Source organism: Hypanus sabinus, chromosome 12 (genome assembly GCF_030144855.1).
Source record: "Hypanus sabinus isolate sHypSab1 chromosome 12, sHypSab1.hap1, whole genome shotgun sequence".
NCBI lineage: Eukaryota > Metazoa > Chordata > Chondrichthyes > Myliobatiformes > Dasyatidae > Hypanus > Hypanus sabinus.
In genome coordinates this window covers 21,253,425-22,336,265 of record NC_082717.1, presented here as the reverse complement: position 1 = coordinate 22,336,265, position 1,082,841 = coordinate 21,253,425, and the positions used below count along the sequence as shown (strand labels likewise).

Sequence of the window (1,082,841 nt, the reverse complement as noted above, 5' to 3'; positions counted from 1 at the left end):
TTCGCAGTGGAGTAACAAATAGTAAACATAATGTGCACTGCAGATGCTGTGGTAGAAGATTTAAACTTCTTCATGGTGCACTTTGTGTTCAAAAAATAAATACTCCTTGGAAGAAGATCAAGGAGGTACTTTCCAGTGTTTCAAACATTTGCAGTTTGTTGCCTCTTTCACACTGGTTGTACGCCCTTTGGGGTGCGGTCTTCATTGATTCCATTATAGTTATTGAATGTATTGAGTATGCCCGCAAGAAAATGAGGTTCAGGCTTGTATATGGTGACAACAAACAAATGGTTCGATAATAAATTTACTTTGAGCTTTGAGATAAGATAAATAATCAATACATTAAAAACTGGAGGGAGGAAGGAGTTCTGAAAGAAATGGGAAGGTGAGTTTCTCACAGAGAGTGGTTAATATCTAGAATGTGCTGACAGAGGACATTCTGGAATTAGGTATATGACTGTTCAAGAGGCTTTTAGACATAGGCCTCAATCGGTGAGGCGTAGTGAGTATATTAATCCATTATTGGGGTATCGAGAGAGGGTCGTGTCCATTCTAGGGCAGCTTGTTCACCTGTGTTCCCCACCTGTGTTCAGCTCTGACGTGTGGCTCCAAGTAGCTGTTTGCATACAACAGCAGCCACGGCCCAGTACACCGCCTCGACAGGTTACCCCAGGTGCAGGCAACTGGCGGGCCTCACGATCCAAGCACCAGGAGTCAGCCATGGCGGACTGGGCAGATGGGTTCAACCATGAGATCCGATGGCCAGGAAGGCGGTTCAGCAATGAGAGTGAAGAGCGTGGAAAGGCACGGAGGAAGTTATGGTCAACCAGGGTGATGCACCATCAATAACTCACTCTGAGACGTAAGGCGAGACATCGGCTTTTATTGACTGGAAGAAGGAACAAGCAGTGAGTGACCACCATACTACATCCTGGAGACTGAGAGGCCGGGTTCAGACCTCAATCGCCTTTATACCGGGGTCTGTGGGAGGAGCCACAGGAGCAGTCAGCAGGGGGCGTGTCCAGACAGGTATATGTCGTTCACCACACAGGGCTTCCCACCTGCTATTTGTGACAGTCAGGAAGGAAGGATAGGAGCATCAGAACTGGGTAACAGCTTCTTCCTCCGGCTGTCAGACGAATGAATACACTACCACGACTGAGGTCTCGACACTAGGACAGCAAACTATTTATTGTGATGAGCATTACTTGCATGTTGAATTATATTTTATTGACTTGTGGCAGTATTTTGGTTTATGTGCTGTGTGTGTGTGATATATGACTTGTGGTCGAATTGTAGTTTGGGGGAATGTTATTTCCTTTGGTTGCACAGTCAGATTGAAAAGGTCATGGTGTCAGGACCAGAGGCTGTGGACAGCCCAGTTCAGTTCACTGCTACATGAGGTTTACTCATCTCTGCCTTAAACTGGGGCTGCTGGACTGGCTGCAGTGACGACTGGCTTTGCTGTTGTGGATTCTTTCATGAACTTCCATTGTTTGCATGATTTGTTGTTTTTTTTCACTTTGGGTGTTTGATGTTTTTTTAATGAGTTCTATTGGGTTTCTTTGTTTTGTGGCTGCCTGTAAGGGGACGAATCTCAAGGTTGTATATAGTATGCTTACATTCATAATAAATATATTTTGAACTTTGAACTTGAACTTGCAACTAAGGAAGACCCAGTTGTAATGACTACACAGACAACTGGACCCAGACTTCAAGGGACAAGAGAGTGAAACTGTCCTGGTCCAATGGCTTTTGTAATTTAAAAATTCTCACAAACAGGTTTCTTGTGCAGTTGACATCATTGGCATGACAGAAGAATTGCACAAATCTAACCGTCGTTGGACAGGATGGAAAACCAATCTTCAACTATCACGTCACTCAGTAGATGACGTGGCCAGCTATCCATCCTAGAGAATGCTCCAGCTTTGACTTCAGTCTCTGACAATTGATGGGGAAGCTCCTAGTCCAGGGTCACTGTTGATGTTTATTTATTTATTTGTTTGTTTGTTTATTTATTTAGCGATATGGTGCGGGATAGGGCCTTACATCCCTTCGAGCCATGCCACCAGCAACCCCCAGTTAAACCCAGTCTAATCATGGGAAAATTTACAATGACCCATTGTCTTACTGACTGGTACATCTTTGTACTGTGGAGGGAGGGGCTCTAGAGCCCCCAGAGGAAACCTGCACATTCGATGGGGAGGACATACAAACTCCTTAGAGAGGACACTGGAATTGAACTCCAAACACCAAATGTGACCTTTTCTGTGTGAAGGTTCCCAAGTGAGTGATGATAATACATCGGGCAGAAGCGCATGGGTTAGCACTGAGGGCATTGAATGCCTGCAGAACAGAAGGAAAGATCTCTCACTTGCTAATCTCAAATACTCAGGAAAATGGGTCCTGTGCATATCTCGCTCCTGTTGGCACATCTTCACAGAATGGTGCCTTAGGAACGTGGCGTCCAACGTTAAGTATGGCCACCACCTAGGACATGCCCTCTTCTCATTGTGACCATTGGGAAGGAGGTACAGAAGCCTGAAGGCACACACTGAGTGATTCAGGAACACCTTCTTCCCCTCTACCATCCGATTTCTAAATGGACATTGAACCCTTGGATACTACCCTGCAACCTTTTTTGTGCTACGCATTTTCTTTCTTTCTTTCTCTCTCAATCTTTTTATTATTATTAATAATAAGGACAAAATACAAATGATATATTAATAAAAAAGTAATTATAAACATACAAATTCCATTACAGATGAAAAAAGACATAAACAATAGTTGCAGTATAAATGGGTTTACCAAGACATAAACCATACAGTATATGTATGAACATGGTAAGTCTAAATATTTCATAATATATGATATAAAAAAACAGAAAAAAGAAAAAAAATATAATGCAAAATTAGCTAATCTACTAATCGAATGACTAATAAAGAAGAAAAAAGAAGCAAAAAAAAAGAAAAAAAAAGAAACATTGGGAAAAGAAAAAAAAGGGCTGTTTATAATATCTCACAAGAATAAATATTCATCAATGCCGTCACTTCCGGTCCTCTCAAAATACATAAGCTAAAAGCTGGAAAGTCAAATGAACTTGGAACAGGGTCATATTACATCATATGAAAATGTTAAACTTTTCAAATTTAATAGAAGTATCAAAAACACCACTTCTAATTTTTTCTAAATTTAAACATAACATAGTTTGAGAGAACCAATTAAATACAGTGGGAGGGTTAATTTCCTTCCAATTCAACAATATAGATCTTCTAGCCATCAGAGTTAGAAATGCAATCATTCGACGGGCTGAAGAAGATAAATGCAGTGAGTCTAACATTGGTAAACCAAAAATTGTGGTAATAGGATGAGGTTGTAAATCAATATTCAAAACCACAGAAATAATATCAAAAATATCTTTCCAATATTTTTTCAAAAACGAACATGACCAAAACATATGAGTTAAAGACGCAATTTCAGATTGACATCTATCACAGATAGGATTTATATAAGAGTAAAAATGAGCTAATTTATCCTATGTACGACCTTAAATTGTATTAATGAATGTTTGGCACATATCGATGATGTATTAACTAATTGAAGAATTCTATCCCAATTCTCACTAGGAATAATAAGGTTAAGCTCTCTTTCCCAATCCTTTTTGGTCTTATAAAGGGGCTCTGAACGTATCTTCATAATTATATTATAAAGTTTTGAAATAAGCCCTTTTTGAAAAGGGTCTAATTCAAATAAACTCTCCAAAATATCTGAAGGAACAAAATTTGGAAACGTAGGGAGACAGTACTTAAAAAATGTCTAATCTGTAAATATCTAAAAAAAATGAACTCTAGGCAAGTTATATTTGTTGGATAATTGCTCAAAAGTCATAAAACAATTGTCCAAAAATAAATCAGGAAATCTTAGCAATCCCTTAGTTTTCCGAGCCAAATAAGCTTGATCTATAATGGAAGGGTGGAGAAAGCAATTAAATACAATAAGACTATTTAAAACGACTTGAGTCAACCCGAAAAATTTCCGAAATTGAAACCATATACATAAAGTATGTTTAACTATCGGGTTGTGGCGACCCATTTCCTGGCACATCCGAACCAGCTCACAATTAGCCAGCGTTCCGGCTAAGGGAGATAGCCTACAGGGGTTTGCGAGCACAGAGCTTTGGAGCCTCTGCACCATGGGGGGGCAGGTTGAGGGAGGCTTAAAAGCAAGGCTGGGTATTTCGAATAAAGTTTTCCTTCGACTGCAGTTACCGACTCCGTGTCGTAATTTTAGCGCTGTATGTAGCACACCGCTACAATTGCTGACCCCAACGGTCCAAACGATTTTTGGACCAGAAATGACCGGCGCTGCCTCTGTTCATGTGGTTTCGTTGAAACTGCCAGGTTTCTGGACACAGCGACCGAACCTGTGGTTCCAGCAAGCCGAAGCCCAATTCCACGTTCGCCAGATCACCTCAGAAGACACCCGCTACTACTACGTGGTGAGCTCCCTCGACCAGGACACAGCGGCCCAGGTCGCAGAGTTCGTACAGTCGCCCCCGGCAGACGGCAAGTACACAGAATTCAAAGCCCTGCTCCTCAGGACTTTCGGACTCTCACGGCGCGAGCGGGCTGCCCGTTTACTGCACCTGGATGGCTTGGGCGACAGACCTCCATCGGCTTTAATGAATGAGATGTTGTCTCTGGCCGACGGACACACACCCTGCCTCATGTTTGAGCAGGCATTCCTGGAGCAGCTGCCCGAGGACATACACCTGCTGCTGTCCGACGCGGATTTCAGTGACCCCCAGAAGGTGGCAGCCTGGGCGGACTTGCTGTGGAACGCCAAAAAGGTGAGCGGGGCGTCCATCGCACAGACCACCCAGCCACGCTCCCGGCAGCAAACCAGTCCAGGCACCAACCTCGGGGGCAGGGGTGGGGGGCCCAACGAACACTGGTGCTTCTACCAACAGCGGTGGGGCGCAGAAGCCCACCGTTGTCGCCTGCCCTGCAAGTTCGCGGGAAACGCCAGGGCCAGCCGCCGCTGATGGCTACGGCGGCTGGCCATCGGGATAGCCTCCTGTATGTGTGGGACAGAAGGTCAGGACGCCGGTTTTGGTCGACACTGGTGCCGAGATCAGCGTTTTACCTCCGACGAGTTACGACACCCGCAGCAGGGCACCGGGTCCCCCCCTGAGGGCCGTGAACGGCAGCACCGTAAGGACCTATGGCACCCGTCAGGTGCAGCTACAGTTCGGCTCCAGCCAGTTCACGTGGGACTTCACACTGGCCACCGTAGCCCAACCGCTTCTGGGTGCGGATTTTTTGCGGGCTCACAGCCTACTGGTTGACCTGCCCAGGAAGAGACTTGTACACGCCGAGACCTTTCAGACATTCTCCCTGGGTGCAGCCCAGTTGCCAGCCCCTCACCTCGGCTCCATCATGCTGTCCAACAACGACTTCACCAGGATCCTGGCGGATTTCCCATCGGTTCTGGCACCGCAGTTCATGGCGGCCATGCCCCGACATGGCATACAGCACCACATCCCGACCCAGGGACCACCCCTCCATGCCCGTGCTCGAAAGCTTCCCCCTGACAAGCTCCGACTGGCAAAGGAGGAGTTCAAGAGGATTTGGGGATCATCCGGCGGTCCGACAGCCCATGGGCCTCCCCCATGCACATGGTGCTCAAAGCGACGGGAGGCTGGAGACTGTGCGGCGACTACCGCAGGCTGAACGAGGCTACCACATCAGACCACTACCCTGTGCCGCACATTCAGGACTTTGCAGCAAACCTGCATGGTGCACGGATCTTCTCCAAGGTAGACCTCGTCCGAGGGTACCATCAAATCCCGATGCATCCTGACGACGTCCCCAATACGGCTCTCATCACCCCGTTTGGCCTTTTCGAGTTCCTCCGCATGCCGTTCGGCCTGAAGAATGCCGCACAGACGTTCCGGCGGTTAATGGACGCGGTGGGAGGGGACCTGGACTTCGCGTTCATCTATTTGGACGACATCCTCATAGCCAGCAGCAGTCGTCAGGAGCATCTGTCCCACCTCCGTCAACTCTGCGCCCGACTGAGTGAGTACGGTCTTACAATCAACCCCGCCAAATGCCAGTTCGGACTCGATACCATTGACTTCCTGGGCCACAGGATTACTAAAGACGGGGCAACCCCTCTGCCCGCTAAGGTAGATGTGGTCCGCCACTTCCCCCGACCCACCACGATCAAAGGCCTTCAGGAATTCGTAGGTGTGGTGAACTATGTGCCTGTCGGGACACGCCCCTGCTGACTGTTCCTGTGGCTCCTCCCACAGGCCCCTGTATAAAGGAGACCTGCGGCCTGAAGATCGGCCTCAGTCTCCAGGACCTTGTATGATAGACACTCACTCCTGGTTCCTTCTTCCAGTCAATAAAAGCCGATATCTCGCCTACGTCTCAGTGTGAGTTATTGATGGTGCATCAATTTTATTGACTGGAAGTTTTAAAACATGGAACCCGTTTTGCGTCCGGACCGGTTGGATTTGGACCCTCAAGACCCTGACGCAGCTCTTGCTTTTGAACACTGGCTTGCATGCTTCCAATCGTACTTGGCGGAGCTTCGTGCGACTGAACCCGCCGTTATGCACAGAATCCTACTCTCGAGGGTCTCCTCCAAAGTTTACTCCTTTATCCGGGACCTGCCGACCTACGAAGGGGCACTGGACGCCCTCAAACGACAGTACCTGCGGCCGGTGAACACCGTCTACGCAAGACATCGCTTAGCTACCCGGCAACAGCGGCCTGGCGAATCGTGCGCTGAGTTTCTCCGAGCACTACAGACACTCGTCCGAGCTTGTGACTGCAAGACGCTCACGGCAGAACAGCATGCGGAGCTGCTGGTGCGAGACGCCTTTGTGACGGGACTGAGGTCAGTGTACATGCGCCAGCGGCTGCTGGAGAACTCGGATCTTACCTTAAGCTCGGCGATAGAGAAGGCCAACGCTCTAGAAGCTGCGCGGCATAACGCCGACGCTGTCCAGTCGCGCGATTCCCCGCCGGTTTCGTGGACGCCTCAGACCCCGCCACCGCCGGCTCCCAGGAGCGAATTCGCCAACGCCGCCGCCAGTCGCGATTCCACGAGCTCCCCGACCCAGACCACGGCTGTGGCCCGTAAGAAACTCGTGCTTTGTTATTTCTGTGGCCAAAAGAAACATCCTCGACAACGCTGTCCAGCGCGAGAAGCGACCTGCTCCAGCTGCGGAAAGCGGGGCCACTTCGCCAAGGTCTGTAAGTCTCAACCTCGAGCGGAGTGCAGCGCTGCGGGTGAAACGTGGGGGCCGCCATCTTGCATGCCGGGATGTGGGCGGCCATCTTTGTCGACGTCAGCACGCCCCGCCCCCGATCCTCGGATGCTGACCGGGTACCCCGGATGTGAGCGGCCATCTTTGTCGGCGTCAGCATGCCCCGCCCCCGACCCTCCAATGCTGACCGGGTACCCCGACGGCGATCCAACTCTGGCCACTGTAACCCTTGACCAAAGCGCCCCACACCAGCTTGCAAGATCCATGATGGACATCCAGGTGGAGGGGCACTGGACTGGATGCCTGTTTGACACGGGCAGCACTGGGAGTTTTATTCACCCGGACACAGTGCAACGCTGCGGTCTTGCAACGCGGCCGGTCAGTCGGAGGTTCCATTTGGCCTCTGGGTCGCAGTCCGCAGACATCCGGGCGGGTTGTGTAGCGACTTTGGTGGTGCAAGGCACAGAATATCGGGACTTTGAACTGCTGGTCATGCCTAATCTGTGTGCACCTGTGCTATTGGGGCTGGACTTCCAGAGCCATCTCGAAAGTGTGACTATGGTATACGACGGGCCCCTCCCACCACTCACTGTCAAGAATCCTCAGTTTTGTGGGACTTCTTCACATACCCCGCTACTGACCACACACACACACGGACACACACATCCCATCCAGAACCAGGCCAACAGCTGCGCTACCGACACTTGCAGCCTCTCCACTCTCAAGATCCCTCCCCCACCGCTGTTCGCCAACCTGACCCCCGACTGTAAACCTGTGGCAACCAAAAGCAGGAGGTACAGCGTGGGGGACCGGGCCTTCATTCAGTCGGAGGTGCAGCGGCTGCTCAGGGAGGGGATCATTGAGCCGAGCACAAGCCCTTGGAGGGCCCAGGTGGTTGTTGTTCGGACTGGGCAGAAAAATAGGATGGTGGTGGACTATAGTCAAACCATCAATAGGTTTACGCAGCTTGACGCATACCCCCTACCCCGCATCGCGGATATGGTCAACCAGATTGCTCAGTATAAGGTGTACTCGACAATAGATCTGAAATCCGCTTATCACCAGCTCCCCATCTGCCCAGAGGACCGCCCCTACACCGCCTTCGAGGCGGGCGGCCGGCTCTATCACTTCCTGCGCGTCCCTTTCAGTGTCACGAATGGTGTCTCTGTCTTCCAGAGGGAAATGGACCGGATGGTGGACCAGTACCAACTGCAGGCCACATTTCCCTATCTGGATAACATCACCATCTGTGGTCATGACAGGCCAGATCACGACGCCAACCTCCAACGGTTTCTCCAAGTGGCCGCAGCTCTGAACCTTACTTATAACAGGGACAAGTGTGTTTTTGGTACCACCCGCCTTGCTATACTTGGGTATGTCGTGGAAAACGGGGTTATTGGGCCTGATCCCGAACGTATGCGCCCCCTGTTAGAGCTCCCTCTTCCCACCACGCTCAAGGCCCTCAGACGGTGCCTGGGGTTTTTTTCCTATTACGCCCAATGGGTCCCCCATTACGCAGACAAGGCTCGCCCCCTGGTCAAGTCTACCTCGTTTCCCCTCTCTGCTGAGGCCTGCGCGGCCTTCAACTGCATTAAAGCGGACATTGCCAAAGCTACGATGCATGCAGTGGACGAGACCGCTCCCTTCCAAGTGGAGTGTGATTACTCCGATTTCGCTCTGGCTGCTACCCTTAATCAGGAAGGCAGACCAGTAGCATTCTTTTCTCGCACCCTCCAAGGCTCTGAAATTCGGCACTCCGCGGTGGAGAAAGAAGCCCAGGCCATAGTGGAGGCTGTTAGGCACTGGAGGCACTATCTTGCTGGCAAAAGATTCACTGTGCTGACCGACCAGCGCTCGGTTGCGTTCCTGTTCAGCAACCAACAGCGGGGCAAGATCAAAAATGATAAGATTTTGCGGTGGAGGATAGAACTCTCCACCTACACCTATGATATCCTGTACCGGCCTGGCAGACTCAATGAGCCCCCTGATGCCCTATCCCGGGGAACATGTGCTAGCACACAGCTCGACCAGCTGTACGCCCTTCATGCACAACTTTGCCATCCGGGGGTCACCCGATTTTACCATTTTGTGAAAGCTCGGAACCTGCCGTACTCCCTGGAGGACATCAGGACGATGACCAGGGACTGCCAAATTTGTGCCGAGTGCAAACCGCACTTCTACTGTCCTGACACGGCACAACTTGTCAAGGCCACCCGCCCTTTTGAACGCCTGAGTGTTGACTTTAAGGGCCCCCTTCCCTCCACTGACCGCAATGTCTATTTTCTCAGTGTTATTGACGAGTTCTCACGGTTCCCCTTTGCCATCCCCTGCCCCGACACCACTGCCACATCCGTCATAAAAGCCCTGCGCCAGCTCTTCACTCTGTTCGGGTATCCCTGCTATATCCACAGTGATAGAGGGTCCTCCTTTATGAGTGAGGAGCTGCGCCAGTACTTGCTAGCTAGGGGCATTGCTACCAGTCGGACCACGAGTTATAATCCCCGGGGTAATGGCCAGGTGGAGCGGGAGAATGCCACAGTGTGGAAGGCCACACTTTTAGCCCTTAAGTCCAAAGGGTTGCCGGTCTCTCGATGGCAGGAGGTCCTCCCTGAGGCACTGCACTCTATCCGCTCTCTGTTATGTACGTCCACCAATGCCACCCCTCACGAACGCCTATTCTCTTTTCCCAGGAAGTCTGTCACTGGGACCACCCTACCAGTTTGGCTGACGTCCCCGGGGCCAGTGCTGCTCCGGAAACATGTGAGGAGCAATAAATACTCCCCGCTGGTGGAGAGGGTTCACCTTCTCCATGCGAACCCCCAGTATGCTTACGTGGTCTTACCTGATGGGCGGGAGGACACGGTCTCCATCCGCGACCTGGCACCCGCAGGTGCAGCAGACCACTACCCTGAAGGCTCTCCGGTAACTGTGAACCCTGCACCAGAGGTGACACCGTACTCACCAGGCCCTACACAGACTCCTCACGACACTTGTATACCGGGCGTTTCGTACGCATTTATACCAGGCGCCTCGCACATGCATGAGGGATCACCGGCGCCTAGTGGGCAAGAACACGCGCAACCCCCGTCCCCTGTGCAATCGCCAATGTTGCCGGCACCTATGCGGTCACAGCCGGTGCTACGTAGATCGCAGCGACAGATTCGACCGCCTGATCGGCTTGACTTGTAAGAACCTTCGCTACATGAGGACTTTTTCAAACGAAGGGGGGGTGAATGTGGTGAACTATGTGCCTGTCGGGACACGCCCCTGCTGACTGCTCCTGTGGCTCCTCCCACAGGCCCCTGTATAAAGGAGACCTGCGGCCTGAAGATCGGCCTCAGTCTCCAGGACCTTGTATGATAGACACTCACTCCTGGTTCCTTCTTCCAGTCAATAAAAGCCGATATCTCGCCTACGTCTCAGTGTGAGTTATTGATGGTGCATCAGTAGGTATGGTCAATTTCTACCGCCGCTTCCTCCCTTCAGCTGCCCGGATCATGCGCCCCCTGTTAGCCCTGATGTCGGGTCCGAGCAAGAACATTACCTGGGACGAGGAGTCCGCCGCCGCTTTCGTTCAAACGAAGGAAGCTTTGGCGAACGCCGCAATGCTAGTACATCCCAGAATGGACGCCCCTACTGCCCTCACAGTGGACGCATCAAACACGGCAGTCGGTGGGGTGCTGGAGCAACTCATCGCAGGTCGCTGGCAACCCCTGGCGTTTTTCAGCAAACACCTGCGACCACCCGAGCTCAAGTACAGTGCTTTCGACCGGGAACTGTTGGCGCTCTACCTGGCAATCCGGCATTTCAGGTACTTCTTAGAAGGTCGGCCCTTCACCGCGTTCACGGACCACAAACCGCTTACCTTTGTGTTTACGAAAGCGTCCGACCCCTGGTCGTCCCGCCAGCAACGCCACCTGACCTACATCTCTGAATACACGACGGATGTCCGGCACGTCTCGGGTATGGACAATGTCGTGGTGGATGCGCTCTCTCGCCCTACCGTTCATGCCCTTTCCCAAGGGGTAGACTTTGAGGCACTGGCAGAGGCACAGCAGGTAGATGAGGAGATTCCGAGTTACAGGACTGCAGTCTCTGGTTTGCAGCTCCAGGACCTCCCCGTGGGCCCGGGTGAGAGGACCCTACTCTGTGACGTTGCCACCGGCCAACCTCGTCCCGTCATCCCGGCACCTTGGCGGCGACACGTTTTCGACTCCATTCATAACTTGGCGCATCCCTCCATCCGGACAATTGTCCGGATGGTTTCCAGCAGGTTCGTTTGGCACGGACTCCGCAAGCAGGTTAATGAATGGGCCAAAACGTGCATGCACTGCCAGACGGCCAAGGTGCAGCGGCACACCAAAGCCCCACTGCAGCAGTTCCACCCCGCCCACCGGCGTTTCGACCACATTCATGTGGATATCGTGGGCCCCCTGCCAGTGTCGCGCGGAGCGCGGCACCTCCTGACTATCGTGGACCGGTTCACAAGATGGCCAGAGGCGGTCCCGCTCACCGACACCACCTCCGAATCTTGTGCCCGAGCCCTGATCACCACCTGGATATCTCGCTTTGGTGTCCCGGCCCACATTACCTCCGACAGAGGCGCCCAGTTCACCTCCAGCCTGTGGTCAGCTATGGCCAGCCTTTTGGGGACTCAGCTGCACCACACAACTGCCTACCACCTACAGTCGAACGGGCTAGTGGAGCGTTTCCACCGTCACCTGAAGTCGGCCCTCATGGCCCGCCTGCGAGGAGCCAACTGGGCGGACGAGCTTCCCTGGGTCCTACTCGGCATCCGCATGGTGCCAAAGACGATCTGCACGCCTCATCGGCCAAGTTGGTGTAGGGCGCGCCCCTGGTCGTCCCCGGGGAGTTCATACCAGCCTCAAGGGGGCAAGAGGAAAAACCCGCAGCAGTCCTGGGCAGACTACGTGAGAAGCTCGGTAACCTGGCCCCCATACCCACTTCACAGCATGGGCGGACCCGACCTGCGTACCCAAAGACCTGCAGAACTGTAAGTTTGTGTTTGTACGAAGGGGCGGGCATCGGCCACCGCTGCAGCGGCCATACGAGGGGCCGTTTATGGTGCTCCGGAACAACGGGTCCACGTTCGTGCTGGACGTTGGGGGGAGAGAGGAGGTTTTCACGGTGGGCCCATGTGGACCTGGCGCAACCGGCCGAGTTTCCGGCGCCTCGGCGCAGAGGCCGACCTCCCAAACTGGTTCCGGCTCAGACTGTGGACATTGGGGGGTGTATCGCCGGTTCTGCGGGGGGGGGGGGGGGAGTTATGTGGCGACCCATTTCCTGGCACATCTGAACCGGCTCACAATTAGCCAGCGTTCAGCTAAGGGAGATAGCCTACGGGGGTTTGCGAGCACAGAGCTTTGGAGCCTCTGCGCCATGGGGGGGCAGGTTGAGGGAGGCTTAAAAGCAAGGCTGGGTATTTCGAATAAAGTTTTTCTTCGACTGCAGTTACCGACTCCGTGTCGTAATTTTAGCGCTGCATGTAGCACACTGCTACAATATCAGCATTCAGACATAATCCTATCTGTATTTGTTTTCTCTATTGGAAGGTCTGTGGTAAACTGTGTGTATACCTGTCTGGACACGCCCCTCTGCTGACTGCTCCTGTGGCTTCTCCCACAGACCCCGGTATAAAGGCGATTGGAGGCACTGCTCCCCCACCCCACCAGTCTCCGAGATGCCGTGCTCCGTTTTGCTGCTAATAAAAGCTTATCGTTCACCTCCCGTCTCCAAGAGTTATTGATGGTGCATCAAGGTCAGAATATGGTGTATCCTGCTCCTGAAAACAAGTAGGTTATAATATTCATCGGACAATATGGCTTTTTATTGCTACAGTTGAACATTTACTGTTAGCATAATTACAGTACGGGCATTCCAGGCAAACAGCATTTACTACCAATCCCTACCTGTTCTCGAGAAGGTAATGACTTTGAACAACCATTATCTTTTTGTTATGATAACACAGGTTATTGTCCCAGAGTCTCCATCAGCTCATGTCCCCATTATCATAGCCTCCCTTATTTCCTTTTGGCCCTGTTACTTTACACCACAGGCAGCTCAGTCAGGACCGTGCCTGGGTCCCTGGAGATGTGAAGTCACAGCACAAATGGATGCAGAAGGTGAAGGAATATCCTCTGTTCAGTTAATGAGGGGGTTTCAGGGCGAAGACGTACTGATGATTGAAAGGGCATTTATATTTCAGAATCAGATTGATTGCCACTGACAGGTTGTGAAGTCTGTTGTTTTGTCACAGTATTAGAGTGCAGGTGGAACAAATTACCAAACATTAAAAAGTAAATAAAGAATGGAAGAGGAATAGCATGGAAGTGTCTGTGGCCCATTTGGACATCAGATGGCAGAAAGGAAGAAGTTCCTCGAAAACAGTTTCTTGCCCCAGGCGGTCAGACTGATCAACCCTTCCAACATCAACCCACCCCCCCCACCACCTCAGCATAAACATCACTTTATGTACATCAGTCCATGTATAGAACCATTACTTGTGATTATAGGGTTGCTTTTATTTATATTTATTTTCTTTATGCTGCATCGGATCTGAAGTAATAATGAATTTATTCTCCTTGACACGCATTTACTGAAGAATAACAATAACCAGTCTTCAGTGTGTCCTAGGAAATGATGTTCCACAGCGGCAAAGCTTCCAGTAATGCCGACATTTATTCTAGTGCTCAAAGTTCAAAAATATTAAGTGCACCAGATGAAACATCAACTCTACTGCAACAAAACTTTTATTGCTCCCTTTGAACATTGAAGAACATATGATCTAATACACAATATCTGTGTCTCTAAATTCTCTGCTTAAATTCTAGTAGCACCATCAAAAGAGATAACAATGCAATTAGTTTCTAAGACACATTCTACTTTGGGGAAGCCAGATCAACATGCACTGTTGTAGATTGTTTTCTGCAGTGCAAGTTTGTGGCAATTTATTAAGTGACAACGTTCAAAATCATTCGGGATCTATTCTGGAAATACATCATTGAAACTGAACAAGCAGGAAAGCCCAGCAAATACCTATTGATTTGTACAGTATGCAAGTTTGGAACTGGGTTTTGCTATAATGCTACATACCTATGAATGTCACCAACATTTACTATCAGTCTTCCAAGTAAAGATTAGTCATTCAGAAAAAGGTGCTGGAACCATATCAGCATATACAAACCAACATCAGTTACCATCTGAAGAATAACCAGATGCAAGCAAGTGAATGGGAAGAGGATGACCAAAATAATACTCTGACATTTAAGTTGCAAAGACAAATTAGAATGACCAATAACAAGCCACATAACAACTTGCACAATTACCGCTTACTGACAGTGTTATCCAAGAACTGGACAGCTTTAACTTGAACTGTCCCAGTAATTCCAAGAAAATCAACTCTATCCAGACCCATCCTGTGTCGATAATCCAGGAAATGTTTCCCATTAATCACAACTTAGTAAATAAATACAAAAGAGTTTCATTTAAATGCTACATTTTTCATCTGCAGCTTTAATGTACTGAACCAAGTCATTTCAAGCCAATCGATCAATACTGGCAAACAGTGCCAATTGCACTCACCTACCCAATATCCTTTAACTGCTCATCCAGTGTAACACTGTTTGTGAAGGAGATACAAATTCAATATCCTCACATTGGATTTTATTCAAGGAAACAAATGTCTTCCTTTGGTAGGGCAGTTTTTTGGCGGGGAACTGAATCTTATCTTCAAATTTAAAATCCTCAGGAATTAATCATCTAAATATTGATTAGTTACAGTGTATGAATGTGTATAAAACCCATTTCAGAAGCACTTATTCCAATGGGGGGTGGGGTGGGGTGAGATCATGCAAACTCCCTACAGAACCTGATGGGATTGAAGTTTGCTGTCCCAAGCCATTATGGTCATGTGCCAGCTTGTTTGAGAAATGCGACTACAATGCAACAGCGCAGCTTTCAAGCAGAAGTAGCACCACTGACCATTGCCATCTCCATGTCTACCCGTGTCCTTCACTGGGCTTGCTCAAGAACACCCACTCTAAGTGCAGGGGTACAAAGGCAACCACAGCCTTCCATCGCACCAGGAATTCACGGACACTGCAGCTGAGACTTGCTACGTAACTCTGAACAGACAAGGTTAGGTTTGCTGTGGTGACATGCTGTTTACGAAGCTGCCTGATTACTGTGATCAGCTACAGATCTGAAAATGAACAGCAGATGCCAGAAAACCAAATTAAAAGCAGAAATGGTTGGAGATGATCAGCAGGTCTTTATCAGAACATTTCAGCCCAAAGTACAACAATCTCTTCCTCTCCACAGATACAGTTTGGCCTGATGAGTATTTCTAGCAATTTCTGACAATAGATCGGTATTTGGTTTGTTGCAGCTTTCAAGAGCTGGTACTGAATTCAACACTTTAAGATCAATCTCCTTTATGCACCAGAACTGGACTGTTCTGCTGTGGGGACAAACCTCTGTAAGATTCTGTAACTCCACCTTTTGTTTTGCACCGATACTGCTTGAAACCCCCAGCAGACCAGGCATTCTCCAGTTGGTTTCAATTACCTGCAAAAGCTCTGACCCACTTTTCAGTTTCCTGTTCTGATGAAGGATTTCAGGCTGGAATATTAGCCACATCTCCCCTTCCACAAACATTTTATGTTCTTACTTTAGAAGACTTGCATTACCTTGAACTTGTCCACCATTACAAAGAAAATAATTTCAAATGGCTCTCCTTTCTTGAATGGCATCTCATATTTTTTCATCTCACGTCCCCATTTTTCCCTTTCAAGTGTGTTGCAAACCACATATTCCGATCTCTGAAAGCGTGGATTGAAATGGAAGGCAATGTCTGCACGAGGCTGCTTGCTGCTTCCGCATTGAAAATCCACTTGAAATCTAGGGCAAGATTGTATCGCTGCGATTCAGTAATAATGTACATTGGTGTTGGCTGCTATCGAAAGATCAAGCTCTAAAACTGGTTTGATTAAAGTATTGCCAGCACGATCAGGTTGCTTGGTGATTTAGACAAGGAGTCAATTTGTAATGAATGGGAGTGACGATAGCAATTTGAGGAGACCAGCTTGGATGAGTACTTGATGGGCCATGGGTCCTTTTCCAAATACATACAATCCTCAAATCAAAAATCAAGTGGGCCAATTCATACATTTCCCCAAATACAATGGAACATTAATGTCTGGTGCACAAGTTATGAAATTGCACATTACCGCATTCACCTCACTTCAACACAAGTTATTTTTGTAAACAAGCCACAAAATATAAATGTCCATGGTTCAATTTAAGTGACTTGTTACTTGGCAGAGGGGAAGAAGCTGTTCCTAAATCGCTGAGTGTGTGCCTTCAGGCTTCTGTACCTCCTACCTGATGGTAACAATGAGAAAAGGGCATGCCCTGGGTGCTGGAGGTCCTTAATAATGGACACTGCCTTTCTGAGACACTGTTCCTAAAGATGTCCTGGGTACTTTGTAAGCTCGTGCCCAAGATGGAGCTGACTAGATTTACAACATCCTGCAGCTTCTTTTGGTCCTGTGCAGTAGCCCGTCCATACCAGACAGTGATGCAGCCTGTCAGAATGCTCTGCACGGTACATCAGTAGAAGTTTTGGAGTGTATTTGTTGACATGCCAAATCTCTTCAAACTCCTAATAAAGTATAGCCACTGTCTTGCCTTCTTTATAAATGCATCGATATGTTGGGACCAGGTTAGATCCTCAGAGGTCTTGACACCCAGGAACTTGAAACTGCTCACTCTCTCCACTTCTGATCCCTCCATGAGGACTAGCACGTGTTCCTTTGTCTTACCCTTCCTGAAGTCCACAATCAGCTCTCTTGTCTTACTGACGTTGAGTGGCAGGTTGTTGCTGCAGCACCACTCCACGTGCTGGCATATCTCGCTCCATTTGGCACATCTTCACGGAGCGGTGCCTTCAGAAGGTGGTGTCCAACGTCCAACTGGGACATGCCCTCTTCTCATTGTTACCATCAGGTAGGAGGTATAGAAGCCTGAAGGCACACACCGAGTGATTCAGGAACAGCTCCTTCCCCTCTGCCATCCAATTTCTAAATGGACATTGAACCCTTGGATACTACCTCACAACCTTTTTTATATTACCACTTTTGCGCTATGCATTTTAACTTAACTATTTAATATACATTATATACGTACTGTAATTCAGCTTTTTCCCTTCATTATTTATCATGTATTTCAATGTACTGTTGCCATGAATTCCACAACATTTGCAGCTGATATTAAACCTGATTCTGACTCTGACAAGATAAATTGGTTGGTAGGTCAATTTGTCATTGTAAATTGTCCCATGATTAGGCTTGATTACATGGGAAGATGGCTGGGCAGGGCTGCTGGAAGGGCCTATTCGTGCTGTATCCCGACAACAAATAATTAAGTAATTGGTCACCTGTATTGGAATGATGTTTATTATTACTGTATTAGAAAACTTGACATTTCCTATTTTACAACAGCAATTCTATAAAATTATGAAATTACAAAATAGAGGGGGAAAGAAAGAACAATGAGGCAGTGTTCATGAACAGTTCAGAAATCGGATATCAGGTATTAGCATTTATCTCAAACTCTTTCTTCACACGATTCCTTATCCACCATTTATGATTTAAATTATTATTCATTTAGATATTATTTGCTTTTCCTTGTATTCTTCTTTTGCACATAGTTTGCTTGTCAGTCTTTGAGTGTGGTTTTTCATCAATTCCATTGTATTTCTTTGTTCGACTGTGAATGCCTGCAAGAGAATGAATCTCAGGATCGTATATGAGGACTAAAGTGCTAAAGTCTTAGGCGCCTATCTAAATCAAGGGTGTCGAAGACCTTTTCGCTGGACTATAGTAATCTTATGAATTGCACTGTTCTGCTGCCGCCAAAAAAATGTGATGATAAACCTGATTCTGATACGGGTCTCTGTGGCTGAGAGAAGTTTGGAGGCAGGGAGAGGGGAATCATGGTTGGGAAAAAGAGAAGGGAGCGGGAAACACCAGAGAGACATTCTGTAATGATCAATAAACCAATTGTTTGGAATCAAATGTCCTTGCCTGATGACTTAGGGCTGGGTGTATCTGCACCTGCCGACCCTGACTCTCCTCCTCTGCCACCATCCCAACATCATTTCTCCTGCCAGATTTACAAACACGCCCTCCAGACTGATTTAAAAGAGTACTGTGTCAAAGTCTTCGGCATCCTAGCTATATGCACTGTTATGTGCATAAGACTTTACACATCACTGTACATACTTTGATAATAAATTTACTTTTTATTTTCTCGGATGAGGATGAGGTAATAATTCTATAAAGCTGTATTGGGATAACATCGTTGTTTCTCGATCCTACTTCTATACAAGGATTTAAGTTAATTTTCGGCAGTTGCTGTCTGACGATGACAGGAAACCTGTGCGGGAGACTTTTCTTCAAAGTGGAAAAGCCTTTGCTCTGGGGCAGTTCCACTCTCTCGACATCAGAAGTACGGGTCCAGTGGTACGAACAAGCCTCTCAAACTGGCGTCTTCCTTGTTTGCAGAGACTGATCATGACACCTTCCGTGGCTTGTCATACTGGAGCGCTGCAGTAGCTGCAGATTTCATCCCCGCAGCCCGCCGGAGCCGACTTCAAATTCCGGGACAGGCATGTCCCTAACACACCGGGTATTGGGCAGCCAGCTACCCCCATCTGGTTTAGCCCACCCGTCGATGCGATTACCGGGGTCTGGCCTCTGTCCGATGCAAACATTTACTTGGAGTCACGGATGATAACTGAGTGTCCGGTGGGGTCAAAAGGTGAGTGAACTGCCCCAGAATGGACACGCCGAAGCCCTTCAACAGACATGCTTCTCCTCCTTCGACACTCCATACACCCCGAATTTTCAATAAATTGCCTATTACGGTATATCAGGCAAACCGGCAGAGAAACCTAGCCCGGTCCCAACACAGCAGGACGTGTCGGTTCAACCCGTACTCTCACGTCGGTGGGTTGGAATTTGAATCCACACCCCACACATTCAGAAATCTTCCTGCAACTAGAAAAGTAACACTTACAAAATGCTAGAGGAAATCAGCAGGTCAGGCAGCATGTGTGGATGAGGGCAAGACAGTGGATGTTGTCTGCATGGAATTTAGAAAGGCATTTGACGAGGTCCCACGTGGGAGGCTGGTCGAGAAGGTCCAGTCGTTCCCCGTTCAAGATGAGGTCGCACGTTGGATTAGACATTGGCTTTGTGGGAGAAACCAGACAGTGGTCATGGAGGGCTCCCTCTCTGACTGGAGGCCGTGCCTAGTGCTGTGCCGCAGGGATTAGGGCTGCGTCCTTTGTAGTTTGTTATCTACATCAATGATCTGGGTGATAATGTGGTTAACTGGATCAGCAAATTTGCAGATGACACCAAGATTGTGGATGCAGTGGACAGTGAGGAAGGCTATCGTGGCTTGCACGGAGATTTGCATCCGCTGGAAAAATGGGCTGAAAATGACTGATGGAATTTAATGCAGACAGGTGCAACGGTAGGACCAGCCAGGATCGGTCTTCCACAGTGAATACTAGGGCACCGAGGAGTCTGGTAGGACAACGGGATCTGGGATTACAGGTACACAATTGGTTGAAAGTAGATAGTGTCGAAAGGAAAGCTGTTGGCACGTTGGCCTCGATAAATCAATGTATTCAGTGCAGAAGATAGGATGTTATGTTGATGCTGTTTAAGACGTTGGTGAGGCCTAATTTGGAGTATTGTGTGTAGTTTTGGTCACTTCCTACAGGAAAGATGTACATAAGGTTGAAAGAGATCAGAGAAAATTTACGGCAAACACGAGGAAATCTGCAAATGCTGGAAATTCAAGCAACACACACAAAATGCTGGTGGAACGCAGCAGGCCAGGCAGCATCTATAGGGAGAAGCACTGACGACATTTTTGCCTGGCCTGCCCCGTTCCACCAGCATTTTGTGTGTGTTGCAGAGAAAATTTACGAGGATGTTGCCAGGCCTGGAGGACCTAAGTTATAAGTAAAAATTAAATAGGTTAGAACTGTATTCTTTAGAATGTAGAAGATTGAGACGAGATTTAATAGAGGTGTACAAAATTATGAGTGGTATAGATAGGGTAAATATAAGCAGGCTTTTTTTCACCTGAGGTTCCGTTGGACAAAAGCCAGAGGTCATGGGTTAAGGGTGAAAAGTAAAAAGTCATTCTTCACGCAGAGGGTCGTGAGAGTGTGGAAAGAGCTGCCAGCACGAGTGGTCCATGGGAGCTTGATTTCAAAGTTTAAGATAAGTTTGGATAGGTATATGAATATTAGAGATATGGAGGGCTATGGTCCCGGTGCAGGTCGATGGAAGTAGGTTGTTTAAATGGGTTTGGCATGGACTAGATGGGCCAAAGGGCCTGCTTCTGTGTTGTACTTTTATATGACTCTGTGTATATAGAACTGATGTTTTGTGCTGAGACCTTTCATCAGGACCACTGAAGCAAAGCTCACTTTATTCATAAAAGTTGAGAGTTTATTTTTAATTTATTTGACTCTGTCTGCACGGTGCTGAGACCAGCAGCCACGGCCCATTCCTAAATGCTGGAGAAGTTAACGGCTGAGGCACCCTCTGAACAGGGTGGGACTGCAAATCTCAGGGTTTGGACATCACCCTGTAAATATGTTTCCAAATGAGGGTGGTGCGGGGCTTGGAGGGGAACCTGCAGCTGGTGGTGATGCCATGCACCTGTTGCCCTTGTCCGTCATGCGTCAGAGAGAGGGTATCAGAGTGCTGTCAGGGCTGAGAGAATTTATGTTTGGAATTTATGAGAAATATTAATATAAAGTGTCACTGTTGTTTCCGTACGAATGTTTCACAACCTCTTTAAACCTCGCCACAATATATTTCTGCAGATATTTACTCCTTTGCTCGACGCTTGTAATAAAAATGCACAGCTGAGTGTAGGAGCGGAGCCAAATTGAACAGGCGTTGCAACGCTGTGAGATAACTGAAATGATGCAAATGAACCAAACTCGTTCCAAACGGAAGCGTGTGGTTATCCTTCCGATCCGGTAGGGACAGCTCCATCGTTACATTCCCAGTCTCCGGGAACGCGCATGTCTCGTCCGCGCACACGGACCCACGTGACCGTGCCTATTAGAGCGCGGCGGCGGGGGCGCGCTCCGGGCTGCCGCTTGCTCCAGCCGGGGGTCGGGTGAGGGTGTGCGGACGGAGTGTCTGCCTGTTGGTGAGTCAACAGCAAGGCAGCGGCAGAGCAGAGCTCACCTGTGGGTGAACATTCAGAAAGGTTCCCTTTGCAGGCAGTAGCGGCAAAGCATCATCATGTCCCATGTGGAAAACCGTGCCATGACTTTTGTCGAAAACCGTTCCACGACCCATGTAGAAAATCGCCGGGTGACCCAGCTGGAGAGCCGCACGATGACCCAGACAGAGACCTTGCAGTACAGTCACAACTATGAGTACGAACTGCAGGACTACATGATGCAAGAGGACGATTGGGACAGAGACCTCCTCTTGGACCCTGCCTGGGAACAACAGCAGAGAAAGGTTGGGGAGCTTTTGTATTTTCTTATTTTGTTTACAGGGAATGAGAATTGTCTGTAGTGCTGACTTTGAATAGCGATTAATTAGAGCCAGAGCAACGCATAAAGAACGTGTATTGCTCAAGATTTCCGGCATCTGCAGCGTCTTCTCCATATTAAGTTAAGGGCATTTGCCCGCAGCCCTGCTTCAAGTCTCTCTTCAAAAGACTTGGGCTCAAAAATGTTGAAGTTCATTGTCTTAGACGTGCTTGTACACGCAATGAGTAATTGCCATGAAAATGAGTTTTTTTCTAATTACAACAGCAGGGTACATTACAGTCTGCCAAGTGCAGTACTGAGGGAGTGCTGTGCTGTTGGTCACGGTGTTGTATTCTCAAGAGGAACAAGAGTGTGATCCCGATGACCAAGTTGGCATCCTTCAGTCTACATCACAAATGGATTTATCTAGGCGTTTACGTTTTCTATATTATGCTAGCGTGCGTGCTGTTCAAACCAGTGTTGGTTGTGTTGTTACATGCAAGAGGGTTATCTGTGCAAGTCCATTTTGGGGGTCTCTTGGGTACGCCTTAATGTTAACAAAAACCAAATCAAAATTATTTATTGTGGTCTGCATAATATATGTGACAGTCTGCTGAAAAAAATTAAATTGTATGTGCAGAGTAAAGAACAAGGATTAATACTCCTGCTCTTACTCCTATTTTCTGCTGGACATGAGATGTGCTGAGAGTTATAACAGCTGATGATGTCTTCTTTTAAAATAGATGTGACAACTAATAATAACTAGAGTTCCTCTGTATTATCATCTCTCCTAATCCATTGTATTAAATTAGCATTATATGAAGCAGTTGTTCCCTCACATTGGTATAAAGCCATGCCAGCCGCTGCACTTTTCACATTAGTCACTGACAAGTAATAGTGTCACCTTCGCCTACTATTAGTGCCTTAGTATCTTGGAAAGAATTGAACAGAGCCACTACTACATCACCCCTTACCACAATTCTGTTGTGCACCATTCAGCTAGGTCTTCTAACTATACAGTCACAGACTACAAGAAACTCAACTGATCAAATTATAAGCATGTTTATTACTTGTAAGGGAAAGTCTGCTTCCATTTGTTAAGTTGTCAGTAGGTAGCTTCAATCTTATAGCTCAAAACAGACCATTTTTATAGTAATGTGTTTAAAGTCTAGTAATTCATCAACTTCATGTCCTTGAGGTCATTCCATCCCTGAATTGCATTCCTTTCTTATCTGCATTCATCTTGAATGAGCCCATTTGTCTTTGAAGCTTCTTTCTCCCCCTCCCCTTCGACAGCTGTGTCCTGTTTTTCACTGCTGTCTAAACAGTTCCTCCACAAAACACATACCCCCCCTTGCAAGCTTCCCATCCAAATACATCAACAAACTTGCAATGCACTCTGGAGTCACACAGGTTCCATTTTGTCACATCACATGTTTAACAAGCTTTCTTTTCTTCACCGTTGTGAGAGGGTCTTCATGGGGGCCAATGTGGTGCTGGATGGTCCTGTGGATCTGCTCCTTTGTGATGTGGTCCAATTATGAGATGCCCAAGATGTTGTGATAGCATCTCATTTCCAGTGCCTGTATCTTTGGTGAAGAAAAGAAAGCTGAGATGGTATGGTCATGTAACAGCCTTGCAAAGACTGTTATAGAAGGAAATGCGGAGGGGAAAAGGAAAGGGAGCTAGAGGATAAGGTGGACGGACAACATTAAAAATGGACAGGGAAAACATTTGGGGTAACCTAGGCTCTGGCACACAACCGCAACAGATGGAACAGACTGGCACCCCGACAACTCCACCAGGAGTTAAGGGTGCAAGGCAAGGCAATTTTACAAAAGTTATGAAGTCTTCAGGGTTACAGATATGTTTCCCCAACCCCCAACCCCAAATTTATAAATTCTACTTTGGCTGGATTTCTGTCCATGAAAAGACCCAGAAAAAATATAACATGTAGTTTTTTTTTTAAAAAAGAGCAAGTAATGCAGACACAAAAGACTGCAAATGCTAGAAATGTTGAGCAATACCCAAAAATGCTGGAGGAACTCATCTTCTTTAATGAGATGTGGCTGCCTGCAAGGAGACAAATCTCAAGATGGTATAATGTTATACATATTTTGATAGTAATTGTACTTTGAACTTTGAAATCAGTGGGTCAAGTAACATCTATAGAGGAAAAAGGTATTGGATTGAGACCTTCGTCTGGACCTGTCCATAGATGTTGCCTGTCTTGCTGAGTTCCTCTAGCACTTTCTTTGTTATTCTGGAAGACTGGTAATGCCTTGTGAAGATAATGGGAGGGACTGGTCAGATCCAGTGCTAAGTGGTGTCATCTACACTTGCTGAACTTAAATATTTGTAAGCATTGGTTGGAAGGAATAGTAGCAGATTATTTTAGATTAATGCATCACTTCAGATATCTGGGACCTTTCGCTTTCGAGAGGTGGATGAATCCAAAAAGTTGTTGAAGATTCAACTTGTGCTATCTATCACTGTAAGATTGGATCACTACTGCATATTTTTAATGGAGCATAATGTTATTTTTACCTCTTTTTAAATGAACCTGTGGAACATTTGGTCAGCATCTATTAAAGGAGAGTTTTGTCATTAGTCACATCATCCAGCAGCATATCCAGATCATCCAGTTCACTCCATTTCTGAAAATCAGTTTCACTGAAGTTGCTGAAATCAAATATCAAAGCCACAAACAAAATTTTTTGCCTCCATCCCCAACCTATTTTTACTCAAACCTGTACTATCTTTCTGTCTTCATTCTCCTTGTTGAACCAATTCGTGTGGAAAAAGGAAAGTATGCCTCATTAATTATCTGGGTATGGAATTTCTTCAGGTGTGTAACTGTGCTTGTGTTTCATAATGCCTAGTGGAATTATGTCAATATCATGCACAGTTTTTCCTCCACAGATTACTTTCATGCTGGGATTCTGGTGAAAAGTATTCCATTAGAAATACAATGCTGAGCAGGTTGACTTTACCTCTGGCGGCTCTCTGAAAGGTTGTCACATTTCACACCCTTTCTCCATGTTCCTGTGCATTTTCTTTTGTAAGTTACCATTGAGTCATGTTCCGCTGCCTTTAAAGTAAATGAATTGTCTATCACGAAACTTTACTGCCTGCACAATGTTTTCCCAATCTCAATTCCTTTGGCGTTAGTCAGTCCCCCCCCCCCCCCCCCCCGCTTGTTGCCAATCTTCCTACCATTGGAAACTTTCTCCTTAAACTCCATACAAACCCTTCGTTATTAGTCTTATTTGTTGCTGCCTGGTCCTACCCCACACTTAATTTATGGAACAGGTTCCATCTGGTGAAGTGAAAAACACTAATTCACCTCGCTGAGGAAAGGGCAATTCACTTCATGGAGGTAGAAAAAGCCAGCTTTAATGATAATTATAGAGGGACCTTATTTTGGAAACAATGCACAGAGATCTACAATGAAAGGAATTATAAAGTAACATAAATCACTGATGCCGTCATAGATCTGTGCCCATCTCAGGTTCCTATCAGGTTCTGGACTGTTCAGCAGAGCCAAATGACCTTGCAGCAGTTGTTTGGAGTGGAGCAAGGGAATTAATGAGTCATTAGTAATGAATAATGGGTATTCACTAAGTATTTTGGTGGCAACAAAATTAAATGGAAGAATATTGGAATTTTGATCTGCCACAGAACTGAAGGTGCACAATTCAGGCATTGCATTTAGTTAAAATTATAAATACTCACAGAATTAAATGTCTGCGTGTGAACAGTGTAATATCCCATTACATATTCTGAAGAACCAGTGAAAGTAATTTCTGTTTGCCCAGATTTCCATGCATTGTTTTGGCTATGGTAGTTGAGTATAATTTATAAATCTGTGAATTTGGGCTGGTGGTGTAGTGGCATCAGCACTGGACTTCGAGACAAATGGCCCTGAGTTCAAATCTGGCTGGGTCCCAACCTGGACAGCAGCAGAATCTGTGTGGAGGAAAAGCCTGGCGATCTACTTCTGTATCTTGCCACGAAAACCCTATGGACAACTACACTATCCATAAGGTTGCCATGAGTCGACACCACAACACTCAACAACAACAAATCCTGATTTTGTGCTTAATGTCCGGAGGACCCATTCAAGAATTTAATGGTACAGTGATCAGTGGGCCTCAAAAACAAATGTTTGTTCATTCTGGTCAACTTCAAAATTGCTACATCTGAGTCAGAATCAGGTTCAATATCATCGGAGTACGTTGTGAAATTTCTTGTCTTTGAGGCTGCAATACGCAATAATAGAAAAACATTTAATTACAGTAAGTACATACAGAAGCAAATTGGCAGAATACAATTAATGCAGAGGAGGACAGAGGCTGGATTCAGGGTAACATATATATTGCAGATGTGGATGCAACTGATAAGTATAAATTTATCGGATTTGATTTTTTTTTCCAGAAGAATTGGGCCATGTGCTCTTGTGAAAATTATCTGAAACGTGTAGCAGTGTTGTGCAGGTTCGTGTTATACAGCACTGAGTCAGAGCCTTCAGCCTAAGTTGTCCCAGTTGCCATATCCCTCCAGGCCTTTCATATCCATACACAGTACCTGTGCCAATTCCTTTTACTTGTTGTATATGTATACACCTCGACAGATTCCTCTGGCAGTTTGTGCCGTAAGCTCATATGGAAGAAGCAGCCATTCAGGTCCTCAAATCCTTCCCCTCTCACCTTAAACCTATGCCCTTAGTTTTAGAATTCCCTACTCTGGGAGTGGAGAGACACAAATTCCATTCTCCTTGTCAAAGCCCTCATGATTTTGTTCATCTTTATGAGGTACCCCACGAGCCTCCTGTGTCCCAGGGAACAAAAGTATCAGCCTATTCAACTTCCTTATAACTGAAGCCATTCAATCCTGGTGACATCCTTGTAATTCTTTTCTGCTCCCCTCTCGGCTTAATGACCTTTCTAATATAGCTAGGTGACTAGAACTTCAAACGCTACTTTAAATTAGTAATGCTTTTCTTAAAAACTTAAATGAACACTGGATTCATTTCCATGAGAGTGTCATAGAAAGGTAGAGGAGTTGTATTTGTTTATATAAACTTGTTTCCCCTTTAGGGTGTTCAATATGCAACACCGTTTTCTGTATTATAACTAAAAAAAAGTTACAGAGTCTGTTCCAGTGAGTTGTAGTGTTAACATGTCCCCTTGATCTCATTGTGCTTTCCAACTCTGAGGTGTCTTTTGCATGAGGCAATGAATTGAGACCTCACCTGCAACCAGAGTGTTCTTGGAAGATCCACATACACAATTGGTGGTAACATTTACCTGTTGACAGTGCAACATTTTACTAACCAATATCAGAATGTTTATAAAAAATCTGAAGTAGTGATTATTTCATTCTTTGTTGAGGGAGCTTGCTGCGTGCCATTTCCCTACTCTTCAGCATTGAATTTATCCATGTAGTTGATGTAGGTATTGGGAAAAGCACAATACAAGTTCAATTTTTTCCATTGCATGGGTTCCAAACCTCAACCACTGATGTGCAAGGAGCACGAACCATTTTGATGATTAATGAGGATTAGAAATTAATTGCAGTATCCAAAGCACCTGCTGTTTCAGGCAGGTGTATACAGAGCAGCCAATGCCTCATTCAGGGGCTGTTTCTACTTAATTACCTGCAAAATAATTGGTTTTCATTTTGCACCATCTGTGTTAACAGTTATTTGGTGTATTGCAGTAGTGTAGTGGTTAGCACGATACTTTACAGTGCCAGCAACTTGGGTTCAGTTCCCAACTCTGCCTGTAAGGAGTTTGTATGCTTTCCCATTGACTGCGTGGGTTTCATCCAGGTGCTCCGGTTTGCTTCCCACGGTCTGAAATCATACCAATTGGTAGGTTAATTGCTCATTGTAAACCGTCCTGCGATTAGGCTGGGATTAAATCTGTGGGCTGCTGGGTAGTGTGGCTCTCAATATAAAAAAGTAAAATCATGCTTTGTAAAGGTGCAATGTATATTTAATCCTTTTTACTTAAAAAAAAATTATTGAAACACTGAAATTTGCTTTGAAAAATGAGTAGTTCGCTAGGAGTGCTGGTGAAATCTCATAACCTTTAATAGTCTCTTTAATATCAAATATTACTATATTTGTATAAACTGACCAATCTTATCCATTTCAGAGATCAGTCTTGTGAACCTCCTTGACCTTGCCCCCAAGCAACAATATTATTATTGTTATTTTTGGGTTGTTTGGAGTTCTGTGGAAGGAAGGAGAACATTAGCCATATTCTGAGAAACCACAATTATTCTTTGAAAAATTAACAGATAGAATGCTCTGTCTTGACCACTTCTGTAAATAAAATAGACGAGACAGAGAGTAGATCTAAGTAGATTAGTTTGGATTTATTATGGTTACAAATGTTACAGGCACAATTATCCAATTTGACTTTAAGGTTAAGCATCTGTTACTTTTTATGGCCCTTTATGGTTTAATATTTGTCTATCATATTTCTCTATGTATCTGGTGACACATTTAAAATTATACATGCATTGTTGAAACAGTGATTCCAAGGATGTTAGAAAATTCAGTGTGAGTGGATAATAAGAACAAAATTTCCTGAAAAACGCTGCAGGCCAGGCAATATCTATGGAAAGAAACAGTCAAAATTTTGGGTTTCATCAGAATGAGTAAAAGTTAGTTATCAAACATTGTATTTTTCCTTTTTTCCATTAATCTGATTTACTTTTTTTAAACAGATTGTCCAGACAGATCAATTGCAATGAATTATCTGTTGCACTCTCCCTCGGCTGGCGCAACCAAAATTTGTATCATCCATTCTGTTTTGGCCTTCATGTTCAAACATTCAAAGCATATTTAATATCAAAGTATTTATACAGCATACAACCCTGAAATTTGTCTTCTCCACGGACAGCCACAAAACAAAGAACCATGGAATTAACCCGTTCAAAGGAAAACATCAACTCCCATCATGTGTTTTTAAAAAAAAATCGCACAAATGGCAACAAAAGAAGGGGAAGCACAGAGTATAAAACTCAAAATCAAAAGGCATATTTCAGCTCAGCACAGTGTTCATTATCTGCAGGTCACCCCGATTCAAACCCCTTTGGCCACCCAAAGGGAGCAGCCAGAATTAGTACACAACATGAACCTGAATTGGAGTCCACAGTCCACAAACCTCATCAACTAAGTCTTGCTCTGTCACTGTCCTCTGACAGCATCAAGGTAGAGAGAGAGATCATTCGAATGCAGCGAGGGAGAGGGGGACTGTCAAACATTGACACCATTGAATGAAAGACTGGTAGATGATGCTGAACACTCGCTCGTCTTCTGCATTGGCTCCATGATTTCAATCTTCCTCAGCGCTTTTATCAGCTGGAAATGGAGTCAATCATGGGCCTGCACCCTATCTCCTGGCCTCCCTGCTATACACTTGCCTTGCAGCTTTGTGGAACCCTCTCGGAGACAGCAAAGCGTCCCACCGGCCCAAAAACACTGGCAGAACATGGATAACAGGCTCCAACAGTAGCAGGACCAGATCTGAAATAAAAACAAGACAGAAAAGAAGTGAAAGTAGTTGCTTCGTAAACTGTCTTGAAGATATCACTTCCAGTAGTGTTGTTTGCTGGTGCTTTCTTCTTCCGGAAGAACAACACTCACGCAGTCGCAGCCATTGCCTTTATTCTGTCCTATCCCTCCCCTTTCCTGCAACTTAAAACATGTTCGATGCCTAACTTCCCTGATGCCTCGATGAGTCCTTGGCCTGAAATGTTAATTCTCCTTCTCCCTCCACAAAAGTTTCCTCATCTACTGAGTCCTTGAAGCATTTTATTTCTATTTCAGATTTCCATCATCTGCAGTTTTATGCCTTTCGATTCGGTGTAAATGGGAGTTTATTTCTTTGGAATCTTCTAGAAGTGGAATAGAATGGAGTTTACAACTCAGTGGCCAATAAATTGGGAGGGCAGATCACTCTCTGCAAGCTACTTTAAAGCACTCAGTAAAAGCTCAATGTGGAGAGTAGTGGAAGCGGAATATAACAACATAGAAGCACGAGGCCATTTAGTGCCTCCAGCCTGCTTTGCCTTCAAAAAGGATAATGGCTGATCTACTACTTCAGCAGCTTTCTGAATGCATTTCCCTCCATTTATTCAATAATGAACTTCAGTCACTTTCTGTCTTAACCATGCTCAGCAATTGATTCCCATGTTCAAAGTACATTTATTATCTAAGTATGTACACTACATATAACACTGACATTTGTCTCCTTATAGGCAACCCCAAAATACAGAAACCCAATAGAACCCATTTAACAAAAAAGACTGTCAAGCACCCTCATTGTGCAGGAGGAAAAGATCAAATCATGCAAGCCACTTATTTGGTTGACTAGTTGTGGGGTTGACTCCTGGTTCTTGATAGCCAGGCCAGGGGAAGGTCAACTTCACATCTATCATGTCTTGTTGGAATTCTATACATTTCAAATGCTCATTTCTCCTTCTAATGCAAGTGACAAACCCATCATCCCAGGATTTGATCTGGTCAATGTTAGTCACACTGCCTCTCTCACAGATGGGCCCAATCATGCAAACTGTACCATAAAATATAGGAGCAGAAGTAGGCCATTCAGCCCATTGGGTCTGCTCTGCCTTTCGATCATGGGCTGATCCAATTCTTCCAGTCATCCCCAGTCCCCTGCCTTCTCCCCATACCCTTTGATGCCCTGGCTAATCAAGGACCTATTTGTCTCTCCCTTAAATGCACCCAGTGACTTGGCCTCCACTGCCGCTCGTGGCAACAAATTCCACAGATTTACCACGCTCTGACTAAAGTAATTTCTCCACATCTCTGTTCTAAATGGACGCCCTTCAATCCTGAAGTCATGCCCTGTTGTCCTAGACTCCCCTACCATGGGAAATAACTTTGCATATCAAATCTGTTTAGGCCTTTTAACATTTGGAATGTTTCTATGAGATCCCCCTCATTCTCCTGAACTCCAGGGAATACAGCCCAAGAGCTGCCAGGTGTTCCTCGTACTGTAACCCTTTCATTCCTGGAATCATTCTCGTGAATCTTCTCTGAAACCCCTCCAATATCAGTATATCCTTCGTAAAATAAAGAGCCCAAAACTGCACACAGTACTCCACGTGTTGTCTCACGAATGCCTTGTAGATCCTCAACATCACATCCTTGCTCTTACATTCTATGCCTCAAGAAATGAATGTCAACATCGCATTCGTCTTCACAACCGACTCAACCTGGAGGTTAACCTTTATGGTATCCTGCTCAAGGACTCCCAAGTCTTTTTGTATCTCTGCATTGAATTCTCTCCCAATCTAAATAATACTCCGCTCATTTATTTCTTCCACCTAAGTGCATTACCATACACTTTCCAACATTGTATTTCATTTGCCACTTCTTTGCCCATTCCCCTAAATTATCTAAGTCTTTCTGCAGGCTCTCTGTTTCCTCAACACTACCAGCTACTCCACCTATCTTTGTATCCTCAGCAAATTTAGCCACAAATCCATTAATCCCATAGTCCAAATCATTGACATACACCGCAAAAAGCAGCGGGCCCAACACCGACCCCTGTGAAACTTCACTGGTAACCAGCAGCCAGCCAGAATAGGATCCCTTTATTCCCTCTCTATTTTCTGCTGGTCATCCAATGCTCCGCCTATGCTAGTAACTTCCCTGTAATTCCATGGACTCTTGTTAAGCAGCTTCGTATGTGGCACCATGTCAAAGGCCTTCTGAAACTCCAAGTACACTACATCTACCACACCTCCTTTGTCTATCTTGCTTGTAAGTTCCTCGAAAAAATTGCAGTAGGTTAGTCGGGCAGGATTTGCCTTTCAGGAAGCCATACTGGCTTTGGTCTATCTTGTCATGTGCCTCCAGGTACTCTATGATCTCATCCCTAACAATTCCAACAATTTCCCAACCACTGATGTCAGGCTAACAGGTCTCTAGTTTCCTTTCTGCTGCCTCCCACCCTTCTTGAACAGCGGAGTAACATTTGTAATTTTCCACTCATCAAATGACTCAGTCTGCCTTTACAGCAAAATCTGACAATAGTGAAATTACACAATGGCCTCCATTGGTCAAAGCGTCATGGAAAGGTCTCAGCTCAGAAATGGGCCTTTTGGCCGATCTGGTCCTTGCCGAGCCATTTAAGTTGCCTGCTCCCGTTGACTTGCACCAGGACCATAGCCCTACCATCCATGTGCCTATCCATATATGGTCTTGTCACTGTCCACAGGAAGTGTGCATATTCAATGTATCCCGGATTACAGTTTGCCAATGTGGCCAAACCGTCACCCCTGGACAGTCAAACTTGCCCATGATGTATTGCATCAACTACTACCCAGTTCTGACAGGTGGAAGAATATGAACATAACATCCATCTCAGTCATCTTGGGTAATTGCTTTTAGCTCCAGCACTATCTGCTGTCTCCTCTTCTACTTATAGTATCTGATTTGTGGGTGGGTGGAGGTTGGATAATATCTGATTTGAATGTGGGTGGAGGTTGGATAATATCTGATTTGTGGGTGAGTGGATATTGGATAATATCTGATATGTAGCTAAGTGGAGGTTGGATAATATTTGATTTGTGGGTGAGTGGAGGTTGGAGTAATTAATCCATACTGTGTCTCAAAACAAAAATTATCTGCTCTATATTGTTAAGTGCAGCTGACACATATAATCATAGCTGCAGCTTTTGGACATATCCTGGGATCTAAAATAAGAACTGATTCTATTTCCCAGGAATGCGAGGAGGAAATACTGCAAAAATTGCTATCTGCCAAGCTGGAATTTAGAGCTTGTGCCTCTGAGCTTTGTAAGTAATGCATGGTGAAGTACTGATTGTACATGTCACCACCTAGAAGTTCGTAACCTGGATAACTGCATTCTGTGACCATTGTGTTACCTTGTAACTGGATGAAAGAATGTTCTGTTGTTTTCCTCGAAGTCCAACTGTTGGTATTGTTGGCGGAGTGCCCCTTGACTCCATAAAAATCCTTGACATTTAATAACCAGAGTTGGATGATAATTTTAGGATCAGTGGTCATGCCTTGTTTTAAGAAGTCCAGTGTTAACATTGTACCAGATGCAGATATCAATCCGCTTGAAATAGTGAACAAGCAATTCTATTGTCATAGATGTTTTTGATGGATACTTTTGGTACATTTTTATGAACTGTGATGGAGTCTCAGATGTTGGGAACCTCAGAAGCAAATGCTTCTGGAAGTGCATCAGTAGCTGCTGGGTGTAGTCACCCTGATGTCAGTTTTGAAACTGTATCAGTGTGGAATCGGGTGCAGTGCTGATTGTACCTAAGGGAACAGCACAGCAGCTTACCAATGTTGTCTAGGTGCCTGAAGAAAATGTAAATTATGAGCACTGGTAAAAAGCTAAGCTTTAACATAGAAATTGCCGGTATAAAAATTGTGGTTAAATTTGTTACAAGCTTGCAAAAGTTACCTAATTACTAGTTTTAAAGCTAATTTATTTCTATCTTGGGGAAGTTTTGGAGTTTTTGAAAATCAAGAGCATAGAACAAAGCCGTACAGGCTCTTAAGCGCACAATGCTTTGTCAACCATTCAGCCTGCTTTAAAATTTATCTAACCCTTCCCTCCGACATAGCCCTCCGTTTTTCTATCATCCTTGTGCCTATCTAAGAGTTTCTTAAATGTCCCGAATGTATCCGCTTCTACCACCAGCCCTGACAGTGTGTTCCATGCATCCACACATTTCATGTTAAAAAAAACCCACCTCTGACATCCACCCGTATACTTTCCTCCCAATACCTCAACATCAAGACATCTCTTTAGCAACGTTTTCCTGTTTGTGGCATTCAATTAGCAGCTCTGTGCCTCAAAACAAGCAAAGATTTATTTATCTCCATGGACATTGCTACCACCAGGAGTAAAGAGTCTATTTTAAAATAAAATTAAGACTGTAGATTAAAGTCTGGAAAGAGGATTATAATTTACAAATGGGAATAATTAGAAGATTTAATATAATTAAAAATAAAGCCCAAATAAATTGTTATTAATTTTGTGTGCATAGAATTTTTGAACTACAGAGAATAACTCTTAATACAAAGAAAACAAAAAATGTATTCTGTTTACGAACTTGAGCACTGCATTCAGTAATATTTCAGGGTTTTATTGCCTTTTCAGAAGGCAGGTGTATGGGTTTAAGTGTGATCCTGGATCAGCCATGATGGAATGGCAGAGCAGATTCGATGGGCTGAATGGCCTAATTCTGCTCCTATGTTTTATAGTCTTATAGTCAGAGTCATTGACTTTATTAATTATTAAACGGCTGAAGTTCTCATCAGTTCACTGATTTCTTCAGATAACTTTGGCTCAGTTACACAACAGAGAAACACAAAAAATCTTTGACAGATAGTTGGGGATTTTCATGTTTAAGTACAACTTTGCATACAGTGGGTTTTGGTGACTGATTTTTTTGAGTACATTCTGAACATGAGTTCTCTCATCACAGATTTTGTCCAGTTGCCTTTCAGGAAGTCATAAAGGAAGGGGACAGTGAAGTTTGTATTTGTAGCCAGGCCAAATTAGTCTCACCGAATGAGCCCGACTAGTAATATTCCAGTTTTAAACCTCAAGATGTTTTATTTAATTCTTCTCAAACTTGCATGCTGGCATATTTTGATTTGTAAATTGGTTTATTATTGCTGTATGTACTAAAATATAGTGGGAAAACATCTGTCTGAATATGAATAATGTAGTGAGAGATAAAGGGCTTATTTTGCACTGTTTTCTCCACAAATGTGTGGAGTTTCTTCTCCGGGAGGAACAAGGATAGATCTGTTTTCCCTGAAGCAGATAGGCTGAATGGGACACGACAGAGGTGTATAAAGTTAATAGAGACTGAGGTTAGGAGTGTGGAAAACCAGAGGGGATAGGTTTGAGGTGAGAACGTGGTTTAAAAAGAATCTGAGTGTTTTTTTTTACAGAGTAGTTAATATCTGGAATGAGCTACCGGAAGAGTTGGTGAAAACAAAAACAGCGTTTAGAAACATAGAAAATCTACAGCACAATACAGGCTCTTCAGCCCACAAAGTTGTGCTGAACATGTCCCTACCTTAGAAATTACTGGGCTTACCCATAGCCCTCTATTTCACTAAGCTCCATGTATCTATCCAAAAGTCTCTTAAAAGACCCCATCGTATCTGCCTCCACCACCGTTGCCAGCAGCCCACTCCACTTACTTGCCACTCTCTGAGTAAAAAAACTTACCCCTGACATCTCCTCTTTACCTACTCCCCAGCACCTTAAACCTGTGCCCTCTTGAGGCAACAATTTCAGCCCTGGGAAAAAGCCTCTGACTATCCACACGATCAATGCCTCTCATCATCTTATACACCTCTATCAGGTCACCCCTCATCCGTCGCTCCAAGGAGAAAAGGCCAAGTAGCTGTAGCTCTGAGTTTGTGCTGCAGAACTCAATAAAAGCCTTTTAATTTTAAGATGTAATTCTGAGAAGCAGTCTTCTGGAACTCAGACTGCTGATTTGTGAGGAAACCCTGCATCAGGACATATCAAAATGTCGACAATTCCTCCCAACAATGCCCCTTGATCCAGAGTTCGTCCAGCAGATACTTTCTTCCTCTAGATTCTGCAATCTCTCATGTCTGTGTTGTACTTCTGAGAATATTGGTTTAATGGATGTATGTATAATTAGTGGAGTGGAGAGCTGTGATGCTAGATTGGATTAAGCAACAGTACTGAAAGGCATGTTAATTCGCATGACACACCATTGAATGACTGGATACAGATTATAGCAGGTGATATTGGTAGTAGTAACAGCAATAATTTCAACTAACTAACAGCAATTTAACATTTTATATTATCTCAATTTATCTGACACTGACATTTGTAGGAAATCAGCCGGATTTTGAAGGAGTTACCTATTCATTGTGGTCTATTTTAATTAACTTGCAAGTATTTCATTCTTTTGTGACATTTCAAAGGTCCTTTAGACATTGCTATGATATGAAAGGCTTTTGTATTTTGCTACTAAGGTGTATAAAATTTTGGCAATCAGAATGTTGTGTTAAATTCACATGAATTTTCCAGACAAGCAATGTAAATAGTCTTTACTTTCTTCTCCTTTCCATGTTTTGTTTCAAAACCTCTTAAAACAACTGAATTTTCTCATTAACATGTCCAAATCTTACGCATCATTGGAATTATTCTGACCAATTTGCAATATATGGATTTAATGTCCTTCCCACAATGGCACACCCAGAATAATGGATTGCATTGCGCATTACCATTGTATCTTGCAAACTGATGATTTCCTTTCACACTTGGTTTACACCAGTTATGATATCCATGGTTGCTTTAAGCTAAACACTCAATAGCACAAGTAAATTTGACAAATTTATCTTGAGTCTGCTGATACATGCTCTCATGTGTTTGTATCTTCTGCCTGGCAGGAGAGGGAAGGGAAGGGTGGAGGGTAATGTTGTATTGCTTCAAGTTTATATCGTTGTAGTTAACTTGACCTGCTTGGGTTTCTGATGCATTTGTCCACATCTGATAGGAGTCAGGTCTGTCCATTTCAAAGTCCAAGTTCAAATGGCTGTGGCTTGAACACTGGCATGCTGGTAGAAGTGCTGTCTTGCTCTCTTAAATCAGCCTGACCTCTGTTCCTGCACAGCTGCAATGGTAAGTGTCCATCTCATGGTCCAGGTAAACTCCAGCACAGCAGTCCACAGGTTCATTTTAACATGTTTTACTTCTCATATACAGTTCTCTGACCAGTACCTCAGTGCCACAGTGTTTATTTACTTTGAGGATCATGGCATTGAATATTTTTTATCTTATTTAATATGGTATTGAGTTTCTTTATCTTTCTCTTGGTTAGAACCATATAACATTACAGCACAGAAACAAGCCTTTTGGCCCTTCTTGGCTGTGCCGAACCATTTTTCTGCCTAGTCCCACTGACCTGCACCTGGACCATATCCCTCCATACACCTCTCATCCATGTACCTATCCAAGTTTTTCTTAAATGTTAAAAGTGAGCCCGCACTTACCACTTCATCCGGCAGCTCATTCCACACTCCCACCACTCTGTGAAGAAGCCACCCCCCCCCCATGTTCCCTTTAAACTTTTCCCCCTCACCCTTAACCCATGCCCTCTGTTTTTTTTTCTCTCCGCTAGCCTCAGTGGAAAAAGCCTGCTTGCATTCACTCTATCTATACCCATCATAATTTTATACACCTCTATCAAATCTCCCCTCATTCTCCTACACTCCAGGGAATAAAGTCCTAACCTATTCAACCTTTCTCTCTAACTCTATTTCTCAAGTCCCGGCAACATCCTTGTAAACCTTCTCTGCATTCTTTCAACCTTATTAATATCCTTCCTGTAACCAAAACGGCACACAATACTCCAAATTCGGCCTCACCACTGCCTTATGTAACCTCACCATAACAGCAGTTCTGAACAGCTTTGCTTCATGCCATCTTTAAAGATAATCTAAAAGGTTGACACTTTTGGCTAGACTTTTGTTTTACACTGATCCAAAGTGTAGATTGTCATCTCCTCTTTAAATCACACCAGTTTTATTCCATAAAATATACACCTTGAATCGGGGTGATTGAATCATGAAACATAGTGGAGAGTTGGTGATGAAATTAATATTTACAAAGCAATGAGAGGCGTGATGCCAGCTGTCAGTTTCCTGAGGCAAAGTCACAACTGTTTCATCCGGTGTTCTCATAATCTGAAAAATGTGCTCTCCTTTGCAACAGTAAAGGTGAAACCCAAAGGACTTTGCAGTACACCCATTCCTGAGTCTGATAGCAAAGAGTGTTGCTCATCACCACTCATTCATGGATTGTTGAGAACTCTATTCACTAATCCTTCTTTTGCTTATCTGTTCCTTTCCCTAGGTCATACAATAGAAATGAGCAAGGACACTTAATCTCAATTTCAGTTATGATATTTTAGAAATGTCAAGGTGTCCCCATTGAACTAAGCCTGTGTATACTGATCCTTAACCCCACTCCAGATTCTCATCCCTGTTCTAGGAAGTTAGGAGAAAACGAGCAGGTAGTGAATTGAGAGGGCAAAGATGAAAGTAATTGTTGGAGGACATTGCTACTGGAGTTCCTTCATTTTCAACTACAAATAGGATTGAACATTGTGCTGCAGCAGACAATGTTTGCATGTGGCAAGATCATACAATATTTAATGGCATTTTTAATATATTGATTTTGGGCCATGCTTGTTACTGTGGAAATGTGTCTGTAACCCTGAAGTCTTTATGAATTTGTAACTTCTGTAAAATGTATAGTGACAAAATGGAACCCATGAAACCCCAAGGTGCTTTGCTGAGTTGAATGTGGCTTACAAGACTGAGTGTGTTTTTTTAATGACGGGATGTGTTTTATGGTTGGGGGAGGGAAATGTGTTGCCAACAGAGCTAAACAGGACTCAACTTCTCAATAACAAATATCAGAACAAGATAATGCAGGAGTGAAACAACCTAATTACTGTACTCTGTGAAAAGTATTAAAATGTTTGAGAGGTAAGATTTTCCAGACTCTTTTTTTCAGGAGACAGAACGTCTCTTGCAAGTAAAATAATAAATATGCTATGATGTGATCCACTCTGAATTTGTTGTAATTTGTTTCTGTATATTAGCAGATAGAATGGTACACGACATTAGCTGCCCATACTGAATTTAAGAGCTTAATGCTTTGTAAAGAAATTGATCACCAGAGCTTATGTGGGTTTGAAATTGGACCATGTTAGACCTCTTCTACAAAAATTACTGGGCACAGTGACCAACTCAAATTTTGTATGACAGACCATCTATTCTACTAGTCTCTGAAGACAGTGAAGTTAACTATTTTAATACTGTGAAAATGATATTATGTTATACATTCCAATAACATAACTTCTGTATTATTATTACTTTGTTGTTAATGTTATGTGTGTTAATAAGAAGACTGGTGCTTACTACAATGATACTTTGCAGAGGCCATGACTTGTATGCATTTTCAGACTATCAAACATCCAAGAACAATTTTTCTCTGCACTTTCCCTTTGACCACTTCCTTAAGCCAAAATTTGCATGATTCCATTTTGGGATTGATCATAGAAAAAGTAAGCCAACATTGAGTTTTGTGGTTTCCATTTTCTACGATACTTTTCTCATTGCTTCAATGAACGACAATGACATATCCCTCTCCATAAGGAGACCATAGCTATTCGGTTAGGGGTGGAAGTCAATCAGGTACTGCAGTTAATTTTTAAAAATACAGTTAATTCATGAATAAATTCAGCGTGGCAGTCCAGAATTTGACAGCTTGTCAGAAACATGGGGATTGTGATATTTTAGTCACTAAAACACTTCAGAGTACAGTCCTTTTTGAACTTTTGAAGTTCATCAGGCAGAATTCTGACAGTCAACCAATGCTGACATGAGTTGGGATCAAGTTACCACCAGTTGTTAGTCTGCATTGACATTTGTCATCCTCACCCTGTCCAGTAGTGCAATAATGTTTCCTTTATTGTACATTGTAATTTATAAGTAGGAGCACTTGTCTGTATAATGAGATGCTTTACATCACAACAGAAGAGGCCAAGGGATATCTTGAGGGAAGTAGTGTAAAATGAGCATTGTAAGCTGAATCATAGTAATTAAAGAAAATTGCACATTCTCTGGAATAATCAAATAAAGACAACTACTGTGAGAACTTAAATGATTCTTATGTATTGAGATGTTGGTATCTTGCTTTTAAGGTTCAACCACCTTAATTGCCTCAGCCAGTGTGTCCTACAGGGATGCTCCTGGCCTTCTTCCTTCCATCCTTATTTATTGGGATACAGTGAGGAATTGGCCCTTTGGGCCACGTCACTCAGCAAACCCCTGATTTAATCCTAGCTTAATCATATGATTACAATGATCAGTGATACTATTTACAATGATCAATTAACCTACCAACCAGTACACCTTTGGACTGTGGGAGGAAACCAGACCACCTGGAGGAACTCTACAGGGTCACAGGGAGAATGTACAAACTCCTTACAGGCAGCAATCGAATGTTTGTAGTGACGGTGATTGTTAGGCATTGGATAAGAAATTATTTTAGATGGCCTTTGTGGTCAATTCACTTTGGAGATAATAGACTAGAAGTTTATCTTTACTATTTAATTAATACCAAATTTGGCATTTTTGATTTTTACAAACCTGTTTCAAAAACCCTCAAAAAAAATTTTTGGGCTTCAAACTTTTTCCAAATTAATGTTGTAAATTTCCCTGTTATGCTCAGTTTCAGCACGTGCTCTTGTATTGATCTTTTACAATAACTACAGGTAGACTACCTTGCAGTTATGATCGAAAGTGGTAGCCCTTGCATTTGTGTTGTGCACACATGGCACCTTCCTGCTTTGATGAGTGTGGGTGCTTCAAGAATGTTTGCTGCAATGATGAGAGAGGGACTTGGAATGAATAGGCTTTCTGGATCAAAGTAAATTTATTATCAAAGTACATATTTGTCACCAAATACAACCCTGAGATCCATCTTCTTGTGGGGGATACTCAACAAATCGATAATAGAATAATAACCTTAAAAGAATCAATGAAATAACCCACCAACCTGGGCATTTAACCAGTGTGCAAAATACAACAAACTGCAAATACAAAAAGAAAGAAATAATAATATATAAATATTGAGAACATGAAATGAGTCCTTGAACGTGAGTCCGTAGGGTGTGAGAACATTTCGGTGATGGGGTGAGTGAAGTTAACCCCTTTGGTTCAAGCATCTGATGGCTGAGGGGCAGTAACTGGTCCTGAATCTGGTGGTGTGAGTCACGAGGCTCCTGTACGCACTTCCTGATGGCAGCAGTGAGGAAAAGAGCATGTCCTGGGTGGTGGGGCAGAGTCCTTGATGGTGGACACTACTTTCCTGCAATGATGCTCCATGTAGATGCGCTCAATGGTGGGGATAGCTTGACCTGTGATGGATTGTGTGGGCCATGTCCACAATTTTTGTAGGATTTTCGTTTCAAGAGCTTTGCTGTTTCCATACCAGGCTGTGATGCAGCCAGTCAATGTACTCTCCACCGTACATCTTTACATGTGGAAAACTACATCTTCTGCAGGCATGTATATTGGAAGGAGATCAAAGTTCCTCTTAGCAGGAGGTTGCTAGTGAAGGTTATGTAGGAAACTATATTACATGAGTGCAGTCCTATAAATACCAGTATTTCAGGGAAGCCTGCAGTTTGTTTTGCTGCTGTGTGTGACAGAAAAGCAGTTGGAGGCTTCTGTCCTTGCCTGTGGAGTTTGGATGACCTTCCTTGAGCAGCGGTTAGCAGCAAACTGAAATTTTGCAGAGATCAGCAGCAGCAGCAGCAGCCTGAAATGAATTTGAAGTTAGGAATCTGAGTGACAATGACTTTGACTTCCTCAGGCAGAGTAACCTAGCCATGGCATCACAGGAAGTCACATCTTCAATGCAGTCCATCTTGGTGAAATCTTGCCTGTATCGAGATAGTTCCAGACAATAATGATAGCGAGGGTCCTGTCACCCTGCTGGGTGGGTAGTATCTTTAGTGCTGAGCATCTCACACTTGGTCTCCATTGCTACTTACTATGTTCATACTTCAAATGTACATTCAGTAGTGTCAACATTTAAAATAAAATCTCAGCACCATAGCCACTTGGTAAGTTGATTTATTATTGCCACATGTACTGAAGTAGAGTGAAAAACTTGTCTTGCGTACCTTTCATACAGATCAAATCATTACAACAGTGCATTGATGTAGTACAGGTGTCAGCATCCTCTTTCAGGCGAATATCCCCTCCTTGAAGCCTTAACTACTTTTAGTTGGCTAAGTTTGGAAGATCATATAATCTGCGAGTCCTACACTACACTCCCTCAACAGTTCTGAGCTCTCCAGTGGGAAAAGGTGACTGGACAGGAAAAATAGATTCAAGGATCTGATTAAGATCTCCATGAATTCCAAAATCCACAATGATTCTTGGCAACTTCTGGCTCCTGACTGCTCAGAGGAGGAGTGGATCATTCGGATTGACATTGCGAACCTCGAGCCCATATTTTTGAGACGATGTGGAGACCCTAGTAAGCTGCAGAAGAGTGTACTAACTTCACAGATGACCTACCCGCTCCATCAGCCAGCACCTTCCCTATTGGTGCAAGTTCCATGTATTTTGTTCCATGCAGTTCCCATATTGGCATAATCCCAGAATCCCCACAGTCAGAAATAAAGCATCATTCTTGATGCTGAGAGATTGCCAGAGAAGGCAAGTCTATTTACATCACCTCTCAGGGAATCTGTTCCTTTACTGATCACTTTAATATACCTTTTTCACCTTGCGCTATCAGCCTTTCATCAATTAATCGCTTCTGCAATCTTTTTGGCAGTGCGTAATTTAGGTCATGGACGAATGTCAATCAAGCAGCCAGTTTCGACCTAGATGGTGTTCTGTAGGTAATGTATTTATTGCAAAATGAGTCACTTGGTCGAGAGTGAGAAGCCTGCACATTCTGCCAGGGACTTCACTGTAACTTTTTACCAGGCACCTAAAACAGTTGTCTAAACATTACCACAGTTCTGATTGCGTGAGTTTGCTGTGACCAAATGGGTTATTGTGGTTCTCCTAATTACAACAGTGACTACGTTTCAGAAGTATTGTTTTGGCTGTAATGGTCTTGGATGTTCTGAAATCATCGCTGGTGTAAAATATATTCAAGTGTTATTTTCTTCTATTGGCTTATTGCAAAAAAAAATTGGCAAGAAAGCAGTAAAGGAAGAGTGATTTTGACCACTATCTGGGGCTGTATAAAAAAAAAGGAAGGAAGCAGAATAAAATTTATGCAGAGAACAGCAACTTTGATGCTGTAACAGCAAGCTGCATTTAATAAAAACATTTTAGTCCACCCACTTCAATCATAGCCTACCAGGAATGTTTAAAATACGTGAAATCCATTGAATAGTTGTGAAGTTGAGGCTCATGACAGGGAAGTAAAAAACTGGTGAAATAAAATTAATTTTATGATGAATTACTGCTTTTTATTTGCAGGTTTAATCGGCTATGAGTATTTTGAACTTGTATCCTGTTTCACATTTACTTTGTAGTTGCTTACCTTAAATTGTTCCATTTACCAACAGCTGTAGCTTTAAACAACGAAATTTCCACAATGCATTGTTTATTATAAAGTCATTCTTAGTCATATTGATCCCCTTATTGTTTGGTTTTTAGTATAATCAGTATTACATGTCGACTGGCACACACTGTTATTGCCTTTTACATGAAAATGGTATTTGTGGATTTTAACTTTAATGTCTTGGGTTTCTGGTCTGAGAACTATGTTTCCTGTTTTGATCTTGAACATACAGTTCAGAATAGTGGTAAAAACATTGCCTGCCAAATTGAATGCAGTACAGTTGGAGTGTGGCAGTTGAAGAACATCAGAACATAATGGCCTTTTTTAAAAAAAAAGTATCTATGGAAATGAATACACCCAGCACTATAGAGACCGCTAGTTAAGAGTCAGTATTCCAAATTTCCTTATCCCTTTAAGCACACAGCTCATTTTGCAAATTCCAGTAAACTTCAGAGTAACTTAACTGGAAACCAGTGAGGTTCCGTGGTTGCAAGACCCAAGAATGTAGAAGTTCAGTAAGCACAGAGTCATGATGATAAACTGACTGCACTATTGCTCATAATTTTGAGTAATTATCGTATCAATGTTCTTGACGTCATAGAAGAATTACTGTATAACAATCTGATGAAGAACAATCCCAATGAGAGATCATACCTTGTGAAATTTAAAAGGGTACAAATGTTTGAAGAGAAATGGCAGATTTTGAAAGACTGAAAAGACACTTCTGTTTGTTGAAAATTCTTGAAGTACAAAAGGAGAATCAAATCATAAGGTGCTGTGTTTAGTCAATTGAAAACATTAGACTAATTAAAAGAAAGGTACGGGAGTCAAGAGGGGCGAGCATAGTGGTTTTGTTTTAATTTACACGAGGCAAGAACGTATAATGTGGTAGCGTCATAATGAATGTAATACAATTATTTTTACATATTCCATAATGAAATATTTAAATGAACAAGAATGCTTAAACAATTTATTTACAGTATTACTCAAACAATATTGAAATATTAAATATACAACATTACTCCCTGCTTAGCTATAAACTCCAACTCAATATAGAATGCATCTCAAATATATACACAACATACTCTATAATAGAACTACTATACAGACATTGACAGTGTAGTAAATTTGAAATTGTCCCTTTCAGGCCTAAAGATTTAATTGTTGTGGAGGATTTTCTATTCTGGTGAGATAACGTCATGCCTGACAAGGGTAATCACTCTGCTTGGCCAGTGAGACTTGTGGCTGTGAAATGATCTTGGGTTCTGGGGCCTACTCCATAGTGGTTGTAGGAATTAACTCTGACAGTCAATTGAAGTCATTCTGTTATCTCTAAACACCTTTCTTCTCCTTTTCCTGGCTTTTCTCTCCGGATCTATTTTGATCCTTTTTCTTCTTTTTAAGATGTGCATCTTGATTGTGGGAAGGCACATTTAGTTTACTGGAGTAATCATTTATTAATCCCTCTATTAATCTCTTTATGATCTTGTCTCTCTCCTTGATTTCCTCATCCCCAACATCATCTGACGAATCCTCTGTTTCTGTATCTGCAATGACTTCTTCCTTTTTGGCCTTCCGTTCATAGCTGGGTTTGGCCTTTGGAACTGCTTTTGCAAATGGCTTTTTGCCTCCCGTTTAAAGTTCATGCTTCTTAATACTCACAAAAGCCGAAAGCTTGCAACTTTCCTGGACGCTCTTCCAGTTTGAAGTCAAGCTCCATTTCACAAGAATCTGTGTATTTAACATATCAGAAGCTTTTTCAGATATGTTGCTTCCAAAAACGGTTGTAGACAGACACTGCTTTCGTCAGTTCCATGCTTCCTCTGAGCAGTGTGGTCCTTCCTTGGTCCAATATGCTTTCCAGTCAGAGGTACAGAGGTTGGCATCTGCCTTCTGTTGACTCTTTTGCAAGGGTCATGGCATGCAAATGCTAGCTGGATCTTCAAGTTTTAGTTGCTCAGCCAATCACGTCCCCACAACGCTGGCCCCTCTCATTTTTTTTAACCACCTACAAGCCCAGTGTGGCTTATTGGCTGTTATAATTCACTGTTATGGATGTCATACGCAGAGTTTTCTTTCCTTCAGTATGAGTTCTTGGATATCTGCAGGCTTCAGTTCAGTATCTTTGAAATGCCGTTCAAGCTCATTTTTCAGAATGGCTGAAACAGCTGAGCCAGTGTCCAATTCCTTTTTAATTAATATGCATTTTTACTTCTGGTGTAAGCCATATTGCTTGTCTCTCATCAGTTTTCACATGTAAATCTCAAGGCTACTTCAGCCTGAGTCATTTTTCACATTATCAGATATTTCATCAACGGCATCCAGATTAGTGCTCTTTTAAAAACTGCAACTTGACTTTTTATCTTTTTCTCTTCTCTCTGCAGTCCATTTTTTTTGACTGACCAACATAATTTTTTTTATCAGAATCAGGCTTATTATCACTGGCATGTGCCATGAAATTTGTAAACTTAGCAGCAGCAGTTCAATGTAATACATAATATACAAGAGAAAAATAATAATAAATAAGTAAATTAATTATACATGTATTGAATAGATTTATAAAGTGAGGTAGTGTTCACAGGTTCAACGTCCATTTAGAAATCAGATGGCAGAGGGGAAGAAGCTGTTCCTGAATCGCTGAGTGTGTGCCTTCAGGCTTCTGTACCTCCTACCTGACGGTAACAGTGGGAAAAGGGCATGACCTGGGTGCTGGGGGTCTTTAATAATAGATGCTGCCTTTCTGAGACACCGCTCCTTGAAGATGTCTTGGGTATTTTGTAGGCTAGTACCCAAGACGGATGACTAAATTTACAACCCTCTGCAGCTTCTTTCAGTCCTGTGCAGTAGCCCCCCCCCACCCCCCATACCAGACAGAGATGCAGCCTGTCAGAATGCTCTCCACGGTACATCTACAGAAGTTTTTGAGTGTACTTGTTGGCATACCAAATCCCTTCAAATTCCCAATGAAGTATAGTCACTATCTTGCCTTGTTTATAACTGCATTGGTATGTATCCTACTTTGCTGCATTTTCTGCAAGTTCCACTTTTAAACCTGCTTTGATGTTGTGTCTGAGGGCCCCTGCCACAACGGTAACACAATTTGTTTGGCCAAGCTGGTTTCTGTTTCGGTGTTACAATTTTGTTCATCCCCACTTTCATTCATGAATCTAACTCTATTGAGCCTCTGTTTGCAGTTTCAATTGAAACAGCTATTTCAACTGTTTTTTTTTTAAATGTAAGGTGTGCTTCAGTTGGGAACTATTTTTGAAAGCTTTCTTGTAAGATTCCACAAACTAAATGATCTCTCAGTGCATCATTAAGTCCATCATTGAACTGACAATGCTCAGGCAACTACTTCAATTCATCCACGTAAGCTGAAATGGTCTCCCCTACTTTTTGATTCCGCTTATGATACCTAGAGCATTCTGCAATCAGCAGTGGTTTTGGTTCTGAATATTCCTGCAGTACTTTCACGATATCAGCAAAGTTCATTTTGGCTGGTTTGGCTGGAGCAAATTATGCCCCTTTAAATCCAATGGTCTCAGCTAAATTGGCACTTGTCTCTTCATTGGCTATTCCATTTGCTTTAAAATATTGCTCATTTTGCTCCATTTACAATATCCAGTTATCTGTTGTGTAATGGAACACATCACTCTTTACAATAGGTCAGCCATTTCTGCTCTTTAATGATTATTATCACTTGACACTCACTGTTTATGAACCTATGAGTTCTTCTGTTTTTTGCCTTTTTAATAAAGAACTCAATCGTGTCTTCCATTCCAAAGAACACGGGCTGTGCTGCATTTTAACGCTAATGTCTCGCTGCACTTCCACAGATAGCTAGTCATCTCAGGTTCATTTTAAAAATACATTGTTGTTACTGTTTCCTTTTGTGAAATCGAAAACATTGAACTAATAAAAAGAAAGATATGAGAGTCAAGAGGTATGACTATGTTAGTTTCATTTTACTTCAAGCAATGTGTGCACCTATCAAGTGGTAGCATTATGATGTATGAACCACTTACTTTACAAATAGCAATGGATTATTTAGGTGAAGAGAAATGCTTAATCAAACAATATATTTACAATAGCTCTCAAATACTACTGAGATATTAAATACACAATGAGGAAAAAGCAAAATGAAGTAAAATTAGAACGTGTAAGATGGAAATGGTCTGCAGTTAGCTGGAAAGTAACTTCACACTCAGCACTTAGTAAAGTGAAATTAGGGTCATGGAGACATCATTTGTGATTTGATTTGTACTTTTGAAAGTTAGAGGTAGTTGTTAATATTTCTGGTAGACTAGCCTAAACTTGCCTTGTGAGGCACAAATGTGTACCTGCTCCTCCTGACAGCACAAAACGAGTTAAAATAAAGCTCAGCCCTGCTGTCAGTGGAGAACCCAGAGTATTTAAGCACTCTGGGCATCCAGGCAAATTTGCAAACAGATCATGTTTGTTGTATATATGCAGAGATGGAACTTACAGACTCAGATGATCATTCAAACAGGTTAAAATTTAAGGGAAGAAACATCAAAAGTGTAGATGTTGGAAATTTGAAGAAAAACACAAAATGCTGGAAACACCCTTGCCAGAAAATATCTGTGGAGAAAGTACTGGAATAAGACATCCTGGATACACAATGTTTAACAGTTTCTCCTTAAGCAGTGGCTGCCTGACTTTAGTGTTTCCAGCATCATCTGTTTTTGTCAACATTTAGCAATGAGGTTCCAACTGTTGTCGGTAGTGTAATCTGGCTGAGTGGTGCCACAACAGGGAGCTGATTATTGACTTCGGGAGGCGGAAACCAGAGGTACATGAGCCAGTGCTCATCAGGGGATCAGAAGTGGAGAGAGTCAGCAACTTTAAATTCCGTAGTGTTACCATTTCAGAGGATCTGTCCTGGGTCTAGCACATAAGTGCAATTACAAACAAAAAAGCTTGACAGCACCACTACTTCCTGAGAAATTTGTGAATATTTGGCCTGACATCTAAAACTTTGATAAACTTTGTGGGGTGGAGAGATTATTGACTGTTTGCATCACAGCCTGGTATGAAAACACCAATGCCTTTGTATGAAAAAAAAATCCTACAAAACGTAGTGGATATGGCCCAGTCCTTGATGAGTAAAAGCCCTTCCCTCCAATGAGCAGATCCACACCGAGCATCATTGCAGAAAAGCAGTGCCCATCATCAGGGATCCCCAGCTCCCTGGCCATGCTCTCTTCTCATTGCTGGGCATCAGGAAGAAGATACAGTCACCTCGGGTGTCACACCACCAGGTTCAGGAACAATTATTACCCCTCAACCATCAGGCTCTTGAACCAGAGGGGATAACTTCATTTGTCCCATCACAGAACTATTCCCACAGCCTATGGACTCACTTTCAAGGACTCTTCATCTCGTGTTTTTGATATTTATTGTCTGTTTATTTATTGTTTTTTTTGCTTTTGTACTTACACAGTTTGTCTGTCCGCCCTGTTGGGTGTGGTCCTTCACTGGTTCAGTTATGGTTCTTGGACTTGCTGAGAATGTCTGCAAGAAACCAAATCTTGAAGTTGTATACAGTGACATATACGGACTTCATTAATAAATTTACTCTGAACTTTATCTGGAAGATTCTTAATTATACACTTCCAGTCTGCCCCACGGGAGAATCTATACTTCCTTTCATGTTTCTGTACTGTAATTTCCTTTCCTTCAGCCAGAATTTCAGTCTTGCCATTCTCACTCTGGCAGTGGAGTGGATATTAAATATGACTGCGGACAGAAATAGAATGTATTTTCATTTCTGCCTGTGATCCAATTAATTTTTAATTTCACTGTTTAAAAATCTAACAATAGTGCCTTTGCCAGAATATCATGGCAGAGAAGTACTGATATTTGGCTATTCCATCATCTCCAGTTGTATTCCAGTGATTTTTGTAATCAAATTAATGAGCAACCTGCCACACCCATTTTGTTAAAAATTATGGGCTTAATAAATTAGATTTTGTGTTATGTGACTTTAGTCTTATAAAATGAATAAGATGAATCTTATAAAAATTACATCAGACTCGGGAGTTACTTGGGGCAGAGGTTGCGAATAAATGTGATTAAAATGCTTCTGAAACCTTGTGCAAGGCTTTCTCTTCTGTTCTATTCAAAGTCCCTCTCTCTAGATGTCCTTGTTCTTATTTTACTGGTGTCGGTTTCATCGATGTCTCTTCATTTTCCAGTAGGATTTTCCTCATTCTTACAATTTTGCTCTTTTTGTCTTCACTCTCACCCCCATCAACTTTTAAATTTTTTGAGTGTTGGAAAGAAGCAGGTTTCTTAATCTTTAAGTTACAACTTTTGGACAGTGGATGAAAGGGTCCATGCTATTTTAAAATCATTTCACAATTAACTCCATATAGATTTGTCAAAGATGTCTGATATTGATTCAAAGTTTAATGACCTAAGATGGGAGCCATCTCAATTATAGTCCGTTAATGCAGAATAATATTCTGAAACATGTTAGAAAGCAAAAGGTTGGTGATTTTTGTGGAGCATAAGATGGAAACCATCATGCTGGAAATATATAGAAACAGGTCTGACCAGCGAGTCATATGTGCTGTTAATTCTGCATAATGGAATTGACTGGTTGATTTCTAACAAGACTGTTTGAATATTTAGCAGTAAGATTAACTTTTCCGGGAAATTATCATCAAGATGCAATTATGCAAAATTAGGAAATGTGTACTAAAGTTAACAAGGAATTAAGACTGAGCAAGGTGGATTTAGAAAGAATGTTTCTTCAGCAGTTTGACATATGAAATATGATTTCTATTGTCTCGAACAATCCCAGGGAAGCAGAAACTTGACCGGAGTTCTTCCTTCCCCATAAGTTGCCAAGTTTATTGATGTAATACTTAATCATGATTGATATTTGGATTAGTATATCAGCCTCATGGGTGTGATGTGATACTTTGGTTCTTTGTTCCAACATGGCATTCTGTTTCTTTGGCAGACTGTGAATGCCATACATCCTCTTCTGGCTCTGAGACATTGGCTGGGAATGTACTGAGGGATACACTATGCAATTGGATATGTTCCTGCAGTGGACACAGGCCTGCTCTTTGAATGTTGAGAAGGTGGGAGGGCGTGTTCTAGGACATCATGCTTTGCCAGTCTAGGCGTCTGAATGGATTACGACCTCAAATTGAAACCTGTGATGTTGTTTGTGCTGGAACGTTTTCCAGCTGAATAGAGGTTTTACAATTGGCATAACAAGGTGATAGTCCTTTCCTGCCTTTCATGTAAACACTCAATCTAATACCACGCCACTGCTGAATTCCACAATGATGTCCTAAAGAGCTATCTGGAAAATCTTGCTCATTATCACTTTAATACCACTGCTGCTTTCAAAACCCTTCATATTTTATGCTCAAGGTTGCAGTCCTTTGTTGTGAAGAAATATTCTAGAATGTGTCAGAAAGCCAAATGTTGGGTGCTGTTATAAAGAGGATCAACAAATGTACATGTCACACTTTTTTGTGTCCACTTCAAAGTATTTGGACAAGAGATTGGGGATATATGACTTCTGGACTTCTGAGAACTCTCTTTCTGCTGCAGAGATACAAAATTAACAAAACATAAATAAAATCATATTGGAAATCTGAAACGTGAAGAGAGAATCACTCAAGAGGTCAGCCATTATGGCTAGCCCAATGTTTGTGCGGTGTAGTGGCCCAAGAAGCACCCAATGTGATGCTTCAAAGCTGCGGAGGGCAGAGTTCAGTCCCAACCTTGGGTGCTGTCTGTGTGGAGTCTGCATGCTCACTCAATCTCTCTAACCTTGTGCATTTCTCCTGGGTGCTCCAGTGTATTCTCACATTTCAAAGAATTGTGAATTGGTACGGTCATCTTTGAGGCCCACCGTTGGTCTTGGTGGACCATGGATATTGCATCGTAACTGTCCATGGAGAATAAGCTGTTGCCCTTGCAGCAGGCTCCCTGCTGCTGATGAATCCAAAGAAATGGCAGAGACTGATACAGCGGCCAACTGTAAATCTCGTATTGTCTTAAAATCTTCAGCACCTTCCTTGAGTTTCGGGATGTATATTGTATACACTTCTTCGACTTTGAATGTACCTATTGATCTACCAACTGAAACATGGGCCTAGTACATTGCGCAGTAAATTTTTTCATTATAAACTCATTAACATCAGCCTCTTTCAATACACTATTGAAATTGTTGACTTTATTGAACAATTGAGATTAGCTTCTCCCAATGGGAGTTTGATTTCTCCAGTTTAGAAGAAACCATATCATGAAAATTGTGTTCATTGCACTGACTGTAAAGAAGTCAAAGTGAATCTGCTTGATCAGGAAGAAATATGTCGAGTTTGGAGGGTTAGGAGGAAAGTCAAAAGAGATGTTGCTTTTCCTGAGGTTAGATGGGAAGTGCCATAAAAAGAGTTTATGACAACGGAAGAGTTCACCAGCAAGTCCCAGAGCACTTTTTTTTATTCCTGACCCAACTATTTCCAGTATTTTATTTCTTCAGAGTTCCAGTATCTTTAGTTTTATTCATTTTCAGCCCTAGAGGTCACAGTGCTTTCAGAATATCAGAATGGGAGGGGAAAGAATTTCTGGAGGAGTCACCTTATGATAGTAACAGATTTTATGGAAGAATAATGTAGAAGGCGAGAACATGGGGATTCCTTTCCTTGATCTCGGAGTGAGGAGAGCAGGAGAATGCAGAAGTATGGGAGATGGAGCAGCTGTAATTGAGAGCTATATCAAAAGCATTGCTGCAGAAGGTATCTTTATCAGAACGGATGGGACAAAACTGGAGAAACTGGTGAATGAAATGGAAATCTTGTAGGAAGAAGTGCCAAGATATCAAAGGGACATTTTGGCTGTTGGTCACAATCCCATTGGATGGGCATAGCAAATACAAATTACCGCTTTCATTTTCAAAGCTGAGGTCCATTTGACTTCTCATATTTTTGATTTATAATTGAGTGCATTTAAAAGAAAATTGTTCAGTGTGGGAAGTTAGGCCAGGTTAAAGATGGTGGTGTTGGAGCCTGGTGAAGCCTTTGCACAACGCAAAAGTGAAGGGCCTTCAAGTCATTTGGTTATGGGATGGAATTGTGAAAGGAATGGATATACAAGGTAAAAACAACACAGAATTAGAAAACTAGAACTGACAAAGTGTCAGATATTACAAGGGATCACAGGTCTAACTGTGTTGAGACTCAATAAGGAGAGAAACATTATGGGAAGGAATGTGATTGGTGGGACAAGAACAGGCTGAAATAATATCCTCCATAATCTTGGAGGGGGTAATAATGAGTAGTATTTGGTTGGAGACCAAGGACTGGGGGGATGATCTCCAGATGAGATGATGTCCATGACTGGGACATGGTGGCCAATGCTCACTGGGATATGGTGTTTAGGGTAGCGTGAGGAGGTGTAAGAGAGCTGACATCCAGTCTGAGGTATTTTGCCAAATAAAAATAGCATCAACCATGTCAGCAGGTTTGATAATATTGTGGTTGTCGGTCTGTGAGCATTGTATTGCATTTTAGAGGGAAGAGCGGGAGGTTATAGTTTGTACAAGCAGTGGAAATCTGGAAGTAATCAATGTCATGCTGAAAGTTGGTGGATTTATTCAGTGATAAAAGAAGCCAGTAGATGATATTCAGGTTGATCAGGGATTTGGAAATTGAGAGATGAGTTCACAATCTGAAATAATGTTCCTGGCCCAAGAAATAGTGACAGAAAGTGATCTCAGCAACATGCCAGACTGAATTCATTAGGGGAGGGGTGCAGGGAGATGAAGCAGAGACTTCTGCTGAGGAATGATTCTTTGGAATCAGAGAGGATGATCAAAGTGGTGGTGAAAGCACAGCAAAGCAGAAGGCCTTGGTGGAGGATTTCAAATGCATCAGTATATGTTCATTAACTTTGCCTTATTTTCCTTCCATTATGGAGGCACATGATAAAGTAGGCGACAGTCAGCATGGTTTCCTTAAGGGAAAACCTTACCTGGCAAATGTGTTGGAATTCTGAGAAGAAATAGCAAGCAAGATAGAACTGGTGCATATTGTGTTCTTGGATTTTCAGAAGACCTTTGACAAAGTGCTACACATGAGGCTGCTTAACAATGCCTATGGTATTACATGAAAGATATTAGCATGGATAAAGCAGTGGCTGATTGCAGGAGACCGAGTGGGAATAAAGGGAGCCTTTTCTCTTTGGCTGCTGGTGACTAGTGGTGTTCCACAGGGGTCAGTGTTGGGATCAATTCTTTGTATGTTATCTCTCAGTGACTTGGATGACAGAATTTATGGCTATGTGGCCAAATTTCTGGATGATACGAAGTTAGATGGAGAGGCAGGTAGTTTTGAGGAAGTAGAGAGGAGATTATGAGAACGGGCAAAGAACTGGCTGATAGAGTACAGTATTGGGAAGTGTATGGTCATGCATTTTAGTAGAAGAAATAAAAGGGTGGACTGTTTACTAAATGGAGAAAAAATTCAAAAATCTGAGGTGCAAAGGGACTTGTGCAGGATTCCTTAAAGGTTAATTTGCAGGTTGATTCAGTGGTGAGGAAGGCAAGTGCAATGATAACATTCATTTCTTGAGGACTAGAATATGAAAACAAGGATGTCATGTTGAGGCTTTATAAGGCACTGATGAAACCTCACTTGGAGTATTGTGAGCAGTTTTGGGTCCTTGATCGAAGAAAGTGCTGACATTGGAGAGTGTTAAAAGGAGGTTCACAGAAATGATTCCAGGATTGAATGGCTGGAATATGAAGAGTATTTGATGGCTCTGGACTTGAATTCTTCTGGAATTCAGAAGAATGGGATGGGGCGGGGGTGGCCTAATTGAAACCTATCGAATTGTGAAAGGCCTCATTAGGGTGGATGAAGAGAGGATGTTTCCTATGGTGGAGGAGTCTAAGACCAAAGGGCACAGCCTCAGAATAGAAGGGTAACTTTTCAGTGTGGAGAAGAGGAAAAATTTCTGTAGCCAAAGAATGGTGAATCTGGAATTTGTTGTCACAGGCAGTTATGGAGGCTAAGTCATTGGGTATATTTAATGCAGAGGTTGATAGGTTCTTGATTACTCAGTGCATGAAGGGATACAGGCAGAAAGCAGGAGATTGGGCTGAGAGGGAAAATGGATCAGTCATGATAAAATGGTGGACCAGACTCGATGGGCCAGGGGGCCTAATTCTGCTCCTATGTCTATGGTCTAATGGTTGTCCTATTTAAAAAAAAAAAGCTGGACACAATAAAGCAGGATATTAATTCTATTGCTTGAACTTTACTTTCAGAAATTCAGTCCTGAGAACCAGTTACTGCATTGTTCTTCAAAACAACGCAGTCATCATGTAAAAAGAATTTTCATTTTGTTTCAGACTTTCACTGCTTGGTGCAATTCACATTTGCGGAAAGCTGGCACTCAGATCGAAAATATTGAAGAAGACTTCAGGAATGGCCTTAAACTTATGTTGCTTTTGGAAGTTATTTCTGGTAAGTTGAGTCAAGTTTTCACCCCTTGATCTTGGTGATTTGGTTCATTTCTCTTAAGGGAAATTTTTAAAGTGAAATTTCACTTTGCATCCCCAACCCCACCGGCTTCTCTTTGGAGTGATTCAGCACATAACAGTGTATATTAAAATCAGGTTCAATCACCACCTTATGTTGTGAAATTTGTTAATTTTGTGGCAGTAATGCAATGCATTACATGATAAATATAGAAATTGGATGGCAGAGGGGAAGAAGTTGTTCCTGAATTGCTGAGTGTGTGCCTTCAGGCTTCTGTACCTCCTTGATGGTAACAGTGAGGCAGGGGAACAGTTGGTTAAACCTCCAGCTCTTCATCCCTATACATTTTCGCTGAATTTCTGAAGAAGGTAAACTGCAGCTTAAATTTGATACTTCAACCACTTAAGCAGTCTGCATTCACTCTGAATTCACAGCAGGTACTTGTTTGAAGACCAAAAAGCTGTATTGCCTCATGAAACAAACACAGCAAAAAGTTTATGGGCTATTAGGAAAGGAGAGAAAAATGTTTACTCTCTTATGTATTTATAAAGTGTTCTTTAAGCAATGGAATTTGAGACTTGAAAGGAAAGAAGGTTTTTGTTGAAGTGCTCTGAGGATGTAGTGGAACTGTGCATCCAAGATAGGTTTCAAATGGAGATGGGTCATTCTACTTGGAGGGACATCGTTCAATGTGATCATGCAGTTGTATTTTTATGAAAATTCATTGTCATGCACACGCACACTTCATCTCATTCCTACCATTACACCGGTTGACACCAATAATGGTTCCTCCTGTGTAGTTTGTTATTTTCTATTTCAGATTTGGTTTGTGGCCCAAGATTTAATGTCTCCTATTTAAGGTGTCTGAAAGTCTTCCACATTTTATTGATATCTCAACAGACTCTGGTTATATCTGTGCTTGCAGAAGGCTTAAATGTATTAAAAACAAAGAAAACCTGCAACACAATACAGGTCCTTCGACCCACAATGCTGTGTCGAACATGAGCTTATTTTAGAAATTACCTAGGGTTACCCGTAGCCCTCAGTTTTTCTGACCTCCGTGTACCTATCCAGGAGCCTCTTAATATTTTTGAGGTACTTCATCATATTTAATGCTACTTTCTATCATTCATTCTGTTTACACATCTAGATTGGCAGTTTGTGTTTTTTTTTCATTTATTCAGTCCTCTAATTAGTTGATAATTATATTTCTTTAAAACTGTGTCATTTCTGAGCCTGAACATCCGAGAAGTGAGCAAGACACTAATTAGGAAGTCACTTTAGCCTCAAATTTTGTTGCCCTTCTGTTTTAAGGAATGGCTTGAAGAAAATGAGAAGGCCTCGGCACTTAAACAGAAAGGTTCCTAGCACATTTTAAATCTTTTTCCATCACCCTGAATCCCCACCACCCAGGTCATGCTCTCTTCTCGCTGCTGCCATCAGGTAGAAAGTACAAGTGCCTCAGGACTTGCACCACCAGGTTCAAGAACAGTTAATACCCCTCATCCATCAGGCTCCTGAACAAAAGGGGATAACTTCACTTGCCTCTTCATTGAAATGTTCCCACAACCAATGGACTCACTTTCAAGGACTCTTCATCTTATGTTCTCATTATTTATTGCTATTTATTTATATTTACATTTGCACAGTTTGTTATCGTCTGCACTCTGGTTGAATGTCCTAGTTGGGTGGTCTTTTATTGATCCTGTTATTGTTACTATTCTACAGATTTGTTGAGTATACCCACAAAAAGATGAACCTCAGGGTTCTATATGGTGACATACAAATACTTTGATAACAGCATTTACTTTGAACTTTGAGTTATGTTTCTTTATTTCTGCAGGTGAACGCCTCTCGAAGCCAGACCAGGGCAAGATGCGGTTCCATAAAATCGCGAATGTTAACAAAGCTCTGGACTACATAGCTGGCAAAGGAGTAAAACTCGTATCAATTGGTGCTGAAGGTAATTTGATTGGAAAGGTTTAGCTTCTGTAAGATCAACCTCGAGAATGAGTGCCCAATAACAGGACTACTGAAGAGACCGCTAGGAAAAAGTAATCCAAGAAATTTTCAGCCTCTACTCCTATCTCCTCAAATCACAATACTCTGGCTTGCATTCAGCACGTAAGGGACGTCTTCCCATCTTTGGGATTGAATCCCATTCCAATTTATTGACTGAACTGTGGGAGCTAGCCGGTTCCCTGCCCTTACTGACAGCAAGTTACAGGCAGTTTCATTTCCGATATCACACCAAGAGGATCTGAATTACACCCAAATCCCAATTTGGTTTGAACCTGTGGTTACCAGAACCAGTACGCAGAGCAAATGTTCTTCATGCCCAGTTGAGAGCAGTAGTAATTGTTTGGCTATTACACTTTCTGCTCCCACAGTACTACTCACTTATTTGTACAGACGCAATATGATTTTCATGTTGTCTTGTTCTGAATCTGCAGCAGAAGTACTTTGTAATTTCACATTTTTTCTTGCACTTGATGGCTGGAGTGTTGTTTAATAGTCAAGACTTGTGAGATTCACGTTGATTATTGTTGGAGCTCCAGTATCTGAATGAAGTGAAACATCTATTAAGAATTTTGATGAATGTTCCTCAAGAGGACCACAGCCTTGTCATTGGGTTTGGAGGCTCGCATGCCTCAATATCCTGGTCAGCTACATTGGCTGGAGCAGGGCTTTATGCTTTGGCTCTTAGTCGGATCAAAGAGTAGAGTCCAGACTAAGAGTGGTCCACTGTTCCACCAGGTTCGGTGGGGGTGGGCAGGGGATCTCTGTTCAGGACTAACAACCCTGACTGGTAAAACAAAATTGTTGCGGAAACAGCAATGAAGAATCCTTCGACATCTGAGTGCGACAGTATTCCTGAGTCTCATCCCGGGACTTGGATGACTGACAGTCATGAAAACCAAGATGAAGAAAGCCATGAACACCACCAGAGGTGGAGGATCTTAATTTGCTGCCCTGAACTCCAGCAGCGTAATGGGTAGTAAGTAACGGTGATGAAGGTGCAATTACCTGGATCATCATCTCTGATTTTCTTTGCACAGATGATTTTGAATAGTTGAGTGTTTCCAGCACTTTTTGTTTTATCTCATTTATTTTAGTTTTACTCTGACATTAAGATCTTTATGCTGAATGGTGTGAATTTATATAACGATTGTCAATTCTACTAACGGGCTGGTTCTATTTTAGAAATAGTCGATGGGAATGTAAAGATGACACTGGGAATGATTTGGACGATCATCCTCCGTTTCGCTATTCAGGATATTTCTGTAGAGGGTGAGTGAAAAGACTGTCCATCGAATACACCATGTTCTATGTCTCTGTGCTGTATGACTATGAATTCCAGTGATCTGGATGATGAAGCAGTTCACTGTATCAGTAAATTTGCGGATGACACCAAGACTGGGGGTGTAGTGGACAGTGAGGAAGACCATCAAAGCCTGCAGAGGGATTTGGATCAGCTAGAAAAATGGGTTGAAAAATGGCAGATGGAATTTAATGCAGACAAGTGCGAGGTTGTTGCACTTTTGGAGGACCAGCCCGGGTAGGTCCTACACATTGAACGGTAGGGCACTGAGGAGTGCTGTAGAACAGAGGGATCTGGGAATACTTCATTGAAAGTGGGGTCACAGGTAGATCGGGTTGTAACGAAAGCTTTTGGCACATTGGCCTTCATAAATCTATGTATTGAGTACAGGAGTTGGGATGTTGTGTTAAAGTTGTATAAGATATTGGTGAGGCTTACTTTGGAGTATTGTGAACTTTTGGTCACCTACCTCGAGGAAAGATGTAAATAAGTTTGAAAGAGTCCTGAGAAAATTTAAAAGGATGTTGCTGTGATTGGAGGATCTTAGTTATAAGGGAAGACTGAATAGCTTAGAACTTTATTCTTCAGAACATAGAAGATTGAGGGGAGATTTGATAGAGGTATACAAAATTATGAGGAGGTATAGTTTTTTTTTCTACTGAGGTCATGGGTTAAGAGCAAAAGGTGAAATGTTTAAGGAGAACATGAGGGGAAACTTCTTCACTCAGAGGGTGGTGGGAGTGTGGAGTGAACTGCCAGCACAAGCGGTGGATGCGATTTCGATTTCAACATTCAGGAGAAGTTTGGATGGAAGGGATACAAAGGGCTATGGTCCAGATGCAGGTTGATGGGACTAGACAGTTTAAATGGTTCGGCACAGATTTGATGGGCTGAGGGACATGTTTCTGTGCTGTGTGTCTCTATGACTATAGGGGATTCAAGTCAGAATGCCAGAGGCAGGAACTTGAAGGGTTTGGAGAAAGCTCCAGATACAGGGAAACGTCCAGCCATGAAGGAATTTGAAGATGAGGAAAGGGAATTGTAATTTGAAAATGAAGGAAAGGAATTGCTCTCTTTTGAGTCGCTGCTGCTAACATTTGGTGGCAAAGGCAGAGCCCATTTCAATGTCACTGACTCCCATGATAACTTGGTTTCACATTGTTGTTGTGCTGAGAATGACAACAGTGTTATTAAATCATTTTCCAGTTTGAAATTGATCTTTGCTGCAGTTTCACCTGCAGGGGAAAACGCAAAGATAATTACAATAGAAATCCTCAAAACTGTCCAAAGCACCTATTTCTGATCACATATAATGTGTGTTCCTGATGGGGAGAGGGCTCTGCCCATCTTCATGTAATTCCCCACCTTTTTATACCATCTGCTGTCTGTCTCATCGATGGAACTTGTCCTGGTGTCCCCTTAAAAACGGACTTTTCTCCATAGAAACATCTGCTAAGGAGGGCCTACTCCTCTGGTGCCAGAGAAAGACTGCTCCATATAGGAACGTAAATGTGCAGAACTTCCACACAAGGTAAGTCATGCTCAGTATAGAATGCCAATTACAAGTTATAATTATCGTGCTGGAAGCATGAACACAGAATTGTGCATTCACAGCACATAATGTTCTGACTGTGATTGGGTACGGGGCAGTGAAGTTTTCGAGTATATTCCTGTGTGCACACTCTGATTGCAGAGGAGATTAAATCATTTCCATGTGATTTTATTTTTAGTATATAAACAAAATGGCTGGCATTGCCTGTTCAGTGCTACTTTTGACTCATCTCAGGAGAATCTGGACCAGATTGTACTGGGAGTCACCACTGCTGGGACTGATCCATCCAGTGCAGCCTTTGATTGGGACTTCCAGTGTCTTTTACTAACCTTTTCATTCTTCAGGCTCTCCACCTCCTTGCTGCTCTCCCAACTCTGAGTCTTAAGCCACAATCCCATGACTGACAACTCGGTAAACGCTGTCCTCAAACAATTTTTGACTGCCCATCGGTGTTAACTTGCTGTCTCCCAATCCCATCATTTGTTGAAACAGGGATTCATCACTTTGCCTCAGACTCAGAATCAGGTTTATCATCACCAGCATGTGTAGCGAAATTTGTTAATTTAGCACCAATTCGATTGTTAACACCGATTCATCACAGTGTTCTGCTACTGTCGATTTCTCTACAAACCCATGAGGAAGCTCAAATGGCAGCTTGCGTGGGTCAAAGGTGACCTGGGACTCGGGCCGGCTGGTGTTTCCAGGACTCCCTGTGAATGCAGAGCTGCGTATTTCAACAAGACGGGGTGCACAGTGGAAAATGGCATCAAAGAGCACAGGAGGTGTATCCATTTGGGTTATACTGAGAAATTGGCAGTAGCAAAACATTAAAATAGCAATGGCCATGGGATTGACTTTGGCACAAGACTACTGCGTCATGCCAGTGGCTTTTGGGACTGTCTGGTGAAGGAAGTCAATGAAATAAAACTAGAAGAAAATTTTTTAACAAAGACGAAGGCCATGTTCTAAGTAAGAACTGGAATTCAATTATAGACAAGGTAGGAAAGTAGAAACTTGATTGGATGAAGACTAACCAATCAGGAGGAATGGATGATGGGGATATAAATACCACCAGGCTAGACATGCCCTGATGAATTTGACAGAGTTTGACATCGAAACATTGGTTAAAATCAGTACCTGTACCCAGTTGGAAGCCCAAAAAGAGTTTATTCGTCATATACGCTGGGAAAGCACAAGATCCTTTTTCATTCTTCTATGATTCTCCAAAAAAAATGTACTTAGTCTGTCTGTCCTTGGACTGATAGGATTTAAGGAAATAGTACATATAGAGAATCAAGTCTAATGGAAGTTTTAGAAATGCATAATAATAATTTTTTATATCTTGGAATTTACAGGGCATGCATCCGTTTGAAGTTGATGCATGATTGTGTCCTCATCTTCTTACTCCATAATATAGCTTTGCTTTGAACCTGCTGCAGAGTACAATCCCAGTATCAGCTGTCAAAGTGCAAAATTAGAGAACGCTTAGTACAACTGTGCTGAGGTTTGGAATAGCATAACCTTGGGTTCTGCATATCATGTCCTCTTGCAGGCAATGCAGTGGTGTGGTTTCTGGAATGAAGGGACTCGTGCATTCCCCTAGTTCTGGATTCTCTCACCAGAGGACGCAACCCAATGACATCTTCCTTGCTGAACCCTATCAATGTTACTGAACAAAATCACTGCTTGTTCTTTTAAGCCACAGACAGCGTAAGATCTGTTTACTGAATAAATAGTCAATAGGCCTATTTTGTCTGGAGTGTAAAAGTACAAGAGGCGATTTTGTACTTTCCAATGTAATTCTGAGGTAGAGGGGGAATGGCTTGACAAGGTAGATGCTCTGTTAATCTGCCTCTTCAGCTGAGATTAATTGGAATAAGGGGCATACACTTGGAATAAATGGTCATCCAATCATAACTGAGCTGAAGGAGGGGCTCTTTCTTCTGGGCTGGTGAACTTTGAAAATCTCTACCCATGGAACTGTTCTGCTGAATATAAAATATATTTGGATTGTAGACTGCTGGGTAATGGGGGAGAGTGGGAGGGAATGGACCAGAAAGTGAAGTTGAGGTCAAAATCAGATCAACTATGATCCTAGTGCATAGTTGTGCAGGTTGTGGATGATCTACAACCTGTTCCCCTTGACCCTTTGTTGCTCTTTCCTTCTCATTTCACAGATTTGTAATTGAGTGGTAATATTTACAACTTTGTCGACTGTTAGGTTGATGCCTAACAGTCAATGATAGGAGGATATAATTGTGCCAATGATAGGAGGATATAATAAACCAATATGTTTCAAAGTTACTTAATTACTATTTGCCTGGGCTCCCGTATGTTTCCCCCACGCACTTGGGAAGTTCCTTTTACTATGGATTGTCTTACTGAAACAATTAAGACCCAATGAAAGCACAGCTGTATGAACCTGTGATCTGTTGGGTTTTTGTGTGTAAGGGGAGGTTGGTGGTTTGGTTCTACTGTTGTCGTTCTTTTCTGTGAGTAAGGGGGATTGTTATGTGTCGGGGTTCGGTCATTCTTATTGTGGCTGTCTTTTACTGTGGGGGGGATTTTGAGGTCTGCGAGGTTGTTTCTTGTGCTGGGGGGGAGTTGATTTTCTTGCAACATCCATAGTCTTTCTGTATATAATGGTAAAGACAAATATCAGAGTTGTATTGTACATGTATACTTTCACAATAAAATTAAACTTTGAATCTCCCTAAATGAATATTCAACATTATCAACAAGTACATGGAAGGCTCTTGGTATTTATTTACCTTCCAGTTCAGCTGTTAACTGTCTTGCATTTTCTTTCCTAAAAGTGTGCATTGGAAATTACTTCTTGCTTAATGAACATGTTATAGTTGTATGTTATTATTTTAAAGCTGTTTATTCACATAAATTTGTTCCTTCTGACACACTGTAATAGGAAATCTGTATTGGAATGGATATATAGATTTTTAAACAAATTGGAGGATGCTGGTATAGATCCTCTATTTATTTGAAACTCGATGCTGTAATTTATACTTAAATTCTTGTTTGGTCTCATTTGTAAAGCTGGAAAGATGGCCTTGCTCTCTGTGCGCTCATCCACAGACACCGACCTGACCTTATTGACTACTCCAAGCTGCAAAAGGTCATATGTCTCTCTGTCTGTTAGCATGCTGACGTGCCGTATGTGCTGCTTGCTCTTTATGCATGTCCCGTTGGAAGAGATTGTTTCCATTGGCCAAGCTGGACAACTTTGAATGCTAAGTGAGAAAACTACATAGCCAGCTAAATCTGATTTCCAGAAGTCCTTGGAAATGTGCCATGAATGCTTGTGTATTTTGCTTGTTTATAAATTGTGTTCATCTGCTATGTACTGTATATTTTCTTCAGCTCTTCTTTCATTAATCCATTGGTAGTGGTGATATCACGGCCTCCACGTAGAACAAGCACTAAACTCCCATATTAAACTTTATTCCTCTCACTGTGTCCGTGTGTCTGTATTGATCCGTTCTTAATGCTGCAGGTTGCAGTTAATGTTGTTTGTAACTTGTTGAGAAAACTGGGTCAGATAGTTGCAGAAGTTCATGGGTCTTTCACAGATAAAGTTCACAAATGTAGTTCCGCTGTTTAAGAAAGGAGGGAAGCAGCAAAAAGAAAATTACAGACCTATTAGTCTGACATTGGTAGTTGGAAAGTTATTGGGGTTGATCCTCAAGGACAAGGTTATGAAATACCTCGAGGTGCATGACAAGATAGGCTTCATGGTTTCATGAAGGGAAGATTCTGCTTCACCAACCTATTGGAATTTTTTTGAGGTAGTCTCAAATAAGATTGACAGGGGAGAGGCTGTGGATGTTGTGTATTTGGATTTTCAAAAGGCCTTCGATAAGGTGCCGCATAAGAAGCTGCTTAATAAGGTGAGAGCCCATGGAATTACAGGAAAGATATTGGAATGGGTGGAGCATTGGCTGATAGGCAGAAAGCAAAGGGTGGGAATAAAGGGATCCTATTCTGGTTGGTTGCCAGTTACTAGTGGTGTTCCGCAGGGGTCGGTGTCAGGGCCTCTTCTTTTTACACTGTATATCAATGATTTAGGTTATGGATTAAATGGTTTTGTGGCTAAGTTAGCGGATGACACCAAGATAGGTGGAGGAGCAGGAAGTGTTGAAGAAATGGAAAGGTTACAGAGAGTCTTGGTCAGTTTAGGAGAGTAGAGAAAGAAATGGCAGATGAGATACAATTTTGAGAAATGTACAGTTGCACATTTTGGAAGAAATAACCAGGCAGATTATTATTTAGATGGGGAGAAAATTCAAAAATTGGAAGTGCAAAGGGACTTGGGAGTCCTCATGCAGGATTAACCACCAGGTTGGATCGGCAGTAAGGAAAGCGAATGCTATGTTGGCATTCATTTCAAGAGGAATAGTGTATAAGAGTAAGGAGGTGTTGATGAGGCTCTATGTGACACTGGTGAGACCCCATTTGGAATACTGTGTGCAGATTTGGGCCCTGATCTTAGAAGGGATGTACTGATGTTGGAGAGAGTGCAGAGAAGAATTACAAGGATGATTCCTGAAATGCAGGAGCTAACATATGAGGAGCGTTTGTCGGTTCTTGGACTTTATTCATTAGAGTACAGAAGAATGAGAGGGAATTTAATAGAAACATTTTGAATGTTGAAAAGTTTGGACAAGAGTAGATGTGGCAAGGCTGTTTCCCTTGGTGGGTGAGTCCAGGACAAGAGGCCACAGTCTTAGAATTAGAGGGTACGCATTTAAAACAGATGAGAAATTTTTTTTTAGCCAAAGGGTCATGGATTTATGGAATTCCTTGCCACATACAGCTGTGGAGGCCTGATCACTGAGGGTGTTTAAGGAGGAGGTAGGTATCTAATTAGTCAGGGTATCAAGGAATCTGTGGAAAAAGCCGGAAATTGGAACTAGATGGAAGAATAGTTTAGCTCATGGTGGAGTGGTGGAGCAGACTCGATGGGCCAAATTTCCTACTTCTGCTCCTTTGTCTTGTGATCTTGTGATAAAATGGAGAGTTACTTTAAAATAGAAATAAAAATTAATACAAAGTAACTAACTATTAGAAATGTACCTGTGGATGTTATGGATTTGGAGAACTATTAGTTTTAACAAAAACTTAACACCAAAGACTTTTCTCCCTAAGGCTATTTTCTGCAGGGTTCTTTCTATCTGAGGTTTTGTTTTTGACTGATTGTCAATAGGGTATACCATATGTAATGTGTAACGTATTTAAATTTAGCATTTGGAGATCCTTAATTTGTTTTCCCAGAAGAAGGCAATGGCAAACAATTTCAGTAGGATTTGCCAAGAACAATCATGGTCGTAGACATGGTACATGGTACATGATGATGATGATGCAGCATACGTTTTTAATGTTTGCTGAAAGCTTGGCCTTGCACTTAAGGATTTACCAAATGATATTGGTCTAGAGAAGAAGCAGAAAGTTGAGATATTTACTTTGGTCATTGTTAAGTGCATTTCCCATTACTGTCCACCATGAGAACTTAAAGGATGATCTGAAAACCAAACATTGTCAAGTGTTGTATACAGATCGATAGTTCTGAAGTAAAGCTGCTTACTTGTGGAGTGGTTGGGGCATTTTGTCCTGCTTTTAAGGCTTTTGCCATTTTCTAGTGAAAGAGTTTAGAACCTTTCTTCTGCTCATTTCTCTAGTTTGGAGGGCAATGTTTCATCCAGTCAAACCTACTGTGGCTCACCAGAGTCCTCCTGTCCTGGGCCACGGAGGGCTATGTGAGAGAATGGTTGCCTACCCTGGGATCTGGTTTTTTGACCTCAAAAGACTTCATAGTAAATAGTAAAGTGATGCCTCGGTAATGTAGCGGTCAGACTTCAGAGTTCAATTCTGGTGTCCTCTGTAAGAAAGTTTGTACGTACTTCCTGTGTGTACGTGCGTTTCCTCCAGGTACTCTGGTTTCGTCCCACAGTCTAAAGACGTACCAGTTAGTGAGTTAATTAGTCATTGTAAATTGTCCTGTGATTAGTCTGGGGTTAAATTGGGGGGTTGCTGGATGGCATGAGTTCCGAGTTTTATCTCTAAATAAAACAAAAAGTAAATACATTACTTTCAGTGGGGATCAATTGCCTTTTGCCTTGAGTAAAGCTTCTTGAGTCAGTGTCTCAAGTTTGAGGATGAGCAGTTGTTGCAAAAAATAGCAGAAGGCTTCATTAATGAAAATAATGCTCACTCACTCCAGTGAGTGATGGGATCTGTGCCCATTTGGCCTCCTGCTAAATGAATAGCTTCCAATTGTATTTTGGGCCTGTAGTGATGAGGGTGATACTTCTATGCTGTTAATGATGTTGCCAAATAAAGGCCAATGAAATCACTATCTTTGTGCTTAAATTAATGACTGTGCTGCATTGCTGCCCATAGGTAAATTAACAAGCCAGAGTAATTGAAGTTAAAAAATAAAAATTCAACTACCTTTTCTCTCTGCTTTTTTCTAATGCTGTCTTGTTTATCAATTGCCTACCTTAAAGAGTTTTGTTTCTTATGGTATCAATTTTCTTGCTGCTATCCTCTTTATTCTCTCACTGCATGCTTGCTCATCTGTCCTGGTGCTGCACTGTGACTGTTGATTTGCACACGTGCATGTAGTTAGAACGGGTGAACATGTAATGCCTTCATTTGCATACAAGGACTGATCTTATTATATGTGACAAGCTGTGTGTGGTACTTAACCTGCACCTGCCTTTGAATATCGCAAAATATGCTTTAATATTAATGCATGTTATAAAAGCAAATTAAGAAAAATCTGGGTTGATATTGATATTGTACGGTAATATAAATTGGGTGTTTGTCAAACAACCCAGTTCACGTCTCTGGTATTAAATATTTATTAAAGTTAATAGAGGGAATAATGAAAAGTTCGCAGTCATCATTTTTCAGTGTTCTGCAAAGACAAAATCTATGACATGAAGTTTTCGGTTTTGCACCTGAGTACTCGTTGCTGCACACTGCCATTGTGTCCACAGGGTTTAGAAGCCATGCAAGTCTAAATATCAGTTTCAGAAGTGCTAAACCAAGGCAGTTTCATTGTTCTACTGGTGAATACATTGGATATCTCGACTTTTCCCAGGAGCAGAACTTGATTTACTGTTCCATCATAAATACTTAAGAATCCCTAAAGCTATCAACATTCTAAAAATATAATGTCTGTTCCAAACTTGCACCTAATTAATGTGCTCACGTTTTCCTCTGCTACTTTATTTTTTGACCTCATTAAAATTTTCGGTCCTGTCAAAGGAGCCAACGAGATGTCTTATAAAAGTGCTTATAGGTAAACAAAGTTCATTCATTTTCCATTATACTTCAGTTCTGCACTTGGTTTCAGGTACATTGCTCTGCATTTGAAGCTGGCCATTCAGAAGCAAATTTGTTAGCGATAGAAAGTAACCATTACAATTATGTGAAATAATGCTACATTAATTTCCATTGAAATCCTTTATATATACAAGATAATAGATTTCCATTTGTAACCCGACTTTTAAATAATATTGATATCTTGGTCCCTCATGATGTTTGTAATTATCAATCTAAAGGCATCATACCCGGGTTAAGATAGATTACTCAGTTTTAAATTCAATTGATGACTATTAACTACACATAACATTTGGCTGTACACTGTGCCTTGGCAGATGGATGCATTGCAATTTTCTGACGGGTATTTTTGAGTAACAGTCACTGAGTAACTCTCTCCTGTATATAGGATGATGCCCTTTACAACTTGAACCTTGCCTTTGAGATTGCAGAAAAAGAACTGGATATTCCAAAAATGCTGGATCCAGAAGGTAATGAGTTCTCTTGTACAGGGGTTCTCCCTTTCCTCTTGTAACCACTATCTGGAATGCAAATATCAACAACTGTGGGGTAGAAATTGGGCAACGTAGTGACAGAACAGGTGCCAAGCCTGATTTCTTTGGGATTCTCAAATGTGTATTTAAGCCACAACAGCCATCTGCAAAAGGTATTAATTTCAGGATAAAAACTTGCCTGAAGGTTAATTGATCCTTTAAGTTCACAGCATTTGCAGCTAACATCCCTTTTCTTCCACTTTCACCTCAATATGCAGCCTCCCCAAATACTATCGTCTCAGTGGGGGGGGAGGAGTGGATGAACATGATCATCTCATTTAACTTTACATACCAGAATGCCGTCTGGTAGCTCACCCATTCCCTATTCATCTTTGTGGAGGGGGGGGGGGGGTTTACTAATCATCTTTATAGAGTTTGAATGAAAGCAGTTTTCCCCTATAAACTTTTCAATAGTTTTAAAAAGGTTAAGTTTTGAAACCATAATTATTCCCTTAATTTTATTCTGTTAAGTTCTGTAATTTTATTGTTTCAAATACTAAATAAAATATGAGCATGTGAGAGCATAGATATCAAGTGGAGTTCCAGGAAAAATGACAAATTCTGCCAGTTTACTGGTGCATAGGTGATACTATTTTTCAAGTTTCCACCCCATCCCTTTGTACTTTTAAAGATAAGTTTTAAAGTGATGGTGTGAAATTTTAAATCTATAGCAAGGAAAGCAACCAACATTCATAATTTTAAAGTGGGAACAAAGAAGGGACAGATGTTGTTATCTTCTCTGATCTGTATTTCATAACAAAAGCACTTGTAAAGTGAGGGCACTAGGTTACAAAGCTGTAAGCACGAGAGATTCTGCAGATGCTGGAAATCTTGAACAATACACATACAATACTTGAAGGACATAGATCAGACAGCATCTAGAGAGGAACAAACAGTTAACATTTCAAGCCGAGACCCTTCATCAGGACTGAAAGGGAAGGAGGCAGAAGCTAGAATAAGGTGGTGGAGAGGAAGGTGTGCAAACTCTCAGATGATGGTGAGACCAGATGAGGGGGAAGGTAGCTGGGTGGGGGAGGGTGAAGTCAGAAGCTGAGAGGGGATTGGTAGATGACGTGAACAGCTGGAAAAGAGAGAACGTAAGATGAGAGGACAGTGGACTCTGGGAGAAAGAAGGAAGAGGGGAACCCAAAGGGAATAATGGGCAAGTGAGCAAAAGAAAAGTAATGGGAAAGAGGGGAGATATTAGCTGAAGTTAGAAAAACCAATGTTCATACCATCAGGTTGTAGGATACCCAGTGGAATATGAGATCTTGCTCCTCCAACCTAAGTTTGGCTTCATGATGGCAGTTGAGGAGGCCATGGGGTAGCAAAAAAAAAAAATAGGCATGATCTCCTGATAGCAAAAACAATGTGTGGACTCCTTTAGATTGTTGAGACCCAATGCAGATTGAAGAACTATTTATCAAGCCCTTCTGCACTGTCCACCACAAAAGGCAGGACCTCCCAGTGGTTGCCGAGTTCAGTCCAGCTTCCCATTCCCCTTCTGACGCGTCTGCCCATAGATAGTGTTTTAAAAGGATGTGGAAGTAAGGCAGGTGGTTGGAGTTTGTGAAGTGATCCTACTGCCCTCAATCCAGGCACGTGTCCTGAAATATGTTTCTTGATTCATCGTGGAAAAAGTCTAGTCCAGTTTATTGTCATTTAACAATATACATGTATATAATTTATATAGAAATGAGACAATGTTTCTCCAAAGCAGGATATAAAGCACAGTAGTATACAAAACACATAATAACTTATGAAAAAGGACAACAAAAGGGAACTTAGCAAAGTATTCAGAAAAAGTTGCTGATTATTTTCATATTTTGCAGCAATACCTTTAGGCTAGTGTATTAGCAATAAATAGTCTATTCAATAAATTTCTGAGTTTATCATGTTTTTGTTGTAGGGATGGTGTTATTTTTTGCCTTTAGTTGAGATGGAAGGAGCAGTGAACACTGATGTTCTGGTAACAGTTCGTTGTGGTCTTAAACATCTTCCTTTTCAGTGGAAATAAGATTTGGCACTGATACAAATCATCTGCTATTACTCACTGGCTTCTTCAAATGAGCTGGCGATGGTGCCTGATTTTCGTGATCTTTCCTTGTCCAACGTAACAACCTAACTTGATGCTTAGTAAAGTTACAATTTTCTTTCTGTACAGATTTTGTAAATGCAGCAAGACTTGACGAAAGGGCTGTTATGACTTATGTTTCCTGTTACTACCATGCGTTTGCAGGTGCAAGGAAGGTGAGGTCAAAAGCTGTGGGACTTCTGGACACTTGACTTCCAACTTTCTGATTTCTAGCTTCTACATTACCCATTGTTTACTCAGCTGGGCTGCTCATTATTTTTCCCACTTTTCAATAGTTTTAGACTCTGATTTCTGGCATTTTCTTTATTGCCATCTGATCAGTTATCCAATTTTTCGTATACTTCAGCTGTCAGTGTTAATTTTTCCATCTGAGAAATAAAGTCTAATTGTTTGCAGCCATTGGAGGTCTCCTAAAAGGCAGTCTGATGAAGGATGATGCAGTTAACATAATGTCCGAACATGCCAGTTAACCTACCAACGTCATACTGCATTAGTTCTATTGATCATTCAGAATGAAATACAGCCATTGTACAACAGGAGAGACTTTCTTTTAAGAGTCCTCGAAGTTTTATTCCATTTGTTCATTTTAGAGATGGAAGGATTGAGGTGAAAGTATCATTTAATGAACTGTAGTCCTGGTGTGTAATTTTTTAAAAAAACAAAGACTACTATGTTGCACCTTGATTATTCCACCTTTGTTGTCATTCTCTTCCCTTTTTCGTCATTTTATTATTTATCATCCTCACCAGATATTGTGAACACACCAAAACCTGATCAGAGGGCTCTTATGACATATGTTTCCTGTTTCTATCATGCTTTTGCTGGAGCAGAGCAGGTATTTGCTGTGTTGCCTCTGATTTTTGCTGAAATGTATTCCGCTTGTGTCTGCATGCCGTGCTTTACATTGATTCTCCAACCCTGATGTATTATTCATAGAGTTCTTGAAAAATACACCACAGAAATGGGCCATTTGGCCCATCTAGTCTGTGCTGAGCCATTTAAACTGCCTACTCCCACTGACCTGAACCGGGACCATAGCCCTCTATACCTCTACCATCCAAGTTTTGCTTAAATGGTGAAATCGATCTTGCATGCACCACTGGCAGCTTGTTCCCTACTCTCACAATCCTCTAATTGAAGAAGTTTCCCCTCCTGTTCCCCTTAAACTTTTCACCTTGCTTCCTTAACCCATGACTTCTGGTTGTAGTCTTACACAGCCTCAGTGGCAAAAGCCTGCTTGCATTTACCCCTCATAATTTTGATACCATTATCAAATCTCTTCTCAGTCTTCTATGCTCTAAGGAATAAAGTTGGAACCTATTTAATCTCTCCTTATAACTGAGATCCTCCAGACCCAGCAATATCCTTGTTCATGTTCTCTGTACTCTGTCAAACGTCTTTACACCTCCTGTGGGTAGATGTGCATGATTCACATTGACCCCATCATTATTTACATGACAGATAGTTAGTGCTAAAATTCTGGTTGCCAACCCAGCACTTGGTATGTTACTGCAATGCAAGGGAAGAATTCATTTCAGCAGCAAGTACTGTGGGGGTTTTGTTGTGAATGGGGTACCTGCTTTATCAGCTTCGTAGAGCAAGAGATATGAATCAACGTTTTGGTCACTTGTGTCCTCTGTCAGGAAGGCAAAATCTGTTGCGAGCTGAGTTGCGGAAATCAGGGAAGCAGGGTCTGCTGAATCTTTGGTACGACAAGTGTTATCCAGGTGAGGTACTGAAATATATCAGTGCCAAGGAACTGTGTCCCTGTATGACCTCTTAGAAAAGATGGGAGAAGTGAAAAGAATATCAGACATGATGAATGTGATCTGTCTCAGTACAGACACTATTGGCCATTGCGCCTCATTTTCTAATCTACATCCCTGTTAATCTGGACCTCTCACGAAGAGCTTGGCCTTATCATTTTGCAGCTGTGTCCCATAACAGTGATGTTGGTTTTCTGCCCTTGTGTTTGTAGAACATGTCTCAGGCTGTTTTTAATTTTAAATAATGATGGGTCAATATTGCCTGATTTTTAAAGGAATAAACGAGCCAATGCTGGATCTGATCCTTGCGGTTCTTCCAGGATTCAGGAATGATGAGTAATCTTAATTCCAAGATTTCAGCTTATTTTAGAGTAGAAACAAACATACAAATATTAAGCAAACTAAATAAAGAGCTGAGAAATTATGCTATGGGGTGTAAGACCATACAAAATTGTTAGAAAGTACAAATCTTATTAAAAAGCTTTGTCTAAAGAAACAGTGGTTTCAAACATTAAGCTCTTGTGACATTGGACATAAAGCTTTAAACAATTCCAATCTTCATGTCAAGCTTAGAAAATATTGGGATGTTTGTACTGAAGATTGGTTGAGATTGTGGAAGAAATGCAATCTTAATGTGAAAGTCTGGGTCAGCTGACCTTTTAAATAAGCAAAAAAAAACAGATTGTAAATGCAACCTATGCATGGATTTCTCCGACTGTAGGTCAACTTTTATAGGCAACAAGCTCAATCTAAGAATATTTTATTTTCTATCATTGCAGTTTTTCAAAATATACATTTGGTTACATCACATGATTTAACAATAGGTAAAAACAGTTTATATCAGTATGTTGCATTCTCATTAAATATCGTATCACCCAAAGCTTTCTTTCAGACTTCAGTGATTCCCAAGGCTGGTAAAAAATAGAAAAGAGTTGCTTCCTGAAAAGTAGGTCCAATTAATTATTTGTGGTTTAGATTAACTATTAATCTACGGGCTTTAGGCATTGCTATGCAATGCTCTGGATTTCCAGCATCTGCAGAATCTCTTGTGTTATTGGTATACAATGATTTATTTTCAAAAGAGTTGCCCATATTAGGATGAGAATGGATGTACAGAATGGAAAAGTGGAAAGGTAGTGTGAAGTAACAGAGAAGGAAAGGAGGAGAAAAGTGGCAGATATGAAGAGGGAGAGCAGAACTGAGTGGTCTAAGAGAAATTTTTGATATTTCTAATGATTGAAATATTGAAGATTTGAGCGTACTGTGGATAAAAATCAAACACAATACCGATCTTAAAGTCTTAAAGTAGGTATAATGTATAGGAAACCCAGAGACTGAGTTAGACATGTGTCAGATGTGGTACTGGATGAAGACAGAAGGCCGAGCCTCTGCACATCTCAAGTCCCACTGCAGGTTGAGGTGCAACAACAGATCATAGGATGTGAGGTTAGTTACAAGCAGATTTTTTTTTCCATCTTGCCACACGTCCACAGCAGGCCCACTTCACAAGGAATTGGAGATTTAAATTCACTTTAGGGATGAGTTTCAGACCAAGAAAGTCAATATCTGCCTTAAATTAAGTTAGACCTTAAGCCATAAATGAAACTTGTGTGTAATTCCCCCTTCCTACCATCTCTACTTGATGTACTTTCCTTTCTCCCTAGCTACTGTTCCATACAGATACACAAAGGAGCCCCAGTCATTTTGTTACTAATATCAATATTACAGGATCCTAGAATTGTACAGTGCAGAAGCAAGCCCCTTTGGCCTACCATGTCCATGCTACCCATGTTGGACATCTCTGCAAATCCCATTTGCCTGCATTATGACTTCACAGTATTGATTAACAGTTTTGTGTGCTTTAAGCTATTTCAGCATGCTTAACATAATGTTGCACATAATCTTTTCAAACTTCAAAGTGAACCTAAATTTGGATAAATTGATCAATGCAGGGTTTTCTTCACGTTTTGAACTTTAATTATGCTTTTGTTGTTCTCTGCAATGTGAACACTTGCTGCCTGGGAGCATCTTAGCTAAATGATCATTGTCACATGTACCAAAATACAGTGGAAATCATGTCTTGCATACTGTTTCTACAGATCTATTTGTTGCAACAGTGCGTGAAGTTAGTACAAAGTAAAACAATAGTAGTGTAGAATACAGAATTACTTTCCTGAGCAGAGCTGTTCTACCACTTTTCTGTACTGCTCTGTGGGTATGTTTGTGTCTCAAATAGTTTATTTTTAATCGCAGGCTGAGATGGCTGCTAACAGAATTTGCAAGATACTGGCGGTTAATCAGGAGAATGAAAAATCAATGGGAGATTATGAGCAGCTGGCCAGCGAGGTAAACTCAGACTAAATTCAACCTTCCCTCCCTTTTAAGCTACCAACTTGCATGCCTGTAGGAGAAAACCTGAGACATGAAGAATGTGCAAACTCCACATGAACAGCGCTGGAGGTTGGTATTGAACCTGGGTCACTGAAGCTCTACTGGTTTGCACTACTGCATTGCCCTGAGTAACTGTAGATGTTCCATTTGGTGATCTCCCCAGTTGATCACAGAATATACTCGTGTATTTTTTTTTAACACTTTCTCAATAAGAGGGCTTATGCCTGCAATAACAATGCTCAGTGTGAGTGTGAAACATGGACAGTTCAAAAAAAAAAATATCCATGCAATCTCTTCAGAATCATGAGAGCAGAATTAGCAACATGCTGTCCAGTGATTTCAGGTGATGCAAATACCTGTCATTGTCTTAGATATAAGTGGAGAGATGGGGATCTGCCTCCCATTGAGAGCCATTAAGCCATATAATGGGCACAACAAGCCCTTTGGCCCTGCTCATCTGTGTCATCTCAGCTCATCCCATGTGGCCTATATCACTCCAAACCTATCCTTTCGATGCACTGTACCTGTCCAAAAATCTATTAAGTGTTGTACCTGCCTCTACCACTTCCTCTTTAACGGCTCATTCTGGAGACTCTCTATTCTCTGGTTGGAAAAGGTTTCCCAAAAGGTCCCTTTCAAATCCTTCCCCACGTTCTCTTCACCTATGCCATTTAGGTTTAGACTTCCATACCCTGTTTCAATCGGAGGAAGTATCTCAAAGGGATTGCAAAGGTGTTGAAGTCAGACGGTGGCAGGAACTTGTACTGTAATTCTGATTGGTGAGCTGAATTTCTGTCCCCGGCAGCTCCTGCAGTGGATTAAGAGGACCATTCCCTGGCTGGAAAATCGGACCCCGGAGAAGACCATGCAGGCCACGCAGCAGAAGTTGGAGGATTTCCGAGACTATCGCCGTCTGCACAAACCCCCCAAAATCCAAGAGAAGTGTCAGTTGGAAATCAACTTCAACACATTGCAGACCAAGCTGCGGATCAGCAACAGGCCAGCCTTCATGCCTTCTGAGGGCAAAATGGTTTCAGTAAGTCATTTGAAAAGCCATTGTCAGATTTTAGATTTCAGTGTTAAGTTTCAGTCAGGTAGTTTCAGTACTCGTGCCTTCAGAGGACAAAATGGTTTCAGTGAGTCGTTTAAAAAGCCATTGTGAAATTTTCAGTTTAAGGTAGTTGATTAAATTTTGAATGGCCGGTGCATAAATGGCTTTACAGAAAAGCTGCTTGATTTCTCATTATGGCCCATAACAGCATTGTTGTAAGGTTCATACTTTGTTGGGTGGCTGAAGTAGCTGTTTTATTTTGCACAGTGCCAGAGTATCACTAATCCTCACCTTTGTCCATTGAGGCTGGCAATATTTATCAATTGTCATTGAATTGTAGGATTGTTGCAACATTGAAGAAAACAATTCAGCCCATTGTGTCTATGCCAGATCCTAGTCGGCAGATCCAATCTCATCGTAGTCCCTTGTTCTTTATTTCCCTGATTGTTCCTTATTAATACACTCAATAAAAACCAGTGATGGAGAAAACAAAAATATACTGGTTAAGAACTATCAGAAGGCAAGCATTTTATGTTGACCCCTTTTGGAGTTAAGATAAAACTTTATTTATCCTGAAGTAAATTATTGTTGCAGGGTTGTTGGGTCAGAAATAAATACTTTAAAATACAAAGTGCAAACAGTGAGGTACGAAAAGAGTACAAAATATTCATTGAAAAGTAATAGTGCAAAATACAGATGTGGAATGAAACCATATACTTGCATACTTAAGGAGGAGGAGTTGTGTCTTACAGCCACAGGGAGAAAGGATTAAGGTTTGATGATTCAGTGATTTTCACCATCTCAGTAATCTGTTGAATAAGTAACCTCCTGGATTTCAATAACCATTTCTTGTTAATCAGTCCTCTCATTCTTTACAGAAACTCTTGTTTCTGTAAGGATTGTACTCACAGGAGACCGTGAAATCAATGCATTGGGTAGCTGAAATTAAATAGCTATATTGTAAACTGCTTGTTAACATGTTGATGCACCATCAATAACTCTCGGAGACTTGAGGCGAGATATCGGCTTTTATGCGCTGGAAGAGAGCAATCAGCAGCAAGAGATCACCATACGACATCCTGGAGACTGAGGGAGGAGCAGTGCCTCCAATCGCCTTTATACAGGGGTCTGTGGGAGGAGCCACAGGAGCAGTCGGCGGTGGGGGGGGGGCATGTCTAGACAGGTATATGTAGTTCACCACACGTGTAGAACAGCAAGATAAATTACAGCTAATGATGCATTGGAATATGCATTTGTTTATTGTGAATATAATAAAGACTTTAGTCCTCCCTCCTGTCTGACCTTTTTTGTCTTCTTGTGTGATCTCTTTTACTTCCGGTGAAAAGACAACATTGCAGAAGTTCACAATTTCAGGAATAGTTTTGCACTTTTTACATTAAAAATACAAGTTATGGGCAAATTAAACTGCTCCGCCATCCAGCTAAGTCGTGATCTGATCTTAATGTTACATTCCGTCTACCCACAGTAAAGATGAGTTTTGTGAGAACTCTGAACCTTGTTAGTTTTGTGAGTTAAAATCACGTTGAGAATGAGTGTTAACATGTGAACATGTGAAAGACAAGGTGGAATAAAAAGAAAGCGAAGTATCTGTCATGATGCTTTCTTCTGCAAAAACAGGCAGAGTTTTAGCTACTTTCTGATGTTGAGAAATAGGTATTTGAGATATTTATAGGAAGGTGAAGTCCTAGATTTCTTTTGGTATTCCTGTGATCTATTCAGGATTTTTGTTAGCAGTTCCTTGGGTTTGGGTTGTGATCACAAATGATTTGACTTGCAGGGAGAGGCTTGGGAAGAAGAAAGCAAAACAATTCATTCCTCCTATTCCCTCCCTCCTCACCCACTCCCCAAATCCAGGATATTGCAAGTGCGTGGCAGCGTCTTGAGCAGGTAGAAAAAGGCTATGAGGAATGGCTCCTGAGTGAAATAAGAAGGTTGGAGCGTTTGGAGCACCTTGCTGAGAAGTTCAGACAGAAAGCCACATCTCAGGAAGTGTGGTCACATGGTAAGGAGCCATGTGGAAAAACAATCTATGTCTTTGCGTATTGTTATATCTCTATAACACCCTAGTACCATTAATCTACTGTAATTGCTAAACAGAGATATGAATTAGAATGTAGGCTGATGGTCAATATTACATATGCTTGCAATAAATTCCTGAATTATTCACTAATAAGTCATGTTGCTCTCCAGTTCCTGATCCACTTTCTGTTTCATTCATTCCATCATCCATCATAGCCTCTGTTTTTATCCACACCCTGATTTGAAAGTTCAAAGTAGTTTAGAGCACAAAGCTCATGTGGGCTCCTTTTCTCCACAGAGAAAGATTATATTTTGATGCAAAAAGACTATGAATCCGTTAGTTTGACTGAAGTCCGGGCCTTGCTGAGAAAGCATGAGGCTTTTGAGAGTGATCTGGCTGCACACCAGGACCGAGTGGAGCAAATAGCTGCCATCGCACAGGAGTTGAAGTACGTTCCATTTACAGGTTGACACCTGGTTATGATTCGGTAACAACTGGCCTCTGTATAATCAAACTGTTTAGATTTTGAAAGACAACAGAAAATGGCTGTGCTTTGAGTTTTGATAACAGCTGAACTCATTAACAATGGATTTGGGATTTTTGATTGTTAGTTTCACAAAGGTTTTGACTTAAAAATTAATGGAATTTCCCTCAAGGTAATAATTAATACAGGTGATAAAAGTTGTTTTTTTCCCGTGATGTATGAAGTAAAGCCTATATTTTATAATATAAAACAAATTATTTCAAAAATGAATTGGTGTAAGTGCTGATTTTTAAGTTTCGAAAGGAGAAGTTCTGCGCACTTTACTCAATCCTGAAGGACTGCCCTTTCAGTTTTGCACGTGTATTTCTTGCCTTGATTACCACGAAGCATGACTCATTTGTTCCACATTAGCTGAAGACATTTAGTGAACTGAAACTCCTGGATCAATAAGAACTGCTTGACCTTGCATGCTAGGACCATTGGTGGTAGAACTTCACTTATGATTCTAGCCCAGGGATTCCCAACCTTTTTTATGCCATGGACTAATACCATTAAGCAAGGAGTCTGTGGAACATAGGTTGGGGACCCCTGCTCTAGCATATTGTTCTCAGACATCTGCGTCAGATGGTCAAAACAGTAAACTGGTCACCAGTATTGATTTAAGTGAGCAGTATACTTAGAGGAAATCTCATAAGAGTTGGAATAAGGTGTCTACTTGGCAGACGACAATAGCAACTGTTAAATAGAGCCAAACTGTTAAGTTTTATCTCAAATATTACAAAAAAATCTATCTCATAAATTATCTTTTGTTACCTCTGTTCAAAAAAAAAGGAAAAGTATTTGTTGGGTTATTAATGCATTGTGCAATATTTTGTAATGTTGGGATCTTGATGTGTTTCAGTGACACCTCATGCTTTTTAAACTGACATTAATTAGTTTCCTTGGTAACTTAAATCTATAATAATAAAATTCTTAATTAGTATTTGTGGTATTTTCAGGGCAGAGGATCTGATACGCAAAGTCTGATTTAACAACATTGAAAGAAAAAGGAGTGGTATTTATTTTAAATGGCTCATTTGCACTATTGATACACTGTTCTCGGTGGTGATTTACACTCCTTCACTCAAAATAGCATGTTGCAACTCTGGTTACTCCCAGTGACGACAATATTCAACAAAACTTTCATCGTTAGCCCTCTTTGTTAAGGAGCATTTAACATCAGCCTTGCTTCTCCAATTGGAGCAGTTGGTGGACAAGTAGATTTTACTCTATCTGGGTCAGTTCCCTCAGAGGCAGGGTCAGGCTGCTGGTCCCCTGACTGATTATAAATGAATCCAGTGCCTGCAGTTAAATCAGAGTCCTGGAGGAACGTTGTTTTGTTTTTGCTGTGCACTGTACTGGCAGTTTATGGTCAAAATGACAATAAGAAGCAACTTGACTTGATAATTTTGTCTCATAGCTTGAGTTGCTTGGGCTTGGATGGCATGGGAGCTTTGGTGCAGCTGCCCAGGGAACAAAATCCCCTTGTTCCCATCCTTCTGGTAGAATTCTGACGAGGTGAATTCTCAATTTGCTTTCCCCAAGTCACAGTGGAGCCACTGATTTCTCTCGGCACATATGGAAGAGGAGGACGGAGCAGGAAGCTTGATTCTGTACTTTTGGCAGTCGACGTCAATTCACTGTAACTGGCTGCATGGGATCTTCATGTTTGCTGAGATTGCTGTTGCAAATGAGGTAGAATTTTAGTGGTGGGTAAGGTGGCCTCTGAAGGCAAACGTGGATAGGTAGTTTAAGAACAATTCAATTCAGTGTTAGTTGCAGTAAATCCACATGTACAGCATGTCTGGCTGGATTTCAAATGTATTCCTGTTCTTCCTTCAGCCCTGTTCCAACAAGCCTATATCTTATGAAAACTTCTGCTCTTTACCCTCAGTTCTGATGAAGGGTCTTTGATCTGAAACTTTAACATTCCACAGGTGCTGCCTGATTTTCTGTGCTTTATCCACTGATGTCTTTTTATATTCTTGATTTGGGATGTTGTCTGCTATGTAATTTATTTTACTTTGTGTAGATCTTGTGCTTGAGCAAATCTCCACATTTTTTGATCTCAACACCAAAAACCTACTGTTGATTGGATGATGTCTTCATATGAATGCCACAGGCTGCATGTATGGTCAAATCACAGGAGTTACAGATGTTCAGTCAGAGGAAATGCAGTGTGGCTGTATCATGTTGGGCTGAATCATGTCAGTTTTGCCTCGTGGTTCCAAATCGAGACATGATTCTTCACACAGTCAAATCAATGTAGTTCCCGGATGTTTGTATGTATGCTGTGAAATTCCAAGACATGCTAATATTGAGAGATTCAAGATTTGTCAGTTTGCCCTATTGCTGAACTCCTTGAGACCCAGAAACAGAAGCCAATTTTATTGAAATTTCCCTATATCACACAGGGAGAATCTCCTTGCTGCTTCTGTGCCAGGTCTGAGCTGTCACAAGACCCAAAGCACCATTAATAACAATAGGGTTTGTAGAATACAGGTTTAATAATTTGAATTATTTATTGTGTATTTTAAGCTAACTTAATAAGCCACTGCTTTAATTTTAAAGTATCTCTGAACTGCAGGGTCATTTGTAATAATGAAATCAACATGGATGGCTCTTAAATACATTGGCAAGCCATTTAGTTGACCAGGGTAATTAGGAAAGAGAAATAAATTCTGACCTTGAGAACGACCAATTCCTCCTAACCATACAGTCAAAACAAAACTGTCAATTTGAGTAAGTAAGAACTCACACCAAATAGAAGAGACATTTCTGTTCTCGCAGTAACTTTTCACTTCCTCAGCGTATCAAGAATCTACTTCTGTCTTAAAAATACTTAGAGTCTGCTTCCGTTGTTCTTTGAGGAAGCAATTCCAAAAAGTCAAGACCATCTGAGAGAAACAATATCTCCACATCTCTGACTTATTTTTAGTGACTTTTCTACAAAAGCAAGCATTCTTTCCATGTGTACCCTGTCAAGTGCCCCCCCCCACACAATTTTTTTTCAGCTGTTACCTCTATTTTCCAGTGGATAAACTCTAGCTCATCCAACGCTTCCTTATATAAAACCTGGGCATTTCAGACACCAGTTTAGTAAGCCTTCCAAGAACTGCTTCCAAAGCACTTACCTCCTTCCAATGCTGTGCATTGATCTCCAGATATGATCTTGCCAGTGCTCGCATTCAATGTTCTTCATTCTAAATTAAAACATTCTATTAGCTATTATAACTATACCTGCATCCCTGCTTTTTGGGAATCTTGTACTCAGATCCTATACATCAGAGAGCTCTGCAGTCTTACTTCATTAAAAAAATATATATTTAATTTCCTACATTTATTTTTATGCTAGATCTTTACCCATGCCCTTAACTTACCCACATCCCATATAGCTTCCATATATCATCTTCATTCTTGCAATTAAAACTTCTGTTTTAAATTGGCGCTCTTAAAGATGTGGGACAGCTTACTGGTAGTTCAGAAGGCAAGAGATTCAACTTGCCTTAAAAACGTTACTTATAACAGCTTTCCTGAAGCAAGTTGTGGTGAGCTATCGTTGTGGACAGTGAGGAGGCAGGTGGAGGTGAGGCTGGTTTGAGGGGTCAGCTGTCCTGGGGCATGGTGAGGCGCACCGTGTTCAAGCCAGTGTCGCAGACAGTTGCTATTGCTGCCGGAATGGAGTGAACAATTTGGAGAGGAGTTGATGTGGAAGAGTTTCAGTGCCCGTCTACCTAACCCAGGTGCAAAGTTGGATCACTCCAAGCGTTGAGCAGACTTGTGAGATCGTGGATGGCTTTGGACGAGGCAGCCTAAGCGTATCGTGGCGCCGAAGTACGGGTTCTAGAATGAGGCACTACCCTGTGCTTCGACAATTTAAATACTGGCACAGATAAGCTGGAAGTCCCAGTGGTTGGAACAGACATTAGTGTTGGGCTGATTTCGCTCGCTGTCCCATGAATTTTCATTTTCTCTCTGTGGCGCTGAGGCTGGGAACTGATCTTGCTGCTGTGCATTTTTTGCCCCACTGGTGTGATGAACTGGTACTGAGGGCTGGGCCTACTCCAGCTGCTCCGGGAGTGATCTGGAACACGGTCTGGTTCAGAATACTGTTGGCTTGCTTAGATTGTTTGCATGATTTGTGTCTTTTTTTCTCTCTTTCTCTGCGCAGTCTTTTTAAAAATTGGATTTGGTTTCTTGTTTTGTGGCTGCCTGTAAGCTGATGAACCTCAAGGTGCATGATTTATACGTTCTTTGATAATAAATGTGCTTAAATCTGAATTATCCACAGCATTTTGTACTTGTAAAGTGAGCCAGTTGGTTTTGTGATGATTTTGAGGGAATTTTACTGATTTTCTTTTTGAAGCGAGTTGGATTATCACAATGCTGCTGGAGTAAATGAACGATGCCAGAAAATTTGTGATAAATGGGATAATTTTGGAACTCTCACTCAGAAGCGGAGAGAAGCTTTAGAGGTAAGATTTATTTGAAGGAAACTACTTGCGTGATGGTATTTTCTGAATATTGTCTCTAATCTACATGATATAAGGGTGAGGCCGGTGTTCAAACGTGATCCGCCATTTTCCAAGGAAAAACCAGTGTTCCAAATATACACAGCTATTGCATCAACTAACTGTAAGCATGTGTTGTGTTAGGACATCCCTGCTGAATATGATACCAAAAAGTAACTTGACAGCACTTGCAGAGTTTTTTTTGTTTTACTCGGCTCAGATATATTGTGGCAGTTTATAATCGCAGCTTTAATTTGAAGCCATTGGATAAAATTTGCAATGTGAATGCAAAATTGCTGTCTTTTTCCTGTCATCGGTAAGACTGAAGCCAATGGAACTGAGTACTGGGTGGCAGGCAATTGTGATACTTAACAGAACATGTGGTGGCCTGGAAGAAATTGCGCAAGATTTTAAGGTTTTTAAGTATGACACTCATGGTCATGTAGTGGTTAGCACAACGCTTTACAGTATCAGCGACCTGCGTTCCATTCCCGCCCCTGCCTGAAAGGAGTTTGCACATTCTCCCCATGACCAGGTGGTTTCCTTGGGGTGCTCCGGTTTCCTCCCACAGTCCAAAGACATACCAGTTGGTAGGTTAATTGAACATTGTAAATTGTCCTATGATTAAGCTAAGATTAAATTAAGGAATGCTGGGCGGTGCCGGTTGATGGATAAGTAGGCCCTGTTCTGTGCTGTATCTCAAATAGATGGTTAGTTTTTTAACTTCAGGCCTCATCCATTGAGCAGCCCTTATCCTCTAGAAAGGAGTAAACACTAGTGAAGCCGTTTGCCTTTTACACTGTCATCCATCTGGGATTATGTTGATAGCTTACTGGGTGGTTTATGAATTAAAAGTATTGAGCATTCCTTGATGTCTCATCCATAATACAATCAGGTTTATTATCATTGGCATGTGTCATGAAATTTGTTAACTTAGCAGTAGCAATACGATGCAATGCACAATAATATAGATAGAAAAGAAAATAAATAGATCAATTACAGTAAGCTTGTAAATGTGTATTAAATAGATTAAAAATAATGCAAAAAATGGAAGTAATATATATTAAAAATTGGCCATTCAGTAATGTTTACATTCAGTTTACATTAGTGAATAGCTAATGTTTACTGAACAGTGTTCGGGCTCTTGAAAAGATACTCACATTGACTTTAAGTACAAATGGAAATTTAACCCTGGGTCACTCAAAGTCTGTTGCATTGCTTTTTCTGAGCTCTGTGGCCAAAGAACTCGGGTCTCTGGGCGCACAGCCAGCAGCCAGCTTGCTGCTTTCGATCTTCTGTCTCCCACGACACACCGATTTCCTGTGGAGGCACCAACCTCAATTCTGCCCACCTCCAGAGCTACGGAATCCCAGAACCCCAGAGGCGTGTTAGTCTTCTAGGCCGCATCCTTGGTATGTCGAATAGTGGTCAGTTGTAAGACCCATTCCCACAAAGATTTGAAGTCAGCGTGTAACTCCAGGTCAGGGTTTTCAAAAGAACCTTGAAAGGGAAAAATAGAGATATTAATGATAGAAATAGAGCTGTTTTTGAAGATGCAAGTAAAAGAGTCGCTGTTAGGTGCCATTATCTCCTAAGCTTCACCCAGTTCCTGGTTTATTGTCCATTCAGAAATCTGATGGTAGAGGGGAGAAGCTTCTCCTGAAACACTGAGTGTGTGTGTTTTCAGGCTCCTATGTGTGCCCTAGGTGAGGAGGGGGGTCCTTAATGATGGTTGCCCATCTTCTTGTGCCATCATCTTTTGAAGGTATCCTTGATGCTGGGGAGACAAGTGTCCATGCTGGAGTTGGCTGAGTTTACTACTTCCTGCAGCTTTTTCCGATCTTCTGCTATGGTCACTCCATACCAGATGGTGATGCTATCAGTTAGAATGCATCCACGGTACATGCGTAAAAGCTTGCGAGAGTCTTCGGTGACATACCAGGTCTCCTCAAACTCCTAATGACATATAGACATTATCATGCTGCCTTTGTAATTGCATGAATATGTTGGACCCAAGAGAGATCTTTGGAGATGTTGATGCCAAGGAACTTGGAACTGCTCATCCTTTCCACTGCTGATCCCTCGATGAAGACTGATGTGTGTTCCCTTGACTTCCCCTTCGTTGAAGTCCACAATCAAATCCTTGATCTTACTGACATTGAGTGCACGGTTGTTGCTGCAACACCTCTCAACCACTTAACCGTAACCCTGTATGCCGCCTTGTTACCATGTGTAGTCCTGTTCATCGGCAAACTTACAGGTGGTGTTTGAGCTATTCTTTACCACAGAGCAGTGTGTTAAGAATACATCCTTGAGGTGCACCAGTGTTGATTGCCAGGGAGGAGAAGATATTACTTCTGATCCACACAGACTGTGGTCTCCAAATAAGGAAGTCAAGGATCCAGTTGCAGAGGGAGGTACAGAGGCCCAAGTTTTAGACTTGGTGCAAACGGCGATTAATGTGGTTATTATCATTGTCTGGGTGATCAAAGGCCAAGTGGAGAATCAGTGAGATTGCATCGCTGTAGACCATATGCAAGCCCAGGTCCTTGCTTAGGCTTGACCAGTGTCTCAAAGCACTTCGTCACAGTAACCATGTGTGCAACTGGGTGATAGTTGTTGAGACAGCTCAGCCTGCTCCCCTTGGGCACTGGAATGATTGTTGCCCTTTTGTATCTCTGACCTCTGACTGCAGCAGTGACAGATGGAAGTTATCCTAGAACACTCCCACCAGTTGGCTGGCACATGTTTTCAATGCCAAACCAGATGCACCATTGGGGCCTGGCACCATGAGAGGATTCACCCTCTTGAAAGATGTTCTGACTTCTGCCTCCAAGACAAAGGTGACAGGGTGTCACCAGATGCCGCAGAATTTTCACAGGTGTCGTCTTATTCTCCTTTGCAAAGCGTGCATAAAAGGCATTGAGCTTGTCTGGGAGTGAAGCGTCACAGCATTCATGATGTTAAGTATCGCCCTGTAGGAAATAAAGGCTTGCAAACCCTGCCAGAGCTGATGTGCATGGGAGTCTCGAACTTCAACCAGAATTCTTTATTCACTATTAAAATAGCCTTCTGTAGATCATACCTGGACTACTTGTATAGCTGGTAATCACCGGTCTTGAAAACCACAGATCTGGCCCTCAGCAGACTATGAATCTTCTGGGTCATGCACGGCTTTTGCTTTGGGTATGTTTGGCACACACTCATCTACACAAGTCTTGATGAAGTCAGTCAGTCTCTGAATATTGTCCAGTCCAGCCACTCAAAGCAGTCCTGTAAGCACTCCTCCTCTGCCTGCCTTGACCTTGCCTTCCTGTCCTCGCCACTGGTGCTGCGGGCTTTCATCTCTGCCAACATGCCGGGTGACCAGGCTTTCCAATGTGTGGGTAGTAAGTGTTCTTGATGGTGGTCAAGTGTGTTGGCTGCTCTGGCTCCACGGCTGATATGTTGGTGGAAGTTGTTCAGAGACGTCTTCAAGCTGGCCTGGAACCCCCCACAATGACAGGAAAAGCATCAAGATGTGCTGTCTCGTGTCTCTTGCTTGCAGAGTGTAGCCCCTCCAGTGCCTGGCTGACACTGGCCTGAGGTCAAATATACACCGCCACAGGACGATGGCAGAAAACTCCCTTGCCAGATAAAAAAAGTGCGACATTTGACTGCCAGATGTTCCAGGTCGAGTGAGCTGGACTGGGACAGAACTGCCACGTTCTGTCTCAGTTCTGCTCATGAAAAGGTTAGATGCGGGCCACATTCCCATGAAGCAAAGTACACAGCTATCCCCGATGTCTCTGGTACTGCAATCTTGCTCTGATCTCTTCTATTTTATTTTCTAAACACTGTAAATTCTCTAGCAGGATAGTCGGGAGTTGGGATCTGAAACCTCTGTTTCAATTGTATTGGCAAACCAGTGCACCATCCCCACTTCCATTTTCATAAAGGGGAACTGCATTCACCACCCAAGTCTATAATCTGGAATCTGCTGCTCTCGCTAGGTTTAAGAATCAATAGGAATTTTAAACGATGTTGCTTACTGAAGTACCCATCGGTGTGACTGTGGATTTGAATTGTAGCAGGAAAACAGTGGGTTTTGTTTAATTGGAATATATCATACCCAGTATATTTTGGGCCAATTAAATGGTGGCCCCAAATAGCCAAAGTTTCATGGAAATAGTTGAAAGGTATAAAAAAGAGAAACTACCATTTAACTGAGTAGCAAATTATGTATTTAAATAGAACAAATTAGAAGACTACTAAACACGAGGTCCAACATATAATTCTCCGTAAATTCTGCCACCTCCAACGGGATCCCACTACCAAGCACATCTTTCCCTCCCCGCCTCTTTCTGCTTTCTGCAGGGATCGCTTCCTACATGACTCCCTTGTCCATTCGTCCCTCCCATTCCTTCCCACCAATCTCCCTCCCGGCTCTTATCCCTTATCCTTGTAAGTGGAACAAGTGCTGCACCTGCCCTTACACTTCCTCCCTCACCACCATTCAGGGCCCCAGACAGTCCTTCCAGGTGAGGCGACACTTCACCTGTGAGTCGGCTGGTGTGGTATACTGTGTCCGGTGCTCCCGATGCAGCCTTCTATATGTTGGTGAGACCCGACGCAGACTGGGAGACCGCTTCGCTGAACACCTATGTTCTGTCCACCAGAGAAAGCAGGATCTTCCAGTGACCACATATTTTAATTCCAAGTCCCGTTCCCATTCTGATCCATGGCCTCCTCTACTGCCAAGATGAAGCCACACTCAGGTTGGAGGAACAACACCTTATATACCCTCTGGGTAGCCTCCAACCTGATGGCATGAACATTGATCTCTTTAACTTCCATTAATGCCCCTCCTCTCCTTCTTACCCCATCCTGTATGTATGTATTTATGTATTTATTAATTATTCCACTTTTTTTCCTCCTTTTTTCTCTCTCTGCCCCTCTCACAATCACTCTTTGCCTGTTCTCCATCTCCCTCTGGTGCTCCCCTTCCCCTTTCTTTCTCCCAGGGCCTCCTGTCCCATGATCCTTTCCCTTCTCCAGCTTCGTATCACTTTTTCCAATCAACTTTCCAGCTGTTAGCTTTATCCCTCCCCCTCCTCCTTCTCCTATCATTTCGGATTTCCCCCTCCCACATCTCTTACAATCTTTTCTTTCAGTTAGTCCTGACGAAGGGTCTCGGCCCGAAACGTCGACAGTGCTTCTTCCTCTAGATGCTGCCTGGCCTGCTGTGTTCCACCAGCATTTTGTGTGTGTTGCTTGAAGACTACCAAAATTACAACAGTACTATAAAACTGACTATTTGTTCCTAATGGTTATCGACAGAGGAATCCCTGCAGTGTACACTGATGTGTTCTTTTGATTGACTGTAAATGAACAAAATCAGCGTAGCCACCCAGAGCAGATAGTGGACTGCCTTCAAACAGTGCTTTTGATGATTGCATCCTCCAAATCTTCATTTTAATTGTAACGTTCAAAATGATTGTCAATGCATTCAAATTCTTCGTAATTTCGAATTTTTTGAAGAAGAGAAATAGCTTCATTTTGACTGCTGGCATCTCCAAGCCTGAAGGCTTGAAACTGCAGCCAGCAAATTGTTTCTGAATTTCCCTTTCTGTTTATTGCTGATCAACTTTAAGTGACTGAAGTCACTGCTTTTTGAAAACATACAAGTGACGCTATTTCAAAACTGTTCCCTCTAACCATGTCTAACAGCCACACGACGTGTCCGCGATTGACTCTAGTTAGAGAACATTTGGCAACAGTCTCTTGTCCCAATTAAGCAGCATAGTGTCCCAAATAAACTAAGGGAATCCAGTCTATTTTCCAGATTTGTGTTGGTTGTTTGAGTTGTCTCAAATAAGGAGTTGCCCCAATTAACTGGAATCCATTGTACTTGATGCTTCCCCATCGTGCCATCTTTCTCTCTCAGAGAAGATTGACAGAGGGAACGCAATTGTCTGTCTGGTGGTTGAAGTTTCTGGCAAAGGCTGATTAATAAATTTAGGCTTGTGGAGAAGGAGGGCTTACCGAGCTTGATAAAAGAATAGAGCACCTGATTTGTGCAAGTTTGGGTCTTGATCCTTTACGCCTCTGAGACCTGGGCTAGTCACTGCAAGCAAGCATAACACTGCTAATATACCACCAACCTCTCTTGCACAAAATCTCCAAGCTCCCTGGAATGATAAACAAGTGAAGGCAGGTGTCCCCGGCCAGTACTGAGTCTCAGTTGAAGTGGCAAATCATGTTGTTCAATGTCTAATTCCCGATGTTACAGGATCAGGGGATATGGCCTTAGATCTTGAACAAAAAGCACTGAGATGATGTGGGGGGAAACCATACAAATAAATAGTCTATTCAATAAATTTCTGAGTTTATCATGTTTTTGTTGTAGGGATGGTGTTATTTTTTGCCTTTAGTTGAGATGGAAGGAGCAGTGAACACTGATGTTGCTGGTTATATAAAAGAACTTTTGAGTGGAACAAATTCAATGTTAGCATTCATTTTGAGAGGACTGGAATATAAAAGCAAGGATGTAATGCTGAGGCTTCATAAGGCACTGGTGAGGCCTCACCTGGAGCATTGTGAGCAGGTTTGGGCCCCTTATCTAAGAAATGATGTGCTGACATTGGAGAGGATCCAGAGGAGGTTCACAAGAATGATTCCAGGAATGAAAGGGTTAATGTCTGGGGTGCATTTGATGGCTTTGGGCTTGTACTTGCTGGTATTTAGAAGAATGAAGGGGGAGCTCATTGAGACCCTATCAAGTAATGAAAGGAACACACAGGAAATGCTGGATATGCTGAGCAAGTCAGGCAGCATGTATGGAAATGAGTAAACAGACTGAGATCCTTCTTCAGTTGTGAGAGGGAAGGGGGGAGATGCCTGCATAAAAAGGTGGGGGAGGGGAAAGAGGCTGGCTGGAAGGTGATAGGTGAAGCCTGGTTGGTGGGAAAGGTCAAGGGCTTGTGAAGGAAGAATCTGATAGGAGAGAAGAGAGGACCACAGGAGAAAGGGACCCGGGGGAAGTAATAAGCAGGTGAGAAGAAACAAAAGGTGAGAGTGGGGAATAGAGGGCGGAGGGGTGGAATTCATTCACAAGAAGGAGAAATTGATATTCATGCCATCAGTTGGAGGATACCCAGACGGAATATAATGTGTTGCTCCTCCACCCCGAGAGTGGCCTCATCGTGGCACATGAGGAGGCCATGGATTGACACGTCAGACTAGGAACGGGAATCGGAATTAAAACGTTCAGCCACGAGGAAGTCCCACTTGTAGTGGATGTGCTTGACAACAGGTCTCTGGATGCCCACAAGCAAAGCTGGAATCCTGGATGGTCAATGATTTCAAAAGGTAAGCACTGGAGGAAAAGAAATTGTGTAGCTTTGGAGGCAATTTGTGTGAATAGAACTAACTGGTTGTCCTGCAGAGCTGGTGCACAGAGCCTAAACACCCTCCTTTATGCCTAATGACTCTATGACTTGTATCAGTGTGTCTCTTGGCATTTTCCTTACTGTGCAGGCCACTCTGGTTGATAGAGAAAAGGATCACAATCTTGCTTTCACCCACTAGGTGGCATAAAGCATCAACTAACTGAATGCCCTTAAAAGCTGTTGCCCATATCCACTCTTCCCTCTGCCTTTGCATCTAGGGGAACTGGAATGGCAGTGGGAAGAAGGGACGTGGGCAGCAGATTTCTGAGGGGGTCCCAAACAAGTGCCAAACAAAGCTGCAGGTGCAATAAAGAAGTGTTTTAGTTCCATGATTAATGACTAATGACCTCTGTATTTCACAGTCCTTCTACAGCAGGGAAGTAAATGTTCTTGCTCTGTCCAACTTGCAGAGAACTGAAAAATTACTGGAAACTATCGATCAGCTCTTCTTAGAATTTGTAAAGAGGGCTTCACCCTTTAACAACTGGATGGAAGGAGCAATGGAAGATCTGCAAGACATGTTTATTGTCCACAGCATTGAAGAGATTCAGGTACAGTTAAAACAATGGACACAGTGATGTTGCTTTGGGAAAATATGCTAGTTTGTTCTAATTGTATTTCCATATCAAGCTGTGGGATGGAGCTTTGCATGTTGTCGCTTTGGCAACACACACAAAATGCTGGAGGAACTTAGCAGGTCAGCAACATCCGAAAGGAATAAACGGTCAACATTTTGGTCCAAGACCCTTCAGGGCTGGAAAGGAAAGGGGAAAGACACCAGAATAAAAAAAGTTGGGAGGGGAGGGAGGAATGTTAGAAGGTGCTAGGTGAAGTTAGGTGGGTGGTAAGGGTAAAGGGCAGCAGAAGGAATCTGATAGGAGAGGAGAGTGAACTGCAGGAGAAAGGGAAGGAGGAAGGGACCTGGGGGAGATGATAGGCAAGTGAGAAAAGGCAAGAGGACAAAGTGGGGAATAGAAGAAGAAAGGAGGGGGAGTTAAAAAAATCTTTATACTAGAAAGGGGAATCAATGTTCATGCCATCAAGTTGGGGGCTACCCAGATTGAATATGAGGTGTTTCTCATTTACCCTGAGGGTGGCCTCATCGTAGCACAAGAGGAGGCCATGGACTGGCATGTTGGATTGGGAATGGGAATTGGAATTAAAATGTTTAGTTACCGTGAAGTTATGCTTTTTGTGGACATAGCAGAGGAGCTCGACAAAGTGGTCCCCCAATTTACGATGGGTCTTAGCAGTTTAGAGGAGGCTGCATCGGGAGCATTGGATCCCAGCAGATTTGCAGGTTGTAGTGTTGCCTCACCTGGAAAGGCAGTTTGGGCCCTGAATAGAGGTGAGGGAGGAGGTCAATGGGCATGTGTTGCACTTTGGCCACTTGCAGGAGAAGTGCTGGGAGGGATGAATGGACAAGGGAATCAAGGAGAGAGTGATCCTGTGGAAAATAGAGAAGAGGTGAAGGTAAAGGTATGTTGGGTGGTCAGTACCTGGCATTGGTACTTCATTAGACCAATTGTTTTCATTGTACTCTAGATAAAACAATCCTTTCAATTATATTTTATTTAGTTAAATAACAACATGCAGAAATGTGCTTGTTGTCACGGGTTCCAGAGAAAAAGGCTGGCATTTATCTGCACTCCGAACAAACCAGAGACTTGCATGGACCTGATCTTTAAAAGTGACAATTACAATATTATCTGTGCCACCAATAAATGATCATAATTTATAATGAAGCTTTCTTTCTGCACATTTCTCCTGATGTTCAGAATCTTGTAATGGCTCATGAACAGTTTAAAGCCACCCTTTCAGAAGCAGACAGTGAGAGACAAGCCATTCTGGGAATTCTCAATGAAGTGCAGAAGATTATTCAGACTTATGGCATTTCATCTGCAAAGTCCAATCCATATACCAGCATAACCCGTGAAGAAATTAATGCCAAATGGGACAAGGTAAGATCAGAAAAATCACTCTCAAATAACCTACTAAGAACAGAATGCAGGAAATGGGCAACATTGGTGACTTCTGAAAAGCGAGCTAAATTGCTAAAATATTTTAAGCTTTGGGTTTTTGCTATTGCTGATATTTTTTCATTGGTAGTGCACGGTCTCAAACAACATTTCTTTAGTTTACCCTCTGGACAGTGACAAGTCTGCCATTGATTTTTAATAGTGGCTGGTTTTATTTTTTATTGCATGACATTTATCGTTTTACTTTATGAATCAGACTCTGGTTTATTATCACTTTATATAACAGGAATTTTTTTGGCAGCAGTACAAAGACACAACATGACTACAAGTTACAAAACAGTGAAATAAAATGGATAATGGATTCATGCACTTTGGCAGAGAGGAAGAAGCTGTTTCTGAATCATTAAGTGCTTCAGGTTCCTGTGTTCACGGGTAGTAGCATGCCCCGCATGCAATTGAGGCGAACTGGTGGAGCTCAGCAGGCCCGGTAGCATCCATGGAAAAGTGTAGACAGTTGACGTTTCGGGCTGAGGCTTTCAGAGGAAAAAGTGAAGGACGTTTTGGAAATATTAGAAGCTACAGTGCAGTGGAGAAAGGAGAGGCCAGTTAAATAGTTTTTGGCTTTTACATTGTAATGGACTCGACACCCTCCTGTGTGTATTCTTCCGATTTGTGATTCTTAGTTACTCACATGGGCAAGAGCCTCAGGACCATCAGCTTCAAGAACAGTTACCATCCCTTAACCATCAGGCTCTTGAACAAAACAGGATAACTACACTCATTTAAGTATTCTTTTATCTTGTTATTTTATGCTCCTTATTGTTGCTATTTATTTGTATCTGCATTTGCACAATTTGTTGTCCATTGTTCACAGTAACTCTTCTGTATGCCCGCAGGATAAGAATTTCAGGGTTGTATCCAGTGACATGCATGTACTCTGATAATAAAATTTACTTTGAACTTAATCCACACTGGCTCAAGAACCTGGTGGTTGAGAGGTAATAACTGTTCCTGAACCTGGTGGTGTGAGTCCTGAGGCTGCTGTCCCTCCTTCCTGATGGCAGCAGCGAGAAAGGAGCATGGCCTGGGTGGCGGCACTCTTTGAAAATGTGCCCAATGGCGGGAGCAACTTCTCAGAAATCAAAATTGTTTAATGTCATTTCCTGTATGCAAGTGTTAACAGAACAAAGTAATTGTTACTCAGAATCTGGTATAGCACAAAAAAACCCACAAATAATAAAGAACACAATAATTAAAAAAATATATATATAAATACTTAAGATAGGTTACATACATTGATTGTGTGTCCATAAAGTGACACGAGGCTGTGCATAAGATGCCTGACAGGAAATGATAAAGTACTGATGGAGGGCTGGGTTAGTGGGCGAAGGTGTTGACCAGACTGACTGCTTGGGCAAAGTAACTGTTTTTGAGTCTGGTGGTCCTGCCGTGCATGCTACATGGCCTCCTCCCTGACAGGAGTGGGATATGCATACCTTGAGTGAAGTGGTGTGATCCTTTATGATGCCGCTGGCCCTTTTACACAACTTTCTGTTATGTTTTGTAACTCGAAAACATTAAAATGAAAGCAAGGAGACGGGAGATAAACGTGAACTTGTTTATTTACTTTTCGCAAGGTGCACACATATCGTGGTGACATGATGGGCGCAGTGCACGTATTCTTTACATGTAACCATAATGAATTATATAAACAACAAAGAGTGCTTCATCAAACAATATATTTACAAGATTACTCAAATATTACTGTAATATTAAATAGACAACTCTCTCTGTAGCTATGTCCTTTATGGCTGGTAGGCGGGTACTGCTGATGTGTTGGGCGGTATGAACTACCCCCATTGTGGAGCCTTCCTGCCCTCCACAGAGGTTTCTGTACTCTGCAGAGATGTAGCATGTTAGGATGCTCTCTGCTGCGAATCTGTAGAAGGACATGAGTGTAAATGTACACAGTCCAGCTCTCTTCAGCCTCCGGAGAGAGTAGAGGTGTTTGTGAGCTTTCGTGACAGTGTACAATGTGTTCTGGGACCATGAAAGGTTGTGCAAGATGTCCACTCCCAGGAGTTTGAAACTGTTCACTGTTTCCACTGCCGTGCTGCTGATGTAAAGAGAGGTGTGAGTGAAGTGAGTTTTCCCAGATTTGAAAACCATCTCTTTTGTCTTGTTGACATTGAGGAAGTGGTTATTTGTCTGGAACTAAGCTTTGAGCTCTTCCACCTTTTCTCATCATTGACGGTCAGGAGCCCCACCACTGTTGTGTTATCAGTCAACTTGACTATGCAATTGCTCGGGTGTTTGGCCGAGCAGTCGTGTGTGAGCAGAGCATGTTGAGGATGATGGTGAGGGAGGAAGTGTTGTGCATCCTCACTATCTGTTGGTTCGGAAGTGCAACACCCAGTTGCACAACGGTGTATTTAAACCGAGGAGGAGGAGTTTGTTCACCAAGATCTGTGGGACAGTAGTGTTGAGTGCTGAACTGAAATGCAGAAGCAGCATTCGGAATAGGCATGATGGATGACTTGAATCATTGGAGGAGCAGGAAAAGTGAGTTGAAGGTGAGGAAATGAGAGTGAGTTGATGCAGTGAGGAAACAGGTAGAGAGAGATTTGGAGCTTGGCAACAATAGATTGCAGTCACCCTCAAACAAAACCAGGCAAGCAGGTCGAACTTTGATTGTGGAGTCATTGTGTGGAGCTTCTCTTCCCAGAGCATTGGGGAGTTTCACCCCTTTCTGTAGAGCTGTTAGATCAGGAGGACAGATGCCATTGTTACTGGGGGGACTCGTGTCCAGTTTACGGGGGTTTATTCACTGATGAAGAATTTTAAATACTTGCCAACATGGAGCTGAGACTGAGTTTGTATATCTGGCAGGAGCAAAGGATGTTGGGAATGGTGAGGGTGGAGTGCCGTGGGAGGGATGTGGGAAGGTGACAGGGAAGGAGGGCATGGTAGAGTGGTGATGTTGCAGGCACAGCCAGCCCTGAACCACCAGGCAGGGTCACTTGGTTCCAAATGATTGGTTTAATGATCGTTACAGAACGTCTCTCTGCTGCTTCCCACTCACCCCCCCCCCCACATCCCCTTTTCTCAACCATGATTCCCCTCTCCCTGACCCCTTCACGTCCTCAGTCCACAATAGAGACTGATGTCAGAATTAGGTTTATCATCATTCACATGTGTCATGAAATTTATTTTATTTTTGTGGCAGCAGTACAGTGTAAAATGTAAATTTGCAATCAAGTTGCAATAAAAAATACAATGTAAGATGGCATATTGCAAAGAAAAATTTGGATCCTTCTACGATGGAGGTGTGTAAAAGACTCAGATTCGCATTTGAATGTGCCGAGAATGGAGGGATGACTCTCTCTCCCTCCTACCCCCTTTCACATGCCAGATTCTCCTCTCCCTGCCCCCTTCCCATTCTCACTGTACACCAGAGAATCAGTCCAACCCTCCTTCTGCCCCACCAGCCCCTTTCCTCAGCTGCTCCCTCCTCACCTCCCCACACTGACAGCCTCCTCCAGTCTACCCTCTCCATCCCAACATGGGGTTCCGGATCCCGGAATGTCAGGTGTCCCTCTGCCCCCACAGATCCCACTCAGACCACAGAGTTCCCTCCAGTGGGGACGTGAGAGATGCTGACGCTGAGATCGGGAACAACACACAGATTCTGCAACCTTTCTCTGACGGGGAGGGGTGTAGGGGCTGGAGGGGGTTACGGAGTCACATCCTCTCCTTCCCTTTGGCCCCTATGCTTCTCTATCCTCCACAACCCCATCTAACCCTAACCTACCGATGTACCTGTTTCTGTAAACTCCCACTGGACCAAACACACCTGTCTCTGTGAAACCCCCAGCCCCTGCACCCTATGTGAAAATTCTCTGGCCCCTAGACCCGTCCTTACCTCTATACACTACGACAGCCCCTGTAACCCTCCCTGTCGGAGAACGGTTACAGAATCAGTGTGTTGCTCTAGATTCCAGCATCAGCATCTCTCGTGTCCCCGGTGGAGGGAACTCGGTGGTCTGAGCGACATCTGTGGGGACAGACGGACACTTGATGTTTCGGGGTCAGGAAGCCTGTGTCGGGTAGGAGTGGGTAGATGGGGGAGGTTGTCGGTGTGAGGAAGTTTGGGAGAAATGGCTTGGGAAAGGGACTGATGGGGTAGGAGGATCAAACTGAGTCTCCGGCGCGCAGTGAGGATGGGAAGGGGACAGGGAGAATTTTACACGCCTCCATCGTATCAGTCCTTGGCAGAACATTCCAGGCATACTCCCCCCATGTGTGTTTAAAAAAGACTGAAGAAAATTGCAAAGTTCCAATGTCATCATGCGACTCCGGCTCCTGCTAATGTTTGAGCTTTGGTCTGAGCGGTCTGGAACATGGCTGCCCCGTGTTGGTGTTACTTCAGTGATCTGCGAGTTCCACATCCAAACACGCTGCAGGATTCCTCGCAGTACAGAGTCCGGGTGGTGGTGGTGAGTTGCTGGTGGATGGAGATGGAGGGAAAGAGGTGATTGTTTGGGGGATGGAAAATCTGTGCCATGGTATTTCTGCACACATGCTTCCACCTTCTCCTCCTGTGCCCCCTGACCCAGGGATACAGAGACAGGAAATGTACACTGTACACCTGGAATGAATCTGACCCAGGGATACAGAGATGGGAAATGTACATTGTACACCTGGAGTGAATCTGACCCAGGGATACAGAGATGGGAAATGTACACTGTACACCTGGAATGAATCTGACCCAGGGATACAGAGACAGGAAATGTACATTGTACACCTGGAGTGAATCTGACCCAGGGATACAGAGATGGGAAATGTACACTGTACACCTGGAGTGAATCTGACCCAGGGATACAGAGATGGGAAATGTACACTGTACACCTGGAGTGAATCTGACCCAGGGCTACAGAGATGGGAAATGTACACTGTACACCTGGAGTGAATCTGACCCAGGGATACAGAGACGGGAAATGTACACTGTACACCTGGAGTGAATCTGACCCAGGGATACAGAGATGGGAAATGTACACTGTACACCTGGAGTGAATCTGACCCAGGGATACAGAGACAGGAAATGTACACTGTACACCTGGAGTGAATCTGACCCAGGGCTACAGAGATGGGAAATGTACACTGTACACCTGGAGTGAATCTGACCCAGGGATACAGAGATGGGAAATGTACACTGTACACCTGGAGTGAATCTGACCCAGGGATACAGAGACAGGAAATGTACACTGTACACCTGGAGTGAATCTGACCCAGGGATACAGAGACGGGAAATGTACACTGTACACCTGGAGTGAATCTGACCCAGGGATACAGAGATGGGAAATGTACACTGTACACCTGGAGTGAATCTGACCCAGGGCTACAGAGATGGGAAATGTATACTGTACACCTGGAGTGAATCTGACCCAGGGCTACAGAGATGGGAAATGTACACTGTACACCTGGAGTGAATCTGACCCAGGGATACAGAGATGGGACATGTACACTGTACACCTGGAGTGAATCTGACCCAGGGATACAGAGATGGGAAATGTACACTGTACACCTGGAGTGAATCTGACCCAGAGAAACAGAGACAGGAAAATAGGTAAACTAGGTGAAGGAAATGATACACGTATAGACGATCATACAGTAAAGGCAGGCTGTTTTAATGCTTCAATACCCCCTAGTTGAAGGAGAGAGGATGAAATTTCCAACCTCAGATTGTGGCGAATCTTTGGAAAATTCACATCCAATGGGCTCTTCGGACTAGCAAGATGTCAAGCCTAAAATCTCTGTGTATTGCCCTGCAGACGAGAAGATCCAATACCTGCATATCTAACATAATAAGCTGTTGACCAGAGGCTCTTTGACTTTTCCTGTGACAGGAACTGCCTGGTATTAGAAAGTATCAATGGAAAGCGTGCAATAAAGGCAGGCTAAGCAGACACTGGGTGAGTGGTTCTGAATAGAGAGGACTAATTCTTTAGATGAGGGAAGGGGATGTAATTATATTTGGAGGAACCCTTGGATGAATAGAGACTATAGGCTGAGACACAGGGAAGAGAGGAATGGGTCAGGTGATGGGGCTGAAAGGCAGTTTCCTGTCTCATTTCTGACTGGATTTAAGTTGGTGGAGAACTCCCCAAAAGGCAACTCTTGCAAAGGCATAGAACCCTTCTCAGTGGTTGAAAGACCGGTGGCTGGGTCCTTGAACTGATGTCTCTGCTTCTTCTGATGCTTTTTACTGTTGGAGAAGAATAGAGAGAATTCACTCTTGTGTCTAACCCCGGGAGAGTGTGATGAGATGCTCCAGCAGACCTTTGTTAACTGATTCTACCTCTAACCTCCTGAGCCCCAGTCCCTTTGTACTCCAGCCTCAATGCAACACTGCAATATCAGCCCTTCCCCCCCCCCCCCAAAAAACCCTTATTTTCTATCGAATCACTCCGGGTATTTAGTTGCCTTCCTACACCCTCACCTGTTATCTCTATGGGCCCATTTACTCTGACCACGTGCCAGTAACTTACCTGCTGCAGAAATGGTTTGTACATTCAGGTAAAGAGCCATTAAGTTTAACATTACCTTTTTCCCTCCACTGTCCGTACTTGCTGATGTACTTTTGATGGTATCCTGTGATACTCTGCTTTTCTGGACTTCTCCAGCTGCCTTCTGGTTATTCCTGGTCTTTTCCTGTGGAATCTGAACGTTTGTGTTCCCCTCAGCTGTCCTCGAAGCCCCCTGCCCTCACTTGGGCTGGCCCCTCATTTCCTGTTTGTTTCTGGGTCATTCACTCTACTTTGCCGTCTCCTCTTATCTCCCCTCTTGTTTTCCTCTATTCACAGTATTGTTTTTAGAATGCTATTTCTACACTTACTCTGCCATTTTCTGACTTCCTGCTCTTTCTCTTGTATCCTCGTTGCTTTCTCCTTTTGATCTTTTCACTCACTTCACACCCTCACCGTGCCATCCCAGACGATTCGCTGCTTCACTTCTGCCGTGAAATGAAGAAATTAATTCTGTAAGACACCTGACTGTTATAGTTCCAACTGTGATGCCTCATGACATCACCGTTGTTGAAATTAGAAGTTCAATTCTAGTTTCAGAATTTGGAGAAATAACCACCAATCACCATGGTAACCGTGACCAGGGAACAAGTGGGTTAAAACTGATCAGATTCATTCATGTCTCTCAGGGGAGAAGGTCCCCTGTCCCCACTTGGTTTGTCATTTAAAGTAAAACTGGATAGGTATATGGCTAGGAAAAGAATGGAGGGTCATGGGCTGAGTGCGGGCCAGTGGGACTAGGTGAGTGTAAGCGTTGGCACGGACTAGAAGGGCCGAGATGGCCTGTTTCTGTGGCGTAATTGTTATATGGTTATAATATGTGACTCTGGACCCAACATCTCTTGAACACCCTCTGAAATTTCCTAGCAGGTCACTCTGTTGCACTGTTACAGCAACATCCAAACAAGAACCCTGGAAAATAGTTTATAATAGGCTTGCTAACTTTGCAGCAACAAGTTCAAGTTGAAACTTACTGTCATGGGCAGACACAACCAGGGTGTAAATAACACAAAAATAAGCTGTTTGAAGCGGATTTGAACATTTTGCAGACAATAACGATAGAACAAATTATATGAACATAAATTATACATAATTTATTTGACTCAATAATAACAATTAACTAAATGTCTCAGTGCAAGTTGAGGGAAATATCATCTGAGGGAGAATCAGAACATAGAACAGGACAGCTCAGTATGGGTACTTCGAGCCACAATACCTTGTGGACAAATATAAACGTCCATGATCAATCTAAACCATCCCTCCTACACAATCCATAACCCTCCATTTCTCATTGACATCCTTGTGCCTGTTGAAGAGTTTATGGCCCTATTGTATCATCCACTGCCACCATTCCTGATGGTACATTCTGGACAACTAGTTCTCTGTGTAAACACCTACCTTTGACATTTCACATTAAGTGATGTCCTCTGCTATTAACCATTGCAACGCAGAGAAAAGTTTCTGGCTATGAACACTATCTGTTGTGCCTCATACCATATGCAACTCTATCAAGTTGCCTCTCATCCAGGACAGGGGGGTTTACTCACTGATGGTGAGTCTGAGGCCTGGTCCCTGAGAGGGACAAAAGCATACCTTCTGCCTGGAGGGGGGCAAATTATGGTGCACTCCCTCTGTAACTGTGAGCTTCACCTTCGAAGCCCTGTGATACTCCCTCTCATTAATCTCCAACCCCTCCTCTCTCTGGTTCTTACCTTCCCTTTGTCGTCTGGCAGGCTGGTCTTCCCAGGGTCGAGTTGTCTTCCTGTTGAATGAAGTGGTGCCAAAGTTGGCTGGACTTCAGGGATGGATACAGAGCAGCTCTGTGATGCTCCTCACTCTCGTCTCCCCCAAACATCTGTCCCATACCTCACCTCACCAACGGTCGCAGGGCCTGGAGCTCTGTGACATCACAGAGCAGGAGATGTCCCAAGGAAATCCCCTTTGTGAGGTCATGGAGAGGGTGGGGGAAGGCAGGCCTGAGTCTTTCCCTCTTTAAAAAGTGGGTTGGCCCTGCCCTTTGCACCCTGATGGCCTCCCCTCTGACCCCTGCACTGCTTGTCCATGAATCCAAGCACTTGACAGGGTAGGTGGTGTGACCTCTTACAATGAACTTCACCAATAAATAAAGATAATGCAGCTGAACATGTGGTTAAGGAGCTGGTGCAGGAGGGAGGGCATCAGGTACATGGATAGTTGGCTCCCTTCCAGGCCAGGTGGGTCCAGTGCCAGAGGAACGGGTTGCATCTAAACTGGAGGAGAACCAACATCCTTGCAGGGAGGCTTAGTGATACAGCTGCTGGTCAGAAGAGTTCAACCTAGAGTGTGGGGGGGGAGGGGGAGGTGCTGTGAAGCAAAGAGCAGATCAGTAAATGGAGGGATTGATGCTAAGATAGAGATTAGTTCAGGGACTGGATCAGGAACATGGTGGGTCTGATGGGTGGAAGAAAACTTCTTTCAGTCCAAGGTGTTTCCGCTGTAAAGCCGATAATCGTGCCTGTGTCAGAGTGCAGGAGTATGTTGGTGTGGGCATTGTACAGATTTTGTGAGGGGACGGGACTGACAGCTCAGAGTTATAGATATCAGTGCTTTAGACCTGCTGGAGAGCGAGGTGAGGAGGTGGTGCAGTTACATTACTCACCAGAGAAATGAGAAAGACAGGCATTCTAATGAGTTGGGCAATCTGAGATCAAGAAGGAGATGTTGAGTCTCTTCGTCATGATTTTTTTAAGAGTAACCAGATTCTGAAATGATTCTGGAGAACTGAAAAATTGCAAATATCACTCCACTCTTTAAGAAGTGAGGAAGACAGGATATTATAGGTCAGTTTGCATGGTGGTTGGTTAGATGTTGGAGTCCATTGTTGAATATGAGATTAAGGATTCTTGGACATACAGGATTAAATAGGAGGAAGTCAGCATAGTTTTCTTGCCTGATGAATCTGTTGGAATTTTTTTGAGGAAGTTACAAGCAGGACAGACAATGGAAAATTGGTGAATGTTGTCCTCTTGGATTTTCAGAAGGCCCATCATAAGGTGCTGCACATGAGGTTGCTAATCAAGATGAGAGCCCACGGTATCATAGGAAAGAAACAGATGAAAGATAGGTTGATTGGCAGGAGGTAAAAAAGGGGACTAAAGGTTTTTTTTCCCCTGGTTGGCTGCCAGTGATTTGTGGTGTTCCACAGGGGTCAGTGTTAAGACTGCTTCTTTTCACATTTTCTGTCAATGATTTGGATATCAAAACTGATGGCTTTGTGGCCATGTTTGTGGACAATATGAAATTGTTACTTGACTAGTAAGGGTGTGAAAGGTAATGGACAGAGGTTATAGTTAGCTAGTGTTGTGGAAGAGGGGAGTCTGCAGAAGGACTTGGACAGTTTAGGAGAAAGGGCAAAGAAGTGGCAGATGGAATATAGTGTAGTAAAGTGCATTTTGTTTGAAAGAATTAAGGCATAGACTATTTTCCAAATGGAGAGAAAGTTCAGAAATGAGAAGCGCAAGGAGACTGGAAAGTCATCAAGCAGGATTCCATAAAGGCTAACTTGCAGGTTAAGCCAGAGATAGGGAAGGCAAATTCAGTGTTAGCATTTATTTCGAGAAGAGTGGACTATAAATGCACAGATGTGATACTGAAGCTTGAAAAGGCATTTGGTCCCCTTATCTAAGAAAGGATCTGCTAAGCAATGGAGAGGGTCTTGAGGAAGTTCAAGAAGAGAATGATCCCAGGACTGAAAGGGTTAATGTCTGATGTGCATATTCTGGCTCTGAACCTGTTGTTGATGGAGTTTAGAGGAATCTGGGTATGCCACTGAAATCTGTCGGATATTGAAAGGCCTAGGTAGAGTGGATATGGAGAGGATATTTCCTGTACTGGTGGAGTCTAAGGACAAGTGGACGCAGACTCAAAATAGAAGGACGTCCCTTTGGAATAGAGATGAAGACTAATTCCTTCAACCAGAGGGTGGTGAATCTGTGGAATTCGTTTATGAATGTAATAGTGACAGCAGATTCAGGTGGATTGGAGAACACAGAAGATAAATTACACAATAATAAAAATTAAAATAGAATAAATGTAAATACATAAGATAGCTTCAATTCATTGATCATATGTTTGTAAGATGACTGATGGGAAATAAAGTAGTAGTGGAGTTAGTGGGTGAAGGTGTTGCTCAGCCTTACTGCTTGGGGAAAGTAACTGTTTTTTAGTCTGGTGGATCTGGTATGGAAGCTACGTAGCCTCCTCTCTGATAGAAGTGGGACAAATGGTCCAAAAGCAAGGTGGGTGGGATCCTTCATGACTTTACTGGCCCTTTCCTAGCACCTTTCTCTATCCAAGTCCGTGATGGCGGGTTGGCAGGTGCCAGTGATGCTTTGGGGGGTATTGACTACCCATTATTGAGCCTTCCTGTCTGCCACAGTGCAGTTTCCATTCCATACTGTGATGCAGCCAGTTAGGTTGCTCTCTATTGCACATCTGTAGAATGACCTGCAAAAGTCCAGCTCTCTTCAGCCTCCTCAGAAAGTGGAGGTGTTGGTGAGCTTTCTTGACGTATTGGATGCTTTCTTGGGACCATGAGAGGTTTTGTGTGATGTGCATTTTCAAGAGTTCGAAACTGGTTGCAGATTCCACTGCTGTGCCGTGGGTGTAAAGGTGGGGGAGGGGTGGTGTGAGTTCCTCATTCTTGGGCATTGGTGTTTCCATACCAGGTCATGACAGTTAAAAGAGCTTTGACCAGCAGCCAATCCGGATATCGGACGTTCGGAGAAGAGGGGACTTCAAACAGGTCCACAGCCCGAGGATTAAAGGCAGGAGCGGGTTGTGGCAGCGTAATAGAGCTTTGACCAGCAGCCAATCGGTGTTTGGAATTGATTAGTAAGAGCAAATTAAAGGAAGGCGGGGCAAGTGCAGTGGACATTGTCTGAGTGGACAAAGTCAGAGTAGTGATCTTGAGGCTTCAGCTCTTTAGGTCTCCAACGAAGACAGGCTTCAGTCAGAGAAAGGAAAGAAAAGCTCAAGTCCTTGTTTCCTTTATATTTGCTTGGCCAGAACAGTAAAGGCATCAGGCAGGATATTGCATTGCTCCTCTTGCGGGATGTGGGAAGGCAGGGAGACCTCCAGTGTCCCCAACCACTACAATTGTGAGAAAGTGCAAACAGCTGTAGCTTCTAACATATTACGTTAAGGAGTTGGAGCTGGAACTGCATGAGTTCTGGATCATCTGGGAGGCAGAAGGGATGATATTTCAGACATGTAGTTACACACAAGGTGCAGGATGCAGGAAACTGGGTGACGGTCAGGAAGCGGAAAGAGGTTAAGGAACCAGTGCAGAGTACCCCTGTGGCCATCCCCCTCAACAACAGGTATATCACTTTGGTTACTGTTGGGGAGGTAGTCACAGTGGTCAGGTCTCTGGCATGCAGCCTGCCTCTGTGACTCAAGACAGGAAGGAGGAGAAGAGGCACACTGTGGTGATAGGGGATTCATTCGTTAGGGGAACAGACAGGAGGTTCTGTGGGCAAGAGCTAGATTCCTGGATGGTACGTTGCCTCCAGGGTGCCAGGGTCTGGGATGTCTCGGATCGAGTTCTCAGCATTCTTAAATGGGAGGGTGACTAGCCAGAAGTCATAGTCCAGGTAGAATGAGTGATGAGGTTCTGCAGTGGGAGTTCAGGGAGTTAAGTGCTAAGTTAAAGGGCAGGACCTCCAGGGTTGTGATCTCAGAATTGCTACCCATACTCCTTGATAGCAGGGCCAGTACTATGAAGATTATAACAGTTTGATACATGGCTAAGGAGTTGGTGTAGGAGGGAGGGCAAAAGATTTTTGGATCATTGGGCTTTCTTCCAGGGAAGGTGGGACCTGTACAGAAGGGACAGTTTGCACCTGAACTGGAGGGGGGCCAGTATCCTAGTGTGAAGGTTTGCTCATGCTGCAGGATGGGCTTTAAACTGGAGTTGCTGGGGGATGGGAACCAGAGTGCCAGAACAGTTGATGGAGAGGTTGTGGAGGCAGATGTTGGTAAGACTTAAGACAAAGTTAGGAATCAAAAGGTTGGGCATGGGGTGACAAAATCAGAAAGGGTGAATACAGGACTGAAGGTGTTGTATCTGAATGCACACAGCATAGGGAATAAGGTGGATGAACTTGCAACACAATTACAGGTTAGCAGGTATGATGTTGTAGGCATCACTGAATCATGGCTGGAAGATTATAGCGGGGCAAAACACACCAAATGCTGGAGGAACTCAGTCAACTGTAATTTGTACCACAGATGCTGCCTGGCCTGCTGAGTACAAATTACTACGGGAAATAGAGAATGGATGCCATAAGGGCAATGCTGCAAGAGTCATGGGGGATTTCAATATGCAGGTAGTTAGGGACAATCAGGTTGCTGCTGGATTACAGGAGGGGGAGTTTCTGGAGTGCCTACGAGATGGCTTTTTAGAGCAGCTTGTGTTTGAGCCCACTGGACGATCAGCTATTCTGGTTTGGGTGTTGTGCAATGAATCAGAAAGAGAGCTTAAGGTAAAAGAACCCTTTGGAGAAAGTGATCAAAATATAATTGAATTCACACTGAAATGAGAAGAAGCTAAAGTGGAGTACATGGAATTTCAGATGCAGGAGAGAGGAGTTGGCCAGAATTCATTGGAAAAGAACACTGGCAGGGATGATGGCAAAGCAGCAATGGCTGGAATTTCTGAAAGCAGTTTGAAAGGCACAGGATATATACATCCCAAAGAGGAAGAAGTATTCTAAAGGAAAGATGGCACAATCGTGACTAGCAAGAGAAGTCAAAGCCAACATAAAATCCCTCAAGAGGGCATAAAATAGAGGAAAAATTAGTGGGAAGCTAGAGGATTGGAAAGCTTTTATAAACCGACAGAAGGCAACAGAAAAAGTCATTAAGAAGGTAAAAAAAGGAATACGAAGGTAATAGTATTAAAGAGGAACCAAAAGTTTCTTCAGATTCATGAAGTGTAAAAGAGAAGCAAAAGTGGATATCGGACTGCTAGAAAATAACCCTGGAGAGGTAGGAATAAAGAACAACGAAATGGCAGACAAAGTGAGTAAGTATTTTGCATCACTGTGGAAGACACCAGCAATATTGTGGAATTTCAGGTGTCAGGGGTCATGAGGTGTGTGAAGTTGCCATAACTAGAGAGAAAGTTCTTGGAAAACTGGAAGGTCTGAAGGTAGGTAAGTCACCTGGACCAGATGGTGTTTATCTCAGAGTTCTAAAAGAGGTGGCTGAAGAGATTGTGGTGGTCTTAATCATGATCTTTCAAGAATCACTTGATTCTGGAATGGTTGTGGAAGACTAGAAAATTGCAAATGTCGCTCCACTCTTCAAGAAGGGAGGGAGGTAGAAGAGAGGAAACTATAGGCCAGTTAGTCTAACCTCAGAGGTTGGGAAGATGTTGGAGTTGATTATTAAGAATGAGGTTTCAGGATACTTGGAAGCACATGATAAAATAGGCCACAGTCAGCATAGTTTCCTCTAGGGAAAATCTTGCCTGACAAATCTGTTAGAATACTTTGAAGAAATAGCAAGCAGGATAGACAAAGGAGAATTGGTTGATGTTGTGTACTTGGACTTTCTGAAGGCCTTTGACAAGGTGCCACACGAGAGGCTGTGTGACAGGAAAGACTCCATCCAGCATGGAGAAAGCAGTGGTTGATTTATGGGAGGCAGAGAGTGGGAATGAAGGGAACTTTTTCCGGCTGCCTGCCGGTGATTGTGGGGTTCACAGGTCTGAGTTGGGATCAATTCTTTTTAAGTCGTATGTTAATGATGTGGATGATGGAATTGACATCTTTGTTGCAAAGTTTGCAGATGATTTGAAGATAAGTGGAGGGGCAGGTAGTTTTGAGGAATTAGGCTACAGAATGACTTGGATAGATCAGGAGAATGGGCAAAGAAATGGCAGATGGAATACAGTGTCGGGAAGTGTGTGTTCATGCACTTCGGTAGAAGAAACGAAAGGATTGACTATTTTCTAAATGGAGAAAATACAAAAAGCTGAGGGTTAAAGGGATTTGGGTGTTTTTGTGCAGGATTCCCTAAAGGTTAATTTGCAGGTTGAGTCTGTGGTGAGCAAGACAAATGTGATGTTAGCATTCATTTCAAGAGGACTAGGATATAAAAGCAAGGATGTTAAAATTTTACAAAGCACTGGTGAGGCCTCACTTGGAATATTGTGAGCAGGGTTGGGCCCCTTACGTAAGAAAGGATGTGCTGAAGCTGGAATGGGTTCAACGGAAGTTCAAGAAAATGATTCCAGGATTGAATGTGAAGAGTGTTTGCTGGCACTGATCCTGTATTCACTGGAATTCAGAAAAATGAGGGGTGACATCATTGAAACCTAACAAATGATGAAAGGCCTTAATAGAGTGGATGTGGAGAGGATGTTTCCTATGATGGGAGAGTCTAAGACCAGAGGACACAGCCTCAGAATAGAGGGGCATCCTTTTAGAATGGTGATGAGGATGAATTTCTTTAGCCAGAGAGTGGTAAATTAGAACCATAGAACATTACAGCACAGAAACAGGCCTTTTGGCCCTTCTTGGCTGTGCCGAACCATTTTTCTGCCTAGTTCCACTGACCTGCACCTGGACCATATCCCTCCAAACCCCTCTCATCCATACACCTGTAAAGAAGCCCCCATTAATGTTCCCTTTAAACTTTCCCCCCTTCTCCCTTAACCCATGACCTCTGGGTTTTTTTTCTCCCCAGCCTCAGTGGAAAAAGCCTGTTTGTATTCACTCTATCTATACCCATCATAATTTTATACACATCTACCAAATCACCCTTCATTCTCCTACGCTCCAGGGAATAAAGTCCTAACCTATTCAACCTTTCTCTGTAACTCAGTTTCTCAAGTCCCGGCAACATCCTTGTAAACCTTCTCTGCACTCTTTCAACCTTATTAATATCCTTCCTGTAATTAGGTGACCAAAACTACTAACCCATCTGTCCACTTATTTTCCAGGTCATTTATAAAAATTATGAAGAGTAGGGCCCCCGAATAGATCTCTGAGGCACACCACTGGTGACTATGTCTGTGGAATTCTTTGCCACAGGAGGCTATGGAGGCCGTGTCTTTATCTAATTTTAAGGCAGATTCAATAGATCAATAGATTCTCGATTGATCAGGGTATGAGGGATTTCAGGGAGAAGGCAGGAGATTGGGGGTGAGAGGGAAATTGGATCAGCCATGATGGAATGACAGAGTAGACACGATGGGCCAAATGGCCTAATTCTGCTCCTATATCTTATTGTCTTATGATACAACCAATCAGGATACTCTACACCAAGCATTTAGAGAAGTTTGTCAATGTTTTAGCTGAATGCCAAATCTGCACAAACTTGTAAGGAAGTAAAGGTGTGTCGTGACTTCTTTGTGATAGCATAGTCCCAGGACATGAAATGATAATGTCAAGGAATTTAAGGTTACTGGGAGTTTTTTAATCCCCCCAGGATGGAAATGTAAAATATTAATGGCCATATTTTTAAGGTTAGAGTGGGAAAGTCTAAAGGAAGTTTCCATCGAATGATTTTCTATTTGTACAGACGGGTAAGTGTCCAGAACGTGTAATTAGGGAAGGTGGTGGAAGCAGATATGGTAGCAATATTTAAGAGACATTTAGATGGACACAATGATCAGGCAGGAATGGAGAAATATGGACTATGTGTAGGCTGATTTGCAGTTTTAATTGGCATCATGGTCAGCATAGAGATTGTGGGCTGAAAGGCCATTCAAGCTGTCTTGTCCCGTGTTTATGTGTTGAGTGCATTAGGAAAATTTATTGTCATCTTTCTATGATATATGCTTAGCAATATAGTTTGTTTCTGCTGTCAGTTAGACATTGGACTTATTGCAATTAGGTATGCAGAAAAAGACTGTTGTATTCATTGCTTGTGTCAGGTCTGATACCACCTGAATAAATAGTTACAGAAGCATTGAAACCATGCTCTGGTCATTCCTGCTGTGAAAGTGATGCTGGCTTCCTGATGAAATATCACTTGCGATTCTTTGCCAGGGTCTGTGTAAGTCGGGTCATGTCACCTGAAAGGATTTCTGCCCACTGACCAGGTGGGGGAGGGGGGTAAGCATCAAATCGTACAATACACTCCAGGTCCTTTGCTCCATTGTTTTGCAGACCATAACCCTCCATTTTCCTTCCATCCACATGCCTTTGTAAGAATCTTTAAATTTAAATTAAAAATAAACTGTATTGCTAAACATGTTTCATAGAAAGGCAATTCTAAATTCTCCTAATATAGTCAACACTTGAACATGAACTTTACACAGGGTCAATACTGACCTGGTGCCAATTTAAACTTGTATCAGCCTCTACCACCACTTCATGTTTTTTTTAATCTACCTCTGACATCTCCCCTGAGCATACCTCCACTGATCATAAATGGGCGTCCTCTGGTATTGGCCAGTGCATCTTGGGAAGACGTGCTGCTGTCTACTCTATCTAAGTCTGTCATAATCACGTACACTTTTATTTAGTCACATCTCAACCTCCTTCACTCCAAACAGGAAAATACTAGCTTTCTCAACCTTTCCTCATAAGACACATTCTCTTATCCAGGCAAAATTTCTTTAGCACCCTCTCCAAAGCTTCCACATCCTTCCTATAATGAGGCAATCGGAAGTGAAAGGATACTCCAAGTACAGTCTATCCAGAGATTTACAGAGCTACTTTGTGGCTATTGAACTCCATCTCCCAACTAATGAAGGCCAGTACACCACACACTTTATTCACAGCACTATCAAATTGTGTGACAACTTTGAGGGATTTATGGACTTGGACCCCACAATCCTAAAATCTGAAACTTGCCTATTGCCACAATGGGTCTGCAGAGGATACAATCTCACTTGCTCTCTATTCAACCTTGGGTCACCAGGGCAATAGTAATACCTATGTCAGGCTACCATTTATTGCCACAGTTCAGCATTCAGCATCTCTGAAGATTATTATAATACTTAATGCAATTACAAAGAAGGCATGACAGCAGCTATATTTCATTAGGAGTTCGAGGACAATTGGTATGTCACCAAAGATACAAATTTTTACAAAGGTACTGTGGGGAGCATTCTAACCATCTGGTATGGAGGATTGGAAGGTGCTGCAGAAAGTTGTAAATTCAGCTGTTCTATCATGAGTAGCAAGTAGCCTCCCAAGCAACGAGGACACCTTCAAAAGGCAATGCCTCGGGAAGGCAGCATCCAGCATTAAGGACCCCCATCACCTTGGACATGCACACTTCGCATTGCTACCATCAACATTTCAAGAACAGCTTCTTTCCCATTTGCCATCAGATTTCTGAATGGACCATGAATCCATGAACACTCCCTCACCTTTTTCTCCCATCTTTTTGCACTAAAAGTTTTTATCTCTTTATTTATTTGCCCAAGACTTTTGCACAATACTGAACTTCAGGCAAATTTCTATCACCAAGCACTAGACACGAAAACTGCTGTGGCCAAACACTCATTAAATGATTATCAGATTCAGTTTATTGTCATTTAGAAACCACAAATGCAATGTAGTTTAAAAAATGAGACAACGCTCCTCCAGAATTATATCACAAAAGCATATGACAAAACAGACTACACCAGAAAATCCACATAATGTTTGGCAATCCCCAATCCAGAGTCCGGAGAGGCTGCTGTGTATTAATATCACACTGGCATCTTATCAATGCAAACAAGCCAGTGCCCTCTATATCAAATGTTTGATTCATTTTGTATTTGGTACAGAAATTTCAAAGTTGAAAGATTGAAGCAAATCTATTATCAAAGTGCATATATGTCACCATGTACCTTCTTGAGATTCATTTCTTTGTGGGCATTCACAGTAGAAGAAATAAAAACAAGAGTCAATACGAAACTACACAAAGATTGACAAACAACCAAGGTGCAAAAGAAGGCAAATAAAATTAATTACATAAAACTGAGAACACGAGTTGTAGAGTTCTTGAAAGTTGTGGAATCAGTTCAGAGTTGAGGTGAGTGAAATTATCCATGCTGGTTCAGGAGCCTGAAGGTTGAAGAATAGCAACTGTTGGGAACCTGGTGGTTATCAATATGATATTAATATCCTATATTATGATAAGAGAGAATCCTATAAATAAATGGATAAGAATGATATCAGATGCAATAGGAATTCTGATTTTCTCCTGTGTTCGCATACAAGATTGCTTTTGAGAAATTCAAGCAAATGTGATGGAATGAATAGGTTCATTGGCTCAGTTATTTTAAATGGCAGATGAAGCAAATGGTTCCTCAGAGAGACTCGGCCCTGCAAGAGGAGGTTGTACGGCAGCATTCCAATGAGCGTCTCCGTCGGCAGTTTGCCAGCCAAGCTAATGTCGTTGGACCTTGGATCCAGCGTAAGATGGAGGTAAGACACCTGCTAGCCTCTTTATATTAAACTCAGTGCCCAATCATAAAGCCCTTCAAATTGTCACAGAATTGTCCAATTATACAATATTCTGACTCTACTTAACCAGAGTGTTTGGGTTGTCCCAAGTGTTAATCAAACACTTCACCTTTGTAGAAATTACAAAATGGGTTTTCTCCAGTGAAATAATTTTGTAATGTTTATCCTTGTTATTAAATCCTATGGCAATGTTATTCCATCCTGATACAAGAGATTGAACTTCCCGCTGACTTTAGAGTAAACTTCCTCTGCTCCAGTTCTTCATTATTTCCGTCGTACTTGGGATCCTCCTTGTTTCTTTTCATCAGGCTGTACCAAGGGTATCTTTCTGTACATGAGGAATACAAAACCTTGAGCCTGCCCCACCATATGTTAAGATTATGGTAAATTACTGACCATTGTGTTGTCTTTCCCCCTACTTAATGCTGTTTAATAAAGATCCATCTGTCTCAGATTAAATATTTAGCATTTGTCATCGATCTTTTGCCATTTGTGCAAGAGAATTTCAGATTTCTATCAACCTCTGTATCCTAATTATTCCTGAAAATCTTGGCTCAAATTTTTAGGTGGACCCTCCCCAAAATATAATTGCCAGATTTGTTACGAGCAGCTTTCCAATGAATGTAGATTTACTTTAAGCTCCATGGGAGCTTGTATTTCAGTTAGGGTACAAGGTAAAATAGCACAAAATACTAAACATAGCCTGTGAATAAGTGAGCACAATCGGAATCAGGTTTAATATTACCATTATGTATCGTGAAGTTTGTTGACATTGCAGCAGAGGAACACAATGCAATGCAATACGAGATAGGCAAAAACTGAATTAGTTATGTTACGAACCCCATAACTGGGTGTCTTACCAACAAAGATAGGAGTATCCGTTGGAGTCTGGTGATACTATTTTCAACAGTATTTATTAGTAAAAATACACAAAAATATCAATGCAAATATACAGATAATATACGTCATCAATACTAAACCTAAAAGTGCGGGTATAATAATAATCAATAAGAAATAAGCTCTATCATTGTCTAGGGGATAATGAATTGTCCGATGGAAGTATAAAGTTCAGTTCAGTTCATGCAGGCTGCGGTAGTTGTTGGTCACTGTGTTGCAATTGTTGGGGGGAGAGAGAGAGAGAGAGAACAGTAGCAGCTATTGACTTGCCGACTTCCCTTTACGATCTTGATCCGTCGATGTTGTGGCCATTCATGTATGACCCCTCCGTCCTATAGCTAAACCATTCCGTGGTGGACTCTTCACCCAGGCAAGGGTGGACACACACACAAGCCCCCACCAGTCTCATAGCGTCTCTCCTGGTGCATCTGAGGGGTGTTCCCCAGACCTCACTTTTATCCCTACTCACGGGGTCTCAGGTGTCAGTCAGGTTGGGATGATGCAACCCATCAAACCCAGCCCACTCTAGTTGCCCCCTGAGGGGTTTCAATGAATAGAACAGTACCTGGTACACAAACCTTCTCCAAAAGACAATAGCAGTAATCAGTGGTTCCGTTCCGCTTTTGTTAGGAGGAGACATTCCACTTTGTGTATCTCTGCGTTGTCTCTCTCTCTCATTAACTGACATGAGCTGTTTATCAATAACAACTGTCTTGGCAGATTTCCTTTTGTCCCTTTCATTTCCTTGGTAGCAGACTTGAAATAGTAGCGATTTGCGATTTCTCCAAAGGGGGGGGGGCGACTTTGCACCCTTCTGCCCATCAGAGGTGCTCCTCATTCGTAACAGTTACTAAATAGTGCAAGAGCAGAAATAAACTCGTGAGGTAGTGTTCATGGGTTCAATATCCATTCAGATATCAGATGGCAGAGGGGTAGAAGTTGTCCCTGAATTGTTGAGTGTCTGCCTTCATGCTCCTGTACCTTCTTTCCTGATGGTAGCGACAAGAACAAGGCATGACCTGGGTGATGAGGTTCTTTAATAATGGATTCCACCTTTTTGAGGCAAAGATTCTTGACTGATGTCCTGGGTACTATGGAAGTTCGTGCCCTTGATCGAGCTGGTTGAGTTTACAACTCCCTGCAGCTTACTTTGATCCTGTGGAGCAGTCCCCCCTGCACCCCCCCCCCCCCCCGCTCAAACAGTGATGCAGCAAGTTAGAATGCTCTCCACAGTACATCTGTAGAAACTTGCAGGTGACTTCAGTGACAAAACAAATCTCTTCAAGCTCCTAACTTTTTTTTTAGCTGCGTTGATATGTTTTACCAGGTTAGGTTCTCAGAGATACTGACACCCAGGAACTTGAAATTGGCCACTCCTGATCCCTCTGAGGACTGGTGTGTGTTCCCTTGTCTTACCTTTCTGAAGTCCACAATCAGTTCTTTGGTCTTACTGATGTTGAGCGCAAGGTCGTCGTGCTCAACGTAATATAACTATACGAATTTAATATAGTGTGATGTATTAGTTTAATTATTATAACTACATGAATCATAATGTAACTACTTGAATTTATCAACAGGATATAGCTCAAAGTTCTATTGCAATGAGTGGAACGCTGGAAGATCAAATGAACCAACTGAAACAGTACGAGGAGGTGGTCATTAACTACAAACCCAATGTTGACAAGCTAGAAGGAGAACATCAGCTCATTCAAGAGGCCCTCATCTTTGACAACAAGCACACCAACTATACCATGGAGGTACTGGATTCATAGAGTTGTAGAGATACAGCACAGAAGAGAATGATGTGAATGTTAGATCTTCTAACCCATTTAATTGAAATTATAAATAAATATATACTGCTAATTGATGCATGGGAGCCTGCTTGTTTTATGCTATGTAGAAAATATCTGTTAATGCAAAGTTTTTGGGACCTGATCACTAAAGATTTACAATAATGTACCACAGTAACATCAAAACCTGTAACATGGAAATCTACTCAGAATTGCAGAAATACAACACAGAAAGGCCAATCAGTCCCCTGAGCTCTGCTTGGATCTCAAGTCCTTCATCTAACCCCGTTTAACCTAATGTATACATATCCCCCCCCCACCCCCACCACCACCACCACCACCACCACATGCTTATCTAGCTTTCTTTTAAATACACCCGTTCTTTTCATATGACTACCTTTGGGACCAAGTTCAATGTCTCTGGGTAGGAAAGGAGTTGAATATTTCTGATTTCCACACATTGAATCAGCAACAACAGAGTTGCTGGTTACCCATGGGTGGTACCACGATAACATATGCCATTTCTGTTGAATCGTTGTTCAGTGAGAAAGTGAAATGTTCCAATCAACAAACGTTTGACTGTACTGTTTAATTCTTGGTATGCTGCGGAGACATGTTTAAGAACATTCTTTGTTACTGATTTTGGTAGCACATCCGAGTTGGCTGGGAGATGCTGCTCACTACAATTGCCAGGACTATCAATGAGATCGAGACGCAGATTCTAACAAGAGATGCAAAAGGAATCACTCAACAACAAATGAATGAATTCCGGGCTTCATTCAACCACTTTGACAGGGTACACTGTTCCTTTCATTCAGTGTGGTGCTTTTAAGATCCGCATGTTAAACATTTAATAGAAATAACGAATTCACACTTTATAGTGGCTCTCGTTCTAATACACAACCTCCCACTCCATGTAGCATCACATCTCCAGAGTATCCTGGACTTAACCAAAAGTGGATTCACTTTGCATGTTGCACCTAGATTGTGTGTGAAGCTAGGGTGATTCTGGCAAGCTGTGACCAAAGGAATTCAAAGCCTGGCCTGACTCAGCAAGTTTGGACATGTTGGAAATAATAACTTGGAGAGCCAAAGTGGAATTTAACCGAGTACTGTATTTACTTTATATTATTCATTCATGGTATGTGGACATTTGTGGCAAGGCAAGCATTTAATATCCTTGGGTTTTGTACAACCCAGCTAGCATTTATGTGTGCATCCTTTCCCAATTCAAAAAGTTAATAAGATCAGCTGGAAACATATTTCACATATTTTATAATGTTGGACTGGAGAAGGCTGCTAGAGCTTACAAGGTCCTAATATACATTATTTATTACATTTAAAGTTAAACCATTGGGGAAAATAAACAAATAACAGTCAGCTCAAAAAATATCCTGTTTATGAAAAGTGTGTCATATGAATCTAACCTTATTTACCTTGTATATCTGTTGTTGACTATTTTACAGATGGTCTCCTTTACAGCTACCTGGCCTGATGTAGTTGTTCCTTGCACACAAAAAAAAATTGAAGTACATCCAACTAAACTAGTTAATATCACAAAATACCAAATTCTAAAAGCTACTCAATATGTTGTCCCACTTTGTTCTGATGTGCAAATTAAATTAAACACTGAACTTGGCAGCACTGGTTAATACAATGCATACTGTTCCAGTGTACCTTGCTGTATAAAAATGTACTCATTGAAGAAATCCTAAATACATTGGCTTCCAATTTTACAGTATTTGCTTTAATCTGAATTTGTCTGAAAGGATCACTCTTTATGGAAAATTTAAAATTGAGAAGCATACACTGAAAATTATGCCAAATGTTTCCAAGAACAGACAGTGGTGTGATGGGATGAATTACTTCTTGCTTTTATTGAAAATTCTGTGGTCATAATCTATCCATTTGGCTGGATGATATACTGAGTGGTCTAGCACTATCCAAATGCAATGAAATCTTTGCCTTCCAAGACAATTGATGTCTTCCCAAATTATTGAGGGTTTAGATCTTTTCAGGGGGTATGCACCAGGTCTCAGCTAGCAAGAGCTGTATTTCATGGGATAGATTCATCTATGTATCTATCTCTTCCTCTCCACTAACACCACCCCCCCCCCCCCGACCCTGCAGCCCCCAATTTAAACCTAGCCTAATTACAGGACAATTTATAATGACCAATTAACCTACCAACAGTACAAATTTGGATTGTGGGAGGAAACCGGAGCACATGGTGGAAACCCATGGGGTCTTGAGGAGAATGTACAAACTCCCTGCAGAGGATGATGGGAATTGAACCCAGGCCGCTGGCACTATCAAGTGTCATGCTAACCACTGTGCCTCCCAGGAGAGTTCTGTCTCATGGTCTCTGACATCAATGAAAGAGCAAGGTGAACAGCGTGGGACCTGTTTGAAAAGAGCAACTTCAGTCAGATGGTCAAGCTATCGTTTCCTTTCAGACCCAAGGGTACAAACACTGGTCATTCACATGGCACACCCGAGACCCAGCTCAAGTGCGCTCTGCTTCAAAGGATGCTGAACTTTACACAGATGTAACTGACTTCCCTTCTCACCCAGTCACACAAAATGCTGGTGGAACGTAGCAGGCCAGGCAGCATCTATAGGAAGTAGAGTCGACGTTTTGGGCTGAGACCCTTCGTCAGGATGAAGGGACACAAGTCCTGACGAAGGGTCTTGGCCCGAAACGTCGACAGTGCTTCTTCCTATAGAGGCTGCCTGGCCTGCTGCGTTCCACTAGCATTTTGTGACTGTTGTCTAGCTAGCCTTTTACTTCAGATTTAGTGTATGAAAAATAATTGCCAACTTGGTGGTTAAAAGTAACTTACAAGTTCGAAGCATACACCAAAAGTAGCTGTTTTGTTGACTTAAATAATGTTAATTGGGCTTTGAAACATGTTCACTTTACTCTGTAAAATACATACTTTACCTTTAGTACATCCAAAGTTCAGACAACATTCAGTGGACGAGCAAGTAGTATATAAAGCAAGTTCATCTACAACTCGAGGATGCCCTTTCTATGCCATGACTTTTTTTGAAGGTGACCATTTAATAAATAGTTACAATGTTTTACTGAAGAGTGAGCTGCTGTTTCGATCCTCTGCACTGCATGCTATAAATCGCAATGACTACCAGATTAACATTGCATGCTGCAATGATGTGTGAAGCTAGATGATTCTGGCAAGCTGCGACCAAGGGAATTCAGAGCCTGCCTCATCAACCTTGAACATGTTGGCAATGATATACAGGTACTAACTGAACTGTTTTATTATTTTTGCATATACAGGTAAAATTCTAAATTTCTTTCTTTTGCCCTTCTGTGTCTTAATTGTCCTTTTATCCTTGGTTTACATCAATGATTTGTTCTTTGTTTCACGTTTGTCCATAATCTTCTCTATTCCACTTGTCTGATTTATCTTTGTGTTAGTTGCTCTGTTCCACTTACAATACTTCTTTTGGCCTTATTTGGAACTATTGAATCTTTGGGACTTCAAATGAATCATTTGGGTCTGGTCCTTGCTGCTCTACTTCATCTGTACACCTCGACATCTGTGGGCTGTTCGGGATCCGCTTGCTGGAAATACCTCAACTGTTCCTTTTGCTTGCTGATCTGCTCAATAGAAGAAGAATGGAGCGATGGAGCATGATGATCTCAGAGCTTGTCTCATCTCCATGGGTTTTGATCTGGTATGATTGATGCATGTTTACTATTTTTGAAGTTAGAAATACGTTTTGGGGTTACCATCCATTTTGAACTTACAGCAATAGAAATTATGTTTTCAATAGTACTGAGCTGACCTTGGCCCAAACATTCACAGCAAATATTTATGGGAATTGTATCATTTACGTCATGCTTATAAAGTGAGAGTTTTTATAGGATATGTTCTGTAATTCCATGGTCCTTTCATTATTTGGGTTACGTTACCATTTGGGAAGATGCTGGTGAATCACCGCATGCAAGGGGAATGTATTGTAGACTACAGAATAAATTTACCTCCTCTATACTCTGGCTTTTACTTGTAATTATTTTAAGTTTGAATCCTGAAGTAAGTAATTGTCTTCTTGATGCGTGTTTCTCTCTAGCTACCTTGATCATCAGGTTTTACTTGGAGGGTTGTATTCAGTTCTGGTCACCTCATTGTAGGAAGGCTATGGAAGCTTTAAAGAGGATGCAGAGGAGATTTACCAGGATGCTGCCTCAATTAGAGAGCATGTGTTATGAGGATAGTTTAGGCCAGGGGTCAGCAACCTTTACCACTGAAAGAGCCACTTGGACCCGTTTCCCACAGAAAAGAAAACACTGGGAGCCGCAAAACCCGTTTGACATTTAAAATGAAATAACACTGCATACAACGTTTTGTTTTGCCTTTATGCTATGTATAAACAAACTATAATGTGTTGCATTTATGAAATTGATGAACTCCTGCAGAGAAAACGAAATTACATTTCTGCATGCAACAAAAACATTTTGAACTCCGAAAAAAAGACGTTGGGTTGAAGGTTACTTTTAAGTAAAATACTCAACGTCTATTTGAGTCCTTCTTGTATTTATGAAAAACGCCAAACTTAAATTTGCCGCCAGCAGCAAACCAAAAATAACGTCAGCCAGCTGTCAACCTGAAAAATAAAAGGACTATTTCACTGAACAATGAAAACATATGAATATACGTAAAATAATAGGCAATTAAAATATTTATCATACTTGTTCAGGTTGACTCACACCTGACAATGCAGTCGTATTCAGTAGGGATGGATCGATGCTTAGGGGAGTGACCGGGAAGGATAATGTGTTTTTTTCCTCTCTGAACTCACAGAAGCATTTCCCAAACGATGTTTGCATTGCGATGATTGCAGAATGTAAATACCCCGAATTTATCATGTCGTGACCTTGTTTGAACTCTCTCAAATTGGGGAAGTGAGACAATGTGCCTTTCTGTAAATCTCTGGCAAGCAACGTCAACTTGCGCTCGAATGCCAAAACATCCTCCAACATGTGCAGGGCTGTACGTCCTTACCCCTGAAGAGCTGTGTTCAGCGTGTTGAGGTGCGCTGTCATGTCTACCATGAAGTGTAGCTTTTCCAGCCACTCTGGCTGTTCCAGCTCAGGAAAGTTGAGCCCTTTGCTGCCCAGGAAAGTTTTCACTTCTTCCAGACACGCGACAAAGCGTTTCAGCACCTCCCCTCTGGACAGCCAGCGATAAAAACACGTTGTAGCGATGTGCTACACGCAGTCAGTAAACTGCAGTCAAAGATAGCTTTATTCGAACTAAACAGCCTTGCTTTTAAGCCTCCCTCAACCCGCCCCCCATGGGCGCGGATGCTGCAAAAGACACGTACTCACAAACCCCCGTAGGCTATCTCCCTTAGCCTGAACGCTGGCTAATTGTGAGCCGGTTCGGATGTGTCAGGAAATGGGTCGCCACAACGTCTTATTTAGATTGTACAAGATCACCATAATCTTCAAATTTAGATTTACATTTCAAAAACTAACAAACTAACATAAAATACATTTTAATTAAATACTGACCATGTAGCGGTGTGCTACACGCAGCGCTAAAATTACGACACGGAGTCGGTAACTGCAGTCGAAGGAAAAAACTTTATTCGAAATCTTCAGCCTCACTTTTAAGCCTCCCTCAACCTGCCCCCCCCCCCCCCCGGCGCAGAGGCTCCAAAGCTCTGTGCTCGCAAACTCCCGTAGGCTATCTAATTGTGAGTCGGTTCGGATGTGCCAGGAAAAGGGTCGCCACAACCAATTATTTCCCAAAGCAACAGGGAGCCGCAGCACAGACGTAAAAGAGCCACATGTGGCTCCGGAGCCGCGGGTTGCCGACCCCCGGTTTAGGCGAACTAGGGCTTTTCTGAAGATGAGAGGTAACTTGATAGAGATGTATAGAATGATAAGTTACATGGGTAGAGAGGAGAGCCAGTCCTTTTCCAGGGCTAAAATGATTAATACAAGGGGGTATAATTTTGAAATAATTGGAGGAAACTGTAGTGGGGGGGGAACATCAGAGGTAGAATTTTTACGCAGTACTGGGTGGATGAAAGGTGCTGCCAAGGGTGATGGTAGAGGCGGATACATTAGGGACATCTAAGAGACTCTTAGATCGGAACATAGATGAAAGAAAAGTGGAGGGTTATATGGCATGGAAGGGTTAGGTTGGTACAACATCATGGGCCAAAGGGCCTATTCCATGCTGTATGTCTTACATTTATGTGAGACTTTTCAAATCTTTCAGAAGTTGGAATGTTGGCATATCTGTGAAGAAGGTTTTTTTTTCATTTTGTTGGACTTTTTCCTGTATTGTCCCCTCTGTTTTTGTTTTGTCACATTTAAAAATTACACTTCTTTTGGCAGGGGGAGGCTGAGTTTGCTCGGATCATGAACTTAATTGATCCAGATAATACTGGCAAAGTGACTTTCCAGTCCTTCATCAACTTCATGACCCGAGAGACTGCTGACACAGACACAGCCGATCAGGTCGTGGCTTCCTTCAAGATTCTAGCAGGAGATAAGGTAAGTTCTGCGTACCAAAGATTCAAGATACATTTATTATTGAAGTATGTATGCAGTAAACAACCCTGAAATCTTTTAAATACAGCAAATTTAAAAATATTTGCAGAAGGCCTTAAGATAGAGCAGAATTAGCCATTTGGCCCATTGAGTCTGCTCCATCTCTTGCCTTCTCCTATAACTCTTTACCTCCTTACCAATGAAGAACCTTATCAGTCTCTGGCTTAAATACATCCAACAACTTGGCCTCAACAACCCTCTGTGGCAGTGAGTTACACAGATTCACCACCATCTGCTGAAGAAATTCTTGAGCTCTATAGGGACATCCATTTATTTTAAGGCTGTGCCCTAAAATCCTAAACTATATCCTATTAATGTAAACATCCTCTTCATGCAACACACACAAAATGCTGGTGGAATGCAACAGGCCAGGCAGCATCTAGAGGAAAAAGCACTGTTGATTTTTCGGGCCGAGATCCTTCATCAGGACCCGGCCCGAAATGTCGACTGTGCTTCTTCCTATAGATGCTGCCTGGCCTGGTACGTTCCACCAGCATTTTGTGTGTGTGTGTGTTGCTTGAATTTCCAGCATCTGCAGATTTCCTTGTGTTAACATCCTCTTCATGTCCACTCTATCAGGCCTTTCAGTCAATCTTCCTTGTGAACTTCCTGGATCCTCTCCAGGACTAGCACATCTTTCTTTGGGTATGGCCAATTATTGCTCTCTGCATTATGGTTGCTGGGAGCAGCAGAAGATCCTTGTTCTTCATTTTCTAGTCTGCTTGTAATGAATGCTACCATTGTATTTGTTTGCCTTACCACCAACTGAAAGAACAAGTTCAACCTTAAGGGAATCCAGAACTAGGACCCCCATCTCTTTGCACCTCTGACTTCTTAATTTTCTCCCCATTTTGAATATAGTCTGCCTTTATTCTTCCTACCAAAATGCATAACCCCACACTTCACTATGCTGCCATCTACCACTTCATTTCCCACTCTCCTAAGTTCTCCATGTCCTAAGTTTTCTCTACCTCTGGAATGCTACCTGCCTCTTCACCCATCTTGGTACTACTTACAAAGTTGGCTAAAATGTCATCAGTTCCTTCACCCAGATCATTAATGGATAAAGAGAAAAGTTGTGATTCCAACACTGACCCCTGTGGAACTCCAGCCATCCTGACCAACGCCTTTATCCTCACTCTGCTTATTGCCAGTCATCCAAGAATCCTTGATGTGAAATGTGTCCTGTTTCTCTGCTGCCTGACTTGAGTACTTTCAGCATTTTAATGTCTGCTGAGCTTGTCATTGCAGCAAATAGTTCTTATTTCTGATCATGTAGTTTAAATTCTGTCCTGCACTATGAAATTGGGCACTTTTCAACTCCTCCAAATGCAAATTTATTAATTTACTTACCTATTGAGGAACCAGCCCTTCCGGCCCCTTGAGCCGCACTGCCCAGCAACTCCTGATTTAACCCTATGCTAATCACAGATCAATTTACAATCACCAATTAACCTGCCAACTGGTACATCTTTGGAAATCACAAACAAGTGAAAATCTGCAGATGCTGGAAATCTGAGCAATGCACACAAAATGCTGGAGGAGCTCAGCAGGCCAGGCAGCATTTTGTGTGTGTTGGTACAACTTTGGACTGTGGGAGGAAACCCATGCAGTCACGGGGAGAATTACGGACAGCAGTGGAATAGCAAACAGGTTCCGTCTGTACACATGCCCGTAAGCTGATTTTACTCGCAATCAAAAAAATACACAAAAAATACTCTAAGGTAACAATTAACTCCACAGTTTTGTAATAAACAATGTCAAAAGCACATAAAACTAATAAGAACAATTACTAAAAGTGCAGAAAGATGAAACTAGTTCTGCCATTCCTAAGAATTAATTTACATATGTCAGACTTCAGAATTGATTATTATGGGACCTCATTTGTACTGTATGTATCGGTGTCCATAAGTCAGGTATTCATATCCCAGTCGTGGCCTGTTAGTAGAAATTTTGTATTTTAACTAAGAGCTTTTCATGTAAGATTTTGGAAGACATTAATCTTTATGTTTTAAAATGGACTTGCAAAATAACTTCTGTTTTTCAACAGCCTTACATTCTTCCTGAGGAACTGCGTCGAGAGCTGCCAAGCAAGCAGGCTGAGTACTGCATTTCCAGCATGCCTTCGTACCGAGGACCAGGCAGCGTTCCAGGAGCCCTGGACTATGTCTCATTTTCAACTGCGCTGTATGGCGAAAGCGACCTGTAATGAAGAATTCTCGCAATCTTTTCTTTCCAAAGCTTAAATATTTTAATGGTAGAAAGTGTGGAACAATGAATAACCTTGAATGCAAAATTAGAAGTGTATGTCTAAAATGGATGTCGTGCTGTGTGTAGCACTTTCAAAATGAAGAAGAATGTCAGCCTGGTATGAATTGTATTAATGTCTGGGGAAAATCCATTAGAATTTGATAAGACTGAATACCTTTTTGTGACTCAATCTGACCCCAAACCATATTTAAAAATTTGAAAATTTACCTTTCCTGGTATTAAAGTTGACTCAGATGACTTGATAGAATTGTTCATGACAGCATAAAAGGAAATTATCTTTCCAGTTGTAATTTAAAATAAGCAGTTCATACTCCTATGACAGTATTTCTATGGAAAAACTTGATTATTCATCATTACTTAAATGCAGTTTGTGACAGCAATCAAGGAATAAAATTATAGGCCAGACGTGAGCACAAGAACACTGTGTACATCTCTCCCTTTGGTACCTGCTGCTCTCCCATGTTAGTACTTCAGGGAAAAAGAAAACTGCAGTTGCTGGAAATCTGACATAAAAACAGAAAATACTGGAACTATCCATCAGGTCAAGCAGCATCTGTAGAAAAGGGAAGCAAAGCTCATCTGAAACACTTACTCCAAACACAAGAGGCTCTGCAGATGCTGTAAATCCAGAGTAACACACAAAACGCTGGAGGAACTCAGCAAGTTAGGCAGCATCAATGAAATGGAATAAAGAATCCACGTTTCTGTCGAGACCCTTCAGCAGGACTTGGTGTAACCCAAAACATTGTCCCTTTATTCTTCTCCACAGATGCTGCCTGACTTGCTGAGCTCCTCAAGCATTTTGTTATGTTACTCTGAAACTTACTACCTTTTTGCACAAATGCTGTCTGACCAGCTGCTTCGAGCATTTTCTTTTAATTTGCTTCAGACCTGTAGGTTGGTGAATCTGTTTGGTTGTCACATGAAGCTACTAGGTATGTTTGGTTGCACCATGCTGGATGTAGTCTGTGCTGTATACTTATCACTCCTCTATGTAAATTAATTTAATGATCTGTTCCCCTATCCTTTTCAGACTTGGGATTCCTAATCCCTTTCCTTTGTAATATTTGTAATTGTCAAATGTATGACATAGAAACCATTGTGGAAGATATTGAACTTGAAATGTTTCACAGATGCTGCTTTATCTGCTAAATACTTCCAATGTTTTGTGGCCTTTTTCAAATTTCCACCATCTGAAATATTTTGTGTATTGGGCTTAGTATATAAAACACCTCTGTTAACAAACTGATGTATTTTCACCTGGGTTGAGTTTAATGTTGGATGTCAAAAATCAAGAGAGATGTGAACTACTGACTTAACATTATCTGTCACACAAATTGTACAAAGAACTGTCATTAATCATAAAGAATTCCCAGTTTCTGATTTTTTTTTAGTATTGGGTTTTGCAGATTATGCTTCTTGTCATTTTAAAAGCATATATTTAAAAATGGGCATATTGCAAATCCAAGCCTTATGTATTCCTTAGTTTATTATGGGAGGGTGGGGGTGGGGGGAGTTGGAAAAGCACATCCTCTCCTATTTTACAGGAAAGTAGTAAAACGTTCTGGAGATTTCAGCACTTTGCCCCTGTAAAGTTACTTGTAAAATATAACAACATGTTTTTATCCTTAGTGATGATTGAAACTTTATTAAAATGAATACTTGCTAAACTGGTTGACTCTCTAACCTTATTTCGTAAGTTTATTTATGGTTGCATTATCACTTAATTGGTATACATGATGGGTTCAGTATTGATGGAGAGTGCAAAGAACACACCAGCACGACATTCAACTGAACTTTATCGACATTGCTGCTTGTACAACGTGGGGACGGCTGCGTGACAAAGGAATCACCTGTAAAGTACCACAAGAAATAATGCCTTGCTGTGAACAGAACACTGAACAACTATTTACTTGAAGCTTTAATAGCATAGTGACATGATAATTGTGGAAACTTAAAACTGCAATGAATTCTTGAAATCTTAAATCTGTATTATTTATTAATTACATAAATAGGCATCCGTTAGTCTTGTGAGACCATGGATTTACATCTTGGAAAGTTTCCAGGGCACAGGCCTGGGCAGGGTTGTATGGAAGACCAGCAGTTGCCTATGCTGCAAGTCTCCCCTCTTCACGCCACCAATGTTGTCCAAGGGAAGGGCAAGGGCCGATACAGCTTGGCACCGGTGTCGTTGCAGAGCAATGTATGGTTAAGTGCTTTGCTCAAGGACACAACACTCTGCCTTAGCTGAGGCTCAAACTAGCAACCTTCAGATCACTGGACCAACGCCTTAACCACTGGGCCACGCACATAACTCAGGCGTATTTCTGTTAATTCATTAATTTCTGTGTGGTGCTCCAGTTCTATTGAGGAGAAACCAAGAATTAATATAAAAACATTTGAGGGATCATATTAATAGATGAATCATGAATTGGTTTCTTTTTCTATAGATGCTGCTTGACAAGCTGAGTTCTTCCAGCATTTGTTTTGTTACGGATTCCATCAAATACAAACGAATGAAAAATCAGCTGTTAATCCAAGTCTTTCCATACGTGTTTGCCTTTGAAATTCACTACTGTGAAGCCTCTGCCAGTGACGCCTACATTGAAGAAGTTTAAATCTTCTCTTTGACGGGAGTTCAGTAAAACCCTCTCTCGTTGCTCCCCATCTATAATTTCTTCAGCCCTTCAACTTTTCGATCTTCTATCATTTTGTATTTTCCCCTTCCCCTCCCCCTCCTACTTTCAAATCTCTTACTATCTTTTCTTTCAGTTAGTCCTGACGAAGGGTCTCAGCCCGAAAGGTCGACAGCGTTTCTCCTTATAGATGCTGCCTGGCCTGCTGCGTTCCACCAGCATTTTGTGTGTGTTGCTTGAATTACCAGCATCTGCAGATTTCCTCATGTTTGTCTTTCCATACATGCTTCTTGACTTGATGTTTCCAGCTTTTTCAGTTTGCCTTCCAGATGTGCAGGTTTTGAGCAAATATAAAGAAATTGTGACCTTTTTTAAGACATTTACAAGGATCAGCCATGGACTGATTCTCTGTGCCAGGAATCTAATCCTGATGAAGGGTCTTGGCCCAAAACATTGACTCTTCGTTCCCCTACATCAATGCTGTCTGACTTGGAGTTCCTCCAGTACTTTGTGTATATTGCTCACGATTTCCAGCATCTGAAGAATCACTATAGTCTTTGCATCCTCGATGTGGTAGAGTCACATCTGTCAGGATTGCTGATGTGTAGTAACACTTTAATGGGACAGTTTGCCATCTGTATATTAACACTGCCTGGTGAGGTTGAAGTGACAATTCAAGTTTAAATGTCACTCAATCATACATGAATGCGGTCAAATGGAAGTGTTCCTCTGGGGCCAAAGTGCAAGTATGGTACCAACAGTCACATGCAACACATATAATTATGATAGCAGAAAAACATAGTTACTATATGCCCAAAACATCAACTATACTTTTTCCCATAGATGCTGTCTGTCCTGCTAAGTTCCTCCAGAATTTTGTGTGTTGCATCTGTAGAGTTTTTAGCTTGTGAAAAGGCAATCCCTTGCACTGTTTCTTGATCCACGCACTGCCTCTGAGCTTGCCCCTTGGGTGGATGCAGCCGCTGACCAGACGATGCGCAGCCAGCAGCAGTTCAGACCTTCAGTACACAATATCCAGCGGTGTCTTGCGATTGTTCAGAAAACCGAAAGGACTTGGAACCAGCGAGGCCGTTGCGACCCAGGTCACCACCATCCTACCGGAAACCGGACACAGCTGCCCATTGTTAATACAGGAAATGGTTCTAATGGCAACCGGGGGAGGTCAGAGTTCGGAATAGCGCCTGCGCACTGGAGATGAGCCGGGCAAGAATGGCGCCTGCGCACTGGGGAAGGGACGGCAAGAATGGCGCCTGCGCACCGGGGAAGGGACGGCAAGAATGGCGCCTGCGCACTGGGGTATGTGAGCATGGTGTCGCGGAGAGTGGGAACTGGTTACTGGAGCTAAGGATGGGCTTGTTTTGGAGCAACTGGTCCGGACGAGAGCCTTCACGGTGCTGCTGATCGCGGGAGCGAGAGGGGCCCGGGCTGTGGGCCGCGCCGGGTACCGGTCGGGGCTGAAAGCTGCCAGGCTGGCACACAGAAGACGCATGGCGCCGGCTTGCGCGACGGGATCGGTGGCAGCGGGTAAGTAGAGGTGGGCCGTGGGCGGGCTGAGCGGCCAGTGGGGTGGGGGCGGCACCGAGAGGGTGTATGGGGGAAGGCCGAAAGGAAGCCCTACAGGTGAGGGTCCGCCTGGCACGGTGTTTTGGATCATATTGACACGTCCACGAGGTGCACTGAAATTCCTTGCTCACGTAAAGCTGGACGAGCACAATAAATACAACCACACACGCAAAGCAATTGAATTGTGCAAAGGTTTTGGCCCAAGTTGAAGTAATGCATGAAGATTTGCTAAAGTGACAGTGCCGGAATAATCGAGAGAGGTGGAGTTAAGAGCAGAGGAATTCAGCACCACCACCTGTGTGTGTGTGTGGGAGAGAGAAAAGCGATGATTGACAAGTTCAGGAGTGGCTGTTGTTCAGTCACCGGCGGAGGCAACATCCACAGAGCAACGAAATTATTGTTTCTGGTCTCTGGCTGGTTTCTGCCGCAATCCGGAGGGTATATTCCCATTTAACTCTTGCGTTTACGGGGATGCAGCGCAACTGGAGATCCCTTCCTGCAGGTGCGATGTTACTCGGAGCATCTGTTTGTTATCTCGAGTGGATTTGACAATATTTTCATGTAATGTTGATATTCAACCAAAGGGATTTTAAAATGCTGTCTGCTCACGTATGTTGCTGTTTTGGATCCTCGCCGCGACTTAAGTTGGCTGTTCTATTTTGTTGCAAAAATTGATCTTGTAATTTAGGTTATCTGTAAAACTTTGGCATGTCCTTAGGGCATTAAAGATACAGCAGATTCCGGTTAATTGGGGTTAATCGAGGCAGCCGCTTATTTGGGATAACTCCTAAAGAACGAAAACTAATCGAAATAGCCGGGATTTCCTTCGTTCATTTGGGACATTGTGCCGCTTAATTGGGACAGGGGACAGCTGCTGAAGAGTTTTTGTAACTAGCCTCAATTGGCGGCTGTTAGACACTGCACTGTGTTTAGAATGAACAGTTTTTAAAATAGTGTCAGTTACCTGTGTTTGTGTTCAAAACTCTGATAATGTGTCACTGATAGTTGGCAAGAAATAAGCTGTAAGACAGTTCAGAACTGTTTTGCTGACTGCGGTTTCAAGCATTCAGCTTTGAAGATACCAAAAACGGTTGACAGTGAAAATAAAAGTATTTTACTTATTCAACAAATTAGGAACTATGAAAATTTTGAATGAACTGACAATCATCTTGAATGTTACAATGAAAATGAAAGTTTTGATGCAATTGTCGAAAGTATTGTATAAATACAGACCCATTATCTTCACTAGGTGTCTGCGCTGAATTTGTCAATTTACAGTCAATTAACAGACGTAGACTGAATGAATTCTTCTGTTGATAACTATTAGAAAATAATGCAGTTTTATAGTACTGTAAAGGTATTGATAATGTTCTAATGTGTTCTGTATTTCATTTTAAAATGCAATTTTTCTTAGTTAAATGGTAGTTTGACTTTTTTTAATACCTTTTTAACTATTTCCATGAAACTTCAGCTGATTGGGGCGGCACTTAATTGGGCCAAAATATACTGGTCCTGATGTGTCCCAATTAACCAGAATCTCATTCTACTACACAAGAGTATGTTCTTTTACTGCAATTGTGTGCTGTAATCTTAATCTGTGCATTTCATCATTTATTCTTTATAATCTTAATAAAGCTGATCTTTGTCTTTTGTTTTTATCTGATAAAAGTATCACTAAAAATCTGTTGATGGAATAATCACAAGGATGTATTGCTGAAGCAAAAATGAATTTCTGATGAAAATCCAAATATTTATGTTTTAACTGTAAAAATTCTTTAGTGCTGAGGAATGTTTGTACAGGTTTCCCCCCGCTAACCGAAGGTAGAGTGTTTCTATGAAACCATTTGTAAGCCGAAATGTCATAAGGCGAAAGAGCAATTACCATTATTTTATATGGGGAAAAAGTTTTGAGTGTTCCCAGACCCAAAAAATGACTCCTACCTTAGGCCACAAACTTATTAATCATCCCTCATATTTTTAAAATGTGTATTGTAACTTGCACTTGATTTTAAAAAGAAATCATCTCAATTCCAGAATTAAGGAACCGCACTCAAGATGAATTTAAAAGAATTCTGCAAAAGCGTATCATGGTGCTGGATGGAGGGATGGGTACCATGATTCAGCAATGTAAACTTGACGAAGATGATTATCGTGGTGAGGAATTCAAAGATCATCTTCGGCCGTTAAGAGGGAATAATGACCTTCTCAGTATAACACAAGCAGACATTATCTGCAGAATTCATGAGGTATGGCAAAAACCTTCATCTTAGATTAAAGTTACAGGAATTGTAAATGACAGACTTACTTTGATTAGTTAAAAACCATTGACGATCTTTCTGGGAAAGGAAATCGTGAACATTCTCTACTTCATTTGTGTGGCTGTCGTTCAGTCCTGATTACTTTCCCTAAAAGGGGAAAAAAGGTTTGCTACTCTTGGAGAGCAGGATCTGAGTTTTACAGTTCATGTGGTTTGGCATGTTTTATGCAGATATGAGCAGAGAAACAGTCTGGAGTCCTGAATATTTTGCCTGGAAAGCAATTAAGGGGAAGTCGCATTGAAAATCAGGCCAAAAGGTGGAGAATGTAGGCCAGCGTCATTATCTTTAGTGTTTTTCCCACATTTGAAGAATGCCACACCTTTCCTTTTTGCTTTCATATTATTCACCTTTCCTCTATTTGCCTGTCCAACTCTGTTTTCACTTTGCCGATCTCTGCTCCATCACCATTTTTGGAATATAGTCTGTCATTAGGAACGATAGAAATAGAGTGAGGGAATGATTGATTCAGGTTCTCAGGAAGGATGTGAGACCCAATGACCACAAGAGCACTGAAGCAGATGGTGATTAAAGTCTGTGTTTGACAGTGTTTCTAAATACTTGAAAAATTAATGTACTGCATCAGGTACATGCTTGTGTGCAGAAAGTGTACTGCAGCAACTCAACATGTCATTTTCAACACTATTTCAGAGTTTTGCTTTCTACAATCTAGATATGAGTGGGGCAGCTGAATGAGAACATCATATGCAAATTCCCCTCCAAATTGCAAAACATCTGAATTCAAATTTTAACACTTTTTGTTCTTGGGTAATTATCCTTGAACTTTGGGCGGCACGGTATCATAGTGATGGTATCAACACTTTACAGTGCGAGTGACCCGGGTTCAATTGCTGCCAGTACCTGCAAGGATTTTGTACGTACTATGTGGGTTTCCTCCCACATTGCAAAGACATACTGCTTGGTAGGTTAATTATTCATTGTAAATTGTCCCCTGATTAGGTGAGGATTAGAGTGAGGGATTGTTGGGCAATGTGGCTCCATGGGCCTATATCAATGTTGTATATCAATCCTAGGCCGTTAAGAGGGAATAATGACCTTTTCAGTATAACACAAGCAGACATTATCTGCAGAATTCATGAGGTATGGTAAAAACCTTCATCTTAGATTAAAGTTCCTGTGTTATATATCAATAGAAAGAACTTCCGTTCTTTCACTGAAGGGATTTCATTGGCTCAGGAAGGTGGCTGTCAAGTGGTTGGGTGTGGCCTTTTTATGTGAGCTCTGCCATTGAAGGGTAGGTAGTATAAAAGAATGATTGAAAATGAGATTTATAAAAGCAAGTTCCCTGAAGAAAACATGGTGGCCAGTGTAGCGCAAAACTGAATTAAAAAAAATAATTTCCCAAAAGTTGACTTAAGAAGTATAACATCACTCCTTCCTGGATGATAAAGATTTTATTTCCTTTTCTGAGCAAGGTGTGTTTTTAATTTAGGAGTATTTGCTGGCTGGAGCAGACATCGTGGAGACAAACACCTTCAGTAGTACGAGAGTTGCACAAGCTGACTATGGATTGGAGCATTTGGTAAGAAATTGTTCTGCTACCTGGAAATGGATGTCATTGAGAAAAAGTATGAGAAGAGAATATCATTTTTTTTAATTCAAGATGCTTTTTGTCCCTGCTTCAGAGATGTTCTTGTGATTAACTTTAGCTGTCCTGGAGAGGTAACAGGAGAAGGGGGCTGGAGTGTGGATAGCAAAGGCCATTCTCAACCTGCTCAACAGTTCTTCTGCCATGCATCCAAGACACATCAGAATTAGAATTAGGTTTATCATCACTGACATACATCACGAAACTTGTTGTTTTGTAGCAATAGAACAATGCATACAAGTTTGCTGTAAATTACAATAACAGTGTCAAGGTGAAGTAAAGCACAGAAACAGGCTATTTGGCCGATCTCGTGCCAAACTACTTAAGCTGCCTACTCCTATTGACCTGCACCAGGACCATAGCCCTTCGTACCCCTACCATCCATGTATCTATCCAAACTTCTCTTAAAGTGTTGAATTTGAGCTCACATGCACCACATGCTGGTAACTTGTTCCACACTCTTATGACCCTCTGAGTAAAGAAGTTTCCCTTCAAGTTCCCCTTAAATTTTTCACCTTTCACTCTTAACATATGACCTCTAGTCCCACCCAACCTCAGTGGTAAAAGCCCACTTGCATTTGCCCTATCTATACTCATAATTTTATATACCTCTATCAAGTCTCCCCTCAGTCTTCTACATTCAGTCTTTCCTTATAACTCAGGTCCTCTAGTCCCAGCAAAATACTCTGTTCTCTTTTCAACCTTCTTTACGTCAAATTTATTTACTTTTCACATGCACATCAGAACATTCAGTGAAATGCGCCATTTGCGCCAACAACCAACACAACCTAAGGATATGTTGGGGGAAGCCTGTAAGTGCCACCAGCAAAGCATAGCCATTATGTTCAGCAGAACAGCAATGGCACAATAACAGCAACCAAACAAAACAACGGCCAGATAAGTTCCTTCCCTGCATCTCACACACTGACAGGCCGCTTCCAGACCTCCAGCCCGGCTCAGAGACACAGACATCCTGTGACTTCAGGACACGCCAACCTAGGACTTCAACCATCAGGCTTTGATTTCTGATTTGTGTGAGAAAGAGGAATGGTGAGGTAGTGTTCAGAAATCTGACAACAGAGGGGAAGAAGCTGTTTCCTAAAATGTTGAGTGTTGGTATTCAGGCTCTTTTGGTACCTCCCTGATGGTAGTAATGAGAGGAGGGCATGTCCTGGGTGGTGAGGATCCCTAATGATGAATGAAGCCTTCTTCAGACACCACCTTTTGAAGATGTCCTTGATTGTGCAGAGGCTTTTGTCTGATTAAACGGGCCGAGTTTACAGCAGTCTACAGCCTCTTTCAATCCATACCAGGCAGTTGATGCAACCAATCAGAATGCTCTCATTTGTAACAATCTGCAAGTCTTTGATGACATAATGCTAATGAAATATAGCTACTTATTATTGTTTGATTGTAGACTAGTCCTCTTTTTGTGTAGTGTGGCTATCACAAATTGGTGGTGCAAGAGTTTTAAAAATTACGATTGCTATTAATAAACTTGTACCGTTTGTATAAATTAGCAAGAACATTGGCCTTGCATGTGACTTGTGTAATTAAATAAACTAATTTCTGTAGGCATGTGAGTGAAGTTCAGCTGATGGTGGTTACAGTTTCACATTAAGAGCATAATTCTTTTTAATTTTAATTCCTGTCTCTGGGAGTGAAGACCATGCCTGACCTACCCTTTTTCTATGGCTACGTGCACACTACACCAGATAAATCTGTAACCGAAGCTTTTTCTCTTCATTTTTACCCTCTGTCCACACTAAAACGGAGTTTTTGTCCTCTGAAACCGGAGCTTTTCAGAAACGCTTTCCAGGGTGTGTATTTTTGAAAACACCATCAGACGGAAGCGCGCCATTTCATTGTTTTCTTGAACGCAACCTAACAATTTCAGAACAGACGGCAAAGAGACTGAAGCCAGAAGAGTTAGAAATGTACTCACCAAATACTTTGACCCATAACTTACTGAATAAATAAATATACTCACTTTGCCCTGTTTTCTGTCCATGCTTGTATGAAGGTGGTTTACCTATTTATGCAAATACTTCTCTGACAATAGATGTGTAACAGCCTAATGTAGCCTAATGTATGGAAATACAAGATAATACTTATGCAGACATGTTTTACACATTTAACAAGGTGCTTTATTAATGCAACAGAGTTAGTCAGTTTTTCAATGTTCGTCATCAGCCGGGTCAATCTGTCCATGAACTCCCTATCGGTTGCCTCCATACACTCCAGTATTTGTTTTTTTTTACTTTTAAATCCTCCTGCGCGAGAGCCAACAGCTGCCCGTTGTTTAAGTTTTTCTAGTTTGTAACTGAACAAACGCGCACCAAGTCTTTCACGATGAGATTCGATGCCAAACATGTTGCTTGTTTTCGGTAGATGTGTCCTGCGAATGCTCAGTAGGAGGAGATTCACCGAAATCTCTGTTTCAATGTGGACAGAGATTTTAAAAAACGCATAATGTGGATACCTATCGTTTCTACGCAAAACTGGTGTTTTCAAAATTACCAGGTCTAGTGTGGATGTAGCCTATTTTTATTTCTGTTCTCAAACTCATTGAGGGATAAACTGTTTCCAGCTAATTCCCACAATTAGCAGATCAGACACATCCCCCGCCCTCCCTGCAGCTTCACAAACCACTGTCTCAGTTTTTAAGTTCTAACAAAAGGTCCTTTTGATTGGAAGCATCAACTCCTCCTCTGCTGGCTAATGTGCCCTGATCTGTTTTAGTTCATAGTTCAGCTTTAATTGCCATTCAACCATACATAAATACAGCCAAATGTTACTCTGGAGCTGAGGTGCAACACACAGTACCAACAGTCATACACAACACCAATAAGTCTGGCAAATCCTCTGATCCATGTCGACAGGAAAGCGGGAAATAAAATCACTGAATATAAATTATTTGGGAACTGCTGTGTTTTGGCAAATCCACATCAGACATATGAAAGGTGTTTAAAGGCCAACTGCACAGAGTATAGGGCAGGTATGCCCCAGTAAGAAGGAAGGAGAAGGATGTTGAGAGAGCTGGTGGTGAATTTAGTCAAGCAGGAGAAGGAAACATATATCCAGTTTAGGAAGCTAAAATCAAGAAGAGCTCTTGAGGGTTATAACGAAGCCAGAAGAGAACACCAGGATAAACCAGGATGGGCCATGAAGTAGGATTAAAGAAAATCCCAAAGCATTCCCAACATATCAATGCAGTTATAAAGAAGACAAAACAGTGACTATATTTCATTTGGAGTTTGAAGTGATTTGGTATGTCAAGAAATATACTCAAAAACTTCTATGGATGTACTGTGGAGAGCATTCTGACAGGCTGCAAAACTGTGGTATGAGGGGGTGGGAGGTACTGCACAGGACCAAAAGAAGCTGCAGAGGTTATAAATTTAGTCAGTTCCATTTTGGGTACTGGCCTACAAAGTACCCAGGACATCTTCAAGGAGCAGTGTCTCAGAAAGGCAGTATCCATTATTAAGGACCTCCAACACCCAGGGCTTGGCCTTTTCTCGCTGTTACCATCAGGTAGGAGGTACAGAAGTCTGAAGGCACACACTCAGCAATTCAGGAACAGCTTCTTCCCCTCTGCCATCTGATTCATAAATGGACATTGAACCCTTGGCCACTACCTCACTTTTTTAATATATATTCTATTTATTGCACTTTTTAATCTATTCAATATATGTGTACTATAATTGATTTAATATTTTATTTTGTTTTTTTCTTCTATATTATGTATTGCATTGAACTACTGCTGCTAAGTTAACAATTTTCACAACACATGCCGGTGATAATAAACCTGATTCTGATATATCACGAGCAAGAGGATGGGGATGATACGAAGGTTTGTGGTGTTGTGGATCATGTAGAGGACTAGCAAAAAATATTGTGCAGAAGTGTTTGGCTTTACAGGTTTTTTTACATGTGCCTAAGACTTTTGCACAGTACTGTAGATCGTTTGCAAATATGGGTAGAGAAATGGCGAATGGAGTTTAACGCGGCTAAATGTGAAGTGGCGTACTTTGGGAGATCGATGTAAATTGACAGAACACTTAATGGCGAGACCTTTAACAATATTGATGTGCAAATGGATCTTGTAGTCCAAGCCCATAACTCCTTGAAAGTGGCTACACAAGAATGCATAATGCAGAAGGCACATGGCATGCTTTGCTTTTATTAGTCGAGGTCAAGAGTCAGGAAGTTATGTTGCAGCTTTGTAAAATTCTAGTTAGACTGTATTGCATTCAATTCTGGTCACCCTAATAAAGGAAGGCTGTTGAGACTCTGGAGAGGGTGCAGAAGAGGTTTACCAGGATACTTCCTGGTTTAGTGGACATGCAGAGCTTGGTCATATTTGGGATGTTTTCTCTGGAGAAGTAGAGGCTGAGGGGAAATATGATAAAGATTCTAAGATTGAGAGCCATAGCCAGAGTAGACAGCTAGTATTCCTTACCCAGAGTTGAAAAATCTAATATCAGGGAGATGTATTTAAGGTACGTATGGATGTTCAAAGGAGCTGCGCAGGGCAAGTTTTTTTCACACAGAAAGTGGTTGGCGTGCTGCCACGGTGGTGGTGAGGGCAAATATAATTGAGGCATTAAAGAGGCTTTTAGATCGGCACATGAATGTACAGATGAAAGAATATGGACATTGTGTAAGCATTTGGCATTTGATTTCCAGTTTAATTTTTATGCCATAACATTATGGGCTACAGGGCCTTTTCTTGTTCTGTGTTGTTGCTTAATGCCCAATATTTACTTGCATAGGAAAACAGTAAATATTTATTGTAGACACAAGACTGTACTTGCTGGGATCTGGAGCAACAGTCTGCTGGAGGAACTCAGTGAGTTCAGTATCATCTGTAGTTTGAAAGGGATTGTATATTTCGTGATACAGGATTTCGCATTCATAGTCAGTGTGGCCTTCAGTAAATACCTATGTACATCCAGTTTACTACAGATGTCATGTTATCGCCACATTAAGGTTACAGCTCGATGAAGTTAAGTTAACTCAATCTGCATGAAGGAATACAGGATCAAATGCTGCAGTTGGCATTATCCAGTGTAGCAGTGGCTGGCTGAAAGTTCACCACAAGCCTGGAGACTGTTGTCATGATCTTCTTGAGTGGGTGGTGCTTAGAAAGTGTTCCAGTTGGTTGGTTTATTCATTTGGAAAGATGTTTTTACTCTGGGATTAGTGACTGTCATTTGCTCCTAGTTCTCAAGTAATTGACTGCAGCTCCACCTTCAATACTATAATTACATTCAAACTCATCATCATACTCCAGCCTGGGAGTTAATGTCTCTCTCTGCTATTAGATCCTCAACATCCTGGTCATCAGTCTGCAGTCAGTAAGGCTACATCCACACTAGACCAGATAATTTTGAAAACACCAGTTTCGAGTAAAAACAATAGGCGTCCACACTATGCATTTTTGAAAATATCTCTATCCACACTGAAAAGGAGATCTCAGTGAATCTCCTCCTTCTGCACATGCGCAGGACACATCTACTGAAAACAAGCGACATGTTTGGTGTTGAATCTCGCCGTAGAAGTGCGCATTTGTGTAGTTACTGACTAGAAAAACTTAAAACGGCAGCAACTGACGGAGTTCACAGACAGGTTGACCCGGCTGACGATTGTGGTTTCTCGTGCCCCACAAACGACCAGGAGACGCAGAAGATTCTTCAAGAAGTATTAAGCTTTAATTTGCAAATCAAAGCTGAGACAGTCATTGAGCTAGTCGCTGATTGCCCACCGATCCTTGTACATAGCATTTTTTATAGCAATCTCCTGGTTTAGTTGCATTAGCGTATCCAATCGGTCTATAGTTGCATATCACAAGTACATCCGCCACTATTGTTTCTACCCATTGACTTAATCATGTTTTTAATCTACATCTCTTAGCTACCTCTCATTAACACACCATTATCTTCTACATTCTTAAGATTTCATTCTCTTACTAAATTGGATACATGCATAGCAAATAGCAAACTCAAAGCTGACTACATAGTTTTGGTTACACAGCAAATAATGCAACTTTTATACTCCAGTACGATGAACATTGAAAAACTGACTAACTGTTGCATTAATAAAGCACCTTGTTAAATGTCTGTCAGTGTTAACTTGTATTTCCATACAATGTTACATTAGGCTGTTAGATATCTATTGTCAGAGAAGTACTTGCGTAAATAGGTAAACCACCTTCATACGAGCAAGGGCAGAAAACAGGGCAAAGTGAGTACAGTATACTTATTTATTCAGTAAGTTATGGGTCAAAGTATTTGGTGAGTACTCTTCTGGCTTCAGTCACTTTGCCGTCTGTTCTGAAATTGTTAGGTTGCGTTCAAGAAAACAATGAAATGGCGCTCTGCAGTCTGATAGCGTTTTCAGAAGTCTTCGGTTACGCTATCCACACTGATCTGCCCGAGCAGCGTTTTCAAAAACCACCCTGGAAAGCATTTCTGAAAAGCTTCGTTTTTGGGGGACAAAAACGCTGCTTTAGTGTGGACGGAGGGTAAAGGCGAAGAGAAAAAGCTTCAGTTACGGATCTATCCGGCGTAGTGTGGATGTAGCCTAAGAATAGGCAGCAACACCTCATCCATGATTATTATAAAAACTGGTGCAGAAATATGCCTCCAGGTCAACACCATGCACCATCAATCTACAGGCCATGACACTCAGGGACTTGGGTTACATTACTACTTTTCAATCTATTTTTGTTAATGAATGTTTTTATATGAGCTGTGTGTGACTGATGGCTCTGTTTTACAACTGGGCTTCAGAGGAATGCTGTCTTGTTTGGCTGTATTCATTGTGTGTGGTTGAATGACAATTAAGCTTGAACTTGAGCTCACTACACAGCATTGCATTCTCAGTCCCCTCAGTGTCAGTAAGGTGGAGTTCTGCATTTTGGAAGGGATGTGAAATCAGGTCTTCATCTCTCTACTTAAAATACACTGGAGAAACTCAGCAGGTAGGGCAGCATCCATGGAAACTAGCAGTCAACATTTTGGACCGAGACACTTCGTCAGGACTGAAGAGGGAGGGGGCAGGGGCCCTATGAAGAAGGTGGGGGGAGGGTGGGAAGGAGAAAGCTGGTAGGTCCCAGGTGAAAAACCAATGAGAGGAAGGATCAAGGGGTGGGGGAGGGGAAGCAGGGAGGAGATAGGAAAGGTGAAGAAGGAATGTAAGGGAAAGCACTGTGTAGTGGAAGGAGGCAGAATCATGAGAGGTAGGCAGCTGGAAGAGGAGGCAGAGTGAAACTGGGATGACGGGAGGGAGAGGGAGGGAATTACCAGAAGTTGGAGACTTCTGTTCATCGAAGAGTACTGGCCCGAAACGTTGACTGCACGTTTCCATGGATGCTGCCTGACCTGCTGAGTACCTCCAGTGTGTTGTACGTGTTGCTTTGACCACAGCATCTGCAGTGCTCTTTGTGTTTACCTCTCTACTTAAGTGGGTGGATTTGTTCATAAAGAACACAGAAATTGACCACCACCCTGTCTAATGTTCCTTCTACCAAAAACATGAATTGTGGGACCTCAGAGTTTATTACTTTTTCCTGAATCTCAATCTCTGTCGCTGTACTTAAGTCAATTGATGAAATGTGAGAAAGGACTGTGTGATTGAATGCTCTGTTATCTTATTGTGGTAATGACCTGCAGGTTCTTCCTGTTGAACATGTGTTGATTTTCTTCATCCCAGGTTTATCGACTAAACAGAACTGCAGCAGAGCTGGCCAGGAAGGTGGCTGATGATGTAGGAGCACAAACAGGTTATCATTATCTTTGTGTTGTCAAAATAAGTTGTTATCAATATTGGCCAATAACCACAGGACCTGGAAATTCAGAGACAATTTTATCCAAGAAGTAGGGAGAAGGTGACATTTATTAGGATAATAGATGGTTAAATTGAATAGTTCAGTTCTGCTTCAGCATTATCGAGGGAACATATGGTGTGGCGGGGGAAAAGGTTGTATGGTTTATAACTGGATACAGAAGAATGGGCAGAGTTATAATGCTGTATACCACTTGGATTACTTGGGCTGGCATAACAAACAGGACGCTAATGGTCAATGATAAAATGAGTTGAATGAACAAAATTGATTAACTGCAACAGATAGGGGGGTAGAAGGAATCAAACTGGGCAAAGGACAACCAAACTAAAAGGTGAAGATGTGGCAGATTTGACATCTTAACCTTCATATCATCAATTATTACACCATGGTAAGAGTGAGCATAGCAACAAGACACAATCCTGCATCAGCAAGATCTCTTCCAATCAGAAATTTTGTGCCAGACAAGTGTTTCTCAGCAGTAAGACATTTGATAAGGTTCCCTATGTAAGGCTCCTTCAGGAAGTAAGGAGGCATGGGATCCAAGGAGACCTTGCTTTGTGGATCCAGAACTGGTTTGCCCAAAGAAGTCATAGGGTGCTTGTAAATGGTTCATATTCTGCATTTTGGAGGTTGGTGACCAGTGGTGTTCCACAGGGATCTGTTCTGGGACCCCTCCTCTTTGTGATTTTTATAGATGACCTGGATGAGGAAGTAGAAGGGTGGCTTAGTAAGTTTGCTGATGACACAAAGGTTGGGGGCGTTCTGGAGAGTTGCCAGTGGGACATCGATGTGTGAAGTGGTTCATTTTGGTAGGTCCAACTTGAAGACAGAATATAATATAAATGGTAAAACTCTTGCAAGTGTGGAGGATCTGAGAGGTCTTGGGGTCCGTGTCGACGGGACACTCAAAGCTGCTGCACAGGTTGACAGTTGTTAAGAAGCTGTAGAGGCTGTGTTAACATTCATCAACCATGGGATTGATTTCAGGAGCCGTGAGGTAATGTTACTGCTAAGTAAGACCTGGGTCAGACCGCACTTGGAGTATTGTGTTCAGTGCTGGTCAGGAAGGATGTGGATACTGTGGAGAGAGTGCAGAGTTAGATTTACAAGGAGGTTTCCTGGATTGGAGGGCGTACCTTATGAGAATAGGTTGAGTGTACTTGGCCTTTTCTTCTTGGAGCAACGAAAGATGAGGTGACCTGAGAGAGGTGTATAAGCTAATGAGTAGTATTGATCATGTGGATAACCAGAGGCTTTTTCCTAGGGCTGAAATGGCTAACATGAGGGGGCATAATTTTAAGAAGCTTGGAAATAGGCACTGAGGGGATGTCAGGGGTAAGTTTTTTACACAGAAGGTGGTGGGTGCGTGCAATACACTGCCGGCGGTGGTGTTAGAAACTAATACAACAGGGTCTTTTAAGAGCCTCTTGGATAGGTGCGTGGAGCTTATAAAAATAGAGGGTTATGCGCTAGGGAAATTCTAGGCAATCTCTAGAGTAGGTTACATGGTCGGCACAACATTGTGGGCCAAAGGGCCTGTAATGTGCTGTAGATTTCTATGTTCTATATTCAAATTGTGCTGTAACAAGCTCTTCTGAAGAAGCACAAAGAAATGGGCAAGGCTGTGGACTTAAATACAGTGGTCACCCATGGAAACTGAGTGCTGCAGATGAGAGATACGACAAGCTGACATACCTTCTAAATCAGAATTTGAACACTGCTATCAGCTCTAAACTCACAGAAACCACTAGAACCTAACTAGAATTCTTGTCAGAAGTTGTCTTCATGAGAAAGTTGCTTTCAAAAAGTTATTCCTCCAAAGTGGAAACAAAGCCAAGGGATTTACCTACACAAAAAAAAAACACAGGGACGAGGGTGCTGAGCCATGGCAGCAAGTACTGTAGAATGAGTCACAATTTGAAATCTGGCTCAAACAGGAGGCAGTTTATCTGAAGAACTGGAGAGCATTATATGGACGAGTGTCTGCAGTCAACAGTGAAGGACAGTGAAAGTTTCCCTGCAGGTTTGGGGCTGCATTTCTGCGAATGGAGTTGATGATCTGGTCAGAATTAATGGAATCCTCAATGCTGAGAAGTACAAGCAGATTCTCATCCATCATGCAATACCATCAGGGAGGCATTTGATCAGTCCCAACCTCTTTCTGCAGCAGGCATGTGTGTTGCCTTTTTGAGGGTGTCCTCAATGCTGGGGAGGCTAGTGTGTATGATGGAGCTGCTTAACTTTACAATTTTCTGAAGCTTTTTCTGATGCTGAGCAGTGGACCCACCAAACCAGATGGCAATGCAGCCAGTTAGAATGCTCTTCACAGTACATCTCTAAAAAATCGTGAGAGTTTTTGGTAACATAACAAATCTCAAACTCTTAATGAAGTATAGCCGGTGTCATGCCTTCTTTGTAATTGCGTCAGTACGTTAGTCCTAGGATATTTTCATATGTTGACATCCAAGAACTTAAAACCGTTGACGCTTTCCATGGTTGATCACTCAATGAGGACTGGACTGGTGTGCGTTTCCTCAACTTTCCCTTCCTGAAGTCCATAACCAGTTTCTCGGTCTCACTGACATCGAGTGCAAGGTTGTTGTTGCGACACCACTCCTCCAGCTTATCTGTGTCACTCCTGTACACCTCCTTGCCACCATCTGAAATTTTGTCAATAGTAGTTGTGTCATTGGCAAATTTATGGATGCTGTTTGAGCTGTGCCTAGCCACGTAATCATGAGTAGAGAGAGTGGAACAGTGGGCTAAGCACACATCCTTGAAGTGCACCAGGGTTGATTGTATCTTGTGATGAGGAAGTCAAGGATCCAGTTGCAGAGAGGTTTACAGAGGCCCAGGTTTTGGAGCTTGTTGATTAGTGCTGAAGGGATGGTGATGTTGAATGCTGATCTGTAATCAATAAACAGCAGCCTGATGTAGATATTACTATTGTTCAGGTGAGTGCAGAGCTAATGAGATTGCATCTGCTGTTTGTGGCGATTGTGGCGATAGGTAGTTGCAGCGGGTCCAGATCCTTGCTTAGGTAGAAGTTGATTCTGGCCATGACCAATCCCTTAAAGTACTTCTATCAGTGTAGATGTGAGTGCGTCATCAGAAATCTAAATCTTTGGACTCCTAACCCAGTGACACTCTGGGAGCACCTTTACAAAATGAGCAGCAGTGCTTCAACTAGACAGCTTTCCTTTTGATAGTTCTTCGGGAGCCATAGATTTTGTACCTACCAGTGACATCCACTTTCCATTAAAGATACTCTCATTGAGTGATAGATCAGGTTAGAGGGACCAAATTGTCTACTGATGTTTTTATTTAAATTTGGCTTGAAAATGTAAAATGTGCTAAGCGTTTATGTCGAAGTACTTAGTATTTATCGGTCTTCCTAGATACTTTGGCTTTCATTTGTTATGCTGTTTGTTACAGGTATCCGAAGATTTGTGGCTGGGGCAATAGGACCAACCAACAAAACACTGTCAGTATCACCATCTGTGGAGAGACCAGACTACAGAAACATAAGTAAGAAGATATTGTCCATCCCATTGGGGAGTTTAGAACTTGTCTCTAAAACCAAGAATTGTGTTAAGATGTAGTTATCCAAGTTACCAGTGATTTCTATTCTGTTGATTCTTATTTTATTTGTTTTGTAAATACACTATTTTACAAAAGTCTTAGGCACCAATATACAGCTAAAGTGGCTAAGATTTTGCATTGTACAAAATATTGATTAAAATGGGAAGGTGGTTGGGAAACAGAAGTAAGAATACTTTGCATTTTATTATATACACAAGAAACTGCAACTGCTGGAAATCCAAAACAACATACACAAAATTTTGGAGGAACTCAACAAGACAGGCAGCATCTATGGAAAATAATAAACAGTCAACATTATGAAGGTCTCAGTGACTTGCTGAGTTCCTCCAGCATTTTGTGTGTGTTGCTATAGCTTTGTATTAGCTCAGTAGTATTAAGTGTTATTTAGTAAGTGGAAAGGCATAATATACCATACTATGCAAAAGTCTTAGGCACTCTAGCTATGTATATGTGCCCAAGACTTTCACAGTACTCTGTAAAGAGGGAAATTTACATACTGTGTTCTAAATTTATGAGTAGGTTGGTAATGTCGGCTAAACAGTGTTGTTTGGCTTCAGCATTTCACAGTGTTGTTATAAGGTGTAGTTCGTACCACATATGGTTTTATAATAGAAACATAGAAAACCTACAGCACAATGCAGGCCCTTCAGCCCACAAGGTTGTGCCGAACATGTCCCTACCTTAGAAATTACTAGACTTCCCCATAGCCCTCTATTTTTCTGAGCTCCATATATCTATCTAGAAGTCTCTTAAAAGACCCTATCGTATCCGCCTCCACCACCGTTGCCAGCAGTCCATTCCATGCGCTCACCATTCTCTGCATATAAAAAAAATTACCCCTGACATCTCCTCTGACCCACTCCCCAGCACCTTAAACCTGTGTTCTCTTATATCAACCATTTCAGCCCTGGGCAAAAGCCTCTGACTATCCACACGATCAAAACCTCTCAACATCTTAGACACCTCTAACAGGTTACCTCTCATCCTCTGTCGCTCCAAGGAGCAAAGGCCGAGTTCACTCAACCTGTTTTCATAAGACATTCTCCCCAAACCAGGCAACATCCTTGGAAATCTCCTCTGCACCCTTTCTATGGCTTCCACATCCTTTCTCTAGTGAGGCAACCAAAATTGAGCACAGTACTCCAAGTGGAGTCTGACCAGGGACCTATGTAGCTGCAACATTACCTCTCGGCTCCTAAGTTCAATTCCACGATTAATGAAGGCCAATACACCGTATGCCTTCTGAACCACAGAGCCAACCTGCACAGCTGCTTTGAGTGTCCTATGGACTCGGACCCCAAGATCCCTCTGATCCTCCACACTGCCAAGAGTCTTACCATTAATACTATATTCTGCCATCATATTTGACCTACCAAAATGAACCACTTCACTTTATCTGGGTTGAAATCCATCTGCCACTTCTCAGCCCAGTTTTGCATCCTATCAATGTCCCGCTGTAACCTTTGACAGCCCTCCACACTATCCATAACACCTCCAACCTTTGTGTCATCAGCAAATTGACCAACACTTACCTCCACTTCCTCATCCAAGTCATTTATAAAAATCACAAAGAGTAAGGGTCCCAGAACAGATCCCTGAGGCACACCACTGGTCACCAACCTCCATGCAGAATATGACCCGTCTGCAACTACTCTTTGCCTTCTGTGGGCAAGCCAGTTCTGGATCCACAGAACAATTTCCCCTTGGATCCCATGCCTCCTTAATTTCTCAATAAGCCTTGCATGGGGTACCTTATTACATGCCTTGCTGAAATCCATATACACTACATCTACTGCTCTTTCTTCATCAATGTGTTTAGTCACATCCTCGAAAAATTCAATCGGGCTCATAAGGCACGACCTGCCCTTGACAAAGCCATGCTGACTATTCCTAATCATATTAAACCTCTCCAAATGTTCATAAATCCTGCCCCTCAGGATCTTCTCCATCAACTTACCAACCACTGAAGTAAGACTCACTAGTCTATAATTTCCTGGGCGATCTCTACTCGCTTTCTTGAATAAAGGAACAACATCCGCAACCCTCTAATCCTCCAGAACCTCTCCCGTCCCCATTAATAATGCAAAGATCATCGCCAGAGGCTCACCAATCTCCTCTCTCGCCTCTCACAGTAGCCTAGGGTATATCTCATCCGGTCCCGGCAACTTAACCAACTTGATGCTTTCCAAAAGCTCCAGCACATTCTCTTTCTTAATATTTACATGCTCAAGCTTTTCAGTCTGCTGCAAGTCTGCACTACAATCACTAAGATCCTTTTCCACAGTGAATACTGAAGTAAAGTATTCATTAATTGCCTCTGCTATTTCCTCCAGTTCCATAAACCTTTTCCCACTGTCACACTTGATAGGTCCTATTTTTTCACATCTTATCCTCTTGCTCTTCACGTACTTGTAGAATGCCTTGGGGTTTTCCTTAATTCTGCCCGCCAAGGCCTTCTCATGGCCCCTTCTGGCTCTCCTAATTTTCTTTCTGAGTTCCTTCCTGTTAGTGTTGTAATCTTCTAGATCCCTAACATTACCTAACTCTCTGAACCTTGTATAAGTTTTTCTTTTCTTCTTGACTAGATTTATTACAGCCTTTGTACACCAGGGTTCTTGTACCCTACCATAACTTCCCTGTCTCATTGGAACGTACCTATGCAGAGCTCCACACAAATATCCCCTGAACATTTGCCACATTCCTTCCATTCTTTTCCCTGTGAACATCTGTTCCCAATTTAAGCTTCCAATTTCCTGCCTGAGAGCCTCATAATTCCCCTTACTCCAAAGTAGAAAGGATAGTGCTGAGTTGAACAGACACAGGCTTCATCTGGACCACCCTGCTTTGAATCATAGCTACAGAGTTTATGTGATTGGTTAGAGGGGTGGAATGATGTGTTTACTGAGGTATTTAAGATCTTAAACGTACAAAACCTTTAGGAGCTGTTATGTCACTGGAAAAACAGTTGTGGGGAGGATGGAGGCAGACTGTGACATGGATCTCAGATGGAATGTAATGCAAGAGTCAGGGTCTGATTTTAATTTGTGAACATTAGGCAGATATTTGGCAAGGAATTATTTTGCATTTTGTTTTTGGATTTTGTTAGACAAATGCACTGAATTGAGCTTTTCTAATCCTGTGTACTCAGACAAATAGTGCTTTAAGCTTGTGTGAGTTATAGGTGGTTAACAAAAGAGAAATAGTGCAAAGCAAACCAGATGTTGCTCAGACAAACTGCTACTTTGAAGTCAGGATTGCAGGAATCTGCAGAACATGAGAAAGATCTTCAGTCACTTTGGCTTGCTCTGTCATTCATAAATGTTCTGTACATCCTCTCCATTTATCTGTCTTTTCAACCACACACAGCAAAACTCCATCTGGACTCCTATAGCCCAAGTCTTTTAAAGAAAGACTAATAGACTGTATCCTGGGGGAGGTAACTCATTTATTTTGTTGTCTAACTCTTGTCCTATGATATCTCTGTGTCCATAAATCTATTTTACAGCATTTGATGAGTTAGTTGAAGCTTATGAAGAACAGGCCAGGGGCTTACTTGATGGTGGGGTTGACCTTCTCCTAGTGGAGACCATCTTTGATACAGCAAATGCAAAGGTAAAAGAATTAACAGATCCCAGCCAAAGCTGAAACTGAGTCTTAAAGTATTTATTAACTTCATCTTACATTTCTGGAATCTTGCTGTCCTTTATGGTTACAATCCTGCCAGAAACCTGTAACCTTCAGTAACTGCAAAACCCCAGGTTTGCACTTCTAGCAGAACTGCTTTATTTGTGGAGCTTAATAGCACGAGTTTGGATAACTCCAACCACAAACGAGAGAAAATCTGCAGATGCTGGCGATCATGGTTGTATCTTAGTAGCTCACTGGTGTGTTGAGGAGGCCACCCAAGCTTAACACTCAAGAGGAAAGGACCCATCTTTAACCCACAATGGCAGGCCAAGCAGCTGTGGGGGGGGGGGGGTGATAGCTCTGGGGCTTTCCTATGGTGCAGGAGTATTGCTCCTTCCAGACATTCCACTGCTTAGCTGTAACACTGCCTGATAATCACTCAAAGTTCAAGTTCAAAGTATATTTTTTTATCAAGGTACATATACAGTGGCATGCAAAAGTTTGGGTATCCTGGTCAAAATTTCTGTTACTGTGAATAGCTAAGCGAGTAAAAGATGACCTCATGTCTAAAGGGCATAAAGTTAAATATGACACTTTTGTTTAATATTTTAAGCAAGATTACTTTTTTTATTTCCATCTTTTACAGTTTCAAAATAACAAAAAAGGAAAAGGGCCCGAAGCTAAAGTTTGGGCACCCTGCACGGTCAGTACTTAGTAACACCCCCTTTGGCAAGTATCACAGCTTGTAAATGCTTTCTGTAGCCAGCTAAGAGTCTTTCAATTCTTGTTTGGGGGATTGTCACCCATTCTTCCTTGCAAAAGGCTTCTAGTTCTGTGAGATTCTTGGGCTGTCTTCCATGCACTGCTCTTTTGAGATCTATCCACAGATTTTTGATAATGTTTAGGTCAGGGGACTGTGAGGGCTATGGCAAAACCTTCGCCTTGCACCACTTGGGGTAGTCCATTGTGGATTTTGAGGTGTGTTTAAGATCATTATCCTGTTGTAGAAGCCATCCTCCTTTCATTGTCTGCTTTTTTACAGACGGTGTGATGTTTGCTTCCAGAATTTGCTGGTATTTAATTGAATTCATTCTTCCCTCTACTAGTGAAGTGTTCCCTGTGCCACTTGCTGCACACAAGCCCAAAGCATGATCGATCCACTCCTGTGCTTAACAGTTGGAGAGATGTTCTTTTCATGAAATTCTGCACCCTTTTTTCTCCAAACATACCTTTGCTCATTGCAGCCAGAAGGTTCTATTTTAACTTCATCAGTCCACAGGACGACTTTACAGAATGCATCAGGCTTGTTTAGAAGTTCCTTTGAACTTTTTGAATAGAACTTTTTGGCCGCATTTGGAAGAATGGGTGAAAATCCCCCAAACAAGAATTGAAAGACTCTTAGCTGGGTACAGAAAGCATTTACAAGCTGTGATACTTGCCAAAGGGGCTGTTACTAAGTACTGACCATGCAGGGTGCTCAAACTTTTGCTTCGGGCCCTTTTCCTTTTTTGTTATTTTGAAACTGTAAAAGATGGAAATAAAAATATAATCTTGCTTAAAATATTAAAGAAAAGTGTCATATTTAACTTTATGCCCTTTAGGCATCAGGTCATCTTTTACTTGTTTAGCTTTTCACAGTAACAGAAATTTTGACCGGGGTGCCCAAACTTTTGCATGCTACTGTGTGTCACCATAAACAACCCTGAGATTCACTTTCTTCCAGGCATTCACAGTAAATAGAGAGAAATACAATAAGCAATAAGCATTGAGATGTGAGATGAAGAGTCCTTGAAAGTGAGTCCATTGATTGTGGGGCCAGCTCAGTGATGGGTGAGTAAAATTTTCCACTCTGGAATAAGAATCTGATGGTTGGGGGGTAATAACTGGTGCTGAACCTGGTTGTGTGAGTCCTAAGGCTCCAGTACCTCCTTCCTGATGGCAACAGTGGCCTGGGGGGTAGGGGTCCTTGACAATGGATGCTGCTTTCTTGTGACAGCACTCAGTGTAGATGTGCACAGTGGTGGGGAGGGCTTTACTCATGATGGACGGGGCTGTATCCGTTTTTTTTGTAGGCTTCTCCATTCAGAGGCATTGGTGATTCCCGACCAGGCCATGATGCAACCAGTCAATATACTCTCCACTGAGCATCTGTTGAAGTTTATTAAAGTTTTAGATGATATGCCGAATCTTCACAAATTTCTGAGAAAGTAGAGGCACTGCAGTGCTTTCTTTGTAATGGGACTTATGTTCTAGTTGATCTCAGTACATTATGGTCAGTACGACTAAACAACCTGCCAGGTATATGGTCGAGGAACCTATTGTTAATTTCATATTCGGGGGGGAGGGGGGGAGGTTATCACATCCTTGGGAAAACAATGTTAACATCCACTGTTTTAAGGTAATTTGCTTTGCTAATGTTAGTTGTCATTTTCCTAGGCTGCCTTGTTTGCCATACAACAGTTGTTTGCAGAGCAGTATGAGCCCAGGCATATTCTAGTAAGTGTAAGGTACTCTTTTGTTCATCTTTCTGTTCATCTGTCAGTGACCTTGTTTGAAAAGTTTGTTTTTGATTTGCTACAGATTTCTGGAACAATAGTGGATAAGAGTGGGCGCACTCTTTCTGGTCAGACAGCAGAAGCATTTGTCGTCAGTGTATCTCATGCAAAACCACTTTGGTAAGGTAACTGAATAAAACCAAAGAAAGAAACTGGGATCAAACCAACACCTTTCATGATTACAATATCTTAAAGTCTTTCTCATCTGATGAAGTACTACAAAAGGCGAGAAATAGATAAGGAAAGAGATGTTGCATTCTTAAGCTAATTGGCAACAACTGGTCCATAGTTCTGAATTTAAAAGCTGAAAATGCTCAGTATAGCAGTAGAATCAGTGCAGAAAGACTTTCAGTAGAAAAGTTAAAAGTATCACCAACAAGAGTACTCTGTTGTAATGCTATTTGGTGGAATGTGTTCTTGACTATGTTTGGTGTCAGGGATCTATTTTTGCAGTTTGTGCTGATCATCCCGTACTTCACATGTCACCCATATCTCACATACTTCACATATCCCAAGCACCTGTCAGACTATATGGAACATGTAGCAACTACAGAACCTGTGCTCCTTGATTGAATCTGACATATGTATTTTTACTATAATTCAGGAGCATTATTTATAACTTTATTTGATCACAGTTTGTAGGAACATCTCAATACTGTAACAAAATGCATTATGCTGCACCAATACCTGGTTAAATTTGTTACGACCCAATTCTGAGGATTTTAAAACTTTCAACTTTTTATCTTGGATAATTTTGGCAAGTTGTTTTGCATCTGTTGAGCTTATCGTCTATCTGCAAGGCTTGAAGAAGTATTGTGAAGGCTTAGATGAAAATGGTTGCCTGCATACCTACAGGAACATTAGTTGACAGTCAGCTGTTAGTATCATTGCGATCAAAACACTTGTTTGGTGGCTTTTCAAATATGCTACAGTAAGCACTTACTGTATTTATGGACAAATAATCATCTTCCTTGGCTATTAATATGTGCATAAAAATAAACAATTCTCACTTGACCACCCATAATTTATGACAATTAAAGTGATTTTCATTGAATGCCCTTTCTCAGCCTTGTGCTGTTAACAGATTTCAGCATTTGAAGTTTATTAATTTCCCAGTCATTAGAAGGGATTCCTTGATTTTCTTTCTGGTTGGTGACTAGCAGTTGTTAACAGGTTGAATTTTAGCTCTTCACAAGTGACAAGTTACTACATGGACAGTTTTGGATAAATCCACCGTAGCAAGAAGGGCAGCCATGAATTCAAAATCATCTGCATAACTGCAGATTGTGGCTATTTGTGAAGATAAATAGCAACTCAGATTTGCTTTGCATCTTGTATGCCTGGATTTTCCACTTTCTCATGCAGGTGATAATCTTGTTGTACTGACTGTGAAGAAGTTGATCATTATTTCTATCAGTACTGACTCAATTGAGATGATCAGTTTGAAATTAGCTTCAAAAGAAGTATGAATCAGTGTTTCTCCAACAAAATCTATCAGATTAAATTATAAGTATAAACAATTTCTTAAGAATCCCACACAGCTCTTCAGGTAGTATACTGAAATGTAAAATCAAACTTTTGCCTATTGTGTGAGATGTAAATGCTTCAAGAAGCTTCCCCCACCCCCCGCACAACACTCAGACTTGATTAATATCAGTGATCATCAAATTCTTATTATCTGTAATCAAAATTTCGGAACTTCCAGACTGTCATGCAAAATTGACATTTATTTATGAACTCCCTCTCACAACTGAAGATTTCATCGAGCGTGTTGCAGAAATTAAGGATGTTTGTACTCTCTGAGGAGATTATGAATAAGTTACCACGTGATAATAAGTTATTTTCCTCCCAGCATAGGATTAAATTGTGCTTTGGGAGCTGTGGAAATGAGACCATTCATAGAAGCAATTGGAAAATGCACAACTGCCTTTGTGTTATGCTATCCCAATGCAGGTTAGTAGTTTATGTTTTTAATTTAATGTGAGAAACTAATATTAAATACATAGCAAATGCAAATTATTTCAAGGCAAACAGACATAATATGTTGCTTCAAAAGCCCTTAATGTAATTGGGTTTTTTCATTTGGAACATCTCATTAGTTCAAATAGTCACTATTTTGTAAGTCCCAAAGCCATTGAGAACTACTAGGTGACATTTTTCAGTTAGTACTGAACTTGTGTGGACGAGTGAGGAAAATTGATTTAACTCCCTGTTCACCACTGGGACTTGAGAAAAATAAAGTTGGAAAAATTTGCAAGAAAAGAGAATTTAATATTATGTCTTTAGGGAATCATACAATCAATGGATTTATAACCATATAACAATCACAGCACGGAAACAGGCCATCTCGGCCCTCCTAGTCCGTGCCAAACTCTTAATCTCACCTAGTCCCACCTACCTGCACTCAGCCCATAACCCTCCGCTCCTTTCCTGTCCATATACCTATCCAATTTTACCTTAAATGACACAACTGAACTGGCCTCTACTACTTCCACTGGAAGCTCATTCCACACAGCTATCACTCTCTGAGTAAAGAAATACCCCCTCGTGTTTCCCTTAAACTTCTGCCCCCTAACTGTCAAATCATGTCCTCTCGTTTGAATCTCCCCTACTCTCAATGGAAACAGCCCATTCACGTCAACTCTATCTATCCCTCTCAAAATTTTAAATACCTCGATCAAATCCCCCCTCAACCTTCTACTCTCCAATGAATAGAGACCTAACTTGTTCAACCTTTCTCTGTAACTTAAGTGCTGAAACCCAGGTAACATCCTAGTAAATCGTCTCTGCACTCTCTCCAATTTATTGATATCTTTTTTATAATTTTGGTGACCAGAACTGTACACAATATTCCAAATTTGGCCTTACCAATGCCTTGTACAATTTTAACATTACATCCCAACTTCTGTACTCAATGCTCTGATTTATAAAGGCCAGCGTTCCAAAAGTCTTCTTCACCACCCTATCTACATGAGACTCCACCTTTAGGGAACTATGCACTGTTATTCCTAGATCTCTGTTCCACTGCATTCCTCAATGCCCTACCATTTACCCTGTATGTTCTATTTGGATTATTCCTGCCAAAATGTAGAACCTCACACTTCTCAGCATTAAACTCCATCTGCCAACGTTCAGCCCATTCTTTTAACCGGCATAAATCTCCCTGCAAGCTTTGAAAACCCACCTCATTATCCACAACACCTCCTCCCTTAGTATCATCGGCATACTTACTAATCCAATTTACCACCCCATCATCCAGATCATTTATGTATATTACAAACAACATTGGGCCCAAAACAGATCCCTGAGGCACCCGCTAGTCACCAGCCTCCATCCCGATAAACAATTATCCACCACTACTCTCTGGCATCTCCCATCTAGCCACTGTTGAATCCATTTTATTACTCCAGCATTAATACCTAATGACTGAACCTTCTTAACTAACCTTCCATGTGGAACTTTGTCAAAGGCCTTGCTGAAGTCCATATAGTACATCCACTGCCTTACCCTCGTCAACATTCCTCGTAACTTCTTCAAAAAATTCAATAAGGTTTGTCAAACATGACCTTCCACGCACAAATCCATGCTAGCTACTCCTAATCAGATCCTGTCTATCCAGATAATTATAAATACTATCTCTAAGAATACTTTCCATTAATTTACCCACCTCCGATGTCAAACTGACAGGTCTATAATTGCTAGGCTTACTTCCAGAACCCTTTTTAAACAATGGAACCACATGAGCAATACACCAATCCTCCAGCACAATCCCCGTTTCTAATGACATCTGAAAGATCTCCGTCAGAGCTCCTGCTATCTCTACACAATCTTCCCTCAAGGTCCTGGGGAATATCCTGTCAGGACCCGGAGATTTATCCACTTTTAAATTTCTTAAAAGTGCCAGTACTTCCACCTCTTTAACTGTCATAGGTTCTATAACTTCCTTACTTGTTTCCCACAACTTACACAATTCAATATCCTTCTCCTTAGTGAATACCAAAGAGAAGAAATCGTTCAAAATCTCTCCCATCTTCCTCGGCTCCACACATATCTGACCACTCTGATTCTCTAAGGGACCAATTTTATCCCTCACTATATCCTCTTGCTTTTAATATAACTGTAGAAACCTTTCGGATTTACTTTCACCTTATTTGCCAAACCAACCTCGTATCTTAGCTTTTCTAATCTCTTTCTTAAGATTCCTTTTACATTCTTTATATTCCTCGAGCAATTCCCTTACTCCATGCTGCCTATATCTATTGTAGACATCCCTCTTTTTCCGAACCAAGTTTTTAATATCCCTTGAAAACCATGGTGCTTTCAAACCTTTAACCTTTCCTTTCAACCTAACATTTCTTTCAAAATGTGATTTTTTTTTTCCCCCCACTGACATGTTTCACAGCAAATCTGTGAGCAAATGGGTCACACAAACAGAAAATAAATCATATTGCAAACATAGGAATAGGAGGAGAGTAGATAAATTGTACCCCACAGGCACGTTTTGCCATTTTATAAGATCATGGCTGGTCCAACCATTATATCAACTCCACATTTCAGTCTAGCCATGGTAGCTTTTCACCCCATTGCTTATTAAGTATGCTTTCTCTGCCGTAAACAAATAATTCAAACATTTGCTTCCATTACCCTTTAGGGAAGAACGTATCATAGACACATAACCTTTTAAGAGAAAGAAGTTGCCTTACCTCTTAAATGGCTGATCCACTTATGCTTAAGCAATGAACCCTAGTACAAGATTTCCACACAATAGGGAATATCTTCCCCACATATTCTCTGTTAAACTACACTCCTGGAACCCTGTATAATTTCAGAGAAGTCATCTCCCAGTCTTTTAAACTCTAGCAATTACAAAACTAGCCTGTACAACCTTTCCGCAAGATAGCTAGCCTATTTCAGTTTTAATCAAATAAACCTCTAAACTTCTCTCGAGTTATGTTCAGGTATTTCTGTGTCTGAGAGTTTTGAATTGCTTTTTCATATTTCCTGCCAAAATCAACTATCTTATTTTTTGAACCACAAGACACTGCAGTTGCAGGAATCTGGAGCACCAAACTAATTCCTGGAAGAGCTTATCAGTTCAGGCAGCACCTGTGGAGGGAAATGGACAGTCCACAATTCAGTTTGAGACCCTTTATCTGAATATAAAGTTTCCTATGTTTTTGTCCATTCACTTAACTTATTGACAATATAACTTTCTATAGCTTACTTGTATTCTCTTCACTATTTGCTTTTTTATCTATTAGACCATAAAATATAACAGCAGAAGTAGGCCATTTGGCCCATCGTGTCTGCTCCACCATTCAATCATGGGGTGATCTAATTCTTCCAGTCATCCCCACTCCCCTGCTTTTTCCCCATACCCTTTGATGCCCTGGCTAATCAAGAACCTATCTATCTCTGCCTTACATACACCCAATATCTTGGCCTCCACAGCCGCTCGTGGCAACAAAGTCCACAGATTTACCACCCTCTGACTGAAGTAATTTCTCCACTTCTCTGTTCTAAATGGATGTCCTTCAATCCTGAAGTCGTGCCCTCTTGTCCTAAACTCCCCTACCGTGGGAAATAACTTTGCATATCTAATCTGTTCAGGCCTTTTAACATTCAGAATGTTTCTGTGAGATCCCCCCTCCTTCTGAACTCCAGGGAATACAGCCCAAGAGCTGCCAGACATTCTTCATATGGTAACCCTTTCATTCCTGGAATCATTCTCATGAATCTTCTCTGAACCCTCTCCAATGTCAATATATCCTTTCTAAAACAAGGAGCCCAAAAACTGCACACAATACTACGTGTGGTCTCGCAAGTGCCTTATAGAGCCTCAGCATCACACCCCTGTTCTTATATTCAGTACTTCTAGAAATGAATGCCAACATTGCATTCACTTTCGTCACCACTGACTCAGCCTGGAGGTTAACCTTCAGAGTATCCTGTGCAAGGATTCCCAAGTCCCTTTGAATCTCTACATTTTGGGTTCTCTCTCCATCTAAATAATAGCCTACCTGTTTATTTCTTCCACCAAGGTGCGTGACTTTGCCCATTCTCTAAACTATCTAAGTCTCTCTGTTTCCTCAACAGAGGAACCTCAACAGCTACTCCACCTACCTTTGTGTCATTGGCAAATTTAGGCACAAATCTGTAGCTGAATTTCAAAATCATCCATTTTATTTCTTATACTGCATGCATTCAAATACAACACTTTCAGTCCAGTATTTGCTGCTTTCTGTTTTAAATGCACCACGCCTCCTTTGCCCCGTAACTCATCCCACTGGCTGTGATTATGCCTCATCTCCCGCCTGTCCTTTCCATCATCTCTGTTGCACACTATCTTTGATTTCTTTCTGCTTTCCCCTTCCTCAACCCTATCACTCTGGTTCCCATCCCCTGCCAAATTAATTTAAACCCTCCCTAACAGCTCTATTGAACCTGCCTGCTAGGATATTGGACACCTTTGGGTTCAGGTGTAACCTGTCCTTTTTGTTCAGGTCTCACCTCCCCCAGAAGAGGCCCAATGATCCAGGAACCCGAAACCCTGCCCCCTACATCAGTCTCTCAGCCATGTATTAATATGCCTGATCATGCTATTCCTGCACTAGTAAGCACGTGGCACAGGCAGCAATCCTGAGATTACTACCCTGGAGATCCTGCTTTTCAGCTTCTTACCCAGCTCCCTGAATTCTCTCTTCAGGACCTCCTCCCTTTTTCTACCTGTGTCACTGGTACCAGTGTGTACCAAGACCTCCGGGTGTTCACCCTGTCCCTTCAGAATACCCTGCACCTGATTTGAGACATCCTGTACCCTGACAACTGGGAGGCAACACACCATGCGGTTATCTATATCAGGCTGATAGAACCTCCGGTCTGTTCCCCTCACTATGGAATCCCCTATGACTACTGCATTCCTCATCTTCCTCTCTCCCTTTGGCATCATGAAGCCAGGCTCAGTGCCAGGGATCCGATCACCATGGTGGTCCTCTGTCAGGTGTCTCCCCCCTCCCTCACCGACAGCATTCAAAACGAGATAACAATTACTGAGGCAGATGGCCACAGGGGTGCTCTCTTCTATCTTAGCTCTTCCCATCCCTTCCCAGACAGTCACCCACTTATCTAACTCTTGTAGTGACTAACTCCTTGCAGCTGCTATCTATCTACTGCTGACTTTCCCTGATAACCTGTAGGTCATCAAACTGCAGCTCCAGGTCCCTAACACAATCTCTCAGGAGCTGCATCTCGGTGTACCTGGTGCAGATATAGCCATCTGGGAGACTGGAAGATTCCCAGCATTCCCACATCTGATACCCAGGGCAAAATACTTAACCCTACACACAAGCTCCTTATTCCTCTGGGAAAAAATGGAAAGGAAAAAAGTGAAGTCCACTCACCCACTTACCTCACCGAAGCCCACACCTTCAAGTCAACAGCAAATACAGCAACCATGCTTTCCTTGGTGTGTGGAAAATAGAAAGGACTGCTATTTAAAAACTGTTGCTGAATTTTTGCTTGAGTTACTATTGATAACTATTCATAATGTGGTGTCTGGACAATACACTCTTGGTGTAATATACTGTTATGTCAGAATGGAAGACAGGCTGTGCAAATCTAACGAGGTATGAATCTCTGGAAAAGTGAAAAAAATGAATGATGCTCTGGAGCAAAACTAAAACAATGACTGAATAATTTTGGGTGAGGAGAGTAGGCGAAAATGCATGATGGTAACTAAATCTAGCTAGACAGTGTAGTGGTTAGCTTAGTGGTTTACGGCAGCCAGGTGTGAGATTAGAGTTCAATTCCTGCCACTGCCTGTTACGAGCTTGTGTGTTCCCCCGCGACCATGTGCCGCAGGGTGCTCCGGTTTTCTCCCACATTCCAAAGAAGTGTGGTTAGGATTCGTAAGTCGTGGGCATGTTGTGTTGGCGCCAGTAGCGTGGTGAAACTAGCAGGCTGCCCGCCCAATCCTCACTGCTTTGATTAACACTGTTTCAATGTACATGTGAAAAATACAGCTAATCATTATAAATGTTTGTTACAGAAAAACATCAAATAAGGAGATCCTCTAGTTTACATAAGTCTTTTAATATTTTACTTTCAGGACTATCTTGGCATTAATTATACTGTCTTTCTCTGGAGAAGTAATGTAAATGCAGACTGATGGAAAAATGCCATAATTTTCTACAGCTTACCAAATATAGGAACTCAGCTGAAAAATCGTTAAGTACCTAACGTACACTCAAAATGCTGGAGGAATTCTTGTGTCTCCAAGTGCTTGATGTATCTCCATTGTATTTTTGTTTAACTTAAGGGCTTCCCAATTCATTTGGAGGATATGATGAAACACCTGAAATCACATCAAAGCACCTTAAGGTATTGTTCATCATCTGTGCTCGACCTGCTGTTAATTACACTTATGTGTGAGTTCCATATAATGTTCAGCTATCCAATATCATCCTCCAATCTTGTTCTCTTGCAAGGGTAAAGACCATGTTTATTTTAGCGCAGACAGTCAGACATCTCCATAAGACCGAAGGAACAGAATTCGGCCATTTGGCCCATTGAGTCTGCTCTGCCATTCAATCACGGCTGATCCTTTTCACTCCTCTTCACCCCCTCTCCCTGGCCTTCTCCCCATAACCTTTGCCATGTTGAGTCAAGAGCTTTAAATACACCCAATGACCGGGCCTCCACAGCTGCCTGTGGTAATAAATTCCACAAATTCTCCACCCTGTGGCTCAAGAAAGTTCTCCACATCTCTGTTTTAAATGGACGCCCCACAATCCTGAGGCTGTGCCCCCTTGTCCTAGACTTCCCCACGCTGAGAAGCGTCCTTTCCATATCTACTCTGAGATGCCTTTCAACATCTCATCAGTGTTTGCTTTGAGTCACACCTGTTTCCTTGCAAGTGTATGCTGAAAAAATTGTGATCCTTTCTAATTTTCCTTTGGTATGAAGGCAATGCCCTCCCTGTTAACTTCCCTCTTGTTTTCTTTGTTTAAATAAAACCCACCCCAGCCTAAGCATTTTCTCCTCTTAGCTGTGATTCTCTGGCCTTAGCATCATCTTGATAAATCTCTTGTACACATCTCCAATGCCAACACGTCCTTTACGGTAGCATATTTAGAAGGATTGTGTATAGAATGTTTTACATTCTTTGTTCCTGTATTTTGTGCTGCAACAAATAAACACCAATATCTGATATGCCTTCTTAGTCATCTTAGCTACATTCTTTTGGAGGCACATGGACTTGCATTCTAAAATCCCCCATTACTCTATGCTGCCATTGATGGTGTCCTCTCTGCCTTGTTCACTCTGCTGACATGTATCATTTCACACTTGTTTGATGAAGAACACAAGAAAACCGGGAATAGAATGGTCTTTTGTGTCTGTTTCATTAATTGTAAAGATTAAGGTTGATCTTTTTCAGTGTAATTCAAATGCCCATATTCCTTCTTTCACTTAATATTCTGAATTATGTCAATCTCTGTTTTGAATAAACTCAGTGATTAATAAATTAGTGATTCAGCCTCCACAGCCATATTCTCAGAGAAGAAAGGACGTCTCTGTATCAATTCTAAATGGCCTCGGCCTTCATCTGAAGCTGTGACTGCTGGTTCTAGACTCCTCAGTCAGGAAAAATATCCTTCCTGCATCCAGCCTGTTTGAAGAATTATCTTGAATAAAAGAGCCTTTAATTGTAGGACTAATCTTTTTTTTACTATCTTTTATTGCAGGAATTTGCCATGGATGGGCTGGTGAACATCGTTGGAGGTTGTTGTGGAACAACTCCAGCTCACATCCGGTACTTTGCTGAATTTGAAAATCAGTTGAATACATGTTGAAACTTAACATGCAAAGAGACAGCTCTTCAAAGTTATATGGACGTGGCTACAAACTGGTATTGTTTCTGTCAGTGGGATGTGATGTTCAGAGGAAGAATTTCAGAGTGTGTTATGCTTTCTAGTGATATAATTGCATCCATTCTCAGTTACAGGTTATATGGCAGAAATAATAAATATTGAAATATAAACAGACATTGCTGGCCATAATTTACCTTCTGAAAGAGGCAGTTGAAGAGATGGTGGAGACATTTGTAATAATCTTCCAGGAATCACTAGATTCTGGAATGGAAAATCATAAATGACACTCCTCCCTTTGGGGTGGGGGGGAGAAGCAAAGTACATGAAACAATAGGCCAGTTAGCCTGATTTCAGTGGTTGGCAAGATCTCAGTGCTTCTTTAAGGATAGGGTTTTGGGGTTGTTGGAGGCACAGGATAAAATAAACTGACATCAGCATCTTTTGCTTAAGGGGAAATCTTGCCTGACAAATTTATTAGAACTCATTGAAGGAATAACCAGCAGGATAGACAAAGGAGAGTGAATGGCTGTTGTTTACTTGGAGTTTCAGGAGGCTTTTGACCAGGTGGTACACATGGACAGGCTAAACAAAATACAAGACCATGTGTGTTACAGGAAAGATACAGCAGGGACATAAGCTCGACTGATTGGCAAAGGGCATGGAGTGCGGATAAAGGTGGCTTTTTCAGGTTTGCAGCTGGTGATGAGTGGTATTCTGCAGACAAGAGAAAATCTGCAGGTGCTGGAAATCCAAGCAGCACACGCAAAATGCTGAGGAACTCAGCAGGCCAGGCAGTAGAAAAAAGTACAGTTGACGGTTTGGGCCTATACCCTTCGGCAGGACTAGAGAAATAAAGTTGAGGAGTAGATTTAAAGGGTTGGGGGAGAGGAGAGAGAAACACAAGGTGATAGGTAAAACCTGGAGTGGGAAGGATGAAGTAAAGAACTGGGAGGTTGATTGGTGAAGGAGACAGAAGGCCATGGAAGAAAGAAAAGGGGGAAGAGCACTAGAGGGAGGTGATGAGCGGGCAAGGAGATAAGGTGAGAGAGGGAAACGGGGTTGGAAATAGAATTGGGGAAGGGAAGGGTTGGGGATTGGGGGGCATTACCAGAAGTTGAAGAAATTGATAATCATGCCATCAGGTTGGAGGCTACCCAACGGAATATAAGGTAGTGTTCCTCCATCCCGAGTGGAGGAGGCCATGGACAGACATATTGGAATGAGAATGGGAAGTGGAATTAAAATGCTTGGCCACTGGGAGATTCTGTTTTTTTTCTGGCGGATGGGGCATAGGTTCTCAGCGAAGCAGTCTCCCAATCTACAGAGACCATGTTTGAGACCACTTCTTTTCATGTTGTATGTCAGTAATCTGGATGAGAGAATCGATAGTTTTGTGGCCAAGTTTCTGGACAATACAAAGATGGGTGGAGGTGCAGGTAGTGATGAAGAAGCAGGGAGTCTGCAGAAGGGACTTGAACAGATTAGGAGAATGGGCAGAAAAAGTACAGATAGAATACAGAGTAGGGAAATGTATGGGCATGCACTTCGGTAGAAGGAATAAAGACTTAGACCATTTTCTAAACAGTGAGCAAATTCTGAAATCGAAGTTGCAACCGGGCTTAAGAGACCCAAAAGTAGTAAAGTAAGCATATATAATGTTAGTACAGTATTCATTTTAAGAGGACTAGAATATAGACAAAAGGATGTCAAGCTGAGGCTTTATAAGAACAATAGTCAGACCACATATAGAGTATTGTGAGCAGTGTTGGGCCCCATATCTAAGAAAGGTTGTGCTGGAGTTGGAGAATGAAAAGGTTAACGTGAGGAGCATTTGATGCTCTGGGCCTGTACTTGCTGGAGTTTAGAAGAATGAGGAAGCATCTCAATGAAGCCTTCCTAATATTAGAAGTCCTGGTTAGTGTGGGCGTGGAGAGGATATTTCCAATAGTGGAAGAGTCTGGAACCAGAGGCTGTAGCCTCTGAATCCCTTTATAACAGAGATGAGGGATTTCATTGGCCAGATGGTGGTGAATTGTGGAATTCTTTGCCACAGACGGCTGTGGTGGCCAAGTCATTGGGTACATTTAAAGCAGAGGTTGATAGGTTCTTGATTAGTAAGGGCGTCAAAGATTGTGGGAAGTAGGCAGGAATGGGGTTGAGAAGGAAAATAAATCAATTGTGATCAAATGGTGGAGCAGACTCAATGGGCTGAAGAGCTTAATTCTGCTCCAATGTTTTATGGTCTTTTACTCACCAGAACTGGCAGCATTTCAATCTGAGTCATGATTGAGGAAAGTGAGTCCTTTCTCTTTAAACCATCTATGTTACCCTTAATTTTATATATTTTTAACTATATCTTCCCAATTTTCTTCTTTTCAAAGAAAACAGTGTTTCAGATTGATACAACCCATAGAAAATGCTGGAGGAACTCAGCAGGCCAGGCAGCATCTATGGAAAAGAATACAGTCGACATTTCAGAATCAGGTTTATTAATAGCGGCATCTGTCATGAAATTTGTTAACTTAGCAGCAGCAGTACAATGCAATACATAATATAGAAGAGGAGGAAATAAGTACATTAATCAATCATTCAATTACAGTATACATGGAATGAGTAGATTAAAAATCATGCAAAAACAGAAATAACATATATTAAAAAAGTGAGGTAGCGTTCACAGCATTAATGTGCATTTAGGAATCGGATGGCAGAGGGGAAGAAGCTGTTCCTGAATCACTTGAGTGTGTGCCCTCGGGCTTCTGTACCTCCTGGTGACGGTGAGAAAAGGGCATGCCCTGGGTGTTGGAGGTCCTTAATAATGGACGCTGCCTTCCTGAGACACCACTCCTTGAAGATGTCCTGGGTACTTTGTAGGCTACTAGCCAAGATTGAGCTGACTATATTTATGATCCTCTGAGATTTTGGGCCAAGGTTCTTTAGCCCAGTCCTGCTGCAAGGTCTCAGCCCAAGATGTTGACTGTACTCTTTTCCATAGATGCTGCCAAGCCTGCTGAATTCATCCAGCACTTTGTGTGTGTTGCTGGATTTCCAACATTTGCAGATTTTCTCTTGTTTGTGTTTCAGATTGATTACTTTTCATCAGAAAATCTGAAATATAAATGGTTCTTTACAGCTGGTTTGTGACCTGTTAAATTTTTTTAACATGTACAATTTTTTTGCTTTTGCATGGTAAATAATTACTTTCCTCAGTATTTGTCGGGAGATTAAAATAAAGAGCTGATTCTACAGATGCTGGAGGTCTTCAGAAGATAAAGCCCTTTGCTATAGAAAGGCAACAATTAACTAATAAAGTGGTCAAACAGAGCTATTTACTATCTATGGTAGAAAGTTTGTAAATACTATAAATACTGACACATTGAGTCAAATGGTTATTTCTATGCTGTAAGTAGTTCATAATTTGAAATATTCTATTTAAAGTTCCCACTTGGTTGTATTTTTTTAGGGCAATAGCAGAAGCAGTACGGAAATGTAGGCCAAGAATTCCTCCTCCTTCTGTTTTTGAAGACTTCTTGTTGCTGTCTGGTAAGTAGATTAAGACCAGTAAATCTGCTCATCCATTCAATTTGTATTCCTCTTGGAGTGTTGGTTTATGTTCTAAATCAGTCTTACATCGTGCAAATGGTTCTGTTGGTAGTTATGAGCATTATAAGGGGGGAAAAGGATTAGCCATGATTGAATGGCAGAGCAGACTCGATGGGCCAGATGGCCTAATTCTGCTCCAATGTCTTGTGGTCTAAAATAATTTTTTTAAGAAATAGTTAAGGACAAGGTAAACAATGTTAATTATGATAATGGGTGTTTATTAAATAATGTGGGTTAATATATATTTTTGGCAGAGAAATTTCATCAGACAACAAAAATGGATGGTGATCGAGATGTTTTTGATAATAGATCATTAGCTCATCCAGGCTAAATTCTAAATCACAGAGTTCCTTTCCCTGATCAGTCTGTGTCCCTTCCTTCTGATGAGACAATCCTATCCTTTCTTTGCCAAAATGTCCTTGTTTCTTCAGCATCTCTACACTTTCATATATGTTCCCTCACCCTTAAGCCTTGTGCCTAGCGGTTGTCTTAGACTTGAAATTTTCCAGTAAGTCAAACCCTCAAATGCTCGTTTGAGTTCTCTTTTCCTTGTCCTGCTTCTGACCTATTTCATTCTTTTCTCCATCACTGAGTGAAGTCCTTTGATTAAAATATTTCCTACCTTAGCCCCAGGGTTGAGATTTTTTAAACTCAGTTTCAGGATCTTGAAATCATAGGCAAGAGCAGCATCTTTTGCCTATCCTCTATTGTTTTTGGCACAGGTATGATCTTGAGCTTTCAGATAGTGAGATATTATGTTAATTTTGGTTTTTATTGCTATAATTTGAGGAAAAGTCTGTTTTACTCAGATACTGTATAGGATTTGTCATGTTTACTGAACAGCTAGTTGGCACCATTAAAGATGTTATGCACTTTGTTGAAATGTTCACCTAGGATTGTGTGTTAAGACCTTTAATCTGAAAGTTAAATAGTTATTGTATCTATATTTTGAAATTTTTCTAAGGCCTTGAACCTTTCAGAATTGGTCCATACACCAACTTTGTCAACATTGGAGAACGCTGTAATGTGGCAGGATCTAAAAAGTTTGCTAAACTTATAATGGCAGGTAATTATGAGGTAAATTGCGGCTTCATTTTCAAAACCCATTTTCTGTAATCCCATAATTTTCCCAAACTGGGGAAAAGTTTAAATGTTTTTGAATTCAACATCCTTGTGGCACGAGGAAGTAAGTTTCTTTAATAATTCCAATTCAAGTTTGTGTATGGTCGAAGTTGAATTTATTACCATCTGCACAACTACAATGAAAATTTTATTTGCAATAGCATCACAGGCACGTAGCATCAGATAGGGCGTATTCATAAGAGAAGCATAAATTAAGCATATATTTTACACAATTAGAACAAAAAAACTCCAGTGCCAATTGGCTAATATTACTTGTAAATTACTTTTATCTTATAATATCATGTGGCGCAAGCATCATTGGAAAGGTATTGAGGAAGGGATATTTGCCCTGTAATCCCTCCTGTAACTAGGATGACGAATCTTTCATGATGCTGTTGGGTGGGGAATTTTAACATCTTAACTTATTAAAGGCCACAGTTTTGGGGGACCTGTATCCAAGAAGGTTTGTTGATTTCACCAGTGCACCTTTTATAGTTAGGAGGAAGAGATGCTTTTGTTTTCAGAGATGTCTGAGTAAAAATGCTACTGGCATGACTGGGTCAAGAAAATGTGGAATTGGGACAACCCGAAAATGGCAAGTGGCATTACTAGTGGTCTGAATTTTCATCTTCCTCCGAAAAGATTTTTTAAAGGATGTAATGTAATAGTGTTTTACTTAGGAAAAAATACATGACTTTTTTGATGGAGCTAAATCATCAACACCTCATTGTTGATTGAAAGTAAGCTACAGGTTGTATGTTATCTTCTGCCTGATGTTCAAAGGCCTGTTAATCTGTAATTTCAATGTGATTGTAGGAAGCCTTGAATATAGCAAAGATCCAAATCAATAAGGGAGCTCAGATCCTGGATATCAACATGGATGATGGAATGTTAGATGGCAAGAGTGCTATGGTCAGATTTTGTAACCTTGTCTCAACAGAGCCAGATGTTGCCAAGGTTAGTATAATAATTGTCTAAAAACAATGTAGTGGAAGCATGATCTAATGACCAGCACTTCTACACAACAGCATTAACTCTGTAACCAACAATATTGGTGGATGTCTTTGAATAACAGTAAACACTTGTTTGTCTTTTTTCTCTTAAAGATCCCAGTTTGTATAGATTCTTCTAATTTCAGTGTGATTGCAGCAGGCTTAAAGTGTTGTCAAGGCAAATGCCTTGTTAATAGTATCAGTCTGAAGGATGGAGAAGACGACTTTCTGGCGAAAGCACGAATAGTTAAACAATTTGGAGCTGCTGTTGTGATAATGGCATTTGATGAAAAAGGGCAGGTAAGCAATTTGGATGAAACAGAGCTGGTTATTGTCTTCTTGCTGCACTCTCTAATACCCTTTGCCTGTTAGTTAATGTTATCAATTTCTGTTGAATTGTAATTGTCTCAGTTCTTATTTTATTCTGGATTTGTTTTCTGTTAGAGGTGTGGAGAGAAATTAAGAGCTATTTCCCTACACTGTGAATAGTGATTCTTATGAAGAGGGGTCAGTTCAGAATCCCATTTGTAAATGTTAGTAAATTTTTGGGATTCATTGGATTAAAACAGGAAGAGATTGTGAGGAGATTATTTCCTGCCTTTCTTTTTGCAACATATCACACTGTCAAGTAGCACCCTATATTGATGTTCCATTCCACAATGCTAAATTTTCACTTGGTCATACTGTCACACAAATGTATGCCATTTATAAGAATGTACCACTGTTACTTGTCCAGGGCCTCTAAAACACAGATGTGGACTGGAATCAGGTATGAGACTATGAGCATCTGCAGATTCCAGTGAATACCACACAGTCATCTTGGAAGTACAATGCTGTAAATCTGGTTTTCGGACTCTGCCCAACAGCACCGTGGAAGTATGTGCACCAGAAGGATGGTAGCAGTTCAAGGAGGCAGTTCATCACTATCTTCCTAAGTGTGACCACAGACAGATACTAAAAAAAAGATTTATTAATAGCCATATAAGTAAATGTATGGGGGAATTAAGAGCAGGTTTAAGGATATGATTTTTAAGGAGAGATGTTTGGAGCCCAGGCCACACTGCCCACATCCCAAAAAATGAACAACTGAATAATTATCAATGCAAGCAGGCCCTGCCTCTCCATGCTCAACTTAAGCTTTGACTGTGCTGTGTTTCCAAGAGGATTTGTGATGGCTAAAAATTGTCCAACACTTTAAGTTATGGTAATAGTGAAGCTTTGCCACTAGATGTCATCTGGCTATACAGAGTCTTCCAGAAAACGACTCAATCTTTCTCTGTGTGAAGTTCCCACCAAAGGTACTCTGTATCAGATTTGGTTGGCGACATTTCTAGGCCAATCAGCAAATTAAGGAACAAATTCTGTAGTAAATCATCAAAGACATACCAATCAATGGGTTCACATGGAACCTCGTTGGTTTGCCCGCATTTTCTGCCAAACTCGTTTTTCAGTGAACCCTCAGGGAGCCTGCTGTTGGCTGTGCCATGCAATAGAGAAGTTGACCAAGTCAGTCCATCTCATCTGTTTCCTCCTCAGCCTCCCCCCTCCCCCCAACCAAACCTCCACAATGTCACTTAAGCTGTGGCCTGAAATGGAGTTGCCTTTAGATTCTTGCGTGTTTCTGAGCTGTTAGTGCAGAAACGACTCAGTATCTGCAAGCTGTTGGGAGAAAATGACAGACTGCAGGAACTTGAGTTCCACCAGTAGTTTGTTACTCCAACTTCTGCAGTTTCTAACTCCTCGGTCTCTGCTGGGAAAATAGAAATTGTGTATCAGTAAGGAGAAAAAACATTGATGATTCTTTGAGCTGGAACTTTCATCAACTGGAGCTGACATTCAGAAATTATAGGTTGATTAAACAACTATTGGAATGTACTTGCAAATTTTAAAACATGTTCTATCTTGTTTAGGCTACTGATATTGATTCCAAAGTGGCAATATGCACTAGAGCCTATTATTTGCTTGTGAACAAAGTCCAATTCAACCCTAATGATATAGTATTTGATCCAAATATACTCACTATTGGAACTGGAATGGAGGAGCATCGTCTCTATGCTGCAAACTTTATCAAAGCTACTTCAATTATAAAGGTAAGTCCATAATTGAGAATATATCCCTCTAAATTAATCACCAGTAAGGAACTGGATGATGCATAAGGAGACAAATGATTACTTGCTCCTGTAACCCTCGGGTTCTGTCGGCTGTGTAAGTCTAGGGAAGGTGGACTCTGGCCCTGCCAAACGTGTGAAATTGAGGTGCAAAACCTTCTGTTTGTGTGGATGCTGTGTGATTTGTTCGCCTGTTACAAATCAGTGCTACGAAATAACGGACAATACACCATATGCAATTCAGCGATTTAGCTTTATAATAAGTTGACTCAAGAGTTAGTAAAGAAAATCAAAAAGAAAAGGGCCCATTTCAATGAAACAGTCCAATGTGCACAAGTTGGAGCTCACAGTTTCCCTTTCGCCAATCCTCCATCCATTTCCCCGGGCTTCATTGTCTCCTGGCCCAACTCCAAGTCCAATCCTTTCTGGTGTCTGCAACCTCTCCTTTCTAGCACCTTCTCTCTCCATCTTCTGCTGAACAAAGGACCGAGATCACCTCGGTGTCAGGCACACATTCCAAAGCACCTGTTATCTCTAACCATAACCCAAACACTTCTACAGAAAGACCATTGTGTTAGCAGTGAAACCTTTCCCAGGGTGATAAACTCCCTTTCATATGACGTGGTTGGAAATCTGATTTCTCAGAAAATCAATACATGTCCAATAGAAAATAATTAATAGGGAAACAGCTAATTTGGACAATGCAACCTGACAAGTTTTGAAACAAATTTGTGTTTGAAATTTGAAACAAATCAGTATTTGTGAGCAAAATATATTGATTATAAGAATCTTGCAATTTCACATTTAATAAAGATTATAAAAAAGATTTTGCTTGACAGATTAGAAATCTGAATATTTCAAAATGTTTATAGTTAAGCAGCAGAATTAAAAGTAGCTCAGTATACCCCTTGTCATAACACTACCTGTTCAATTTACTTATTTATTTGTTGGCTTTATTTATTGAGATACAGCGCGGAATAGGCTCTTCCAGCCCTTCAGCCGAACCACCCAGCAGTCCCCCAATTGAACCCTGGCCTAATCACTGGACAGTTTATGATGACCTATTAACTTACTAACTGGTACTTCTTTGGAGGTGTGGGAGAAAATTAGAGCACCCGGAGGAAAAACCTGTGGTCACAGGGAGAACTTACAAACTCCTTACAAGCGACGGCAGGAATTGAACCTGGGCCACTGATACTGTAAAGTGTTGTATGAACCACTACGCAACATGCCAATTGGAACATTTCACTGACTTGGCTGCACTTGTATTCAATTCAGACAAGGGTGTGTTCATCTGTGTAAAATAGAGGCCATGAAGCCTTTGGAGCAGGAAATGCAATTAATGTAGTACTGTCACTAACATACTGCATTATGTCTGATGGTGCTCTTTGTTGTAAGTTATGTGTGAGTACTGATAAATGTTTATGCAATAAGGACAAGAGTCGTTAAAGGGAAGTCTTTCTAAATTTATTTTTCTTGAAACCAAATGAGTTATTACAAAATAATACTACAGTCTTTTATGAGATTGTAAAGTCTGTAGTTAATGTCAATAATTAACAAATATGAGCTTGCAACTTTTGTGTTACTTTGACTTGGTGTCTGTTTCCAGTATGCTACTGGTTATATGTCCTTTAAATTTAATTATGTTGTTTTTTCCCCCCCCCCACTTAATCTGTGGGGATGAGTTACCTAAGTATTCCAATCATTTTCAGGTTTCGAATGAGTATATTGCATGATATTACACTATCCATTTTGTTTTGTCAATGCCTTGTATTTCTCAATCTGTAATTAAGAGCCAAAATGAATTAAAAGTGCTCATCATATATCGTTCCTTCTGTAATAATCGATCTGATCACTTTCTCCTGCGATTCTATTTATTGTCTTTTATATTGATTTACCTGTATGCTTTTTTATTTGTGTAAAGGGAACACTACCTGGCGTCAAAGTAAGTGGAGGTCTTTCAAATCTGTCCTTCGCGTTTCGTGGAATGGAGGCAATCCGAGGAGCCATGCACAGTGTGTTCCTTTATCACGCCATCAAGGTACAACATGCGTAATACTCTTTCAGCTCATCAATGTGCAAAGAAGTTTCACCAGGATGCTGCTTGGATTAAAGAACTTTAGCTAGGGGAGAGATCAGATAGGCTGGGCTTGTTGTACCTGGAGCAAAGGAGGCTGAGGGGTGAATAGATAGATGGATATAAAATTTTAAGGGGCAAAGATAGATTCTGGTTTTCTACTCTTTATTCCATAGTGATGTGTCAAAACCTAGGTTTAAGGTGAGAGGTTTTTAAACCAGAAGACAGAGCAGAATTAGATCTCTCGGCCCATCAAGTCTGCGCCACCATTTCATCATGGCTGATTTATTATCCCTCTCAACCTATCTTCTCCCCATAACCTTTGACACCCTGACTAACCAAGAACCTTTCAACCTGTGCTTTAAATATATGCTATGATTTGGCGTCCACAGCTTCCGTGGCAGTGAATTCCACAGATTCACCGCCCTCTGGCTAAAGAAATTCCTCATCTGTTCTAAGTTGATGTCTCTCTGTTCTGTGCCCTCTGGTCCTGGACTCCCCCACTATAGGAACCGTCCTCTCCACGTTCACTCTGTCTAGACTTTTCAGTAGTCAGTAGGTTTCAAGGAGATCCCCCTTCGTTCTTCCAAACTCCAGTGAGTACGGCCCAGTGTCATCAAATGCTCATCATACATTAACTCTTTCATTCCAGGAATCATTCTCATGAACTTCCTCTGGACTCTCTCCAATGCAAGCATGTATTTTCTGAGATAAGGAGCCTAAAACTGCTCACAATACTCCCAAGTGCAGTCTGACCAATGACTTATAAAGCCTCTGCTTCACATCCTTGCTCTTATTTTCTTATGCTTCTTGAATGGAATGCTAACATTGCATTTGCCTTCCTTAACACCACGTCAACCTGCAAGTTAACCTTTAGAGCAGGGGCTCCCAACCTTTTTTATACCATGGACCCTTACCATTAACCAAGGGGTCTATGGATCCCAGATTGGGCATGAGGGAATCCTGCTCAAGGACTCTAAAGTCCCTTTGCACTCTGACTTTTGAATTTTCTCCCCATTTAGAAAATATTCTATGCCTTTATTCCTTCTGCTGAAGTGCATTTCCATACACTCCTTACACTGTATTCCATCTGCCACATTTTTGGTCATTCTCCCAATCTGTCCAAGTCCTTCTGCAGACTCCCTGCTTCCTCAACATACCTACCCCTCCACCTCTCTTTGTATTGTCTGCAAACCTGGCCACAAAGACATCAGTTTCATCGTCCAAATTGTTGACACACAGCATGAAAAAAGGTCATCTCAGCATTGACCTGTGGAGCACCAGGCAACTGCAGTCAACCAGAATAGAGCCCTTTATTCTGACTCTTTAACTCCTGCCAGTCAGCCAGTCCTCTATCCATGCCAATTATCTTTACTGTAGTACCATGGGTTCTTATTTTGTTAAGCAGCCTCATGTCTGGCACCTTGTCAAAGACCTTCTGAAAATCCAAGTAAGCAACATCCACTGACTCTCCTTTGACTATCCTGATTGTCAGTTCCTCAGAATTACAATAGATAGTCAGGCAAGATTTCCCCTTAGGGAAACAATGCTGTTTTCAGCCTACTTTATCTTGTGCCTCCAAGTACCCCCTGAAACTTCATTCTTAATAATGGATTCCAGCATCTTTCCCACTGCTGAGTCAGGCTAACTGGCCAATAATTTCCTTTATTTTGCTTCCCTCCTTTCCTAAAGAGTGGATTTGACATTTGCAATTTTTCAGTCCTCTGGAACCATTCCAGAATCCAGTGATTAGAACATAGAAACCTACAGCACATTACAGGCCCTTCGGCCCACCATGTTGTGTCAATCATGTAACCTACGCTAGAAACTGCCTGGAATTTCCCTATCACATAGCCCTTTATTTTTCTAAGTTTCATATACCTATCCAAGGGTCTCTTAAAAGACCCTATTGTATCCGCGTCCACCACTGTTGCCAGCAGTACATTCTGTGCAATCACCACTCTGTGCGGAAACATGTACCCCTGACATCCCCTCTGTACCTACTTCCAAGCACCTTAAAACTGTGCTCCTTGTGTTAGCCATTTCAGCCCTGGGTAAAAGCTTCTGGATGTCCTCACAATCGATGCCTTTCATCACCTTATACACCTCTATCAGGTCATCTCTCATTCTCCATCGCTCTGAGGAAAAAGGGCCAAGTTCACTCAACCTATTCTCATAAGGCATGCTCCCAATCCAGGCAACATCCTTGTAAATCTCCTCTGAAATCTTTCTATAGTATCCACATCCTTCCTGTAGTGAGATGACCAGAACTGAACACATTACTCCAAGTGGGGTCTGACCAGGGTCTTGTATATGATTCTTGAAAGATCATTGCAAATTCTGCACCTCTTTCGGAACTCTGGGGTGTACACCATCCGGGCCAGGTGACTTACCTATCTTCAGACCTTTCAGTTTCCCATGCACCTTCTTAGTAAAAGCAAGTACATTCACTTCTGCTCCTGATCTTGAATCCTGATCTAGTGTCTTCCACAATGCTTACTAAGTTCATCTGCCATTACTTTGTCCCCCATTACTCCAGTATCATTTTCCAGCTGGCTAATAATACACTCTCTCCTCTCTTTTATTCTTTATATATCTGAAAAAAAACTTTTGGTATCTTCTTTGATATTATTGGCTTGCTTGCTTTCATATTTCATCATTTCTTTCCTTATGGATTTTCGGGTTGCCTTCAGTTGGTTTTTAAATGCTCCCAATCATGTAACTTCGTGCTAATTTTTCCTATACTGTATGATGTCTCTTTTGCTTTCCTCCTGTCTTTGGGATGTATCTGTACTGTGCCTTTTTGAAAGCAAAAGAGACTAGCCACTGCTGTTCTGCTGCCATCTGGATGTGTGTCCCTGTTCACTCAACTTTGGCTAGCTCCTCCCTCAAAGAGCATGGTGAATTCATTATTATGATCACTGCCTGCTGAGAGCTCAACCATAAGCTGCTCTAAAAAGCAATCTCATAGGCATTTGACATATTTCCTGTTTTAGGATCCAGCACTTACCTGATTTTCCCAATCTACCTGCATATTGAAACCCACCACCCCCATAACGATCATAACGTTGCCCTTATTACATGCCTTTTCTATTTCCTGTTGAAATTTATATCTCACATCCTGGCTGCTGTTTAGAGATCTGTATATAACTTCTATCAGGGTCTTTTTACCCTTGCAGTTTTTTAACTCTACACACAAGGATTCTGTATCTTCCAATTATATGTCACTTCTTTCTAAGGATTTCAATTCATTTCTTATCAACAGAAACGCCCATCACCTCTCCCTACCTGCCTGTCCTTTTGATACAGGGTGTATCTTTGTCTTTCTTTTTCAATCTTTTTATTGAATTTCATATAAAAAAACATATCGTAATATTGAATAGGTTATGCGTACATTAGACTTAAAGTTGAATTAGTAATAAAATAACAATATCATTAAAATACCAGCAAAAAAAATAGTACATTAATCAATCTAACCTATATTGATTATACATGAAAAAGAATAGGAATAATCATAAAAAGAAGAAAATTTTTTTTTAAAAAAATACAAGAAAAAAGAATATATATTGAAAAAAAATTAAACCTAAACTAAACTAACATGGGCAATAATAACAGTTTATATGTATATGATAGTGCCAAAAACTCCAGAACTCCATACCAGAACAAGAATAAAAAGAGAAAAGGTCTGGAAGAGACCAAATTAATTCATATGAAAATGTCGAATGAATGGTCCCCAAGTTTCTTCAAATTTAATTGATGAGTCAAAAATAGTGCTTCTAATTTTTTCTAAGCTCAAATAAGAAATAGTTTGAGAGAACCACTGAAACGTGGTAGGAGGAATTACTTCTTTCCAATTTTGTAATATAGACCTTCTGGCCATTAATGTTACAAAGGCGATCATTCGTCTAATTGAAGGGGAAAACCGGTTACCATCCTCATTTGGTATACCAAAAATTGCAGTAATAAAATGAGGTTGTAAATCAATATTCCAAATTGAGGAAATAATAGCCAATATGTCCTTCCAATAGTCATGTAAAGTGGGACATGACCAAAACATGTGGGTCAATGAGGCCACATGTAAATGACATCTGTCACATTGAGGGTTAATATGAGAATAGAATCGAGCAAGTTTATCTTTAGACATATGGGCTCTATGTACAACCTTAAATTGTATTAAAGCATGTTTAGCACATATAGAAGAAGAATTAACCATTTGTAGAATTTTTTCCCATTTTTCTGTTGATATATTATATTGAAGTTCTTTTTCCCATTCTTGTTTAATTCTACCTGATATTTCTGGTTGTATCTTCATAATCATATTATAAATAAGAGCCACTAATCCCTTCTGACAAGGATTCAAGGTAAAAATCATATCTGAAAAATCTATCAAAGTTGAATTGGGGAAGGATGGTAGAACTTTATGTAAAAAATTTCTGATTTGTAAGTATCTAAAAAAATTAGATTTAGGTAACTTAAATTTGTTGGAAAGTTGGTCGAAAGACATCAAACTACCTTCAAAAAAAAGATCTCGAAAACATATTATACCTTTCCTTTTCCATATGCTAAAAGCTTGATCTGTCAAAGAAGGTTTAAAAAAAAGTTAAGTAAGATAGGGCTATCTAGAACAAAGTTTTTCAGAGTAAAAAACTTACGAAATTGAAACCAAATTCGTAATGTGTGTTTGACAATAGGGTTGGATAACTGTTTATTGAGTTTAACTAAATCAGTAGGAAGAGAAGAACCAAGAACAGAGAATAGAGAATATCCTTGTGCATCATTGCATTCTAAATTTACCCACTGTGGGCACAATGGTGAATCCAAATCTAATTTCCAATATATTAAGTTTCGAATATTATTCGCCCAATAATAAAATCTAAAGTTAGGTAAAGCTAAACCACCATCTTTTTTAGATTTTTGTAACTGCCTTTTACTTAACCTGGGGTTTTTATTTTGCCACACAAATGAGGAAATTTTTGAATCAATGTTATCAAAGAAAGATTTAGGAATAAAAATTGGTAAGGCTTGAAATAAATATAAAAATTTCGGTAAAATCATCATTTTAATAGCATTAATCCGGCCAACTAATGATAAGGATAAAGGAGACCATCTTGTAGTAAGTTGTTGAATCTGATGAAGCATAGGTAAAAAATTCAATCTGAATAAATCTTTATATTTCTTGGTAATTTTTATACCTAAATAAATAAAGTTATCAGTAACAACTTAAAATGGTATCCTGTCATTCAATAAAGTTTGCGCATTTAAAGGGAATAATTCACTCTTATCCAAGTTTAGTTTATAACCAGAAAAACTACCAAATTGAACCAACAAGGATAAAATAGCGGGAATAGACCTGTCAGGATCAGAAATATATAACAACAAGTTATTAGCATAAAGTGATAACTTGTATAACTTCTCATTACGGGTAATACCAAAAATATTAGGGGATTCACGAATAGCAATGGCTAAAGGTTCTAATGCTATATTAAATAATAAAGGACTTAAGGGACGACCTTGTCTCGTACCACGAGATAATTGAAAAAAAGGGGATCTGTAATTATTTGTAAGAACAGAGGCAACAGGTTTATAATATATTAATTTAATCCATGATATAAAATTAGGACTAAAATTAAAATTTCTCAAGGCATTAAATAAGTATGTCCATTCAACTCTATCAAAAGCTTTTTCAGCATCTAATGAAATAACACATTCTGAGGTTGTGGGTGAAGAAGTGTAAATTATATTAATCAATTTTCTAACATTAAAAAAGGAATACCGGTTCCTAATAAAACCAGTTTGGTCTTCTGAAATAATTTGTGATAGTAACTTTTCTAATCTAATAGCTAAAATTTTTGTAAGAATCTTAGAGTCTACATTTAATAGCGATATAGGGCGATAAGATGCACATAGAGTAGGATCCTTATCTTTTTTAAGAATTAGAGAGATAGTAGCTTCATAAAAAGTCTGGGGTAGTCTCTTCTTAATAAATGCATCATTAAAGATTTCACATAACCAAGGGGAAAGCAAAGAAGAAAAAGTTTTTAAAAATTCTATAATATAACCATCAGGACCAGGAGCTTTCCCTGAATTCATTGATGAGATAGCCTCTCCTATTTCGGCCATAGAGATAGGAGCATCGAACAAGCTCCGATCTTCATCTGTCAGTTTAGGAATATTCAAATTGTTAAAAAAATTATCCATCGTGGATAGATCACCATCAAATTCTGATTGATATAAAGATTTATAAAAATCTTGGAAAATATTATTAATTTCTTTATGATCAGTAGACAGATTACCGTCTTGTTTACGAATTTTAATAATTTGTCGTTTAGTCGAAATAGCTTTTAATTGGTTAGCTAACAATTTACCAGTTCGATCACTATGAATATAAAATTGAGCCCTAGTCTTAATTAATTGATTCTCAATTGAAGAAGATAATAATAAACTATGTTCCATTTGAAGCTCAACTCTCTTCTTATAGAGTTCTTTGGTAGGAGTCACGGAATAAATCTTATCAATTTCTTTAATTTTAGCCACTAATAAAGCAATATCTAAATATCTTTGTTTTCTTTTACCGACGGAATATGAGATAATTTGTCCATGGATAAAAGCCTTAAAAGAGTCCCAAAGTATTCCTTTGTCAATCTCTTCGGTATTGTTTGTTGAAAAAAACAAGTCAATTTGCTGTTTTATGAAGGTGATAAATTCTGGATCTTGAAGCAAAGTAGCGTTAAGTCTCCAAGATCTAGTATTATTGGAAGAGTCCAAAATCTTGATAGATAACTTCAAAGGTGCATGATCCGAAATGGCAATAGAGTCATATTTACAATCAGTAACATCTGTTAATAAACGATGATCAATAAGGAAATAATCAATTCTAGAATAACTGTGATAAACATGTGAAAAAAACGAAAATTCTTTAGGGTTCAAAAACCGCCATATTTCAGTAATTCCCGAATCAACCATAAAGGAATTACTAAGTAAGGCTGATCTATTCGGAAGAATTCGAATAGGTTTAGATCTATCCATCGAAGGATTCAGACAACAGTTGAAATCTCCACCCATTATCAGCATATATTCATTTAGATTAGGGAGGGAAGTAAATAAACGTTTAAAAAATTCAGGGCAGTCAAAGTTTGGAGCATAAATATTAACTAGAGCCACTTTTCGATTAAAAAGTGAGCCAGTTATCAACAAAAATCTGCCCTGTGGATCAGAAGATACAGGGTGTATCTTTGGATGTTCAGCTCCCAACTATGATTTTAAAGAGAATTTAGGGGCAGCACGATGGCAGAGCAGTTAGCTTAATGCTCTTATAGTCGCAGCCACATGGTTCAATTCCACTGCTGTCTGTTAGGAGTTTGTATGTTCTCCCTGTGGCGGTGTAGGTTTCCTCCTGGTACTCTGGTTTCCTCCCACATTTCAAAGACACACTCATTAATAGATTAATTGGTCACATGGGTGTAATTGTGCAGCACAGGCTCATTGAGCAGAAAGGCCTGTTACTGTGCTGGATCTTAAAATAAAAATAAAATATTTTTCACAGAATGTGGTTGATATCTGGAACTCGTTAAATACAGTCACTACATTTAAGAAGCATTTACACAGGCACTAAAATAGGGAAGGCATGGAATGATACAGATTTAGTTTGAGCAAATGAGATTACTGTAGATGGGCAGAACAATCAGGATGGATCTGGTGATTCTCTATGATTCTATGACTAATAACCTTATAAAAGTAGTTTAGGAACTTTTCACCAGTTGTGACTCAACTGGAGCACTGTCATAAAGCCATATCAAGGACATGTTGCACTGCAGAGGCTTCAGAGTGTTGCTTGGAATATGGCATATAGGATAATAATAATAAAATTTTTTAAAAAAACAAAAGACGTGACAGCTTGCTTTGTTTTCCTGGTAGTGACGGAGATTGCAGGGGGACCTTATAAATGTATGCAAAACGAAGAGAGGCAACAACAGGGTAGATGATGGAAAACAGAAGATTCTGCAGATGCTGGAATCTGGTACAAAAAAAAGCATGCTGGAGGATGTCAGAAAATGTTTGAGTCTGGACCTTTTCTCAGTGATAAACCTTTCTCCATAAAAAGAGTCAAAAGCTAGAGAACATCCTGAACCTTTAGGGTGAGGGGAGAATCTTAGAGGATATCTGAGGTGGGGAAGTATTTACCCAGGCAGTGGTGTCAGTAGGCATTCTTAAAACATGGAAGAAGTATCTAATGGGCACTTGAATCACCAAGGCAGAGAAAACTATGGATTACCCGCTGGTTAATTATTTAGTGGTGGTGGATAAATGACTGTCAACACAGGCATAGTGGAACAAAGGATCTGGTTTTGTATTGCATGACTTCACAACAAGTTGGAGTTTGAGTTTAATTGTAAATATACGTGTGATTGATATAAGTTCAGTGTCTGATCTCTTGTTGAAGGGATGGTAATTTCTGTACAAGGTGACTTGCATTTTTGTCACAACAATCTTTCACTTCCCATCTACTGCAACGTGGTAATAAGTCTTTTCTTAGGCAGGGATGGATATGGGAATTGTGAATGCAGGGAACCTGCTTGTTTATGATGACATAGACAAAGAACTTCTCGAGTTATGTGAGAATTTGATCTGGAACAAAGACCCTGATGCTACTGAGAAATTGCTCCATTATGCACAGGTAAGGTCAAGAATTGGTATTTTATGGGAAATAAAAGCCCTGAGTGATGCTGGCAACCTTTGTGTGCTTTATCTTCCAAGAAATCACTAGTTATGATACATAGTTTGATATCAGAATCAGGTTAAACATCTCTGGCATATGTCGTGAAATTTCTTGTCTTTGCTGCATTGATACATAATAATAGAGAGAAAAAACTGAATTACAGTATGCAGATATATATTTAATAGTTAAATAAGTAGTGCAAAAATTAAAAATAAAAAGAAGTAATGAGGTAGTGTTCATGAGGTCAGTGTCCATTCAGAAACCAGATGGTAGATGGGAAGAAGCTGTTCCTGAATTGTTGTGTGTGTGCCTTTAGGCCCCTGAACCTCCTTCCTGATGGTAGCAATGAGAACAGGGCAGGTCCTGGGTGCTGGGGGTCCTTAATAATTGATGCCACATTTTTGAGGCATTGCTCCTTGAAGATGTCTTGGAGACAATGGAGGCTAGTACCCCTGATGGAGCTGACTTACTTTATATTTCTCTGCAGGTTATTTCAATCATGTGGAGTACCTTCCCCCGTACCAGATGCTGATGCAGCAAGTTAGAATGCTCTCCACCATACATCTGTAGAAATGTGCAAGTGTCTTGATGACATACCGAATCTCCTCAAACTCCAAATGAAATATAGCTGCTGTCATGCATTCTTTGTAATTGCATCAGAACATTAGGCCTAGGATAGATCTTCAGATGTTGACACCCAGGAACTTGAAACTGTTTACTCTTTCCATAGGTGATCTCTCAAATGAGGACTGGTGTGTGTTCCCTCAACTTCCCCTTCCTGAGTACAACACCACTCCTCCAACTGATCCAGCTTATTCCTGTTCGCCTCCTTGCCACCATCTGAAATTTTGTTAGTAGTAGTTGTGTCGTTGGCAAATTTATGGATGCTGTTTGAGCTGTGCCTAGCCACGTAGTCTTGGGGTGAGAGAGAGGGTGATGGGGCTCCTTTATGATGGATGCTGCATTTTTTTGAGGCATTGCTCCTTGAAGGTATTACGGATGCTGGGGAAGCTACTGTCTATGGTGGAGTTGAGTTCATCTGATCCTGTGCCATGGCTGTCCTCTGACCACTCCACCATACTAGATTTTGATGCAGCCAGATAGATGCTCTCTACAGTACGTTATTTTAAAGAGCCAATTAAAGGAGAGGGGAGAGGCTTAGGAAGGGAATTTAAACTTGGGACCAGCTACTGAAGGTGTAGCCAATCTCAGTGGCAGTCAGGAATAAATCTGCATGAAAGAGATACATAATGGGCGCAGTACGGCTTATTTTTTGGATGCCGAAAGAGCTGGGGGAAGATGCAGTAATGGGGGACAGAGAGTCATGAAAACTTCAGATATGAGGATCAGAAATTGAAATTCAAAGCTGTGATAAGTGTTTGAGCTATCAGCATATTCATTGGGTAGGTCGCTGCCATTCAAACCATGTACACTACTTCGTCAATTATTTTTTGCTGCTCTCTGTTTTTTGCACTACTATTCATCAGTATACAGTATATAATACTTTTAACCATAATCAAACTGACAGTAAGAGTTTGAAAGGATTGCAAGTTATCGGCTCAGCGTGAGCGAGTTAATATCCTATGGTAATTTATTCTTACCGAACTTCTAAAATTGAATTTATTTTAAAGATTTAAAATCCTAGTTTTTTACCCATCGCTAAAGTATTCATTGAACTCTGTTCATTTTCCACATTATAAGCTTCCATTTGATGACAACATACTGATGTCAAGAACAACTGAAAGCCAATGTGTATTCAGTTACTGGAATTATAATAAAGGAGCATCTTTCTAGGATACCCAGTTGTTCCTTTGATTGCATAATGAAATGAAAACATTACCTTCCATAAATTTTCATGGCAACATTGGAACAAGTTTGCATTCTAGTGCTGATCAACAAGGTATATCAGAATCAGACTTATTAATGGCTTAGATAACATGAAACTTGCAGAACAATGCAGACATAAAGTGACTATAAATTTCAAAAGTATACAGTGCAATAATGCTGCTCATGAACCATTCAGACATCTGATGGCAGAGTGGGAAGAAGCCGAATTGTTCAGTGTGAATCAGTGAAAAGAGGGCTTTACCCAGATGGTGAGGGTAGTTGGTGATGAACGCAGCCTTCGAGAGGCACCGGCTCTTGAGCATGTCTTTAGTAATGGGGATGGTTGTGCTCAAGGTGGCTCTGACTGAGTCTGCAATCCTCTGCAGTGGAGATTCCATACAGGCTGTGATGCAACCAGTCAGACTGCTCTCCACTGTACATCGACAGGAACTTGTAAGAATTTCCTCAAACTCCTAACAAAGTAGAGCTGCTCGCATGCCTTCTTTATGATGGCATTAATGTGTTGGTCCCAGGATAGAGCCTCCGAGATGTTGTCACCCAGTAATCTGAAGCTGCTCACCCAATGTAAATCAAGCTGGATTTACCATTTTCCCAACTGAAAAAAAATAATCTAAGGCATTTTCTGCCTTAGATTAAATATTTCTTAACCTTGCCATGTGGCACGTTAAGTTTTATCCAACACAATATAATAATAAGTATATCCAAAAAAGAACTTTACTTTTGTGCATTAACAAACTGTACCATGGTTCTTTGATTATTTTAGAATCATGCCAGAAGTGGAAAAATCGTAGTAGCCACTGATGAATGGAGGAATGGTACCGTTGAGGAACGTCTTGAATATGCTCTTGTTAAGGTAAGCAGTTGACTGTGTATTCCTTCTGCAGTCTCTTTTCTGCTCATGTTTGCTGCATGAGTTGAAGTTCTGTCATTACCCTTTAGGGTATAGAGACGTACGTAATCGAAGATACAGCAGAAGCAAGAGCCAATCAGCACAAGTACCCCAGGCCCCTGCATATAATAGAAGGCCCTCTGATGAATGGCATGAAAACGGTGGGGGAATTGTTTGGAGCAGGAAAGATGTTTCTTCCACAGGTAAAACTGGATAAATGTTATCTCCTTATATAAAGTTGTAAAATATATTTATAAAAAACAGATAAAAGAGTATTTTGGTTGAACCCCAAATCTGAAAGCTATTGTGTTGCAGATTTTTATTCAATGTTTTGTAAATTCTGTGCCATCAGGTCATTAAATCTGCTCGTGTGATGAAGAAAGCTGTCAATTATCTTATCCCTTTCATGGAGCAGGAGAAAGAGAAAGTGTTGATGCAGACGGGACATTCTGAAGAAGCTGTAAGTTGTCAGTTCTGTAACTGGGGTTAGAATACTTGTGTTTAGGAAATGCCAGCAATTTGTGCCTTCAGCAGGTAGTGATGAATTAATCATCTTGAACCTTTATAGTTTTTCCTTTGGACTTTGTCATAAAATTCTGAGATCTCTTCATGACTGAAACATCAGGCTGATTTTAAAAACAACTTTCAATTCCCTGGCAGAGATGACTTTTGAGGTAGAGAGTACATTATTTTGTCTGGATTCCCTCCATCTCTCAAGTACCCATGTAACATCTCTGATTAAAATTTAAAATAATTGACAGGAGGTAATATTCTCTATGATGTTTAAGAAAAGTGAAAGTTGCTTTTAAAGCAAATCTATTTTTATCACATACTTTGTTTTACTACATGTGTTAACGTAACAAGCCTGTAAAATAAAATCTTTAATCTATGCTTTGTGTCTTTTACAATTCTGACAACTTCTCTGTGGGAACATTGTAGATTATATCAGGTTTATTATACTGACACATCATGAAATTTGTTTTGTGGCAGCAGTACAGTGCAAGACATAAAACTTGCTCTAAGTTGCAATAAATACTAGATAATAAATATTGCAAAAGAGGAATAGTGAGTGTATTTCTTTGAATTAATTTTGCATATATTATAATAACTTTAGTAAACAAATAAAGCAATCTTAAGCATTCTAGTCTTTGATTTAAGTGCAGTTCATCAAAGAGTTGTGTCATTTTGCAGAGCCCATACCAAGGAACCATTGTGTTAGCCACTGTCAAGGGGGATGTTCATGACATTGGCAAGAATATTGTTAGTGTGGTGCTAGGCTGCAACAATTTCAGGTAAATTTCATATTGTCATCTTCAGCAACATACTCTTCTTGTTTTCTCTCTTTTTTGTTCTCATTTTGTTTGCTTGAAAGTCATGCCCTTTTCAAAGGAAGATGGTTCTGACTTCAGAGAACAATCATCTCATCTTCAGGACATTGCTCGGCCCAATCTTTGATTGCTTCGTCAGTGACATTCCTTTCAGAGATGCGGCATAAGGAATGTCCACTGTGATTTTTTTTTATTATCAAAAAATATTCAAGATAGAGTGAAAAGTGTGGAATATAAAGCAAGAATACTGTCAGATCATTCCCCCTTGATAATGACAATGATATTGATGGATAAGGAGGAATTGATTTATAGATGGAGATTTAATTCAATTTTATTAAAACGTCAAGATTTTTGTGATTTTATGCAAAAACAGGTTCAATTTTTTTTGGATACAGATTTACATTCAGTTGAGGATAAAATTGTATTATGGGAAGTGATGAAAGCATATTTAAGGGGTCAGATTATAAGTTATACATCTAAAATTAAGAAGGAATACATGGCAGAAATAGATCAATTGGAAAAAGATATCATAAAGTTAGAATAAGAATCTCAAAGATATATGACAGAAGAAAAACGAAGACAACTTGTTAATAAAAAACTACAATATAATACACTCCAGACATATCGTACAGAAAAAGTAATTATGAGAACTAAACAGAAATATAACGAATTAGGTGAAAGATCACATAAAATTCTTGCTTGGCAGTTGAAAACAGAACAGGCTTCTAAAACAATAAATGCAATTAAAACAAGTTAAAACAAGTTAAAACAAATTAAAATAAGGTTACTTATAAACTTTTAGAAATTAATGAAACTTTAAAAAATTTTTATACTGAACTCTTATCAATCAGAATCACAAAATAAGATTGCTGAGATAGATAAATTTTTATCACAAATAACCCTTCCAAAATTAAATTTAGAAGAACAGAAAGGATTAGATATGCCTTTTACATTAAAAGAGGTTGAAGAAGCTTTAGGATCACTTCAGAGTAATAAATCCCCAGGAGAAGATGGTTTTCCTCCTGAATTTTATAAAAAATTTAAAGATTTATTAATTCCTCCTTTTATGGAATTAATATACCAAGTGGAAAGAATGCATAAACTCCCACAATCTTTTTTTAATAGCGATCATAACTGTATTACCAAAAAAAGATAGAGATCCTTTAAAACCAACATCATATAGGCCTATTTCTTTGTTGAATACAGATTATAAAATAATAGCAAAAATTTTATCTAACAGAATATCTAAATATTTACCAAAATTAATACATATGGATCAAACAGGTTTTATTAAAAACCAATCAATGGATAATATAACCCGGTTACTTAGTATAATTCATTTGGCACAAAAAAGAGAGGAAATGAGTGTGGCAGTTACTTTGGATGCAGAAAAAGCATTTGATAGATTGGAATGGGATTTTTTATTTAAGGTATTGGAAAAATATGAGTTAGGAAAATCTTTTATACAATGGATTAAAACCTTAAATACTAATCCTCAAGCTAAAGTAGTTACAAATGGTCAGATTTCAACACCATTTTGTTTAACGAGGTAACTAGACAAGGCTGCCCATTATCACCTGCTTTATTTGTATTGGCAATTGAACCATTAGTTGAATTAATTAGAACAGATTCAGATATTGGGGGCTTTAGAGTTAATGAAGACGAATATAAGATTAATTTATTTGCTGATGATGTTTTAATTTATTTAACAAACCCATTGCAATCTTTGCAAAGATTATCTTTTAGATTGGAAGAATATGGGAAAGTATCAGGGTATAAAGTAAATTGGGATAAAAGTGAAATTTTACCCCTTACCAAAGGAAATTATAATCAATGTCGATTGATAACTCAATTTCAATGGTCAATAAATGGGATAAAATACTTAGGTATTAGAGTTGATAATGATGTAAAAAAATTATATAACCAAAATTATTTGCCATTATTAAAAAAAAAAGAGGATCTTGATAAATGAATGATGTTACCAATAACATTAATAGGTAGAGTTAATGCTGTAAAAATGAATATATTTCCTGGATTGCAATATTTTTCCAAACTTCACCAATACAATTACCTCAGAAGTTTTTTCAAGAACTGAATAAATATGTAAGGAAATTTCTTTGGAAAGGAAAGATGTCAAAAATATAATTGGAAAAATTGACATGTAACTTTGATTTAGGAGGGTTACAACTTCCAAATTTTAAGAATTATTTTAAAGCAAATCAACTTAGATTTATTGCGTCTTTTTTTGATAAAGAAAAACCGGCATGGATTAGAATAAAATTAGATAAGATAGGAGAAAGCATACCAGAAGATTTTATATATAAATGGGAATCCAAATGGATATGGGAAAAAAGAATCTCCTATATTAAGACACTTGATTGATTTATGGAATAAGGTAAATATGGACAATGAGATAAAGAAATCTCTATTAGCAAAAAGAACTTTAATTCAAAATAGGCTTATTCCTTTTACAATGGATAATAAACTTTTACATAATTGGTTCCAAAAGGGGATTAAATATGTAGGTGATTGTTTTGAAGGAGGTATATTGATGTCATTTGATCAATTAAAAAATAAATATAAAATATCAAATAACACTCTTTTCTGTTATTTTCAATTAAAGGTTTATTTACGAGAAAAGCTGGGACAATGTTGATGCCAAAACCTAGTGAAATAGAAATATTAATTCAAAATGGAAAAATTAAAAAATTTACATCTTGTATGTATAATTTGATTCAAAAACAGACAATTAAATCAGGAATTCATAAATCAAGACAAAAATGGGAATCTGATTTGAATGTTAAAATTGATGGAAAAAACTGGTCAAGATTATGTTCTGATAGTATGAGAAATTTTTTACATCAATCATATATAACACCACAGAAAATAAATAGATTAAATTCAAATATGTCTGACCAATGTTTTCGATGTAATCAAGAAATTGGTACCTTTTTACATTCTACTTGGTCTTGTTTTAAAATTCAACCATTTTGGATAAATTTAAGACTTTTATTGGAACAAATTACTGGAATTACAACTCCCACATAGTCCAGTATTATTTTTATTAGGAGACATTGAAGGGACAATACCGAAACTTAAATTGAATAAGTATCAGAAAAAATTTATAAAAATTGCATTGGCAGTAGCCAAAAAAGTTATCGCAGTTACTTGGAAATCTGATTTTTATTTAACTATGGATTGTTGGAATTATGAAATACATAGTTGTATTCCACTTGAAAAAATTACGTATAATTTAAGAAACAAATATGATATATTTTTGAAAATTTGGCTCCCCTACTTACAAAAGATAGGATTAAATACATAGGTCCTTTGAAGATAAAATTATAAAGTAATTGGGGAAAGTAAAAATAAATGTTAAAATTATTTTGAACTCCATGGAGCATGTGGGGACCCTCCAATATCCAGGCAATCTTTCTTCTTTCTTTCTTTAGATAAGGGGAGGGGGGAGGGTTAATATTATTTTTCTCGCTATTTTATCATCACATTTATTCTTTGTAATTTTCTAAAATTTAATAAATATATATTTTTTTAAAAAGAATGTCCGCTGATATTCTGTTCTGAAAAGGCAATTGAGCCCATGCAAGACCTCAACAACATTCAGTCAAGGACTGTGAAGTGGCAAGTGACATTCACACCAAATATCATTAGGGAAATCATCATTTACTGGACGTCACTTTGGACCAAATAACTTATGTGTTTCTCACACCCTGCCCACAAACAGTAATACATCAACACATACAAAAGCTGGATGAACTCAGCAGGCTGGGCAGCATCTGTTGAAATGAGCAGTTAACGTTTCGGGCCAAAACCCTTCGTCAGGACTCATGACTTGGGAGCAGGTCTAAGCCACACATCCTCTTGGACCTGTTTTAACTTTCATTTATACCATGGCTGATCTGATTATAACCTCAACTCAGCATCTCTGCCTAACCTTGGTAACCTTTCCCTTGCTTATCAGGAACCTGCCGATCACTGCCTTAAAAAAATTCTAAGACTGCCACTACTGCTGTTTGAAGATTCCCAGATCTCTGAAAGTGAAAAAGTAAATCACCTCTTTGCATTAATTGGGTGTTCTCTCAATTTTAATCCGTGACTCCAGTTCTAGATTCTCTCACATTCTCTCATTCTTCTCTTCATGAGGACCATATCCTTCAATTGAGTTGTTTCTCACTTTTCTAAATTCCAGTGGATACAACCCTAGCCTGTCTAAACTTTTTTCTTAAGACAACTTACCCATTCCAGGTACAGTAATAATCTATTTAGTGTTCTCTGAGCTGCTTTCAGTGTTCCAAAGATACAATTAAGTAGCAAAACATTTATTCTTCCCTCCTTCCTCGTTCGTGCCTTATGCAAAATAAAATTCAAAGTTCAAAGTAAATTAATCATCAAGGTACATATATGTCATCATATACTACCCTGAGATTAATTTTCTTGCAGGCATTCATAGCAAATAGAAAGAAACACAAAACTACACACAATGAAAACGGGCAAACAACCAATGTGCTAAAGACAACAAATTGTGCCTGTATGAAAAAAAAACACAAAGTAAATCAGCATCATATATCAAGAACATGAGTTGTTGAGTCTTTGAAAGTGAGTCCACAAGATGTGGTATCAGTTCTGTGTAGGGGGGCAATATCTGCCATCAGGAAGGATGTAGGCAGAAGAAGAATAAGACATCACCAAGTCATCATAGGTTCCCTCTGGTCCACACGCTGTTTCACCATCCTTTATTGCTGGAACTTGGAACCCAACGGTATTATGATAATGTTTTCATCAGGATGACTATTAACAGTTCAGATCGGTGACTTGTTATCTGCTCCTTGAGGGCAAGTAGAGTGGGCAGTAAATGTCAGTGATCACTTTGCCAGTGATGTCCATATTCTCCAAAATGAGTATGGAATATGTAAACCTCACTCCCTAAAGTTGAACATGGATTTCACAGCTCACTAAATCTTTGAATTAATTTTCATATTTTTATTTGTATTGCAGAGTAATTGACTTGGGTGTTATGACTCCATGTGATAAAATACTCCAAACTGCTATCGACTATAAAGCAGGTAAATATATTAGTATGAAGACAAAAGAGAATGCAGGTACTGTGGCAAAGTACGCACGTGTGTTCTCTCTCTCTCTCTCTCTCTCTCTCTCTCTCTCTCTCTCTCTCCCTCTCCCTCCCCTCTCCCTCCCCTCTCCCTCCCCTCTCCCCCTCTCTCCCCCTCTCTCCCCCTCTCTCCCCCTCTCTCCCCCTCTCTCCCCCTCTCCCCCTCTCTCCCCCTCTCTCCCCCTCTCTCCCCCTCTCTCCCCCTCCCTCTCTCCCCCCTCTCTCCCTCTGCCCCCTCTCTCCCTCCCTCTCCCCCCTCTCTCCCTCCCTCTCCCCCCTCTCTCTCTCCCCCCTCTCTCTCTCTCTCTCTCCCCCCTCTCTCTCTCTCTCTCCCCCTCTCTCTCTCTCCCTCCCTCTCTCTCTCCCCCCTCTCTCTCTCTCTCTCTCCCCCCTCTCTCTCTCTCTCCCCCCTCTCTCTCTCTCTCCCCCCTCTCTCTCTCTCTCTCTCCCCCCCCTCTCTCTCTCTCTCTCTCCCCCCCCCTCTCTCTCTCTCTCATCATTTCATCATTGTTGTTGAAGCTCAAGGCTAAATACAAGAGATGCTGTAAATGCAGATTAACACACAAAATGCTGGAGGTACTCAGTAGGTCAGGCAGAATCTATGGAAGTGAATAAACCGTTGATGTACATAGATGCTACCTGACCCGCTGAGTTCCACCAGTATTCTGTGTATGTAACCCTCCTTGGCTCTAAGAGATTAAGACTAGTAGTTACGCACAGTTACTGATACATTGAAATTTTTCTAAGAATTATTTGTGTTACTTGTTTTCCTATATTTTTATTTCCTCTGTTCTGGGCACAATGTGCACTGGGCAAGAAAGATAATCCTGAAGTTTACCTAAGAGAATTCAACAGTATTCTTGCAAGTGTGCAGGAGTAAATTGCCACCAGTATATTTTTAAATATAAATATCAGTTTTAGCCAAGTTAACTCAATCAGTTTTTTAAAATAGCTTTAGAACTGGGTTTTTTTTCTGTCATTCCATGATATTCACCTGCTTTTCTACAGCTGTGATTGAGATTAGGAGATTAATATACAACATTGCCCTTAGTTTCTTAAACCCGTCATCCCTACTGGGGCAAAGGCCACAAACAGCAGCTGGCCAAAGTCCTTGAGATTTTTGGAGTTCTGTTGGCATCTCTAGCACTGGGTTTTTACGGGATGGGGTGGCTATCCCCATGCCCATGCCACCTCCTTTTAAAGCTGGGCTTTGGACCATTTGATATTGCAATTTAAGTTTTTAGAGTAGAGTTCTGAATGTATTTTCTTTTTGGCAGATATTATTGGCCTGTCTGGTCTTATCACACCATCTTTGGATGAAATGATACATGTTGCTAAGGAAATGGAACGGATAGGTTTGAAAATGCCTTTGCTAATAGGTGGAGCAACAACCTCAAAGTAAGTACTTATTCAGTTAAAAAAAGGATTCATACTTTTCTGCCATATATGACGAATAAACTCCTCTCGGGCTTCCAATCTGTTTCCGGCTAGAAGCCGGAGAAGAGTTTATTTGTATTTATTCATTTCTGTATCATATTCAGTAGAGTATTATGGTACTATATATTCACAGTGTACTGTAAAATACACAGTTCTGGTTGTCCCATTATAAGGAAAGGTGTCAGTGCTTTGAAAGTTGCTAAGAACTTCCTGCAGGGGCACAGTTGAGAGCATCCTGACTGGCTGCATCACTACCTGGTATGAGAACTGTACTTCCCTTAATCGCTGTACTCTGCGGAGAGTGGTGCGGACAGCCCAGCACATCTGTAGTTGTGACCTTCCCATGGTTTAGGACATTTATAAGGACAGGTGTGTAAAAAGGGCCCATAGGATCACTGGGGACCCAAGTCATTCCAATCACAATCTGTTCCAGCTGCTACCATCTGGGAAGCGGTACCGCAGCATAAAAGCCTGGACGAACAGGCTCCGGGACAGCTTCTTCCACCAGGCCATCATACTGATGAACTCATGCTGATTTGAGTGTACTCTGTATTACATTGACTGTTCTATTTATTATAAATTATTATGATTGCACATGGCACATTTAGATGAGACATAACATAAAGATTTTTGCTCCTCACGTATGTGAATAATGTAAGAAATAAAAGTCCATTCAGTTCAAGGCTGTGGAAAAGGTTTACCAGAATGCTAATTGGATTAGTGGACATGTGGAATAAACTTGGGTTGTTTTCTTTGGAGTGGTGGAAGCTGAGAGGGCGATCTGATAAAAGCTTCTATGATTATCAGAGGCATAGATAGAGAGCTGATAGTTTTTTTCCAAGGTTGAACTAGTGCTAGATTCAATGGAAATGTTCAAAGTAAATTTATTATCAAAGTACATATATGTCACTAAATACATCCCTGAGATTCATTTTCTTTGTGCATTCATAGTAAATACAAAGAAACACAATAGAATCAATAAAACACTGCACCCAACAAGATGGACAAACACCAATGAGCAAGGGACAACAAACTGTGCAAACACAAAAGAGCAATAAATATCAAGAACATCAGATGAAGAGTCCTTGAAAGTGGTTGTGGGTACAGTTCAGTGATGGGGCAAGTGAAATTGTCCTCACTGGTTCAAGAGCCTGATGGTTGAGGGGTAATAACTGTTCCTGAACCTGGTGGGGTGAATCCTGAGGCTCCAGCAAGAAGAGAGCATGACCTGGGTGACGGGGTGTCCCTGATGATGGATGCTGCTTTCCAGCGACAGTGCTCCATGTAGATATGCTCAGTGGTGGGGAGGGCTTTACCTGTGATGGACTGGGTTGTATCCACTGCAGTTGTAGGATTTTCCGTTCAAGGGCATTGGTGTTTCCATACCAGGCTGTGATGCAGCCAGTCAATATTCTGTCCACCACATATCTATAGAAGTTTGCCAAAGTTATAGATGACATGCCAAATCTTCACCAACTTCTAAGAAAACAGTAGGCTCCATTCATTCTTAGTAATGGCACTTACCTGTGGGATCCAGGAAAGATCCTCTGAAATGATAACACTGAGGAATTTAAAGTTTCTGACCCTCTCAACCTCTGATCCCTCTGGCTCATGGACCTCCGATTTCCTCCTCCTATAGTCAATAATCAACACCTTGGTTTTGCTGATACTAAATGGCAGGGGGTGTTGTGGCACCACTCAGCCAGATATTCAATCTCCCTCTTTTATGCTGTTTCATCATCACCTTTGACAATGACGTTATCTTTGTCAGCGAACTTAAATATGGTATTGGAGCTAAGCTCATCCTAGATAGCCATAAGTGTAAAGTGTAGAGCAGGGGACCAAGTACAGAGCTTGTGGTGCACCTGTGCAGATGGTGGTTGTGAAGGAGGTGTTGTAGCCAATCAAAACTGACTGAAGTCTGCAAGTAAGGAAGTTGAGGATCCAGTTGCGCAAGAAGGTACCAAGGCCAAACTTGAAGCTTATTGACTATTGAGGGGATGATAGAATTGAATGTTGGGCTGTAGTCAATGAAGAGCATCCTTGTGTATGCATCTTCACTGTCCAGATGCTCCAGGGTTGAAGCGGGGTCTGCTGTGGACCTTATTGTGATGATAAGCAAACTGGACTGGATGCAAGTCACTTCTCAGGCAGGAGTTGATGTGTTTCATCACCAAGCACTGTGTGGGACAAGTTTTCTGTGCAGTCTGTTGGGAGCCTGGAAAGTGCTGCCAGGAGTGGTGAATGAGGCAAGTGTATTGGTGGTATTCAAGAGGCTGCTAGATAAGCATTTGAGTGTGTGGAAAATAGAATGATACGGACATTGTGTAGGCAGAAGGGATTTATTGGGCGGTTGATTACTAATTTAATTAGTTTGGCATAATGTCGTGGGCGCCGCTGTTCTATGCTCTGTCTAATTAACTAGTCAGAACATGGATTCATCATTTTCCCCTTTCAGGTTTATCACACCAGTCTTCAACTCAAACTAAAATTTTATATTACAGCTGTTACATATTTCACTCTTCTTGTCACAAGAGATGCAACTTCCTTCAAAAACTTACTGAGAGGGATAGAGGGAACTTTGAAACAAGTTGTCTTGCAGATTCCTTGCTTGCTGAGGATCTTAAGATGTCATCTTACTTTGTCATGAGCTCCTCAGTGCTTTTCCTATAAACTTCAACACATAATCTAAGAGTTTAGTTTCATCATCCTGTGTTAAAGAACCACTTCTTAATAACTCTTAAGTGTACTCTAGACCACATGGTCATTGACTGGTTCATGAGAACTTTAACCAACTGACATATTAGATGTATCTCTGTTAGATGGTGCAGCATTTCATCCAGATTTTCTTTGTTAGACATCCTCATGTCAAAGAAATCAGAGTGGACTATTTTGGTTTTACATTATCATTTCAATCTATATTCTTTACAGCACTGGTACATGTGTCTTTTCAGCAACAAGGAAGAAAAAGATGTGGATTTCCCCTCACATTCCTCAGTATACGTGTGACAATGTGTCCACCTGATGGTCTGAATGTAATGCCTTATTCCAAATGTGGCATGTCCATTATGTAGCATTGGAGTGACAGTTTAGCGTTTTGTGCATGAGTCATATGGCTCCAGATTTACTGTACTCGCCTGAAAAAAATTCATAGGCATTTAGTGTTTTGTAATATTTGTAAACTGCTTAGTAATAATGGGGTAAAAACAGCTTAGAGAGGACAATGCTCCTCATACCAAGTGATATCCTAATAATCTGAGGGAAAATCTGTTTGTCCCTTTTACGTACAATTTTGGGAGAGAGTTAAAATAGAGGAACTTTTTTAATGGGTAGAAACAATAGTGGGAAGTCGGGAGCAGATGTGCTGGTGATACGCAACTGTAGACCGATTGGATGTGCTAATGCAACTAAACCAGGAGATTGCTATAAAAAATGCTATACACAAGGATCGGTGGGCAATCAGTGACTAGCTCACTGACTGTCTCAGCTTTGATTTACAAATTAAAGTTTAACACTTCTTGAAGAATCTTCTGCGTCTCCTGGTCTTTTGTGGGGCACAAGAAACCACGACAATATAAATAAGTTAATGATGCTATTACTTCTCATTCGATAAAATTCAAGAGTAGTTTTTAATACAGCTCTGTAAAGCATTTGTCATGAGGTGATTTCTTTCACTGTGCCTGTGCAATGTTGCTGCAATTAAGAAATGAGTGATGATTTATGGCTGCCTTTTAGATACTGCTGTTCATTACTTTCTCTGTTTGTGTCAGTCAACAACAGTCTCTGAACTGTCTCTGCAACCTCTATATTTTGTTCCACTTTTATAGTATAAAATTGGCCCTTTGGCCCACCATGTCCATACTGTTTTGTTCATGTACGCTAAACCCATTAGAAAGCATTAGGTCCATGTTGTTCTGATGGATGTGTTTGCCTAAACAATTCATACACGTTACAATTGTTTCTGCCTTCACCTCCTCTTCTGTTGTGGAGTTTCTATATAACAACCACTTTCTGTAACAACTTTCCTCTCAGATCCCCTTTAAAACTCCTTTCCTCTCATCTCATCTCATCCATCTCTCCCTCGTTTTTGATATCATTACCATGGGAATAAAAGGTTCCATCTCCTCTATTTATGCTTCTTAGAAGCATTAATAGTCTTGTTTGCTCCTGGGAAAATGTGGCCAGCCTACCTCACCTCATAACAAAAGCACTCCAATCAAGGTGATATCCAAGGTATTGTTTCCTCTGCACAATCACATCTTTCTTTTAGTGTGGTAGACAGAACTGAATACAATATGCCAATGTGGCATAACAATTGTTTTCTAAAATTCCAGAATTTCTAAGCTGAGTGACTAATTTTAATTTGATGCACTGTACCAGACAGAAAAAAAAATTATCAATTTTTCATTCTGCACCCTATCCTGTAAAGGCAAACATGTTATATTCCTTCACCTCCCTATTTACCTGTGTTGCAATTTTCGGGGATCTTGAACTCTCAGATTCCTTATTTCATCAGTATGCCTTAGTGCCCTACCAAGATGTGACTGTCCAAAATGCATTACCTCTCATTTGTTGATATTAAATTTCACCTGCCAGTGCTCTGCCCAAATTCCCTTCTGATCTATACTGTAGTCTCAAACAGCCTTGCTCATTATCCATAATACTACCACCTTTTCTGTCATTGCTTTAAAAATTGTATAGTCTTCCTGATCTGTGTAACTTTGGTTCTTGCTGCTTTATCGTAATGAATAACTGTCTTAGTTTGCTTTCATGATTTTTTGTTAACTTGATCTGGTTTACATATATTTAAACCTAAATTGCTATTCATTTTTCCAGAACACACACAGCTGTCAAAATTGCACCAAGGTACAATGCACCAGCAATTCATGTTCTCGATGCTTCTAAAAGTGTTGTTGTGGTAAGTCTTCTGATCAGCTTGTCCTCACATCTGTCTTGTTCCTGATAATGTAGAGATTTTATTCCTTGTTTTTTGTTATGTTGCTCATTTTAAGTTTTTATTGTCACCATTTCTTTTTGCAGTAGATTGAGGGAACAACTCAACATGATTACAAGGGCATTCATTCTTGTAAGGGAATTGGCACTTCAATCAGGACCCTGTCCTGTATTTAAAACTGATGATGTTATCCATCATTGTTAAATCACTAAGCAGACAAATTTTATCTTCCCATAATTCCATAGTTGTATTGGTAGGTAATTGGCTGCTGTAAAATTACCCATTAGTGTGGGTAAGTGGCAAAAGAGTCAAAGGGGAATTTGATGGACGTATGGGAGACAATATGTAGGGGGGAATGGAAGAGTGGGTATCAAGGCATGGTCTTGCTTTGCTGGGAACTAGCATGGAGCTGATTGGTTGAATGGCCACCTTCTGTGACTTAGTAACATTTCCAAAGTGGATGACCTCAAAAAATTCTGACCCAACACGTGTATTATCTGACCCAAAAATCCAGACCCAACACGTCTATTATCAAGCCCTGGTCCTGACCATTTTGAAATAGCATCTAATTGTTTTGGCATTATGGTTAAGCATGAACCTCAGACAATGCTGATGGCCCTGGGAAAGTGGAGATGGAGCTTCTTGAATCATTGGAGCCCCCTTAGTCATTGTTTCCTTAAACACTAAGGTTACAGAAATAATTTCATTTTTCCTTGGATGATAGGATGCAGAAGTGGGCTAAGAAGTGGCAGATGGAGTTCAACCCAGAGAAGTGTGAAGTGGTACACTTTGGAAGGACAAACTCCAAGGCCTAGTACAAAGTAAATGTCAGGATACTTGGTAGTGTGGAGGAGCAGAGGGATCTGGGGGTATATGTCCACAGATCCCTGAAAGTTGCCTCACAGGTAGATAGGGTAGTTAAGAAAGATTATGGGGTGTTAGCTTTCATAAGTCGAGGGATAGAGTTTAAGAGTCGCGATGTAATGATGCAGCTCTATAAAACTCTGATTAGGCCATACTTGGAGTACTGTATCCAATTCTGGTCGCCTCACTATAGGAAGGATGTGGAAGCATTGGAAAGGGTACAGAGGAGATTTACCAGGATGCTGCCTGGTTTAGAGAGTATGGATTATGATCAGAGATTAAGGGAGCTAGGGCTTTACTGTTTGGAGAGAATGAGGATAAGAGGAGACATGATAGAGGTGTACAAGATATTAAGAGGAATTGATAGAGTGGACAGCCAGTGCCTCTTCCCCAGGGCGCCACTGCTCAATACAAGAGGACATGGCTTTAAGGTAAGGGGAGGGAAGTTCAAGGGAAATATTAGAGGAAGGTTTTTTACACAGAGAGTGGTTTGTGCGTGGAATGCACTGCCTGAGTCAGTGGTGGAGGCAGATACACTAGTGAAATTTAAGAGACTACTAGATAGGTGTATGGAGGAATTTAAGGTGGAGGGTTATATGAGAGGCAGGGTTTGAGGGTCAGCACAACATTGTGGGCCGAAGGGCCTGTAATGTGCTGTACTCTTCTATGTTCTATGTTCCTCTGCTGTCCAAAACAAAGACCCTGGGTAGAAATATTTGGAATTCACCTTTTTTTTAAAATATAGTTTAATTGTCACAGAACTTGTGTAACTTCTGTTCTTCACTGAACTTCATAGTTCAATATGTTTTAGCTCGTGGTTCTCATTATACTCTTGTTATCTTTTTTATTATAGTGCTCTCAACTTCTAGACGATGACCTCAAAGATGACTACTTTGAGGAAGTAACTGAAGAATATGAAGAGATTCGACATAATTATTATGAGTATTTAATGGTCATTATTATGAATATTGAATGAAATTTAATTAGATACTTAGGGACAGCTGGCTACTGCATCTCTGAAAGGGGAGGATAAAGAGGAAGAGTGAAGAGTGTTTTCTGAGAAAGAAAACTGTTCCGATTGAATAGTATAGTGTTAGGGTATATGAATTACAATTTTAGATGGGGAGAAAAGTAGGTTAATGAGACCATGGAGTATTCTTCATTGTAGGGGGAGCAGGCAGACATCTCTGTGGTCATCAAAGAGATTCTCAATTGGTCTGTGGCACTTCCTCACCCAAACACCGATGCCAGAGTCAGATGTCGCAGTGTATTCTGAACAGGAACAGCAGTGTGTGTTCTACGTGTGTCATTACGCAGGTACAAGAAGGGATGGGGTCCTGGTAGTAGGTTAACAAGCAAGACCTGTAAAGGAGTAATCTCTGGATTACTTCTGGTGCCAATGGCTACTGAGAATAGGAGTGTGAAGATAATTCAGAATAATGTGTGACTGAATTAATATTGTAAGAGGGAAAGGCTTTAGAGTTTTGGATCATTGCACTCTTTTCTGGGGTTGGTGGGATGTGAACAAGCAGGCTGGGTTGCAGCTGCACTGGACTGGGTCCAGTATCATGTTCCTCGTGTTCCAGGGAAGGTTTTAAACTCATTTGGCAGGCAACTAGGACACAGAGTAGATGTCTAGTTGGGAGGGAATTACAATCAAGTATAGAAGGAAAGCTAGGTCAGTGCAGTAGGTACAGCCATCATGGCCAGAGAAAGACATGAGAGGATGGGTGAACAAGATTGCATCAATGTTAATGCAAATGAAACTGACCAGTAACTTGAGATACTGATTTACAGCCTTGCAGCTATCAGGTGACAAAGTTGAAGGAAGTGCAGAGCTGGCAACTCCTGTGCCATGGTATGGAATCTTTAGTTGTGATGAGTGAGGATATAAAAGAGGAAGTGGCATTGTAATGATTAAGGAACCCAATTCTTGGAATAATGCAGGAGGATATCTGGAATACTCTGCAAATGATGCGGTATGGACAAAGATTAAGAATAAAAAGGGGATATCACTGACAGAAAGAACTACAGAGGGAGGCATTAGATATCTCAGTGGATAAATCCCCAGGGCCTGATAAGATGTATCTGACGTACTTATGAGAAGTGAAGGTGGTGATTACTGGGGCCAATGCTGAGGTGCCGGAAGACTGGAGGACAGCAAATGCAGTTTCTTTTTTTCCCAAGGATAGCAAGGATAAGTTAAGTCACTACAACCCCAGTGAGACCTATGCCACGGATAATAGAAATCAATGGCAAAAGATTAAAAGGCATTGTTGGTGGGTGATCTTGTCTGACTACTTTGAATGAGAATTTTTTTATATTGAAGATGCAGCTAAGCATATGTATAAATTTGATATGGTCTGTAAGGCATTTTACAAGGTTTCTGTGTGCTGTTTCCCCAGGGATGAAGGAGGCAGTTGATCTTATACAAGTATACTTATGGAGAGACACAGATAGGATAGGCAGTGGTAAACTTCTCCCCTATAGTGGAAGTGTTTATAACCAGTAGAGACGGGTTTAAGATGACAAGTAAGAGGTTTAGAACAGATATAAGAAAGACTTATTTTTAACCCCAAGGGTGGTTGTTATTTACAATCCCTGCATGAGAAGGTTGAGTGAACGAGGCCTTTTCTCCTTGGAGCAACGTAGAATGAGAGGTGACCTTACAGAGGTGTATAAGCTGATGAGAGGCATTGACTGTGTGGATAGTCAAGGGCTTTTTCCCAGGGCTGAAATGGCTAACATGAGAGGATACAGATTTAAGGTGCTTGGAAGTAGGTACAGAGGAGATGTTGGGTGTAAGTTTTTTACGCAGAGAATGGTGAGTGCGTGGAATGGACTGCTGGCAATGGTGGTGGAGTTGGATACAATAGGGTCTTTTAAGAGACTCCTGAATGGGTACATGGAGCTCTGATAAATAGAGGGCAATGGGTAACCGGAAGTAATTTCTAAATAAGTACATGTTTGGCACAGCACTGTGGGCCGAAGGGCCTGTATTGTGCTGTAGGTTTTCTATGTTTCTAAGGTGATAGAGGTGAAGACTCACAGCATTTGAGTTTCTAGATGAGGATTTAAATCAGTAAGGCATATCTAATACTGGTAGATAAGATCAGTATAGGTGGGTATTTGAGGTGAACTGAAAGGCCTGTTTCTGTAATACCGCTCTGTAAAATAATTCTTTCAGACTCAAAATAACTGAGGAGTCCAAATTAAAACAATTACACTTTGCCTGATGAAAGAGCAAGCTGACGAACCAAGCAACCGTTCCTTTCTCTCATTTCCTTTTTATATTCTCACAAGTGACAATTCCGATCCAAGGATACAATTGCGTTCATTTAGTCTGTGATGTGGATGGGTTGCCTGTTTACTGATTGGGAATCTTAACCTTTTTCAGGAGAGAAAATACTTAACTTTAGAGCAAGCCAGGAAGCAAGCATTTCACATCGACTGGCTCTCCTATCCTAAACCAGGTCAGTAACAGAATTTGGGTATAATGACCTACAGGTCACTCCTGCTGAAATTAAGAATTCTTTTGTTCAGTATGCCTCTCAACTCATTTTTCTACTTCCCTGCTCCCAGACTCCTCCCATCACCAAAACCAAAATTTGAAAGTGGACGCTCTTGCACTCTTCCCTTGCCAGCTGGTTGTGCTCAGCTGAGAGCTCTTTCATGTGTATAATACATGGATACAAGATGCTGTGTATTCTTACTGTGAAGGTGATAAGCGTGTGGGTGGTTTTAGATAAATATGTTTGACAGTACCAGCTAGCGTGTTGTGAATGTTCATTAAGAGACTGATGGAGAACACATTCAAATTTTATAAATCTTGCAGTTGTTGGCCCTCTTAAAGTAATTATAATCATTTTGTTCTTTTGCAGTAAAGCCAATGTTCATTGGCACCCAATCCTTTAATGAGTATGACCTATGGAGACTGACAAGCTACATTGATTGGAAACCTTTCTTCGATGTTTGGCAACTGAAAGGGAAGTACCCAAATCGGGGATTTCCTAAAATCTTTAAAGACAAAACAGTGGGTTAGTACCAATTAAGTGACTCTTCAAATTAATTAAGACTTGAGATTAAAGTTGCATTCTTCATATTTCTTTAATATTGTCTCGTGTGCTGGTGTGTTTGGATGGCTGTTAGTTGGGCCGTTTGAAGGCCATATCAATCTGTGTTAATAATATGAAAGGTAACCTTAGTCTGGTTCCTTAAGGTTGTTATAGCCAGAGTTGGTAATGGGGACAAGCTCCCACTACCTATTAAATGCTCCCAATGGTGTGCATCTCAAATCGCCTCTGACGGCTAACTCTAGCTCCTGGCATTCACGTGTGGCTTAGCAACTACGTCTGGCAGATCTGTTTTTATTGCCAGGAGAAGGGACAAAGGCAAGTTGCTGGCACCTTAAAACCAGTAGTTTTATGCAGATGGGGCTCGACAAGCCATGGTTGGCATGTCATCTAAGAAAAGGAAAACTAATCGCAAACCTTGACTGCCTTGCGACTATACTCACTCAAGGGGTAGGCTTCGGGAGTAAACCCTGAGGAAAAATTCAGAGCTGGACTCTGTAAGGCTGCCCGTGTTGAGTTCATTACAAACTGACAACTCCTGTGACGCCGCTGGTGTTGTTCCTTTGCAACAGCTATGTGGAGAGGGGGAGCCTGCTGCACAGGCAACAGCTTACCCTCTATATCATACTGCCCTGACTTGCATATCACGTAGACAGCTGGGATGTAATAATCATGGTTGACCCCAACCAATGGAGGGCCTCAACCTTTGTGATTTTTCTTTTTAATACTGATTTTGCTTTTCTTGAATCCACTGGTCATTACAGACATTGTCAAGATTAGACCAAAGGCTGTCAGACACAGATAAGGAAATGTGATGTCTGACTTGCACCCTGCCTCGGAACTCTAACCTTCTCGTAGAATAAAAGACACGGAGGCAAAGCTGGATCATTCAGCTCATTGAGTCTGCTGTGCTGTTCAACCATAGTTGATCTTTCCTCTCAACTCCATTCTCCTGCCTTCTTCTCCATGTAATGTTTGACACTTTACTAATCAATAACCTATCAATCTCCATTTTAAATACACCCAATAACTATAATATAACCTGATAACCCGTAGGTGAAGAAGCCAAGAAGCTTTTTCAAGATGCACAGAATATGATGAACAAACTGATCGAAGAGAAGAAGTTGAAGGCCAGAGGAATTATAGGGTTCTGGCCAGCTCAGAGTGTTGGGGATGACATATACTTGTTTAAAGAGGATAATTTCCCTCGCAAAGGTGAACCTGTGGCAAAGTTTTATGGCTTACGACAACAGGTATGACTTTGTCTTTACAGTTGAAAATAACTCCTCAATTAAATACACTTCCCCTGTTTGGTACAAAGGCATACGGACCTGCTACATTTAAATGCAGTTCCTTATTTGTGCTACAGTAGCTGAGAACTTACTCAGTTTTGTCACTGGTTTACCCAGAGAAGGTAAAAATTGGCCTCTGCCTTTGAAATGTTAGTCTTGTATTTGGAAGGTAATGTTCTATTCAAGATTCTAATATTTTTAATCTTTAAAACTCAATCTGTTAGTTTTTAGATCTCATGTTTACTTTAATTTATATTTCATCAGCTCATATTCTAGTTTCTGAACAGGAAGTTGTGGGGGGAGGCTTTTTTTTCATATTGCACCTCACACTAAGCTTAGGCATTAGTTGCTGAGGATGGATGCCATTTGGTTCTGGTTACATTTTAATAGTTTTCTTTATTAATAATTAAATGGTGCAATCAAGGATGCAATCTAAAAAGATCCGGTTTCAAGACAGATCCTTATGCTTCAAGCCTAAGGAGAATAGGAGTATTTGTACAAAATATTAATATGTTTATTACTTGGACTTAGCAAAAATTGAAATGGAGTAATGGCAATCTGGATGTTTGCAAGTACAAAACAATGCATTAATAGAGAGGAAGCATTGGATGAACATTGTGTTTGTGAGCAGTTCTCCAATTACAGTGGGTGGATACAGAATTTTCAACAGGACTTCGGTCCTGTAGACAGTTCTACTTCTGGTAGACAAATACTATTTTCGTAATTGTTGTACATGATGTGTTTGCTAATAAATATACATACTGTTTTGTATGTCCTCCAGGCAGAAAAAGACTCCTTTAGTACAGAAAAGTACTGCTGTATTTCCGACTTCATTGCACCCAGGGACTCGGATGTGCCAGATTACATCGGCATGTTTGCGGTTGCGTGCTTTGGTGCTGAGTTGCTGAGCAAACAGTACGAAAAGGAGGGTGATGACTACAGCAGCATAATGGTGAAAGCTCTGGCCGACAGACTGGCTGAAGTGAGGCTCATAACTGAATAACTATAATATTTAACCTTTAGTGATTGTAATATAAAAGAGGCTTAATTTTTACTAAGATTTTCAAATTGTATCTGATAGTGGCAGGATAACAAGGCAATGTTTAGCTGTTTTTTTTTTCATTAAAAGTGTATTGAACTTCAAAGTAATTTGGCAACACAAAGGAAAGCTTCTGTTATTCCAAAAACAGCTCTATTGATTTTCAAAGTAAGATTAACTAATATTTCCCAAAGAGAACTGAACTGGTGTTTGATGCTGAGAATTGTTCGCTGCCATTTTATAAGGAGTAATGTCATTACTATGTAGAGAATAGATATCCATAAAGAACAGGCAAGAGTAAGAGATAGTTGGAATCCTTTAAACAAGTTGCTTATCCAATATTTTACAACACCGGTAAACAATATACCAGTTATTGCTGTTGTATTTCCAATCAGGACAAAGTTTAGTGAGTAGAATGACTGAAGAAATCATTGTACTCATTACATACATACAGTGGCATGCAAAAGTTTGGGCACCCCGGTCAAAATTTCTGTTACTGTGAATAGCTAAGTGAGTAAAAGGTGACCTGATTTCCAAAAGGCAGAATGTTAAAGATGACACATTTCTTTAATATTTTAAGCAAGATTACTTTTTTATTTCCATCTTTTACAGTTTCAAAATAACAAAAAATGTAAAGGGCCCGAAGCAAAAGTTTGAGCACCCTGCATGGTACTTTGTAACACCCCCTTTGGCAAGTATCACAGCTTGGAAATGCTTTCTGTAGCCAGCTAAGAGGCTTTCAATTCTTGGGGGATTTTCACCCATTCTTCCTTGCAAAAGGCTTCTAGTTCTGTGAGATTCTTGGGCAGTCTTGCATGCACTGCTCTTTTGAGGTCGATCCACAGATTTTCGATGATGTTTCGGTCGGGGGACTGTGAGGGACCTGGCAAAACCTTCAGCTTGAGGTAGTCCATTGTGGATTTTGAGGTGTGTTTAGGATCATTATCCTGTTGTAGAAGCCATCCTCTTTTCATCTTCAGCATTTTTTTTACGAACAGTGTGATGTTTATTTCTAGAATTTGCTGGTATTTAATTGAATTCATTCTTCCCCATTCCAGTGAAATGTTCCCCGTGCCACTGGCTGCAATACAAGCCCACAGCATGATCGATCCACCCCCATGCTTAACAGTTGGAGAGGTGTTCTTTTCATGAAATTCTGCACCCTTTTTTCTCCAAACATACCTTTGCTCATTGCAGCCAGAAAGTTCTATTTGAACTTCATCAGTCCACAGGACTTGTTTCCAAAATGCATCAGGTTTGTTTATATGTTCCTTTGCAAACTTCTGAGGCTGAATTTTATGGTGAGGATGCAGGAAAGATTTTCTTCTGATGACTCTTCCATGAAGGTCGTATTTGTGCAGGTGTCGCTGCACAGTAGAATAGTGCACCACCACACCAGAGTCTGCTAAATCTTCCTGAAGGTCTTTTGCAGTCAAACAGGGGTTTTGATTTGCCTTTCTAGCAATCCTACAAGCAGTCTCTCAAAGTTTTCGTGGTCTTCTAGACCTTAACTTGACCTCCACCGTTCCTGTTAAATGCCATTTCTTAATTACATTACGAACTGAGGAAACAGCTACCTGAAAATGCTTTGCTATCTTCTTATAGCCTTCTCCTGCTTTGTGGGCATCATTTATTTTAATTTTCAGAGTTCTAGGCAGATGCTTAGAGGTGCCCATGGCTGCTGATTGTTGGGTCAAGGTTTGAGGAGTCGAGGTATTTATAAAGCTTTGAAATTTACATCACCTGGCCTTTCCTAACGATGACTGTGAATAAGCCATAGCCCTAAGAAGCTAATTAAGGTCTGAGACCTTGGTAAAAGTTATCTGAGGGCTCAAATCTCTTGGGAGTGCTCAAACTCCTGCATGGTGCTCCTTTTTTTCCACTCTAAAATTGTACAAAACAAAAGTAATACACTAATCTTGCTTAAAATGTTGAGAAAAATGTTTCATGTTTAACTTTATGACTTTTGGAGATCAGTTCATCGCTTAACTATTTGTGGTGGTGGCATCCATTGATCTCGAGAGACCACGGATCTGCGCCTGGAGTTTCCAGGGCGCAGGCCTGGGCAGGGTTGTATGGGAGACCGGCAGTTGCCCAAGCTGCATGCCTTCCCCTCTCCATGCCACCGATGTTGTCCAAGGGAAGGGCACTGGGACTCGTGCAGCTTGGCACCGGTGACATTGCAGAGCAATGTGTTATTAAGTGCCTTGCTCAAGGACACAAACACGCTGCCTCAGCTGAGGCTTGAACCAGTGACCTTCAGTTTACTAGTCTGTTGCCTTGCCCACTAGGCCATGCGCCAACATTGCTTAACTATTCACAGTAACACTGTAGCAAAGTGTATAAAATAGGTACAGGCAAATCGTTTGAAATTTCTTTGTGCCAGTGTGGGCCTAGTAGTAGTGCTTGCATTTTTGACCCATCTGTTTTGGAGAGGATTTCTATTAATAAAGGGGCTGCAGAGAAGGGTTTGGCATTGGATTCCTGAACCACTGAAGGGAAAGTTGAGAGAGAATGTAGGTGAAAGTTATGAATAGCTGGAAGTTTTTTGCCATCTGCAGAGTACAATTTCAATAGGGCCTATACAGCAAATGGAAGTGCACTGATTATTGTGGAACAGACATCGGAGTTCAAGTGCATAGTTTTCTGAAAGCAGCCACACAAGTAGTCAGACTGGTGAAGAAGGTGTTTAGTGTGCTTTAGTTTACTTTACTTTACTTTACTTCATCAGTCAGGGCATCGTGTGTGGAGGCGGGGATATCATGTTGCAATTGTATAAATTATTGGCGACAGGCCAGACTTGGAACATGGTGTAAATTTTGGTCGTCCTGACACCAGAAAGATGTGGTTGAACTGGAAGAGTGCAGAAAGGATGATTGAAGATGTTGCCATGTTTATAAGGAGTTATAAGGAGAGGTTATAAGGAGAGGTTGGCCAGGCTAGCTCTTCATTCCCTGGACCCATGAGAATGAAGGGTAATATCTTGAGGGATATGGATTAGGTGGACGGTCAGTCTTTTTCCCAGAGCTGGAGAGTCCAAAACTGGAGGGCATATTACAGGAGTTTTAAAAGAGACCTGCGAGGTAACTCCTGTACACAGAGGGTAGTGATTATCTGGCATGAGCTGTGAGAGGAAATGGTCGAGGTGGGTACAATTGTAGGAGGCATTTGTATATTTATATGGAGGGGAGAGGCTTGGAAATCTATGAGCTGAACACAGGCAACTGAGATGAACAGGAAGTGTATTGTGGCTAGTATAGACCACTTGGGCAGAAGGACCTGCTTCTGTGCTGTATAATCCTATAATTCTACAAAAAAATATATTTTCAAATTTAAATCAAGGTAGAGCTTCTTCTTAGAAATGATAAGAGCACCAGAGAATTGGCCCAGAAGTGTATCATTTGGAAAAAAATGGTCTGTAATTCAATATGATCAGGACTGGAGAGAATTATTTGGGTTAGGATTTATGAGCACTTGGAAAACCACGGCCTAATTAGGGAGAGCGAGCATGACTTTCTGGCTTTGTAACTTGATTGAGTTTTTTGATGAGGTGATTGAAGAAGTTGGAGCTGTTGATGTTGTCCACGTGGATTTTAGTAAGGTGCTTGACAAGGCTCCTCATGGGAGGGTCATCCAGAAGATTAAGATGCATGCGATCCATGGTGAATTGACTGTTTGGGTTCAGAACTGGCTTGTGCATTGAAGACAGAGGGTGGTGGTCAAAGGGATTTATTCCACCTGGAGGTCTGTGACTAGTGGTGGTCTGCAGAGATTTGTACTGGGACCTTTGCTGTTTGTGATCGAAACAATTGATCTGGACAAAAATGTAGATGCAGGTGATATGAACATTTGTGGTGGTGTGTATAGCTTAGAAGACTGGGTTATGGATCAGTTGGTGATATGGGCAGAAAAATGGCAGATGTAGTTTAATCCGGCCAAATGTGAAGTGCTGCACATATCCTTAACAGTGTTGATGAGCAGAGGGATCTTCGGGTCCAAGTTCATAACTCCCTAAAAATGACAGGTTGATAGAGTGATTAAGAATGCATATGGTATGCTTGGAGTCCTGATGAAGGGTCTCAGCCTGGAACATCAACTGTTTGCTCTTTTCCATAGATGCGTCTGCCTGCTGAATTTTTCAAGCATTTTGTGTGTGTTGATATGGTATGCTCTTCTTTATTAGTATCAAGTTCAAAGGTCAGGAAGTTATGTCGCAGTTTTAGAGAATTCTAGTTAGGCCACATCAGGAATATTGCATGCAGTACTGGTCACCCCAATATAGGAAAGTTGTTGAGGCTTTGGCAAGGATGCAGAAAAGGTTTAACTAGATGTTGTATGGATTGTGCAATAACAAGAGGTTGGACAAACTTGGGTTTTCTCTTGAGCACTGGAGGCTGAAGGAAGATCTAATAGAGGTTTATAAGATTTTGAGGCATAGACAGACAGACAATGTCTCTTTTGTAATGTTGAAATGTATGATACCAGAGGGCATGCATTGAAGGTGAGAGGGGATCATTTCAAAGGCAATGTGAGGGGTAAACACGAGAATATCTACAGATGCTGGAAATCCAAAGCAACACACACAAGTTAGTAGAGGAACTCAGCAGGCCAGACAGCATCTATGAAAAAGACTAAACAGTCGACGTTTTGGGCCGAGACCCTTCTTCATGATCTGATGAAGAGTCTCAGCACAAAACATCATTGTGTGTATTGATGTAGGGGGCAAGTGGTGGGTACTGGAATGTGCTGCCTGGGGTGGTGGTAGAGACAGAAACATTAGAGTCTTTTGAGACACATTTAAATAGGCAGATAAATGTGAGGAAAATTGAAAGATATGGACATGAGGGGAAAAAAACACCAGACAGGGTACAAAACCAATAACTTCTTTTGGTTTGGCACAACACTGTGGGCCAAAGGGCCTTTCCTGTGCTGTACTGGTCTATGTTCTGTTTTAACACCACTCTGTATCAGTTCCACATCTTATATTAAAAAAAATTGATCATCTCTTTAAGTACATCCAATGATCTAGACGCCCAATGTTCTTTTGAGGTAAAGAATTTCAGAGGTTGAAAACCTGTGAGAAGAATTTCCTGCACAGCTCAAACTTAAGTAACTTTATACTTATCTTGTAACTATGTCATAGAAACATAGAAAACCTACAGCACAATACAGGTCCTTCAGCCCACAATGCTGTGCCAAACATGTATTTATTTAGAAATTACCTAGGGTCACCCATTGCCCTCTATTTATCTGAGCTCCATGTACCTATTCAGGAGTCTCTTAAAAGACCCTATCGTATCCAACTCCACCACCATTGCCGGCAGCCCTTTCCATGCACTCACCACTCTCTGCATTAAAAAAAACTTACCCCTGACATTTCTCTGTACCTACTTCCAAGCACCTTAAAACTGTGCCCTCTCATGTTAGCCATTTCAGCCCTGGGAAAAAACCCCTGACTATCCACACGATCAATGCTTCTTATCATCTTATACACCTCCATCAAGTCACAACTCATCCTCTGTGCTCCAAGGAGAAAAGGTCAAGTTCACTCAACATATTCTCATAAGGTATGTTCCCCATTCCAGGCAACATCCTTGTAAATCTCCTCTGCACCCTTTCTGTGGTTTCCACATCCTTCCTGTAGTGAGGTGACCGGAACTGAGCACAGTACTCCCAAGTGGGGTCTGACCAGGGTCTTATATACATTACCCCTCAGCCCTTAAACTCAATCCGACGGTTATTGAAGGCTAGTACACCGTAAGCCTTCCTAACCACACAGCAGCTTTGAATGTCCTATGGATTGGACCCCAAGATCCCTCTGATCCTCCACACTGCCAAGAGTTTTACCATTAATACTATATTCTGCCATCATTTTTGACCTACCAGAATAAACCACCTCACATTTACCTGGGTTGAATTTCATCTGCCACTTCTCAGCCCAGCTTTGCATCCTATCAATGTCCTGCTGTAACCTCTGACAGCCCTCCACACTATCCACAACACCCCCAACCTTTGTGTCATCAGCAAATTTACTAACCCATCCCTCCACTTCCTCATCCAGGTCATTTATAAAAATCACGAAGAGCAAGGGTCCCAGAACAGATCCCTGAGGCACACCACTGGTCACCGACCTCCCTGCAGAATATGATCCATTTACAACCACTCTTTGCCTTCTGTGGGCAAGCCAATTCTGGATCCATAAAGCAATGTCTCCCTCTATCCCATGCCTCCTTACTTCCTCAATAAGCCTTGCATGGGGTAGCTTATCAAATGCCTTGCTGAAATCCATATACACTACATCTACTGCTCTACCTTCATCAATGTGTTCAATGCACACATTGTTATGTTTATCCAAAGTTATCTGCAGACAGTTCAAGTACTGCAAGAGTTTTACCCAGAGCAAAATCAAGTTCCAGATAGTACTCTCTTTACCAGAAGACAAGTGGAGCCCTCAAACCCTCTTCATACAATAACCCCTTCATTCACCAAATCAATCTCCTGAACCTCCATTGTTCCTTCTCCAAGCCAGAACACTGTTTCTTAGAAAAGAAGCCCAAAACTGCTCACAATACTTCAAGTGCAGACTGACAAATGCCTTAGAAATAGCAACTTCACTCGTTTCTGCCCACTAACACACTTGCATTCTTTATTCGGCCTTTGACTTCCCTTGTCAGCCCGGTTGCCACATCCTCCCTTCAGAATATTTCTTCTTTGATATGTATCTATACTGCGCCTTCTAAAATTCCGCTGGAAGCACCAGCCATTGCTATTTAGCTATTATCCCTGCTGGTGTCCCCTTCCAACTTTGACCAGCTCCCATCTCATGCCTCTGTAATTCCCTTAACTCCACTGTAATACTGACACATCTGACATTAGCTTCTCCTTCTCAAATTGCAGGGTGAATTCTGACACATTATGATCACTGTCTACCAAGGGTTCCATTACCTTAAGCTCGCTAATCAAATCTTATTCATTACATAACACCCAATCCAAAACTGCCTTTTCCCTTGTGTATTCAACCACAGGTTACTCTAAAAGCCCACAATGCAGGCATTCTAGAAATTCTCCCTCTTCGTATCCAGCATCAACCTCATTTTCCCAATCTACCTGCATTATGAAATCCCCCATGACTATCATAACATTGGCCTTTTCTATCTCCATTGCAATTTCTACCCTTTGGCAATTTGTATATAACTCTCATCAGGGTCTTTTTATACCTGCAATTTCTTAACTCTACAACTTCTGAACATTGTCACCTCTCTTTGGATTTCATTTCATTTTTTAACCAACAGAGGCATTCCATACCCTCTGCCTACTTGCCTGTTCTTTCAATATAATGTGTATCCTTAGATGTTAAGCGCCCAACTGTGATCTTCTGTCAGCCACGACCCAGTGATGCCCACAATTTCATTCCTGCCAATCTCTAACTGTGCTACAAGATCATCTACCTTATTCTTATGCTGCATGCATTCAAATGTATTCACCCTTTTTGATTGTGCCCCAACTCCTGCTCATCCCTCTGACTGCAATTTTGTTCTATCATCTGCCTGCTTTTCCTCACAGTCTCACCGCACACTGCATTGAATTGTATACCAACTGCTCATCACTCTGGTTCCCATCCCCTTCAAGAATCAGAGAAGAAGCTTGCTCACTGAACCTTGCGGAGAACGCATTTCAACCTCCCCGTACTTTACATCTGATAGTCAGATGCTCCTCTTGTTCGTGATAAGTAGTAGAAATTTCTTAACATCTATCCTGTCTTAACCCATTTAACATCTTTTACTTTTCAATCTGATCACCCCGCATAGTTCTACACTCTGGCATAGGTAATTGGGATAATAACGTGAGGAACAAAAAAAAGTCTTAAACCTTTGTATCTGAAAGCAATCAGACCATCACAGCAGAGCATATGTCTTGTGATTTGGAAGAATTGTAGAGTAACATACAAGGTCATATTACATTAAGAGCGCAGCCTCAATTGGCAGGACATGAGGAAAATGTAATTGCATTTTGTTCTAAACAAAGTACCTTCTTATGAAAATTAAAAATAAAGTTATAATCACATGATGCATTGCTATCATATGATTATAACTAAAGTTATAGTCAGATTGAATTGCATTGCTTAAATAGTTGCATTATTAAACAGGCATAAATCACAGGACAGATGTAGGTCTGCAGATGAAAACTTAGTGAGTTACTCCATAACCAAGCTAAAACAACTCACACTCGCAAATTGCAAGCAGACAAATTACAAAAATATAAATTTCGCTCTTCAAAACACTGGAATGTCACAAATTTTCATATATTTTCATTTCCAAAAGACTTTAAAAAATTAACTATGTGCATGAATCCAAAAGCAGAGAAAAGAATCTAGAAGTGACATTGAAAACCTCTCTTGTTCAATAACTATTACAATTAACAGCTACATAATTTCCGTGCCTTGGTGTTGGAAGAAAATATCCTGTGGAAGAATATTGAATTTATATTTACATGGGGAGAATGTTTTAGAGCAAATCACTAATTGAATAAGATATTTTTCTTTAAGCATTCTCTTAAAAATTTTCCCTTCCAATTTTTGAAAGAATTTGATGCTGAGTAATTAAACATTTTCTTCAACTTGGTTACTTTGGAGAGGTTTGCTTAGCATTACATAGGTATACAAGATATTAAGTGGAATAGATAGAGTGGACAGCCAGCATTTCTTCTCCAGGGCACCACTGCTCAATACAAGAGGACATGGCTTTAAGGTAAGGGGAGGAAAGTTCAAGGGGGATATTAGAGGAAGGTTTTTTCTACTCAGAGGGTGGTTGGTGCATGGAATGCACTGCCTGAGTCAGTGGTGGAGGCAGATACTCTAGTGAAATTCAAGAGACTACTAGACAGGTAAATAGAGGAATTCAAGGTGGAGGGTTATATGGGGGGGCAGGGGTTAAGGGTTGGCAAAACATTGTGGGCCGAATAGCCTGTACTGTGCTGTATTGTTCTTTGTATTACTAAGATGCAGAATGAAATCCAAATTTTGACAGAGCTCTCCCTGGAATTCTTTGAAAATTAATTTCTTAAAACATTCAACAAATAAACTACTCTGGAGTTTAATTTCAATAGTTTGGGCTGGATTCAGGGTGTGAAAGGGCTTTTTACAGAGCGACTGCCCTGCTTAATCTGCACCCTGATTGTTTCTATCAATCATAGTTACAGATAAGTTCATACGTAAGCTGTAGACAGCTATTTACTTTGCATATTTAGCATCATCTATGCTTCTTGCCAAGCCAAGACTATATTCGCTCTTGAAAAGAAAGGTGTAATTAAATTGCAACCTTTGTTCATGGGTGTGTCCCAAAATCACAAAAACAGATTCTGTCATTGTAATAACTTAAAATACCAGATCTGTCAATTTTATTGTCATTAATATGAACATGCTTTATATATGAGTAATAAGCATCAGAAATGGGAAGAAAAGTACTTTACCTAAAAGCGTTGGAAGTATCTTCTGTGGGCTACATTGCATTGCACATTCAACACCTGTTACCCCTTCCCTGCTACCACAATAGATTGTGTTGCTCTCAAAGTATGTAAATTATGGTATTGCTGACTTGGTCTGTCGACATCTTGTGACAAATATATCACACTTTTCCAGGCATAAAATGTGTTTCACGTTACTGATGCCTAGGCTAAAGTCAGTGGGCCAAATGGCTTTCCATATTATAAGCAGAAATGTGTATTAATACCTCTAACTGGTTTTGTACTTGTTCACGGTTAAGAGCAATGGGTTGAAAACAGGATAAGGAAGGCTCTGTCAAATGATCTTATTTACCATGTAGTAAGATAAATATTGAGACTTGTTGCTTGATCACAGTATTTTTTGGTTGAAGTTTTCAGAAGTTTTTATTTCTCAATCCCAAGGCCTTTGCTGAAGAAATGCATGCAAGAGTCCGTAAGGAATTTTGGGGCTATTCTCCTGATGAGAACCTCACTGTTGCAGATTTGCATCGAATCAAGTATGTGGGAATCCGCCCGGCTCCAGGGTACCCAATCCAGCCGGATCACACTGAAAAGATAACAATGTGGAAGCTGGCTGAAGTTGAGGAGAGCACAGGTGAGACTCTTCCAAAAATATATTGTTCACCAGGAATTGATTTGGTGGTTTAAGAATTCTTGCATACAAGAACAACTTTATAGATTGATGGAAATTTTTGGGTTCTCAATTGTTGATGCCTATGACGATGTCCTCCTTCCTCAAATTATAGCTTAACTTGAGCTTTATTTTTCAGAAACAAAATATTGCCAATTAGATGAAAAATAATTAATTAGTTCTGTACATTTACTTTAAAATTTAGCGCATTTTAAGATTGAGTATTGAGGTTTCTCCTTCTGGACACCAGCCTGAGAGGATTTCTCTTTACTTTCAATGTAGGCATTGCGATGACTGAATCCTTGGCCATGACTCCTGCAGCTGCAGTCTCGGGGCTTTACTTTTCCAATCCGGAGGCTACATATTTTGCAGTGGGAAAAATTACAAAGGATCAGGTAGATTGCAAATTTGTACAGCAGGCTTATTAGAGAACTGCTTCGTCCATAGGAAATGAGAAACAAAGCTCAAGTACGTTGAATTTGAAGGTAGAATACTGGGTTAACGACAGCATTCTTGGGTGCATGGAAGATCCAAGGGATCTTGGAGTGCATGTTCATAGATCGCTCAAAGTTGCCATGCAAATTGGTAGTCGTTAAGAAGGCATATGGTGTATTAGCCTTCATCAGTAGTTGAGTTCAAGAGCCACCAAGTAATGTTGCAACTCTAAAATTCTAATTAGACCACACTTTGAATGTTATGTTCATTTCTGGTAGCCTCATTATAGAAAGGACATCAGAATCAGTTTAATATCACTGGCATATATTGTGGAATTTATTAACTGTTCAGCAGCAGTACAATGAAATGCATGATAAATAGAGAGAAAAAACTGAGTTACATTAAGTATATGTATGTTTGTTAAATAGTTAAAATAAATAATGCAAAATAACAAATAAAAAAAGTAGTGAGGTAGTGTTCATGGGTTCAGTGTCTATTTATAAATCAAATGGCAATGGGGAAGAAGATCGAGAGGGTACAAAGAAGGTTTACTTGGATGCTGCCTGGATTAGAGAGTATATGAGGATAGGTTGAGTGAGCTAGGACTTTTCAGTCTGAAGAGGAAGGCGAGAGGTGACTTGATAGAGGTGTACAAGATGATAAGGTGCACAGATCAAATGCATGGCCAGACTTTCCCCGGAGCAGAATTGGCTAATATGAGGGGGCATAATAGTAAGATAACTGGAGGAAAGTACAGGGAGGATGTCAAAGGTAATTTTTTGTTTTAAAAAAAAAGCAGTGGTGGGGGTATGGAATGCCTTGCCAGGAGTGAGGGTTGAGCCAGATACATTAGAGCATTTAAGAAACTCTTAGATAGGCACATGGATGATGGAAAAATAAAAGGCTATGTAGGAAGGTAGGGTTAGATTGATTTCAGAGCAGGTTAAAAGGACAGCCCAACATCCTATGCCAAAGGGCTGTGCTGTAATGTTCTATGTTCTAAATATTGGAATCTTTCTCTCATCATTGCGAGATACGGGGCCAGTTAATTAAAATAGAAATGTCTTGAAGTTACCTTTTGTCAGAAATTTTCTACTGTAAGGTTACATGGGTGAGATCATTAGAAGTACTTAAAGTGGCAGGGGATAATTTTTGAACTATTAGTGAATTAATGGTTTATAGGGAACTGGAACAGAAGAGGAATTGAGATGAGTTTAATTCAGTTAGATCATGTAGAATGGTTTATTGTTTTCATATGTGCTGAGCATGTGTATGGATATGTAAGATTTTGCAGACTCTGCATGTATATGTTGGGTAGACTTGAGTGGCCTGAAGATTTTTTCAGTTTTTAGCTTTTGTGTTCAAATTTATTCCACTATTTATAATAGCTAAACAAATGAGAGTTAATTAAGTCTCTCAGAAAATGTTGTAAGATTTCTCCAGAGTTGATTCTGATGCGTTATTGTTTAGTTTGCCTTGTTGTGTCCACACTGGTTTCTGTGGTTCCCTACATTATTAATAGTGATGTTATATGAGCAAAACACCTTGTTCACGTCACCATAACAAGTGCCTTCAGGATGTTATGCTTCAGTTTTTTTTAAACTCATCTAAACTGCAGCATATACAAGCTGAACCTGTCCACACACCCTTTCCAAATATGATTCCAGGAAAACTTCAGTTTACATACTCTGAGCTACCCTGTTGGCGATTTAGATTTTAGAACTGCAGTGTTCAAATTTGCCATTTCTAAATGTGCAAGTCAATATTTACATCAGGTTACATTTATTCTGTTTTGAAATTAATGTGTGATTTTGATTTCAGGTTGAAGATTATGCCACCAGAAAGCAAATGAAAGTAGAGGATGTAGAGAAATGGCTTAGACCTATTTTGGGATATGATACAGATTCATGATACCTTCTGATGGTTTGTCTTGACTGAGCACAATTTGCTAAGTTAATCATGAAGCCAGAGAATGTTGCAGATACTCAGCTGGCAAGAACTCAGCGTGGAGGGAAATAAACAGTCAATATTTTGGGCCAAGTCTCTTCATCCGGACTGGAAAGAAACCAGGCAGAACCCAGAATGGGAAAGTGGAGGAAGGGGAGTTGCACAAGGTGACTGGTGAGAGGGGAGACCAAATGACGGGGAAGGTGGATGCAGTGGGGGTGGGGGAAGGGGGAGATGATGCAAGTCTGTTGGGGTCATTTATCGCATGCATTGTTCCCACCTGTACATCGGTGAGTCCCAGTTCAATCTGTCATTCCTGCACCAATACAACTAGGGCCTCTTCTGCTATGATGAAGCTAAACACAGGCTGGAGGAGAAATACATCATATTTTGTTTGGGTTACTGCCAACCTGATGGCGTGAACATTGATTTCCCCAAGTTCCTGTAACCAGTCCACTCTATTTTACATGCCCACAGACAGACATACTTTATTGATCCCGAGGGAAATTGGGTTTTGTTACATTCGCACCAACCGAGAATAGTGTAGAATTATAGCAATATAAAACCATGACTAATTTAATAATAATAAGTTAAATCATGCCATGTGGAAATTAGTCCAGGACCAGCCTATTGGCTCAGGGTGTTTGACACTCTGAGGGAGGTGTTGTAAAGTTTGATGGCCACAGGCAGGAATGACTTCCTATGACACTCAGTGTTGCATCTCGGTGGAATGAGTCTCTGGCTGAATATTTCCCTATTCCCCTCCCTATTTCTGCATTTCCCCCATTTTGGTGATACTCTCTTCCCTTGTTCTCCCAACACATTATTCCCTTCAGCTTCCCTACCTCCTTCCCTACATTCCATGGTTCACTGTCCTCTATCATGTTCCTTCTACAGCTCTTCCACTTACCACCACACACCCCCATCACCTCCACACCACTTTATTATGGCTTCTGTCCCCTTCCTTTTCGGGTCCTGATGGAGAATTTCAGCCCAAAATGTCAATGGTTTATTTCCCTCCATCGATACTGCGTGACGCAGTTTCCCCAACATTGCTCAAGGTTTCCAGCAGCTGCAGAATATAGTTTCTTAGACATAGTCTTCCTCACCAATGGTGCTGACACTGTTAATGATGTTGCAAGGAAAAAGACTTTAGCACAGAAATTTGGAACAATGGTTCTGAACTTAGTGGAATTTTCATGAAACCTTAATATGTTTAAGAATGGAATTAAACAACATGGTAAGAATCTGCTTTATTTTCCCTTTCTCATTTGCACCCCCTCCCCCATGGACTATAATATTACCAACAGGTACTTCATCTTCAGAGATCAAGAAACAATCTACCAAGATGAAGGGGTGTGAGGAAAACTGAAATAAGTAGGTTATACTGCAGTTACAGTTTGAACTGCAAGTTGTGTTAGGTTTCTTATAATCTTTAGGTTAGAATTCTCTCTCTTTTAGGACAGGAACCTTAGTCAGTTTAAATTGCTAAGTGTGAATGATCCTTCAGGAGACCTAATTCATTTGCCAGAATGAGTGCTACCTTTGTGGCTCACTTTCTGAAACTCATCTAATTTGTCAGTACCTCCAGAATTCTATATGATAAGCTTATCCTCTGGGGAAAAAAGTAGAACCATTCAGCCAATAATCTTTCTCATTTAGTTCTTCTACCTCGGATTGGTATTGGTACGTATTCCTGAAATAGATCAGATTTTAAACAACAAAGACGGTCATTATGGTACTGGTTATGATTCTCCCAAATCAGCAGGGATGACTTTTGAATTGCTTTAGCTCAAAAGCAAAGAAGCATTTTGCTCATCATTTAATGTTCTACATGAAAGTGTGCCTCATTGTTGAAAGAACCAAGAATGGTGGGAGATGGGGAAACAATCATGGGAGACCTTCAAGATCCATCCAGTCACCAGGATTCTAAAGGACATCACTGCTTTGGTATTTGATACCCCTTCTGTGTATTAACAAAAGTATTGATGGGTCAAATTTCTGAAAAAATCTCCATTATGGTCCTCTGGGTGGAAAAAAAGAAATTTTTCCTCAGGTAGTTTCAAAACCTCTTAACTCCTTAAACCTATATACTTTTCTCCCCATGGTAGCTTCTTCCCATCTCTGAATTGTGTAACTGCAAGTGCAGCTAGCTTAATTTGAATGATAAATTTTTAACCAGCATCTGAGTCACCAACTTTAAAAAATTGTGAAAATATGAGTGTCACAATACCATCCAAATTGTCCAGAAATTATTCATCTACAGTTGAAAGGTAAACAATAAAAAATTCAATATTATTTTATTGAAAAGAAATTCTTGTACAATAAAAAGTACAATATCTGAAATGAGAAGAATCAAAACAAGAACATTTAATGATGGCTGACAGTGTAATTAATTCACAATTTTTATCATGGCAAGAAACAAATTCACATTTTTTTTTAAAGTTGTAATTCTTCCAAAGAACATTCAGCCTTTATCAATCATAAAAACTCTCTGCCTTACTGTCTTCTGGCTATCCTATTTTAGAGAAGGAAATTTGAGCTTATTTAGTGGTTTCAACTGAATTCTGATCTCAAATGTCCTTTATTCAAAAAGAGTAATAGGGTACCTCAAAAGAGAATCAGTGCAACGTTCTCAGGTCCTTGGTCACTGGGCAATAATTCAGTACCTGACTGAAGAATAAGCAACCATTGAGCTAGAGCAAGCTTGCTAATTTTAGAAGATTCATTGCCTGCTGTTGATAAGCTGGAATGTTTTATAGAATTAAAGGAACTACTAGAATAATTTCTCCTCCCCACAGCAAAGTAAATCTGAAGATCTGATTAGTAATCATGAGATAAAGGAAAAGCAAAATCTGAAATGGGAAAAAAAAAATTAGCAGGTCTGGCAGCATCTGCACAGAGAGGAATAGAGTTAGGTTTATGAGCCACTTCCGCTACCATTCAGAAAGGCTTAGTCATCTGAACATTATTAATGTCAATGTTGAATCATTAATGAAAGATGAGATTATGTTCCTTGAGCTATTTGTATTTTGAATACATTCTTTTTGTATGGACGGTATTGGGCTGTTTTCAGTAAAAAAATAGTTCAATCCAGAGGCAGTAGAATGGATCATTGGAAATCAGTTACTACAGAAAGTAGGAAAGAATTCAATGATAAGCTAACTAGCAATAGACAGTTCAGAATAATTTACACTTAAACGAATCAGGAAAAAAAACAAAGCTTTAAAAGAAGGTTGCTTCTAAACTTCACATCCACAAGGCTCACTTTTCACTGAAAACAAAATACACATTTTCATTCTTGGTACTGTGTATACTAGATGGAGAAGGTCTTTTGCATATTCACAGCATTTAGTGGAAAAAAGAAACACTGGAAAATGTACAAATAAACTGACCTTGCATCTGTTACTTTTACTGCATGAGAAACCTGAGCATTTCAAAATTGTTTATCGCAATCTGCTCTTGCACCTGTTTATAATCAAGCAAGTCTTTTGTGATAACACAAGCCAAAAACTCCTTCATTGCCTTTTGGTTTCTTTGAAACTAAAGTCCTGAGTTCATTATTACGAAACAAAGATTTGCATATATTTGCATGGGAGTCAGTGGGAGTGTGGAAGCCACAGCTAATGATTTTATATTCTTATTTCACTGCACAACGAAAACCTCACGAGTAACAGTGAATGATGTACACAAATTTCATTTGGTTCTCTCTTTAACTATAGTGAAAGACCACATGGTGCTCAACAGTTACTGAATCTAGTAAGTCCACTTACCAGAATACAGTGAATTTTCCGGTGCTGTATCAATGTGACCTCACAGTCCAAGTTCCAAAGATGCACAATGATTTGTCATAAAATGATTCAGATTGTGCTCACTTAGGTTAATCTTTAGTTTTCTTTACCCATTACTCTATCCTAACAAGCTTAATACACTAATACAGTGTAATATTACACTATCTCACTATATCATTATCTATACCTCTGTACCATTTATAGCTTGCTCCAACTCTAAATCAACTCCTGTCTGAAATTTTATTTAATAGTTACCTTGTGGTGGTGGGGTGGAAAATAATATTTAATAATAAATTTGCTCCAAATCAGTATAATCTCAAGTTTGAATTGATCTGGATCAGCAAAGAAAATTTCACATCGACTAAGAAATGGATTTGAACTTCAAATTGCATTGCAGTTTGTCTAAAACAAATTAAGAAAAAAGATTTTTCCTGGTTTCATGTCCTCAAAACTCCAAATACAATCACTGTCAATAAAAACATCACTGATCACACTAAAAAAGTTTTCCTGAATAAGGAGAAATCGGTACATTAGAACTTGGGAAACAAAAGAATAAGCCATTTAGGTTCTGCATTTCAACAAAATTATTGTTGCTCTAGTCTTAGCCTTAACACCATTTACCCACTTCCTCCATACAATTTTTAAATATCGGCTCAGATTCTGCAGTCATCCTGAGTATGTCTATTTACTGCTGATCTAATAAGGGTCGCACTATGGTGTCCTGTAATAGGAATCCCAAACCTAACGGCAGTGGATGTTACTGAAGCTGGACAAGCAGGTAATTGCATTATTGAATTTTCAGACCACGAACCAGGAGAAAGTACAAATAAAGTCCAGAAAATACATATGTAAGATCAAAGTTGCAATTATATAAAATTTTACATTCCATGAAATCTTGAAATATTTGTGTGACAAAACAAATTTATAAATATAACTTGGGAATCTTAACAACCAGAGAACATAATTTTAAATTTGTTTAACCTCCTGCAACAAAGAACTACATCAAGGCACTTAACATTATGGATTTGTCACAAACTTTTAAATTTTGAAGAATTCAATTGATTTCCTTCCATTCCAATACAAAAAGACTGTAAAACAGCACAGCCCTTGACAGAAAGAATAAATCATTGACAACAACTCTGTAGTTTTGCTTTGTTTGCATGCTTAAAAGGAAATTGAAGCAGCCATCAGTTTCATCATGTGTATCAGCAAATGTCAAACAATGAGGACTTTACTGGCCGTTTTTGGAAAAGGAACTTGTATCAATTTCAAAAAATATTAAGGTTTTTGATATTTAATACTTAATGCTCATTTCAATAACTTATCAAGGAGAGTTAGTGATTTAATTTAAGATGCAAAAATATTCAGTGATAATTTTAAAAATAGAATAATATAGCTTGATTGGGATGTTCCTGCAGAGCTGATTGAAAATGCTGCATCACAGTCTTGTCAAAGCAAGCTTTTCCTAATTTTCCACCCAAACTCTTCAATTCTCTGTAGGACTGAACTTTTTAGCCATTGTAGACCTAAAGAGATTTATTTTTACAACTTTCATCTGTTGCTTCATATGATGAAATAGCCACTTTATAGTCTGTCTATTTCCTTCATTTTAGTTTGGATTAATAAATCCTCCTCCATCACTACTTAACCCAAAAAGTGTCCCTCACCAACAAATTTTTTTTAAAAAAAAGACAATTCCTTGCATGATCCTTTACTATACAAATATTACAAGATGTTATTTTCTTAGATTAATATAGTTCTTTTTGTTTCCAATTTAATAACATGTCAAGCACAATTCAAGCTTTTTACTTACACGTAAATTCACTTAACTATGGTAACTTTGTACATTTTCTTTTGTTAATTTTAGAGACTTAGAATGTTCTTTTTCCTGTAATTCCTGTAATGCATCTTTTGGTTGTTGAAAATAATCAGCAAGCAAGGAAATTCACAGATCTGAATTGGAAGAGTTGAATGATAGACTCTCTCTTACAAGGCTTTTAATTCAAATCTGTTTTAAGTTATGCCATTTAAATGGAAATCTGAAAGGCTCAGATAAGTGGTTCGATTGAACAAACGGGAAGATGCTTAATGATTACAGGTTGTGTTTAAGTTGTTGTGAGAATTAGCTGATCTCCAGTTGCTATGAAAGGCAATATTTAGTGTTCCCAGAGAAATTTAGTTATTAATAATAGAGATGATGCTTCAGTTACGGTAGCTTCAGGCACAACTTGACAGAATGGAGTTAGGGAGACCAATGACATCATTTTACTGAGGTTGCAAACAGTTGACATTTTTTCATGAAAGCTACAGCTAGCATAAGTTGCCACTGAAATTAAACTGTACGGGGTTGTTTAGATTATCTGGGCCAAAATACTAAACCATCTAGAAAGAATGGTGAAACCTTGTGTACTCTTCACATTTTGTAAACTACAGTAAAAGCATTTGACAGATGCACCACTGGGGATCTGAAAAAGTGCAAGATATACATCTTAAACTGTTTAGAAGGTAAAAACCACCATTTTGCACCAAGAAAATTCACAAACTTCTCAGATGAATTTTTGAGAGCAATGGAGGACTTAAATATGAACTGAAGACCACAATGATGTGCTGGTTAGAGATAGGAATATTTCTTCCACCACTTCCCCTGAAAAAAAAATTGCTGAGATCCACAAGGAATGTGTCATGACTTATTACTCAGCTACGACTATTCAAAAAAGGTGAGAAAAAATCTCAAGATTTTTCTCCAAACTATTCGGGACCAGAGAGTGAATGATATATACAAAATCATCTAAAATTTATATTTCATTACTTGTGTATTAAACAACTCTTAGAACCCTGATTGTTGATTACATGAGAATAATGTAAACAACAGGCAGATCTACTGAGTTTTTTCAAAGATGGCGAGAGGATGTTGATTGAAAGAAACAAGCAGCTAATATCTTCATAAACCATGTTCATCAAAGTAGACTGCAACAATTAAAAAGCATGCAAGTTCTCTTAAAACCAGAGAGATTACTATATCTGAAGAACCAAGCTGGCTGCAGAAATATTGTCACCACCACCTACAGTCTGATACACCTCAGTACATACCAGCACTGGAGCAACACAGATCTCATAATCATACTCTTCCCAGCAAGAAACAGGTCGATTTTCTTTGAGTGGAATTTTCTTACTCCCTTGCACACGGCTCACAGAAAAGGAATCATCCATGATCAACTTGGCTTTGTTGGGATCAATATCTGGTGAGCCACAAACGTGCCGATTTGCAGTTAATGAAGCTTTGGCAGTTGCTGACATGGTGTTTCTCCAAAAGGACCCTTTGGCAATAATGATTGCTTGGAAAGCAAGAGTATGAACATGCAGCCGCGTGAGCTTGCGTTGTGTACTTGTTACCTCCTGAGAATTTAAGATGCGATAAACTTCACGCATTTGATCAAGTATACTTGCCACTCTTGGATATGGATCAGATATGAGAGTGATGTTGGCCCCCTTTAACATACTCAGCAGGTTGGGTAACTCCTGTTCATTCATTCCTAGGGAGTCTACATGAGTAATGATGCTTGTAAAAAGATGGTCCATAAAAGTGACATCCACAAAGGAAGCCATTTCAAAATGGATTCTAGTGGTGCTGTCAACTGATAACATGAGATCCTTGAGCAATTTCAGCCGTTCTTCAAGTTGACCTGTCAGCAAAATAATTTTGATGATTAGCCACAATAATGAGATCAGGGGAAGGATAGTATGCAGTGGCGCTAGAAAGTTAGAACCCTGTAGAATTTTCTCTATTTCTGTCCAAGTCTGAACCAATATGCACTCAGATCTTCAAGCAAGTCCTAAAACTTGATAAGGAGAACCCAATTAAATAAATAACACAAAACATTGTACTTTTTCCAGAGCAAAAGATCTGCAGAAATATCTAGAATTTGCTGAAGTCTCAGTTCATCTGTCCACTATAAGAAAGACATGGTGTTTGTGGAAGGACACCTCGGAGGAAACCACCGTTCTCCAAAAAAAAACACATTGCCACATGTCTCAAGTTTGCAAAAGACCACTTCTGGGATAATGTTCTGTGGACATGAGTCAAAAGTTGAACCTTTTAGCAAAAATGCACACTGCTATGTTTGGAGGTAAAAGGGCACTGCACACCAACACCAAAACCACATCCCAACTTTGAATCATGGTTTGGGGCTGCTTTGCTGCCTCAGGGCTTGGAGAGCTTGCAATTGTTGAGGGTACAATGAATTCAAAATTGTATCAAGACACTTTACAGGAGAATGACAGGGTAGCAGTCACCAGAAGCTTAATAGAAATTGGATGATCCAACAAGACAACATTCCAAAAGACGAGTAAATCAACAGAATGGTTTAAAAAGCAAAAACTCCTGTTTTGGAATGGCCGAGTCAAAGTCAAAAATTCCTCCATGCCAACATGCAGTTACCAGAAGTGTTTGGTTGAAGTTATTGCTGTTCAAGGGGTTACATCAATTACTGAAAGCAAAGGTTCACATAATCTTTCCAACAAATACAGGTAATATTGGATTAATTTTCTCAAAAAATAAATGAGCAATATCTTTTTTGCATTATTTATCTAATTGGGTTCTCTCCATCTAGTTTTAGGACTTGTGTGAAGATCTGATCACATTTTAGGTCATATTTATGAAGAAATAGAGAAAATTCTACAAGATTCACAAATTTTCTAACACCATTGTTCATGACTTCCTAACCAATCAGAATTTAAAATAATCCTCAAAAAGTGTTAAAAATGTCTTTTAAAACAAGATTTCAGATGACTTGTTATAATAAACTAATTTCTCAAATAGTCAATTTTGAATTGACCAACTTTAAAAGAGCCACTCCCCTTTAATATTTCATCAGCAAGTCATTTTATAATAAATGTGGCCAAAAACCAATGTCGTTCAGATATATCAGAGCCCACAATAAAAATATACATCTTTGAAAATATGGAGTTCATCATGAAAAATCATTTTCAAATAGACCCCCAACTATTAAATTTAAGAGCAAAAAGATGGTAATTAGAAGAATTCCATTCCTCTCTTAAAAAAGCAACTCACTGGCAAATATTAACCCCCCACCCCAAGAAATAAGATCTAACAAAAACAATTCCCCACATATATTAATCCTTATAACAGCCCTACAGTAGTAACTTGTTTGCTTGCCTCCAAATTGAACTATCATCTAAATCTAATGTCTTGTCAAATCTTTTGCAGAAGCTGAAAAAACTGATTTGAACAGAAACTACAGCAAAACAAGTAACATCTAAATTATTTTGCTTTTGATGGATTTTAAATGAAAATTTTCAAACTCTTTCAATGTTTGAATCAAAATTTAATTCTTTAAACTATCTCTGACTATGCTCTCCACTTGGATATTCTGCCAAATCCTCTTGGGCATATTCTGTGTGTGGGCCTCTGCACTGCACTGCTTGAAAGCTAACCACCACAGAGAGGTCATACCAACCCATTTCAGAACCAAAACACCCTAAAACTTTTGGTCAAAGATGGAACAAATGTCTAAAGGGTAACAGCATAAAGGTGAACAACACACAAAATACTGGAGGAACTTAGCTAGTCAGCCAGCATCTCCGGCGGGGAATAAACAGTTGATATTTCTGAGACCCTTAATCAGGACTAGAAAGAAAAGAGGCAGAAGCCAGAATAAGGGTAAGGAGTACAAGTTGGCAGGTGACTCCGACAGGACTCCCAGATTCTGTGACTCCTTTGTCCCCTTGTCCCTCCCCAGAGCCCTAAACGGTCCTTGCAGGTGAGGAGAACTTAACTTGGGATCAACTATTGTATCCTGTGCTCCTGGTATGGCCCCCTCTACATCAGTGAGACCTGATTGGGGGGCAACTTCATCTAGCACCTTTGTTTTCTCCACTGCAACAGCCAGGATCTCACAGCGGCCACCCATTTTAATTTCATTTCCCATTCTGACATGTCAGCCCATGATGAGGCCAAACTCAGGTTTGAGGAGCAATACCTCATATTGTCTGGTAGCCTCCAACTTGATGGCAAAAACATCATTTTTTCTTATGGTAATTTCTGCTCCCTCCCCACTTTTTCAATTCCCCATTCTGATTACCATCTCACCCCTTCCCTTAACACTTCCCTCTGGTTCTCCTCCTTCCCTTTCTTCCACCTATCCCTGCCCAGCTCCTTACTTCATCACATCTCCCTCCCCTCTCACTTTCCTGTCAGCTTGCAGTCCTTCCCACCACCTTATTCTGGCTTCTGTCCCTTTCAATTCCAGTTGGTGAAAGGTCTCAACCCAAAACATCAACTGTTTATTCCCATCTTTCCTTGCCGAGTTCCTCCAGCATTTTATGTGTTGCAAGATGTCCAGCAGAATATTGTGTACCAGTGGTATCAAGGTGATTGAGGAGGGAAACAGATTAAGATTAAAGAAAATTGCTTTGGGAAATAGGGAGTCAGTTAAAAGTAGTGTGGGCAGTGGTAAAAGGCTGAGCAGCAATTAATAGAGATAAAGAGAGTTATGCTTTGCTTATGCCCATTTACTGTATTTAGGTACATGCTCCCACTGTCAGCCTGATCCCATGTTGTTTCCTCACTTTCCTGCAAATATCCCTTTCATTCTTTGGCCACTTAGCCTATCAAATTACTAGCATAAAGAAACCGGATAACCTGCTGGATACCAGCACAGCCACAAAGTATAAACTCCACAAAGACAACACCCAGGGTTGGTATTGAACCTGGGTCTGTGGAGGCGCATCACTACACTGGCTAGGGCACTCAAATGATGAAAATATTTCAGTGCAAATTAATGCAGGTGAAGTCAGAAGGATGGAGTATGTAAGGAGCAATTGGTGTGGGGGTGGAGAGGAGAAGGTGGAAGCGGCTGGGAGGCAATATCCTCAGTTCATGACTTCAAATTTTGTATTATTCCTACCCAAGTACACAAATGTTTCAGCTGGCCCGTCAACACAAAGATCATCAGAATTGCTGGCAGAGAGAGAAACTAAATAGCAAACAACTCCTCCAGAAAAGCAGTAGTCAGACAATGGACGGTATGCTGGGTATAGGCTGATAACATTCACACCACACAGCTTCAAAAGAGGAAGAGGGAACAGAAACGTACAAACACAGGGCAACAGATAGACATAGAGAACAAGCACCTTCCCTTTACTTCTAGTGGAGTCCCTCACCATCACCTCTCCAATGTTCACAACAACGTCTGAAACTTTTCCTCAAATGTTCTTCCACTATCCACATGGCACAAACCAAGAATCACTGGAATTCACCTTTCTGGAAGAGTGTAAATCCAACACTTAAACTGTGAAGTTAACTGTGTTAACTTCAGTACCACTGAAGTTTCACCACCTCACGTATCACTGTCCTGTGCTGTCATCCGTGAGGCAGAGCAAATCACCAAGACATCACAAAACCTGCAACCTCCACTATCCTTAAGTAGTGAGTTCCACCCCCACAACCCAACCCCAGTCACACACCTAAGGAATCCTGCCTTCAGCCTGCGAACATGAAAAAACTTCAAGTCACCACTCACCTTAATGTTCCATTGCCATCACAAGTCTGATCTCGGCCTGCAATGAAGCCCAACGTAATTGCAAAGAACAATATCTGAACTTCTGACTCAGCATGTTACAAGCCTCATTACCCAGTATCAAATAACCTGCCCAGGGCAATTGTGATGAAACTGCCACTTAATCAAATTTTCATCTCTCCACAGATGCTACTGATCTGCTGAGTATTTGGCAACATTTATTTCAGAATTGCAGCAACAGTCATGTTCTGCATCTTACAATTTTAAGATCTCCTCCTTGTTCTTTTTCCATCCTCACCAAACAGATGTTTTGCATTCAGCAACCTTAAGCACTGTCACTCACCATCAGTTTCCAATGTAGCCTTTGTCTCCATCCAATTACAGACATTCTCAACCCTACTATCTTCTCAGCAACATAAAACTGCTCCTCCGATACTAACTTTATGCAACTGTGATGATCTCACTGATACTGCCTTTGTTTCCAATTCTGTAGAAAATTACCAACCTACTGAGCATAGTAAACATTTTTTTGCAATTTTTCTTTTCAGTTTTAGTAGAGTACAGATGGTTTTCACATGCTGCATTATTGCCACTGGAGAAAGTTTTCCACCTTGTGAAAGCATTTATTCCAACCACAGAACTCTGATTACGTACGAACTCAGAACTGAAGACAAAACATAGATGGACCTGATGGTAGTGAAAGATAAGAAAGTAAAGTTGCTTTTCTGTTGCAAGAAACATGGAAGACAACTGCGGGCACCAAACCAATACTGCACATCTTCCAGTAATCCTATATAACCACACCCAGCAGTACTTTGGGACGAAGAGTCCACAGAATAATGACCATGGGCCCATTCAAATTTCTGACTTAAGATTAATGTATTCTTGAAACTGAATAATAACAAAGAAATCACACTGGCGGGGGGGGGGGGGGGGGGGACAACTGAGAAATGCAAAATACTGTGACATATTGACTACTTTCCAAGACACCAAGCATCTAACTCCAATTTCTGTGCTACATTCCTCAGCTCAGAGATTTCATTGTTAGCTCCTTACAATAATAAGTCTGACTTCAAAGCCAATATATACACCAAATCAAGAAAATATCTAATGTTACTTAAACATTCCATCAAGAAATAGAGATTTAAGCATATAACCTGGATTAGAATCTTGATCAATGTGGTAGATGCAAGAAATTTGTGACGAACAAACTTACTAAAATTAACTAGTTCTTGACCAACAAAAGTCATTAGACTGGACTATAATTTACAATAGCTTCAATGCAATCCTATCATTTTATGATTTAGTACAACTTTAATTGAGACCAGTAGGTTTCTGAATCATTTCCCTCCTCCTCTGTACAAACAGATTATTGACTTGGAGCAGGCAGAACAAATTCTAAATTTAACTGATTTTTCTGTTAAGTGGCGTAAGTAGACAAGTGCTGGCAAATGGAACACATTTTCCCTAATACATTTTCTGAATTAAAACTTAGGCTAACAGTAATGCTGATACCAAAAGAAAAATCTAGACTATTTCCCATCAATCTCTGTAAGCCAGTACTGCTATGGGAGAAAATAATGTTACAACACAACTATATTGTTCTCAACGAATTAAAACAATCTGAAAAATAAACTTGGAATGGGATTCTCATGTAAAATAGATGAGGGAAATTTTGCAATAATTCCTGAAATAAAATATGTCAGGTATTTAATAACTTTGGAAATGTATTTGAATTGAATTGACTTTATTACTTACATCCTTAATATACACGAGTGAAAATCTTTGTCTCTGTCTAAATGTGATATTTATTGTAATTTATAATAAATAGTATGTACAATAGGATAGTAAATATAACAGAAATACAGTTGTGTCAGCATGAGTTAAGCAGTCTTATAGCCTGGTGGAAGAAGCTGTCCCAGAGCCTGTTGGTTCTGGCTTTTATGCTGCAGTACCATTTCCCAGATGGTAGCAGCTGGAACAGTTTGTGGTTGGGGTGACTCAGGTCCCCAATGATCCTTCGGGCCCTTTTCACATACCTTTGTAAATATCCTGTATAGTGGGAAGTTCACCTCTCCATATGCTCTGGGCTGTCTGCACCACTCTCTTTGGAGTCCTGCAATTGGGGGAAGTACAGTTCCCATACCAGACAGTGATGCTCTCAATTGTGCTCCTATAGAAAGTTCTTGGGATTTGGGAGCCCACACCAAACTCCTTCAACCGTCTGAGGTGAAAGAGGTGCTGTTGTGCCCTTTTTCACCACACAGCCGATATGTACAGACCACGAGATCCTCGGTGATGTTTATGCCGAGGAACTTAAAGCTGTTCACCCTCTCAACCCCAGATCCATTGATGTCAATAGGGGCTAGCCCATTTCCATTCCTCCTGGAGTCCACAACCAGCTTTGTTTTTGGGACATTGAGGGAGAGGTTGCTTTTTGGACACCACTGTGTTAGAGTGGTGGCTTCTCTGTAGGCTGCCTCATTATTATTTGAGATTAGGCCAATGAGTGTAGTGTCATCAGCAAATTTAATTAACAGATTGGAGCTGATTTACACTCACCTGGTTTAAATGGAAAGTTATCCATCATTTGAAGTCCACTAACTATTAGAAGAGATGGATTGAACTGTTTAAGTTCAACCTGAAAGTCCTCCAGTGATTCCAAAATGGGATTGGATGTGTCGCTGTGGATTATGAACCTATGGAAACAAGGAGTTTTAGCATTAAAGCTGCCAACTCCACCACATTTCACAAAATTAATATACTAAGAATCAAATTTGCATGGGAAGAAAATGTGGAACTGCAGAAACACATGTTGTCACTATATATGAGAATAGACATTACTTGATCTATGTGCAAATAGCATTTATCGCCTATCCTATCTGCCTTTGGAAAGATGATGGCGAGCCTCCTTCAACTGCTGCAGTCCTTTCTGGAACAATGCTGTTGATTGGGAATTCCGGGATTTAAACTCTGTGATAAAGATTTAGTTTCCCCATTGCAGGGGAGAATTCTTCAGCACAAAACAAAGCCATAGAATCAAAGTACGTATATGTCTCCACAGAAAACACTGCCATTCATTTTCTTGTAGGCATACTCAGATAATCCAAGAAATTTAATAGAATCAGTGAAAGACCACACCCAACAAGGTGGGCAAACAACTAATGTGCAAAAGACAACAAACTACAAATGCAAAAGAAAATATAAATAATAAAGGATAATTGCAAATAAACTTCTTGGGCTTCCAGTCAGGTACAGGTATCGATTTTAACCAACATTTTGATGACAAACTCAGCCACCTTCTTCAGAGATGATGCCTGGGCACATCTAGTCCAATGATATTTATACCTTCCCTCATCGTCTGTTCCTCCTGATTGGTTAGTCCTCATCAAATCATGTTTCCACTGGCCCACCTTGTTTACAGTCGAATTCCAGTTTTTCATTCAAGCAATGCCTTCATCTTGAAAGTGAGTCCATAAGTTGTGGGGTGAGTGAAGTTATCCCCACTGGTTCAAGAGCCTGATGGTTGAGGGGCAAGAACCATTCCTGAACCTGGTGGTGTGGGTCCTGAGGCTCCTGTACCTTCTTCCTGATGGCAGCAGCGAGAAGATAGCATGGCCAGCATGCTGAGGGTCCTTAAAGTGGGATACTGCTTTCCTGTGACAGTGCTCTGTGTTAATGTGCTCAATGGTGTGGAGGGTTTTATTCATGACAGACTGGGACACATCCACTACTTTTTGTAGGATTTTCTGTTCAAGGTTTTTATACCAGATTGTGATGCAATCCACTCAACACACTACACTCTCCACCACATGTATAGAAATTTGTCGAAGTTTTAGATATCATGCCGAATCTTTGCAACCTTCTCAAGATGTAGAAGCAGTGTTTTGCTTTCTTCATAAATGCACTTACATGGAGAACTCAGGACAGGTCCTCTGAAATGATACTCCAGGAATTTAAAGTTGCTGACCTTCTCCACCTCTGATGAGGACTGGCTCATGGGCCTCGGGTTCCTCCTCCTGAAGTCAATAATCAGCCCCTTGGTCTTTCTAACATTGACTGGAAGATTGTTGTGGCACCACTCAGCCAGATTTTCAGTCTCCCTCCTATATGTTTTTTTGCCCAAAGACACTAAATTAGAACTAGTACAAATGAATCAGCCTGGATTTATTGGGTCCCTGATGATGAAAAGAGTTAAAAAGTTAGATACCTTCTGCATTTGATAGATAAGGTGCTGTGAGGAAGGGAGCAAGTATTGACAGAGATAGAAAATCACCCAGGGAAGCACAGAGAGAATGATCCTTTCAGAATGCTGAAAGGGGTCGGGTGAGAGGTGGAAGATAATTCTGAAGGTGACAGAGGATGATATGCTGAACATGTTGACTGTTAAGGATGAACTATGCAGAGGGAAAGTTTGCAGGAATATGGAATTTCATGCACTCATCTAAATACTTCTTAATCCTCAAGCAACACATTCCTGATTTAATACTTTTTATCTTCGGTTGTCCATGAAAATCCGATGACGATGTCCAATCCTTTAACAGTGAGATTTTTGATGACTGTACAGTCCTATCCTGGACCCACATGCTCTATTGCAGGTGGGACTTGTATAAGTGGTAGTGATGGCAACTATGGCTGCATTTCTCCTGGCTCTCCTCTGCTGTCTTCTGGTTGGTCTTTCCATCTCCAGAATATGAACACCGTCCCTACACAGCTGTCGCCAAGTGATACGGTCAGCAACAACATCATCCAGGTCCCCTGGTCTGATCTTGCACTAATTTAAAGCGTTCTTCATCTGATCCTCATAGCGCCTCTTCGGCCCTCCAGCTGAGCGTCGACCATGATGTAGCTGGCCATATATAACACTGAGGGGTAGCCAACATGGGGGCATCCTTATCATGTGCCCCAGCCACTGCTGCTGACGCTGGGTCATCATGGCCTCAATACTTCTGCAGTTGGTCTTTACAAGTATTTCAGTGTGAGGCATCCGCTCACGCCAGGTAATTCCCAGGATGCGCTGGGAATACACTTACCAGGAGAAACACATCTTGTTCCATCCCTGCTTCTCAGGCCTTCCTAGACTCTTACCATTCAGTATGTATTTCATAGCCTAATAGGTAATCATAAAATTCATTGCCCCACTTTTTGCAGGTTGAAATTTCATCTGCTAATTCTCTGCCCATCATACCAACTAATCAATATAATTCTGTAGCCAAAGACAACCTTCTCCATCATCAACACCTCTGTCAATTTTCAATTATATATTCATATCCAGATCATTAATGTAAATACCAAAGAACAAGCATTCCTTTGGTATACACCAATAGTTGCAGACTTCTAATCACAAAAGCAACTATAAATTGACATCCTCTCACCAAATCAATTTCAAATCCAATTTGATGAACTGCCCTGGATCTCATGGACATTTATCTTTTGGACTGATCTCCTTTGTAGGACTATATCAAAGCTGTTAACTGTGGTACACATAGATAACATAAAACACATTTATCCAATCTCCATCGAGAAGGACCAGTAGTAAATACAGTTGTGCATCATCAGAGTCCAATTTCTCATACTATCTGCCCAACATCACTTGAGTCTTTCACCAGAAGGACAGCAACAATTCATAATGGGTAGCCATCTTCTCTAGGATAATTAGATAATACATGCTGGTGTGGCCAGCAACACTTATAATACTGGACAAAAGTCATAGGCACATATACATAGCAATGGTGGCTTAGACTTTTGCACAGTACTGTAGTAATTTATGTATTGCACCATACTGCCGCAAAAAAAAGTCATGACATATGTGACTGATTATAAAGCTGATTCTGATACGGGTCTCTATTGTAGGGAGAGGGGAACCATGGTTGGGAAAAGAGGAAGGAAGAGGGGAGGGCACAGTAAGCACCAGAGACATTCTGCAATGATCAATAAGCCAATTGTTTGCAATCAACTGAACTTGCCTGGCATCTCAGGGCTGGATGTGTCTGCACCACACCACTCCCACCCCAGTACTCATCTGCCACAACACCCCTGTGGCATCCACCCTTGCCATCCTTTGTTGCTGCCAGATTTACAAACTCACTCTCCACTCCATGCTGACAAAGACAGTAATGTGCAAAAGATTTAGACAGCCTAGGTATATAATATGTGCCTAAGACTTGCACAGTACTGTAGGTTCAAAAGAAAACTGAAAGCACTAATCTTCTGAAGTATTAAACCATAAAGAAATTTTGCATAAATCAAAGGCAAGGACTTAAAATGAAAACTAAGATTTTCTTACATCTATATTTTCTTATATATTAGAACCATAGAACATTACAGCACAGAAACAGGCCTTTTGGCCCTTCTTGGCTGTGCTGAACCATTTTTCTGCCTTGTCTGACTGCTCCTGGACCATATCCCTCCATACACCTCTCATCCATGTACCTGTCCAAGTTTCTCTTAAATGTTAAAAGTCAGCCCGCATTTACCACTTCATCTGGCAGCTCATTCCACACTCCCACCACTCTCTGTGAAGAAGCTCCGCCCAATGTACCCTTTAAACTTTTCCCCCTTCACCCATGTCCTCTGGGTTATTTCTCCTCTAGGCTCAGTGGAAAAAGCCTGCTTGCATTCACTATCTAAACCCATCATAATTTTATATACTTCTACCAAGTCTCCCCTCATTCTTCCATGCTCCAGGGAATAAAGTCCTAACCTATTCAACCTTTCTCTGGAACTCAGATTCTCAAGTCCCGGCAACATCCTTGTAAACCTTCTCTGCACTCTTTCAGCCTTATTAATATCCTTCCTGTAATTCGGTGGCCAAAACTACACACAATACTCCAAATTTGGCCTCACCAATGCCTTATACAACCTCACCATAACCTTCCAATTCTTATACTCAATACTTTGATTTATAAAGGCCAATGTACCAAAAGCTCTCTTTACTACCCTATCTACTTGTGACACCACTTTTAGGGAATTATGTATCTGTACTCCCAGATCCCTCTGGTCTACTGCATTCCTCAATGTCCTACCATTTACCTTGTATGTTCTACCTTGGCTTTTCCTTCCAAAGTGCAATACCTCACAATTGTCTGTATTAAAGTCCATCTGCCATTTTTCAGCCCATCTTTCCAGCTGGTCCAGATCCTTCTGCAAGCTTTGAAAACCTCCTCACTGTCCACTACACCTCCAATCTTTGTATCATCAGCAAATGTGCTGATCCAATTTATTACATTATCATCCAGATCATTGATCTAGATGACAAATAACAATGGACCCAGCACTGATCCCTGTGGCACACCACTAGTCACAGGCCTCCACTCAGAGCAGCAATCCTCCACTACCACTCTTTGGCTTCTCCCATTGAACCAATGTCTAATCCAATTTACTACCTCTCCATGTATACCTAACGACTGAATCTTCCTAACCTCCCATGCGGGACCTTGTCAAAGGCCTTACTGAAGTCCATGTAGACAACATCCACTGCCTTCCCTTCATCCACTTTCCTTGTAACCTCAAAAAACTCTATAATAGATTTGTTAAACATGACCTACCATGCACAAAGCCGTATTGACTCTCTCTAATAAGTCCCTGTCTATCTAAATACTTGTAGATCCTATCTCTTAGTATTCCTTCCAATATTTTACTTACTACCGACGTCAAACTTACCAGCTTGTAATTTCCCAGATTACTTTTAGAGCCTTTTTTAAACAATGGAACAAGAAAAAGGTTATAACTGACATATGGCTTTCCAGTACTTACTCTACTCAACAATATTTTACTATAGCTCAGACAATTGTCCAACATCAATTGACTATCCATTGTGCCACAAACCTGTTTGCTCTTCTTGACACTAACTGTCCCCATTTGGAACCAGTTGAATATTCCAGGATGAGATGAATGTCAGTTTCATCTACTGGTTTGCTTGTAACTAGAAGGGTTAAGAAAACAACAATTGAAATGTGGCATAGAAAATGTTGTTTTAAAAAAATCTAAACATTAATATAGGATTGTGCTTGTTATACCCAAGGTTTTGCAGTTTCATCCATATCGGTAGTTTAACTATACACTGTCACTTACGAGGATAGCTGTGCGCATTCCAAATAATCTTAACTCCAGTTTCCAATCTTTGCAAGATCAATTTGATTAACAGCAAAATACTGGAATTATTTACTAAAACTACAGGCTAGAAGTGTCTACAAAACTAAATTATCCTATTGCATCTGAGTTCCCACATACTGCACATGACAAGAATTGGGAGCGATTATGGATTGATTTATCATACAAAGCACCAAATTAAATATGATTAAATAAAAGGAAGGATAAATGAGGAAAAACCACCAACTAGTTATTAGCATCTTAAATTTAATGCTGCAAAATCATCACAATCACAATCCTGGAACAAATCACTATGACAGTACTCCCCAACATAATAATGGTACAGACTGCAAGGAAAGCTAATAAATAGTAAAAACAAAGGCATATCCTGTTAAAGTTTCAGCATCTAAAAATGCCTCATTCCCTCTTCATCCTAATGCAGGTTAGATTAGAAAATGAAAATTAGGCCATTTTGTTTATGGTAAAAATAAGTGTGCAGCCACTATGGTTTTTCTATTATCCAAATAGAAAATGACAGGCAGTACATAATCTCGATGGAAGATTGGAAGTATTTTAAATTGAAGCTATCCAAAGATTGGATTAAAGTATCTATTAAGTTATTATAAATTAAAGCTTTGAGGATTTACAACTAATTCTCAAGTTTGTTGTTTGGTATAGTATAATTTTAAAACATCTACACATATAATATCCTGAAGAAAAGCTTTGATCAGTAAAATAAATGCTCAATACCAACGTGTCCTTACTTACAAAATCAACTATTTATACATCTTCCCACTTGACCTCCCATCCTTCAGTCCAGATTATAACTCATCTAAAACACTATAGCTCAACCTTTGACCAACAATAAAAGTGCTCATTCCTCTTTTCATTAAAGATCCCTACTACTGTTCCATTTAACTTAAAAATGTAGTCCACATACACAGGCTTTTTCTCTTCAACCTTATAGCCCCTTCTAAACTATTCCTACAACTCCTGCTAAACCACACCAATGAGCAAAATGTTAATGTCTTGGTCCTATCTTCAGAATTTTATCCAATCATCTTTAATTATGGCTATCCAAGAGTTTCAAAACAAATCCTGTCAATCAAGCTTTCTAATGTCCATCTAATTTCTCAACCCCTTTGTCATAACATTTTTCTTGAACACCAATTAAAAGTAAGTTGGGACATAAAGTGAAGGTGCAAGTTGTTGATATGGTTGTTAATATAGATTCAACTTCTTGATATAAAATGGCTTTTTTTACATTATGTAAATGAACAACCCAAATATGAATTTATAGACACAAACCAGTTATGTGCTCTTGAAGAACTGCAATAAGGTCAGGTGTTAGACGACTCCCCATAAGCACTTCACAGCCTTCCTTTGCAAGACGATTTGCCATGACTGGTGCATTTCCACCTAACGACCATCGTACTCGAGGGAGTCCCTGGGTGGCTTTTACCAGTTTACGAAACAGTGTAACATTGGAAATAAAGCGCCTGAAAAAAACAACTGTCATTAACAATTATTTTGAAAAAATTTCAGTATTTTAACTGGCCACAAAACTACAATTCAGCCCATAAGATTTGTGCTCCTCCAATTTGCAAGCCAAATATTATGCTTCCAAGCCTATTCCCATACTTTAAATTTTGTTCTTTCATGTATTTATCCCCTCCTCTATTATAAGCTAAAATTCTTCTTCCATGCTGTTTCTGTTAAGTTAAATTACATTCTAATGTTCTGTTAAAACCAACCAAATTTTGTTCCCATTATAAAAATATTGTAATTTTATATATTTCAATTGGCTCTTCTGCTATCTTTCTTCCTTAATCTATCCTTCTTTGTAATACAGATCTGAAACCTCTCAATTTCAGCCAGCCTACGGAACCCTTTCCCTGCACTGCTATACTGTAAGAAAGTGGCCCTCTCAAACACTGATTCACTAAAGATACAATGAATACTCTTCAGGACCAGTAGTTTAGAATGCGGAGTATTTGTTATATATTTTTTAATCCAATAACTTGAACTATGAAATACCATGTTATATTAGGAAAATGCATCTCTTGGTATAAAGATGTTCCATATGTAACCAGGAAAGATTCAAGTTCAATTGCTAGGTAATACATAGATTTGAGCTAGAATTTAAGTGTATAATGGTACAAAAGGAGTTGCAAAACCTTATGAGTGGAGAAAAGAATGCCATGGTTTGTATACCTACCTGTGGTACAACACAAGTAAAAGTTCACAAAAATCAGTTCCAAATAAAAAGTACAGCATAAGCATTAATAGTAAACAACTAAATAACTACAGCTCCTCAAAGCTTTGGGGGTGCAGATTTAATCCTAGCCTCTTACTGTGCAGAATTTGTATTTCCACTATAGGTTCTATGGTTTCCTCTCATATCTAAAGACATTAAGGTTAGTGAATTGATTACTGTAAATTATCCCTCCATGTGAACAAAATGAATCACGGGGAGAGAATGAGGCAGATGGATTGCTGGTTCCTGGGAGGGAATTGATTGGCCAAAAAGCTTATTTCTATATTATAATAAATATTCTATATTTCTGCTCTTAAAAGAATGAGATGGCCTTTTCTTACTGTTTGATGGCTATTCTATTTTACTGCATATACAGTAATCCTGTTTTAATATTATTTGGGTTCAGTAACTCAACAATTAAGAGCCCAAGTCTGCAAGCCAAGTGTAGAACTGCCAAATACAGCACTCATAATTAACATTGCAGTCATCTTGGACAGCTTCAAAGAAATTACGGGCAATCGCAATCCCAAGAGGAATATGTTGAAAGCTAAACTTAAGTCTGATTTTTTTTTACATTTAACCACTATGGTTCTAATAAAACAGATAATTTGCACTTTCAAATGAACCCATTATTATTGTGATCTGAAATTATGTTACTCTGTTCTTCAACTCCACTGAGCCTTTCACTGTCAAAGAATGAAGATGTATTTATGCTACAATACACATCCAATTTGGTACATCTCATTCACGCCATTGCCTTACTCAGATGCGGCTCCAGCAGGAAAGAAGTATGCAAAGCTTTCTGCCAACTGTTCTTCTGATATGATGTAATTATGGTGCACTGGATTCTTGCTTGGTTTGATGCCAGCTTTTTTTAAGAGAGCAATTCCATCTGCAACAATGTCAAGACAACCTCCAAAACCTACAGCAAGACCAAATGAAAAAGAGGTAATTATTAAAAGTTAACGATGTAGCAGCTCACATGTGCATGCTATGTCATATCAAAGAGATAAAAATGCTCAGATAGTTAGGAATATCTCAAACTCATTTCTGAAACAGTTCCTGGGGACACAAAAATTCAGAGGAGGAGACTCTTACAGTTTGTTATCTCACCTGAAAGATGTCAGTGCAACACTCATTTCTACATAATAGACTACAGAGGTATGTCAACTAGGAATTTTGTTTGTGAATCACTAACCTTTTGTTCGGATGCAAATTATGCAAAATACAAGCCATATGACAATATCCCAATTTTGATAAGATGCTGATTGTGCATGTTAGAATCGTAACAAAAGCAATGACTGTGTTTGAAAGGAACTGTGAAACATCGAATGCAGTCAAAATTTTGAAGGAGACATGGTCAGAAATATTAATCTAAGATGAGAGGCCTAAGAGGAGTAAAACAGTCAGGATACTCCTTCCACAATGAAAGCAGCAGAAACATAAGAACAACCAGAATAGCTTTATGCTGAGTAAAAAAGCTAACAGTTGGAAAACAAGAGGAAAAGTACCATTTAAAAAGCAAACACGAGGAAATCTGCAGATGCTGGAAATTCAAGCAACACACACAAAATGCTGGTGGAACGCAGCAGGCCAGGCAGCATCTATAGGGAGAAGCACTGTTGACGTTTCGGGCCGAGACCCTTCGTCAGGACTAACTGAAAGGAAAGATAGCAAGAGATTTGAAAGTAGGAGGGGGAGGGGAAAATGAAGAAATGATAGAAGACCGGAGGGGGTGTGGTGAAGCTAAGAGCTGGGAAGGTGATTGGCAAAAGGGATACAGAGCTGGAGAAGGGAAAGGATCATAGGACGGGAGGCCTAGGGAGAAAGAAAGGGGGAGGGGAGCACCAGAGAGAGATGAACAGAGTGAGTGATGGGCAAAAAGAGAGAGAGAAAAAAGGGGGGAACTATCAAGGATGGGGTAAGAAGGGGCATTAACAGAAGTTAGAGAAGTCAATGTTCATGTCATCAGTTTGGAGACTACCCAGCCGGTATATAAGGTGGTGTTCCTCCAACCTGAGTGTGGCTTCATCTTGACAGTAGAGGAGGTCATAGATAGACATATCAGAATGGGAATGGGATGTGGAATTAAAATGTGTGGCCACTGGGAATTCCTGCTTTCTCTTTTTGCCCAACACTCTGCCTGTTCTCCATCTCCCTCTAGTACTCCCCTCCCCCTTTCTTTCTCCCTAGGCCTCCCGTCCCATGATCCTTCCCCTTCTCCAGCTCTGTATCCTTTTCAGCAATCACCTTTCCAGGTCTAAGCTTCACCCCACCCCCTCCAGTCTTCTCCTATCATTTCGCATTTTTCTCTCCCCCTCCTACTTTCAAATCTCTTGCTATCTTTCCTTTCAGTTAGTCCTGATGAAGGGTCTCGGTCCGAAACGTCAACAGTGCTTCTCTCTATAGATGCTGCCTGGCCTGCTGTGTTCCACCAGCATTTTGTGTGTGGTGTAGGAAAAGTACCATATTGCCTTCTATGAACCATTCTCATCTTCTTGCATTTACATCATCTCAGAAATGTACATGGAGATAGGAATCACTCCAGTTAACCATTATTTTTGTGTCACATTCAGATATCTCGATTTCCAAACATCAGTTATTTTGATGGCCAACGGTTGTGCCATTACAGTGAGAAATGGTGAATTTCATCACCAATATTTGCTTTCACTACAAAGGAGCTCCTGATATATCCAAAATGATTCACAGCTTACAGAATCTTGCTAGGACCTTTATTGCTGAATTGTACAACCAGGGCAGGCAGTTGGAGGATCCTTGTCTTGCAATTGTTGAGTATAATATCAATTTTCTTGGATATTTCAGTGAATGCATCAATGAGAACTTGTAAGTCAATTTTTGAACATGCATATATCCCAGTGATGTCTGTGTACTGCAGCTCACTCACTCATGTTACATGATATTGGCTCTCGTGTAAATATAATATAGGTTGAACAGGTTATCATTTGTCTCTGACTTTTGTCCCTGAACTCTGGATTTTTAAAGTAATTGTTACCTTGACAAATTTTATCTTCATCCAAGCATATCTCGAGAAAAGACTGAGAGAGCTAGGGCTTCTCTCTTTGGAGAGGAGAATGAGGATAAGAGCTGGTTTGATAGAGGTGTACAAGAGGATAAGAGGCATAGATTGAGTGGACTATCAATCAATATTTTATGATAATTGGAGGAAAGTATTATGGGGGGGGGGGAAATGTCAAGTTTGATTTTTCACACACAGAGTGGTAAACATACGGAAAGCCCTGCTTTATGTGATGGTCGAGGCAGATATATTGGGAGCATTTAAGAAACTTAGTTAGGCACATGAATGACAAAAAAATGGATGGCTGCATTAGATTGATCTTCAAATAGATTAAAAGGTCAGCACAACATTGTGGAATGTACAGCCATTACTGTGTTGTTCTGTTCTATGTACAACTTCCTTTACCCCTCCAGCTTAACATGCTTGCTTTCTCACTTTTCTGAATCTGATGATCCAAAATGGCAACTATTCTCTCTCCACTAACGTTGATTGTCTAGCAGAATGTTTGGAGCATTTTTTGTTTTGGGCGTCCTGTCCAGCATTAGTAACTTTGCTCCAAATCAAACTCTTTTAAAGTTTGCAATCCAATTTTATTGTCACCAAACACAATAAATTTTACAATTTATCTTCTCAAGGGCAACTAGGGATGGGCAATAAATACTGGCTTAGCTGGCAGCACCCACATCCTGTAAATGAATTTAAAAATATATTTATTATTTTCCAATGTTGTGAATATTTAGTACTGTAGTGAGAAAACTTGAGGTATGTCAAAAGGCAAGGTGGGTTTGTGACAATCAAGTGTATTCAGAAGAGTTGTGGGACATCACTCTATTATATTACACAAGCCTTTCCACAGTGTCTCCAGAACCATGCCCAAGCCAGCATGATCAGCCTTTTAGCTCCAAAAAATGTTCAAGGAAATGGGGAATGTAAGCAGCAACTATAGGCACTAATCATCACTCGGGAAGCTCCAGGATCTGTTTCCCTTTCCAGCTCAAGGTGATGCTGATCTGCTTACTATTTCAAAGAAGTGCAAAGTGGAAACTTGGAATATCCCCCCATGTTATTTGCATGCTTACATAGTAGAATCAACAGAAATCTAATATATGATTGTGAATTTGAGGTTTGATGCTTGAGAATTCTTCAATAAGAAAGCTATCTCCTCAAATATCATTGTTGCTAGATACCATGGATCCTCTTAATTTGCTGTTTTATGAGACCTTTCATGGGAAGCTTACTTCCAGTGAGGCAGTGAACATTACAGGATCACTGCTAAATACTAACTCCATGCCTTAACTCTGGAGGAAACACAAGCACGGCTGCACAGGCCACTCTTCAATTGTGGAGAGACCGCATTCCAAGAACACAGGCTATATCTTCATTTTCTGAAATGCAAAGCCATGTCATCTACACATCAAGAAATGAGAGTTTTAAATAAATTGTGTGTTAATTTATTTACTATTTTGTTCCCACCTAAATTCTACGACAGTAAAGTTTCTGTTCTAAAGTTTATGCTGAAATGTGAGATGCAGGATAATGATTCAAAAATTTGGGCATGACAAATTTCCTGAACCTAAACAGATCTAATATGAAGTCGCCTACAAGTCCTAAACTACAAGCTACAGCAAATTTAAAACAAAAATTAATTGCAGGCTTCCTTTTTGACCTCCAACACTTCCTTTAAGTATTAGAGGTTAAAGTGAGATAGATCAAATTATTCAAATTCCAGTACCACTATTTATTTATTATCACTATAAATAAATAAACCCAAGGTATTTATTTTGGGTAATACAATTAACAAAAATAATCAAGACTTGATCTTGTATGCTTTACTTTTTTTTCCATTTACAGTAATGCTGGCCCTAATAAAGTTAAGAACTATTGATTTTGACAGCTAATACATCTAGAATTCAACAGAAATAAAATAAACAAGCAGATTAACAGTTTGAATTAGTTATACAGGCACTTTGGGATTCACCTCATGTAAAAATGATCAACTCTGATGCAGTAATTTAAATTACCATTGCTCAATTAGCATTTTTGAAGTTATTCAAGTTAGACTCAACTAATTACACACATAAATAAGTTGAAACAAGTTAAATAGTCTGTAAATTAACAAAAATTATTTGCCTTTTTTATTTACACAATACTACAGTCTCCCAAGTTTCATAGTTTGCTTTTTCTATACCACGAGTCCATTTTCCCCTCCCTTTTTACCACAGCTTTATTTATCCAGAATTAATTTTTAAAAAAACACATATCCAGAGCTTGCACTCTATTCATATGCAGCATTCATCTTTGTTATAAAAATCAGCGTGTCGGGGCCTGAGGTGAGGTACAGACCGGCTCAGATTGCTGCTTCAAAATGTTTGCTCAGCTCTGTGCTCAACTTTGCAACTCTCTTGTGGACTTCAGTTCAGAAACCTATTTGCTTGCACTTTTTTTTTTGTAGCCATTGGGTGCTCAACAGTCTTTTTTTAAAAGTGGGCATGATGATTTTTTTCCCTTTGCACATTGGGCGTTCGATGGTCTATTTTTAATATGGGCTCTTTTGGGTTTCTTTGTTTTGTGACCGCTTGCTAGGAGGCGAATCTCAAGGTTATATAATGTATAAATAAATATATATCTGATAATAAATATACTTTGAACTTTTGATTTGAAGATTGTATTCCCGTTTTTGTGTGGTTACAGAACTTAAACATGATTATCCAAGTGCATAAAAATTGGCCTTCTCGGATAAAGTTTGTCCATTACTGGTACACAGCAAGAAATTATGCTGCTCATCTTATGATACAAGTAGTTTTATGATACATAAACCATCAATATTAAGATTGTAAAACATAAGAACACAGGAGCAGCATTAGGCTATTTGGCCCTCCAAGGCAATGCACGCAAAATGCTGGAGGAATTCAGCAGGCCAGGCAGCATTTATAGAAAAAAGTAGTCGACCATTCAGACCAAAACCCTTTGGAAGGTCTGGATAAAAAAAACTGAGGAGTAGAGTTGAAAGGTGGGGGGAGGGGAGAAAGAAACCCAGGCAATAGCTGTAACTTTGAGGAGGAGGCATGAAACAAAGATCTAGGAAAATGATTGGTGAAAGAGACAGAAGGCCATGGAAGAAAGAAAAAAATGGGGAGATGAGCACCAGAGTGAAGCCAGTGGGTGGGCAAGGAGATGACATGAGAGGGACAATGGGGATGGGTAATGGGCGGGTGGGGGGGAGAGTTTGAGAAATCAATATTCATGCCATCAGGTTGGAGGCTAACCAAATGGAACACAAAATGTTGTTCCTCCAACCTAAGTGTGGCCTTATTCCAACAGTGGAGGAGGTCCTGGATGGATGAATGGGAATGGGAAGCAGAATTAAAATGGGTGGCCACTGGGAGTTCCCGCTTGTTCTGGCGGATGGTCTCCCAATCTACGTCGGGTCTCACTGATATACAAGGGGCCACACCACAAGCGTGGAGTCACCAGTGTAGGTTTGTAACGTAGACCGAACACAGTATATGACCCCAATAGATTTACAAGTGAAGTGTCACCTCACCTGGAAGGACTGTTTGGGGCCCTGAATGGTAGTGAGGGAGCAGATTGAGAAAGGAAAGGGAAGTGTTGGAATGGACCAGGTGAATTTGAGAGCCAGGTGGAAGTTGGAGGCAAAGTGGATGAAATCGATGAGTTCAGCACAGGTGCAGGAACAGCACCAATGCAGTCGTTGATGTAGTGTAGGGACAGTCACCAGTGTAGGCTTGTAAAGTAGACTGTTCCACGTAGTTGACAAACAGGTAGGCATAGCTGGGACCCATGCAAGTGCCCATGGCTACCCCTTTTTCACTCTTTGCCCACCAAGGGTTCACTCTCATGAAAGGTATTCTAATGTCAGCCTCTGAGACAGACTTACAGGGTAGTTTTATTCTTCTTTTCAAAGCATGCACAAAAGCTCATGTGGAAGTAAAGCATTACAGCCATTCATGACATGAGGTTTCATCTTGCCCTGCAAACCCTGCAGAGCTGATGTGCATCCAATTCCATCTCTAACCTCAATTGGAATTGTTTTATCACTCTTAAAGTAGCCTTCCATAGATCTGGATCACTGGTTTGAACACCACAGATCTAGCCCTCAGCAGATTATCAATTTCCTAGTTTATCCACAACTTTTGATTTGGGTAAGTCTGTTATGTTCTCATTCACACAGATCTTGGACTGTTGTAAAATGATGCTGGAGAGGTAGCAATGGGAGGACAAAGAAATGACAGTCAAACTGATTAAGTATTTTGCATCAGACTTCACAGCAGAAGACTGTACCAGTATGGTGAAAGTTCCAGTTGTCAGGGATCATGAACTGTGTGAAGTTACCATAACTAGAGAGAAGGTTCTTGGGAAACTGAAAGGTCTGAAGGTAGATAAGTCACCCGGACCAGATGATGTACATCCCAGGGTTCTGAAAGAAGTGGCTGAAGATTTCTTGCAGGCATTAGTAATGATCTTTCAATCATCACTATATTCTGGAATTGTTTTGGAAAACTGGAAATTTGCAAAATGTACTCCACTCTTGAAGAAGAGAGAGAGGCAAAAGAAACTACAGGCCGGTTGGTCTGACCTCAGAGGTTGGGAAGATGTTGGAGTCAATTATTAAGGATGACGGTTTCAGGGTACTTGGAGGCATATGATAAAATAGGCCACAGTCAGCATGGTTTCCTCAGGGGAAAATCCTCAACTGACAAATCTGTTGGAATTATTTGAAGTAATTACAAGCAGGATAGACAAAGGGAAAAAATCGGTTGATGTTGTGTACTTGGATTTTCAGAAGGCCTCTGAGAAGGAGCCACCCATGAGACTCCTTAACAACCTACAAGCCCATAGTACTACAGGAAATATTCTAGCATGGATAAAGCAATGGCTGACTGGTAGGAGGCAGAGTGGGAATAAAGTGAGCCTCCTCTGGTTGGCTGCCCATGACTAGTGGTGTTCCACAGGAGTCTGTGTTGAGACAGATACATTTTACATTATATATAAATGATTTGGATGATGGATTTGATGGCTTTGTTGCAAAGTTTGCAGACGATATGAAGACAGGTGGTGAGGCAGGTAGTTTTGAGGAAATAGAAAGGCTACAGAGGGACTTAAATTAGGAGATTGGGCCAAGAAATGGCAGTTGGAATATAGTGTCAGGAATTGTATGATCATGCACTTTGGTAAAAGAAAGGAAAGGATTGACTATTTTCTAAATAGAGAGAAAATACAAACTGAGGCACAAAGGGACTTGGGAGTACTCATGCAGGATTCCCTAAAGGTTAGTTTGCATATTTAGTCTGCAGTGAGGAAGGCAAATGTGATATTGGCATTTATTTCAAGAGGACTCAAATACAAAAGCAAGTATGTAATGTTGAGATTTTATTGGTGAGCAGTGGTGAAGCATTGGTAAGGCTTCACTAAGAATATTGTGAGCAGTTTTGGTCCCTTATGTTAGAAAGGATGTGCTGAAACTGGAGAAGGTTCAAAGATGGTTCACAAAAATCATTCCAGGATCCAACAACTTATATGAAGAGCGTTTAATGGATCTGGGCCTGCATTCACTAGAATTCAGAAGAATGAAGGGTGACCTCATTGAAACCTATCGAATGGTGATAGGCCTTGATAGAATGAATGTTGTGACGATGTTTCCTGTGCTGTGAGAGTCTAAGCCAAGAGGACACAGCCTCAGAGTAGAGGGGTGTCCTTTTAGAACAGAGCTAAGGAGGAATTTCTCTAGCCACAGAGTGGTGAATCTCTGAAGTTCTTTGTCACAGGCAGCTGTGGAGGTCGTCTTTATGTATATTTAAGACAGAGGCCAATAGATTCTTGACTGATTAGGGCATGATGGGATATGGGGAGGAGGCAGAAGATTGGGGCTGAGAGGAAAATTGGATCAGCCAATATGAAATGGCGGAGCAGATTCATTGGGCCAAATGGCCTAATTCTACTCCTATATCTAATGATCTTATTCTATCATTGTTTTTCCTTGTACTGCCTCAATGCACTGATGTGATGGTTATCTGTATGGATGACATGCAAGACAAATTTTTTCCACTGTAGTCACAGATAACTACAGCAGAATCACACCTTTCAACCTATCTAGTTCATGCTCAACTATTATTCTGGCTAGTCCCACCAACCTGCACTTGGACCATAGCTCTCCATATCCCATCCCATCATGAATCTATCTAAACTTATCTTAATTCACAGTACATGTAATAGTAATAAACCAATTATACTACTATCAGGTCAACCTTCAGCCTCTGACACTCTCTCTTCTAGCTAATGCACTCAAATCCAGGAAACATCTGCATCCTCTTTAACCTTTCTATAGTATGGGGACCCAAACTTCATACAATATCCACAATGTGACTGAACCAAAGCTTCAATAAGCTGCAATGTGGCTTGTCAACTTCTGTAGTCAGCACCCTGACTAACATCCTACCCATCTGTGTTGCCATTTTCAGAAAAGTATGGACTTTTAAGCAGCTGGCTAACAGAAAACAAAGTGTAGGAATAAGCAGGTCTTTCCTGAGTAGCAGACTGTGAACACCAAGGTATCACAGAGATCAGTATTGGAACTCCAGACATTCACAATATATATAAATGATATTGAAGAGGAAATTAAATGCATTTCCAAGTCTGCAGACATTACAAAGCTGGAGGAAAGCTTTGAGGAGGATGCTTCAGTTTGATTATGACAGGTTAAAGGGAATGGGAAGATACATGATATTGCAAATAAATGTGTGATTACGCACTCCAATGGCAAAAATAGGAAGGCAGATGTTCACTGAACTGCAAGAGACTTGGCAGAGGGGGAGGCGGTGTAACAAAGCAGTGACTGGTTATGGTAGCAGGATACAGCAGGCTTTCAGAGCAAGAGAATTCAGGCTTTGGAGCAGGGATGTTGTGCTGCAATTGTGTGGGGCCACACCTTAAGTAAAATATGCAGTTTTAGTCTCCTTATCTGTTTTTGCCATACGGGAAATTCAGTGAAGGTTCACCACACTGATCAAGACTGACATATGAAGAGCGAATGGATCAACTATACTTGTGTTCACTACAAGAGGGAATCTTGTAGAAACTTTCAAAATGCTAAAAAGTTAGGATCAGTTAAATAGAACACGCAACAGTACAGCAGAGGAACAAGCCTTTTGGCCCAAAATGTTGTGCCAAACAAATTACATTAATAATCAAAGGCCCAAATAATCTAATCATTTCTGCTTGCACAATATCCATTTCCTTCCATTTCCTGCACACTCATGTGTCTAACACGTGTCATGTGTTGAACACATCTACTGTGTTTGCCTGTGCCACCAACTCAGGCAGCACATCCCAGGCTCCCCAACATTCTGTAAATCAAACCCTGCCCCCCTCACCTTAAATGTATGCCTTCTGGTATTAGACATTTGAACCCTGGGGAAAAGATTCCCTATCTATGCCTTTCATAATCTTATGAACCACTGAGGTCTCCCCTCAGTCTCTGTCGCTCCAGAGAAAACAAACCTAGTTTGCCTAAGCTCTCCTTCTAGTACATGCCCTCCAGAATCCTGATAACAATTAAGCCACTCTGCCCATTGAGTCCACACTGCATTCCATCGTGGCTGATTTATTACTCCGCTCAACCCCCATCCTCCTGCCTTCTTCACGTAATCTGACACCTTGACTAACCAAGAACCTATCAACCTCCACTTTAAATATATTCAAAGGCTTGGCCTCTATAGCTGTCCATGGCAATGAATGCTACAGATTCATCACCCTCTGGCTAAAGAAATGCCTTCTCATCTCTGTTCTCAATGAACACCCCTCTATTCTGTAGTTGTGTCCTCTTGTCCTAGACTATAAGAAACATCTTCTTCACATCCACTCTATCTAGGCCTTTTAATGTTCCCCCTCATTCTTCTAGATTCCAGAAAGTACAGGCCCAGAGCCATCAAATGTTCCTCATATGATAACCCAGACTTCTTGAGAATCTGCTCTGGACCTTTACCAATGACAGCAATCTTCTCTTAAATAAGGGACCCAAAAACTGCTCATAATATTCCAAGTTCAGTCGACCAATGCCTTAGGTTCCACAAAGAAGGTTAGTTAGGAAGGTTCAATAGTTAGGTATTAATATTGAAGTAGTAAAATGGATTCAACAGTGGCTGGATGGGAGTTGCCAGAGAGTAGTGGTGGATGACTGTTTGTCAGGTTGGAGGCTGGTGACGAGTGGTGTCCCTCAGGGATCTGTAATGGGTCCAGTTTTGTTTGTCATATACATTAATGATCTGGATGATGGGGTGGTAAATTGGATTAGTAAGTATGCAGATGATACTAAGGTAGTTGGCATTGTGGATAATGAAGTAGGTTTTCAAAGTTTGTAGAGAGATTTAGGCCAGTTAGAAGAGTGGGCTGAAAGATGGCAGATGGAGTTTAATGCTGATAAGTATAAGGTACTACATTTTGATAGGAATAATCCAAATAAGACATACATGGTAAATGGTAGGGCATTGAGGAATGCAGTAGAACAGAGTGATCTAGGAATAATGGTGCATAGTTCCCTGAAGGTGGAATTTCATGTGGATAGGGTGGTGAAGAAAGTTTTTGGTATGCTGGCCTTTATAAATCAGAGCATTCAGTATAGGAATTGGAATGTAATGTTAAAATTGTACAAGGCATTGGTGAGGCCAAATTTGGAGTATTGTGTACAGTTCTGGTCACCGAATTACAAGAAAGATGTCAACAAAATAGAGAGAGTACCGAGAAAATTTACTAGAATGTTACCTGGGTTTCAGCACCTAAGTTACAGAGAGAGGTTGAACAAGTTAGGTCTTTATTCTTTGGAGAGTAGAAGGTTGAGGGGGAACTTGATAGAGGTATTTAAAATTATGAGGGGGATAGAGTTGACGTGGATAGGCTTTTTCCATTGAGAGTAGGGGAGATTCAAACAAGAGGACATGAGTTGAGAGTTAGGGGGCAAAGTTTAGGGGTAACACAAGGGGGAACTTCTTTACTCTGAGAGTGGTAGCTGTGTGGAATGAGCTTCCAGTAGAAGTGGTAGAGACAGGTTCGATATTGTCATTTAAAAAAAATTGGATAGGTATTTGGACAGGAAGGAAATGGAGGGTTATGGGCTGAGTACAGGTCAGTGGGACTAGGTGAGAGTAAGCGTTCAGCACGGACTAGGAGGGCCGAGATGATCTGTTTCCATGCTATAATTGTTATGTGGTTATATGGTTATAAAACCTCAGCATCACATCCTTGCTCTTACATGCTAGTCCCCTCAAAACGATTGCTAACATTGCATTTGCCTTCCTTACTACCAACTCAACCTGCAAGTTAACCTTCAGGAAATCTTGCACAAGGACTCACAATTCTCTTTGCACGTCTGATTTTTGAATTTTTTCCCCCCATTTAGAAAATAGTCTATGCCTTTATTCCTTCACAATACTCCTGATAAACCTCTTTTGCACCCTCTCCAAAGTTTCAACATCCTTCCTATAATGCAGTGACCAGAAGTAAATGCAATATTCCAGATGCAGCCTAATTAGTTTCATAAAGCTGCAATGCATCTCTGACTCTCAAATTCATTTCATGGACGAATAAATCCAAGCCTTTGTATGTGTGTTTTAACACCCCATTAACTTACAAAGCCACTTTCGAGAAGCTATGAACTTGGACCCCAAGATCCTTCTGCACATAGGGGTGTTAAGAGACAGAGTACTGCCTCTTCACATCTGATCACCCAAGTGTTACACTTCACATTTGGCTGAGTTAAACTCCATCTGCCATTTCTCAGCCCATATATGCAACTGATCTATAACCTAATGCATCCTTTTATACTATTCACACCACCACCAATCTTCATATCATCTACAAACTTCCTAACTCACCTATCAATATTTTCATCCAGGTCATTTATATACATCACAAATAGTGGAGATTACACCTCAGATCCCCGCAGAACACCACTAATCACAGACCTCCTGCCAGAATATGTCTCTTCAACCACAACCCTCTTTTTTCCATGGGCAAGCCATTTCTGAATCCAGACAGGTGGTTCCCAGGCATCAAAATCTTCTGGATGAAACTCCCTTGTGAAACCCTGTCAAAGGCTTTACTAAAATCCACATCGACAACATTCACATCTCTACTTTCATCAATGACCTTTGTTAACTCCTCCAAAAAAAACTCAGTCACATTAGTAAACGGCTTGCCCAGCATGGTCATGTTGACTGCTCCTAATTAGGATATGGTCTTCCAAATACTCAAATGTTATCCTCAAGAATCCTCTCCGATTACTTCCTTACCACTGACATGAGACTTACTAGCCTATTGTTTCCAGGATTATCCCTATTTCCTTTCTTGAACATTAGCTATTGCCAGTCCTCTGGGACCTCACTTGTGGCTAGAAAGTCCATTTCCCACCCCCCATCTTCATCACATTCTACAGGGGTTGTATTGAGAGTATCCTGAGCAGCTGCATCACTGCCTGGTTCGGAAATTGCACCATCTCAGATCGCAAGACCCTGCAGCGGATAGTGAGGTCATCTGAGATGATCATCAGGGTCTCTCTTCCCGCCATTACAGACAGTTACACTACACGCTGCATCCACAAAGCAAACAGCATTATAAAGGACCCCACGCACCCCTCATACAAACTCTTCTCCCTCCTGCCGTCTGGGAAAAGGCACCAAAGCATTTGGGCTCTCACGACCAGACGATGGAACAGTTTCTTCACCCAAGCTATCAGACTCAATACCCAGAGCCTGAACGGACACCTTACTGCCCTATTGTCTTGTTTATTATTTATTGTAATGCCTGCACTGTTTTGTGCACTTTATGCAGTCCTGGGTAGGTCTGTAGTCTAGTGTAGTGTTTTTTTTTTACGTAGTTCAGTGTAGTTTTTGTACTGTGTCATGTAACACCATGGTCCTGAGAAAACATTGTCTCACTTTTATTATGTACTGTACCATTTTGTTATGGTCAAAATGACAATAAAAAGTGACTTGGCTTGAAAGGATACAAAGATAATGGTCAGCAACCCAGCAATCTCATCCCTCTCCTCTCTCAGTAATCTGGGGTATATCCCATCAGACTCTGAGGAATTATCCACCTTAATATTCTTTAAGACACAATGCACCTTCCTTTATCTCAAAAAACCCTAGTAAATTAGCATGCTCCACACTGATCTTCCTATCTGCTATGTCCTTCTTAACAAATACTGAGGCAAAGTTCTCATTTAGGACCTCATCCATATCCTCCACCTCCTTCATACAAAATCGCTCCTTTATCCTTGAGTAGCCCAATCCACTCCCAAGTTATCCTCTTGCTCTTGAGGAAAGTATAGAATGCCTTAGAATTCTCTTCAATACTATCTGCCAATGACTTTTCATAGCCGCAATTGGCTTTCCTAATTCCCTTCTTAAATTCTTTTCTGGCTTCTTTGTAATCCTCAAGTGCTCTATATGATTTTAGCATCCTAAACCTTCCTATTTCTTTCTAACTAAATTCTACATCTCACTTGACATACAAGATTCCCCTGTATTGCTATCCTTGTCCTTCCTCCTTACCGGAACCAAACTGTCCTGAGGTCCATCCAGTTGGTCTTTAATCACCCTTCACATGTCAGATGGAGACTTGCCCAAAAACCTCTGTTTCCTATTAGCTTTCTCCACTTCCTACCTAATGTTCTTGTATTTTGCCCTGCTCCAATTTAACACTCTCCAGCAAAGTCCATATTTATTATCTCTAGCCATCTTAAAACGTAAGGTGTTACAAATACTGTGTGGAAACACCAAGTATGTTCCCAAATGGCAGGGAGTCCAGGACTAGCGACACTATTAAAGACTGAGATTAGATGAAACGGCAGTGAGCAAAGTGATTCTGAACGGTCATTACTTATTTCTTGCCAATTATAAGTGTCAAAAATCACTGCTTTTATTTGCTCTAATCACAGTGTAACATCTTGGGCGGGGTGGGGAGAGAGAGACTCTTACAATGGTGTTAAGTTTTTGCTTTAATAGTGCTATAGTGCCTTCCAGGAGGGAGCTTCTGGAAAAAGCAATTTGCAGGGTGGGTGGTGTCCACGTTGGGCAATATCAACACTGGCTGTCAAGGCAATAAGAAATACAAAAAAAATCTATGCACACCTCTGCAAGTTTATGTTTGGTAGCTTCCTACCTACTGCCCTTTCAGCGAGTATTAATAATTTGGTAAACTGCCTTCTCTCTCATCTGCTTTATGATACAAAGCAGACCATATTGTGCAACTTTCAGTCCTAAACGACATGCTGTCATAATCCCAGTTCTCATTTTGAGACACTGTCCACAAAATGCTGGAGGAACTCAGCAGGCCAAGCAGCATCTCATTTTGGGCCCAGACCCTTGTGGTATATCATCATCATGTGCAGTGTCAAATGAAGTGGGTGATTATGGTCTATCCATGATCATTATTGTTTCTGGTTTGCCATTGATGGGTGTCTCCAGCCATTATCAATACTCTTCAGTGACTGCCTGGTGTCAGTGGTCAGTATAACATGTATACACAAACACACCAAATGTTTCGAAAGAAGCTGCAGGATGTTGTAAATCTAGTCAGCTCCATCTTGGGTACCAGCCTACAAAGTACCAGGACATCTTTAGGGAACAGTGTCTCAGAAAGGCCGCTTCCATTATTAAAGACCTCCAGCACCCAGGGCATGCCCTTTTCTCACTGTTACCATCAGGTAGGAGGTACAGAAGCCTGAAGGCACACACTTCGCAATTCAGGAACAGCTTCTTCCCCTCTGCCATCCGATTCCTAAGTGGACTTTGAAGCTTTGGACACTACATCACTTTTTTAAAATATACAGTATTTCTGCTTTTGCACATTTTAAAATTATCTATTCAGTATATGTAATTGATTTACTCATTTATTTATGTTTTATTTATTATTATTTTTCTCTCTGCTAGATTATGTATTGAATTGAACTGCTGTTGCTAAGTCAACAAATTTCACTCACATGCAGGTGATAATAAACCTGATTCTGATTCTGAGATCAAAGACATTACAATAACGTCTGAGACCTTTTCTCCTTTCTACAGGACTTTGCCATGCAATCACTAGAGATACTACAAATACTTGTTTCTTTCTTCTCCACCTCATTCCCCCATCCCAACAATACAGGGCCCACGACAACAGGTACATTTATTTATATCAGAGAAATGTATGCAATACACACCCTGAAATCATGGCTGTTGCCATTTACATTTCTCCATGATCCACATTAGGTCTCCCTTATTTCCCTTTGATTTTCTCCTCCCTTATTTTCCTTCCCTGCAACACAGCTGTTTCTTTGCCTACGATTTCTTTAACGCTGAACCAAAACATTAACTGTTCGCTAATTGTCAGCTGCTGCACACCAGATTTTACTTCTCATCTCCAGCAGGTGTGTTATTTTGCCTCCGAAAATCCCAATTTCATTCAGTGTCCCTGGTCTAGCAACATTATTTATAAATGTTCTTCCAAAGTCCTCAGTATTATTGGCATACATGTCAGCAATTCTGGCTTCGCTGCTCAGTACACGGGACTGATAACAATACACACTAAGATAACAAATATACTGAGTGAATAATTACACACTTTGTTTTTTAAAGTATTTCTTTTAGTTACACTGAGTACTGTTTTTCTAAACAGCAAATTACAACTCAGCAGTAGAAGAGCGTTTAAAGATGCCGTCAGGGTAGATTTTTTTTTCAAGAAATCAACTGCTTTTGGAGAAGTTAATCGCTGGAACGACACGCTGACAAAGCTCACTTAACAATCGGAAGCACCTCCGTTTCCTCACCTACTGCCACTCGGGGCCGCTGGTGCAGGTCCACCTTCCTTTCGGCTTTCAGCAGCGACGAGAGCACCGTCTCCAGCCGCAGGTCCAGCTCATGGTCCACCTGACGCCGGTACCAATAAGCCATGAAGACGGCGCAGACGGAGACGACCACCCCACACTTGAGTCCGTGGCCCATGGCGAGGGCTGCCGGTGGGTCACCACGGCAACCAGAACGGCAGCCGGGATCGAAACGGTGTTCGCGAGCGACAACCTCCACTCGGGTGGGGAGGGGTCGTTACCACGGTAACGCACGGGTGACGCTGACCCCGATCCTGCGCGGATTCGTTGAAGTGAAAACAAAACGGGGAGGAAATTAGTCTGAATAAGAATTGGTACAACTGTCAAGATCAAAAAGTACGGATGTGTTTCACCCACAACGCCCCCATATTCCGGGATCGAAAACCCCGGAGACGGTCATCGGCAAGATTGACCTCCCTATCCACCAATAAGAAAAAGTCAGGAAGTCCCGTTGGTCCAATGAGGCTTCCGCTGGGGTCAGAATGGCGTCAAATGAGAACAACAAAGTCAGTCGGAGCGAGAAAGGGGCGGGACGAGACGAGACGAGCACCGTTCCTTGGCGAATGTGGTTGATTAGCAGGGCGGCTGTCCAATCAAATCGGCCGGGAGATAAGTGCCTGCGGGTGAGTTGGAGCTGTGCATATATCCACGTTGTGCAATTTGACGTCTTCAGCCCAACGTGGCGATCTAGTGGGTTTGGATCACGGTTTAAAGAAGTTTGGAAAGAGACTTGTTCATGTTATTGTCTATGTGGCGATTCTTTGGAGGCGTTATCCAGTTAGTTCTACGCTATCAGCATTGTCCAATGTTCCTTCCCACTGTTATTGACGGCAAGCTGGGGCTCATGCCAACACTGTGTGGTTAGGGATGGTGGGTGTTAAATATCGAAAGGAATTCACTTAATAAAAGAGGAATATAGCATCTTTGAAAGCCATGCGTCTGTTCTCTATCTGCATCGTATTCTATGTCGCATGTTTATTATGGTAACTAGTTTCATGAGTGGGGGCGTGGGAAAAGAGAAGGGAATAATTATGTATTCTTGCTTTTGTAGTAGCTGGAGGCTGACAGATGTTGAATTTTTTGCTGAACATTCAATTATGCTTAGTTTACACTTGGATATGCTTCAGTTTCATCGATCAAGGTTATGTTTGCTAATTGGAAATGGAAAGGATTGCAGTACATGCCCTTTTTGGAGCAACCACTATTTCAGTGAAGTCGCAACATACGAGTATAACAAATTTGTAGGTTTGCCAGCAGCAGCGGTTGTTTTGACCATTACAGTGGAAATATCACCTATCTTGATGAATGGGCGTTCCGGAGTAGAGGAATGAGAAATCTAGGAATACAAGATAGACAAATCACTGAAAATAGTGCTGCTGGTTAGGAAAGCCATGATAAAAAAAAAACAAACATGTTGTTAGGTCACTCCTGATGAAGGGTTTCAGCCCGAAACATCGTTACTACCTCCTCTCATAGATGCTGTCTGGCCTGCTGAGTTCTGCCAGCATTTTGCATTTTTATGGTGTTAGGTTTCTTTCTTTATTGTTTATTTGGTTTATTAGTAAAGAACAAAAACATGGAAGTTATGCAAGGCCTATACTGACCTCTGCTTAGATCAGAGCTATTAGGAGTTTGAATAGATTTGGCATGTCAACAAATACACTCAAAAACTTCTATAGTTGTACTGTGGAGAGCATTCTGACAGGCTGCATCACTGTCTGGTATGGAGGGGCTACTGCACAGGACTGAAAGAAGCTGCAGAAGGTTGTAAATCTAGTCAGCTCCATTTTGGGCACTAGTCTACAAAGTACCCTGGACATCTTTAGGGAGTAGTGTCACAGAAAGGCAGTGTCCATTAAGAACCTCCAGCACCCAGGGCATGCCCTTTTCTCACTGTTACCATCAGGTAGGAGGTACAGAAGCCTGAAGGCACACACTCAGCGATTCAGGAACAGTTTCTTCCCCTCTGTCATCCGATTCCTAAATGGACATTGAAGCTTTGGACACTACCTCACTTTTTAAATATATAATATTTCTGTTTTTGCACATTAAAAAATCTATTTGATATATGTAATTGATTTACTTGTTCATTTATTATTTTATTTATTATTTTTTCTCTCTCTGCTAGTTTATGTATTGCATTGAGCTGCTGCTGCTAAGTTAACAAATTTCACGTCACATGCCAGTGATAATAAACCTGATTCTGATTCTACTACGTATAGTTTTCAGTCAGCTTGTTATTGTTGTATATTTACACCCTATCAGTAGTTAATTTGATAGTATATATCATGACACTATGCTTCATGCTCTGAATATGTCTTTATTTTTCATTCTCACTTCCATGCTCCCTGACATCACGTGTAGCTCTGTCTCAGAATAATGACATCATCACTGTACTTGACAAATGTCAAACATCAACTGACCTTACCATTTTAATACATAACATCCCTCGAAACTTGAGAAATGAACTTCACTGTTTCAGACCACATTCAACTCACTGATTTAACCATTTCAATTCAAAACATATTCTCTGATATGCATGACTGTAACCAACATATTTTCTGTCTCAACTTAATGATAACTCTGGAACAGAAAACTTCATTTTTATCTTACAATAGTTTTCATTGTTTCAAAACCCGCAACTCTACTTCAGTACAAAATCATTGAACTTCAGAGGTTGTTATCTAATCCTTTGAGGTCTCGACCAGGTTCTCTTTGCCTTCAATATCTGGTATTGTAATGGCTTTTGCTCACTATGAACCTTATCTTCTTCATAACTGTCCATCATGTTGTCCTGCTGTCCCGGTAGCTCATTGTCAAATGTTTGAATTTCCTCCCGTTTGTCAAAACTTTCTCTTGTGTCGAACTTTTTTACACATGTTCCTTGCATACTGCACTCCAGTTAGAGACTCAACTTGATTTTCTGTTTTGCTCACCACCCTGTGAGTTGTTGAGTTGACAGGTGTGGTGAACTTGTCCAATTTTTCTTGTCGGACAAGCACAGTGCCCCCAACTTTTACAGTAGACTCTTCTGCTCCTCTGTGATTGTCTGCATACAGCTTGTACTTTCCTTTTTGTTCTGTTTCCCAATCTTGTACTTCCATTTCTGCTGCGTGTACCTCCTTGTTGTCTGGTGACTTCCCCCTCATTTTGTGGTTGTAGAGAAGTTCAGCAGGACTTCTCCCTGTAGTGGTATGTCCCACCCATCTGTACACAGTCCCATACTTTCTCAGATCATTTCCAGTCAAGTCCTTCTGCTCGAGCAATTCTGATCATTTTCATCAGGGATGCATTTTGGTGCTTCACTTCACCATCTGACTCAGCCCACTTTGATGTTTTTTTTCCAGGTGTTTTTGAGTCCAATACTCTCATAATATTCCTTGAACTGTTCAGATCTGAATTGAGGTCTATTATTTGATTTGATATATATGGGCAGTCCATGTCATCTGAAAATGTTCTTCAGACTGTCAATAACTCTCTGCAATTGTAGAGGTCAAAATATGATATTCATAAAATCGGCTGTAGTAATAAACTACTACTAGAATGGAGTGGTTTGCTGGCAATTGTCAAAGCAAATCAACAGCTACTTCCTGCCAGGGACCATTTGGTAATGGTGTCGGTTTTAGTGGTTCCAGAAGGTGGGTCTAGATACAGTTTGACAGCCATGACAAGTTTTGCAGTGCTTCTCAGCTGCTTTATCCATACCAGGCCACCAAACCTTGGTTCTGAGATACTGTTTTGTACCAACTATTCCCAAGTGTCCTTCATGATCTCCAGCGAGTACCCATGTGTGCAAGGATTTAGGTAACACATTCCCTGTCCCTCTGAGGATAGGATGACCCACTACACACAGCTCATTTGCAATGGGTGCATATCCCTTACAGTTCTCAAAGTGTCTATTCATGATGGCTTTACGCACCTCCTGCAGCTCTGGATCTGTGGCTGATGCTCTCGCCGCCTCTCGTGTTGTCAGGGTTTTAAGCATAGCTCTCACAGCTTTGAACCTGACATATTCATCTGAATCGTGCTTGTCTCTCTCTTCCTGAGCAGTTTCTCCGAGAAGCCTTGACAGTGGATGTGCAATGTTCTGTTTTCCTGGCATGTGTATGACTCTGTAGTCATATGGTTGCAATCTCAAGGCCCACTGCTCTATACATGCACATGGTTTAGATCTTGGGCTGTAAATCATCACCAAAGGTTTGTGATCTGTGATCAGGTCAGACTTCCTCACGTACAAATAAGGATGAAGTCTTTCACAGACCCATACTAGTGCTAATGCTTCTCGCTCTGTTTGTGAGTATTTTAGTTCAACTTCTGTGAGATTACAGCTCACTTAGCAGACAGGTACCATTTCTTTATTTTGTTTTTGTATGAGTGATGCCCCCAGTCGAACTGGACTGGCATCAGCTTTTACTTTAGTTGTCGCATCTTTATCAAAATAGGCCAATGTACCCGCTCTTGCTAGCTCCTCTTTTATGGCTTTGAATACTTGTCTCTATTCTTCTCCAAACTTGAGCTAGGCAACCGCCTCGGTGGTTCTGACAAAGTTGCAAACTGTGGTATGAATCTGCTGCTGTAGCTGACAAGACGAAGGAAATGCCTCACTTCTGTGGTTCACAGGTCTCCATTACTGCTCGCACTCTCTCCTCAGTTGCCTTTCTGTGACAAGAATTCCCATGGTAACTGGTCTGTCCATGTTGAACTGACATTTCTCCTGGTTCAGTGTCAATCCACACTCTGCGAGTCTCTTTAAGACAGCTTGCAATCTCTCATCATGCAGTTTTTGGTTAGCCACATGTACAATCACATCATCAAGATGTTTCCAACTCCTTCAATTCCAGCTGAAGCATTTGCTGTCTCATGCTGGTATTGCTCACTGGCTGATGACACACCAAGTATCAGACTTGTACACACAATTATGCACAGCAAATGTGGTTATCTCTCTGGATTCTGGAGTTAGCTCTATCTGGTGATAGCCCCATTTCAAGTCTAGTTTGTTAAACACTGCAGCACCATTCCTACCCTGTCTACAGTTGGAATGGGATATCCTTCCCTCACAATTACTTCTTTTGCTCTTCTCATGTCTAGGCACATTCTGATGTCCTTTTCGGGTTTTACTACTGGGTTAACCAAAGGAGATGGGCCTTTTACTTCCTCAATGTCCATTTTCATTAGCTGTTCAATTTTTTTTCTTAAAAGCCTCCCTTAAGTTGGGAAGGTATGCATCGGAGTGGCTAGGCCACAGGCTTTACCTTTGGATCAATGTATAGACTGAGTTAATAGTCTATTAGTTATAGTTATAATTAGTTATAGTCAATGTATAGACTGATCTGCTGAGTGGTCAGCTTTCCTACCCCTGCAAACACTTTTGGGTACTGCAGCTTAAGTGACTCTTTAACATCTGTCACTACTGATACATTTTCTCCACTTCTTAATACACCCAATTTTGTAGCTGTTTCTCTCCCTCGGAGTGGTTCACTATTGCCTTTTATCACGATGAACTCTGCCTAGTCTGTTCTGTGTTCAATACTTATTTTCACATTCAGACACCCCCTTAACCTCCAATAATGTGCTAGATCTTCCGTTTGGGAATGTATGAATGTCACTTTATCTTCTATGACTTAAAATTTTCCCACACATTTTCACCCAGTACTTCTGGCTCCTGAATCTACCAGCATGCACTGATTTACACAAAAAGGAATTTTTTTCAGATGATTCTGTCTCATTAACAACAAATGCAAATTCTTCCTGTTCATCCTCAACACTGTTCACTTTTTGTGCCTTTAATCCTTTTGTCTGGCACATTTTTGCAAAGTGGTCCTTTATAGTGCATTTTATGTAAGTCTATCTACGAGCTAAGCACTTTGGGTCTCTACCCAGGTGATCTGTACTTCCACATCTGTAGCATTTCCTTTCATTTGAATTAATAGACTTTTTTTTCCTTCAGGGTGTGAAACATGGTGCACGGTCTCTGCCTGGCTCCCTTGGAGTGACACGGCTGACAGCTCACAGAGAGTGCTGGAGGAGCTCAGTGGCCAGGCAGTGATGCACCATCAATAACTCTCTCTGAGACGTAAAGGCGAGATATCGGCTTTTATTGACTGGAAGAAGGAACAAGCAGTGAGTGACCACCATACTAAATCCTGGAGACAGAGAGACCGGGCTCAGGCCTCAATCGCCTTTATACCGGGGTCTGTGGGAGGAGCCACAGGAGCAGTCAGCAGGGGGCATGTCCAGACAGGTATATGTCGGTCACCACAGGCAGCACCTTTGGAAAAGAGTACAGTCGATGTTTCAGGCTGCACTGTTCCTCTACTTTTTCACATTGTGCCGCTATTCCCAGTGCGCGGGCAAGCAGTGAGCGTTGCATATTCTGCAGTAGTTTTCTCTCACAGGTAGACCTGAGTTATGTATTCCCACTATGGCATCCCTGATTTGGTTGTCTGTGTCAGCTAGAAAATTTGCAGTCTTTTGCTGCCTGCCAAAGGCAAGTAGAGAATTGTTGAACCGCTTCACCTTGATCTTGGGCAAGCTGATGAAAATGCTGCTGGGCAAATGGAAGGAAAGGCATTCCATTCAACTGATCAAGTAAACTCGTCCTTTAAAAAGTAAGTGTAGGCTATCAATTTAACAAATCAAGGATTGAAAAGGCACTTATTTACTCCAAAAGTAGTGATAATGCAGAAGTCATTCTTGCAGAAGTAATTGAACTAAGTATAGACACACTGAAGGGGAACTACTCAAAAAACAAGAAGAGGGGTTACACTGCAAGAATGCACTTGTGCATACTTGTACTTGTCAGACCTGATCGTAAACGGATCTTGAAAATTTGATGCTGTTAATTTAGAGAGCAGGTCATGCTTTCTTCTGGCTGCTTCTGTCCGGAAGGAGGTGCATACATGAATTTCCAGGAACAGTTATGACCCTTCAACCATCAGGCTCCTGAACCTTCACTCACCTCAAATCTGAACTGATTCCGCAACCCATGGACGTCAGTCTTTGTATGTAGGTTTTCATTGATTTTACTGTATTTATTCCATTGTGATTGCCTGCAAAAAAGTAGAAGCTCAATGCCTTCAATGCTTGCGTTGACTGTCAAACCGTGGTTGAACCATCACGAACTTCACAGCCTCTGATGATCCCATGACTTCAGTCTCTGAGGCTGACATGAGAGCATCCTTCAGGAGAGCGAACCCACAGAAAGCATCCGGTCCAGATGGGGTATGAAAGACCCCTGCTGATCAACTGGCTGGAGTGTTCACTGAGATTTTTAACCACTTGCTTTAGCAGTCTGAGATACCTAACTGCTTCATGCAAGCTTCGATTATACTGGTGCTTAAGAAGGAAGTGGTAATCTGCCTTAACGACTATTGCCCAGTAGCACTTAGATCCACAGTAATGAAGTGTTTTGAGAGTTTTGTGATGCAACTTCAACTCCTACCTAAGAGGTGACTTGGATCTGCTCCAATTTGCCCACTGGCACAACAGGTCCACAACATATGCATCTCATTGGCTCGTCACTCAACCCTGGAACAGCAAAGACGCATCATCAGAATGCTCTTTATCAATTACAGCCCAGCCTTCAATATCATCATGCCTTCAAGACAAATCAATCAGCTTCAAGACCTTGGCCTCAGTACCTCCTTGTGCAATTGGATCCTCAATTTCCTCACTTTCTTGCCCCAGTCAGTTTGAATTGGTAACAACATCTCCTCCACAATCTCCATCAGCACAAGGCTATGTGCTTAGCTCCTTGCTCAGCTTGTTTCACATTAAGCACTGCTCCACTGCCATATTTAAGTTTGCTGACAACACCACTGTCATAGGCCGAATCAAAGGTGGTGATGAATTATCACGTCGGAAGGAGGGGTGGCCCAGTCCATCGTAGTTAAAGCCTTTTGAGGTACCTATAAGCTTCAAGCAAGCTTCGATTATACTGGTGCCTAAGAAGAAAGGGATAATCTGCCTTAACGACCACTGCCCAGTAGCACATAGATCCACAGTAATGAAGTGCTTTCAGAGTTTGATGATACAGCATCAACTCTTACCCAAGAAGTTATTTGGCTCTGTTCCAATTTACCTACTGGTACAACAGGTCCACAACAGATGCCATCTCATTGGCTTGTCACTCAACCCTGGAACATCAGGACATTGAGTACATCTACATAGAATATTGTTGCAGGAAAGCAGCATCCATCATCAGGAACCCCCACCACCCAGGTCATGCTCTCTTTCGCTGCTGCTGCCAGGAAGAAGATACATGTGTCTCGGGACTCACACCACCAGGTTCAGGAACATTTATTACCCCTCCCATCAGGCACCTAAATGGGGAAATAACCACAGTTTCACTTGTCCCTCAGCCTATGGACGCTCTTTCAAGGACTCTTCATCTCATGTTCTCTATTTATTGCTTAGTTACTTATTATCATTATTATTTCATTTTTTCTTTCTTTTTGTATTTGCAGTTATCTTTTGCACGCTGGTTGTCCGTCCTGTTGGTGTGGTCTTTCATTGATTCTACTATGGTTATTGGATTTATTGAGTGTGCCTACAAGAAAATGAATCTCAGACTTATATATGGTAACATATATGTACTGTGATTAAAAAAAACATTACGTTGAACTTTGAGAAAAGATGGGAGTCTCAAGTGGAATGCAAATGTCAGCTTGAACAGATTGACCCATTAGGTTTGTACAGCCTATGTAATTCTCTGGTAACTGGCTGTGGGTAAATTATTGGAAACAATTAAAACCAACTTGATAACACTTCAATTAGAAAAGTAAATGGTTAAATAGGCACAGTCTGGATTTGTTAAATAAAAAGGGTATTTGACAGAATTTGCAACACACTCAAAATGCTGGAGGAAATCTACAGACCAGGCAGCATCTATGGAAAAGAGTACAGTCGATGTTTCAAGCTGAGTTTTGGACAGGGTTTGATGGAATTCCCTGACGAAGTTACAGGGAGCATTTGTGAGGAGAAAACATTTAAGATAATCTCCGAGGCTTCTGATGTCCACGTGGGCCAGTCAAAAAGTAAAAGCTCATTGTATCCAAAATTGGCTCAGTGGCAGGAAGCAAAACATAATGCTCGTTGGGTGATTTTTTTTTGTGACTGGGAAACTGTAAATAGTGAGGTTCCACAGGGTGCAGGATTTGGACCCTTACTTTTCATAATATAAATTATTTAAATTTAACTGCAGAACACATGGTAGAACATTGACCATGTGGTTGAAAGTGAAGAGGAAAATTTCATAAGCACAAGGTACTCTGCAGATGCTAGCAATCCAGAGTGACACACACAAAATGGCGGTGGACAGGAATAAACAGAGGGGAATAAACAGTCAAGACGCACTCATTTCTCACCAAGTCCCTTCATGAAGAGATCTTTATACCACAGAAATTTAAGAATAATCTGATTGTTTAGGCAGTACAGGTACAAATGAAGTGTGAGGAAATGTATTTGGAAGTGCAGAAAAACTAGGAGACTAATGGGAGGATAATGAGTGATGAGGAGGAACAAACAGTACATCAGGGATCCTATAAGATGACATGACAGGTCAATGCTGTAGTTTAAAAACATGCAAAGTGGTTCTCATTTATTACAGTTATGGATCCCATAACCTGCCTGCATTGCAGGGGCATTTATTAGCAGAGGCAGAAAATATAAGGGCTTGAACTATGCACAGTACTTACTGGACCACAGCTTGAGAACAGCACACCTTTCTGGTAATTACATTAGAGGAAAATTATGGTTTCACTGGAGAGAGAACAGAGGAAATTAATGAGGATTTAGCCAGGATAGAAAATTGTAGCCATTTAAAAAGGATAGGGCTCTCCTTGAATGGTGAAGGTAGAATCAAAGCGATATAATCACAAAGATAATATGAAAAATAAAAATGAAAAACCTACTTTTCAAAAACCAGATGGCAAAGCCTTAAATTTGTAGAATGATTAGAAAAGAGATGAAGAAACAAATAGTAACAGGAACCTGAAACTTGCTGCCAAAAAGAGTGGCAAAAGTAGACATCCTCATCTAAATAAAAATGTGCTCAAAGATCCATGACCTGTTTCAGATTGTGGGTTGAGGGAGGGTAGTGGTTTTTTTTATTGATAATAGTTATAATGAGCTGAATGGATCTGAACCAGGCATGGTCATTGCACAAGTGGTATCCAAAACGTGCCTCCACGGGTGTCATAAATTTTCTAGGAGTCTATGAATGTTTAAAAAAATTCATGGTTCATTTGGTGATGGCCTTGAAATTGCACCTATAGTTACAGATGATGTATGTGTTGGTTCTCCAGCCTTTAAGAATGTCCTTCAATATCACATGAACAAATTGCATCACCACAAGTATCCAAAGTAATAAAATATTTTATCAACAATCAAGTTAAAATGAGGTAAATAATTGAGGTTAAACTGACTCGACTTCACTCTCTCCGTATGAACTTTTAACTTTACTGTTTAACTGCACTGCACTTTCTCTGTAGCTTTAACACTTTATTCTGCTTTATTATTACAAGGAGTGGTAGCAATTCTAGTGAAGGGGCTTGTCATGTCCATTGTGGGGCAGCTCACTCACCCTTGGTCCTCACCAGACACTCAGCTGACACCTGTGGCTCCAGGTTGCTGTTGGCATGTGGCAGCGGCCACACCCTGGTAAACCACTTTGACAGGTGAGGTTCAGCAGCCTCATAGCCTGTCCTAGCTCCTGAAGTCGGCGACAGTAGACTGGGTGGGTGAGATCAACAGTGAGACCCAATGGCTAGGAAAGCGGTGCTGCAACACTCCATGGAGACTGAAGGGCTTGACAAGGCATAGATGACGTCATGGTCATCCATTGAAACCAAGGAAGACCCCAGTTTGTGAGGCTTGTTCATACCACAGGACCTGGGCTTCCGAGGTCAAGAGTGTGGAACTGATGCAGTGCAGTGACCTTTCCACTTTAAAACTCTCCTGCATATGTTTCCTGTCATTGTGGGATACAATGGACCGCCACCAGTCATCTGTTCTACTTCTGTGCACAGTGTAATGATTATGATGTGCATGAACGCTTTTCCTTATTTCTTGGTACATGAGATAGCAGCATACCAATACCAAAATTGCTTCTTCGGGTATTCACCAAGCAAAAGATACAAGCTGTCTCTCTCCTCCTTTTTTCTCACCACACCTGGCACCCCAGCTGTTCCAAGCTCTTCCTGGCTAACAACTTTTGCTGTGTTCTCAAGGTCTTGTATACTGTACATCAAACCGTACAGTGAAGTGCATCATTTATTTTAAAACCAACACACCCGAGGGTGTACTGGGGGCAGCCCCCAAATGTCGCCACACATGCCGGCACCAATATAGCATGCCCACAATACTCGGTAGAACAACACTGAATAAAACAAATAACAAAACAACTGCAGCAAAACAAGCCCTGCTTCTCCCTCTGACCCATACACGTATGCAGCCCTTTAACCCCAGGACTCTGATTCAGGCATGCAAACATTTGGCTCTGACCTCTCCAATGGACTCACAAAGATTTTCAGGCTGGGCTGTGGCCAGCAGGCCCAGACTTCCAATTCAACTCCCCGGCTTTGATCCTTGGCATCAATTACAAGGCACACTGATCACTTAACACTTGGCTTCAAACTCCCCTGTCTGTTCCCAAAACCATCCTATCATCCTTACAAATCTAAATACCAATTAAAAAAAAAACTAAATCTGGGTTGTGACTGAACCAAGGTTGCAGCTTGGCATTATCTTGAAGAACCCCACTCATCCTACCGCTCTCTCTTCCCAATCCATCACCTCAATTCCACCCCACTCACCCCATATCCTACAACTAGATCCAACCTCTCCCTATTGCAATCCACAGTTCCCTCTAGTTTTAAAAAGCCCTCTTTCATGCCAAAAGCAAATTGTAAAATGATTTTAGTTTATAGATGCACCATTAGAAAGCATCCTATCAGGATGTATCATAGCCTGATAAAGGCAAATCTACCCAAGACTGCAAGAAATTCCAGAGTTGTGGGCACAGCTCAGTCAATTGAGAAAACCAGCCTTCCGTCTGCATTATATGCTGTCTAAAGAAAGTAACCAGCGTAATCAAATCCCCTCCCACCCTGGATATTCTCTCCCCCCGCACTCCCGAGTGGACAGAAGACACAAAAGCTTGAAAACATGTACCATTTTCAAGCCTTTTGTCCTGAGTTGTCAGGAAACTTTCAGGATGGTCCAGTGAGGGGAGAACTGTGTTGGTCTCTAGTCTGTCTCCCAGTTTGACGAATTCCAGAGTGGTGTGTTACTCTAGTTTTCTAGCATCTGCAAAATCTCTTGTGTTTATCGGTCTCTAATGCCATTTTAGGCTGTCAAAACCCATCCATGATGCCTCTCTAGTCCTTTTACGTAGTGTTTTCATTCTATAAGTGCTGGAATTAAATATTTCGTAATGGTTGGTTCTCTGTGATATCCAGCAATGATGGGAACAGTGCGGGAGAGTTTTTGAAGTGGAAAAGCCATTGCACTGTAACAGTTCCACCCTCTCAGCTTTGGAAATCCAGGACCAGTGGTACAAGCATGATGCACCATCAATAACTCTCTGAGATGTGAGGCGAGATATCGGCTTTTATTGACTGGAAGAAAGAACAAGCAGCAATTAACCACCATGCTACATCCTGGAGACTGAGGGCAGGGCTCAGGCCCCAATCGCCTTTATACCAGGGTCTGTGGGAGGAGCCACAGGAGCAGTCAGCCGGGGGGGGGGGGGGGGGGCGTGTCCAGACAGGTATATGTAGTTCACCACATTCACCCCCCCTTTGTTTTAAAAGAGAGTTCCCATGGGGTGAAGTTTCTGACAAGTATATTTACAGGTTAAGTCTATCAGGTGGTCGAATCTGTCGCTGCGATCTACGTAGCACCAGCTGTGATTGCACAGGTGCCGGTGGTGATTGCACCGGAGACGGTGGTTGTGCAGGTTCCGACCTAACTGGAGGTGTCAGCCCACTAGGCGTCAGTGATCCCTCATGCGTGTGTGAGGCGCCTTGTATATGTGCGTGTGAGACACCTGGTATAGGAGTGTCGTGAGGAGTCTGTGTAGGGCTCGGTGTGCGCGGTGTCACCTCGGGTACAGGGTTCATAGTTACAGTGGAGTGTTTGGGGTAGTGGTCTGCTGCTCCTGTGGGCGCCAGGTCAGTACAGGATATCATAGTTGTAGGTGGAGAGTTCTATTCTCCACCGCAAAACTTTATCATTTTTGATTTTGCCCCACTGTTGGTTGCTGAACATGAACGTAACTGAGCGCTGGTCGGTCAGCAAGGTGAACCTTTTGCCGGCGAGATAGTGCCTCCAGTGCCTAATAGCTTCCACTATGGCCTGGGCTTCTTTCTCCACCACAGAGTGCTGAATTTCAGGGCCTTGAAGGGTACGAGAAAAGAATGCTACTGGCCTGCCTGCCTGATTGAGGGTAGCAGCCAGTGCGAAATCGGAGGCGTCACTCTCTACTTGGAAGGGAATGGTCTCGTCCACCGCATGCATCGTTGCTTTGGCAATGTCCCCTTTAATGCAGCTGAAGGCCGGGCGGGCCTCGGCAGAGAGGGGAAATGTGGTGGACTTGACCAGGGGGCGGGCCTTGTCTGCGTAATGGGGGACCCATTGGGCATAATAGGAAAAGAAGCCCAGGCACCGTCTGAGGGCTTTGAGGGTGGTGGGAAGAGGGAGTTCTAACGGGGGTGCATACGGTCGGGATCAGGGCCCCGTTTTCCACGACATACCCAAGGATAGCGAGTCGGGTGGTTCCAAACACACACTTGTCCCTGTTATAAGTAAGGTTCAGGGCTTTGGCCACTTGGAAAAATCATTGGAGGTTGGCGTTGTGATCCGACCAGTCGTGAACACAGATGGTGATATTGGCCAGATAGGGAAATGTGGCCTTCAGTTGGCACTGGTCCACCATCCGGTCCATTTCCCTCTGGAAGACAGAGACACCATTTGTGACACCGAGGGGGACGCACAGGAAGTGATAGAGCCTGCCGCTTGCCTCGAAGGCGGTGTAGGGGCGGTCCTCCGGGCGGATGGGGAGCTGGTGATAAGTGGATTTTAGATCTATTGTCGAGTACACCTTGTACTGAGCTATCTTGTTGACCATATCCGCGATGCGGGGTAGGGGGTACGCATCAAGCTGCGTGAACCTATTGATGGTCCACGACCATCCTATTTTTCTGGACGTAAAATACTTCCCATGTTGTAAAACTTCCAGTCAATAAAATTGATGCACCATCAATAACTCTCTGAGATGTGAGGCGAGATATCGGCTTTTATTGACTGGAAGAAAGAACAAGCAGCAATTGACCACCATGCTACATCCTGGAGACTGAGGGCAGGGCTCAGGCCCCGATCGCCTTTATACCAGGGTCAGTGGGAGGAGCCACAGGAGCAGTCAGCAGTGGGGGGGGGTGGGGGTGTCCAGACAGGTATATGTAGTTCACCACAGAGCAGTTGGCACAAACTGCAGTCTTCCTTGGTTGCAGTGGATGACCCATGTCTTCTTCTGTGCCTTCTCACGCCCATTGCTGTTCCAGGTTGTTGGGTCTTACCGGATCTCATCCGTCCAGTCTGTCAGAGCTGACTATATATCCTAGGACAGGCATGTCCCTATCTCACCAGGGTAGAAGGCTCACCTGGTTTAGTCCACCTGTCGAAGCAGTGTACCTACTGGGGTGTGGCTGCTGTCGCATGCGAACAGTTACTTGGTATCACAGGTGAGAGCTGAGTGTTCAGTGAGAACAAAAATTGAGAGAGCTGCCCCCTTCACCAGAGGTGCGACACCACCTACCCCATAATATATCAGACAATGTTTATTAGCAGTAATTTTCATAGGTCTCTGAAGATAGTTTTGTATGGTGAATGAAAGAGAGCCTACAGGAGTAAGTTTTCACTTTCTGACAAAATTCTGGATTGCATTTGTTGCCATGGTAACCACTTTTCAAGCTGCCACTTCTCCCCTTTCTCCGGTGATTCCTTTTTCCTGAAGCTGTCATTACTCAAATGTAATAGCCATGATTAAAAGCAAATCCAAGTGCAAATTATAAAAATATATCTCCTCAGAAAAAGAGAAAAAATATATACTATTTAGCTCTGTATCTGAAGGAAAGTATAGTGAATTGTTTTGTAAGATGCATTCTTACTTTGCATTATTTTTGTCGTTTTGGAGATTTTCCATCAAAGTGAATGACAAATGCCATGTTTTATCTGGAGACTGGGAGATTAACAAGAAACTTGACTCTGAATTTTCAATTTGTTTCCTGTAAATTAATATATTAGATTTAATCAGAAATTTAGGTTGTTAAACCTCAATCATTGCAAGATAAAATCTGCAGGTTAATAATTAGTTGGCTCCTAGAAAGATGCACTGAAACAGGGAATTGGCATAATTTTTGAGTGTGGCTCATTGCAGCTGCATTCCATCTTTATGTAATGCAAAACAGGTGTTGGCAATTTTGTATTCCCAGACAGGTTTCTTCTCTGAGGTTTGGCAGTGTAAAGCGAGCCAAGGAAGTCAGTTGGGCTGCTGTTGCATGAGAGAAAGGGTAGCATAATAACTGCATCATGAGGTATAAATGTCCCGCTTGGTGGCGCAATAATATCAGCGCCGGACTCCGGAGCGAAGGTTCCCGAGTTCGAACCCAAGTCAGGTTGAGCATCAAGCTAGCAACTTGGCCTCATAATAAAAAAGAATAGCTTGCTACGGAAAACCCGTCAAAAAGACGATGCCCCAATAACTCCACTGCCGAGTTATGCACTATTCTTCTTCTTCATGAGGTATAATTACAAAGGATCAGGTTGAAGATGGGGCTTGATCAAGTAAGCAAAAAGAGTCAGAAGCTGATGGAGAAAATGCAATTAGAAGCTGAGAGCTGATTGTACAGACCATCTGGTGTTCGAATGAAGTAATTAGCACAATGCTTTACAGTACCAGTGACCTGGGTTCAATTTCGGTCGCTTCCTGTGAGGAGTTTGTATGTTCTCCCCATGGCCATGTTGGTTTCTTTTCACAGAAAAGACATCTCGGTTGGTAGGTTAATGGGGCTTTGTAAATTGTTCTGTGACTAGGCTAGGATTAAGTCAGTGGGTTGCTGTACAGCATAAATCAATGGGCTGGAAAGGCCTACTCCACACTGCTTCTCAATAAAAAATAAAATAAAGATGGTTTATTTGGCCAGTGTGATCAAGGAATTTAAGGCTGTTAGACAGTTTGACAGGTGATCAATATTGTCAAGCTTAGGTAATCGGAGGTTATGTGACAGTATGGGCAATGGGTGACAAAATATCAGTGGAATAGGAGCCCAGTTTTGATGGGTATGAGGAGGGGGGAGCCATTGGAAGGAACTGCAGCAGGCCAGGTAAGATTTGGCTGCTGTTAATTAATGTTGAGCCGTGGGGAACTGAAGTTCCCCATTTGCAGCTTTGACTTTCATGTGGTTGATATCCCTGTGTACCACATGCATATGTGGTTATAAACATGAAACAAATTTCCATTATAGATAAAAGCTAAGAAATTCTATTATGTAGGGCATATTTGATATGACTATTTTGAAATTTCAATAACAGAAAACATGAGAATACAAGGATTAGAAGCAGGTTGCCTGAGAATGACTGATCATTTAAACATAGAACATAGAAAATAGAAATTTACAGCACATTACAGGCCCTTCGGCCCACAATGTTGTGCTGACCATGTAACCTACTCTAGAAACTGCCTAGAATTTCCCTACTGCGTAGCCCTCTGCTTTCGTAAGCTCCATGTACCTATCGAAGATTCTCTTAAAAGACCCTTACTGTTTACATTGGTAAATTGATTTATTATTGTTGCATATACCAAGATACAGTGAAAAACTTGTTTTGTATGTCATCCAAACAAATAATTTTATTACAACAGACAGGGGATGGTATATCATTCCTCACCATTACCATTTTTGTGCTGTCTTCACATCTTAAATTTCTCTAATATCCAGAAAGCAGTTGCAATCCACAGATATTAATTAGATTTAATATTAAGAAATTAATTTTGCCTCATTTAAGTGATGCTCCCAATTTACAATTTTTGTTCTACTGTTTGTTCCTTCTATTGGATTCAAGCCTAACAATTATCATTTCTTTATAGGATAGTGTAGAGAGCAGTTTGCTCGGCAGAGCACACGCAGAGTCGCCAGTTACAGGCGCCATCTTAAACTTCATCTAATATAACATTATATAATATAATTCTATAATGTTGCCCTTTAGGAGTATTAAGTATCAAAGATAACCTTAGCAGATCAAAGCTCTTTATCAATGACTAATGACATCTGTCCACCTTTCCCAATTACCAGCTGATTACTGCTGCAGTCAGCTGGATGGTATTATAATATGTTCATCACATAGCAACTATCAGAATTCCCCGGGTTTGGTCTAAGTGCTCATATGAGTCTGATGGTGTCTTCAATTGCATTTTGGTACATCTTATTGCCAAGTTTTTCATCATATACCTCAGCATCATAATTGTCACATATACTGAGGTACAGTGAAAAATTTGGCTTGCATAGCACTTATACAGATCAATTGAACTGCAGACAGAGTCCGTGAAGGGGAGGCTGGTTTCCATGATCTAGTGAGCTGTATCCACAATATCTGCAGTGTCTTGAGGTCATTGTCAGAGCAGTTGCTATACCAGATTCCATATAATCTCAAAGACTGTGGTTATGTGTAATATGTTGAAGAACTTAGCTTTGTTGAAGACTATGAAGACTTTAGAGAGAGAAGGGAAAGGGACATCTTTAAGGAGCGGTGTCTCAGAAAGGCAGTATGCATGATTAAGGACCCTCAGAACCCAGGACATGCCCTTTTGTCATTGTTACCATCAGGTATGAGGTACAGAATCAGCGATTCAGGAACAGCTTCTTCCCCTCTGACAGCTGATTCCTAAATTGACGCTGAACCATTGAACTCACTTTTTAATATATATTATTTCTGCTTTTGCATGACTTTCAATCTATTCAATTTACATATCCTGTAATAGATTTACTTATTTATTTTTACTTTTTTTTCTTCTATAGTATGCATTGTATTGAACTGCTGCTGCTAAGTTAACAAATTTCATGATACATGCCAGTGATAATAAACCTGATTCTGATTCTGATTGTCGACTGATCTTGGTGGTCAAGCAAAAGATGCCTATGTTTTCATCATATCCTTTGTTTTGGCTATTGAGAAGGACCTTTTCTGAATTGTATTTCCGTTCATCCTATTAATAATCATGTAAAGATTTTCCTTGATGATGCTAAATCAGTGTTCTGTTCCCATGTTCTTAGAGCCCATGTGTGCTGCTTCAATAACCTTTGAAAATTGCACTATGACTCTGACTGAGTATGCCACAGCTGTCACTAACTTCATTAAAACCTGTGTGGATGAGTGTGTACCTATGAGAACTTACTGCACATTTCCAAAGCAAAAGCCCTGGATGAACCAGGAGCTTCACAGTCTGCTGAGTGCTAGATCTGTGGCATTCAAGTCTGGTGACCCTGGTCCGTACAAGAAAACCAGGTATCAGTTGTTGTTGAAGGCTATGTCAAGAGCCAAGGAGGAATTCCGAGAGACATCAGATGGACATCAACAATGGCAGGGTTTGCAGACCATTACTTCCTATAAAGCAAAACCCAAAATCATGAATAGCTGTGATGCTTCAGTTCCAGATGAGCTTAACACTTTGAAAGGGGGAATAAAACTACTGCTATGAGGATCCCTGATGTATCTGGTGATCTCTGTCTCAGAGGCCAATGTCAGGCCATCCTTCAAAACAGTGAACCTCTGCAAGGTGCCAGGCCCCGATGGAATACCTGGAAAGGCACTGAAAACCTGTGCCAAGCAACCAGTGGGGGTGTTCAAAGACATTTTCAATATTTCATTGCTACAGTTGGAAGTTTCCACCTGCTTCAAAAAGGCAACAATTATACCAGTACCCAAGAAGAGCACCATGAGCTGACTTAATGACTATCGTCCAGTAGCACTCACATCCCCAATAATGAAGTGCTTTGAGAGGTTGTTTATGGCTAGAATCAACTCCTGCCCCAGCAAGAATCTGGACCCAATTTGCCTTTTGCCATAATAGGTCTACGGTGGACATGATTTCATTTGCTCTCCATGCGGCCTTGGATCACCTGGACAATACACATACCTATGTCAGGATGGTGTTTATTAACTACAACTCAGCATTTAGCCACCATCATTCCCACAGTTCTGATTGAAAAGCTCCAGAACCTGGGCCTCTGTAGCTCCCTCTGCAACTGGATTCTAGATTTCCTATCCAGAAGACCACAATCTGTGCAGATTGGAAATAACATCTCCACCTCGCCAGCAATCAACAGGAGCACGTCTCCTGGATGTGTTCACTGCTCCAATCTCTCTACACCCATGACTGTGTGGTTAGGCTCAGCTTGAATGCCAACTATAAATTTGCTGATGATGCAGCCACTGTTGGCAGAATCTCAGATGGTGACAAAAGGATGCAAGATATACCAGTTGCAGCACTCAATGTCAGTAAGACCAAAGAACTGATTGTGGGACATCAGAAAAGGTAAGATGAGCCAACACATAGAGGGGTCAGAAGTGGAAAGAGTGAGCAGTTTCTAGTTCCCAGGTGTCAGTACCTCTGAGGACATAATTTGGACCGATGCAGCCATACATAAGGCAAGCCAGCTATATTTCATTAGGAGTTTGAGGAGATTTGGAATGTCACCAAAAATACTCGCAAATTTCTACAGGTGTACCATGGCAAGCATCTAACTGGCTGCATCACTGTCTGCTAAGGGGTGGGGGTCGGTGTCTGTACTGGATCGAAGTAAGCTGCAGAAAGTTGTAAAATTAGTCAACTCCATACTGGACATTGGCCTCCATGGTATCCAGGACAGCTTCAAGGAGTGGAGCCTCAAAAAGGCAGTGTCCATCATTAAGGACCCCCCTCAACCCAGGACCTTTCTTGTTCTCATTGAGACTATCAGGAAGGAGGTACAGAACTGGAGGTGCACACTCAATGATTCAGGAACAGCTTCTGCCTCTCTGCCATCCGATTTCTGAATGGACATTGAGCCTATGAACACTACCTCATTACCTTTTATTTCTTTCTTTTTGCACCAGTTATTTAATTTAACTCATATACTTACTGTAATTCACAGTTTGTCTCTCTAGTATTATGTATTGCATTGTGCTTCTGTCACAAAGTTAACAAATTTCACAACATATGGTGGGGATATTAAACCTGACCCTGATTTCCTTCATGAGACAGCGGGGTTCCAAAAAGGACATTTTTTCTGGTTGCATCTTTGCCATTGCAAAGGCAATATAATTCTTATAAGTGCAAACATGAGGAAATCTGCAAAAGCTGGGAATTCAAGCAACACACACAAAATGCCGGTAGAATGCAGCAGACCAGGCAGCATCTATAGGATGAAGTACACTCGACGTTTCAGGCCGAGACCCTTCATCAGGACTAACTGAAAGAAGAGATAGTAAGAGATTTGGGAGGGGGAGGGGGAGGGGGAGATCCGAAATGATTGGAGAAGACAGGAGGGGGAGGGATGAAGCTAAGAACTGGAAAGTTGATTGGCAAAGGGGATACACAGCTGGAGAAGAGAGAGGATCATGGAACGGGAGACACCACTCCTTAAAGATGCCCTGGGTACTTTGCAGGCTGGTACCCAAGATGGAGCCGACTAAATTTATGATCTTCTACAGCATCTTTCAGTCCTGTACAGTTAGCCTCCCCCCCCCCCCCATACTAGACAGTGATGCAGAAGTTTTTGTTGACGTACCAAATCTCTTCAAACTCCTAATGAAGTATAGTCGCTGTCTTGCCTTCTTTATAACTGCATCAATGTGTTGGGACTAGGTTAGATCCTCAGAGATCCTGACACCCAGGAACTTGAAACTGCTCACACTCTCCACTTCTGATACCTCTATGAGGACTAGTATGTGTTCCTTTGTCTTAGCCTTTCTGAAGTACACAATCAACTCTTTCATCTTACTGAGTGCAAGGTTGTTGCTGCAACGTCACTCCACTAGATGGCATATCTCATTCCTGTACACCCTCTCGTCTCCATCTGAGATTCTACCAACAATGGTTGTATCATCAGCAAATTTATAGATGTTATTTGAGCTATGCCTAGCCACACAGTCATGGGTATATGAAGAGTAGAGCAGTGGGCTAAGCACACACCCCTGAGGTGCACCAGTGTTGATCATCAGCGAGGAGGGAATATTATCACCAATCCACACAGACTGTGGTCTTCCGGTTAGGAATTTGAGGATCCAATTGCAGAGGGAGGTACTGAGGCCCAGGTTCTGTATCTTCTCAATCAGGATCGTGGGAATGATGGTGTTAAATGCTGAGCTATAGTCAATGAACAGCATCCTGACATAAGCGTTTGTGCTGTCCAGGTGGTCTAAAGCCGTGTGGAGAGCCATTGAGATTGTGTCTACTGTTGACCTATTGCGGCGATAGGCAAATTGCAATGGGTCCAGATCCTTGCTAAGGCAGGAGTTCAGTCTAGTCATGACCAACCTCTCAAAGCATTTCATCACTGTAGATGTGAGTGCTACTGGGCGATAGTCAATAAAGCAGTTCACATTATTCTTCTTAGGCACTGGTGTAATTGTTGTCTTTTTGAAGCAAGTGGGAACTTCTCCCCTTAGCAGTGAGAGGTTGAAAGTGTCCATGAATACTCCCACCAGTTGGCTGGCACAAATTTTCAAAGCCTTACCAAGTACTCTTTCGGGACCTTCTGCCTTGTGAGGGTTCACTCTTTTTAAAGACAGCCTAACATTGGCCTCCGAGACAAATCACAGAGTCACCGGGTGCTGCAGGGATCCTCACAGCTGTAGTTATAGAAACATAGAAAACCTACAGCATAATAAAGGCCATTCAGCCCACAAAGCTGTACCAAACATGTCCTTACCTTATAAATTATCTAAGGTCACCCATAGCCTTCTATTTTTCTGAGCTCCATGTACCTGTTCAGGAGTCTCTTAAAAGACCCTATCATATCTGTCTCCACTACCATCATCGGCAGCCCATTCCATGCCCTCACCACTCTCTGTGTAAAAAAACAGAGATCTCCTCAGTACCTACTTCCAAGCACCTTAAAACTGTGCCCTCTCATGCCAGCCATCTCAGCCCTGGGAAAAAGCCTCTGACTATCCTCACGATCGATGCCTCTCATCATCTTATACACCTCTATCAGGTCACCTCTCATCCTCCGTCGCTCCAAGGAGAAAAAACCACGTTCACTCAACCTATTCTCATAAGGTATGCTCCTCAATCCAGGCAACATCCTTGTAAATCTCCCCTGCAGCCTTTTTATAGTTTCCACATCCTTCCTGTAGTGAGATGACCAGAACTGAGCACAGTACTCCAAGTGGGGTCTGACCAGGGTCCTATATAGCTGCAACATTACCTCTTTGCTCCTAAATTCAATTCCATGATTAATGAAGGCCAATGTACCGTATGCTTTCTTAACCACAGAATCAACCTGCACAGCAGCTTTAAGTGTCCTATGGACTCGGACCCCAAGATCCCATGATCTTCCTCACTGCCAAGAGTCTTACTGTTAATACTATTTTCTACCATCATATTTGATGTACCGAAATGAACCACTTCACATTTATCTGTGTTGAACTCCATCTGCCACTTCTCAGCCCAGTTTTGCTTCCTATCAGAATGTAGAATATGTTCTCTCCAACACTAACAAATCTATTATTTCAATAAATGATCACAATCTTCATTTTTCACTTCATGCAATGCATTTTTCTATTTTTCCTTAATTTCTGTTCATTACATATGTGAGGTCACTGTCTGCGACACACAAAGATCTGCACATTGCCTGGTAACCGTCCCAGCGCCTTGTGGAATTTTCCATTTGTGACATCATGTCAACACTCAAGAAAAATTTGGATTTTGGAAGTTTTCAGATTTTGGATAAGGGGTACTCAACCTGTCGTGGTACAGGAAAATAAGGAAAGAGAGAGTGGGGTAAAAGGGATTTAACTGCTAAGACCTGATGGGCCAAATTATCTTCTGTGGCCTTATAAGAAATGCCCATGCATTCATTTCAGTTGCCTATGTCTAGGGTTACCTTGTGCAGAGAAAGTGAATAATCCATTAGTAAAGAAAGCTATGTCACTCTTGTTAGATGCTACTCTTCTTTCAATCTATGATTAAGCAAATAGACAATAGACAATAGGTGCAGAAGTAGACCATTTGGCCCTTCGAGCCTGCACCGCCATTCTGAGATCATGGCTGATCATCTACTATCAATACCCGGTTCCTGCCTTGTCCCCATATCCCTTGATTCCCCTATCCATAAGATACCTATCTAGCCAGGATATCTATCAAAGCCAGGAAAGAGAAAAAGACGGAGAGTTCTGAAAGGACAGAGTTTCAAAGTTTATTATCAAAGTGTGTATACTATTTACAACCTTGAGATTCATCTCCTTACAGGCTGCCACAAAACAAAGAAACACTGAAAGAACCCATTTTTAAAAAATCATCAAAGACCCAATGTGCAGAGAAAACAAATGTACAAACAGTAAAAGTAAGCAAATAACATTCAGAAGTGAAGTTTTACGAAAAACGCAAAGCCGGACATCACTGCAGCTGGAGCAAGCCACAGCACCAGTCCATCACAGAGCCAAGCAGAAATTGCAGGGCTACAGACACAAAGCCAGGCAACCACAGCCTTAGTTCAGCACAAAGCTGGGTGCAAGCAGCGAGCAGAACCAAGCAGAACTGGCCCACTTCTCACCTCCAGTCCCAACACCCTGACCTTTTCAATCTGGCCCAGCGCTTAAATTGGCCAAACATCAGATCATTGCTTGCTCTCGGACAGCTCTGGGGCTTGGACCCCGCCGCCACAACTCAGCCCATACCCGACCTTTTCAATTTGACCCAGCGCTTAAATCTATCAAATATAGGGTCTTTCCTCGCTCCTGCTCCCACTTGCTCCACATCCTCCTGCATTCCTAGCCTTGCCTCTCCATTGTTTGCAGTGATCTTTATCAAAAAAGTGTTATTAATAAGGTGTTTAGTAGTTTTCTTTCTTTTGTATTTGCGGGGCAGCACCTGTGCCATCTTAAACTGTTCGGCATGTGATTTGTGATTGTGTTATTTGTCACATTTTTTTAAAAAAAGGAAAACTGAGAAATGATCAAAACATATGTCATCTCTTGAGAGTTTTATTAACCAATACAATTTAAGAGTTTTCTCAGTAACAAAAACGAAATAGAGTTTTAAACCACTAATAGTTAAAAACCAATAGACTCACAGGACTATAGATGCTGGAAACCTGGATCAACACGCAAGACCAGGTGAAAAGCCGAAGAGTCTCAGCTGAGGTGTTTCTTTCCCTCCATATGTGCTGCCTGGCCCATTAAGTTCCTCCAGCATTTTATGTGTGTTTGTCCATAAAATAGAACTAGTTTAGTAATTTTGTAGAACAATTTATAAGTATAAACAATATTCTTGCCATTTTGAGTTAATTTAGTTCACTTTAGTTATTTTTTTCTGTTTTGTTGTCATATCTCTTATTTACACTATCTCACTGAACTACAGAATGGAAATATTTGATGATGCCATTAATTGAAGGGGAATCACATTTTAGCTGGTGAATTATTAGAAATGTTCAACAGGTGGGCTGTTAAAAATAAGACAAAGTTTCACAGAAATTGAAAGAACTGAAATAACATCAAGTCATGCAGAACTCAGGAAAAGATCACTTTGTCCTCTGAACATACTTTAAGTGCATAAAATTATGTTGCAATGGCACTTAATTTTATAAATTTAAATCTGTGCAGCCAGAGCAAATCTCTTTCTAAGCATGTTTCAAATTAATTAGTCCCATTCCTGTAATTGAAACATCAGTTATAATTGATATCTGTACTCAGCTGGAATAGTTTATTCATAATTTGTCTAATTTTTAAATGGAGAATTAGAAAGGTATTCATGGGTTCCAAAAGCAAGCAGCTCGCCCATAGCATGTGGGACTGTGAAGACACTGGAACTCTTAATGGATTTACAAACGTTCTCTCTGCAGGAGGCCACACATAAAGACCCACAGGAAATGTCCCAGGTAGTAAGTAGAGCCAGGGTCAAAATCATTATAAGTTACAGAATTTAATAATTTTCTGATTTACAGCTATATTATTGGTCCCAGCTTTAAATAAAGGTGTATTAACCTCATGTATCAGCTGTTGATAATTCACAGATTAGGATAAGCACATATGATACTTTTGTACCTTATTTCTGTAGCTAAGAAAATGCTAAACAAATCAATTTTGCTGTGAATTTAAAAAATATTCACACATTTCTGTTTTATCCAAGAACAGATATGTATTTATTCAATTCATCTTTAGCATTCAGGAGCCAGTCCTGTTGACCTGATGGGAGCAGTCCTCAATATACGAAATTCAACTTTTTTATGTGTACTTAGAGATAAGACAATTACGAAGTAACAATGTAAAAAGGTTTAGTTATCACACAGGAGCAACCCCCCACTGAGTAATCAGCATGCTTATTATGACTATGATCTCCAGATAGTGTCAGAGGGGTTTGTGGAATTGGTATTTCTTTGTTCTAGCTTATTGTCTGTAATGCAAGTCTAATTGAGGTTTTTGGAAGGTAGCCTTTCAACTTGGTTGAAATAAATTCATCGTCTACTCACCTCTTCATCAAGATTGAGATGGTTTACTTCCACTCCAACTTGGTGGGCTTTGAGGTGGTTATGAAAGCCAACTGTCTCCTGTAAGTGAGGAAGGTGCTGACTATAGGGATAGTCAGGAAGATAGTTTGTGAAGTGCTCCATCTTCTCTGTCATTTATTCATCAAGGCTGAGTTTTAGGATAATCATCTGCTCATGAAGCCTAGTTATTTTTCATTTGGTCTCAGCTCTTTTCAACTTCTTGTCAGCCAAGAATGGCAGCAAGATGGACCCAGAGTACCTGCTGCAGAATGGAATCAAGTGTGCTCACATTAAGAACAGAGGTGATATTGAGGAGGTCTTTGTTCCTACCAAAGGGTCCTGATTTCTTTTGTGTCCTACTTCTTGCAATCAGTAAGGTGGGACCTTAGATGTTGGAGCCATAGATAGCTTTTAAAGCACTGAAGAATCCATTGAGCCTCCATCCATCTTCTGATCTTGAGGTACTGGATGATAAGTTGGACCCCTTCCTTCAGGTGCTTTTAAAGCTGTTATTTTTATATTGAGGAAAGATGGTGTTTTCATTCCAGGAACACTTCACATTTAGTTTCACAGTGTCCTCATCATTCTTCCTCAACTTGGTCCTTGCTCAGCTGTTGGAGAAGCTAAGGGTCTCCCCACAACTGCCAGTTGTGGCAGATTTCGGGGTGACCAATAAACGGTGGACACTATGAAGTTGCTGTTAGCTGGGAATTGAAATTTATATTCTGTGGGACAGGTGCAAGATTTGAGATTTCCTTGAAAACTTTGATATTCATCTCCTTGAGGCAACACTTCTAAAGATTCTATGTTTTGCGGCCAAATTAATTCCAATACATTTTAGTGGAAGCCATTACTGTTTATCTTTTGCTCTGCTCTGTTACCTCAGAGCATCTACACTGAGTGTTGTCGTAAGAAAGCAACATCCATCACTAGAGATCCCTACCACCCAGGCCATGCTCTCTTCTTGCTGCTGCCATTAGGCAGGTACAGGAGTCTCAGGACTCACACCACCAGGTTCAGGAACAATTATTAACCCTCTACCATCGGTTCTTGAACCAGTGAGGATAAATTACATGGCCAGATCAGCCACGATCTTATTAATGGTGGAGCAGGCTTGACGGAGCAGATAGCCTACTCCTGCTCCTATTTCTTATGTTCTTGTATTCTTATTACACTTACCCCATCATTGAACTGTTCCCACAATCTATGGACTCATTTTCAAGACCTCTTCCTCTCATATTCTTGATATTTATTATTAATTGTTTATTATTATCATTTTCTCTTTTGTATTTGCACAGTTCCTTTCCTTTTGCACATTGGTTGTTTGTCCGCCCTTTTGGGTGCAGTTTTCATTGTTTCTATTGTTTTTCTTGGATTTAATATGTATGCCCACAAGAAAATAAATCTCAGCGTTGTATATTGGGACATACTGTGTATGCACTTCGATAATAAATTTATTTTGAACTTTAAACTGCTCAGAGTATGTCAGCCTATCTTAAATCATCTAAATCACATGGAAGTGAAAGTTGCTACTACTGTCCTGTATTCCTTCATTTTACTATCATTATCAATTAAAACTATATCTTTAATATTTATTTGTCGCATTTGAAGCATCAAGTTAATCTCGAACTTCAATTCTATCTCTTAAAATAAGGTGTCACGTTTTTTGTACTTACGCTTTGTACAGCCTGTGTAAGGTCATCTCTTCTAGATTTATAACTTCAAACAAAAAAGATTGAACTGATGATTCTGTCACGTCAAAAATCATTTTTCAATTATACAATGATGTACTAACAAAAATATATTTTAAATCCAGTGAATTTTTAACTGTATATTAAAACAAAATCACCAAAGAAACTAACACTAGCGTGTGATTGTCTCCCAAAAATGGTAAAGAGTGAAACCTTCCTTAGCATCGATCAATATTTATCTTTACCACAAATATACAAGATAGATTTTTCATTGGTTAGCAACATCGAGTGACAAATCAATCAACTAATTAAATGGAAACTACAATTAATGGAGTGAATAAAATTTGTAAGTCACCTTTGTTAAGCAGGGATTACTGCAGACATCTACTTCATTTGAAATACTAAATAATTGTAATTATTTCTATGTACTAGGTGTAAATTACATTCTGAGATACTCAAAAACAAATAACTGCAGCATTTTGTGAAGGTTATCAATTGTTGTTGAATCTAGGTAGCTGTCATCATCGTCCACACTGTGCCACACTTGAGGGAAAGGTGTAGGTATGATATGTAGAATGGGGACACCTGTGAAACCAAAACTGTGAAGGTTTAAATCGATTCATTCCTTTCAGTGTCACTTATATAGTATTCTGATCGTGTGTGAACTTCAACAAGTTACTAAAGAGTGTTTACAGTTTTTTTGGTTATAACATGGATCTGGATTGCTGATCATTTCATTGCTGCTGGTCTCTGCAGAATCTACTTCACCTCAATCATTCATCTTCCGAATTGCATAAATAATCTCCCTCTTGCATATTTCATTAAATCCAGCATTAACTTTTAATTTGCAGTTAATTCTCTTGTTAAGTGGGAACAGGTAGTCTTTCATTCCAAAGACTTATCTAATAATGATAACAATATGACAGTGTATTGTTTTTTTAGAACAGTACACCATGAAACCAACAAGGCAACAATCTGTCTTTGGACGTCTTTTGTGTATTGAGGCAAGATTAATTAGTAATCTTGTAATTAAGAATATTCCGTGCAAAAGTGATCACATACAGTAGAATTTTAAGTGCAATTGGAGACACAGATCAGTTAGAAACTAAAGTTTTCAAATTAATTAAAGCCAAGAATGTGGTTTTGGGGAGGGCATTGATTAAAAACATTGGAAAATGATTTTGAAAGAATTGGCAGTAGATAGATACAGAAAAGCATGACAAGCAACAATTCAAAATTATCAACAAATGTGTATTTCATTAAAATTTAAACCTTTTTAAGAAGAGTGAACCATCCGAATTAATGAAAGATGGTAATAATAGTATTAGATAACATGAAGCAGAGGGAGGGGGCTGCAGACTTAGGGTCTAAACACAGGATTAGAATTGGTAGTTATATTTTGACCAACTATACAGATTGGCCTTCTTTTCTAAGATTAATGTTCTTTGATTATAAAAATCTGAGATTTTCTTCAATTTATTAGAAAAAGATAAAAACAATACAGGTCCAACTGAAGTAATGTTAAGAGAAATTATAATTAGGAATGAAGAAATGACAGAGACATTACAAAGATAATTTATATTTGACTTCTCTGTAAAGACGTAATAAGTGTAACAGAAATCGAAGCAAGCCGAGCATTAAATGATAGTGAAGAAATAAATTAATATCACTGAAGAGAATTTATTGAAGGGGAACAAAACTAAAGAAATCCCTCTAGATCTGATCCCAGGAAGCAAAAGTAGCACCACAGTTTCAGAACGTAGTGAGGAAAAGAAATTGATAATTATGATTCAAGTTGTCTATGAAGTAATGTAGTCAGGCTAACTGAGTGGATAAGAAGCTGGCAAATGGAGTACAATGTGGGAAAAGATACAATTACACATTTTGATTATAATCACTACAGTGCAGATACATGAGATTAATTAAAGGGATGAGTGAAAAAAGATTGAGTGAGAAGTAGCAGAGTTTGGAAGAAAGAGGAGGAGATGCCGGGCTCTGAGATGGAGTCACAGAATACATCCTGACAAGCTATTTGCTTAAACTAATGAATCCAGTTCAATGGGCTATTGTTTTAGGATAAGGGATTAGCCATTAAGGACTGAAATGAGATACTTTTCAACATGGCAGGCTATAAATGTCTACATGTTCCACTGCTGAATAAACTCAAGATCAATTAGTTTTTGGACACCAAGGCAGTAGGGGAAAATCTTGGCCAGGGGCACTGATTCAGTTCAATGAATTGTGGAGTCATATGTGTTACCTTTAGTTAAATTTCTTAGGTTCTTCTGACTGAGTTTAATACAAGTTTTGAAAGAGAGAAGTACAAGACAGATATTGGGATTACAGATTTTGTTAAGGCCATGGTCCATGCAATGCAACAATGCCTGGTAAACTGTAGAAATTAAAAGGAAGTGTTCAGAAGGCATTTAATGAGATGCAGAATCAATCCATTATGTCAACAACAAGAACTTTAATTTCTGTCATAAGAATAATCACGGAGTAAGTAGGGAATGGTACTCGAATGATGGAATGTGATGGCAACAACCAGAAAGAAACCATTTTAGAACTAATTGTGATGTTCATACATAGATTATTACATAACAAGGGAAAAGCTTCCTCCCTTTTTGTCCTATGTTGTAATGTCCCTCTTTCTGAAAATGGAATCTGGTCATCAGTAATATGCATTGATGGGATTTTCATCCAGAAATATTTCACCTTGCCGGAATGTTCATTCAGAGTCCCCAGGTGATCCAGCTGCTCTTCTATCACATAATGTTAAAGAAGTGGTTTGTTGGAATTCTGAGATTTTTTTTCTCTTGTAAAATAAGTACAAAGTTAATACTTACATAGCATATTTGTTGCAGTTGAATATTTAAAGATGTGCATAGTTAAGATTTTCTAGGAGTGAACTGCCTACTGGTTAATAAATTCATAACCTTATGAAAACTACTGTAGTCTGCAAAATGGGTCTTAGATCCAGTTCTCTTGATTTTTAAGCCACTAGTTTTTACTCTAAGTAACATCTCAGGCCACTCAGAAACTGAAATCAAGAATCACAGATCATAGCGATCAGTGCTGGAACCTCTTGCTTCTGATACAAGCTGACTCAAGTTTACATTAACACAAAAATGGGTGGTATTCAACATGGTGAAGACAGTTGTCCGAGGATACAGTAGAATATAGGTCAGTTGGTGATAGGAGCAAGGAAATATTAGCTGGAGTTTAACCCATCAGACATAGGAGCAGAATTAGACCATCTGGCTCCACCATAGAGCCATGGTTGATATGTTTTCCCTGTCAGTCTCATTCTCCTGCCTTCTTCCTGTATCCTTTAATGCTGCTACTGATCAATAACCTATCAAGCTTCAGTTTAAACGTACCCAAAGACTTGGCTTCCACAGCCATCGGTGGTAATGAATTCCACAGATTCATCACCCTCTGGCGAAAGAAATTCATCATCATCTTTGTTCTAAAGGGATGTCCCTGTATTCTGAGCTGTGCCCTCTAGTGCTAGATTCCTGCATTATTGGAAACATCCTCTCAATATCCAGTCTATCAGACAAGTGTTAGGTGAGCCACAATGGGAGGGTAAGTGTTAAGGGAAAGTATACAGGAAATTGAAGGACCCTGAGGAACACTGATGTACAGAGGCATCTTGCATACAATTCATACAAATCAGTTCATTACATCAATGCCTTTAGTTAGTGTAGATGTTGTGGCAAGGTGAGCATTAAGACAATGCAGAGGCAAGGATAGCTTACAGACCATGTGCTGTCAACTGAGGCGAGAAAGGCCTTTGTGGCCATAGCTCCCCTATGCACAGCTCTGGGATGGAACCATTTGGCATACTGAGACAAGGATGTAAACGAAGCAATCTATGGTGACATTTACTTTACTAATTAGCTTTTAAAGTATAGATTCTCAAAAAGCTGGATGAACTCAGCAGGTCGGGCAGCATCCGTTAAAAGAAGCAGTCAACGTTTCAGGTCAAAACCCTTCGTCAGGTCTAAAGAAGGAGGGGGTAGGGGCCCTATTAAGAAGGTGGGGAGAGGGTGGAAAACCAATCAGAGGAAAGATCAAGGGGTGGGGGAGGGGAAGCAGGGAGGGGAAAGGCAGGAGAGGTGAAGAAGGAATCTAAGGGGAGAGCACTATGGGTAGTAGAAGAAGGCAGAGTCATGAGAGGTGATAGGCAGCTAGAAGAGGAGACAGAGTGAAGGTGGGATGGGGAAGGGAGAGGGAGGGATTTACCGGAAGTTGGAGAACTCGATGTTCATACCCAGGGGCTGGAGACTACAAAGACAGTATATGAGATGTTGTTCCTCCAACTGAAGTTTAGCCTCAACATGGCAGTAGAGGAGGCCATGTATGGACATATCTGAATGGGAATGAGAGGGAGAGTTGAAGTGAGTGGCAACCAGGAGATCCTGTCTGTTGTGGCATCCCACCTCTACTCTGTCTCCTCTTCTAGCTGCCTATCACCTCTCATGACTCTGCCTTCTTCTACTACCCATAGTGCTCTCCCCTTAGATTCCTTCTTCACCTCTCCTGCCTATCCCCTCCGTGCTTCCCTTCCCTCACCCCTTGATCTTTCCTCTGATTGGTTTTCCATCCTCTCCCCACCTTCTTTATAGGGCCCTGCCCCCTCCTTCTTTAGTTCTGACAAAGGGTTTCGACCTGAAACGTTGACTGCTTCTTTCAACAGATGCTGCCCAACCTTCTGAGTTCATCCAGCTTGTTTGTACATCTTGATTTGACCACAGCATCTGCAGTGCAATTTGTGTATAGATTCTACTGGCTACTAACAGCTGCAATTTGTGCTCGATTATGAAATAATGAATCTGAATATCTACAAGGTTACCAATCAGCCAATATCTGCATCACACTAGTTAATTTCTATGTAAAAATGTTGTCTCTTGGTTCAAAGTTTAGAACAGTTTGGTGACAGAGGCCAAGAAAGTGCTTACAGAGAAGTTGCAGTGTGGGTAAACAATAAGGTGCAAGGTCATAACAAGGTAGATTGTGAGGTCAAGAGAGGTCAAGAATCCAGTTAATCATATGAGGGAAATCGCTCAATACTATTACAAAAATAGGTTACATGCTATTCAGAGCCCGATGCTATGTGCTTTCAGGCTCTTCTATCTTCAGACTTAATAGAAGGGGAGAAAAGAGAGAATGTCTGAGGTGGGTGGGGTATTTGATTATGCTGGCAGACTTATTGAGAAAACAAGAGGCTTAGACAAAGTCTACGGAGGGGTTTTGCTTCCATGATGTACTGAGCTGTGTCCACAGCTCTCTGCAGTTCTTTGTGGTCATTGGCAGACCAGTAGCCACACCAAGCAGAAATTCTTGTCTGGCATATTAATAAAAATTGGTGCAAGTCAAAAGAGACGTGCTGAACTTATTGAACCTCCAGGTGAAGTAGAGAGGCTGGTGAGTTTCCTTGGCTGCAGTGCCTACATGGGCTGATTGGTAAATTTGCAGAGAACATAAAATCTATGACATAGACCAGTTGGAAACGTGGGCAGAGAAATGACAAATGAAGTTTAATCCAGACAAGGGTGAGGTGATGCATTTTGGGAGGTCTGATGTCAGAGAGAAATATACAGTAAGTGGAGAATTGTTTTAGTGCTAGTCCATCGGTCCCTGGATAGGGTAGTAAAAGAGTCAATCAGAATACTTGCTCTCATTGTTCAGAGCATGGATGGTCAAAGTCGAATTGTAACTGTATAAATGTTTAGTTAGTATTGTGTCCCTTCCCAGAATGATGTGGCAAGTGTATGGAGGAGGCTCAGTTGGATTTTGGCTGGATTGAGCCCGTCAGTTTGAAGGAAAGGTTGGAAAAATCTGTATTGTTTTCTTTTGGGTATCAGAGACTGAGGGGCAACTGATAGAAGTATCTAAAATTATAAGAGGCATAGGCAGGTAAAAATGTTAAATACTGAAAGGTTTAAGGGGAGATAGGTGAGAGAATTATTTAGATTTTTATTTAGAGGCAGCGTGATAACATGGGAGATGGAGGAGCTAGAGATGGTGCCAGAGAGCTACTTCTTTCAGTTCATCCATGAAACAGTTTAATTTCTTCTCCTTAATGTATTTTCCTTCCTTTTTAAGGTGGCTGGGGTCCTGTCGGAATCCATGATCTACACCTGCACTCAAACTGCGGTTCTTTATGGTGCTGGGTTCCGGATTTCGGAGTTGCTGTGCGGTCTAGCATTTTTGATATCTCCAGCAACGGCCTGGAAGACAGGTGCCTTCCAGGTGCGGCCCTGTGGACAACCTGATTCCTTGTCAGTGCGCCGACTGAAACGTCGTGGAAACATCAAGACAGCAGTGTACGCTGCTGTCAAAACAAGAGTAATATTGAAACAGCGAGCTGTTGGCCTCCCCTCTCACTGTGACAGGAGTGATATCTCGCTCTCTCTCATGAGCAAGAGAGAGGGAGAGCACCTGTGGGATGTCAAGGTGTTGGGATAGACAGTGGCTTTTTTGATGGGGGGTGTTGAAGTTCGAATGTTTTCTGTCATTCATTCTTCGGGGTTTTTTTTGGTTTCATGGATGTCTGTGAAGACTAAGAATTCCAAGCTGTATACTGAGAACAGATACATTCTCTGAAATTAAATTGTAGCATTGAACAAGCCCTTTAAGCCCAATGAGCCTATGCCAGCCAATCACACCCATATGACCAATTAACCCATTAAACTGTATGTCTTTGGAATGTGGGAGGAAGCTAGAGAACCCAAAGGAAATTCCTGAGTGAACATAGAAATTCCTTACCGACAGTGACAGAAATGAACCTGTGTCCCTGACATTATAACAGCATCACACTAACCATTAAGCAATCATGTCGCGCCGCTCCCCCCCACCCCCCCGTTCTCTTTTGCACAGAGAATGGCTGGTGCCTGAAACATGGTGGAAGCAGATCCAACGTGTGGAAGTGTTTAAGAGATGTTTAAGTAAACTTCTGACCAGGCAGGGAATAGAGGCATCCAGACAATGTACAGGCAAAGGGGAACAGTTTGTACAGGGATCATGGTCAGCTCAAGCATGCTTAACTGTTTCATTTGATCTTCTGAGAGAAAGCTTTGACATAAAAATCCTCTAATTAATTCCGTACAGTATCTACATCTTCCTTATCTCCTTATGCCTTGGTATAGATAGGTCAGCTAACTTCTTGTCCCTGGCAGCTTTTGATGGAACAGTACCTTAGAGGGCTGGTCTTTATAATGTATCTGATTGTGTATCTAGAAGTGACAGGGAACAAGATTCTTAATGTAGTCTCCCAGATTTGCTTTGAAATTCCACAGTTGAAATTAACTACTTATCTTTTATGTTTATCTAAGTATTTTAGAAATGTTCTATTTCAGAGATTCTTCATTGAGCTTTATTTTAAAACAGACTAATCAGCTATTCCTTAGATTCCTTTATAAAATTATGTTTACTTTAGAAAAATCTGCCCATCCTTATTGTTTTCCAATCTCCTAGCTGAGGGTAAGATTGAAGAGAGAAACCTCCCAGGAGCCAACAATTAAAGGGTGTACATAATATACAAGGAAATAAGGTAGAAGAAATAAAGTGCAACACAATGTGTAACATAAAAAATACTAGTGTATTGATAACTAATATCTGTTAATTGTATTTACCTATCAGCTACGGTCTATTATGCCAGTGAGCTGTATTTGGAAAGTAACTTGGAAATCTTGGATTTGGTGCACCAATTAAATCCAACAAGACAAATAGATCCTAATTGTAATACAAGGAGATTATTAAATTAGAACATTTATAGATCAGTAGGTTAACTAATCACTTCAACACCTTGTGCCAACGAGTGAGCAATAGTTTTTGGAGCAGTCGTGAGATTATGTGTTCATGCCCTACTTCAAGGACTTTAATACCCAAACTAAACATTGCTACCTCATTAGAGTTCTGAGGAGTGCTGTGTTATTGGAAATTCCGTCTTTCCTTTGAGGAGGTAAATAGAGCTAATGTTGCAAAAAGATCATAAAGTGCATTTTTTGAAAACCAACAGCAGTGTTATACTTAATGTTCAGGCCATTTTTTAAATCTCTCAGTCACTTTCCCAAAATTATCGATGTTATTCTATTTAACTAGTTTTTGGTCTATTAACTTATAATGCAACTTATAATGCCATATCTATTTTGGTATAGTAAAATTGTGGGAAAAATATAAGCCAAAGGAAACTGAACCACAAACACTGGTGACAATAAGAATTCATAATTTTTGCACTTTATAATAAAGGAAACATAACTGGTCTCCAAACAAAATAGTATAAATGCAAAAATTCTTAAGTAAAAATAGAAACACTAGAATAGTGAGAGAAAAATAATAAACATATAATTTCTCATCTGTAACTTCTCACCTGAACAAATCAGCACCAAGCTGAAGAAATGAATGAGATGACAATCAGATGAAATACTGTAGTCCACTATTCTCTGGGGAATGAACCATCTCCTAAAATCTAATCCAGACCAGGCCTTGCACATGTCAAGTTTGTGATTCCTGGAACTGGAAAAAAAACTCTCAAAGGAATCATGATGAATTCCTTTAATCAGTTTAATTAGATTACCTTTAATTCTATGTTTATTTTTGGAAAAGTGAGCAAAAGTGAGCTCTTTATTATGGTAGTCTATCTCTTTGCATCATTATCAAACCATAATTTCATCAAGCATCAGTGCAAAAGTTAATACAGTTCTGAAAGTGAAACTTGATAAAATTTGTACAAGGTCAAAGTAATATAGTTTCTCTTAAGTTTAATATTGCATGCATTAGAACGCTTAGACATCACTTCTTCCACATTCTTAATGCCTTTTCTTTTCCCTTAAAACTGTACAATAATTAAACATTTACTTTTTCAGTTTATATCACGCTAAAGTTATCCAGGTGAAACATTACTTACCATTTAAGTATCTAATCATCCCTGAAGCATGGTCCACAGTATTAACAACTTGGTAAAAGTATCATCTGCAGTTCTGCGCAGTGTTCTGTGACACACTCCTGCAGCCAAATAATGAGACAGACACACAGTAAGTATAATCTCACATCACTATTAAAACATCTGCATGCGATTGTTGATATAGACATTCTAATCCTGCACCAGCTTAAATATTGTTAATATTAATACTTTTCAATGTTTTATTGTAAAATATCTTGGTTATTATGAAGAAAACTGCACCTCACATTTCTCCTTCATCAAAGATGGCCATCACTTTTAATTACATGCAGTTGGTTGGTTTTCGTTGAACCAGGTGGGTGTGCCGTCTTCCCCATCTTTTGTGCCAAATGTCGGGAATCATAAAGTGAGATGACCAATATTGTAGTGCTTCTTGACCATCAAAAAAGATGAGCTGCGGGGTAAGGTCTGGTCTTCCCTGAGTATTCTAAGAAGCATAATAATTCAAATGTAAGTCTATAATTATTTATGACTGACCAAATTCTCACCTAATCAAACAAACAATTCCTTCATGTGACTGTACCAGATGAGTTTCTGAAATTGACTCTCCCAGATATAGGCAGTGAGGCATTGAACTGTGTTAATAATGTAAATCCTTATCCCTGTACACTTGCCAATAAATAGCTCCCTTAAATGAATCAGTACATCATGTTAAAGTCTTAAATTAGTTACCAAGTTTGTGTTCATTAAATATTCGTTAATGTTTCAATGCCAAACCCACAAATGGAAGTAATTCAGTAAAGAATTGATACTTAGGTAAAATAATGCAGGCCCTCTCAAATACCCCATTTGTTACTACAGTTATTATCAAAATTGTTGTTAACAATGTCCTAATGAAGGGTCTCAGCCCATAGAGTACACCGTTTATTCACCTCCATGGTTGCTGCCTGACTTGCTGAGTCCCTCCAGTATTTTGTGTGTTGCTCAAGATTTCCAGCCTCTGCAGAATCGCTTGTATTTTTTGACAATTCTTTTGTATTTTCTGATGAAAAGTAAATATTTTTAAAGTAAATCATATTAATGTTTTTAAAAAACAGTAATAATAAGTACTTTATTGATCCCGTGGGAAATCCTTACAGCAGCAACATTTAAAAACACACTTAGCAGTGTGCAGACTTAATTAATAATGAAGTACAAATAATACACAATAATAATTTACCAATGTGCAATAAAGTGCAATAATAATGTATGAAATAATAAAACAGAGACTATTTACGATGTTCTCCTGTTGCACAGAGATGAACTGTTGTATACACTTATTGCATTTGGTAGGAAAGATTTTCTGTAACGATCCTTGTGACCGTGGAGCTGAATGAGATTTTTCAAAAGGGTACTCCACTGCTAATTCAGTGGGTCATGGAGAGGATGTGCCAGATTGTCCATAATGGACAACAGTTTGTTTATTGACCTGCTCTCCACCACTAACTCACCAGAGTCTGAGGTTGCAGCCAAGGACAGATCCAGCCTTTTTGATGAGTTTATTGAGACTTTTTGCATCACCAGCACTGATGCTGCTCCCCAACATAAAGCTGCAAAGAAGACTGCGCTCACTATAACAGACTGGTAAAAGATCTCCAACATCCTGCTGCACACATTGAAGGATCTCAGCTTCCTTAGAAAATAGAGTCTGTTCATCCCTTTCTTGTAATCAGCCTTGGTGCCGTTTTTCCAGTTATGCCTGTTGTCAAGTTGCTGAAGTATTTGTACTCCATCACCATGGCAACCTCTTCTCCTAGAATGACTCACCACAATGCTCTTCCTCCTGAAATCAATCACTATCTCCCTGGCTTTGCCCACATTCAGGAGCAGGCGATTCCTCCCGCACCACCCCACAAACCTGTCTACCAGTCCTCTGTACTGCGACTCCTGCCCATCTCTGATACACCCAACCACCGCAGAGTCATCCGAGAACTTCTGCAAGTGACAAGACTCGGATTTGTACTGAATGTGTGAGGCGTACAGCGTGAACAGAAACAGAGGTAGGACAGTCCCTTGTAGTGTTCCAGTGTCACTCACCACCATCTCGGACAGAGAACTGCCCAGCTGTAGAAACTGGGGCCTATCTGTCAGGTAGTCAGTAATCCAGGAGAGAATGGATTTGTCTACGCCCATCCTTTTCAGCTTCTCGCTCAAAAAAAATGGCTTATCAAACACATTTCAGAAGTTTGTAATAATTCTGACCTGCCGAGTTCCTCCAGCATTTTGTATGTGTTGCTTTGAATTTCCAGCAACTGCAGAATCTCTTGTGTGTGAGTATTTTTAAAATTTTTTCACTCTTTTGGAACATGAGCGTGCTTACATGCTTGTAAGGCAGCATCTATTGCCCATCCAGAATTACCCTTGAGAAGGTGGGCTTGAGCCTCCTTTTGGAATTGTGGAAGTTTGTCTGCTGAAGATAATCCCACAACACTGGGATTTCCAGAATTTAGACCCAGTGATGACAAAGAGCAACCGATGGAATTCCAGGCCAGGACAGTTTGAGGCTTCAAGAGGAATTTGTAGCTGGTGGTGCTTCCATAAACTTGTGCTTTTGTCCTCCTTCATGCTAGAAGTTGTGAGTTTGAGAGGTGCTGTCAAGGTATCATGGTGTGTACATATTAAAATTACATTTTGCCACTGGTGTGAGGGATGCCAATACCAGTGGTGTATAGGGTGCCAATCAAGTGGATGGCGTTACATTTCTTGAAAATTGTCGAAGTTCACTAATTCAGACAAGAAGAAAGAATTGTATTATGCTCCTGACTTGTGGTCATGCACATGTGGGAAAGCTTTCAAGCTGCCCTGCCTCCTAGCTGCTGTTGCAATCATGGTGTGTATGTAGCTGGTTTAGTTAAGGCTCTGGAACAAAGAACTTCATGTGATATTTTAAAACTTTAATTATCTAAGAAACCAGACCTTTGCTTCACAAGGTCTTAGGTCATACCTTCATCCCAAGTAGGAAATTGTCCATACGTGAGCCATTTCTAGTAACGTCGAACAGGGCACAGCAGAATCTGTGGCACTCATGTGCACTCTGGTGTCCTGACACGTGTTGAAGAATTTTGAATCGTAGTGTCAAGCCACCACCAGCCTTCGCTTGGCTTTTATGTCGGGGGTACTGATTACATTTGAAAATGTAACTTTTCCATAAGGTATTGATTCCTGGAAAGTGTCCGCTGTTATCCACCCAGCTTGGAGTACAGCTAAACAACTTCTGATGTGCTGAGGAGAAAATATAATTCAACAAAGCTTAATCATTTATCCTAGATCCAGAGAAATAGATTGAGTAAGGAGGACTGTAATTTGGTCATTCAGCTTCTTGAGCTGGTGCTAGGGCTTGTCCTTTGCAGGATCCAAAAATGATTTTACATGTCGTTATAGACAGTCCATTGGGACTGGAGTGGAAGATGACCGTAGGAGCTTAGGAGACAATGGCACCTAACGGCGACTCCTTTGCTTGCATCTTTGGAAACAGCTCTACTTCTATCTTTAATATCTCTCTATATTTTCCCTTTCAAGGTTCCTTTGAAGACCCTGACCTGGAGTTACACATTGACTTTGGTTCTTTGTGGGAATGGGACCTGCTCCCGGGGTCTCATGACCGGCCGTTATTTGATATACCAAGGATGCAGCCTGGAAGATCAGCTCGCCTTTGGAGTTTCGGGCTTTCACGGCTCTGGAGGCAGGTGGACTCGAGGTCTGTGCCTCTGCGGGAATTAGTGTGTCGTGGGAGTACAGACAAGATTGAAAGCAGCAAGCTGGCTGCTGGTTGTGAGCTCAGAGACACAAACTCTTTGGGCACAGAGCTCGGAAAAGGCGACACAACAGACTTTTAACATCATAAATCAGTGAGTTGTTTTGTTACGTCTCCCCTCTCATTGTGAAACAGAGACATCTCTTTTTCCCTTATTTGAGAGAAAGAGCCTGTGGTATGTCGAATTACCGAATAGATGAGCAGTCTTTGGGGCACTGCAAGTCTGTGTCTTTATTGATGCTTTGCTACACGTTTGATTGTTTGGTGGGGGGGTGCCAATGCTTTTTTTTTGTGGGGGTGGGAGAGGGGTGGGGATCGTTGCTTTGCTGCTGCTTGTGCATGGGAGGGTGGAGCTGGAGGGCTTTGGGGTGCTAACATTTAACTGTTATTCATTCTTTGGGGCACTCTTCTGTTTTCGTGGATGGTTGCAAAGAAAAAGATATTCAGGATGTATATTGTATACATTTCTGACATTAAGTGTACCTTTGAAACCTTTGAAACACCTATCTCATGGGCTTGAAGGAGCAGGTTCTTGGTCTAATGGCAAAATCTTTAAAATAGTTGGTGACACAAATTTTCTTGTCACTCAGAAAAATGTAGACACAGACACATCCACTTTATGTTACATAGATGCACTCTGAATATATGTACAGATCTTACCCCATAATTCCCCATTTCCCTCATCACCTTTGACCTTCGGTCCTCCTTCTTCCTCTTTCCCTACCTCTGACCATAGGGAAGGAGTTAAAGGAAAGGAATTGAATAATGAGAAAGGAAGCTGAGAGGGAATGGGATGATTGATGGGGCTACATCAATTGTATTATGATTATTTTATTATCTTGAATTGAAATTATGATATCCTGATAGTTGTGGTTGTATGTACCATCAAGATTAGAAACTGATTTCCATTTTAATGCTGGATAGAAAGGCTCAAGAATGACTAAATTAAATAAACATTTTCAATTAATTTATGTCAGTCATCTTCAAATTTTCATCTTTTCTTTGACACTTTATAATATGAATACCAAATAAACACAGCTGAGGCTGGGAACTTGGACAAAAATAGAAAATTCTAGAAATGCTGATCAGGTTAAATGTATAAAATAATAATGCTTTCGGTCAATAACTTTTCAGCAAAAGTATGGTCATAATTAATTTCTTTAAAATATTAACTCATTTTTTTATTTTTCCATATGCCATTGAAGGTTTTCTATTTTCCTATTTAAGACCACAAGACCTGGGAGGAGATTAGGGGATTTATCCCATTAACTTTGCTCCACCATTGCCAATGAAGGAAACCATTTCAGCCCATCAAATCGATGTGAACTCACACAGAGGTCTCATTGCTCACTAATTTTGTTCCATGTAACCAAATCTCCCACATTACTATAGTTGAGTTCAAGACAGTAAAGGGACATATGCCTTTGTAAGGGTGAGTGGATTGCTTTGAAGCAGTGTGTGTTGACAGGGAACTATTCTATTTTAATTTATGTTCCAGATGTTGCAGGAACAGTCACAATGAAACCAAGGTGTTTTCCATCATCAGCATATTTCAAAACAGGTTCAGAATTGTCCTGCGTTTGTGGTCAGAGGGGAAAATCCCAAAGGTACCATCAAATAGGCTTTGATGCATGTACTCCTCTGCAGACATAATTCATCATAATGTATAGATCTGTAATTTTCTAATATTATACTTAGCTGTAATTATGCAGATCTAAAACAAGTAGCTTTATTGAAGTGCATTTAAATCTCTCACGGCAATATTTCAATTTATGATGGTTTTCAGGATTTTTTCTACTGTTAGCAATATATATATGGAATTTCAGATTCATCACAGTCATAATTTTGCTTTGATCTTTATTTGAAACTATGTGTAATGTTTAAATTTAGGATTAAGTTCCCTTTGCCTTTCTTCATCTAAGAATTTCAGTGTAACTGCCTGATTGAATTTTCTTAAAATTTTAGTTGTGATGGTTGGACCAGTATAATATTTATGAGAATTAATTCAAATAAAAGTTCAGGTAATATTAAAATTATTTAACTCTGATATTGATATTTACTGTTTTATAAACTATCTCTATTCACCTGACGCACTGCAGCATTTCTAGAAGAACCTGGATATTACTCCCGAAATATTGGTCTCAGATCACATCAGAGAAATGTTAGTCAATGATGTCAGCAGTTTCATGTACTTGGGCTCGTGATACAGCTGATGAAGGTACACAAAAAGAACTGAAAGGTATGTAAAGCTATCTACCAGACATCCCACCCTGCAAAATCTCGTTTCAAGGAGGAAGCACCATCAATTTGCGGGAGTCTCCAGGGAGAAGTGGGATGTCTGCAATAGAGTATCTCCTCAGCAGCTAGCCAGCTAGTTTAAATAATGTTAGCTATGCCAATGAACGAATGTCACCTGTTAAACTCACCTCAACATGTCTTCTATATTTTAACCCACCGGGGCAATAGAAAAGTCACTGTTGCAAACAGTGCAGCAAGCAACACTGTCATTATCTTTTACCCCTATTAGGCAGGGGTACACTTTAGTGTAGTCTGGGGTGAAGTACGTTTTAGATTTTCTTTTTTTGGAACATTCTGCCATGTTTTGCTCTCTCCCCCTCTCTCTCTGTCTGGAAGAAGGAACCTGGAGTGAGTGACCATCATACTACGTCCTGGAGACTGAGAGAGAGAGCATAGGCTTCAGATCGCCTTTATACAGGGGTCTGTGGGAGGAGCCACAGGAGCAGTCAGCAAGGGCATGTCCAGACAAGCACACGTAGTTCACCACACTCTCACTCGCTCGCTCTCTGTCTCTCTCACTCTCTTGCGCTCTCTGTCTCGCTCGCTTTCTTTCTCTCTCGCTCTCTCTATCTCGCTCACTTTCTTTCTCTCGCGCTGTCTCGCTCGCTCTCTCTCTCTGTCTCTCTCACTCTCTCTGTCTCGCTCACTTTCTTTCTCTTGCGCTGTCTCGCTCGCTCTCTCTGTCTCGCTCTCTCTCTGTCTCTGTCTCGCTTGCTGTCTGTCTCGCTCTGTCTCTGTCGCTCGCTTTCTTTCTCTCGCTCTGTCTCTCTCTCTGTCTCGCTCGCTCTCTCTGTCTCGCTCACTTTCTTTCTCTTGCGCTGTCTTGCTCTCTCTCTCTCTCGCTCTCGCTGTCTCGCTCGCTCTCTGTCTCTGTCTCGCTTGCTCTGTCTCGCTCGCTTTCTTTCTCTCGCTCTATGTCTCTCTCTCTCTGTCTCTGTCTCGCTCGCTTTCTTTCTCTTGCTCTGTCTCTCTCTCTGTCTCGCTCACTTTCTTTCTCTTGCGCTGTCTTGCTCTCTCTCTCTCTCTCTCTCTCTCTCTCTCGCTCTGTCTCTGTCTCGCTTGCTCTCTGTCTTGCTCGCTTTCTTTCTCTCGCTCTATGTCTCTCTCTCTCTCTGTCTCGCTCACTCTCTCTCTCTCTCTCGCTCTCTGTCTCTGTCTCGCTCGCTGTCTGTCTGTCTCTGTCTCGCTCGCTTCCTTTCTCTCCCTCTATGTCTCTCTCTCGTTCTCTCTCTGTCTCGCTCACTCTCTCGCTCTCTGTCTCTCTCGCTCTCTGTCTCACTCACTCTCTGTCTCGCTCGCTGTCTGTCTGTCTCGCTCTCTGTCTCTGTCTCGCTTGCTTTCTTTCTCTCACGCTCTGTCTCGCTCTCTCTCTGCCTCGCACTCTCTTTCTGTCTCGCTCGCTCTCTGTCGCTCTCTAAAAATCGATTTCCAGGATATTGTATATAATTTGCGGGAGTCAGGAAGCTGCTATCAATATGTGGGAGACTCCCGGAACTTCCAGGAGAGGTGGGATGTCTGTATCTACTATAATCACAGTATCAGGTATCTTAAACCATCTTTAAGAAGATTTTTGGGTGTAGGTCTCTACCAAGGGAGGAGTAAGGCACTCCCTCTCCCCGCTAGCCTGCAGGTCACCTTTGGGCAAGGCATAGTCCTTGCTTAGACCCCCCCCCACCCCCCCGCCACCCGAGCATGGTCAAGTGATGCCATGGGAGCTGGTGGTGGATGGTCATATGAGCGTCTGGTGCACATCAACAAGTCCTGGTTATGCGACCACTGACATCAGGCAGACAATCTCGAATGTTGAATATTAAATATGGCTGGGGTCACCCATTTGTAAAGACACTGCCCAGAAGAAGGCAATGACAAACCACTCATGCAGAAAAGTTTGCCAAGTACAATCATGGTCATGGAAAGACATCATACGACACAGCATGTAAAGAACGAAGGATAATAAGATTTATTTAAATTTCAAGTATGATCTCCATACAGTGTTCACCATTTGCGCAAAGCTGTCTGAATCAACAAAATTAATTAATTAATGTTAGAGGGTTTCAAAATATGGCAACAAAATGTTCAAGGTTCTGCTTTGGCAATGTAAAAGCACCTCAGACAAACTGCCAGCTATGACATTACAGCAAGTCCAGTGGCAGAGCTTCACTTAGCCAGTGGTCTGGTTTCAATCCTGACCTTCTCCACCATTTTTGTGGAGTCTAAACTTTCTCCCTGTGATCATGAGAATTTCTTTTGAATGTTCCTGTTTCTTCTGCATCTCAAAGACATGCAGATTGGTCAAAAAACTGGCCACTACAATTTGCTCCTCTCAAAGATGATAAGACCATTGGACATAGGAGCAGAATTAGCCCAATCAGTCCATCGATCTTGCTCCAGAATTCCATCACGACTGATTTATTATCTCTCCTAGCCCAATTCTTCTGCCTTCTCCACATATCTTTGATGTGCTGCTAATCAGGAACTTATCAACCTCAGCTTAAACACGGTATATCCATTTGTTTGGCCCCCACAGCTGCCTGTGGCAATGAATTCCACAGACTCATCAACCTTTCAATATTTGATAATTTTCAATGAGAGCCACCCCTCCACCCTCATTCATCTAAACTCCAGTGAGTACAGGTCCAGAGCCATCAAACATTCCTCTTATGTTAACATTTTCATTCCCGAGATCATTCCCGTTAAACCTCTTCTGGAACTTCTCCAATGCCATCATCATATTTTTTCTTAGATAAGGGGCCCAAAACAATTAACAATAATCCAAGAGCAGTCTCATCAATGCCTTATAGAACCTCCACATTACATCCTTGCTTTTATATTCTAGTTCTCTCAAAATGAATGCTAACATTGCATTTGCTTTCCTTGTCACCAATTCAACCTGCAAATTAACTTTGGGGGAATCCTGCAACAGGACTCCGAAGTCCCTTTGCACCTCTGATTTCTGAATTTTCACTTCATTTAGAAAAGAGTCTCTTGTGTAGGTGAATGGTAGAACCTGGGGTGAGTGGAGTTGGTAGACTGTCAGGAGAACAAAATTAGATTAGTGTAATGTTGGTATAAATGGGCAGTTGATGGTCTTGCTGGAAATGAGTAAATTTTGTAAAGCAGCACAGAATTTTGATGGAATTTCATCAATATTGGTGTCAAAATGTTTGTTGCCTTGCATCTAGTGTGGTAGTGTAGTGGGTAGTGGTGGTCACTCTCACTTTCAGCTTCCGCCACTGGCTAGCAGTCTTGCAAAAAGGAGAGTGGAATGTGTCCTCTCCAACAGCAAGCCTCCTCGCTGGCGACACACAGAAACAACTCCTTTCAGACTCAGGATGAACGACAGAGGACGGGGAGGAGGTCTGACCCCTGTATAAGGAGAATGCAGGCCCACCAGTGTGTGGACATGCCCCGGTGCTCGTCCATACATGGCCTCCTCTACTGCCATGATGAGGCCAAACTCAGGTTGGAGGAGCAACACCTCAAATACCGTCTGGGTAGTCTCCAGCCCCTTGGTACGAACATCGAATTCTCCAACTTCCGGTAATTCCCTCCCTCTCCCTTCCCCCATCCCACTTTTACTCTGCCTCCTCTTCTAGCTACCTATCACCTCTCTCATGATTCTGCCTTCTTCTACTACCCATAGTGCTTTCCCCTTACATTCTTTCTTTACCTCTCCTGCCTATCCCCTCCCTGCTTCCCCTCCCCCACTCCTTGATCTTTCCTCTCATTGGTTTTTCACCTGGCACCTTCCACCCTCCCCCCATCTTCTTTATAGGGCCTCTGCCCCCTCCTTCTTCAGTCTTGATGAAGGGTCTCAGCCCAAAATGTTGACTGCTCATTTCAACGGATGCTACCTGACATGCTGAGTTCATCCAACTTGATTGTATGTGTTAATCTGATTAAGTCAGCTTGACTTTGATTACTTTGTTAGATGGACTTTGTCGTCTAACAAAGTCAGCTTGACTTTGTTAAGGGCAGGTCATGCCTTACGAGCCTGATTGAATTCTTTGAGGATCTAACAAAACACATTGATGAAGGTAGAGCACTGGATGTAGTGTATATGGGCATTTGATAAGGTTCCCCATGTAAGGCTCCTTCAGAAATAAGGAGGCATGGGATCCAAGGAGACCTTCCTTTGTGGATCCAGAATTGGCTTGTCCACAGAAGGCAAAGGGTGGTTGTAGATATTTTGTATTCTGCATGGAGGTCGGTGACCAGTGGTTTTCCACAGGGATCTGTTCTAGGACCCCTCCTCTTTGTGATTTTTATAAATAACCTGGATGAAGAAGTAGAAGGGTGGCTCAGTAAGTATGCTGATGACACAAAAGTTGGGGATGTTGTGTATAGTCTGGGGGATTGTCAGAGATTACAGCAGGACATCAATGGGATGCAGAACTGGGCTGAGAAGTGGCAGATGGGCTTCAACCCAGATCAGTGTGAAGTAATTCATTTGGTAGGTCAAATTTGAGGACAGAATATAATATTATTGGAAAGACTCTTGGCAGTGTGGAGGATCTGAGAGATCTTGGGGGTCTGTGTCCATAGGACATTCAAAGCTGCTGTGCAGTTTGATAGTGTTGTTAAGAAGGCGTATGGTGTGTGTTGAACTCAAATGTGGGATTGAGTTCAAGAGCTGTGAGGTAATGTTACAGCTTATAAGAACTTGGTCAGACACCACTTGGAGTACTGTGTTCAGTTCTGGTCACTTCACTGCAGGAAGGATGTGGATACTGCAGAGAGAGTGCAGAGGAGATTTACAAGGATGTTGCGTGAATTGGAGGGCGTACCTTATGAGTATAGGTTGAGTGAACTTGGCCTTCTCTCCTCGGAGAGACAGAGGATGAGAAGTGACCTTACAGAGGTGAAAAAGATGATGAGGGGGATTGATCATTGATCAGATGCTTTTTCCCAGGGCTGAAATGAGGGGGCATAGTTTTAAGGTGCTTGGAAATAGGTACTGAGGGGTGTCAGGGGTAGGTTTTTCACAGTGAGTGGTGGGTGTGTGGAATACACTGCCAGCAGCGGCGACAGAAGCGGATCCGACAGGGTCTTTTAAGAGCCTCTTAGATAGGTACATGGAGCTTAGAAAAATAGAGGGCTGTGCACTAGGGAAATTCTAGGCAGGTTCTGGAGTAGGTTACATGGTTGGCATAACTTTGTGGTCCAAAGGGCCTGTTATGTAGATGTCTATTTTCTATGTTCTAAGTTCATAATGTTTCCTTTGGTCTACGTTGGTGAGGCCCCGAGGGGGATCTTAACAACTGGACATCTCAGGATCTCCAAACCTTCTGCCCAAGCTTGTGATGATGATGATCATTATCTATTGCCCTTCAAGACAGATGGATGCCAACCATTTTATATTACATAAAGGAGCATAACTGCACCTCAAAGCCTATATTACATCCTATCACAGAAGTTCCCTTTGTTTTCCTCCAAATTCTTTTCTATCTTCACTAACTTGTTTTCTTTCTTTCTCAATTCTGAGAAGGGGTGCATGTCTAAGGCTTTTTCTTGTTCAAGGTGATCATTTCCAAATTATGTCATGTGAATGCTGCTTGTACGGGGTAGAATGCTGGTATAGTGCCGTATGGCAGAGAATGGACTTGCCAGCTGTTCTCATTCCACACCACAAGCCTCCAAAAGATATGACATTTAACCATATAACAACTGCAGCACAGAAACAGGCCATCTTGGCCCTTCTAGTCCGTGCTGATTGCTTACTCTCACCTAGTCCCACCTACCTGCACTAAGCCCATAACCCTCCATTCCTTTCCTGTCCATATACCTATCCAATTTTTTTTTAAATGACAGTATCGAACCTGCTTCTACCACTTCTACTGGAAGCTCATTCCACACAGCTACCACTATCTGAGTAAAGAAGTTCCTCCTCGTGTTGCCCCTAAACTTTTGCCCCAAAACTCAGAAGATCCTCCATTTTTTCCAGCCGAGAAAGATCTCCAACCATGCCCCACTTCTTCAGTGTCAGCAAGAGGACATGGCCACAGTCATCATGAGGAAACATTGGAGATGGATTGGGCATGTAATAAGAAGAGATGCCAACTCCATCATTAAGACAGCACTTCATTGAACCCCTGAAGTGCAGAAGAAATGTGGGAGAGGAAAGACCACTTGGCACCAAACCACAGAGGCAGGACTCTGAACCATACCTTGGCGCAATGGAGCCACAAGATTGGTTCAGTGAAAAAGAGCTTTGATCAGCGGCCAATCTGAACATAAAAAGTTTTAAGAGGAGGGGACTTTAGCCAGGTCCATACATAGTGCTAAGGGGAGTCATTGCTCTGAAAGAAAAAGATCCAGACATTACGCTTCCTCCCTCTTTACATTAATGTAACATAAAACTATGTAGGTAACAAAACATTCAATTTTCCTTGAACAAGCCATACTCAAATAGACAATAGACAATAGCTGCAGAAGTAGACCATTCGGCCCTTCGAGCCTGCACCACCATTTTGAGATCATGGCTGATCATCTACTATCAATACCCGTTTCCTGCCTTGTCCCCATATTCTTTGATTCCTCTATCCATAAGATACCTATGTAGCTACTTCTTGAAAGCATTCAGAGAATTGGCCTCCACTACCTTCCAAGGCAGTGCATTCCAGACCCCCACAACTCTCTGGGAGAATAAGTTTTTCCTTAACTCTGTCCTGAATGACCTACCCCTTATTCTCAAACCATGCCCTCTGGTACTGGACTCTCCCAGCATCTGGAACATATTTCCTGCCTCTATCTTGTCCAATCCCTTCATAATCTTATATGTTTCAATCAGATCCCCTCTCAATCTCCTTAATTCCAGCATGTACAAGCCCAGTCTCTCTAACCTCTCTGCATAAGACAGTCCAGACATCCCAGGAATTAACCTCGTGAATCTATGCTGCACTTCCTCTACAGCCAGGATGTCCTTCCTTAACCCTGGCGACCAAAACTGTACACAATACTCCAAGTATGGACTCACCAGGGCTCTGTACAAATGCAAGAGAATTTCCTTGCTCTTGTACTCAATTCCCTTTGTAATAAAGGCCAACATTCCATTAGCCTTCTTCACTGCCTGCTGCACTTGCTCATTCACCTTCAGTGACTGATGAACAAGTACTCCTAGATCTCTTTGTATTTCTCCCTTACCTAACTCTACACCATTCAGATAATAATCTGCCTTCCTGTTCTTACTCCCAAAGTGGATAACCTCACACTTATTCACATTAAACATCATCTGCCAAGTATCTGCCCACTCACCCAGCCTATCCAAGTCACCCTGAATTCTCCTAACATCCCCATCACATGTCACACTGCCACCCAGCTTAGTATCATCAGCAAATTTGCTGATGTTATTCTCAATGCCTTCATCTAAATCATTGACATAAATCGTAAACAGCTGTGGTCCCAATACCGAGCCCTGTGGCACCCCACTAGTCACCACTTGCCATTCCGAGAAACACCCATTCACCGCTACCCTTTGCTTTCTATCTGCCAACCAGTTTTCTATCCATGTCAATGTCTTCCCCCCAATGCCATGAGCTTTGATTTTACCCACCAGTCTCCTATGTGGGACCTTATCAAATGCCTTCTGAAAATCGAGGTACACTACATTCACTGGATCTCCCCTGTCTAACTTCCTGATTACATCCTCAAAAAACTCAAACAGATTAGTCGAGCATGATTTGCCCTTGGTAAATCCATGCTGGCTCAGCCCAATCCTATCACTGCTATCTAGATATGCCACTATTTCATCCTTAATAATGGACTCGAGCATCTTCCCCACCACCGATGTCAGGCTGACAGGTCGATAGTTTTCTCCCTCCATCCTTTCTTAAAAAGTGGGATAACATTAGCCATTCTCCAATCCTCAGGAACTGATCCTGAATCTAAGAAACATTGGAAAATGATTACCAATGCATCCGCAATTTCCTGAGCCACCTCCTTTAGTACCCTAGGATGCAGACCATCTGGACCTGGGGATTTGTCAGCCTTCAGTCCCATCAGTCTACTCATCACCGTTTCCTTCCTAATGTCAATCTGTTTCATTTCCTCTGTTACTCTATGTCCTTGACCCATCCATACATCTGGGAGATTGCTTGTGTCTTCCCTAGTGAAGACAGATCTAAAGTACTTATTAAATTCTTCTGCCACTTCTCTGTTTCCCATAACAATTTCACCCAATTCATTCTTCAAGGGCCCAACATTGTTCTTAACTATCTTCTTTCTCTTCACATACCTAAAAAAGCTTTTGCTATCCTCCTTTATATTCCTGGCTAGCTTGTGTTCATACCTCATTTTTTCTCCCTGTATTGCCTTTTTAGTTAAGTTCTGTTGTTCCTTAAAAACCTCCCAATTATCTGTCTTCCCACTCACCTTAGCTCTGTCATACTTCCTTTTTTTTAATGCTATGCAATCTCTGACTTCCTTTGTCAACCACTGTGGCCCTTTCCCCCCTTTGAATCCTTCCTTCTCCTGGGGATGAACTGATTTTGCACCTTGTGCATTATTCCCAAGAATACCTGCCATTGCTGTTCCACTGTCTTTTCTGCTAGGATATCCGTCCAGTTAACTTTAGCCAGCTCCTCCCTCATGGCTCCATAGTCTCCCCTGTTCAACTGCAACACTGAATCTTCCGAGCTGCCCTTATCCATCGCAAATTGCAGATAAAAACTTATCATATTATGATCACTACCTCCTAATGGCTCCAAGATCGCTTATCAAATCCTGTTCATGACATAACACTAAATCCAGAATAGTCTTGTCCCTGGTCGGCTCTCATACAAGCTGTTCCAAGAATGCATCCCTTAGGCACTCTACAAACTCCTTATCCTGGGGTCCAGCACCAACCTGATTCTCCCAGTTCACCTGCATGTTGAAATCCCCCATAACTACTGTGACATTACCTTTGCCACATGCCAATGTTAACTCCCTATTCAACTTGCACCCAATATCCACGCTATTGTTTGGTGGCCTGTAGACAACACCCATTAGGGTCCTTTTGCCCTTACTGTTCCTCAGTTCTATCCACACAGACTCTACTTCTCCTGATCCTATGTCCCCCCTTGCAAAGGACTGAATCTCATTCCTCACCAACAGGGCCACCCCACCCCCTCTGCCCACATTTCTGTCCCTACGATAGCACGTATACCCTTGTACATTCATTTCCCAGGTCTGATCTCCCTGCAGCCATGTCTCCGTTATCCCAACAACATCATAGTTACCCATTCGCACCTGAGCTTCAAGCTCATCCGCCTTATTTCTGACCCTTCATGCATTCAGATGTAGAATAAACATACCTTGACAATAACAGTCCATAACTAGCTTCACTATACTAAAGATTCAGCCTTTTGGGTTGTGCTCTGTTTCTTTCAAGAATCACTTGATTCTGGCACCATCCCAGAGGACTGGAAGATTGCAAATGTCACTCCACTCTTTAAGAAGGGAGGAATGCAAAAGAAAGAATATTATAGGCCTGTTAGCCTAACTCAGTGGTTGAAAAAGTGTTGGAGTCTATTATTAAGGATGAAGTTTCGAGGTACTTGGAGACTAATGATAAAATAAGTCAAAGTCAGCATGGTTTCTATAAAGGGAAATCTTGCCTGATAAATCTTCTTTGGGGAAGTAACAATCAGGGAGGACAAAGGAGAGGCAGTAGATGCTGTTTACTTGAATTTTCAGAAAGTGTTTGATAAGGTGCCACACATGAGGCTGCTGAACAAGATAAGACCCTATGGTGTTACAGGAAAGACACTGGCATGGATAGCAGTATGGCTGACAGGCAGGAGGCAGTGAGTGGGAATAAATGGAGCCTTTTCTGGTTGACTGCCGGTGACTAGTGGTGTTTCTCAGGGGTCAGTATTGGGATCGCTACTTTTCAATGATTTCGATAAAGGAATTGATAGCTTTGTGGCAAAGATTGTAGATGATATGATGATAGGTGGAGGGGTAGGTAGTGCTGAGGAAGCAATATGTTTGCAGCAGGATGTAGGCAGATTGGAAGAATGGGCAAAGAAGTGGCAGATGGAATATAGTGTTGGAAAATGTACGATAATGCATTTTGGTAAGAGGAATAATAGTGTGGACTATCTGAATGCGGAGAAGGTTGATACATCAGAGATGAAGAGGGATTTAGGAGTCCTTGTGCAAGGCTCCCAGAAGGTTAATTTACAGGTTGAGTCTGTGGTAAAGAAGGCAAATGCAATGTCAGCATTTATTTCAAGAGGGATAAAATATGAAAGCAAGGAGATAATGCTGAGTCTTTATAAGGCACTAGTCAAGGCCGCATTTGGCATATTACCAACAGTTTTGGGCCCCATATCTCAGAAAGAATGTTTTGTCATTGGAGAGAGTCCAGAGGAGGCTCACCAGGATGATTCCGGGAATAAAGCAGTTAGTATATGAGGAGCGTTTGGCAGCTTTGGGCCTGTACTCTCTGCAATTTAGAAGAAATTGATTTCATTGAAACTACCGAATGTTGAAAGGACTAGGTAGGGTGGATGTGAAGAGGATCTTTCCTATAGTGGGGGGTATCCAGAACTCAAGGGCACAGCCTCAAAATTTTGGGGCAACCCTTTGAAACAGAGGTATGGAGGAATTGTTTTTGCCAGGGAGTATTAAATCTGTGGAATTCTCTGTCACAGATTGCAGTGGAGGCCAAGTCCGTGCGTATATTTAAGGTGGAAGTTGATTGTTTCCTGATCAGCCAGGGTATCAAAGGATATGGTAGATGTGTGGGGTTAAGTGGGATCTGGGATCACCCATGATGGAATGGCATAGACTCGATGGTCTGAGTGGCCTAATTCTGCTCCTTTGTCTTATGGTCTTATAGCATCTTTGAACCTGTGGAGTGGCATCAGGTTTGGCAGGTATCTTGTCAAAGACATCTTTCACTGCAGGTGTCACATAGCTGGTAGTGACATAATCATCACTGAGAGGTAAGTCCAGTGACTATAATGTGTTTGTCTTGTTGGATGCAGTTGACTCAGGTGAGCATCCAGTATCTGATCCACATGACGTCTCCATATATGATCTCCAACATCAACTGCGTACATCAGTGGTCCAGTTCTAGTAGCTATCCGACTGGGGGTCCACTTGTCTTCTCAGTAATCATGTGCTTGGACTTCCTGTCCAACCTCAAAGCTACTTGCTGATTCACTTGGCAACTGGCTGAACTGTTTATTCTGGACTTCTTTCCATAGATCTGGTTTCAGGAAGTCTATGTGAGATCTCAGATTCCTGTTCAGGAACAGCATTGCAGGTGTTTGAGTTATCATTGCATGAACAGAGATCCGATACACAAAGAGGAAATAGTCCAAATTGTGCTGTAGAGAAATGTTCTCCTTGTCCATAGCTTTAATGGTGTTCCTGAAGGTTTGGATAAACCTTTCAGCTAACAAATTCATTACTGCGTGATGGGATCTGACTTGAAATGTTTGACGCTATTTTTCTTCATGAAGAATCCGAACTCTTCTGGCATGCATTGTGGTCTGTTTGTCACTCACAATTTGTTCAGGTAAGCCATTTCTGGCAAAGATAGTCCTCAGAGCAGAGACAGTCTTTGCTGAGATGGTTGACTTCATTGGTAATCAGAACATGAAGGCCATAAATAGCCCAGTGAAGTCAACCACACATAGCTCCAGGCAAGATTCTTCATTTTGACTGTGTCAGGTGTCCTTCATGCAGATTCTCTAATAATCTGGTGTGCAGTTTAGAGGGAACCACAAGACAAGATTCACATATCAGTGTTCTTTGACAGACAGATGTCTCACTCATTACTCGGAAACATAGGGTTACCATGAATTGGCCATCCTTGCATGGTGATGTCATAGACTTTTGACAATGTCGGATCATTCATTGTTTCCCATTGTATTTCAGAATGTGTTTCCGGTAACTAGTCCACCAATGCTGTATGAAGCAAATCTGCTGCATCATAGAATGAAGACTTTTCTTCTGTGGATCTTAAGTGGAAGATGTAACAAGTCATCAGTGTTGCTGTGTTGTTTGGTACCCTTGAACTCTATGTCCTAAGAGTGGGGTCTTAGGAAAAGTGCCATACATTACAACCGGGTAGCACTTGTCATTGGGATTTCCTTCCTGGGATTAAAAATGGGCACAAAGAGCTCGTGATCAGTCACTAGCATAAAATTTTGTCCATAGAAGTAGTGGTGGAACTTCTTTACTCCCCAGACTAGGCTAAGGGCCTCTTGGTCGATCTGTGCGTAGTTGCGTTCTGCGTTCGTCAGTGATCTTGAAGCAAATGCACTCAGATGTTCAGATCCATCTTCCATAATGTGTGATAAAACAGCTCTAGTGGGAATGTTATTGGAAGGTAATCTAAGGAACAGATATACAGGTATTTGGATAGCCAAGGACTAATTAATAATAGTCAACATGGGTTTGTGCATGGTGGATCATGTCTAACAAATCTTCCAGTGTTTTTCAAGGAAATTACTAGGAAAGTTGAGGAAGGCAAGGCAGTGGATGTTGTCTGCATGGATTTTAGCAAGGCCTTTGATAAGGTCCCACATGGGAGGTTGGTCAAGAACATTCAGTCGCTTGGCATTCAAGATGAGGCAGGAAATTGGATTAGATGTTGTTTTTATGGAATGAGCAAGAATATGCCGTAGATGTTTGCTTCTCTGATCAGAGGCCTGTGAATAATGGTGTGCCGCAGGGATCAGTACTGGGTCCATTGTTGTTTGTCATCTATATCAATGATCTGGATCATAATGTGGTTAATTGGATCAGCAAATTTGTGGATGTTGCCAAGACTGGAGGTGTAGGGGACAACGAGGAAGGCTATCATGGCTTGCAGTGGGATCTGGACCTGCTGGAAAAAATGTTTTGAAATGCGGCAGATGGAATTTAATGCAGACAAGTGTGAGGTGTTGCACTTTGGTAAGACAAGCCAAGTAAGGTCTTTCACAGTGAATGGTAAAGCACTGACGAATGTGGTAGAACAAAGAGATCTGGGAATACAGCTCCATAATTCATTGAAAGTGGATCACAGGTAGATAGGGTTGTAAAGAAAACTTTTGGCACATTGGTCTTTATAAATCAATGCAGCAGTTGGGATGTTATGTTGAAGCTGTACAAGATGTTGGTGAGGCCTAATTTGGAGTATTGTGTGCAGTTTGGTCACCTACCGACACGAAAGATGTAAATAAGGTTGAAAGAGTGCAGAGAAAATTTACTAGTATGTTGATGGGAGTTGAGGATCTGGGCTCTCAGGAAAGGCTGAATAGGTCAGAACTTTATTCCCCAGGATGCAGAAGATTGAGGGGTGGTTTGATAGAGGTACACAAAATTATGAGAGACATATTTAGGGCAAATGCAAGCAGGCTTTATTCCACTGGGTGAAACTGCAACTAAAGGTGATGGGCTAAGGGTGAAAGGTAAAATATTTAAGTGGAACATGATGGGCAATTCTTCACTCGGTGAGAGTGTGGAACTAGCTGCCAGTGTAAGTCATGGATGTGAGTTTAGAGAAATTTGGATATGTACATGTATGGCAGGGTTATGAAAGGCTATAGTCAGGGAGCAGGTTGATGGGACTAATGGTTTGACATGGACTATACAAGCTGAAGGGCCTGTTTCTGTTCTCTAGTGTTCTATGACTCTTTTGGGTGGAAGAGCCGTATCTCTAAATAAATAAATACAGTGCCTATAAAAATATTCTCTCCTCCCCAGAAGTTTTCATGGATTATTGTTTTACAACATTGAATCATAGTGGATTTAATTTGGCTTTTTTTGTCACTGATCAACAGAAAAAGACTCTTTCATGTCAAAGTGCAAATCAATCTCTACAACATCATCTAAATTAATTACAAATATAGAACACAAAATAACTGATTGTAAATATTCACCCCCTTTAATATGACACACCAAATCATCACTGGTGAGTCTGTGTCCTGGCAAAAACTACACCATGAAGGCAAAAGAACACTCCAAGCAACTCCACGAAAAGGTTTTTGAAAAACCGAAATCAGGAGACGGATACAAGAAAATTTCTCAGCCACTTGGAGTATAGTTAAGTCGATTATCAACAAGTGGAAAGAATATGGCACAGCTGTAAATCTGTCCTCAAACACTGAGTGACCATACAAGAAGGGGACTAATGAGAGAGGCCTATGACAGCTGTGGAGGAGTTACAAGCTTCAGTGGCTGAGATGGGAGAGACTGCACATACAACAACTGTTGCCCGGGTGCTTCACCAGTTGCAGCTTTATGGGAGAGTGGTAAAGAGAAAGCCACTGTAGAAAAAAACACTCACATGAAATCTCAGCTAGAGTTTGCCAGAAGGCATGTGGGAGACTGAGGTCAGCTGGAAGGTGGTCTGATGAAACCAAAATTGAGCTTTTTGCTCATCAGACTGAACACCTTGTTTGGCATAAGCCAAACACGGTACCTCACAAAAACATCCCTACCGTGAAACATGGTGGTGGCTGAATCATGCTGTGGAGACGCTTCATTGCAGCAGGCCATGGAAGGCTTGTGAAGATAGAGGGTAAAATGAATGCAGCAAAATACAGGGAAATCCTGAAGGAAAACCTGATGCAGTCTGCAAGAGAACTGCAACTTGTGAGAAAATTTGTTTTCCAGCAAGACAATGACTGACCCCAGGCAAAAAGCCAAAGCAAAGCTTCATAGAAATGGCTTAGAAACAAGAAAGTTAATGTCCTGGAGAGGCCAAAGCAAATTCTGAATCGAATTGAGAATTGTGGCTGGACTTGAAAAAGACTGTTCACTCACAATCACCATGCAATCTGATAGAACTTGGGCAGTTTTGTAAAGAGAATTGGGGAAAAATTGCCATGTCCAGATGTGCAAAGCTGATAGAGATCTATCCACACAGACTCAAAGTTGTAATTGCACCAAAGGCGCATCTACTAAATACTGACTTGAAGAGGATGAGTAATTATGCAATCAATTATTTTATGTTTAATAACTAATAAATTTAGACCAATTTGTAGAGATCTGTTTTCACTTTGATACAAAAGAGTCTTTTAGAAACATAGAAACCCTACAGTACAATACAGGCCCTTCAGCCCACAAAGCTGTGCCGAACATGTCCTTACCTTATAAATTACCTGGGGTTACCCACAGTCCTCTATTTGTCTGAGCTCCATGTACCTGTCCAGGAGTCTCTTAAAAGACCCTATTGTATCCGCCTCCACCACTGTCGCCAGCAGCCCATTCCATGCACTCACCACTCTCTGTGTAAAAAAAAATCATACCTCTAACATCTCCTCTGTACCTACTTCCAAGCACCTTAAAACTGTGCCGTTTTGTGCTAGCAATTCCAGCCTGGGAAAAAGCCTCTGACTATCCACACAATCAATGCCTCTTATCAACCTCTAACAGGTCACCTCCGATCCTCTGTCGCTCCAGGGAAAAAAGGCCGAGTTCACTCAACCTATTCTCATAAGGCATGCTCCCCAATCCAGGCAACATTCTTGTAAATCTCTTCTGCACCCTTTCTATGGTTTCCACATCCTTGCTCAAGTGAGGCGACCAGAACTGAGCACAATGCTCCAAGTGGGGTCTGACCAGGGTCCTATCTCACTGCAACATTACCTCTTGGCTCCTAAACTCAATCCCATGAATGATGAAGGCCAATGCACTGTATGCTTTTTTAACCACAGAGTCAACCTGTGCAGCAGCTTTGAGTGTCCTATGAACTTGGACTCCGAGATCCCTCGATCTTTTTCTGTCGATCAGTGTCAAAAAAGCCAAATTAAATCCATTGTGTTACAATGTTGTAAAACAATAAAGCATGAAAACTTCCGGGGGTGGCGCAAATACTTCTTACAGGCACTTCTTACTGTAAGCTGTTTGAATATCAAGTTTCAAATTACTTATAAAGCACTATATTTTCAATAAAAGTTAAATATCTCAATTGAAATATGTTTGTTGCAGGTTTGATACTGGATGGAATATTATTTAATCTATCAGCAACATCCATCTACAGAATGCTATGTCTCAAAATCACCAAAATTTCTTTACCAGCATTTCCCAATCCCTCAAACTCGAGGAACCTTAAAGGACAAGTGCAACGGGCTTTTGGGAACACCATCACCTTCAGCTTTCTCTTCAAGTTATACACTGTCCTGACTCGTAAATATATTGTAAATCCTTGAAACTAGATAATGTGACTGGACTCTCAAATCACTGTGGGAGTGCTTTCTCCATACAAACTGCAGCTCTTTGAGATGGTGGCTTCCTCTCAACTTTTAAAGGGCTTTGGCTGACGGGTAATAAAACATTTTGGCTTTGCCACTGACTCCAACATCACAGATTTGAATTTTTTTTTAAATGAAACAATTCAGTAATAAGCTGTTCTGGCTCACAGCAAACTGTTAAAATTTGGTTCACAATATTACTGGACCCAGGGTCGAGGAAAAGGAATTAGCACCAAATCCCTTTGAATTAGTTCTATTTGATGTAGTACAATTTTTGAGATGATTAGAGACTGAAATCATTGGTGCTCATTTTCACAGTAGGGAATTAAAACCAATATGAAACTGTATACTTTATATGCAGGTGGTTAAAGCAGAGCTCTTCCTCAGTGGAATCTATGTCCATAGTGTTAACTGGGTATTATGACTCTTCAGAAATTCAGTTCAGCACCTATATTAACGTTTGGCATGATCAACCAAGGATAACCAAGGATAATCTCCTGCACTGTGCACAGTGTAAAAGACCATGTCATTCATTTGTATTCCCTTCTTTTTGGTGTGATTAGATTGTTAAAGTGTGTGAACAGCAACATATAGTTTCACCTCTGCCAGTGACAATCCTGTCAGGGACGGCAAAGCACTGAGACTCATATTGTCAGAAAAATGCTGTCTAAGCTGCTCTATTATTAGAAACGCCATACTTATATTATTCATAATACAGGTTTAGTCAGAAGTTTGTCTTTGATCAAGCATTAAATGTGTGCCAAAGTGTCAGCTGGTTGTTAACTCACTTCAACAGGTTTGATTCTGTTGGATCTAGCAAAATGTCTTGAAGCAGAGGCAAAAGTCACAATTGTCATCCACTAAATTCAAAAGTTTATTCACACGATGTATGTTGTAACGTTATAAAGTAAGCACTTGTTTCTGGTACACAACTCAAAACATAAAATCCAGAACTGAATACTCTCATGTTGAAACTTATAGCTTACACAAAATGTGTACCATAACTGTGCTGCGTATTGCTACACATGCAACATACAAATATAAGATTCACTGGTAAGGTTTTGAATGTTGATGAGAATATTATCTGAGGAATTACCACGAATATGCATTGTTTACCAAAATTTCACAAAATGTAAGCAGTAATTGATTTGTGACTTTCAATATTCATTCATGCAGCGCATTAAGTACAATCAGATGCTAATTTTGTAAGTTTGTATGATTGCAATAATGCTTTTTGAATTACATTAAGGCAGCATAGAGGGTCTGCTGTTCGAAATGATTTAATTGGAAGTACTTAACTCTGTCATGACCGTTGTTCACTGAACTTCAGGGATCATTTATACATTGAGATACTCCAAAACAAACAGTTGCAGTATTTTATTGAGATTTTCAATTGTTGCTGGATCAAGATTAACCTCGTTATCTTCCATGGTGTGCCACAATTGAGGGAAAGGTGTTGGGATCATATGCAGAATGGGAACACCTGTGAAACCAAAACAGTGAAAAGTTAATTGACTTCTCCTGGGGTTCATTTCCATCAATATCCAGCACAGGCTTTGCTGACTTTATTGACTTTCTGACAGCAGTACAATGCAATACGTAATAATAGCGAGAAAATGTGATTTACAGTTAAGTATATATATTAAATAGTTAAATTAAATAAGTAGTGGTAAATCAGAAACAAAAAAGTAGTGAGGTCTGCTCATGGGGTCAATGTAAATCCAGAAATCGGATGGCAGATGGGAATAAGCTGCTCTTGAACTATTAAATGTATGCCTTCGGTCTCTTGTACCTCCTTCTCGATGGTATCAATGAGAACAAGCCATGAGCTGGGTGATGGGCATCCTTAATAATGCACACTGCCTTTTTGAGGCATTTTACATTGTAAAAGTATAAACTTAGACTTAAGAGAATAGTAAATATATCCATGTAGAGACTCGTTTGAATTTCATCCCTTATTAAAATGCACAAGGCTTCGTTCGGCATTGAACCCCAGTGGTGAACTTACCCTGTATGGGATGGGGCTGGGTGGGGGAAGAAGGGACGTTATGGTGTGTGGCTAGAACTGGGCATAAGACAAGAGGACACTCCACACTATGATATGCAACTCTTCATTATTTTCAAATATTACTAAGACCTAGAGGGAATAATTGTAAAGCAAAATGCTGTTGGCATTTAATCATGTTTTCCCTCAACTGCAGTGCTTTTATGAAATTGGTGTTGCAGGAATTGGGCAGGAATATAAGTTCAAAGTAAACTTGTTCTCAAAGTACATGTATGTTACCATATACTACCTTGAGATTCATTTTATTCAATGATTCCACTGAGTTCAGCAGGAAGGGGAAATGAGAGAAGGGAGAGTATGCCCAGAGAAAGGTGAGAATTGGTGGTCTTGTAGGTGTGGTGAACTACATATACTTGTCTGGACACGCCCCCCTCCCCCCCCCCCCCCCCCCGGCTGACTGCTCCTGTGGCTCCTCCCACTGACTCTGGCTCCTCCCACAGACCCCGGTATGAAGGTGATTGGGGACTCCGCCCCAGTCTCAGTCTCCAGGATGCAGTGTGCTGGTCAATTGCTGCTTGTTCTTTCTTCCAGCCAATAAAAGCCGATATCTCGCCTCACGTCTCAGAGAGTTATTGATGGTGCATCAGTAGGTATGCTGAATATAGAATAAAATTACAGAACTTAACTTTCAAAAAACAATTGCACTGAAGTCCATTAATTGAATAAAAAGTAGTGAAACAAGCCAAAGTATATCATTTTATATGAGCTACTAGGTCTGTATTTTGGCATCTGGCTGTCGAGGAATAATCCACTCATCTCTGCAAGTCGATTCAGGCAAACATTGGATGAACTGGGTGTAATTATATATTTGATTGACAGGCTGTTAATTTCAATACTTGTCACTATTTTAAATGGGTTAATTTTCTCATAAGGCAGTAGGAATTTTAACAGAATGCATTAGTATTCTCTCCATGTATCATGAAGAGTACTCTAACTGGCTGCATTGCCATCTGGTATGGGCTGGGATGGTGTGTTGGGGCACTGCACAGGATTAAAATAAGCAGCAGAAAGTGGTGAATGCAGTCAGCTCGATCACGGGGCACTGAGGCACAGCATCCTGGACATCTTCAGAGATCATTGCCTTAAAAAGGTGGCATCCAGCATTAAGGACCCCCATTACCCAGGATACACCTTCTTCTTATTGCTACCTTCAGGAAGGAGGTTACGGAACCTGAACAACTCAGGAACAGCTTCTTCCCCTCTGCCATCAGATTTCTGAATGGAAATTGAACCCATCAACACTACCTCACTTTTTTTTAAACTTGTACTATTTATTTAATTTAACCTCTTTAATATGTATTCTTTTTACTGTAATTTACAGCTATTATTATGTATTGCAATGTACTGCTGCTGCAAAGACAACAGATCTCATGACTCATGCAGGTGCTATTAAACCTGATTCTGGCTCATTTTTTTAAAGTAATGCAAAAGGAGAGCTTTTCTCTTCCAGCAGCTTCTGAATTGATCTTGCATTTAGACAGTTTGGTGCATCAGATTTAAGCTCATAAGCTGCTTTTGGATTTTTTTTTCACAAATGTGACAGTGAGAAAGAGTGCAGAAGGGCCATTTGATATATATTGTGTCCTACAAGCTTTTTAAAATCTAATCAGTCCCATTTTGTAGCTCTATATTGAGGAGCACAGTACAAAAGAATAGAAGATGTACAAAATAATAACATATGTATTATGATTCATGATTATCTTCTACCTCGCTGCAGAAATGGCACATGATCATCAATAATGTGCGCAGCTCGCATCCTGGTCCAGAAGTATTTGACCTCACTTTGATGGTCACTCAGTAAACCCAGACGATGAAGGCGTCGTTCTGTTGGATAACATTAAACACATGTTAGTTACATCACTTTTTATAGTTGACTCAGTAACTCCATATGTTTCCAGCATTAATGCATTGCCACTGTAACCTATCATAACACTGTAATACTGATACTCTATCTTTTCTAGAATCACAAATAATCTACACAAACGACAGCAAAATCACAACGAGAAAATGCTTGAAATGTCATTGATTATCCATAGAGAGCTGAAAATTATCCTCGACAATGCTGAACAAGGAAAATACTACTTTAATGTATCCTTCAGTTAAATGATAAGAGCAACAGGCTGTATCCTTTCAAATATGAAGTAACCATACCTGAAGATTCACTTTTAAAGTATCACTTTTAATTAATCACTTGTATTTTAAAATATTCAAATACCATTTTTGGTGATTGTTGTGGCATGCTCTTAAATCTTCCAGCTGATCAACTAAATTGATGACAAGATACTGAAAAAATACTTTGTTTTCTGTAGTGGCCTTCATATCCTTTCCAGAATTCCCTTTTTTCCAATAATGTAGCAAATTACCTTTTATACAAATTATGTACACACACATAATGTAGCAACTGTTGTAGAGTCTTTCCTGTTGTTGCATAAAAGCCATTTTTACTTTATTCTGTGTTATCTATATATTTATGTTGTTTGTACTCCCTCCCTGACCTAATGTTTATCTTCTGTTGAAAGTGATACTAACAACCAAACTCTCTAATAACAAGTATTTTATATTTTTTACATGGAAATGTCTTTTGCTTCCAGTGGCTGTAAATCACTTTGAAACATTCTGTGAAGTGCCAGAAAGTAGGGTCACAAACTAAAGCCAAAGAAACAAACAGGAACGTCGCTTGAGCCAAAACAGTCCAGCTGCACTGTCAGCCTGCAACCGATGACAAAATTATCCAGTCCTTAGATGCACTTCTTCAGCATTTCTTTCCCAGCAGGTGGAATGGTGGGGGGAATAAAAGTCTTTATGCTGCATCTTCTACTCCTTCTTCAGTTTGTATGGGGTTTATATTATTTAATACTGTGAGCTCAAAGTCTAAAAATCTCTGGAAGTGTAAGGTTCCAAATATTTAGTTTTTCAGTGCTTCTCATAAGAATCCTTGGCTCTGCAAGATGACAACCGCACTTACTGCTGTAAGTACTGATAGTTTAGATATTTTGCAACAGTTAGGTGTTCTGCAGTTTTATTTGTTTGCAAGTAACAGAGTTCATTGCATAGTGTCTGTATGGAGAAGCAGTAGGAAAAATATTCTTTCTATAGAAAGGCTGAGTCTTTCCAAAACTTATTCCTCAAGTTTTTAGAAGTATCTCAATCCTAAACATCAATAGTTCTTTTCTTCCTCACAGCTATTGCTAGATCTTCTGAGTTCCTCCAGCAATTGCTTTGGAATCCTCTCTCAACACTCCTCTCACTGCTGGTCGTCTTCTTCTTCTCTACTCTCTGCCCTAATGTAGGCTTTCATCCTGAAAAATTGACAGTTTCTTTCTTCCCGCAGATGCTGCACGTCCTGCTGAATTCCTCCAGCACATTATTTGTTCCTCTGGCGGTATGTTTCGTGCTCCACATTCCAGCTTTTATCGGCTCTGGTGTATTTATGTTGAGGCTTTATAAAGCACTGGTGAGGTCTCACTTGGAGTATTGTGAGCAGTTCTGGCTCCTTATCAAAGAGAGGATGTGCTGACCTTGGAAAGGGTGCAAAGGAGGTTCACAGAAATGACTCTCGGATTGAAGTGCTTGGTGGCTCTGGGCCTATACTCATTGGAATTCAGAGAATGGCGGGGGGGGGGTGAATATCATTGACATCTGTCAAATGGTGAAAGGCCTCAAATAGTAAATGTGGAGAAGATGTTTTCTATGCTGGGAGAGTCTAAAACCAGAGAACACAACCTCAGAATAGAAGGGAGTCCTTTTAGAATGGAGATGGGGAAGGATTTCTTTAGCCAGAGAGTGGTGGATCTGTGGAATTCGTTGCCACAGGTGGCTGTGGAGGTCAAGTCATTGGGTGTATTTAAGGCAAAGGTTGATAGATTCTTGATCAGTCAGTGCAAGAAGGGATATGGGGGGAATGCAGGAGATTGGGGCTGACAGGGAAATTGGAGCAGCTGTGATTAAATGGCAGAGCAGACAAGATGGGCCAAATGGCCCGATCCTACTCATATATCTTCTGGTATTATGGTCCCACTTAAAATTGTTTTAAGTTAATCTAAAGTAAATTTTTTTAGAACTCTTTCAGGAAAAATGACATTTATTATGGTTATTGAAAAGAATTCCATGTGCAAGGTTTTCCAGTGTCACAGCTGAAGGAGAAAATACAAGAGTATTGGTCTTGCAGTCAATAATTAGATGGTAAATACTATGCAGAAAAGTAAAAATTGCAAAATGCAAGGGAGGATCCACAACTGTTATGATGCATAAAATCCATCAACTACATAATTATTGATAAGTAAGTAATGCTTACTAATTTGAGTTACCTATTAGCTGCAGTCTTCTATGCCACAAAGCTGTATTTGGAAAGTAACTTGGAATTCTCGGATTTGGAGAACCGAGGAGATCCAACAGCACAAATAAATCCTAAAAGAAATGCAAGTAATTTATCAATAAGGATATTTCAATACCTATTGACTAGCCAAAAGATCTTGTAGAACTTCCCATTGAGTATTTATTTCATGACTAACATATCTACTGTCAAATGTCAGTGGTACCTATATTAGTATCACATTTCCTCCAAACTGAAGCACATGAAGCCCCACTCCAGGGATGCCCGCACAATATTCTGGCCTGTAATTCCAGTGGAACAAGTCAGAAATATATTTGATATGAAGTACTGTATTAAATTAGAGTCCTATTTGCTTCAAGTGGGGACATCTCGCAGAAGACAAAATGAGTATCCATTGCCAAATTTCATGCACAATTCCACATTTTGTAAGTTGCTTATCTGATCATTATCACATGGGATTTTGTGTGAGCTTGCTGGTATCATTTTGGGGGATCTGTCCTGGTTTGAACATGTCAGTGCCATTACAAAGAAACCACGGCAGTGCCTCTACGTTGTTAGAGTTTTCTGAAGATTCGGCATGTTATCTAAAGCTTTGATAAACTTGTATAGGTGTGCAGTGGAGAGTATATTGACTGGTTGCATCATGGCCTGGTATCAATGCACCAATACCCTGAAATGGAGGAGCCATAAAGAAGTAGTGTATACAGTTCAGTCCACATGGGTGAAGCCCTCCCATAACTGAGCATATCTTCATGGAGTGCTATCACAAGAAAGCAGCATCCATCATCAAGGACACCCACCATCCAGGCCATGCTGTCTTCTCCCTGCTGCCATCAGGAAGGAGGCACACGAGCCTCAGTTCCCACACTACCACATTCTGGAACAGTTATTATCTCTCAACCACAGGACTCTTGAATAGAGGGGAATACTTTGATCCCCAAAGAGGCCAAGAACATAAGAAATTTGGAGCATGAGTAAATAATTTGGGTCTTCAAGACAACCTTGTCATTTACTATGATCATGGCTGATCAATGCTGCCCCTCACTCCTCTTTTGTGTCATCTCTCTGTGTGATTTTGTTCATTGATCGATAAATGCCCATCTTTTATATACTTGTACACACTTCTATTGACTGATCTTCTGCCACCCACTGAGCCAGAAATTCACCATCCTCTGGAGAACTCATTTCCATGTAATTCAGGTTAATAACTGTACTGTTACCTTGACACTACATCCCCTTATTCGAGACTCACAGTCATGAAAACATCCCAGCCTCTCCCCATCAGGTCGACAGTGAACCAATTGGTTTTTAGTTCAAGGTTACTTTATTGCAATAAACTTTTTAAATCAGAACTCTGATTTATTCACTCTGATATTAATGTTAATTCCCCAGCTTGTCTGGTGGCATGGAAAATTACAACTCTGGCTTTTCATCCAGTAGCTTAAATATGACACTGTTGTATCACTTTCCAGAAAGTCAAAGTGGGAAGATGTTTACTAGATCTTTATGAACATTGACTTTAGCTTGTGCTTCATAGATTTAAATTGTTATTCTTCAACATGTATTTTCTCAGTCAGGTTCACTTTCTGCACTCAGATGTTACTTACAATTGCATGCAGCATGTTGGTTTCATTTGAACCAAGTGGAAAAGCTGTCCTCTCCATCTTCTGTGCCAAATGTCGAGAACCATACAGCGAGTCATTCTCTGACCAATATTGAAATGCTTCTTCTCCATCGAAGAAAATGAGCTGCAGTGTAAGATCTGGCCTGCCCCTGGTATTCTGAACAAAAGAAAAATAATTTAAATACAAATTATTTGTGTGCAGTTTTGGGCTCCTTATTTTAGAATGGATATACTGACATTGAAGAGGGTTCAGAGAAGATTTACGAGAAATGATTCTACGAATGAAAGTCACCATATGAGGAATGTCTGGCAGCTCTTGGGCTGTATTCCCTGTAGTTCATGAGAATGACAGGAGGATCTCATAGAAATATTCTGAATATTAAAAGGTCTGAACAGATTAGATATGGCAAAGTTATTTACCGTAATAGGGGAGTCTAGGACAAGACAGATTGAACGACGTCCATATAGAACAGAGATGCCGAGAAATTACTTTAGGAGAGCATGGTAAATCTGTGGAATTTGTTGCCACGAGCGGCTGTGGAGGCCAAGTCATTGGGTACATTTAAGGCTGAAATAGATAGGTTCTTGATCAGTCAGGGCATCAAAGGGTATGGGGAGAAGGCAGGGGAGTAGGGATGACTGGAAGAATTGGATCAGCCATTATTGAATGGCAGAGCAGACTCGATGGGCCAAATGGTCTACTTCTGCTCCTATACCTTATGATCTTATAATCCAAAGTCAACATATCCTCACTAAAAAATAGAACATCTAGTAAATTGCAGACAGAGATTAAATTTCTGTTAAGACATTCTCAAACATAAAGTGAAGTTATGTTTTAATTTGTCAAGTTACTTATTTAACTTCATGGTTATTGATGTATCATGTATTAAGGAATACCCTTAAATGAAGTAATGAATTGTCCAGTGACCGAGCCAGTTCCAAAATCATAGCACATGGCACAGCAGCATCTGTGGCACCCACGTAAACGCTGTTGTACCACCACTCATTGAAGTACTTTGAATCATGATGACAGGCAAGCACCAGCCTGCGTTTGGCTGAGGGTTCCAGCGTCGCAATGATATTTGAAAATGTAACTGTTCCATAGGGTATTGCCTCCTGGAAAGTGTCCTCTTCAATTACCCAGTCAGCCTGGAGTTCACTTAACTGACTTATGATATGCTGTGGAAAGAAAAAATAAACCAATTTAACAAGTGTAAAGGAATCAAAGATAGTTCCAAAAAAAGACTTTGCTTAACAGACATTTTATTCTGCTATTTCTGTTGATTTTCTTAAGCTGAGTCATTATCTAAAATACTGGCAGTCATGTCCCGGGCAAATGTGATCAAGAAAATATGAAGTGGTCTTGTTGTCAGTTCTGCTTTCTTGCTTCAGTTATCAGCTTTCTACATCTGATAATGCAATTGTCGAAGCCAAGCAAATAAACCTGCCCGAAAACGTCCGCACACTCTGGAAATTCAAATGCTGGAGGAACAGGCAGCATCTCTGGAAAAGAGCAAACAGTTGACATTTTGGGCCAAGTTCTTTCATCAGCACTGGTGAATACCTGCCCTCACTTAAATAATTAAATAATAAGAGCATCAGGCTTTCTTCTTTTGAAAAAAATAGGGATTTTACCTGAAAGTTCACTTTCAATTTATAACATTTAAATAACATTCTTGGTAATTGTTGTTGCATACTTTTAAAGCTTCAAGATACTCCCCTGCGATGGAGAAGATACTGAGAAAAAGACTAATTTCTATTTTGGCTTTCATATCCCTTCCAGAATGTTCTGGAGCCCTTTACAACAATGATGGACATAAATTAGTTAGGGACTGTTGTAATGTAGTGTCTTTCCTGCTTGTTTTTCAAAATTATGTCATGGAAACAGTTATTTGCAATTTTGAGAGGGCAGGTGTGGTCTCTATTTTATCCAAAAGGTCAGAACTCATACAGTGCAACAGCCTGGTGGGAATCAGCCTGGATACTTGTGCTTTGGGAGTGTGTCTTGAACGTAGCATCATCTGACTTGGATATAGATTACTCACCACTGAGCCACAACTGAGAAAGTGAGCACATTGCATTAGTTGTTTATTTGTCAAAAAGCTGCAAAACATTAACCAAATTGGACAAGAATTGACATCTGCAGTTTGGAATCAAAAAGGCATTCCAGGAAAATATCAGGGGAGTTTAAATATTATTTGAACCTTAATAGCAATAATTTTTCTGTGGCCTCCTCCATGGGTACTGCGCCTCTGGTAGTCACTGGGAGTGGCTTCTCCACAGCGCAAGCCAGGGCAGAGTTGATATGGAGATCCGTCTGTTGCCTATGCATTGGACCCCTCTCCATGCTGATGACGGGTCCAAAGGAACAATAAAGTCGGTACAGTTTGGTGCCAGCAGCATCGCGGGAGTTGCCGTGCCGGTGCTGGGTACAGCAGTCAGCCGCCTTCGGGACTCTGACTCCGGAACTTTCCTTGGACTTTACTCCTAAAGCCTTTCCCGTGAACGGGTACAGCCAGAAGGCAGCGGAGGTTTGAAATCGGATTTTTCCCTCACCTAAATGAGCATCCATGGTTAATGAGCCCCAGCTGCCCAGAACAACTGGTTTTAAGGCGCCAGTGGTCAGCATTTGCCCCTTCTCCTGTTAGTGAGAACAGCTCCACCGGGCATAAGAACTATGCCACACGTGAAGGCCAGGACTCGGCCTTGGTTGTCAGAGGCTGATTGAGACGCATGCCGTGAAGAGCATTTGTTTAGCAGTGGGAGCTCGTCCCCACTACCACCCTTCAGCTATACTACCCTTGGAGTCAGCAATAATCTTATCCAACGATTATGGTGAGAAATTTTAACAACTCTTTTCAAGCAGATGACTCTCACTCAGATGTTTGAAACGTTCAGGGTAAGACACTTACTTCTTACTAGCCTTTTCATTAGTCAAATATGATTCAGTTAAAAAACAGCTTAATTAATGCAGAAACATTCCAAGACAAATTAAATTTGATTGAGCCATTGTCTTACAGACCCTCTTCGCTCACCTGCCGCACTGCAACATTTCCAATAGATCCAGAGTATCTTTCCCGAAGCATTGGTCTCAGATAATTGTACCACATGATGGAAATGTTGGTCAGTGAAGTCATATTGCGGACATCATTTGTGGTCAGGTATCTGGGTTTATGAAATAGCTGGAGGTGTGAGAACATTGAGAATGTGAGATAATTTAAAGTCTCTATGTTACCCCCACAATTTTACAGCATTTGTTAGATTTGGCACCACAACCATATATTTTAACACTTTTGAAAAGATAATATATATAAATCTTAAATTAGATTTTGAAATCACTTCTCCTCAGGGCTGCCAATCAACAAGTCACGGTAAAGTCGACCATAGATTAGAAAAAGAATACTGCATAATTAATGCTCTGTGTACTGTATTACTATGGGTGGTGAGGTGGACCAAAGGAGGCATCAGGTGCTGCTTCCCTCCACTAGCCTGCAGGTCACCCTTAGGCAAGGTGTAGCACCTGTGCAGCTCCCTGGATTAGAATCATATGAAGCCATGGGAGCAGGTGGTGGATGGTCTTTTGAGCAGCTGTTACATAATACAAGTCCTGGTGATACGATCACTGACGTCAGGCAGACAATCTGTAAAGAGTATTGATAGTGGCTGGGGTCACCCATCTTGTAAAGACACTGTTCGGAAGGTGTCGGTGGCAAACCACTTCTTTTGAAAAAGTTGCCACGAACAATCATGATTGCCATCATTGCCTACCTCATGTGACAAGGCACATAATGATCTGATGATATTACTACAGTGCTAAATGGACAAAATAAACAATTTTTCCAGTGGTTTTAAAATGTTTGGATAAACAAAAACACAATGCCTACAGCCTTAAAACTGTGAGTTCTGAAATAGGCCAATAAATCCACTGTCTAATCTTGTTTTATTATATTCTGACATCATAAATCATGGAATCAGATACTTACCTCTGTCAGAACAAGACCTCTTATAGTAGCTTCAATTTTTCTAGAGATGCATTTGCTGCCCAATTTTCGAGATATTGTAGTAATGCAGAGAACACTGAATGAGAGGAATATCACTTGAGGATGCCTCTTGCGACAGACAAATACCTGATCTCATTATTTTCCCATTGTTCAATTTCTAGTTTATTGTTGTCATAGGCATATATACACAAGGTATAACTGCATTAATATTCACTTTTGCAGCAGCAAGAACAGCACAGTAATTACAGGCAAAGGTCAAATTTACTATGTTTACATAAACTTCGTACTGTCCAAGAGTCTTAGGCACATATACTAAGTAGTATCTACAGTACCCATAAGAAGTGTTCACTCCCATGGAAGTTTTCATGTTTTATTGTTTAACAACTTTGAAACACATTGGATTTAATTTGGCTTTTTTGACACTGATCAACAGAAAAATACTCTTTCGTGTCAAGGTGAGAACTAATCTCTCCAAAGTGATCTGAATTAATTACAAATATAAAACACAAAATAATTGATTGCAGAAGTATTCACCCCCTTCAAATCAGTTAGAAGATGCACCTTTGGCAGCAATTACAGCCTTGTGTCTGCAAATTTTCCCCATTCTTCTTTACAAAACTGCTCTATCTCTGTCAGATTGCATGGGGATTGTGAGTGAACAACCCTTTCCAAGTCCAGCCACAAATTCTTAATTGGATTGAGGTCTGGACTCTGACTTGGCCAGGCCATTGACTTGTTTTCAAGTAATTCCTGCAATAATTTGGCTTTATGCTCGGGATCATTGTCTTACTAGAAAACAAATCCTCTCTAACGTCGCAGTTCTCCTGGAGACTACATCAGGTTTAACTCCAGGATTTCCCTGTATTTTGCTACATTAATTTTACCCTTTACTTTCACAAGCCTTCCAGGGCCTGCTGCAGTGATGCAGCTATGATTTGTGCTTTTTCAATAACCTTTTTCAGAGTTGCTTGGTGTGTTCTTTTGTCTTCATGGTGTAGTTTTTGCCAGGATACTGACTCACCAGCAGGTGGACCTTCCAAATACAGATGTATTTTCTCTACAATTAATCAAAGCACCCTGACTGCACAAGGTGATCTCCATTTAACTAATTATGTCACTTCTAAAACCAAAAGGCTGCACCAGTGATGTTTCATATTAAAGGGGGTGAGTACTTGTGCAAGCAATCATTTTGTGTTTTATATTTGTAATTAATTTCAATCACTTTGTAAAGATCTGTTTTCACTTTGGCACAGAAGAGTCTTTTCCTGTTGATTAGTGTCTAACAAGCCAAATTAAATCCACTGTGATTCAATGTTGTAAAATAATAAAGCATGAAAACTTCCAAGAGAGACAAATACTTTTTCTAGATTCTGTATGTATATAGGTGCCTAAGAATTTTGCACAGGACTGTATATTGGTTAAAATACAAAGGTGGTTGGGAAACAGAAATAAGAGTACTTGGCTTTGTATTAGCTCAGTCGTATTGGGCAGCAAGATAGTGGAGTGGTTAGCACAACACTACAGTACTGATTGACCGGGGTTCAAATCCTGCCACTGCCTGTAAGAAGTCTGTATGTCCTCCCTGTGACTGCATGGGTTACCTACAGGTAGGTTAAATTAATTGGTCATTGTAAATTATCTTGTAATTAAGCTATGGTTAAGTTGGGGACTTGCTGGCATGTGGCTTGAAGGGCCAATTCTGTGCTGTATCTCAATAAGTAAGTTTCACCCAGCCCTCAAATTCACTTGGTCCATCTCGGACACTTCTCTCCCCTTTCTCGATCTCTGGAGATAGACTGTCCACTGACATATTTTATAAACCCACTGACTCCCATAACTACCTTGATTATACCTCTTTCCACCCTGCCAAATGCAAAAATTATTCTCCCTATTCCCAGTTCCTTCGGCTCCGCTGCATGAGGCTTTCCATTCCAGGACATCCCAAATGTCCTCTTGCTTTAAGAATCATGGTTTCTCTTCTGCCGTCATCAATGATGCCCTCACCTGCATCTCCTCCATTTCCCACATTTCAGCCCTCACCCCATCCTTCCGTCACCACAACAGGGACCGTGTCCCCCTTGTCCTCACCTATCACCCCTCCAGCCTCCGGATCCAGCATATTATCCTCCGCAACTTCCGCCACGTTCAACAGGACCCCACCACTAAGGACATCTTTCCCTCTCTACCCCTCTCTGCTTTTCACAGGGATCATTCTCTCTGCGACTGCCTGGTCCACACGTCCCTCCCCACAGATCTCCCAACTGGCACTTTACCCTGCAAGCGTAAGTGCTACACCTGTCCCTACACCTCATCTCTTACCACCATTCAGGGCCCCAAACAGTCCTTCCAGGTGAGGCAACACTTCGCTTGTGAGTCTGTTGGGGTAATTTATTGCATCCGGTGCTCCCGGTGCGGCCTCCTCTACATCGGCGAGACCCGACGCAGATTGGGGGACCGCTTCGTCGAGCACCTACAATAGACAGGACCTCCCGGTTGCCACCCACTTCAACTCTCCTTCACATTCCCATTCGGATATGTCCATACATGACCTCCTCTACTGCCATGATGAGGCCAAACTTCGGTTGGAGGAACAACATCTCATCTACCGTCTGGGTAGTCTCCAACCCCTTGGTAGGAGCATCGAATTCTCCAACCCAGTAATTCCCTCCCTCTCCCTTCCCCCATCCCACCTTCACTCTGTCTCCTCTTCTAGCTGCCTATCACCTCTCATGACTCTGCCTTTTTCTACTACCCATAGTTCTTTCCCCTTAGATTCCTTCTTCACCTCTCCTGCCTTTCCCCTCCCTGCTTCCCCTCCCCCGCCCCTTGATCTTTCCTCTGATTGGTTTTCCACTCTTCCCCCACCTTCTTTGTAGGGCCCCTACCCCCTCCTTCTTTAGTCCTGACGAAGGGTCTCGACCCGAAACGTTGACTGCTCATTTCAACGGATGCTGCTCGACCTGCTGAGTTCATCCAGCTTTTTTGTACGTCTTGATTTGACCACAGCACCTGCAGTGTACTTTGTGTTTAAATATTAAGTGTTATTTGGTAACTTGAAAGACGTAATATACAGTAATGTGCAAAAGACTTATGCACTCTAGATGTGTGTGTGTTTTGTACAGTACTGTATAGTAACATAAATAATATATCTTAAAACACGACTTGTTACAGCAGTCATTTTGTAGTAAAAGATATGAATGAAAATACTTTAGTATTACATGGGGAAGCAATGTTATTCAACTCTAGCATTTTACTAGCTTCCTAATTTTCTACAGGAAAATTCTGCATCTAAAATACATAGTTTACAGTTGCAACTTTAATGCAAATACACATTTTATAACTGTTGCCATGAAATTCATTATATAATGTTAACTCACCAAATTTTGAAGCCCTGAATTATTACACATTATCCCAAGCAGGAAGTTTACACTATTTGGAGGAGAGTTTCTTGACTATGTCCCGTTGTATCACTGCCAGTTTGAACAAGTGCTAAAATAACAATGCTCAAGTTTGGAACCAATACAGCCAGCATTCCCGGCTGTTGATTACATTCATTCAAAATAAATTGTATTGTGGTTCACACTGGGGTGGACTAAAGATGTATTGATTCTCAATAAGTCAGTTACATTAAAAAAGAAAAAAATGTAACTTGCACATTTTTAAGGAGAACCTCGTATCATGGATTCATATCAAAGGACAAAATTACAAACTGCTGGAGAAATTCAACAAGTTGAACAGCAGCCATGGGGCAAAGGAATTGGAATGTTTCTGTTCAAGACCTGCATCAGATCTGAGAGCAGTGGGGGTTAGCACCAGGGTGAGGCAGGGATCGGCAGTGAGGGATGGTCAAACCAGGAAGACACGGAGAGACTAATCCCCATGAAGGACATAAAGGGGTAAGGAGAGAGTCACTTGTGTCATCAAAGGACAAAATTACAGTCCCTTTGAAGGATATCACACCATTTGACGTTGCAGCGTTCGCGGAGCAATTAGAGTTCAAACATTTCATCACCACTCAAGATGACATCCTCAGCACACAGCTGCTGGAATTCATAAGAGTGCAAATTTGTGACATGATTTTCACTCTTTGTTGTGAATTTCACAATATCCGATAGAGTAGTGCATTTCTTTAGAATTGCAATATTTGAAGGTAGGCCAGAATGTACTTGTGTAAAATTATGATAGACCTAAAGAGACTGAATCAGAAGGATGGCCCCAAAATGAATGGGATAGATTTGAAATAATTATAGTAGGGTTTAAAGCAGTTGAGGAAAACATTTCTCAGCTAGAACCTGGAACCCACTGCCTTAAGGAATGATAGAAGGAGCAACCTTACCAAATTTACTTGGATGTGTATGGAAGAGTTTTAATATTTGGATTAGGTGAAATGGTTTGAATTTATGCTTTGAAATTGCTTTGAATTTATGAAACCATCTTCATGTGATGCTTTAGGCACCAAATGAAAACTGTCTTAGGAGTCTGAGTTATTATGTCAGTACATCAGGAGCTTGAGGAGATTTGGAAGACATTAACGACTCAATGGTTCCATTTTACGTCAGAGAAGTATACATTATACTGTATAACCTGAAATTCTTATTCTCCGCAGACATCCACAAAACAGAAAAGACAAAAAAAGTAATGACAGAAAAAGTGTTAGAACTCAAAAGGCCCCCTCCCCACTCAGAACCAGCAACAAAAGCATTAACCCTCCCCCTAACCCCACTAAAATGCATCAGCCCCTCCCCCCACCCACCATGTAAGCAACAGCAAAGCCCCCAGAGACCACGATCTAGAGCCCAACACTTCAATATCTCAACAGGCCCTCTCTCTCACTAACGAGGGAAAGAGAGATATCACTCCTACAAAAGCGAGAGGGAGATCAACACACCCTAACGATTTCTATGGATCACAACTTGGTACGGAGCCTGCAAGGATCGCAAGTGTTTGTAGAGAGAGACATCTCCAGCATGGGTACAACCCTTCCTACCATTGAGGACACCTTCAAGAGGTAGTGCTTCAAGAAATTGCAACCCTTACAATCCAGGACATGACCTCTTCTCATTTCTACCATCATGGAGGAGGTAAAGGAGCCTGAAGACCCTCATTCAATGATTTAGGAGCTTCTTTCCCTCACCCATCAGATTTCTTAACATTGCCTTTTTCTCTTGCATTATTCTTTTTTTTAATTTAGAGGATTTAATGTCTTTGAACCGTACGGCTGGCACTAAACCACAAATTTCATGACATTTTAGTCAGTAATAATAAACCTGATTTTGATTACTGTAACCATCCCAAGTTAGTTTAATAGCCCAGGAATTTGGCAGCTATTCACTGAAAAATGTCAACAGCATTTGAAAGTTGAGTTGATTAGTACTCATCATGGATTAGAGACATTATGTCAGGCTTACTACTGGATCTGCTCATGAAGCCTGGACAAAGGGGGATGAGGTTAATCATGAGGTGAAGTAGTGACACAGATCCAGATGACACAAGGAAGCTGGTTCCTGGATTCTATACCTCACCACCATGTCTCTGGATGCCCTTCACCAGTTGCCATATTGGCATCCTTTGATGTTTGGCATTGATGGATTTCTGTCGCTCTTGTGTCTACTAGTCAGGAGACAGATTCCACTGAGAATCCATTCTGTTGAGTTTGCAATGAAACCCAGGACTTAAAATTACCAGAGCTTCATGTCATCCCTGGTTGTGAACTACCACCCCCCCCCCCCACAACCAGCTTAAAATAGGAGTTTCAAAATTTTTTATGCATTCTATTGAAGTTAGGTGATAGAAAAAACTGAATTGCAAATTGGCTGTATGGAAAACATGCTTACTACCAAAATACAGGAGGTGATTTCTTTTTCTAGTGATGCTGTACCTTGTATCCTATTAATAAGAACACTCTGAGAAAGAGAAGCTCAGCTGAAAACTCCTGCCTTTTTCTCCATTTTAAAATATAAAGCATAACCTTTGTGCACAATATTTGCTTCACAGTGGAACCTCAATCTGTAAAACCTACCTTTTCTTCTGTCCATGGTGCTTTGTATTCTCCTTGTGTTTCCACTTGGCAGAAAATTGCTGGCAAATAAACTAAAATTGCACATAGAAGAAAATTCAAGATATTGTTGCAAGCCATCTCTCACTGTGGAAATAAGCAAACACACAATTTCTTATCCTCTTGCTCTCTCTCTCTCTCCCTTTCTGTCATCACAGAGTAGTGAGCAATTTTGTGAGTCAAATCAGAACCTTCAGGGCACTTAAAAAGCTTTGAATTTGCACTTACGTCATTTCCAGACTCCATTTGATTGGCAAATGAAGAATGAGATTATCTTTACCAAGATCTATTGTGTTTATTGGCTATGCTCCTGTTCAGGCTTTTTTTAAAAAAATGCAATCCTAACTGAACATAGAGAGCTCTTAGACATTTTAAAGCTGCTTCAGTTTCCCCTGGAAAAACAGTTAACGTCAGCGAATTCCATATGGTTTGTTAAACACACATAGCATTAAATTATTTTAATGGAAAATGTTCTGCGGATCACTGAAAGATTATGAATGGCTGCTGCTATTTCAGAATTGAAACAAATGAAGCTATTTTAAGAACATTCAGCAACAAGCCAAGGTGGCACAACATGTTTATCGCACATATTGTGCTAAGTGATTTTTGTGCCATTCTAAAGGCTAATGTTCTCTGATATTTTTCTAATAACCCCTCATCAAACTGCTGATAACCTCATTGGGTACCGTCCCCATGGTGAATGGTGATGGTGACAATATAAATGCCAGTAGGTCACAGAAGAACTCATTGCTGAGCTGATTCTATCATCACTTCTTCACCACTGGTACTCCTTGAAGGGGCCACAGTTGAGGCTAATATTTCCTTTCTAGCACTGGCAATAGATCACATAATCGTGTTTGGGTTTCACACATGCCTGACAGATGTTGATTCTCTTACTTGGCTGTCTGGATGCCCAACACACAGCCTCCAGTGCATTTGAGCTATCTTTCCTGTTGCAGTGCTGGAACTGCGTTTCATAGTGCTTCCCAATGTACACTCAAACTGAAGTATCAGAGGTTACTGAGAAGGAAGTGCTAATACAGGGGGAAATGACCATTTGTGAATCAAGGCTATTCTCATTCTTTGAAGGTCCAGAAAATTGTCAGGGAACTGGACTCTTTAAACAGTGTGCTGTCCAAGACAAGCATTCCTCATTTAACCACAACATTTATTTAGCATCTTTGCTGCAGCAGAAATTCACCAAGCCAGTTAACATAAGGCAAGGAAACAGAAAAAATTATATATTTGATGGCATCAAGTTATGACTGAGCTGAAAGATCCCAGAAGAGAAAATTCCAAGCATCTGCATCTTGATAGAATTTCAGGGCTACAATTTATGTTTTTATATTCCAGTATGCACATTTCCACTATAATAATTTTCTGTGCAGAGTAATGTTCTGGTGAACAGTGGGCGAACATTTTCATCTTCTGTCAGGTCTTATTTAAAATGTTTGGATCAAAGTTAAGATCATCTAATTGGAAAGTTTAAACTGTGGTTGAAAGGAATCTAATTATTTTCAACAAATAGTAAAAGTACAAAGCCACACATTTGGTACAAATTTTAGTTTTGTGGTTTTTCAACTATGTTGTCCTATCCTAAGATGTTTCACATATTCTGAAAACAAAGCAGACTTCTACTTTCAAAACTCTCCCATTAGCATGACAATGTGTTCCTCCCAGAGCTGGTGATCTAATCTGACTTTTAAAAAGTAATTTTTGTGGAAGACTATTTTGTCGATCTACTTTGTATTTGTTTGCAAGAACATAACGTAATACAAAATGCATCATCAACTGAATTATGTGCAATCTTTTCATGAACAAAAGTATTCTTTGTACTCACTCTAGTCGAGGTTGTCATTTCTTACTAATCCCCAGCAGGCAAGAGAGGAAGATGGGTCTTGAACTGCAGTGTTCTCATTTAAATGTCCTCCAGACAATGTTTCAGTGCCTACAGCATTGGGTGGATCTGGAGTTACAAACAGGAGACATCCTGAAAGGGCATCTATGGACCATTTGTGGACTTCCAACAATCTGATCGCTTCATGGTCACATTCAGGATACTGCCTATTCTTTCCTGAATGTTTGAAAGATCAACTTCAAGTTCAGGGCAAACTTGGAACATGCATTTTGTATATCATTATTGCAACCCTTTGGATTACTATCCCAATAACATGACTACTGCACCGGTATTCCCCAAAAGGAGACTATTTTTACTCAGTCCTGAAGAAATAGTGAAACCTGTCCTTTTGGAAGAGTTACTGCCCCTTTAATAAATGCTGCCCCGCTCTGGACCTCCCTGATGATTACAATATTCTGTTCCAACTGTTTACAATAGAGTCGTTTTACAGATGTATGATTGAAACCAGATGTGCATTTTGAACATGTCATCAATGAGCAAATCTTTCATACTCAGGGGGCTTTATCAGTTTTAACCAGCCAGTTCTGAAATGACAGAAGGGGAACCACAGTTCTGGCCTGTCCAGGAATCCATTGGACAAAAGAACATAAGCCATCGGAACAGAGTCGGTGGTCTGGCCTGTTGAGTCTGATCTGATTATGGACTCAGTTCCAACTACCTGCCTTTCTCCTAAAACCCTTAATTCCATCACTATTCAAACATCTATGTAACTGTGTCTTAAATATGTATATTTAGCAGCCTCTGCTGATTCACTGGGCAGAGAATCCCAGATGTACTACTCTCTGGGAGGAACAGTCATTCTTTATCTTCATCCTAAATCTGGCACTCCTGCACCCCACCCCAGAATCCTGAGGCTATGTCCCCAAGTTCTAGCCTCCTAACTTTATCCTATCCCCTTCGTAATTTTATATACGGCATGTTTCTATAAGATCCACCTCAGTCTTTTAAACTCCAGAAAGTATAGCCCCAGGCAACTCAATCCGTCCTTACAGGTCTCAGCCCAAAACGTCAACAGTGCTTCTTCCTATAGATGCTGCCTGGCCTGCTGCGTTCCACCAGCATTTTGTGTGTGTTGCATAGGTTAATACCTTTTATTTTCGGAACCAACTCAATAAACCTCCTCTGCAGTACCTCTCAAGCCAATATGCCCTTTTTGAAGTAAAGAGAACAAAACTGCACATGGTACTCCAGATGCAGCATAACCAGTGCCCAGTACAATTGCTCTTAAATTAAATCCCTTTAGCAATGAACCAACATTCCAAATGTCTCCTTAAAAAAATAAACAACCTGCAAACAAAATTCTTGCAATTCATGCACAAGTACTCACAAGTCCTCTGCACAACAGTATGCTGCAATCTTTCACCAATAATATAATCTGATCTTCTATTTTTCTTTCCAAAGTTAATGACCTCATATTTACCAAAACTGTATCCCATCTGCCAGATCCATGCTCGCTCATTTAACATTTCTATATCTTAGCATATTCTCTCCACAATTTGTTTTCCCACTCTATTTAGTGTCATTGGCAAATGTATATACACTATATCCAGTACACTCTTCCAAATCATTAATGTATATTGTAAACAGATGCAGGCCCGCACTGATCCCGGTGGCACTTTCTACACTACTGATTGCCAAGCAGAGAAACACCCATTTATCTTAAATCTCTGCCTTTTATGGGTTTACCAATTCTCTGCTAATACATTCTTCCCAACTCCATGCATCCTTATGGATTAATCTTTTATTTGGCATCTTATTGAACCCCTTCTGGAAATCCAAGTGTACAACATCCACCTGTTCCTCTTCATCCATTGTGCTTCCTGGATCTATGCTGATGGAACCACTTCTATCCAAATGTTTTGCTATTTCTTCCTTAATGATAGCTTCAAGCATTTCCCCAATTACAGACGTTAAGGTAACCAGCCTATATTTACTTGCCTTTTGCCTACATCATTTTTAAAAATGTGGCTTGACATTTACTATCCTCCAGTTCAACAGGACCTGCCCAGTGTCCAGTGAATTTTGTTAAATTATCACAGCACCTATTCTATAACCTCCGCCATATCTTTCAGTACCCTGGAATGCATTCCATCAGGATGAGGGGACTTGTCTACCTTCAGGCCCACTAGTTGCTCAACACTGCCTCTTTACTGATAATGATTGTATTGAGATCTTCACCTCCCATAGCATCCATAACATCTCTCTTTGGCACATTAAACGTGAAGTCTTATTCAAAAGCCTCACATTACCCAATATTAATTCCCATTTCTTCTTTTCCAAGGGATCTAAGTTCACTTTAGCCATCTTTTTTTGCCAGTTCTGGTTGCCTCACTATAGGAAGGATGTGGAAGCATTGGAAAGGGTACAGAGGAGATTTACCAGGATGCTGCCTGGTTTAGAGAGTATGAATTATGATTAGAGATTAAGGGAGCTAGGGCTTTACTCTCTGGAGAGAAGGAGGATGAGAGGAGACATGGTAGAGGTATACAAGAGATTATGAGGAATAGATAGAGTGGACAGCCAGCACCTCTTCCCCAGGGCACCACTGCTCAATACAAGAGGACATGGCTTTAAAGTAAGAGGTGGAAAGTTCAAGGGGGATATTAGAGGAAGGTTTATTACTCAGAGAGTGGTTGGTGCATGGAATGCACTGACTGAGTCAGTAGTGGAGGCAGATACACTAATGAAATTTAAGAGACCACTTGACCAGAATATGGAAGAATTTAAGGTGGGGTTATATGGGAAGCAGGGTTTAAGGGTCGGCACAACATTGTGTACTGAAGGGCCTGTACTGTGCTGTATTGTTCTATGTTCTATAATGATCTTTCAAAAATCACTAGATTATGGGATGATTCCTGAAGACTGAAAAATTGCAAATGTCACTACACTCTTTAAGAAGGGAGAGAGGCAGAAGGAAGGAAACTCTTGGCCAATTAGTGTGACCTCAGTGGTTGGGAAGATGTTGGCATCTATTATTAAGGAAGGGGTCTCAGGGTACTTGGAGTCATATGATAAAGTAGGCCATAGTCAGCATGGATTCCTTCATGGAAAAATATTGCCTGACAAATCTGTTGGAATCCTTTGAAGAAATAACAAGCAGGATAGACAAAGGAGAATTGGCAGATTTTGTATAATTGAGTTTTCAGAAGGCCTTTGGCAAGGTGCCACGCATGAGGCTGGTTAACAAGATTCTAGCATGGATAAAGCTGTGGCTGATTGGCAGGTGACAAAGAGTGGGAATGAAGGGAGCCTTTTCTGACAGGCTGCCAATGACTAGAGTTGTTCCAGAGGGGTTTGTGCTGGGACTGATTCTTTTTATGTCATAGGTCAATGATTTGGATGATAGAATTGATGGCTTTGTTGCAAAGTTTGCTGACGATATGAAGATAGGTGGAGGAGCAGAGGAGGGAGGTGGAGGATATAGGTTTGAGGAAACAAAGGGGCTTAGATAGGTTTTGATAGAGGAAATAGTAGGACAGACAGATTAGGAGAATGGGCAAAGAAATGGCAGATGGAATACAGTATTGGGAATTGTATGGTCACGTACTTTAATACAACCATATCAAAGGATTCCGTAAAAGTTCACTTGCAGGTTGAGCCTGTGGTGAGAAATGCATATATAATGTTAGCATTCATTTCAAGAGGGCTAGAATATAAAAGCAAGGATGTAATATTGAAACTTTATAAAGCATTGGTGAGGTCTCACTCAGAGTATTGTGAGCAGGTTTGCGCCCCTTATCTTAAATTTCAGGATTGATTAGCTTGTCATATGAAGAGTCTCTGATGGCTTTGGGCCTGCATTTACTACAAATGAGATGAATGATGGGTGACCTCATTGAAACCTATCAAATGGTGATGGGTTTTGATAGAGTGGATGGTGGGTGTATCTAAGACCAGAGGGAAAATTCTTTGCCACAGGCAGCTGTGGAAGCCAAGAATTTATGTGTATTTAAGGCAGAGGTTGATAGATTCTTGATTGGTGAGGACATGAAGGGATACAGGGAGAAGGCAAGAGACTGGGGATAAGAGGAAAATTGGATCAGCCATGGTGAAATGGCAGAGCAGACTCGATGGGCTGAATGGTTAAATGACAATTAAACTTGAATTGAATTCACCACCTCGGATACAGAGAGGAAACCTGACAAGCTCATCGGGGAGAATAATGGAGGGAGGTGAGTACTTCTAAATTTAAGTAATTGTTGGACAGATTGATCAGGTTCTAGTGCATAGGAAAAATAATCTGTGAACATGGTCAATGATGTCAGAATTTTATGCATTGTAACTATTTGATAGTTTTTGGGACATTCTGTCATGGCAAAGAATTCAAGAAAGAAACAGAAAATTTCAGTTAATCTGTTAATATTCAGCACCTGTCAAAACTGGAAAAAATGGTCGTTATTTGTTCTGCTTCATTCACATCACAAAGATAAATGCAAAATAAATACATTGACTGTACAGTTTTGAAGTCATCTTTGCATGTAACGAGTCTGGAAACAAATCAGTACTGCTTGTGCTGACCCTGAATGCTCCAAATGTCAAGGACATATCAAGCCCTTGATTCAGAGTTACTGTTTTATTTTCCACTAGAGAGGCATAAATGTATGTTTTAAGTGATGTGCTGCTGTTTCCCCTTGAAATGTGGAAAAAGAACTTCTGTTGAAGATCTTTGAGAGATTTCTGAACCACAGCCAAAAAGATTACTTCTGAAGTTGTTAAATATTATTACATGATTAATTGGACAAATTGCACTCAGTGTACAAATAACAAGTGGTTAGATCACCTTTGATGGCTTGGTTGACAGGTAAATGTTGACCTGGGAAACATTGTAGTCTAATATTAAGGATAAGATTTCAGGCACATGACAAAATGGGCCAGAGTCAGCGTGATCTCCTCAAGGGGAAATCTTGCCTGACATATCTGTTGGAAGTCTTTTAGGAACTAATACGCAGGGGAAACAAAGGAGAGTCAGTGGATGTTGTTCATTTGGATTTTCAGCCAAAGAGTGGTGAATCTGTGGAATGCTCTGCCACAGACTGTGGTTGAGTTCAAGTGCAAGGGTATATTATAAAGCAGAAGTTGATAGATTCCTGATTGATTGGGGCATTAAGGGATATGGTGAGAGAGCAGGCATATGGGGTTGAATGGGATCCAGGAACAACTATGATGAAATGGTGGAGTGGAATCAATGGACGGAATGACTACATTCTGTTCCTATGTGTTATGCATTTCTGAATCCTGGATGTTTAGATACATACTGTACCTTAACTTAGCAGATCAATCAGCTTCTGTGGAGATGAAGGTAACACATTTGGATGAATGGCCTTTATCAGATGTGTATTTTTTAAAAATCTGTTTCAATCTTCTCCACAGATGCTGCCTGACCATTTGAGTATTCTCAATATTTTGTGCCTTCATTTCTGATTTCCAGCATTTTTTTGGCCTCTGTTTTAATAAACAGTACCACTTCTAAAGAAAAGTTATTCTAATCTCCTATGGGACAATAAAGATCAAAAGCCACTACTCTAACAGGTATAAGAATGGATACCAGCTCTCTGCCTATCAAATCTCCAATGTAGTATGTGTCAATTGAAAGCACTCTCAGAGGTTTTCCCAAATTACCCAGTTGTTTCCAAGGGTTACAATCACACGCCAAAATACCCTGCACCACACTGTCGTGATTTTGTATGCCAATTACAATGAAGTATCAACCTTCACCTTCCCTTCTGTTTTGGAATAATGGTCTAAAGAATTGTTTTCAAAAATATCTCAGTATTTCTCAACAAAACTTTTCATCTGAAATGCATCATCTGAAGAATTACGTGTTAACTCTTGTAGAACCAGGCGAGAAATTATATTTGAATTTGCAAATTCTTCGATTAACATCCCGACTAGGAAATTTCCACCTCGCAGTCTTTCCAGACTTTGCAATTTAAGTTCACTTGCAGCGCTGCGATGTAGAACATTAATGCACATTGCACACAAGGGACAAAATGAAATTATGCAACTTGAACAGTGATAAACGATAGATGATGCGGAGTCTTCAGTGCCGATAAACCATCCACATCGGTCAGCGATCAAAACGCCGGGAGCAGCCATATTGTGAAGGTGCGGAATGTCGGCCATATTGTGAAGGGACTACGGAAGGTTCCATATTAGTAAAGGATCCTGGGCCTTGGTAAGGGAAGAGTGAATCGTGAGTGGACCGGCCTTCCGCCATCTTCGTAAAGGAGTCCTGCCGGCGAAATTCGGCCATGTTAGCGGAATGTGGAGTGAAGCTGCAGGAGCCCCGCTTCTCTGAATGTATTGTTGGTACTAACACGCTGCTTGTTCAGTTTATTTAACTGAGCTGACATCGTGGGGGAAGGGATCGCGGCAGAAGTCGAGTATGGAGGTGGAGGCGGAGGCGGCCAGGCTGAGGAATGAATTGGCCAAGAAAGAGCAGGAGGTGGAGAGGCTGAGGGCAGCGATCGCATGTCTGCATCAGGTATCAAGTGGAGCAGACCCCACTCTCCCTTTGCATCGTTCATTCACTGTTCACCCCAATCCACACTCACTCCATCTTTGCTCTGTTGTTCGCAGGAGGATAACAGGCCCTACTCTGTAAACAACAGTCTTTTCTTCACAGATGAGAAATCCTGAGCTTTTCGTGTTCATTTCGGTGTATCAGAGAGCAGTGTGATTGAGTTCTGCATCATTGCGGCCCCATCTAGTCCTGGCTTGCTCCATTTACCTATTGTCCCTCCTCATCTCAGTATCACCTCCCTTGCTTATCAGATAACAGCATCTGCAGCCATTTGTGTCTTTATTTATCTCCTATAGCATATGTCTACGCCACCCACTCCCCCCCCAACACTCGTTCCAGCTGCCCCTTGTTTCCTTCAGTTTGTTTCCACCTATCTCTAATTTGCCTCGATCCCATCTCAACTCCTTCCCCTCCATCACCTGGTGCAATTTGCCTGTTATCATCCTCATCTGGTTCCACTTACCATCCTCTAGCACCTGTTACCACTTTATACTGGCTAAAAGTAGTGGATACAGGTGATGCACCATCAATAACTCTCTGAGATGTGAGACGAGATATTGGCTTTTATTGACTGGAAGAAAGAACAAGCAGTAATTGACCACCATGCCACATCCTGGAGACTGAGAGGCAGGGCTCAGGCCCTGATCAGCTTTACACCGGGGTCCGTGGGAGGAGCCACTGGAGCAGTCAGCAGGGGGGGCGTGTCCAGACAGGTATATGTAGTTCACCACAACAGGTCTTCCACCTGATGTAGCTGCCTTCACAGATACTTCTCAGTTTGTCCAGTAGTTTGTTTTTTTCATCTTCTGGAATCTAACATGAATGTTTTGTTTTTGTTCTCCATTTGCCCAACTCTTTTTGCTTCAGATCATCGTGCAAAGCCCCAACTGAGTGCTGGAGCTATCCACACTGTATTTTCTTGTAGGATTGATTGTTCCAGGCTGACACAGTCACAATGAGATGGCCTACAGAGAAGAGGTAGCAAACAAAAATTACCTCTTCCTCAATGTTAGCAAGAGTATGGAGATAGTAATCAACTTCAGAACTTACACCCCTGTACATTGGCAGCACAACAGCGGAAACTGCTAATAGTTTCAATCTTCTGGAAGTGCTCGTCTTGCACAAGCTCTCATGTTCCCAGAACACACCCAACACAATCAGGAAAGCTCAACAATGCCTCTACTTTCTAAGCCTTTCCCATGAGTGGGTCTGGCCGCAAGGCAGCGGAGGTTTGAAATCAGAGTTTTCCCTCTCTTAGATGGACTGCCTTCCCAGGCTGACGACTCCATCTACCCGAAGCACTGGTTTTAAGGTGCCAGGACCCACCTTTGCCCCTTCTCCGGTCAGTAGAAACAGCCACACAAAAAGGCCAGGAGTTGCACTTGGCTGTCAGTGCCGTCAAGGACGTATATACAGAAAGATGCTGGAAAAGGGCCAGTAATATCATGAAGGATCCCACCCACCCTGGCTCCTGGATTGTTTATCCCACTCATATCAGGGAGGAGGCTACGCATCATCCATACCAGGACCACCAGACTCAGAAAGAGCTTCTTTTCTCCAATCAGTAAGGCTGATCAACAACTCCACCCACTAACCCAGCCCGCCATGCCGCTAATCACCACTACTTTATCATTTCCTGTTGATCACCTTATGAGACTCCTGTGTCTACTGGCACTTTATGGACTTAAATCAACATATGTATATGAGCTATCTAATGTATTTATATTGTGTGTTTTTATTATTATCCTGTTCTCTATCTTTTTTGTGCTGCATCAAATCCAGAGTAACAATTATTTCGTTGTCCTTTACACTTATGTATTGGATATGATATTAAATAATCTTGACTGGCCAGTCAGGGCCAAGTAAATCTTTAAAAAAGTGCTTTTGAATAGACCCCAGAGATGTATTTTAATGACAAACGAGAAAATCTGCAGATGCTGGAGATCCAAGCAGCACACAGAAAATGCTGGAGGAACTCAGCAAGCTCAGGTAGCAGCCACGGAAAAGAGTACAGTCGACTTTTTGGGCTGTGCTCTTTTCAGTGGATGCTGCCTGGCCTGCTTAGTTCCTCCAGCATTTTGTGTGTGTTGTATTTATTTGTTGTGTTTTAGACAAATACCAATTAACCAACCAATTGGTATGCCTTTGGAGGAAACCAGACTATTTGGAGAAAACCCTCGCAATCCACGGGGAGGACTTGGAGACTGCTTACAGATGACGTTGGAATTGAACTCTGAACTCCAAGGCCCCAAGCTGTAATAGTGTCATGCTAACCACTACCCTGCATTGTGCCATCATCAGATGTTGTTCTTCAACTTTATAACATGCAGCTGAGATTGGAAATGGTATAGAAAATCATAGGTACAGGCAACCCGAATTTGAGGATCACTCTGCAGACTGAAATTACTTGATAATTCATTTCCAGTATTTACTCTATAATTGACGCCTGGCTGATTGGTCTATATAGTTTCCTGTTTTATCTCTTTTGGTACATAGTGGGATTGCATGTATTAACTTCCAGTCTGTGGAAAATGTTCTGTCCTCATTTGAATTTTCAGGCTGTCAACATGTGCATGTACTCTACCAGCAGCCATTTTGTTTACAATTTTTGGTTGTCAGGTACTGGGAGTTCATTATCTTTTAAATGGTTAATGGTAATGTAGTGGTTATCACAATGCTTTACAGTAAAGGCGGCCTGCTGCTCCTTGTAATCAATTTGTACATCCAAGACCGTGTGGGTTTCCTCAGGGTCCTCTGTTTCCTCCCACAATCCAAAGAGGTCCCAGTTGGTAGGTCACTTGGTTATTGTAAGTTGTCTTGTGATTGGTGGGATTGCTGGGTTGCAAGGTTCAAAGGGTCAGGAGGGCCTATTCCATGCTGCACCTCAATAAATAAATTAATAAAATTTTCCAGCACAAACACTTTGCTGAGTGTAATTCTGTCATTTGCTTCATCAACTCTAGACATAATTAATTTACTTCTGGATTTTTGAACTTTGATCATATATCTGTGAGTCTCTTTGTGTCTTCCATGAAGCTGGACCCAAATGTAAGGATACTCTGTGCCCTTAAATCTTAAGTGACCCAGCTCTTTCTGGCACCACTGCCCCCCCCCCTCTCCCCACCATTATAAAAGTCATGACTAACATTTCCCAAGTGGTCTTGCTGTTCTTATATAATTAAATTTTGCTGGGAATTCTGAATTCTTGTTTCTATGGTTTAATCTTCTGCTTCGCTCTTGGTTTTTGGCAAAATATTGCCAAGGAATGCCTCATGAAAATTTTTAATTTTGTGTGTCCAGTTTTTATCATGACAAAAAAAACATTGAGTCAGGTGGATTTAGAATTTGTATAGTCACTCATTTTATTACGGGTATTATGGATTTCTGTGGAATTTTAAAGATGATTGTATTCATTCTCTCAGCCTGATCATGCTTTTTTTTTCAGAATTCTCATTCTGGAAGTAAGTTCACATTAGTTCAACAAGTTACAGAGATTCCTACACTGGAAGATAAATCACTCTCTAAAGAAGAAATCATGAGGTACAGCAGACAGCTTATCATTCCAGAAATTGGAGTCAAAGGTATTGATAGAAAAAAGTAGAATGCAAATTGTATGATTTTAATTAACATGTAAAGACTACATTGGAGTGGTGGTCATGGAATTGGGCCACCAAACACAGAGAGCAGAAGTTCATATCCCATAATGGGAGTTGTGAAATTAAGTTCAGATAAACAAGACTGTACAGCACATTTGGAGTTCAATTTTGGCAGTACTGCAGGCTTTTGTGACCTTGTTCTAGAAACTGGAACGGTGTGTTGCTGTTTTTTCATGAATTACTGTCATTTGTTAACTACTTAAATTCATTGAAATCAACCACGCCAAATTTTTCATTACGATTTAGAACAATTGTGTTCTCTGGGTCGTAAGAATTCACTTCTCTCTTGCTGAAATTATGTTTCAGTTAATTTTCAACAGTGGATAGTACAGCAAAGTACAGTAGCAAGTCTTAATGAACTCAGAATTCTATTAAATCTGTCAGGTTATAATTCTTTAGCCTGCTTTCATGCATGTTTAAGTAACTTGTTTGTTCAGAAAGTGTGTTTGAATTTCTGATTGGGGTTCGATTCCTTGTTTATGCCCAAGCCAGGGATTTAGCTGAATGGAAAAACAGACAAATCTGGTATTGCTGCTTTCATTTGTTGTTTACTTTCTGTCAAAACCTAAATACCAAGCTTTTTACCACAGAGGATGGACTACAGATTTTGATGAAGCCATGACCAATATCCTTCTGCAGGACTGATTGCTTAGCCCGATTTCTGTTGTTACAGAGTTCAAATGATTAATCAAATTCTGTGATATTAAGCACAACAGCTCATGTCTTGAACTGGTACTCTGGCAATTGAGAGAGAACATGCACAGTGAAGGGAAGGGACCATAATTGGATTGAAGACCCGAGTGACCTTGGTAGACAAGTCCAAAGATGAATATAGGTGACAGCACAAGTAGATGAGGTGGAGAAGGAGGCTTACGGAATGTTGATTTTCATCAGCTCGACTAATTTAAGTGTATAAGAGCTCCTGGTACAATCTTACAGAATTTTGGTGAAGTCCCAGCAGGAGCAGTATGTATAATTCTGCTTGCAGCATTATAGGAAGGATGTGATTGGTGCATGCACAGATGAGATTTTTTCAGGTTGTTGCTTGCAATGAAGTGTCTCAGTTATGAGGAGAAACTATATAGTCTGGGTTCGTTTCCCTTTGAACTGAGGAAGCTGAGGGGGAATCTGATAGTGGTATGAAAAATTATGATTGCAAGGGTATAGTGGATAATAAGAATTTTTTTTCTCCCCTTAACAGAGATGGCTTATAAACAGATCAAAGGTTTCATGTGAGGAGTTAGAAAGGATAACAAGAAAAAAATTATCGGTCAGTGGGTGTTTGCAGTTTAGAAGCACTATTTGAGATGGAGGTGCTTTCAGAAAATTTAAATCATATCTGGACGAATGCTTGAACCACCACAGCATGGAAGGTTAGAAGCCACATGATAGTAAGGGGGAGTGGTAGAGTTCGTACTTGAGGGTCATCATCGATATGGTAGAATGAGGACCCTGCTGCAGCGCTGCGTAACTGTGACTCTGACACGTTTGAATGGCATTATGGCATTTGGCAAATTTGCAGTCAAGTAATTAAATACATCTCAGTAAAATATCTAGAAAAAAAATCATTTAGGATGATTATGAATGTATTGAAATTTTGTAGAAACCATGAGATTAGCTTGTGTCTTCTGTGTATGGAAATGTGATGACTGAATTTAGTTTCTTTATATGCAACTCTTAACTGCATTTCAAGTGGCCAAGCAAGCCACTTGGGGCAAAAAGCAATGAAAAACAAAAGCAAGTGAATGATACCTAATCCTACGAGAAAACAATTAAAATTTTTTACCAAAGGCAAAATTCCTTTCATTCTCCTTATACTTTTAGAATAACCAGTATGGCTGTCATGCAAAATCAGTTTTTTTTCACTGTATATTAATACATGTGACAATAATAACCCCGTTATATGGTAGTGATATACTAACTTGCATATTATTTTAGTTTTATTATTTGAGATACAACGCGGAATAGGCTCTTTCAGACCTTTGAGCTGTTCCCGATTGTAAAACTAGTTTAATCCTGGGACACTTTACAATTGACTAATTAACCTAGTGTTCGGTATGTTTTTGGACTGTGGGAGGAAAGCAGAGCACTCGGAGGAAACCCACACGGTCACCAAGAGAACATACAAATTCCTTAGAGACGCCAAGGTCACAAGTAATGTAAAGCATTCTGCTAACCACTATGCTACCAAGCCTCCTTTATTTAATATTTGAAATGCAATCTTGTTTTGGGTCTGCATAAGCATTTTGCCCATCTGCTTAGAGGTGCAGAAAAATAATCTGTTTGGCTATGTCAAAAGAGGACAGCTTTAAAGCTTATGTTGTGGCGACCCATTTCCTGGCGCATCCGAACCGACTCACAATTAGATAGCCTACGGGGGTTTGCGAGCACAGAGCTTTGGAGCCTCTGCGTCATGGGGGTGCTGGTTGAGGGAGGCTTAAAAGTGAGGCTGAAGTTTTCGAATAAAGTTTTTTCCTTCGACTGCAGTTACCGACTCCGTGTCGTAATTTTAGCGCTGCGTGTAGCACACCGCTACAATGTACCATTTTCTCGACACAAAAATAACCTGTACTAATCTTATGCTCAGTTTTCTCAACAGTTCCACCATGTGGCCGATCTCTGTATTTACACTTGAAGCAAGTTGAGAAAAGCATACAATTGTATGATCACAGGATTTTCAGATATCATGTGATAATGTGCTTTACACCTCAGGGAAACCACAAGCATTATAGATGACAATCACAATGAAACGCCTAATTCTTCAAATAGAAAATTTCAAAATTTTATTATATATAAATTGGAACACAAAACAAAGCAATTTGGTGTAACCAAACCTTGTTTATTGTTATTCTGTCATCTATTTGATGACATTTTCAGTCTCTTCTAGTTATCAGTGTTATTCACTCACACATACTGTGTGAAAAGAAGTTAGTTGCTTTGCACAAATCTGTTGATGCCATATTCTTCACTGTATAATTTTACTTAAGATTAATCTTTGTTTAAAAATTTAATGTTAATAGGTCAACTCAACCTCTCCAAGAAAGCTGTTCTAATTGTAGGATGTGGAGGGCTGGGCTGTCCCGCTGCGCAATACCTGGCAGCTGCAGGCATTGGTAAGATCATTGTCAATTTTGTTTCCTTTGGCCCCTTTTTCTCCAAAAGACTTTGCTGAAGATGTCTTAAAGGAAATTGACACAGGTTTCCTTTATTTTGTACTCAGGATAAATAATGCTTATGTATACTTGATTTCCTGACTAATTGGCTGAGGCAAGTGAAGCTCTGCAGAGACCAGACTAGAGTTTCAGGTTTTTTTTTAACCACACCTATTAATAATTTTAAACACATGAGATTCTGCTGGAAGTGCAGAGCAGCACACACAAAATGCTGAATGAACTCAGCAGGTCAGGCAGCATCTGTGGAGAGGAATAAATAGTTGGTGTTTCAAGGTGAGACCCAGGGTGCCCTTCATAGGTACTCCATAGTTCCTCCAGCATTGTGATATTAATAATTTGTTGTTGCACGCACAAGTTCAGGATGAATAGTTTAGTTGTAAGATATAGTATATTGTATGGGTGGAGAAAGAAAGATAAGAAACCACATGGATTAAATGAGAGCGAAACTGTGGTGTATCGAATTACCTGTGGGAAAGAACATTTCATTCTGTTATAGATGAACTAAGAAGTTCAATCAATGGTGGAAAAATAGGAGCAATGATGAGTAGAACACTTTACATGTTGCTTGGTATATTTCTTGTCAATCCAATTATTGTCATAAAATTGCAGGCAATGTTTTTTTCTTCCTGCTCTCCATCACTAATTATGCTCTTTCCCAAGGGCTTCCTCGGAGTTTTTTTAAAACCTATAAATGTACTTTCAACAGTGTCACCTGAAACCACATAACAGTCCATGTGATGCTCAATGACAGCCAGCTTTACCTCACCCTTGCCTTTCCGGTCCTCTCAGCTGTCAGTAAATTGTCTGATATCCATTATTGGATGAGCAGAAATTTATCCAACTCAAAACTCTTTACCTTCAGTCTGTGTCACAGTCTATATTTTCTAGGCACTGACTCCATTCTTCTGCTGGTAACTCTCTAAAATTGACAGAATGTTGAAATGTTTTGGTGTAATGCTGAGTTACTGACTAGTTTTCAATGCCATCAATAAGACCATCTATTTCTATCTCTTGACTCTGCCACTAATTGCCTTCTGATACTCTAAAGGCTAATTTATACTTGTGTGACGCATCAATGCCGTAGGTAACGCGTACCTACACCGTACCCTATGCTGTAGGGTAACATGCATCTCTCCAGAAAAGTTACTCCCGCATCGTGGCGATGCAGACCACAACTGTAATTGGTCCGCTTGGTAGCATTGCATTTCGATTTGCTTCTTCTCCGCCATGTCTGTAGGCTGTGCGTACACCGATGCAAAATAGATGAACCAAATCGTCAAATCTACCTGCCAACATGCGAAAATGTTTGAAATGCATTTCCTTATCCATGTCTCTCACAAAGAAACTTAACACAGTGGCATAGAAACCCTACCGTCAACTAGCGTTTTGGCACACACCAATGCATGCTCGCTATGGCGCAGACCAACGCAGAAGTGAAAACCAGGGTTATGGCATGGGCAGCAGCGTAGCCCATACGCACAAGTATAAATCAGCCTTTAGTTATTTCAACTGGCACTTGAGTAGCTTCCCTTGTAGTAGCTGAATAGTTTCTCCTGTGTCTGCATTCCATGGAGGATGACCATTTGAATTATGAATTGCAGACTATTTTAATAAATAGGAGTATATTACCTGAGTTGTCATAATGTCTCTTAATAAATTATTCTCTTTTGTTTTGCTGACTGCAACAAAAACAAGCAGTTTTATAACATGCTCAAAACTCTGGTGCTGTGGGGTTAATTCAGAGTGGATTTCACATTCTGTCTCACAGAGAAACATCTGTGTATTCGTAGTTTTTCCGAAGTAGTAAATAGTTTATTTCAACAGTGGCAACAGCACCTCTAAGACCTTGTAAAGTTCTACGGAAACCAATAATAGGCTGACTCTTACTTTCCAATATTGGTTCTGTAAAAAGCTAACTTGTTCAGCAGCATATTTTAATAAATCAGTGTTATAGGGGACAAGATCTAAAGATCTGTGGGAATGTTTAGTGATATTTGAATGTCGATTTAGGTCGATTGGGACTTCTTGATTATGATGATGTGGAGCTCAGTAACCTACAGAGACAGGTTCTCCATGCCGAGGATAAGGTGGGCATGTCAAAAGCATTGTCTGCGGCAACTGCAATAAATCGGTATGTGAAGTTCTTTAAATTTGTTGTTTTTCTTTGAGAGTACCAAAGAAAGAGGTTTTTCTTGAGTGCAGTACAATCTCGTTAAGACGTCTCAGTGGATTTATGTTGTAGTGGTTTCCTCATGTCAGTCATGTCAGTAATTAAATGAGCATACAGTCTAGATTATCAATCTTAACAGACGTCAGTGGAGCAACTTTAGAATTGAAGTGTGTCCACCAATATAGCCAAAAACAACATCGCTTTTCATGAGTTCTTTCTATTGATCTGCAGTAATTGCTGTTATTACCTGGATTTTATTATGAAAAAAAAATTCAAGTCTAAGGGAAAAGAATAGGGAAATAGTCTGTGGATTCCTTTCAAAGAGATAACACAGTGGTATGAACTGAATGACTGACTTTGCTGTAATGATAAACTGATTTTGTGAATTAATTAAAGATGTAACTTTAAAATACTAAAATTGTGAGTCCTTAATTTGCAATGATTTGGTATTAATTAACATGGAATAAATTGTATTTAAAAATAATCTCTTCCAAACATATTTATGCTGACAAGTCTGGAAAGTTTTTGTGCATGATTTCCAAAGCAGGTGTCCAGGATGTGATAATTTAGTTCCATCTTATCAGACTGATTTCTAACTTAGAACTTGCTCTATGTTCAGATATATTGTAATAAAAATTATGGACTTTGAAATATTAAATGGATCTGCTTTAAAATCAAGCCCCTGACTTGAGGGACTTCCACCTGTTTCTTTGCCAGTTTTCCCCGACTCCTCTTTCATTTAGTGTTGACGACTTACTGTTTGAGAATTCTGTGGCTACTAATCATGCTTACTTGAGGTGTGCTTTTGGAAATGCTTGTCCTGGTTTAATGAACAATGGTATTCCTTTATGTGTCCTGAGGTGAATCTTCTCACTTTTCTCTTAAGGAGACAAATATTCTCTGACCAGATTATCCAGTTTCCCAATTTAAAAACTGGATTATCTGCTTATCTGACAGAATATAAAGACTTTTCAATTGCAGCTTTTCAAATATTTGCCTGTGAAAGTGAGATTCCATTTGAGACATTTTCTTATTTAAGGCCCATTGCTTAACTTCACATATTCATCATTCTATGCTTTGTATCAATTTTGTATACATCCTTCCAAACCCCTTTGATGCTAAGAAATTGAAAATTGCAAGTATTACAAATATATTTTTTTCTTATTTACATCAAGTGTTCAGCACCCAACTCTTTACTCATGTAAAATAATATTATGGCCAGGGATTTTGATTGATTTAACTGAAAATTTATTATTTGTGATTCATGTGCTCCTTTTATCATGGTAGAGCCCATAATTCTCTGTAATTTCCACCCTCTCCAATGGGATCCCACCACCAAGCACATCATTCTCTCTGCCCCACACTTTCCACTTTCTGCAGGGATCACTTCTTACATGACTCCCTTGTCCATTTGTCCCTCCCCACTGATTTTTCTCCTGGTACTTGTCTTTGCAAGCGGAACAAATGTCAAACCTGGCCCTAACCTCCTCCTTCACAACCTTTCAGGGCTGCAGGCAGTCCTTCCGGGTGAGTCAACACCTCATCAGTGAGGCTGCTGCGGGTCATCTAGTCTATCCGGTGTTCCCAGTACAGCCTCCTGTATATTGGGGAGACCCGACATAGATTGACAGACTGCTTCGCCGAGCACCTAGGCTCGCTTGCCAGAAAAAGCTATCTCCCAGTGACGACCCATTTCAATTCTACTTCCCATTCTGACACATCTGTCTTTGGCTTCCTCTGCTGCTATGATGAGGTGACACTCGGGTTGGAGGAGCAGCAACTAGTGTTCCGTCTGGGGAGCCTCCAACCAGATGGCATAAACATTGATTTCTTGAACTTCTTGTAATTGCCCCCATCCCTCTCCTTCACAGTTCCCGTTTCCCTCTCTTGCCTTATCTCCTTTACTGCCCAACACCTCTCCCTGGTGCTCTGCCCCCTTCCCTTTCTTCCATGGTCTTTTACCCTCTCCAATGAGATTCCCTCTTCTCCAGCCTTTTATCTCTTTCACCAACCATCTTCCCAGCTCTTTACTTCACCCCTGCCCCTCTCCTGATTTAACCTATCAACTACTAACTTGTACTTCTTCCTTCCCTACCCTACCTTCTTCATCTGACTTCTCATCCATTTTCCCAATCCCAATGCAGGCCTGAACTGTCGACTGTTTACTCTTTTCCATAGATGTTGCTTGGTCTTGTGAGTTCCTCCAGCAAGTTTTGACAGATGTCAGGTCAATAACTTTATTTTTAATCAACACGTTTTAACTTGAAACTCTTCTTGGTCTGCAGGTTAAATTCAAATGTTGAATGTCTGCCGTATCACTTCCAGTTGAATTTCAAGAACGCAAGTCAGCTAATTCGACAATATCCTTTTTGTGTTTTATTTAGTGACTAACAGTTGAACTATCTTTTGATCAACTACATTTTTCTTAACTAATTTTATGTATGATATTGTAGTAGATTGTTCTGACAATGTTCCAACGCGATATCTTGTCAATGATGCCTGTGTTCTGAATGGGAAGCCACTTGTATCAGCCAGTGCTCTCAGAATGGAGGGGCAGGTAAAATATTGAGATACCTCATCAATAAATTTCTCCACTGTAAACCTGTATAAGTTCTCAAGTCACTTCAGTCAAATTCGACAGTGAATACCAGAGATAAATTATAAAAAGAGATTTTGATTGAGGAATCAAATCATTTTATGTAAGGTTGTATCTGCAAACTAACCTTCAGTGTAAGAGAGAATTGTTTTGAATATGAGGTTGTATTTGAGATGTTTAGAAGATTGTGTTTTGTGTTCATCTGTCATTGCCTTGAAATTCAGACAATTTAGAGAACACCAGATATTAGTGATGTAGTTAGATGAGAAGTGCTTGTCATCTGGGAAATAATCCCTTCTTGATGTAGCAGTGAGAGGAAAAAAATACAAAATCTATGAAATCAGTTGCACAGTTTGCCTTTTCAAGGGTTGACGTGACCTATGGTAGCCCTTCCAGTATGCAATCGCTACCTTTGAGTCATAAAGTCATACAGCCTAGATACAGGCCCTTTAGCTTTACTACTATTGCAAGTCGTCCAGAATTTAATGGCTGCCTGGAATTCCTACAGAAACAGTTGCTAAGAGAGCCATGTAATTACATATTTGGAGTGAAACTCTATCATTTTCTCTTTACTTAGACCATAACGTGTAGGAGCAGAATTAAGCCATTTGGCCCATCGAGTCTGATCCACCATTTCAACATGGCTGATCCAATTTTCCTCCCAGCCCCAATCTCCTGCCTTCTCCCCGTATACCTTCATGTCCTGACCAATCAAGAATCGGTCAGCCTCTGCCTTAAATATACATAAAGACTTGACCTCCACAGCTGCCTGCGGCAAAGAATTCCACAGATTCGCCATTCTCCAGCTAAAGAAATTTCTTCTCATCTCCTTTCTTTGATGACGCCCCTCCATTCTGAGGCTGTGTCCTCTGGTCTTAGACTCTCTACCCATAGGAAACATCCTCTCCACATCCACTCTATCAAAGCCCATCACCATTTGATAGGTTTCAATGAGATCAACTCTTAATCTTCTGAATTCCAGTGAATACAGGCCCAGAGCAATCAGATGCCTTCATATGACAAGCCATTCAATCCTGGAATAATTTTCGTGAATGACCTTTCAACCCTTTCCAGTTTCAAGACATCCTTTCTAAGATAAGGGTCCCAAACTTGCTCACAACACTCTAAGTGAGGCCTCACCAATGCGTTATAAAGTTTCAACATTACATCCTTGCTTTTATATTCTAGTCCTCTTGAAATGAATGCTAACACTGTATTTGCCTTCCTCACCAGATTCGACCTGCAAATTAACCTTTAGGGAATCCTTCACAAGGACTCCCAAGTCCCCTTCCACCTCAGTTTTTTTTGTATTTTCTCTCCATTTAGAAAACAGTCAACTATTTCATTTCTTCTACCAAATTGCATGACCATACACATCCTGACACTATTCCGCCTGCTATTTCTTTGCATAGTTCTCCTAATCTGTCCTAGTCCTGTAACATCTCTATTTCCTCAAAACTACCTGCCTCCTATCTTCATAGCGTCTGTAAAATTTGCAAAAAAGCCATCAATTCCGTCAATCAAATCATTGACATTTAACGTTAAAAAGACCGAACACAGACCCCGGTGGGACATCACTAGTCACTGACAGCCTGTCAGAAAAAGCTCCCTTTATTTCCACCCACCCTTTGCTTCCTGCCAATCAGCCACTGCTTGATCCATGCTAGAGTGTTGTTAACCAGCCTTATGCATGGCACCTTGTCAAAGGCCTTCTGAAAATCCAAGTACACAACATCAAATGATTTTCCTTTGTCTATCCTGACTGATATTTCTTCAAAGAATTCCAACAGATTTGTCAGGCAAGATTTTGCCATGAGGAAACTATGCTGATTACCGGCTATTTTATCATGTGCCTCTGAGTACTCTGAGATCTCATCCTTAATAATATACCTCACAAAACATCTTCCCAACCACTGAGGTCAGATTAACAGCCTTTAGCCTCCTTTCCATTGCCTCTCTCTTTAAAGAGTGAAGTGACATTTGCATTTTTCCAGTGTTCTGGAACCATTGCAGAATCTAGTGATTCTTGAAAGATCATTACTAAAGGCTCCACGATCCCTTCAGCCACCTCATTCAGATCTCTGGGGTGTATACCGTCAGGTCCAGGTGACTTATCTACCTTTAGATATTTCAGTTTCCCAAGAACCTTCTCTGTAGTTATGGTAACTTTACGCACTTCATGCCCCCGACACCTGGAATGTCCACCAGACTGCTAGTGTCTTCCCCAGTGAAGACGGATGCGAAATACTGATTCAGTTCATCTGCTATTTCATTGTCCCCCATTACTATCTCTCCAGCAGCATTTTCCAGTGGTCCGATTATCTACTCTCGCCTCCCTTTTACACTTTATGTATCTGAAAAACTTTTGGAATCCTGTTTAATATTATTGGCTAGCTTACTTTCGTATTCCATCTTTACCTTCTTAATCACTTGGAAGATATAATGGCTTTGTGAAATGGAGACACCTCTTTCTCCCTTATTTGGGGGGGGGGTGCGAGAGAGAGAGAGAGAGAGAGAGAGAGAGAAAGCAGGTGGTATGCCAAATACCAGGTGAACGAGTAGTCTTTGGGGTTCTGCAAGTCTCTGTCTTTGCTGTTGCTTTACCGCACGGTTGAGTGCTGTTTTTTACCTGGTGGTTGGGGGGGTTATTGCTTTGCCTCTGCTTACGTGAGGGAGGGAAGGAAGCTTGGGGGGGGGGGGCTTTGGGGTTCTAACATTTAACTATCATTCATTCTTTGGGGACACTTCTATTTTTGTGGATGGTTGTGAAGAAGAAGCATTTCAGGATATATATTGTATACATTTCTCTGACATTAAATGTACTTCCGAAACCTTTGAAATCTAACTGCCTAATAAAAAATATCTGGAGCGTTTTTCCCAGCTGAGAGAGATCTTAGTGTTGATCTGGATGCAAAGCTGCCTGGACAAGCTGCTGCACCAATTTTATATTCGGCACAATTCTCCAACTATATTAGGCAAGGTAGAGGTTCAAGAGGCTAAAACTCATGTCTCATAACAAGATTCATTGAATGATTCTGAGAATTTATACCTCTGAACTATTTTGTTCTCTGAAAATGGGTTAAGCTATTCAGCATTGATAAGCACTATACTGTGGAATATCTGTTTCATTTACTGAACTGACTTAACCCTTTGTATGTTAGTCTATTTTGTATGCAAATGACTATATTTTTCCTTGTGTTAAAGTGGTAAATAAAAAAAATTCTGTAGTGCATTCCTCAGTGGTATGAGTCAGTTAGTAAGTTGCAAAAGAAGCAGAGTGGCACTCTTCCACATTGTATTTGAAAAAGAAATCAAGAAATAGATCAATTTAAAGGGATTCCTAATTTTTATTGTTGTTCTCTTAGTGCATGTTTACAACTAACATGCAATAAAACTGCTAAGTATTTCCTTAGAATTGCACTGCCTATGCTGTTTACCGATGATGGAAACATAGAAACATAGAAAATAGGTGCAGGAGTAGGCCATTCGGCCCTTCAAGCCTGCACCGCCATTCAGTATGATCATGGCTGATCATCCAACTCAGAACCCTGTGCCTGCTTTCTCTCCATACCCCCGATCCCTTTAGCCACAAGGGCCATATCTAACTTCCTCTTAAATATAGCCAATGAACCGGCCTCAACTGTTTCCTGTGGCAGAGAATTCCACAGATTCACCCTCTTTGTGAAGAAGTTTTTCCGCATCTCGGTCCATTATCCTTAAACTGTGACCCCTCGTTCTGTACTTCCCCAACATCGGAAACAATCTTCCTGCATCTAGCCTGTCCAATCCCTTTAGAATTTTATACGTTTCAATAAGATCCCCCCTCAATCTTCTAAATTCCAGTGAGTATAAGCCTAGTCGATCCAGTCTTTCTTCATATGATCTTGAGTCATTACAAAGAACTTCATGCTACTATTGTGGGAGTAAGCATTTCTTAATTAGTTTTAAATGGGTTAAGGGAGACATTTCCAATGCTGGAAGGGTCAATAAAAGGTGGAGTTAGATTTGATCTAATTGCAGAAGAGCAATTTAATTAATTTATTTTATTTAGAGATACTGTGCAGATCAGGCCCTTCCAGTCCAATGAACCATGCGGCCGAGCAACCCATCTATTTAACACTGGCCTAAACACAGGACAATTTACAATGAGCAATTAACCTACTAACTGGTACATCTTTGGATGTGGGAAGAAGCTGTTTCACCTGGAGGCAACCCACATGTTCACAAGAACATATAAGCTCCTTACGGACGGTGCTGGAATTTAACTCTGAACCCCAACCCCTGCGCTGTAACAGCATCATATACTAACGGCTATGCCACTGTGGCACCAACTGATGGTGACATGAGGGAATTTCCTTTTACATATTTAGTCTTATAAAATGTTTTGTCTGAAGCAGATAAACTGTAACTATCATTTGGGAAATGTGTTAACTATTTGAAAGGAAAACAATTATTACCAGGTTATGGAAAAAGCAAAGGAGGGTGAACAATTGGATATTTCAAAGTGGCAGGCAAGCGGCCTTTCTCTGTTGTATCATTCTGATCTGGAATATAGAATTTAATCACAGTGTTATAAGTGTCATTTTAAGTGCATGTTTTTTTTTTCCCTTAAGGAGAGAGCCAGTGGATGTAGGTAACTATGAAAATGGACAAGGGAGAGCCAGTGGATGTAGTGTACCTGGACTTCCAGAAAGCTTTTGATAAAATCCCACATAGGAGATTAGTGGGCAAAATTAGGGCACATGGTATTGGGGGCAGAATACTGACATGGATTGAAAATTGGCTGGCTGACAGGGAACAAAGAGTAGCGATTAACGGGTCCCTTTCCGAATGGCAGGCTGTGACCAGTGGGGTACCGCAAGGTTCGGTGCTGGGACCGCAGCTGTTTACAATATACATTAATGATTTAGATGAAGGGATTAAAAGTAACATTAGCAAATTTGCTGATGACACAAAGCTGGGTGCAGTGTGAAATGTCAGGAGGATGTTATGAGAATGCAGGGTGACTTGGACAGGGCAAATGTATGGCAGATGCAGTTTAATGTGGATAAATGTGAGGTTATCCACTTTGGTGGCAAGAACAGGAAGGCAGATTATTTATCTAAATGAAGTCGTTAGGAAAAGGGGAAGTGCAACGAGATCTAGGTGTTCTTGTACATTAGTCAATGTAAGCAAGCATGCAGGTACAGCAGGCAGTGAAGAAAGCTAATGGCATGCTGGCCTTTATAACAAGAGGAATTGAGTATAGGAGTAAAGAGGTCCTTCTGCAGCTGTACAGGGCCCTGGTGAGACCCCACCTGGAGTATTGTGTGCAGTTTTGGTCTCCAAATTTGAGGAAGGACATTCTTGCTATTGAGGGAGTGCAGCGTAGGTTCACAAGGTTAATTCCCGGAATGGCGGGACTGTCATATGTTGAAAGATTGGAGCGACTGGGCTTGTATACACTGGAATTTAGAAGGATGAGAGGGGATCTGATTGAAACATATAAGATTATTAAGGGATTGGACACACTGGAGGCAGGAAGCATGTTCTCGCTGATGGGTGAGTCCAGAGCTAGAGGCCACAGTTTAAGAATAAGGGGTAGGGCATTTAGAACAGGGATGTGGAAAAACATTTTCACCCAGAGAGTGGTGGATATGTGGAATGCTCTGCCCCAGAAGGCAGTGGAGGCCAAGTCTCTGGATGCATTCAAGAGAGAGTTAGATAGAGCTCTTATAGATCGCGGGGTCAAGGGATATGGGGAGAGGGCTGGAACGGGGTACTGATTGTGTATGTTCAGCCATGATCACAGTGAATGGCGGTGCTGGCTAGAAGGGCCGAATGGCCTACTCCTGCACCTACTGTCTATTGACACTACTGACTGTGTTGACATTTAGTATTAGAAATGAGAGAGTGATTTTTTTTGCTGAGGAATCATTTGATAACTTTGGCTGGCTGAGAGATTCTGTTTTCTGTTTTTAAATATGGCTTTCATGACCTTCAGAGCAGATAGGACATTCATTTAAAAAATTCCATGTAATTTGACTAAAGAAGAACAGTTAAAATTTTGTAGTAGTGATTTTGCAGTAGTGCCAAATCTCAAGGATCCATTATTGAGTTACATGTTTGTTAACAACTGGACAGTCTCCAGTTCTTTCTGAGAGAAACCAAGAACCTGTTAAAACAGAAAGTGAGGTGCAGAGCAATCTTGGAAACTGATACAGAACACCACCTTGAAGGAAATGTGTGGGAAAAGTGACGATACTGTCTATTGGCTGTGTGTCGTCGTCTTCGTCTGAACCCTTAGTGCCTAGGTGGCACATGGGGCCTCAATTGGTAGTGGGTATGGTGGGATTAAAAATGCTAATTCTTTTTATCTTTTGCAAAGATGTTTTAAACTATATTTTTGGTTTGCTTCTCAGCTCACTGTGTATAATTACAATGGTGGACCTTGCTATAGATGTCTCTTTCCAAAACCTCCTCCAGCAGAGACAGTGACCAATTGTTCAGATGGAGGAGTGTTGGGTGTAGGTGAGTCTTTTATTAACAGTTGATTTAAACTACATAAATTTAATGTTATGTATTCAAAATCATTCCTTGATTTTGCATCTGACTGGAGGAAAATAAAAAAAAATCCTGTAGCATGTATAGAAATGTTATGTACTATGTAGAAATAATAAGCACTATATATATAGTACTATGAAAGTCTTGCCTGTATTACTTTCTATGATGAGCTGAAAGTTTTCCAGAAGTATCCTTAATATCTGTTTGCAGAAAAGCAAGGTGTTTTTCCTTGTTATCAGCTTGAATGAAACATATCCAATCTCACAGTAACTTTAAATTCCTCATCCCCTTATCTTGCTGATGCCTTTAATGATGCAGGTTAGAATTTTAAAGTTAGATTTTTAGGTTCTTCTTTTAAGGTTATGCATCTCTAGAAAATTTAAGCTGATCTTTATAGTTTGGGTTGGAATAATTTTGTTGTCTTCTCTAGGACAGATACCTTTACATCTTGTGATACTGAAAGACTATTTTGATATTTTAGATGAGATATCATCAATAGTGTACAAATCATTGATTAGAAGGATCCCTTTTTGTTCTAGTCATTCCTATTGCCCAACTCCCATTCTCAGACAACACACAGAATTTAAGTTTCCATCATCTAATTTAAACTCTCGGCTCTCCTTTCATGTTCTCTTTTCTTTCTGCGTAAAATGTGTCAAATACAATCCCTGAATACTTAGTCTTTTTGTATGTGACAACGATTAAGGGGGGAAAAGTCAATCACACTGCACTGGCCAATGATAAGTTCTAGTCTTTGTTAAATTCCTTTATTTTATTTATTTTTATTTAAGAGAGAGAGAGTGCAGAGTAGGCTGTTCTGGCCCTTTAAGTCATGATTCAACACTAGCCTAATCATGGGACAATTTACAATGACAATTAGCCTACTTTGGATTGTGGGAGGAAACCAGAATTAGCACATGCGTTCCACCTGGAATGTACAGAGTCCTTACAGAGGACACGGGAATTGAATTCTGCACTCTGATGCCCTGAGATATCATAGCATTGTGTTAACTGTTACACTACTGTGGCCCTCCAGATAAAGAGGGTGAACAGTGCAAATTCACCAGACTGGTTCTTGGCGTGATAATGTATCATGTGCACGGTTGAATAGATTTCTAATACATTTTGTAAAATCTTCAGATTTTCGAAAAATAAGAATTTACCTCTTTGAAAATACAAATACCTAAAGGGCTTAACAGAGTAGATGTGGAGAAGGTGTTTCTCCTGGTTGAAGAACTTAGAATTGGGGCGAGTCAAAATGAGCGGTAGACCATTTTGGACTGAAATACAGAGAAGTTCTTTCAGTTGAAGGATGCTAGGATTTGTTTAAAAATTCTCTCTTGGAAGGTTGTTAAACATTGCTCAGTGTGACACACTTTGAGTTTTTGCTCTAAATAAGAAGCCACCTCTATCATCAAATCCAAGTTTAAAAAGTTAAAATAAATTTATTATCAGATACATACATGTCACCATGTACAACCCTGAGAATTGTTTACTTGCAGTATTCTCAGTAAATCCAAGAAACACAGTAGAAGACCACTTCCAACAGGGTGGACAAATGACCAGTGTGCAAAAGACAACAAACTGCAAATACAGAAGAACCAATGAGGACTGGCTTGTGGACCTCCAGTTTCCTTCTCCTAAAGTCAACAACTTGCTGATGTTGAATGAGTGATTGTTGTTGTGGCACCGTTCAGCCAGACGTTCTCCCTCCTTGTACTGATTCATCACAACCTTTGATTCAGCCAAAAATAGCGGTGTCATCAGCAAACTTAAATATGGCATTGAAGCTGTGTTTAGCCTCCTAGTCATAAGTATAAAGTAAGAAGAGCAGGAGACTAAGCACATAGCTTGTGTTACATCTGTGCTGACGGAGATTGTGGAAGAAATGTTGCCAATCTGAACTGACAGGGGTCTGCAAGTGAGGAAATTGAGGATCCAATTGCATAAGGAGGTATTGAGGCCAAGGTCTTGAAACTTATTGATTAGTTTTGAGTGGATAATAGTATTCAGTGCTGAGCTGCAATCGATAAAGAGCATCCTGATGTATGTACCTTTGCTGTCCAGGTGTTCCAAGGTTGAATGAAGAGCGAATGAAATGGCATCTGCTGTGGACCTGTTGTGCCAGTAGGTAAATTAGGTTGGATCCAAGTCACTTCTCAGGCAGAAGTTGATATGTTTTATCACCAACCTCTCAATACATTTCATAACAGTAGATGTCAGTGCTATTGGGTGATAGTGATTGAGGCAGGTTACCACACTGTTCCTAGGCAACAGTGTAATTGAAACCTACTTGAACCTTGTGGGTACTCAGACTGCCAGAGTAAGGGATGAAGGATATCAGTGAACTCTCCAGCCAGTTGATCAGCACAGGTCTTTGGTACTCTGACAGGTTCTGCATCCGGGCCAGATGTCTTCCAGGTGTTCACCTTCCTAAAGGATGCTCTCACGAGGGCCTCAAAGTCTAAAATCACAGTCATAGGGGGCTGTGGCAGTTCATGATAGTTCCTCCTTGTTTTGTCTGTCAAAGCGAGAACAGAGTAGGCATTGAGCTCATCTGGAAGCAAAGTCTTGTTGTTATCTATGCCACTTTGTTTCACCTTGTAAGAGGTAATAGCATTCAAGCTCTTCCACAGCTGTCAAGCATTCTTCAGCTGATTTGTTTAGTCTGGAATTTCCACTTGGCCTGTGAGATTGCTTTCTAGTGATTGTCCCTGGACCTCTTGTATCTTTCTTGGTCGCCAGACCTGAATGCTACTGATCTAACCCTCAGCAGGTTGCAGATCTCATGTTTCATCCAGGGCTTCTGGTTGGGGAAAACTGAATGATTTTTGTGGGGCTACACTGGTCTACGACTGTTTTTTATAAAGAATGTGACAACCATGGTGAATTCATTCAGATCTGAGTCTTTGGAGAAGGCTCAGTCCTCTGTCTCAAAGCAAAACCCTAGCTGCCCCTCTGCCTCCTGTATCTATCTCTTTGTTGTTCTTATCAAGCAGAAAAATGATAAGAAGTTCAATGCGTACTGACTTTTAGTACAGTATGTATACTTCACATTCCATTAGGTCTACTTAACATACACAGAAACCAGCAGATCACCATAACAAATGCAATGCTAAGTCAGTATATGCTGTTCTTTTAGCAATAGGATTAATCAGCAAAGTGTGACTTGTATATCCAGTGCAGCCTACCTTCCATACAAGACTTAATATTTTATAATTGTCTTCTTGTTCTCATCAGAGTAAATTTTTTTCTGGGCTTTGTTAACTAAGAACAGTTTTGTGCATTCATGCATAGCAGTATTGTCAATAGTATTTTCCTTGATTTAAGTATCATCAGATCAGCGACCAAGATAGTAGAATCTCATGCCTTTAATGAATAGGTCGATTTAGGAAGATAATTGCACCCGCCTCACAGTAATGTATTATAAGACCATCAGAGATAGGAGCCTAATTAGGTCTTCTGGCTGATTCAATCATGGCTGATCCTTTTTTTTTCTCCTCATCAACTCCAGTTCCTGGCCTTCTCCCTGTAACCTTGGATGCCATGTCTAATCAAGAACTATCAATTTCTGGCTTAAATACACTCAATGAGCTGGCCTCTACAGCTACATGTTGCAACAAATACCACAAATTCAAAACCCATTGACTAAAGAAATTTCTCTGCATCTCTGTTTCAAAAGAGCACCCCTCTATCCTGAGGCTGTGCCCTCTTGTCCTAGACTCTCCCACCATGGAAACATCCTTTCCACATCTACTCTGTCTAGGCCTTTCAACATTCGAAAGGTTTCGATGAGACCCCCCTCATTCTTCTGAATTCAGCGAGTACAGACCCAGAGCCATCAAACGTTCCTCGTATGATAACCCTTTCATTCCTGGAATCATCCTTGTGAACCTCCTCTGGACCCTGTCCAAAGTCAGCACATCTTTTCTAAGATGAGGGGCCCAAAACTGCTCACAAAACTCAAGGTGAGGCCTCACCAGTGCCTTTAAAGCCTCCGCATCACATCCTTGCTCTTGTATTCTAGACCTCTTGAACTTAATGCTAACATGGCATTTGCTTTCCTCGCCACCAACTCAACCTGCAAGTTAACCTTCAGGGTATTCTGCACAAGGACTCCCAAGTCCCTCTACATCTCATGGACTTTCTCCCTGTTTAGAAAATAGTCTGCACATTTATTTCTACTACCAAAGTGTATGACCATGCATTTTCCAACATTGTATTTCATTTGCTACTTTCTTGTCCATTCTCCTAATCTATTTAAGTCCTTCTGCATCCTACCTGTTTCCTCAACACTACCTGCCCTTCCACCAATCTTTGTATCATCTGCAAACTTGGCAATAAAGCCAATTATTCCATATTATAATTCATTTATATACAGCATAAAAAGAAATGTTCCCAACACCGACCCCTGCAGAATCCCATGATTCACTGGCAGCCTTTTATCCTTTTATTCCCACCTGCTGCCTCCTACCAATCAGCCAATGCTCTGACCATGTTAGTAACTTTACTGTGATACCACGGGCTGTCAACTTGATAAGCAGCCTCATGTATGGCACCTTGTCAAAGGCCTTCTGAAAGTCCAAATATACTGCTACTCCTTTATCTATTCTACTTGTAATCTCTGTTACAAACTATAACATTTTAGAAACAAATCAGCAGCAGAGATCTCACACGGTCCTGTTTTAATATTAAAATCACTATTAGTATCTACTTATGATATAATAACTTAACCAAGATAAATAGAAGTTAACAGTGTTATATACGTGTGTTAGTTACAGCTCCCAAATTATCGAGCTTGGGGGAACGAGGCTTAGAGTCTTGAGATGGTAAAGTAGGAAAGTTCAGTCAGCCATGGAATAAATGATGGGAGAGAGGCCTTTGTAATCCACGTTGTAATGGAGAGAGAAAGTAAGTATGAAGTATTCCACAGGTTCCATGCTGGTAAAATGGGATAACAGTCGCCGTAGATCAAGTCTGTTGTGTCATTCCAAATCCACATATGAATTGTCACAGGAATATTGTCTTCGAGTGGTTACCACACAACATACCCAGGCAAGGGTTAACACACAAGTGGTCCCACAGGATATTCCAAAATCCACTCCTATGGATTATACGAAGTGACAGTCACTTTTCTGTAATGCTCTGCGTGCCAATGGTCAACCCACCCTTGTGGGCACAGGAGAGTTCCAAACCTCAGCTGCGACAAGCTGAAGCTACTGGCTTCCTCAGTCTCTCCCTCTCTTCCTCTCCCTCCCTCCCCTCCTTCTCTGTGATTAAGACCACAATTAGCAGTGTCAGCCTGTGACTGATGTCATAGTCCTGCCTCACTCAGGCGCTCTTAAGGAAACAGTCTCAGTAAACGACCGTGGGCTTGTAACACCTCAAAGAAAGAGTTGTTTCGCATCTTGCAAAATGGCAATTTAGTGAGACAATATCTGAGTTTCTTACCTACCATGCCTATTGTACATTGACTTGTCTTTTAAATATGTGTGCCTGTATTTGATAGACTTGGGTTTTACCAGGAGGCTGACCCTCATCTGGATGAGTACAGTTTCAAAATACTTACAAAATTAAACTCCAAGGCATCCATCCTCTATCTTGAATGTTAGCATCCTTTACCACTTCTGAAATGTGACTGCGGATTGCTGTACTGTGCCTTGTGCAAGATGTTAGAAATTTATCATGTAGGAATTTGTCAAGGCTTCAACCTCACCCTCCAAATGGATGGTCTCTTTCACTGCAAAAATAGAAACACCATTTCCCATCAAAACCCACACATACCATTCTTAACTGGTATTCTTTCATGTTTACTGTGTTAATCTGTAATTTCTTACATAATTCCATCTTCATATGTGGATTACACAGGTCAAGAATATAACTCGCCACAGCCTATCAAATTTTCAAGTGCATAATGTGAAAGTACTCCAATGTAGGAGGTGTTTTCCTTCAGCCGGCACATCAGCTTTTGAACTCTGAGCAAAGGATAAAAGATCCCAAGAAGCAGTTTTGAAGAGTGGAGAAATTATTAGCAATGCTCTGTTCAATATGTCTCCTTTGACTCGAATCACCAAAATATTATCTGGTCATTTTCACGTTGATGACCGAGTTTTTGTGAAATTTGATGACCAATTTGGTTATCAAGTTTCATATATGTACTTCAACGATACCTTATCAGCAGTAAACAATTTAGATCTCTGAATACATTGTAAAGAACCATGTACACTCAGTGGCCACATTATTAGGTACAGGGGTGGAACCCTGTGTGGCCTTCTGCTGTTGTGGCCCATCCACTGCAAGGTTTTGCATTCAGAGATGCTCCTTTGCACACCACTGTTGTAATACATGGTTATGAGTTACTGCCTTCATGTCGGCTGAAACCAGTCTGGTCATTTTTCTCTGACCTGTCATTAATGAGGTGCTTTAGTCCTCAGAACTGCCACCCACTGGATGTTTTTTTTGTTATATCACATTATTCTCTATAAACTCTAGAGACTGTTAGGTGTGAAAATCCCAGGAAATCAGTAATTTCTGAGATATTCAAACCACCCCATCTAGCACCAACAGTCATTCCATGGTCAAAGTCACTTAGATCACATTTCTTCTCTATTTTGTTGCTTAGTCTGAACAACAACTGAACCTCTTGACTATGTTTGAATATATTTATGTATTGAGGTGTTATCATATGATTGGCTGATTAGTCGGTTGCATTTAACAAGCAGGAGTACAGGTGTCCCCAGTAAAATGGCTACTGAGTGTATATGTGAATCTCTCTTCTTCTAGGAATAATTAAGTGTAAACTTACTTTTTCTTTTTCAGTGCCTGGAATTCTGGGATGTATTCAGGCCCTGGAGGTTTTGAAGATTGCATCAGGAATAGGACGTATCTTTTTATATTATTATTTATCTTTTTGATTTTATTATTGAGAAACTTGAACCAAATGTTAGCTGCCCAGTTGCAAGTCAAAGTATTTCTGTACATTGGGAGACTCAAGTAAATGACAGCTGGTAAACTGAAAATGCTGATAGTAGTCTTGATGGATTGCAAATAAATTTTAATTGAGTTTGAAGATTTAGTATCGTAAGTTAAATTGCAGTGAGAATACAAGAGCGACAGGAGGATGTGCTTGGACAATGCTGTCACAACGTGGCAGTTATCAGCTTTTGGCGGTCACTCTGGTTTGCTTTGGTAATTTGTTTATTATTGCCATATGAATTGAGGTGCAGTGAAATGCTTTGATGCATGCTATCTAGACAGATTATTGAGTACGTCACTACATCGAGGCAGTACAGAGGGAAAAACAATGACAGAATGGCAGAATCCTTAAAGGCTAGATGTATAGTGGGATGTTGGACTCCTGGTCCATAGCTCCCTGAAAGTGCTGCACAACTCAATAAGATGGCAAAAGATCTCTATGGCATGCTTGTCTTTATTCGTTGAAGCACTGAGTTCAAGAGTAGCTTTGTAACATTCTGCTGAGAATACTGCATGCAGCTCTGGTTACCCTGTTATGGGAAGGATATGGAAGCCACGGAGAGTGTGCAGAAGAGATTTGCCAAGATGCTGCCTGAATCAGAGGCTAGGTGATGTCGGGAGAGGTTGGTCAAACCAGGGTTGCTTTCTCTGGAGTCACGGAGGCCTGATAGCAGTATATCAAATTGTGAGGGCGTTGGTAGAGTAGAGAGCCAGTATTTTTCCCTGGGTCGAAATGCATGTAAAGTGAGAGGATTGTGGCATTTTTTAATCTCACAGAGTGCTGGGTGCCTGGAATATGTTGCCAGGGGTCATGATGGAGACATTTAAAAGGTTCTGGCTATGCAAGGTATGAACTATGTGCAGGCAAAAGGGATTAGGCGCATTAGCTTAATTAGTTTGGCACTGCATCATGGACCAAAATCCTGTTCTTGTGCTGTAGGATATTGTATGACAGTTACAGAGATACTGCAGTACAGATAGTTAGATGAGGTATAAGGGCCATAATAGGACCATAAAACAGGAGCAGAATTAGACCATTTGGCCCATTGAGTCTGCTCTACTATTCCATCGTGGCTTATTTGTTATCTCTCTCAACCCCATTCTCTTGCCTTCTCCCTGTAATATTTGACACCCCAACTAACCAGAACCCAACAATCTCCACTTTAAATATACCCTGTGACTTGGTCTCCACAGTCATCCGCAGCAATGAATTCCACAGGTTCACTGTCCTCTGGCTGAAGAAATGCCTTCTCATCTCTGTTCTTAAGGGATGTCCTTCAATTCTGAGGCTGTGCCCTCTTCTTAGATTTCTCCACTGCAGGGAACATCCTCTCCGTCCACTCAGCCTTTCAATATTCGATAATGAGGTAGATTGAGAGATCAGGGGTTTTTTACAGAAGGTCCATTAAAGTGCTTAAAACACTAATACTTTGAGAAGGAGGATTTAACAACTTGCTGATTTTTGTTTCTTAAATTTGTCACTTTTTCCTATTCTCTTTCCAGATCTAATAATTTTTTTAAAAAAAGCTGTCAATCATTATCTTGTTACATTTATGTCAAGTCTTTGGAATTGCGATAACAGCAAAATATTACAGATGTAAGAAAAATCATGAAAAAGAAACTAAGTTATAGAAGTACTCTTGACAGATCAGGCAGTACTGTACTGGTAGAGCCAAGAACATAATAGATCTTTCAATTGCGAGGCTTGAATGACGACAAGAAAGTATAATTCTTTAACAGCAACATTTTTATAATCTCTCATTTCTCCCGATTCATTGCTGCCATATAAACATAATCATTAACCATGTTACCAATTGGCCATTAATGCAAATCGTCCTGTATTTTTTATAGGTTAATTAATAAATGCAGAAAGATGAGATAAAATCAAGTAAGGCATAAAGGCTAATGAAAAATGCAAGTTCTGCCTCTGATCTTTGAAAGATATAAATTTCTACAACAATTGAGGTATGCAGTATTTTAAAGTGGTTAGCATAGAGAACCCATGATTTCCCTGAGAATGCAGGAAGTCTATGGGTGAATACACTTTGAAAATCTTTCAGTTCCACATGCTGAGGTCTATTGAGTTAAAATTTATGCTTTGTATTTCTCTACTTTTATACCCTCTTGGGCACAGCCATTGTCTGGCTAAGTGGTTCGGATGCATTGCGAGCCAAATCTATACTCTGCAGATCTCAACTAGCAGCAACTGTGCATGGTACTGTTCTTGTGTGTGGATTTGATTAAAATGAAAGATGTTAATGCTAAGGAAGAGAATGCCTTCAAAATTGATAAGCTGTAGGTTAAGAATAGCATATCACGCAGTGAGGCTTTCATCATACAATCGTGTACTTTTAGCAGCCACCCCAGAATATCTGAGCCAGATGGTGTATTGATGTAAAATTATACTAAGCTTTGTGATAGTGATCTTTGTTCACTAGTATTGAACTAGAGTGAAATGGCTTGGACAAACCATATCTAGAGTGAAAGGAAATGTCCTCGCTTGTTACCCACAATGATAAAATCCTCTTTTGAGGACAAAAGATTCCCCAGCAGATAAGACTTGATCTCATAAGAGCACGAGTGAATTGCTAAATCAAAATGCTTTCCTGTTTAAAAAGCTGAGAGATGTATTTGATCAGGCACCAGCTGCTTGCACAGCTGGAGCATTTCATTAGCAACGCTAACCCACTTCCTGTCACAGAAATAAGTTTTCCTGCTATGGTCCTTAATGATAACCTCTTCAGCATCGTACAGCCAACAGATGTTGGTATTTGATGCTCTGGAATCTCGATTTCGCACCATTAAGCTTCGACAAAAACAGCCGACATGTGCAGTATGCAGTGAGAATCCAGCAGTGAAGGATTTGATCGATTATGAGATATTCTGTGGCTCAGCAGCAACCGATCAGGTCAAGAACACTGCTTTGTTAGATCATAGAACTGAGTTTAAAAACAGAAGAAAAAACATTGACTGCAGAAAGGCTCTTTGCCAGAATTGTGGTTTGTTTAATAATAAGTTCGCCTGAAGATGTCAGGAGTAGGAGAGTGGTGAATGCATGGGATGGGCAGCCAGCGACAGTGGTGGAGGTGGAAACCATAGGGTCTTTTAAGAGACTCCTGGGTAGGTACATGGAGCTTAGAAAAATAGAGGGCTGTGGGTAAAGCCTAGGTAGTTGTAAGGTTGGGACATGTTCGGCACAGCTTTGTGGGCCAAAAGGCCTGTATTGTGCTGTAAGTTTTCTGTGGTTTTATGAAGTGTGATTGGCATATTAATTAGAAAAGATTCTGGTATACACAAAGAAAGAGAAGCAGATTGGTATTTACTGTGGAGGGAAAGTTTGGGGCCCTTGGCATGGGCAGCGATGCTTATTATAGTGGGCAGTTTCTCCACTTCCATGTAAAGGCAGCTTGAGAGTGGGTGGTGGTGACTGAAAAGCAGACACGTGGACAGAACAAAGAAACATAAAATTCTGAAAAGGGAAGCAGGGGTAGAACTATTTAATGGTGACATCCATCTGGATGTATCAGGAATGGGGCAACAGGAACTATTAACTCTGAAAGCTGGCGTGGGGTAAGTTGGTTCGTACCTTAATTCTCAGATAGATAAGAGATGGGAGCGGGCGTAGCTGAAGTCTCTCCCAACTACAGGAGAAGGAAATCTTCAGTTTATACTGAGAGTTAAAGGTGATATTGCCCCAACAGATGTGATGGAGATAAAGTAAGGATGACTTTGGGCACCTTTATCCTAAAGCACTGGGATAAGATACTGGGTCCAGTTCACTGTTACAGCTCAGGTAATACACTCTGTAGATTAGGGTGCAACCAAGCCCAGTTTTCATTGTTTCTTTTAATATGCTGTTAATGATTAAGTTGTATTCCCTTATAGATAGCTGAGATTAATGGTCATCACTTCATAATTTCTACTTAAGATATCTAATTGCTGTTCATTATTCTGATGTCTAATTCTCTCCCATCATTTATGCATTGTGATTTTAGTGTAGGAAGCTTAATTTGTTAACTGGAGAACAGAGAATAACCGTACAGGTAAGCTGCTTTCTACTTACTTTCATAACAAGGGTAAATTTTGCTTTATGTACACTTCACTTGAAGTGTAATGGCTCTGTTGGATGCATTTTATATGCCTGAAAATTGAGTGTATTTGTATTGTTGTACAGAGCAATGGTGTAGTTTGTAAATCCAAATTATTCTCAAGACTCTTAAGTTTCTTAGAATGCTAACCCTGTTATAATTTTCTTCTCCATAACTTTAGGAATATAAACGTCATTTGGATGAAGATATTCCTCATGTTTTGGTGGATGTTCGTCCACAGGTGGAGGTTGACATATGCCATCTACCTAACTCTATTTGTATCCTTCAGTTTGTTTTTCATTTTGATGGTTAGTACACTGGAGAGAGAGAATGAGCATAATTTTGTAAGCATATCTGGATCCACTGCATTCATTCTGTATTAAAAGAGGCGGTGCTGAGTATTTTCAGTACTGAGTCCCAATAATTCAAATCCTGGAATGAACTAAGTGGCTGTGTGGGAGCAGGAGGAGGTTGGAAGTGGTAAAAAGGTGATTGGACATAAGGAGCTTTGAGTGGTGAAGGTGGTGTTGGAAGGCTAATGGTAAGTTTGTGGCTTGTTTTAGGTGGAAAGCTTATGGGTTAGTATATGGAGTCAGGATGTCTGAATGACAACAGCTGAGGAAAAGATCATATGACATAGGAGCAGAATTAGGCCATTCAGCTCATTGAATCTGCTCTGCTGTTTCATCATGCTCATCCATTTCCTCTTAACCCCATTCTCCCGCCTTCTCCCTTTGCACACTCTGACTAATCAAGAACCTATCAACCTCCACCTTAAATGCATCCACTGGCCTGGCTTCCACAGCCACCTGTACTTCTATTTTGAGAGTGGTTCTAGACTCACCCACCCAAGGAAACATCCTCTTCCCATCCACTCTATCTAGGCCTTTCAACATTCGATAGGATTCAATCAGATCCTCCCCCCCCACCCCCCCAGCCACCACCATCATTCTTCTAAATTCCAGCGAGTACCTGCCCAGAGCCTTCAACTGCTGCTCGTATGATAACCCTTGCATTCCTGGAAGCCTCTTCGTAAACCTCCTCTGAACTCTCTCCAATGTAATAAGGGGCCCAAAGCTGCTCACAGTGCTCCATTTGAGGCCTCACCAGGGTCTTTTCCAGCCTCAGTATTACGTCCTTGCTTTGTTATTCTAGTCCTCTTGAAATGAATGCTGATGTTGCATTCACCTTCCTCACTGCAAAATTAACCTACAAATTAAGCTTTAGGGAATCCTGCACAAGGACTTCCTCATGATTTACCCTAGTGAGGTTTCATTATAGTGGTACACTCTGGAGACCTAATTATTCTAGGTCATTTGCAGGTTAGTAAGATGTCATTTTCTGACCCATGTAAACCTGCAAGTGTCCGGTCAAAATGTCCTGGAAATGTTTCTCATCACATCCTACTCCATGTTGAGTACGTTTTCATTTGAAGGTTATAAACTCATTTCTGCAGACCTAATTCTGAGGCCAGAGTGTTCTCTCTTCGTCATTTTTTTTTCTCTAGTTTCTGTTGAAAGTAGATATATACATGGGAGAGGAAAAACTGAAAAAAGGAAAAGAAGATCGATTTAATTTGGATTTCATTTCTATAATTCCTTCCAAAACTTTGCTCTCTAGCAGTACTTTTAGACATTTCTCAGACTGCTGATTTAAATGATTAAATAAAATATCCTTTCAGTTTTAAATCTCTGTATTCTGTTTCATCCTGTTATTGCTACTCACATTAATTCTATTTGACAATTTTATATTGCAAATGAGGCTAATTTAAAAAAATTCTGTCTGATGTTAGGTATTTTAAGACTTGGGAAACTGTTATTTGTTGGGACAGCAATGCTGTTGTGAACAAGAGATTAGTTATGAGAATTCAATAATTGATGTAATCCATTTTATAAAAGATTCGTTTGATTGTACAGGTTAATGCAATTGAAAATAAACAAAAATAGAAGTAGTTATACAGCAGCATAATGTGCATTTTTGCAACTTTCATGTTTTAAAATATAGATATTCCTTTGATCTTGCAGTGATTCTTCAGCTAGTTTTCCAGTAATGCTTGCTATCATAACCAAACATCTTGCAAGCATTCTAATCTTGAAGAAAGAATTTACTTGATCTTGAAACACTAGTTTAACTCAGGACTTCAAGTGATGTCAAACAAAGAGTGTGAAGCAATATCAACTTCTAATTCAATATTTATTGCTACTTTCAGTAGCAGATTAAAGAGAACGGGACAGTGTACATCTTTGCCGTCTCAAATACTGATCAAACTCATTTCTTCTATTTACGAATCCATTTGAAAAGGAGTTGTCATGGCTGTTTTCTTTCAGTCTGACAAGTTTCACAGGAATACCAAACACTACTTGCCATATGTTGTCAAAAGTATACTTAAGATTTATGAAGTTGCTGGATGTTCTTTTTTTGTGAAATGTGTCTTAACATAAACTATTGTACTTCATCTGGGCACAAAAGCAACACAATCATCGTGTATTGTAAATTCTTCTCCTTTGCAGTGTCTAAGAAAATGCTTTACTGCTGTACTCAGCTGATTCCTTTTTATTTGCTGAATTTACTCTTGTTTCTTTTGATTGAAGTTTGGTATTATTGCTTTTCCCTGTTGTCATGTACTTGTTTCTCAAATTTCTTTTGAGAGCTTTTGCTTTACTTTCACAATTGTTTCTCATCTACTTGGATTAGCTAAGCGAGCAGTCCTATTGTTTTACAAGCTATTAATATAAATATTTGCCTTATCTTCTAGCAAGTAACTTAAAACCTGGTTAAGCCATCATGTTCAGTGTATGGGGTCTGTCTTCTACCTATCTGAGATATTTTCAGGAGCACTGCATATGCAGGGCTTTTAGCATTGTCAAAGATCTCTCCCATCTGTCCCACAATCTCTTTGGAACTACCCCCCCCCCCCCCCCCACTTCACCATCAGGCTGGAAGTACTGTAGCATTGGAACAAGGACTGTCAGGATGGGAAAAAGCTTCTTTCCCAGGTTGTGAGAGGCCACTACCCAGGCCTCATCATGTACAGAGTCCTAGTAGCATTATACTGTTTACTTTTTAACTTGTGTCATAAATGCATCTGATGGTAAATGTCAATCTTCCTTTTTTTATTATTTGTTAATTTATTTGTGGTATTATTACCCTGTGTATGTGAGTTATGTATTGTGTTGTTCACTTAGTCCAGAGGTATGTTGTTTTATTTGGCAGTATACATACATACAGTGTAATGACAATAAAGTTGACCTTAGTTCGGGCATTGAAACTTATCCTGTGACTTAAAACAGTATACTGGAAAAATTCATGTCAGTCAGGCTAGATCTACGGAAAGAGCAACAGAATTATTCTTTTGGGTTGAAGACCATTTGTCAGAAATGAGGAGGAGAAAAAATTTGTTAGTTTTAAGTTGCAGAGGAGGTGGGGATGGGACAGAAGCCATAATGGATTCACTGGGAAGAAAGCAAATAGTTACCAAGAGTTGGAATGATTGGTACGCCACGTGCGGTGTCCAGAAGTCAGTAGTAGGACCCTTGAACTTAACAGTACAGGAGTTCAGGTTCAGAATGTACAAAATCTGAAAATGCTGTGAATGCTTAGCGGGTCTGCCCATATCACAGAAAAAGAAAAAGCTAGTGTTGCAAGTTCAAAGTAAAGTTTATTTTCAAAGCATGTATACTACCCTGAGATTCATCTTCTTGAGGGCATTCACAGTAAATACAAAGAAACACAATAGAATCAATGAGGACACATAACATGGACAAACAGCCAATAGGCAAAAGACAACAAAGTATACAAATACAAAAAGAAAAAAACGACAAATAATAATAGTAAATAAATAATAAATGTCAAGAACATGAGATGAAGAGATTATGGGAACAGTTCAGTGTTGGAGGGAGTGAGGGAACATATCCCTTCTGGTTCAAAATCCTGATAGTTGAGGGGTAATAACTGATGCTGAATCTGGTGGTGTGAGTCATGAGACTCCTGTACTTTCTTCCTGACGGTAGCAAAGAGAAGAGAGCATGGGCTGGATGGTTGGGGTCTTTGTTGATGGATGCTGCTTTCCTGTGACAACAGTCTGTGTAAGTGCACTCAATGGTAGGTTTTACCTGTGATGAATTGGGTTATATGCAAAACATTTTTGCAGGCTTTTCCATTCCATTCCAGGCTGTGATGCAACCAGTCAATGGACTCTCCACCATCCATTTATAGACGTTTGTCAAAATTTTAGGTGTGCCAAATCTTTGTAAACTAAGAAATTAGTGGCACTGCCTTGCTTTCTTTGTCAAGTCAAGTCACTTTTTATTGTCATTTTGACCATAACTGCTGGTACAGTACACAGTATAAATGAGACAGTGTTTTTCAGGACCATGGTGCTACATGAAACAACATAAAAACTACACTGAACTACATAAAACAACACAAAAACTACACTAGACTACAGACCTACCCAGGACTGCATAAGATGCACAAAACAGTGCAGGCATTACAATAAATACTAAACATGACAGTAGGCACAGTAGAGGGCAGTAAGTTGGTGTCAGTCCAGACTCTGGGTATTGAGGAGTCTGATGGCTTGGGGGAAGAAACTGTTACATAGTCTGGTCGTTAGAGTCCGAATGCTTTGGTGCCTTTTGCCAGGTGGCAGGAGGGAGAAGAGTTTGTATGAGGGGTGCTTGGGATCTTTCATAATGCTGTTTGCTTTGCGGATGCAGCGTGTGGTGTAAGTGTCTGTAATGGCTGGAAGAGCGACCCCAATGATCTTCTCAGCTGACCTCACTATCCACTACAGGGTCTTGCGACCTGAGATGGTGCAATTTCCGAACCAGGCAGTGATGCAGCTGCTCAGGATGCTCTCAATTCAATCCCTGTAGAATGTGATGAGGGTGTGAAATGGACTTTTCTCAGCCTTCGCAGAAAGTAGAGACATTATTGGGCTTTCTTTGTTATGGAGCTGGCGTTGAGGGACTAGGTGAGATTCTCCACCAGGTGAACACCGAGAAATTTGGTGCTCTTAACGATCTCTACCGAGGAGCAGTCGATGTTCAGTGGGGAGTGGTCGCTCCAGGCCCTGCTGAAGTCAACAACCATCTCTTTTGTTTTGTTCACATTCAGAGACAGGTTGTTGGCTCTGCACCAGTCCGTTAGCCGCTGCACCTCCTCTCTGTATGCTGACTCATTGTTCTTGCTGATGAGACCAATCCTGGTCGTGTCATCGGCGAACTTGATTATGTGGTTCGAGCTGTGTGTTGCAAAACAGTCGTGGGTCAGCTGAGTGAACAGCAGTGGACTGAGCACACAGCCGTGGGGGGCCCCCATGCTCATTGTGATGGTGTTGGACATGCTGCTTCCGATCTGGACTGACTGGGGTCTCCCAGTCAGGAAGTCTAGGATCCAGTTACAGAGGGGTGTTCAGGCCCAGTCAGCTCAGCTTTCCAATCAGTTTCTGAGGAATGATTGTGTTGAATGCGGAACTGAAGTCTATGAATAGCATTTGAACGTACTTGTCTTTTTTGTCTAGATGGGTTAGGGCCAAGTGGAGGGGGGACAACAATGGCGTCGTCTGTTGGACAGTTGGGACGGTACGCGAACTGCAGAGGTTCCAGTGAGAGGGGCAGCAGGGTCTTGATGTGCCTAATGATGAGCCTCTGGAAACACTTCATGATGATGGATGTGAGTGCAATGGGGCGGTAGTCATTGAGGCAGGACACTGAAGACTTGTTTGGCACAGTGACGATGGTGGTCGCCTTGAAGCACGTTGGACTGGTGGCACTGCTCAGGGAGATGTTGAAGATGTCAGTGAGAACACCTGCTAGCTGGTCTGCACATCCTCAGCACTCTGCCAGGAATATTGTCTGGTCCAGCAGCCTTCCGTGTGTGCTGGACCCAGGACAAACCCTCTGAAATGATAACACCAAGGATTTTAAAGTTGCTGACCCGTTTCACTTCTGATCCCCTGATGAGGACTGACTCATGGACCTTTGGTTTTCTCCTCCTGTAGTCAATAATCAGCTCTTTGATTTTGCGGACATTGAGTGAGAGGTGGTTGTTGCGGTTTCACTCAGCCAGATTTTCAGTTCCCCTCCTAAATGCTGATTCATCAGCACCTTTGACTGCCAGCGACCACAAACTCAAATATGGCATTGGAGCTGTGCTTAGCCTCACAGTATCATGTTGATGACTTCTCATCAGAATAGGTAAACAACTCCACTCTGATGAAATATCTTTTGACTTGAAACAATGGTGCATTTTCTCTTCCACTGCTGAGTATTTCCAGCAGTTTCTTCTTTCAGCATCTGCAGTTGTATTGATTTTCAAAATAACATTGCTCCTTTTGTATTTTATGCTTCTGGTAATGAAACATGGGTATCCCAAATCCCAAACTTTAATAAACAGTCTGTGAATATGACTCAGTGACTTTACGTATTTATGTAAATCTTCACTTGGTTGTCTCGGCTCATACGCTCTCTTTAGAACGCTTCTGTCAAAGTGGGTCACTGCTCTTTGCACTTTCATCTTAGATTTTTCATCTGTTTTATCAGTCCACCTTCATTGTTTCCTAGATTATTACTTTCCTCTTCACTTTTTGCAATGCTGTCTTGTTTCATAGCATCAGCAAATTTGGAAATTTTAATCATGTATGCTCATAAGTGAGTCATTAAGTATATATTGAAGAAAGCAGTGGTCCCTCCATTGACCCCGAGTGCTCCATTGTCATACTTCTGTCTGGAATAATAACAATCTACTGCTACTGCCTATCCCTCATGTCCCTGGTCATTTCCCAGGTGTCTGGATTATTGGTTCAGTAAATTAACCTCCCAGCTAGACAACTACGGTATTCTCTTATTTGTAATTATTTTGGTTTAGCAATTCATAATTTTGTTTCAGATTGAAGGCCTTCAGTATTGTTTCTTATCCACCATGTCAGATATTCCATTGGCTGGATTAGAGGAAAAGCGTGTAGAATACATGAAGGTTTTACAAAATAACATCAACGCAAGGAAACATAAAACAGATGCTGACAAAGACACATTCCCAGGTACAGTTATATCACATGGCTCATTGTTGAAATTGTGATGGTCTTTTGTAGCTATGATTTTTTTTTGGAAAAAACGATCTGAAAGCACTTGGCAAAGTTCTCTCACAGCTCCAGACACATAGATTCAGTCATGACCCCGTGTTCTGTCTGGGTGGGGTTTGCATGTACTCACTGTGACTGTTGCGATGATTAGTGTAACATTGTTAAAAGATCAGCAATGATCTTATTACATTGTGTAATAGGCACAGAGGCTGCCTTTGTTTCTTAAAGTCAAGTGAAATGGAGGAATCTAAGGTGCAGACAATATTCTTAAAGGTGAGTTTATGCATTTGGGCAAATGTGATTATGGATTAACATAAAAAGTAGGATACTGAATTTTTTTCAAGGAACTGATTATCCAGTGTTAAAGAAAATAATTTTCATTTACAAAATGCCTTATTGCTAATGATGTGAGGTGACTGTTTTGTAGGTGAATTCATCGTTTTTTTTGTGTGACAAGGCTTCACAGATATGCTAGGTGATTTGGTGAAGGGTGGAGAGCAGTGCTGTTATTGAAATAAAATTAACCACTGGCATTTCAGGGAAACTAACTGACAAACTGTAAAGGATATAGTAAATCTCAATTAGTGTTATTACCAGGATTGAGGTATTATTGCTATGAGGTTGAAACGTATTATTAGATGATTCTATAGAAATTTTTTAAATATGAGGTTTTTTTTGTGGGGAACTAGTGAAGATTATTTCCAATGATTTGCAAAAATTGTGTTAATAGATAATAGACAATAGGTGCAGAAATAGACCATTCGGCCCCTCGAGTCTGCACCGCCATTCTGAGATCATGGCTGATCATTCACTATCAATACCCAGTCCCTGCCTTGTCCCCATATCCCTTGATTCCGCTATCCATCAGATATCTATCTAGCTCCTTCTTGAAAGCATCCAGAGAATTGGCCTCCACTGTCTTCCGAGTCAGTGCATTCCACACCTCCACAACTCTCTGGGAGAAGAAGTTTTTCCTCAACTCTGTTTTAAATAACTGACCTCTTATTCTCAATCCATGCCCTCTGGTACTGGACTGTCCCAACATCTGGAATATATTTCCTGCCTCAATCTTATCAAATCCTTTAATTATCTTAAACGTTTCAATCAGATCCCCTCTCAATCTCCTCAATTCCAGTGTGTACAAGCCCAATCTCTCCAATCTCTCTGCGTAAGACAGCCCTGCCATCCCAGGAATCAACCTAGTGAATCTACGCTGCACTTCCTCAATTGCCAGAATGTCCTTCCTTAAACCTGGAGACCAAAACTGTACACAATATTCCAGGTGTGGTCTCACCAGGGCCCTGTACAAATGCAAAAGGACATCCTTGCTCTTGTACTCAATTCCCCTTGTAATAAAGGCCAACATTCCATTTGCCCTCTTCACTGCCTGTTGCACTTGCTCATTCATCTTCATTGACTGATGAACTAGGACTCCTAGGTCTCTTTGCATTTCTCCCTTACCTAACTCTACACCGTTCAAACAATACTCTGCCCTCTTGTTCCTGCTTCCAAAGTGGATAACTTCACATTTATTCACATTGAATGACATCTGCCTAGTATCTGCCCACTCACCCAGCCTATCCAAGTCTCCCTGTATTCTCCTAATGTCCTCTTCGCATGTCACACTGCCACCCAGTTTAGTATCGTCAGCAAACTTGCTGATATAGTTTTCAATGCCCTCATCTAAATCGTTGACATGTGTGTTGAAGCAGACACTTTTAGAATTTTCATTATTAGTTGCATTTGCTACAGTGCAGTAGAACATGAAATGCTTTCTAATTTGAAATAGTATTGCATGTAAAAGCATGATATAAAAGCATTTAGAAAGCAAGATTTGCATAATAGTTACACCTCTATTATCACTTTGCAAAGACTAATGTAATGAATATATATTGTGTACTTTTGATATTCAGTGGTGCAAATGCCTATAAAATAGTTGTCTCCTGTTAAGTTCCTATCCACTGTTTAAGCATTTGTTTCAAAAAAATTTTACAGTGACTTGCTAGAGCACTGACAGGGGCGACAGCATGACTGACTTGAGAGTGAAAACAGCACTTCAATGAATAAGCCAGTAAAAATTCTCATAGCTTTACGGCAAGAACTACGGAGAATATAAATGGAAAACTGATTTAAAATGTAACACACAGCACAGTTGTAACACCGTGTGCAAGAATGATTTGATTTATTTATTAAGATACAGTGTGGAATAGGTTCTTCTGTCCCTTTGTGCCATACTACTCAGCAATCCCCCAATGATACCCTAGCCTAATCACAGGACAATTTACAATGACCAAGCAACCAGTATATCTTTGGACTGTGGGAGGAAACTAGAGCACCAGGAGAAAACCCATGTGGTCACGGGGAAAACGTACAAACTCTTTGCAGGCAGCGGTGGGAAATGAACTGGTTTTTAGTCCGCTAGATAAGATTTAAATGCTATTCATGCTGCAGCTGATGACAGTAGAACTCCTTTGGGTATGTAGTACCCACTTCAACAAATAATAGCAGAACCATGAAAGCTTTTTTTCTGAGATGGGTATTTCTATTATACATGGAGGTCAGTGCAATCATTTACAGGTGTTTCAGTGTAAGTGCTCTTTTTGTATAACATTATCATACAATGGGTTTTCAATAAACAACACTTCTGTTGAGTAGCATATGGGTAACCTGAGCATTAAAATTGATTAAATTAATGTTAAACTCTGTGGCTAAATTCTTCTTACTTGATCAGAATGAATTAGTTGATAACTTGAATTCTGAAATAAAGAACTGAGAGAAAGCAAAATTATAATGTACTAATTTACTACAGATCTCTCAGTGCCAAAGTTTTATTTTCATGAAATGAAATGCTCTTCTGTAACAGGCAAAAGTGTCCATATTAACTTGCAAATATATAGTTAATAGAGTACCACAGCACAGCAACAGAAACTTCAGCCCATCTAGTCTGTGCTAACCTGATTCCATATCACCACACCTGGAGCAAAGAGTAACATTCTTTAAGCAGTGCAGGAAACCCATTGTGAAACTGTGTTAAACATGGGACTGTATTTGCTACATCTCATTTTACAAAATTGTGTGGAACTACGTAACAGCACAGAAAATATTACAGCAGAGTCAAATATTTCTGGAATTTGATTACGTCGCAGGGGAAGCTACTTCATTCATCAGAAACATTGTCACATTGGGGCATTATGTTTGCCAAGTGATTATTCATTTACCAACCACGCATCACCAAATCTCAGTTGTAAGTCATGGAAACATGTAGATACTGAAAGGCTGTTCCCTCTAACCCTGAGACTACAAATCTTGAGGGCCTAATTTCAGGAAAAAGATCAAGAAATTCACAAGAGATAACTCAATGTTGTTCACATATTGCAAATGGGGGGGTTTTGTCTCCATGTAGTGGTGGCACAGCTGTCAGCTCCCAGGCCCTCCCCTTGATATTTTGGCTCCTTTTGTCCTTCCCTAATATGAATTTTCCACTTTCTTTGTTGCTTAAGATCTGAGGCTGAACAATTTAATTTGAAAACTTGGCAGCCTTAATGAACCTGAGCTGAACACTTTATCTAGTGCCCTTTCATTAGTAAACCTGGCTGCATACAACTCTGAAATATTACCTGTCTCTTTCACTATCAATTTTTTGATCTTCTGGTAATTGCCCACCCCTCTCTCACCTTATCTCCTCACCGGCCAGTTACCTCCCTCAGGTGCTGCTCCCCCTTCCCTTTCTTCCAACGTGTTTTCTCCTGTCTCTTTCTCGCCCTTAGTTGCTAAACCTCTCATAAATGCCAGCCTCACTTTTTCCAATGCTTGTCTTGTTGGCTCACCATGTACATTGGCTTTAGCTCATCTAATACCTTATGCCTATATCCAGAGTATTAAACTATTGGGCAAGGAACCACTCCTGCTTTAATTTGTTCCATGAAACCTACCTCTGAGCTTTTTGCCCATGTCTGAATTTCCCTGTGGCCCCACAGAAACTGTTGTCTGATGTTGATTCATTGAAAAGATCTTGGGGTACTAAATGAAATTCTGTGGTATTTGTAAATGTTGCACAGTAGTGTAGTGGTTACTATTATACTATTACAGCCGCAGCAGTCATTGTCCAATTCCCACTGCTGTTTTTAAGGAAATTATCTGTTTTCCCCATGACCACATAGGTTTCCTCCTGGTTCTCAAGTTTCCTCTCACATTTCAGAGACATGTGGGTTAGCATTCTTAAATTGTGGGCATGCTGCGTTGGTCCAGAAGCATGGCGATATTTGCAGGCTGCCCCCAACACATACTCGGGTTTTGTTGGTTGTTGATGCAAGTGATGCATCTCATTGTATGTTTTGGGGGGGGGTTTTTTTGGTGTACATGTGACAAATAATCTAACCTTTAAATCTTTCTATCTTGGGTAAATCAGTTTTGAATTTTCATCACCAGAGGGGGCTCTTGATTTATCTTTTAGGTGGATTTTCAGCCTACTAGGAACACCAGCAACACAGTAAAACGGGGAAAACATCTATTATTTTCTTAATATACAATATGACATCAATACTATATTTTCAGAAAATTATTGAAACTTGCTCATCCAAGAAAGGGTTGCTGATTCACTGCAAATTCTGTGGTATATGTAACAGTGCTCAATTTTGCTCTTGACAATAATAGTGGTTTGTTTCAAATTATGCATCCTAAATCTTGACTAATGACTCGAGTGACTCTAATCATTTGGAAGAAAGAGACAACAGGTGAAACAGTCTAATTTTGTTTCTTTTTCTCCACCTCTAGTCTATGTTATCTGTAAACAAGGAAATGATTCACAGAAGGCTGTCAAAATCCTGCAGGAGATGTTAAGCAACGAGCTTTGCTCATTGTCGGTGAAGGATATTCAGGGTGGATTGATGGCCTGGTCTCAAAAGATTGATCCAGCCTTCCCACAGTATTGATTGCTGGGAAGGGGGGAAAAGTGAAAGAAATCATGTAACTTTTCAAAATTATTGCCTAAAGTATACTAAACTTTCAATGTGTTGCAAATGGTTGTATTTCAATAAATACGTGTGGAAAAGTATACTGTTTGGAAAGCTCTGACTGGAAAGAGAACTTACACAGTATTTAAGTGCAAATGTTAGCAGTCAAGACTAGGTAATATGACTTCTAATTTTGTATTGCATACATTTGAACTGCTTCCGAAGGCACAAAACAATTAGTAACTAAATACAAGTACATGGGAACTCTGGTTATTGTGCTGATTCATTTTATTAAGTGCCTTTTGTTATAGATACTGCGCTACTAAATTAATAATCATGGTATATTATGAAAACTAAAAGGTTCGCTGTTGAGTGGCAATTGATAATGATATCATGGACATATGAGATAAATAATCCATGTGGATATTCTGGCAAGAGAGATTTGTTATCTGATGCATTTAGCAATCATGAGTAAATTTATGGCAGTTCTGATACTGAGAGAGTTAATGTAATAATATGTTTTCAGATTTTAGCAATTGGTCATTTTAATGGCTATTTATCTCAGTGAATAATTAAGTGCTGTTTCTCGTATCCTGTAAAATCAAGATAATTGAATCATTAATGCTAGGAATGACACTATTCACTTAGTATCTTTTCAATTTTTTTCAGTGTTTCAATTACCCAGTTACACTGAATAACTTTTTTGTTTAAATTTGCACACTTTTAGCATATTTAAATGAAGAAATCATATCTCCACTATATTTTTATCACACTTCAAAGGCACATTCAACTCTTTATGATGGAGGGATCATTTAGAAACCCACTGAAAGTTAAAATACTGTATATTTTAAAAAAGTATTTTTTAATGCTGACCATAGATCTCATTCCTGCTATGTATGATTGCCACCAGATTAATAACATTTGGAAATCAGTTGTAGCATTTTTTCTGGTACGAATAGTGAATGCAGCCTGATGTAACACAATTTATCAAGTTATCTTACAACACCTAATGATTTCCCCACACACATCTTCTGCAGAAGATGCTAGCATTTTGTGGAAAAAATTCCATTTATATTATCTGTATAAAATTTACATTTTATCACTCAAATTTTTGATGAGTCTTATCACTAGTGGTTTTGGAAATTAAAATAACATTATAGACTTTAACCACATAAGATAAAATCAGTCTTTAATTGTTTTGCTTTCAGTTTTCTACAGGAAAGTGTGCATTAATTTTTAAATATTTTTAATTGAAAAGGATCAAATTAAGTTTTGAAGCACAGTACTGGAGTTTTTCTTGAAGCTGTACTTCAAGTGCCTCTTTCCTTCATTTTCCATCCTAAGGATCTTTCAGTTCTGGGCATCACCCTGAAACAACATCTTTGATATTGTCATTATCCACAAACATTGCAGATTTCCAATACACTATTTCAGATTTTGTGTTTGAAATATTTTTGTAGTTCCTTGTTAAACAAAACCAGTAGACACTCTGTACGGTGCAATCTCACAAACAGTGAATTTTATGAAAAATTGCTACAGTTTTAATTTTGGGGGGTGAAGTAAACCAATTCACATCTCCTTGCGTTTCAGCAAGTAAAATGGTATAATGAATTGTTCAAAGGATTGTACCTGTTCAGAGCTATGCTTTGTCAGTCAGAGAAAATCAACATGCTGAAACATGCTTTTGATATTTTCTAATTCTACAGAATTTTTTTCCATGTGTTTCCAAATTTCTCGCAAGAGGTTTAATTTCCAAGCAAGAGCCAGAAACTTGATATTACATAGAAAACCTACAGTGCAATACAGGTCCTTCAGCCCACAAAGTTGTGCCGATCATGTCCCTACCTTAGAAATTACTATGTTTACCTATAGCTTACCTCTATTTTTCTAAGCTCCATGTACCTATCCAGAAGTACCTATCATATCCGCCTCATCTACCGTTACTGGCAGCCCATTCCACACGTTCATCACTCTGAGTAAAAAACTTAACCCTGACATCTCCTCTGTACCTACTTCCCAGCACCTTAAACCTGTGTCCTCTTGTGGCAACCATTTCAGCCCTGGGAAGAAGTCTCTGACTAGCCACACGATCAGTGCCTCTCATCATCTTATACACCTCTATCAGGTCACCTCTCATCCTCTGCCGCTCGAAGGAGAAAAGGGTGAGTTCACTCAACCTATTCTCATAAGGCATGCTCTCCAATCCAAGCAACATCCTTGTAAATCTCCTCTGCACCCTTTCTTTGGCTTCCACATCCTTCCTGTTGTGAGGCAACCAGAACCGAGCACAGTACTCCAAGTGGGATCTGACCAGGGTCCTATATAGCTGCAACATTACCTCTCGGCTCCTAAATTCAATTCCACGATTGATGAGGGCCAATACACCATACGCCTTCTTAACCACAGAATCAACCTGCACAGCTGTTATTGTTACATTGTCTTGATTACTTGCAGTGTTTTAGGTCATAGGTTAAGAGTGAAAATTTTAAGGGGAACCTGAGGGGGAGCTTCTTCAGTTTGAGTGTGGCATGGGTGTGGAACGAGCTGCCAGTGGAAGGGCAGAATGCAACATTTAGGAAAAGTTTGGGTAAGTACATGGATGGGAGAACCAAGGTCCAGGTGTGAGTTTGACTGCAGAATAACAGTTCAGAGTCAACCGGATGGACCAAAGTTCCTGTTTCTGTACTGCAGTGCTCTACGACTGTATTAGGTTAAATTATACATACTTACGATATCAGTTATTAATATTACATTTTAAAATGCTTCGGACAATTACTGTGTTTCAACTTGGAGTGAAGATCATGGATAATGTACAGCTATGTTAAACAGTGACAGTTAACTGGATAACTCATTTATACTTAGATTATTATTTTATGGTCTAAGAGGTAGTTTTATAGAACTGAGATAGAAAAGTTTTACAGCTTTAGTGACCTAGGGACAAGTTAAATATTCTGCCATTTGAGATGGAACGCAAAGTTTTGTGGGGATTTGCATTTGAGAGCAAGATCAGGATCAGAGTGCTGGTGAGGGTAAAGGTTGAGAATAGTTTGTACAGATGGTGAGAGGCAAACCAAAAGGTGAATTTATAAGCAAGAATGTAGAGTCTGACAGCAGGCTTGGGGTGTTGTGTTGGATCTCAGCATTGTAGAGACTAGACCACATTCATATTTTTATTTCACAGCAGAAAAAGGAATAATATTTGTAGAAAAGGAAAAGAAATGGTGAATGACTGTGAGGAATTATATGTAATTAATACCTAAGGGAAAATAGTGGAAAATACTAAGGGAATTAAAATCTGCTACTTCTAAACAGTAGTCTGCATTCCGAGTTGAACTGGAAAAGCAGCAAATGCTACATCTCTACTGATGGGATGGAAATCAGGCTGACAGCTGTAGAGAAAATGTAAAATCATCATTAAGAACATGGAAAGGACTGGAATCTGCTGGCCTGTGTTTCACAGTCACCTTCATTATACCTCCCATGCCTTGGTACACAAGATGTGTGGCTACACTATTACGTATACTAAACTTATGTGACCTCATAGCTTCCAACAAATAAGGCTCCATCATTGCAATTGTACTGAAGAGTGGCAGCAACGAGTAACTAGGCCTAAGGGTGTCGTCACATCTCATATTCATTGTTCTAGTTAAACAACAAATTCAATTAACACGGTTAATGGTTTTAAATTAAAGTATTAATATTAAAATAACATTTAATTGAAGGTCAGCAGCTCCCAGTTAACATAATAGGGTATTTCTAAATGCAATTGAGGGATTGAGTATGAAAGGTATCTAGCTTCTCAGCTCAGATCAATCAGTACAATCAATACAACTTAATCCAGGACAGGGTTTAGATGCACCTGCATCTGTCCTCTAGCATGTCTTCTACTGATGTACTGCAGAGCATAGATGCAGAATCTGCTGACACACATACACTGCCACAAACCAGAAGTTCTGTATGGATGCTGCTGGCTAGCCATCGGCATGATCCAGCCTAACAGAAAGATGCACAGTTAACTTTGTGGGGGAGAAAATAGAGTTTTTGGTTGTAGAGGTAACAAGCAGGGTAGATTAAGGGAACCATTGGATGTAGTGTAACTAGATATCAGGATACCCAATAAATATGGCATGCAAAGCTTAGATGGCTGAAGATAACATTGAAGGACAGAAACAGGAGGAAAGGCAAACTAGTAACAGTATCTTCAGGTTGGCAAAATTTTCATGCAGTTCCATGAAGACCAATATTGGGTCTTGAGCTTATCACATCTTTACAAAAATTACAGTGATGTAACATGGTGTCAAGGTAACAACTTTTCCTTAAATGTCAGCAAAACAAAAATCAAAACTGGTCATTGACTTCAGAAAAAGAGTTGGGAGGGGTGAGGTTGTGCACATGCTCCTAACTACATCAGTAGACTCCATTGATACTTCTTGCAGCCTCAGTAAAGCAGCCAGCAGAATCAAGGACCCCAGGATACCTTCTTCCATTGGGCAGAAGATGCAAAAGCCTGAAAGCACATACCATTAGACTCAAGGACAGCTTCCTTCTTAATCGGTACTTGAAAGTACCCCTTGAATCATAAGATGGAACTTTGGCCTCATAATTTACCTCATTCTGATTTTGCACGTTATTGTTTGCCTGCACTGTGCTCTTATCAGTAGCTTTTCCACTTTATTCTACACTACATTATTCCATCTCAATGTTCTGTATAATAATTTGATCTGTATACAGTTTGGAAGACAAGCTTTTTACTGCTGGATGTTTACATCATTTTCTCTTGATGGAACAGCTGAATATAGTTGGCCCTGAGACATTGTCCACAGGACCACTTTTAATGTTCTGGTACTGTGATGATCAATCTCTAACAACTAAAATCATTTTCATTTTTCTAAGGTATGACTCAGTGTCTTTGTTCATGATAGGACAAAGAATGTAATAAGCTCCTGCATGCACCCAATCCCTATGAATAGTTCTAGTTAAAAAGTACTCATTTCGATGTTGTGAATGACTTTAAATTAAATTGCATCTGCCTGTCGACCTCATTTCATATTGTTATGTTTATTCATGTTGCCGAGCCTAGTGTCCTCTGCAAAATATAAAATCATACACATGAGAAAGACTGCAGATGCTGGAAATCCAAAAGCAACACACACAAAATGCTGGAGGAATTCAGCAGATCGGGCAGCATCTAGGGAAACTAATAAACTGTCGATATTTGGGGCTGAGACCCCTTCGGGACTGAAAAGGAAGGGGGAAGAATAAAAAGGTGGGCAGGTAAAGAGAATAGCTGAAAGGGATAGGGAAAGCCAGGTGAAGGGCTGCGAGGAAGGAATCTGATAGAGGTGGATCATAGGAGAAAGAGATGGAGGATGAGACCCTGTGGAAGTGATAGCCAGGTGAGAAGAGGTAAAAAGCCAGAATGGGGAAAAGAGAAAGAGGACCGGTGGGGGGGGGGGGGGGGGGGGTGGGGTGTGATTTTTTCAACCTGGAGAAATTGACATTCATGCAATCAGGTTGGGTTCTTATTATATCCAAGACTATAGGTAATTTATTATGTTTGAAAACATGCTCTTAAAATTGTCTGTTGGGGGCCCACACTTCCAACTTTGGAATAAAGATGTGGTTAGATTCCCAGAAGGCATTTGATAGATGGCACATCAAAGATGGTTGTGGGAAAATGAAAACTCATTAAGTAGGGGGTCGTAGCTGTGGACAGAAGATTTGCTGGCGAACAGGAAACTGATAGTTGGCATGAATGTGTCAGTTCCTGACTGGCATAGTAATGAGTAACGTGCCACAGGGGCACATCATACAATTTATGTAAATGACAGATGAAGGATCAGAAGACAAGTTTGCTAACTTTTCTGATGATACAAAAACAGATATGAAATTAAGTTTTGAAGAGGACATGAGGTAGATTAAGTAAGTGGACAAACATAAAGCAAATGGCAAATGGAGTATAATGTTAAATGTGAAATTGTTCATTTGTCTGAAGGGGGAAGAAAGCTCTAAATTGTAAGTAAAATGTATTTGCAGAGGAATCTGATCCTAGTACATGATTTGCAAAAGATTAGTCCACAGAGACAAGTAATTAGGAAACAAACAGTGCTTTCATTGAGACACAACAGAGACTGCAGATGCTGGAAATCTGGATCAACACATACTTACATGTTGGATGAACTCAGCAAGTCAGGCAGCACATATGAAGGGAAACGAACAGTGAAGTTTTCAGGCTGAGACCCTTCATTGGGGCTGGGTGGAAGGGTCTTGAGCTGAATGTTGACTGTTCATTTTCCTCCACAGATGCTGTCTGAGCTGCTGAGTTCCTCCATCATTTTGAGAATGTTTTCATTTTATTGTAAAGGGAACTGAGTGTAAATGGACAGAGATAGTTTCAATTATATATGCCATTAGGGTGACAGCAGCTGGAGTACTGTCAAGGCAGGATGTAAGTGTGTTTGAAGCAATTCAGAGATGTTTTACCAGACTGAAACGTGGAATGGGCAGTTAATCTTAATTGATGAATTGTTTGAAATGCTGGGCTTGTAACTTTAGGTGTTTTAGGATAGTGATTTCATTGAAATAAAGTCCTGATGAGTTTTGACAGAGTAAACATGTAGATTTTGCTTCCTCTTGTGGGAGCATATAGAACTAAGGGGTCATACATGGAAGATAAAAAAGGGGAAACTTATCCCTTCTCTGCAGGGATAAACATTTGCAACTATCAAATTTTGGCAGAAACAGAGTCTGAATATTTTTAAGACAGAGGTGGATATAGTGGATATATTCTATACAAGAGAGTAGATGAAATGTTATTGACACGGGCAGGATTGCAGATCTGAGTACTGTACAGTCAAATCAGACTTGATTTTATTAAACAGTGTCCAGATACTTTGGGTGCCCAATCGATCACAGGTAAAGCCCTTCTCATCACTGAGCACATCACCACGGTAGCATGCTGGTTAGTCTTTATAGTACAGGTGACCCGGGTTCGATTCCCGCTGCTGACTGTAAGGAGTTTGTATGTTCTCCCCATGAATGCATTAGTTTCCTCCCACGGTCCAAAGATATACCGGTTGTTAGGTTAATTAGCCATTGTAAATTGTCCCATGTTTAGGCTAGGATTAAACAGGGGAATTGCTGGACAGCTTGGCTCAAAGGGCCAGAAGGGCTTATTCTCTGCTGTATCTCAATAAATAAGTAAAATCTACAGAAAGTGATGTCACAGGAGAGTAACATCCATTGTCAAGAACCCACACCATCTCTCTTCTTGCTGCTGCCACCAGGAAGAAGACACAGGAACTTCAGGACCCACACTACCAGATTCAGGAACAGTCATTATCCTGTAGACATCAGGCTCTTGAACCAGAGGGGATAACTTCACTCACCCCAATACTGAACTATTCCCATAACCTATGTTTCAATGACTCTTCATCTTATTTTCTAAGTGTTTATTGCTTAATTTTTAAAAATTTCTTATTATTTCTTTCAAATTTGTTGACTTTTGCACATTGGTGTCTGTCTTGTTGGATGCAGTCTTTATTGATTCTTATTGTTTCTTGTAGTCACAGTAAATGCCCACAGGAGAATGAATCTCAGGGTTCTGTACTGTGACATATATGTACTTTGATCATTTTTCTTTGAACTTTGGTTGATTCTTGCTTATAACTTGTCTATTATGTGTATACATGCACACATCTTCTGAGCAAGTATTTTGAATATAGTGAAATGAAAGTGCTCAGCAAATACCTATTGTTTTCAAACTCCAGTAACATGAATAGCAAAAGGTCACATAATGGTGACAGCACAATAACAAAAAAATGGAAGTTTGTTAGTTTATGGGCTTTCTCCATTGGACACTTTGTTCAAATAGGTAAACGTCTTTGCATTTTGCTTTCGCTGTGGTGATCAGCTGAAGATTCCCCCCCCCCCCCAGGATCAGGTTACACTAACATGGTTTATATTAAATGTCAATCTAAAGGATTGTCATTTAATAGAAACTGAATATGCTGGAAATAATCAACCATGTTGGCAGGTTCTGTGGAGAGAAAATGGATTGTTATTTTTATTTCAGACCATTGGCTGCTAGTGTAAAAAGAAGAAATATCATTTTTAAAATAGAATGCAAAATGATGTGAGAGATGAAATTGAACCGCTGGCCAGAACAGTTTGAGAAGGAGTGAGACAGTGAAGACGGAAATTGAGTACAGGCAGAAAGTGCTGCGAAGTGCAGTATCTGTTATAGTGGGTGGACCCAAAATGTGAAGGGTGGAATTTCAATGGAACTCGATGTGGAATAAGGCAGAGTCTGAGCAAGTTGCTGAAACTGAGAAATCCACATATAATGGATACAAGAATCAATCAGAATCAGGTTTAAAATTACAGGCATGCCATGAAATTTGCCGTTTTGCAGCAACAATTTGTTGCAATATATAATAATAAAAAGTATAGATTACAATAAGAAATGTACTGTATATAAAAATTTAAATGAGTAGTGCTAAGGGAGAGAAGAAAATAAGTGAGGTAGTGTTCATAGATTCATTGTCCATTCAGAAATCTGATGGAGGGGGAAAGAATATCTTCCTGAAATGTTGAGCGTGTGTCGTCAGGCTCCTGTACCTCTTCCTTGATGGTAGCAATGAGAAGAGGGCTGATAGGGGTCCTTAATGCCTTAATGATGGATACCATCATCTTTTGAAGGTGTCCTTGACGCTGAGAAGGCTAGTGCACCGATGTAGCTGGCTGAGTTTACAACTTCTTGCAGCTTTTTCTGATCGTGTGCAGTGACCCCTTCATACCAGACAGTAATGCAACCAGATAGAAAACTCTCCACAGTACATCTGTAGATATTTGTGAGTGACATACCATTTTCCCTCAAAATCCTAGTGAAATATAGCCACTGTAATTGCATCAATATGTTGGGCCCAGGATAGATCTAAAGAATTGTTGACTCTAAATACTTGAAACTACTCACCCTTGCTACTGATGATCATTTGATAAAGACTAGTGTGTTTTCCATCAACTTGTCCTTGTTAAAGTCCTCAACCAATTTCTTGGTCTTACTGGCATTGAGTGCAAGGTTGTTGTGAAACCACTCAACCGATTGATCTATCTCACTCCTCTATGCCTTCTTCTCACCATCTGAAATTCTGCCAACAATAGTTGTGTCATCAGCAAGTTTACAGATGCTTTTTGAGTTGTGCCTGGGCACACCGTCATGGGTGTAGATGGAGTAGAGCAGTGGGCTAAGCATGCAGCCAAGAGGTTTGCCATTGTTGATTGTCAGCGAGGAGGAGATGTTATTTCTAATCCACTCAGACTGTGGTCTCCCAATAAGGAAGCCAGTTACAGAAGCCCAGATTTTGGAGTTTGTTGATTCGAACTTAAGAGTATAACAGTGCTGAACGCTGAGATTTAATCAATAAGTTACAGCCTGACACAGATATTACAATTGTCCAGGTGATCCAAGGCTGAGTGGAGAGCCAGTGAGATTGCATTTACTGTTGATCTATTGTGGTAATGAGCATATTGCTGTGGGTCTAGCCCTAGCTTAGGCAGGAGTTGCTGGCTATGACCAATCTCTCAGAGCACTTCATCGCAGTAGATTTGAGTGGCTTTGAGCAGTAGTCATTTAGACAGCTCGCCCTGCTTTACTTGGGGCCTAGTATGATTGTTGCTTTTTTGAAGCAAGTGGGAACCTCTGACTGTGATGAACCATCAATAACTCTCAGAGATGTGAGGCGAGATAGGCTTTTATTAGCTGGAAGAAAGCACTGTCAGCAGCAAGAGACCATCACACAACATCCTGGAGACTGAGGGAGGAGCAGTGCCTCCAATCGCCTTTATACAGGGGTCTGTGGGAGGAGCCACAGGACCAGTCAGCAGTGGGGGGCGGGGGATGTCCAGACAGGTATAAGTAGTTCACCACAGAGTGTAGCAATGAGAGATTGAAGATGTCCTTGAACACTCCTGCCAGTTGGTTGGCACAGGTTTTCAGAGCCCTACCTGGTACACTATCAGGAGTTGACACCTTGTGAGGGTTCGCCCTCCAGAAAGAGGTTCAGGTGTCAGCTTCCAAGACAGATCATAGTATCACCAGATACTGCAGGGAGTTGCACAGGTGCAGTTTTATTCTCCCTTTCAAAAGAGAATTGTTCATCTGGGAGTGAAGTATCACAGCCATTTATGAAGTTAAGATTTTGCTTTGTCGGAAATAATGGCCTGCAAACCCTGCTGGAGCTGACATCTATCCAATTCTGTCTCCAACCTCAAATGGAATTGTTTTTCCCTCTGAAAATAGCCTTCCATAGGTTGTACCTGAATTTCTGGTATAGTTCTGGATCACAGGACTTCAATGCCACAGATGTAGTCCTCAGCAGACTACTGAATCTTCTGGTTCATCTATGGCTTTTGGTTTGGATATGTGCAGGCACACTCTCATCTGCACAGGTCTTGAAGTCAGTGACAACTTTTAAGTATTCATTCAGATTTGAAGATGAATCCCTGAACATTGTCCAGTCCACTGACTCAAAGCAGTCCTGTAAGTGCTCCTTCGCCTTCCTTGACCTTACCTTCTTGGTCCTCACCACTGATGCTGTGGTCTTTAATTTATCAAGGTGGGTGTGGGATGGTATGATTAAGTACTCTTGATGGTGGTATAACAGTGGTCAAGTATGTTGGCTTTTGGTTCTGCAGGTGATATATTGGTGTTAGATGTTCAGAGACTTCTTCAAGCAGTCCTGGTGGAATTTCCCCGCAACAATAGGGAAAACATCAGGGTGCACTCTTTTGTGCTTGCTGATTACCGTACCCAGCTCCTCAAGTGGCTGCATTATGTTAGGCTGAGGTGGAATGCACACTGCTTCTAGAATGATGGCAGAAAACTCAGCAGATAAAATGGGCGACATTTGATTGCTTGATGCTCCAAGTCAAGTGAGTAGGACTTAGACTAACCCAACATGTCTGTGCACCATGAAGAAAAACTGAGAGCAAGGTAAAGAAAAGCCCCACAGAAAAGAAGAGCATTTTTAAAGAGCAAAAAGAAATACTCTACAGGTTCTCTGTAAAGTTAAGTTGTATTCACATTTCAGGCCTTCAACTCTGAACAACTTTTTTTTTTAAACAATATAAAAATTGTGGAAGAGACATCCCGAGTAAAAGTTCCTGCAATCCCAGGGCAAGCTATTCGGGCTCGAGCAGTGATTGACAACTCCACTGGCCGGTTACGTTTTAGTTCCCATGGAAACAGCCTCACCATTGGGCCGGAATTGACTCCAATCCCCCTCCCCCCCCTTCGGCGAATCATTAGCAACCGTGATTACAAACGTGAACGACCATGATGTGGTGGGACTAGAGCTCTTTTAGTGATGGGCCAGCAGACGCTTTCGCCGCCGAGAGCAGGGTCCCGGTCCTAAACCGTTAGAGGTTGCACTTCCCCTTTCCCTCCATCTGCACCGTGGCGGGTCGCTGGTTACGCCCGTCTGCGTGAGCGGCCGAAAGGCGTGCTGGGAGTTGAAGTTTTCCGCGCCTCGTTTCCCGATGGTGTGGGAACGGGAGTTCTTTCTTTCCCCTACATTACTACAGGTCCCGGAATGCAATGCGAAACCTACGCCCGCTGCTCCCCAGTCTCCGACAGTCCTGTGGTTACGCAGTTGCGGATGAAATGAACCAGAATTGTAGAGTGCAGAAAGTGGTGCGAGAAAAACTTAAGCAACTCGCATAAAGAGTGAGTATCTGGTATTTGGAAGCTAATTGCAACTGGTAAAATAGGTAGGATAAAGTTTAGAAGTTGGGAAAACTCACTTAAAACAAAACATAGCGCTTATCGCCCGGCAGATGGGTAATGTTTTAGTATAAAGACAATTGAATTTGGTTTTCTCTCTGTAGGTAATACAAACGTTGGTTCTGTTTTCCTGGCTTTTTGTTGCCGCAAATAGCATGGCGTGAAATCAACAGGAGTTTCGCATTCATTCGTTGCGTTGTATATTCCTGACCGAATCGATCACAACTCGGTTGTTTTAACCAATAATGAACATCTGTAGCAACTTTTCCGCCCGGTGTGTCGTCGAATTAAAAAGGTGTGTGTAAAATGTCCACTAAGTATCACTTCCAGCTTGACGTGGAGAGGGAGGGCGAGTAGCATTTAAAAGAACATTCCTATTCCTCACATAACTGAAATATAGCCATCCATTAGTCCTTGCCTTTCATTGAACCAAGTAAACAGCTGAAATTCTAATTTGACTTGCTGCTTTTAGTGTTGTGACGAGACTGACCCATTTGGGGAAATCCTAGTGGAATAACGGAGCCTTCTATTGGTAAAAGCTGGGAGTGGGCGTCTCCGGGGCACCTATGGCCCTTATAAGAAAAATAAGTGGGAGTATTTCTCATTTCGGTATTTGGAAATCGGCGGTGTGACATGTCATGATACACTCTTCTTCACAGTTACTGTTTCCTAAAATAATTCACGCTACTTTATGAGACCAGAAGCAATCGTGTCATCTTGCCCTTATACAAAGCCCACAGTAGGCAATTATATAATGTAAGAACGAATAACATGGTTCCACAATATTATATGCTAGAAATATTTTAATCAATTTAACCTTTAGATCAGCAAAGAAGAATAGTCGGGCACAGTACTGCCAAGAGTTCCATCGTCAATACTTAGTATTCACCTTTTTAGATATAGTTGAAAGTTTCTTGATTTAAACAAACCATTACAACAAAGTTACTTGCCTGTTGGGATTCTTTGCACCACGGTGGGCCAATTTATTGCAAATCTACATGCAAATTCGTTGAGAGATATCTAACTTTTTATATAAACTATTAAAATAAGTTAAAGCCACTAGTGGGGAATTATTAGATTGTCAGTAATTAAGTATTTACAATTTTCTCGTGACGATGTTTGGATCTAATGCAACGGTTAACAGCCATTGGCTGCGTTTTTGCAAAGAGAAATTTGCGGGGTTTTCCAAAATTGGGGCTGAATACGTTCCCTAGATACTCAGTGAAGTTTTATTCTCTTGCTTTAGTTTTCCAATGTTATGAATCTTTTTTATTCCTTATCAATAGTATTTCAGAATAGGTTTCTTTAAAACTTTACCTGTGTTAGAAGTGTTAAAGTTATGTAAGTACTATGTTGTGTAGTTTTGAGTGTGATGTGTAATTCCGCAAACTGGAAGACGTGTTGCACAAGTGACGGCGAGATTCAGGAATCGGCTCAGTAATGTTGCTCGAAGCCCCCCGGGTATCGCGATAGCAGTCTTACCCCTCTTAGCATAAGACTGGCGCACTCATTGGGGTTTGTGACCCCTGTTGTGTTCTCTTTCCATCAAATGCGAGAGGCGCATGGAACCCAGTCAGTGCTGGTTTTTACTTAACTCTTGTCGTCCTGGCTCTGATACGTGGTGTATAAAGGAATATCAGGTAATTGTGGCATTACAGGGTCGGTAGCCCGACAACGTTAAAGCAAAGTGCATCTCCGGTTATCAGTACTCGATAATATAGAAAAAAACTGAATTTCAGTAAATGTATATATGTACAGTATATCAAATAGTTAAATAAGTAGTGCGAAAACAGAAATTAAGAAGAAAAAGTAGTGAAGTTGTGTTCATGGGTTCAATGTCCATTTAAAAATCGGATGGCAGAAGGGAAGAAGCTGTTCCTGAACCGCTGACTGTGTGCCTTCAGGTTTCTGTACCTCCTTCCTGACGGTAACAATGAGATGAGGTCTGGGTAATAATAGACTCCGCCTTTTTGAGACACCCCTCCTTGAAGATGTCTTGGATACTATGGAGGCTACAACCCATGATGGAGCTGACCAATTTTACAACTTGTATGGACAACTTGATATTTTTTTTATTGAAAATACAATTTCTAAAATCGTTATGTCAGCAAAGTTAGAACAGTTAAACATTTTCTAAATTCTGTTTTCATTGAATAATAGAACGTGTATTTGTGGAGGTTAAACAAGCCCATTGGCCACACTGTGCTCCTGCCAGTAATAACTCTTTGATTTGAACTACTAATCCGAATTTTTGCACTGATTTTACAATCTACAAGTAACAGGCATTATGTCTGTATGTGAATATTTGAATACCTGTTACGCGTGACCGCCACTGCACTATAAATTGTTGGTGGTGTTTCCAGGGTACTGCCCAGTTTATGAACTTTGTATATAGTTCATTCCTCTCCATAAATACTGTCTGACCTGCTGCGTTCCTCCTGCATTTTGGAGTAGAGTTTATTTTGGGATTGGAATCGCCTTCAAGATCCCGTTAGTCAAGATGCACCAGTATGTACTCATGGATGTCAATCTTTTCCCAGCGGAATGCTGTCTATCACACACCGGATCAGCGATTGGCACAACCGCGTCCAGCTGGATGGAGATTAAATTCCACTGTATGGTACAAGTGCTGCAGTCACCTCCACTAACCTCCCAGTACCGTTATTATGGATCTGCAGTTGAAAGCAGCTGTTTGTGTGTCAGGCGCAACGGGGACCCCTGTGGTTTGCTAACTGATGGTTTGTTTTACGATTGGTGTCATCAGATCCTTGCGCATTTAGCGATAAATGTTTCCGGGCAAACTCGGCGAGCCACCCGAGCTCATCGAGCCCTTGGGGGGGGGGGGGGGGGAAATAAGTCGGAAACAGAGCAGCAAGCCAGTAATGTGAATGGGGATGAACGGATATTAGAGATTTAGGACCGTTTGGCCCAGGCAACACCGTTCGCATTTCCCTCTTCGGGAATAGTGAGGGGCTGCCCGTTTTGTGGCGGTCACCGATCCTGTGCAGTTGAAAACAAATGATTTCCAACACTAACTTCTCCCATCAGAAGGGAAACATCAAAATCTCCCAGTCGGTGAATGCAGGCTCCCTAAAATAAATCGTACACATTTGCAAATTATTTTCTTCTCTCTCTCCCCCCCCCCCCTTTTGTTGTTGGATGCACATGTCGGAAAGTTGGTAACGTATCTAAGAAGCATCTATTCAACGAGCCGCCCCTCTTTTTTTCCTCTTTTGCAGAGCATTTCCGGTGACGGACTGAGCGTCTGTGACGGCGGATTGAAAGTACAGGGAGAGAAGAGCGGAGAGAGGGGAGGGGGACCATGAGTGAGATATCAGCAGAGTGCTCCCGCTGAACAAACTTGACGGCAAATGGCAGACCGCCGCAGAGCAAACCCGGTCCCCCTTCACTGAACCTTCGGGAAAGTGGCTTGCTTGGACCGCTGCCCTGTTTCTTTTTCTGTTTTTGTTTTTGTTGCAACGCTGGAAGTTTCAGAGTGGAAATCCATCGCCGGGGAGCCAGCCAGATGTCAACCAACAGCAACTCGTCCCCTCCCGTGTCCCAGAGATTGCTGCCGTCCACACTGCCGCTGCCCGCCTCTTCGCCCACGCCGTCGCTGTCGCCGCCGGCCACCGCTGTGCTCTCTGGCCGGGTTTCCAATGGCAGCCTGAGCGCCCCGAGCCCCACCAATTCCCGGGGATCCTTCAACGGCGTCTCCTTCCTTCTGCAGATCGGCCTGACTCGCGAACCGGTGACCATCGAAGCACAGGACATCTCTCTCTCAGCCGTCAAGGATCTCGTCTGCTCCATCGTGGACCAAAAGGTACAATTATATATAAAGCATTTAATATTTATAGCTTAACCAGCGAAAGCCACTCTGGGGGTGGGGGGAGAGTGGAGGGGGACTGAGGAAAGAGCAATGCGGTATGAAGTTAAAAGAACAATCAAAAGTTGTTGCTAAAGTTTCTTTTTTCTGTTCGGAGCTCTTGAAACACACTTGTGTAGAGATGTTCCGTTTCGCCTGGGAGATCTAACGGTTCTCTTTGTATAGTTTGAACTGGAGAGGCGCGACCTGTCAAGGCGAGATGCAGTCTTTTTAAATCCTCGATCAATCTCCTGTTCAACAAGGTAGCATTCCACCCCTCCCCCTCCCCACTAATAAAGTACTCAGTTTATATGCCGACGCAAGACGTTCATCATTGTTACATTCAGATCAGAAGATGGAATATACACCTTTATAAATGGGCAGAAGGGGGGGGGGTTCTTAAGGTTCCATCAGTTTTTGTTCTGCTTTGCTATCATATCCATGTCAAAGTTTTTCAAATTAGTAATTCAAAATGGCTTATTACGTTGTAGAATATTTATCATGCTGTTTAAATAATTAAGTATCCATGATTTTAACAAACACAGCTATTATACCTTAGCAGTGGAGGACTTAAGTATTAAAGCAAACAATTACGAAGTTTTATTCGGTGTTAATTTAGTACAGGCTGGAAACTGCGCAACAATTTCTTGCACACTTAACGTTTTCTTCTGGCGGGTTCAACGGCTTCAAGTATGCATAAAATGCTGGATATTATGTAATTGATTTAACTTGTTACAGAATCAGTGTTCTGTACAGAGAATCCATTGTATTGCCTTGATAAAGCAGTGGCTCAAGCTTGCAATGTGCAATTTTCAATTTTACCAGAACGTTTTTTTAAAAAAAGGGGCTATTAATTTTGCTACTGTGGATTTTTGGTCCATTCATACCGTGCTTGCAAGTAAACACCTAGGTGTTAAAGATATCAAATTAAAATTGTATTAAACCATCTGCATATTGCATTCTCTTCAATGGCTTTTCAAGATGTCACATTGGAAAACATCTGAACCCTGAAAGACTGACTCATCAGTTTAATTGCCATTGACTCAAGATTCTACAGATGAAGGAAATCCAGAGAGAAACACCCACAAAATGTTGGAGGGACTCTGCAAGACTTAAAAAGTTAATGTTTTGGGCTGAGACCCTTCAGGCCTGAAACGTCGACTTTTTATTTCTCTCAATAGATGCTGCCTGACCTGCTGAGATCCTCCTGCATCTTGTGTGTTGAACACCTTTGAACACAAAGGACATTCAGAGATTTCTTTTTTAGGTTCGGGGCACATTGTGCAGTGTTCGCACAGTGAAGACTTTAAACAGAATTGGATGCGACAGGTAGTTTGGCAAAATTGGTCTCTATTGATCATGTTGCCTTCCCTGTATTTTTGGTTTTTATTTTTCCTCTGGGCACGATGAGTAAATTTTTGAGAAAATCTAAAGTGTAAAAAAAAATAACCCTCATTTCAAGTCCCTTTCAGTACACCAAGGAATTCTTTAACCCAATCTGCTCATTGGGAAATGACTAGTTTACATGTATTTCTATATTTGTACAGCCACCCTGATTTCACATCACATACAAACAAATGGAATGGAATTTTGTGTGAGTTGTAAAATCTGCACTCCATCCACCCCTTGAGTTAGGTTATAATTGCTAGCAAATCAATTTTTAAAAATTAAGAAGGAATTTCTCAACAGAATGCTCCCAAAGACAAATTTAAACAGAATTAATAGATTTGCTCGTGGCTATCTTAATTTCTTCACAATCACCTAGTTTAATTTGTCTTTAATTTACTAAAGTATTCCTCCTTTGTTTTTATATGGAGAGTAGAAATTTTATCAGTTCTTTAGTATTCTGTGCAAAGTTCTGTTTAAATGTTTTAAAATCATCTAAGTTTTCTAATGGAAACTTGATTGTACTCCTGGTCTTTTTCGTTGTGGCAATTATTTGCTGTGATTATGTTGTAATGGAGTTGTGAATTAACTTCGAAAATTACAGATGGGTTGCTAATCTAAATATTCATTTTACTGCCTTAAAATTCTGAAGAAACAAAATCTAATAGTTTACCCACTTGGGTGGGCTGGATTACATTTCTGCCAGATGGGATTCGTAAACTTTTACTTGACCTTTTGGGCTCTACTCTCTATTTCACCTACAGTTTCTTGAAATTAAAGTTGGTTTTCATCTCAAAAATTGCAAAAAGATAGTCTTTTGCAGATACACCTACACTTACTGTGCAGGATAGAGTTCTCAAATATAATTATGCCCTAATTATTAGGGGAGCACCCCGCAAACATGAAATGTGCTGTGTTGCTTTTCATGGAAGAAGAGACGTACTTGTTTCAGTCAGCGAGTATATTGCCAATCCTTGAATATGTGTAAAACATTCTAGTCTATTGGGGAAATGCAGGGTGACACTCTGAATTGCTGCGTCATGCGTGCTAGATTAGAAATAAGTTCCCATGAACATAGTTGTCGAGAACAATTCTTCATTCATCAGTATACCACTTTTGTTCTTTAACAATCATGAGAAGACTTTATTAGTTTTGGTAATCGGACCTTCTGAAATATTCTTGTGACCTAGATGGAGCATATTTGACCCATTGATTTCATGTCAATTCTAGGGGCAATCCCATCTATCTGATTCCCTCACTTATTTCACTGTAGCCTATTCTCTCTTTACCCAGATTCGCACCTACCTACTCTTGGGAAACTTGCAACAGCCAATAAACTGATCCACTGGCTTGTCTTTGGGATATGGGAGAAACCAGGAGAACTTGGGAGGGTTGGTGTTAACTGTTCCAAACACAGGGAGAGCATATGAACTCGGCTAAGATCAGGCTTGAACCAAGGTTGCAGGAATTGAGTGCGGTGCCACTAACCAATGCCAACCATTGTGGGGACATTGATACTGCTTTGCTGTTGTCACATGTACTGAGATAGAGCTTTACAATCCAAGACACATTGTGTCATTTGTAATCACATAGAGACAGTAGATGGAAAACAGTGCAGAGTTGAGTTGCAGAGAAAATGCATTGCAGGTTGACAAGAGTGCAAGGGCTACGACGGGGCAGATTGGAAGAGCGCATTCATTTATTGCCCTTTTCTAATTGGAGAAGACCAAGGAAATCATTGGACTTCAGGGAGGTGCAGATGAACCACCCGTCCACAAACACATGGCTGCTCCATGGAGAGAGTTAAGTGCACCAAGTTCCTGGGAGTTCAAATCACAAATGATGTTACTTTGTTCCTTGATATCCTCTCCCTGAACAAGAAGGCACAGCAGTGCCTCCTGAGGAGATTGGGAAAAGTGAGGCCCCCTCCCCACACCTCATCTTAACTGAATTTTACAGGAGCATCATTGAGAGTGTCCTGAGTGTCTGGTACGGGAGCAGCTGATAAGTTCTCTATAAATAACTGAGAGGATGTCAAAGGGGTCTCTCTCCCATTCATTGGGGACATTTATTAGGAGTGCTCCTACCCATGCATCCAGCATCCTCTTAAACTTTCAACTATCAGTCAGGAGACGCTGCATAAAAACAGGAATGGTCAGGATAGGAAACAGTTTTTCTTTCCCCACGGGCTGTGAGACTTCTGAACTCGGTGTATCACTGGTTAATCTGTTTTGTACCTTACAATATTTAATTTATGCACTTTGTTTACTTATGTGTACTCCATCTGTAGTTTTCATCCTTGCATTATTACAGTGCTCTACACTCTGGAGAAACATTGTCTTGTTTGATAAACATTTATATAGTTAAATGACAATAAATTTGACTCGGTGGCATTTGGACAAGTCGTGGTGCCGGATGAGCATTGAAATAAGTGTAATGCCCTGGTTCATATTTTTACTGTTATGCTGTATGTATTTCATTTGGCAGTTCTGCAAGAGCAGTCTGTTCGGTTTATTGTTGAAGATGAGGTTTAAGGAGAATGGTATGCCATCCAATGAGGAAATTCGAACTGAGGGAAGGTTTCTCTGGCGAGGAACACTAAGGTTGGGCTTGGGGCTTTTGTTGAGCGGGGGACGAAGAGAGAAGACACTGGGGAGAACCCGTCAGAGGATACAACCTGGTGGGAGACCTGTTTGTTCGAGATGAATTATGAATGACGTTTAGAAGGTGGTGCATGTTTTCACATTGACCGAGTGCCCAGCCCGTGATTGACAGAGAAGTTCAAGGTGAGCTCCGACTTGTGCACATTTGACTATTAAAATGGGCCCTTTTAGTTTTCCTTTAATAACCTTTTAGTTGAGATTCATAAATATAATTTAATCGTATGCCCTGTACTGTCTGTTATTTTGTGGCACTAATTTGTAATGGGGTAGTAAATGACACAGCATCCGCACAAACGGGTTTGTGGTGGAAGAGCCGTCTCAATCGCTCGAGTTTGGAGGGACCGGAGGGGGTCTTCCCCAGACTTGCACAGCCAAGGAAGCCAGGGGTCTCTGTAGACTTTTGGCCCAAAGGCACACTTTTACAGTAGTACTGCATCATCCATTTTTACAGTTTGCCGCATTGCCGTCGGATTCCACCACTCACTACGCAACAGTAGTGTACAGTGATCAACTTGCACATCTGTGAGATGTGTCATGAAACTGGAAGGGATCCACACGATGAAGAGAGTATTCAAACTCCACGCGGATAACGCTGAAATTTGGGGCACGAGAAGCATCTGCACTACCTGTAGTCCTGCAGTGCGCTGAGTTGCTGCCTTGAACTGCCACTGTCCAAATATGGAGGTGAGTAGTTTGCTCAGCCATTTCATGGAGGGCATTTAGATGCATAGATGGATTTGATTAGCATATAGGTTAGACTAAACAAGGATGACAGCTTTCTTGAGGGCATAAGTGAACCAAATGTGTTTTTACAACTGTCTGGTAGTTTTGTTGCCTTTACTCATTTGCTTTCATTAAGTTCCAAATTATTAACTGAATTCAAGTTCAACAGCTGCTGTGGTTGGACTTGAACTTTGGCCTACTTAAACACTGCACCATCTCCGTACCCTGAGGACCTGAGAGTGATTTTTGCTTCTATTCACTTAAGGTTAGTCTGGAGAAAGGAGTACTCGCTGCCTCACGGTATCAGCAAACCCCAGTTCAGTCTTGACCCTGGCCGTTGGCTGTGTGGAGCTTGCATGTTCTCCCATGTGTCCAAGCCGTTTTCCTATCACTTTCTCCAATTTCCAGCCAAAGATGTGGATTGGGAATTTGTTTGGATACCATAAATTGAGCATAGTGTGGTAGAATCTGGAGGAACTTGATGGTATTGTGGATGGATGCTTGATGGTTGCTGCTGCTCTTTGAGTAAAATATCCTGTTCACATGCTGTATAAGTAGCTGCAGGGAAGGCATATTTGATTTGTACGCCAACTCTGCCCTGCTAAAAGTAGACTATTATAATTACCATTCACGTAGGTTTCTTTACAGTTAGAGGCCAATATGAGACAAGTGAAGAAACTGGATGCAAATCAAACCCACTTCACACTTGCATTACTGTAGTTTGCAACATTTCTTATGGCAAAGAAATGAATTGTACTGCATTAGTTCATCTAATTTGAATGCCTTGATGAAAGATCTAAAAATAGTTTCAGACAGTGAAATGAATTACTGATTGCCGCTCTACCAGTCCAGGATTAAACCACCAATTCTCTTTTTTTTGGAAATCACTGCTTATTTCACTAAAGATATTCTCCTTGGCTCATTCCAATAGAACCTAGTTTGATAGTGATATTCGTTAATGGGTTCAATGTGAATTGTCCCATGGTGAGCTTTTTTTCCTGCTCTTGGAAATTTTAAAATTTGTCATTAGCAGTCTCATTTGAAAATGTATTTAGTAAGTCATTGACTTATTTGTTGCAGTTTGCTACTGAATTATCAGTTATGTAACAACTAGTCTTGTGCATAATTTTGTTCAAATAGACATTCATTTCATCATGATTACATACAGTGGCTTTTAAAATAGTGTAGGATAAAACCCTAATCACATTTGAAAGGGACTGAGACTTGGAAGTAGGAGAAACACCTTTTCATTTGGTTGGGCACATTGAGCTGAAATGCCATGTTTAGTGCGGTAAAATGCTGATTGCTTGCATTGTGTAATTGCATGGAACCTGATAGGTGATTTTCATTAACTTGTATAATTTCAATACTTTAAAATGATTAACATGACATCTTTTTGCAAATCATCATCTGGAAACATTCTGCTGTTGCTCCTTAAATGCTGGAGAAAGTTCTTAAGTGACACGTGTAGTATTTCATGTTCTAAGAGTCTGCAGCAGCACCTCTGTCTTTAAAAACTTGCACAGATTCTGCATGTCATCTAAAACTTCAACAAACTTCTATAGATGCCCAATATCCTGACTGGTTACATCATGCCTGTTGTGGAAACAGCAGTGTCCGAGAATGGAAAAGCCTACAAAAGTGGATACGGCCCAGTTCATCACAGGAAAAGCTCTCCCAACCACTGAGCACATTTACGAAGAACACAGCCGCAAGAAAGTACCATCATTCATCGAGGGTCCTCATCAATCGAGCTATGCTTTCTTCTTGCTACTACCATTGGAGTGGAGTTACAGGTGACCGTCAGGCTCAAGAACAGCTCCTGAACTTGGTGGAATTTCCTGAATCAGCACAACCTTAAACTGATCACTGAACACAACCTATCTCATTCTCTGCGTTATTTATTTATTTATTATGTTTTTTTGTATTTGCATGGTTTGTCTTTTGCATGTTGATTGCTTGTCAATCTGAGTGTAGTTTTTATTGATTCTATTTTTTTCCGTGAATGCCTGCAAGAAAATGAATCACAGGATAGTATTTGGTGACATGTACACATACTGTACTTTGATAATAAATTTACTTTGAATTTTGAAATCTAGCCCTCATTGTAATCTAGTTACAGTTTGGAATGAGAATAATGTGTCAGCACGGTATGTAAATTTTTGCTGGCTTTTTACAAAGCTGAAATGTTAACTGCTCTTTCTATAGACGCTGCCTGAAATTGAGTCACTTTTTATTTACAGAATTTGCAGTTTTTTTTTTCACTTTTGTTTTAATGCTTCCTTTTAAAGCATTGCAAAGCTCGTCACGTTTCAGTTAGTGCAAGATGCATTGAGCTGGTGTGCTAACTTGTACACAAGGCGTGAAAATATGAATCAGATTCAGAACACTTTAAAGAATTTTTGATTTTGTATGGGTATTAAAATATGAAAAGCTGTTAGAACTTCAGCTTTCAACTAGAAGTTTGCAAAGAAAGATTGATTTACAAGTGAAATTGCAAAGATAGTTGAATGAACAGCTTCTTAAAATTAATTGAATTTTAATCTGAATATTGATCTTCTATTGGCCTGCTTGAAATGTGAATAGATTATAATCAAAGGAAGTTAGAACAAGGGTACAGAGTCTTGAGAGGAAAGGAAACACATAGCATTTTTCACAAATTTTAGCTGTAAAGTACTTTTGAACATTGAAGCTCTTCTGAATTGTCATGGTTGTAATGGAACTTTTGAAATTCTATCCTTGAAACTGTGAATTTTGGGTATCAATGTGGAATTTTTGATATCAATAGTTTTTGTTGGGGAAGGACATGAAAGAATGTGAATCAGTTATAGAGCTGGCAGTGCTGAAACCTGCCTGAGAACTTGAATGGCCTCCTCTTGTTTCACTAGTGTCACTGCAAATCACGTTGTATTTAAAGCCAGCAGTCTTGAGTTCAAGAAGCTTCTGGTCTTGGACTCTTGAGTGAACTAATATAAGTGGCCAAGGTTCTCTTTGACATGCTTATTCATCTGAACTCTAACATTGTAAAGTGTTATTTCTCAGGAATGTTAATTTCATTGCTGTGAATTTATTACTTTTTATTTGTCTTTGTTGAAAATAACTTGGACAGTTGGACAGAAGAGCAGAGTAACCTTGCTTTATTTGGAAATTTAGCATACAAATTTGGTGTAGGCCATTCAGCCTGTCAAACATGCTCTACCTGTTAATAGGATTACGGCTGATACGATTGCAATTTTGGCCCTGAATTTTTGTAATCTTGACCCATAGTAACCTTTCAGCCCTGCTCATCCAGAGTCTATCTGCCTCTGCCTTAAAATATTCAGTCTCAGCTTCCTTTGTCGTTTGAAGAAGAGAGTTCCAAAGATTCTGATCCTCGGACAGGAAATACTCACCTTGTCTGTAAGTGGGTGACCCCATTTAAAAAAAAAAACTAATTTTAGGTTATTTCACAAGAGGAAAAGTGCACATCCTTTCTGTTAAAATCATTGAAGACCTGCTAGGGAGGAACTCAGAGCTTTTCAGCTCCCAATGAATACAAACTCAACTTCCAGATTCACCAATATTGAATGGAACTAATGGTGGGTGAAGTCATTCTTGTGCTGGGGGGGGGGGGTTTCTTCAATAACTGTAAATGCTATTCATTTCTTTATTCAAAGCAGTTATTGTTCTATTTGACTACTTGTTTACTGTTTGATTATGCTGGTGTGTGAGATGTGTATTCAGTATTTGGATTTGTTTGCTTGACTTGTGTCAGCTTCAATGTGTAAGCCATGCCCCTTATCACCTAATGTACAAAGTATTTAAGGTGGAGTGCATTTGGCATGAACGGTGGATTGTGAATTGCTACAGAGAGTTCATTGTGATATCACATGTTCTGAATCATAGTCATACAGCCCGGAAGCAAGCTTGTCAGCCCAATTGATCCATGCAGACCAAGATATCTATTCAAGCTAGTCCCATTTGTCTGAATTTGGCCCAAATCCCTCGCAACCTTTTCTGTTGTTGCATCTGTCTAAATTTGTGATTGGACCTGTCTCTACAGCTTCCTCCAGCAGCTTACTTCAAAAGACCACATCCTTTGTGTGGAAAGAGTTTCCCCTTGGGTTCTTTTATAATCTTTCACCCTCACCTTAAATCTATCTTCTAGTTTTAGACTCCCCTGCCTTTGAGGGGTGGGCAGGGGGAAAGTGTGACCATTTATCTTATTGACTTTATGTTCCTCATGATTTTCTGTATCTCCAAGGTTGCTATAAAGGCTCTTCTGCTGCAGGAGAGTAAGTCCCAGCCTCTCCTTTATAGCTCAAACCTTTCATTTTGTAACTGCTCATGAGTCTTCTCTACACCCTTTTGAAGCTTAATGCTATCCTTCATAGAAGTGGGTAGCCAGAATGGTGCATAGTACACCAAGTGTAGTCTCCCCACTGACTTGTACAGCTCAAATGTGATGTCTGGTGTCCTGTGCTCAATCACTTTAGATGGTGCGTGATATCATTCATAGGCTTTTAATAATGCTGCCAGTGCAGTTAGCCTGATACAGTTTGATTACACCTGGAGTAATGACTATATTGAATAGGTGTCCTTGACATGCTAATACTTTGATTGCAGTCATTAAAGCATCAACCTGAATTCAATCAAAATGTCTGAGCACTTTAAAAAAATATTGTCTCTGCTTTGCTGACACTTTGCATCTGAGCTGGGTGTGATGGATGAAGGATAATTTAGAATTTAAAAAGGACGGAGATCATGTTTTTTCTTCAGTCTCTTAACTTAATTGAGAATGAGAAGGGAGTGGTAAGGCAGGAACTTGCCAAGGAGCAGTGTTCCACACATTCCACTCCACTGTGAATTCATCTGCAATTCCCAGCAGGGCAGGTAAATTTCACATTGGATCCCAAATGCATAGACTTCATTGTGAATTGCACATTTTAATGGTTCTAAATATTGTAACTGGAATGCATTCCAGTTGTGTTGCAGCTATGCTACAATTTAAAAAAAAATATTGAACTGGGTATGTACTAATATTCATGGAAAAGATTGTATGAAAGTACATTGTATGGTTGAGGTCTTTCCAGTCTTGTCTTTGCACATTCGTATTTTTAGATGGGGTGAAACCCAGCACTGACTGTAAAGCACTCCTAACAACTGCACTCATAGTATGGTGTTTATTATCACAATTTGTCATCTTTTGCCTGTTGGTCATCTTGTCAGTTCTTGTAAATAGTTTTTAAAATTCTATTTATTTCTTCCTGTAAATGGCTGCAAGAAAGCAGAACTCAAGATGGTATGTGCTAAATTATATGTACTTTGATATTAAATTTACTCTGAACTTTGAGAAGTGTGGGGAAAAAATAAGAGCTTTTCATCTGCAGTGGGGAAAATTTAATTTTATAAATTAGTTTCAATAATTGGAGTGAGATTTTTTCCCCATAAAATCTGAATATCTGCTGAGAGATGAGAGAAATTCTTAATTCTCTGTTTCTCAATTGCCTTGGATGTTACTCTGGTGGAGGTGGTTCAGATCCTTGAACTATTCTTTAATCGTCGCAGAGGAATCAGACCAGATCCAATCCAGTTGCCCTGGAATCACTGGGCTAGTAAATAGACTTTTGTGAATTGTCAAACTAGATGGGCTGAAGGGCCTGTTTCTGTTGCTGTACTTCACTTATGAAGTCGTAGTTAGCTCTGTCTTGGGCAGCAGCCTACAAAGTACCCAGGACATCTTCAGGGAGTGGTGTCTCAGAAAGGCAGCGTCCATTATTAAGGACCTCCAGCACCCGGGGCATGCCCTTTTCTCACTGTTACCATCAGGTAGGAGGTACAGAAGCCTGAAGGCACACACTTAGCAATTCAGGAACAGCCATCTTCTGCCATCTGATTCCTAAGTGGACTTTGAAGCTTTGGACACTACATCACATTTTTAATATACAGTATTTCTGTTTTTGCACATTTTAAAAATCTATTTAATATATGTAATTTTATTATGTTTTATTTTTTTTTCTCTCTGCTGGATTATGTATTGCATTGAACTGCTGCTGCTAAGTTAACAAATTTGACATGCCGTCACATGCCGGTGATAATATACCTGATTCTGAAGTCAGACCTTAAGTTATATGATTATCAAAGACCCCTCCTGCCTCCCACTGGGTAAAAGATAGAAAATTCTGGAACATGGACCACCAGGCTCAAGGACCGTTTCTATTCCACGGTTGTAAAGACACCTGAACAGATGTCTTCTATCATAAAGCTCTTCCGATCTCTCCGTCTACCTCATCCCAGTCCTTGCACCTTATTTTGACTTCCTGAACTGCACTCACTCTGTAATTGCAGCACTTCCCCAGCATTCCGTTGTTGTGTTCCCTTCTGTACTACCTCAGTGTATTTCTGCTTGGAATGACTTCTCTGAATGGCATGTGAGCAAGGCTTTTCACGATATCCTGGTAAAAGTGACAATAATAAACCAATTACCAATTATATAATTACGTACCATAGAAAGATGCTGTGTGACTCATTATGTCAGCGTAGCCGCTGGGGGAAAAGAATCTAGCCATTTAGTCTCAGCCTGCTGTTCTTTGTTCACAACATTGCAAATACTTTTGCTTCTGTGCTCAACTCTGTTCCTTTTAAAAGCTGTTATTGAATCTAATCCACTGACTACCCTTTCGGGTAGTGCAATCCAGATCAGAGCTCAGTGCAGAAGATTTTTTTGTCACATCTGGTTCTTTTGATAGCCACCTTAAAACCATAAGATATCAGAGCCTTTTGCATCTGTTCTGTCATTGAGTTATGACTGATTTTTCTTTTAATTTCACTCTTCCGCCTTCTCCCTGTGACCCCTGACCTGCTTTGTTAATCAATTTCTACTGATACACCAAATGACTTTGGCCTCCACAGCTCTCCTTGGTAATGAACTCTGGATATTCACCGCCTGGCTGGGGAAAGAGATCCTCTTCACCTCTGTTTTTAAAGGAACGTCCCTTTATTCTGAGACCGTGCCCTTGGATCCTCGACTCTCCTAATTAGAAACATCCTCTCCACATCCAGTCTATCCAAGCCTTTCAGTATCCAGTAGGTTTCAATGAGATTCTCCCCCCGCCCCACCCCGTCATGTTTCTGACATCCCCAGAGGCTCCTTGTTGGTTAGGCCCTTTATTCCTGTAATCATTGTATCCCTGACCTCTGTATTAAATTGTTATCCTTTATTTATATTTATGACACTGGCAACAGAAACGTTCTCATTTAATGTGTCAGAATTCTTTGTGCTTAAAATGGATATTGCTGAGTACTGCCAATCTTAAAGACTTTTGTTTTGGATTTCTAGCTCTCTGTGCTTTCTGTTTTGCTCCATATGCTGTAATGCATCGCTTGCCTTTTAAGTTGGTTGGTTTTTGGAGAACAATCCCTGTTTTCTATTCTGTCCAAAGCAAAGTCTCTCATGCCTGGAACCACTTCAGTAAATCTTTACTGCACCAAGCGCTTTCATCTTCCAGCAAACCATTGGAAAACGATCTAGTTAGTTCAGGAGAGCCGGCATGGTTTTGTAGAAAGCAGATCGTATTTCACTAACCTCAGTGAATTTTTTAACGGAATTCAAGGGAAATCTACTTATTTTTAAATACACTTATTGTAATTTATAGTTCTTATTACTATGCATTGTGATGTACTGCTGTCGCAAAACAACTAATTTCACAACGTAATGACAATTTTATAAATTCCGATTCTGAATGCAATGGATGTTGGATGTATGGATTTTAAGAGAATTTGACAAAATACCACAAAAGTCTGGCTGATATAATTGAGGTCATGGAACAGGAGAATCATTGTGGACTTGGATTAAGGAATAGAAAATAGAGTTAAATGTTTTTCCCTTGTACTGAAAGATGGGGAGGTTATTTTCACCTAATTGAGCATGAAAATAATTAATAGAGTTATAAATGCAAAGAAAGGCTTTACATTTGAAGTGATCCAGCTGTCAGAAGGGCTGTCCTCCTGATTATGGCTCACCAGGCAATATGGTCCTGAGATGAGCTTGACTTCAGAGCAATGTGTTCAAAATGCTGGAGGAACTCAACAGGTCACTAAGCATTTTTGACCAGGAATTAACAGTCACTGTTGTAGGTCGAGACCTGATGAAGGGTCTCGGCCCAAAATGTCGATTGTTTCTTCCTTTCCGTTGATGAAGCCTGACCTCCAGCATTCTGTATGTGTTTCTCTGGATTTCCAGCAGCTGGAGAATCTCTTTTGTTGATGAGCTCAAGCTTTCCAGCTTTTTCCTCCGGTCACCACTTTGTGCAGGTGTTGTTTTTAACAAAAATTCACACTCAAATAAGATTCAGAGCTTGGTTATAACAGTCCTTCCTGTGCGAACCTGATCTTATGACACCGTTTGAATGGCTGAAGGGCCCCTCTTTCAACAGGTGAATTCCTATTGTATTGACATCCCGGACAGTTATCTTTAATTGTTTATTGTTACAGTGAATAGCTTGTCTTGCATACTGTTCAATACAGTTCAGATCATTATGCAGTGCAAGGTGAAACAATGTGGAATAAAGGGTAACAGCTACAGAGAGGGTGCAGCCCAGATGAACAATAAGGTAATGACGCAAGATCATAATGAGGTAGGTTGTGTGCCATAGATCGCAAGGGGAAGTATTGATCTTTTCGTACAAGAGAGCCATTTAGCAGTCTCCTAACAGAGTGGTAGAAGCCGCCTTTGATTCTGGTGATACGTGCTTTTGCATCTTCTGCCTGATGGGAGAGGGGAGAAGAGAAAGTGTCTGGGGCTCTTTGATTATACCAGTTGTTTTATCGTTACAGTGACAAGTATGCACTAAGTTCATAGGGGGGATGCAGGTTTCCATCATGTGCTTTTGATTCATGACCTTTAATGCCAGCTTAACATCTTTTTCCACAATCACTCCACTCTCTGTTCTGGTGATTTGGTTCCCATCCTCCTGCAACCCTTGTTTAAACTCTTCCTTCCTCCCCCCTCCCCCCATGCAGCATTAGCAAACCTTCCTGCTAACAGATTCATAACAGACTTATTTTTCAATGTATTAAGTCTAAATATCAGGACATTTATTTCGGTTTAAGCTTATAAAAAAAGTTACAACTCAAGTTGATAAGTTGAGTTTCCACCATATTTATCATTTCAATGATAACATGTAATTGTGTACCTTTGAAAGATGTACAACTTCGGATGCACTGTGCGTTGTGTTCTTTCTCCTGTTTTTGTTAAATAATTGACATGGAGTTGTGCTTCAGATTTGCTGGTGATGTTGAAGAATAGCAGCAATTTTCGGTGTTGGAGCCAGTCATTTTGAGGTGTCTTACTTGGGGTCAACGTTGACAATTTAGTTAGGCGTTTGATTGAAAATGCTTGGGTGTTAGCCAGATTGTTCTTTTGACCTTGGTCTCCAGGCTTGAGATAATGAAAATTAATTTGTAAAGGACCTGCTCAGTTGATGGCACGCTCACGTCTTTAGAATGATGTGGGTTTGAGTGCTGCTTCCCAATGTGTAAGGAGTATTTCAGCAAAGAGCAACAATATGTATTTTACCATTGTGCTCCACAGTGCCATCAAATTACATGTGACACATACATTAAGAACCATACTAGATGGTCAGTAAGTCGGTCTGGAAGTAAGAAAGATGATAGAGGAGTTGAGAGGGGCACTGAGGGTGAGTGTTTCTGTTTAAGTGAATGCGATGTTACTGGAAAGCAAAGAAAAACCCTGCAGAGCTGGAAAGCTGCAGGAAAAGCAAGCAGCTCCTGGAAAATCAACGAGTTCATGTTTCACTCAAAAGCCTTTTTACCTGGGGTTAAAAAAAAATCTGAAATCAAGGTTGCAGAGAAGGTGGAAGAGTGGGAGAGAGCAAACTGGATGTTGTTCAGGAGAGACTGAATGATTGGTCCTGGCTTGTATGTTTGGAAGAGGTCAGTGTGGGTGGGGGGAGAGAGGGTGTGGATAATGGAGCTACATACTTGCTATTTGTAAGTTATTGAAGTAATTCTAAGAGCTCTACATTTGCAGGACTATTTTGATGGTAATCTTAAAAATGAGACACATCATTCTGCTTCTAAATCCCAGCATTCAACTTTATCAGAAGTGTGCTCTCCTTAGCATTGTAAGTTCTCATCTTCATGTACATGTTTCTTTCTTTATTTTACTGCGTGTGTTAATCAAAATGGCTTCTTTGTTAAAAGTAAAAATCCTTCTTTGTTATGCTGACTGGTGAGAGAGTGCTTTCTCTTGCAGCTTGTTTGTGTTATAATTACTGATAGTGAGAATTGTATTCATTTGTTAACCAATTGGGATAGAGGTTATTCTTTCTTGTGGGTCTGTAAGCTAGTGTTGGGCGGCCTTTAGGGAGAAGGCGCGAGGGGGTTAGAGGGAGGAGATGCGATGTTGTAAGCTGGGCGATGGAACGGACCCCAAGTGGGGGTCCCAGGCCCAGGGTTTTCGGCGAGGGGAGGAGATGAGGACAGATACGTGTGGAGCGTCTGGTTGACAACTGTTGTTGGTCCCAGGCGGCGGGTCGAGGAGGTCGGGGGGGGGGGAATCGAATAGTGGGAAAAAGACTTTGTTAACTGAGCTCCAACGGTTGTGCGCGAAGTAGTTGGACTTTGATAAATTTGGCGCCTTTTACTTTTCCTTTTATATTGTATCTCTATTAAGTACATAGTTCCAGTAAGATCTATAAAGTGTAATCATTTAATCGCATATGGTGGACTGTCTGTTATTGGGCTTGGTGGGGACATTTCACAGCGTCTACACAAGCTGATTACCCAGTTTGGTGGGGCTGAAGGCTGCTCCCCCAGACGGAAGCGAGCTGAGTGAACCTGAGGCTTATCGGGGGCTACACACCTGTATGGTCAACTAATGGAAGTTGCAGTGAAATCTGAATTAATTACACTTCTGTTTCTGCATTCTTGCCAACTTAAACTGTGAAGTATTTTTTTTCTCTATTCTTGTTCGGCTAGTCACTTGCAGATTATCTTTGATACTGATCAGAGATGGCCAATAAATATGGACATTATAAACCTTTTTTTTTAAAAAAAAAAGAGTGGATTTTAAAAAATGAAATATTTATATTTTTATAATATAAATGATTTCCTGGATTTTTAGGTTGGGCATAAATTCCAAATTAGTCAGGTGTGTCACTGAGGTAGTCTTTTCCCTTGAAATGTCATTACCTGGGGAAGAAGAGCAACTTGCTATAATATTATGGGGAAAATAAAATGGGCAAGGGTGTAGGAATAGTGTCAGTGGATGCTTAATAGTTAGTGGGGACTTGGTGGGCAAAAGGGCCTGTTTTTGTACTTTGTGACCAGGAGAGAGTGATGGAAGGATGAACAAGATCAGAAAAGGCTGCAGGTGGGGTCAAGGTGATGCTGAATAAATATTCTGATGGAAAAGGGAATGCTGTGTGCACAGGTATGGTCCACTGCTGGTACCTCTGCACCCTACTCACATTAATCGCACATGATCAAGCCCTGATTTGGCACACAAGCTCTGTGTAGCTTCCCTCAACACTGAAATGTTATGGGGAGAAATAATCAGTTGTTGAAGGCAATAAATCCAGAACTCTCAGTGGGTGACTTCAGTCAGTGTCAAGAACTGTGCAGTTGCCAGGGTTGACTTGCAGGAAAGTTATCTTGTCATCTCCAGTCTTGATGGGAATCGATTCATGGTAAGCCAAAACACTCCAAGTTTTTGCACTTTATCCAGGAACTCAACTACTTTCAGTATTTTTCTAATTTTTGTTAATTGGTAACTCTCTTAAATTTAAGGTTGCAGTTCTGAAATGCAGACCACTCAAACCCTTGGGCTTGGAGATGCAGGTGACTACAGGTACTGGAATCTGGAGCAAAATGCAAGCTGCTGGAGAAAGTCAGCGGGTCAGGTAGCATCTCTTGTGGGAAATAGAGAGCCGACATCCTTCAGGTGCTCCAGGTGCTGCCTGAATCACCAAACCCTCCAGCAGTTTGTCTTTTTGCTCATTGGGGATGCTCTGTTATTTAGCAAGATTTCATCTAATTGTAACCAATCTCCCATTTCTGTTACAAAACAGAAGTGCATCTGCCTCTGCGTTATAATCATTGTTTCCACCATTTGGGGAAGTGTTTCAAAGACTTGTGACCACTTGAGAAGTGGTCATTACTGCCTTTATGTGCAACCATTTATTTTTAAACAGTTATCTCTATTCAAGGGAAGGCACATGTATTCTTCCAAGATTCTTCAGGACCTTGTGTTTCAATCAGGTAGGTCCCATTTCTTACAAAATCCAACTGATAAATGTAGGCTTACCAACCTTTTTAATAGTGTCTTGTTCATCTCAGGTAGTTAGTACTCTCATTATTGTGAATGGCTAATGGTTGAAGGTGAAGTTCGCTTCCGAAAAATTACTCCCTCCCAGAAATATTGGCTTAATAGAATTGCTTTGGAGATTGAGCTGATTGGTCACCTTCTGTGCTAAGATGCTACAGAAGTGTTTGTTCCTTTTAGAAAAGATGATTTGTGATGTACCAAAAGTTGAACAGTTGGTAGTGTTGCTTTGCAAAGGCTGGTAAAACAGCAGAAACATTAACTGTATTGTTGAAAGTGTTTACATTGCTTGCTTTTACTTGCTCAAAGTGAGTTGACAGAGTCATTAAAAGCTTTCAGAGTGATCGAGGAAATATTGCAGTGCTGAATTTAGTGGTGTGCTGGAGTATTTACATAAATGGTAGAAGTATTTTTCTCCTGCAGCATGTCAGCCAGATACAGCTGTGTTGCCAAGCAAAGTATTTTAAAAACGGTTTCCATTATGTTTTTTTTTATTTCCGAAGTGAAAAATGTAGTCTCGTGTGTAAATTTCTAAGGAATAAGCTCTTGTAGATCTGTGGTAATTAAACTACATGGGTGTTATAGCCTATTAGATTGTTAAAAACTTCTTTGGATAACATGCACTTTTAAAATGCCTTGCTGTAAACCATGATCCTTGTGTGATGGATGAAATACTGAAGTTCATTTTGGACATTGAACGTGGTACAAAATACTGTGGTCTTGCATAACAACGAGTGTTCTTTAAGTGGTTATTTTCAAGCACAAGTTGATACTGTAACGAATCCAAGGATTCCCAAAAGTGTAATGGAGATTGGAATTTTTCTTTATCAACTTTATCTGAAGATTAAATCTGGCAAATTTCAATGGAGGATAACCCTGGGGTCAAAATAGAGAAATGCTTGATGTATTTTGGGTGGGGGTGGTAAGATGTCCATCTACCCGCACTGTGGCCACACATGCTGTTGAGCAGACTTCCTTAAAATATGCGAGTGAGAAATCTCTGAACACCTCCTGGGTGACTGTATATCAAGTGCAGTTTTGAGTACTACTTGGAGCTCTGTCCTGTGTGCTCTGACTTTGATACATTATAGAGTCGGCCATTACCATTGGTTCAGTACTGATTATTTTTAGTGATTGTTCTGTGTGGTTGCTCTCTCTCTCTCTCTCTCTGGGATGCTGGTGAATATTGGTAGCCTGGGTGGAGGCGTTTGATGTTGTGGTATTCGCCAAGCTTGTTGGTTAGCTTGCAGATGTTTCACCACCAGTTGAGGTGACATCCTCAGTGGGCAGTTATTGGTGTTTTTCTCTGGGAGTGCTCGCATTTTTATATAGATCCCTGTTCATTTACCTCTGTCCTGATTGGCTTCCTCTTCAGTTGACCTTTTGAATTTCATTGGCTCAGGTTCCTTTGGCGCTTAGTGGCATCTGTTTCCGGTGTATGTTCCTGTAAGTGAGTTGACAGCATGGCTGGCGTAGTTCTTGTTGCAGTCTCTGCAGGTGATCCTGCAAACCACATTGCTTCTGTCGATTGTTTTTATTGGTACCTCGGTTCTCTTGGCGTCCTCTTTTAATAACTCCGTAAACAAATATTATCGAAATAGGTGCCATCTGTAAGAGCCAAGGAATTGCAAGCAAATAGAATTCAAAGGTCCACTGAAAGGTCAATCAGGACCCAGGCAAATGAACGGAGACCTATAAAAGCACGTGCACCCACAGAGAGGAATACCAACAACTGTGCACTGAGGATGTCAGCTCGACTGGTGATAAGATGTCTGCAAGCTAATTGCCAAGCTTGGTGAACACTGCAACATCAAATGCCCTACCTCTCTGTGCTGGTGAATACCAATACAAAATAGCCTGTGGACGGAACGTAAGATGATGGGTAGAATTGTAGTCGTGCTGAAGAGTAAAATTTGCAAGTAATTTACCTTAAATTGTCTTTCATTAACAATACTGAAATTATCATTCCATAGTATTTTCACATTTTCATTGAAGCAATTCCATCCCAAGTAAGTCTTTGTGTGGAGCTTTCCCCAATTTGTGTTTGGGGGGGACTGGTTCCTTTTGGAAATCAGAAAAGCAAGTAAGCTATGTTCCCTCTAAATTTTTTTTACAGCTGCACTGACCAACCATTTCTCTAAGCAGGAAATTTTTACAAGGCCTGTAAACTGCATGGCACTTTAGATTTTTCTGTAATATGCGTACTAAGAATATTTAAAATGAAAATTAAAAATTACGAACTTTATTAATTGAAGGTTTTAAGCAACGCAGTACAAAGAAAATTTATGTTTCATAAACTTATTTTTTCATCTGTCTTTATCCCCGCTGTGTGGCAACGAAGGCTATGTGTGTGGAAGCATTTCAGTTTGTGTGTGGCCATGCACCCGCATAGTTTAGAGGGAACTGTGGCTTTAAGCACTTCCTACTCAAAGCCTGACACTCCGCTTAATCTGAGTGGTTAGCTCCAAGATCATGGCTTTTCAAACATGACTGTTTTATGCTTTGCCATGCATAATCTTTTATGCAGATTAGGTGTTCTCCTGTCACACCTACAGGTCAGCAAGCTGAGCCTTCCCGGTTTGCCCTCATTCAGGGAATTGTTTATTGTTGTCAGATGGGTACAGGAACCCCTTTTGGTCATGTTAATGTTGTATTAATTCCTTGACCAACAGTTGTTTGAGTAAAGTCACTCCATGTTTTCCTGCTGTAGTTGACTTGCTTTTTTGGGCCCTTGGCTCCCAGTACAGCATAGGCCATTGATGACATCTTGTCTCCATTGTCCTCGGAAGTCGATGGTATGGTTGGAGTCCATCGACGCCCTGAAACTATTGCATCTAACATACAGGGGATTGGCTTGTACAGCTTTGCCAGAGTCCTGCTGGCCAGCCTTGCCGTTTCCACCTCTTGCGACAGGGGGCATAGGGTTGGATTTTGAGAGGCCCCCTCTGGCATTTGGTTTCAGAAGTAAGGCCAAGAATATTGTATGGATTTATCCAGCTGATGCAAAAAATATTGACAAGCAGTCAATTAAAAATATTGACTGGATTTGCTTTTGCTGAGGCTGGCCTATCAGTTACTTAAGTTACTTTTTTCTTTGCTTCTTATACAACCTCATCCTCTATAAGGGTTTACGTTTGATGGCTGTGGCCCTGAACTCACTGATGTTTAGAGGAATGAGGAGGGATGAAATACCAAGTATTGAAATGCTTCGAGCGGACGTGGTGAGGTTATTTCCAATAGTGGGAGAGTCCGGGACCAGAAAGCCCAGGGTCAGAATAGAAGGATGTCTCTTCAGAACAGAGATGTGGAATTTCCACAGGCAGAAGGTGGTGAACGGGTGAAATGCATTGCACAGATGGCTGTGGAGGCCAAGTCATTGGGTATATTTAAAGCCAAGATTGATAGGTTTTTGATTAGTAAGGTCAAGGGTAATGGAGAGAAGGCAGGAGAATAGGGCTGAGAGGGAAAATAAATCAGCCGTGATTCAATGCACAACGGACTTGATGGGCTGAATAGCCTAATCCTGCTCCTGGGTCTTAAGGTCTTTTAAGGTTTATGTTGAAGCCTGATTGGCCCTGTTCCAGTCAAAAACGGATCTGTTTGCATGATTGCAGGACTTTGTGGAAGATTTTGTGTTTAAACTAATCCGAATGAGTACAAACCAACATCTCAGCAGAATTCGGCCAGTGTCCAGATCATTTTGTGGGAACTCCAGGCAATTGTGTTTGGATTTTGCAACTATTTCTAATCATCAAACTGAAATATTTAGTTTCCCTTTCTGCGCTTCCTTCTTTCCTTTCTCCTAGGGTACATTCTCATCTCCGATCAGATTTTGTTTTTCATCTCTGGCCGTTTCCATTTCCACCCACCTGGCTTCACCTGTCACCTTCTAGCTCATCTTCCTTCTCTTTCTGCCTCTTCTTCCCCCCCCCCCCCCACCTTTTTATTTTGGTGTCTTCCCCCCTCCTTTTCAATCCTGAAAAAGGGTTTCGGCCCAAAACTTTGTACAGTCGGCCCTCCTTATCCGTGGATTCCACATGCGTGGATTCAACCAACTGCAGATCGGGAAAACCCGGAAGTTCTCCAGCACTCATTGTTTGAGCATGTACAGACTATTTTTTCTTGTCATTATTCCCTAAACTGTACAGTATAACAACTATTTACATAGCATTTACATTGTATTAGGTATTATAAGTAAGCTAGAAATGACTTAAAAGTACAGGCAGTCCCTGGGTTATGAATGAGTTCCATTCCCGAGTCTGTCTTTAAGTTGGATTTGAAGTTGGAACAGTACATCCAGTATTATTTAGCATCAGTTAGTCAAACGTTTTTCTTAGTGTGTAGTACATATTTTATCTTTCTGTGCATTTAAAACACTTAAGAAACATACATATTTCAATAATTTAACTGCTGCGTTGCTTAGTAATAATTGTAGCTTTCATCAGAGCAGGGCCTTTCACATGATCCATTAAAATTATTCCGATCATTGGCCTAACGCTTTTCCATCAACCGATGGTGTCTCACCTCTTTCCGATTGCATTATTACTTCCACCTTATTTTCAATCGCAGTCGTGATTATTTTTGTGAACAGAAACACTGCACATTCAGAGCTGCACTGCCAGGTCCTAATATCTACTGCACGGAGACATATTAAATAAAGTCCGGGGTTCTGCTGGGTCCTAAAGGCCACCGCACTGATACATGTTAAATAAGAAACTTGAGCATCCGCGAATTTTGGTATCTGCAGGGGGGTCCCGGAACTAATCCCCTGCGAATAAGGAAGGCCGACTGTGTTGTTTTCCATAGATATTGCCTGACCTGCTAAGTTCCTCCAGCATTTTGGGTCTGTGTGTCACTGTCTGGGTTGCAAGCAGGGGCAGGGGTATGTAGCGAAGTGGCACAATGTTCCTGTTTTGGGTCCTGTTGGTTATAGTAGCTCAATTAAAAAAAAAACCCACACCAGCTGTAATCAAGATTGTTAAGTAATGATTACCCGGGCATCAGAAGTCCCCAAGGTAAAATCTGTGACTTTGGCTCTGCTTTTTACAAAGGGGATAGCTGTGTAAATGCTCAGTTACTAATAACTGTTTAGCACTGTTGTTTGTTGCAAAGTCATTTTAACTTGAATCCTCAGTTAACATAAGTTTGGAGGAATCTTCTGGTGTGTTTGTTTGGTTTGCTTTTCTTTGTTGGAACGTAGTGTAAACCTCATATTTTAATTAGGTTTCCATTCTCTGTTCCAGCATGGAACTTGCATGCCCATTCATTCTATGGTTACAGAAGATGGCACAAAATCTGTATCAGTTTTTAGGAAGTACATAGTAAACTTTCCATGTTCTTGGCTACTGTTCACTGTGATGTCTCATTGCGAGTGGGAATTTATTTGACACATACTTGTTCCTTTGCATGACTAACAGATGAAATTCATTCGGATCAAACTAAAAAGCAAACTGCTCAGGAGGCATGCATTTCAAAAATCATATTGGGTGCTGGTGGAAGTAATATTCATGGATCTGAACTCCAGATAACCTAACCCACATGTGGATCAATATTGGCTAAACATTTGTTCTTCCTCTGAAGACCACACAAGTAGGTGTGAAAAACATCCATGTTCCATTCAAGAGTGCGTGAAGTTCAACCAGCAGGGTGGTCCGCATCAAGTTTTGGAAACAGATTCTAAAACCAGTGTGTGAACTCACTCGAGTTCGAGTTTGCAAAAACATGAGCGCAAGTAATTGTGACAGAGTACAGATTGCTTTTCTCCATTAGTTGCTGCTGGAGAACAATGGCGTTTCACTTGTGAACACTAGACCTGTGTGTCACTATTTACTTACAAAGGTGTGATTATTTAATTTTACCTCCTATGTCGATCTAACCCAAGCCAATGTCAGTGGCTGGAAGCCGCTTGTTTTTGTGACTAAAGGGCTGCTTGTACTTGGTGTTGCTGACGTGGTATGTTCCTGGCCAATTCAGGAGCCTGAGAAAGTTGCACACTGCAGGCACATTGTTACTACAGTGACTGCTGAGTGGTTCAACATGGTGGCCAACTTTGTTGCGCGCGCTCCATGTCATGTTGGAGAGGCAAGCAACTGCAGATGCTGGAATATTGAGTGATTACTGGAAGCACTTTGTGGGTCTTGCAGCATCTGGAGTGGGAAATGTACAGTGGATGTTTTGGGTCAAGACACTTCATACCAAACTGTCCACTTCCTACTACATGTGTCTCACTGTAAGTTCCTCGACCAGTTTGTTTTTGTTCCAAGAACTGTTACTCCAAGAAGATCCTTCCCCATACTCCAGTCATTCCATGGTGTAACCATCCCCATTTACTGCCTTCTTACTACACTAATTGGAAAGTAGATAAGTTTGTTACTCATGGTTGATTCTTGGCTGGCACAAATGGCCTTTCTTCCCCACATATTGTAATTTTTTTAATGTGGAAGCACCAGTGCTCTTCTCCTGTGTGTTGGTAGCAGAATCCTGAAGGATTGTTTTGTCCTCCCTGGAGATATTGGAGCCATCCTGAAGGATTAATGAGGTGGATTGGATTATACTGACTTTGCAGGTAGCTTGGATGGATGCAAGTTGTTAAATCCAGAGGTGGAAATAAACTGGTGCATGATAGTATGAAAATGGCTGACACAATTCAATGCACTTGGGTAAAATTGGCAATGTTAGTGATAAGACTGTACCATTAAGAAACTTGTTTTCATCCCTGGCTAAAACTGATATTTGATCCAAATTATTGTGTAAGGCATGAAAATCTGGGACTGGATAGTTGGGAAAGACTAAACGAACTGCCCCCCTCTCTCCCCCCCCCCCCCCAAGATTCTTGTGTCTCATAGATGCAGCAGAGGGTTAAGGAAACTGGTGATTACTGTGGTGATTGTGGAATTCTGGATTTGGGGACAAGTGAGAAGATAAATTTCTATTTTGCTTTGTTTTATTTTTGGTTTAGTATTTTGTACTTTTTAATATTTCTGCTTTATGATGTTGCTGATATTCAGAAATACAAAAAAATATTAAGTTCATGATGCATTTCATCGCTGGCAAAGGTCTTTCCTTGGCTTTAGGAGTGCAGCCTTCCGATGCATCACATGAGGCCGTGTTACCTGAGGATTAACTGGAGAAAACCACATGATCTCTCAAACTTGAGCTGCTTGGAAAGGTTTTGACTGGTTCTTCATCTGGTCCACTTTTTCCTCACATTCTCCACAACTTGGAAATCCCAAAAAAATTCTTAGAATCTTGGCATTTGGAGTGCACGATGACCGAGAATCCACAGCCCTGTGTGATCGATGATTCTGAAGATTTGCAGCCCTCTGATAAAAGGCTAATTTCTGCCCCATCTGTTCCTGTTGAGTTGTATCTGTTTTTTAACTTCAAAACATTAAACTAATTCAGAGCAAGGCGTGGAAGTCCAAAATGCAGGTCTAACTTTGAGCTTACTTTAAGTGAGGCGCACACATACAACATGGTAACGTGACGATGTATGCAATTCATGTATTTTTATGTACAACCTGAATTAGTTACTAAAACAAACAATGCTTAATCAGGCAATATATTTACAATATTACTCAAATACTACTGAATTGTTAAATACACAACAGTATCCTCTTGAGCCAGATGAAGTGACTACTTAACATCCACATCATTGGGCCTTCACAGAACCTCGTGTTTCGGTGTGCTCACCTTCTATTGGCCTATTTTGCTCGCTCTTTTCTCAAAGGATAAGCCCTTTATTTGAAAAGTTAATGAATCCACACTGCACCTTTTCTGAAGCATTTTGTTTTGGTGTGCAGTCTCACCAAAGCCTGGCATAGTTGCAGCAAACCTCCCTCACTATCATCGTCCAACATTCCAAAGAAGTCCCGTCTCTTTTCCTTTTATAATTGCTCTATTGCACCTGATGTGTGCAGCAATGGCCCTCAGCTTTATAGTTTCTAAAGACAAGAAGGTCTGTCGATGCTGGAAATCCAAAGTAGCAGACAGAAAGCTCTGGAGGGGCTCAGCATGTGGGGCCGCATCTATGGGAATGTATAAGTAGCCGACGTTTTGGGCTGAAACCCTTCCTTGGGAGTGAGAAGGAAGAGGGCGACCCCAGAATATAAAAGTGGAGTGAGGGGATGGAGGCTCACTGGAAGGTGATGGGTGAAGCCAGATGGGTGGGAAATATGTCCTGAAGCAGGTTCTTGACCTGAAGCATCTGTGGAGGCAGAGAGGTGACTGATATTGTGTTCTTACAGCAGTGTGTCTTTGTTCTGGATAAAAGCATGTGCAGTCCCTTGTGCCTCCATCTAGAAAACAGTTCCTCCTACCTGAACCTTGCATTCTCCATGGTGTAACCTATCTTGCCCGCTTCCTAGCCCATCTGTGTAACTGTTGGCTGGCTGTTTGCATCTGCCTCACAGGGCACTTTCCCCATTGTCAGCATGCGAGAGGTGAGACCGGGCATCACAACGGATTTAAGAAACTATATGGGGGTTAAGAAAGTGCATAAATCTCTAAGTCAGGGGAACCCCCTGCTTGAAGAACTTTGGTATTAAAATTGCTGGCTGCTTGACAATCCTGCAGTGGGAAGCTAACCAAGTGGACTTGGTGAGTCACTGCTGTCTAATCATGATGTGAAAACCTTTCCATGAAGTGGAGAATTTGTATTGCCAGCAAATGATGGAATTTGCTTTTGACTGGATCGGAGGACATGAGGCTGCAGACATGATAATATGCAGTAAGGAGATTATACTACTGGAGGAACTCAGGGTGAGGTCTTCGAGCAATGAAGGAAAGGCTTATCACCCTGTTGGGGTATGGGGGCAGAGTTAATGCAGTGGTGGCGTCAATAATTGTTGAGCTTGTGAAGATGTTGTGTGTTTGTGCCTGCTATGGATGTGTTTAATGTACCCCTCCAGAACACACCACATGTACATACTTAGGAACACCAGTGAATGAGGAAAGTTTGCGGTTGTTTTAGTTGCAGAAGGTTCCTTCAGAAATGGAAGTACTTACATGAGAAATTGTGTATTTCTTACCTAGTGAAATATAGGATGGATAATGTAGCTTAGAAATAGCGGATTTTCTGGAAGCTTTGGGAAAATTGCCTGAGTGTGGGTCACTTGGGAAGGACGCATGTGGATATGTGACATTACGGAATGACAAGATGTGTACACCATGTTGAAACGAGTCTAGCACAGTTGTGGAAGGCACTTTGAATGTTAAGTTGCAGAAATATCCGGTTGTGAGTGAAGTTCTGGTAGATTAGTAAGTGGGAGCAGGAAAGTGAAAATCGATGCAGGACGCACAAAATGCTGGTGGAACTTAGTATCTGTGGGGAAAGAGCAAACAGTCAATGTTTCGGGCCAGACCCTTTTTTCAGGGCTGAAAAGTAAGGATGAAGATGGCTGGATGAAAAGGTGGAGGGTGGGGAGGGGAAAGAGGCTAGCTGGAAGGTTATAGGTGAAGTCAGGTGGGTGGGGAAGGCACGGGCTTGGAGGAAAGAATCTGGCAGAGGAGAGTGGACAATAGGAGAAAAGGAAGGAGAAGGAGACACAGGGAAAGTAATAGGCAGGTGGAAAGTGAAAGGTCAGTGGGGAATCGACGGGGAGGATTTGTGCACTGGAAGGTTTAAAAACTGATGACTCAATGGCTTTTTTTCATCAGGGAAAACCACTGCTTTATCCTTTCATGACAGCTTTTGCAGCTGTTGGCTGCACTGACATGCAGTAAAACAAAATAGATGATTGTCTCAATTAAATTAATGCACTTATTTTTGTCATTGGTAATTTCAGTCTGTGCATTCAGTGCACATTTGAAGTTGGCGCCTGATTATTTATTAAGAAGTTCTTAAAATTAATTTGCTGTTTTAGGCAATGAGATTTGTCTGGTTGCATTTGAAGGTGACCATACTTACGGCATGTGCTAACCTGCAATTGAAACTGATGAAATTGTATGTCTTTGGAACATGTTGTACAACTCATGGAAAATTTGAGATTCCCTGAACAGTTTTAGTTGTTTGAACACTTTAATATTTGACTACCAGAAGTTGACCGGGTGATGCAACATGGCTTTTGTACACGTCTCTGGTACAAATTGTGGCAGAATGTTGGGGAAGGTTTAGTAATCTTGAGTTAAGAGAATCCACAGAGATATGCAAATTTTACTTGAGAATGTTCAGTTCAATGGAAATAGTGCAGACTATAAGTGTTGTGATAGTATATGTTACATTCTGCTACTCTTTCAATACCTACGGAATTCTGTACTCCAGAAATATGTATTCTTGGTATGGAAGCATCAGTACCCAGGCACAGTAAAGGCTACAGAAAGTGATGGTACAGGCACAAGATGCAACTTCCCTCCATTGAGTACATTCATGTGGAGCGCTGCCTTGAGAAAGCTGCAGCCATCTTCGGAGATCTCCACCATGAAAGCCAGGTTCTCCTCTTGCTACTTCCATCAAACAGGAAGCCTTGGGCCCTACACTGCTAGGTTCAGAAGCATTTGTTACCCGACAACGATCAGATTCCTGAGCCAATTTGGATAACTTCACTCACCACAACGCCAAACTAATTCTGTGACTTATAGATGCAATTTCAAAGACTCGTGTTTTCAGCTCGTCTTTTCAGTATAGGTTTTTTCCCTTTGAGCAGTTTCTCACCTTTTGCACATTAGCTGTTTGTCAGTCTTTGTTTTTTTTAATAGATTCTATGGTATTTCTTTTTTTCCCGTAAATGTCTGAAGAAAAATGTATTTGAAGGGAATGTGTGATAACATGTGCACCTTCATAATAATTTACTCCAAAGGACAGCGGAAAATCAATCATCAAGTTCTCCAAAATGCAGTGATAGCTCTCTGGATGTTAAGGGAATCAGATGATATGAATATTGTTACGGTATAACACTAAGGCAGAAGCTCAGTGATACTGAGGAATGGCAGGGCAGGTTTGATGGGTGGGAAAGTCTGTTCCTTTTTCTTGTGAATAAGATCTTGAAACAATGCAACAGTTTCTTCCCCCAAGCCATCAGACTCCACAATACTCAGAGTCTAGACTGACATCTACATTACTTATTATTATATTGTAATTTGTCCTCTACTGTGCCTGTGGTCTTGTTTATTAATTGCTGTACTATTGTACCGCACTGTTTTGTGCACTTTATGTAGTCCTGTGCAGGTCTGTAGTCTAGTGCAGTTTTTATGTTGTTTTACATAGTCTAGTGTAGTTTTGTGTTGTTTCATGTAGCACCAGGGTCCTGGACAAACGTTGTTTCATTTTTACTGTATACTGTACCAGTAGTCAATGGTCGAAATGACAATAGACTTGACTTGGAAAAACCGAGTATTGAATAAAATGAGTTAAAATCATAGGCACCTAATAGCACGGTCATGGTCTGTTTTTTGAGTGTTCTATTTAATTGAGGGATGCATGCATTGGTGGAAAGGTCTGTAGTCCTGTCCTTTCTGATTTTTGAGTTGCTTTCTTGAACTGTGAAGTCCTCGTGATGAAGATACTCTCACTTCCATTAGTTAGACCAGATGGCAATTATATTTCGGTGCATAACTTGGAGGTGAACAGAGATGGCATTGTTGTGCCCCAGCTGATTTGCCCCTGGTTTTGGCAGGTGCTCTTGTGTCTTGCCAGCTCTGGTGTTTTTTGGAATTGGTACAACCATATTGTATAGGTAGTGGATGGAGTGAACATTTAGCTGGTGGATTGACTGCCGTTTGAGAATTTGCTTTGAGCTGATAGTTTTAAGCTCGACCCCTATTCCTGTTCATTATAAGCAAGTGGGGAGTAATCTTTTACAGCCTTGACTTGTGCCTTGTGACTAGTGGAAAGATCTTGGGGAGTTGCATACGCATCATTTCCAGTCACAGTATTGCTGTTGCTGGTCCATAGGCTTCTGGTTCGAGGTGTATCCTATGACATTTATTGTGAACTTGAAATGATTGCTGTTAAGGTCTGTCGTATGAAATAATATCTCATTTATGCTGAACTTGGGGAGTCACAGAGATATGCAAAATTAATTTCTTTGGTTAGAGATTTAATGATGTGGTTATAAATGTTGTAGAGTGAGAGTAAATTAGAGAAGCACGATCTATCCAAATAATTTTTTGAAGTTCCTTGTCAGATGTGGCTATTAAAATCAGTTTTGTAATGCTTATGAATTGGGACTGATGGATTTCGATGTTTGAACCCAAGGTTCTTTTAGAAGTCAAGAACTTGTTGCTTCATGATTGTTTTATTAAGAGTTAATAAAATAAAGGGAAGTTGAAACTGAGGGACAGAAGTCTACAACTTGAAGAGAAACTAAAGAAAAGATAATGCCTAGCACAAAACAAGCTACTTTTATACCATAAAGATGAGAAAAATTCCAAGGATAAGAGACTACCAATTAGAAAACAGTTATTCAATACTGTAGTTAAAAAGTTAACCAATGAGGAAATACTAGCTACTTCATGCAGTACAAAGCTTCCAGAATTGTACTTTGTAGTGCTACTGGAGGGATGTTAAACTGTATGTAAAGGACACCTAAAATACAAGCAGAATTATTAAACTGATAATTTAAACAGTCAGATCTAGCAATGGGTTTTCGAAATAGACACAAGTAATCTTCTTGTTAGGGTTGTGTTCTGAGAAAATAATCTGAAGTCAGAGAACTACAGCACAGAAACAGGCCCTTTGGTCCATGTAGTCCATGTTGACCTGATCTGTCTTGTTCCATCAACTGCACACAAACCATATTGCTCCATGTACCTATCCAAACTTAAATATAGCAGTGTCTGCTACTTCTGATGGCAGCTTGTTCCATACTCCTACTGCTCTTTAAGTGAATAAATTTCCCCTCAGATTCCCCTAAATTGTGATTTTTCCACAACATGAAACCACACCTGTGCATTCTTCTACAAATACCTGTTTTGGAGGGAAAAAAATCAAGTTCAAGTTAATTGCCATCTGCCTGTACATATATACAACCAAATGACATAATGTTCCTCTGGACCATGGTGCACCTGCAAATATATATCTCACACACAGCACACTAAACAAAATATTACCATAAATAAGTTAATGAAATAAATTCAGAAATGCATGTAGTGTGCAGCAGAAGTAAACAATACAATAAAATATAAAATCTCTTTGCTCTTTCTGCCATACAAATTTGGTCAGAGCAAATTTTATTGTGAATTCATTTTTTTGGGCGGTGATTTTTGAACACTGGAGGATGAATTTCTGTAAAATGAGTAGCTGTGATGTGGGAATTGTCTGAATTCAAGGGAAGAAATTAAAATTTAACTTTTAGACATACAGCAGAGAACAGGCCCTTGCAGCCCAATTGCCCAGGAACCCACCCATTTAACATTAGGATAATATACACCAAACAACTGACCACCTAATCTTTCTTCTTTGGACTATGGGAGGAAACGCACACACGCGGTTCATAGGGAGAATGTACAAACTCCTAATGGAGGGCTCCGGAATTGAACGGAATTTCAGAATGCTCTGAGCTGTAATAGCATCATGTAAACTGCTATGCTCCAGTCTCCCAAGATGTGGCAGAAAACTGAGATGATTAGCTCACTTTGAGCCATTAGTATCTGCAGAATGATGGACAGTATTGTACGACTGTGCTGAATTTCCAGCAATAAACTACTTTATTTGAAACTATTCCTACCTGCTTATCAGCAATATTTATACTTGTGAACAATGCTGATGCTATGGGAACCAGGAGGCTAATTTATTCTTTCTCCGCTTCTCCCTTTCACCCAGTGGACATACAAGGAGAGGTTGCTTTCTTGTTGATATGAGTTTGATAATGATTTAGTAAAGGTTGTTTTTATTATGTTGAAACAGCTTGAACAAAAGGGATATATTATCTGGCAATCCTTTGGGAAACTGCTCTTAAGTCTGGAATTTCTTCTGCAGTAGAAGTCTAGTGTACAAGATTTTTAAAAATGAATGTAGTTGAAATATGTCTAAAACACTTTGAGTTCAGGAGATGAGTTGAAAGTCAATAATAACATCCACAAAATGCTGGACAACTCAGCAGACTAGGCAGCATCTGTGGAAAAGATTAAACAGTTGATGTTTTGGGCCAAGATCCTTCAATAAAACAACAGTCCTGACTCAATAATAATAATGGCTGTGTCTTCAAGTGTGTAAAGATTTAGTTGAGCATGAGTGGAAACAATTTTGTGATGAGAATATTTTAAAAATTCCTGGACATCATTTTAGTAAATTATTCTTCAAAGTAAGTATATGAAATTTGGAAGTGACAGTTTTGACAGGTTCAGTTCAGCGAAACCGAAGACTCATTGCACATTTGTATTCTCTACAAGCAAGCTGCAAATTCTGAAATAAGAACAAAAAGTGCTGGCAGTTTTCAGCAGGTCATGCAGTATCTATGGCGAGGGTTAATGTTCCAGTGTGACTCTTCGTCAGAACCAGCGCAATTGGGAAAACAGAGATGAGTGGTGGGAAGGACAAAGGAAATGTCAGTGATGGGTGAGACCCAGAGAAGCTGAATTTCAGAGAGTTGTCGATGCTGACTGAGAGGGTAATGGGAGCTTGTTAATCTCAGTTTATCTATCTGCAGATGATGCAAATAGAGGTGAACAGGTATGATGGAGGGTTGGAGGAGACATATTTAAAACTTGAGATTATAGAGCACACTGCTACTAATCTAAACTACTGTAAACATTAGGTCAACGTCCATGGGAATGACCTTGCACCAGAACTAAACTGGTTCTGCCACAAACTCCATTTATTTTCATTTTAATTTTTCTTTGATTTAATGCTGAGCTGATGGAAGTGGCATCTTTTCTGAAAAGCGAAATTATATTGCTAATATTTAAATAGTGTTAAGATTTAGAAGTATGAAATGGCTTCAAAACTTGTTGCTGCAATACTGAAGATTAATTTCTTTCATGCACTTTAATCTTACATCCCAGTTAACATTTGAGTCTGATACCTTATCCCTTCCTGCCTTATTTTAAAATCATAATGTCTTGAACTTTGGTTTTATAGTGACAGGAAAAATGTCAGCATATACTGTTTTTACACTGATAAACTGACAGCAACTTAGAAGTAGTCAAGTGTGGAAAAAATACTTGGAGTGCTTTGCTGAAGTTTATGTGGATTGGAATCCTTTTGAAATGGCTGAAGTGTTGAAATTTTCAAATTCATCCTTATTTTTCTCACCAAAGCATACAGAGGAGGGAAAAGTTAAATCTTTGCTTTCCTTCATCAGCTGTGACACTGAATAGAGGAATTAGGAATCATATTCCATTGTACAAAATTTTGGTTAGACCACACCTGTGTTATTCCTGTGGCTGTGTTATGGGAACGATGTAGTTAAGCTAGAAAGGGTGCAGAAAAGGTTCAAAAGGATGTTGCTTGGAAAGGAGAGTTTTGAGATATTAAGATTGAGATAGGCTTGGATTGTTTCCCCTGGAGTGGAGAAGCTGAGGGGTGTATAAAATTGTGAGGCATAGCTAGCATTGAATGGTCAGTAGTTTTCCCAGCTATGGAAGTCTAAGCTTAGAGGAGATAGCTTTAAGGTGAGAGGGGAAGGATTTGGAAGGAATCTGAAAAGCAAGTTTTACCCAGACACAGGTGGAGGGTGCCTGGATCAAGCTGGTAGAGGTAGGTATAGTTACAATGTTCAAAACACAGTTTAGGCAGTATGTGATTGGGAAAGAGTTGGAGAGGTAGGCAAATTGGATTAGCCCAGATACACATCTTGGTCAGAAGTATGGATGAGTTGGGCCAAAGGGTTTGTGTAACTCTGCTCTGAATGGAGTGTAACCTAGTTTTTGATTAATATACTGTTGCAGTTATTGCTGTGCAATATCCCTTGCCCTGGAAAACAATTGTTTGTAAGATGTACATGGATCTCTTTTTTAAAAAAAAATAATAATGGTTGGAATAAAATTTGTCAGTTCAATCTTTATTTAATCTCGCAATCATTTCCATTCTTGAATAGGAATTATTCAGCCTAAGTCCTAATGAAGGGTTTTGTTCCTAAATGTTGACTGTTTATTCCACTCCATAGATGCTGCCTGAGTTCCTACAGCATTTTCTGTGTGTTGTTCTGGATTTCCAGCATTTGCGGAAACTCTTGTGTTTATCGTAAAACCACCTGGTTTGCAGATAATGAAAGTTCTCCTGTGTCGTTGGTGCTCCCCCCGCTTGATAGCATCCTGTGGGTGGATCCGAGAATGAATTTTGTGTTGTAAATGAGAAGTCTGAGCCATTGTCGGGAGCTTCTGAGTCAGCATCAAATGGGATATCACTTCATGACAAAATCTGATTTTCTTTTCTAAGCTACTTACAGTCTTTTATAACTCTAGCCAATTATCCAGCTGTAGCACACTGGCATCGTTCTGATTCAGAAGTCAAATCTCCTGAGACTTGAGGACAAGCTGACACTGGAACAATATTGTAGGACTGCACTGTTTAAAGTGCTGTCTGTGCTGGAGAGGTCCAACGGAATCTCCACCTGCACCCTCTGTTGAATGCCAATGGTCACTTGAGGCGATCGTAATGAAAAACAGATGTATTTTATCAGTACGTGTTTCATGCCGACTTCATCTGAATGCTTAACATTATAAATAAAAGCTAACATCTTGTAGCTGCAGTATCAATATCAGGGTTGTTGTCACTGGCGTATAGTGTGTTGTGAAATTTGTTTCGGCAGCAGGGCACAGGAGAGGAATAATGAGGTGGTGTCCATGGGTTCATAGACAGTTCAGAAATCTAATGGCAGAGGGGAAGATTCTGTATCGCCTTTCTGATGGTCAATTTTCTAAGAATGAGGAAAGTTGGGAAAGAAATAGGTTGTAAAAAGGAGCTGCTGCACATGACTTGTTCATCTTTAATATGGTCATCACACATCTGTTTTGATGAGGAAGTATATTTTTTCAGTATATTGATGCACATTTTGGCCCGATTATGCTCTCTCTCCAACTGAACTTGCTGCATTAAAATACTTCCATTCTTTGTTTCAACCCTTTAAATCTAACTTTGAACAGATAAGGATATGGCGATGTGGCAGTCTTGAGGAAAAGGAGTGAAGTCTCTTAAGTTGACATTTTATTTGCATGTTCCGTTGAAGTCTTCTGTGGTTTTGAGATCCTAACTAGGTCTTTTCAAAATGATGGGTTTAGGTTCACCAGCTGATATTTTTTGGTTCAAAATAGCTAATCACGATATTGGAATGTTCTCAGTTTTGAGTCGTTGCATAATGCAAGTTGTCCCATCTGAATAAATTGACTCTGTACGTGTAGCATAAGTTCAGCCTTGCTGGTAGATGAATGATTTCCCTCTTTATCCACTGTTTATTTGGTAGGGGTTTGGAGAGATTTGAGGAAGGGTTGAGTCTCTGGCAAATAGTTTCTTTTTTCAGCTGCAAGCGATTCCTCTTGTTAGTTTTGAGTCTAGCGGCTACAGTAATGGCTGAGGCAGTGTGAATAAGAACATAAGAAATAGGAGCAGTAGTAATAATCCATCTGTCCTGTCAAGCCTGCTCTACCATTCAATAAGATCATGGCTGATCTATGGACTTAGTTCCACCTACCTGTATTTTCCCCATAACCCTCAATTCCCTTACTATGCAAAAATCTATCCAACCTTGTCTTAAATATATTTACTGAGGTAGCCTCCACTACTTCAATGGGCAGAGAATTCCAGATAATCAAATTGTATTCAATCAAATGTGTATATTTTGACAGACCACATTCAATTACTGAAGTCACCTTTTTGCAGAAGGGAGTTTGTAGCAGAAGTTCGAAAGTATTTCTTGATAGTCTGTTTGGAAAATTATTTTCATGTGGCAATCCTCGCCTTCAGGAGAGAGCAGATACTTTGAAAGGAAATAGATAATTGCTCAGCTACAGGTTACTTGAGTGAAAAGATTGCCATTTTTCACTCTGAAGGGTAAGTCTCAGGTAGAGAATTGGCTAGTCATGTAGATGGTGCAGGTTCAAGCAAGACTGGAGCAGTTCAGGTATTGTTTTCAAGGCTGAAATCTTCTTGTCCCAAGGGAATCCTGGAAGTCTGGGATTGGGTGTACTGTGCAAGAAGCGAATGTGGAGAAACTATCAACCATAATACTGTCCACCAATTTGTGAAGTTTAATTTGACATTATTCCATAACTCAGTTGCCAATAAAAATAAAGTGGATGTGGGTTGTATTCCAATATGCCATGGTTGTACACTTAACATGAGGGATTTCCCTACATAGCTTTAGAGCAATTTTGCTAAACATTACTCATTCTACAATGAGCAATGCTGTTTAATTCACTGTTTAATTTTCTTGCCCTCACTTTGTTATGGAATTTTGAAGGATTGCTTTATTAAATTTTAAATTGCTCTTCAATGATATCAAATTATTACTGTACAACATGTTCCCAATGAGTCATAATGTTTGCTGTAAGTCATTATCTCATGTCCTAGTTCGATGCTTCTTCTGTGAGGCTTCAAGAACAACACCTGGCATATATTTATTCATTGAGATACAATGCAGAAGAGGCTCCTCCTGCCCTTCGAGGCGCACTGTCCAGCGATCCCTGATTTAATCTGAGCCTAATTTACAATGGCTCAGATTAATTTACAGTGACCAATCAACCTACCATCCAGTACGTCTTTGGACTGTGAGAGGGGAGACCGGAGCACCCGGAGGAAACCCACACGGTCACAGGGAGAGCGTACAAACTCCTCGCAGGCAGTGGCGGGAATTGAATCTGTCTCGCCTGTACCGTAAAGCGTTGTGCTAACCACTGCGCTACCGTGCCGCCCAGTTGTATCTCGAGCTTTAACAGACTGTGAAAACTAAATGCATTGTGATGGAGAGTAGTGCTTTAGTGCATTTGAACCGATCAGTTAAAGTACACCAGCACCGACGGTATTCAGCTGTTGTGAGCGAATGGACCTTAAAGCTCGCGGTTATGGATCCCACAACCCACTTGGGTCGTAGGGTCGCTGTACAGATGAGCGCTGTACCATTTGCCTCCAACTCTCACGGTTGTGGGCGAGGGCCCGGGTTGCAGCAAAGCTCCCTCCGGTCCACTCTGCAACGTTGTCTGCCCATTTCTTTCTTTCCATTGCGCAATTTCCTGAAGAATGGTCTTTGAGAGTCCACTTGATCTTGTGTGGCCATTCCATCTCAGTTTCCTCTTTATATCGTGGACAGTAGGTCTTTGTTGTCTCATGTGCAGGGTGAGGTTCTTCGCCCTAACTGTAACTGTGCTGTATTTGACTGAAGGCTTTTATTGACGTTTTGATCTACTGCATGTGTTAAGTAGTTAAGTTTTTCTGAGGATTTTGCTCCCAAGCTCATTTCATGTCGGATGTTCAGTTTTAGTAATGACAGTGCCAGTTTCTCAAAAAAAAATTATCAACTGCCTTGGAGTTCTGGAATTTATAACAAGTTTTGCCATCAATTGTAGATCAGTGCAGTGCATGTTTCCAATATAATGGTAAATGCTTATGAAGTATATAGTTTGTTGTCTTAATCTGTGGCATTATTCACTATCATCATCAGTCATCCTGTGAACTGTAATAGAATTTCATGCTGTTTGATTTAATAGGAAAATCAATTGCAGAATTATCGTTTGTAATCTGTTCAATTGAACTGGTTATTTTGCTGTTGGGAGTTAATTGGTGTTGGTGCATTAACCAAAAATGAAAATCAAAGTGCATAGAAAAGATGAAAAATGTTGGACACTGCAGATCAGATGTTGTGGTGAAAAGTGCAATATTTAACATTACTAGTCCAGGACCCTTCAGAACAATGAGAGATGCAAGTTTGGTCTTGGAAGCTGAGAAATTGGGGGAGGTGGGGTCAATGGGTGGAACAAAGTGAATTTCTCCAATTACTTTTAAGTAACGGGGAAGTCGAGATTCAAATTTAGTCTGTGTAGAGTGCAAATTGTTTTTCTTATTTTCAGGTATAGTGGAAAAAAACTTTTGTTTTGCCTGCCATCCATGCAGATCATTTCATCCAATCAGTGCATTGAGGTAGTACAGGCAAAATGAGAATGGTTTGCAGGATAAAGGGTTACAACTGCAGACAACGTGCCATGCAGGTGGACAGTCAGGTGCAAGGCCATAATGAGGTGGGTTGTGAGGTCTGGAGTCCACTCCTTTCGTACTAAGGGACCACTCAGTAGTCTTCCAACAGTTGGATAGCAACTGTCCTTGGGCCTGGTGCTCAGAGTTTTCCTGCTTATCTTTAGCCTGATGGAAGGGAGGAGTTGAGAGGATTTCCTGGGTGGGTGGGGTTTTTGATTATGTTGGTTGTTTTAACGAGGCAGTGAGAAGTATGGTGAGTTCATGGAGGGGAGGCTCGTTTCTGTGACATGCCGAGCTGTGTCTATAACAATTATTTGCATTCTCAGGCAGGTAGAGTATTTGCCACATCAGAGTAGGTGCATCAACTTAAAAAAAAAATGAGACTCAAAGGGGACGTGCAAAATTTCTTCAGCCTCCTGAGCAAGTAGAGATGTTGGTGAGCTTTCTTGTCTCCCCACTACTGCCAAGTGAAGGCGTGGCATAGGTTAGAGGAACAACACCTTATATTCTATCTTGGTAGTCTCCAACCTGATGGTATCAACATTAATTTCTCTAAGTTCCGCCTGTCCCTTCCCATCCCCTTGTTTTGCTTCTCCCTCTGGTCCCCTTACCCTTTCTCCTTGGCCAATCTGAGCCTCAGAACCTGCCCATCACCCACATCTTCCTCCCTCTGATTTCCTCATCTCCATCTCTTTATTCCATGGTCCTCTGTCCTACGGCAATACTGTGTCTTCATTACCTTGCCTTTTGCACCTATCACTTCTTAGTTTCTCATATTATTCCCCCTTCCCACCTCTCACCTGCCTGAAATCCCTCCTTCTCCCATCCTATTCCTTTTAAAACACTTAAACCCTGGTACCTGCATCAGCCAATCCTCCGCTTCCTCCAGCCAAGTTTCAGTATTGGCCACATCATCGCAGTTCCACGTACTGATTCATGCTTTAAGTTCATCCCCTTTATTTGCCTATTTGTTTCAGTATTGTTTTAGGCGAGAGGTTCCTTTTTATACCAGTGAGCCTTGTCATTAGCTAAGGGGTGTGTTCCCAGGTTGGAAGCCCTGTTCAGGCTGACTACATGGACTAGTTTTATCTCGGTGAATGCAATGCTTACCTTCCATCATCAATCCAAGGATGCTGCTTGATCCTACCACCAAAGCTGTCTTTACCACTGCACGACTCCCCCCACCCCCCCATGCTTCTGCCCCGCTGGGATCCCGTCCTCCGTGATTCCCTTGTCCATTCATCCCTCCCCACAAATCTCCCTCCTGGCACTTATTCCTGCAAGTGACCAAAATGCTACACCTGCCCATTGACCTCTTCCCTCATTCAGGACCCCAGGTGAGGCAACACTTCCTGTGTCTTTCCTATACACTTGGTTTCACCTGTTGCCTTCTAGCTATCTTCCATCCCCCCCCCCCTCAACTTCTTATTCTAGCATATTCCCTCTTCTTTCTCAGTTATGAAGAAGGGTCGCTGCCAGAAATGTCAACTGTTAATTTCCATATGTGTGCCTGACCTGCTGAGTTCCTCCAGCATTGTGTGTGTGTGTGTGTGTGTTGCTTTGGAAATCCAGCATCTGCAGAATCTCTTGTGCTTGAGATGTTGTTTCCTGCTTTTATGTAAATCATTGCTGCTTGTCAGTTTGGGAAAAATTGATATTTTGTGAAATATTTTTAAATATCCACTTCCATTTTAGATGTTACAATCTCACTTTATCTACAACTGACTACAGTTGTATTGCACATTAAGCTTTTCAGTTTGACAGGTAATCTTAATTGTAATAAATATGGAACTTAAAATGTGAACAGAAAGTTATGTATACCAGTAGTTAGATTACCATTGCTGCACTTTTGATCACTCAAAGTACATAAATCTATTGGCTTCACCAGATTCTTATTAATCCTCTTTTATGGGCTAATCCTATTATTTAGATCAAAATCCAGGAGGACGGGTATTAGAAGTCTTAGTTGACAGAAGTGTTTTCCCCTCCTACACACTAGAAAATAGTAGATGGCAGAAAATGGATTGAGGACTACATATAAAAGTAATGTTCACCTGAAGCTGCCACTGAAGTGAATTTTGTCGGGGTGTGGAAGATTTAAAGGATAAGCAAGGAAGTTGCGGCCTCCAAATTTGTCATGTGTATTGTGTATGGTTCCAGCTATGTAAGTGCACGTTATGCTTATGATTTAATTTCCAGAGTTGTTCATCTCTTTCAAAGTACTGGGATAAATGTTCCTAAATGTGTGTATCTTATTATAATTTCCACTTAAGATGAGCAGAACAATATTTATAATTCAAATGAGAATCTGGTTTAATATTACCAATGTACATTGTGAAATTTGTTGGCTTAGTGGCAGCAGTACAATGCAATACAATATATAGAAAAATGAATTACAGTATGTTCATCTGTATATCAAATAGTTAAACTAAATAAGTGGTGCAAAAGAAATTTAAAAAAAAAAGTGGTGTTGTAGCGGTGTGCTACAAACAGCGCTAAAATTGCGACACGGAGTCGGTAACTGCAGTCGAAGGAAAAACTTTATTCGAAAACTTCAGCCTCACTTTTAAGCCTCTGTCAACCGGCCCCCCATGGCGAAGAGGCTCCAAAGCTCTGTGCTCGCAAACCCCCGTAGGCTATCTAATTGTGAGTCGGTTCGCATACGCTAGGAAATGAGCCGCCACAGTGTGGTAGTATTCATGGATTCAGTGTCTATTTAGGAATTGGATGGCAGAGGGGAAGAAGCTGTTCTTGGATTGCTGTGTGTGTGTCTTCAGGCTTCTGTACCTCCTTCCAACAGTAACAATGAGAAAAGGGCATGTCCTGGATAGTGGGGGCCCTTGATGATGGACACTGCGTTTTTGAGGCTCCTTGATGCCTTGGGTACAATGAAGGCTTGTACCCATGATGGAGCTGACTAATTTTATAATTCCCTGCAGTTTGCTTTGCTCCTGAAATCCTGAAGATTCAGATATTTTCTGAACAATTGAATGCTTTTTGCAATTTCAAAATGATGGCAGTATTTTAAGCATATTGGTCCGTGGTGGCAGATTGTCTTCCAAATGTACGGAGTTATTGTTTGAGAGTAATGTGGAAGCAAATCTCTATTTCTGACAGCTTGCTTAGGCATTTGTTTTGTGCTGCCTTTTGACCTAATTTTTAGAGTTTTTTTTTCTTGCATAATGCCTTTTACATCCTCTGGACATCCCAAAGGTCTTTACAGACTGGTAATTGTTGAAATGCAGTCACGTTTCCCTATTGGCAACCAGCATAGTTCATTGCATACCACAAGGCCTGGCAAAGAATTAATCTGATTTTGATAGTAGTGGATAAGTAATCAGTGTCAACTTGTGCTTTGGAAGAATATGTTTTTAATTGTCTATCTAGCAAGACAACTAGGTATTTCTTTGTCTGAAAACAACAAAGGTAAAGTCTCTGCCAGCACTACCTTATTACTATGTGTTAAACCTTGATTGTATACTTAAGCTTTGTCATGGAAGCTGAGCATATATCATTCTCATCTGTTTTAATAAGCTGAAGACCAGATTAAATTAAAAAAATACATTTGCAGTGCATGTTTTGATTATTAAAAATGATAAAATCAGGCTCGTATCATAATAATGTTGTCAAGCAGAGATGTATAGCATCTAAGCTCTTATCACAGTTTGACAGAATAGGAGAAGAACTCTGAAAATTGTAAGTGGACAAAGTAGGGGACAATAGCTTTTGTGGGCAGGAAGTGAACTGCTCCTCAGATTGGCCCATAAAAGAAAAACACCCTTTTGCTTGTCATCAACATGGACTCGATGGGCAAATTGTCATTGAGTGCAAGTCGCCCATCTTGTGAAGTCTTTTTGAGGTACTAAATGATGCACACCAAGCAAAATTGATGAACAGAAAGACTTCTTCCTTGAGTTTTTACGGCAGTTGGCATCCACACTGTTATATTACTGCCATCTTCAGGATTTACTGTCCCTCATTGTCCATTCACTTGACTGCCAAACAGAAAGACTGATGGGGTTCTGGGAGGAAGGGTAGATGGGACAGTGAAAAAGGCATAGGGCTTGCTTTTCATTGTGTGTCATGCCATGGAATATAATAATTCAGCTGTGAATGTGCAAATGTGATTCACTAGGATTGTGTCTCAGCTGCAGAACTTTGCATGTGGAGAGTGATTGGATAGGCGGGGTTTGTTTTCTTGGGAGCAGAGGAGGTTGGGTTTGGTGTGCGTTCGCCAAGGAGTTTATTTTTCCCTCCATGGTCATTGTCGTCGTCATCAGGTGCCGTGCCCAGTTTGAGCTTTGACTGCCATGGCCCGCACACTCCTATTTCAGGTCAAGTGGATCAATTCATTGGTATTCATTTCCAGTTCCATGGTATGGGTGTTAAAATTAAGAGGTTATGGGCTAAAGGTGAGGGAGGGAAGAGATTTTTTAAAAACTTTTTTTATTGAGTTTTCAAATAATTACAGAAAGAAAAAGAAAATGGGTAAAAAAAAAATGCCCTTCCCCCCCCCCTCCCCTTAACCCCTTCCCCCTAACATCCCTATAGGAAAAAAAAGAAAGGAAAAGAGTGCCTGGATATCTGAAGATACCCACATGCTCCATGGAGTTCGTAATAATTTTACTATATATATTTATTTCTTTCCCCAAATAACCAATTATTTTATCTTTGGAGCACCTATATATTTAATCCTGTCTTTTGTAAATAAGGGCGCCAAATTTTCAAAAATGTTTCCTATTTATCTCTTATAAGTAATTTTTTCAAGTGGAGTACAGCTGTAAATTTCATTCTTCCAACGATCTGTACTTAAGTATGCATCCGATTTCCAAGTAACTGCAATAGCCTTTTTGGCTACTGCCAGTGCAATTTTTATAAATTCTTTCTGATATTTATTCAATTTGGGTTTCGATTTTTATCCCTTCAATGTCACCTAATAAAAATAATATTGGATTATGTGGAAGTTGTGTTCCAATAACTTGTTCCAATAAAACTCTTAAATTTGTCCAAAAAGGTTGAATTTTAGAACAAGACCAAGTAGAATGTAAAAAAAGTCCCAATTTCTTGGTTACATAGGAAACACTGATCGGATAAATTTGGGTTTAATTTATTTATTTTTTGTGGTGTAATATATAATTGATGTAAAAATTATATTGCACTAATCTTAACCAGACATTTATTGTATTTGTCATTCTATCAAGACATAGTCTTGACCAATTTGTTTCTTCAATTTTAATATTCAAGTCACTTCCCCATTTTTGTCTTGACTTATGGACTCCTTGTTTAATTGCCTGTTTTTGAATCAAGCTATACATACAAGAAATAATTTTTTTAGTCTTTCCTTTTTGAATTAAAGTTCCTATTTCATTAGATTTCGGCAATAACATTGTTTGACCTAATTTTTCTCTTAAATAAGCCCTTAATTGGAAGTAACAAAAAAGTGTTGTTTGATACTTTATATTTATTCTTTAATTGATCAAATGACATTAATATACCTCCTTCAAAACAATCTGCTATATATCTAATCCCTTTTTGAAACCAATTATATAAAAGTTGATTTTCCATTGTAAAAGGAATAAGTCTATTTTGAATTAAAGATCTTTGCTAAAAAAGATTTCTTTGTGTTATAATCAACATTTATCTTATTCCATAAGTCAATCAAATGTTTTAATATAGGAGATTTTCTTTTCCCTTATCCATTTCGATACCCATTTATATATAAAATTTTGTGTATTTTCTCCTATTTTATCTAGTTCTATTCTAATCCATGCTGGTCTATCTTTCTCAAAAAAAGATGCAATAAATCTAAGTTGATTTGCTTTATAATAATTCTTAAAATTTGGAAGTTGTAACCCTCCTGGATCAAATTTCCATGTCAATTTTTCCAACGATATTCTTGATATCTTACCTTTCCAAAGAAACCTCCTCACATATTAATGTAACCCCCTGGGTCGTCTCAGTCTCGCTCAGCTCGTTCTCGTCTAGGGGGAGCAGCCTTCGGCCCCGCCAAACTGGGTAATCCGCTGGTGTGGATGCTGTGTGATGTCCCCGCCTCGCCCAAAAACAGACAGTACACCATATGTGATTAAATGAGTACAATTTATAAAGGTTACTATAACTAAGTGATTAATAATGATACAGTATATATGAAGAAAAAAATAAAGAAAAGGTGCCAAACTTATCAAAGTCCAAACCACTTCGTGCACAACCATTGGAGCTCAATTACTGAAGTCTTCTGGCCACCATTCGATCCCCTCCGAACTCCTCGACTCGCAGCTCAGGACCCTACGAAGTGGTCAACCAAGCACATCTAGCTTCATCCCCCCTCCTCGGAGTACCTCCTGGCCTCGGACCCCCGCTTGGGGTCCGTTCCTCGCCCAGTTTACAGCACTGCGTCCTCTCTCTCTCACCCCCTCGCGCCGATCTCCCCAAAAGCCCGTCAACAAAAGCTTACAGACTCAGAAGAAAGAACATTAATCCCCATTTGGTTTACAAAGGAATACAATTCTCCCAGCACTCTCTCGCAACAAAGAAACATTCCTGCTAGTTTACAAAACAAAGCCCTTTTGATTACATACACAGTAACAAAGAAAAAGAAGAAACCCCCTTTACATTTATTTATCTTGAAAAAAACTTCTGGGGTAGTTGTATTGGTAGTGATTGAAATAAGTATTGTAGTCTAGGGAATATACTCATTTTTATGGTATTTACTCTACCTACTAATGTTATTGGTAATACCATCCATTTATCAAGATCTTGAATTTTTTTTAATAATGGTAAGTAATTTAATTTATATAAGTTCTTTATGTCATTGTCAACTCTTATACCTAAGTATTTTATACCATTTGCCGGCCATCTAAATTGAGTTATTAATCGACATTGACTATAATCTCCTTTAGTAAGAGGTAAAATTTCACTTTTATCCCAATTTGTTTTATACCCTGATATTTTCCCATATTCTTCTAATCTATAGGATAATTTACGCAATGAGTGCAATGGGTTTGTTAAATAAAGCAGAACATCATCAGCAAATAAGTTAATCTTGTATTCTTCCTGATTAACTCTGAAACCCTTAATATCTGGGTCCATTCTATTTAATTCAGCTAATGGTTCTATCGCTAACACGAATAAAGCAGGTGATAATGGACAACCTTGCATAGTTGACCTTGTTAACTGAAATGGTGTTGAAATTTGACCATTTTGTTACTACTTTAGCTTTGGGATTAGTATTTAAGGTTTTAATCCATTTTATAAAAGATGCTCCTAATCCATATTTTTCCAATACCTTAAATAAAAAATCCCATTCCAATCTATCAAATGCTTTTTCTGCATCTAAAGCAACTGCCACACTCATTTCCTCCCTCTTTTCCCTCTTTTTCCCTCTTTTCTTTTGCGCCAAATGAATTATATTAAATAACTGAGTTACATTATCTGCCGATTGTCTATTTTTAATAAATCCTGTTTGATCCATATGTACTAATTTTGTTAAGTATTTAGATAACCTGTTAAATAAGATTTTTGCTATTATCTTATCAGTGTTTAATAAAGAAATAGGTCTATATGATGCTGGCTTTAAAAGATCTCTATCTTTTTTTGGCAATACTATTAAAATAGCTGTCGAAAAAGATTCTGGAAGTTTATGCGTTCTTTCTGCTTGATGTATTAACTCCATAAAAGGAGGAATTAATAAATCTTTAAACTTTTTATAAAATTCAGGTGGAAAACCATCTTCTCCTGGAGATTTATTACTTTGAAGTGATCCTAGGGCTTCTTTGACCTCTTTCAATGTAAAAGGCATATCTAATCCCTTCTGATCTTCCGTATTTAATTTTGGAAGAGTTATTTGTGATTAAAAACCTTTCTATCTTGACATTATCATCTTGTGATTCTGATTTATACAACTCAGAATAAAAATTCTTAAAAATTTCATTAATTTCGAAAGGTTTATAAGTAATTTTATTTACTCTTGTTCGAATTGCATTTATTGTTTTAGAAGTCTGGTCTGTTTTTAACTGCCATGCAAGGACCTTATGTGATCTTTCACCTAGTTCATAATATCTCTGTTTAGTTCTCATAATTGCTTTTTTCAGTTCGATATGTCTGAAGTGTATTGTATTGTAACTTCTTATTAATAAGTTGTCTTTTTTCTGTCATATTTCTTTGAGATTCTTTTTCTAATTTTGTAATTTCTTTTTCCAATTGATCTATTTCTATCATATTCCTTCTTAATTTTAGAAGTATAACTTATTATCTGACCTCTCAAATATGCCTTCATTGCTTCCCACAATATAAATTTATCATCAACTAAATGTGAATTTGTATCTAAAAAGAACTGAATCTGCTTTTTCATAAAATCACAAAAATCTTGACGTTTTAGTAATAGTGAATTAAATCTCCATCTATAAATTGTTTCTTCTTTATCTATCATTATCATTGTCATTATCAAAGGAGAATGATCTGACAATATTCTTGCTTTATATTCCATATTTTTCACTATCTTGAATATTTGTTGATAATAGGAAAAAATCTATCCTTGAATATATTTAATGTCTATTTGAATAAAATGAATAATCTCTTTCTTTTGGATTAATTCTTCTCCATATATCAATCAAATTTCTGTCTTTCATCAGTGACGGAGTTAATTTTACTACTTTTGATTTTGTGACTACCTTTGTTGATCTATCTAAAACTGGATCTAGACAAAAGTTTAAAATCTCCACCTATTAATATTTTGTCATGTGCATTAGCCAAATTCAAAAAGACCTCGTATAAATTTTACATCATTTTCATTTGGTGCATAAATATTCATAAGAGTCCATAGTTCTGAAAAACGGGAAGAGATTTTTTAACAATGTTGGTATCTGGAAGATGTGCTTGAATAGGCAGGCTTTAGAAGGATGTAATCTAGATGGATACAAAGGTTTGTGTGTATGTGGTGGCCCAGAGGGCCTGTTTCTGTGCTGCATAGCTCTGACAAGTTTGCTTTCATGTAGCTGAATGAAGCCACTCTGCCCCAAATCTAAATTTGTAATGCGAGTGGGCCATTCGAGCTGGTTAAAAGTTGAAAGGCATGTACTGTGTTTGTAATTTTCTATAATCTATTAAAATGAGTCCTTTACAGGTCACAATCTCAGTTTATTCATCGGTCCTATTGTAATTTTAACTTCAGTTTTCAGTGATTTAAATATTATTGGATCACAGGAATAACTTGAAACAAATAACAGAACCAGTTTTGATTTTCTCTTCTCGTATAGAGCTGAGTGCCTACTCCAGTAACAGCTTTGGCACTGGATTACACTGGAACCTGAAGGCAGGGTTTTGACTGAGGCAAGGTGTTAGATATCCTGACCTTTGAAGTTGAGATTCTCGCAATTGAATCATTCCTTCAATAAGCTTAATGATGGTATCAAACGCCTGTGGCTTTGCATGAATATTACATATCAAGAATGTAAATTTTGGTGTGAATGCAGAGCAATATGTGTTGTGATAGGGTTAGAAATTCAATTCAGTGTGCAGTGACTGTTTATAATTAGTCCTCTAGTTAACCTAAATTTTTTTTCTCAAATTTTAAGGTTAAATACTCCATTAAAACAACTACAATTAAAACTTGTGTATTGTATACGTAAGATGTCCAGAGGTTTAATGGACATTTAAGTATGATGTTCCAGCTGTGATTGAAATACAATTTAGAAAGGGAGAACTGTCTGCCTAATGTTATTGGTTGAAGTGTTTTCAGCTGAGATAGGGAAGAGATAATGAGAGAGTTGGTGGTGTCAGTTTTTGTGAAAGCAATTGCATCAGATTGAATCTGCAAGATACAGACTAAACAACCAATAGATTCTGCTGTTGGGAGTGTGCTGGAGACTTCCAACAGTAAGAGGGAGGTAGAAGAGCAGATTCATTTGCAAAGCAATGATGTGCGAAAGAACTGGCACAACACTTCTGGAAAAGTTTTGACATTAACCAGGATGTAATTAGTATAAAATTATACTGAGCATGGAATTGCTGAAATATTTAGGGGCAATTTCTTAAAGCCGGAATGTAGCAACAACCGAAAGCAGAAAAGTGGCCAATTAGAGATTTGGTTCTGAGGAAGACTTAAGGAAGTTGGACAGGTGGAGTTAGTGTCATTGTAAAAGCATGTACTGTGAAGAGCATCACTGTCTGGTTTGGGTGAGGTGGGGGACTATGACATAGGATCAAAAGAAGCTACAGAAAGTTTTAAAATTAGCTCCATCATGGGCACTAGCAGTGCCTCCAGAAAGGTGAAATCCATTATTAAGGACCCCCATCATCTGGGATGGGCCCTCTTAATGTTAACCATCAGGAGAGAGGCACATATTCAGCGATTCAGAAACACTTCTTCCCCTTTGCCATTTGATTAATAAATATTAATTGAACCCATGAAAACTACCTTATTTTTTAAAATTATTTCTGTTTTAGCATGATTTAAAATTTAACATTTGCTATACATATATATTTACATACTTTTTTACATACTTAATATTTTTTCTATATTTATCATACTTTGCTGTTGCAAAGTTAGCAAATGTCATGACCAGTGCAACTGATATTTAACCTGATTCTGATTATTGTTTCACTGTGCTCAGAAATCTGAGTTTCTGAGGGGCTGAAAAGATAAGCTTCATGTCGAGGTGGTTCGGGTTCCTGGTGAATACTTTGTACAAATGATAATGAGCAGGAGTTAATGTTAAGTGGGAATGAATGGGAATATTGGAATGGATATGCACAGTGCAAGAGGAAGCATTAAGAGGTTTTACATCTGTAAATCACAAGGCTCAGATTCAAAGAAGCAAGGGAGGAAATTGCAAAGGCTCTGAATAAGTTTTCCATTCTGCTTGGCTACAGAGATGGTGCCAGACAATGGAGGCTGTTAACTTTGTATTGCTTAAAAGGAAAAGAATAACCTCTAGTTAGATGCCAACTTGGTTTGTGAAACTATTGAAATCAATTGTGAAGGATGGTGTGAAACTTCATTTTAGAAGGAAATGGATTAAACACAGACCTTGTTAAGGCAAAATTGAGGGTATGTTTGAGTGCTTTTGCGGCAGTAACAAGGAAGGTTGATGTGGGCAGTGCCTTTGTGGCCTCTGTATTTAAAGTGTTTGATGCTTCTACCTGACGGTCAAAAAATTTTAAAGCACAGAGGCTCCAACTTCGTGACAAGTTGGATCCCAAGGTGGGCAAGTAGTTGGCTTCAATCACAAAAAAACCTAATCTTTACCTTCTCTGATTGTGTGATTGGAATGCTCTTACTGCTGGGCTTGGAATCCGTCCTTTTGGTTTTTTTAAATATCTATAAGTAGTTAGATTTAATGTTAGGGGCATGGGAGATTTAATGGAGTACACAGATGAAGAAGTTAGATGTATGTTTGATATACTAATTGCAAGAGAGGGAAGTGTAAATGGCTAGAAAGAGTGATTAGTTGGCCAGAAGCATGACAAATCGAATTTAATCCCGTGAAGTGTCAGGAGCTACACTGGGGTAGGGAAAGCAACAGCACAAGAAAGAGTATAATGAAATATTCAGTGGTATGCAGGATCAAAGGAACCTTGGAGTCTACCTGCACAGTTCTATAAAGTTAACAGGACATCAGGAAGATAGTTTAAAAAAGGCGCCTGGATGATTTCCATTATTGGCAATGGCACGGAGTACAAGAGCAGGCATGTTATGCTTCAGCTGAATACAAGACCAGTAGTACCACAGCTTGAGTGTGGAGTCCAATTCTAGTCAGCATAATACAGAAAAAGTATGATAGTGAGGCTCCAGGTACTTGTACGAATATTGCCAGAACTGGAAAATGGTGACTGATAGGGAAGATAGAATAAACTAAGAATCCATTCTTCAGGGAGACTTTCAGTGTAAGTTGATGACTATAAAAATGAAACACTCTTAAATTTCTACATTTGTACTGTGGAGAGCATTCTAACTGGCTGCATCACTGTCTGGTTTGTTGGTGGGTGGGTTGGGGGGTGGCTACTGCACAGGATTGAAGTAAGCTGCAGAGTGTTGTAAACTTAATGAGCTCAATCATGGGCACTAGCCTGCATAGCATCCAGGGCATCTTCAAAGAGCGATGCCCCAAAAGGCAGTGCCCATTATAAAAGGACCCCCATCACCCAGGTCATGCCTCGTTCTCATTGTTACCATCAGGAAGGAGGTACAGAAGCCTGAAGACACACACGCAATGATTCAGGGACAGCTTCTTCCCCTCTGCTGTCGAATTTCTGAATGGGCACTGAACCCACTAACACGACCTCACTGGAAGAGACAACATTACTTCCTTTTTAGGTCTACTACTTATTCAATTAAACTAATTAATACATAAACATTTATTGTAATTCAGTTATTTTCCTCTTATTTCCTCCTCTTGGTTTCCTCTCAACCAAGCAGCATAGACTAGAGATTTGAGGGTAATATTTTTTCACCTGGTGGATGGTAGGAATGTTGAATTTATCATCTGAAAGAATGGTAGAAGGTGGGGAAAAAATTACTCCACTCAGCGAGAAGGGTCGTAACCTACAGAGCAGCAGGCCAAGTAGAATAAGGTTCAGTTACTTCTGACTGGTATGAACATGATGGGCCAGATGGCCTTGTGTTATAAATTTACTGAGTCTGCAAATAAAAACCTGGTCAAAAGTTTACCTTACAAAAAATTCTTCAGAGAGACCTGGCATATGGATATTTAGTAGCGTGGGCCATTAATCAGTTTTGTTGAGGGTTTGATTTATTTTTTTTCTAGGGGTGTTCAGGTAGTAGGACCTGAACACAGACCTGGAAATATCTGTACAGGATGTATCGAACAATAAAGCATTGGCATAGCATTAGTCAGCTGAAACCACTTAACTTGGTTGAAGCCGGAAGTAATACTCATCAGATATTTTTATAAGCTGAGATCATCTTTGAGTTACTGAGATGACATGCTTCTGTTAAATTTACCCTGCTGCTCTGTAACTGCTTAGAAACCTGACTGAAGATCCAGTGAAAATAGATTGTTCAGTGAAGTAGCTTTTGCTGAGAAATCAATTAACTTGTTGATTGTGGTTGAGAACAGACAAGACAAAAAAATTATTTTAACAGGAGGGAATGAAAGTTAAGTAAAATCTTTATCCACTGCCTTCTGGAAAAATGGATATCAGAATAATATAGAAAAATTGAAAAGAGTTTACGGTCGGTGACCTACATAGTACACTATTCACTGTTTTACCAAATGTCTCAGTGCCATTTCCTTTCTCGTTCATGCTTTCCTTTCATCACTCACCTTTTGTGGGAATTTATCATCTTCTCCCACCTCTTTTCCCACCCAGCCCCCAGAAAGACTCGTCAGATCTCCCACACAACTCAATTCTCGACATTAAGTGCTTGTGTGTCACGTCAGTGGAGTAAGACAGCAGAAGGGCAATAACCCCTCAAGCTTGTTCCTGCTTTCATTTACTTGATGGCTGATCTCTAGCTTACTGGCATCTACCCACATTAATTCTGTAATTCTCTTGCTTAAGAAAAATCCATCCCTCTTTCCCTTCCCTGCAGCTCTCCCCCAACCTCAATCCTCATAATCACCAACCCTCAGAGCTACAGGAGCATAGCGCAGAAGAATTTTAGAGGAGTTTCATCCTTTTCAGCATCACCCTAGTAAACCTATTCAACTTCCCAATATCCCCATCTTCTGCACTTGAAGAGAATGTGGTTATAGGCTTCAAAAAAAAAAAATTGCTCTCATTACCGAATAGCTTCAGTATTGCAAGAGTTTAATGAGCCAGAAAAGAGCAAAAATGTGAAGGATGCTGAAATTCTGAGATGGAACTAAGGGAATTATCAGCACTTCATCCTGAAAAGTTAACTTTTCTATTCTCTCAAGTGTTTTGGGAGAACACTGAGTACTTCCAATGTGTATGTGCTCCTTTCTTGCTGCTGCCATGAGGAAGAAGGTACAGGTGCCTCAGGACTCGTATCACCAGGTGCAAGAACAGTTACGACCCCTCAACCTTGAACCAAAGGGGATAACTACACTCGTCTATTGAGATTTTCCCGTAACCAATAATCTCACTTTAAGGTAGTGGTCACCAACCTTTTTAAGCTCAAGATCTCCTACCTTGGCCTTAGTAAAAGGTGAGAACAACCCCACATCAATTAGTTACATGCAAGTGCACCAGGGCAGAAAATACCGGAAGTAAAACCCCTTGACCCGGAAGTAGAAATGATATATAAACACTGGGGGGGGGTACCCACCCTTTTTTTTTAACACAGCGCACTGGTTTTAAATTGATAATATTCTTGCGGACCGGCTGACGGGGGCGGGGGGGGGGGGATGTTAAACACGACTGGAATACAGCGATACTCGAAGCAGGTTCCTTATGTCCAGTCTGTTCGAGTTTTCATGGCTCTCGGCTTCTGTCCCGCTTGCTCACGTTTTTTTTCCACTGAGAAAACTCAGTGGGCTCATCTTTAAGTGCTGGGTGCTTGGACTCAGGGTATTGATGCAGATTTGAGAGAATGCCTCATTAGACAGCCTCCGGGCCTGAACTCAGCCACCCGCCTGCCACCAGCCACCTTGGCCAGGTGTGGCTGGTCGTGGGTGGGGTGAGAGGACAAGGTCAGGGCCGGAGGTCCCCGTACTGGGGCCGCGGCGGTCACAGTCCAGAGAGTGCGGCCGACTGAGCGGGGAGTGCGACAGAGCATCCGTCCACCCCCCTTGTAGGATCTATTGGCCGACAAGTGTTCGTTTCAGTAGATCGCAGTGCGGTAGCTGCTCTGATACTTAAGGAACACTGAGTCCGAATTAGGTCATCTGCGAATATTTTAGCACCGGATTCCCCACGAACATTCGGTGTGCTAAACAGGTTCAGAGGCAGCGCTCCAGGCCAGTAGTGACGGCACTTCCCGCTGGCCGCCCAAGGCCAACCGGTAATCCCTAGCGTGAGGGTATCACTGCGTTTAGTCGACTGATGACTTCGCATGGGTTCAAGTTCAACAGTGGGCTGACAGGGAATGAGGAACAGTGTAGCTGACTCGTATGGTTTCCTCGCGACCCAGTGGTTGGGGACCACTGAATTAAACTGAGCTACACGCGTACGCACTGGACAGACAAAACGGAACTAAAACCCCGCAACCTGGAAACAATCTCTCAACAGTATTTGTGTATTTATTTTTTCTTTTTTTTTGGGATCAACTGAGAAAGTCTCAAAGATAGACTAGTTGTTTGCGATGGACGGGTTGGCGACCACTACTTTAAGGACTATTTCATGCTCTTGCATGCAATTTTGCAGGGTGCTCCTTCCCTTTCTTTTCCCCCACTCTAAAAGTGTACTAAACAAAAATAATCCACTAATCTTGCTAAAAATGTTGAAAAGAATGTTTCATATTTAACTTTATGACTTCTGGAGATCAGTTCAACTTCTACTCAACTATTCACAGTAACAGAAATTTTGACCAGGGGTGCCCAAACATTTGTATGCCACTGTATGTACTTTGATAATAAAACTTGCTTTGAACTTTGAATCTTGTTGAAACCTACTGAATAGTGAAAGGTTGAAAAAGAGTGAATGTGGAGGGGATGTTTCATGTGTGGTGGAAATCATGGACCAGAGCGCACAGCCTCAGAACTGAAGGATGTACCTTTAGAACAGAAATGAAGGATTTCTTCAGCTAGAGAGCGGTGAATATGTGAATTTCATCGCCACCCATGGCTGTAGAGGCTAAGTCATTGGATATATTTAAAGTGGAAGGTGATAGCCTTTTGATTGCTGTCAAACGTAATAGTGAGAAGACAGAATGGGGAGATGATAAGTGGTGATCGAATGGCAGAGCAAACATGATGGGCCAAAAGGCCTAATTCTGCTCCTGTGACTTATGGAGTTTGTCTAAAATTTTGCTTCAAACAGCAGGTCCCTTTTCCCTGTAACGTATTGCTCATGAAAATAAGGTATTCAAAATAGTGAGCGGATTGGGTGCTGTAAATTTGTTTGAGAAACTGAGCACAAACTAGGGAACATAGTTTTAAATCAATGAGCTACAAATGTATCCTTTAATTGTAAATTTTTTTTACTCTGGAGGTGAATGCATGCAAATAGTTTATTATTATGACAATTGGGAATGGCAGCATGACTGTGGTTGAACTTTGAGTGTTCTAGACCATGGTGACGAATGACTGCCCACAACATTGATGCTGGAGTGATATGCATTGTGCGTGGAGAGATAGGAAAGGTGGGTGCATGTTTCTCTGGGTGAGTTAGCCTGTAATGGAGAGGAATATCTGTTCTTAATTCATATAATGGAATTAAGGAATTTATTTTTCCTATCAAACTGAGCCTCAGGAGGCTAAATAGATCAAAGGGCTCTTTGCTGTTGTAAAACTTGTAACTAATTACTGTTGCATCCTGGATATAATGCTGCAACTGCGTTCTGCTTTTCAAAAGTTCAAAGCAAATACATCATCAGAGTACAAACATGTCACCATATACAATCTTGATGTTTGTTTTCTTATGGGGATACTCAATAAATCTACAGAGTAATAAACCCCATCATATTAATAGAAGATTGCTCCAATTGGGCATTCAGCCAGTGTGCAAAAGACAACTAACTGGGCAAGTATAAAATGAAAGAAACAACAAATAAATAAGTAATAAATATCGGGGACACGAGATGAGTCCTTGAAAGTGGGTCCATTGGTGGTGGAAGCATTTCAATGATGAGGCAAGTGAATTTGAGTGAAATTATCCCATTTGGTTGGAGAACTTAATGCTTGAGGGGTAATAAAAGTACTTGGACCTGGTGGCGCAAATCCTGAGGCTCCTGTACCAAATTGATGGCAACAGTGAGAAGAGAGCTTGCTCTGGATGATGGGGTCTCTGGTGATGGATGCTGTTTTCCTGCAACAGCTTTTCGTGTAGATGTTCTCAGTGGACGGGGGAGCTTTACCCCGATGGACTGGGCCACGTTCATTACTTTTTTGTAGGATTGTCCGTTCAAGGCCATTAGTGCTTCCATTGTGATGCAGTCAGTCAATACACTCTCCACTGCACACCTATTGAAGTTTGTCAAACTTTCAGATGTCATGCCAAATCTTCACAAAGTCCTAAGAATAGAGGTACTGCTGTGCTTTCTTCGTAACTACACTTGTGTGCTGGGCCCGGGACAGGTCCTCCGAAATAATAATAATACTGAGGAATTTGAAGTTGCTAACCTTCTCCACTTTTAATTGTTTTGACCGTGGATCCATTCAGTCAGATTTTGGTGAAGTGAATTGTTCCGACTTGAGTAGACTGGAATTGCCTGATGTTGGTATACCTATTCAGCTGTTTACTGGCTTTTTCCTGACACTTTTCATTTCAAACATTCAAGTAGTGGGATGGCTTGTATTTGAACAACTTGTACCCATTGCTTCAATCTAGCTGATGTAGTTAACCTTTGGTTCCAAAATAGAACACTTATTTGAGGTGCTCCTGCTCAAGAGAGGTGACTGAGCATTCCCTCTTAATTCCCTTTTGTGTTTCAACAAAATCACCTTTTGTTCAGTGAGTGCTGCAGCCTGCTCGATCTGTCTTCGTATGTCAGCTCCTTAATCCCAGGAATCAACCTTATGTAACACAAGTACATCAATCCTTAAGTATGGTAATTAAAACTACATCAGTCAAGTTCTGTATCAAGCCATGCTTCCTTTTATATTCAATTCCACTCGTAGTCGAGGCCAAGTGCAATGAAATTAAAATGCAAAAGTACTCACTGCAGCTGCAATCGACCCTTTTTTTGCATTTCATGTATAAAGATTCACAAATTCCCTCATAGCACAATATTTTGTAGTCTTGCTTTATCATTCTTCTTGTTGCTGTTTACATGATCTGCCATTTTTGTGCTGTTTTTCTTTGACCGGCTTCCATGGTTGTCTTTGTTTTGTGGCTGTTTGGAGAAGATGAATCTCAGAATTGTACACTGAATACATATTTTGATGATAAATATACCTTGAATTTTGAACTTTTAGTTTTCTCCTAAAGTTTCTGTATTTGCCATCTATCTCACTCAGTTAACCTATTCAAATTCCACTGCAGGCTTTGTGTAGCCATACAATTTGCTGACCTGCTTATATCATCAGCAAGTTTGGTTACTGTACACTCTGTCCATTCATCTGTTATTAATGCAAGCACTAATCTCCGTGCATTATCCAGTAGATTATTGCCTTTCCAAAAGGGTCCCATTGATACCAACAGTTTTCTGTTAGTCAATCCCCCCATCCTTGCCAATGCAGTGCTCTAGTCCTGTCTCTAACCAGTGCAGTTCCATTTTATGGCATTTCAACAAATTCTTCCTGGAAAAGCAAATGCATCACATGTGCATTCTATGCTGTTTAAATAAAATAAGGAATTGGTTGCAGGGTAGTCTTAATCAGAGCTTTCAGAGACCTATAGGGCTGTATAACTGTAGTGAAGTTTTGTCAACTTTTTATATATTTAAAGCCTCCCTCCATGTTTTTATAGTTATGAAAGGTGCACAGTGTTGCTGATTTTCCTTGATCATTTGTCAGTGACTTTATTTTCCCCTACAATCTTGTTAGTTGATTGATTACTTTTTTGGGAAAAATGTAAAGATGCACATCATCCTGTGTTAGTGCATGACTGGATTTGTGTTGACTCTAACTCATGTAATATGTACCAGAGAAGGCAACGTGATGTCAAATAAAAGCCGAATGTGATCTATAGTAGATGAACAGGCCATGGAAAGTGTGGAAAAATTACTTATTTAACAGGGTTTTTTTTAAAAAAAAACTTTTTCCTAAACCATCTGTACCATTGTTTAGAGTCTATTTTTGTTACCATTGAGTAATTACCTTCTAAATAATTGAATGACCAATTTATTGTGATTTCACCAAGAATTCACATTCACGGAACTGTATATTTGCACGTGTCATCTGCGAATTAAGTATCACTGGAATGAGCTAAATCTTTTTTAAAAAGAAATCAAAAAGAATGCTTTTGTCTCAGTGGCCTTCATAAATCAGTACTGGAGATGGGTAGGCAACACACACAGAATGAGATGGGATGTTATTGCTGAATTTCCATCGGTGAAGCATTATTGAGTATTATGTGCAGTTTTGGTTACTTACCTCCAGGAAAGAGAACAGAGAAAATTTACAAGTATGTTGCTGGGTCTGAAAGACCTGTCTCTGAATGTGAACAAAACAAAAGAGATGGTTGTTGACTTCAGGAGGGCACGGAGCAACCACTCCCCGCTGAACATCGACGGCTCCTCAGTAGAGATCATTAAGAGCACCATATTTCTTGGTGTTCACCTGGTGTAGAATCTCACCTGGTCCCTCAACACTAGCTCCATAGCAAAGAAAGCCCAGCAGTGTCTCTACTTTCTGCGAAGGCTGAGGAAAGTCCATCTCCCACCCCCCATCCTCATCACATTCTACAGGGGTTGTATTGAGAGCATCCTGAGCAGCTGCATCACTGCCTGATTTGGAAATTGCACCATCTTGGATCGCAAGACCCTGCAGTGGATAGTGAGGTCAGCTGAGAAGATCAACAGGGTCTCTCCTCACCATCATGGACATTTACACTAAACGCTGCATCTGCAAAGCAAACAGAATTATGAAGGATCTCACCCCTCATACAAACTCTTCTCCCTCCTGCCGTCTGGGAAAAGGTACCGAAGCATTCAGGCTCTCACGACCAGACTATAACAGTTTCTTCCCCCCAAGCTATCAGACTCCTCAATACCTGAGCCTGGACTGACACCTTACTGCCCTGTTGTCCTGCTAATTATTTATTGTAATGCCTGCACTGTTTTGTGCACTTTATGCAGTCCTGTGTAGGTCTGTAGTCGAGTGTTGCTTTCTCTGTGTTGTTTATTTTTTACGTAGTTCAGTCGAGTTTTTGTACTGTGTCATGTAACACCATGGTCCTGAAAAACATTGTCTCATTTTTACTATGTACTGTACCAGCAGTTGTGGTCGAAATGACAATAAAAGTGACTTGACTTGACCTGAGTTACAAGGAAAGATTGAGTAGATGTGGACTTTATTCCTTGGAACAGAGAAGCTTGAGTGGAGATTTGATAGAGATGTACAAAATTGAGGGTCTAGAATGGGGTAAATGCAAGCACTGAGGTTGGGTGGGACCACAACATGAGATCATCGGTGAAAGGTGAAATGTTTAAGGGGAGCATGAGAGGGAGCTTCTTCACTGAGAGGGTCATAAACATGTGGAATGAGCTGCCAATGCAACTGGTGCACGCAAGCTCGATTTCAACATTTAAGAGAAGTTTGGATAGGCACATGGATGGTGGGGGTGTGGAGGGGTGTAGTCTGGGTGTAGGTTGATAGGACTGGGCAGTTTAAATGGGTCGATGCAGACTAGATGGACTGGAGGGCCTGTTTCTGTGCAGTAATTTTCCACAACTCTGTAATGTCAAAAGTTCAATGGATGAATATTAATTTTATAATTTCTCACAAGTAATCACTTCCTTTGTGTGTATTTAGTTGCAGTGTTAGAGCACAGAATAGGTACTCCAACTCACTGTATCCATGTCTATACTTGTCCCATTTTGTCTTCTACACCTTTGCAGTTCACATAACCATCTAGATACTTGAGTATTATGTGTGTCTGTGTCTATGTCTCCACCTGCTCTTTGAGTAGTGCATTCTGGCAAGTAAAACAGAACTTGGTCTTGGGTGAACCATTGAGGGTTTCTGATTCTCTGTCCCCCATATTCCTTGTTGAGGACACCTATTGAAGTCCTTTTCTCCTAAAATATTGGAAGGGCTTTTTGGTCATCAAAGTTGCATGCTAGGGCAAACAAAATGAAGAAATTCATACACAAGGAAATCTGCAGATGCTTGAAATTCAAGCAACACACACAGAATGCTGGTGGAATGCAGTAGGCCAGGCAGCATCCATAGGAAGAAGCACTGTTGATGTTTCAGGCCAAGACCCTTCGTCAGGACTCACCATGGGTTTCGGCCCAAACATCGACAGTGCTTCTTCCTATGGATGCTGCCTGGCCTGCTGTGTTCCACCAGTGGTTTTTTTTGTGTGAAGAAATTCATTTCTGGTTTTTGTTAATTTTCCCCTGGCAATCTGAGAGAAGGCAATAATAATTGACCATTTGTTTGAGTTCCTATAATACCATTGCAAAATGTGTGAATTAACCACACAGAGTAAAATACCTTTAATATGGTATGCACAGAACTTTGCCAGACTTATTGTTTATTGCAATGCTTCTAAGTATTCGCGGTTGGTAAAGTAAATGCCCACCATCAGCAGCCTGTAATTGCTTGACGGTGTCATGAGCTACATTTTAATGTATTTGGCCTTTTAAGGCAATCTTGGGGAACTTTTTGGGTTGGTCAGCTGAAGTGACCATTATATTTTTTTGTGAATTTTCTTGGAAAGCAGTCTCAATGTTTTTAAAGCCGCACCAATCTTTAATGATAAGCACAAGGGATTCTACAAATTCTGGAAACCTTCAAAGTTCAAAAGTTCAACTTTGAACTTTTTCTGTTCTCAAAAAATCTAATTTATTACCTTGAAATCATGTTGCCTATTTGAAATACATGTATAATTATTGTGTTCAGGAAAAAGACAATATTTTGCATTTTTAGAAGAAAAGAGAGACTTGTGTTTACCCTTATGATGTCTTGAAGTCTCAAAGTACATTACAGCGTACTGACTAAATTTAAAGTATAGTTGTAATCTGAAACAATGGCAGCCAAATTTCACACTTCAAACTTCCACTGAAAGAAAAGTGATAGTGCCGAGCTAGTCTGTGTTACTGATGTTGGGCAAGGATGAATATTGGCCAGGGCTCTGGCAAGACATGGTGTGCTTTGCATTGGGGTTTTGAATGCATTCCGGAGAGAGCTTCCACGCAACTTTGTGGTGTCACGCTCCCACAGCACTGCACCGGAGGTAACGCTCTGGTTTTTCATCTCAACTCTGATTTGAACTCCAAACTTCTGACTGTGTTTTATGTTCCTTTCTGTAGAAAAGTTGTGTTGCCATGGGACCTAGCATTGAAAATAACATGGAGCCGTCCAGATCATAATAACCCAGCTTTGATTCCTGGCAGTGTCAAGTCTGCTCGCCTCAACTGGATCAGCAGACTCCAACTGAGTTCAAGAATCAAGGCCAAGTGGTAGAAGAACCTGCCAGAACTCCCATTCTCAGTTGCTGGGTAGTGACTCTTACTGTAAAGTGCTTGTAAATGCCAAGTGAAAATGGAGTCTGCGATTTGCCTCCATTATTAGATGGACATGTCTCCATTCACTTCTGAGGGTGAGTGGATGGGGAATGTCAGCTTGGGGTGTATTGTTCCTCCAGGTTTACGGATGAGAAGGGTAGTGCGCAAACCCAAAGGGGGCACTTACAAGTTGACCTTGTTTTCTTGTCCTTTGATCTGTGTTTATCCCAACTAACTAAACTCTCTTGGATAGAAGTGACTTATTCGTCACCCCTGTTTTAGCCATTTATCAGATGGGCAGTATTTCATGAACTTGGTAAACTTCAGTGAAACGTCTTGGGATTATGCCCATGTTGCAAGCTGTGCAATTGAATATTTTTATTTGCAAGTTCAATTTGCTGCAAGCCGGACTACTGTTCATTGCATGGGGAAAAACAACAAAGGGAACTTGTTTGGATAACTGAATATGAAATGCGGTGGAGAAAATCCTCGAACTTAATGAATTGAGCTACATGGGCTCTCAGTTAAACATTCTGTGGCCCACCATTCAGGAAGTCCAATTCAATTGTTCTAAAAGGGTTAGGATATTTCAGAATTCCTTGCTTGATTTAATAGTGCTTTAGTTGGCAGCTGATGACTCCAGCCAGCAAAGCCATAAATGGATTATCAACCATTTACAATTATGTTGTATGAGAACAGTGGGAAAGGCTTTTATTGTTGTATTGGATTAATTGTTGACTGATACAGATTTATTACTTTTGTCCTTCTATACATTGGGGGAATGGCCTGCAGTGGAGTGGGATTGAGTGTTTGGAAGTGGGGGAGCTGAGCCAGGTGCCTCAGCTATCTGAAAAATTCCACTGAAGGTAGATTCCATTTAAGTGGACTTTCTTTGCAATGGTTTACATGTGTGTTCGTCAAGCATATTGAATTATTGAGCCTCTAGTTTTGTAATCGTTCTCTTCCTATTGGGTTCAAAATAGTGCACAGTGCCTTAGTGGTATTTTGAAGATCTGAAAATGCCATTTTTACAACTGTGATCCAAGTGTTTGGGGGGAGAGGGAGTTGAAGGCAGCAAGTACTGGGATAGAGAAACGTCTGTCTCTGCAGCAACTCATATTTAATAAGTATTAGTTCAAGAGAAATGTATCCACCTGGACTTCTGAGTGACGCAAGTATGTCCTTGGTTTCCAAAGAAATCATAAATGGTAAAATCTGATTAAAGCTTATAATATTTACAGTGAATTAAATTGCATTTGTATACATTTATAAAAGGCCTTTTGTTCACTTACTTTTCAAAGATGTCATTGATTGAAAGTTGAATATGATGAAATTCCTGAGGGTGTTTGAACTTAAAGATAATTGTCATTTTTCAGCCCATATATGCTTCTCAGTTGAAGTTTTTTTTTAAACAAAGTGTTAGAGGGAAAGTTACACCACAGTTTTGAGTTCTGAGTGTGCTTTAGTTGGACGAAAGGAGAATGCAAGTAAACAGTATTTACCCTTGGCGGAATGGGCAAGTTTGGTTATACTGATCTTTCAGAAGCTAACATGGCAATTAGCATATTGATCTTTGATAGTCTATCATAGGAATTAAGTTTTTGCAAGTGAGAACTTAATATATAAAGAAACAAGCTGAATTGGCAACCTTGTACTGCAAATAGTTCAGTGCATTAAAGTGTGTGCTAAAAGTTACAGAAGGTATTGATGTGACATTTTTTCTGCTTTTCATTTTAGCTTGCTTCTCATCGAAACATGATTAACTTTTAATTGTATTTATACCAGTAGTTGTTTATCCTTGTGTTTTTACCCATACTAATTACTAATTAGTAAATTGGAAATAGCTGGATGTGGCTCTCACTATCTTAAACATTAAGAATTCTTTGTGACTTTAATGTTGCTGTGATGTGCTTGATGTTTAAGAAAGTATGGTTCAGTGTCATGGTTGCGATTTGGTGGCCTGTTTCTCCCCGCCAGATAATATTTATACTATACATATTCTCAAACATTTTATTTTTATGCCAAAAAGAGTCTGTTGTTTTGTCGAAAGGAAACTAACCGTTGATGCCGGCAGCTGTTGCTTGTGAGGATGTATTCATGAGGTCTTTTTAATGTGGTTCGCTGCCATGCAGTTAGGATGTTTGCTCTGTCACAACAAGCACTGCCTGCTAGAGAATAACATCTCCTTTGATCTGTGATAAAACACACCTGTGTACTTTGCCTTGCTCTAACTTAATTAGGGTGGGAGATCCTGAGAATGCTGGGTTTGAAACAGTTTATACAGTTGGGTCTATTTTGTATTCTGTGGAATCAGATTTCAAAGTAAATTTATTATCAAAGCACGTATATGTCACCTCTTACAACCCTGAGATTCCCTTTCTTGCGGACAAGCACAGCAAAAACAAGAAACACAATTGAATCAATGAAAGTCTGCACCCAACAGGGCAGGCAACAACCAATGTGCAAAAAGAAACAACAGAGGAAAAAAGAAATAATAATACATAAGCAATAAACGTCAGAAATGTGGCGAGTGAAGTTCAACTTCACTCCATCAGTGGGAACCTTTAATTTTTCCAGATTCACAAACCAAATGTGCTGCCTCAGCTCAGATCAAATAACTCAGCACAATTTAACAGTTGAACCTGACTCATTTCTCGATTCTAAAAGGGCTTTTTGAAGGGCTGGCTGCTTAAAAGGTCACAATTTTATGAATGTTGGTACAACATGCAAGTTCTGCGGCCACAAAGAATTTTTATTCATCAAGTCGGTACTTCATATTAAAATAACTTACTGATGGGTTTGTGGTGCCAATGACAAACAAACTCTGTATCTAGTAACTAGCTGCCATACAATGTACAGTTAATGGGTCAAAATCTTTGAGAAATACCCTATACCAGTTTGACTTTATCCGGTGTTATTTTGTGCATCTAAACATTGAAGTATATCTTCAGTAGTTTTACTTCCCACACCCCCCTTTCTGATCGAGAGATTCTTTTACCAAGTGTGTGGCTTTGGTGCTGTGCTGAATTGGAATAATTAACTTTACTGAGCTTTAAAATCCTGGTTCAGTTTTTAACTAAACAAGGTGTGGGAGCTCTTCACAGTGAAAATAATGGTGACCCTGAAAGCCTTGGTGATTTTTTTTGAGATTCCACCTCCTCATTCTCAGTGAAAAGTCCCTTCCCCTTCAGTGCTAAATCTCAAGGTAGTATATAATGATGTCTAGATACTTGGATAATAAAAACTTTTCTTTTGAGTGTGGAATATAAAGTTAGACCAGGTAAAATAGTACTTTATAGAAAGTTGAAGCCAGAAAATGTCGGAAGAGCCTCCCAGTTACAACAGCAGGGAATATTAAAGAACAGATGAAGGCCATTGGCATTCTTGTGACTGCTCCTCATTCAGTAAGGTCATGGCTGATCAATTTACTTCAACAACTGAGCCTTCACTGCCCTGTTGGGTACAGAATTTCTAACGTTAACCATTCTCTGAGTAAGCCGTCCACTGCAAGAGACTGATCTCCAAAATCTCCAGCTGGGAGAATGTCCCCCCTCGTATCTACCCTGTCAAACCCCATGTCAATTTTGTCTGTTTTATTGAGATCACCCCTCATTCTTCTCCACATAAAAATTTGAGTGCAATCTTCTGCATCTCCTCATGTTACAACAATCTTGTCTTTTGCCATTCCAGAAATCACCTATCCAGTATAAAGTCTTGGGTCAGCCGCATCTGGTAAGCGGAAATCTTTTGCCGGGCTTTGCTAAAGTCCCTGTGGGCTTGGCAAAGGTCAGCTGGAGGTCTCCTCAGCTCCTGAGAGCTGTTGGGCGTAGTGGTAGTTTAAAAGAGCCTGCTGGAGACTCTTATGTGCCAGGATGCTATATAATTGCAGTAAGATGTTTTTACCCTTGTATTCAACCGTTGCTGCATTCCTGAGCAAGTCTGGGAAGTGAACAGTAACGATGGACATACAGAAAGATCAGTCAGTACTTTTGTGGCCTAGCCAGATATTGCAGATATCATTTCAATCTTCATTATATCATCTCCCTTCACAACTATGATACTTGTACCTAAGGGAGAAAAGGTGGTATTAATGGACATTTAAAAGACAGAGATAAAGGCATATTTAACTAAATAAAATACTATGAAGGCTACTGTCCTGTTTGCTTAAAGTTTGCAATGCACAAGAAGTCGGAATTGAAAGATCGCAAAGCTGAGCTGGAGGGATGACAGAAAGGAAATGCAACACCGTGTGGAGTGTTTGGAAAAAGTTGCATTTCCAGTTCTGTAAAATGGTCCATTACTTAAAATACAGTATTTAATAATTATTGAGCAGATGATACTTGGCTAAGTCATCTTATCTTTCAAAAATGAGATTAAAGCAGCCCAGCAATGTGCCAGTGGAATATTTGATTAATATTTAATACTTGCTGGGTTAATAAGCTTTGCAGTTCTGACAGCAGCTTAATGAGGTGAAATGAGGTCATTGTTGCAACAGTGTTGTCCTAGATTTCGGTGCTGGACAGTTATTTGAACTCATCGTGTGAAATCCACTGTTGAAACCACAGCTAACATGCATGATACCCTGTTCTTTATACAGTGCAGTACTGTGTTCAACCTAGCAGAGCAAGCAGCATGTGTGCTAACACGGTAAATGGAGAAGCATTGCCCTGTGCGTTGGCTTTAGGTAGCTTTTGAAACAACAGCCAATCGTGCAGCTTTTATGCATGTACCACAAATATTACTTGTGCAAGCTGATATGTGCCACCCTGCACTAATTTGTCTCAGATTTAGTGCTGCATGAAAAGTGAAATGCGGCTCCATAGTTAGGGATTTTGAATAATCCTGTTGGCAACAGGTGCCTGATCATTCTAATCCCTATTAATGATGCTTGAACTGCTTCACAACCCCAGGAGAATGCATTGATCCGATTTGATTAATACTTTTGAGTGCTTGTTGGAGGAGGAGAGTTGAGCATTCTCAGTCCTGAGGTGCACGAACGAGTTAGTAAAACTGAACGTTTTTTTGGGTAGAATTACTCAAGCCGTTGGCGTTTGGGGGGGTGGGAAGCCTTTCGTGGGTTGCAACAGATTTGACTTCTAAGATTAGGCTTTTCCACCATCCTGTTCACTTTTCCACTGCCTCCCCCCCCCACTCATTACTAAAGGTTTTTTAAAAAGAAAGAGTAAACTGTTAATGCAGAAGTGAATCCACACACGAAGCTGAAATGGAGTTATCATACCCAACATTCTTGGTGCCCAGTACTCCACCTGTGAATAACCTAAATTTTAGATCATTGATGCTGTCAAATATATAGTCAAGTTAATACCGATGAACACTTTGTTTAAAATAATGTCACGGATTTCTCATGTTCTTATTTTAAACAGTGTTCGAGGATGGCAGAGTAGTGTAATGGTTTGCATGAAGGTTTACAGTACCAGCGAACCAGGTTCAATTCCTATTGCTGTCTGGGAGGAGGTTTTGTGTTTTTTTAAATTTTTTTTATTAGTTTTTCAAAACATTTTACAAATTAAAAACCCCAAAACCCAATGAGGAACATTAAAACAGTGCAAAATTAAGCATACAATAACAATATGCTACAAAGGAAGAGAATTTAACAAAAAAAAAGCACCTAAATTAAAGACAAGTTTGGTGTCCTCCCCAAGCCCCACAACACAAGAAAAAAACAACAGCAACTCCAGAGTGAGGAGTTCTTCCGTTCTCCCCATGGCTGCGTGGTTTCCTCCAGGTACTCCACTTTCCACCCATAGTCCAAAGACATACTGGATGGTGTGTTAATTGGTGATAGTAAATTGGCTAGTCATTAGGTTAGGATCAAATCAGGGATTGCTGGATTGTGTGCAGTCAATTAACTATATAAAATCTGCAGTTGCTGGAAGTCCAAAGCAACGGACACAAAATGCTGGAGGAACTCGGCAGGTCAGGCAGCATCTATGGACGTGAATAAACAGGTGACGTTTCGAGCCAGGATCCTTCTTCAGGACTGGAAAGCAAGGGGGAAGACGCCAGAACAAAAAGGTGGGGGGGGGAGGGAGGATAGCTGGAAGGTGATGGGTGAGGCCAGCTGGGGTGGGAAGGGTAAAGGGCTGAAGAGGAAGGAATCTGATAAGAGAAGAGAGTGGACCATAGGGGAAAGGGAAGGAGGGGCAACGGGGGAGGTGACCAGCTGGTGAGACGAGATAGGAGGCCAGTGTGGGGAATAGAAGAGGGAATGGGAAGGGAAATTTTTCTGCACTGGACTGGGAAATCAATGTTAGTGCCATCAGGTTGGAAACAACCCAGACGGAATATAAAGTGTTATTCTTCCACCCTAAGGGAGGTCAGTGTGGCATTAAGAGGCTATGGACCACCATGTCCTGATGGGAATTGGAATTAACTGGCTGTTCCAAACCTAATCCTGCTATGTATTGCAATTCCAAAGCTTTGAGCTAATTGAAAGGAAAGCAAGAGAGCCAGGAATGGGAGTCTAACTTCATCTTTTAAGCGAGGGTTGTGCATATCGTGGGATGTTATAAAAACCTATGCCATTTATGTAGTCCTACAGATGACCTACAATGCATTATGTAAACAACAAAATGCTTAAACAATTTATTTTCAAAATTACTGAAAGATTATTGAATTATCAAATACACAACACTCCTCCCTGCTTAGCTATGAACTCCAATTCAATATAGAGTGCATCTCGACTATATACCCAGTATTCTATATGATACAACTACTATGCAGACATCCACAGAATAATACATTTTAAATTGTCCCATTCGGGCCTTGAGATTTAATTGCTGTGGAGAAGTTCTTACTTTTGTGCGTATCATCTTTCCTGACAGGAGGTCACTCTGCTTGTTGAGACTTGTAGCAGTAAAAGCAATTTCTGGTTCTGGTTTTGCCTCTGGTGGTGTAGAGGAGCTGACTCTGAGACTGCAGGAAAGGTTCTGACAGCTTCAGGCACTTTTCTTTCTTATTTGGCCTTTCTTTCTAGATCTACTTTGATTCTTGCTTTTCTTCCAGTCCTGGCTTTATCTCTTTTTTCCTAGCCTTTTTTCCCCCCTTCTCACATTTTCTTTCATGTATTTCTCTTTCACACCCTTTCTCTTTAATGGTTCTCTCCTTTTCAACTTGTATTTTTCTTGCCTCTTTCATTCTCGGGTGGGCATCGATCTTGGGAAGGTACATTTAAAATTTTTGCTCCCTTTATGATCTTGGTTGTCTGCAGATTTCAGTTCAGTGTCTTTGAAAATGCTGTTCAAACTCATTTTGTGGAATGACAAACAGCTGAACCAGTGTCCAATTCCATTTTTATTAATTTGCTTTTCACTTCTGGTGAAAGCTATATTGCTGTCTATTGTTAGTTTTCACATTGTAAACCTCAAGGCTACACAGTCCTGTATCATTCTCATCATTATTAGACTTTTCGTCAACAGCTTGCAGATTAATGCTCTTTTTAAAGTGCAATTTGACTTTTTTTTTATCAGTTTCTCTTCCCTGTGCAGTCTATTCATTTTTGTCTGCCTAACATCCTCAGAGTGAGAGAGTGTGTGTGTGTGTGTCTCTCGTCCCTACTTTGTTGCATTTATTGTAGGTTTTGCCTTGAAGCCTGCGTTGGTCTGGTGTATGGGAGCTTCTGCAACAATGATAGTCTTTAGTGAAGACAATGTGCTGCTTGGAGGAGAGAAAAAAATGTGCTGCACTTTTAAAAATAATTCATCTCTTTCTTGTGCTTTTTTAAAAAAAACAATATTTCGCTGCATTTCAACAGGTAGGTAGTTGCTTAAACCTTCCTCATCACCATTTATGTTTTGTAATTCCAGAACCTTAAACTAATTGAAAAGGAAGACGAGGGGAAGCTGAAAATGCAAGTCTGACTTGTTTTTTTCACTTTAAGTGGGGCTTGTACGTGTGACATGGTGGCGTAATGACGTATGCTGTTTACGTACCTTGTATACTTTTACATATAACCTGCAAGACATTATGTAAACAAAGAATGTTTAATCAAGCAATATGCTTACAATATTGTGGCAAGCGTTTGGTCCATAATGACAGACGAGGAAGCTCGTTAACTCAACAACCATTTTATTGTGATAAACACAAAACAGACCGGGCACCAGGACCTGGAGAGTGAACCTATCAGTCTCATACAGAATTCTATTTTCTTTTTTTGCAAGTCTTTCTATGCTTCTTTTCATCTTCTGTCACTTTGGATTTGTGTCTTCTGGTGCAGATGGAGGGAGCAACATTTTAAAAAGAAACATCAATGTGAAACAATGTGCTAAACAATTGATAATTGTAGGTGGAAATGTCAGATGCTGGAGGGAGTGTGTGCTTCCTGATTATTCCTTTCAGATGGCCAGGTTCTAGTTTTAAATATGAAATTCTGCAGATGTTGGGAAACCAGAACAACGCATATGAAATGCTGGAGGAACTCAGCAGGTCAGGCAGCATTTATAGAAGTGAATAAACAGTTAGCATTTTGGGCAGAGACCTTTCATCATGACTGGAAAGCAAGGGGAAGAACCCAGAATATGAAGTTGGAGGGGAGGGGAAGGAATATAAGCTGGAAAGTAATGGGTGGAACCAAGTGAGTGAGGGAGGAGAGGGAATGAAGAAAGAAATTAGGAGGTGATAAGTGGAAAAGGTGAAGGATTGGAGAAGAAGGAATCTGATAGGAGAGGAGAATGGATCGGAGAAGGAAGGGACACTTTTGGGAGGCGATAAGCAGGTGAGGAGAAGAGGTAAGGGGAGTGGGTAGCCGAAGAGGGGAAATGAAGTTGAAGGTGGAGGGGAAGTATTTACTGGTGGTTGGAGAAATTAAAACTATGTTGGAGAATTCTAAACTTCTCCTACCTTATTCTGCATTCCTCTAACATGAGGGAGTGGATTTTGTTTCTGTTGAATCCTTTAGCATATATCAATTAGATCACCTGCCTTAAAAAACCAGAGGATGAAAAGCTAATTTTGATCTTTAATTCATTATTTCCCCACTCTGCTCCCCTTTAACTACGTCTCCCCACTTACCTGTCACCTCTCACTCATGCCCTTCCCTCCTTCCCTTTCTCCCACAGTCTACTCCCTTCCTTTCAGATTCCTCCTTCTCCAGTACTTAGTATTTCCACCTATCACTTCTCAGTTTAATTCATCCCCTCAAGGGTATTGACATAACAGAAGGTATAAAATTCAAAAGGAAAGCAGACAGTGATTAATACTTTGCTGTCATTTGTAATAAATATCGTTCAGTTGTCTTGACCTTGTGTGCAGCATCTATGAATAGTTTGTTTTTCTCCAGTCATAAAGCGATGCGGCTTGGATACAGGCCCTTTGGCTCAATGGATCCATGCTGATCATGGTGCCCACTAGGCTCATCCCAATTTTCTGTACTCGGCCTATATCCTCTGAGCCCTGCTCTCCCTCTACCTGCCTCAAATACTTCCTCTGACAGCCTGTTCCGTATACTCACCATCTTCGGTGTTTAAAATGTTGCGCCCCCCCATTCTTTTTTTTTAAAAGTCTTTCCCCTTTTAATCTAACCTGTACCCCAAGCTTTGAACTCCACTACATTGGGGTAAAGTCTGTTGCCATCTGTCAAACTGGCAGCATCCTCATAGATCTTTACTGCACTCCTTCAGGTTGAAACACATCTTCCCTATAGCAGGGTGGCCAAAACAGTCCACAGTACTCCAGCTGAGCCTTCTCCAATCTTTATCTGAAATGGGCTCATTTATTCCTTGCGAATAGCCTTACCCAATCTGGTCTCTGTGTGACACCATACCCAACTTGTGTGAGTGACCCATATGCCCTTTGAATTCACCTAACAATCAATTTTACTTTTGCCAGTATATTTTAAGGAGGGAGGAAGAAGGATTAACGCCTGGCACTGATTTTTGCAGTTCCATTTAAGAAACCCATGCAAGTCCTCATCATTGATATCTGGGGATTAGTGTCTAAATTGTGAAAGTTGTGTCCCAAAGTAGGCAAGTAACCTGAAGTAGTTGGTATTGCTTACTGAATCAGCCTTATATACAATGTGCTAGACAACGATATCACAATCCAAGAGTGAGCCTTGCCTCATCGGCAATGCAGAACTAGTAGAGCAGGGAGTCTCAGTCTTTTCTTTTTTAAATGCCATGGATCCCTACCGTTAACTGAGGAGTCTGTAGACTCCCGGTTGGGAACGACTGCAGTGGAGCTAATAGCACAGTGCGATGTATTGATGGATGAGAAAAGCCCGTGGACTCATCACCCTCTGTCTCAGGTCCCATGAAGTTTCATGCATCTCACCACCTCAAATTCTGGATTAGCTCAACTGATGCCTTGGGGGTTCATGCTTGACCAGGCTAGGACAGAGAATACAGTGGCCATTCCTGGGTTTGCCAGTGATGTGTGAATGCTGCTTTGCATCACTTCTATCACTTTGCTGATGATTTGAGAGAGATGTTTTGGCAGGCTCAGTGAAAGCATGAGGGATAGACCTGGTATTGAAGTCCAGTAACTCATCATCCATCTGTGGCATTGGCTCAGTTTTGTCTGGAGCTTCAGTGCAGAACCGAGCCTTTGAGCTGCAGCAACTTCCGATTTAATGCTGGCCTAATCATGGGACAATTGACAATGACCAGTTAATCCGCACAGTACGTCTTTGGACTGTGGGAGGAAAACACACACATTCCATGGGGAGGACGTACACACTCCTTGCAGATGGTGTCAGAATTGAACTCAGATGTTCCAAGCTGTAATAGCGTCGTACTAATTGCTACTCTACCGTGCTGCCAAAATCAGCTATTTCCCTCTCTTCGCCAGTTACAAATTTCATAACTTGATTTTGGTTGGTTGGATAATATCACACGTTGAATCAGGGTCGATATGAAGAGTAAAGACGCAGATCGGCCAGGTTTTATGGCAATCCAGGGTTAATGAGTTGACTGATCCATTCCTGAGTTACTTTTTCTGGTCTGGTTGCTTGCAGACCTGCAAAAATCTGTGGAATTTTATGGAGGGATGTTGTGAAAAGCTATTGGTATAAATCTGACTTTCTCTGGAAAATAGCTGAAAATTTAGCTCAGAGTACTGGCATTCAAGGCGATCAGTAAGAAGGTCGGCAAGTTGTCAGTACTGGTTCAGCATCGACACCTTTCTAAGAGTGCTTGTTTTCAAACAGATGTGAAAATAGCAGGAGAGGGGACAGCAGATTGGAACAGCTGTTGCAACATTTGCTTAAACTGCTTCCTTTCATTTGCTTGGTAAGGAGGGAGTTCATTCCATATGGGCTGGTTGAGGAATCTGATACATTTAAGGGACGGTTGGCATACGAGGGAAAGGACTTGGTTATGTTGGTTGTTCAGTGGAGTCTCAAATATCTGTTAGAGGAAATGGCCCATTTTAGTGCTACAGATGAATGGAAATTCATTTCCCATCTGTCGTGAGCAAAGTGCAGAATGATTTCATGATAGTTCTGTGCCAGAATATCTAAACAATGACCCAATTTCAAAACCAGAAGATTCAATCATAATTTGTAATCAGATTTTTTTGGCTTTAGAATTTTCATTGGCAGTAATACTAAAATTGGTATTGGACTTTTAATGAAATAGATGGCTTAATAATGCAATGGGATTGTGATACGAACTGCAAAATAAGACGTTGGCCTCCTTCCTGGTTGCTACAGAACTTTATTTTCTGGGCAATTTCCGGTAATTGCCCACCCCCGTCCATATCATTCCCCCATTCCTGTTTCCCTGTGTCACCTCATCTCTTCACCTGCCCATCACCTCCCTCTGGTACTCCTTCCCTTTCTTCCACGATCTTCTGCCCTCTGCTATCAGATCTCACTCCCACCATCCCTTATCTCTTTACCAATCAACTTCCCAGCTCTTCATTTCACCACCTCCCTTTCTCCTGGTTTCACCGATCACCTGCCATCTGTACTACTTCCTCCCCCCCCCCCCACCCCACTTCGTTTCCAGTTCTGATGAAGGGTCTCAGCCTGAAACATTGATTGCTTGCTCTTTTCCATGGCTGCTGCTCGACCTTGAGTTGCTTGGGATTTCCACCATATGCAGATTATCTCTTGCTGCAGAACTTTTATTTTCTGGTGCAAGACTTCTGGAAAATTGGGATGTCATCTCTACTTCCTGAATTTCAGATGCTGTATTTGGAAAGTGAGATGATATAATGTAAACTTGTGCTATATTTGGGTAGACCACAATGCATTGAATGGTGTCTCTGTACATCTGTCATTGCAGTTCACTTCTCCAGTCTTGTCCAGCAATGATCACCAACAGTTTTCTGTGTCTTCACGGTCATATTCAGTAGCAAGTGTGAGAGGTGCATGGTCTTGGACACCAGGATGACGTCTGCATCTTCTGCTGTTGATCATCTTCATTCCCTAAGCCCACCGGTCAAATTTGCTCTGATCTTTCCCTGTGCAGTCATAAACTTGCTGCTTTCTTTAGTTTCTCTTCTGCTTTTCCACAGAGTGCTTTTTAAACTCAGAGCTATCTAACATCGTGGCTACTGAGTGTCATTGAAATTTGATGCTTTGTGACAGCACTACAGTGCAATACATAAAAATAACTAAATTACATGAAGAATTTACATTGAGGAACTGTTCATGGACTATTTAGAAGAAGCTGTTCCTAAAACATGGCATTTAATTGTAAATTAATTAAACTTGATGGTAAAACAATATTTCATTATTCTTTTCTGCTCTACTTACTTTATAACCTACAGTAATTTTATGGTTTTGCACTGTATTTGTACATTGAATGAAGAAGTATTATTTCATCTGTTGTAAAACTCTTAGTCCATATCTTGACACTGTGATCCCTTGGTCTAGGCAGGGGTTCCATCTTGGTGTCCACAGACCCCTCGTTTAATGGTAAGGGTCCATGGTATTTTTAAAAAAAAGTTGAACAAGTTCTACAACCTCCAGAAAGGAAAAACATCCAATCTGTCAGAAGTTTATGTGCTGTAAGAACATTCACCCCCTTATTCTAAACTCCAGTCAGAACAGGTCCAGTTGATCCAAACTCTCTACACAGTCCTGCCATCACAGGAAATACTGGTGAACCTTTATGCACTCCCTGTAAGGCAAATTTTTACCAACGTGGATAACAACATACTTTATATTATTGTGGCTGCCGTCGAGTTGCCAAAGCTCTCAATCCTACCCATTTTCATGTTTTACATTTGGTTCCTCATCCAAATCTTGAGGGATGTTGTGAATAGCTGGGGCCCATGTACTTGAGCTTCCATTTCCCACCCTGCTCTAACCTTTGACTGTCAGACTTCATCAAAGGCTTCTGAAAATCGAAATGCACCTCATCCAGTGATTATCCTTGATGTATTTGACCATTCACATCCTTGTTTAAAACAAACTCCAGTAGGTTTGTGAAACATCATTTCTTTTTCACAAATTCAGTTAATCTGGATTTCATTCTGAGCGAATCAAATCTGGATTCAAATGTAAAGGGGTAACTGGAATGGGGAAAAACGTAAGAGGAACTCAGATGGTGGGTTGATAGAGCAATTGTGTGAAGTTCCGACTGGATGGTTTTCTTGTAGAGAGATGATGTTTCTGGTAGTCAGTTGTGAAATGACATTGTTCACACCTAGTCTGGCAGTAAACTGATAGTAAACACTCTGTTCTGTGATATGGAATTCCCTTTCCTATTGTGAATTCTGTTCCAGTTTTTGTTTATGATAGCATTAAGCAGGCAAAGTTGTCAAGCACAAGAGAAAATTCTCTCAGCAACCCAGGACCTGGTGACTAATTTTATCATTTGTTAATGAAAAAAACTTAGCAGATGATGGAATTCTGAAATAAACAGAACATGTTGGAAGATCTCAGTGGATAACTTGGATGTGAAACTCTAACTATTTGTCTTTCTGTAGATGCTGACTGACCAGATGAATGTTTTGAAAATACCCTGTTTTTTTCTTTGTTAAAGATTGGAATACAAACAGCTAGGGTTAAAGCAGAAGTTTAAATACCCCAAATATTTCTTTGGATTTTTCATTACTTTAAAAACCCATGGATTTTTTTTTGGATGAAATGGAGAAACATGTTAAAATTACTTTAAAAAAAAGTATCAGAGGTTGTTCATTCATGAGTGCTAACCTGTTCAAAACCAAGTCATTGACAAAGGTATTCCTTAAAGAGTGAAATGTGTTTTAAAAATATAAACCCTTGCTTCGGTGACTTTACATTGGAACGGCAAACAAGGTGAGGAGGAGCAAGCTCTAGACTTTGCCATTTAAAGCACAGCTGTGGTTATCAGGTTTTGCTGTGTATTAGTGATTAAGGTTTGACAGGGTTTTCTATGCTACAGGTGCAAACTTCAAGCCTCATCGTAATTTGGACAATAGCTTTTCAGTGTCAAATTAGTACAAGTTACCATTTATCAGCAACAGTCTGTTGTATGAAAGTTAATATTTTACTATTAAATATTAGTCATTTATATTAGGAGAAAGATTGCTTTTTCTAATGCCATAGCTGACACCTAGAAACAGTTATAATGAAAATAACCCACTTTCAAAAATCATAGCACAATGGTCTATTTTCCTGGCAGTGAAAGTCAACACAGTCATATCTTAAAGCTGCACAATCCATGTGGAAAATATGCATGTCTAGAAGTTGCATTTCTTCATCTTTGTTTAAATTTACTCATATCGTACCTTTCTGGGCAAAGAGAGAATTTTTCCATATCGGTGAAGGTGTCATAATTTCTTGTAACTGGGTATTGAAGTGTTTCAAAATCTTCCATGGTACATTTTTGTACTTCAGCTTGCAATTGAGCTGGAACAAGCTGAATTAATTTGATCAGCTGATGTGAATCAGATGTGGACTTGCCCAATTGCAGCTGCTCCCTGTCTACTCTCCCTGGCATCTATCCCTACTGTTATAATTAGCCTCCCCCTCCTCCCCCCCCCCCCCCTCACCAGTGTCCATCTTAGCCAAAACTGTCCAACAAAGTAGAGTTGGAATCACTGCTCTCCTACTACATTCTGATCATCTGGCCAACCTCATTCTCTCACACAAGGCCTATAGGTCCAGCTGGACTATCCTCGTTCTGTGTCAAGAAACCATCCTGGATGTGCCTTTCAAATTCTGCTCCATTTAAGTTTCTAACACCGAGATTGGTTCTCGGCATTTAGGCTAAGGCCGAGTGTGGTATGTTATCAGTTTGGGACGGGACAGCAGTACAAAGTTTTACAGTGCCAGGGGCCTGGGTTCAATTCCTACTGCTGCTTGTAAGGAGTTTTGTATGTTCTCCCCATGACCGCATGGGTTTCCTGCTGGTGTTCCAGTTTCCTCAGTGTTCAAAGACTGGTTGGTAAGTCATTGTATATTGAACTGTCATTAGGCTAAGATTAAATAGCGGACTGCTGGGCAGTATGACTCGGAGGGCTAGAAGGGCACATTCTGCGCTGTATTGCAATAAATAAAAATTGATAATTATAAATTCAAAGATATGCACTATGATAATCCTTTTGCTTTCAAATCTTTCCATTATCTGACGACGTGCCCGATCCTTTATTGTCTGCTGGCTGTAGAATAACCCCATCATAGTATTGATACCTTTTCAGCATCTGAGCTTTACCTATATTACCCTCCAGATATGTGCCACCGTGACATTCTCCTTGATCATTGGTGGAGTTATGTGGGGATCTCATTGAAACCTACGGAATGTTGAAAGGACTAGATAAGGTGGATGTGGAGAAGATGTTTCCTGTGGTGGGGGTATCCAGAACTAGAGCACACAGCTTCAATATTGAGGGTGGCCTTTCAGAACAGAGATGAGGATTTTTTTTAGCCAGAGAGCAGTGAGTCTATGGAATGCTCTGCCACAGCCTGCAGTGGAGGCCAAGTCCGTGCGTATATTTAAGGTGGAAGTTGACAGTTTCCTGATCAGTCAGGGCTGGTGAGAGGGCAGGTGGTATGGGTTGACTGGGAGCTGGGATCAGCCATGATGGAATGCTGGAGCAGACTCGACGGGCTGAATGGCCTAATTCTGCTTCTGTGTTTTATAGATTTCAGCACCTCTTCAAAATCTGTCTGTTGTGTATGACATAACTGAATCCTGGTACACTGAGCTCGCAGTCCTGCCATTCTCTCTAACCAAGTTTCTGTAATGGCTGAAACATCATAGTTCCATATACAAATCCAGGCGCTAAGTCCATCTTTATGGTAACACTCCTTGAAATGAACTAAATACCCATCGGCATCACTGTTTGTTAACCTGGCTGTGCCTGTCTGTCCTTCTGACTTGACGCAACCTCACCCTTTCTGACATTCCCTGTACTTGCTGACCCAGAGCTGTAAAGTGTTATGCTAGCCATTACGCTACCATGTTGCCCCATTTAATCTTTTATTGTAACCTGTAGTAATATTTTATGCCTCTCACTGCACTGATGCCAGAAAATGGCAAATTTCATGACTTGTGCCAGTAATAATTTTGATTCTGACTTTGAAATTGGGCTTTAGTAGTAATTTTAAGAGCTGTATGCACCAAGTGTTGAGCCGGATGATGACATAAACGTTGGGTAGCCCTCAGCTGAATGTCACAGACATGATGGACTTGATGGGTTACTTAATTTGTTCTTAAGGACAAATTATTCCCAGATTTTGGCAGATTTCAAGCTTTGAGGTCTGATCTCTTCAGCTCAAAGATCAAGTCCTGAAGTGAGAGAGCTTCCTCCAGAGCTCTGCTTTCGGCCTTTTTGTGAATTGTTTGCCGTGCTTTGGTATGATCTCATCAGATAGGCCACCTAACTTGGGGTTATTGACTTAAAAACTACATCCTACCAGAACTGATGACCGTTGTGAATTTTTGGTTTTTAAGTTCAGATTTCGTGCATCTTGCAGTTAATTTTGATTTTTATTTTCCCTGAATGCTAAGTCTGTTCTGATTGCTCCTGTATACATTCCTGAAACCTTGCTTCTCTGACTAAGCTTTGCCTGGCTCCAATGTTGATGTGCTTCAATGTTAAAAGCAAATCATCAGTCCAGTTGGTTATATTGGTAATATTCGGAGATTGAATTGTACCCTCTATTACCTGCTGTAACATTGAGTTGGTAATTTTGAGACAGCCATCTCTCGAGAGAAATGTTCTGTGACCAAAAAAAAAACAAGAACATCTGCAGATGCTGGAAATCGAAGGCAAACATACAAACTGGTGGAGGATCTCAGTCGGTCAAGCATCATCTGTGGAAATGAATAAACAGTCAACGCTTCAAGCCGAGACCCTTCATCAGGCCTGTCCTACTGAGCTCCTCCAGTATTTTGAAATGTTCTGTGTGCTGTGTTGCTGAGCATGACTCTGATCTTTGTGTCTGCATTGAAATCAGGAAGTTTGAGAGGAGCTGCTGGCAGATGCTGAATCTGATTGCCATCTCCCTTTACAGATCTTATGAAAGGGACTCATGTTTGACTAATCTGAGATTGTAATAAGCAGAGTAGATGAGGTTAACCAGTGGATGTGGCTAATTGGACATTCAGAAACCCTTTGACAAACAACTGGCCATTTTAAAAACGGCACTTAAAAATGTGGATTGGTTAACAAGTGCAGACGAACCATTGGTCATTGTAGATGTGTGCTAAAATATCAGCTTTTCAGCTGTTCAGTTTCAATGCAAAAAGTATGCTTTGTATAATCTGGTCATTTTTGGTTGATGGGCTGGAGTCAGTGGGGGGGGGTTGGGGGAGATGCTGCAGGAATTTCTGTGGGGGGGCCCAGCTGCTCACTCTAGTGATGTGGAGGTGATGAAGCAGACTGCGTCTGAATTTGCTGATGATACAGAGTTGAGTGGGAGTGAAGAAGCTCTCCCCTTGTGTTCCTCTTAAACATTTCACCTTTCACCCTTAACCTGTGATCTCTAGTAGTCTTACTCAACCATGGTGAAAAAAGCTTGCTTGTATTTACCTTATCTATATCCCTCATAATTGTGTATGTCTATCATATCTCACCTCAGTCTTCTAAATTCTAGAGAATAAATCCTAACCTATTCAGCCTTCCCCTGTAACTCAGGTTGTCAAGTCCTGGCAACATTCTTTTAAATGTTCTCTATACTTTTTCAATCTTACTGTTGTCTTTCCTATAGGAAGGTGACCAAAAATGCACACAAAACTCAAAATTAGATCTCACCAACTTCTTTTACAACTTCAACGTAACATCTCAACTCCTGTACTCATACATTGATTTATGAAGGCCAATGTGCCAAAAGATTTCTTTACGATCCTATCTACCTGTGAAGCCACTTTCAAGGAATTATGGATCTGTATTCCCAGATTCCTCAGTTCTACAGCACTCTTCAGTGCCCTACCACTCACTGGGTGTAACACCTACCCTAGCTGGCTCTCCCAGAGTGCAACACTTTACACTCTGTCTGCATTAAATTCCATCTGCCATTTTTCAGCCTTTTTTTTTCCCAGCTGTCCAGGTCCCATTGCAAGCTTTGGAAGTGTTTCTCGCTATCCACTACATGCCTAATCTTGATGTCATTTGCTTGTCCAGTTTACAACTTTCTCATCCAGATTACTGCTATCTGCTTCTAAGCTTGTGGTTTTCCATCATCAACCTGCTAGGGAGTAGGGTAGCCAAACCACAATAGAAATTGGGAGGTAAGTTTGACAGCCCGAGTCTTGTGATTCCCATGAATGGATCACTGACGTCCACTGCGTAGACACAGCCCGACGCTGAACTGCTTGAGTGTCTAGCCTGTTAGTAATTTTATAGGGGGACATTTAAAGTTTGGGAAACACCATTGAGCTACATGTTGTATAAAGTTGATCCACACTGAGAGGTGGGCATCCGGGTGAAGCTGCAAACAGTGTTACTAAAGTGAAAGCAAACTCCGTACTTTGAAATGCTTCACTGAAAGTCTCAGTGCAGGAAGCTCATTGTGTGTGTGTAAATTGAAGGATATGATTTTTACCTTTTGAGTTGGGGCTTAATGGATATCAACGAAACAATCCAAGTCAGGATATGGGCAAGGTGCTGATGTTGACTGTGGATAGTGATTATGTATGACTTTTGGAAGAGATGAGCTCCAACTTGTGTGCATTTAACTGTTTAATTATAATGGGCCCTTTTTGTTTTTCTGTATATTCTTTACTAACCCTTTTAGTTAAGATTCATAAATATAATTCCTTTAATCGTGTGCAGTGTACTGTCTGTTATTTCTTGGCACTGAGTTGTAACAGGGCAGCAAAATGCTAAGCATCCACACAAACCAGGGGTATGGGGAGGAGGGCCATCTCAATCTCATGGGTTTGGTGGGACCAGAGTGTGTATTCCCTAGATTTGCGCAGCCAAGGAAATCGGGGAGGTTTCAGTTATATTTTATATAATTCTTTATTTATAATTGCTAAATGTTGTTTGTTGTATGCCATACTGTGACCAATTTACCACAGTGATTTCCTCATGAAGTGATCAGGCCCTAAAGCTTGAGATCTTGCAAGTAAAGTTGATCCTTAACCCTTAAGTGGCAAGTGTTGAGTGAAAGTGGGTAAAGGAGGGATGCTGGCCAATTGGGAACGGGGGAGGAGGGAAAATGTCCAGATGAATCAAGGCAACAAGAGGAGCTGGTTACCTGAAATGTTAAAATGTAATGTCCATGTTGAGTTGTAGACTATCCAGGCAGGATATGAGGTGCTATTTCTCTCATCTACCTCAACGAAAGGGTTGGTTGGAATCTGCCAGGAGCAATGGAAGCAGAGGCTCTCGTAATATTTAAGTGTACAGATGAGCCTTGAGTCAGCAAGGCGCAGAAGGATGTGAATTGAGTGAAAGTAAATGGGCTGGTGTTGGATGTTTGATGGTTAGTGTAGAGTAGTGGTCTATTTGGACCATTTCTGTAACTGATGACCAAGTAACATTCCAGTGGAATTATGGCTAATAACACATCTCAAGACACAAATTGTTTAGCTCTCGAGCTGTTGATTGCTGAAGAACTTGTTGAAAGTTGGTTTATTTGTTGCTTTCAACTGATGTGGAATTTTGTTCTAATAGGGTTGAACTCTTTAGAATATTTGCTGCTCTGCTTAAGTAATTATTTGAAGTCTTTCAGTAACACAAGTTAGTCTGCTATTCTCAATCTTGTCACGAGTGCCTCGCAACTAAAAGAGCTTCGTGTGAGACATGTAATTGTCCAGTTATTTCCAACAATTAGCTGATGAAATGTAGAGTAGAACTGGCATCAGAAACAAAAAAAATTAAATTTTAAAACTTCTGAAAAAATCGTACCTTGAGTATAATGTACTGGGAGTTAATATTTGGTCTCCGTGGGGCCAGTGACCTGTATCTAATGAGAAGGAGGAAAATGGTTAGAGCAAACAAAAATGAAAGTGAAATGATTTTGTTTTTAATTTGCAGTGTATTTTTGTTTTCAGTGACCAGTTGTATTTGTTTGTGGTTTACTTATTAACAATCCAAGCATTGCGGTGGCTGTTAGGTGAATTAGGTTGTAAGTTGGTCTATCGTCTTGTTTGCCAATTGTGGTGCCTATCAGGAGTAGAATCTGGTTTATGCTTTTTTTTAAGAAAGTTGACTATTACATGCTGCCACGTGGGCATCACGGAGTGAGATCTCAATCCCAGATGAGGGGAGCAATTATTTAGTCTTCCTGTCCCCTCTTAACCTCCTATCCCCTCTTAACCTCCTGTCCTAAAATTGTTCCATGGTTCACCATCAAATATCGTTTGGTGATCTTCCTGTGAAGTCGCCTTCGGATATTTTGTGACATTAGATATAAACAGAAATTTTTTTGTTGAAACTGTCATTTAGAGTTGTGTTTAACGCAAATAACATTGTAAAATAATTTATTTGATCCTGGAATAAGGATATTGCACATTTAGAAACAATTGAAAATATTTGGTGAAGAGGCACTCTACAGTGCGATGTTACCCCGTCACAGATTTTCCCATGATCCTCTCCATTATCCCTTTGCTTGGCAACCTAAAACATTTTGGATTTCTAAACTTCAGATGTGATAGAAGTACTTTAACGTAAAAATATTTCTTTCATCTCTCTTCAGATTCTGCCTCAGCTTATGAATGTTACAACATTTTTCATTTTAATTCGGGCTTCCAGTATTTGCAGTGCATAGTTTTATTTTTCAATCCTTCACTCTCCCTACTTTTTATGAAGAACCAAATAATAAGACCTTAAGATATAAGAACAAAATTAGGCCTGTTGAGTCTGTAAATAATATTTTTGTAAGGGACGTCTATCTTTGTAGAACCAGATGTGTTTGGGAAAGTAAGTGATGGCTTTGTGAATCAGCAACTATGTTAGGAAGTCTTGATGAACGGTTTCAGCTTGAAACCTTGACTGTTCATTCCTCTCCATTGATGCTGCTTGACATGTTGAGATCTTCCAACATTTTGTTTGTGCCTCTGGATTTCCAGCATTTGCAGAATCTCTTGTGTTTATGACTGCAGTAAGGATTTGTTCGTGTCTCATTTATGCTCTTCCACGTGTTTGTACTTTTGCTGTGCCTACTTCATTTCCATGGACTTGAGAACTCCTCCTCATCTCAAAAGATCAATTTCAAAGCTTCTCCTTCCTGTTGTCTAGCAGCCTTGAAGCATATAATGTAAAATAATAAATGAATCATTCCTTTCTAAATCCATAGTGACCATAAACAAAAGATAACCCTTCTGGTCATAATCTCATCTATACCTGTATCATCGATCCAAATGTCACCGACTTCCCCACATCTGCCTGGTTGTCCGCGTTTTCAGCATTCTTTGTTTTGTGGTGTTTGCCTTCTCAGCTGATGTTTTTCATTTCTGCCTGTCCAAGCTGTCATCACCCTGAATGGTTATTTTTTTCAGTTTCTCCTTGCTGGTCTTCTCCAGTGCATGATATGCCATTTGAATTCTGTCTTGTATGCCCATTGGCTTTACCCTTCATTATGCCCTCTGCACTGTAGGCTTTGTTCCCATCTTATTCCAGATTGCCCTCCCCCCATCCAAGCCAGTGTTTCCTACTTCACTGCTGTCAGTTATCGTTCATTCTCTGGCCCGCGGCCGCATTCATCAAGAATCAAGCTTCCAGCTGTGATGCCACAGCTGTCAGCTTTAGTTTTTGTGCACTGTTTCTCTTCAATTTTGTTTAAAGAAAATCATCAGCTGTGCTTTCAACTTCTTCAACCCATCCTTCACATCCCTTATTTCTTACTCTTTTTTTTCTCCACAACCCACCCTCACTGACTGTAAGGAGTTTCAACATTGTCCCTGCAACTGCGTGGGTTTCCTCTGGATGCTCCGGTTTCCTCCCACAGTTCAAAGATGTATGCGTGCATAGATTAATTGGTTATTTTCAATCGTGCTGTGATTGGACCAGTGTTAACAAAGGAGTTGCTGGGTGGTGAAGCTTATTGGGCTGGAAGAGTCTGTTCCATGCTGTACCTCTAAATAATAAATAAATAAATTGAAGCCACAAATTAAATTGTAACTTGAAGACTCGTAATACCCTCGCAGGCAGACTTCCATTTACTTTCTCAGCGATATCCATCGCTGCTGAGCAGAAACAAAACATCTGCTACTGTGCTGTTCTTACCATCCTAGCATTCTTCCCTCCGCTTTCCTAATTATATTTTGGGGTTTCTTCATTTTTTAAAAGATTTTTGTTCAGAATAATTTGGCTTAAACAATTTGTAACTCTATTGCGTGCTTGCTGTGCAGAACAATCCTCAGAGAACATGCGAAGAGCATGAGAATTTAAAAATTATGGACCTGGCCTTAAAGGAAGATATGAGGAACAGATGTCAAAAGATTAGCTCGTAGTAGTTTTGAAGTAGATTGTTCATTGGAGAAAGCAAGCTTACTGGGTGCAGGGAGTTTTTTTTTCCAGAGATTGGAGCCAAGGAATGTAAATAAAATATATTGACCAACATAAAGTCAAAGGAATTTGTTTCCAAGAGTGGGGGAAGTTTAGGACCAGAGGGCACAGCTTCAGAATAGAACAGAGATGAGGAATTTCTTTAGCCAGAGGGTGTTGAATCTGTGGAATTCATTGCCACAGATGGTTGTGGAAGCCAAGTCATTGGTTTTATAGATTCTTTGATGGCTGGTTCTTTGCTTGCGAAGATGACGCTGGAAGAAGGGTCCTCAGGAGCGACAGCATGATCGTTGGTGATTACAGAGGCCAATTCTGGATCTACAAACTCGGGAGCAGTATGGCTGCAGGAATAGTTGAGATGGGGGTCCTTGGGTTCTGGAGCAGTAAGTGTGTCAAAGGTTACAGGGAGTAGGCAGGCGAATGGGCTCAAGAGAGATAAAAAAAAATAAACAATTTAGAATTGTTCTTTAATCTTTAGCTTATAAAATGTTGTTTCCTATTGGGGTGAACAGGTCTCTTCCTCCGAAAGGGTCTCAACGTGGTGCTAGTTGCTTGTTTTTGTTGAATAAATCTCTTCTGTACTGACTAGCTTCAGTCTGTCTCTCTCCAGAGACTTTGTTCACACTACAAGTAGTATTACTAGGGTGAAGCTGGGTGAAATCTTTTTATTTAGAGGAGTCTTGTTTTTTTTAAAAAAGCATATTTAACCTCCTGATGCATACATTGGAATTCCATGAGCCAGTCCTCATTGGGGGAATCAGAAGTGGAGAGGGCCAGCATTTTAAAATTCCTTGGTGTTATCATTTCAGAGGACCTGTCCTGGGCCCAACATGCAAATACAATTGCGAAAAGGGAACAGCAGCGTCTCCACTTGGAAGTCTGCAAAGATGTCTTGCCGAGTCTAATACTTTGATAAACTGCTGTAGATGTGTGGTGGAGAGTATATTGACTGGTTGCATCACAGCCTGGTATGGAAACACCAAAACCCTTGAACGGAAAATCCTGCAAAACGTAGGCGCTATGACCCAGACCGTCATGGGTAATATCTTCCTCTCCATTGAGCATATCTACATTGAGTGCTGTTACAGGAAAGCAGCATCCATCATCAAGGACCACCCAAGTCAATCTCTCTTCTGTTGTTGCCATCAGGAAGGAGAAGCCTCAGGACTCACTACCAGGTTCAGGAACAGTTGTTGCGCCTCAACCATCAGGCTCTTGAACCATTGGAGATAACCTCACTCAACTTCAGTCGCCATTTCAATGAACTCTTTCTACTACCTATAGACTCAGTTTCAAGGACTCTTCACCCTCATGTTCTTGATATTTATTGCTTACTTATTTATTATTACTATTATTCTCTTTTGTATTTGCACAGTTTGTTTTTCACACATTGGTTGTTAGTCATCTCTGCTGGATGTGGTCTTTCATTAATTCTATTATGGTTCTTGGACTTGCTGTGATTGCCTGCTAGAAAAGAAATCCCAGGGTTGTATATGTTGACGTATATGTACTTTGATAATAAATTTACTTCAAACATGTTACTACTTCTGTTTCTCTTGTGCCCTGTATCTATCAGGTAAACCTGTTAACAGTGAAGTTTATAAAATCCTAGAGACTTCATCTTCCTATGTACCAAAAAAGCTTTATTGAGTCACTGTTGTCCCTTTGTTACAACAATATAATTTTTGTTTCAGTACAGTTTAATATTATTGCCACAGTAGTCGGAACTGGCCCCTGCCTCTTCTCAAACTGCTCGTTATGATTTCCATTTCTGTGCCCCTTGTCCTTAAATTAAAGTTATTCTGAAAAATTTAACTTTATATATAGGTTTTAGAGTGCCCATCAAAAAATATTTAATGCATATTTGGGGAAGTTTTATTCCCTATTTTTAAAAAAGAAGCCAATATGCTATTGAATCATTGAAGTACAATCTTCATTTGGATCATGGTTGATTTGATATTTGTTTTCTTCTGCTCTTTGATGCATTCTGCACTTAGAAGCTTAACCAACTCCTTAACGATAGTCCCAAGCTTGACCACTGTGGCAGTGAATTGCACCAGTTTAGAATAAAGAAATTCCTTCTCGTATCAAACTTAAACCTCACGTCCTGCAACTTCAGACCCCTTCCTTTCCCTGGTTCAGGTGTCTGGATCATTTCTCTATCTGGGCGATATGTTCTTGGTGTAATTTTTATATCATTGAGGAGGGGAGGGTGTGATCATGTTAGAAACTTTTAAAGTCACTTAAGTTGGAACTCCCTGAGAACTTTGCTTTTCTATAGTTCTTGGCCTTCTGAGCTTGCAACGTCGGTGTGTCTGGAATATCCTTCCCTCATCTTGCTCAGACTAAGTTGCTCTACTATTGACACATTTGCCCTCAGATGACAACACCTTTTGTCAGTCCTTCGCTGTAATTCTCACACCACTTCACTCATACCCTTTCAGATTTTTGTTTTAGCATTCAAATCTGGATCAAGTGACTTGTCTCACGTGGAGAGGGGCATTGCACATTTTCTTGGATTAGGGTTCCTAGATGTTTGACTAAAAGAAATAGTCAGTACGTACTTAGTTATTTTTGTTAATAGTAAGCCAACTGTTTGAGGAAGGTCAGCTGGTCCCAATGAAATTAACATCAAGCATGGGAGTAGAATTTGGCCTTCAGTCTTGGTTGATCTGTTGTTGCCCTCCTCAGCCCCACTTCCCGGCCTTTTCCCTGTAACCTTTGATGCTGTGTCCAATCAAGGACCTATCAAGCTCTGCTTCAAATACACATAATGACCTGGCCTCCACAGCTGCACGTGGCAAAAATTTCCACAAATTCACCACCTCTGGCAAAAGAAATTTCTCCGCATCTCTGTTTTAAATGTGCAGCCCTCTATCCTGAGGCTGTGCCTTCTTGTCCGAGACTCCCCACCATGGGGAACATCCTTTCCGTATCTACTCTGTCTTGGTCTTTCAACATTTGAAAGGTTTCAATGAGATCCCACCCTTGTCCTTAGTTCCAGCAAGTACAGATCCAGAGCCATCAAATGTTCCTCGTATTCCTTGTATGATAACCCTGTGGTGGCCAGTGCTATCGTGTTTGCTGTTGTGTGCTGGGGCAGCAGGCTGAGGGTAGCAGACACCAACAGAATCAACAAACTCATTCGTAAGGCCAGTGATGTTGTGGGGGTGGAACTGGACTCTCTGACGGTGGTGTCTGAAAAGAGGATGCTGTCCAAGTTGCATGCCATCTTGGACAATGTCTCCCATCAACTCAATGTGCTGGTTAGGCACAGGTGTACATTCAGCCAGAGACTCATTCCACCAACGTGCAACACTGAGCGTCATAGGAGGTCATTCCTACCTGTGGCCATCAAACTTTACAATTCCTTCCTAGGAGTGTCTGACAACCTGAGCCAAAAGTCTGGTCCTGGACTTATTTCCACTTGGAATAATTTACTTATTATAATATAATTATTTATGGTTTTATATTTCTACACTATTCTTGGTTGGTGTGACTGTAACAAAACCCAATTTCCCTTGGGATCAATAAAGTATGTCTGTCTGTCTTTCCCAGAATCATCTTTGTGAACCTCCTCTGAATCCTCTCCAATGCCAGAACATCTTTTCTCAGATGAAGAGCCCAAAACTGTTCACAACACTCAAGGTGAGGCCTCACCAGTGCCTTATAAAACCTCAGGATCACATCCTTGCTCTTGTAAGACCTCTTGAAATGAATGCTAACATGACATTTGCCTTCCTCACCAACAACTCTACCTGCAAGTTGTTCTGCACAAAGACTTCCCAAGTCCCTATGTATCTCAGATTTTTGGATTTTCTCCCCATTTAGAAAATAGCCGGAACATTTGTTTCTACTACCAAGGTGCATGACCCTGCATTTTCCAACAGTATATTTCATTTGCCACTCTCTGGCCCATTCTCCTAATCAAAGTCCAAGTCTTTCTGCAGCCTTCCGTTTCCTCAGAACTACCTGCTTCTCCACCAATCTTTGGATCATCTGCACTGTTGGCAACAAAGCCATCTATTCCATCATCTAAATCATTGCTATACAGCATAAAAAAGAAGCGGTCCCAACACCGACACCTGAAGAACGCCACTAGTCACTGGCAGCCAACCAGAAAATGATCCTTTTACTCCCACTTGAGCATCCTACCAATCAGCCAATGATCTATGTTAGTGACTTTCCTGTAATACCATGGGCTCTTAACTTGGTAAGCAGCCTCACATGTGGGACCTTGTGAAAGTCCAAATATACACCATCAAAGTACCCTACATCTAATCTCCTCAAAGAATTCCAACAGCTTTGTTAGGGAAGATTTTCCCTTGAGGAAACCAATTTGACTTTGTACTATCTTGTCCTGTGTCACCAAGTACTCCATAACACTACATCTTCCCAACCACTGAGGTCAGGCTAATTGGCCTTTAAGTTCCTTTCTGCTGCCTTCCTTCTTAGGCAGCAAACCAGAGTCCAATAATTTTTGAAAGATCATTTCTTTTGAATATATTTTTTATTTTTTTTCTACCAACAAACAACAAAAAAGATACAGCATATCCACAAAAACCACAACCGTAACAAAATCAAATTAAATATTGAGCAGCAAAAGGGCGAATAATATAAAGGCAAAAGTAAACATACACAGCGGTGGTGCACCGCACCAAAAAAACCTCAGTCCTCACCCCGTAAGAAAGTCCAGTACAGGGCCCCATATCCTTTCAAAGATGTCCCCTCTGTCTCAGTCTCTCTAAATGTAAAGTGTTTGCCAATTCTCTCAGCCACAGATCGTACGTAGGCAAAGAGTCCATTTTCCACATTTGCAGGATTAACTTCTTAGCAATCACCATTCCAAACAATACAGCCATTTTTCACACTTATTGGCTGAAGACAAGGAGCTTGTTGGTCCAAGGATGACTATAAGTGGGTCCGGTTCCCACCGCTTCCCAAAAGCCTCAGAGAAACAGTGAAAAATACTTTTCCAGTATGCATAAAGCTTACAACACGACCAGAATGAATGTGACAAGTTACTGTTCTCAGATTTACATCTATTACAAACTGGTGAAATATCAGGATAGAAGCTGTGCAACTTTTCTTTGGAATAATGGAGTCTGTGTTTTAATCTGTATAAGTCTGTGTCTGACGTTGACTGAACAATCATGTATACTCTTCAAACACTCATCCCAGACCTCCTCTGTCAGTTCTATACCCAATTCATTCACCCATGCCTGTTTAAGACCTGCAGTATTCACCCAAGCTCCATTATGTAGGATCTGATAAAAATAGGATACAGCACTGAGTATCTGGATCAAATTTATTTATTGCCTCCAGGGACTCGTGTTTGTCTAAAACTTCGAAATTAAGTGTATATTTCCTGGCATAATCTCGAATTTGTAAATATCTAGAAAAAACTAGATGCAGGGATATTGTAAACTGCTTGTAACTGAGCAAATGAGGCAAAGTTTCCATTAATTTATAGGTCACCTTCACTACAGATGCCGCTCTGTTTCCAGGATGAGAAAACAGTATCATTCAGGCCAGGCAAAAAGGAATGATTGTCACAAATCAGAGTGTCAATATAAGTTTTTGGGACCTTAATGTGTAGTTGAATCTGCTTCCAAATTCTTATAGTGCTGCCAACCACAAAGCTGTTACTAAAATGTGACTCAATAACTGCAGTGGGGCTATTAAGGAGAGCTGGTAAGGAAGTCTTCTTACAAAGCACTCACTCTATGAGTAACCATGCTGGGCACGAGTCTGAGGTAGAGGGTGGGCCTTTTTTTTGCACCATGAAAGAATAGATAGGTGGGCAGCCCAATAATACATTTTAATGTCCGCTGGGGCAAAACCTCCTGCTTCCTTGGGCTTTGACAAGGGTTTTTTAGATAATTTCTAATGCCTCGACAATCTCTACCCCTACCTCTTTCAGAACCCTAGGGTGCAGTTCATCTGGTCCAGATGACTTGAGTGCCCTTAAGTCTTTCAGCTGTTTGAGCACCTTCTCCCTTGTGATAGTAACTGTACCCGCTTCTCTTCCCTCACACCCTTCAACACCTGGCGCACTGCTAGTATCTTCAACCTGTGAAGACTGATGCAAAATACTTATTTAGTTCCATCTGCCATCTCCTTGCCCGTTATTATTTCTCCAGCCCAATTTTCTAGTGGTCCTATATCCACTCTCATTTATTTTTTACATATTTGAAAAAGCTTTTGTGGTCCACTTTGATACTGTTTGCTTTCATATTCCATCTTTTCCTTAATGATTCTTTTTGTTGCTCTGTCAGTTTTTAAAGGCTTCCCAATCCTCTATCTCACTGCTAATTTTTGCTTTGTTGTATGCCCTCTCTTTTGCTTTTACAGTAGCTTTGACTTCCCTTCTCTTACGTTGAGAACAATTGTTTTCAAGTTTTGTCATCCATTGAAGCCCCATCCTCACTTTGGGAAGATATTGTTCATATCCTTCTGATACTCTTGTGCTCTTGTTTCTGAATTGTAGTTGGCTTGAACAACAGAAATAAGCTATTCTGCTGTCAGTGGTTGGTCATGGCAACCAACTCAGATTTCTGTGACAACAGTTTGAAGAACATTGCTTTAAAGTGGGAGAAGAAAAATGAAATTGGCCTGTAATAACACAGGCAAACTCTGGTAATGTGGCAAAGGTATTAAAGAAATGCATAATATTGAAAAGTGAATTATGTTATCGGAGAAGGCAGCTGAACTGGGAAGAGAATGGCTGAAAATAAAAACAAGGATGAGTAATCAAGGGTTGAGTGGATGACGCAGATCAGAAAGGGGTTAAATGATGGTGCGTATAGAATGAGTTCTTGATTGTAGATCTAATTTAATTGGTCTGTCTTCCTTTATTTGTAAGTCAGCAGATGCCAGAAGTTGTTGGGAAACTAATAGTAAGTAAAATGATTGGGGAAAAAATGCAAAGTAATAAGGAAGTGGTTTGTAAAAGGCAGGAACAGGTACAGAGTTAATTGTAGTTTATTTGTTAATAACATTGCTCGATCAGCAGGTGAATGAGACCTTGTTTTATGGGCCTTGTTCTGCTGCTGCCTTTGCAAATGGAGGATGAGGTAAATGTGGGAAATATTTCTTTTTGTACCTTATCCCCAATTGTATTGCTAAGAGCATAATAAAATTGTCACTAATTACATATTATTTATACAAATGACCCACATGCTATAGCCATTGAGGTAATTGAAATTCACGTGTAATTTGAGATGGGGACTATCGATCACCTTTATAGAACTGTGCAAGATAAAGTAATGAAATAAAAACAATTTTGTTTTCAACTCCTTATTTCATGATGCATGTACAAGTGATGCAACTTTGTTAATGAAATGATTTGCCAGCAGTTTCTTGTTGCCATAAGCAATAAGAAACTTGCTGCATCTGGGAAATAGACTGTCGTGATCTACCAGAACTAGATTCATACTCCCTGTATAATGTAAGCTCTTATTATGGTGTTTTTCATTTAAATGGAGTCATCAAAAGGTTGAATTGCAATAAGTTGTGATGGAAAACTATGAATGTACTTTAAATATTTATAAAACTATATTCATAATTGTTTTGTTTTTAAAAGATATTTAAGCTGTAATTTGTAAATAAAATATATAAAAATTTTAAATGGACAATTTTTCCACATTGACCTTTTCGCCCTGAGAGAGAATTTTCAATTGTTACTTGGATCTAAATTGGCAGCACTTAAATAACCTTGAATTTTGATCTTACAGAGTTTCATCTGCATGTCAGTTGGCTTAAGCTGTGTTCAGAATATTTTGTTGGAAGCCAGCCTGTCACCTTGTCAGATGCACTGTTGCTCAGTGATGTTAGAAAGTACACTGTCTTTGATGACCTACATTTATGTTGGAGCCTTGAGGAGTTCAGACACATAAACTTGGCGGGGGGGGGGGGGGGGGAGGAGAGAGCAGAACTACTGCTTGAGGACTTCTATCCTTTATTTACCGATCTTGCAGACCTTCAGCTGGTGGGTACTGACTACACTGAGCTCGTTTTACGGCTGATGTCAGCACCTTGGGGGAATATCAGCTATCCCTGTGTGGGGTTTCTTTTTATCGGAGACCTGAGGATTTTTCTGGCTCGATGCCTGATCTTGTGATCCAGTTCAAAATTGTGCGCCACTCCAATGACAAATGCAAACCAGATGAAAGACAGGGTAGTGTGTAGTGGTTTCACAGATGTGTCACGTTGATTCACTTAAATTTAATCCCAACAAGGAGTGGGTTGGGGGCAGTACATGAGAATCATCTTAAACTGCAGGCACTTAATTTGAAGCAAAAGATACATGCACTAAGTTTACATGTGTATAAACCTCTGCTTTGTTTCCAGTCTAGTTTAAAGACTGCTTCCAGCTCTTGACTATGAACAGGGCTGTATTCACTGTCCAATGGATATGGTTTGTGTCTACTTTAAACTGCCTCACAGGGATTTCAAGGATATAATTCTTAGTTTTAACAAAATTGTTTAGTTGCTTCAGAGTTTGGTTCTGTCTCTAACTATCTGTGGCTAAAACTTGATTCCGGCCCCAGCTACTGGCACGGGGAAATCTAATACCAGCCGTTTTTAGGGTCAGTAGAGCTTTTCATGTAGTCCTTTCCTAAAAGGACTTGAGGCCGAGACGCAGCCTGCCCTGGGTTTGGAGCTTGTGTTGGTGTTGCCTTGCCTTGTTGCTGCTGCTTGTGTTCTGCTGAACATTATGGGCACGTGCTGGTGTGGGAACAAGTGGCAGTACCTGTGGCCTGTCCCAAGTACATCGCCTGGTATGTTGCTTCTTCATGCAAACAGCCATTTCACTGTCTGTTCCGATGTATGTGACAAACGTGAATCTGAAACTTTCTTTTGAACTCTTACCTTGTTCACCTGCATTCTGTGTATTTATGTGTTGACTGCATGGCCAGCTTGTCTTCCACCTAAACAGGAAATGTTTTTTTTTAAAAAAAGCAAGTTGTTGTGAATTTCAACACATTGGAAGCAATAGAGAAGTGATCAGGATAATCAAAGCAACACACACACACAATGCTGGAGTAACTCAGGCCAGGGAGCCTCTATGGAAAAAAAATACAGTTGACGTTTCGTGCTGAGACCCTTTGGCAGGACTGGAGGGAAAAAATGAGTTGAACTTAAAAGGTGGGGGAGGGGGAGCATGTTTAACACATATCCATAATATGAATTGTTTGCTCCTATGTTGAAAATGGCCCAATAGCAATCCAAAGCATTGGACTGAATTGTAATTTTTGATCTTTAATTCGAGGTGAGGTTTTATGCGATGCATAAGAAGTTGCAATTTTTCATTTATGAAAAGCAACTGAGATTTCTGCACAAGGAAGGATATTTTATATAATGCCTTTTGCAACTTTTGGATATCCTGACAAGTTTCCCAAATAACTTGAAATGCTCTCATTGGTGTAGGAAACATGATAATAACTTTGCACACAAAGGGCCACGGTTGCCAAGTGAAAGATCTGCTTTGGTGGCGTGGCTTGAAATACATGTATACATACCAGCTGTTATATCAAGGGTAGATGGGGTTTTGGTTTAGCCTTCACTTGAAACATGGAGCCTCCAACAAGGTCCCTTCAGTGTTGTACAAGGCTATGTTCTATTTATTTAGCCTACAGCATGGACGTAGTGTTAGCAGTTATTGCAACACTATTACGGAGGGCATTTCAGTTCAATACTGGTGTTAATCTGCAAGGAGTTGCTGTACGTCTTCCCCATGGCATGTGTGGCTTTCCCCTGGGCCCTCCCATTTCCTCCCACAGTTTAAAGACGTACCAGGTAGGTCCATTGGTTGTTGTAAATTGCCCCGTGATTAGGTTAGGGTTAATCAGGTTTCAAGGGTTGCTGGGGTGGGGTGGTGTGGCTCAAAGGGCTGGAAGGGATTATATTACTAGATGAAGAAATATTACATAAAAGCAAACTTAATGGTCAGGAACTCAGTAGATCAGGCAGCATCTCTGGAAGCAAAAGGGTAGTTGACGTTTCAGGTTGAGACCAAGCATCGGGACCGACGTGTAATGGAGAGACGGCCAGTATAAAGAGGTGGGGGCAGGGGAAATGAGACTGGAATTGGCAAGGGATGGATGGATCCAGTTGAGTAGTTGATGGGCAGATTGAGACAAATTTGAGAATGGATGAAGGAGGCATAGAGGTTGGGAGTTGAATGTTGGAAACAACAGGTTTGCAACTGGAAATTGCTTGACATTTTGTATCTGAGTCAGTGCCCTGATTGAAATGAGATGACCGGACAGTGGCTGATAAAATGCTGGTTTTTGCGGCCCCTTTGGCACCAATGGATACCATACCACTGCTACAGGGCTGTGACACCTGGTAAATCATAACAGTTGACTGTGAAGTATTTTGTGATCCCCAGGTTTGTGAAGAACACAGTGAGGCTCAAGTCTTTTAAGTTTAATGTTTAAAATTGTGCATTTGGGGAAGATTACCCTCTGTGGCTTGGGGGATATTTTCTACCATTCATTGGCAAGGTACCTCCTGAAATGACACTGTGTAACATGAGCAACTATTGATTTTGAATCTGAGCAGATACCACAAAATTGGAAGTCCTTTGGAATGGGTTTTTATCTGCCTTGAGAGTGCTGAGAGCAGTTTTGGGCCCCTTGCCTAAGAAAGGGTGTGCGAGCATTGGAGAGGACGGAGAGGAGGTTCATGGAAATAATCGCAGGAATGAAAGGGTTAACATATGTGGAGTATTTGGCCTGTACTTGCTGGAGTTTAGAAGAATGAGGGGGGATCTCATGAAACCTGTCAAATAATGAAAGGACATGGAGAGGACGTTTGCTGTAGTGGGGGAGACTATGACTAGGGGGCAGTGTGTTGGAATAGAAGGGTGTCCATATGGAACAGAGGTGAGGAAATTCGCCACTTTTCGTCAGAGTGGTAACTCTGTGGAAATCATTGTCACTGATGGATGTGGAGGCCAAGTTGTTGGGTACCTTTAAAATGGTAAGGCCATCAAAGGTTATGGTGAGAAGACAGGAGAATGGCATTCAGAGGGATAATAAATCAACCATGACAGAGGCAGTGGGCCAAATAGCCTAATTCTGCTCCTATGTCTTCTGGTCTTGTGTCACTTAGTGTTGTTGTTGAGACCTGCATGCCCACTTTATAGTGTCTTTCTTTCAGCTTACAACACATTTTAATTGCATTGGCTTATGAAAGGGCAGAACATTTAATTTTGCAGCTGATCATTTAAGTATTGTGCTGCTGATAACTTGTTTATGGGCTGTTAGAGTACTCAGTGATGAGATCTATTTATTTCCAAGGTAGAAATTCTTATCTCACTCAACATAAGCAGCCTTACCACCAAAAGACTTCCTGTAGTGTTTGCTCAGAGCTGTAGATAAGTAATGAACACACAAATATATCACTAGAAAGGGTCCAATTGCAATTCATCCTTTAACGAAATTGTCTTCATACACGGTCTGCTAAAAAGCTCATTATTCCTTGGAGTATTTTCCAGAGCTAGGTACAGTGGGGCTGCAAAGAGATTCTGGGACTTCTGTTGACTTGTATTGGGAAAAGTCTTTTTTAACTTGGTGCGCATGTTTTACTTTGGGATGTACAGCCAGTTAAAAATGATCACGTCACAGGGTGTATACAGTGCATTTGTTGCAGAATGATCCACAGTGTGAGATCAAAAATGTCTGTGGAATTTCCCTTCTCAACTCTGTCTGTCTTTCTGTCTCGTTCTTTGACAGAAATAAAATACAGCAGAAGTTAGAAAACTGAAATTAGAAGTCAAAAATGTTGAAGATCTGAAATAAAAGCAGAAGATGACAAAAATCTGAAATGGAATAATAAATGATAAATTGGGGCAGGCATTGTCATTGGAAAGAGATGCAGAGTTAATATTTTAATCAATGTTCATTTAATCGATAGCACAATTTCAGTGTAATTTTCTCGGGGTGGGGGGAGAAGTATCTATACTTGTTATGCATGGTCTGTTTTGATTTGCAAAGATGTGCCAGGTGACTTGTAGAATTTATTTATTTGAGTCATGACTTTGAAACTCTGCACTTTCCATCTTGAGCCTTTGTTCAAATGCTGTTCCTAAAATCCTTGGTTGTTGAGCCTTCAATGGTATGTTGCTTGACCTTTGGAATTCCTTCCTGAGAAATATTTCTCACATCCAAATGCATCATTGGCCAGCCTGGTTTAAAATCTTGTTAAGCATCTGGATTGGATAGTCATTGCTGTGAGGTGCCAGAGGGTATTTTAGTTCTTTAAAGTTGCAATGTGGACACAAGTTAGTTGTTGAGAGCATGAAGTGGTTGAATGATTGGCCACTATATTGTTCTGGCAGAACAATGCAAGATCTCCCAAATGATAACTCAGAACTTGTTTAGGAATGCTATAAAGACAGTTCTTACTAATTCAAAACACTTACTGTCAAAAAGACTTTTATTGAGAAATATATTGAGATGATATGAGAAAATCGAAGTTTAGTGTGCTTTGGTTTTGTTGAACAAGGTGATGGGAGCAGGGAAGGTGAGAAGTGCAAATACAGACAAGATCTCTTCTATGGTCTGGCTCTAGTCTAAATTGCTTCACACAAGACAGCTGCACCGCACTGGAATGATTGATTAACGATATTGTAGCAAATTCAGATTGATCCCTGTGCTGTGAATGAGCACAAATTCATGTTTGCTTTGTAGCAGTGTGCTCAGTGAAAACATGGCATTTGAAAATATTGAAGCAACACACACAAAATGCTGGTGGAACACAGCAGGCCAGGCAGCATCTACAGGGAGAAGTACAGTTGACATTTCGGGTTGTGACCCTTCGTCAGGTCCTCGACCCAAAACGTCGACTGTACTTCTTCCTACGGATGCTGCCTGGCCTGCTGCATTCCACCAGCATTTTGTGTGTGTTGCTTGAATTTCCAGCATCTGCAGATTTCCTGGTGTTTGCAATTTGAAAATTGAAACCAGTTTCATTGCAGGTCCACAATCCCTTATCCGAAATTCTGAAATCCAGAAAGCTCCGAAAACCGAAGTTTTTTTTCACCATCAGCTGATGTCACTCAGGTGTGACATGGCAGCACTAGCAGAGGCCGCCAGACGTCAGTTGTGGCTCAGTGCTCGTACTGGTTACACGTGTATTTGCTGTTCACTGATATTTTGTGTTCACTGTTGACTTTGTTTAATTTCACTGTGAAAATGTTCAGAGAGCTGCAGATACCCCTATGGGTAACAATGAGAAAAAGAGAAGAAAGCATCTATCATTACCAATAACGCAGAAAGTGGAGTTATTGCAGAAGCTTGATCGTGCTGTGTCTGTGTGGCGTCTTACTGAAAAATATGGTGTTGGAACTACCACTGCATATGATTTAAAGAAACAAAGACAAGTTACTGAATTTTTATAGTGACAGTGACATTCTATATTTATTCCAGTAAGTCATTTACCATGTGTTTGAATCAGTTAGTTTGAAGCTGTATGTATAGTTTTGTTTTATTGAATGTTTTCGTTGGAAACAAATTTTTTTCTTGTCATTATTCCCTAAACAATACAGTATAACAACTATTTACATAGCATTTACAATGTATTAGGTATTGTAACTAATCTAGAGATGATTTAAAGTATACAGGAGGATGTGCGTAGGTCTGGCATTCCGCTGGGTCCTAAGGTCCACTCGCACTGAGGCAGTTTAAATGAGGGACTTGAGCATACGTGTTTTTTGGTGTCCGTGGGGGGGGTCCCAGAACCAATAAGGAGGGATTCTGAAATCCAAAATATTCTGAATTCTGAAATGCAACTGGCCCCAAGGATTTCGGATAAGGGTTTGTAGATCTGTACTATCTTCAAGAATATGAAACAACCGGACTTGTCATATGTTCATCATAATGTACTGCACTGCATGGAATGAGGAACCATTGGGTCATTCAATTATTCAGATACTGGCAGTGTTCTGAAAATATTATCATGGGAGTCAGTGTCATCTTATATTCAACTTGGAATTGCTGCTCAATGTATATTCTTGTGCACCAGTTACATGTGTATGCTTGTCTTGACTTTAAGTTACTGTAGAATTGTATCAGAGTTGTTTCCAGATTGAAGCTTCAGTGCACAGGAGGCTAACACATTTCTGACTTGTGCCCTGTATTTACAGATTGTGCAAAAGTATTTGCCACAAGTATATAGCTAGGGTGCTGAAGACTTCTCCACAATCTTGTAGCAAGTACTGCTGCTGCAAAATAAAAAAAAGTTTCATGGAATATATGGGTGCTGGTAGTCCTGATTCTGATATGGGTCTCTATTGTAGACTGTGTGTGGGAAGGGGGAATTGGGAAAAGAGGAAGGGAGAGGGGAGAGAGCAGGAAACACCAGAAAAACAATAAACCAATTGTTTAGAATCAAGTAACCTTGCCTCGTGTCTCTGGGCTAGGTATATCTCAGGCTTTTACACAGTACTGTATGTATTTAATTGCTAAGATCCATTTTTATTATTCCTGTTAGTATGGCAGTAATTTTTATGTATGTAACTAAAATTAGATCTCCATTTGGAGAACTGTGGGACTTGATTTGCTATTTATTGGCCCTTCAAAAAACTGCTCCAATGCTGTATTTAACTTCACTGACAACCAAGCTGTTGGCTGAATTAAAGGTGGTGCCATTTTAGAGACAGGTTGAAAATCTGTTTGAGTGATGCCACAAGAACAACCTCTCTCAGAGCTGATTATTGACGGCAGGGGGAGAAAACTGGAGATCATTAGGGGAATGGAACCGGAGAGCGTCAGTAGCTTTAAATTGTTTGGCATAAACGTATTAGAGGATCTGTACTGGATCCAGCACATAAGTGCCAGTAGATAGAAGGCATGACAGTACCTCTACTTCCTTAAAAGTTTCTATAGGTTCAGCATGTTGCCAGAAACTTTGATAAACTTCTGTAGATGCACAATAAAGAGTATCCTGATTGATTGTGTAACAGCCTGGTATGGAAACACCAGTACCCAGGAAGGGAAAGGCTGAAGAAAGTGGATACAGCCCAGTACATCATAGTTAAAGCTCTCCCTGCCATTGAGCACATTTACATGCAGCACTGCCACAAGAAAGCAGCATCCATCATCAAAGGCTCCCACCATGGTCATAATGAGGAGAAGGCCGTGCTTTCTTCTCGTTACTACCATCAGGCTGCAGGTACAGAAGCTTTGGTTCCAAAGCTATCTGGTCAGAAAGAGTTGTTACCTAAAGCCATCATACTTTGGAGCTGGAACGGAGAATTTCATTCACACAACTCTGAACTTGATTCTGCAAACAACGAGCTCATGTTCAAGGACTCTTACAACTCATGTTCTCAATAGTTTTATTTACACATTAATTGTTTGTCAGTCTTTATTTATAGTTTTTCATTAAATTCTCTTCTGCTTTTTCCTGGAAATGCCTGCAAGAAATTGTATCTCAAGGAAGGAGTATTCTGACAACTTGTACATACTTTAATAAATTTACTTTGAACCCTTTGCCTTAAAAAATACTTACATTGAGGTGTTCATGTTGACTGTTTGGTTCAATATGGGGTGTTGCCTCCAGTGGCTCTCATTGGCATTCCTGCCTTGGATTCAATGGAACAAGTGTTCATGTTTCACTTCAGAGCAGGGGTTCCTAATTTGGGTCCATGGACCACTCGGTTATGGGTAAGGGTCTGTGGCAGTTGAAGGTTGGGAACTCCTTTTGAGTGCTGAACACCAACACCCCCTTAACTGTTACTCCGGCAGAACATTGAGGCTCTTCCAATTTGTGAGATGTGCTGTCATTTGAATAAGACGTTAAACAAGGCCTAAATATCCAGGGAGAAAGAAGTCGGTCATTTGGTTTCACAGGCTTGACCACCATTCAACAAGATTATAGTTAAACTGTCCCCTGCTTCAACACCTTGTAAGAAGTTAGCACTGGTCAGGAGGTTAATCAGTTTGGCAATACTTGAAGAAACTGTACTTTCTGTCACTTTGATTGAACTCGGCTAATGGGGATAGTAGTTGACTGGATTGGATTGATCATGCTTATTGTGGACACAGATCAATTTTTCATCTGATCTGGTAAAGATTAGTGTTTTAGCTAGAATGGCAGCAAATGGAATGTTTCGAGAACGTACCAGGCATGCTTAGTCATTTTGTTATGTTACGTGAAGAAAATATATCTTGCATTACTTTGATCGTGCTTCAAAAGCATTTAGGCTGCAACATCCCAAGGTTATTTACAACTTATTGTAAACTGCAGGTTTTTTTTCTGTATGTGAGGGACGGCATGCTTTTCAGATTGGCTTTTGATGCTGTCGGACTACAGATGATTTGCAGACATATTCAGCAGAATTTTCTTTACATCTTATTAATCACTCTTGTTTTATCATAACCAGCAAAGATAATGGTAGAAAAACGCTTAGACTTAAAGATGCATCAATGCTGTATTTTGATGGTATAATGCTGTGTATTGATAGAGGCAGCAGAGTAGCGCAGCTCAACGCTTTACAGTATCAGCAGCCTGGGTTCATTTCCTGTTGCTGTCAGTAAGGAGTTTGTGTTCTCCCCTAATCGCATGGATTTCCTGCCGGTGATCCGGTTTCCTCCCACAGTCCAAAGATGTACTGGTTGGTAGAAACATAGAACCATAGAACATTACAGCACAGAAACAGGCCTCTTGGCCCTTCTTTGCTGTGCCAAACCATCTTTCTGCCGAGTCCTACTGACCTGCAGCTGGCCCATATCCTTCCATACACCTCTCATCCATGTAGCTGTCCAAGTTTTTCTTAAATATTAAAAGTGAGCCGGCATTTACCACTTCATCTGACAGCTCATTCCATACTCCCACCACTCTCTGTGTGAAGAAGCCCCACCTAATGTTCCCTTTAAACTTATCCCCCTTCAACTTTAATCTATGTCCTCTTTTTTTTCTCCCCAGCCTCAGTGGAAAAAGCCTGCTCTCTGTATACCCATCATAATTTTATGTACCTCTATCAAATCTCCCCTCATTCTTCTACGCTCCAGGGAATAAAGTCCTAACCTATTCAACCTTTCTCTGTAACTCAGTTTCTCAAGTCCAAGTAGGTGTTAATTTGTCATTGTAAACTGTCCCATGATTAGGCTAGCATTAAATTGGGGAATTGCTTGTTGTGTTGTGGCTCAAAGGGGGCAGCTTGGTGCTGTATCTCAATAAATAAAAAATAAATTTTAAAAAAAGATTCCTTTTTGATATTGAGTTGTAGTTGGCAACTACAGTTACTGGAGTAACACACAGAATGCTAGAGGAGCTGTTTTAATATTTGTGTAATCATGTGTTTAAGCATTATTCATTTAAATAATGACAGGTTATATGTAAAAATACATGAACTGCAAACGTCATCACACTATTGTGTGATGTGAGTGGACCTTACTTAAACTAAACTCAAAGTTAGATGCATATTTTGGACTCCTGTGTCTTTTTTGGATTAGTTTAATGTTTTGAAGTTAAAAAACATACCACGCAGTGGGTCAGGCAGCATCTGTTATTGTCCCCCCGTGCCTAGAGGCGCATTTGGCAGCAACCTTGCCTTATCTTCAGCATTTGTATTTTTACGAGGCAGAGCTGCTAGCTCGATGCTCAACAAGAATGGATGGAAAGTGTGCAAGGAGCCAGCCGGATTTGAAACGGGGACCACTCGCCTCGAAGTCTCGCGCTCATGCCACTACGCTGCTGGCAGGCAAGGCTGCATCTGCGAGGAGGAATAAAGAGCCAATGTTTCAGGCTGAGATGTCTTAGCAACACTGGAAAGGAAGGGAGAAGCCAGAGTAAGACAGAGCAGGAAGGGTCAAAGTACAAAATGGGAGGTGATGAGTGAAACCAGGTGAGGGGGGAAGGTAGATAGTTGGGTCTTTATTCCTCTACCGAGAATCTGACTGACCTGCTGAGTTCCTTCAGCATTTTGTCTTGTGTGGCCTTCCAGCATCTGCAGATTCTCCTTGTTTATGAATTGCAGCAAATTACAGGTGCCAGTTCAAGTGGTTTTAGCAAGCTGCAGCTGAATCCCGAACCCCGAACAAACTTCTGTTGTTTTGTAAAAAAAAAATTCTAGTGTTTAGTGAGTGGATATTAAACATTAATAAATGGCGGCAAATTTATTTCCTTAAAATTGAGAATTTGTACCCTTTTGTCATACATTATTATTCATAGTCAGCTAAAATTGTTCTTCAGACTTTTATAAAACAAAGTTATCCATTCCAAAGTCAACATGTGAAGCCTTTGCTAATTTTCTTTCTATTCCTTCATATTGACGACAATAAAGGGATGGAATGAACTGGGGGGACGCATAGAAGCTGGGATCAAAGGAAGCTTGAGCTGCTCATCTATAATAATTTTTTTTTGTCCTTCCAATATCGTAAGCCTGATGTTTCTAGTTATCCACCGTGCCAAATGTTAACTTGATTCAAACGCAGAATGATTCTTCCCAATAACTACTTATTTGATGGAGATGGGGTTGTTGTGAAGTGAAGTAATGACTTTTGAGCCTCGGATTTATCTGAGTGAAACTTCTGCCTGTCCCCCGTTTTGGCTGCGTCTGTTTCACGTTCCATCATTTGATCTTTCTCTCTTTTGAATCGTTTGCATTCCCTCCCCTCTTGCTTGTCCTGGCTCTTGGCACTCCTCCTCCCCTCCCCCCCCCACCCACTTCTGTACCACTGCTCGCCCCCTACTTCACACACAAGACCATATGTTCGTCTGTTCTTATTGGTATCTTTGTATGTGTCATTGCACATCATGCCGCTCTCTGTCTGGTATTTTCCCCTGCCACAGAACCACTACCATGCCTGGAATCATGTATTTGTATTGTCTGGGTCAGTCTTTTGCTCTTCTTAGATATTGTTTTCTATTATCAGGACAGCATCTGGCTGTTGCATTGGTTCAGATTTTTCTGAGGGGGGCAGCAGCTTGCAGGTCTGGTCATCAAGCACGGTGGTCTACGTGTCAGTCTGTCTGGTTTATTTATGGATTGATTGAGCATTGAATAGGCCCTTCTGGCAACCCACCTATTAAATCCTAGCCTAATCACAGGACTCTGGGAGGAAACTGGAGCACCTGGAGGAAACCCACGTGGTCACGGAGAGAACATACAAACTCCAGCAATGGGAAATGAACCCAGGTTGTTGGTACTGTAAAGCATTTTGCTAACCACTACGCTGTTGCTCAGTCCCTCATATCCCAACTTTTGCTGTTGGATGTCAGTTCCACACATCTGGCATCCCTGTCGGAGATGTAATCAAGCTGGGTGAAGTGTATTTGAAATATCCTCACCAGCAAAGCCCGAAGTAAAAATAAGAAAGTGCTGTTTCATGTGCATGTTTCACAGGATGATAAAGACTGGAACATGCACAAGGTCCTAAGAAGTTGAAACAAGAAAAACCAAAAAAAAATTAAAAATAATGCATTTTAAACACAAAGGACAAACTGCATTCAAAATTTGTGTGTGTGTACCTGTGGAAACAAGGGATAGGTTGAAAAGCACTTTATTCTCTGTAGTTTAGGAGAATGAGGGGAAATCCTCGAGGTATACAAAACTGAGGGATATAGACAGAGTGAATGTATGCAGACTTCAGCCCCTCAGTTTGGGTGAGACGAGCTAGAAGTCATAGGTTTAGGGTGAAAGAAGAAATATTTAAAGGGAATCTGGAGGGTGGGGGATTTCACTTAGAGAGTGGTGAGCGAGTGGAACAAACTGCCAGCAGAAGTGGTAATGCCTGATTCAGTTGTTACATGTAAGTGGTTTGGAGAAGAGCAAGATGACAAATGTGTTGGAGGCTGATGGTTAGCATGCAGCTCGATGGGACCAGGCAGAAACTGGGGCTTGTACCGGCTAAATATTCCTGTGCTGCAGTGCTCTCTGACTAATAATGGCTTAGTGTGCTATCAAAAGCTTGGACAGAGGACAAAAAAGGAGAAGCATGCTGGGTGTTGCATAATGGCAAATAATTTGGCACCTAATTGTCACTCCCCCCCCCCCCCCCCCCGAAGTTGACTTGAGAAGTTGCAATACATTGGAGCCCTTGCAGAAACAAGAAATCAGTGGTGAATTCTGAATTTCCTTGCCATTGATAGAGTGTGCCACATAGATTCCTGCAAATCCTGGTCCAATTCAGAAATACTGAATAAAGAAGTCACTCATTGATTCGTGTCAAAGTAGTTTTATCTTCAGAATGCATCATTATTACTAGGTGATATTGAAGGGATAAAACCGAAACTTAAACTAAATAAATATCAGAAAGAATTCATAAAAATTGCACTGGCAGTAGCCAAAAAAGCTATTGCAGTTACTTGGAAATTGGATACATATTTAAGTATAGACTCTTGGAAGAAAGAAATCTATGGCTGTATTCCATTAGAAAAAATTACTTATAATTTCAGAGATAAATATGAAACATTTCTGAAAATTTGGAGCCCTTATTTACAAAAGACAGGACCAAATATATAGATGCTCTGAAGATGAAACAATTGGTTATTTGGGGAAAGAAATAAATATATATATTAAAGTTATTACGAACTCCATGGAGCATGTGGAGATCTTCCAATATCCAGGCATTCTTTCTTTCTTTCTTTTTCTCTCTTTTTCTTTTTTTTTCTATAGGGTAGTCAGGGGGGAGGGGGGAAGGGTTATATACATTTTTTTCATATTTTACTCTGTAATTACTTAAAAATGCAATAAAAAAGGTTTTCAAAAAAAAGAATGCATCATTATCGTGGAAGTTGAAGTTCAGCTGAGCTTGTTGTTTGCTCTCTTGCTGCTACCATTGGGCAGGAGGTACAGGAACCTTGGGTCCCACACCACCAGGTTCAGGAACAGTTATTTCCCTTCAACCGTTATGCTCCTGAACCACCTTAGATAACTTCAGAACTGGTTCCACAACCTGTGGACTCACTTTTAAGGTCTCTCCAAGGAGACGAATCTCAGGGTTATACATGCTTTGATAATAAAAGTACTTTGAAATTTGAGCAAGTGTTGTTTTCAATATTTATCTATCTATAGATATCTTCTTATATTGCACAGTTTGTCTTTTTCCTGTGTAGATTTTCATTGATTCCATCGTATTTCTTTGTATCTACTGTGAACACCTGAAAGAAAATAAACCTCGCAGTAGTGTGAGGTGGCATATGCGTTCAAGTTTAATTGTCATACAACCATTGACTTGACTACAGTCAAATGAAATGAAGTTCCTCTGGGGCCAAGGTGCAAAGTGCAGGGCCAATGCTCTCAAGCAGCACATACCGCACATATAATTGTGATAACATAAAAACATACAGTTACAAAAAATAATAATCTAGCCCAAGTCCCTGAGTGTCATGGCCTGTAGATTGATGGTGCATGGATGTTGCCTTGGAGCCAGGTTTCTGCAGAGCCGGCCACAGTTCCTCATATTGTGCAATCAACTGCAAACAAATGCAATCTAGCTTGTCTCCCACCAAATGACCGCAGCAGGACAGCACCTAAGGGAGGGGCTGGCAGAATCCATCTCTGGTGTTCCTTGGTGGCTGCAGTCGGTGATCCCCAAGGCATGAATGAGGGCCTAATCTGTGCCATAGCAAAGGCCACCCAGCTCCCCTGCCATCGCTTTTTCCAATGAACCAGTGAATCGGACTCACGGATTTCTGCATCAAGCAATGTCCAGCAGGGTCATACTATTTCAACAAAAGTGTCCGAGGCAGTCGTCCTCTGTTGGATCACGCATTGCCAGGCACCTTCCCTGGGTAGCTGAAGCAGGCTGTCGGCATTCATCCACCAGCTTGCTAGTGGGATAGACTGCAGTACCAGCAGTCTTGTTATTGTGAAAACTATGTAAAGGATGAGCAATCACACCTTCATTCAGACCCAGAGAGACTGCTTCTCCCCCCAGCGCGCCATCATTGTACCGGAAGCCATTAAGAGTTATTGTACTTAATAAATTTACTTTGAACTTTGGAATGGAGGTATAATATCCAGGGAGCTTTTAGCTTTCAAACCCATTACTGTCACCAATCTATTTTAAACTAATAATTTCTTTCAGCTACTCAGTCACCTTAAACATGTTGTTCACTGTTTTTCCGCTGCTGTCTGTGTAAGCAGGCTCAAAATAATTATTTAATTTCTCTGCCATTTCCTAATTCCCCAATATAATTTCTCCTGTCTCAGTTTGTAAAGGCACACATTAATATTTGTTTATCTTTATGCATTTCTATAAAATGGAACAAACGCTTCATTTTTCTGGTGGAAAAAGTAGTGAAATCCTTAGGAATTTTTTTACATTTAAATTTACTGTTCCACAATACGAAACTATCAGGCAAATATCTAAGTTTCTGTCAGGATTACTGATAAAATGTTTTGAATAAAGTGAGTTCAAATAATTTTTTAGAAGCTGCTGTTTTGTTTCATTTCGTCCTTGCTGTTTTATCTTTGGGAATTGTCAAAATTGTTTTTTTTTGATTACTTGATTAGTAAATAAAACATTTGATACTTTCTACTTCTAAAACACAATCTGGAATAAGTTTGTATCTTGTGTAACGTGAATATTCAGGACAGCTGTGTGGGACTGAATAGATATGTAGGTCAGTGTATTTATTTTCTATGAACAGCTGGATCATTTTAGAAGATGGAATAACCCTGAATGTTTAAAAAAATTTGTACGTGTAAATTTTGATAGTAATGGGATTTCTACAGATTTTTCTACAGTTTTTGACTCTGCAAAAGATGCACAGGTTTGTTACAAATCTGTTGAGGGTATATGTTTCTAACGTTTACCCAATGTACTAAATAGCTTTAGGGTTATTTACCCTATTTGGGACAGTCTGCCAATTGATGCTGAAAACAATGGTTATTGTGGAGTATTGTTAAGTGTGACTTTTGCTTGAGGCATTATTTGGCTACAATTGAGTGGATTTTGTTCATTTGACCCTTCCTCATGAGCTGTCTGATGGTTATTTGATCACCAGTGGGAGGGGCAATGAAGCCAAACCTAGTGCTGTCTTCACCTACCACTGGGAAATTCCGGTGCTCAGTTCTTTTTGTAGCCATCAGGGAAGAGGTACAGGAGCCTCAAGGCACACTCAATGTAGGAACATCATCTTCTCTTCTGCCATTAGATTTCCAACCCTGAACATTACTGTTACATTTTGTAACTTCAAAGCACGGAACTAATTCAAAGGAAGACACAGGAGTCTGAGAATGTGTGTATATTAATGAAATATTAAATGCGTAACTACCTCACTATTTTTGCGCTACTTACTTGATTTATATAGTGTGTGTGTGTGTGTGTGTCTTTACTAAAGGAAGCTCCTGCTCTCTGCTCGCCTACATCCTTCAGCAAGGTGTAGCACCTGTTGGTGCATGTGAATCCATGGAGCAGGTGGTAGATGGTCATAGGAGCTGGTGCATATCACAAGTTCTGGTTATGCTACCACTGACTCCAGGGAGACGGTCTCTGAAGAGTGCTGATAACAGCTGGGGGTCACCCTTCTTGTCAAGGCAATGCCCAGAAGGAGGCAACGGCAAGCCATTTCTGTAGAAATTTTTTTTTGCCAAGAACCTTCATGGTCATAAGGCCATGGTCGCCTATGTCATACAAGGTGGCACATGATCATGTATATATTTCAAAGGCTGATTTATTATCTAAGTATATATCCATTTACAATTCGGAGGTTCGTCTTCCCCTGGTAGCCACGAAACAAACTACATGAAAATATTTCAGAGAGAAATGTCAGACCCATTCTCCGCACGAGAAAAAGCATCTCAATCATTAACCTCCAAAACCCTTTCCCCACCAAAACGGAACATCAACCCCAAAACTCCCCTCACCCAACACGACATGCAGCAAGAATTTTGACCCCCATGTCCCCCTTCTCTGCACAAAATGGAACAGAAACATCAACCCCCAAATCTACCCCCACCCCCCGCACAATAAGGTATGGGTGAAAAACACAATATAAAAACCATAATCTGAAAAAAGTCTACAGTTCATAAAAGTAAATGGTCCAATCCATAAACACAAAACCACAGTAACATCCTCCTCAGTCATCAAAAGCAAGGGACATCACACGAATGCAGAGAGGCCTATCTGCCTGCCACAACGAGCCACACAGCTGTAGGCCCCTCACGTCACAGATTTATTCTCTGGCAGCGATCAGTCACCTTCCCCATTCGTCTTAATGTCTCAATTTCCCTTGCTGTTTTAATGGACGATTCATGGATCCTTTAGGTGGTGAAATGGAGTCAGATGTAGGCTTGCATCCTATCTCAAAGCATCTTCACCTCGAGGCCGTTTGAGCACGTGCTCACTTCCCGGAATCTTCTGGGAGACAGCAAAATGCTGGATCACTCAGTCAATCTCCAGACTGTAAATCGCTGGCTCTAATAGTTTTCAGAAGCACTTTTAAGATGGAAAAGCAGACATAAAAGAAGGAAAGCAGATATTTTCGAGGGCTGTCTGGAAGCTGTTGACCGAAGGAGTGTTATACGCTGGTGCCATCTTGGTGTTATTATGTAAGTTATAGTATCTTTTTATATATTGCACTGTTTTGCTGCAAAACGACAAATTTCACACCATATGTTAGTGATGTTAAGCCCGCTCTGATTGAGTCTTGAAAGAGAGTGATCGGAAACGATTGATACTCAACTGAATTAGTGAAGGCAGCCTGTACAGTACAGCTGATCAGCCCTGGTTTGTGCTGATGTTCTTCATCTGCACCATTCCAAGCTGGTGGGTTAACAGGGACCCACTGGAGGAGTTCTCTATTTTAATACCATACCTGCTCATGCTATGTAAACTAATTAGAAAATGTGACATCCATGCAAAATCCAGTTTCAAATGGTGTTTTAAAAAAAATAATACTGATCTCATGTCAATGTTGTAAAGTTTTTGACTGGGGTTAATCACTGTTTTAAAAAAAAAATTGAGCTGTAAACCTAAGCTCTGAAAATTTATTAATCTCTGATGTACATTGATCTAATTATAAACAGCTGTTTTTCATGATTCTGAGGAAAAAATAATAAGATGCAAACTGGTTTGAGTCATAGCATCAGGTACCAGTGTTTTCAGTTCCTGAACATCCTTCTGACCAGATGTTGCTTTGCAGTCTCTGCTATATTTTGGGATTTTTTTGTGATGATAGAATATGATGCAATATTGACCAAGAATTTTTGGATGAATGATTGCTATTTGTCTTGTAATTCAGATAGTATGTTACTTGAAGTTATTGGGCTGTTGCATTGGCTTATTGATTCAGATATGGGTTTGGATCTTGCTGTGGCAGTGAGGAAATTCGCAATAATAGAGATCACAAATTGACTGAATTAGCATTTAAAAAATGTGATTCACTTTGCTCTTTTGGCATGTAATTTGACAGTCTTAATGTATTTTCTGTGTCCATTGACCTCCCAATATGGTTGACTCTTCACTTCCATTTGAAATGCCGAAGCAATAGGGGCATTGAGGGAAGTATGGTACACATCGGCCTTGTGGGAGATGACCATATCTTGTGAATGATTAAGTAATAAACCCCTTAACTTCTGAATCACCCCCGAAAGGCCATTACATCTTGTGTATAAACTGCAATATTTCTTGGAAATGTCAAAGATTAAACCTGCCATTAAAGCAGGATTTATCGAGTGTTATAGATTAGTCCTCAAGAGATTTGAGATCTTAATCCATTTTACTTTATTCTGATTCTGGGATAATCAGGATAAGTCCTGTTGAACTTGGTGAACCAGCTATTAGGTGTTAAGCATAGCAAAATTGAAATTTTAAGTAAAATTAGTTTTCAATTTAAAATTAGCTATGTTTGAAATTTGATCTTTCACAGTCACTTTGCTGGTATATTGAACAGATCTCATTATTTTCAATTTGAAGTCCTAGAATTTTAACTAATTTCTCAGCTGCCATACTGGAATTCAGGTTTGTCTCACCTGATCAATAGTCAGGATTTCTGGCACAAATCCACTAGCCTAACTGCCATGTTACAAATCAAGAGTTATTTTTCATTTTCCCAGCTGCTATTAATTGTTAGCTGTGCATTTTGATAGATCAGTTCCATCTTTGAATGATTTTACAGTAGTTACGCTTTTTTTTTTAAAAAAAAAGTAATCCAATAGGAGGAAAGGTTCTGAATTGGGTCAAACCCAATTTTGCTGGATTGGAAGCTGGTTTAGTCAAGTGGTCTTAAATCTTGCAATTTCTCTTGGTAGCAACACACATAGAAAGTTCTGGAGGAACTCAGCAGGTCAGGCAGCATCCGTGGACGTGAGCAGTCGGCGTTTTGGGCTGAGATCATTCTTCAGGACTTGTGGAACACAAAACGTCGATTGTTCAATTATATGGATGCTGCCTAACTCACATTCCTCCTGCATTTTGCATGTACTGCTTTGGATTTCCAGCATCTGCAGAATTTTTCAGATTTATTTTGGCAAATCAGATTTTGTAATGAATCAGAAGAATGAAAAGTAAAAGGGTCAGTGTAAACATGTCATCATTTTTTTGATCATTTTTGGGCATCATGTTGCCCAAAACTGCACAGTGTAGAAACTCCGGGACTTGCAAGATCTTTGGAGTTTAGCATCAGGCAAAAAAAGTTAAGTTCATCATAAACAGCCTTGTACTAAAGAAAGCATGGATAAATATTGAAAGCATAAGTATGAAATTAAACTAAAGAGAGAACATGAAAAAATTCTGGCAGGTAATATCAAAAATGCTTTGTAAACTTGAGGATAAGAAAAAAAAAGTGGAGCCAGTTAGGAACCAAAATGGTATGATAGGGTAGTTGTAGATGTGGTTAGGATTCTTAATAAATACTTCAAAACCAATTTTGTTTTAAGGATCTGTTAAATATTAGATGGGGCAAGCGTAGTCAAAGGAACCATTATGCGTTTAATATCTCTGAAAATCACCAAATGCAGGTGAGCTGCTTTTTTAAAAAAAAACTTGTAAATTGTAGACATCCTGAACTTTTCAGCATTCCTGGCCCAATAAATTATGCTGAATGACTGGGAAAATACTAGTATTATTTCAGAAGAGAGGCTGGCTAAACAGAGCATTTGGTCTAAGGTGAGTATTGAATGTGTTATTGAATCAAGACAATTGACATTGATTTGTTAAAGGAAGATCTTACCTCTACAACTTTATTGACATACAGTGCGGAATAGACACTCCGAGTCATGCTGCCCAGCAACCCTGATTGTTCTATCACAGGGTAATTTACATTGATCAATTAACCTGTCAACCAGTACGTCATTGGACTGTGGGAGGAAACCAGAGCACCTGGATGAAACCTTCAAGGTCACAGGGAGAACATTCGAGCTGGTACTGTAGGGTGTTGTGCTATCGCTACGCCACTGTGCTGGATGACAGTATTTGAGATGATTGAAAATTGGTGAAGGGTATAAGTTTGGTATTGTTCATGTAAAGACATTGGAGAACATCTTGCATCATAAGGTTTTCAAAAGGAAATGGTGCATGGGTTGCACGGATCCAAGAGAGAGAGCCTTATTGGATCAAGAATTGACTTGGGGTCAGCAAGCAGAGAATACTGGCGTCCATGTGTTATTGTAACTGGAAAGCTGTTGCCATGACTTCGAAACTAAGATTATGGTGCTTAGACCAAGGTGGGGACTGTTTGCAAGCTGTCCTCAACAAATCCTCTCATCGCATTTATTATGATCATTCTACTGTTGATGTTATTTTCTCTGTCATGATCTCTCTGGAAACTAGGATTTCCCACTGTATCTCTTAACATGTGACAATAATAAACCAATGACACTGGGGTTCCTAAAGGCTCAGTCATTTGTCCTGTTAATTTGTATTTATTAATGATTTTGAATTTGATTAATGCACTTAATAATTAATGTTTGAAAATGATAAAAAAAATATTTACCATGTTTACGAGGAGAAGGAAAAGTTTTGACTTAAGAAGCATAGAGTTGGGCAGAGAGAAGGTAAATTGAATTTAATCCTGGGAAGTGATGTAATGTATTTCGGGAGGTGCAGGAAGGCATGGGCATACAGAATTAATGGCAGGATATTGTGTGGTGTTAAGTATTTCTGTGTCCACATCCTTCAGGGTGCAAAAGTCTTATGCACATACAGTATATATAGCTAGATGTTTGCACATTACTGTAGTAATTTTATGTATTGCATTGTACTCTGTTGCCACAAAACAAAGACGTGATGATAAACCTGATCTTCATGTGGGTCACTATTGTGGACTGAGAGTGGGAAGGGGCAGGGAGAGGGGAATCATGGTTGGGAAAAGATGAAGGGAGAGGGGGAGGGGATGGGAAGCACCGTCGGGATGTTATGTAATGGTCAATAAACCTTGTTTGGAATCGATTGCCTGGTGGCTCAGGGCTGGGTATGGCTGAACCTGTGCCACTCCCCTACCCGACACTTTCTCTGCCACCTGCCCCACACCCCTCCCATGGTGCAGTACCCTCACCATTCCCAACATCCTTTGCTCCTGCCAGATTTACAAGCATTCTCTTGTGTTGACAAATACAAAGCCTCGCCGAGCTGTATAGGGTATCAAAGACCTTTGCTCAGTATTGAATACTAAAACTAAATACACCTATGCATTGTTTTAAAGTTCAAAGTACATTCTATTATCAAAGTATGTATAAATTATACAACTTAAGATTTGTCTGCTTACAAGTAGCCACAAAACAAGAAACATGAAGGAACCCAATTTTAAAGAAAAACAATGTGCAGAGAGAAAAAAAACAAATCAATTCATGCAAGCAATAAAGCAATTATCAGCATTCAGAACAAAATTGAGTCCGTAAACCCGCAGCCGGAGTAGGTCCATGGTCTCAGCCCATCACACAGAAGTAAATTGCTGTGGAGCTTGCAGACATTAAGCCTGGAGCAGCCAGGGCACAGCACAGCCTCAACCTCAGTGCTGAGGAGAGCTCTGTCCAACTGTGAGCATTACAAGGCAGATCTGATTTATGGGGATGCTTCCAGGATGAGGAAGAAGTTTGCTTTGAGGAAAGATTGGAAAAGTTATAGTTGTTTCACTTGGAACCAAGAAGGGATTGGTGGATCTGACTGGAGACTGGATTGAGGTGTACCAAATTGTGAGATCCTTGAATAATTAAGGGAGGTCCTACTTTTCATAGCTGAGGGGTCAAAAGCTAGGTGTTAGAGATTTCAGATAAATGGCTGAAGAATGGAGAGTTTTCATCACTTTCTTTCCTCAGGATGATGATTGCAGTCTGGAACTTGCTGTCTGAGAGGGTAGTGGCTGCAAAATCTCCATCACATTGAACAAATGCCTGGATATGTATCCAAGGGACACTGACCTGTGGGGCTACTGACCTAGTGCACAAAACGGAATTAGGATGAGTTATTTTAGGCTACAGTGGGTATGATGGGTTGACTGGCTGCCTGTCTCTCTGGCTTCTTGTTTCCTCTTAATTTGATAGCTCATTTTGGAATGGCTTTCTTCCTATGGCTGAATGCAGTAAGCTGCTGGTAGTTCAATTGATGTGGTGTAGTATTTTGTAGCCAGTGATAATTGTATGTGCTTGTAACACCCGGGCTAAGATTTTATTGCTAATGTCAGGTATTTCATTTAATGGTTTTTCGTAGAAGCAGTGTGTTCTACTGCTGGTAATGTCTGGGTTACCATTAAAGATATGGGGATGTGATGTTCATGCTAGGAATGTCATGTCATCTAATCAGGATGGTGGAATTAGAAGGTTTAGAGAACGCTGGGTGGAGAGGTTTTGTGACAGACATTGGGGCGGGTCGAGGTCTTTTTGGCAGAAGATGGAGAGAGAAGAGGCTCAAGAGAACCAGCTGTAGGATTTGATCCAATTGGATTGCACAACTTGTTGGAGACCAAGAGGGAAATCCTACTGATGATTGGTGAATAGGAGTTGACGCCACGAGTGCATTGGACATATCAGCTTTCTGGGAAGATTTGAACTCCTGTGCGTGTTTGACTGTTTTAATTAAGATGGGCCCTTTTGTTTTCCTTCTGCTTTTTTAATGATGGTTTAGTTAACATTTAGAAATATATTTTATAATGCAGTGAATGATCTGTTATTTCTTGCCGATGGGCAATTGCACAGGGCCAGTATTTATACAGTATTCACATAGATCATGGTTTGGGTTGGACAGACATCCCACCTTCCCAGTTTTTTTGGAAACCCAAATCATATTGACCTGAGACGTACGGAAGTCTGGTAAAAAGGGGTTTCATGCATTTTTGTGAAATCTTATATTGTACTATACGTACAAAGCCAAGGAACTTTTAAGTATATTTAACTCTAAGAGATCTTGGTATTTTCAGTTCAGAATTTTTAGGCTTTTTCCTATAATTTCCAAGTGGCATAATTTTAAGTTGGAGGGTAGATGTCAGAGTTAGTTTTATTTTTACACAGAGCAGGGAGTGCATGGAGCACCCTGCCAGGAGTATTGGTGGAGGCAGATACATTACGGACACTTAAGGGCAAAAAGCAAAAAGAGCCACTTTTCAACATAATTGTCTAAGGGCTAAGAGTGTTGTAAAAACGATCCTAAAGGCTTTGTGTGTCAATGTGAGGAGCATTCGTAACAAGGTGGATGGATTGAATGTGCAGATAGTTATTAATGAATAACTAATGACAGTATGACTGCATCTGTGGGAAGGGGCATGGGGTTAACATTTCGTTTTGAAGACCCTTTGTCGGACCTGGGGAAGAGACCACTTTAATTTGCAGGAAGAGGAACACATCACTGATGGGGGAAACCAAGGGTGACCATGGAGACAGAGTTGTTTACCGAGTGAATGTGAGAAGATGTACAAGTGGTGAAATGCAAAGTAGGGAGATGTGATCAGCAGGCTGGGCTGAACTGGGCTAGTCTTCCACTAACCCTACCCTTGCTCGTGAGATCCTTTCCTACTTCAACTATTAATGCAAGCTAGCTTTGTCTTTTCCATATTGGAGTTCCTGTTGGCCTGTTGGGAATTGGCCCACTTGAATAGAAAGAATGAATGTGAAGAAGAGCAGGAGGAGAATATAAGGAAACAGCCCTTGCATTTGTCCAATTGAAAATATTACGGACCTGGCTTCCAATGACAACAGCTTGCCCGAGTGAAATACCTGCCATTCAAGAGTAAAGGAATGTATTCTGAGGACCAGGCTTTGAGAATGTTCTTTCAGTCGGTCAAAGGCAACAGGGAAATTGATAAGATTGTAACTGCAAATGCTCTTTATACTGTAATTGAAATAGGAATAGCACAGTGCGACTACTGCCATGAGAAAAATTGTTGGCAGCAAGTCTTGTGATTAAACCCTTTACAAGCTGGTTTTAAAGTTGCAGGAAGCTTACAAGTAAGCAGTCCAAAGCAACGCACACAGAATGCTGCAGGAACTCAGCAGGTCAGACAGCGTTCATGGAAAAGAACAAACCGTCGATGTTTTGGGCCGAGACCCTTCTTCAGGACAACGAAGGAAGGAATAAGATGCCAGGATAAAATTGGAGGGGGGGGGGGGGTGGGGAGGAGAAGGAGGCTAGCTGGAAGCTAGGAGATTTGAACTTCAGGGTAGACATGTCTCGAAGAGACTTCGCAGCGGAGTAGCAAATCATAAGCACCAATGTCAGGTTCAAGTTTTGCCGCTGGAAGTGCATTGTTTCTCATGCAGATTTCTGTACTTCATCCAGGGGTTACCTGGTACAAATTGTCCTTCTACTCAGCACACCAGTTAGCAGTAAGTGTTGATATTTAATATTTATTTGCCCACAGCAAACATCATAAAATTACACCAACTGAACACTTGGCAGTGCCACAAACTGACAGTTAACTTAATGCCAAGCTTGGGAGGAAGGTGCTGAAAGAAGCAGCAATTCTCTAAATATGCATGGGTGGGGTGAAGGAGAGAACCTGCAGCTAAAGAAAGTTTGGAGGCCCAAGGCGAAAGGTGAATGCAGTTTCTCCATTGTTGATGAGGGTGCAGACTTGATCTCTTTGAAAGTACTGTGGGTGGAGCTTGGCAAGAGCTACTTTTTAATTTGTGGATACAGGGCTGTAAACACTGAATAATATTTCATCATGCATGTGGTAGTAAATTCAGAACTGGTTGTGGTGAGCTCCATATACCTGTCTGGACACGCCTCCTGCTGACTGCTCCTGTGGCTCCTCCCACAGACCCTGTATAAAGGCGATTGGGGCCTGAGCCCGGCCTCTCGGTCTCCAGGATGTAGTATGGTGGTCACTCACTGCTTGTTCCTTCTTCCAGCCAATAAAAGCCGATATCTCGCCTTCACGTCTCAGAGTGAGTTATTGATGGTGCATCACTGATATTCGACGAGTTCTTCTGCTAATTCCTCATGAGGTGAAGAGACTTGCCAATGATCAGTCAATTTGAAGTTCTCTGCTGGATCGCTGGTTATCTATGGTCCTTTACAAACTTCTGTGAACTTTAATTGGTGTCTGCATCAGAGAATGATGTCACCTACAGTAAGGCTACTGGTTATCATGTGACTATTTAGGCAGTTTAAGAAAATCTGATTGGTCTACCAACAGAAAATCTGGTTTGACTCTCAACAGGACATAATATTACTTGTTCTCCATCAAGTTGTCTTTTAACTTTTGTTAAGGAAATACTTTTCTCAATGATTATCTAATATCCTAATAACACTGTAATACTTTTTTTTACCACATCTCTGGCTCATCTTTGATGTTGCACCTTAAACTTGTGTGTTCAACGATCAACTACCAGTGTCTTCTCCTCACTAATTTGACGAGCCGGCCACCTATGCTTTTTAATCCACGTGAACTGCAAGATTAGCACTGACTCGATTTTAAAATTCTGTTTGTTTTTTGAAATACCACCTTTCCTTTGTGACCTCTTTCAGCACTGCCTTAACCTGCCAAGAACCTAAACTTCCTCTCTATGTTTCTGCCTTTTTCCCTTATCTGGCTTGTTCTGTGAAATGCTTTGGGATCCTTTCTTGCAGGTGCTATATAAAAGGTACTATTTAGGGTGGCACCCCAGTGAAACATTTAGTGTAATGCTTTACAGCACCAGTGACTGGGGTTCAATTCCTGCTGCTGTCTGTAAGGGGCACGTATGGTATATTCTCCCAGTGTATGGTATTTCCTCTGGGTGCTCCGGTTTCCTTCCTCGTTCCAAAGATTTAAGGTTTAGTAAGGGCATGTTACGTGGCTGTTGGAAGCATCCTATAGGTCTGTGTTGATCATTGATGCAAATGGTTCATTTACTTGTGTTTTTTTTTATGTGCATGTGACAAATAAACTAATCTTTATCTTTAGGTTCTGTTCATGAATTCTGTATTGTCCAGCTATTGGAATCCGAGGAATTATTTAGCTCTTAAAAAGTGTACTTCATTAATGTTAAAGGGTATTTTTCTGTCATCCCTCGTAGTCTACAATGAAAGTGTGTAGGCGAGAATCAGTTGTGATAACCATGGTAAAGAACAGAGCAGCTAGTTTAGGATCTAGCCCCAGCGATCTATTATTGGCAAATCTTCTCTTGAGATGTACTCAAGGTTCATGTATTTAATCAGTGATTGCTACCGCAATGTGTGACGTTTAGGGCAGCAGTGAACATCCTCCATCCCTGGAAGTGTTCACAGCTTCCTTTTACTTTTCACTTCTGTCAGCCATGCAAGCCCTGGGTGGAATCTCAAGAATACCATTGCACTCAGATGCAGAAGGATTCCTCATTGCTGTTTCCAAAACAACTTTGTTTTTCCAATCATTTTTGTTGGCTCTGAGCTGAATGTGGAGTACCGGTGGACCACGCTCTGTCTGGCCTCTACCCTTTGACGTGTTTGGCATCGGTGACCTCACCAAGAGCCAAGGCCTAAATCCCTGACTCCAGCCAGCATAGCTCTTCGGGTCATTGAGGAACGCAAACTTCCAAACCACAACAAGGCTCTGGTCCTCTTGGAGGAGTTTGTGGATAACAGCATCAAACCTAACAGTGATTTGATATATTTTAGTTTGTATAATGTAACACACCTCTACTTTTCCCTGTAAAATGCTTTCTCAAGTATAATCCGTCCTGTAATTAGTGCCTTGTGAAGTACACTAGAGTGGGTTGAGATGGCATTTTCTGGAGAGCTTTGTGTGATTTTTCACCTTTCTAGATTTAGTCAGTTATCCCTGTTGCTGAGGTTACTGCCTTGTTATAGTTATGTAACACTACTTGCTTAGTTGTCATTTCTTTTCACCTGTGCCTAAGAGATTGGTAATGCATCTGGCCATGCCTCTCTGTGGATGGATAAGCTGTTGCTGCCACACGCCAGTGTAGATCATGAACTGCTGTGAGCTCTCTCTGCAGTCTTTGCTTGTTACCTGGAGCCTGTGCGTGCACAGTTTGAATCTACAGCAATGTATCATGAAATGAGAGAACTTCGACTGGATTAGTGGGCACATTCCATGGAGACCAATACGCTCCACCTCCTTGCCCCGTGGATGCCACTGATGCACAGAGCTTGGCTTGTTCCTGAGACATGCCGTTAATCAGTTAGGTAGTCAAATCCGCAAGTACAATGGGTCCAGTTTCAAGAATTCCCCATAGGTTGCCAAGTAACCGATCCAGCAGCATTTCAATTATTGCATGAATAACTATCGTCGTCATAACACGATAACTTGCAGGTGAGGCATAGTAACGCTGGGTGCCCGTTCAGTAGTCAGTTTCTTTCCGGTGTGCATCGCTGTTCTTTCCATTCCTTCATGCTTCCTGTTTGTAAACTACGAAAGCCCATTAGATTCTGCACCTCTAAACCAGTATGTGGCTCAAGTGATGCTGTCTTTTTCCTGTGAAAGCTTGGCTTGTTGATTTTTTTTTTTGAGGTTGTGGTATATCTGTAGCTTAATAAATCACGTAAGTGCATAAACATAGATGGACATTCTGTGAAACAACACTTGCCTGGAACATCTTGCATCAGTATTTCTCAGTGCTCCGTATCTCCTTGAAGTTCATGTTCGTCTATCCTCGGAAAATATTTTCTTGTGCTTTACTTCTGACTTGTTTTGTGCTTATATTGTGCCTTTCTCGTCCTGAAGCAGCCTCCTGCACTTGAGGGCCAAAAAAATCTCCATGTAGGGAACACTGTAGCCAGTTTACAAGCCTTCTGCAGTTGTGTGATACCGAGCAGATTATACTGTGTCTGTAAAAATTATTCACCATCCCCCCAGATGGTTTCATGTTTTATTGTTTTACAACATTGAATCACAGTGGATTTAATTTGGCTTTTTTGGCACTGATCAACAGAAAAGACTCCTCTGTGTCAAAGTGAAAACAATTGTCTACAAATTGGTTGAAATTTATTACAATTATTAAACACAAAATAATTGTTTGCATAATAACCCCCCCCCCCCCCCAATTCAGTGTTTTGTTGATGCATCTTTGGCAGCAATTACAGCCTTGAGTCTGTGTGGATAGGTCTCTATCAGCTTTGCACATCTGGACATTGCAATTTTTCTCTGTTCTTCTTTACAAAATTGCTCAAACTCTGTCAGATTGCATTGGGAATCATGAGTGAACAGCCCTTTTCAAGTTCAGCCACAAATTTTCAATTGGTTTGAGGACTGAACTCTGACTTGGCCACTCCAGGTCATTAACTTTGCTGTTTTTAAGCCATTCCTGTGGCTTAATTCTTGAGGTCATGGTCTTGCTGGAAAACAAAAGTTTCTTCCAAGTCGCAGTTCTCTTGCAGACTGCATCAGGTTTTCCTCCAGGATTTTCCCTGTATTTTGCTGTATTTATTTTACCCTCTACCTTCACAAGGCTCCAGAGTCTGCTGCAATGAAGCATCCCCTCAGCATGACGCAGCCACCACCATGCTTCACAGTAGGGATGGAGTGTTTTTGATGATGTGCTGTGTTTGGCCTACGCCAAACAAGACGTTTAGTCTGATGGCCAAAAAGCTCAATTTTGGTTTCATCAGACCTGTGTTGAACTAAGTGTGCCTGTCTGGACACGCCCCCTGCTGACTGCTCCTGTGGCTCCTCCCACAGACCCTGTATAAAGGCGATCTTAGCCTGGGCCCGGCCTCTCAGTCTCTAGGATGTAGTACGGTGGTCACTCACTGCTTGTTCCTTCTTCCAGTCAATAAAAGCCGATATCTCACCTTTACGTCTCAGAGTGAGTTATTGATGGTGCATCAAGACCATAGGACTTCTTCCAGCTGACTTCAGAGTCTTCCACAAACAACCTCTGTCTGAGATTTTATGTGAGTTTTTTTCAATAGTTGCTTTCTCTTTGCCATCTCCCATAAAGCTGTGACTGGTAAAGCACCCGGGCAGTAGTTATTGCATGCACAGTCTCTCCCATCTCAGCCACTGTAACTTCTCCAGAGTTGATAAAGGTTTCTTGGTGGCCTCCCTCTCTAGTCCCCTTCTTGCACGGTCACTCAGTTTTTGAGGATGACCTGCTCTAGGCAGATTTACAGCTGTGAAATATTTGTTCGATTTCTTGATGATTGACTTGAACTGTACTCCAAGGGACATTCACTGACTTGGAAATCTTCAAGTATCCATCTCCTGACTTGTGCTTTTCAATAACTGTTTTGCAGGGTTTGCCTTCATGGTGTAGTTTTTGCCAGGATAATGACTCACCAGCAGTTGGACCTTCCAGATACAGGTGTATTTTTATTGCAATCAACTGAAACACTTTGACTGCACACAGGTCTCCAAAAAGAGATCTCCATTTATCTAATTATGTGATATCTTTAGCCAGTTGGCTGCACCAGTGATGATCTGGTGTGTCATATCAAAGGGGGTGAATACTTATGCAATCAATTATTTTGTTTTATATTTTTTATTTAGATTGCATTGTAGAGATCAGTTTTCACCTCAACACGAAAGAGTCTTTTTCTGTTAATCATTGTCAAAAAAAGCCAAGTTAAATCCACTGTGATTCAATGTAGTAAAACAATAAAACATGTAAACAGTCAGGAGAGGGAAGTGTAGGAATCAGATGCTAGAGGGCACCCCTGTGGCTGTACCTCTTGACAATAAGTACTCCTGTTTGAGTACTGTTGGGGGGATGGCCTACCTGGGGGAAGCAACAGTGGCCGTGCCTCTGGCACAGAGTCTGGCCCTGTGGCTCAGAAGGGTAGGGAAAGGAAGAGGCTGGCAGCAGTGATAAGGGACTCGATTGTTAGGGGGGTCAGGCAGGTGATTCTATGGATGCAGGAAAGAAACGCAGATGGTCGTTTGCCTCCCAGGTGTCAGGGTTCAGGATGTTTCTGATCGTGTCTACAATATGCTGAAGTGGGAAGGAGAACAGCCAGAGGCCGTGCTACATATTGGTACCAACGACATAGGTAGGAAAAGGGAGGAGGTCCTGAAAACAGATTTCAGGGAGTTAGGGAGGAAGTTGAGAAGCAGGACCACAAAGGTAGTGATCTCGGGATTACTGCCTGTGCCACGCAACAGTGGATATAGGAGTAGTGTGAGGTGGAGGATAAATGAGTGGCTGAGGGATTGGAGCAGGGGGCAGGAATTCAGATTTCTGGATCATTGGGACCTCTTTTGGGGCAGGCGTGGCCTGTGCAAAAGAACGGGTTGCACTTGAATCCCAGGGGGACCAATATCCTGGCGGGGAGGTTTGCTAAAGCTATTGGGGAGAGTTTAAACTGGAATTGCTGGGGGTTGGGAACCGAACTAAAGCAACGGAGGAAGGGGCTGTTGGCTCACAAATAGAGAAAGCTTGTAGACAGTGTGAGAGGGGGGATAGGCAGGTGATAGAGAAGGGATACGCTCAGACCGATGGTTTGAGATGTGTCTATTTTAATGCGGGGAGTATTGTGAATGAAGCAGATGAGCTTTGAGTGTGGATCAGTACTTGGAACAATGATGTTGTAGCCATTACCGAGACTTCGATGACTCAGGGGCAGGAATGGTTACTTTGAGTGCTGGGTTTTTAGATGTTTCATAAAGGACAGGGAGGGAGGCAAAAGAGGTGGGGCCATGGCACTGCCGATCAGAGATAACGTCACGGCTGCAGAAAAGGTGGAAGTCATGGAGGAATTGTCTACGGAGACTCTGTGGGTGGAAGTTAGGAATAGGAAGGGGTCAATAACTCTACTGGGTGTTTTTTTATAGACCACCCAATAGTAACAGGGACATCGAGGAGCAGATAGAGCAGCATGTCCCTAGAGTTTGGGGATATTTGCATGGAGTTTAGCATAGGTACGTTTCAATGCGGAAAGGACGGTAGGGTGCAGGAAACGTGGTGTCCAAAGACTGTTGTAAATCTAGTGAATAAGAAAAGAAAAGCTTACTAAAGGGTCAAAAAACTAGGTAATGATAGGTAGATCTGGAAGATTATAAGGCTAGCAGGAAGGAGCTTAAGAAAGGAGTTAGGAGAGCCAGAAGGTTCCAAGAGAAGGCCTTGGTGGACAGGGTTAAAGGAAACCCTGAGGCATTCTGCAAGTATGTGAAGAGCAAGAGGATAAGACGTCAAAGAATAGGACCTATCAAGTGTGACAGTGGGGAAGTGTGTATGGAACTGGAGGAGATAGCAGAAGTACTTAATGAATACTTTGCTTCAGTATTCACTACGGAAAAGGATCTTGGCGATTATAGGGATGAATTGCAGCGGACTGAAAAGCTTGAGAATGTAGATATTAAGAAAGAGGATGAGCAGGAGCTTTTGGAAAGAATCAAATTGGATAAGTCACTGGGACTGGATGAGATGTACTCCAGGCTATTGTGGGAGGCAAGGAAGGAGATTGCTGAGCCTCTGGCGATGATCTTTGCATCATCAGTGGGGACAGGAGAGGTTCCGGAGGATAGGAGGGTTGCGGATGTTGTTCTATTATTCCAGAAAGAGAGTAGACATAGCCCCGGAAATTATAGACCAATGAGTCTTACTTCAGTGATAGGTAAGTTGATAGAGAAGATCCTGAGAGGTAGGATTTATGAACATTTGGAGAAGCATAATATGATCAGGAATATTCAGCATGGCTTTGTGAAAGGTAAGTCTTGCCTTAGGAGCCTGATAGAATTTTTTTGAGGATGTGACTAAACACATTGATGAAAGCAGAGCAGTGGATGTAGTGTATATGGATTTCAACAAGGCATTTGATAAGGTACCCCATGCAAGGCTTATTGAGAAAGTAAGGAGGCATGGGATCCAAGGGGACATTGCTTTGTGGATCCAGAACTGGCTTGCCCACAGAAGGAAAAGAGTGGTTGTAGTCGGGTCATATTCTGTATGGAAGTCGGTGACCAGTGGTGTACCTCAGGGATCTGTTCTGGGACCCTTACTCTTTGTGATTTTTATAAATGACCTGGATGAAGAAGTGGAGGGATGGGTTAGTAAATTCGCTGATGACTCAAAGGTTGGAGGTGTTGTGGATAGTGTGGAGGGCTGTCAGAGGTTACAGCAGGACATTGATAGGATGTAAAACTGGCCTGAGAAGTGGCAGATGGAGTTCAACCCAGATAAAGTGAAGTGGTTCATTTTGGTAGATCAGATATGATGGCAGAATATAATATTAATGGTAAGACTCTTGGCAGTATGGGGGATCAGAGGGATCTTGGGGTCCGAGTCCATAGGACACTCAAAGCTGCTGTGCAGGTTGACTCTGTGGTTAAGAAGGTGTACGGTGTATTGGCCTTCATCAATCGTGGGATTGAGTTTAGGAGCAGAGAGATAATGTTGCAGCTCTTTGGGACCATGGTCAGACGCAACTTGGAGTACTGTGCTCAGTTTTGGTCGCCTCACTGCAGGACGGACGTGGGAAACAATAGAGAGGGTGCAGAGGAGATTTACCAGGATGTTGCCTGGATTGGGGAGCATTCCTTATGAGAATAGGTTAAGTGAACTCGGTCTTTTTTTCTTGGAGCGACACGGAGGATGAGAGGCATTGATCGTGTGGATAATCAGAGGCTTTTCCCCAGGGCTGCAATGGCTAACACGAGAGGGCACAGTTTTAGGGTGCTAGGAAGTAGGTACCGAGGAGATGCTGGGGTAAGTTTTTTTTACACGGAGTGGTGAGTGCATGGAATGGGCTGCCGGTGATGGTGGTGGAGGTGGATACGATAGGGTCTTTTAAGAAACTCCTGGACAGGTACACGGAGCTTGGAAAAATAGAGGGCTATGGGTAACCCCAGGTAATTTCTAATGTCAGGACATGTTCGGCACAGCTTTGTGGGTCAAAGGGTCTGTATTGTGCTGTAGGTTTTCTATGTTTATATGTTATATGTTTCTATGAAAACTTCCAAGGACTGGGGGGTGGGGGAGGCGTGAGTACTTTTTATAGGCATTGTATGGTTGAGAGAAGTTAATTGAAAAGTAAATATTGTCCAGGATATCAAGGGAGAAATGGGTTTGATCTTTATAATAGTTTAGCAGGATCTGTTCCACCGACCTGAGCTACAGGGCTTCTACATTATGTCCCAACCAAGGACCACCACTTCCGTCACTGTCCTTCATGCTGGTTTTGTGCTATCGTCTGGAGTGTGAGTTGAAAGTTTGTGTGAGGCATACTTATAGAAATGTTTGGTTGATTGTTGCTTTTCTGGTTTAGGGTGAACAGGTATTAAAATAAAAACGAACATTCAGGCTTTATTTAAAAGAAAACTTTGACTAAAGGAGACCCTGAAGATAACCTCCCTGCAGAAGTGTAGCTTTCACCAGTGAAAGTCTCTACTGATAGTGATTGCTAACACTACACAATTTACCTCTTCTTTGCTCCATGAGGCCTTTGAACTACTCACGTGGACCATTGACCCATCCAGTAGGCTAATTAATGTAGTAAAGGTCGTCAAAAAGGCCAAGGGAGTGTAATTCCACGGTAGTGTAGCAATTAGCATAATGCCATTCAGGCGCCAGTGGCCCAGGTTCAATTCTGGCCACTGTCTGCATGACTGCTTTACTCTGGGTGTTCCAGTTTCCTCCCACCTTCCAAAGAGGCACAGATTAATTAATTAGTGACTCAGGCTTATTAGGCCCCAAGGGCCTGTTAGCATGCTGAATCTCTGAATAAGTAAAATAAAATAAATGTGGCTCGAAGCACGAGGTTTTCACAGAAAGACGCAAGGGAATGAAACCTGTCCTATTCCGTTCTACAAGGTTTGATTCAGTTGTGCTGGAATTGACCTGACCTTTACCCTTGTAAGTGGCACATTATCTGAAAGAACAGTCCTTTCATGTCGAGGATCAAGGGTTCACGGCACAAGAGGAGCCCTGTACTTACTCGTCTGAGTATAGAATTATACTGTGACGGATTAAGCTGATAATTTTGCTGTCACTCTAGGCATTGTGAAGATTACTACATAAATATAAGTGCGAAAGTGTGCCTTTAACATGTTTCTTCATTTTCAATGGTTTGTTGGATTTATTTTGTACTTTTTTTGATAGTAACTACAATGAATGTTCTCACAGCTCTTAAACAATTTATTTTTGCTCATTTTGAAAGGTTAATTAGTTTAAGGACATTTTTAATTGACTGTATTGCTTCCCTCAAAACACCCAATAGATTGCATTCAAATTTGCTTTGCCACAGAAGAAGTGCAGGGGTGCTATTGTAATGGCAGGTCACCATGGTGTTTTGCAGGGAACATTTATGATTTCAATGGTTTGGATCAGAACAGCTTGGGCTGATTAATAAGTTTGCAGGTGACGAAAGATTGGTAAAGTTGAGAATTTACTTGTCTTAAAATTTAGTTCAGTTACTTTGGAATATTATGTGCCTTTTTAGGTAGTCTCATTACAGGAAGAATTTGGAGACTTTGGAGTTGGTGCAGGAGAATTTAATCAGGATATTGCCTGGATTGGAGAGTATTAGCCCTAAGGCAAGATTGGTCTTCTGCAGTAGATTGACTTCATTGGCGCTGCTTCATGCACCCATGCTCATCAATTTCATCAACTTTTGCCTCTAGCTTCCATCCGGCCTTTCACTTCACTTGGCCCATTTCAGAAAACCTCTCCTCATTATTGATCTTTCTGCTTCCATCTTTGGAGGCAAACTGTCCACTGACATCTTTTGTAAACCTACCCCATTTCCTGCCCAAAAAAATGCTCTTCCAGTTTCAGTTCCTTCGCTGCTGCCTCTGTCCCCAGGGTGAAGCTTTCCTTTCGAGGACATCAGAGATATTCTTCTTTAAAGAACTGTGTTTCCTGCCCTGCTCCATTGATGCTGCCTTCACCTACATCTTCTCCATTTCCCAGACATCTGTCCTCACCAACCACCCCATGAACCTCCTCATCTAGCATATTCTCCGCAACTTCTGTCAGCTTCAACGGGATCCTATCACAAAACACATCTCCATCTCCCCCACCTCCCCACCCCACTCTCCACTTACTGCAGGGATTGCTTCTTTTGTGATTCCCTTGTCCATTCCCTTGTCCCTCCCCACTAAAGTCCCTCCTGGTACATACCCCTGCAAATGACACTAATGCCGCATCTGCCCATTCACCACCTCCCTCAGTGCCTCGAACAGTCATTCTAGGTGAAGCAACACTTCACCTGTGAATCTGCTCAGGGTGTCCATTTTTCAAAATGCTGGAAGAACTCAGTGGGTCGGGCAGCTTCTGTGGAGATGAATCAGCAGTCGGCGTTTTGAGTCAAAACCTTCCCTCAGCGCTGAAAAGGGGGCGGGAATATGCCGGAGTGAAAAGGTGGAGGGAAGGCGAGGAGTACAAGTTAGGGGGTGATATGTGAGGCCTGCTGGGTGGGGGAGGGGGAATGAAGGAAGAAGCTGGGATGTGAAAGCTGGAAAAGGCAAAGGGATAGAAAACGAGGAATCTGATAGAGGAGAGTGGACCATGAGAGAAAGGGAAGAAGGACGGACACCAGGTGAGGAGAGGTAAGACACAAGTGTACGGCCTCTTATCTTTACCTGTGCCATTGTTCTGTGTTAAATTCGAGACTACTTACATGCTGTTAAGTATAAGTTGAAAGCCACGTTCTCATGACTTTTGTCCATTAACAACCGGAGCCTATCTTCATTACGTGCTTCCAATGGTACCTGGCTGCAAAGTGCTGCTTGGGGATCATCTGGCTCGATACTTTTTCCAGGTTGGGATGATTTCTCACTGTTACCTGTGCTGGATATGTATTTGCTGTGTTGTTCTCCACAGGTTAGCAGCATGAATGAGATTGTTAGTTACAGCTAGCTGAGAGCTGAGCTTGAATTCTATACTCACACGGGTTACTAATCCCAATTTTCCCGTATGCTAAGAGTGTCTGCTGTAGCTTATCACTAACATTGGGCAGATCATTAACTTCCAAAAACTGACTCAAAGTTCGAAGTAAATTTTATTATCTAAGTACATATATGTCGCTATATACAAGCCTGAGATTTGTTTTCTTGTGGTCATACTCAATAAATCTATAGATAATAAAAATAACAGGATCAATGAAAGATGATGTTCAGCCAGTGGGCAGAAGACCAGAAACTATACAAATACAGAGAGAGGAAATAATAAAAATAAATAAGCAATAAATATTGAGAACATGAGATGGAGTCCTTGAAAGTGACCGATAATACCAAGCAGTAAAGCCAGATATTATAATTATCCAGCAGTAACGTACCAGGCAGTGTCACAGCTGACATGTCCAATTGATGTTTAATCATGAAATGATTTTTGATTACCCATGAAACTTGGAGATTTTTTTTAGTTGCACTGTATAAGAATATTTTCAGCTTTTTTTAAAAAAAAATTACTTTTTTTTAAGGTCAAAATAAAAGGTAAAATAAACATGAAGCAGAACATAGGGTCTTGCATTTGGTTTTATTGCATGCTCTGCTGTAATTGGATACTAATATAATAATTTAAGATATATTCCACATAATATACACACTTTCGAAGACCTAAAAGCCAGATGAATTTGTCTCATTGCTTTGCACAGTGGCATAGTAATGAGATAAACATGTTCCAAATTGCTTTGTCCATTGTCATTAAGCTTGGCGATAATTCTGGAAGAGCAATATACAATTTAAGAATTTTTCTATTTATAAAATTCTGTTCATGCACTTCACTAATGCATTCTCTGGTATACTTGCACATAAAAAATTATTTGCTAATATTCTGTGCAGAATCTATACAAGTCTCTGGAAAAGAGACTTTTGGAATAAATGACACTGCTTGTAATCAATATTGGAAGAAATTACCAAAATATGAATGGAAATGAATGTATGAAAAGTCAGAGAGTAATACTGCACAGAAATAGGCCCTTCAGCCAAACTTACTGAACTTTGGTTGAACTTTTCCATGAGCTCAGTGCATCTTGCATATTTCACGAAAAAAAATCTGTTGATGGAAAACCACTTTTATAAAGCTACTTTGCACTTGTCCTTTTAATTCATTTTGTCTTTTCTGCTTTATTTCAAATTTTAGTGAAGGGCTGATGTGTTGTGGCTGGAAACTGGCCTGGGTGACATATTCAGCTTGTTTCATGCCATGCTTCCTTGTAGTGCCCCTCCCCCAGCCAGACCTGCCTTTAGACTCCCTTTATTGTGAAAGTGAGACCGTTTATGGAGAACAGCGTCATGCATATTTAACTGTGCCTTGGGATTGGAGTGAAGTGGTTAACGGCAATCGTGTGAAGTTACTCACTGGGTGCCCTGCATTTCTGGGCTACTTGCCGCAAGTATTCCGCGGTTTTGAGGCAGTTGGCAACTTCATCCGATCATAAAGAAATTTCTGAGCGCCTCTTGGACTGATAATGTGTCATCAGTAACAGAAAGCTTAAGTAGTTCAAATTAGAGCTCCCTCCTTTATTTATCAGGCCCATGGGGCCAAGACTTGTGTGACATTTTACAAAAATGCTAAGATTTTGACCTGATTAGCAGGTTGAATGAGGGAAGTCATGTTACCTAAATTCCGAGGCATTGCAGAGTTCTGAAATCAAGAGTGCACTTGAGGTCCTTGTGCAGAATACATGAAAGGCTACGATGCAGGTACAGCATGTAATTAAGAATTCTAGCAAGGTTAATGGTGACGACTAGGGAAGGCATCCCATCACTGAGGATCCTCACCATTTGGGCCATGCCCTCCATTGGTGGGGGGGGGGGGGGTACAGGAATCTGAAGAACCTGAAGGAGGAACAGCTTCTTCCCTTCTGCAATTAGATTTCTAAATGGTCAACGAATACTATCTCACGATGCAACGCACAAAATGCTGGAGGAACTCAGCAGCTCAGGCAGAATCCACGGCAATTAACAAACAGTCATTATTTCAAGCTGAGAACCTGATCAGTCCTGCAGCATTTTGTTTCAGCGATACAGTGCTGAGTAGGCCCTTCTGGCCCTCTGAGCTGTGCTGCCCCATAACCCTAACCTGACCATGGGACTGGATCACCTGGGGAAAGCCCGTGTATTCCATGGGGAAGACATTCAGGCTCCTTTCAGATGATGCCAGAATTGAACTTTGAACTCCGATGACATAAGCTGTAATGGTGTTGCGCTAACCACTACGTTGCCGTGACGGCCATTTTGTGTGCGTTTCTGTGGACCTGCAGAATCTCGTGTTTATGATTTATTACCTCAGTATTCCTGTTTTGTACATTTATTTTTTTTTAACTTGCAGCTGTTTTTATGTTTTGCACTGTACTACTAAGAAACAACAAAATCATGACACAGGTCAGTGATAATGAACCTGATTCCGATTCTGATAAGTGGCATGCTTTGAGGGAAGGTGCTCATGCTTCAATTGGACATAACACTGGTGGAATTACATCCGGAGCCCAGTGCACTGTATTCATCTCAGTTAGGCATAGTTGATGTTTTGGAAATCGTTTGGAGGAGGTTCACAGGATACGTGTGGACTGGGCAATTGTCTCATGGGGAAAGATGTGCAGGTCATCGACTGTTCCTCCTGAGGTGGAGCCTAATTGCTGACTTTCAGGGAGGTTGGTAAAATCATGAGGGATGTAGATACGGTCGCAGACTCTTTCCCAAGGTAGGAGAGTCTGAAACAAAAAGTCATAGGTTTAAAGCGAAAGAACAAAGATTTACAAGGGATCCGATCTGAGGGCCAAGTTTTCCATCACAGGGTGATGGGTATGTGGAACAAGTTGGCAGAAGTAGGTACAATCATCGCATTGAGGCAGCAGATGGAAAGATTTAGAGAGAGCTGGGTCAGTCACAAGCAATGGGATTAGCATGGAACAGTCAGCACTGATGAGTTGAGGCTGAAGGCCTATTTCAGTGCTCTATGAATCTGTGATGTATTGAAGTGTGTGGTGGCATCCCCTGAAGTGGGAAAGGTCTGGAGAATCCTGTGGGTGTGAATGCAAAGAGTTCCTTCTGCTGGAGAATTCAGAGCTGGGGGTCTCTTGAAATAAGAGTTGAAGAAAAGTAAGGCAATTTTTTTTTCCTATCTTCTGTGCTGTAGGTCATTGGAGCTCTCTTTGTCAAAGGGCAGATGAATCATAGAAACATAGAAAACCTACAGCACAATATAGGACCTTTGGCCCACAAAGTTGTGCTGAACATGTTCCTGCCTTAGAAATTGCTAGGCTTACCTATAGCCTTCTATTTTTGTAAGCTCCGTGTACCTATACAGAAGTCTCTTAAAAGACCCTATCGTATCTGCCTCCACCACCATTGCCGGCAGCCCATTCCATGCACTCACTGCTCTCTGAATAAAAAAACTTACCCCTGACATCTCCTCTGTACCTACTCCCCAGCACCTTAAACCTGTGTCCTCTTGTGGCAACCATTTCAGCCCTGGAAAAAAGCCTCTGACTATCCACACAATCAATAACTCTCATCGTCTTGTACACCTCTATCAGGTCACCTCTCATCCTCCGTCACTCCAAGGAGAAAAGGCCAAGTTCACTCAACCTATTCTCATAAGGCATGATCTCTAATCCAGGTATCATCACTCCTCTGCACCCTCTCTATGGCTTCCACATCCTTCCTGCAATAAGGCGACCAGAACTGAGCACAGTACTGCAAGTGGGGTCTGAGCTACAGCATTATACTGCAGCTTTACCTCTCTGCTCCTAAATTCAATTCCACAATTGATGAAGGCCAATACATTTGTATGCTGCCTTAACCCCAGAGTCAACCTGTGCAGCTGCTTTGAGTGTTGTATGGACTCGGACCCCAAGATCCCTCTGATCCTCCACACTGCCAGGAGTCTTACCGTTAATACTATATTCTGTCATCATATTTGACCTACCAAAATGAATCACTTCACACTTATCTGGGTTGAACTCCATCTGCCACTTCTGAGCCCAGTTTTGTATCCTATCAATGTCCCGTTGTAACCTCTGACAGCCCTCCATACTATCCACAACACCCCCAACCTTTGTGTCATCAGCACAATCAGATTCTGCTGCCTCAAAATGAAAATCAAGGGATATGGCTTCTTGAAGAGGGAGGGGCTGCTGGCCGGGAATGCAGAATAGAGATTGTAGTTGGATCAGCCATGATCTTTGTTTGGATTCAAAGGAGGACAGACTCGGTGCTGAGTGCCCCCCTTTCGCTCGTGACGCATGTGTTCACACGTTGTCTATAAGTACACTGGAATTGTCCATAAATTACAGCCTGGATGCCGGTGTACTAACCTCATTCCCAAAAAGCTAGACTCTTATTTTTGGACAATGCAGAGGGTGGAACCCTCTTGTACTCCGATAAATTTGAAATTAATAATTTTTATCTGTCGCGGAGAAGAAGGGGGGGGGGTATTGCAGGGGGAAAGGTGCCGATGAAGGAATTGGGTCACTGTTCAGCCACAGTCGCATTGAAAGGTGTGAGGGGAGTGGGAACTGCTTGCTCTTTTTCTTCTTCCTGTGTTGCTGAACTGAGGCATTATTCAGGTTACCCCATTTAGGACGCAAGAGGCAGCGGTCAGAAACACAGCAATAAATGAAGCATTGTTCTGCAAAGAATACATCTCATGCTCCTGCCGGCATGGATACTGGTGGGCGCCAAACACTGAATTTATTTTGGCAAAATATCGCAGCCACTACCTGCCCCTCTCTGACTCAGGGCTGAAGTGTCAATCGTACCTTTTTCATCTGTTCAGAACAAGTGTGGTATTGGGATTTTGAAAAGAAAAGGAAACAATGTTGCATGCTGGATGATTTTAAATCTTTCCAGAAGAGCACCGCAATGGGCATAGCAGTTGGCGTGAGGCTATTACAGCTTGAGGTGACAGAGTTCAGAGTTCTGATGCTATCTGTAAGTGCCTGTACCACCTCCTCATGGAATGTGTGGGTTTTCTTCGATTCCTCCAGTTTCCTCCCACAGTCCAAAACCTACTGATCAGTAGGTTAGTCGGACACTGTAAGTTGTCCTGTGATTAAGCTCGGGTTAAATCGGGGCTGCTGGGTACTGCGGCTCAAAGGACCTAAAGGGCCCTCTAGCTTGGAATTTAAAAAAAAATTCAGGGCAAGAGGTGAGATGGAAGTGGTGGCAGACTGAGTGCAGCTATTTCCCCCCCCCCCCCCCTTTCTCTAGCTGATTGATCTGAATGGCAGCAGAAGCTGGCTGAGCTCTCAGATAGGAGATGTATGCTTAGGGAATCTGTGTTGTCCCTGTGCAGACACGCCCCGAAGCGCAACTTAAGTAGAAATGGTGCACCTGTAAACGATCATGATTCAGCAGTCTGCTCCAGAGATTCAGAACGATGCTGTAAATTTTGCAGTGGAGGCGAACCCAGACAAGTTGGAATCAAGAGGCCATATCCAGTGCTGCGAAGTCTCAGTATCTGTTTCTTGTTTGAGATTATACTTGTACAGTTTGATATCGTGCAGGGGTGGGGGCCGGTTTTCAGTCAAGTCACTTTTATTGTCATTTCGACCATAACTGCTGGTACAGTACATAAGACGTTTTTCAGGGCCATGGTGTTACATGACACAGTACAAAAACTACACTGAGCTACATAAACCAACACAAAAACTACACTAGACGACAGACCTACCCGGGATTGCATAAAGTGCACAAAACAGTGCAGGCATTACAATAAATAATAAACAGGAAAATAGGGCGAAGTGTCAGACCAGGCTCTGGGTATTGAGGAGTCTGATAGCTTGGGAGGAGAAACTGTTACATAGTCTGGTTGTGGGAGCCCGAATGCTTCGGAGCCTTTTCCCAGATGGCAGGAGGGAGAAGAGATTGTATGAGGGATGCATGGGGTCCTTCATAATGCTGTTTCCTCTGCGGATGCAGTGTTCCAATGTTGTTATTGGATATTGTACATAGCCTTTAATAAGAGGGTTTGTGGTTGTGTCATGCCAAAGATTTGTCCCAAAATATTCTGCCATTTATTGAGGAAAAACAACAGGAATGATGTGCAGAACAAAGCAGTTCCAAATACTTTGAAGAAATTGATGGTCTTTTGTGTAGTGACATGACTGAGTGACAGCCTGTGACTCTGTTAATATTTCTCAGTGCAGTTAACTGACTAGATCGGAGCTGGTTTCATTCAGATGAGCCACTGTGACTGTTTTGCTGCAGACTGGTCATCTTTTTCAACTGAGATTTGTGTTCAGTTGAAGTGTGTTAGACGTCTGGTGCAACGTTCCTTTTGATTCCCTTTTACAAGTTACTATCGGATCATCTTCAATCACCTGTTCAGGCAGAGCATCATTCCAGTTAAGCAGAAGATTGATTTTCTACTTATGACATGGGTTTAAAGCAGTGCTCCAGAAATTCCAATTGCAAAGCAGTTTTTAATTATGCAGAAGATAAAATCAATTGCAAAATGCATTTCCACTTCCATGCAACATGAAAGCAAACTGTCAGGTATGTGCAGTCTTCGGTTGGCGGCTGCTGACTACACAGTAGTTGTTAAAGGTGTGTCTGATGCTGCTGCAGGATTTGTGCTTATCTGCAGAAAAAAGTGGAGGCTGATGATTGGAAACAGTCCTCCAGGCGGAAGAATGGAGTGGGAGTGAAAGAGACCATGATCAGCTGTGTGGTCTCCTTCACTTGTGTTCAGGTCTTCAGCTTCAAGAACTTCAGCACAGTGAGCATAAGCAAAGGAGGCAAGTGCAGTAATTCCGTGAAGCCAGCCTCTACCGTGTCTCTGACCTCCATCTTGGTTATCACTCACCTTTCCATGGGGCATTAGATTTGTATGTTTCCCCTCCCCCTCCACCCAAATCTCTGATCCTCATCTGCCCATTAAGACTTTTCGGATAAGGCTCTTTAAGGTAATGATTGCAATCAACAGTTGTAATGGCAAACAGCCCTGTGCTTAGCATTGCGATCTTGGATCGCCTTGGTGCATGCTCCCTTGTTAACGGTCAAGATCAGATTGGTGTCTCACGAGCCTGCATTGCAACTGATGCAGAATACTATGTAGGTTCGCAAAGTTAGTCAGAATGCCAATCATGACACAAGAAAGGAAATGTGGATGAATGGTGTGGTTGAGGAAGGCGTTGTCCTCTGCCCCTCAGTCTGGGGGAATGCTGATTATAGCAGCTGTGAGAGCCAGGAGACCTTGGGCTGATGCAAGCCAGAAAGATGAACGTACTTCACTACCAGCATCGGATGAGCGTGTGACCACAATGGAAAGGAAATCGTTAAAACATAACCACCATAAAGAGGCAAACAAGTGCGAAGATCGTGAAGTAAAGTGCTGAATTTATGCACGATATTGACTGGAGATTCTTCTGTAGTTTGTAACGCCTCGTACAGAAAGCCATTTAAGGAAGCAGTGAAGTATTGCATGCAGAAGAGAGGTTACCTTAATCAAGAAATTCTGTAATTTCAGCTATCTTCAGCATGGGTTTTGAAGATTAAAGAGGGTTCACAGGTGCTTTCAAAGATTTTCTTCGGGTAAGCAATGAAGATGTTTTTCCCATGATTTAGTGTATGGAGAACCTGGATAATCCTGAAATACAGGGAGAAATTGAGAAGTCACACATGAGCCACTTTAATGTGGAAATATTAACCACGATAGTGACTAACACTTTGGCAACCATCAGTATGGCTTTAAGTCAGTGGCTAGGCCAAGTTAGAGCTGAACTCTGAATGAACGATTGTGGTAAGCAGACAAGTGGGTTAAAGCAGTTTGAAAGTGTTTGCTCCTATTTAGCGGGCTCTATTTCACTTTCCCCTTCAAAATTAAACAGTGACAGCAAAGCAAAAGTCAGTCCTTTGACCTTTAGAACCCCACCCAATAGAAGCCCTTTGTTAACTGCAACTTCCTTTGCCGTCACGAGTTTTGGTGCAGCATTCATAATTGTAAACCAAATCACCTGATTTTCTGCTTGCTCTGTAATAACTAAAATATATCCTGTAGAAAAGTGGTAGAGTTGACTTGATGTCACGGGTAACCTCTTATCCGCATTCGCCACCACACACCCACCACACTGTTCATTCACTAGATGAATTCCAACCACCTTGAGGCCTCTGACACCCAACTGTACTAACTCTACCCTTAAAAGCGGTATTTCTTGGCAGAAAATGCAGTTCTTTTATTTTATTCCTGAAATAATTAAAAGCGGAAAGCAAGTATCAGCTTTAGTTCTGCCGAGTGAAAAGACTAGATGTGTGTGGTTGTCAGTGGGTAAGTTCACTCTTTTAAAGAGTGGAAGTCAGACTTTTAAAAAGAATTGGACTTTTAAGATTATTTAAGAAATAATTAGTTAAATACTGAGCTAAACATTATAAATACTAATTTTTGGTTACTTTACAATAGACCTTTTTTAACCTGTTTTAATAAACCTTTTTTTGAAAACCAAAGGCAATTCAAGTGAATGGCACCATGCTAATGTTCCAGTGGAAACTCCTGGTGGAAAGCCAAGGGGCCTTGAACAGTATTTTCAGATTATTCACTCTGAAAAGTAATGGAGACACTTGGGCTTCCAGCACTAAAGACTTGGGGACATAACATCATTGTGCAAAACTCTAAGGCACATATATTTAGCTAGGGAGACCAAGGCTTTTTTGCACAGTACTATAGTAATTTTACGCATTGCACTGTACTGCTGCCGTGAACAAAAAAGACATTTCATGATATACGAGTGATGATGAACCTGATTCTGATATGGGTCTCTGTTGTCGATTGGGAATGGGAAGGAGGCAGGGAGAGGGAAGTCATGGATGAGAACAGGGGATGGAAGGGAGGAGGGAGTGGGAGGTACCAGAGACACGTTATGTAGTGATCAAGAAACCAATTGTTTGGAATCAAATGTCTGGTGTCTCAGGGCTGGATGCATCACTGGCACTCCTCTCTACCTGTCCCACACTCCTCCCATGGCATTCACTCTTGCCATTTCCGATACCTTTTGTACTGGCCAGATTTGTAAACTCACTCTCTGCTTCACGCTGACAAATACAGTACTGTGCGAAAGTCTTGTGCTGTACAGACTTTTGTACAATGCTGTACTTCAAAGTATGTAAGAGCAAACTCCTAGCACTGATACCATTATCAGTGATAATATGCCAGCAGTTTTTAAAGGAGTTAGTAATAATCAGGTTCTAACTTACCATTACTTCTGCTTTTATCCCCCACTAGAAGTGCACTCTCTTTGCTCTTTTAGAAACAATACTTTATGACTGTGTGCTAAATTCATGCACACTTTTTAAAAAGTTTGCCAGCAACTAAATCCCATGCTTCTAAGAAGATTAAATCTGCTTAAACTTAACTTGGAGTCATGCCACTATCATATCTGTCAGATTAAATGATTTCCTAAGGCGCTCCAGTCAGATAGAAGATCCTTAAGAGTGTTATTGTCAGTGTTCTTTGGGAATGGTGAAAGGCTTTGTCAGTTTTAGTGGGAAGGCTGTGCCTTTACCAAACAGTCAGATTTCCAGTGGAGATTCATGTTATGGTTTCTTCTCATCGGACTACTTGCCTACGTCAGATTGTTTGATCGTGACCTTGTTTCCTGTCAGGATGCTGTCATTCAATCTTTGGTCGCTTGGACCAGCAAGTTTCAGCATTAGGAGAAGGTAAATTCATGACATCTGTGTGCTAGGAATTTGTCAAAATCCAGCCCATCGGTATAGCAGAATGGCTTTTTGATTGTTATGCCTTTAAGATTTTCTTCCACACATTCAGAAGTGATAATATATATTGTGTAATTCCATGAGAATTTCAGGAAGTATGTTTTCAGATTGTACTGACTTTGGTTTAAACCATATTTACAAGTGTGAAGAACTTCTCAGTTTTGTGAAAAAACTGTGGTGTCTTTCCTTTAATTGTGCATTTATGTTTGCCGTGAATTTTGTAACACAAAGTTACACTTTAAGGCAATTTTCGGCCTAATAGAGTAATTTGAAATTGTGGATTCATGTTTAGTAGCTTGTGGTAGAACTTATCACAGGTTTATTTACTATTTAGCCCTGTGCTGCCTCAAACCTGAGTCATCAGATATGTTTTTGTTTCCTGCAATTAGATGGCTATAAAGACTTGGGCATAACATTTTTTTTAAAAAATTCTTTTCGTCCAACACTAAAGATCATAGCCAATTTTCGAGCTACAAACAACAGCACAGCGCTGCATTCCTGTGTTGTTGCCACGACCAGCTGTTTCATATTAGTATTTAACAAAGGCACTACTCTCAAATTGTCCTGGATACTTTGCTCTGTATTACTTAATGAGAAGGGAAGTCTTTGTAGTAGTCTCAAACTTCACAGGGTGATGGCTAAAGAAATGTATTGACTGAAAGAAAAATGTTACGTTGCCAAAAATTGGCTTTCTCTGGAAAGGAGCAATTCTGTGCGCGTTTCTGATCGTTTTTCTCACACTCGAGTCTATTTAATCTCCCCCTTTTTCTCAAGCAGGAATTTTGTTCTGCCCAGTTTGTTCTTTTTTCTGGTTGTAAGCTCTCAAATGCTGCCAGTGGTGATGCAATGTGCAAAATATATCTGCAGTAAGATTTTCAGCCTCTTTGGTATGAAAAGTGACATATTTGGCCATAAGGCATCATCCAGATTTTACTGTTGGACCAAATAGTTGCTTTTTTATAAGTTTTCTTTAACAAAATATACTTTATTCATAATAAAAATGTTTACAAGAGTAAATCGTGCAACCTTTAGATCCAAGATCAGTGCTTTCAATCTATTCTGTTAAGTTGCTCTGACTTATCCATGTGGTTATGATATATAAAGCCTTTTTATACTGGCTACTCCCTGTTCTGACGCAGGAATTCCACCTGAAATGTCCCCTGCCCCACAATTGATGCTTGGCTTTCTGAGTTCCTCCAACCCATGTTCATTACTCTAGGTATTGGTACCTGTCTGTGGCATCTCAATTTATTATGTATGGAAGAGAAGGAAATGCTGAGTTCCTCCAGCATTTCGTGTGTGTTGCTTGGATTTCCAGCATCTGCAGATTTTCTCGTCTGTGATTTGATTAACAATCTATCTGCATTATTAAATCTTTTAATCTATCAGTTTTAACTTTCAAGATAAAGCATATATTAAACTAAGTTCTATTTAACTGATTGTTGCAGTAATGCTGTGTATTGCTACTGGATTTCAGTCTGTACTTGGATGGCAGTGATAGGGTAGAGGGTACCAAGAATAGAGCCATACCAAGCAGAAGAATTGATATAAAGTGCCCTTCTTGACAAAGATTAAAAGTAAAGATGCCTCTGAATTCCAACATACTGTCAACTGCTAAATTGAATTAGCCAAATGTGTGGTGTGCCTAATGTACCAAGACTCAGCAGTCAAATCTGGTCTGCTCCACTAAATCTTTTCTCTTAGGCTTACAGCCGTTTCTGTTCTCATTTTTCAAAACCGCTTGACAAATTACGAGAAGGCAATTTGCTTTGAATGACATACTGTACAAAGATTAGAAATGTATGTGATTTGAACAATGTGCCCCTTTGGTAAGTGCCAAGTGAACATGAAAGAAAGTGTCTGTGTTTAATTAAAACAACATTAAAACTGCATCAAGTCGTACAAAAAAGCTGGATGAACTCAGCAGGTCGGACAGCGTCCGTTGAAAGAAGCAGTCAACATTTCGGGTCGAAACCCTTAGTGCAGTCCTGACGAAGGGTTTCGACCTGAAACGTTGACTGCTTCTTTCAACGGATGCTGTCCGACCTGCTGAGTTCATCCAGCTTTTTTGCACGTCTTTATTTGACCACAGCATCTGCAGTGTACTTTGTGTTTATTAAAACTGCATCCTGTCTGTATTGAAATTTTGAAGAAGAATGGTTTACACCTGTGGAATAGATATTTCACAGGTATTAGCTATGGATGATGGAGAGGCAAAAGTCATTAAAGGAGACAATAAGATAACTAAAGTTTCAATTTCATTTTGTTTTGGGTTACATTTTGAAAGGATACAAAAGAGCTTTTGATAGGAATAAGTGGCAGAGGAGGGTAATTGTTTCATTGTGACAATTAACCCGGCTGTGTTCTCACTTGAGAGGGCAATAGATATTTAACTCAAGGACCAATAATCCTTTCTGCACAATCCATGACGTGCTGTCTTTTCATTACAACCATCCTGAAGGAGTTGAAAGAGCCCAAAGTCCCACGCTCAAGCCTTTTTCCCTTGTGCCATCAGAGTTCTAAATCGTCCAGGGACGCTACCTCATTATTCCTCTTTGGAACGATTTATTGCATTTGTAACTGCTAGTAAAATTTTATGTCTTGCACTGCACGCCTGCCACAAAACAAGTTTCATGAAATAAGTCAATGATAGTAAATGTGATTCTGGTTTTCAGTCAGATCATGTAAAATGTCAATAATCTGGCACCCTTGTGACTTCGGTACTAAATTAACAGATTTTCCAGACAATCGAATGTCGCTCCTGTGAATCTCCAAGCAGGATTTCAATGCATTCCATTTCATCATGTTACACAGTGGTGTAGAAGGGGAGTGGCAGAAGTACAAGCATTCTGGGCCCCAACTCCAGCTGCAGATTTGCCCACATCCCCGACCACTGGTGTTTGAGATCCAACCCTGCTTTTAGCTGTGGAGTTGGCTAATATTCTGGACACTGGCCCTTGTGGAACTGAGGCTCTCTCGTTTGCATTCTGGACCTTCAGCTTGCACTCCAGCTTAATGAGAGATGGATTCCAGACCATCAGGATTTCCAAACAGTCCGATGCCAGAGTACTGGAATTTTATTTGTGCCCTGTGAGCCAAGTTTGAGATTAAATCAACTTCTTTCCTTAATTACAAACAGAAAAGTAGGACAATGTAAGGGAACACAGAAGTTGGGCAGATTATAGGTGAGATAGATGGTGTGGCAGAAAGAAGACCGATTGGTGGAAGGTGAAGAGATAGAAGATGTAATGGGAGGGAAGAAACTAACTTTCTCCTGATAACTCCACTTCAGAAACTTTCTCCTGATAATCCCATTGCAGAAACAGCAGTCTTCCATGCCTGCAAAAGGAAGTAAGTGAAAGTGATGAGTAAGCTGATGAATTTATATAATCGGAGGAAGAAAAAAAAGTGATGGGGACCAGCGAATGGGAGGTTCTTCTCTACTGCACACTAGAGACAAGAAACAAAGTTAGCATTTTCAGAGTACTCTGCACGAAGCACAGCACAGAACCAGGCCTTTCGGCCCATCTAGTCTATGCCAAAACCATTTAAACTGCCTACTCTTAATGATCTGCACCGATCCCTACCATCTACGTACCTATCCAACTCCTCTTAAATGTTGAAATCGAGCTTGCATGCACCACTTGTGTTGGCAGCTCATTCCACACTGTCATGACTCTGAGTGAAGAAGTTTCCTCTCAGTTTCCCCTTAAGCTGCTCACCTTTCAGTTTTAACCCATGACCTTGTTGCACTCCCACCAAACCTTGGTGGAAAAACCCTATCTATACCCCTCATAATTTTGTATATTTTGGATCTGCATAATTTTGGATCAGCTAAAAATTATAACTAAATCCACTTGATGTTGTATTGTTCTTTCACGTGACAGAGAAGGAAGGTATTTCAGCTTATTGAGAATGTCAGCTTTTAGAGTAATCCCATTCCCTTAATTACTTCCCAGTAACCCTTTACATCTCATCTGCCCCTCAGTTGCATCCTAATTCTCCTACAAGTTATATTAAATGCTCAATCACTGTGCATATGGAATGTGTCAGGAATTGAGAGAGATAGAGGGAGAACCACCCAGCCATTGAGAGAACATGCAGACTACACACAAACAGCACCTGGGGGTCAGGGTTGAATCCAGGCTGTTGGAACTATGAGGCCACATCACTGATCTGTAACTCTGCCACCTTTTCTCCATTTAAAACAAGATCGTGTCTTGTGTTTGTAATGGTAGTTTCCTAACTTGAGAAAAGCAGTGGTTGTTGAGTGCCGTCAAGACATTGACTCACTGTGTCTGTACGGATAGTGTCGTTGTCCAATAGGGTTTTTGTGGCAAGATACAGAAATAGATTTTGCCAGGCCTTCAGATACTGCTGCTGCCTGATGAGAACTAAGGATCATCTACCTCAAAGTCCAGTGTCGATGCCACTTCACCACTGGCTGGCCCAAAAGCAGTATACTTTCTTAATAGCCACTGCGTGGGAGTTCTGCGCCTTCACTGGTGGTTCATCCAAACTTTCCCAAGGGCAATGAGGAATAAGCATCTTCATGTACAGAACAACGACCTGTAATGTTTACTTATAGACCAGTGGACGTACCTCATCACTGTTAATAAGACGGTATAATTACAGTGTAATGAATTTACCTTGGTGAGTTCCTGTATCACGCATACTTTGATAATAAATGTACTTTGAATCTTATAAGCATGGAACCTTTACTTAAAAATATGAGGAGCAGGATGCACTGGAAATGAAAAGAAAATGTCTGGTGTTTCAAGCAATTTGTCCTAGTCTATTTATGGTCCTGTAAAACATTGTTTCGTTTTTACTGCATACTGTACCAACAGTTATGGTCGAAATGACAATAAAAAGCGACTTGACTTTTTCATTTTATCACCATTATATTAAAGGACAATACTAGATTTTAACTGAATAACACAGACAATTTATTAATAGTAAGGATGACTGGAACATGTTTGGCAGGGTGAATTATTCTTAAGTCTTTGTTTGTATCATGTTTATATGGGCTCACTGAGCTATGTTTGGAACTAAAACAGCCTTTCCCTTCATCAGTAAAGCCAAATGTGAACGATTTGGAGGAACACAAACGTGACAATCAAAATGATTATCGCAGTAAAATAACAATGTGTTAGTGAAGGGGAAAATGAGGTGCAGGAGCCATGCAACCCTCTTCTGTGTTGTGTGTTTATTTTGGTAACTTGAGTGGGCACGTGGTAAAATTGAAGGGAATGAGTTATGTATACCTGGTTTGTTCCGGGCAATTTGGGCTGGAGAGGGACAAATGTCATATCAGAATCAGGTTTATTATCACTGGCATGTGACGTGAAATTTGTTAACTTAGCAGCAGCAGTTCAATGCGATACATAATCTAGCAGAGAGAGAAAAAAATAAAATATAATAAGTAAGCAGTAAATCAATTGCGTATATTGAATAGATTATTTAAAAATGTGCAAAAACAGAAATACTCTATATTTTAAAAAAAAAAGTGAGGGAGTGTCCAAGGGTTCAATGTCCATTTAGGAATCGGTTGGCAGAGGGGAAGAAGCTGTTCCTGAATCGCTGAGCGTGTGCCTTCAGGCTTCTGTACCTCCTACCTGATGGTAACAGTGAGAAAAGGGCATGCCCCGGGTGCTGGAGGTCCTTAATACTGGATGCTGCCTTTCTGAGGCACTATTCCCTAAAGATAATCCTGGTACTTTGTAGGCTAGTGTCAAGATGGAGCTGACAAGATTTACAACCTTTTGCAGCTTTTGTTGATCGCTTAATTTACGATTAATTACGCTTAAGTTTCATTGCTTCCAGTTTGCATGTTATTTTGCTTGTTGCTGATAAAGGATCGAATACATTTTTTGGGAACATCATTGTTGGAGTGATTGTCATACAAGCTTAACAAATCGTGGGGGTCACCAGCAGCAGCAATTGGCTTGCTAGAGTTGGCCGCTACATAGGGATTGCAATTTCAATTGGCCAAGCCATATGGTGCAAAATTTGATCATGTTTGCCGATTTTGTACCCTTGCCAATTTTTAGAAAAGGGTTTGAAGGAGAGTATTAAGTTTCCATATTGTTGCCCAGAATAAAATTTGTACCATATATATCGTGGAAGCAATGCATCTCTGGATTGAAGAGCTGGTTTATAACTCATTATTCATCCGTGAGATGCATTTACATCAATCAGATTAATAAAACTAGAACCGAATTTCTGATTAGAATTTGACTAATAGAGAACCTGCATATTCCCATTTCCAGATCAGATGCAACTCCAGATAAGTGAGGGTGTCAGCCCGAAATATCTACTCTTTAATTCCCTTCTGAGATGCTGCCTGACCTGCTGAGTTCCTCTAGCATTTTGGGTGCGTGTTTCTCGTTGAATTTGGGGAACTGTGACAGCAAGAAAAAATATTTAAACACTTAGAGGTTTCAGGTTTGTAATCGGTATTATGTAAGGATTTCGTTCTCATTTTTGACAACGTTATTGTAGAAGCTCAGATACCAATAAATCTTGATTATTGAGAGTAAGAGCCTAGACCCTTGAAGGGTTAAACAGGTGCTCTGTGTTTTAAGGTTCTGTTAGAAAGCAATTATTGTTGGACTTGGAACATAAACAAGCACTAGGTATTCTTTGGTTTGCCGTATTGTGGGGAACATGACCCTGATTTGAGGTCTATCTTAGTACTCATTTTCAACTAATTTTAAAATATAATTTTCTAATATTAATAAGGATACAAGCCATTTACTTGTGAATTCAGGGGTGATAAATGGAAGGCACTATCTGTGAAATCCTCACACTAAGAGCAAGTCCCTGGGTGGTGAGGTCAAGGTATGTCTCTCCCAAAGGGGGTGTAAGGTGCTCCTTACCTCTGCTTGCTTTGAGCAAGGTGTAGCACTTGCTTAGCCGTACCCCAGCCGATCAGGGTCATGTGAAGCTGAGAGAACAGGTGGTGGATGGTTGAATGAGCAGCTGGGGCATATCACAAGTCCTGGTTATGCAGCCGCTGACACCAGGCAGACAATCTCTCTTGAGGAGTATTGCTAATGACTGGGGTCACCCATCTTGTATAGACACAGCCCAGAAGAAGGCAATGGCAAACAACTTATGTAGAAAAAATTTGTCAGGATCAGATATGGTCATGGAAAGACAATATCACTTGTGATATCCTGCTTGTTTACATTTTGGTCGTATACAGGATTGAATTAATCACTAATTTAAGTAAGAAAGCCATAGACAAAAGGAATACAAAAAATAAGTGTCAGAGTTTTGATTTCCCCCTTGTTTACTTGTTTCTCAGAAAAGCAGATGTCTTAAATGCATATATCTTATAAACGCACTCCCCAAAAGTTGTCATTCATCTACTGATGCTTGCTTTAAGATATTGGTGCCAAATGGTTAAAATAGAACAATATTTCCTTTGTATTTTGCCTTGTGGCAAACTAATGCACATTTTCTCTTTAATTGCTTCATTCTGTTCTTGCTAAAGCTAAAATCTTCAATGTATACACTACTGTAAAATGTAGGAGAACTCGGCAATGAGGACAGAACGTACAATGCATCTTCATGTGTTTGATACTGTACAATTGTTTAATGGCTGGTTTTGCTGAGTAAAGATGACTTTCTTTGTTTCAAACACAAGGAAATCTGCAGATGCTGGAATCCAAAGCTGTGCACACGGGATGCCGGAGGAACTCAGCAGGTCAGGCAGCATCTTTGGGAAGGACTAAACAATCAAAGTTTCGGTCCTGAGACCTTTCTTCGACGATCCGAAACATCGGCTGTTTGTTCTTTTCTACAGATGCTGCCTGACCTGCTGAATTCCTCCGGCATTGTTTGTGTGTGTGTGTGTGTGTGTGTGTGTGTGTTGCTTTCTTTGTTTCAATGTCTGTTCGATTTCCTGCCTTTTGAAAACTCATTTGAAGGTTAGGTTTGGAGATGGAGATGTTTACCACCCTTCAGTTTCACCACTTTTGGTTCTCCCTGTTAACATCCATCAATCATCATAATTTAGCAGTCAATTTTTATTTTAGTATCCGGTTCCATTTGCCTTTTCAGGAGTGATGCAGATGCATGGGGTAGAGTGACTGCTCATCAGTTGTCACCATCTCAACGAAGAGACTTGGATGTAATGCCAGGAGATAGAAGATGATGATTTCTATGAGCTTGGCTCACGTGGGGGTGTGCTTTGAGCATAGAAGCTCATTATTTGTCAGTGTGACTGTTGAATGTTTGTGAAAGGGTCATTTATATAAACATTTCGTAAGACTTGTGTTGACTAATAGTGTTACTTAAACTTTCCATCGCATCAGTCTTTCTCCCTGTGGTCCCTGTTTCTGTCATCTGAAGTTGGCTGCATACTAGGTTTAAATATATTGTGGCTTTGAACCGGCCATTCGAATCATTGAATCAAGTTAAAAATGATTAATTTTTCCATGCCATTGAATCAGAATTCCTACTTTAGTTAGTAATTTCTATGGAATCAGGTCATGGGTGGATCATTTGGAATATGGTCAAAACACAAAATTCTGGCCTAACCTCTTGTTAGACTGTTATCTTCCCCTGCCTGTGTTTAAAGTGGCTAGTTGGTGAATTGCTGCTGGCTGTGCAGCGGTTCTGATTACAAATGAAATGATGACCAAAAAAAAAATCCTTACTCTGTGATGTAATACTTTTAGTAAAAGTTGAGCAGTTATAATGTTCTTAATTTGATGGCTGACTCTAGAAGATCCTTTGTCTGTTCCTCAAGATGAATACTGTATGTTCTCATGACAGGTCTGGAAGGCAGTGTTCTGAGACCTGCCTTTGAGTTTCTGAGCAGGCCACAGCTCCTGGTGACCAACTAGGTCATTTTCCCTGAATTGAGTTTCCCTGTTGACTGATCTTCTACTCTTTCAGGCAAACTCTTGCTGTTGCATTTAACAGTTGTAATTCCAGTTTTCCCTTTGACCTAAATCTTGTTCTGCCCTTCATCTTCTAGTGGGAGGAAGCAGCAGTTCTGTCTGCAATGTGTGTCAGCTGTTTGATAGCTTTTAATGTGACAAAGTTAATAATTCTGAATTCCCTTCCAGGTGGTCAAACACAAGTCAGCATTCATCATGCAGTATATAGTTCAATAAGATTTCAGATGAAAATCCAGCTTCTTAATGTTGCTATTTGCAAGATGCTTATTTTGTTCTGATGATCTATTTTTGATTTTTGGCACTTCTAAAAGGTTGCAGAACAGAAACTGACAGATACCAGTGAAGTAACATCTTTGAAATAGAAGAATTTCAAGCAGGAGAGGTGGTGATTGTTTTGTTGTCTGCAGACACAAGCTCTACCTGTGATTCAGTGTCTGCACCATCACCTGTGAATAGAACAATTCTCATTAATTTCAGGTTATATTTTTAAAAGCCTTCACAAACCATTTGATTATCATGTTCTGGTACATGGATGGATTTAAAAAATAAGTTTCTGTTACTGAACTGCCATCAAAAGAAATAGCTTAAAAATTTCTACAAAGGCCGCTTATGGAACAAGTTTAGAATACACTTTCTCTGATGAATTTGATCTGGCTTCGCTCAATTTTCAGAATCATGTTTATTATCACCGATTAAATATATATTACAAAATTTTGTTTGGTGGCAGCAATGCAAGACATAAAATTACTGTGGGTTACAATGAAAAGAAGTGTGGAAGAGTAATAATGAGGTCGTGTTCATAGATCGTTGCGAAGTCTGATGGTAGCGGGGAAAAAGCTGTTCCCAGAGCACTGAATGTGCTGTTCCCAAAATATGAGTGTGGGTTTTCAGACTGCAGTTCCACCTCCCTGATGGTAGTAATGAGAAGAGACGGATCTAGGGTGGCAAGGGTCCTTAATGTTGGATGCTGCCTTTTAAGTGCGTCCTCTGGCTGGGGAAGTTGTGTCTGTGATGGAACTGGCCAAGTCTGCAACCTTCTGCGGCCTCTTTTGATCCTGGGCATTGGTGCCTCCACACCAGACTCTGAAGCAATCGGATAGAATACTTTCCACAGAACATCTGTAGAAATTTTCCAGAGTCTCTGGTGACAGACTAAATCTCCTCAAACTTCAAATGAAATGTAACTGCTGGCATGCCTTCTTTGTGATTACATCAGTATGCTGGGTGCAGGATAGATCCTAGTGGACCTTGCTGCCCAGGAACTTGAAGGTGCTCACACTTCCCATCACGGGCACTGGAGTGTGTTCTGTCACGTGCAAGGTTGTTGTCACACCACTTGACAGCAGATCTGTCACTGTTTCGTCACTGTCGGAGATTCTGCCAGCAACAATCGCCTGTGTGCAGCTTTTGCAGATCAGTTGAAAATATTGAGGAAACTCTGCATTTGGTGTTATTAAAGTTCCTTGATCCTTGGGTTTCGGTGATTTTATGTGAACTTCTGCAGAAAACAGCCAATCAAATTACAGTTTTTGTACACTGATTTTTGTAAAAGAAAGTTGAACAAAAACTGTATGCAGCTTAAATCACACCATATTTTCATTAAACATCTTCCATGAGTAGCTTATGTAGATCAGTAACATGGACATGGTTCATTAAAGTTGTCATAGCCATGGGAGTAGTGGGAATAATCGTGAGTCGTGACTGAAAGAAGGTCATAGTTGGGAGTTTGACATCAGAGGATACAGCTTGTATCGAAAGGATAAGCAAGAAGGCACAGGCAGTGGTGTGGCTGTATTGGTAAGAGATGGAATTACATCTTCAGAAAGAAGTGAAAATAGGGTTAGAGAATGTTGAATCTTTGTGGGTGGAGTTAAGAAACTGCAAGGGTTTTTTAAAAAAAAGCATGGGAATCATATATAGGGCTCCAAATAGTAGCCAAGATTGACATTGCAAATGGAAAGGGTATGTAATAAGGGTAATGACTCAATTGTAGTGGAAGACTTCAATACGCAAGGGGATTGGGGAAAGTCAGGTTGGTGTCGGATTGCAAGAGAGGGAATTTGTTGAATGCCTATAAGATGGCTTTTTAGAGCAGCTTGTGCTTGAACCTACTCAGAAGGGCTATTTTACATTGGGTGTTATGTAATAGCCCAGATTTTATTAGTCAGCTTAATGTAAAGGAACCCTTCAAGGGCAGTAATCATAATATGATTGAATTCAGCCTGCAATTTGGGTGGAAGAACATTGTCACATCTATCAGTATCACAGTGGAATAAAGGGAATTCGAGACATGAGAGAGGAGCTTGCCCAGGTGGATTGGAGTGGGATACTGGCGGGGATGACAGCAGAACAGAGACGGCTGAAGTTTCTGGGAATAGTTCACAAGGCACAAGATAAATTATCCCACAGAGGAGGAAGTTCTCAAATTGCAGGGGTAAGCAACCATGGCTGACGAGGGAAGTTAAGGACTACATAAAAGCAAAGGAAAGGGCATATAAGGTAGCAAAAGTGAACGGGAAGTTGGATGATTGGGAAGTTATTAACATCCAACAAAAGGCAACTAGAAAAGCTATAAGAAGGGAAAAGATGAAATATGAAATCTTCATGATTTTCATAAATGACCTGGATGAGGAAGTGAAGGGATAGGTTAGTAAGTTTGCTGATGATACAGAGGTTGGAGGTGCTGTGGACAGTGTTGGAGGGCTGTCGGAGGTTACAGCGGGACTTTGATAGGATACAAAACTGGGCTTGGAAGTGGCAGATGGAGTTCAACCCAGATAAAAATGTGAAGTGGTTCATTTTGGTAGGTCAAATATGATGGCAGAATATTGTATAAATGGTGTAGAAGATGATGAGAGGCATTGATCATGTGGATAGTTAGAGGCTTTTCCCTAGGGCTGAATTGGCTAGCACGCGAGGGCATAGTTTCAAGGTGCTTGGAAGTAGGTACAGAGGAGATGTCAGGGATAAGTTTTTTTTTACACAGAATGATGAGTGTGTGGAATGGGCTGCCGGTGATGGTGGTGGAGGCAGATACAATAGGGTCTTTTAAGAGACTCCTGGACAGGTTCGTGAAGCTGAGAAAAATAGAGGGCTATGGGTAACTCTTGGTAATTTCGAAGGTAAGGACATGTTCGGCTCAGCTTTGTGGGCCGAAGGACCTGTATTCTCTTGTAGCTTTTCTCGGTTTCTATGTTTTTCTGAGGGTAAACTAGCCAATAATATAAAATTGTTAGCAAAAGCTTTTTCAGTTACATAAAGAGTAAATGGGAGGTGAGAATAGATATTGGACCACTGGAAAATGATGCTTGTGAGGTAGTAATGGGGGTCAAAAAATAGCAAATGAACCTAATGGGTACTTCACTGTGAGGACAATAGCTGTATGCCAGAGGTCTTTGAGTGTCAGGGAACAGGAGTGAGTGCCATTGCTATTACAAAGGAAAAAGTGCCAGGCAAACTGAAAGATCTTAAGGTGGGTAAGTCACCTGGAGCAGATGGGCTACCTTCCAGAGACCTGAGAGAGGTTAAGAAGGGATAATGGATATATCATAATCATTCAAGAATCACTTGATTCTGGCATGGTTCTGGAGGAATGGAAAATTGTGAATGCCATTCCACTCTTTAGGAAAGGTGGAAGACAAAAGAAAGGAAATTATAGGATAGGCCAGTTAGCCTAGCCTCAGTAGTTGGGAAAGTGTTCGTGTCCAATAGTGAGGACAAGGTTTCAGGGTACTTGGAGTCTAACAGCAAAATAAGTCAAAAGTCAGCATGGCTTTATGAAGGGAAATCTTGCCTGACAAATTTGTTAGTTCTTCAAGGAAGTATCAAGTAGGATGAATAAAGGAGAGGCTCTGGATGTCATTTACTTGGATTTTCAGCAGGCCTTTGATAAGATGTCACACATGAGGCTGCCACACATGATAAAATCCTATGGTGTTTCAGGAAAGATACTGGCACGGATAGAGGAATGGTTGACAGTCAGGAGGCAGCGAGTGGGAATAAAAGGGGCCTTTTCTGTTTGGCTGCTGGTGACTAGTAGTGTTCCTCAGGGGTCAATATTGGGACTGCTGCTTTTCACATTGTTTGTCAGTGATTTAGATAATGAAATCGATGACTTTGTGGCAAAGTTTGTGGATGATACTAAGGTAAGTGGGGGAGTAATTAGTGTTGAGGAAGCAATGCAATTGCAGCAGGAATTGGACAGATCGGAAGAATGGGCAAAAAGTGGCAGATGGAATACAGTGTTGGGAAATGTATGATAATGCATTTTGGTAAAAGGAACGATAATGCAAACATCAGAGGTGCAAAGGGACTTGGGAGTCTTTGTGCAAGACTCCCTGAGGGTTAATTTACAGGTTGAGTCTGTGGTAAAGAAGGCAAATGCAACGTTGGCATTTATTTCAAGGGGAATAAAATATAAAAGCAAGGAGATATTATGCTGAAGCTTTATAAGACACGTCTGGCCACACTTGGAGGATTATCAACAGTTTTGGACCCCTTATCTCAAGTGATGTGTTGTCATTGGAGAGAGTCCAGAGAAGGTTCATGAGGATGATGGCAGCTTTGGCCTGTACTCACTGGAATTTAGAGGAATGTGTGGGGACCTCATTGAAACCGACCAAATGTGGAAAGGATAATTCTTACGGTGGGGGTATCCAGAACTAGAGGGCACAGCCTCAAAACTGAGAGGTGACCTTTTGGAACAGAAGTAAGGAGGACATTTTTTATACAAAGAATGGTGAATCTGCGGAATGCTGTGCCACAGGCTGCGGGGGAGGCCGAGTCCATGGGTATATTCAAAGTGGAAGTTGATAAATCCCTGATTAGTCGGAGCCTCAAGGGATATAGTGAGAGGGTTGGTGTATGGAGTTGAATGGGATCTGGGAGCAGCCATGATGAAATGGCGAATGGACTCAAGTGCTGAATGGCATAATTTTGCTCCTATGTCTTATGGTCTTAATCTCCCACTACCTATTAAATGCTTCCAATAGCAAACCTCTCAAATAGCCTCTGACAACCAAGTCCAGTTCCTGGCCTTCACATGTGACTTAGCTACTAAGCCTGGCGGAACCTTTTCTGCTGACAGGAGAATAGACAAATGCAGGTTACTGGTGCCTTAAAGCTGGTCGCTTTGGGCAGATGGGGCTCATCAGGCGTGGTTGGCAGCTCAACTCGGAGAAGGAAAACTTAAACCTTCACTGCCTTGTGGTTATGTCTGCTCATGGGGAAGGTTTCAGGGTAAATCTTCAGGAAAAATCAGAGCTGGAATCCCTAAGGTGGTCTTGCATTCAGTTCAATTGCTGACTGTCAACTCCTGCAATGCAGCTGATGCCGAACTGTATCAGTCTCTGTCGTTCCTTTGGATTCATCAGCTGCGTGGAGAAGGGGAGCCTGCTGCATGGGATACAACTTGCTCTCTATATTGTATTGCCCTGACTTGCAAATGACGTATACAGCTAGGACTTAATATCCATGTTAGACCCCAACCAGTGAAGGACATCAGTATGGGCATAATTTTATTCCTGATTATTCCTGATTTTGTCTTGATGCAACACGTAGCTACATGCAGAATTGATACTCTCCCATTCTTTCTTGGCCCTTCTGTGGTGAACTACGTATACCTGTCTGGACACTCTCCCTGCTGACTGCTCCTGTGGCTCCTCCCACAGACCCCTGTATAAAGGCGATCAAGGCCTGAAACCCGGCCTGTCAGTCTCCAGGATGTAGTATGGTGGTCACTCACTGCTTGTTCCTTCTTTCAGTCAATAAAAGCCGATATCTCGCCTTATGTCTCAGAGTGAGTTATTGATGGTGCATCACCTTCAAAGTTAATTTAGTGAGCTGTAGGTCTCAAAATTAAATACTCCGCAGTTTGCTAATGGCTTCTATTCACAGCCTTGCTAAGCAGTAAAATTTTGCAAATATGAATGTAAATTTGTCCCTTCCTAAAATGTGTTTTACATGGATTAATACAGTGATTGAAAGCTGGGCCTTGAGTGAATTGATTTAGAGACATTGGATCACAACCTATGATCCATTGAATCATTGAAAATGCAGGCATGATGGGTCTCGGCCTGAAACATTGACTATTTTTTAATTTCCATTGATGGTGCCTGGCCTGCTGAGTTCCTCCAGCATTTCATATGTGTTGCTTTTGTATTGATTCTAGTATTAACAAACCTTTACCACTATATATTGCTCAGTAGAAAATGTTGATTAAAAGATTGAGTGAGCTGTCTTATTCTCCCCACACCTCTTCTCTCCTCAGTCTCTACCCCTAACATAAGTTGTCTGCACTTCCAGTGCTTCTGTTGTGGAAGCACTCTGCTGTTTAGGCAAAAGTAGTATTTCAGTCTCCTGTTGTAACCTTTAACCTTGCCTGTGAGTTGCTGTCCTCCTCCATAGAAAGATAGCTGACAGGTAAACTTGCATCCCCCTAGTGGCTAAGTCCAGAACTACATTGAATAGCCCCATTGGAAACTTTTCACCAGTCATTACTCACTACTCATTTTCTGCTCACTGGCTGACTAATATCCAATATAATAAAGTAATAACCTTGCCTCTGTACCCACTCCCATGAATTTATGACTCAGAAAAGGAAGAAAATTAACCTGTCACATTTGAACTTGAGGAGATCTTGAAGCTAGCCCTACAGGAGGCTGTAATAACTAAAATAAAAAGGCACTTCTTCAGTGACAAATGATTTGGTTGTGTGTTTTTGCAAAACTGAGAATTCTCACACAAATTAGCAAGCTTTGTGTTTAAGAATTGTGATTTGAATGTTTATGAAAAATTTGCTAACTAATATTTTGCAAATTTATTCACCACAGCAAATCATTGCAGCTTAAAGCTTCAGGTAGTGCACTTGGATGGGTTTCCTGTGTGTGCTATGATCTTTGGTGCATCAGCAGACTCATTTCCCAGCAGAAAGGGGAAAGTGGAGTGTAAATCTCTGGATTGTTCCTGCCCTCCCAACAGCTGTTTGCTGGGAGAATCCAGAGCCCAGCTGTGGAGGCTACAGGCAGGAAAAATAAGTCCCTGAAGAGGAAAGAGCTTTGTTGAATTGAAAATTATGACTGGTGTGTTGATAAAACTTTTGACATAGATTGGAATTGAGCAAATACCATGTATTTAACTCGGTGTTCAGAATTCTGGAACAAATAGAACATGGGAACAGGAGTAGGCCATTCAGACCCTTGTCCCAGATCCACAATGTTGTTGATTATGGCTGATGTGCACACCTCACCTCTGTACGTGTTTTGTCAAAATGTTTACCGTTTAGGGCAGGATGAGCAACAACTTCCTCCAAGTAAACTTGAGAAATCAAAGTCACAAATTCTTCCTCTGGTAGTACTTTTGTTTATCTAGTTCATTTTTGATGTTTTGGGCTGACCTAGACTGTTCACTTTCTTTTTTTAAACCCAAACTGAGATCTCATTTGAATCCATCTTGTACTATGTTAACAATAGTTATCTTTGAAAGTACCTTTTCTGAACTTTGAAACTTGTGATACCTCTGAATGTCCATTTGATGCTTAAATTTTACCTCATTCAAGAAGTATTGTTTTTTAACCTATTCTTAATCTTTCTCTCACTGACTAGTGCTCACACCCAGATCACCAATGCCTGTTTTAAAATTTCTATCCTCCAAGTTCCCCCATGTTACACTCCATCTATCTTCATTGGGCTGATAACCAAAATGTGAGTACCGCATTCTCCAGAATGTCCCATGCCTCTTGTTCCTTGACTCTGTCATTGGCAACATTATCTTAATATGCTAAAGTCTTCAATTTTGGGAATTTCTCCTGACCACCAAGGCATTAAGTTGGAATTTGCCCGTTGGCAGAAAGGGTCAGCATATGCAATCTCACTGGCTCTTCACTTACCCTTGGATCACCTGGACAATAGCAATACCTTTGTTAGGCTGCTGTTTATTGGTCAGAGTTCAGTGTTCAACACCATCATACCCTCAGTTCTAATCAACAAGCTCCAACACCTGGTACTCTGCAACTGGATCCTGGATTTCCTTACTGGAGGCCATAGTCCTTGCTGATCGGAAATAACACCTCGCTGACGATAACACTGGTGCACCTCAAGGATGTGTGTTAACCTACGTCCTCATCTGTCTGGCTAGGCACAGCTCAGACACCATCTATAAATTTGCCAATGACAGAACTATTTTGGGTAGAATTTTAGATGGTGACCCCTCAACCATCAGGCTCTTGAATCAAAGGGGATGACTTCACTCAACTTCACTTGCCTTATCATTGAAATGTTTCCACAGCCCATGGAGTCACTTTAGGACTCTTCATCTCATGTTCTCTATTTATTGCTCATTTATTTATTTATTTATTTATTTATTAATTATTTCTTTCTGTTTGTAATTGCACAGTTTGTTGTCTTTTGCACACTGGTTGAACACCCAAGTTGATGCAGTCTTTCATTGATTTTGTTATGACTATTATTCTGTGGATTTATTGAGTATGCCTGCAAGACCCTGCAAGGGTTGTATGTGGTGAGATATATGCACTTTGATAATAAATTTACTTTGAACTTTGAGGCATACAGGAGTGAGAAGGATCAGCTGCTCGAGTGGTGTCACATCAACCTTGCACTCAACGTCAGTAAGAGCAAGGAATTGGTTACTGACTTTAGCAAGGAGAAGTTGGGGGAATGCACACCAGTTCTCATCAAGCGATGACTCAGTTTCAAATTACTGGGTGTCAACATCCCTGAAGGTCTATCCTGGGCCCAGCCTATTGATGCAGTTACAAAGAAGGCACAGCAGCAGGAGTTTGAGGAGATTTTGTATTTCACTAAAGGCTCTCGCAAATTTCTGCAAATGTACTGTGAAGAGCATTCTGACCGGTTACATCACCATCTGGTATGAAGGGCAAAAGCTGCAGAACGTTGTCATCTCAGTCAGCTCCATCATTGGTATTTGCCTCCCCAGCATCGGGGACACCTTCAAATGGCAATGCCCCAAGAAGGTGGCATCCATCATTAAGGACACGAGTCGCCCAGGACATGCTCTCTTCTCATTGCTATTGTCGAGGAGGTACAAGTGACTGAAGACACCCATTCAATGATTCAGAAACACCCTCTTCCCCTCAGCCATCTGAATGGACAATGAATCCATGAACACTAACTCAATTCTTTTTGCTCTCTTTGCACTAATGTAATTGAATTTTAATATATTTTTCTTACTGTAATTTACTTTTATTGTGTTGCTGCCCCAAAACAACCCATTTTATGACATAAGCCGGTGACATTAAACCTGATTCTGATTCCTTTGACCAGTCTCTTGCACTTTCTTCCTTGTCTCTAGGTTTGTTATCTGATTTATGCTCTCCCAATCCATAACAGCTTGTTCTGTGTTACTAATTCATTATAAAGCAGATTGTGTTGACTGGATGGACTTCAACAAGGCTCTTTGACAAGGTCCTGCACAGAAGACCTGGGGCAGTACTATCCGTTTGTTGTCCGCATGGGTCCACATGGATCTTTCAAGGTGGCTGTGATATCCTCTGTATCCCTTGAGTGTGTTGGTAGACTAACTGGCTCCTGTAAGTTAATCCTTATTGAGGCAAGTTAAACAAGTGTGAAAGGGGAACTGCTGGGGACCTGCGAGGCAGTGTTGCAGGGATTGCTCAGTTGGGTTCAGTGTGGACTTCATGTGCGAAATGACCTCTGATATAATAAGTAAGGGATCTTCCCAGATTTACGTTCAAAGTAAATTTATTATCAGAGTACATATGTCACCACGCACACCCCTGAGATTCATTTTCCTGCGGGCATGCTCAGCAAGTCTATAGAATTGTAAATACAAATAGAATCAATGTAAGAATAAGTAGGAAGATAACAAACTGTGCAACTGCAAGTATAAATAAATAGCAATATATAACGACAGCACGAAATAACAAGATAGAGAGTGCGTAAAGTGAGATACACAAAACGCTGGAGGAACTCAGCAGGCCAGGCAGCATCTATCGAGAAAAGCACAGTCGATGGTTCGGGCCGAGACCTTTCGGCAGGACTCAAAGTGAAATCATTGGTTGTGGGAACATCTCAACAGATGGGCAAGTGTGAGTATAGTTATCCCCCTTGATTGAAGAGTCTGATGGTTGACAGATAGTAACTGTTCTTGAACCTGGTTGTGAGAGTCCTGAGGCACTTGTACCTTTGACCTGAAAAGGGTATAGCCTGGGTGGAGATGATCTTTGGGTGTTGCTTTCCTATGACAACATTACATGTAGATGTGTTCAATGACTAGGAGGGCTGTACTTGTGACATTCTGAGCTGAATCCACTGCCCTTTTATAGGATTTTCTGTTCAAAGCCACTGGTGTTCCCTTAACAGGCTGTAATGCAGCTAGTTGATACATTTCCGACTACACATCTATAACCCGCCTGATTAGAAGTGGCAGGCTATCTGTGATGGATTGGGGTGGTTTTATTGGTTCATGCCCCATAAAACATATCCATTTTTTATTATATGAGGCGTGAATCATTGAAACCACCTCACCCACTCAAAGAAAACCCAAAATAACTGCCTAATTTGCATTGCTCTGCAACTATGGCAAAGAAACAGAGTAAACCATCTCCCCTTTCAAGAAATCTTAGAAAGTTTAGTGGAATTTTAATCCATTCTATGCACCACATCTGTAGTGATAGTGCACGGTGATGTATGATGTGGTCTTCCTGTGGACTATTATATACATGGTTCCTTGTTTTTAGAGATATTGTTTGGAATATTACTATGGCAACAGCTGCAGCAGAATTGACCTGACTGAGGTCAGAATTGTTTGTCAAATGCTATTTTGCAGTGTTAAGCAGGGAAGCCTTGGTACTGCTGCAGGATAGGAAGTGACAAGTTAGGAAGTGCTTGTCATATCCTTAAAAACATGGGCTTCTTGTCGATATTTACAATTTTTTCTTGACCAGCAGGAAGTTTTGTCCAGTCATGTAGCAATAAAGTTAAATGGAGTTCAGACCATTTAATAGGGCGAACTATTTATTTAATAGATTGAGAATGCCCGAGGCCGCTGGTGTGGCTGGAGGCTGAAAGAGGGCTGTCCTGGGTCTGGAGGACAGTGTTTGGGGGTGTGTGTGCATGGCTGGATGGGAGGGAAGAACAGGACTTCTGTTTCTTTGTTCTTGGTATGTTCTGCTTTATTGTGTTCTGCTGAGCAAGGCGGGTGCACTATGGTGGCGACACTTGTGGGCTGCTCTCTGTACATCCTTGGGTGTGGTCAGTAACACAAACGACAACATTTCACTCTGTGTTTCAATATGCACGTGATAAATAAATCTGATTCTGAAATCTCCACTTTTCGGTGTCCACACTGCTATTCTCTTCAAGGAAAACCGAAGATCTGATCAGTGGAGCTCCCTGGAATTCTCTAATTATAGTTGACAGGGCTGGATTATTAGGAGAAGCAGAGTTTATCCCAAGAGGAGAGATGAAGCAAACTGAGCCTTTCTTCTTCAGAACAAGAATGAGAATGATTTCACTGAAGCAATGCAAATTCTTACCAGTCAACAAGATTAAGGCAAAGATGAAAACATATTTTAAATATTTACAGAGGCCTGGGGCTTTAGTTTCTGAGACGAGCAGGAGTCTTGGTGGGCATTGCCACACAGACTTATTTATGCCGTTTAAATTATACGATTGAAACAATAGGACTAGTGACAGTTCTGAGGTGCCCCTCAGATATATCAACTCATCAGTGGTGGGAAAGCCACAGGAGAGGATTCTGACAAACTGGATCTATTTGCATTTGGACTGGCAAGGGTTGATTAGAGATGGTCAGTATTGCCTTATGCATGATAAATTGTTTTCATAAATTTGATTGCATTCTGATTTGAAGAGATAATCAAGAGGATTGATGAGGACAAGGTAATAGATTTGATCTACAAGGACTTCATCAAAGCTCTTGTCACAGTCCTGCATGGTAGACTGTTCTGAAAGGTGAGATCGCATGGGATCCAGGGTGAACTAGACAAGCGGGTTGGAAGAGTCAGAGATCGGTGATGGAATTCTATTTCTCAGATTGAGAATCTTTGTCCACCACACAAACAATATTAGGGTCATCCATAAACTCACTATTCATGTCAGCTACATTCTCATCCAAATCTCGACGAACCGCAGAAGAACCAATACCCGTGCCGTAGTCAGAGAAGATTGTCAGTGTCTTGTACAGTTGCAGATTAGCATCCTCGCTCTCGTTCTCAATGTCTTTAATGATGAAGGCTAGTGTATCATATACTACCTTCACCACCTTGTCCAAGGTTATAACAGAATCTCGATTGACTGGGAAAGTGGGCCAAGGAATGGCAGGTGGAATTTAACTCAACCTGCGAAGGGATGCATTTTGACAGGTTATCTGGGGCAGACTTGGAGTCCTTGAGAAGTGTCGTGGAAAGGAGATACTGAGAGGTACCTAACCTTAGTTTCTTGAAAGTGGTGTCATGGGTAGACAAGAAGGTGAAGGTAGTATATGATACACTTTATCAGTCAGGACATTGAGAACAAGAGCGAGGATGATATGTAACAACTGTACAAGACACTGACAATGCCATTGGAAAGGATATGACTAGGCAAGAGAGGGTGCATAAGATTTACAAGCATGCTACTAGGACTGGAGGTCATAAGTAATAAGAGGCTGATTAGGCTGGGACTCTTTTCCTTATTGTGAAGAAAGCCAAAGGTGATCGAATGGGGGTATTTACTATAATGAGGGACAGAGATAAGGTCATGGTCTTCTGCCTAGTGGCAGTATAAACTGAGACCACATAGGTTTTATGTGCAAGAGGAAAAAGTTTAAAGGTAACCCGAGGGACAAGGTTTTTAGTGGCTGTTGAGAACAATTAAAAGGCATTTGGACAGGTACGTCGATAAGAAAGGTTTGGAGGGATATGTGCCGAACACAGGTAAGTGGGATCAGTTCAGGAAGGCACTTGGGTTGGTAGGGACAAGTTGAGCCGAATGGCCTGTAACAATGCAGTACAATTCTGACTGTGATGAGGAGAACTAAATTAATTTCAGTCAATTCAGAGTTGCTGCTTTCAACTTGGAAATTAGACCCTCTGCCTTTGGAGCTTGCTTGTTTAGTACTCGTGGTTGACGAATGCAAAGCAGAATTGATTATTTCAAGTTTTAATTGTACTTTGTGAAAGATTTATTTCACAAGTAATGAGATAATTATTTATTCATGAGGTTTGGATGTTATGGGTATTGCTGATGTTTATGGTCCATCCGTAATTTCTCAAAGCGGAGGGGATGCAGTAACTACGGGCCTGGAGTTGCACACTGGCATGTAAACTTTCCCACCCCTCAAGGATATTGGTGAACCAGATGAACATTTGTACTGATCCTCGAGAGCAGGGGTTCCCACCCTGGGGTCCATGGACCCTTCGGTTAATGGTAAGACTCCATGATATAAAACAGGTTGAAAACCCCTGCTCTGGAGTCCAGGTTACCATGCCTGTGACAAACTACATTATCTCGTGGTAGAATTCAAGCTTGTCCACCTTGATCAATAGTCCAGGCCTCTGTGGCTGTTAGTCTGGTAGTTTACGCATTATAAATGTTTGTTCACGATCAGATTGGTAGCTTTTGATTTGCAAGTTGAATACTTAAGCAATCACCCCTACTGGGGCATCGGCCGCCACTAGCAGCTCACCAAACTCCTCTATTTAGAGTCACTTTTTCAGGTTGTCCCCAGGTGTGGGCTGTTTTTGAAGGAGCTTCATCTCCCAGGGATGTAGCTTCTATTGGTCTTTCTCTAGCTCTTGGTTGTTACGGGGATGGGGTTGCTAGCCCCCTGCCCAGCCCCCCCCCCACCTCTAGCAGCTGGATTGGGACCGTCCATGGCGGAGCCACAAGTTGACGAGCAGAGCTTAATTTGAGGCTTATGGCAATGCTGCTGGGAGTTTCAAAGTCGAGAGTGCTGGAATAATAATTCAAATAGCTTGAGGGAAATCTGTTTAGTGAGCCAAATTTGATTATCAGTAAGTGATAAACTTAAACTCCAGAGAATTATTTGAAGAGCAAACATGATGAGTAAATGGTTCCTTTGATGCCCATGGTAATTGTTGTTAGGCTATGGATTTCTTTTCTTAGTCATCTGTGCGCACAAGTAGGAAGCCCTGGTAATAGGCAATATTTATACCATAATGTGTGTATGTCTACTAAGTGATAACCCTTAATAAAAGGGAAGCTTAATACCCCTTGTTGATATTTAATAGCAGTGTCATTGTTGAATTCCTTATCGGCCAGAAAATTATTAAGCAATTGGCTTATCTCATGATCCTCTAAATCATTACATCCAGTTGAAAGACTCAAACCCAGGATGAGTACAGGATCGACAATAGTTTAAAGCATAAAGGAGGTTTTAAAAAGTACTGAAGAGTTGACTTTGCGATTGTGCTGCCTGATTATTTAGTGCTTTCTTCCGGGCTAAATGAAGCTTCAGAGTGTGCCCTCTGTCAGTTGCAGTGTTGGAACTCACCGGAAGTTCAGAATCAGGTTTGTTATCACTGGCATACAGCGTGTTGTAAAATATGTTTTGTGACAGCAGTGCAGACATAAAAATTACTGTAAGTTCTAAATAAGTATTGCAAAAGAGGAATAGTGGGATGGTGTTCATGGACTGTTCAGAAATGTGGTGGCAGAAGGGAAGAGGCTGTTGCTGAAGTGTGGCGTGTGAATGTGTAGAGTTGTGACACAGATCAGCCAGATCAGGCAAACTAGCCTCCCCTCAGTGGGCACAGGACACGTCTTGCTGCCTCTGTTATAAAGCCAGCTCATAATCAAAGACCTCACTCAACATGGTTATTCTCAACTCTCCTCTCTCCCCAACCACCCCCCCCCACCCCCTGCTGGGTAGAAGATGCCAAAGCCTGAAAGCACGTGGCACCAGACTTGAGCATGGAGTTTCTATCCCCCTGTGACAGTATGACAAGATGGACTCTTGACATCCATCTGTCTTGCTGTGACTTTGCACTTTATTTTCTACCTAAAATGTACTTTCTCTGTAATTGTAACACTTTACACTTTATTGTTTTACCTTGTTTTGCAATGATACACTGTTGTAATGAACTATATGTATGTCTTGCAAGTTATGTTTTTCACTGTACCTGGGCACATAAGATATCGGAACAGAAGTAGGCCACTTTGCTATCGAGCTTTCTCCGCCATATCTTACCTGTAAGTATTTTTGAAAGATTACTAAAGCACCCAACACAATTTCCTCAGCCACTCACTGATCTGAACTATCAGCCTATTCCTTCCCTGGCTAACACACAGTACTGGGAATAATCTAGAGATGATTATCTTCGAGGTCCTGTTCTTAAACCTCTTCCCTAACTACCTACACTCAGTGCACAGGACCTCTTTCCCCTTTTCTGCCTAGCATCACATGTCCAATGTATATACATCTCTCCATCACACTCCTGACGTGTTTTGTAGATGGCAGCAAATCCTTTGGATATTGAAAGATGAATAACTTGCTGCAGGTTATCCAGATTCTGGCATTCTTTCGTCACCACAGCATTTCTGATGGGTGCAATTCATTTTATAGTTATTTCTGACCTCGGATGTTAACAAGGACTTGGCAATGGCAATTTAATTCAATGTCAAGGGTAGGTTGTTAGATTCTTCCTTTGGAGATGATCATGGCGTGGCTCTTCTCAGCTCATGTCTAAATGCTTTAATGCGTGTCAGCATGAAATGGTCCATTTGATGAGTTGTGAAAAGAATGGAACCTTGATCCAAGACGGAAGAAAGGTCAGTGATGCTTTTGAGCTGAGATGATTAACCTCCAACAATGAGAGTCATCTTCCTTTGTGCAAAATAGGATTATTGTCACTGGAGCTTTCTTGATGTCTGCTCACTTCCATTTTACCGGAGCTGCTTGCTGTCCCACTTGATCAAATACTTGATGGTAAGGGCAATCATTATCACCTTGCCTCAGATTCAGATTTTGGATCCATGTTTGGTCTGTGGCTGTGATGAGCTCCAGAGGTCAGTGGGCTTAGTGAACTCCAAAACTGGCCATTGGTGAGCGAGGTACCCCATTACTGATTATGGCTTCCATTATTTTGCTGACTGGAGTAGACTAATTTGGTTGTACTTGTACGGTCTGTTCACAAAACGCAGGTCTTACCAGGTTACAATTGGTACGTCCATCAATCAGTCGCTTCTTGATAGCCAATAAGTTGGCTGGGGCATGGCTTTTGTGATGGTGGGAATTTCAGGAGGAAGCCAAGAAAGAGAAATTGCCAGTGACTTAGCTCTTTCATTCCTCAAGTAATCTCTTGTGATGGAACTTGAAGTAGATTGGACAACTGTGGCTTACCCACTATTATTGTCTCAGTGCTGGGCTGGGCTGTTCCCAGGAGAGGATGGTGACATCTGCTGTATCTGCCATGAGGTACGGAGATGGCATCTGTTGGTACCTTACTAGTGCTTTGTGGAGGCTGTAATGTGCTGTCTGTACTTTTATAGCATACAGCAGGTGCTACTGTTAAATGTGTTGATTTTGATTTGCATGCCACCATTGTATGTCAATATAAATCAGTGTTGTCCTTTTTCCATTGTTGCTGGACTTTGTGGTGTAGCTTAAACAACATACACAAAATGCTGGAGGAACTCAGCAGGTCAGTCAGCATCTATGGAAAGGAATAAACTCGGTGTTTTGGGCTGAGAACCTTCAGGACTGGAAAGGAAAGGGAAAGAAGCCTGAAAACAGTGGGGGTGAGGAAGAATACAAGCTACAAGGTGATGGGTAAAGCCAGGTGAGAGGGTGGGGGGGGGGGGATGAAGTGAGAAGCTGGGAGATGATAGGTGGAAAGGGTGAAGGGCTGAAGGAGGAGGATTCTGATAGGAGAGGAGAATGGACCATGGGAGAAAGAACATGGAGAGGACTTGGGGGAGGTAATCGGCAGGTGAGAAGAGGTAAGAGGAAAGCCAGAGTGGGGAATGGAAGAGGGAGGGGGAGAAATTACTGTAAGTTGGAGAAATCGATTTTCGTCACTTCAGTTTGGAGGCTACCCAGGTGGAATATGAGATGTTGCTCCTTCACCCTGAGAGTGGCCTTATGGCAATAGAGGAGGCCATGTTAGAATGGGAATTGGGATTGGAATTTAAATGGTTGGCCACAGGGAAATCCTGGTTGTTGCAGTGATAGTTTAAACTGTTTACCACTAAAATTCTTACGCCCTTCTGCCATTTTCATTGACTGTTTCACTTTATTTTGTGTTGTAGTATGTCTTCTTCTTTCTAATTTGCTTATCTGTGCTTGACACTTCAACCTCCGCTCAGTCCCCAAGTTTACAAATAGCACCATTCAATTGGTCTTTCTCTCAACTTAACATCATTATGTGCCGTGTCACATTGATGTGGACGATCATGGTCTGCCCATGACCATGATTGTTGCCAACTTTTTCTGCAGAAGTGGTTTGCCATTGCCTTCACCTTTACAGTTCACCACCTGCTCCCATGGTTCCATGTGACCCTGATTTGGGAGCGAAGCAGGTTGCCCAGGAAGGGTGACCTGCAGGCCAGCAGAGGGAAGGAGCACCTTGTACCTCCTTGGCAGAGACGTATCTCCACCCCACCACCCATTCTCTCCACTACACCTCCCGATTTGGAATCAGTTGCAGATTAGTTGCTCCCTTGCTCTCCCAATCAATCTTTTACCGCAAATCCGGGAAAAAAATGATTGCTGCATTATCCTATATCACTTCTTTTCCATAAACAAGCCGTTTTGCTGTTAAAGTAACGTTTGCAATCTGGTAAAAATTATCCATGTTTCTCCCTGTCTGCAAATGAGAATATCTGCCGATGCTGGAAATCAGAGCAATACACACAAAATGCTGGAGGAACTCAGGCCAGGCAGCATCTACAGTCAATGCTTCAGACCGAAATCCTTCGCCAGGACTGGAGAGAAAAAGCTGACGAGTACGTTTAAAAGGCGAGGGGAGAGAGAAACACCCTTTTCCCTGTCCTGCTGGATGCTTTCTGCATTGTGAAGTCATCTGCAAACTATTTTTATGAAACCTAGTGACACAAGAAGTTGTTTCCTGGCAGTAACGTACAACCTTTCGGTAACTTCAGTAAAGCAGTGTCGAACATTGTAAATGCTGAGTTTAATGTTTTTTGAGCCTTCATGTCCAATCTGCTTTGCATGTTATTGGGTGTTTTCTGAATAAGTCTTGGGGCTTAACTGGGAATGTTCTCAGAAGTTGATGAAACAGCAGTATAAATGTGGTTTTGGATTTATTTGCGTTGTTTCTACATTTTTGATGTCTTTTAAATTACACTACCTTTTGGGGAACAATATACTTTCTAACAAAAGTTTTCTTCCCTGTTGCTGTACATTTGTACCCTGCATTGCCAGGACTTGACTATGGCATCTGGGATTTGCTTTGGTTTAGTAGGTGTTACAGTTTTGAAATGAAGGAATTTCTTTGTTGCTTATTCAGTTACATGTGATGTTTCACACGAAGCCAAGGAAAAACAAGCTGTGGAGCACATGGAAACTATATTGGTTTATAAGGTGCTACGTGAAAGCAATCAATTTAGAGCTTGGACGTGGTACAGCGAGTGTTGCTGTAGTGCTCAAGGAGTTAAGGCGTTTAACTTATTCCACACACAATTTAAACATCAGGGCTGAAAGAAGTAGCAAGTTTATAGCTTGCCACGTAAAGGCGCTTGTCAGGAGCTGGAACTGAATGCTCTGTGCAGTTGCCATTAGTTTAATGTTCCAAAAATCTTCCCCCAGCAACAGCCTTTCAGCAGATGCAGAATTAATTTGATGCAGTGGTAAATCTAATTTGAATGTGAAACCTAAAAGAAAATATTATGGTTGGTGGTGGTAATTATTTAATGATGGTCATTGTGACTCTCTGTCAGATATAGAAGCTCCATGTGAGGCCGCTGTTGGAGGGTCTCCCTTAATTGAGAAATTGGAAAATGTTGAAACTCATATCTGGTAAATAGAAATAGGGGTGTATGGAGAAGTGCAAAGCTGTTCAGAGCCTCGGTAAAGATAAATGTGTTTAACAATTAATATTCTACTCTATGCAGGTAGAAGGACGAGCAAGAAAGGTGTTACCAAGGTTTCCGTATTGGTTTCTTGGCATTCTTCATTGACGTACGATATTTTGGCAGCATTCCTATAGGCAGAGTATCAGCTTCCAATTGCAATCTGATATTGTACATTTCCTTCCCAGCACCAGTCTGTTCATTCAGTGCAAGCTTTTTCCAATTTAGCAGCAGCATTTGGATTTGTCGCAAGCACCCTGTTCCAGCTCTTTTCTTTCCTCAGTTGTTTGTTGCTGTTGAAGCTTGCGGGAGGGTTGCATTGACATAATGTCCTGTTTTGGTCTCAGTTCAGTGCTCTATCCAACGCTCTGTACTCCATACCCCAGGTAGTGAGACCTCTGAAGATCCAGTTCACATCATTTATGACCGCACCAGTAGTATTATACGGTTGTACGTTTAACTGTTTGTCATATGTACACTTTATCTCAATTTGTACACCTACAATATTTTATTCGTTATATTATTGAATGTGCTGTAAGTGATACATGTACTGTTTTGCACCTTGGTCTGGAGGAACCTTGGCCACCTTGGCCCTGCAAACCACTGCAGAAACTCCAATATCTGATCCTGATACCAACTCACTGATCCAATTCTGGATTCCCTGCTTCACCACCACCTCACTTAAGAAAAGAGCTCTTGGTTGTCTTTTCTGTGTGGTGGAAATCTCTCTGCTGCCTTCCAACTCCAGAAGTTGGTTTAAATTCTTGCCAGTACTTGCTGGGACCAGATCCTCTCATTATGATTTTGCCCAACTCTTGATGGCTCAGGATGTTCACCAAAAGGGAGAAATTGTTTTTATGTTCAAGAACACGATCCGGAATTTTAGGGAGTTGGGTTGAAAAGAACTGAGGCTAAGGTAGGATTTGCCAGAGCTGTTTTTTAAAAAATTTGTTTTGTGCTCTTTTATTCTATAGGTACATTTTATAAAAATGTGTGTTTAGCATGTGAAAATGCAGAAATAATGCATTCATGAGCTCAATATATTCAAATTTAACTGAGAGTGAGGCATCATTGCGTTTCCTAATTCTATGCCATTAATAAAGTAAAATATCCAGTCATTTTCTTTTTAATAACATTACTGGTGGTAAAGAGGGCTATTTGTTTATTTTTCATTTGACGCAAAATTAAGGGTCTTTTGCACTTCTTTTGGATCACTTAGAACTGGAAAATGCATAAGTACATTGGAAAGATTTAATGGAAAGCCTAGTGTTTACCTTGTATTATGATAGTAATAAATATCCGTGTAAGTGTAATGATATCGACAAGTAATTTTTTTTGTTCAAAGTAACAAATTTTCTAAAGTTGATTGGGACAGTGAAAATGAGGTTATTCGTCATGTTTGGACTCTTTTGGAGAAAATACTACATTTTAAGTGTTGAGTTGTAGTGAAGATCAGTTGTTAAATTTCTAGAATTTGGCATTTGTAATTTTTATTTAATATGTTTTTATTGTAGTTCCCAGAATGTGGCTTTTTTGGAATGTATGACAAGATCTTACTCTTCCGCCACGACCTCAATTCTGAGAACATCTTACAGAGGCTGATATCAGCAGAAGAAATTCATGAAGGGGACTTGATTGAGGTTGTTCTTTCTGGTAGGTGGTCTCATTAGCTTACTATTTGCTCATTAGTTATGGACCTAAAGATGCAGAGTTACCTTTTTCTTGTATATAATATTTGAAAAACCTGATGACTGTTGTGCATGTTAACATTGCCCTTCTCTCAAGGTATTCTCTCCTTCGACCTCAGCAGAGAGGGAACTCTTCTCGTATTTGGAATGTTATTTGAAAAGTTTACTTTTTCATAGTCTTCATTATAGATATTGTTGTAGTCAGATATACTCCTCACCTGGAGGGCAGTCGAGCATTTGCAATCTTATGTAAAGTTTCAAAGCAGGTTATGAATAAGTGTTGCACATTTTCATTATAAAAGTAGTTACTTTTCTGAAAAAGGATCTCACACTTTTCCAGTGTATATGGTGAATAAACTTGTCTCTGGCTTCCAGCCAGGTACAGGTATCGATTTTAACTGTTTCAATGACAGGCTCTGCCATCTTCATCAGGGATGATGCTTGGGCGTGTCTAGTCTGGTGGTATTTAGAACCCTGTTGTCCATCCCTCCTGATTGGACAGCCCTCATCCAATCAGGTTTCTGCAGTCCCACCATGTTTGCACTCGAACTCCATTTCTTACTTGGAGTGAGACCTTTGTTTTTGTTAAAATTCCTTTCCTCTAGTTTTATTTCAAAGGCTTTCTTCACCAGGCAGTTGCCAAAGCCGTTGGCATGGCACAGTAGTTCTTACAAAATGGCTACAAGTTGAAGGAAATCAATCAGGTCCTTAAAAGGCTCAACAGAAAACCCTGGAAACCTAACACAGGAGGAACCTGTCACTACCGCCCATCTTCCCTGCATTTCCATAGTTTCTGGAACGATCACCAGGATCTTGAAGAAATACTGGATTAAAACCATCCACAAACCAGTAAGGAAGCTTAGATCACAGCTTACATGAGTCAAAGATGACCTGGGACTCACCACAGCTAGCTTTTACAGGATTCCCTGTGAATGTGGAGCGGTGTATATCGGCCAGATGGGACACATAGTGGAAACCTGCAGCTAGGAGCACAGGAGATGTATCCATTTGGGTTACCCAGAGAAATTGGCAGTAACAGAATATTGCATTCGCAATGGCCATAGGATTGACTTCAGCACAAAAGTACTAGGCCCTACCAATGGCTTTTGGGACCGCCTGGTGAAGGGAGCCATTGAAATAAAACTTGAGGAAAAGAGTTTTTGCAAAGATGAAGATCTTGTTCGAAGTAAGATCTGGAATTCAATTGGTGGGCAGCAGAAACCTGATTGGATGAGGACTGTCCAATCAGGAGGGACATCCAACACCAGACTAGACATTGCCAGGCATCATCCCTGATGAAGATGGCAGAATTTGTCATCAAAATGTTAGTTAAGATCGATACCCTTACCTAGCTGGAGGCCCAAGAAGAGTTTATTCACACTTCTGTAAAAGTTCCTTACTGTAATGTAAATTGTTAAGCTTAACATGGGTGCCTCAATAATAGCTGTACAAAAATGAGGTTTAACATGTAATTTCCGGTCCTAAATTGGAGCGAGGAATAGTGTGGATTTATTACAGCAATTTGTATTTCAGCCTGCAAGGTATCTTAAACAAAAGATCATACGAAAATAGGGCCAAGAATAGGTAGCCTGGTTTCCCAAGTCTGCCTCACTATTAAATATGATCATAGCTGATCTGCCAGAGACATAGTGTCTTATGTGCAGCTCCCCACAGCCCTCAGTTCCCTGATCCAACAACATGACACCTACTTCTGCAATGAAAGCCTGCATTGATCTGTGCTTCATAACCCCCTGGCACACAGGTAGAGAATTCTAATGATTTGACTTTCTCTCTGAAAACTCCCTATGTATCTCTGTTTGATATGACTGCCCACTTGTAATTATTTACCTATAGTAGCGAACCCTCACCCCCACTGGTGGAAACATTTTAAATCACCAATTTGCTGTGCCCCACGAGGGTCTAACATGAAAAAAGATTGCCTCTGGTCTTCTAAACTTCGAAGAATGCATATCTGCTGCATTTAGCTATTTGTGAATGGGAGAGCCTTTTCATACCAATAATTAGCCAAGTGATTGTTTCCAGTGCTCATACATACTTCCTTAAAAGAGTGGATCAAAACTATGCCACTGCCTTCCGGTGTGACCTCACCAATGCCTTGTGCAAGTACCAACAATTCCTGACTACTTGTAAACTCAGGCACCTTAAAGTAAAAATCAATATGCCTTTGCTTTCTGAGCCAGCTGCAGCAGTCACTGACATTTTGTGATCTGTGCACTGGAGCATCTAAATTTCTCTATGCCATTTATTTGCATTCTTTTTCCATTTGGACAGCAATCTGCCTTTTAATTTCCCCTTAAAGCACATGACCTCTCTCCTTGCCACATTAAGCTCCATTTTCAATTTTTTTTTTACCCATTCACTCAACTAATCTGTACTTTTGTAGAGTCCAATTATTTTCATCATAACACATCCTCCCATTTGGCTTGGAGAAAGTTATATTCTTCTCCCTCCTTCTTAAAAAAGTGAATAATTGAAAGCCAAGGACCAATCCCTGGGGCACTCCAGTACTTGCATCCTTTCAGCCACAGAAAGGCCCATTTATTCTGACTCCCAGAATACAGAGATCAGTTTTCAGTCCATGCTCGCACATTGCCCACACAACAACATGGAACACGACAGACCTTCCAGCCAATGATGAGCTGACCCTTTAAACTACTCTAAAATCAACCTAACCCTTCTCTCCAAAATAGCTCTCCATTTTTCAGAATTGGGTTTAATATCACTGGCATATGTTGTGAAATTTGTTCTGCTGCTGCGATACATAATAAAAACTAAAAAGTGTCTCCCTCAAATTTCCCTGATGTATCACTTCCACCACTTCTGGCATGGCTTTCCTTGCACCCACCATTCTGTGTTGTTTTAAATAAAAACACAACTTGCTTCTGACACCTCCCTAGACTTTCCTCCACTCACCTGGAATTTATGCCCTCTCACGTTAGTCATTACCGCCCTTGGGGGAAAAAATTTTTTGCTGTCTTTTTGGTCTATGCTTTTCTCAGCTTGTCCACCTCTTATCCATTCCAAAGGGAAAAGCTGTGGCTTGCTCAACCCATCCACATAAGATATGCAAATTTCTGCAGAGATGTCCCTTTTTAGAAAGCATGTGTAACCGGGTGACCATCGAATGCTATTCATTATTGTTAAAAAGTGTACGGAGGCATTCATCCGGATAATGCTAGAATAGTTGTCTGTGCCTTTAAGTGGAGATGGTGACGTCATTACGCACGCGCGGGATAGTGCGAAGACCATTTTGTTTTCTGCTGCCGAAGCTGGTTGGGTGTTGGAATCAAGCTTCCCCACCGGAGGTGCTGGGCTTGGTGAGGAAAGATGTTCACGAGTAAAGAACTCAACGCCAGACAGCGTGGCTTGCAAAGTTCCTCACCAGCCGAGTTCATTGCCACTACCATATTAGTACTGTATTAGTTTTGTGTGGTTTTCTTTATGTATTTTTATACTGCATACGCAATTAGTGGATACACAAGCGTGTGGATCGAAGGTTAAACGGAGATTGTAACGGCAGCACCTGACTGTAAAATCATCTGGTTTTTTTTAAGATCCTCTTCTGGCACTTAAACATCCAAAACAGATAAAGGAATTAAAACCCAAAAAAGTAGTTGTTGTCCTGAGTGTGTACTTTTCCCCGGGCCACAACACATGTTTAATTTGTTTTGTAGACCTTAACTTACCTTTAACAATGTGCATTAATTATCAATCAGTAATGGCATCTGCTGAAGCTGTGATCTTCAAACGACTTAAAATACCCAGAACTTCCGCACAGTTCCAATTATTAGTTGTGTACTGATGGAAGGCACATCAAGAACAAATATGTTCTTCATTGATGCTTAATTGGAGTGCTGAGGATTACTGATGAAGCAAGTTAATCTGCCAGTGAGCAGATGATGGTGTGTTTTATGAATTAATGCTGAACAGTGTATTTAAGGGTAGTGTTTATTCACAAGGATAATATCAGAAGATAGCAACTTTTCCCTGAAGTGTTATTGCAGGTTAAGTACCCCTTATCCAAAATTCCAAAATCTGAAATCCTTCAAGATCCAATTTTTTGGATTACTGATATGATGTCACAGATGGAAAATTCTACAAGAAGCTGTGTTGTTTTACTTACCCTGCACACATTATATTAATGGTATGTAATAATTTTTACTGTTCAGTACATGTGCGATGAACAAGTGCAAGAGGAAACTGCTTTCCGGTAGCACATAAATTCAGAGTTGGAAATGATGGTGATCCCAAGCTATCTCATTATTTATTCCAAAATCCAAAAGACTTCCAGCCCCAGATATTTTGGATAAGGGGTAAATCTACCTGCAGTTTAACTATCTGCAATATTGGAAAATTCCCTGAACGTTGATGAAACAGGCATCTTTGTCTCATGAGAGACATGATTTTTCATCAACAGTATTGAATCACTGTTTTGCGTGCAACTGCTAAATGTCCGCACCATGGTTGTGTGAGGCAGGCTGAAAATATAATTTGTTGATTGATTGATTTATTCACTCACTCACTCACTTATTTTCTGTATACCAGTTCTTGAATTTTCTTCCAAATCTTAAAATGTTTGTGTAATAATTTGTGAATTCTGTAAGGGCAAATTTCTGTAACATGGAGCTCACCTGTGAACTCCTTTGGAGATACCTACCATTGCTTTCTTGCAACCTGTCTTTGTCTTCCTGATTTCATTTTGTAAGCACCTCCCAGCATTCTTTATTAATCTGCTTCCACTGTTAGCGGGAATATATTCTTCACATCAAATGTCTCTGTGCTTATTCGATATTGATTGTTAAACATAGCTTGTCAGTGTCAGGCCACTCTTTTGCACTTGTCTCTCGTGCTTTCAAATTCTAATGATACAGAACAGGCATGATGAAAGATCAGAATTTCATGAATTTCGCATCTGGGGTACTGCTTTCCTGTTGGTGTGCACTGACCACTGTTTTGTACTTCAGTGAGTTCAATCGGCAGTTGACTACAGGGGATAATTGTCAACAAATTGCTTTTTAGCTGTTGATCATTACAGCTGCCCACATGTCTGCAAAGCTTCCTTATTTTTAATCCCCTACAGAACATTGAATATTATGGATGTCAGGCAGATAACTAAATTCAGCAAAAACACATTCTAACTTGTACTAAAATTTTGCCTGTATTGTTTCCAGTCTAATGCCCTGTCTGATGTGCACTGGAAAATTAATGATAATGATTTGTGTAATCATTATACTGGCTTTAACATAAAATTTATTTTGTGTTGGATATAGAGGGGATATGCAATCTAATAAAATGTCATTAAAATGACGGATGAGACATTAGTTACGTAGTTCAATACTTACTGATATCAGTTCTGTTGCATGCACAGAGCCCATGTTTAACCAAACAGATAGTGTTAAGTTAAGATTTACTGTTCATAAATTGTGTAATTGAACATAATTTTGACTGGAATATGGCTCAAAGATGTACTATGGAAAGTAGATGATATTCACTGTTAGGAAATAAAGGATTGCATTTGGAATGTCATACTTTCCAAATTTTGCCCTCAAAGGAGCAGGGAAATTATGTTGTATGGATAGAATCAGATGTGGGTTACATTTTGTTGAAGTTAACAAAAAAAAAGTATTAAGCTCTGCAAGTCCAACTGCTCAGACGTAATTGTGATAATAACTGATCAGCACTTTGACTCACAAAAGTTGCAAATCAATGTTACTAGCAGGCACATCGAGAGTTAAAGGATTGGAAAGAGTCCCTGTGCTGAAAATCATGACTGGTCTTTAAAACAGCTCCATTGTGAGTGATTTCTCTTTTGTAGTAATGTGCTTGTCTGGTCAAACTGTGGGCCTTTATGTCCTTTTCTCAGTAATTGGGCTGAGCACAAAATTTACTGCTGCAGAAGACTTGGTACTTCCAGGAATTCAACATTTGTTTTAACCCTAACCCTCCAGAAAAGGTCTTTGAGAGAGAGAGAGAGAGAGAGAGAGAGAGACACCCCCCCCCCCCCCCCCACCTTCTCTGACTGTTGCTAATGCTGTTCCTTTATTTTGGATACCAGTTTGATATTAATACTTATATTGTTGGTGAACAAAAAGATTTGTATATCTTTTTGATTTACATTGTTAACTCTGTCAGAAATGATTCAGATGTAATGAGAAAATGTAAGAAATTTAGTACATCATAAATGAGTCAATATATTTTCAGTGGTGTTAGAAGTGACTTGGATCCACTTCAATTTGCCTACTAGAGCAATGGGTCCACAGCAGATGCCATCTCATTGGCTCTTTGCTCAACCCTCAAACATCTGGACAGCAAAGATGCATGCATCTGGATGATTTTAATGGACTGCAGCTTGGCATTCAATACAATCACCCCCTCAAAACTAATCAATAAGCTATAAGGCCTTGGCTTCAATACTTCCTGTGGAATTGGATCCTGAATATCCTCACTTGTTTACTCCAGTAAGATTAGACTGGCAACAACATCTCTTCCAGGATCTCCATCAGCTCTGCTGCACCGCTACTCACTTTACGCTTATGACTGTTTAGCTAAGCGCAGCTCCAGTGCCGTATTCAAGTTTGCTGACCATACCACTGTTAAAGGCTAAGTTAAGATTGGTGAGAATCAGCATACAGGAGGGTGACTGAAAATCTGGTTGAGTGGTGTCATAACAACCTGTAACTCAGTGTCAGCAAGACCAAGGAGCTGATTATTGACCTCAGGAGGAGGAAACCAGAGGTCCATGAAGCCAGCCCTCATCTGGCATCAGTGTTGAGAGGGTCAGCAACTTTAAATTCCTCCTTTCAGAGGACCTGTCCTGAACTCAGCATGCAAGTGCAATTATGAAGAAAGCACAGCAGCACCTCTACTTCCTTGGGAGTTTGCAATGATCATACTGGTGCCGGTAACCTGTCTCAATGACTATTGCCCAGTGGCACGCATCCACAGAGATGAAGTATTTTGAGAGGCTGGTGTTGAAGCATATCAGCTCCTGTCTGAATAGTGACTTGGATTTGTTTCAATTTGCCTACCAAAGCAACATGTCTACAGCAGATGCCATCTCATTGGCTCTTCACGCAACCCTGGAACATCCAGGCAGTGAAGATACATACATCAGGATGCACTTTATCGATTATAGCTCAGAATTTAATGCCATCATCCGCTCAAAACTAAACTCCAAGACCTGGCTTCAATATTCCCTTGTGCAATTGGATCCTGGATTTCCTTACTTGTAGACCCCAGTCCCTTCGGATTGGCAAAAATACCTCCTACACAATCTCCATCAGCACAGGAGCACCACAAGGATGTGTGTTTAGGCCCCTGCTTTACTCACTTTACACCTGTGACTGTGTGGGTAAGTACAGCTACAAAACACCATAAACAAGTTTGCTGACAACACCACTGTTGTGGGCTGTATCAAAGGTGGGCATGAATCAGTATACAGGAGGGAGATTGAAAACTGATTGTGGAGAGGGAAACCAGAGGTCCATGAGCCAGTAATCGTCGGAGGATCAGAGGTGGACAGGGTCAGTAACTTTAAATTCCTGGGTGTCTTCTCAAATAGTAGTGTAGGACTTTAGAATCTGAACCTTCAGTTTTGGTGCTTGAGAGAAGGATTAGCTTTACTTGTCACTTGAAGGTTGAAACATACAGGAAAATGTGTTGTTTGCATCAATGAGCAACACAGTCTGAGGATGTGCTGGGGGCAGCCCGCAAACATCGCAATTGTTCTGGTACCTACAGCGTACTAACCCTAACCCGTATGGCTTCGGAAAGAGTGAAGAAACTGAAGCATTCTTCGAGGAATTCCATGCGGACACGGGGAGAATGTCAAACACTTCATAGAGAGCAGCGGGCATTGAACCCGGGCTGTGATAGCTTTACACTCAACGCTACACCAGCGTGCCACCCTACAAAGAGAAATAGTGAGATAATATTCTTGGGGTCATAAGCCATTCAGAAATCTGATGGAAAAACTGCAAACTCGGTATAGGCTGCACTGAGGCCAGGATTGAGCCTGTGTCTGGGCTGTGAGATCACAGCCTCTACTCACTGTGTCACTCATTGTTTCCATCTTCTCCTTGCAACAATATTGTATCTGAAGTTGAAAGTGTAAAAATAACTCCCCTAGGCAGCCTTGAATCTCTGAATGATTTTGGTGCAAATCGGATGTAGGTCAGATTTTTCTCTGCTTGTGCTAGTTAGTGTAACAGTTGGCACTACACTCCTTTCTCACCTCATAGCCATGCAAATTTTTTTTTATTCTTTCTAAACCATCCAATCTTTGTGAAATTGGTTGAAATTCCTCAGAAGTTTTTTTTTCACTAAAATGTTTGGCCTTTTAATGTAAGTTGAGTTGAAGCGGTTGGAAAGGCAAATCCAAAATAAAAGTGAAATGGACAAAGCCAAAATTTCCATCCAGTGCATTTTTTAATGGTCTTTTGGCGCAATCTTCCTTCCAAGTATTACAAATAACCAAGAGGATTACAGATCAGTTGTTCTTGCTTCTGGTTTCTGACCCTCAAATTTTTTGGCAAGGGTCCTAAATTCCTTCCTCCATTGTTCTCGTAAAAGATCGTTTTGAGGTGTTACACTTGGTTTCTAGAACTTCCTGAAACCCCTAGGGATATGCTGCAGCATAGTTTAGTCCACAAGAATACAGAGTAGGCTGAGGGGCCAACCTGTAGAGATGGACAAAGTTAGGAGGGGTTTAGATAGGGCAGATAATTCCCTTAAAGATGCCTAAAACTGGAGAGTATAGTTTAGGATAAAAGAGTAAGTGGTTTGGAGGGGATCCAAAGGAAGATTTTTATTTCCATCTAGATGGTGATGGGATCTGGAGCATCTTGCTTGAGTGGGTGATGGAAGAGCATAATCATTATCTTTCAGTGTAATATGACAAGGGTGATCGTGGTCTTTCCATGACCGTGGTTGTTCTTGGGAAATTTTTCTATGGAAGTGGTTTGCCATTGCATTCTTCTGGGCAGTGTCTTTACAATACTGGTGACCCCATTCATCATCAGTACTCTTCGGTCATTGCCTGGCGGTGGTCACATGACCAGGACCTGACCACCTGCTCTTGTGGCATCACGTAACCCTGATTTTGGGGGGGGGGGGGTACGGGGGAGTGGTGGGCGGGGAGGTTGGGGTGCAGGTCAAAGCAGCCACTGCACCTTGCTCAAGCGTGACCTACAGGCTGGCAGAGTGAAGGAGTGCCTCAGACATCCTTCAGTCGAGGTCCACCCCGCCACCCATTCTCAACTTTTAGGAAGTGAGTAGCAATGCATTCACTATTGGGGAGAAAGTGGCGTTAAGTGGCATGAATGTAGGTAATAATTGACTGCTGACATGGATGTGCTGGCTTGAAGGCAGAATGACACTATGACTCCCATAACACTTAAATCAAAGTTCCTCTTTACATCGGTGACGGAAATTATGAACCGTCTGTTCAGCCAGTTAAAAATCTCTTAAATCTTTTAAAGTGAGAATTTGACCACTATCCAGTTAGTATTTATGTTGGCTGTTCCTCCTTTATGTATACAATGCTTGATAGAAGTCTGCATTAATATTAATATCCCACTATATGCCCCACTAGCATGGTTTATTTGGCTTATCTTGTAAATTCTGGGTGGCCTCTCTCAGTTCTCGTTCCATTCCAGGCAGCTTTTGATTTCATCTGCAGGTTTGATGATGTTTCTGAATCCACATTATTAGCCTTAATTAGAAATAAGTGGTCCCAACTCAATATTGTCCTGGGATTGTGCTTGCCCCTTCGTTTTGTAGTTTTATTTTTGAACTATTAATCCATGAATCCTCACTACTCTCAATTCCTAGCCTTGCATCATGGACATTGTTTGATGCCTTTTGGAAATTACCGCTTTTCTCTCAAGTGCTAGTTGGCTGGATGAAGATGGCTGCCTGCTTTCATTTCCCTCCCAGATGTACTGCAGTACTCCTTTCTTGATTGCATCAGTTTTCTCATCAGTACCTATCCTTCAGTATTCCCTCTGTGGTTCCAGTCAGATGAGATGTTACATGAGGGCTCTATTCTGCTTTTCCCATGGGATGTTTCAGTTAAAGAGGGCTTCTCTTGTTTCTCAACTAAACACGTTTCCCTTCATCAACACTATCGGATGTGGTTTAGCAGGTCAGAGTTCATTTGTGCTTGGTGGGATCTGTATAAATTGGCTGCTGTGGTTTCTTATCTGCAAACTGTGACCACACGTAAAGCAAACCATTAGATGTTTAACCCTTTAGGGCCTCACAAAACAGATTCCTTATTAATTTGTGATGATAAATCACTTTGTATTGGATCATGACTAAAGCCAGATGATGCTCCAACATCCTGTGAGAACAGTCATTTCAATATAGTTTTTACTTTTGAGTGTGACCTCACTAAATAAATTACTTGCTCGATTTCTCTATTTTACTCATCCCTGTATCTTTTTATGAAGCAAAATGCAGCATCATTAAAGTTCAGACTAAACATATTATCGAAGTGTGTATTTGTCACCATATTCTACTGAGGGTCAAATACCTATGTGAGGATACTGTTCGCTGACTGTAGCTCAGTGGTTAACACCATCATTCCCACAGTCCTTATTTTATAAGCTACAGAATCTGGGCCTCTGTACCTCTGCATTTGGATTCTTGACTTCCTTGCTGGAAGACCGCAACCTGTGTGAATTGGTAATAATATCTCCTCCTCGCTGATGATCAACACTGGTGCACATCAGGGGTGTGTGCTTAGCCCACTGCTCTACTCTCTGTATCCCCATGACTAGGTATAGATCAAGTGCCATCTATAGATTTGCTCATGATACAACCATTGTTGGTGGAATCTCAGTGGAGATGAGAGGGAACACATACCTCATAGAGGTATTGGAAGTGGAGAGAGTGAGCTATTTTATATTCCCGAGTGTCAAGATCTCTGAGGAACTAACCTGGTCCCAACACATCAATGCAGAAATAAAGAAGGCAAGGCAGTGGCTATAGTTCATTAGGAATTTGAGGAGATTTGGTTTGTCACCTAAAACACTCAAACTTCTGTAGATGTACTGTGGAGAGCCTTCGGACTGGCTGCTTCACTATCTGGTATGGTGGGGAGGGTGGAGCATGGCTACTGAAAGAAGCAACAGAAGGCTGTGAAATTAGTCAGCTCCATCTTGGGTACTAGCCTCTGTAGAATCGAAGACATCTTCAAGGAGCGGTGCCTCAGAAAGGTGACATCCATTATTAAGGACCCTCATCACCCAAGCTGTGCCCACTCCTCATTGTTACTGTCAGGAAAGCCGTTCAGAAGTCTGAAGGCACCCACTCAGCGATTCAGGAACAGTTTCTTTCCCTTTGCCATCCGATTCCTAAATGAACATTGAACCCCTGGACACTACCTAGCATTTTTTTTATAAACAGTATATGATTCCTGTTTGCACTATTTTTTAATCTGTTTAATATACATACAGTCGGCCCTCCTTATCCACGGGCAATTGGTTCCAGGACCCCCTGCGGATACCAAAAAACATGGATGCTCAAGTCCCTTATTTAACCTGTCTCACTGCGGTGGTCTTTAGTACCCAGCGGAACCCTGGACCTTATTTAACCTGTCTCAGTGTGATGGACTTTAGGACCCAGCACAGCTCTGAATCTGCAGTGTTTCTGTTCACGAAAATGATCATGATTGAAAATAAAGTGCAAGTAATAAAGCGATCGGAAAGAGGTGAAACACTATCGGTCATTGGAAAAGCATTAGGGTACAGTCGGTCAACGATCAGAGCAATTTTAATGGAGCATGTGAAAGGCCTTGCCCTGATGAAAGCTACAATTATTACTAAGCAATGCAGTGGTTTAATTATTAAAATACATACGTTTCTTAAGTGTTTTATTTGCATAGAAAGGTAAAATATATACTATATACAAAGACAAACGTTTGACTAGCTGACGCTGTATAATAGCGGATGTACCTGTTCCGACTTCAAATCGGACTTAAAGACAGACTCAGGAATGGAACTCATTCATAACCCGGGGACTGCCTGTACTTCCAAATCATCTCTAGATTACTTATACAGGTAGTCCCCGAGTTACGAACATCTGACTTACGGGCAACTCGTACTTACGAACCGAGGAAGGAGAATGCCGTCTTAAGTCATTGCCATTGACACTGTGTTGAGTGTTTAACTTTGTATTTGGCTTAAAATTTTCTTAGTAAGATTCATCCTGATCCCGCCCCTCCATTCTGGTGGGCTGGTGGTGCAGTCAGATCAGTGCCGGGTTCGAGAACGGAGGTTCCCGAGTTCGATCCAGTGACAGACCGCTTCTGTGCCGGGTTGATGTTCATCCAGTGACTCTCATACCATCCATGCCGGGTTGATGTCGAGCTCGCAACTCAATCTCGTAAAAAAAAAACAAACACTGCCACCTCCAATTTAAATTCCCACGTGGAATATTGTGGAGGATCAAATACCCAAACCCAGCACAGCCCCCACTTGTCCCATTTAGCCTGTCTCAGTGAGGTGGACCCGGAGAATTCACTGTGGTGGTCCTTAGGACCCAGTGGGCCTTGGGACCCGCCGCCCACAGTGTTTCTGTTCCATTGACGGGAAGTGATTGAAAATAAAGTGGAAATAATAAAGCGTTTCAAAAGAGTTGAAACACCATTGATCATTGGAAAAGAGTTAGGCTACAGTTGGTTAACGATTGGAACAATTTTAAAGGTTAACGGATAAAGTGAGAATAATGGAGCAGGTGAAAGGCCTTGCCCCGATGAAAGCTCCAATTATTACTAAGTAACACAGTGGTTTAATTACTGGAATACATGCGTTTCTTAAGTGTTTTATATGCATAGAAAGGTAAAATATATACTATATACTAAGACAAACGTTTGATTAACTGACGCTAAATAATACCAGATGTTCTTGTTCCGACTTACGTACAAATCCTACTTAAAGACGGACTCAGAGCTGGAACTGGTACGTAACCCGGGGACTGCCTGTAGTACCTAATACAATGTAAATGCTATGTAAATAGTTGTTATACTGTATTGGTTAGGGAATAATGGCAAGAAAAAGAAGTCTGTACATGCTCAAACAACGAGTGCTGGAAAGAGAACTTATGGGTTTTCTCGATCCGCGGATAAGGAGGGCGGACTGTATATGTAATTGATTGATTTATTTTTTCTTCTATATTATGTATTGCATTGAACTGTTGCTGTTAAGTTAACAAATTCCATGACACATGCAGGTGATAATAAACCCGATTCTGAATCCGTTTCATAGAAACATGGAAAACCTGCAGCTCAATACAGGCCCTTCGGGCACAAAGTTGTGCTGAACACGTCCCTACCTTAGAAATTACTAGGCTTACCTATAGCCTTCTAATTTACTAAGCTCCATGCACCTATCTAAAAGTTTCTTAAAAGACCCTAACGTATCTGCCTCCACCACCGTTGCCGGCAGCCCATTCCAAGTACTCACCACGCTCTGAGTAAAAAAACTTACCCCTGACATCTCCTCTGTACCTGCTCCCCAGTACTTCAACCTGTGTCCTCTGGTGGCAACCATTTCAGCCTTGGGAAAAAGCCTCTGACTATCCACACGATCACTGCCTCGCATCATCTTGTACACCTCTATCAGGTCAACTCTCATCCTCTGTTGCTCAAGGAGAAAAGGCCGAGTTCCCTCAACCTGTTTTCATAAGGCATGCTCCCCAATTCAGGCACCATCCTTGTAAATCTCCTCTGCACCCTTTCTATGGTTTCCACATCCTTCCTGTAGTGAGGTGACCAGAACTGAGCACAGTACTCCAAGTGGGGTCTAACCAGGGTCCTATATGGCTGCAACATTACCTCTCAGCTCCTAAATTCAATTCCACGATTGTTGAAGGCCAATACACTGTACGCCTTCTTAACCACAGAGTCAACCTGCGCAGCTGCTTTGAGCATCCTATGGACTCGGACCCCAAGATCCCTCTGATCCTCCACACTGCCAAGAGTCTTACCATTAATGCTATATTCTGCCATCATATTTGACTTACCAAAATGAACCATTTCACACTTAGCTGGGTTGAACTCCATCTGCTACTTAGCCCAGTTTTGCATCCTATCAATGTGTCGCTTTAACCCCTGACAGCCCTTTACACTATCCACAACATTTCCAACCTTTGTGTCATCAGCAAACTTACGAACCCATCCCTCCACTTCCTCATCCAGGTAATTTATAAAAAAGTTCCTTGCAGGCATTCCCAATAAATACAAAGAAACCCAACAGAATCAGTGAAAAAGCTTCACACAAATTGCTGTGCAAAAGACGAATTGTTCAACTACAGAAAGAAAAGCAAAATAATAATAAATTAATAGATAATAAATACGGAGAACATGACCAAGATGGAGCTGGCGATATGCAACTTTTTTTTAAATCATAATTAACTAGGATCCATATTCAAATAATTGAAAGCAGGTGATATTCATTCCTACTTAAGAGATTTCATTGAGTATGGTCCATAAATGATGTCAAAAAGTATTTAGAATTGTCCGCTTTGTGGGTGGTGAAAGAGATTTGCTGAAGTGCTTGAAAGGGAAGACTGCTGGGAGTATTGGATTGTGTTTGGAGGAACTGGCAGAGGACTGGTGACTGAAATGGTGCCACGAGGACCAAGGAAAATGGAACAAAACGTTGGGTTATAATTCCTTTATGCAGTTCCTTTACAGCTTAGCTCTGACTTTCTGCATTGGTGCTTTTGAGAGGAGGGGGTCTGTGCTCCTTGCCGGTGGTCTCCCAATAAGGGTGATGAATCTTTTTCAAACTGAAGTAACTAGTGTGCATGAAACTTAGAGCAGCAATGTTAATCATAAACAGATCTTCCAGTGTTTCTTCGTTTCCAAGAAACATTGAAACATCTGTTTATAATTAACATATTATCCATACGTGTCATACAGTTCAATATGAATAAGTATACTGAAAATTCAGTTGGGTATGAGAAGAACATGAATAATATTCAGGATTCCTGGCTTATCAGGAAATTTCTTCCACTTCTTTCTCCTTGTCATTGTCGGGATGAAAGATCATATGTACTGTAGTGGTGATTTTATGACCTGAAGGTGTCACGTGGAGATTATCTGCAATATTAGCATGTTCCTGCTGGATATTGTCTGATCCAGAGTTTATGAACAGCTTTTAATGGCCAGTGGCAGCAATCATGTCAATTTTTTAGCCTTCCACACAGGAGAGTGGGGTGGGACTTAAACGTTGAACAAAGTAAGTTTTAGCTTTAACTGTTAACTTTAAAAATGTTTCAATAGCAGACATTTATGTATCAGCTTTATATTCTCCTGAGGTAAAAACGTTATTGGAACCCAGAGTATTCATCTGGGTTTTCTCCATTCTAATGGAGAATAATATTAAACATGTGTCAGTCAGGTTTAATATTATCCCTTGTGAGAGCAATTGTTTAGTTATTAACAAGCATACAAGGAACTGAGTATTACATTTTGGGTAATTCATATCCTTATGAAGAAGGTAGTTAGCCTAGGAGGGAGGAATCATGGCTTAAATTGAGTGAATGATATAATATTTTCCACAGTCTCTTAAATTGAAAGGGATAGTTTTGAAGACAATGTGATATTGAGGTAGTTCCTGCTCTAGTGGTTCAGACCAAGTGAGATTGAATAAAAGTTTTAAGATTGACTGCCATTTATACAAAGTTTGTATGGCTATAACTACTGGATTCAGCAGTGAAAACTCACCTTTCTCCAGCTTCATACGTCTTGGGAATTTGTGATTTTGGTCCTGCCAGATCCATGAGATTGGGATGTCTCGCCCACCCAAGTTCCAGTTTGTGTGAATGCTGTGTGATTCACTGCCTTTGCCATAGCCTGTTGGCATGAAATTATAGATCACGCACTGCATACAATTATAAAGAAGCATATTTATGAACATTAGTTTAACCAAAGAGTTCATAAAGAAAAAAAAGCATAAAGGGCCCATTATAATTAAACAGTCAAATGTGCACCAGTTGGAGCATTAATCTTTCAGAAGCCATATTCACTGATCCTTAGTAAATCTTCACACCTTGGCTCTATCAGTTCTTGTTTTCCCACCGGATCGAATCCTACAGCCGGTTCTCTACAGTATCTTCTCTCCATTTCCTGCAGAATAAAGACCAAGACCACCTTACTGTCTCTCACAAAACCTCTTCCCCCAGTGTTCTCTAGAACCTTCTCCCATTTCCAGCATCCCAATCAGATGACGCACTTATCTTCAGCGATAACCCAAACATGCTGAAAGCAGAGCAGACTACTCTTTTGAAACTGCTAAGGTGAATTGCCTACAGCATAGCAGTAAAAATGTGGATCCAGGCATTACACTCATTTTGTGCCTTTGGTGTAATAAAACTTTCCAAGGAGTCATAGAAAGGTCTTTGGATTTATGGCTTGGTTAGAGAGCTAGGTTTGAAGGATTGCATTAGACTGGAGGCAGATAAGATTAGGAAGAGTTGGTGCTTGGGTTAGGGGATGTTAGTTGTCTAGGCAGCTGAAGTCAGTTGACTGTGGTGGAGTGATTAAGATCAGAGATGGGTGCAGCAGGTTGCAGAGATAAAGTGGAGGTGTTAAAGGATATATATAGATGAGAATGAAAGTTTAAAAATTCAGTGGTTGACAGAACATGTGGAAATCCAGGGTACTAAAGAGTTCGGATCATGGGAGAAGAGTATGGCTACAATGGCTGCACTCTGGCGCATTGAGGTCAGAGTTTTGCACATGTTCCTTGCACCAAGCTTATCAGCAAAGGTAGAGAAAGAATTGGGGAACAAAACACAAAAGGATGGTGTTTACCAAAGAGGCATCTGTCAAATGTGAATTGAATGTGTTTGGGAAAGGAAATTGGGAAATTAAAGATTTTGCAGTGGAGCAAGTTCATTTCGATTTGGTCCATGAATTTCCTTAAACCTACATGAGCACATCCTTGCAAAGTACTTGTCCTAACTGTCACATTATATTATCTCTCTGTCCTTTTAATGGATTCTATCCCTAGATACCACCATTTGTCATGGCAGTCCATTATAGCGATTATTCACCATCTTTCAAAAGAAGTACTTTGTTCTGTAGATAATGTGATTGGGAGAAATGTACATTATTCACAACCACTGACATTGCGCTGGGGTTTCACTTTAAGAGGCTGGTTTGACGTGATAACATTCTTATGCATAGTTTTTTAGCGTGCTGTTGTTTTATGGGTTTTGCAGTTTAATAAAAATGTGTTATAGGTTTCATTAAACATAAAATTTCTTGGTTTGTTTTATATATGAAAACCTACAGGTCTTCACTTCAGCCTAGCTTTGTGCATCCTGTCCTGTTGGAACGCTGCCTGTATAAATCTGAGAATATTCTTGCAGCTTTTCTTTCCCAGTCCTGTTGGATATCAGCTGGATTGTGAGTTGAATAAGATGTTCTCTGAGATAGAATTGTTTTTCAATATTTGTGGAACTTTACTTGGTGAGCAATTCTTTACACCCAAAGCCTTTCATATCAGGAGTTGGTTTGATTCCTGTTTACTTTGCAGTCTCTTTGAGGATGGACAGTGCAATGCTCTAGTGCTGCAGCAGTATCAACTACAGCCATTGTGATAGTGCATTTTGGCCAGAGCATTACTGTTTCATGGCGTTTGGGGCTCTAGTGCATCCCCCCCAGGTCTTGAATCTTCCCTTTGAAGATGATTATCTCAGTCTCAGTCCATCTAGATAAAAATGTTTCTCTAACTCATCCAGCCCAGTAAGAACAGTAAACCTATTGACAGTTAAAGAACTGAATTAACCCCAATAGTAGTGCAGCTTTTAGTATTCAGCTTCCTGATACCATTGCTCACTGTTTAAAAGAAACAATGCAAAATTAAATCAAAACATTCTTGCACACATCATGATTTTCTTTTTGCAGTTGCCATCTCTGTTTCGTTGCATGACTTGGCTCTGGGTGGCGTGGCCTTGTGTGCTGCATTGATAGATGGATACGTAGTTTTTGCTCAGTGGAGCAAAATTTGGCATAACTTCTCAGATTGTCTGGCAGAAGTGGTCCTGGATGAATGGCTATGCACACCATTTGCATTATAACTTCACCAGGAGAGCTCCTATGCTATGTTCTACAGTGGAGGAGGAAGGATTTATTACTCATATATATGCCAAAACTGAATGGTGCATATACTTAATGTTTAACACAGGAATCAGTCTAAGTGCAATAAATTACATGTGTGCAAGATTTAATATACCTCTGGCACTAATGGCGAACATGGTTGTAGAATAAGGATGGAAGTTTTATTAACATCACACATGGAAAGTTACTAACTCAGAAGGAAACAGTTGTGTGTTCAGGCCAGCAAATCTCAGCATTACAGCCACTCCATCGGCAATGGAAGAAACTTGACGTGGGTTGAGTCTTTCTGCTGCCTATACATACGGTACCAAAATAAGAATGTACCTTCATAAACCTGCACATTATTTAAAGTACATGTCACTGTAAAAGGACTACAGTGATTCAATAGGTTAAAGAGCCATCCTATCTTTGGTCAGCTGCCTAGACTGGGCAAAAATGGACTAGTATCAATTACTGATGGCCAAAAAAAATGAAGTTGAAACAAAATCTGGAACTTGTATCATCAACTCTTCTATTGATAGCCTCCTGATCTGAAGTATTTCTCTCTCCCTTGATGCTGCTTGTCCTGAAGACTGTTGTGAATTTTCTATTAAAGCTGGGTTGAAGAAGAATTACTTCAGCCAGAAAATGGTGAATTTCTGGAATTCATTACTTCAGATGACTGAAGGCTAAATCACTGGGTTTATTTAACTTGATACGTTATTTATTGTTACTCATTTCTAGTAGGGGTTGGAGGAAAGGTTGAGAAAAGGAAAAAAAAGCCATGAATACATGGTAGAGCAACCTTGATGGGCTGAATGGACCAACTCTACACCTGTATCTTAAAGACTTATAGAGAAAGGGGAACAGCTTAGTGTTGAGATTTATGTAATGACTTGGTTCTCCAGCTTGACTCCTGAAGATGTGAGGCCACACTGAACATAGTCAGGCTGTTGAATACAACGCAACCGAGCCCAATCCTCAAACAGCAAGCACTCGTGCAGGATGTTGTGGGGAATATCTCCATGGGTCAAACCTGCACCCAACATCTCGAGGCAGCTACAAAGGAGGCACAACAGTGGCTATATTTCATTAGGAGTTTGGGAGAAGGTTTGGTATTTCTGCAAAAAAAAAAACCCCTCAGACTTCTACAGGTGTACCTTAGAGAGCATTCCAGCTGGCTGCATCACAGTCTAGTGTGGGGTAATTGTGACTGCACGGGATTGAAGTAAGCTCCAGAGAGTTGTAAACTTTGCTCCATTGTGGGCACTAGCCTCCGTAGTCTCCAGACATCTTCAAGGAGTGGTGCCTCAAAAAGGCAGCATCCATCGCTAAGGACCCCTGTCACCCAGGCCATGCCTTGTTCTCATCGCTACGAGGAAGGAGGTACAGGAACCTGAAGGCACACACTCAGTGATGCAGGAACAGCTTCTTCCCCTCTGGTATCTGATTTCTGAATGGACATTGAACTCATGAACAGTACCTTACTACTTTTTAAAATTTCAATATCTGCCCGACTTAGTTTAACTATTTTGTATGTGTGCACTTACTGTAATTCAATTTTTTTCTCTATTATGTATTGCATTGTGCTGCTGCAGCGAAGTCAACAAATTTCACAATGTATGCCGGTGAAATTAAACCTGATTCTGATTTCTGAATGGAAAGATAAAGGATCATCTTTCTATTTTACTGAGTGGAAGTGTCTTGACACCATCCTCACTTTGAGGAGATCTAGAATTGGAATGTAACTATTTTTAATTACCAGATACCACCACTCTGCACAATGCTGTGCTGGCACCAGTCTACCCAGTGGTAGGTGCTCTTGCTCAACCTAATAGAATCATGATAGATACCACCCCCAGGAAGTCAGAAGGATTATATGTGGAGGCTGAAGGTGTGAATCCAGACAATGAATATCTCGAGTGGCTTCCTGTGCTAGCACTCGGTGAACCTGATCTTTGCAAGGAAAACATTCTCCTTAAAGACCAGCAATGGCTGACAGCCAGCAAAGCCTTTCCCACAGGCAAAGGACCTGAGACCCAGTCCTATGCACGTGTGTGAAGAGTAGCTGTCACACTGGAGCAGATTGCAAATTCTGCAAAAGTAATTTCAGGGCTAGCTGTTGATGCAGCACTTCATGCTACGGACTGCAAACAAAATCTGTCATCTTGTGACCCAGCTGATCAGTGAAACCCCAGACTAAGTGGCAGAGTAGCATAGTGGTTAGCACAAAGCTTTACAGTACCGGCAACCTAGGTTCAACTACTGCCGCTGCCTGTAAGGAGTGTGTATGTTCTCGCTGTGAATGCCTGGGTTGCCTCTGGGTGCTCCAGTTTCGTCCCAACGCCTAAAGACATACCATTTGGTAGGTTCGTTGGTATAGTTGTAAGTTGTCCGTCGAGTAGGCTGGGATTAAATCTGGGGACTGCTGGGCTCTATGGCTCAAAGGACCGTGAGGACCTATTCCACCCTGTATCTCAATAAATAAACTAGCTTCCACCTTGTATGGAAAGCCTGGATAAACCTCACCTGTTTAAGGCCAGACTTGGCTTCCTGGCTCACAAGTGGAGTATGAGGAACGGCTCGGCTTGTCAAGGCAGAACATCACCTGCAAACTGAAGTATGGGCCTGTGAGAGCCATTTCCAGTGGCACCACAAGCATTTTTGCTGCCTGAAGACATCCAATGGAGTGCTAACCTTGCCATCAATTTGGTAACCTCACTGGGCATGTTTAGATCACCGTGCTACAGGGTCATCGCATATCCTTTTAAATGTGACAGACTCCGTGTTAGCAGGATTTGGAACAAGCAAGATATTGCAGAAGAGGGGAAATTAACATTGTTGTTCAATGTTATCTTCGTGCATTCTTGCAAAATGAATCTGAACGAGATTTTCCACAAAACAATGAACAAAATGCATTGCATCTTCTGTGCCAAAATTCCTCTTTCTACCAATGACAATCTTAGAAGAATGAACTACTGGCTTTGTCATTTGGTATTCATGTAAGGATATTTTCCTCTCCTTGTATTTTAAACACTGATATAAACAACCTTAAACCAGATTCAAAATTTGTTCCAAACGTGAACCATCTCAGAAACCTGACTAACTTATAATTTCCCATTCGATACATCTGGCTGCATTTATTGGATATCAGTAGGAAATGAGAAAAACATTCTGTTGGGTGTATATGACTTTATGTTAACATTTTTAACGTTCTGTTTCTTGACTCTTTCAAACAAGGACATTGATGGAGAATGTACATAACACAGTTTGGAAAATTTTTAAATGTTTATTAAAATATCTGGTTTCCTACTTTGCAAATTGCTCCAGGGTTTTTGGAAGTATGGTGACTTCCTTGGCTATTTCCACATTAAATGCAGGCGAGGAATAATCATACAAGACCTTGCCCCTCTCCTGTGGCTCCATGCATATATAACCATGTTGATCCTTAAGGGACACTGTTCTCTCGCCAGTTACCATTTTGTTGTGAACATGCTTAGAGAATTCCTTAGATTCTCCTTTATCTTATCTGCCAAAGCTACATCATGTTTTTTCCCCCTGATTTCCCTTTAAGGTACTCCCACATTCCTTCTGCTCCTCAAGGGATTTGCTTGATCCCAGCTGCCTCATCTTTAGTTGCTTGCCCAGAGCCTCAATATGCCTTCTCAGCCAAGGTTCCTACTCCTGCCAGGCTTGCCTTTTACTCCATCAGGAACCTGCCAGCACTGAACTCTCCCAGTTACATTTCTGAAAGCTGCTGTATAATCCCTGTAGAGTCAAGAAGGCAGATCTCTTTTCCTGGAGGGCAGAAGTGAATCAGATGAGTTTTTACCAAAAACAGCTGGTCGCTTCATCTTACTGAAGTTTTTTTTTGTGGTTCCACTTTTTAAAGGAATTGTTACTTCAGTTTAAATTTTCCCAGCTGCAGATGACACTTGAGTCTTGGGATCAACAATCTGAATTCTAGGAACGATCTCTATTATTATATTCTCAACTTGGCAGAAGTGTTTCAAGTTTTATGGCTGTGACTGTAAGGGGTGTGCAGATCATGTCTATCCGCAAGTAAAGTGTGAGTTTCACACCGTGACACCTCTGAGAAGTGTTGCGAACACATCAACTGCTTGGCTTCTTAACTTGACTAAAGACTTGGCTCTTGTCAGTTGGGACAAATTCAAAGTTCAAAGTAAATTTATTATCAAAGTACAGGTATGTCACCGTATACAATCCTGAGATTCATTTTTTGGGGGCATACTAAAAAAAATCATCACAGAATAATAACCACAATAGAATCAGTGAAAGATTACACACTCTCACACTCACACTCTCTCTCTCTCTCTCTCTCTCTCTCTCTCTCTCTCTCTCTCTCACACACACACTCACACTCACTCTCTACACCACACACACACACACACACACACACACACATACACACACCTCTTTCAATCTTTCTCACCATGGTGTGGCACTTCTCTAGTGAGCTGATCAGCAGGACTAATGGACTGTGCTTCAATCTGTGTCACATTCATTCCAGAGTCATGGTCACCCCAGCCTCCCTAGTTGAGATGTCATGGGCAGATGATGCTTGCATCCATATGCATGCAGAGACCAAGTTCTAAATAATTTCTGATTTACTTATTAAAGCAGAAAAGAGGATGTGGATGACGAACATTGGTGGTTCTTCTGTAGTAGAATTATACAAAAGTACAGCACAGAAAAAGGCCCAGAAATACCAAACCATTTAACCTGCCTACTCCCATTCACCTGCACAGCACTGTAGCTCTCCATATCCCCACCATCCAGGTAACAGTCCAAACGTCTCTTAAATGTTGAGATCGAGCTTGCATGCACTACTTGTGCTGGTAGCTCGTTGCACACTCTCACAGCCCTCTGAGTGAAGAAGTTCCCCTCACGTTCCCCCTTAAACTTTCACTTTTCACCCTTAACCTATGACCTCTAGATGTATTCCCATCCAACTTTAGTGGAAAAAATCTGCTGGCATTTACCCTATCTATACCCCTCATCATTTTGTATTCCTCCATCAAATCTCTTCTGTCTTCTACGTTCCAAGGATGAAAGTTCTAACCTGCTCAATCTTTTGTTATAACTCGTGTCCTTTAGACCCAGCAACATCCTTGTGGATTTTCTCGATACTCTTTCAACCTTCTTTCATGTAGACTTCAGGAAGCTGCAGTCTGGCCACTCCCTACCACTGAGGAGAGAACGGGTACACCAGGTTTCTTGGAGTGCAGATCGATCTCGCCAGGTCCCTAAACACCACCTCTTTGGTTCAAGAAAGCATAGCAACATTTCCTCTTCCTGAGGAGAGAGATGTGAGCAAGGCTCCCCACCCCGATTCTAACCGCTTTCCACTTTTGGAATTAGACAAGGGTTACGGAATGCAGAGCATGGAATTTTTCATCCTATCTGAGCAGTAATAACCAGACAGTATGTGCTACAGTTAGAAGTAGCTATGTAGGTGGTTTAGAGAGAAGGGTGGGTGGGTGTTCGGGCAAATCTGTGTGGAAGTATTATCACAGTGAGAGGAAGGTTAGTCTGTGGAAGATTATTAATCTTAGTAGGTGGGGACTTTCCATATGCGAGTTGGATGGGCCTCTTTGAGAACTTAATTGTTAATTTGTGGCAGAACTTTCATTGTAAAACTAAAGTAATTTGGAAAAACCTTTTGTAAATACTGTATGGCAAATTCAAAAGCTGCACTTGCTTCCAGAAGAGAATGCAAAATTAAAAGTTACAGTGTAGAAGCAAAAATCAAGAGGCTTAATGTGTGTGTTACCTTGTGGTTGCTGTGAAGGAAAAATAATTCACATTCGCTCCTCTTACCATATCAAATGTCTACAGCTTCTGGTACTGACGCATGAACAGTCAATTTTGGAAATGAAGAAGTTGTCATTAGTACAACCTTGTACTTTAATAGTTAAATAAAAATTGTGGCTTTTTACCTCCTTGATTCCCAGCCCCTGTAGACTATTTAATGGGACAGAATCTTCACCTTGGGTGCCACCCAGCGAATGAAAGAGAGGAAATCCATACCGTTCAGCCCACTGAGTCAGTGTGAACCTATTTCCACTTTGCCACTGGTGACCATCCTACTTGCTGAGGGTGGGGAAAACAAATAATTCCAGATTTGTGCGTTAATAGGAAGTAGCTGTTTCTTGAGTCCCTATTAGAATTGGACAGACTTACTGGGCAGTTTGTCAGTACCTCCAGTGATGCACCTGTATCAGTGGGGGATATATTCTCTTTACCAAATGGGATTTTCAAATAAGAGCAAACACAAGGAAAACTGCAGATGCTGGAAATTGAAGCGACACACGCAAAATGCTGGTGGAGCGCAGCAGGCCAGGCAGCATCTATGGGAAGAAGCACTGTCGACGTTTCAGGCCGAGACCCTTCATCAGGACGTCAAAGAAGAGTTGGGCATCATCGTACATGGGGAAACCCTGTTTATATAGGGGAGTCACAAGCACAGAGGTGAATGACATGAGCTGACTGTGCAGAGTAGTTGTCATATTTCCCGTGGTACGTCAGTGGCCACTGTTCAATGTAAGGTGCTTTGATGTCACGTAGGATCTATATGTATGTAGGTCTTCCTATTCACCTACTCTTTTGGTTTCATTCTATTTAATCTTTATTGTAATGCTTTGAGAATACTAGACAAATCCTTTTCAGCCATTTGATAGCATCTATAGTGTGCAAAAGCTTGAAGCACATTTTTATAGCTAGGATGACAACTTTTTCACTGTACTGTATTTGTCAACGTGGAGCGAAGTGCGAGTTTGTAAAGCTGGCGGGAGTTGAGGGTGTTGCGAACGGTGAGGGTGGAGCACCGCTGCAGGTGTGTGGAACAGGTAGCAGAGAAGGAGTGAAAGGGATGGGGGGGGGTTGCAGGTGCAGACACAGTCAGCCCTCAAACACTTGGCAAGGTTGTTTAATTTCAAACAATCAGTTTATTGATCATTACAGAATGTCTTTCTGGTGCTTCCTGCTCCCTCCTCTTTCCCTTCCCTTTTCCCCAACCATGATTCCCCTCTCACTGCCTCCTTCCCACTCTGTCCACAATAGAGACTCATATCATCACTCCTTTTTGTCATGAAATTAGTTTTTTTGCAGTAGTAGTTCAGTACAATATGTAAAATTACTACAATCCTGTGAAAAAGTCCCATATGTTTGTGCTTTAGATTTTTGATAATGTCAGCACAGTAGATAATGTCAATATGCAACCCAAAAGCTGTGGCTTCAAGTTCCTTTTCAGGCATGCACTTATCAATACTTATAACCCAATGCAGTGTGGAAGGAATGCTCCAATTTGTCCCTCAACCAGCATTGGTTAAACAGGTGATCTTTTATTTATCGCATCACTGGTGATTGGACAAATTTTTGTCTGTTTCCTTTCTTGTAACGTCGGTCACCTTAAAAATATTCCAGTGGTATTAAAGCACTTTAGAATGTCTTGTCATCTTGAAAGTTAATACTTAAAAGAAAGACTTCCTATATTCTGGATTCTGTATGACATTTGCTACCTATCTGATAGAAGTAGTTTTAAAATTTGTTTTCATTTAAGTCCTGCCAGAAAAATCCAAATCTTAATAAATGTTGGGCCCCAAGAGACATTTACTCATACTGCGTGGACTTCCATAGCATAACAATGACGTCCTTTGAGCCCTCGTGTTTCTCCTTGCACTTTAAAAGAGTTTCAAAACTTCTCAATCAGAGCCACATCATTCCTCTTTCAAGGAGCTAGCAGAGGTTTTGCCTCTCGATCAGTATTAATCTGATTCACTTTTGAAAGTAACTTGTTACATCTGCTTCCAAAAGCCTTTCAGGAAGTCCATGCTGGATAATGGTAACCGCTGCATTGTCTGTGGATGGGATGAATGAAACTGCTTTTTGCTTTGAAAGAATTGAGCGGGAGCATAGAAGTATTGGGGTAGAGCAGGTGTCTGCAGTGTTTTTCATACTACGTGCTCTGTTAGTCCTCTGAGGCTCTGTGGTTAGTTATGGTGATGTACCAGGTGTTACACAGTGAGTTGGTACTTGAGCAGCAATACGTTGTTTGCTATCTTCTAGCTCTAAAGTTTCCTGTGTCAGACCACAGCCCTGGGTTGTTCAACACACCTCCCTAAGCTGCAGTTGATTCTGTTTTTTCTCTGTAAAGTTTATTTGAATAAGGAAGTCATGTGATTGTGTAAATAATCAGTTGTGCCCAGTGAGATTTTGAAGTGTGTTTTCCCCCAAATAGATTATTGCAGGTTACTTAGTGTTTGTATTCACCTCAGCTGCATCAAGTTTCAAGTTACAATTGAGGTACCCCATTAAAATGTTTGTTTTGTTTTAAAGCTCTCCCACCCCTCTCAGTGTTCATGAAATATATTTCTTTCTGTGATCTTCAGTCTCAGTGCCGGACTTCGTAAGCCAAACTCAGTTCTGCCTCTTCGATCTTGAGGAGCACTTGTCCATTCGGGTCATATTTTCTGGGACATTTTGGTGGGGTGAGGAGGAAGAAAAGAGAAGCTTTTTTTCTGACAACATTGTACCCACTGAAGTGGGTGACGTCCTTGTTTACCAGCAAGCAACACATTTCCACCATCGCAGTCTACTCAGGGTTCAGAACTATAATTTCAGTTTTGATTTAAAGCAGTAATCGGGACCTTGCCTCACACTGGAGAAAATCAGTGCTCTGCCTTGGTAAATGGAGTGCCTAGACATTTGTTATACATATTTGTGGGGCTTTATGCAGTGAACAAACTTGGGTGGCTTTATGGAAGTGAAGTCTATATGAGTAGAATGCAGTGAGTGTTACAGTAATACTAATCAGATGCATTACTGGTGAGGATCCTCTGTGGACTGCAGTGCAAAGACTGCAATTACTTTAACTCAGAAAATAAATGGTGGAAAAAAAAGGAATAATGTATTGGTGGGTTGATGCGCTAATGGGAAATTGCTGATGAAGGGGGAAGAAGCTTCTCATGCTCTGTTGTGTAGTCATTAGGCACCTCACTGGTGGTGGTAATGAGGGAAAGGCGTGTCCTGGATGCCGAGGATCCTTCTTGAGGCACTTTCTTTTGAAGATGGTGGGAAGTATTGTGCCTGTGATGGAGCTGGTTGAGCTGACAAATGCGGCCGTCTTGCAGTCCTACGCATTGGAGGCTGCAGTGCTGTGATGCGCCCTGTCAGCATGCTCATGGGCAACTTCAGTGGTGTCATTAGCCGAGAAGAAGCCAACGCAGTACTCGAAGTATATAATACCATCTGCCCGGGATAGAGGATATCTCTGCAAACCTTTTTGGTGGAAAGCACTTCAGTAAAGTGGACTGAGGCCTGTGGACACATGGAAATGAAGAGAAGTCCAAAGTGTTTCTTACCACATACACTCACAAAGGGCTTTATTGTTATAATAGGCTTACTTTTGCTGTAGCTTCTGCACCTACACTCTGGCAGAAAGCTATGGACCAGATCTGCAAGGTTGTCCAGACTCTATGATATCTGGATGTCATTGTTGTTACCAGGAGGGATGATAGGAAGCATCTCCAAGTTCTCAAGACAGTGTTAAAATGATTAGAAAATTATTGGCTCAGGGCATGGTTGTGGAGGATTTTGGCCAACTAGGTTCGGTAAATAACCATTGCAAGACTATAGAATTGTGTGCCTGTATTTCTTAATGCCTGGATCAGTAGAAAATCGTGTTGCTGCCCTCTACACCACAAGGTTGTCTTTAGTGTTACCCTTTAGCCTACTGCTGTAGATAGAAGATTATGTGATGTTGCTCTCTGCTGTACACCATGAGGCTATGTGACTTCGGTGTTTTTCCCTCTTGTTTGCTTTGAACAATACCAAATATCGAAATGTTGACCAAACCATACCCGTTAGAATCAACTATAAAGAGGATATGTGTACTTATGTGCAGAGTCAGAGGGACGGCTCTTTGTGTCACGTAAATAAAGAGTCTCCTAGCGAATACCTGGGACTGAGTCTTATGTGGAAAAGGAAATTCCCAACAATGATGCAACAAGTATGAATTCTTTAAACCAAGCATCACTTACTGTGGTCACACCTTTGATGCACAAGGATTACACAAGTGTACTGAGAAAATGCAGGCAATGGTGGATTCCTCAAGGCCAAAGGGACATGTCATATTTGAGGTTTTTAGGATTTGTCCATTGCTCTAACAGGTTCCTGCCGAACAGTGCAACATCCTTTGAATTTATTACTACAGGTCGGAAAGAAATGGCAACGGACAAAGCAGCGTGAGGTGGCTTGCAAAAAGGCAAAGGAGATGGTGGAGTCAGACACTGTACTTATACATTGCAGTCCACATTGTCCAGTGAAGCTTGCCTGTGATGCATTACCTTATGATATAGATGCAGTCATGCCCCATGTTATGAGTGATGGTAATGAACACCCCAGAGCATCACTTTCAATTACTGCTGCAGAGTGAAGTTATGCACAGATTGACAGGGAGGCCTTGAGTCTGGTTTGGAGTTTAAAATGTTTCAACCACTATTTGTATGGGATAGAATTGATCATCAATCATTAGTGTCCGTTTTCAATTCACAGAAGGTTGTTCCACCAACAGCACCAATGCAGAGATTTGCTCTGTTTCTTGGAGGACACCTCTAGAAGATCAGTCTAATCATGGAAATGAAGATATATTGTCTTGTTTACCCTTGGGGGGGAAAAGTAAATACCTGAAAATTTTGCAGAAGAGGTCACTCCTCTTGACATTAGAACAATCCCTAATGCAGATCAAATGTCAGCCAATTTTGGCAGAGATGATCCAAATGGAAAGCAGAAAAGACACCACACTGTCTCAGGTTTACATGGCAACACCCAATGGCTGGAATGTGCAGGAGAATTCCAAGTTCCCCCATCTTTACCAGCAACAGAATGAACTTGCCCTTGAGGAAGGTTACTTTATGTGTTGTCCCATCTCAACTGAGAGCTAAAGTGTTGGAGGAGCTGCATGCCAGTCACCTAGGTGTGGTCAAAATGATAGTGTTGGTTCAAAGCTTTGTCTGGTGGCCTGAGGTAGATTAGCAGAATGAGTAGCTTGCCAGGAGCTGTTCAGGATGCCAACACATCTGGAAAAAAGGTATTCAGAGCTGTCAGAACCACTTCCTGCTGTCCCTGTGTCAACTCCTACAGCCACCACAGAGGAGGCCTCAGAACCTGAGATGGCTTCACCTCCACAATGCTCACATGCCAGAGTGATCTCTCTTGTCGGGAAAGGCATTATCCCACAAGAGTGAGAAATCTTCCATGTCGATTAAATTGAATGGGACAATTTAAAATGTACTATGTTGTGGATGTCTGTATAGTAGTTGTATTATATAATATACTGTGATGCATTCTATATTGAGTTAGAGTTCATAACTAAGGAGTGTTATGTATTTAATATTTGAGTAATATTGTAAATGTATTGTTTGATTAAGCGTTCTTTGTTTTCATAATTCATTACAGGTTACATGTAAAAGTATGTAAATGGCATATGTTATTATGCCACTTTGTCATATGCATGTGTCTTGCTAAAAGCAGAACTAAGAACGTACATGAGTTATTCCCAGCTCCTTATTTTCCTTTTGATTAGTTTTATGTTTTGGAGTGACAAAACGCAACATTCTGCATTGCATATCTCTAGAAATTTGCCAGAGTCCTTAGTGGCAGACTTAATCTCCTTCTCTTGGGCCCAGGGAAGACCTACTGAGATGTTGGCACCCAGGAGCCTAGAACTGTTCACCTTTTGCACTTCTACATGAGGACTGGTGTGTCCTCTCCCAAATTCCCCTTCCTGAAGTTCACAGTCAATTTGTTGGTCTTGCTGGTGTTGAGAGCAAGGTTGAATTCTATAAATCCTTAAATTATACCAAATTATTCGTAACTACAAAGCTATGACAATGTGGTAGTAATTTTGTGTCTTTGTTCTGTATGCAGAGATTATTTCTGACATTCAGCGGAAAGAATCATGTCAAGGGCTTTGATAAAAGCCCCAGTAAAAACAAAGATGGGTTAGAGCATCTGAATTTTTAATTTTACATTGAGAGAAAGAGGTTGCCAGAAATACTTAAGTATCTTGGCTATGATTTTAAAGGCCGATACTAGTGGCATTCTCGAAGGATGTGCAAAGGAAATGGAAAGAAAAGTACTGAAGATAAATATAGATAAGTTTTTATTTCCAAGGTAATGGGTTTAAAATTAGAAAAAATCAACAGACCCAAATGGTACGAGGCCCAGAATACTGACAGAGCTTGAGGAGGTGATTGCAAAGGCAAGCTATAATTTTCAATGTGAATCTCAGGGAGGTGGAACTGTGCCATCGTATTGCAAACTGCCAAATTCTTTAGCCCTGTTTGAGAGAGGCTGGGCAAAGTCAGGAAAACAGGCCATTAACTTGAATGGAAAATTTCAAATTAAAATTTGTAGTCTGCAGGTGTTGATAATGTGAACTTGTCGTAGATGAAATCAGTGAACAATTTGTAACGTGGTGTATTCATAAAAATAGCATTTATTTTAGTAAATTGAAGACATATGGTAATGGATATCAATTAGTTCAGGAAAAAGATCAGATGTCATCTATGTATCCTACATTCAAAACTTTCCACTCATATTAACTATAGCCCTGTGGCTGGAAGCCAACCAGAGGACAGAAATGCAAGACTGCGTATAGATGATACTGTTCTAGGCAGATATGAACTGTAACTTGTTTTGACTAATGGCTTGAATATGTTGAATTATCCTTATTCATGACAAATTAGATGCTGTACACAACCAGGTGAAACAGAGCAGATAGGGGAAATATGGTTACAGTTCATGCAAATAATGAAAAAGACGTCTCTTTGTTGCTGCTGACTTGGGCAGCACTTTGGGCTCAGTGATGACTCACTTTGACTCTGGTCCAGTGTGTTCTGAGCTTAAGAGATATGAGAATGATGCACAGTCTGCTCAACAAGGAAACTGGATCGGTGAATTGTCTGAGACAATGCCACTATTTATGGATGGCCTCTGTGTGCTCCTTACAATGGTGAAGAAATGTCACCGATCATAAACAAGAGATTCTGCAGATGATGCAAATCCAAAGCAACACACACAAAATGCTGGAGGACCTCAGCATGTCAGGCAGCATCCATGGAAAAAAAATAAACAATCGACATTTCGGGCCGAGACCCTTCCTGAGAACTGGAAATGAAGGGAGAAGATGCCGGAATAAAAAGGTGGAGGTAGGGGGAAGAAGGATAGCTTGAAGGTGATAGGAGGAAAGGTAAACAGTTGGAGAAGAAGGAATCTGGTAGAAGAGGAGAGTGGACCATTGGAGAAAGTGAAGGAGAAGAGGTTCGGGGGAGGTGATAAGCAGGTGAGAAGAGATAAGAGGCCAGAGTGAGGAATAGAAAAAGAGGATGGGGGAGGATTTTTTTACTGGAAGGTGAAATCAATATTCATGCCATCAGGTTGGAGGCTATCCAGATGGATTATAAGGTGTTGCACCTCCACCCTGGGGTTGGATTCATCATAAGAAAAGAGGAAGCTGTGGTCCAACATGTCAGAATGGGAATTGGAATTAAAATGTTCGGCCATTGGGAAGTTCTGCTTTTGGTGGGTGGAGCAGAAGTGATCAATGAAACAGCTCACTCTACATTGGCATTACTCAGCAATGTAGAGGAGACTGGAATGGGAGCACTGGACACAGTCGACTACCCTAGTAGATTTGCAGGTGAGGTGTTGCCTCACCTGAAAGGAATGCGCTGTCTTCACACAATCCTTCAGATGCACGAGTTGGATGGGTGATGTCCTCTCCCAGGCCAGCATCCCTGACCAAGGTTTTCAGATTAATTATAGCTGGAAACTTGAAGTAGTTTCAATATAAGCAAAAAATATAAGGAGTGGAATATGTAGTTTGTAGCAATAAACCAGCACAGTTTGGGCTTTTTGAATGGTACACAAGCAGACCCTTCAGCTGCACTCATCTGTGCCAACCAAGATGCCAATCTCTGCTATTCCCATTTTCCTGAATTTGGCCCATGTTGCTCTCTACCCTTCCTGTCCAGGTACTTTTTAATTGATGTTATTGTACTTGACTCTGCTACTACCTCTGGCAGTTTGACAAATACCTAACACCCTCTGTGTACAAAACTGTCCCTTCATTCTCCTGTAAGTATTTCCTCTCACCTTAAACCTGAGCCCTCTAGTTTTACACTTTTCTGTCCCAGGAGAAAGCCTCATGATTTTATAATCCTCTCAGGTCATCCTCAGTCTCCTAAATTCCAGTAAGAACCATCCCAGCCTATCCAATCTCACTTTGCCATTCCAGTCAACACTCGGGTGAATCTCTTTTGAATTTGTTTTGGTGCAACCACCATGCAGATAATATTCCAAGTGTGGTCTAATGAACGAGGAGTGCATGGTTGTGTAGTGGTTAGCACAATGCTTTACAGTACCAGCGACCTTGGCAAATCTCTTCTGCTTTCGTTTTGGTGCAGACTATTATCTAAATGGGGTGAAAATCCAAACGTCAGAGGTGCAAAGGGACTTGGGAGTCCTTGTGCAAGACTGCTGAAAGGTTAGCTCACAGGCTGAGTCTGTGGTGAAGAAGGAAGATGCAATGTTGGCATTTATTTCAAGTGGAATAGAATATAAAAACAAGGAGATAATGCTGAAACTTTATAACACACTAGTCCTCTGATGGAGCTATCCAGAACTAGAGGGCACAGCCTCAAAATTGAGGGGCAACTTTTTCGAACAGAAGTGAGGAGGATTTTTTTTAAGACGAAGAGTGGTGAATCTGTGGAATGCTGTGCCACAGACTGCAAGTGAGAATTCCGTGGGTATATTTAAAGCATAAGTTGATAGATTCCATATTGGTCGGGGCATCAATGGATATGGTGAAAGGGCAGGTGTATGGGGTTGAGTGGGTCCCAAGATCAGCCATGATAGAATGCAGAGTGGAGTCGATGGGCTGAATGGCCTAATATTGCTTCTACGTCTTGTGGACTTTGTACATTCTCCCTGTTACCGTGTGGGTTTCCTCCAGATACTCTGATTTCCTCCCATCATCTAAAGATATACCAGTTGGTATGTTAGTTGGTCATTGTGAATTTTCTTGTGATTAGGCTAGGATTAAATTGGGGGATTGTTAGCCAGCGTAGCTCAAGGGGTCAGAAAGGCTTCTTTTGCACTAAATCTCAATAAATGATAGATAAAGCGACATGATGTTTCGAATCTTATACTCAATGTTTTTCCTCTGAATTCAAGCAACGTAAATGTCTTCTATTTTATCCCATCGACCTGTGCCACCTTTTTCAGGCAGTTGTAAATGTGCACCCCAAGGTCACCCAGTTCATCATTGCTTCTGATATTCGTATTGTTTACTGTATTTGCCTGACCAGAATTAGACAATGTCAGATGCATTGCTTGGATTAAATTTCATCTCCTACTGCTCCACCCAATTTTCCAGTTGATCTGTGTTTTTCTGTATCCTTGGGCAATCATCCCTCATATCTACAGCTCCACCAATCTTCCTGTCATTAGCTGATTTAGTAATCAGACACAGACATTATCGTCCAAGCCACAGAGAGAGAGAGAGAGAGAGGGAGAGAGCCCTTCACTGCTACCTTCATAAGCCAGTTGATGAACCAGCCCCTGTGTCTTTGTGCCAGACAGCAAAATTCCATCACGTGCTTTTCTTTTGGTTTATTATTGTCACATGCCCCAACATACAGTGAAAAGCTCGTCTTGCATACAGATCAAATCATTACATAGTGCATTGAACTCGAATAAGGCAAAGCAGTACCAATGCAGAATTAAGTGTAAAAGCTACCCAAAGAAGTGCAGTGTCAGTAAACAATGTGCAAAATCATGTTGAGGTAGATTGTGAGGCAAGGAATCATTCTAATTGTACAAGAGGTCCATTCAAGAGTCTGATAGCAGTGGGATAGAATGGAGTAGAACGTTATTATCATTTCTCAAAACAACAAGATTGCAATGCTATTCCAGTCCATGCAAAATGGATATTTACAGTGCATGTGGTGTGCATGTGGCCTTTTTTTTCAAAGAATCCCATATTTACATGCAGCCAAGTGACTTCCAGAGCCCATCGCACTCTAAGGCCATTGGCAAGCCAGGTTGTAGTCTTATTCAGCAGTCCTCAGGAAGAAGCTGTTCTAAGGTGTTTCTGTATCTCCCACCAGATGACAAGAGATTGAATAGACAGTGTCTGGGATGGGATGGGTCTTTAATAATTTTACGAGCACACTACAGGCATCCAAAGTTGTATTTTATCTCCAGGTCCAGTAGAAGCTGTCCTTGAACCTGACGATATGTGCTTTCAGGATTTTGTATCTTCTGCCCGATGGGAGAAGAGAGAATGTCCAAAATGGACAACATCTTTGACTATGTTGGTTGCTTTTCGGAGGCACTGAGCAGGTTGACGGGGTCTGTAAAGTTGCAGATAGTTCCTGTGATGTGCTGAGCTGCATCTCTAACACGCTGCCGTTCGCTGCAGCCACACGCAGAGCAGTTGCCATACCAAGTCATTATACATCCAGACAGAATACTTCCTGTGGTGCATCGTAACAAATGGGTTAAAGTAATCGGGGACATGCTGAATTTCTTTAGCCTCCTGTGCTTTCTTGTGACATTAAAGTGGTTGGACCAGGGCAGGTTATTGACAATGTTCACACTTGAGGTATTTGAAGCTATCAACCCTCTCAACCTCAGCAGCACTGATGTAGACAGACAGGAGCATGTGCAGTGATTCCTTCCTGAAGTCAACCACTAACTCTTCTGTTTTATTGACATTGAGTGAAAGGTTATTGTCACGACACCATGTTACTAAGCTCTCTATCTACCTTTCTGTACTCTGAGTCATCATTGTGTGAAATCCAGAGATCGATGCACAATACCTCGCACTCAATCTTTTGTCTGCTGAATCGTAGATCACGTGATTAGCAAGTGAAATCAGCCGGATCACTGGAAAGAGCTGAGTGAAGGAAGAACTAAGGGAGATGGTGAAGGGGCCGTGGGAGCATTGGAAGTTGTTATTCTCACTTGGCAGCTGAACTGCAACCTGGATAGCGAGAGGAACTGCTTCACTGGCAAGGTGAAAAATGGAAATGTAGCTTCTATCATCCAGGAGTTAACCTGAAAAAGGATAAAGAAGTTTGGAGCATAAAATGTTCATCCGATGAAATGACAGATGATAGCCTTGCATCAACATATTTACAACGTGTAGACATTATACCAGATTTATTGCTAAAGAGATTCCACCATCTTTGGCTGGCACAGGAATGTTGCTCTGCAGTACCACTGACTCAGGTTCAATTCCCGCTGCTGTCTGTAAGGAGCTTGTGTGTTCTCCCCGCAACCAATGCCGTTTTCTTCCGGGTGCTCTGGTTTCCTCCCACATCCAAAAGATGTGCAAGTTTGCAGGTTGATTGTCAAGTGGGTGCAATTGGGCTTCTGTGGATGCTGCCTGACGTGCTGAGTTCCTCCAGTATATTTTCCTTAGAAACCTCAGTCCTGTTTATGCACAGCTGCCAAAGCAGAGCAGGTATGGCACAGCTCTTTTTGAGGTAATAGGTTGTCCACTTAGCTGCCCTTGACTGTTCTGCAGGAGCCTCTCAATATCCTGTGTCCTCTGTATTGGCAGCTAACCGCTGGAAGGAAGGTCCGTGGTGCAATCGCGGTATTCAGACTGAATGAAAACTGGATTTTGTTGGCAGAAGTCATTCCCTGATCTGACCATTGGATTGGCTGGTTGCTTTATGGCGAACGTTAAGCTGCATTTCACTGTATACCTTTGAGCTCTGTAGTCACTGCAGGATTTCTTTCAATGTTTAGCTGCTAACAAGCTCAGTTTTCTGTAGTATGGCATAGTTAATGTAATTAGTAGTCCTCAGTGCCCTTGTTCAAGGCTGTGTTCAGGGAAACAGTGTTCTATTTCTGGTACTTGTACCGATGCCACTGATTTGATTTGAAATGAGTCCTTGCATCTGGAGGAGCTGAATTGTCACTGAGCCAGAGGTAGGGGCTGGACCACTGGAGCAAGAGCTTGAATGAGATGCAGGTAATGCTGGAGACCGGGGTAATGGAGTAAGTCAGTGGATGGATTTGCATGCTGACAGATTGGACATAGGCATTATTTCTGTCTGGGGTATGTGGTATCACGGGACACCAGAGGAGGCTTAAGTTTATTGATGGTGCATTGAGGGTGGGGATACAGCAGTTGTTGGGCAGGATCTGAAAATCCATGATGATAATGCATTGAAAAACCAAGGCTGAATTTTGTACTCACAGCCAGCTCTACCGATTACAGATTCTGTGCTTTCATGTGTAAATTAACACATTTTGAAAATGACAAAGAAGCACTTGTGTAATTAGCCTTTGCATTTGGCACATCATTCTCCGCAACTTCCTCCATCTTCAACAGGATCCTCGCACCAAACACATCTCTACCTGCCTCCAATTCTTTGCCTTCTGCAGGGATCACACCCTGGATGATTCCTTTGTCGATTTGTCTGTCCCTCAGTAATCTCCGTCCTGCCATTTATCACTACAAATGGCAAAAGTGCTGTATCTGCCCATTCACTTCCTCCCTAACCTCCATTCAGCCCCTCCAACTGAGGTATGATTTCACCTGTTGGGGTCATCTATTGTGTTTGGTGCTCTTGATGTGGCCTCCTCCACATGGGTGAGACCCAAAGTAAATCAGGGAACTGTTTTGTTGAGCAAGTCTGCTTGATCTATAAAGAGTGGGATTTCCCAGTTTGCAATCAATTCCATTTCTCCCTGTTCCTGTTCTGACATTGTCGGTCCCTTGTCTTCTCTTGTGCCATGATGAGGCCACAGTCAGGTTCCACCTGATGGTATGGATATTAATTTCTCCAACTTCCAGTAATTTTTTTTTTCCCTTCTCCCTTCCCAGGTCTCCATTTCTGGCTTCTTACCTCTTCTCCTCACCTACCTCTCAACTGACCCAGGTGGCCCACCTCCTTCCCTTTCTGCTGTGATCCACTCTCCTCTCCTGTCAGATTCCTTCTTCTCCAGCCCTTTGCCTTTCCCACTTACCACCTCTCAGCTTCTTATTTCATCATCCACCTGGCTTCACCTATCACTTTCTAGCTTTTCCTTCTCCCTCACCCCCTTCCCCGCCTGCTTATTCTAGCATCTTCCGCCTTTTTTTTCCAACCACGATGAAGGGTCTCAACCCAAAACATCAACTGTAGATGCTGCCTTACCTGCTGAGCTCCCCCAGCATTTTGTGTTGTTGATATTTAAAATATCTAGGTAACCTGGACAAAGAGCTGCAAGGTGGGATTCTAAAGTTCACTCGGATTAGTCACAATAGTCGGAATAGACTCCTTGTGTGTTTAAATTGCTGGTAATGAATATTTGTGGTTCACCCCAGTATTTCAATTTTGAGTTTTCCAGCTGTCCGCTTCAGGGGATCTTTTATTCGGTAGTGGATTGTGCCATGAGCAATGTTTAAGTTGAAACTGTGCATGTTAACAGCACTGGTTACTGTTTGATTACTGTGCAGTTGTGTGTGTGGTTACGAGGTTGGTTAATCAGTGATTTGTTTACCTTGCAGCCCATTCTTCCAGTATTCCAGCTCTTTTATTTAATATTTCAATGTCATTATGTCTGATAACTGGTAACTAAATATACTGTTTTTATCTTGTTTCTTGGTGGTTTGTGAAGCAGAAAAGCAGTTGAGAGAGATTGGTTGATAGTTACTTTTCCTTTGATTTACTGAGATGCAGTGCCAAATAGGCCCTTTTGGCCCTTCAAGCTGTGCTGCCTAGCGACCCGAGCCTAGAATGACCAAATAACCTACCAGTATCTTTGGACTGTGGGAGGAAACCGGAGCACCTGAAGGAACCCTCGTGGTCACCGGGAGAACATATAAACTCCTCACAGACAGTGGCAGGAATTGAACCTGATTATACAGTACAGCATTGTGGGAATCGCTGTGGTACCATTATGTCTTTCTCTCTTGCAAGTATTTGAAAATATTTCTTATAATGGGGCTAATAATCCACTTCATGGCTTCTACCAAGTTAAATGAGTGGCTTATAGGTATAGCAATTAATACTGCTGCCTCTCTGCTCCTGTGGCCAGGATTGATCTTGACCGTGTGTGCTGGCTGTGAGGAGTTTGTACCTTCTACCTGTAACCATATTGATTCTCCAGTTTCCTTCCGTATCTCAATGCTGTACCATCAGGGCACAGTACAGTTCCCCTGAGTGAAGGTGACTGGGAGCAGATGCAGGGGAGTTGATGGCATGAGAGAGAGGGTGAAAATATGACAAGGAAATACTTGCGAAATGGTCTTGTATGGACTCAGTTGGTGGAATAATCTCCTGTGTCATAAGAAAATATGAGAATATCGAGGAACTTTGATTCTTCTTTTCTGAAGCATCAGAGGCTGAAGGGAGGTCTGTGTATTTAGTCCCCTGCGCTATGTGCTTTCCACTTACGACTGTGTGGTTAAGCACAGCTCCAACCCCGTATTCAGGTTTGCTGATGACACCATTGTTGTGGGCCGAATCAAAGGTGAATCAGTGTACAGGAGGCAGCTTGAAAATCTGGCTGAGTGGTATCATACCAACAACTTCCTCACTCAATGTCAGCAAGACCAAGATTATCGACCTCAGGAGAGGGAAACTAGAGGTCCATGAGTCAGTCCTCATTGGAGGATCAGAGGTAGAAATTCCTGGCTGTTACCATTTCAGAGGACATGTCCTGGGCCTTGATATGAGGAAAGCACCTCTACTTCCTTTGGAGTTTGCGGAGATTTGGCATGACATCTAAAACTTTGGCAAGCTTCTGTTGATGTGTCATGGAGAGTATATACGTGCTGGCTGCATCGGGACCTGGTATGCAAACACCAATGCCTTTGAATGGAAAATCCTACGAAAGGTAGTGGATTCAGACAAAGCCCTCCCAACATCAACATGAAAGCCTGTCAAAAGAAAGCTGCACCCATCATTAGGAATCCCCAGCTGTGCTCCGCTGGGCGTGCTCTCTTCTTGCTGCTGGTACGGGAGCCTCAGGACTCGCACCACCAGGTTGAAGAATAGTTACGTGCCCTCAACCGTCAGGCTCTTGAACAAAAGGGGATAACTACACTCAACTTCACTTGTCCCATTATTGAAATGTTTCTACAGCCATTGATCTCATTTTAAGGACTCTTTATCTTCTGTCCTCGTTACTCATTACCATTTATTTATGTTTGCATTTGCACTGTTTGTTGTCTTGTTGATCTTTCATTGATCCTGTTATAGTTGTTATTCTATAGATTGAGTATGCCTGCAAGAAAATGAATCTCAGAATTGTATATGGTGACAAATAAGTACTTTGGTAATAAACTTCTCTTTGAAATTTAATAAAGTTTATATATCTATGCGAGACATGGATGGGGTGGACGGGCAGAATCTTTTCCCCAGGGTTGAAATGTTAAATACTACAGGAGATGCATTCAAGGGGAGCAGGGGAATGTTTAATGGAGGCAAGATTTTCACAAAGACAGCAATAGGTCCCTCGAGTGGGCTGCCAGGGTAGTGGTGGAAGTAGATACAATGGAGGCATGGAGCATAGAGGAGTACAACACAGGAGCAGGCCATTCGGCCCACAGTGTTGTGCTGAACCAGCTAAAAAGCAAATCGAAAAGTATCCAAACACTAATCCCTCCGACCTAGACCATTTCCATATCCCTCCGTTTTCCTTATGACTATGTGCCTATCCAAAGCTCACTTAAAAGCTTCTAATATATTTGCCATACCAGGTAGCGCATTCCAGGCATCCGTGACTCTGAGCAACAAAACTTAACGCTCACATCCCCCTTGAACCACTGCCTCTCACCTTCAACGCATCTCCTTTTGTAGGCGTTTTGTTGGATGCATGAACATGCAAGGATTGGAAGGATGTAGATTATGTGCAGGCAGAGGAGATTCAGTATAATTTAGTATCCTGTTCAGCACAGACATCTCAGTTCATTAGAGTCCTGTTGCTGTGCTGAACCATTTTCTGTGCAAGGCTAACCTGATACAAAGTGAGGAATACACTTGATTACAAATTGTTAAAGGGCCAGATGTTGCTAATTTAGTTCAACAAAAGTACATCTTGTGATTGAAAATGAAGTTGAAATGTATTTTAGTAGTGAAAGGCATTAATACAGAAGGATTAATTTTCTTTTACTTTTTTACCAGCACTAGCTACTGTTGAAGATTTCCAGATCCGACCGCATACTCTTTATGTACACTCCTATAAAGCTCCAACCTTCTGTGACTACTGTGGAGAGATGCTGTGGGGATTAGTACGTCAAGGCTTAAAATGCGAAGGTGAGAGTCCATTTATACAATACTTCACAGAAGCTACTTGTAAGTACATAGTCATGTCTCATCTCATATGTAAAAGTCTAAATTTGACACTCAGCAGGAGTGCATCTCCCCAGTGCTAAATGCTTCCTCCTTTGCAAAGGAAGAAGGTTGTGTTCAGATGCTGTCGTAGTTCACTCTGAGCTGAGTCGGAGATAGGACCTCTGAAAGTATAAAAGAATTCTTTGATTTGCTGATCCATGCTAAACAGTGTCTCTACAGATTTCAAAAGAGTTGATGAAAATCGATGCAAGGATAGAAAAGTGGAAAGAAAGATCCATAGAGTTGTAGAATGAAGGGAGACTGTAATCCGCTGGTTGTAAATGGGCAGTAGACTTCAGAGGGGGCTGTGGGGTTGCTGCTGTTGTGCTTTTTCTTAATGCCAGTAGCCATCGCAGGACTCATGGACGCATCCCAAAATACATAGAAGTGCAGAATGAATAAACAACCAACTTTTAACTGTTGTTGATTCCCCGTTTGTCAAATCTGTTTTCAAGGGTGACTGGGTTATTCAAATATTGTGGTCAAGAATAATGCTATGTATTCATTACAGGAGTGTACAGCAACCCTCCAACCATATAACCACACATCAGCAGTCTTTTTGAGTTACAGCTGATGTCCCTTGTTGTGCCCTAATATCTACATTACAACCGTCCCGCCCCGCCCCCCACTTCCATTTTGACAATGTGAGTGCACTGGTCTGTGCGGTAGAATATTTGTTAAATTCAGCTTCACTCAGTTGGTCGAGCACGTTGCGGTTTTGTGTTTTAGAGAACCCGTCCACAGGTGTCTCCAAAACAAGCTTTCGAGACCAACAAAGTAATCCAGATCTCCAGGACTGCACATTTGCCTCCCGCCCAACCTGGCTAAACTTATTTCTTCTCTGGTCTTTTGTCTCATTCAGTTTTATCAGACCTTGTGGTACGTTCCAAGGCGGTACAGCAAAGAACAGATATGGAGCAATCTCAGATTGTTTACAGTGTAAAATTTCATATATTCTAAAGTAATCCAAAAATATAAGCGTATGAGTATATAATTATTTTAAAATTTTATTTAATGATACAGCACTGAGTATTTCCTTTTGGCCCTTCAAGCCATTTGCTCTAGCAACCCCACAACCCCGATTTTACCCTAATTTAATCATCGGACATTTTGCAATGAGCAATTAACCTACTTGAAAATGCCTTTGGACTGTGTGAGGAAACCAGAGTATTACACGGGGAAGATGTACATCATACAAAGATAGGGGGAGGGGAAGGTAGTTTTGAGGATGTAGTGAGGCTACAGAGGGACTTAGATTAGGAGAATGGGCAAAGAAGTGGCAGATGAAATACAGTGTCAGGAAGTGTATGGTCGTGCACTTTGTTAGAAGGAATGAAAGGGTTGACTATTTTCTAAACGGCGAGAAAGTACAAAAAAATGATGTACAAAGGGATTTGGGAGTTCTTGTGAAGGATTCCCTAAAGGTTGATTTGCAGGTTGAGTCTGTGGTGAGGAAGGCAAATTGTGATGTTAGCAGTCATTTCAAGAGGACTAGAAAACAAAAGCATGGATGTAATGTTGAGACTTCATAAAACACTGGTGAGACCTCACTCGGAGCATTGTGAGCAGGTTTGGGTTCCTTATCTCAGAAAGGATGTGTTGAAACTGGAGAGGTTTTCAAAGGAGGTTCATGAAAATTATCCCAGGATTGAATGGCTTGTCTTATGAAGAGCATTTGATGTCTCTGGGCCTGTATTCACTAGAATTCAGAAGATTGAGGGGTGACCTCATTGAAACCTATTGAATGGCAAAAGGCCTTGATAGAATGAATATGGAGAGGATGTTTCCTATGGTGGGAGAGTCTAAGACCAGTGGATACACTCTCAGAATAGAGCGACGTCCTTTTAGAACAGAGATGAGGAATCTCTTTAGCCAGAGAGCGGTGAATCTGTGGAATTTGTTGCCATAGGCAGGTGTGGAAGACAAGTTTTTTGTGTCTTTAAGGCAGAGGTTGATAGATCCCTGATTGGTCAGGGCATGAAGGGATACAGGGAGAAGGGAAGAGGAGATTGGGGGTGAGAGGAAAAATGGATCAGCCATGAAGAAATGGCTGAGAAGACTTGATGGGCCAAATAGCCTAATCCCACTCCTATATTTTCTGATCTTATGGTACAGAGACTCCTTACAGAATGAATTGAACTCTGAATTGGTCCAAGCTGTCATAATCGTAGACATCTGTCAATCCCAGGGGATCATGGGTTTGTGCCTCTGGTGGACTGTGTCCTCTCCAGGGCACAAGCCTGGATGGGAGGATTTGAAGAACCGTTTGTTGCCCACGCAGCCGGCTCCCCCTCTCCACGTCACTGATGTAGTCCAAGGGAAGGGCAAGCGCCGATACAGCTTGGCACCAGTGTCATTGTGGAGGTTGCCAGAGTGAAGTTGTAAATGACATCAAACGTCTTAGGCTCTGGATTTCTTCCTTGGGGTTTACTCCTGAAGACATTCCCATGGGTGGGTATGGCCACAAGGCTGTGAAGATTTAAAATCAGCATTTTCTTTCTCCAAGGCGGGCTGCTGTCCCAAGGCTGACGAGCCCCACCTGCCCGAAGGGAGTTATCATAACTGTAATAGCATCATGCTAACCACCACACTACAATGATGTCCAGATAGCAAAGAGTAAAGGGAATATGAACTATTGATTAATGGGGAAACATGTTTTACATGCGTCCTAAATTAGCCTTTAAAAAAGATTCATTATCCTTGCCAAATAGGTTTAAAACTTGAGTTTCACTTCAATTGAAGTAAGAGTTTTCTTAAGGGCTTATTTCTGTCTTGTGAGATCTGTACGTGTTTATTTGGCCGATTGTGATAGAGTACAATGTCAGGAGTTTTAAACAATACTATTGCTTAGGTAGAAAATGTTCTTGTATACAGACTTCAGGCATCAGTGTGCTCACAGTCTGATTTGCCAGAAATCCATCTGCTGTTGCAATGCACTGAGTGGGGAGCACGGAAACAGAAGCAACATGATTTGCCATGGAGCACATTTGCCGAACCAGAAAACTATTCAAAGTTAGGCAGTGTCAGAGGAAAAATACATTACAATTTTTTGATAAATGAAAATATATATTTTCATGGACTATTTTTATGTTTTAAAAAAAGTGTGTCATCTTTTTTAAAAATATAAGTACAGAGGAGATGTCGCAAGTTTTTTTTATGCAGAGAGTGGTGAGTGCGTGGAATGGAGTAGCGGTGGTGGAGGCGGAAATGATAGGGTCTTTTAAGAGTCTCCTGGATGGGGACATGGAGCTTAGAAAAATGGGTAAGCGTAGGTAGTTTTAAGGTAAGGACATGTTTGGCACAGCTTTGTGGGCCGAAGGGCCTGTATTGTGCTGTAGGTTTTGTATGTTTCTATCTGTGCAAAGATATTCACTATCAAAGGAAGCATTGCAGAAGTTAATTTGACTTGTCAGAACTGTGGAGGATTAGATCCCAGTTCACTCTCCAAATACGGCTTTGGGAAGAGAATGATTTAATGGTGAATGATTCATTTGCTCTTTGAACATCTGCAGAGACCCAGTGTGCCACCTACTGGCAATGTTCAAAGCATCAATCTTTCCAGATGTAGATGACCTTAAAAGTTCAAAATCAATTTATAAACACAAAGTCTGCAAGTGCTGGAAATCCAAAGCAGCACACACAATATGAGCACATCGGGCAGCGTCTATGGAGATGAAAAAAACAGTTTTTGTTTCATGCTGAGATCTTTCTAATGTCACCGTATACAAGACAGAGATTCACTTTCTTGCGGGCATGCTCAGTAAGTCCAATAATCATAATAAAATCAATGAAAGAGTGCACCCAACAGAGTGTGGACAACGAGTATGCAAAAGACAACTGTGCAAATATGAAGGAAAAAAGAAAATAATAATCATAAATAAATAAGCACTAAATATTGAGAACATGAGATGAAGACTCCTTTAAAGTGAGGGAGTAGCATAGTTTAGAGATACTTGCAGTGGATTGGAAAAAAATGGAAGAATTAAGAAATTGTCTTTTTCATCATTCATGGACAACTTAACTCATTCCAAATGTGAAGAACTTTGACATGTCTGTGAACAAGACATTGTTGGTGTGTCAGTGTATGAAGAAAAACAGTACTAATTTTTCATTCATAAACGTAAATCATAAACATAAATCTGCAGAAATCCAAGCAACACACAAAATGCTGGAGGAACTCAGCAAGCCAGGCAGCATCTATGGAGAAAAGCACAGTTGACGTTTCGGGTCAAGACCCTTTGGCAGAAATGGAGAAGAAAATATGAGCAGATTTTAAAGGTGGGGGGAAGGGAGAGAGAAACACAAGGTGATAGGTGAAACCAGGAGGGGGAGGGATGAAGTAAAGAGTTGGGAAAAGATTGGTGAAAGAGATGCAGGGCTGGAGAAGGGAGAGTCTGATAGGAGAGGACAGAGGGCCATGGAAGAAAGAAAATGGAGGAGGAGCACCAGAGGGAGATGAGATAGGGTGAGAGAGGGAAAAGGGGAATGGTGAAGGGGGGGCAGGGGCATTACCGGAAGTTTGAGAAATCGATTTTCATGCTATCAGGTTGGAGGCTACACGAAAGGAATATCAAGTATTATCCCTCCAACTTGAGTGTTGCCTCATTGCGACAATAAAAGAGGCTATGGATTGGCATTTCATTTCAATAATTTTAGGTTCCCTGGCCTCCATCATCTTATTTTCACTATGGATGTCCAATCCCCATGCACCTCCATTCCCCACCAGGAAGGCCTCAAAGCTCTCCTTTTCTGTCTGGACACCAGACTCAACCAACTCCCCTCCACCACCACTCTGCTCTGTCTAGCAGAACTTGTCCTCACTCTTAATAATTTCCTCTTTGGCTTCTCCCACTTCTTTCAAACAAGCAGTGTAGTCATGGGCACTCACGTGGGTTCCAGCGCTGCCTGCCTGTTTATTGGCTACTTGGAGCAGTTTATGTTCCAAGATTACACTGGTGTCTGTCACTCACCTTTCTCACTCGACATCGACAACTATGTTGGTGCTACTTCCTGCTCCCAGGTGGAGCTCATCAAATTTGCCTCTCACTTCCACCCTGCCCTCAAATTTACCTGGTCCATTCCTGGCAGCTCCCTCCCTCTACTTGATCTCCATCAGGACACAGCTTATATACCGATGACTATTATAAACCAACGGACTTTCACAGCTACCTGGGCCATACCTCTTCCCACCCTGTTACTTGTAAAAATGCCATCCCCTTCTCTCAATCCCTCCATCTCTGCCACATCTGCTCTCAGGATGAGGCTTTTCATTCTAGAATGAAGGAGATGTCCTCCTCCTTCAAAGAAAGGGCTTCCCTTCCTCCACCATCAATGGTGCCCTCAACTGCATCTCTTCCATTTCACGCATGTTACTATTTTGTTACTATATACTGTACCAGCAGTTATGGTTGAAATTACAATAAAAGTGACTTGACTTGACATCTGTTCTTATCCCATCATCTTGCCACCCTACCAGGGATCGGGTTCCTCTTGTCCTCACCTACCACCCCACCAGCCTCTGCAACTAGCACATAATTCTCTGGAACCTCCACCATCTCCAACAGGAGCCACCACCAAGCACATCTTCCCCTCTCCCCCCATTTCTGCTTTCCACAGGGATCGCTCCTGACACGACTCCCTTGTCTGTTTGTCCCTTCTGTCACTTAACCTTACAAGCTGAACAAGCGCTACACCTAACCCTACACCACCTCCCTCACTACCATTCAGGGCCCCAGACAGTCCCTCCAGGTGAGGTGACACTTTACCTGTGAGTCTCTTGGGGTCCTATATTGTAGCCGGTGCTCCTGGTGTGCCCTCCTGTATGTCAGTGAGGCCCGATGTAGATCGGGAGACCGCTTCGCTGGGCGCCTGCGCTCCGCCTGCCGGAAGAAGCGGGATCTCCAGCGGCCACATGTTTGAATTCCAATTCTCATTCCCATTCCGATTTGTCAGTCCGTGGAGGCCACAGCTGTTGCAATGAGGCCACATTCGGGTTGGAGGAACAACAGCTGGATAGCCTCCAATCTGATGGTATGAACATCAATTTCTCAAACTTCTGGTAATGCCCCCACCTCTCCTTCACCATCCCCCATCCCCCTTTCCCTCTCTCACCTTGCCTGCCCAATGCCTCCCTCTGGTGCTCCTCCCCCTTTCTTCCATGGCCTCTTGACCTCTTCTACCCGACTCCCTTTTCTCCTTCACCAATCAACTTCCCAGCTCTTTACTTCATTCCTCCCCCTCCCAGTTTCACCTTGTGTTTCTCTCTTCCCTCCCCCCACCTTTAAAATCTACCCCTCCTCTTCTCTTCTCCAGTCCTACCGAAGGGTCTCGGCCCAAAGTGTCGACTGTACTGAGTTCCTCCACTGTTCCCCGTGTGTTGCTGAGAGAATTTCTAGCATCTGTAGTCGCCATATGTATTTATGTGTATTAGGAAATTGCTGTGATGTGTTGGTCATAGCGCAACATGCAACAAAAAGAGAAACATCCAACAATGATAAAGAAATATATAATGAATAATGTTAAAGGTTTAAATATGGATATGGAATAAAATATGCATCATACATAAATACCAGCATGTGCTTACAATGTGGTTTCAAGAGTATAGTAATCTTGTCCATTGTTCTAAAATGCCTATTGCTGCTTATAGAGACACAGTTGAACAGGTCCTCTTGCTTTGTCATCATCCTCAGATCCCATAGATGAGAATAACCTGTTGTCTATGCATTCCTGTTGGCCAGCGATGGAAACCAGAGCTGAACAAGTGGTGCTGCTTGTTCATGGGAGATCTGCCTTATTGGATACAACAGAGCTCATGCTGGCCCCCAGCAAAGCAAACCTATCGATCAATGAGAGATAATAGCGCTGGATTCTGGTGTTTAAATCCAAGGTTCTTTCAGAAGTCAGGGAGGAGGCTTTGTGGCCGTTTCATTTGGAGTTGATAGAGCAAAGGAAACAGGGACAGAACAGTAGCAGATATCTACCAACCAGAGAGAGGCAAGGCAACAAAGATGGCACCTAGCATCGCAAAACTTTTTATACCACAGAGATAAAAAAAAGAATATAACATTCAAATCTATAGATAAGAGAAAACCAGTTAGAAAGTACTTAGAGCGCTGTAGTCGGGGTATGATTGTCTAATGGTTAGCCCAACGCTTTACACTACCAATGACAGAGTTCATTTCCTACTGCTGCCTGTAAGAGTTTGTAAGTTCTACCCTGTGACCGTGTGAGTTTCCTCCCGCAGTCCAATGACATACCGGTCAGTAGGTTAATTGGTCCTGAGAGTAGGGTAGGATTAAATTGGGGGATTGCTGGGCGGTGAGGCTCAAAGGGCCAGAAGGGTTTTTTCCGCACTGTATCTCAATAAATACATAGTGAGAAAAGACTTGTTCAAGCAATGCAGAACAGAGAAACTTCCAGAGCTTTTCAGAATTAAGCTTCATATAGCCACTGGAGGTATATTAAAATGTTATATGCAGATGATAACTACTAAGAATACAAGCAGATTGTTAAACTGCAAAGAAAGTAACAATTAAACAGTCTTAGCTAAGAGTTAAACAGTTGGATCCAACACAGTGATAAGGATTTTAGTTTGTTCGTGCATTCATGCTGGGCGCTTTTGAACTTTGAAGTTTATTTTCAACTTAGCTGTCTTAACTTTCATGACTGTTCCTTGGCCTGTTACGTTTTCAAGGATTACTTTGGTGACGGGTTTGGCGTGCTGCTGTTCTGAGATTGCATTTTAATAATATGCGGTGGTTGCCTTTGGAATCCAAGAGCTGTTCCAACCCAGATTTAAAAGATTAAAGTCTCTTCTCTTTGACAGTAAGGGTTCTTATTAAAAGGGATTGGCTAAGGCCACAGCCTTAGACTGCCTATAAATCTGCACAATTGGGAATATTCAGGCAGCATCCTTCTGGGGGGCATACAAGGGCAAACAGGCTTTGAAGTTTAAAAATTCATGATGCTGCTGTGCCAGGCATGCGTGGCATCCAAGAAACAGAACAAAGTTTGGCCAAGTGGTGGACAATCCTTTTATTTAAAAAAAAGTTAAAACTTTTAAAAGCAAGAACACTAAATTTGATCATGGTCATCAAAGTGCAATGTGCTAGTGGCTTGGTGGCAGCTTTTAAATTAAAGTTGTGGAGCACCAAGTATTTAATCACGCATCTAACCAAACAGACCAATGGTTGCCATTAGCGAATCGAGGAATTACTGAAGGAATTGAAGAAAGTTCTACACTGTGTGTTTAATACTTGCAGCAAAAGAAACTAGACAGCTACTGGATAATCTTTAAATGATATTATTTGGCGTTTGGAATCAAAAAGGAATGAGGAAGGTAAATTTTTTCTTGTTTGTGAGAAAATTGCATGAGTTAAATGTTACATGTTAAATCTGTGTAGCTGCAGGTGTCCCACAGAAGAAGACACTGCACATGCTGTTTTCAGACCTTAATATTTAAGAATCCTGTTGTTGTTTCTCCACACAGTATGTAATTTATTTATTTATGAAACTAGTAATTTAGGTTCTATGTTCTTATTCACTGTAACTGTGTAAAGTGACCTTGTTTTGGGCCGTTTTAATAGTAGTCATCCATTTTGTGGCCAGTAGATTGGTTTCACTGTTCACTTCAGGGAAGTGCTTGGGATCTTTTCGACTCGAGGTACAGTAGTTTTGCTGTGGGTAGCTGTGGTGGATTATTGGAATGGATTAGCTATCCTTTGAGATGTTGAGTTCCTGATTTTTTTTTGTCACTTGGCATTGAAAGCACAGGGTCCTTTGATTTATCAGCTTTTAACTTCCATAGTCTTCCATCATCACTGGTGCACCACAGGGCTGTGTGCTTAGCCCTCTGCTCTACTCGCTCTGCGCTTGTGACTGTGAGGCTAAGCACAGCTCCAGTGCCATGTTCAAGTTTGCTGATGACACCACCATTGTGGGCTGGGTCAGGGGTTTTGGTGGAGCTTGAAAATCTGGCCCAGTGGTGCCCCAATAACCTCTTATTGGCGTCAGCGAAATCGGGGAGGTGATAGTTAGCTTTGGGGGTGGAGGGGTCCATGAGCCGGTCCTCATTGGAGGATCAGTGGTGGAGAGGGTCGGCAGCTTTAAATTCCTCAGTGTTACTGTTTCAGAGCAACTGAGCAGGGCCCAACACACAAATACAATTGGAGGAATGCACAGCAGTGTTTGTGCTTCCTTGGGGGTTTGGCAGGGATTCAAAGTAAGTGTATTATCAAAGTACATATATGTCACCATATACAACCCTTAGATTCATATTCTTGTGGGCATTCAAAATAAATCATAATGGAATCAATGAAAGAAAGACTACACCAAGTTGGCCATTCAACCAGTATGCAAAAGACAAAGTTCAAATGCTAAATGAAAGAATAATAATAATAATAATAATAAATAAGCAGTAAATATCAAGAACATGAGATGAATCGCCCTTGAAAGAGAGTCTGTAGGTTGTGGGAACATTTCAAGTGAAGTTGAGTGAAGTTATCCCCTTTGGTTCAAGAGCCTGATGGTTGAGTGGTAATAACTGTTCCTGAACTTGGTGGTGTGAGTCGTGAAGCTCTTGTACCTTCTTCCTGATTGCAGTAGTGAGAAGAGACCATCTGCTTGGGTGGTGGGGCTGTCTGATGATGGATGCTGCTTTTCTGTGATAGTGCTTCATGTAGATATGCTCAGTAGTGAGGAGGGCTTCACCTGTAATGGACTGGGCCACACTTGCTACCACCTGTGAGATTCTGTGCCCAGGGGCATTGTAGCCTCCTCCAGCTAATATACTGTCCACCACACATCTTTAGCCAGGGGATGTTAAGTCTGTGGAATTAATTGGCAGGCGACTGTAGAGGCCATGTCGTTGGGTATAGGTTCGTGATTAATAAGGATGTCAAAGGGGGTGCCAGTAATCTTTGCTTTGTCTCTTGTCAGTAGAAATGGTTCCATTGGGCTAAGCCACATGAGGCCCGGAGCTGGACTTGGCTGTCTGAGACTATTTGAGACGCACACCATTGGGAGCATTGAATTGTTAATTGGAGTTATCCCACTACCTCCCCCCCCCCCCCCCCACTCTCAACCCAGCCATAACAACCTTCAGGAACCTTGATCAAATAATTTAGTACAAATCAGACATCAAACAATTCAATGTCTTGATAACATTGACAGATGTGTTTTGTGGTCAAGTCACCGAGATGTCGACAGGCAGCATTCCAATCTGTGTCCTCGGTATCTGGACGCTGACCACGATCAGAATCATGATTCTGAGTAGCTTGGGACAAATTTTACCTTCCATTTTATACAGTCAAATATCCGTGATTATTTGCATCAGTACAAATGCTTTATTGATGACACTGCCTGGTTTCTAAGTCCTCTACAAAGTCATTGCACCTCCTATTAAAACTTGCAAAGAAATTCGGAATCTCCAATCAACTTGGCAAGACCACTGGACCTTGGAACAGTGTGACCATCTAAGTCCTGAAGTCTGTCCCACCATTGTTCATCACCAAAAACCAGCTTAACGCTGCCTCTGTCAGTTCTCCAGTAACATTGATGTTGGGCTGGCAGATCACTGGGGAACTGCAATGATGTCTTCTGAAGCAGATGGCCAAGAGCATGTCAAGGTTCACACTCCCTCAAAAGCAGTCTAATTATTGATCTTTCTGTTTGCACAGGGGATTGGTGTCATTTTATAATAAAGCACTTTTAAACCTATCAAAGCTGAAAATCATTATCACAGTGTATTTAATACAATCATAACCAAATTCTCTTCAGCCATATCAGTGGCCCATGCTTTCTATGCAGCCTCCAGATCTGCGAGGCCCATGTTGTGAGTGAAGAAACTGCATTGTTATAGTGATGGGATTGTCATGTTTGTTTCAATAGTATAAATGTTGATAAAAGGAAAGCTGGCAGTGTCTATTTTTGCACTGGACTGAGAAGGATAATTTATCAGATGCTCTGTGGAAAATAATTGGATCATTGTAACTTGAAGAGCAATCGGTAACAGCGTGAGTTAGTTGTCAGTGTGTCCTTGTTCTTGGTAGCCCCTCTTAAAATCGAGATCTGAACTCTCATAAATTCTTTCATGAGGCGGGTTGACGCTCCATGGTCAGAATTAGTATCTGTTGAACTGCCCATTCATTTGTGCGTCTGGTTATCTGCTCCAGAAGACATAAGTTCCTTTGTGGTCTGCCAGTCCACATCTCTGAAGCTTTTCTGAATCTTTCATTTTGCTCCATGAACAGTCAAAATTTGCAGAATCCCCAGACGGGTGGACTTGATGGATAGATCTTTGCTGACTGTGTCTATTCAAATTGAGTTATGTTGGATCATCAGAATCAGGTTTAGTATCACTGGCATATGTTGTGAAACTGTTTTTGAAATGTGGAGTGTGTGTATTCAGGCTCCTGTCACCTCCTCGATGGTAGCAATGAGAAGAGGGCATGTCCTGGGTGATGGATAGTGTCTTTTTGTGGCATCGTCTTTTGAAGGTGTCCTTGAAACTGGAGGAGACTGCTGCTGATGGAGCTAGCTGAGTTTACAACTTGCAGCAGCTTTTTCCAATCCTGTGCAGTGCCCCCTCCATATTAGACCTGATGTAACCAGTTAAAATACTCTCCACGGTACATCTGTAATAATTTGCTGGAGTCTTTGATGACATACCAAGTATCTTCAAGCTCCTAATGAAATATAACCACTGTCATGCTTTCTTCGTAATCGCATCAATGTGTTAGGCCCAGGATAGATCTGGTGCACTGGAAATGTAGGGGTAATGACCACACAACTTAGCTCGGAATGCATTTTTCATGTACTATTACCCCATTTGAAAATTTTACCAGCAACGTGGCAACATTGAGGAAAAATACTTGAAAACCTCTGTTTTTAAATGCAGTCTCCTCAAAGTTATAAGGTAACTCGTGATCTTGTGCCTGACTTGGTATCTGTCACCCCCTAGTGGCCAAGTATTTCTGAGCGGAAGGTCTGAAGATAAGGTCTTCCACTTTGCTTAGGTGCAGACATAATTGAGTTTTTGTGTTGCTGTTTACCCAGCCACAGTGTTTCCATTTGATTTGGCCCGTGCTGTGGTACATTTGAGGTTTGCATCCATTTAAAATTTGCTCTGCATGTGTTGGAACACTGCTTCGACATTGCAAACAAAAGTCAAATTGAACCTCTTGGCACTGATGCAGTTTCAGCAATGCAGGTGCCAACAAGGAGCCGCCCACTGCTCAGTTTATGGTGTTTCACCTCTTTGTGATTTTTCGATGATGCCACGTGTATGCAGTTGTTACTGGGTCGAGTTGCATAGAGCCTGGTGAGAGGTTACATATCTGGAACAGTATTTAATTTCAAAGTGTTGATGCTCAACTATTAAGACTGGAGATCTAAGCTATTATGAAATCCTCAAAGTCTTTTTTTTAATATATATTAACTTACTCATCTTGCTAGTGCAGGTTCCATGGATCCAATATTGATTGAACAGTGTTATTAGAATAATGAACGTAATATGCTCCTGTGATGATTCTTGTTAAGCCAAAAGCAGACAATCTAAATCTTTTCATGAACGTAGGGATGGATATAGTGAGTGACATTAAACTTCCCAGTAAGATGGTGGCTGGTTTAGACGCAGCAGCCTCTCCTTGGCCAACCAAAGCTGTTTTCATCTTTTAAAAAATTTTTAACGATTGTAAGTCAATGCTGGACATTAAGAGCTTCCAAGTACTGAAAGTCTACCCTGTCAGTGAGCCGCTTGTCAGCGGAGGAGTTGGACTGTCTGCTGGACAACATTGGAGGCAGTGTACTATGGCACCCATGCTGCATTGGAGGCTGGCCCTCCTGTCAGTGCTGCCCTCCAGTGTTCATTTAGTGGAACGACAAGGTGGATTGCATGTGTGCGTACTTTCATCTGTGAAATGTGGAGGGATGCTTGTTGTTGCTCATGACACCCATGCACCATCAATTTACAGGACATAGACTTGGGCTGTATATTCTTTTGTGTGACTGTTTACTTGCTCTCTTATACGTGCTGAAGGGGCAGTGTCTCAGAAAGGTGTCCATTATTAAGGACCTCCAGCACCCAGGGCATGTCCTTTTCTCATTGTTGCCATCAGGTAGGAGGTACAGAAGCCTGAAGGCACACACTCAGCGATTCAGAAACAGCTTCTTCCCCTCTGCCATCCGATTCCTAAATGGACATTGAACCCATGAACACTACCTCACTTTTTTAACATATAGTATTTCTGTTCTGCAAAATTTTTAATCTTTTCAATATATGTACACTATAATTGATTTACTAATTTTTAAATTATTATTGTTTTATTGGTTTTTTTCCCTTCTATATTATGTATTGCATTGAACGACTGCTGCTGCTAACTTAACAAATCAGAATCAGATTATCACCAGCAAGTGATGTGAAATTTAGTGAAGCAGCAGTTCAATGCAATACATAATCTTGCAGAGAAAAAAATAAAATAAAAATAATAATAATAAATAAATAAGTAAACCAATTACATATATTGAACAGACTTTTTTTAAAAAGTGCATAAACAGAAATACTGTATATTTTTTTAAAGTGAGGAAGTGTCCAAAGTGTCTTGCCTTCTTTATAACTACCTCGATATGTTGGGACCAGGTTAAGTCCTCAGAGATCTTGACACCCAGGAACTTGAAGCTGCTCACTCTCTCCACTTCTGATTCCTCTATGAGGATTGATATGCCTTACCCTTCCTGAAGTCCACAGTCAGCTCTTTTGTCATTTCATGTCGTTTGCCGGTGGTAATAAACCTGATTGTGATTTTGCTGTGTATGACTGTTGGAACAGTGTTTTGCATCTTGGCCCTGGAGTAACACTGTTTGGTTTGATTGTTTTCGTGGGTGTTCATGTAAGGCAAGTGAACTTGAACTTAAAATGGTAGTTAAATGATGCCTTGATTTTCCCACCATGATTCCAGAAGCTCAACTGCTTTGTTTATTCTGTAAGCATCCTTTTTTAGGGATTAGCTTTATATGCCACATATGCTGTATAAGAAGAGTGTAAGAAATGTACGAAGAAAACTTGACTCTTACGGACTTTCACAGCTACCTGGTCCATTTCTGACACCTCCCTCCCCTTTCTTGATCTTTCTGTCTCCATCTCCAGAGACGGCTTATCTACTGATATCTACTATAAGCCTACAGACTCTCACAGCTACCTGGACTATTCCTCTTCCCACCCTGTCTCTTGCAAAAATGCTATCCCCTTCTCACAGTTCCTCCGTCTCCGCCGCATCTGCTCTCAGGATGAGGCTTTTCATTCCAAGATGAAGGAGATGTCTTCCTTTTTTAAACAAAGGGGCTTCCCTTCTTCTACCATTAACTCTGCTCTCAATCGCATCTCTCCCATTTCCCGCACATCTGCCCTCACCACATCCGCCCGCCACCCCACTCGGGTTAGGGTTCCCCTTGTCCTCACCTACCACCCCACCAGCCTCCAGGTCCAACGTATAGTTCTCCCTAACTTCCTCCATCTCCAACGGGATCCCACTACAAAGCACATCTTTTCCCTCCCTGCCTCTTTCTGCTTTCCACAGGGATCGCTCCCTACGTGACTCCCTTGTCCACTCGTCCCCCCCATCCCTTCCCACCGATCTCCCTCCTGGCATTTATCCTTGTAAACGGAACAAGTGCTACACTGCCCTTACACTTCCTCCCTCACCACCATTCAGGACCCCAGAAAGTCCCTCCAGGTGAGGTGACACTTCACCTGTGAGTCGGTTGGTGTGGTATACTGCATCCCGTGCTCCCGGTGTGGCCTTTTATATATTGGTGAGACCCGATGCAGACTGGGAGACCGTTTCGCTGAACACCTATGCTTGGTCCGCCAGAGAAAGCAGGATCTCCCAGTGGCCACACATTTTAACGCCACGTCCCGTTCCCATTCCGATATGTCTATCGATGGACTCCTCCACTGTCAAGATGAATCCACACTCAGGTTGGAGGAACAACACCTTATATACCGGCTGGGTAGCCTCCAACCTGATGGCATGAACATTGACTTCTCTAACTTCCGTTAATGCCCCTCCTTCCCTTCTTACCCCATCCCTGACAGATTTAGTTGTTTGCCTGTTCTCCATCTCCCTCTGGTGCTACTCCCCCCCCCCTCCTTTCTTTCTCCCGAGGCCTCCCATCTCATGATCTTTTCCCTTTTTCAGCTCTGTATCACTTTCGCCAATCACCTTTCCAGCTCTGAGCTTCATCCCACCCCTTCCGGTCTTCTCCTATCATTTCGCATTTCCCCCTCCCCCCACTACTTTCAAATCTCTTACTATCTTTCCTTTTGGTTAGTCCTGACAAAGGGGCTCGGCCCGAAACGTCGACAGTGCTTCTCCTATAGATGCTGCCTGGCCTGCTGTGTTCCACCAGCATTTTGTGAATGTTGTTGTTCTTACACTAGTTCATTTTCCAAGATCCTATTTTTCATGAGCTCTGTCTGCCATCACACAACCTGAAAGTGTCCTCGTGCTTCCTGCATCAATATACTGTACCCCTCAACTCACAAATACTAACTGTGTGTTTTCAGAATGTGGGAGGAAACCAGAGCACCCAGAGGAAACCTACATGGTCACTGGGACAATTCTGCCTTCACATCCTCCTATGTTAAGTTCTTTTTGAAATAGTAGGAGAATGATATTAATATTCACAGAATGGATGCGTCTAATTGAATACAATAAAATCTAGCTAATCAGAGTGCAGATAACCGGTTAAATCCGGAGCATAAACCTAGAAGAATTAAAACAGCTCTATGAACTCTTAAATATGCAGCACATCATTATGGCCTGCTTGGACCTCAAAAAAATACATTATTCAGTTCTTAATTTGGACTTAAAGTTCCATAAGGTCTGGGGACCTTTTATCGAGTACTTTCATAACCTTCCTCTTGACTAGGGTTTTTTTTTCGGTCCCTTGCTTTCAGCTCCCTTTTTTTCTGGTTGTAGGCATTATTATCCTCTGTTGCTAAGTGTATTCACAGTCTGGGAGTTTGATTGTCTTGATTTATATTCTCTATATTGTGTTGTGGTTGGTCTGGAGTTTTTTTTTGTGTTGTGGGGCTTGGGGAGGATACTAAGTTTACTTGTCTTCAATTTGGGTGCTTTTTTAAAATTCTCTTTCTTTGTATCATATTGTTATTGTATGCTTAATTTTGCACTGTATTAATGTTCCTCATTTTGACCTGGGGTTTTTTAATTTGTAGTTATGTAGAAAATGTATATAAAAAAAACTAATTTAAAAAAATGCAGCACATCTGGTTTTAAGTTCACAGTGGCTGAGACATGTGTTTGACCCTGATCACTGGAAATGCCTGTGTGAATTTTCCCATCAGTGCTCCTTCTATGACACAAAGTGAGGTTGATTGAGAGGTTAATTGGACACTGTATGTAGGTACGAAAGAGAGATAAGGATAACGATCAACTTTATTTGTCACACGTTCACTGAAATGTGGTGAGTCGTATGAACATCCTTCCAAGTTGCATCACTGCATGGTATGGAAACTGCACTGTCGCAGACAGGAAGGCTCTACCATGGGTAATAGAAATTGCCTGATGCATTACCGGCACCAACCAACTCACCATCAAGGACTTGTACACAGAAGGGTGCCAGAGATAGGCCAGTAACATCATGAAAGATTGCACCCACCCTGCTCATGGACTGTTTGTCCCACTCCCATCAGGAAATTGAATTGAATTGACTTTATTTCTCACATTCTTTGCTTACACGAGGAGTAAAAATCTTTGTTACATCTCTGTCTGCATGTACAATCGTAGTAATTTATAATAAATGGAACAGACAGTGTAACAGAAATACTCTCAGATCAGTGTGAGCTCATCAGTCTGATGGCCTGGTGGAAGAAGCTGTCCCAGAGCCCATTGGTCCTGGCTTTTATGCTGCGGTACCATTTCCCGGATGGTAGCAGCTGGAATAGACCGTGGTTGGGGTGACTCAATGATCCTACGGTCCTTTTCTCACACCTGTCTTTGTAAATGTCCTGATCCACGGGAAGTTCACAACTACAGGTGCTCTGGGCTGTCCGCACCACTCTCTGCAGAATCCTGCAGTTGAGGGAGGTACAGTTCCCGTACCAGGCAGTGATGCAGCCTAATTCCTCAACTGTCTGAGATGAAAGAGGCACTGTTGTGCCTTTTCCACCACACAGCTGGTGTGTACAGACCACGTGAGATCCTCAGTGATGTGAATGCCGAGGAACTTAAAGCCTCTCAACTCCAGGTCCATTGATGTCAATAGGGCTTAAGCCCATCTCCATTCCTCCTCTAATCCACAACCAGCACCTTTCTTTGCAACATTGAGGGAGCAGTTGTTTTGTTGACACCACTGTGTTGGGGTGATGACTTCTTCCCTGTAGGCCACCTTGTTATTATTTGAGATTAGGCCAATCAATGTAGTGTCATTGGCAAATTTAATTAGCGGATTAGAGCTGTGGCTGGCGACACAGTCATGGGTATACAGGGAGTAAAGGAGGGGACTCAGTACGCAGCCCCTGAGGGGCTCCTGTATTGAGAGTCAGAGGGGTGGAGGTGGGGGAGCCCACTCTTACTACCTGTCAGCGTTCTGACAAGAAGTCCAGGATCCAGCTGCACAAAGAAGGGTCAAGACCAAGGTCTCTGCTGCCTGTTGAGCCTGGATGGAACTATGGTGTTGAATGCTGAACTGTGGTCCAAGAACAGCATTCTCACATAAGCATCCTTCTCCAGATGTGTAAGGACGGTGTGTGGAGCAGTGGCTATTGCGTCATCTGTCGATCGGTTGTGTCTGTAGGTGAATTGTAGGGGGTCCAGTGTGGGTGGTAGCAAGCTGCAGATGTAATCCTTGACCAGCCTCTCAAAGCATTTGCTTATTATTGAGGTGAGTGCGACAGGACGCCAGTCATTCAGGCATGTTACCTTGATCTTTTTTGGTACAGGGACACTGGTGGGATGTTTTGAAGCAGGAGGGCACTCTACACTGGGAGAGGGAGAGATGAAAAATGTCTGTAAACTCACCTGCCAGTTGTGCTGCGCACATCCTGAGTACCTGCCCTGGGATGCCGTCCGGTCCTGCAGCCTTGTGACAGTCCACTCGTTGGAAACATCTGCGTACCTCAGAGATGACCAGGTTGTGGCGGTGGCTTTCCTCGGAGGCTCAGAGTTAGCGACATCGAACCGAGCGTAAAAGTGATTGAGCTCATCGGGGAGACAGGCCGCGATGTTGGTGACACCACTACATTTGTCTTTGAAGACTGCAATGATATGCAGCCCTCATCACAGGACACGTGCATTTCGTAGTGAATCTTGAATCCACCTTCACCCTTTGTTGTTGTTTCGCAGCCTTGATAGCTTTGTGCAGATTGTAGCTACTTGAGCTCTTGCTGATTACTGGCAGTGTAAGCTCGATGTCGTGTGGTAAGTGCTGCTCGCACGGAACTATTGATCCAGGGTTTCTGGTTCGGGAAGACCCTGACTGACTTCTGGGGGACAACATGTCGATGCACTTCTGGACGAAGCACATGACTCATTGGTGAACTCGCAGACAACCTCATCCCGGAAGCCATTCCAGTCAACGTCAGCGAAGCAGTCCTGCAGCATGGAGACCGATTGGTCGGACCAACAGTGGTCAGTTTTAATTATGGCCGCCCCTTGCTTCAGCTTCTGCCTACACGTCGGCAAAAGCAGGATCGAAGAGTGACCTGATTTTCCAAAAGCTGGGCGAAGGAAAGCTTTGTAAGCGTTGTGGAAGGGAGTGTAGCAGTGGTCAAGTGTGCTATCTCCACGAGTGCTCACCTCAATATGCTGACAAAACTTCGGAGAGACTTTCATCAACGACGCTCGATTCAAGTCACCTGCGATGATGAAGACGGCTTCTGGTTGTGCAGTCTCCAGCGCGTTGATGGTCTCGTACAGTTCCTTGAGAGCCAGGTCAGTATCAGCCTGCACGGAATGTACACCGCTGTGATGATAACAACTGTGAACTCCCTGGGCAGCCAGTAGGGTCTGCACAGCAGCGCCAGGTATTCCAGGTCTGGGGAACAAAGGGAACAAAATTCTTTCAGCAAGTGGCGGGAATTTGACCCCGATCAATTGTGCACGGCAAGGAGGATTTGGGGGGGTCAGTGTGTCTGCTCTGTTTTAGACCATAGACCATAAGACAAAGGAGCAGAAGTCAGCCATTTGGCCCATCAAGTCTGCTCCGCCATTTTATCATGAGCTGATCCAATCTCCCCTTTAGTCCCATTCTCCTGTCTTCTCACCATAACCTTTGATGCCCTGACTACTCAGATACCTATCAATCTCTGCCTTAAATGACTTGGCTTCCACTACCGCCTGTGGCAACAAATTCCATAGATTCACCACCCTCTGGCTAAAAAAATATTTTCGCACCTCTGTTCTGAATGGGCGCCCTGCAATCCTCAAGTCATGTCCTCTCGTACTAGACTCCCCCACCATGGGAAACAACTATGCTACATCCACTCTGTCCATGCCTTTCAACATTCAAAATGTTTCTATGAGGTCTCTCCACCCCCCCCCCCCATTCTTCTAAACTCCAAGGAGTACAGTCCAAGAGCGGTCAAAGGTCCCTCATATGTTAACCCTCTCATTCCCAGAATCATTCTAGTGAATCTTCTCTGAACCCTCTCCAATGTCAGCACATCTTTTCTTAAATAAGGAGCCCAAAACTGCACACAGTATTCCAAGTGAGGTCTTACCAGTGCCTTATAGAGCCTCAACATCACATCCCTGCTCCAATACTCTATTCCTTTGGAAATGAATGCCAACATTGCATTCGCCTTCTTCACCACCGACTCAACCTGGAGGTAAACCTTAAGGGTATCCTGCACGAAGACTCCCAAGTCCCATTGCATTTCAGAACTTTGAATTCTCTCCCCATTTAAATAATAGTCTGCCCGTTTATTTCTTCTACCAAAGTACATGACTGTACACTTTCCAACATTGTATTTCATTTGCCACTTCCTTGCCGATTCCCCCAATCTATCCAAGTCTCTCTGCAGACTCTGTTTCCTCAGCACTACCGGCCCCTCCACCTATCTTTGTATCATCAGCAAACTTAGCCACAAAACCATCTATTCTATAATCCAAAGCATTGATATACAACGTAAAAAGAAGTGGCCCCAACACGGACCCCTGTGGAACACCACTGGTAACCGGCAGCCAACCAGAATGGGATCCCTTTATTCCTACTCTGTTTCCTGCCAATCAGCCAACACTCTACCCACATATGTAACTTTCCCATAATTCCATGGGTTCTTATCTTGTTTAGCAGTCTCATGTTTTGTTCAGTTTTTACGTGCAGGGGAGGGATTTGGGGGTCAATGTGCCTGATCTGGTTTGTTTGGCTTTTTGCGGGAGAGGGTGATCTGAGGTTATGTGCCTACTCCAGTTTGGTTCCTCTGTTTTGCGGGGAGGTGGGATTTGCGGGTTGATGATCGTGCTGCGTTTCCTTTCTTTCTCTTTTTTGGTTTCATGGTTATCTGGAGAATTGAAGAATTTTGATATTAAATGAACCTTTGATCAGTGATCACTGGTGCTGTAAAGCGATTGCAATAGCAGCTGTGTGAACCAAGGTGAATTGGTGGGATGTGAGATAATGACTTGTAAGATAATGACTTGCATAAATTTATTGGAATGTGTGCGGGATGGTTTTCTCAACCAGCTAGAGAGCAGGCCATTCTAGATTGTGTATTGAGCAATGAGGAAGAGCTAGTTAGCAATCTTGTCGTGCGAGGTCCCTTGGGTAAGAGTGACCATAATATGGTGGAATTCTTCATTAAGATGGTGAGTGACATAATTAATTCAGAAACAAAGGTTCTGAACTTAAAGAAGGGTAACTTTGAAGGTATGAGACGTGAATTAGCTAAGATAGACTGGCAAATAATACTTAAAGGATTGACGGTGGATATGCAATGGCAAGCATTTAAAGATCGCATGGATGAGCTACAACAATTGTTCATCCCAGTTTGGCAAAAGAATAAACCAGGGAAGGTAGTGCACCCGTGGCTGACAAGGGAAATTAGGGATAATATCAAGTCCAAAGTAGAAACATATAAATTAGCAAAAAAAAGTGGCACACCTGAGGACTGGGAGAAATTCAAAGACCAGCAGAGGACAATGGGCTTAATTAGGAAAGGGAAAAAAAATTATGAGAGAAAGCTGGCAGGGAACATAAAAACTGACAGTAAAAGCTTTTATAGATATGTGAAAAGAAAAAGATTGGTCAAGACAAATGTAGGTCCTTTACAGTCAGAAACAGGTAAATTGATCTTAGGGAACAAAGACATGGCAGACCAATTGAATAACTACTTTGGTTCTGTCTTCACGAAGCAGGACATAAATAATCTTCCAGAAATAGTAAGGGACTGAGGGTCTAGTGAGTTGGAGGAACTGAGGGAAGTACATGTTAGTAGGGAAGTGGTGTTAGGTAAATTGAAGGCAGATAAATCCCCAGGGCCAGATGGTCTCTATCCCAGAGTGCTTAAGGAAGTAGCCCAAGAAATAGTGGATGCATTAGTGATAATTTTTCAAAACTCCTTAGATTCTGGATTAGTTCCTGAGGATTGGAGAGTGGCTAATGTAACCACACTTTTTAAAAAAGGAGGGAGAGAGAAACCAGGGAATTATAGACCGGTTAGTCTGACATTGGTGGTGGGGAAAATGCTAGAGTTGGTTATCAAAGATGTGATAACAGCACATTTGGAAAGAGGTTAAATCATCAGACAAAGTCAGCATGGATTTGTGAAAGGAAAATCATGTCTGACGAATCTTATAGAACTTTTTTGAAGATGTAACTAGTAGAGTGGATAGGGGAGAGCCATGGATGTGGTATATTTAGATTTTCAAAAGGCTTTTGACAAGGTCCCACACAGGAGATTAGTGTGCAAACTTAAAGCACACGGTTTTGGGGGTATGGTATTGATGTGGATAGAGAATTGGTTGGCAGACAGGAAGCAAAGTGTGGGAGTAAACGGGACCTTTTCAGAATAGCAGGCAGTGACTAGTGGGGTACCGCAAGGCTCAGTGCTGGGACCCCAGTTGTTTACAATATATATTAATGATTTAGACGAGGGAATTAAATGCAGCATCTCCAAGTTTGTGGATGACACTAAGCTGGGCAGCGGTGTTAGCTGTGAGGAGGATGCTAAGAGGATGCAGGGTGACTTGGATAGGTTAGATGAGTGGGCAAATTCATGGCAGATGCAATTTAATGTGGATAAATGTGAGCTTATCCACTTTGGTTGCAAGAACAAGGAAATAGATTATTATCTGAACGGTGGCTGATTAGGAAAAGGGGAGATGCAACGAGAGCTGGGTGTCATTGTACACCAGTTATTGAAGGTGGGCGTGCAGTTCTACTGCAGTTCTACAAGGCCTTGGTGAGACCGCACCTAGAGTATTGTGTGCAGTTTTGGTCCCCGAATCTGAGGAAAGACATTCTTGCCATAGAGGGAGTACAGAGAAGGTTCACCAGATTGATTCCTGGGATGGCAGGACTTTCATATGAAGAAAGACTGGATCGTCTAGGCTTATACTCACTGGAATTTAGAAGATTGAGGGGGGATCTTATTGAAATGTACAAAATTTTAAAGGGATTGGACAGGCTAGATGCAGGAAGATTGTTTCCAATGTTGGGGAAGTTCAGAACGAGGGGTCATAGTTTAAAGATAAAGGGGAAGCCTTTTAGGACCGAGATGAGGAAAAACTTCTTCACACAGAGAGTGGTGAATTTGTGGAATTCTCTGCCACAGGAAACAGTTGAGGCTGGTTCATTGGCTATATTTAAGAGGAAGTTCGATATGGCCTTTGTGGCTAAAGGGATCGGGGGTATGGAGAGAAAGCAGGTACAGGATTCTGAGTTGGATGATCAGCCATGATCATACTGAATGGTGGTGTAGGCTTGAAGGGCCAAATGGCCCACTCTCGCACCTATTTTCTGTGTTTCTATGTAAGGCAATCAGCGCGATATCAAAACTGATGAGATTACTCTGTGATCTGGTGCAGACTTGATAGACCAGGTAATCTCCTTTCATTTGTGGAAACGCGATTAATTTTTAAAAAGCAAAAACCTAAATATCTTTTTAAAAAAACAAAAATTACTAGAAATAATCAGCGGATCAGATAGTTTTATATATAAGCAGAGTTAATATACGAGGCTCTCATCGCATGCAGACTATGTTATGGGAGTTCCCTGTTCGATATTTTCTCCTTGCAAAAATTCTGCCTTCTGCTCAAGAATGTGACAGGAACATTATTCACTGTGTAAGACACCCAGTGAAGAACGGTTTGAAATAGAATCTGATGCTAAAATGTTCAGAGCGTTCCAAGTTCCCTGTGAAGTTGTAACTGTGACCTTAATAGTACAACAGAGCTTCTGTCTGTGAACTGTGCACAGTTAGCGGACTGCGTGGCGCATGACAGTGTGTTTATAAACTGACTGCAGTGAAGTTAGTAACAAAGGGTCTCTGCTCATCTGTTTGGATGGTACTGACAGATCATTTTTAATGCTTTCTATGCAATGGTTGAAGAGTTTCCAGGCAGTCTGCTGGACCATCTGTGCACCAATATATCTGAAATTGTAGTGCAGTCGGTACGCATTCCAAACCGGGTGTAACTGCTTCCAAGATTATCTCAAATCCAATGCTTTTATTGAGCCTCCAGTCAGTTTGGTGTTTGGCCCATCCTGCTATATTCAACTCTCATGAACACCTGCAGACCGCCCGACGTTCAAGAAGATCTGACAGAATAACTCTGGCATATGTGGTGCCTGAGCAGGCTGCCTCAATCTTCTGTGCACTGGCACCTCCGCAATATACTGTCGCGGTATGGCTAATTCTGAGGTGTTGCAGTTCTTTTCTTGAGATCAGTGCAGCTGGATTCATGAGCTTTATTTTTCATGGATGAACTAACCAGATTTCTTTTCTTCTCTACCCCAAATCTGAACAGGTTGTGGTCTGAATTATCACAAACGATGTGCCTTCAAAATTCCTAACAATTGCAGTGGCGTGAGGAAAAGGCGCCTGTCCAACGTTTCCCTGCCAGGCCTCTCTGTTCCAAGACCTGCACTGGTGGACTGCACGGGAGTGGTCTCAGAGGAGGTAAGATTGACTGACGCAGGGAGTGTGGTATTTACAATATCAACAGCTTCGAATCCGGAGTAAGATGTGTGAGAAAAAGGTATGAATAGAATTCACCAGGAATTTTTAGGCATTGCATGAAACATATGAGGCTGATCTGGGAGCGTTATATTCTTACCTCATGTGAGTTTTACCCTTCTGCCCGCAAATTCCTTCTGTAATTTCAGTTAAAGATTTAAAGATTGATTTTATTTAATGTTCAAAGTAAATTTGTTACCCTGAGATTAGTTTTCTAGCGGGCGTCCACGGCAAATGTGAAGAAACATAATGGGATTGACAAACCGTGCACAAGACCAAAAAACCAATGTGCAAAAGACGACAAACTGTGCAAATACAGAAAGAAAAGAAAGCACTAAGTAAGTAAGTAAGCAATAAACATGAGACAAAGAGTCCTTGAAAGTGAGTCCATAGGATGTGGGAACCGTTCACTCTTGGGTTGAGTGAACTTATCCCCTCTGGTTCAAGAGCCTGATGGCTGAGGGGTAATAAATGTTCCTGAACTTGGCACACATACATTGAAACATATGGTGGAGTGCGTCATTTGCATCAAATCAAATTAGTGAGGATTGTGCTGGGGCAACCCGAAGTGTCGCCGTGCTTCCTACACCAACAGAGCATGCCCACCACTTACTAACCGCACATCTTTGGGACGTGTGAGGAAAGTGGAGCATCTGCAGGAAACCTGCACGGTCATAGGGAGAACGTACAAACTCCTTACCGACTGTGGTAGGAATTGAAGCCCCCATCACTGGCGCCGTAAAGCAATTGCGCCAAAGCTGTGCCACCCCTTGTACAATGAGAAGACTTCAGATTACTGTCAAGTGAAAGTGGGAGTGCAAGGATTGGTGAAGAGTTTGGTTGTGGGTGGTGGTGAAGAATCATCTTCAAAATGTATACAAGTACGTGGGAAGAAACCGCCCTCTAGGGGAAGGGGTTCAGGAAGGCAGAGCTGGAAAGGCAAATCTAGAACTGCTCCTGTAAATAACGTTCAACAGAATTTAGGTGGGAAAGCAATTGGAAGGTGGTTTTTGTGATTGGAAGTGCATGACCAGTAGTACACTGCAGGGATTCCTACTATTTGTCTTTTACAGTATATTAACGGCTTAGTTCTGATGATTAATTAGTATTTTCACAGATAGTCACAGAAATTGGTGGTGGTGTTGATTGTGAAGTGGACAGACGTGCTCCAGGGTAGCCATGAGTTGAGTTAAATGGACAGTATAATGGCATACAGAATTTAGTCCTTGTAAGTGTGCCTTGGGAGGATGAATGAGACTAGACAAAAAGGCATCAGGGGACCTTGATGGACATGACGACGAATTCTTGAAGGTGGCAATGTAAGTAGGTAAGGTGGTTAATATGGCTTTGAGTGCCTTTGTCAGCAGTAGCATTGAGTACAAAAGCAGGGGGATGTTGTGCAACTATATAAAACACTGGTTTAATCACAGCTAGAGAACTGTGTGCACTTCTGGCTACACTACGGGGGGATGTGATTTAAAGTGTGCAGTCAGGTGCTGGAATGGGTGATTTTCCAGATACTACCTAGATTGGAGGACTTCATTTTTAAGGGTAGACCGGATTAATTGGGTTTGTTTTGTAGCTGAGGATGTGAATGAGGGGGATTTGGTTATTGGAAAATGCATGGATTAATAAAAAATAATGTCACTTAGTCAGCAAGGTGTTACCTGGATTGGAGGTCTTCAGTTCTGGGGGACATTTGGTTAAGTGGCCTTGCTTTCCCCTGTAGATGATGAGCGGTATGGAGAGATGATGTTGATGGTCATTTTCCTTTCCTCTCATGGAGGGTATGGGTTTAAGCTGCGAAGAAAAAGTTTTTGGAAGGGTTCTAGGGCAGGGGTCATCAACCTTTTTTGCACCACGAACCAGTTTAATATTGACAATATTCTTGCGGACTGGCGGACACTGTGGGTGGGGCTGCGACTGGAACATAGGTGATAAGTCAACTATAAGTCACTTATAAGTGGCTAATACACTCAATTTTGTTTCTAAAAGGGTTTATCTAACGAATTTAATAAATGTAATATTAAACACATAGCACATATTTTCTTCGCATGAATATAGTGATAAGTCATAACTTATGTCACTTATAAGTCAATAGCATCAGAACATTTTAAGTAACGTCTGGATATTAAACGCACAACGCATATTTTCCTCGTATGAACGTATAAAATCATTGCAACACACCAATATCGCTGAATCAGTGGGAGCCTGCCACAAGATGGTTCCATTGAGGGGTGACGGGAGACAGCGATACTCAAAGGGAGTTCTTTATGTCCAGTCTATTCTGCAGTTTAGTTTCCGTGGCTCTCAGCATTTGCTTCTGTCCCGCTTGCTCACATTTTTTTCGCTCAAAAAAAACTCAGCGGGTTTGTCTTTAAGTGAGGGTGCTTGGACTCTAGGTGCCGAAGCAGTTTTCATTGCCTTGTTAGACAGCCTCCGGGCCCGAACTCCAGCCTCCCACCCACCAGCCGCCAGACGCCTTGGCCAGGTGTGGCTGATCAAGGGTGGGGTGAGAGGACAAGGTCAGGGCTGGAGGTCCCTGTGCCGGAGCTGCAGCAGTCGCAGTCCGGAGAGAGTGACCGACCGAGCGAGGAGTGCGACAGGGCGAGTGCCCTCCCTCCTTGTATGTAGGTAGGATCTATCGGCCGACAAAAGTTTGGCTTGAGGGATGACTTCCAGTAGATTGCAGCGAGTTAGCTGCTCTGCTACTTACGAAACCCTGAGCCTGAATTAGGTCATCTGTGAATATTTTAGCACCAGGTTCCCCAGGGACATACGGTGTGCTAAACAGGTTTAGAGGCAGCCCCCATCTGTCTGTGCTCCAGGCTGGTAGCGACAGCACTTCTCACCGGCCGCATGAGGCGGCCAGTTACCAAAGGCCAACCAGTGATCCCTGGCGTGAGGGTATCACTGTGTTTAGGCGACTGATGACCTCGCGTGCATTCAAGTTCAAAAGTGGGCATGACAGGGAATGAGGAAAGGTGCAGCTGACTCATTGTATATTGCCAAATCATATCATTTCCTCACGGCCCAGTAGCACATGGTTGGGGACCACTGTCCTAGGGAGTAAATTTTGTGAGCAAAGAGTGGTTGATCAGGCAACCAGAGGAGGTAGTAGAATTGCATGCAGTTATTATATTGAAGAGGCATTTGGACACACAGGGTATTAGCCAAGGTAATGCAAATGGGGAAGAATGGGTGGGCAAGGAAGTCAGCATGGACCTGATGTGTTAAAGAACTTTGACAGCCAGAGTTTGATGCTAACTATAATTTCCAGCAGCAGATAGCAGTTCAGCTTTGCTGAGGTTCTCTGTTTCTGTCTGAGGAAAAGCACGATTCCATTATGAATTGCTCTGTAAGATTTCTTTCAGAGAATGTGGTAAAGTTCTTTAATTTAATTTGCCGCCTTCAAATTAATTTTTAAGTATCTTAAATGTACATACTGCTGAATTCACCATCTGTTGGCTAGTTAACCAATGCAAACCCATTGCTATCCCTCCTGTTGTGAAGAAATTGATTCCGAATTGCCAGCTAGTGGGAGGTGAGTTTTTAATGGATAAAATTCTGTTGCAAGTTGCCGTGTGGTTCTTATCAGTGCAAGGTACAAGGTGCACTTTTCATGTCAAACCTTTGTAGCTCAACGTCTGAAACAGTTTCAACATTACACCCCAGCTCCTGCACCCAGTGCTCTGACTTATGAAGGCCAATGTGCCAAAGGCTTTCTTACAACCTATCTACGCACAACGCCACTTTCAAGGAATTATGGGTTTGTATTTCCAGATCCCTTTGCATTACTGCACTCCTCAATGCCCTACAGTTAACTGAGTCACTTCTCCCTGCTTTGTCTGTCCTCAGTTGTGATGCCTCACACTTGTCTACATTAACTTCCATCTGCCATTTCTTCAGCCCATTTTTTCCAGCTGGCCCAGATCCCACTGCAAGCTTTTGCAGCCTTCCTCACTATCCACTACACCCCTAGTCTTGGTGTCATCTGCAAATTTGCTCTGGTGCTCTATGACTCTGACACACTTAAAAATGATTGAGATGGAGGTAACTGAACTAAAGATGCAAATGTGCATAAACAATATATTTTTTTAAAATTTAAACAAATTATGCCTTTCCTTTGCCTCCTGAGACTTTGCTCCATAACCGTCGCTGAAACCAGTGGCATCTTATCCCATGACATCTGGCCTGACAGAGGATCAAAGAAGTGACTCCCCGTTGCACAGCTGGGGAATCCTGGGAAGAATGGGCTCTGCTGACAGTCCGGTGTTGATGTGAACGATCAGGTTCTGCCTTGCTAGTCTGTCGATGGGCTCCGGACTTTCACGTCCCACAGCGAGTCCATGACATTCTGTAATTTTATCATCTGAACACAGTTGGTGTGCATCTGAGCCATCCAGAAGAATATAAATGATCCAGGCCGCAGCTTCAGATGGTTCCAATCTGAAGTTGTTATGCCTTGCCAGCTGAATGTAACTAATCAAAAACCAAGGAACTGTCGACTCATGACCAGATAGGGGCAAAGATGGGCTTTTAGTTTTACTTCAGCACAAGAAGCAAGAGGGAACCGCCATTCAGGCCAGTGTCCAGTCCTTGTTGCTCTTGCAGCAAAGAGTTTGCTGGACTGTATCAGATTACGGTTAGGAGTCAACTATGTCCTATCACTCATCTGAGCAATGCATCTTCTGAATTAATTCCAACGTGCTATGTGTCAGCAGACACAGACTGACCAGAGTGAGTAAGAGCAGTAGATGTCCCAGTTTTCACGTAGGAAGCTTTTGCACAGCAGATACTCACTTCAAAATCTCGATATGTGTAATGAATTGAAGGTAAATTCCCCAGCTGCTCTGTTCCTGATAGATTAGTTCATCCCTTCCAACTGCTACCCTCTGCCATTGATCTCTTAACAATACTTGTCCAGCTGTCTTGCTTTCTATGCCACTGGTCCGTAACCCTCATCTGCAAAATGGCAGCCCACGTATCGGCCACCCCACGTTAAAGAAAGTCACAAACAGGCATTCTCCATTTATGGAATCGGGAGACAACCCCTCCGGGGAGCATCATATTTGATGTGTGATGGCATAGCTACTCTTTGTCCAGCAGTGCATCAGTAACGAGTATGGTGTCCTTGAGCCTGATGCACTGAGGGTAGGGAGCATCATTGCGATGGGGTGGTGTAACAGTTAGCGCACTTAGAGCGACCCCAGTTAGTCAGGACTCTGCTCCTGTGTCTTTGTGGAGTTTCCCTGCAACCACTTGGGTTTCCAGTAAGCGCTCCGATTTTCTCGCGTTCAGAGACTTACAGGTTGTTAAGTTAATTGCTCATTATAAATTCCCCCAGTGTAGTTGGGTGGCTGGGGAATTGGGAGAGGGGAGAGAGTTTACAGACATGTGCACGATCCAAAGTGCATTTAGTATTAAAGTATGTATGCAGTTTGCATCCCTGAGATTGCACGGACAGCCACGAAACAAAAAAATGCCATGGAACCCATTCAAGGAAACAGCGAACGCTCAGCGTACAAAAAAAAGAACAAAGTGTGTGCAAAATGCAAAGAAACATGCAAATAACAGACAGAATATTAAACACCAAACCACAGAGTCATTGAAACAGTCCAGAAATGTTCAGTTTAGCTCAGTTCAGTTAAATTTAGTGTTGCGTCTTTCGTCGGCTACAGACCGCAGAGCCAGTCTGCCCCGATCAAAATTGCGCAAAAATAGCGATTAAAAGGGAGAAGCCACGAAGCCAGAAACACACATAACATCAGCTCCAGTCGAGTGCAAAATGAGTGCAAAACCACCACAGGCGGCACCAGTCGAACCTTGCCCAAGACCCAAGATTCTTACACCTTCCCCCAGCTGCTGAGGGCGACAAGGAGACAGGCCAAATGCAGGCAGATGGCGCTGAACACCTGCTCGCCTTCTGCTCTCGTCCTTGTTGATTTCAGTCTTGCTCGATGCTCTAAACGGTGAGTTGGTTGAGAATTGGAGCTGATCATGTGTTTGTACTCCGCCATCAGGCACACTCCATTCTCAACGTCGCTCTCAACCAAGCCGAATTCCCTCAGAGACTGCAAAAGCACAAGATCGCCCTGTTGGCCCAGAAGCACAATCAAAGTGTAAATTACAGGCTCCAATCACACACAGATTAGTAGTAGAAATATATTTAAAAGAAGAAGTGCTTGTTTTGTAAACTGTCTACAGGAGGTGGCCGTTATCTTCTCACCAGAGGAGAGATTATAAGTAAGTTAGTGGGTGAGTGTGATCATTTGGGCTGCTGCGTGGTTGAGTAGTTGGGTTCTAACACTGCAGTGAATGGTACAGCAGGGAGCAGTTCTCGAGTCAACCTTTTTGTTGGTTCCTTCCACATTAACCTCCTCCTGAGTTCCGCTGGGACTTGGTCGATTGTATCCTGGAGATCCGGTCTACTGTTCAGCATTTTCTGTATTTCAGCTGAGTTTAAAGAGAGTGATTTTTGTCTGATGCAAATCGTCCAGTTTCAACACTAATAAAACCAGAAACTTCCATTGGAACTCCTTTTCCATTTCCAAAAATGCACTTTGATCTGCTGAGTGTTTCCGCTTTTGTTTCAGATCTATGGGTTCTTTTGTCACCTATGTTACCAGTTTGTTTTCAGCTGAGGGTTGCACCGGGGGGGGGGGGGGGGATGGTGAGGAGGTGTCAGTGTGTTGGGGGAAATCAGGTTAAATTTTGAAACCAAAATTTGCTTTACCACACCAGACCATAATAACATAGGAGCAGAATTAGGCCGGTTCACCCACGGAGCCTGTTCGGCCATTCAGTCAAGAGTGGATTTAATGTCCCTCCCAACCCTTGAACTCTGTACAGACAGCAGCAGGATTTGAGTCTTGAACATGGCACTGCAAAGTTACATTTACTGCTACACTACCGTGGCAAAGTTCTTCTAGCTTTTGCTCCTAGTGTCTATGGGACAAGAGTTTCAGCACAAAACCCATGTGGGAAATACGTCATCCTCAAAGAGGGTCCATTTTAAATCATCTGAACATTTAGTTCAATGGATGCACTTGCGACCTCCAGAAAATTTGGCACAAGATCAGAACTAGTAGTGAAGAATGTTGCACTGGTTTGGAATGGCATCCTCTGTTTGCGATATGAAACTGGTGCCTTATTACACTTCATGAGCAAACAGATAGGATCTTGGAGCACCTCTCAAACTAAAGGTTCTCCTGATAGCCTGTTCATTGTGTTTTATCCTTCAAGTAAGACTGGATTCACCTGATTATTCTCCTGATACTGGAAATCTGAACAACACACACAATGCTGGAGGAACTCAGCGGTCCTGCCGAAGGGTTTTGGCCCAAAATGTCAACTGCACCCCTTTCCTAGATGCTGCCTGGCCGGCTGAGTTCCTCCAGCGTCTTGTGTGTGTTGCTCACTTGATTATTTTCATTCTTTGTGCTGCTATCTATGGCAGTGGTGTGGATGACTTAGTGACAATCGTGTCAACACTGAGTGCTGAACCACATTTGGGTTGATTTGGGACAGTGCTGTTGAACATTGGATTATGCTAACTGTTAGAGCCACTCATTGTTAATCACGTAAACCTTCATGACAGATTCTAGTATTTAACAGCCAGAGGGCATGCATATAAATGGGGAAAACGACGCAAGTGGTTACTTAACATTTATTTTTCCTAAAGCTTGCTTTGAAATGTAGACATTAAATTTGAGGCAGAAAGGAATCTTAGGAGTAAAAGGTAGTGCAGTATTCAAGTGTTCTAGTTACATCCCACGTCACAAAAATATGCTGGTAAGTTAAATTTTGCACAGTGTAGTTGGGTGACAGGTAGATTAGGAAAGAGATGATGAGGGAGAACAGGGCACAGGGGAATAAGTATGGGAATGAAATAAGTGTAAAGATGTAATGTTGACTCTTTATAAAACACTGATGAGGCCTCACTTGGTGTATTGTGAGCAGATTTGGGCCCCTTATCTTAGAAAGGATATGTTGACATTGGAGAGGGTTCAAAGGAGGTTCGTGAAAATGTTTCAGGGATTGATAGGCTTGTCATATGAGGAGTTTTTGGTGGCTCTGGGACGGTACTCACTGGAATTCAGAGGAATGAGGGGTGACCTCATTGAAACCTTCTGAATGTTGAAAGGCCTGGATAGAATGGATGTGGAGAAGGTGTTTCCTGTGATGAAGGAGTCTCAGATCAGAGGATAGACTCTCAGTAGAGGGACGTCCATTTAGAATGGAGATGAGGAGGAATTTCTTTAGTCAAAGTGGTGAATCTGTGGAATTTTGTTACCACAGGTAGCTGTGGAAGCCAAGTCTTAGGTATAACGAAGGCGGAGGTTGATAGATCCCTGATTAGTCAGGGCATGAAGGGATACAAGGAGAAGGCAGGAAATTGGGGCTGAGAGGGAAAATGGATCAGCCATGATGAAATGGAGGAGCAGACTCAATGGGCCAAATGGCCTAGTTCTGCTCTTATATCTTATGTTCTTGTGGAATGCAACAGATGAGAATGCTTGGAAGGTCAGCATACACTCAGCTGGCAGAAATTGGTTCATGAGTTTTTAAACAACCTCTTTGGTTGGTAGGTGGAAAGATTCAGTGTGGTGATGGAGCATGTGGGGTTAACACCAACGTGAGTAGAAGCCTTGGTGACTAAAACGTTTGTAATAAAAGTAGCAGGAATTATAGTACTGTGGTTGTTACTGGATTAATTCAGTATTGTACCAGACAGTACACTAGCACAGTGATTAGTGTCACACTATTACAATGCCAGCAACGTGGGTTCGATTCCCAGCCCTGTCTTTAAGGAGTTTGTCCATTCTCCGTGTGACCGTGGCAACGTGGGTTCAATTCCCAGCCCTGTCTTTAAGGAGTTTGTCCATTCTCCGTGTGACCGTGGCAACGTGGGTTCGATTCCCAGCCCTGTCTGTAAGGAGTTTGTCCATGCTCCCTGTGACCGTGGCAACGTGGGTTCGATTCTCAGCACTGGCTGTAAGGAGTTTGTCCATTCTCCCTGTGACCGTGTAGGTTTCCTCCCAGTGCTCCAATATCCTCCCACAGTCCAAACACATATGGATTAGTAGGTTAATTGGTCACATTGGAGTAATTAGACTGGTTGGGACAGAAGGGCCTGTTACCCTACTGGATCTCTAAATAAATAATCTAGAGATAAGTCTTCGGATCAGGGAATTTAAATACACTTAAATAAAATCTTGAAAATAAACACTGGTGTTCGTAGTGGTTACCTGTGGATATGGTCATCTCCATCTTATTCAGTGGTGACATTCAGCGAAGGAAATGTAGTTTGCCTCACCTAGTCTGGCCTCTATTTGACTCCAGTCCCATGATAATGAAGCTGAACTTTAACTCAGAAAAGTACAAGTCACCCGTTTTGGTCATCGACAATATGGGTTGAACAGTAAATGCAGCAGCAATGCCTAGGTTCTGTAGAAGATAACTGGAAATACAGATGAGGATGAGATTTGGGTCTATTACCAACTGGTGATGAGAGGGTGAATTGAACAGATGTCAGTGTTAACAGGGAAGCATGGGCTTTTCTCATGGGGGGGGCAACACCAGGAGTGATTTTTCTCTCTCATCCCCCAACACCTCCACACCACATTTGGACCTTTTACGGCCCTTCCTTGTTGCACATTTCACAAGTTCCTCACCTTTAGAAGCTGGAAATGGCAAAGTGACAGAAGAGGAGAAAATACAACATGCATGTCATTGAAGTAAGTGAGAGACAATAACTCAAGACTCACTTTTTACAGATCGCTGGAATATCAGCTAACATTTTGTATTATTGATTCAAATTTATGCTATCGTTGCTGCTCCTTCCCTTTCTCCTCTGATCCACTCTCCTCTCTTAACAGATTCCTCCTTCTCCATCTTTCCTACACACCTAGCTTCACCTATCACCTGCTAGCTATCCTCTTTTCCGTCCCCCCCCCCACTTTTTTATTCTGGTGTCTTCCCCCTTTTTTCCCCAGTTGCAAAGAAAGGTCTCAGCCTGAAACATCTACTTCATTTCCATAGACGCTGCCTGATCTGCTGAATTCCTCCAGCGTTTTGTGTGTGTTGCTTTGGATTTCCAGCATCTGCAGAATGTTTCATATTTACAATTACTGCCAATTTGTCTTGTGCTACTTCATAGAATTTCACTCTGCCTGGGAGATAAAATTAAATAGGTTCAAAGTCGATTTAATATCAAAGATGGTATATTATATACAAACTCGAGATTCGTCTCCTTGCAGGCAACCACAAAACAAAGAAACCCAGTGGAACTCATTAAAACAAAACAAGACTATCAAACACCCAAATGTGCAGAGAAAATAAAGCAGATTATACAAACAATACACTTAAGCAAATAGTATCCAGAACTGAAATTACCGATTCAGAAGCTTGCTAAATGCAGGCCACAGCCTCAGTTCAGTGCAGAGTAGAGTAAACCTTGAGGAGCAGCCCGTCCCTGGCCTCTGATCCTGACACCCTTGACCTTTCCAAACTGGCTCAGCCAGATTGAACACTGACATTGTCTGGGTCCATTGATCAATTAAATATACTTCTTCCTCAGACTGTTAAGTAATCTATCCTATTGGGGGATTCTGTCTTTGATAACTGTAGGGAGATTTTTGCATGATTAATTTTTTATGGGAAAACCGTATCATTAGATCAGCTGTCCATTGACAGCCTAATCCAAATTTGCTTGCTTTGAAGTCAAAGGCAAATAAGTTTAATTGGATATATATAAAAAGGGAGCTGATCTGATTTCCCCATCATGACCTAGCTCTTTATGCATTTCTAGGAAGAAATTATGTTTACCATCTGATTTTTTTTTTGATGTACTGAAAGTTGAATGCATTCCAAGATCCACATTGCTTTCAACGAATCCCAAATTCCCATCTCACTGTGGTTAACTTGTCTCCAGAAATCTGTTTAGATGGAGTTTGAGGTAATGAGGTTCCCAATCTTCATGGCAATTTGAGTTTTCTAGGTATTTGATGATCTGAAGTAAGAAGGTAAGGAGGGAAGAGTGGAATTGAAAATCACCTTATTGTCTAGTGGGAGTCTGGCTTTGTGCACATGTGGGTCTGGTCATAACAAAAAAACTGAAATGGAAGATGAAAAACAGAAGAGATTATAGAAATCCAGGTTGACACACACAAAATGCCAGGGTAGTTCAGCAGCATCAATGGAAAGGAATAAGGAGCCAACATTTGGGGCTGAAACCCTTCATCTGAATGGAAGATTAAATATGTGCAAGTTGTTTAAACTTTGGAACTACAGGATTACAGACAGACAGACATACTTTATTGATCCCGAGGGAAATTGGGTTTTGTTACAGCCGCATCAACCAAGAAAAGTGAAGAAATATAGCAATATAAACCATAAATAATTAAATAATAATAAGTTAATCGTGCCAAGTGGAAATAGGTCCAGGACCATCTATTGGCTTAGGCTGTCTGATACTCCGAGGGAGGAGTTGTAAAGTTTGATGGCCACAGGCAGGAATGACTTCCTATGACGCTCAGTGTTACATCTCGGTGGAATGAGTCTCTGGCTGAATGTACTCCTGTGCCTAACCAGTACATTATGGAGTGGATGGGAGTCATGACTGTGCAGCCAGATTCAAGGAGAACCTGATCGTTAAATTTGCTGATGATACCACAGTGGTTGGACTCATCAGCAAAAATGATGAAACAATGTCCAGGGAGGAGGTCAAACACCTAGAGAGCTGGTGCAGTGACAACAACTTGATGCTTAATGTCATCAAAACCAAGGAGATGATCATCGATTTCAGACGGTCTCAGCCTGAGCACACACCCTCAGCATCAGCAGCTCCACAGTGGAAAACATCAAGTTCCTTGGGGTGCAGATCTCGGACAATCTCACCTGGTCCAGGAACACCATTGGGATTGTGAAACGAGCCCAGCAGAGATTGCACTTTCTGAGGAAGCTTAAACAAGCATCACTCCCCACTAACATCTTAACTACATTCTACAGAGGTGTGGTTGAGAGCGTGCTGACCTTTTGCATCAAACCTGGTACTCCAGCTGCAGTGCTGCCGACAAAAAAGCCTTGAAGAGGGTGGTTAGAGGAGCAGAGAAGGTTATTGGAGTCTCCCTACCTTCTGTCCAAGACCTCTTTCAGAGTCGATGCCTCCAGAAGCCGCAGTACATCATTAAAGACCCCTCACACCTTCTCCATGAACTGTTTGTTTTTCTGCCATCAGGTAAACGTTACAGGAGCATCAAAACTAAAACCACAAGGCTACTAAACAGCTTCCTCCCACAGGCAGTCAGACTGCTAAATAGTTGCTCTACCTGACTCTGCTTTGGACACTTTTAACTTTGCACTGGACACTTATAACTTGCTTTTAACTGACATGTGGGTATTGTGTTTTACTATTTATTGTTATGTTTATTATTTAGTGTTGCGTTTGTTATGTTATGATTGCACTGCTCCTGGAAAACGCTGTCTCATTCTGCCCTGCAGAGCTGATGTACGGTTAGAATGACAGTAAAGTTTTTGAATCTGGAATCTTGAATCCTCTTTTCAGACACCACCGTCAGAATCCAGTTCCACCCCCACAACATCACTGGCCTTACGAATGAGTTTGTTGATTCTGTTGGTGTCTGCTACCCTCAGCCTGCTGCCCCAGCACACAACAGCAAACATGATAGCACTGGCCACCACACCCTCGTAGAATATCCTCAGCATCGTCCGGCAGATGTTAAAGGACCTCAGTCTCCTCAGGAAATAGAGACAGCTCTGACCCTTCTTGTAGACAGCCTCAGTGTTCTTTGACCAGTCCAGTTTATTGTCCATTCGTATCCCCAGGTACATTAGTGTGGTTGAGAATTGTGACCATGTAATGGAGTTATGAGCAAAGTATGCAAGGAGAAAAAAAAATGCTAAAGTGACAGTAACAGAAGAGTTTGAGTTAAAGGTTGGAGAATATCAGCAGACTTGATGGGTTGAATGGCCTAATTCTGCTCCTAGCATTTATGGTCTAACATGGCAGCGGCCACTCAGAAGAGAATGTTGATGGGGTAATTGGTTCAGCAGTCTGATAGCAGTGGGAATGTTGAAGGGGTAATTGGTTCAGTCCGATAGCAGTGGGAAAGTTGAAGCGATAATTGGTTTAGAAGTCAGACAGCAGTGGGAATGTTGAAGGGGTAATTGGTTCAGTCCGATAGCTGTGGGAATGTTGAAGGGGTATTTGGTTCAGTCTGATAGCAGTGGGAATGTTGAAGGGGTATTTGGTTCAGATGTCTGATAGCAATGGGAATGTTGAAGGGGTATTTGGTTCAGATGTCTGATAGCAGTGGGAATGTTGAAGGGGTATTTGGTTCAGATGTCCGATAGCAGTGGGAATGAAGGGGTATTTGGTTCAGTCTGATAGCAGTGGGAATGTTGAAGGGGTATTTGGTTCAGATGTCTGATAGCAATGGGAATGTTGAAGGGGTATTTGGTTCAGATGTCTGATAGCAGTGGGAATGTTGAAGGGGTATTTGGTTCAGATGTCTGATAGCAGTGGGAATGTTGAAGGGGTATTTGGTTCAGATGTCGGATAGCAGTGGGAATGTTGAAGGGGGTATTTGGTTCAGATGTCAGATAGCAGTGGGAATGTTGAGTCAGTGGAATTACAGACTGGAAGGAGGTAACTGTTGTTCAAGAATCCATGTATTTATAGTGAATTGGTTTTTATCTAACGATTCAGTGAGGAGCAAACCCTTCCAGCTCTTTGAAACACACCGCCCCTGTAACCCTACAAAATGATTAACCCTAACCTAACCATGGGCCAATTTACAATGACCGGTTAACCTACCCCAGTACATCTTTGGACTGTGAGGAAACCAGAGTGCCCGGGGCAGACCCACATGTTCCATGGGGAGGTACGTAGAACAGTGCTGGCATTGAGTCTGAGTTCCAGAATGCTTTGAGCTGTAATAGTGTCGCATTCTCTACTCCTCTACTGTAGCAAACGGTAGGTTTATATAAGCAGAGACATGTATGATGCTTAAGAGAAGACAAAGGTGTTCCTCTACATTAAGTGATGGTATGTAGAGTCAGGTGTTATACTGGAAGGAGGTTGTGATCACTATTGCATTCCATCAGGACCAATTCACATGCTCGAAAGGATCTACAAGGGAATAGTGAAGATGGTTGTATGGAGGAGATACCAGTGGCAGCTGAAGGGAGAAATAGTACAGAATTAGATGCAGCTGTGGAGATTACTGCAGCCACTTTCCGAAGATCAGAGATGGACCAGAGGAGGATGCTTTGAAAATATGCCAGCTTGGTAAGCTGGAGAACGAGCTTGAAGTTATTGAGGCTGGCATCGAAATCAAGTGATAATGAAAGGCAACTAAACCATAATGGTGGAGAAAATGAGATGATTGGATGTGGCTTTACTCTTTGTAACTTTGGTTTCTTCCCAGCAAAGCAAAGCAAACCCACAACTGTTTCAAATTTGTCCATTTTCATTTTGGATACTGTCCATTTTTCTTTCCAGTTAAGGCTTCTCGTGGTCAGGATGCATGAACTGTGAGCTTAGTTCAAAGATTACAGTTTCTCAGAATTACACCCTGCTTTCTCTCAATCATCACTGGTACATTGATTAGGATGAGTTTAAATTTGCTTGATGGATTATTGAATATCTTGTTGGGAAATATTTTCAGCAATGCAGTTTTGTTTCATTTGTAACTAAGATCATTATTTCAACTAACTGACTCTCATGGAATTCCAGTGATAACAGAAGTAAACTTAAATTTCTCCAAATGTATGTCCTGGTGGGAAACAGTTAGTTATAGTTTTGATGATACAGTATTTCCTGATGTCATGACATGGGATTGCTGCAATCAAAATGGCCAGTTTATAGCTTTTTGGTGGAGAGAGGGGGAAAAGGAAACATTGAGTAACAACTCACCAACTTTGTTCAACACCATCATTCCCTCAAAATGAATCAATAAGGATCACGAGCTGGACCTCAGTGCCTCCTTGTGCAATGGATCCTCGATTTTGTGCAATTGGTCACTTGCAGACCTTGGTCAGTTTGGGTTGGCAACAACATCTCCATCAGCATGGGTGCACCACAATTCTGTGTGCTTAGTCCCCTGCTCTACTCGCTTTACCGTTCAGACTGAGTGGCTGAGCACACCTGTAATGCCATATTCAGGTTTGCTGATGACAACACTGTTGTTGGCGAATCAAAGGTGGTGATGAATCAGCATAGGGGGAGATTAAAAATCTGATGAGTACAGTCATAACAATGACATCTGACTCAATGACAGCAAGGCCATTGTGGTGAACTACATATACCTGTCTGGACACGCCCCCCTGCTGACTGCTCCTGTGGCTCCTCCCACAGACACCGGTATAAAGGTGATTGGGGCCTGAGCCTGGCCTCTCAGTCTCCAGGATGTAGCATGGTGGTCAATTGCTGCTTCTTCTTTCTTCCAGTCAGTAAAAGCCGATATCTCGCCTTCACGCCTCAGAGAGTTATTGATGGTGCATCAATTTTATTGACTGGAAGTTTTAAAACATGGGAAGTATTTTACATCTGGAAAAATTAGACTTGGACCCTCAAAACTCAGAAGCAGCTCTTGCCTTTGAACTCTGGCTTGCATGCTTCCAATCATACTTGGAACAGATTCCAGTGACTGAGCCTGCTATTATGTACAGAAATCTCCTCTCGAGGGTCACCCCGAAAGTTTACTCACTTATCAGGGACCTGCTGACCTACCAAGAGGCACTGGACACTCTCAAAAGACAGTACCTGCGGCCGGTGAACACCGTCTATGCAAGACATCGCTTAGCGACACGGCGGCAGCGACCCGACGAGACGAGCGCTGCATTTCTCCGAGCCCTACAGACACTCGTCCGAACTTGCGACTGCAAAGCTCTGACGGCGGAACAACATGTGGAGCTGTTAGTACGAGACGCCTTCGTTACGGGGATCAGGTCAGTGTATGTGCGCCAGCGGCTGCTGAAACATGCCGATCTTACCTTATGCTCGGCGATCGAGACGGCCGACACGCTGAAGGCTGCTCTGCACAACGCTGACGCTGTCCAGCCGCGCAATCCCCCGCTGGTCCCGTGGACACCTCAGACCTCGCCACCCATGAGCGAATTCACCAACGCCACGGCCAGTTGCGAGTCCATGAACTCCCCAAACCCGACCACAGCTGCTGCCAGTCACGTTAGCGCAGTGCTACTTCTACGGACTTGAAAAGCACCCCCGAAAACGCTGCCCGGCCCGAGAAACGACTTGCTCCAGCTGCGGGAAGAAGGGCCATTTTGCCAAGGTCTGTAAGTCTGAACCATGAGCGGGGTTGGCCGCCATCTTGGTTGCCGCCATCTTGCCTGCCCGCCTCGTGCGAGGCATGGGGGCCGCCATCTTGCCTGCCCGGATGGGGGCGGCCATCTTTGTTGGTGCCAACTTGCCCCGCCCCCGACCCACCAGTGCTTACCGGGCACCAAGGCGGCAGATCAACTCTGGCCTCCGTAACCCTCGACCAAAGCGCCCCAACCAGCTTGCAAGGTCAATGATGGACATCCTGGTGGAGGGGCACAGGACTAGCTGCCTGTTTGACACGGGCAGCACTGAGAGTTTTATTGACCCGGACACGGTGCAACGCTGCAGACTCGTGACACGGCCAGTAAGCCAGAGAGTCACCATGGCTTCTGGGTCACATTCCACAGACATCCAGGTGGGTTGTATAGCGACATTGGTGGTGCAGGGCACAGAATATCGGAACTTTGCGCTACTGGTCATGCCTCAACTGTGCGCGCCTGTGCTATTGGGGCTGGACTTCCAGAGCCACCTCGAAAGTGTGACTATGGCATATGACGGGCCCCTCCCACCACTCACTATCAGGAATCCTCAGTTTTGTGGGACTTCGTCATATACCCTGCTGCTGACCGCACACACACGCGCACACACACACACACCCAGCACCATGCCGACATCTGTGCTACTGACACCACTTGCAGTCTCTCCACCCTCAAGATTCCTCCCCCACCGTTGTTCGCCAACCTGACCCCCGACTGTAAACCTGTGGCAACTAAAAGCAGGAGGTACAGCGTGGGGGACAGGGCCTTCATTCAGTCAGAGGTGCAGCGGCTGCTCAGGGAGGGGATCATTGAGCCAAGCACAAGTCCTTGGGGGGCCCAGGTGGTGGTTGTTCAGACCAGGCAGAAAAATAGGATGGTTGTGGACTATAGCCAGACCATCAATAGGTTCACGCAGCTTGATGAGTACCCCCTAACCCGCATCGCGGATATGGTCAACCAGATAGCTCAGTACAAGGTGTACTCGACAATAGATCTGAAATCCGCTTACCATCAGCTCCCCATCCGCCCAGAGGACCGCCCCTACACTGCCTTCGAGGCGGGCGGCAGGCTCTATCACTTCCTGCGCGTCCCCTTCGGTGTCACAAGTGGTGTCCCTGTCTTCCAGAGGGAAATGGACCGGATTGTGGACCAGTGCCGACTGAAGGCCACATTTCCCTATCTGGATAATATCACCATCTGTGGTCACAACTGGTCAGATCACAACGCCAACCTCCAATAATTTTTCCAAGTGGCCAAAGCCCTGAACCTTACTTATAACAGGGACTAATGTGTGTTCGGAACCACCCGACTCGCTATCCTTGGGTATGTCGTGGAGAACGGGGTCATTGGCCCTGATCCCGACCATATGCACCCCCTGTTAGAACTCCCTCTTCCCACCACCCTCAAAGCCCTCAGACAGTGCCTGTGCTTCTTTTCCTATTACGTCCAATGGGTCCCCCATTACGCAGACAAGGCCCACCCCCTGGTCAAGTCTACCACTTTTCCCCTCTCTGCCGAGGCCCGCGTGGCCTTCAGCTGTATTAAAGGGGACATTGCCAAAGCAACGATGCATGCGGTGGACGAGACCATTCCCTTCCAAGTAGAGAGTGACGCCTCCGATTTCGCGCTGGCTGCTACCCTCAATCAAGCAGGCAGGCCAGTAGCATTCTTTTCTCGTACCCTTCAAGGCCCTGAAATTTGGCACTCCGTGGTGCAGAAAGAAGCCCAGGCCATAGTGGAAGCTATTAGGCACTGGAGGCACTATCTCGCCGGCAAAAGGTTCACCTTGCTGACTGACCAGCGCTCAGTTGCGTTCATGTTCAGCAACCAACAGCGGGGCAAAATCAAAAATGATAAAATTCTCCACCTACAACTATGATATCCTGGAAGGCTCAATGAGCCCCCTGATGCCCTATCCTGGGGAGCGTGTGCCGGCGTACAGCTCACCAGCTATATGCCCTCCATGCACATCTTTGCCACCTGGGGGTCACCTGATTTTACCATTTCGTGAAGGCCAGGAACCTGCCGTACTCCCTGGAGGACATCAGGACGATGACCAGGACTGCCAAGTCTGCGCTGAGTGCAAACCGCACTTCTACCGTCCTGAAAAGGCGCAACTTATCAAGGCCACCCGCCCCTTTGTTGACTTTAAGGCCCCCCTTCCCTCCACCGACCGCAATGTCTACTTTCTCAATATTATTGACGAGTACTCGCGGTTCCCCTTTGCCATCCCCTGCCCCGACACCACTGCCACGTCCGTCATAAAAGCCCTGCACCAGCTCTTCACTCTGTTTGGATATCCCTGCTATATCCACAGTGATAGCGGGTCCTCCTTTATGAGTGACGAGCTGTGCCAGTAACTGCTGGTTAGGGGCATTGCTACTATTAGGACCACGAGCTATAATTCCCAGGGAAATGGACAGGTGGAGAGGGAGAATGCCACAGTGTGGAAGGCCACACTTTTAGCCCTTAAGTCGAAAGGGTTGCCAGTCTCTCGATGGCAGGAAGTCCTCCCTGAGGCACTCCACTCTATAGGCTCCCTGTTATGTACGTCCACCAATGCCACCCCTCACGAGCGCCTATTCTCTTTTCCCAGGAAGTCTGCCACTGGGACCACCCTACCAGCTTGGCTGACATCCCCAGGGCCAGTGCTGCTCCGGAGACATGTGAGGAGTAATAAATACTCCCCGCTGGTCGAGAGGGTTCACCTTCTACATGCAAACCCCCAGTATGCCTACATGGTCTTACCTGATGGGCCAGGAGGAAACCAGTCCTCATCAGAGGTGGGGAGAGTCAGCAACTTAAAATTCCCGGGTGTTGTTATTTCAGAGGACCTGTCTGAGCCCAGCATGTTAGTGCAGTTACGAAGAAAGCATGCAGCACCTGTACTTCCTCAGGAGTTTGCAAAGGTCTGGCATGACATCTAAAACTTAAACCAACTTTTATAGATGTGAGGTGGAGAATATGTTGACAGGCTCCATGGTATGGAGACACCGATGCCCTTGAATGGAAAATCCTACAAGGTGTAGTGGATATAGCCCCGGCAATCACAGATAAAGTCCTCCACGCTATTGAGCACATCTTCATGAGATGTTGTTGCAGCAAAGCACCATCCAACATCAGGGAGCCCCACCACCCAGGACATGATCTCTTCTCACTGATGCCATCAGGAAGAATATGCAGGAGCCTCAGGACTCCCACCACCAGGTTCAGCAGTAGTTTCAACCCCTCGACCATCAGGCTCTTGAACCAAAGGGGATAACTTCATTGACTTCACTTTCCCCATCATTAAACTGTCTCCACAACCTATAGACTCACTTTCAAGGATCTTCTCAGGTTCTTGATATTTATTGCTTATTTATTTATTATTATTTCTTTCTCTTAGTACTCGCACAGCTTTTGTCTTTTGCACACTGGTTGAACACCCAAGTTGGTGCGATCTTTTATTGATTCCATTATGGTTATTATTCACTAATGGATGTACAGTATTGAGTATGCCTGTAAGAAAATTAATCTCAGAGTTGTCTATGGTGGCATCCAGTATATGCGTTTTGATAATTGACTTTGAACTTGAACCTAGGAAGGTACTTTGTACACTTTTCCCCTTCTGACGTTGAACTCTTCATCTCTGCAGGGGCTTCATTCAGCGATCCAGCCAAAAAGTGATGAAGTACGTTTAATCAAGGTAAACAAGTTGGAAAGATTAGAAAGCCAATAAATGTGTTTCTTGGTGGAATTAAATGCTTATTTTTTGCTGTTCTCTTTTAGTTCTCCCTCTTTTAGTTCTCCAATTCAACCATGTCACATTTGTAGTTGTACATGATAACCAGATAAACTCATGCAATTTCCTTCAAAAACTGGGCAATTTCCTTTGCTGCTTCTCCACATCTGTCTCCTTTAAGATGACCTTTAAAACATCCCTCATTGACCAAGGTTCTGCTCACCCAACATCTGCTCATGAGGCTTAAAGTACTTAACAGTTGTACTTAAATGAAAAGGCCTTGAGGCAGTCAGAGATATTTTGCATCATGAAGTCTATTCTTATTTGTATGAAGTAAGATGTATTCCAAGCCAGGAATTGTGGGTATTGACATTTGATGTGTTAGAACATAAAACATTACAGCAGAGAAACAGGCCCTTCGGCCCACAGTGTTGTGCTGAACCAAATTAATTAGTAATTAAATGGCTGACTAAACTAATCCCTTCTGCCTACTCAATGTCCCTGTACTTCATTTTCCTCGCATCCATGTGCCTATTGAAATGGCCCTTGAAAGCCCCTAATGTATCTGCCTCTACCACCTCTCCAGGCAGCACATTCAAGGCACCCACAACTCTCTGTGTAAAACAATTTGCCCCTTGCAGCTCCCTTGAAATTGCCCCCTCTTACCATTAATTGCATATCCTCTGGTGTTAGACATTTTAATCCTGTGAAAAACTTACCGTCTATCTACTCTGTCAATGCCTCTCAGAATCTTTGAACCTCCCTTGGCCTTCACCCCTCCAGAGAAGACACCCAGGTTTGTCCAAACCTTTGGTATAACACATGCCCTCTAACCCTGGCATCACCTTTGTAAGCTTCTTCTACACCCTCTCCAAACCCTCAATATCTATCCAATAATGTGGCAACCAGAACCGTGTGCAATACTCCAGATGGGGCCTAGCTAGAGTTTTATAAAGCTGCAACATAACTTCCTGACGTTTGAATTCACTACCTCAACTTAGGAAGGCAAGCATTCCATATGCCTTCTTAACCACCCAATCAACCTGTATAGCCACTTTCAGGGAGCTGTGAATTTGGACTCCCAAGATTGCTCGACTCATCAACATTGTTAAGCTACTTGACCTTAACAGTGCTCTCTCTCTTTACGTTTGACCTACGAAGGTGCAACACTTCACATTTGGCCAGGTTAAACTCCATCTGCCATTTCTCTACCCATATCTGTAGCTGATTTATATCCCACTGTATTCTTTGCCAGTCATCTACGCTATTCACAGCATCGCCTATCTACATATCATCTGCAAACTTAATAACCCACTCATCCACATTTACATCAGGTCATTGATATACATCACAAATAGTAGAGGTTCCAGTACAAATCCTTGTGGAACACCATGAATGACAAACCCCCAGTTAGAGTAAGTCCCTTTAACCACTACCCTTTGTCTTCTGTGGGGAATCCAAATGGCCAACTCACCATGGATCCCACGCATCTTAATCTTCTGGATAAGCCTTCCATAAGGTATCTTGTCAAAATCTCTGTAGAAAACATTTACAGCTTTACCTTCATCAGTCACCTGCATCACTTAGCCAAAAAGCTCAGTCAAGATACACCATGACTTGTCCCGCACAAAGCCATTCCAGTTCTCCTTAATTAAGGCCAGGTTTTCCAAATGCTCATAAATTGTATCCCTCAGAATTCTCTCCAGTAACTTCCCTCCCGTTGATGTGAGATTCACCGATCTATCATTTGCAGAATTATCCCTGGTTCCCTTGAATAATGGAACAGTAATGCCTTCTTGCCAGTCCTCTTGGACCTCGCCTATCGCCAGGGAAGATGCAAGGATATTTGTCCAGGCCTTAGTTATCTCTTCACTTGCCTCTCTCAATAACCTGGGCTGTATCCCATCAGGCCTGGGGACTTATAGAAACATAGACAACCTACAGCACAATACAGGCCCTTCAGCCCACAAAGCTGTGCTGAACATGTCCTTACCTTAGAACTACCTAGGCTTACCCATAGCCCTCTATTTTTCTAAGCTCCATGTATCCATTTAGAAATCTCTTAAAAGACCCTGTCGTTCCCACCTCCACCACTGCTGCCGGCAGCCCATTCCTCGCTCTCACCACTGTCTGCATTAAAAAAAAACACCCCTGACATCTCCTCTGTACCTACTTCGAAGCACCTTAAAACTATGCCCTCTCATGCTAGCCATTTCAGCCCTGGGGAAAAAGCCTCTGACTAACCACACGATCAGTGCCTCTCATCATCTTATACACCTCTATCAAGTCATCTCTCATTCTCTTTCACTCCAAGGAGAAAAGGCCGAGTTCACTCAACCTATTCTCATAAGGTATGCTCCCCAATCCAGGCAACATCCTTGTAAATCTCCTCTGCACCCTTTCTATGGCTTCCACATCCTTCCTGTAGTGAGGTGACCAGAACTGAGCACAGTACCCCAAGTGGGGTCTGACCAGGGTCCTATATAACTGCAACATTACCTCTCAGCTCATAAACTCAATCCCACGATTGATGAAGGCCAGTGCACCGTATGCCTTCTTAACCACAGAATCAACCTGCGTAGCAGCTTTGAGTTTCCTATGGTCTCCGTCCCCAAGATCCCTCTGATCCTCCATGCTGCCAAGAGTCTTACCATTAATACTATATTCTGCCATCATATTTGGCCTACCAAAATGAACCACCACACACTTACCTGGGTTGAACTCCCATCTGCCACATCTCAGCCCAGTTTTGTATCCTATTGATGTCTTGCTGTAACCTGTGACATCCATCCACACTATCCACAGGACCCCCAACCTTTGTGTCATCAGCAAATTTACTAACCCATCCCTCCACTTCCTCATCCAGGTCATTTATAAAAATCACAAAGAGTAGGGGTCCCAGAACAGATCCCTGAGGCACACCACTGGTCACCAGCTTCCATGCAGAATATGACCCATCTACAACCACTCTTTGCCTTCTGTGGGCAAGCCAGTTCTGGATCCATAAAGCAATGTCCCCTTGGATCCCATGCCTCCTTACTTTCTCAATAAGCCTTGCATGAGGTACCTTCTCAAATGCCTTGCTGAAATCCATATATGCTATGTCTACTGCTCTTCCTTCATCAATGTGTTCAGTCACATCCTCAAAAAATTCTATCAGGCTCGTAAGGCACGACCTGCCTTTGACAAAGCCATGCTGAATATTCCTAATGATATTATGCCTCTTCAAATGTTCATAAATGCTGCCTCTCAGGATCTTCTCCATCAACTTAGCAACCACTGAAATAAGACTCACTAGTATATAATTTCCTGGGCTATCCCTATTTCCTTTCTTGAAGAAGGGAATAACATCTGTAACACTCCAATCCTCTGGAACCTCTCCCGTCCTCTTTGATGATACAAATATCATTGCCAGAGGCTCAGCAATCTCCTCCCTTGCTTCCCATAGTAGCCTGGGGTACATCCTGTTCAGTCCCGGTGACTTAATCCTTTCCAAAAGCTCCAGCACATCCTCTTCCTTAATATCTACATGCTCAAGCTTCTCAGTCCGCTGCAAGTAATCGCTACAATCGCCAAGGTCCTTTTCCGTAGTGAATACTGAAGCAAAGTATTCATGAATTACCTCTGCTATCTCCTCTGGTTCCATACACACTTTTCCACTGTCGCACTTGATTGGTCCTATCCGATCACGTATTATCCTCTTGTTCTTCACATACTTATCCACCTTCAGAGATTCAACTCCTTTACCTCAAAATGTCCTAACATATTAATACTCTCGACACTGTTTTCCACGTCCTTATCCTTGGCAAATACTGATGTAAAGTCGTCTTTACAGTCCTCACTCACATCCTCCACAACCACGCTGATGTCCTCCCCTTTATCTTTGAATGGTCCCACCTGAGTTATCCACTTGATCCTGAATGCCTTGGGATTCTCTTTAATCCTAGCTACTGAGGCTTTACATGGCCCCTCCTGACTTTCCTAGTTTCTTTCTTGCATTCTTTTCTGGTTTCTTTATAATCCTCAAGAGTTTTGTTTTATTCTGGCTTCCTAAGCTTTACATACCTTTCCTTTTCTTCTTGACAAATTTTACCTCTTCGACATCCAAGGTTCTCTGACCTTCCCAGAACATACCTGTCCTGTACTCTTTAAGCGCCCTCCACATGTCAGATGTGGACTTGCCTAAAAACAGTTGTTCTCGATTAACTCTCCCTAGATCCTGCCTAATTTTCCAAACTCCAGTTTAATACTCTATCATAAGGTTCATACTTAATCTTATCTTTTGCTATCTTAAAACTTCAGAGTTGTGGCAAATTCTGCCCTGGCTAAAGCTCTTGGAACTAAGAAGTTCCTGGTTTATCTTCGGGAAGTTGAAGTCCCCCGTGACTACAGCATTATTGATTTTACACCTTTCCTTAATCTGCCTACATATCTGTTGATAAGGTTCCACATAGGAGATTAGTGGGCAAAATTAGAGTACATGGTATTGGGGGAAAGGTACTAACATGGATAGAAAATTGGTTAGCAGACAGGAAACAAAGAGTAGGGATTAATGGGTCCTTTTCAGAATGGCAGGCAGTGACTAGTGGGGTACCGCAAGGCTCGGTGCTGGGACTGCAGCTATTTACATTAATGATGTAGATGAAGGGATTAAAAGTAACATTAGCAAATTTGCAGATGACAAAGTTGGGTGGCAGTGTGAAATATGAGGAGGATGTTAGGAGAATGCAGGGTGACTTGGACAGGTTGGGAGAGTGGGCAGATGCATGGCAGATGCAGTTTAATATGGATAAGTTGGCAGACAGGAAACAAAGGTTATCCACTTTGGTGGCAAGAACAGGAAGACAGATTACTATATGAATGGTGTCAAGTTCGGAAAAGGGGAAGTACAACAAGACCTAGGTGCTCCTATGCATCAGTCACTGAAAGTAAGCATGCAGGTACAGCAGGCAGTGAAGAAAGCTAATGGCATGTTGGCCTTCATAACAAGGGGAGTTGAGTATAGGAGCAAAGAGGTCCTTCTGCAGTTGTACAGGGCCCTGGTGAGATCATACCTGGAGTATTGTGTTCAGTTTTGGTCTCCAAATTTGAGGAAGGACATTCTTGCTATTGAGGGAGTGCAGCGTAGGTTCACGAGGTTAATTCCCGGGATGGCGGGACTGTCATATGTTGAAAGATTGGAGCGACTGGGCTTGTATACACTGGAATTTAGAAGGACGAGAGGGGATCTGATTGAAACATATAAGATTATCAAGGGATTGGACACGCTAGAGGCAGGAAACATGTTCCCGATGTTGGGGGAGTCCAGAACCAAAGGCCACAGTTTTAAGAAAACGGGGTAGGCCATTTAGAATGGAGTTGAGGAAAAACTTTTTCACCCAGAGAGTTGTGGATCTGTGGAGTGCTCTGCCTGAGAAGGCAGTGGAGGCCAATTCTCTGGATGCTTTCAAGAAAGAATTAGATAGAGCTCTTAAAGATAGCAGAGTCAAGGGATATGGGGAGAGGCAGGAACGGGGTACTGATTGTGGATGATCAGCCATGATCACATTGAATAGCGGTACTGGCTCAAAGGGCCAAAGTGCCTACTCCTGTACCTATTGTCTATTGTTCTTCTAGCAACTCATGCCAGATATTCACCACACACTGTAGAAACACTCTTCCAATCTCCTTTAAACTTATGGCCTCTCACTTTAAACTTGTTCCAGGCACTCCTGCCCATCAAGTCTGCTCTGCCATTCCATCATAGCTGATCCCAATCCCAGTCAACCCCATATACCTGCCTTCTCACCAGATCGTTTGATGCCCTGACTGATCGGGGAACTATCAACTTCCGCCTTAAATACATCCATGGAATTGGTTTCCACTGCAGACTGTGTCAGAGCATTCCACAGATTCACTATTCTCTGACTAAAAAAAAATCCTCCTTACCTCTGTTCTAAAGGGTTGCCCCTCAATTTGAGGCTGTGCTCTCTAATTTTGGATACCCCACCATAGGAAACATCCTCTCCACCCTCCACCCTATCTAGTCCTTTTGAACATTGTCTTCTCTAGCTTCCGTTAATGCCCCTCCTCCCCTTCTTACTCCATCCCTGACATACTTAGTTGTTTGCCTGTTCTCCATCTCCCTCTGGTGCTTCCCCCGCCCTTCTCCTGAGGCCTCCCGTCCCATGATCCTTTCCCTTCTCCAGCTCTGTATCACTTTTGCCAATCACCTTTCCAGCTGTTAGCTTCATCCCACCCCCTCCGGTCTACTCCTATCATTTCGCATTTCCCCCTCCCCCCTCTACTTTCAAATCTCTTACTATCTTTCCTTTAGGTTAGTCCTGACGAAGGGTCTCGGCTCGAAACGTCAACATCGCTTCTCCCTATAGATGCTGCCTAGCCTGCTGTGTTCTACCAGCATTTGGTGTGTGTTGTTGTTTGAATTTCCTGCATCTGCAGATTTCCTCGTGTTAGTCCTTTTCAGTATTTGTTAGTTTTCAATGAGATCCCTCACCTCCAGTCTTCTAAATTCCAGTGACTACAGGCCCAAAGCTGCTGAATGCTCCTCAAATATTGACCCTTTCATTCCTGGAATCACCCTCATGATCCTCCTCTGAACTCTTTCCAATGACAACACGTCTTTTCTGAGATATGGGGCCCAAAACTGTTGACAATACTCCAAGTGCAGCTTGACTAGTGTCTGATAAAAGCTCAGCATTATCTCTGTGTTTTTATATTCTGTTCCCTTGGAAATAAATGCCAACAAGCTCCTCATAATTTTATAGCCCTCCAGAATGGGTGTTCCCAAACTGGAGTCCACAGACCTCTTGGCTAATGGTAAGGCATTAAAAAAGGTTGGGAACACCCCCCCCCACCCATCCTACCTTGGCCCATGAAGGCGAACATACCATAAGCTTGATTCCTTGCCATTCTGCCTATCTCACCATTTCTAGAGAGCTGTGAAATTGCTGTGGACTCAGTACACAGACACAATTGAATGATTTTTTTTTTGAAAAAAAAAAGAGATGAGTCTCCTCAGTTTGGAGGTGAAGTCATTGCTTCCTGAATGTGTTACTGCTGGAATGTTGCCGTCTGAATTTGTGGCTTGTGATTGTTGTTGCAGCGTTGCCACCAGGAGACCAGCAAGAGAATCCCTTCATGGAGTGGGCGTCCAATTTGGATGGAAAAGATGGTGCTCGGCAGGGTAAAAGTACCACATACCTTTGTCATACACTCCTATACACGGCCCACTATTTGTCAGTATTGCAAGCGGCTATTAAAAGGTCTATTTCGACAAGGAATGCAGTGCAGAGGTAAGGGCCATTCATGTACAAATGACATAACTTCTGGCTAAAGTAATGTGTTAGAAATTTTGAGTGAAGGAAATCAGCACAATATTTAGTCATAGAGCTCAGAAACAGGCCCCTCAGCCCATCTAATCCTTGGTGGCTGGGTTTTCTGCATAGTCCCATATTCTGTACTTAGTCCACAGCCCTCAGCATCTCTCTCGTCTATGTACCTATCTAAACTTTTCTCTTAAATGTTGCATTTGAACCCACGTTTGTCAGCTCGCTTCACACTTGCACCACCATTTGAGAGAAGAATTCCCCTCAGATTCCCCTTAAGTGTTTCACCTTTCACCCTAAACCTGTAACATCTCGTTTTAGTCTTAACCAATCTGAGGGGAAAGGCTTGCATGTAATCTCCCTATCTACTGAATACCCCTCATAATTTTGTATACCTCTATAAGATCTCCACTTATTCTCCTGCACTCCAGTGAATAAACTCCTGACCTACTGGATCCATTCTTGTAACTCAGAACCTTGCGTCCTGGCAACATCTGTGTAAGTTTTCTCTGCTGTCAATATTTGTGTGAATTCTGAACATTTGTTATCCACACTTTTTATCCTGTGAACTATCTATGTGAAGTAACTTCACATGAAAGAACTACGCATCCAAACGTTAATAATGTGAATTACAAGCAAACAGGCATTATTATTTCCAGATGCTTTTTAAGTATTGACTTCCATTTATTTGCATATTGCCAATTCACTATTGATTACTCTCTTCTATCATTTCCTTTCTCCAACTTGGAAATTTGGGGAATCTATGAAGTTAAATTTTGGAATTTGAAGTTCAAAGTAAATTTGTTATACTGTATATGTCACCATTTACAACCCTGAGATTCTTGCAGGCATACTCAATAAGTCCATAATAGAACCAAAATAGAATCAATGAAAGATGCACCATCTTGGGTGTCCAACCATTGTATAAAAGACAACAAACTGCAGAGGCAAAAAAGGAATAAATAATAATAATAATAAAAAAAATAAGCAATAGTTTTTAAGAACATGAGATGAAGAGTCCTTGAAAGTGAGTCCATAGGTTGTGGGAAAATTTCAGTGATGGGGTGAGTGAAGTTATAATTCCATGTCTCTGTTATGTCATGAATTGAATTTTGTACTACATGCCAAGCACTTTTCATTTACCAATGCTTTATGTAAACACTGCAACACTGATATAGTTATATTTGTCAGTATACAGTGCCTAGAAAAAGGATTCCACTCCCCCCCAGAAGTTTTCATGTTTTATTGTTGAACAACATTGAATCATTGTGGGTTTAATTTGGCTTTTTCTGACTGATCAACAGAAAAATATTCTGTGTCAAAGTGAAAACCGATCTCTACAAAGTGATCTAAATTAATTACAAATGTAAAACACAAAATAATTGATTGCACAAGTGTTCACCCCCTTTAATATGACATACCACAGCATCACTGGTGCAGCCAATTGGTTTCAGAACTCACATAATTAGTTAAATGGAGATCACCTGTGTGCAGTCAAGGTGTTTCAATAGATTGTAATAAAAATACACCTGTATATGGAGGGTCCAACTGCCAGTGAGACTGTGTCCTGTCAAGAACTACAGCAGGAAGACAACACTCCAAGCAACTCTGTGAGCAAGTTATTGAAAAGCACAAGTCAGGAGATGGATGCAAGTCACTAAATACCCCATGGAGTACAGTTAACTCAATCATCAAGAAATGGAAAGAATATGGCACCGCTATAAATCTGCCTAGAGCAGGCCATCCTCAAAAGCTGAGTGACTGAGCAGGAAGGAGACTAGTGAGGGAGGCCACCAAGAGACCGATGACAACTTTGGAGGAGTTGCAAGTGTTGGTGGCTGAGATTGGAGAGACTGCACATACAGCTGTTACCCGGGTGCTTCACCAATTGCAGCTTTATGGGAGAGTGGCAAAGAGAAAGCCACTGTTGGGGGAAAAAGATCACGTGAAACCTCAGCTAGAGTTTGCCAGAAGGCATGTGGGAAGTAGGTTCTATGATCTGATGAAACCAATCTGATGAAATCTGATGAAAACTTTTTAGCATCAGACTCAACACTATGTTTGGCATAAGCCAAACACTGCACATCATCGAAACACAACCTTCCTATCGTGGAGCATGGTGGTGGCTGCATCGTGCAGTGGAGATGCTTCACTGCAGCAGGCCTTGGAAGACTTGTGAAGGCAGAGGGTAAAACGATTGCAGCAAAATACAGGGAAATCCTGGAGGAAAACCTGATACAGTCCGCAAAAGAAATGAAACTAGGGAGCTTTGTTTTCCAGCAGGACAGTGACCCCAAGCATAAAGCCAAAGCTAGACAGGAATGGCTTAAAAACAACAAAGTTAATGCCCTGGTTGGCCAAGTCAGAGTCCAGACCTCAATCCAATAGAGAATTTGTGGCTGGACTTGAAAAGGGCTGTTCACTCATGATTCCCAATGCAATCTGACAGAGCCTGAGCAATTTTGTAAAGAGGAATGGGGAAATATTGCAGTGTCCAGATGTGCAAAACTGATGGAGATCTATCCACACTCAAAGCTGTAATTGCTGCCAAAGGTGCATCTACTAAAAACTGACTTAAAGGGGGTGAGTAATTATACTATCATATTTTGTTTATTGTAATAAATTTAATCAGTAGGTTTCAATAGGTACATTTAATGTCAGAGAAATGTGTGCAATATGCATCCTGAAATTCTTCTTCACAAACATCTACAAAAACAGAGGAGTGCCCCAAAAAGTGAATGACAGTTAAATGTTAGAACCCCAAAGACCCCCCCCAACTCCCCCCTCCCTTTCACGGGCAGCAGCAATTCAACACCCCCACCCTTCCCACCAGTGAAAAAGCATCACCACCACCCCCCCCACCGAGCACCGAAGCGTGCAGCAAAGCATCAATAAGGACACAGACTTGCAGTACCCCAGACTGATTCGGTAATTCAACATACCACAGGCGCGCCCATTCACGCTCCCTCTCTCTATCTCACGGAAAAAGGTGTCTCCATTTCACAGCGAGAGGGGAGGCATAACAAACAGCTCACTGATTTATGATGTTAAAAGTCTGTTGTGTCCCTTTTACCGAGCTTTGCGCCGAGAGAGTCGGCCCCAAGGCTCAGCTCTCTGGATCCACAGCCCACAGCAGCTAACCTACTGCTCCCAATGTTCCGCTTTCTCCCACGATGCCTCAGTCAGGGGCACCAGCTTTGAATCATCCCGTCTCCAGAGCCACAGAAATCCGGCACCCCGAAGGTGCGCTACTCTTTCAGGCCGCGTCCTTGGGGTAACAAAAAGCAGCTGGCCATGAGGCCCTGAGAGCGGCTCCTGTTCCCGCAAAGAACCAAAGTCAGAGTGTAACTCGAGGTCAGGGTTTTCAAAAGAACATTGAACAGGAAAAAAGAGATATGAAAGATAGAAATAGAGCTGTTTCTGAAGTTGCAAGCAAAGCAGTCGCCATTTATCGTCATTGTCACTGTTTAGCACCAAATTTAGAACCATGTTGTAGAAATTTGTTTTCACTTTGACTCGAAAGACTAATTCATATTCTATCCCCAGTGGTATTATTTTCTGAGTAATAAACATCTGAAAATATTGGGTGAAATGTGGAATTGGTTAAAGGCAGATAGAATGTGAGTAGGCAAAAATATAGCAGGTGGAATATAAAGTGAAAAGTGCAAGATTGTCCATTTTAGCAATAACGTAGTGTATTCTGTAAACAATGAGCTCAAAAATGCAGAGTTCTGGTGCATTATTTGAAAATGGTTATACAAGTACAATTGATTAGGGAAACCTAATAAAGTTATTGGTCTTTGCTGGAGGAATTGAATACAAAGGTGATGAGTTTATGTTCCTCCATAAAGGGTGCCAGTCAGGTCCCATCAGCAGATCTTATCTCATTGAAGGCTTTTGTCAACCAGCATCAACATTTTGGCCAATTCTTTGCAAAGCTGCACATTTGCCCGGTCAATTTTATATGGAGCTGATCTTCTGAAGGAATGGGAGCCCATTTGACCAGACAACTATACTTCACAACCGAGATCACTCTAAATTCAATGGCTAGGCTGCGGAATATGGGTGGTCTTCCTGCTGTGCATACTCGGAGGCCAATTTCCCAAATCATTGTCAAATCGTTCACTGAAGTACATGAGTGAACCTTGCACTCATCTTCGCCAAGACAACGGTTTCTGCTGTATAAAAGCATCCTACGATCTAAGGCGTCGGGTGATCTGCTTTGGCTTCTAATTGTTACGTCACTTTCACATCACCTAAACCTTTCGTGTAACTTTACAGATTGCAGGTTTAATTGCCACAAGCGATGTGCATCCAAAGTACCCAGGGACTGTCTTGGCGAAGTTGTTTTTAATGGAGGTAAGATGTGCCCATAAACCAGTGATGAGTTATTCCGTGCTAATGTTCGATGTGAGAATAAAAGCAGAAAGTACTAGAAATACTCAGCAGATCAGCCAGCATCTGTGGAGAGGGAAACAGATTTAATGTTAATATCTTAAGTTGGTCTTGCACCAGAACAGAGAAAAATAAGATCATTCAAATTTTTTTCTTTTAAGATCTGTATAATTTTTAACCATTGTTGTGTAGAACCTAATGTTCTGAAATTCTAACTGAAATTACTTGTTCAAGTGTACACTCAGTGGCCATTCTACTCGGTGCTTTCTGCATCTAATAAAGTGGCCACTGAGTCATGGTCTTCTGCTGTAGCCCAGTGACTTCAGGGTTGGATGCGTAATGCATTCAGAGATGCTCTTCTGCACACCACTGTTGTAACCTGTGATTGTTGGAGTTAGTGTCACCTTCCTGAGAGTTAGAAGTAGACTGGCCGTTCTCCTCTTGTTCCTCTCATTAATTAGGCGTTTTCACTCACTGGATTTTTTGTGGGTTTTTTTTTGCACCATTCTCTGTAAACTCTACAGATGTTAGGTGTGAAAATCCCAAGAGATCAGCAGTTTCTGCGATACTCAAACTAACCTGTCAATGAGTTTCTGAGATACTCAAACCACCAACAATCGTTCCACGGTCAAAGTCAGGTCACGTCGTCCCTATTCTGATATTTGGTGTGAACGGCAACAGACCTTCTTGACCACATCTGCATGTTTTTATGCATTGAGTTGCTGCCACGTGAATAGGCTCATTAGGTACTTGCATTAACGAGCAGATGTACCTAATAAAGTGATCGCTGAGTGCATAGTGTTTCTACTGCAGAGTGATTAGACTTGCTTGGGTGTTAAAGGCAGCACCTCATATCAAAAATAATGCAGAAAATGCAAACCTAATTCCAGGTTTAATCAGAGGATGTGAAGTTCTGGGTGTAAAATTCAACATGTAATCATGAGCCTGCTAAAGCCAGATTCTAGTGTCGAGAACATAGAACAGTACAGCACAGGCCCTTCAGCCCCTGATATTGTGCTGACCTTTTAATCTGCTCTATGATAAATCTAATGCTTCCCTCCCTTATAAGCCCTCCAATTTCATCTGTATGCCTAAGAGTCTCTTAAATCTCTCTAATGTATCTGCCTCTCCTATCATCCCTGGCATTGTACTCTATGTATTTACCATACTCTGTGTATATACAAAAACACACTACCTCTGACATCCTCCCCTTCCTCCCTCCCCCCCCCCCCCCCACCATTCTCTGTTTCTATCACCTTAAAATGTTGTCCTCTCTCAATAGCCATTCAGCCCTGGGGAAAAAGGCTGTCCACCTTATTGATACCTTTTATACTTTGAAGTCATGCCAACCTGACGGCACAAGTATTAATTTCTCCTTCTGATATTTTTTCCCTTCCCCATTTCTTTTTGTCTCTTCCCACTCTGGCCTCCTGGCTCTTCTCCTCACCTACTTCTCACCTCCCCATGGTGCCCCTCCTCCTTCCCCTTCTCCCTGTTCCACTCTCCTCTCCTACCAGGTTCCTCCCCCTCCAGCCTTTCACCTTTTCCACCCACCTGGCTTCACCTGTCACCTTCTCGCTAGTAGTCCTTCCCTTCCCCCAACTTTTTATTCTGGCTCCTTTCCCCTTCCTTTTCAGTCCTGAAGAAGGGTCTCAGCCGGAAACGTTGACTGCTTAATCATTTCCATAGATACTGCCTGATTTGCTGAGTTCCTCCAGCACAGTGTAGGGGTTGCATTGCAACGAGGAAGGAAAAGACTGAGATAACCCGATCAATATCTCTAAAACCACAGGGAAGTTTGATAATGTTGAGGCGTGGAGGATATTTTAATTTGTGTAAAACAAGATAACCATTAGGTGCTCTTGATGAGTCAACTAATCCATTCTGATGAAGGCTCTTTGCCCAGAAATTGGCATGAAGGTGAGTTCACTGGAGTGGTTGAGGTGGTAGTCTAAATGCATTCAAGGAGAAGATGGATCAGTAAATGAAAGAGTATAGACTGGAAAGAAATCTATTTACTGTGTTGTATGAATTAAGAAATGAGGAGATTTGTGTGGAGCTTAAGGCCAGCAAGGGACCATGTGCTAAATGATCGGTTAACTGTGCAATACATTTTCTGTAATTAATTGCATTGGATAACATTACATTTAGTTCAGATGGTTCCATTTATTATAAGAGAATGTACACAGTGCACAACTTGAAATACTTCTCTTCACAGACATCCACAAAAAACAAAAAAAACCCCAGAAGAATGAACGATAGAAAAACATCAGAACTCCAAAGTCCCCTTTCCCCTCTCCCCACTCCCCCTCCCCGCTCCCACACTGTTCTCCCCTTCCCCTACCTATTTCATCAAAAAAGCATCAGTGCCCACCGCCCACCCAGCAACAGCAAAGCAGAGTGACCATTATCTGCAGTCAACAAAAAACTATTGTTTACCCGACTTCGACGTGTCACACCACCTCTCTCACTAATAACGAATAAGTTATTGGCAAAAATATATTTGCAGAAAGTTTACTTGGGTTTAATATCTTTTAAAATGGAGTTATAGCCACCTAATAAATAGCTTTTTTAATTGTTTGTTATGGCTCTGTTGAAATTTATCTCGGCCTTCAGCCATAGGGGGAGTCAGTGCCTGATCAATCTTCATGTAAACTTGTGCTATGTTTACCAGATCTTGTACAAGATCTCTCTCCAACGTGGACATTGGATCCGTTGCAGTAAGATCTGTGACTTATTTCAAGTTACTTAACACCCACCTGGAATTGAAGACTACTTGGCTTGTGTGTCTTCTGAATTGAAATCAACATTTTAAAAAAAAACCTGCAGATGCTGGAAACCCTGCTGTAAAAAAAAATGCTGCAAATGCCTGGTAGTTCAGGCAGCATTAGTGAGGAAGAACACAGGGAAGTATTTGTCAGGGCAATCATTTTTGTTCATGAATTCCCTGAATGGAACTGTTATGCCTTTGGCAGAATCTGAGCAGTTATCTCTGACGTTCCAACTCGTGCCTTGCGTGGTGGGTTTGATTGACAGTCTTAACTCTCACACTGGGGTTCAATTCCTGCCACCGTCTAAGGGTTTTGTCTGTTCTCCCACTGCCTGCATGGGTTTCCTCTGGGTGCTCGGGTTTCCTCCCACAGTCCAAATATGTGCAGGTTAGTAAATTGTGGACATGCTTTGTTGGCACTGGAAAGATGGCAGCTCTTGCAGACTGCCCCTCAAACATCCTCAGACTGTGTTGTGCTCACTGAAACAAATAAGGCATTTCACTGTAAGTTCTGATGTTTCATTGTATGTGTGATGAATGAACTGGTCTTGAACTTTACCACTTGCAGAGCCGGCCAGCCCAGGGCCTGACTCAGATATGCCTATGGAGGTGGACAGCAGTGACATGAACAGTGAAGGCAGCAGGATGTTGGATGACACAGAGGAGCCGTCAACATCAGAAGAGAAGTTGTATTTTATGGATTCCTCTGATTTGGATGGAGAGAAGGATGAAGAACCTGTCAGAACAATCAGGTAATCTTTTCCTCCAGCATTTTGTGTGTGTTGCTTGGATTTCCAGCTTCGGTAGATTTTCTCTTGCTTGTAATCTTTTCATTGTCTGTTTTGTTCACTGTCCATGTGAGAATGAAATCTGTCGTGTCTGACAATGTCCAGTGTATTGTTGCTGGACTTCCTGGAACGTGGCTCTATGGCTGCTTCATAGAATCTGATATTTTGGAAGAAGGCTGTGTCATTATATTGTTATTATCAACACCCAAAAATATCCATTTTTGGATCTGCTATAAAGAATGACCGGGTTGTTGGCTATCAGAGTATTCAGCTGAATGTGAAATCCATTTCAGCAAAGTTAATGTGGTTTTGTTATCCAGTTGTGCTCTTTGGGAGAGGTCATCCAAGATTACTGAGAAATCTAATTTCAATCCCAGACATTTATTTTGTGTTTCAATTAACGTTAATACCCTTATTATTTTTGATATGAGGTGCTGCCTTTAACACCCAAGCAAGTCTAATCACTCTGCAGTAGAAACACTATGCACTCTGCGATCACCTTATTAGGTACATCTGCTCATTAATGCAAATACCTAATCAGCCTATTCATGTGGCAGCAACTCAATGCATAAAAACATGCAGATGTGGTCAAGAAGGTCTGTTGCCGTTCACACCAAATATCAGAATAGGGATGACGTGACCTGACTTTGACCGTGGAACGATTGTTGGTGGTTTGAGTATCTCAGAAACTCAGTGACAGGTATTAATGCTGGAGTAATAAAATGGATTCAACAGTGGCTAGATGGGAGATGCCAGAGAGTAGTGGTGGATAATTGTTTATCGGGATGGAGGCCAGTGACTAGTGGGGTGCCTCAGGGATCTGTTTTGGGCCCAATTTTGTTTGTAATATACATAAATGATCTGGATGATGGGGTGGTAAATTGGATTAGTAAGTATGCCGATGATACTAAGGTAGGAGGTGTTGTGGATAATGAGGTGGGTTTTCAAAGCTTGCAGGGAGATTTATGCCGGTTAGAAGAATGAGCTGAACGTTGGCAGATGGAGTTTAATGCTGAGAAGTGTGAGGTTCTACATTTTGGCAGGAATAATCCAAATAGAACATTCAGGGTAAATGATAGGGCATTGAGGAATGCAGTGGAACAGAGAGATCTAGGAATAACAGTGCATAGTTCCCTGAAGGTGGAGCCTCATGTAGATAGGGTGGTGAAGAAGGCTTTTGGAACGCTGGCCTTTATAAATCAGAGCATTGAATACAGAAGTTGGGATGTAATGTTAAAATTGTACAAGGCATTGGTAAGGCCAAATTTGGAATATTATGTACAGTTCTGGTCACCGAATTATAGGAAAGATATCAATAAATTAGAGAGAGTGCAGAGACGATTTACTAGGATGTTACCTGGGTTTCAGCACTTAAGTTACAGAGAAAAGTTGAACAAGTTAGGTCTCTATTCATTGGAGTGTAGAAGGTTGAGGGAGGATTTGATCGAGGTATTTAAAATTTTGAGAGGGATAGATAGAGTTGACGTGAATAGGCTGTTTCCATTGAGAGTCGGGGAGATTCAAACGAGAGGACATGATTTGAGAGTTAGGGGGCAGAAGTTTAAGGGAAACACGAGGGGATATTTCTTTACTCAGAGAGTGATAGCTGTGTGGAATGAGCTTCCTGCAAGAAGTAGTAGAGGCCAGTTCAGTTGTGTCATTTAAGGTAAAATTGGATAGGTATATGGACAGGAAAGGAGTGGAGGGTTGTGGGCTGAGTGCGGGTAGGTGGGACTAGGTGAGATTAAGAGTTTGGCACGGACTAGGAGGGCCGAGATGGCCTGTTTCCGTGCTGTGATTGTTATATGGTTAGCTTCTTGTAACACACATACACATTTGCAAGGTTAGGAATATTTAATCTTTGCTCTTGTCTTGAGAAGCTGTCCAGGTCAGCATGCCTTTCAGAACACCTTTCTGGAGTTCTGATCTTTCACAACTTTTATGGAAGTGTGGTAATGTTTTTAAATTGCAAGCTCATTGCTGGTCATTTCTTGTCCATTACATTTTATTGCTATCAGACTAAACTTACTGCCCGTTACATTGCTAGCGTTTAGGACAGCACCATCTCTGGCGGTGTTCACGATTTCCTTTGTCTTGTCAGTAGCTCAGTTTTCACTACTGTCAGTCGTACAAATCCTGGGTGGATACTCGGGAATACCGTTGCAGTCAGATTGCTGTTTCTGTAACAGTTTTGTTTTACCAGTCGGGGTTGCGAGCCATGAGCTGAACCCCCAAACCTGTGGGACTGGTGGACCACTCTACCCTTTGATCTGATTGATATGGGTGATCCTACCAAGACCCAAAGCATAAAAGCCCTAACTCCAGCCAATGTAGCTCTCTGGGTCATTGAGGAACACAAACCCCCAAACCACAACAAAGTAGTGGTCCTCCTGGGGGTATCAGACTAAAGCTATTTTTAGAAATACAATTATTCAGTAGTCTTCTGTTGTGTTGCTGTATTTGGTCAAAGTAATTCATGTTGGGCAGGTTTGGAAAGCACAAAGTCTATGATGATAGGCTTGCATTCACAATTCACAATCAGAATTCTGTATAGGTTTTTTATGTTCAGTAACTTGGAACATTTTGTTCCAGTCCTTCAACAAGCAACAATATTCCTCTCATGAGAGTTGTACAGTCTGTTAAGCACACGAAAAGGAAGAGCAGCACTATGGTGAGAGAAGGTTGGATGGTCCACTACACCAGCAAAGACAATCTGGTAAGCATATTTATTTTGAAACTATTTGTGCTTGTAGAACTGATTGTGAATCTGATCTGTGGAGATCTGCTTCTTAGCTATAAAAGCAAACAGATATTTGATCTGAATTCCACCCCCCCCCCCACACTGAAGGGTGGCTCAGTGAGATCCCAAGTTCATTCTGAACATTGTTTTGTGCCCAGAAAGAATGTTGGGCATTCATCTGCGAGTAGGAATGTTTGCTCATTGCAAAGTAATGGGTCATTCATGCCCAAGTGAATCCTCATAAAACATTGTGAAATTATGTATTGAGAGGCACTTTAGTGTAGTGGTCAGCTCAACGCTTTACGGTGCTTTGGGTTCAATTCCTGCCGTTACCTATTAGTAGCCATTCTCCATGTGATCCAACGGGTTTTGTCCAGCTGCTCATGTTTCCCCTCCCACAGTCCAAAGACGAACCAGTTGGCAGGTTAATTAGTCTTTGTAAATTGTCCTGTGACTAGGCTGGAGTTAAGTGGGGGGATTGCTGGGTGCCTTGGCTTGAAGGGCCAGAAGGGGATACTCCACACTGTATCGTAATAAATAAATAATAATTTTAAAAAGCTTCTACATTGCCTGGTCACTTTGTTTTCCAAGTTATATGATGAATGCTTCCTCTTGTTTGCTTCAGATTTCAGATTTGACTGATTTTCTCCTTAACATCACAGTAGAAAGACAGATTTCATTCAGTAAAGGCCACCACAGTAGGACTTGATTTAAACTAAAGTCTGTTTTTGGGGCAGAGTGGATATTGACTTTTAATGTTTAGCCAGATCTGGCTGAAAGCCCACTTGGTATCGGAGGGAATGTAATGAATTCCATTTCCGTCACAAATATCTACAATGAAACTAAAATTGAATTCATTGCTCTTCCGTGCATATCTGTATATGTATCTATCTGTAGCATTCCGTAGTTCAGAAAAAAAGGTCATATATTAAAAAAATAGAATTGTACCTAACCTTTATCTAGGATTTCCAGCAATTCTGCTTACTGTTGAGGATTTGATATAACAAATATTTCCTTTGAACAGGTTATGCTCTGATGGACATCGTCAAACAGTATGTTAGAAATTGCCAGTGAACATCTTAGAAACTTGTGTTGCATGTTTTTTATTTATTTTAACATACTGTTAAAGAGGTGTAGAAATGTCTGTGAATGCACCAAGTATTTCTCCGTGGAGATGACAAATATGATATAACCACATGGTTCATTTTGACATGACCCATGAATGGAAAGAAGGACACAGTAATGAGCTGGTTCAAGTAATTTTGTTGCCCCAGTGCCTACATTCAGATCCATGTTTGACTTAAACATTTTAATGTCGATGGCATAGCTATCTCAAATAGGGCTAATTTAGGATACCTTCAATCTAGTTACCAGTGGGTTTGTGTTCTGAGAGAAGAGGAAGAGATGGAAATGTTATTGAAGTAGAAACCTGACAAAGGGTCTCGGTCCGAAACGGCGACTGTGCTTCTTCCTACAGATGCTGTTTAGCCTGCTGTGTTCCTCCAGCATTTTGTGTGTGATGCTTGAATTTCCAGCATCTGCAGATTTCCTTGTGTTTGCGTGAAGCTTGTTTTACAGTATTACTTCTTTGTGGATGTGCCCTTCTTTCCAGTATATGTGAAGATAGAATTATCAGTCTCTCAAAGATAGATGGTTAGGAAATAGAAATGCATATCAGAACTTTAAATTAAATTTAAATTTAATGATTGAGTCCGATTTTGTTACAGTGTTATTTCTTGGGTTATATCTCTGATCTGCAACTGGATGTTGTTTAGATTTTTCCCCCATTTCCTAACTCTAACATCCCTTTACCTCTAAGCAATTTCATCCAAAAAAATTTGGAATGAGTTTTTGAAGGTGCTAATTGGGTAGGTTTGTTTCTTTGGTCATATGAACAATATAGAGTTTCAGCTTTTTCAGCTTTCTTAATAGATGCATGTTCTTTTGGTGTTTTGGAAAACATCAGCATGTTCCCAGCTATCTAGGGCACCCTTACTTTATGGAAGGCCCCTGCCCTGCCATTGTTGCTTGCAATGGCCTCACTTATAAATTCTGGAAGCTTTCTCAAATGCATGAACTGTTTTAAATAGATCTCTTTTCCTTTGTCATACAGCATTGTCACAGGCCCTTCAGCCCAAATTCTCCATGCTGACCAAGGTATCTATCTGAGGTTTGCCAGCATTTGACCCATGTACCTCTGAACCAGGGGTTCCCAACCTGTGGTTCACTCAGTTGATGGCATAACAAAGATTGAGAGACCCCAGCTCTAACTTTTCCTATCTGTTTACTCGTTTAGGCCTTTAGCTCCCATTGATGATCTCCTGTCGCTGTCGTCCTCTGAAGTCGATGGTATGATTAGAATTTATCAACACTTCTGGAATCCATTTGCACCCTCTGTACATGGGGCTGGCCTGTTGGCTGGCCTTATTCATTTCCACCTCTCACGGTGGGGACATGGGGCTGGACTTGGAGAGGCCATGTTTAAATATAATTGTACCTGCTTCTACCACTTCCTCTCGCAGCTCATTCCTGATCCTGTGAGATTAAGTTGCCAGGCATTTAAATCTTTCCCCCCTTACTTAAACTTATGTCCCCCAGTTTTAGGTTCTCCCGCCCTGGGAGAAAGGACTGATCGTCTGCCTTATCTATGTCATCATGACTTTATGAACCTTTATAAAGTTGCTCTCTCAGTCTGTGTCTCACTCCAAGGAAAACAATTACAGTCTCTCATAACTCAAGCCCTCCAGTCCGAACAACGTACCACTGAATTTTTTGTGCACTTTCTCTAGTTTAATCACGTACTTGCTGTAGTGTTGTATGCAGTTGTGGGCTTACTAATGTCTTGTACATCTGAAACATGATGTCCCAGCTTCTGTACTTAATGCCCTGAATGGTGTAGGCAAGCAAAGCACGTACTTTTTTTTACCACCCTGTTTAAATGTGCTGTGAATTTGGGGTTACTTTCTCTTCTATAAATATCTGCGGTTTGCATCATTGGTAAATCTCAAAGTATAAACTCAAGGGATTTCGCAGATGCGGGAAATCCAGAGCAACGCACACAAAACTGGAGGGACTCGCCAAGTCAGTCAGCACCTATGGAAATGAATAAATAGTGACGCTTCAGGTCAAGACCCTTCTTCAGGACTGGAAAGGAAAGGGGAGGACACCAGAATGAAAAGGTGGAGGAAGAGAAGGAGGATAGCTAGAAGGTGATAGGTGATGCCAGGTGGATGGGGAAAGGTCAAGGGCTGGAGAGGAAGAAATCTGATAGTAGAGGAGAGTGGACCCAGGTAGAGGTGATAGACAGGTTAGAAGAGGTAAGAGGCCACAGCAGGGAACTGAAGAAGAGGGGAGGGATTTTTTTTTATGGAAAGAACGTAAGATGTTGCTGCTTGAGGCTGGCTTCATCTTAACACAAGAGGAGGCCGTGGACTGACATGTCGGAATGGGAATTAAAGTATCTGGCCACTGGGAAGTTCTGCTTTTGGCAGATAGACTGGAGGTTCTCAACGAAGCAGTCCCCCAATTTACAATGGATCTCACCTATGTAGAGGAGGCCACATCAGGAGCACTAGACACGATAGACAACCCCAGCAGATTGACATGTGAAGTGTCGCCTCACCTGGAAGGACTGCCTTGGGACCCTGAATGGAGGTGAAGGAGGAGGTGAATGGGATTTAGTTACCATTTCACTGCTAGCCTCTGCATCAACTTTCTCTCCTCCCTCCACCACCTCCATCAATTCATCATTCACCACTCCCACTCATACGCCCTCGTTTGTTTCCAGCTCTCACCTTCCAGCCCCTGTCTCACTCCTCCTTCAACAGACTGGCCATCTTCTTCCTGCACTTCCAGTCTTGGTGCAAGGTCTCAACCTCAAAATGCCCGCTACCCCTTTGCCTCTACAGGTGCTGCTTGACCTGCTGAACAATGCACACAAGCTGCTGGAGGAACTCAGCAGGCCAGACAGCATCAATGGAAAGATGCCTGGACTGTTGACTTCCTCCAGCATTTGTGTCTGTTGCTTGGATTTCCAGCATCTGCAGATTTTCTCTTGTTTGTAATTGAGATTTTCCAGCAGTTTTGTTTTTCTTTGTTTGAATCTCTGCTGGGTTCTCTATTCATTTTTGACTAACGTTCTTCCCAAGTTTACAGCACATTCTGTGCGGTTTTCAATTATTATCCCAGCCTCGTCCCTAAGCAGATATTTATATAATTTTTTTTTGTCCTTGCTTTTAATCAAGACAACACTGGCTGTTGTGACAAGAATCCAAAATTTGGGTTGAAGGTGCAATTAAAACAAACACTTAGTATCTATTTAGCCCAGGATTGATTGTTTTTGCACTTGTCCAAATCTCTATCAGATAACCTTGTTACCTCTGCATTACAAATTGCATCCTGCATGTTTAAAGCCTAGTTTACTTTGCAAGATATCACAGCCTCTGCATTCTGCCTAATGTGTCATCTCCAACAAGATTGCATAACCACCTTTCACTTGCTACTCGTTTTTGCCCTGCCTTTTTGTTTAATTAGAAAAGTCCATTCTGGGTCTCTTTAGCTTTAGATTCCGGTCGCTCTTATCTACTTCCTGAACAGTTTCCATCTTGTACTGAAGGTGAGTTTCTCTTTCATTCCTGCTTCTGCTCAGAACCATCTCACTTTTCACTGAATCTTATTTGTCATCCATGTTGGTCCTAAATTTAAACCTTTGTACCGAATTCCACGCTGCTTTGTTTTACTCTAAAGTTCAAAGTACATTTATTATCAAACCATGTACAATCTTGAGTTTCATCCTGTAGTCAGCCACAAAACAAAGAAACACAATAGAATCCATAAGAAATTCCACATGACAAAGATTGTTAGGCATCCAGTGTGTGGAAAAAGAACAAATCGTGCAGGCAGTAAAAAAAAAGTAAACAAATAATACAGAGATTGAACCACAGGGTCTGTGCAAGCGAGCCCGCAGCTACAGTTAGTTCAGTGCTGAGGTGAGTGAAGCCTCACAGAGTTGTGAGCTGGATACTGGTTCATCCTTCACCCTCAGCATTGACACGTTAAACCTTTTAGTCTGGCTCGGTGCTTAAATTGGCTAAACAGCAGTTCGTCCTTCACTCTTGGGCTCAGGCCCAGCCCCCGTTGCTTCAATTAGGCCCCAAGTCTGCTCCAGCAATGGCTGCTGTGACCATCCCTGCGTTCATGAGGGCCCAATTTGCCGAATCTTTCAGGATACAGCAGAAACATTAGGTCATTCAGATGGTTCAAAAGCACAACTTCCAAAGGTGAAGTTCAACCTGTGGATTGCAGTGTTCCTAGTCCAGGAAAAGTATATTTTGTACAATAGTTAGTAGCTTTGTTAGCTGCCCACAAAACGTCACTGTATATTGGCCAGCAATATCTCCAATTTTTTTGAAAATTAATCTTTTTCAAGTAAATTGTGACCTGAACTAATGTCAGCTCTTTTGGCATATTCAGGATGGAAAGGATGTATATTAATTGAAGTTACAGGCTCTTTTCACAGCCAATGTGTGTCACAGCATGCTCTCTTGAACTTCTCTCCAGGTTGTTCAATGCATTGCTACCGTTGGATTTGAGCGCGAGACGTTCAGCAGTGTACACATTAATGTCACTGCTGTGAATATCAAGCAAAAATCGCCTGCTTTCCCTTCATGAAATACCTGTGAGGTGCATCCCAGATCATAATTGGTCATCTTAATAACTGCTCTGCCCTCAACTGCAACTTGCTATGACAAGTGTTTCAGATAACAGCCTCTAAAGGACTAGTGAGCATTTTCCTTGCTGCTTTACATTTTCCATTCCATTTCTCAGGTGCATATTCATTCTTTTAACGAATGCTGTTTAACCTGCACTGTCCTCTAGTCCTCAGGTACAACTCTTGTATTTCTGGATCCCCTCTATAAATGGAGCATATAATGGTTCAAACGCATGAAGGGCTTGCAGAGGTAACATGATTTATTGAGAGTGTTGCTCTATAAAATTGGTGTTGGGCATTTCTCCCTTAACACATAGCAGAGTTGCAAGAAATCTGTGGGAGATTCAGAGCATCTTTTTCAAGACTAAAATGTTCATGATGCTCTGTCCTCCTTTTTAATTCAGAAATTGATGATTATTTTCGTGATAATTAAAATCTGGTGATGGAAAAGGCTTTAAGTTTGCAGGCTTTGATCTTTGGGAAGCTTCTTTTCACTAACATGCATTGCTGCAGGTATCAACGTGCAATATTTGTGTCTGAGGAGACTTGGTTGTGATCAGGCTTGATGCCTGAAACAGGCTCATTTTTCCAATTTGAAATAAATCTTAATGTGTTCTTCAAATTAAATAAGAAACTAATTCGTAATGATTTGTCTGTTTTTTAATAGAGGAAAAGACATTACTGGAGGTTGGACAGCAAGTGCCTTACACTCTTTCAAAATGACACTGGAAGCAAATATTACAAGGTAAGAACATGTTTAATTTTGTATGGCATTACAATATTTCAATAGTATGAAGAATATTTTCATCATGTTACTTAACTGTTCAATTAAAATGTGTTTGATGCTCTAAAATTTTGAGTCATAGTTTTGTTATACATTCTGAGATGAGAATCAGGAATGATTAATTACACTCACTAGATTTTAATAACATCACACAGAACCTGGTTTAATGCCCAGTTGTCCTGAAGAAACTGGTGGTTTGCGATCTATAGTTGCCATTTGTTTAAGATCGCCCCCTGCTGGAATGTGTGTGCGTGTGTTTGGGGTCTTTACGCGTGGGGTGGGGTGGAAACAGTGAGAGCAGATTTGGTTTGCCCGTTGAGCCTGCACTCAAATATTCACGAGTTTTCTGGCCTTTTGGGTACATGAATTAGAAGCCGAGCTGCAAGTGTCGGCGAATGCTGAGTCAAACCGCAAAATTGAGTCATGCTGTCGGGAAAGTGGGGGGAGAAACCGTTTTGTGGAGGCTGAAGATAAATGGACAGTGAAATGTAATCTGCTTGTCAAATTGTTTGTCTGAGTGCAGTTATGACAAGACATCAGGAAATACTGAAACACTAGTGACCTTCTCGAGAAACTCAGTGGGTTCAGTTGAGAATGTTCAGTTGAGGCCATGTTGGGTAATGTTGATCGTAAGATATCCTTGAGTGGGCTGCGTTGTAGAGCGTAGTTGCACATTAATATGACCTTTTTGTGAATTCAGCTACTTCAGTGAATGGCCAGGATTGTGTGAACTTTTCTGAGTAGTCCATGTGGGTGCAGCTTATCTCTGGTCAGGCTGTTAGTCACAGTTTACCCCTTTGGAATTTTATTGGTCTGTGTCTTCTCATTAGAAACTCCTGGTCTTAATTGACCTTTGAAGTTGATAAAATCTGTGCACTATACATAATGCAATTTTCTATCAGTGTTACTGAGATTCTTGTCAAATCGGCCATGCTGGTTGGATCATCTGTTTCCCCATGTCTCCCAGTAGGGTCCCATCCATTGACCAGTCAGGGCTGAGTCTGCTTTGAGAGGTTGGTGACGAAACATGTCAAATCCTGTCTTAAGAAGTGATTTTTGGCTCCGCTCCAATTTGCCTGCCTTCACGACAGGTCCACAGCAGATGCCATTTTATTGGTTCTTCAGTCAGCCCTGGGACATCTGAACAGCAAAGATGCACACATATGGATGCTCTTCATCGACTACGGCTTGGATTTCAATACTACCATCCCCTCAAAACTAACCAAAAAGCTTCAACAGGCTTCAGTACCTCCTTTTGCAATTGGATCCTTAGTTTCCTCATTTGCAGACACCAGTCAGTTCAGATTGGCAAAACCATCTCCACAATATCCATCATAACAGGTGCACCACAAGGCTGTGTGCTTAGACCCCTGCTGTACCTACTTTACACTTATGACTGTGAAGCTAAGTTCCAATGCCAGTCTTAAGTTTGCTGATGACACCACTGTTGCTGGCTGAATCAAAGGTGGTGTCAAATCAGCGTATTGGAGGGAGATTGAAAATCTGGCTGAGCGGTGTCACAGCAACAACCTCTTGCAAGGCTAAGGAACTGATTATTGACTTCGGGAGGATGAAACTGGAGGTTTGTGAGACGGTCTTTATCAGGGGATCAGAGATGGAAATGGTTAGCATCTTTAAGTCCCTCTACATTATCATTTCAGAGGAAGTGTCCTGGGTTCAGCATGTAGTGCAAGTGCCGTTACAAATACTTGACAGTGCCTCCACTTTCTTCAGAGTTGGTTCATGAGAACAGTGTAGAAGATTGGGGTGGAATGCAGAATGTTCCTTTGTATATTTTTTTTATCGTGAATAAAGTCTATTTTTGAAATTTGAAAAGAAATGGAGAATAAACAATTAAAGCTCAGGGTCAGCCTTGTGGAGTGTATGGAGCTGTGCTACAAAACAGTCATCCAAACCTTATTTGGATGCTCCAATATGTAGGAGAGTACGTGGAGAGCAGCAAGTGCAGTCCCCTCAATTGAACACAGTGCAAGTAAATCAATGCTTCACTCAGTTTTTCAGATTTTTGTTGGTTTTGATTTCAGATTTCCATCGTCTGTTGGTTTTCTGTTTGAATTTTCGTTTCATTGTAGAATGTCAGTGCGGTTAAATGGGTGCTGCCACAAATGAGGCCCCTCTAGTAAACTGAAATGGTTTGTTCTCTTGATTTCGTTGTGGGTCTGTTGCAGACTTTAAGATGTCACTCTGCTTCAGCGCACTCTCTAATTATTTAAATTGCAGCATTTACGGGTCACAGGACTAAGTCACGCAGACCAACAATGTTACTTGTTCAATGCTTGATCATCTTGGGTAGCAGGGCTTCTCTGGGACACCAGCTGAGACAACTTGCGGACAGAATCAGTGGGTCAAGGATGAGTAATTGTCATGAGTAATTCCTGTTCGTCATCGTTCTTTAATACCTTTGTTTAATATTATACATGGATGGACACTGTACGAGGGAGGAGTTAAACTCCAGTTGTTCCTTTGGCAAAGCCAAATTGTTTCACACAGAAGGGTGTGGAGTGGGTATTAGGGATTAAGCTTTCTGAACCCGAGCAGCTCTTTTGAAGAAATACTTCAGTTAGTCCCTTCCTGTGTTATTTTGTATTTGTTTTTCCTTCAAGTGCATTTCTAATTCCTTTTTGAAAACCTTAATTAACTCTGTTCCAGCATCCTTTCTGATACTGTATTGCAGATCACTTGCTTTTAATAGAGCTATTCTTCTTGTCTTGTCTTCTTTTGCATGTCCTGACTCTTCCATCAAAGGAAACAGCTTCGGAGAATGACTTCTAATTGAAAATAGGCTTTTTGGCCAGTTGACCACCTCTTGGCAAGACCAGTCCAGCTAGTCCCATTCTCCTGCCTTTGAAATAACTCTGCAAATTCTTTCTTTTCTTATCCAGCTTCTTCCTGAATTCCAAATTTGAATCTCAGGGTTGTATATGGTGACATATATGTACCTTCATAATTAAACTTGAACTTCGGACTTTGAATCTGTCTCCGTGATCATACCTGGCATTCAAGTCAAGACTTTTCAGATATTTCCTCAATCTGTCAATAATCTGGGATGCATCCTGTCTGGACCAGGTGATGTATCCACTTTTCTGCCCAGCTAGCCTCTCTTGGTATTTACTCCATTAATATCTTGTCTGTTCATTATCTCAATTACATCTTCTCAAGCTAAAACTCCAGACAGTTGCAGCTTCCTCATTAACGACCAATGTAGTTCATTTAGTACCACATCCACATCCCATTCTCAATGAGTAAGATGTCCGTTTTGGACTCTTCTCAGCCGCGCCTTTCCTCCCTCAATTTTCACATACTGTTAGCATATTTTTGGATTCCTTTTTGTTTGCTGTCAGGCCTTTACTTCCTTTTTTACTTCCCTTCAGAACTTTCTGTGAACGGCCTGCTTCTCACATGTGATAATAACCCGGCATCTGTTTTGTACTTCTATCTCTGTTCAGGTTCACCCTGTCAATTTCCTGCTGCTCACTTTGCACAAATCTTATGACCTTGAACATGTGTATGAAGTCACCTCTCTATTTTCACTGCTCTAAACTGAGCAACCCGAGCTTTTCCAGTCAAAACAAAAACTGCACTGAACTGAAAATGAAAAGGTTCTCCAGGAATGAAGGGGTTAACATATGAGGAGAGTTGGCAGCTTTGGGCCTGTCCTCACCGGAATTTAGAAGGATGGTAGGGAATTACATTGAAACCTAGCGTATGTTGAAAGGACTAGATAGGGTGGATGTGGAGAGGGTATTTCCTAAGGTGGGCGTATCCAGAACTAGAGGGCACAGCCTTAATGAGGAAGGACCCTTCAGAGCAGAGTGAAGGCAGTTTTTTTTAAGCCAGAGAATAGTAAATCTGTGCAATGCTGTGCCACAGACTGCGGTGGAGGCCAAGTCTGTGCGTATATTTAAGGCAGACGTTGATCATTTCCTGACCTCAAAGGATATGGCGAGAAGTCAGATGTATTGGGTTGATTGGGATTTGGGATCAGCCATGATTGAATGGTGGAGTAGACTCGATGGATTGAATGGCCTAAATTTGCTCCTCTGTCTTAATGGTCTTCTTTATGGTCTGAACTCCTGTTTCCTTGCAATCGATCTTTTGGTATACATTTTTTCCCCCACTATCCGAAGGTAGAGCGATCCTATGAAACGGTTCGTAAGCCAAAATGTCGTAAAGTGAAGAAGCAATTACCATTTATTTATATGGGAAAAATTTTTGAGCGTTCCCAGACCCAAAAAAATAACCTACCGAATCATGCCAAATAACACAAAACCTAAAATGACAGTGACATATAGTAAAAGCAGGAATGATCTGATAAATACACAGCCTACATAAAGTAGAAATACTTTTCTGCAATCATTGCAGCACTGTCCACCGTAGCGAAAATCTCACGCAAGTGCTCTCGGCAGAAACACTCGGCGCAAGCGCTCTCGGAAGAAAGACTCTCTCCAGTAACCTTTAAGCTAAGAAGCTGCCAAATCATACCAAATAACAAATCGTAGCAAATAACACATAAAATACATGGCCTATATAAAGTAGAAATAATGTACGTACAGTGTAGTATTACTTACCGGAATCGGGAAGACAGCGAGCACACTGATGACGGTGTGTTAGGCTGAGTCGTTGGAGGTCTGTTTCCATCAGGGCCGGCAGGTCATTTTCTATGTCTGCTGCCTCAATGTCGAAGGTCGAGGTTTGTCGTCTGCTGTGGCTGATGTGGAAGGCTTGAAAAATGACAGTATGCTTGATTGCTTAGCCTCGTGCATTTTTCTATTATACAGTTCTTTGTAAGCACTCAAACTATCCTGAAAATATGCCCTAAACCTATGTACCCTTTCAAAATTAAAGTCGTACTTTTCTGCAATCACCGCAGCGTTGTCAATCAGAGTGAAGATCTCACGCAGTTGCTTCACGTTCAGTTCCTGGATGACTTCACGTTCAGTTCGTTTGCTACTGCATTCGGTTTCGATTGTTATCCTTTCCCCTTCCAATTGCATCAGCTCTTCATCTATCAGTTCTTGGTCATGGGATACCAAAACCTCTTCAACATCATCTTCGTCAACTTCCACAAACCCTTAGCCAAACTCACTTTGTCCTTACTTAGTTCACCACGATTGAAACGCTTAATTATGTCTTGTTTTATGCTAAATGTAACACCCTTTACGAGCTCTTTTAGGCTTTTCCAATACCTTAGAACTCATCTTGCTAACGGATGCACAAAATAAATTGACATAAAGCACAGATGCTCACAGGCATGTGTTTAAACAATGCCGGCTAGAATGCAGTTCTGGGGGAGGAGCTGGGCTGCTCGGCGTGTGCTGCCTTTTTTCAAAGCAGTGAAAACACCTTCTGTTTGCGAAAACAGGTAACTAATGTAGGTCTTTTGTAACAGCAAGGTGTCGTAAAGCAAACGTTTGAAAAACGGGGGACACCTGACCTTGCTGAAAATCTTCACATTCTTCCCTAAGTGTGCCGTCTGGATTTATCATGTATAGATGCATGGTGACCAAATCCGTGCTTTTTGCTTTGGAAATTAAGCACCACTTCCATGAGGTGGTCATTATATCTGGTCAATTGATCAGATTTTAAACAAACTAAAGAACATTGGGTTAGTCCATTCCTGAGGTAAAAGATCTGCTGTGATCTGATTGTGGGCTGGTGTCTTGGAGTGGCAAGATGGTTCAGCGTGTCCGGGCTGGAGCTGACTTGGAGGTAATCTGATGTGGCAGAGCTGAGGCGAGGCAAAGTGGAGGAAAGATCCGAGGTTTAACTTATTTAGGAGTCATGATGGACTGAAAAGGTTGGGTAGTGGGCGAATCAAAGTGGTGGAGCCTGAGGGCACATTGAAATGTCAGAGAGTGGGTAACGACCCGAGGTTTGGCCAGATTGAAATGGTCAGGGCGTCTGGATCGGAGGCGAGTGATGACCCGGTTCTGCTCAGCGCTCCGCGAGGCTTGCTGATTTCTGTGCTGGATCGAGGCTGTGGCCTGTGACAAGCGGACTTCGGGATGGGCTGCAGTGATGCCGATGTTGTGAGCTTCAGTTCTGAATGCAGTTTGCTCGCTTTATCATTTACACAATTTGCTTTTCTCGTTCTTTCTCTTGCACATTGTGTTCAGTGGCCTTTTGTTTTGAATGACTTCTTTGTTTTGTAGCTGCCTGTAAGGAGATGAATTTCAAGGCTGTAAAAAAAAATATACCTACTTTGATAATAAATGTACTTTGACCAGTGGATCATGCCTGAAGGCTGAATGACCTCTTCGTATTTGTGTTTCTCATATTCTTTGTTGAAAAGGCCACACATTTCCAGTACAGTTTCTCAGCCATGACCGAGGATCTCCTAGAAACATAGAAAACCTTCAGTACAATACAGCCCTGCAGCCCACAATGCTGTGCCAAACATGTACTTACTTTAGAAATTAACTTGAGTTACCCAGAGCCCTCTAATTTTCTAAGCGCCATGTACCTACCCAGGAGTCTCTTAAAAAACCCTATTGTATCCGCCTCCACCACCACCACCGGCAGACCATTCCACGCACTCACCACTCTCTGCGTAAACAAAAAACAAACTTGCCCCGACATCTCCTCTGTACCTACTTCCAAGCACCTTAAAACTGTGCCCTCTTGTGTTAGCCATTTCAGCCCTAGGGAAAGGCCTCTGACTGTCCACACGATCAATGCCTCTCATCATCTTATACACCTCTATCAGCTCACCTCTCATCCTGCATCACTCCAAGGAGAAAAGGCCAAATTCACTCAACCTATTCTCATAAGGCATGCTCCCCAATCCAGGCATCATCCTTGTAAATCTCCTCTGCACCATTTCTATGGTTTCCACATCCTTCCTTGGTGAGGTGACCAGAACTGAGCACAGTACTCCAAGTGGGGTCTGATCAGGGTCCAATGTAGCAGTAACATCAGCTCTCGGCTTTTGAACTCAATCCCACAGTTGTTGAACTCAATCCCACCATATGCCTTCTTAACCACACAGTCAACCTGTGCAGCAGCTTTGAGTGTCCTATGGACTCAGACCCCAAGATCCTTCTGATCCTCCACACTGCCAAGAGTCTTACCATTAATACTATATTCTGCCATCACATTTGGCCTGCCAAAATGAACCACCTCACACTCACATTTAATGATATTAAATCATTAGAAAGAATTAACATAGGATTGGAAAGTACAGAAACTTTATGGGTTGAGCTAAGAAATTGCAGGGGTAAGAGGACCCTGATGGCAGTTATCTACAGGCCTCCAAACAGCTGCAGTGATGTGGACTACAAATTACAACAGGAAATAGAAAAGGCTTGCCAGAAGGGCAGTGTTATGATAATTGTAGGGGATTTTAACATGCGAGTGTATTGGGAAAATCAGGTCGGCACTGGATCTCAAGAGAGAAGTTGTAGAATGTCTACGAGATGGCTTTTTAGAACAGCTTGTTGTTGAGCCCACTTGGGGATCGGCTGTACTGGATTGGGTATTGTGTAATGAACCAGAGGTGATTAGAGAGATGGAAGTGAAGGAACCCTTAGGAGGCAGTGATCACAACATGATTGAGTTCACTGTGAAATTTGAGAAAGAGAAGCCGAAATCCGATGTGTCGGTATTTCAGTGGAGTAAAGGAAATTACAGTGGCATGAGAGAGGAACTGGCCAAGGTTAACTGGAAAGGGACACTAGCAGGAAGGGTGGCAGAGCAGCAGTGGCTGGAGTTTATGCGGGAAGTGAGGAAGGTGCAAGACAGATATATTCCAAAGAAGAAATTTTTGAATGGAAAAAGGATGCAACCGTGGCTGACGAGAAGTCAAAGCCAAAGTAAAAACAAAGCAGAGGGCATACAAGGAAGCAAAAATTAGTGGGAAGACAGAGGATTGGGAAGTTTTTAAAAGCTTACAAAAGGAAACTAAGAAGGTCATTAAGAGGGAAAAGATGAACTATGAAAGGAAGCTAGCAAATAATATCAAAAAGGATACGAAAAGCTTTTTCAAGTATATAAAGAGTAAAAGACAGGTGAGAGTAGATATAGCACCGATAGAAAATGATGCTGGAGAAATTGTAATGGGAGATAAGGAGATGGCCGAGGAACTGAACGAGTATTTTGCATCAGTCTTCACTGAGGAGGACATCAGCAATATACCGGACACTCAAGGGTGTCAGGGAAGAGAAATATGCACAGTCACAATTACGACAGAGAAAGTACTCAGGAAGCTGAATAGTCTAAGGGTAGATAAATCTCCTGGACCAGATGGAATGCACCCTCATGTTCTGAAGGAGGTGGCAGTGGAGATTGCGGAGGCACTAGCAATGATCTTTTAAAAGTCGATAGATTCTGGCCTGGTTCCTCCAGAACTTACCCCAGCCCCATTGATGATGCAGAGGTCATTGCCGGGGGCTCAGCAATCTCCTCCCTCGCCTCTCACCTGGAGTATATCTCATCTGGTCCCGGTGACTTATCCAACTTGATGCTTTTCAAAAGCTCCAGCAAATCCTCTTTCTTAATGTCTATATGATGAAGCTTTTCAGTCCACTGTAAGTCATCCCTACAATTGCTAATGTCCTTTTCTGTAGTGAATACTGAAGCAAAGTATTCATTAAGTACCCCCACTACCTCCTCCGGTTCCATACTCACCTTTCCACTGTCACACTTGATTGGTCCTATTCTCTCACATCTTATCCTCTTGCTCTTCACATACTTGTGGGGATTTCCTTAATCCTGCTCACCAGGGCCTTCTCCGATCCCTTTCCAGCTCTCCTCATTTTATTCTTAAGCTCCTTCCTGCTAGCCTTATAATTTTCCAGATCTCTATCATTACCTAGTTTTTTCAACCTTTTGTAAACTTTTCTTCATGACTAGATTTTCTACAACCTTTGTATGCCATGGTTCCTGTACCCTATCATCCTTTCCCTATCTCATTGGAATGTACCTATGCAGAATGTCATGCAAATATCCCCTAAACATTTGCCACATTTCTGCCATACATTTCCCTGATAACATCTGCTCCCAATTTATTCTTCCAAGTTCCTGCCTGATAGGTTCATATTTCCCCTTACTCCAATTAAACGCTTTCCTAACTTGTCTGTTCCTATCCCTCTCCAATGCTATGGTAAAGGAGATAGAATTGTGATCATTATCTCCAAAATGCTCGCCCACTGAGAGATCTGACAACTGAACAGTTTCATTTCCCAATACCAGATAAAGTACAGCCTCTCCTCTTGTAGGCTTATCTACATATTGTGTCAGGAAACCTTCCTGAACACACCTAACAAACTCTACCCATCTAAACCCCTTGCTCTAGGGAGATGCCAATTAATATTGGGGAAATTAAAATCTCCCATCACGACAACCCTGTTGTTGTTGCTTCGTTCTAGAATCTGTCTCACTGTCTGCTCCTTGATGTCCCTGTTACTATTGGTGGTCTATAAAAATACACCCAGTAGAGTTATTGACCCCTTCCTGTTTCTGACTTCCACCCACAGAGAATCTACAGACAATCTCTCCATGACTTCCTCCTTTTCTGCAGCCGTGACACTATCTCTGAACAGCAGTGCAGTGCACCCACCTCTTTTGCCTCCCTCCCTGTCCTTTCTGGAACATCTAAAGCCTGGCACTCTAAGTAACCATTCCTGCCCCTGAGCCATCCAAGTCTCTGTAATGGCCACAACATCATAGCTCCAAGTACTGATCCATGCTCTAAGCTCATCTGCTTTGTTCTTAATGGTCCTTGCATTAAAATAGACACATCTCAAGCCATTAGTCTGAGCACGTCCCTTCGCTATCACCTGCCTATGTTGCCTCTCACACTATCTAAAAGCTTTCTCTATTTGTGAGCCAGCTGCCCTTTCCTCTGTCTCTTCAGTTCAGTTCCCGCCCCCCAACAATTCTAGTTTAAACTCTCTCCAATAGCCTTAGCAAACCTCCCTGCCAGGATATTGTTCCCGCTGGGATTCAAGTGCAACCCGCCCTTTTTGTACAGGTCATGCCTGCCCCAAAAGAGATCCCAATGATCCAGAAATCTGAATCCTTGCCCCTGCTCCAATCCTTCAGCCACTCATTTATCCTCTACCTCATTCTATTCCTGTACTCACTTTCCCATGGCACAGGCCGTAATCCTGAGATTACTTCCTTTGAGGTCCTGCTTCTCATCTTCTTTCCTGTAGTCTGTTTTCAGGACTTCCTCCCTTTTCCTACCTATGTCATTGGTGCCAATATGTACCACGACCTCTGGCTGTTCACCTTCCCACTTCAGAATATTGCAGACGCGATCAGAAACATCCCGGACCCTGGCACCTGGGAGGCAAACTATCATCTGCGTTTCTTTCCTGCGTCCACAGAATTGCTTGCCTGACCCCCTAACTATAGAGTCCCCTATCACTGCTGCCATCCTCTTCCTTTCCCTACCCTTCTGAGCCGCAGGGCTGGACTCTGTGCCAGAGGCACGGATAAACATCACCGAGGGTTTCACGTGGTCTGTACATAACGTCTATGAGGTGAAAAAAGCACAACAGTCCCTCTTTCACCTCAGACGGTTGAGGAAGCTTGGTATGGGCCCCCAAATTCTAAGAACTTTCTATAGGGGCACGATTGAGAGCATCCTGACTGGCTGCATCACTGCCGGGCATGGGAACTGTACTTCCCTCAATCGCAGGACACTGCAGAGAGTGATGCGGACAGCCCAGCGCATCTGTAGATGGGAACTTCCCACTATACAGGACATTTACAAAGACAGGTGTGTTTAAAAAAAATAAAGAAGATGGTGGGGGGGGGGTGTGGGGGAGTCCTGAAAGATCATTGAAGACCTGAATCACGCCAACCACAAACTGTTCCAGCTGCTACTCTCCGGGAAACGGTACCACAGCATAAACTCCAGGGCCAGCAGTCTCCGGGACAGCTTCTTCCACTAGGCCATCATACTGCTTAATTCATGCTGATGTAACTGTATTTCTATGTTATATTGACTATTCTGTTGTACATAATATTTATTATAAATTACTATAATGACACATTGCACATTTGAACAGAGACGTAAAGATTTTTTCTCACGTATATGAAGGATGTAAGTAATAAAGTCAATTCAAAATTCAAATTCAAGGTAAAATATGTCACTTTGGTAATAAATTTCCTTTGAGACTTTCTCAACCACTTGGAAAAATTTGTCATTTTTGTAAACCCTCAAGCTGCCTGTTGCTTTACCTTATTTCGAATTGGATGCCTGGTTCTTCCTAACAAAATGTACCGTATCATGTTGCTGTCATTTATCTGTTGTATGGCTGACTGGGGCGCCAAGTTAGCTCAATGCTTTACAGTAAAAGAGATCTGGGTTCATTTCCCGCCACTGGTTTGAACGTTCTCCCTGTGCTCCAGGTGCTCTAAGACGTACTGGTTGGTAGGTTAATTGAACGTTGTAAATTGTCCCATGATTAGGCTGGGATTAAGTTAGGGCACTGCTGTGTGGCACAGTCTTTTCTGTGCTGTATCTCAATAAATAAATTCCACTAACCTGTTTTTGCTTGCAAACTGTCAGCATCCCCATCACTGTTTGCTACTGTTCTGTGATTTGAAGGATCAAAAAATCTTGATACAGTACCCCAGACTAATTCAATCATGGTTATTATAGAAAGCGACGATCCTCCTAGTAAATCTTCATCCCAGCTGAGAAGTAGCCAGTCAAACACCAGTTTTTTTCCTGAGTTCAGTAAATTTCTTAAAGAAATGTATGCACTTCCACTTATCTGATAATGTATTGTACCTTTTGAAAATTGAAATGCATCCCATCCCCCTCGCTGACTTCTCTATCACTCCTTCTGGGTGCTATAGAGTCACTGCCTCATAGGTCCAGTGATTCCAGTTCAATCCAGACCTGTGTTGCTGTCCCTGTGGAATTTACATATTTTTCCAGGTTTATTTCCCAAAGTCCCAAAGGTGTGTGGGCTGGCCATGGTAAATGGCTACTAGCCTGTAGGTGAGGGGCAGAATTTGTCAGTCATCGATGAGAATGTGGGGAGAATTTAAAATGTATTAGTTTAAACGGGTGCTCGATGATTGGACTGAAGTCAGTGTACTATCAGGCCTGTTTCTGTGTCATATGACTGTAACTCTGAACATTTCTAACGGAACCATGGAAAATAAGGCTGATGGACAACATAGAGAAATGTGAATTAGGAATGGAGTTGGTCAATTCACACTTCAAGCCTACACCAGTTGATAAATTCATGACTAATTTGACTACATTCCTCTATGTAAAGATGTAATGCTGATGTTTTATGAGGCATTGGTTAGTCTGCAGTTGGCATACTGAGAGCAGTTTTGGGCCCCTTATCTAAGAAAAGATGTGTTGGGATTGGAGAGGGTACAGAGGATGTTCACGAGAATGATTCCATGAATGCATGGGTTAATGAATGAGGAGTGTTTAACGGCTCAGGGTCTCTACTCACTGGAGTTTGGAAGATTAAGAGGAGGATCTGGTTGAACCTACCGAATATTGGAAGGCTTAGATAGAGTGGATGTAGAGAGGATTCTAGGACCAGAGGGCACAGTCTCAGAACAGAGGGATATCCATTTGGAACTGAGATGAGGAGGGATTTTCTTAACCAGAAGGTGGTGAATCTGTGATACTCATTGCCAGAGATGGTTGTGGAGGCCAAGTCATTGGATATATTTAAAATAGATGTTGTCAGGTTATTGATTAGTCAGGTCATCAAGGGTTATGGGGAGAAGGAAGAAGAATGGGGTTGAGATGATGAAATGGCAGAGCAAACTCAGTAGACCAAATGGCCTAACACTGCTCCTATGTCTCTTGGTCTACCTTAATTAGCTTTTCAACCTCTTTCTTATTAAGAATCTCAATGCCTTTGCCTTAAAAACTGTTGATTCTGTTTATCACCATTTGAAGAGAGTCCCAAAGACATGCAGTCCTGAAAACAACACACACAAAATGCTGGTGGAACACAGCAGGCCAGGCAGCATCTACAGGGAGAAGAACTGTTGACGTTTCGGGCCGAGACCCTTCGTCAGGACTAACTGAAAGGAAAGATAGTAAGAGATTTGAAAGGAGTGGGGGGAGGGGGAAATGCGAAATGAGAGGAGAAGACCAGAGGGGTTGGGATGAAGCTAAGAGCTGGAAAGGTGATTGACAAAAGTGATACAGAGCTGGAGAAGGGAAAGGATCGTGGGACAGGAGGCCTCGGGAAAAAGAAAGGTGGGGGGAAGCACCAGAGGGAGATGGAGAACAGGCAGGGTGATGGGCAGAGAGAGAGAAAAAAAAACAACTGAATATGTCAGGAATGGGGTAAGAAGGGAAGGAGGGGCATTAACGGAAGTTAGAGAAGTCAATGTTCATGCCACCAGGTTGGAGGCTACCCAGCCGGTATGTAAGGTGTTGTTCCTCCAACCTGAGTGTGGATTCATCTTGACAGTAGAGGAGGCTGTGGATAGACATATCAGAATGTGAATGGGACGTGGAATTAAAATGTGTGGCCACTGGGAGATCTTGCTTTCTGTGGCGGACCGAGCGTAAGTGTTCAGCGAAACGGTCTCCCAGTCTGCATCGGGTCTCACCAATATATTTTGTGGCTGCCTGTTAGCAAACGAATCTCAAGGTTGTATAACCTGCTGAATGGTCTAGGTAAGGTGGATGTGGGGAGGATATTTCCTACGGTGGGGGTATCCAGAATTAGAGGGCACAGCCTCAAAATTGAGGGGCAGCCCTTTAGAACAGAGGTAAAGAGGAATTTTTTTTAGCCAGAGAGCAGTAGATGTGTGGAATGCTCTGCCGCAGACTTCAGTGGAGGCCAAGTCCTTGCGTATATTTAAGGCGAAAGTTCATCATTTCCTGATCAGTCAGGGTATTGAAGGATATGGTGAGAAGACAGGTCTATGAGTTTGAGCGGGATTTGGGATCAGACATGATGGAATGGCAGAGCAGACGTAATAGGCTGAATGGCCTAATTCTGCTCCTGTGTCTTATGGTATATATACTTTGAACTTTTCTCATATATACTGTCAGATACTTTAATCTTTTTAATCTTGTTTTGAACAAGTCATCCCTTCTACTTACTAATTTCCTGCAGATACAAGCCTAGTCTGTACAGACTTTCCAGAGAAGATCCATCTGTTCCAGGTGTTAGCTGTCAACCCTTTTCCTGTATCATTTTCCACGTGGTGCCTGTGGCTCAGTGCACTGTAATACTTCTGATTTCTCTTTCTACAGCAATAAGCAGCAACATACTTGCTAAAATTGACAGTTTCACATTTTACCCAATTGTACTCCTGTTTGTTACTTACCCACTTACTTCATGTATCTGTATCCTGTTGTGGCCCCCTATCCTCCTTGCTTTCCTACTGGTTATTTGTCTACAGCAAAGTTAGAAACCGTGTGTTCATTCTAATTGTTAACAGAAATTGTGGAAAAGTGAAGTCCTGACACTGATCCCTACATTTTGTTGAGTTGCTACTTCAAAGAATTCTCTCACTATGCTAAACTAATTGATCTGTAGCCACCTTGCTTTCTGATTCCCTCACTTTCTGGTTAGGAGTTATATTGGCTGGTTTGCACAGAGCCAGAGCATTCCCTGAAATGAAGATGATCTGAACAATTAAATCCATTGTGTTAGTTATCTCATTGGGTCAGCAGAGACTCGGTGGGTTGATGGTCTTCTTCCGTCCCATCTCATGTCATGCCACTCTGAGCTCTGCCAGAGGCATCCAAAACAAATCGTCTTCACCCTCCCTTTTTAAACTTGCATGTGATAACTGAACTTAAGGCTCAAAAGTCGTATTCCTATTTGTGTTGCTCCTGTCAGAAATTTGTACATTATGAATTTATTTGAAAGACACACCCTTTTTCTGTTCCCTGTCCTACCCCTGCCTATAACTCCCTCTAGTGCTGCTCCTCTTTCCCTTTCCCCCATGGTCTACTCTTGTCTCATATTCCTCCTTCTTTTGCCCTTATCTTTTCCACTTATCGCCTCCCAGCTTCTCACTTCATCCACCCCTCTGTCACTCACCTGGCTTCACTTATCACCTTCTAGTCTGCACTCCTTCCCCTCACCCACCATTTTATTCTGGCTTCTTCCCCCTTCTTTTCTGGAGTCTCGGCCTGAAACGTCAACTGTTAACTTATTTCCGCAGATGCTGCCTGACCTTCTGAGTTTCTCCAGCATTTTGCGTGCGTGTGTGTGTGTGTGTGACTCTGAATTTCAGAGGGAAATATTGAGGGGGGGTGATAATTGCTGAAAGTAATGGGATTTAGAAGATTGACAAAAACTATAGCTGTTCATCATAGTCAAAGGCTGGAGAATATTTCTGTCATTTTACTATTTAGATGGGAACCTTGGGTGGCAAGTTCCTGTTGGGCCATAGGGTCTGTTTCTATGCTGTGTGACCCTAGATGATAGGTTACAGTTTTGTAATTTGTAGTAAAATTGAATTTTGCTGATGCACAGAATATGTACAGGGTTCAGATGGCACTCAGCCATACCGGGCCTGAGGTTGAAACAGATTGATAAAAAGGGAAGTATGAAGGCAACAGTTCTATGTTCCAGTAATATAAATGAATGTGCTGACAGATCCTTTGGGGTGTATTTGTTGGTTTAATTCCAGCTTTGAAAGTGGTTGCCCAGACCTCGTCTATTATGGACCTAACCCTGGAATAACCATTTCTAGTGATGCCACTTCCATCATTCCAACAAAAACTTCAGATTTCTACTTCTGTTTGATGCTAGATTTAATATTTCTTCTCTGATGATCCTGTTTTCTTGAAATTGTGCCAAGCTTTCAACTTCCTTGTTGTCAATAACCCTTTTCCCTTTCGCCCTTTACCACAAGGTCTAACCCACTGTCTGAGCGTGCTTCCCTGAATGCATGTGGTCCAGTAACAGTCATGATAGGGTCATGGCATTAATTGTTCCTTTACCCTCTCTCGCATAGCTTTGTGGCTGTGGTGGAGCAGGTGAAGATAGTCTTGACACTGTACATTTTATTACTTAGCTTCCCACTAATCTTCGGATCTTTCTGCAACTTTTTAAACTTTGTTTGGAACCTTGTTAACTTTGAGATAAATGTGGCTCTTGGATTGAAAATATGCCATGCATTTTGACTTGAGTGCGAAGAGGAGCAGTTTAGCGCTGCTATCTTGTTTTGGTGTACTTCTGGAATGCTGGCCGCACACTGCTCTCTACAGATGTACATCTGGGTTAGGTTGAAGTAGTTTAACACTGGTTTGGAATCAGTTTGTCATGATGGATTTTGGGTTCATTTACCAAAATGCAAATACAAATAAAAATTGGGAAAATGATCAGCAGACACAAACTTATTCCAGACGAGGAGTCTCAGCACAAGAGAGTGACTATCATTTCTTTCCTCAGATGCCCCCCATCTGCTGAATTCGTCCAGCAGTTTGTAGTGTCCTGCCGAAGGATTTCAGCCCAAAACGTCGACTGTGCTTTTTTTCTATAGATGCTGTCTGGTCTGCTGAGTTCTTCCAGCATTTTGTGTGTTTTGAACAGTTTTTTTTTGTTGGAGAAATGGTGGAAGTTCAAACTGAATCTGGGAGGCATAAAGCATAGCCAGTGTTTTGTTCAATGGTCTTCTGTCTAAACTGGTAAATATTAGAGATACAACAAGATCGTAGGGATCTATGGCACAGAAGTGGGCATTTCTGCTTGACACATCTTTGCCAACCAAGTTGCTTGTCTGAGCTCATCCCTAAGTGAAGAAAGACCAAAAGAGAAGGATTATGACAGGGGTTAATGTTGTGCATATAATATTTTAATTGTATTTGAGTTATCTTTTATATGCTCTATATTGTGTGATTAAGCAGTCTTGTTCATTTAAATAATTATGTGTCATATGTAAAAATACGTGATACGTGTGCGCGTCGCTTAAAGTCAAACCATGAAGTTAATTTAAGGAAGACACAGATTCCGGGAATGTGGCTCAGGCTTCATCTTAAGTTTTGTAACTTCATGTTTTGAAATTCTCAAACATAAGGTACCAACCTTTTTTATGCTCTGAGGCAATACCACTAAGCAAGAGGATTGTGGACCCCAGGCTGGGAACCGCTGGATGAAGATAAACTGGAAGAAAGAAGGGATTACATGCCAAAAGAGATGGTTAGTTGGTGGAAATTGGTGGTCATGAGTTGGGAAACAAAAGGAAGGCCCAGCAGAGGTTTGAACAGCAGCAGCAGAATTGTTAACAATAATGCTGGCCCAAAAAAATGGATGCTGTAGTGTACAATTTTAAACTTGGTGTTATGACCAGCAGTTTGTAAAGTGTCTAATTACTGTTCCTGGAGCCACCATTGAGTTTAACTGGATTTTTACAAGAAGGTGCATCTGAAATAACTCAGTAATGAAAATAATGTTGAAAAGGTCAGGGGTCTACTTAGAAACTGAACTGATGTGTTCTGTACTGATTTCTTTGTTATTGATTTCCCAACTGAAAAAAGTATCTGTTGTCATGGAATGTATGCAGGACCGCAAATACTGAAGACAATCTCTATCCTGAAGCACCATTTAATCATGAAAGCAACTCACTTGTCTAGTAGCTGGCTGAAGAATTCAACTCTTTAATGACCATGCTTGCAAAGCAGATGGAAAATTAATCAACAGATGATGTTTGAATCATGGTGTGTATCCTCTGTCTTCCACTTCAACAATAGTGCTTCTGTGTGCTGAAGATATGGTTAAAGAGGGAAGATAATACCCAGATGTATCATCGGTTTCAATGAACTTTTGACTGCCTGGAACATATTTTTCCTCCCAGGACTGACAGGAATGCGGATGATGAGATTGTCAGGGTAGGATTGTCCAACAGATATGAACTATTGAATCCTATGTGGAAAATTTATGACCTCCTGAGGCTAATTTTTTTTAATTTACTGGCTTCTCAGAGGGTTCAGTTAAATGTTCATTTAGAATGAGTGTGAGCTTACAAACGTTTAATGTACACCAGACAAAATTGTGTTGGCAGTTTAAACAGGAGTTCAAGCATTCAACGTTTGTGCATGTGTGTTTGAATTGGTAGCGGGGAAGCGGATGTGTGTAGGATGTGGACACTCACCAGAAGCATAAGTATGTAACTTATGACTTAAAATTGAATGAGTAACCTAGACTAAACTCATCTGGGAGACTCTTGAGTCCATTTTTACCACTGGTTTAAGGACCGTAATAAGCATCTGTGAAGGATGGAAAATTGTGGTAATTGTGCTTGCCAAATGTATTTGGTATGGTGAAAGAATGCTGTGTGGGTATTGATTACTGGTTACAATATTGTGGTGTGGTCATGTGCTGTCGCTACTCCGTGCTTGTTACTATGGTGATGAGTAGGCGTGGTTGTTGTGATTGTTTGCACTGATACTATACCAGTTCAAAGATTGCTGCTACTGTCTGCTTGCTGTCTGGGCTGATGTCTTGAGTTAATAGCAGTGTAAAGTAATGTTAATGTTTTTATATATTAAAAAAAGTATATTTATCCAGAGACTGGAGTATGAGCTGTAAAAAAAAGTAGTATAATCCATTTTGGTTCAGTATGATTTTAGGCCTTTAATTAAATATCTTCACAGACATTGCTAGTAAGGCTCGTACTCACTATCCGTGGCCACCTCCTGCCCGTGATGTCTCATTCCAGGCAGCAATATCAGTGTCAATGGCTCTGGGCAGCAGCATCGTAGTGTGGTGTTGTTGAGTCTTTCCATAAGGGTCCTGTTGCTCAAACTCCCAGATTTGAGAGACCAGTGGAAGTGGTCTGTGTGTACTTGATTTTTAGTTTGATCTGACTGTTCCTCATTAGCTACTGCACGACTGACAAATACAGTTGTGAGGAATGGTCCCTGACCCAAACCATTAACTGGTTTCGCTTTTCACAGATGCTGCTTGACTCTTTTTGTTATTTATTCATTTACGGGGTGTGGGTGCTGCCAGCTAAGCCAACATTTATTGCCCCTCCCTAGTTGCCCTTGAGAAGGTGGTGATGAGCTGCCTTCTTGAACTGCAGCAGTCCCTGAGGTGTAGGTACACCTACAGTGCTGTTGTGGGGGGGAGGGGTCGAATTCCGTGATTTGAAGGAATGGCGATATGTTTCCAAATCAGGACAGTGAGAGACTTGGAGGAGGATTTCCAAGAGGTGGTGCTCCCAGGTATCTGCTGTCCTTCTAGATGGTAGTGACCATGGGTCTGGAAGGTGCTGCCTGAAGAACTTTGTGTTGTTGCACTGCATCTTGTAGATAGTACACACTGCTGCAACTGTTCATTGACTGGCTGAGTTCTTCCAGCATTTCTGTGTTGGTTTCAGATTCCAGCATCTGCGGTTTTTATCCCAGTTCCTCTGTCTCCGCCGCATCTGCTCCCAGGATGAGGCTTTCTGTTCCAGGACTTCTCAAATGTCCTCTTTCCTTCAGGATCGTGGTTTCCCTTCTGGCGTCATCAAAGATGCCCTCACCTGCATCTCCTCCACAGCCCTTAACCCATCCTCCTGTCACCACAACAGGGACAGGGTTGTCCCCTTGTCCTCATCTACCACCCCACCAGCCTCCGGATCCAGCATGTTATCCTCCACAACTTCTGCCACCTTCAACAGGACCCCACAGCCAAGCACATCTTTCCCTCCCTACCCCTCTCAGTTTTCCGCAGTGATCATTCCCTCCGCGATTACCTGGTCCACATGTCCCTCCCCACAGAACTTCCACCTGGCACTTATCCCTGCAAGCACAAATGCTACACCTGTCCCCACACCTCCCCGCTTACCACCATTCTGGGCCCCAGACAGTCCTTCCAGGTGAGGCAACACTTCACCTGTGAGTCTGCTGGAGTCGTCTATTGCATCCGGTGTTCCCAGTGAGGCCTCCTCTACATCGACGAGACCCGACGCAGATTGGGGGATTGCTTCATTGAGCACCTATGCTCTGTCCGTCACAATTGACAGGATCTCCCGGTTGCCACCCACTTCAACTCTGCCTCTCATTCCCATCTAGATATGTCTATACATGGCCTCCTTTACTGCCATGATGAGGCCAAATTCAGGTTGGAGGAGCAACACCTCATCTACCGTCTGGGTAGCCTCCAGCCTGGTGGTATGAACATTGAATTCTCCAATTTCCAGTAATTCCCTCCCCCTTCTCCTATCTCAGGTCCCTCTCTGCCTCTCTCCCCTTTCAATTTTCTGCTTCTTTATCTCTACAGTTCTTCCATGCTTATCCCCTCCCCCTCCCCCCTTTATCTTTCCTCTGATTGGTTTTCCACCTGGCGCCTCTAGGCCCTACCTCCTCCCCTATTGCAATTACTGGGCTTTGGCCCTCCCTTCCCCCCCCATTCTCAATGAAGGGTCTCAGCCCGAAACGTTGGCTACTCTTTTCTCACGGATGCTGCCTGACCTGCTGAGTTCTTCCAGCGTTGTGTACGTTTTCTTTGATCCACAGCATCTGCAGTTGTATTTTTGTGTTTTGTGCAGTTTTTATTTGTTTTCCATCAAAGTTCAGCCTTGGGGGTGGGGGGGGGTGTCTAATGTGATGAGCTGGGGGTGTGGGAGAAAACCAACTTAACTACAATACACCATGCAGTGTTAATTTTTCAATCAAAGATAGCGACTTCAGTCACACGAATGGGGTCATGCCTCAGACACAACTTGCTCCAAGTCCTCACTCAGCAATGGAATACTGGAGTTCATTGGGGTTTAATTTGAGCTCGGTTCATTGGGCATGAACTGACTCTTGTACTGCAGCTGGTTGACAGTTCTCTATAGAATAACTGGCAAGGAAATGGCACAACCCAGCTCATTGATTGCTTAGGTGGGTGGCAGCTAAATTTGGAATGAGACAAAGACAACCAGAGGTGCATAATTTAATTTAACTGCTATTCCTACTGTTGCATTAACTTACTTGACTTTGCTCTACATAAAAAGTTCCTTTGTAATATCCACCCATCCTCCAACTTCGCTGTTGCTCTTCTCTAGAGGACTTTAGACCTGAAATAATAACTATTCCTCTTTCTACCTTTGCTGCATGACCAAGAAGTTCAAAGTATATGTATTTTCCAAGTACTCGTATGTGACCATATGCAACCCTGAGATTTGTTTTCTTGAGGGCAAAGACAGTAAATCCAAGATATACAATAGGATCAATCAAAGGCTGTGCTCAAAAGGGTGGACAAACAACCAGAGTGCAAAAGACAACAAACAGTGCAAATACAAAAGAAAAAAAAACTAATAATAAATAAATAATCAATAAATATCGAAAACATGAAATGAGTCTTTGAAAATGGGTCTGTGTGTTGTGGGAGCAGTTCATTGATGGGGTGGGTGAAATTATCCCCATTTGGTTCAAAAACCTAATAGTTGAGGGGTAATAACTGTTCCTGAGTTTGGTGGTGTGAGTCCCGAAGCTTCTGTATCAAACTCCTGATGGCAACAGTTAGAAGAGAGCATGCCTGGATGGTGTGGTCCTTGATGATGGATGCTGCTTTCCTGCAATGGACTGGACCGGACCGTATCCATTGCTTTTTGTAGTTTTTTCCATCGAAGGGCATTGGTGGATCCAGTCAATATACTGCCCACCACACATCTGTAGAAGTTTGTCAAAGTGTTAGATGTCATGTTGAGTCTTCATATACTTCTAAGAAAGTCCATGTGTTGCCATGCTTTGTTCGTAATTGCACTTGCATGGTGAGACTGGGACAGATTCACAAAAATTATAACACCAAGCAAGTTTAAGTTGCTGACCCTCTCCACCTCTGATCCCCCAATGAGGACTAGCTCATGGACCTCTGGTTTCCTCTCCTAAAGTCAATAATAAGCTCCTTTGTCTTGCTGACATTGAGTAGGAGATCGTTGTTGTGACACCACTCAACCAGAGTTTCAATCTCCCTCTTAGGCACTGATCCAGTACCATCTTTGATTTGGCGAACAACAGTGGTGTCTTCAGCAAACTTAAGCATGGCATTGGAGCTGTGCTTGGCCTCATAGTATAAAGTGAGTACAGCAGGGGGCTAAGCTCACAGCCTTGTGGGGCACCTGTGCTGATAGAGATTGTGGAGGAGATGTCTTTGCCAATCTGAACTGACTGGCATCTGCAAGTGAGGAAATCCAGGAACTGATTAGATTATGAGGACACTCAGTCCTCGTTTTTTGTCATTTAGAAATGCATTCATGCATTAGGAAATGATACAATGTTCCTCCAGAGTGATATCACAAAATTAAAAAAAGGACAAACCAAGACTCACACTGACAAAACCTCATCATTATAGCATATAGTTACAGCAGTGCAAGGCAATACCGTAATTCAATTGACGCAGACCATGGCCGCGATTTAAAGAAAAGTCTCAAAGTCCCGATTGACTCCAATAGTCCAATATCAGGCAGAAAAAGGGAGAAATTCTCCCTGCTATAAACTTCCAGGAACTGACAATTAATGCCTCGGAAGTACCCGACGACAGCAGACTGAGTCTGTCCGAAAACTTCAAGTCTCCGACCAGCCCCTCCGATACAGCCTCCTGAGCACCATCTTCTGCTGAGAGCCTTCGACCTCGTCCCGGCCGCCGAAACAAGCAAAGCCGAGGTCTCGGAGGCCTTCTCCTCCGGAGATTCGGGACCACACAGTAGCAGCGGCAGTGAAGTGGGCATTTCAGAAGTTTCTCCAGGTGTCCCTCCACGCTCTCACGTCTGTCTCTGTCAAATCAGGATTGTGCATGGATTCCTACTTACACGTAACAGATATCCATTCTCTGGAGAGGCTGCACGCGTTGCGTCGCACTGCCATCTTCTCCTCCTCCTCTTGCACAAAAGGAGGTTTCCAATTGCACAAGGAGGTACTAAGACCAAGACCTTGAGGCTTATTGATTAGTTTTGAAGGGATGATAGTTGTGAATGCTGAGTTGTAGTTGTATGCATCTTTGTTGTCCAGATGTTCCATGGTTGAACGAAGAGCCAATGAAATGGCATCTGTTATGGACCTATTGTGATGGTAGATAAATTGTGTGGATCCAAGTTGCTTCTCAGATCCAATTTGATGTGTTCCATCACCAACTGCTCAAAACACTTCATCACAGTGGATTTAAGTGTGACTGGACAAAAGTCATTGAGGCAGATCACCACATTCTTCTTTGGCACTGGTATAATTGAAGCCTGCTTGAAGCAGGTGGGTACTTCGAGAGGTTAAAGATATTGGCAATCACGATAGCCAGTTGAATAGCACAGGTCTTTAGTACCCAGCCACGTACCCTATCTGTGCTGGATGCTTTGTTTTGAGTTCACCCTCCTGAAAGTTGTCTCATGTCGGCCTCAGATACTGAAATCACAGGTTGATCGAGGGTTGTGGGAATTTGTGAACGCTCCTTCATGTTTTGATGGTCAAAGTAAACATAGAAGGCATTGAGCTCATCTGGGATCAAAGCCTTGTTGACACCTATGTCATTTGGTTTCACTTTGCAGGAGGTGATAACATTCAAACCCTGCCACAGCTGTTGAACATCTTTCAGTGATTCAAGTTTTGGCTGGAATTGCCACTTCAAATATACCTGGACTTCCTCTCTCTTTCTTGGTTCCCAGACCTGAATGTCACAGGTCTGGCCCTCAGCTGATTGTGGATCTCGTCGTTCATCCAGGACTTCTGGTTTGGGAAATCGCTGAATGATTTTGTGGGGACTCACTTGTCTATGACTTTTTATGAAGTCCGTGACAACTGTGATGTATTCATTCAGATCCTCTGAGTCCTTGAACATGACCCAGACCACCAACTCAAAGCAATTCTGGAGCCTCGCTCTTTAGCCTCTGCTGTATACAGGTGGCAGGACAACCAAGAGATCAGATTTCCTGAAGTGCGATCTCGGCATGGAACAGCAGGGATTACTCATCCTAGTACAGCAGGAGTCAAGTGTGTTAGGACCCCTGAGGCTGCAGGTTATATGCTTGTGGTGAACTACATATACCTGTCTGGACACGCCCCCTGCTGACTGCTCCTGTGGCTCCTCCCACAGACCCTGTATAAAGGCGATCAAGGCCTGAGTCCGGCCTCTGTCTCCAGGATGTAGTATAGTGGTCACTCACTGCTTGTTCCTTCTTCTAGTCAATAAAAGCCGATATCTCGCCTTTACGTCTCAGAGTGAGTTATTGATGGTGCATCAATGCTGATGATAAATGGGCGGAGCTTTCTTCAAGCAAGCCTGATTGAAGTCCCTGACGATGATTTGAAAGGCATCGGGTTTTTTGTTTGCTGATGGCAGCATTCGGTATCTCAAGTGCCTGCTTAATGTTGGCTTTTGGCAGTATGTAAACTGTGGTCAAGATCACAGAGACTCTTTTAGTAAGTAGAACAGACTGCAGTTAATCATTTGATGTTCCAGGTCATGGGGAACAAAAATGTGACAAGACTGCTGTACCTGAGCACCACAAAGAGTTTGTCATGAAACACAGACATTTGCCTTCTCCAAATCAGCAGTCTGGTCCATCCAATACATCGAGAGGTCCTTCAGGTATCCTGCATGTCCGGAGGGAGCCATGTATCCTTGAAACACAGAATGCAGCAATTTCTCATTTTCGCAGTATCGCAATCTTGCCCTTAAGCCCTTAATCTTGTTTTCCTGTGACTATACGTTTGTTAACAAGATGCTGGGTAGAGGGAGTTTCATTCTGGCTTGGAGTCTTCCTCTCTGCCTTTCTCACAGCCACGGCAATGTACCTTCATAGGTTTAAAGCTGCCATATCTGTATGCTTGAGAGTTAAATCCGTTGAGTTCTTCAGAAGATCGTGAAAATGTTAGTTCATTTAGACGGTTCAAAAGTACATTGCTTAAAGGGAAATTACAGGCTGCAGATTGCAGTGAGAGGAGTTCAGGAGAAGTATATTTAGAAGTTTTGTAAGCAGCCCGCAATATGTCACCCTGGTTCAGCAGCCGCATCCTGCCAAACTCAACAGAGTTTTCCAGCAATGTGCTGAGTGCTTCCTGCATTTTTACATAAAATTCTCCTGGATCATGCAATAATTGTTGTCCCTCAAAACTTAAATAGATTTTCATCATTGTGTTTCATTCATGGGGGGGGGGGGCTTCAGGGGCAGATGCTCTGTTGTCCCCAAAGTAACTCTCCATTTATAGTTGGATCACAATGTTTGTAATTGTCTCGTCTCCCGAGCCAAACAGAAATACATCTGTAATACAGGGCATCCATCTTTGCTTCACTCAGTTCATTTCTGGGGCTGCTGTCTAGGGGATTACCCTATGAAAAGGATTAAGCAGACCCTACCTATACACTCTAGAGCTTTGAAGTGTATAAAATTCTGCTTGGTTTTAAAGGATAGATGGAGAGTTGATATTTCTTCTGGTTATGATATCTAGAACCAAAGGTCACTGTCTCACTTAAGTGAAGACTGAAATGAGGAGGAGTTCTGAACTCAAAGGGTACCGAACCTTTGGAACCAATGAGACATAGTTCATGAGGATATTCAAGTAGAAATCTGATAATGAGTGGGATTAGTAGGCTGAGGTTCGGTTGCCAGGGTCTTAGCACTCAGATCTGCAGCTAGATCTTCAACTTCCTCACAGACAGGACCCAGGCTGTAAAGATAGGGGACAAGCTCTCCTCTTCAATCACTCTGAGCACCGGTGCCCCACAAGGTTTTGTACTCAGTCAGCCCCCTGCTGTACTCACTGTACACCAATGATTGTGTAGCCGAGTTTCCATCGAACTCAATATATAAGTTTGCTGATGACTCCACAATTGTAGGCCGTATCTTGGGTAATGATGAGTCGGAGTAACAGAGAGGAAATTAAGAACTTGGTGGCATGGTGCAAAGACAATAACCTATCCCTCAACGTCAGCAAGACGAAGGAATTGTTTGTTAACTACAGAAGGAGTAGCAGACCGCATGACCCCATCTAAATTGGTGGTGCGCAGGTGGAACAGGTCAAAAGCTTTAAGTTCCTCGGGGTGAATATCACAAATGACCTGACTTGGTCTAACCAAGCAGAGTCCACTGCCAAGAAGGCCCACCAACACCTTTACTCCCTGAGAAAGCTGAAGAAATTTGGCCTGTCCCCTAAAACCCTCACTAATTTTTATAGATGCACCGTAGAAAGCATTCTTCTAGGGTGCATCACAACCCGGTATGGAAGTTGTCCTGTCCAAGACCGGAAGAAGCTGCAGAAGATCGTGAACATAGCCCAGCACATCACACAAACCAATCTTCCATCCTTGGACTCACTTTACACCGCATGCTGTCGGAGCAGTGCTGCCAGGATAATCAAGGACACAACCCACCCAGCCAACACACTTTTTGTCCCTTTTCCCTCCGGGAGAAGGTTCAGGAGCTTGAAGATTCGTACGGCCAGATTGGGAACAGCTTCTTTCCAACTGTGATAAGACTGCTGAATGGATCCTGACCCGGATCTGGGCCGTACCTTCCAAATATCCGGACCTGACTTGCACTACCTTACTTTCCCTTTTCTATTTTCTAATTATGATTTATGATTAAAATTTTTATTATATTTACTTTGATTTGCACTTCAGGGAGCGCGAAGCACAGAATCAAATATCACTGTGATGATTGTACGCTCTGGTTTCAATTGTCTGGTGACAATAAAGTAAAGTAAAGCTGTGCTAGGTGCCCCAGTTACAGCTGGCTCGAAGCTGAGGGAACAGAGCAGAGCGGAGCGGAACGCAGCCCTTGTGTTTTGTACTTCACAAGTATGACCCTGGACATTGTGGTGATTTGCCTCCAAGGCATTGCATAGATACGGAACTCTAACATGGATAATACTATGTTTGCAGCGAGCCTCCAGTTATCTACTTCGTCAACCAAGCTTTCAATGTTAACCTGAGCCAGTTCATTACAAATTGTGAAATGTCTATATCGTCCATGTTCTTTTTGCTTCTGACCACAGAAGCCTCCCATCCCAGTGGTAAGATGAGTGAACCAGCATTCGCGTCTTCTCTGAGGCCAAAATGTCCAGCAAGGAACCTCTGGTTGCTTTTAACATCCATTTAGAATGGGGATGAGGAGGAGTTCCTTCAGCCAGAGTGTTGAATTTGTGGAATTCGTTGCCACGGGTGGCTGTGGAGGCCAAGTCATTGGGTGTATTTAAAGCAGAGGTTGATAGATTCTTGTTTAGTCAGGGAATGATGGGAATATGGCGAGGAGGCAGGAGAGGGGAATTGGATCAGCCATGAAGAAACGACGGAGCAGATTTGTTGGGTCAAATGATCTAATTCTGCTCCTGTATCTTTTGGAATTGAGAGCCCTTGGTGGCTTCGGGAGTGTGCAGAGCCCCGAGTATCTCATGGAACAAGCACATCTGCTTGCAAATTGCATAATGGCTTGTCCCATCAAGCGCTCTCTGGCTTACCTCAGGCAGACTGTGTAGATTCCACCCTAAGCTCATCAGCCACATCAGAACTCACAAAAATAGAATGGAAGCAAGAAGCCAATGATAAGATTCTCGGTTGCCGACCACAAAATGTCCAATTTAGATGCCAAAAGGAAGTTCCCAAATATTATTACATCATTATCTTCCTGGAATTTAGTTATTTTTGGAGTTTTGATGATTGTTGCATAATTACATTTTTGATGGCTTTCCCTTTTTATTTACATAAGTGTTCTTCACCCTTATCACTGCATAGAACTGAGATGATTTATTCAGAGATACGCAGTGGAACAGGCCCCTCTGGCCCAACAAGCTGCACTGCACAGCATCACCGATTTCACCCGAGCCTCATCACAGCTCAATTTACAATGACCAATTAACTTAATAACTGGTATGGTCTTTGGACTGTGGGAAGAAACCCATGCGGTCACACAAAGAAAGTGCATACTTCTCCCAGCCAGCACTGGAATTGAACTCTGAACTCCGATGCCCCGAGCTGCAATAGAACTGTGCTAACTTTTACGCCACTATACCGAGTCATTTGTTTCAGGCCCCTGGAACTCACTTTAAGACATCCCATGTCTTAGATTCTATGCAGGATTGGAGACTGGTCCTCAGTAATGTACTACAACTCATATAGTGTTGGTCTTCATGCTGAAGAATAGATTGACTCCATTGCTGTTTTCTTTCTTCTTAGCCTCAATTCATTCCCTGCTTCAGTTCTTCAATATTAAATTTGAAGAGTCAGTTTTCCACTCAGACTGCAGATTTCCAGCTTAGCTAAATCACATTTCCACCTGCACTTTTGAGGGCTCTGTGATGAAAAGAGAAATGATAGTATCCAGAATGAGCATTTTCCTGTAAGTCCCGATCTGTTATTTAAACTTTGTGCCAAAGTTTAGGATTTAAATGTACAAACTGGAACTACAGTGAAAGCTCAGTAAGATTCCAAGGGACACCTCATGGGACAAAATTGTCCCTGGACCTCTTGCATGGCTGACTGCTGTAAATTACTGAACAATGCTGGCCTTTTGGATCAGAAAATGGTGAATTTGGGGAAAATGGTCTCTCTTCTTCCCCTTCTTTCCCCCCCAACATGTTACTTCCTTAACATTAGCAGCCTTGCTTTCATTTGTTAAGATGCAGCAATTTGGAATTCCCTTCAACTTACTTTCCCCCTTTTTTCTGGACTTTTGTTTTTTATCGTCACTTCTCTAAACATTTCCTTTGGCAAGTTTGTATTGATTTTGCCTTTATGTAGCATGATATTTATCTTCTGATAAAAGCACTTTATGAATGTCATTGTGGGGTATGTGGATATTTTAGATGTTTGATGTTGTGGTGTTTGCTGAGCTTAGCAGTTAGTTTGCAGACGTTTCATCACTGGTCGAGGGGACATCCTCAGTGCACCATCGTTTGTGTTTCTCTCTGGAGTGCTTGAGTTTATACAGGCCTCTGTTCCCTTGCCTCGATCGTGATTGGCTGTTCAATTGACCTATTGGCTCACGTTTCTTTGGCTCTTTGGAGATTGTAGATAGCATCTATTTCAATATGTTTGCTTACAAAGCTATCAAAAGAAAACAACACTTCTAGAAATTCTTGTGCCGCCTTCATGTTTGACTGTGCCCAAACCTCAGCCGTGTTCCAGTTAAACTGGTGCCCTTCTCCGTTTTCATGTACAGTGTCTCTGTACCGGCAGTTTGTGATTCCGTAAACAAGTTGAGAGTTTGCGTCTTGGCCTGACCGTCAGCTGTTTACTCTTTTCCATAGATGATGCCTGACCTGCTGAGTTCCTCCAGCATTTTGTGTGTGTTGAGAGCTTACATCCTGTCTGGCCGCCGTGGTTCTTGTTGCAGTCTCCACAGATGTCTGTTGTATTTTTTTTAAGCAAAAAATAAGCTGAGTGTTGGGTTGCTCTTTTTTTTAATATATACCAGCTTCAAGTTTTCTCCTGAGTAAATGGAACACTGTTTTACTGAATGCTATATGTCTGTTGTGCCAGGTGATACTTTACCTGGAGAAAGACTTGACGTTGTTATTAAGGGAAGCCATGTAGCGTGATAAACTGTATGTAGTGTATAATTCACCTGCTGAAAAATGGCTAATTTCTATGTGAATGCAAGAAATAAGCAACAAATCAGTCTCATTGAAAATTAAACTTTTATGTCTTCATCCTTTGAATCTTTTTGCAATTAGCAGCAAAGCAATGCGTTTTCCACCCTGCGCCCTGAGTGTGGGCTGGAGTACTGTTACAGAGCTTGCTGTCTGTTGTGAGAGAGAAATCCCTTTCCTGAAGCAACAGAAGAGAAAAAGGAGGGAGAGCTGAAAGCTAATGTAAAATAGAATAAGTTTGAATTTCCTATTCAGTATTTCACGTTGGGGTATCTCCTAAAAGCTTGTGCCTGATGTATTTTCTGCTTGTGATAAGTTCTGTTTCTGACTGAGTACTTTATATCGTTACGTGAACCCTTATTTGGTTACACTGCTTGTGCAAAGGATTGCTGCATCCAGATGCAAGTAATTCTTAGACCTGGGGTCCACAAACCCCTCATTTAATGGTAAGGCTCCATGGCATAAAAAAGGGTGGAGCACCTGTCTTAAAGGGTGGTGAATCTCTGGAATTCCTTGCCCTTGAGGGTGATGGAGGCCAGATTGCTAGATATACTTAAGGTGGAGATAGATAATTATGGAGTCACAGAGTCATACAGTAAGGGGGGGGGGGGGGGAAGGCCTTTCGGCCCATCTGATCCCTGCCAGTTAAGATGTCCCATCCAAGGCAGTCCCATTTGCCAACATTTGTCCCCTAATCTTTTAAACCTTTCCAATCCATGCATCTATCCAAATGTCTTTTAAAGGTTATTGTACTGGCTTCAAGCACTTCCTCTGCCAGCTCATTCCACATGGATACCACCCTTTGTTGTTCCTTAAATTCAGCTCAAGTCTCCCCCCTCACGCCTTAAGCTTGTCCTCTCGTTCTTGATACCCCAACTCTGGGGAAAAGACTGAGTGCTTTCACCCTATGTTTGCCCCTCATGATTTCATGCACCTCTATAATTTCACCTCTCAGTCTCTAACACTCTCAGGTGTAAAATCCTAGCCTATCCGATGTTTCTTTGTAGCTTAGTGCCTCAATTCCTGGAAGCTTCTTATAAATCTTTTCAGTTGAATAAAACCTTTCCTGTTGCAGGGTGAGTAAAATAGAATGCGATATTTCAAGAATCTCTGGAGAGACATCTCACATGTTTAGTGGGAATTCCGGACTAAGCTTGAATCACTGAAGGACCCTCGACAAGTGTAGCAAGATTTTTTTATGCTATTACCTCTTACAAAGTGAAACCAGGTGACATAGGTGACAACAAGGGCTTCACTCCCAGAGCACTCAAAGCCTTCTATGCTCACTTTGACCATCAAAACACAGAGGCCCTTCACGAGCTCCCACAGCCCTTGGTGACCCTGTGATTTCAGTCTCTGAGGCCCACAAGAGAGCATCTTTCAGGAGGGTGAACCCATGGAAAGCATTGGGTCCAGATGGGGTACCTGGCTGATTATTGAAGAGCTGTGCTGATCAACTGGTTGCAGTGTCCACTGAAAGCATTCACCTCTCACTTCGGTAGTCTGAGCGTCCCACCTGCTTCAATTATACCAGTGCCAATGAAGGACGTGGGAACTTGCTTCAATGACTGCTGTTCAGTGACACTTACATCCACTGAGCTGAGGTGCTTTGAGAGGTTAGTGATGAATCAGCACAGAAGGGGGAGATTGAAAATCTGGCTGAGTGGTGCCAAAACAACCTCTTACTCAATGTACGCAAGACGGAGGAGCTGATTATTGACTTCATGAGGAGGAAACAGCAGGTCCATGAGCCAGTCCTTGTTGGGAAACACCAATGCTCTTGAATGGAAAGGCCAACTAAAAGGAGTGGATATGGTCCAGTACATCATGGGTAAAGCCCTCTCCACCATTCAGGATGTTTGTACAGAGCACTGTCACAGGAAAGCAGCATCCATCCATCACCCCGCCACCCAGGACATGCCCTCTTTCCACTGCTGCCATCAGGAAGAAGGCACAGGAGTCTCGGGACTCATGTCACCAGGTTCTGGAACAGATGAAATAACTTCACTCGCCTCAGCACTGAACTGTTTACATAGCCTGTGCACGCACATACTCTCAAGGACTCTTCAGCTTATATTCTTGATATTTATTGCCTATTTGTTTATTTTTTATTTTGTATTTACACAGCTTGTTGTCTTTTTGCACATTGGTTGTCTGTCATCTTGGGTCCAGTCTTTCAATGATTCTATTGTGTTTCTTGGATTTGCTGTGTATGCCTGAAAGAAAATGAATCTCACAGTTGTATGTGGTGACATATATGTATTTTGATAATTTACTTTCTTTGCCTTTTGAAATTTGAAGTGCCACCTCATTGCACTATGCATTCACAGCTTTAATACTCAATGCCCGGACTTATGAAAGTCAGCATGCCAATAGCCATGGTGTCTAACTGTGGCTGCAATTTCAGAGAACTACATGCTGGTACTCTAAGGTCCTTCTGTTCTGCAAAACTCCCCGTCCCTGCCATTTATTGTGAAAGTTCTGGATTTGACTCTGGGAAATGCAACACATCACACTTACCCAAATTAAATTTCCTTGGCCCACTCAGATAATCAAGATCCCCTCTAACTTTTGACAGCCTTATTCATTGTCCACTGTGCCACCTCATTGTAGTGTCATCTGCAAATGTACTAACCATTTCTTGCATATTCTTATCCAAATTGTTGATCTAGATGACTACAAACAACAATATCCCGAGCATTTATGCATGAGGGCTATCACTAACTACAGGCTTCCAATCTGAGAACCATACTTCTACTATGACCTTTGCTTTCTATCATCTGTCCAATCGTATATCCAATTAGCTAACCCTCGTTGGATTCTATACGACCTCACCTTCTAGAATAGCCTATTACATGGAACCATATCAAATGCCTTACTGACATCCATATAAACCACATCTACCGCCCTGCCCTCATCAACGTTTTTAATCACTTAGTCAAAAAACTCAGTGAAGTTCAGAGAACATAATCTGCCGTGCATGTAACTGCACTGATTACTCCTAATTAATCCGTCTTTCCAGATGTGTGAATATCTTAACCCTCAGAATCCTCTCCAGTAACTTCCTAGCCATAGATGGTAGATTTATTAGTCTATATTTCTCAAGTTTTTCTTTGCTGCCCTTCAAATAAAGACACACCATTTACTATTTTACAGTCTGCTGGCATCTACTGGTGATCAATGAAGTAAGTACCTCAGCTAGAGCTACGATTTCTTCTCTCATCTCTCACAGAGCTTTTGGATATTCCTGGTCAGGGCTTGGAGATTAAGACATTCACCAACTGCTCTGCTGTAATGCAGGCTATCCCCAAGACCTCCTCATTTTAGTTCTAAGGTGTTCTTAACCTTCTCTGCTAAAGTTATCTTAAGCCTCTTTTTTGCCCTCCTGATTTCGTTCTTTAGTACACTTCTACATCCCTTGTGCTCCTTCAGAAATTCACTTGATCCCAGCGGCCTGCACCTGACCCATGCTTCCTTTTCCTGGCTAGGACCTCAGTATCCTTTGACACCCATTGTTCTCTACTCTGACTAGTCTTGCCCTTGATTTTAATAGAAACATGCTGACATTGAGCTCTCCTGATTTCGCCTTTAAAAGCCTCCCACATGTCCCTTTGTGTTCAAACTACCTACTCCATTCAACCTATGCAAGCTCCTGTGGCATATGTCAAAATTCGTCCTGGGCCAGTTTAGAACTTGAACCAGTTCTATCTGCAACATAAACCAATCGAACCATGGTCACTGGTCTCAAAGGCTTCCCTAATGTCACCTCAGTCACCTACCCCACCCCAGTATCCAAGGGTAGGTTGAAATTTTCCCTCTCTCTAGTAAGGACTTCTATATATTACAAGGAAACTTTCTTCAATGCACTTAACAAATTCTAATCCATCCAAGACCTAAACGATATGTCAGTTTCCATCTCTGTAAACTCCCTTATTAAAACAACTGGATTATTCTTGCAATTCTGTGGAATCTCCCTGTTTGTTTGTTCTTCTAGTTCTTGTTGGAGGCTTATAGTGCAATCTCACCCCCTTTTTATTTCTCATCTTCACCAATAAAGCCTCCCTGGGTGATCCTTCAGAAAATTCATCTCTTATCACTACTGTGACATTCCCCATAATCAAAACTTAAATTTATTTGCAAGAGTACTGTCATGGGGAAATGGAACAGGGTTCCAGTGTAGAGCAGTCATGATCGCATTGACTGATGGGGAGAGTTTAAGGTGGCCAACTGGTGTTCCTATTTTCTTGTGTTTTGGTTTGGTGCGGTGCAGCATTACAATGCACTATCTGAAGGAGCTATTTCAGCTGTTGACTTGAGCAGTTTGGTGTTCAATGTGTTTGGATGCTCCAGTTGGAAATGTGCAGTGTTTGGAAGTGTAGTTGCAACTTCATAAGGTGGCACGGTAGCGTAGAGTTTGGAGTGATGCTTATACAGTGCCAGCGACCCGGGTTCAGTTCTGCCACTGTTTGTAAGGAGATTGAATGTTCTCCTCATGACCGCGCGGGCTTCCTCTGGGCTCTGTGCTTTCCTCCCACGTCCCAAAGGCGTATGGGTTTGTTGCTTAGTTGCATGGAAGTAATTGAGCAGCATAGGCTTGTTGGGTTAGAAGGGCCTCTTATCATGGTATGTCTCTAAATAATTCTTTAAAAACTCCCACCTTCATTGTTGTATCTGTGAAGGCCAAAGTGATAGGGTGTCCTCACCAACTTAAATGTTCATTCTCTGTAAAACAGGCAGAATGACTGGGGTTGGAAGCCAGAGGCGGCCTGTCCTGGAGTTGAATTGAATTGACCTTATTTCTTACATCCTTCACATACATGAGGAGTAAAAATCTTTACGTTACGTCTCGTCTAAATGTGTAATGTGCAATCATAGTTATTTATAATAAATAGAACAGTCAATGTAACATAGATCACACTCAAATCAGCATGAGTTAATCAGTCTGATGGCCTGGTGGAAGAAGTTGTCCTGGAGCTTGTTGGTCCTAGCTTTTATGCTGCGGTACAGTTTTCCCAGCTGGAATAGATTGTCTTTGGAGTGACTCAGGTCCCCAAGGAGCCTTCACATCCTTTTTACACACCTGTCTTTCTAAATGTCCTGAATCATGGGAAGTTCACAACTACAGATGCACTGGGCTGTCTGCACCACTCTCTCCAGAATCCTGTGATTAAGGGAGGTACAGTTCCCATACCAGGCAGTGATGCAGCCAGTCAGAATGCTCTCAATTGTGCCCCTGTAGAAAGTTCTTAGGATTTGGGGGCTCACACCAAACTTCCTCAACCATCTGTGGTGAAAGAGGTGCTGTTGTGTCTTTTTCACCACACAGCTGGTGTATACAGACCATGTGAAGTCGTCGGTGATGTGGATGCTGAGGAACTTAAAGCTGTTCACCCTCTTGACCCCAGATCCATTGATGTCAGTAGGGGTTAGCCTATCTCCATTCCTCCTGTAGTCGACAACCAGCTCCTTTGTTTCTGTGACATTGAGGGAGAGGTTGTTTTCTTGACACCACTGCACCAGAGAGATGACTTCTCCCCTGTAGGCCACCTCGTTATTGTTTGAGATTAGGCCAGTCAATGTAGTGTTGTCGGCAAATTTAATTAGCAGATTACAGCTGTGATTCATGGGTATACAGGGAGTAAAGGAGGGGACAGTACACAGCCCTGAAGGGCTCCAGTGTTGAGAGTCAGAGGGGTTGGAGGTGAGGGAGCCCACTCTTACCACCTGCTGGTGATCTGACAGGAAGTCCAGGATCCATCTGCACAAGGCAGGGTGAAGGCCGAGGTCTCTGAGCTTCTTGTCGAGCCTGGATGGAATTCTGGTGTTGAATGCTGAATTTTAGTCCAAGGACAGCATTCTCACCTAAACAGCCTTCTTCCCCAGATGTGTAAGAACGGTATGTGGGCTGTGGCTATTGTGTTGGAGGCCTGGAGGCAGCCTAGCCTGGGATTGGAGGAACCTGTCTGTTTGTGTATATGAGTGGGTGGAAGGTTGAGAAAGGGGCTTGTTTTACTGTTGCCTTGTTGTTACTGTTTGGATTGTTCTGCTGAACATTGTGGGCATGCTCTGTTGCCACCAGGGTGCCCCCAGTACATCCTTGGCTGAGCTGGCTGTTAATGCAAATGACAACCCTAACCCTAACGTTCTGATCCTCCTGTGATAAATAAATCTGAATCTGATCAGCACTGTGGGAGCAGAGAGTTTAGGGGATAGCTCATTGCATATTCCTGAGATGAGCAATCAAGTGTTACCTGAAGCACCAAAACCCCAAAAAGAGAATCAACGATAAAAAATCGGTCTGGAGATGCTGCTTTATCCATGTACCAGGGTCTCCCTTTTGACTTGGCTGGTTTGGTTCAAAGGAACATGAGAGTTTATAAACTGGGATGAGTTTGGCCTAATTCTGCTCTGTTGTCTTGTGCTCTCGCGGGGTATGCTACAGGAGTTGCTGGTGTAGGTGACCTTCCTGCCATCAGCCTTCAGGTGCTCTGCTCCCTGATTGGTTGGCGTCTCAGGGCCAAAGGTTCTCTTTGTGAATAATGTTGGGAAAAAAAATCAAGTTATGGGGCTTGTTGGTCTTCTGATAGAATTAACTTCAGTTGGGATTCCTTTAGTCTCCCCATCCTGATCAAGGCAAACTGACCTCTACCCCACACTCTGAACTAAAGCAAGTTGTGTTGTCTGTGATCATGGCAGAAACAGCTTTTTGACCTGGACGTGCTGTACATCTTCTATTAATTTGTACTTCTCCACCTACAACTATTGATGCACCATCAATAACTCTCCGAGATATGAGGCAAGATATAGGCTTTTATTGGCTGGAAGAAAGAACAAGCAGCAATTGACCACCATGCTACATCCTGGAGACTGAGGGCAGGGCTCAGGCCCCAATCACCTTTATACCGGGGTCTGTGGGAGGAGCCACAGGAGCAGTCAGCGGGGTGGGGGGGGGGGGGTGTCCAGACAGGTATATGTAGTTCACCACAGTACTGCAATACAGTATATAATATTGCTTTCACTTGGAGCACTTGTGCATCATTTCTTTCCCATCCTTCTTCTAACTGGACGTTGCTTGATGCTCTCAGAACCCCTTTTGTCAATACTCACTTCATCAATCAGTATTGGCTTTAGAGAAATCTCCATTCCACGTAAATCATTCTTCACTGAGCTGTCTGCTTTTGAAGGGTAAACAATGGCCAAATTTGTCGGCTGATTGAGACAGGATTGCCCAGTTGATAGATTACACTGCTCTGTTGTCAGAGGTTACCTGTGGTCTTATCACTAATCTGTTATGTCAAATTGCATTGAATTTGTAGTCCCCTCTGATTATGTTGAAACTGCATTAGAGGCTCCTCTCAACAACTTTTGCCTCCACTGACCCCTTCAAATTAATGGCAGTTTCTTTCAACTCTACTTGTGTGTCCACTGTCCATGTTTACCTCCCTTTTAAATAGATCAGCTCATGTGGCTAATGGGGGAGATGCAACTTACAGAGAGGGTGAACATGTCAACTTCCAGACCCACTTCCACAAAAGTCAAGGCCTTCATTCTATCCCTGATAACACAAAGCAACTCAAGTAAACACAGAGATACCTCCTGTACCTAATAAAGTGGCCACTTAGTGTATATTTGTGGTCTTCTGCTGTACCTCATCCACTTCAAAGTTTGACTTGTGCATTCAGAGATGCTCTTCTGTGCATCACTGTTGTAACGTGTGGTTATTTGAGTTACTGTCACTTTCCTGTCAGTTTGAACCAGTCTGGCCATTCTCCTCTGACCTCTCTCATTTTTGCCCACAGAACTGCAGCTCACTAGACATTCTTCTCCCCCGCACCATTCGCTGTAAACTCTAAATACTGTTGTGCGTGAAAATCTCAGGTGATCAGTTTCTGAGATACTCAAACCACCCCATCTATTACAAATGATCAATCCACGGTCAAAGTCACTTCCCAATTCTCGTGCTTGGTTTGAACAACAGCTGAAACTCTTGACTATTTCTGCATGTTTTTACTGCCACATGCTTGACTGATTAGATATTTGCATTAATGAGCAGGTGTATCTAATAAAGTGGCCACTGAGTATATTGCTAAGTGATCATGTGGTGGTTGATGCCAGTTGTGTGGCTTTCTCTCCATACATTCTATAATACTAAGAAACTATCCATAAAGAGGAAAGTTCTGCTCAGTGAATCTTCATCTTTATAATCAAGCCCAAGTATGAGATGATGAGAGCCATTGATCGTGCGGATAGCCAGAGGCTTTTTCCCAGGGCTGAAATGGCTAACATGAGGGGGCATTGATTTAAGGTGCTTGGAAGTAGGTACAGAGGGGATGTCAGGGGTAAGTTTTCCACACAGAAATGCGTGGAAATCATTGCCAGAGAAGGTGGTAGAGGCGGATAAAATGCGGTCTTTTAAGAAACTCTTAGATAGGTACATGGAGCTCAGAAAAATGGAGGGCTATGTGTTAGGGAAATTCTAGGCAGTTTCTAGAGTAGGTTACATGGTCGGCACAACATTGTGGGCCGAAGGGCCTGTAATGTGCTGTAGATTTCTATGTTTCTGTGATTCTGAATGTTGGTCCACGTGTTGCTGGAAGTCCCAGACATCCACTGAATTAACATCCTCAAAAATTTGAGGGAGTCTCTTCTGATATAAGTCACTATTTGCTCTTTGTGGTGAAGCATGGTCAGGATGGCTGATTTAAGCCAATTGATACCAAGTTTAACGGTGATGAAACATTTCAACTCCCGCCTGAGAAGCGATTTGGATCTGCTCCAATTTGCCTATCAGAGCAGCAGGTTCACAGCTGGTGCCATCTCATCGGCACTTTCCTCAACCGTAGAACATCTGGACAGTGAAGATTGCACACATCAGATGTTCCTTATCGACTACTGCTCATCCCCTCAAAACGAACAAATAAGCTTTATGATATTGGTCTCAACACTTCCTTTCGCAGTTGGATCCTCAATTTCCTCACTTCAGTTCCCAGTCATTTTTGGATTGGCAACAACACCACCTACATGATCTACGTCAGCACAGGAGCACCACAAGGCTGTGTGCTTAGGCCCTGCTCTACTTGCTTTACACCGATGACTGTGTGGCTAAGCACAGCTCCAATGCCATATTTAGGTTTGCTGATGACACCACTGTTGCAAGCTGAATCAAAGGTGTTGGTGAATCAGCATAAAAGAAGGAGATGAAAAACTCTGGGTGGTTCAACAACCTCTTACTCAATATCAGCAAGACCATGGAGCTGATTATTGACTTCAGAATGAGGAAACCTGAAGACCACGAGCCATTGCTCATTTGGGGATCGGTGGTGGAGAATATCAGCAACCTTAAATTCCGTGGTGTTATTACTTCGAACGACCTGTCCTGGGCCCAACAGGTAAGTGCAATTATGATTAAAGCTTAGGAGTTTGCATGGTATCTAAAACTTTGACAAACTTCTATAGATGTGTAGTGGAGAGTATATTGACTGGCTGCATCATAGCCTGGTATGGAAATACCAATGCCCTTGAACAGAAAACCCTACAAAACGTAGAGGGCACAGCCCAGTCCTTCAATGGTAAAGCCCTCCCACCCATGGAGCACATCTACATGAAGTGATGTTGCAGGAAGGCAGCATCAATCATCAGGTACCTCCACCACCCAGGACATAATCTCTTTTCGTTGCTGCCATTAGGAAGAAGTACAGGAACTTCAGGACTCTCATTGCTAGGTTCAGAAGTAGTTGTTGGATGTTTAAGTTGGTGTGGTCTTTCATTAATTCCACTATGATTATTATTATGGATGTTTTGAGTATGCCAGAAGAAAATAACTCAATTTGAATATGGTGGCATATCTACTTTAATAGTAAACTTGCTTTGAAATTAAATGACATAAAATTTGAGATTTGCTTTGCTAGTAGGCAGCGAATAACGTTCAGATGTTTTAACCAATGCATTATTCTGTGGGAGATTTAAATAGTTCCTATTTTTGTTTTGGAATATTTTTAAGGCATTTTTCAATTATCGTGAATATATTGGAATATTTAAGTAATTGCTTTGTCAACCCCTTTTTTGTTTGAGTAAATGAAGTGACGTAATTTAATTAAATCAGAACTGTAGAAACTTAGCCAGTTACGAGCATTTATAGGGACTATATATTTTGCAATGACAATGATGCAACTTCCAAGCATTCAGACCAGATGATATTTCCTTAAGCAGCATTGTGTCATAATTCACAATGAAAGATATGCTGCTGCCTACAAATCACTATTGTTCCGTGCCTTAAAGGGAGGAAATCTCATTCAAGCTGAAATACGAAGTTAATAATGAGAAGAAAAGTAAGTAAACTAAAGGCTCAGAAAGGTGGAAGGAAATGCAAAGCTGAGCAACAGAAAATCTGTATAAATTGTACTCCTTGAATTAACAAAAATTAAGTAAAAGAGAAAGTAGAGGGGTATAAGGAGAGGGGGGAAAGCGGGGTGTTTTGGATTACTTCTGTTTTTTTCCCGGTTCCTCTTTTGAGCTTTTCCCAGTCGCACATGTAATGTGGTTGAGAGAGTGAGAGAGAAATCTGCTCTCGGTTCAGCACTAATGTCATTCTTACCAATTTGTTCAGAGGCGTATTTAAGTGGCCGCTTGGCCCACGTGCCATTCAGACTAGACTTTCTTATTTACTCGCTTAGTTGATACCCACCGCTGCTTTCAAGTGTGTTGCCATAAGGGGCTGATTATACAGTTTTACTTTATTGAGACGTACTGATCTCTCTCAGAGCATTTCTGGTAAGTCTTTTTCACCTGGTTTTGCAGTAGGCATTGCTCTTACAAGTGTCATTGGTGATAACTGGAGATGAGTGACTGCCAGTTAAAATCAAGTTAAGATCTAAGAGACTTGAATATTTCATGGAGTTGAAATGATGTGTGTGGAATTCATGGAAGTGATAACACATACTCAAATCATAAAAACTGTTTTTTTTCTGTAAGACATGCAAAAAAAAATTAATCACTTTTGTAGTTGGAAGTATCTACAAAGAATTGTTTTCCATTAACCCCCATCTTATTCACTATTTTGATTATATACCAGATGAAGTTAAATAGAGCACAAAGGCAGATGAGTTTTAGATCCAGCATACTCCTCAATGTCTTTTTATTGAGATATGGTGATATGTGGCTGCATATTAAGACAATTGAGGTATATCAAAGGATATCAGTAAAAAATGGAAATAAGGTAGATTATCAATCATGAACTGGCTCATTCTTCCTCATTCTTTTGTTCTTACCATTTCATAGTGATTGATCCTAGGATAGTTCATTTTCACTTTTTAAAACATTTTTAAACTGTATAAATCAATGTGAGTTTTATTTACCTGAACTTTGGTTGTAAATGCTCATTCAATCCTTTGTTCCAATTACATTTTTATCATTGCTATATTATTTTTAGACTTGTATGCTGATTGGATGCATACAGTTTCTTTGCTTTTGCTGCTCTTTACCTCAGATCACCATTGCAGGCTGGATGTAGCCATAAAAATGCCCTGCACCACGTCATCTGTGTCAAATGTTGGAGCTGTCGCTGCTTCTGTAACAAATGCTGCCTGCACTCCAGACCACAGAGTCTCTGAGTGTGCACCGTAGATGCTTCCTTGCAGCTAAATTTCTCCTTTCAGTCTTGGCTTAAAAACAACGAATTGAAGTCAAAAGTGACTGCAAATACATTCCCAGTCCTCCTGTCCCATACCAAGCCCAGACATTTCACCCTTCATACATTTACTGTACGTTTAAGAATGTATATGTCTTCATATACTACCTTGAGATAGATCTTGCAGGCAAGAAATACAATAGAACTTATGAAAAGCTATACAGTAAATAACAGATTGGCAAACAGTCAATGTGTAAAAGAAGACAAAATGTGGAAAAATAAAGAGTAAATAAATAATAGTGAGAATGTGAGCTGTAGAGACCTTGAAAGTGAGTCTGTAGGTCGTAGAATTAGCTCACAGTAGTGGTGATTGATTGAAGTTATCTCTGTTAGTTCAGGAGCCTGATGGGTGTAGTGTAATATCTGTTCCTGAACAAAATGGTGCAGGGCCTTAAGGCTCCTGTATCTTCTGCCTGATGGTTGTCATGAGAAGAGATTTGGCCAGGATGATCGGGTCCTTGATAATGGATGCTGCTTCCTTGTGGTAGCACTTCTTGGAGATGTGCTCAATGATGGGGAGGGATTTGCCTGTAATGGACTGGGCTGTATCCAGTTCCTCTCATCAACATGCACAAAGTGCTGGAGAAACTCAGTAGGCCAGGCAGCATCTATGGAAAAAAGTACAGTTGACATTTAGAAACGTCGACTTTTTCTTTTTTTTTCCCCATAGATGTTGCGTGGCCTGTTGAGTTCCTCCAGCATTTTGTGCGTGTTGCTTGAATTTCCAGCATCTTCAGATTTTCTCTTGTTTGTGATTTGTCCACTACTTCTCTCCTGCTTGCGCATTCCCTATGCTGTCTCTGCTACCTGTTTGACGCGATGTACTTACATCCTTCTGCTCCCTAAATGTAGCACTTTGTTGTCGGCACAATACTTCCAATGCCCCCTTCCCCTTCCCCCAACTCTTTCCTGATCTTTTGCCCAACCTCATCTCGCACTCCGTCTCCTCCACCTGATCCCATCCAGTTCTTCTGTTTGCTGTTTAGCCTGGCACCTTTATGTCACCGCAGCTATCCTCACACTACACCCCACCCCTCACAGTCTCTCTACACTCCTCATAGGTTCACTTTGAAGTGGCATTGAACTGAAAGTAAAAGTGAGACAAAGATTTTAAAACAAGACGCTTTGTGGAAAGTATAGTTTTTGAATTTGAACTTACAGTAAAGTGTGTTGGGGCATTCTTTCCCTGGGCTCTCTCGCAAATTACTCAGTCATGAATTTTACTCAGTCTTACATTATTGCTTACTTATCTCTTAGATGAGTGCTCAGTTCAGAAGTGAATCACCACCTTAAGCAGCAACTTTGATACACCTTTCAAATTTTGCCCACATGAAGATGAATGCTCATGGGATCAAACATTGTTGGCACTGAGATGATTTTTTTTGTAAACCACAGAAAATGTACTTCTAAATTACTTTAAAGTACATCAGCAGCACTGGGTGCTGTTATATGATGGCATGATTGTGCAGTGGTTAGCACTGCTATCTCACCGTTTCACTGTCCCGAGTTCAATCCTACCTGGTTGGAGTTTGGATGTTCTCCCTGTTCCTGCATTGGTTGCTTTCTGCATTCAAAAGATGTGCTTGTGGATTAATTACTAAAACTAAATTGCAGTTAGTGGCAAAAAAGAATCACAAGTGGAGTCAATACCCATGTAAGAGAGAATCAGTCGTTGTCTTAATCATCATCATCGCTATCGTTATGTGCCGTGTTGTATGACGTGGGCGATAATGGTCTTTGACCATGGTTGTTCTTGGCAAATTTTTATACAGAGGTGGTTTTCTGTTGCTTTCTTCTAGGCAGTGTCTTTACAAGACGGGTAACTCCAGCCATTATCAATATCATTCAGAGATTGCCCGGTCAGTGGTCACATAACCAGGACTTGTGATGTGCACCAGACGCTACACCTTGCCCAATGGTGATCTGCAGGCTAGCGGAGGGAAGGGGCGCATTACACCTCCTTCGGTGGAGACGTATCGCCACCCTGCCACCCGGATTCATAGTCATAGGGCACAGAATTGGGCCTTATTGCCCACTGCAGCCATGCCAACCTATTAGCCCATCTCTACTCAGCTGCAAAGTCACAGGGGAAGAAGGAGAGGAGTCAGTGCTATCGTTAGCAACTTGATGGGGCCAGCCATTTGTGTTGTAATAAGTAATTAGGTGGTGACTGGATGGAACCTGGACTAACTGCTAGTTTATATTCATGGATCACCAGTTGAAAGGACCATCTGACTGAATCCCAAGGAAGAAACAATCGTGCTGACAGATAAATCGTGGATGCGGAAGTACCATATTATGGTTAAATATTATCAGGGCATAACAGATATTAGACTCTATTCATTTTTAATACATGTATTTAGCCCCCGAGGGACACTTATCTGCCATCACCTTCAGGGTAAGCTTTCAGTGAGAGTGTGAGTCACTTGTTTTGTATCAAGTGACAGAAGGGAAACCAACAAGTAAATTTTGTTCTCTGACCTTGGTGAGCACAGGAGAAGAGTATTCAGCTCATTATGTCCAAGCCAGTTCTCTGCCACAGCGACTCGTTTTCCACCACAGCAATTTCTCCAGTGTCTTGCATTTTTTTTTCTTCACCTTATTTATTCACTTCCCTCCCAAAAGCACTGCCACCATCTTCACTTCTGTAGGGAGCTCCTTCCTTATCACAATGCGCACGGCATGAAACCTTTTCCTCACTTGACCATTGTCGTCCCCTTTATTCGTGTGATCCTCAACCCCTTCGGTACTAGGAGTGGCATCCTACCCTGCACAAGCTGTCCAGACCCAGTCCCGATCACTTTATAACAAAGCTTTCCCCAAACCTTTTGAAAGGAAACATTCTCTGCCCCTTTAATCAGGCCTTGCAACTGTACATTCCAGGATGTTCTCTGAATCCTCGCAAGTGGCTTCATGCCCTTCCTAGATTGAGGGAAGCAGAATTGAACACAGTGCGTCGTTTGAAGCTAGACTGGAGATTAACAAAGCTATCTAATTTCCCTTCTTTTTATACCGAGCTGTTATTGATAAAGCCCAGAATTGTTTACACCTTATTTGTGGCATTCTTACCCCACCCTCGGGTTACTCCGCTCCTGTTTCCTCTTTACTGTTCGTTCTCAATTGCCGCTGTTTATTCCTGCGAGTAAAGCTTAACCACTTCATCTTTTTCTGCTTTAAATATTGTCTGCCCATTTCACCACACTGTGTCCTCCTGCCTGCAGTTTATCGGTTTCTATTGCGGTGCTGCCACGTCCTCTGCCATTTGCCAATTGTGGCCTGTAGTCCCAGTCTAGGTCAAGAAGCTATACCAGTCAGGCATTTAGGTCAATCTTTGCACTGACACTCCTACACAATATACACTGCTGAAGTTGGATTCTTCCTTAAGTGGTTTCCTTTATTTTGGTAAAGACATATAAGATAATTTTGCTTCTGCTGGAATAATTGTACCGAGTTAGACTTCACAATTTAGATAGGGTCAGTGCACACTGTCTTTTAAACCAGAATCAGAATTATGTTTATTATCACTGAAGTATGACACATCGTGTCACGTGGATGAAAGAACATTGGAGGACTCCGGGAGGGAAGTGTTAGGTTGATCTTGGAGGTTAAAGGGTCGGCACAACATTTTAGGCCGAAAGGCCTAGACTGTGCCATGTTCTGTGCATTTTTTTTGTTTTGTGGCAACTGTAGAATGCACGATATTAAAAACAACTGTCTGGACCTCATAAATATTTGAGAGCTTGTTTGAGGTGAACGGCTAAACAATTCAGCCATGCATGAAGTCTGATGTGTTGCATTTCCTCAAATCATATGTGCCTTCTTGTGGGTCTTGGGTAATGATGTTTGGATGACCTTCCTGTTCTTGTCACTGGACAAGGGCACTGCTGCATCACACACTGGTACACCACGTTGAATGAGTGAAGATCAAACTCCAGTGGCCAGTGTGTTGGATAGCACTTGTCAGAGATTTGGGTGCTAAGTCACAAAAGAGTTTAGAGTGTTTGAATCAGAGATGCTGTTTCCAGCTTGGTTTTTGGTTCTTCTCCTTTTTTTTCTTTTAAAAGGAGAGGGGATGAAGTTGAGTTCCATAGGATGGGTCCATGTTGATGGTGACCCTCTGGAGGCCTGAGCCAGAGAATCAGGTTTGTTGGGGATGCTGAACTTCATGCTGGAGCAGGTTCTTAAGTTGAGGAATGGAGGAAATAAATGAAATGGGCAGAAGTGTTGGAGACGTTCACAAATAAGGTGATAGACTTTGGTCTTGATGGTAATAAATTGGGAGTATTTAATGCTCAGTTGATTTGATGAGTGAATTAGTTGGAGTAGCAACAGTTAGGGGTAATTGTGAACCAGCTAAAATTTACGGTTGTGCTTTGGAGGGCTGAAAGGGCTCATGTTAAGAAAATGTGTATCAACTATTCAGATAATCTAAGGAGCGTTTTAAACTGGCTCCATAGTAGTGTAGTTTTAGTGTAATGTCATTACAGCTCAGGGCTTTCCAAAGTTCAGAGATCAATTCCTGTGCTGTTCTGTAAGGAGTCTCTGCACATCCTTCGTGTGGAATGCATGAGTTTTCTCCGGGCCCTCCATAGCACAAAGATGTGCCAGGTAGGTTAATTGATTGTTGTAGATTGTCACGTGATTAGGTCAGGGTAAAAATGAGTTTGTCGGATGCTGAGGCAACGTGACTCAAAGGACTGGAAAGACCTTCTCCGAACTGTGTTGCTAAATAAGTAATCTTTCCTTTAAAGCATTTGGTAGAACAACAGAGGGTTGTGACAAAAAAAATACTTACTGAACTATCTGTTGTCCTATCTCTGCAGAGCTGCCAGGGGCTACTGAAGGTATTGAGTTCTGCTATGGTTCGCTCTTGTACCATACATTGTACCCTTAACCTTAGAGCGATTTTATTCTAGCTTGTCAAGCGAACACACATGATTTCCAGCATCTGCAGAATCTTGTGTCTCCCTTTTATCAAGTGAAATCCAGCTGGCTTTCCCAGTTAAAGCAGTTCTGTCAAAGTGGAGGGAGTTGTGAGTTGTTCACAAATTTTGATCTTCGCTGTGTTGGTGTTAAGCCTGTCCTTTTGCTGTCACAATCTCCAGTTACATTGTCAATATCAGTAGCTTGTTTTATCTGATGTATCCATGTAAAAATGCATGCTTGACATTTTAAAAAGATACCTTGCTGTTGAATCTGACAGTTAAATATCTTTGAACAGACAGTATAAGAACATAAGAAATAGGAGCAGGAGTAGGCCTTCCAGCCCATCGACCCTGCCCCGCCATTCAATAAGACAGTGGCTGATCTGTCTGTTAACTCAGCTCCATCTACCAGCCTTTTCCCCATAACCCTTAATTCCCTTACTATGTAAAAACCTATCTAACTGTTTCTTAAATATACTTAGTGAGGAAGCCTCAACTGCTTCCCTGGGCAGAGAATTCCACAGATTCACCACTCTCTGGGGAAAAACAGTTTCTCCTCATCTCCATCCTAAATCTTCTCCCCTGAATCCTGAGGCAATGTCCCCTAGTTCTAGTCTCACCTACCAACTATTCAACATGGTGTCGAATTATAACTATACACCTGTTCAACGTGGTATCTAATTGTAAATGTTATATTTTGTAACTCCAAAGCACAAAACTAATGGAAAGACAAAGACAGGAGTCCAGAATGCGTCTTAGTTTTTACTTTAAGCGAGGCATGTACTAATGACGTGCCGTGATGACGTATGCCATTTATGTACTTTTACATATAACCTGCAATGCACTATGTAGACAACAAAGAATACCTAATCAAACAATATATTTACAATATTACTAAAATATTAAATAGACAACAGTAAAGAGACAATTTATTATATTCAAGGGAGATGGGTTGCTTGGAAAGCTACACTTAATTTTGCCCTTCTTGTCCTTTGTGCTTGTAATGTCCAGACCTGTTGACCTTTGATCTGAGGCTTATGAGGCAGTTTGTTTCCTGTCACCCCACATTAGTTTGAGTCTGTAGTAACCTAACGGATTGCATTCCCTGAGGGAAGTCTGTGGGTTCTTAAAACAATCTTGTAGTTTGCTGGTTGGTAGCCAACTTCGTGTTCCAGATAAATTAACTGAATTCAGATTCATCAACTGGTTTGATGAGATCCCAATTGGATTTTCAGTATTATTATTCCCGGCTCCTGGATTACTATCTTGTAACTTAACCACAATACTGTACTTGCGTATAAATGGAAACGACTGCTGCTTACAGCAGTTTTGTAAACCGCTGTTAGATTTACTTTTTCTGGACTTCTGCGTATGATTTGGTAACATTTATCTGAGAAAGTAACTGAAATTGCTGCATTATTATTCTTGTGTTTTGAGCATTTCCTTTCAGTTGGTTACAATTGCGATATTCTAAAATACTAATCCCCTTTGCATGGGATTTTACCATCTTTTATCACCATCTGTGTAGGGATTTCCCCCTTATTTAATTTAGGGGATCTGTACATTCAGCGTGAGTCCATAGATTCTGCTGCTGAACTGAAAGGATTTAGCCTGGCCTCACGTTATAAAGTTTATGCATTGTGTTAGCTCTTGCTGCCTCTAATTATAGCAAAGTGCTAGTATCTTTGATGCATCTGTCTCTGGTTTAACCACCACCGCCTTCATTAAGAGTTGTAAACTCAGAGACTGCTCAGGAAGTTGAGAAATGATTCAGTCTTATTGGCTCAACGTTTTGGGGTTGGCTCTGCATAACTGGCAGATACTCAAAGGACAGAATACATTTCTGGTCTTATTTATGTTGCCCTTCAAAGTAGCATGTGGCAGGTTTTGAAAACGGCCTCATGATGGTTGCAGACTCTTTCTAAGACATGTATTTGCTCTCTGTCACTCAGGAAATCCCACTGTCAGAAATCCTGCAGTTGGATCCACCTCGGGACTTTATAAATCTGGCTCAAGGCAGCAACCCTCATTGTTTTGAGATAATAACGGACACCATGGTGTATTACGTTGGAGAGAATCTTGGAGGCAACTACCAGAATCACGCCCTGGCTGCCACAGGAGTAGGTTTAGATGTTGCTCAAAGCTGGGAAAAGGCTATCCGGCAAGCTCTGATGCCAGTAACCCCACAAGCCAGTGTCTGCACCACAGCAGGTCAAGGCAAAGAACACAGTAAGTGATTCTCATCCTTCTAACTTGTCGAGCCAATAAAAGGACTTTAAAAAGTGCCATGTAAAGACACGATTAATTGGCAAATGATACTACATAATGTAGTTATGCTTTTTTTGTGAAGATACCAACATTTTATTTTCTAATGCAGTTCGATTGAGATTAATAATGTATTTTATCTGGATAGTCCTGTGAATATAGTGACTTGTTATATGAGAAAACTTTGGTAAATTGATAAAGGCAGACCTGAGACTGTTGTTCCATCTGTTTGATTTCCCAGGATAAATACAAAACCATAAGAGATGGGAGCAGAATTAGGCCATTCAGCCCATCAAGTCTGTTCTGCCATCTCATCACGACTGGTTTATTTTCCCTTTCAACCCTTCTGCCTTCTTGTAACATTTCATGTCCTGACTAATCAAGAACTGAGCAACCTTAACTTTAAGTATACCCAATGACCAGTCCTCCACTTTTTCTCTTTCTGTCATCTTTTCTCTTCACCCCCACACATGCTTTTTCCCACCACTCTGCCACACATTCTCTGCACCAGACAATAAATATCTTAGATCTGGACTTGTACTTAAGTTTAGTTTTGGTTAATCCATCAGTAAGTTTCAGTATGACCACCTGAATTCTGGCATGTTACCATTGCTTGCTGCTGGCTCAGCAGTGTTCAAAATTAACATGATTTTCTAAGAAACTCTAGTTGCAAACTCACTATCATTATTAACACCTACTAAGTTTGCTTATCTTCTCTCTCCCTGGCAGATTAGAGCTTCAATAGTGTGAAAGTTAGTGTAGAAGTGTGAATTCAATCTTGTTGATTCATCTCCTAAAACAGACACATAACAGTTTCTGAGCCAGCTGAGGCTCCTTATCCACAGTGGCGTTGGGTATCATCAGACTTAATGATGCTAATAATCTTCTCTCTGTTTCCTGATCCCCCTTTTAATGAGAGTCCAGAGAGGATTCACTAGTCAGAACACTGGCTGATTTCCCAAGTTGCTGCCCTCTAGGTAACAGGGTAAATGATCGTGCTCTGATAACTTCCAATGGAGAATAAATTATCCTCACGCTAGTCTCATTTCCCCTCGGCTGCTGACACATTGCCGGGTGCTATTTGGGAGAACCCCTGGTTGTTTTTTCACTAGCAAATTTGCATTGATAGCCTGAACCTCACAATTGAGTGATTAGGATGTTGGATTTGTTAGTATTCTACATCATTGGAAAATCAGATGTTGAAAATTACCAGGAAAGAAATACAAAAATGCATTTCACGACAGAACTTTGCCCTGCTGATCAGTATTTGGTTCAGAATCTTTATAATGCATCTTATGAGTTGTCAGCTTGTACGGTGATCAGTTGATTCTGTATTGTTTGATAGATCTGGAAATAAAGTCTAGATAATGAATTTGCCATCCATGCCCTCTCTGGCCTATTGGCATTTCAACTATAATGCTAGTGATTACAAACTCTCCCTTGAAATAAAGTAATCCTGTGAATGAACATAAAGAAGAAAGTTTTTAGTTTAGTTATGCTCCTTAGGAGGAGCATCTGTTAAAAGAAAATTAAATTAATTGGGGTTTAAGGGACTTGTAAGAAAAATTATGCACTTTCCTGCAACTTCTGCACTTTCCAGTAACCTGGCGGTATTGCCCTTAGTCCTCATTATAGCTTAACAATTCTGACCGAACCCAGATGCAGGATCTGAACCGAAACATTTTCCTTTCTCGGTGCTGCCTGACCCCCTGAATTCCTTCAGTATTTCTCCAGGTTCCAGCATCTGCAATCTGTTGTCTCTCTTTAAGCAACTCTCATTAGGTCCCCACATGTGCACATTCAAAGTGAACAAGGAGCGCTCCTTTCCCTGTCTTTCACACTGAGAAGGAGATCCTAAAGTTAATTACAACTCAGAAAAACACAAGTCTGAATACTAACCTTCAGAGATGGGAGGAACTGCCTAGACTCAAGGTTGTGGGAAACAAGTTGTAGTCCATTTAACCAGAGTATTTGCAATCTTGCTCTGTAGATACCAATTTAGGTTTTAAATTTTAAATATGTTCTTTATATATTGTTTAAACCTTCCTTTATCTACCTGCGATTTATTACTGTTTAGTTTCATTTTTTCTATAGTCCAGAGACAATAGTTGTGCATTCCTATTTCACTCATTTTTTTTGTAATTTTAAAGAGGAGAAAGATAGACCCATGGCAACAAAGCCTCAATTTTGATGTACTATGTATTAATACTGTAAGTACCAAGCAAGGTTTACTAGGTTATCTGGAAATCTGAAGAAAAGTAGCTGCCTGAAATTCTCATTGTTCAGGCAGCATGTGGAGACAGGAGCAATGTTTCAGGTCAATTATCTTGTACCAGAACTAGGTTCTTGTTCATCATTTCTAATGAAAGGTCATTGAATTGTAATGTTCCTCTCCATGTGCTGCTTAACCTGATGATTTTGTAGCAGCTATCTCACCTCCTCAGAGTTTCCAGCGTTTTTGAAATCAGTGTTGCCACTCCTCTTCTCCAAGCTAAGTGTTTCCAAGGCAGCCAGGTGAAGTACAGTTGCATGGTATTTTTGGAGAAAGAAGACTTTTTGAACAGTTTTGCTGATTCCACGTGCCCCTGGGTCTGCTCAGATGGTTGTGTGTTCTACATCTTACCAATAGGGACACCTAAACAACTATTCATGTTAGAGCCTCCTGTATATTGAGACCCAATGTACACTGGGAGACCGTTTCGCTGAGCAGCTACACTCCGTCCGCCAGAAGAAACAGGATCTCCCAGTGGCCGCCCATTTTAATTCCACTTCCCATTCCCATTTTGATTCGTCCATACATGGCCTCCTCCACTGTCATGATGAGGCCACACTTAGGTTGGAGGAACAACGCCTTATATTCCATCTGGGTAGCCTCCAACCTGATGGCATGAACATCAATTTATCTAACTTCTGGTAATGCCCCCCTTCACCATTCCCCATCCCCTTTTCCCCCTCTCACCTCATCTCCTTGCCTGTCCATCACCTCCCTTTGGTGCTCCTCCTCCCCTTTCTTTCTTCCATGGCCCTCCGTCCTCTTCTATCAGACTACCCCTTCTCCATCCCTGTATCTCTTTCGCCAATCAACTTCCCATCTCTCTACTTCATCCCTCTCCCTTCAGGTTTCACCCATCACCTTTTGTTTCTCTCTCCCCTCCCCCCACCTTTTAAATCTATTGCTCAGCCTTTTTTCTCCAGTCCTACAGACGGGTCTCAGCCTGAAACATTGACTGTACTCTTCTCTATAGGTGCTGCCTGGCCTGCTGAGTTCCTCCAGCATTTTGTGTGTTTTGCTTGGATTTCCAGCATCTGCAGATTCTCTCTTTGTTTGTTCATGTCAGATCACTCTTACATCAGCTTGCCAAACAAGAAAATCATTTGGTCCAGTGACAGATTTGCATTCCATCTCCATGCATAACTTCGTAGGAAATAAAAGAAGAGAAGAACCCTTAAAGGCAATTTAGTATTGAAATTTAACCCTAGTTCACATGCACCAAACTTGTGATATAACAATGTCTGGTGCATTTTGTTCCTTGCAAAATTCAATCCTGCTGAGCCTTGTGATATTCTTGAATTTCAGAAGCAGAGTACAGCATGTATCTACATATTACATACTGAATGTTTGCAACCAAGGGCAAATATCTGCCCTTGTGTTTTTTTCACTCTGTTGTTTTCCCGATGCAGTATTGTTCTAGGTAATTCAAAGAAAGCATGTGGGCTTTATCTTGAATTATTTGTATTCGCAGAACCAAAAACCAATCTTTTTAACTGGAATGGTATGGAAATTGTAGAAGCTACAAAAATGCCATTGAGTGAGCTGGTGCTTGAGCTGGAGGGGGAATCAAGGAGAGAGCAGGTTGAGTAGCTGAAGATTCTGGAAATAAAGTATCTTGGGTGCTGATGCAGTGCTGGTTTTAATTGAACCAGATGCTTTTAGTTTAACTTGACATTGAGGAAATGTAATGACTGAGCTGAATAACAGGGTCTCACGAAAGATGCAGTTGAAGGAGACGCACGTGACTGCAGATGTTGGAATCTGGAGCGTAAAAAAAAATGCACAGGAAGTAATTGAAGGATAATTGGTGCTTTTCCAAAAGAAGTGGTAAATCTGAGGGAGAGAAATTAGAATTTGACTGATTTTGTGTGCTCATTCTGTCAAGTTATTTTGATCCAGAATGCTTTGCATGTTCAGAAGGGAAATATTACAAGGCAGATGGGAGAGAGGAATAGAGGAAGGACTGACAGTTCAGGGTTGATCTAGGGATTGCTTTCAGCGTTGTGAGGTTTTGTAATCTATTTCCTGCACCTTCCTTGAGGACTGATCATTGTAGGACTGTCTGTGAGTGGTGTATGATTGTTGTGTGAGCGCATGGCTCCTTAAGGGAAAAGTGAGATCTTTTGCTTTCCATCCAACTGTGGACCTAGCAAATGCTGGGCACTCAGCGTGCCAAGATGCATTTCTGGCTTTAGCACGTTCAAGTCACTGGCTCACAGTGTTGGTCATAATTAGTGGGACTTGATGTTGCTGACGCTTAGCTGCTTCAGGCTGGACTGAACCAGGCAAAGTTGTCCAGCAGCCTTAATTGTAACAGGTTAACATCAGATCTGAGATCGTGGAAGTGACAATAAACACCTCCAGAAGCCTTTCGACCTTCTAAAGTGTTCTGTTTTTATTTACTGCTGCCTCCATTTAGAATACTTTACATTTTATGCTTCACATTTATCATAGCCCATTTCTAGAGTAGCACAGAACACTGTTTTAATGCTTATCATTTTTCTGCAATATTCCCCTCTGCTTTGCACTCATCAGCTAACTGAAAGAGCATGGAAATGGCAGTGGAATAACTTGACTTTCTTTAATCAAGGGAGCTGCCAGGTTTCTACTGTGCATCTGTTTGGCAGAACTGATGAGACCAATAACTTATTCTTTAAGAAATAGTTGCTTTGTACTTGGAATCAAATGTTTATGAAGTTTACCAAATAAAAGGCTTAGTGAAGGTTGAACTTTGGTCCATTGGGGAGCCTCTGGCACTATGACACACACCTACCAAGCATTAATTCAGTTGTGCAACAGGAAATAACTTTGAAGATGATATCCAAATATGATGATAGCATGGCCCAACTCCCAGACGAATGCTGAAGCAGGTCTTCAGGCCAGTTGAATTGAAACAAGCACATTTTACAATGTACAGAAATATCTATAGTTTAATACATTTCAATGAATGGCAGCTGTTCTCACTTCTTCACTTGATATTGTTTTGTTTTTCTCTCTTCCATCAGCTGCCACCTCCAATTTTTATTATTTTTTCTTGGTTTATGTCCACACACACCACTTCCTCCACCGGAGAAAATGAGCATTAAATATATTTTCTTCCAGAGCTCTGTCAAAGCCACAAAAGAAACATGTAGAGGAAGGAAGCAAGAGCAAACAAATTTGACCTTTATTTGCATAGTGCAGTAGAATTCACTAGAATCTGGTAATGAGAACATTCTCTAACCCCAAAGCTCTTTAAAGATGGATGCAGAGCTCGGGCTGAACTCCCTGCTTCCAGAGATGAAGTAAGGAGCAAGTCAATTACAAGCCAAAGAACTTAATGTCAGTGACTGGGAATTTGTTTGAATCCATGCAAAGGCCGAATATTTGGAAAACTATGTCAACTAGAGAGAATAAAAACGTTTGTGAAGTACATTTATGTCAGCCCAATCCAGAAAAGTTTTTGGATGGTTAACGGAGGTTGGTGATGGGGGGGGGGTGGGGCAGTTGGTGGTATCATCAGTTGATTCCATGAACTTGAATTTTCACGAATTCAACAAGATTCGATATGGATTTGTCAGAAAAATTCACGATCATGAATTTGGAATAACAGCAGGAAAATTATTTGCAAGTTTAAATTTGGAGGGAGCTAGACATTCTATGTGCCAATTTGTTGTACAGTTGATGGTTAATTTTAAATCATAGTGTCTGAGAAACTTTCATTGACTAAAACATGAATGGATATAGGACAAGGCAGACATTTGAGTTATGTCAGACAGGCCAAACAGGCTTCAGACACTACTGTTATTCCATTACCTTTTTGCTTAGAGTAGAGGATGATTTTTTCTTTCAAGTCAATGGCAACGATGCCCCACAACAATCATTTAGGCTCTGGTTTTCCATTTTTATATATTTGCTATGAATTAGAAGGATGGTAAATTTTGGAGAGAGTGCAAAATTGGGAAAAAATGTTGAATGTAGAAGTGACTCATTTCACCCAACTTCATTTCACTTGGGTTAATACTTGCTGATCTCATCAGCTTTTCCTTTTCTTCGTTAGCGACTCGCCTCCACTTCATCCTTCCTCAGCAACTTGGCTCTGCTCAGCCCTTCAGTGATCTCACCACACCCCTCCCCCATCCATTAATACATTCATTAAAATCTTTCCATCTCTGTATGAAAAAAGACAACTGATATTAACAGAATTTACAGACTTGTTAATGTCTCCACCTTTAAGCACAAAAATACTGTCGCTGGTCATTTTCCATTTTATACCCCCTTCTCTAAGTTGTTTCAATCCTTACATCTGTGAGCCAACACCCACAATCTTCTTTCCTCTCTCTAGAGTCTTGAAGTTTATCCACGTGGTAATTTTGTTATAACTTTTATAACAATTCATTTATGGGAACTTATTTTCAATCCTTAGCTTAGTTGAGCTCACTTTAAAAGCGCAGTGATCCATGCCACTTGGAGTTATGCAGCCAAACACACCAGATGCTGTGGTTTCAAAATTCTGGTGCAGGGTTTCAACCTGAAACATCGCCAATTCTGTTCTCCCCACAAATGCTGTTCAACCCATTGAGTTGCTTTACCGCATTGGTTTGTTGCTCCTGATTTCAGCATCTGCAGGCTCTTCCATCCTTTGAAATTTCTCTCTACTTCCAAGTTGACTAAACACATCTGAGTGAATTTTTTGAGGATGCGACTAAGCACATTGATGAAGGTAGAGCCATAGATGTAGTATATATGGATTTTAGCAAGGCGTTTGATGAGGTCCCCCGTGCAAGGGTTATTGAGAAAGTAAAGAGGCATGGGATCCAAGAGGACATTGCTTTGTGGATCTAGAACTGGCTTGCAAAGAGTGGTTGTAGGCAGGTTATATTCTGAATAGAGGTCAGTGACCAGTAATGTGCCTCAGGGATCTGTTCTGGGACCCTTACTCTTTGTGAGTTTTATAAATGACCTGGATGAGGAAGTGGAGGGATGGATTAGTAAGTTTGCTGATGACACAAAGGTTGGAGGTGTTGTGGACAGTGTGGAGGGCTGTCAGAGGTTACAGCAGGACATCGATAGGATGCAAAACTGGGCTGAGAAATGGCAGATGGAGTTCAGCCCAGGTAAGTGTGGGGTGGTTCATTTTGGTAGGGCAAATATGATGCCAGAATATAGCATTAATGGTAAGACTCTTGGCAGTGTGGAGGATCAGAGGGATCTTGGGGTCTGAGTCCATAGGACATTCAAAGCTGCTATGCAGGTTGACTCCATGGCTAAGAAGGCATACGGTGCATTGGCCTTCATCAATTGTGGGATTGAGTTTAAGAGCCGAGAGGTAATGTTGTAGCCATATAGGACCCTGGTTAGACCCCACTTGGAGTACTGTACTCAATTCTGGTTGCCTCACTACAGGAAGGATGTGAAAACCATAGAAAGGGTGTACAGGAGATTTACAAGGATGTTGCCTGGATTGGGGAGCATGCCACATGAGAACAGATTGAGTGAACTCGGCCTTTTCTCCTTGGAGCGAAGGAGAATGAGAGGTGACCTGATAGAGGTGTACAAGATGATGAGAGGCATTGATTGTGTGGATAGTCAGAGGCTTTTCCCCAGGGCTGAAATGGCTAGCACAAGAGGGCACAGTTTTAAGGTTGTTTTGAAGAAGGTACAGAGGAGATGTCGGGAGTAAGTTTTTACGTAGAGAGTGGTGAGCGTGTGGAATGGGCTGCTGGCAGTGGTGGCGGAATAAATAGGGTCTTTTACGAGACCCCTGGATGGATACGTGGAGCTTAGAAAAATATAGGGCTATGGGCAAGCCTAGATAGTTCTAAGGTAAGGCTTTGTGGGCCAAAGGGCCTGTATTTTGCTGTAGGTTTTCTGTGTTCCTAACTTCCCCCATGACTTTGCTATACCATATTGACTTTATATCTTCCTAAATACATGTACTGAAAATGTTTTTAAACATTATTGTCAAAGCCAACATTTAATTCTCTGAGCTGAATGGCTTGCTAGACTATTTAGGAGTACATTTGATATTCAAGCACATGTAGCACATGTGGGTAAGAGCAGCAAGCTATCTTTTCTAAAGGACATTAGTGAATCAGATATGTTTTTTTTTTAAATCTGGATTTTCTTCCTGGCAATTACAAATACCAGCTGCTTGTTTCATTATTTAAATTTCCCAGCTGTATTAGTGGGATTCAAGCTGACACTCCAAGATCAGTAGTCGTGGTTGGTTGATAATTAAACAGTGAATAAGCTGATTTTTTCCTTTATCACTAAAGACTCACTTTAATTCCAGTTACTTCTCTCCCACTCATTGATTGCAGCTTAACAACACTCTGTTCTTTGCAAATTTCTCTTTTCCTGCCTCCTGGACATTGCCCTCATATTGAAACTAATTTTGTCCTTTATGTAAATTTCAGTCTCTAAACTAACCTCCTTCCTGTTCTGCTTCATCTTTGCTGTTTTGTCATTTTTTGGGATGTGTGTGTCACTAGCGGGGTCCAGTTCTGTTGCCCAATTCCCGGCATCCTCGAGAAGTCCATGCATTGGATAATTGATTTCTGTGTAGTGATGGCACCCTCAGTCTTATTGGGCCTTGCAGGATTCTCACTCAGTGACAAGGAAAGAGTGACCATGGTATGTGATTTGAAGGTGAATTCTTAGTTGGTAATGTTTTTAAGGGCCCACTTCACTTATCACATTGTCATAGAGGATTGACAGGTCTGGTCAAGAACTGTTCTTATGACTTGCAAGATAATACCGAGTTAGTGGATATGACCATGGTATTCAGGCTGAACTGTAGCCAGGTTAAACAATAATAAATATTTTTAGCCTGAGGTTACTTTCTTCAACTTCATTCCATTCTTCCACTTTACCTGTCTTTTTCCTGTCTTCTCATGATTGACATTTTCCAGACTGGTACACTTTAAGATGTCTATCATTTTCTATTAACTGTGGCTCCCACTCTACCATCGTTGACAGAGCATCAGTGGCATCCTCTCTATTTCTTGTACTTCTGCTCCCAGCAAGATTAAGGACAGGGTTTCCCTTGTACTTGCCTCCACTTCAACATCCCCCGATCCACCATAATTTGTACACCGTTCAACATCATTCCACCACCGGACTCCCTGTTCTCCACATCGCTTTAAGCTTTCCCTCGACACCATTCCCTCATCAACTCCCCGGTCTACTCTTCCAATTCCAGTTCCACGCGGTCCTTACCCAGAGAACTGCAATAACACCAGTTTCCTTTCTATCTTTCCTTCCTAACATCCCAGAGTCTCAAACACACTCTCCAGGTGAGGCAGAAATTCCACTTTGGCTGCATTGGGAGAAACCAGTCATCTCCATTCACTCCACAAGAGTGCCCCTGAACTTTGAACCTTCTGCAACCTAAAATTTCCTTCCAACTCTTGGTCTCACTTCTACCTTGGCCTTCTACATTGCTTCAAGTATGCCCACTGTGAGTTTGAGGAACACGCCGTCATTGCAGCCCCTCAGACATAATAGCAAGCATGAGAGTTTCAGGTATTGCCTTTCTCTCCCTCATGCTCTGTCTTGCCTACTCTTCTCTCCACTCTACCTGCCAACAGACGTGTTGAATTTATCAATTTCATTTTGTCTTTTGGAACATGATAGTACAAGCCCTTTGGCCTATGGTGTTATGCTGACCATTTGACCCTTCCCACTTACAGAGCCCTGCCCTCCCCCCCCCCCCCATTTTTCCATCATTTATGTGCCTATCTAAGAGTCTCTTAAATATCCCAAACGCATCTGCCTCTACCATTTCTCCTGGCAATGTGTTCCACACACCCACCATTCTCTGTATTTAAAAAGAAAACTTGCCTTTGACATTCTCCCTGTACTTTTCTCCAAAGACCTTTTTCTTCCTGTTCTGTCTCTGCTTGCAAGATTTCTTTTTTAATTTCTACCTCTACACCAAGATCCCATCTCAGACACAGAGCATAGGACGGGCCCTCCTGCCATAATGTTGTGCTGAAACAATTGTTCATAATCAAATAGCTAAACTTACTTATTCTGCCTACACAATGTCCATATCTTTCCATTTTCCTTACACTCATTTGCCTATCTAAACATCTCTTAGAAGTCCCTGATGTTTCTGCCTGTACAGCCACCCCAGGCAGTGCGATTTTGTCCCTCACATTTCCTTGGAAATTACACCCTTCACCTTAATACCTGCCCTCTAGAAAGATGCTGTCTGTCTACTCTATCTATGCCTCTCATAATCTTATCAACCTCTATCAGATCTCCTGTCAGCCTCGGCTCTAGAGAAAACAACCCAAGTTTGCCCAACCTCTCGTTATAGAACATGCCCTCTAACCTCTTCTGCACCCTCTTCAAAGCCGCTATATCCTTTCTATAATAGGGGGATCAGAACTGTATGCAGTACTGCAGATGCAGCTTAACTAGAGTTTTACAAAACAGCAAAATAACTTTCTGACTTTTGAACTCAATGCCTCAACGAATAATGGCAAGCCTGCCATATTCCTTCTTAACCATCTGATTAACCTGTGTAGTCCTTTTCAGGGAGATGTGAACTTGAACCCCATGATTCTTCTGCTTATCAACACTGTTGAAGATCTTGCCCTTAACAGTGTCCTGTCTCTTTAAATTTCACCAACCAAGGTGCAAATCTTCACATTTGTCTGGTTTAAACTCCATCTGCCATTTGTCCGCCCATTTGTGCAACTGAACAATATCATGCTCTATTCATAAAGTACACTGCAGATGCTGTGGTCAAATCAAAACATACAACAAGCTGGCATCCGTTGAAATGAGCAGTCAACGTTTTGGGCCGAGACCCTTCATCAGGACTGAAGAAGGAGGGGGCAGGGGCCTATAAAGAAGGTGGGGGGAGAGTGGAAGGTGCGAAGTGAAAAACCAATCAGAGAAAAGATCAAGGGGTGGGGGAGGGGATAGGCCGGAAAGGTGAAGAAGGAATGAAAGGGGAAAGCACTATAGGTAGTAGAAGAAGGCAGAATCATGAGAGAGGTGATAGGCAGCTAGAAGAGGAGGTAGAGTGAAAGTGGGATGGTGGAAGGGAGAAGGAAGGAATTACTGCAAGTTGGAGAATTCGATGTTCATGCCAAGGGGCTGGAGACTACCCAGACGGTATATGAGGTGTTACTCCTCCAACCTGAGTTTGGCCTCATCATGGCAGTAGAGGAGGCCATGTATGGACTCTATTCTTTGCCAGTCTTCTGTGCTCTCCTCAAGCTATCTCATAAACTTTATCCCGAATAGTTCTCTCCGGTAATTTTCCTACCACTGAAGTGTTTCATTTCCAGGATCAGCCCTGGATCCCTGCTTGAATAATGAAACAGCATTAGCTACTTGCCAGTCCACTGGGACCTTAATTGTGGCTAGAGAGAACATGAAGATATTGGTCAAAGCACAGCAATCTCTTCTCGTGCCTCTCTCACTGACCTGGGGTAAATCCCATCAGGCCCTGGAGATTTATCCACCTTAATGTTCTGATAGGCTCGGCACTGATCACCCTATCTTCCCCGTCCTTCTTGGTAAAGCTCTCAATAAGGACCTCAGTCATGTCCTCTGCATCCAAGCAGATACTCACCCCAAGGGCTCTTACCCTCTCCCTAGTTTTCCTCTTGCTCTTGATGTATGAAAAGAAGGCCTTGTGATTCTCTAATCCTACTTGCCAAGGACTTTTCATGGCCCCTCCTGGCTTTCCTAATTCCCTTGTGTACTTTTCTGGTTTCTTTATAATCCTCAAGTTTTGTTTGATTCCAACTTGCTAAGCCTTGCATACTTCTTCTTCTTGACTGAATTCATCACCACGCTTGACATCCATGGTTCTCATACCTTGCCATCCTTGTTCTTCCTTCTGACCAGAGCATACCTATCCTGCACTATTTTTAAACACCCTCCACAAATTGGATTGGACTTGCCCAAAACAGATGTTCCCAATGAACTTCCCCTAGATCCAGCCTCAGGCTCTCACTGTGCCTCGCTCCAGCTCGATACTCTCCTGCAAGGTGCATCCTTAGCCTATCTGTAGCTATTTCAAAACTTAAAGAGCCATCGTCACTCTCCGCGAACTTTTCACCCACTGAAAGGTCGGTCACCTGGCCAGGCTCGTTACCTAACACCAGGTCCAGACATTTTGTCCATTCACTTGATGATGACTGATATTATCTCTTTATTTTGCAATGATTCCCCAGTTCACTGAATTTAAATTTATCAGATGCAATGGTGGGAATTGAACTCCATACTGCTGATTATTAGTCAAGGCCTTTGGATTCTTTGACTGCCAGAATAATTGAACCACTTTAGCAGCTGAATAACATGTCTTTGTTTCCAGGTGCCATTACTCCCAGTTATTTCTGCCAAGTTCCTGCCCTTGGCAGACTTTCATATTGTACTAATTTTAACTTCCTCCATATTATTATCTGCATTGTTCTGTCATTCCTATTCATTTATTTACTGAATCGCACATGCCCATACAATTACATTTTAATTCAATCTTCCAGTCTACTTGTTCGCAATTAATACTTACAGATGTAACTGCCATGAAATGGCCTTTAAGTAGTCTACAGATATTGTAGATCTGAAATACAAGTTCCTGTTTTCAGAGTTACAGGCTTAAAATCATTGGCATTCTGAAATGCTTTGATGTTTTACTGCATAAAAGGTGCTTGTAATTATGTTACTATTTTAGTTGCTCTTACTAGTGATAGGATCTTGGGGAGACATCACCCACCAGCCCCCAGGAGATAATTTCTGTAAGAAAGCAAATTAATTTGTCAGGATAAAAACTACGGGTTCCAGTTCTATGTAATTTGTAATTTTTTAAATAATAATTATTTCAGTGGCACTCAGGAATAATTAATAATAACAGAAAATGCTGGAAGTACTGAGCAGGTCAAGAAACTGTGCCGCACGGTAGCATAGTGGTTAGCACAGCACTTGACAGTATCAGTAGCCCGGTACTGTCATTGCCTGTAAGAACTTTGTACGTTCTCTCCGCGACTGCGTGGATTTCCTCCAGAGTGGTCCGGTTTCTTTCTGCAGTCCAGAGATGTACCACTTGGTGGGTTGTCCTGTGATTAGGCTGGGGTTCAATCGGGAGTTGTTGGGCGGTGTGGCTCAAAGGGCTGGAATGGCCTGTTCAGCGCTGTATCTCAATTAAAAAAAGAGGTCAGAGAAAAGTTAAATGTTTCATATTCAAGAGTCTTTGACAGAACCTGAGGTCTCAGAAAAACTGGTTCTGTGTCTCTTCCCACTGATGCTGTTTGATTTGTTAACAGCATTTCCAGTTGCCAGTATAGATCTTGAGCATCCCCAAACCACTTTTCTGTATTTTTAACATGAATTATTACAAGTAATTAGTTGCTGCGTTTGAGAGGAAGTTAGATTAATGCAAACAAAAGGAGTTGAAAGATATGCTGATGGGGTTAGATTGCTAGATGGGAGGAGGCTTGTGTGAAATATTTGAAAAAAAAGCATAAACAAATTGGCAGAGTGACCTACATATGTGGGTATAAGTTAAGTTTATCTTGAGTAATTCAAATGATATTTATGCTGCTGGATAATAATTTCAATTCCAACATTCCATTAATTACATCTTCTCCCTATTATTTCCACAGAAGACCTATCTCTCAGCATTTCTGTATCTAACTGTCAAGTTCAGGAGAATGTGGTAAGTTGGACTTTATTCTTCCTCAAGGGCTTCAATAATATACAAAACTTTAAACTGGGAATTTAGCAGCCAAATCGTCTATAGCAGGGATTCCCACCCTGGGGTCCACAGACCCCTCGGTTAATGGTAGGGGTCTATAGCGTAAAAAAGATTGGGAAGACTGGTCTAAAACACAATAAGTAGCTTGAATCTACAGTAAAGGACATAACAACAAAGGATTAATAGCCCTTGGATCATCCTAAGGTTCTTTTTTAACATTTTGTTTTACACACTTATATGTTCAAAGAAGTGCATGCCTTTATATAGAATTCAGGAAGTTTTTTCCCCCAAGATGATCACTGATCAATAAGAATGATCTGATTATATGAATTTACTGAAATCAGCATTCTAATCTGCTCTAAAAGAGTATTCAGTAGGTCAGGCTACATCTGGTTCTCTCCCCATGGATGCTGCCTGACCTGCTGGGTTCTTCTGGTGCTGTCTACTTTTCAGACTTCCAGCATCTGCAGCTGCTTTGAGTTTCCATTCAAATAAAACCAAATGTGGGGACATGACAAGTTGCAGTTGGTAACAGTTTGGGTAGATGTGTGACAGGAATACTTGAGAATGGGCAAGTGTGAAGTGATGTGTTTAAATAAATTGGAAAAGAAGACTATTTGAAATGTAAAAATCTGAAAGAAAAGATCATATATATACACTGATAGCATTGTAAATTAATGTCCATAAAAGCAAGAGATACAAACCAAAAAGTACCTCAAACTGAAGGAGGTACTAGCTGGAGTACTGCTCGCCACTCTCAGTACTCCGTGAATTAAAGAAGATGGTTTCCAGTAAATTTAGAATGTGGAACTTCATGCCACAGGCCGGAGGCACTTAATAAACAACATAAAAAATACGTTAAAAAATTAAAGCAGTGGGGAACAAGTAAGAAAGGAGGATAAGAGGTGAAGAAACTCACTGACATAGACTCGATGGGCCAAAGCCCATCTTGTGCCTTGTGCATCATTGAAATATTCTGTCAAACTAAAACATCTATCTACATATAGTATTGGGAAAAAGGCAGAGACACACGCACTTTTGCACAGCGCTGTAGTAATTTCATGTATTGCACTGTATTGCTGCTACTGCAAAAGAAAAACAAGTTTCATTACATATGTGAGTGATGATATACCAGATTCTGTTGCTCACTGAGAGTGGGAAGGGGACAGAGAGAGGAGAACCATGATTGGGGAAGAAAGGGGCGGGGAGAGGGAAGGAGTGGGAAGCACCAGGGAGACATTCCATAATGATCAATAAACCAATTGTTTGGTATCAAATGGCCTTGCCTGGCTGTGGTCTGCACCTGTGCCATCCTCTGCCACCTGTCTCACACCCCTCCTGCAGCGATCTACCCTCGCCATTCCCAACATCCTTTGCTCCTGCCAGATTTACAAACTCACTCTCCACTCCACGTTGCCAAATACAGTACTGTGCAAAAGTCCAGCTATGTACCTTTGCACGGTACTGTAAAATCTCAGTCAGAAATGTTGAGATTTTGAGAGTCATATCTACCTGTGGTCCTTCTCTGGAATATGCTCCTACGGTAACTATTAAAATGCTCTGGGGAATCAAGTCATGAGATGACAAGGTCCGATGTCCTTTACCCTGATTGCTGATCTGGCCCACTTTTGTAACTCCAAGGTGAGGAAGTAGACTTGTGGTCTCACAGCTTTTAAGGAAATTGTGGTCCAAGAGGCAAGGTCAGCAAAACTTTTACTGAAAAACTGATCTTGTTGACTACTAATTTACTGAAGTTCAGGGCTTGAGAGAAGTTCAGAATTATTCCATTATCTTTTCTATGGCCCATTGTTGTGCCTAAAGTTTACGAAGTCATCAGCATATTATTCATTTGCACGTCTCACAGGGAAATGATCACAAATGTGAAAATACACACAAACAGCTGAACTGTGATTGCGGGCCTTGTGCCTAACATTTTGTGCTAAATTTACACTTTAAGATCTGTCCTATGTATAAGTTACCAGTACTTTCCAAACTTCCATTGGGAGTTGGCTTGTCAGGAGGGAGCTGAGCGTTGCTATGCAAAGGAGTGGGAACACGGAAACACCATTATGTTCATGAATGATGGAGCAGATTTGCAGAAGTTGTGCCTAATTTGAAGCACGTGACTGAGAATACTGGAGTGCAGAGTAAAAGCTGCATCAGTCTAGAAGAAAATTTCCGTGACTGTTTATGCTGAAAATCAAAATAATTTGTCAGAGGTAAGCAGCATTGCTGCGTGCTCACCTACAACTCCATTCATTGAACTTAGATCATGTGTTCTTGTTGCTTAGTGCTTGCAATTTCTGCATTTAATTGAGCAGAGCTCTTTAGAACACATGTTGCAGTATTGGAATTGGTTCATTATTGTCACGTACTGAGATACAGTGGAAAAACTTTGCTTGCAGATTGTTCATACAGATCAAATCATTACACAGTGCATTGATCAAGAAGAAGTTAAACCCATAACGCAAAATAAAAAGTAACAGCTGCAGAGAAGGAGACCAGTTAAGTGCCAGATACTAACATTGTGTTGGCACATGGCCAAGTGGTTAAGGTGTTGGTCTAGTGATCTGAAGGTTGCTAGTTCGAGCCTCACCTAAGGCAGCATGTTGTATCCTTGAGCAAGGCACTTAACCACACATTGCTCTGTGACGACACCGGTGCCAAGCTGTATCAGCCCTTGCCCTTCCCTTGGACAACATCAGTGGTGTCGAGAGGGGAGACTTGCAGCATAGGCAACTGCCAGTCTTCCATACAACCCTGCCTAGGCCTGCGCCCTGGAAATTTTCCAAGGCACAAATCCATGGTCTCTCGAGACTAATGGATGCCAAATCAGTCTTAACTGACTTGAACTGAACCATTTAAATAGCCTTATAACTGTCCTTCTTATGTATCTTCTGCCCAGCAGAAAGCAAAGCATTAATTTATCCAGGACCTTTATAACTGTATTCTGAGTAATGTCTTATGAGCAGAAGCTGATGAATATTAGAGCCACTTCTTGCAGCTCCTCCCCATTAATGCTGTTGATTGCTTCACGCATGATAACTTCCGTTTTGCATTGGAAATTTTACAGCCAAGGTGTTTGTTTGTTTGTTATGCGCTGTGTCATATGGCATGGGCCATCATGGTCTTTCCACGATGGCGATTGTTCTTGGCAAATTTTTCTACAGAAGTGGTTTGTCATTGGCGCTTCTGGGAAGTGACTTTACAAGATGGCCGACCCCAGTCATTATGAATATTCTTCAGAGATTGCCTGGCCTCAGTGGTCACATAAACAGGACTTGTGATGTGCACCAGCTGCTCGTACAACTACCCACCACCTGGTCCCATGGCTTCATGTGACCCTTGCCCGAGGATGATTTGCAAGCTGTTGGAGGGAAGGAACACCTTGAGGATAACAGTGATATTTGCCCTCAGTTGCTGGACCATTGGCCACTGTTTATTGACCTCCGTAGACGCTGCCTGACCAGCTGAGTTTCTCCAGGATTTTGTGTGTGTTCCTCAAGATTTCCATCATCTGCAGAATCTTTTGGGTCACTGATTGTATTCATCTGCCTTGGTGCATTTCCATTTTACCGTATTTAACAATTAGGAAGTATTTTGTTTTAATTGATGAGGGATAAGTAATAGCTATAGTAAATTGCTGACAGTTTGCTGAGTGAAAGTTCTGAAATCCTGATGATTCAGTGTGTGGCTCACTGAGCAATGTTTCCAGCTTTCCCGTGCTCTGTTTCCATACATCTTCGAAGTTCCACAGTCCTTAGAAACTCACTGAAGCCCCATTCCTACCTCCTTCAAGGGCACTGAGACCCTGTCTTTTGCATTTTCTTTACAATCGCTTTGTTCACTGAAAAAAAAATTGTGCAATTTTAAAGGAAAAGAAGGATCGACAGGCCAGAGAAATTCTATTGTGTCAGCTGTGAAAGTCACAATTCTCTTTTCCAAATTATTTGGAATTCTGTGAACAACTCGTCTGGGTTACGGCGATGGAAACTGCATTAGTGTAAAATTAATCTGCTTCACTGATGTGTTAGCATGGTACGCAGATCAATCATGATTACTAATTTACTACACAATCGTCTTGTTGAGGGGAATTAGTGGCTGGCAAAGAACACTGGCCTTGCTACCATCCTGATAAGTGTAAAAATGTATGTTTGTTGGATTTTCTTCCCTTGTCCCTGTGAATTTGCGTTCCTAAATGAGCTAATGTCTAAACTGAAAGTTCTATTGAGGGCCTTCATGGCTTTGAGAGAAGAGTGATGGGTGACCATGGAAATGCCTGTCCTGGGATTCAGTGGAAGCCCTCAAAGCCCTAGCCACCTTTGTGAATTGCCTGAGGACCCAGGTCATATCCACAAGTTCCAAGTGCAGAGTTTACTAATTCCGTCTATTCCTTTTCTGCCAGGTTTTATCCTCATTCGTTTTATCTAAAATAGTTGTTTGGCCCAGTGGGTAATATCCATTTACAAAGTCTTCTAAATATATCTCCACGGTGCAAAAGCTGGAACCCTCTGTAATAAAGACTTCAACTGTTAAACAAATGTGGGTTTTCATGTTAGCCTAGCAGTTCTCAATCTTTAGTTTCCTTTCCCATCAGTTTCTCCCATGCGCCCATGTTGGGTGTGTGTATGGGTCTTTCAACACTGCGGCCAAAGTTTGATGAGTAATATTTAAGTCAACATCCAAAGCACTTTTAACACTGAGATCACTGTCAAGTTTTAGATTTTCAGTGAATATCCTCTGTAAGACAGTAGCTTCCTGTATAGTAACCTTGAGAAGCCACCTGGCTATCATGTCATTCGGGTGATAAATGCGTTGTGGATGTTTAGTCTTGGCATTCGTGCTGCCTTATATTGGTGTGTTTGACTGTTAGCAGAAACCCCCATTTCATGCTTCAACAGCCACATGTGGTTGGGAGGGGATGGTACAGATGATCACACAAATGCACTGCAGTGCGTTTGGTTTTAATCTCATGCTATTTTTATTGCAGGACATCAGCTCTGTATACCAGATCTTTGCTGACGAGGTTCTGGGCTCAGGACAGTTTGGAATAGTGTACGGGGGTAAGTCACACTGCACTCCTGGTCAACGTTGCAGTCTTTTTCCCAAGCAGTGTTTTCAGTTGGAATCATCTCAGCTACAGTAGCTTGATATACCTCAGTGCCCAGCGAATGTAACCATAATGCAGAGCTTAAGTGAAACTTAAATTCGGATTACTTCCAGTTGCTACTTCCCTGTTTGAGCATTTACTGACAAAGCTGTACCCACATTAGTCTTCCTGCTGGAAGTTAACCATGCACGCCTCGTAGGAGTTGACAGGACCCGACCAATTTAACACTAGTTGGGATGAGAATAAATTCTGGGTAGGAAAGGACAACAAGGCTTAGTTGGATTTTATTGGTGACTTATAGCAGGACACTTAATCACTCTGCTGAGAACTCCAGTCAGTGACTATGTTGTTGGCTGACTTTGAGAGAATATACAGTAGAATAGAATCAAGGAAGCAGAAAGTCAGGGTGAGTTTATCTACATACCTAAAGAAAGCTTGGTGCTTAAAAGTAGGTACTGAAAAGATGTCAGGGTTAAGTTTTTTTTAACGTAGAGAGTGGTGAGTGCATGGATTGGGTTGCCGGTGGAGGTAGAAACGATAGGGTCTTTTAAGAGACTCCTGGATGGATACATGGAGCTTAGAAAAATAGAGGGCTATGGGTAAAGCTGAGGTAGTTCTAAGGTAGGGACATGTTCAGCCCAGCTTTGTGCTGTATTGCCCTGTATTGCGCTGTCTGCTTTCTCTGTTTCTAAAGCAATTACTGAAGGTTTCACCTATCATATTGGGTGCTCTTTTTACTTGTTACATGAACAAACAATATAAGTTATATTTGACCAACAAAATCGATTGTTGCAAGCAGCCCTTACTAAAAGTTCTCTTACTAGTTTGGAAGGATATGATTATTAAAGTCACACCATTAAAGTTGTAACACAAATCCCAGACTTTTCATTTGAATCCGATTAAATGATTCCTCTGAAATCTTTAAAATTGGTTTCAATCAGTCATTCTCCTTGATCAACTGATGAAGAATGTAATCCTAAAAGTAGTTGGGTTGCAGCCATAGCAACCCACAATTGATGCAAGGATCTTGGTGAAAACCTCTAGATTGGATGTTAGACTTGGATTTGATTGTTCCACTTTTGACTGCATAGGGTGATGTAGAAAAAGTTGCATGACATCTCATTTCTATATGTGATGGAGTATTAATGTACATTTATATGTTTATGTTCCTTCGCCTGCAGAAGTGTGTCATGAGCGCATAGAGTATTTGTGACTCCCCCTTGCAGAGATCCCCAGTCTGTTAGTATGCAGAGTGATCCTAAAACCAACAATACAAATGTGCAAGTAGAAATTAATCCACTAAGACTTGTTTTTTTTGGTGGCAATGATAAATATTCTCTGAATAAAGGTTTGAATTTTTGTTTTATGTTTGCAGGGAAGCACAGGAAGACTGGGAGGGATATGGCAATTAAGGTGATAGATAAAATGAGATTCCCCACAAAGCAGGAGAGCCAACTACGCAACGAGGTTGCTATCCTTCAGGTAGGCAAAGCAATGTCTCTTACAGCACAAATTCAGTGATAACCGCCAGTGTTTCCTATGCAAATTAAGTGCTTTCAACATCTTCACGGTTTGCTTTTTTATCTTAGCATGGTTGATTGAATAGATAACCATTTTCTGCCTGTGTTGATGGGATAAAAATTATTTGTTGACTGAAAAGGACATATTTAACATGAATTTATGTAGCTATATTCTACCTGTAAAAAAAAATGCACGCACATGGTTTAGTACCACTTATTACTGAACAGTGTAGTTGTCAGTCTCTCACAAAAGATGTTTGTTGTGGGAAATTAAACTGTTGAAGTTGGGGGTGTTTGGTTTACTTGGTAGCACCCCATTAAGAGCGACTTCCATTCAGCAACAAGCTATCGCTGACCATCTGTGCAGTGTTTTGTCGCTGGAGGTATTAGGGTGAGAGATAGGCCTACACACATGTAGAGTCAAAGCATAGGAGTGGTGTATGGTGTCGGTGGTCAGATGTCAGTGCATCTGTCTACTTCCTCTGGCCCTGGTCCCACCGTAACACTCCATGTTGTCCCAAGGGTCCAGGTACACGTCTTTCTGGTCCCACCAGCCTTGTTTAAGTCATCCCTTGCTGACCTCAAGCAAAAGATATTTTTTCTCTTTGTCTTATTTGATACTATCACCTTTACTTTCTAAAAGCAATTTTATCATTTTTACCAGGGGGGTGATTGATAAGTTCGTGGCCTAAAGTAGAAGGAGTTAATGTTAGAAAACCTAGCACATTTATTTTTCCTACATTTACACACTTAGTCCAGCAGTCGTGGAGCATACGGATCTCTTCTTTGTAGAAGTCGGCTTCTTGGACCTCCAGAAGTGGTCCACAGCAGGGGTGATTGATAAGTTCGTGTCCTAAGGTAGGAGATGAGTTATTAACTTCAAACTTTTTGCACTATCACTCAAAGAGTTGAACTGCACGTGCACGTAAGGAGAGCTGTATAACTCATCTCCTTCCACCTTAGGCCATGAACTTATCAATCACCTCTGCTGTGAACACTTTCTGGAGGTCCGTATTCTCCACGACCACTGGACTAAGTATGTAAATGTAGGAGGGGACTATGTTGAAAAATAACTCTGCTAGGTTTTCTGAAATTGACTCCTACCTTAGGCCACAAACTTATCAATCACCCCTCGTATATGTTTTTGAGTGTTCATTATAAGTTTTTCTGCTGTTTCTCTGAATATCTCTGATGATTGGAGACATTCAGTAAGAGCGGAAAAGTCATTTGATGGCTCGATATATTAGAAGACCATCAGTGTGGTGTAAGGGAGTTCGTCAGTTCCCACCACTTATGGACAGCTTCACTTCAGAGAAGTACACATATTTCCTGTGAGTATGCCCTTGAGGCATGAGTGAGATCCAGTGCAATCAAGTCTCTTATCTTTAGGGCATAATACTAAACGAATACTGCCTGTCGTACCACCATTCAGTCTCTTTGGTTAGACCAACTATAGCCTTTCAAATGTCACCATTAAAGAAAAAAAAACTAGTCGTTTACTTAATTGAAGCTCTTTCGTGCAGCGGATAATTACCTACCATGTTTGTCTACATAACCATACTGACTCAGAACTGTAGACTGCCCACATTTCAAAATGTAACTTAAGGACTACGAAGCAATTAAGAGGTCTCAGAGTGTGGGAAGGCAGCATTTTCTTTGCTTTACTGGGGTGGAGAACCAACAAACATGTTGGGACAATTCTGCGCATCTGCCATACTTTATCTGGAAAATTAGGTGTTAGTAAAAGCCGGTAAATTAATTTTATTTAGATGTTTCAGTGGTAAGTACGTCCCATTTGAGATTAAAATTTCAGATATGATTGCCATTAATTACCAGAGCCAAATCTTGCTATAACTAATTCTTGTATCTGATATATTTTAAAAGATCACATCTGAATAAATAACATCCTGAGCTAATTTACTATAGAAAACATGTACTGTATATAAAGTTCTGATTGAGATCCTACTATTTGATATTTTTCCTCATTGTTGTGTAACTCGTTAGCATTTCCATTGACATTTCATTTATTTCTAATAAAGAAAATACTCTGTGCAATGATGCTAGTTTTCATGACGAGAGGTGAAGCTGCTCAATTATCTGCCTGCATTGTATTAGTTTCCATACAGCCTTCTCCTCCCACTAGAAATGACATCATTATCTAATACTTTGCTAAAGCATGTCTACCAGCCCACAGCCTAGCACACGATGGTGGGATGTTTGATTAGACCCCCACACTGTTACATCAGCCCTTCATCTCCCTTTCCCTCCTCCACTTTCCACCTCTCTAATTGTGAATGTGGTGACTCACGAAGCCGGCTACCCACTCGGGGATGGGGGCACAGAATATCGCCACCTACTGTTAGAGTCAATGCACTGCAGAAAATTCCCCGGTTAGTTAATTAGGCTGGTATCCCATCATGTGTTTCCAGGGAATTCCATAAATGGGAAAAACAGACCTTCCCGGGTTTATTGGCTTCCAGTGAGGATTATTATGACTATTTCTCACACTGCATGAAGATTGGTGCTGCTCCCTGCTGCTGCTGTGCGTTGGCACAAACTAGAGTTGATGGGACCGCAACATTAATTAATAAGCCTTAATCTTGTGTAGAAATATGAAGATATTATAACTAACATTTACACACGTTTTAAAATAACAAAATAATTCTCCATGTTCAGAACCTTCATCATCCAGGAATCGTAAATCTTGAATGCATGTTTGAAACTCCTGAAAGAGTCTTTGTTGTCATGGAGAAACTCCACGGAGACATGCTGGAAATGATTCTGTCCAGTGAGAAAAGCCGCTTGCCGGAACGAGTCACCAAATTTTTAGTCACACAGGTAATTTCTGTTTGATTCTCTTCGTGTACTAAACCTCTCCTTTCTTCCAACAGCAGCAAGCTTCAGTTACTTGCATCATGTTTCAACAATGCCTGTTATTCCTTTTTAACTCCTAAATGCGTGGGAAAAATTTAAGGATTTTTGTGTCTGAAATTATGTTGCCCTCTTCTTTTAGCTGAGTCAGTATAGTGTACAGGGTCTTATAACTTGTGTTATAAACAATCATTGCGGTATCATGGCGTTTTAATTGACATCATGAAAGACAGAGTTTAGATAGGCCACAGATAGCTATGGAGGCTGTGATAGAGTATATTTAAAGTACAAGTTGGTAGGCTCTTGATTAGTTAAGGTGTCAAAGGTTACGGGCGGTAGGCAGGGGATTTGGGTTGAGAAGGATTATAAATCAGCCATGTTGGAGCAGACTCAATGGGTTGAATGGCCTAATTCTGCTCCTATGTCTTACAGTTTTAAGGATCTGACTTGCCAACCCAATTTCTCTCAGTGCAACATTTACATAAGTGAAGAAAGGAATAGAATTGATTTGCTTTGGTTTAGACTTTTTTGGTTGAAGATGTCATCACTGCATGAGTATCTCTTATACCCAGAATAGCAATAGTTTTCCTGTGTGTATTGCTGTTTGACATCTCCATGCCATTAGGAGCATAACTAACTGTTCATTGAAGATATCCCTATAGCAGTGATCAGCACAAGCTCATCCGTGCAATGGTAGACTTGAGCACATGGGAAACATAGTAGAGTGGAAATGTTGGCGTCTTCTGTTCTCTCTGACCCTTGAACATGTCTCAATGGAGCAGCCTTTAGGAGAATTTTCATAGATTTTCCTAATCTGCCATAACAAGTTCTGTTAAAGAGCAACAATGAATCTAATAGCCACTCCCCCTATAGAGATGCTAACTTTATTAGAAACTGGAGAAAACTTTTGTGTCCATTCTAACTGTAGATTAGAGACCTTGCTTGAAGTTACAAAGTTACCACAAGATGTGCCCCCCCCCCAAATGAGATCCCAGTGTGTACACTTGCAGTTCATATTAGTTTCTTAAGAAATGATTACAGCAACTCCAATTGAGAAGAAGCAAACAGAAAGCTGGGCTTTATCTGTGGAAGAGAATGTTTTGTGATTTGTTGATTATTATTTTTCTCTTTCTCATCTCTATCACTGAACACAAGTTGGTTATTGAATTGAATTGACTTTATAACTTACATCCTTCATACAATTGAGTAAAAATCTTTACATCTCTGTCTGAATGTGCAATGTGTTATTTATAACAAATAGTATGTACAACAGGATGGTCAATATAACATAGAAATACAATTATCTCAACATGAATTAATCAGTCTGATGGCCTGGTGGAAGAAGCTGTCCCAGAGCTGCTGGTCCTGGCTTTTATGCTGTGGTACCATTTCCCGGATGACAGCAGCTGATAGAGTTTGTGGTTGGGATGACTCGAGTCCCCAGTGATCCTTCAGGCCCTTTTTACACACCTGTCTTTGTAAATGTCCTGAATAGTGGGAAGTTCACACCTACAGATGTGCTGGGCTGTCCGCATCACTCCTGCAGAGTCCTGCGATAGATGGAGGTACAGTTCCCGTCCCAGGCAGTGATTTAGCCAGTCAGGATGCTCTCAATTGTGCCCCTGTAGAAAGTTGAACAGGCTCAAACCATTCACCAAGAAGTATATACGGGAAGAAGTCTACTCATGTGGACCACTTCATAGTGTCATCTGTCATAATTTTTATAACACTGCTGATTTTCAGGATCCAAGTTTGCATTTGTGGCCTTGTGTACTTAACTGAAGCCAACACAATGCTAGAGATTTGTCATTGGTTTGTTGCAGCTTGTTTGTCAGGGCCGCTTTGTAGTGTAGTGGTTGGCAAAATGCTTTACAGAACATGTAACCTTGGGTTCAATTCCTGCTGCTGCTGCTGCTGCTGCCTGTAAGGAGTTTGTATGTTCTCCCTGTGACTGCATGGGTTTCCCCCAGGTGCTCTGGTTTCCTCCCACAGTCCCAAGACGTACCAGTTGCTAGGTTAATTGGTTATTGTAAACTGGCTTGTGATTAGGCCAGGATTAAATTGGGGATTGCGGGGTGGCGTGGCTTGAAAGGCCGTGCTGTATCTCAATGAATAAAAAGAAACTACAGATGCAAGAGTACAAACATGCTGGGTAGAATTGTGTTTGCTTCAAATTAACAACGCAGCAGAATACAGAACCACTCACATTTATAATTTCATGTTGCCTAAATTTATCTCTCTTCACATATCATGGAATGAAAACACATCTTTCAGAATTGTTATAACTTAATACATTTCTTTTAGTGAATTTATCTTTTTTTTAAAGATTCTGGTGGCCTTAAGACACTTACACTTTAAGAACATCGTACACTGTGACCTGAAGCCTGAGAATGTACTACTTGCTTCAGCGGATCCTTTCCCTCAGGTGTGTTTATTATTACCAATGAGTTTTTATTTTATTGTAAAGTCTTTACTATGGTATAAAGTAAATCTCAGAAGTAACCACTTTATCTCATTGCACTTAATAACTGTTCCTTATAGTTAACTATAATGGGTGTTATGGTAGATTTCTGATCTACCTGTCCAACTGTCTCATTTGTTACTTTTGGAGAAGTCACAATTGTAGGCTACAGCCTCATGTTCTGATGCTATTCACTACTTACTGAGCCGAAGAGTCAGGTGTATTGATTTGAGTGCATTATTGAATACGTACACAATCAAAACAAAATCATTCTGTGTTCACGACCACTATTTACATTAACTTTAAAACACTGCTCTTCCATTGGCTCTGGATCTCCTCCAAGCCGGTGGCAGCCCTTTACCATGTAAATATAAATGCTCAGCATAAACATGGAACCACTGTGTGACTTGGAGGACAGCTTGCAGGTAGAGATGCCCATATGTATATTGTCTTTTAAAGCTATCTTGAATAAATGCTGAATTTTGGCTTCTTTCTATTGATCGTCACCTAGGTAAAGCTCTGCGACTTTGGCTTTGCTCGTATTATTGGCGAGAAATCATTCCGAAGGTCTGTGGTGGGAACCCCGGCCTACCTTGCTCCAGAGGTCCTCCGGAGTAAAGGATACAACCGGTCTCTGGACATGTGGTCAGTGGGTGTAATAATCTACGTCAGCCTCAGTGGCACTTTCCCATTCAATGAAGATGAAGATATTAATGACCAGATCCAAAATGCAGCATTCATGTACCCACCAAACCCATGGAAAGAAACTTCCAGTGAAGGTAGAAATCAACCATAAGTTCATACTTTTATAACAACAAATTAATGTGCTAAGAATGTTCGATAACTTACAGCTTTAGATACTGTTAGTGCTGAAATCAAGTTCACTGTTCATGAGGGTACCCAGACTTGGAATGTGAAACTGAATTAAATATAATAGCCCTCACAAATTCTGAACAAAGCTGTAATTAAACATTAGTAACAATGGTAAAACATTATATCCTTTCAGTTACATTCTCATCTGCATGATTACCCTGATACCCTATCTTGCCTATATACGTCATTGACAGCCATCTGCTAGTCTTCCCCTCTAATAACCTGCTTGCTGACATAATGTATGGCAAGAAATCTAATCTTGGGTGAGCCTTTGCTTTCTCCAGCTAAATAAAATTGCCATACTGTTAAATTTATGTCCTGATGAAGGGCCTTGGCCCAAAACATTAACTTTTACTCTTTCCCATTGATGCTACCTGACCTGCTGAATTCCTCCAGCCTTCTGTGTGTTTTGCTTTGGATTTCCAGTATCTGCAGACTTTCCTATGTTTATTGCTAAATCTGTTTATATTCAAGTGTACTGTTCAAACAGATCAATTCATTACGACAGTGCATTGAGGTAGCCCAGGGTAACAGAGTGCAGAATAAAGGGTTACAGAGAAGTGCAGTGGAGGTAGACAATAAGGTGCAAGGTCTTAATGATTGTGAGGTCAGGAGTTCATTTTACCATTTCAGGAAACCATTGAATTGTCTAATAACAGTGGGATAGCAGCTGTCCTTGAGCATGGTAGTGCATGCTTTCAGGTTTTTGTGTCTTCTACCTCAAGGGAGGGGGTAGAAAAGAGAGAATGTCCTGGATAGCTGGGGTCTTCGATTACGCTGGCTACTCGACTAAGGCTGCAAGGAATGTAGGCAGAGTCCACGGAGGGGAGGTTGTTTTTTGTGGTGAGCTGAGCTTGTGTCCATAACTTTCTGTGGTTCTTGTGGATGTGGTCAGAGCAGCTGTCATACCAATCCGTCACGCACCCGGGTATGACGGTGCATCCATTAAAATTTGTAAGGGTCATTAGGGACGTGCCAAATTTCTTATCGCCTCCTGAGGAAGTAGAGGTGTTGCTGAGCTTTCTTTGCTGTGGTTGAGAGATTTTGGGAAGACCACATATTGTCTTCAGCTCCTGTCACAAAATGTTCTTATGCCACTGAGTTGATTCCCTTTCTTTGCACTAACGTATAATGAGGCAAGCAGCTCATGATCTTGCCAATCAACCTCACCTGCAGCTGATCTTTTCTACCTTACTCCTTTGGGTTACTTCCCCCTGTGTAAATGGCTCGACCTCTCTTGGCTTTTGCCATTAAACCATTTCAAGTTGAAACCAGAAAGTATTGGAAATACTCAGCAGGTTAGGCAGCATTAGTGGAGAGTGGAACAAAGTTGCGGTGTCAGGGTGAATAAACCTTCACAAGTACTGTTCAAGAACCATCCAAAATGCTATTTTTCCCCTGTCTCTGAATGCACCTTATTTAATGGATAGGCCTAGTATTTTCTGTTTCACTAGTTCATTTTTACAGCATCCATAATACTTTGCTTCATAATTCCAGTACTCCCTAGTTAGTATCCAATTCTTGACCATCTTCAGTCATATTAGTCCTCACTAGCTTCCTCTTGCCCATCATTCCCAATTCCATTGTACCCTGACCGTCAATGATTCAAATTTAAAATCTTTAAATCTAGTGTTCAAATTAACGTTCACTATCTGTTCAGCCCAGTGGTTGCCCACCTGAATACACACTTAATTTCATATGCAATTTGATTGCCAGCTTTACCCTCACATCAAGATCCTTGTTTTGAATACCATTGCAATTTTTTTTTCTGTTTCCTAACACATAGCAAAAAAAAAACAAGGAAGAAAACTGTCTTTTGTGACATCTGGCTGCCACAAAGTACTGAGAAACCTTCAAAAAAATTATTATAATTTTGCCATTTCAATCCCAATCTGTTTGCTCACTCTGTAACTAAATGTAGTCAACTTGATATTTTGTCTTCTGTTATGATACACAATATCTTGGCATTTTGCTGCCATTTTTAAGTACTACTAACTGATTTTTGTTTTCTCTCTTGGGCTAGCCATTGATCTGATTAACAACCTGTTGCAAGTGAAGATGAGGAAACGTTTCAGTGTGGACAAATCACTCAGTCACCCTTGGCTACAGGTAAATTTACGTTATCTACAGTAAATTGTGTTAAGTGGAGCTCCAATATAATTTTGCAAATACTGTTTTATTAACTTTGCAACTGCCTGTGTTGTCTTCAACAGCCCTTTTAAATGGCAGTTTCATTCAGTGAGAACTTGCTTTTACTTGAACAACTAAATTGGGATTATACTGAAATTGAAAGCTTCCAATTTTCCAAGTGTCTTTCCTTGAGTTTCATTAGTTTTCTGAAGAAGTAGAGAATAAACACCCAAGATGATCAGAGATGCAATATAGCAATGAGAGTTTTGTGTAACTGTCATATTCCACTATTGATTTCAATACTGAAGTTGTGCAGCTTTGAAGTATACTGGTAGAACAATACATGACAGTGTATCTGACACTTGCTGGCTAGTTAAAAATTAATTATTAATTTTAATTTAAGGTCTTATGTTAGACATAGAAACATGATCATTTAAGGTGAATGAAATTCAGCCTTTGGAGTTTAATAGTCTAATGCTTGAATAAAGTGAATAATTTGTTCAACTGTTAAGGTTGTTGCAAAAATATACTATTTTGTTTTGGTATGCTTAAGTATTCAAAGTAAATTTATTATCAAGGTATGTACTACCCTGAGATTCAATTTCTTGTCAGCATTCATAGTAGAACAAAGAAATAAAATGGAATCAATGTGCAGAAGTCCTGAAGTTAGTCAAGGCTTAAATGTTTTCTTGCCATTTTACAGGATTACCAGACATGGCTAGATCTTCGAGAATTTGAAACCAGGAAAGGAGAGCGTTACATCACACATGAAAGTGATGATGCACGTTGGGAAGAATATTCCAAAATACACAATCTCCAGTATCCCAAACACTTCATCATGGCACCCAATCTTGATGATATGGAGGAAGATCCTTAATGTATCAAACTGGGCAAATTGCCAGGAGTGAATAATGTTACAGCAAAGATGTGGAAAACACTGCCACTGGGTAAAAGGAAGCTAAGACTTGTTGCTGTTCGATGTACAACGGCCAAAGTGGATTGGATGCTGCCCAGCTCGTTACATCAGCCCAAGTGACATTGAAGGGATCTGGTGTAAATGGAGACTGCAAACCTATAGCACAGCTGGAGACTTAGTGACTAATGTATGAGGAGAAAGAGGACATGTATATGCTGTGAGCTATAGACTCTAAACCAAACATTCCTTTTTTCTAGTATTTAGCTGGTTTAATACTATCCACCCAAGTACCTCTTTGGTACCAAGCCATAAATTTACTTGTTTACTAAATGCAAAGCTAGATCAGACAATCTTTTTCACAAGTGTTTTGAACTTAAAGTGTAGTTATTGAGAATAAATGTCCATTGTAGGACAAGGGCTATTGCTTGGACCAAATTATGTTTAAATAGGGATCTTTGATTATATAAAAGTTGGATGGCAGGTTTGAAAGTAAATAATCAATTTGTTCACACAACTGTTTTGTTATTTTTGTACATCCTGTTCTCTCCATCTTGTGGTTGACAGTTCTAGGTTATTGCAACAGTATTACACTATTAAATGTGAAGGCCTCTCAGAGAATGACAGTAAATGCTTTCATTGACTCCTGAAAGAAATTTAAAAAGTAAAGTTGCAGCATCTCTCTTGATAGTGGAAGCAAAATTCAATTACGTGTGTTCAAAAATGTAAATTTCTGCGGTAAAATAACATGAATTGGTGTAGAATGAAGAAAAAACGCCGAAGGAAAATACCATTCTGTAGTGCTATAGAGTATTCTGTAGACCAGATTAAGCTGTGAACTCAATGGTGGTATATAGATGCAGTTGGAGTGAACACGTTTCCTTGGGTCCATCCTGTTATTTCAGGATCTAGTCACTGGAGGGCACTGCGGAGAGGCTTTGATTTGTCAGTGTCAGAAGCGTGTTTGACTCTCTGGTGTGTAACCAATTGCCACATCATTTCTTGCTGCATAGCATAAGTACAAATTTCATTTTCATAAAACTCATCACTTTAAACTTTTAACTATTTAAATCTATATTTTAATGCTGCTAGCCAGCATTCCTGTGGCAGGTAACTGTCCTGTCAGATGTTGTTGTTCAACATTAGTGGCAACAGGGAGATGGTGTGCACGTTTGAATATGCATCAGAGTGTCACAAGTGGAGGTTGTATGATGGACCAAATATACCTTTCAGTGTTCTGTATATCATGACTTCAACTGCTCTTGGATCAGTATTTGCTGTACAGTAGTTCAGACTTCAGTTATTTGTTCTGTCATGCTTGAGGCAGCACAGCCCACGGGTAGCTTAAAGCCTCTTGCCTTAAAGTGTGAAGCTGACTATGCATTAAGTGTGAAGCAATGAGTGGGAAGAAGGACTGATATTCCCTACCCACTCGTGAGATCTATTTTAACACAACAAGGACCTCATTGGCCAAGGCAGGCATGAGATTAAAAAAGGTTAATGTACTTTTCCAAGTATTATGCGACACAGTCAGTTCTACTCAGCCTAAAGACTTCAGAGCCTAGACACCACAAAATAGATAACTTGCACAAAGCAGTCTAAGTAACTTAAAAAGTATCGTGAAAGATGTTGGCTATCAATGGCCACACCCCTGCAAAAAATGACCACTCTCCTTCACTGTGATAAGTATATAAACCATTCCACAGTATATGCTGTGATGTGAATATTAACCAATCCATGGTCTGCAGACTGACAAAACCTGTAATTTTATTCAAAAGTAATTTTTCTTTAAATAGAAAAGGACGGCCTATTAAAATCAGTAGGATTACATATCAGCAGTTTGCTTTTAATCTGATAGGCACTTTTGACCAACTTTACTATTGCCCTACAACAGGAATCTTTTAGGGAAATGAAAATGAATTAAAGAACTCGATGAAAAACAATAAATTTGTTTTAAAAAAAGTTAAGGTGCTACTCAGCAAATACTTTTATTGTGGACAAGCTCAGCAAAAAGGACACAGCAATTGCCAGTCCTTAAGCCTCTCACTCCAGCCTCCAAGCACGTGCAGAGTCCATTAACCTCTTCTTGTCACCAATTCTAATGTATCACATTGCTGCCGCAAAGGTAGAGACCAGATATGTATGTACATCTCAGAGATAGTTTCACCAGTGCCCTGTAAAAAAACAGAAAAAAACTGTTTATATTCCATGCCCCTTGCAACAAAGGCCAACTTCCATTGGCCTTTCTGTACACGTGCTAACTTCTGTGTTTCAAAAGTAGGACTCCTCCTGATCCCTTAATACTTAAACTTAAGTTATCTCACTACATTAAAAAATTTGCTTTTTGATTTTTCCTTCCAGGGTGAATGACCTTACATTTTACTAGATTATATTTCATCAGCTAACTTCTTGCCCATTGCTTTAACCTATCTATACATCCCTTTGTCCATCTCGTAATTTGCTCAATCATCTACAGTCCTGTGCAAAAGATTAGATTTAATATATCAGCATTGATAGGTCAGGGATATGATTCTGTGCAAATGTTTTAGGCACCCTAACTATACATGTGTGCCTAAGACTTTAGCATAGTACTGCATTTGTCAATATGGAGCGGGAAGCAAGTTTGTAAATTTGGCAGGAGCACAGGATATTGGGAAAGGGTGGAGCACTGCAGGAGGGCTGTGGAACAGGTGGCAGAGGAGAGCCGGGGCAGGGGGTGGCAAAGGTGCAGGCACGCCAAGCCCTGAGACACCAGGCAAGGTTGTTTGATCCCAAACAACTGGTGTACTGATTATTACAGAACATCTCTCTGGTGCTTCCTGCTCCCTCCCCTCTCCCTTCCCCTTTTCCCAACCACAATTCCCCTTTCCCTGCCTCCTTCCCAGTCTCAGTACATGATAGAGACCCATATCAGAATAAGGTTATCATCACTCATGAAAATTTTTATTTGTGGCAGCAGTACAGTGCAAAATATAAAATTACTACAGTACAAAATTAATACAGCTCTAGCTGTATAATGTGTGTGTGTGTGCTTAAGACTTTTGCACAGTACCATATCTTTGCATCATCCAATTTGTTTACAGTACACCAAGTCCCTTCATCTGAGACAATAGATATTAATTGATGTCCCTGCATTGATTCCTGAGGCACACCACAAGATGCTGATCGTCAATCTATAGATGACCCATTTACCCTAATTTGCTGTTTTCTGTGAGTTAGTCACTGTCTTATCAATGCTGGTATCTTAAATTCAATCTTTTATTCTTATCAAATTCTTTCTGGAAATCTAAATTAACTACATCTACTGAACATGTTCTCCATTATCCCTGCTGTTTGTTACATCCTTAGAGCACAAGAAAATTTGTCAAATACGACTCCCTTTGCATTAAAACATAAAGTGCTGGAGCAATTTGGCAGGTCAGGCAACGTTCATGGAGGGAAAGGAACAGTCAACATCTTGGGCCATGATCCTTCCTGACAAAGTATCTCAGCCCAAAACGTGACTCTTAATTTCCATCCGTAGATGCTGCCCGTCATACTGAGTTTCATCAGCATTTTGTGTGTTCCTCGAGCTTTGCAACATCTGCTGTTCCTCTTAGAGTCTTAACTCAGCTTGATTCTCTCATGATTTAAATGTTCTGTTATTCCATTGCAGACAGAATTTAAGCTACGTATTAGATTGTACAATCAGGTTGGGTGCTGTGCTATATTTATGGCCTTGTACATAATTAGGAATTCAGCTATATCTCCTTTAAAGTGCAGAGTTGTAATAGTTATGGTGAATAGTTACAGCAAACCATTCTGTTAACATTTAAACCTGAGCAATTTACTGAGTACACTGAAGAAGACACCCAGTCAGGGAGCAGAGAATTATCTGACAGCTTATTTTGGATCACTATTGATACTCCAGTAATTCCTGTCACATTTTCTCACTCGAAAAACTGATAATCTCACCAATTTTCTCTTTGAAAATTCTGTATCACTGTTAGATTAGATTTTTTCTTAAAATCTTACGTACAGGTCCAAATCAGGTATTATTTTCCTCTTTTGCTTTCTTTGTTTAGCCGGTCTTGCTTGATCAAGCAGTCTTGGTTGAGTCTGATTCTATTTAACTCTGGGCACTTCCATCATGAATTCTTTGGAAAACTGACCAGGAGCCAATCTGTTTCCCAGCACTGTGACCAATGGGTTCTCTCAGAGGTCTTTCTGTTTAATGCAATTGTGTTCAATTTACTTGTCCCATTAATTTACTAATTGATTCTGACTACATCAGCACATCCCTCCATTGCTTTCAACATTGGAATACTGGTCTTTTCTGTGTTCACTACTAATATAAGACAGTGTCAGACTTTACACTTAACCATAATCAATGAGAGACGTGTAGAATGGGAGAAAGTTCTCGTCTCTGACGAATTATTGTTCTTTTACTCAAATGCTATTCTATTCAATCTACTCTAAAACACATGTTTTTAAGACATCAAATAAACATTAAGATAATAAAGTTTTGTGTTCAGGACAACAAAAAAGGGTTGCTTCATTGTCCTGAATACACAACTTCTGTACCTCCTGCTTAATGTCAGCCTGTCCATTCAGTAAAACTCTGTTCTTTATAATATTATTTGACAATCCATTTTTCCAGATAACATCGTGTTTTATCTTGCCATAGGACTGTCCAAGAGCCTTCAAGTTAATTTGAAAAACCTGGCTTAAGATGCTGTTACTTTAGTTTTTAATTAAATAAACAACCATTCTAATCAGCAATTTAAGGAGAAAATTTTCTATTATATTTAAACCTGTAGCCAAAAAGATACTTGCCCCAGCCAATTGTCTAATATTGTTAACATCTGTTTTATTGAAGATTGGTTAGAATTTTTACTGCATATTTGGACAATAAAATTCATGGTTTCTAATGCATTCCTGCAGCTGTGTGAAAGGTGATGGTAGAACAATTAGAATAGATAAATAGCTATTATCTTGTTTTTGCAATGCTGTAAGAATTTTCTAACATTCTATGGGGTTTTCACCAGTGCATAAGGACTGTTAAATTTTAAATACAGCTTACTCTAGCTTATTTTTTGCTGTTTGGCAATTGGAAAGGGATAGTCAATGACACGTACAAGCAGTGGTAATGGAACCATGATTTCACCTGAGATGACAAGTTTTTTTGCTAGTCATTATGAAATTGCTGCCTATCAAACTGAACAAACATTTAACTTGTCTTTTTTGGGAGGGTAGGGGTGAGGAGGAGAGTGCTAGTGGTGATTGGGAATTCTCATGTATACTTTCGTGTTAGCCATTTGCTTGTGCTTGTATATTTAAGTTTCCTATAGTTTGTCTGCATTAGTTATAACTGAGTGTTATTAGACTAAACATTGCACTCCAATACTGGAAGATAATCTAAGGAGTGAAGTAGCTTGGTTATGGTCACAAACATTCCCAAAATTAAGTTTCCCATCTGGTTTGAGAGATATATATATTAGTTTTTATGTATTGCAACTGTGCTGTTTGCTCTATGTGATTTAAGTGCAATTTTGGCAAAGGAAGCAAATTAAGTTTAGAGTCTACTTTAAAGATTTAATACTTGTCAAAAAACAAGGTTTACCTTAGTACTTTAATAACCTCTTATGATTAAGAATATGGAAATATACTAGATCTAGTATAGTCAAATTATATAAAATTAATAAATTAAAGTAACTAAACTCATATCACATGAATTATTTTGTACAGTCAACCCATCAGTTATGCATTTTGCTTGCAAACTATTTGTTGCTGCCTGTGCACATCTATCAGCAGGGACCAAACTGAGCCCTACAATTTGTACTGTACAGAATTACAAATTGGGCAAAGAAAGAATAAGGAATTTAAATTTCTATTTTCCTAAATCCGAGCTGATTTAGGAATATTAATGTATAAATTGCACCATTGCTTAATATTGCTTCTGCATTCCTAGTCTTTTATCTGATAGGGATCTTTGTCTCTTCTTTTATGTTGCTATTTACCTTAAGACATGGTGAATGTTCCAGAGTTGGTCTGTAAAGGTGGATAAATACTACAGTGAATTTGATAGCGTACTTGGATTTGTAAATTAAAGGGTAGTTGTAACTTAAAGATTCTCAATTACATAACCCAACATTGATTCCCAACATCACTGATATCCCATGGTTGCTGCCTCTCTGATCCAATCCTATAATATTGGAATTTAGACAGGTAAATAAAATGTTGCATTACTCTTTACAGTGAAAAACATTCAAGCAATGATCACCCAGATTTTATAAGTTAATGTTATTTAAATATTAGAATGAAGAATTCAATGCTCGAAAGGTCGATATCTTTTAAAAATTGCAGCGCAGAGCGAAGATTGGAACAACCTCTCTGGCTCGCTAATGCACGTAGGATAAACATGTTTGGCAAATTGCTCACAAAATACATCCTTTGGCAAAGTTAGTAAGAAGGCACTAGAAGTGTAAAAGATTTTGGAAAACTATTACCAAGTTGTCAATTTGAGCTAAAAAAGGGAAATAGAACATGTAATCAGGGGCCAGATGATGGAAAGCAAAACCAATGTTTGTTTCTCTAACTCAGATTTTTTTTAGATTGGTTTGACCTACCATAAATGGATACTTTGTATTTGTCTGTGAGATTTATAAAAAAATTTTTGCTTACCCAGGTGTGTGCTGAATAGTCAAACTATATACAGTGATGGTTTAATAAGGGCTCTCCACCATCTTTACAATGCAACAAGTCAGTGCAGTTGCCATGACCTATAATTACTATTCAGTGTGATGGAAATAAGGAACCAGACTTAAGACAACAACACGAAAAGATTGGTCAACTCATAACAACTGTTGGGGAAATATTTACAGGCTGTTACTGAGAATCTTTACATCATCAGTGTTGCCACTGGCTTGGCAGGAGTCTTATAGAAAAGTGTTTTGTATATTTTAGTACTTACAGTTTAATAAAACTGATTGGATTTTCAAATCTAGTTTTACTGTTGTTATTGCAACATTACAGTTCAAGCACTGACATTGTAACAATACCATTAACCTTAAAACATAATTGATGTGATGCAAGGGAGGGCACACGATGGCAACAGAGTGGATAAATGAATGTTTTATCAAGCTGAGATTGAGGGAAGTTTTAAGTGACAGAGATGGTATACCTAAAAAAGCATAAAGGGTAATGCCAGACAGTAAGAAAGTGCTATTGGGAAAGGAACTTGGTCAGATAATACTAGTTGTTACATTGAAAGAGTTGAGTATTCAGGGAATTTGGCTATGATGGGCTAAGACAGCAATAACAAGACGTGCAGTAAAGACACTAAAATTGGAGTATTAGAAATGGAAGAGTGGTTTTGTTGATAAAGGACATTTGCCTAGAAAATTAATTGCCTTATGGTGCTTTGCTCAATTAAAAACTTTTGAAATATAATCATTACCGCTCCCAGATCTATTCACATGACTTAAAATCCTACCTTAGACTACTTGTCATTAGTCATCCACTGTAATTTCCACATCAGGACACACAAGATGTCACTCCCTAGACAATACACTTTTGGAGCATTGCACTCAGGATGATGTCATTCCCTGTACAACAGTGCTCATTAGGATCGCCTTCTGATGGGGCTTCTGCTGAGGGAAACAAAGCTATCATAACCACAACTTGCAAACCCCCTGGGTTTCTCTTCGGTACTAAGTTGCACATATCCTTTGACCTTCCTCATCTACCATCCCAGAAGGACATTCCTCCCTCACAAACCAGGCTCCAGATTCACCTACCATTGCTGCCAGAACAATTTTTTTTCTCTTATTTTAAATCCTTCCTCTCTATATTCCCAATGAACTTACCAGCCTCCACTCTTCATGGACCCACTCCTCAAAAAGCATTTAGTACCTCAGCATCTTCCACCATCACAGGAAGTCACCTTTGACCAGAAACTCAAGCAGACCACCTACATTATTCATGTTGCTACAACACCAGGTATTTTGTGGAGCATGACTGATGTGTCTTGGAGACAGTGAAAGAGCCAAGTCTGCTGTACTGAGAAAACTTTCCACTTGTCCGGTTGAGTACAGCTCCAAGAAGACTCCATGCAGGACAATGCATCCTGTTTGAGTAGTGTATCATTTACCAATCTAAACATTCATTCTGTCTGCATCAGTGTACTCCACTTGTACTTTGTATTACAAGTTTATGTTTCAATAATTTCATTTGAAAAAAATATTCAGGACACATCACTAAAGCTTATGTACCTGGGCAACAGATAATTCTTTCTAAACCCCTGAGCAGCAGGCACACTGGAAACCACTATGGTTCTATTCTGATGTGTAATGATATCACAGCTCCTTCACTGTCACTGGATCTCAACACTGTTTTGTGGTAAGGGTTCTCAGTGGGTAGTGAAGTCTGAAGAGGCTGGGAATAAAAACCTACCTTGGGAAAATGACCAGATCTGAACATTGTATGAATAAATCTTCCACTCAGTCTCTCTCCCTGCCACACCACAGCCTCTCTTCCAAACCTTTCCACTCCACCCAACGACCAGAATATGTTTGCAAATGATATAGGTGCCTCTAAGAAAGTTGCCAAAGGCTAAAATTAGTGACACAAAGAGATTTGTGTGCTGAACTCTAACCGAGGAAGTTAACACCATGCACATCAGATCAATGTGCTCACCACGATGCCAATTTAAAGAAATCCTATCTGCCTCCACGTGGTCGCAACTCCTCCATCACTTGCCAGATAGTTAACATGGAAGTGTTGGAAGCAAGGAGCATGAAAACATGTAGACGGGTGGTTATTGTGAAAGCTGAGCTTGCCAAGCATATATAATTGAGAAGCAAGATCCAGAAAAACAGACGCACAAGAGACATGAGAGCTGCTTCAAAGAGGCAAGATAAACATTAATAAAAAGGGTGAAGAATTGAATCAATAATCCACTACTGTCCAATTCATAATGAGAATACCTTATTGCTTAAGGGCATTAGCTGTAAACAAATGGGAGGACGTTGTGAAAACTTAGGAATCAAATACCTAAGGAGGGAGAGATAGACAGGTACGAAAGAAATGATGGTAGTTTAAGGGGAGAGAAGATGTGTGAGAAAATGGCCACTGGTATAGATGTCACAAAAGGAAGGTCAAAATCATGAGAAAAAGATTCTCTTCACTACATAAGAGAAAAGTAGACTGCAGGTGCAGTGATTAGAAAGGAAAGATGATGAAACCAGTCTATAGGAATTGCTTTCAATGACAGAGAAGTCACTCAAGCACTTGCTTAAAATTGTTTTCAATCAGGCAAAAAAAAACCCCCGAAATTCATTGTTGCATGTAGTACTCGGAGGCGAGAAGTTGAAGTGAATTAGGATGCCTGCAGGATGAACTGCTGTGCAATGATACAAACCCAGAACAATGACCTCAATCGATACAGCAGTTAGAATCTGCTCATTAATACTGACACACAATTTCTGTTTTCCCATTCCTAATTACAGCACATTCCTCCTGCCCCTATAGTTTTAATTCATTCAGTTATTTGCTCATAATGAAGACTGAAGAAGTGCCAAGTTTGATTGGCACATTGAACACTCACCACCTTATCCGAAGAGCAACTAACTGGACAAGTGACATCAACAAATTGCATTCTTAAAAGTGGTAATCAAGGCAAAAACAAGCACTTACCACTTCATAAAATACTTATCACTTGCCCAGATGCGTGCAGGCACAACTCAGTTTCATAACATCCAAACACCAGCCAGCTATCAACTTGTAATTTAAAACTATATTCCCTCTTTCCACTGCAGTATATGACACATCCTCAGAATGGAGGAGTATCCTTTTTGAACAGAAATGAGGAGCAATTTCTTAAGCTAGAGACTGGTGAATCTGTAGAATTTATTGCCAAAGGTGGCTGTGGAGGCCAAGTCATTGGGTGTAATTAAAACAGAGGTTGATAGATTGATTAGTCAGGGCATGAAGGGTTATGGGGAGAAGGCAGGAATGAGAGGGGAAAATGGATCAACCATGATAAAATGGCGGAGTAGACCTGATGGAACAAATAGCCTAATTCTGCTTGTATATTTTATGGTCTTATGATTCCTAAATAAAGTGTGCAGACTGAGTAGTAGTAAGTAGAAGTTTGGTTGCATAATTTAGTTTCAATCAATAACAAACACTTCCTTTACAAATTATTCCTATGACTAGATTTACATAACCAAAATGGATTGACATTGGACTCAGTGGTGTGTGTTTATTCACTTACAGTGAAAATCATGTTTGAGGAGTTATTCCTGGTGCTCCTTTAAAACTGCAGTTCACTGAATCCTGCTACAGGTGATGCTGTTTGGTCACGTTTCACAAGCTTGTTAACTTGACTGAGTACTCTACTATGAGGCACCAAAGCGAAAAACTTAAATCGTTTTCCCATTTTCTCTGGATTCATTAACATATCATAGGATTCAGTTAGGTGTTTGTGTGTGGTTGGGTCAGATGCATTTTTCAGCAGTACCTAAAGAGGGTAAAGATCAAAACAATGAGGAAAACAAATTGGTTATTAAAAAGGATTATTTTAATTTCCCCAAATGATTACAAACTATAAAGTGAAACAATAAATATGCTCTATATATGAAAACAGTACACACAAATTTTGGTGATTTTAACACTCCTAAAAGCAACTGAACACACCTTAGAAGTCTTGTAAGGGGATCCCTGATCATCTGTACAGCTGTCACTTCCTGGTGTAAGAAGTGCAATTCCAGACACAGTGAAAGCCTTCCCTACTACACTGAGAAGAGCTGAGCTGGCACTCAGCTGAAAGAAATGTGGCAGGTGTGCAGTGCAGGCTCACCTATGTGCAGGCTATAATGGTGCCTCTGGGCTATGACACAAAGATAATCCCGATGAAAATCTAATCATAGACAATGCTTCTGTCACACTGATGTGAATTAGACATGCATGTTTGGCACTAAATTGATAGCAAATGAATTTTACAAACTGCCGGCTGTAACAAAAGCGGGCCAGAGTTTGATAAAGCAGTAAAACACCATGCATCAATACTGGTGTAACAATGAATTATTGACAGCAAGCCACCCAATATTCATAGAGAACTACTATATAGAAACAGACTCTTCGGTCCACCTAGATCTTACTGGACCATTAATCTGCTTAGTTCCATCGACCTGCACCTGGACCGCATCCCTCCTATCCAAATTTCTCAAATGTTGAAACTGAACCTGCATCCACCACTCATTCAGCTCGTTCCACTCTCACCACTATCTGAGTGAAGTAGCTCCCCCCACATATTCCTCTTAAACATTTCACCCTTAACCCAACTCTTAGTTGGAGACCCACCCAACTTCAGTGCAAAAAGCCTGCTTGCATTTAGCCTATCTATACCCTCCTCCCCCACATAATTTTGTTTCCTCTCTATCAAATTTCCCCTTGTTGTCCTACACTCTAGGAAGTAAAGCCCTAACCTATTCAACCTTTCATTACAACTCAGTCCTGGCAGCATTCTTGTAAATTTTATCTACAATCGTTCAATCTTTCCCGAGGGTAGCTGACCAGAACTGCATAGGCTTCAACATCTTATACAACTTAACATCCCAACTTGGAGTTGGAGTTATGAAGGCCAATGTGCTGAAGGCTCTCTTTACAACTCTATCTATCTGTGACAGCACTTTCAGGGAATTAAGGATCTGTGTTCCCAGATCTCTCTTTTCTACAACACTCCTCAGAGCCATACCCTGTATGCTGTATGATCTACCCTGGTTTGCCCTCCCAAAGTGCATCACCTTAGACTTGTCTGCATTAAATTCTACCTGCCAATTTTCAGCTCATTTTTCCAGCTGGTCCAGACACTGCTTTAAGCTTTGATAGCCTTCCTTGTTGCCCACTATGCCCCCAATCATGATGTCATCCACAATTATGCTGATCCAGTTTACTACATTATCATCAGGATTGTTGATATAGATGACAAACAATGAATCACTACTCATGGGCTTCCAGTCAGAGAGGCAACCGTCTACTACCACCCTCTGGCTTCTCCCGTAAAACCAATGTTTAATCCAATCTGCTACCTAATCCTAAATTCCAAGCAGCTGATCCTTCTTGACCAACCACCCATGCAGAACCTTGTCAAAGATCATAAGACCATATCCATAAGACATAGGAGCAGAATTAAACTTTATTTTGTTAATGATTTTGTAGTTCCTTTTCAGAATTAATAATAGTCCTGTCGTGGCTATTTAGAGATGGTAAACTTGACTTTTCTTTACTGGTCCAACATCCCACTGATGTTCTCATTTCTCCTCTCCCCTTTCCTGCTCCTGAACTTCCTTCAAAAGTTTAACATGGATGAAATGTCATCTGTCGGAACAATGCACCATTTTCTGTCCACTTGGGTAATAGAACTTTCTTTATAAGATGCAACTAGATGAGTCATTCTTTTCAAATTTATTGCTACATGTAACCAATTTTGATAACATTAAGTATTAAGAAATTTTCAGAAATACCTTGATCAAGTTCTGGAAAAGTTAATTAATAGTAATTATTTCAATGGTCTAAAAGCGAATTTTCTGATGCTAAAGACCCATTGTTAGTTGCTGTAAATCTTGCCCAGTTCCTCCAACAAAATATTGCAAATAAAATTTTTCCTCACAATAACAAAAGTATTGACAAAAAAAACTGCTGGAAGAACTCGGGGGGCCAGGCAGCATTTCTGCAGGGAAGTGACTAGACAGCACTCTGGGCCAAGTCTTGCTCCTTTTCCTCTAGAAAGAGAGAGTTCCTCAAACAGTTCAGTTTGCTCCAGATCACAGCATCTGTTGTCTTATGAGTCTCTGAAATGTTGACCAAGGAGGACAACAAATATGAAAAGAGGAAAAAATTGGAATGTGTGGAGAATATTTCAAATCCCTAGGAGTTTCTAGGAACCTCTCCTTTCAGATTCAAATCTAGACCACTGATAAGTAATACTGACAATCCAATAGCTTTGAAAAGGATCAAAAAGGGCTACACGGTAGCATAGTGGTTAGCGCAACACTTTACTGTGCTATCTGTGGGATCAGGGCTCGATTCCTGCCACTGCCTGCAAGAAGTTTGTACATTCTCCATGTGACCTCATGAGTTTCCTCCGGGTGCTCCATTTTCCTCTCACGTTCCTAAGATGTACAGGCTAGGGTTAGTGAGTAGTACGCATGCTATGTTGGTGTTGAAAGTGTGGCTGCCTAGCACAATCCTTGCTGACTTGATCTGATGCAAACGCCGCATTTCACTGTATGTTAGGGGTTGGAGCTGAGGAGGATTAACGGCGCCTAACGGCGACTCCTTTGCTTGCACCTTCTGCAACAGCTCTATTTCCATCTTTAATATCTCTATCTTTCCCTTTCAGGGTTCTTTTGACCTGGAGTTACACAGTGACTGCAGGAATTGGACCCGCTCTTGGGGTTTGACAATTGGCCGTCGTTCGGCTCGGCCTGAGAGCTTCACTTGCCTTCGGAGGACCGAGATTCTGTGGCTCTGGAGACGGGCGGACTGAAGGTCGGTGAGTCATCAGAGTCGGAAGATCTAAGGCTGTGTGCCCAGAGACCCAAGATCTTTGGGCATAGAGCTTGGAAAATGTGACGCAAGGGACTTTTAATATCGTAAGTCAGTGAGCTGTTTGTTATGTCTCCCCTCTCAATGTGAAACGGAGACACCTCTTTCTCCCTTATTAGGGAGGGGGAGCCTGTGGTATGTCAAATACTGGGTGAACAAGTAGTCTTTTGGGGTACCACAAGTCTGTGTCTTTGCTCACGCTTGAGTGCTCAGCGGTGGGTGCCGATTTTTTGTTTGCCGGTGGGGGGATTGTTGCTTGCTGCCACTTATGCGCAGGAGCGGGGGAGCTGGGAGGGACTTTGGAGTTCTAACATTTAACTGTCATTCATTCTTTGGGGGCATTCCTCTGTTTTTTGTGGATGGTTGTGAAGAAAAAGCATTTCAGGATGTATATCGTATTCATTTCTCTGACATTAAATGTACCTTTGAAATCTCTAAAACCTATGTTTGTGTGTACATATGACAAATAAAGCTAATCTTTAAAAAAAGCTCTTTAAAACAAGAAACAATATACAGAAAAAGAACTGTCAACAACTTACCTGAAGTCTTACACCAATGCCCATATTTTTTAGAAATTCCTGCTGTGTAACCGGTCCTAAGGTGGCCACTTTGCCCCTTGTCATTTGCCGAAGGAAGCTGAAATCTACATCTGCTGTCAGGTCTGCCATTCCAGGTGCTGTGAGCACCTCATGCAGCTGATGTCCACGAAAAGCCTTTGTAAATGACATCAATTAGACGTTATTTTTAAAAACAAGCTTAACCAGCACCTCAGAGTCAGAGAAACAGACTATTCGGCCCAACTAGTCCATGCCACTCATGGGCTAGTGCTGATGTCCTACATTCAGCCCATATCCCTTCTTTTAAAAATTTTTTATTAAATTTTCAAATAGGATACATAAGATAGAAAAGAATAGTGAATAATATCAACATCCCTTTAAGCCCTGCCCCCTCCATGTGTCTATCCAGTGCTTCTTAACCACCTCCACTGGCAGCTCATTCCATTGACATACCACCCACTGTGTGAAGCAGTCCGCCCTCAGGTCCTTTCAAACTCTTTCCTTCCCACCCTAAACCACCACCTTCAGAAAAATGTTGCCCTTTCCAATTCATTGACACAGCAGCTGAAAGTCACCTCTACAATATGTTGTAGCCTAGCTGGGGCAAAACCTGATCTTTCCGTCAATTGGAATTTATAGAGTTATACAGCACACAGAAACAAATCCTTCGGCTAAATTCTTTGGTGTAGTTTCTCAGTTCTTTGTTTTCCCACTGCCTCCTTTCTTCAAACATACCAAACAAACAACACCTTACTGACCACCAAGTCTCTACCACAAGTTTAATGGAGACCACAATATGTCTGTCATAAACAAGTTTTTGTTTGCAGTCTGCACTAGTCTGGTGGTGCAGCAAACCACTGTTTAGCAGTGCACCATGCAAATTTGTGAACAGATGTGGCCAGCTGAAGGGGAACAAGAGCAGCAAGAGCAGGCAAGACAACAAGAACAGCAGCGTAAAAACTCTAGAGTAAAGTTGATTGTGAGGAGCTAGAAAAAGGCAAGGGTGAGGTGCCACTGGCAAGTCTGCCAGGCTTTTCCAATGAGTACACCTTTCTGGATGTGCTGTGAAAATTCCTTCATCCAGAAAAATACTCACAAACTCTACTTCATCTAACCATTCCTTCGCAAACCGTTCTTAAATCACTTGCACACTTGTAGGAATCCTTTAAGCAAGTAGTGTATTAGCAATATTCTGTTAGTGTGATTTTGTCAGATACTGCTAGTACTTCCCTGACCACCAAGCTGGAACTGTTAATGATTTCAATGAATGGGAGCCCTGTATATGAGCAGAGTGTAGACTACAAGTACTTACTCTATGTGAATGTCTTCAATGGCCTCAAATACCCACGTCAGCTCTCCTAACTCTGATGGTTGAACAGATACAGAAAGTCTTCTTCTGGAGGAACGACCATCAATATCTCCCTAAAACAGCACTGAAAAATTACATATGTCCTGATGAACGGTCTCAGCCCAAAAGGTTGACTATACTTTTTTTTCCATAGATGCTGGCTGGACTGCTGAGTTCCTCCAGCATTTTCTGTGTGTGGCTTGGATAATTTCTCTTGTATATGTTAGCAGGTGTAGCCTGGAGTTACCTTGATATAGAAGGATCAAAGTTAAGATGACAATGTCCTCAATACCAGTGAGATGCTGAAGATGTTCTATCGGTCAATTGTGGAGAGCGCCCTCTTCTTTGTGGTGGCGTGCTGGGGAGGCAGCATTAAGAAGAGGGACGCCTCACGTCTTAATAAGCTGGTAAGGAAGGCGGGCTCTGTCGTGGGCACAAAACTGAAGAGTATGACATCGGTGGCAGAGCGGAGGGCGCTGAGTAGGCTACGGTCAATCATGGAAAACCCTGAACATCCTCTGCACAGCACCATCCAGAGACAGAGAAGCAGCTTCAGCGGCAGGTTGCTGTCAATGCAATGCTCCTCAGACAGGATGAAGAGATCATTACTCCCCAATGCCATTCGGCTCTACAATTCAACCACCAGGGGCAAGACATGTTAAAGTGCCGGGGTTAGGACTGAGCTTAAGTTACCACTCAATGCACTTTAGTAAACTATTTAAGAACTTTTTAAAAGCTATTTAGTAATGCTTTTTGGGAGGGTGATTTTAGATGCATATCATGTTTATACTGAGTTAAATACTGTATGTAATTAGTTTTGCTACAATAAGTGTATGGGACACTGGAAAAATGTTGAATTTCCCCTTGGGGATGAATAAAGTATCTACCTATCTATCTATCAGGCACAATGTAAGCCGGCATGGTCACAAATCTTGAGCAACATCCTTTCAGAAGTACACCCTATCCTTGTTATATGTGGGGAATACATTCCCCTCAGTCGATGCATAATGTGAAGTCGCATAATAAGAATAATTATTTAAATGGAGAAAATAGGGATGCGTTCCAGAGGGCTTTCTAAATATGTTTTATCTGTAATTTGTTCACATTTTCATACCAACACAAGAGCAGTACCACAAGGCAACACTCAAATTATATTTCATCAATTTAAGGTAATATTCAACATAATAAATCATAGAAAGTTAACAAACTAGGGTGTACAGTACTCACCAACAGTGGCAGGTGTGTTCGCTCCAGGAATTGAGTGGTGGATGTGGTGCCGGGCATCTGTACTAGGATAAGGTGGATGGTTGTGGTCGTCAGGATCATCAAGCACAGCAAGGGGTGAAGGAAGGTTCACAGAACTCTTAGAGCTGCCGGCTGCAGGAGATGACACCGGTTGGAAGAAAGTGCTGAGGGTTATTTGCTTGGCAGCATTTTGTTTTTCAGCATTAATTTGCTTGTAGGGAAGGAGGGTTGATGGCAGAGAACGACTGAAATGCTGACTCTGTTCTAAACTTGGGTCCATGTCCATCGCTGTTTGTGCCAAGTGTTCCGACTTCCACCATTCCCTCACTGTTGGTAAACTCCCAGGATTTTCAAAATTGTCTGCTGCTTGCAGCAGCTGAGAGATAGTTTGCCATTTAAAAAAAAAGCCTTGAATATGGATCACACCTTGTTCGAGTGGTTGAATCAGCGATGTTATGGTAGGACGCACTATTATGTTAGGATGAATGCTGTCCAAATGTTTAGGATGGGCTGGCGCATTGTCAAGCAACAAAAGAACTTTAAAGGCAAGATCCTGTTCCCGGCAGTAGCGTCCCAGAGCTGTGTTACCTTCACCTGATGCCATGCTGTTCATAATTTCCAACTTTTATCCCCCAAGTGTTAAAGCGGTTCTCTGCCGCTCAGCCGATGGCCCAGGACATGGCATCGGACGCTTAGGAGGCATAGTTAAATATTTCAAGCACAAAATCACTGCACCGTAGGTAAAACCAACAGAAGTTTAAGAGTGCAAGATCGCACATCCACACCTTGCCAAAACCAAGGAGAGACTGGTGGGAAAGCAGTGATCCTTGCATAACTGTGAGTTTTGGACGCATGTAAGGAGACGTTGGTAGAAATAGGTTCCTCACATAACTGTGAATCCGCATTGTCTGAAGATGCAAATAATGAGGATAGGGTGTACTGCCTGCAAAGTTAGTGTACAATTAGATGCAGTGTGCAGTGAGACTGTGAGGAAGGGCAGGCAGATGATAGGGCAAAATTGCAGTCCTTGACATTGCAGTCCTTGACACTTTAACATCCAAGGATACGCAGGTAGGTAGGTAGAGGAGGGTGAGGTGGCTCAATTGGCAAAAAATGAAATCAAATTCTTGCAAAGAGGTGACATAGGATTGGAAAATGTTGAATCCTTGTGGGTTGAGTAAAGACACTATAAGATTTTGAAAACCCTTATGGGAATTATATACAGGGCTCTGAAAAGTAGCCAGGACGTGGGCTACAATAGGAGGTAGAAAAGACACGTAAAATGCGATGTTGTGATAATCATGGGGGATTTCAATATGTAGGTAGATTGTGAAAATCTGGTTGATGTTGGATCCCAAGAAAAGGGATTTGTACAATGGCTACAAGATGGCTTTTTAGAGAAGCTTGTGGTTGAGCCCACTAGGAAATGAGCAATTCTGGATTGGGTGTTACGTAATGACCCAGATGTGATTAGAAAGCTTGAGGTAAAGGAACCTTTAGGAGTGATCAATGATAGAATTCACCCTACAGTTTGAGAACGAGAAGTTACAATAGTATGCATCCGTGTTACAGTGGATCATATAGTGCTTGGGAAGTGGAAAAGTTCCAAGGTTCAGAGAGGTAATAAATCAGCCATGATAGAATGGCAGAGCAAACTTGATAAGCCAAATGGCCTAATTCTGCTCCTAGGTCTTATGGTCTAAAAGCACCAACACAGAAAATGCTGGAGAATTCAGCAAGTCAAACAGCATCTATGGAGGAGAATAAACAGTTAACATTTCAGGCCAAGACCATTCATCAGGATTGGAAAGGAAGGGGGCAGGGGTCAGAATAAAAAGATGGGGGGAGGGGAAAGAGTACAAGCTAACAAATGATTGCTGAGACCAGGTAATGCAGAAGGTGAGTGGGTGGTATAGGAGACGGTGGACCATGCAGTGAGGAAAGGAACCAGGGGAGGTGATGGGCAGGTGAAGAGAAGGGAAGGAAAGAAGGTAACGAGAATGAGAATGGAAAAGGAGACGAGGAGGGAGTAGGAGAAGAAATCTATGAGTAATATCACATTATATTGATGTTAATGATGAAATTTCAAAGGAATAACTTCAGACTGGTATTTTTAATCCATCCTATTTTGTTAATTTATATTAATTCAATTCTAAATGCTCAAATGGCTAAAAACTTTCACAATCACAAAATGACTGCCATAAGACCACAAGATAGGAGCAGAATTAAACCTTTTGGCTCTTAGATCATGGGTGATCCAATTTTCCTCTCAGCCCCAATATCCCTTCATGCTCTGACCAATCAAGAATCAACCTCTGCCTTAAATATATATAAAGAAATGGCCTCCACAGCTGCCTGTGGCAAATAATTCCAGATTCACCACTCTAGAGAAATTCCTCCTCACCTCCATTCTTAAACGACACCCCTCTATTTTGAGAGTGCGTCCTCTGGTCTTAGACACTCCCCAACATCCTCTCCACATCCACTCAATCAAGGCCCATCACCATTTGGTAGATTTCAGTGAGGTCACCCCACATTCTTCTAAATTCCAGTGAATACAGGCCCAAGGTCATCAAGTGCTCTTCATATGACAAGTCATTTAATCCTGGAATAATTTTTGTGAACATCCTTTGAACCCTCTCTAGTTTCAGTACATCCTTTCTAAGATAAGGAGCCCAAAACTGCTCACAATACCCTAAGTAATGCCTCACCAGTGCTTTGTAAAGTCTCAACATTACATCCATGAAAAACAATAATAATTACCAGTCTATGTTTTAATAAGTTTTTTCATGATCCTTACCACTTTAAAGCAATTTGTAAATAACATTTTTTCAAAAAAAAATCAACAATTATTGGAATCTCCAAGCAAAAGTAGGTCAAATCTTCTTTTAAATAAAAAGATAAACAAAGCTATTGCCAAGAGCAGATTTCATTCATGAGTGAAATGCCTAATGAAAACACTGTAGTTAGCCTGAGGGAGTATTGCAAAACATTTTAATAACTAAATGGGCTAAGTCAAAGGGAAAATTAGTCAAACATAACAATGACATTGTTATGTTAGACTTCATGACATCAACAGTCTGAGGTATCCACCTGCTCTAAACAAGCTTCAATTATGCCAGTGTCCAAGAAGAAAACAGCAATCTGCCTCGATGGCTATCGTCCAGTAGCACTTAAATCCACTGTGATGAAGTGCTATGGAAGGTTGTTGATGAAACATATCAACTCCTGCCTGAGAAGTGACTTGGATCCGCTCCAATTTGCCTCATGGCAAAACAGGCCACCAGCAGATGCCATTTCATTGGCTCTTCACTCAACCCTGGAACATCTGGATAGTAAAGACGCATATACCGGTATGCTCTTTATCGACTGCATCTCAGCATTTGATACTATTGTCTCCTCAAGACTAATAATAATTACTAATAAGCTTCAAGACCTCAGCCTCAATACCTCATGAATTTGGATTCTCGTTCCCCTCAGTTGCAGACCTCAAGTCAATTTGAATTTGCAACACCATCTACTCCACAATCTTCATCAGCACAGATGCACCACAAGACTATGTTCTTTATGCAACTACCCTCCCACCCGTCCAGCCTACTCACTTCATATTTATGACTGTGAAGCTGATTGCAGCTCCAATACCATACTAAGTTTGCTGACGACATCACTGCTGGTGGCGTAATCAAAGTGGTGACATATCAGCCTATAGCAAGGAGACTGAAAATCAGCAACAACCTCTCACTCAATGTCAGCAAGATCAAGGAGCTGATTATTGACTTCAGGAGGAAACCAGAGGTCCATGAGCCAGTCCTCATTGGGGAACCGAGCTGGTGAGGGTCAGCAGGTTTAAATTCCTCAGTTATCATTTCAGAGGATCTGTCTCGGGCCCAGCTCGTAACTGTAATTATGACAAGTTACATCTCTACTTCCTTAGAAGTTTTTGAAGATTCCACATGACATCTGAAACTTTGACAAACTCCTATAGATGTGCAGAGTATATTGACCGGTTGCATCTTGGCTTGGCATGAAAACGCCACTGCTCTTGAACAGAAAACCCTACAAAAAGTAATACTGTCCTGTCCATCTTGAGTAAAGCCCTCCCACCATTGAGCACACCCACACAGAGTGCTGTTGCAGGAAAGCAGCTTTAATCAAGGACCCTACCACCCAGGTTATGCTCTCTTCTCACTGCTGCTATCAGGAAGGTGGTATAGGAGCCTCAGAACCCATACACCACTAGGTTCAGGAAAGTTATTATCCCACAACCATCAGGCTCTTGAACCACTCCACTCGCCCCACCACTAAACTGTTCCCATAACCTCCAGACTCACTCTCAAGGACCCTTCATCTCATGTTCTCTATATTTATTGCTTATTTATTTACTATTAGTATTTCTTTTTTTCTTCTGTATTTGCACAGTTTGTTGTCTATTGCACATTGTTATCATCCAGTAGCATTCACATCTATGTGGATGAAATGCTTTGAGAGGCTGGTCATGGCTAGAATCAACACCCGTCTCAGAAAGGACCTGGACCCACTGCAATGTGCCTATTGCCACAATAGGTCTATAAGCAGGCGCAATCCCAATGGCTCTCCACGCAGCTTTGGATCACCGGGACAATGTAAATACCCATGTCAGGATGCTGTTTATTGATTATAGCTCAGCATTTAACCAGCATCATTCTTACAGTCCTGATCGAAAAGCTACAGAACCGAGGCCTCTGTACCTCCCCCTGCAACTGGATCCTCTGCTTCCTAACCAGAAGATCACAATATGTGCAGATTGGAAATAACATCTCCACCTCACTGACAATTAACACTGGCATTCTACAGGGACGTGTACTTAACCCCCTCCCCACCCCCCCAAGCTCTACTCTCTCTACACCCATGATTGTGTGGCTATGCATAGATCTAATGCCATCTATAAATTTACTGATGATACAACCATTGTTGGCAAAATTTCAGATGATGACTAAAGGGTGTACAGGAGCAAGATATACCAGTTAGATGACCGGTGTTGCAGTAACAACCTTGCACTCAACATCATTACGACCAAAGAGCTGGTTATGGACTTTCATTAGGAGTTTGAGGCGATTTGGTTTGTCAACTAAAACACTTGAAAACTTCTACAAATATACCACAAAGAGCATTCTGACTGGCTGCATCACCATCTGGTACATGGGTGGGGGGGCGGGGGGCGGGGGGCACTGTTGCACAAGATTGAAGCAAGTTGCAGAAACTTGTACAATTACTCAGCTCCATCATGGGTACCAGCCTCCAGAGTATCTAAGACATTTTCAAAGAGCGGTGCCTTAGGAAGGTGATGTCCATCATTAAGGATTCCCCCTCTACCCAGGACTTGCTCCCTTCTCATTGGTAGCATCGGAAGGAGGCATAGAGGCGTGAAGGCACACACTTGGCAATTCAGGAACAGCTTCTTCCCCTCGGTCTGTCAATTTCTAAATGGACATTGAACCCTTGAACACTACCTGACTACATTTTTATTTCTGTTATTTTGCATTATTTATTTTAACTTAACTATTTAATAAACATACATATACTTAATGTAACTCAGTTTTTCCTATATTTATCATGTATTTCATTGTACTACTGCTGTAAAGTTAACAAATTTTATGACATATGTCAGTGATATTAAATCTGATTCTGATTGTTGTTTGACCTGTTGGGCGTTGTCTTTCATCGATTCTATTATGTTTCTTGGATTTACTGACTACACCCATAAGAAAATGAATCTCACAGTTGTTTAGAAACACAAAATGCTGGCACAACTCAGCAGGCCAGACAGCATCTATGGGGGTGTGGGGGTGTGGGGGTGGGGGAGGTAGTGACGACGTTTCGGGCCGAAACACTTCATCAGGAGGGTTTCGGCTCGAAACATCGTCACTACCTCCCCTCATAGATGCTGTCTGGCCTGCTGAGTTCTGCCAGCATTTTGTGTTTTTATTTATTTCCGGCATCTGCAGATTCACTCGTGTAACCTTTGAATTCACAGTTGTTTAGGGTGGTGTATATGTACTTTGATAGTAAATTTACTTTGAAATTTCACTCTAAATGAAGATTAAAATACATTTTAAAATATTTAAGACATATCACAAACCATTCACCTAGGCATCAGTATTAATCCTTCCACAGAGTGGATCTGGGGAATCTAAAGAAATAAACAGGAAACATAGCCCCAAGGTAACATGTTGTAATTTTCTGCCAGCTCAGAACTTAAGCCGCCAAACAGAGGGGAAACAATTACCTTCGGAAGGCAAATATTAATTTTAAAGGACACAGCCAAAGGAGGTCAGGAATGCATGAACACACACACTGGCAGACACAGGTGTGCACACACATCTTAGCAGCAGTCTTGCTGCAGTGGTGCCAGATTACTATTCAAGTAAGACCTGAAGAATAATTCCATCTGTATTCTTTGAAGGTCAAGGTCCCATGATACTGTGCGAAGGATAAATATTGTCCTGGTCTTGGACAACATTTATCCCTCAGCTAAACAATTTGTTGTTATTTTGATGCTTTTCGTGAAATCTTGCTTTTTTATATATATAAAACTAACTTTAAAGGGAATTTCACATACCATATATCAAAACTTAAGTCATAATTTATCCAGTGAGTTAAATACAGTTGAGTTCCGCATGCACGGATTCAACCTACCACGGATCAGGAAAACCCCGAAGTTCTCTCTCCAGCACTTGTTGTTTGAGCATGTACAGACATTTTTTTCCTGTCATTATTCCCTAAACATTACAGTATAACAGGTTAAATAAGGTCCGGAGCTCCGCCGGGTCCTAAAGTCCACCGCACTGAGATAGGTTAAATAAGGGACTTGAGCATCCGTGTTTTTTAGTATCTGCGGGGGGTCCCAGAACCAATCCCCTGCGGATAAGGAGGGCTGACTGTATGTATAATATGTTGTGTTCAGGCTTACATTTAATCACCTTAAATTATTTTAAAATTATCTGTATCAAAGTAGCTTCTGTATTGTTTAAAAATTATTTGAATACTATTTAATGAGCTTTGACCAGAATTCTGTGCTGGTATGCTGATCATTTAGATCATAATCCTATGTTCCAAAAATTCTTTGGTAATTATCACTGATTCCTCTCAAAGGTGATGTTTAAAAACATGCAGATGAACAGTAGCGCTGAGCATAAGATTAATTTAATTCTCTGTTTTTGTTTGAAATCTCTAGAAACAATGTCAGAATGTGATAAAACACACAACTCAAAATTGCTTACAGTATTATTATTCAGACTAGCAAAAAGCATTGTCAAATATCTAGGGATAATTAAATGGGAGAACCACACTCAAGACCTACTAAGAAGATGCTTCACTAAACTTACTCTAAATGTGTCTGTCTTTGTTCCGTTATGGCCATAGTCAGCTATTAGTGCTGCTCCACCATCTTCAACAATTCGACTAGCTAGGCTATGGATGATGACACCAGCCTCAGGGCAGATCTCCAGGTGGTTTCGTTTATCATCCATCTGTTTGAAAAGTTAAAGACTTCAACTATTGAAATAAACAGCAAAAGTAAAATACACCAAGTAGTAAAACCACATTTAACTTCTAAGGCATAATTTTAAAAAATTATAAATCCATCTATTGAAAATACCAATTAGATACAATTGATCAAAATTGTATAATTGATTGCCCCATGCAATGACACGAGAAATTAAAAGAGTTCGGTAACCTGTATTATAAAGTGAATTCTGGCTAATTAGGCCGTCAGTTAATTGGGGCAGCCACTTATTTAGGACAACTCTTAAAGAACAAACATTAATCAAGAAAACAGCCGGAATTCCCTTCATTTATTTGGGACACTATGTCGCATAAGTGGGAGAGGGACTGTTGCCGAATGGATTCTAACTAGCGTCAGTTGTGTGCTGATGCGAAAGTGGGAATGAGAATAGGAACGAGAGTTGAAATAGCACGCAATCCAGAGGACTAATGTGGCCTCCTCTACAAATGTGACAACTCTGAATAAAGAACTCTCAAATAAAGAAAATGCTGAATTGCAATTTTGCATTTAGCCACATTAAATAAGCAGATACAAAACAAAGTTGGTTAGATTTTCACTTCTTTTGTCTTCCTGTGTGATATTATGAAGCTATTACACTGCACCTCATCGTTTATTTTAAAATCTTGTACAGGGAATTTCCAACAGGCTCTCCCCACTATTTTGCCCAACTTTGGGGAAAGTAAAGCAGAGGGTATTCTCCCCCCCGTATTTTAAAAAATCTAAACTAAATTCATTGCAGCAATACAATTTAAAATTCACCTGAATTAACGTTTTTGAAGCAAAAGTGGCAGAGGGTGCCAGGACAAACCGAAGCTTTTCTGGTGAATGTGGTTCAATGTCAATCAGTATTTCACGCCATCCCTGCTTGGTTTTCTGTAAAGTTAACAACATAAAATCAAAATGACCAGTTAAAAAAAAAACAACTATACTAACCATATTTTATTTCATATCAATAAGATAATGTTATATCAGACCATATGAGCAGAGTAAGTCACCTTCCGAACTTTGGAAACTTTACCAATTGCTAATGATGAAGCAAATATCCCTGCAAGGACCTTCGCAATTTCCTCGTCTCCCACAAAAGCCGAGAATGCTCTTGGTCAGGCCCTTTGGATTTATCCATCTTAATTTGCTATAAAGCTGTTAGAATCTTATATCTGGTAATTTGAATATTTTCCAAAACATCTCTACTCATTTCCCTTATCTCTTAAACGACCATGATTTTCTCTTAGGAGAAAAGGAGAAATATTAGTTGAATATCCAACCCATCTCCTGCAGTTTGAGACGAAGGTAGCCCTGCTGATATTTAACGGCAACCGCTTTCTCTCCAAATTCCTTTTTACTCTGAATATAGCTATTAAACCTCTTTGGATTCTCCTTAATCCTATCTGCTGGATCTATCTTATAAAGAATAAGATCAGTCTCATACTAAGATTGGCATCGAATAGTTAGGAGGAGAAAATAGGCTCCTTTCATTTTCAAGATGAATGTTCCAACACATCGATTTTGTGTTTATTAACTGTTTAACTGGTCTATTTGCATGCCCTGTGGCAAAACAGATCAAGAGGAACGAAAAGAGAAACAGACATTGCAAAACAAAACTGCTCGGTTTACCTGAAACTTGTGGATTGGAAGCACATCAAAGAATTCATGTGCAAGATAAAAGCCAAAACCTGAAAATGGAAATGTGATTTGTAAAAGTTATTGTGATCATTCCAGTTGTGAAATGGTTGAAAATTAAATTTAAAGTATCTAATTACAACTAAACACATCTTTTGCACATCTTCCATTCCAGGTAATGATACACGAAGTTCAAAGAAATATGGCACAATTATGTTGGAAAATTGGGTACACAAATTCCATTTGAGTAATCAACTAAACAGGGTTAGAAGTAATTAGAATAAGCAACAACTGAGGCCTGAACAAACAATTTTATAAAGAATTAGGGTGCATTTCACACTAAAATCTAAAACTCAAAAAAAGCAGAACTGAAACCAAATTAGCAAAAAAAAAGCTTTTGTTTAAGGAATGTCCCACTCAATAAGTTATATTAATGTTACACTTCCTGCAACATGCCTCCTGCCTTCTATCACAATGCGACTTTCTATTTTAGCCTTTTCTTAGATTTCCCTTCTCAGTTCAGGAGGAGATAATCTCACCTTTTGGTACATCCTGTAAATCCTTGTACCAGGCAATTGGAAGCCCTGTCTTGGTAACTCCTGCCTTATAAACTTCAGCACTGGGATCATGTAATAAGCTGTGCTCCCCTTCAGTTAAAATCTGTGCTTGAGTTTCACTGAGCTTTGGACTCACTTCAACCAAGTGTATGGAAATCTCGCATGTCCTCAACACCGAACTGAGTTGGCTGAAGACCTAATTTCCACCAAAAGGAAAAAATACAAACAAGTATTAACTATTAAATTTGGTGCAGTTGAGGAAGAGTTTGATTAGAAAAAAAAAAGGCAGTTTAAAATGCTTGACATGCTGTACAAGATGGCGTTACACACCCAAGGCTGACATTGCTCTTTTATAATATAGATTCCATTCTTCGATTTTTAATCTTCATCGTTTAACCTATTATTGTTTCTTGTTTCAAATATAGTTTCCTTAAGTGGTGACAATGAGGGGGGGGGGAACAGTGAAGAAGGCATATGACACTATGTATAAAAGTTGGGACATTATGTGCCTACAAGTTACTAGTTATTCCACATTAATGCATAGTTCAGATCACCACACCGGACAGAATACAGAGGACATTCCCCTGGATGTTGCCTTGATTGGAGGTCTTTAGTTTTAGAATGAAATTGGTTAACTGTGGATCAAAGAAAACTCAGCAATAATCTAATAGAGTTATATGAAATTATAAGAGGCATAAATAAAGTTCCAAGTTTAAAATAAATTTATTATTTAAGTACATATATGACACCACATACAACCCAGAGATTCATTTTCTTGCGGACATACTAAATAAAGACATAATAGAATAATAATCATAACATAATCAATGAAAGACCGCATCAACTTGGGTGTTCAACCAGTGTGCAAAAGACTGAAACTGTATTTACAAAACAAAAGAAATTATAATAAATAAGCAATAAGTATTGAGAAAGTGAGATGAAGAGTCCTTGAAAGTGAGTAGGTAGATGTATGTATGAAAGTGAGAGGGGCAGATAGTCAGAAATTCCACTCGCACCCCATGGCAGCGATATGAAAAACTAGAGCACATGGGTAAGGTGAGAAGAAAGACTTCTAAAGGAAAAGCAGTTTTGTTTTAATTTTACACACACACACGTCATATGAGATAGTGGAGTCAAGTATTCAAGTACAATAACTACATTTAAGAGACGTTTAGACAAGGCACTTAAATAAATACATAAATAAAATATAGAAGAACATAGATCCAATGTGGGCAAATGGAATTAGTATAGACAGGCAGTAAAGTTGACATGGACATGGTAGGCTGACAGATCCTTTTCTGTGCCGTACAGCTGTGTCTGACTCCACAATGCCTGTATTCTCACAAAACATGGAAATCCTTTGTGATTTCACCAGGGTCAACAAACTCCTTAATTTGCACAGGGTATAGAAAATTATTTGCTGATATCCATTCGTTCTCTTGGTAACTGCAACCATTAAGAATCACTACAAGATGAAGCATGCTGAGAAGCATTAACTGGACAGATCGGGCAACGTATGTGATGTCATCATGGAGTGCTGATGGTGAACTAAAGCAAATGAAAGCATAATCAAATACGATAACATGGTAATTCAGGGTTGAGAATGTTTGATGTGAATTGAACAATTTTTCTTTGAGATAACTGAAGGGCAGTATCAGTTCATGACATTCTGTCTATCTGTTTGCTTAAGAATTTCAATGTCATAAGAACATCAGAATCAGGAGCAGGAGTCAGCCATCTGGCCCATTGAGCCTGCTCTGCCATTCAATAAGAGCATGGCTGATCTGGGCATGGACTCATCTCCACCTACCTGCCTTTTCACCATAACCCTTAATTCCCCTAATATGCAAAAAGAGAGTCATAGAGAAGTCATGGAGTCAGAAGTATGGCACAGAAACAGGCCCTACACCACATCTAGCCCATGCTGAAACTATTTAAGCTGCTTGCTCCCATCAACCTACACCAGAACCATAGACCTCCATACTCCTGCCATCCGTGTATCTACCCAAACGTCTCTTAAACATTGAAATCAAGCTCACCTGCACCACTTGTGCTGGCAGCTCATTCCACACTCTCATGACCCTCGAAGCGAAGAAGTTTCCCTCACGTGCCCCTTAAAATTCTCACCTTTCACCCTTAACCCATGAACTCAGGTTGTAGTCCCACCCAACCTCAGTGGAAAAAGCCTGCTTGCACTTACCCTATCTATACCACTCATAATTTTTTTTATACACCTATCAAATCTCCTCTCAATCTTCTACATTCTACAGAATAAAGTTCTAACTTATTCAATCTTTTCTTATAACTCAGGTCCTCCATACCTGACAACATCCCTATAAATTTTCTCTGTAGCCTTTCAGCCTTGTTTACATCTTTCCTGTAGGCAGGTGACCAAAACTGCACACAATACTCCAAATTGGGCCTCACCAACGTCTTGTATAACTTCAACATAACATCCCGTCCCCTATACTCAATACACTTATTTATGAAGGCCAATGTGCCAAACGCTCTCTTTATGGCTGTACCTACCTGTGACACCACTTTCAATGAATTATGGACCTGTATTTAGGAATGAAAGGGTTACCATATGAGGAACATCTGGCAGCTCTTGGGCTGTATTCCCTATAGTTCAGGAGAACGAGGGGGGATCTCATAGAAACATTCTGTATGTTAAAAGGACTGAACAGATTAGATATGGCTAAGTTATTTCCCATGGGTAGGAGATTCTAGGACAAGAAGGCACAATTTCAGGATTGAAGGACGTCCATTTAGAACCAAGATGCGGAGAAATACTTTAGTCAGAGGGTGGTAAATCTATGGAATTTGTTGCCATGAGCGGCTGTGGAGGCCAAGTCATTGGGTGTATTTAAGGCAGAGATAGATAGGTTCTTAATTAGCCAGGGCTGCAAAGGGTATGGGGTTCACTTTTGAAGGCCTCTCACTTACCAAATACACCTTTGCCATAAAACAGCCTGTACCAACCCACTCTTGCCAAATCATTTCTGATAGCATTAACTTTCTCTCGTTTAGAATCTCAACCCACAGACCAAACCCATCTTGTTGCATATTTACTTTGAAACTAATGGCATTGTGGTCACTGGATGCAAAGAGTTCCCCTACACAAACTTCTGTCTCCTGCCCTGTCTCATTCTCTAATAGCAAATCCAGTACTGCATGCTTGTTGGGACTTCTCCATACTGACGAAGGAAACCTTCTTGAACACATTTGACAAACTATGCCATCTAGTCCTTTTACAGTATGGGGGTTCCAGTCCACATATGGAAAGTTAAAATCACCTACTATAACAACCTTGTGCTTCTGGCAACCGTCTGTGATTTCTTTACAAATTTGTTCTTCTAAATCCCTGACTGCTAGGTGGTCTGTGATATAGCCCCATTAATATGCTCATACCTTCCTTATTTCTCAGTTCCACCCATATCACCTCACTAGACGAGTTCTCCAGTTTGTCCCAACAGAACATTGCCATGACATTTTCCCTGAGTAGTAATGCCATCCCTCCTCCTTTTAATCCCTCACGCTGTCACATCTGAAACAATGGAACTCCAGAATATTGAACTGTCAGTGTTGTTGCTCCTGCAACCAATTCTCACTAATAGCTACAATGTCATAATTTCAGGCATTGCACCATGCCCTGAGCTCATCCAGCTTTCCTATGATACTACTCGTGTTGATTTCTGAATTTGTCTGCAGTCTTACCAACATCTGTCTCTGCAACCTCTTCACTAACTGTTCTGGTACTCCGGTTCCCACCCCCCTGCAAATTTAGTTTAAACCCCATAGTGCAGCATTAACAATCCTTCCCACTAGGATATTAATCCCCGTCTAGTTCTCATGCAAACCATTTCATCTGTACAGGTCCCACCTTCCCTTGAAAGGAGCTCAATGATTTAGAATCTTATGCCCTCCCTCCTACACCAACTCCTTTGCCACATATTAAACTATATGATCTTCCTAGTTCTGGCCTCACTAGCATGTGGCACGGGTAGCAATCCTGAGATTATAACCCTGGAGGTCTTGCCCTCTAACTTAGCACCCAAATCCCTTAACTCCCTTGGCAGAACCTCACCATTCATCCTACCCATGCCATTGGTACCTACATGGACCATGACCTCTGGCTGTTTATCCTCTCTTTGAAGAATGCTGCAGACTCGATCCGAGATGCCCTGGACCCAGGCACCCGGGAGGCAACATACTATCTGAGAATTTTGTTCTCCCCCACAGAACCTCCTTTCTGTTCCCCGAACCAATGATTCCCCTGTTACAACAATGTGCCTCTTCTCCCCCTTCATTTCTGAGTCACAGAGCAATACTCCATTCCAAAGACCCAACTGCTATGACTTTCCATGATGCTTATAATTTTATCAACAGTGTTGGATTTTACCAGCCCCATATGAAAAAAAATCTTGTGTGTCTTTTCTTTCAGAGAAACAAATTTTATACTATTCTAGAATATAAACTGTAAAATCAAACTTGGAAAATAATTTGTCACCTGAATTTATGCAGATTCCAAAGGAATAAAGGAAATTCAGTGAATCACAGTTCATTGTGCTGTTGGTTAATCAGGCAGCCACTTATTTGAGACAACTCCTAAGGAACAAAAATTAACTGAGAAAATGACTGGAACTCGCTTCATATTTTTGGGACACGATACTGCTTAATTGGAACAAGAGACTGCTGCCGAACAGTTTCCAACTAGAATCTGTTTTGTGTGCTTGCGAGGCCTTCATACACTGTGCTTAGAGTAAACAGTTTCTAAATAGCATCAGTTTCATGTAATTGTGTGATATTATGCATTTGGGCTGATGGATGCAGATTCAAAAAGTGATTTTTGATCGCTTTTTTTTTAATAAGTTTTGGCTTTTAAAAATTTCAGACCCAAAATGCCACAAAAAGATTTGACACTAGCCTAAAAAAATACACTACTAGATCATATTATAAGCCAGCATGCTAGGAAATTTATTGTTGGATTACAACACCACTTCATGCAGGAAGGCAGTGAACGCAGTCCATTACCTGCAGCAGATGTCTGCACTGATTTTGTTCGTTTACAATCAAAAGATCATGACAGCGTACTATGTATGTCCTCTGTCGCTAATTATTAGAAACCAATACAGATTTTATAGTGCTGTAGTAGTATTGATAGTGCTCTAATTTGTCTCGTTTTTCATTTAAGTACATAATTCCTGGGTGTTACTATTTCAAAGGATCTGTCCAGGACACAGCATGCAAGTGCAATTCCAAAGAAAGCACGTCAGCACCTCTGCTTCCTTAGGAGTCTGCAGAGATTTGGCATGACATCACAAATGTTGACAAGCTTCTATAGATACGAAGTGGAAAGTATATTGACTGACTGCATTACAGCCTGGTATGGGAACGCTAATGCCTTTCGACAGAAAATCGTACAAAAGGCAGTGGATTCAGCCCAGTATGCCATGGATAAAGCCCTCATAACTACTGAGCATAGCTACATAAAATGCTGTCGCAGAACAGCAGCATCCATCATCAGATATCCTCGCCACCCAGGCCATGCTCTTTTCTCACTGCTGCCATCAGGTAGAAGGTACAGGTGCCTCAGGTCTCACATGACCAGGTTCAAGAACAGTTCCTACCCCTCAACCATCAGGCTCTTGAACAAAAGAAGATAACTACACTCACTTGCCCATCCATTGAGATGTTCTCACACCCAATAATCTCTCTTTCAGGAATATCTTGTTATTTCATATTCTCGTTATTTACCGCTATTTATTTATATCTGCACTGTTTGTTGTCTTATACTCTACTTGATCTTTCATTGATCCTGCTATAGTTCCTAACCTGTGAATTTGCTGAGTATGCCCACAGGAAAATGAATCTCAGGGTTGTATGTGGGGACATACAAGTACTCCGAAAATAAAACTTACTTTGTAGTCAGAATGTTTATGTGATTGGGCCAGTGAAATTTCTGGTTAATGGTTCCCAGAAATTTGATGGTGAAGGTGACAGTGAGGTAATGCCACCGTATCATAAAGTTAAATGGTCAGACTCTCTTATCCGAGATGATCAGTGGTTGTTATCTGCATGGTAGGAGTGTTCCTTGACACTTTTCTGCTCATAGCTGAACGCTGTCAAGGTCCTGTCACATGTAGGCTTGATGTGTTTCAGTTGCTGAGCAGTTGTGAATATCAGCAAAGATCTCTACTTCTAACCTTATGACAGAAGGAAGAGGTAGCTGGAGGTGGTTGGGTCTCGGATACTGTTCTGAGTAGCTCACACAGCTAAACTGTAGCATAACTAAATACTCGGTGTTCTCCTCCTGATGCTAGTTAACTTCCAGGAAATCCATCGTGAAATCAAAATTTTGTCCTTGTGTCAAGATCTCTCACTCTCAAGATTTTGAAGTTGGTGCAGTATAACTGCGGGAGATTGCCTCAGACTCTATGGAGGACTAAAGCCCCAAGCCTCAGACTTGCCTGCTGCTGCAGACCAGTTGAGGAGATGTAGAAACGTTACAGCACGGCATCTACACTGGCCCCTCCTGTTGGATCCGACCTCCTGGATCTGAGAGGTGGAATGACAGGGTGGATTGTGTGCATCTGCACACTGCCCGGAGACTGCATCGTCCATTGCCAAACACCGTCGCTCAGCGTTTTGGACTATATACATGTTTTACTTTAAAGTGAATATGCTTCCTTGCTGGCTATTTTGAATTATGTTACTCACTACTTTGAATGTTTGCTTTCTATTTTGAATGCTTTGCACCTTGGCCCCAGAGGAACGCTGTCTCATTCAGCTTTATCTATGTATAGTTTAAATGATAATTAAACATGATTTGATTTGATTTCATTCCAGCATCTGCAGTGTCTCTTGTGCCCCTAGCATTTTGACAATGTTTAGAGCCAAGCAGTCCTCATGGAACCTAAAATAGAAATTGGCATGCAGGTTATTGGGAGATTAGAATACACCTTTTGGCCTAGACCCAGCATGTTCCATTTCTACATGATGAATGAGAATAAGCTGGGTAATAATTTGCAGATTGGTCATGTCCTGCTTTTTGTGAACGCAAGTTACTCAGGCAATTTTCCTCATTGTCAGGTCGGTTCTAGTGTTCGTACATTCACACACAAACAAAATGAATTAAGAAATGGTTAATAACTTACCCTTAGAACATCACTTACTAAAGTACCCCTGCCAGGCCCAAGTTCTACCAGATGAAATGCCTTAGGTTTACCAGCAGCCATCCACTCACTCACGCACCAAATTCCAAGTAGCTTGGAGAACCAGGAGAAGGATGGGGAAAAAAAACATTATTCTGAAATTTAAGTTTTGAAATCCATGCACTTAAATTATGAACTGAATAGTTTAAAAGATTTTATTCACATAGCTACTTTTTAAAATATCTTTAAGCACTTTACAGCCTATAAAATTTACATTACTGATTCATGGTAGGAAACATGGAAGCCACTAAGAATATTGACAGCAGTAATGATGTTAATCTGATAAGCTCTTTTATTAATGTTGTCCAAAGTAAATGGGCCATGTTGGCCACGTTATCTAAATAACACTCCTGCTCTACATTAAAACAGTACCAAAGACCAGAGTGAGAAGACAAAGTCTCTGTTTAAAGCTTCATTTTGACAGTATAGTGTCACACTAGAACATCAGCCTAGGTGCTTGTGCTCACATCTTTAATGTGGAAATAGAGCTTTCACTTACAGCAGAAAGCACTTCCAAATGGTGAGGTGATCTGATAAATTGTGACACGAATAGATAAAGGGACCAAGAGGACACTGAATGAAGATGATAAACGTGAGATATTCTGCAGACGCTGGAAATCGAAAGCAGCCTACACAAAATGCTAAAGGAACTCAGCAGATCAGACAACACCTATGGAAATGAAAAAAGGAATGGAAAGGAAGGAATCTGATAGGAGTGGAGAGTGGACCAAAGGAGAAAGGAAAGGACGGGACGGGGGGGGGAACCCGGGGGAGGTGATGGGTAGGTGAGAAGAGGCTGGCTAGTGAGGAATAAAAGAGGGGAAGAGGAGGGATTTTTAAAAAATCATACGGAGAAATCACTGTTCATGCTGGAGGCTGCCCAGACTGAATATAAGGCACTGCTCTTCCACCCTGAGGGTAGCCTCATCTGGCACAAGAGGAGGCCATGGTCCGACGTGTCAGAAAGGGAATCAGAAATAAAATGCGTGGCCACCGAGAAGTTCAGTTTTCACCAATGGAGTGATGGATCTCATCAATATAGAGAAGGCCACATCAGGATCACATAATGAAGACGACTGGCATGGTAGCATAGCGGTTACCGTTACAGGTTCAATTCCGCCATTGCCAATAAGGAATTTGCACTTTCTTTCTGAGCTTGCGTGGCTTTCCTCCCGAGACCCCAGTTTCCTCCCACATTCCAAAGACGGGCAGGTCAGGAGGTTAATGGGTCACATGGGTGTAATGAGGTGGTGCAGGCTCATTAGCCCGGAAAACCCTGTTATGCTGTATCTCTAAATAAACAACAATTAGATGTAACTAGTTATTAAAGTAATATAATATTCCAGACATTAAAGAATCATAGAAAAATTAAAACATTCATTCAAGTTCATCCAGGTCTATCTTAGAACAAACCCACTCACCTGTCCTCTCCCTTTAGCCCTCGAAATTCCTTTCAGATATTTCTTCAGCTGCCTTTTGAACACTATAATTGAATCTGTCTCCACTACTACCCCAACTATTCACTGTATACAAAAGTTTTCTTTTCATTGACTTTTGGCTGCTTTACCAATCACCATCATTCTGTGCCCTCTTGGTTCCTTTGTCTACTTCTGTCACAATTTAAATCTGTTTACATCATCACCAGCCACTTACATCTTCCTAAAACGTGTAGCACTTGAAACTGGACAGTAGTCAAGTTGTAATCAAATGTCATTGCTGATGAGAGATCAGGGCATAATATTATAGCTAATGAGAGCCAGATTTGTCGTCAACATAGACAGGAGCACAGCAAGGGGAAAGGAAGAACCACTGGCTTTACATTGCATTTATTTTAATGCAAGAGGCTTATGGGCAAGGTGGATGGACAGGCATGGATTGACTCTGGGGACTGGAATCTCATACCCGTAACAGAAGCAGGTCAGAAAAAAAGTACAGCTCACTATTTCAAAATAAAGATTCTACAGATGTGACAGAGGTGGAGTAAGAGAATACAAAGAGTTGCCTCCTTGGGGGAAGAGAACATAACAATGTTTCTAACAGAGGATAACCTCGGGGTATCATCCAGTGCGACTATATGGTTAGAACTTAGAAACGAGAAGGAGATACTCCTTCTGACAGGATTGTTCTGTAGGCCTCCCAATAGTCAATGAGAATTGGAGTAGCAGATATGTGGAGATTACAGTCATGGTAGCATAGCAGTTAGTGTAAGGTTATTACAGCTTGGGGCATCAGAGTTCAAAGCTCAATCCCAGCGCTGGCTCTAAGTAATCTCAGTGCGTCCACTCCATGGAATGCGTGGGTTTTCCCCGGAGGTTCCAGTTTCCTCCCACAGACCAAAGGCATACCAGGTAGTTTAATTGGTCATTGGAAATTATCCCATGATTAGGCTAATCGGGAATGTCGGGGGTTGCTGGGGTATCATGGCTCGAAGGGCTGGAAGGGTGTGGTATTGCTAAAACAAAAAAAATAAGTAACAGGGTAGCATTAACAGGAGATTTTAACTTTTGTAATATAGATGAGGCCAATCATAGTGTAAAAGGCTTGGACAGAGTGGAACTTGCAAAATGCATTCAAGAAAACCTTCTTTATCAACATGCGGAAGGTCCTTCTAGAGAGTATGTGACCTTCTCCTGGGGAATGAGATAGGGCAAGTGGCAGAAATGTCTGTCAGCGAGCACCTTCGGACCAGTGACCACAATTCTAATAGCTAAGGCAAAGGATGCAACTGGTTCATGGGTTAGGGTCCTGAATTGGGGCAGAGCAAATTTCAAAGCACTAGGCAAGATCTTGCAGAGGATGATTGAACAAGACTGTTAGCAGGGAAAGAAGCATCTGCCAAGTGGGAACTCATGAATCTCTTGAAGACTACAAGAAATGTAGGACAGCATTGAAGAAGAGTTAGGCACATTAAAAGAGGTTATGAGAAGAATTTGGCAAATAAGCTGAGACAAAAAAAAAAATCACAGGAGATTCTACAGGCACATTGGAGTAAAGGGTTGCGAGGAAGAGAAACAGGTCCTTTTAAACATCAGCATGTTTTTCTCTGTGTGGAACCAAAGGAAATGGGAGAGATTTTTAATATTTCTCATTAGATTTTTATTATGGTGAAAATGATGGAGGCTAAGGAAATGAGTCTTGAACTACCTACCACTTTCTATGCAAAAGAACTTGCTTCACACACCTCTTTTAAAAATACCCCCCTCATTCTTACATTTCCACCTGGGCAAAAAGACTCTGGCTAATTTCCTTACCTATGCCACTCAACTTTTTTCTACTATCAAGTCTCCTCTCAAATTTGTCCCAAATTGTCTAGCTAATAGTCTCAAATCTGGGTTATGTGATGGTGAATCTCTTCCACATGATCATTCTTCCTGTAATGCAGTGACCAGAACTGCACACCATACTGCAAATGCATTAAAAGTTCTACATAGCTGCAACATGACTTTCCAACTTTTACAGTCAATGTCACAACTGATGATTCCTAGCACCACGTGCTGCTGATGCCCTACTACCCTCTGTACATCAATGTTTCAAAGGTTCTTGCTGCTTACTGTATATTTTCTCTTATATGTTTGATCTCTCATCTGAACTAAACTCCATCTGCACTATTCTCCAACATATCTTTATTCTGATGTATCCTTTGACAACTTTCTTCACTATCCTCAGTTCTAACAAGTTTTTCCGCCTATAAACTTACTAATCAGCTTGTCTACATTTTCATTCAAATCATTCATGTAAAACACAAACACGTGCAAACTCTGCCTTCTTCCTTTCCTGTCGGTCTCGATAAGGGCCTCAGCACAAAACATTAACTGATTATCCCCTTCCATAGATGCTGCCTGACTTGCTGAGTCTCTCCAGCACTTTTTTCTGCTTCTCAAGATTTCCTGCGTCTGCAGAATCTCGTATATGTACTGTATCACAAACAAGAGATTCCAGCATGACTATAAGAACAGTTTACTTTTCAAATAATTATGATTATACACAAATTTATTCCCACATTATTTACATTACAGTACGTATCAAAAGTACTTCATCAGATATAAAGTGTTTTAAGATAAATCAAATGATGATTTGCAAAAAAAAAGCAAGAACTTTCCCCAACTTACTTCTCCAAAAACCTGACTAATCTCAGGTGATGTAATAAAATCTCCTTGTGCTCCTACAGCTTCTCTGTGGTAATAATAACCCTGAAACAGAAAACACCAAAATTCTGATTTACTGAATTCTACATTTTATATGATAATGTATGCAGTACCAAAATTATAATACCAGCCAGTTCCAGCATGGTATCAAAAGGAGACAAAATTTCAGCCGAATCCAAAAGTAGCAATTTTGAAAGTCAAAAATGAATTACGTACTGCGACAGGATTCGTTAAAACTTCTCTCATGTATTCTGCAACAGAGATTGGGCCTGTTGACTTTATTTTTGCAATTAGATGCTTTAGCATCAGCCTGCCATCATCATGTACTTTTGTGTTTTTTGAAGTTGTGGAGCACGACCTCAGCAACTGACCAGCACATAAACCTCCAGAATCTGAAAGAAATGCAGTATAAAACAGAAGCGATTTCCCAGTTACACACAACATCCATTTTACAAAGTCAATTTCATAGACTGCAATTTATTAAAAAAGGGCAAAAAAAATCTGTTTTGGGTAATTGGACGCAAATACGCGCGGAATGTGCAACAAATACCTAACAAATCCATAACGTCGTTGTCTGGTTGAAAGACCTAATGACTGATTTTGATAACTCGGAAATCAGCTGGCTTCTTCCACCATACCTGGAAAGTGTTTTCTGGTAATAGCATTAGAAATGCATTTAGAGAGACACCTCGGACCCGCTAGGAATTTCATCCCGTTCAATTTAATCATCCCACACCGGACAGAATTCTACCACCGCCTCACAGCATTAGGACGCCTCTTTATTGACCTCTGACCTTTCACTCCCTCAACCAGCCAATCACTATCATAGGTCCTAATCGTTAGGTAAAGAGCGCGGGTCTGACAGAAAAAAAGAGAGTTAACCTATCTATTTCGGAATGTAAAATGTTTATAAATTTTTAACAAATAACATATGCTATAGATTTAGATAGACGTATAGCGTGGTAAGATTCCTTGCCGTGTATGTATCTGGTATGGCCTGGGCTGGGCTGGCGCAGTGACTATTGACATGGCGGCGGCAGCGGAGGAGTTAGAGTTCGGAGGCGATATCGATGCCGATCCGGAATGTGAGGACGATGGAGAGGAGGAAGAGGAAAGCGGAGACAATGAGTTCACGCTGGATGAGGTGTTGCGGCTTGGAGGGACAAAGGTATGAGATCGAAGAAGGGCTGTCGGTTAGCGGCCGGACACCGGGCATGGCGGCATCTCTGTCTACACGTGGGCTCTGTGCCGTTGGGGGTTCGGCTAATCGCCCGTGATCGTGGCGGAGTGAGGGAAAGAGTGGACACTTAAGTGCAGAGTTAAACCTACTATCACCTGCCTAGCAAAGTGTGGCAAGGTAGGCCCAAGTTGTAAGCCGCTGGTTAATACCCAACCATATGTGCGTCTATCGCCTGTGCTTACCATGGAAAAAGACATGCAGGCTAAGGGATTCAGGGGAGGCAACAATAGTATCCTGGAACATATCAAAATTACAAAGGCCGAGATTATGGAGGTTTGAAAGTCGAAAGGGAGGGGATAACTGCTCAACAACTGACTAGCTATATTTTAGGATCTAGGCAGGTACTTTAATGAGCAAGATATCGTGGGATATGGAATTAATACAGGTAAATGGGATTAGTATAGATACTATGGTGGCAGCCTACCCGTTTCAATTCTGTGGAACTCTGTGAAATCTGAGAGACATTTGGATGATATGGGAACCTGGAGCTGTTTGGCCCAGACAAAAATCTAAAGTCAAAAGTTCAATCATATATGGTCTTCATGGGAGGAGACTCTTAGGGGTGAATTACCCATTTGGCAGGAAGCTTTGAGATTTGCTTTAGAAAAATTCTAGTGCTCAAAATGTGAAGATCCTGTGATCTTCTGGACTCCCATATAGTAGGTTCCAGATCCATATGTAGGCCTATTGCTGAATGACTTTTGGTTTAATTGGAGATTTGTTTTAAAGGATTTCAGATTTTGAGTCACATGTTACTTTTCATGAACTCCAATTATGCTGGAACTCTTTAAAACAGTTGATGTAAGTTCATTGGTTAGGTAGGGTTAAGGTGATAATTGATTTATGTACTCACGAATAAACAAATACATTGTGATAATCTATTTTGATGCTTAAGAGATAAATATTGTCCCGTATACTGAGAATAGCTCCTCTGCTTTTATTTGAAATAGTGATGTTATTACCCTACAAAGAAATTTTTAAGTACCACTTTGCCACTGTGCTGTCTGAGTATCTAGATTTGGATCCCAAACTTGGAAGTTTTCTTTCTAGGAATCTTTGCTGTAAGACACTCTTTAAAATCAAACTCTCTTCTTGTCTAATAATTCCTAATGCTTTCTCTCAAGTATTGAATATGACATCACTGAAAATCCCTAATATGGACCATAAGACATAGGAGCAGAATTAAGCCATTTGGCCTATCGAAGTGCTCCACCTTTGATCTTGGCTGATCTATTGCCCTCTCAACCACATTATCCTGTATTCTTGTCAAAACCTTTCACACCCTGACTTATCTATCAACCTCCACCTTGAGTACACCTAATGACCTGGCCTCCATGGTCACCTGTGGCAACGAATTCCACAAATTCACCACCCTCTTGCTAAACAAATTCTTTTTCACCTCCATTATAAATGGACATCTCTCTATTCTAGACTCCTGAACCATAGGAAACATCTTCTCTAAATCCATTCTATCTAGACCTTTCATAATTCAATAGGTTTCAGTGAGATCCACACCCCACCCCTTTACTCAAAATTCCAGAGAGTACAGACCCAGAGACATCAAACTCTCCTCATATGATAAGCCTTTCGTTCCCAGAATCTTTTTTATGAACCTCCTTTGAACCCTCTCCAATGACAGCACATCCTTTCTTAGATAAGGGGCCCAAAACTGCTCTCAGTACTCCAAGTGAGGCCTCGTCAGTGTTTTATGAAGCTTCAGCATTACATTTTTTAAAAAATATTCTAGTCCTCTTTAAATGAATGCTAACATTGTATTTACCTTCCTCTCCACAGACTCAACTTGTGAGTTAATTTTTAGGAATCCCTGCACAAGATTTCCAAGTCCCTTTGCACCTCAGATTTTTAAATTTTCTTCCCATTTAGAAAATTGTCTACACTTTTGTTCCTTCTATCAAAGTCCATGGCCGTACACTTCTTGACACTGTATTCTATCTGCCACTAATTTCTTAACCTGTCTTAGTCCTTCTGCAGTCTCCTTACTTCCTCAACACTAACTGTGCATCCACCTATCTTCATGTCATTCGCAAACTTGGCCAAAAAAAACATCAATTCTGTCATCAAAATCATTGATGTGCAGTGTAAGAAGAAGTAATCCCAGCCCCGACCCCTGCAGGACACCACTAGTCACCTGCAGCCAGTCAGAACGGCTCCCTTTATTCCCACTCTGTGCCATCTACCAATCAGACACTGCTCTATCCATGTTAGTGTCTTACCTATAATACCATGGGCTCTTTATGTTGCAAAGCAGCCTCATGTCTGGTACTTTATCAAAGGCCTTCTGAAAATCCAAGTACACAACATCCTCTGATTTTTCCTTTCTGTTCTGCTTGTCATCTCCTCAAAGAGTTCTCACAGATTTGTCTGGCAAGATTTTCCCTGAAGGAAACCATGCTGACTTTGGACTATGTTGTCATGTGCTTCCAAGTACCCCCAAGCTTTTCTCCTTAACAATCAACTCCAATGTCTTCCCAACCACTGAGTTCGGGGTAACTGGCCTATAATTTCCTTTCTTCTGCCTTCCTCCCTTCATGAAGAGTGAAGTGTTATTTGCAATTTTCTAGTCCTCAAACCATGCCAGAATCTAGTGATTCTTGAAAGGTCATTACTAATGCCTCCTCAATCTCTTCAACTTCCTGTTTCAGAATCCTGGAGTGTAGGCTATCTGGTACTATTGACTTGTCTACCATCAGACCTTATAGCTTCCTAAGCACCTTCTCCCTAGTAATAGAAACTACACTCACTTCTGCCTCTTGAGATTCTTGAACTTCTGGCATACTGCTAGTGTCTAATACAGTGAATACTGATGCACAGTACTGATTCCGTTTGTCTGTCCTTTTCTTGTTCGCCATTACTACTTCTCCAACATCATTTGTTAGTGGTCCAATATGTACTCTTGTCTCTCTTTTACTCATTATATATCTGAAGAAAATTTTGGTAGCCTCTTTAATATTATTGGCTGACTTACCTTTGTATTCCATCTTTATGATTTTTTTAATTGCCTTCTGTTGATTTTTAAAAGCTTTCCAATCCTCTAATTTTCCAGTAATTTTTGCTCTCCATGGCAAAGAAGTATGGCCTTCTATTCTGGTTGAGGAAGGTGAGATCATCAATTCCTGTGGAAGTATTTTCCTCCCACCTGTTAGTATTTAAGTGATTTTTGTTTACTGGGTTTGCACTTGTTTTCAGTTGTTTGATTACTGTATCAACCCCTTGCCATGTGAATAGTGCCAATTTTGCAATGAGTTAGTAGAAAGAGCTTCTTTGAAGCATATTTAGTTTGTTTATTACATTAAAGATGCACTCTAATGCACTCCTTATATTCTTGTATTTAATCAGAATATTTCTGCTACACGCCAAAATTGCCTTTGTTAATTGCTAAAACTATTGACATGATACAGTAAACCAAAGAAATATACTCTACATAGGGGCAATAGCATACACTGTAAATGTACATTTTCTTTTATAGGCTGATTACCTAATGCTGGATCACTTAAATGAGAATGAAGAACTGGTTGATGGTGGAAAAAAGTCAGCAATTGATGATCTGGAAGAAGGTGAATTAGAAGCCTTTGTCCAGAAAATAGGCATAAGAAAATACGCTAAAATCGTGCAAGAAGATGAAGAGAGTGCGAAAGATGAAAAGCAAGCAAAAAAGGAGGGGGTACAAATTGACAAAAAGAGCAAGAAAAATAAAAATAAGGAACTGAAAGAGAAAATTCAAGATGGAAAGGCTGATAAAAAAGGTCAGCCTGGCAAAACTGGAAAGCAAAAAGATAATCAGCAATCAAGTACATCTGAAATACCAGGACGGAAAACTAAACATCAGGATATCTTTGAATTTCACCCCAAACAATCCTTATTGGTAAAGCCAGGTGGAAAGTGGTATGATGTGGATTATGCAAATGAGCACACCTCTGAGCCGCAAGATGAATCGTTTGTCTCACAGTATAAAAATCTTGCTAAACAGCTATATGAGCACGAAACCAATCTTTATTCAAATAAGAAAAATCTCCAAAAAGGAGCAAATTCAACGTGGATGAAAACAGTTGTCACAAAAGGCACATTGGCAGACAGGATGGCAGCCATGACTGTTCTGATTCAGGATGCTCCGGTGCACACTCTTCACTTTGTAGAGATATTAGTCAATCAAATCAAGAAGAAGGGAAGTCGGCGGCAGTCCTTAATGGCTTTGAGCACACTAACAGAACTACTAATGTCTGACTTGCTTCCAGACAATCGAAAATTACAAACTTTCTCGCAGCATCCTTTTAAAAAGCTGGAAGAGCTTGCCAGTGGTAACAAAGATGCCAGGGACAAGCGCCTAATAATGTGGTACTTTGAACATCTCTTGAAGCACCATTTTGCAGAGTTTGTGCAGGCTTTAGAAGCTTTGACTCATGACAATGTGCAGGCAACGAAGGCTCAGGCCTTGGGTACAATTCATGAGATCTTGTGCAATAAGCCAGAGCAAGAGAAAGCCTTGCTGATTCAGCTAGTAAACAAGTTAGGAGATCCACAACATAAAATGGCCACAAAGGCCTCCTACCTTTTAGAAACATTACTTCATAAACATCCCAACATGAAAACTGTTGTGTGTTGTGAAATTGAGCGGCTTCTATACAGGCCTAATATTAGCTTGAAAGCTCAGTACTATGCTGTTTGCTTTCTCAACCAAATGGTCTTGAGCCACGAGGAGAGTGACCTTGCTGGGAAATTAATAGCCATTTATTTTTCATTTTTCCATGCCTTTGTTAAAAAGTCAGAAATAGACTCTAAAATGCTAAGTGCTTTGCTGACTGGTGTCAATAGAGCTTTTCCTTATTCCAAAATGGATGATGAAAAAATAATGGAACAGATGGATACGTTGTTCAAGGTTGTTCATTTTGTGAACTTCACAACGAGTGTCCAAGCACTCATGTTACTATTTCAGGTTATGGACTCAAAACAAGCTATATCCAATCGATACTATGTTGCACTTTACCGGTAAGATTTACTTGATACAAAAATTTTTAATATGAAGTGACTGAATTTCAAATCATTTCCTAGAAAGTATAAGAATTTCTAGAATGCAATCTGATCCATAGAAAAAAACTGTGCAATTACACTCCTTGTAGCAATGGTGATTTTTAAAGTTATCAAATAATTAATGATTAATGCAACATAGCGTTTACAGCATTTTAAAAATCTAGAATGGTTTTTGACAGCTGTCTTTGCATACAGGTAGGTATGCTATTGCATGTTTCCATAATGTAAATTGGTTATAATTGATTCTCTATCGTCTATTATGCTGCTGGGGTTCGGGCAGCAATTAAGGTCCTCATGTGGTGGAGTTCAGGGCTTCATTCATTGTGTCAGTAGCTTAGTTTTCACTTCTAGCAGTCATGCAAGTCCTGGAGGAGACTCAGGAACACTGTCACACTCGGATTCTTCATTGCTGATTTTGTAACAGTTTTATTTGACCAGTCAGGGTTGTTACCCTGAGCTGAACCCTTGTACCAGGAAGACCGGTGGATGACTTTTTCTGGCCTCTACCCTTTGACCTGTTTGGCATGGGTGACCCTACCAAAGGCCAAAGCACAAAGCCCTGACTCCAGCTAGCATAGCTCTCCAGGTCATTGAGGGGGTGTGTCTCTATGCTACCTTCACATTACAGGCACATTTTACACTTAATTTAGAACAGCAATACTGATGTTGAAAGAAGTAAGCTATTGCAAACAACATCAGCTTATAAGCTTAAAATTAATCCATCTGATTTGATACTAACTCGACAGTCCCCCCAGTCCCCAGAAGATAGATGTTGGGGTATATAATTATTTTGAAAGTTGCTCAAATCTATGTAACTTTTAAAACAAGAAGCAAAACTGATTAGGGTGAAATTATAGACACATTGCATAAATGTAGTACATTTTATGTATTCCAAACACATACAAAAGAAAATCTGCAGATGCTGGAAATTGAAGCAACACACACAAAATGTTGGAGGAACACAGCAGGCCAGGCAGCATCTATGGAAAAGAGTACAGTCGATGTTTCAGGTCGAGACCCTTCAGCTGTCTTGGTTTCTAAAGATAGGAAGAGTTTGGTTGACTCTTAACAGCAACATAGACATTTGGGGCTTAATGACCAGTGCATTCTATGTAATCTGTTAATATTGGTTTCCTGTGTGCAACATCATTTAATGCTGTATTTAATTTAATCATTATTATTTATTAAATAATCAGTAGTATTTGTTGTCATGGTGGATATTTATTAATTATTATTGACATTCTGTAGGTTCTGAAATTTGTTGTTATATAGCAGCCATATCAAATGAAATATAAAAGTTACAATAAGTTACAAAAATTAATAAATCGAGATATTAAAAGAATTGGGTTGCTGGAAGTATTCTTTTGAATGGAAATTTGATAAGGTGGCTATAGGACAATATAAAGAAGGATGATTTACATCAGTTGTTAAGGTGATGTAGACGCTACTGGCAATGCCTGCATTTATTGTGCAACTGTTGAATTGAGAGTCAACAACCTGGTGGTCCTGAAGTCTCTTGAGGGACATACTGAATATTCATACACTGAAGGATATTGGTGTATCACTTAGGGTTTTACAACATTTAGGCAGATTCATAGCTATCATTACTGACAATATTTTTTTTAAATTTCAGATTTACTTAATGACTTGAATTTAAATTCAGTGACTGCCTTCAAGTTTTTCTCAAAATTAATGGTTTAAATGTCTAGATGCTAGTCTATAGTATGCTACCACAGTCAACTATGATAGTTCTGGCTGCAGAGATTTAATAATAGTCTTGTCTCTTCTATCATTCAATGTGCTTGAAACAAGTATTAATGTAATTTTGTAGATGATTTAAAAATCTCCTATCTTTTTCAGGAAACTGTTGGATCCAGGACTGGCACAAAGTTCTAAACAAGCAATGTTTCTAAATTTGCTGTACAAATCTCTGAAGTCTGACATTGTGCTTCGTCGCATCAAAGCATTTATAAAAAGGATCCTGCAGGCTACTTGTGGCCAGACACCAGCATTTATATGTGGAGCCCTCTACCTTATTTCTGAGATTTTGAAGCTGAAGCCAGGTGTTCAAGCACTCTTAAAAGAACATTGGGTATAGCTTCTACTATTTCACCAATCTATTGTGTTCTTTAATATAGTGTTCTACATTAATAAAGAAGGCATGGTCATAACATCTTATAGAAATCAGCATTAAGTCAAATGAGCATAGAAAGAAATTATACAACATTCTGTATACTTAAGTACATTGAAACATAACTAAAAGTATATTAAATGCTCATTTGCTATGTAATAATGCAAAAAAAAGGCAGAGTTCAGATGAAGTGGAAAATATTAGTTTACTTTAGGCAACTCCTAAACTAAACTTAATATTTTAAGTTTGATTATAATATGTGGAATATTTGTCATCTGTGCTAACCCGCAACTATAATACACTAATAAGAAAGGTTCTGGTTATGATTCCTACACCGTACTGAGATAATTCATCAATAATGAGGTGCTTCTATTCTGTGTCGTGATCAAAGATTACCAATGGGAACAGCAGTAATATTGAAGCTGATGGACATGTAACTGCAGCTTGATTAGCACCTGTAGAAAAGAAGGAAGCAAAATCTTTGGTATTTTGCAACAGTAATCTTTTATTCTTCAGATACTGCATTTCATGTATGACAGCTAAAGTTATAGTCTCTGAGCTAGGATAATATTTAAAGTTGCCAAATATTTTCTACTAAGGAATCTGATGAAGAGGAAGATTTTAGAGATGTCGATGACAGTGAAGATAAATCTGAAGAACTTAATAAAGAGAATATGGTGAACAAATTGCATGAAGGGGAAAAATGTGGCAATGCTAACAAAGTAGAAGAAAGCATTGTTCAGAATACAACTGCAGCCAAAAAGCCTGAATCAACTGTCTCTGTATCATGGTTGCACCACAAAAATCAAGAAGGTAAATTCAGTTTTGTAAGTTTTGTTTTATTCAGTATTGTAAGTTTTTCATTATTTTGCTTTACTGGGTGAAAGAATAAAATCTCTATCTACACATCACCCAACCAGGACTCACATTACTGGTCAGTGACACCCTATTCAAAAGGCTATGTATGAATCAGATTAGAGTAGACTGCAGTTTCAAGTCATCTGCCAGGACTTGTACAAATGTACCTCTTTGTTGAATTGTGCTAATATTTGTATTTTGTTAGGCAAAATCCAGCAGAGGCTTCGTTAGTGATAGAGGTTAACTATTCATAAAGTTTCGCATCCCAAGTTGTGAGGTTGCCATTCAAATTTCAATCTGTTTACATTTTATTGAAGTGGGCAAAATATTGCTATTGAGCTCTATTCTTTGTTTTAGGTGGAAAGAGTCTAGGAACCTACGATCCACTCCACAGGAATCCCCTCTCTTGTGGAGCAGACCACGCTGGTCTCTGGGAATTGAGAAAGGTAAAATATCTTGTTTACTGTTATGTGATCATGTGCAGCTGGTAACTTTTTTTTTGAAAAGTAAAACTCTAAATATGAGATACTGGTTCAAAAGATGAGGATACATGGGACCCAGGGCAAGTTGATAAATTGGGCTTAGTATTGGCTTGGCAGTAGGAGTCAGAGGATGATGCTAAGATGTTGCTTTAGTAGTTGGGTATCTCTGACTAATGGTGTCCCACAAGAATCAGTGTCAGGGCTGTTACTGTTGTCACAAGTATAAGCCAGTTGTTTTTATGTTGAAGTAGGATGCTTGATCAGTATGTTTGCACTAAGATTAGTTCACAATATGAGCATGAGATTCTACAGATTCTGGAAGTCCAGAGCAACACAGAAAATAATGGAGGAAATCAGCAGGTCGGACAGCATTTATGGAGGGGAATAAACAATCGACATTCTGGGCCGAGACCCTTCATCAGCACTGGAAAGGAAGTGTGAAGAAGCCAGAACAAGAAGGTGGGGGTGGGGAAGGGAGGTTGCATCTGCTGACAGCTGAAGCCAGTGGGATGAAGTGAAAAGCATAGAGATAATGGGTAGAAAAAGAAACAAGTTGAAGAAGAAGGAATCTGATAGGAGAGGAGAGTGACCATGGGAGAAAGGGAAGGAGGAGTGGCACCAGTGGGAAGTGATGGGCAGGTGAGCAGAAGTGAAGGGGCAAGAAGGGAGCAAGAATGGGGTATTGCAAAAGAGAGGAGTGGGGGGAAGGTGGAAATTACCAGGCTAGATAAATCAGTGTTTATGCTGACAGGTTGGTCGACAGTGTGGTGGGTAGCCATAGGCTGCAGGGTGATAATCAATGTGTTAGTAAAATGAGCTGAGAAATCACAGAGCAAACACAAGGAAATCTGCAGATGCTGGAAATTCAAACAACACACACAAAATGCTTCTCCCTATAAATGCTACCTGGCCTGCTGTGTTCCACCAGCATTTTGTGTGTGTTGCTGTGAGAAATCATAGATGCAGTTTAATCCTGATAAGTGTGAAGTGATGCATTTTGGGAGTACTTATGAGAGACTAGATCGTGCAACTTGAATGGGGAGTATTCGTCTTAATGTATAGGTCCAAAGGTACTTGACGGTGGTGGAGCAGGTAGATAACGTGGTCAAGATGGCATATGGATGAGACTATAAGAGATGGGAGCAGAACTGGGCCATTTACCTTGTGAGTGTGCTCACTATTTCATCATGGCTGATTCGTTTTCCATCTCAATTCCTTTCTCCTGCCCTTCGATTAATCAAGAAACTATTAACCTCTGCCTTAAATACACTTAATGACCAGACCTCCACAGCCACCTGTGCAACAGATTCCACATACTCGCCACCCTCAGGCTAAAGAAAATTCTCCTCATCTCTGTTCTAAATGGACATTCCTCATTCTGAGGTTGTGCCTTCTGGTCCTAGACTCCCCACTATAAGAAACATTGTCCTTTACATCCACCCTATCTAGACCTTACAATGAGATCCCCCATCCCTTGTCCTTCTAAATTTCAGCAAGTACAGGCCCAGAGCCATCAACTACTCCTCATATAATAACCCTTTCATTCCTGGAACCGAAAGCTTAACTGTCCATGTCCCTCTACACAGGCTTCTGGACCTGCAGAGTTCCTCCAGTGGATTGTTTTTGTTCTGTATTTAAGCATCAGCAGTCTCTTGGTTCTTTCTTTCCTAATTCCTATTTGGTTTTATTCTACCCAGGCTGTTTGTCAGGCTCCTCTATCCTCACTACCAATCAGGCCCCAAACAGTCCTCCTAGGTGAGGTTCCACTTCACCTGCAAGTCTGTTGGGATCATCTGCAGCATCCAGTGCTCCCGGTGTGGCCTTCTGTATATTGGTGATACCAACATAGATTGGGAGACTGCTTTGTTGAGCACCTTCGATCCGTCTGCCACAAAAAGCAGGAATTCCCATTTCATCTCTACTTCTTATTCCCATTTCAACATGTCAGTCCATGGCCTCCTCAACTGCCACAATGAGGCCACATTCAGGCTGAAGGAGCAACACCTTATTTGGGTAGACGTCAACCTGATGGCATGAACATCTCTCAAACTTCTGGTAATTATCCTTCCCCCCCCCCCCCACCCTTTTCCTTCACCATTCCCAGTTCTTTCTCTCTTTAACCTGTTCTTCTTGTATGCCCATCAGCTCCCTCTGGTGCTCCTCCTCTTCCCTTTATTTCATAGTCTTGTGACCTCTCCTATCAGGTTCTCCTTCTCCAATCCTTTATCTTTGCTACCAAATCAACTTCCCAGCTCTTTACTTCACCCTTTCGCCCTCTCATGATGTCACCTATCACTTGCCACTTTGTACTTGTTCCTCCCTTCCCTGAAACATCGACTACTTATTCCCATCCATAGATGCTGCCTGACCTGCTGAGGTCCTCCAGCACATTGTGTGTATTGAACTGGATATAATCTGGTGCCTGGCATTAATAGCATTAGAATTTGCAAAACCATACTTTTTTGATACTTCGGATGTGTCTAATCCTCTTATAATCCTATCATATTGATATCTCAATCATTTGCACAAGTCACCAAAATGCTCTTGAAGTAATCAGATTATTTGATGATTATGCTTTTAAATAATCGGCAACAGGGAAGTATTTAACTGTAATAACAACTTGTATTTTCTTTCACCTAGTTGAGTGAACATTTCCATCCATCTGTGGCTCTCTTTGCAACAACTATCCTGCAGGTGATGTACATGTGGTTTGTATGATTTGCTGTTTTTGTGTCTCTTTCTTGTACTTTCCATTAACAAGATAGTTAAGCAGTGTTACTTTATACAGTATTTCCATATAAAGTGCCATTTAGAGTTGTTGCTACGGTTACTAAATAATCACATCAGTATTTTTCCCCGTTTTCACTTTTATTTTCTTAATGAAAATTGCAGATCTACAGGTTACATCAGATCATTTGACGCAACAAGATGTTATAACAGCTCCAGTTCACACGTAGCATTTCATGTGGAGGTTAATTGTTACTCTTCAGGACTGGAAGATTATCACTTCTGTCATCCAGGGATTTTGCCAGCAATTATGGCATCTTCCTTCCCTTAAAGATTTGTTTAGATAATGATATTGAATCTGTTGAGTGATTGCACCTTAAACTACTTTCAGAATTATTTGAACAAATACTACTGACATGCAACAGTTGCCTTTTTAAACAGTTTGCTTTACATTATGTTTTTTTCAAATGAAGTGAATTTAGAGAAGTAATTCCAGTATTTCGAATATACTCTTCTCGAGCTTCCTTCTGGGTACGTATCGATTTTAATTAATGTTTTGATAACAAACTGTGCCATCTTCATTAGGGATGACATCTGGGCATGTCTAGTCTGGTGGTATTTATACTGCTATCATCTGTCCCTCCTTATTGGTTAGTCCTCATCCAATCAGGTTTCTGCTCTTCCACCTTGCTTACAATCAAATTCTAGTTCTTACTTCGAGCAAGAGCTTTGTTTTGTGAAAATTCTTTTCCTCTAGTTTTATTTCAATGGCTTTGTTCACCAGGCAGTCCCAAAAGCCACTGGCATGGCACAGTAGTTTTGTGCTGTTGAAGTCAATCCTATGGCCATTGTGAATGCGATGTTCTTCTACCATTGATTTTTCCAGGTGACCCAAATAGATACACCTCCTGTGCTCCTTGATGCAGATTTCCACTGTGAGTCCTGTCTGGCTGATATATGCTGTTCCGTATTCACAGGGAATCCTGTAAATGCTAGCTGTCCTGAATTCCTCTGATCCGCCTAAGCCATAATTTGAGCTTCTTTATGGGTTTATGGGTGGTATTTCTTTAGGATCCTGACAATCCCTCCAGAAACCATCGAAATGTAGGGAAGACAGGCGGTAGCGACAAGTTCTTCCTCATTGTTAGGTTTCCTGGTTTTTCTCTCGGCCCTTTTAAGGGCCCGATTGATTTCCTTCACCTTGTAGCCATCTTATAGGAATTCTGTGGCCATTCTGCAGGGATTCTGTAGAATGACAGCCACCATCATGCCTCTCAATGTAGAGTGGTTCTTTCTACTTTGAAATGTATGATAACGCATTCTGGTAAAAGGAACAGACTATTATCTAAACTGGAAGAAAATTCAAACATGACAGGTGCAAAGGGACTTGGGAGTCCTCATGCAAGACTCCCAGAAGGTTAATTCACAGGTTGAGTCTGTGGTAAAGAAGGTAAATGCAATGTCAGCATTTATTTCAAGGGAAATAGAATATGAAAAGAAGGAGGTAATGCTGAGGCTTTATAGGGCACTAGTCAGGCCACACAGAGTATTATCACCAGTTTTGGGCCTCATATCTTGGAAAGGATGTGTTGTCATTGAAGAGAATCCTGAGTAGGTTCACGAAGAAGATTCCAGAAATGAGGGAGTTAACATATGAGGAGCGTTTGGCACCTTTGGGCCTGTACGCACTGGAATTTAGAAGAATGCTGAGGGGATCTCATTGAAACCTACTGAATTTTGAAAGGACTAGATAAAGTGCACGTGGGGAGGATGTTTCCAATGGTGAGGGTATCCAGAATTAGAGGTCACAGCCTCAGAACTGAGGGTGTCCTTTTAGAACAGAGGTAAGGAGGACATTTTTTAGCCAGAGAGTAGTGAATCTGCAGAATACTCTGCCACCGGCTGCAGTGGAGGCCAAGTCTGTGGGTATATTTGAAGCAGAAGTTGATAGTTTCCTGATTGGTCACAGTATCAAAGGATATGACGAGAAGTCAGGTGTATGGAGTCAAGTGGAATCTGGGATCAGCTGTGATGGAATGGTGGAGAGACTCGATGGGCTGAACAGCCTAATTCTGGCTCTATGTCCTACGGTCTAAACTTGCGAAAACTATTTCAGACTGGCAGCATCTCCATGAGGAAATAAAACAATTACGCACAACGTCCCTACAGAATGGCTACAGGGTAAAGGAAATCAACCAGGCCCTTAAAAAGGTTGACGGAAAATCCAGGAAACCTAACAACGACAAAAGACTGGTTGCTACTGCATGACTTCCCTATATTTACATAGATTCTGGAAAGATCACTAGGAGCCTGAAGAAATTCATCAGATTAATGCCATCCACAAACCCATAAGAAAGCTCAAATCACAGCTTAAGTGGGTCAAAGATAACCTGGGACTCAGGAGAGCTGACATTTACAGGATTCCCCGTGAATACAGAGTAGTGCATATCCATTTGGGTTACCTGGAGAAATCGGCGATAGAAGAACATTGCATTCACAATGGTCATATTATTGATTTCAACAGCACAAAACTACTATGCTGCACCAGTGGCTTTTGGGACCGCCTGGTGAAGGAAATAATTGAAATAAAACTACAGTAAGTGAGTAAACCTGATTGGTTGAGGACTAACCAATCAGAAGGGAGGAACAATGGGGGTACAAACACCGTCGGATTAGATATGCCCAGGCATCATCCCTGATGAAGATGGCAAAGTTTGTCATTAAAACGTCAGTTAAAATCAATGCCTATACCTAGCTGGAAGACCGAGAAAAGTTTAGTTGTCATATACACTGGGGAAAGCACTAGATCCAATTCCCATATTTGATAACTCCTTCAGTAAAGGTTGATGTGTAAGGTAAGAGCTTGTGCCGTTGAGGGTAGCATTGAAGGCTGCATATCATCACGAGGACTACGTGAAATACGGTAAATGAATCTTTTCAAGGCTGGAAGGATGTACAGTTGGCCCTCCTTATCTGTGAGTTCCACATGCGCGAATCAAGAAAACCTGGAAGTGCTCTTCCAGCACTTGTTGTTCGAGCATGTACAGACTATTTTTCTTGTCATTATTCCCTAAACAATGCAGTATAACAACTATTTTACATAGCGTTTACATTGTATTAGGTATAAGTAATCTAGAGATGATTTAAAGTATACGGGAGGATGTGCTTGGGTTATCACAGATCAGGATTAAAAAAAAATCGGAAGTTCTCTTACTAAGTAAGTCGAAACCAGTACAGCCGGTATTATTTAGCATTAGTTAGTCAAACGTTTGTCTTAGTATATAGTATATATTTTACCTTTCTATGCATATAAAACACTTAAGAATGTATGTTTCAGTGCTGGGCTCAGGAACGGAAGTTCCCAAGTTTGATCCTGTGACAGATCGCTCCCGAGCGCCCTCTCCATCCATGCCAGGTTGATGTGAGGATCAAAAACCCAAAACCCCAAAACCCAATAATTAAACCACTTCGTTGTTTAGTTATAATTGTAGTTTTCATTGGGGCAGGGCCTTTCTCACTTTATCATTTTAAAGTTGTTCTGATCGTTGACTGACTGTAGCCTAACGCTTTTCCAATGACCAATGTCATTTCACCTCTTTCTGATCGCTTTATTATTTGCACTTTATTTTCAATCGTGATCATGATTATTTTCGTGAACAGAAACACTGTGGATTCAGAGTTCTGCCACCAGGTCCTAATGTCCACTGCACTGAGACAATTTAAATAAGGTCTGGGGTTCTGCTGGGTCCTAAGGCCCACCTCGTTCAGACAGGTTGAATATGGGACTTGAGCATCCACATTTTTTGTATCTGCGAGGGGTCCTGGAACCAATCCTTCGCGGATAAGGAGGGCCGACTGTAATTATCACAGTATCTCAAGGATGGGTTGTTGGCCCTCAAATATTTCCTGTCTTTTTAATGAATATGGGGAAGCAGAATATAACCTATTTAACTTTACTGTTAATGTGAAAAATGGGTTATTTGAATGCAGATATATCAGAATTGGTTTATCATCATCACAATGTACAAAGTTACAGTGAAAAACTTGCCTTGCATGCTGTTCATACAGATCAGATCATTAAGCTGCATTAAGGTAGAACAAAGGAATCTGAAACAGGATAGAGATTGAGTGACCAAAAACATGGCAAATGGAATTTAGTCCAGAGAATTGTGGGTCATATGCTTCACTAAGGGCAAATCAGAAGACTATTATCAAAGTGGAGGGAGATTGCAAAAGAGTTGTGTTGTGCTGGAAGTACAAAGAGTTAGCATGAAAATGCAACAAACTGTTAGAAGGCAAATTGCACATTGGCTATATTGCAAGGGGTTTGGAGTTTAAAAACCTATAAGTATTTCTGCTGATGCTACACCTGGAGTACTGTGCACAGTTTTGATCGTTTTCTTTTTAAAGGATATACTAGCAGGAGGTGGTCCTGAGGAGATTCACTTGGCTAAGTCATTGGAGATAGTTAAAGATGGTTAAAAGATTGGGAGTTGAAAGCTAGCTGTAGCTGGTAACAAGGAGTTGAGGCCTGGGGCAGATGAGCCATTATTGTATTGAATGGTGGAGGAGGCTCAAAAGACCATGTGGTCTACTCTCATTATTTTTTTGACATTTGTTGTGCAAGTTGGAAAAAATAAACGTTGCTTGTATAACCTACTTGCAGGGTAATCATATCCAATATTCTGGAGACCCTCTTCAGGATTTCACATTAATGAGGTTTCTTGATCGCTTCGTGTACAGAAATCCCAAACAGCAGAAAGGCAAAGGTAAACATCATCTGTAATTTGAACAAAATAAATTATTGTTGCACGTTATTTGAATGATGCATGTTATTCTATCAGTAAGGTGATTTATGAACTTGCAGTGCATGTATTTCTACAGCTCCATGTTTTGGTATTGCATACTATGTCACTTTTAGAAGAGATTTATAGTTTTTTGTATTTCAGCTGGTTAGTTACTCTAAAATGTGTTAATATATTTCATAGGACAAGATAACCTCATTATGTAAAATTGTTTGAAGAATCTTGTTAATTAACACAAAATGCATAATGATACAAAGGATGGCATAGTGACACAGCATATCGTCCTGATGTCTCCTAGCAGATCAGAGGAAACTATGAATATCTTACCAATGGTAATAGATTAGTGTATATGAATACCTTAAAATTACTGTACCTTGTCATTTTGTTAAAAGAACCAATAATTTTACACAGGTGGGCAGAAGGGCCTGTTTTAATGTTTAATTACCCTAAGTTTCATAGATATTAGAAATTTTTTTTTGTAACCATACATCTCCAAGGAATTCATACTTGCAAAGTATTTGTCCAGGTGTCCATTTCAAAGGCAGTATATTTCTTTCATTTGCACTCCAGGTGATGGCTTTAATCTGTTCCAATCAATAAGGAATTTCCTAAACTTTTTAAAGTTGCTTTATATTTTCTACATCTTTCCCAAATGAACATAGAACATAGAACAATACAGCACAGTACAGGCCCTTCGGCCCACAATGTTGTGCCGACCCTTAAACCCTGCCTTCCATATAACCCTCCACCTTAAATTCCTCCATATACCTGTCTAGTAGTCTCTTAAATTTCACTAGTGTATCTGCCTCCACCACTGACTCAGGCAGTGCGTTCCATGCACCAACCACTCTCTGAGTGAAAAACCTTCCTCCTAATATCCCCCTTGAACTTCCCATCCCTTACCTTAAAGCCATGTCCTCTTGTACTGAGCAGTGGTGCCCTGGGGAAGAGGCGCTGGCTGTCCACTCAATCTATTCCTCTTAATATCTTGTACACCTCTATCATGTCTCTGCTCATCCCCCTCATCTGCAAAGAGTAAAGCCCTAGCTCCCTTAATCTCTGATCATTATCCATACTCTCTAAACCAGGCAGCATCCCGGTAAATCTCCTCTGTACCCTTTCCAATGCTTCCACATCCTTCCTATAGTGAGGCAACCAGAACTGGACACAGCACTCCCAAGTGTGGCTTAACCAGAGTTTTATAGACCTGCTTCATTACCCTGCGACTCTTAAACTCTATCCCTCGACTTATGAAAGCTAACACCCCTTAAGCTTTCTTAACTACCCTATCTACCTGTGAAGCAACTTTCAGGGATCTGTGGACGTGTACCCCCAGATCCCTCTGGTCCTCCACACTCCCAAGTATCCTGCCATTTACTTTGTACTCTGCCTTGGAGTTTGTCCTTCCAAAGTGTACCACCTCACACTTCTCCGAGTTGAACTCCATCTGCCACTTCTCAGCCCACTTCTGCATCTTATCAATGTCTCTCTGCAATCTTCGACAATCCTTAACACTATCTACAACACCACCAACCTTTGTGTCTTCTGCAAAATTGCCAACCCACCGTTCTACCCCCACATCCAGGTTGTTAATAAAAATCATGAAAAGTAGAGGTCCCAGGACCAATCCTTGTGGGACACCACTAGTCACAACCCTCCAATCCGAATGTACTCCCTCCACCACGACCCTCTGCTTCTGTAGGCAAGCCAATTCTGATTCCACCGGCCAAACTTCCCTGGATCCCATGCCTTCTGACTTTCTCGATAAGCCTACCATGTGGTACCTTGTCAGTTTTGTTTTAAAGTTTGTAAAGAAATGATTGTTTGAATTGTGAGTTGTTGGAATTTTATTTATTATCGCTTGATGGGAGTTGTTCATTTTTTTCTGTCCTTTATTGTTTATTCTTCAGTTTGTAGAGTTCTCATGACATTGTGTTTTTCTCACGGTGTATATTGTTTTTGCAGGGAATACCGACAGCATTGTAATGCAGCCCAAACAGAAACTTCTGTTCAGTGATCCACATAAACTGCAAGGTAACTCAAACAGTAAATGTGTAGTAATAAAATACATTGCATGGTCTTGTTTTGGATAAGCTGGAATTAATGCATTTAAAGGCACTTTCTTCCTATTGCATCAGCTTCGATTCGAAGTCATGGAATAACACAGCTCTCTGACATTATTCATTTATTTTAATTTAGCTCTACCAATGAACTATATACCAATATAATATACTAAGTCTATATCAGCCCCATCAATTTTCAGTGCCTGCTAAAGTTTACCAGCATTTATGTCTGTAAATTTGGGCTTTGAACATCTGTTTGTGAGGAAAAGGCATGGAATATTAAGAAGTTTTGCAATGTGACAAAATATTCTTACATTTACAACTCTGTACTAGGTAGATATCTGAATAAAAATGTAATTAGATGTAAAATAAAATTTAAAATCTCTAAAGTCGTGAACTAATCAATCAGTATAGCAAAAGTGTAAATTATAATTTTTATGTGTTAAAACAAATATTTTAAAGTGAAAATAAGTATTCTAAAATGTTAAAAATAACATTTAAGGTAACTGGCATTAAATGTGGGATGGAAGTGGAATGAAAGATATCTATGCATTTAGCGGGCGATGAAGAAATACAGTTCCTGAAATGATGGAGGAACGGTGATTCAGTAGTCACTTTCTAAAAATTATTGGATGTAATCAGATAAAAAATGCTATGTGATGGAAAATTTATGAGTAGAACGGAGTATTTACTTTATTAAAAAAGTGGGATCTAATTGATGTTTGAGTTCCTGTGAACTATGATTCTCTCTCAGCAAGGTGAATCAGAATCAGATTGCAACCACTGTTGACCAATTGTGGTGACAGGCAATTTGCAGCGGGTCAGGACTTTGCTTATGCAGGAGTTGATTCTGGCCATGATCAACCTCTCAAAGTTCCTCATCACAGTAGATGTGAGTACAATGGAGCGATAGTCATTGAGGCAGCTCACCCTGCTCTTCTTTGACACTTGTATGATTGTCACCCTTTTGAAGCAAGTGGGAATCTCTGACAGCAGCTGTGAGAGATTGATGAGGTTCCTGAACATTCCTGCTAGTTAGATGGCACAGATTTTCAGTGCCCTACCAGGTACACCATCAGGGCCTGACAATTCGCAAGGGCCTCATCATGAAAGATGTTCTGACATCGGCCTTTGAGACAGAGATTACAGTGTCCCAGATGCTGCAGGGATTTTCACAGGTGTAGTTTTATTCCCCCTTTCAATGTGAGCATAAAAGGTGTTTAGCTTATCTGGGAGTGAAGTATCATGATAGGTTTTGCCTTGTAGTAAATAATTGCCAGTAAACCGTGTCTTGTATTTTTCATGCTCTAAATGTATGGAAAATCTAATCAAACCATAGAACATAGTTCAAAGTAAAGTTATTATCAAAATACATGTATGTCACCATAAACAAACCTAAGATTCGTTTTCTTGCAGGACAAACTGAGTAAATCCAGTGACAATACAATCAATGAAAGACCGCACCCAACAGGGCGGACAAACCACCAATACACAAAAGACAACAAACAAACGATATACATAAGAACATAAGAGATAGGAGCAGGAGTAGGCCAATCGGCCCCTCAAGCCTGCTCCGCCATTCAACAAGATCATGGCTGATCCAATCTTAACTCTAGTTTTCACCGAATCCCACAAGGCAACAGTGCCAACCAACAGGGCACCATGCCGCCCATTTTATTTTATTATTCATCCCGCCCAAACCCATGTGATCACCCGGGGGGAAAAAAACCGATTTGCCAATTGAGGAGAAAAAATCTGGGAAATTCCTCTCCGACCCATCCAGGCTATCGAAAACTGGCCCAGGAGATCACATGGCTGATCTAAAACTAGCCTCATGTCCACTTACCTGCTCGCTCACCGTATCCCCTAATGCCATTTTTATCCAAGAAAATGTCTATCTCCGTTTTGAATTTTTTTGAGTGTAGTAGCTTCCACAGCTCTCTGGGGCAGTAAATTCCACAGCCCCACTACCCTCTGAGTGAAGAAATTTCTCCTCATCTCAGTCCTGGAACGGCATCCCCTTATTTTAAGATTATGCCCCCTAGTCCTAGTTTCACCCATCATTGGGAACATTCTCCCCGCATCCACCCGATCAAGCCCCTTCACAATCTTATATGTTTCAATAAGATCGCCTCTCATTCTTTGGAACTCCAATGAGTAGAGTCCCAATCTACTCAACCTCTCATCATACATCAACCCACCCATCCCCGGAATTAACCTAGTGAACCTTCTCTGCACTGCCTCGAGAGCCAGAATGTCCTTTCTTAAATATGGACACCAGAACTGCACGCAGTACTCCAGGTGTGGTCTCACCAATACCTGGTACAACTGCAGTAAGACCTCCCTGTTCTTATACTCCATCCCCCTAGCAATAAAAGCCAGCATTCCATTGGCCTTCTTGACCACCTGCTGCACCTGCATACTAACTTTTTGTGTTTCCTGCACCAGGACCCCCAGATCCCTTTGCACAGAAGCACTTTCCAGTTTCTCTCCATTTAGATAATAACTTGCTCTATTATTTTCCTGCCAAAGTGCAAGACCTCACACTTGTCAGTATTATATTTCATCTGCCAAATGTCTGCCCAATCACTCAGCCTATCTATGTCCCCCTGCAGGGTTTCAATGTCCTCCGCACTCATTACACTCCCTCCCATCTTGGTGTCATCAGCAAACTTCGATACGTTGCACTTAGTCCCTTTCTCCAAATCATTAATATAGATCGTAAACAGTTGGGGTCCCAACACTGACCCCTGCGGAACACCACTAGTCACCAACTGCCAGTCTGAGAATAAACCATTTATCCCAACTCTCTGTTTTCTGTTAGAAAGCCAATCCTCCACCCATGCCAGAATATTATCCCCAATCCCATGATTTTTTTTACTTTAAGTAATAATCTTTGGAGTGGCACCTTGTCAAATGCCTTTTGGAAGTCCAAATACACCACATTCACTGGTTCCCCTTTATCTAACCTATATGTTATGTCCTCAAAGAACTCCAACAAATTTGTCAAAAATGACTTCCCTTTTGTAAAGCCATGCTGACTTTGTCCTATTAAGCTATGTTCATCCAAATGCCCTGTTACTGTTTCCTTAATTATCGATTCCTACATTTTGCCAACCACAGATGTTAGGCTAACTGGCCTATAATTCCCAGCCTTCTGTCTATTGCCCTTTTTAAATAAAGGAGTTAATTAGCATTTTTCCAATCTGCCAGGACCATTGCCGAGTCCAGCGAGTTTTGAAAAATTATCACTAATGCATCCACAATCCCGACCGCCACTTCCCTTAAGACCCTAGGATGCAAGCCATCTGTTCCAGGGGATTTATCCACCTTCAGTCCCATTAATTTATCAAGTACCATTTCCTTGATGATTTGAATCGTAGTTAGCTTCTCTCCCCCTAGAGCCCCCTGTTTATCCAGTATTAGGATATTTTGAGTGCCCTCTACTGTAAAAACTGATACAAAATATTTGTTCAGCGTTTCTGCCATCTCCATGTCCCCTACCATTAATTTCCCGGTCTCATCTTCTAGCGGACCAACATTTACTTTAGCTACCGTTTTCTTTTTATGTAACTATAAAAACTCTTACTATCTGCTTTTATGTTTTTCGCCAATTTACTTTCATAATCTATCTTCCCCTTCTTAATCAATCTTTTTGTTATTTGCTGCTGATCTTTAAAAGCTTCTCAATCTTCAATCTTCCCACTAGATTTAGCTACCTTATATAACTTTCTTTTTAGTCGTATACTTTGCTTTATTTCTTTACTTAGCCACGGATAACTATTTTTTCTTTTACACCCTTTTTTCTTCAGTGGAATATATTTTTCTTGATAGTTGTAAAATAACTCCTTAAATATACACCACTGATCAAGTACCGATCTACCCTTTAATCTATTTTCCCAATCCATCTTAAGCAATTCCGCTCTCATACCATCATAGTCTCCTTTATTTAAGCTCAGTACGCTTGTTTGAGATCCAACCCTCTCATCCTCTAATTGAATATGGAATTCGACCATGTTATGGTCACACATTCCAAGGGGATCCTTTACTAGGACATTTTTTATTAGTCCTGTCTCATTACACAGGACCAGATCTAAGACTGCTTGCCCCCTTGTCGGCTCAGTAACGTATTGTTCAAGGAACCCATCCCGAATACACTCAATAAACTCTTCTTCAAGGCTGCCGTGTCCGACTTGATTAGTCCAGTCAATATGAAAGTTAAAATCCCCCATAATTATAGCTGTTCCCTTATTACAAGCCCCAACTATTCTCTGATTTATGCTCCGACCAACTGAGTTACAGCTGTTTGGAGGCCTATAGACTACTCCCACCACTGCTTTTTTTTCCCTTTACTATTTCTTACTTCTACCCAAATTGTTTCGTTATCCTGATCCTTTGAGCCAATATCATTTCGCTTTATTGCAGTGACTTCTTGCTTTATTAACATAGTCACCCCACCTCCTTTTCCTTCTTGCCTGTCTCTCCTAATTGTCGAATACCCTTGTATGTTTTAATTCTCAGTCCTGGTCACCCTGCAGCCATGTTTCCGTAATTGCCACAATATCATAACCATACGTAATTATTTGTACCGTCAACTCATCAATTTTATTCCTAATACTACGTGCATTCAAATAAAGGACTTTCAAATATGTTTGACACTTATTTCCTACCTTTTCCTTTTGTACAACTTTACGCTTATCTCCGTACGTTCTTTCCCTTCCTGACAGTCTTTTTATTCCTCCACTTTTACCTACATCCATTACCTTCACCATTGTCTTTTTAGTTATTTGCTCTCTAGAATTCTCCCCCCAACTGGTTAGTTTAAAGACCTCTCTGCAGCCCTAGTTATATGATTCGCCAGGACACTAACCCCAGCCTGGTTCAGGTGAAGCCCATCCCTCTGGAACAGTTCTCTCCCGTCCCAGTACTGGTGCCAGTGTCCCAAGAAGCAAAACCCACTTCTCCCACACCAGTCTTTGAGCCACACGTTTAACTCCCTAATTTTATTTAACCTAGCCAAATTTGCTCGTGGCTCAGGTAATAATCCAGAGATTATTACCCTTGAGGTTCTGTTTTTTAATTTGACCCCTAGCTGCTCATATTCCTGTAACAGAACCTTCTTCCTATGTCATTAGTACCGACGTGTACTAAGACAACTGGATCCTCGCCCTCCCACTGCAAGTTTCTCTCCAGCCCAGAAGAGACGTCCTTAACCCTGGCACCAGGCAGGCAACATAGCCTTCGGGACTCTCGCTCTCGGTTGCAGAGAACCCTATCTATCCCCCTGACGATACTGTCCCCTATTACTACAACATTTCTATTGACTCCCCCCTCTGGTATGGCCCCCCCACTCCATGGTGCTATGGGCAGGTTGCTCATCCTCCCCACGGTCCCCGCTCCTGCCCTCACAGGGAGTTAAAGCCTCGAATCTGTTGGACAAGAGCAAGGCATGCATCTCCTCCAGCCCTACCTCCTGGATTACCCTACTTTCCTCACTCATAGCCACACCATCCTGTGCTTGACTGCAATCTACATTAGTTAATCTATTAAGTGTGGCTATCTCCTGGTACACAGAGTCCAGGTAACTCTTCCCCCTCCCTGATGTGTCGCAGTGTCTGAAGCTCGGACTGCAGCTCATCAATATGAAGCTGGAGTTCCTCGAGCAACAAACACTTGCTGCAAATGTAGTCGCCGTGTCCCTCAATGGGGTCTACCGGTTCCCACATCTCGCAGCAGTAACACATCACCTGCTCCATGCTATATAGTTAATAAGAACCCTTTGCCCCAATACAGCTAACTATCACACTATTTAACAATACTTTTAAAGTTATGTGTAAAAGGAAGCAGGACTACTTACCAAGCAACTAGCTGTGAGAGCTCTGCAGCTCCGGTCTTCCTCGCCTCACTCGGTTCCGCCGAAGCCCATTGAGCCAAAGCCCTTAGGTCTCCACTCTACTCCCGGCTCACTCCATTGCCCGCAACGACGCATTTACTACGCAACAACGATTTAGTGATGGGCAAGTGAAGTTATCCCGACTGGTTCAAGAGTCTGATGGTTGAAGGGTACTAACTGTTCCTGAACCTCGCACTGAGAGTCCTGAGGCTCCTTACTACCATCCTAATGGCAGCATCAAGAAGAGAGCATGACCTGGGTGGCAAGGGGTCCCTGATGATGGATGCTGCTTTCCTGTGATACTGCTCTGTGTAGGTGTGCTCAATGGTGGACTATCCACTACTTTTGTAGGATTTTTCATTAAGGGCGTTGGTATTTCTATACCAGGCTTTGATGTAGCCAGTCAGTACACTCTGCACCACACTGTTAAAGTTTTAGATGTCATGCAGAATCTTCTATTCTAAGAAAGTAGGGGTGCTGCTGTGCTTTTCCCATACTTGCACTTGCATGCTGCTGCACAGCACAGATCGAGAAGTACAACACAGTAATGGGTCCTTTGGCTCACCATGTCTGTGCTGACCATGATGATCTGATCTGTTTGCATGTTATTCATCTTTCACGAGTGCAAATGCATTAGTAGTTTGATGTATTAAATTTAAATAATGCTTTAGTTAAAATGTGCAAAGACTTAATGGTGTGAAATTCAAATTTTAAAATAACTACTTTGCAAGCCTAGTTCCAAAGTAAGATATTGAGAATGTCATTGATATCTATATGGTTTACAATGTTTGCAGTAAATAGTAAGAAGTTTATTGAACAAGAGGAGAGTCAGATCCCAGTGGATGAAATATTCTTTCATAGGTAAGTTTTGATTATTTTTTATGTTTGTACTATAGTTAATGTATCTAAAGAGAATCATTGCCTCGCAACGTGGAGGGACAAACAGGCAAATGAGGAAAAGAATGCCTGAGAGTCTTACTGTTCAGAATGGGAGACTTCGTATTATTCTGTAACTTTTTTTAAAAAGTGAATATGTAAACACCTTTCATTACTTCAGAATATCATTGAATGATTTGCATCCACTGAGTATCTCCTGATGTGTAGTTTATTGTAATGTAAGTCAAGTAGTCAATTTACACAGTGCAATCATTTGATAAACTTCCACATGGGAGGTTGGAGGAGAAAGTTCAACAGCTCGGCGTTCAGGATGAGGTAGTTAATTGGATCAGACATGGGCTTGTGGGAGAAGCCAGAGAGTGGTTGTGGACGGTTGCCTCTGACTGGAGGTGTGTGGCAAGTGATGTGCCAGAGGGATTGGTGCTATTTGTCATCTATATCAATGATCTGGATGACAATGTAGTAAACTGGATCAGCAAGTTTGTGGGTGACACCAAGATTAGGGGTGTCATAGACAGAGAGGAATGCTATCAGAGCTTGCAGCAGGATCTGGACCAGCTGGAAAAAGGGGCTGAAAATAGCTGAATTAAATGAGACAAGTGTGAAGTGTTATACTTTGGGAAGACAAACCAGGGTATGACTTGCATGGTGAGCAGTATAGCACTGAGGAGTGTGGTAGAAGAGGGATCTGAGAATACAAATCCTTAATTCCTTGAAAATGGCATCACAAGTAGATAGATTCATAACAGATGGGCCGAAGATCCTGTTTTGTGCTGTTGTGTCAATGCCTTCTTGACTAAATAGTTTTGAAATCTTTGGGTGAGGGATTAATATTGGCTACGATTTGGGAAAATTTTCCCTTTCCCTGATCAGAATAATGACACAATTTAACACCTTACCTGAAAGACAGAACATTTGCCAGTGTAATATTCCCTCAATGTTGCCCTGGAGTGCCAGCCTAGATATGTTTGCACAAGTCTTTGGAGTAGAAAATGAACTCTCAGCTTACTTACTTGCATATTGTTGTGCCACTGAGTCACAATTGACAAGTTAATTACCTTGCCTGCATTTCACAGTACCATGAGCAACAGACCTTTACATTTTAACAGGTGTCTTCTGTTAGTTTCTTATGGCAGTTTGTATCCTGTGTTTCGTTACTATTTAATGCCTCATTCTGGTGAACTATTCCTTGCATGCAGATTAAAATGCATTCAAAAATCCATATTTTAGAGATAATTTTGGTTAGAATTTAGTCTGATATAATGAAAAGGAATGATCTACCTCTGGTTTAGCAGCAGCTTTCAGTGTGCTCCATTGGTTTAAACTGGGTCCAAGTGGGGTGGGTTGAATATAGAGATTAACATCATTTTGAATCTGAATTCTTTCTGATCAGAGTGGCAAAACTGAAGATTTTTTTAAGAAACTTAACATGTGATGTTTGAAATTTCTAATTATTACACATGAACCTTATTCAGGTATTACAAAAAGCTTGATGCATTGCAAAAATCACAAAGATTTCACAGAGGTGAAGAAGCTGTGGAAGATGTGGATGATGATGAGTTTGAACAATTGCTAGGTAAACTTTTATTAATCTATATAGTTTCAGTAAAAGTCTTGGAGCATTTATGTGTGTAATTATGAATAGTGCTTACGTATAAAAACTGCTTCTCTCAAAATGATCAATCAGCTGTTCTTTCCATTGTACAAGTCAAAAGTGAAAAATTTTAAACACTTATGCTATTTACCATTTGCAGATTCCCTTGAAGGAGATAAATATCTTAAAACGATTGAAGACAGTTTAGATTTTGCAAGGTAATATTGCATAATTTAATCTACCAACCTGTTTTCTTTGAGAGTGTTTGTCCTTTTGCTTATTACATGCTCTTTGGTTTAAGCCTATCTGTTGAAGTAAAACACTGCAAATGCTGAAAGTATTCAATGGGTCGAGGCATATCAGTGGGAAAGCAACAGATCCAATGTTTCAGTTCGAGGACCTGTTGCCAGAGCTGGCTAAGTTCCAGAGGAAGACAGGACAGTGAGAACTGAGGAAATAGAGTGGGCACAAAAGATCGCACGGTAGTAATTACTTTTAAATGGAAAATAACTAAATAATTTGAAACAGAAAAGTACAACACCTCTGAGGAGAAAAATAAAAATGATCTGGTTACCTGGGAAACTCTACTTTCTCTCAATCCATCAATCATCTATAGTGTGGCTCTATTCTGTCTCTCTCCTTTTTGCTGTGTGCATTCTCCAGTTTTAGAACTGGTGCAAGGTTTGACCTGAAACAGCAACAATACTGACTCCCACAGCTCCCACAGATACTGTTTTGCGCTGCATCTCAATAAATAAATAAATAGTATATAATCCACTGCAGAAGTTGCCTCATATTCCAACATCTGCAGTAACTTCATGTATTTAATTTGACTGAGGAAATTGTAATCATCATACAAAATAGAAATAACTGGCAGAAAGTGTTTTGCTATACTTTAAGAACATGGAAGAAAAGCCAACAGCAAATTGCTTTCTCATTAGGCAATTTTCAATACTTATTTCTAAGACTTGTGGTTGTTGTCATTGGAGATTTTTTAAAGAATCACTCACTAACTGAAAAAACGTTTACTATGTTAACAGTAATATGAAGCCAAAATCATCAAAGGAAACTGAGAGAGTTGATTCAGATTCAGATGACGATGATGATGAGATGGGTAACCTGGATGATGAAGAAATGTCATTAGGAAGCTTGGATGAGGAAGACTTTGGTGAAGTTGTGGGAGAAGAAGGTGGTCTATTCATGAATGATACAGATGATGAAGGTACTATTTGTATATTCAGCGTTATTCAATAATATTACCAGTTCACAATATTGATTCTCCCAGCAGTCTGTCAAGCAGAAAAAGAATATTAACCTATCCTTGGCTTTTAAGTTAATGTGCACTCTCATAAATAGAAGATATTAGAAGATTTGCTTAACTGCTTAGTGTATTCAGGTGCTTCATCTGTTGAAAACTAAATAGCAGTTCTAATTTCAACTCTACAAAATACTTAAATAGGGTTTAAAGTAACAATTTCAAACTTTCATTTTACCTTCTCAGTGACAGTGAGCAAGGGGAAAGGGGTTCATGAGCCAGTGCAGAGTACCTCTGTGGCTGTCCCATTTCAAAAACAGGTATTCCACTTTGGATGGTGTCAGGGGGATTGAGCTAACAGGAAAAGTCACGGCGTTTGGGTCTCTGGCACTGAGTCTGCCTCTGTGACTCAGAAGGGAAGGGGGAGGAGAAGAGGTGTGCTGCGGTTATAGGGAATTTGTTAGTTAGAGGAGCTGAAAGGAGGTTCTGTGGGCAAGAACAAGATTCAGAGGTGGTATGTTGTCTCCTGGGTGCCAGGGTCTGGAACTTCTCGGTTCGAATCCTCAGCATTCTTAAGTGGGAGGGTGAACATCTAGTTGTCATGGTCCGTGTAGGTACTAATGACATGGGTAGGACAAGCGACAAGGTTCTGCATAGGGGGTTTAGGTGCTAAGTTAAAGTGCAGGACCTCCAGAGTTGTGATCGCAGGATTGCTACCATGCCGTGTGCTAGTGAGGCCAGAGCTAGGAAGAGTATACAATTTAATTAGTGGCTACGGAGTTGGTGTAGGAGGGAGAGCATAAGATTTTTGGACCATTGGGCTCTCTTCCAGGGAAGATGGGACCTGTGCGGAAGGGATGGTTTACACCTGCACTGGGGGGATATGGGGTGGAACTAATATCATAGTGGGAAGGTTTGTTAATGCTGCACAGTGGGGTTTAAACTAGAGTTGCAGGGGAATGGGAACCAGAACAGTTGGTGGAGAAGCTGTGGAAACGGATACTGGTAACCTCCAAAAAGACGAATCGGAAGGTTGTGCATGGTGTGACTAGTGTCCCGAGCTGCATATGTTCCAATGCAAGAAGTATCATAGGAAAGGCGGATGGCTCAGGCCATGGACCAACATCTGGAATTATGATGTAGCCATTAGTGAGACTTAGTTACAGGAGGGGCAGGACTGGGAGCTCAATATTCTGAGGTTCCATTGTTTTGGATGTGACAGAGCAGGTGGGATTAAAGGAGGAGGGGTGGTGTTACTAGTCAGAGTAAATGTCATGGCAGTGCTTCATCAGGAAGACTGGAGAACTCTACTGAGTTGGAACTGAAATAAGAAAGGTATGACCACGTTAATGGGGCTATATACAGACCACCCAACAGTCATAGAGATTCAGAGGAACAAATTTGTAAAGGAATCACAGACTGTTGCAAGAAACATTGTTATTGTAGGTGGTTTTAACTTTCCGCATATTGACTGGAGCTCCCATACTGTAAAAAGACTAGATGGCATAGAGTTTGTCAAATATGTTCAGGAAAGTTTCCTTCATCAGTACGTCGAAGTCCCAATGAGAGAGCATGCAGTACTGGATATCCTATTAGGAAATGATATGGCAGGTGACAGAAGTTGGTGTAGTGACCACAGTGCTATTAGTGTCAAAGTAAATATGCAAAAAAGATAGACCTGGTCCATGGGTTGAGATTCTAAATTGGAGACAGGCCAATTTTGATGGTATCAGAAATAATCTGGTAGATGTGGATTAGTACAGGCTGTTTTCTGGCAAATGTGTACTTAAGTGGAAGACCTTCAAAAATGAAATTTTGAGAGTACAAAGATTGTATGCACCTTTCAGGATAAAAGTTAAAGATAACAAGTGTGTCGGGAACCTTTTTTCCCAAGAGATATTAAGGGCCTTGTTAAGAGAATAAAGGAGGTGCTTAGCAGGTATAGGCAAGCAGGAACAAATGAGGTGCTTATGGAGTTCAAGAAATATAAGAGAACACTTAAGAAAGAAATCAGGAGGGCTAAAAGAAGGCATGAATTTGCTCTTGCAGACAAGGTGAGGGAGAATCCTGAGGGATTCTACAGATACGTTAAGAGCAAAAGGATTGCAAGGGACAGAATTGGACTCTGGAAGATCATGATGGTAATCTGTGTGTGGAACTAAAACAGATGGGGAGATCTTAAATTTTTTTTTCTATCTGTATTTACTCAGGAGATGGACAGAGAATCTATAAAAGTAAGGCAAAGCGGCATCATCTTCAGATTACATAGGAGGTGGTGTTTGCTAGCCAGAGGCAAATCAGGGTGAATAAATCCCCAGGGCCTGACAAGTTGTTCACTTGTACCCCATGGAAGGCAAGTGTTGATTTTGCCATGGCCCTGGCAGAGATTTAAATTATCTTTAGCAACAGGGGAAGTACCAGATGGTTGGAGGAGAGCCAGTGTTGTTCCACTGTTTAAAAATAAACTAGTAAATTATAGGCTGGTGTGTTTGACATCAGTTGTGTGAAAATTATTGGAAGGTATTCTAAGGGACTGGATATGTAAGTATTTGGAGAGACGTGGATTGAGTAAGGATAGATAGCACGGCTTCATGCAAGGTAGATCATGTCCAACCAACCTTACAGAATTTTTTGAGGAAGTTACCAGGAAAGTGGATGAAGGCAAGACAGTGGATGTTGTCTACATGGACTTTAGAATGGCATTTGACAAGGTCTGGCATGGGAGGCTGGTCAAGAAGATGCAGTCACTCAGCATTCAGGATGAGGTAGTCAATTGGATTAGACATCAGCTTTGTGGGAGAAGCCAGAGAGTGGTTATAGAAGGTTGCCTTTTTGATTGGAGCCCTGTGACTACTGGTGTGCCGCAGGGATCTGTGCTGGGTAATAATACCAGGATTGGGGGTGTAGTGGACAGTGGACAGTGAGGAAAGCTGTCATGGCTTACAGAGGGATCTGCATCAGCTGGAAAAATGGCAGATAGAATTTAATGAATTGAATTTATTTCTTACATTCTTCACATACATGAGTAAAAAATCTTTACGTTAGTCTCAATTGTGCAATTGCACAATTTGTAATAAATTTGTGATTTGTATACTAATTTGTAATAAATAGTGTTTACTACAGGACAGTCAATATAGCATAGAAATACAATTGTATCAGAGTAATTATTCAGTCTGATGACCTGGTGGAAGAAGCTGTCCCGGAGCCCGTTGGTCCTGGCTTTAATGCTGCGGTACCATTTCCCAGATGGTAGCAGCTGGTACAGTTTGTGGTTGGGGTGACTCAGCTCCCCAATGATCCTTCGGGCCCTTTTTACGTACCTGTCTCTGAGAAATGTCCTGAATAGTGGGAAGTTCACATCTACAGACAAGTGCAAGGTTTGGATAGTACATGGATAGTAGGAGTATGGAATTTGGCAGTTTAACTGGTTTTAGCATGAACTAGATGGGCCAAATGGTCTGTTTCTATGCTGTACTTCTCTATGACTTGATTGAATACCTTGCTGTGCATTCAGAATAGACACTTTGCAATGTAATTTAACCAAATGCTATGCAATGCTTATGCTCATGTACAGAGGTCGACAGTGTACCAGCAGTGAAGAAGAGTAGTAAGCCTGGCAAAAGGAAAAAAGGTGACGACTTGGATTTTTCAACACGTGTTAAAGGTACAGAAACTGCTTTGTGTTACAAGACTTAAAGGCTTGAAAGAATTGTTCTGATTTATACTTCATTACCAAATTCATTTCTCAAACACTATTCATCACTACCACAATGTTTATGGGGGTGAATACTGACATGCTATTTGACTGTGGGGTGTATCAATACTAAACTTTATCTTGTCCTCGTCAGCTGAATAACTGTCTGCGGCCTGAATCTTGAACCATTTAGCACCATTATTGATCCTTTCAGCCAAGATGAATGAACAGTCCAATTTTCTGAAATCCATTTTTGTCTGAACCCCTTGTTACAACTTTTTTTCCCTTACTGTATAGAACTTCACTAAATGCATGTGCTTCACATTCAAATCATGTTATGCTACTTGCATCACGTTTTGCTTAGCACTCCTAGATTAAGGTCAGCACATAGTGGTGGGTAATTACATTTAAATATTAGCCTATTACCCCATTGAATTTGTAACAGGAAATAATTGAATAATACATTGGTATTATAACTTTTGGTAGAAGTCAGGAAGTGTATGGTCATGCACTTTGGTAAAAAAATAATTATTTTCTAAATGGAGAGAAAATTCAAAAATCTGAGGTGCAAAGTGACTTGGGAGTCCTCATGCAGGATTCCCTAAAGGTTAATTTACAGGTTGAGTCTGTGGTGAGGAAGACAAATGCAATGTTAGAGGACTAGAATTATGAAAACAAGGATGTAATGCTAAGACTTTATAAGGCTCTGGTGAGGCCTCACTTGGAGTATTGAGAACTGTTTGAAGCTCCTTATTTAAGAATGAATATGCTGACATTGAAGAGGGTTCAAAGGAAGATCACAAAAAAGATTCTGAGATTCAAAGGCTTATCATATGAGGAGTATTTGATGGCTCTGGGCCTCTTCTCAGAAGAATGAGGAGTGATTTCATTGGAACTTGTCAAATGCTGAAAAGCCTTGATAGTGGATGTGGAGAGAATGTTTCTTGTGCTGGAGTCTGGTACCAGAACTCAGAATAGAGGGACGTCCATTTAGAGTGGAGATGAGGAAGTGTTTCTTCAGCAAAGAATGGTGAATCTATCGAATTTGTTTCCAGAGGCGGCTGTGGAGGCCAAGTCATTGTGTATATTTTAAGCAGGGGTTGATAGATTTTTGATTATTCAGGGCACGAAGGGATAAGTGGAGAAGGCAGTAGATTGGGGCTGAGAGGGAAATGGATCAGCCATAATGAAATGGTGGAGCAGACTCAATGGGGCAAATATTCTACTTCTGCACCTGCATCTCATAGTCAAAAACTTTCAGGAAAATACAATTTGATAATATCCTAGATATCACCACTAACAGAAAAATCAGGATTCTGATATAATTAGAACAGATGTATTAATTTGGCTGATTTTCTTGTATTTTGTATGAAGTTAAATTTATTTCATAAAGTTATATTGTCCTCTTAGTAGATCAATGGGAAAAGTAGTTAATTTTGTGAAGTGAAACAAGTCATTGTAAGTTCATGTTCTGAGTCAAAACAATTATTTCTTGCTTTGTTCTGTTCTTTTTAAACTTATTTCGGTAAACAGTGAGTAAGTATTTAGAAGTTAACTTTAAATGTGTATATTGTAGTGTATGTGGATTATAATTAATTTGCAACTGAAGCTAAAGATTTTTCCCAATGAGCTATTTTTCATAATGATCTGTATGCATTGTTGCAGGAAAGAAACGGAAAGGGGGTTTTAAGAATGATGGTGACATGTTTGCTGCAGCAGAGGAGGTAGGTCCTACAGTGTCCTCTTCAAAATACCTACATAACGGTGACAATTATCACTGCAACAGTCTGTACTGAACTTCGGGCAGATTTTTCATCAACGTGTTATTCTGGTCGACTAGTTTAATAATATTTTGTTACATTTGGTTTATTTTATGTCACGTTAACCATTTTTTGTTCTCTTTCAAAAGTTTGGTTGTCTACTTGATGAAAATGCAGGATCAAAATTTGACAACATTGGAATTAATGCAATGGCAAACAAAGATAAAGCAAGTAAGTAACCAGCATTATTTAATTAAAAGTATCAGTATATAAAAGCTGTGAGAAACAAATAGATCACTCAGTAGACATGGACTCAATCAAAAGTTTATTAAATCCCTTTTGTAAATCTCCTCTAGTTGAAGATGTACAATGTATTTACATTTGTGAAAATGAAGTTATTTTGTAATTGATTAATTATCAAGAGAATTTTCTCCCACTTGTGTAGATTTTAACCAGTAGATCTGATGGGAAAACTTTCCAATGTGGAAAATTCTATTGTCACTACTGAGTTTCATTTATTACTTTTGCAGGTATAAAGCAGCTACAGTGGGAATCTGATCGGGATGCTTGGATCAGAGGCAAAGATGCACATACGCTCAGAAGGCAGAAGAACTTAAGGGCCAAGAGACTGAAAAATAAACAGAAAAGATTTTTACACAAGAAGAGATGAAAAATGTTCACTAAATCAGATTATTTAAAGTTGAATAACATTTTATAATAGACTTTGTACTTACATACTCACTGCTTATGTTTGCTGGACCAGGTTTCCTGATCCAGTTCTCTAATTCCATAAACTCCTGCCCATTCATTGGATTTATAATAAACTGAAAATTGTAAACAATGTTTTTAAAATCACTAGCTTGATTGATGGATTTGTCTGCATATTTTCTATCTCTTAAACTATGAATGATCATTAATCCGGATAACAAACGTCACACTAAAGGGCAAGGCTTTAGTTTTAGTTCATTTTAAGATGAACATGAAAGCAGAGGGATTATATAGGAAGGGGATGAGGACCTCAACTAGTGAAACATTGAATTGGAAAATACATCAGAACAATTAATATTCTGTCTTTTTAACATTACAATTTTACAAGCACATGCACTTTACATTAAGGATAGGTTGCTTTACTTTTAAATAAGATTGGATAAGGATTTTTCCTACCACCCCCAATTTTCTCCCCCCTCCATCCCTTTGTTTTACTGTGTGGGGGAAAAATAAAATCCCAAATTAGAATACTCCTTGGAAGCTTCCAAACAAAACACAAACGTACAAGAGTACTTACCTTCCAAAATGGAGGGAAACCTTTTGTTTACCTTATATCTGAACGCTGAAAAATAAATGCACATACGGTACTTTAATTGTGGTTTAATACAAAGTCAACTGAGAGCTCATATTTGTTTGATCTCTTTATTTTGAAAACCGGATCGGAGGCAGCATCTCCAACACCAACACACTGAGCATGGGGGCCGCCCAGGGCTGTGTGCTCAGTCCACTGCTGACCCATTATTGTGCTGAAACACACAGCTCGAACCACATCATCAAATTCGCCGATGACATGACTGTTGTGGGTCTCATCAGCAAGATCGATGAGTCAACATGCAGAGAGAAGGTGCAGCGTCTAACAGACTGGTGCAAAGCCAACAACCTGTCCCTGAATGTGAAAAAAAGAGATGGCTGTTGACTTCAGGAGGGCACGGAGCAATGACTCCTCGGTAGAGATTGTTAAGGGTACCAAATATCTTGGTGTTCACCTGGTGGAGAATCTCACCTGGTCCCTCAACACCAGCTCCATAGCAAAGAAAACCCAGCAGCGTCTCTACTTTCTGCGAAGGTTGAGGAAAGTCCATCTCCCATCCCCATCCTCATCACATTCTACAGGGGTTGTATTGAGAGCATCCTGAGCAGCTGCATCACTGCCTGGTACGGAAATTGCACCATCTCGGATCGCAAGACCCTGCAGCTGATAGTGAGGTCAGCTGAGAAGATCATCAGGGTCTCTCTTCCCGCCATTACGGACATTTACATTACCCTCTGCATCCGCAAAGCAAACAGCATTATGGAGGACCCCACGCACCCCTCTTACAAACTCTTCTCCCTCCTGCCATCTGGGAAAAGGCACCGGAGCATTCGGGCTCTCACGACCAGACTGTGTAACAGTTTCTCCCCCCAAGCTATCAGACTCCTCAATACCCAGAGCCTGGACTGATATTAACTTATTGCCCTCTACTGTGCCTATTGTCTTGTTTATTATTTATTGTAATGCCTGCACTGTTTTGTGCACTTTATGCAGTCCTGGGTCGGTCTGTAGTCTAGTTCTTTTCTGTGCTGTTTTCACGTAGTTCAGTGTAGTTTTTATATTGTTTCATGTAGCACCATGGTCCTGAAAAACATCATCTTGTTTTTACTGTGTACTGTACCAGCAGTTATGGTTGAAATGACAATAAAAAGTGACTTGACTTTTACTTAAAACAGTAGAACTGTTCACATTGCCTATTCTAAATTTTGATTTTAAACTGTGAAGGAAGAGGTTTCATTAAACCCTTCATGAAATGTAATCAGTTTTTTTCTTGGTAATTGTATTAGAAATTGCAAGGTGGAAATGCAAGTCTTTCAAATCACTAAAAGGAAAAAGTAATGTTCCTTTCATATTCAAGTAAGTCCTACTTTAAACTTAGCTAATACATTAGGCCTTGCATATTAATTGTATATGAACTTGAGATTCCAGCAATATAAATAACAGACCAAAAAGTAAATGCAACTTCAGTGGTTAAACTAAATGAAAAATGTTCCACTGCTTTCAGGTGAAAGATATGATCATCCTTACCTTGACTAGTATTCATTCTATGGAAGAGCCAGTATGCTCCCATTACTCCTGCGACCTCCAAGAGTATAACTCCCTTAAAGATCCGTATTGCTATTGGTTCCATAGATTTAGGTGCCATTCTTAAATAGAGAATCTGTAAACAATTTTTTTAAGGTTTGTGCTTTAGTAGGCTTGGAAGACAATTACCTTAATAATCCTTAATTTTCAATAATTGTTCTTAATGATGTAAATTCATATTAGATTGGCATTTGATCCAATATTATACCATACATAGTACAGCGGTCCACAATATTTACACCAAATATAATGCAAAATTAAACTAAATCTCTTTTGCCTGCAGATGTTGCATTACCTGTATACTCAAGTGTCTATCTGATGATGATGAGGTCCGTCAGTCAGGGTCAAATATGGATGTTGTAGAAACAGAAAACATATAGCACAATACAGGCCCTTCAGCCCCAAAGCTGTGCCAAACATGTCCCTACCTTAGAACTACCTAGGCTTTACCCCAGCACTCTATTTTTCTAAGCTCCACGTAGCCATCCAGGAGTCTCTTAAATTTTTTTAAGACTTAAAAGACCCTATTGTTTCTGCCAACACTACCATTGGGAACAGCCCATTCCACGCACTCACCACTCTCTGCATAAAAAACTTACCGCTGACATCTCAGTACCTACTTCTAAGCACCTTAAAACTATGTCCTCTCACGCTAGCCATTTCAGCTCTGGGGAAGAGCCTCTGACCATCCACATGATCAATGCCTCTCGTTACCTTGTACACCTCTGTTAGGTCACCTCTCATCCTCTGTTGCTCCAAGGAGAAAAGGCTGCAATCACTCAACCTATTCTCATAAGGTATGCTCCCCAATCCAGGCAGCATCCTTGTAAATCTCTGCACCCTTTCTATGGTTTGCACATCCTTCTTGTAGTGAGGCGACTAGAATTGAGCACAGTACTCTTAACTGGGGTCTGACCAGGGTCCTATATAGCTGCAACATTACCTCTCAGCTCTTAAACTCAATCCCATGATCGATGAAGGCCAATGCACCGCATGCCTTCTTAACCACAGAGTCAAGCTGCACAGCAGCTTCGAGTGTCCTATGGACTCGGACCTCAAGATCCCCCCGATCCTCCACACTGCCAAGAGTTTTACCATTAATACTATATTCTGCCATCATATTTGACATACCAAAATGAAACACCTCACATTTACCTGGGTTGAATTCCATCTGCCACTTCTCAGCCCAGTTTTGCATCCTATCAATGTCCCGTTTTAACCTCTGATAGCCCTTTACACTATCCACAACACACCCAACCTTTGTGTCATCAGCAAATTTACTAACCCATCCCTCCACTTCCTCATCCAGGTCATTTATAAAAAAATCACAAAGAGAAGGGGTCCCAGACCACATTCCTGAGACACATCACTGGTCACCGGCCTCCATGCAGAATATGACCAGTCTACAACCACTCTGCCTTCTGTGGGCCAGCCAGTTCTGGATCCACAAAGCAATGTCCCCTTGGATCCCATGCTTTCTCCTAGCTGTGTAGATATGCAAGTCTGGACAGTACAATATGGAGAGTAAGCTGTTGCACTTGTGGTCAGCTCTGCTTCTCCACACATCTGATGAACCAAAAGGAACAGCAGAGACCAATACTGTATGGCAACAGCAGCATCACAGGAGTTGCCAGTCAGCGTTGAGTTCAACATAGGGCTGTCTTAGCGATTCTAACTCCAGGATCTTCCCCTCAGGGTTTACTCCCAACACCTTCCCCATGAGTGGGTATAGCCGCAAGGCAGTAGAGGCTTGAGATCAGAGTTTTTCTTCTAGATGAGCTGCCAACCACAGCTGATGAGACCCATCTACCCGAAGCAACTGGATTAAGGTGCCAGTAACCCACCTTTACCCCTTCTGTCAGTAGAAATGTGTCCATCTAAAAGCATCTTCAATACCATTATTGTATCTGCTTCCACCACCACCCCAGGCAGCCCATTCCAGACACCTACTATTCTCTATGTAGAGAAAGAAATATTGCCCTGCACATTTCCCATAAACTTACAACCACTTACCTTAAATGCATATTCTTTAGTATTTAAAATTTCTACCCCATGTATGCCGCTCATATTATAAACTTATATCACATATTTCATCAGCACCAAACCCTCCAGAGAGAAAAAAAGTACATCCATCTTCTAATGATATGTACTCGCCAATCCATGCAGCAATCTGTGGACCACTTCTGTATTTACAAAGTTTCCACATTCAGTCCTTTGCAAGGGGGGACATAGGGTCAGGAGAAGTAGAGTCTGTGTAGATAGAACTGAGGAACAGTAAGGGCAAAAAGACCCCGATGGGTGTTGTCTACAGGCCCCCAAACAGTAGCATGGATATTGGGTGCAAGTTGAATAGGGAGTTAACATTGGCGTGTGGCAAAGGTAATGTCGCAGTAGTTGTGGAGGATTTCAACATGCAGGTGAACTGGGAGAATCAGGTTGGTGCTAGACCCCAGGATAGGGAGTTTGTAGAGTGCCTATGGGATGCATTCTTGGAACAGCTTGTACGAGAGCCGACCAGGGACAAGGCTATTCTGGATTTAGTGTTATGTAATGAATAGGATTTGATAAGCGACCTTGAAGTAAAGGAGCCATTAGGAGGTAGTGACCATAATATGATAAGTTTTTATCTGCAATTTGAGAAGGATAAGGGCAGATCGGAGATGTCAATGTTGCAGTTGAACAAAGGAGACTATGGAGCCACGAGGGAGGAGCTGGCCAAAGTTAAATGGACTGATATCCTAGCAGAAAAGACAGTGGAACAGCAATGGCAGGTATTCTTGGGAATAATGCACAAGGTGCAAAATCAGTTCACCCCCCGGAGAAGGAAGGATTCAAAGGGGGGGGAAGGGGCCACAGTGGTTGACAAAGGAAGTCAGAGATTGCATAGCATTAAACAAAATGTATGTCAGAGCTAAGGTGAGTGGGAAGACAGATGATTGGGAAATTTTTAAGGAACAACAGAACTTAACTAAAAAGGCAATACGGGGAGAAAAAATGAGGTATAAACGCAAGCTAGCCAGGAATATAAAGGAGGATAGCAAAAGCTTTTTTAGGTATGTGAAGAGAAAGAAGATAGTTAAGAACAATGTTCGGCCCCTGAAGAATGAATTGGGTGAAATTGTTTTGGGAAACAGAGAAATGGCAGAAGAATTTAATAAGTACTTTAGATCTGTCTTCACTCAGGAAGACACAAGCAATCTCCCAGATGTATGGATGGGCCAAGGACATAGGGTTACAGAGGAAATGAAACAGATTGACATTAGTAAGGAAACGGTGATGAGTAGACTGATGGGACTGAAGGCTGACAAATCCCTAGGTCCAGATGGTCTGCATCCTAGGGTACTAAAGGAGGTGGCTCTGGAAATTGCGGATGCATTGGTAATAATTTTTCAATGTTCCTTAGATTCAGGATCAGTTCCTGAGGATTGGAGAATGGCTATAGCTAATGTTATCCCACTTTTTAAGAAAGGAGGGAGGGAGAAAACAGAGAACTATCATCCTGTCAGCCTAACATCAGTAGTGGGGAAGATGCTAGAGTGCATTATTAAAGATGAACTAGTGGCATATCTAGATAGCAGTAATAGGATTGGGCCAAGCCAGCATGGATTTACCAAGGGCAAATCATGCTTGACTCATTTATTGGAGTTTTTCGAGGATGTAACCAGGAAGTTAGACAAGGGAGATCCAGTGGATGTAGTGTACCTCGATTTTCAGAAGGCATTTGATAAGGTCCCACATAGGAGATTGGTGGGTAAAATCAGAGCTCACGGCATTGGGGGGAAGATATTGACATGGATAGAAAACTGGTTGGCAGATAGAAAGCAAAGGGTAGCGGTGAATGGGTGTTTCTCAGAATGGCAGGTGGTGACTAGTGGGGTGCCACAGGGCTCGGTATTGGGACCACAGCTGTTTACGATTTACATCAACGATTTAGATGAAGGCATTGAGAATAACATCAGCAAGTTTGCTGATGATACTAAGCTGGGTGGCAGTGTGACATGTGATGAGGATGATAGGAGAATTCAGGGTGACTTAGATAGGCTAGGTGAGTGGGCAGATATTTGGCAGATGACGTTTAATGTGAATAAGTGTGAGGTTATCCACTTTGGGACTAAGAACAGGAAGGCTGAACGGTGTAGAGTTAGGTAAGGGAGAAATACAAAGAGATCTAGGAGTCCTTGTTCATCAGTCACTGAAGGTGAATGAGCAAGTGCAGCAGCCAGTGAAGAAGGCTAATGGAATGTTGGCCTTCATTACAAAGGGAATTGAGTACAAGAGCAAGGAAATCCTTTTGCATTTGTACAGGGCCCTGGTGAGACCACATCTGGAGTATTATGTACAGTTTTGGTCTCCAGGGTTAAGGAAGGACATCCTGGCTGTAGAGGAAGTGCAGCGCAGATTCACAAGGTTAATTCCTGGGATGTCCGGACTGTCTTACGCAGAGAGGTTAGACAGACTGGGCTTGTACAGGCTGGAATTAAGGAGATTGAGGGGGGATCTGATTGCAACATATAAGATTATTAAGGGATTGGACAAGATAGAGGCAGGAAATATGTTCCAGATGCTGGGAGAGTCCAGTACCAGAGGGCATGGTTTAAGAATAAGGGGTAGGTCATTTAGGACAGAGTTGAGGAAAAACTTCTTCTCCCAGAGAGTTGTGGGGGTATGGAATGCACTGCCTCAGAAGGCAGTGGAGGCCAATTCTCTGGATGCATTCAAGAAGGAGCTAGATAGGTATCTTATGGATAGGGGAATCAAGGGATATGGGGACAAGGCAGGAACCGAGGGCCGAATGGTCTACTTCTGCACCTATTTTCTATTGTTTATTGTCTATCCTGTAACAGGGTAATCACAATCACATAATCTTCCAAGTTTTTGGAATGTCTTATTGTCACTTGAAAATGATTGAAGCACAGCATTACTAAACTAGACCAGGACAAAGTCAAGAACCTGCTTTCCTGACATTTCACTAAGGGCATAGAACATCATTTAGAATCTTGTGTTATTTGAATCATGTTTCTAAGAATAAGGTACAGGTTTAGGACAAGAGGTTTAGACAGAATCTGAGGAGAATGATTTTTAAAAAAAACTCAGAGACAGTTTGCAATCTAGAATCCATTGCTTGATGAGATGGAAGCAGATACCATCACATACAAGTATCTACATGAGGGCTTTAATCATTAAGGCATCACGGGCTACAGACCAACAGCTGGTAAATGGAATTCGTATAAAGTGAGAACTTAATGGTACACATGTAAATCATAAAACAAGTTTTTCTGCGCTGTTTGACTCTGTACAATGTCATTAGTTATACTGCAGATTCCTGAAATTTTGCTACATTTTCTAAAGTGTCAGAAAATAACATACAGAGCCATGCTGCCATTTTAATTTAAAAAATATACAGTTCTTTACAAATCTAAACACAAGATGATTCAATCTTTTTCTACAGCACTTTGAAAAATATTCTGAGTCAAGAACTCTGTTCCAGGTCTCAGGCTACAATCATTTAAAGTCTTTCTTTCCTTCAGGCAATGAAGAAAGATCTTATGACAAAACTGAAATCATTCTATCAGCAACTCTTGACCTCTAATCCAACTAGTAGTTTGCTGTGGCCCAGGAGTGCTCAGCATTTGACTGTTCACACCCAAGCTAATGAGCCATTTTCAAGTTAGTGAGAAATTCAATGATGCCAACCTTACTGAATTTCAGTCCATTTGCTGTTCAGATCATAACGATGATTTTGGGCTCAATTAATTTAAATTTCTCCACATAAAAATCTTAAGCTACCAATAGATGAAAGGGTCCTCAACATCCAAACCATTTATTTTGAAAACTCCTTGTCTTTTCAAGGTGTTACTGAACCCCAAACTGCAACTTTCCCCAGCTTGTGTCTTTCGACAAACAAGTTCTTTTTAGCTGGGTTTTTATGAATTTTCCATGTCCTGTCAAGCATCAATTTGAGTTTTAAAACTACAAGCCTACATTGGTTCCCTTTCTGAACTATAAACCTTGTTCATCTAACAATGGCAAAGACATTCTAAAACATTATCTCGACTTCCACATTTCTACCCAAATACTTCAACTTTTACACGTTTTCAACTACTTTGTTCGGTTATGAGTTTTCCCTGGAATGTAGGAGGCCAAGAAGTGACCTGAAAGTCTTGAGAGCATAGATAAGATGAATAACCAAAGCTTTTGCCCCAAGATAAGTGAATCCAAAATTATAGGGTATAGGTTAAAAGGGACCCGAAAGGCAACTTTCTCCACAAAAAGAGAGACGAATATATGGATCAAACAGACAGAGGAAGTTGTAGAGGCTGGGATAAATGCAACATTGAAAAGGCATTTAGATTGATAAACATTAGAGGCACATGGGCTAAATTGTACTAAGTCAGTATAACTATGACTCTGTGATCCATCAATAACCTCAGATACAAAGTACCATTTAGTACCCAGACTGAGGCAAGATATTGAATCCTTAAATCCACCCCAAAGCAGACGCAGGCCAGTTGCTGGCCTGAGACAGTTTCCTCAATAACCTGCCTGAGGTGCTGACACACTGACCTTGCGACGTGCAAAGCACAAGAGACTGAGATGCTGGAAAGTGGAGCAAAAGCAAATTGTTGGAAGAACTCAACAGGTACAGTATCTATGCACACAGAGGATTGGCCTCTTTCCTATACAACCTGATGCAGATTCTTGACTCAATGTCAACTAGCACTTCCTCTCCACATGAGTTTCCACGCAGTGAACAGCTTCAATTTCCTAGGTGTCAACATCTCAGAGGATCTCTTCTGGGCCTAACACACTGACACAATCTTGAAAAAACAAGCCAGCAGTTTGAGAAGATTTGGTATGTCACCAAAAGATTTGCAAATTTCTATAAATGTACAGTGGAGACAATTCTGGTTGCCTACATATCAGAGTCTGGTATGAAGATTCCAATGCACAGGATTGCAAGATGCTGCAGAGGGTTGTAAACCCAGCAAGCTCCATCATGGGTACAACTCTCAACACTACTGAGGACATCTTCAAGAAGCAGCATTCATCACTAAGGTCATGGCATCTGCTCTTTGCTACCACCAGGGAGAATGTAAAGGAGTCTGATCATCACACTCAATGTTTAATCAACAGCTTCTTCTCCTGCTGGTATCAGAATTCTGAATAGTCCATGAACATTACCTAGTCATCCCTTATTTTGCACTGTTATTTATGTAAAATAACTTTTTTCACATTTTATATCATAATTTCATGTCGGCACTGCTGCAGCAAAATTATATGGATCAGGTCATGCAAGAAGGGCAGCCCGTTGGGGCTGGGGGCGGGGTGGTAAGTACAACACCAGCGATCACCAATGAAGGTTCACTCCTGCAAATGCCCATAAGGAATTTGTACGTTCTCCCTGTGACACCATGGGTTTCCTCTGGCTGCTCTGGGGTCTGCCCGCATTCCAAAGACATGCACAAAGTTGTGGTCATGCTGGGTTGGTGCTGGAAGCATGGCAACGATTACACAAATTCCTAGCTCCTTTGACTCAAAACAATACATTTAGAGTCATAGAAAAGTACAGCACAGAAGCAGGCCCTTCAGCCCATCTAGTTTGTGCCAAACCATTTAAATTGCCTACTCCCATCATTTCACTGTATGGCTTGATGTTTCAATGTACATTGAGAAATAAAGATAATCTTTAAACTTTACAAGATAGTGATAATAAACCCAATCCTGATTCTGAGACAGTGCCTGATCCACTGAGTTCCTCTAGTAGTTTTTTTTTTAAACTTGAGACACAGGGATACGAGACCTGAGTCCTGGCCTGAGAGAAAGACACACTGTCCCATCAGTTCCTGGCCAGAGAATTCCAATACCAGATTTAAATTCATAGAACATAGAACAACATAAGACACAAACAGTCCTTTTTGCCCACAATGACTGTGCTGAACTTCTTTTTAAAAACACATCTCCTTTAAATTTTCCCCCAGTCTTTGATTTTTCTACCCCAGGAAAAATATTCTGACCGCTCACCTATGCTTTTCTCATCGTTTTCATAAACTTTTAGCAGGTCTCCAACACTCCAGAAAAAATAGCAATTCAAGATTGCCCGACACCTCTGTGGTGAACTACATATACCTGTCTAGACACCCCCCTGCTGACTGCTCCTGTGGCTCCTCCCACAGGCCCCTGTATAAAGGCGATCTGAGGCCTATGCTCGGTCTCAGTCTCCAGGACGTAGTATGATGGACACTCACTCCTGGTTCCTTCTTCCAGTCAATAAAAGCCGATATCTCGCCTTACGTCTCAGTGTGAGTTATTGATGGTGCATCAACCTCCTTATAGTTAATCGCAGCAGTATCCTGGAAAACCTCTTCTGCATATTCTCCAAAGCCTGTACATCCTTCCTAACCGCACAAAATAATCTAAATATGGCACAACCAATGTTTTATACAGTTGCAACATGACTTCAAAACTTTAATGGGTAGCGCAACGGTCGGGGGCAATACATTTTACCCGTAACCGTGGCGGTTTCCTCCCTGTGTTCTGGTTTCCTCGCACATTCCACAGTTAGTGAACTGTGGGCATGCAACGTTGGGAGCCGGAAGCATGGCGACACTTTGCGGGCTGCTCCCAGCACATCCACTGATTGTGTTCGTCGTTGTCGCAAACGGCGTGTTTCACTGTATGCGAGACAAATCAATGCCCCGGTCCAGGGAGACAAGAATGGCGTACAACTGCCACTTTTAGGAGGCTATGTATTTGTGCCGAAGATCCATCAGTGCTCCTCGCGGGACGAATGCAACTTATATTTGACCTCTCCGAGTGAAACGCCTCACACCTGTCCGAATTATGCTGTATCTAACAACTTCTCTGCCCATATGACCAACTAATCTGCAATTCGTCTCTCCAATACCTGGTAAAGAGTGAAGAACCCGCGGCTGCGTGTCGCCGGCCGGCGGGGTTAAGGTGTTCGGTCGCAGCAGCACTGACGGTCCCTGCAGGCCACCGTACCCGCCGGGACGCGTTCGCGCATTTCGAACTTCCTTCAGGAATACGATGTTTCCTCACCATGGAGCCCCATAATTAAAAAAAAACATCCCCATAGGATCCAGATCTTCCTCAATGCACCGTGTCTGAGCGGTTGCAAGGGGCTGAGTGAAAGAGTTGTCTCTGTTGTCCGGGTGCCGCTTTAAGAGGCCTGGAAGGGGGCGGGATGAAGCCGCGGCGAAGATGGCGGAAGACACGTCGCGGTACCTGAGCGGGGATTATTATCCCCGCAAATTCGGGCCCAAGCCTGACGTGGTGCCCTCGGGAGTGACCGAGAGGAAGGTCACGCCGTTCGGCATCGGGCTGGACAAGCCGGACATGGTGGCGGTAGATGTGGTGAATGTGAAGGAGGAAGAAGGTGAGAGGAGTCGAGGGAGGCCCCGACCCTGTCCATTTCCCTCAGCCCGACACTCACAAAACGACTACCCCTGTTACCAACATTCCCAGCGTCTGTTCAGCTCCGGACCCAGTATATCCCACCCCCGTAGCCTCTTCAACTTCCCCTAATAATGTTTGCCCTTACTGAGTAACTCCCCAACTTTGCCACTCCAGTAATCACCTATCCTCAGTAAACTTCCTGCAACTAGTCCTGGTTTATCAGCCAGATCCAGTGAAAGCTCCCTGCCATCCGGAACCCTCCCAGCCTCAACAACTTGCTTCACCAACCAACCAACCCAACCCGAACCCCAGTAACTTCCCAGACTCATAAAACTAACCGTCAATATTTGCGCATTCCCAGTAATCTCCCAAACCACTACCACCTAGCAATCTATCCCTAATAATCCTAACCCACCACTAGTAACCCTTTTGCAGCTTCAGTGATTTACCCCGACTAATCCTTGACCATCTCCATCAGCCCCCTACACCAATCTTAGTCCATTCTGCCACCTCAGCAATCTCCCCACTCAGAACCACCAATCTCTTGATTCTTTACCCTGAGCAAACCTTTCTAGCTTGAAAAATACTATAGGTCTCCCATCACTCCACCTGTTACAGCAAGTCATAGAACATTAAACACTACTGGGCAGTACAGACCTTTTGGCCCACAGTGCTGTGTTGACCCAAAGACTACTTCATTGTCATAGAAATCTATGCTATTCAGTGATGGTAGGGATGGGGAGTGGTATGGGGAGAGAAAATCTAGTTCTTTGAGAAATGCCAGACCCACAGAAGTATAGATGTTCTGAAATGACCTAACATGTCGCTCATCTTAAAAGGTCTTTTAATGAAGAGCAGTAAGCAGTGGTAGTTGATGATTCTGTGTTGTATTTATTTCATTTAGGCAAAGTTAAAACACTGTGAATACAGCATTTATTTTTAATCTTTCATGATTAAGTTTCAAGGTATTCTATATAAGCAATAGGTGTAAAGTACATAAATGATTAAGAAATTAGTATTGACAACCTCACCTGAATATCATCCCACACAAAATGCTGGAGGAGCCCCAAAGATCAGGCAGCATCTATGGAAATGAATAAACAGTTGACATTTCAGGCCGAGACTCTTCCTCAGGACTGGAAAGGAAGGGGGAAAATGCCAGAATAAAAAGGTGAGGGGAGGGGAAGGAGGTTAGCTAAAAAGTGATGGGTGAAGCCAGGTGGATGAGAAAGGTAAAAGGGCTGGAGAGGAAGGAATCTGATGAGGAAAGTGGACCAGAGGAGAAAGGGAAGGAGGAGTGGCACTGAGGGGAGGGGCGTGATAGGCAGTTGAGAAGAGGTAAGAGGCCAGTGTGGGAATAGAAGAAGAGAAGAGGGGGTTGAATTTTTTTACAAGAGGAGGAATTGATATTCATGCCATCAGATTGGAGGCTACCCAGATGGAATATAAGGTGTCGCTGCTTCACCCTGAGCGTGCCCTCATCGTGGAAGGGGAATGGGAATAGGAATTAAATTGTCCACTGGGAAGTTCCACTTCTGGCAGATACAGCAAGGTGCTGGACAAAACGCTCCCCCAAACTATGCCAGGTCTCACCAGTGTAAAGGAAGCCACGTCGGGAGCACCAGACACAATAGATGACCCCAGCAGATCCACAGGTGAAGTGTTGCCTCACTTGGAAGGACTGTTTGGGGCCCTGAGTGGAGGTGAGGGAGGTGTTTCCATTCCTGTTCCAACATAACAGTCCATTGCTTCCTCTTTGGCCACAATGAGGCCACCCTCAGGATGCCTATCACCTCCTCTTGGGTCTTTTCCTTTCCTTCCTGCTATGGTCTACACTCCTCTCCTATCAGATTCCTTCCTCTCCAGCCCTTTTACCTTTCCTACCCACCTGGCTTCACCCACCACCTTCTAGCTATTCCTCCTTCCCCTCTCACCACCTTTTTTCTCTGGCATTTTCTGCCTCCCTTTCCAGTGTTTAAGAAGGTCTCAGCCCAAAACATCAGATGTTTAATCATTGCTGTAGATGCTGCCTGACCTGCTGAATTCTTCCAACACTTTATGCGTGCTACTTTGGATTTCTAGCATCTGCAGATTTTTTTTGTGTTTATGGAATTCCTGCTGTTTTTCCAAATCAAATCCACTAGTTACTGTCACAATAGGCTGAATGGCTTTCTTGATGCAGTTTCCTTGCATGTTTGCTGCTGCAAGGGATTTCCTTTAAAACATGGAATACCAAAGCTAAGATCAAGAGGCTTTAATTACTACAACACAGTAGGAAGCTATTTTGCATTAGGTCCAGTGACAATGTAGTACTGTCTTTTGCCAAAAAATGACAAGTGCTCTCTAATGTTGATGTCGTTCACTTGTGTTTGGAGAATCTAAATGTCCATTATAGATTTGGAATTCATAACTTTTATTTTAAGGTTTTTAACTTAATTAGGGTCTACTTTATGTCCTGACGAAGGGTCTCAGCCCAAAACGTCGACAGTGCTTCTCCTATAGATGCTGCCTGGCCTGCTGTGTTCCACCAGCATTTTGTGTGTGTTGTTGTTTGAATTTCCAGCATCTGCAGATTTCCTTGTGTCTACTTTATTTGATGGCTTTGTTCTGGAAAAGGTAATCGGGCACAGATTTGTTATTTGGTCAAAATGTTGAGAATTAGAGGCAAAATGAAAGGTGACAGGAGGGAATAATTTTACAGAGTAGTTGTCATTTGAGAGCTGTCCAAAGTAGCTAAAGTTGATCTATTTCTAGTTTTCCAAATTAAATTGTGCATGTACTGTACTTGAAGGCAAAAGTGCGAGGATAACAAGAAAGTTGTGGACAAGATGAACTTACTGCGTTTTTAAGAATGGCTTTGCTCAAGTGTAGTTAAGGTTCTTTAGTAGGAGATTTTGGCCCCAAATAAGTTTAAATAGTTTGAATATTTGCATATTTGTCCTAGATGTTTGAGGAAGAAGCTGTACAGTGCAAATGTGACTTTGTGTAAATTCTGCCATGCCATTATTTTAAAGTACTTTTCAAGTGAATAACAAAATATTTCAGGTTATTTATCAATCAATGCATACAGTAAAGTGTTAGGATAATTACTCAATGAAATGAGAAAGTTATAGCAAGTGTATAAAGAGCAATACAATATTGGTTACTTTGAACATGGACACTTCTGACTGTGCAGACATAGGCTTAAAGGCAATTCTCAGGAGCAGAAACCTTGTGTGACATGTTACTGTCTTGCCAGTCGCACCAAATCTTCTTGGTATTTCTTGTTACTTCACCAGAAATAATTATTTAAGTACCAATAGAAACAAGTTTTGGAGCAACAAGGTTTTCCCCCAGTGTGTTTGGTCTTTTAGACAAAGATGAGTAAGTAAGTTCATGGAATTGTACAGCACGGGAGATGATCATTCAGCCCATCAAGTTTGTACAAGGTTTTTGTGAAAGTATCTAGTTAGTCCTGGTATTTTAAGTTTTCCAGAGGGAGGGACAAACATTGAGAGCTGGGTGAAGGTTGAATAGGTGTAGTAAAGTGTAGGTTGAATAAAATTGCAATACCACAGGATGGTCTCGAAATTGAAACAAGGCACTGCAACCCTGAAAGTTCAAAGTTAATTTAGTATCAAAGGACCTATATGTTACCATATACTACACTGAGATTCATTTTCTTCATCGATTCAAGGTATATTTATTATCAAAGAATGAATAAATTATACAACCTTGAGCTTTGCTCACCTTCAGGTAGCCACAAAGCAACAAACCTGAAAGAGCCCAATTTAAAAAAAAGACCAACACCGGATATGCAAGAGAAAGGGGGAGGGGAATACAAATTATACAAACAATTCAAGGGAACAACAACCTTCTGAACCAGAGATTGAGTTCTCAAATCTAAATCTCAGGACAGCCCAGGGTAGGGCCAGAGCCTCACTTATAAGTTCATCATATAAGTGAGCATGGAGCGCAACCACCGGGGCAGTCTTTATATCGTCAGCGCCATAGAGAGAGGTGTGACCATCATGGCGAGCAAGTGAAATGCTCTTCTAGGCATTTGCAAAAAAAAACAATAGAATTATTTCTGAAACGTTATGTAAGCAAAGACTGATGCACAACCAATGTGCAAAAGAAGACAAACTACAAATTAAAATAATACTGAAAATATGAGTTGTAAAGAGACCTGGAAAGTTAGTCTGTATGTCATAGAGTCAGTTTAGAGTTCTGGTGAGTGAAGTTATCAATTTTGATTCAGGAGCCTGATGGGTATAAACTTCCTGAATCTGATGGCATGCGACCTAATGGTTCAAAGTTCAAAGTACATTTATTATCTAAGTAGGTATGCAGGATACAATCCTGAGATTCATCTTCCCCACAGACAGCTACGAAACAAAGAAAACTATGGAGCCCATTCAAGCAAAAACATCAGCCCCTCCCCCGCAGGCAAAAAACAAATCGTGCAAATGGCAACAAAAGCATCAAACCCCCCCCCCCACCACCACACGCAAAAAAACAAATCGTGCAATTGGCAACAAAAACATCAACCCCCCCACCACACGCAAAAAACAAATCATGCAAATGGCAACAAGAAAGAATGAGTGAAAACACAGAATATAAAAACAAAAAGTTGAAAAAGTCCAATCAAATTACTGACCGATCCACAAACTGCAGACCCGTAACTTCAGTACCATCCACTGACAGTATTGTGAGAGAGAGAGATACCACTCCAACATGGGCCTTCCCTTAGGAGCAGTGAGTGAGAGGCTGGTAACAGCACTGAACACTCGCTCACCTTCTGCACTTGCTTCGATGTTTTCAATTTTCCTCAATGCTTTAATCAGTCAGAATTGGAGCTGATTGTGGGCTCGCGTCCCATCTCTAACCTTCTTGTCCTTGAAGCCACATGCCTTCCAGAACCTTCTGAAAGACAGTAAAGTGCCAGATTGCATAATCAGCACCATCAAACTGTAGATTACAGGCTTCAACCGTACCAGGAATACATTTAAAAAAAAGAAATAAAAGAAGTGAAAGAAAAAAGTTTTGTAAACCATTTGGAAGATGTCGCCCATGCTGGTGCTCATATAGTGTGAAGAGAGTATGGTCTGGATGGTGGGGGTCTTTGATGGATGCTGCTTTCTTTTGGCAGTGCTCCATTAAAATATGCTCAATGGTGGAGAAGAGCATTGTCTGTGATGGACTGGGCTGTATCCATTCCTTTCTGGGGTCTTTTCTGTTCCTGGACTTTGGCATTTCATACCAGGCCATGTTGCAATCAATCAGGGATGCTCTCTGCTGGTGACATGCCAAATCTATGCAAACTTCTAAGAAAATAGAAGTGTTGTTGTGCCGCCTTCATGATGACACTTATGTGCTGGCCCCAGAACAGATTCTCTGATATGTTAACACCAAGGAAATTTATAGCTACTCCTCTTCACTTCTGTTCTCCCAATGAGGAATGGCTCATGGATCTCTGGCTTCTTCCTCCTGTCATCAATAATAAGCTCTTAGGTTTTGTTGAAATTGAGTGAGATGTTATTGTTATGCCATTACACATAGAACATAGAATAGTACAGCACGGTACAGGCCCTTCAGTCCATAATGTTGTTCTGACCCTTAAACCCTGCCTCCCATAAACCCCCCACCTTAAATTCCTACATATGCTAATCCTTCCTAATGTATTTTAACAACTCCAACACCTCCCCTCCCTTACTATCAACATGCTCCAGATCATCAACCTCACTCATATGTCCTCACTGTCATCAAGTTCCCTCTCACTGATGAATACTGAAGAGAAGTATTCATTGAGGACCTCGCTCACTTCCACAGCCTCCAGGCACATCTTCCCACCTTTATCTCTGATTGGTCCTACCTTCATTCCTGTCATCCTTTTGTTCTTCACATAATTGAAAAATGCCTGAGGGTTTTCCTTTACCCTACTCACCTTCTCATGCCTCCTTCTTGCTCTCCTCAGCCCCTTCTTAAGCTCCTTTCTTACTACCCTATATTCCTCAATACACCCATCTGATGCTTGCTTGCTAAACCTCATGTATGCTGCCTTCTTCCACCTGACTAGATTTTCCACCTCACTTGTCACCCATGGTTCCTTCTCCCTACCATTCTTTATCTTCCTCACCGGGACAAATTTATCCCTAACATGCTGCAAGAGATCCCTAAACATTGACCACATGTCCTTACTTAACCAGACCTTCAGTCTCCTTCCTATATACTGATTCATTTCCACTTTTGAATTGGCCAACAGTAGTGATGTCATCAGAAAATTTAAACTGCTTTTTTTTGTATTTTGTATTTAAGTAGTTACCAAGGTTTAAGTGTTAGTCATTGATTATCGTACTAATCATTATTGTTATTCCACAACAAAATAGATATTTTTGTACTAAGTTATTTACCTTGTGAGACTGCAGTAACAAAAAGAGTTGCACACTGTTACAATAATATCAAAAAATTGCTTGATAGGTCTTTGTAATCCTGGTAGTCTCATTCATTCTTTTCCCCATTGTCAGATGTATCAAAAATAACAAGTGAACTGGACTGATATTTTGAACATGCTTTGAAAAAGATGGAGCACCCAAATTATAAAAGAATCAAAGATCTCAATAAAATGCCCCTTGTGACATTCTTTTAAGGGGAAAAGACAATAATTTCCTTTATAAAATAATCAACTCTTCTCTTTTGAAGTTTAAAACTATAGTTGTTTAAAGTGTCTTAAGCAAGCACTAATAATAAGCCATTCCATGCCTTCCTTGTTATTCCAGTGCACAGAAGAAGACCAGATACGAGTACTTATCTTTTGGTAAGTACAATACATTTATAAACTGGTTTCCTATTGTCAATGTACCAAGGTACAGTGGCAAAACTGTTTTGGATGCCATCCATACAGATCATTTCATCACAACAGTGCATTTAGGTAGTACAACGCAAAACAATAACACAATGTACAATATGTTTTTACATTTGCAAAGAAAGTGCAGGATAGGCGGAAAGTAAGGTGCAAGGCCATAAACAAGGCAGTTGTGAAGTCCAGTCCATTTTTATCATAATAAAGGATCTTCAGTAGTCTTGTAACAGCAGAATAGGAATTGTCCTTGAGCCTGGTGCTGTATGCTTTCATTTGCAATTACCTGGTTTTGTGCATTAATTACTCAGAAAATGTGGTCTGATCTTCATCTCAGTCACAATAATAGACAAGCACAATCTGCCTAAACTAATAACTCAAAAACAATTGTGTTTTTCATCTCTTTATTACACACATTGTTTAATCATTCACAGTCCAGGCTGCAAAAAGTATGTGAACCCTTGTACTTAATAACTGATAGAACCTTCTTTAGCAGCAATAACCTTCAGAAGACATTTCCTGTAGCTCCTTGCATGGTGGCGAAGAAGAATTTTAGACCATTCCTCCATACTAAACTGTTTCAGTTCATAAATATTTCTGGATACTTTGCTTGAGCAGTCCTCTTCAGGTCATGCCATAGCATCTTAATTGGGTTAAGGTCTGGACTCCGACATGGCCATTCCAAAACACACATTTTCTTCTTTTTCAATCATTCTGTTCTTGATTATTCTTGTGTTTCAGATCATTGTCTTCTTGCATCAGCTAACTTCTATTAAGCTTCAGGTGAAAGACTGCTACCCTGACATTCTCCTGTAAAATGTCTTGATACAGTTTTGAATTCATTGTTCCCTCAACAGTTGCACTGTCCAGGCTCTGAGGCAGCAAAACAAGCTCAAACCATTACGCTCCTTCCACTATACTTCCCAGTTGAAATCAGGTTTTGGTGTTGGTGTGCAGTGCAGTGCCCTTTTCCCTCCAAACATAGCAGTGTGTATTTCTGCCAGTAAGTTCAACTTTTTTCTTATCTGTCTACAGAACATTGTCCCAGAAGTGCTGTGGGACATCCAGGTGGTGTTTTACAAACTTAATGTGCAGCAATGTTTTTCTTTTGGAAAGCAGTGGTTTCCTCTGTGGTGTCCGTCCACGAGCACCATTCTTGTTCAGTGTTTTTCTTATAGTGGACACATGAACAGAGACTTCAGCAAGTTCTAGAGATTGCTGCAGGTCTTTTGCTGTTACCATTGGGTTCTTTTTTCTATCCATCAGCATTGCACATTGTGCTCTTGGTGTGATCTTTGTAGGGTGTCCATTCCTAGGGAGAGTAGCAACAGTACTGAATTTCCTCAATTTGTAGACCATTTCTCTTACTGGTGACTGATGAACACTCGGGTCTTTAGAGATGCTTTTGTAGACTTTTCCAGCTCTGTGCATCTCTACAATTCTTCTAATGTCCTATGAAAGTTGTTTTGATCAGGGCAGGCTCTGTCAATAACTTGACTTGGTGTGTCTTTTTTATAGAGCAGAGCACCACTACAACCCACACCACCAATCTCATCTCATTGACTGGAACATCTGACTCCAAATAGCTTTTGTAGAAGGCACTCCAGAGTTTCACATAATTTTTTGAACCTGGACTGTGATTGTACTGACGTGAGGAAGTACAGTTGTTTGTGTATTATTAGTTTAGGCAGATTATGTTTGTCCATTATTGTGACTTGGATGAAGATCAGACCACTTTTCATGAGTAATGAAGAAAACCAGGTAAATGCAAAGTGTTCACAAATTTTTTCTTGCAACTGTATCTGCTGCCTGATGGGACCAAAGTCTTTCTGATTCTTTATTAATGCGAATCTTGTCAAAATCTGCCTTGGCTCACTTGCAGTTGTCCTGTTTTAGTGAGGATATGTGAAAAGGATGACAAGATCTGAAATGCCACAGCTCAACCGCAGGCACCTGGCAATGCTCTTTGTGTATCCATTAACTGAATTTCCAGGTTATTGATTCTTATGTAGAGGCCATTTTGAAACCATTTTAGAAACCATGGGGGGCGGGGGGAGTACTCAAAAATGGTTTGCTTTATTTAAAAATGAAAGGTACAGCAAGGAACGGCAGCATAGTGGTGCAGCTGGTAGAGTTGTTTGTCACACCAGTTGCTGGTAGAGTTGTTTGATCTAGGATTAACCCAGACCTCCAATGCTAACCGTGTGGAGTTTGCATGTTCTTGTGATTACATGATTTTCTCTCTGTTACTCTTAATTCCTCCTATCTCCCAAAGAACTGTTGGTTGTCCTTTATGAATAGAAAATAACAGAGGATTAATCTAAATGGGTGTGGAACCAGTGGGGTGAAAGATGTGTTTCCATGTTGTACGTTGGGGTTTAAACAAATCAGTCATGATTGCTAGAGCTGACTCAATGGGCCAAATAGCATACTTGTGCTACTGTATCTTACAGTGACATTTCTGTAGCCCATTATTACTCCCATCATCAGTTTATTTTGTCAAGTTCAATGTTCACCTTATAGTAGTTTTTGTGGCACCTTTAACATTGTAAAATATTTCAACTAGTTTGTGAGTTGCTCAGGTAGTTAGCCTGACTTACCAATGCTGCTGCTTAGCAGCATGTGAGAGGTTAAACTTAATAGCTTTACATCTGATGCAGCTGCACCAAATATATTAAAGCAATAAGTAGTTTGTCCCAGCATATAAGTACGAATTTATATAAATGTATGAACACCAGCTTGAAAAATGACAGGTGGAATTTAATACAGACAAGTGTGAGGTGTTCCACTTTTGGAGGACAAACCAGGGTAGGACTTAAATGGGGAGTAATGGGGCACAGCAAAGTGCCGTAGAACAGAGGGATCTGGAATACAGATCCATAACTTCTTGAAAGTGGTACCATAGGGTTGTAAAAAGAACTTCTGGCATTTTGGCTTTCATAAATCAAATTACTGAATACAGGAATTGGGATATCATGTTGAAGGTGAATAAGATGTTGATGGGACCTAATTTGGAATATTATGTGCAGTTCTGGTTGCTTACCTATAAGGAAAGCTATCAATGAGTTTGAAAAACTATAGTGAAAATTTACAAGGATGTTGCCAGGACATAAGGACCTGAGTTGGGAAAAATTGAATAGGTTAGGACATAGAAGAATGAGGGGAGATTTGATCGAGGTTTACAAAATTGAGGGGTAAATTGTTAGGGTAAATGTCTGCAGACTTTTCCCACTGAGGTTGGGTGAGACTAGAACCCGAAGTCATGGTTTAAGGATGAAAGGTGGACTGTTCAAAGGGAACAAGACAGGAAACTTCTTCACTCGAGGTGGTGAGTCTGTGGAATGAGCTGCCAGAGAAAATGGGTTCAATTTCAATACTTTGGATAAGTACATGAATAGGAAAGGTATGGACAGCTGTGGTCCAGGTGAAGATTGATGGGACTAGGCAGAATAATACTTCAGCACATACTAGATGGGCTGAAGGGCCTGTTTCAGTGCCGTAGTATTCTTTGACTTATGACTAGACTTCTGGGTATATAGTTAATAAAGATCACTAGATGGAGCCATTGTAAAACTAATCCCAGTTAGGTTGGTTCTAACGGTAAAAAAATCAACATTATAGGTTATGATTAAAAATTTTTCATGTCTAACAAAATGAATACTGACATGAAAAATTGGTGTATGTACAAATCAAACATGAAGTTGTGGGTACAGGGAAAAGGCAAGAGAATGGAATTGAAAGAGAAAATGGATCAGGTGTGATCAAGTGGGGGAGCAGACTCTTAGGTATTAGACAAATGGCCGAATACTGCTCCTTTGTGTAATGGCCTTATTGACAAAATTCTACTTGAAATGAGTACATGGAACTACCCCCTATCGTTGTGGTACAATTATTAGCTTTCATGCTCCTGTACTCTAGGAATCATCTCAAAGCAATTGTTTTTTTACAGAAAATTAAAATGATAATCTACAATGTTTTGTCAGACTTTGTTTGAATGTAGACATGAGACCAGATGCTAGAATCTGGAGCAAAAAAAAACAAACTGCAGGAAGAACTCTGTTAAGCAGCACCTGTGGAAACAGATTTGGTCACTGCTTCAGGTTGAAACCCTACAATGGTATTGAGTGTGCAGATAGAAGATACACGAGGGAGAGTTGAGACAGGTGGTAGGTGATGGGCTGAACTAGGTGCAGATAACACCAAATTCTGTGCTGTAGTGGGCAGTTCTGGATTAACTGGGAAAGTGGGTCATGGAATCTAACTCGGAGAAGTACAAAGTGAAGTATTTTGGGAATGTAAAACGGCAGGACTTTCAAAGACACGGCCTTGGAGAATGTTGTAGAACGGAGTTCGGGGGGTACACCCATGTAACCATGTAACCTACTCTGGAAACTGCCTAGAATTTCCCTACTGCATAGCCCTCTATTTTTCTAAACTCTATGTACCTATCTAAGAGTCTCTTAAAAGACCCTATTGTGTCTGCCTCTATCACTGTTGGTGGCAGTGCATTCCACGCACCCACCGCTGTAGGGGAAAACTTACCCCTGATGTCCCCCTTGTACCTACTTCCAAGCACTTCAAAACCTAGTGATAGCCACTTCAGCCCTGGGAAAGAACCTCTGGCTATCCACATGATCAATGCCTCTCATCATCTTATACATCTCTATCAGGTCACCTCTCAGCCACTTTTGTTCCAAAGAGAGAAGGCCACGTTCACGCAACCTTTTCTCATTAAGGCATACTCTCCTATCCAGGCGATGTCCTTGTAAATCTCTTCTGCACTCTCTCTATAGTATCCACATCCAACCTGTAGTGAGGTGACGAGAATTAAACACAGTGATCCAAGTGCTCCACCACTTGAGGCAATCTACAGCAACTGATTAACCTACAAACCCACAAGTCTTTGGGAATGTGAGGAAACTAGGACACCCAGAAGAAACCCCTGAGAATACAGGGTGAGCCTACAAGCTCGCACAGACAGCACCGGAGTTCAGGATTGAACCTGGGGCTCTGACTCTGTGAGGCAAATTACTCTATATTAGCTGTGTCACTGTACTGCACAAAGTTGTAAGCTTAAAAGACTGTTAGATTTAAGCATATTCAGTAGGAAAAAGAGAACAAAATTACATCTAATAGTAAATTTAGAGCAAGGATCTCAATTTCTTTTCATTCCAGGACTTCTGAAATGTCCTTTTTCAGGAAATTTGCCTTCTCCTCTATCACACTTGGTGACACCCTCATTCATGTTTTAACTATTTTACAGACATCTGCTCTCATCCCATCCCCTAAAACAAAATAGAGATAGAATTACCTTGGTCCTCACCTTTCACCCCACCAGCTTCTGTGTCCACCATGTCAACTGTCACCATTTCAGCCAGCTACAACAGGATTTCTTCCCCTGCTTCTGCTTAATGCATGGACTGCTGTCTCCCATGATTCCCTGGTCTGCTCATTCCTTCCCAGACCCATGGCACATTCCCTTGCATCTCTAGGAGGTACAACGTTATAGTTATACCACTTCCCTAATCACCTTCCGGGAGCTTAAACAGCCTTCCAGGTGAAGTTGAGATTTGAATGCATCTCCTCCAACCTCAGCAATTGCATTGATAGGTCCCAGGTGTCAAAACTAAACACGGTGAAGCAGCTTTTAGTTACTATGCTCCACATATCTGGAATAACCTTCCAGAAGATCTGAGGTCTGCCCCAGCTTTAAGCTGTTTTAAATCAAGGCTTAAAACTTTTCTCTGTAGCTTTTAATTAGAATCTTCTGCACTGTAACTTCTATTCATCATATCCATTTTTGTGATTTTATTCTCTTTATATATTGTATGCAATTTGATCTTTGATTCTTGTTCTGTGTAAAGCACTTTGAACTGCCTTGTGTTTGAAAAATGTTATACAAATAAACTTGCTTGATGTGGCCGCACTACATCATCAAGACCAAGTATAGGCAAGGTGACTATTGTATGACCTACCTGCATTGTGTCTGCAGTGGCCACCTCGAACTCCCATTTGCATATCACTTCAAGCTCCCTTGCTATTCATACGCTGATCTGATGCCCTTAGCTTTCTCCACTGTCTTAGTGAGGCCAGATGTAGGCTTGAAGAACAGCATCTCGTGTTACACTTGGGTCGCTAACAATCTAATGGTACTAGCATTGGGCATTATTGGAAAAAAAGCAGAGAGAAGTTGTTAGAGTGAGAATAAGATGGGAATTAAAAAAGACAAGTAACTGGAAACCAATAGTCACCTTTGCAAACTTATTGGAGATGTTCTACATCACAGCCATCCGATGTATGGGTGTTTTCTACAATATCTTCATGGATGTTGTGTAAGCTGTTAAGTATTTCCAATATTTTTGATTCCAGATTTCAAACATCTACTTCTTTTTTTGCTTTTCCTTCAATTCCGCTCTCCCCCTCTTGATTGGCCAACTTTTTTCATGGCTTAATACTGACATTTGGTCAATGTGTATCTTTATTCACTAAGTACTGCCAAATAAGAATACTCCTTGATACAGTCGGCCCTCCTTATCCGCAAGTTCTGCATACACAGATTCAACCAACTGCGAATCGAGAAAACCCGGAAGTGCTCTTCCAGCACTTGTTCTTCGAGCATGTACAGACCTTTTTTCTTGTCATTATTCCCTAAACAATGCAGTATAATAACTATTTACATAGCATTTACATTGTATTAGGTATTATAAGTACTGTAAAGATGATTTAAAGTATGTGGGAGGATGTGCGTAGGTTATTGTGGATCGGGATTGAAAAAAAACTTAAGTTCTCTTACTAAGTAAGTCGGAACAGGTACATCCAGTATTATTTACTGTCAGTTAGTCAAACGTTTGTCTTAGTATATAGTATATATTTACATTTCTTTGCATATAAAACACTTAAGAAACGTATGTATTTCAATAATTAAACCACTGCATTGCTTAATAATAATTGTAGCTTTCATCAGGGCAGAGCCTTTCTCACTTTATCCTTTAAAATTGTTCCGATTGTTGACTGACTGTAGCCTAACACTTTTCCAATGACCGATGGCATTTCACCTCTTTCCGATCACTTTATTATTTCCACTTTATTTTCAATCGCGATCGTGATTATGTTTGTGAACAGAAACACTGTGGATTCAGAGCTGTGTCGGGTCCTAAAGACCACCTCACTGAGACAGGTTAAATAAGGTCTGGGGCTCCGTTGGGTCCTAAAGTCCACCACACTGAAACAGGTTAAATAAGGGACTTGAGCATCCGCGTTTTTTGGTATCCGCGAGGGGTCCCAGAACCAATCCCTCGCGGTTAAGGAGGGCCGACTGTATTTGCACTCTTGTAGTTCAGGACAATGTGATTTCAAATTAGTATTTTCAGGATTACTATTCTCTAATGGTTCAAAGTCCAAAGTATTTTTTTTACCAAAAATGTCTGTATTACCATATACTGCCTTGATATTAATTTTCTTGTGTGCATTTACAGGATAAATAAAGGATGCAGTAGATTTTTTTGAAAAAAATGTACCTAACCAACATGTGCAAAAGAAGACCTTCACTGCAAATAAAGAAGTAATACTTAGAGTATGAGATACAGAGTCCTTAGAAGTGAGTCTGTAGGTTGTATAATCAGTTCAGAGTTGAGGTGAGTGAAATTATCCATGCCAGTTCAGGAGCCTGATGGTTGTAGGGTAATAACTGTTACTGAACTTGCAGGTGTGGGACCGAAAGGCTTCTGTACTTCCTGCCCAATGTTAGTAGCGAGAAGGAAGCATGGCCAGGGTGGTGGGGTCTGTGATGGAAGCATTTCTTGTGACAGCATTCCATGTAAATGTTCTAAGTAGTGGGGAAGGTTTGCCTGTGCTGGACTAGGCTACATACACCATTTTCAACAGTCTACCATTCCTGCCCATTGCTGTTTCCCTACCAGGCCATGATACAGCCAGTCAGGATACTCTCCACTGAACGTGTAAAGGTTTGTCAAGGTTTTTGATAACATGCCAAATTTACACAAGCTTTCAGATGTGGTAGCAAAGCAGTTAAAAAGGGTTTATGAACGTAGCCTCATAGTGCACTGGTGCTGATGGTGAGTGCAGAGTGAATGAGTATACCAATTCATACACATTGGAGGTAACCAAAAGGAAATTGAGCATCCAATAGCACAGGATGGTCTTAAGGTCCAGGTGTTGGGGTTTAATGAAGAGTTTGAGGGGATGATGGCATTGAATGGTGATCTATAGTAATTCAAGAGCATCTTGACATATACATCCTTATTGTCCGGAGCTGAGTGAAGAGCCAGTGAAATGGCATCTGCTGTTGGCGTGTTCCAGTAGTAGGCAATCATGTACATAAGTGCTACTGCATGATAGATACTGAAGCAGGTTACTATATTCTTCCTGGGTACCAGTATGATTGAAGCCTGCTTGAAGCAGGTTAGATAATCCTGCAATCATGTCTTAAATTGAATTAAGTTCACTTTATTACTTACATATTTCATATACATGAGGTGTAAAAATCTTTGTTATGTCTCCATCTATGTGTGCAAAGTACAATTTAGAGTAATTTGTAAAAAAAAAAATAGTATGTACAACAGGACAGTCAATATAACATAGAAATACAATGGTATCAGCATGAATTAATCAGTCTGATGACCTGGGGGAAGAAGCTGTCCTGGAGCCTGTTGGTCCTGGCTTTTATGCTGTGGTACCATTTCCGGATGTGGTGACTCGGGTCCCCAATGATCCTTCAGACCCTTTTTGCGCACCTGTCTCTGTAAGTGTCCTGATTAGTGGGAAGTTCACATCTGCAGATGCATTGGGCTGTCTACACCATTCTCTGCAGTGTCCTCCAATTGACAGAAGTACAGTTACCATACCAGGCAGTGATGCAGCCAGTCAGGATGCTCTCAATTGTGCCCCTGTAGAAAGTTCTTAAGATTTGGGGACCCATGCCAAACTTCTTCAACTGTTTGAGGTGAAAGAGGTGCCATTGTGCTTTTTTCACCACACAGCTAGTAAATACAGACCACATGAGATCCTAGGTGATGTGTATGCCAAGGAACTTAAAGCTGTTCACTCTCCCAGCCCCAAATCCATTGGTGTTAATAGAGATTAGTCTGTCTCCATTCCTCCTGTAGTCCACAACTAGTCTTTTGTTTTTGTGACATCAGTGGAGAGGTTATTTCTTGACACCACTGTGTCAGAGTGATTACTTCTTCACTGTAGGCTGCCTTGTTATTGTTTGAAATAAGGCCAATCAATGTAGCATCATCAGCAAATTTAATTAGCAGATTGGAGCTGTGGGTGGCGACACAGTCATGGGTATACAGAGAGTAAAGGAGGGGGCTTAGGACACAGCCCTGAGGGGCACCTGTGTTGAGGGACAGAGGTGAGGGAGCCCACTCTTACCACCTGCTGGCGATCTGACAGGAAACCCAGCTACACAAGGCAGGGAAGTCTCTGAGCTTCTTGTCGAGCCTGGAGGGAATTATGGTGTTGAATGCTGAACTGAAAATCATAGGCCATCATTTTCCCTATGCAGTAGGTTTGTACTTTATCATTAAAGCATGAAATTATATCATTTCAATTATTTAATCTCTTTTAAATCTTTGAACCATACAAAGATCTTTCTATACTGGAAGGGTTATTAAGTTCAAAACTCTTCTTGATGAGAAGCAAAGTGTAAACAATCCCCCCAGACAATAGCAGTCAAAATATTACAGCTTCTGTTTGCTGTAAAATTGAATAATTTGTGTCAGCCCTTGCTAGAGGGAAAGGGCATGTAAACTGACAACAAAATAGCTAGTCTAAGTATAGCAAACTGAAATGTCACTGAAAAATCTCCATTACCGGTATTGACTGTATGGAATCTTGCTTGTACATGTTGTCTAATGGACTTCATAACTGTTTGACTTTAATGGATATAGTGTTCTGTTTTAGTAGGATAATATTTCAGTTAATGACCATGATTTATCATGCCTTCTAGTAATCTGTCCGGTTGGTATAGGTTTTCAGTAATAAGTGAACGTGCAATTTGTAATCTGGAAAACTCTGAATTCTGTAAAGTGTGCATTCAAATGTTCCATATATGTCAGCACATTATGATCAAATGAGACATAATTGAACTTAATCTTATTAAGGTCTGATATCATAAGAGTTCACCTGTCAGTTCATTGAAACAAAAAATGTTTTATTGTATTAACAAATGGATTTTTTTTAGTCATTTTACCCATTTTTTTTGTATAGGTGAGTGAAGGAGAAATAATGAGCAAGTTTTCAGATGATACAAAAATTAATGATGTTGTGGACACATCACAATTCAAGGTTGTTTAACATAATTTCCAGGACACAAGTGTAAAGGAAAACAGAAGTATTGTTACTCCGGATCTGATTTATTACACAAAAAAAACACAAAGATAAGGAGCCCAATAATTTAAAAAACACAATAATTACAAATATATTAGATAGCTTAAGTACATTGATCGTCTATAAAGTGACACTAATGCCCAGAAATGGTGAACACTACAGAAAGTGGTGGATATACCCTAATCCATCACAGGCAAAGCCCTCCCACCACCGCCCCATACAATCAGACAGTTCAAATAAATGACATGAGACAGAAACATGAAAAACATAGAAAACATACAGCACAGTACAGGCCCTTCAGCCCACAAAGCTGTGCCGAACATGTCCCAACCTTAGAACTGCCTAGGCTTACCCTTAGCCCTCTATTTTTCTAAGCTCCATGTAGCCATCCAGGAGTTTTTTAAAAGACACTATCATTTCTGCCTCCACCACTGCCGCCGGCAGCCCATTTCACGCACTCACCACTCTCTGCGTAAAAAAAAACAACTTATCCCTGACATCTCTGTACCTACTTCCTTTCTTTCTTTTTAAATCTTTTTATTAGTTTTAAACAAACATAAATGAAACATGAATGCAAAGTGTTTGAGAATACATAATTAATAGTTTAAATAGACATTCAGATGTATAATAATAAAAATATATAACCTCTCAAACTCAGAACATTAATGAACAAAGAAGTAAAAAGAGAAAAAAAAGAAAAACCCCAAAAATAAAAGAGAGAAAAAAACAAAAAAAAACACTAACCAACATGGGCCATTGAATAATATTAAGTACATATACAGTAGTGCCAATAACTCCGAACCTCCATCCAAATACTTAAGGATAATATAAGTAAGGTTTATGAAAAGACAATTCAACTCATGTGAAAATGTTGAATAAAAGGTCTCCAAGTTTCTTCAAATTTAACTGAAGGATCAAAAACCACACTTCCAAAATACCTACTTCCAAACACCTTAAAACGATACCCTCTCGTTCTAGCCAATTCAGCCCTAGGGAAAATCCTCTGACTATCCACATGATCAGTGCCTCTCATTATCTTGTACACCTCTGTTAGGTCACCTCTCATCCTCCGTCATTCCAAAGAGAAATGGGAGTTCACTCAACCTATTCTCATAAGGCATGATCCCCAATCCAGGCAACATCCTTGTAAATCTCCTCTGCATCTCCTCTATGGATTCTACGTCCGTGGTGAGACGGCACCATCAACCAATGCGTCTAACAGCAACGTCCTACAGACAGTTCATAAAATTACTACTACTACTTCTTTTAAATATATTTCTGCTACTGATCTGTGCAATTGAACCCTGTAATTTACATTTTGTTTGTGTTTTTGGGCGACTGAGCGATCTTGGTCTTTTGCGCTTTCTGAGGGAATTTGACTTGTTTGAGATCTAGGTTGGGAACTGCGTGTACTGCCTAGTGGCAGAGGCCAAACCAATGATTGGCTCCAATTCTTGACCAACTTTTGGATTAAAGCGTTGAGCAAGATTGAAATCACCGAGGGTGAGAGAGGAAGACCGTCTGCATGCACTTGACTGGTCTCCCTCTACCTTTCAGTTGCTGCTGCTGGAGAAAGGTGCTAAAGTCTTGGGTCTCTGTTTGATTGGCGGGGTTTGTGGATTGGACTCGTCTTTAAAGGACTCTGCAGTTCATGTTATATGTTTCTGATTTCTGGTTACTCTATTTTTTTTATTGCTCTTTTGCACAATTTTGATCAGGGCGGACTGGCTCTGTGGGCTGCAGACAATGTACAACACAGCCCTAAATTGATCTGAACTAAACTGAGCATTCCTAGGCTGTTCCAAGGACTCTGTGGTTTGGTGTTTATTATTCTGCGTTATTCACTCGTTTATTGCCATTTGCACAATTTGTTTTGTGTGTGCTGCGTGTTTGTTTTCTTTGAATGGGTTCCATGGTGTTTCGTGGTTGTATACTGCATAAATACTTTGATAATAAATGTATTTTGAATCTTTGAATACTAAATCTCCTGAAACTCCGAATGAAGTTGAGCTCCTGGAGTGCCTTCATTAAAATGGAATCAATATTGTGGGTCCAGGACAGATCCTCTGATATATTAATAACAAGGAGCTTGAAATTACTTACCCTTTCCATCGCTGATCCCTCAAAGGGACTGGTATATGTTTTCCCAACTTCCCCTTCCTAAATTCCATAATCAGTTTCTTGGTCTTGCTGATGTTGAGTTGTGACATGACTCGACCAGCAGATTTATTTCATTCCTCTCCATCTGAGATTCTGCCTACAGCATTAGGGCCATTGGCAAATTTATAGATGGTGTTTGAGCTGCAGTGTAGCTACACAGTGTAGAAAGAGTGGAGCACTGAGCTAATTACTCAACCTTGAGGTGCACCTTTGTTGATTGTCATGAGGAGGAGATGCTGTCACAAATCCATACCGACTGTGGTCTCCCGATGAGGAAGTCAAGGAACCTGTATAAATGCACAGGTTTTGAAGTTAATCACTTGATAGAGTGATTGATTCTGGATGTTGTTGCCAGAGGAGGTGGTGGAATCAGATTCAGTTACTATATTTAAGAGTTTAGGCAGTTAAATCAAAGTTCAAAATAATTTTATTATCAAAGTAACATACAGTGACTATAAAAATTATTCACTCCCCCTCCCTTGGAAGTTTTCATGTTTTATTATTTTACAACATTGAGTCATAATGAATTTAATTTGGCTTTTTTTGACACTGATCTTTTGTGTCAAAGTGAAAATAGATCTGTACAAAGTGATCTAAATAAATTACAAATATAAAACACAAAATACTTGATTGCATAAGTATTCACCCCCTTTAATATGACACACCAAAAGCATCACGAGTACTGCCAATTGGTTTTTGATGTCACAAAATTAGTTAAATGGAGGTCACTTGTGTGCAGTTAAAAGATTGTAGTAAAAATACACCTGTATCCAGAAGGTCCAGCTACTGGTGAGTCAGTACCTTGGCAAAAATGACACCATGAAAACGAAAGGGCACTCCAAGCAACTTCTGCAAAAAGGTTATTGAAAAGCACAAGTCATCAGATGGATACAAGAAAATTTCCAAGTCACTGAATATCCCTTGTAGTGGAGTACAGTTAAGTCAATCATCAAGAAAGGGAAAGAATATGGCACAGCTGTTAAACTGCTTAGAGCAGACCTTCCTCAAAAACTGAGTGACTGTGCAAGAAGGGGACTAATGAGGGAGGATATCAAGAGATCCAAACCACTATTTGAAAAAAAAAACTCACATGAAATCTCAGCTAGTGTTTGGCAGAAGACATGTGAGAGACTCTGAAGTCAGCTGGAAAAACATTCTATGGTCTGATGAAACCAAAATTGAGCTTTTTGCCTATTAGCCTAAATGCTATGTTTGGCATAAGCCAAACACCGCACATCATCAAAACCACAGCATGCCTATCATGAAGCATGCTGGTGGCTGCATCATGCTGTAGGGATGCTTCACTGCAGCAGACCCTGGAAAGCTTATGAAGGAAGAGGGTAAAATGAATGCAGCAAAATACAGAGAAATCCTGGAGGAAAACCTGCTACAGTTTGCAAAAGAACTGTGACTTGAGAAGATTTGTTTTTCAGCAGGACAATGACCCCCCAAACATAAAGCCAAAACTGTACAGGAATGGCTTAAGTACAGCAAAGTTATTTTCCTGGAGTGAGTGGCCAAGTCAAGAGTCCAGACCTCAATGCAATTGAGAATTTATGGCTGGACTTGAAAAGGGCTGTTCACTCACGTTTTCCAATGCAATCTGACAGAGCCTGAAGCGATTTTGTAGAGGAATAGGGTAATATTGCAGTATCCAGATGTGCAAAGCTGATGGAGACCTATCCACACAGACTCAAGGCTGCGATTGCTGCCAAATGTGCATCTACTAAATACTGACTTGAAGGGGGTGAAAATTATGCAATCAGTTATTTTATGTTTAATAATTGTAAAAATTTAGACCAGATTGTAGAAATTTGTTTCACTTTGACTGGAAAGAGTCTTTTCTATTAATCAGTGTCAAAAGAGCCAAATTAATTCCATTGAAAACATAAAAGGGGAGTGAATACTTTTTATAGGTAGGTATGTCACCATCTACAACCCTGAATGCAGTCCTACTGTAGGAAAATGAGGTAGGTGAAAGGGTCTATTTTTGTGCTGTACAAATCTGACTTGGGTTTTTCATATGGAGGCATCAGTAAGAAGCAAATTTTGTCGCATTGTATTTCATTGTTTTTATGAGGTTTATTTAAATGTTTCATTTTAGTCTCTGAATGGGTATCATGTATTTTAATGCTAATTTTCTGAAAATTTAGAGGTTGAACATGCTATTCTTTCTGATATCCTAGAGCAGTTTCTTTTAATTAAGAGTTAATTACATCTCTAGTAAGGTAATATAGAAAATAATGAATTACCAGCAGAATTACATGTGACCTCTATGAAAAAAATGTTTGCGTGTAATCACGTATTGGAATCTTGCTGCTGATTAATAGGTAGGGGTTCTGTGTTGTATGTAGTACATCAAGGATACAAGTTCCCATTAAATCAAAAAGGATCTACTCCTTTCCCGGCATATGCATATGATGAATACACTCTTCTCAGGCTTCCAGCTGGACACAGCTATCAATTATAACCAACATTTCGACGACAAACTCTACCATCTTCAGATCTGCTGAATTTCCTCCAACATTCAGATGAAGATATCAGAGTTCGTCGTCAAAATATCGCTTATAATACATGTACCCGGCTGGAAGCCTGAGAAGTATCTCCCACTAAATCATTTATGTTATCACAACAGAAACCAGTATAATATTTATCCTCAGTTTTATTAAAATAGTGATTGAAGTATTTGGGTGATAATCTGTTGTGCTATTATTAATAAAACTGAAATGGATTTATCATACCAAAGACCCGATACTCTTATCTGTGAATAACCTAATTTTTAAATCACCAATACAGACAAATATCTAGTCAATTTCTTTGTAATAAGAACACAAGAAATTCTGCAGATATTGGAAATCATAACCACACATACACAATATGCTGGAGGAACTCAGCAGATCAAGCAGCATCCATGGAAATGAAAAAGAAGTCAATGTTTCAGGCTGAGAACTTTCTTCAGGACAGAAATGGGCAAGCTGCCAGAATAAAAAGGTGGGGGGAGGGGAAGCTGAAAGATGATAGGTGAAGCCAGGTGGGTAGGAAAAGTAAAGGACTGGAGATGAAAGAATCTAATAGGAAAGGAGAGTGGACCTTAGGAAAAAGGGAAGGAGGAGGGGCACCAGTGGGAGGTGAGAAGAGTTAAGAGGTCAGATTGGGGAATAGAAGAAGAGGGAAAGGGGAGGGAACTTTTTTGACCAGAAGGAGAATTCAATATTCATACCATTAGGTTGGAGGCTACCCAGCTGGAATATAAAGTGTTGCTCCTCCACCCTGAAGGTGGCCTCATCATAGCACAAGAGGAGGCCATAGACCGACATAACAGACTGGGAATTTTTCCGCAGGGATCACTCACTTCGTGATTCTCTTGTCTATTCATCTCTCCCCACTAATCTCCCTCCTAGCAAGCGGCCAAAGTGCTGCACCTGTCCATTCACCACCTCCCTCACTTCAACTCAGGGCTCCAAACAATCCTTCCAGGTGAGGCAATACTTCATCTGCAAATCTGCTGGAGTCACCCGTTGTGTCCATCACACCTGTACATTGGTGATATTATATTAATCAAACATAATGATTTTTAAACTTGTGTTAAAATTATTGAAAACTTTATCTGCATTTTTATATTTATTTTGAATTTGCTGATCAGATTTTTCTACCTCAACTTGGCTGAGAGATTATGTGCAAAGTAGAAGAAACCTTGAATTTATTTTTATATATGGCTGACTTCGCTGCATAAAGAATTACTTTCTCCGGAATATCAAGCTGTGTTAGCAGACAGTAGCAAACAAAGCTATCCTTCTATACCATGCTAGTTTGAGATGATGTGGTTCATTACCTTTGGGGGGGGGGGGTATGTTCATTTATATAATATTGGTTAATCTGTTTTATATTGATGAATGAGTGTGTTAAGAGCTGTCTGGAATATTGTCATGAGAACATCAGGCCCACCTAAATAAGTGAATCTCCATTTAATACCCCTGAAAATTAATACCACTAGAACAGTAAACTAGCACCCTAGGTATGGTGGTAAAATGAGTTATATTCACTTTTATTAAAATAGATTGAATAAAACAGGCTACTCAGGCCACCATGTACACACAGACCAGTGGAAATCCACCTGTATTTTACCCACTTGGCCTGTAGCCTTCTATGACTGTAGCCTTCAACTTATGTGCTCATCTATACACCTAAGTGTTCTTAGCAACTCTGCTTCCACCTCTCTTATCTCTGTCAGTGCATTCTAGGTATTTGCCACTGTCCAGTTGAACAAGTCCCACGGAGATCCCCTCTAAACCTAGTGCTTCTCCTTCCCCCCTTCTTTCTTCCAAGGCCTTCTATGGCCTTCTATCCACACCTATCAGACTCCCCCTTCTCCAGCCCTGTATCTCTTTCACCCATCAACTTCCCAGCTATTTACTTCATCCCTCCCACTTCTTGTTTCACCTATCACCTTGTGTTTCTCTCTCCCTTCCTCCACCTTCTAAATCTACCCCTCATCTTTTTTTCTACAGTCCTCCTGAAGGCTCTCAGCAACAAAACATCATCTGTACTTTTTTTCCATGGATGCTGCCTGGCCTGCTGAGTTGCTCCAGCATTTTGTGTCTGTTGCTTAGATTTCCAGCATCTGCAGATTCTTTCTTGTTTCCCCTATAAATCTATTATATCCTGCCTTCAATTTGTGATCTACTTGAAGTTTTAAGTAAACTTGTTTTCCTGTAATTTTCCTTTCAGGGAACTATTCATCCATTCCGCAAAACTCACAGGTCTCTAGGTGGAAGGTTTACACAGGAGTTCTTGCTAGTTGCAGCTGACAGGAGGGTAAGTACACCCGGAGTCGTTGCATTACAAAAAAATAACTGTGTTACTTTGGATCTGCTGATCTCTTGCACAACTCCTATGGTTACATAACTTTTTTTAGCTAATCAAATGAAGTGTAGCTTGGTTAATGGATAATTTTGAAGGTACTGAGTTCTAATCAGCTGGAAGTTCCTTAAGTCACATCTTGGTCACTTCAATATTCCCACTGAATGCCATTAGTAATGGAATAAGATCCATCAACCACTACTCTGTCTTCTATGGGCAAGCCAATTCTGAATCCAAATTGTCAAGTCATTCCTCTTCCTAGTGATCCTCTTGCTCTTGATGTGTGTGAAGCTGTATTGGAACATGAATATTCTAACACTTCATTCTCATGCTGTTTCAATGCCACATGAATTTGTTGGCTATTTCAATCCATGCTGATATGAAATAGCAGGATTAGTATTCCTTTCATTCAAAATGACTTGGTGTAGAAGTTGCAATGCTGTTAATGCAGTTGTTTTTACTTCGCAGTCTTGGAAAATCTTGCTGTTTGGCTTATTGAACTTGATTTGCACTGGCTTTCTACTGATGTGGTGCAGTTCCACGAATAGTATGGGTAGGTGTGAACTTCCTTTATTTGCTGATTGGTTGCATTTGATTTTAAAAAAACAAGTTTGATGTGTCATCTCATCCAATTGATCAGTCTCCATATGTCAGCTTGAGTTTTACTGTATGTTGGAATATCTCTATGAACCCAGCTACACAGTTACTAATGGGAATAAACTAGATTATTGTTTTGCTTCCCCAACTGACAGTGAGACTAGACTTAGTCGTGTATTGTTCTTTTACTGTAGCTGGAGCAGATCAAGAATTCAATAAATATTTCAGATGTTTTTTTGCCTGTATTTGTCCTAGAATCTTCTCTTTTTATTATGATTGTCATGAATTGGTCTGTATTCTATTTGCCTTTAAAATTTGGCTTCAACATTTGCAAGTTAAGTATTTAGACTGGGAAACACTGAAGTAAACTGGTTGAATCTTAAGATCTAGGTGAAGGTAATACTATATTTCACAAATGCAACACAAATAATTCAAGTATTCCTAGTGTTGACCATTGGAGCAAGCCTGCTTTTTGTGTGTCACCAATTGTGCATTTTAAAATATTGTTGCATTTTCAGTGCAAAGAGTATATAATCACAATAGACAGGTCTTCCCAGTTCATTAAATCTATTGATTAAATTAGTCTCTGCCTCCAGAATTCACCACAAATGCATTCTTTTATTCAAATATTTCCCATGTATTCTTGGTCAAAGGGGTCAATGCTGTCATCAGTTTTGCAGGCTTGGCAAGAGTTTTTTCTAGTCCTTTTTTAATTAGAACTTTGTATGTATTGTGAATATTTATTCCTTTATTGTTATGTTATTAATTCCTTGAAAATGCTTTTCTTTTTGGTAATCCAAATTATGTTAAACACTGAAAGAGTGCTCCAGTTGAATGTTCTTAGAAATCCTGTATGTGATGTGCACAAGAAGTAGGGAAACTTCTGCATTTCCTGTGCCAGAGAAAAAAAATTGTAAGAATAAACTTTGCTTTTTCTTGAAATCCTGATTCTTGGCATTGATTTATGCTCATTTTAAATTTGGGCTCTGACTGATGTGTAAGAGGAAAAATACCTGGGTATAAATTTGCATTTGCAAAGCTTTTGGATCAGTTTACATTTCTCATTTGGTAAATTAGAGTTCAAACTCCAAACCTTTACACACAGGTTTGGCAAGGAAAGTAAAATGTTTCTTACCGTTCTCAACCCCCATCTGAATCTAGATTGTTACTTCTGAGGTAAAGAAAGGTGATTTAGCTCTGATATAGATCAATAACTTTGCGAGGTAAGTTGAAAAACTGTTTTATTGGAAAATTGATTTTTTTATCATAAGAGCTTTGTTCACTAGAAATTGGATAAATTGTGACTGTCGAAAATTTGGCAAATAACCAAATAAACAATTGACTATTGTAGTTTTTTTTAACTAGGATACTTTACATAGCATATAACTGGATTTTTATATACTTGTATAATAAACTTTGAAAAGTTGATTTATAATTGAACAATAAAGACCAGTGCTGCAATCGTTAAACTTGCTATTAGTCTAGGTAGCATTGAAATTCATTTTCATATCAAAATAACAATATTGTTCAAGCTGTGATGCTAATTGTGGCCCTGATACGTTGGCAAGAGTGAACTGTGAAATGTTTTTTGTTGATTCAAGAAAGTCTTGGATTTAGCAGCACATCACTAATAGTTAAAAGTAAAGGCTTATGGAGAGAGGAACAATAGAAAGATGATCCAGAGAATGGAAATAAGTTTTTAAAACTAATCTCAAGCATTTTTTTTGCTCAATACCTTCTTTAAATCAGCTTGATGTCTTGAATTGTTTTCTGTAAAATGACTTTAAGGATGAAGGAACTATCAAAGTTCAGAAGATTGGCCATCTTTTAGTGGGTAGGAGTAAAAATGATCTCTATTATGTTCTGTCTTTTGGGTAGTTTGATTGGCACCCATTTCATCAAATTATAAAATCTTCTTTTTAAAGTAATATTAATATTTTGGGTATCTCCTGTCTTTTTGCTGAGCAAGATTGAACTGTGCAAAGCTGAGAGAATAGACTTAATATTAGTGTCTTCTGCCTAGGATACAGTAGTGAAGTTGTAGACACTGAAAAGCTTTGGCACTGAAAAGAAGAAATAATAGAGCATAGGCCACTATTCATGATAATGTCCATTTTTATATAGCGTATATTCTATATTTTAAATATGCACGCATCTGCCCTGTTGCACCATCCCGCCATTTTCAACTCTTTGACTGCAAAATCTCTTAATCTAGGATTTCTTTCCAAAAGTTCAATTCAGTGAGGTTCTTTGCCTGTGCCATTGTTCTTTTGCTGTGTAATATCAACTATAATTCTTGAGTTCTCAGCTCTTTTTTTTAAGGAGCTTTCATAGCGTTTGCCTTCTAGACTATGTAATGTTCCATAGAGTAGAAACTCCAAAGGTGGAACATAACTGCCATATAATATTCGGTGAAAAAGGAGTCAATGAAGTTATTGTCTGTTTTTTCTTTTGTTTATAACATAATGAAGAATGGAAATGTGATCCTGGTGAATATGTGTCTTATGAAGTAGAGAGTGATTTTTATTAATTGGCTGTTTTATTTTCTGCTTGATGGGTCAAAAGAATCAAAACCAGTCTTATAAACAAGTGGCGGAGCTGTTATTATACAATTATGTTAGTGAAAGATGCATTAAAAATACGAACAGAAAACTCCAGGGGTGAGAACATTAAGCATTGAACCCTCCAGAGATGTCGCAGGTGTGTTAGACTTAATGAGATTCCGCCTAATAATCCTTTAAAGGTGTTTTTAAAAGTAATTTAAATGGAAGGCCAAGAAATAAAAATACTACATATATCGGTGTACTTGATATCTACAATATTTATCTCTGGTTGTGCTCTGTTAGTGTAATTAGTGTCCTTTTCAGAAGCCCTGCAACAATGTTTGCTTTAAATTGAATCATGAAAGGTTTTCCTCAATCCCTTAAGCTCAATTAAACTTGTTATGAATAATTAAGATACAAACATATTTTTGTCTTAATTTTAACGATGTGTATTACAGGAAGGTTGTAAAGAATCCTTAAATCAATATGATTGAAGGTACTGAAATAATCAGATGTCAGGACCATAATTAATATGACCAGTAGGCTGCTTCTTAGCTTGACTTCAGACAAAGTTGTGTAGCTTATAAGGGGAGAAGGAACCTGATAAGGGCTGTATGTTTAAAAATGTAAGCCATTAGTGTGGACTTAATACTGTAGAATGCTCAATTGAAATGAATGGCCTATTAAAGGAAGTAAGAACTTGGATACATGCTTATTTATATGTTCTGATGGAAAGCTGCTAGGTTAAAAAAGAAAAACGCTGCTCCATTTAGAAACACTTCTACTGCAGGATCAACAGATGTACGTACTTCAGACAAAAGTAATAAGTTTAATTAGGTAATTAACTAAACACAGTGTGAATGTTGATTAGGTGTTCCATGAACAAAACAAATGATTGAATTTGGCATAGCTTCCTACTGTTGCCATACAAAGGATAATCCTAAGAGGCATTTCACCTTCACACAACTTCAAATTAGAGGTTGCTTTCTACTAGCACATCTATAAATTACTAAAACCCACTTCTCCCTGTCTAGCAGGATTGGTTTACAGAAAGGCATACATTCATTGTACCTTCCATCTTGAAAATGTGTTTCCATGTTCACATCAAGAAGTGGAGTTTTATTGCCACAGTTTATTTATGAGGGTCTTCTAACCAATTGTGCTGCAGCCACTGAAAGCTCAAGCCTTGACTAATCAGTCATTGAATGATGACAATCTCCTGATGTTGCAGTGAGGAGATAGGGTGATGGGAATGAGTGAGTTAAGTAAATTAGAGGTGGCAGAGATCTCTACCTTCCTGATGGGGATGAGTGAACACTTAACTTTAAACCTGTGACATTGAGTTATTGTTGATAATTAACCAGATCACTAATGGAGTCTAAAAGAGAAAATCTCTCTTTGGAGTCACCTTTGCATTTGTCCCCACTCAACTCTGGACAATCTTGACAGGCAGTACACATTCCACTGGTGGTCCAATTTGGACAAGTGCTGGAGAGTTTGTGTTCTCTACCTGGAACCTGTGGTCTTCTAGTAGATTGACATCCAGTAAGTGCCCTTTTGCACATTTGAACCATATTTCCTCCAACTTGCTTTAAGCCACCTGTATGTAGAGTGTGGTGTGTCTCAAAGTAATTATGTGCTTCTTTTGGCATGAATTAATGGGGGGGGGGGGGAGAGAGAATGAGAACTGAACACCACTCTACTCCCTTTGCAATTTTTGCTCATTTCTTTCTCAATTCCTGCTAAAACTTGTTTACATTTACGTCATTTATTATTGTAATTTGCCCTTCACTGTGCCTATTGTCTTATTAATTATTGTACTGTCTTGCACTGTTTTTTGTGCTTTATGTAGTCCCGTGTAGGTTTGAACTCTAATGTAGTTTTGTGTTGTTTCATGTAGCACCAGGGTCCTGGAGGAACGTTGTTTTGTTTTTACTGTGTACTGTACCAGCAGTTATGGTTGAAATGACAATAAAAATGACAATGACTTGACTTGGCTTGATAAAGTTAAATCGATGTAGCTGGTATGCTCCTTCGAGCAGAAAAGGTTAAGGGTAGATTTGATCGACATTCAAAGTAATATTAGTTTAGACAATAAAATGTGAGTACCAGTGGCCACAAAGTTCATAAGGTGGAGTCTGGTTTTAAAATGACAGTATTCATTGGATTTATTATCTGGTATTCACTACCTGGAGTGATAGTGGGTACAATTTATTATTGACTTCAATAGATAATTGGGTAGACAGGTGAAGAAAAATTATTTTCAGATCAAACAAAGCAATGGGAATGTTCTTTCCATGTTCTTTTAAAATAATAGAGCATGGAAAGAGGCCTAAACAAAAGAGATACTGCAGCATCTGGAAATTCAGAACAACACACACAAAATGCTGCAGGAACTCAACAAGTCAAGCAGCATATACAGAGAGGGATAAATTTGATATTTTGGGCAAAGATCCTTTACCATAATAATTAAGTTTCAGATTAATTTACTGCTAATTCAAAATGTCTGTTGAAATTGAAAGAAATGCTGTCAGTGGAGCATAGTTATCAAAATTGAATGATTCTAGTGGATGTACTGTCAGTAGAGATGTTTGAGTGGAAATATAATCCCTACTTTTGGAATGATATGGGTGATAAGTTAGTGTTTTACAAGGGAGGGAGTTTGGGGCATGGGGTTTCATGTTCTAGCTGCTGTTTTCCAGGTGGACGATCTGTTAGTTTTTGTGCAAAGGAGGGGTTTGGGGTTTAAGACAATAAGACCATAAGGTATAGGAGCAGAAGTAGACCATTCAGCCTATCGAGTCTGCTCCACCATTCAATCATGGGCTGATCCAATTCCACCAGTCATCCCCACTCCCCTGCCTTCTCCCCATGCCCTTTGATGCCCTGGCTAATCAAGAACCTGTCTATCTCTGCCTTAAATGCACCCAATGACTTGGCCTCCACAGCCGCACGTAGCAACAAATTCCACAGATTTGCTACCCTCTGACTAAAGTAATTTCTCTACATCTCTGTTCTAAGTGGATGTCCTTCAATCCTGAAGTCATGCCCTCTTGTACTAGAATCCTCTACCATGGGAAATAACTTTGCCATATCTAATCTGTTCAGGCCTTTAAGCATTTGAAATGTTTCTATGAGATCCCCCTCATTCTCCTGAACTCCAGGGAATACAACCCAGGAGTTGCCAGACGTTTCTCATACGGTAACCCTTTCATTCCTGGAATCATTCTCGCTAATCTTCTCTGAACCCTCTCCAATGTCAGTATATGCTTTCTAAAATAAAATTACCCACTGCAAGCTCTATCAGTCTTCCTCGCTGTCGAATAAACACCCAATCTTGGTGTCCCAGAATAAAGATACACGGTCTTATTCAAGAAGAGACATTTTTGCTGCTAATTGATTGATTAAAAGGTTCTTGAAGCTACAGGTTTGGCTCAGGCAGCAGGTGAAATGTAGTGTATTGAGCAAAGGTGGTGATACGTGGCACAGCGAAAACAAACAGATAGTGAAGAATGGCCTTTGGCCTTCTGAAGAAAAACTCATGGTTTATTGGGCAGTATTGATCCCTGCTCTCCATTTCACTCTTGAACATGGAGGCCGGTGACCAGTGGTGTGCCTCAGGGATCTGTTCTGGGACCCCTACTCTTTGTGATTTTTATAAATGACCTGGATGAGGAAGTGGAGCAATAGGTTAGTAAATTTGCTGATGACACAAAGGTTGGAGGTGTTGTGGATAGTGTAGAGGGCTGTGAGAGGTTACAGCGGGACATTGGTAGGATGCAAAACTGGGCTGAGAAGTGGCAGATGGAATTCAACCCAGGTAAGTGTGAGGTGGTTCATTTTGGTAGGTCAAATATGATGGCAGAATATAGTACTAATGGCAAGACCCTTAGCAGTGTGGAGGATCAGAGGGTTCTTGGGGTCCAAATCCATAGGGCTCTCAAAGCTGCTACGCAGGTTGACTCTGTGGTTAAGAAGGCATACAGTGCATTGGCCTTCATCAATCGTGGGATTCAGTTTAGGAGCCGAGAGGTAATATTGCAGCTATATAGGACCTTGGTCAGACCCCACTTGGAGTACTGTGCTCAGTTCTGGTTGCCTCACTACAGGAAGGATGTGGAAACTATAGAAAGAGGTGTACAAGATAATGAGAGGCATTGATCGTGTGGATAGTCAGAGGCTTTTTCTCAGGGCTGAAATGGCTAGCACAAGAGGGCATAGTTTTAAGATGCTTGGAAGTAGGCACAGAGGAGATGTCAGGGGTAAGTTTTTAATGCAGAGTGGTGAGTGCATAGAATGGGCTGGCGGCGGCGGTGGTGGAGGCAGAAACAATAGAGTCTTCTCAGAGACTCCTGAATGGATACATGGAACTTAGAAAAATAGAGGGTATGGGTAAGCCTAGGTAGTTCTAAGGTGAGGACATGTTCGGCACAGCTTTGTGAGTCGAAGGGCCTGTATTGTGCTGTAGGTTTTCTATGTTTCTATCTTTATATTGGCCTCAACACTGAGATCTAATAACATTCATTTTTGCTGGGGCAGGCCAGCAAATAGGCACCTTTCTGAAATAGGCACCTTATTCCAAACTCTGCTACATACAAGATTACAAAATGAATGGAGAAAAATTAAAAGATGCCCTCAAGATTTTAAAGTGCAACATGCCTTCAGATCTCTGGGAATATTTGTTCAGTGGAAAAAAAGCATTTGAGATAACGCTGACTTCCAAGACTCCATGTGTCCACAGTTTATAGAGGATTCAACACACCTACTACTTTTCTGAAGTCATTATGGCTTGGTTATTTAAAGGCTTATTAGTGGAATGATGATTCAGCAGCAACAGGAAACAGCATAAATCTGTATCTGAAGTTTAAGAGACTACTAGACAGGTATATGGAGGAATTTAACGTGGAGGGTTATATGGGAGGCAGGTTTTGAGAGTCGGCACAACATTGTGGGCCGAAGGGCCTGTAATGTCCTGTACTATTCTATGTTCTATCTCTAAAATTATACTTGGCTAAATGTTACATATGAAGAATCAGAAGTAATTTTTCATCAACTTGCCCCTTACACAAGAGGAAGTTACTGAATGCAGACACTACAAGGAGCCTGAAGACACACACTCAACATTATAAGAGCAGCATCTACTCATATTGCTATCAGTTTTCTGAAATGGTCATGAATGTTACATCACTATTTTGCAAGTCAAAAGCAAAAGATTCTGCAGATACTGGAAATCCAAAGCAACACACACAAAAAGCTAGAGGAACTAAGGAGGTCAGGCAGCATCTATGGAAATAAATTAACTCTGATTCCTTCTTCTCCACCCTTTACCTTTTCGACCTATCAGCTCTCAGCTTACTTCATTCCCCCTGCCCCCCAATATGGCTTTAGCTGTCACCTCTAGCTTGCCCCCTTCCTCGACCGCCCACTTATTATTCTTTCATCTAAGCCTTCCTTTCTAGTCTTGATAAAGGATCTCGAAACAACGTCAACTACTTATTCATTTCCATGGATGCTGCCTGACCTGCTGAGTTCTTCCAGCATTCTGTTTGGGTTGCCCACTATTTTGCACACTTTGCACTTTTAAAAATACTATTTTAACTTAAATTTTATTTTTTGAAGTGCACTCTTGCTGCAAAACAATGGAATTTTCTACATATGTCAGTGATAATAAACCTGATTCTATGTTGCTACCTTGTATAAGATTTACTGTTGAATCATTCTGCGTTCATATCAGCAGCAAAAAGTAAACCCATTCCACCTAGCAGCTTTTTTGAAGGCAAGGCAATATAATTAGGTTGCTAATACTGTAAGTTTAATATCACAGAATTACTTATAATTGAATTATTGGTACTGGTAGCTGCAGCCCTGTATAGAAATGAAAGAACATGTGAAGTTAAGTCGCTCTTTGCTAGAACAATGGATGTGGAAAATGCTTGTAGATATAAAGCAGATAGAAATAGCACAAAATTAATTTAATGATCTCGAAATGCCCACATTTTGAACAGCCCAAGTACCAACAATGTGACAAGCCACAATCTAATAGTCTGAAGAGCTTGTTTTCAAAAGAACAGTTGGCACCCAATTCAGAACATTAACCAGTAACCACAGTCGTTAATCCCAAGAGATCTTGTATAAAAGAGCATCTATTATATGATCTCGTAATGGTTACCTGCAACACGTGTACATGATCCTTTTTGACTTTTGATTTCAATCAGCTATTGACACTTCATCACTGAGGAATGTTGCGGTGTAGGAGGGAAGATTGTTCAAGAATTGAGAAGTGAAACAAAATTCTAGAAGAACATCTATACAACCCTGAAAATAAGATTATACAAAAAAGTAATTTCCACCTTAAACTAGATGTATTTTACTTTCTTGGGCTTGAATATTCATCAAAAATTACACATTCGCTTCAACATGGACAAGCCTGTCACATGCAGCCTGTTGTCTCAAAAACTATCTTTAGTAAATTTTCTCTGAACTGCTTCCAGTGTACTTGCATCCCTCCCAAAATATGGGAGCAAATAACGTACACTGTGTTGCAATGTAAAGTCAAAACTACCTCGCATAATTGAAGCAAATCCTCTCAGGTTCTATATTCAACCTCCCTACCAATACTCAAAGCTGTCTTTGAGTTTTCCTAATTACTTGGAGAACCTTTGCAATTTGGAGCTCTGCAGACTTTCACTGTTTAGACTGTTTCATCATTTTTCTGCCAATGTGGACAGTTTCATATGTTTGCATGTTATATTGTACTTCATTTGCCAGTATTTTGTACGCTGGCTTAGCCTATCATATTTCTTTGTAGCTTCATTGTGTCGACTTCACAACGTTATTTTCCCACCTTTGAATCATTTAACACGACTCTACAGAGTTAAAATGGTAATATATGCAACCAACACAGCAGAGGAAGCAATTTAATAAGTTGCTAGTTTTGTTAATCTGTTCCTGTATTTGTGAAGCCTAGTTTTCGTATAGATTCTACTCGCATCTTTTTGGGAATTGGGTATTTGATCCCCTAGGTGTCTCTGTTCATCCATGTCCATTATTGTTTTTCCTTGTGCTTCTTCTTAACATTGTTCACATTACATTTGACCTAAACATTAAATCATGTTTTTTTTCACTTTTATTGTATATCCTTTGATTTTTCAGAGTTCAAGTTTATTTCAGCAGATTTTTATGTTTTATTCCCATACCTAGATTTGAAATAACTAGATTCTGGGAACCAATGTGGACCAGCACTGACCTCTGTTGTACATCATCCCATTATTACAATTCAGCTGTTAATCTAGCTGCTGATTTGCAGTCTGTTCGTGTTTTTTTTATGCAGGCAAATGTCTTGTACTACAGACTTTCAACCTTCAAGTGTCTTGCTTACTACTTTATCAATTTCCATTTACCATCTATCCGTTGTCTTCAGTTCATCCATCTAGTTCTTAAGCCTCTGAATTGAAATATGTCAGTCATTCATCCAATTTATACTAGCTCTTATTGATTGACCAGTACGTTTTCAAATTCTTTTGAATTGTATTGCAAGTTTTGGTTTGTGTAAACACTTGGAGTTCAGTGAACAGGAACTACTTTGTACTTATTTATCCTTCACTCCAGCCCAGATTTTTGTTATTACTTCATTATGTGAATTGAAAATATGTGGAAAAAAATCTGACCTGTCCTCTCATGTTTTCATTCAGCACATTAAAGGATGTGCCATCAAATACAGGTAATTTGTCCACCTCGTACTCTGCTGTTTTCTTTTTATCTCTCTCAATGTACTTATTTAAATAAACTAAGCTTGATCAGTCATTCTGTGTCCCATGGTAAACCTGTAATGTTTGCAAACTCTGATTCAAAAATACGTGCTTGCTAATTTTGTTTTTACCTCCAACCCCCGCTAACAGATTAGGAGGTAGGGGTGGAGGTAATTGTTCAACAAAGCCTTGTGAAGAGCAGAAATTTTTATCCCCATTTGAGCCAGTAATGCCCAGTATTGCTTGTATCATTTATGTAAGGGATTAATCCTCCTGGGAAAGTGACCTCAGCTTCAGACTGTAATACGAGTTTGAGTTCTGACAGCTCCTCATTCCCATTCATTAATTGCCATTTAGTTACTCTAATGTCTTTAGTCTACTCTGACATCTGTGGTACTGAATTACAGAAATTGCAGCAAGATTCTTATTAATCATAAAAGTTTTTGACAGATTTGATCTAAAGATAAAGAAAAAGTACATTAAAATTTTATTTGAATTATGTCCATTATGTTTTATCTGCATTTCTGTAGTGCTCAAGACATTCTGCAAGTTTTGATGCTGTTACAGGTATTAAAATGCCACCTAGCTACATGTTTCAAATGTTTAATATGTGGCCCTTTCTGGCTAATTTAAACAGTCATTGTGTATTTTCTTTGTTTAAAAAAAATACAAAAAAATCCCTTCAGTTTTTTAATCCCGGCTTGGTTATACACAAATTATAGCCAATGCCAAGACTTTACAACCTTACCACCACCAGTCAGACAGTTATACCACAAAACAAATGTAAAACTTTGTAATGTTGATTGTGCCTCTGCAAAAAAAACTTAAAATAAAGCATTTTAATTTTACGTAAAATCTAACCTAACATCATTCATTAGCCTGATAAATTAATTGAATCATTATTATTTATTTCCAATGCATCTTATCAGTCTAGCCTGGTGGTATCATCTTTGAAGTATTTGATTTGTGGCTTTACTGTTGGTTGTATTTATTCAGTAGAAAATTAGAATTAATTATACAAGTAAATCATTCCATATATTTTGACTACTTTGCCATGTGGCCAAGTCAGTTCCAAATATTTTCTTCATTTAGTTAATGCAAATGATTAGTTTGATTTGATTGTGGGTGTTAATTCATAATCGGCATTTGGGGTTGATTAGCAAGAGCAAATTAAAAGAAGGCAAGGTGTGTGCAGTGACCGTTGTCTACGTGGACAGAATCAGAGTGGTGATCTTGAGGCTTTAGCTCTTCAAGTCTTCCATGAAGGAAAGAAAAGGAAAGCTCTTGGTTACGTTTATTTTTCCTTCCTTTCTATATATTTGCTGAGTTAGAACATTAGAGATGCCAGGCAGGATAATGGAATGCTCTTCTTACTGGATGTGGAAAGGCAGGGAGACCTCCAGTATCCCTGATGACTACAACTGCAAGTGCATCCAGACTACACCAACCTCTCACTCAATGTCAACAAGACCAAGGAGATGATTATTGACTTCAGGAGGAGCAAAGCGTAGGTCCATGAGCCAGTCCTCATTAGATGTAGATGGAAGAGAGGCAGCAACTTAAAATTCTTTGGTGTTACCATTTCAAAGGTTTATCCTGGGTGAATCATATAAAGGCCATTACAGACAAAGACTCGACTTTCTTAAAGGTCTGTAAAGATTCGGTATGTAATCTAAAACTTTGACAAATATCTGTAGATGTGTGATGGATAGTATATTGACTGGGTGAATCATGGCCTGGTATGGAAACACCATACCCTTGTACAGAAAAGCCTACAAAAAGTAGTAGGTACAACCAAGTCCACCTCGAGTAAAGCCCTCACCACCATTGAGCACCTCTACGTGGAACGCTGTTACAGGAAAGTAGCATCTATCATGAAAGATGCCCACCATCTAAGCCATGCTCTTCTCACTCCTGCCATCAGAAAGGAGGTACCAGAGCCTCAGGAACCGTACCATTAGGTTCAGAAACAGTTATTGTCCCTCAACCAGGTTCTTGAACAAGAGGGGATAACTTCACTCACCTATCACTGAACTGGATTCCCTTTTAAGGACTCTTCACCTCTTGTTCTCTATTTATTGCTTTATAGTCAGTGTGGACTTGGTGGAAGATTACAAATACCTGGGGATATGAATTGACAATAAACTGGACTGGTCAAAGAACACTGAGGCTGTCTACAAGAAGGGTCAGAGCTGTCTCTATTTCCTGAGGAGACTGAGGTCCTTTAACATCTGCTGGACGATGCTGAGGATGTTCTACAAGTCTGTGGTGGCCAGTGCTATCATGTTTGCTGTTGTGTCATGGGGCAGCAGGCTGAGGGTAGCAGACACCAACAGAATCAACAAACTCATTTGTAAGGCCAGTGATGTTGTGGGGGTGGAACTGGACTCTCTGACGGTGGTGTCTGAAAAGAGGATGCTGTCCAAGTTGCATGCCATCTTGGACAATGTCTCTCATCCACTCCATAATGTACTTGTTAGGCACAGGAGTACATTCAGTCAGAGATTCATTCCACTGAGATGCAACACTGAGCGTCATAGGAAGTCATTCCTGCCTGTGACCATCAAACTTTATAACTCCTCCCTCGGAGTGTCAGACACCCTGAGCCAATAGGCTGGTCCTGGACTTATTTCCACTTGGCATAATTTACCTATTATTTAATTACTTACGGTTTTATATTGCTATATTTCTACACTATTCTTGGTTGGTGCCACTGTAATGAAACCCAATTTCCCTCGGGATCAGTAAAGTATGTCTGTCTGTCTTATTATTTTTTCTTCTTTTTGTATGTGCAGTTTGTTGTCATTTACACATTGGTGTTTTTCCCTTCCTATTGGGTGTGGTCTTTTATTGATTCTACTATGTTATAGTATTCACTACACCAGTGCCAAGCTGTATGGGTCCTAATGCCCTTCCCTTGGACAACATCAGTGGTGTGGAGAGGGGAGACTGCCGATCTTCCATACAACCTTGTCCAGGCTTGTCCCCTGGAAACTTTCCAAAGCGTAAATCCATGGTCTATCGAGACTAATGGAGGCCTACACATGCAGTATTCACTGTGAATGCCAACAAGAAAATGAATCTCAATTTGATGATAAATATGTACTTTGAGAGATGACCCAAGAGCGGAAAACAAGTCACTGTACAGCCCAATTACCCTGAGCTGATTAAAGTGTCGAGACAGATTAAAGCTTTGAGGACTGACAGTGGAAAACGAACTGGTGTTCAGCTGCATCTGACCGTGTTTGACCCATCTCCCTCTTTTCTTGCTACTACCATCGAGCAGAAGGTGTAAGAGTGAATGCCTGCAAGAAAATGAATCTCCAGCTTGTATATGGTGTCATATTTGTACTTTGATAATAAAATTACTTTCAACTTTTGTATCAGGATCAATTAGATTCAGTCGACATTTTAACAGGTTGTTAATAACAAACAGTTCTCATTTTCATTTTCATTTTACTTTCATACCCCAGTGGCTGGTTGATTTCATCTTTTAAAAATAAACCAATCTTTGAAAATTGTTAAAAGGTAAAGCTGAGATTGCAGAGGAATAGGAATGATTTAATAAATTTACTCATTTGAACATTTTCTTTAGGTCAGTTAGTGTTGTTCAAAGTGTTCAGTGTTGTGAAGATTTTCTTATGATGTTCAAAATTATCACAAAATTGAATTTTTTAAAAAAGTTAATGCAGTGTTGCTGCACTTTTATAGATAGAGTTTGCTCCCATGTTGCTAAAATTTGTTATTACAGCAATATGTATAGAGAAATGTATTACTGATAGTCCTGCTATGCTAGACCATGCCCTCTCTGTGCTTGATATAGTGATGGGAAACTGACATGAACTTCTGCCCTTCCTGCTGGTGTGCACCTCTGTTGGGAATCCGGCTCAAAGAAATCTGATGCAATGTTGCTGTTTTTTTTTCAGAATACCATACTTGCCTTTTCTGTCAATCAAAATAAAGGATCTCAATGTTGAAAAAATATGGAACAGAGCACTCTTTGAATCAGTACTGAAGTTCCTTGCGTTAGTTTTGTCATAGAGCGTTTTCTCAAAGTTACAACAAGGATGATTCATCATTGTGTTTCAACCTGAGATTCACTTAACAAGTTTGATAATCTTGAATTCATTAGAAATGTGCCATTAAAATTCAGCCTTTGCTGAATTCAGATGCGCAAGCATGGCAGAGACATTTGCACACTTGGTTAACAGGCATGAAGCTTTGTTGAACATTACACACCCATCTGGATATTAATGTACTACTTGAAGATACAGACGTTGTTCATGATAGAGGAGGCTAAACTGTCCTTGTCTTTGCAGAAACTTGGTCTTCCTTTGGGTGGTTTCAAATAACACCATTTTATGAGACACAGAAAATGCTAGCTATTGATTGTTCCCATTGACATGAGTGTTGTAACTCAGCTGATCTCCTTGTTTTGCACTCTACATATTCATACTATTCCAATTGATCTCCATACTCAAACATGGGCACTTCCTTTTCCTTACTAAGCTTTGCACTTTCTCAGCAGGACCCTAGACTCATGCTCCCTCAAACCTATGAATAGTTCACCAGCTGGTGTTAATGTATTTCTCTGATCTTCACCATATCAATACCTATTTCCATTATTAAAATACAACATGTGTGTACTTTGGGTTGTTTGAATGTAAAACCTATTAACCTTTTTACTAAGAGGAAGAAAAGATTAGAAAGGTTAATGTACAAAATAACAGTAGAAAATAAATCTAGCAATAAAAACTGCAAAATAGTTGAGGAGTGAGCACCACCAAAAAGATCATTGCAAGAGACATTGAAAATGAACTTTATGTATGAGCGGTACCTTGGGAGATCAAGTAATACATTTTTAAATATTTCTCTACAGTTGTACTAAATTTTCAGCATTAACCTTCAAACCCAGTCTGGCAGAACATAGTAAACAAACTTAACTTGCTGGCTGTGCCATGAAGCAGCAAAGTGGAAATCTCAGATGAGGTATGAAATCTGTGCAGCCTAGTCGACAGTATCTGCTGTAATGTTATGACAGCTCAATCCATCTGGATGTCTGGAGTTGGCTAAAGTGGGAAGATTGTCTTAGTGACTGGTAGGAGACGGCTGCCTTTATCAACCTGAATCCACAGCCACTAATGGTAGTTTTGCAGGGACGCATTGACGCAAAACTTCCTTTTAAAGTCTTAAATTTCTTTTTAGAATGTACCAAGTGGATTCTTGTTTTCAGTCAATAAAGCTTTTAGTTTACTTATTGAAGAATTCTCTTTTAATGCAGAGCATTTTACGACATCCGACACTGAGTGGTCGATATGTGTTTCATGAAGCAATGACAGCAGAATGCTGTAGTTTGCAAATCTCTTCTCCAAGTCTGAAAACTAGCTAAGATTTCGGTATCGGAAATCGAACGTTTCTACACCATTCTATTGGCTCAGTTGCTGCTGTGCCAAGGGAATGGGCTAAATGTAGCATAGATGGATGGGAAAGGGCAGCGCCTTTAACTTTGCTGATCCCTTGGTAGCAGGCCTGCAGTTATTTAGGAAATGTATCTGTCCCCAGAGCAGGAAATAAAATGGCACAAATAAAGTGGGAGAGTATATGAATGTTTGTCTTGTGTTCTGCAATCTGCATTAAAAATTAAAACACAAAGATGGATTAATTTACCTTTATTGTTCTTGTTTCTTTTATCTTGATTGGCCACTTTTGTAAACATACACAGCTGACCTTATCCTGCTGCTGTGATGCTGTTCTCAAACATCAGTGTGCTGCGTTATGGTATTAAAGTGCTTTAATGGAGCCAGAAGTTTGTAAAATCTTATGAAGTCTTCTCAATGTTTTTCTTCTTGCATCAGATCTAGTTCTGCCACACCTGCAATCATTCATGTAAACTCTTGTTGTTTTAGATATTCCAGAAACATTGAATTCATGTGTGGAGGAGCATGTAAGTTCACTATGTGGAAGCAATATTATCTAAATGAATCTTCTTGGAAGTCCATTGGGAATGACGATGGCATCAGCGACAACTCTGATGAGAGCGAAGTCTGAACTGGGAAGCGCAGGTGTGCCTGCTGGTCGGGCACGTTACGGTCATTGGAGTGTCAGGTTGTCTCTTCTTGCAGTCCTGGCACTTTTGGTTGAGGTCCTTCAGCTACCGCTCTTCGAATGTGCTGGTGCCTTTGTAGACTGTCGGGTGCCAGGCATTATGGTCATAGGCCTCTCAGCCAGTCACAGGGATATTGCATGGCTTCAAGGATGCTTTCAGCAGTCTTTATAGCACTTTGTGAGACCTCTCTGCCTCTGGTGCCATGTGCCAGCTCAGAAAAGAATACCATCTTTGGAAAGTGGTTGTCTTCCACCCGGACTACATATCCAATCCATCGAAGTTGAGCCTTCATGATCAGTGTCTCCGTGCCAGAGCTCTCGGCCCATTGAAGCACTTCTGTGGTGGGGACACTGTCTTGCCACAAGATGCCCGTGATCCTGCAAAGACATCACAGATGGACTGATTATCCAAATGTATCGAGTTCCTTGAAATTCGGCATGTTTGAGTATGCGGATTGATCCATCAAAATTAAGATGGTAAGATTAACTGCAGTCACAATTGTTGTGCACCAAATCAAAAAACAAGATTGCTTCACACACCTAAGCCAATATGTGGGTGGCAACTAAACTATGTTTTAAACCATTTCCTAGCTTTTGCTCTGAATTTAGTCACAAACGAGAAAATCTGCAGATGTTGGAAATCCAAGCAATACACACAAAATGCTGGAGGAACTCTGCAGGCCAGGCAGCACCTATGGAAAAAAGTATAATCAACATTTAGGGCCGCGACCCTTCAGTTTCTGTAAAACATCAGTGTAAACGCACAATTTTCTGAAATTCCTGGAAACGAGCACCACAGAATTGGGTCCTTTTAGCCCACCTCATTGAGCCTATTTGCTCTTATTAGATCCATATCCTTGCTTGCCTTTTCTCTCCAACTACTTATCAAAATATCTTTTCAAGTATTGTGATTGTATCTGCCTCTACCACCTCCTCTGGTGGGCTATCTCATATATTCACTACTTTCTCTGCCAGGAGAAACATGTCCCTTGGGTCTTACTTCAATTCCTCCTCTTCCTGTAAACCTTTCCTCTCTAGTTCAGGACATCCCTGCCCTGGGAATAAAGATGTTGACTATCTTATTTATTCTCTTCATTTTATAAATCTCTGTAAAGTCACACTTCAAGTGCCTACATCCCAATGAGAATAAACCCAGTCTATCCCTTCTCTTCTTTTAACTACAGCCTCTTATTCCAGGCTACATCTAAATGATTTTTTTCTGTACTCTTTCAGTTTCTACCATTATTATCATGTGGTTATCAGAACTATTGTAATAGTCCGACTAATGTTCTGTACAGCTGCAATCTGACATCTCAACTCTTAAACTCAGTGACTCAACCTATGAAATGCAAGCATACCAAGTGCCTTTTTTTTTACTGTTTTATTCTTCTTTGTTGCCATTTTCAATGAGGTATTAATCTGCACCCCAAGTCTGTATATATCAGAACTCCAAAGGTGTTTAATCTATACGTCCCACAGGAAATTGACTTCACAAAGTGCATTACCTTGAACTTGGCTGGATTAAATTCTATGTGCCATCATTTCATCCATTGATGCTATGGGTGCATACGGTTAGCACAACGCTATTACAACTCTGGGTGTTGGAGTTTGGAATTCAGTTCCGGCATCCTCTGTAAGGAGTCACTGCGCGTCCTTCCCGTGGAATTTGTGGGTTTTCTCCAGGTCCTCTAGTTTCCTTCCACAGTACAAAGACATACGGGGTAGGTTAATTAGCCATTGTAAATTGTCCTGTGATTAGGTTAGTGTTAGATCAGGGTTGTCGGGAGTTGCTGGGTGGTGTGCTCCAAGGACCAAATAAGCCTATTCCATGTTGTATCTCTAAATAAATAAACTCTACTGCCTGGTGAATACCAATAGTAAGTGTTCATTTAGGATTGAACTCATATCCCGTGATCTTTGCCTCTCTAGTCCCTGAGAGGACCTATTCTTTCCAGTTTATTTACAAAATGATTTGGGGTTTTCCATACTCATATCTGTCAAAATAATTTAGTGGCTTATTTTTGCCTTCCTAATTTCTTTCTTGATTTCTAGTCGATATTCCCTACAGACTTCAAAGAGCGCTCTAATTTCCTATACCTAGCATATGCTTCCTCCTTTTCTCTGATCAAATGTTTGATATTCGTTGCTAATCAAGATTCCCTAAACTTACCATTTTTGCCTTTTGGCTTACTCTTTTGCTTTGAAAGCCTCCTACTAATCAGTTGTTCTCCCTTGCAGCTGCTGCTCCCAGTCTACTTATGCCAGATTCTGTCTTGCATTATTGAAGTCCACCTTCCAGTTTCAGGCCCTAACTTGAGGACCAACTTTGCCTTTTCCCTCGACTATCAGGAAGCTCATGAAATAATGGTCACTGTTCCAAAAAAGTTCCTCCTGCAATCCCTTAGATGAGATCAAATGCAGTCCTGTCATGGGTGGGACTCTGCACTGCTTCAGAAACCCATTTGAATGCCTATTAAATTCAATTATCTTCAAAGTACCCATGACAGCAAGATATCTTGTGAATATGCTGTCTTTTGAACCTCACCTCCCATTCACCCTTTAAATACCATGATGTAATTCCAATGAGAAAGAGACTAACAGCTAATCATCTGCAGCTCAGCATCAGTAAGATAAAGCAGATGGTGATGGACTTTGGGAATACTAAACTGGCACTGCTCCCTGTTACTGTTGATGGTGAGGATGTGGATGTGCTGAGGACCTACAAGCACATGGACAATAGACTTGAGTGGAGCACCAACTCAGAGGCTGTGTACAAGAAAGGCCAGAGTCACCTCTACTTCCTGAGGAGACTGAGGTCCTTTGGAGCAGTGGTGCCCAACCATCGGGCCACAAAGCATGTGCTACCAGGCCGTCAGGAAACGATATGATTTGGCGATATAAAACGATAATGAATCAGCTGCACCTTTCCTCATTCCCTGTCACGCCCACTGTTGAACTTGAACGCACACAAGGTCATCGGTTGCCTAAACACAGTGATACCCTCGTACGCAGGGATCACTGGTTGGCTTCAGGTAACAGGCCACCTTGCGCGGCTGGCGAGAAGTGCCGTTGCTACTGGCCTGGAGCGCAGGCAAATGGGTGCCATCTCTAAACCTGTTTAGCACACCGAATGTTCGTGGGGAACCTGGTGCTAAAATATTCACAGATGACCTAATTCGGGCTCAGGGTTTGGTAAGTAGCAGAGCAGCTACTTTGCTGCGATCTACAGATCCCTCGAGCAAGACTTTTGTCGGCCGCTCTCTGCGAATCATTGTTACATAACATAAAAAGAATTGGTCCCGAAACAGACTACTGTGGAACACCATGAGTCACCAGCAGCCAATACAAAAGGCTCCCTTTATTCCCACTCTGTGTCTCCTGCTAATCGGTAATTGCTTTATCCGTACTAAATCTTTCCTGTAATACCATGGATTCGTAGCTTGCTTAGTAGCCTCATGTGGCACCTTGTCAAAGGCCTTCTGAAAATCCAAGTACACAGCATCAACTGACTCTCCTTTGTCTATCGCGTTTGTTATTTCTTCAAAGAATTCCAACAGATTTGTCAAGCAAGATTTCCCTTGAGGAAACCATGCTGACTACAGCCTATTTTATCATGTGCCTCCAAGTTCCCTGAATTCGCATCCTAAATAATCAATTCCAACATATTCCCAGCCACTGAGGTCAAATTAACTGGCCTGTAGTTTCATTTCTTCTACCTCTCTCCCTCCTTCAAGAGTGGAGTGACATTTGCAATTTCCCAGTCTTCTGGAACCATTCCAGAATCTAGTGATTCATGAAAGATCATTACTAATACCTCCACAATCTCTTCAACCACTTCTTTCAGAACCCTGGGGATGCATACCATTTGGTCCAGGTGACATCTGCCTTCAGACCTTTCAGTTTCCCAAGAACCTTCTCTACATGACCCCTGACACCTGGAACTTCCACCATATTGCTGTTGTCTTCCACAGTGAAATCTGATGCAAAATATTCATTCAGTTCGTCTGCCATTTCATTGTCACCCATCACTACCTCTCCACCATCGTTTTCCAGTGGTCAGACATCCACTTTCACCTCTCTTTTACACTTTATATATCTGTAGAACCTTATGGTATACTCTATATTACTTTGGTGTTCCATCTTCACCTTCATAATGACTTTTTACATTGCCTTCTGTTGCCTTCCTCTCACTTCCCACTAATAGTTGCTCTATTATATGCCATTTTTTTGGCTTTTATGTTTGCTTTGACTTTTCTTTGTTAGCCACGTTTGTGTCATCTGCCTTTAGAGTAATTCTTCCTCTTTGGGATGTATATACATACAGAGAAAAGGATGTTCTAAATTATTAACAGGAATTCCAGCCATTGCTGCTCTGCTGTCATCCCTGCCAGTGTTCTTTTCCAATTAATTATGGCCAAATCCTCTCCCATGTCTCTGGAATACTGATACGTTTGACTTTAATTGCTCCTCTTCAGGTTTCAGGATGAATTTCATCATATTCTGATCACTTTCTACTAGGTTTTTTTTTACTTTAAGCTCTCTAATCAATTCCAGATCATTGCACAACGTCCAATCCAGAATAGCTGATCCCCTAGTGGGCTCAAGGACAAGCTGGTCTAAAAATCTATCTTGTAGGCATTATGGAGATTCCCTCTCTTGGGATTCAGCACCAACCAGATTTTCTCAATCTACCTGCATATTGAAATTCCCCATGTTTATTACAACATTGCACTTTTTACATGCCTTTTCTATCTCCCATTTTAATTTGTAGGCCACATCCTAATTACTGTTTGGGGTTCTGTATACAACTCCCATCAGGGTATTTTTACCCTTGCAGATCCTTAGTGCTATCCACAGTGATTCCTCCTTCCTATCCTATGTGACCATTTTTGAATGATTTGTTTTAATGTTTTACCACCGAAGCAATGCCACCCCCTCTGCCTTCCTGACTGTCCTTTTGATACAATGTGTATTGGACATTTAGCTCCCAGCCATGATTCAGTGATGCCTACAACATCATGCCTGCCAATCTGCAGCTATGTTGTTCATCTACCTTATTCTGTATACTACAGGCATTCAAATATAACATCTTCAGTCCTGTATTCGCCTTTTTCGATTTTGTCTACCTTTTATCTTGCAACTCATCGTGTTGACTGCAATTCTACCCTATCAACAGCTTTTCCTCACTACACATGCCTCTGTTTGTTAGCCAACTACCTCATCTTCAGCACCACCACCCATGTTTCCTACAATATTTCTTGTGTTGATATATACACAGCTCAGAACACTAGCTGCACCATGCTCAACCTTTTAATTCTTAACTTTTTCTGAGGTATTACCAACATCTGCCTCCACAACCTCTCCACTAACTCTTCTGGCACTCTGGTTCCCATCCCCTGCAACTCTAGTTTAACCTCCACTGTGCAGCATTAATAAACTTTCCCGCTCGGATATTAAGATTTTGGTCCCCCTTCAATTCAGGTGCAAACTGCCCCTTCTGTAGAGGACCCACCTTCTCTGGAAGAGAGCCCATTGATCCAGAAATCTTATGTCCTCCATCCTACACCAACTCCTTAGCCATTTATTAAACAGAACTTCCCAGCTCTGGCTTCACTAGCATGTGACATGGTTGGACTCCTGAGATCACAACCTTGGAGGTCCTGCTCTTTAACCTTGCACCTGACTCCCTGAACTCCCTATGCTGAACTTTGTCACTCATCCTATCCATGTCATTGGTACCTACAAGGACCACAACTTCTGCCTGTTCACCCTCCCATTTAAGACTGCTGAGGACTCGATCCGAGATATCCCTGGTTCTGGCACCCGGGAAGCAACGTACGATCCGGGAATCTTGTTCTCACCTCGAGAACCTCCTGTCTGTTCCCCTAACTAATGAATCCCCTAGCATGGGGGTCGGCAACCCGCGGCTCCGGAGCCACATGTGGCTCTCTTACGTCTGTGCTGCGGCTCCCTGTTGCTTTGGGAAATAATTGGTTGTGGCGACCCTTTTCCTGGCACATCCGAACCTGCTCACAATTAGATAGCCTACGGGGGTTTGCGAGCACAGAGCTTTGGAGCCTCTGCGCCATGGGGGGCAGGTTGAGGGAGGCTTAAAAGTGAGGCTGAAGATTTCGAATAAAGTTTTTTCCTTCGACTGCAGTTACCGACTCCGTGTCGTAATTTTAGCGCTGCGTGTAGCACACCGCTACATGGTCAGTATTTAATTAAAATGTATTTTATGTTAGTTTGTTAGTTTTTGAAATGTAAATCTAAATTTGAAGATTAAGTTGATCTTGTACAATCTAAATAAGACGTTGTGGCGACCCATTTCCTGACACATCCGAACCGGCTCACAATTAGCCAGCGTTCAGGCTAAGGGAGATAGCCTACGGGGGTTTGTGAGTACGTGTCTTTTGCAGCATCCGCACCCATGGGGGGCGAGTTGAGGGAGGCTTAAAAGCAAGGCTGTTTAGTTCGAATAAAGCTATCTTTGACTGCAGTTTACTGACTGCGTGTAGCACACCGCTACAACGTGTTTTTATCGCTGGCTGTCCAGAGGGGAGGTGCTGAAACGCTTTGTCGCGTGTCTGGAAGAAGTGAAAACTTTCCTGGGCAGCAAAGGGCTCAACTTTCCTGAGCTGGAACAGCCAGAGTGGCTGGAAAAGCTACACTTCATGGTAGACATGACAGCGCACCTGAACACGCTGAACACAGCTCTTCAACGGGGTAAGGACGTACAGCCCTGCACATGTTGGAGGATGTTTTGGCATTCGAGCGCAAGTTGACGTTGCTTGCCAGAGATTTACAGAAAGGCACATTGTCTCACTTCCCAATTTGAGAGAGTTCAAACAAGGTCACGACATGATAAATTCAGAGTATTTACATTCTGCAATCATCGCAATGCAAACATCGTTTGGGAAACGCTTCTGTGAGTTCAGAGAGGGAAAAAACACATTATCCTTCCCGGTCACTCCCCTAAGCATCGATCCATCCCTACTGAATACGACTGCATTGTCAGGTGTGAGTCAACCTGAACAAGTATGATAAATATTTTAATTGCCTATTATTTTACGTATATTCATATGTTTTCATTGTTCAGTGAAATAGTCCTTTTATTTTTCAGGTTGACAGCTGGTTGACGTTATTTTTGGTTTGCTGCTGGCGGCAAATTTAAGTTTGGCGTTTTTCATAAATACAAGAAGGACTCAAATAGACGTTGAGTATTTTACTTAAAAGTAACCTTCAACCCAACGTCTTTTTTTCGGAGTTCAAAATGTTTTTGTTGCATGCAGAAATGTAATTTCGTTTTCTCTGCAGGAGTTCATCAATTTCATAAATGCAACACATTATAGTTTGTTTATACATAGCATAAAGGCAAAACAAAACGTTGGATGCAGTGTTATTTCATTTTAAATGTCAAACGGGTTTTGCGGCTCCCAGTGTTTTCTTTTCTGTGGGAAACGGGTCCAAGTGGCTCTTTCAGTGGTAAAGGTTGCTGACCCCTGCCCTAGCACCACAGTGTGCCAGAGACCTGGCCGTTGTGACTTTCCTCTGCTAGGTCAATCCCCCCCCCCCACCCCCCATCACTATCCATAGTGATATACCTGTTGTTGAGGGGGATGGCCGCAGGGGTACTCTATACATATGATGTAAATTGTAGTAAGAGCAGCATAAATCCCGAGATGAGCACATTCATCTGTACTAAATTGATACTCATGTGACTACATTGTGTTGCAAGACTGTTAGGCCTTTAAACTCTTATTGTTGGACCTTAAATGACATTAACCCTATTTGTGTTTTCTCATTTTATCAAAGATGTTGGTGTACCTAAGTATGATATTTATATTCGGATAGATCTGTACTGTTTTCAAGTTTCTGTTAGTAACCTTATGTTGGTATGCAGGAATGACAGTAGTTGTGTTATTGTGTCAAAAAATGCAAGTAAAAGACTCAAGCAAGGTGTCTATAATATTCAAGCTATGTTTAGAAGTGTGGAAAGGATTGTTCTTGGTATTATTACCTCCTTTGATAAATGAGCTCAAAATCGGAGTACATGGACCAGCATTTTGTTTTATAAAACTAAACATAAACACAGTTTAAGTTTTATATGTTTCTAAACCTCAGTGGTACACTTCAATGTCACCTTCAATAAGTCAAGCTTGGATGCAAAGCTACTTTGCTTTTCTGTCATAATATCTGCCATTTGACTCCCTGTAGTTTATATCACGTCTATCCATTAAATTTGTCCATGTTATAGTGGTTATTCTATATTGTAATCTGAGAATATTGAATTAAATCTGTTTTTATAATTGTAGCATTTATTTTCAATATTCTTTAGATTTAACCAGTTGAGTGAACTGTAGTCATTTATAATAAAATATTCATCTTTATTGTTGAACTATTTGCAGAGTGCGAGATGTCTTATCTATACTCCAAAGGAAACATGCCAGTTTTGTATGGCTGTTAGAATGTTTAAATATTTGCTCTATATTTCAGGATGATCTCTGTTACTGTGTGTATGTTTGTTGTACTGACTGGAGGATTAGCTGTGCACATCAGGGATCCTCTTACTGCAACCATGAGTCTTGTTGCTGCCTGTATTCATGTCCAAGGCTTGATTTAATGCATTTAACTTGGAGAACAGCCATCACGATTACTGTTGCAGTTACTAATACTGCAAGGCAACAGTCATTAATTTAGGAATTAGACTGATACTTTCTGCACAACTCTGTACTGAAATGTATGAGGGAATCGGATATCCTCTCAGATGACTAAAGGGTAACCCACAATTTGGTCTCTTCTCTAACCACTCTCTGGAAAGGCGAGGGGGCAGAGTGTATTCTTCATTTAGAAAATCGTTAGCCATTCACCCATTTATGATTTTCTATAGCAGCAAATAAAAGAAATCATGCTGTAAGATTGGTTTGGATTTTAGTTATACATTATGTAATCTGATTATCATAAGATGATGAGCATCAAATGCTTCTCTAATAGCCGGATTTTTGTTGTATTTGGAGGAGATGGGTTTGAAAATGAATATATTTTTCACTTCTGAATAATATGGAAAAATGCAGATCGCTCTTTTTTGACCCAGCTCTGTTTATACATGAGCTGCAGACTTTGTGCTTATATTTTAAGATTTCAAACGATAGCAAAACATTTGATAGAAGTGATTTAAAGCAATGAAAGGTTTAGATGGAGGTACTGCTTTCTTGGTCAATAACCAGATAATAGAGATTTAATGTGACTGGTATCTTTTAAAAAAACATCATAAAGTAATATTTGGATACTACAAGTATTTATAATCCATTACTGATAGTATGATGTAAATGGATGCTATGGTACTCTTCAGTGATAGTTAAACTAGTATTAGTTTCTTATTACCATACCCAAATTTACTGGAAAAAATGTGTAGTTTTGCAAGCCATCCATACAGATAATTTTAAAACATAGACACTTTGAGGTAGAACAAAGAAAAAGCAATAATTGAATGCAGAATATAGTGTTATAGCTGTAGAGGGAGTGCAGGTAGGTAGAAAGATGCAAGAGGAATGATTAGGTAGATTTGATTGTTCACGTACAAGAGGTCCATTCAGGCGTCTTATAACAGTGCGATAGAAGCTGTCCTTGTGCCTGGCAGTGAGTGTTCTTAAGCTTTAGCATCTTCGGCCCAAGGGAAGGGGGGAGCGTGAAAGAGAAGATCAAAAAATGCAGATGCTGAAAACGTGGACACAAAAGACATAGAGCAATCACAGGAGTAGACCTTCTGATCCCTTAAACTTAACATGATCATGGCTGTTCTGCCATAGGTATCACTACACTGGTGTGCCAATTCCCCATTGCTCTGAATTTCCTGATCTTTCAAGCATGTATATACCTCCGTTCTAAATACCTCCAATAATCTGTCCCCATAACCATTCAGGATAGAGAATTCTGTGGAGGTGCACCACTCCCTACAAGAATTTCTAAAGCCCCTCAGTGTTAAATGACAGCTCACTCAGTTTTTAACTATGTCCCTTTGTTCATGATTTACTTATGGGGACATCTTGACATAGTACTTGTGTGCCCCATTAGGATCTCGTTCTTCATATTATCATCTTCAGTCTTCTGAATTCCGAGGACTACAGATCTAATACCTTATTTGCCTGAGGTAGGACAACAATCTCATCAGGAATTAGCCTACTGAAGTTTTTTATTTTCACATATCCCTTTACTCCCTAAGGGGGTTAAAACCCTACATGGTCCTCTAAGAGCTGTCGAACCAATAATTTACATAATTGTAATAATTTCCCTATTTCTAAGCTCCAACCTCTTGCAATTAAAGTTAATATGCCATTTTCCTACATATCTGGTGCATTTGCCTGTTAATGTTTTATGACTCATGCACAAAAGTAGCTGGATCCCCTTGTACTTTGATAATCTGCAAATCTTAGATCTCACTTACCCTCTCCCGTTCCCTCATTAAAGTTCATTTGCCAAATTTTCACCAATTCATTCAACCAATCTATACTTTTTTGAAGACACCTAACATCCTCGTCAAAACAGTCACATAAGCTCCTGCTTATTTTCATGTCTAGAGCAAACGTGGATATCTTGCACTATGCCCACTCCTTCAGGTAATTAATATAAACAATAAAAAAGTGAGGACCAAGCACTGAGCCTTGAGACACACTGCAAGTAACATCCTAACAGCCTAAAATCTGACTCGCTTTGTTATATGACGGTTAATCTTAAATCCACATTAGGACACTTTCCTTAATACCACGAGCTCTTGTGCTCCATCCTTTCATGAGACACTGTCAAATGCCTTCAGGAAATAAAAAGAATTTGATGGAAACAGACTTTTCTCAGATGCTGCCTGATCTGCTGAATGTTCTGCATTTTTAAAATTTGATTACCACGTCCCCTGTATCCTTTGCATGTATGTGTTTTTGGGAAAAATACATTAAAATAATTATAATTACCTTTTGCCCTTTCTTAATTTATTACATCACTCCTCCATTGAAGAGTTTGTTGCTTATATCTGATGACGGATTAGCAGGAAGTTTTGGTTAGATAACCTTGAGCATTTATGTAGTGACTGTTTCAGGAACAATGAGGACTTAGAGGAGGTTAGTGGAACTCTTACAGGAAATTTCATTGAAAGGCAATGTGCAGATCCTTGGATTATCCAACCTTGCAGACTACGTCAATGAGAGAGTAATCACGATCAGTCTGAAACCCGATATATGAATTCATGTCCCCTTTGTTGGTGTAAAGGACAGTCACAGGACTTTCTACACTGTTCAATGATGAGATCACAATATTTTCCAGTTATTAATACTTGTTTAATAATATTTTAACCTTTGATTTCCCCTTGTGTGCTGTGATAAACTAGATCTGCTTCAAGATTATTTGTGAAGTAAGAGATTAATATGGAGAATGCAGTCTCGGTAACATTAATGCCAGCTATCATAATAGAGAGAGCAAATACTCATCAAAATATGATGTATTCTGACTGAATACTCTAAAGGTCAATAGGAAAATGTCACTGACTCTGTGACCAACAAGCTTAACATGATTTAATGCAGCAAACGAGTATCTTATCAATGATACTTCAGATATAGCAGGCATTCTGACTTTCAGAAAATAGTAAAGGATCCTGCTGGGTTTTGTAGTGTTGGTCTGTTTTGTTAATTAGATTGTATCTGTCAGCAGAGGATTCTGGAGTTATATAAATATAGTAGATATTAATTCAAACAAGAACCAGGCTTCAGTTCTTATTGTAAATTTTATTAAGTTCAGGGAGCTTTCAATAAGCCTTCATCTTTTTTTGTAAATTACAAGCAGTAAACTGAAGTTGAAACTGATTGAATATGCAAGAACCAAACGTTATAACAGTGACATTGTGTTAACTTTCTTGCACCACACCAGGAAATGTGGCTAAATTACTTGTACCATGGTGACTTGCGAGTGCAGGCAAACCAGACGGATGTTGTCACTTAGCAGTTCAAACATGGTCACAGGTATAAGCAATCAATAGGTTTTTGTGCGCTTATATATTTGTGTACAGTACTCAGAGACAGCCCTGACAACATTAATTTCCAGTGTCTGCTCTCTGTCGTCAAAAGGCTTTAGAATATTTGTGTTAATTAGTTTCTCCCAAAGGCACTTGGACCTTCAGAGGTAAACAATGTCATTGTAATTATTGAAATTTCATTGAATCACCTACTGTTACCTTTCATCTTAAGGGTATAAAAATGTGATGTACCTTTAGGGTTGTGAGCCTCTCTGAAAGTGTCTCCAGAATGATACCTGCTTGTTCTGCTGAGTAAAGACTTTTCTGTCCCTCTTGTGACTTTGATCACGGTCACAGCAGTATCTAGTAGAACAATTTCTGAAATGTTGAAGAATTTGAGGGTGAATTAATACTTAATAATAAATTATGTTTACATACCACAGTAAATAAGCAAACAATACTATTTTAAAAAGAGTTCTTGAATTAAAAATTGATGAAATATTCATTTGATTAAAGAAATACTTGAAAACTGGTGTTTATGCTAGGCTTATAAATTTCACTTATTTCCACGGATAATGAAAATTATGTGCTGGAAATAGTATGTGGAAGTTAATTTGATTTTTATCTCCTTTTCTCGACAGCTTTGACTGCTTATACATATCTTACCATCTTTGATTTTTTCAGGTAATTCTTTTAATAATTCTATGAATTTGATTGCTTATGCCTAACGGGACTGAAGATTGATTAATATGTGAAATCTTATCTTTGCCTCAGTGCTTGAAATTTTGGGTGGAGGGAGTAGAAATAAAGACAGTTCACCACATCAGACTGCACCTGTGGAGAGAGAAACAAGAGTCAGGGTTACAGGATGATAGCTTTTCATCAGACCATTGTGATGGAGAGCTGTTAATCTAAAACATTAATTCTGTTAACTTCTTTGATGCTGTCTGACCTACTGTGTATTTCTGCAACATCTGCTATTCTTCCAGATTCTGAAAATATTTTTGGAATTATTTGTCATCCTGTGTCAGATTTCTGTCAGATGATCAGTTAAGTGTGGCTTGCAAGCCATTTGTTTAACTTTTTTTTTGTGCTTAGCCAGTTTCTTCAGCAATGTCCTCCTTGTACTATGCTGCATTTATTGTCACTGCTTTAGTAAATGCAAGAACCAGCTTTTGGACCTCTTTTTCCACTGGGTTAATGCTGACCTTTGTTTGCATCTCACACTTTACATTTTGAGAATTTATTTGGTGGATTCTGCTGGTTGTTTTTTCCGCTGTTCTGCCTTCTAATTATTTTTATACTAATGGTAAATGTGCATATTGTTTCTGAGGAATTGGCATAAATGAGGTTTGGTCTATATGTCTGATTGTTGATTGAGAATTCAGCAAGACAATTCCCATAAAATCCTGCAGATTGCAATTATTGGAGTTAGATGAGGGAATATTAACCAAACTACACCCATCAAATGAAATAAATTTGAAAAGGGAAAATATCTGAAAAAGAAAAATAGATTGATATTTAGGAAATGACACCAGGCCCTTTTTTATTTCAGTGAGACACCTTCTGCCCTTTGCTGAAGGAAATAGGTCAACTGGCCATATCTGTGATGATATCATTTGAATCAAAATAGAGAGTGGTATATTTTTAGCAAAATGTATTTTGCTACCTGCTGCATTTTGTTACTTTTAAATTGAGCATATAACTTTTTTTGCAAATGAAATTCAACATTTTATGTTAGTTTCTCTTTTAAAAATGTTTCTCTGATCACTGGTGCAACTATAATGAAAAAGGGAAAAATTGTTCTTGTTATGTACAAATTAATGAAATTAAAGAGTACCAAATTAATGATTAGTACAATGATGCCATTGGGTTAATTATTTCTAGCAGTACCAAACAAATCAAACCAGCTTCCCAGAAAATTGTTACTTGATTAAAAGTGTTAATAGTGATAAAACAAATGATAAACTTGTGACATAATTAAATCCCTCTAGATAATCACTTTTCTGTGAAATATTTAGAGTTTTAAATTGAGGTATAGTGCAGTGCAAAAGCCTTGGGCACACATATGTAGCTAGGGTGCTTAAAACTTTTGCACAATACAATGTTTACCAATTATTAACAAAAGCAAGACTTACAGATATTGGTGATTCAAGGGCAAATAAAGAGAGGATGGAGTAGGATGTCTTTCCATCAGGTGCTTCAAATCAAATCAAGATTAACCTATGCAGGAAATGATATTTAAGTGAAATCCTCTTTTACTGGGCGTCTCTGGAGATGCGGCTTGTTAGCCCCTCACTAACAGCCACTGGATTCCATGGCAAGAACCCACCACCTTTTTCCAGCTTTGTACATCTAGGGAGTATGTGACTTTGGTCCCGCCAAGTCTGTGAGATTGGGATGTCTGACCCACCAAACCCCAATTGTGTGAATGCTATGTACCTTATTACCCTGAACTAGTCTGTCGTCAAGAAATAACAGATTGCACACCTTTACAATTATAAAAAAAGAATATTTGTGAATGTTCTCTTAACCAGAGTTAGTAAAGAAAAGGAAAAAAAAATACAAAGGGCCCATTATAATTAAACAGTCAAATGTGCACGGGTTGGAGATCTGATCTTCCAGAAGCCATATTCACTGATCCTTGGTAGATCTCCGTGCCTTGGCTCCATCGAATCACGTTTTCCCCTCGGATCGAATCCTATAACTGGTTCCCTCCTGCATCTTCTCTCTTCATCTCCTGATGAAAAAAGACCAAGACCAACCTTAGTGTCCCTCACCAGACTTCTCCCCCAGTGTTCTCTAGAACCACCATCCCTAATTGGATGACATGCATTCCTCAGCATCCCTTATCTTCAACAATAATCCAAACAGTCTGAAAGCGGAACACACTGCTCTTGCAGAACTGCTAAATTTAAATATTTACAGCATAGCAGTAGAAATGTGAACCAGGGCATTACATAAGAAAATACTTACAGTACTGTGTAAATATGAATACGGTTGGCTTTGCTTTGTCCCTTATTTTCAGTCCAGTTTTCATCTGTTTATTTCACAGTTTGGTATCTTCCTTGATAAGTTTCTGGGTGACTTTGAAGAAGCCCAGTCCAGGATATTCTTTTGGGTAAGTGTATGTTTAAGGAACAGTAAACACTTCCAAATTTTGTATATTATCAGAGAAGTTTTGAAGAAAGCACTGTACTTTTATTCACTTTAATAAGATAACACTAAATAACACTAAACTTTTGTATAAGCATTATTTTATGAACGTCCTCAAATACAAATGTTTCAAGACATGTGATCGGACTTCACCATTGTGGTTTACCGAGGAAAATATTGAAGACAATATTGGCTTTGGTTCATACACTATTGCACAGCCATTACAATAATCAATCAAGTGTGTATGAGACTTAGCAGACTGATACCGCATCTAGATGTGATGTATAATCAATGCAGCATTGATAATTGAGTAGCAGCCTGGATCATTAATGGAAACTATCTCTGGAAGTTAGGACTTCATCTGATTGGCTCATGATTACCTACCAAGTTACTTTTCTACTGGATTGGATAGTTCTGTGTGGGCAAGGAATGGGAACATTGACCGAATACCTTCTGCTATCTGCAACTCTGGATAGGAAACATCCCAGGAGAGTCCAAAAGAGTACATGACTAAAAAAATGGCAGATATCATACCCTTGTTGAAAATATCTGTGATGGCATGCCTGGCAACCAGAGAAAAGTTTGTGGTAGTGATACATTGTCTGCATCTTGGGAGACAAGCTAATTACTGACATTTGCTATAAACACACCAACTCCTATAGGTACTTTGACCACACTATCCTCATCTCAGTCTCTTGTGAGTCTCAGTTTCTCCATCTCCACTGCATCTGTACTCAAGGTGAGGCTCCCACTCTGGACATCTGAAATGGCCTCCTTTTTCAGGGAAAAAGGCTTTCCCCTCTAATGCTGGTAATGGAGCCCTCACTTGCATTTTCTGAACTTCTGCTCCTGCCATCCTTCCACCCAACAGCAAGATAGAGTTGCATGGTCCTCACCTTTCACCCAACCAGGCTTCTCATTTGAAACATCGTCCTTCATCACTTCCACCAGCTGCAACGTGATCCTGCCTCCAATCACAACTTCTCTCCACTTTATTTTCTGCTTTCCTCAGTGATTGCACTCTCTGTGACCCTCTGGTTCATCCCTACCTACCCACCCCAGCCACTGCATGGCCACTCTGTTCTAACTTATTTACAAATTTGCAGGTGGCCCACCATGGTAGGCCAGGTCTCATGACAACATCCTTTCCCTCAGTGTCAGCAAAACAAAAGGGCTGGTCATTGACTTCAGGAAGGGGGCAGTGCATATGCTCCTGCTTACATCAAGGCATTGAGGTTGAGAGCTTCAAGTTCCTAAGAGTGAACATCTCCAATAGCCTGTCCTGGTGCAACCACATAGATGCCACGGCCAAGAAAAATCATCACCTTTTTTCCCTCAGGAGAAGTTGTACGTCTTGAGTGTTCAGTCAGATTCTCTTTTATTTTGATGTAATTATTGTAAGCACCCACTAAATGTTGAACCAAATTTTCCTAAATGAGGCTCATAATCCAGATTGTTAACCATTCTCCCGCCCACTTTCTCTGATTGCAGAAGTTCATTTCCACACAGGAGATCATTGAAATAGGCACATTTATCTGAAAGTATGAGAAAACAATCATCTTGGATCTATCCAGCATGGTGTTGCCCCTGAGCCCAGCTGTGAGGACGTAGTGTGGTTCAGTGTACTTATTTGGATCTGGTTTCTAAACGGAAATATATTGCAGCAAAATTCTGCTGATTATCTTGAGAAAGATGAGCAGCAGCTTAATTTCAACCTGTAGCTTAACTAAGGAATTGAAAAATATATTCTTAAGCAATGTACACCCATATTAGCTACTCCCTACTTAAATGCAAGTGCCAACTTGTTTCTGTGTTCTATGGATAATCCCAAAGTCTGATTATTCAGTTAACAACACCAAATTCTGTCAGAAAGATCAGTGCTTATCACATTCTTGCACTGTGGAACTCATGTTATCCAGACAACATGGAGACAACATTGTATAAACTGAAAATATTTTTATTCTAATAACTATGAACTGAGAGACAAGACAGTAATGGAGAGAATTATTTTAAATCGGCATGCTTTTTGAGGTTCATAAGTTTATTTTATATGACCATCCCTTTCACTTGTACAGGGAATCTCTTTATACAGAATTATTATTTACATCCATCCAGTAAGCTGTCTTAGTTTCCAATCACAAGATGGGCGAACCAAGAGCTTTTCTATGAATTTTAAATCAATGGGCCAAAGTGTTGAATTCATTTGCTGGTGGTTCAGGAGTAAGATATCAATAGTGTCATTTTTTGGCCTCTGTTAACCTCTCCTGTCATTGAAGCATGGACAGATGTTGGCATAGCTGTCCTGTCACTCCACTGCTTAACTGGGCGCAGAGGATCCAGTTAAGAGGTGTATCTAGCCCAGAGGTCGGCAACCTGTGGCTCCGGAGCCGCATGCGGCTCTTTGATCTCTGTGATGCGGCTCCCTGTGGTTTGTTAGTTTTTGAAATGTAATTCGAAATTTGAAGATTATGGTGATCTTGTACAATCTAAAACCTTTGTGGAGACCCCATTTCCTGGCACATCCGAACCGGCTCACAATTAGCCACCGTTCCGGCTAAGGGAGATAGCCTACGGGGGTTTGTGAGTACGTGTCTTTTGGAGCATCCACGCCCACGGGGACGGGTTGAGGGAGGCTTTAAAGCAAGGCGGTTTAGTTCGAATAAAGTTACCCTTGACTGCAGTGTCTTTATTTTAGCACTGCGTGTAGCACACCGCTACAACGTGTTTTTTATCGCTATTAATATACATCACCACTGCCAATGCCTGACACCCACCAGTGCGCGCTTTCTTTTAATTCTTCGATCCAAGGTAGGCTAACTATGGAGTAACCTTCAACCCAACGTCTTTTTTTCGGATTTCAAAATGTTTTTGTTGCATGCAGAAATGTAATTTCGTTTTCTCTGCAGGAGTTCATCAATTTCATAAATGCAACACATTATAGTTTGTTTATACATAGCATAAAGGCAAAAAAAAACCGTTGTATGCAGTGTTATTTCATTTTAAATATCAAACGGGTTTTGTGGCTCCCAGTGTTTTCTTTTCTGTGGGAAATGGGTCCATATTGGCTCTTTCAGTGGTAAACGTTGCCAACCCCTGATCTAGCCCCTCAGCTCACCATGGCTGAGCTCCACCTCTGGACTGCAGTGAGCTGAAGGATATTAGCTTAATGCCAGCCTTTGCTGGGTTATAAAATGCAGTCCCATTCAAATAAATGGGATTATTAAACTGGATTAGAAAGATGAGTGGGGCTTTTTCTTCATTTAAATTAATTAAAAGCAATGTTACTTAAATGTGTTAGAAATACATTTATGTTTTTGTCAGTTGTAATATATTTCAACAGACAGTTGAAAAGGCCTTTTACAGTACGAGTTGCCAAAGGGCTGTTGTGGAGTTTGGGAGCAGGGCATCACAATACGTGATAAGACATGATCTGAGACATAGACCTGCTGCTTAGAAACCACCCAGTTTCACAAGACAGTGGCTGCTGCTGTAAGGGATGGAGCTTTATTTTCCCACAAGGCTGCAGGGATAGTAAATACAGCTGCGCGATGGACTTGGCCTGGCGTCTTTATTGTCATGTATGCTGTCTAGAGTTTTTATTAAGCTTTTTCCACATTTCTGTAGTGTCATGACATTACTCAAAACACCTCCAGCATTTTGTGTGTGTTGCTTGACTGTCTGTGATTAATCCCTGCCTTTCAATCAAACATTAATCCTCTTCTTCAAGCAAGCGAGTTTATTTGTATAGCACTTTTCAAACACAAGGTAATTCGAAGTGTTTTACATAGTACAAGATATAAAAATCAAATATCAAATTTCAGACAATATATAAGAGAATAAAATCACACAAAAATAGATATGATAAATAGAACTTACAGTGCAGGAGATTCTAATTAAATGCTACAGCAAAAAGAAAAGTTTTAAGCCTCAATTTAAAACAGCTTAAAGTTGGGGCAGACTTCAGATCCTTTGGAAGGTTATTCCAGATATATGCAACATAGTAGCTATAAACTGCTTCACCATGTTTAGTTTGACCCTGGGGGCAGTAGGCAGATTCGCCCCAGTCAACCTGAGAGTTGGGGAAGGTTCGTAATGCAGCAAGAGATCGGAGAAGTATTTCAGCCATTCAGTGCCTTGTAAACCAGCAGTAATACTTTAAAGTCAACCCTCTGAATGACAGGAAGCCAGTGTAGTGGAGTGATGTGTTCTACTTTCTTGGTCTTAGTGAGGACTCAAGCAGCAGCGTTCTGCATGAGCTGCAGCTATCTGAGGGATCTTTTACAGAGACCTGTGAAAACACCATTGCAGTAGTCAAGAATACCAAAAATAAATGCATAGACGAGCTTTTTTAGATCTTGCTGAGACATAATTGCTTTAACTCTCATTTTTTTAAGATGGTAGTAGGCTGACTTTGTAATTGTCTTAATGTGACGGTTAGAATTTAAGTCAGAGTCTGTCAGAACACCAAGGTTCCTGGCTTGGTTTGTGATCTGCAATGACAGAGATTCTAAGTGAGCACTGCCTTTTAATCATGCTTTTTTGGCACCAAAAACAATTTTTCTCTTTTTTCTCTTTGTTTAACTGAAATTTTGGCTCATTGAATCAGTGATTTGTTCAATGCAGTTTTTTTAGTAATTGCACTTGATGACACTGTTATATAAATCTGAGTGTCATCTGCATAATTAAGGTAAGATGTTTTGTTGCTTACCATGATTTGAGCTAGAGGGAGTATGTATATGTTAAACAGAAGAGGCTCTAGTATGGACCTTGAGGCATTCTGCACATCAGTTTTGTTCAGTCAGATATACAGCTACTAAATGATACAAAATAGTCCCTGTCCTGTAAATGCAATTTAAACTACTTTAGGACTGCCAGAAAGTCTGCCCATTTTTCCAGTCTGTCCAGTAATATGCCATTGTCAACTGTGTCAAAAGCAGCACTAACATCCAGTAAAACCAAAACTGAAATTTTATCATCATAATGGTTCAAGCGAACGTAATTTAAAATCTTGACCAGAACAGTCTTGGTGCTATAGTGTTGTTGAAATCCAGACTGGAAAACATCCATGCAGTTGCTTAGTGCCAAAAATGCTATTAAGTTGCTTAACCTTTTCAATAATTTTACTTAAACATGGTAAGTGTGATCTAGGCCTATAGTTATTAATAACTGAGACATACAGATTATTCTTTTTTTAAAAGAGGCTTAATAACTGCAGTTTTCAGGGCTTTGGGAAGCAGCCTGATAAAAGAGAAGTGTTGGCTATTTACAGAAGTCTGGCGCCATGCAATTCAGAGTTTTTTTCCTCATTATTTTCTCTACCACTGATCATAGGACTGTCATTATCAAGCTTAACCCTGTTACTTTTGGTGAAAAGGGAGCCATGTTAACAGTATTCCAATAATCTGGTCACTTGTTTTCACCAAATATTTAAAAATCTCAGCTAGAACCAAAGCAATCTCTTTCCTTGCCCCCCAATTTAATTGGGGCCAGAGATTTTGAAGCAAATCTCTTCACTACACTGACATATTGTTATCATTGAGCTATCTGAAAAATTGGATGGACCTGCTGCCTCGCCTCGCCCATGTTCTACACACATCAAATTGAATTCAGCTCCAAAGGGAAGTTACAAACTATTACTCACGATAATCGTTTGCCAGGAAAAGTGTGATTAGCAAAATATTTAGTTGTTTTCCTTGTTTCATTAGCCACCAGTAGCTTCCAATCCTCTGGAACCTCATCTCTTGCTAAAGATGATTTAAATATCTTGGCTAGGGCCCCTACAATTTCTGCACTTGCCTCCCACAAGGTCTGAGGGAGCACCTTGTCAGGCTTGGGGATTTGTCCACCCCATTTTAGCTCAAGACAGCAAACACCACCTCCTCTGTAATTGTAAATCCATGACCTTACTGCTGCTTTGCCTCACTTCTGTGACAATCTTCTGAGTAAATACAGATGCAAAAAATCCACTTAAAATCTCCCCCATCTCTTTTGGCTCCACGCATACATTACAGTAATTTTTTTGTTCTTAACATATCTGTAGAAGCCCTTCAGATTCTCCTTCATCTTGTCTGCCAGAGCTACCTCATGCTTTCGTTTAGCCCTCCTGATTTCTTTCTTAAATATTCTCTTGCATTTCTTACACTCATGTACCTCATTTGTTCCTAACTGCCTATACCTACAATGCAGCTCCTTTCTTTATTAACCTGGGCCTCAATGTCTCCTGAAAACCAAGGTTCCATAAACCTTTTATCCTTGGCTTTTATTCTGGCAGACACATAGAGGCTTTGTACTCCCAAAATTTCACTTCTGAAGGCCTCCCACTTACCATGTGCACCTTTACCAGAAAACAGCCTGTCCCTACCAACATTTGCCAGATCCTTTCTGATCCCATCAAAATTGGACTTCCTCTGATTAGAATCTCAACCTGAGGACCAGACCTATCCTTTTCCATAATTACCTTGAAACTGATGCCATTATGAACACTTGAATTGAAGTAATACACACGCAGTGCTGGAAGAACTTAGCAGGCCAGTCCTTCATCAGGACTGGAGGAAAAAAGAAGTGAAGTCAGAGTAAGAAGGTGTGGGGAGGGGAGGAAGAAGTACAAGGTAGTGGGTGATAGGTGAAACCCAGGAGATAGGGAGAGGTGTGAAGAGCTGGGAAGTCAATTGCTGAAAGAGATAAAGGGATGGAGAAAGGGTAATCTTTTAGGAAAGGACAAAAAGCCATGGAAGAAAGAGAAGGGGGAGGAGCACCAGAGGGGAGGTGATGGGCAAGTAAGGAGATATGGATAGAGACTGAAATAGGAATGGGGAATAAAGAAGGAGAGGGGATGAGGCAATTACCGGAAGTTCAGGAAATCAATGTTCAAGCCACTAGGTTGGAAGCTACCAAAATGGAATGTCAGGTCCAATTAAAAACCAGAGAAAATCTGCAGATGCTGGAAATCCAAGCAACACACACAAAACACTGGAGGAACTCAGCAGGCCTGGCAGCAATGGAAAAGAGTATAGTCAACGTTTTGGAATGAGATCTTTCATCAGGACTGTAAGGTGTTGCTTCTCCAACCTGAGTGTGGTCTCATAGCAGCAGCAGAGGGAGGCCGTGGACTAACATGTCGGAATGGGAAGTAAAATTGTAATGTGTGGCCGACGGGATATCCCGCTTTTTCTGGCAGTCAGAACATAGATATTCAGCGAAGTAGTCTCCCAATCTATGTCAGGTTTCACCGATATACAGCAGGCCAGACTGGGAGCACCAGATACAGTAGATGACCCCAACAGATTCACAGGTGAAGTGTTGCCTCATGTGGAAGGACATTTAGGGCCCTGAATGGTAGTGAGCAGGGAGGTGTGGGGGGAGACGTGGCATTTGTTCTGCCTGCAAGGATAAGTACCAGGAGGGAAGAATAGACAAGAGAGTTGCAAGGGGAGTGATCCCTGTGGAAAGCAGAAAGTGAAGGTGAGGGAAAGATGTGCTTGGTGGTAGAATCCTGTTGGGGATGCAAAGCGTTCCCCTTCTGTCACCTATCCTGTCTCATTCCCTAATATGAGATCAAGTATTGCACACTCTGTCATTGGGATTTCTATGGTCTGATTACAGAAACTTCCCTGAACTCATCTGACAAACTATCCCATCTGGTCCTTTTATAGTATGGGATTCCCAGTCAATATGTGAAAAATTAAAATCACCTGCTAGAACAACTTTATGTTTCTTGCAACAGTCTGCAGTCTCTCTGCAAATCTTTTCCTCTAAATCCCTCGGACAGTTGGATAGTCTATAATATGGCCCTGTTAACATGGTCAAACCTTTCATCTTCCTCAGTGTGTCCTGACTGAGCACTGCAGTGACATTTTCCCTGACTAGTAACACCACACCTTCCCCTTTAATCCCTCCTGCTCTAACACGTCTAAAACAACAGAAACCTTGAAGGGGCTGCCAGTCATGCCCCTCCTACAACCAAGTCTCGCTAATGAGTACAATATCATAATTCCATGTGTTGATCCATGCCCCAAGCTCATCTGCCTTTCCTACAATTCTTCTTGCATTGAAATGTACAGAACTGAGGTCATGAATCCTACCATTTACCATGAATCGACCTTTTGATTCCTGACTTTGTCTGAGGTCTTAACCACATTTGTCTTTGCAACCACTCCACCATCTGTTATGACACTCTGGTTCCTATTACCCTAGTTTAATTCTGCACCCTCCTCCCCGGGCAGTACTAGCAAACCTTCCTGCAAGGATATTAGCCCCCCTCCAGTAGTTCAGGTGCAAATTGTGTCTTGTGTACGTCCCAGTTTTCCTGGAAGAGAATCCAGTGATCCAAACATCTGAAGCCCCATCCCCCACCAACTCCTTCGCTACACGTTAAACTGTATGATTTTCCTGTTTCTGGCCTCATTAGCACGTGCCAAGTGTAGCAATCCTGAGATCACACTCTGGAGGTCCTGTCCTTTAACTTAGTACCTTACTCCTAAACTCACTTTGCAGAGCTTTCTCCCTCTTTAATAAATTTCACGACACATGCCAGTGATAATAAACCTGATTCTGATTCTCTTCCTGCCCATGTCATTGGTACCAATGTGGGCCATGACCTCTGGCTGTTTACCCTCCCGCTTAAGAATGCTGAGGACTCAAACATAGATATTGCAGATCCTGGCACCCAGGAGGGGACAAACTATCTGGGAATCTCACTCTTGTCTACAGAACCTCCTGTCTGGTCCCCTAACTAATGAATCCCCTATCGCCACAGTGAGCCATGGACCCAAACTCAGTGACAGGCACCTGATTACTGTGACTTTCCTCTGTATATTTTCCAGGTTTGTTTAAAACATCATGATTCAGCACTGTATAATGTTGTTTCAACAATTTCTTTTTAGGTTTAACATGATGAAATTATTGAATTTTACTTAAATTTTCTATAGTGTGTGTAATCAGTGGTTGAAATCTAGAAATATTAATACTCTGGTTTTCTGAACATTTGAATAATTTATCCTTGGACAAGGGAAATAAACTTTGATCAAATCCTATGAATATAAAATACTGAAGATGCTAGAAATCTAGATGCTAGAAGACACAAAATGCTGGGAATGTTCATCAGGTTAGAGCAATTTTAGTTATATCCCGCATCTCTTTCTACTTTGCACAGAATACATTATGTACTGAGAACATGCATGGATTGTTTTACAACTGTGACACTTGTTTTCCTGCCTGATGCTTAAATTTCAGGTTTGAGAGGTTTGAAGTATTAGCAGTGTTCGCTGCCACCGTCCTGGCACAGCTCGGGGCTCTCTTTATACTCAAAGAAAGGTAGGAATGTGGGTCTTTTTCATTTGATTGACACTTAACATTTTACCATGAAAATTTATCCTAGTCTGACACGCATCAGGCTAATCAATATTTTATGAATGCAATGAACACAATTGTTCCTTTCAAACTTAAAGCAATAATTGGGGAATTTGAGAGTATTTTAGAATTGTGCCAATAAATGGGTGTGGGTGATGGAGCACATTTTGATTATGCATTAGTGTTACTTTAAGGTTTTGTTCAGATTTAATTAATTGATTGGTTTAACCAAAACAAAAACTTCATAAGTACAAAACCCAGAAACTCTATTTGAATCCATTATTATTTAATAACATGGCAAGTATTCTAAGAGTTAATTTTCTTAAGGTCATTTCCAGTTATTTCTTGAAAAATTTTCATTGCGAAGAATATAAATTTAAAATTTTAAATCTATAAATAGTCAAGTATATCAAAGCTTCCTCTCCAAATTACTTTGAATCTTCCTTATTCAGACAGTTAATGTGATGTGAATAAAATGTTTATTTATCTATCAGGAACATACACAACTATCTTGAGATGCAAAGCAAACTTGGCATCAGCCAGACATTTGTAAGGATATCCTTAAGTATAATAGTCCAATGCTTGTCCAATACTTTCTACTTGCACTTAGATATCTTACTCCAAGATGTACTTATAAGCAGTGCAGGGAACTTGGCCTATGGTGCTAGCCCAATGTTGTTGTCAGACAAATGTGTGTAGTGAGAGTGTAGCGGTGTGCTACACGCAGCTCTAAAATTACGACACGGAGTCGGTAACTGCAGTCGAAGGAAAAAAACTTTATTCGAAAACTTCAGCCTCACTTTTAAGCCTCTGTCAACCGGCCCCCCATGGCGCAGAGGCTCCAAAGCTCTGTGCTTGCAAACCCCCGTAGGCTATCTAATTGTGAGTCGGTTCGGATACGCTAGGAAATGGGTCGCCACATAACCCCCCCCCCCCAGAACCAGCGATACACCCCCCAATGTCCACAGTCTGGGCCAGAACCTGCTTGGGAGGTCGGCCTCTGCGCCGAGGCGCCAGAAACTCGGCCGGTTGCGCCAGGTCCACATGGGCCGGTTTGAGGCGGTCCACCATGAAAACCTCCTCTTTCCCCCCAACGTCCAGCACGAACGTGGACCCGTTGTTCCGGAGCACCATAAACGGCCCTTCGTATGGCCGCTGCAGCGGTGGCCGATGCCCGCCCCTTCGTACAAACACAAACTTACAGTTCTGTAGGTCTTTGGGTACGCAGGTCGGGTGCCGCCCGTGCTGTGAAGTGGGTATGGGAGCCAGGTTACCGAGCTTCTCGCGTAGTCTGCCCAGGACTGCTGCGGGTTCTTCCTCTTGCCCCCGTGGGGCTGGTAGGAACTCCCCGGGGACGACCAGGGGCACGCCGTATACCAACTCGGCCGACGAGGCGTGCAGGTCGTCCTTGGGCGCTGTGCGGATGCCGAGTAGGACCCAGGGAAGCTCGTCCGCCCAGTTGGCTCCTCGCAGGCGGGCCATGAGGGCCGACTTCAGGTGACGGTGGAAACGCTCCACTAGCCCGTTCGACTGTGGGTGGTAGGCAGTTGTGTGGTGCAGCTGAGTCCCCAAGAGGCTGGCCATAGCTGACCACAGGCTGGAGGTGAACTGGGCGCCTCTGTCGAAGGTAATGTGGGCCGGGACACCAAAGCGAGATATCCAGGTGGCGATCAGGGCTCGGGCGCAAGATTCGGAGGTGGTGTCGGTGAGCGGGACCGCCTCTGGCCATCTTGTGAACCGGTCCACGATAGTCAGGAGGTAACGCGCTCCGCGCGACACTGGCAGGGGGCCCACGATATCCACATGAATGTGGTCGAAACGCCGGTGGGCGGGATGGAACTGCTGCGGTGGGGCTTTGGTGTGCCGCTGCACCTTGGCCATCTGGCAGTGCATGCACGTTCTGGCCCATTCACTGACCTGTTTGCGGAGTCCGTGCCAAACGAACCTGCTGGAAACCATCCGGACAGTTGTCCGGATGGAGGGATGCGCCAAGTTATGAATGGAGTCGAAAACGCGGCGCCGCCATGCTGTCGGAACGACTGGACGGGGCTGGCCGGTGGCGACGTCACAGAGTAGGGTCCTCTCACCTGGGCCCACGGGGAGGTCCTGGAGCTGCAGACCGGAGACTGCGGTTCTGTAACTCAGAATCTCCTCATCCGCCTGCTGCGCCTCTGCCAGTGCCTCAAAGTCTACCCCTTGGGAAAGGGCATGAACGGTAGGGCGAGAGAGCGCATCCGCCACGACATTGTCCTTACCCGAGACGTGCCGGACATCCGTCGTGTATTCAGAGATGTAGGACAGGTGGCGTTGCTGGCGGGACGACCAGGGGTCGGATGCTTTCGTAAATGCAAAGGTAAGCGGTTTGTGGTCCGTGAACGCGGTGAAGGGCCGACCTTCTAGGAAGTACCTGAAATGCCGGATTGCCAGGTAGAGCGCCAACAGTTCCCGGTCGAAAGCACTGTACTTAAGCTCGGGTGGTCGCAGATGTTTGCTGAAAAACGCCAGGGGTTGCCAGCGACCTGCGATGAGCTGCTCCAGCACCCCACCGACTGCCGTGTTTGATGCGTCCACTGTGAGGGCGGTAGGGGTGTCCATTCTGGGGTGTACTAGCATTGCAGCGTCCGCCAAAGCTTCCTTCGTTTGAACGAAAGCGGCGGCGGACTCCTCGTCCCAGGTAATGTCCTTGCTCGGACCCGACATCAGGGCGAACAGGGGGCGCATGATCCGGGCAGCTGAAGGGAGGAAGCGGCGGTAGAAATTGACCATACCTACGAATTCCTGAAGGCCTTTGATCGTGGTGGGTCGGGGGAAGTGGCGGACCGCATCTACCTTAGCGGGCAGAGGGGTTGCCCCGTCTTTAGTAATCCTGTGGCCCAGGAAGTCAATGGTATCGAGTCCGAACTGGCATTTGGCGGGGTTGATTGTAAGACCGTACTCACTCAGTCGGGCGCAGAGTTGACAGAGGTGGGACAAATGCTCCTGACGACTGCCGCTGGCTATGAGGATGTCATCCAAGTAGATGAACGCGAAGTCCAGGTCCCGTCCCACCGCGTCCATTAACCGCTGGAACGTCTGTGCGGCATTCTTCAGGCCGAACGGCATGCGGAGGAACTCGAAAAGGCCGAAAGGGGTGATGAGAGCCGTTTTGGGGACGTCGTCAGGATGCATCGGGATTTGATGGTATCCCCGGACGAGATCTACCTTGGAGAAGATCCGTGCGCCGTGCAGGTTTGCTGCAAAGTCCTGAATGTGCGGCACAGGGTAGCGGTCCGGTGTGGTAGCCTCGTTCAGCCTGCGGTAGTCGCTGCACGGTCTCCAGCCCCCTGTCGCTTTGGGCACCATGTGCAGGGGGGAGGCCCATGGGCTGTCGGACCGCCGGATGATCCCCAATTCCTCCATCCTCTGGAACTCCTCCTTCGCCAGTCGGAGCTTGTCCGGGGGAAGCCGCCGAGCACGGGCATGGAGGGGTGGTCCCTGGGTCGGGATGTGGTGCTGTACGCCGTGCCTGGGCATGGCCGCTGTGAACTGCGGTGCCAGAACCGATGGGAACTCCGCCAGGACCCTGGTGAAGTCGTTGTCGGACAGTGTGATGGAGCCGAGGTGAGGGGCTGGCAACTGGGCTGCACCCAGGGAGAACGTCTGAAAGGTCTCGGTGTGTACCAGTCTCTTCCTGGGCAGGTCGACCAGTAGGCTGTGAGCCCGCAAAAAATCCGCACCCAGAAGCGGTTGGGCTACGGCGGCCAGTGTGAAGTCCCACGTGAACTGGCTGGAGCCGAACTGTAGCTGCACCTGACGGGTGCCATAGGTCCTTACGGTGCTGCCATTCACGGCCCGCAGGGGGGGACCCGGTGCCCTGCTGCGGGTGTCGTAACTCGTCGGAGGTAAAACGCTGATCTCAGCCCCAGTATCGACCAAAAACCGGCGTCCCAACCTTCTATCCCACACATACAGGAGGCTATCCCGATGGCCAGCCGCCGTAGCCATCAGCGGCGGCTGGCCCTGGCGTTTCCCGGGAACTTGCAGGGCGGGCGACAACGGCGGGCTTCTGCGCCCCACCGCTGGTGGTAGAAGCACCAGTGTTCATTGGGCCGGGGGTTGGCGGGCTCTGTGGCCGGGCCTGGACTGGTTTGCTGCCGGGAGCGTGGCTGGGTGATCTGTGCGATGGACGCCCCGCTCACCTTTTTGGCGTTCCACAGCAAGTCCGCCCGGGCTGCCACCTTCCGGGGGTCACTGAAATCCGCATCGGACAGCAGCAGGCGTATGTCCTCGGGCAGCTGCTCCAGGAATGCCTGCTCAAACATGAGGCAGGGTGTGTGTTCGTCGGCGAGAGACAACATCTCATTCATTAAAGCCGATGGAGGTCTGTCGCCCAAGCCATCCAGGTGCAGTAAACGGGCAGCCCGCTCGCGCCGAGAGAGTCCGAAAGTCCTGAGGAGCAGGGCTTTGAATTCCGTGTACTTGCCATCTGCCGGGGGCGACTGTACGAACTCCGCGACCTGGGCCGCTGTGTCCTGGTCGAGGGAGCTCACCACATAGTAGTAGCGGGTGTCTTCTGAGGTGATCTGGCGAACGTGGAATTGGGCTTCGGCTTGCTGGAACCATAGGTCCGGGCGCTGTGTCCAGAAACCTGGCAGTTTCAACGAAACCGCATGAACAGAGGCGGCGTCGGTCATTTCTGGTCCAAAAATCGTTTGGACTGTCGGGGTCACCAATTGTAGCGGTGTGCTACACGCAGCGCTAAAATTACGACACGGAGTCGGTAACTGCAGTCGAAGGAAAAAAACTTTATTCGAAAACTTCAGCCTCACTTTTAAGCCTCTGTCAACCGGCCCCCCATGGCGCAGAGGCTCCAAAGCTCTCTGCTCGCAAACCCCCGTAGGCTATCTAATTGTGAGTCGGTTCGGATACGCTAGGAAATGGGTCGCCACAAGAGTGCAGTTTTGATTTTGTTTTATTTCTTCTTTCCTTCTCCCTTCCTTTTAAATTATTACCATCCAGTTCCTCATTCCTGACGAAATTAATAACTTAGTGACTTGCTCTTGGCTTCAGTTATATCTATGATGTAGATAATGGTTGGAAGTATCAGTCTATGCCTAACATCTAAAACGTTAACGTTTACTTCCCATTTTGCCCTCCATGTAGAAAATTTTAAGCTCTCTTAAAAAAACAGAACATTTTGGAAATACTCATTAGGTTAGGAAATATTTGTATTTTATGTCTATTTTTTCTTCTTTGATGAGCAATTTCCTTCTTTAGGCACTATGTCCATGAACCTCTTCCTCTGGTTTGCACATTATTTACCTAAAGTAAAATCATATGCTTTTAAATGTCAAAGATTGACACAATTGTTAATTAGAAGCGTTGAGCTCTTTTTCTCAGTTCATCTTGGATGAATGGACTAGGAAAAGCTGAATGCCCTTCCTCGCACATATCTCATAATTGTAATGAATATTTTTTCACACTGACCCTGGAAAAGCTGGATTGTATTTAATTCAAACCAAAAAGAAAATAATAAAAGATTTGGACTCACCATGTTTAATGTTGCTTTCCTGCTCTAATGAAGATTTTTATCTTGTGCTGAGGTGCTGTTCATTTGTATGAACAACTATCCAATGTTTTATTTTCATAAGTAAGTCTCACTGAGTTTTTCCAGGAACTGCTGAATTCAATCTTAAATATCATTCATAAATTCACTCATTCATTCAGCAAAATCTGACTGATGTTTTCCCCTGTTTTACTCTGTTCCTGTGAGCCTCATGAACACAGCCTTTTTTTCTGTTCTGATTGAAATTATTTAAGAATCAAACTGATATTTTTGGATCACAATCCTCAAGGATATAAATTAGGAATATTTTTAAAAAGCTATGTTGTTACTGCTGTTAAAGAAATAAGTGTATCAATATCGGTATTAGTAAATGTCATTGAAAATTCAGTTTTTCTTATCGCAAAATAAATAGGAAATAAAAGAATGATTAATTTTATTGTTTTTTGTAGTAGGGTGATTTCATTTATTTGGTTTCTTTTTAAATAGTGTAGAGCGATTTCTTGAACAGCCAGAGATTCACACGTAAGTTTATTTTTGGTTAAAGTTGTTATAGTGACAGTAAAATTGTATTTCTTAAGTTCATTTGTCAATTTCCTGCAGCCTTGTGGTAAGAAAAATAATTTTTATATCTTGACTAAACTTGTATGATTTTCTTCAAATTAATCCATATTTTGGTCACAAAAGATAAATTGAAAAGTTTTCAATTCAAATTTCAATTAAACATTTAATATGAAACAAAAGTGCTTGGGAAGCTGAAAGGTCTAAAAATTGATAAGTCACCTGGACCAGTTGGACTACACCCCAGGCTTCTGAAAGAGACAGTTGAAGAGATCGCGGAGGCATTAGTGATAATCTTTAAAGAATCGCTAGATTCTGGAATGGTTCCAGAGGATTGGAAAATTACAAATATCACTCCACTCTTTAAGGAGGGAGGGAGGCAGAAGAAAGGAAATTTCTTTAAGTGAGGTTGGGAAGATGTAGGAATCTAGTTTTAAGGAAGAGGTTTCAGAGTTCTTGGAGGTACCCGATAAAATAGGCCAAAGTCAGCATGGGGAAATCTTGTTTGACAAATTTATTGGAATTTATTTTTATTTTTATTGTTACTGAGATACAGTGTCCTTCTGGCCTTATGAGCCACACCACCCAGCAGTCCCCCAGTTGGAGAGGGTCCAGAGGAGATTCATGAGAATGATTCCGCATGTGAAGTGGTACTATTAATATATGAGGAGTGCTTGACCCAGGGCCTGTACTCAATGGAATTTAGTAAAATGGAGGGGGATCTCATTGAAACCTGTTAAATATTGAAAGGCCTATATAAGGTGAATGTGGAGAGGATACTTCCTGTAGTGGGAGAGTCTAGGATCAAATGGTTCAGCTTCAGAAAAGAGGGACAACAATTTAGAATAGAGATGAGGAACTTCTTTAGCCAGAGAGTGGTGAATTGCTACAGATGGCTGTGGAGGCCAAGTTATTGGGTACATTTAAAGCAAAGGTTGATAGTTTCTTGATTAGTCAGGGCGTCAGAGGTAGCAGGGAGCAGGTAGGGGAACGGGGTTGAGAGTGATAATAAGTCAGCCATGATGGAATGGCAGAGCAGATTTTATGGGCCTAATGGTCTGTTTCTGGTTCTATGTCTTATGGTCTCAAAACAACTGAGCACATAGGCCTGTATATAATTATGACCACCTTGGAGGGGAGGGAAATCACATCTTTCCTCATTCCTCCAACTGAATTTGTTTTTCTATGAATGGTAAAATATTTCTATGACAGCAGCATCGCCTTATCAAATAGCAAAATATTACATGCACTGGAAATCCTCGTCAGGTCAACCAGCATCTTAGAGGATAGAAATCACAGTAAATCTGTTTAATTTTATAAAATAGGTATTATATTAATGTAATTAATGTTTTTAATCATTGCATGTTTAGTAAATCCACAGATGTGTCAATATTTAGAAATAATTACAATGTAGGTATATAATTATTAAAATTAACATTATTTTTCATGGTTTGCCTAAAAATCTCTACAGGGGGCGTCTCCTTGTTGGCACCTTTGTGGCCCTGTTCTTCAATTTACTTACCATGCTGTCTTTGAAGAACAAGTCTTTATCTTATGTTTCTGAAGGTATGTTGTTTTTGAGCATGGTGGCCACAGTGTCATTTGGTAATGCTCTGATATTCTGGCCAACACAGAAAATGTCTACAATATAATGGAGTAGTGTCACTTTACTTGCAGCAATTTGTGAAAAAGGTAACTTAAAGTTGCCTTTTAAATGAAAATTAAGGAAAATGAAAAATAAGTAATTTCTTTATAGACTGGACATCTGGATATTTTATGTTTTCTTGTCATGTTTGGGCATTATACACTGAAGATCTTTTGCATCCTAAAATAAAAGCAGAAAATTGCTGGAGAATATTCAGCCGGTCAAGCAGCATCAATAGAGGGAACAACAAAGTTAATATTTCAGATTACAGTCGGCCCTCCTTATCCGCGGGGGATTGGTTCCAGGATCCCCCGTGGATACCAAAATTCACAGATGCTCAAGTCCCTTATTTAACATGTATCAGTGCGGTGGTCTTTAGGACCCAGCGGAACCCCAGACTTTATTTAACGTCTCTGTGCGGTGGACATTAGGACCTGGCGGCGCAGCTCTGAATCCGCAGTGTTTCTGTTCACGAGAATAATCACGATCGCTATTGAAAATAAGGTGGAAGTAATGACACGATTGGAAAGAGGTGAAACGCCATCAGTCATTGGAAAAGTTATTAGGCTACAGTCGGTCAACAATTGGAGCAATTTTAATGGAGAATGTGAAAGGCCTTGCCCCGATGAAAGCTACAATTATTGCTAAGCAACGCAGTGGTTAAATTATTGAAATATGAATGTTTCTTAAGTGTTTTATATGCATAGAAAGGTAAAATATGTACTATATACTAAGAAAAATGTTTGATTAACTGACGCTAAATAATACCGGATGTACCTGTTCCGACTTCAAATCCGACTTAAAGACGGACTCAGGAATGGAACTCATTCATAACCCGGGGACTGCCTGTACTTTTAAGTCGTTTCTGGATTACTTATAATACCTAATACAATGTAAATGATATGTAAATAGTTGTTATACTGTATTGTTTAGGGAATAATGACAAGAAAAAATAGTCTGTACATGCTCAATCAACAAGTGCTGGAGAGAGAACTTCCGGGCTTTCCTGATCCGAAGTTGGTTGAATCCGCGGATAAGGAGGGCCGACTGTATAACCTTTCATTACAAATTTCCAATGGAAGATATTTCCTTGTTTGTATCTATTGTAGTCTTGCTTTCTTTCCAACTTCACTCTTGAATAATCTTTATGCTTTTCTATATTGCTGTCAGATATGGAAATTGATTAAAAGTGAATCTTGGCTTCAGCAACCAAGGGAGCTATTTTAGGATTTGCAATTGCAAATTAATCACCTTTTCCAATCCAACTGTAAATTACTATTGAATTCCTTCTCATTCCTTGATATGTGTACATTCCTTGAAACCATCAACACTCACTGATGAAATCAAAGTCATACCATTAGAGGGGCTGTGGATGGTGAAATACTCTCATCCATTTTTTGTTTTGATGTTTAGTTGCAGGCAAACTATTACACAGATTATAAATTAAATGCTGTTATCTAACTGTTTTTAATGGTGAATGGATATTTTGATCGTTTATTAATATAAAGGATAAAGACTTAGAGGACTCACTTAAGTCTTTATCATGCTGATGCACCTGCTACTTGTGAGCAATAGAAACTTCATATAAATTATTCTCTCCAAACTCCATATCCAGTGATATATTCAAATGGAAGAAAGAATGGAGGTTGCTTTTCCATTCTGCTGAGTCGTGGTCTCTGCCGTATTGTTATGGGGCAAATGGTGAGTGAGAGGCAGGAGCATACCTTTTGTGAAAGTCATCATGGGGTTCCTCTGGAATGCCTCCTGGAAAACAGCTGAATATTGATTATGATGGAGTTGACAAAAGGGAATCAAAAAGACAAAGTAGAGTGATAATCTCAAAAACAATTAAGCTGTTCATTGATTGGAATTATAGTATATAATTATTTTTCCTTAAAAAATGAAAAATTTTAAGATATTTAAAGGTATTTAAAATTATGAGGGGGATAAATAGAGTTGATGTGGATAGGCTTTTTCCATTGAGAGTAGGGGAGATTCAAACAAGAGGACATGAGTTGAGGGTTAGGGGGCAAAGGTTTAGGGGTAACACAAGGGGGAACTTCTTTACTCAGAGAGTGGTATCTGTGTGGAACGAGCTTCCAGTAGAAGTGGTAGGGGCTGGTTCGATTTTGTCATTTAAAAAGAAATTGGATAGGTATATGGACAGAAAAGGAATGGAGGGTTATGGGCTGAGAGCAGGTAAGGTGCGACTAGGTGAGAGTATGCGCTCGGCATGGACTAGAAGGACCTTCTTCAGCCCTGTATCTTTTTTACCAATCAACTTCCCAGCTTCATCCCCCCCCCACCTCGCCCACTGACCCACGGTTTCACCTATCACCTTGTGTTTCTTCCTCCTCTCCCCCCCCCCCGCCCTCTTATTCTGATTCCTTGACTTCTTTACTCTCGCCTTGATGAAGGGTCTTAGCCCAAAATGTCGACAGTACTCTTTTCCATAGATGCTACCTGGCCTGTTGAGTTCCTCCAGCATTTTCTGTGTGTTGCTTGGCTTAAAGACCAGTTGGTATCGGGAATGAACTGCTAGAGGAGATGGTAAAGGCAAGTACAGTAACAACATTTAAGTAGCATGTTGACAGGTACTTGAATGAACAAGGCAAAGTAAGATATGAAATTAACACAGGCAAGTGGGATTAGTCTATGTAGTCATAATGCACCGTGTCTTTGTGCTGTACAATTCTGATTCTATAAAATACAATTAAAATTTTCTGTAAACCAGTAATTTTTCATGAGAACAGGGGATATGGTTCTATCAAAGCCATTTTGTTGGCATATAAACTTGCTACTGTTCAGTACACAGTTGAGGAAGTACCATATCCTTGCTGTAAAAATAAACAAAACTGCGGGTGCTGGCAATCTGAAATATAATAAATGGAACACTTAATGTTTCAGCTCAAAATTCTGATGAAGGGTCTTCATCATTAACTGTGCTGCCTGACCTGATGAATTTTTCCAGTATGTTCCTGCTCTGTTTACTGGTAATTGTTTTAAGACACAATTAAACTTCTTCTAGAAGGAGTATAGGTTACAGGCAAGCCCAATTATGAAATTATCAGTTAGATTCTCTGTAATCAGCAACATTAGCAAAGGAATATTCTTCTATTGCACTAAAACAATGTAAAAGTATTGTTAATGAGAGCTAGAGCACAGATTCATGGATACAATCTACCCCCGCACCACTACTTCTACTTCATAACCCTATGAGAGTAACCTTATGTACAGACTCTCCTGTGACTAGCATCACTTTATGGACATACAATCTATATATATAATATCATATGTATTTGTATTTATTGTGTTTTTTTAATTATTGTTTTCTCTAACTTATTGTGTTTATTTTTGTGATGCATTGGATCCTAAGTAAAGACTTTCTTTACACTTGCATGCTGGAAATGACAAAACGATCTTGATCTTAAAAAGAAATAATATAATGGGCCTTCCTGTTCTCTTTGCAGCTGCCAGTACAAGTTGGCTACAGGAACATGTTGCTGATCTAAGCCGAAGGTAAGAGTGATTCTAAACTCTGGGTTGATGTGATGTAATATTGTTCTATATGTAAAAAAAGTTGAAGACCCATATAGCATGTTGAAGTATTGTATATTTGAGTGCCAGTGAGTGCGATAGAGTCAAAAACAATGAACGAGAGTCTTCAGCCCATTGTGTCCAACCCAATCAAAAAGGTACAACCCTGCCTTATGCACTTTATAGCACTGGGTCCTGACTCTATGGTGCACTTCCAATTTATTTTTGAAATGTTTCTCCCAATAGATTCAGATTCTGTATGAAGCTTTGAGTGAAAATTTGTTTCTCACCTCCCTTCTTCTATCAAGAGCTTAAAATTTATGACCATGGCCATTTAAGTCACCCCTCTGCCTCATTTCTTTTAAACATAAATATCCAATACAGCTGCATTTCTTTAGCCTTATAAATCTCTCTTGCAACTTTTCTGTGCAATTGCTGTAATGTGATCAAACTAGAATTCCATCTGTCATCTAACTAATAATGTACACAGTTCTACCATGACCTCCAGGTATGATATTCTCAACTATGGTTAATAAAGAAAAATTATTAAAGCATGTGCACTTTTAACCATCTTATCAACATGTCCTGCTGCCTATAAACATTTGTGGCCATGCACAAGTTATGAGTACCCTTTAATGAGTAGAATCAGTTTTAATATCACTGCCATATGTTGTATGAAGGTTTATACTGTCCTACACAATCGATTACAATAATTTGCCCACCTTCAGCTAAACTAACTTGCCTGTAATTATGTAGTTTATTCCTTTCTCCTCTTTTATTCAATGATACAACATCAGCAGTTCTCCATTCCTCTGTTATTGAGATAGTTACATTTGCTAATGCAGGTAATTTGAACAGAGTATTAGAGGCCTGGTGTAAAGCTTCTATACCACAAAAGAAATCATTGTGCAGAAGAGTGTAATTTAAGACATCTTCAAAACCTAAATTAAATACCTTGATCTTACTACAAGATGCCGAATTAGAGGTTTTTGAAGTAGCTGAAAGGTAATTGTTGCTCTAATTTGTTCTTTCCTCACAATTGGGCAGATTGATATGATTTAGATAAAGATTAACCCTGTTGAGTAGGGGCATAGTAGATGATCACACAGAGTCCCAGTGGACTGCACTTTCACAAAACCACCTGCTAAAGATCAAACATTTGAGCAGTGTGTGCTACAATCACAAACTCCACTCGTGGGCATGAAGGCATTTGCTTCTTTTATGTTAGCTGTAGGTATAATAATGTATATTCTCACTTTAGCTACAAATTGAGAATTGTTGTATAGGATTGTTGTCATGCTTTAATATCATGGATAGGAACAGTCATTGGCACCTGCATTTTAAGAGAAAGGAGAAACTTGAATATATGAATAGCATAATTATACAGTAAAGCATATTGTTTAATTCATAAAATAAATACCCTGGAGTAACATCAAGGCTGTAATTTCATCGTTGGACTCTGATGATTATAAAGCATTAAAGCTTCACTCTCGAAGATTATTACATCATCTTCAATGTTGGATCAGGTTACTGCTTCTCAATCACACCCAGGGATTCGCTCTATTATCATGTAAGTGGGTTGGAGAGAGTTGTTTTGCAAATGGAGACTTTTTTTTGCCAGCTGCATAAATTGTAATTATTTCCATCAATTTATTCTTCACTGTGTGTGACTGGAAAATTTTAAAAGCAGTTATGTTAAAATTATGATTGGTGTAGATGATAAAAAATGGTGCGAAATAGATCTGCAGACTAATTTAAGATCATAATTACTTTAGGCACATCATGTCATGATATATCAACAAACCATTTGACTGCTTGTTGTTGTCCATGCTGTGAATTGTTAATTTATTCATGCTGGAGAAGTCAAATTTCAGCAACTTACTCAAAAAAAAGAGCTGATCAGAGCATATTAAATTTCTCAATGTATTAAAAATTGAAACAACAATCTTGTCTGGTTTTCTTTGACCTCTCCAATCTATTAGCAGATTTGCTTAGATTTTCTTCTTGCAGGCTCTGCTTCTCCAAGTCCTGGTGAGAGCTTTCAGGACAGTTCTTGATGTTGGTTGGTTGAGATAACAATGAAAAACAAAATGTTTTCAAAAATGTTGTTATAATGCTCATGTCAAATAAATTATTGTACAGTATATCCATAGTACTATTAAACCAAAAAGTAGTGTTTTACTTATGAAGTGCTATTCCTAAAAATTCTAAAAGTCCATAATTATATTTTACTTTCAGCTTATGTGGAATAATTCCTAGTTTAAGCAGCATTTTGCTTCCTCGCATGAACCCATTTGTTCTCATTGACCTTGCAGGAGCATTGGCGCTCTGCATCACCTACATGCTGATTGAAATAAAGTAAGTGATGTATGTTGGATATTCTGCATTATATTTGACCTCTGACAAATTTGAAAAACAAGTGTAAAGGTGTAGAAAATACAGTTAGAAGATCTAAATCAATTTAAGTTATTCATTGTGTTAACATGGAAAGAACAATGCTCATCTTTTGTTTCCCCTCTCTGTGTATTAATTGAGTTATTCTCTCTTATGTCTCTCTTCCAATATTGTATTGCATGCAATTGTTCTTGCTTGCTTCTTTGTCACATAGCTAGTCTCCTTGGAGCTTAAGTTCCTTTTCTGCCTTTTTCACTGTAGCTATAAATAAGAAAATTCCTTTTCTATTGGCCCAAGTATTACCCTTGGCTTTCTCCTAGTTCTACTCTCTCTGTTATTTTGATATATTTCAAAGAAGTGATGTCATCTATAGGGAGATGCCTTTTTTTAAAATTACTTCTATTCATTCAAAGGACATAGCTTTACAGGTTGATCCAATATTTAATTGCCCATTCCTAATTGCTCTTGATAACCGTTGTAATTCCTGGGGTGCGTGCGTGCGTGTGTGTGTGTGTGTGTGTGTGTGTGTACACCCACTAGGTAAGGATGTTCTTGGACTTTAAACCGATGGCAATAACTCAGTGACAGCTTGTATGTTTGCTGCCCCTAGCTCTATTTCTCTCAAACCCACAAATGTATTGTCAACCTGCTTAATTAGCATCATAATTAAACGAGATTTTTCAACTGAACTCTGGGATGCTTGAAGTCATTGTTGTAGCTTCTGTCACAGTATTTCCAATTAGTTCACCTGAGTTCATTTTCCACTGGGTTTGGGAGAGAATAGAACTAAAGATCATGTGTTGGGGCGAAAGGTGAAGTGTTTAAGAGGAACTTAACCCAAAGGATGATGAGAGTGTGGAATGAGCTGCCAGCAGAAGTGCACAATTTCAATATTCATGAGAAGTTTGGAAGATGGAAGGCAATGGTCCAGGTGCAGGTGAAAGGAATTAGACCAAATCATAGTTTTGCATGGATTAGATGACCCAAAGGACCTGTTTTTGTGCTGTAGAGCTCTATGCCTCTGACACCATCTCTTTCTGCACCTTTTTGCTTCCCAGTTAAGCAATAACTATAAAACTATTGATTTCTAGATTTTAACAAATCCTAAATCCAGTCACTCACAATTACAATTTTCACTCTGCAGACGTCCATGATCATTCCAGTTCAATCTCTCCACCCTCTCCACAGTTAAGACTTCCTTTGCTGAAATGCTCATCTTCTCAATCACACCGAGACTCACTTGTTGATCCTCTCATTCAGCACTCTAACACTAGCTACTCAAAACTATACTGACTCTTTCTTGTATAACTTAGATCTTACTTGGATCCTGCATCTTAAATCTTAAGTGTTGGTTTCCCTCAATCAACATTAATGTTCTAACTTACAATTAGAAGTCCTCGATACCATTTATAGTTCCCTTCATATCTTTACCACATACCTTCTCATTCACCTCCTTTTATTCTAAAGTACATTAAATATAAAATACAGAAATAAAACATTCAACATTATGAGTGTGGTGACATATAAACTCACCGCACATCTGTAACAGGGCTTCAGACCCAATGAATTGGCGTTAAAGTGTTGTTACTAGACCATAAGACATAGGAGCAGAATTAGGCTATTTGGCTCTGCCATTTCATCATGGATGATCCAATTTTCCTCTCAGCCTCAATCTTTTACCTTCTCAATGTATTCCTCATGCCTTGACCAATCAAGAATCGATCAACCTCTGTCTTAAATATTCATAAGGATTTGGCCTCCACAGCTGCCTGTGGCAGTGAATTCCACAGATTCACCACTCACTGGCTAAAGAAATTCCTTCTAATCTCCATACTAAAAGGACATCCCTCTATTCTGAGGCTGTGTCCTCTGGCCCTAGTCTCCCACCACAGGAAATTTTCTCTCCCCATCCACTCTGTCAAGGCTTTTCACCATTTGATTGATTTCAATTAGGTCGCCCCTCATTCTTCTGAATTCTAGTGAATGCAGTTACCATCTATTCTGTTCATTCCATCTCAGCTTTTCAGCATTATCTTTCTGTTCTGTTTACCTGATTTTGTTTCCTTTAAGAGAATCTATTCTATCTTCTCTTCTTTCCCAATGATCATAGTTTAAAAGATCTCTATCATGTCAGTTCTTGACTTTACTATGTTTAAAAAATATGCCCAAGTATGTTCACTTTCTTGCTAACACTTCCTTATTATTTTTTCAGTTCTGATACCATGCCCTATTGGTAGTTTTCATATTGTATTTCTGGCTTTTAGCAAATTAATATTAACTTAAATAGTTTGAAATTTGATCCTAGATATACTTCTGGTTTTAGAAACTTTCGGCTGTCTCAATAGATACTACCTCACTACTCCTTTTAAATCTCTCTGCCATGTCACTTTTGCATTTCCACATTTAAAACACTCTCATAATACATCAAAGCTTTCATTGCCCTCCTTAATAATGTCCTTTACAGTTTTGTACCTGCTTTCTTTATATTATAAAGAATTGAGACTTTTTAAATCTGAAGGATGCTGTAAAGATGCAAATAGTTAAAATAAAAATGGGAAGTGTACAGGTCTCTATTATTATCCTTTACTCTGTATTTTTCTCCATCATTCCCAGTAATTATTTTGCAGTGGATACAGCTTCAGCTATAGCTATTGCAGTTATGACGTTTGGCACCATGTATCCTATGAGTGTCTACAGTGGAAAAGTGTTACTTCAGGTAGGTGTTCATACCAAAAGTCAACCAAAGGTAATAGAAAATGTGTTTTATGATAATCAGTAAATTAGGGTCTTGCTAAAACTGTACTGAAAAGATAATTTTTCAAAAAGATATTCTTGAAGCTTGATAATAGAGTATGTAAAATGGTTTAATATTATATCCATTTGATCTGTATATTTTAATCTGGATTTGAAAGACATATGTAATTTATTCTGCATATTAGATGGAATTAGATTATGAATTAAGAGTACAATATAAAAGTCATGTTCAACAGCATTAGGAACTGTTGACTTAGCAATTTATTGATGTTGGGAATGAGGTCTCAATAAGAAGAAATGGAATGGAAAAAAATGGGGCAGTAATTCGTTTTAATGAATAGTTTAGTTTTCTGCATAACAATGCTGTGATTACAACATACTGATTTGTTTTTGCAGACAACACCTTCACATGTGATTGGGCAGTTGGATAAGCTTTTGAGAGAGGTATGCATTGAAATGAAGGTTTTTGATTCACTACTCATTTACATTATTTAATGTATGGATATGATTAAATATTCCCATTTCAACATGCAACTGCATCCAAGGTCCGTACAGTTAATAAGGATGTTTTAATGCGATTGAACAGTCTATTGCTGCTTAAAACCAATGGAAACAATGTTGGTTGTGGCCGTACTTCTCATCAGACTCCTCACAGGAAATATGGCTGTCGGTCTGGGCTACAAGTGCGTTGGAAGATCAGGGTTTTTGACTCTCAATATTTTTGACTATATTGCTGGCATATGTACAGTCTCCAGTAAATAAAATTGACGTTCTTAGAGTAAGAGTGCTGTATCAGAGCATATTAGGACCGCATGCATCCTCTGCTTCACGGAATCCTGGTTAACCCTTTACATACCAGATGCAGCGGTTCAGTTTGATGGGTTCACTATACACCATCAAGATCTGACTATTGAGCCTCTCAGAAACAGAAGTGGAGGTGCATGCCTCATGACCAGTTCCTCTTGGTGTACAAATGTGACAGTGATGTCCCAATTCTGATCACCAGACCTGGAATATCTCGCAATGAAGTGTCAGCCATTTTACCTATAACAGGAGATTTCTGGGATCATTTTGTAGTGTATACATTCCACCTCAGACCAGTGTCAAACAGGCTCTGAATGATCTGAGCATGTGCGAAACAGCATCATTTTGGGGGAATTCAACCAGGCCAGCTTGAAAATGTCACCAAATAATTATCATCAACAAATCATTTGCAGTGCCAGAGGAAACAGACTGGACCACTGTTATACCACCACCAAGAATGTCTGCCATGGTTTTTCCACACTTTGGAAAGTCTAATCACCTGCTATACTTCTACTCCCTGAGTGTAGGCAGAGTCTGAAGACTGCAGCACCAGCAGTGAGGACCAAGAAGGTATGGACAAGCAGAGCACAGGAGCGCTTACAAGACTGCTTTGAATTGTGCACTGAAATGTATTCAGGGATCAACTTCGAATCTGGATGAGTATGCCACAGTCGTTACCATCTTCATTAAAACCTGTGTGGACGAGTGTGTACGTACGAAAACCTGTTGTGGATTCCCAAACCAAAAGCCATGGATGACTTGCAGAGGGTTACTTTAAGAGCGAAGAGACAGTTCTGAGCGAGATTGGAGGTAAGATCAGATGCACATCAGCTCTGGCAGGGTTGACAGGACATTAAACAGCAAAATCCAGTAGCATAAATGGCAGCAATGCTTCACTACCTGACGAGCTCAACGCCATCTCTGACTGCTTTGGAAGGGAGAATATAACTACAACTGTGAAGATCGCATCTGCACCCAGTGACCTTGTGATCTCTGGTCTCGGAAGCCTACGTCAGGCTGTCTTTCAGGAGGGTGAACCCTCACAAGGCAGCAGGCCATGATGGAGTACCTGATAAAGTTCTGAAAACTTGTGCCAATCAACAGCTGGGAGTATTCAAGGACATTTTCAACCTCTCACTGCTACTGTCAGATGTTCCTCCATCTTCAAAAGGGCAACAATTATGCCAGTGTCTAAGAAGAGTAGTGTGAGCTGCCTTAATGACTGTCATCCAGTAGCTCTCATCTACGTGTGATGAAATGCTTGGAGAGGTTGGTCGTGGCTGGAATCAACTGTGCCTCAGCAAGGGCCTGGACCCAGTGCAATTTGCTTATGTACGGCTAGGTCTACAGCAGGTGTAATCTCAATGACTTTTCCAATGGCCTTAGATCACATGGACTATACATACACATTAAGCAGGATGCTGTTCATTGACTACAGCTTAGTGTTTAACATCATCATTCCTGCAATCCTGATCGATGCTGGCATGGATAGCAGAATGGCTGACAGGCAGGAGGCAACAAGTGGGAATAAAAGGGGCCTTTTCTGTTTAGCTGCTGGTAACTAGTGGTGTTCCTCTAGGGTCAGTATTGGGACTGCTACTTTTCACATTGTTTGTCAATGATTTAGATAATGGAATTGATAGCTTTGTGGCAAAATTTGCAGAAGATATGAAGATAGGTGAACAGGTAGGTAGTGCTGAGGAAGCAATGCGATTGTAGCAGGACTTGGACAAATTGGCAGAATGGGCAAAAAAATGGCAGATGGAATACAGTGTTGGGAAATATATAATAATGCATTTTGGTAAAAGGAACAATAGTGCAGACTATTATCTAAGTGAGGAGAAGGTTCAAACATCAGAGGTGCAGAGGGACTGGGGAGTCCTTGTGCAAGACTCCTAGAAGGTTGAGTCAGTGATAAAGAATGCAAATGCAATGTTGGCAGTTTTTTCAAGGGGAATAGAATATAAAAACAAGGAGATAATGCTGAGCCTTTATAAAACACTGGTCAGGCCAAACTTGGAGTATTGTCAACAGTTTTGGGCCCCATATCTCAGAAAGGATGTGTTGTCATTGGAGAGATTCCAGAGGATGAATATGGGAATGAAGGGGTTAACATATGAGGAGTGTTTGGCCACTTTGGGCCTGTACTCATTGGAATTTAGAAGAATGTGGGGTGGGGGAGAGATCTCCTATGGCGGGCATATCCAGAACTAGAGGGCACAGCCTCAGAATCGAGGGGCAACCCTTTAGAACAGAGGTAGGGAGGAATTTTTTTTTTTAGCCAGATAATAGTAAATCCATAGAATGCTCTTGCTACGGACTGCAATGGAGGCTAAGTCCATGTGTATGCTTAAGGTGGAAGTTGATAGTTTCCTGATTGGTTAGGTCATCAAAGGTTATGGTGAGAAGGCAGGTGAATGGGGTTGAGTGGGATACAGGATCAGCTATGATGGAATGGCAGAACAGACATGATGGGCTGAATGGCCTAATTCTGCTCATGTTGTATGGTCTTGTAAATAACCTACAGAACCTGGGTATCTGTACCTCCCTCTGTAATTGGATCATTGACTTCCTAACCGGAAGACTACAATCTATGTGAATTGGTAATAATAGATGCCCCTCTCTGACTATCAAAACTGTTGCATCTCAATCCATTATTTTTCTCTCTCTTTACCCATGTCTCTGTGGCTAGGTATAGCTCAATTGCCACCTATAAATTTGCTGATGATACAACCATTGTTGGCGGAATTTCAGATGAGACAAGAGGGTATACAGGAACGAGTTTTGAGATTAATGAGATAGTTGGGTGGGTGTTACAGCAACAACCTCGCACTCAACATCAGTAAGACCAAAGAGCTGATTGTAGACTTAAGGAATGGTAAGCTGAGGGAACACAAACCAGTCTTTATAGAGCGATCAGAAGTGGAGAGGGTGAGCAGTTGCAAGTTCCTGGGTGTCAAGATCTCTGAGGATCTAACCTGATCCCAACATATCAATGTAGCTATAAAGAAGGCAAGACAACAGTTATAATTCATTAGGAGTTTGGTCTGTCACCTCAAACACTTGAAAACTTCTATAAATGCACCACAGAGAGCATTCTGACAGTCTGGTGTGGATGGGGAGACTACTTCACAAAATTGAAAAAAAGCTGCAGAAAGTTGTAAAATTAGCCAGCTCCATCTTGGGAACTAGCCTCCATAGTATCCAAGTCATCTTCAAGGAGCAGTGCCTCAGAAAGGTGGCTTCCATAATTAAGGGGCCCCATCACCCAGGACATATCCTCTTCTCATTGTTACAGAAGGAGGTACAAAAGTCTGAAGGCACACACTCAATGATTCAGGAACAGCTTCTTCCCCTCTGCCATCTGATTCCTAAATGGACATTGAATGTAACAAGTCATTTTCCTAAATGCATGAAACTGAGACTATCTGTCATAGTTATCTTTTCATTTTAAGTACATGTTTTACTTTCTCGCCAGTGTAAGTTGAGAAAACAAATCTGATCATTTGTGCATTCACAGGAGTCAAGACAAAAGTGACTATAAAAATTGCTGGATCTGTTTTTATTTATTATTCTAAAATGCTAAACTCTTAAAGGCAACATTCAAGATTGAAATTTTTTCTCAATTTACCATATTCCCTATGTTGCTGCATTTCAGCTGGCTTAAGTGTTTCTTTTGTTATTTAATTTGAAATATTTAGAGAGGATCTGTAAGCAGCCATAGTGTAGCTCATCTTCTTGAGCAAAGATTGAGGTCTTTTTGCAGACACATATAAAATTTCTTTCATTTTTATTTTATTGACTAATATTAGACCTCTTGCAATGGAAGAAAATTGATAATAATGCATCAGCATATGTAATTTTCTTGCTAAAATTGTGTAAGCAAAAAGCAAAATAAGTTTAAAAATCCAGAAACAAGTGATGAAATAAAAACTCAGCTGACCAGTGTCTATATATGTTAAGCATTTGAAAGCACCAATGGCTGAAGTATTAGCACCTGTTCACTCAACATTATCTGAGCATTTCAATTATCTGGCATTTCAGTTTGTATCTGAAGTTATTTTTCCTTATTCCTTTTAATCTGTTTTATTTTACCTAGCTCTGATTTGTTCACTCATGCTTGAGGATTAGATCCTACTGAGAACAGGACTTGAAATCTATAAATTCATAGATTGTCCTAAGAATTGTGTAGCTTCCATAAAGAGGGTGAAACCTACCTTTGGTATTGATACTCTGATCACTTAAATAGCCAACGATAGTATAAATATCAGAGTTTTAGACTTCGAGACACCAGACGTTGTCCAGCAGAAAATACTCTAGGTAATTGTTCTGATGATGCTTCCTGTAAAATCAGCCAGTGCCAGATACCAGCTTACAAAGCAAGAGGAAATTCTTGATCCACTCAACAGAAAAATGAAATCAATTAAATCAAAAATTTCTTTGCTCAAAGAGACAAAAGTACAAACAAACCAAAATATTATGTGTGCAAAATGAACTCGTAAGCAAATATTTTAGGCTGACATTTTATTATAGTACTAATGGAGTACGAAATTATTTGAAATATTTTCTTTTACTTGAGTCATGAAATTGAGGTGGATGCAGAAGATTTAATGTCCTATCTGAAGAAGTGTGGTATTCTTCCTGATTAATTTTTGTCCTTCTGCAAACGTAGCAAAGGGGAAGACTTGTTACAGCAACTTGTACTTCAGTGTTGCCTTGTACACAGTAAAATATCCCATTAGCTACTTGATCCCAGTAACCTTCCTGTGAACGTCTACCTGACAATTTTTTGATGTTAGAATAATGAAAACTCTTCAAAAGTATTTCATTTTCTGTTACTTTAGGGCATCCTGATGTCATAAGAGAAGCAACAAATATAACAGTCTGCTGAAGCAACTCAGCCAGTTAAACAGAATTTGTGGGGGTGGGCGGAATGAGGAATTGTTGATATTTCATGTCAAAACCATGCCAGCAGGAATCTGATTGGTTAATCAAAAGAGGGTTAGGGATGGGTGACAGATTGAGCCAAATAGGGGAGTTGAGAGATAGAGACATGTGGATGGTAGATGGAGGTAGGCAAATAAAAGAAAGAAAAAATAGAGTGCTGCAGCACAGTAACAGGTCTTTTGGCCCACCTAGTCTGTACCAAAACTGTTAATCTGCCTAGTCCCATCAACCCATACCCGGACTATAACCGTCCATGCCCCTCCTATCCATTCACCTACCCAAATTACTGTTAAATGTTGCAATTGAACCTGCATTCACCACTTCTGCAGGTAGCTCATTCTACACTTTCACCACCCTTTCAGCAAAAAAGCTCCCCCTCAGGTTCCCCTTAAATATTTCACCTTTCACACTTAACGTGTGACCTCCAGTTCTAGGTTCACACAACCTCAGTGAAAAAGCCTGCTTGCTTTTACTACATCTGCACCTTTCATAATTTTGTATACAATACCTCTGTCAAATCTCCCCTGTGGGGAATTGAATTGAGCGTCTGACAATGAGGACAGTATATCATAGTTTTCGCAGAAGCAGGAAATGTGACAGTTCAAAACAGCAGGTCCTGAGCCATTCTCGAAGCTGTTTTTCCATTGTCAGACATGTTGTTTTCCATGTCCAGAATTAATGCTTTGAGCATATAATAGAAACAAAAAGTAGTTTGACAGCGGCATAACACATGAGCTGATTTTTCAAAACCATTAAGTGTTACCAGGTAATAGATAACCTGACAGCTCCTAATGAAAACAAATCTAGATGTTTATTAGTTTAGAAATATTAATCATGTCTGAAAGTAAATCCTAAGGCTTAAGTCACTGCTGTTATTTTTTTTTGGTGTTTCTGTGACAGGTCTCAACTCTGGATGGCGTTCTTGAAGTGCGGAATGAACATTTTTGGACCCTAGGATTTGGAACTCTGGTATGATCTTTGAATCTGATTTTAGTTGTAGAGAATTGAACTCTGAAATGCTCTGAATTGCTTATGAATATTACTTCTAAAAAATTTTCTAATATTTCATAATTGTAATAAACTCCTATATGCAAGTTAGTCTGCTCTCAGTGGTTGGGAAGATATTGGAGTTGATTATTAAGGATGAATTTGCAGGGAACTTGGAAGCACATCATAAAATAGGTAGTAAGCAGCATAGTTTCCTCAAGGGAGAATCTTGCCCGACAGATCTGTTGGAGTTCTTTGAAGAAATAACAAGCAGAATAGGCAAAGGAGAATCGGTTGATGTTGTATACTTGGATTTTCAGGAGGCCTTTGATGAGATGCCACACATGAAGTTGCTTAACAAGCCGTGAGCCCATGGTATTGCAAGAAAGATTCTAGCATGGATAAGGCAGTGCCAGGAGGCAAAGAGCAGGGAAAAAGGGAACCTTTTCTGACTGGCTGCTGGTGACTAATGGTGTTCCACAGGTGTCTGTGTTGGGACTTTTTATGTTATATGTCAATGATTTGGATGATGGAATTGATGGCTTTGTTGTAAAGTTTGCAGATAATATGAAGATAGGTCTAGAGGCAAGTATTTTGAGGAAATGGGGACACTACAGAAGGACTTAGACAGATTAGGAGAATGGGCAAAGAAGTGGCAGATGGAATGCAGAGTTGGGAAGTGTATGGTCCTGTACTTTGGTAGAAGAAATGAAAGGGTTGACTATTTTCTAAATGGAGAGAAAATTCAAAACCCTGAGGTGCAAAGGTACTTGTAGAAGATTCCTTAAAGGTTAATTTGCAATTTGAGTCTGTGGTGAGGAAGGCAAATACAATGTTAGCATTCATTTAAGGAGGACTAGAATGTAATGTTGACACTTTATAAAGCACTGGTGAGGCCCCCATCCCCATGCAGCTGATGAATCCAAAGGAACGGCAGAGACCGATACAGCTTGACATCAGTGGAATCGTAAGAGCTGACAGTGTTGAACTCAACATAGGACTGCCTTAGGGACTCCAGAGGATTTTTCCTCTGGGTGTATTCCCAAATCCTTCCCTGTGAGTGGGTAGGGGCAAGGGAACAGTGGTTTGAGATTAGAATTTTCCTTCCAGATGAGCTGCCAAAGGGGGCTGATGAGCTCCATCTGCCTTAAGCGCCTGGCCTTTGCCTCTCTTCCTGTCACTAGAAACCATTCTGCCGTGCTTAGTAGCTAAGCCACATGTGAAGGCTAGGAGGCTGACTTGGTTGTCAGAGGCTGTTTGAGCCACACATTATTGGGAGCATCTAAAAGGTAGTGGGAGCATATCCCTATTACCTCTCCCCCCCCCCCCCCAAGACAACCTTAAGGAACTTGATTCTATGTTGCAATAAAAAGTAGTTTCCCATCAGAATTTTAAAAAGCCTTTACTTATCCTGTTGCATCTTTTCTCATCATTGTTCCTGTTATTTCTCTTATTTTCATTAGTAATTTTGTTTATTACTCTTCTACGTCCTTTATGTTCTGTCATTGCAATCCATTATCATATAGAAAGAAATATTTTTCTTTGCCTTTTAAGGTTCAGCTTTCTATTTGGAAGTGGGAGAAGTAATTTTAAAGAATATAGAGTTCTAGAGCCATATCTTACAAATGAGATCAACAAAAAAAAAACTAATGACAAAGCTAAAGTTCTTCCGCCTTATGAAGGGCTGATAGAGAAATGGGTTTGAAAAAATCCAGATAATCTGGAAAATAGCTTCACAAATTAAATATAGTTTGTGACATGATTACGTTCATCAAAAAATAGTAAGGAAGCAAAGCATTTGACAGGGCAAATCTGGGAGTGATGGGAGGAAATTAGTTGCAAAGGAATAATTACTGCCTGAAATGTGTTTCTGGATTGGATGAAAGAGTCTATGATTTAGAGAACAATGTGTTTCTTTTGAATTGGAAATGTTAAAGGTAAGAGTACTTTTGCAACAAAACCAGTTCCTTTGCAAATTCATTTCCAAAATCGAACAAAATGGACAAAATCGATATTTGTCCATTGAGTAACAAAGGAACATTCAAACTGCTTTCAAAGCAAATAAAGCACATTTCAAATCTGTCATTTCTTTCCCCTGTTGTGTATTTTCCTGTGTAATTCTATCACCTTTGTTTATGTTCCTGCTTGATGTCAATAAACCATTAAATGTCGCTGTTTCTCCTCATAGACACATATTGAGCTTCGCCTACTTACTTCTGTGTAAAAATAGATCTTGCAACATTTCACTTAGATCCACTGGGGAAATATTTCTAAACAAACAGACTTCTTCACAAAATATATTAACAATCTGTATTCACAAACATAGATACACATGAATTTTTTTGTATGGCAGAGTTAATAAAGTACTGCATTATTTTAATTGCTTTCACAAATACATGAATCAGGCTTCCATGCTTTATTGGTTATGTGTATCACATACGATAAGGAACTGGTTATAAACAAATAGTTTTGTTGGGACCATATTGGAACATGTTTCTGGAGAGCAAAATGTTTAATTACTTGTTGCAAACAATTAGGCCCAAGAGAGCAAATCAGCATTAGAGAGATTAGTCTCAAGCCACATCAAGTGCGAACTTGCCACACACCAGACACAGTAGAAAATCTGAAGTAACAGGTGTGAAAATAGATTGTGAATCCATTCAGTTGTTATATTTGTAACACACATACTTTCCACTGAAATCCCTCTGCACCATACTCTATATGAACATTTCTTAATACATACCCTAGAATGAACCGTGTGCTGTTGATGCGTAATATTTTAATTTTTTTAAACCCTACTTCCTCTTAATTCCAAGTTTAATTTTGAAATTGTTTCTTTATATTTGGTCAGAAAGCTGTAGTATGCATATTTAATACTTCGGGAAGTATTTCTACCTGATTTTACCTGTATTAATGAGCCAAGATTTGCTTTACTAGTTTCCATCTCACCCACAAAGGTAGGTGAGGTGGTGATGGATGGCTAGAATTCACAAGTTGACATTGTAACTCCTATCACGCTACCTTACTGTAAGTAGAAACCACCAAACAGTATCACTTACACTGAGATTACCTTGTCAAACCTGTGGCATTTTGTTATCTGTTGCCTTTGTACTATATATTGTCTTGTTAAACTAGTTATCCTACTCGTAGAATTGCAGATGTTTTTATTAGCCATGAAGTTGCATCTCCACAGTTGGCTTTGCTGATTTGAAGACAGAAATTTTACGTCCAATTGAAAGGCATGATCATGTTGTTTTACCTTTCCACTAATTGCAGCACAAGTAGAAATTTTGAGAGGGGAGGGGGACAAATTCAGTAGCCAGTCTGCATGAGGCAAGACCTCACAAGCAGTATTGCAGTTAAGGTCATGATACTCTAATGCAAATATCAGCTATGACAATCAGAACTCTCCCATGCTTCAAAGAGTGTTATAAGATCTTTTATTTCCACCTGAGAGTGCAGACAGAATTACATTGAAATTGTTGCCTAGAAATGTTACTCCTCTTCATGACCTTGAATGCTTTACTGGTTATTTTTGCAGGGCATGTTATCTAGGGGATAATGTTTTTTTTTCAACCTCATCTTCAGATACTTTGCACTGAATTTTAGGAAATTGCTCAATCAACTTTTTGTTTTTTAATGATTGTGATTGCTGTTAAGTTGGTAATTTCATTAGTCTGGTATGTGAACCTGCAAAAGTTGGTTGACTTGACACCCAGACTGTTGCTCCTGTTGGGGTGTACCTCTGGCAAGACAGCAATTCCAAACAATCTCAAAGTTATTCCATTGTCATTTTCTTTTGCATTCAGTAAATGGGTCACTGACAATATCTTGAAGGTCACTCCAGCCTTTAATACATCCTCTGGATCATTAATAACTTAACCAGTAGATTACTCTTTTAACCTCTGTTGTCCTCACGCCATTGCCAAGATCAATTATTTCTTGAATACACATGAAAGGATGCACAGCACTTCTTCACTATATGCCTATTAAAATATAAGCAGGTATTTAGCAAGGGAGTGCTTTGTTTCCCTTCATTCACACTGTCATGGTCCCCAATCAGAAATGGACTCCTGGAAAACAGCAAGTTGTTTTCCATTGCCAAGTCCACCAGAAAATAATAGGGCATGATGCAAATTGCAAATCATCATATAAAGATAGTTTCAACTCATAGGCTCAGTCAGCATGGAAACTCATCCATTACTCCAACAAGTCTTGAACGAGGTGTTTATATTTCACCACCTCCTTTAGCACTGAGTTCCAGGTATCAGCCACTCTATGTGTGAAATATTTAACCCCTCAAACCACTTTAAAACTCCTTCCTCTCAACTTAAACCTATGACCTCTAGTTTTGATAGCCCTACCATGAGAAAAAAAACTTATGGCTCTTATAAATTTATATACCTTTATCAAAGCACCCCACAGCCTTCTTCAGCCCAGGGAAAACAAACCCAGCCTATTTAATACCTCTCCATAAGTGAAGACCTTCAAACAAGACAGTATTCTGGCGAATCTCTTCTGCATTCCCCAGTGCAACCACATCCTTCCTATAGTGTGGTGACCTGCAATTAACATAATTCCATATGATTTGTTAAGATGCAACATTACTTCAGAACCTTATATTCCAAGTCCCGATCCTTGAAGGCAAGCAAGCATGAAAACGCCTTCTACAGTACTCTACTTACCTGTGTTACCATTTTCAGGGAACAGTAGACTTGTACCCCTGTGACCTTCATCAACTTTCCTTAGCACCCTACCATTTACTGTGTATGTCACGCCTTATTGACTTTCCAGAATGTATCACCTTGTGCTTGTGAAGATTAAATTTCATGTTCCAATGCTCTGCCCTTCCTCACTCCAACAGCACCATTTTTGTGTCATCTGAAAACGTACTGTTCACACCTCCTACATTCATATCAAAGTCATTATCTCAAACAACAGGAGTCTCAACACCAATTCTTGTGGTATAACACTGGTCACAGACTTCCGATGAATCAGGTCATCTGTGTGTCTTTGGGTCAGTATACCATTTGGGTCTTGCATACTGGAGGAGCAAAATCTTTTACTCTACTGGGTAGTTGACAACCAAATGGCATGAATCTTGAGCTTTCCTCCCTTTCCTTTTAACCCCCTTAGCCCGTCGGGCAGCATCTGTGGTGGGATGGGGGGAGAAACTGTTGATGTTTCAAGACAAATCCTGCATAGCAGAATTGCGAGTGGAGAAGCAAGATGGCCAGCAGCTTTCTCTCAGGCTCACACTCCTATATCTCCCACCCCACTCCCTTTCAACCCAGCCTTGCTTCATCTGTTGCTTTTTTTTCTTTCTTTGTCTGCCTCCATCTGCCACTCAGACCACTAATTGCCTCAAAGTCCTTTTCTTGCTACTCCCCTTCTCTCCATTCTCAGTTCCAACATGCAGGATTTGAGTCGAAACACCAGCAGTTCCCTTTCCCTGACAAATGGTGCTCGATGCACTAAGAGTGGTTGTTGTTCCAGATTCCAGCATCAGCAGACAAGATCTTCTGTCCACCATAGTGGATGTTGTCAAACATGTTACTAATATCCATGTAGACAACATCTACCATTATGCGTGCATGAGTCTTCTTGTTACCTTCTCAAGAAACTCAATCAAATTAATGAAACAGGATTTCCCTGCACAAAGTCATCCCCGATTAGCACCTACCTTTTCAAATGTACATAAATCGTACCTATATCCCTCAAGATTTTCTCAAATAATTTTCCTAGCACTGAAGTAAGCTACACTGGCAGGTAGTTACCTGGTGTTTCCCAGCTTCCCTTCTTAAATAATGATATAAAAATCTGTGTCAGGGCTCCATCCATCTCCTCCCTCATGAAGTCTTGGGGATTTATTAACCCTTGAACATCTAACACCACCTCCTCCTCCTCCTCCCCTTGCTCCAGATTATCAACATATTCTTCCCTAAACTCACTATCTTCTGTGTCCATCTCCTTGGTGAATACCAATAAGCATTCATTCAGGATCTCTCCAACATCATCTTGCTTCACATATGGATTGCCCCAATCTAAGGGGACCTGCCCTTTCTCTGGCTACTCACTTGCTCCTGATACACCTGCAGACCACTATTTTCTTTATCTAAATGTTGACCATCTTGTCATTTATTTCTGAATACAATTATAGTCTTCAGTATTAGTAGTCTTCAACCCATAGGTATTTGACCATTCTTTAAAATGTTATTTTCAGTAAGGCAGCTACTATTATACCCTTTCTGATTCCCTTTTACTTTCTTTTTGCTTATTTATTTAAAACTTGCTGGAATAATTTTAAGATCTTAGTAAGTGCTATAATTATCCCTGTATACAAGATAGTTTTCTATAAGCTCTGGGTGGTTCCCTTTTGTAGAGTATTTCATTGTAGCTAATGTATCAGCTGCATTTGTTTACTGTTTGTGACTCTTAAGTTTGCTGTTTGACTGTTTTGTACACATGTATGTGCCATATCCTGGAAATTTGTCCCAATGGGTTATAAAGCAAAGCACAATAACATGTTATTGCTGATTAAAGGAATGAAAAATATTATGAGTCCAATACCACAGTGGAATGCAGTGACACAAGAGCATTGAAAAGCCATCAGGACTGTTCCCTTCTCACAGTTAGCAGGCAGTGTTAACTGGTTAATACATTTTTTTAAGTTCTTAGGGATGGTGGCAGAGAGGGGAGTTAGGGATCAGATTAGAATTTACTTTACTGTCACCAAACAATTGATACTAGAGCGTACAATCATCACAGCAATATTTGATTCTGCGCTTCACGCTCCCTGAAGTACAAATTGAAGTAAATATAATTTTAAAAATTTAAATTATAAATCATAATTAGAAAATAGAAAAGGAAAGTAAGGTAGTGCAAGTCAAGTCCGGATATTTGGAAGGTACGGCCCAGATTATCACAGTTGGGAAGAAGCTGTTCCCAAATCTGGCCATACAAATCTAAGGTCAGATGTGGATTAGACGTCGGCAATATGGATGTGGTCAAATGTTGAGTCAGCAAACCAGCGAGGATGAGGGTTGTGCCCCCACCCCCCCAAGTTGTTGGCATGCTCTGGGATTGGAGTTCTGTGCAAGCGGGGGCATGAGCAATGGTGATTCTCAAGGTACACGTGTCAGTGAGACCAGAGTTGAAGACCTAATGCTCAGGGTCATCACTCATCCTCATTGGCAAGTCTCTTGGGTTGATACCAAAGATCAAAATCCAAACATCAATTGGAAGTCCAGATCAAAATCTGAATGGTCGATCAACAGTCCAGAAACCAAGGCCTGATAGTCGGAGCCCTAAGTCTGCAAATCCACTGGAGTAGTTGGAAACCCAATGTCTGTGAATCCACAAGTCCACTGGAGGCGCAAGACAGCTTGTTTGGGGTTAGAGGACTGAGTATGTGTGCAAGGGTGTATGGGAAAGGGAAGAATGGGTTTCGTCACTTGATGTGTTCTGTGTTGTTCTGCTGAGCATGGTGGCAAGTCATTTTGGCACTGGAATGTATGACATTTGTGGGCTACCCCCAGCATATTCTTGGGTGTATTGGTTGCTAACATATTTCACTAGGTCTGAATTTGAGACAAGCTTCAGAGAGATCTGTGGCTTAGTTTTGTCTGAAAACTGAAATTGTCCATTCTTGGTAATAATGTGGTAGAATTGTGTAGTGAGATTGAAGAAATATACTACAAATAATTATAATATGAAAGGGTAAGAAAAAATGAGGAAAGTGCAAGACAGATATATTCCAAATAGGAAGAAATTTTCAAAGGGAAGAAGGACACTAGCATGGCTGACAAGTGAAGTCAGAGCCAAAGTAAAATCAAAAGAGAGGCATACAAGGAAGCCAAAGCTAGTGGGAAGATAGAGGATTGGGAAGCTTTTAAAAACTTGCAGAAGGAAACTAAGAAGGTCATTATGAATGAAAAGATGCATTATGAAAGGAAGCTGGCAACTAATGTTAAAGAAGATACTAAAAGTATATAAAGGGTAAAAGAGAGTTGAGGGTAGATATAGGACCAATAGAAAATGATGCTGGAGATATTGTAATGAGAGACGCAGAGATGGCAGAGAAACTGAATGCATATTTTGCATCAGTCTTCACAGTGGAAGACATCTGCAGTATACTGACATTCAAGAGTCTCAGGGAAGTGAAGTACGTGCAGTGAAAATTATGACTGAGAAGGTGTTCAGGAAGCTTAATGGTCTGAGGGTGGTGAAATCTCCTGGAACTGATGGAATGCACCCTCGGGTTCTGAAGGAAGCAGCTGGAGAGATTGTGGAGATATTAACAGTGAACTTTCAAGAATCAATTCTGACATTATACTGGATGACTGGAAAATTGCAAATGTTACTCCGCTATTTAGGAAGGGTGGGAAGCAGCAGAAAGGAAACTTTAGAGCTGCTAGCCTGACATCAGTGGTTGGGAAGTTGTTGGAATCATTTTTAGGGATGAGGTTACAAGATAGGCAGAACTCAGCATGGTTTCCTTAAAAGAAAATCCTGCTTGACAAACCTAGTGCAATTTTATGAGGAAATTACTAGTAGGCTAGACAAGGAAGATGCAGTGGATGTGGTGTATTTGGATTTTCAGAAGGCCTTTGACAAGGTGCCGCACATGAGGCTGCTAAACAAGATAAGAGCAGGGATGTGATGTAGAGGCTCTATAAGGCAGTGGTAAGACCTCACGTGGAATACTGTGTGCAGTTTTGGGCTTCTTATTAAGAAAGGATGTGCTGACATTGGAGAGGGTTCGGGGAAAATTCACTAGAATGATTCCAGGAATGAGAGGGTTAACATATGAGGAACGTTTGACCGCTCTTGGACTGTACTCCTTGGAGTTTAGAAGAATGAGGGGGGACCTCATAGAAACATTTCAAATGTTGAAAGGCATGGACAGAGTGGATGTGGCAAAGTTGTTTCCCATGGTGGGGGAGTCTATTATGAGAGGACATGACTTGATGATTGCAGGGCGCTCATTCAGAACAGAGATGTGAAAAATTTTTTTAGCCAGAGGGTGGTGAATCTGTGGAATTTGTTGCCATGGGCGGCAGTGAAGGCCAAGTCATTGGTTGCAGAGATTGATAGGTATCTGAGTAGTCAGGGCATCAAAGGTTATGGTGAGAAGGCGGCGGAATGGGACTAAAGGGGAGATTGGGTCAGCTCATGATGAAATGGCAGAGCAAACTCGATGGGATGAATGGCCGACTTCTGCTCCTTTGTCTTATGGTCTTATAGTAATTGTGGAGATTTCCAGCAATCTTCCTCTGAACTTGCAAAAGATAATGGAATTCTCTTGGAGAAGACATTAAACCAAGGTGCTTTCTGTCTGCTGGAACCTGCAGAATGCACCATGGCACCATGCCAATAAAACCATCCTGTTTGAACACCACCTCCAGAAATTGATTCTAATGCACTGCTAATTCACTTGCATCTGCCAACAAAACATATAAATGATTAAACAGTTTCAATGAAATAGCTTTTATTATGTTGTAAGTCTTCAAACTGACTGGTTTCTCAAATTAAAACTGTTTGCTTCACAAGGATCTGAAGATCTGTGTTACGAAGCCCCGTAACTGGGTCACTTACCAGCAAAGATAGAGAGGTCCATTGAAGTCTGATGGTACTATTTTTAAAAGTATTTATTGATAAAGGGGCACAAAAATAAGATTAATGCAAGCATACAGATAATATACGTCATCAATACTAATCTAAAAGCGCGGGTATAATAATAACCAATAAGAAATAGCTCTATTGTTGTCTAGGGGATAATGTATTGTCCGATGGAAATATAAAAATCACTGTTAGTTCGTTCAAGCTGCAGCATTCTGGGTTTAAGAGAGAGACGGTTTAAACTTGCCCAGTCTTTTATGATGCCAATCCTTTGAATTGGGGAGTTGGTTTCCCCGTTGTTAGCTAAAAGCCATTTTCTGTGTTACAAGCCACCAGTCCCAGGCAACGGAACTGAACGCACGTGGCCTCTTTCAAATGGCTTCCCGTTATCACGAGAGTGCTAGCGTTTCTTCTGGTGCGTCTGAGGGGCTGTTCCCACAGACCCTCTTTTATCCTGACTCGCAGGGTTGCAGATGTCAATCAGGTTGGGGGTGATGCAATCCCTCCCTCAACCAGCCCACTTTGCCTGAGGGCGTTCACGTAGCATAGTCTCCAATCCACAAATTCGTCTTCCGGAGACAATGGCCATGTTCCGTAGCTTTACATCGCCGGGGAAACGAGACATTCCGCAGTCTCTCTCTCATTTCCTGGGCCCCCTGACCCAACCCAACAGTGATCTTGCGATTCTCACAAAGGAGGGGGCTGCAGGCATAACATCTGTTTCAGCTGATTCCAATCCCATTTCTTAGGAGTGTCACGTTGCAGAATATGACATATCAGGAGACTTTCTGAATGTAATGAGGGTTTCTGCTTCTATTGCATTTCCAGGTAGTGAGTTCCAAGAAATATACCCTGTCAAAACAAGATACAACTGTTTGCATAGAAAATAAGATCCTTTTAGACTTGTTCAGCACATGAAATCTAATTACTGCAGTTATTGTTTATACACACTGGGCTTAATTTGTGAATGTTTTAAACCAATGTTTGGGAGCCAAATGAGCAGAAATAGTAGAACTAACCAATTCCTTCCTTCTTTTAGGAAGGGAGACCTAGTTTGCAAGTAAACTTTTCACATCAATATAGATAAATCAGGTTATTTTAATGTTCTGCCTATAGCTGTGTGTTTTTTTACACAGCACAGGAACAGTTGTATTTATCAAATTGGTCTCAGTGTGGCTTCTTCTGAATTGGCTTCACCCAAATTGTAAAAAAGAATCACTCCCAGTGATTGAAGCCCAAAGCTCCCTTTTCTTGAAGGAAATGGGAATAAAGCCATGGGGCAATGCAGCACACAAACAGGCCTTTCTTGTCTGTGAGCCAAACTGTTATTGTGCTAGTCCCATTGTGCAGTACCTGGATTATATTCTCCAAACCCCTCCCATCCATGTGCTTATCCAAATTTCTCCAAACCCTGCATCTGGCATTTTGGGTAGCTTGTTCCACACTTGCACCATTATCTGAGTGAAAAATGCCCCCTAAACATATAACAACAACCAAGGCAAATGGATTATCGACGACGAGAGAGAGATACATTTGCGGCAAGGTTTGTAGGAACAATCACGACCTAAAGATCCATCAGGCCAGGATGAAGTGCTTGAGCAGGAGAATGCTGCGCAGCGCACAGGATTTACGCCTGGTGAGTCGCAGGAGGAGCCTGGCCTGGAGTCACCCCACAGAGCCCAGAAGCTTCTGTCCCATGCAACATCGTTCAACAGCGCCAGATCATGTGGCCCCCAGCCAGCAACAAGAAAGGGTGTCTCCAGTTCGATGGGGATGTAGCAAGGATCATAGAGTTGACAGCCAAGGGAGATGTTGACAGATGGCTTCAGACAATGACCACCATTATTGTCAGCTTTGCCTCAGAGAGGTTTGGAATAGAGGAGGGAAAGACCACCAGATCCCAATACACTATGAACTGCAGGGCAGCCCAGATCCACCAATTGCGCCAAGAGCTCCGGTCCCTGGCACGGCAGTTCAAGGTAGCAACGGAAGAGGAGAAACCTCCCCTGGTTGAGCTCTGGAGCATCTGTAGGAAGAAGCTAATGACCCTGCGCAGAGCAGAATAGCACAGGAGACGAGGGAGAGAAAGCCAGGAAGCGAACTGCTTTCACAGCCAATCCGTTTAGTTTTACAAAACAGCTCCTAGGGCAGAAATGCAGTGACCAGCTTGTGTGCTCTGAAGAAGAGGTAGACCATTTCCTTCATAACATCCTGAGCGACCCTGCAAGGGAGCGAGAGCTGGGCCTCCACAGAGCCCTTGCAAAGCCAACCACTCCCCATAGTGGAGTTCGATGTGAGGGAGCCCACCTGAAGGAAGTCCAGGAGATTGTGTCTTCAGCCAGAGCCAGTTCTGTGCCAAGATCCAGTGGAGTACCCTACAAGGTGTACAAGCACTGCCCAGAGCTTCTCAAGATTCTTTGGAAGATCTTGCGAGTGATCTGGTGCAGGGGGACAGTGGCAGACCAGTGGAGGTACGCAGAGGGGGTCTGGATCCCCAAGGAGGAAAATTTGTCGAACCTGGAGCAGTTCAGATCCATCCTGCTGCTTAGTGTGGAAGGAAAAATCTTCTTTAGTGTCTTGTCCGGCTGGATGACGGACTTAATCCTCGAGAATGTTTACATCGACACTTCAGTGCAGAAGGGTGGAATTCCCGGAGTGCCTGGGTGCCTGGAACACACTGGAGTAGTCACCCAGCTAATCGGAGGCGCACGTAGGGAAGGGAAACCTGGTCGTGCTTTGGCTAGATCTCGCCAGTGCGTGTGGGTCAATACCCCACAAACTAGTGGAATTTACACTGGACCAGCACCATGTTCCCAAAAAGGTCAAGGACCTCATCATGAACTACCATGGGAACTTCAGACTGAGAGTCACTGCTAGAGCTATGACATCAGGCAGGCATAGGCTGGAAAAGGGGATTATAACTGGGTGCACAATCTCCATTATTCCCTTTGCCCTTGCCATGAATATGATGGCCAAGGCAGCTGAGGCAGAGTGTAGAGGCTCGCTGACCGAGTCTGGTGTTCGGCAGCCCCCGATCAGAGCCTTTATGGATGACTTCATTGTCACAACAACATCAGTTCCTGGCAGCAGGTGGATCCTTCAGGGCCTGGAAAAGCTCATTGCATGGGCAAGGATGAGCTTCAAACCAGCTAAATCCAGGTCCATGGTGTTGAAGAAGGGCAAAGTGGTGGACAAGTTTCATTTCACCTTGGATGGCACTACAATTCCATCTAGCTTGGGGAAGGTCTTTGACTGTAGCCTCAGAATTGCAGCTGCCATCCAATCAGCTTCCAAGGAGCTTAAGATTTGGCTCACCACGGTGGACAAGTCAGGCTTACCTGGAAGGTTCAAAGCCTGGATTTACCAGCGTGGGATCCTAAGCCGAATCCTATGGCCACTATTGGTATACGAGGTGCCTGTGACAACTGTGGAGTTGCTGGAGAGAAAGGTCAGTAACTACCCTCGAAGGTGGCTGGGCCCACCTCGTAGTCTGAGCGGCACAGCACTGTACGGAAGATGCAGTAAGCTGCGACTTCCCTTCAGCAGCCCTGACGAGGAGTTCAGGGTTTCCCGCACAAGAGAGTTGCTGCAGTACAGGGATTCCAAGGACCCCAAAGTGGCAGCAGCTGGCATCCAGATATGGACGGGCAGGAAGTGGAAGGCACAGTGAGAGCTGGTGGTAGCAGAGTCATCATCAAGTTGACAGTTCCCTGGGAGGACCGCATTGAGGAGGCAAATGAGAGGAAGTGGGCCAAGTACCAGGAGCTGGTGGGGCAGTGCTGAAGGCAAGACTGGAAGGCTTACTGCGAGCCCTTCAAAGTAGGGTGCAGGGGTTTGCCGGCCGCTCACTCTGCAGAGTCTACACCCTACTTGGCATCAGTGGGGCTGGCAAGAGGAAAGCGATCAGGACCATCACAGTGACCACTGGGAGAGCCTCCAGATGGCTCTGGATCAGGAGGGGTGATCCGTGGGCCAATGCTGCTGGGACACAAGCTGGGGTCTGATCAATCCTTGCTGGGTCACCTGGGCAAAGCTGGGTGATGCTGAAAGACCCGAAATACCCGGCGACCCCAGGTTACATCACTGATGATGTGTCCCAGCGCATCCGCAGGATGTATCTCAGAATTAATCTTTCACCCTTTGGACTCACTCTCAAAGATTTGGCGACTCATATCCTCAGTTTTATTTATTCCCGTATTTATTTACTATTATCATTACTTGTTTCTATGTATTTGCACAATTTGTCAGTCTTTTTGAGTGTGGTTTTTCACTGTTTCTGTTGTACTTTCTTCTACTGTCAATGTCTGGAAGAAAATGAATCTCAGGGTAGTATTTGATGACATATACATTCTGTCTCAAACAAACTCAGTGGAAAAAACCTGCTTGCATCTACCCTATCTATACCCTCAAATTTGTATAAAATCTCCCCTCATTCTCCCATGCTCCAAAGAATAAAGTCCTAACTTTTATACAACCTTTACTTATAACTCAGGTCCGCATGTACCAGCAACATCCTTGTCAATGCCTCTGCACTCTTTCAAAGTTCAAAGTAAATTTCTTATCAAAATACAGATACAAAATACAACCTTGAGATTCATCTTCTTTCTGGTATCCACAAAACAAGGAAACACAATAGAATCACACACAAGAAAGACCAATAAATGTCAAATGTGCAGAAAAAGAACAAATTATACAAATATTTTTAATTAAAGAATTTATACACAGGCAATAAGCTGCAGAATCCCGGAAAGTGAGTCCACAGCTGCAGTCAGTTCAGTGCTGAGGCGAGTGAAGCCAGTGCACGGCAACAACTGCCCCCGGACCTGGTGGTATGGGACTCAGGACTCCTGGACCTTCTGCCTGATGGTAGTAGCAAGAAGAGAGGGAGATGGGTCAAACACAGGCAGATAGCACTGAACAACGTTTTTTGCTGTCAGGTCTCAATGCTTTAATCTGTCTCGGTATAGAGTAATTGGGCTGAACAGTGCTTCGTTTTCCATTCTCGGGCTGTCTTTCGAAGTCCAAAGTAAATTTATTATCAAAATACATACATCTTACCATATAAGACCTTGAGCTTCATTTTCTTGTGGGCATTCACAGTAAATCAAGAAACACAATAGAATCAATGAAACACCACACACAACAGAACAAGCAACCAATGTGTAAAGGACAACAAACTGTGCAAATACAAAAAGAAAGAAAAAAATAGTATTAATAAATTGCAAAAAATATAGAGAACATGAAATGAAGAGTCCTTGAAAGTGAGCCCATAGGTTGTGGGAACAGTTCAGTGATAGGGCGAGTGAAGTTTTGCCCTCTGGTTCAAGAGCCTGATGATTGAGGGGTAATAACTGTTCCTGAACCTGGTGGTGAGAGTTTTGAAGCTCCTGGAGGTAGCAGTGAGAAGAGAGCATGGCCTAGATGGTGGGGGTCCTTGATGATGGATGCAGCTTCACAGCAAAAACACACTAGTAGTTGTGCTCAATATTGAGGAAGAATATACCTGTGAGGGACTGGGCCATATCCACTACTTTTTGTATGCTTTTCCGTAGAAGGACATGGGTGTTTCCATGCAAGGTTGTTTTGCAGCTAGTCAGTATACTGTCCACCACACATCTATAGAAGTTTGTCAGAGCTTTAGGTGACATGCCTTCATAAGTTTCTAAGAAAGTAGAGGCACTGCTGTGATTTCTTTGTAATGGCATATACGTGCTGGATCCAGGCCAGATCCTCTGAAGTTATAACCCTGAGGAATTGAGAGTTGCTGACTCTCTCCACCTCTGATTTCGCCACTGAGGACTGGCTTATGGACTACTGGTTTTCTCCTCCTGCAATCAATAATCATCTGACGTCCTGACGAAGGGTCTCGGCCCGAAACGTTGACAGCGCTTTTCCTTATAGATGCTGCCTGGCCTGCTGTGTTCTACCAGCATTTTGTGTGTGTTGTTGTTTGAATTTCCAGCATCTGCTGATTTCCTCGTGTTTGATCTATAATCATCTCGTTGGTCTTGTTGACATTGAGTGAGAGGTGGTTGTTGTGGTACCACTCAGCCAGATTTTCAGTCTTCCTTCTATATTCTTATTCATCACTACATTTGATTTGGCCTGCAACAGTGTTATCATCTGCAAACTTAAATATGATATTAGACCTGCGCTTAGCCTTGCTCATAATTATAACGCGAGTAGAACAGGGGACTAACCATATAGCCTTGTGGTGCACATGTGCTGATGAAGATTGTGGGTCTTTCAATCTAATTAATATCTATCCTTTAGGTAGGTGACCAGAACTGCACATAATGCACCAAATTTGGCATCACCAATGTTTTATACAACTTTGACATAACATATTAACTCCTGTACTCAGTACTCTGATTTATAAAGGTCAGTGTGCGAAAAGCTCTCTTTATGACCCTATCAGTGATGCAAATTTCAAGGAATTATGTATCTGTATTCCCAGATCCCTTTGTTCTACTGCACTTAGTGCCCTACCACTAACGATGCAAGTCTTATCTTAGTTTGTCCTCCCATATGTGCAACACCTTACACTTTTCTGCATTAAGTTCCATCTGCCACTTTGCAGTCCATTTTTTCATCTGTTCCAGATCCTGCTACAAGGTTTGATAGCCTTTCTCACTGTCCAGTAAGCCCCCAATCTTGGTGTCATCTGCAAATTTAGACAGGAAATGGTGGCAACACTAGTCCCTTTGATGGATTTCTTAAAATGATGTGCTGAATATTAGTAGTGTTGCATTTCCTTAGTGCATTCAAGTGAAGTATTATCGTGGCTGTTTTATGCCAATGCTGTGCACTTTGGAACTAAAACTGTGTATCTCAAGTAGAAGTCTTGTTGATCTTGCCATATTCCATATACACTGGAATTTAGAAGGATGAGAGGGGATCTGATTGAAACACATAAGATTATTAAGGGATTGGACACACTGGAGGCAGGAAGCATGTTCCCACTGATGGGTGAGTCCAGAACTAGAGGCCACAGTTTAAGAATAAGGGGTAGGTCATTTAGAACAGAGATGCGGAAAAACTTTTTCACCCAGAGAGTGGTGGATATGTGGAATGCTCTGCCCCAGAAGGCAGTGGAGGCCAAGTCTCTGGATGCATTCAAGAGAGAGTTAGATAGAGCTCTTATAGATAGTGGGGTGAAGGGATATGGGGAGAGGGCAGGAACGGGGTACTGATTGTGTATGATCAGCCATGATCACAGTGAATGGTGGTGCTGGCTAGAAGGGCCAAATGGCCTACTCCTGCACCTACTGTCTATTGTCTATTAGTTTTCATGGTGTAATTATATATTGCACTTTATAAATATTGTTCTGTTTGCAATTTTACATGTTCATGGTGAAATGCAATAATTACTTTTCAGAAAGGCATTTGCATTTTTAAAAACATCATTGATAACGAACATAATTAATTAAGAAGATTAGCATGACAAAAAGCTCAAACCTCTTAGAAAGTTAACACTTGCACCGCTTGAAAGAAGGTAAACAAATAATTGTACCTCTGGAGAATTTTAGCGATTTACTTGGATCTGTCTGGTCATGTTCTGTCATTTGGATACAGTCACAGACCCTGAAAATAGTCTGTGCAGCGCCAGTTAATACTGTCCCAAATGGTCTACCATCTCTCTGCTTCAGATGGGGAAGTAGATGTGTTGTCCTCAGGTGTGTTTAGCCCATCAGCAAACACTCCAGGTAATGCATGTTGAGGCACTCAAGAGATGTCCTACACAAACATATCTTTTGTTTCCAGCCTTTAAGCAATATAGCATTCTAACAAAACGAAAGTCTTAGGGGGGAAAAGATCCCTGGGTGATTGTGAGGTAAGCGCTTTGTTTCATTTTGTTGAATTTCTAGTACAAGTAAAAATTGTTTTCTCAGCAGTATTACCTAGTTAAAGCAGCAAAGAGTTTTGATACTGTATTTATTACCTTTGACCTTTTATTGTTCAAAATATAGCCAGATGGCAATGGCTTCTTACATGCATGAGTGATGGTGACTTTTCTTAAGTTGCAATTATCATTTGTCAATCACAGGTTGTCTGGAACAACCAAATTCACACTAATGGATAATTCTGTATGTAGTACAGATGCATGCCAGATGCAGATCATTTAATTGTATATGTTGGAGAGAGACTGGGAGCAATCTTTGCATAAAATGAGACACGGCAGTAGTTTAAGACGGAGGCTCATCATCATCTCAAGGGCAGTTAGGGATGGATAATGAAAGATGACCTTGCCATCAACAGTCACATCCCATGATAGAAAAACACAAACGGAAAGTAATTTGCTGGGATTCATAAATTTCTTGTGCTACAATATTACATTATCATGAGCTGGTATCTCCTGTAGGGATTGAGCTGTAACAGCTTAATGTTTAGCTGACAAATGTGAAATTCCTCAAGCACAACATGCATCATTGTTCACTGTGGAAATACTGGGCTGATCTTTATCACGCTTATCACTAAAGGCAGTATACCTGTTAAGCAAGTGGCTGCTCGAAATTTAATAAAGCTAATTTGTGAATTAGCCACCGGTAGGGAAATGTCTCTGAAACAATGCTTACAGCCTATTAAACATATAGCATTCATTCACATGAACTCCTTTGGTGTAATTTGAAATGGGAATCCCATATTTGTCCCTCCCCATTATTTTTTAAGATTTGTTTTAGTTTATTTAGAGATACAGCGCAGAATAGGCCTTTCTGGTCCTTTGAGTTGCTCCACCTAGCAACCTCCGACAATTCCAATTTAACCCTAACCTAATCACGGGACAATTTTACAATGACTCGATAACCTACCCAGAACATGTGGGAGGAAACTGCAGGACCCGGTGAAAACCCACACGTACCTTGGGGGGTGGGGGGGTGGTGATGTACAGACTCTTTACAGGGGACTCCAGGATTCAACTCCAAACTCCTTTGCCCCGAGCTGTAATCACATCGCGCTAACCACTGCTTACCATGGCTACACACAGCACCATGATCTAGTCTTGGCTAAGATTATGCTATCTGTCAGTGATTTGGACTATGGGATTAATGGATTTGTGGCTAAATTTGCAGATGATACAAAGATAGTTGGAGGAGTGGGTAGTGTTTAGGAAACAGAGAGCCTGCAGAGAGACTTAGATAGTTTAGGGGACTGGGCAAAGAAGTGGCAAATGAAATACAATGTTGGAAGGTGTATGGTCATGCACTTTGGTGGAAGAAATAAATGGGCAGATTATTATTTAGATGGGGAGAGAATTCAAAATGCTGAGATGCAAAGGGACTTGGAAGTCCTTATGCAGGATACCCTAAAGGTTAACCTCCAGGTTGAGTCAGTGGAGAAAAAGACAAATGCAATGTTGGCTTTCATTTCTAGAGGTATAGAATATAAGAGCAGGGATGTGATATTGTGACTTTATAAGGCACTCGTGAGACCACACTTGGAGTATTGTGTGCAGTTTTGGGCTCCTTAATTTAGAAAGGATATACTGACATTGGAGAGGGCTCAGAGAAGATTAATGAGAATGATTCCAGGAATGAAAGGGTTACTGTATGAGCAACGTCTGGCAGCTCTTGGGCTGTATTCCCTGGAGATCAGGAGAATGAGGGGGGATCTCACAGAAATATTCCACATGTTAAAAGGCCTGAACAGATTAGATATGTTATTTCCGATTGTAGGGGAGTCTAGGACAAAAGGTGAGGAATGAGATTCAGTCCTTTGCAAGGGGGGGACATAGGGTCAGGAGAAGTAGAGTCTGTGTGGATGGAACTGAGGAACTGTAAGGGCAAAAGGACCCAAATGGGTGTTATCTACAGGCCACCAAACAGTAACATGGATATTGGGTGCAAGTTGAATAGGGAGTTAACATTGGCATGTGGCAAAGGTAATGTCGGAGTAGTTGTGGGGGATTTCAACATGCAGGTGAACTGGAAGAATCAGGTTGGTGCTGGACCACAGGATAGGGAGTTTGTAGAGTGCCTATGGGATGCATTCTTGGAACAGCTTGTATGAGAGCCGACCAGGGACAAGACTATTCTGGATTTAGTGTTATGTAATGAACAGGATTTGATAAGCGATCTTGCAGTAAAGGAGCCATTAGGAGGTAGTGATCATAATATGATAAGTTTTTATCTGCAATTTGAGAAGGATAAGGGCAGTTCGGAGGTGTCAGTGTTGCAGTTGAACAGGGGAAACTATGGAGCCATGAGGGAGGAGCTGGCCAAAGTTAACTGGACGGATATCCTAGCAAAAAAGACAGTGGAACAGCAATGGCAGGTATTCTTGGGAATAATGCACAAGGTGCAAAATCAGTTCATCCCCCAGAGCAGGAAGGATTCAAAGGGGTCACAGTGGTTGACAAAGGAAGTCAGAGATTGCATAGCATTAAAAAAAAAGGAAGTATGACAGAGCTAAGGTGAGTGGGAGGACAGATGATTGGGAAGTTTTTAAGGAACAGCAGAACTTAACTAAAAAGGCAATACAGGGAGAAAAGATGAGGTACGAACGCAAGCTAGCCAGGAATATAAAGGAAGATAGCAAAAGCTTTTTTAGGTATGTGAAGAGAAAGAAGATAGTTAAGAACAATGTTGGGCCCTTGAAGAATGAATTGGGTGAAATTGTTATGGGAAACAGAGAAATGGCAGAAGAATTTAATGAGTACTTTAGATCTGTTTTCACTAAGGAAGACACAAGCAATCTCCCAGATGAATGGATGGGCCAAGGACATAGGGTAACAGAGGAAATGAAACAGATTGACATTAGGAAGGAAACAGTGATGAGTAGACTGATGGGACTGAAGGCTGACAAATCCCCAGGTCCAGATGGTCTGCATCCTAGGGTACTAAAGGAGGTGGCCCTGGAAATTGCGGATGCATTGGTAATCATTTTCCAATGTTCCTTAGATTCAGGATCAGTTCCTGAGGATTGGAGAATGGCTAATGTTATCCCACTTTTTAAGAAAGGAGGGAGGGAGAAAACAATCGACCTGTCAGCCTGACATCGGTGGTGGGAAAGATGCTAGAGTCCATTATTAAGGATGAAATAGTGGCATATCTAGATAGCAGTGATAGGATTGGGCCGAGCCAGCATGGATTTACCAAGGGTAAATCATGCTTGACTAATCTATTGGGAGTTTTTCGAGGATGTAACCAGGAAGTTAGACAAGGGAGATCCAGTGGATGTAGTGTACCTCGATTTTCAGAAGGCATTTGATAAGGTCCCACATAGGAGATTGGTGGGTAAAATCAAAGCTCAAGGCATCAGGGGGAAGACATTGACATGGATAGAAAACTGGTTGGGAGATAGAAAGCAAAGGGTAGCGGTGAATGGGTGTTTCTCGGAATGGCAAGTGGTGACTAGTGGGGTGCCACAGGGTTCAGTATTGGGACCACAGCTGTTTACAATTTTCGTCAACAATTTAGATGAAGGCATTGAGAATAACATCAGCAAATTTGCAGATGATACTAAGCTGGGTGGCAGTGTGACATGTGATGAGGATTTTAGGAGAATTCAGGGTGACTTGGATAGGCTGGGTGAGTGGGCAGATACTTGGCAGATGACGTTTAATGTGAATAAGTGTGAGGTTATCCACTTTGGGAGTAAGAACAGGAAGGCAGATTATTATCTGAATGGTGTAGAGTTAGGTAAGGGAGAAATACAAAGAGATCTAGGAGTACTTGTTCATCAGTCACTGAAGGTGAATGAGCAAGTGCAGCAGGCAGTGAAGAAGGCTAATGGAATGTTGGCCTTTATTACAAAGGGAATTGAGTACAAGAGCAAGGAAATCCTCTTGCATTTGTACAGAGCCCTGGTGAGACCACACCTGGAGTATTGTGTACAGTTTTGGTCTCCAGGGTTAAGGAAGGACATCCTGGCTGTAGAGGAAGTGCAGCGTAGATTCACAAGGTTAATTCCTGGGATGTCCAGACTGTCTTACGCAGAGAGGTTAGAGAGACTGGGCTTGTACACACTGGAATTAAGGAGATTGAGAGGATATCTGATTGAAACATATAAGATTATTAAGGGATTGGTCAAGATAGAGGCAGGAAATACGTTCCAGATGCTGGGAGAGTCCAGTACCAGAGGGCATGGTTTAAGAATAAGGGGTAGGTCATTTAGGACAGTTAAGGAAAAACTACTTCTCCCAGAGAGTTGTGGGGGTCTGGAATGCACTGCCTCAGAAGGCAGTGGAGGCCAATTCTCTGGATGCTTTCAAGAAGGAGCTAGATAGGTATCTTATGGATAGGGGAATCAAGGGATATAGGGGACAAGGCAGGAACCAGGTATTGATAGTATTTGATCAGCCATGATCTCAAAATGGCGGTGCAGGCTCGAAGGCCCAAATGGTCTACTTCTGCACCTATTGTCTATTGTAAAAGGGCAGGACTTCAGGACTGAAGGACGTCTGTTTAGAACAGAGATGCAGAGAAATTACTTTAGTCGGTGGGTGGTAAATCTGTGGAATTTATTGTCATGAGCGGCTGTGGAGGCCAAGTCATTGGGTGCATTAAAGGCAGAGTCAGATAGGTTCTTGATTAGCCAGGGCATCAAAGGGTATGGGGAGAAGGCAGGGGAATGGGGATGACTGGAAGAATTGGATCAGCCCATGATTGAATGACGGAGCAGACTCGATGGGCCAAATGGCTTTCTGCTCCCATATCTTATGGTCTAAGATTAACCAACTTTAACGATTAAGGATCAAGCAGTGATGCTTTTACATCAGTTCTGCATAAGCAGAGAGAGGAATAATGCTTTACTCCAATATTTTCACACTTCCACAAAGATCACTTCTATAACTTGCCAGGATCAGTCATGATAATTTGTCTGAGATTAGAAATGCTTAAATTCCATGAGTTTTCAGTACACTCTTTAATTGTCTACATTATTGCTATTTGTAGGTAAATGTTTTTTTCTCTCTAAAATTGTCTAGGGCCCTGCTGTACTCACCTAAAAACTTTGATCTTTGCTCTTCTTTATTTTTTAAAGTAGAAGAATAACAGCACACAACTGATGATGAAGCACACAACTTAGATGTTTTCCATTTGTTTTCAAAATAATTTTTTTCATCTTCCCTTTAAATGTGCAGTGTGTAAGATCCTCTGTGAAAGTGATGAGAATAACAGGTTGGATTAAACTTCACTCTAAATAAGAAAAGCCCAGGGAAAACTAGTAATTTTAAGGCCAAATAGCTCACTACAAAGGCAGCTGCATTCTAAGGAGAGGACATCTGAGAAGCAGCACCTTGTCTTCAAACCATTGTTACTCGGTCGTGTGAAATGCTTTGTGCTGACAGTGAAAGGTGTGAGATCTCTGCAGCGAATTTAATTCCACGTGCATAAATGGGGCTTCCATGAAAATGTAAATATTTTTGCTAATATTTCATTTGGTTATCTCCTCCTGCCTATATCCCACCTCGTTTTTTTTTAATCAATCTACTGTTTTGAGTTCTCTTAAACTCCTTTCACACATTGCCATTTCCTCATATCAATTATTGATTAAAACCCCCTAAATCTTGTGGTTTGCTTAAAGGGTAATGATACTGGGAATGATTGCAAGGCAGTAATCTGAGCTGATATCATAAATCATGAGAACGTAACTCGATCGTGTATCTAAACTCTTTAGATGAAATTACAGCACAAAATCGTTCCACAATATTCACCAGTCTATTAATAACTATGTAATTATTTTATTCCATTTTAAGTAGCTTTGTGTAATTATCAGTGCACAGAAACTTGCTTTGCAATTGTTTCAATTCATAGTTTGATTTAGGGGAAATTGAATTGAAGTAGTCCAATAATCTCTTTGACTGCTCTACCAACAGGTCGGAGGTAGTGTAGCATTAGGACAAGGGTTGTTAGAATTGGAAACAGCTTCTTCCTCACACCGTGAGACTACTGAATTCCCTGCCACCACAAGTTAGGTTACGTGATAAGCTTCATCACATATGAAGCGCCAATAGCGTTATGCTGTTCACTTTTTACTTGTGAAGTTTTTATTTATTATTTTTTGTGACAACATTATTTGTCTTGTGAGAGTTATATGTAGTGTGTTATACATCTTGGACCAGAGGAGCACTGTACTGTTTGGCAGTATACAGTGCCTATAAAAAGTATTCCCCCCACCCCCCGAAGTTTTCATGTTTCATTATTTTACAACATTCAATCACAGTGGATTTAATTTGGATCTTTTGACACCAATCAACAGAAAAGACACATTTGTGTCAAAATGAAAGCAAATTTCTACAATTTGATCTAAATTTATTACAATTATTAAACACAAAATAATTGATAGCATAATTACTCACCTCCTTCAAGTCAGTATTTTGTAAATGTCAGTAATTTGGCACCAATTGCAGCCTTGAGCTATCAGTTTTGCACATCTGGACACTGCAATATTTCCCTATTCCTCTGTACAAAACTGCTCAAGCTCTGTCAGATTGCATTGGGAATCGTGAGTGAACAGCCCTTTTCAAGTCCAGCCACAAATTCTCAATTGGATTGAGGTTTGGACTCTGACTTGGCCATTCCAGGAAATTAACTTTGTTATATTTAAGCCATTCCTGTGCAGCTTTGGCTTTATGCTTGGGGTCATTGTCTTGCTGGAAAACTAATTTTCTCCCAAGTCGCAGTTCTCTTGTAGATTACATCAGGTTTTCCTCCGGATTTCCCTGTATTTTGCTGCAATCATTTTACACTCTACCGTCACAAGCCGTCCAGAGCCTGCTGCAGTGTAGCATCCCCACAGCATGATGCAGCCATCACTATGCTTCATGGTAGGGATGGTGTGTTTTTTGAAGATATGTGGTGTTTGGCTTATGCCAAATTTAGCATTTAGCATTTAGCAAAAAGCTCAAATTTGGTTTCACTAGACCACAGAACCTCCTTCCAGCTGACTTCCGTCTCCCATATGCCTTCAGGCAAACTCTGGCTGAGATTTCATGTGAGTTTTTTTTTCCCCAGTGGTAGCTTTCTCTGTGCTGCTCTCCCATAAAGCTGCAACTGGTGAATCACCTGGGCAACAATTGTATGCGTAGTCTCTCCTATCTCGGCTACGGAAGCTTGTAACTCCTTCAGAGTTGTCAAAGGTCCCTTACTAGGCCCCTTCTTGCACAGTCCCTCAGTTTTTGAGGACAGCCTGGTCTAGGTAGATTTACAGCTGTGCCATGTTCTTTCCATTTCTGATGATTATCTTAATTGTGCTCAAGGGATACTTAGTGTCTTAGAAATGTTCTTGTATCCATCTCCTGATCTGTGCTTTTCAGTAACCTTTTTGTGGAGCTGCATGGAGTGTTCTTTTGTCTTCATGGTGTCATTTTTGCCAGGATACTGACTCTCTAGCAGTAGGACCTTCCAGATACAGATACATTTTTACTACAATCAATTGAATCAACTTCACCCCACACAGGTGATCTCCATTTAGTTATGTGACTTCTAAAACAAATTGGCTGCACCAGTGATGATTTGGTGTGTCATATTAAAGGGGGTGAATGCTTATGGAATCAATTATTTTGTGTTTTATATTTGTGATCAATTTAGATCACTTTGTAGAGATCTGTTTTCACTTTGACACAAAAGAACCTTTTTGTTGATCAGTGTCAAAAAAGCCAAATTAAATCCACTATGATTCAATGTTGTAAAACACTAAAACATGTAAACTTACGGGGAAGATGGGTGAATACTTTTTATAGACACTATACATGGCAAGTTTGCAATGGTTCACACAAACTTTTGCCTGCTTTAGTGATCCCTCTGACTGCCCAATTGAAAATGACTTTTAGTGCATGAAGCTTACTTTATAACAGAGGGTCCCCCCACCTTTCCAAGTTTTGATGGTTTGTGTCAAATACACATTTAAACCACAATATTTCCAAACTGGATCTTCGACTTTTTAACCGGAAGACCGCAATCTGTGCAAATCAAGAATAACATTTGCACTTCACTGATTATTAACACTGGCATACCTCAGAGATGGGTGCTTAGCCCTTTGCTCTTCTCTCTCTCTACACTCATGACTATGTGGTTGGACTCAACTCAAGTGCCATTATTTAAAATTTGCTGACAATACAACCACTGTTGGTAGTATCTCAGTTGGAGATGAGAGGGTATACAGGAGCAAGTTATACCAGCTAGATGAGTGGTGTTGCAACAACAGCCTTGCATTTAATGTCAATAAGACCAAATAACTGATTGTAGAGTTCAGAACAGATAAGACGAGGAACACACACTAGTCCTCATATAGGGATCAGAAATGGAGAGAATGGGCAATTTTAAGTTCCTGGGTGTCAATGTCTCTGAAGACCTAACCTTTTTTTTCTCAACAATTCAGGAACAGCTCCTTCCCCTATGCCATCCAATTCTGAATGGATATTGAGCCCATGAACACTAACTACTAGTACTTTTTTATTTCCATTTTTGCACTAATTTAATTTAAATGTTTAATATATGTGTGTGTGTATATCTATGTGTTTGAATATGGATATAATTTTTTTCCCTCACCCCTTATGGGTGGTGTGTATGTGTATTTTTCCCTTAATCTCAGGTCCTCTACAGTAGGCCTGGGAGCTTGAGGGTTTGGCGCTGTATCCTTTCAGTTCCTAGTAGTGCACTCTTCTGGACCAAGATCTCAGATGTTGTTCCCAGGATTTGTTGGAGCCACATTCTTTCTTCCTGATGTTACTGTCATTTGGGATTGCTACACTATTACTATTGCTTTCTTCTGTTCCTTTTCCAGTATTACAATGTCTGGTTGGTTGGCCAGTACCTGCTTATCACTCTGTATTTGGAAGTCTCACAGCTCTTCTCCACTACCTTCTCAGGTGTTTCCCATTTGGACTTGGGAGTGTCCAATCTATACTCAGTGCAGATGTTCTTCTACACAATCTCGGCAACCTGGTTGTGCCGTTCAGTGTATGTTGTCCCTGCTTACATCTTGCACCCTGCTACTATGTGCTGGATGGTTTCTGCAGATTTCTTGCATGGTCTGTATCTTGGGTCTTGTGTAATAGACTCCTGCTTCTATTGCTGTTGTGCTCAGTGCCTTGTGCAGCCATGAACAGCGCCTCTGTGCTGTCCCTCAGCTCTGCCATTTCTTCCCGTTGGTTGGACTTTCTTATGTCAGTACCTCTGATATCTGGCGATGGTACATCCTGTGCAGTGGCTTGTCCTGTCATGGCCTCTGGTCCTCTGGCTCTGCTTCACCCGCTTCCATTTCTGTATCCCCTGCCTGCTGTCTGAGGTATTCTTGTAGCAGGTCATCCTTGGGGTCATCTTCCTGACATACTCATGAATGTTTTGTATTTCTTCCAGGACTATGGCCTTGATACTTCCAAGTCCCCATTCTCCTTTATTCTGGCAGGCGTGCAGTTGCTTGATGTTTGATTTTGGATGGTATCCTCCATGTATTATTAGTAGTTTCCAGTCTTGATGTCAGCAGCTTCCAGTTCATTCCTTATCCTGCATTGTAGCTGGGTATCTGATGACCGGTAAGGCAAATGTGTTGATGACCCTGATCTTGTTCTTCCCATTCCGCTGGCTTTATGAGACCTGTCTCACTCTTCAAAGGTACTTGGATGTTGCAGCCTTCCTTGTATCCTCATTTTGGCTTCCTTGTCCTGCAGAATCCCAAGGTATTTGTATCTGTCCTGTACATCTGGTATGTGGCCTTTAGGTAACTTGACTCCTTCAGTCTTGATGAGTTTGCTTCTCTTCACCTACTTCGGCTGCCCTTTTCCAGTCCAAGTGACCTCCTGATGTCTCTGCTATACACTCTTGCCAGATGCATTAGTGAGCCAATGTGTCTCCCATTTCCTGCATTCAGCTTGATGTCATTCATGTACAGGTGGTGGCTGATGGTCTCTACTGTACCCACATCCACTCTTTGAGATAATCTGGCTGGGGGTGGGGGTTTCAAGCCTGTGCAGAACAGCAATGGGGATAGAGCATTGCCCCAGTATATTCCACATCTGATGGTCATTTGGTCTAGTGGCTTTGAGTTGCCTTCTAGCATTGTCTTCCAATGGCCTGCTGAGTTCCTGATGAAAGCCCTTAGTGTCTTGTTGGGAATTTTGGAGGCCAAAACTGGGAACCGTCCAGGCTTCGTGACACGGTGGTCTGGAGTTCAGGCCCCAGTGCTGACAGCCTAGCAGGGGTCTTAGGCTGGACCCCTCATGCTTAGGCTACATTTGCCCACAAAACCCTCCAGATGACAATGTCCAGAACAAGAAGAGTCTTGGACGTCACCCAGATTAACAAGGTCACCATCAGCACCAATGGTTGGGGAACCAGGACCATCTGGCAAGAAATATTGTGTATCTGTAGGCAGCGTGGGAAACGGCAGCAGAGGCCTTTCAGATCTGGTGCTACTTTAATTTAGTTTTTAAATTTAATTTTAAGGTACAATTAGGGTTTAGGGCAATGGATAACAGAGCAACTATCTACCATCGCCAGATACTGCTACAACACAGAGATTGCCCAAAAACTGCTGGTTGGATTGCACGACCTCGGCTTGCTGAGGGAATTGGGCCTGTAGTCCTCGGAGTCGCCTGATGCCGGTGGCCAGAAGTGGGGACGTCATAATCAGTGTGCGAGGAAGCGGAGGCGAGGCAAGCAGACAGGATTCTGTGCCAGGAAAAATGTAAGCCCTAGCCGGCTGGCTCTCCCGTCCATTCTGCTCTCCAATGGACATTAAATTGGACTACATCTGTGGCAACAAAATACTCGGCCGGAGTACAGAAACGGATGGAATCCCCAGACACTGTCGTTCAGCTGTTTATTTATGTAACAGATTTTCCCCCAAGTCATTGGATTACCAACCTACTGCCCTCTGCTGTGCCTATTGTCTTGTTTATTATTTATTGTAATGCACTGTTCTGTGTACTTTATGCGGTCCTGGGTAGGTCTGTAGTCTAGTGTAGTTTTTGTGTTGGTTTATGTAGTTCAGTGTAGTTTCATGTAGCACCATGGTCCTGAAAAACGTTGTCTCGTTTTTACTGTGTACTGTACCAGCAGTTTATGGTCAAAATGACAATTAAAAAGTGACTTGACTTGAAATTGGCTACCAGAACAAACCATAAATGTATGAGACTGGACAATGTGGGAAAAAATATATATACACACACTCGTACTGTAATTCACAGGTTTTTTCCCCTCTAGTGTCATATATTTCATTGTACTGCTGCTGCAAAGTTAACAAAGTTCACAACATTTGCTGGTGATATTAAACTTGATTCTGATTCTGAAATATCACATGAGGATATGTATAATCAGTAAACTGAACTCTGTTGAAAGCTCTTTTGCAATTTAATCACTGGATTAATGTCCAAATTACTTAACTATTTATTTAGTTTTCAACTATTAGTCAAAACCATTTTCTTAGTCACGGGGAATGAGCTTTTTAACCATTGCACTGATCTGAAAGGCTGAATCAATGATCTGTGTAAACTTAGAACTGTAATATTCCTTATGAAAGTATATCAATATGATGCTATATAAAATCAGTGTGTTTGAACTCCTTAAATCTTTAATTTGTGGGAGTAGCAAGTTCTTTCAGGGCAGGAATATTACTGAGATTTTAAAACATTAAATCAGCCCAATAAAGAGACTTACTGAACCTTTCAAAAATGTACCTATAGCTTGAGTTTTTAAGTTTGTGGGTTAAACTACTCTTGAAAAAAAAGTTTCAGATTGTTCATTTTTACCTGTGTCTCATGAATTATCAAGGAGTTGGTGTTGCAAGAAAATGGTTTCTTCCAGAAGAGTGCTTAATAATTACAGAATAATTCTTCTCTTTTTGCTGTTTATGAAAACTTCCCATGCTTAAAATGACTCTCATAACTCAGTATAATTTCTTCTTAGGGTTTTTAAGGAGACATATGAGGAGATTCAGTGGTTAAAACTTTTTAAGTCACCTTTTGAAATCCCACTTAAAAACTGCATAAAGGAAGTGGGAGGGGGCTATTATTTATTTTATTTGGCCAACATTGGAAACAGCCAATATTGCATCCACTATTTTTCTCTTTGAAGTTAAAGTAATTGAAATTAAAATGAGATGAAACAGGCAACTAATCTGATATCACCCTTTCTAACTGTTGCCCCCAAAGAAACAAGACCAAATGCAGTATTCATGTTGAATAGGGCTAAGAGCTTGTGGGTTGATTAAACGCAAAGAGATCACTACTGACAGTCGTGGCATTCTAATTATTTAATGCTCTAATTATTTGAGCTGTCCAAGTAGGACTCTCCATCTGAGTGAGTAGAGGGGCACAGATCTCTGGAGTTATTTGTATTCACCTAGGAAGAGGAAAATGTCAACCTGTGCAGTAGCTGAATCTGAACTCCCAAGATCTCACTGATCCTCCATATTCTGTCTTCAAATTTGATCTACCGAAATGACCCACTTCACACTTAGGTTGAACTCCATCTGCCATTTCTCAGCCCAGTTCTGCACTTATCGATGTCCCGCTGTAACCTCTGACAACACTCCAAATTATCCAAACACTCCCAACTTTTGTATCACCTGCAAACTTACTAACCCACCCTTCTACTTCCACATCTAGGTCATTTATAAAAATCACAAAGAGGAGGAGCCCCAGAACAGATCCCTGCGGAACATCACTGTCACCGGCCTTCATGCAGAATATGAGCCATCAACAACCACCCTTTGCTTTCTGTGGTCAAGCCAATTCTGGATCCACAAAACAAGGTCTCCTTGGATCCCATGCCTCATTATTTTCTGAATGAGCATGGCATGGGGAACCTTATCAAATGTCTTACTGAAATCCACTGCTCTACCTTCATCAATGTGCTTTGTTACATCCTCAAAGAATTCAGTCAGGTCCGTAAGGCATGACCTGCCCTTGACAAAGCCATGCTGACTATCCTTTAATCAGATTATATGTCTCCAAATGCTCATAAATCCTGCTTCTCAGGATCTTCTTTATAACTACATCAATATGTTGGGATCAGGTTAGATCCTCAGAGATCTTGACACCCAGGAACTTGAAACCTCACTCTCCTCTTCTGATCCCTCAATGAGGATTGGTATGTGTTCCTTCGTCTTACCCTTTCGGAAGTCCACAATCAGCTCTTTCGTCTTACTGACGTTGAGTGCAAGGTTGTTGCTGCGACACCGCTTCACTAGTTGGCATATCTCACTCTTGTATGCCCTCTCGTCACCACCTGAGACTACTAACAGTGGTTGTATCGTAAGCAAATTTATAGATGATATTCGATCAATGCCTAGCCACACAAAATTTTGCACCTTACATCTCCTTCCAACTTGCCCCCCAGCCTTAAATGCATACCCTCTGATATAGAATATTCCTGCCTTGGGAAGAAGGTACTGTCTCCTTGCTCCACACCTCTCATAATCTTATAAACCTCTAACAGATCTTACTTCAGCCTCCACTGCTCCAGAGAAAAATAAACAAGTTTGTCTAACCTCTCATTATAGCACATGCTCTCTAAACCAGGCAGCATTCTGGTAAACCTCATCAGCACCTTCTCCAAAGCCTCAATATCCTTTCCTATAATAGGGCGGCCTGAACTGTATGCAATACTCCGGATGCTGTGTGACTAAAGTTTTTTAAAGCCTCAACATAACTTCCTGACTTTTGAACTCACTGCTTCAACTAATAAGGCAAGCATGCTACATGCCTTTATAACCACCCCATCAGCCTGTGCAGCCACTTTCAGGGACCTAACATTTGGACCACACAATCCCCCTGCTCATCAACATTGTTAAAGGCAAGACCCTTAAGTTCAATGTACTGTCTCTATACATTTGAACTACCAAGGTTCAACATTTTACATTTAGCCACGTTAAAATCCATCTACCATTTCTCACCCCATACTGAACTGATCTATATCCCACTGTATTTGCCAGTTTTTTTTACACTAATAGAACAATTAGCGTAGAAGACTGGCAAAGTCTTCTTATGCAGAAACTTTAAAGTTTAATGTCACTGCATATAGGAGCAGAACCATAAACCTATGCTTTTTAGTTTCTTGTCAGAGTAGAGCATTGGATTTTAGAACTAATATTCATCTTTTCATCTTTGTTGCCTTTAAATTTTCAAATATCCCATCCAGCGTACACTTCTGATTCGTAAGGTCACCGCATTAGTGGTGACTTGCATCATTTGTTTTACTCCTGATGTCCTGAACATTTAGATTCAGTTTTGGCCCGTCAGTTTTAAAAATAAAGACAAACCAATCAAGAAGTGACATACTAATTCTAACAATGGCCAACAGGCACACTTCGATGATCATACAATTTCTTTTGGCCATGTCACATCTAATTCACTTTTATATGATAGTTGAAAAGCTTGAAACTTGATTGCAGAATGCATCTTTGTAGAATTTTTATTCAATCAAGTAATGTGTGAGTGCTCCAGATTATAGTATTTAATGTGCTTCACTAAGATCTGGATTTAAGGATTACAACAGTATAAACAATGGTCATTCCTAATGACTTCTATGCTGAACAGCTGGAGCTTTCTTCTGTGGCCTGTCATGGATCAGCTGGATGGTTCAGGATTGTTGGGCAGGATGATTTTTTCTGTAGACTAAAACTTGAAATGAGCCCAGTTTTGAAAGGTTGTCGTCAGTTTCAATTAACATCCAAGTCACTGACCACAATAGTGATTAACACTTAAATATCACTCTCTACAGTGCTTTCACATATATGGGTACTCCTGGTTCAAAGTAATTGTCAAGAATAGAAATTCTGAAAATAATATTAATGCACCTGTCCAAATGAATTTTAGATATTGCTAAGAACTAAAGAAGTGCAGCATTGTCAAGGTGTCAATCCTTTTGATTAGATATTTTATAAAGCGCCTAGTTCAATTCTCCAGCAGGTAAAAAAAAAATCTCGTGGCCAAGCATATAGAATACCATTTCTCACTACTGCATATATTTCCATTCAACATCACTTTTTTTAAAGGAAGCCAGTTGTCTAGACATCATCATGTGAGATTTTACAGCAGTAACTACGCTCAGAAGTATTGGCCATTAAAGTAACTTGAGATGTTGTGAGACCATGAAAGATGCTATTTAAATGTACCTATTTTTTGTAAATGGAAGGTAATTCTGTCAGTGAAATAGACTATATATGGAGATAAATAAATGGAAGAATGGTACAATCGAACATAGCTCAAGCTAAAAGCTTAAGCTGCTAAAATTGTACAGTTTGAGGATTTTGGCTTGAGAGTCAAGTTCTCTCTTCAGTTTTTTACCCTTTCCCCTCTTGTATTTTTGCCATTATTTTGTCCACTGAGTCACATTTCTCATGCAGATTTAATTTGCAAGGATTCTTACTTTCCCATATGCAGAGGGAAACAGGTACCTATTTTCCTCGTAAAATCTCAGGCCTCGTCCATCCTACTTCAGTATATTGGCAATGGTTTGTACCATTTTGTGATTTGCACAAGTATCAACAAGTAAATTTTTGTTACTAAATTTTAATCAAGGGGACCAGCATAGTAAACTTCCTTTGAAGTATTCTGTCTGAAACCTTTCATGCTCCTAAGAAACTGGAGTAGGAATAGACACAGTAGGCTCCTTGAGTTTAACCAACATTCAGTAAGATTGTGCCCCATTCAATCCTAATTAAAGTTTCCCTTGCCGGCTTTCCCCACTATAGCTTAAGTGTGTGTCGTTTTCCACCTTGAATATATTCAATGAGCCCATTGCCAGTTGTTCTGTGGTAAAGAATTACAAGGTTTCATCATCTTTTGATAGAAAAAAATTTCTCATCTCTGTCTTAAATGGTCAATCTCTTATTCTTGTTATGTCCTTTTACTCTATATTTCTATACATCCTCTCGATCTCTCTGACACCCTATCAGTCCCTTGCAGTATCTTGTTAACTTCAATACGATCACCTCCCATTCCTGTAAACTCTATTGAATATAGACTCAACCCTTCATCATACATCCCCTCATCACAAAAATCAATAAACTGAATTTTCTCTGCACTGCTTTCAGTGCAGTTATATCTTTCCTTCATTTTGGGAGTCAAAATTGTTAGCAATACTCCAGTATGGTCTCACAAACACCCTGTAAATTTTCATCCAAACTTAACCTGCTCCTTGTAATATAAACCAACATTCCATTAATCTACCTAACGATGACTTGTACCTGCCAGCCAACTGTTTCATTCATCTCTTCTCACCAATCTGAATCCCCTGCAAGCTCTTTTTGTCCTCAGCCCCCAGCTTGCTAACCCACTTGTCTTTACATCAGCAGCACCTTTGGCTGCAAGTCAAAACAGATTATTAATCGTGACATCCCAGCACTGATCACTATAATGCTCCACAAGTTATTGTTTACCAATCTAAAAATGACACATTTATCCCAGCTCTCTTTTGACTTTCACTTCTCTCCTATCTATAATAGTATTTGTCCTCATCCCTCTGTGCTCAAGTTTTGTGCAGTCACCTATTATGTTGCACCTCATAGAATTCCTTCTGGAAGTCCAAATATTCTATATGTACAGATTCCCCTTTATCCATCCCATTTATTACATCCTCATAGAGTTTCAGGTAATTAGATTGATAGTATATCCCTTTCATAAATCCACGTTGACTCTGCTTGGTTATATTAGGTTATGTTATTAGCTACTTAAGAATAAATTCCAGCATGTCCCAATGATAGATGGTTGGCTAACTGGCCTATAGGCTCCTGCTTTTTGTCTCCCTCATTTCTTGAAGGAGACATTAAATTTGTAGTTTTACAAGTTTTACAAAAGTTTTACACTGTCACCTTTCCAGATTCCAGGGAGATTTTGTATCTGTAGAAAGTTCATAGATTGTCCTCATGACTGTGTGGGTTTCTTCTGGGTGCTCCAGTTTCTTCGCACATTCCAAGGACGTATAGATTAGGGTTAGTAAGTTGTGGGCATGCTAAATGATGATACTTGCGTCCTGCCCCAGCGCTTCATGGACTGTGTTGTTCAATACATTTCACTGTGTATTTCAATGTACAAGTGAAAAATATACCACATCAAGGTTGCTTAGCAATTAGCAACCCTTTTACAGGTCAGGGCATCAGAGTTCGGAGTTCAATTCCGACATCAGTTGTAAGGACTCTGTACGTCCTCCAGATGGGTTTGGGTTTTCTCCAGATCTTCTGGTTTCTTCCCATAGTCCAAAGATGTACCGGTTAGTAGGTTAATTGGTCATTGTAATTTGTCCAATGATTAAGCTAGGGTTAAATCAGGGAGTGCTGGGCGACGTGCTTCAAAGGGCCAGAAGGGCCTATTCCTCTCTGTATCTCTAAATAAATAAATCAAATAAAGCTAATTTTTAAAATAGAATTCTGTCTTTCCTTTCAATCTAATACTATATTTAAATACGTTTGCTAGTCACAGATATTCTTTTTTACTCACTGCTATATACTTAAGTCTTAGCAAAGATGTCTCTAAAAATCTGCCATTGCTGGCCAGCAACTCACCCTTTTATCTATTCTCCCAGTACACTTTAACCAACTCTGTTTTTGTACCATTGCGAGTTTAGGCGATGAGCTTTTGACCCAAGTTTCTCACCTTTAAACTGGATTTTAAATTCTATCACTTGCTGAAAACCTTGGTTTACAATACGTGGAATTTATTTTTCAGAATTTGTTTTCATTATTGATTTATAATATGGATTACAACGCTTACAATTAAATTCTATGTAATTACGTCATATCGTGGTAAAAGTTTTTTTTGCTTTTCTCTCTTCAGGTTGGCTCTATACATGTACGGATTAGGAGAGATGCAAACGAACAATTAGTGTTGGCTCACGTGACCAATCGCCTATCCGCACTTGTTAAAACCTTAACAGTTCAGATTTTTAAGGATGATTGGGTTAGGCCATCGTTAGTTACAGCATCAATCCCAAGCAACATATTGAACCCACTGGACAATACTAATATTGCACCAAGTACAGCTGTAAGGCCTCTGGCAGACATGAACCCCATCACCTCGACACCAACAAAACCAACCAGCCCCCCTCCTGAATTCTCCTTCAACACACCGGGCAAGAACATCAACCCAGTTATCCTTCCAACAGCTCCATCAACTCGACCTTATGGTTTAGGACTCAACTATGGAGTTGCTGCATATGGAAGTGCTTTTAATCCTGGTATGGGAAGGCCAGGAACTGGAATGACTCAGGGATTCAGATCTACATTGATTAACATTCCAAACAAATACCCAACAGGTACTCAAGGACATGTCAACCACTTCAGATAATTGGTGTAGCATAGTCCTACATGATGTGAAGACCTATTTCAACCGATTTCTACAAGTTGATTCCTCTTACAAAGGACAACTGAGTAAAATATTTTAACTGTGGGGAATGTATTTTGGGCCTGTTACATCAAATTTGTTTTATTTCACGTGCCTGCTCCTTAAATCATATATTCTTCTCAAAGTGCTTTTCAAAATCAAACTAAATATTTGGCTAAGTTTATAGTTTTTGGCTGGGCAGGCCATGAGGACCTGCTTATAAGCTTTATATCTGACCGTCAAGCTAAGTAAGCTGTCAGAGCACTGACAACTCTTGCTGTTGCCCATCTGATGGTCTGGATGAGATCTGAAATCATACCAATATAGGGAGCAATAGTGTACAGAAGGGCATTCAATGAAAAGTTTTGGAATAATTTCACGTTTTGGGTGACTTCAGCAAGTGGCCCCAAAGCCTTTGGTTATAAACACTACAGTTGTTCAGTTCAGATTGTTAGTTTTCCTGCTTGCAAATTAATTTCACAGAGAATATTTGTAACTAACTCTACATGATTGACATGATGTCACCAATGAAGGCTTCAGCATGGCCATGGCTATGAAATTCAATTCATTTTTGGAAAATCATTTTTATCCTGTGAATCTGTTTATTAAGCAAAGGATATGATTAGTGATATCAGTGTTAAGAAACTTCAGAATTGTTATTTTGGAGACACTGCAGTCTTCCACTAGCTTAAGCAGACAGATCATTTGTGGGAAGTCTAGTCTGCTTAGCTGTTTCTGAAACCAGGGTATCCATGCATTATGTTCGGTAATCCTTCAGGTATTCAGCTATGATTTGTCATGTCTGATTATGATATCTGGTTGAATTCATTGTAGAGTGGGTTGTCACTGTAAATATCACCTATAAAAGTCTAACTTATCTGTTATGAGAAATGAACTGTACAGTTGATAGTTTTGTTCAGAGATTTTCAAGAAAAGGTGGAGATTATTTAAAATACTAAAATATGTCTATAAATATGTTCTGTATTTTGTACTATGGATATAGGTTTGATATATTTGGCATCAATATACATAAATCAGATTTTTGGAAAAAACTGGATCAACTATGACAGAAGCAAATTCAACCTGTTGTGAATATGTTAAAGATAATTTGTTTTGTTTTGCATAACAGTTATATTGACCAATAAAGTGGGAACCAAAATAGCAAACTGCTGTGGTATTAGTAAATTAGCGTAGTTGTGAACTTGGCACTCCATTAAAATGATCTGTCTAACACTAACTTTTTTCAAGTGGACGTGGAATAAATACAGTAAGATGCCACGTTTAAGTTCAGGATTACCACTTGAGAAAACACCCCAACCTCTACCCTGTTAAGAACATAAGAAATAGGAGCAGGAGTCGGCTATCTGGCCAGTCGAGCCTGCTGCACCATTCAATAAGACCAGGCTGATCTGGCCATGGACTCATCTCCACCATCCTGCCTTTTCCCCATAACCCTTAATTCCCCTACTATACAAAAATCTATCCAACCTTGATTTAAATATATTTACTGATGTAAGTATATCCACTGCTTCATTGGACAGAGAATTCCACAGATTCACCACTCTGGAAAAAGCAGTTCCTTCTCATCTCCACCCTAAATCTACTCCCCCCAAATCTTGAGGCTATGACCCCTAGATCTAGTCTCACCTACTAGTGGAAACAATTTTCCTGCCTTTATCTTATCTATCCCTTTCATAGTTTTATATGTTTCTATAAGATCTCCTCTCATTATTTTGAATTGCATTGACTACACTCCTAGGCGACTCAATCTCTCCTCATAGTCCTACTCATAATATCTCCTCATCTCTATAATCAACCTTCTCTGCACTGCCTCCAAAGCCAGTATATCCTTCCTCAAGTAAGGAGACCAGAACTACATGCAGTACTCCAAGTGCAGCCTCACCAGTAATCTGTACAGTTGCAGCATAACCTCCTGCTCTTAAATTCAATCCCTCTAGCAATGTAGGCCAAAATATCCATTTGCCTTCTTGATAGCCTGCTGCACCTGCAAACCAGCCTTTCGTGATTCAGTCCCCTGAATGTCTTATATGTTTGAATAAGGTCATCCTTTATTCTTCTAAACTCTAAGGCCAAAGCTATTTGGTCTCTCTTAGTTGGACAATCCTCTCATCGTAGGAGTTGCCTTTAGCCTTGCCTTCAGTTTTGCTATGGTTTTTGTAGCTGAGGGGGACCAAGCTCTGTGCAATATTCCAAGTGAGGCTTCACCAGCATCCCATTCAACAACAAAACCACATTTTTAAACTTCAATACCTTTGGAACAAATGACAAATTATTTGCTTTAACTACATTTTGGACCTTCTAGCTTTTTGTAATTCTTGCACAAGATGACCAAGATCCCTCCTTCACAGGATGTCTCCATTGAAATAATCTGCATTTTAGATTTCTCTAAACAAGGTTCAAAGTATATGTATTATCAAATTGCAAATATATCATCATATTTTCTTTTTGGCATTCATGGTAAATATGAAGAATCAATAAAAAAACAACACAAAGGCAGATGGCCAATGTGTAAAAGACAACAAACTGTGTAAATACAAAAGGAAAAAACAATAATAATAAATAAATATCAAGAACATGAGTTGTAAAATCCTTGAAAGTGAGTCCATAAGTATTATTTATTCACTATCCTTATTCTCCATTGACCCCACATTCACTTCAGGAGCCCTGTTCCTATTCATACATCCATTTTACTGATTATGTTTTTATATGTAAGTTTTCCCTGAAAATTCATTTCCTCCATTCCTGTGAGCTTTTTAGTCTTCTGCTACGATGTTCCACCCAGTGAGAGCTCTAGAATTAAGTGTAGTTTCAGAGTCAGAGATACTTATTTAAGGCAGATGAGAAAGGATTTCTTTTCAGAGGGTCCTGACTCTGGTACTCTCTACTTTGGAGAATTGTGGAGGCAAAGTCATTGAATTTACATAAAGCTGTTTTGACAGGCCCATGAACTACAAGGTAGTTGAGGGATATGAGAAGAGTATGGGACAGTGGGTTGAATACTGGAGCAAGTTTTTGGATCAAATTACCTACTTCAATTACTTATTTAATACAACATAGAAAATGGTTGGGCCATTTGGCCCACGATGTTGCACCAATCTTGATGCTAATTTAAACTAAATATCCTCCTCCTGTGTATGATTCATATCCTTTATTTCCCTTCCTATTCATTTGTCTCTCTTAGTTATCCTCATTTTGAAGTTTTCTGCACTTTATCATTCATTTTTCCAATGCCAAGCTCCTGTTACTTTAAGATGGATTCTACTCAAAGGAGAGTATAGACTGATGAGTTTGCCACTCATTGTTTTCAGTCCTCCAAACTTACTATCATCCAAGCTCTGAAGAACTTTATCAATGGCCTTCACCTGATCCTGTGCAGTTGTGATATAGGTCTTCAAGTAGTATCTGCCTGCAAAAATAATCATTTATGCGGGTCACTTGAGTTGATGCTCTTTTCTTCTGGAAGGATCTCGTAGACATTTTGCACTGCTTGTCAGCTCCTCCAAAGCAATCATCGGAATAAATTCCCACCATATGCAGAATGATGTGGCAAAGAGAGTCTTTTATCCCTTGTTCATCTCTACATTTGGTTAATAAATGTGAGTCTGCCTGCTCTTCGACCATGTGCTCACCCAGACCCGCTACCACAGCAGATTCCTTCTTCTCCAGCCCTTGACCTTTCCCACACACCTAGCCTCACCTTTCACCTTCTGGTTAGCCTCCTTCCACACATGCCCTCACCCCATCTTTTTATTTTGGCATCTTGCCCCTTCCTTCTCAGGGTCTCGACCTGAAGCATCGACTATCTATTCATTTCCATAGGTTCTGCCAGACCTGATGTATTCCTTCAGCATTTTGTGTGCCTTGCTTTGGACTTCCAGCATCTGCAGACTTTGTTGCATTTATGTCTAATATATTCTAACAAACGTTGGGAGAAAAATGAATTTAATTAAGAACCCGAGCATGTAGACAGCTCTTTCAGTGATTTTTCTATACATTTGCTTAACTAGTTCATATTTTAATCATAAAATCCACGATTAAAATATAGTTAAACAAAGAGAGCCACAAAATATGATTTTTTTTGCCCCTAGCTATGTACAACAATAACTAATCAGACATGTTTATTGGATCATGTAAACACAAAGAATCCAGGTCAATGCACTCTCATACTCAATGATTTTGTTTAACTCTTCACCCCAGCTACAGAAATGGTTTCAGCTGAAGAAGTGGTTGTCCACTGATGGTAAAGGGTTAAAAGGTTCACTGCACTCTGATAATAACTGGTATTGTTTAATAGCAAAGCTGATATGCGCACAGGCCAAGACAACAGCTGCAAATTTCAGAGTTCCTCGTGGTTATGTGCCAGAAACCCCCACTGTTACGAGGTTAGCACTCAGCAGCTCATTGATCCATTTGACATTGCACAAGACTAATGTCATGTGTTCACATCATGTTAACTGAAATCCAAAATTGATTGAGAACTATGTTGCTGTGTCTTTGCCAACAAAATTTAAATTATTCATTTACATAACGTGAGTCTTGCTTACTATGTGGGCATTTATTGTGCATTTCAAATTACCCCTAAATTGAATGGTTTGTTGAATCATTTCAGGGGGCCATCAGGAGTCAAGAATGTAACTGTAGGTAATGGGTCCCATAAGTCAAGACCACGCAAGAACAGTAAATGCTGTGCCCTGAAAAATATTGGTCAGTGAGATTTTTTCATTTCACTGTTATCGACATAATCTTTTCTATACTTCTAAAATTATTTAACCACTTACGTTTAAATTCCTCACTTCCCCTAGTTGGAAGTGAACTTAGATCAATAATCCACTTATCACCACAATGGTACCACATCCCTATATTCATAAAATTATTTTAAATAATTTGCCTATCACTGTAATAGGTCTACAATGGATGCAATCTCACTAGCTCCCCATCCAGCCTTGGACCACCTGGACAATAGCAATTCCTATGTCAGGATGATGATTATTGACTATAGCTTAGCGTTCAACACCATCATACCCTCACCACTAATCAGCAAACTCCAAAGCCTGGGTCTCTGTACCTCCTTCTGAAACAGGATTATTGATCTCCTCTTTAGGAGGCCACAGTCAGTGTAGGTCAAAAGTAACATCTGCTCACTGACAATCAACACTGATACACCTTAAGGATATGTGCTTAGCCCATTGTTCTACTCTCTCTGCACCCACAACTGTGTGGTTAGGCACAGCTCAAATGTCGTCTGAAAATTTGCTAATGACAACTATTCGCAGAGTTTCAAATGGCGATGAGGAGGCATACAGGAGTGAGATACATCAGCTAGTTGAGAGGTGTCAATACAACCTTGTACTCAATATAAGTAAGACCAATGAATTGATTGTGGACCTCAGGAAGGGAAAGTCAAGGCAACACACACTAGTCCTCATCAAGGGATCAGCACTGGAAAGGGTGAGCAGTTTCAAATTCCTGGGTGTCAACATCTCTGAAGATCTATCCTGGACCCAACATACTGATGCAGTTGCAAAGAAGGCACGTCAGTGTCGATATTTCATCAGGAGTTTGAGGAGACTTGGTATTTCACCAAAGACTCTAGCAAACTTATACAGATGTACCGTGCAGAGCATTCTAACTGGTTGCATCACTGTCTGGGAATGAGAGGCCACTGCACAGTATTGGAAAATGCTGCAGAAAGTTGTAAACACAACTAGCACTAGCTTCCCCAGCAGCAAGGACATCTTCAAAAGGCCATACCTTAAAAAAGCTGCATCCATCATTAAGGACCCCCATTACCCAGACATGTCCTCTTCTCATTGCTACCAGCAAGGAGGAGGTACAGGAGCCTGAAGACACACACTCAACATTTCAGAAACGGGTTCTTCCCCGCCACCAGCAGATTCCTGAATAGACAATGAACCTATGTACACTACCTCACTGTTTTTGCTCACTCTTGCATTACTTATTTAATTCATTATATATATATATATATATATTCTTATTGTAATTTGTAGTTTATCATTATTATGAATTGTGTTGTACTGCTGCTGCAAAACAACAAATTTCATGACATATGCCAGTGGTATTAAACCTGATTGTGATAGTGATTCTGAAAATATACATATACTACTTGTACAGTAAAAATCAGTAGCCAGGTGATTTTGATTTATTAATCACCTATTATCTGGGCTTCCTGCAATATTACAAATAAGCATTATGCATAATTAAAATTATTTCAACTCTCAAAACTTCATTATGTTTCCAGAGAACTTTTACTTTACTACTCAATCTTGGTGGTCAGTTTTCAAACATTATATTGGACCCAGCTTTTTTTTTAGTTATCTTTCTTCCCTTCTGGTGTCCCCTGAACAAAGAGGTAAGCAATCCATTTCTGTGACCATCCAGAGACAGGCAAAAGACTTTATGCAGAAGACTACTGTAGTTTGATACAAGGAGTGAGAATGAGACTACTGCATCTTTTAAAGGAAAACCAAAAGAAACACCACTAGTCTTTTGTATCCACTGCACTTCAACTTCAGCAGCACAGAACTACTTGGACAAGTTCCAGGCGAGGTCACAACTACCACTTTCCTGAGATGTGCTAAAGGAGTCCGACACCAAATCTGTTGATCATCTCCTATTTGTTCAACAGTACTTGTTCCCAGTTAGAGTGGGGCTGGACGATTTCTTTCTGTATAACATCAAGACCAAGGGATGTGATAAACAATTTGAAATGTGAGGTAGTGTGCAGAGAATAACTAACTATGGTCAACCCTCTGAGTAATGACAGTGTTGTTGGGATGTTGCACATCTTTACAGTTGGGCATAACTTTCTAGTTTACTGAGGGTATTCCGGGAATCATTGCTGACCCTGACTCTGCTGAATGTCTGAAGGTCGTACCAGCCTGAACTGTGATTTTTTCCCTTTTATCTTCCACATTTTTAACTTCTTTTGTTTTGAATTTTGATTCTAGTTTTAATTAAACAATTTATACATTCAAGATTGGTTACAGAGGGAAGTATGTAATTACTTAAAGAAGCGTAACAGGATTTGTCTCTGAGATTGCAAATAAGCTAATGGAATGCCTTCCATCAAAGAGGTAGCGCAAGCAGAATAGGCTTGAATAGTCTTCTTCAGTGCTGTGAAGTTCTTTGGCTCTGATTGAACTTACTCAACAATTTCCTCCCTCGATGGCTTGAAAGCCAACTTCAATCATAACTTCAAAGTTCAAAGTAACTTTATTATCAAAGTACATACTGTATATGTCACTGTATACAATCCTGAGATTCACTACCTTGTCATACTCCATAAATCCAATAACTATAATAGAATCAATGAGAAAAGCACATCAACTAGGCATACGATCTGAGTGCAAAAGACAACAAACTGTGCAAATACTAATAGAAAGAAGTAATAATAATAAATGAACAATAAATATCAAGAACATGAGATGAAGAGTCCTTGAAGTGAGTACACAGGTTGTGGAAATTTTCAGTGATGAGGCAAGTGAAATTGAGTGAAGTTATCCCCGATAGCTCAAGAACCTGATGTTTGAGGGGTAATAACTTTTCCTGAACCCGGTGATTTGAGGCTCCTGTACCTTCCTGACGGCAGCAATGAGAAGAGAGCATGGCCTAGATGGTGGGGTTGCCTGAGAATGGATGCTGCTTTCCTGCTACAACACTCCTAGTAACTGTGCTCAATGATTAGGAGGGGTTTACCTGTGATGGACTGGGCCATGTCCACTGCTCTTTGTAGGATTTTCCATTCAAGGGCATTGGTGTTTCCATATTAGGCTGTGTTGCAGCCGGTCAATATACTCTCCATCTATAGAAGTTTGTCAAAGTTGTTGATGTCATGCCGAATCTTTGCAAACCTCTAAGGAAGTAGAGGTGCTGCCGTACTTTCTTCGTAACTCCACTTACATGTTGGTTCCAGGACAGGTCCTCTCAAATGGCAACGTTGCAGAATTTAAAGTTGTTGACCCTCTCCACCTCTGATCCCTTGGTGAGAGCTGGCTCATGGATGTCCAGTTTCCACCTCCTGAAATCAATAATCAGCTTTTGTCCAACAAAAGGAAGATTAACCAGTACAAAATTAAAATTAAGACTGTGACACTAACTGTAGTGAAAGAGACTGCATCAGCACAGGCGGCAAGGATAGAGAAGCAAATATGGTGGTTGAACTGGGGCCAAATGCCTGTTAGCAGTTTACATTACACTCACAGTCTGATGCTGTTGTGTTCCATGTCGTAAATCATGTCTAGAATTTACACTTTTAAAATAATCAATTTGCAGTCAAACTGGTACAAATGTTGCTAAGGTCAAAAATGGCACAAAAACCTAAAAGCTGGTCCCCACTTTGCAGTCTTAGAGTTCAATGAAGCAGTACTTTGCCAAATATTTGAAGTAATTCGAGATTGATAATCATAATCTGTTACATGTCAAGGAAGTATTTTAAAGAAGAAAGTTGAGCTTTACCCACTTCTGAAATCCAGTTTTATTAACTATAAAAGAAGTAAATTTCAGTTTCCAGGTTCAATATCAATTGCCAATTCATAAGACCTAAAACCATAAGACATAGGAGTAGAATTAGGCCATTGGCCCACCAAGTCTGTTCTGCCATTTAATCATGGCTGATCCATTTTTTTCCTTCTTCAGCCCCACTCCCCGGTCTTCTCCTCGTAGTCTTTGAGGCCATGTCCAATCAAGAACCTATCAAGTTCTGCTTTAAATACACCCAACGACCTGGCCTCCACAGCTGCCTGTGGTAATGAATTCCACAAATTCACCACCTTCTGGCTAAAGAAAGTTCTCTGCATCTCTGTTTTAAATGGACGCCCCTCTATCCTGAGGCTCTTTTCCTAGACTCCCCCATCATGGAAAATATCCTTTCCACAACTACTCTGTCTAGACCTTCTGACTTTCAAAAGGTTTCAATGAGATCCCCCCCTCATCCTTCTAAATTCCAGTGAGAACAGACCCAGAGCTATCAAACATTCCTCACATGATAACCTTTTCATTCCCAGAATTATCCTAGTGAACATCCTTTAAACCCTCTCCAATGCCAGAACATTTTTTCTTAGATGAGGAGCCCAGAACTGTTCACGATACTCAAGGTGAGGCCTCACCGGTGCCTTATAATGCCTCAGTAGCACATCATCGCTCTTGTGTTCTTGAAATGAATGCTAACATTGCATTTGCCTTCCTCACCACCAACTCTACCTGCATGTTAACTTTTAAGGTGTTCTGCACAAGGATTCCCAAGTCTCCTTGCATCTCAGATTTTTGGATTTTCTCCCCACTTAGAAAATAGCCTACACATTTGTTTCTTCTGTCAAAGTGCATGACCATGCATTTCCCAGCACTGTATTTCATTTGCCACTTTCTTGCCCATTCTCCTAATCTGTCTAAGTCCTTCTGCAGCCTGCCTGTTTCCTCGACACTACCTGCCCCTCCACCTATCTTTGTATCATCCACAAACTTGGCAACAAAGCCATCTTTTCCATCATCTAAATGGTTGATACTGTATACAGCATAAAAAGAGGCGGTTCCAACACTGACTGCTGTGGAACACCACTGACAGCCAACCAGAAAAGGATCCTTTTATTCCCACCTGCTGCCTCCTACCAATCAGTCAATGCTCTAGCAATGCCATAACTTTCCTGTAATACCATGGGCTGTTAACTTGGTCAGCAGCCTCATGTGTAGCACCTTGTCAAAGGCCTTCTGAAAGTTCAAATATACAATATCCACTGCAACCCCTTTATTTATCTTGTAATCTCCTCAAAACACTGCAACAGGTTCATCAAGCAAGATTTTCCCATAACCTCAACCTTAACAATTGAGTCCAACATCTTCCCAACCACTGAGGTCAGGCTAACTGGTCTATAATTTCCTTTCTGCTGCCTTCCTCCTTTCTTAAAGAGTGGAGTGACATTTGTATTTTTACAGTCCTCTGGCCCCTTGCCAGAGTCCAATGATTTTGAAAGATCATTGCTAATGCCTCCACAATCTCTACCACTAACGCCTTCAGAACCCTAGGGTGCAGTTCATCTGGTCTGGGTGACTTATGTACCCTTGGGTCTTATACCTGTCTTTAGCCTCCCTGTTCTTGGCCTTCAGGTCCCTCTGTATTGTCCTCAGCTCCTCCCTATTTCCATCTCTAAACGCCCTCTTTTTAGCGTTCAGGATGGCCTTAATGTCCTTTGTTACCCATGGCTTGTTATTTGAATAACAAAGGACAGTTCTTGCCGGAATATTGCAGTCCACACAGAAGTTGATGTAACCAGTGATGCACTCTGTGAGCCCATCAATGTCCTCTCCATCTTCCCTCCTAATGATTCTTTTAGTTGTTCTCTGAAGCTTCACAATCCTCTGTCTTACCACTAATTTTTGCATTGTTGTATGCCCTCTTTTTTGCTTTTAAATTAGCTTTGAATTCTCTCGTCAGCCACAGTTGTACTATATTGCCATTTGAGTATTAGTTTGTTTTTGGAATACATCTAACCTGCACCTTCCTCATTTTGTCTAGAAATGCATGCCATTGCAGCTCTGCTGTCATCCCTGCCAGCAGCTCCTTCCAATTTACTTCGGTCAGCTCCTCTCTCATACCACTGTAATTTCCTTTACACCACTGAAATACTACTTCAGACTTTACTTTCTCCCTATCAGATTTCAAGTTGAACTTAGTCATATTGTGATCACTGCCTCCAAAGAGTTCTTTTACCTCAAGTTTCCTGTTTGCCTCTGGTTCATTATGTATCACCCAGTCCAGTATAGCTGATCCCTTGTAGGCTGAACTCAAACTGTTCTGAAAAGCCATCTCATAAGCATTCAACAAACTCACTCTCTTGAGATCTATTATCAACCTGATTTTCCCAGTTGACCTGTTGAAATCTCGCATGATTATCATAACATTGCCCTTTTGATATGTCTTTTCTGTTTCCTGGTGTAATCTGTGGTCCATGTCCCAGCTACTGTTGGGAAGCCTGTATGTAACTGCCATTAGGGTCCTTTTACTCTTGTAGTTTCTTCACAAGGCTTCAACATCTTCTGATCCTGTGTCACATCTTTCTACTGATTTGGTGCCATTCTTTACCAGTAGAGCCACACCAACCCCTCTACTGACCTTCCTATCCCTCTGATACAATGTGTAAACTTGGATATTCAGCTCCCAACTACAACCATCCTTCAGCCACGATTCAGGACTGGCCAAAACATCATACCTGACAATCTGTAACAGTGCAACAAGATCATCCACCTTTTTTCTTTTACTGCGTGCATTGAGATATAACACTTTGAGTACTGTATTTGCTACCCTTTTTGATTCTGCTGGCTGCAATTTTGTCCTATCATCTGCCTTCCCTTCCAGCCAATCTGAGTGCACGCTATCTTTGTCTTTTTACCATCCATCCTAACCTGAGTCCCTTCACTCTGGTTCCCACACCCCTGACAAATTAGTTTAAACCCTCCCCAACAGCTCTAACAAACCTGCCCGCGAGAATATTGGTCCCCTTCGGGTTCAGGTGCAACCCATCACTTTTGAACAGGTCATACCTCCCCCAATGGTCCAAGAACCTGAAGCCCTGCCCCCTCCACCAGCTTCTCAACCACGCGTTTATCTGCCAAATCAGCCTGTTTCTACTCTCACTGACAGCAATCCAGAAGTTACTACCCTGGAGTTCCTGTGCCTCAGCTTTCGACATAGCTCTCGAAATTCTCTCTTCTTTTTGTTCCTTTCTATGTCATTGGTACCAATATGTACCAAGGCATCTGGCTGCTCTCACTCTCTCTGCAAAGATCTCCCTGACCCTGGCACCAGGGAGGCAACATACCATTCAGGTGTCCTGGTCACGTCCACAGAATCTCCTGTCCGTTTCCCTGACTATTGAATCCCCTATCACTACTGTTCCCCTCTTCTCCCTCTTTCCCTTCTGCACCATGGACCCATGCTCAATGTATTTTTAATGCATTCAACATTCTACTCCATTGTGTTTCCTGTTGAAAGGAAAGGTTTAAACCCACAATCACCCATTAGCACCATTAAAAAGAATCCAATGATTATTACAACAGTTTCAAAAGATGCTTTCTCTTTGCTACAGAGAAACAAACTGTTTTTCTAATCTGTGAGGAATAAGGATTTAGACATCCTGTGGATAACAGGAAGACAGATGTGATGTTAGCATTCATTTCAGGAGAACCGGAATATAAAGGCAAGGATATAATGCTGAGGCTAGATAAGGCATTGGTTAGACTGTACAAGGAATATTGTGAGCAGTTTTGGGCCCCTCATCTAAGAAAAGATGTGCTGGCATTAGAGAGGATCCAGAGGAATTTCACGGGAATGATTCTGGGAATGAAAGAATTAATGTATGAGGAGTGTTTGACAGCTCTGGGCCTGTACTCACTGACATCAGAAAAATGAGGAGGGATTTTATTAAAGCCTATCAAATATTGAAAGACCCAGATAGAATGGATGAGAAGAGGATGCTTCCTATAGTCCAGGACAGGAGAGCACAGCCTCAGAATAGAGGGATGTTCATTTAGAATAGAGAGGAGGTGGAATTTCTTTAGCCAGAGGGTGGTGAATCTGTGAAATTCACCACCCTCTGGATGGAGGCCAAGTCATTGGGTATATTTAAAGCAAAGGTTGATAGATTAGTCAGGGTGACAAGGGCTATGGGGAGAAGGTGGGAGAATGAGGTTGAGAGAGATGATGGAATGGTGGAACAGATTCGATGGGCCAAATGGCATATCCCTGCTCCTATATCTTATGATCTTATGGTTTTATAACAGACCAAAACGTGGGTACTACTAAGGCCACTAGCAATAACACAGAGGCTGCAGTGACATACTGCAGCCATCCTTCCAAGACTATAACAACTTCTATGTATGCTTCAGCTTGTCCATAGCACACGCAGCCCGCACTCTAGTCACAAGCCTAGCCACATTTATGACTGCCTCCCCCCACCCCAAACAATGCCTCAGATTCCCGATGAGACTTCAGCTCTGACTATTGATGTTGACAGCACAAGACATCAGACACAATCCGTTCAGGATTCACCACACACAGGAGGGTGTTCTGCAGGAATGCAACCTATTCACTAACACTTTATATAATATATAAAGCCCACATCATGAATGCGCTGATACATGGTTAAAAAGTCAGCAGAAAACAAGGACTCAGGGTAATGCATTCGCACATCCTCTAGTGACTGTATTTTTTGCACATTGAAACAAAATTTACTGCAACACAGATTAATAGGCAATTGGCTTATTATTGCCACTGCACTGAGGTACAGTGAAAATCTTAGTTTCACATACAGATCGTGTCACAACGTCAGCACAAGAGAAAGCAATAACAGAATGCCAAATATAATGTTACAGTTACAGAGAGACTGTAATACTGGTTGGCACTGAGGCGCAAAGCCATGACAAGGTGAATTGTGAGCTCAAGATTTCATCTTATTGTACAAGTGCTCTGTTCAGTAGTCTTATAACAGTGAGATAGAAACTGTTGGTCTGTGCTTTCAGGCTTTTGTATCTTCTGTCCAATGGGAGTGGAGATTATTAAATTTAACCATATGATATATTGACAAGTCACAGCACTAAATACCACTGTGCTTTATAACCATCTAACCTATCACAATTACAGCACAGAAACAGGCCATCTCAGCCCTTCTAGTCCGTGCCAAACGCTATACTTTCACCTAGGTTCACTGACCCGCACTCAGCCCATAACCCTCCACTCCTTTCCTGTCCATATACCTATCCAATTTTTTTTAAATGACAAAATCGAACCAGCCTCTACCACTTCTACTGGAAGCTCGTTCCACACACCTACCACTCTCAGAGTAAAGAAGTCCCCCCTCGTGTTACCCCTAAACTTTTGCCCCTTAACTCTCAACTCATGTCCTCTTGTTTGAATCTCCCCTACTCTCAAAGGAAAAAGCCTACCCACGTCAACTCTATCTATCCCCCTCATAATTTTAAATACCTCTATCAAGTCCCCCCTCAACCTTCTACGCTCCAAAGAATAAAGACCTAACTTGTTCAACCTTTCTCTGTAACTTAGGTGCTGAAACCCAGGTAACATTCTAGTAAATCTCCTCTGTACTGTACTCTATCTATTTTGTTAACATCTTTTCTATAATTCGGTGACCAGAATTGTATACAATACTCCAAATTTGGCCTCACCAATGCCTTGTACAATTTTAACATTACATCCCAACTCCTATACTCAATGCTCTGATTTATAAAGGCCAGCATACCAAAAGCTTTCTCCACCACCCTATCCACATGAAATTCTACCTTCAGGGAATTATGCACCATTATTCCTAGATCACTCTGTTCTACTTCAATGCCCTACCATTTACCATGTATGTCCTATTTTGATTATTCCTACCAAAATGTAGCACCTCATACTTATCAGCATTAAACTCCATCTGCCATCTTTCAGCCAACTCTTCTAACTGGCCTAAATCTCTCTCCAAACTCTGAAAACCTAATTCATTATCCACAACACCACCTATCTTAGTATCATCTGCATACTTACTAATCCAATTTACCACCCCATCATCCAGATCATTAATGTATATGACAAACAACATTGGAACTAGTACAGATCCCTGAGGCACACCACTAGTCATCAGCCTCCAACCTGACAAACAGTTATCCACTACTACTCTCTGGCATCTCCCATCCAGCCACTGTTGAATCCATTTCACTACTGCAATATTAATACCTAACGATTGAATCTTCCTTACTAACCTTCCATGTGGAACCTTGTGAAAGGCCTTACCGAAGTCCATATAGACAACGTCCACTGCTTTACCCTCGTCAACTTTCCTAGTACCCTCTTCAAAAAATTCAATAAAATTTGTCAAATATTATAAACTTGCACCTTTTCTTTCTTGCAAAATTGGTCAAAGAAAACACTATAATTATGATGTATATGGTTTTGGAAAAGCAAACCATAAATAAAGGTTGCAGGAGAAATGCAATTTGGGCTATTCCAGTTACAGTATTTAGCAGGTGGCAATGAGAAGAACTGTAGATCTGCTCTCACAGGAAGGGATCAGTTCTCTTCATAAAACATCTACATGGGAATGGAAGTGGAGCTCTGCTTGCAGTAATAAAGCCCCTCTAACTTCTTTTAAAATCAAATTGTGTGATGCAGAAGAGTACAGTCGACCTTTCAGTCCGAGACCCTTCATCAGGTCCTGATGAAGGGATTCAGCCCAAAATGTTGACCGTACCTTTTCCCACAGATGCTGCCTGCCAGTTCCTCCAGCATTTTGTGTGTGTCACTTGGATTGCCAACAGCTGCAGGTTTTATCTTGTTTGTGTGACACAGACAGCTATTTATTTGAGATTATGTGGATCTTGAATTTCTAGCAGCAATCCAGTTTTCATTGGTGAGTCAGAGGCAGAGGGAGTAAGCAACTTTAAATTTGTGGCCTTCACAGATTGATGACTGCACACATACGTGTAAGGGTTTCTTCTTTCATGTTACTTGCTAAGTCTTATAATAAATGGCTTCTCTGTAAAGCTAACTGCTGAGGTAGTGGGTTCTCTGTAGCAGCATGTTTGGGTTATAACTGATAATGGGGCTTTGGAATTCAGTGCTAACCAATGGAAGAGATGTTATTCTTTCTGCCTGTGCGAAAGCTGTTAGTTTGCACGGGCTTCGGGGAGAAGGCGCGAGGAGGCTGAAGAGAGAAGACACGGCTTGAGGAGACAGTGGATGGCGAGACCCTCTGGGCCCTGGGCTCGGAGCGGGAGCCCAGAGTCAGCGACAATTGAAGGGGGATCAGTGAAGAGAAAAATCTGTGTGCTCCAACGATTTGTGCACTGGACTGTCTATTGAGATTATTGGTGCCCTTTTATTTTATATTTTGTTTCTCTACTAACCCCATAGTCAAATATAAAATCTTAATCGTTTCACCGCACATTGTGTACTGCTGGTTGTTTCGGGGTACTGATTCTACACAGGGGACACCACATGCAGCATCCACCAAAATGAGAGCGCTAAGGTTTGGCCGGGCAGGGGGCTACCACCCTGTGATCATGCCACTAGGCAAAGCGAGTGTTACATATGCAATCACAAAGGCAGACTAGAACTTCTACATTCTCAGAAGGAGATTAGGCACATTATCAAATATTCCAACAAACATCTATAAATGCACAGTTGAATGTATCCTGATTGGTTGTACCTGACCTGGAACTGCAATTCCAATGCAGGATGATTCAGAGAGTGATGGACGTCGCCCAATCCCTCTTGAGCACTGCTGTCCCCACTGTTGACAACTACTGCACGTGGTGCCTCAGGAAGGCAGCATCTATCATCAAGGTCCCCTCGGTCCAGGTCTTTCCCTTTGCTTGTAGTTACCATCAGGCAGGAGGCACAGAAATATCAAGTCCTGCACCAGCAGGATCAGGAACAAACATGACAAAATCTGCAGACACTGGAAATCCAAAGCAACACTCAAAAAGTGCTGGAGGAAGTCAGCAGGCTAGGCAGCATCTACGGAAAAGAGTAAACAGTCGATGTTTTAGGCTGAGACCCTTGTTCTCAGTCCAAAACATTGAATGCGAACTCTTTTCCATAGATGCTGCCTGACTTGCTGAGTTCCTCTAGCATTTTGTGTGTGTTGCTTGAGATCAGGAACTGTTACTTTCCTACAGCTATCAGGACCCTGAACCAACTTGCACAACCCTAGTCCTACCTCAGCAACGGAACACTGCGGACCACCTCAGCTAGCTCCATCATGGGCACTTGCCCTCTTCTCATTTCTACCATCAAGGAGGTACAGAAGCTTGAAGACACACACTCAACGTTGCAGGGACAACTTCTACTCTCTGCCACCAGATTTGAATGGACAATGAACATTATAAATACATGCATAAGTATATATAAATATAATTATATACTCTGTACATGTGTGTGTATATATATATAGTATTGTAATTTACAGTATTTTATTATTACATATTGCAATGTACTGTTATTGCAAAGCAACATATTTCATGACATATGCCAGTGATATTAAATGTGATTCTGATTCTGTCCTCCTGCGTTCTCATGAACATGAACTTGCCTCTGATTATGGGTTAGTATGTTAATTAGCACAGTCTATTTTACTCTTCTTCCCTTTTTCCCATGTTGCATTCTCTTCTCTTATCAGATTCCTTCTTCTTCATCCCTTTGTCTCTTCCACCTATCACCTTGCGGCTTCTCACATCATCACCCCCTCCCCTACCCACCCAACTTCCCTCTCACCTGGTTTCACCTATCACATGCCAGCTTGTACTCCTTCTCTTCCCCCCTTCCTTTCCAGTCCTCATGAAGGGTCTCAACACAAAACATCGACTGTTTATTGCTCTCCATAGATGCTGCCCAACCTGCTGAGTTCCTCCAGCATTTTGTGTGCATTCCTCAAGATTTCCAGCATCTGCAGAATTTCTTGTGTTTGCTATTGTTAATCTGCACTGTTTGCATATAGTTTATGTTTTGTGCAATGTCTGAGCCAAATTGCTACGATGGTGCTGCAAGTAGGGTTTTTATTGGCCCAGTACCTTACTATACTTGTGCACATGACAATGTGTTAAACTTGACTTGGATAGGACAATTTGTTCAGAAGCAAATGAACCACTGATTGAAAGATTTTCTTCCACCTCACCTCATCTTATTTTTGAGAGCATTTTTTCAATTTTCTGATAAACAGTAGTATCTCAACTCCTAATATGACACCAGCACAAAAACTATGAGATGAACATAAACATGACTAAACTTAGACCACAAGGCCAGAATTTATAGGAGCAGAATTAGGCCATTTAGTCCATTGAGTTTGCTCCATCATTTCATCATGAATGATCTAATTCCCTATCAACCTCAATCTCTGTCCTCTCCCTGTAACCTCATGCCCTGACTAACCAAGAAGCTATCAATCTCTGCTTAGGTATAGCTAGTGTGTGGAATTAATGAACAAGATGACAGATGAGACGGTAAATAAATATTAACATTTGCTGTGTTGAATTCCTCCAGGTATCAACTCACAATACTTGATTCACCGTACCCTTCTTCATTAGAAAACCACTTCAGTTAAAAATGCCTAGAGTCACACGCTTTGCAGAATTCCAGTACAGAAAGCTTGTGGAAAAGGGTCCAGGTGGAATTACAAATTTCTTTCACTCTAGATTTTCAACAGAAGCCGACTAAGAGCATAAGACATAGGGGCCGAATTAGCCCGTGCAGCCCACTGAGTCTGCTTCATTATTTCATCATGGCTGATCCCAGAGCCCATCCATACACACGCCTTCTTGCCATATCCTTTGATGCCCTGACTGATCAGGAAATGATCAACTTCCGCCTTAAATACACCCATGGACTTGGCCTCCACTGCAGCCTGTGGCAGAGCATTCCATAGATTCACTACTCTCTGACTAAAAAAATTCCTCCTTACTAACTCAGACTGCAGTGAGTGCAAGATATTTCATGTCATTTTCAACCTTCATTGCATATCAGACTGTTAATGACAGAGAAGGAGGCCTTCGAGCCTCCTGTTAGAGTCCGCCCCCACATTCCCTGCTGTTTTCTTGAAGCTAAGTAAATTATTTCCCCTCAAATGCTTATCTAATTCCCTTGTGAAAACATGATTGATCCCTTTCTGGCAGCCTTATAGAGAATGAGTTCCAGAAATTGTTCTCTTCATTTTTACATTCCTAATGGTATCATTTAGGGTGTATTTAAAGTGGAGGGTGATAGGTTCTTGTTCCGTTTTGGGGCAAATGTAGGAGAACGGGGTTAAGAGGGAAAATAAACCAGCTATGATTGAATAGCAGAGCAATCTTGAAGGGATGAATAGTCTAATTCTGCTCCTATGTCTGATGGTCTTGTGCTGAAAGCTTTTTGGAAAGAATAATGGTCAGGAAGATACAATCTTATTTCAGATTGCACCATAAAACACTGTTTGTTTGGTGTTTCAAGAGAGCATTGTAAAAGCCACGTGAATGGAGGATCTAAAATCATTTACAGTGCTGAGCAGTCTTTTAATCCTTTGAGGAATGCAATAACTATTCAATATTAACATACCTTAATTCACTGGAATTTAATCATATTGAGAAATCAGAACCTATTGAATTCTATTTTCAGCTACTTATCGTCACTAATTTACCTGAAGTCTAATCATTCACATGATATGCTGAAAATTGTTGTGTATCCCTATTCCCTGAACTGAGGAGTCAGTGAACAATTAATGACACTGTGGTGGGTCACAAGTAGACCAGACCCAGAAGGAACAACAACATATTTCATTCTCTGATGGCTATTGTAATAAATATTCACTTTTTGGCCAATATACCTCTTTCTCTTCCTTGGTTGATTGCTGGTCATGCTTTCTAAACAAAGCATCTGCCACTTGTAAGATTACAAACAGATGGAAGTAAATTTCCGACTAACAGTTGTTTGACTTCTGGTCAAAAAGGGAAGTCAGTCTTTAGTTCTTAAAATTTAAATGGCAAGTACTAATCTGCTTGATGTAAGACAATAATTGTCTAAAGGCCAAGCAACACATACAAAATGCTGGCAGAGCTCAGCAGGCCAGACAGGATCTGTGGAAAAGAGTCGATGTTTCAGGCCGAGACCCTTCATTAGGACGAGAAAAAAAGATGAGAAGTTAGAGCGGGGGAGGGGGGGTGGAGAAAGAAGAATAAGGTAGTTAGTGATTGGTGAAACTGGGAGGGGGGAGGGGTGAAGGAAGTCGATTGGTGAAAGAGATAAAGGGCTGGGGAAGGAGGGATCTGATAGGAGAGGACAGAAGGCCATGGAAGAAAGGGAAAGGGGAGGAGCAGCACAGGGAGGTGATGGTCAGGTAAGGAGATAGGATAAGACAGCCAGACATTGTGGTCCATGTAGGTACCAATGACATGGGTAGGACAAGTGACAAGGTTCTGCATAGGGAGTTCAGGGAGTTAGGAGCTATGTTAAAGGACAGGACCCCTAGGATTATGCTATCCATACCATCTGCTAGTGAGGCTGGTGTTAGAATGATTATACAGTTTAATGCATAGCTAAGGAGTTTATGGTAAAGGAACCCTTTGGAGGCAGTTATAATAATATGATAGAATTCACCCTGTAGTTTCAGAGGAAGAAGTTATCACTATTACAGTGGAGTAAAGGGAATTACAGAGGTATGAGAGAAGAGCTTTCCAAAATTGATTGGAAGGGGACACCAGCAAGGATGATGGCAGTGCAGCAATGCTGGAGTTTCTGGGAGCAATTTGAAAGAAGCAGGATAGATACATCCTAAAGAAGAGAAAGTATTTTAGAGGTAGGATGACACAACTGTGGCTGACAAGGGAAGTATAACCCAACAAAAAAGAAATAAAAGTGGGCATACAATAGAGCATAAATTGGTGGGAAATTAGAGGATTGTGAAGTTTTTAAAAACCAACAGAAGCAACCAAAAAAAAAGCTACAAGGAGGGAAAAGATGAAATGTGAAGGTAAGCTAGCCAATAATATCAAAGAGAATACCAAAGGTTTTTTCCCCCAGATATATAAAGAATAAATGAGTGGCAAGAATAGATATTGGACCACTGGAAAATGACACTGGAGAGATAGTAATAGGGGAACGAGGAGATGGCAGATGAACTGAATAAGTATTTTGCAACAGCCTCCAATGTGGAAGACACTAACAGTATGTTGGAAGTTCGAGAATGTCAGGAAGCAGAGGTGAGTGTAGTTGCTATTACTTGGGAAGCTGAAAGGTCTGAATGTAGATAAGCCATCTGGACTACACCACAGAGTCTGAAAGAGGCAGCTAAACAGATTGTGGGGGCATTAGTGATGATTATTCATGAATCACTAGATTTTGGCATGGTTCTAGAGGACTGGAAAATTGCAAATGTCACTCCGGTCTTCAAGGGGAGAGAGAAACAGAAGAAAGGAAATTATAGACCAGTTAATTGGGAAGATGGTAGAGTTGATTGTTAAGGATGAGGTTTCACCATACTTGGAGGCGCATAGTAAAATAGGCCAAAGTCAGCATGGTTTCCTCAAGGGAAAATCTTGCCTGACAGATCTGTTGGAATTCTTTGAGAAATAGACAAAGGAGAATTGGTGGCTATTGTGTACTTGGATTTTCAGAAGGCCTTGGACAAGGTGTTGTATGAGGCTACTTTGCAAGATAAAAGCCCATGGTATTACAGGAACAATATTAGTACGAATAGAGTATTGACTGATTGGCAAGAGGCAAAGAGTGGGAATAAAGGGAGCCTTTTCTGATTGGCTCCTGGTGACTAGCGGTGTTCTATGTGGGTCTGCCTTGGGACCATTTCTTTTACATTGCATGTCAATGATTTGGATGACAGAATTAATGGCATTGTGGCCAAGTCTGCAGATGGTACAAAGATAGATGGAGTGACAGGTCATGTTCAGGAAGCAGAAGGACTTAAGACAGATTTGGAGAATGAGCAAAGAAGTGTCAGATGGAATAGAGAGTCTGAAAGTGGCAGAAGAAATAACAGCAGGAACTATTTTCTAAATGGGGAGATGATTCAAAAATCCAAGGTGTGAAGGGACTTGGGAGTCCTCGTGCAGATTTCCCTAAAGGTTATTTTGCAGGTGGAGTCAATGGTGAGGAAGGTAAATTCAATGTTAGCATTAAATTTGAGAGGACTAGAATATTAAAAACAATCATGTAATGCTCAGGTTTTATAAAGCCCTGGTGAAGCCTCACCTTGAGTATTGTGAGCAGTTTTGGGCCCCTTATCTAAGAAGGATGTGAATATGAATTCATGTGAATATCACAAAGGCCATTCTTGGCACAGATGACTACTGGACAGATCATTGCCTGATCTACTCCACCATGTCCATCAGACCCATGGAAAAGAGAAGGCTTCATAAGACGGAGACCAGACCAAGACTAAAACTCGAGAGCCTGCTTGACACTGCCAACCAACAACATCTTCAGGCCTCAATTGAGGAAAACCTCCATAGGAATACCCAGAAGATATCATAGAACACAGGAGTCTGCTTTAAACTGCCATCTTTGATACCTGCTAAAACATCCTTGAGTACAAGTCCACAAAACATCAGAATTGGTTTGATGATAATGGCTTGGAGGTCGAACAACTTATCTCCAAGAGAAGGAAAGCATTATGTGCCTGGCAGAATGGCATCGGCAGCAAGGGCAAAAGAGAAGCTTAGTTAGGAGCAATGGCAAATGTCCATTACAGGGTGAGGGAGCTAAAGAATTCTTGGTGAACTAAGAAAGCCCTAGAGATCCAGAGACTGGCAGACTCTGGTAACATGAGAGGCTTCTTCAGGACCACCAAAACAGTCTATGGTCCAAAGCAACACACACAAAATTATGGAGAAACTCACCAGGCCAGGCATCATCCACGAAAATAAAGAAAATGTCAACATTTTGGGTCAAGACCCTTCTTCAGGACTGGAAAAGAAGGGAGAAGACACCAGAATAGAAAAGGTGGAGGGAGGGAAAGAAGGTTAGCTAGAAAGTTATAGGTGAAGCCAGGTGGGTGGGAAAAATAAATGGTCAGAGATGAAGGAGTTCGATGAGAGAGAAAAGTGGACCATAGAATAAAGAGAAGCAGGAGGGGAACCGAGGGGAGGGGGTGATAGACAGGTGAGAAGGGGTAAGAGGCCAGAGTGGGGAATAGAAGAACAGGGAAGGGGGAGGCAATTTTTTTTTACCAGAAGAAGAAATTGATATTCAGGTTGGAGCTTACCCAGATGGAACTTAAGGTGTTGCTCCTCCACTCTGAGGGTAGCCTCATTGTGGCACAAGAGGAGTCCATGGACCAATGTGTCAGAATGGGAATTAAAATGTTGGGCCAGCAGGAAGATCCGGTTATTGCAGATGAAGCAGAGGTGCTCAACAAAGCGGCCCCCCAATTTGTGATGCGGCTTGCCACTAATATATGAGAGCCCACTTGACTCTGCCACCCAACAGCACCTTTGGGCCTCATTTGGGGAAAACCTCAGGTCTATGGTCCAAGCTACTGTTAAAACCCCTGTACTCAAAGGACAGGAGGAACTTGCTGAAGGATCGGAAGGACATCACTGATGAAAGAGGTCCATGATGCCACAAGGACCAACTAGTGGGAGTAGTCAAGGACATTTCCAACCTCTCACTTCTACAGGCAGAAGTTCCCACTTGCTTCAAAAAGGCAACAATTATCCCAGTGCCTAAGAAGAATAATATGGGCTGCGTTAATGACTATCGCCAGGTAGCACTCACATTGACAGTGACGAAATGCTTTGAGAGGTTGGTCATGACTAGACTGAACTCCTGCCTCAGCAAGGACCTGGACCCATTGCAATTTGCCTATCGTCACAATAGGTCAATGGCAGATGCAATCTCAATGGCTCTCCGCACAACTTTAAACCACCTAGACAACACAAACACCTACGTCAGGATGCTGTTCATTGATTATAGCTCAGCAATTAATAGCATCATTCCCACAATCCAGATTGAGAAGTTGCAGAACCTGGGCCTCTGTACCCCCCTTTGTAATTGAATCCTTAACTTCCTAACCGGAAGACCACAGTCTGTGCGGATTGGTGATAACATATCTTCTTCACTGTCGATCAACTTTGGCACACCTCAGGGGTGTGTGCTTAGCCCACTGCTCTACTCTCTGTGTACACATGACTGTGTGGCTAGGCATACTCAAATAACACCTACAAACTTGTTGACGATACAACCATTGTTGGTAGAATCTCAGGTTGCGACAAGAGGGTGTACAGGAGTGAGATATGCCAACTAGTGGAGTGGTGCTGCAGCAATAAATTGGCACTCAACATCAGTAAGACGAAAGAGCTGATTGTGGACTTTAGGAAGGGTAAGATGACATACCAGTCCTCATAGAGGGATCAGAAGAGAGTGAGCAGCTTCAAGTCGCTGGGTGTCAAATCCCTGAGGATCTAACCTGATCCCAACATATCGATGTAGTTATAAAGAAGGCAAGACAGCAGATATACCTTATTAGGAGTTTGAAGAGATTTGGCATGTCAACAAGTACACTCAAGAACTTCTATAGTTGTACTGTGGAGAGCATTCTGACACCACTGCCTGGTATGGAGGGATTACTGCACAGGACTGAAAGAAGCTGCAGAAGGTTGTAAATATAGTCAGCTCCATCTTGGGCACTAGTCTACAAAGTACCCAGGATATCTTTAGGAAGTGGTGTCTCAGAAAGGCAGTGTCCATTATTAAAGTCCTCCAGCACCCAGAACATGCCATTTTCTCACTGTTCCCATCAGGTAGGAGATACAGAAGCCTGAAGGCACACACTCAGCGATTCAGGAACAGCTTCTTCCCCTCTGCCATCCGATTCCTAAATGGACTTTGAAGCTTTGGACACTTCCTCACTTTTTTTAATATGCTATTTCTGTTTTTGCACATTTTAAATAATCTATTCAATATACATAATAGATTTACTTATTTATTATTATTATGTTTTATTTTATTTATTATTATCTCTCTCTCTCTCTCTCTCTCTGTTAGATTATGTATTGCATTGAACTGCTGCTGCTAAGTTAACAAATTTCACGTCACATGCCAGTGATAATAAACCTGATTCTGATTCTGAAAAGCAACAAAGCTTCCGGTCTTGATGGGATCCCAGCAGAGAACCTCAAGGAAAGTGGACCAGCGTTCCTGCACCACATATATGCCCTTCTCCTAAAGGTCTGGGAAAAGGAACAACTGCCTTTTGAAATAGTGGCCCATATGTAATAAAGAAGACTAGCCAGATTGTTGAAATTACAGAGACATCTCCTTCCTGTCAAGAACAGGCAAAGTGCTTGTTGGTATTCCTGTCAACTGACTCCTTCTGCTATCTGAAGAAGTACTCGCTGATTCACAGTGTGGCTTCTGCCCATCTGGAGGTGCCATAAACACCAAATTCACAGCACGCCAATTACAAGAAAAATTCTGTGAATAAAGGCAACTCGTGAACTTGGATTTCATAGATTTGACAAGGGCACTTGATACAGGGGTCCACCAAGCTTTCTGGCACATACTGTCAAGACATGGCTGCCCTGCCAAGTACTTACAAATGCTGAGGCTACTGCATGGAGGCACGTCAGCCACAATACTCAGCTGAATCAGGTCCCTCACTGTCAGGACAGGAGTGAAACAGGGCTGCATCATTGAGCCCGTCTTTATTGCTGCCATCCTTCACCTCACTGGTCAAGACCTGGCTCAGGGAATCCCAACCATGTATAGAATGGACAACAAGGTTTTCAACCTTAGCTGGTTCAAGGCGAAGAACAAGGTCGGCACCAACATGATTACGAACCTTCAGGATGATAATACCATGGCAGCACACTCTGAAGAAGACCTTCAGTGTATCCTGATAGCCTTTGCCGAAACACATTGTCCCCTGGGTCTTGTTTTGAATATAAAAAGAGACATGGGTCCTATATCAGCCACTGCCCAACCAGTCCTCCATTAAATTTGATGATATCACTCTTGAAAATGTGGACCACATCCCCTGGCTTGGCAGCATTCTCTCCTCAAAAGCAGACATTGTCTCAGAGAACATCTATCGCCTGAATAGTGCCAGTGGATTAACCAAGAGAGTCTTTGAAAACTGCGACGTACAGGTCCAAACAAAACTTCTGATCTACAGAGTAGTTGTCCTTCCTACATTACTGTATGGAGCTGAATCATGGACTGCAGCTGCAGTGGACGCCTGAAAGCCCAGGAACGATACCACCAAAGAGCCTTGCAAAAGATTCTGAGGATCAGCTGGAAGGACTGAGGGACTCACACCAGCGTACTGGAGGAGGACAACGTGAACATTATGTCCACCATGATAAAGCAATGCCAACTGCAACGGATGGGTCATGTCACTTGGATACCCAGCTCATGTTTTTCCAGACAAACCCTTTACGCCCAGTTGGAGGAAGGTCAGTGAGCCACTGCAGGGGAAATGAAATACCTCAAAGAAAACTTCCGAATCATTCTGCAGAAATTCAACATTACATCTTAAAAACTTGGAAGACATTGCACTCAGTAGATAGATCTGGAAGAAATCTGTTCAAGAGGGAGCTGCGCTGCTTGAGATCGACTGCTGCTGTGCCACGGAGAGCAGGCGGCAGATGTGAAAGGGGAGAGTGAACAACCAAAAGACACTGACCACTGACCACAGCCATCACTGACCACAACCATCACTGACCACAACCATCACTGACCACAGGCATCACTGACCACAGCCACAACTGACCACAACCATCACTGACCACAGCCACCACTGACCACAACCATCACTGACCACAACCATCACTGACCACAGGCATCACTGACCACAGCCACAACTGACCACAGCCACCACTGACCACAACCATCACTGACCACAACCATCACTGACCAAAGCCATCACTGACCACAGGCATCACTGACCACAGCCACAACTGACCACAACCATCACTGACCACAACCATCACTGACCACAGGCATCACTGACCACAGCCACAACTGACCACAGCCACAACTGACCACAACCATCACTGACCACAGCCACAACTGACCACAGCCATCACTGACCACAACCATCACTGACCACAGCCACAACTGACCACAGCCATCACTGACCACAGGCATCACTGACCACAGCCACAACTGACCACAGGCATCACTGACTACAGCCACAACTGACCACAGCCATCACTGACCACAGCCATCACTGACCACAGCCACAACTGACCACAGCCATCACCGACCACAGGCATCACTGACCACAGCCACAACTGACCACAACCATCACTGACCACAGCCATCACTGACCACAGCCACCACTGACCACAACCATCACTGACCACAGCCATCACTGACCACAGCCACAACTGACCACAGCCATCACTGACCACAACCATCACTGACCACAGCCACCACTGACCACAACCATCACTGACCACAACCATCACTGACCACAGGCATCACTGACCACAACCATCACTGACCACAACCATCACTGACCACAGGCATCACTGACCACAACCATCACTGACCACAACCATCACTGACCACAGGCATCACTGACCACAGCCACAACTGACCACAACCATCACTGACCACAGCCACAACTGACCACAGCCACCACTGACCACAACCATCACTGACCACAGCCACAACGGACCACAGCCATCACTGACCACAGGCATCACTGACCACAGCCACAACGGACCACAGCCACCACTGACCACAGCCACAACGGACCACAGCCACAACTGACCACAACCATCACTGACCACAGCCATCACTGACCACAGCCACCACTGACCACAACCATCACTGACCACAGCCATCACTGACCACAGCCACAACTGACCACAGCCATCACCAACCACAACCATCACTGACCACAGCCATCACTGACCACAGCCACAACTGACCACAGCCATCACCGACCACAGGCATCACTGACTACAGCCACAACTGACCACAACCATCACTGACCACAGCCACAAATGACCACAGCCATCACTGACCACAACCATCACTGACCACAGCCACAATTGACCACAGCCACCACTGACCACAGCCACCACTGACCACAACCATCACTGACCACAGGCATCACTGACCACAGCCACAACTGACCACAACCATCACTGACCACAGCCACCACTGACCACAACCATCACTGACCACAACCATCACTGACCACAGGCATCACTGACCACAGCCACAACTGACCACAACCATCACTGACCACAGCCACCACTGACCACAACCATCACTGACCACAACCATCACTGACCACAGCCATCACTGACCACAGCCACCACTGACCACAACCATCACTGACCACAACCATCACTGACCACAGCCACCACTGACCACAACCATCACTGACCACAACCATCACTGACCACAGGCATCACTGACCACAGCCACAACTGACCACAACCATCACTGACCACAGCCACAACTGACCACAGCCACCACTGACCACAACCATCACTGACCACAGCCACAACTGACCACAGCCATCACTGACCACAGCCACAACGGACCACAGCCATCACTGACCACAGGCATCACTGACCACAGCCACAACGGACCACAGCCACCACTGACCACAGCCACAACGGACCACAGCCATCACTGACCACAGGCATCACTGACCACAGCCACAACTGACCACAGCCACAACTGACCACAGCCACCACTGACCACAACCATCACTGACCACAGGCATCACTGACCACAGCCACAACTGACCACAGCCACCACTGCCTCTTGCCCACACTACACCAGAATATATGATCCTGGATCAGCCTCTACAACCATCTGAGGGCCTTTGGGAGAACTTCATACATGACTTGAGGGATTGTAATACTACTACTCTGTATGAGCATTGAGGAAGGGATTGAGAATGGAGTATTTATTCTTTAATACCCAGACCAATGTCACAATTTTCCTCAGATTAACTGTAAACATAGAGCATAGAACAATACAGCACAGTACAGGCTCTTCAGCCCACAATGTTGTGCCGACCCTTAAACCCTGCCTCCCATATAACCCCCACCTTAAATACCTCCATATACCTGTCTAGTAGTCTCTTAAATTTCACTAGTGTATCTACCTCCACCACTGACTCAGGCAGTGCATTCCACGCACCAACCACTCTCTGAGTAAAAAACCTTCCTCTAATATCCCCCTTGAACTTCCCTCCCCTTACCTTAAAGCCATGTCCTCTTGTACTGAGCAGTGGTGCCCTGGGGAAGAGTCGCTGGCTGTTCACTCTGTCTATTCCTCTTAATATCTTGTACACCTCTATCATGTCTCCTCTCATCCTCCTCTTCTTCAGAGAGTAAAGCCCTAGCTCTCTTAGTTTCTGATCATAATGCATACTCTCTAAACCAGGCAGCATCCTGTTAAATCTCCTCTGTACCCTTTCCAATGCTTCCACATCCTTCCTATAGTGAGGCGACAAGAAACATGGTAAAAACACCAAGTTAAATATTTTGTTTAAGATGAGTGATGACAAAAGTCCAGCAAAAAAGGCCTTCGAACAGTTGAATGGCTCATACAGAGAACGGACATGGAGAAGACTGAACATTAAGGGAAATAGAGAGGATGGAAAGTGTTAATAGGTCTAACAGGTTTCAGGAGACCTAGCTAAATAACAATGGAATGTCTTCTCTAAGGAGCAATTCCTTTGGAGCAGCCAAGGGAAACCTTGTGGGTTTCCTCTCGTACTCCAGTTTCCTCCTGCATACCAAGGACATTCTGATAGGGGAGGTAATTAGCTACTGTAAATTATCCCTTGTGCAGCTGAGTGGCAGGAGGATTAGGGACAGCTGATCACATGGAAGATGGAAAAATTGGATTAACAAGTGATAAGTATAAATAGGCACTTGATAATCAGTGTGGATGCGATGGGCCAAAGAACTTTATTCTGTGCTGAGAAACTACGATTCAATAAAAATTGGTTGCATTTTCAGGAAAAAGTAAATTACGAAAGGTTTTGTTTAGAGGACTCTATAAATCGGGATTGGAGTAAAGCGCCAACACTGATACCGTCTGGTGGGTCAAATAGCCTGTTTCTCTACTATAGATTTTATGTAACACACTTGGCACCATTATATAAAGGACACTATTCCCTCAAAGACCAATTGTTTTAATAAGAAAGATCATGAGTAGTGATACTATCATGAAAACATATGCACGTGAAAGTTATATTCTTAAAACAGACCTTAGCTGTACTTAAAGAATATGTCATGGTGGAGTCAGATTATTTGTCGCTAACTTTGATACCATATCAGCCAACCGGCTTTCTCAGGAGGATCATTAGTTTGAAGACAATGTGCAAGGGATGTGGGTGATATAAAAGGTAGTTTGGACAAACTTCTTTAAAATCTCCAGGGCTTTTCAGCGGTTGTTGCTATTCTTCTTAACAGAAGAAGGAAGTCTCCTTAAACTGACTGAGCTGTCACCCTGATCAGAACATTGCCTCTTTTCTTCAGTTTCAGTTGCCGTGGAAACAAGTCCTTGGTTAAGCTGCACAACAGGATCAAAAGGCAGATTATGAATTGTTCTAATGGAGTTCATTAATGGGACACATTGTGCAGATGTGAAAGCTTTAAGTTGTTGATAAGTTAATGAGGTGTGATATCATCCGCAAATATATGTAAAATAAACAAGCTTCTGAAAAGGATAACTCTCAAGAAATAAGTTTTAAACCTCAAACATTAAAAAGAATGATTGCAATGGGAATATCAGCAAATTGATTCTGGGCCAAAGTCAGGCCCCATTTGAGCAGGATCCAAAACAGTAAATGTATAATTCCCTCCGCTGCTGAAATGGTAAACTGAAGACTTGGCTCAAGTCCAATATTCCATTTTACCATTAGAGAAAGGAAAGAAAATCTGCATTTATCCAGAGTTGGATTTACCAAAGCTCAGATTTCCTTGACTGCCCAAGTTTGAGCCCACTCAGATTTCAAGCTCAGGTTTGCACTTACTCCTAAGTATTAACAATTCAGATAATGCACACCAATTGTTTTTTTCAATCCTGCTAGACATCCTTGTCCAGAAGGACACGGCTAATATAACAAACTGATTGATTTTTGCCATTTGAATTTAGTTACCTTAAAGTAAAAATATTGTGGGTTCAGTTTTCTTCCTAATGTGATAGTGTGAGGAAAGAAGATGATCATATGTGCCCTGGACTATTACCATAATCATAATTTATAGATTATCATTTACTTGGTAAATATATTTTGATGCTTTACAAAACTATAAAAAAAAACGAGGGCATATGCTTAAGATGAGAGAAAGAAATTTTAAGAACAATTTAAAGTGAAAGTATTTTACACGGAGAGTAGTTCAGACCTGGAACTCACCACCAGAGGAGCTGGTACAGTCAGATGCAATCATTGTGATTAACAGATATTTAGACAGGCACTTAAGCAGGAAAACCTCCAAGAGGACCACAACCTTGTTGCGGTTTGGAGGCTTGCTTGTCTCAATGACCTGGAGAACTATGCTGGTTGGAGTCAGGGCTTCACATTTTGGCTCTTGGTAGGGTCACCCATGCCAAATAGGTCAAAGGGCAGAAGCCAAACTGAGAGCGGTCCACCAGACCTCCAGGTTTGGGGTTTCAGCTCAGGGATAACAACCCTGATTGATAAGACAAAATTCTTACAGAAACAGTCATGAAGAATCTTTCTACATCTAAGTGTGATGTTATTCCTGAGTCTCCACCTGGGACTTGCATGACTGGCAGTAGTGAAAACCGTGAAGAAGCTACTGACATGATGAAGGAAGCCTTGAATGCTGCCAGAGATAGTGGATCTTCATTGTTACCCTAAATGCCAGAGGTGTAATGGGCAGTAAGTAAGTAAGCAGGCAAAGCATAGAGAGATGCAAACCTAATGTGGCAAAGGGTCAGAATAGTGGCCTAAATGGCTTTTATTTGTGCTGTACAACTCTGAATGACCAAAACAGAATGAACTCCAGGATAGGGTGCATAGGTCAGAAGAAATAGTTTAAAGATTAGACAATAAGACTGAGGCTTTGCTAATATGGTTAGAGCTACTGAGGAAGGATATTTTTGAAAAGAACTGTCAATGAATAGATCTGACTCAGTGAAAGGAGCTGCCAGTGAAGTTAGTGCTGGAGAAGGGTAAGTTTTGCACTCTTAGCTAGATGTCTCTCTTACAATGCCAGTGGCAGCTGCTTAAAGAGGGTTATGCTTTCCCTGAATAGAAACTGGTGGGTGTGTGAATTTGATAATTAGCAGACACAGGGGACTAAGTAAAGACGGGAACAATATTGGCATGGTGGAGGTAGAAGGATCCTATGTGAGGTAGAAAACATAGTTAAAAATGAGTTGAGACTCCTGAAGTGGTTAGAAAAAAATCTTCTGATGCCCCTAAAAATAAACAATAATTTGAAGGGATAAATCGTGTAGTTTGTGTCAAAAATAAAATTCAGGCAGTTAGGAGGAGAGCAAAGCCAGAAACAAAACAGCAAAGGTCATGAGATAAATGTAACTCTCTGTGATCTACCCAACATTCAGTGGGAAGAACTCTCAGTTACACGACTTGGTATAGCTTAGATTAATTTTGTCATTGCTGATTTAAACAGGGTTCTTTTGGGGATAATTGTTGGCAACAAGTAATTAAGCATTTCACTCTGCAGAAATACGTTGTAAACACAGCCATGTGTTTACAGCCAAATCCGAGTTATTGGTGATTCAACTGAGAATTGGCAGGTGACTCACTCTGGATTACTCTCACACTTTCTCTGATGGCTGATTACTGACGTCCATTGATATGACCTTGAATTTTAGCTACCCAATTCCAATCCTCGTGGCTGGTGACCAACGTTGACATTTACTGAAAAGACCAAATCAGCAAAGTATAAATACTCCAAAGCTTAATTCTTGGAAAATCTCAGCAAGGGAAGCAATTCAACTATTGACAGATTGTATTAACTGTTATCAAACAACTGAGTACTGCAGATGTTGGAAATTAGAAATAAAGACTGATAATGCTACAAATGCTCAGCAGGTCTGGAGCACTTGTAGGGAGAGAAACAAAGTTAATGTCTCAGATCAATGATCTTTCATTTTTCTAATAAAAAAGGTAATTGACCTGAAAATCTACATTTAAATCTCTCTCTCTCTCACACACACACACACACACACACACACAGTGAATCTGTGAAATTCATTGCCACAGCAATGATGTGGAGACCAAATCATTGAGTATATTTAAAGTGGAGATGAATAGGTTCTTCATTAGTTAGGGCATCAAAAGTTACACGGAGAAGGCATGACAATGGGATTGCAAGGGAAAATAAACCAGCCATGATTGAGAAAACACGATAGGCCGAATCGCCTAATACGGCCCCTGTATTTCATGGTCCTCTCCCATTGTTCTTAACGACAAGGCAGAGAATCAAGCCTGGAAATCAGTTCTCCAGTGACCTCACCCTAACTTCTTTGAATTGCTTCCCCTCAAAAATATCCAATTCTGTGAGCAGAAAATGTTAATTAATGATTTGCTGTTATAAATAGTCTGTAATGAATTTTCTACTGGCCATAGCTAGAATATATACTGAGTTACAGTTTACTGTCATGATAGGAGAAAAATACTGACCAGAAGCATAAAATGAATCAATAGAGAAAATGGCTGTTCAGGCCTTATTGTTTGTGCCAACTTTGGGATGGCTTCCAATTAGCCCCAAATTCCCATGGTACTGTACACTTTTCCATTCAGCTCTATTTCCAGTTAGCTACTGAATCTACTTTCAGTGCACTTTAAGGCAATACAACAACCACAAATGTTTAATCATAAGAAACCATCCCTGGGCACTTCACAGGACTGTTCATGAACAAAATTTGAATCACAGAAGGAGATGTTAAGGCACAGGATGGAGAGCATGGTCAAAGAGATAGATTTCAAGGAGAGTTTTAAGGGACTAGAGAAAGAGAATTCCAAAGCTTAGGATTAAAGATTCTAAAGAAATGACCAATGTTTGAGGGGTACAAGAGAGAAAATTGGAGATCCAAAGATCTAAGAAGAGTGTAGACATGAAACTACTCCTTACAGCTAATACTCTCTAATCTAGGCAATCCTTCATTAGAAACACTTTATGATTGAGGATCCTGGACTGAAATATTATCTGTTTCTCTTTCCACAGGTGCTGCCTGACCTGCCAAAATGTTTCGAACCTTCTCCATTTCTATTTCTTTCTGAATGCATTTGCTAATGTTTCAGCATCTTCTTTTCACACTTCTATTAGACTCTGATCATTGAAAAATCAGGAGCCTCCTCCTTCTCCCATGAGCTGGTTAGTTATTCATCACTATTCACAACTAGACATATCAGCTTAGGTTGTATCCATAATGCTTGTGAGATCACTAAATTTTCTTTATAGGTTGCTGCTTCTGCTGTTCAATGTGCATCAGGATTTGTACTGGGGCTGTTGGCCAATGTCTGTATGTCGGTACATGAGACAATAAGAAATCAATCCCAAAGTTTACTTACTTCAGTAAACTGGAAAGCTTGCAGAAGGCTGAGGGGTTGATCTTCATCAGAGAAGTTGGGTTCCAAGCTACAAAGTCCATTGGATATATCTGGCACCCGTGTTTACAATGTCAATCAAGAAAGAAACAGTTCACGTTGCAAGCTGAGTCTCATTTCTATGTGTAGCTAATTACTGTGAGAGTTGTGAAAAATATCAGCATCAGATTGAGAATTATTAGTTCTTACCCTGCCTTGACTTTCTCCGTTGTTTTTCTCCCAGTTTACTTTTAGTTTTTACATGATCCAAGTTTAGTCCATCCTCCTTTTCTCTGGTTCCTAATTTGTTCTCATTGGTTAAGAAGGTATTTTGTTCATGCTGATGCAGAGGAAGCTTCCGGACAACCTGCTTCCTCACCCTTCCTTACAAGTTTGTTCTTCCAGCAAGGTGGGTGAAAAAAAAAATTTTTGAGCTGAGGAGAGTGGTGGGAAGTCTGACTGCCAGTAGATCCCATAAGTTGTCCTGGCCTTGCAAGCTCTGCCCCAGTAGGTCAGCTGGGACCTAACCCTTATTGAGGACTCATGATGTAATCCTTAATGGTGAATTATTCATAACCTATATTTTGGCAATTCAGGGCTTTGCCCAGGAAAAGTGTAGAATAACATGCTGCCCATAATGCCCTTAAGTGACCTATAATATTGAATGTCATGGTGTTGAAGAGACAACTGGAAAATGGGCCAAACATAGGCAAATGGTGTGAGCTCAGATTCAGAGTAGTTGATTGTTATATACACTAGGGTGCAATGAAATTTCTAGCTTGCATAAGGCTTACAGCATAAACAGTAAACATGCTAATAATAAATAAATACAATAACAAGGGCAAAACAACAGAATGGTGCAAATCTGAAGTAGTGCAGACAGGGGTGCTGAAGTGACAGTAATGGAATATTTGAGAATGGTAGAGTTATAAGTACGAAAACTCAGTTTGGGAGCTTAGTGGGCATAGATAAATGAGACTAAAGGGCCAGTTTTCTGTGCTCTACCGCTCTACAAATATCCCACTGGTGGAAGTGGACTGTAGCTTTGATTTGGAGAAATAAAGCAAAGCAGGTTTTCTATTCTGCATCAAGCACGTGCTACAATTGACTTGGGAGTTTCTCGTGTTGACAATGGATGGAAAAATAGAGAAAAATGTTCCATTCCCTTGTACAACTTTCTATTTGATAAACAGTAAGCACACATACACAAGCATCCATCCACTGTAGAGTAGGTTATGTTTGAAACAGGTACTACGGTATGCAACTGAACTTTTCACATGACTAAAGGTAATTTTCCTTTGGGGGTCCTATTCTATTATTTTAAATTTTTTAAGAATCACTTTCATTCACCCTAACTCTAAACTACTTATTTTCTGCCCATTATGCCGTTGACGTTTAGGGTTGCAATGAAGGCCCTTCATTTCTGTCTGATACTGTTCAATACCAATATAGAAGGATTCTTCATTGCTATTTCTGTAACTATTTCTTTTGAGCAAGCAAGGTTGTTAGCCCTGAGCCGAATCCCCGAACCTGGAGGACCGATGCACCACTCTCAAAGGCCTCTGCCCTTTGACCTGTTTGGCATGGGAGACCCTACTGAGAGCCAAAGCACAAGACTTTGTGATTCTGACTCCAGCCAACGAGGCTCTCTGGGTCATTGAAGCACACAAGCCTCCAAACCTTATGACAAGGTTTTGGTTCTCTAGGAGGTTAACCCTAATACTGCCATTTATTCTCTGTTCATCTATGTAGTACTCTCCTCCGTAAGGTGGAACCTGTCCTCACCCTCTATAATTTCTCCTTTGGCTCCCCCCATATTCTTCACACCATAGGTGTAGCCATGGGCACTTGCATGGGTCCCAGCTACTGTATGCCTGCCTTTTCTTCAGCTACATGGAATGGTCCATGTTCCAGGCCTACACAGGCATCAGTCCCCAACTCTTTCTAGGCTGCATCAATGACTGCTTCCTGCACCTCAAATTTGCTTGGTGCATTTCCTCTTTCTCCCCTTTCTCGGTCTCTCTGTTTCCATCTCAAGAGACAGTCAATCTACTGATATATCTTCTATAAATGCATTGACTCACAGCTATCCAGACAAAACCACTTCCCACCCTGTCACTTGTAAAACTGCCATCCCCTTCTCTCTGTCTCCAATGCCTCAGCTCTCAGGATGAGACTTTTCATTCCAGAATAACTGAGTTATCTTCCTTCATCAAAGAAAGGGGCTTCCCTTCCTCTACCATCACCCTCATGTCTTCCATTTCATCTGACCTCACCCCATAATCCCACCTCCATAACCAGGATAGGATTCCTCTTGTCCTCACCTACAAACCCCACTGGCCTCTGTGTCCAGCAAATAATTCTCCTTAACTTCCACCATCTCCAATGGGATCCCACCACCAAGCACATCTTTACCTCCCCCGCACCTGCTGCTTTCTGCAGGGATCACTCCCTACATGATTCCCTTGTCCACTTGTCCCTCCCCACTGATCTCCCTCCTGTTATTTATCCTTGCAAGTGGATCTAGTGCCATAACTGCCCCAAGACCTCCTCCCTCAGTACCATTCAGGGCCCCAAACAGTCCTTCCAGGTGAGGCAACACTTCACCTGTGAGTCTTTTGGGATCATTCACTGTATCCAGTGCTCCCAGCGTAGCCTTCTGTGTAGCAGCAAGGTCCAACGTAGATAAGGAGATCGCTTCGCTGAGCACCTTCATTCTGTCCACCACAAAAAGTGGGATCTCCCAGTGGCCACCCATTTCAATTCTACTTCCCATTCCTATTCTGACATGTCAGTCCATGGCCTTCTCTACTACCAGGATGAAGCCACTCAGGTTGGACGAACAACACTTTATATTCTCTCTGAGAAGTCTCCAACCTAATGGCATGAACATCAATTTCTTGAACTTCTGTAAATGCCCCCTTCACCATTCCTGATTCCTGTTTTCCTCACTCACCTTATCTGCCTATCACCTCCCTCTTCCCTTTCTTGTATAGCCTTCTGTCCTCTCCTATCAGATTCCCTCTTCTCCAGGCCTCTATCTCTTTTACCAATCCACTTCTCAGCTCTTCATTTCAACCCTTCTTCTTTCTCGGTTCCAACTTTCACCTATGATCTTGTACTTCTTCCTCCCCTCCTCCCACCTTCTTACTCTGACTTCTCCCTGAAGAAGGGTCTGGCCCCAAAATGTCAACTGTTTACTCTTTTCCATAGATGCTGCCTGACCAACTGAGTTCCTCCAGCATTTTGAGTGAGGCTTTAGATTTCCAGCATCTGCAGATATTCTTGTGTTTGTTTAGTACTTTTATTTGAATTCTCAGCTTAAGCTTTCATAGGTTTAATGGACCAGATTTAAAAAATGAAATTTGATACATGAATACACAGGCAAACAATTCTATATTAATAATTTTGTTATTTTCTGATTGAACTCACGAGCAAATAAGATGGACACAAAATGCCTACTTGGCACAAAGCCTGCATTCCTGTAAATAAATAGAAGCTCACTAAGCTTATTTATTTTTTCTTGAGTGCTAAAGAGATTTGTCTTTTTCAGCCGTTGACACTAAGTGTTAGTAAACTTTACTTTGTCTCAAGATCAAAATGTAGTTCTACCATTTGGCTGCTTGGCTCAACCAGGGAACAAGATACTTATATTGTGAGAGTTCAGAAAAGAACTTCTTAAATTCTTTTACCTTATTATCATTAAGGTTATAAATCCGGACTCCAATTTATAAAAATTGGAATTTTGGCTTCTCAGCGTAAGCAAATGGGTTTGCATTTTCTTTGATCTCTTTCCAGTTTTTGACATCAGTCTCTGCCCTTTCCTCAAACTGATCTCTCAAGGTATTCCCTCCATCATTCTAATCCATCTACACTCATTTTTCCTCATTTAATTCAACTCTATAATCTGACTGTATTTATTTTCAGTTTCTTTGTAAATTAACCATCATTTTCACATCTACACACAATTATTGAGATTTGCATAAAGTATATTTGGTTTATTTATTTGGTATATTTAATAAATGTTTTTAATCTCTTCTGCATATCTTTATTTGTGCCAGCAGCCTCTGTCTGACTATGTTCAAATGTGAAATGGAAGACCTTTAATTTGGAGAACGTGCCAAGTGAATATTAATCATTGATCATTTTAAAAATCTGGCAAATCTCTGTTGTGCAAATTTCTGTTTTTCAGGTGTTGAAGGCTGTTCATAGTTCAAAGTTACTTTATTATCGAAATACATATATATCAGCATATACTTTACTAATTAAATTCATTTTCTTGCAGGGATTCACAAGAACAAAGAAATACTATAAAATCTAGGGGAAACTACACACAAAGACTGACAATGTGTAACTGAAGACAAACTGTGCAATCACAAAAATAATGATATATAATACCAGACAATAAAGATTTTGTTTCCTGAATACTTTTGGATGTACCTTATGGATTTTGAGCTGTTGGTCATGAAAATCACCCTGAAATTTTCCTACCATGCACAATTTTTTTTTAATTGCCTATATTTTTTAAATTCATAATTCAAGTCAGAATAACTGATGCCATCAATGTACGGCATTCAAGGATGTTGTTGAAAACTTTCTTGGCAACTTCAGGGCACCAAACTATGTGCAGCTGGTTGACAACATGCTTCAAGCATACAAAACCATGAAATGCAACATGTCTCTAAAGATTATTTTTCTGCACTTCCATTTAAACTTCTTCCTTGCCAAGCTTAGCACTGTCAGTGACAATCATGGTGAAAGGTTTTACCAGGATATGTTTTTCATGGAGAAAAGGTATCGGGCAATTGGAATCTGTCAATGCTAGCTGATTATTATTGGACACTTAAGTGAGAAGCCTCAGACACTGAGTAGAAGTGAAAATCATCAACAAAATAGGTTTAGCTTAGTTAAAATATTGTAAAACATCAGCACCATTATGCAATTAAATGCATTATATTCAATAGAAGTTAATTTTTTGTTTCCCCAAATTCCTACATGATGCAGTTTGAAATTATTTTTGTGTTCAGCTTCAAGTTGTCTATCATGAACAAAAAGAAGCAACACTGCTGACAAAGATTGTTGTCCAGTGTAATTATGTCATTCAATAAAGTCGCCTTAGCAATCGTGGGGATGACTCACAGCAGACTGAAATGCTTGAGCATATAGACATTAAGAGAGGCTGTGCTGGAGCTTTTGAAAAGCATTAAGTTAGATAAGTCGCCAGGACCGGATGGGGTATACACTAGGCTACTATGGGAAGTGAGAGGAAATAGATGAGCCTCTGGCGATGAACTTTGCATCATTAATAGGGAAGGGGGAAGTACCAGAGGATTGGAAGATTGCAAGTATTGTTCCCTTCTTCAAGAAAGCAGGTAGAGATAACCCAGGAAATTATAGACCAGTGAGTCTTACTTCAGTAGTGGGCAAGTTGTTGAAAAAGATCCTGAGAGGCAGGATTTAGCATTTGGAGAGACAATCTGATTAGGATTAGTCAGCATGGCTTTGTCAAGGGCAGGTCGTTCCTTACAAGTCTGATTGAATTATTTGAGAATGTAACAAAACACATTGATGAAGGTAGAGCAGTGAATGTAATGTACAGTATATGGATTTCAGCAAGGCATTTGATAAGGTTCCCCACGCAAGGCTGCTTCAGAAACTAAGGAGACATGGGATACCTGGAGACCTTGCTTTGTGGATCCAAAATTGACTTGCTCACAGAAGGCAAAGGGTGGTTGTAGATGGTTCAAATTCTGCACGGAGGATGGTGACCAGTAGTGTCACAGGAATCCGTTCCGGGACCTCTCCTGTTTGTGATTTTTATAAATGACCTGGATGAAGAAGTAGAAAAGTGGGTTAGTAAGTTTGCTAATGACCCAAAAGTTGGGAGTGTTGTGGATAGTGTGGAGAGTTGTCAAAGTTTACAGCGGGACATCGATAGGATGCTGAACTGGCTGAGAAGTGGCAGATGGACTTCAACCAAGATAAGTGTGAAGTGGTTCATTTTGGTAGATTCAATTTGAAGACAGAATATGCCGTAATATAAATGGTAAGACTCCTGGCACTGTGAAGGATCAGAGGGATCTTGGGGTCAATTTCCATAGGACACTCAAAGCAGCTGCGCAGGTTGACAGTGTTGTTACGAAGGCGTATGGTGTGGTGGCCTTCATCAACTGTAGAATTGAGTTCAAGGGCCATGAGGTAATGTTAAAGCTATATAAGACCTTAGTTAGACCCCCACTTGGAGTACTGTGTTCAGTTCTTGTCACCTCACTACAGGAAGGATGTGGAAACCATAGAAAGGGTGCAGAGGGGATTTACAAAGATGTTGCCTGGATTGGGGAGCATGCCTTATGAGAATAGGTTGAGTGATATTGGCTTTTTCTCCTTGGAGCGACGGAGGATGACCTGATAGAGGTGTATAAGATGGTGATCATGTGGATAGCCAGAGGCTTTTTCCCAGGGCTGAAATGGCTAACATGAGGGGCACAGTTTTAAGGTGCTTGGAAAAGGTACAAGGGGGATGTCAGAGGTAAGCTTTTCACATGAGAGTGGTGGGCCAGCGGCAGTGATGGAGGCGGATACCATAGGGTCTTTTAAGAGAATCTTAGATAGGTACATGAAGCTTAGAAAAGTCGAGGGTCATGCGCTAGGGAAATTCTAGGCAGTTTCTAGATAGGTTACATGATTAGCATAACTTTGTGGGCCAAAGGGCCTGTAATGTGCTGTAGATTTCTATGTTCTATATTCTAAGTATTAATCACAGTAAAGAATCCTCACAGGTAGCAAAAAAAAAGATGGGAATTGATTTGTGTTTAATTATTATTTTAGCAGTTTTGAAAAGTTCAAAATAAATATGCGAAAATATACATTTACAGCAGAAACTGGAATATCACATAGGGTTTAAATTAGCAATCATTTAAGATGTATTACATTTTGAAATATTTAAGGGAAATGGATTCATATTTACCATTCTTTTTAACAACCTGAATCTTTATTTCTTCAGTAAACAGGTTATAACAGTTCACGTCCACCTTAAGGTTCAAGATGTTCATGGTATATGTTGATAAATGAGTCATGGGGACCTGGAACTCTTGTTAGCTCTTCAGGAGGAATGCTGAATCACTGGCAGATATTTTAGGACTTTCTGCATTAAGTTACACCCTCAGAATTCTCTTTATTGACTATTTCATGCTGCAACCATGATATCACAGACTGTTTAATCATCAATACAACTTTAACATTGGATTCCTTCCTATTTATAGCTTATAACACAAAATTTGGTTATTTATTTATTGAAATAAAGCGTGAGTAGGCCCTTCTGGCATTTCGAGCCACACTGACCAGTAATCCCCTAATTTGATCCTAGCCTAATCATAGGATAATTTACAATGATCAATTAACCTACCAACTGTTGAGTCTTTGGACTGTGGGAGGAAACTGGAGCACACAGAGGAAACCCACGCAATCACAGAGAAATGGTGCAAACTCCTAACAGGCAGCGGTAGGAATTGAACCAGAGCCACTCGTACTGTAAAGAGTTGTGCTAACCACTACGATCCCATGCTGCCCTGTATATCATATCTCTTACATTCCTTTACATTAAAGAAGGAGGCAATTCTGCCCATTGAGACTTTGCTAGCTCTCCAAAGAGTTCAATCAGTCCCCTTCCCCCACTTACCTCCCTGCAACTCATTTACATCCACATAACCCTCAGCTTCCCCCCCCTCCAGATTTTCTGCCACCCACCTACACTAAGGATAATAAACAGTGTCCAATTAATCCACCAACCTGCAGCACTTTTGGGATGGAAATTGGAACACCCTGGGGGAATTCATGCGGTCACAGGGAACACAAACAAATACCACATAGACAACACCGAGATCAGCATTGAACCAGGGTGACTGGAGGTACAGCACTAACGTCTGCATAACTGTGAGCTGAGCAGCTGATAAACAGAACGCATTTGGGAAAACGCACATGCTTGGGAATAAAAGATATAAATAGAAAAATCCCTCTGGTAAAAAGACCAAGTTCCTACATAATCTGGAACAGCCCAGTGTACGGTACAATGCAGCAGTGGCTAGTTTATTGAACTAGCACCCAGAGCTGAATTCAAATCTGACTACAGAGTCTGCATAAAACATTAAAGATAACAGAGCATTCGTATCGGTATCCATGTGAAATCGCAGGATGGTTGTAAAGGTGCCTTTAGTCACTAATATACAGTTTAAGATGGCGCTGGCGAATCTCAGCAACTTCTGGCTGGTGGCCAATGAAAGAAGGAAAACAACTAAATACTTTGTTAATCTCTCTTTTGTCTGGTAAATGATCATCGGAAGCAATAGTCTGTACCTTCCCTTATAACTTGGAGGCATTTTGATCTGGCAGAACCGAGGTGAGACGAAGCAGATGGCCCATCACCGAAAGTGAAGAAGACCCGAGGTTCGATCGATTTAAGTGCCGTGCCGAAATGGAAAGGTTGGGTACAGGCCCCGTCAAGTTGGTGGGGTCCAGGACCCAGAGCGCATCGAGGCAACTGAATCCAATGTTTGGACAATGATTTAGGTGCCAGGACAGATTGAAAAGATCAGGGTGTCAGAGCCAGAGACAAGCATTGGGCTGGTTCAGCTTGCTGCTCCGCTCCACACTGAACTAAGAGTCTGTGGACAAACTCTCTTAGTGGACTTCAGTTCAGAATGCCATTTGGTTGTGTTTATTGTTTACAGGATTGGGTATTTTCACATTGGGTGTTTGATGTTTTTTTCAATGGGTTGTTTTGGGTTTCTTTGTTTTTGTCTGTTCAGAGACAAATCCCAAGGTCGTATAATATATATATACTTTGATAATAAATGTACTTTGAATATCCTTCAAACAAGGAGATCTTTCACCCTCATCTGGTCTGGACTATGTAACCCCAGACTCGTAGCAATAAAGTTGACTCTGAAGAAACTCTTGTTAGTTCATGGAGAATTGAAGATTCCAATATGTGCTGCAACTGGGAATGTCCTAACTTGTGAATGAATTTTTTAAAAATGTACAACATTGCCAAATGTGCCTTTTAGGAATCCAGCAGCAACCGACCTGCAGTTGGATAATATGTTAATGATTATTCTGGTGTTATGAAATTATGGATAACAGATATTAATTAAAATGAGAACAAGTCTTCAGGAAATAAAAACTTCCACAATTCCATAAGTCTGCTCGGCTATTTTATCGTGGCAGATCTATTTTCCTCTCAGCCCCAATCTCCTGCTCCAACCTGCCCATTGTCCTGATGAAGAGTCTTGGCCCAAAACGTCGACTGTTTACCCCTTTCCACAAATGTTGCCTGGCTTGCTGAGTTCCTCCAGCAATTTGTGTGTGTTGTTCCTGCCTTCTCCTAGTAACCTTTCATGCACTGACTAGTCAACCTCTGTCTTAAATATAACGGGGACTTGGCCTCCACAGCAACCTGTGGCAACGAATTCCACAGATTCACCACCCTTTGGTTAAAGAAATTCATCCTCATCTCCGTTCTAAATAGATGTCCCTCTATTCTGAGGCTGTGTCCTCTGGTCTGAGACTCCGCCACCATAGGAAACATCCACTCCACAACCACTTTATTGAGGTTTTTCCACATTTGAGACTTTCAATGAGACTCACTGTCATTCTTCTGTATTCCAGTGAATACAAACCCAGAGCAATCAAATGCTCCTTATCTGATAAACCTTTCAATCCTGGAATAATTTCTGTGACCCTCCTTTGAACCCTCTCCAACGTCAGCACATCCTTTCTTAGATAAGGGACCCAAAACTGTTCACAATGCTCCAAATGAGGCCTAATCAGTACCTTATAAAGCCTCAGTGTTACATTCTATATTATAGTCCTCTGGAAATGAATGTCAATGTTGCATTTGCTTTCCTCACCACTAGCTCAACCTATAAACTAGCCTTTAGGGAATCCTGCACGAGGACTCCCGAATCCCTTTACACCTCAGATTTTTGAACTTTCTCTCTATTTAGAAAATAGTCAACTCTTTTATTTCTTCTATCTAAGTGCATGACCATACACTTCCCGATACTATGTTCCATCTGCCACTTCTTGGTCCATTCTCCTAATCTGACAGTCCTTCTGCAACCTTGCTGCTTCGTCAAGGTGCCCCTCCACCAGTCTTCACATCATCACAAACCTAGCCACAAGGGATCATCCAAATCATTGATGTACAACGTAAAAAGAAGCAGTCACAATACTGACCACTGTGAAGCACCACTAGTCATTGGCAGCCAGCCTGAATGGGAGCCCTTTATTCCTACTCTTTCCTCCTGCCAATCAGCCAATCCTCTATCCATGTCCATATCTTTCCTGTAATACCAAGGGCAACTTGGTATTTGCAACTTGCTAAGCAGCCTCACATGTGGCAACTTTGTCAAAGGCCTTTGAAATTCCAAGTATGCAACATCCAGCGGTTCTCCTTTGTCTATCCTGCTTGTTATTTCTTCAAACAATTTCGAAAGATTTGTCAGGCAAGATTTTCCCCTTAGGAAACAATGTTGACTAGGGTCTATTTTATCATGACCTCCAAGTACTCCAAAGCCACATCTTTAACAATTGAGGTCAGGCTATCTGGCCTACAAATTCCCTTCTTGAGGAGTGGAGTGACATTTGCAGTTTTCCAGTCCTCTAGAAGCCTGCCAGAATCTATTGAGAAATCATTGCTAATGCCTCCATAGTGTCTTCAGCCACCTCTTTCAGAACCCTAGGGTGTAGACCGTTTGTTCCAGGTAATTTATACACCTCTAAACCTTCTGGATTCCTTAGGATCTTCTCCTTAGTAATGAAAACTTCACTTAATTCCGCCCCCAACAATCTCGAACTGCCAGCATACAGCTAGTGTCTTCCACAGTCAAGACTGTTGCAAAATACTTATTCAATTCATCCTCCATTTTCTTGTCCAGCATTACTACCTACCCAGTATCATTTTCTAGCAGTCTGACAATTACCCTCGCCTCTCTTTTATGCGTTATATATCTGAAGAAACTTTCAGTATCCTCTTTAGCATTATTAGCTTACCGTCATATTCCACCTTTTCCTTCCTTATGACTTTTTTAGTTGCCTTCTGTTGGTTTTTAAAAGCTACCCAATCCTCTAACTTCCCACTAATGTTTACTCTATTATATGCCCTCTCTTTGGCTTTTAAGTTGGCTTTGACTTCTCTTGTCAGCTGTGGTTACATCATCCTGCCTTTACAATGCTTCTTGGTTAGGATACATCAATCCTGTGGCTTCCAAATTGCTCCCAGAAACTCCAGCCATTGATGCTCTGCAGTCTTCCTTGCTAGGGTCCCCTTCCAATCATCTTTGTCTGGTTCCTCTCTCATACCTCTGTCATTCCCTTTACTCTGCAGTAATAGTGATACATCTGACTTTAGCTTCTCCCTCTCAAGTTGGAGGGTGAATCCCGTCATGTTATAATTATTGTTACCAAAGGGTTCCTTTACCTTAAGCTCTCCAATCAACTCCTGTTCATGTTATTCCAACTCCCCCACAACAATAACAATCCCCAGCTCCCTCACTAGCAGAGGAGAACAGTGACAATAGCATCAAAACCCCCCCCCCACATCCAACCCCCCCCACACAAAAAATTAACAGATCACCCACCCACTAATCAGACACAAGATGGAAAACACCAAAAAAACGGAAGGAAACCAATATAAGGTACAGTCTAATGATCACAAAACTCTCAGAATATTGAAAACATTGTTTTGTCAGCATACGAGGAGAGCTTCCGTATGAACTCAGTCCTTCTGTGGAGAGTGACAACCACGTCAGGTCCAAATGCCATTGACCATCTGGTGGCCTCCATTGGGTGTGATTGCTGACCCCTTCCACGTGCACCTCGATGCTTCAATCTTCCTCGCCTCTTTGAGATGGAGTCGCTAATGACCCCACTCTCTGTCTCTGGTCTTTTCCATGAGTCAGCTCCCATTCTCAGTCCTTTTTGAGAGACTCAGTCTCTGATCTCCCAACACAGCAGAGCACTAGATTGTTCGACTGAATTCCAAGCTGCACGTCACAGGCTTCACCAGTTCCTGTAACACAAACAGGACAAAAAGAACAAGCAGAAAGCATAGAAAAAGTGAAATAATTGAGGAGGTTGGCTATCTAGAAGATGTCACTCAGGGAATTGTTGTTCGCTGGTGCCACCTTGACCTAATTCTTCAATCCTTGTCTGCTAAAGCATAGTTACAGCAGTGAAAATGACTCCAGGGGCAGAGTTACATTCTTTGTGTAAGATGTGGGTATTCTGTGAGACCTACCACCTTCCAGATAACCACATCTGCACCAGGGTACATGTTAAGGAACTGGAGCTGCAGCTCGATGACCTTCATCTTTTTGGGAGATTGAGGAAGTGATAGATAGGAGCTACAGGGAGGTATTCACCCCGAGGTTGAAGAAGGCAGGTACCTGGGTGACTGTCGGGAGAAAGAAGCTAAATGGGCAGCCAGTACGGAGGACCCCTGTGGCTGTTCCCCTCAATAATAAGTCAAGTCAAGCTTTTTGTCATTTAACAATATACATGTATATAACATAAATAACCATATAATGTATATAGAAATGAGACAATGTTCTTTGAACCAGGGTGTAAAGCACAGTAATACACATGACACACAATAACTTGTCAAGGTATGGATAAAATCTACAGATGAATCACACATAATTAACAAACTAAGTGGATTAATTTTAAATACCATAAGGTACAGGATAGATTAACCAGTGACACTTCGAATATGATGCGGCAGGGAGTTCAGAAGCCTGAGAGAAGAAACTGTTTCTCATTCTAACTGCTCTTGATTTTATGCATCATAGTCTCGTGCCTGATGGTAGAACGTCATAGAGGATGCTGGATAGATGGGTGGAATCCTTAATAGTACTAAGGACCCTGCATATGCAGTGCTCCTGATAAATGTCCCCAATGGATGTTAGCGAGACCCCTATGATCCCCTCAGCTGCTCTCACAGTCCTTGTAGGGACTTCCAGTCCGATGCTCGGCTGCTCCCATACCAGATGGGGATGCAGCTTGTCATTATGCTCTCAACGATGCTCCTGCAAAATGCAGCTAAGAATGGGGGGGGGCGGGGGGAGCCTTGCTTGCCTCAATCATCTTAGGATTTGGAGGTACTGCTGTGCCTTCTTGTTCAGGGAGGTGATATTAAGGGACCAGGTGAGGTCAGCTGTGATACAAATTCCCAGGAACTTGGTGTACTTAACTCTCTACAGAGAAGCCATGTATTTGCAGAGGGGGATGGTTCGTCTGCACTTTCCTGAAGTCCGCAAAGATCTACTTCATCTTCTCCATGTTCAGCCTTAGGTTGTTCTTCGCACACCAATCCACCAGCCGCTCAGCTTTCTATATACACCCCGCCTCGTCATTGTTATTGATAAGACTAACCACTGTTGTGTCATCTGCAGACCTGATGACATGTTTTGAGTTGGATCCTGTGCCTCTGTCACACACCAGTGAGGGTAAGAAGAGGAGCATTTGTTCAAAGTTCAAAGTAAAATGTACTATCACCACATATGCATGTGCTCTGATAATAACTTCTTTTTCCTGCAGGCATACTTAGCAAATCTTCTGTATATAACAGTAACTGTAAACAGGATCAATGAATAACAAACTGTGCAAATGTGAATATAAATAAATAGCAACAAACGAGAGCATGAGGTAACGAGATAAAGAATCCTTGAAGTGATTTTTTTCTGCAGAGGAGGGGGTAAAGGATTGTGGAGTTTGCATGGTTTATTTCATTTTCTTTTATGTGCTGGGGCTGGGGTAGTTGATGTCTTTTCTTTCAACAACTTCTATGGTCTTTCTGTATTTCATGGCTGTCTGGGGAAGGCGAATATCAGCGTTGTATTGTACATGAATACTTTGACAGTAAAATGAACCTTGAACCTTGAAGAATAAAGAAGAAAATGAAGAAACTTACCAGACACTTATCAGGCTCACCCAAGCCTGATCTCACCTAAGCCTGATCTCACCCAAGCCTGATCTCACCTAAGCCTGATGAACTAAAGCCTCTCCAGTCCAACACTAGTCCGTTTACACAATGGCTACCTCGATTGCACTTGCCTTATTTTTATTCACCCTTGCTAATGAATCCCATTCACTGATTGGGTGAAGTTCAAACTCTGAAAACTGCCGCAAAGCGCCGCTTTTTTAAAATCTTCAACCACAGACCGTGTCAAATTGCCTCCTCATCTGGCATTCCCGTTCACTGACTGGGTACAAATCTAACTCTGGATTCAACTTCAATTGACAATCGAACCAATGATTAAGTATGGGACTGATTCTGTACCATTGAAATTACGTAGGGGAAGCCAATGGATGAGATGAGATTAGGGAAGGCATTTAGTGGCTATCTCCTGTACTAACATATTGTTACAGGTGTATCCCTGCTACTTAATGCACAATGACAGGTCTATATTGTGTTGCTTCATATGCAGGTGAATGTTCAAAGAGCTATCTCTTCATACTGTAGTAAAGAGGCATATACAGTGTGGGTAAATGAGGTCTCTCACAGGTAATGCCCTCGCCAATAATGAACCTATCTACACAGGAAAGCAGCACCCACTATCAAGGACCCCCACCAACCGGGCCATGCTCACTTCTCACAGCTGCCTACAGGAGCCTGAGGACCCACCCCAGCAAGTTCAGGAACAGTTACTACTCCTTATCCATCAGGCTCCTGAACCAGAGGGGAATAACTTCACTCAACTTCACTCACCTCGACAGGCGAGCTGTTCCCACAACCTGTCAACTCACTTTCAAGGGCTCTTCACCTCATGTTCTTGATAGGTATTTTACCGATTTATTATTATTATTATTATTATCATCATCATCATCATTTTCTTTTGTATTTATACAGTTTGTTTTTTTTTGCACATTGGTTGTTTGTCCGTCCTATTGGGTGACAGTATTTCATTAGTTCCAACATATCGATGCAGTTATAAAGAAGGCAAGACAGCGACTATACTTCATTTGGAGTTTAAAGAGATTTGGTATGTCAATGAATACACTCAAAGCTTTCTACAGTTGTAGCATGGAGAGCATTCTGACAGGCTGCATCACTGTCTGGTATGGAGGGGCTACTGTACAGGACCGAAAGAAGCTGCAGAGGGTTGTAAATCTAGTCGGCTCTATCTTGGGTACTAGTCTACAAAGTACCCAGGACATCTTCAAGGAGCGGTGTTTCAGAAAGGCAGCGTCCATTATTAAGGACCTCCAGCACCCAGTGCATGCCCTTTTCTCACTGTTACCATCAGGTAGGAGGTACAGAAGCCTGAAGGCACACACTCAGCGATTCAGGAACAGCTTCTTCCCCTCTGCCATCCGATTCCTAAATGGACATCGAACCCGTAAACACTACCACACTTTATAAATTTATATTATTTGGTTTTTTTTTGCAGGATTTTTAATCTATTCAGTATACATATACTGCAATTGATTTATTTATTAATTATTTTTTTTCTTCTCCTTTTTCTATATGATGTATTACATTGAACTGATGCTGCTAAGTTAACAAATTTCACGACATATGCCAATGATAATAAGCCTGATTCTGATTCTGATTCTATTGTGTTTCTTAGATCTACTGTGGTGACATATATGTACTTTAAAAATAAATTTACTTTGATCTCTGAACTTTAACATACCTGGGGTGTGTCACCAAAGACTCAAGCAGATTCCGAGAGAGCACTCTGACAGGTTGCATCACTGGCGGGTATGGATGCTCCAATGCACAGGATCAAAAGAGGCTGCAGAGGGCTGGAAATGCAGCCAGCTCCGCCCTGGCACAAGCCTATCCACCATCTAGGGCATCTTCAAAAGGTAATGGCTCAAGAAGGCTTCATCAATAATTAAGACCCCTCGCCACCTGGGATATGCCCCCTTTACATTACTGCCGTCAGGGAGGAGGTACAGGAACCTGATGACCCACGCTCAACATTTTAGGAACAGCCTCTTCTCCTTTGCCATCAGATTTCTGAACAGTCCGTGAAGCCATGAACATTACCAGACTTCCTTTTTGGCATTATTCATTTATTGTAACTTAGAGTAATTTTTCATGTCTTGCACTGTGCCGCTGCCACAAAACAGCAAGTTTCACAATATATATCACAGATTACAAACCTGATCTGATTCTGATAAACATTTGCGTTTAGGTAGGGTATTTTCTGCTCAGCAATATCAACAGATCTGTGGCAAGTTACCCATTTCCTTTCAGGCGACACTAGTTGCAGAATCTTTTCTTTCCTTTATTGATATTCAAATGTATGCATGTTGAAAAGTACAATCTTGTCCCTAATATCTGGTAGAGATATAGCTTCCACACCTACAGCATACAATAGAGGACCCTATAAAAACATGCTATTAAGAAAACACGACAAGATATCTTTAGATCTGATATCTTGCTGAACAATCATTGTAAAGTTGAACAAGCTATTTGTGTGAATATGAAAGCATTAAAGTGAGGTTTCATTTTATTCCTCACAGCAATAATTGTAGGATTTGGACCGACCTGGGTATATATTTTTTTGTTCTTTTCAACAATGCTAGTTTTGAAAGAGAAAACCTCTTGGGTGTATGTGTTCTTTTGCAACAGTGCATTTTAAAACACCAAGGAATAATACATAGTTATTTGCTGTTGCATCTTATAATATTATTAAGCCCACAGTAGCTGGACTTCAACATTACAAACCATTTTTCCACCTACACTGAATTTAAGCTCTCCTGTGTTCCCCACCACTGATTCATTTCAATTGGCCTAATGATGCTAAAGTGGCTCACATGAAGCTCTTTGTGCTTATGTATAAAAAACCTGATCTTATCTTTTTTACATTCCCAGTTGTCTTCTCTCTGGTTACTGGATGTTACAGGGCTCTCTGCAGGATCAAAGTTTTTGTATCTGCAGCTGATGGTGCTGATTTGACAGTTTCAACAACAACCTGTATCAACTTCATTGATTGTGCTTTTCTCCAATATGTCAATGTGTCAGTCTTTATGCTGATATTATCAAATACATAACTCGTGCTATTAACATTTTGCATGCTTTTGGATATGTTCTGGCAATATCTCTGAAAATGAGACAGGAAATACAGCTTTGGAATTGGAGAACAGCGGTGCCGGTTTTTAAGGCAGAAAATTATTGCACATTCTTATTCCTTGCTAGTTGAGAATCATAAGCCACTTTAGATAGGGGTCTTTAACGTTCTAATTCTAACCTCCCCACACCCGGTCTCTTTTGTTTATAGGTACTATTCACATTTAATAGCTATCAAGAGGCCTCATTTTTTTCCAAAGGAAAGCATCGCAGTACAAGAGGTTCTGCAGATGCTTGAAATCTAGAGTTCGTTCGTTCCTCACTGTGTGTGTGTCAGGCAGCAATCTTGCCATTTCTTCAGCACTTGCCTGTTTCTTATAGGGCCGAGTTGCTAGCTTAACCCAGCACGGATGGAAAGCGTTGCAAGGAGCTGGCCAGATTCGAACCCAGGACCTCTCACCTCAAAGTTTGGCACAGCTGCTGTTACACCACCAACCCACCAAGGAAGCTAGAGCAATATATACACAAAATGTTGGAGGAAGTCAGCAAGAAGGGTAGCATCGACGGAAGGGATAAATGGGTGAGGCTGCAGATTCCCCTCCATAGATGCTGGTTGACTTGTTGAGTTCCGTGATGCGAGAGCATCAGACTTGTTTGGGGCTGTAACTGCTCCTGTTGCAAAACATTCCCGCCTATGCCCGCCCATCTTTCTCCATTCCAAAAGCAGATTACTGTGCCGGCTTGATCCGACAAAGAGTCATTCACCTGAAATGTTGACGCTGTTTCTCTCATCACCGCAGTAACTCGAACTGATGAGTATTTTCAGCATTTTCTATTCTTACTTGTTACTCCTCTGCACTTTCACCCATTGAGGCATGCCTGTGCTTTATAACTGTCACTCCAAAAACTACTCACTCTCCTTAAATATGCCAGACTGGTGCCATCACATCTGAAAGCCCGAGATTTTGAGCATAAGCATTGCAAGTCACAATATGTATGCATTGTGATTAAATTACTGCTCTGTGGTATCCAGAGACCTGATAGTCTAGGTCGTGAATTTCATTCATATCACAGCAACTGAAATATTTAAATCCAACCAATGAATAAATATGGAATTAATGATTTATTGTATGAAAGTAATAAATATGGACTAATGGGATTAATGGTGACAGAAAACTACCTGACAGTCATTAAAAATAAAGTTCATTAGGAAAGGAAGTGTCTTCTCTCCTTGTTGGTTGATATTTAACGATAGACCTTTCAAACTGATGAAAAAGAAATAATTGATATAGTATATAAATTAAAGAGCAAGGAAGCAACAGATTGGAATAGATATGATATATATTTAATTAAAAACTTCATTGACTGTGTTGTGAAACCACTGAATCATATCACCAGGGGCACCAGGGGCAAGACATGTTAAAGTGCCGGGGTTAGGACTGAGCTTAAGTTACCACTCAATACACTTTTGTGAACTATTTATTAATGCTTTTTGGGAGGGTGATTTTAGATGCATATCATATTTATACTGAGTTAAATACTGTATGTAATTAGTTTTGCTACAATAAGTGTATGGGACACTGGAAAAATGTTGAATTTCCCCTTGGGGATGAATAAAGTATCTATCTATCTATCTGTAATCAGTTTTCGATTGCTGGAAAATTTCCCAATAAAATGAAAATGGCCAAGGTCATTCCAATATACAAAGCTGGAGATAAACATGTTTTTTCAAATTATAGGCCAGTTTCTTTGCTCTCACAGTTTTCCAAAATATTGGAAAAAGTATTTGTAAGAAGGTTAAATGATTTCATAACAAAACATAATATATTCTGTGAACAGCAATATGGTTTCAGAAAAAACAGAACCACTACGATAGCATTAATAGATTTTGTAGAAAAAGTATCAATCGCTATAGAAAGAAATGAATACACAGTGGGAATATTCCTTGATCTAAAAAAAAGCATTTGACACCATTGACCATAAATTATTATTAACAAAATTAGAAAGATATGGTATTTGAGGGGTGGCACATGACTGGTTAAGTAGTTATTTGGAAGACAGGTATCAGTATGTACATATAAACAACTTGAATTCAAAACTTTTGAGGGTAACTTGTGGGGTCCCACAAGGTTCAGTGCTTGGTCCATTGCTATTCATTTTGTATATAAATGATATATGTTTCTCAGACATTAAAATGGATATTATTTGCTGATAATACAACTATATTTTGTAGTGGGGAACATCTGAAACAACTTTTGGATACAGTGGAGGGAAAGGGCTAAAAATGATAAAGAAATGATTTGATACTAACAAAATATCACTGAATCTAAGTAAAACTAAATTCATAATATTTGGAAACCATGTACCAAACTCATATTGTAAACTTAGAATAAGTGATGTTGAAATTGATAAGGTATCTGAAACAAATTTCCTAGGAGTGGTAATAGATAATAAATTAAGTTGGAAACCACTTAAATTATGTCAAAGCAAAAATGTCAAAATCTATTGCAATACTGTACAAAGTGCAAGATTCCTCAAATCAGGAATCTTTGTATACATTATACTGTTCACTTATAGTCCCATACGTGGCTTACTGTGTAGAGGTACGGGGAAATACATACAAAACAACTACAAACTCAAAAGAAAGTTATATGAATTGTAAATAAGACAAGTTATTATGAGCCAACCAACAAAGTATCCAAATGTTACTTCACTCCTGATGAAGGGTTTCGGCCCGAAATGTCGTTATTACCTCCTCCCATAGATGCTGTCTGGCCTGCTGAGTACTGCCAGTGTTTTGTGTTTTTTATTTATTTCCAGCATCTGCGGATTCACTCATGTTGCCAAAGTATCCAAAGGTTGTTTAAAATGAGAGGAAGTCAACATGATTTGAGAGGAACATGTATATTTCCAAAACAAAGGATAAGAGCAAATGTAAAAAATCATTGTATTTCAGTCAGAGGGATGAATCTAAGGAACAGTTGTAGTGAGAAGTTAAAAACATGCACCACACTTAACAAGTTTAAAAAATCACTTAAAAATAATTTTAATGAACAAATATAAAATACAAGATTTAAAATGAATGGGAGTAATGTAAGTAAATGATTCTTGGAATTGATTTTGTGTTAAAAGATGATGAAATTTTTTTGTTTTGATGTGATGATTGACACCAAATCCATTTTTGTATAAGTAACAGGGATGGGCGTAATAAGCGTAGCTTCAGCCTACACCCTTTCGGTCTGTTTTAAAGAATATCTATGTTTTTTGTTGTAATTTTGTCTTATGAAATCATCGTTATGAAGTCATCATTGAAAATTATGTGTTTTGTTATGTTTGTGCTGACTGAAATAAAAATTTCATTCATTCAAAGTGAATCATTTCTGACTGCCTTTGGAGATGGCCTGGGAATCCATTCTTTTCCAGGGTGCTTAGGAAAAGACTGGGAGTGCTGGCCTAGTCAGTGGTATCTACATCCCACAAATGGTTTTGTTTTAACTTATTTGCCACAGATGTTAAATCTAGTGCTCAAAAGATACACCTTTTGGTGAATCCTTTTGCCTCTGCCTCTGACACTGGTGTGTTCTTTCTTAAACAAGGAGACCAAAGCTAGACCATATTTCAGCTGTATTCAATGGGAACAAAACTTCTCTGTTTTTAAACTCCAACCTCTTTGCAATAAAGGTCAATATGCTACTTGCCTTCCTAATGACTTGCTTCGGCTACCTGCTTTTTTTTTAATGATTCATGCATGAGAACACCTGAATCCCTCTGTACTGCAGTGGTTAAGCATATTGTTTTACAGAGTTAGCTGCAGGACCCGGGGTTCCACTCCTGGCACTGTCTGTGAGGTGCTTATACACTCTGCCTGTGATCGCATGGGTTTTTCCCAGGAGCACCAGTTTCCTCCCACATTCCAGGGATTAGTACGGTTAGTGTTGATGAGTTGTTGTCATGCTACAATGGAGATATGCTGACACGGTGACACTGGCAGTCTGCTCTGCACAGTTCTTGCTGATTTGACTTGAGGCAAAACAGCATCTTTCACTGTACGTTTAACGTACATGTGATAAATGAAGCTGATCTTCAAAATCTCTAAAGACCTTTAATCTGCAAAGTTCCCTCAATTTAGATAATAGTCTGCCTCTTGATTCTGGTTTTGGAAGTGGGTAACCTCAGAATTTTCCACATTAAACTCTTTTAGCCAAGATTTGCCCACTATATATCCTGCCACAGAGAACAATAATACTCTTATGACATGCTGTTCTATTTATTTAAGTGTCATTGTGAAACCTTACAAACTCGTCCAGGTCATTAACATAAATAGTAAATAGCTGAGGTCAAGAACTGATTCTTGGACACTCTACAAGCCATTATCTTCCAGCCTGAAAATCATCCATATAATCTGACTTCATCTCTTCAGAGTGATAAACAGATTTTAATCCATACTGATGCACTTTCTCCAATATAATCAGCTCTTCTCTTGTGTCTCACCTTTAATAAGGCAGCTTGTCAAATGCCTTCTGGAATTCCAAATACACGACATCTATAGGTTTTCCTCTATAGAGTCTGCTTGTTACATTTTCAAGGAACTTGAGCAATTTTACCAAATGTGATTTACCTTTCATCAAATCATGTTGACTTGATTTGATTACATTAAGCTTTTCTAAGTGACTAGTTATTTCTTCCTTGATTGTAGTCTCAGGCATCTTACCAACAACAGGCATTAAGCTAACAAGCCTATAGCTTCCCACTTGGCTCTCCCTCCCCTCTTGCACTTTAACACTGAGGCTGTCTACAAGAAGGGTCAGAGCCATCTCTATTTCCTGAGGAGACTGAGGTTCTTTAACATCTGCCAGACGATGCTGAGGATGTTCTACGAGGCTGTGGTGGCCAGTGCTATCATGTTTGCTGTTGTGTGCTGGGCCAGTAGGCTGAGGGTAGCAGACACCAACAGAATCAACAAACTAATTTGTAAGGCCAGTGATGTTGTGGGGGTGGAACTGGACTCTCTGACGGTGGTGTCTGAAAAGAGGATGCTGTCCAAGTTGCATGCCATCTTGGACAATGTCTCTCATCCACTCCATAATGTACTTGTTAGGCACAGGAGTACATTCAGTCAGAGATTCATTCCACTGAGATGCAACACTGTTTTTGCACTACTATTTGCAATTTAACCGTAGATATTTATTTATTATAATTTTCCTATATATATCATTTATTGCATTATACTGCTGCCACTGAGTTAACAAATTTCATGACATACGCTGGTGATGATGAACCTGATTCTGGTTTGTCTACCTTTGGTCCTGTTAGTTTGTCTGATGCCTGATCCCTCGTGACAGGGATTGTTACCATTTCTTCATGCTATTTGGATCTAGTCCATCTGCTATAGTTGGGTTATTTCCAATGTCCTCCATTGCCGACATGGAATCAGAACAAAAATGAGATTTATTAGCACTGACGTACGATGTGAGGTTTGTTTTGCAGCAGTAGTTCATTGTAAAGTCATAAAGTTACTATAAACAAGGAGGAAGGGTGACCATGGGTTCAAAATGTGTTCACAAATCTAGTAGTGGAGAGGAAGAGACTGTTCTTGAATCACTGAGTGTGGGTCTTCAGGCCTCATTACCTCCTCCCCAACGGTAGCAACTGGTGCAAACTGGTTTATCTCAGTCACCATTTCTTTCTTCCCTGTTACTAATTTCCTGTCTCACTGTGTAGGGCTGTAACCCTTACCTTAGCTACCCTCTTCCTTTTTATCTACTCATAGAAGCTCCATCATTAGGTTTGCTTTACTTTGGTTGAGCAGATCAAGAAGTCACCTTGTGTGTATCCAACACTTTGTTCCCAAGATAATACACACAAAATGCTGGAGGAACTCAGCAGGCCAGGCAATGCCAATGGAAAAGAATAAACAGTCACGTTTTGGGGTGAGATCCTTCATCTTTTCCCTGGATGCTGCTTAGCTTGCTGAGCTCTTCCAGTATCTTTTGTGTACGCATTACTTTAATTACCAGTATCTAAAGATTTTCTCTTGTTTTACTTAATTCCCAATTCTGAACTTGGAAACTCACTGCCTGTCAGAAATTTCACCTCTCTTTATGCATTTTTCATTCACAATGCAGTTCCGACTGGCTGATCTGCCTCAAAACGAATTAGTTCCTTTTTCCTACCAAATAAGAATAACTTTCAGTTTTGCAAGTTAGGTTATAAGCTTAAATTTCAGTCCAGTAAGTAGCATAGGCTTGGTTCCACTTATCCACTGCTTATCTGCTGCTCACCACTGGGTTCCTGCTCTCATCAAATTCCTGCTGTCAGGCATTCTTACTCTCATTCTGGTCTCACCTTACTCCATCAACAGACGTCCTTTCAGCAGGACCCTGATCTTATATCACCAGCACTTTATGCTTTAAAAGTAGAATTTCAGCCTCTTTGCCTTCTCTCTTCACAATATTCACGCAGCAAAGAAGCTGGCGGAAAAGAAATTGTCCAGTGTGATTCCTGAAATAATCAGTCCATTTCTAATGACAGTTTTCAATTATCCCCTGAGATTCGGCAGCACTGTGGTTATCCTTTGAAAGAAAATAAATCACTTCCATTTGCGTCTCCTGTTCTTCACTCCTGCACGTGTTCACAGTGGACAACTTTCTATGAATTTATTTCTGTTCATTTTGTTTCATTCTAAACTTTGCACACATAATGGGATGAACTGAACTGAATCCCTTTCCCAGCCTTCCAAATGTATATGGTCAGTGCCTCACACCTAAATGAACTGACCCTCCCTTCCTGCTCCCCTGCATCCTGGAGGCGTCAGGTGACTTAGTGCTGAGACCCCATGCTCAGAAGGCGTTGCTAAAGCAAATTTGACGTAGGGCTAATGTTCAGAGACATCTAAAATCGATTAGGATTGCTTTAGAATATGCATTTTTAGAATGATTTTAAAACATTTTAAAATGAAAATAATTAAGTGCTCTTTAAAACATTAAGAAATAATTAAAAGTATTGAAATCGGGCAATTTCTCCCTGCATCATGTTACAATGTTTCAGTGTAAGCTTCCGAGGACGTTTGTCCCTGCTGAGAAAGCCACTGCAGGAAATGCTGCTTCACAGAGTGTAAGTTCTGACATGAATAAAGAGTGAATATCAAGATAATTTCCACACACCGTTGTTTTTTAATGGGGGAAGGGATATCTGACATCATGAGTCAGAAATGCAGAAAATGTAGGCTGGGGCAGAACCAGGGTAGTTAGAGGGGAGGCTACTGACCTTTCTTGGAGCAGGGAACCACTTACCTCAGCAAATGGTCAATATGAAATTCAAGCTGTATTAGCATGACTTACACTTACATTCTAATTCATGTCCCCTGTTTACTTCTCCAAGGTCCTTCTCAACATCTGCACTATGCAGAACATGAATCTACAGAGGAGGGCGATCCTGTCCAAGATGGGCCAGCTAAGCTTCCTTTCTCCTGAGCACCCCTGTAGTAACTGAGTTGGACACAGAACCTGAGTTAACCACCTCTCTGTAGAGGGGAGATTGTGTGCCACAATATTAGCATGTAATAGGTAGAAGCAGTCCATCTATATTCCAATATAGATATACTGTCTTTCATACATGTTCACCAATAATTTAGTCAGCCTTAATGGTATTTCCACCAGTTCTTAACCCTTCACCAACCAATAGCCAAATCAAGTTCTACATATCAGTATTGTTGCCAATGGCAGGTAATTAGTTAACAGAACTACTTGATGTAAGATTGCCCTTGCTACTATTCTAATGTTTTCATCAAGATAACTGATTGGGCGATGTAATAGCTTTTTAGATGTTAATTGAATAAATTGGTTGAAATGTCAAATCCGGCAGCGTAAAACACTGAGCTACATATTATGCTATAGTTCATTTTCCCTCTTGGGAAAATTTATTTCACAATTTTGATTGAAGTCCCGTAATAGGCAGCAGCCACTCCTGCACTTTGACTGAAGTACTTTTTCAAAGCTTAAAAGTCCATTTGCTCTGGCAGTGAGCATCCAAAATTTAGAGACTTGATAAATATTTACAGTCTATCCTACTTTAGACTCTAATCTCTAGTCTGTTTTCCAGACGGGAGATTGTTAGCAAATTCTCATGCCTGGTGTCACATAAATGAGTCTGATAATGGTTGCAGAAACAAAATATTTGCGGGGCTTTGCAAGTCCGTTAGCATTTGGGAGACAAATGTGGTTGGTTTCACATATGGCTTTTCATCAGAAGGTGATGAATTAGCCCAAGTTTGTTTATCTGTGTGCTCCCCCGTACACCCTCCTGATTTCCTTGATGTGTCTGAACATTAATGTCTGGGGGAGGCTCACCCCTACTGATGTTTGGCCACACTCTACCAACATCTGACAAGTCAAACTTTCCAGGTGTTTGCAGGAGATACATGTACAGGATCTTGCACTAGAATAAAATAATCTAATTTAGGTAAATTCACCAGGCCCAGAACAAAAATATCATACTCAGCTCAAACTGAAATAAAATTCTAACAAGGGTGTCCTTATGCCTTTCTGGAGGACGGAAGCTGAAGAAAACTTAAGTGAAACTTTTTGTCTTTTTTAGGTATGAGCATTTTTGCATTGAGACTGTTACTGATTGGCTGGCTGAGAAAGAATAAACCACATATGCATCTGCCCGCTGTTGGATTGTTGTGCCAATTAGAGGAAATGATCATATATGATATGATGTGGTTAGATGTTGAAGTGTTCAAGTTGACAGCTTGCTGTCAGAAATATTCATCAGAATACTTCCATCATGTAATACCTTGAGACATTATTGGTAACACAATGCAGCATAAGCATATGCCTTCTAGACACTGTGGAGCAAGTTCAGCCAATACAAAATTCAGTGTGTAGCCGCCAAACTTTGTGCATATGTCCAATTAATAAGTGGTCATTTAGCACAGTCCTATTACACTCTGTGCAACAGCATGAAGCAACATATAATGTAGCTTCACTCTGACATTGGCAAATGAAACTTACTCACCTTTCAGCCAACACCACATGATTTTACATAAGTGCAATCAGTACAGAGCAAAATCTCTGAATCAGAATCAGGTTCAGAGTCACCGGCATTTGTCATGAAATTTGTTGCAGTTGCGGTAGCAGAACGGTGCAAAACATAATAATAGAGAAAGAACATGAATTACTGTAAGTATATATATTAAATAGTTAAAGTGAATAAGTATGCAAGAAAGTAGTGAGGTAGTGTTCATGGGCTCGATGTTCATTCTGAAATCGGATGGCAGAGGGGAAGAAACTGCTCCTGAGTCATTAGGTTCCATACCTCCTTCCTTATGGTAGCAATGAGAACAAGGCAAGACCTGGGTAATAGGGATCCTTTATGATGGATGCTGCCTTATTGAAGGCACAGAAACCATAAGACAAGGCTTCAGCATGTGGCAATGCAAACTCATTGCATTTGCCCAAACTTCCTCGCTTCATTAATCTAGCAAGGGGACTAACTGTTCCAAAATAAGTAGGCTAATGGTTGTTAAACTCTGTTGAAAATGTTACTTCAGGGACAGATGTTGCAGTTGCAACATCTGTAAACAGAATACCATTCACACTAACTGGGGGATGGATGAAGCCAGGTAAGGCTGACATCAACAGATACTCTTCTCAAACCAATACCTCGCTACTGCTAGACCTGACTTTCCACAGATGGACCAGTTTCATAAAAACAGAGTATGTCAATTAAGCACTGATTCAGAATAACTGGGTTTATCTGAATTGCTTAACGGAAAAAGATACCAGAAAGTACAAGGTCAGAGGTTCATAATCTTTATGTTTACAGATGTTGGCCTTCCATTTATAATCCCAAGTATAATGAGGGTTTAAACCCCTGTCCGGACTATTTGTTTTCATTTGCAATTATAACTTTGGTAACTCAGTAAATTGTTTTGAATGGAACTTTAAAGAATGCCTCTCCCAGTTAAAATTTGGACTGGGCAAATTTTTCACTTTTCATCACTGACAATACCTTGGCTGAAGCTACTTGCTTGTTCACAGAGGTTCTGAACACCTTCATCTGTGGGCTGTTAAACTATTTGGAGCATGATTGCAGTGAGGTCACCAGGTGCTTGACATCATTATAGTAACTTCTATAATGGATAGCAATACACCCAAGGCAGTGATAATAGAACATTAATAACTTCCATTAGTGACATGATTTCCTCAGCTGAAGATGGAATTTCTTTTGCTGTGCGTTCATTGCACCTGCTGGATCTGCCAAAATCTTCATTTAGAATCACAGGGCATGAGAAGAAGCCCTTCGGCCCATCACATCCGTGTCAACCATCAACCATCAAGCACACATTAACACTGATCCCTTTTAATTTTCCAACATTTCCATCACATTCTTTATATTCTCCTACCTACATAATTTAAAGCAGCCAATTAATCTATCGTATGTATTGGGTGTTTATGGAGATTGATCAAAATTTCAGTTCTCAGATGGCTTGATAATGTGTCTAATATCTATATTTAAAAATAGATCAGAAATGTACATATGTATCCAAGAAATCCATAAGTGAGCAGTTAGGTTTGTTTTCTGATCACCGTCCACTTCTAAAGATCAAAACTCAGGCAAAAATCTTAAATGAGACCATTGTGTTTGGGATTAAATTCCAGTGAGACCTCTAACGGGATTGGAGTCCACAGTGCTTCGTCACTGGTCACTATATGTGAAAATATATTTCACATATAAATCAGATATTGACTTTATAGAAAAAGTGCTTATTGTTTCTTAAAACATGCTTGCACATTATCTAAAAGACATAGCTCAAGTATTCCTGATTGAAAGTAACACATACATTATTCACAGTAGGGTCTTCTATTTATTTATTTGTTTTACTTATTTATTGAGATACATTGCAGAATGGGTCTTCGAGCTGTGCTGCCCAGCAATCCCCTGATCCAACTCCAGCCTAATCACGGGGCAATTTACAAAGACCAATTAACCTACCAGCTGGTACATCTTTGAACTGTGGGAGGAAACCGGAGCACCCAGAGGAAACCCACGCGATCATGGGGAGAACATAGAAACGCCTTACAGGCAGCAGCGGGAATTGAACCTGGGTCGCCTGTACTCTAAAGCGTTGTGCTGATCACTCCCCTACCGTGCTGCCCCAATTTTAAAAGTAAATATTTTGTCTCTGAGAATTTAACCATCTATAGAACTAAATACAGTCATTGTTTAATTCAGTGTTTAGCGCTAAATCCAATTTCAAGCCTTGTTGTATTAAAATGCTGAAAAGGTGCAGTGTGATTCTGAGGTACTATCTAATTATATTACATCTTGAACTTGGGTCTGATTCCATCCGTGATACGTTTGGATTTTAAGCCTTTATTGATCCACTTTATTATGGTGCTTGTAACAGCATTTCTCTGTGGTGGAGACCCGTTACTCACAAATGTTTAGTGTGGGGGCTACTTTCCTAACAGTTTACCTCCTGACTTCTCCTCTCAAGTGAGAACTAACTTATCCCCCTTATGAGCATCATGGACATAAGGTCACTTCTGTGCAAGAGAGCAACATGGTTCTTTGTTCTCGGGTTTGACCCAGCTGCATGTAACAGAGTATTTTGTTGGGAATAATCATTAGGGACTGGGATGAACTGGTCAGATTGCACTGGGACTTTTCTGAGCCATTGATAAGATCTAGCTTTGAACAGTTGCTAGGCAAGATTAAATTTCTAATTTAAAGCGGCAGAGCTCACTGTGCTTTTATCCAGACACTTTATAACTAGCTGATATTGCCTTTGGAATTAACTTATAAATTTAAATCATACTGTATGCCTGAGGCCAGAAGCACACTCAATTCTGCTGTCTCTTTTATTATTTTTTAAGAAAATTGATTTTCCTTTTCTTGGCTGTGAACAGGATTGCAATGAGAAATAATTTTAAAAGGCTACAAAGTTCAAAGTCCAAGTAAATGTATTAACAGAGTATGCCTATGTCACCATAAACTACCCTGAGATTCATTTTCTTGCAGGCATTCACAGTAGAACAAGGAAACACAAAAGTATTAGTGTAAAACTACACACTGGCAAAGACTGACGCACAGCAAGCGTGCAAAAGAAGATAAGCTGTGCAAAAACAAACAGATAAATAAATAAATATATAAATAGACAAACAGATAGATAGATAAATAAATAGACAAATAAATAAATAACACTGAGAACATGAGTTGTAGAGTTCTTGAAAGTGAGTCTGTAGACTGTGGAATCAAACATAATATCTGCATCCATATTGTGTCCATCTGATCTCATCAAGACATTCTAACATGCTTGACTTACTTTTAGTTACTAAGTTTTTGTTCTGAGGGCATTGCTGGCAAAGCCAATATTTGTTGCCCATGTTAGGGTGTATTTTGGAGTTAGGAGATGTAGCAATATATTAACTTCAGCAACCAATCTTTGGAGCAGAATATGGATTGCAGAGTAAATTTAAAATGCAGCCCTGGACAATAGTTCCTTGGAGCTGTGGACACCAGTCAATTGAAAACCAGACAATGCTGATTAACATTCATTTTGTGTGGGTGAAAAGAAGGAGGTGTGAAAATTTTATGTAATTCAAAGGAAGAATTGGAGCTACATTGTAACAATAGAATTGTTCTAATGTTATCTTTGATCTTTAGCATATAAAATGCCATGTCAGATTGGGTAATTCTTCCTCCGAGAGTGTCTCATTTTGTTGATTAAAACACTTGTGTATCCACTAGCTTCAGCACCTCTCTAGTCACTTTGTTCACATTATAACAGCCCAAACCTTGTTATCCTAGAGAAGGTGGTGAGGACTTAGCTTCTTGCACTCCCAGAATGCCGTGGAGTAGCTGTGTTCCAGGATCTAGAACAATTCTAGTACTTCAGAGGAACAATAAAGATAAAGTGTAACATTTCTATGTCAGGACAATGAGCAATTTGAAGGAGAAACAGTGGTGTGGGTGGTTAGAACCTCTCTGGTGCTTTTGCAGCATGAATGCCTTCTGTGGAAGCTGCCCTGATTGTAGAGATCACTTATTTATTTATTACTATTATTTTGTTTTTACTCTTTTTGTGTATTTGCACAGTTGTCTTTTAGACATCGGTCATCTGTCCGTCTTTGTTGTGTGCAGTTTTTCATTGATTCTATTGTCTTTCTTTGTATTTACCTTGAATGCCCGTGAGAAAATGAATCTCAGGGCAGTATGTGGTGACTCTGCAAAGTTTTAGGTGCACGTATATCGCTAGGGTGTCTAAGACTTTTGCACAGTACTGTATTTGTCAACATGGAGAGGAGAGCGAGCTGGTAGATCTGGCGGGTGCAAAAGATGTTGTGAATGCAAGGGTGGAATGCCACAGGAGGGTGTGGGACAGGTGTCAGCGAAGGAGTGCCAGACAAGGTAATTTGATTCTAAACAATTTGTTTATTGATCTCTGGTGCTTCCCTCTCTCTTCCCCTTTTCCCAAACAGGATTCCTCTCTCCCTGCCCCATTCTTGCTCTCAGTCCACAAAAGAGATCCATGTCAGAATCAGGTTTATTATCACTCACATATGTCATGAAATTTGTGCTTTTTGCAGTACAGTGCAATCCCAAATTTACGTGTAGCCACCATGTACACACGTGAGAAGACCCCCACAAGCACAGTTGTGATCAATATACTGTAAACTCTTTCTTATTGCAGAACATGGGATGTTGGTAAATTCTTGACTCAAAGGTGCTGACAGAGGGAGAGTGTTATGCAGAGGGTCAGGAAGGAGGGACCAAACATCAGTAAACTGTAAACTGATGCAATACATCTCCTAGTGGCTACGACTACAGGGCACTCTGCAGGATATGCATTTCATTCACATTTAAGATTAATCACTGAACCATAGACATACAGCTTCATTCTGACGTGATCCATGAATATCTGAGTGACAGGCAACAGCCTGTGTGTCACCATTCAATAAATGGATGCCTTTCTTCAGTGAACAGGCCTTACTTATACTGTGAGCTGTGTTTGAAAAAAATAATTTAAAAATGATTGTAAACGTGTTTGTTTTTCATTCTGAGAACAAGGTTTTCTTGTCTTGCGTTAGCATAGATATCTCTATGTTTCTGAGTGTGTTAGAATGGAGCAGATCACATAAACTGGAAAGCTCAGAACACTTAATCAGATGTATGCATCTGCTGCTATTCCATAACCTTGTTGCCTGAAAAGCAAGTCTTCTACATTACAGGACAATGAACACAATGTGCCTCAGATAGCAGATAAGCAGGCCTTGTTTGCACAGGTAAAACTTTGTTCAGCAGGCAAACAAGATGGTTTTCAGGTGTAAGGAGAGGGAGGTCCCCTGCTCCCCTGACCTAACCATGATGCAGATCATTTTACGTGGTACAGACTGCCCGCCGCCAAAGCCCGAGATAAAAACACAATGCTCCATCTGCAGGGTCCTTTCTCCAGCAGTGCTGCATATGGTGAACCAATTGCGGAACACAATGCAAAAGCAGCTCTGGTTACTGCGAGGGGAGATAGCCCAAAGCCCTGCCTAATGAACCTCTTTTTAAATCCAGGTATAATGTTATTGTTGATATGTGCTGCCTGCACAGAGAAGGATGCAAAATGGATATACAGTACTCACTAACATATAGTGATCTATGCGACCAGATACCTTGATGGAGAGCATTGTGGCCACGCTCCACTCGAAGAATGATTCTATTCTCCTGAAGTGATTCTTCACACTGCCCTTTGTTGTATGTGTTTTGCCAAGTACAACACCAGGGTTAACATGCAGCCTCAGCCAAACAATAGAATGTTTCTAACAAGAATGTGGCTGCAAGAGAGCGCAGGTATTTACTTCCCTTTGCCTTGTTTTATACTTTATTTTAAGTGACCTGTTGATGATTTTGAAATAAAAATTACATTCAAGGTCTTTCCCAAGTGCAAAAATAAAACGTAAATACCTCAGTGTTTAGCCTGCAAAACTAATACAAACAATACTCACAGGGATCACCATTTAAAAGTAAGGGGTTTGTCATTTAAGATCTTTTAGAAATTAGACATTTTGTTGCTCTCAAAGTGTCTGAGTTCCTGGCGCTCTTGAAAATAAGTTCTTAATAAACAAGAACATTCAGAGTTCAGAAAAGGGATTTGGGATTCCTCAAGGTTAACTCGCTGGTGGAGTCTGTAGCAAAGAAGGCAAATGCAATGTTATCCATCTTTTTAAGAGGACTAGAATATAAAGACAAAAAGCTATTGTTGAGGCTTTACAGGGTGTTGGTGAGACCAAATTTGGAGTATTACGAGCTATTTTGGGCCCCGTATCTAAGGAGGGACAGGCTGGTTCTGGAGAGCGTTGAGAGGTGGATCACAAGAATGAAACAATTAACCTGTGAGAAGTGTTGGATGTCTCCAGGCCTGCACGCAATGTTCAGAAAGATGGGGGTGGGGAGGAGGGATCTCATTAAAACCTACCGAATACTGAAAGGGTGGATAGACTGGATGTAGAGAAGATGCTTCCAGTAGTAGGAAAGTCTAGAATTCAAGGGCTTAGCCTCAGAAACCCCTTTAAAACTGAGGTGAAGAGGAATTTCTTCAGTTAGAGAGTGGTGAGTCTGTGGAATCCATTGACACAGGGGGTGGTGGAAGCCAAGTAATTGGGAGGGTTAAGGAAGAGATTGATCATAAAACCTTAAAACATAGGAGCAGAATTAGACCATTTGGCCCATCAAATCTTCTCCACCATTCAATCATGGCTGATCCTTTCCCCACTCCTCAGGCCCACTCCCCATAACCTCTGATGCCATGTCCAGTCAAGAACCTGTCAAGCTCTGCCTTAAATACAGCCAATGACTTGGCCTCCACAGCTGCCTGTGGTAATAAATTCCACAAATTCACCACCTTCTTGGCTGAAGAAATTTCTCTACATCTCTGTTTTAAATAGACATCCTTGTCCTCTTGTCCTACACTTCCCCCACCATGGGAAACATCCTTTCCTCATTTACCATGTCTAGGCCTTTCAACATTCAAAAGGTTTCAATGATATCCCCCCTCATCCTTCTAAATTTAGGTGAGTACAGACCCAGAGTTATCAACGTTTCTCGTGTAATAGCCATTTCATTTCCGGAATCATCCTTGTGAACCTCCTCTGAACCCTCTCCAATGCCAAAACTGTTCACAATATTCAAAGTGATTGGTAAAGGGGTTTAAGGGTTATGGGGAGAAGGCAGGAGATTGAGGTTAAAATTCATGTGGTGTATTATGCAGTTGATCGGCTACTAATTAAAGGCAGAGCCTACAATGAGAATTCACTGCATAAAATGGATGGGATGATAGAAAGTAGACATCCTATTGCAACTTTTCAAGTGGATACCTGCCTAGGTCATTGCTCACCCATTCTGGAGAAAAACTCCACGGATATTAGTGCCCTAATTTACATTTGTGAAATTCTAACATGAGTATATCCCAAAGCACTTCAAAGGAACATAGACAAAAGCAAGTGCTATCAAAACCAAGAACATTATGATAGATGATGCAGACAACTTTGAGTCATATTTAATTTAATTTTCTTATTTTATATGTACAAACTCCATTTCCAGAAAAGTTGGGATATTTTCCAAAATGCAATAAAATCTGTGATATGTTAATTCACGTGAACCTTTATTTAACTGACAAAAGTACAAAGAAAAGATTTTCAATAGTTTTACTGACCAACTTAATTGTATTTTGTAAATATACACAAATTTAGAATTTGATGGCTGCAACACACTCAACAAAAGTTGGGACAGAGGTATGTTTACCATTGTGTTACATCACCTTTCCTTTTAATAAAACCTTTTAATCGTTTTGGAACTGAGGATACTAATTGTAGTAGATTTGCAATTGGAAATTTTGTCCATTCTTGCTTGATATAAGACTTCAGCTGCTCAACAGTCCGTGGTCTCCGTTGTCTGATTCTCCTCTTCATGATGTGCCATACATTTTCAATAGGAGATAGATCTGGACTGGCAGCAGGCCAGTCAAGCACACGCACTCTGTGTCTACAAAGCCACGGTGTTGCAGCCCGTGCAGAATGTGGTCTGGCATTGTCCCGCTGAAATAAGCATGGACGTCCCGGGAAGAGACGTCGCCTTGATGGCAACATATGTCTCTCTAAAATCCTAATATACGCCTTAGAGTCAATGGTACCTTCACATACATGCAACTCACCCATGCCGTGGGCACTGATGCACCGCCATACCATCACAGATGCTGGCTTTTGCACCTTTCGCTGATAACAATGAGGATGGTCGTATTCATCTTTGGCATGGAGAACTTGATGCCTGTTTTTTTCGAAAACTAGCTGAAATGTGGACTCAACTGACCACAGCACACGGTTCTACAGTCTTTCGGTCCATCTGAGATGAGCTCGGGCCCAGAGAACTCGCCGGCATTTCTGCACAGAGTTGATGTATGGCTTCCTCCTTGCGTAATACAGTTTCAAGTTGCATTTCTGGATGCAGTGACGGACTGTATTAAGTGACAATGGTTTTCTGAAGTACTCCCGAGCCCAGGTGGCTATAATTGTCACAGTAGCATGACGGTTTCTTAGGCAGTGCCGCCTGAGGGCTCGAAGATCACGTGCATTCAACAGTGGTTTCCAACCTTGCCCTTTACGCACTGAGCTGTCTCTGAATTCTCTGAATCTTTTCACAATATTATGTACTGTAGATGTTGAAAGACCTAAATTCTCTGCAATCTTGCATTGGGAAATGTTCCTTTTGAACTGACTAACAATTCTCTCACGAATTTTGGCACAAAGGGGTGAGCCACGACCCATCCTTGCTTGCAAAGACTGAGCCTTTGATGGATGCTACTTTTATACCCAGTCATGATACCTCTCCTGCTACCAATTAGCCTGCTTAATGTGGAGTCTTCCAAACCGGTGTTACTTGAATATTCTGTGCACTTTTCAATCTTATTTTAACTCGTCCCAACTTTTGCTGAGTGTGTTGCAGCCATCAAATTCTAAATTTGTGTATATTTACAAAATACAATTAAGTTGGTCAGTAAAGCTATTGAAAATCTTTTCTTTGTACTTTTGACAGTTAAATAAGGGTTCACATGAATTAACATTTCACAGACTTTTTTTAATTGCACTTTGGAAAATATCCCAACTTTGCTGGAAATAGGGTTTGTACTTCTGGCTGTAATTTATAGTATTTATTAAGAATTGCAAGGTACTGCTGTTGCAAAGCAACAAATTTCATGACATTTGCCAGTGGTGCTAAATCAGATTCTGATTCTGACCGACCATCTCCAGGCGCCACTGTCCCCGAGGATCACTCCTACTGTCCAAGTGTCTTGCCTCAAGCCCATTGTCCATGGAGCACTCAAACCATCTGAGCCGGCACCTCCAGAACCAAGGATGGTGAAAGGTGGCCCAGTGTACATGGATCACTGGTTGATGAATTTTCATCGTCATGGATAGGGTGTGCATGATCTAGTCACCTGGGAAGGGTACAACCTGGAGGAGAGGTCTTGGGTCCTGTCCAGTTTCATTTTGGATCCATTTCTCATCGACGACTTCCACCAGCCCCATCTGGATCATTCTGGGCTGTTGGGTGCCAGCTGTGGGAGGGCAGGAGTGTCAGGCCTGCACAGGCTATCACCTCCCAGTCTCCACCCAGCCACTTGTTTCCAACTCATCACCTGCAGCCTATTCAAACCCAACTCTCATCCACAGTGCTTTGTTCACTCATCGAACCAGCAGGCCTCAACTAGTTGCTCCTGGGCTTCAGTTATTTTGCTGCCTTGTTGTGTCAAGTATCTGTTCTACCTTGTTTTAGAACATAAGAACATAAGAAATAGGAGCAGGAGTAGGCCATCTGGCCCATCGAGCCTGCCCCGCCATTCAATAAGATCATGACTGATCTGTCCGTAAACTCAGCTCCATCTACCTGCCTTTTCCCATAACCCTTAATGTATTAACCCTTAATCTAACTGTATCTTAAATATATTTTAGTGAAGAAACCTCAACTGCTTCCCTGGTCAGAGAATTCAACAGGGGGGTGGAGTTTCAAGATGGCGACGTAAGCATCTGCCTTTTAGGCGCTCTTTATTTTTTTAACTATAATCACCCTTTAATTAGATCTTTTCGAACTTAATCATATGAGTTGCTACCTTTGATTGACCCTTTTTTCCTAAAATAATAGTTGATCTAATCTTGTCAAACCTAAAATGGCTACAAGTAAGAAATCGGCTAAGGATCCTGTATCCATCGACGCAATTTCTGGTCTTTTGGACATTAAACTGGATGTTAAATTTGCGGGTATGGAAAGTAAATTGGACAATAAACTGGATGCTAAATTTGCGGCTCTGGAAGGCAGACTAGAAGGTAAATTGGACAGTAAACTGTTAAGTTTGGAAAGGAGGATTACTTCGAAAATATCCGATCTTGAAGGAGTTGTTAAATCGCTTGAAACTAAGTTTCAGTCGCAGGCGTTAGAGGTTCAACAGCATGGAAATAAGATCACGACTCTTGAACAATCAATTTGTGAAAAAGCACGTATAATTGAAGTGTTAGAGAAGAAGATAGAGTCGACTGCTAAAACTTTAGATCAGTACAAGTTTAAAATTACTGATCTTGAAAATCGTTCTCGCAGACAGAATTTGCGCATCATCGGAATTCCCGAAAAAGTTGAGTCCGGTGATTTAACTGAATTTTTCTCTAAATTACTGTGGGAAATTTTCGGTGGTGAAGGTTTGAAAAATGAACCTGTTATTGACCGCGCTCATAGAGTTGCGAGGTTTTCGTCTGTGTCTGATAAACCACGAGCGGTGATTGTTCGCCTTCATTATCCTCGTGAGAAAGAGCTTCTAATTCGATTAGCTCGTAAAAAAGGTATGATCTCCTACAGAAATTATTCATTTCGAATAGTTGAGGACTACTCGTATGAAGTAATGAAAGCCAGGATCGCTTTTAAACCAGTGATGGCAGAGATTCATTCGATTGGATTTAAACAAGCTTTAATGTATCCAGCGAAGCTTAGAATGGTGCTGCCCGACAACAGTCTACACTTTTTTAACACTCCTGAAGAAGCGAAGAAATTTGTTGAAGAATATCGATCCTCTAGTGCAACTTGAACTATGAGTTACATTGAAGATTTTTTTTTTGGAGAGAGGATGTCATTTCATTTTAAGTTTTAACCCTGGAAGTTGGGTTATAACTTTTTATTTTGAACTATGGGTCTGGGTCTTTTTTTTTACTACTATTATTATTGCTTATAGATGCTGTTTTAATTTTTATAATATCCTTTTTTATACACGTTTGTATTTTGTAATAATGAATTATTTTTTCAAAATGTCGTTTCTTCTTCCCATAAGTCTTTACTTTTTATAAGCGTTTATTTGCTTGACTGTATTTAGAAATGGAACAAAGGTTTTGAATTCTTTTTCTTTAGTTTTTTTTTATATATGTTGTAGTGTCTATTAAATCTTTTTTTTTTAAATTCTATTTTGATAACTTTTTTACTAAATTTTCTTATTAGATTGCTGAATTTATATTCATATTTTGTAATATGGCTTTCTCAAAATGTCGTTTCTTCTTCCCATAAGTCTTGGCTTGTGAAACGTCATCTTTGTATCTGAATATGGAATTTCTTTTTTAAAGGTGTATCACATTTTTAAACTTTAATGTGCATTTTTTTTATTAATGATTTTTCTGGTTTTACTATTTTAGTTTTTTTTTGATTTGTCTGATATGGGTGTGTATGTGTATGTGTATATATATATATATGTAGGTATATATATATATATATATTTTTTTTTTGCAACTCTATATTTTAATTGGGGTGTTATATAGTTTTTTCTTAAAAAATTTTCTTATGGAGCTGCCATCTTGAAATGGGGGTAATATTAGTATTAGTTTATGCGCCTGCCGCTTGGCTTTCTTTCAAAGGGTGGGGGGAGGGGGGAGGGATCTTTTTTCATGCTTTTGCTTTTTATTTTTTTGCTTTTAGTTTATGGGCTGACTTTAAATTGTTAATATTGTTGAGGTGTCAGGATCTCCGGTTGCTCCTGAATCAATTTTCCTTCTTCCTAAATTGTGGGTTATGTGTCTTTTTAACCTTTTATGATACACACAATTAATATTGGTATGATGGATAAATCTATTAACTTTATCTCGTGGAATACTAATGGTTTAAATCATCCGATTAAACGTAAAAAAATATTTAAAGTATTCCATAGATTGAACGCTAATATTATTTTTGCACAGGAGACCCACATTAGGAGGGAGGATAATCAACGTTTTTTTAGGTTCTGGAAAGGCCAACAATTTCACTCAAATTGTACCGCTAAAATTAGGGGTGTGTCTATTTTTATAGACGCCTCAATTTCGTTTACACATTATGAAATTATTTCTGATCCACAGGGTAGATTTTTGTTGATAACTGGTTCACTTTTTAATCGGAAAGTTGTTTTAGTTAATATTTATGCTCCAAACTTTGATTGTCCTGAATTTTTTAAACGTTTATTTACTTCTCTTCCTAATTTGAATGAATATATGTTGATTATGGGTGGAGACTTTAATTGTTGTTTGAATCCTTCGATGGATAGATCTAAACCTATTCGAACTCTTCCGAATAGATCAGCTTTACTTATTAATTCTTTTATGGTTGATTCTGGAATTACTGAAATATGGCGGTTTTTGAACCCTAAAGATAAAGAATTTTCATTTTTTTCACATGTATATCATAGTTATTCTAGAATTGATTACTTTCTTATTGATCATCGTTTATTAACAGATGTTATTGATTGTAAATACGATTCTATTGCTATTTCGGATCATGCGCCTTTGAAGTTATCTATCAAGATTTCGGATTCTTCTATCAATACTAGATCTTGGAGACTTAATGCTACTTTACTTCAAGATCCAGAATTTATTACCTTCATAAAACAACAAATTGACTTATTTTTTTCAACAAACTATAATGAAGAGATTGATAAAGGAATACTTTGGGACTCTTTCAAGGCTTTTATTCGTGGACAAATTATTTCATATTCCGCTGGTAAAAGAAAACAAAGATATTCAGATATAGCTTTATTGGTGGATAAAATTAAAGAAATTGATAAGATTTATTCCGTTACTCCTACCAAAGAACTTTATAAGAAGAGAGTTGAGCTTCAAATGGAACATAGTTTATTATTATCTTCTTCAATTGAGAATCAATTAATTAAGACTAGGGCTCAATTTTATATTCATAGTGATCGAACTGGTAAATTGTTAGCTAATCAATTAAAAGCTATTTCGACTAAGCGACAAATTATTAAAATTCGTAAACAAGACGGTAATTTAACTACTGATTATAAAGAAATCAATAACACTTTTCAAGATTTTTATAAATCTTTATATCAATCAGAATTTGACGGTGACCGGTTTACGATGGATAATTTTTTTAATAATTTGAATATTCCTAAACTGATAGATGAAGATTGTAGCTTGCTTGATGCTCCTATTTCTATGGATGAAATAAGAGAGGCTATCTCATCAATGAATTCAGGGAAAGCTCCTGGTCCTGATGGTTTTATTGTAGAATTTTTTAAAACTTTTTCTTTATTGCTTTCTCCTTGGCTATGTGAAATCTTTAATGATGCGTTTGTTAAGAAGAGACTACCTCAATCGTTTTATGAAGCTACTATCTCTTTAATTCTTAAAAAAGATAAAGATCCTACCTTATGTGCATCTTATCGCCCTATATCATTATTAAATGTAGACTCTAAGATTCTTACAAAAATTTTAGCCATTAGATTAGAAAAGGTATTACCACAGATTATTTCAGAAGATCAAACTGGTTTTATTAGGAATCGATATTCCTTTTTTAATATTAGAAAATTGATTAACATAATTTATACTTCATCACCTACAACCCCAGAATGTGTTATCTCATTAGATGCTGAAAAAGCCTTTGATAGAGTTGAATGGACATATTTATTTAATGCATTGAGAAACTTTAATTTTAGTCCTAATTTTATATCATGGATTAAATTAATATATTATAAACCTGTTGCTTCTGTTCTTACAAATAATTATAGATCCTCTTTTTTTCAATTATCTCGTGGTACGAGACAAGGTTGTCCTTTAAGTCCTTTATTATTTAATATTGCATTAGAACCTTTAGCTATTGCTATTCGTGAGTCTCCTAATATTTTTGGTATTACCCGTAATGAGAAGTTATACAAATTATCGCTTTATGCTGATGATTTGTTGTTATATATTTCTAATCCTAGTAGGTCTATTCCTGCTATTTTATCCTTGTTGGCTCAATTTGGTAGCTTTTCTGGTTATAAGTTAAACTTAGATAAGAGTGAGTTATTCCCTTTAAACGCACAAACTTTATTGAGTGATAGGATGCCATTTAAAGTTGTTACTGATAACTTTATCTATTTAGGTATAAAAATCACCAAGAAATATAAAGATTTATTTGGACTGAATTTTTTACCTATGCTTCATCAAATTCAGCAACTTACTACTAGATGGTCTCCCTTATTTTTATCATTAGTTGGTCGGATTAATGCTATTAAAATGATGATTTTACCGAAATTTTTATATTTATTCCAAGCTTTACCAATTTTTATTCCTAAATCTTTTTTTGATAATATTGATTCAAAAATTTCCTCATTTGTGTGGCAAAATAAAAATCCTAGGTTAAGCAAAAGGCAATTACAAAAGTCTAAAAAAGATGGTGGTCTAGCTTTACCTAACTTTAGATTTTATTATTGGGTGAATAATATTCGTAACCTAATGTACTGGAAACTAGATTTGGATTCACCTGTGTGCCCACAGTGGGTAAATTTGGAATGTAGTGAGGTTAAGGGATATTCTATATTTTCCGTTCTTGGTTCTTTTCTTCCTATTGATTTAGCCAAATTCAATAAACAGATATCTAACCCTGTTGTTAAACATACACTACGAATTTGGTTTCAATTTCGCAAATTCTTTAATCTGAAAAACTTTGCTCTGGACAGCCCTATTTTATGTAATTTTTTTTTAAACCTTCATTGACAGATCAAGCTTTTAGTATATGGAAAAGGAAAGGTATAAAATGTTTTCGTGATCTTTTTTTTGAAGGTACTTTGATGTCTTTTGATCAACTATCCAACAAATTTGAATTACCTAAATCTAATTTTTTTAGATACTTACAAATTAGAAATTTCTTACATAAAATTCTTCCATCTTTTCCTAACTCAACTCCATCGGATTTTTCAGATTTGATTTTTACTTTTAATCCTTGTCAGAAGGGATTAGTAGCTTTTATTTATAACATGATTATGAAGATACTGCCAGAAATATCGGATAGAATTAGACAAGAATGGGAAAAAGAACTCCGATGTAATATATCAACAGATAAATGGGAAAAAATTTTACAAATGGTTAATTCCTCCTCTATTTGTGCTAAACATGCTTTAATACAATTTAAAATTGTACATAGAGCTTATATGTCTAAAGATAAACTTGCCCGATTTTATTCGCATATTAATCCTCAGTGTGACAGATGTCACTTAGAAGTGGCTTCATTGACTCACATGTTTTGGACATGTCCCACTTTACATAACTATTGGAAGGACATTTTTGATGTCATTTCCTCAGTATGGAATATCGATTTACAACCCCATTTTATTACTGCAATTTTCGGTATACCAAATGAAGATGGCAATCAGCTTTCCCCTTCAGTCAGACGAATGATTGCCTTTGTAACATTAATTGCCAGAAGGTCTATATTACAAAACTGGAAAGAAGTAAATCCTCCTTCTACATTTCAGTGGTTCTCCCAAACTATTTCTTATCTGAGTTTGGAAAAAATCAGAAGCACTATCTTTGATTCTTCAATTAAATTTGAAGAAACCAGGGGACCATTTATTCGACACTTTCATATGAATTAATTTGGCTTATTTCAGATCCTTTTCTCTACTTATACTTGTTCAGGTATGGAGTTCTGGAGTTCTTTTCTTGACACCTTTATATATTTATAAAGTGCTATTATTGCCCATGTTAGTTTTAGTTTAGTATTTTTTTTCAATATATATTTTTTCTCATATATAATTTCAATTTTTTTTTCTTCTTTTTTCGACGATTATTTTTGTTTTTTTTTTCATATATATTTATATAGACTTGATTGATTTATGTACCTTTTGTTGATGGATGTTTTAATAGGATATTATTATCCTATTACTAATGTAATCTCAAGTTTATTGAATCTGTAATCTATTCATTATTTTGTGTTGTTTTTTTTAATATATGAAATTTAATAAAAAGATTGAAAAAGAAAAGAAAGAAAGAATTCAACAGATTCACCACTCTTTGGGAAAAACAGTTTTTCCTCATCTCCGTCCTAAATCTTCTCCCCCTGAATCTTGAAGCAATGAACTCTTGTGGCCCCTTGTAGTTTGTATTTTGCAGTTGATTAATAAAATATTGTTTCCTGCTAAATTGTCTCTGCTGCCCTTCTTTTTTGTCAAGTCTCCTCTACATTTCCTGAGAAATATTCCTGATGTTATGAGTGATGAACAGACCTGATGGTCAATGGAGTTAACCATTCCCAACCCCCCTCCTGAGAACTACAAACTATTGCTGTTGCTATGCTGCTCATGAGAGAGAGAGAGAGAGAGAGAGAGAGAGAGAGAGAGAGAGAGAGAGATGAAACACAGGCAAGAACATCTGCTACAGATAAGAGGGGGAGAAAGACTGTTGATTTACTGTATTTTGACTCTTCCTGGATTATTTACCTTCCACTACAAGGGTTTTACTTTGCTTGTTAACATTCCTCAGGAGATAGTAGGAGTGGCCTGATTTGATGGACACGGTCATTCAGAGTTGATGGATAGCTGAGACCCCGTGAGCGGGGATAAAAGACAGGTCTGGAGAGACACCCTTCAGACACACCAGTGGACACTGACTGAGTGTTGAGAACCCATAGAAAGGTGGGGGCTTCAAAGACCGAACCAAGAGATCGGTCAGTAGAGCTCACAGTGTTACAGCAGGGCTGGTGGGTACTTGTGTGCGTGTCCACTCATGCCAGAGTGACGAGTCCACCACAGAAGAACGGTCTAGCTGAAGACCAGAGGGGTCATAACTGACTGACCACAACGACACGACGGATTAAGAAAACTTCAAAAGGTTTGCCTGCTGCAGCTGTTGCTGTTACATCTTGCTCGCTCTCTCTCTCCATCGATTTCAATACAACAACCATAACCACCTCAGCATTTATGAACTGAACTCTATACTTTCCTATGACAATTCATTTACCCCTAGACATCAATAGAGCTTGTTTATTATTGATTATTATTATTCCTACACTTTTAGGTTTATTACTGCTGATTTGTGTTATATGTATATTTGCATTTTTGATATTATATTGTGTATTTTACTAATAAACACCTTTAGTTTGGTACCACCAGACTCCAACGGATTCTTCTTTCTCTGCTGGTCAGACACCCAGTTACGGGGTACGTAACACTGACTAAAGTATCAATAGGCATCTCAGGATACTGTGCTCATAAGGTCCTGAGGGAAGCGATACTTGAATTCAACAGTCTTGGAAAAGGGAGTAGGTCCTTGAAGTTATCTCAGTTGAGTTTTTTACCTGATTTCTATTCCATGAAGTCATACTGTCTCTCTTATTAGATTGTCAGTTGTCATTAGTGCTAATAGAATTCTATCCAAGATTTTATTTAATCATATGATGTTCCTTAAATTTCCCCTTTCCTCTGCTGGAATCTATGCTTACCTGCCCCTATCAATAATCTAGACCTCTGAAAGGTCTTTCAGGAATATAAGCACAATGCTGCTGTGAGGAAGTGTACAGAAATATCCAGGAAGATGTCGATGAAAATATAATTCTGATGCAGTGTATATGCTGGCAAATCAGCGGTTTAGCATCTGACCAAAGATTCAATCTTAAGGGGCTACATCCCACAAGCCCCCAGAATGTTAACTAGCAAATGTATAAATGGCACATTGCTTTGTAAAATTTATATGGTGCTGTAAATAATTTTAAGGAATAAGGAACTGTTTAAAGAGAGAAAGGTCAAGCCACCTATCCACGTGGCTATATAAGCACAGAGGGTCGCTCTACAGGTGTTAGATAGAATTAAGATATGGAACAGTGGCTGAATAATTAACCTAGATAGACCATTCCTGTTTCCATGTTACAATGGGCTTCTGGATGCATCCAACAATCAAAGGAACATAGACTACTTCTGTGACCGCAGATTGTGTGGACAAGCAAACTTAACTGCAGGACTAACTGTCAAACTTAATGTAATGTTTTGATTAAAATACAATTAAAGTTCAATCATCTCCTCTTCATCTGGACCCACCTTTTGCTTATCAGTTTTCCCCTTCACATTTTTATATTGTCCGTCTCTGCTCTATTTTCTCAACCCAGCTGAAGGACCCTGAGCATTAACTGTCCCTTTCTCTCCACAGATGCTGCCTGATCTGCCAAGGCCCTCCAGCAACTTGCTCTTTTAGCTCCAATCAGAAAGCTAATACAATTAAAGATATTGGCTTCTTCTCACCTGAAATGGGAGGTTGTAGGAGTGAAACTGGACACTGCACGCTTAATTACTTAATCCAGCTGAAAATATAGCAAAGAGGTGCTGCTGTGTCAGAGGTACCATCCTGCAGGTTAAGTGCAAACTAAGGCTCTGTCTCATGCTTCAGGTAAGAATTAATGACCTACTCAAATCAGGTAAACACAGACGTTCTGCCGATGTTGGAAACCAATGGTAATACACACAACATGCTGGAGGAACTCAACAGATCAGGCAGCATCTATGGAAATGAATAAAGAGTCAAGAGTAGGCCAAGGTCATCGTCCTGATAAAGAATCTTGGCCTGAAATGTAGATTCTTTATTTCTTTCCGTAGATACTGTCTGATCTGTTCCACTAGCATCTTATTCAAATGAGGTGGCGCTCTTGATAATACTTATTCTTCAGCCAGTAGACTATCTGGTCATGGATTCCTGATTATGAGATATTACTGCATGTAAATTGGCTGCCATGTTTCCCTACATTGCAAGATTAACAACACTTCAAACAAATTTGCTGCAAAGTGCTTTGGGACGTCCCGAGGTTGTAAAAGGCATTGTATGAATGGAAGCCTTTCTTTAACTGCATTGAAGAATGATTGTTGATAGAGTGCTGGTCACTGATCATCTCTTTCACTGTAGCCTTCTTGCATTATGAGTCCTGGTGGGCTTATGTTCAGTGCCTAAAGGTGCGATCCTTTTCAATGTTTCAGATTGAGATTCATTTTTCAACTGATATTGTCAGCCCTTTATTGTCATTCTGTCTACTTTTTGTTATTTTAACAATATGATTCACATCTACAGTAGTATTGGAAAGATTGTACTGGTTTACATATCATCATATTCTGTTTCAATGAGTTAACTAGACATTACTCAGAGTCTATTAAATATGAAAGGGCAGTGTTGGATGATGCTAAGAGGTACTAGACAAGATTTGATATCTACCACAATTTAATGAGCATAAAAAGCATCCATAGATTATAAAAAATAAAATATTCCTGTTGCAAATTTTATTGCAATATTTTGAGTTTTGGCTCAAAAGAAATTTTTTTTACAGGAAAAGGTAAAAGAACAATTTAATGGCCCACATCAAACTCAGCTGTTGAAAAGATTGACTTATTTATTAACAATCTGAATTGTGAGTGTAGAATCGCTGAACAAATGATTTAAAGCAAATTAAAACAAAGAAGCTAAGAGAAAAGAATAATAAGGCCGGACAGATATTTGTTAACGTGCATAAAGATTAATAGGACAGCAAAGCAGTGACTTCCAGTTCTTTATAAGAACCTTAGTTATTGCAGCCTTTAAATCATTTCTATAACATTCACCATTCATGTTTCTGGACTGAGTGACTGGGGCAAGGGAGCTGCACAGGATGCATCGGTTGGATTTCTGGGTCAGGGTGAGTACCAAAGAGGCAGTGGTCCAGGCTGGTCTCACAAAGATAGGGGTATTCCTACTTTCACAGCTCCAACAGAAATACATAGAAACATAGAAAAACTACAGCACTATACAGGCCCTTCGGCCCACAAAGCTGTGCCGAACATGTCCTTACCAGGGGTTACCCATAGCCCTCTATTTTTCTAAGATCCATATACCTATCCAGGAGTCTCTTAAAAGACCCTATCGTATCTGCCTCCACCACCATTGCCGGCAGCCCATTCCACGCATTCACCACTCTCTGTGTAAAAAAAGCTTACCCCGATATCTCCTCTGTACCTACAAACGTTTGTACTTCCAAGCACTTTAAAACTGTGCCCTCTTGTGCTAGCCATTTCAGCCCTGGGGAAAAGCCTCTGGCTATCAAATACAGCAGAAGATGACTGTTTTTTAGTTCTTTGCTCAGACTGAGATTGTGCAGAATCTCAAAAAAACCATTAATGTGTGACAGAAATCCCTGGTGTACATTCATTTTCAGAGGATATACCATAATATCTAGAAACTCTCCGTGTTTTTTTAATCAAAATCTCTATAAAACAGCAGAAGGAATTTCTAAAATATGACCTGCAATATCAGATGTAAGCACCATCTTCCCTTGCTTCATGTTGATCGTCTCTGATAGATAGAGAGAAAGGCCCTATGGTGGCTGTTTCACTGCCTGATTGGCTGTTTCCATCAGCCATTCCGCAGTGAGGCCCCTGAATGTATTGCAAACAAGAGGGAAGATATTTCCTTCTTACTTCTGCCTCAATAATTGGTATGTTAGAAAAAATGTAATTCATTCAGTTTTCTTAGACATTTGTCTTATCCTTAAACAAGTAAATTATACCTGAAAATGTAAGGCATTATCATGAACTGAGAAAACAAAACTTAGAATTCAATAGTTTGGGATGAGAGGAGGTGAGTACAGCAGGTGGCTGATATTGTTGCGAGTGCTTCGAGTTAATGACCATAGGAACAATGCTCTCCATTTATCTTCTAATCATAAAGTTTCCAACACAAAACAGAGAGTTATCATGAGATTATCATACTCTCTTGACAAGTGAAACCTCAGCTCCAGGTGTGAACAGAGAGAGTTTCCACTGTTTGTGAGCTTGGTAGATCCCACGAAGTACACACAAGCAAATTCTCTAAATGTGAGCTGTTGCAGGACTACAGAAATAGAACTTTATTATCGTTGTTGTTGCTGGGACCAACGATGAGCTAAACGCACCAGTTTCCAGCTATGCAAACAAATAATATTCTGGGGCAATCATAATCTGCTTTATTCTCACTGTCTTACTTAACGTGAAATTTGAACAAAGAATCAGTTTCAGAATTTGAGTTCACAACTTTGTATTGATCCTGTACAACCCACCCCCCTATACCAGACATAAAATTACGATAAATTACAAAACTAAATAAATAGTGTAATGAAAGGAATGATGAGGCTGTGCTCGTGGACAATTCAGAAATCTGATGATGGAGGGGAGGATGCTGTTCCTGGATCGCTGAATGTTGGTCTTTGGCTCCTGTACCTCCTCCAACAATGGGAACAACAAGAAGGAGGCATGTCCTGGTCAGTAAGGATCCTTAATACCACTTTCTTGAGGGAACTCAGAAAAACAAGAAGCAAGTAAATAAATAAATAATGTTGAGACCTTGAAACGAGGTCCAGAGGTTGTTGAATCAGTTCAGTTGAGACGAATGAGGTATCCAGGCTGGTTCAGGAGCCAAAAACAGAATTCGACTTAATATCATTGGCAAATGCTGTGAAACTTGTTGTTTTGCAGAAGCAGTACACGGCAATACATCTTAATAAAAATCTATAATTACATTAAGTATCTCTCTCTCTCTGTGTTCACACACACACACACACACACACACACACACACACACACACACACACACACACACACAGTAATCGATAAGTTTGTGGCCTAAGGTAGATGGAAATGGTAAGGTAGATGTAACAAGAGCTGTATAACTCATCTCCTTCTATCAATCACCCCTGCTGTGGACCACCTGGAGGTCCAAGATGCTCTCATTACGTACACGTACAGGTCAACTCTTTGAGTGATAATGCAGGAAGTTTGAAGTTGATAACTCAGATCCGTATGCTCCACGACCACTGGACTAAGTGTGTACATGCAGGAGGGGACTATGTTGAAAAATAAATGTGCTAGGCTTTCTAAAATTGACTCCTTCTACCTTAGGCCACAAACTTATAGTGAGGTAATGTTCATGGGTTCAGAAATCTGCTGGCAGAGGGAAAGGAGATGTTCTTGAATCACTGAGTGTGTGCCTTCAGGCTCCGGTACCTCCTCCTTGATGGTAGGAATGAGAAGATGACATGTCCAGGATGATGGGGGTCGTTAATGATACTTGCCGCAGTTTTGAGGCATCATTTTCGAAAGGTGTCCTTACTGTTGGGGAGGCTGGTGCCCATGATGGGACTGACTGAGTTTATAGCTTTTCCCTTTTGTCCCCCGCAGTGACCCCTCCATACCAGATGGTAATGCAACCAGTTAGAATGCTCTCCACATCTGTATAGAAATTTGTAAGGATTGGAAGGAGTTGAATGTTGAGCTGTGATCATTAGGTAGCAGCCTGATGTAGGTATTCCTATTCCTATGTAGGTAATCTAAGGCTGATTGGAGAGCCAGTGAAATAGTGTCCACAGTAGACCTATTGTGGCGATGGCCATATTGCAGAGGGTCCAGGTCCCTGCTTAGGCAGGAATTCATTCTTTCTATGACCATCCTCTCAAAGCTCTTCCTCACAGGAGATGAGAGTGCCTTACGTACACAACGTACACGTTAGCATTGTGTACGTATTCTTTGATCCACAGCATCTGCAGTTGCTTTTTATGTGCTTTGAGATGTGAGTGCCACTGGCTGATTGTCGTTGAGGCAGCTCACCCTGCTCTTCGTGGACGCTGGTGTGACTGCCACCCTTTTGAAGCCAGGTGGGAACCGATGACGGCAGCAATGAGAGATTGAAGCTGTTCCCGAACATTTCCACCAGTTGGTTGGCACAGGTTTTTAGATCCCCGTCAGACCCTGACATCTTGCAAGGGTTTACCCTCTTGAAGGATGTTCTGATGTCGGCTTCCGAGACGGATGCTGCAGTGGTTCGCACAGGTGTAGTTCTATTCTCCCTTTTAAAGCACGCATGAAAGGCATTGAGCTCATCTTGGAGTGAAGCATCACAGCCATTCATGATGTTAGGTTTCACATTGTATGAAATAGAGGCTTGCAAACACTGCCAGAGCTGACGTTCATCTGATTCCATCTCTGACCTGGAATTGTTTTATTGCTCTTAAAATAGCCTTTCATATATTGTACCTGGACTTCTTGTGTGGTTCTGGATCACCCATCGTGAATGCCACAGATCTATCCCTCAGCAGACTAAAAATCTCCTAGTTCATCCATGGCTTTTGGTCTGGATATGTCTGGTATGTTCTCGAAGGCACTCTCTCATCTGCACAGGTCTTGGTGATGTCAGTGACAACTATGGTGTATTTATTCAGATTCAAAGATGAATCCCTGAGTATTTCCCAGTCCATTGACTCGTAATGTTATAAGCACTCTTCAGCCTTGCTTGTTCATACCTTCTTGATCTTCACCACTGGTGCTGTGGTCTTTAGTCTCTGCCTGTACTCTAGGAGATAGGGCTTTCCAAAGTGTGGGTGTGGGACGGCACAGTAAACATTCTTGAAGGTGATATAACAGTGGTCAAGTGTGTCGTCTCCTGCTGTTCCATAGGTGATACTTCTTCAAACTGGGCTGGTTGAAATCCCCCACAATGATAGGGAAGGCATCAGAGTGTGTTTTTCCTGTCTGCTGACTACAGAGCTAAGCATGTCTGACACTGGCCTGATGTGGAATGTACACCACTCTCCAGATGATGGCGGAAAATTCCCTCGGCAGATAAAAAGGATAACATCTGACCACTAAATGTTCCAGGTCAGGTGAGCAGGACTGAGACGGAGTGATGCACCATCAATAACTCACTCTGAGACATGAAATTGAGATATTGGCTTTTATTGACTGGAAGAAAGAACAAGCAGTAGTTGACCACCATGCTACATCCTGGAGAATGAGGGCCGGGCTCAGGCCTCAATCGCCTTTATACCGGGGTCTGTGGGAGGAGCCACAGGAACAGTCAGCAAGCGGTGTGTCCAGACAGGTATATGTAGTTCACCACACAGAGCCATCACGTCTGTGCACAACAATGAATTAATTAGAATGTATTCTCCACTTCCTTTGCCGTTAAAAGACTGAGCTGTCCAGTCTTTGTGGAGACTGGTGAAGCCATTGTGCTGCAGTGCTGTGTCCAAAATGGCAGGGGATAGTCATGTTACCATGAAACAATGTACATAGCAGCCTCCGATATCCCTTGGATACAGCAACCTTGCTCTGAGATTTTCAATTTTATTATTCATAGACTGTATATTTGCCAGCAGGATAGTCAGGTAGAAGGGTAATAACTGTTCCTGAACCTGGTGGTGTGGGACCTAAGGTTCCTGTACCTCCTTCCCAATGGCAGCAACATGAAGAAGGCATGACCTGGGTGGTCTCTGTACCATCACCATGTAAAAGGTGAATCAGGTGCCCCCCCCCCCCATTATCACGATAGGTCCAAAACATTAAACACACGTTACATTTAAACATGTCTCTACATTTTGGATATGAAAGCTTTGTGATTCTGTGGGACTTGGAAGTCTGAATGCAGGATGCCCTAAAGGTTAACTTGCACCTTTGAGTCAGTGGCAAAGAAAGCAAATGCAATGTTAGTGTTTATTTCAAGAGGACTAGAATATAAAAGCAAGGATGTCATGCCGAGGCTTCAAAAAACATCGGTCAGACTGCACTGGAGCATTGTGAGCATTTTAGAGCCTCATATCTAAGAAGGGATATGCTGGCATTAGCGAGGATCCAGGGAAGATTTACGAGAATAAACTTGGGAATGAAAGGGTTACTGCATCCTGAGTGTTTAATGGCTCTAGGCCTGTACTCACTGGAGCTTAAAAGAACGAGGGGAGATCTTACTGAAACATTTCAAATATTGAAAGGCCTAGATAGGGTGCACATAGCGAAGATGTTTCTTATATTGTGAGAGTCTAGGACCAGAGGGCACAGCCTCGGAATAGAAGGACTTCCTTATAGACAGAGATATGGAGGGATTTCTTCAACCAGAGAATGGTGAATTTGTGGAATTCATTGCAACACACAGCTGTGGAGGCCAGGTCATTGAGTTTATTTAAAGCGGAAGTAGATAGATTCTTGATGAGTAAGAGTATCAGATCTGATGGAGAGAATGCTGGATAGGGTTGAGAGAGAAAATAAATTAGCCATGATAGAAAGATGGAACAGTCTGGATGGGCCAAATGACCTAATTCTGCTCCCATGTCTTATTGCCTTATGGGCAATTCTTTTATTCCAGTCGTACATTTTAAAGCATGATACAAGAAGCTCTTTCACCAGTATTTAACAGTGCATTGCAGCCCATCCTTATCACAATACAATACAGTAGCTTTGCAGTTAGCATTAACACAATACAGCGCCAGTGAACGGAAGATCAGGGTTCAATTCCCTTCACCCTCTCGTACGTTCTTCCTGTGACCACTCGGGTTTCCCCTTGGTGCACCAGTATCCTCCCACTGTGGGCATGACGGGGCATCAGAAGCAAGGCAACACCTGTGGGCTGCATTGGTCATCGATTCAAATGACACCTTTCGCAGTATGTTTCGGTGAACGTGTGACAAATAAAGCTAAAGCTTTATCTTTCAGTTCTCAACGGCAGTTAGGCTTGGGCATTAAATCTGCCTTTCCTGCTTGTATATCTACTTCAGAAGAAGCACTTCTATACCAGTCAGTGGAGAGATTTCATTTCGTCTCCCTCGTTCTCGCTTTTCGCCCCTGGATCTCAGAAGTATTCTGCTACAGACTTCAGGGAGCAGTGAAGGAAGCTTTCAGAAAGCAAGACCTTAATCGTGCCTGACAAAACCCATGCATTTTTCTCTTCCTATTGTTTATTTAGAGGGAAAACCATTCATCAGTTTCAGTGTTATTGGAAGTATAATGACCCTCTGCTTAAAAGGTAAAATCTTCGAACAGTAAGATTTCCCCTAAGCACATTGTTAAAGCATTTTTAATGGCAGTGGTTGTGTGTCAAAGCCTAAGCCTGCCTACGACTTGTTGCAATTGTTATTATTGTTAATTGAGTCTGATGACAGTCTTGTTCTTGATGTCAAATGTGCCTTCTCTTATCCTGCTGGAGCAGCATATCATGATCTCCGAATAAAGGCTGCTAGTTTTTCATTTTCAGCAAAACTGTAAACTGTGGCTTTGTGATCAGAGGCGCCATGGTGTGTGTTGTCCGGGCACAGCCGGAGTGCTGTCAGTGTTTGCCAGTTGTTCGTTTAAAAATCTCCCACTACCCCGCCCCCCCACCACCACCACCACCACCCCTCCACACCCAGTGGTCACGGCACTGTGTGTCTACTCCTCATTAACTCAATTCGTTCACACGCTGTTGAGCACAAGAGCAGAGAAAGAGCTATTGTTTTGCAGAGAACAAAGGCTGGGCTTGCATTACCATTTCCCTGCCCCACTGCTCAGCCCTGCCCACACCTTTGCAAAGACCGTTCACCCTATTACAGGCTGTGCCAGTGTTAATGCAGTACCTGCACAAACTAAAAGGGCCTTAAAGACAGAAATGGAGACTTCACTAAGGTCATTGTATATGTGCAATCTCACCAACGAAAGCATCTTCAAGAGGTGATATCCCAAGAAGGAGGCATCCATCTTTCAGGACATGCCCTCTTGTCATTGCTACCATCAGAGAAGCAGTACATGAACCTGAAGACACAAACTCAATGTTTTAGGAATATTGACAAACTCAATGTTTGGACAAACAAACTCAATGTTTTAGGAATATTGACTTCCTCTCCTCCATCAGATTTCTGAATGGTCCATGTACCTGTGAACACTATCTCTGTATTTTGCACTCTTTATGCACTGTTACTTATTATTTTACATTTCTTATTGTTACTTATAGTATTCTGTTACATATTGCACTGTACTGCAGCAGCAAACAAGTTTCACGATTTACGTCAGTGATAATAAATCTGATACTGATACTGCAATATTGGGAATGGATGTCACAAAGGCTGCTTTAGCTTCCTCTTACCTTCTCCCAATAGGTGTACCTCCACACTTTTGTCACCGTTTCTCACCTCTCCCTCATTGTTTCTCAAAATTAAACAGCATCGGTCTGTACGAAACAATTCTTTCCTCAGGGCATTGCAAAAGCTAGGAGTGAGAACCTTTGGTCTCAGCAGGTCAGAAATATATGGCTGTGGGGTGCAGGAACTCTGGCACAGACAGTCCCAAAGCCAGCTGCGAAAGGAGAGTTGGGCATGGGGCTAGCAACTCTATCCCACAAAAAGCCCAGAGCTACTGGGATGCCAGCAGACCTCATTTCTGGGAGAGGAAGGATCTTCGTCTGAAAGGATCTGAATAAACAGGACAGTAGGGCAAGGTGTCAGTCCAGGCTTCGGGTATTCAGGAGTCTGATAGCTTGGGGGAAGAAACTGTTACATAGTCTGGTCATGAGAGCCCGAATGCCTCGGAGCCTTTTCCCAGACGGCAGGAGGGAGAAGAGTTTGTATGAGGGGTGCATGTGGTCCTTCATAATGCTGTTTGAATCTACCAAGTGAAATATCTGTTATGAAACAAATATTCCAGGATGAAAACTCCACCATAGGATGCCTTCAGTTCTGGACCTCCCTTCTGTTTTCAAGGAGTCAAATATTTTGCCTGATGTTATTGACAGTTGTCCCTTCTGGGTCAAAGCTTCTATTGAGTATCACTACATACTGAGGTGCTGGTACAAAGGTTGGCCTGACGTCTATTCATTGTAGGGAAGACCAGATTTATTGATCCTCGTGAATGAGGAGATCTGCCTAGTCACTTCAGAGCAAACCACAACAGGCATTGAGAAAGCTCATTTATCTTCCTACACATCTGCGGAGAATTCTCTCGGCAGTGTTGACTGCCCTGAGCTGCAAGGAAGCCACACGTGGAATTCTGCAGTAATGTAAGTTACTTGAAGAACTATTGCCTAAGGCTTTTCGATAAAGTCACGCACTGTTATTAAATCACGAAATGTCTTCACTAACCATTAGGGGTCTGACAGATCTAAACGAATCAGAGGTGTTGCTCCTCTGATCATCCCAGGAATCAAAATGACAATCAGACCTCGGGTAGAGAAGTCTGAGGCCCTGTTGCAAGATACACCTATCCAATGAGGACCTTTCAGCATCTGACCCCAGCATACCCACTCTTCTAACTCACCCCCTCCACCCAGACATACACACTTATGATCCCTAACACACACACACTGCTGATGTTTCCTCCCAGCATACCCACACTTCTGACTTACACCCCAGTACACCCACACTTTTGAACACCCCAGTACACCCACACTTCTGAACACCCAGTACACCCGCACTTCTGACTTACACCCCAGTACACCCACACTTCTGAACACCCCAGTACACCCACACTTCTGACTTACACCCCAGTACACCCACACTTCTGAACACCCCAGTACACCCACACTTCTGACTTACACCCCAGTACACCCACACTTCTGAAAGCCCCAGTACACCCACACTTCTGAACACCCAGTACACCCACACTTCTGACTTACACCCCAGTACACCCACACTTCTGAAAGCCCCAGTACACCCACACTTCTGAACACCCCAGTACACCCACACTTCTGAAAGCCCCAGTACACCCACACTTCTGAACACCCCAGTACACCCACACTTCTGAAAGCCCCAGTACACCCACACTTCTGAACACCCCAGTACACCCACACTTCTGAACACCCAGTACACCCACACTTCTGAACACCCCAGTACACCCACACTTCTGAACACCCAGTACACCCACACTTCTGAACACCCCAGTACACCCACACTTCTGAACACTGCAGTACACCCACACTTCTGAACACCCAGTACACCCACACTTCTGAACACCCCAGTACACCCACACTTCTGAACACTGCAGTACACCCACACTTCTGAACACCCCAGTACACCCACACTTCTGAACACCCAGTACACCCACACTTCTGAACACCCCAGTACACCCACACTTCTGAACACCCAGTACACCCACACTTCTGAACACCCAGTACACCCACACTTCTGAACACCCCAGTACACCCACACTTCTGAACACCCAGTACACCCACACTTCTGAACACCCAGTACACCCACACTTCTGAACCCCCCAGTACACCCACACTTCTGAACACCCAGTACACCCACACTTCTGAACACCCCAGTACACCCACACTTCTGACTTACACCCCAGTACACCCACACTTCTGAACACCCAGTACACCCACACTTCTGAACACCCCAGTACACCCACACTTCTGAACACTGCAGTACACCCACACTTCTGAACACCCAGTACACCCACACTTCTGAACCCCCCAGTACACCCACACTTCTGAACACCCAGTACACCCACACTTCTGAAAACCCCAGTACACTCACACTTCTGAACCCCCAGTACACCCACACTTCTGGTCCCCCAGTACACCCACACTTCTGAACCCCCCTACACCCACACTTCTGAACACCCCAGTACACCCACACTTCTGGTCCCCCAGTACACCCACACTTCTGAACCCCCCAGTACACCCACACTTCTGATCCCCCAGTACACCCACACTTCTGACTTACACCCCAGTACACCCACACTTCTGAACACCCAGTACACCCACACTTCTGAACACCCCAGTACACCCACACTTCTGAACACCCCAGTACACCCACACTTCTGAACACCCAGTACACCCACACTTCTGAACACCCCAGTACACCCACACTTCTGAACACCCAGTACACCCACACTTCTGAACACCCCAGTACACCCACACTTCTGAACACTGCAGTACACCCACACTTCTGAACACCCAGTACACCCACACTTCTGAACCCCCCAGTACACCCACACTTCTGAACACCCAGTACACCCACACTTCTGAACACCCAGTACACCCACACTTCTGAACACCCCAGTACACCCACACTTCTGAACACTGCAGTACACCCACACTTCTGAACACCCAGTACACCCACACTTCTGAACCCCCCAGTACACCCACACTTCTGAACACCCAGTACACCCACACTTCTGAACACCCCAGTACACCCACACTTCTGAAAGCCCCAGTACACCCACACTTCTGAACACCCCAGTACACCCACACTTCTGAACACCCAGTACACCCACACTTCTGAAAGCCCCAGTACACCCACACTTCTGACTTACACCCCAGTACACCCACACTTCTGAACACCCCAGTACACCCACACTTCTGAAAGCCCCAGTACACCCACACTTCTGACTTACACCCCAGTACACCCACACTTCTGAACACCCCAGTACACCCACACTTCTGAAAGCCCCAGTACACCCACACTTCTGACTTACACCCCAGTACACCCACACTTCTGAACACCCCAGTACACCCACACTTCTGAAAGCCCCAGTACACCCACACTTCTGACTTACACCCCAGTACACCCACACTTCTGAACACCCCAGTACACCCACACTTCTGACTTACACCCCAGTACACCCACACTTCTGAACACCCCAGTACACCCACACTTCTGACTTACACCCCAGTACACCCACACTTCTGAACACCCAGTACACCCACACTTCTGAACACCCCAGTACACCCACACTTCTGAACACCCCAGTACACCCACACTTCTGACTTACACCCCAGTACACCCACACTTCTGAACACCCAGTACACCCACACTTCTGAACACCCCAGTACACCCACACTTCTGAACACTGCAGTACACCCACACTTCTGAACACCCAGTACACCCACACTTCTGAACACTGCAGTACACCCACACTTCTGAACACCCAGTACACCCACACTTCTGAACCCCCCAGTACACCCACACTTCTGAACACCCAGTACACCCACACTTCTGAACACCCCAGTACACCCACACTTCTGACTTACACCCCAGTACACCCACACTTCTGAACACCCAGTACACCCACACTTCTGAACACCCCAGTACACCCACACTTCTGAAAGCCCCAGTACACCCACACTTCTGAACACCCAGTACACCCACACTTCTGAACCCCCCAGTACACCCACACTTCTGAACACCCAGTACTCCCACACTTCTGAACACCCCAGTACACTCACACTTCTGAACCCCCAGTACACCCACACTTCTGGTCCCCCAGTACACCCACACTTCTGAACACCCCAGTACACCCACACTTCTGAACCCCCCAGTACACCCACACTTCTGAACACCCCAGTACACCCACACTTCTGAACCCCCCAGTACACCCACACTTCTGAACACCCCAGTACACCCACACTTCTGAACCCCCCAGTACACCCACACTTCTGAACACCCCAGTACACCCACACTTCTGAACCCCCCAGTACACCCACACTTCTGAACACCCCAGTACACCCACACTTCTGAACCCCCCAGTACACCCACACTTCTGAACACCCCAGTACACCCACACTTCTGAACCCCCCAGTACACCCACACTTCTGAACACCCCAGTACACCCACACTTCTGAACCCCCCAGTACACCCACACTTCTGATCCCCCAGTACACCCACACTTCTGAAAGCCCCAGTACACCCACACTTCTGAACACCCCAGTACACCCACACTTCTGAACCCCCCAGTACACCCACACTTCTGAACACCCAGTACACCCACACTTCTGAACCCCCCAGTACACCCACACTTCTGAACCCCCCAGTACACCCACACTTCTGAACCCCCCAGTACACCCACACTTCTGAACACCCCAGTACACCCACACTTCTGAACCCCCCAGTACACCCACACTTCTGATCCCCCAGTACACCCACACTTCTGAACCCCCCAGTACACCCACACTTCTGATCCCCCAGTACACCCACACTTCTGAACACCCCAGTACACCCACACTTCTGAACACCCCAGTACACCCACACTTCTGAACACTGCAGTACACCCACACTTCTGAACACCCAGTACACCCACACTTCTGAACCCCCCAGTACACCCACACTTCTGATCCCCCCAGTACACCCACACTTCTGATCCCCCCAGTACACCCACACTTCTGATCCCCCCAGTACACCCACACTTCTGAACACCCCAGTACACCCACACTTCTGGTCCCCCAGTACACCCACACTTCTGAACCCCCCAGTACACCCACACTTCTGATCCCCCAGTACACCCACACTTCTGAACACCCCAGTACACCCACACTTCTGATCCCCCAGTACACCCACACTTCTGATCCCCCAGTACACCCACACTTCTGATCCCCCAGTACACCCACACTTCTGAACCCCCCAGTACACCCACACTTCTGATCCCCCAGTACACCCACACTTCTGAACCCCCCAGTACACCCACACTTCTGGTCCCTGGGACACTCACACTCGAGACCCCCATCAAGCTCACACTCCTGTGCTCCTCACTGCAGACACGGGCACAGCCACAGACAATGACCATTCCTTTTAGTATCATCTCCCAAAGAGAAGCATGGCTGAGCCCTAGTAACTAACCTTTGCTTTAAAAGAAAACCTTTTTGATAAATGGCCAGGGGACCTCATCTGCCACAGGGAATAAAAAATGCTTCAAACTCAAGGTGAGAGAGTGTATTTATGCTCAACTGTGCCAAGGTGCTGACTAGACATGGCGCGATGTATCTCTGTGGAAGTAAATCAGTCTGCTTCTTTCTAGCAATCCAAGGCTTGGGCATTGCATCTAGTGTTGGTTGAATGCTGATAATCCAGAGTTAATGAGTAGCACAGATGGGGTTGGGTTTGAACTAAATCAGAGCTAGGAATCAAGATGAAAGAAGAATGAAGATGAAATGTCCTTTATCATGCACCCAGTCCTGACTCACTGCCTCTAGCTGCCTCTAGGTGGAGCTCCAGGGCATGGGATTTAATTCATTCCCTTCCACTATTTGAGTAAGGAGGTTTTTCTTTTCTAAAGCATTATGCAACCATGAGGGAACAACTAATGAGTTAGTATATTTGCCAGAGACCCAGATATAATCAAAAGCTGTTTGACATAAACATACCACGTGCAGCTTGCCTGAGCCAGGAAGGTGTCACTTTCGAATCAGACTCCGAATCAGGTTTAATATCGTGAAAAACAACAACACACACAAAATGCTGGTAGAAAACAGCAGGCCAGGCAGCATCGGTAGGGAGAAACGCTGTTGACGTTTCGGGCTGAGACCCTTCGTCAGGACAAATTTCCAGCATCTGCAGATTTCCTCGTGTTCGCTCTTAATATCGTGAACTTCAATTTATTTTCACACTTAAAATGTTCCACTTGCCAGGAGGGCATCACTCTGCATTCTAATTGAATTATTTGAAGCTGAACTTACAGTATGTATTGTGTATATAATATTTCAATAATATTAGAGTAATATCATAAATATATTGTTTGATTAAGCATTCTTTGTTGTTTACATAATTCTTTGTGGGTTATATGTAAAAGTATATGAATAGCATATGTCATCACGCTGTCACGTCATTTGCGTGCGCCTTTCTAAAAGTGAAACAAAACCAAGACTTGCACCTCCCGGCTCCGTGTTTTTCTTTCAATTAGTTTTATGTTTTGGAGTTACAAAACACAACATCGTGGAGTCATACAAAGTGAGAAAAGGCCATTTGGCCCAACAAGTCAATGCTGACCATCAGCACCCATCCACATGAATTCCATTTTATTCTCCCCACATTCCCATCAACTGCCCCCAGATTTTACCACTCACCCTGCCAGGGACAATTTACAGTGGTCAGTCAGCCTACTAACCTGTATATCTTTGAAATGTGGGAGAAAAGCAAAGCATCTGGAAGAAAAATGCAGGAAACATAAATAAATTGTTCCTCCCTCCCTCCCTTCATCTCTCCCCATACCCCATGGACGGGGTTGAACCTGGGTTGCTGGTGCTATAAGGCAACAACTCTACTCCTTGTGCCATCACACCACTGTTCAGAGATTTATTTAGGTTAAAAGAAGGATCTCGAAATTCACTGCACATGTTGGAACACAGGTCTTATGTGTCACTTCAGAATATAACACTGTGCAACTTATTTCTGGTGCTGCATCATTATATTAATGATATCACTGCCCTTTGCACAATGTTCTCTGCAAGCTGAATGGATCTGCCCCCTCCCGGAGTCATAGAGTCATAAACAGAAATGGGCCCAATGTGTGCTGGAAGCTCATTCCACACTTTTATAACCTTCTGGGTGAAAAGGTTTCCACTTACATTCCCTTGAAACATTTCATCTTTCACCCTTAACCCATGGTCTCTAGGTGTAATCTCACCCAACCTCAATGAAAAAAAAACCTGCTTGTATTTACACTATCTACCCCTCAAAATTTTGTATACCTTTAAAAAAAAGTCTCCTTGATCTCTATATTCTAGGGAATAAAGTTCTAACCTATTCAGCCTTTCCTTGTAACTCAAGCCCGCCAGTCCTGGCAATATCCTTGTAAATTTTATCTCTCTTCTTTCAAGCTTATTTTCCTGTACGTAAGTGACCAAAACTGCAGACAATACTCCAAATTAGGCCTCACCAATGTCTTATACAACTTCAACATAACATTCCAATTCCTGTACTCAATACTTTGAACTTTGAAGGCTAATGTTCCAAAAATACTCTTTAACAACACCCTCTACCTGTGATGCCACCTTCAATGAATTATGAACCTGTACTTCCAGATCCCTTTGTTTTACCACTCTCCTCAGTGTCCTAGTCCTCACTGGATAAGTCTTACCCTGGTTGATCCTCCCAAAGAGCAACACCTCACACTTTTCTGCCTTAAATCCTATCTGCCATTTTTCCAGTTAGTCCAGATCCCACTGCAAGCTCTGATAGTCTTCCTCACTCTCCACAACATTTCCAATCTTGGTGTCATCTGTAAAATTGCTGATCCAGTTAACCACATTATCTTCACGATCATTCATATAGATGACAAACAACAACGGACCCAGCACCGATCCTGGTGGCACATCACTAGTCACAGGCCTCCAGTTAGAGAATCGACCATCTACTACCACTCTCTGGTTTCTCCCACAAAGCCAAGGTCCAATCCAATTTACAACCTCATCTTGAAGGCCAAGCAACTGAAACTTCTTGACCAACCTCTTATGTGGGACCCTTGTCAAATTCCTTACTGAAGTCCATGTAGACAACATCTACTACCTTGCCTTCATCAACATTCCTAGTTACATCCTCAAAAAACTCCATAAGATTGGTCAGACATGACCTACCATGCACAAAGCCATGCTGACTCTCCCTAATCATTCCCAGTCTATCCCAAAACTCATATATTCTGTCTCTTGGAATACTTCTCAATAACCTTCCCACTACAAATATCAGATTCACTGGACTATAATTTCTTGGCTTATTAGAGCCTTTCTTAAATAGATGAACACCATTAACTATCCTCCAATCCTCTGGCACCTCACCTGTCACTAAGAGTGATTTAGATATCTCTGCTAGGGCCCCTGCAATTTCTGCACTTGCCTCCCACAGGGTCCGAGGGAGGCCCTGCGGATTTGTTTACCCTGATTTGTCTCAAGACAGCAAACACCTTCTCCTCTGTAAACTGTATAAGGTTCATGACCTCACTGCTGCTTTGCCTCAGTTCTGTAATCTCTGCATCCCTCTCCTCAGTAAATACAGATGCAAAATAAAAATCTGTTTAAGATCTCCCCCATCTCTTTTGACTCCACGCACAGATTACCATTCTGATCTTTCAGAGGACCAATTTTGACCTTTGCAATCCTTTTGCTCTTAACGTATCTGTAGAAGCCCCTCTGATTCTCCTTCAAACCTGTAACCAGATATTTTATAACATTATACAGGAACTGACTGCACAAAGCCTTTTTTACTGTTTACACCAACTGCAACTCCGTTCCTTCTGCTTGTGAGTAAATCTAGTATATAATATTTGGACAGCAATAAAGCACAATCCAGACACGGTTAATTTGAGCAAACTAGCTGTGCAATTCAAGCTGGCTAAGGCCAAGAACAGAGTAACAACAAGCACTTTATCACTCTGCACTGATACTCACAATATTTATGCATTGAGATCCCATCAATAGGGGCAGATGAGTTGAGTGGCTTTGAGTTCATGTCCTCTCACTATTGCTAAACAAAGTTTTTTTTTAATTGTTGCTTATGTTGTGTTCACATAGGGAGGCTTTATATGTACATCTCCCCCTCAACAGAATTATAAAGTACATAACAAGGTTAAGGTTGTTTCCTCTTCGGTTCCCAGTTTTTTTCTGTTCCATACATGTAGTGACAAGATGAGAAATTATATAGTGATGACCCATACCTTATGATATAAGAGTCACTTCAGGCAGAAACTGTAACCTGATTTAAAGGCGGGTAAGATGGACTCCAGGAGATTTGGAAAGCGAAAGCTCACTCTATCATGGGCAAGAACTGTTAATAGATAAAACTAAATTTGTGTAAATGGGGAGGGTGTCCAAAATAACATCTGACTCACAGACCCACAGAGTTGACGTTTCAGTTATGGGAGGACTGGTAAATTCTGAGATTGTAATTTTGTCGGGGAGCCATTGGTTACAGGGACAATCAAAGAATCCTTTCTCTCTTCTTCTCAAGTCAGCTCAAGTGAAGTTTATTGTCATTTAACTATATAAATGTATATGATATATATAACCATATAAGTAGTCCTTTGGTATCCGCGGCGAATTGGTTCCAGGACCACCTGCGGATACCAATATTAACGGATGCTCAAGTCCCTTATATAAATAGGCATAATAACCCGCGCACATCCTCCCGTTTATTTTACATCATACCTAGATTACTTTTAATGTATAATAGAATGTAAATACATACATAGTTGTTGATTTCTTTTTAGGAGACACTTTTTCACAGAAACAAAGGGTGCTCACAACACAGGTAGCAAATGAACAAGACGCGAGGTGAACAGTGCTCAAACAACGGGTGCTGTAGAGAGACTTCTGGGAATTTTCTTTTTTGAATGCAGCCTTTTCGAACCGCAGTTGGTTGAATCCGCAGGTACGGAACCCGCGGATATGGAGGACCGACTGTAATGTATACAGAAATGAGACAACATTTCCCTGAACCAGTGTGTAAAGCACAGTAGTACACAAAAACTTATGAAGGTAAGGATAAAATCTACACATGAATCACACATAAATAGCAAATTAAAGTGCACTAATTTTAAATATTGTTTGGTACAGAACAGATTAACCAGTTACTCTTCAAATACAATGCAAGTATAGGATAGTCTGTTAACATATCTTTCCTCTCCTTAGTGAATTACTTTTTTTCACCTATCAATGATCACTACAAGGTTTAGTTTATAAACACTATTATCTTTTTATGTTAGATGTACGATACCTTGTTACAACTATTTTGAATTTAGCAAGTTCTTCTTTGTAACTTCAGGCTCCTAATCAGAATCACCTACCCCATAATAACAACATACTTTTTGGAAAAATAATTTCTAAATCTATGCTTAATGTGGATAAAGCCAATGAAGTGAGGAATATATTTCTGAGAGGTACTTTGCTTTATTCTCCCAGTTACACTGAAGCAACACACACTGCTCCTCTTGCTTGGAAAGGCGAGACGCATGGGAATGCCTCAAATGAACAGGAGCTGTATTGATGAATCTTCAAGGTTGCTGGATCCACATTCTGAAACTTGTACCCAAAAGCACTTCAAGAACTTCAGTGGTTCAAGAAGGCTGATTCCCTCAAACTTCAGGGTAATTCAGAACCAGAATTTGAACCAGGGTTAATGTCGTGAAAAGCGTCATGAAATTTGTTGGCTTTGTGGCAACAGAACAATGGAATACGTAATAATAGCGTTCCTGAATCACTGGCTTTGGACTCCTGTACCTCCTTCCTGATGGTAGCAATGGGAACAGTGAGAACCTGAGTGATGGTCACCCTCATGGACGCTGCCTTTTTGAGGCACCTCTCCTTGACGGTGTCCTGGATACGATGGAGGCTAGTGCCCATGATGGAGCTGACTAACTCTCTGCAGCTTACTTCAATCCTGTGCAGCACCCCCACCCCAGTCCAGACAGTGATGCAGTGATGCAGCCAGTTAAAATGCTCTCCACAGTACATCTGTAGAAATTTGTGAGATTAAGATGGGGAATAAATACTTGCCTACTAATGATGCCTACGTTCTTTGTGAATTCAAAAAAGAAACAAGGGGCTTCAGGTAACTTGATAATTTTAGGTATTTACAAGGTAATCTTGCTGTGAAATGCACACAAAGTGCTGGAGGAACTCAGCACATCAGGCAGCATCTCTGGAGGGAGATGAACAGTTGATTTTTAGGCCCGAGACCCTTCCGCAGGACTGGAAAAGGCAGCAACCAGAATAAAAGCGTTAGCGGGGATAAGAAACAAGAGCTGGCAGGTGATAGATGAATCCAGGAGAGAGGGGTTAAATAAGAGGGTGGGGAAGAGGTGATAGAAAGAAATGATGTGAGAAGGTTTATCATGATTTCCAGCATTTGCAGCCCCTCATGTGAAATAGACTGAAGCAGTTATATCATTGAGCTACTAATGTATGTGATTTGTAATTCCCTTCTACACCTATAAAAATATGACATAAAAATATAAGATTTACGTTTATTTTGAAAGTTTTTTTTTTGTATTTTGGCTTATTATCTAATGTTATTTGTGTTTTTCAATATTTATTCACTCCACTGTAAAATCATTAGCTAAAGACTGTGTTTGCTATCTGCAAGGATTGGCTTAATGTGATTGGCTGTTGGAAGCAATGTAGGAAAAACTGAGGATTCTTACTATTGAACCTTTGGGGCAATTTTCTATCAAGTCAGCTGTGAATACCACTGCATTGGTACTGATAATACCGTTTGCCAGGTAAGGAGAAGATTTTACTCTAAACATTTAGTACTGTGCAAAAGTCTTAGGTGCATTTATTTAGCTAGACTTTTGCACAACACTGTAATTGACAACATGGAGCAGAGAGTTAGTTTGTAAATCTGGTGGGAGCAAAGGATGTTGGGAATGGCGAGGGTGGAGTGCTGTGGGAAGGATGTGGGACAGGTGGCAGAGGTGGTGGGGTGGGGTGTGTTGTGATGCAGACACACCCAGGCCTGAAGCACCAGGCAAGATCATTTGATTTCAAAGTATTTGTTTATTGATCATTACAGAATGTCTCTCTGGTGCTTCCTGCTCCCTCAACTCTCCTTTCCCTTTTCCCCAACCATGATTCCCTTCTCCTTGCCCCTTTCTTACTCTCAGTCCACAATAGAGACCCATATCAGAATGAGGCTTATCATCACTCACATGTCATGAAATTAGTGTTTTTTTTTTGTGGCAGAAGTACAATGCAATACATAAAATTACTATAGTACCCTACAAAAGTCTTTGGCACCCTAGCTATATATATGTGGCAAAGACTTTTGCACAGTCCTGTAGATGCATACAAAGACATTTTATAACATAATGTAAACACTGACCTTTTCATTAATGGGAAGCTTTTCATAAATATCTTTACTGTAAATATCCTTCAGATCAGAGTTGCCATGCAATTTAAAAGCAGATCCCTCTTTGACTGATATTTTGTCTTTGATTAAAAGCTATGTACCAGACATAATATATAGAGCAACAGAGCATAGACAGCCAGTCTGCGCAGACCACTGTGCCCACCCAGTAGTACCAATTTCCTGCAAGGAATATTAATAACAACAATAGAAAATGTTCATTTAGTTATATGTACTTATTTAAGTAGTGAGATTTAAGTGAGATGAAATTGATGGCAGATTTAATTAATGGATATCAAATGATTAGAGGCAGTAGTAGAGTGAATGTGAATAAATTTAGCTGAGAGGTCATGAATTAGGGGTTATAGATTGAAGGTATCATTACAGAAAGATTAGAGGAGAGTGGGAGAAGAAAATGTTTCCAAAGAGCAGTGAGGATCTTTAACTCAATATGTAGACACACGGAGGTAGTATATGGAATAACTACCTTGTGATTTGTAGCCTGCAGGGTTAAGTGATGTAGGGTAACACAGGATAGATCATTTTCAGCTTGTATGGACTCAAGAAACCAAATGCTCATTCCACAAATTGGAATCATACCAGCATCATGCCAGATGGATGCATTTTCATGATGACTTAACTTTGAGGATTTGGTCATTATCAGCTATGTCTCTGTTCTTTGATGATCAGTAGTAGTGCAGTCACTCAGGTTGAGTATAATGTTCTCTTAAGGAGTTATTCCCTTAATGGAGAACACTTGTGCAAGACTTTGTTTAACATGAGCAGCTACTGCATTGTCTTTGACAAATCAGGGTCAGGACCCAGTGGCATGGAATGAAAGACAACTGGGGAACCTTTGCCTCTGCAGCCTACATCCATCTTCACTACCCTTGAGTCATCATCTTCCACCAGATCCATTATTGAGGTCTTGGTTGGATCATTGCTTGTCTGGGACAACCCTTGACCTTACCATCATGGGTGACAACCCTTGACCTTACCATCATGGGTGACCTACCGCAAGCTCAGCATCGTGCTTGCGATCTCAGGAACCTAAAAGCCTCTACACCACGACAAGGTAATCATCCTCAGAGAGATTTGATGATCAACAAATGTCTCTCACACATGAATGAGTCCCACAGCCAGGAGCTTTGCACGTGGGCATTTGCTAAACCTCCACAAAACCTTGTGTTTTCTCACTTGTAGGAGTCAAACCTTGTTGGTGAGGAGGTAATGTGAAGGTCCAGAAATTGACACATGTGAGACTAACCAAAACTCAGAAATTGGAGAAATTAAGTCAAGTGCACATAACAGTACTAATTACAGAGGAAACCCCTAAACCAGCCATGTTGTCCATATGTCACAACTGTGATGATCATTGGAGATTAGTCACTACTGATGCCAAGTGGACAAGTTGTGGTTCCAGATGTTATAAAGTTTTACAATAGAAGGTATAGTTAGAGAGGAGTACAATTGCATTTTATAAATGTGTTAAATCCAATGAGCATAGGCATGGGATGAATTTATTAATATATTAAAATGCTGTGGGTTCCTGGCATTGACTGAAGAGTGGGGGGGGGGGGGGAGTTGGGATAGGGATGAAGAGCTGCTAGATTTGGTGGGATGAATGGACTGCTCCTGTGTTCTATAATGATATGAATGTATCACAGGGAATGGGAATTGTTTATCCATCTTTTTGGAAGTGGAAAGCTGCTCTCTTGGGTTGTTTCATTCTCCACAGTCCAATCAACATTTCTACCAAATGTATTTTCAGGGGTTTAGTGTTTTTTAAAATAAATGAATTATCCTCAGTTATATGGGGTTGTGTGAGTCAAAGTCAAAGTAAGTTCATTATCAAAGTATATACATATCACCATGAACGATCCCTCTTCTTTTTTACGGCTCTGCGGATCAACTATAGCTCTGAGAAGGAAATTTGTACACAGCCTGAAAACTGTGTGTCACTTTAATAAGACATATATAAGAAAACCCCTGCCTTGTGGCAAAAAGGAAATGTCAGTGGTGGTATTTCACTTCCTGCGTGACAGCACACCCGTGCCCACACAGCGCCGTAGAGGTAACAGTGGTTGCCATAAACTTCATGATATTCATTTTCTTGCAGGAAAATCAAGAAATACAATACAATTTATGGAAATACAAAATCCCATTTCCAGAAAAGTTGGGATATTTTCCAAAATGCAGTAAAAACAAAAATCTGTGATATGTTAATTCACATGAACCTTTATTTAACTGACAAAAGTACAAAGAAAAGATTTTCAATAGTTTTACTGACCAACTTAATTGTATTTTGTAAATATACACAAATTTAGAATTGGATAGCTGCAACACACTCAACAAAAGTTGGGACAGAGGTATGTTTACCATTGTGTTACATCACCTTTCCTTTAAATAAAACCTTTTAATCGTTTTGGAACTGAGGAGACTAATTGTAGTAGATTTGCAATTGGAAATTTTGTCCATTCTTGCTTGATATAAGACTTCAGCTGCTCAACAGTCTGTGGTCTCCGTTGTCTAATTCTCCTCTTCATGATGCGTCATACATTTTCAATAGGAGATAGATCTGGACTGGCAACAGGCCAGTCAAGCACACGCACTCTGTGTCTACAAAGCCACGCTGTTGTAGCCCGTGAAGAATGTGGTCTGACATTGTCCTGCTGAAATAAGCATGGATGTCCCGGGAAGAGACGTCGCCATGATGGCAACAGATGTCTCTCTAAAATCCTAATATATGCCTCAGAGTCAATGGTACCTTCACATACATGCAACTCACCCATGCCGTGGACAATGATGCACCCCCATACCATCACAGATGCTGGCTTTTGCACCTTTCGCTGATAACAATCAGGATGGTTGTTTTCATCTTTGGCACGGAGAACTCGACGCCCGTTTTTTCCGAAAACTAGCTGAAATGTGGACTCATCTGACCACAGCACATGGTTCCACAGTCTTTTGGTCCATCTGAGATGAGCTCGGGCCCAGAGAACTCACCAGCGTTTCTGCATAGAGTTGATGTATGGCTTCCTCCTTGCATAATACAGTTTCAAGTTGCATTTCTGGATGCAGTGACAGACTGCGTTAAGTGACAATGGTTTTCCGAAGTACTCCCGAGGCCAGGTGGCTATAATTGTCACAGAAGCATGATGGTTTCTTAGGCAGTGCCGCCTGAGGGCTCGAAGATCACGCGCATTCAACAGTGGTTTCCAACCTTGCCCTTTACGCACTGAGATGTCTCTGAATTCTTTGAATCATTTCACAATATTATGTACTGTAGATGCACAATATTATGTGCTGTAGATGTTGAAAGACCTAAATTCTCTGCAATCTTGCATTGGGAAATGTTCCTTTTGAACTGACTAACAATTCTCTCATGAATTTTGGCACAAAGGGGTGAGCCACAACCCATCCTTGCTTGCAAAGACTGAGCCTTTGATGGACGTTACTTTTACACCCAGTTATGATACCTTACCTGCTACCAATTAGCCTGCTTAATGTGGAGTCTTCCAAACTGGTGTTACTTGAATATTCTGTGCACTTTTCAAACTTATTTTAACTCTGTCCCAACTTTTGTTGAGTGTGTTGCAGCCATCAAATTCTAAATTTGTATATATTTACAAAATACAATTAAGTTTCTCAGTAAAACCCTTGGATTAGAATAGAACTAGATAAACTAGGAGAAAATATACCAGAAGATTTTATATATAAATGGGAATCTAAATGGATACGAGAAAAAAAAGAATCTCCTATATTAAAACATTTGGTTGACTTATGGAATAAGATAAATGTTGACGATGAGATAAAGAAATCCTTATTAGCAAAGAGATCTTTAATTCAAAATAGACTTATTCCTTTTACAATGGATAATCAACTTTTATATAATTGGTTTCAAAAAGGGATTAGATATATAGGTGATTGTTTTGAAGGAGGTATATTAATGTCATTTGATCAATTAAAGAATAAATATAAAGTATCAAACAACACTCTTTTTTGTTACTTTCAACTAAGGGCTTATTTAAGAGAAAAATTAGGTCAAACAATGTTATTGCCGAAATCTAATGAAATAGAAACTTTAATTCAAAAAGGAAAGATTAAAAAATTCATTTCTTGTATGTATAATTTGATTCAAAAACAGGCAATTAAACAAGGAGTCCATAAGTCAAGACAAAAATGGGAAAGTGACTTGAATATTAAAATTGAAGAAACAAATTGGTCAAGACTATGTCTTGAGAGTATGACAAATACAATAAATGTCCGGTTAAGATTAGTGCAATATAACTTTTTACATCAATTATATATTACACCACAAAAAAAAATAAATTAAACCCAAATTTATCTGATCAATGTTTCCGATGTAACCAAGAAATTGGTACTTTTTTACATTCTACTTGGTCTTGTTCTAAAATTCAACCTTTTTGGACAAATTTAAGAGTTTTATTGGAACAGATTATTGGAATACAACTCCCACATAGTCCAATATTATTTTTATTAGGTGATATTGAAGGGATAAAACCGATACCCAAATTGAATAAATATCAGAAAGAATTTATAAAAATTGTATTGGCAGTAGCCAAAAAGGCTATTGCAGTTACTTGGAAATCAGATACATATTTAAGTATAGATCGTTGGAAGAAAGAAATTTATAGCTTATAATTTAAGAGACAAATATGAAACATTTTTGAAAATTTGGCGCCCTTATTTACAAAAGACAGGATTAAATATACAGATGCTCCGAAGATGAAATAATTGGTTATTTGGGGAAAGAAATAAATATATATACTAAAGTTATTACGAACTCCGTGGAGCATGTGGGGATCCTCCAATATCCAGGCAATCTTTCTCTTTTTTTTTCTATAGGGATGCTAGGGGGGAGGGGTTAAGGGGAGGGGGGATGGGTAATATACATTTTTTTTCTCTACTTTTATTTTGTAACTACTTGAAATACAATAAAAAAGTTTTAAAAAAAAGTTGGTCAATAAAGCTATTGAAAATCTTTTCTCCGTACTTTTGTCAGTTAAATAAAGGTTCACTTGAATTAACATATCATGGATTTTTGTTTTTATTGCATTTTGGAAAATATCCCAACTTCTCTGGAAATGGGGTTTGTACATATACAAAGACTGGCAAGCACCTGATATGCAAGAGAAGGCAAATTGTGCAAATAAAGTAAATAATACTGAGAACGTGAGTTGTAGAGTCCTTTAGATTGAGTCTGTAGGTTGTGGAATCAGTTCGGAGTTGAGGTGAGTGAAGTTATCCATGCTGGTTTAATTGAAGGTTAAGAATTTCCTGAACCTGGTTGTGTGGGCCCTGCACTTCCTACCTGGGAAGTAAGTCCAGAATAAGTCCATAAAACATAGGAGTACAATTAGGCCATTTGGTTCATTGAGTTTGCTGCACCGTTTCGTCACGGTTGCAGCAAGAAGAGAACGTGAGGAGCAAAGTGGTGGCAGGGCCTCACCACTTCTGAGAGATAGTTCCCTGCCAATGCTGTGTTGTGGGGAGGACCAGTCCACTCCCCGCATCTATCCCAGCTACCCACACCCCGGTCATACAAAACTCTCTGTTCTTCCCCAGTAACACTAATCCGAGTCAGAACAATCACATTTCTCCAGCTCTGTCCGCTTTTTTTTGCACCCTCCCTCAGTTTTGTCCATCCCTCGACAACACTGTTGCCTCCCCAGCAAAAGTGTTCTCCATCGATCCCTGCAGCACCTCTGTCCTTTAAACAGAGTTCTGTCCTATCTCTCAGATTATTAATGTCTTTTTAGTATTTGCTTTATTTGGGCTCATTTGTAATGTCAGAAGCCACACATTATGCTTTGACTTTGCTATATCCAGTGTATTAATATTGCTACTCTAATCTGTCTAAATGGATTTAGTTTAAACCAAGAAGTCATTGGGATTACACAGAAATCTCTGGTTGCCAACTTATTTTTCTTGCTGTTAAACAAGCTGCAGATAGCATCTGACTGGTGACACTGAGTTACTTGTGTGTATTATGAATGATAAACATTCAGTTCATATGCACCACTGACTATAGCAAGCTATGGTACACTTTCACATAGATCTGCTGTACTCAGGTTTGAAGAAACAGACACTGAATACTGGGAGATCTGTTCAAAATACACAATGTCTTTATAAATTGATTGCAAAAACTATTTTCTATTTTTTTTTGCAAAGACGTGGAAGTTGATATAAAGACTCAAGAAGTAACCATAAACGTTATTTTAAATGGCAACATGGTCGCGGAATGGTTAGCATAATGCTTTACAGTCAGACGACCTAGGTTCGATTCCCACCTCTGTCTGTAAGGAGTTTATACGTTCTCCCCATGACCATGTGGATCTCCTCTGGGTGCTCTGGTTTCCTCCCACAGTCCATAGACGTACCAGTTGGTAGGTTAATTGGTCATGTTAAAGCGCCCTGTGATTAGGCTAGGGTTAAATGAGGGGTTGCTGGGCAGTGTGGTTCAAAGGGCTGGAAGAGCCTATTCCCCACTGTGTCGTAATAAGTAAATAAATAAATGCTAATTTCATTAAAATTTCCACATTTCTCTGAACCAATCAAAGCAAGTTGAGAATAAATTTATCAATTTTTGCTTCAGCTGCATTTCTCTTTCTTTGAAGTGTATTCGCCATATCTTTGTTATTCACGGGCTCCACCTGAACCGTGACGGGACCTGGATCCTAGAGAATCACATAACTAGGGCAGTGGATAGGGCTTTAAACTAAATAGTAGGGGGTGGGTTCAACAGACTGGAAACATATGGATAAAGTAAAAAAGGAAAGTGTGGATAAAGAAAAAACAAAAGATAAAAGAGAGAGAATTAAGAGTGGAGTGAAGAAAAGTCAAGTGCAAAAGAATAAAAGATTACAAGATTTTAAAAGCACAGCGAGTGTAAGGACACTTTATCTGAATGCTCTTCACTTGTGGCTCAAATCAGTACGAAGAGGGATGACTTAATGACCATTACAGAAACGTGGTCTCAGGTGGAGAGGATTGGGAATTACATATCCAAGGATATCAGGTAATACAGAAGGAAAGGCAGGTGGGGGTAGCGCACTTAATTAAAGATGAGATCAGGGCAATAGTGAGAGACCATGTAAGATCTAAGGATCAGAATGTTGAATCCATGTGGGTAGAGATTAGGAATAGTAAAGGGAAAAAAACTCACTGGTGGAAGTTGTCTATTGGCCACTGAATAATAACATTACAGTGGCACAGGCAATAAACTGAGTAATACCTGATGCACAGCACGTTGAACCTTGAAGTGGATGGGCTACAGCAGCAGAAGACCATGAACATACGCTCAAAGGCCACTTTATTCGCTACAGGGCTTACCTTATCAAGTGGCCACTGAGTGGATGTCCCTACGAGGAAGGGTACAATTTGAAAGTGAAATTTAAAGGGGACTTGGAGTGCATCTTCTCACACAGAGGGTGGTGGGTGCCATGAACAAGTTGACAGAGGAATCTGTAGGAGCAAGTACAATTATATCTTCTGAAAGGCATTTAGGTAAGTACATGGATAGCCAAGATTTAGAGGGGTTTGGTCCAATGCGACTAGCTCGCACAGCCAATTTGGCTGGCATTCATGTGCTGGGCTGAAGGGCCTATTTCCTAGATCTGTAACTCTTTGACTCAATGCTGCACTATATTTACCAATTATATTGTGAATAATGTACATATTTGAAAATTAAGTATTCAGTGACATCATCTTTGAAAGGGTATCTGGATGTTAGGATGTGATAAGCTTTTCATCTTGACTATTACTACACACTTTAAATGAAGGCTGGTTAACTTATCACTTGCACATCAGGTTGATGTACCTTTCCTGCTCTGTGTGAATATTACTGCTTTTCTTTGCAGGGGCAGCACAGTAGAGTAACACAACCCGGGTTCAATACCCACCACTGTCTCTCTGGGGTTTGTACGTCCTCTCCTTGACCAAAGTGGGTTTCCTCCAGGTACACCAGTTTCCTCCTACATCTCAAAGGCATGAAGGGTTAGTAGCTGAATTAGTCACCTGGGTGTAACTGGGCAGCACACTCTTGCTGGGCCTGAAGGGGCTGTAATGTACTGTATCTTGAAATAAATTAATCTGAGGCATGGAAGAATGGAAGAGCAGTTATCAAGGGGGACTTTAACTTGCACATAGATTGTGTGAATCAAGTCGGTCGAGCAGTCTTGACGAGAACTTCATAGAATGCATCCGTGGTGGCATGATACTGAATCTACAGCAGGGATGTGCTACCTTAGATCCGGTCCTGTGCAATGAGACAGGTAAAATTACTAATCTTGTAGTCAGGGATCCTCTTGGAAAGAGTGATCACAGCATTATTGAATTTCTCATACAAATGTGGGGTGCAATAGTTCAATCTAAAACCAGTGTATTATGCCTCAACAATGGGATGAGGAAAGATTTGGCTAGTGTAGACAGGGAAAACAGGCTATTTGGTAGGACAGTTGAGGAACAGTGGAAGACTTTCAGAGATATTTTTCACGGTGCTCAACCAAAATATATTCTAATAAAAGCAAGAACAGTAAGGGTGGGGAGAGCCAGCCTTGGATAACTAAGGAAATAAAAGAAGGCATCAAACTAAAACCTCATGCATACAAAGCCACCAAGAGTAGTGGAAACTGGAAGATCGGGAAAACTTTAAAAAGCAACAAAGAACCACAAACAACATACACAAAATGCTGGTGGAACACAGCAGGCTGGGCAGCATCTATAAGGAGAAGTGATGTCGACGTTTCGGGCCGAGACCCTTCATCAGAACCACAAAGCGAGCAATAAAGAAAGGGAAGCTAGATTATGGAAATAAACTAACACAAAGTATGAAAACAGATAGTAAACATTTTTATAATTATATAAAGCAGAAGAGGGTGGCTAAAGTGAATGTAGGTCCCTTGGAGGATGAGAAGGGGGAATTGAAATTGGGTAATGATAAAGGGCAGAGGCTTTGAATGACTATTCTGTGCTGGTCTTCAAGGTGGAGGACATGTCTAACATGCCAAAGAGAGATGTCATGAATGCAATGGGAGGTGAAATGAAATCTATCACTAAAGAGGTATTGCTGAGAAAACTTGTGTGCCTGAAGAAAGGTAAGTCCCCTGGTCCTGATGGAATGCATCCAGGATACTGAAAGAAATGGCACAAGTTATCGTAAAGGCTTTGGTGATGATTTACCAAAATTCTCTGGTCTCTGGGCAGGTCGCGGCAGACTGGAAGATGGTGCATGTCACGCCACTGTTCAAAAAATACATAGACAAAAGGCAGGTAACTATAGGCCAGTTAGTTTAATATCTGTTGTCGGGAAAATGCTTGAAGCCATCATTAAAGAAGAAATAGCAAGATATCTGGAAAGAAATGGATCTATCAGGCAGGCAGACACAGCATGGATTCAGCAAAGGCAGGTCCTGTTTGACACTTACTGGAGTTCTTTGAGGATATAACGAGTGCAGTGGATAGAGGGAAACGGATATTATTTATTTGGATTCCCAGAAGGTGTTTGATAAGGTGCCATATACAAAAGTCATCCAAAAGATAAGGATGCATAGACTTGGGGGTGATGTATTAGCATGGATAGAGGATTGGCTAACCAATAGAAAGCAGAGAGTTCGGATAGATGGGTGTTACTCTGGTTGGCAATCAGTGGTGAGTGGTGTGCCACAGGGGTCAGTGCTGGGCCCACAACTGTTCATGATATACATTAAAGATCTGAAAGAGAGGGCCAAGTGTAGTGTGTCTAACTTTGCTGATGATACTAAATTGAACGGAAAAGCAGAAGATACGGAGAGTCTGCAGAGATATAGATAGGTTAAGTGAGTGGGCAAGGGTCTGGCAGATGGAGTACAATGTTGTTAAATGCGAGGTCTTCCACTTTGGAAGGAAAAATGAAAGAGCAGATTATTATTTAAATAGTGACATATTGTATCATGCTGCTGTGCAGAGGGACTTGGGAGTGCTTGTGCATGAATCACAAAAGGCTGGTTTGCAGGTGCAGCAGGCTATCAAAAAGGCAAATGGAATGCTGGCCTTCATTGCAAGAGGAATTGAATTTAAGAGCAGGGAGGGTATACTGCAACTGTACAGGGTACTGGTGAGGCTGCACCTGGAGTACTGTGTGTAGTTCTAGTCTCTTTATTTGAAGAAAGATATACTTTGGAGATGGTTCAGAGGAGGCTCACCAGATTGATTCCAGAGATAAGGGGGTTCGACTATGAGGAGAGATTGGGTCTGTACTCACTGGAATTCAGAAGAATGAGAGGAGATCTTGTAGAAACATATAAAATTATGAAAGGGATAGATAAGATTGAGGCAGGAAGGTTCTTTCCACTGGTAGGTGAGACTAGAACTAGGGGACATAGCCCCAAGATTCAGGGGAGTGGATTTAGGGTGGAGATGAGAAGGAACTGCTTTTCCCAGAGAATGGTGAATCTGTGGAATTCTCTGCCCAATGAAGCAGTAGAGGCTACCTCAGTAAATATATTTGAGAAGTTTGGGTAGACTTTTGCATAGTAGGTGAATTAAGGGTTATGGGAAAAGGTAGGTTGGTGGAGATGAGTCCGTGGCCAGATCAGCCATGATCTTATTGAATGGCAGAGCAGGCTCGACAGGGCAGATGGCTGACTCTTTCTTATGTTCTTATGAATGGGGCAGTGGACTTTCCATGAATAATAGATTAAGGTGAGAGGGGGTAAATTCAATGCTGATGTGTAAGGCAAGTTGTTTTAGAGTGAGTGTGCAGTGTGCTAGGAATGCTCTACTAGGTGTGATAAGGGAGGCTGTCATAAGGGGACAGGAGGCTGGACCCAAGTGCAGGACACAGGCACTGAAGTACTAGGGGCAGGATGGGATCAACGAAATGAGAGACAAGACGCGGAGACCGTGTTGTGCGTGAGGGACGTGACGTTTAAAGTGATGCTGGGGTTCCGAGAGAGTCTTAGAGTTCAAGCAGGTGAGGAGGGTCCCGGAGTTTGTTCAGGCAGGTGAGGAGGGTCCCGGAGTTTGGTCAGGCAGGTGAGGAGGGTCCCGGAGTTTGTTCAGGCAGGCGAGGAGGGTCCCGGAGTTCGTTCAGGCAAGGTCTAGGAGTTCACTGATTGGGCTGCATAATTCCTGGGCAGGGCCCGGACCTCCCAGGCAGGAATACAGGGGCCAGGGCAGGTCATGGGACACCTGGGTAGGTAGCGGGGCACAACCCATCAACAACGAGAGACAGGTAGGGACAGAGACCTCTGGGCAGGCCACATAACTCCTACACAGGGCCCAGACCTTCCAGGCAGGAACACGGGGGCCTGGGCAGGTCGTGGGGAACCTGGGTAGGTTGCAGGGCACAAACCATCAGCAGTGAGGGATAGGTAGGGGCAGAGACCTCTGGGCAGGCCGCATAACTCCTAGATAGGGCCCAGACCTCCCAGGCAGGAACACGGGGGCCTGGGCAGGTTGCAGGGCACAACCGGTCAGTAGCGAGGGATGGAAATAGGCAGAGTCCCCCACCAGGCAACAGCAGTCCAGCCGGGCTTGCCCGTCAGAGGCAAGGGATAGGAAGGGAACTAGGTCCAGGGTGACTGACAGACTTACTCAAAGAACTCATCTTTAACCAGAGGAACAGAATAGGCAAAACAACACCAACACACTCCTAGAGCCCCCTATATACACTGCCAGCCGATGGGCATCAGGTGTGCCTTCTTGAGCCCCAACAAGCCACGATGATCCACAGGTGTGACTAATTGGGCTCAAGGGTGAAAGGAGGGACGGCTACAAGACCCAGAGTCCGGAGTCTGCGGACTGGATTAAGACCCAGAATGCAGGCTCCGGACCGGACCATAACAGAGGCAAACGTGATTAAAACTTTTAAGGGACTTTTAGCCATCTAAATGTGCAGAGAACTGAAGGATAAGAACTTTGCAATGGCAGAAGGGGTTAGTTTAGTTAGGTGTTCAATTACTAGTTTAATCAGTTCATCACAACATCATGGGCTGAAGACCAGTTTCTGTGCTGTAATATTCTATGTTTATAACAAAAAGCAATGCAGATGCCATTCTGGGCACTGGAAATAACACTAAAGCTGCAATGACACACAATGGCCGACCTCTCTGTGGATAGAGTAATTACTATGTAATTTTTCACTTTGTTGAATCTACCCACGTTCCTGACTCTTACCCTCATTCTCAACACAAACTGATTATTGTTATTTCACTACTTCCACACCCAGGTGCTAAGTGTATTTCATTGTGTTGCAGACAGGATTCAGTGGACACAACAGGAGAAGGCTGTAGAGAACCTTTCCCCATCACTCCCACTGATGGTTAACCTGCCAAGCTGGCAAGGACGCTGATGATGCACCATCAATAACTCACACTGAGACGTAAGGCGAGATATCGGCTTTTATTGACTGGAAGAAGGAACCAGGAGTGAGTGTCTATCATACAATGTCTTGGAGACTGAGGCCGAGCGTCAGGCCTCAGATCTCCTTTATACAGGGGCCTGTGGGAGGAGCCACAGGAGCAGTCAGCAGGGGGGTGTCCCGACAGGCACATAGTTCACCACAGCTGATCAGCGGAAAACAAGGACAGCATATTTCAAAGGGGCACAGACCATTGACTCACACCGTCAGCTGGAGATTGACTGAAAAATGGGAGATTTCCTACAGGAAGCAGACTCTTGGCAGTTTGACTGTGAGCCAGATTGAACTTAGTTTTCCCATGGCCTTCGATTCAGCTTTATTTTTGCATCATGACTTGTTGAGTACAGCACGAAAAGACAAAGGTCATCTGGGTCCATAGTGAATGGGAGGGCCAAGACTGTTTCTTCTTCTATCTGGTTTAGATAAGCATTGGGACCCACTGGTGCTGCCTCTGCCACCTAGCTACACCTTGATGTGTCCCTGTATAACTCCAACTCTTCCCATTCACTCCCAATCCCTATCATAGCTAAGAAGATCTCCTCCATGCCTACTGTCACCCTGGGGCTTTCTTTCCTTCCTTTGGCTGGACTCTAAGCGCTGTTCCCATTCTTCAGGTTAAGAGAATTGTGAGTTGCAGGAAGATGAAGATCAAAGGGAAATAAAGGAGCTATTCATTTCTTGAGAGATGCATGGAATATGTCCTTGTGGCGCTTCAAGCCATACTACCCAGCAACCCCTGATTTAACCCTAGCTTAATCACAAGACACTTTACAATGACCAATTAACCATTTTTGGACTTTGGGAGGAGACCGGGCCACCCAGAGGAAACCTACATGCTCATGGGGAGAACGCATAAACTCTTCACAGACAGCAGCAGGAACTGAACCCAAGTTACCTGTACTGTAAAGCATTGTGTTAACCTTTATGCTACCATATGTATTGAGGTGAAGTACAAGCAGAAGGCATTGGAATGGGTGGCTCATGAGCACAAGGTTCAGAGCATAAAATTGGGTGCACGAAGATTTTACCGGCATGGAAGAGGTAATACTCGTAGCAATGACGATCTGGAGTAATAAACAGTAAACGTCATGCTGAGGCTTTCTAAGACACTGGTCAGACCACACTTGGAATATGGTGATCAGTTTTGGTCCCTTTAAGAAAAGATGTTCTAGCATTGGAGAGGGTCTGGAGGTGGTTCAGGTAAATGGTCCCAGGAATAAGAATGAGAAGTGTTTAATGGCACTGGGCCGGTACTCGCTGAAGTTTAGAAGAATGATGGGTGATTTCATTGAAACATATCAAATATTGAACGGCTTAAATAAACTGGAGGTGAGGAGGATGTTTCCTATAGTGGGGGTGTCTAGGACCAGGGGCCACAGCTTCAGAATAGAGGTTCGTCCATTTAGAACGGAAATAAGGAGAAATTTCTTTAGCCAGAGGGTAGTGAATCTGTGAAATTCAGTGCCAGAAAGTCATTAGGTATATTTAATGTGGAGGTTGATTGGTTCTTGATTAGCAGGGGCATCATAGGTTACAGGGAGAATGGGGTTGGGGGGGGGGGAGATAATAAATCAGCCATGATCGAATAGCAATGCAGACTCAATGGCCAAGTGACCCAATTCTACTCCTCTATCTTACGGTCTTTTCCAGAAAATGCATGCAACCAGCACATAGTGATACGTATGAACAGTTCAATGGATATTGCTAAGTCTTCTTGGAGATGGTGCAGAGGAAATTCATCTCCTTTGGAACGAAAAATGAAAGAGCAGATTATCCTGATCACATTTCAAGGAAGCACCCCCAAACGGGAATTTGCTTGCTTTGCAGTGTCAGGTGAGGGAATTCTTTTATTTCAAATGGTTCAATTGTTTCAATTATTTCATGTTAAAGCACTGGTATAAAAAAAAGGGCTTATTTTTCAAAACAGATTAAGAGCTATGACTGCAGAATGATTTCAGAAAACTATTCTAATGGAATGGAGTCATTGACCCACATGATATTTGTTCTTAAATACAGTAAATCATTTTCTAATGGAAACAGTAGGTGACAGATGGTCAAAATATTTATAGAACCAGCCATTTTATTTTCCAGTTTGGGGTGTGTTTAGATGAGGCTCCATGCCATTAAACAAACGCGCATTAACTACTACAACCATCGTTAGTCTTTCTAGTGCGTAGAATAATAATATTTTGAATATTTTATCAGATTGTCAAAAATATATTTTTAGTCACAATATCCTGTTGTGATATTTAAAAGATAATTATAATGCATTTTGGCTGGCTTTAGCAACCTGGAAAGATTTGGTCTTGTCGCTTATTTGGATCACGTGGTCCTTCTGGAAGACCAACAATGTAGGGGCTCTTCTCATGATGGTAAGTTTGAAACTCAGACTAACGACTTAAGTAGGGATTTGCTCAGAGATGTTTGGCAAAGATAAAGAATTGAAGGACAGAATGCCATTTATTAGTATAGTGTGTGTGTGAATAAAATATTATACTATGTTAAGGTGCACTTGCAGCTTTGGTTTGTCTTGAAGTATGTAGCAAGAAAGGTCCCATACTAAGGAGCAGAGATGTTTCCAGCAGGCAAACTCTGTAGTTTGTCTTCCAAGCAACATCCCAAAAATAACAAGATTGTTTTTCATCTTGGTGAAATTTTAGATTCAGATTTTTTTAAATCACATGTACATCAAAACATACAATGAAATGTGTCACTTGCATGAACAACCAAGTATGCGCTGGGGGTAACCAAAAATCTTGCCACACAGTACTGCAGCAACATTATTATTCAAAGCTAATCAGTAAACTCCAAGCCCTGGGTTTCAGTACTCCCTTGGTCAATTGGATCCCGGATTTCCTCACTTGCAGACCCCAGTCAATTTGGATTGGCAAAAACATCTCTTCCACAATATCCATCAACACAGGTACACCAGAGGGATGTGTGTTTAGCCCCCTGCTCTACTCACTTTACACTTATGACTGCATGTCTAAGTACAGCTCCAAAACCATATACAAGGTGACACCACTGTTATGAACTCTACCTAAGGTGGTGATGAATCAGCATAAAGGAGGGAAATTGAAAACTTGTCTGAGTGTTGTAATAGCAACAACCTCTCACTCAATGTCAACAAGAACAAGGAACTGATTCTAGACTTCAGGAGGGGGAAACCAGAGGTCCCTGAGCCAGTACTCTTTGGAGGATCAGAGGTGGAGAGGCTCAGTAACTTTAAATTCCTGCATGTCACTTTCTTGGAGGACCTGTTCTGGACACATCATACAAATATAATTGCAAATAAAGCACAACAGTGCCTTTCACAAACAAGAGAAAATCTGCAGATGCTAGAAATCCGAGCAACACACACAAAGTGCTGGAGGAACTCAGCAGTCCAGGCAACATCTATGGAAAATAGTACAGTCAATGGTTTGGGCCGAAACCCTTTGGCAGGACTGGAGAAAAAATGCTGAGGAGTAGATTCGAAAGGTGGTGGGGTGGAGGCGGGGGTGAGGAGAGAGAGGAAAACACAAAGTGATAGGTGAAACTTGGAAGGGGAAGGTTAAAGTAAAGAGCTGGGAAATTGATTGGTGAAAGAGACAGAAGACCACGGAAGAATGAAAAGGGGGGAAGAAGCACCAGAGGGAGGCAATGGCTGGGCAAAGAGGTTGAGAGGGGGATAAAGGGGATGGGGAATGGTGAAGGAGAGGGGGGTGGGGGGCATTACTGGAAGTTTGAGAAATCGATGGTCTTGCTATCAGGCTGGAGGCTCGGGTGGCAAGGAAGGAATATGACGGATATGGCCCAGTACATCACAGGTAAAGCCCTCCCAACCATGGAGCACATCTACATGAAACATTTCTGTAGAAAAGCAGCATCCATCATCAAAGGACATCGCTACCCAGGCCATGCACCTTTCTCGCTGCTGCCATCAGGGAGAAGGTACAGGTGCCTCAGGACTCACAAGAACAGTTACTATTCCCAGCCATCAGGCTCTTGAACAAAAGGGGGCAACTACACTCATTCTATTTCTGGTGTTCCCATAACCCATGGCTTTACTTTAAGGACTCTTGTTAATTCATGCTCTCGTTATTTATTGTTAATTATTTATATTTGCATTTGCACAGTTTGTTGTTCATTGATCCTGTTTACAGTTACTGTTATACAGATTTGCTAGGTATGTCCGCCGGAAAAAGAATCTCAGGGTTGTATGTGGTGACATGTATGTACTCCGATAGTAAATTTTACTTTGAGCTTTGATTATTACTATTACTGCCCATTACGCCCCTGGTGTTTAGGGCAGCTATAATGGTTCTCCATCTCTGGTGGTATTCAAGACATCCTTTATCATGTCAGTAGCTTCCTCTCGGTTTTCACTACTGTCAGTCATGCAAGTCTTGCGTGGGGACTCAGGAATAACATCACTCTCAGATGTAGAAGGAGACTTCAGTGCTGCTTCTGTGACACCCAATTTTGTTTTGGCAGTCAGGGTTGATAGCCCTGAGTTGAACCCCCAAACCTGGAGGACTAGTGGGCCACTCTTAGTCTATCCTTTACGCTTTCACCTGTTTGGCATCAGTTCCCCTTCCAAGAGCCAAAGCTTAAAGCTCTAACCCAGCCAGCGGCTGGGTCACTGAGGCACACAAGTCTCCAAACCACAACAAGGTTGTGGTCCTCTTGGAGGAGCACCAACATGACATGCCCATAATGGTCAGCACAAGCAGCAGCAACAACAAGAGCAACACAAGGCAATAGCAAAACAAACCCCCTTCCCACCCATCCACTCTCATACCATCAGGCCTCCAAACCCAGCACAGGCTGCTCCAAACATGCAGTCCTGCAGACATCGAGCCTCTCACCTTTGAACTAGGAACATTAGTCAGCACTCCAGAAACATAGAAACATAGAAAATAGGTGCAGGAGTAGGCCATTCGGCCCTTTGAGCCTGCACCGCCATTCAGTATGATCATGGCTGATCATCCAACTCAGAACCCTGTACCTGCTTTCTCTCCATACCCCCGATCCCTTAAGCCACAAGGGCCATATCTAACTTCCTCTTAACTATAGCCAATGAACTGGCCTCAACTGTTTCCTGTGGCAGAGAATTCCATAGATTCACCACTCTCTGTGTGAAGAAGTTTTTCCTCATCTCGGTCCTAAAAGGCTTCCCCTTTATCCTTAAACTGTGACCCCTCATTCTGGACTTCCCCAACATCAGAAACAATCTTCCTGCATCTAGCCTGTCCAATCCCTTTAGAATTTTATACGTTTCAATAAGATCCCCCCTCAATCTTCTAAATTCCAGTGAGTATAAGCCTAGTCAATCCAGTATTTCTTCGTATGAAAGTCCTGCCATCCCAGGAATCAATCTGGTGAACCTTCTCTGTACTCCCTCTATGGCAAGAATGTCTTTCCTCAGGTTAGGGGATCAAAACTGCACACAATATTCTAGGTGCGGTCTCACCAAGAAGAGTCCAGGGAGCTTATTTCAGAAAAAAATAAAGGATTTGATGGACTTTGAAAGATAATATCAACAACATCTCATCAGTACTGCACATCAGCAACAGTATGACATGAACCTACAACCCAGTGACAGCACGTACATGTTTGCACCCAGGTCACATGATATTAACGACCATTGTTTTTTCTGTAATTATGTTCTCTGTTGGCAAAATAATGAAGCTGGCCCAGAAGCTTGCCACAAAATTAATATCTATTGACGATGGTAATGCCAATAGTTTATTGTAGCACTAGCCCTAGCCGCAGATGCTTCTGTCCCCTCAATAGAGTAGTGGTTAGCACAGTGCCAGCTCACTGTTGTCTATGAGGCACTTGTATGTTCTCCCCATGACTGCATAGGTTTCCTCTCGCATTCCAAAGACAGGTCGGGGTTAGTGAGTTGTGGGCATGCAGTGATGGCACTGGACTGCCCAGCATAATCCTCACTGATTTGATTTGATGCAAATGACACACTTTGCTGTATTTTTCAATGTACATGTGACAAGTACAGCTTTTCCGTGCACAGTCGTGGCTTTTGCATGTGAAAGGCAAATCTTTCCTGTCTTTTGCTCTACGAGTGCTTAGGAGCTCCTGCAACTTTGGTTATACTCACAAAATAGGGCTCCTCAAAATGGGACTATGGTCTGCTAAGGCTTGTTTGGGTTACTGTGCCTTGTGATAGGAATCTGGAAAGTAATAATTGGAGTAGAAAAAAAATAAGAAATTAATGAACTTATCAGAAATTTCAAGTGTGAGATATGCTGATTGATATAACATCATACAGTATTTTGGAAATGTATTGTTATCAGAATGTTTCAGACTCACTGAATTAATAACAAAAAAAGTACAAAGAATAAACAACAAAGTTCAAATGTTACCTTCTCTTCATCATTGGCATCGATGACACATTTAAAGGCTGTAAAGAAACTGGAGATGAAACAGAGGGAGAAACACTACAGAAAGACTGGGAAATGCAAAAGACAGTTAGTGAGATTCCCCCTGTCTGACCCTTACAGGTAGTTGATGTGTTGAGCAAGTTATTGGGGACTTGTCTCTGAGGAGAGAGCCTGGCCGTTGCTGTAGCGTCTGAATCACTTGGACCAGTATCTCTCTATTGCTTTGATTTACAACTGCTTTATTCTGAAGCACTTTGACTCCCTTTCTGTTGTTTCTTAATCCTGGAAGGCTTTTTATCTCAGAGATTTCAGTTTGGCGTGTCCTTGTTGAGCTTACATCCCTGGAGCGGCCATTCTGCAACCTCAACAAAATAGGCGGGGTAGGGATGGGGACGAGGCAAGTGGATTTTGATGTCTTGTTGAACACGTTCTCAGTCGGGTGCCAAATCATTCTGGAGGCGAAACCCATGTAAGTTATTATGGCCAATTCAAGCAGCAATATTTTTCAACTCGTGGCCTCAAAATACTCTCCTTAGTCGGTGGTTCTTTTTGCAGATGTCATAATCACGATCGTGCGGCGATAATACGTACTTAAAAAGCACAAAGAAACTCCTAATCTCCTATTTCGGTGTCTTCTAAAGTTCCTTAAGATTTGTCAGGAATTTTGCCGCAGTTCTGCGCGGCCACCGTGAGCACAAAGGAAGCGCGAGTGGGAGAAAGTCCATTTGTCCCAGATGTGGATAGGTCCGTCTCCTGGCCGATGGTAGACAATGGATCAATTTAACAATCCCGCCACTCCGTTTTCGCGCTGATTCTTTTCAGGGCGCACTCTGGGATTTTCACAGATTTCAACATCTCACCACTGAAGGCCTAGCTAATTTCTAGTTTTGCCTGGTCGGAAACCGGACCGCAATTGAAAACATTCTGTGTTCGTTGTTTTCGCGAAGGGGTGGGGGGGGGGGGGGGGTAGAACTGGAAAGGTTAAATCCACGACGATTAACGCGAAATCTACAGTTCATACTGGACTTTGCCTCCTCTGTGTTACTTGGAGCCGATTTTAGTGTCCATTATTACAAACAGAAATCAGCTGCTGAAGTTTAGAAAACCCGATAAACCATTCCGGGTAGACAAGTGGGCGCAAGTCTGTCCTTCAGCATAAATTCAAACGATTAAACTAACTTCGATTTGAACTAATTTGACAGGGTGATGGGAACCGAAATGATAGGGCTGAGGATGGGGCAGTGGTGTACAAGTCCATGCATTGCGTAGTGAGACTGTGAGGAAGGCGGGCAGATGATAGAGAAAATTGTAGTCAGTGGGTGAGTTGAATGGGGGACAAAATCAAGAAGGGGACAGGACTGAAGGTGACATTTTAGAAAGCACGCAGTATACACAATACGGTTGTTGATCTTGTAGCACAGTTTGAGTTTGGCAGGTACTCCGTTGTAGGCATCACCGAGTCATGGCCAAAAGAAGATCATAATTGGGAGCTTAACATCAAAGATACACATTATATCGAAAGGACAGGCAGGTACTAGGTGGGGGTGGGGGGTTGCTCCACTGGTAAAAAAAAATCAAATCCTTAGAAAGATGACAGAGCACTGGAAGATGTACAATTCTTGTGGGTAGAAGAAGCTGCAAAAGTAAAATAGATCCTGATCGAAGTCTGAAAGGCGACTGAACCAGGATGTGGGATGCAAATTACAACGGGAGTTTAAAAAAGGCATGTAAAAAATGCAATGTTACGATCGTCATGGGGATTCCAATATGCAGATAGATTGGGAAAAATCGAGTTGGTGCTGGATCCCACGAGAGAGAATCTGTAGAATGTCAACAAGATGTTTTTTAGAGCAGCTTGTGGTTGATCCCACTGGGGGAAAGGATATTCTCGATTGGGTGTTGCATAAGGAACCAGATTTGAATAGGGAGCTTAAGGCAAAGGAACCCTTATGAGACAGTGATTGCAATATAATAGAATTTACTCGGCAGTTTGAGAGTAAGAAGCCTAAGTCACATGTATCAGTATTTATGTGGAGTAAAGGGAATTACAGAGGCTTGCGAGAGGAGCTAGCCAAAATTGATTGGAAGGGAACTCCAGCAGGGATGGTGGCGGAGCAGCAATGGCTGGAATTTCTGAGAGCAATTGGAAGGTGCAGGACAGATGCATTCCAAAGATGAATAAGTATTTTGAAGGCAACTGTGACTGACAAGGGAAGTCAAAGGTGGCATAAAAGCAAAAAAAGAAGGCATACAATATTGCAAAAATTAGTGGTTAGAAGATTGGGAAGTTTTGAAGAACCAACTGAGCTCAACTAAAAAAAAGTCATGTGGCTAGAAAAGATGAAAATATGAAAGTAAACAAGGTAATAATGTAAAAGAGGATACCAGAAGTTTTTTTTCAGATATATAAAAAGAGATGAGAGTGGATATTGGACCAATGGAAAATGATGCTGGAGAAGTAGTAATAGGGGACAAAGAAAGGGCAGATGAACGTAATACAGTAAGTGCATTGCATCAGTCTTCACTGTGGAAGACACTAGAAGTACGGTAGAATTTTGAGAGTGGCAGGGGGCAGAAGTGAGTGTAGTTGCTATTACTAAGAAGAAAGTGCTGGGAAGCTGAAAGGTTTGATGATAGAAGTCACCTGGATGGACTACACCTCAGGGTTTCGAAAGAGGTAGCTGAAGTGATTTTGGAGCCATTTGTTTCAAGAATAATTAGATACTGGAATGATTCCTGAGGACTGGAAAATTGCAAATATCACTCCATTCTTTAAGAAGGGAGGGATGCAGCAGAAAGGAAATTAAGGGCCAGTTAGCCTCATCTCAGTGGTTGGGAAGATGTTGGCAAATATTATTAAGGATGAGGTTTCAGGGAACTTGGAAGCACATGATAAAGTAGGCCAAAGTCAGCATGGATTCGTTAAGAGGAAATCTTGCCTGACAAATTATTCAGGAAAGATACTAGAATGGGTACAAGATTGACTGATTGGAAGGAGACAAAGGGTGGGAATAAGGGGAGTCTTTTCTGATTTGCAACTGGTTACTAGTGGTGTTCTGCAGGGGTCTGTGTTGGGACCACTTCTTTTCACATTATAGTATATTCCAATAATTTGGATGATGGAATTAATGGCTTTTTGACCATGCTTGTGGATGATACAGAAGCAGCTGAAGGGGTGGGTAATGTGGAATGCAGGGAGTCTGCAGAAGGACTTGGACAGATTGGGAGAATGGGCAAAGAATGGCAGACGGAATATAGTGCAGGGAAGTGTATGGTCATACACTTTGGTAGAAGGAATAAAGGTATAGACTATTTTCTAAATGGGGAGAAAATTCAAAAATCAGAGGTGCGAATGGACTTGGGAGTCTTTGTGCAGGATTCCATTGAGGTTGTCTTTCAAGTTGATTCAGTGGTAAGGAAGGCAAACGCAATGATAGCATTCATTTTGAGAGGATTCTAATAGAAGTGCTGAGGCTTTATAAAGCATTAGTCAGACCACATTTGGAGCACTGTGAGCAGTTTTGAACCCCTTATCGAAGAAAAGATAAGGTCTCATTAAATTAGAAGGGGAGGATGCTTCCAATAGTGGGGGTGTCTAGCACCAAAGTGCACAACTTCAAAATAGTGGATGTCCATTTAAAACGGAGATGAGGTGGAATTTCTTTAGCCAGAGGATAGTGAATCTGTGGAATTCATTGCCACAGACGGCTGTGGAGGCCAAGTCAATGAATATATTTAAAGCGGAGGTTGATAGTCCGGGAGTCAAAGGTGCGGGAAGAAGACAGGAAAATGAGATTGAGAGGGATAATAAATCTGCCATGTCGGAATGGCCGACTGGAGTGATTCTGCTCTCTTGTCTTATGGATTGCTTACAATGATAAATGCAGAGGGTTAATGCAACTGTAAGTGGACAAGACCCCATAGCAAACTTCAGCACAACACCTTGCTAACAGTTAAGGTACAGTATACGCGCATGGCGTCCGTCGAATATTGAACCTTCATAATCAAGCGTAAGAACACAGTAATTGCGGAAACGGGAGCCTGTTAGGTTGGTTGCTAAATATTTGCTCTCATCTCAGGGCGCTTCTCCTGCTTTGCCTCTTCTCACGCTCGAAACTGTCCGGAAGGCAGTGCGATAGTGGCCGATCCACACCTTCAGATTCGCTTTCCATCATGAACCACATTCTCAGAATTACATAAATTGCTTCTCCAATTAATTCAAACTCTCTGAGTAACACAAAGGAGGCAGTGAGAAGCCACGCCCAGCATGGGCGTACATTCCAAATGCTAATTGCCATGGGCCACTACAACGGCTCGAGTGCGCCCTTTAAAGTTGGAGTTAGAATTATTAACGTAACTGCTTTAAAAAAAAGCACATCTGTTATGCTTATTTTATTACAACTTTTAAGTCACCCCAGCAACGTTGATGATGTCAGGCTGGACACCACCAGTACGGAATATGAGGTGCAGCTTTCCAGTCTGCGTTTGGCCTCGACTTGGCAGTAAAGGAGGCTGTGGACAGACTTGTCAGTGTGGGAATGGGAAGTGAAATTAAAATAGTTGGAGATCCTGCAAAGCAAAGTCCGCTGTCCCAACCAGAGAAAAGGTGTAGTTTTGGTGGAACAGACTTGATCATGACAGTTAAAGATATTGCATAACTACATTATTAATAGGACAAACATTGTTTTTTGCAATCGTGCTGAATGACTGTGAAAACTAGAAAATGAATGTGAATATCAAGTAATGTTATTTCTAATTTGTTGTTTAGGCTTCAGGAATATTTTCTCCTCTGAGGCAGTTACTATGCCTTTATTCCTATATGCTTTGATGGATGTCCAGTTTTCCACTGCCATCATTTCTGGACTCACTATTGTGTTAACATTTCGCAATAGAGCCATTTTAGCAGAAAGGAGCCTGTTCAATCCATCGCTGGTAGTTCCCTGTAGAGCGACCAAATCAGTCACATTCTCCTACTCCATACCCAGAGTCCCGTAAGCTTGCTTCCATCAACAGACACGATTTATTTTCAAATCATTGATAGTGTGGCCCTTGCCCCTCGTTGTAGCCACAATGTTCCTGATTATTATCACTGGCTACGTGGAAGATTTCTTCCTTACTCTCTCACCTCCCAGTCCATCCAGTCTCTCGTATTCCCTAGTCTTTGTCCCTTGAGCTTATGGAATCAGTATATCTTTAGCTACCTCAACTAAAGTTGTACACCTTTATTAAATTTTCCCTCAACCTCATTTGCACCAATAAGAAAATAACTCTCATATACCCTCAGTAAGTTCATGCTGCTTTGTTGCTGTAACTCTTTAGAATTGTCTATATTGCCTTTCCCCTACTCTTCTGCCAAATGTATCACTTCTCCTTTCCCTGTGCTAAATTTAATATATCGGTTTTGTACCCATTCTCCAAATCTGCTGATATCTTGTTCCATTCAATTGATATTGTTCTCCCAGTTCTCACACTGAGTTTGGTATCATTAACAAATTTGATATTTTATTCTTTATTCCAATGTTCAAGGCATTTATATATTTTTAAAAGAGCATTTGCCCTAGCAATGACTCCTATAAACAATTGGCTGTAACAATATATCTGGATGCACTTCTAATCTTTGTGGATACAGTTTCCAAAGTTGCTCTCCCAGCTCAGTTGCCACTGGTTAACATTAATTAACTATTTTTGATGGCCAAGTGGCCTTATATTGTGCCATTCCATAGTGGTGATGTTAGACCATCTATGGCATTGCAGTTGGGAAGTCAAGACAATATAGAGAGTTTTAGGCAAAAGGTTTAGAAGTTAAGACACAATTGTTATAATTCATTTAAGATCTATTTCAATCCCCATATTGGAGCTAATGCATTCTGCTTTGTAAGATGCTATATTTTAATATAATATTTTATTGTCATATGTTAATAATGGAGCAATTTAGAACACAGAACTCTCTATTATTCGTCTACAGTAAAAACTGACCAGCTGAAGTCACAAAACTGAAGTTCTGATATCCCAGTATTGGCTTTGGACAAAATTTTCATTAGAAATGTAAGGGAATGTTATTATTAAAGTTGTCACAGGATGTGACAAACAACTGGAGTCTAAGAGTTAGTCAAGGTTTGTGTATGGGCTTAGTCTCCATGACAGAAAATCCACGCCCTAGCCACCATTTCCTTTCTCTCTCTGGCATGTATTTGAAGTTGAACTTGATTGTTCACAGTATTAGTGCTCTTGGACCAAAATGTCAACTGTTTGCTCTTCTCCATTGATGCTCAGTTCCCCCAGCATGCGTTGATTTGGATTTCCAGCGTCTGTAGATTTTCTCATATTTGTGTTCGCAATATTATTCCATATTTGACCCCAAATTGTACCCTGGACTACAGATATATAACATCACAATGATTGCCTTCTTCTATCTCAGAAAAACTGGCTAATTTTGCTTTGCTTCTGCCCATTTGCTGGTTAAACAGTCAGTCACATCTGTACAGCTCAAGACTTGACTACTCTAATAGCTCCCATCCAGCTTTGAATGCTTTACCCTTTCTAAACTTTAGGTTAGTCTCAAAACTAGCCCATTTTATCCATTGCCTTGCAAATATTCCCCTACAAAGATCACCTTTGATGCAGCATCTCTGTGTTTTATATTCCCACTCTCATTTTCATATATCTCCAAGGCCTTGCTCCTCCCTATGTAATTTGCTGCAATTCTGAGATTTCTGCTGTCTTCCAATATCATTGCCTCCGCCTTTTTTTATAGTTAATTAGTCCACCATTGCCAAATCCCTTGACTCCAGAATTGCCTTTTTAAACACTTCTTTGCCTTTATATGGTAAGACTTACCTCTTTTGGTCAGTACCTCACATCTCCTTGAGGCCCTATGACAAGTTGTGTTTTGTAAAACTTGTGAACTGTTTTAGAATGTTTTGCAACTCTGATGAGTTGTTGATGTTCCAACTAAATATTTTGATATTATCAAGTTCTCCGGGGTCAGGATCTAATTTCAACTGTAAATAAATATAGTTGTTGGTCGAAAAATGGGGACTATTTTGAAAACGGAACTTGCATTAACATTAAGCAAGACCCATTACTTCTGAATCTGATTCTTGCTGCTCTCCAACCTGCTTTATTTATCTGACTACTCATTAATGCTTTTTAAAGTTTACAGAGCACAAGATAAAAGCGATTATCTTGTTTATACAGTGTTGTCATTTTCTCATTCTCTTGCAGCACAAACACATTACTGTCTTTGTTTAAAAAGTAATCGGCTGACCCTATTGGCAATAAATGAGTTAACATCTATATTGTTTTGAAATTCTGTAAAAACATTTTCAGAAAATGGATAAGTATTCCATTAATGACAATAACCTGTTCTGGTATATTGTGAGAAAATCTTCTCCTTCCTGAAAGGGAGAGTCAGATGCTCAGACTATACAGTATTACTCAAATTCACGGAATCATGAAATCACACAGTGTGGAAATAACCCCCTCAACTCAATGGGTGCCTTTTTATGATCACTATGCCACAATTCTGAGCGAAAAGATAAACACTATTCAGGTATTTATTTGAATAAATCCTACAATATAAAACAATAACGATGGCACTATAAAGGCGCAACAACAACTAATCTGTCATTATTTTATTTATCGGAAACTTTCCTTTCACTGTTTCGAAGTCTTAATGATTAAAGAAGTCAAACGTAACTTGTCAACTTGAGCTGTCAGAGAAGTTGGGTGATTGGTAGAGCAGTCACACATGAGACAGTAAATTAGAGTTACTAGTTAACAAGGATGATAAACCGTTGTGAAAGCGAGTCTACGGATTTACAAGACGAAGATGTTAAGAAAGGTAGCTACATTTCAGAGGAATGGAAATCGGGTTTTTGATATCTTCGGAAGAGAATAGTATTGTTTTGAGGGATGCGGGTGCCCATCGACTGCATTGAGGAAGAATTAGCAGAGTTCTCCAGCTTCGTGCATTCACCCATCTACCTGCTTAACTATCCATCCATGATCACAACGTTCCCTCCGATCGCTAAATATTCGACCGGCTAAAAATGCTCGAAATTCGTAACCGATCCTGTTTAGAAGCGAGAAGGATGGGGCGCAACGATACATGTCGTAGACTATAGCTAGACCTGAGGTTTCGTTGACGATTTCCCCCCTTGAAATAAACGCCATTCCAAAGAAAATCTTTGTTTTCATATGGCAGAAAATCAGGCACTTTCTTCCTGGGAAAACTAGTAAGGAACTATTATTGGGTTTTGTTATCACAGGAGGAAGCTTGTGAAGTAATGCAATTTTTCTGAATTATAAGAAATTTCGCCACTCGGGCTCTCTTGACCCCACCCAGGGGCTTCTTTCCGAAGCGATTCAGTCCGCGCGTCAGCACAAGCGTGGCTGCAGCAACGAACCTTTTCTCTTCTGCCCAAGATGCTCTCTTATATATTTTTTTCGTTTAGTTTTATTTTTGAGTAACTTTAAAAAAAAACCCAAAATCCATTAACAAATAGTGAACAATAATTGCTGATTTTTTTTCCCCAACGGAAGAGACATTCAGTGGGGGATTAGTATACTTAAGAACAAATATAAACATTGTAAAGACACCGGACGAAATATCATGGTCTGTGATCCACGACTTCATGTTTTTTTTTAAATTTCTATACCCCCAATCTGCTTTAAGTTTGCAAACAGATACGGGAATGTTGTTAAAGTTCTAGTCTTCCCCGGAACGATTGACATTCACAAATTCACAAAGTGGTTGTAGGAGAGAAAGGAGGAGGATGGGTGCGGTAGGTAGATTTTAACAAATTCGATGTTGAGCGGTAGATTCCTCTTGCTAGAAAATCCGATCCCAGTTTAAAAAATAAGGGGTCTCCCATTCAGGGCGACGTTCTGAAAGGTTCTCGGGGATAGGAGGGGAAACGGCGCTTAGCATCAGATAAACCTTGATTTTACCGAATGGAGGAACGGGCTGGCAGGGCTGGGCGGCATGATCCCATTCCGAAATTTACTCTATTTCTCCAATTTAACGGAAAGTCATTCTTTAGCAAAGAATTTTATCAACCAAGCAAGCCCCGAAGGAACGAGAAGATTTTAGAGCAGGTGACCAGAATTTGTCAGCGAGGTAGGACTTCAGAAAGATCTTCAAAGGTAGTAGGAACGGTTGCCTCAATTGGCATTTGTCTTGTTTTCTCTGGACTTTTGGATGCACTGATCCCAACTGACTCCTGTGAATTGTAAAACACCTGACTGGCAATTTCAATTTCAATTATGTGACACCTAGAACTGAAAATTTAAAGCATTTGGCCGAATTAGATTCGGCAGCTCGTTTGTTTTACCCCATATCCCAACCCTTCCTTCCAGCTTGTGGGTACGCTCTAACAGTCATCCCCCAAGTAAAATGCAGCAACGCGCGATAAATTTAAAATTGAGGATATTTTATGTGGTGGACATTTCCATACATCAAAACACTACACGGAAAATATTGCAGTTGATGATACAAGGCCAGGTTATGAAATTATTCCAGCGATGAATTCCATGACGAGTCATGGGCTCAAAAAATCATGGGCTTTCCAGTATATACGCATGCTGCAACTGTAATCATATCTTAAACAGCATTTAAATATATAGTAGACACAGCATGCAATCAGCTCTTACAAAATATTTTCACGAGGAATGCGTTACGTTTTTAAACGGAAACGGGGCTAGACCATTCGGCCCCTTAAGCTTATTCTGTTTATTATCTAAGATCAATGAGTATCGCCATTCAGTTTATAGGATAATAATCTAGAATGAAGTGCAGGGTAACATTCCAATTAAAGTGAAATTTGACTTAAATAGATTTTAAAAAGTTGACAAATATGTAATTATAAATACAAAAACTATTATCCGGTGAATCTGACATATGTATTTTATCTGACATATGTTTATCCCCTACTCCGTTCCGCAAAGTTCCTACAGATCTCCGCTCTACCGGCTGAGCTGTCAAGGGCACTGTCCAACTGTAAAATTCACATTTCTTAGTTTATGACTCTTCAGTCCTCGTCTGCTTTCTCTCCGGCGCCCCGTTGAAAATGCTTTCGGATTAAAATTACTTTAAGCTATAAAATCGTGCAACATCGGCACACCCACTCTTTGGAATCCAAAGCAAATGTCATGGACTCGCAGTTGATGTGTCCGTAACAGCTAAAGTTGAAGCACGTTCCACACAAGATTAGTTTAATCAGACTAATCAATCTAACAAATAATTTTTGGCAGTAAGATGGTTTTGTTATCCGGAGTATTAAATTCCGGGCACTAAACTTTTCTTTGCCAGAAAATAATCGCTACCTTGGACTATAAAAGGAAACGAATGAAGTGCAATTTTTGCTTTGAAAATTTAATTGCAGCGAGTATTGTAATTATATACCAAAAATATTAACAGTAATACCTGGTTAAGACACAGAAATATCCCTCAAATATACTTATAATTTTCTTTATACAGGGGACAAACAAAATTTTAAATTGTTTTGTAAAGGTCTCTGTCCGGGGACTGTACTGAAATTACGTTTCCAACAATTGGTCTCTACAACCAGATATAAAAAGCGACTACTTGATCTGGGCACGCAAACCCGAGTGATTT

The 1,082,841-nt window shown here is 41.2% G+C and overlaps 10 protein-coding genes, 2 long non-coding RNA genes and 2 pseudogenes across 25 annotated transcripts; 8 read left to right on the top strand and 6 right to left on the bottom strand.

Annotated features, from left to right (window-relative positions):
- Positions 1-14,624: 14,624 nt before the first annotated feature.
- LOC132403300 (galectin-8-like) lies at positions 14,625-21,390 on the bottom strand (annotated as a pseudogene).
- A 101-nt stretch (positions 21,391-21,491) lies between these two features.
- On the top strand, positions 21,492-125,549 carry LOC132402708 (alpha-actinin-2-like). 6 transcript variants are annotated; one of them, XM_059985670.1, is made up of 22 exons: positions 21,492-21,870; positions 54,480-54,594; positions 56,453-56,572; positions 57,814-57,900; positions 59,375-59,462; positions 62,535-62,613; positions 67,231-67,312; positions 69,540-69,625; positions 73,490-73,582; positions 74,433-74,663; positions 76,554-76,701; positions 77,017-77,167; positions 81,609-81,717; positions 89,594-89,734; positions 90,962-91,144; positions 110,028-110,162; positions 112,676-112,855; positions 113,538-113,684; positions 116,071-116,151; positions 116,525-116,590; positions 119,265-119,423; positions 121,531-125,549. In XM_059985670.1, exons 1-22 carry the CDS (start codon positions 21,646-21,648, stop codon positions 121,687-121,689), a joined length of 2,865 nt encoding a protein of 954 aa, XP_059841653.1. In that variant the 5' UTR covers positions 21,492-21,645; the 3' UTR covers positions 121,690-125,549. The 6 variants fall into 6 exon arrangements, with proteins under 6 accessions (XP_059841653.1, XP_059841652.1, XP_059841648.1 ...); XM_059985669.1 differs by lacking the exons at positions 69,540-69,625; positions 116,071-116,151 and adding an exon at positions 70,220-70,305; XM_059985665.1 differs by lacking the exon at positions 116,071-116,151 and having other exon boundaries at positions 21,493-21,870.
- A 128-nt stretch (positions 125,550-125,677) lies between these two features.
- On the top strand, positions 125,678-213,534 carry mtr (5-methyltetrahydrofolate-homocysteine methyltransferase). Of its 4 annotated transcripts, XM_059985656.1 has the most exons (33): positions 125,678-125,932; positions 128,006-128,217; positions 129,740-129,829; positions 137,615-137,684; positions 141,183-141,275; positions 144,856-144,962; positions 147,414-147,473; positions 147,558-147,652; positions 149,385-149,485; positions 155,850-155,911; positions 157,276-157,343; positions 160,862-160,941; positions 161,966-162,078; positions 162,940-163,080; positions 163,230-163,415; positions 165,026-165,205; positions 167,148-167,264; positions 175,834-175,974; positions 178,628-178,717; positions 178,804-178,956; positions 179,106-179,213; positions 179,945-180,045; positions 185,095-185,162; positions 186,484-186,604; positions 191,480-191,561; positions 193,315-193,413; positions 195,859-195,934; positions 196,343-196,498; positions 197,591-197,787; positions 198,608-198,808; positions 208,769-208,961; positions 209,280-209,392; positions 211,254-213,534. In XM_059985656.1, exons 1-33 carry the CDS (start codon positions 125,896-125,898, stop codon positions 211,341-211,343), a joined length of 3,801 nt encoding a protein of 1,266 aa, XP_059841639.1. In that variant the 5' UTR covers positions 125,678-125,895; the 3' UTR covers positions 211,344-213,534. The 4 variants fall into 4 exon arrangements, with proteins under 4 accessions (XP_059841639.1, XP_059841640.1, XP_059841641.1 ...); XM_059985657.1 differs by lacking the exon at positions 209,280-209,392; XM_059985659.1 differs by lacking the exons at positions 125,678-125,932; positions 128,006-128,217 and adding an exon at positions 129,330-129,387.
- A 128-nt stretch (positions 213,535-213,662) lies between these two features.
- On the bottom strand, positions 213,663-250,875 carry adpgk2 (ADP-dependent glucokinase 2). The gene is made up of 6 exons (XM_059985660.1): positions 249,916-250,875; positions 233,819-233,978; positions 232,108-232,298; positions 230,536-230,632; positions 225,271-225,407; positions 213,663-218,853 (listed from the first exon to the last, which is right to left on the bottom strand). The coding sequence occupies exons 1-6, from the start codon at positions 250,088-250,090 to the stop codon at positions 218,186-218,188; spliced, it is 1,428 nt and encodes a 475-aa protein (XP_059841643.1). The 5' UTR covers positions 250,091-250,875; the 3' UTR covers positions 213,663-218,185.
- Positions 250,489-258,521, top strand: LOC132402705 (uncharacterized). The gene is made up of 3 exons (XR_009515041.1): positions 250,489-250,595; positions 255,920-256,213; positions 258,438-258,521. It is a non-coding gene; the product is annotated as an uncharacterized LOC132402705 (long non-coding RNA).
- A 19,323-nt stretch (positions 258,522-277,844) lies between these two features.
- Positions 277,845-292,540, bottom strand: LOC132403318 (glutaminyl-peptide cyclotransferase-like; annotated as a pseudogene).
- Positions 292,541-293,464: 924 nt separating this feature from the next.
- LOC132402704 (uncharacterized) lies at positions 293,465-313,021 on the top strand. The gene is made up of 5 exons (XR_009515040.1): positions 293,465-293,946; positions 304,276-304,404; positions 308,320-308,654; positions 312,365-312,494; positions 312,609-313,021. It is a non-coding gene; the product is annotated as an uncharacterized LOC132402704 (long non-coding RNA).
- Positions 309,433-326,829, bottom strand: qpct (glutaminyl-peptide cyclotransferase). The gene is made up of 7 exons (XM_059985661.1): positions 326,625-326,829; positions 319,640-319,786; positions 317,502-317,783; positions 316,588-316,761; positions 314,955-315,054; positions 312,355-312,471; positions 309,433-310,065 (listed from the first exon to the last, which is right to left on the bottom strand). Exons 1-7 carry the CDS (start codon positions 326,739-326,741, stop codon positions 309,920-309,922), a joined length of 1,083 nt encoding a protein of 360 aa, XP_059841644.1. The 5' UTR covers positions 326,742-326,829; the 3' UTR covers positions 309,433-309,919.
- Positions 326,830-334,801: 7,972 nt separating this feature from the next.
- On the top strand, positions 334,802-376,439 carry mocs3 (molybdenum cofactor synthesis 3). The gene is made up of 13 exons (XM_059985655.1): positions 334,802-335,062; positions 338,547-338,682; positions 341,778-341,870; positions 343,941-344,061; positions 346,386-346,460; positions 346,540-346,657; positions 353,098-353,206; positions 360,059-360,121; positions 362,959-363,122; positions 364,210-364,257; positions 364,484-364,580; positions 371,234-371,344; positions 376,160-376,439. Exons 1-13 carry the CDS (start codon positions 334,964-334,966, stop codon positions 376,315-376,317), a joined length of 1,392 nt encoding a protein of 463 aa, XP_059841638.1. The 5' UTR covers positions 334,802-334,963; the 3' UTR covers positions 376,318-376,439.
- Positions 376,440-387,633: 11,194 nt separating this feature from the next.
- prkd3 (protein kinase D3) lies at positions 387,634-745,880 on the top strand. Its single transcript, XM_059985651.1, has 21 exons — positions 387,634-388,063; positions 388,225-388,415; positions 391,360-391,943; positions 556,583-556,721; positions 597,107-597,238; positions 621,304-621,455; positions 641,494-641,544; positions 648,686-648,875; positions 653,190-653,267; positions 656,642-656,825; positions 659,454-659,577; positions 665,979-666,056; positions 714,132-714,408; positions 728,323-728,375; positions 733,405-733,477; positions 734,900-735,006; positions 737,721-737,882; positions 740,242-740,340; positions 740,888-741,155; positions 743,273-743,358; positions 744,083-745,880. Exons 3-21 carry the CDS (start codon positions 391,647-391,649, stop codon positions 744,254-744,256), a joined length of 2,724 nt encoding a protein of 907 aa, XP_059841634.1. The 5' UTR covers positions 387,634-388,063; positions 388,225-388,415; positions 391,360-391,646; the 3' UTR covers positions 744,257-745,880.
- Positions 745,881-746,035: 155 nt separating this feature from the next.
- ndufaf7 (NADH:ubiquinone oxidoreductase complex assembly factor 7) lies at positions 746,036-782,897 on the bottom strand. Of its 3 annotated transcripts, none has more exons than XM_059985654.1 (11): positions 782,662-782,897; positions 782,328-782,503; positions 782,076-782,156; positions 777,910-778,020; positions 770,735-770,948; positions 770,190-770,248; positions 769,335-769,448; positions 768,397-768,540; positions 758,422-758,595; positions 754,548-754,793; positions 746,036-746,466 (listed from the first exon to the last, which is right to left on the bottom strand). In XM_059985654.1, the coding sequence occupies exons 1-10, from the start codon at positions 782,672-782,674 to the stop codon at positions 754,587-754,589; spliced, it is 1,293 nt and encodes a 430-aa protein (XP_059841637.1). In that variant the 5' UTR covers positions 782,675-782,897; the 3' UTR covers positions 746,036-746,466; positions 754,548-754,586. The 3 variants fall into 3 exon arrangements, with proteins under 3 accessions (XP_059841637.1, XP_059841635.1, XP_059841636.1); XM_059985652.1 differs by having other exon boundaries at positions 782,750-782,897; XM_059985653.1 differs by having other exon boundaries at positions 777,928-778,020; positions 782,750-782,897.
- A 197-nt stretch (positions 782,898-783,094) lies between these two features.
- On the top strand, positions 783,095-817,284 carry cebpz (CCAAT enhancer binding protein zeta). The gene is made up of 16 exons (XM_059985645.1): positions 783,095-783,279; positions 786,839-788,355; positions 790,258-790,489; positions 791,128-791,341; positions 791,744-791,832; positions 794,509-794,562; positions 799,262-799,364; positions 801,366-801,434; positions 808,151-808,217; positions 809,729-809,829; positions 810,008-810,065; positions 810,888-811,069; positions 814,677-814,766; positions 816,462-816,520; positions 816,706-816,787; positions 817,087-817,284. The coding sequence occupies exons 1-16, from the start codon at positions 783,139-783,141 to the stop codon at positions 817,224-817,226; spliced, it is 3,198 nt and encodes a 1,065-aa protein (XP_059841628.1). The 5' UTR covers positions 783,095-783,138; the 3' UTR covers positions 817,227-817,284.
- Positions 816,863-828,482, bottom strand: LOC132402695 (protein CEBPZOS-like). Of its 2 annotated transcripts, none has more exons than XM_059985649.1 (5): positions 828,346-828,482; positions 819,384-819,516; positions 817,842-817,886; positions 817,291-817,380; positions 816,863-817,184 (listed from the first exon to the last, which is right to left on the bottom strand). In XM_059985649.1, exons 2-4 carry the CDS (start codon positions 819,499-819,501, stop codon positions 817,295-817,297), a joined length of 249 nt encoding a protein of 82 aa, XP_059841632.1. In that variant the 5' UTR covers positions 819,502-819,516; positions 828,346-828,482; the 3' UTR covers positions 816,863-817,184; positions 817,291-817,294. The 2 variants fall into 2 exon arrangements, with proteins under 2 accessions (XP_059841632.1, XP_059841633.1); XM_059985650.1 differs by lacking the exon at positions 828,346-828,482 and adding an exon at positions 827,946-828,306.
- Positions 828,483-828,653: 171 nt separating this feature from the next.
- Positions 828,654-996,133, top strand: slc30a6 (solute carrier family 30 member 6). Of its 3 annotated transcripts, none has more exons than XM_059985647.1 (15): positions 828,654-828,837; positions 835,616-835,653; positions 852,937-853,023; positions 853,537-853,621; positions 882,701-882,743; positions 885,115-885,180; positions 894,447-894,527; positions 900,595-900,630; positions 902,138-902,232; positions 905,782-905,830; positions 908,087-908,206; positions 910,856-910,958; positions 911,393-911,440; positions 917,648-917,716; positions 996,077-996,133. In XM_059985647.1, the coding sequence occupies exons 1-15, from the start codon at positions 828,663-828,665 to the stop codon at positions 996,116-996,118; spliced, it is 1,137 nt and encodes a 378-aa protein (XP_059841630.1). In that variant the 5' UTR covers positions 828,654-828,662; the 3' UTR covers positions 996,119-996,133. The 3 variants fall into 3 exon arrangements, with proteins under 3 accessions (XP_059841630.1, XP_059841631.1, XP_059841629.1); XM_059985648.1 differs by lacking the exon at positions 996,077-996,133 and adding an exon at positions 991,974-992,104; XM_059985646.1 differs by lacking the exon at positions 996,077-996,133 and adding an exon at positions 953,073-956,249.
- Positions 996,134-1,082,841: the final 86,708 nt, after the last annotated feature.

Coding starts and splice junctions, on each gene's coding strand:
- LOC132402708 (XM_059985670.1), top strand. CDS start 21,646: ATGTCCCATGTGGAAAACCGTGCCATGACTTTTGTCGAAAACCGTTCC. Junction 74,664..76,553: donor CTGAGGGCAAAATGGTTTCA/GTAAGTCATTTG, acceptor CCCCAAATCCAG/GATATTGCAAGTGCGTGGCA. Junction 113,685..116,070: donor CATTCAACCACTTTGACAGG/GTACACTGTTCC, acceptor TGATGTGTGAAG/CTAGATGATTCTGGCAAGCT.
- mtr (XM_059985656.1), top strand. CDS start 125,896: ATGGCGCCGGCTTGCGCGACGGGATCGGTGGCAGCGG. Junction 144,963..147,413: donor TTGATACAGCAAATGCAAAG/GTAAAAGAATTA, acceptor TCATTTTCCTAG/GCTGCCTTGTTTGCCATACA. Junction 196,499..197,590: donor CTTTAAAGACAAAACAGTGG/GTTAGTACCAAT, acceptor GATAACCCGTAG/GTGAAGAAGCCAAGAAGCTT.
- adpgk2 (XM_059985660.1), bottom strand. CDS start 250,090: ATGGGCCACGGACTCAAGTGTGGGGTGGTCGTCTCCGTCTGCGCCGTC. Junction 233,979..249,915: donor GCGGCCCCGAGTGGCAGTAG/GTGAGGAAACGG, acceptor GTCTTGCTGTAG/GTTTTGGAGGTTGTCTTGAC. Junction 232,299..233,818: donor CCTGCTGGAGCCGCATCTGA/GTAAGGCAATGG, acceptor TGTTTTTTTCAG/GCGCTTTATTTCCAATGTTA.
- qpct (XM_059985661.1), bottom strand. CDS start 326,741: ATGGCTTGCAACAATATCTTGAATTTTCTTCTATGTGCAATTTTAGTT. Junction 316,762..317,501: donor ATTCATTACTTCATTTAAGG/GTATTCCTTAAT, acceptor TCTTTTGTTCAG/AATACCAGGGGCAGGCCAGA. Junction 315,055..316,587: donor CCAACATGCTGCATGCAATT/GTAAGTAACATC, acceptor CATTTCTTTTAG/GATTTATTTGTGCTGTTGGA.
- mocs3 (XM_059985655.1), top strand. CDS start 334,964: ATGGAGGTGGAGGCGGAGGCGGCCAGGCTGAGGAATGAATTGGCCAAG. Junction 341,871..343,940: donor CCTGGCAGCTGCAGGCATTG/GTAAGATCATTG, acceptor ATGTCGATTTAG/GTCGATTGGGACTTCTTGAT. Junction 364,581..371,233: donor CCATCTACCTAACTCTATTT/GTATCCTTCAGT, acceptor CCACCATGTCAG/ATATTCCATTGGCTGGATTA.
- prkd3 (XM_059985651.1), top strand. CDS start 391,647: ATGTCAACCAACAGCAACTCGTCCCCTCCCGTGTCCCAGAGATTGCTG. Junction 556,722..597,106: donor GATTGAGGTTGTTCTTTCTG/GTAGGTGGTCTC, acceptor CTTTTTTACCAG/CACTAGCTACTGTTGAAGAT. Junction 666,057..714,131: donor CTGGAAGCAAATATTACAAG/GTAAGAACATGT, acceptor TCTGTCACTCAG/GAAATCCCACTGTCAGAAAT.
- ndufaf7 (XM_059985652.1), bottom strand. CDS start 782,840: ATGATTAAATTGAACGGGATGAAATTCCTAGCGGGTCCGAGGTGTCTC. Junction 770,249..770,734: donor TTTACAGGATGTACCAAAAG/GTGAGATTATCT, acceptor TTCCATTTTCAG/GTTTTGGCTTTTATCTTGCA. Junction 754,794..758,421: donor GCATTGGTGTAAGACTTCAG/GTAAGTTGTTGA, acceptor TACCCTCTTTAG/GTACTGCTGAAAAATGCATC.
- cebpz (XM_059985645.1), top strand. CDS start 783,139: ATGGCGGCGGCAGCGGAGGAGTTAGAGTTCGGAGGCGATATCGATGCC. Junction 790,490..791,127: donor CACTCTTAAAAGAACATTGG/GTATAGCTTCTA, acceptor TTTTCTACTAAG/GAATCTGATGAAGAGGAAGA. Junction 808,218..809,728: donor GATGAAATATTCTTTCATAG/GTAAGTTTTGAT, acceptor AACCTTATTCAG/GTATTACAAAAAGCTTGATG.
- LOC132402695 (XM_059985649.1), bottom strand. CDS start 819,501: ATGGCACCTAAATCTATGGAACCAATAGCAATACGGATCTTTAAGGGA. Junction 817,887..819,383: donor TAGAATGAATACTAGTCAAG/GTAAGGATGATC, acceptor TTTATTTTTCAG/CGTTCAGATATAAGGTAAAC. Junction 817,381..817,841: donor GTTTCCCTCCATTTTGGAAG/GTAAGTACTCTT, acceptor TACAATTTTCAG/TTTATTATAAATCCAATGAA.
- slc30a6 (XM_059985646.1), top strand. CDS start 828,663: ATGGCGGAAGACACGTCGCGGTACCTGAGCGGGGATTATTATCCCCGC. Junction 911,441..917,647: donor TGGATAAGCTTTTGAGAGAG/GTATGCATTGAA, acceptor TTTCTGTGACAG/GTCTCAACTCTGGATGGCGT. Junction 917,717..953,072: donor CCCTAGGATTTGGAACTCTG/GTATGATCTTTG, acceptor TTCTCTCTTCAG/GTTGGCTCTATACATGTACG.